At 42.5% G+C, this 1,107,395-nt stretch overlaps 7 protein-coding genes and 5 long non-coding RNA genes across 26 annotated transcripts; 4 read left to right on the top strand and 8 right to left on the bottom strand.

Annotated features, from left to right (window-relative positions):
- Positions 1 to 265,905: 265,905 nt before the first annotated feature.
- syt16 (synaptotagmin XVI) lies at positions 265,906 to 421,778 on the bottom strand. Of its 2 annotated transcripts, XM_067991915.1 has the most exons (7): positions 421,664 to 421,778; positions 318,764 to 318,943; positions 298,657 to 298,869; positions 297,878 to 298,134; positions 288,745 to 289,188; positions 285,429 to 285,618; positions 265,906 to 268,929 (listed from the first exon to the last, which is right to left on the bottom strand). In XM_067991915.1, the coding sequence occupies exons 1-7, from the start codon at positions 421,674 to 421,676 to the stop codon at positions 268,616 to 268,618; spliced, it is 1,611 nt and encodes a 536-aa protein (XP_067848016.1). In that variant the 5' UTR covers positions 421,677 to 421,778; the 3' UTR covers positions 265,906 to 268,615. The 2 variants fall into 2 exon arrangements, with proteins under 2 accessions (XP_067848016.1, XP_067848018.1); XM_067991917.1 differs by lacking the exons at positions 318,764 to 318,943; positions 421,664 to 421,778 and adding an exon at positions 310,804 to 311,518.
- Positions 421,779 to 435,763: 13,985 nt separating this feature from the next.
- snapc1b (small nuclear RNA activating complex, polypeptide 1b) lies at positions 435,764 to 463,681 on the bottom strand. 2 transcript variants are annotated; one of them, XM_067991913.1, is made up of 10 exons: positions 463,550 to 463,681; positions 460,263 to 460,427; positions 455,779 to 455,938; positions 455,264 to 455,404; positions 454,757 to 454,864; positions 450,736 to 450,891; positions 447,998 to 448,063; positions 442,737 to 442,799; positions 440,744 to 440,870; positions 435,764 to 436,177 (listed from the first exon to the last, which is right to left on the bottom strand). In XM_067991913.1, exons 2-10 carry the CDS (start codon positions 460,388 to 460,390, stop codon positions 436,149 to 436,151), a joined length of 978 nt encoding a protein of 325 aa, XP_067848014.1. In that variant the 5' UTR covers positions 460,391 to 460,427; positions 463,550 to 463,681; the 3' UTR covers positions 435,764 to 436,148. The 2 variants fall into 2 exon arrangements, with proteins under 2 accessions (XP_067848014.1, XP_067848015.1); XM_067991914.1 differs by lacking the exon at positions 463,550 to 463,681 and adding an exon at positions 463,206 to 463,396.
- Positions 463,682 to 467,636: 3,955 nt separating this feature from the next.
- Positions 467,637 to 581,195, top strand: LOC137326625 (uncharacterized). 10 transcript variants are annotated; one of them, XR_010964244.1, is made up of 5 exons: positions 467,637 to 467,925; positions 500,343 to 500,863; positions 508,637 to 508,834; positions 510,455 to 510,494; positions 510,697 to 511,256. XR_010964244.1 is itself a non-coding variant. In XM_067991911.1 (2 exons), exon 2 carries the CDS (start codon positions 578,972 to 578,974, stop codon positions 580,901 to 580,903), a length of 1,932 nt encoding a protein of 643 aa, XP_067848012.1. In that variant the 5' UTR covers positions 467,637 to 467,925; positions 578,909 to 578,971; the 3' UTR covers positions 580,904 to 581,195. The 10 variants fall into 10 exon arrangements, 1 of the variants encoding a protein (XP_067848012.1); XR_010964241.1 differs by lacking the exon at positions 510,455 to 510,494 and adding an exon at positions 508,950 to 509,074; XR_010964238.1 differs by adding an exon at positions 508,950 to 509,074 and having other exon boundaries at positions 510,455 to 511,256.
- hif1aa (hypoxia inducible factor 1 subunit alpha a) lies at positions 492,070 to 561,796 on the bottom strand. Its single transcript, XM_067991910.1, has 15 exons — positions 561,495 to 561,796; positions 530,260 to 530,450; positions 517,892 to 518,037; positions 517,454 to 517,538; positions 514,537 to 514,649; positions 512,016 to 512,218; positions 506,820 to 506,926; positions 503,089 to 503,236; positions 502,345 to 502,562; positions 499,788 to 500,065; positions 497,695 to 497,817; positions 496,745 to 497,181; positions 495,524 to 495,641; positions 494,468 to 494,585; positions 492,070 to 493,538 (listed from the first exon to the last, which is right to left on the bottom strand). The coding sequence occupies exons 1-15, from the start codon at positions 561,518 to 561,520 to the stop codon at positions 493,387 to 493,389; spliced, it is 2,463 nt and encodes an 820-aa protein (XP_067848011.1). The 5' UTR covers positions 561,521 to 561,796; the 3' UTR covers positions 492,070 to 493,386.
- LOC137326626 (uncharacterized) lies at positions 554,296 to 557,385 on the bottom strand. The gene is made up of 2 exons (XR_010964247.1): positions 557,092 to 557,385; positions 554,296 to 556,899 (listed from the first exon to the last, which is right to left on the bottom strand). It is a non-coding gene; the product is annotated as an uncharacterized lncRNA (long non-coding RNA).
- Positions 568,416 to 642,855, bottom strand: LOC137326627 (uncharacterized). Its single transcript, XR_010964248.1, has 4 exons — positions 642,790 to 642,855; positions 611,557 to 611,677; positions 571,654 to 571,724; positions 568,416 to 569,074 (listed from the first exon to the last, which is right to left on the bottom strand). It is a non-coding gene; the product is annotated as an uncharacterized lncRNA (long non-coding RNA).
- Positions 642,856 to 672,672: 29,817 nt separating this feature from the next.
- prkcha (protein kinase C, eta, a) lies at positions 672,673 to 859,494 on the bottom strand. Its single transcript, XM_067991909.1, has 15 exons — positions 859,158 to 859,494; positions 858,573 to 858,998; positions 793,907 to 793,970; positions 757,153 to 757,327; positions 756,474 to 756,508; positions 755,269 to 755,351; positions 752,923 to 753,052; positions 748,706 to 748,845; positions 745,275 to 745,421; positions 742,711 to 742,884; positions 708,961 to 709,115; positions 687,324 to 687,462; positions 684,769 to 684,957; positions 676,725 to 676,871; positions 672,673 to 673,521 (listed from the first exon to the last, which is right to left on the bottom strand). Exons 2-15 carry the CDS (start codon positions 858,915 to 858,917, stop codon positions 673,375 to 673,377), a joined length of 2,070 nt encoding a protein of 689 aa, XP_067848010.1. The 5' UTR covers positions 858,918 to 858,998; positions 859,158 to 859,494; the 3' UTR covers positions 672,673 to 673,374.
- On the top strand, positions 756,857 to 808,982 carry LOC137326623 (uncharacterized). 2 transcript variants are annotated; one of them, XR_010964237.1, is made up of 3 exons: positions 756,857 to 757,196; positions 791,145 to 791,279; positions 808,715 to 808,982. It is a non-coding gene; the product is annotated as an uncharacterized lncRNA (long non-coding RNA). The 2 variants fall into 2 exon arrangements; XR_010964236.1 differs by having other exon boundaries at positions 808,699 to 808,982.
- A 59,233-nt stretch (positions 859,495 to 918,727) lies between the features above and the next one.
- On the bottom strand, positions 918,728 to 998,576 carry LOC137326169 (uncharacterized). Its single transcript, XR_010964128.1, has 3 exons — positions 998,428 to 998,576; positions 995,339 to 995,476; positions 918,728 to 919,462 (listed from the first exon to the last, which is right to left on the bottom strand). It is a non-coding gene; the product is annotated as an uncharacterized lncRNA (long non-coding RNA).
- Positions 998,577 to 1,014,516: 15,940 nt separating this feature from the next.
- Positions 1,014,517 to 1,069,747, top strand: LOC137326619 (uncharacterized). Its single transcript, XR_010964234.1, has 4 exons — positions 1,014,517 to 1,015,148; positions 1,030,117 to 1,030,183; positions 1,062,325 to 1,062,425; positions 1,068,875 to 1,069,747. It is a non-coding gene; the product is annotated as an uncharacterized lncRNA (long non-coding RNA).
- slc38a6 (solute carrier family 38 member 6) lies at positions 1,034,639 to 1,098,726 on the bottom strand. Of its 2 annotated transcripts, XM_067991904.1 has the most exons (16): positions 1,098,586 to 1,098,724; positions 1,080,796 to 1,080,926; positions 1,078,492 to 1,078,565; positions 1,077,583 to 1,077,635; positions 1,076,770 to 1,076,809; positions 1,069,491 to 1,069,569; positions 1,068,973 to 1,069,058; positions 1,062,605 to 1,062,663; positions 1,058,149 to 1,058,214; positions 1,053,702 to 1,053,752; positions 1,042,910 to 1,042,989; positions 1,042,196 to 1,042,296; positions 1,041,975 to 1,042,099; positions 1,039,247 to 1,039,391; positions 1,038,299 to 1,038,393; positions 1,034,639 to 1,037,136 (listed from the first exon to the last, which is right to left on the bottom strand). In XM_067991904.1, exons 1-16 carry the CDS (start codon positions 1,098,643 to 1,098,645, stop codon positions 1,037,053 to 1,037,055), a joined length of 1,329 nt encoding a protein of 442 aa, XP_067848005.1. In that variant the 5' UTR covers positions 1,098,646 to 1,098,724; the 3' UTR covers positions 1,034,639 to 1,037,052. The 2 variants fall into 2 exon arrangements, with proteins under 2 accessions (XP_067848005.1, XP_067848006.1); XM_067991905.1 differs by lacking the exons at positions 1,034,639 to 1,037,136; positions 1,038,299 to 1,038,393 and adding an exon at positions 1,040,275 to 1,040,348 and having other exon boundaries at positions 1,039,313 to 1,039,391; positions 1,098,586 to 1,098,726.
- A 33-nt stretch (positions 1,098,727 to 1,098,759) lies between these two features.
- Positions 1,098,760 to 1,107,104, top strand: trmt5 (tRNA methyltransferase 5). Of its 2 annotated transcripts, none has more exons than XM_067991902.1 (5): positions 1,098,760 to 1,098,819; positions 1,101,657 to 1,102,300; positions 1,102,704 to 1,102,828; positions 1,104,307 to 1,104,961; positions 1,106,704 to 1,107,104. In XM_067991902.1, exons 1-5 carry the CDS (start codon positions 1,098,776 to 1,098,778, stop codon positions 1,106,772 to 1,106,774), a joined length of 1,539 nt encoding a protein of 512 aa, XP_067848003.1. In that variant the 5' UTR covers positions 1,098,760 to 1,098,775; the 3' UTR covers positions 1,106,775 to 1,107,104. The 2 variants fall into 2 exon arrangements, with proteins under 2 accessions (XP_067848003.1, XP_067848004.1); XM_067991903.1 differs by lacking the exon at positions 1,098,760 to 1,098,819 and adding an exon at positions 1,098,867 to 1,098,991.
- Positions 1,107,105 to 1,107,395: the final 291 nt, after the last annotated feature.

The raw sequence follows: 1,107,395 nt of genomic DNA, 5'->3' as shown, positions 1-1,107,395 counted from the left end.
TGTACAACTTCAACAGCAATGAAACAATGTTATGTGACATAACTATAGAGAAATATTAAATCATGCCAGACAGGTCATTTTTCTACTTGTAACAAATAATTTTGAGTTTCCTATAGATATGAAAATTTTATATGTTTTTTTTGTTTTAACTCCGTTCAAGCATTCAGGAAGCTGAGAGAGGTCAGCATTAATAATTCAGTACTGTTGCAATGCAAGATTTAACATGTTCCAGCAAAATAATCTATCAAATGTGTAAGAATGCACTGGAGAGATTTTTTTTCTGGAGTTTACTGATAATCAGATAAATTAGCGGATTATGAGTTACAAGAAGAAACTAAGTATACAGGTTGGGCATTAGTTGGCTCACCTAATCACAAATATTTGTCATTTATAGCTATTAGCAAAGTGCTGGAGTATAACTGAGCACACACAAAGATATCTTACTTTACCCATTACTTAAGGCAGGATTTATTTTCATATTCATGAAAGCGTCACTATATCTTCAGTTTATTTTTTTTAAGCCAGGCTCAGGTGATCAGACAAAAAGGTTTACATAATTTTAATAAGGACTCTTTATTGGCTTACATATGCTGTTTACAATGGAAGTCCCTCCTGCCTTCCATTTGACTCATTTTGTTATTCTAAATCCAGGAAACCAGCTTCAGACCTTAAAAATTACAATGAATGGCAAACATGTTCAAAGGTTTATTGCTACAAAGAAAAACCCTTTACACCTCAAGTTTTAAAAGATAAATTCTTTATTGAGATCCATTTCTTCTATTTTTCACAGAACTCCATTTCCGAATAAGATAATTTTCTATGTTTTACAAGGCACCAGAGTTGGACTAAATCCCATAACAATTATTGGCATGAGAACTTGGGAAAGACCATGGGAAGTTTGCAAGAAAGTCAAATGGTTCCCTCTTGTAAATAAACATTGTATAGACTAACTAGAAGAGATGGTTGTCTTTTTAATATCTTGCCACCTATCCATATTGACTTTCCATAAGAAGAACCTGTTCTGTAAACCAGCTATTGGGATGGCAGTGTTTTAGAAGAACACAGCAGTTTTAAAAAAAAAACAGATTATGTGAAAATTACTGAAAGTCAATGACTTCTTTTATTTACCTTTAAATCATATTCCTGGATTAGAATCTTCATTGATTTAAAAACGTGAACAGATTGGAAAGCACATCATTCCACCCTCTGGTAAAGTCTTTTCTTAAATTCTTATTAAACAGATGTTTAGTTTCATGGCAGAAGCAAACGCCGGATTAATTACCTGATCCAAAGGCACAGATCCTTCACTTTACACAAGTGCATAATTACAGAACTAAATCCCAAAACAATAAAATTGATTATTAATTTTGTAATGTAAGCCTGAATTCCATTTCTCATTTTACAATAGCACAGGATACGTCATAAACTATATTACAAAGTCAGCTAGCCAATTTGTAATACCTTAGGCTTAAAAGTTGGGGCAATCTATCAGTATTGCCAAACAGTTGGCTGGAAATAGAAAAGTATCTCTACATATTAAAGATGTTTTCAATTGTACAACAATATTTACTTTCTTCAGAAAGTACTCCTCCATGCATTAGTAATACTTTCCAATATCTGGACAGCCGAGTTTCATTATTACAAATTTATTGTTATGACAAACTTTTCCCCAGTCCCAGCTAAGTTCCAGTTAGTCATTAATTGATTTCAGACAATACTTTGGGGAGAAATCCTTTCAATGCGACGTACTTCCTCCAGATATACTATTGAGAAAAAGTGTTACAATGAGCTACCTTCTGAGAAAAAAAAAGTTACCCTTTACTGGTGCAAAATGCAGCCTTTCAGTGACCTGCACTGTGGGCTTCCCAGCCAGGATGTGTCGTCTCCCTCCTCCTGGAGCATACTGGATGGGCCTCCTTTCCAGTTGGCTGCCATTTATTTGATTGGGCATTGATATCCTCACTGCTGGATGCTGAAACAAAATGATAAAGTTCAATGACATCTGGGAATGGTTCTTATTGTGGGAGGAATGTTTTAGGTTGAAAGCACTATTCCTGCCTAGAGTATTATTCCCCGTTACGATGAACCTCTGATGTGAACAATCTTTTCCGCATTAGTTTGTGACAATGATACTTATCCGTACTTGAACTTTTCAAAGGGACTTGAAATATCACCAATTATTTAATGAAGCAATCATTATTGCTATTTTGACTGTTATGAAGTGTCAGTGGGCACATCAGCAGTCCCATCAGAACAGGAACAAATACAGTTCGAACAAACAGTAAAAGACGTAACTAAATCTGTAAATAGTGAAAGTACTGCTGACTGCTACGACCAAGATTACACACTTTTTGAATCATTTTTTTAAAAATTGTACAATTGGTTTAATTTGTGCATCAGGAGGCCAGTCTTTATATCATTTTACAGTGCTTAATTTTTATGATATCAGAAAAGAAAATAAGGCAGCATTTATGGGCACCATTTACCCTTAAGCAGTAGTGGTGGAGATTACTACTTCTACAGTCAACACTAATACACTGTTTCATCTGGTGGCAGCTGTACAAATGGTTGACCACCAGGTTTACTGTAGTTTCCTGTTTCTGAGTGCCAGAAATGGGTGGGTGGCATGACTATAACAAGGGACAAAGTAGTACTACCAATTTTTATTTTTTAAATTTTATAATGAAATGGTATGCATGGTGTGGAACCAAACCCATTGATCCTCGGGGTTCCTCTAAGTCAAAATGCCGACAGTGTTGTGGAAATTCTGCTTAGCAAACAGCAGCATATTTAAATCTTTATTGCTAACTACCAAAGGAAAATGCAGACTTTGCTCCTGAATGAAAGCAAATTTATTACATTAAAGCAGTAAATCACGAACGCAGACCTGGGGAAAATTGCGCACCATGAATTTTATTTTGCACTGCTGAAACTATAATTTGTAATCATATAAGCAACTGTACATGTAACCTTCAGTTAGAAAGCATGGAGTACATAAGTTTCAACAAACTATTTCATAGATCTTTTTAAATGATATCTATGAAATGAAAGTATTCAATTACTAAACGTAAATTATTTTAAGCTTTTGTATGGCAATATGTTACAGTGTAAAAACTGACAGTTTTATTTACATTATTAGATCTGTACACTGTACAGAAGAGGTCAAAATTAACAGTGGCCAGGCCAAAGTATTTGATGTTTAACTGGGTTTGCCTTTAGTTTTGATTAGTTTTTATAGCCGTTAATGATGGTACCTTAAAGAGGACATGATGTGAAGCAGTGCAATGGTGGACAGTTTATCAAGGAATACTTTTCACAAATGAATAGGGTAATTGGAGAAGGGATAGAGAACAAATATGATAAAACACGGTTAACTTAAATGGAGCTTTTAGACTTTAGCAGACTTTTTTGTATACCCACTCAACAGCATTGCACTCCAGAAATTCACCTTGAGCCTGTAAGCTTTGATAAGAAGAAATGTCAAATTGTAATCAGTTCTTAATTTAGATAAAACCCTTTATCCAGTACTGTAAGCCATGCTATATTTTAGTTGTCAGTCATCAGTTTTTTTTTCCTCTATTGTTTTCGTTCAAATAGATTGATACGAGCCTGTTTGATTTTATAAGAAAGCACAGATGTATGTATTCTGGTACTGTAAAATATCAGTCTTTGAAATATGCAATGTATATGTTTTATGAATAGAAAATGGAAAGTTGTTGCACGTATATACAGCTGTTGTGCTTTCACTGCAGAATCGCTATTTATGTACAAACTAAAGCACTACCACAGGGAGTTAAATGCCCCTTTCCTATAATTTCATAATAAAAGAGCATGGAATACTTAAACTGAATTATGGCCTTTTCTGCAATTTTTGCTTCTATTCAGCATTATCCATTCATTTTCATACACTAGCAGATTGCACGTGGCATTGCTCACAGTAAGTCGAGATTATGCTGTCCGTTAATGACATTATTTATGTCTCGATAGTCCTGTGGTAACAGACAGAAAGTGACTGGTTTGAGGAAAGATGTCTGCTGCGAATTAAAGCAGTGTTTAATGTGCCGGTCACTTTAAGGTCACAAAATGTAACTGAAGTAGATAAGAAATCTAAGGGGAAAAATTCGATAAGGGCCATTTTCGGGCGGGGGTAGCTAGGACCCCGCGCCCGATGGTCCCAACGCAGGAAGCACGTGAACTTCATACTACTTACCATGATACCTCCGTGCAGCCAGCGCTACCCGCGCTGCTGAGAGGCTGGAAGAGTCGGAGGAAGTTGGAAATGGGGCGTGCACAGTGCATGTCATCAGCAGCCTGCACCTCGTAAAAGGTGCAGGTGCACATTTCAAATGGCAGGTACACAGCTTACTTGGAGAAGGGAAAGATGGCCACGAGGATAGCAGGACTGGCATGAGAGAGGGCCCCCCGCTTCTCCACTTGCTCTGGAGGCCCTGGTGGAAGGGATGGACGAAAGGAGGGCCAACATGTACCCGCAGGGTGGCGGGAGACACTCCAGACTACCACGCCACAGGCATTGGCAGGCTGTGGCGCAGGAGCATTGCACCACACATGTGAGTGCAGTGCCGAAAGAAGTTCAATGATTTGGCACGAGTGGTCAAGGTGAGTGAATGCAAGTGTTAAGTGGCGCATCCTACCAACTGCATCACTGCTGCACGCATCACACTCCCCGTCACCCACCCACCAACAAACACTGCCCATCCATACACAATGCTACACTCGGCACGCTGCATCTCACCCGCACATAGTACCCACACTTGCAGGCCACACAACCACCACTCACAGGTGTCACAAACTGGCAGCTATTCGACCAGGACAGGCACATCACCCACACACCTTGCAGGAAACTCACTGACACACTGTCCTCTGTCTTGCAGGAGAAGGTGGCGCATAACAGCTGGCAGCAGGAGATGCCTGAGGGTAGACGGGGATGCTTACACATCCTCACCCCCTTGGAGGAGAGAGTGCTTCGGGATCATTGGATGGGCCGTTGCTGCAGCCGTGACAACACGCGCTGGAGGTCCCGATTAAGGGGATCTTTGCATATCTAGTGCTCCTTCTCATTTCCCACATCTCCCTCCTCCCGTAATCTTTTCTGACTCACGTCCTGCAGATACTGTCATCATTGCTCCTCTCTCCACTCCACAACTCAACCTGTTTCCCTTTGTGATTGCAGATACCCAAGAACATGTGACGGCACCATCCGAGGAGGAGGAGGAGGAGGAGGAGGGGGAGGAGGGGGACGCTGAAGCCACACCATCACTCGAACTGACACTTCCTTCCACCAGCTCAGAGACTGACACTGGGTGTCCTTTAGAGGTTAGGTTAGAGGAGGGATCTGCACGTGGTGAGACACCGAGCACAAGTGCGCAGGAGCCGGGGCGGGGGGAACGGATACCACAGGTGCCAGCTCGCCGGAGGGAGAGGTCGCTCACTAGTTCCTCTGCAGAGGAGTCAGATGAGGATTTCGATGGGCCAGGCTACAGAAGACGGCTGATGGGCGTACACCACCAAATGCTTGGGGCATTGGAAAGCCTGCCAGAAAGCCAATGAGACGGGGCATGGAGGAGACCAGCTCTAACTTGGCACAGGGCTTTGCACAGAGCTTGGAGCCCATCCTTTCCAACATGGAACAGGTGGTCACCTCCATCAGCGCACCAGTGGAACCTACCATGATGCAGCGTCTGATGACTGTGTCACAGCTTCCATTGCAGCACAAACATCTGCCATCCAAGGTCTGACTGCTGCATTTGGAGCTCAGACTGCAGCCTTGGAAGCTCAGACTGCTGCTATCGTGGCTCTGGGAACCATTGTGGAACGGGGCTTCCGGGCGGTCACAGCACTCCAGCAATCCGTTCTCCAGCTGATCACAGGATTGCTGAGGCACCACCCTGGGAGAGTGGCAATGGCGCCATGGCAGTCGGACCTGCTGACCTCTCTCAGGACGACAGCATTCCTGCTCCCACTCCTGCCTTCCGCCAGTGCTCCTGTTGTTGCTTGTTGGCCAGCCAGGCCAGTCTTCTGCAGCCCACGCTGAGATGGTGCAGTCTGAAGCCGGGCCCACCCAGCCCAGAGCTGCTCGAGATCATCCTTCAACGCCATCTGCATGCTCCTCCATTGAGGGCCAGCAGCCTCCTACCATCCATACTCCAGCCACTGGGGAAGCAGCTCATAGGAGCAAAAGGATAGGTAAAGGCACATGGACAGAAGGCACTAAAGGGAATGCACAAGGGTGAATAGTTTGTTCTGTTTGCATAATTTCATTTATTCATTGATAAATGAGACTTCAATTTTGCATTTGGTGGTGGTTTTTATTTATGCAATGAGCTGAGAGGGAAACCAATGTGTAATCAGATGGAGGGCGATTTGATTGTCTTGTGGGAGCAGAAAGGTGGGGAGTGTAGGGCTGTTGGTGAGTTGGGGGATGTAGTTCACATTATTGATAGCGGGCACAGATCAGGCGAGCACGCAGAGCCCTTGCAGACAAGGCGTGTGGTTCCTGTTGCACCCTTGCGTCTTCCTCCAATTTCTCTTCCGGCTCCACCCCCTCCTCCTCTTCCTCCTCCTCCGTCTCAGGGTTTTCTCCAATCACCACGAATCTGGCCACCTGCTCAGGGGAGTACTGCAGGGCTCCTCCAGACCGGCCTAGGCAGTGGAAGTGTTGTTTGAGGAGGCCTATGGTGTGCTCCACAATGTTGCGTGTGGCAGCATGGCTCTCATTATAGGCCCGCTGTGCCATGTGTGCATGGGTTCCTGACCAGTGTCATGATCCACGGCGTGAGGGGATAGTCCTTGTCGCCCGGTAGCCAGCCTTTGACTTGCCGAGTCAAGTGAAAGATAGCTGGCACGTTGGACTGCAACATGACGAAGGCATTGTGACTGCTCCCAGGGTAGCAGGCATCAACCTCAGTGATTCGATGCGTGTGGTCGCACACCAGCTGCACGTTGCGGGAGTGGAAGCCCTTTCGGCTGACGAAGACGGCTGAGTTGATACGCGGAGCATGCAGGGCAATATGCATGGAGTCAATGACACCCTGCACCATGGGGAAGCCAACAATGCGAGCGAACCCCTGTGCTCGCTTGTTCTGCTTGTCTCTGTGGAGAGGGAAGGTGATGAAGCAGTTCCTCATCTGGTACAGTGCGTCTGTGACCTCCCTTATGCAGCAATGCACTGCATAATGTGAGATATTGCACGTCGCCAGCAGAGGCCTGAAATGCTCCTGAGCCGTAGAAATTCAGTGCCACAGTGATGTTCACAGCCATAGGCCATGCTGTCCTTGCCCTGCTCTGAGGCTGCAGTTGTGGCCGCACCAGTTGACAGATCTCGGTCATGGCTTCCTTGGTGAACCTCAGGCGTCGGATGCAATCCTCCTCGGTCATGTTGAGGTAAGAGAACTGGTCCTGGAAGGCCCTCATTGGGTCAGGAATCCTGATCAGTGCCCTGCGCCCCCTCATCCTCCATCTCCTCGCAGCTTGACCTGCTACACGTGGCCTCTCTGCATGCTCCCAGTCGTGCTCAATGCCCAGCGGGAGCCCTAGCAGACCACCCATGGTTGCCAGGAATGTTGTTCAACCACGGTTGTAACTTTCCGAACCATAAGGCAGTACCTGCCAAACCTCTCTCAAATGTAGTCTAGGAATTCTCAGTAAAACTAGGGAGCTTCAAAAAACACTTCCTATTCCACCAGCAGCCAGAAGCAATAATCCAGCAACTAACCTGCAACACCTGCATGGACCCTTTAAATAGCTGGTGGTGGGGTCCTTCAGGCACTGTAAGAAACATTCAGATGGTTGGGGTTAAGACTGTGTGTTGAGTTGAGCATTAAATGCCAAAATGGTGTCTATCACTTTAAATCAGCAAGGCACACTGAATGCACACATTTTCTCCCTACTTTACTTGCTTCCAGCGTTCAGTATTTGTGCATGCGCTAACTCCTATACCAAGATGGCGTCCGGCGCACGTCACACTGGAAACATGCATGCGCATCCAAGACGCCATCTTGGATTTCAGAGAGGCCGTGTAGCGCCGAAACAATGGGCGCTACACGGCCCAATTTAGCGCCCCTAATCTTCCGCTGCTTAACCATTCCCTACAGAGTGGAGAGAGTGCTCTAAATAGGCACACCTCGGGGTCAAGTAGAGGCTAATTGCTGTTGTTGAGAGAAGTTTATCTGTTCAAAAAAACATGAAGAGGCAATGTTACCCCCTCCTGCTGAGCAAAAGGGAACAATTCATTGGCCTCTTAATGATTTAGATTGACAGTGACTTGTAAATCCTCTGCTCCACAGCTTAGATAGAGGCCAGGCTATTGAGGCCAGCAGTTACCAGCAGGAAATGACTGGCTTTCTGTTTTAATATTTTGTTTTCAAGAGTGTTCAGTTATGATTTGCTGTTTTATGATTATTTTTTAAGTTGCACATGTGATATATACGTTGTATTTGTGATACTTCCCAGTGTGACAGATGTTCTAGATGCAAGGCCTTTTTTCAATAGATTTATCCATAGATAAATATAACTAAACACCACTGCCTTGCCACTGATTTTATCCCCCTCCCCAGCTGCTTGCTTGGCCTAAACCAGTGTGAAACCTTGGTATGCTGCTTAACCCTAAGCTTCAAACCTACATACTATCCATGATCAAAACTGCTTATTTCAATCTCCACAACATTGCCCACCTCTTCCTCTACCTCAGATCCTCCACTGCTGAAACCCTTATTAATACTTTTGTCACCTCCAGATTTGATTTCTCCAATGTCCCTCTTGTTGGCCTCCCATCATCCATAAACTCCAAGTCCAAAACTCAGCCATCCATATAATGTTCCACACTAAGTCCCACTCACCCACCTCCCCCATCCTCTTTTACTGACACTGGCTCCCTTCCCAACCAACCGATGTATTAAATTTAAAATGTTAGTCCTCATCTTCAAATTCCTCCATGATCTCAGCCCACATTATCTCTGGACCTCCTCCAGTCTACTGTTTCTTCTCACATTCTGTGGTTTTCAACTCTGGCCTTTTGTGCATGCTACCTCACTTTGTCCCACCATTGGTGACTGAGCTTTCAGCTGCCTTGACCTAATTCTCTGGACTTCCCTTCCAAAACCCCTCTACCTCTCGGCTACTCTCTCCAACTTTAAAAGACCTTCTCAAAATCTTTATTTTCAAACAAGCTTTCAGTCACCCCTCCTAATATCCCTCTTCATGACTTGGTGTCCATACCGAACTCTCTGTACTTTGGAACGTTTTCTATGTTAATGGCAGGATTTAAGTGCGAGCTGTTGATTTATATCAGTTATCATTTAGCTCAGAATAGTTTAAATTTGTTTAAAATAGACACCATGTGGAAAGCAGCCATTGAGCAGAGATAATAATGGATATTTATCTAACTGCATACTTCAAAAAACAACAAACAGTCTGAAACCCAACATTCTAGATGATCAGAAGATATGTGTCCTGCTGCTGTGGCACATCACAAAACGCAAGGGGGCCTATTTTCCTCTACTGCTGCAAGTCATATCTAAAAGATTAACAACTGGTGCAAATCCCACCAGAATAGTAATATCGAATGGCACGCACATTTCCTGGGTCAGCTCAATTGCAGCATTATTTACTAATCTAGTAGCAGGGAAAGTCTAAGGAGCACACGCGGGAGAAGAAAATTGTATAAAACTATGCAGTGTTCTGGTCAGAATGTGTCAAGTTCTAGTCATCGAGACACAAGGGTGACATTTGAGGTCTGAAGACAATGCACAGAAGAGGCATGAGACTGATCCCTAGTATTGAATTGTGAGGAAAAACCAGCAAAATATTGCCTGGTCAGTCTTGAAACAAGGTGACGTAACAGGATAGAAAGGGTAAATGCAGAACTCTACTTCAAGCTAAATCATAGGAGTAGGACAAAGGGACACAGGGTTCAAATTATTCAAAGATAAATTTAGCAATAGTGTCAGGAAGTCCTTCTTCCCATAATGTTACCAACATGTGCAATATTTTTCTAGATGGGCTATGGAATCATTTAAGAAACAGCTGGATGATATGAATGGGAGGAACATTCTTAGATGGACTGAATGGCCTGCCCTATTTATAATCTATCTTGTGATGCACATTCATTGTTAAAATATTCTTTACTTCCACAGTCAGTGTTAACATTAAATAACCTGCTTGGATTTCGCCATTCTTGGCATTTAGAATATTTGGATAATTTCTACTCCCAATCTTTTCTCTTATAAAAGGAAGTTCAGTTCTATGAGCTACTCTTCATTGCTTAGAGTCCTGAGTCCTAGAACCATTCTTGTTGCTCTTCTCCAAATCATCTCCAATGTTTCAACGTCCTTTTGAAGGTAGGTTGTCAAGTTCGGACACAGTACTTCAAATGTGCCCTCACCAATGATCTTCACAAAGTTAGAATGACTTGTTTTGACTCACAGTCCTTGTGCATAATTAGCCTTGCTCATGACAGCATGACTAGAGGCTTTCAGTGAAAGTGATTATTTGGTCAATAATCACTGTTACAATCAGAACAGGTTCCTGCAGAACTCCACAGGATTCTGCCCCACCCCCAGAGAGTTTTAAAATCATCACCTCCCGTTTTCTTGTGCTAAGCCAGTTTTAAATCCAATTTGCTAACTTGCTGTTAATTCCATGAAAAGAACAATGCAAACTGAGCAGATTGTTCTGTTTTTCCAAACATACTGAGCATGGATCCTTGTTCTGACTGAGTAAGTTACTGTCATAAGAAATAGTAGCTTATTTTATTTCTCTCCCATTCATATCATCCAGCTGTTTCTTAAATGATTCCATAGCCCATCTAGAAAAATATTGCACATGTTGGTAACATTATGGGAAGAAGGACTTCCTGACACTATTGCTAAATTTATCTTTGAATAATTTGAACCCTGTGTCCCTTTGTCCTACTCCTATGATTTAGCTTGAAGTAGAGTTCTGCATTTACCCTTTCTATCCTGTCACATCACCTCGTTTACAGTCACTTCTAAACCATTTAAAAACGTACTTTGTTTTACTGACTGTTAAACAAGTTTATATTCTAAACTAATTTAAGCAATTGGCTTTACTGCATTATCATTTCACAGTAAATTCAACAACTTCCCATTGTCCTTAGCACTGCAGACCATTCCAACAATTTTCCATTGTCATTACGATTGCTGACCATTCCAACAATTCTATTCAAATAGACAGCCTGAAGCCCACACAATCCAGGCACCTCCTAGAGGTCCAGATCACTCCTCAAGAAAGTCAGAGGAGGGGAGTGGGGGGACAGAAATTAGCAACACTCCCAAGTGCTCCACAAAGGACAATGCTCCAACCCCACAAAAGGCCCATTCCCGTGTTTGCAAGGCCCTGGACACCTCCATCCCAACGGAATCCCATGAATCAGTGTCAAATCATTCTGATCCCAAGTGTGCTCTTTGAGATGTGCACAACATAGTAGCTACCCTAGTGTACAAATGTGTACCTCTGTCAGTATCATGTGACAAATTGTACAGTGACTTCATAAGGTACATACTTCCAGAACATGGAGGATATGATCAGACAATGTAAAGGTGGGAACTAGGGCTTGGCTTTTTATATTTGTTGAAAAAAGAAAAGCTCAAAATAAAATCTAGAAGAAACTGCACTAAAATTAAATACAATAATGACAAGAGTAGAACACAAAACTTGGAAGGGTAGTAAACAGTGAGGAGGATAGTGATAGACTTCAAGAGGATATAGACAGGCTGGTGGAATGGGTGGACACATGGCATATGGCAGGAAAATGCAAAGTGATACATTTTAGTAGGAAGAACGAGGAAAGGCAATATAAACTAGAGGGCACAACTCTAAAAGGGGTACAGGAACAAGGAGATCTGTGCAAAAAATCATTGAAGGTGGCAGGGCAGGTTGAGAAAGCGGTTAAAAAAGCATACGGGATCCTGGGCTTTATAAATAGAGGCATAGAGTAGAAAAGTATGGAAGTCATGATGAACCTTCATAAAACACTGGTTCAGCCACAACTGGAGTATTGTGTCCAGTTCTGGGCACCGCACTTCAGGAAAGATGTGAAGGCCTAAGAGAGGGTGCAGAAGAGATTTACTAGAATGATTCCAGGGATGAGGGACTTTAGTTACATGGATAGACTGGAGAAGCTGGGGTTGTTCTCCTTGGAACAGAGATGGTTGCGAGGAGATTTGATAGAGGTAATCAAAATCATGAAGGGTCTGGACAGAGTAGATAGAGAGAAACTGTTCCCATTGGCAGAAGGGTCAAGGACCGAAGGACATAGATTTAAGGTGATTACAAAAGAACCAAAGGTGACATGAGGAAAAACTTTTTTTACACAGCGAGTGGTTAGGATCTGAAATGCAATGCCCGAGGGGGTGGTGGAAGCAGATTCAATCATGGCCTTCAAAAGGGAACTGGATAAGTAATTGAAAGGAAAAAATTTGCAGGGCTATGGGGAAACAGCGGGGGAGTGGGACGAGCCAGTTTGCTCTTGTATAGAGCCGGCGTGGACTCGATGGGCCGAATGGCCTCCTTCCGTGCTGTAACCTTTCTATGATTCTATGAGTTTATGGCACACGATTCAAAAGATGACAACAAGTTGTTATGGTGAGCCAAATTATAACAGCAAGTAAAAGTACAAAAAAAATCAGATGTTAATGTCTGTATAAAGAAATATATCTTTTCAATTAGCCTGGGTAGAATAATAGGAGTTGATAGATTTCAAAAAGACTTAATATAATTTGCCCCTGAGCTATACTAAGGCAATGTCATTACTAAATGGCACAACCTTGCATATATTTTTAGTGGCCAATTTCTGCTGATGTTGAGATTTTTACTCTTTATTTAGAAAAGGCACACATGGAAACAATATACCATGATTTCAGACTGTTGAAATAAAGCAGATATATAAGAATAATGAGATTACACAAAGTCTGATTTATATATGAAATTATTTTTAGTTCTGGCATTACAAATAAGTTCACCCAATCTTTTGTTCTTTGTTTTTCAATGACAGGTAATATTCAGTGCACCTAAGTGACAGAAATTGACCACCTCCAACAAGAAAAAGCCCAACCATCTCCCCCTGACCATCAATGATACTACCATCGCCAAGTCCCCCATCATTGACACCCTGGGAGTTATCACTGACCAGAAGCTTAACTGGACCAGCCATATCAACACTGCGGCGACAAAAGCAGAGCAGAGGCTGGGTACTCTGATGAGCGGCTCACCTCCTAACCACCCAAAGCCTCTCCACCATCTGCAAGACTCAAATCAGGAGTGTGATGGAATACTCACCACTCATCTGGATGGGCATAGCCGCAACAACACTCAAGAAAGTTGACACCATCCAGGACAGAGCTATATTGTCGCAACTGCCACTGAACTCACTCCCCCCTCCACCAGTGACGCACTGTGGCTACAGTATGTACTATCTACAGGAGGCACTGCAGCAACTTACCAAGCTTACTTCAACACCACCTCCCAGTTCCATGACCTCAACCACTGAGAAAGAAAAGAGCAACAATGCGATGAGAACACCATCAATTGCAAGTTCCCCTCCAAGGTATGCATCATCCTAACTTGGACATACAACACCATTCCTTCATCGTTGCTGAGACAAAATCCTGGAATTCCCTACCTAACACTATTGAGGACCACAAGGACTGCAGGGATTCAAGGCAAAGGCTCACCACCACATTCTTGGGGCAACACCCACATCCCAAAAGCAAATAAATTAAATAACTGTCGGTAAGCTGACCCTTCTGCCCCTACCACCTCGTTATTGCCTGATATCTGCCGATAGGTGAGTTGAAAATTCAACTCAAAGTCTCCAATCAATGTGAAGCTCTTTTTAACAAGAATAATCAAGTACTGAGATGCACGTCAAGGTGCTTTGATTATAAATCCAAAGTTATTCTGATCACCATGTTTCAGTAGGATGTAATGAAAAAAATGTCAAGTACATACAATCTAGCAAGAGTAAAATCTTAAAACAACCTGTAATTTCACTGTTTTATTGAATACACATTATGTACTTTAAGAAGATTTTGTAAAAATATGTTTTTGCAGAACTATTATATCTTATAAAATTATGGGAGAGCATTGAAAGAATCACGAATAAAATATTTACTCTCTTGGGAGACTCTAGTTTGTAATTACAACTGCTGAATAACACAGTTTACCATTAACAGCAACTTTATCCTCATATCTTTGAATAGCAGGTCGAACACTCCTGTTTATTAACTTAACTGTGCATTCTTATCTCTCGAGCTGATTGAATAGGAGTGGAGGACAATGCTTTTAGATGGCATAAGCCAATCACAACATATACTTGCCGTGGTTGCTTTGTAATTTGTTTTTATTTGTTCTTGGAATATGGTCATCCACTGGCAAGTCTGCATTTACTGCCCATCCCTAATTGCCCTGAAAGGTGGTGGTAGGCCTTCTCCTTGAACCGCTGCAGTCCTTGTAGTAATGGTACTTCCATTATGGTATTAGATAGGGAATTATACGATAGTGGTTATGCGGCAATGAAGGAATGGTGATATATGTCCAATTGTACAGAATACACACTGAACTATAGGATAGTATTCAACCACCGTCCCCAGTTATTCACCATAAGCTATTTTATCAGGATTGTAAAGCAGACAAAGGTTCAAGACAAAGCTTGCTGTGTACTGTGATACAATCATGTGGCAGCGTAATATTTTATGTAAATATATACATGTTATGAACCAATATATGTGTGTGTATATAATCTGAGGTGGGGATTTCACAGAATTCAATTTAAGAAAACCTTTAAGACATTAGAAATGTGAGTTGACTAAATTAATTGAGTTGATGTATTTTAAAATCCAACTTCAGCAGTCAGTGATGGAAGTAAGAGTTTATTAAATTAGAACCTTGAAAAGGAAACGCATGAGCTAGTTGATCTAAAAGGATCTTTGGGGGAAAATATCTTAAAATCTAAAGTTCAAGGTTCATTAATTGGGGCATAATTTACAGCAAGGTACTTCCTCCCATAATAAATCAAGTGTATTGACCTCCTGAATACTTATTTGTTGGAGAGCCATTTAATTTGCAGTTAAAGTGTTTCCATTAAAATATGAGTGGGAGATCCACAAAGTTTCTCTCCCTTAAGTCGCTGATCTTTTTATTTTTTCTTCTCTTCTGCTATTACTTCAAGTCTTTCTATATTTTTCGCTTGTACAGTCACAAATTATCACTCATACTCTTGTCAGAGCAATCTCCTTCTCAATGACAATCTGTGGAGTCAATCTCTCTTTGGAGCAGCAGCAGCCAACCTCAGCTTCCAACTCAATTGGCTGCATAAAATTAAAGATTCCTTCTGTGGACTTTTCCACTTTGGCAGGAGGAATAGAAAAGCAGTATATTATTTAAATGGAGAGAGATTGCAAAACTCTGGGGTACAGAGGGATCTGGGTGTCCTAGTACATGAATCACAAAAAGTTAGTATGCAGGTACAGCAAGGCAAAGGAAGGCAAATGGAATGTTGTCATTTATTGCAAGGGGAATGGAATATAAAAGTAGAGCTGTTTTGCTACAGTTGTACAGGGCATTGGTGAGACCACATCTAGAATACTGTGTGCAGTTTTGGTCTCCTTATTTAAGAAAGGACATAATTGCTTTGGAGGCGGTTCAGGGAAGTTTCATTCGACTGATTCCTGGGATGAGGGGGTTACCTTATGAGGAAAGGTTGGACAAGTTGGGCCTGTATACACTGGAGTTTAGAAGAATGAGAGGTGATCTTATTGAAACATATAAGATCCTGAGGGGACTAGAAGGGGTAGATGCTGAAAGGATGTTTCCCCTTGTGGGAGAGACTAGAACTAGGGGCCACAGTTTAAAAATAAGGGTCTCCCATTTAAGACGGAGATGAGGGGAAATTTTTTCTCTTAGAGAGTCATGAGTCTGTGGAACTCCCTTCCCCAGAGAGCGGTGGAGGCAGGGTCATTGAATATTTTTAAGGCTGAGTTAGATAGATTCCTGATTAACAAGGGAGTCAAAGGTTATAGTAGGTAGATGGGAAAGTAGGGTTGAGGTCACAATCAGATCAGCCATGATCTTATCAAATGGCAGAGCAGGCTCGAGGGGCCGAATGGCCTACTCCTGCTCTTAATTTGTATGTTCCTAAAGACTGCAGCTTCCCAGTCCCTACTCACATACTGTTACAGCTTAATACTTGAATCCTTAGTTTCTTCCACATAGCTTTTAGCTCAACTGATTCATATCTTTCTTCTTCAAAGCTCCAGTTGAAGAAAATGTTCCACTAACTGCTGGATGTTGGATGTTAATAGATTTCTCTCAAACACTTCTCAACTCATCTGACATCAATTGGCTCACATGAATGGTCTAACTCCAGTAAATTGCTGTTTGCAAAATTGAAGTGTAAAATTCTAGTACTCAGAGTTGAAGGCTTCAATAGTACAGATGTGGTTGAGTGCATCTTATGAATGAATAAAAAAATCTTTAAATTCTTGGTTCAGGCTTCACTAGTAAAGGGTGTTTCTTGAAGATAATTTACAACTTAAATGGTTCATCAAATTCTCAAGAGGTAAACAGTGAAATAACCTACCGCCCCAATTACTGGACCTTGAACTTTAGATTTTAAGGTATTTTTCCCAAAGATCCTTTACATCAACTGGATCATGCCTTTCCTTTTCAAGGTTCTAATTTAATAAACTTCCATTTCCATCACTGACTGCTGAAGTTGGATTTTAAAATACATCAACTCAACTAATTTAATGAACTCGCATTTGTCCTTTCTTAAAGGTTTTTTTAAAATTGAATTCTGTAAAGTTCACACAGTTTCTTGGGTTATGCCACATTAGCAGTTGTATTACTTGCAGTCACACACAGTGAGGGTCTTACAGGGTTTAGTACATTGATTTAGCATTGAGATGGGGATTTTAACCCTACCAGCCTGGCAGTAATTGGGCGGGTAGGCAGTTAAAATGCCCCAGGTTACTTACCCACCACAAAACTGCCCAGATCCAACCTTTTCCAATTTAGAATGATGCTTCTCGACAGGTGGCTAAGCTGTCCATTCAAAGCCGGTAGGGTCCTAATTCACATATGCTAATCGGAAATCGCCATTGGGCCCCAACAGCAATTTTAACTTTGGCTTTCCCACCAGCCTAAAGAAGCCCTCCAGATAAAGTTTCTACTTTCCTCTGTGGGGCCAGGGGTAGGAGTTACTCTTTTGGGCCCCACAAGGAAAGTTTAGGCCTCCTCTGAATTAAATCTAAAATTGTACTATGTTTCTCTTCAGCAATCTTCAACTTAATGGATTCACACCTTTCCTCTTGAATGTTCCAACTGCCTCCTTACTTACCAAGCCAATACTAGATTCTTTATTTGTCTATAAACTCCACAGCAAAACCTGGTGTTAATGTTAGTCTTCATTTTTGAACTTCTACCAGCTGACCTCATGTAGTGTTACACACAGGGAGTTCAGATTAAGTCAACTCTTCAGGTGAAGAGGAGTTAAAGGGTGAGGGAATAATTGGACCTGGGCCAAAGGAGTTCTGCAATGCTGGAGATAAGAGAGGAAAGGTAGAGAGAAGGAGGAAGGTGGAGAGAAGGGGAAAGGCAGAAGAGGGTTAGATGCCAGGAGGGAAAATGGAAAGTAGAGCACAGTTATAGCTTGGGGACAAAGGGGAAGGTAGAGCAGCATTAGAGGTCATGAGGGGAGAAAGTAGAGCAGGGTTAGAGCCTGGGATGGAAGAAAGGGACAGAGAGGGAGAAGGGATGAAAGCAGCTGAGAATGGGCTTCCAATTAAAAAAAATAAATAATCAGGTTTTCAATTTTTAAAATAAATATCAGGCCTCAGATTTGAAACTAATGAATAAATAGTAGGCTCCTGGAATAAAGCTCCAGGAACATATGAGCCTGAAAATCCACCCTCCGATTGAAGGTTAATTAAGATCAGACTGCAGAACATAAATGGGCTCCTGGAGCGTCGGAGTGCAAATATCAGGCCAATGATTTGAAAATAATTAATCTTGGGCAAAGGTTGCGAATGGGCTCCAGAATGTCCCAGCACACTGATAGTAAGGAGCTTCTAAAAGTGGAAACTGTGAAGCACAGATGGTACCAAATATCTTTTGATTTAAAATTTAAGAAGTTGTTAAAACGTAACTTAATGGATCAATTTTTAAAAAATCAAAATGATGTCAGGGAAGGCAGGAGAAAGCTGAGTAATTTGTCTCAATAGCTACCTACTGAGCCACCCAGTGGCCAGAGTGTGGAGCTGCGGCATCACGGACAGTCACACGGGGCCAGATCTTGCTGGAGTGGGGCATCTCCCGGCATACGCCGTTAGTTAGACATCCTCCTGCACACTTCAGCTCAAATTTTTTTGCATTGTAACTTGCTGGAAATGCGAGCTGATAATGGCATGGTGAGAGCAACGGGGCACCTGGGAGCTTAGTGAACGACAGGACCAACAGTGTGTCTCCTTAACCAATGAGATTTAAGGATTGAGAAAGAAACAGAGGAACGAAGGAGAAGGAGGGTGAATTAGAGTCGAATCAGGTACAGAAAGAGAAATAAAGAGAGGGAAAGAAAGATTGGATTAAAAGAGAGGAAAAAAAGAGACCAAAAGGAAAAGAAAGAAACATTTTAAAAAATTTAAAACATGACATTTTTAAAATCTCTAAAGAACAATTCACTATGTGAAGGAATGAGACTCCACAGTTTCAATTGTTCCCTTTCTGGGCCATAGAGGATGATTGGCACTGTATTATCAGTTATCACGTCGTTAAAAGGGTGCTTACGCACTTAATTACCAGCCATGACTTTGAGGCTAGTTTAATGGCCAATGTGTGTGCAAATCCAGCAAGTTCTTAAAAATAACGGGGAGGCTAAGGGTGAGAGGCCATTGTGCAACGCGGACAGTGGAGCGGCATCAACCGACCAGCAAGTTCTGAAAGATTCACAACTCACGGTATATCTCTTAATCCCTTGAACTTTCTGGCCGATTTGCCCATTAATAACGGTTGAGTTGTTAACACGCCGTTACTTTTCCAGCAAGATTTGGCCCAATAATGAGAAAATCCCATCAAAAATGTGACAGTGTAGGAATTACCCGATGTGGACACAATCAATATTGAAAACCTTATCGGCTCTCTTGACCTCAGACTTTTGATTGAAAAGATGACAGAACATATTGATCTTAGTAACACATAGTGGGTACCTTTCAACTTCGACCGTTCCACTGAAATCATTGAGAAGGAAAATCAGGCAGCGTGTATAATGTGGGGTTCAAAACCCCTTTAACAAAAGACATTTGAAGGAAAGGGTTACCTGTGCCCCTTTTAAACAAAGACATTTGAAAACCTGCAAACACAGTAATGTAGTAAACTGTGTTCTCGCAAATCCTGTTTTCCCTCAATGACGCTGATGATATTGGAGAACTATGAGTTTCGGGATCGAAAATATTGTACTGCAAATAGGTATCTAGAGTATTAAATAAGCTAAATGAATAATATTGGGCTTAAAGCGTTGTTAGGATTTTAAAACATATAAGCTTTTGGAAACACAAGTAATGTAAGAAAAGGCAACAAGAGCATACATCAAAGGCTTCAGATCGGGAAAGCAATGATAGGTGTGAAAAGGCATGGGCTTCTCATTCCTATCTGGTAATCTGTTCAAAGAACTGGAATTTGTAGAACATCAAATAGTATTGCATCCAACATATGGTCAAATGGTATAAGGAATGGTTTTGAAACCAATGAAGCAATCAAAATTGGAGACTTCAGGACCATTAAGAACATTTGTGCATGAAATGAAAGGGGCTATCTCTACATGAAAGGCCATAAACAGAGACAATAAAGGGGCCTTTTACATTCCATGGTTCGAGCACATGGTCTTTTCTACAACAAAGAGTCTCCAGTCACATGATCAAAGCCTAAACTGACGATCATTGAGATATGTTAATTATTGAGGCATAGCAACAGGGAGCGATTGGACAATAAGAATGACATGCCCCAATCCTATATCCCATTGGTAAAAACAATATAAAAGACTTTGAGAGAAGAACAGTCCCTTCACCACACAGCAGCCACAAGGAATGCACACTGCAGTCGAACATCACGCAAGATGAAGAGGACCTCAAGACACAAGAAGCTGATCACTTCTGAGCTGCCGTGATGAGTGAAATCCTTGGTTTAAGGGTTGAATACTTACATGATTTGCCTGATGTGTGTATGAATTGTTAAGTCATTACACAATAACGTTGCGAATTATTAAGTGTATAATGGGATTTTATAGAGGGAAGTCATATGTAAGGTTTGATTTTGCTTCATGAATGCTCGTATGAATTATATCATTAAATAATTACTTCTGATTAACAAAACTACTGTGAGTGAGGATGACTTTCTTTGCTTGACTATTCCACCAGTTCCAAGAATCACAGGAAATAAGGATTACCCTACTATAATGGGCGGTTGATCCAATACCCACACCAAAGTTGAAAGTTATCTCTATAGATTGTAAACAATGTCACATTTACCCATTTAAACCTACATTACCTGTCATTTTTAATAACCAGCATTATTTAATATATTTTTTCTTTTCAACTTTCAAAGTAGTTTTAGTTATAAATTATGCACAAAAAATGGAAGTCCAGAAAATTGTTGAATATTTTTAAACAGCATGATGTTAATAGATAGAACAGAAAACATTTCTTGATTTGCACCATTCTTAAAACATGCAAACAAAGCTATGCACTTGCCAAAATTCCCTTTTAGGCAATTCAGATCATTCTTGAAAGTGACCATTTAAAAATTATTTTTATGGTATTTGGCAAGTTACCCAAAATGTAATTTTGATAGAAGCTAGTTTTGAATCTTAAAAGGGTGAAAGTGAATTAAATCATTGAGCGCATTAAAGCTGTTTCAGTATTATTGCATGCTTAGGCTTTACATGGACATATCTAAGAGCAGAATGAAGCAACCATATCTGCTATTACTTAACTACAGCTGTGTGTTTGCTGTCAACCTTAACAGCCCTCCTGTGGCCTTTTTCAATCGATAAATTTGCTTCTGATTTGGCCCTCCTGTGGCCTTTTTCCGATCGATAGATGTTGCTTCTGATTTGCTTCATTGTATCTACACTGATGAGTACATAATCCAGTTTTTATTTAGCACATCAAGGTTCAGATAGATCAGACTGAAAATGAAGTGACTCCTTATTCAGCAGATGTTTAGGCGTACAATAAGCATGTCAGAATCAAATTAAGTCACGTAGTTTTATTAAAGCAATAACAAGTGGCGTTCAGCGTTAATTTTAGCCCACTAGAACCCAGCTTGTTATTAATTGCAGCAGAGCATGAATTGTGTTTCCCATAAACTGGGATCTTTGCAGAATATCTACATTTAAGTTTCTTAGTACACTATGATTACTTTTTATGGTGTTGAAATTATGACTAGTTTATCAGCATTTTTAATGTTATTTTATTATTTCCATTTGTACCGTAACTGTGTTGTTTAGTTTTACTAATCAAAGCTCACTTTATTTTTCAAATTGACCTTTGCTGTACAAAGACATGATAAATCAATTTGTTTCCACTTCCAAGGATAAATTATGCATTTATCTTGGATGATTCTGTTTCTATCCAAATGGGCCTTTGGATTATATGGATCAAAAATCCAAAATTCAACAGATAATATTCACAATGCTCAAAATGTAATTATTACCCTTAAAGGAGCAGCATTCTTCATTGGTACATTTTGGCTGCTGAATTACTACTATTGTTATTTTACCAACAATAGTTTGCCAATTATTTAATTTAAAAAAACGAATAAAACAGTGGTATAAAAGCTCAGCTACCTCACCAGGACCACCATTTTTAACATGCTGGGCTGAGATTACCCATCTACATGCAACCTAACTCTATTTACCAAGCTGTGTGATACATTAACAGTGGTGCAGTGATAGACCCAATAGCTTCCCTGTTGTGTTTGTCATTCCAGCTGATTTGAAGGGAGGTTGAACCAACTGCATCGAGGGTGTACAAGACCAACTATTTAGAATTTTTAAATAGCTTATGGGGAAACATTATCCTCTCTTTAAAAACACAAATAAAAATAACATGCTGTTACTTCAAATACAACAAGTTTCAACTCAGCAAGATACAATCCGAAGTGAAGATTAAAAGTAGAGTAGTGCTTACAAAAAATGCAAACGATCCCCAGTACTTTCATTTTTAAAAGAGACCGTCAACTCTGCACAAGGTGAGCTTTGAAATTGTTTGCAATATTAGCATCCAAATGCTTGTATGACATTCCTTTCTTCGCAGATTAAAGCTTCTGCTAAAATAGCAGAGAAAGAAATGCCATTCGAACACATTAAACTTCCACATGCTAATATTGCAACAGTAATTCTGGGCTATGATAAATTTCAGAAATTACAGACAGAATTCTATGATCATTATTAGTGCTGAGAGTAATGCTATACTAATATGAATTATTTGAATGCCTGCAGCAAAACCATGTTCTGTTTAGTGAATATGTTGATACATAGGCTTCGACATGCCTGGAGTTACTGTCTCAGCAGTTACACCAGGATTGCACCAAGTGGTGCCCTCCAGCGCTGACCCCGCCTGAGTTTGTAGGGTCAGCGGGAATGAGCCTCATGAGCATAGGGCGGGCGAGTGCAAACGCCACTTCAGGTGCTCCTCTGATATTTATCCACCCCATGTCCACAGAAACTCTGGCCTTTCTTCACCATGAGGAAGGGATGGTTTTGTACATATTCAAAATTTAAATATACTTGGTTGTGGCATCATTTCGGCTTGTAAATGTTAGCTTTGAGCCATATCTGAAGCAATGGTCATGTAGAGTGTATGTAACTCCAGGCAGGTTCACTTGCATTGCTGAATTTACTTCTGCAAACGTTTCTCTAAAAAAAAATGGCTTAAGCTCCATTCTGGATCCCTATTCTATTGCTAAAAGTAATCACATCACAACCAATGTGGTTTTACCTGATGACTCATAGAATATAATGGAACGCTGCCCAAGTGGTCTTATTAGTGCTGCATGAGTGAAGACTTGTGACACCAGCCTTTGCATAGAATAATGTGATGCATTGTACAACAGCTCATTTAAATATCCCCATCCTTTCCACTGTGAAGAATGGCAGTCTACAGCACCACTGTTTAAAAAAAATTAATATTTGTAGAGTTTTATTAGTAGCATCATTAATCAAATTCTGCCCCCAAGTCTCCCACACAGTGCTTTGCCTCGCTACGTTCACAGCTTATGCCTCAATTCTACAGAAACTCCATTTATAAGACTGTAATTGACCTTCACAAGGGTTCTGACATCATGACACTACTGTGAACTAATGTACTGAAAGAAACGTCCCAGGTTGAAGACTTTTTTCCAGAGCATGTAGCTGTGAACAATTTCCTCATTGTCTAACAGTGGAAGAAACAGTGCAGTGCAATTATTGAATCCTCTTGAGTGATAGCGTTCTAACCTCCCCCACACAACATTATTTTCCCCCTCTGTACACCAGACACCAGCACTGCCAGAATTTCTACCACCAGATTAGACAGGAGTGTTACTAACATTAGGAAATGACAATATAATATTAAAATGCCGTCAGTGTGACAGCGCATACAGGAAGCAGAAGGGTAACTGGGTTAAATCTTTTTTCAAGTGCCCCTTTTATTTATTTTGACAGAGCTGAGTTCAAGATTAAAAAATACTCTTCATACGCAGCACCGAAACACTTTCCAACAAATTACTGAGGCTGATAACAGCAGGAACATCTGGTAATTAATACAATATTGCACTTAGCTGTATTCAGTATCTATGATATTTGTGATAACAAATCATACTGTAACTGTAATGTACAATAAAGAACATCGTGCAACACAATATTGCCACTGCTAGAGCCAATACCGATGCAAATATAAATTGCTCAAATTTAAAAGATTGCAAAAACATTTAATTTAATATCGGGGTTGACAATAACCTAAAAACATAAAATTCAATTGTTTTCCTAATTAGTGGCATTGCGCTGGATTGCCCTAGTTAGTGGCAAAGCAGACACTTTAGCGAATCCCCAGCCACTCTGGTACCTCCAAAGGTCACCCTTATTCTCCATGGCAGGAAGCTGACTATATCCAATAATGTCACTGACACACTTGTGACTTCAGCTGGCTACATCTTATTATATTTGAAAATACTGAACCTTGTTATTTATCACTGAAGTATAAAAGAGATAAACAATCCCGAAAACCAACAAAAGGATGAAAAGCTGATGCCGACAGAATTTTAAAATCGCTGAAACAAAAAAATAAGTAGCAGTGGAGCCCATTAATGTAACACATTTATTTAAAATTATTATACAGGTTGGCTGAATTTGGTTAAGCATGGTTGATTTACAGTAGTATCTGATCAGCAAAATTACTATAGACATAGTTCATAATTTGAGTTTTTTAAAATTATGATAAAATAAATTGAAAATTCCAATAAGTGCACATAAACTATTTGAGGCATGTTTTAACTATAAAACACCTCATAGGAGCTCATCAGAAATAATGGGCCAGAATTAGCTGTCAAAATAACGGAGAGGCTAATGGCTCTCGCCGTTATTTATGCGCAAATGGTACAACTTCAGTCTGGGGCAGATGCGCGGTTAAACGCGGATATCCAAAAGTTGCTGTCCGAGTTGCGCCGTTCCGCTGTTAGCTTTGCGAAAACGGCATCTCACTGTCTGCCTCACCATTGACACGCATTGAATGTCGTGAAGTAACAGTATTTGTGCGGTAGATACGAACTAAACTCGCTACAGTAAGTTAGGTCTTATTATTTCAAGTCTAAATGCCCTTTTAATGACGTGATAATTGTTAGTTACTGCCAATCAACCTCTCGGGAACTGAAAATTAACTATTACAAGTTTGGAGTCTCATTCCTTCAGGTATTAATTGTGGCTGGAGATTTAAAAAATTTAAAATTCAAATTAAAAAAAAAACCTTTTCCTTTCTGTCTCTTTTTTTTCTCTCTCTCTTAATCCAATCTTTCTTTCCCTCTCGTTATTTCTCTTTCTGTACCTGATTTGACATTAAATTCACCCACTCTAATTTATACTTCCTTCTCCGTCGTTTCTCTGTTTATTTCTCAATCCTTCAATCTGATTGGTTAAGGAGATACACAGTTGCAGGCCCTGTTCACTGAGGTCCCAGATGCCCTGTTTCCCTCGCACTTTCAGCAACTTGCCACGCAAAATATTTAAAAATCTATACGTGCAGAAGCATGTCTAACTAACGGCAGACACCATTAGATGCCTTGCTACAGCAAATTATGGTCAATTGTCATGTTTGTGATACTACTGGTTATGCATTAAATGGAACAACAATGGTAGTAGTTTAATTGCTGCCATGTTATGGAATGTAATTATTTCTGATGCACAATTTATTAAAGTGTCAGTTGGCTCTATGGTAACACTCGAGCCGCTACATCAGAAGGATGTGTGTTCAAGCCCTAAGGACTTGAGGAGATAACCTAGGCTGACACCTATGCAGTATTGAGAGAGTGCTGCAAAGTCAGAGGTGCTGTCTTTCAGATGATGCGTTAAATCAAGGCCGTGTCTGCCTGCTCAAGTGGACATAACAGAACCCATGGCACTATGCAAGGAAGGGCAGGGAGTTTTCCCCATGTACTGGCCAATATTCCTCTCAACCAACAACATCAAAAACACATTATTTTGCCATTCGTTCTTTGCTGTTTCTGAAACCTTATGACATGCAAATTGGCTGCTGCATTTGCCTACATATCAACAATGACTCCACGTCAAAAGTGATCCATTGCTTGTAAAGAACGTTGGGACTTCCTAAAAATATGATAGGTGCTACATAATGCAAGTTCTTATTTACTTCCGAAATCATTCAATGACTCCTGACAAAGCATGGATTGACTTTTACCTGCGTGCATAAATATTTTAATATTTTGTTTTACTTTACACAGTGGTCCAAGCTAAATTTAAAATTCAAAGTGACCCAAATTGTGCCATTTTGGGTTACAGCACTGGTTTTGCTCAGCTACATGAGGTGTGGTTAAGCTTATGATCAATTGAGTTTTTGATTTGTTTGGTGATGTGTAACCTGATATGATCACAAACTTTTCCATTTGGAATGAAGTTTTGATAGGAGACAGACCTGGAGGCTTTGGGCTAGCTCTTGCAAAGTAACTTACAGAATCACCTCATGTGACCTGTTGGACTTCGCACTGCACTAACAAATACATTCCTGATTTTGCCTTGCTGGTTTAATTTTAATTAGTCACCAGGAGGAGGGTACAGGTGGAGGCCAGTTTCTTGTTACATTTGTGAAAAAAAAGGATTGGTGAATAGAAAATGTTATAACTCATTATTCAAAGGTCCGGCATTGTTGTCACTAACCTTAACATTGGCAAGGTCTGTAAATTCTAATTCAGACTAAGCACCAAGCACTGAGCAGAAAAATTGGTTGATGCAAGACAGGAGAAGAAAGGAAAGCAAAGGAGAAAGAGCAAGCAGTCTGGTTTTTCTAGCAGTCACAGTATGCCTTTGCATCAATTCCATCCTACCAAAGTATCTCTATGCTGACCTCATGATACTAGATTGCAGCTGTTCCAAAATAACCGTGTTTCTTGGGCATGCAAAGGTTACTTCCCATGAAGAAAAGCATGTACATTTGCATCTGTTATTTGACAATATTTCACAATACATCTAGAGGATGATTGCAAGGCAATTCACATCCACAGAAAGTCTACCAATAGTGTCAAGAGCTCAAACCAAAAAAAAAGTCTCAATAAATTGAACCCAATCAGCAGGAATGAGGACAAGAGTGATCATCTAAATATCCAAGCCTTATTCTTGGGGAAGTGATGACTTATTTGTCATCTAAACAGCAGAAGTAGGAGAAACAACATGAGCTGCAGCCTCTTGCAAAGTCAGCACATTGATCAAGATCATTGTTGCCTATCTCCAGTCTGCTGGAACACTCAATGGTAGAAAGTAACACAAACTGCAGGTATAAAAAATCGTATACACCATAATTCCCCAACAGACATCATCCACTGGAAAGGAGAATTACATTTATCATTGGTGAGATGATAGTCATAAACAAACGACCTCTCTCAATAGTTCAACTTATAGGCTTTAATTTTTTGTAACCAAAGTTTCTTCTCGAAGACCATGGGGTAGATTTTTAACTTTCTGCCTGGGTGTAAAACCAGCATTACAGATCGGCTGCACATTATAGAAACCACCCAATTTCTATTTTCATTGATTTTCACCTTATGGATTATTTTCTGACTTTGTGCTACTGATGAGAGCCTTGTTCACTGTGCTCCCCATGATTTCTGACCATTCATTTAAAATGGTTGGTAAATCATGTGCTGTCCTACCCAAATTTATGAGTTCACAAACACCTTCCCACTTGAATCTCTCTAATCAAGTTTCCGCCCCTGCCGCAGCACCAGAACGGTTCTAAACAAAGTCAGAAATGACATCCTCTGTGACTGTCATCATGGTACATTATCCCTCCCTGTCTCTCTCAACCTCTCTGCAGCCTTTGACAATGCCTCGCCTCCGTTGTCCAGCTCAGTGGGACTGCCCTTGCTTGGTTCCATTCTTACCTTACCTATCTCCAGCATTGGCTTCTCTTCCGACCCCTGCACTGATACCTCTATAGTCACCTAAAGACCTATGCTTGGTCCCCTCCTCTTCCTCATCTACATGCTGCCCCTCATCTGTCAAGCTTTTATGTAATGGTTATTGACTGCATCAGAGAGGTAGAAGAGGCCTGTATGTTTCAGCACTGATTTTTGGACCAGGACCAGTGGTTTGGAATTACAAATTTCTTTGATAGTGCACTGAGCGACTTTTAACAGAGATTTGGTTTTGTTATAGTCCTTTCTGTGTTATGATACGGTTGCATGTTGCCTAATTAAAAGTAGCTGTGGAGGCTGAGTCATTGAATACATTCAAGGCTGAGTTCGACAAATTTTTGATCAGCAAGGGAGTCAAAGGATATGGGGAAAGGGCAGGAAAGTGGAGTTGAGGTAAAAATTAGATGAGCCACCATTTCATTAAATGGCAGAGCAGGCTCGAGGGGTCGAATGGCCTACTCCTGCTCCTATCTCTTATTATGGTCTTATGATGGCCTTATTAAGTATGTATTTTGCCAGGTTAACTATTGTCAATCAGGACAGTAGAAATGGGGTTGGGATGATTGCTATAATGGGTTTCAGTGTCACGAGGATAGAAAAAAGGGGAAAAGATAGCAGGGTTACTATTACTGACTGCTATTTAAATGAGCCCTGCTGGAAAGTCTGCATGTTTGAACTAGGCTTGGCTGTGACGCCCCAGTGGCAAAATAGCCTGCTGATACTCACTATTCGAGCTCACAAATGAACAATAATAATTTGGTCAAGGTATTAAAAACGGGCTTGAGTCACCTTTGCAATCATACTCCAACACGAGTTACCTTCTGGACAGGAGAAAAAAAAGAAAATTGCAAAATAACGTTAGCATTCTACAAAAAACATTAAGTAGATGTTCTGCGCAACTCCCTTAAAAAGCATGAAATCATCTTGGATGTCATGTGACTCACTGAGGAAGTTGGCTGTCATCTTTCATTTTCCAACAAAATGAGAAACAGGTAGTTCCACAAGGGTAGCCATTTCAAACCTTAATGCTTTTTGGGAAGACAAATAGGGAGCAGCTCAATAGATTTGGAAAATGTCAAGCGTCTACCTATTATTGCTGCGATACGTTATGCTAGTGTGTGCCCAATGTGCAATTTTATTTGTTGATTTGATTAAAAAGGATTAAACTATGTTGAAAAATTACTTATTGGTAACTTAGTCAGGTTTTGCGACTGCTAAGTGCATTGCACATTATGTGGCCATCAAGATTGAATTGCACATGACATACTAACTAACAAGCTCAACTAATACCACCTGCCTTATCCAAGCCACATTCAGTCATTACCTTTGCTCCACTACTCCTACTCTTCCAATCGCTGCAGTGCAAAATAGGCTAACCCACCCAAAAGTGACTCACCTTCTCTTGCCTGCTAAATCACAGCTGGTACAGATGTAGCCATTTTGCCCCCATTTGAGAGAAGCATCCTAGTGTATATGAGAACGTATGCTACAAGCTGATCTTTTATCTATTTAAGGCATACGATTTCTGCAGGGTAGGACAAACAGTTGCTGTAAGTTGACATCTTCATCATTATACATTGACAATCAGGTTTGAGCAGAACAAAATAATGCATACACTTGCTGATACCCAATTTAACTTTTTTTTAATTCGTTCATGGGATGTGGGCATCGCTGGCAAGGCCAGCATTTATTGCCCATCCCTAATTGCCCTCGAGAAGGTGGTGGTGAGCCGCCTTCTTGAACCGCTGCAGTCCGTGTGGTGACGGTTGTCCCACAGTGCTGTTATGGTTATGATTGATTATCTGGCAGAAGTTTACCCCAAAAGCTGACAATAGGGACCAATGTAAAAGGCAAGCAGTTTTGGTTTTTGTTAATTAGGTGCCATAACATTAGGGCAAAGTTGAGGCAAATATAATAAGGAAAGAAGTTTTATATATTTGGCCTCGATAGTTGCTAGGAGCAATTAAAGCCTTGAATAAATTGCACTGAGATACCGATGAATAAGTTACAGATTCTCGCAGCCTAATGCATGTTCCAACAACCCTGGTTCAATCAATTATAGTTGGCTTTGCATTTGAATTTTTGTATACAAGGGATAGAGCTTCAGAAAAATGCACTCTCTGGGGGAAAGCTCTATCAGCTGGAGAAACAGTGTACGAAGTATTGTGATGGCCACCTTCAATTGATGCAGGTCCTGTGATCTGGATATAAAAGACAACAAGAAAGGAAAGACTTGCACTTATATAGTGATTCAACTCATCTTTCAGAAATGACTCAAAAGTGCTTCATATACAATGGACTACTTTGAAGTACTGTGGCTGTTATGTAGGCAAACACAGAGGTCTGCTTCAGCACTGGGGACTCCTGAAATCACAGTCTTGTAGTGGATTGGCTTCTCCCCAGTTTTGTAGACAGTTTGCTCCAATAGGCCCTGTCAAGCTTTAGCCCAGAGCTTAAACAGGTGATTGAGAGTCCATTTACAGATATTTTCCTACACTCAGGGCAGACCATAGAGGACTGGAAAGTAATAAATGTGAAAAGGGGCTCGAGATTATTATAGTATAATTATAGACCTGTATGTTACACATCAATTGCTGAAAAAAATGCTTTAAGCAATGCTATAGGACAGTATAGGAGATCATCTTGACAGCATAGGTTAATGGGAGACAGTGAGCGTAGTTTTAGGAGTGGGTAGTCATGTTTCACAAATCAGTCAAACTGTTCAACATAAAAAAAATGAGTCAGGCCTCAAGATATATGAAAATGAATTGAATTTTAAAAATGGCTCATTGAAATAAAATAAGTAAATGGGAAGACATTTAACTCAAAGCTGGTTGTTAGGGCTCTTTATCATTTTAATAAATTACTTAGAGACTAAAGTCATTTCAGAGGTATCTAAATTTGCAGATAACATCAAATTAGGAGCAGTGGCAAATGAGAATAAATGTGGATAAATTCAGAAGGATTTGGAAATATTGGGTTTGTGGGCAGAAAAGTGAAAGTTTAAATCAGAACCTACAGGGAGAGATAGATCTCAGAATATGGTTAGGCAGGCCATAAACCACCTAATATTCCCAGGTTAAGAAGAAAGGAAAAATATTTGGCTGCATATCAAAGGGCAAAACATTGAAAAACAATTTTAAAACTGTCATGGACTTAGTGGAATCGTATCTGGAGTGCCCTGTCTCGTTTTGATTCCCATTCCTCAAAAAGGACCTTGCGTTCAGCAGAGGGCTATAGAATTAATACCAGAATTTAGAGCATCTTATGAAGGATGATTGTTGCCTTGGGACTTTTTTTTAGAAGACACGATTAAGGGAAGACCGGATAGAAGTTAACACTATGAAGGGGTTCACGTAGTTTGAAACAAATAATTTTTTCGACTGTATACAAAATTCCAGAACTGGAGGCATTGCTTCAAGATAAGGAAGATTAAACTAAATAGGCAATTCAAGCAGAAATTCTTTAGCAAAAATGTGATCAACATATGGAACAAACTGGTTGAAAAGCATGTTCAAAAAGGAAATAGTTAAGTTCCTGGTATCTGAAAGGATTCATGGTTATTAACTTTTATAAACGATAGAGCTACCTTGAGAGGGAAAAAAGGAGATCATTGGATGCGGATGCAAGGTGGACTGATGGTCCGAAATATGGTACTAGGCCCCACTATTTGCGGGGAGGCGGGGAGGGTGTGGGGGAGCACAGTAGCAACCCGGTAAGGCTGGGGCCGCGGAGGTTCTGCCGAATTTAACAGCAGGACCTCATTATAATTTTTTTCTTCCATTTACCACCTGGCAGCCGGCCAAATTGCCAGGCGGGAAAACCAGCAGCGGGAGGCGCAGCCGGGGATGTTTTGGGAAGGCGGGTGATAGAGATCGCGGTTTGGTGGGGGAGGGGGAGAAAGAGTGAGGCAATCAGGATGGAGTGAGCAAGAGATCAGGGGTTGGGGGAGGGGGAGAAAGAGTGCGGCAATCGGGATGGAGGGAGCGAGAAATCAGGGGTTGGGGGGAGGGGGAGAAAGAGTGCGGCAATTGGGGAGGAGGGAGTGAGAGGTCAGGGGTTGGGGGGAGGGGGAGAAAGAGTGCGCGGTTGGGATGGAGGGAGTGAGAGGTCAGGGGTTGGGGGGAGGGAGAGAAAGAGTGCGGCAATTGGGGAGGAGGGAGCGAGAGATCAGGGGTTGGGGGAGGGGGAGGGGGAGAAAGAGTGCGGCAATCGGGATGGAGGGAGTGAGTGATCAGGGGTTGGGGGGTGGAGAAAGAGTGCGCGATTGGGATGGAGGGAGCGAGAGATTGGTGCGGGGGGTGGGGGAGGGGAGAAGTTGCCGATCGTGGTGGGGGGAGGCTGAAGGCTTCCTTAAGGGGCCGGGGGGAGGACTCCTGCTCCTCCTGGCCCACAAGGTGTGCTGTAAAAGGCACTTACCTTCCTGAACCAACAGCTTCTGCCTCCTTTTAACTGCCGAGTTTCCCAAGCACTGGGAAACCCGGCCAGCAACTGTTAAATTTAAATCAGTCTTCCAATTGCACTGTGGGAGCCTGATTTAAATATGTTAATGAAGTGCCCCGCCTCTCAAGGGCGGGACAGTTGCACGGCCCCCTAACCGCCGCCGTAAAAATGGCGGCAGGCACGTACACAGTAGGTTGGGGACGCATTCCCCATTTTTTAGTCGCTGACCCTCGCTATTAACACCCCTCATGGGGGTGTTAATAGCGAGGTCTAGGTTACTAACCTCATGATCAATCATTCTGGGCAGCATTATTGGATGATGTTGACATTTCAAGAACATACTATTTGTTTGCCTACTGTCCAACTCTGTCAGTGAATTAATCACCGTTTGTCTTTCAGGTGGGGAGTTAATTGCTCTGTCGAAGATAGCGCCATTATCAACATGAATGAAATCACCTTTCAGCAACCTTGTTGCAGATGAGAATCTAAGCAGGGCCAAATATGCATATCTAAACAATCCCTGCATATAAAAGAAGATTTTTGTATAACAATATTGCATCATCTGAGGAAGCCACATACCCAAATCAGCAGATCATTAGAACTGTCACGAGAAGCAAGCTCTCCACTCTAGAGGTGTTGAGATTACTGCTCACAATTTGTGTTGTGCATCACAAGTATAGTTGCATTCTAGACTAAGATTTTAAGATGACCACAAGTCACTCAGTTGGCTCTTGATGCCATAATGGCATCCATATTATAGACTGTTGCAACAAGGATTTTGCAGCAACTTCTCATTTACAATGGTTTCAATGAGCTTTGATATGATTGGAAGCAGAAACACTAATCTCATTTTGGTCCTTTCTATTGACTAGACACATTAGGACTGACATTCCGCCTTTCAAGGAAAGAGAGCAAAACAGATTTTCCTGTTGTATGCATGATATGTTACATCCATGATTTTATGTGAAATAATGCTGTACAAAGTGACTGCCTTCTAAAAATTTCACCATTCCAAGTTCATAAGAAGATAAGAAATATGTGCAGCCCTCTACAATTATAGTAATTCAGTGATTCATAAAGACTTTATGATGTCAGCTATTGGTACAGAACTTCTCCAATTGCTTGGATGGTATAATCTCTTGACTCCATTTTAGGTTGTAGAGAACAGCTCAATACATGGGAAAGAAACAAGATTACTTTTTCCAAATGGGAGTAAGTAACTGCAGCTGGTAACAATTCCTGGAAATGAGAAAGTATTTCCGATTTGTTTTGGTCATTAAGATTAAATGCTTGTAAGGCTTGCCTCAAAAGTTTGCATTATACAGTTTTTAATACCTGGACCACCCCAAATTCAGGTTTGTATACTATGCTAAGTACTCACTGCAGGATTAACAAATTTCCTCCATGGAATTTGTGTGTTCTGAGGTGCCAAACAGCTGTTTGTGCATTGAATATTCCATTTGCAACGTATGTTTGGACATAAATGCATTTTGCCATGGCACATATTTTGGTTCCTAATCTACCCACATTGCAGTGTTCCAATAAGCAAATAAGAACATAAGAAATTGGAGCAGGAGTAGGCCATAAGGCCCCTTGAACCTGCTCCGCCATTCAATAAGATCATGGCTGATCTGCTATCTCAACTGCACATTCCTGCCCTTTCCCCATGTCCCTTGATTCCCCTAGTGTCCAAAAATCTATCGATCTCAGCCTTGAATATACGCAATTATTGAGCACCCAGAACCCTCCAGGGTAGAGGATTCCAAAGATTCACAACCTTCTGAGTGAAGAAATTTTTCCTCATCCTGATCCTAAATGGCCGACCTCCTATCTTGAGACCCCTAGTTCTAGACTCTCCAGCCAGGGGAAACAGCCTCTCAGCATCTACCCTGTCAAGCCCTCATAGAATCTTATATGTTTCAATGAGATCACCTCTCATTCTTCTAAACTCCAGAGAATATAGGCCCATTCTACTCAATCTCTCCTCATAGGGCAACCCGCTCATTCCAGGAATCAATCTAGTGAACCTTCGTTGCACCCCTCCAAGGCAAGTATATCCTTCCTTAGGTAAAGAGACCAAAACTGTACACAGTACTCCAGGTGTGATCTCATCAGAACCCTATATAATTGCAGCAAGTCCTCCTTACTCTTATGCTTCAACCCCCTTGCAATAAAGGCTAACATAACTCCATTCCCTAGCCACCGACTCCATCCCTCTCCCTGGCCACTGCCTGAGGCTAAACCAGACCGTTCACAACCTTGGCATCCTATTTGACCCTGAGATAAGCTTTTGACTTCATATCCGCTCCATCACCAAGAACCACCTACTTCCACCTTTGTAACATCATCCGTCTCCATCCCTGCCTCAGTTCATCTGCTGCTGAAACCCTCATCCATGCCTTTTTTAACTCCAAACTGGACTATTTCTATGCTCACCTGGCTGGCCTGCCATCTTCCACCCTCTATAAACTTGAGTTAATCCAAAACTCCGCTGCCTGTATCCTAACTCGCACCAAGTCCCGTTCTCCCATCATCTCCGTGATCGCTGACCTACATTGGCTCCCAGTCCGGGAATGCATCGATTTTAAAATTCTCGTGGTTTTCAAATCTCTCCATGGTCTCACCCCTCCCCATCTCTGTAACCTCCTCCAGCCCAACAACTCTCCGAGATCTCTGCACCCCTCCAATTCTTGCCTCTTGCGCACCCCCGATTTTAATCACTCCACCATTGGCGGTCGTGCCTTCAGCTGCCTAGGCCCTAAGCTCTGGAATTCCCTCCCTAAACCTCTCCGCCTCTCTACCTCTCTCTCCTCATTTAACACACTCCTTAAAACCCATCTCTTTGACCAAGCTTTTGGTCACCTGTCCTAATACCTCCTTATGTGGCTCGGTGCCAAATTTTGTTTGATAACACTCCTGAGAAGTACCTTGGGATGTTTTACTATGTTAAAGGCGCTATATAAATGCACATTGTTGATGTTATACCTTTTGCCTTCCTAATTGCTTGCTGTACCTGCACGTTAACTTTCTGTGATTCGTGTACAAGGACACCCAAATCCCTCTGACTACCAACATTTCTTAGTCTCTCACCTTTTAAAAAATATTCTGCTTTTCTATTCTTCCTACCAGAATGGATAATTTCACATTTCCCCACGTTATACTCCATCTGGCACCTTCTCGCCCACTCACTTAACCCTTTGCAGCCTCTTTGCGTCCTCCTCACAGCTTACTTTCCCATCTAGCTTTGTATCATCAGCAAACTTGGACATATTACACTCTGTCCCCTCATCTAAGTCATTGATATGTATTGTAAACAGCTGAGGCCCAAGCACTGATCCTTGCAGCACCCCCACTAGTTACAACCTGCCAACCCAACAATGACCCGTTTATTCCTCTGTCTGATAACCAATCCTCAATCCATGCTAATATATTACCCCCAATCCCATGAGCTCTAATCTTGTGTAACAACCTCTTGTGTGGCACTTTATTGAATACCTTTTGAAAATCCAATATACTATATCCACTGGTTCCCCCTTATCTACACTGCTAGTTACACCCTTAAAAATTCTAATAAATTTGTCAAACACGATTTCCCTTTCATAAGGGAACTTGACTCCGCCTAATCATATTATGGTTTTCTACGTGCCCTGTTACTACATCCTTAATAATAGATTCTAGTATTTTCCCTACTATTGAAGTCAGGCTAACTATCCCATAGTTCCCTGTTTTCTCTCTCCCTCCTTTCTTGAATAGCAGGGTTACATTTGCTACCTTCCAATCGATGGGGACTGTTCTAGAATCTAGGGAATTCCATAAGATCAAAACCAATGCATCCACTATCTCTGCAGCCACCTCTTTTAAAACCCTATGATGTAGGCCATCAGGTCCAGGGGATTTGTTGGCTTTTAGTCCCATTAATTTCTTCAGTACTTTTTCCTAACTAATCTTAATTACTTTATGTTCCTCACTCTCATTAGACCCTTGGTTTCCCATTATTTCCTGTATGTTTTTTGTGTCCTCTACCATGAAGAGAGATACAAAATATTACTTTAATGTCTCTGCCATTTCCTTATTCCCCATTATAATTTCTCCTGTCTCTGCCTCTAAGGGACCCACGTTTACTTTCACTAATTTCTTCCTTTTTACATGCTTGCAAAAGCTCTTACAATCTGTTTTTATATTTCTTACTAGTTTACTCTCATATTCAGTTTTCTCTTTCATCATCAATTTCTTGGACATCCTTTGCTGATTTCTAAAACCATTCCAACCCTCAAGCTTAATACTCTTTTTGGCAACATTGTAAGCATCTTCTTTTAATCTAATACTACCCTTAACTTCTCTAGTTAGCCACAGTTGAATCACTTTTTCCATGGAGTTTTTATTCCTCAAGGGAATGTATAGTCATTCAGAACTCTGAATTATTTCTTTAAATGTTCACCATTGCTTATCTACCGTCATATCTTTTAATCTAATTTCCCATTCTACCTTAGCCAACTCACCCCTTGTACCTACATAATTGGCTTTGTTTAAATTGAAGTCCCTAGTTTCAGAATTAACTACATCACTCTCGAACTCAATATGAAATTCTATCATATTATGATCACTTTGCCGCAGAGGATCCTTAACTATAAGATTACTAATCAACCCTGTCTCATTACACAATACTAGATCTAAAATAGTCTTTTTCCTAGTTGGTACCTCGACATATTGTTCTCGAAAACTGTCTCGTGTGCATTCCATGAACACACCCTCCAAACTACTTTTGCCAATTTGATTTGCCCAGTCTATATGAAGATTAAAGTCCCCCACAATTATTGCATTACCCGTATTACATGCTCCTCTAATTTCCTGATTTATATTCTGTCCAACACTATAACTACTAATAGGGGGCCTATACAGTATTCCCACCAGTGTTTTCTGCCCCTTGTTATTTCTTAGCTCCACCCATACTGATTCTACATCCTGATTTTCTGAACTAAGATCCTTTCTCACCTTTATCTCATCTTTTATTATCAGGATTATTAAAATTAGTCTTCAGAGACTAAAATAAGGGTTTTGGATTTGTTTCTATGGAGAGGGAATGTTAAGTCAGATGGATAAAACTTCTGTAATATGTCAAGCACATACCAGCCTAGTTATGTGATCTACTCTTTATGATGACAACAGGGGCAAATATTCAGTATTTTTAATACAGATGGCTCAATGTCTCAAGTAAACAACTGTACAATGGGGAGAGGGTGCTGATAAATTTATATCATCCAGTAAACAAAATTAAAATGACAGGTAGAAGTCTTTCACTCAGTCCAAAAGTAACATTGAAGTACAGAATTATCGAGACCTGCTGGACGATGAATTAGAATTAAAACTATCAACCTGCTAATTTTGAGAGCCAAGAACTTTACAGTCAAAGCAAAAGAAAAAAAACCAAGTTTCATTATCTGTATATGAAATTCTAATTTATGCACACAGCATGACAAAGGAAAATATTTTCGCTACATTTTGATTAATTAAAATAAAAGGGAAAGAGGTTTTATGTAATTAAAATAGAACTTGTGTCTCATGGGTCACAAAGAATCCCAGCAATGAACTATAGGAGCAGCATGCACTGGACAGCATCACAAGTCAATGTTTTATCAGAAGCAAGTAGCCACAGTAAAATATAAATAAAAATAAAAATAAAATGAGGGGAAATTAATTCATAAAATAAAAACTGAAATATCTTGGAAGATGAATTGTATGGTGTATCATTGGCCTATCAAATTTATACAACTTGTACCCAATTAGAGAGCATTTGTCACTGATTTATTATGTAGACAAAACCACTCACTGCATAAATATTATATATCAAACCCTCTGGCTATTCTCTATATAAATAGCATATTTCCATAAATACAGGTCATTGTGTATGGTGTTAATCACAAGAAAGTCAATGCATCAAGTCTGTAGCTGAATTTGTTACAGTCTTTGGAAATATTTGTTATTTTCCAATACTACAGGGTTTAATGTAAGCTTTCAGATGAGTCATTTTATCTCTGGAACTTAATGAAAATGACAGTAGCTCCTACATAGGATAATACACTACTGCTACTGTGAGTAAACCAAATGCAAAGTATGGTATCAGATTATTCCTTCTATGTACACTATATCTTACCACTTAACATAGTCCTACGGGAATGCTCTTTGAAGTTAAAGAAATCTCATTGTAGCCCAACAAGGTAGGTAAAGGGGTAAAGGGAATGGAGTTTTTACAATGTGTGTATGACTCCTTTCTTACCCAGTATGTAAAAAGCCCAAGAGAGGAAGCACTGCTAGATCTAGTAATGGGAAATGAATCAGAACAGATAACAGAAGTAAACATAACGATCACAACATAATAAGGTTTAAGATAAAGATTGAGAAGGACATAAGTAAGACAAAGACCAAAGTAATAAATTGGAAAAAAGCTTATATTAAGGGGATGAGAATGGAACTAGGGAAAATTATCTGGAAAAATTTACTGACAAACAAAGAAATAGAACAGCAATGGGAAACATTTTAAATGGTGATCAATAGAGTCCAAGAGAAATATATCCCACTAAAAAGCAAGAACAAACTAACCAGTAATGGCACACCATGGACAAATAAAGAAAAAGGCATACACTAAGTACATAGACACCAAAGGAGAAGATGACAAAAGGGAATATGAAAAGATTGGGGGAAAAAAAATCAGAAAAACAAAAAGAAAGGCAAAGAGAAACTACAAAATTAAATTATCATGGAATATAAAAATAGTAACGTGTTCTACAGACATAAATAACAAAGAAAAATCAGGATAGGGATTGGGCCACTAAGGGATACGCATGATAAACTCACAGGTAGTGACAGCGAAATGGCAGAAATATTAAATAATTACTTTGCCTCAGTATTTGCCAGGGAGACTAACAAGGTGGGCATGACATTAGAAGAAGAGATAAAAAAAGATATGAAGACATTTAAGATAGAAAGGAGGGAGATAATTGATAAAGTAATCAAAATTAGAGAGAGGATAAAACCCCTGGCCTGGATGGATTGTATCCACTCGTATTAAAAAAAGTTAGGGAGAGAGGCACTATTACACGTATGTAAAAATTCATTAGAAAAGGGAATAGCGCCAGTGGACTAGCAGATGTGATTCCTATATTTCAAAAGGGAGAGAGAACAAGTCCAGGGAACTACAGACCAATTAGCTTAACATCGATGGTAGGAAAGATAATGGAATCCTTACTCAAAGATGTAATAGAAAAACATCTAGAAACCGAAAATATAATAAAGAATAGTCAGCACGGATTTCAAAAGGGAAGATCATGCTTGACCAACTTTATTGAATTCTTTGAAGAAGTAACAGAATTGATAGACAAGGGTAATGTAGTAGATGTAATGTATTTGGATTTTCAAAAGCCTTCGATAAGGTAGTAGAAGTCATAGTCATAGTAGACTAATGACTAAGGTCAGAGCATGTGGAGCCAGGGGACAAGTAGCAGAATGGATAGCAAACTGGCTACAAAACAGAAAACTCAGACTGGCAAAAGGTGGGAAGTGGTGTTCCACAAGGATTGGTGGTGGGACCACTGTTGTTCACCATTTACATAAACGATTTGGAATCGGGAATCGGATGTAAAATTTTCAAAATTTGCAGATGACTCCTGAATCGGGGGGTATAGATAAATACATAGGGAGACTGCGACAAAATTCAGAAAGACAGTAATAAACTTGCAGAATGGGTGTGTAACTGGCAATTGAATTTCAATATAGCTAAATGTGAAGTGGTACATTTTGGTAGGAAGAATAAGGAGGCCACATACTCCTTGGAAAACAAAAGTATAAATGGGGTAGAGGAGCAGAGAGATCTGGGGGTACAGATACACAAATCACTAAATGTAGCGATACAGGTTAATAAGGCCATAAAAAAAGAAAACAAGCACTGGGGTTAATTTCTAGAGGGATAGAATTGAAAAGTAGGGAAGTTATGTTAAACTTGTATAGAACCTTGGTTAGACCACACTTGGAATATTGTGAACAGTTCTAGTCTCCATGTTATAAAAATGAGAGAGGCACTGGAGAAGGTATAAAAAAGATTTACTAGGATGATACCAGAACTGAGAGGTTTTACCTATCAGAAAAGGTTGAACAGGCTGGGGCTCTTTTCTCTAGAAAACAGAAGACTGAGGAGTGACCTGATAGAGGTCTTTAAGAGTATGAAACGGTTTGATAAGGTAGACGTAGAGAAGATATTTCCACTTGCGGGGGAGACCAGAACTAGGGACCATAAATATAAGATAGAAACAGACACTCATTCAAGAGTGTATCTAAGATAGTCACTAATAAATCCAATAGGGAATTCAGGAGAAACTTCTTTACCCAGAGAGTGGATAGAATGTGGAACTTGCTACCACAAAGAGTAGTTGAGGCGACTAGCATAGATGAACAAGGGAAGATAGATAAACACAAGGGAGAAAAGAATAGAAGGATATGTTGATGGGATTAGATAAAGTAGGGTGGGAGGAGGCTCGTGTGAAGCATAAACACCGGCATGGACCTGCTGGGCCAAATGGCCTGTTTCTGTGCTGTACATTCTATGTAAAAACCTTAAACTTATAACCGCATAGTTACAAAACAAGCCTAATTTATCCCTAGCTGAAGGATCATGATGATCTGATCTGTTATAGTCTTCATAACTGATTGATGTTATTACAAAACCAACCATGCATAACCTAGTATATGATGCGGAGATGCCGGTGATGGACTGGGGTTGACAATTGTAAACAATTTTACAACATCAAGTTATAGTCCAACAATTTTATTTGAAAATCACAAGCTTTCGGAGGCTTCCTCCTTCCTCAGGTGAAAACATTCACCTGAGGAAGGAGGAAGCCTCCGAAAGCTTGTGATTTTCAAATAAAATTGTTGGACTATAACTTGTTGTTGTAAAATTGTTTACAATAACCTAGTATAGGTAGAGGACACAGAATGAGGAGTGCTATCAAGGCTATTGTAGCACACATTCAGGAGTACAAGCAGGAGAGTGAACCATCTCATCTGGTAGTGTACATTAAGGTAGAAATTGGTCATCGTTGCACCCATTTTCCAGAGGGAATAAGGGGGCAAAAATGACCAATTTTGCAGAGCTATGCCCTGTGCCCCGATGACATCTGAAAAACATATTGGTTGTGGACGATTTTCAAGCATCTTAAAAAAGGCGTTAGGCCCCTTGCCTATGCTAGTGAGGAGTTTTAGGACTATCTCCAGGAAATTGGGCTGCCCTGAACAGAGCAGGTGCTGGGCCTAATCTGCTCAGATTTTGCTGGCGTGGATGTGGCCTAGGAAACCGCCGTCACCAAAAAGGCAAGTAAAAAAAAAAAGTTTGAAATTTTAATGTGGAGCCAGGGAGAAGCACGAGTGGAACTGTGGAACTACACAGCACTCCTGCCAGCTGTGATCACGCCCCCGCCCTCTTCCTTCTGAATTTCACCCCCTCCCGGCACTTACCTGAGGTTGCTGCCGGCGAAGCAAGTAGGGCAAAATTCAATCCTCCTGAAGGACGAACTGCCTGTGGAGGTGCAACAGGCGCCAGCAACTCACCCGGAATATTTAGATGAGGCCCAAGACCCAAATTCGGGCTGGCCTCAGTCCTCTCAGTTCAAGTTGGCACTGCCCTAACAGCGCTGCGCCTGGACCCAAAAACAGGCCTAGATACATTTCTACCCTGGTGTGTACACACAGAAAAGTAATGTCAATCTTGCAGGGAAATTCTAGCTCTTGGTTATGTTGTATAAACAACATAACTCCTAATTTGCCATTGGTCTCACATGACATTATAACTGGTCATTCTTACAGTAGGAAGATATATTGTACATAGAAGGAATAATCTGATACAGTTTTCAAGAGATTTTTGCAATATCGTGAAAGAGCCTGTGGAACTTAGAGAAGTAATTCCCTTTTGCACCTTTCTCTGGCTGCCCCCTATACCAGAACCTATCTTAGTAACCTCCTTAGTCCCTTTCTGTGGCCTGTGCTCAACACATTTTGCTTGGTCCAAGCATAATATGAGTTCTGATGAAAGGTCATCGACCTGAAACGTTAACTCTGTTTCTCTCTCCACAGATACTGCCTCACCTGCTGAGTGTTCCCAGCATTTTCTGTTTTTATTTATATAATATACATCATTCTGAAGCATAAGTTTGAAACATAAATTCCAAATAAAGAAAAACTTGCATTTATATAGCACCTTTCACTACCTCAGGATGCCCCAAATCGCTTTACAACCAATGAAGTACTTTTGAAGTGTAGTCAAAGTTGTAATGTAGAAACTTTCTATTTCGCTTATCACTATCCTGAAGTTATCACCTTTTGCCTAATTGTATCTAAAAACAGCAACATGATTCATTTAAAGATGGGTGATTTACAGATACTGAAAATACCTTCTGTTTTGCATGCTGACCAGAAAAGTCTTGATAAATTAATTTTATAGAAACAATGGGAATCAAATTGGTTTGCATTGTGACTGTTTTTGGGGCATGAAACACGTGCAAAGCATACCAATTTAGCAGTAGGACGGCCCACACCCAATCTGCACAGGCCTTGATCCCACTGCTAAATTCCTGTGGCCCATTTTTAGGCAGCCTGTGCAGATGCCTTAAACAGCGTTAGGCCCATTGACTATGTAAATGGAGAGCTAAACACCTTTTGAGGTCCCATTTCAGAAATTTGTCTCTGATGAATTTTCAGCGGCTGCCAACCGAAGGTAGGTTATGTAAAGTTTTCTATTTAAACAAAGAATTCCCGTCGAGCTGGAGAAGCAGGGGTGCTCCCCTGCCTTCACATGAGTCGTGATCGCCCCCCTCCCCCCAACTGTAACCCAGTCCAACACCCCAGGCCAACCCTCACCCAGAACTTATGTAAGGATCGCTGCCAATGAGGCAGGCGGTCTGAAATCAAACTCTTCGCTTGGGCGAGTTGCCTGTGGAGGTGTGACCAGTGCTGACAGCTCACGCAGAGCATGCTGACGAGACTCGCGGATCAACATCTACTGATCCGCAGGCCTCTCGCTTCGGGCGGCACTGGTCACACAGCGCCGAATCTGGACCCAAACAAGGGTCCAGACTCACTTCTACCCCAATGATGCCATACACCTCAATAAAGTTGCCCATCCTTTTATGACTGAGACCTGTTTAAATCCAGATAGTCGCATAGATCTGGGGGAAGACCACATCCTTGACTGTAAATAGCCAAAGCAATTACATTTCTAAGCCATTCAGCTACCATGCTATTGCCTTAAAGCTTCTGAGTCACTCACAGTTGAAAATCATATTCTCATAAAATTGTGCGTTTTCCCCTTTCTTTGATGAATCCAACACTGGTTTGCAGAAAAGTCGTTCTGATAGCTATTTATGATTCTCAGTGAAGCAAGTTTGGGCTATCCTAATGGAGTTTATATTTGCAACTCAAATGAGTCGACACCACAAATTAGGTCTTCCATTTAGCACAATTAGTACTAATTTGGCAATGTCACTCAAAGGGCCATAATGATAGGCAGTTTATGAAATAGCAAAGGCACACAAATGTAACAACAGATAGTGGTGTTCTTAGGTTGTAGTTTATGCAAACTGTCAGGATAGCATAGAAGGAGGTGTACAATGCCATGAATGTGGGAGTGTCAGGAGGTGCCACCAGATAAGAGGTGGCAGACTACTCCTGATTTGGATTCAAGCATTAGTTGTATTCAAATTCTCTTAGCATAATGCTTTTTTTTTAAAAAAAAGAGAACCACTTAAATGCTGATGTTTCTTTGGTATTACTATTGTAAATGTTATGTCATGTTTAAGGAGGAATCCTACTCCCCGTGTGCGTGTACACACTTGTGTGCGTATGTGTGAGTGTGTAAGAGATAATGTGCTCCATCATTAACGATTTAAATTGTAATATTTTAACCTGAATTGTTCTTTTCTTTATTCTTTGCTGTGATGGTGACAGCACCTTTTGACAGCAACAGCCATTTCTAACAGTGACATAAAAATAATTACAGTCAAGGTTCCAATTGATTTGCATTTTCATATCTTTAGTCGCACAAAAACTCAAATGTCAATTACATTTCAAAATTTAGATGACAAAATGTGATTTAATCCAGCAAGACTCTTTTCCTGTACAGGTTTATTAATTGAAAGCATCAGCTGCGAATCTATCTTCCTTTCAGATGCAGCAATTTGTTCCGAGCAATGTGTAGAAAAACATTTCCTATCTGGTAATTGCATCTCAAAGGGCACAGATTAGTCCATTAAAGTAGGATTTATTCACACATGCCAACCTAGAATTTAGCAAAAGCTGACCAACAGCTTTCAAAAATACCTCTGAACCCATGACATGTGAAAATAATTAATTACGCTAAAAGCCTAATGGGTCATAAACTTAAACTGCAGGTATACCCATTATTAGTTGACTTGAATTGGAGGAAACAACCCAGAAGTACATGAGAGTCTGCAGGTGCTGAAAACACACGATTTACTTGCTAGGAGGACCTGGGTGTATGTTCGCTCTCCACCCCCCTCAGTAAATATTGATTTTAAAGAAAAACACTTTATTCAGTACATTTTTCAACATTTTGGAATCTACAAAGAACATGCCATTATTTTTTGAAAATGAAAAATTGTACTGAAACTGTCATTTTCTTTATATTTAAAAACTTTTCTCCCATTCGCAGCAGATGATTTAAATTTCTCTTTTTAAAAAATTGTATGTATAGAATCATTCCAGTCAGGATTGTAAGCCCCAAATTTAAAACTGGACGCAATCCTTCCAATAGCTACCTCCGCCATCCTCTGCAAAAACTGTTGGTACATTTCTAGGGGGTATGACACATTCCTCTGGAATATTTACATTAAAAAAATGTGCATTCTAGTTAATTTCAAACACTTTTTTTAACTTCAGAACTGATCAATTTCTAATTTTAAGAAAAAAGAGGAAAAAAAAGTGTGACAGGCCAAACAGACCAGTACTTCCCAAAAGCTACTTCAACAGTCACAAAGGATGGTAAAAGAAAGAACCTTTATTTATATAGCGCCTTTCAAGACCAAGGTGTTTCGGAGCGCTTTACAGCCAATGAAGGACTGCGAAGTGTAATCACTGTTGTAATGTAGGAAACGTGTCAGCCAAATTGCTCACAGCAAGATCCCACAAACAGCAATGATATAATGACCAGATAATATGCTTTAGTGATGTTGGTTGAGGGATAAATATTGGCCAGGACCCTGCCCTTCTTCGAAATAGCTTCATAGGATCTTATGTCCACCTGAGGGCAGACGGGATCTCCATTTATTGTCTCATACGAAAGCCGGCACCTTCGGTATTGCAGCACTCCCTCAGTACAGCACTGGAGTGTCAGCCTAGATTCTGTGCTCAAATCTCTGGAGTGGGACTTGAACCCACAACCTTCTGACTCAGAGGCGAGATGTAATCGCCCATTTCGCGCTACCATCGAAGACTCATTTCACCCTCAAAGCTTTACAAGTTGGATCTTAAAGGATTCGCTTTGAACCAAGCTTTGAAAATTTCATAAATTGCAGCTCTGAAACCCCTAGCACCAGGGCAAGAACTTAATAGTGTTGACAGCAAAACCAGCTTAATAGGAAATCCTTGTTTCAGGGAATAAGTGTACGAGCAGCCACTCCTCACACACATTCTTATCTTGAGAAGCTGATGATAAATGGTTCACCTCCAGGTTATCTTTGTACAAAATGGAAGTAGCCCTTTGTGATGCAGGTGAGAATATCTTGTCCACAGCTTCCTGTTTTTGGCTGTGTGCTCTTAATGAGTATATTTCCCTTGTCTGATTCAGAGAATAATTTGGGACGTTTTGAGTTCCCAAAAACACTGAAATTAATTCTAATTTGTTTGAAGTCTTCAACAACGGTAGATTCTTGTCGACATTTAATTGCTTTTGAAATTAATTTGCATCTGTTATGCAATATAAACACACGCGCATCAAACATTGTTGAGAAAACAAAATCAAAGTAAATGCACCGTATCTAATTAAGTCATGAAAAATGCTCTAATCTACAAATGGGAGATTAGTTGGGAAACCTCAAGAAGGGTGTATTTTATATTTATATATGCTTACATAACTGCGCATATGAAGGACACTGAACGGTCATGGACTGATTGTCTAATTGCAAATTGACAAATTTACGGAAGGTTTCAAACAACGTCTCATGTGATTAGCAGAAGACACTTGTGCAACTGTTTCAATTCTGATTCGTCTGTGTCTGACTTATGGGCACATGCTGCCAGACCAGTGCTTTCCCATGGAAGTGGACGTTTGCTTATCTTTTTAACTTATTGGACTGTTATGGTTTGCGCCCGCCTCTGCCAGCCGTTTTACTGCCGCTGTTCCTCTCCCGGCTGACAATGGTCAATGGTGCCAACCCACCTTTGCCGCCGTTGTCAAATTCTACCCCCCCGCCCCAAGAAATCCATCCTGGCATAGAGTCTTCCTCCACCCCCTCAAAATAAACTCTTCCCCCCGCCTTTCAATTAAATAGTCGCCCAACCATTCTGAACCTAACCCTATGAGACTTGATTCTGAAAAAAATGCCCTGGAGTTGAAGAGAATGAAGATTAGAATAATCTGAGCCCCAGTGGAACAGTGCTGAACTGAGGGACAATGGAATTTAAAAACTGATCAAGCATGTGTATGTGTTAATCTAATCTTTTTAGATTATGAACAAGTATTTTTTTAAAAAGAAAATTGTGCTGCAACACATTTACAAATGTATTATATTCTGAAAAATTCACAAATTCTTTGACCTTAGTACGCAAATATGATCCAAGTACATAAAACTTGCTTGTCAAAGATTACACAAGGCGGGCCAGAGACTGAGTAATCCTTTGAAACAAATTCCACTTTAATTACTGGAATAAACAGAAGCAGGGAGAGTAAGAGAGAGAAATACAGAAAGAGGGGAATGACTGACAATCAGGAAGAAAGCAAGAAAGCAGCACATGGAGACACAAGGATTGGGGTATTCAAATTTCCCATCTTTACTGCAGGAAACATCGTTTTATACTCTTGTCTACTTGTTTGCTAAGATTCACAAATACAGGTATCTCAGCCCTAGTAAAAGAGAAGCAAGCAAGAGAAAAACAGAAAAAGAAGAGAACTAGGATTATATTCACTCCATTAAAGTAATGTCGCTCCAGACCTCAGTAAGATTGATGAATGGGATGTAAGTAGTCCTTGTCTGAATAGAATTGGAAATCCCTGCCTTAGGTGTTAAGTTGTGACCCAGAACAAAATAAATCAATAACTAGGCTAAGGAAATACACCAGACAAATTGTACCAGTTTACATATAAATTTTTAGTTTTCCAGACATCTTAGTCTACTCTTCAATGCTTGATTATCACAATCCAGGAGTGGAGGGGCCTCAAAGAACAGTTCATGGCAGGGATCTCCAAACCTCTTAAACCAGCTCTGGTGGTATCTTAAAGGCAGGTTTCAACAGACCAATGGCCCACTTGTGCCTGGTGTGTGTCATTGTATAATCCTGACTTGCTATACTTATCAAGAAGGAAACACAAGAGGAAGGAATCAGCCTGCAGGAAAAGAAACCCCAGCACAAAGACTAATCAGGAAAGATTTAGTTAAAAGCTGAGAGAGGTAGCACAAGTTAATGGCCTGTATGATTGACAGGTTTAAGCAATGCTGTGAATTCAGAAATGGAAACCCTGCACTATATTCTGTAACAGAAGACTGACAACTTATTAGAGTATGAGGTATATCCAAATGTTTAAATCTGCCTGAGGTCCTTACTCTAATATAAATTTGCTGGAATATTCATTAGCAGAAATACTTCATATTAAAATTCATTACGTCTAAAAATGCCTTCAGTTATCCACATAATGCTGACTACATTCTCAACAATAGAAGCATTAAGGTTGTTTCTAACCAAAATTATGTCAGAAACAACTGCAGAAACCTTTGTCCTCTTTACAAATGCAAGATTAAAGCCCCTAGGATTCCTTAGTATGAATCATCTGTCTATTAATAAGCAATGTGCATTGAGTTGGCAGTTGGATGAACTGAGGTTGAGATGTAGGCAATGCTGGCATGGCCAGAAGGCATCAAGACTCAACCACATAGTGCTGGACTGGTGTCACGTGTAGGCCAAACCAAGGAGGGTTGGCAGGTCCCCTTCCCTGCAGGGTGTTAGTTGGGTTTTTATGAAAACCTGGCAGCTTTCATGGTTACTTGTTCTGCTGCCAGCCCACAAATTAGCAGACTTATTGAACTCACTTTCACAACTTGCCACAGTAGGATTTGAATTCATGACCTCCAGGCTGTTAGTACAGTTCCATCACGACTACACTCCACTGTTTTCATTAATATAACCAAAGCCACATTCTGCCTTAGTATCCAATTCAGGCTGCTGTCTGACCTAATTGTAAACACATTCAAAGACTATGGGCCAGATCTTGCTGGAGCGGGCATCTTGCGGCGTACGCCATTAGTTAGACATTTTCCTGCACTCTTCAGCTCGAATATAACTTGCTGGAAGTGCGAGCTGATAGCTGCGCAGTGAGGGCAACGGGGCATCTGGGACCTTAGTGAACAACAGGACCAACAGTTTATCTCCTTAACCAATGAGTTTTAAGGGTTGGGAAAGAAATAGAAGAACGACGGAGAAGGAGGGTGAATTAGAATCAAATCAGGCACAGAAAGAGAACTAAAGAGAGGGAAAGAAAGATTGGATTGAGAGATAAAAGGAGACAAGGGAAAAGAAAGAAAAAAATTGTAAACTCTAAGAAGTATTTACTACATGCAGGAATGAGACTCAACAGTTTAAATTGTTTTCTTTCTGGGCCAGAGAGATTGATTGGCAGAGCTTTAACAATTATCATGTCATTAAAAGGGTACTCACACTCTTAATTATGAGCCTTAACTTTCCACAGCAACTAATGTGCAAATCCAACAAGTTCTTAAAAATAATGGTGAGGTTAAAGGTAAGATGTTGTTTGTGCGAAGCAAATAGCTGGGCAGCGTAAATCGACCAGCAAATTCTGGAGATTCGCTACTCACGGCATTTCTCTTCTTCCCCCGAACTTGCTGGCCGATTTGCGCATTAATAATGGCATGCATCGTGAACGCACCGTTATTTTTCCAGGAAGATTTGGCCCCATAATCAAAAATAAGTCAGCAGGACATTTCATAGGCTGACTTGACATTTACAAAGGCCCCGAAAACCTGTGCACCAGAAATCCCAGCACTTACCCCTGTATTGTGCCTTCCGGAAACCTCCATGAACTTTATGGTCAGGATGAGATTCCCTAATTTGCCTGCAGATACTTGCACCACTGGCAGCGCCTCTGGGATGACTCACATATAATCCAAGCCTAATCTTTAGTAGCATTAGTGGGGAGGGGTAGATCCTGGGCTTTGGCAGAATGAGGGTGGGAATCCTAGAGTTTGGCAACACTCGGGTGAGGGTGCTGGAGCTTAGCAGAATTGGCAGGTTGGAGGGGTGGGGGGTGGTCCTGTAGTCTGGCATCACTATGGAAGAGGAACCTGGGGTTTCCAAAACGGTGGAAAGGGACTCTGAGGCTTGGCAGAACTGTTGAATTCCTGGGAATGTGGGGTTTGGCTCACTAGTCGACTTCTGGATCTGTCAGTAGTGAGGGAAGGCCACAGAGCTGACAGTACTGGGAGGAGGATGGAGGGAACCCGAGGTCTGGTGGCATTAATTTCTAAGTTTCTAAGAGATCTCTGCAAACATTAATTTCAGTGTTTTGCGAATGGATCTTGGACGTATGTCTCTCTGTGTCAACCTCTCTCTTTTTTGCTCTTAGGACTGTCACTAATTTCGAATGTTTACATTTTCTGACTATCAACAAAATATTAATGACAGTAATCAGAACCCACTTGTCGGAGAAGCTGCCAAAGTTCAACTAATTTGTTTTCATTGTTTTCTTCAAAAAAAAATCTAATTAGGATGAGGAAAGATGCTCTTTGTCTCAGTTTGAATGAATAGCTTTTATTTAAAAAAAAAACTCAAATTTATCATCCAATTTGTATTCAAATAATTTTCAGAAACACAAAGCTGAAATATTGTTTTGAAAACAACCAAACAGATATTGTTAGAGACCAAAGAGAAACATTAGGGGTGAAATTCTGTGGGGTTCACCTGCCTGTCTACCATAACTCCAGCAGAAGAACTGTGGAAACCCCAGAAAAACAGCCTTTACTTATCTGTCTGTGCCCCAAACGTGGCGCTTTGTCTACTCAACGATCCCCCCTGTCACTTACTCCTTAACAGCTTCTTCCCCTCACTCCTCAGCATCCCCTCTCTCTCAACTGTATTCAAAATGCAATTGCTACACAAAATGGAGGCCACATTTTGTTCTGAAAATGCCCCCTCTCGCAGGAGCCCATCCCTAAAGCAACAGGTCACCACAATGTCAAGGCCTATGCCTAAAATGTCACCAGCAGGAGTGGAACAGGCTGTTGGCCAAGCAGACTTAGAGCAGGCCACAGAGCAGCTGACCAGTGGTGACTGGGAGCAGTGGAGAACAGGCCAAGGAACAGTTGAGACTGGGCGAGAGGAAGGCGATACTGGCTAAGCCAAGACAAGCGCCAAAGACCACTGATTGCTTGTGGGCTGGGTCAAGAAAACACAGTTCAGAAAAACAGACTGAGGGAATCAGATATTGGCCAAGAATGGACAGGGAGGCTAATGGTGACAGGAGCGGGTGCAAGCTTCAAAACATGATTTTTTTTCTCCTATTTGGAAGTTTCAGCAGCTGGGATAGGGGATATAACAGAAAAACAAAATGGTGTGAGAGCTGGAAGAAAGAGTTAAGATATTTGCTCCACTGAGCTACATAGTGGCTAGCACGTACCAGTACGCTGTGACACTTGACATAGCAAAATTGAACAAGAAATGTTGACATAGCAATTCATAATGGAAAGAGTTAACAAAAGTGTGATCAAAAATTGTGACAATAAGAAATAAGATTTGTGGTAAAGTGCACACCTTAAGATTTTTAATATAATAGATGGATAATAAATCAATGCGCAAAATGGCTCATAGCCACAAACAATTCTGCAAACTTATTATTTTGTCTTATGTCCAAAGCTAAAACCTAGGAGACCATTAAATACCAGTTCCAATTTAGGACTTGAACACAATGAAATATAAAATTATAACATGTCAGCCAAACCGACAGATCCATAGACATTAGCAGACTCCCAAAAGAAATGTTCCATACAACAGTTATTTTCACTCTCAGAAGAATAGAATACAATTAGTCACCTAGTTGGCAGCAGAATAATTCAATTAAAATAGAATCTACTTATGAATCTGAGGATTTGATATGTAATTCTTACAATAAGTTGAAGTGAATTGACATACTCCGCATTTCATCCATGCTGTATTTTGTCTCATTACGAATAGTCTTGTGCTCAGTGATTTCATTGATTTTTTTTCCCTAATGTCTAAATGTTACAAGGTTCTGTTCATTAATATCCTTTTCTATTACACATTTATTTCCACTTCAGTTTCCCTCAATTCATTCCACACCATCATTGTTGTTCACCTGGATACTGCCTTCTATAATTCGGTCACTGCTAAATATATTTTGACTGCAGTTCCTAGTCTTGAGATTGTCGTACCATAATCGAGTGGATATGGCTGTAGTAAGGCCCAGGTGAATTAACTTGCCTCAGTATTAGTAATTAAAAACTGTGAATATTTCAACATACACCAAAGTCCATATCGATGTTCAAGACGTCACTGTCCGATCAGGAATCTCATTGGCATTAACTGTCTTTGGTCAGTGCATGAATATTTCACAAACTCTCAAAGCTGCTGAGCAGAAAAGTGGTGTATGAATGAAGTGTCTCTTATTCACAAGATGTGCGAATTGGGGTGGGGAGGGGGGTGGGGTGGATAAATTGAATTCTGTTGGTAGTGCATCAAATAAACCAAAACTCTACTCACATGGCAGATATAGTCAATTGCCAACCACCATGTTGTGCACCGTTACTGGCTAAATGAATGGATTACAAATATGACTTTTGTTTTCAACTTAGGAAATCTCTACAAAAAGAGTTCTGAGTGATGATTTAGAGCGTCTGGCACTGTTCAAGGTGCAAAATAAAATATGTGCAATATACAAACATTCAAAACCAAGGCCATGGGCCACAGGAGTACGACATAAACAACCAAGACATGGGGTAGATTTTCATCTTCACCGCCTGGGCAGTAATCTGAAATTAATGAAATGAAAATCAGGCGGATTCTATAATGAGCAGGCGATTGCTTTGCCAGTTTACCTCCCAGGCAAAGAAGATGAAAATCTATCCCAAAATCACCACCATTATATTCAGCCAGTGAGTCAATGCTTAAAACTATAAACAGCATACGTGGTGCTGGTTAGATAAATATGGTATCTGAATGTTTGGTGTGTTCAAAATAAAAAGGTTAGAAAGATAACATTTCCCTCCCAGTTGTTAATAAGTCATGTGGCCTTAAACATAACAAAAATGGCCACCATGTGCAGGTTTCCTCATGTTGTAAAGACCCTGAACCTGATACAGCTCTACCTCTCCCTTAATTACTTTAATAGAAAGTGAACTAATTGGTTTAGATCTTGCCTCTGACTACTTCTAGGAGAATAAATCTTTTGGCATCTGCTGAAGAGTCTGTGCACCAATCCTTGTCCGAAAAAAATCACCGCACATGTTCATCTGAGTGGAGATTCCTATATTCTATGGAATGTTTTCAAACATCTGTTCATAGATTTCCTACAACTCTGGTGGATTACACAAAACAAACCCATCTTTGGCTTCTAGATTCAGTTAAGTCTAGAACCATGCAAGCCAGTGGGTTGTATAAGGATGGTCTACTCCACATCAGAACTATCCTCAAACACTGGAACGGTGTGCCAGACTGTCAGTCTCTTCAGCAGTTGCTACCAGTTTAGTTAAATCTCCATGTTAATTCTAAGATCACAAGAGATGATGCAGTTCTAAAAATCCACAGGGATACCAGCAGCAAAGCTTTACACAGCACCTCAGCCTGCGGAACTCCCCCAGACAGTTTTACCACCTGGAACTCTGCCTCTTTTATGAAGACATTTAAATGCATCACTTGCTCAGTCAAGGTTTTGGGGAATGCACTCTGTTGTGGTAAATCTGCATCTACCCATTGGCACTCAGTACAGTTTCCCCAAACAGAAAATCAAAGAGGTAGAAAGAAATCAAGCAAGATTAAAAAAAATCAAGCAGAAATCAAGCAGAATCAAAAAGAGAAGAAAAATTAAGAGAACACAGTAAGTTAAAAGTGTTAAAAGATAATCTTGGATTACATTTTTTCCTGATATTATCAGTGACAACAGAAAGTATGAAAACTATTATTTCCATTCCTTCTTGGAGCATTCCTACTCATGTTTACACAGTAAAATATTAAAGAAAGAAAGCTCAACATGCAGGGAAAATATGGAGACAAAATACAGGTCTTAAAGAAAAAGTCTGATCATGATTATTGGAGCACTGTGAAAAATCGCACTTGAAAAGAACTCCTTTTCAAATCAAAAGGGAAACTTCTCATGTTTGGGCAGTAGTGATGGCATCTGTGTTGAGCAACCATTTTCTAGGGATATAAAATGTTAAATAAGCCATTTATCAAGTAAACAGCATTACTGGGCATTAAAGCTCTTTTACCAGATTGAATGTAGACATAAATGTTCAGGACCTCCTGGAAGTGACACCTAGCTGTTAAAAAGTTAATCCTGTGTTTCTCTATTTATTGAACTATCCTGTGGCAATATGTTAACAGGTGGAAAATTGAATCAAAAATAATTGGGCCGGAGAGGTTTGAGTTGTGTGATAGATTCATACAACATGCTGGGGGCAAAATTCGATAAGGGCAATTTTTGGGCGTAGGTAGCATGATGCAATATTACCCCGTGCCCAATGGCCCCTACGCAGGCAGCACGTGAATTTCGAGCTGCCTGCTACTTACCATGATATCTCCGTGAAGCCAGCACTACCTGCGCTGCTGAAAGACTGCACGGAAAATGAGGAAGTCAGAAATAGGGTGTGCTCAGCGCACGTCATCAGCAGCCTGCACCTCTTAAGGTGCAGGTGCACATTTTAAATGGAACATGCACAGTCCACTGGGAGGAGGGAAAGATGGCTGCAAGGATGGTAGGATTGGTGAGAGAGGGCCCCACGTTTCTCCGATGATGCACTGGCAGCCCTGGAGGAAGGGGCGGACGAAAGGAGGGCCAACATGTACCCATAGGGTGGCAGGAGACCCTCCAGACTGCAGCTCCACAGGCATTGGCAGGCTGTGGCGCAGGAAGTGAATGCCAGGAGCATTGCACCACGCACATGGGTGCAGTGCTGAAAGAAGTTCAATGATTTGACACGAGTGGTCAAGGTGAGTGAATGCAAGTGACAAGTGGCACATCCTACCAACTGCATCACTGCTCCATGCATCACATTCCCAGTCACCCACCCAACAACAAACACTGTCCATCCATACGCACTGCTACACTTGGCATGCTGCATCTCACCCGCACATAGTACCACATTTGTAGGCCACACAACTACCACTCACAGGTCACACACACTGGCAGCTATTCGACCATTACAGGCACATCACCCACACACCTTGCAGGATATTCACTGACACACTGTCCTCTGTCTTGCAGGAGAGGGTAGCGCATAACAGCTGGCAGCAGGAGATACCTGAGGGTGGATGGGGATGCTTACATGTCCTCACCCCCCCTAGAGGAGACAGTGCTCGGATCATTGGGCGGGCTGTCGCTGCAGCCGTGACAAAATGCCGCGCTGGAGGTCCCAGTGAAGGGAGTCTCTGCATATCTAATGCTCCTTCTCCTTTCCCACATCTCCCTCCTCCCATAATCTTTTCTGATTCACGTGCTGCAGATGCTGTCGGCATGCACATCTTACTTGCTCCTCTCCCCACTCCACAACTCAACCTGTTTCACATTGTCATTGCAGGTACCCAAGAACACGTGGCGACACCGCCCAAGGAGAAAGAGGAGGTGGAGGAGGGGGGATACTGAAGCCACACCATCACTCAATCTGACACTCACATTCACCAGCTCAGAGACTGACACTGCACGTCCTTTGGAGGTTAGGTTAGAGGAGGGATCTGCATGAGGTCAGACACCGAGCACAAGTGCGCAGGAGCCGGGGCGAGGGGAACGGATACCACAGGTGCCAGCTCGCCGGAGGGAGAGGTCGCTCACTAGTTCTGCTGCAGAGGAGTCAGATGAGGATTTCGATGGGCCAGGCTACAGAAAACTGCTGATGGGCGTACACCACCAAATGCTTGGGGCATTGGAAAGCCTGCCAGAAAGCCAATGAGACAGGGCATGGAGGAGACCAGCTCTAACTTGGCACAGGGCTTTGCACAGAGCTTGGAGCCCATCCTTTCCAACATGGAACGGGTGGTCACCTCCATCAGCGCACCAGTGGAACCCACCATGATACAGCGTCTGATGGCTGATGTCGCAGCTTCCATTGCAGATCTGCAAGCTACAGTTGCTGCTCAGACTGCTGCAATGGAAGATCAGACTGCTGCAATGGAAGCTTAGGCTGCTGCAATGGTGGCTCTGGGGACCACTGTTGAACGGGGCTTCCAGGCCGTCACAGCACTCCAGCAATCCGTTCTCCAGCTGATCACCAGGATTGCTGAGGTGCCGCCCCAGGAGAGTGGCAGTGGTGCCATGGCAGTCGGACCTGCTGTCCTCTCTCAGGACAACAGAATTCCTTCTCCCACCACTGCCACTCCGCCAGTTCCCCTGTTGTTGCCTATCGGCCAGCCAGGCCAGACTCCTGCAGCCCGAAGCCGGGCCCTCCCGGCCCAGAGCTGCTCAAGGTCATCCTCCAAGGCCATCTGCACTCTCCTCCATTGAAGGCCAGCAGCCTCCCACCACCCATGCTCCAGCCACTGGGGAAGCACCTCGTAGGGGAACTAGAATAGGTAAAGGCACATGAACAAAAGGCACTAAGGCAATGCACAAGGGTGAATAGTTCTGTTCTGTTTCCATAATTTCATTTATTCATTGATAAATGTGACTTTGAATTTGTATTTGGTGGTGGTTTTTATTTGTGTGATGAGCTGAGGGGGAAACCAATGTGTAATCATATGGAGAGCAATTTGATTACCTTGCGGGAGCAGAAAAGTGGGAAGTGTAGGACTGTTGGTGAGTTGGGGGTGTTGTTGATATTATTGACAGCGGGCACGGATCATGCGAGCAAGCAGAGCCTTTGCAGACAAGGCGTGTGTTCACTGTTGCTCCCTTGCGTCTTCCTCTAGATCCTCTTCCGGCTCCACCCCCTCCTCCTCCGGCTCCACCCACTCCTCTTCAGCCTCTTCCTCCTCCTCCACCTGTGGCTTAAGGTCTTCTCCAATCATTGGTGGCAAAGGCTGGTCCCTCATGATGGCAAGGTTGTGCAGCATTACTACAAAATACTGCGGTACAGAGGGATCTGGGTGTCCTCATACATGAAACACAAAAAGTCAACGTACAGGTGCAGCAGGTAATCCGGAAGGCAAATGGAATATTGGCCTTTATTTCCAGGGGGGTGGAGTATAAAAGCAGGGAAATCATGCTACAACTGTACAGGGTGCTGGTGAGACCACACCTGGAGTACTGCGTACAGTTCTGGTGCCCTTATTTAAGGAAGAACATACTTGTATTGGAGGCAGTTCAGAGAAGGTTCATTAGGTTCATTCCGAGAAGCGTTTTCTTATGAGGAAAGATTGAACAGGTTGGGTCTATACTCATTGGAGTTTAGAAGAATGAGAGGAGATCTTATTGAAACATACAAGATTCTGAGGGGACTCGATAGGGTAGATGCTGAGAGGATGTTACCCCTCATGGGGGAATCTAAAACTAGGGCATAGTCTCAGAATAAGGGGTCGCCCGTTTAAGATGGAAATGAGGAGGAATTTCTTCTCCCAGAGGGTCATGAATCTTTGGAATTCTTTACCCCAAAAAGCTGTGGAGGCTGAGTCATTGAATACATTCAAGGCTGAGTTAGACACATTTTTGATCAGCAAGGGAGTCAAAGGATATGGGGAAAAGGCGGGAAAGTGGAGTTGAGGTAAAAAATCAGATCAGCCATGATCTCATTGAATGTCGGAGCAGGCTCAAGGGGCCGAATGGCGTACTCCTGCTCCTCTCTCTTATGGTCTTATGGTCATGCAGCGTACCGCCACGAATCTACCCACCCGCTCAGGGGAGTACTGGAGGGCTCCTCCAGACCAGTCCACATAACGGAAGCGTATGGTGTGCTCCATGATGGTGCATGTGGCAACATGGCTCTCATCATAGGCCTGCTGTGCATGTGTGCGTGGGTTCCTGACCGGAGTCATGAGCTATGGCGTGAGGGGATAGCCCTTGTCACCCAGTAGCCAGCCTTTGACTTGCTGAGGCGGTTGAAAGATAGCTGGCATGTTGGACTGCCACATGACGAAGGCATCGTGACTGCTCCCAGGGTAGTGGGCATCAACCTCAGTGATTCGATGTGTGTGGTCGCACACCAGCTGCACATTGAGGAAGTGGAAGCCTTTCAGTTGACGAAGACGGCCAAGGGTTGATATGCGGGCACGCAGGGCAATGTGCATGGTCAATAGCACCCTGCACCATGGGGAAGCCAGCAATGCGGGCGAACCCCTGTGCTCACTCATTCTGCTTGTCTCTGTCAATAGGGAAGGTGATGAACCTGTTCCTCATCTGGTACAGTGTGTCTTTGACCTCTCTTATGCAGCAGTGCACTGCATACTGTGAGATATTGCACATGTTGCCAGCAGAGGCCTGAAATGCTCCTGAGCCATAGAAATTCAGTGCCAGGGTGACCTTCAGAGCCATAGGCCATGCTGTCCTTGCCCTGCTCTGAGGCTGCAGTTGTGGCTGCATCGGGTGACAGATCTCGATTATGGCTTCCTTGGTGAACCTCAGGCATTGGATGCAATCCTCCTCGGTCATGTTGAGGTAGGAAAATTGGTCCCGGAAAGCCCTCATTGGATGGGGCCTCCTGCTCAGTGCCCTTCCTTGTCCCCTCTCCTCGCAGCTTGACCTGCTACACGTGGCGCCTCTGCATGCTCCCAGTCGTGCTCAATGCCCAGCGGGAGCCCTAGCAGACCACACATGGCTGCCAGGAATGTTGTTCAACTACAGTTGTAACTTTCCGAACCGTAAGGCAGTCCCTGCCAAACCTCTCTCAAATGTAGTCTAGGAATTCTCAGTAAGTATAGGGAAGCTTCAAAAAACACTTCCTATTCCACCAGCAGCCAGAAGCAATAATCCAGCAACTAATCTGCAACACTTGCTTGATCCCTTTAAATAGTGCTGGTGGGGGGTCATCCAGGCACTCTAAGACACGTTCAGCTGGTCGGGTTTAAGACTGTGCATTAAATGCCAAAATGGTGTCTATCACTTTAAATCAGCATTGCACACTTACTGCACGCATTTTCTTCCTACTTTACATGCTTCCAGCGTTCGGTATTTGCGCATGCGCTAATTCCTATACCAAGATGGCATCTGGCACACTTCATGCTGAAAACATGTGCGCGCAGCCAAGACGCCATCTTGGATGTTGGAGAGGCCATGTAGCGCCAAAACAATGGGCGCTACACGCACAATTTAGTCTTCTCAGAATTTTTTTTTAAAAGCTTCAAGTGCTGGAAATCTGAAGTTAAAATGCTGCAAGTACATAGTGGGCCCATCTAGACTCAGTGGACTGGAAAGGTACTTTACAAGATCATAAATATATGGCTGTGTTCCCTGCTCACATTCTGTTTCAATGGGTTAATGGAGATTTTGTGTTCGCTATTGAGAAGTTTCACTACTTAACTGTATTTTTTTAAGTGATCATGAGTCTGTGTTATAACATTGTGAGCAGACTAAACAGGATAACAGATCATTTGCAATTAAAGATGATGGATTGATTGTACTGGTTGTTTAATTTAACAGGATTATTCTAGTAAACAGCATGACGTCTATACATGCAAAGCATGAGGTCATTATTCCTGAAGGTACGTGTATTTGGCAAGCTGTTCATATTACTGCATATAAAGCTTTAGGTTAACAGGGCACTTTATTTTTAACTCTGGTAATAACTTGTAGGATAAAGATCTAATTAATAATTATTTCCACTCAATAAATCAAAGCTATAGATTAAAAATGATATACCAACAATACCAAATATGAAATTTAGTAACGTCTTATAATCCTTTATTGATTCAGTGCCTTTTGCTCTTGATTTGATCGAGTACTCAGGGTAAATGTGTACGTTCTGTAGTAGATAAAAATGGTGCTGAGCCAATAAATCCTTTTACTCGTGGTAGAAAACAATTGGTGCTTCCAGTTGACATTTATCAACAGGTAATGGCTCCAAGACAATGTAAGGACTTTGGTCACTTTACACCAACTAGGGAAAAGGGCAAGACAACACATATATAGCGGAAAAGACTTCGCTGATACTTTGCTCAATGTTGAAGCTCATGCTATTCAAATCTTATTAAGCGTTGGGAAGGTTAAGAAACCAAAAGCTGTTTTATTGCACCTGTTACATATTTATTATATCATAAGAAGACTTCTTGTTAGTTTATCTGAAATCTGTCACCTATATTCAAGAGAAATTACATCTGAAAATTGTATAATACTTCATTTTGTAATAATTGAGAAAGCATATTATACTGAAGGGGTGTTAAGGTAAGGAAATGTTCTCATTAGTTACTCATGTATAATCAATTAACTACATTGCTGTAATGAAACACTAATAACCTCAAACAGTTATGCCAATGTACAACATACCTGCATAACAACACTGAGGGCTAGTCTACAGTCCAGTTAGGACAAGCAATGAGGAGAATAGCATTTGGTAACTTCAGTATCATTATCATGATCCAATCTAAAGAATGTTAAAATAAATTATAACAGTAAACTACAGTTTGTACTAACCATTTAAAATATACCATTTCTGAGAAATTAGTGCATTTGATATTTGTTAAATAGAAAGTCTGCCAAGAATTGAGCTTTAAACAATGGGCCTGAATTTCCTGGAACATTGCACCATGATGTAATAACGGCGTGTGCCATCATTTTAAATGTAAAAGTGCCAGGAAATAACGGAGTACGAGTAATACAAATCAGTTGCATTGCACCATAGTTTGCTGGCACATTTGTGCTGCTCCGCTGTTAGCTTCACCTAAGACGATAAAAGTTTGTTCTCTTCGCTCAGCCCGCAATTGAGTGTTCAGCCATGGTTGAGTGATAGCAGTCACGTCTTTATCAGGTAATCCATAGCACTCCTATCATTATCAGCGATTCCATATCAACAGTCAATGCCCTTCAAACGTAAATAACTGTGTGAAGCTCTGAGTCATTGATATGATCAAGTGCTACATAAATACAAGTACTGGAAGATTAATCATGCTTCGCAATTAGTCATTAAGAGCAAATTGTACATCACCTGCTGGTAGATTGAAGAATGATGATAGTTATTCTCCAACCTTTCTTTATCATAAACTATACAGGTTTCCAGAGATTAACTATGCTATCCAAGCATGCACTTTTTCCCCCCAGATTCACACACTGTTCTTGTACATATCCATTAGGAACTGTATAAATAGAGTCGTGGGGCTGATAGATGAAGCAGGAAGCTGTATTGTTTAATTCACCAAAGATATCCTAGGTGAATTTGTACTCAATACATCCTTCTCCTTGATTGCATACGAGACAGTTTTTGGCTCCAGGAGATTACATTGCAATCCAACATTCATTATCAGACGTTATTATTTTTGACTCCCATCTTTGTAGACAGTCACATCGTCAATCGTTAAGGGTGGATGTCGGATGTTCCAGTAAAACATTATTTGTATATATGCTGTAGCACAGAGCAGTAGAACATGGTTCATGTCTCAGCTGGCACATTTGGGAAGAGACTGAGTGGAGATGAGGTCCTACTCAAGGGAGATGCGGGGAAAAAAAATTAACAAGTTAACTCTCCCATACCCCTGGATCTCCCATTGGCTGTCTCACAACAGACTGAAGAGCTTTTCTGCCTGCTCTTCCTGTTGCACAACGGCACGAGAGAATTTAAAGAAAAAGGATTTTCTTTTAGAAAGGCTAAATAAAATGCAACATTTTTAAAACAGCTTTTCATCCTTTTCAGTCCACCTTCTGAAAGATAGGAAAATGCATGTGGTGGTGTGTGCGGGCTCACAGTATCGTGGTGGCCCTGAGATGCCGTGCGTGTAGGAAAGACTGCACTGGGAGGGCCCTTCTCACCACCATCCAAGCTACAGCCTGGTGCCTGTTGGTCAGTTCCAAAGAAGAGACGTTCTGCCAAATGGCTTCAACTGTCTGGTCGGGGAACTGCCCGATTGGATCCACCCTCTCCTTACCCTGCAGAACCCCCGGAAAGTTGCCTGTCGACCACTGTCTGACAGCCTTGTGGTCGAAAGGGTTCCTCTTCAGGAACTTCTCCACCTGGGACAGGGGGTGGGGTTTGGTCCAGCTGGACGGGACATCCTGAGTCAGCTCGGCCAGCATGGCCGGACCCAATCTTCTTAGTGTGGCGCGTGGGTAACGCGCCCGGTGAAAACAGTGTGCTCCACAAGGAATCGCAGGCTAATTGGAGCCACTTACCTTTGCTTCCAGGTTTCCCACTGGTAAGCTGCGCGGCGGGTGGACTGCGCATGCACAGCAAGGTCTGTCAGCTGGAGGAGCCCTATTTAAAGAGGCAGTCTACCAATGCTCCTCCTGCAGCAAACAACCAATGCTGAACCATGGAGCAGGCCAGAGGGAAGGCTGCCCCAAGATTTTCGGACTCCTCACTCCAGCTGCTGCTGGATGGGGGTGAGGAGGAGGAGGGAAATCCATTTCCCGTCTGATGGGAGGAAGTGCCCTCCCTCCACCACGAAGAAGGCCTGGCTGGAGGTGGCCGAGGAGGTCACCAGCAGCGGCAATGTGCCACGAACCTGGGTGCAGTGCAGGAAGAGATTTAATGACCTAACCAGGTCAGGCAAAGTGAGTATACTTACGCATTCTCCCACACTCCGTCTTCCACATCACCTCCACCACCACACAAACCCTTCTGCACTGCCACCACAACGCTCTCGCATCACTCCTCACATCCACTCAACTATCATCCTCACCTTGCCTGCACGTACTCACTGCCCCTGTCCCCATTGGAACACTACCACGCAACCCAATCCTCATACAATATCATGGCTATGTTGCACACGCACCCTCCCATGCATCTCCCTCACGCTCAACCCCACCCACACCAATGCATGCAGTGGGTCACCATGCAACCATCACTCAATCACGCCTCTGTGTTTTGCCTTGATAGGAGAAGAGATGCCAGAAGGCCCGGGAGAGGGCACGGACCGGTGGGGGCCCGCCACACCAGGTGGCACTAACAGATGCGGAGCAGCAGGCATTGGACATCAGCCGCACGCTGGAGTGCCTGTCCGTGGCGGATGCCGAGGCTGGGATTGCACAAGCGGCCGGTGGCAGAAAGCTAACACTCAGCACTCATGATAGCGAATGATCTTAGCATCATTTGGCATCTGCAGCACCTCAACATCTGTCCACATGCTTAATATTGCTTTCTGTTCTCTTGCAGGGCCATCTGCGAGCACCATGACCGTGGAGGGCGATTCCTCAGAGAACCTGCCGGCCTCTGAGGGTCCATCGTCACATCTGAGCCATGCAACCACCAGCGCAGATACACACACCTCGGTGGGTCCCCGTCCTCACTTAGTTGGGCTTGCACATGGTGAGTCAGCACGTGAGCACGAGCAGACCCTGGTGGCAGGGGCAGCCGTGGAGAGTCTGCGTTGGTGGGAGCACTCTTCTCCAGGTTCTGCTCAGCTGGACCCAGATGCTGAACCCTGGGCACCAGCCATGAAAAGGAGAGTCATTGAGGGGCAGCAGCACATTGCCGAGGCACTGGAACACTCTCCACAATTGCGCAGAGGATGGAGGAGTCCAACTCCTGCATGAGGGGAATGGTGGCACAGGTACAGGAGGGTATCCCCGAGATAGTGTCGCAGGGACGTGAAGGCATCTCTGAGATCATGTTGCGGGTAGGTGCAGGAATGTCTGCGATGGAGGAAAGGCTAGCCTCCCTCGAGCGTCAAACACGGCTCAACAATGAGTCCATTCAGGCCCTGACAACGGCCGTTCGGATTCAGGTTGAACAACATATTGCCGCCTTGAACAGGCTGACAGATACTTTACAAGTGGCCTTCCAAGGCCTCACACAATTCCTCCAAACTGCCGTCCAGCAGGGTGGAAGGAGTGATGTGGGCCTGGGCCACGAGAGGGAGATGGTGAAAGGGGACATGGAAGTGGGGACGCCACTCAAAGCGCTCCCACGTCTCACCTGTTGCTCCCCTCTCAACTAGTACCCGCAATGCTGCCCCCTCTCCAGGTGGCCAAGTCTGCCCCTGCACAGGTGCAGGTGGAGCAGTCTTTGGAGGGGCCCTCACGGGCACCCAATCCCAGAGGGCGTCGGCCCAAAGCATCTCATCGGTCAGGGCATGGACAACAGCAACCTGCCACTACCTCTGCTGAAGCCACAGGGGTAGCACCACGTAGGGGTTCCCGGAAACGCAAGGCGAAGTTTTTATGAGCACAAAGGGAATGCACAAGGGTGTCTGACGATTTGTCATGTTTTTTATTTATATTTGTTTTCTTTCACATGCACAATAAATATTATTATTATCACCACTACTGCCATGTCTTGCCCATTCTTGACTGGCTTGTGGAATAGGTCCCTTTAATGGGGTTCAACATGAACACGCACACTTGATGCCACCCATTGTGTCACTGCAGAGTGGGTGTAGGTGTATTTGAAGGGCTCTTTTGTGCAGACTCATTGTTGAGCCGTGCTTGACGCTCGAGGGAGGCTAGCCTTTCCTCCATCGCAGACATTCCCGCACCTACCCGCGACACCTACCCGCGACCTGCCCCAGGAATCCCCGATTTTTGCAACCCCCGCCACGAACGCACCCGATCGTGGGTGCGAAAATCGAGCCCTTGGTGTTTGCGTACTGGGGCTCTACACACATCCTGAGGCAGCCACATACAAAGGTGGCCATCAGGATCAGGCAGGCATTAGGGACTCCCTTCCCCACTTTGTCTGGGGGCTTGTCTACGGTGTCCCTGCAGGAACGGTCCATCTTGGACCTCCAAAGTGGAAGTTGGGTGACTGTGATGGCAGAGCGGTGGGGAATGGGCCAGGCCTGGGCCACGTAGAACACCACCATGAGTACCTCACTCCTTATCACCAGGTTTCTGCCGGTCATGGAGAGGGAACGGCCCCCACATACCCAGCTGCTTGGCCTTAGCATCCGTTCCTCCCAGTTCTTGGTGCAGAGCTGGGACCCCCGAACCAGATCCCCAGCAACTTCAGGTAGTCAGACCTGACAGTGAAGGGGACAAAGGATCGGGTCTTCCACCTGCCAAAGAACAGGGCCTCACTCTTACTGCGGTTCACTCTGGCCGCCGAGGCCAGCTCGAAACAGTTGCAGATGCCCAGTCTGTGGACTGACTGCTGATCGGAGCAGAAGACACTGTCTGGGATCGTCACCAGATACCTGCGTCCTTCCTGATGGATGTCGCAAATGGCTCGATACAACACACGAGCAAGACTGTGGAGGGGGAGGACAGCTCTGCCTGACTCCAGATCTGATCGGAAAACACTTGTTGATTAGGACTACGTTACGGATGTCCGTGTAGAGCAGTCTGATCCAATCGTGGATTCTCTCCCCAAAATCCATTTTGGAGAGCATGTCCATTATGTACGTGTGGGATATTCTATTGAAGGCCTTCTCCTGGTCTAGGCTGAAGAGGCAGGTGTTCACCCCCCTGACCTGCATGTAGGCGATCGTATCCCTGAGCAACGCAAGGCTATCAGAGATCTTCCTGCCGGGTACAGTACAGGTCTGATCGGGGTGGATCACCAGCTCCAGAGCAGACTAGAGCCTGTTGGCGATTACCTTAGACAGACTCTTGTAGTTGATATTTAGCAAGGAAATGGGTTGCCAATTTCTGATTTCTTCCCTCTCCCCTTCCGCTTGTATACATACTTCAATTTGATGATACCTTTCCTCATGGATTCTGACATGCTGCCTGCCAGAAGCATCTCCCGTGCACTTCCAGCAGGTTTGGCCTATCCAGTCCCACAGAACCGAGTACAACTCAACCGGTAAGCCATTGCTTCCAGGAGTTCTGCTCTGCTCGAAGGAGCAGACGGCCTTTGTCAGCTTGTCCAAAGTCAGTGGCTGATCCATACTCTCCCACTCGCTGTCCTCTAAGACCTCCGTGATAGAAGACAGAGAGGACTGGGAGTCCGTGCTATCTGTGGGCTTTGCGTCATACAGCCCGGCATAAAAGGACTCGCTGATGCTCAGAATGTCGGCCTGCGAAGAAGTCACTGAGCCGTCTTCTTCCTTCAGGCTCTAATCACAGAGGTCTCTGTGCAACTTCTGGAAGAAGCAGCGCGAGCACTTCGTGTCCTGCTCCATGGAGCGAACTCTAGACTGGAAGATGATCTTTGAGGCCTCGAAGGAGAAGAGCGAGGCTTGCTGGCCCTTCACTTCACTGAGTTCCTCTCCGACATCGACCCCCATCGACTGCAGCTGGAACAGCTCCTGCATGCTTTTTTGGAGCTGGTACAATTCCCTCCATCTCTCTTTTGCCTTCTGAATACTTTTGAGGATGAAGAAACTATTGATGTTGGCCTTGATCGCTTCCCACCTGTGCACTGTGGCGTGAAAGAAGGGTTTCACGGTCCTCCAACCTGTGTAATCCCTCCTTAGTTCCTTGATGTTCTCTAGGGTCAACGGACTCGCATTCAGCTTCCATATCCCCCTGCCCGCCTTCTGGTTGTGGTTGACAGTCGGCCAGTTGGTCAGAGCAGAACACCGGCTGGACATCAGTGGATCTGTTGCAAGGTCTGCTTACAGGAGTGACCAGTGGTGAACCCAAGAGAATATCTAGTGCAGGGAATATGTGTGAGATTCACTTTAAAGTCACATTTTCAACATCAGAATAACTGCACAGTAAGGACTTGAACCCCTGAGAACTAAGCTGAGACTGTCCGAACTTAATGACAGAAAATGTAAACAGATATTCTTGTTTTTCTTACTTCATTACTGATGTCATGATATTCTAATGAACCGTGGAACTGCACAGCATCACCGTGAATTGGAAAGCTTTTTAAGCATATCTGTAGGTGAATGGATTCTACTCACAATTTAACTGTTACCATAGAAACACATTGTTTTGAGCAGGATGGGAAGATATTTATTTGCTGGGGGATAAGAGTCTGATGGAACTACACTGTTGATATTTAACAGATTTTCTACCTCTTGTCCTTTGTTACTGAACTTAAGTTAGTCCATATTGATTTATTTTGTTCTAAATATTCTTCCAAAGGCTACATCTAATAGAAGGTAATAGAATTATAGGTATAAAATTCATGCAAAATGAAGTTTGATTATATCGATCGATATTGTATTTATTACATTTTAATATGCTCCTTTTTATTGTTCAATAAATAAGACCTGTCTTCAAATTAGTTTTCTCAGCATCAGTTAAAGCTCAGAATTAGTTTATAGTAAAGAGAAGTCATTTAGTGACAGGGCACAATACAGTTGTTGAAAGCTTCTAATAGCAGGTTAAAATAACAATCCATAAGCAGCAATAAAGAAAAGAATTAACTGACTTCAAGGAAGAATGTCACACATGCCTTATTCGGATTCCAATTGTTCCTTTCCCTCATAAAACATAAAGAGAATGAATAAGTAAAATCTACCAGGACCCTCTATCTTGCAGTGTCATTTAGGTCCCCACGTAAACTGTTTTCAGCTGCCACCTTTCTTGGAGCGAAGTTTTTATTCCTGTAAAAGTGATCTTTCTCCAAATCAGGATTTCAAACCTTGGTCTCCTACATGGTTGGTAGGGTCACACTCTGCTAAACTAAGAATGATTGACAGCCACTTGAGACAGAATAGTTACAGAAAAATACTTAGAATTGACTAAATTGCTTGTATGAGAGAGTGGCAAAATTTGAGAACAGTCACATTCATAGTCATATTTTCTCGTAATTTTTAGCTATATTTTAAATCCGAGATCTAGGGTGGAATTTCCTGTGTATTCGGGGCGTAAAAGATTGAGGAACCTCGGGCGCGTATGTTACGCACCTAATTACACTACGCCCAAATTTCCTCACTCTTTTACCCTCCATTTATCAATTCCTGCGCCCGAACACATCCCAGCTGATTAGAATTTCCTACAACTATGCTGGTTGAAATCGGGTGTCAAATTAACGCTAAGAATTTTTAGGCACAACAGGAAACAAAGCCATTTTCTGTGATTTTTTTTGATTCGTGCCTTTTTTGTCCTCAGAGGCCTGCACTGTATTTTCTGTTTCTTTGAATGAATTTTTAAGGCATCAGTATAAGTCACATTAAAAATTGAAAGCTTCAACGATTGCATATTCTTAAACATGCTGGTGTATAAATCCATCCTGAGAGGTAACAGATTGGCAGCCTGTTTTTGCACTCCATCCAATTTTCTATTCCATTGAACTCCATTTCGTTATTACCCAAGATGAATTTATATCCTACTGTGTCTAATGTGCATGAAAGATAGTTAGATGTCTTGAAGCTTTAATTTTCATACTTACAGAAGGAATATGCGATGTGAATTCAGCGCTTTCCTCGGGCCTCAATTGTTTCTGCTGATTTCCACTATTTTACACCCATTTTTAATGTTCCGCCATACACTAATGAGATTGGCAGGAATTTTGGGTATAAATAGACATCAGAAAAATAGGTGCATGAATGGGCGTAATTTTGGGTGCAACTTCCAGATTTCACCCCCACAGGAAATTTCACCCCCATGTACAGCTTTGAAAGTTCATCTCTGCTGCGATCACACTTCTGCACTGACAGCAAGAATAGCTTGGACTGCATGCAAGCTAGGTGCCCGGCATTTGTAACTCTCTTAGTAATTACTTTTTCCCCCTTGTGTGACTGGCTTTTCTCATCAAGCTTTCAAGAGTTACAAATGATTCAAATGTAATTCAGAAATTCCAATTGGTGCAATTGTGATCAGTACCACAATTGCACCAATCTGGAATGCGCTGCCTGAAAGGGTGGTGGAAGCAGATTCAATTGTGGCTTTCAAAAAGGAGTTGGATAAATACTTGAAGGGAAAAAAATTGCAGGGCTACAGGGAAAGAATGGGGGAATGGGACTAACTGGATTGCTCTTACAAAGAGCCAGCAAAGGCTGATTATCTTCCATCAAAGGCTGATTATCACCAAGGCCTGGATTCCATTCTTGATCAGGTTCTTGTTTCACGCCAACCAGCCTAATTCATAGGCCAACAAAAGGAAAATCATAAGTCACTGAACTTGAAGGATCAGAAAAATTAAGTATGAGGATTAAGTTTAAAATCTAAATTCTGATAATTATAGAATCACGGAATGGTTACACAGCACAGGAGGTGGCCATTCGGCCCATCGAGCCCGTGCTGGCTCTTTGTAAGAGCAATCCAGTTAGTCCCATTCCCCCATTCTTTCCCTGTAGCCCTGCAAATTTTTTCCCTTCAAGTATTTATCCAACTCCTTTTTGAAAGCCACAATTGAATCTGCTTCCACCACCCTTTCAGGCAGCGCATTCCAAATCATAACTACTCGAAGCACACATAAGCCCAGGTGTCTCTGTTCCTGCACATCATTTAGAATTGTATCATTTAGTTTATATTGCCCCTCCTCATTCTTCCTTCCAAAATGTATCACTTCACTCTTCTCTGCGTTAAATTTCATCTGCCATGTGTCCGCCCATTCCACCAGTCTGTTTATATCCTCTTGAAGTCTATTACTATCCTCCTCACTGTTTACTACACTTCCAAATTTTGTGTCATCTGCAAATTTTGAAATTGTGCCCTGTACACCCAAGCACAAGTCATTAATATATATCAAGAAAAGCAGTGGTCCCAGTACCAACCCCTGAGGAACACCACTGTACACCTTCCTCCAATCCAAAAAACAACCATTCACCACTACTCTCTATTTTCTGTCACTTAGCCAATTTCGTATCCATGCTGCCACTGCCCCTTTTATTCTATGGTCTTCAATTTTGCTGATCAGCCTATTATGTGGCACGTTATCAAACGCCTTTTAAAAGTCCATAATATGCTGTGTATTTATTTTCATGCATAAATAATAATTTAGCTAACTCAGAACCCATTTTATGTATTTAATTAGATATGTACATCTCTTTACACTGTAACACTTAAGCACACAAGCTTAAAGACTAAGCATTTTATGAATATAAAGCTAGATAGAAAATATGAGACGTAACTATTATATAAAGTGGCAATTCTTCTGAATGCTATTAAATTAGCTTCCACCATAATGACCTGTATTATGGCAATTAGACGATTGGATGTAACTCAAAATTGTGACTTGTAATATGAATTGCCTACTTCCCTTAATAGACTACATTAACCTATTACACATTTTACAAATTGTTTTATGCAAATCAGACACCTTGGCCTGGAATTTCATTAATCCCATTTATGTCAAAAATAGGCCAAAATTTAGATCGGTTTCTATGCCGATCTTGCCAAAGGAATTTAAGCCAATATTTCCTGCAGAGCTCATTTGCCTACGCCGGAACTTAAAGTGTAAAACCAGCATAAATACACACAACCAATGGGTTATGTCGTCAGTGTAAAAATGTGTGCTGTCTTTTGCCTTGGTGCTTTACTTTCAAGTCTCTTGCCCCTGCTGCTCCTTTTCCCCATCCTCTTCCAGTATTATGGAAAACAAGGTATGCCCATTAGGAAGGACTAAGCCACTTAGTCCTTCTGAACAAGTTGGGTGGGGGGTGGCTGGGCCAGAAATATTTGGGGTGCTCTGAGACTGACAGCACTTTGGTTAAGTATAGTCCCGGTCTCAGTAATTAAACACTTTAAAAAAAAATCACAAACAAAGCCACTATCAAACTCCAAAAAGCTGAGTTACGCCTCTATCAGGTGACTTCGGGCTGCGCTTGCCTATGTTTTTGGATGTAAATTTAACGTCTGCTCAGAGCTGCGTCGATGCAGGAAACTCGCGTTCCCTGGTCTTTTGCCTGTGGGGGTGGAGCAACATTAACGAGATAAGTGGAGTTTCAGCAGACGTAACTTGGGAGCGGCTCAAATGATCGAGGAAATTCAGACAAATTTCCTCAGGAGAAAACCAGAGCAACATGGCTCACATGCTGTTGTTGCATCAAAAATTATGAGCAAATTCCGGGCCTTCAACTTTATTCTTCTCTATCCCCAGTATATTTATTACATGGCATAACATAACTTACATCCACATAGAATTAATGGCAAACAACATCCACACAGAATTAATGGCAAACAACATGCTGAAGGTCCACAAAGAATTCCCTGGCCACTACTGTTCAGCGCCGAGTCTGGAGTAATTGAATGCAGCCACACTTCACCGCTTACAGATGGCTAGTTATGTAACCAAGACGCAGCACACTAAGTGGCACACCTGGTGGTTACATTTGAAATCCATCCGAGTAGAATGGCAACACTGGGAAGACAGGTGGCCACACAGTTCCCATGCAAGGAAATTATGTTTTAAAAAAATGACGACAGCTGCAACTAAATGAAGCAATTCTCAGCTTGCTGTGTGATGGCAAAGTGCATTCTTGGATGTAGTGTTTGTCTTCGACAGCACTTCACAGTTACTTGCAATGATGAAATTGCAGTCATTAAATTTGTTTAGGAAAATTTGTTCTAACATTATCTTTTCATTGTGTACTATTACAGATTCCACTTGCATTTTCAATGAGAGGGTAATTATGAGGAATTGGACTGTAAAAATTGCAATGACCCAATTGTAAAGGCAGTATAGAACAGGGGTATACAGACCAGGAGGGTACCAGGTTCAAACCTCAGTCTACAGTGAGTTAGATTACTTCATCAGGAGCAGTCCTTGGTGAGTTACAATTGGTATCAATGCCCTATGCTAGAGAAGTGGGGGGGGGGGGGGAGAAAGTCAGCCACGATAGCCACGGCTGATTACTATCCAGTGACCTCCGCTGGAAAGTGCATATGTGAGGGCATTTTAGGCTTTAGGCTGCGCTGCCCTCTATGGAGGAATAGCTTGCCAAAACGTTGTCACGGAATCACACGTGAAGGATCGCACATGGATGAAGTACCAGAGAGTGATAGAGCTTATAGAACTGCACTTTAGAGTGAGGCATCACCTTTCAAAGAGAAGAGTAGGTTCAGGCAAAGAAAAGAAAAATTCTTAGAATCGTAACAAGTTGGTAAATGTGTGGGATCCTGAGTGGCAGCAATCTGATTCCCATTAGCTTTCCATGTAATGTACAATTTCTGGCCTTATTTGAGTTTTATCTTGCATGAATTATCCAACACCAACACTGAAATCTTCACTCAACATTAACCTTTCATTTAAGATCTGGTATTATTAAAAAAAAATCTCATATCAGTAACTTGAAACAATTTCTGCTGTTTTACTAAATGCTGGAGGTATAGTGGAGTGTAAGTGCCTTCACTTAAACTCTAAGATCTTCCGACACCCAAACAGCCTTTGTACAGGCATTATTAAATGCAACTTACATTCCCATACTTCTCATGCGCAGAAAGACACCTCTAAGTGCTTTAAAGCCTAGAAAGAAAAAAAAGGGATCACCAAACAGGAGGAGAAAAGCAGAAAGTATGATTGAGACCAAGAGGGCAGTCAAGGAGATGGGATTTTAGCAGCCTTTTGAAAGCAGGAACACAGGTGGCAAGGCGGAGAAATTTAGGGAGGGAATTCCCAGAGGGAAGCATTACAGTAACTGTAAAACAGCCGCCTAGGTGGATTCAACCATCTGTGAATCCTGTGGTTGCAGGAGGCCTGGACCCAAGTGGATCTAATGCCCAGCCACATAACCTCCATCTCCTTAATCTTCATAGAATCCCAGAGTCGCAATGTATATGGCGTCCTGATCAGCTGTTCAAGGGCCCAGAGAGCGGAGGTGTGGGGAAGGAAGGAAAAGGCAGGAGCTGGAGATCATTTGAGAAAAAGCAAACAGTTGGGAGTGATCACTGGGAGCAGTGAGAGAGTAACAGAAAGAAAATTGAGAACGTGGAGTGCAACTGAGTCTCAGGGGAGTCATGAGAATGTGGGAGAGAAACAAGAGAGCAACAGAAACGTGAGAGAGTAGCAAAGAAAAACTGAAAAGAACACAGAATGTAAGAGAGATATAGGCCCATCCCCTGAACAGGCACCCATGGAGACCAGAACAAGTCGGTAGTATTAAAATGGGAGATTGATAAATGGAAGTCGCTCTCCCAAAATCAGAGCAAAAAAAAGTATTAAAGCACCATAACTTGTATCACCATGAATACAGTGATGGCTGAAAGCTTTTACAGCAAAATCTTCCAAAGATTCTCAAACTAAGAATGAGGTAGATAATATACATAAACAAAAGCAAAATACTGCAGATACTGGAAATCTGAAATAAAAACAGAAAATGCTGGAAATACTCAGGTCAGGCAGCATCTGTGGATAAAGAAACAGTTAACGTTTTAGGTCGATGACCTTTCATCAGAACTGGAAGAGTTGGAGATTTAACAGTTTATAAACATGAGTGTTGCCAGCATTTTCTGTAGATAATATACAGTGGTCTTACAACATTTCATATGGACAATGTAAAGTATTACACACAGGAAGAAGAAAAAGGGCAACATAAGTACTCCATGAATAGTGTCAAAAAGATGAAGTGGAAAGAGATCTAATGGTTTTAGTACAATCGATACTTAATCATTCAGGAGCAGTAATCAACAGCCAAAACAGTACAGCACAAGTTGAAAGAAGTCATGTGCAAACTGTATACTGCTGTAGTCAGAACACACCAAGTACTTTATCTATTTCTGGTCACACAAAAATGACTTCAATGGAAATAAAAATCAGGAGAGGTGTAAAACAGGCTGCCGATTTGCTACCACCCGTTTTTACACTATCGCACAAAATCAAAATTACCCCCATTTTGTGGTACATTGCTGGCAATAACCTGATTCTGTTGTACAGCACATTCCATGGTATCAGGCACATTGATATCCATATTATTATATAAATATCAGTGTGGCCTGATGCCATTGAGTGTGCTGATCGTCATAAAGTACTTTTAATGGAGCTGAAAAAAATTGAATATGAAAATGGGATATCAAAGTTTTATATAATCATGCAAATTATAGTGTAAATTAACTATAATAGCCATTTAACATAATTTAGAACTTGTCTCGGTTGTCATATGTATTGTCCTAATAAATCCAGCTTAAATACTGCTGGTTACTTGCTCACCCACTAGGAATACAATCTTTTTCTGCAGCAGTATCACCATCTTAATTAACTACAATTACAATAGATTCATCTCTCGAAAAACGTAAAATTAATTTGACAAGAATTTTTATGCTTGCATCAGTGATATATTCAGGTCCAGTTTTTGAGGCTCTGCTATACTTTATGTTACTAGATATTTTAAAAAAAAGAATGCTGCATCAGTTTAATTTTTCATGATTTAAATACAATTTCTTTGGAATCCAAACATAGGCTCCGATTTTCAAAGGAAATTGCGGGTGCGTTAGGGGCAGGGGGGTTGCAAAAATCGGGGAAATCCCATTCAGGTGAGGAAGCCGGCCCCAACCTGTGGACTTCCGGGTTTCCTCATTAAGGTACTTAAGGTACTTTATTTCTGACACAGTAAATAGTTAAAACAATTTTAAACTCACCTGGGCGGCTTTCCCACAGCTTCTGATTCACGCTTGGTGGTCGGATCAGGCAAAAATAAACTAAATAAATTAAATAAAAAACCATTGCACCTGCTCCGATGTCCCCCTCTCCCACCCCCCCTATCTTCACCTCTTCTTCCCCCCACCTCCCCCCCAATCTGCTCCAGCTCTGGATACTCTCTCTCTCTCTCTCTCTCCAAGCCACCTGCAACCTATGCATTAATGAAAACCGGCAAACCCAGAGAGGAATTGTAAATGGAATGATGTAACAGATCATCTCAGTCAAATAATGGGCAGAGAGCATGAAAGAAACAAAGGGTGTGTAAACAGTTAAGGAAGGAGGAGGCCTGAGAAAAAGTTAGAAAATGGGAAGAGATGGAAAATCTGGTGGTCGGGTGTGAAACTAGATCCAGTTGGAAAATGAGGATATTGCTAAACTTTATAGTTACTGAATGCAATATTCAGGCCAGAAGGTTGCAGGTGGCTTGGAGAAGGATGAAATGTTGTTCTTCAAGTTTGCGTTGAACTTCTTGGAATGGTGTACGAGGCCAATGACTGAGGTCAGAATGGAAATGGAAGGGGATGTTAAAGTGGCAAGTCACTGGTATTTTGACAATTGCTCAGTGATGTGATGGGACAAATGTTTTTTTAGTTTTGGATGGATGAGTTAAAATGGGTTGAATTTGCTTCTCTCATCTGTCTCTATCTTGTAAATACACGGAGCAAGTGCCTTTCCATTGTGTTTTGCTTCCCCCTCTCCTTTTTCTGATAGTATGTTAATACAATTTTTCAGTTTTGAAGAAGGGTTAACTTGTCTGTTGTCACCACAGATGCAGAGTGTCCACAATATTTTCTATTTTTATTTCAGATTTCCAACGGATGCAGTATTTTGCTTTTTATTTTGTATCGGTAGTACAATCATTTATTTTCAAAATATGGGACCTCCCAAACATTCAGTAACTTCCTCGTCCCTAGCCACCCTTAGTACTCTAGGATTGATACCACTCATCCCAGGAGAATTATTCTTTGAGTCTTTTAAGTCTATCTACAAACTCAGTCTTGTTGATATCAAAGTCCATAAATCTGCGTGGATTATTTGCATCAATGCAAAGTATTCTCTAGTGATTTATTCATTATGTACATTAACGACTCTCTGTTCATCATCAATTTCATCCTCATTGGCATCAGCTGTTCCCTGATTGTGCTGTTAAGGCACTGGAAGAATTTCTTATTGTCATGTTTAATAGCTGCAGCTATAGTTATTTCCAGTTTTCTGTTTGCCCCATCTGGTCATCTTTTTCACATGCTCCCTGTATTCTTTCCGATTCTTCCCTTCCTTCATATTCTAAAATTCAAAGAATCTGTGGCAGGCAGGCAGAGCATCATTAACTCGATGATGAAAGCTTGATTCTTGGCTCTATTAGAGCTGAATGACACTTAGCCTCCAGCACTTCATCACAGGCCAGATCTACTGTCCAAAATGCCATTCCTGCAACAGACAGCAGGGAGCTCAGCTTTTATGGGGAAGAGGCTGTTGAGGGTAAGTTGCTTTCACCTAACAAGAGGGTATACATTCCTGGCAACCAAAAAAACTTCCATTCTAAAAGAATAGAATTCCAAATCAGCATTATGGGGGAGAAATTGCTCCCAGTCGTGCCCGATTTGTGGTTGGAAAATAGGAGTTGATGGGGTGGGGGGGTGGGGGGTGACCAATTTCCGGGATCCAAATTGTCAGTCTTCCGAGTGCCCTATCTATTTCACCACTGTAACCCGTAACATTTGAATAAATATTTATTCAATTGGAGCCTCAACAGGAACTCATCAAAATTCCTTAGGTAACCATTTGAGCCTGCCATACCAATGTGGATAGAAATTCACTCATCTTAAACATTCAGTAAAATTGATTTGAAGCATCACAAAAGATTGTGGTTCTTTTTTCTGCTACTGCAGCCCTCAGGAAATTAAGCATGTTTCACAGTGAGGAGATGTCTAGCGCTCTGGAAGACTGTACCAATGGAATGAAAGATTCATGTAAAGCTACTTTTATTATTATTTGGTAATAGAGCATTTACTTACTACATTTTAATAATTTTCCCAATATCATAACTTAAAGAAAACTTAAACTCTAGCAATGTAAACATTTAGAGAATATTTGTAGCAATACATTTTTGCTTGTAGGAACAAATAAATTATATATACTTTAAAGCTTACATTGTTGGAATGCTTATACTGTCTTAAGTACATTGAAATCATGTTTTTTGAGGAGTAAGATAAACATATCATGCCAGCTAATAAATAATGCATTCTGCCTGCTGGGGAGCTGCATAAGACAATCTGACAGTACTATGTTAAATCTAATAAAGATGGAGAGCATGCAAATAGCATGAACATTTTCTTCTTAAATTTAGCCAGAAATACCACATTAATTTAGTTTATAACTCCTCCTTACACCCTTCCCACCAGATATAAATACAGGCTAGGTTAAACAGTAGTTAATCATAGCAGCAGTAAATATTGGTTGGAGGTTTATTCAATGCATGGAGAAATAGTCTGAGGACAGACCTTAGGTCTAATACAACTCCCACCTGCATCATAGACGGAACCACATAAGAGCCCATTAGTTACTATGAAAAGCATTTTCTGAGGTAAGTCACTTTAAATAGAATGGTGAAGTCATATTCAATATACTTTTTAATACAGTTAAAATAATAAAGTAATTCTTACAATGTAAATTATTTCATCAAATCAAAAATATTTTTAAAAGTGACCAATTTCTTTAGGTAATCTGTTTCCCCTTCCCTTTATGTAACACATTTATGTGACTTCAAAATGATGGCGTACATGTTGAAAGTGAAAGTATCAGGGTTATTCTGAAGTATCGTCACCTAAGCAGAGAAGAAAATATATTGCATTGCTTTATTCGGTGTTTTGTTTAATGTAAGGGCCAATTGAGTTACATAGTGCTATTCTGAGTGGATAACCAGATTAACTGGGATCAACTAAACAATAAGAGCACAGCAATAATGGCTAGGAAGGAATAAACCTGACAGATTTTACATCTGCTCACTTTTGATTGAGCCTCACTTGTGGATTGTCGTGGCTATTTTTCTCTGTTTGGAATAACCTTTATTGGAAAAACTTTAGATTCTGTTGTAAAATGTAGCAACAGAACACAAGTGTGCTAGTGCAACCAGTATGGATTTTCATATTAAGTTGCCCCTGCTGTACTTAACAACTGATAACAGATGTACAAAGCACATTATAGAGATCTATAAAACAAAATAAAACTAATTCAAAATGCTGGGCATAATTCTTACTACAGCTAGGGGAAAAAAAAGGATTTCAAATTTTGCCTAATACTTTTTGTAGCCCTCTCAGATTCCTGCTTTCTAAAAACAAATTCTTTCATGTAGTTTAGTTGTATTATAGCAACAGGGGGGAAAACAATATCATGGCACAAATGGAATAAATATAACTAATTCTCCTGCTTGTAACATTTAACATTTCATATAGGAGCTTGGTCAGAATTGAGCAGACTGAATGTCATATCTTTGTGTGTTACTTTAGAGATGAGAGAGATGGGAACCACAATTGATCAGAAATTATTGATCTGTTTATGTGAATTCATAATCTTCAGAGAATTAGCCAGGAGCAAAATTAAGCAGTTTGTAGGCTGGACTTGCATTTAAATTCTCACAAAAAGAACTATTTACAGTTTTTCTTCGCAATGTCTTCATCGTAGGATATAAAATTCAGTGTCACTCAAAAATTAATTCACTTTTGCCCTGTAGTCCATTTTAAATAGGTCAGTTCAAATATGTAATAAAAAATTTTCTCCGATGCCATCCATTTCACATCACATCGCTTCACTCTGACTCATTGCATCTGTCAAGGAAGCCTTTTGGCCAGTAGGGTGACAGAATGTACAAGTACAGTGCACAGCAGGTACTTTATGCAGCACCAATAATTCCCAGAGCATTAAAAGAATGAGGGTTGAAGAGACAGTAAGGAGTTTAAGCAGCAGCTGGAGGCAAAGCAGCAATTGAAACCTTTTTCATTACAGGATATCAATCCCCACAAAGAAATGCGTCCTTTTCCTCTAACTGTGCTTTTTCTAACTGTATAGTTCAACAATGTGGAATAGAGGTCACAGGACTAAAAGTATTTTCTTCGTCAAACTGAACAGCACCGCATTAGAGACAAACGGTTGTCTTCAAGGTTTAAATTTCTCCATGTAGCACTAGTTAACATGGATATAAAATTAGTTTGTGTGCTATTTTAGCACTCATTAAAGCATTATTTAAATCACTCAGTGTGGAATTCATTCAATACTACATACTCCCATTATGGTCAGTGGCAGAGCTATTGAGAGGGCTAGGGGTCAGGAGCGGTCATGACCGCCCCCATCACTGAGATCAACCAACACGACTTTGGAGGACCATTTCCATTTTGCTCCCAAAAACCTATTGTCACCCGTCTTTGGCCTCCAGGTTTCAGCCTGCAAGTCTGTGCGATTCCAGGCTTGGCCTTGGACAAGGTTTGTCAGCATTCCCCAGTTCCCAGTGTGGTCTACTTCTTGCCAAATCTTGAGATCGACCCCCCTACCCCCCTTCCTCCCAGTAGGCCAAACCTAGCTCCACCACTGATTTGATGCAGTTTGACCACAAATAACACAATTGCAATAAAAGCATCAACCATCATCCTTCAAAGATTAAAAAGTGCATCAAATAATATCTCAATAATAAGAGAGTTACTGAAAGCAGATAACCAACAACCAGATTACTAAGTATTTTAAAGACTTAATGGGGGTGATTTTAAACCCCAAGAACGGGTGGGTTGGGGGCAGGTGGGGGTTGAAAATAGTTGTTTTTTTGGGTCGCAACTGCAAAATTTTCGGACTTTGCGTTCCCAATGGGATGCCTGTACTTTTACACACTGACGTTAACCCGGAAATAAAGCCGGGTTGCGGTCGCGACCCAAAAAACAACTATTTACAACTCCCACCCACCCATTCTTGGGGTTTAAAATCACCCCCAATAACATACTAGAATTTTCAATGTTTTGGAACTTATCATTACTTCTTTGAGCTCTTGGAAAAAAACCCCATTACATTTAAGACGGAAATGAGGAGGAATTTCTTCTTCCAGAAAGTCGTGAATCTTTGGAATTTTTTACCCCAAAAAGCTGTGGAGGCTGAGTCATTGAATACATTCAAGGCTGAGTTAGACAAATTTTTGATCAGCAAGGGAGTCAAAGGATATGGAGAAAGGGTGGGAAAGTGGAGTTGAGGTAAAAATCAGATCAGCCATGATCTCATTAAATGGCGGAGCAGGCTTGAGGGCCCGAATGGCCTACTCCTGCTCCTATCTCTTGTGGTCTTATGGGCTCTTGGAAAGAAAAACGCATTAAATTGTTATCTCATCAATTCAAACTATTAACATTAAAGAAAGGCAGATTACCATAGACACAAACTATCAGTTAAATTTTTCAATCATTTTCACTTCACTCATTAGATGATATTCAGTCATTTGATATTTTAATGAGAAAAAATAAGAAGGGAGAGATCACTTTGATAGGATTGTACTACAGACCCCCAAATAGTCAACGGGAAATTGAGGAGCAAATATGTAAGGAGATTACAGACTGCTGCAAGAAAAATAGGGTGGTAATAGTAGGGGACTTTAACTTTCCCAACATTGACTGGGACAGCCATAGCATTAGGGGCTTGGATGGAGAGAAATTTGTTGAGTGTATTCAGGAGGAATTTCTCATTCAGTATGTGGATGGCCCGACTAGAGAGGGGGCAAAACTTGACCTCCTCTTGGGAAATAAGGAAGGGCAGGTGACAGAAGTGTTGGTGAGGGATCACTTTGGGACAAGTGATCATAATTCCATTAGTTTTAAGATAGCTATGGAGAAGGATAGGTCTGGCCCAAAAGTTAAAATTCTAAATTGGGGAAAGGCCAATTTTGATGGTATTAGACAGGAACTTTCAGAAGTTGATTGGGAGAGTCTGTTGGCAGGCAAAGGGACGTCTGGTAAGTGGGAGGCTTTCAAAAGTGTGTTAACCAGGGTTCAGGGTAAGCACATTCCTTATAAAGTGAAGGGCAAGGCTGGTAGAAGTAGGGAACCTTGGATGACTCGGGAGATTGAGGCACGAGTCAAAAAGAAGAAGGAGGCATATGACATGCATAGGCAGCTGGGATCAAGTGGATCCCTTGAAGAGTATAGAGATTGCCGGAGTAGAGTTAAGAGAGAAATCAGGAAGGCAAAAAGGGGACATGAGATTGCTTTGGCAGATCAGGCAAAGGTGAATCCAAAGAGCTTCTACAAATACATAAAGGACAAAAGGGTAACTAGGGAGAGAGTAGGGCCTCTTAAGGATCAACAAGGTCATCTATGTGCGGAACCACAAGAAATGGGTGAGATCCTGAATGAATATTTCACATCGGTATTTACGGTTGAGAAAGGCATGGATGTTAGGGAACTTGGGGAAATAAATAGTGATGTCTTGAGGAGTGTACATATTACAGAGAGGGAGGTGCTGGAAGTCTTAACGCGCATCAAGGTAGATAAATCTCCGGGACCTGATGAAATGTATCCCAGGACGTTATGGGAGGTTAGGGAGGAAATTGCGGGTCCCCTAGCAGAGATATTTGAATCATCCACCGCTACAGGTGAGGTGCCTGAAGATTGGAGGGTAGCAAATGTTGTGCCTTTGTTTAAGAAGGGCGGCAGGGAAAAGCCTGGGAACTACAGACCAGTGAGCCTGACATCTGTAGTGGGTAAGTTGTTAGAGGGTATTCTGAGAGACAGGATCTACAGGCATTTGGAGAGGCAGGGACTGATTAGGAACAGTCAGCATGGTTTTGTGAGAGGAAAATCATGTCTCACGAATTTGATTGAGTTTTTTGAAGGGGTAACCAAGAAGATAGATGAGGGCTGTGCAGTAGACGTGGTCTACATGGACTTCAGCAAAGCATTTGACAAGGTACCGCATGGTAGGTTGTTACATAAGGTTAAATCTCATGGGATCCAAGGTGAGGTAGCCAATTGGATACAAAATTGGCTTGACGACAGAAGACAGAGGGTGGTTGTAGAGGGTTGTTTTTCAAACTGGAGGCCTGTGTCCAGCGGTGTGCCTCAGGGATCGGTGCTGGGTCCGCTGTTATTTGTTATTTATATTAATGATTTGGATGAGAATTTAGGAGGCATGGTTAGTAAGTTTGCAGATGACACCAAGATTGGTGGCATTGTGGACAGTGAAGAAGGTTATCTGGGATTGCAACGGGATCTTGATCAATTGGGCCAGTGGGCCGATGAATGGCAGATGGAGTTTAATTTAGATAAATGTGAGGTGATGCATTTTGGTAGATCGAATCGGGCCAGGACCTACTCCGTTAATGGTAGGGCGTTGGGGAGAGTTATAGAACAAAGAGATCTAGGAGTACAGATTCATAGCTCCTTGAAAGTGGAGTCACAGGTGGATAGGGTGGTGAAGAAGGCATTCGGCATGCTTGGTTTCATTGGTCAGAACATTGAATGCAGGAGTTGGGATGTCTTGTTGAAGTTGTACAGGGCATTGGTGAGGCCACACTTGGAGTACTGTGTACAGTTCTGGTCACCCTATTATAGAAAGGATATTATTAAACTAGAAAGAGTGCAGAAAAGATTTACTAGGATGCTACCGGGACTTGATGGTTTGACTTACAGGGAGAGGTTAGACAGACTGGGACTTTTTTCCCTGGAGAGTAGGAGGTTAAGGGGTGATCTTATAGAAGTCTATAAAATAATGAGGGGCATAGATAAGGTAGATAGTCAAAATCTTTTCCCAAAGGTAGGGGAGTCTATAACGAGGGGGCATAGATTTAAGGTGAGAGGGGAGAGATACAAAAGGGTCCAGAGGGGCAATTTTTTCACTCAAAGGGTGGTGAGTGTCTGGAACGAGCTGCCAGAGGCAGTAGTAGAGGCGGGTACAATTTTGTCTTTTAAAAAGCATTTGGACAGTTACATGGGTAAGATGGGTATAGAGGGATATGGGCCAAGTGCAGGCAATTGGGACTAGCTTAGTGGTATAAACTGGGCGACATGGACATGTTGGGCCGAAGGGCCTGTTTACATGTTGTAACTTCTATGATTCTATGATTCTATGATTCTATGATACGTACTAAGATGGTAAGAAAGAGAGCATTTCACATTGGTACAGAATTGTTCACACGACACATTCAATTGAAGCCAAACGGATCTAGTTTTTCCAGATAGCAAACCTACCATCATAACAGCATTGAGCCATTCTTTAAATTAGTCCAATGCCCTGGCTTCAACCATCCTTTCTGGCAATCCATTACAGCGGTCATCACAATCTGTGTGAAGAAATACTTTTCAGCATCTGTCCTAAACTTCATAAATCTGAACTTGCATCCCGTCCTATTGTCTTGGATGGACCCAAGAGTATCATTGTGTATTTACACTCTCAAAGTAAAAACTCTGTTCAATATACTCTTGAATATCCATTCATATTACATTTATATTGTGAATTCTAATATTTGAAAACCAGAAACTGGACCACATTTTACAATGCAGAGGCACCAGCAATTCACTTGACAGTTTGTTGTCTTTAGGCTGACTGTATCTTAGTTGTCATTGTTGAATATAAACACTTATACAGGCTACTTGTGCATCAAAAGGCCTGATCATCTTAAGAGCCAGATTTAGCAGCACCGTTTCCATGTGTCCATTAACAAAAGTATTTGGAACTATTTTATACAAGGTGGGGTCACAAAAGTCCAAATTCCAGATAAGAACACCACCCTTTTAGAATAACAATTTATGTACATTTTGGATAAAAAATGGATCACTTCCAGGACCTGAAATCTACATTGAATAGTGTCTTTCAGTTCAATACAGAAAAAGAACTCCATATCCCCCTCTTAGCCCCATATCCCTTAATACCTTTAGTTAACAAAAATCTATCAATCCATCAAACTCAGATTTAAAATTAACAATTGAGTAAGCATCAACTGTCATCTGCAGAAGCAAGTTCCAAACTTCCACCACCCTTTACGTGTAGAAGTGTTTCCTAACTTCACTCCTGAAAGTCCTGGCTCTAATTTTTAGGCTATGTCCCCTAGTCCTAAACTCCCCAACCAGCAGAAATAGTTTCTCTCTATCTACCCGATCAGTTCCCCTTAATATCTTGAAAACTTTGATCAAACCACCCCTTAATCTTCTAAATTCCAGGGAATACAGCCCTAGTTTGTGTAATCTCTCCTTGTAATTTAACCCATGGAGTCCAGGTATCATTCTAGTAAATCTACGTTGCACTCCCTCCAAGGCAAATATTCCTAAAGGTGCCCAGAACTGAACACACAGTGTTCCAGGTGTGGCCTAACCAGGGCTTTGTATAGCTGTAGCATAACTTCTGCCCCCTTGTATTCTAGTCCTCTAGATTCCATTAGCCTTTTTGATTATTTTCTGTTCCTGTCCATGACATTTTAATGATCTATGTACATGGAGCCCTAAGTCTCTTTGGACTTCCATTGTTTTGAACTTTTCACCATTTAGAAAGTACTCTGCTCTATCCTTTTTAGGTCCAAAGTGGATGATCTCACACTTGCCTACAACGAAATCCATTTGCCACAGTTTTGCCCATTCACTTAATCTCTAATTTTATGCTACCGTCTACACTGTTTACAATGTCTTTGTGTCATTGGCAAACTTGGATATATGGCTCTCTATCCCGTCATCTTAAGTCGTTAATAAATACGGTGTATAGTTGAGGACCCAACGCAGATCCCCGTTTGAGTATCTGCCCATTATCCCTACACTGTCTCCTGCCACTCAGCCAATTTCCTAACCAGGTCAATAATTTGCCTTCAATTCCATGAGCTTCAACTTTAGCTGACTCTTATGAGCGACTTTATTGAATGCCTTCTAGAAGTCAATAAAAATTCCACTATCCACTACTTTAGTCACATCTTCAAAAAATTCAACCAGGTTCGTCAGGCAAGACCTACCCTTTACAAATCCACACTGGCTCTCTCCGATCAGCTGAAAATTTTCAAGGTGTTCAGTCACTCTCTCCTTAAGCATAGACTCTAGTAATTTCCCGACAACAGACGTTAGGCTAACTGGTCTATAATTCCCTGGTTTCCCTCTCTCACCTTTCTTAAATAGCAGAGTGACATGCAATTTTCCAAACTAAAAGGAATGGTTCCTGAATTGAGAGAACTTTGGAAGATTATAGTTAGGGTTCTGCAATTTCCTCACCTACTTCCTTTAAAACCCTGGGATGGAAACCATTTGGTCCTGGGGATTTGTCACTCTTTAGTGCCATTATTTTCTTCATTTCTGTTCATTTGCTTATGTTAATTATGGAGAGTTCCCATCCCTGATTCAAAATTAGTTTGTTTCGGATGTCTGACATACTATCCTCTTCCTCCATTGTAAATACTGATGCAAAGTAATTATTTAACATGTCTGCCATTTCCTTATTTTCATTTACAGTATCACCATTATCAGTTTTTAAGGGACCCACATTGCTCTTGACCACCCTCTTTTTCCTAATATAATTGTAAAAAAGTGTTGATTTTGATATCCCTTGCAAGTTTCTTTTCATATTCACTTTTTGTGGCTCTTATTATCTGTTTTGTTACCCTTTGCTGTTCTTTGTATCTCGCCCAGTCATCAGGATCTGTGCTATCTTTGGCATTTTGGTATGCTTTTTGTTTTTGTTTTATGTTGTCCCTCACTTCTTTTGTTACCATGGCTGTTTTCTTTGGCAAACAGAGCTCTTGCCCCTCAGGGGTATAAACTGGTTCTGTATCACGTTAAATTCTTTTTTGGACACCTCCCACTGATCATCGGTCGTTTTACCCATTAACAGATTTGCCCAGTTTACAGTGGACAGTCTCTGTCTCATCCCGTTGAAGTTGGCCTTACCTAAATTTAGAATCTTAGTAGCTGATACGGGTTTCTCCCTTTCAAACACAACGTTGAACTCGGTCATATTATGATTGCTATTAGATAAATATTCATACACTGTTAGGCTGTTAACTAAATCTGGCTCATTACTCATTATTAAATTTAATATGGCCTGCCCACCTTTTGGATCTAGGATGTATTGTTGCCGAAAGCTGTCCTGAGCACACAAGAAATTCGCTCCCTTTCTGATATGAGCTCATCTGCTTATCCCAATCAATATGAAAGTTAAAATCCCCCATTAAAAGCACTCTGCCTTTGCTAAATGCTTGTCTAATCTCTGCATTTATACATTCTGCCACTTCACAGCTGCTACCAGGGGGCCTATACACAATTCCCACTACAGTCTTAAATCCAGTTCTATTTCTTAATTCTACCCATAAAGTCTCCACTGCCTGTTTACCTCTCATTATATCCTCTCTTATCATTAAGGATGAAATTACTTCAATCACTAAGGCTACTCCTCCCCCTCTACTAGTTTCCCTATCTTTCCTATAGGCCTTATAACCTGGGGGGTATATTCAGTTCTCAGTCCTGACTGTCTTGCAGCCATGTCTCAGTAATGGCTACCATGTCATACAATCTGAGTTGAGTTTCCTACAGGCCCAACGAGCTCATCTGCTGCGATCCGACACACACGATCGGCCACCACCCCCCTCCCACCCAAATGTAAGACACCCCCCCTCCCCCGGTCTCCCACCACCACGATGACCCCCGACCCCCCGATGACTGACCCCATCCCTCTCTGATGACCGACCTTCCCCCCCTCCCCCGCAAAGGCCAGCCCTAAGCCCCCAATCTAAGATTTACCTGCTGGCATCCGCTCCCTGGCTACTCTCCCATCCGACAAACAGCCAGCCCATCAGTCTGGCTGGCTGGCACGCGGGTAACCTGTAGAAAAAATTTAAAAGACATTCTTACACCAAAATTGTACGGATGTCCAGGAAACCCATACTTCCGGGTTTCCCTTCCAGAAATGCTGCCCACCGCCCCCCCACCCCCCACCCCAGCCCCCGCCCTCTCCACGGCTCAGAGTAAAAATCCAGGCCATGATCTTTGATTTCCAAGCTACTCGTACAAATGCTCGTGCAAGTTAGAGATATAAAGTAATCACCATAAATAGTCCCGCGCTCTAGTTTATGCAGTTTTTACTGGCTGCAGTTAAACAGAAAAAAAGCATAAATACGCAGTTTGACCTCAAAAGTATTATCTTTTTTTTGCAACTCATCTTTGGTTCTTAGATCACGGAGAAATATCCAGTCTCATGTTGGCTTATCAATTTTGAGGGAATAGGGCACAGCATTCAAAGTTCTATAACCAAGAAAAGGCAGGTTACCGTAGACAACAAGATATTAAACATTTCAATAATTCTTTGAACACTTTTACTATTGCACTCGAGAAGACATTTCATTCTTTGATATTCTTATGTTAGAAAAAACTGTTAAAATTGTATTTATATTTCAGAATGGTGCAGAATTGTTGAAAATATTCTCTAATACCCCATTTGTATGACTCCAGAGGCAGTGCTGTAATATAAATGAGGTGGCAAACATACTCCCGAGACAGTGGTATTGTTCCCTGGTGCTGGGGCAAAGCCAGTGCTGCCACCATTCGTCATCTGGGCCATCATTTTATCCTGGCCTCAGGACACACCCAATGTTATTTCTCAACCAAGTCACACACAAAATTCCTCCACGGAGGAAAATATAATCAGGTCACCATTCACCACAGCACATCCATAGCAACAAAGTGGATATGCTTCCGAATAACCATTCCTTAAAGAAGCATTTGGGGCAAGATAAAAATTGTAAAAAAAAATGTAAAACCCGATCTCAACTCGCCTCCAACCCGCCCACTTCCGGTTTTAACGAGGGGTAGGCGACCAATCCGTTCTCAGGAGGCAGGTCAGTCAATAAAATCTTTCATGGAGGCTGCGGGCCTCCATTTTACAAGCTTTTTTATTTTTATCTCCTGGGGCTGGGATTCCCGGGCCTTCTGATTCACGCCATGTAAGAGGAGGCGAGAAGGGCCAGATCAAATGACTTTATGCACTGCTTGTGAGCCAGAAGGAGGAGTGTTTCTTCCAGGCCCAACCCCTCAGACAATGAAGCAGTCCGAGCCCGCATGCAGCAAGACCTGGACAACATCCAGGCTTGGGCTCATAAGTGGCAAGTAACATTCGCGCCAGAAAAGTGCCAGGCAATGACCATCCCCAACAAGAGAGAATCTAACCACCTCCCCTTGACATTCAACGGCATTACCATCGCCGAATCCCCCACCATCAACATCCTGGCGGTCACCATTGACCAGAAACTTAACTGGACCAGCCATATAAATACTGTGGCCACAAGAGCAGGCCAGAGGCTGGGTATTCTGTGGCGAGTGACTCACCTCCTGACTCCCCAAAGTCTTTCCACCATCTACAAGGCACAAGTCAGGAGTATGATGGAATACTCTCCACTTGCCTGGATGAGTGCAGCTCCAACAACACTCAAGAAGCTCGACACAATCCAGGACAAAGCAGCCCACTTGATTGGCGCCCCATCCATCACCCTAAACATTCACTCCCTTCATCACCGGCGCACAGTGGCTGCAGTGTGTACCATCCACAGGATGCACTGCAGCAACTCGCCAAGGCTTCTTCGACAGCACCTCCCAAACCCGCGACCTCTACCAACTAGAAAGACAAGAGCAGCAGGTACATGGGAACACCACCACCTGCACGTTCCCCTCCAAGTCACACACCATCCCGACTTGGAAATATATCGCCGTTCCTTCATCGTCACTGGGTCGAAATCCTGGAACTCCCTTCCTAACAGCACTGTGGGAGAATCTTCACCTCATGGACTGCAGCGGTTCAAGAAGGCGGCTCACCACCACCTTCTCAATGGCAATTCGGGATGGGCAATAAATGCCGGCCTCGCCAGCGACGCCCACATTCCATGAACAAATAAAAAAAAAGCCTACCTGCCGTGATCAGACACACGCGATTGGCCGACCCCCCCCAATCGATGTCTCCGACCCCCCTCACCTATGTCAGACTTACCTGGCATCCACTCTCCTGTCAATCTGGCTGCCTGTTGGGTGGGAAACCTGCTGAAAATTTTTTTTTTAAGAAAGAGGTCCTGACATCAAAATGATCAGGACATCCAGGAAACCCATACTTCCGGGTTTCCCGTCCAGAAATGCACCCCCCACTCCACTCATTGGGGTCAATTTTCGGATGGCCAAGCGGGTTGCGTTCGTGGCAGGGGGGCTCCTAAAATTGGGGATTCCCGGAGTGGGTCTGGAGCCCGGCTCCAACCCGCCCACATCCGGGTTCCCCAATGACGCGAATCGGTGCGCGCGCAGCCCCCACATGCGGGACTCCCATCGGTAATCAAAGCCGGCGGGATCCCACTTAAGATCATTATCTGGGTACTTGAGGTCGTTTACAGACCTCATTAGTTGGAGATTTTAGGAGGATTCTGATTTTGGACTACCCAGAGTGTGTTTCCCATGCTGGGGGAAACACTCCCTGTTTAAACAGACGTGTTGCAGCCAGCAGCCAGTGACAGCTGCAAAGGTCCATTTAACAGGTGTGGGGTAAACCCTCATTCATTGCAGCAGGGCACTCTGTCACCTCAGACAAATTTTGCCTGCTGCACCGATGTCTCCACACTCCAAATTATTAAATCATACCTAAACTCTGCTGTCCAAACACATTTACCTGCTTTGTGGACCGTCTCACACTCACACTGTCAGGATGGGGGGGGGGTGGGTTCCATTGCTGCATTCATCACTCCATTGGAGGATGAGCAACATCACCGGCCTCACCAGGCATGACGTCCACCTCCGCCACGTGGAGCTACACAACAGGCACCTGCACAAAATAGTCATCCAACTACACAGACACCCACTGTAGGGTGACCCAATGGGTGGCATCAAGGGTGTTCATGGAGAACCTCATGAAAGGGCCTTATTGCACAAGCCAGGCAAGAATGGTCAAGATGTGGCAGTAGTGGTGACAATATAATATGTAAAGTGAGTTGATCAGAAATCAAATATAAGTAAAAACCATGACAAACCCTCAAATACCCTTGTGCATCCCCTTCGTTTGCCTTACGCTTCCTACTACACATATGTGATGCATGCCTTGTGGCTGCAGCACAGGTAGTGGCAGGTTGGGTGAGGCTGACCGTGAAAGAGATGCATCAGAGGGTGCGTATGAGATAGAACCATGAGATTGTATGAGGCTTGGGTTGAGTGGTAGTGGTGGGATGAGTACTGGCGAGGTGAGTAAGTGCAGGTAAGATGAGGATGAGGGTTCAGTGGGTGTGAGGAGTGATGTGATAGAGTAGTGTTGGCAGTGCAGAAGGAGATGTGGGGTTGCATCCGGTGATGTGGCAGACAGAGTGTAGGGGAATGAGTAAGTGTACTCACTTCGGCTGACCTACTTAGGTAAGCGCCTCCTGCACTGTATGCAGGTGCGTGATATGTTGGTGGTGCTGATGACCTCCTCTTCCACCTCGAGCCAAGCCTTCGTGGTGGCAGAGGCAGGCCACTTCCTCCTTCCTCCGGGGAGAAGATCTGTCTTCCCCCTCCTCCTCCTCCTCCTCACCCCATCCAGTAGGACCTGGAGTGAGGTATCATTTAACCTGGGAGCAGCCTTCCACCTGGGCTGCTCCATGCTGTAATTTTGGCTCCTTTCTGCAGCATCAGTCAGTGGAGGACTGCCCCTTTAAATAGGGCTCCTCCAGCCAACAGCCTATGATGTGGGTGTGCAGTCCAACCGCCGCTCAGCTTTCCAGCGCGAAACCCGGAAGCCAAGGTAAGTGGCTTCAATTTACTTACAATCGCGTGGGGAACTCACCGATTTTACTGGGCGGGTTACCCACGCATCCAGTCGACCCCCTGCTGGCAATCCGCCTCCCTCCTAATATCGGACCCATGGGGCTCGATTTTAGGATCGTTTTTCCGGCAGGTTCCCAGCGGGGGGGCCCCGAAAATCCCGATCTCCGGTCACGTGACCGGATCGCGACGAAATCCCGGCCACTTCCGGGTACCGCGCTGACGTGCGGGGCTGCGCGCGCAAGCCCCGCTGGTGGGAATCCCGCAGGCAATTAAAGCCAGCGGGGTTCCACTTGAGAGTACTTACCTTGCTCGTTGTGGTCAGTTAATGAGCTGAAGCAGCTGTCAAAAGAGGAAGTGTGGGATTTTCAGTTCAAGGCAGTGAGTTTCCCACACTGGGGGAAACAGTCTCCCTCCAACCAGGCGTGTTGCAGCCAGCAGCCTGTGGCAGGTGCCAAGGTGCGCTCCACGGGGGAGAGCCCTCACCCACGCAGGAGGCCACCGCGTCACATAGGGCAACCCCTGCCCTCCACCACCCCCCGCCAAGCCAGAGGACAGACCGACACGAAACCGCAGCCCCAGTCCGAGGAACCACACACCTACCCTGCACAACCCCTCAGACCAACACCTGCCAGTTGGGTGGTGTGTGGAGACCCTCGGAGGACGAAGAGCATGACCAGCACCAGCAGCCTCGCAGTCCACGCCGTCCGCCGCAGAGACGTGGAGCCCCCCAACACGGTGTTGTTGCACGCCCACCTGCACAGCAGGAGGGAGGGCTACCGCAGAGAGAGACGCGTCGCAGAGGGCACTACCCTCGCCACAGGGTCCACAGACCGAGGCGAAGCTCCCCGGACCTCTCCGAGCAGCAGTGCACAGGGAGGCGCAGATTCGCTCGACATGTAGTCGTGGAGATCTGCAGCCTCTTTCATGCCGAGCTGCTCCTGGCTGGCCCCAGCACCAACTGCTTACCTGTCGCTGGCAAAGTCACCACTGCCCTCCACACCTTCTCCTCCGCATCCTTCCAGGGTGCAGCCGGCTACACCGCCGATGTCTCTCAGTCGTCTGCGCGGACGAGCCCTGCAAATACACCTGCACCTACTCTGCAGTAACACGATGGGTGGCATCAGTGGTGGGTCCTCATAGTGATACCCAGGAGCGGGCATTATTGGACACAACGGACAGGATTCGCGGAGACATGGCAGTGGTGGTGTCAATATAATGTGTGCTGTTTGTTGCTCTGAAATTCAATATGGGTAACACCCATGACAAACCCTCAGACACCCTTGTGCACCCCCTTCATGCTGACGAGACGTTTGCCTTACGCTGCCTACTGCACATATGTGATGCATGCCCTGTGGCTGCAGCACAGGTGGTGGCAGGTTGAGTGAGGCTGGCCGTGAGGGAGATGCACGAGAGGGTGAGTATGGGATGGAGCAATGAGATTGTATGAGGAGTGGGTTGCGTGTTAGTGGCAGGGTGAGTACTGGCGAGGTGAGTAGGTGGAGGTAAGATGAGGATGGGGTGTGAGTGGGTATGAAGGGTGAAGTGACAGAATAGTGTTGGCGGTGCCGAAGGAGATGTGGGGTGGGGGCAGTGTTGTGGCAGACGGAGTGTAGGGGAAAGACTTCGTGTTCTCACTGCGGCTGACCTACTGCGGTCATTGCAGCGCCTCCTGCACTGTATGCAGGTGGGCGATATGTTGGTGGCGCAGGTGACCCCCTCTGCCACCTCGAGCCAGGCCTTCTTGGTGGCAGAGGCAGGCCGCTTCCTCCCGCCCGCCGGGGGGAAGATCTGTGTCCTCCCCCTCCTCCTCACCCCATCTGATGATACCTGGGGTGAGGCATCATTAAACTGGGAGCAGCCTTCCCCCTGGGCTGCTCCATGCTGCAATTTGTCCCATTGGTTGCAGCATCTGTCAGTGGAGGACTGCCCCTTTAACTAGAGAGCCTCCAGCTGACAGATCGTACTGCGCATGCGCAGCCCGACCGACGCGCAGGCCAGCGCCGTGGACCCCGGAGGAGCAGGTAATTGATTCCTATTAGTGGGTTGCCTTCTACGATCGCGTGGGCAACCCACTAATTTCGCCGAGCGTGTTGACCACGCTCCCGGAGGACCACCCGCTGGGAACCCGCAGGCCTGCTAAATTCAGGCCCATTGTGTCTGGAATGACATACAAGTTCACAGTACCAGTCAATCAATTATTCCAACTTTCGGGATGATAGACATAGCAGCAATTGAACAAAAAAGAAAGAAATAATAAGTTGTTTTAAAGATCCTCTATCAATTATTGCAATATTATATCGTACAAGTAAAGCATTTAGAATTTGGTCACTAATAGTTAACTTGCATTAGTATTATGTAGGAATTAATGCTGTAAATTGATGCCATGTGGGTTAATACAAAGTAAGGTTCTTGGTCTTGACACCAATTTCTGGTTGCAAATAATCTTTATTGAGTTCAACAGAGTCCTGACATACTCAATGTCTTAAGCAATAGTCCTACAGAGAAGTAAATGATATTACCCACTTTCGCTCTGGATGGAAAATGTAAACAATTTTACAACACCAAGTTATAGTCCAGCAATTTTATTTTAAATTCACAAGCTTTCAGAGGCTTCCTCCTTCGTCAGGTGAACGATGTGAAAATGAAATCCTCGAAATGAAATCGCATTTATAATTCACAGAACAATGCTTGGTGAGTACAGACGGTTTTTTCAACTGCCCGTTGCCAAGGCAATCAGTGTGCAGACAGACAGGTGTTACCTGCCAGGTCTCACAGAATATACAAATCACCAAAAAAAAAACAACAAACAAAAAAAAACAGAGATAGAGAGGTAGAAACATAGAAAAGACAGCAACTGACCCGTTATATTAAAAACAGATAACATTTGTTCGCTGGTGGGGTAACGTGTAGCGTGACATGAACCCAAGATCCCGGTTGAGGCCGTCCTCATGGGTGCGGAACTTAGCTATCAATTTCTGCTCGACGATTTTGCGTTGTCGTGTGTCTCGAAGGCCGCCTTGGAGTACGCTTACCCGAAGGTCGGTGGATGAATGTCCATGACTGCTGAAGTGTTCCCCGACTGGGAGGGAACCCTCCTGTTTGGCGATTGTTGCGCGGTGTCCGTTCATCCGTTGTCGCAGCGTCTGCATGGTCTCGCCAATGTACCATGCTCTGGGGCATCCTTTCCTGCAACGTAAGAGGTAGACAACGTTGGCCGAGTCACAGGAGTATGAACCATGCACCTGGTGGGTGGTGTCCTCTCGTGTGATGGTGGTATCTGTGTCGATGATCTGGCATGTCTTGCAGAGGTTACCGTGGCAGGGTTGTGTGGTGTCGTGGACGCTGTTCTCTTGAAAGCTAGGTAATTTGCTGCGAACGATGGTCTGTTTGAGGTTGGGTGGCTGTTTAAAGGCGAGTAGTGGAGGTGTGGGGATGGCCATAGCGAGGTGTTTGTCCTCATTGATGACATGTTGAAGGCTGCGGAGAACATGGCGTAGTTTCTCCGCTCCGGGGAAGTACTGGACGACAAAGGGTACTCTGTTGGTTGCGTCCCGTGTTAGTCTCCTGAGGAGGTCTATGCGATTTTTTGCTGTGGCCCTTCGGAACTGTCGATCGATGAGTCGAGCGTCATATCCCGTTCTTACTAGGGCGTCTTTCAGCGTCTGTAGGTGTCCATCGCGTTCCTCCTCGTCTGAGCAGACCCTGTGTATTCGCAGGGCCTGTCCATAGGGGATGGCCTCTTTGACGTGGTTAGGGTGGAAGCTGGAAAAGTGGAGCATCGTGAGGTTGTCCGTGGGCTTGCGGTAGAGTGAGGTGCTGAGGTGCCCGTCTTTGATGGAGATTCGTGTGTCCAAGAAAGAAACTGATTCTGAGGAGTAGTCCATGGTGAGCTTGATGGTGGGATGGAACTTGTTGATGTTATCGTGTAGTCTCTTTAGTGATTCCTTGCCGTGGGTCCATAGAAAGAAAATGTCGTCGATGTATCCGGTGTATAGTGTTGGTTGGAGGTCTTGTGCAGTGAAGAAGTCCTGCTCGAACTTGTGCATGAAAATGTTGGCGTATTGGGGTGCGAATTTGGTCCCCATGGCTGTTCCGTGTGTTTGGGTAAAGAACTGGTTATCGAAGGTGAAGACATTGTGATCCAGGATGAAGCGGATGAGTTGTAGGATGGCTTTGTGTATCTTTGGGAGGCAGTAGAAGTCTCCCACGCGGGGAGTACATGGGATGAGAGTGCGTAGGATGCTTTGAAGGTCTGGATCGAAGGTCTTGATCAGTTTGTTGAGCTGGTGGGTGTGTTCTTTGGTCGGATCTGCGGGTAACCGCCTGTAGTGTTCCTGGTTGTCCAGTTGTCGGTATGCTTCTTTGCAATAGTCCGTTCTGTTCTGTATGACTATGGCTCCTCCTTTGTCCGCTGGTTTGATGACGATGTTGCGGTTGGTCTTGAGAGCGTTGATGGCGTTGCGTTGTGCTCGGGTGACATTCTGGACTGTCTTCTGAGTGCGGCTGATGAATCTGGCATTGATGCATTTCCTGACAGCTTGAGCATACATGTCCAGCTGAGGGCAGCGACCCTCCGGAGGAGTCCAGTTTGACTCTTTCCTCTTCGGTTGCTGTACCGCGGATCCCTCTGTCTGCTGTTCCGGATCGTTGATTGTCTCATTGGGTTCGCTGCTGAAATCTTGGGGTTTGTGGTAGAATTCCCGGAGCCTCATTCTCCTGATGAATTCCTCTGTGTCCGCCGCGAGACTAGTGGGGTCCATTTTGGTAGTGGGGCAGAAATTGAGCCCTCGGCTGAGAACTTCGATTTCGTCTGGTTGAAGGGTGTGGTCGGACAAATTGACAATAGACTTCCCTGTGGTTGCAACCGTGGTACCAGGGGAAGCTTGGTCGATGCTGGTGGTGATGCCGAGTTTCTCAAGCTTCCTGCTCTTGGTTTTCATGTAGGCAGCGTAGTTCCGTTGCCTCGTCTGTTTGGCGGTATAACGTAGCTGGTCTGCTGTGTCCTGAGTACAGGTTGAGAGTATGGACTCTATCTTGGTTTCGAGGTTGTGGCATCTGCTGTAGAGTTGGTGTATGAGATGGTTGCGGAGTGTGCGAGAGGTACGGCGGCAGAGTCTCTCAGCGTAATAGAATCATAGAATCATAGAAGTTACAACATGGAAACAGGCCCTTCGGCCCAACATGTCCATGTCGCCCAGTTTATACCACTAAGCTAGTCCCAATTGCCTGCACTAGGCCCATATCCCTCTCTACCCATCTTACCCATGTAACTGTCCAAATGCTTTTTAAAAGACAAAATTGTACCCGCCTCTACTACTGCCTCTGGCAGCTCGTTCCAGACACTCACCACCCTTTGAGTGAAAAAATTGCCCCTCTGGACCCTTTTGTATCTCTCCCCTCTCACCTTAAATCTATGCCTCCTCGTTATAGACTCCCCTACCTGTGGACCTGAGTGGGTTCGTGATCTGGAGTCCTTTCGGGATCTTGTCTGCTTTCTTGCAGCTCTGTAAAAACTTGATGTCTGTGTCTAAATGCGCGATCTTCTTGGATATCCGGCCACAGTAACCTCTGCAAGACATGCCAGATCATCGACACAGATACCACCATCACACGAGAGGACACCACCCACCAGGTGCATGGTTCATACTCCTGTGACTCGGCCAACGTTGTCTACCTCATACATTGCAGGAAAGGATGCCCCAGAGCATGGTACATTGGCAAGACCATGCAGACGCTGCGACAACGGATGAACGGACACCGCGCAACAATCGCCAAACAGGAGGGTTCCCTCCCAGTCGGGGAACACTTCAGCAGTCATGGACATTCATCCACCGACCTTCGGGTAAGCGTACTCCAAGGCGGCCTTCGAGACACACGACAACGCAAAATCGTCGAGCAGAAATTGATAGCTAAGTTCCGCACCCATGAGGACGGCCTCAACCGGGATCTTGGGTTCATGTCACGCTACACGTTACCCCACCAGCGAACAAATGTTATCTGTTTTTAATATAACGGGTCAGTTGCTGTCTTTTCTATGTTTCTACCTCTCTATCTCTGTTTTTTTTTGTTTGTTGTTTTTTTTTTAGTGATTTGTATATTCTGTGAGACCTGGCAGGTAACACCTGTCTGTCTGCACACTGATTGCCTTGGTAACGGGCAGTTGAAAAAACTGTCTGTTATCACCAAGCATTGTTCTGTGAATTATAAATGCAATTTCATTTCGAGGATTTCATTTTCACATCGTTCACCTGACGAAGGAGGAAGCCTCGGAAAGCTTGTGAATTTAAAATAACATTGCTGGACTATAACTTGGTGTTGTAAAATTGTTTACAATTGTCAACCCCAGTCCATCACCGGCATCTCCACATCATGACTACGATGGAAAATGTAACCTCCATCAATTGTTTCATTCTTGATTCTCTCTACAAATTGTAGAGGATAACTTAAATCTTTATCGGGCTCAACCATTGCTTACATAGGAGTTATTTTTCAGTTTCCTAACTGATCTGTTGATCATTAGTCTTGTTTGTTTGTGATATAGGCTATCCTCTTATCCGGGAGACCATTGACCCCCTTATTCAACATTCCTTGTCAACAAAAGTCCACTCCTTGCTGTCAAAGCTTTTTCTTGCTAAGTGTCATCCATACGCTGAAAAATGTTAAGAATGAGCAGCTTGACCATTTTATTCTTTCTAGCTGCAGTTCAAGTCTACAAGCTATTTGTAAGTGAAAAGCAAGCAAAAACCTTAAACATATGAGATTAAATCAAATCCTAATCCTATGTATATATGTATATAAGAATAGGGAATTTACAACAATAGCGTAATGTGAACCTTTAAATCCAGTTGTGCAGTCCTAAAGAAGAAACACCAGTGAGGGAAGTTAAGGGATATTGTTAAGCCGAAGGACAGGCAGCTTTATTCAACATCTGGTTGCACAATATGGGAGTGCTGGAAGCTGAGGGTATAAAGTGGGAAAATTTTCCAATTTTAGCAACGACATCACTCAAAAAGAATTCACCAAAAAATGAGGTTTATAAAAGTAGATTCCAAATGACCTCAGAATGAATGTCCATAATTGGAACAGACAGCAACTAAACCAGCATGACCTCAAATTACGGGATTAGAAGCTGCACCCTGGAGTTTAATCACACTAGGTTTAGTCCATCATACAATTTCTAAAATAAATAAGGCATTTTTCAATTATTATTGGGTTGGTAGCTAACACTGAATTGTGCTATTACATTGGCTATGAGATACCATTTTACATCATCATATTATATTGCTTTGGTTTGAAGAGTGGCAGGGTGTTTTCGTTTATACAGCAGATTTGTAAGAAGAAAAGAAAATAATCATTTTTGACAAACACTTGACTGTATAGGGTAAATACTACAACAGATAAACAATGATGAATGATCTAGGAAAATTAAGCTGTAAGCCAGAAATCCTTCCAATTGTACCATCTGTTCTATGGCTATCTGGGATCGGTGCACAGACAAAAAATATGCAGCATAGCTTTTTATAATACAAGATATAATATATTATACAGCATAGTGTCATAGTAGGTACAGCACAGGAGGAGGCCATTCAACCCTTCCTGCCTTTGCAGGCTCTTTGAAAGAGCTATCCAATTAGTCCTTGCGTTTTCCCAATAGCCCTGTAAATTTTTTCCCTTCAACTATTTATCCAACTCCGTTTTGAAAGTTACTATTGTACCTGCTTCCACCACCCTTTCAGGCAGTGAATGCCACATCATTACAACTCGCTGCATAAAAAAATGTTTCCTCACGTCGCCTCTGGCTTTTTTGCTATCAAAACCTGTCATGGTCTTGAACACCTCTATCAAATCTTCCCTTAACTTTCTCTGTTCTAAGAAGAGCAACCCCAGCTTCTCCAGTCTCTCCACATAACTGAAGTCCCTCATCCCTGGTACCATTCTAGTAAATCTCTTCTGCACCCTCTCTAAGGCCTTGACATCCTTCCTAAAGTGTAGAGCCCAGAATTGAACATAATACTCCAGCCACAGCCTAACTAGTGTTTTATAAAGGTTTAGCATAACTTCCTTGTTTTTGTACTTTATGCCATTATTAATAAAGCCCAGGATCCCATATGCTTTAACAGCCTTCTCAACTTGTCCTTCCACCTTCAAAGATTTGTGTACATACATCCCCAGGTCTCTCTGTTCCTGCACCCCCTTTAAAATTGTACCATTTAGTTTCCTCATTCTTCCTACCAAAATATATCACTTCACAGCGTTAAATTTCATCTGCCATGTGTCTGCCCATTTCACCAGTCTGTCTATGCCCTCCTGAAATCTGTTAATATCCTTCACATTGTTTACTACATTTCCGAGTTTCGAGTCATCTGCAAACTTTGAAATTATACCCTCTATAGCCAAGTCCAAGTCATTAATATATAACAAAAAGAGCAGTGGTCCTAATACTGACCCCTGGGGAACACCACTGTATACTTCCCTCCAGTCTGAAAAACATCTGATCACCACTTCGCTCTGCTTTCTGTCCCTTAGCCAATTTTGTATTACGCTGCCACTGTCCCTTTAATCCCTTGCGCTTTAATTTTGCTAACAAGTCTTTATGTAGTAATTTATCAAATGCCTTTTGAAAGTCCATACACACACTATTTTATATATCTTGTATTATAAAAAGCATACGAGGAATGGAACTAAGTCCTTTGTGTTATCTTATTTATATAACAAAGGACTGGCTTAGTTCCTATCCTCATCTGTGTTGTGCTGGAGAATTGGTGCCAGAAATCTTCTGCATTTGATAATCAACACCAATCCTCCAAGACCACAGTACAATGCAGACCTGCAGCTGAAACTCCTTTTCACGTTAACAAAAGTTGGTTTGCATTAGACATGTCAGTGCCTGGCGTACCGGCATTTTCCAGCCCTCTGAGTGATAGGACTACCTGACAAAACTCAAATTCTCACCATCTACATGGCTAAAAATAGATGTCACCAAATCCAGCTGATTTATTGATCATGGTCCAATATGAACAGAGGCAGTGTCAAGTCAATTTACTTTTCCATTGTTCAAGCATATTAGCTCCTGGGAAGCTCAATTTATGGGCTTTGTCAGATGGAGATGAAAGATTCATAGACATAAACAAGTGAAGTTATTTACTAGAATATGATAGAAGAGGAAACAGAAAAGGAAACAGAAAGCAGGATTTTGGAAACAAATTTTCCATCTTTGCATTCAAAGCCAGAATATTTATAATAATTTATATAATAAAATGAAACAAACGTTCTTCTGGCAGACATTAGATACAGTATCTACACTGATGGGGTTATTTGATAAAGGAGCATTTTTTTTGCTAAAATGTGCAATTTTAATGTTCATCAATTTTTGCAATGTGCAACATGCACTGTTACTAAAGAGGGAAAAAAATCACCAATTTAAGTTTCCTCAGGTAGTCCCGCCACTTAATGAGCTGGAAAAAGCAGATACTCTAAAACACTGATGTATAAATATAAATAAACTTCTGTTAAAGTGTATAGGAGCTCCAGCTACAGATCTGCATTGCACTGTGATCTGAGCATTTGCGCTATCAAATAGGGATTATTTCTGACACGAGTGTTGCCATCACAACACACAAGGAGAAGAACTAAGTTAGTCCTGGATGTATAAAAAAACCCTGCTGCATTGTATATTAACCTTTGGAGGTTAATGAGAAAACATTTCAAAAGTTATCTTCAACTTATTTTTAATGTTAGTCTATTAATAAGCTTTAGAACTTGTGTCAAAAAAGTTGTCATATCTTCTAAAACTTCTCCATATTTCCCCAGTGGCTCAGTTGTTAAGTAAACTGTCCAGAGCAGAATTGCATTGCACAGAACAGGAAGGCCCCAAATTGAGACCCTGGTCTATGCTGAGGTAGCAAAAGGGCACTACAATTAACCTCAGAACCCCTGGGCTCGGAGGGAGAGCAAAAATAAAGTCAGTCAGTCACAGGCTTCCTGCTCCTAAATGATATTCTGTGATCCCTCCTGGAAAGTGTTTGATAGAATCATGGAAAATTTATGGCACAGAAGGAGGCTATTCGGCCCATCATGTCTGCGCCAGCCGAAAATTAGCTATCCAGCCTAATCCCACTTTCCAGCACTTGGTTCGTAGCCTTGTAGGTTATGGCACTTCTGGTGCATATCCAGGTACTTTTTAAAATGTGATGAGGGTTTCTGCCTCTACCACCCTTTCAGGCAGTGAGTTCCAGGCCCCTACCAACATCTGGGTGAAAACATTTCTCCTCAACTCCCCTCTAATCCTTCTACCAATCACATTAAATCTATGCCCCCTGGTTATTGACCTCTCTGCTAAGGGAAATAGGTCCTTCCTATGTACTCTATCTAGGCCCCTCATCATTTTATACACCTCAATTAAATCACCCCTCAGCTGCCTCTGTTCCAAAAAGAACAACCCCAGCCTATCCAATCTTTCCTTATAGCTAAAATTCTCAAGTCCAGGCAACATCCTGGTGAATCTCCTCTGCGCCCTCTCTAGTGCAATTACATCCTTCCTGTAATGTGGTGACCAGGACTGTATGCAGTACTCTAGCTGTCGCCTAACTAGTGTTTTATACAGTTCTAGCATAACTTCCTTGCTCTTATATTCTATGCTTTGGCTAATAAAGGAAGTATCCCATATATCTTCTTAACCACCTTATCTACCTGTCCTGCTACCTTCAGGGATCTGTGGACATGCACTCCAAGGCACCTCACTTCCTCTACAACTCTCAGTATCCTCCCATTTATTGTGTATTTCCTTGCTTTGTTTGCTCTCCCCAAATGCATTACCTCACACTTCTCCAGATTGAATTCCATTTGTCACTTTTCTGCCTACCTTACCAGACCATTGATATCTTCCTGCAGTCTACAGCTTTCCTCCTCACTATCAACCACACAGCCAATTTTAGTATCATCTGCAAACTTCTTAATCATGCCCCCTACATTTAAGTCCCAATCATTAATATATACCACAAAAAGCAAGGTACCTAGAACTGAGCCCTGCGGAACCCCATTGGAAACAGCCTCCCTGTCACAAAAACACCCATCGACCATTACCCTTTGCTTCCTGCCACTGAGGCAATTTTGGATCTAACTTGCCACTTTCCCTTGGATCCCATGGGCTTGTACTTTTTTGACCAGTCTGCCACGTGGGACCTTGTCAAAAGCCTTGCTAAAATCCATGTTCACAACATCAAACGCACTACCCTCATTGAATTTTTTGAGGAGGTAACAAGGAGGGTCAATCAAGTTAGTCAGACATGACTTTCCCTTAACAAATCCATGCTGACTGTCCTTGATTACTCCGTGCCTTTCTAAGTGATGATTTATCCTGTCCCTCAGAATTGATTCCAATAATTTGCCCACCATCGAGGTTAGACAGACTGGCCTATAATTCGGTTTCTCTCTTTTTCCCGTTTTAAACAACGGTACAACATTAGCAGTCCTCCAATCCTCCGGCACCACACCTGTATCCATGGAGGATTGGAAAATGATGGTCAGAGCCTCCGTTATTTCCTCCCTTGCTTCTTTTAACAGCCTGGGATACATTTCATCTGGCCCTGGTGATTTATCTACTTTCAAAGATGCTAAACCCCTTAATACTTCCTCTATCACTAAGTTCCCATCCAATATTTCACACTCCTCTTCCTTAACTACAATATCTGCATCGTCCCTCTCTTTTGTGAAGACAGATGCAAAGTATTCATTAAGAACCGTATCAACATCTTCCACCTCCACACATAGGTTACCTTTTTGGTCTCGAATAGGCCCTACTCTTTCCTTAGTTACCCTCTTGCTCTTAATGTATTGATAAGACATCTTTGGGTTTTCCTTGATTTTACTTGCCAATATTTTTTCATGCTCTCACTTTGCTTTCTTAATTTTCTTTTTAATTTCACCCTTACACTTTCTATACTCCTCTAGGCTTTCTGTAGTATTGAATCCTGAGTGTCTGACATAAGCTTTCCTTTTTTGCCTTATCTTACCCTGTATGCTCCTTGACATCCAGGGGGCTCAAGATTGTACAGAGTTCAGTTGAGGACAAGATGGGGTTTGGTTATACTCGGGAAAAAAAATTGGATAGGGCCTATTATTGGGTGGGGGTAGCGCAATCCGCTATTACCCCGCACCCAATGGCCCCTGCGCAGGCAGGACAAGTCTTTCGTGAGGCCTGAGGACTTACCTTCAAGCAGAGTTCCGAATCAGCATTGACACGAGGATTCATTGCAATCCGGACCAGCAGGGAGAGACCCAATCTCAAAGGCAGGCTGTCTCTTAAAAATCTCTTTAGAAAAAGGAAGCTGGTACCTGTTATTTGCTGAAAATAACAGTCTGCTGTCTGCATAGAGTCTGAACGGAGATCAGACATGGCACATGCAAAACACAGGTGCAGCTCCTGAACCTATGTTTACAAACTGATGAGTTATGTTAAAACATTGAATAAAGGTTGCGCACTACTAAATCCCACATCCTCCAATCTGCATGCCAGACCTCACCAATCTGCTGATCTGAGTTGGTACCAGGCCTACGAGAGTGCGTGCACCAAGGTTCTCTGCTGATGCTCTAGAGGCCTTGGTGCAAGAAGTGGACAGAAGGAGGGACAACCTATATCCGCAGGGGTGGGGGGTTGCAAGAGGCCCTTCAGACATATACTCAAAAGGCAGTGGGAGGCAACGGGGGATGCAGTCAATGCCAGACGCATAGCACCACGAACATGGATGCAAGCCGTCCACCCACAACTCACAGGTCACACTCACTGGCACCTATTCAACCTGACAGGCACATTATCGAGACACACGTCCAGTTTTGTTGCAGGAGAAGGTGGTACATATCAGGGGGCAGCAAGTGGCAGTGGCATTTAGCCCCTCGAGCCTGTTCTGCCATTCAATGAGATCATGGGGGACCTGTGACCTAACTCCATATACCCGCCTTAGCCCCATATCCATTAATACCCTTGATTCACAGAAATATATCAATCTCAGATTTAGAATTCACAATTTTCTAGAGATTGTCATTTAATGCTCTCTCTTTTATTAACTAAAGTGGTCATCTTTGGGCGAATCCTGGGTTTGCAATTCTTAGCCACGGGCTGTATAATAGAAGTAAAAAAAATAGGCCCAGCATTTCCTGGATTTTTTGATGTAACTGCAGTGCAAGGGTGACAGTGCCATTTCTTTAATACAAAATTCCTGCGTAACTGATTTATGCCAGTTTTATGCCAAAATATTAGTACCCAAGAATACCTCATCGTTTGCACCCTTCCGCGATACACCAACCGGAATCCCTGCCACTAATTTAGAGAGCTCCGCCTCTTGGAAAAGAGCAGCTCACATGTGTTTACACCAGTGATATGCCCATGTATTTAGATGCAGCATGGCCCAGTCACCTGATATCGGCGTAACAGATTCCTGGCGTTTGGTAGTGATTTTCTTTGTTGAATTTTGCTAACCGAGATCTGCGGTATGCTGAACAAAAGAGCCGTTACTTGCAGTGATCCCACAATTTTTCTGGCACCCCCACGCCCCACTATCCTCCAAAGCATTCAGGAGGACTAAGCAGCTGGAAAGGTCTTCCCAATGGACATACCCCTGTTCTGCATAATAATGGAAGAGGAAAAGGAGCAGCAGAGGAAAGAGGCTCAGAGAGGCGTCATCACAGCAGACCATTCGCTATTATCCCTATTGGTGGTGCTGCATTTGCGTGATTTCACACGTGACTCAGTTATTTGATAACAAGTGATGAAACACCAGGAAGTACAAGTTGATTTAACTCTAGCATTTCATTTGGCTTTGACCTAAAGTACACCGGCTGCGATATTATGCAAAATCCTTCCCATTAACCTCAATTCGTTTTTGCACATTTTAGTGCAGAAGTTAAAGTTTTGGTGAATGGATATTTTCACTATCTATGGGTATTTCTTGCACAAGGAAAATTGGATACTGTGCAGTATTCCATCTAGCAAGCTGTGAAGCAAATAGACCAATACGCTTAGACTGTGAGACATTATTGTGTATACCAAGTGTTATATTGCTTAGTGCATAGCTCCTACAGTTTGTGACTGTAAGAAATACGATTTCTAAACCAAATCATAGTCATGTATCCCATCCTGCAAGGCTTTAAGTGCTGGGCTAAAAAGTGAAGCACAGGCCTTGTGTCTGTGAGAATACAAAGGGAACCAGCATCCCACAGGAAATGGTATGCCTGATATCAGGCAAAGTGATTGAGAATATTGCAAAGACAATAAAACTGCGAACAGACACATTGAAGACAAATTGTCAGAAACAGATAACAAAATGTCCCAAGGCGTAATCAAAGACTCAGGTCCTGGACACAGACTAAACCTGTTATGTTAATTGCAGGAGCTTTGTTCACATAATTATAAACAATTTTACAACACCAAGTTATAGTCCAGCAATTTTATTTTAAATTCACAAGCTTTCGGAGGCTACCTCCTTCCTCAGGTGAACGATGTGGAAAATATCGATAATTCAGATAATTAGGTAACTTTCGTGATTGGCATATATAGGATGAGACGTCTTAATTATCTGCATCCGAACAATCAAAATACACAGAAAGATAAGGGCATGTACCTCCCCCTAAGATAGATAGAATGGATAACAGTTAACACCATAGAATGGATAAAGATGTCTGGAACAATGGGCACCTTTTGTGGGGGCGGGGGGGGGAGATGCCCGGGACAGACGACATCATGGGACCTAATATCATTAAGCTACCAGAAGCAAATATGCTTCAGAAAGATTATATAAACTGGAAAACTGTCCCACTACAGTTAGAAGCAGCTTCTGGGGTGACGGAGGACCACACACCCTACGATACCAGGCCTGATCAGCTTGACGTTTCCTAGGGACAGGTTGTATCATCCTTGTTTATTTGATAACGTTTAGAACGTTGTTATATAAATTCTTGTTGTTTGGTATAACCACATTAGAACGTTGTTCTTGTGTCTATAATAAGCTTGCATGATCGGTCACACTCGGGCCCGAATCAATGTGGGAGTTATTATTAAGAAGGATTAACAACCCTTGATAGCATTAATAGCATATTTCCAACAGTAAGCAATCAATAATGCATGCCTTTGACCAATGGCACTTCCAAAGAATACTTGGAGTCCTCTGGTACAACCAGATCAGGATTGTGCAGAGCAGAAGGTGCACAGCACAACCAGCTTTCTCCAAAACCACCAGTCTCCGATGATTGCATGTCGACCAGTCAGAAGAGAGCTTTGAGGAGAAGGGAGCCCTGCAGGAATCCAAATCAAAGCTCTCTCCAGACTAGCGAAGACCTCAAGGACAACCAAGAACCACCTGGACTCACGGCAGTCACGTATAATGTGAAGAATCTCAACTTAGGCTTCCATACTGCATGGTACAATGCAAGAGAGAAGGCTGTGCTAGCACCGCCACGCTCTGATAGGTGGAGTGGGCGATCAGTAGTCGTAGTCACAGTAATAATGGTGGTATAGCTGCATCTGAAATTTCTGTCAAATATATAACATTTACGTACAACCAGTAAAACGGTGACAGAGGAACATGTGTTCATAAAGTATATTTTCATAATAATACTATTTGAAAGAACGCTATAGAATGTCATACGCAAAGACCAGTAAAGTAATTTAATTTGTGTAAATATATAGCTGGCCTAATCGCAGAGGTTTTTTATATGGTTCTGCTGTTGCAATGTGAAGCAAAATCACCATGCCATGAGTAATGAGGTGTGCAATGAACCAACTCACTCGATTCATCACCTCTGTACAATCTGATCCAGCACCATCTGCCTTCTATTTTAAAGATAATAGATTTCTACAAACTACAGCAATTGACTATAGCAACTTATGATTTTTTCCCCCCTAATATTTTCATACCCTTTGCAACTAATCTTGTCGAGCTCCTTGTTTTCCTGATTAAGTGTTCTATAATTAGATGGAATATTATTTTAAGTGCGGTTAGAACATTCGCTTTGAAATTTAGGCTCACTTCAAAACCGCAAATGAGAGATTTTGTGAAAGGCCTGACAATGACTTACATTAGTTCCTTTAACGTAGAAAATATCCTAAGATGCTTTGCAGAGGAGGGAGGGGGAAAAAAATAAATGAATTAAAGGAATTGCTGAGCCATGACGGAAGGGTTTGGAGATATGACCGAAAGCTTGGTTGTAAAGATGGGTTTTGAGAAAATTTTTGAACTTGGAGCGGAGAGGTGGAGGGGTTTAAGAGAGGGAATTTGAGAGAGTGTGGCTGAGGGGACTGAAGTCTAGGTCACCAAGGGACAGTGGGATGTACAAGGCAGCCAGAAAGATATGGGGAGCAAATACAAGGCTGGAGCAGGTGGAAGATATAAGATGAGGTGAGACCTTAAGAGGGAACTGAAGATGAGAATGAAGATTTGGAATCAATTTAGACACGTATACCTGGATTTCCCATTTGGTGAGTGTTTCAGCTGCTTCTGGCAGTCAGCTAAGAGTAAATGCATTTGTTTTCCTCAAAAATGCACAACATTGTGGGGAAAAATTGGATAGGGTCTGTTTTTGGATGGGGGTAGCGTGATCCGCTATTACCCCGTGCCCAGTGGCCCCTGCACAGGCAGGATGAGACTTTGGTCAGACCTGAGGACTTACCTGCAATCTGCGTTGGAAATCAGCGTTGAACGAGGATTCCACACAATTTGCACTTTCCACCAGCAGGGGGAGCCCCAATCGCTTAAAGGCAGGCTGTCTCTGAAAAATCTCTTTAAAAAGGTAGCTGGTACCTGTAATTTGCTGAAAATAACAGTCTACTAACTGCACAGAGTCTGAACGGAGATCAGACATTGCACATGTAAAACATAGATGCAGGTCCCGTCCCTATGTTTACACACTGATGAGTTATGTTAAAACATTGAATGAAGGTTGCACACCACTAAATCCCACATCCTCCAATCTGTACACCAGACCTCACCAATCTGCCGATCTGAGTTTGTACCAGGCCTGCGAGAGTGCATGCACCAAGGTTCTCTGCTGATGCACTAAAGACCTTGGTGCAAGAGGTGGACCGAAGGAGGGACATCCTATATCCACAAGGAGGGGGGGGCGCAAGAGGCCCTCCAGACATATACCCAAAAGGCAGTGGGAGGCAGCGGGGGACAAAGTCAATGCCAGGAGCACAGCATCATGAACATGGATGCAGTGCAGGATGAAGTTCAATGCTTTGACATGAGTGGTCAAGGGAGTGAGGTCAACTGTCAAGTGGCATCTCCTACCAACTGCACCACTAGCCACATCCACTGCTCCACGCACTACACCACCCCCCCATCACCCACTTACCAATAAACTCTTTCCATCAGTACTCAACTCTTCCAGTCAGATGCTTCCTATCACCCATACACATTACCACTGTTGCAAACCGCCCACCCACAACTCAAAGGCCACACACACTGGCAGCTATTCAACCATGACAGGCACATCACCCCGCTTTCTTGCAGGAGAAGGTGGCGCATATCAGGAGGCAGCAAGTGGCAGTGGCATTTAGCCCCTCAAGCCTGTTCCACCATTCAATGAGATCATGGTGGACCTGTGACCTAACTCCATGTACCCGCCTTAGCCCCATATCCCTTAATACCCTTGGTTCACAGAAATATATCAATCTCAGATTTAGAATTTACAATTGAGCTAGCATCAACTGCCGTTTGCAGAAGAGCGTTCCAAACTGCTCCCACCCTTTGTGTGTAGAAGCATTTCCTACTGCATGTCCTGGCTCTAAATGTTAGACTACGGCCTTAGACTAAACACTGTAGAATTGGCACGTGGTCAGGGACAGGAGGGTGTGACTGCGAGTGAGGCAGGTACAGGGACCCAGGATGTAACATTGCAGGAGCCGCAGCCTCTGCACTCGTCCAATAGATACAAGGTTCTTGCAGCCTTGTGGATGAGTGCAGGGACTGCGGGAAGGATGAGCAAACTGGCCACGGCACCGTGGTTCAGGCGGCCATTCAAGTGGGGGGAGTAAAAAGGAATGTGGTTGTAGTAGACAACAGTATAGTTAGGGGGATAGACACTGTTCTCTGTAGCTCTGTAGCCAAAAGTGAGAGTCCCGAAGGCTGTGTTGCCAGGGTTAAGGACATCTCCTCAGGGCTGGAGAGAAACTTGGAGTGGGAGGGGGAGGATCCAGTTGTCGTGGTCCACGTAGGTACCAACGACACAGGTAGGACTAAGAAAGAGGTTCTGCTGAGGGAGTTTGAGCAGCTAGGGACTAAATTAAAAAGCAGAATCACAAAAGGTGATAATCTCCAGATTATTACCTGAACCACGAACAAATTGGCACAGGGTAAATCAGATCAGAGAGATGAATGCGAGGCTCAAAGATTGGTGTGGGAGAAGTGGGTTTCGATTCATGGGGCACTGGCACCAGTACTGGGGAAAGAGGGAGCTGTTCCGTTGGGACGGGCTTCACCTGAACCATGCTGGGACCAGTGTTCTAGCAAACCGAATAACTAGGGTGGTAGAGAAGGCTTTAAACTAAATAGAGGGGGGAGGGCTCAGGTGGGGCGAAGTTTAGATTGATAAAGAGAAAAGACAAGGAAGCAGTACAGGAAAGTGATGGGGGTAATGTTGAACAAAGTGTGTCAGGAAGGGACAGAGAGTAGAAACATAAGAGTGCACTAGCAAATGGGGCCAGGGTAGGAAAGAATGGTAAAAAGACAAAATTAAAGGTTCGTTATCTGAATGCACGCAGCATTCATAATAAGATAGATGAATTGATGGCACAAATAGAAACAAATGAGTATGATCTCGTGGCCATTACAGAGACGTGGTTGCAAGATGACCAAGGTTGGGAGCTAAATATTCAGGGTTATTTAACATTTCAGAAGGATAGGAAAAAAGGTAGAAGTGGTGGGGTAGCTCTGTTAATAAAGGATGAAATTGGTATAATAGTGAGAAATGACCTTGGCTCAGAAGATCAAGATGGCGAATCAATTTGGGTGGAGGTAAGAAATAGCAAGGGAAAGAAATCACTGGTGAGAGTAGTATATAGGCCCCCTAACAGTAGCTACACTGTAGGGCAAAATATTAATCAGGAAATAAGGGAGGCTTGTAAAAAAGGTAATGCAATAACCATGGGCGATTTTAACTTTCACATAGATTGGACAAATCAAATTGGCAAACATAACCCTGAGGAGGAGATCATAGAGTGTATGAGGGACTGTTTCTTAGACCAATACGTGGGGGAACCAACCAGGGAACAGGCCATTTTGGATCTAGTAATGGGTAATGAAACAGGATTAATTAATGATCTCAAAGTAAAGGATCCCTTGGGAAGGAGTGATCATAACATGATAGATTTTCACATCCAGTTTGAGAGCGAGGATCTTGGGTCTGAAACCACTGTATTAAACTTAAATAAGGGCAATTATAAAGGAATGAGGGCGGAATTGGCTAAAGTCGACTGGGTAAACAGATTAGATGATATGATGGTGGATAAGCAGTGGCAAACATTTAAAAAGATATTTTATGACTCGCAACAAAAATATATCCCTGTGAGGAGGAAAGACTCCAAAAAAAGGGTGAACCAACCATGGCTAACTAAGCAAGTAAAGGATGGTATCAGGTTAAAAGAAAAAGCGTACAACATGGCAAAGATTACTGGTAAGCCCGAAGATTGGGAAAACTTTAAAATCCAGCAAAGGATGACTGAAAAGATAATGATGTGGAGATGCCGGTGATGGACTGGGGTTGACAATTGTAAACAATTTTACAACACCAAGTTATAGTCCAGCAATTTTATTTTAAATTCACAAGCTTTCGGAGGCTTCCTCCTTCCTCAGGTGAACGAAATGAAATCCTCGAAATGAAATCGCATTTATAATTCACAGAACAATGCTTGGTGATTACAGACAGTTTTTTCAACTGCCCGTTACCAAGGCAATCAGTGTGCAGACAGACAGGTGTTACCTGCAAGGTCTCAGAATATACAAATCACCAAAAAAAAACAACAAACAAAAAAAAAACAGAGATAGAGAGGTAGAAACATAGAAAAGACAGCAACTGACCCGTTATATTAAAAACAGATAACATTTGTTCGCTGGTGGGGTAACGTGTAGCGTGACATGAACCCAAGATCCCGGTTGAGGCCGTCCTCATGGGTGCGGAACTTGGCTATCAATTTCTGCTCGACGATTTCAGCGGACAAAGGAGGAGCCATAGTCATACAGAACAGAATGGACTATTGCAAAGAAGCATACCGACAACTGGACAACCAGGAACACTACAGACGGTTACCCGCAGATCCGACCAAAGAACACACCCACCAGCTCAACAAACTGATCAAGACCTTCGATCCAGACCTTCAAAGCATCCTACGCACTCTCATCCCACGTACTCCCCACGTGGGAGACTTCTACTGCCTCCCAAAGATACACAAAGCCAACACACCCGGACGTCCTATCGTATCAGGCAACGGAACCCTGTGTGAGAACCTCTCTGGATACATCGAGGGCATCCTGAAACCCATCGTACAGGGAACCCCCAGCTTCTGTCGCGACACTACAGACTTCCGACAAAAACTCAGCACCCACGGCAAGGAATCATTAAAGAGACTACACGATAACATCAACAAGTTCCATCCCACCATCAAGTTCACCATGGACTACTCCTCAGAATCAGTTTCTTTCTTGGACACACGAATCTCCATCAAAGACGGGCACCTCAGCACCTCACTCTACCGCAAGCCGACAGACAACCTCACGATGCTCCACTTTTCCAGCTTCCACCCTAACCACATCAAAGAGGCCATCCCCTATGGACAGGCCTGCGAATACACAGGGTCTGCTCAGACGAGGAGGAATGCGATGGACACCTACAGACGCTGAAAGACGCCCTAGTAAGAACGGGATATGACGCTCGACTCATCGATCGACAGTTCCGACGGGCCACAGCAAAAAATCGCATAGACCTCCTCAGGAGACTAACACGGGACGCAACCAACAGAGTACCCTTTGTCGTCCAGTACATCCCCGGAGCGGAGAAACTACGCCATGTTCTCCGCAGCCTTCAACATGTCATCAATGACGACGAACACCTCACTATGGCCATCCCCACACCTCCACTACTCGCCTTTAAACAGCCACCCAACCTCAAACAGACCATCGTTCGCAGCAAATTACCTAGCTTTCAAGAGAACAGCGTCCACGACACCACACAACCCTGCCACGGTAACCTCTGCACGACATGCCAGATCATCGACACAGATACCACCATCACACGAGAGGACACCACCCACCAGGTGCATGGTTCATACTCCTGTGACTCGGCCAACGTTGTCTACCTCATACGTTGCAGGAAAGGATGCCCCAGAGCATGGTACATTGGCGAGACCATGCAGACGCTGCGACAACGGATGAACGGACACCGCGCAACAATCGCCAGACAGGAGGGTTCCCTCCCAGTCGGGGAACACTTCAGCAGTCATGGACATTCATCCACCGACCTTCGGGTAAGTGTACTCCAAGGCGGCCTTCGAGACACACGACAACGCAAAATCGTCGAGCAGAAACTGATAGCCAAGTTCCGCACCCATGAGGACGGCCTCAACCGGGATCTTGGGTTCATGTCACGCTACACGTTACCCCACCAGCGAACAAATGTTATCTGTTTTTAATATAACGGGTCAGTTGCTGTCTTTTCTATGTTTCTACCTCTCTATCTCTGTTTTTTTTTTTGTTTGTTGTTTTTTTTTGGTGATTTGTATATTCTGAGACCTTGCAGGTAACACCTGTCTGTCTGCACACTGATTGCCTTGGTAACGGGCAGTTGAAAAAACTGTCTGTAATCACCGAGCATTGTTCTGTGAATTATAAATGCGATTTCATTTCGAGGATTTCATTTCGTTCACCTGAGGAAGGAGGAAGCCTCCGAAAGCTTGTGAATTTAAAATAAAATTGCTGGACTATAACTTGGTGTTGTAAAATTGTTTACAATTGAAAAAATAATAAAGAGGGAGAAAAAAATTATGAGAGTAAACTAGCAAGAAATATAAAAACTGACAGTAAAAGCTTCTACAAGTATATAAAAAGGAAGAGGGTAGCTAATGTAAACATTGGTCCCTTAGAGGATGAGACTGGGGAAATAATAATGGAAAACAAGGAAATGGCAGAGGAATTGAACAGATATTTTGTATCTGTCTTCACACTAATAATGTACCAATAATAGTAGAAAATCAAGGGGCAAAGGGGAGGGAGGAACTAAAAACAATCACTATCACCAGAGAAAAAGTACTAGGTAAACTAATGGGTCTAAAGGCTGACAAGTCCCCTGGACCTGATGGTTTGCATCCAAGGGTCTTAAAGGAAGTGGCTGCAGAGATAGTGGATGCATTGGTTGTAATCTTCCAGAATTCACTAGATTCTGGAAAGGTCCCAGCGGATTGGAAAACCGCAAATGTACCACCCCTATTCAAGAAAGGAGTGAGACAGAAAGCAGGTAACTATAGACCAGTTAGCCTAACATCTGTCACTGGGAAAATGCTAGAATCCATTATTAAGGAAGTAGTAGCAGGACATTTGGAGACTCATAATACAATCAAGGAGAGTCAACATGGTTTTATGAAGGGGAAAATCATGTCTGACAAATTTATTAGAGTTCTTTGAGGAAGTAACGGGCAGGGTGGATGCAGTATATTTGGATTTCCAAAAGGCATTCGATAAGGTGCCACAGAAAAGATTACTGCACAAGATAAGAGCTCATGGTGTTGGGGGTAATATAATGGCATGGATAGAGGATTGGCTAACTAACAGAAAACAAAGAGTCAGGATAAAAGGGTCATTTTCAAAACGGCAATCTGTAACTAGTGGGGTGCCGCAGGGCTCAGTGCTGGGGCCTCAACTATTTACAATATGTATCAATGACTTGGATGAAGGAACAAAGTGTCTTGTGGCCAAATTTGCTGATGATATAAAGATAGGTGGAAAAGCAAGTTGCAATGAGGACACAAAGGGCCCGATATTACCATGGCGGCGGGGGCGATTGGGCGCGTGGGTAACGCGCCCGGTGAAATCAGTCTGCTCCGCGCGCAATCGCAGGCTGATTGGATCCACTTACCTCTTGTTCCGGGTTCCCCGCTGCTGAGCTGCGCGGTGGGCGGACTGCGCATGCACAGTAAGGTCTGACAGCTGGAGGAGCTCTATTTAAAGGGGCAGTCCTCCACCGACTGATGCTGCAAGAAATAGGAAGAATTACAGCATGGAGCAGCCCAGGGGGAAGGCTGCTCCCAGGTTTAATGATGCCTCACTCCAGCTCTTATTGGATGGGGTGAGGAGGAGAGGGAGGACAGAGATCAAGAAGGCCTGGCTCGAGGTGGCAGAGGAGGTCACCTGTACCACCAACATATCGCCCACCTGCATACAGTGCAGGAGGTGCTGCAATCGTCTAAGAAGGTCAGCCAAAGTGAGTACACTTACTCATTCCCCTACACTCCATCTGCCACATCACTGCCCCCACCCCACATCTCCTTCTGCACTGCCAACACTACTCTGTCACATCACCCCTCACACCCACTCAAACCTCATCCTCATCTTACCTACACTTACTCACCTCGCCAGTATTCATCCCACCACTACCACTCAACCCAATCCTCATACAATCTCATGGCTCTATCTCATACTCACCCTCTCATGCATCTCTTTCACTGTCAGCCTCACTCAACCTGCCACTACCTGTGCTGCAGCCACAGGCCATGCATCACATATGTGCAGTAGGCAGCGTAAGGCAAACGTGTCGTGAGCATGAAGAGGATGCACAAGGGTGTTTGAGGGTTTGTCATGGTTTTTACTTATATTTAATTTCTGAGCAACTCACAATACATATTATATTGTCACCACTACTGTCACGTCTTTGCGAATCTTGTCTGGTTTGTGCAATAATGCCCTTTCCTGAGGACCACAATGAAGACCCACAACTGATGCCACCAATTGTGTCACTGCAGAGTGGGCGTAGGTGTATTTGCAGGGCTCTTTTGTGCAGACGACTGAGAGACGTCGGCGATGTGCCCGGTGGCACCCTGGAGGGATGCGGAGGAGAAGTTGTTGAGGGCAGTGGTGACTTTGACAGCGACAGGTAAGAAGATGGTGCTCGGGCCAGCTGGGAGCAGCTCGGCATGAAGGAGGCTGCAGTTGTCCACGACCACATGTCGAGTGACTCTGAGCCTCCGTGTGCACTGCTGCTCGGAGAGGTCCAGGAAGCTGAGCCTCGGTCTGTAGACCCTGTGGCAAGATAGTGCCCTCTGCGACGCATCTCTCTCTGTGGTTGCCCTCCCTCCTGCTGTGCAGGTGGATGTGTCACAGCACTGTGTTGTGGAGCTCCACGTGTCAGAGGTGGACGGTGTGGCTGGCGAGGTTGGTGATTCTGTTCGTCCTCCGAGGAGGTCATGACTGCAGCTACGGCGGCCCCCATCCGGAAGATGTACATCTGAGGGGGTCCGCAAGGTGTGTACATGTGTCTGGACACCAGGGTAAGTGTGCAAGTTGGTGAATTTTGTTGTTAGGAGCAGGGTGGTGGAGGCCAAACTTTGTCCAAAGTGACAGAGTGGCCTCCTGCAATGAGTGAGGGTCTCCCCCCCACATGTCAAATGGACCTTTGCAGCTGCCACAGGCTGATGGCTGCAACATGTCCATTTCAACTGGGAATGTTTCCCCCAATACGGGAAACAGTCCCAGTTGTTTCCAAAATCGCAACCATCCTAAAATATCACGTTAATCAGGTCTGTAAACGACGTGAAATACCAAGATAAATACCTTAAGTGGCACCCCGCCGGTTTTAATCGCCTACGGGAGTCCCACATGCAGGGGCTGCGCGCGCATGTCAGCACGTCAGTGGGGAACCCGGAAAGGGGGCGGGTTGGAGCCGGGCTCCCGACCCGCCCCGGGAATCCCCGATTTTCGTAGCCCCCCCGCCAGGAACGCACCCGATCGCGGGTGCTAAAATCGAGCCCAAAGTGTCTGCAAAGGGATATTGACAGGTTAAGCGAATGGGCAAAAATTTGGCAGATGGAATATAATGTGGAAAAATGTGAAGACATTCACTTTGGGAGGAAAAATAAAAAAGCAAAATATTATTTGAATGGAGAAATACTACAAAATGCTGCGGTACAGAGGAATCTGGGTGTCCTCATACATGAAACACAAAAAGTCAACATACAGGTGCAGCAGGTAATCTGGAAGGCAATCAGAATATCGGCCTTTATTTCTAGGGGGATGGAGTATAAAAGCAGGGAAGTCATGCTACAACTGTACAGGTTGTGGTGAGACCACACCTGGAGTACTGCGTACAGTTCTGGTGCCCTTATTTAAGGAAGAACATACTTGCATTGGAGGCAGTTCAGGGAAGGTTCATTAGGTTGATTCTGGGAAGGGTTGTCTTATGAGGAAAGATTGAACAGGTTGGGTCTATACTCATTGGAGTTTAGAAGAATGAGAGGAGATCTTATTGAAACATACAAGATTCTGAGGGGACTCTAGGGTAGATGCTGAGAGGATGTTACCCACCATGGGGAAATCTAAAACTAGGAGGCATCATCTCAGAATAAGGGGTTGTCCGTTTAAGACAGAAATGAGGAGGAATTTCTTCTCCCAGAGGGTCGTGAATCTTTGGAATTCTTAACCCCAAAAAGCTGTGGAGGCTGAGTCATTGAAACCATTCAAGGCTGAGTTAGACAAATTTTTGATCAGCAAGGGAGTCAAAGGATATGGGGAAAAGGTGGGAAAGTGGAGTTGAGGTAAAAATCAGATCAGCCATGATCTCATTAAATGGCGGAGCAGGCTCAAGGGGCCAAATGGCCTACTCCTATCTCTAATGGTCTTATGTCCCTGCGTCTTAATATTCAAGTATAGGAGACCTCCAAAAACAGATACAAATGTCTCGGCAGCCAGAAGCAACAATCCAGCCACTAACCTGTAAATCCTGCATGGTCCCTTTAAGTAGCACTGGTGGAGGTCCTCCAGGCATTCTAGGACACGTTCAGATCGTCAGGGTTAACATTGTGCGTTGAGTTGAGCGTTAAGCACCATTTTGGGACTTATCACTTTAAATCAGTGTTGTACACTAATTGTATCCATTTTCTCCTTACTTTACATGCTTCTGGAATTCGTTATTTGCGTCTGCACTATCTCCTGTACCAAGATGGCGTCCGGTGCATGTCACGCTGGAAACGTACATGCGCAGCCAAGACGCCATCTTGGCACTTCGGGAGGTGGCGTAGCACTGAAACAAGGGGCACTACACGACCCAATTTAGTGCCCGTGTTTTCACTCTCAGTAATGTGATACATCCTGGTTTGGGAGATGCAGGCTTTCTGGTTGCAATTTTGCTAATAAATCAGCCAAACATCCTGGAATTAAGCCAGCTGAGCATTGCAGATATGTTTAATACAGCAGATGATAGCAATGAAGTCTGGAAATTGGTGGGGGGGAGGGGAAGAGGGGGAAGAGGGGGAAGGGAGGAATATGAGAAAATGACCCCTTAGAGAGGAAGAGGTAAATCTCCTTTGAGATGTCATTTTGTAGATGGTTTAGAGCCATATTTAATTTCAGGAAATATGCCCCCACTTGTAGTGGAAATAAATGATACATGGTTACAAATTGCAAACAGTATGAAAGGCTGCAGTTTCTTAGTGCATCTGTAGGACATGTATAGCTGCAACAAGTAAATTTGCCAGTCATTTTTCCTGTACTGAAACTTTAAAAAATTCAAGGATAAAAATGTAATCAGATAATCTTTTCTTACCAATAAACTGCTAATGGAAACTGTTTTGAATACATTTCTTATTCTTTATGTCTCTATTACTCAACTGACAAACATCTGTCGAAACATCTGTGCACCACCTCCGACAGCATAACTGCTTTGAATTGGATTAATGAATGCACCAACCAACACAGAATTATTGAAGCAACTGACAAGTCCTGTCAGATATCTGTCCACTGATAATACGAGATGTTTATTCGCAATATTGGCCCAGAAATTGCTCAGAGCGGCAAACAAACAGTGCTCACTGCTCCATTAATTTATACTAACTTACTAATCTTTACTGGGTGCACTTCCTCTAGTAGGAAGTGGAGAAGATCCCAGCGTTAGCTCCAGCGAAGCGAGGACCCATGGTAGAAGTGAGAAGATCACTCTCTCTCCTCGGCCAGATTGTAGCATTTTTCTTGACACTGAACATTTTCTGCAAGCTGGAAGGTAAAGTCCAGGAAATGAAAGTTACAAAACTAATATCATTTATAAAAACAGTTACAGACAGCGAGACAAAAAGAGAGGGTAAGAAATAATCAAAATAATAAGAGACAGAAAAGTTAAAAAATGTTTTTTTAATTTAATTTATATGACCATAAAACAATTAAAATAAAGAGTAATGAGACTCCACATTTTTAAAAGTTCATTTTTAGTTGTTTGGCGCAATAAGACTTACTGCATTGTTAAAACTTAGTTTAGACCTGGTAGGTTTAAGGGTACCTGTTATGTGGCAATATTGATCACTTTCCAGCTGGGCAGATGAGCAAGTTGGCCCTGGTCCATTGTTTTCACTGATTCCAACCGGCGATATCCCTTTAATTCAAAACTGTCATATTGCCAGCGAACCTAGAGGAGCAAGTTCTGGATTTCTGCGTTTCATTGCACACGTGCAAATGCCAGAACTTGGTCCTCAATTTCGCCACTGACAACGGTGAGGGCTGTTGAGCTCACTGTTATTTTTTAACCAATTTCTGGGCCATTTAGTCTGCAGAGTCTTATAAGCACCATCATTACTATGAATCATATGTAACTAATATTAATACAAGAGCTCTTAATTCATGTGCTCATTTCATATTTAATTCAGTTTGTCTTATTTTTTGCCTTCTCAAAAGCATATTGTGCATAATTCTGCGGTTGGCCTGGTAGCCTAGCAGCCATAGTAATCAATGGAAGGAGCTCGTGTTCATGTACAGTCTTGAGGAATATGATTTTCCTTAAACTGACATCTGATCAGATTCAGATTTCCTTGCACTGGTCCCATGCGATAAAATATAGTCATTTTACATGTTTGCAGGTCGACATTGCAAGAGATCTACTAGCAATTGAATGCAGTTTCAGTAGCTTAGCTACATCTTCAGTTGCTATTGAGGCTAATCATCTGGAGATATGCAATAAATCATCTTGTATTCAAATACAGGGCGACTACTGCATATACTTAGTTTTAGAAAATTACATCATAACAGCATGTTTTTGAAGTGAAATCTAAAAATAAAAACTTAGCATTTTCCATTTTTTTGTAGTACACTGTACTAATGATGATTTTTATTCTGAGACATGAGCTTACATCTGCTTCTAAAGCATCAGATTTCAAACCGGGTCCTCTGGATCCATAAGGATATCCCAGAGGGTTCATGAGATCATCAAATTTTTGTCCGTCATTATATTTCTGTATTCTCCAGCACATTATTGGTGTTTTTGCTGTCTAACAATTAAAAACTCTTTGCTGAAACAATAGCACTGGTTTCCTTTGGGTAGCTAACTAGACCTGCTCAGCAGGAACAGTGCAGATGGGCAGTTAAAATGCCCTGGGTTACTTACGCGCCAGAAAGCCACCCCACTGTTTCCAATCTTACAGATGCTTCTGCACAGCCAGCTACGCTGCTCGCCCAAAGCCGTTGGGGTCCTAATTCTCATTCTAATTGATGTCCGATGACGTCAATGGGACAGACAGCAATTTTAACATCGGCTTAAACAGCTTGATCCCTGATCAATGTTCAATATTAACACATACTCTAGGAAAAGGGCATATGGAGTCAAAATATAGGTAAGAAAAAGATAGCACAGCTAAGGTACATGCAAAGGATTGTAAACGTGTGGAGTAGCCTACCAAAAAGTCAATGGAAGCAGAGGATGTTATAAATTTTAACAGGGTAAATGGATACATTGATAAGGAAAGTCCAAATAGTTCTTGTTCCTACATCTCAACCATGCCCCACGTGCACAATAAATCAAATCAATACCTACCACAGCTGAACTAATATCTCCCTCTACGTGAGAGAAAGAAAAAAAGAAGAAAAAAAGAAAAGGACTTGCATTTATATCGCGCCTTTCAAGACCTCAGGTCCTCCTAAAGTGCTTTACAGCCAATGAAGTACATTTGAAGTGTGGTCACTGTTGTAAAGTAGAAAAGGACTCAAACACTCAAAAGGGAAGAAAGTCTTGACTTCAAGATCAGACAGATGTGGCATTCCTACCGGAGACCCACCTCACCCGCTGAGAGCACACCAAATCATAAGGGACTCAGTAGGCCAAATAATGGCAGCCTTCTACTTGACGAAAGCAGAAGAATGGCCACAATGATACAAAATACCTCCCCTTTACACTAAAAAAAGACTAGATGAGAAAGGTCGCTCCATCCGGATAAAGGATGGAGTAGGGGGAGAGCTAATCAAAATGCTCAATGTGTATGCCTCAAATGTAGACTCCCCAAAATTCCACACAGAAAGCACAGATATTGTAGAAGGAGACCTAAACTGCACCCACCACCCTCAATTGGACAGACTTGTGGCAAGCATGGAGCACCCAAGTCAGACAGCCAGAACAACCTAAGGGTGATATAATGATCTAGGCTTTGTTGATGATTGGTGGCCATGCACCCCATGAGAAAGGAATACACCTTCTACTTAAGCTCACACAAAATAGCCACTAGAATTGACTCCTTTAGCTTCCTCGGTGCTTCAGATTCCACTCCTTCCCCCTCCTCTTCTAATTTAGTATCACCCATGAATTTGACCACACTGCATTGTGGTTCTGAATCCAGGTCATTTATGTACTTTAGAAACAATGGCGGTCTTAGCTCAAATACCTGAGGCACTTAACTCTCTTTTAACATCTTCCAGTTCTGATGAAAGGTCTTCGACCTGAAACGTTAACTCTGTTTCTTTCTCCACAGATGCTGCCTGACTTGCTGAGTTTCTCCAGCACTTTCTGTTTTTATTTCAGATCTCCAGCATCTGCAGTATTTTGATTTTCACTTAACTCTCTTCATCTTCTCAGCCCAATATCACTCCCCTAGTCAGTATCTGTTACTTCCTCTCTTTGGGCCAATTCCTTACTTACCTCCATTATTTCTTTAGAATGCTCACTGCGCTAAACTTGTCTAAGAAACTGTCTTCAAGTAGAATGATCTTCATACAGAACTTTATCAGCCACTTTCTACAAGTCTTGGTATACTTTGTCTTAGAGCTTTCCACTGTCCACTTTTGATTGTATTTCCTCAAAAAAAAAGTTGGTCAGCTAATATCCTTCCTCCCCTCCCTTCCCCTCCCACCACCCCTTTTGAATCTATATCGATTGCCATTTACTGGTTATTTCCATTCAGATAATTCTTTAGTTTGTTCCTGATGATCAATTCGATTATTTTGCCATTATAATAGGTTTGCGGTTACCTGGATTTATTGGGTCAACTTTTTTTCAAAAACTACCACATTAGTTTGTTTTCAGTCCAGCAGCACTTCATAGATTTTGTCCCTAATCTTATTTAGCTTGCTTAGGTATCCTCCATCCACCCCTGGGGAATCATTTCTTTTGAGAATGACTTGGTTTTCCATCTCATTGAGGTCAAAAGCATTAAATTTACTTTTAGAGCCTATGATAAATGGCATGATACTCATGTATACTAGCAAATATTTGCAGGAAGTAATAGTTTAATCCTAATTATTTTTAGTTCATCCTCGTTCCAACCCCATTTGTACCCTTAAGAGATCTTCTATAACCCTCTTACTATTATAATACTGATGATGTGGAGATGCCGGTGATGGACTGGGGTTGACAATTGTAAACAATTTTACAACACCAAGTTATAGTCCAACAAATTTATTTTAAATTCCACAAGCTTTCGGAGGCTTCCTCCTTCCTCAGGTGAATGGTGTGGAAATGGAATTTTCGAATCCTTCGCATCCGGAGCGGAGAAACTACGCCATTTTCTCCGCAGCCTTCAACATGTCATCAATGATGACGAACACCTCGCTATGGCCATCCCCACACCTCCACTACTCGCCTTTAAACAGCCACCCAACCTCAAACAAACCATCGTTCGCAGCAAATTACCCAGCTTTCAGGAGAACAGCGTCCATGACACCACACAACCCTGCCACGGTAACCTCTGCAAGACATGCCAGATCATCGACACGGATATCACCATCACACGAGAGGACACCACCCACCAGGTGCACGGTTCATACTCCTGTGACTCGGCCAACGTTCTCTACCTCATACGTTGCAGGAAAGGATGCCCCAGAGCATGGTACATTGGCGAGACCATGCAGACGCTGCGACAACGGATGAACGGACACCGCGCAACAATCACCAAACAGGAGGGTTCTCTCCCTGTCGGGGAACACTTCAGCAGTCATGGACATTCAGCCATCGACCTTCGGGTAAGCATACTCCAAGGCAGCCTTCGAGACACACGACAACGCAAAATCGTCGAGCAGAAATTGATAGCCAAGTTCCGCACCCATGAGGACGGCCTCAACCAGGATCTTGGGTTCATGTCACACCACCAGCGAACAAATGTTATCTGTTTTTAATATAACGGGTCATTGACTGTCTTCCTTCTGTCTCTCTCTCTTTTTTTGGGGGGGTTTGTATATTCGGTGGCCTTTTAGATGACACCTTTCTGTCTGCTCACTGTGATTGCCTTGGCAACGGGCAGTAATCACCAGGCATTGTTCTGTGATTTTCAAATGCGAAGGATTCAAAAATTCCATTTCCACACCATTCACCAGAGGAAGGAGGAAGCCTCCGAAAGCTTGTGGAATTTAAAATAAATTTGTTGGACTATAAATTGGTGTTGTAAAATTGTTTACTATTATAATACTGGAAGAGTTTCTTGCTATTACATTTTGCATTTCCAGCCAATTTTCTCTCTGTCTGTGCTGACAACCTTTTACACATCATTTGAAAGATTTATGTATTCTTCCTATTAGGTACCTCACCTTTCATTAGTTCAGATCATTAGAACTGAATCAGCAATCTTTTTAAATGTCCATTATACGTTCCAAATGGAAACTTTAAAGATTTAATGGTTAGCCTTCAAAGCCTCTAACAACTGAAACCACAGCAGAATAATAGCCAATCTGTGTTTGTTTAAGGCATGTGTGTAATGTGCACCATCAAAAAATACATCTTATATTTCCCAATTTTCATAAATGAGGAGGCATCTAACAAAAAGGTCAAAAAAGCAAACCAGGCAACTTCAACCAGCTCTTGCTCAGCTGGATTTGAAAATGTCTCACTTGCTGAAAATTATCTTCACTTGAAGCACAAGCCTTTTATCTTTGGGATGTTGAATTGACTGACCAATACAGACAAAAGATCAGAAGATAATGTTTTCCCCTCTCAAAAAGTCATACGTGAAATGAATTCTAGCAGTTTTATTTCTGTTTCAGAAATGTGCCAAAAGCACAAAGCTGTCCTCAATTCAACACAAATTTGACACTCTGACAAATGATAAGTTGGAAAGTGCTGAGATTAGAAAATGCACACCCAATTGTAGCATTTGGAAATTTTTTTAAACAAAGTCTGTAAAGATGCATTAAAAATATTGTCAAATGGTGACAGTTAAGATTCCGGCTAAGTTTCCAATCAGTTTATCTTCTAGCTGATATAGCTTCTCATCACTGAGTTCCTCCCGAGACCTCTATGGCTTCCAAAATTGGGAAGAAGCGGTAGTAAAGCTATCCACTGGTGCTTGATTTTTTTTTAAAAATAGGGATAGCTATTGGGCAAATTAAACTTTGCCTGCCCTTTTCAACTAATGCCTTAAAATTATGATGTGTGTATTAGTGCATGAAGTCTTAATCCATTCATATTAAATTTCTTTTTCTGCTAATCTGAAGTATGACCTATTAAAAATAAAATGTGTTACTGCCTCTGCTAAAATTAATAAAGAAATTTCATATGAATGTGGAAGTAATTGTAGATCAACGTTTACACAGCATCATTTCAAGGGCTAAGTTTCCCCTTTCCTCATGGCTGTATCAGTGTTCCCTTTTTATCCCACTCCAAAATAGAAGCTCCTATCTTTGGTGACCAGGTCAGGTTACGAGCATTTTCAAGGCTAGTGGAGCAGAAAGGAATGCTCAGTCTGTTTGTGTTCCCCCAGACAATCTGGAAAAGAGTGAAAAGAACTCACTTCTCAGAGGAAGGTGGAGTATTCTTTGAGATGCATCGTTAATTGGTTGCTGGTCTATGTTCTGCCTATAAAAAAGGACACCTCTGCTAAACTAGTAGGATTTTTGTTTCTTAATCTTATGCTGGAACCATGGGCTCCATTAAAATTAAACACATTCCAATTATAAAAAAAAGTTTTCAAAGTGAAGAGCCAAATCTCAAATTATAACTAGCGATAGCTAATGTTTTGATGTATGGTTGTCACTAAGATGTATTTTTATGTTGGATTCTCAGGTTGCTCCAGTGCGCACAGTAATAACTACTATAGCTGTCATCAAGCAATTGTCCGTTAAGTTACAAATTCCTTGGAGGTGACTCACTACTGCTTTGAAAGATATTCACAAAAGGTGGAACTTTGTAATTAACATAATGGATCAAGATAGAAGCACACAAGGAGACTATTCAACAAATCACGTTGGTGTCAGCTCTTTACTCGAGCAATCCAAAACAAATCTCACTGCTGTACTATCTCCCCATAGTTCTGTATTTTACTCTGCTTTAAATATTCATTCACTTTTCCCTTAGATGTATTGAAGATAATGAAAGTAATCTACCATTTATTTCATGAAGTACATAGCCCTCCAAATATTAAATGTACATTAACAGTCATTTCCTACTCATAAAAGGTAAAATACTTATGCTTCTTGATTTTAGTGGCATTGAATTAGTAGATACATAGTTGTGTGGATAAAAGTCCCATCTAACTTGGCCAAATTCAAACATTCTGGCCTAGAAATTGGTTGCCGGCGCAAACTGGGCCTAAGGAATGATCCCTCTTCCGGAACAGGTTGGCCTGAGGCACACCCGATATTGGGCCTCATTTAAAATGAGACCGGCGAGCTGTGGATGCATGTTGGGCGTCCCCAGGCAGCTCATTGGCGAATCGGATTTCAGGCCGTTGTATCACCAGCAGTGGGAGAGCCAGCAACAGTCTTGGGCTCCACATTCAGGTAAGTATTTTTTAAACAAACTTACCTTTTTGGTGGCAGCCTCCAAAGGTCCTATGAAGGACTGCTGGTTAGGCCGCATGTGAACCACGTTGTCCTGACTGCAGCCGGCCTGGCACCAGCTCGTATTCAAGGCAGGCTTATTTTTCAAAGGGGGCCTCAATCAGGTGTTAGGTCCCTTATTTGCATATGTAAAGGGCTTAACACCTGTTTCAGGCGGGGCCCAGAGCGCCTCTTTTTCTGCCTTTACCAATATGGTGGGCAGCACTCTTCTACTGCGGATTGTACACGTGCATGCCCACCCTCCATGTGAACATGTGTAAAACGAGCACAGCGATAATCATTTTTTAGGCTTTTGGTTATAGTTGGCTTGTTTTCCCAGTTTGCAGGGAGGGTTAGGTCGTCCCTAACTTGCTGAGCGCAGGTGGTTCTCTAGTTTGCGGAGAGGCATTTGAATTACTATGTATGCATCCGATCTATAAAACATTTATATAATAAATGTCTTTGTATAAGTTGGAGGTGATGTTCCATAGTCAATTCCGATTCCTCAAAAATGTATTGGTAGACTTGGGATGGAGTCATTTTAAGAAACACACTCTACAGACACCCAGGAGCAGTAGACCACTGTCTGACAACAAGGTAAGCTGCCAACAAGTGATAAGAACATAAGAACATAAGAAATAGGAGCAGGAGTAGGCCAATCGGCCCCTCGAGCCTGCTCCGCCATTCAATAAGATCATGGCTGATCTGATCCTAACCTCAAATCTAAATTCATGTCCAATTTCCTGCCCGCTCCCCGTAACCCCTAATTCCCTTTACTTCTAGGAAACTGTCGATTTCTGTTTTAAATTTATTTAATGATGTAGCTTTCACAGCTTCCTGGGGCAGCAAATTCCACAGACCTACTACCCTCTGAGTGAAGAAGTTTCTCCTCATCTCAGTTTTGAAAGAGCAGCCCCTTATTCTAAGATTATGCCCCCTAGTTCTAGTTTCACCCATCCTTGGGAACATCCTTACCGCATCCACCCAATCAAGCCCCTTCACAATCTTATATGTTTCAATAAGATCACCTCTCATTCTTCTGAACTCCAATGAGTAGAGTCCCAATCTACTCAACCTCTCCTCGTATGTCCGCCCCCTCATCCCCGGGATTAACCGAGTGAACCTTCTTATAAGAACATAAGCTGATCTCGCTGGCAATTTCCACCAAGTCACTTGACGGCATCTCACCCACAGCATCAGTCCAGATTGGCACCCATGCCCAGTTAGGTGCTAGCTGTGCACACTGGGCACCACGCCAAGGCAGAGAGAAGCAGCATAACCGGCTTTTCTGATGAAGACCTCCAAGTGCTCTTCCAGGAGGTACCAAACAGGAGGTGCACACTCCTGGGTCCTTTTCTCATCACACTGGACACAAACATCAGTCATGCCTCTGCAGGGAGTTGGCACTGGTCGTGACTCCTAACTCCCTCACACCCAGGACATCAACAGTGCAGAAAGTGAAAACACTTCACAAGGACAGGCGAGGATAGCATGTCTCCCGTTCCACCCTGCTGACCCTGGGCACCATCACACTCTTCATCCTCTTAAAGCAACACCACATTATCGTCACACACACAACCTTTCACCTCTTAGCTTGCAATAAAATGGTCAGTTTGAAATACATTAAGCACTTATCTCATGATTTGTTATTTATTAACACGACAGCAGGTCAAGAAATAAACCATTAAGGACGTAGTAACAGGGCACTCAGAAAATCAAAATACGAATAGGTAGAGGCAATATAGTTTTATGAAAGGGAAATCATGTTTGACAAATCTATTAGAGTTTCTTGAGGGTATAACTAGCAGGGTAGATAAGGGGGAACCAGTGGATGTAGTATATTTGGATTTTCAAAAGGCATTCGATAAGGTGCCACACAAGAGGTTGTTACACAAGATTAGGGATCATGGGATTGGGGGTAATAATAAACGGGTCATTTTTGGGTTGGCAGGTTGTAACTAGTGGGCTGCCGCAGGGATCAGTGCTTGGGCCTCAGTTGTTTGCAATATGTATCATTGATTTGGATGAGGGGACAGAGTGTATTGTATCCAAGTTTGCTGACGATACAAAGCTAGGTGGGAAAGTAAGCTGTGAGGAGGACACAAACAGGCTGCAAAGAGTAATAGACAGGTTAAGGGTGAGGGCAAAAAGTTGGCAGATGGAGTATAATGTGGGGAAATGTGAAATTATCCACTTTGGTAGGAATAGACAAGAAGAATATTTTTAAAAAAGGAGAGAGTGCAAGAAATGTTAGTAGTCAGAGGGATTTGGGTGTCCTGGTACATGAATCACAAAAAGGCTTTTGACAAGGCCCCACACGGCAGACTGGTCAAAAAGTACAAGCCCATGGGATCCAAGGGTAAGTGACAAGTTGGATCCAAAATTGGCTCAGTGGCAGGAAGCAAAGGGTAATGGTCGACGGGTGTTTTTGTGACTGAAAGGCTGTATCCAGTGGGGTTCCGGAGGGCTCAGTACTAGGTCCCTTGCTTTTTGTAGTTTATATTAATGTTTTTGACTTGAATGTAGAGGGCATGATTAAGAAGTTTGCAGATGATACAAAAATTGGCCGTGTGGTTGATAGTGAGGAGGAAAGCTGTAGACTACGGGAAGCTATTAATGGACTGGTCAGGTGGGCAGAAAAGTGGCAAATGGAATTCAATCCAGAGAAGTGTGAGGTAATGCATTTGGGGAGATCAAACAGGGCAAGGGAGTACACAGTAAATGGGAGGATACTGAGAGGTGTAGAGGAACAAAGGGACCTTGGAGTGCATGTCCACAGATCATTGAAGGCAGCAGGACAGGTAGATAAGGTGGTTAAGGCGCCATACAGGATAGTTTCCTTTATTAGCCAAGGCATAGAATATAAGAGCAGGGAGGTTATGCTAGAACTGTATAAAACACTAGTTAGGCCACAGCTAGAGTATTGCGTACAGTTCTGGTCACCACATTACAGGAAAGATGTGATTGCACTAGAGAGGGTACAGAGGAGATTTACTAGGATGTTGCTAGGACTGGAGAATTGTAGCTATGAGGAAAGATTGGATAGGCTGGGGTTGTTTTCTTTGGAACAGAGGAGGCTGAGGGGTGATTTAATTGAGGTGTATAAAATTATGAGGGCCGAGATAGAGTGGATAGGAAGGACCTATTTCACTTAGCAGAGAGGTCAATAATCAGGGGGCACAGATTTAAAGCAATTGGTAGAAAGATTAAAGGGGAGCTAAGGAAAATTTTTTTCACCCAGAGTTTGGTAGGGGTCTGGAACTCACTGCCTGAAAGGGTGGTAGAGGCAGAAACCCTCATCATGTTTAAAAAGTACTTGGATATGCACTTGAAGCGCCATAACTTACAAGGCTACAGATGAAGCGCTGGAAAGTGAGATTAGGCTAGGTAGCTCTTTCTCGACCGGCACAGACACAATGGGCCGAATGGCCTCCTTCTGTGCAGTAAATTTTTCTATGTTTCTAAAGTTAACATGCAGGTACAGCAAGCAATTAGGAAGGCAAATGGTATGTTAGCCTTTATTGCAAGTTGGTTGGAGTATAAGAGTAAGGAGGTCTTGCTGCAATTATATAGGGCTCTGGTGAGTCCACAACTGGAGTACTGTGTACAGTTTTGGTCTCCTTACCTAAGGAAGGATATACATGCTTTAGAGGGGGTGCAACGAAGGTCACTAGATTAGTTCCTGGGATGAGAGAGTTGTCCTATGAGGAGAGATTGAGTAGAATAGGCCCATACTCTTTGGAGTTTTAGAAGAATGAGAGGTGATCTCATTGACACAAGATTCTGAGGGGGCTTGACAGGGTAGATGCTGAGAGGCTGCTTCCCCTGGCTGGAGAGTCTAGTACTAGGGTTATAGTCTCAAGGTAAGGGGTCGGCCATTTAGGACCAAGATGATGAACAATTTCTTCACTCAGAGGGTTGTGAATCTTTGGAATTCTCTACCCCAAAGGGGTGTGGATGCTCCATTGTTGAGTATATTCAAGACTGAGATAGATAGATTTTTGGACACTAAAGGAATCAAGGGATATGGGAAGAGGGTAGGAAAGTGAAGTTGAGGTCGAAGATCAGCTATGATCTTATTGAATGGCGGAGCAGGCTCAAGGGAACATATGGCTTACTCCTAGATTCGAACTTCTTCACACAGGTGAGGATTTTTGGCAAGGTCCTGCTGGGCCAAAGAATTCCGCTTTAGTATCATCTGGTAGGATGCGTAGAAGGAGGTAATGATGAGAAGCTGTGGAATATGCTCTCTAATGCCCCTAGCAGCGCCCAGTGAGAACATAGCCTGGTTTGCATCACAGATGTCCACAGAATGGAACCTCTGCCTATTCACATAATTCAGTTGCTGTTCAGTTGGCACCTTCGGTGTACCCTGGGGAAATCCAGGTATCCTGTAGAAGTTTCTGGCTCTGTGTTTACTGCCTGGGTGGGGTGATGCCTAAGTGGATGAATTTGGCTGCTGTATGAAAGAGGGCATCCTTTAACTGCCAAACGCATGCCCCGACAGCTCCCTGGTTAATGTTGAACAGGTGCCCTTTGGAAGCCTGGAAGGATTCAAACCCATAAAAGGGGAGGGCTGTTGTCACTTTCATTACCATGGACCAAGCAGTTGTGGCAGTGGAGTATATCTGTAAATCTTCAGGATGCAGTTGGCAGAGTTGTGGAATGACATCCTTGGAGAGGCGCAGCTCCTCAGAGGTCCTATAGGACTGTTGCGGCCTGTACACGGGCTAGGGAGGGTTTTACCTGGTGGGCTTCTGCCTTCAGCCATGCTGTCTGATTGTCCTGGTCTGGACATGCTGCTGGCCTAGAGTGGTATGCCCATGGAGAAAGCCATCCTTTGTCCAAAGTCCATTTAAGTGTGGGTTTCGGGGTGGGGAGAATTGGCAAGTGGGAGGGAGGGGGGCAACATTTTGGGAGAGGAAAGCAGTACAGTAAAAGGAAGTACAGATGTCAGTGATTAAAGAACTTGAAGGAAGCCTGTAATCAGTAAAGTGAAATTAGTGTCCTCTTCAGCTTACCAACTCCTTACTACACAAGTCTGAAGTGCAGCTATGCAAATAAGCCCTGAGGGGTTTTGCTGAGCATAAGATTTGCACTGTTAAAAAGATTGAGGAAATTTGCATTTAATGCAATAACAGCACATAAGCAGCATAGGGTAATGTGCTAAATGCCATTTTATTCTATCTTTTTTCAGCGTAATGGCATAACTGCTGAAGATTGAAAGGAATTTCCCCCCAATGTTTTTGAATGTTCTTTTTGCATTGTTAATAAGGCTTTATAGACAGTCCCACAGCAGATACACTATAACTATTTTGTTGACCACCTTATTGCTAAACTATCAGGAACTGAATGAAATCCATTATAAAAGGTCTAGAATGTAATGTTATGGGAAGTAAAAAAAAAGTTTGTTAATAACTCACACTGGTTGTATGTTACAGACGTAACTTAAAAATAAATCTTCAGTATGTACCTTTCATCTTTGGAAAGGTCATAATATCTTATTTCAAGAAATTCAATTAATAGAGGTATTAAACCAAATTGGTGACATTTTAGTTTTCTAATATATTCATGATTAGATATTATGAAATCTAAGTACTTAATGACAATGAATTGTGAATGCTGACCAAATATTAATTAGAGGCTGTCATTAAGGTGCAATGCAAAGCTGGTCAACTCGGGTTATCTGGCCAGCTGAATCCTCATTGAGGGTAGCTCTTGAGATCAGCAGCAAAACAATACTGGTCATGCATGCTTGGATGCAAGTGCAAGGTTCCGCTCCCCAGGCAGTTAATTTGTAATGTTATGAGCATGTGAATGCCACTTCTTTTGCAACATTAAAAATGTCAGTAAGGTTCTATTAGTCCCAGGAGGTCAAGTGGATCATAAGATATGGCTTCACACTGGGCTGGTGTTATACTCTACACAGTACAAACTTCAAGCTGCAAGAGTTCCCCCCCCCCCCCCCTTAGTGGTAGTCTCCTAATTCTTGCTTTAATGTGCTCAGGAGTCAGACTGCTGACTAGACTCCCAAAGTGCACTGCCACTTTTGCTCAATACTCACCTGAAGCATGAAAAGGATAGGGTAACAGTGGCCTAATTTACTAATACTGTTTGCATGCAGGTTAAAAAAAAACCCATCAGATTGGTATCAACATTTCTCTGCCATTTGAAGTATTCTTTTTTTCTTACAATCTCCACATTTGCTTTATTCATCAATCACCACATCACCCCTGACGATCCGGATTCTGTCCCCTCAGTCTGGTTCAGTAATAACTGAAGTCGAATACATTTTAAAGTTCAACACATCTTTAATAGCAGGGTTCTTAGTCTGCAGCATTGATTTGGACTCCTGATAGAGTCCCTCTATGCTGGCAGAGCAAGAACAACAACATACAGAAATCCACACGTTTTTATACAAATCAATAGGGTTGGAACATACTTAACGAGGGTCAACACCAATCATAAGCCGGGCATAGGTTGCCATGCAAGGTTACATTATTTCCGGCCAATCATAAATAATCATGTGCTGACTATGTTGCTGTTAGACATCAAAGGGGACACTTCCTCATCTTCCAACTTGGAATGTTCTTCCCTGTCCCTTCTGTTCCTTATCTCCCAACCTGGAATGTCTTTCAACTTTGGCTAAGCTCGTTACCTATATTGATCTGCCATAAACATGGAGACATTCAGACCAGTCCTTGACTCACATCAAAGACCTATCATTGATAAGACAATGCAGGCCTGCTGACTAAGCAAACATATGGCCCAGCAGGAGGGCCAGGCCACTTGTATCAATCTCAGTTACTAACTAATTAACCCTTTCTAACCATTTTGCATTCTGCTTCTTTGCCACGTAGACATTTTAATATTTTACCGAAAACTGACCATGTAGGGATTCTCATTCCCCCCTTTTATCATTTTATGATAACCAATTATTACGGTGCTCACTGGTTCTGCAGGTTCTGCAGTGCAGCAACATTTAAGTAAGCAATAAACTATAAGAATTATAACAATGAATATGACTAGCCCTTGAACTAGAGAAGTCCCAATAGAACACAGACATGTTTCATCAATACGCCTTTGTACTCTTATCTGTTCTCAGGAACAGACTCCTTCTAAACATCTCTCAAGTAAGTTGCGAATGTCCTTGGTCAGCTAAACCTATTCATGTTAGTTTGAAAAGGCTAACATCGTCAAATATCCCATGGTGCTTTATATTTTGTTTCCAGCCTAACTAGACTGAATGGTACCTTTCAGACCATTTTACACCTGTGAATTGGTGCCCTCCCCATTATATCCCTTAATCCAAATTCTCCCTACAATATCCCGTTAGATGCTGTACCTCATCTTAACCAGGTTCCCTTCGTGTTGGCCACCAGTCCGGGTGGAAGAGAGGCAGAGCATCTGATAATCCTATCAAACTATAATTGTCTTCCCTTTTACATGCACCTTACCCCAGCGGGTGCTACTCCCGGTACCATTAAGATGTGTTCTTAGTTGAAACCACAGAGACAATGGGGACATTCTCACCCAGGCTCTGTTTTACTATCTTTGCCAAACCCTTCATCCTCTGCTTACATTTATTACATGCAATGAAAATCAAGAAGCACATTACAACAAACTGCACTACGACTAATACATATGAAATTAATCTAATCCAAAGATGGATCTGTATATTCAGTCCCAAATTCCAGAGGTCATTTCACCAGGTGGTGACTTTAATTTGGTCAATGTCATGCTTAATGTTGTTATTGTCCTGTTGTAGGTTATAATAAACCTTCTGGGAGAGGCGTATCTCCATTCGCAATGCTTCCAAGTATTTAGGCAACAGGGGTGTCAGATACCCAAATGTGTCCTGATATGCTTTTAAGTCCTTTCTGACATTCTCAGAAACTTGTACGGTGGTGAGGTTATGCCGGTGTACCTCTACCAGTTCCTCGGGTCCAATCCGAACCAGGACTTCAGAAATGGAGTAGAATTCTGGACTTAAAATATCACAAGTTAGATTGGCATATTTAAACATTTTCAAATTAGTTGTAACACAGTATTCGCCCTCTCCGGCATATACCACTTAAGTGGGTTTTAGATCCGCCTCTAGGGCCTCCATGGTACAGTTAAGATCCCGATTGGTACCGGTATTATTAAACCCACACTGTGCTTCTAGGCTGTGTCCAACACTATGTGGACACACAGTGACAGCATGTCTAGTAACACATCCCTTTAATTTTGTTCCAGCCAATCAGCTTAAATCTACGTCCTCTAGTTCTTGAACCCTCTGCTAGGGGAAACAGGTACTTCCTGTCTACTCTATCTGGGCCCCTCATAATCTTGTAATTTTGTATCCATCGTGCGGATATCTTCTAAATATTGTTTCTCCCAATTTTATTGTTAACTGATGGGAACCTAACCCTGAATTTTGGAAATCCAAATTACTGTGTCCCTCTTTACTTTAATTTCAGTCCTTTTGATTGATACCAGTGTTTCCTGACTGTTTCATTAATTAGTTGGTTTCTCTATGGACCATGTGTCAGTGCCTTGTTTAAAAGGATTTCTCACTCGCCTGGACCACATTAACCATTTTCCTGTTGTGCTGTTGTCAAGTAACTGAGCCTGTCTGAGACTCATTCTTCAATGTATCTTCTTCATGTATCTCCGCATACTAGCAGCATCTCATAGGAATGAGCTTAGTGTTCTTGGATATTAACTTTCTGCTGGCCAGTCTCTTCTTCCTCATGGTATTTCCGAACATTTTCCATGGCACACATCATATGTCCTGTTGGATTCAGTCCTGTAAAAGCAACTGGTTTGTTTAAAGAGTGGTTGCAATAGCTCACCAGGCCACAGGCCTTTGTAATCATGTTCTTCATCCTGATCTCCGTTGCAGATGATGGCAACATACATTTGTATCTTTTATGTCCACTGTAGCCATTCTTAGGTTTTCAGGTTATCTTATCAAAAAGATCAGGGGTATCTAGAGTGCTTATCTCCCCCTGCATGGTCCCGATGTCAGGGTAGTGGCCAGGCTATTGAGTGTAGTTTTCTCATTATTCATTATAGGCAAGGACACAAATATCTCCACGAGAAAGCTATCAATTTACTATTCTCAACTACACTTTCCTGACTTCCACTAGATTGTATATTTATGCCAGATTGATTTTTTATCATGCCCAATTCAATGACTTTAGAGAAATTCCCATATCTCCCCACCTCGAGCATTCTGTCTCGGAAGACAACAAACAGGTTAAAACAAAACAAATCAAAATGTGTTCAAAAGAAGAGAATCAGGTTGATATCACCACGCTGTGACATTTGGTATCCGCTGATGTCTGCAGCTAAAGTCTTAAATCTTTAACACCACTGGATCGTTTCCTGCACCAAATTTCTCCAGCAAAGGTTGCACCGTAACTTTGTAACTACTCTTGGTAATCCTGCACCATCAACACTCACGTGGTCCCAAAAAAAAACCAGGGTCACCTGTTTTAAAAGAAACACAGAAAATCCATTGCGGCTCTTCTTGAGAGCCCAAGTGATTAATTTGTCAAATCTTCATTTATTATTTATCCAAAGGAATAATCCCTATACCCGAAACAAATTTAGAAAACAAAACAGGAGAGAGAATTTGCCTAGTTCCACTCTCGCCCTCTCTCTGAAGCACGCAGCCTGTGTGAAATAAACACTGTCTCTTCCACATGCAGATGTACGCAGGGCTGCAGACTGGAATTTCTAACTCCAAGTCCTAATCTCTGTGTTTTCAAGATGTAACCACATTAAGCAGATATCATTAGCAGCCGCCTGCTAAGATACGTTATATTCCTCTTTTATTAATTTATTAATGGTTTGGGCATGTGTTTCTAGCACTGTAGCTATCCTTTGCAAATATATGGTCAGCATTTGATCCTCAGACAATTCCTTATCTGTATTTTCATTTATCTTTTAATATATCTTTAATGCGAGACCCTAAATCTCTGACCTTTTGATCTAATGTTGCCAAATCAATGGTGTTAACAACTGAGGCAAAGGCAGTTGCTATATCACTTATCACAGATCTTTACGTCTCCATATTTGCCTATCTCTTTTTACGATGTCCACCTTCATTCCATGTCGCTCTTTGTTTTAACACTTGAGTTAGGAGGTGTTGATCTAATTGTTGAGTTTTCTTAGCATTCTCAATGCGAGTTATATAATTTGTCAGGGAAGGTCTCCCCTCTTTGGTCAGATCTTGTATTCTACTATTAATTTCAAATAAAATTGAATAGCCCCAGAACTTGTCAAAACTTCCTTATCATACTGTGGCAGGGTAAAACTGATAGGTGTTTAGTACCCTGTGTCAGTACATAGCTCAAGCAATGGACTTCCAATTGTCTAACCTATGCTTCCTTTTCATATGATTTGTTTTACATTCCTTTCTTATCAATTTTTCACTGTAGCATGAAAACTTATATCTCAGTCAATTGTAGCCTTTGGCATTTCCGAGTGATTGGGACAATTTTACTAATATAACCTATACCAATTATTACCTCATGTTCACCTGTGTTCTGGGCAAGCCTCAGACAGTTCTCAACCGACTGGGTCATTTCTATCTGTTTGAACTGGTCTTGGCATGACAGTCTGGCTTCTTGGGATGGAAGGGGTTAATATTAACTTGCTCTTGTGGTAGGAGTAACTTGATCCTTCTCCCTTTTGAGATTAAGTTCCCACCTTCAAAATTTCACTTCACACAGGTTTGACTGATTTGTTTACTTCTCACATTTGTGGATTGCTTTATACTATATTTTTGCACACTATTTTTTCACATACTTTTAGTGGATGTGATTATAATCAACGCTCCGAGCTGTTCCAGCTTTCCGACTTTTCCTATCACAGTGATACCAGATAGTTTTTTTAATGTATCCCGTTAATTTTTAACCTCTTTTTAAACCACAGCCAATCACAAAATAAACATTCAAAATGCCAATTTTTTGAAGATCCCATGTCTGGAATTTAACATGCCCACACTTTATAAGAACCAGAATTCAACAGGTCACTTAACCTCAATAACTCCAATTTTAATTCAGCAGTATCAGAATTAAACACACGACAAGACAGATACATTACACAAAGGAAGAAAACACGCAAGACACAGTAAGAAGGGGGTGTGGCCCACAACACCGACAAAAAAAACACTGATCAAGACAGGCTTTTTAAAGGGACAGTACACTTAAACAACAAAACCTTTCTTTTTCGGGTCTCTGTCTTTTAAACATTTGTCTAGTCACTTAATTCTATCCATATTTTTTTACAGTACTGTTTCCATAAAGCAATTAGTTCTTTGGCTGAGGTACCTCTGTTATTTTCCAAATTAATTCCTGAGCCTTTTTTTTCCGGCATCTAAGTTTTATCAATAGTTCCTGTTTATATCCAATCATCAGGAACTTAAACCCTGACTACCCTCAGTGATATTAACCACTGACCTACCGCTTACACGTTATTCCCTCAGTGATATTCGACCACTGACCTCTTCCTGCTATTTCTGTGTATTCGCCAGACTGACCTGAATCTTGTAAGGACGCACACGAGTGTTAGCGATCGGACGATTCGTCGTCAGACTGACGGATTGGAGGAAAACCGACATAGTAAATTAAGACTACTTACATCGGGGCGCCATTTCCTTCCTCCGTGTCTGAGACAATCCGCCTCTTACTCCGCGAACTCTCGGTGAACGACCGTTAAGATCCCACTTCTGACACCAAATGACGATCCGGATTCTGTCCCCTCAGTCTGGTTCAGTAATAACTGAAGTCGAATACATTTTAAAGTTCAACACATCTTTAATAGCAGGGTTCTTAGTCTGCAGCATTGATTTGGACTCCTGATAGAGTCCCTCTATGCTGGCAGAGCAAGAACAACAACATACAGAAATCCACACGTTTTTATACAAATCAATAGGGTTGGAACATACTTAACGAGGGTCAACACCAATCATAAGCCGGGCATAGGTTGCCATGCAAGGTTACATTATTTCCGGCCAATCATAAATAATCATGTGCTGACTATGTTGCTGTTAGACATCAAAGGGGACACTTCCTCATCTTCCAACTTGGAATGTTCTTCCCTGTCCCTTCTGTTCCTTATCTCCCAACCTGGAATGTCTTTCAACTTTGGCTAAGCTCGTTACCTATATTGATCTGCCATAAACATGGAGACATTCAGACCAGTCCTTGACTCACATCAAAGACCTATCATTGATAAGACAATGCAGGCCTGCTGACTAAGCAAACATATGGCCCAGCAGGAGGGCCAGGCCACTTGTATCAATCTCAGTTACTAACTAATTAACCCTTTCTAACCATTTTGCATTCTGCTTCTTTGCCACGTAGACATTTTAATATTTTACCGAAAACTGACCATGTAGGGATTCTCACCCCCTTCTCTGAAGTTTTGTATCTATGCAAATAAAAAGTCCTTCAGATAGCTTCTCACCAGGCCAGGCAGTATAATAAAATCATGATCCGAAATAACATCCCCCAAGAGGGCTGTGGATGCTGAGTCATTGAGTATATTCAAGGCTGAGATAGATAGATTTTTGGACTCTAGACGAATCAAGGGATATGGGGATTGGGCGGGCAATGGAGTTGAGGTCGAAGATCGGCCACGATCTGATTGAATGGCGGAGCAGGCTGGAGGGGCCGTATGTCCTACTCCTATTTCTTATGCTCTTGTGACCAGAGTAAATCTGAACAGTTCAGCGTGTTGCCATTTTAAATATCCTATTCCTCTAGACCTCGATATACACATTTTTCTGCGGCATTATAACATAATCCAAGGTGTCTAAAATCAAAATAAGAACAAAAAGCAATTATAAATAATTCCAGGATTAAGATAAAGATAGAGTCCTTCTTCCTCCTCCTGCCTTTTTCTAATATTCATTGAGTCTGGTCTTCGAGATTCATAGGCCACATCTTAGCATAGGAACAGGAGTAGGCCATTCAGGTCAAAACTAAATGTTTCAAGTGCTCCTACATTATAATCACCCTCAGAAGCAAAATATTTTATACAAAACTAGTTGATTTCCCATGGTGTTGTTCATGGAGTAAAGTAAAATGAATCTCTATCTCTTTCTTCCTTGGAATGGTCTGTTTGCCTCTCACTTATTTTCTGTTGCTCGTGTATCTTTTTCCTTTCACTCAGTCCCTCAGCATATCTCTCCCACTTTCTCTATAGTTATCTCTCAGTTTGCTTTTCCCACTTCCTCGGAGGAGCAGAAATCAGTTGATATTCTCCTGTTCAGATTTTAATCATATAATGGAACCTTAACAGAGGGCAGTGTTTTAATAGAGATATCCTTTCTATGTGAAAGGTGCAACTATAGGACCGGAACTACGAAGATAGGCAAGGAGCAGCAGAAAGAGGAATATTAGCGAGATGATTGACAGGAACAGTGAAATGAGTGAGAGCTAGTGAATCGAGACTGTAATGAAGAGTATGCCTAATATATTGGAGTTGCTTTGAGCTTTATTGACTAGAGCATACAATCATATAGCCACAAATAAATGTACATACTATTGTCAATAAACCTGTTTGATAACAGAACTTCACAGACTAGCCATTTTAAAAATGGCAGGATTTTGCAATTTGGGTTTTGTAGGACATTATTAGCAAAGACTTGCCTGTGCAAGATAAAAGCATTAAAGAGTCAAAAATCTATGGGTCACCACTTTTACTTTGATAAATATTTAATGAAAAGCTACAGTCACTGCTTTGATAAAGATTTCAACACCCTGAGAGAAGGGAAATTTGCTTTGCATAACCATATTTTTTAAATAGTTGTGCAGATTTCGACATTCAAATACCCAATATAAAGAATAGTCCATATAGATTCATACCAAGTACCCAATGAGATACTTAGACACTCCTTATAAGCTAAGTGACTGAATATCAAATATAGTTCTCATAATTTAAGAGCAAAAGATTATCTATATATTTAATATATCTAGACTATGCTCAAAAGATTGTACATATGCACCCACGCAGTTCCTGCAACAAACTTCATGTAACAATTTTGTGTTACATTTCTGCGGCACACCTAATCAGTCAAATGTATTAATTTCTAAATTTATCCAACGAGCTTCTTGCAGATGATTGGGAGACATACAAATTCATTCCATCTTAAAGAAATTTCCTCCAGCGAATTGGGGGACATGCAAATTTATTCATTGAGATTCATTCATATTAATTTGTTAGAAACACAGATGGCTAGTCAAGCAAGCCAATCAAGTCAATTAAAATAAATTCAAAACCCTTATGTCTGCCATTTTTTAGCTCGTGTAATTTCAAATGTCCAAAACAAAATTTTAAACTTAATAAAGCAGGAGGAAAAAATGTATTTCACAGTAGTTTTGTTAAATTTACACATAGAATTTTGTGTCTTTCATGCTGAAATTTATGTTAGTTTCTAAACAGATCTTGCCAATGGCAACTTATGATGAAATTTCCTGAGAGTCTCATCAGCATATGTAGAAACTGACGCAAACAATTCCCGGGGAAAGCACAGAACGTATGCCAGATATCTGCTTTAATTCCATCTATCTTATTGATGTTATGAAAATTAAAGTTTGAAGCCATCAAACCATTATTTATGCACAGCATATTTAATACAATTGTGGAAACGGTTCATTTTTTAATGTAACATTCTGATGTCATAAGAAGCCAAAGATATAGACAATACAGCGCAGATCTCAGTAAAGAGAAAGTTTAAAAAACACTTAAAAGAACAAATTTATACAGCATTAACTCCTGAAGTGTTCTCTAAAGCAGTAGCTAGCTATTTTTGTAAATCTGAGGCTAGTTCACCTTCAAACTTTGCCTTCGCTCATACACTAACTTTTTTTTAGAAAGCAACTTTATCTGGGACAGCATCTGAGTAAAGGATTGTAGTCTAATCATAATAAGAAATTGCTCTTGTGCTAGAAGAGCAGGATCCAGCAATAGATCAAACAGCTCATAACTCAGCTAGAGTGGAAAAGACAGCCCACAGAGTACAGGTCAGAGTTGAGTTATCTGAATCACATGTAGGCAATTTTTTAAAATTGAGAAGCCAAGAAGAAGGGGTATAGTGCAAAACACCATTAAGGTTGAAGACAGAAAAAGAGACGAGTTAAATGAGGAGGCAATGCAGGGAGAAGGTTAATAACCCTTGGATGGAACTTACAATACCTCCTACTCACAGGGGTGGATCTTGACTTTGTGCGATCGTGTTAAATGGGTGATAGTGAGTCAGTAGTCCGTTTTACTTTCCATTGACATCAGAAGTGGCGTCTTGCTAATGCAATGTTAAACCGAAGTCCCGTCTGACTGTTCAGATGGATGAAAAAAGATCCCACTGTGCTTCGAAGAAGAGCAGAGTGATCCTCGACGTGTCGGGGCCAATCTTCCTCCCTTAATCAACACAACCAAAACAGATTATCTGATCATTTATTTCATTTGCTATTGATGGGATCTTGCTGTGCATAAATTGACTACTGTGTTTGTCGACAAAATAACAATGACAACACTTCAAAAGTAATTAATTGGTCGTGAAGTGCTGTGGAACATCTGAGTATATGAAAGGGGCCATCTAACAACAACAACATGCATTTATATAGCACCTTTAATGTAGTAAAATGTACCAAGGCTCTTCACAGGAGCAAATACTTTCATTTAACAATATTCTAAAAATACATCACGGTAAATGGTAAAGTTCAAAATATCTGTAGTACACAAGGGAATTTAGCAATACCAAGCAATTAGTCACTGTAATTAAACTCTACATGCTGGGCTAATTTACTCAAGCAGTTAAAAATATATTTTCTTAGATAGTCACTGATTCAGTGTTTTTTTTAAACCCCAGTTCGTTTTTAAGTAGTTCAGAATTTGTACTACATGGTGCAAAAACTTGTTTCAAAAATTCATCCTTGTCACTATCTGTGAAGTAATTACCATTTCCCTTCTTACACCATCATTACCTTTGGTCAGAAGAAAACAGAAATCGTTCTTTCCCATCTCTTCTTCTGCCAGAGTTGTGAATGTAGTTTAACTCTTTTTGTACTATGCTGGCTGAAAGTTCCATTGCTTTCCATTGTAATCTGGAGATTCTTAGGACATGATTTTAGCCTGGAAATACGGGTGGGCTGGGGGCGGGTGGGCAGTAAAAATTGCAAAATTCTAAAACCCACCCCCAACCCACCCATTTTCGGTTTTCACGGGAGTGGGCGACCAACCGACTCTCAGGAGGCAGGTCGGGCATTAAAAGCTTTAAAAAGAGGCTGCGGGCCTCCATTTACAAAGCCTTTTTGATTTTGCTTCTGGGGAACAGGATTCCCGGGCCTTCTACTTCATGCCACGTGAGGAGGCGAGAAGGCCCAAAACTGCAGGTAAGTGCCTTTATTGCACAGCTTGTGGGCCTGGAGGAGCAGGAGTGCTTCCCCCCAGGCCCAACAAGCCTACCTGCAGCGACCTCCACAACGACCTCGACCATTCCCCCCCCGACAATGATCTCGACCATTCCCCCCCCCACAATGATCTCGACCATCCCCCCGCCACAACGACCTCGACCATTCCCCCCCCCACAACGATCTCGACCATTCCCCCCCCACAACGATCTCGACCATCCCCCCCCCACAACGATCTCGACCATTCCCCCCCGCCACAACGATCTCGACCATTCCCCCCCGCCACAACGATCTCGACCATTCCCCCCCCCACAACGATCTCGACCATCCCCCCCCCACAACGATCTCGACCATCCCCCCCCCGCAACGATCTCGACCATTCCCCCCCCCACAACGATCTCGACCATTCCCCCCCCCCCCCACAACGATCTCGACCATTCCCCCCGCCACAGCGATCTCGACCATTCCCCCCCCACAACGATCTCGACCATCCCCCCCCACAACGATCTCGACCATCCCCCCCCACAACGATCTCGACCATCCCCCCCCCCCACAACGATCTCGACCATTCCCCCCGCCACAACGATCTCGACCATCCCCCCCCCCCCGCCACAACGATCTCGACCATTCCCCCCGCCACAACGATCTCGACCATCCCCCCCCCCCCCCCACAACGATCTCGACCATCCCCCCGCCACAACGATCTCGACCATTCCCCCCCCACAACGATCTCGACCATTCCCCCCGCCACAACGATCTCGACCATTCCCCCCCCACAACGATCTCGACCATTCCCCCCCCCACAACGATCTCGACCATTCCCCCCGCCACAACGATCTCGACCATTCCCCCCCCACAATGATCTCGACCATTCCCCCCCCCCACAACGATCTCGACCATTCCCCCCCCCCACAATGATCTCGACCATCCCCCCGCCACAACGATCTCGACCATTCCCCCCCCCCACAATGATCTCGACCATTCCCCCCCCCACAACGATCTCGACCATTCCCCCCGCCACAACGATCTCGACCATTCCCCCCCCCACAACGATCTCGACCATCCCCCCCCCACAACGATCTCGACCATCCCCCCCCCGCCACAACGATCTCGACCATTCCCCCCCCACAACGATCTCGACCATTCCCCCCCCCACAACGATCTCGACCATCCCCCCCCCACAACGATCTCGACCATTCCCCCCGCCACAACGATCTCGACCATTCCCCCCCCACAATGATCTCGACCATTCCCCCCCCCCACAACGATCTCGACCATTCCCCCCCCCCACAATGATCTCGACCATCCCCCCGCCACAACGATCTCGACCATTCCCCCCCCCCACAATGATCTCGACCATTCCCCCCCCCACAACGATCTCGACCATTCCCCCCCCCACAACGATCTCGACCATCCCCCCCCCGCCACAACGATCTCGACCATTCCCCCCCCACAACGATCTCGACCATTCCCCCCCCCACAACGATCTCGACCATCCCCCCCCCGCCACAACGATCTCGACCATCCCCCCCCCGCAACGATCTCGACCATCCCCCCCCCGCCACAACGATCTCGACCATTCCCCCGCCACAACGATCTCGACCATTCCCCCCGCCACAACGATCTCGACCATTCCCCCCCCCACAACGATCTCGACCATTCCCCCCCCCACAACGATCTCGACCATTCCCCCCGCCACAACGATCTCGACCATTCCCCCCCCCCACAACGATCTCGACCATCCCCCCCCCGCCACAACGATCTCGACCATCCCCCCCCCCACAACGATCTCGACCATTCCCCCCCACAATGATCTCGACCATCCCCCCCCCCACAACGATCTCGACCATCCCCCCCCCGCCACAACGATCTCGACCATCCCCCCGCCACAACGATCTCGACCATTCCCCCGCCACAACGATCTCGACCATTCCCCCCCCCACAACGATCTCGACCATTCCCCCCGCCACAACGATCTCGACCATCCCCCCGCCACAACGATCTCGACCATTCCCCCCGCCACAACGATCTCGACCATTCCCCCCGCCACAACGATCTCGACCATCCCCCCCCCCGCCACAACGATCTCGACCATTCCCCCCGCCACAACGATCTCGACCATTCCCCCCGCCACAACGATCTCGACCATTCCCCCCCCCACACAACGATCTCGACCATTCCCCCCGCCACAACGATCTCGACCATTCCCCCCCCCACAACGATCTCGACCATCCCCCCCCCCGCCACAACGATCTCGACCATTCCCCCCCCCACAACGATCTCGACCATTCCCCCCCCACAATGATCTCGACCATTCCCCCCCACACAACGATCTCGACCATCCCCCCCCCCCCCCACAACGACCTCGACCATTCCCCCCGCCACAACGATCTCGACCATTCCCCCCCACACAACGATCTCGACCATCCCCCCCCCCCCCACAACGACCTCGACCATTCCCCCCGCCACAATGATCTCGACCATCCCCCCCCCGCCACAACGATCTCGACCATTCCCCCCCCCACAATGATCTCGACCATTCCCCCCGCCGCAACGATCTCGACCATCCCCCCCCCCCCCCACAACGATCGCTGATTCCCCCCCACCCCGGATGACTCTCCGGTGACTGACAGCCCACCCCCTCCCCAGTAACTGACCCCTGATTCCTACCCCCACCCCGGATCTAACATTTACCTGAACATGTCCTCTTCCTGGTTCTTCTCCCGTCCAACTGAGACCAGCCTGTCAATCAAGCTGGCCTGTCAGGCGGGCAACCGACAAAAAAGAGAGAAACAACGTCCTTACGTCAAAATCTTAAGGACGTCCGAGAAACCCATACTTCCAGGCTTCCCGACAGGAATTTCACCCCCGGGCTAAAATTATGCCCGTAAAATCTGTATAGTTCATGGTTTCAGAGCCCGCTCTTTTTATTGTTAACCGCCTGGACATTGTGTTGTTAATCAATTTTAGTGTGAATGAATTTTCTTCAGTAGCAATCCACAGGACAGTGCATGGGAGCAGCTATACTGCAGGTATTGATTTGATACCTGTAACCACCTCCAGAGACTCCCTCGAGTTCTGTCCCTCGGACTCTGTCCTTTTGTGCATTCTCCCTCCCTTCGCCCCATCGGCAGCCGTGCCTTCAGCCACCTAAGCCCCACGCTCTGGAATTTTCTTTAAACCCCTTCACCTCTCTCTCCTCCTTTAAGTCCCTCCTTAAAACTCACCTCTTCGACCAAACTTTTGGTCATCCCTCCTAATATCTCTTTCTTTGCCTCAGTGTCCATTTTTGTCTGATTACGCCTTTGTGAAGCAACTTGGAGTGTTTTTCTACATCAAAGGCACAAGTTGCTTCATTGTTGTTGCTGCACCTCCTTAGATTGATTTATACTGTCAGCCGTGCATTACTTTCTGATCAGAGAAAACAGACTCTCGATACATGTGCAGAGTTCTGTGCACCTGCATCCAAATGCTGGTTAGGAAAAATCCAATGAGATAGTCAGCTAAGAAAAAAATAAATAAAATTACCCAGGTGCTTCAACCAACCATCTCAACTTCTCAAAGTTATACTGTAGACGGCATGAAGGTGGAATAGTGCAAGATTACTGCCTCTTTATTGTGTCAGTATGAAGCTGAAACCTTTCTACGTCAATGTAAATAAGTAGTATAGCTATATGTGAAGGTTTCTTGCAAGATAAACCTTTAGAAGCAACCTTCCAACACGAGGTACAACAACAGCAACTTGCATTTATACAGCACCCTTAATATAAATATGAAGTCCTTTACAGAGGAGAAAGTAAAAAGAATGAGCCATGGTGGGAGAGAGATGATGGAAAGCTTGGTTGAAAATATGGTTTGCAAGAAGATTTTTAACAGTGGAGAAGAGTTGGAGGCGTTTAGGTAGGGAGCTCAAGGTGGCTGAAGAGGGGGAACTGCATGGAAGACCAGAGATGGAAGAATAAAGGGCATGGGAGGAATTCAAGACCGAAGGCGGCTGCAGGGGGTGAGTGAGACTGGAGGAATTTGAAGATGTGCACAAGGATTTAAATTTAGTACATTGGGAGGGCAAGCAGTATAGATCAGCAAGGACGTGGATGATGAATGAGCATACTTAATGCAGGATAGGTTACAGAAAGCCAAGTTTTAAATGAGTTGGAGTTCATGGAGTGTGAAGGATGGAATGCCAGAAATGAGGGATGTTGGCGAAATCACATCTAGCGGTGACAATGGCGTGGATAAGGGATTCTGTGGCAGTAAGAATGAGGTTGGGGCAGAGTTGGATAATGATGTGGAGATGAAAGTAAATAGTCTTGGTGATGTGGGTTTGAAACACAACTCTGCACTGAACAGGATGCTAATGATTTACACAGCCTGATTCAGCTTAAGAGAGATCTATCAGTGACATCAGTGATACCTGTGAACATTTTCTGGTTTCCATAAAACATCACCAACAGCAATAGGCTCAGGAACCATTCTTCTAATACAACGATGGCTTCCTTTCATTACTCCACACTTAATTATTCCCAAGATCCTCTGCCTTTATCACCAGATGCTCATTTGACATGCAAGAGCTATTCTGCCTTATTGTGGTTATTCCTTCTTCACGGAATTCTTTGCTTTTATTTCAGTTTTTGGTCCTCACTTTACCATCTAGAAATACACCATCATTCTTTCTTCAGTGACTTTTTCCAAATTGTTCAAAAATATTTTGCCTATTTAAATCCAAATTTAATATATTTTCTAAATCTAAAGCAAAATTTGAGTGTTCTTTGTGCCATTTCCTTCCTTTAAAATGTATTTCTGCCATTCATCTTATACGTTGCATTGCTTGCAGCGAAGCTTAAAAGTTGTTTGAGCTACTGTATCCACATCAATAAATCTTTCTGAAAATAGCTTCATTTTGTGGGTCATTAGAGCATCTGAAATCCTCCTTCAGAATCTGATCAGCAGCTCTCCTGAAATAGGTTTTGAGCCTTTTGGTGCCAAGTTTTGTTATGCATTAATAAGTCCAAACATAATACTAGGAACATAGGAATATAGGAACAGGAGTAGGCATTCAACCCCTCGAGCCTGCTCCGCCATTTGATAAGATCATGGCTGATCTGTGATCTAACTGCATATACCTGCCTTTGGCCCATTTCCCTTAATAACTTCGGTTGACTAAAAGCTATCTATCTCAGATTTAAATTGAGCTGGTATCAGTTGCCGTTTGCGGAAGAGAGTTCCAAACTTCTACCACTCTTTGTGTGTAGAAATGTTTTCTAATCTTATTCCTGAAAGGTCTGGCTCTAATTTTTATGATGTGGAGATGCCAGTGATGGACTGGGGTGGACAAATGTAAGGAATCTTACAACACCAGGTTATAGCCCAACAGTTTTATTTGAAAATCACAAGCTTTCGGAGCTTACCTCCTTCGTCAGGTGAGTGAGAGGTTCTAAAATCGCATAGCATATATTAGGCTGGGAGACGGTCACAGCAATCAAAGGTGTCGCTGGTGTTCAGACAGGTTAGCCACGGAAAACATTACATCCCAGTATACTGAATACACAATGGGTCAGATTACACAGACAAAGAGAGAAAGAGACTCGAAAGGCAGAGAGAGAGAGAGAGAATGTCCAGTTGTATTAAAAACAGATAACTTTTTTTCCCCGCTGGTGGGGTTACGTGTAGCGTGACATGATCCCAAGATCCTGGTTGAGGCCGTCCTCGTGGGTGCGGAACTTGGCTATCAATTTCTGCTCGACGATTTTGCGTTGTCGTGTGTCTCGAAGGCCACCTTGGAGAACGCTTACCCGAAGAGCGGTGGCTGAATGTCCTTGACTGCTGAAGTGTTCCCCAACTGGGAGGGAACCCTCCTGTCTGGCGATTGTTGCTCGGTGTCCGTTCATCCGTTGTCACAGTGTCTGCATGGTCTCGCCAATGTACCATACTCCGGGACATCCTTTCCTGCAACGTATGAGGTAGACAACGTTGGCCGAGTCACAGGAGTATGAACCATGTACCTGGTGGGTGGTGTCCTCTAGTGTGATGGTGGTATCTGTGTCGATGATCTGGCATGTCTTGCAGAGGTTACCGTGGCAGGGTTGTGTGGTGTCGTGGACGCTGTTCTCCTGAAAGCTGGGTAATTTGCTGCAAACGATTTTTTAGACTGTGCCCCTTACCCCTAGGATCCCCAACCAGCAGAAATAGTTTCTTCTATCCACCCTATCTGTTCCCCTTAATATCTTATACACTTCAATCAGATCACTCCTTAACCTTCGAAACTCTAGAGAATACAACCCCAATTTGTGTAATCTCTCCTCGTAACTTAACCCTTGAAGTCCGGGTATCATTCTAGTAAACCTACGCTGCACTCCCTCCAAGGCCAATACGTCCTTTCGAAGGTGCGGTGCCCAGAACTGCTCACGGTACTCCAGGGGCTCGATTTTAGGGTCGGGTTACCTGCGGGTTTCCAGCGGGGGGGCCCCGAAAATCCCGATCTCCGATCACGTGACCGGATTCGGACGAAATCCCGGCCACTTCCGGGTACCGCGCTGACGTGCGGGGCTGCGCGCGCAAGCCCCGCTGGTGGGAATCCCGCAGGCAATTAAAGCCAGCGGGGTTCCACTTGAGAGCACTTAACTTGCTCGTTGTGGTCAGTTAATGAGCTGAAGCAGCTGTCAAAAGAGGAAGTGTGGGATTTTACGTTCAAAGCAGTCAGTTTCCCACACTGGGGGAAACAGGACCCTTCAAACCAGGCGTGTTGCAGCCAGCAGCCTGTGGCAGGTGCCAAGGTGCGCTCCACGGGGGAGCGCCCTCACCCACGCAGGAGGCCACCGCGTCACATAGGGCAACCCCTGCCCCCCACCACCCCCGGGCCAAGCCAGAGGACAGACCGACACGAAACCGCAGCCCCAGTCCGAGGACCCACACACCTACCCTGCACAACCCCTCAGACCAACACCTGCCAGTTGGGTGGTGTGTGGACACCCTCGGAGGACGAAGAGCATGACCACCACCAGCAGCCTCGCAGTCCACGCCGTCCGCCGCAGAGACGTGGATCCCCCCAACACGGTGTGGTTGCACGCCCACCTGCACAGCAGGAGGGAGGGCTACCGCAGAGAGAGATGCGTCGCAGAGGGCACTACCCTCGCCACAGGGTCCACAGACCGAGGCGCAGCTCCCCGGACCTCTCCCAGCAGCAGTGCACAGGGAGGCGCAGATTCGCTCGACATGTAGTCGTGGAGATCTGCAGCCTCTTTCATGCCGAGCTGCTCCTGGCTGGCCCCAGCACCAACTGCTTACCTGTCGCTGGCAAAGTCACCACTGTCCTCCACACCTTCTCCTCCGCATCCTTCCAGGGTGCAGCCGGCAACACCGCCGATGTCTCTCAGTTGTCTGCGCGGACGAGCCCTGCAAATACACCTGCACCTACTCTGCAGTAACACGATGGGTGGCATCAGTGGTGGGTCCTCATAGTGATACCCAGGAGCGGGCATTATTGGACACAATGGACAGGATTCGCGGAGACATGGCAGTGGTGGTGTCAATATAATGTGTGCTGTTTGTGGCTCTGAAATTCAATATAGGTAACACCCATGACAAACCCTCAGACACCCTTGTGCACCCCCTTCATGCTGACGAGACGTTTGCCTTACCCTGCCTACTGCACATATGTGATGCATGCCCTGTGGCTGCAGCACAGGTGGTGGCAGGTTGAGTGAGGCTGGCCGTGAGGGAGATGCACGAGAGGGTGAGTATGGGATGGAGCCATGAGATTGTATGAGGATTGGGTCGCGTGTTAGTGGCAGGATGAGTACTGGCGAGGTGAGTAGGTGGAGGTAAGATGAGGATGGGGTGTGAGTGGGCATGAAGGGTGATGTGACAGAATAGTGTTGGCGGTGCCGAAGGAGATTTGGGGTGGGGGCAGTGTTGTGGCAGACGGAGTGTAGGGGAAAGACTTCGTGTTCTCACTGTGGCTGACCTACTGCGGTCATTGCAGCGCCTCCTGCACTGTATGCAGGTGGGCGATATGTTGGTGGCGCAGGTGACCCCCTCTGCCACCTCGAGCCAGGCCTTCTTGGTGGCAGAGGCAGGCCGCTTCCTCCCGCCCGCCGAGGGGAAGATCTGTGTCCTCCCCCTCCTCCTCACCCCATCTGATGATACCTGGGGTGAGGCATCATTAAACTGGGAGCAGCCTTCCCCCTGGGCTGCTCCATGCTGCAATTTGTCCCATTGGTTGCAGCATCTGTCAGTGGAGGACTGCCCCTTTAACTAGAGAGCCTCCAGCTGACAGATCGTACTGCGCATGCGCAGCCCGCCCGACGCGCAGGCCAGCGCCGTGGACCCCGGAGGAGCAGGTAATTGGATCCTATTAGTGGATTGCCTGCTACGATCGCGTGGGCAACCCACTAATTTCGCCGTTCGCGTTTTCGACGCTCCCGGAGGACCACCCGCTGGGAACCCGCAGGCCTGCTAAATTCGAGCCCCAGGTGTGATCTAACCAGGGTTTTGTATAGCTGCAGCATAGCTTCTACCCTCTTGTACTCTAGTCCTCGAGATATAAAGGCCAGCATTCCATTAGCCTTATTGATTATTTCCTGCACCTGTTCATAACACTTCAATGATCTATGTACCTGAACCCCTAAGTCCCTTTGGATATCCACTGTTTTTAACTTTTTACCATTTAGAAAGTACCCTGTTCTATCCTTTTTTGATCCAAAGTGGATGACCTCACATTTGTCTACATTGAATTCCATTTGCCACAGTTTTGCCCATTCATCTAATCTATCAATATCCCTTTGTAATTTTATGTTTTCATCTCCACTGCTTACAATGCCACCAATCTTTGTGTCATCGGCAAACTTAGATATGAGACTTTCTATGCCTTCATCTAAGTCGTTAATAAATATCGTGAATAATTGAGGCCCCAGGACAGATCCCTGCAGGACTCCACTGGTCACATCCTGCCAATGTGAGTACCAACCCATTATCCCTACTCTCTGTCGCCTTTCGCTCAACCAACTTCCTAACCAAGACTGTACTTTTCCCTCGATTCCATGGGCTTCTATCTTAGCTAACAGTCTCTTATGTGGGACCTTATCAAATGCCTTCTGGAAGTCCATATAAATAACATCCATTGACATTCCCCTGTCCACTTTAGTCACCTCTTCAAAAACTTCAATCAGGTTTGTCAGGCACGACCTACCTTTCACAAATCCATGCTGGGTCTCTCTGATTAACTGTGAATTCTCGAGGTGTTCAGTCACCCTATCCTTAATTATAGACTCCAGCATTTTCCCCACAATAGATGTTGGGCTAACTGGTCTATAATTCCCTGGTTTCCTTCTCTCTCCTTTCTTCAAAAGCAGAGTGACATGTGCAATTTTCCAATCTAGAGGGACAGTTCCTAAATTTAGAGAACTTTGAAAGATTATAGTTAGGGCATCTGCAATGTGCTCACCTACTTCCTTTAAAACCCTGGGATGGAAACCATCTGGTCGTGGGGATTTGTCACTCCTTAGTGCTATTATTTTCTTCATTACTTTTGTTTTACTTATGTTAATTTTATTGAGTCCCTGTCCCCGATTCAATATTAATTTTCTTGGGATTTCCGGCATGCTATCCTCTTTTTCTACTGTAAATACTGACGCAAAGTAATTATTCAACATGTCTGCCATTGTCAATGACAATATTCCCACTTTCAGTTTAAGGGGCCAACACTGCTCCTGACCACCCTCTTTTTCCTAATATAACTATAAAAGTTCTTCCTATTGGTTTTGATATCCCTTGCAAGTTTCTTTTCATACTCTCTTTTTGTAGCTCTTACTATCTGTTTTGTGACCCTTTGTTGATCTTTGTATCTTTCCCATTCGCCAGGATCCATGCCATTTTTTGCCTTTTTGTATGCCCTTTCCTTATGTCTTATACTGTCCCTTACCTCTTTAGTTGTCCATGGTTAATTCAATGGAAGTGAACAGGGACTAATTAAGCTATGACAACTATCTTTGCAGATCCCGATAACATTCTTTAGGGGGAATTTTAACTCCCAGGTGGAAAGCCAGTAGGACAAGCAGGCTGCCTGCCAGTTACTTGCCCAAAACAGGCATCCAGAGGCAGCTCGCTGGCTTGCGAAGATTAGGGTGACTGGTTGGGGGGCAGGGGGTTTCATGGGACAGCAGTGACCCAGACTTTCTTTATGGAGCCAGGAGGAGAATTCCTGTCCCCGCAAAAGGTAAATTTTAAACTTACCTGGAAAGGCCCCCGCTGGGTGTCTGTCAGCTTATACTGAGCAGAGTGGCAGACAGTCTGCTCAATAGGCCATTAAAATTGCACTGGGGTCCTAATGACATTGTAGGACCCCGATTTACATTTATACACGAGCCTCCTGTCTGAGTCAGGTGGGCACCTCAAGTGCCCAAGAAAACAGCAACATTAAAATGGCTGTGGGTCAGAAAACATGAGATCCGTGCACCGCTTGGATTTTAACTCCTGTTCCGCTCAATTTCCGCTGAGCAGGGGTTAAAACGCCCCCTTTCGAGTCAGTAGTTATCCAACTTGGCAATTTTCCTGTCAGTAAAGAAAATCAGAAAAATACAAATGTTTTGATTAGAAATCAGGGGCCCGATGTTAGCAGGGCTGCGGGTTCTCGGTGGTGGGGGGCTATTGGGCGCGTGGGTAACGCGCCCGGTGAAATCAGTCAGCTCCCCGCGCGATCGTAGCATAATTGGATCCACTTACCTGCTCTTCCGGGTTCCCCACTGCTGATCTGCGCGTCGGGCGGGCTGCGCATGCGCAGTAAGATCTGTCAGCTGGAGGAGCTCTATTTAAAGGGGCAGTCCTCCAGTGACAGATGATGCAACAAGTAGAAAAAATTACAGCATGGAGCAGCCCAGGGGGAAGGCTGCTCCCAGTTTAATGATGCCTCACTCCAGGTATCAATAGATGGGGTGAGGAGGAGGGGGAGGACAGAGATCATCCCCCCGGCGGGCGGGAGGAAGCGGCCTGCCTCTGCCACCAGGAAGGCCTGGCTCGAGGTGGCAGAGGAGGTCACCTGCACCACCAACATATCGCCCATCTGCATACAGTGCAGGAGGCGCTCCAATGACCTCAGTAGGTCAGCCAAAGTGAGTACACTTACTCTGTCCCCTACACTCCGTCTGCCACATCACCGCCCCCACCCTACATCTCCTTCTGCACTGCCAACACTACTCTGTCACATCACCCCTCATACCCACTCAAACCTCATCCTCATCGTACCTGCACTTACTCACCTCGCCAGTACTCATCCCACCACTACCACTCAACCCAATCCTCATACAATCTCATGGCTCTATCTCATACTCACCCTCTCGTGCATCTCTTTCACGGCCAGCCCCACTACCTGTGCTACAGCCACAGGGCATGCATCACATATGTGCAGTAGGCAGCGTAAGGCAAACGTGTCGTGAGCATGAAGGGGATGCACAAGGGTGTTTGAGGGTTTGTCATGGTTGTTACTTATATTGAATTTCTGACCAACTCACATTACATATTATATTGGCACCACTACTGCCATGTCTTTGCGAATCTTGTCTGGTTTGTGCAATAATGCCCTTTCCTGAGGATCACTATGGAGACCCACAACTGATGCCACCCATTGTGTCACTGCAGAGTGGGTGTAGGTGTGTTTGCAGGACTCTTTCGTGCAGACGGCTGAGAGACGTCAGTGATGTCTCCAGTTGCACCCTGGAAGGATGCGGAGGAGAAGTTGTTGAGGGCAGTGGTGACTTTGACAGTGACAGGTAAGAAGATGGTGCTCGGGCCAGCCAGGAGTAGCTTGGCATGAAGGAGGCTGCAGATGTCCACGACTACATGTCGAGTGACTCTGAGCCTCCGTGTGCACTGCTGCTCAGAGAGGTCCAGAAAGCTGAGCCTCGGTCTGTGGACCCTGTGGCGAGGGTAGTGCCCTCTGCGACGCATCTCTCTCTGCGGTAGCCCTCCCTCCTGCTGTGCAGGTGGATGTGTCACAGCACTCTGTTGTGGAGCTCCACGTGTCAGAGGTGGATGGCGAGGCTGGTGATGCTGTTCGCCCTCCGAGGAGGTCATGACTGCAGCTACGGCGGCCCCCATCCGGAAGGTGTACATCTGAGGGGGTCCGCAAGGTCGATACATGTGTCTGGACACCGGGGTAAGTGTGCAGGTTGGTGACTTTGATTGTCAGGAGGAGGGTGGTGGAGGCCAAACTTTGTCCCAAGTGACAGAGTGGCCTCCTGCAATGGGTGAGGGTCTCCCCCCACCCCCCCCCACCCGTCAAATGGACCTTTGCAGCTGCCACAGGTTGATGGCTGCAACAGGTCCATTTGAACTGGGAGTGTTTCCCCCAGTGTGGGAAACAGTCCCAGTTTGCTCTAAAATCCCACCCTTCCTCACATAATCCCTTAATCAGGTCAGTTAATGACCTGAACAAGCCAAATAAATACCTTCAAGTGGAACCCCGCTGGCTTTAATTGACTGCGGGATTCCCACCAGCGGGGGCTGCGCGCGCACGCCGGCGCGTCAGCGGGGATCCCGGAAGTGCGCGGGTTCGAGGCGGGCTCCGGTCCCGCTCCTGGTTTTCCCGATTTTCGGGGCCCCCCCACCAGGAACGCACCCGATAGCGGGTGCTAAAATGCTGCCCCAGCTGCTTCCTCAAGATCAGGAAGCAATAAAGGGGGACACAAGATTGTCACTGTATATCTTCAGTAAAACTACAGATGAACTGAATGTCATATTTCATTTAACTTATACTTTATGATAAAAATAAAGGCATAACTTGGGCCTAGCACTATAATTTGCTGCCTGTTTCGTGTAACAGCTCAATTTACTGCAGGACAGCTTCATAAACAATGAAGCGCACAAAAAAAAATGCATGACCGCTCCTGCTCCTAAATTACACATCCATGCAGTAGATTTCCTTTTATACTTGATCCATTGGTTCTCTACAAGTTAAAGCTCAATATAAAGGAGGTGAATGTTCTTTGCAGGTATCTTTACCTACTTACCAATTCAATTGATTCACCAAAACAAACAAATGTTTTCTATTAGTTAATCCTTCTTGTTTGAACACGAGGGCTTGGAAAGTACAATGCAGCGAATCCCTGTCCCAAATTCATGGAATCACTTGGCTAGCCAGGCAGCCCACCATTGCATGCAAGGGTGCATCAGCGTTGGCTACCCCGGCTCACAGAGGAACGCACTCGTAAGGCAGAGTGGAGTCCTCTGGAGGTCCAAATCAGCCAAAGATTTATTTTCAAAATTCTCCAGTTCCCATTGATTAGAGAAGATGATCGATCCCAGGCAGAAGGTACAGAGCCTTTGACGAACCGGATTCTTTCCCCTCAGTCTGGTTCAGCAAGAACTGATTCGAGTACACCGTAAAGTTCAACACAACTTTAATAGCAGATCTTAGTCTGTAGCTTCAATTCAGATTCCTGAGAGAATCCGAACGATTCTAACAGAATAAGGAGACAAAGACAAAGACAAAAACTCATACCTTTATACAAATCAATAGGGGTTGGAACATCATTAACACAAGAGTCAACACCAATCATAAGCCGGGCACAGGTTGCCATGCGGGGTTACATTATTTCCGGCCAATCATAGATAATCCATGTGCTGACCATGTTGCTGTTAGACATCAAAGGGGATACTTCCTCACCTTCCAACTTGGAATGTTCTTCCCTGTTCCTTCTGTTCCTCATCTCCCAACCTGGAATGTCTTTCAACTTTGGCTAAGCTCGTTACCTATATTGATCTGCCATAAACATGGAGACATTCAGACCAGTCCTTGAATCACATCAAAGACCTATCATTGATAAGACAATGCAGGCCTGCTGACTAAGCAAACATATGGCCCAGCAGGAGGGCCAGGCCACCTGTATCAATCTCAGTTACTAACTAATTAACCCTTTCTAACCATTTTGCATTCTGCTTCTTTGCCACGTAGGCATTTTAATATTTTACCGAAAACTGACCACGTAGGGATTCTCACCTTTAGAGGGCCTCAGACAGGACTCACGCCAGGTCTCAATTGGCTTGAGTTCTGCTGAGGTTTCTCAAGGGCATAAAGGGAGGATTCTTCTGGCCAAGCCCAGGAATTCCCCCAACGCATCCCCTTGACATGGGGGGTGTAGGCGAAAGCTCCACTCACAGATCCCCTCTGCCTCCCGGACTGGAATTTAAACAGTTCAGTCCAAATAGGGTGGAATGCCGGTGAAGCCAGGATCCAGCCCATATTCAGCCCCCATCCAGTATACACCCACTCCACCCCCAGAATTTCAGGGTCACTATACCTGTAGGCTGCATTGTGGGATTTCTATGTTTTAATACTTTGAGCCCTTCCTAAGAACATAAAAAATAGGAGCAGGAGTAGGCCATTAGGCCCCTCCAGCCTAGGCCGACATTCATTTAGATCATGGCTGATCTTCTACCTCAACTCCACTTTCTTGCCCGATCCCTTGATTCCCCTAGAGTCCAAAAATCTATCCATCTCAGCCTTGAATATATTCAATGACTCAGAATCCATAGCCCTCTGGGGTAGAGAATTTCAAAGATTCACAACCCTCAGAGAATAAATTCCTCCTCATTTCAGTCTTGAATGGCTGACCCCTTATCCTGTGACTATGCCTTCTAGTTCTAGACTCTCTAGCCAGGAGAAACAATATCTCAGCATTTACCCTGTCAAGCCCCCTCATAGTCTTATATGTTTCAATGAGATCACCTCTCATTCTTCTAAACTCGAGAATATAGGCCCATTCTACTAAAACTCTCCTCATAGGACAACCCTCTCATCCCAGGAATTAATCTAGTGAACCTTCGTCGCACCGCCTTTAAGGCAAGTATATCTTTCCTTAGATAAGGAGACCAAAACTGTACGCAGTACTCCAGGTGAGGTCTCACTAATGCCCTGTGCAACTGTGGTAGTAAGATTTCCCTACTCTTGTACTCCAACACCCTTGCAATAAAGGCCAACATGCTTTCCTAATTGCCTGCTGTACCTGCATACTAACTTCTTGTGTTTCTTGTATGAAGACACCCAAATCCCTCTGAAGGCCAACATTTAATAGTTTCTCACCATTTAAAAAATATTTTACTTTTCTGTTCTTCCTAACAAAGTGAATAACCTCACATTTCCCCACATGATACTCCATCTGCCAACTTCTTGCCCATTCACTTAACCTGTCTATATCCCTTTGCAGACTCTTTGGACACAATTTTAATATGTCGGCGGGAAGAGTACGGAAGGGGGGTGGGAGTGATTTGCGGGCGCCAAACCCAAAAGGAAAATGGGCAGGTCGCTCACAATCATAATGAGGTCAATGAGAGAGAGAGAGAGAGAGAGAAAAAGAGAGAGAGAGAGAGAGAGCCAGCCTTGTGAAAGCCGTCCAGGTAATGTGAAAATCTTTTTAACTGTCCAATACACAAAAAATAAACGACCTTAAGTACCTCAATGAGCTACATTTGCTCTTTTAATTATCAGCCCGCCGGATTTAAGTGGAGGCGGGACTTCCTGGTGGCTGCTGTACGCACGCACACAGATTTGCCTGAGTCTCATTCAAAAACGTGCGGTTTCCAGCCAGGATGTCTGCCCGCTCCCAAAAACAACGATTTTGATAGCCTCTGCCCCCAACCCACCCGTTTTTCCCTTTTAAAATAGTGCTCTTTGTGGACTCCTCACAGCTTACTTTCCCACCTAGCTTTGTATCGTCAGAAAACTTGGATACAGTACACTCAGTCCCTTCATCTAAGGCATTAATATAGATTTTTTAAAATTCATTCATGGGATGTGGGTGTCGCTTGGCAAGGCCAGCATTTATCGCCCATTCCTAATTGCCCTCGAGAAGGTGGTGGTGAGCCGCCTCCTTGTGGTGAAGGTTCTCCCACACTGCTGTTAGGAAGGGAGTTCCAAGATTTTGACCCAGCGACAATGAAGGAACGGCAGTATATTTGCAAGTCGGGATGGTGTGTGACTTGGAGGGGGAACGTGCAGGTGGTGTTGTTCCCATGTGCCTGCTGCCCTTGTCTTTCTAGGTGGTAGAGGTCACGGGTTTGGGAAGTGCTGTCGAAGAAGCCTTGGTGAGTTGCTGCAGTGCATCCTGTGGATGGTACACGCTGCAGCCACTGTGCGCCAATGGTGGAGGGAGGAATGTTTAGGGTGGTGGATGGGGTGCCAATCAAGCGGGCTGCTTTGTCCTGGATGGGTGTCGAGCTTCATGAGTGTTGTTGGAGCTGCACTCATGCAGGCAAGTGGAGAGTATTCCATCACACTCCTGACTTGTGCCTTGTAGATGGTGGAAAGGCTTTGGGGAGTCAGGAGGTGAGTCACTCACCGCAGAATACCCAGCCTCTGACCTGCTCTTGTAGCCACAGTATTTATGTGGCTGGTCCAGTTAAGTTTCTGGTCAATGGTGACCCCCAGGATGTTGATGGTGGGGGATTTGGCGATGGTAATAGATTGTAAATAGCTGAGGCCCAAGCACTGATCCTTGTGGCACCCCAACAGTTACAGCCTACCAACCTGAGAATGACCTGTTTATCCCTACTCTCTGTTTTCTGTCCTTTAACCAATCCTCTATCCATGCTAATATATTACCCCCAACCCCATGAGCCCTTACCTTGAGTAACAAGCTTTTATGTGGCACCTTCCTTTAAATAAATATCAAAAGAAGTTTGCCAGATGAAAACATTGTCATTTCATTTAAAAGAAACCATGCAGAGCTGATTATCTTGGGAGACCAAAATATTCCAAAAGCAGCAGCAGAAGCTCGAATATAAATGAGTCAGTACATTTGCTGGACTGAGATGGAGCTGTACCTTGACAGTGATAGACAGCATACTTTCTCAATTTTGTATCAGCTATGCAGAATAAGCATTTGGAAAGAAACACAACCTTACTGTGAATTGTTGGATCACTCAGTTGACTGAATTGGGAAATACCACAGGACTTTGAAGACATCAGCAAGACTTCGGCAGTAGGAACGGGACCAGTGACCGAGAGCAGAGCGTATAAAGCCAAGACCAACTCAAACACAGGCAGAAATTTGAAAGATTAACATCAGAGGGCTGCAGGTTGGTGACTGATTGGTGAGTAAGACATTTTTTTGCTCTCTAAGCTAGGAGCGCGATTTAAACTAGGAGCCTATAATAGCTAATTGTTTATTAAATTAATAATTTAAACTAGATAAATTAATTAGTTTAAAAAAATAACTAAAATAAACTAAGTGAATTAATTACATAAAAACTTTAATTAAGTAAATAAATAAATAAAACAAGGTTAGATAGAGATGCAGGAGGTGTGCCGTAACTGCAGCATGTGGGAGTTTGTGGAGAGCGGTGTGATCCCAGGTAACCACATATACAGTAAGTGTCTGCAACTCGAGGAACTTGGCTCAGAGTTCTTGGGCTGGAGTCCGAGGTGCAGACATTGCGATGCATCAAGGAGGGGGAGAGATACCTGGACACTTTGACCCAGGAGGCAGTCACACCCCTTAGGTTAGGTAGTGGTTTAGATTTGGTTAGTGGTCAGGGACAGGAGGATGTGAGTCAGGTAGGTAAGGGGACCCCAGATGCAGTGATGGAGGAGCCTCAGCCTTTGACCTTGTCCAACAGGTATGAGATACTTGCTATCTATGTGGATGAGAACAAAGATTGCAGGAAGGATGGGCATATTGACCACAGCACCATGGTACAGGAGGCCATTCAAGTGGAGGGAGTGAAAAGGAATGTGGTAGTGTTAGGGGATAGTATAGTCAGGGGGATAGATACTGTTTTCTGCAGCTGTGACCGGGAGTCCCGAAGGCTGCTTTGCCTACCCAGTGCCAGGATTAAGGACATCTCCTCTCGGCTGGAGAAGAACTTAAAGCAGGAGGGGGAGGATCCAGTTGTTGTGGTCCATGTAGGAACCAACGACATAGATAGAACTAGGAATGAGGTTGTGCTGAGGGAGTTTGAGGAGCCAGGCCCCAAATTAAAAAGCAGAACCTCAAAAGGTAATAATCTCTGAATTACTACCTGAGCCACACACAAATTGGCGTAGAGTCTAACAGATTGGATAGTTAAATGTGTTGCTGAAAGAAAGAGTGGTGTGGGGAGCAGAAGTTTCAATTCATGGGGCACTGTCACCACTACTGGGGAAAGAGAGTTGTTCCGTTGGGATGGGCTCCACTTAATCGGAGCTGGGACCAGTGTCCTGGCAAATCGAATAACTAGGGTGGTAGATAGGGCTTTTACCTAATAAGGGTGCAGGGGAGGGGGCAGGTAAGGGTAAATTTATAAGTCTAAAGTGAAAAGTCAAGGCTGTAGAGCAGAATAACGATTTGGGTAAAAACAACCGGAGTGTGTCAGGAAAAGACAGAGTTTAACAAAGATAATAGGGCATTAGTGACTAAGGTGACATCAGGGAAAATAAGTAAACAGTTAAAATTAAAGGCGCTATATCTGAATGCATGAAGCATTCGTAACACGATAGATGAATTAATGGCACAAGTAGAGATAAATGTGTTTGATCTAGTAGTCATTACTGAGATGTGGTTGCAGGGTGACCAAGATTGGGAAGTAAATATTCCAGGGTACTTGACTTTTAGAAAAGATAGGCAAAATGGAAAAGGAGGAGGGGGAGGGGTAGCCCTGATAATAAAGGATGAGATAAAGACAGTAGTGAGAAAGGATCTTAGCTCAGAAAATCAGGATATAGAATCAGTATGGGTGGAGCTGATAAATAACAAGGGGCAGAAAACACTGGAGGGAGTCGTTTACAGGCCCCGTAACAATAGTTAGTGTTGGACAGAGTATAAATCAGGAAATTAGAGGAGCTTGTAACAAAGGTAATGCAATAATCGTGGGGGACTTTAATCTTCATATAGACTGGGCAAACCAAATTGGCAAAAGTAGTTTGGAGGACGAGTTCATGGAATGCATTCGAGGCAATTTTTTTTTTAAAATTCACTCATGGGATGTGGGTGATGCTGACAAGGCCAGATTTATTGCCCATCCCTAATTGCCCTTGAGAAGGTGGTGGCTTGCTGAGCCATTTCAGAGGCCAGTTAAGAATCAACCACATTGCGGTGGGTCTGGAGTCACATATAGGCCAGACCAGGTAAGGATGGTAGGTTTCCTTCCCCTAAAGGACATTAATGAACCAGAAAAAGTTTCTTGAAGGACAGGTAGATAAGGTGGTTAAAGAAGGCATATGGGATAATTTCCTTTGAAGGACCTTGACAAATCCATATTGACTGTCCTTGATTAATCCGTGCCTTTGTAAATGAAGGTTTATACTGTTCCTCAGAATTGATTCCAATAATTTGCCCACCACCATGGTTAGACTGACTGGCCTGTAATTTTGTATAATATAATTTTATAATATACAAATATTTTGTATCTGTCTTCAGTAGAAGGCACAAAAAACATACCGAAAATAGTGGGGAACCAAGGGTCTAATGAGAGTAAGGAACTTAAAGCAATTAAAATTAGTAAAGAAAAAATACTGGAGAAATTAATGAGACTAAAAGCCAACAAATCCCCTGGACCTGATGGCATACATCATAAGGTTTTAAAAGAGGTGGCTGCAGAGATAGTGGATGTATTGGTTTTGATCTTCCAGAATTTCCTAGATTCTAGAACGGTCCCCATGGATTGGAAAGTAGCAAATGTAACCCCGCTATTCACAGTAAGTTAACATGCAGGTACAGCAAGCAACTAGGAAGGCAAATGGTATGTTAACCTTTATTGCAAGGGACTTGGAGTATAAGAGTAAGGAAGTCTTGCTGCAATTATATCGGGCTCTGGTGAGGCCACACCTGGAGTACTGTGTACAGTTTTGGTCTCCTTATCTAAGGAAGGATATACTTGCCTTAGAGGGGGTGCAACAAAGGTTCACTAGATTGATTCCTGGGATGAGAGGGTTGTCCAACGAGGACAGATTGAGTAGAATGGGCATATATTCTCTGGAGTTTAGAAGAATGAGAGGTGATCTCATTGAAATGTATAACATTCTTAGAGGGTTTGGCACGGTACATGCTGAGAGGCTGTTCCCCTTGCTGAAGTCTAGAACTAGGGGTCATATTTTCAGGATAAGGGGGTCGGCCATTTAGGACAGAGATGAGGAGGAATTTCTTCACTCAAAGGGCTGTGAATCTTTTGAATTCTCTACCCCAGAGGGCTGTGGATGCTCAGTCATTGAATATATTCAAGACCGAGATCGATAGATTTTTGGACACCAAGGGAATCAAGGGATATGGGGATAGAGCAGGAAAGTGTAGTTGAGGTAGAAGATCAGCCATGATCTTATTAATTGACGCAGCAGGCTCGAGGGGTCGTATGACCTACTCCTGCTCCTATTTCTTATGTTCTTATGTTAGTTTATTCTTTTTCATCTGGATTAACTGAACTAATTTTTAAAAACTTTAACAAACCAAATTTACAATTAAATTATTACAGTAATTAAATTACAGTATTATATATCTAAATGCTTTTTAAAGAGAACCAGTCAAACTACCATTTCCTACAGCAAAACAAAAGTTTTAATGTTAGGAGAGAATGGCAGCTGAAACTTAGGGCTCGATTTTCTGATGTCCCAGCGGGTGCGTTCGTGGCAGGGGGGCTCCGAAAATTGGGGTTCCCAGGGCGGGTGCTGAGCCCGGCTCCAACCCGCCCACTTCCGGGTTCCCCAATGACGCGCTTAGATGCGTTCGCAGCCCCCACATGCGGGACTCTCACCGGCAATTAAAGCTGGCGGGATCCCACTTAAATCAATTAATTGGATACTTCAGGTCGTTCGCAGACCTGATTTGTAAGATATTTTAGGAGGGGTGGGATTTTCATCTAAACTGAGAGTGTTTCCCGTATTGGGAGAAACACTACCAATTGAAATGGACGAGTTGCAGCCATCAGCCTGTGGCAGTTGCAAAGGTCCATTTGACAGGGGGGGGGAGACCCTCACTCATTTCAGGAGGCCACTCTGTCACTTTGGACAAAGTTTGGCCTCCACCACCCTCCTCCTAACAACAAAATTCACCAACTTGCAACCTCAACCCTGGTGTGCAGACACATGTACCTATCTTGCGGACCCCCTCAAACATACATCTTCTGGATGGGGGCCGCCGTAGCTGCAGTCACGACCTCCTTGGAGAACAAACAGCATCACCAGCCACACCGTCCACCTCTGACACGTGGAGCTCCACAACACAATGCTGTGACACATCCACCTGCACAGCAGGAGGGAGGGCAACCGCAGAGAGAGATGCATCGCAGAAGGCACTACCCTCGCCACAGGGTCTACAGACCGAGGCTCAGCTTCCTGGACCTCTCTGAGCATCGGTGCAGACGGAGGCTCAGAGTCACTTGTCATGTAGTCGTGGACATCTGCAGCCTCCTTCATGCTGAGCTGCTTCCGGCTGGCCCGAGCACCATCTTCTTACCTGTCGCTGTCAAAGTCACCACTGCCCTCAACAACTTCTCCTCTGCATCCTTCCAGGGTGCCACCGGGGACATCGCCGACGTCTCTCAGTTGTCTGCACAAAAGAGCCCTGCAAATACACCTACACCCACTCTGCAGTGACACAATGGGTGGCATCAGGTGTGGCTCTTCATGGTGATCTTTCAAAAAGTAAAGTTTTTGATTTACTTTTGCAAAACAAACAAAAGTAAATCAAAAACATGACATTGTGCATCCCCTTTGCGCTCACAAAACCTTCACCTTACGTTTACGGGAACCCCTACGTGGTGCTAACCCTGTGGCTTCAACAGAGGTAGTGGCAGGTTGCTCTTGTCCATGCCCTGACCGATGAGATGCTTTGCGCGGACACCCTCTGGGTTTCGGTGTCCATGAGGGCCCCTCCAAAGACTGCTCCACCTGAACTTTTACAGGGGCAGACTGGGCCACCTGGAGAGGGGACAGCATTGCAGGTACTGGTTGAGAGGGGGGCAACGGGTGAGACGTGGGAGCGCTTTGAGTGGTGTCCCCACTTCCATGTCCCCTTTTACCATCATCCCTCTCCTGGCCCAGGCCCACATCATTCCTTCCACCCTGCTGGGTGACAGATTGGAGGACTTGTGTGAAGCCTTCGAAGGCCAGTTGTAAGGTATCTGTCAGCCTGTTTAAGGCGGCAGAATGTTGCTCACCCTGAATCCTAACGGCCGTTGTCAGGGCCTGAATGGACTCATTGTTGAGCCGTGCTTGAAGCTCGATGGAGGCTAGCCTTTCCTCCATCGCAGACATTCCCGCACCTACCCACGACACTATCTCAGAGATGCCTTCACGTCCCTGTAACAGTATTCCACTCATGCAGGAGTTGGACTCCTCCATCCTCTGCGCGATTGTGGAGTGTGCGGGTAGCAACTGTTCCAATACCTCGGCAACGTGCTGCTGGCCCTTGATGACTCTCCTTTTCATGGCTGGCCCCCCCAGGGCTCAGCATCTGGGTCCAGCTGAGCAGAGCCTGGAGAAGAGTGCTCCCACCGACGCGGACTCTCCACGGCTGCCCCTGCCACCAGGATCTCCTCGTGCTCACGTCCATGCCCTGACCGATAAGATGCTTTGCGTGGACTCACCATGTGCAAGCCCAACTAAGTGAGGACGGGGACTCACCGAGGTGTGTGTATCTGCGCTGGTGGATGGCTGGCTCAGATGTGACGATGCACCCTCAGAGGCCGGCAGCTCCTCTGAGGAATCGCCCCCCGCAGTCACGGCGCTTGCAGATGGCCCTGCAAGAGAACAGAAAGCAATATTAAGCATGTGGACAGATGTTGAGGTGCTGCAGATGCCAAGTGATGCTACGATCATTCGCTATCATGAGTGCTGAGTGTTAGATTTCCGTCACCAGCCGTTTGTGCAATCCCAGCCTCGGCGTCCGCCACGGACAGGCACTCCTGTTTCAAGTGCCTGCTGCTCCGCACCTGTTAAGACCACCTGGTGTGGCGGGCCCCCTCTGGTCCCTGCCCTCTCCCGGGCATTCTGGCATCTCTTCTCCTATCAAGGCAAAACACAGAGGCATGATTGAGTGATGGTTGCATGGTGACCCACTGCATGCATTTGTGGTTGGTTGGGGTGACCGTGAGGGAGATGCATGGGAGGGTGCATGTGAGACATAGCCATGAGATTGTATGAGGATTGGGTTGCATGGTAGTGTTCAAATGGGAAGTGGTGCGGTGAGTAAGTGCAGGCAAGGTGAGGATGACGATTGAGTGGATGTGAGGAGTGATGCGAGAACGTTGTGGTGGCAGTGCAGAAGGAGTTGTGTGGTGGTGGATGTGATGTGGAAGACGGAGTGTGGGAGAATGCGTAAGTATACTCACTTTGGCTGACTTGGTTAGGTCATTAAAGTGCTTCCTGCACTGGAGCCAGGTTCGGCACACATTGCCGCTGCTGCTGACCTCCTCGGCCACCTCCAGCCAGGCCTTCTTGGTGGCAGAGGGAGGCCACCTCCTCCCATCCGATGGAAAAAAAATGTCCCTCCTTCTCCTCACCCCGTCGAGCAGCACCTGGAGTGAGGAGTCAGAGAACCTTGGAGCAACCTTGCCTCTGGCCTGCTCCATGCTCCAAAATTGTTTCTTTGCTGCAGGAGGAGCATTGGAGGACTGCCCCTTTAAATAAGGCTCCTCCTGCTGACAGCCTGTGATGCGGGTGCACAGCGCGCCTGCTGCGCGGGTCTGGAATGGGAAACCCGGAAGCCAAGGTAAGTGCCTTCAATTAGGCTGCGATCGCGTGCAGAGCACCCGAATTCACTGCGCGCGTTACCCACGCGCCCAGTCGACCCCCCGCTGCCAACCTCCCTCCCTCCTAATATCGGGCCCTTAGTATTGCAAGTTAGTAGTACCAGGCTGCCCGGAGGTAATTATGAGCTCTTTAGTTCAGTAAGTCTTGTAATGATAGTAAATGAGAAATTAATAGACAAAATTGCACCAATGTAAATCTAACAAAAGCAGAGTGAGACATAATGCTTAAAGTATTTAGTCTATATACTTGGTTTTAAGTAACTCATTTTTTAAAAAAAAACTTTAATCATTCATTTATTTATGTATATCAAGTTAAACATGTTACTTAGCTCAAAGAATTGCCTCTCCTCTATGATTCTAATATTCTGCTTGTTTCCTTCCAACATGGCCTCCTGGACTCAGCAATATCTTTAAAGAAGACAATAGCAGTGTATCTATATGAAGATATGAGGTTTCTTTCTAAGTAGATATGTCAGAAGCTTTAACGAAAAGGCTTGCCAATAATGAATGTGGGAGATGCTAGTGTCTAGCTTGATGTCATATAAATGTTAAAGCTGCTTTTAACATGCAAGTGAATTGTTCCATTTACAATCCCTACCTCATACTGGCAGCTTGTGAATGTGTCAGGTATTCAGTGCACATGCCCTGTCCCTGCATGGAATAATTTACCTTAAGCAGAAAGCAAAAAGCAGCTTTAACATTTATATTACATCAAGCTAGACACTAGCATCACCCACATTCATTATTGGCAAGCTTTTTCGTTAAAGCTTCTGACATATCTACTACATCATCATATCTACTTAGAAAGCAACCTCATACCTTCATATAGATACTCTACTATTGTCATCTTTAAAGATATTGCTGAGTCCAGGAGGCCATGTTGGAAGGAAATAAGCAGAATGTTAGAAGAATCAGAGGAGAGGCAATATAAACTAAATGACATAATTCTAAAGAAGTTGCAGGAACAGAGAGACCTGGAAGTATATGTGCACAACTCTTTGAAGGTGGCAGGACAGATTGAGAAAGTAGTTAAAAAAAGCATACAGGATCCTGGGCTTTATAAATAGAGGCATAGAGTGCAAAAGCAAGGAAGTTATATTGAACCTTTATAAAACACTAGTTCGGCCACAACTGGGATATTGTGTCCAATTCTGGGCACTGTACTTTAGGAAAGATGTGAAGGCCTTAGAGAGGGTGCAGAAAAGATTTACTAGAATGGTTCCAGGGATGTAGATAGACTAGAGAAGCTGGGGTTGTTCTCCTTAGAGCAGAGAAGGTTGAGGGGAGATTTGATAGAAGTGTTCAAAATCATGACGGGTTTAGATAAAGTAAATAAATAAAGAGAAACTGTTCCCATTGGCAGAGGGGTTGAGAACCAGAGGGCACAGATTTAAGGTGATTAGCAAAAGAACCAAAGGCGACATGAGGAAAAAACTTTTTTACGCAGTGAGTAATTATGATCTGGAATGCACTGCCTGAAAGGGTGGTGGATGCAGATTCAACCGTGGCTTTCAAAAAGGAATTGGATAAATATTTGAAGGGAAAAAATTTGCAGGGCTACGGGGAAAGAGCGTGGGAATGGGACTAATTGGATTGCTCTTACAAAAAGCCAGCACAGGCTTGATGGGCTGAATGGCCTCCTTCTGTGCTGTAACGATTCTATGTAATCAATGTATGGTAAAGTAAATTACACAGATTATTAATCGTGGAATGCTCAGTGATGCAAGATGCTGCAAACAATGTTGATCCAACTCTCAGGAACCCTGAAGCAATATTTCACAGAGGCAATGTTGCATTCTATTGGTTTCATTGGATTTAAATTCAATTGCCAAATTATTTAATACTCAGAGGAATATGTAGTGTGTTAAAGAAGTGTTTTCAACTGAAAAATGTCCTTCATTAGACTGTATAGATTTGTAATGAAATGCAAATGTTGTAGCTGGTATCATCGCATTTCCAATTAGGTTTTCCAACTACAAAGTTTTAAATATAAGCAGTGGTTCATTTACTTTGGTGACCAGCTAGGTGGAGTATGGGCTGCAGTTTCAGGGCAATATGTCTGGCTGGTCCAGGTTTTAAGCCTAGCCAAGAATTCCTCATTAGTCTATTCCTTATGGATGACAGTTACTGGCTGTCCTGACCCCACATGCCTGTTGCTGCAGCTGCTGTCTTCATCAACAATTACACCAAATTTATCTTTCCCTTCCAACCCTATCACTCACAGGTGCCAAGGGCCATTGCCAATTTGAGAACTGCAAGTATTTTAAAAGGTAAAGTCACATGCATAGATTAGTTTTTCCCACTAGTCTGTTCCAGCATGAAAAAAGGGTCATTTAACCACTGTTACTTCTTCATCAGTTATATTTTCTTTTGAAAGTGCCACATCTGTTTATTGATTTCAGGAAGTGAGAGGAACAGAAATGCTCCGTGTTCTAAATCTCTTGTATTTAATCTTGTACCTAGAGTCCCTTGTTATAGACAGTTTCTAGTAGCCAGGAGTCTAGATCGATATACCCGGTCACATCTTTTCATAATTTTAAAACCTGTCATACTGCCCAGAAATCTGCATTGGCCTCACACCAAAGCTGCGATCATCACCAGTTTCTGCTAGGAGTTGAATATTGCTCCTATATCTGGAGTGACTCTTCTAAAACCTTTCTCGCAATCCTGGATGGATACAAGAAAATAACTTATTGTTTGATTGGCAATCCCTCACTCACCTCTGGTACCTGTGCCTGCTCCCCGCCTCCCCACACATACTGATAAAATAGAGGAAGACAAGAAAGTATTACTATGGCTAGTACTCCCCTGAACTCATTTCTTCTAAGCTCCAAACACATCTCCCCTACACACACCATCTCCTTCTGACTTGCGCAATATGTAGTCAATAAAAGTAATGAAGAATAACGGAGCCAAAATATGTTCATGTCATCCCATCCATAGCGGGTCATGAAAGTAGAAACAATAAAAGGTCACAGTGGGTACCTCAAGATAAGATTATGTTATTTGCGCTTGTCCTCTTCTCTGTATTGCTATTAATGCTCTGAACTAAGTGTCATCGAGCAGAAAAATATCTACTTGAAAGAAAGAATCGAGGCATTATTTACATGCCTGTCACTAACACTCCACTGGAGTGGAATGGAAAAGATTCAATCACTATTTTGTTGCTTTGTAGAAATGTTCCTGTTGAAGATCAGACCAGCACTCTTACATCAAAACTAATTTATACCATTACGCATTTCCTTTCTAAGGAGACAATGAGTGTATGCTGTACATTAATGCAACTGCATATTTTACTGCACCTTTTGAAAAATGCAAGAGACATTTGGTACTCCAATGGAATAGGAAAGCAATTCTCATTATGCACTTAGAGTTGAAATCTTGAGTGTATTATGAGAAAGGTGGAATTGACACTTAGCGAACATTAGTTTTTTTAAGCCCACCATGACTATAGCTGCAATGAAGTAGAATAGCAATTCGAGGCAGAAGGACAAGTGCACTGGTGTGAGAGTTGCTTTATTAGAAATGCAACTAGTAATGGTTGATAAAATATCTTTGGGGCAAATTTTAAGTTTGTTTCACGTCATTGACTGCTAGATCAAAAATAAAATCTTTTAGCAACCTAAAGAAATATCTTATCGGAGACAGACAACAGAAGTAAGCTGGTACACTTGTTAAATACATCTCAAAGCAGGAGAATATGTCCCTGTGAACAGGTGAATAAATCGAAGCGCCAATTTATAAAACTACTGTGAAGCAATAGGCTGGAGCAGATGCTTCTCTTCCGCTAATGTCAAATCTAATTTGTCCAAGTCAGTTAAGATGAATTCAAAAAGCACTACCACATTTAAAACAGGATTGCATTGTTAGATTTGGCATAACGTGCTGAAGAATTCAGGAATAACTCAGGTGAACAAGTCATTACCTCCATTTGAAATAGTTCTCCTGGCAAAGGAAAGCATCAGAGAAAAGGCCTGTAAAAGTTAGGAACTAGTGCATATCACAACACTGCAGTATTTACTAGCTTTTCAAACTGTATCTTATGGTTGGAGGAGCTCAATGTGAGAGATAAAAACGCCATCATTCTAGGCTGAAGTTACAAAGGATGCCTAGAAATGCTGGAATATGATGCTGACACTTGAAGTAGAAAATCAATTCCTCTAAATGCAAAGCTTCCAAGGAGTTTGAACATAAATTGTGTTGACAAATACAAATGGAACAGCTGTGGAGAGAGACCTACCAGCCAATGTAATCCAAATGTGAAATGTAATTGGACTAGTCTGTGCTATATCGAGAATGCCACCTGATGGAGGTTCTAGTGTGGAATGAACCAACCATTGTCTAACTATAACAGACTTCGATTTTACTACAGTAGGGAACATTATGCAGCCAGAATTTTAAAATCTGCCGAGTCCTCATTTACATTCAGAAACAAATATTGGTTTTGGTAGAAAATATAGTGTGATATTTACAATCAGATCAGTGTGATTATTTTATTGAAACTATTCCTGAAGCAGGGTGTGTTATGGGAATCAAGTAGTGAATTTTTTAAACTCGAGAAAAATTAGCTCAGAACCTGGTTATATTGTTCCATGGGAGCACTGTGCTTTCCAAATCTCAGAAACATGCAGTATTCTCCAGAATTGTTTAAACAACTCCTCCCTACCTCTATGCTGCTGAAAATGCAAATTTATTAACCTCCTTCCCCCCGCCCCCCACTTTATCTGATACAGTCCACCATTCTGAGAATGGGCAGATATTTTGTTAAGCATGTTGTTCTGAGAGGCAGAAACATGTCTGACATGTTAAAATGGCTGCCATGTTTGACTACATAAGAATGGTGACTGAACTTCAAAGTAATTCATTGGGCCCGATATTAGGAGGGAGGTGGGTTGGCAGCAGGGGTGGGGGGTTGACTGGGCGCGTGGGTAATGCACCCAGTGAAAATCGGTGGGTTTGGAACGCGATTGTAAGTAAATTGAAGCCACTTACCTTGGCTTCCTGGTTTCGCGCTGGATAGCTGCGCAGCAGGCGGACTGCGCACCCGCATCATAGGCTATTAGCTGGAGGAGCCCTATTTAAAGGGGCAGTCCTCCACTGACTGGCGATGCAGAAAATAGGCAAAATTACAGCATGGCGCAGTCCAGGGGGAAGGCTGCTCCCAAGTTTAATAATGCCTCACTCCATGTCTTACTGGATGGGGTGAGGAGGAGGAGGAGGAGGGGGATCTTCCACCCGGCGGACGGGAGGAAGTGGCCTGCCTCTGCCACCACAAAGGTCTGGCTCAAGGTGGCAGAGGACGTCACCAGCACCACCAACATAACACGCACCTGCATACAATGCAGGAGGCGCTTCAATGACCTAAGTAGGTCAGCTGAAGTGAGTACACTTACTCATTCCCCTACACTCCGTCTGCCACATCACCACCCCCGCCCCATATTTCCTTCTGCACTGCCAACACTACTCTATCACATCACTCCTCACACCCACTGAACCCTCATCCTCATCTTACCTGCACTTCCTCACCTCCCTAGTACTCATCCCACCACAACCACTCAACCCAATCCTCATACGATCTCATGGCTCTGTCTCATACTCACCCTCTCATGCATCTCTTTCATGGTCAGCCTCACCCAACCTGCCACTACCTGTGCTACAGCCACAGGGCATGCATCACATATGTGTAGTAGGAAGCATAAGGCAAACGTGTCGTGAGCATGAAGGTGATGCATAAGGGTGTTTGAGGGTTTGTCATGGTTTTTACTTATATTTGATTTCTGATCAATTCACATTACATATTATATTGTCTCCACTACTGCCACGTCTTGGCCATTCTTGACTGGTTTGTGCAATATTGCCCTTTCATGAGGTTCTCCGTGGACACCCTTGATGCCACCCATTGGGTCACCCTACAGTGGGTGTATGTGTAGTTGCACAATTACTTTGTGCAGGTGCCTGTTGTGCAGCACTGTGTTGTGTAGCTCCATGTGGCAGAGGTGGACAGCGTGCCTGGCGAGGCTGGTGATGTTGCTCATCCTCCAATGGAGTGATGAATGCAGCTATGGAACACCCCGCCCCCCCATCCTCACGGTGTGAGTGTGAGGGGGTCCGCAAAGTAGGTAAGTGTATTTGGACTGCAGAGTTTAGGGTATGATATAATAATTTTGAGTGTGGAGACAACGGTGTGGCAGGCAAAACTTTGTCTGAGGTGACAGAGTGCCCTGCTGCAACGAATGAGGTATTCCCCCCAACTGTCAAGGAATCCTTTGCATCTCCCAATGGCTGTTGACTGAAACACGTCTGCAACAACAGGGAGTGTTTTCCAAAGCATGGGAAACATGCTGAGGAGAATCCAAAATCACATCCCTGCTAAAATCTCTTCCCAATGAGGTCTGTTAACGACCTCAAGTACCTCCCTAACTATCTAAGCTGTCATCCCGCTGGCTTTAATTGCCAGTGGGAGTCCCGCATGCGGGGACTGCGCGCACACCGATTCACGTCATTGGGGAACCCGGAAGAGGACGGGTTGGAGGCGGGCTCCGGACCCACTCCGGGATTCCCCAATTTTAGGAACCCACCCCCCCCCCCCCCGCCACGAACGCATCCGCGCGGCCATCCTAAAATTGACCCCATTGTTTGTGAAGTGCTTTGGGATGATTTGGAGAGATATGAAAAAGGTTTTATAGAAAGACAAAAGTCTTTTGTTTCTTTCCCAAAGTTGGCAACATAGCTTGGTTGCTGCTTTTTGTGTTTCAGTGGAAGCAATAGGACTCGTATAGATATGCAGTGTTTGTAGCTGAAAGGTGCATTTGCCAAGTCTTGTTATGGGATAATCTGATTTTATTTGAAAAAGTGTAATTGCATGATGGTTAAAAAGATATTTATGTAATGAAGGATCGTATATTACAATGAATAATTAAAGGGCTTAACCTAAATTAATTCAGCTTCCTCTTAAAATATTTGACATGTTTTCCAAGGATTTCCACTAAATATTATAATGCATTTTTCCCCAATTATCTTTTTCAACCAGTTTTGGACATAATCTCTCTATGTAGTACAGTCAGAATTAATCATAACAGCAGCCAATAGTTAGTGATGTTCTCTTAGAATTCATACTCCCTAAAAAACATGATACACAGAATGTACAAATTACATCACTAGGTACTTGCCTTTGGAATTATTATGTCAAACAGTAATTGGATTGTTATTTATTTTTTTTAAAGTAGAGGACATATATATTCCAGGAATAAAGGCCCTTGCATGTGCCGTGATCAAATCGCTTGTCATACAATCAAATATTTGTCATCCACAAGAGGTGACAAAGTACAGCTTTCAGGATCTATATTTTGAGCAAACATTCCGAATTTAGAGTTCTTCCAAGTTACCTCAAAAGAGGAAAGAATAAATAGCCAAGAGAAGAAAAAGAATTCCATGCTCCATCAAATCCACGCCACCAAATCCTGGAACAAAGCTTGTTTATCCTAGAGAAATACCAGAATCTGGGTGGTTTTTATTTTGTATGTATTTAATATACAAAATATGGCTCCACTGGACTGGCTGCAATAATTTCTTTCAACAAGAAACTAGGGGGTAGATTTTCTTTGTCGCTCCCCGGGCAGTAATTGGGCAGAGTTGATCACCCGCCTTTTGATGGGATCAGGCGTGTTCTATAATGGGCGGGCGATCGACTTTACCAGATTACCACCCAGTTGCTGAAGACAAAAATCTCCTCTAGGTTTCTGTTAGAGAGGAGAATGTAAATAGGTTTCAGATGAAAAGACAGATAACATGGAGGGGGAATTTGAAATCTAGCACCATTCCCTTTGTATAATAACAATACTAAAAAACACAGAGGGTGAAATTCAACCTGGGCGGGGAACGCTAAAGGGGCAGTAATGAATAAGCTGCCAGGTACACAGCCCGCCTGACTTTTCTTTCCATTGATGTGATTGGAAAGGTAAACCAGGCTGGTGTATAACTGGCGACCAACTCACTACCACTCATTTTTCACCCTCGCCAAAGTTAAATTTCACCCCCGGAGTCTCCCATCACTCTACAAGAAGTTAGGGGACAAATCATTTCCTTTAAAGAATCATTGTTAATTATCAAATAATATATTACACCGATAATATTAATTAAACCTTGGTACAGTGGCATCCTCATATCAACATTCCCTGTGACAAGGGCAAGGGGAAGATTTCTTCCCAATTTCAAACAGTCTTCTGAAAACTTTGTAAATCCCACTACACCCAATTTTTAAAAAAAAGCTAATTTTGAAAACAAAAACACCAAAATGTTTGGGCGTGCTATTAAGCAGGAACATTTTAAGATTGTTTCTCTTTTCTCCACATCCCAAGGTCCAAAAATCTCTGAAGGCAGTGTTGCTACAGGATTGGGGTACCATGCAATGGGCATAAAATAATCCATGCGAATGACCAATTTTAACCTGCAAGGGCTGCAGATAATTGCATACGATGTGAATTACATTTCAAAGACCGGCCCGAGAAACAACATGTTGAATTTATCAATACTTAATAATTGCAGCAGGGCACGTCAAACCATAAACCACAACACTCCCCAGCAAAGCTGGTACTGGTACAAATAACTTATCTTCCTCTTGGCAACACTTGAATATCTAATTATGAAGCTATCCCCTTGGTTACCTGTAGGCTTTGCAAGCTGCCAAACTACTCCTACCAATGGCCACAGTACACATTAATTTTGGATTACCAAGACAAAATCTTGGCCATGGTCCAAATGTATTTGGAAGGCACCAGCTGATGTTTCCTGAGACCTCTTGTACACGCACGTACATGCACACGCACGTTTATGCAAAATAGGAAGGTGATAAAAATGGATAGGAAATAGTTAGATCCTACAAACTGGTAACCTGCTGCCTGACTGTCAAATTACAGTTGATAAACAGTATTTAGAAGGTTTTTCTCTTACCCAAGAAATTAGGCTGGAAATGATGGAGGAGAAACTAATTGAATTATTGAGGAATTTGGTGAAAATCAAGCCTCCGTTTTGAACTTCATGGCCTACTAATACCAAATCAACAAGAGCGAGCAAGTGTGGAGAAAATGGAATTGTACAAGCTCATACAGTGTCGTGTTTTTAAGTTAAATGGATTTTTAATATTCTTCATCACTACCAAAATTGTGAAATTAAATTCAAATAGTCAGTAACTAAATATGCCATCCTGCATAAAAGGGCTTGCCTGCACGATAAGTATTAACAAAGCACTATTCTCACAAAATTTTACGTTAATTTTGATTTGTGTTATGCATTGGAAATTGTGCTTTCCATCAAGGCAGAGATCATTCATTACATAGCAGTTGCAACAAGCAGTGGCTGATTAGAATTCTGAAAAGCATTAATTTGTGAGTAGCTGTTATCTCTATACATTGCTTAATCCAACTAAATCATTTTAATTACCAGTGCATTCTTACCAGTTAATGAATATAATCTTAGAAAACATCGCAATTGCTTCCAGTGTAGCATTATATCAGAGAACGCCTTAAACTTGCGATTAGTTGAAAATCATTCTCCCCAATATATAGCAGTGCTGTAATTACCAGTTGGAGGCAAGCCAAACTCAAACAGCTGGTAGGTTTATTTTTTTCCCTGCTGTATTTTAAAATGTTTTGAAAGGTCTACTGAAATTCTTTAGAAAGAGATCCTTAGACAATACTGGGAGCTTTATACGATATTAGGTTTGGTTTATTATACAGTATTACATAGGATCGAGTGGGGATTTGAAAATAAAATCTACCCTTACTATAACAGATAGGCAGGGGCAGTGCCTTAATGAAAAAAACGTTGGTAAATCTTTTCCATTGTGTCAGCCTCGGTTCAGTGGTAGCACTCTCGCCTTTGAGTCAGAAGATTATGGGTTGATGCCCCACTCCAGAAACTTGAGCACATAATTTAGGCTGACACTTCAGTGCTGGACTGAGGGAGCACTGCACTGTCAGAGGTAGAGGTAGAGTTAAACTGAGCCCCTGTCTCCCTCTCAGATGAATGTAAAAGAGCCTATGGCACTATTTCGAAGAAGAGCAGAGGAATTCTCCCGGTGTCCTGGCCAACAATTATTCCTCAACCAACACTAAAAGATGATCTGGTTATTTATCTCATTGCTGTTAGTGTGAGCTTGCTTTCAGCAAATTGGCTGCCAACATTACAACATTGACTCCATTTGCTGTAAAGCACTTTGGGACATCCTGAAAAGCATTATATAAATGCAAGTCTTTCTTTCTATATTGCACAGACTCCCCCCACGGCTGCTTGAAATGATGAGGTCGCATAAAAGTTGAGAGCAGTCGTTACTTTCACAGCCTCAGGCAGGGCTGTCAGGGCAGATGTTATTGGCTGCAGGTCTTCATGTAATAGTTGGTACAGATCCCCTATCACCTCTTTAGTGAAGCGTACACTTCTAACGTAGAGCCCCTCATTAAGGTCTTCATAGGAATGAGTGAGCTTTAAGTTCTTTGGAGGGGTAATATCTCGTAGGGCACTGCCTCCTCATATGCTGCCTTTCCTCCATTCTGCACTGGTTCACCTTCTCCTCATTAAAACTGCAAACAAAGGAATGCCGATTGTGAATCCAATACTTACTACTCACAGCAAAGTTCCAACTAATTTTTTTCGGCCATGTGCGGAATGAATTTGGGTTTGTGCGCTGATAAAGGCTGTGTGAGCCACCATATATAAAAAAAATCACAACTTTAAATAGAACATCTTTTTAGAAAACATTTTTCAGGGTAAATAACAAACAGAACAAATGTACAAAATAATGGATAATTGTAACAATTTAATGTTATATTGGCTGATAAATTTATATAGTTTATGAAATGGGTTTCTTAAGTTGCACTAGGATTGAGCAGACCAGTCTCGTTATATTTTATTAAAAATTATCGGATGGGAACAATTCCAATCAGCTTTTTATTGAATCAGTTTAATGACTCTGATTCAAACAGAAATAAATCGGGTGCAATCAGAATTTTTAAATTGAGTCAGAAATACAAAAACAGCTGTCAAGTCAGTGTGAATTTGGGGATCGGGAACAGTTTAAATAAAGCTCCCCCTCCCCCCCTCCATTGAATCCTCAAGCAGGGTTTAACAAATTATTGCATTCCAATTGTACATCTTGCAGGTCTCATTAGTTTTGGCTGACTTTATGTGTGGGCCCCTCATCTGTGATTGGGTGGAGGTGCCTGTCTCTGATGATTGGGTGGATAGGTCTGGTCTGTGATTGGCCACTGATAAACGCATCGGTTTCATTTTACTTCCTGGTCTGGCGTCCACGCAGCCAATTAGCTGCTCGCTGACTGCATTTCCTAGCAATGCGGTAAACAATGCGGTGGCTGGCGCCAGAGCCATGGGATCAGACACTCCCGAGCACCAGAGGCAGAGCAGCCCGCCTGGGGCTGGAGCACTGGGGACCGGAGAGGCAAAGCTGGAGAAGGGCCTGGGGTCCGGGCACAGGTCAGTGTGAGAGGGGGGCCTGGGGACTGGTCAGTGAGAGAGAGGGGGCCGAGAGCACTGGTTTGGTGCGGGGACGGAATGTTTAAGAGCGCGGCCCACAACAGACTGCTGCGCCGCCACACACATGCGCAGCTTAGAGGGAACACTGACTTAGAGCCTCTTACTTTCGATGAGGGGGTAAAAATTTCCCAGTGGTCAGATAGGCTCTCAGGTTGTCAGAGGCAAGTCCAGCTTAATCCAGATGCAAGGTTAAAAAAAATGCTTCAAAAAGCTCTTCTGTAACTCCAGAAATCTCCCTTGAAAATCTCCTCAGGCTGCAGGCCCCAAAGTAGACCAGACTCAGCTGATACTGGAAACAGGTACACCTCTTCTTTTTCATTCTAACTAATCCTGGAGCAATGGAAGCACAAGTCACAGGATTTGGGGACTCCATTGCCATTCCCTTTCATTATGGTAATGAGCTCCCACCAGTATTGGTGAGCGTTCACATGAAAGGCCCACAATCACATTGCAAACTACAGCGCAGCCTGTCATGGGGTGGAATCTCGAGGGAAGTGGGTCCTGCCTCAGAATCCACCTCCAGAAATGCCAGCACACTCAATTTAAGGCAGAAACTCACCAAAACTAAGTAAATTTGGGAACACATAGCTTATGGACAAGCCCTTAGCAAACTTGCTATAACCAGTTTTGCTCACTCTGGTAAGCTAGTGCTAAAATTTTTCAAAATGCTATGTCTAAAATGAGACAATAAAGATTCACACCTTTCAAAGTACAACAGTATTTCCAAACATACAGGTTTAACAATAAAGAAATCAGCCTTTTGATTGGGGGTAATATTCTGGCATGGGTGGAGGATTGGTTATCTAACAGGAAGCAGAGAGTTGGGATAAATGGTACATTCTCGGACTGGCAACCTGTAGCCAGTGGTGTTCCGCAGGGGTCGGTGCTGGGTCCCCAACTCTTTACAATCTATATTAACAATTTGGAGGAGGGGACCAAGTGTAACATATCAAAGTTTGCAGATGGTACAAAGATGGGAGGGAAAGTAGAGAGTGAGGAGGACATAAAAAACCTACAAGGGGATATAGACAGGCTGGGTGAGTGGGCGGAGATTTGGCAGATGCAATACAATATTGGAAAATGTGAGGTTATGCACTTTGGCAGGAAAAATCGGAGAGCAAGTTATTATCTTAATGGCGAGAAACTGGAAAGTACTGCAGTACAAAGGGATCTGGGGGTCCTAGTGCAAGAAAATCAAAAGGTTAGTTTGCAGGTGCAGCAGGTGATCAAGAAGGCCAACAGAATGTTGGCTTTTATTGCTAGGGGGATAGAATATAAAAACAGGGAGGTATTGCTGCAGTTATATAAGGTATTGGTGAGACCGCACCTGGAATACTGCATACAGTTTTGGTCTCCATACTTAAGAAAAGACATACTTGCTCTCGAGGCAGTACAAAGAAGGTTCACTCGGTTAATCCCGGGGATGAGGGGGTGGACATATGAGGAGAGGTTGAGTAGATTGGGACTCTACTCATTGGAGTTCAGAAGAATGAGAGGCGATCTTATTGAAACATATAAGATTGTGAAGGGGCTTGATCGGGTGGATGCGGTAAGGGTGTTCCCAAGGATGGGTGAAACTAGAACTAGGGGGCATAATCTTAGAATAAGGGGCTGCTCTTTCAAAACTGAGATGAGGAGAAACTTCTTCACTCAGAGGGTAGTAGGTCTGTGGAATTTGCTGCCCCAGGAAGCTGTGGAAGCTACATCATTAAATAAATTTAAAACAGAAATAGACAGTTTCCTAGAAGTAAAGGGAATTAGGGGTTACGGGGAGCGGGCAGGAAATTGGACATGAATTTAGATTTGAGGTTAGGATCAGATCAGCCATGATCTTATTGAATGGCGGAGCAGGCTCGAGGGGCCGATTGGCCTACTCCTGCTCCTATTTCTTATGTTCTTATGTTCTTAAATGAAGGAAAGGTGCACAGGAGATTTTCTGGAGTGGTACCAGGGATGAGGGACTTCAGTTATGTGGAGAGACTGGAGAAGCTGGGATTGTTCACCTTAAAGCAGAGAAGATCAAGGAGAGATTTAAGAGAGGCATTCAAAATTATGAAGCATTTTGATAGTTTCTCCCTAACTACTCTGTTTCTACTGGCAGGAGGGTCAGTAACCAGAGGACACAGGTTTAAGGTAATTGGCGAAAGAACCAGAGTAGAGATGAGGAGAATTTGTTTTACTGAGCGAGTTATTATGGTCTGGAATGCACTGCCTAAAAAGGGGTGGCGAAAGCAGATTCAATAGTAACTTTCAAAAAGGGAATTGTATAAATACTGGAAAAGGAAAAAATTGTAGGTCTATGGGGAAAGAGCAGGGGAGTAGGACTAATTGGATAGCTTTTTCAAAAGAGCCGGCACAGGCACAATGGGCCGAATGACCTCCTTCTGTGCTGTATGATTCTATAACTCCAACAGAATCTTTATTCAGTCAGAAGAGAGTCTATAGAATGAAAAGAATACAAAATATAAAACTTCATGGGGAAAAACTTTGTTTCTATTCAACCACTGGAGAATGCAAGCAGTAGAAATGTTAGCAGTATCAACTGTGAAGACTGAACATAATTTATTGTTTCATTAAACAGAATGGTCTCCTGGCAAAGGCAGCCAAGGTTTTATTTTTACTCCTGCCAGCAACACTTGAGGTTTGAAGCCTGGCATCGCACAGCACTTATTTTCTACAAAGCACCAGCCCCAAATTGAATATTCAGTTTTACTATACTGGATGTTACACTTACCTGCAATCTACTGCCAAATATTCCCGATGCTTCAGTAATGCGATTGCATAGAAGTTAATTCCGGAACACTACTGTGAGGTGGGGATAGGCTAGTCTGAGAACAGGCTGGCTTTACATTGCTGGAGAGACTTGAAAAACCATACCCGCCAGCAATATTCTGAATGCTTTCTGTGAGAGCAACGGTGAGCAGACAAGTTCATTGAGGCAGATTAGAAGTCAATGAGGCATACTGCAGAAGCAAAGGACTGGGCAAAAAAGACAAACACATACAATGAAAATAAGTTTAAACAACATTTTTCTTTGCATTCAGTGTTATGGGATGGAGCATAAACGTCCTCACCCTTTTAACGTGATTACTGAAAACGTTGCTTGTAAAATTTTGTCAATGTTAACAGTCCCATCCCGCAGTTGGTGGCACTGTATAAAGTAAAACGTTTGGCTAAGGACAGTTGAGGCCCACCAATCTGCTGCCAAAATGACAACCTCATCCCCTGGCCCACTAAATGCATTGAGCTGGTTTAGTGCACTTGCGTCGTGACACAAAATAGTGTCATGATTTGAGCATGCTGGCACTTAGGACCAACTCAGTATCAGTTTTCCGGCTTGCAGAATCCAATTCAAAGAAGGTAAAATTCTATGAAGATAAGAAGCCTCAACCTGTCCTCTGCCCCTGATGTCCTGTAGATCGGTTAGAGGAAATGGGCTCGATTTTAGGGTCGGGTTACCTGCGGGTTTCCAGCGGGGGGGCCCCGAAAATCCCGATCTCCGATCACGTGACCGGATTCGGACGAAATCCCGGCCACTTCCGGGTACCGCGCTGACGTGCGGGGCTACGCGCGAAAGCCACGCTGGTGGGAATCCCGCAGGCAATTAAAGCCAGCGGGGTTCCACTTGAGAGTACTTACCTTGCTCGTTGTGGTCAGTTAATGAGCTGAAGCAGCTGTCAAAAGAGGAAGTGTGGGATTTTACGTTCAAGGCAGTCAGTTTCCCACACTGGGGGAAACAGGACCCTTCAAACCAGGCGTGTTGCAGCCAGCAGCCTGTGGCAGGTGCCAAGGTGCGCTCCACGGGGGAGAGCCCTCACCCACGCAGGAGGCCACCGCTTCACATAGGGCAACCCCTGCCCCCCACCACCCCCCGGCCAAGCCAGAGGACAGACCGACACGAAACCGCAGCCCCAGTCCGAGGACCCACACACCTACCCTGCACAACCCCTCAGACCAACACCTGCCAGTTGGGTGGTGTGTGGACACCCTCGGAGGACGAAGAGCATGACCAGCACCAGCAGCCTCGCAGTCCACGCCGTCCGCCGCAGAGACGTGGATCCCCCCAACACGATGTGGTTGCACGCCCACCTGCACAGCAGGAGGGAGGGCTACCGCAGAGAGAGACGCGTCGCAGAGGGCACTACCCTCGCCACAGGGTCCACAGACCGAGGCGCAGCTCCCCGGACCTCTCTGAGCAGCAGTGCACAGGGAGGCGCACATTCGCTCGACATGTAGTCGTGGAGATCTGCAGCCTCTTTCATGCCAAGCTGCTCCTGGCTGGCCCCAGCACCAACTGCTTACCTGTCGCTGGCAAAGTCACCACTGCCCTCCACACCTTCTCCTCCGCATCCTTCCAGGGTGCAGCCGGCTACACCGCCGATGTCTCTCAGTCGTCTGCGCGGACGAGCCCTGCAAATACACCTGCACCTACTCTGCAGTAACACGATGGGTGGCATCAGTGGTGGGTCCTCATAGTGATACCCAGGAGCGGGCATTATTGGACACAATGGACAGGATTCGCGGAGACATGGCAGTGGTGGTGTCAATATAATGTGTGCTGTTTGTGGCTCTGAAATTCAATATGGGTAACACCCATGACAAACCCTCAGACACCCTTGTGCACCCCCTTCATGCTGACGAGACGTTTGCCTTACCCTGCCTACTGCACATATGTGATGCATGCCCTGTGGCTGCAGCACAGGTGGTGGCAGGTTGAGTGAGGCTGGCCGTGAGGGAGATGCACGAGAGGGTGAGTATGGGATGGAGCCATGAGATTGTATGAGGATTGGGTCGCGTGTTAGTGGCAGGATGAGTACTGGCGAGGTGAGTAGGTGGAGGTAAGATGAGGATGGGGTGTGAGTGGGCATGAAGGGTGATGTGACAGAATAGTGTTGGCGGTGCCGAAGGAGATTTGGGGAAGGGGGCAGTGTTGTGGCAGACGGAGTGTAGGGGAAAGACTTCGTGTTCTCACTGCGGCTGACCTACTGCGGTCATTGCAGCGCCTCCTGCACTGTATGCAGGTGGGCCATATGTTGGTGGCGCAGGTGACCCCCTCTGCCACCTCGAGCCAGGCCTTCTTGGTGGCAGAGGCAGGCCGCTTCCTCCCGCCCGCCGGGGGGAAGTTCTGTGTCCTCCCCCTCCTCCTCACCCCATCTGATGATACCTGGGGTGAGGCATCATTAAACTGGGAGCAGCCTTCCCCCTGGGCTGCTCCATGCTGCAATTTGTCCCATTGGTTGCAGCATCTGTCAGTGGAGGACTGCCCCTTTAACTAGAGAGCCTCCAGCTGACAGATCGTACTGCGCATGCGCAGCCCGACCGACGCGCAGGCCAGCGCCGTGGACCCCGGAGGAGCAGGTAATTGGATCCTATTAGTGGATTGCCTGCTACGATCGCGTGGGCAACCCACTAATTTCGCCGTTCGCGTTTTCGACGCTCCCGGAGGACCACTCGCTGGGAACCCGCAGGCCTGCTAAATTCGAGCCCAATGTATCCACAGAAGACTGGGTCGTCATTCTCTGAACTGGCCTCCAATAGGCCTTTAGGGAGCAGTGGCACAGGACAGTGATCAACTCAGGAGAGCAGCACACTCAGGTCAGTATGGGGTTGCTCTTCCAAGATACCTTTTTATTTCACTTTGAATCTCATCTTTAGTTTCTTACATTACAGTGGCTACATTTCAAAAAAGTACTTCAGTGGCTATAAAGCACTTTGGGACGTCCCGAGGTCATGAAAGGCGCTATATAAATGCAAGTCTTTCTTTAATTAAAATATACAAAACCTTCCAGGTATGACTTATGATCTTACTGTGGTGCTCAAATCTTACCTTCACTTCATAAGTGCAAGTGACAATATAATTATACAACTACTTTTTGCGAGTGAATGGCTTTAATGTTATTTAAAACTGTACTGCCTGTGGCGCACATCTGTGCACTTCGCTGATGGTGCTACACATCTGTTGGTAGAAGCCAACTCTTGAGATGGGTCTCCGTGCGAACAGAGGCACAAACACCATCTCATTTAAATTACAACATTGTCAGTGTTAAGGCTGCCTCAGCCAGCAGGGAATATAAATTGAATACAGGACAAGAGAATACTTAAATCTCTCCGCAACATCTTGGATGCTCTGTAGAGGATCAGGTAAAGCTGATAAAATAAAGTTCCAAAAACAGAAACATATTCCTATACTGTAAAAGGGTATGAACTTCTAAACTTCCAACATTTCAGCATAGGCCTCTTGGTTTAAAACTTTGCAAGAACCTTAGTCATAGTCACAAATCAAACCTTTGATTACAACCTCAGGAGATCAACAAGGGATATATCAATTCTTTAATAAGCCACTTTCGTTTCATTCCAAATAAGAGCTTGTTCCAGACTATTGCATTTTCTTTCGACTGGTTACGACATGACTAACAACCATTATTGACTGGAGAGTTGTGTAGTTGAAAGACTATTATAAAACACATCCTGAAGACCAATATGGCAGTAGAGTTATTGCTTCTATAAGCAGGTGTCTGGATTAAGTAGACTTTACTATATACATGATGTGGAGATGCCGGTGATGGACTGGGGTTAACAATTGTAAACAATTTTACAACACCAAGTTATAATCCAACGATTTTATTTTTAATCCCACAAGCTTTCGGGGGCTTTCCCCTTTCTCAGGTGGTGGTCAGTTTTCCACACCGCCTGAGGAAGGGGAAAGCCCCCGAAAGCTTGTGGGATTAAAAATAAAATCGTTGGACTATAACTTGGTGTTGTAAAATTGTTTACAATTACTATATACAGACAGGAGAAATTGTATTGCTTTTGCATATACTACATTTTCTATACAAATAAGTCACACAGAATCTAGTTCTCAAACAAGATATTCAACCTTTGTACAGCAACTATTATTTGCTCTCAGGACCCATTAAGAATGATTTTTGTTTTTCCACTGGCAGACTGTCAAGCACCAAGTGAGGTCAGAACTGCTCTGGAAAAGGCAAATGGAATCATCCATCTGTGAATGACTGTGGAATCCTGTCAAAAACATTATTTCATTTACAGGTCCAATTGAATCCTTTGAGTCACTGGCTTTCTGGAATGTTCCACTGAAACCTTTCAAGTCTGATTTATTGTAGCAGTAAAACATTATCAAGCATTAGTGCTAGTTGTTAATGTTGAACTCTCCTGCTCATTATACCGACAAAAATAAAACTACAGTCATCTGTGGCAGCAGGTCCTCGGCTTTTCTGAAAGAAAATATTGCACTGTCCCCAGGTATTTCTGCTGGCCATCTACACTGCCAGGGTTTCTATTAATAGCACACTCTGGCAGTTCAGCAGAAACAAAATAGAAAATGGAATCAAAAAATTTAATTGGCACCAACCCTGAATATTAAAATAATATTGTTGCACCTGTATAAGACAACCAAACCATCTAATTATCCCCTTGTATGTGAAAATATTGCACCACATTCATTCCTGCACAAAAATCAAAGAACAACTTCTCCTCCCCCTCCCCACCCTCCCTGGTCGGCATGGTAATGAGGCCCGGTGGCTAAAATCTCCGTGGCCTCCTGCTGCCACCAGGCGGGTCAGAAGCAAACAGACTCCCACAGTGCCCCACCAGAAATTAAAGTTGATCGCTAGATTTTAGCTAACGAGACATCGTTTCTCAGCAAATTTATCTTTGTCTATTAAGAGGTACGCAGTTGAGTACACATTACAGCAGAAAAAGAAACGGAGTATCTGACACGTGAGGTAAGGAAAAATAAAGCCGTCAACAGATGGAGCTGGAATCTTCATGGCTTCTATAGGTCAGACACCAAAGTGTTCATGTGATTGATATGATTTTGAAGGACACAGTTATAAATATAGGGAAAGAACTGGGCACAGGAAATATTATTCAAATTAGTGGCTGTAAGGGTATAGCGTCAGGCAAAAGATTTCCAATCACATTATGTGTTGTGATATTTCAAAAGCTGCTTTACAAAAAGAGCCAAAGAAGCCACTAGATTTCAGCTCAATTAATTCTACAACGTGGATGAAAGCAGAGTGCTTTTCAGGCAGCTATTGGACAGGTAATTAGGGTTGACTTTTGAGCAATTACTCTGTGCATGGATAAACTTACACTTATTGGAATTGGGGTTTTTTTCAAACCACAAGATTTTAAGGTGCTAACAATGTGCAACAATCCTCCATACTGTAATGATTGTAGCAATAGTTCAACCTGACTGACTTCACTCATTCAAAGCAGGTTCACAAACTTAGTGCTTGTGACCCAGGAGCAAGATCTCACAAATGAGGAAGACTATTCAGCACATTCATCTAGAAAGATCCTCCCAGTTCTTTAAATGATTTGAAAAAAGTTCTGAACGATAGGAATTGCCAAAATGACTGCATCCACATTTGCCTGAAGTAGGGCAGTAAATACTGATTGATCTCACATACCGTGCTGTCCTATTATGACATGATTTGTGTTACGAACATACCTATTAGTATGGATGGTGCGGTGGCATGCTTATTCTTTTTCTTCAACTTCCTTTCGCGAATAACCAGTAAAGCAAATACATTCCAACGTGGTTAAAATTGGAATAATTTTGTATTTCAGTGAAGTGCATAGAACTGAGATATGGGGCTCGATTTTAGCGTCGGGTTTCCTGCGGGTTTCCAGCGGGGGGGCCCCGAAAATCCCGATATCCAGTCACGTGACCGGATCGCGCCGAGATCCCGGCCACTTCCGCGCTGACGTGCGGGGCTGCGTGCGCAGGCCCCGCTGGTGGGAATCCCGCAGGCAATTAAAGCCAGCGGGGTTCCACTTGAGAGTACTTACCTTGCTTGTTGAGGTCATTAAATGAGCTGAAGCAGCTGTCAAAACAGGAAGTGTGGGATTTTAGCTTCAAGGCAGTGAGTTTCACACACTGGGGGAAACAGTCTCCCTTCAACCGGTCGTGTTCCAGCCAGCAGCCTGTGGCAGGTGCCAAGGTGCGCTCCACGGGGGAGAGCCCTCACCCACGCAGGAGGCCACCGCGTCACGTAGGGCAACCCCTGCCCTCCACCACCCCCCGCCAAGCCAGAGGACAGACCGACGTGAAACCGCAGCCCCATTTCGAGGAACCACCTACCTACCCTGGACAACCCCTCAGACCAACACCTGCCAGATGGGTGGTGCGTTGACATCCTCGGAGGACGAACAGCATGACCAGCCCCAGCAGCCTCGCAGTCCACGCCGTCCACCTCTGACACGTGGAGCTCCACAACAGAATGCTGTGACACATCCACCTGTACAGCAGGAGGGAGGGCTACCGCAGAGAGAGACACGTCGCAGAGGGCACTACCCTCCGCACAGGGTCCACAGACCGAGGCGCAGCTCCCTGGACCTCTCTGAGCAGCAGTGCACACGGAGGCGCAGATTCACTCGACATGTAGTCGTGGAGATCTGCAGGCTCTTTCATGCCGAGCTGCTCCTGGCTGGCCCCAGCACCATCTGCTTACCTGTCGCTGCCAAAGTCACCACTGCCCTCCACAACTTCTCCTCCGCATCCTTCCAGGGTGCAGCCGGCTACACCGCCGATGTCTCTCAGTCGTCTGCGCGGAAGAGCCCTGCAAATACACCTGCACCTACTCTGCAGTAACACAATGGGTGGCATCAGTGGTGGGTCCTCATAGTGATACCCAGGAGCGGGCATTATTGGACACAACAGACAGAATTCGCGGAGACATGGCAGTGGTGGTGCCAATATAATGTGCGATGTTTGTTGCTCTGAAATTCAATATAGGTAACACCCATGGCAAACCCTCAAACACCCTTGTGCATCCCCTTCATGCTCACGACACGTTTGCCGTACGCTGCCTACTGCACATATGCGATGCATGCCCTGTGGCTGCAGCACAGGTGGTGGCAGGTTGAGTGAGGCTGGCCGTGAGAGAGATGCATGAGAGGGTGAGTATGGGATAGAGCCATGAGATTGTATGATGATTGGGTTGCGTGTTAGTGGCGGGTGAGTACTGGTGAGGTGAGTAGGTGCAGGTAAGATGAGGATGGGGTTTGAGTGGGTATGAGGGGTGATGTGACAGAGTAGTGTTGGCGGTGCCAAAGGAGATGTGGGGTGGGGGCAGTGTTGTGGCAGACGGAGTGTAGGGGAAAGACTACGTGTTCTCACTGTGGCTGACCTACTGAGGTCATTGGAGCGCCTCCTGCACTGTATGCAGGTGGGCGATATGTTGGTGGTGCAGGTGACCCCCTCTGCCACCTCGAGCCAGGCCTTGGTGGCAGAGGCAGGCCGCTTCCTCCCGCCCGCCGGGTGGAAGATCTCTGTCCTCCCCCTCCTCCTCACCCCATCTGATGATACCTGGGGTGAGGCATCATTAAACTGGGAGCAGCCTTCCCCCTGGGCTGCTCCATGCTGTAATTTGTTCCATTGGTTGCAGCATCTGTCAGTGGAGGACTGCCCCTTTAAGTAGAGAGCCTCCAGCTGACAGATCGTACTGCGCATGCGCAGCCCGCCCGACGCGTAGACCAGCAGCGCGGAGCCCGGAGGAGCAGGTAAGTGATTCCAATTAGTGCATTGCCTGCTACGATCACACGGGCAACCCACTAATTTCACCGGGCGCAGAGGACAGCACCTGAAACCCAACCCGCCGGAAACCCGCAGGCCTGCTAAAATCAGGCCCATTGTTTTCCATTATCTCTTCTATCGTCCCCGCCCACAACTGTTATATCAGGTTGATTAATCTAATATGGTGCACGTATCTCACTGTATAGGGCATATATATTTCTCATATTGTGGTAAAAGCCATGTAAATTGCCCTACATGTATTATTTCAGTACATAAATATACTCATTTCATTATGTAGAATATTGTGGGCCTTCCTCCACTCGAATACCAATATTGCCCTCTAAAAATACTGACCATATACCATAATGGAGAACATTCTTCAAATCATTTGCTTTCCCCAATCAATACTGCAGATCACAGACATATCCTGGTATTAGTGCTGATTTATTGCAAGCCTGAAGGATAAAATTCCTAAAATTCCATTGAATTTACCGAAGGGCAACATCATTATATTTTTCACATTGCAATCCAAGGTGCTACAAATGTGGAGAAATTATAAAATTCATGCCAATTGTGCTCAGAATATTTTGGTTTAATCCTGGTCATTTTCCATTTTTATGTTTTATAAAGCTATTAGAATTAAACTCCAATTACTGACTTGAATTGATTTTAGAAGCTATTCAATGTAAAACTAGTTGGTTAATTTCATGATGTGACCCGAAAATTTACCAAGTTCAGTGTGCTTCCAACTCCTTCTCCTATCTCCAGTTCTCTCAATCACACTGGAGCCTTCCTTTGTTCTCTTGATCTTTTCATTGATAACTAGTAACTTTGTAATTATCCAAGTTTCTGTATGCCCCTTACTCACTCGAATTGAACTCTGATACTCATTAAACTTCTAAATCTCCATTCTCAGCTCCAACCCATTGAGATCAAATCTAACAAAAGCAACACTGTCGAGGTGTGGTGCAAAAATCTCTATGTGTTTGAGGCCAAACTGAACCTATCTAACTTTTTCTCCAATTTCCCACTACCAAACACCAACCATTTGCCAAACCGACACTAATCTCATCTCTTCACAGCTCTTCCTTCCACGACATCCAATCTCATCATTTTCCAGGCTTTGCCATTGATTTCTACTCCTCGGCAAGATACAAAAACAGGACTGCCCAGACAAGACCCATTGCTTTATCATCATATCTTTTGACCCCCTGTTGGACCTGTATGATTGTTAATTGTAGTGATTTGTAAGGGAAATCAAAATGGCCCTCAGTTAATAAATAACACGAATAAACCAACAGATTAAAAAATACTTCTACCCATCTAAGAATTCTATTGCTTGTATCCCTTTCAGTGTTGAAATTTCTCAAAGTAATGGTACTATCCATAAATTAATCATAGAAAGATCTATAAACAGATTCAGGGCTGTCAAACCCTTGCCATTTATTAAATTGCCAGCTGACTTGTAAATCTAAAACCAAAATTGCATTAAAAAAAAATCTATGGATTGTAAACACGCTTACTGAATCAGTACAAGAATTAGAAATTGAAGTAACTAAAGCATGCTGCCCATTTAAATTTTTATTGCTTTCGAATCATCAGTTTATGATTTATAAAGTGCTGGTGAAATACTTAACGATGTATGAAACCTCATTCACTTTTATGGAAACATGATTGACATTTCTTTTGTAAAACTAATTTATTAAATGAACACAGGATATTAATAATTAGTAAACCTTGGATGATTTAACCCACATAGATAACAGAAAATTAAATCAAAATATTATGTATAGGTCATATTTATCAACTCAATACAAGCTGTAATATATATCTCCACAAGTTACAATGACTAGATAACTCAACAACAACTTGCAATTATATCACATCTTTAACATAGTAAAACGTCCTAAGGAGCGTTTTCAAACAAAATTTGACACCGAGCCACATGAAATATTAGGACAGGTGACCAAAAGCTTGGTCAAAGAGGTAGGTTTTAAGGAGCATCTTAAAAGGAAGAGAGAGGTAGAGAGGCAGAGAGGTTTGGGGAGGAAATTCCAGAGCTTAGGACCTAGATAGCTGAAGGCACAGCCGCCAATGGTGGAGTGATTAAAATCAGGGATGGGCAAGAGGTAAGAATTGGAGGAGCACAGAGATCGGAGGATTGTAGGGCTGGAGGAGGTTACAGAGATAGGGAGGGGCGAGGCCATGGAGGGATTTGAAAACAAGAATGAGAATTTTTAAATCGCGGCATTGCCGGACCGGGAACCAATGTATGTCAGCAAGCACGGCGGGGATGATGGGTGAACGGGACTTGGTGCAAGCTAGGGTACAGGCAGCAGAGTTTTGGATAAGCTTAAGTTTATGGAGGATGGAAGATGGGAGGCCAGCCGGGACAGCATTGGAAGAGTCAAGTCTGGAGGTAACAATGGCATGGATGAGGGTTTCAGCAGCAGATGAGCTGAGGCAGGGGCGGAGTCAGGCGATATTACAGAGGTGGAAGTAGGCGGTCTTGATGATGGAGCGGATATGTGGTCGGAAGCTCAGCTCAGGGTCAAGTAGGACGCCAAGTTTGCAAACGATCTGGTTCAGCCTCAGACAGTGGGCAGGGAGAGGGATGGAGTCGATGGCTGGGGAACAGATTGTGGGCATCATAAGCATCAATGTCTAAAGTGAACTGAAGTAAGTTCCACGACTGACAATATTTGTATTTCAATGCAGCCTGTGAGTTATTCTGTGTATACATCTCTCATCTGAAATACCATTTTTAAAAATAAGCTGTGATTTTCCAGGTGTGGCAGTATGAAAAATAGATTAAATTATGCTCCTTGATATATCGCAACCTCTGATAGAGAGTACTTTGACCCTAAATTTTCTTCTTGGTTGCAATGGCTAATTGGCCAGTAATTTGAGACTCTTCCCAATTGTAAGCAAGGGATTTCTACAGGCAATAGCAGCAGCACTATTGTGCCAGAGTTATCAATGCAATATCATACCACTGTGGAGCTAATTTTAAAAAAAATAAAGAGTGGTGCTTTAACCAACCAACCTCTTCTCTTCTCTTCCTCCCAGATTGGAAAAAAATACAGGAACAATCAAACTCAGATTTTTAGCGAGGTCATTGCATAAGGGATCTTTTTAGTTTCATATCTTTTAATCTGCAGTTCCCATCCAGAAAACTGACATGATAGCCACAGTGGCTTGAAATGCTACCTCCACTTGACATACTTATGTACATTTTATTGTATTTGTTAGTTTATACCACAGTAGAAAATAGCAATTTTCAATGAAGTGAGGAGATCAGTGTCATGTTTGGAGTTTCTTCATTATTGAGAGCCACGTAAAATACATTTTCTGTCATACTTTCTCCATATGGTTCCTAAACAACAGAGTAGCAATAATGTATATTTTATGTGCTTTTTGAAAGTAATAGTGGTAAAATATCACTCCAAGGTTGACTTACAGTTTGTTTAAATGCCTCAAGGTAAAGCTGGGGATATTTTTAAGTGTAGGAAAGGTAGTTACAGTAGAAGTCACTTTGGTATGCTACTGGAAAAAAATCCAAATAATAATGTTCATGGGCTGTTGATTGGGGAAGTTCCTTGCTAACCTTCAGCTTACAGGTTGACCCCATGGGCTCGATTTTAGGGTCGGGTTACCTGCGGGTTTCCAGCGGGGGGACCCCGAAAATCCCGATCTCCGATCACGTGACCGGATTCGGACGAAATCCCGGCCACTTCCGGGTACCGCGCTGACGTGCGGGGCTGCGCGCGCAAGCCCCGCTGGTGGGAATCCCGCAGGCAATTAAAGCCAGCGGGGTTCCACTTGAGAGCACTTACCTTGCTCGTTGTGGTCAGTTAATGAGCTGAAGCAGCTGTCAAAAGAGGAAGTGTGGGATTTTACGTTCAAAGCAGTCAGTTTCCCACACTGGGGGAAACAGGACCCTTCAAACCAGGCGTGTTGCAGCCAGCAGCCTGTGGCAGGTGCCAAGGTGCGCTCCACGGGGGAGCGCCCTCACCCACGCAGGAGGCCACCGCGTCACATAGGGCAACCCCTGCCCCCCACCACCCCCCGGCCAAGCCAGAGGACAGACCGACACGAAACCGCAGCCCCAGTCCGAGGACCCACACACCTACCCTGCACAACCCCTCAGACCAACACCTGCCAGTTGGGTGGTGTGTGGACACCCTCGGAGGACGAAGAGCATGACCACCACCAGCAGCCTCGCAGTCCACGCCGTCCGCCGCAGAGACGTGGATCCCCCCAACACGGTGTGGTTGCACGCCCACCTGCACAGCAGGAGGGAGGGCTACCGCAGAGAGAGACGCGTCGCAGAGGGCACTACCCTCGCCACAGGGTCCACAGACCGAGGCGCAGCTCCCCGGACCTCTCCGAGCAGCAGTGCACAGGGAGGCGCAGATTCACTCGACATGTAGTCGTGGAGATCTGCAGCCTCTTTCATGCCGAGCTGCTCCTGGCTGGCCCCAGCACCAACTGCTTACCTGTCGCTGGCAAAGTCACCACTGCCCTCCACACCTTCTCCTCCGCATCCTTCCAGGGTGCAGCCGGCAACACCGCCGATGTCTCTCAGTTGTCTGCGCGGACGAGCCCTGCAAATACACCTGCACCTACTCTGCAGTAACACGATGGGTGGCATCAGTGGTGGGTCCTCATAGTGATACCCAGGAGCGGGCATTATTGGACACAATGGACAGGATTCGCGGAGACATGGCAGTGGTGGTGTCAATATAATGTGTGCTGTTTGTGGCTCTGAAATTCAATATGGGTAACACCCATGACAAACCCTCAGACACCCTTGTGCACCCCCTTCATGCTGACGAGACGTTTGCCTTAACCTGCCTACTGCACATATGTGATGCATGCCCTGTGGCTGCAGCACAGGTGGTGGCAGGTTGAGTGAGGCTGGCCGTGAGGGAGATGCACGAGAGGGTGAGTATGGGATGGAGCCATGAGATTGTATGAGGATTGGGTCGCGTGTTAGTGGCAGGATGAGTACTGGCGAGGTGAGTAGGTGGAGGTAAGATGAGGATGGGGTGTGAGTGGGCATGAAGGGTGATGTGACAGAATAGTGTTGGCGGTGCCGAAGGAGATTTGGGGTGGGGGCAGTGTTGTGGCAGACGGAGTGTAGGGGAAAGACTTCGTGTTCTCACTGTGGCTGACCTACTGCGGTCATTGCAGCGCCTCCTGCACTGTATGCAGGTGGGCGATATGTTGGTGGCGCAGGTGTCCCCCTCTGCCACCTCGAGCCAGGCCTTCTTGGTGGCAGAGGCAGGCCGCTTCCTCCCGCCCGCCGGGGGGAAGATCTGTGTCCTCCCCCTCCTCCTCACCCCATCTGATGATACCTGGGGTGAGGCATCATTAAACTGGGAGCAGCCTTCCCCCTGGGCTGCTCCATGCTGCAATTTGTCCCATTGGTTGCAGCATCTGTCAGTGGAGGACTGCCCCTTTAACTAGAGAGCCTCCAGCTGACAGATCGTACTGCGCATGCGCAGCCCGCACGACGCGCAGGCCAGCGCCGTGGACCCCGGAGGAGCAGGTAATTGGATCCTATTAGTGGATTGCCTGCTACGATCGCGTGGGCAACCCACTAATTTCGCCGTTCGCGTTTTCGACGCTCCCGGAGGACCACCCGCTGGGAACCCACAGGCCTGCTAAATTCGAGCCCCATGTCTCTTGCTGGAAGAAAGCAAGAAAGATTGGTTTGCATTTATATCGCACCTTTCACAACTTCAGGACATCCCAAAGCGCTTTACAACCAATTAAGTACTTTTGAAGTGTAGACACTGTTGTAATGTAGGAAACGCTGCAGCCAATTTGCAGACAACAAGGTCCCACAAACAGCAATGTGATAATGATCAGATAATCTGTTTTAGTGATGTTGGTTGAGGGATAAATATTGGCCAGGATACCAGGAGAACTCCCCTGCTCTTTTTTGAAATAGTACCATGGGATCTTTTACCTCAACCTGAGAGGGTAGACGGAGCCTTGGTTTAACACCCCATCTGAAAGACAGCACCTCCAACAATGCAGCACTCCCTCAGTACTGCACTGGAGTGTCAGCCTAGATTTTGTGCTCAAGCCTCTAAAGTGGGACTCCACAACCTTCTGACTCAGGAGGTGAGAGAGTACTACCACTGAGCCACGGCTGCCACCAAGCTACATTGTCAACGTAACTTAAGTGTGGAGTGGCCTAAAGCAAGTCCTGTAACTATTAATAAACCTCGAGGTCACAATGTATGCATTGTGTTTGACTTAACCACCTCTCCAGGGTGACTCTGCTGAAACAATGATAACCTTGGCAGCTCAGAAATGAATTAAATCTTGATTGTCGGATCCTGAATCTTGCTAATTTCCCATGGTGTTGCCACTGACAGCCTCAAGGAATAAACTTTCTATTTAATTATTGCTTTTTCTAAAAGCCACAACACATTAAAAGTTTAGACAGGGATTCTTTTCATAAAGAATTTAATGAAATATTTCACTCTTCCACTCTTCATAATTACTCAGGTATCCACCAGAAAGTTGTGTTTTCCATCACAACACTCATTTTTGTCCAAACTACCCTTTGCAAAGTATCGCTTGGAACGGCTACAGGAATTGTTTGTTTTGCACTAAGTAGATTCAAATCTTTGGCTACTTCCCTCTTAAACTGTGGAGATGCCGGTGATGGACTGGGGTTGACAATTGTAAACAATTTTACAACACCAAGTTATAGTCCAGCAATTTTATTTTAAATTCACAAGCTTTCGGAGGCTTCCTCCTTCCTCAGGTAAATGTTTTCAAACATTTACCTGAGGAAGGAGGAAGCCTCCGAAAGCTTGTGAATTTAAAATAAAATTGCTGGACTATAACTTGGTGTTGTAAAATTGTTTACAACTCTTAAACTGTGGTATCATTTAATGTAGCTCACACTTTTAAAGCACTCTGCTAAGAATAACCATGCTATTATTCAATACATCGTTCATTCTCCATGATCTTATAAATGCAAAATGAGACTTAAATTGTAATCAGACGACTTATTAATGTTCTCAATGATGCTCAAATGTCAGCACAATACTAAGTTTTAAAAATAAACTAATATCTAAATCATTCTCTACAAGTAGAAAATTAGAAAATGGAATTCTCTTGAGAAGACATCAGTTCATCCATTTCAACACTCATAATGCAAAACAAAAAATGTTTGCATTAGCATTTCAGAATTCTACTTCATTGAAAAGAAACTTAGAAGTTGGACGAATAATGGATAAAAGTCAACTGAAACTGGACTGAAGTGAAATCACTAATTAGTGTAAGAAGAATTAGTGGATCTGAATCTCAACGAGACGAAATGTCAAAGTACAATGGGATGGGATTGCTTTTAGAGTCCAATTAGGCCCAGTTTCTGAAACCTATTAAATCAGCAAATACTTTTGCTCTTAGGTTGTGTCCCTTATCCTCAGACAGAAAGCTGTCCATTTCTGTTATGGACCATTTCTAGAATTAAAGTTCATATTGAATATCTGAAGATGAACAGAAGGGATGATCATTTCCCTGGATGCTTGTCTGAACTATACTCTTCATTATGATAAATAAGAATTGTTAAAGAGAATGGGCCCGATATTAGGAGGGAGGTGGGTTGCCAGCGCGGGTTCGACTGGGCATGTGGGTAACCCGCCCAGTAAAATCGGTGGGTTCCCCACGCGATCGTAAGTAAATTGAAGCCACTTATCTTGGCTTCCGGGTTTCACGCTGGAAAGCTGCGCAGCGGGCGAACTGCGCACCCGCATCATAGGCTGTTAGTTGGAGGAGCCCTATTTAAAGGGGCAGTCCTCCACTGACTGATGTTGCAGAAAGGAGCCAAAATTACAGCATGGAGCAGTCCAGGGGGAAGGCTGCTCCCAGGTTTAATGATTCCTCATTCCAGGTCCTACTGGATGGGGTGAGGAGGAGGGGGAGGACAGAGATCTTCTCCCCGGCAGATGGGAGGAAGTGGCCTGCCTCTGCCACCACGAAGGCCTGGCTCGAGGTGGAAGAGGAGATCACCAGCACCAACATATCGCGCACCTGCATACAGTGCAGGAGGCGCTTCAATTACCTAAGTAGGTCAGCCGAAGTGAGTATATTTACTCATTCCCCTACACTCCGACTGCCACATCACTGCCCCCACCCCACATCTCCTTCTGCATTGCCAACACTACTCTATCACATCACTCCTCACACCCACTCAAAGCTCATCCTCATCTTACCTGCACTCACCCACCTCGCCAGTACTCATCCCACCACTACCACTCAACCCAATCCTCATACAATCTCATGGCTCTATCTCATATTCACCCTCTGATGCATCTCTTCCACGGTCAGCCTCACCCAACCTGCCACAGGGCATGCATCACATATGTGTAGTAGGAAGCGTAAGGCAAACATGAAGGGGATGCCCCACAAGGGTGTTTGAGGGTTTGTCATGGTTTTTACTTATATTTACTTATATCAGGCAAGAATGGCCACGTCTTGGCCATTCTTGCTTGGCTTGTGCAATAAGGCCCTTTCATGAGGTTCTCCATGAACACCCTTGATGCCACCCATTGGGTCACCCTACAGTGGGTGTGTGTGTAGTTGCACGACTACTTTTTGCAGGTGCCTGTTGCGCAGCACTGCGTTGTGTAGCTCCACATGGCAAAGGTGGATGGCATGCCTGGCGAGGCTGGTGATGTTGGTCGTCCTCCAATGGAGTGATGAATGCATCATTCAATCCTGATGGTGAGAGTGTGAGGGGGTCCAGAAGGTAGGTAAATGTGTTTGGACAGCAGAGTTTAGGGTATGATTTAATAATTTGGAAAATTGACCCTAATAATTTATGTACATAGTTTCATGCTACTAGAGAGCAGGGGCTCAATTTTCGGATGGCCGAGCAGGTGGGTTCGTGGTGGGGGGCTCCTAAAATTGGGGATTCCCAAAGCGGGTCCAGACCCCGGCTCCAACCCACCCACTTTCGGGTTCCCCAATGACGCGAATCGGTGCGCTCGCAGCCCCCGCATGTGGGACTCCCATCGGTAATCAAAGCCGGCGGGATCCCACTTAAGATCATTATCTGGGTACTTGAGGTCGTTTACAGACCTCATTAGTTGGAGATTTTAGGATGATTCGGATTTTGGACTACCCAAAGCGTGTTTCTCATGCTGGGGGAAACACTCCCTGTTTAAACAGATGTGTTGCAGCCAGCAGCCAGTGACAGCTGCAAAGGTCCATTTAACAGGTGTGGGGTAAACCCTCATTCATTGCAGCAGGGCACTCTGTCACTACAGACAAAGTTTTGCCTGCCACACCGTTGTCTCCACACTCCAAATTATTAAATCATACCCTAAACTCTGCTGTCCAAACACATTTACCTACTTTGCGGGCCCCCTCACACTCACACCATCAGGATTGGGGTGGGGGGGGGATCCATTGCTGCATTCATCACTCCATTGGAGGACGATCAACATTACCAGCCACGCCAGGCATGCCGTCCACCTCTGCCAAGTGGAGCTACACAACACAGTGCTGCACAACAGGCACCTGCATAAAGTAGTCATCCAACTACACATACACCCACTGTAGGGTGACCCAATGGGTGGCATCAAGGGTGTTCATGGAGAACCTCATGAAAGGGCCTTATTGCACAAGCCAGTCAAGAACGGCCAAGGCGTGGCAGTAGTGGTGACAATATAATATGTAATGTGAGTTGATCAGAAATTAAATATAAGTAAAAACCACGACAAACCCTCAAATACCCTTGTGCATCCACTTCATGCTCACGACACGTTTGCCTTACGCTTCCTACTACACATATGTGATGCATGCCCTGTGGCTACAGCACAGGTAGTGGCAGGTTGAGTGAGGCTGACCGTGAAAGAGATGCATCAGAGGGTGAGTATGAGATAGAGCCATGAAATTGTATGAGGATTGGGTTGAGTGGTAGTGGTGGGATGAGTACTGGCAAGGTGAGTAAGTGCAGGTAAGATGAGGATGAGCTTTGAGTGGGTGTGAGGAGTGATGTGATGGAGTAGTGTTGGCAGTGCAGAAGGAGATGTGGGGTGGGGGCGGTGATGTGGCAGACGGAGTTTAGGGGAATGAGTAAGAGTACTCACTTCGGCTGTTGCGTAGCACTATGTTCTGTAGCTCCACATGGCGGAGGTGGACGGCATGCCTGGCGTGGCTGGTAATGTTGATCGTCCTCCAATGGAGTGATGACCTACTTAGGTCATTGAAGTGCCTCCTGCACTGTATGCAGTTGCGCGATATGTTGGTGGTGCTGGTGACCTCCTCTTCCACCTCGAGCCAGGCCTTCGTGGTGGCAGAGGCAGACCATTTCCTCCCATCCGCCAAGGAGAAGATCTCTGTCCTCCCCCTCCTCCTCTCCCCATCCAGTAGGACCTGGAGTGAGGCATCATTAAACCTGGGAGCAGCCTTCCTCCTGGACTGCTCCGTGCTGCAATTTTGGCTCCTTTCTGCAACATCGTTCAGTGGAGGACTGCCCCTTTAAATAGGGCTCCTCCAGCTGACAGCCTATGATGCGGGTGCAGAGTCCGCCTGCTGCGCAGCTTTCCAGCGCGAAACCCGGAAGCCAAGGTAAGTGGCTTCAATTTACTTACGATCGCATGGGGAACCCACCGATTTTACTAGACGGGTTACCCACGCGCCCAGTCGACCCCCCGCTGGCAACCCGCCTCCCTCCTAATATCGGGCCCCAGATGTCTAGCAGCATATAAATATACTGGCGTAGGTAATTCTTTGGATTTATAGATTTGCTGTAGATTTGGATTTTAAGAACCAGAATTGCAACCTTTAATACAAGTCATTCAGTGCAGCATTCTACTGAATTGAAAATAGTTTCAATAGGCACAGTGTGGTCCCACATTAGCATACATATTGGAATGCCAGTACAGAGCTCAGAGAATGGAATTACACAGTGAATACCTGCAACAACCTGCATTTATATAGCACCTTTAACATAAAGATAAGTCCCAAAGCACTTTACAAATAGGCATAAAAACAGACACTGAGCCAGGAAAGGAGAAACATGTGTGTGTGGGGGGGAATGTAGGGGGTAGATAGATAGACAGACAGACATATTGCAGAGTTTGGGGAGGGAGTACCAAACAGTAAGACCAAGGCAGTTGGAAGCTCTGCAAAGAGGGACACTTGGTTGAACTGTTAGACAAAGCACTAATTAAAGGCTAGCAATTCTCCATTAGGAGAGAAGGAAGATGATAAAGAAACAACTTGCATTTATATAGCACTTCACCATACTCAAAATTCTTCACAACCAATTGGTAACCAACTTGTACACCGCAAGGTCCCACAAACAGTAAATGAGCTGAATAATCTGTTTTTGTTGGTGTTGAGGGAAAAATGTTCACCAGAACTTCAAACAAACTCCCTGCTCTCTTTCAAACGAAATCATAGGATCTTTTATATCCACTTGAACAAGCAGACGAGGCCACAGTTTAATGTCATGTTGAAAAGATGCCACCTCTAACGATGCAGCATTCCCTCAGCCTAAATTATGTGCTGAAAATGGGAATGGGGTTTGAGCCCACAACCATCCAACTCAGAGGCAAGAATGCTATCAATTGAGTCAAATTGACAAACAAAATTACCCATTCTTACATATCTTCAAGTAATTTGTTATAGTGTCCAAGGCCTGAGAAAATGTAGCATATTTATCCATTTGGTTACAGAATAAGTCCATAATGACTAAGGTAATTCAAGTCACCCAGTTGGAGTACTTGCTCCTGTACTAAACAGTAAGAACAAGAACTACAACATTGAGTTGAATGACATGGATGTTACTTTAGATTTTAAAAATACACGGCCTTTTGCTGTTCAAAGCTGAAGTCAAAAGAAAATGACTTGTCTTCACTTCTGGTAGGTGCAAGTCTCCCCCAAGCTGATTTCAGACAGCAAGATTAGAAGAAGTTTAAAAAATAATAGACACTCAATCGAGTGTAATGTTAAATTTTAAATTCCCTTGCGCATAAGTTAACATAAAATGAATACTTGCTAAAGTATATATGCAAAGCAACTACAAATCACGTCAAGAATTTAAGTATAAACAGTCATATACTCGAATTGTAGCAAAAAAAATAAAACTCTCACTTCTTCACGTTGACATTTTGAAGCACTTTTTGTATCACATTGTATAAGCATCAAATATGAAATCACCTTTTTCTCCTGGGGAATAAAACTACAGAGCAAGTCCTTGTGGACTCTAATCTAACTCATTCAGAATAGTCCCTGCAAGCTCTTTTCATTACCTACATCATAACATATGCTGAGTATGGTTGGATAAAACCAAAGTTTACTGAGCACAGAATAGCAGATTATCAATGAGTACAACTGGGTCACATTCCACCTGAAAGCAATTTTAATGAAATTAGGTCCATTTCAGTGGGTTTTCAATGAGCAAGGCAACTTAAATCAAACAAACTGTGTTTCATGCACAGTACACCCGACAGGCAGGCTTACAATTTGTCAGGAAAGTTACATGCTGCCAGATCTGGTAAAAATACACATTCTCAAAATATGTCTCAAGCCAATGAGTTGGCACCAAGACCTATCCAGGAGCTGGAAGTGCCTTGCCTACAATTTTCCCTCCTGCCCTGTAGAAAATAACTGTTGACACCTCCTCCCAGTGATATCAGAAGCTCACCTTGTGAGAATTACAGGTATAAATTTGCATCTTGTTCATCCAAGGTACAACATAAACAAGCTCAACCACATGCACCAGAAATTCAGTTATAGATGATGCTGATGCAGAATGACAGAGACTTTTGTCATCTTTATTTTGTGCTCCTAGCTTAGTAGACATCACCAATATACAATTGTACACCTCTGGTATAAATCTTGTGATCTAACCCATTTGATATTAGCTAAAGACAGGTAAATAATGAGCTTGAAGAGTGCCTGAGTGTTGTAGCAGTGACTAGTCACTGGGAGATAGCATTCAATTTGAATCTTCCAGCTCTGACCACAATATAGTTTCTAAAAGGCTGCAGTTAACACAGGTTTATGTTATCAGATTTGTTTTCTTTTTTTCCCCCTTGAGATTAAATTGTGTGTCGCTGTTTTGCACTTCCCTTGTGCACAAAATAGTGACTGACGGTTTAATCTCAAGGAGAAATAGAAAACCGACCCCTTCAGTGTGCTCTGGTGACATCAGTTTCTATAACCATGTCTACACAGTGAAACTTATTTAGTTAGTAAAAATGTAATGCATCTCAAATGCACATAATAAATAGAATGTTTTGCAGATACGAGTCTCTACTGAAAACGTTATGCAATGTGAAGGATGTAGACTCCTAACTTCATTTAGCCCTGAAGATACCATCAACTATTCAGAGGTCCCACGACATGACCATAATAGTATGTTTTAAACTAAATCTTCCAACTGCACCACAACATTTTCATATCTACATTACGATTAGTGATTATATCAGAACCTTTAGAGTGAGGAACATAAGGAAGTTTGGAATGAGAGAAACCTAGGCACCCTATCAAGCCTACCCATTTCTTAGACCATGCATGAATTCTCTATCATGGACTCCACCCAATTCATGTCTCCATAGAACAGGTTCTGTAAAGTTTCTGCCTGTTTCCTCAATGAAAATGAAGCAAATCTCCAGAATTCCCATCTAACCTTATATCCTACATTATTCCTAATCGATTGTATTCCTCCATGATCCCAATAGTTCATGTTCCACACAACAATCATTTGCCATAGTAGACACTGGACTTCAAAAAAATGTTTCAGTGTGATAAGGCACTGCATAATACTATTTTAAAAATATATATTTCTGTCTGTACTTATCCTCAAAGTCCTCAGTTTCTTTCCTAATCAAATATTTATCCAACCTAAGCAGCTATTCCACATATTCACTGCTCTATGGGGGGGAAATATTCCTTTCAATTTCAAGTTTTAGTGAGGTTTGTTAGTCTGTATGATCATGTCCTTTAGTTTTGTGCTTACAATACAGGTTAAATAACCTTCGTTACATTACATTATTCACTATGGTCCATTCCGTATATTTACTTGCATTCAAATCCATTTGACATTCCTTAATCCATCTGCTTGATTGGTCTAGATCCCGTTGAATGCTATTAATCTTTATTATACTCATCACTTGGCCATTAGCTTGATGTCATCAGTAAATTTTATAGGAAAGGCACATCAGCACTTTTTCTTTTACAAAATCACTGAAGTAACTCTCCATTCTACTGTGCAGTTGATTCCAGTGTAGTTCACTTCCAGCCTTGGGCATCAGCCCATGGCACACTTCTATCACTTAAAGGCATAAATAATTAAATACCTGCACTAATGTAGTCTGTAATTAGAGGAACCTTGCATAGATTTTACACTGTGTAAAGGATTGCATTCATAATGTGACAAAAAATGTTAGCTAAAATGCTTAGAACATAAGAAATAGGAGCAGGAGTCGGCCATATGGCCCCTCGAGCCTGCTCCACCATACAGTATGATCATGGTTGATCTGAACTGAATTCCTGCAATATTGCACCTTATTTTAGTTTTTTGCTTGAAAATGCTATTTCAAATGACAGTGGAAAATATACCACAATAGGTCTGAGCTGTGAAGTGTAGTCAGCAATGACTGGACCTTTCCCCCAACCCCAATTTTTCTGTCTACATTATAATCTAATTTAGTTAAAGTGTTATCTTTTTATCTAAGTACAATTTATTTCACCACTGAGTTACCACTTAGACTGGATCAGCAACAGTGCTCTAATATTCAAAGACCTTCAAAATATGAGACAGATGAACTTATGGGCACTTTCCTTTGCCTGAGCGGTTTGTAGTGGTAAATATCCAAAACACTTAAACCCTACTGCAAGTCACTAACCTCTCCATTTGATGAATAGCAATTATTGCTGGCCTGGGGTAACATAAATGAACGCCTGTGTGTAATTCAATTTCTAGCATGGTTTCTCAGGCAGAACTATTTCCAGCGTGCAAATGAATCCCACCCACAATGACATTACTCTTTCAAATCCACAAGCTTGAATAAGTTTACGTTCTACCTCCAGGCATTCATCCCTTCACTTCAATGGCATATAAAATGAAACCAGGTATTAATTATACCTAAATGCACCAATTTAGATATCTGTCATATTTCTAAAGCAATCAGGAGGGATTCTGACTAGTGACAGAAACATATGACAGGATTAGGCCATTCGGCCCCTCAAGTTTGTTCCGCCATTCAATTAGATCATGGCTGATCTGTATCTTAACTCCATTTACTATGATTCCATATTGCATAATACCCTTGCCTAACACAATCTACCAATCTCAGTTGTGAAATTTTCAATAGACCTAGCCTCAACAGCTTTTTGGGAGAGAATGTTCCAGATTTCCACTGATCTTTGTGTGAAGACGTACTTCCTGACATCACCCCTGAATGGCCTAGTTCTAATTTTAAGATTATGCCGCCTTGTTCTGGACTCCCCCACCAGAGGAAATAGGGTAGATAGAAAGAAACTATCAATTCATTTAATCATTGTAATTATGTCACCCCTTAATCTTCTATACTTGAGGGAATACAAGCCTAGTCTATGCAAACTGTCCTCATAACTTAACCCCTTTAGCCCCGGAACAATAATAGTTGCAAGCAATATCCTATTGGTGTTCATCACAACTGACACCCCAGAATATAACTATGACCTTCAAGTAGACTGCATTTCCTCTGGCTCTAAACTCATCCAGCTCTTCGGATCTTCTATTTACCATCAATTCACTGCAATGTTGTTTTGTCCTATATGTGGAACTATTGTATGTGCTAATTCCACTTCATCAATCATTCACAATTTTGTGCTTGTTCCTGCAACTACATGTAAATGAATGTTAACATATGGGCTCTATTTACACAGGTGGTATGCTTACTGCCTGTAGAGAAGGCAAAATATTTAATTAAAACAGTAAGCTGTGGGAAAAAAAGGACAAACAGTCCATGGATAATCAGGTTAGTTCGGTAAATGAAGAAATGCGGGAACAGAAAAATATTTTAGTACTAAAGTGGATCCTTATGCACAGCCCGACTGGAACAAGATTCCACAAGGATAATTGGGCTTGAAACATTCTGGTTTAATAAAATCTGTTGCAGAAACAGTTGGAAATAGGAAGACAATGCTGGGAAATGTGAGGTTATTCACTTTGGAAGGAAGAAAAACAGAATATTTTTTTAAATGGTGAGAAACTATTAAATGTTTGTGTTCAGAGAGATTTGGGTGTCCTCATTTACGAAACTCAGAAAGTTAACATGCAGGTACAGCAAGCAATTAGTTAGGCAAATGATATGTTGGCCTTTATTGCAAGGGGGTTGGAGTACAAGAGTAAGGAAGTCTTGCTGCAATTCTCCAGGGGTTTGGTAAGACCACACCTGAAGTACTGTGTACAGTTTTGGTCTCCTTAACTAAGGAAGGATATACTTGCCTTAGAGGCGGTGCAACAAAGGTTCAATAGATTTATTCCTGGGATGAGAGGGTTGTCCTTTGAGCAGAGATTGAGTAGAATGGGCCTATACTCTCTAGAGTTTAGAAGAATGAAAGGTGACCTCATTGAAATATAAGATTCTGAGAGGGCTTGACAGGGTAGATACTGAGAGGCTGTTTCCCCTGGCTGGGGAGTCTGGATCTAGGGGGCATAGTCTTAGGATAAAGGGTCGGACATTTAGGACTAAGAGGAGGAATTTCTTCATTAGAGGGTTGTGAATCTTTGGAATTCTCTGCCCCAGAGAGCTGTGGATGCTCAGTCATTCAGTATATTCAAGACTGAGATCAATAGATTTTTGGACTCTAGGGGAAATCAAGGGATATGGGGATCGGGTGGGAAAGTGGAGTTGAGGTTGAAGATCAGCCATAATCTTACTGAATGACGGAGCAGGCTCAAGGGGCCATATGGCCTACTCCTGCTCCTATTTCTTATGGTTCTTATGTTCCAGCATTACAGTATAAGCTCATCAGCAAATGAATTTCCTTCACAGGCAAATACATTAAAATTACTTCAGTATTTTTTTGAACCAACCCTCCATATTCAAACATGTAAACACTTCAAAATGAATAATATGGCTGTATGCATCTCAGTCCTTTTTGGCCTAGTGCCAGTATGTTCATTTCCTTTTGGATAACAAACACATGTAAGAGGCCTCTTCTTAGCTCCAGTTCAATATATTACACTCCAAACTGGGTTTAATGCAACATGAAAATAAGAACTGATGTTACCTGATAACAAGGTTTACCTTAGAATTCCACTAATTAGCTTTTGGCACGGCTGAAATGGCCCTAGAGTTGGCCCTTCTGGTAGACAAGAAATTAGAAGGTCTGACTAGAGCAAGCACATATCACTTAGTGCATTTAGCAGCCATATTTCTCCAAACATGACAGAATACATTTTCTGCCGGGCCACACAAAGAAGCATTACCCTACCTCACAAAACAATATATGGCATTGTATAATGCAATCAGCAGAGCCAGAGAGCAAAATCAAGTCAGATTAAAATTCAAGTAATAGTGAAAGAAGTGCAGGCACAGAGGCAAAATACTCGATCACATGTATGATATACAATAGTTCTGTACAGTCCTAATTCAACACAGCTAAACTTACAACAAACTTTAACCCAGATGGACCAAGGTAGCTACAGAAGCCAACCTTGCTTTTCTTCAGAACATATGCCTTGCCTAGACTCAGCTTACAGTTTCCCACGCCTATCAATTTGATTTAAAATCTTAAAGCACTTTTTACTTTTATAAACTGTATCCACTGGCAAACAGGCAGCTCAGCAGCAATTAGAAATGCAAACTATCCAATTTACCTTCTTTCAGTGTGAGCAGAGACTCGCTTTTGCATGGGTGTTAGAGCAGCTACCGGATTCACCAGCTCCAATTCTGCTTAGTGCCTGATTGAGAATGCGTCTGGTGAAAGCATAAATGAACCAGGACACTTATAAATCATGGCTTCTTCCTTCTCTACAATTTAAAACATCATAATGGTAACTGGGAATTTGCTGTTCTTAGTACTGCATGTAACTGTAGGTTCAAATAAATTGTTTCTTTGTATTATATTAGAAGGCAGAATTTATTGTGACGTTAAATTGGATTATCCCTGCCTGCCCCCCAGCCTGCTGACATCAAAAATCAAATTAGGATTTATAAAGATTCTTCCTGTCATGGTACCAATGTTATCATAGAATCTTCCAGCACAGAAGGAGGCCATGCGGCCCATCGTGCCTGTGCCAGCTTCAGATGAGACATTAAACCGAGGCCTCGTCTAGCCTCTCAGGTGGATGTAAAAGATTCCATGGCACTATTTCGAAGAAGAGCAGGGGATCTCTTTCCCCCGGTGTCCTTGCCAATATTTGTCCTTCAACCAACATCACAAACAGATTATCTGGTCATTATCACATTACTGTTTGTGAAACCTTGCTGTGCGCAAATTAGCTGCCGCATTTCTTCCATTACAAAAGTGACCACATTTCAAAAAGTACCCTCATTGAAAGTAAAGTGCCTTGGGTTGTCCTGAGGTCACGAAAGGTGCAAGTCTTTCTTTTTGAAAGAGCTATCCAATTAGTCCTACTGCTCATGTTGGATTACTTCATCTACATACCAATTTCCACAAATGATTCTGGAAACAGCAAATATATTTCACTGGGACATGAAAAATGTACAAAAAATGAAATCACCATTCAAGATTCCTGGAGACTCATCTGCTACGTTGCCACCAGCTAGGGGCTCCAGAATAACACAGATCCTCATTGTTACCAGCACCATCAATCCCACACACATCATGAAATTAGCTTTCTCTATTGAAATCTATACAGGGGATGGGTTGGTGAGGGAGAGCAGAGGGGAAAGACTACCGAAAACTAACAATTGCTGCAAATTATTTTAAATGATTTTTTTTTTAAATCGTCACGGCGGTGCAATTTCAATCCTAAATGGGGAGTATAAATATCAATGGCAAACCCATACAAGTTGAATTTTTATTTCAAAATCTTGCTTTGCCGGGATAGAAACAAGATATTGCAGGAGGACATAAAGTAACCAATTTGGGCTTCTCCTTGGAGTCTCTGGAAAGAGTTAAAGCACATCTTGACTGTAAAGTGTACTGAACAATGTGGTAGCTTCCATTGTGCCAGATTAAATAAGGGACTGTAAAACAGGTGTCAGTGGCCATGAATCAATTCTATAACCACCGGTGTCAGACTCCTAACACAGTATAACCACAGCCCTTACTCATGTATCAACACTACAGACTACCTGTGTTCATGTCGCAAACACTTATTTTGTCAAGCACAAGGGGAAGGAGTATTTGGACAAGCAGGCACCATTTTAAGCAGTAGCTGGTAGCAACACTGGCAATGTTTTCCTCAGTTCATAGATAGAAGCTCCCAAGCGAAAAGCTTTCAGAGAACCGTGTTATATTTGACCCCTTCATCAGAAAGGCCAGGGATAGCCTTAGGGTCTTTTCAGTTTCAATTTGACAATACAAAAATAACTTCACACCAAGTTGAATTCACACAATGTCAAACAGGGAAAAAACAAAAAATGTACATTTTGCTGGTTTCAAATGTGGATGTAAACATAAGTGGAGGTGATTTCTTCAGCTTCAAGGATTTGAGCTCCACACATCAATTGACAGCTCCAAGTATTGAAATTCCTGCACACTAAATACATCAAGATTAGCATTTTCCATTTATTGACAGGGCATCTTGCATTAAGGAGATTGTTGTTTGACAAGTAGCACCATTAATTTAATTGTATCTAGAAGGCATCACTGATGAAATTTTTACCACACAGAATACATCAGCATCAAATCTGTTGACATATATCATTTGCTACAAGGGTAGTGGTGTTACAAGATGAGTATCAATTAATCATCTGCTAAATGGAGTGAAAAATTGTCAGCACTTTGCAAACAGAATAAAATTCAAAATCGTGCGAAGAATTTAGTCTCTTCTTCTCAGAGGCTTTAGTATATACTGCTTTGCCACAAGATACCAGATAGCCCATTTTACATCTCTCCCGATATTTATTTTCATTGACTTCAAAAATTGCCCACCATGACCAAACTATCGTACCAATAATGATAAAAGTTGGATGTCAACTGGAAACACTTCATTTGTAAGAAGCGAATATTACACAAATAGTAGTGGTGTAAGTGCATCTTCACTGGGGTTATTTACAGGTTACAATATATTCAGGGCATGTAATTCCCATCTGAACTAAATATAATGGTCTGGATTTTCCATTCAGCCAAATTGGTGGCAAGACAGTTTTTATGTCCAGGTATTTCATTCCACCGGAACCAATCAGATCTTCCAGGGTCAGGCTAATTATAATAATTGTGGTGGTCTCCCAATGATATTTCTAGGCCCACCAGGTTGTCTGCCTTGGGACAGGGAGATCACTGTGACAGTGGCTGCAGAATAGTATGGTCAGTTCAAGGTTCAAAAATTAATTTTTTTAAATACTGTGACAGCTGCTATACTTGGGTATCAATCTTATCCATGTGGAAATTTTGCATCTAATTGTGTTATGAATATGAAATTTAAACCAATGACAGATTGCAACTGAAGAAGTAGAAAATATAACAAACAAATGCAAGAGAAGCAGACAGATGAACTTACAATAAAAAACTAAGTACCTATGAAAACAACCAATCCAGAACGAGCAGTGAGCAAAAGTTGGCAACAACAAAAGCAAATCAATGAAATCACTCAAATAGTTTTCAAAAATCTTTCTCAGCTGTCAATTTGGTCTCTCCACTAGACAGAGAACTTACAACTGGAAATAAGGTTTGTAACATAATAAAAACAAACATTTACAAGAAAATGAATAGGTTTAACTGTACGATAGAACTTTCTGTTTGAAATGTTTTCCATTGGAGATATGTGTCTGTCTGAGAAACACAACTCAAGTTTATAAAGATTCCCAGAGCCATTACTTAGACTCAGAATAGAATCATAGACTGGTTACAGCACAGAAGGCAGCCATTTGGTCCATCGAGCCTTTGCTGGCCCTTTCTAAGAGCAATTCAGTTAATCCCATTCCCCCGCTCTTTCCCCATAGCCCTGCAAATTTTTCCCTTCAAGTATTTATATAATTCCTTTTTGAAAGCCACTATTGAATCTGCTTCCACCATCCTTTCAGGCAGCACATTCCAGATCATAACTACTTGCTGCGTAAAAAATTTTTTTCCTCATGTTGCTTTTGGTTATTTTGCCAATCACCTTAAATCTGTGCGCTCTGGTTCTCGACCCTTCCACCACTGGGAACAGTTTCTCTTTAAGTACTTTATCTAAACCCTTCATGATTTTGAACATTTCTATCAAATCTCCTCTTAACCTTCTCTGCTCTAAGGAGAATAACCCCAGCTTCTCCAGTCTATCCACATAACTGAAGTCACCTCATCCCTGGAACCAGTCTAGTAAATCTTTTCTGCACCCTCTCTAAGGCCTTCACATCCTTCCTAAAGAGCGGTGCCCAGGATTAGACAATACTCCAATTGTGAGCGAACCAATGTTTTGTAAAGGTTCAACATAACTTCCTTGCTTTTGTACTCTATGCCTCTAATTATAAAGCCCAGGATCCCGTATGCTTTTTTAAAAAAAAACAGCTTTCTCAACCTGTCCTGCCGCCTTCAAAGATTTGTGCACATATACCCCCAAGTCTCTCTGTTCCTGTACCCCCTTTAGAATTGTATCATTTAGTTTATATTGCTTTGAGCAAAAGAACTCAACAAAGTAGACAACAGTTCCCAGCATCGATGTGTGTCCCAGAATTGCTTTTTTTTAAATGATGTAAAACAAGACTGACCAGTCACAGTCATGCTGTTTGTATCCCCGACCCTTTCTGCACTTCAGTGATTGATGGGAAAACCTCCAGGAAGCCCTTTTTAGGAGCAGTTAAAGTAGCTATTTGTTTTTTTCCACAAAAGCTGCTACCGTTTCAGATGTAATTTTGAGAGTGAGCACATTGGGGGTAACTTTGACCTTGAGCAATATCGGATCAGCCGCCCATTATACATCTCTCCCAATTTTCATTTCCATTGTTGGAGCTTGGAGTATTCAATTTACTGATTTTGTCCTTACCACTGCTGCAAATGTAACATTTCCTCTAAAACCAGTATCAATTTTACTTTCCCCGCAAGGGGGACAAGTACAAGTTAATTCTGCTTGCATGATACAGTCCAATTTCTCCCCCTCCCTCCCAAAAAAAATGGAGCAGAGCCTGAACTTTGTGTATATCCCGTTACTGTGATACAATTAGAATGACTCAGAAGGAGAGAAAATCATTTATTGTAATACTGAATTAGTCTGGTTCTTTGAGAGACTGGAATACACAAAAGCAGTTGATCATTGTATAAATTAATAATTTGTGCTTATATTTGTGCTGCCCTAGAGCCATTATCTACACAGACAACAGGACAACACACAGCATGACTTCAAACATGTTAATGGTTCATTAACATGAGATCAAAGATCAGCCATGATCTTATTGAATGGCGGAGCAGGCTCAAGGAGCTGTATGGCCCACTGCTGCTCCTATTTCTTAAGTTCTTATTAAATAAGTCGGAATAAGATCATATACCAAGAACTTACATAAAAAAGATGAAATGTCAGTGCATTTTACAATAGTATTTGATCGACAACCAACAATGAATAACAATGAGATGTCATGAGGAATATAAAGTTGAAAACAGAGATGAGGTGAATACCACATTTTATGATGAAGACTCTATTGAAAAGTCATTTAAACCAACCCTTTCTGTCACCCCAAATTCTCTACACATCACTGTGCTTTTATAGGCAGGCTTGAAGCACTGTGACATTAGCAAGCTAATTTGTGAGATGCATCTGACAACAAAAGTTTGGGCTACACTTTAAAAATGGAAGATTCTACCAGCTGTTTATTTAAATTCTCTTACAGTAACTAGTCTGATTTTTATCCCCCCCATAAATCGGTGTAGTACTTACCACTGCAAACGTTAAGTTACACCAGTGCAAACAGAGAATAATGTTAAGCACAGTATTTTACTGAATTGTTGTTCATACAACATATTTTTTTTTATTCGTTCATGGGATGTGGGCGTCGCTGGCGAGGCCGGCATTTATTGCCCATCCCTAATTGCCCTTGAGAAGGTGGTGGTGAGCCGCCTTCTTGAACCGCTGCAGTCTGTGTGGTGAAGGTTCTCCCACAGTGCTGTTAGGAAGGGAGTTCCAGGATTTTGACCCAGCGACGATGAAGGAACGGCGATATATTTCCAAGTCGGGATGGTGTGTGACTTGGAGGGGAACGTGCAGGTGGTGTTGTTCCCATGTGCCTGCTGCTCTTGTCCTTCTAGGTGGTAGAGGTCGCGGGTTTGGGAGGTGCTGTCGAAAAAGCCTTGGCGAGTTGCTGCAGTGCATCCTGTGGATGGTGCACACTGCAGCCACAGTGCGCCGGTGGTGAAGGGAGTGAATGTTTAGGGTGGAGAATGGGGTACCAATCAAGCGGGCTGCTTTGTCCTGGATGGTGTCGAGCTTCTTGAGTGTTGTTGGAGCTGCACTCATCCAGGCAAGTGGAGAGTATTCCATCACACTCCTGACTTGTGCCTTGTAGATGGTGGAAAGGCTTTGGGGAGTCAGGAGGTGAGTCACTCGCCGCAGAATACCCAGCCTCTGACCTGCTCTTGTAGCCACAGTATTTATATGGCTGGTCCAGTTAAGTTTCTGGTCAATGGTGACCCCCAGGATGTTGATAGTGGGGGATTTGGCGAAGGTAATGCTGTTGAATGTCAAGGGGAGGTGGTTAGACTCTCTCTTGTTGGAGATGGTCATTGCCTGGCAATTATCTGGCGCGAATGTTACTTGCCACTTATGAGCCCAAGCCTGGATGTTGTCCAGGTCTTGCTGCATGTGGGCTCGGACTGCTTCATTATTTGAGGGGTTGCGAATGGAACTGAACACCGTGCAATCATCAGCGAACATCACCATTTCTGACCTTATGATGGGGGGAAGGTCATTGATGAAGCAACTGAAGATGGTTGGGCCTAGGACACTGCCTTGAGGAACTCCTGCAGCAATGTCCTGGGGCTGAGATGATTGGCCTCCAACAACCACTACCATCTTCCTTTGCGCTAGTTATGACTCCAGCCACTGGAGAGTTTTCACCCTGATTCCCATTGACTTCAATTTTACTAGGGCTCCTTGGTGCCACACTCGGTCAAATGCTGCCTTGATGTCAAGGACAGTCACTCTCACCTCACCTCTGGAATTCAGCTCTTTTGTCCATGTTTGGACCAAGGCTGTAATGAGGTCTGGAGCCGAGTGGTCCTGGCAGAACCCAAACTGAGCATCGGCGAGCAGGTTATTGGTGAGTAAGTGCCGCTTGATAGCACTGTCGACGACACCTTCCATCACTTTGCTGATGATTGAGAGCAGACTGATGGGGCAGTAATTGGCCGGATTGGATTTGTCCTGCTTTTTGTGGACAGGACATACCTGGGCAATTTTCCACATTGTTGGGTAGATGCCAGTGTTGTAGCTGTACTGGAACAGCTTGGCTAGAGGCGCAGCTAGTTCTGGAGCACAGGTCTTCAGCACTACAGCCGGGATGTTGTCGGGGCCCATAGCCTTTGCTGTATCCAGTGCACTCAGCCGTTTCTTGATATCATGTGGAGTGAATCGAATTGGCTGAAGACTGGCTTCTGTGATGGTGGGGATATCGGGAGGAGGCCGAGATGGATCATCCACTTGGCACTTATGGCTGAAGATGGTTGCAAACGCTTCAGCCTTGTCTTTTGCACTCACGTGCTGGACTCCACCATCATTGAGGATGGCGATGTTTGCAGAGCCTCCTCCTCTCGTTAGTTGTTTAATTGTCCACCACCATTCATGACTGGATATGGCAGGATTGCAGAGCTTTGATCTGATCCGTTGGTTGTGGAATCGCTTAGCTCTGTCTATAGCATGTTGCTTCTGCTGTTTAGCATGCATGTAAGTCCTGAGTTGTAGCTTCACCAGGTTGGCACCTCATTTTTAGGTACGCCTGGCGCTGCTCCTGGCATGCTCTTCTCCACTCCTCATTGAACCAGGGTTGATCTCCTGGCTTGTTGGTAATGGTAGAGTGAGGAATATGCCAGGCCATGAGATTACAGATTGTGCTGGAATACAATTCTGCTGCTGCTGATGGCCCACAATGCCTCATGGATGCCCAGTTTTGAGCTGCTAGATCTGTTCTGAATCTATCCCATTTAGCATGGTGATAGTGCCACACAACACGTTGGATGGTGTCCTCAGTGCGAAGAAGGGACTTTATCTCCACAAGGACTGTGCGGTGGTCATTCCTACCAATACTGTCATGAACAGATGCATTTGTGACAGGTAGATTGGTGAGGACGAGGTCAAGTAAGTTTTTCCCTCGTGTTGGTTCGCTCACCACCTGCCGCAGGCCCAGTCTGGCAGCTATGTCCTTCAGGACTCGGCCAGCTCGGTCAGTAGTGGAGCTACCGAGCCACTCTTGGTGATGGACATTGAAGTCCCCCACCCAGAGTACATTTTGTACCCTTACTACCCTCAGTGCTTCCATCCAAGTGGTGCTCAACATGGAGGAGGACTGATTCATCAGCTGAGGGAGGATGGTAGGTGGTAATCATCAGGAGGTTTCCTTGCCCATGTTTGACCTGATGCCATGAGATTTCATGGGGTCCAGAGTCAATGTTGAGGACTCCCAGGGCCACTCCCTCCTGACTGTATACCACTGTACCACCACCTCTGGTGGGTCTATCCTGCCGGTGGGACAGGACACACCCAGGGATGGTGATGGAACAGACTGGGACATTGGCTGAAAGGTATGATTCTGTGAGTATGGCTATGTCAGGCTGTTGCTTGACTAGTCTGTGGTACAGCTCTCCCAATTTTGGCACATTTCCCCAGATGTTAGTAAGGAGGACCTTGCAGGGTCGATTGGGCTTGGTTTGCCGTTGTCGTGTCCGATACCAGGTGGTCCGTCCGGTTTTGTTCTTGTTATGACTTTTCGTAGCGAGATTTTACAACTGAGTGGCTTGCTAGGCCATTTCAGAGGGCAATTAAGAATCAACCACATTGCTGTGGGTCTGGAGTCACATATAGGCCAGACCAGGTAAGGACGGCAGGTTTCCTTCCCTAAAGGGGATTAGTGAACCAGATGGGTTTTTACGACAATCCGGTAGTTTCATGGCCACCATTACTGATACTAGTATTTTAATTCCAGATTTTTATTTAATTAATTGAATTTTAATTAATCAATTGAATTTAAATTCACCAGCTGCCATGGCAGGATTTGAACTCATGACTCTGGATTTTAGTCCAGGCCTCTGGATTACTAGTCCAGTAACATCACCACTATGCTACTATATTTCACAAATAAGAGCCACAAGCAATACAGCCACTGTGGCCAGAAGATGGAGCTCACAGTACATTTTCACTGTTCACTGCATCAGGCATATTAGTGGGACATCACCAATGGTGGGCAAGTTCAGTAAGCAATTTTTGTTAAAGAATAAACATTTAAAAGGGGCAAAAATGGCTTAATTCGGAAAATCTACAGAAAATAAACCACTTACAAAAAAAGCAGGGCTTTGCTTTTATGCAATACCAGTTGTTCCACATTTTTAAAATACTGATCAGCATTTCTAGTTTAAAACAGTCCATCACAAATGCCAGGATCATCAGTCAGGATGCAGTTCAATTCTGATTCATCAAGCATTTGATTTAAAAAGATATTTTAGTAGAAATAGGATTTTGATACTAAAACAAAAACATCTTTAAGAATAAGCTTTTTAATCGTTTATTCTAAGAACAATGAAATGAAATTTGACTTTTGTTCTCTAACCTTTGAGTCACCAATCATTAATATAGTTTTGTCAGTGGTAAGCTAAGGGTTAATTATTTTTAATGATATTCAGTCATGAAGTTATAGAAAATCATTGTCTGCATACCACGACAGAAGATGTTTAAACCGAAAAGGATGTACAACACTTGAAAGATTAATGACAAAACATATAGATACAGATATCTGTCCATATGTGAATGGAAAACAGATTTCATGTTTTTGTTTTTTTGGCAGGCTGAAATTTAGTCAAAAGGGGTTACTGTCACATGTAGAAGAATATAACAGGAAACTCAAATTTCTGATTACCAGTGGAATCCACAATATGAGGGACTGTTGACGTTTGGAATTACTCCTGGTAAGTCTGTAACACCTTGGATGTTTCAGTAGTAAAAAATTTGCTTTTATTTTTAAAATCAGGATTTGCATTTTCTTCCTTCCACACACCATGCAAAGAAGGGTCTGTGCCAATTCATGATAGGGAAGCACCTTCATATTTCCTTAAGTGGCAATGAGAAAGAAAGTTGGTATCACAAAGCTCTTAACTGTATCCCTAAACAAATCAAGCTGCGTGGTTTATTCAAAATAAAGAGTTATCTTTATAGATTTAATCCACTCTACTCACCAACAACTTTGTGGATTTTTTTTTGGTCTCTGTTATCACAGCTCTGCCAAGTATTTGATGCTAATTTTATAATGTGTGAATCATTTAGTCTTAATGTTGCTAATTAGTGTGATTAGGCTGCTTGACTATCTCAGGTGTGAATTATTATCCTTTTCTGCACCATATCTGTTCGCTGTGTATGAAGACATTTTATGAAGACAATGAGCTAAGTAGTTTTTGCATGTTTGACATTATTGCATTGATAAACATAGAAATAATTACATTTCTATACAGTGAGTCCTGCTTCTACCTAAATTTGCTGTCTTTGATCCCTGTCTGTGTCGATGAGTATGGAATCATATTTCCTGGCACTTGGGGGGAGTTGAGTTGAGTTTGTAATAAAAAACAGAAAATTCTGGAAAAGAAGAAAGAAGAGCTCTCTGATCGGGTGGAGGGCAGAAGATGATTAAATGACAGAAGTCTTTTCCTGCCCCCTTATCCCTGGCTTTACCTGCTTAAAAGAAAACTGTTCATCTGTAATATCTTCCAGTTCTGACGACAGGTTATCGACCTGAAACGTTAACTCTGTTTCTCTCTCCACAGATGCTGCCTGACCTGCTGAGTGTTTCCAGCATTTTCCGAGATCTTTCCTAGGAGAGACACTTGATGGCACTGTTGGACAATAATTTCCTCTGAGTTTCAGTTACTGAACAATCAATATATCAAGGGTCTAAAACTTATGTGAAGACATCAAAAGGATATCATGTGTAACAGTATATTCATTTTGAAATTTTAGCTACACCAACAATGCGGATACTACAACACATTCAACACTGTGTAAAATACCAAGGTTTTTCTTTTAGTTCTGACCATATTTTACTGCAAAAAATACATAAGTTCTTCAAAGCTTATTTCTGAACAACTATATCCTCGTGATCCGCATATTCAGACATCAGGACATCCATTTTTACCTCCCACATCAGGGGCTCGATTTTACAATGGTGGCAGGTTGGCAGCGGGGGGGTGAAGGTGCTCATGGCAAACCCGTATGAACAAAACTTACCGTTTCTGACACGATTGCATGTTGATTCCTGATGATTAACGTCCTCTACGGGTTTCGTGCCATTGACAGGCTGGCTGCCGTCAAGAGCTGCAACGAGAAGGGGGTGGGGGTGAGAAACAGAGAGAGCGAAACATCGTCCAGCGCTGGAACAGAAGACCGGGGGGGAGGGGAACATCGCGGGGGGGGGGGGGGGCGGGGAAGATCAGGGGGGATATCAGGGGGGGTAAAGAGGGGGACATCAGGGGAAGATCAGCGGGGGTAATGAGGGGGACATCGGAGCGGGAGACATCGAACATCGGAGTAGGGTGCAAAGGTAGGTTCATTTAGTGTTTTCACTTCCATCTATGGTTTTTTATTTAGTTTCTTGTTCCCTGATCCGACCCTTCATGCCTGGATTCACCAGGCATGAATCAGAAGCGGTGGGCAAGACGCCCAGGTAAGTTAAAAATCTTTCTAATCTGTCACAGGTAAAGTGCCTTAAGTACCTCAATGAGGTCCATTTGGCTCTTTAACTGTCACCTCACCGGCTTTAATTGCCAGCGGGACTTCCGTTTTTGGGTCGCCTGTGCGCACACAGGTGGGTCCCTGGGAAACTCGGAAGTCAGCAGGTTGGAGCCGGCTTCCGAACCCAAACAGGATTTCCACGATTTTCGGAGCCCCCCACCCTTAACGCACCTGCAATTTCCTCCTAAAATCATCCCCCGGGTATCTCCACAAGCCAGGCTGACTGGACAACTCACAAGTGGAGGCAGTTGCCATACTACATGGTTGGCTATGACACTTGCAACAGGTTTTCAGTTGGAAGAAAACATTTAAATAAGTGTTTTATAGTTTTTATTACACAAAAAAATCAATTGAAGCTGCTTTGTGATGCTACTTTTTTTTATTTTGATGCCATTATGATTTTTGCTTTTCCTGATATTTGCCCACACAAGTCTTTATGTAACAGTATGAATGGCTTCAAATAATGGCTGGGGCTCAATGAGTGTTGTGAGTCCCTTGCCGATTTTGAATTTGTATGTGGACTGTTGACATTCATGCGCATAACTGCCCAAAGCAAGCACAGGACAACATGTATATCAATACTTCACTCCAAGCATCAGTTATTCTGCATGTGACTTTAATTTAGATTATTTAATGCGATAGTCTGTCATTTGTGCCCATATGTGTGGTTTGGGATGCATTGGGAATGGTAAATGAATAGTGAGGTGAAAGTAATGTCAATTAAAATTTACTGTATATATCTCTTACATATGAAATTTTGGGGTACATCATTTGATAATTAATAACTATTCCCATAGATTATACTCACCAGCCCCAAAGCGTAACACTCATGTCAGACATCACTCTCCAACAACATGCATTTATTGTTATTGTTCCTAACCAATCTGTTGTTATATTGCTCCCATCCTTCTTGCTATAAAAGGTGTCAGCATTGGCTCAGTGGTAGCACTCTTACACTCTGAGTTAGAGATTTGAGCACATTATCTAGGCTTGGTAATTACAGTAGATACATATAGTGAAAGGATAAGTACCAATATTGGCTAGGTCTCCATTAACATTCAACTTGGTTTAATTCAAATTAAAATTCTCAATAAAGTATAATACATCCCTATTACATTGTTTAAGGTAGAGTGTAGAAGTCTAGTAAATTTTGGAGATGCAGGGAAGAAGTCACCAACTTAATCCAGCTCTGTGAGTGGGATTACTTGAGACTTTAAGGGATGGTTTTAAACCCCAAGAGCGGATGGGTTGGAGGCGGGTGGGAGTTGAAAATAGTTGTTTTTTGGGTTGTGACCGCAACCCGGCTTTTTTCCAGGCTTAACGTCGGCGTGAAAAAGTATAGGCTTTCCCACTGGGAATGCAAAGTCCAAAAATTTTGCAGTTGCGACCCAAAAAAACAACTATTTTCAACTCCCACCTGCCCCCAACCCACCCATTCTTGGGGTTTAAAATCACCCCCTAAGTATCTGCATTTCATCTACACTACACTGGCTATACTTGGGAGACCACATCGTGGATTTTCCAATTAAGTTCGCCGAATAAACAGATATAAGTCATACCTGACAGGTACAAAAAATAATTTAAAAGACTAATGTAATGTTGAACATTATCTCAAGGGGGTTGGAATACAAAGGGGTGGAAGTTATGATACAGTTATATAAAGCTGTGGTTAGACCCCATTTAGAGTACTGCATTCAGTTCTGGGCACCGCACCTCAGGAAGGATATATCAGCCTTGGAGGGGGTGCAGCACAGATACATCAGAATGATACCAGGGCTAAAAGGGTTAAGTTATGAGGACAGGTTGCATAGACTAGGCATGTATTCCCTTGAGCTCGAAGATTAAGGGGTGATCTAATTGAGGTGTTTAAGTTGATTAAAGGAGTTGATAGGGTAGATAGAGAGAAATTATTTCCTCTGGTGGGAAAGTCCAGAACAAGGGGCATAACCTTAAAATTAGGCCACACAGAGGTCAAGTCAGGAAGCTTCTTCACACAAAGGATAGTGGAAATCTGGAACTATCTCCACCATAGCCAATCCATAGCTATTTGGATTTTGAGGACACTTTGTGGCAATTGCTCCACTGTCTACCGTTCCATTGCTGCTACCAATGAGTTCTTCAAAGAGAATTCCCTCTTTATCTATGAAAAAAAGAGAAGGGTCAATCGAGAGATGCCAGTCAAATCAGGATGTACCAGAGATCTTCTGTGCCCATCCACTCATACCCTCACCCCCACATCTGTCGAAAAAATGGACGTACCTTGCTTTAGCAGAGAATGCATCCAAAGGCTCCAATTCCCAGGGCAAGCAGTGACCAAATAACATAAATATGACAGGTGAAGGTCTGACTAACTCTACTACTGAATGGTCCTTCGGAAGCACTCCTATTACAGCTTGTCATAGAGTCATAGAGTCATAGAAGTTTACAACATGGAAACAGGCCCTTCGGCCCAACATATCCATGTCGCCCAGTTTATACCACTAAGCTAGTCCCAATTGTCTGCACTTGGCCCATATCCCTCTATACCCATCTTACCCATGTAACTGTCCAAATGCTTTTTAAAAGACAAAATTGTACCCGCCACTACTACTGCCTCTGGCAGCTCGTTCCAGATACTCACCACCCTTTGAGTGAAAAAATTGCCCCTCTGGACCCTTTTGTATCTCTCCCCTCTCACCTTAAATCTATGCCCCCTCGTTATAGACTCCCCTACCTTTGGGAAAAGATTTTGACTATCTACCTTATCTATGCCCCTCATTATTTTATAGACTTCTATAAGATCACCCCTTAACCTCCTACTCTCCAGGGAAAAAAGTCCCAGTCCATCTAACCTCTCCCTATAAGTCAAACCATCAAGTCCCGGTAGCATCCTAGTAAATCTTTTCTGCACTCTTTCTAGTTTAATAATATCCTTTCTATAATATGGTGACCAGAACTGTACACAGTATTCCAAATGTGGCCTTACTAATGTCTTGTACAACTTCAACAAGACATCCCAACTCCTGTATTCAATGTTCTGACCAATGAAACCAAGCATGCCAAATGCCTTCTTCACCACCCTATCCACCTGTGACTCCACTTTCAAGGAGCTATGAACCTGTACTCCTAGATCTCTTTGTTCTATAACTCTCCCCAACGCCCTACCATTAACGGAGTAGGTCCTGGCCCGATTCGATCTACCAAAATGCATCACCTCACATTTATCTAAATTAAACTCCATCTGCCATTCATCGGCCCACTGGCCCAATTTATCAAGATCCCGTTGCAATCCTAGATAACCTTCTTCACTGTCCACAATGCCACCAATCTTGGTGTCATCTGCAAACTCACTAACCATGCCTCCTAAATTCTCATCCAAATCATTAATATAAATAACAAATAACAGCGGACCCAGCACCGATCCCTGAGGCACACCGCTGGTCACAGGCCTCCAGTTTGAAAAACAACCCTCTACAACCACCCTCTGTCTTCTGTCGTCAAGCCAATTTTGTATCCAATTGGCTAACTCACCTTGGATCCCGTGAGATTTAACCTTATGTAACAACCTACCATGCGGTACCTTGTCAAAGGCTTTGCTGAAGTCCATGCAGACCACGTCTACTGCACAGCCCTCATCTATCTTCTTGGTTACCCCTTCAAAAAACTCAATCAAATTCGTGAGACATGATTTTCCTCCCACAAAACCATGCTGACTGTTCCGAATCAGTCCCTGCCTCTCCAAATGCCTGTAGATCCTGTCTCTCAGAATACCCTCAAACAACTTACCCACTACAGATGTCAGGCTCACCGGTCTGTAGTTCCCAGGCTTTTCCCTACCGCCCTTCTTAAACAAAGGCACAACATTTGCTACCCTCCAATCTTCAGGCACCTCACCTGTAGCTGTCGATGATTCAAATATCTCTGCTAGGGGACCCGCAATTTCCTCCCTAACCTCCCATAACGTCCTGGGATACATTTCATCAGGTCCCGGAGATTTATCTACCTTGATGCGCGTTAAGACATCCAGCACCTCCCTCTCTGTAATATGTACACTCCTCAAGACATCACTATTTATTTCCCCAAGTTCCCTAACATCCATGCCTTTCTCAACCGTAAATACCGATGTGAAATATTCATTCAGGATCTCACCCATCTCTTGTGGTTCCGCACATAGATGACCTTGTTGATCCTTAAGAGGCCCTACTCTCTCCCTAGTTACTCTTTTGCCCTTTATGTATTTGTAGAAGCTCTTTGGATTCTCCTTTGCCTTATCTGCCAAAGCAATCTCATGTCCCCTTTTTGCCCTCCTGATTTCTCTCTTAACTCTACTCCGGCAATCTCTATACTCTTCAAGGGATCCACTTGATCCCAGTTGTCTATGCATGTCATATGCCTCCTTCTTCTTTTTGACTAGGGCCTCAATCTCCCGAGTCATCCAAGGTTCCCTACTTCTACCAGCCTTGCCCTTCACTTTATAAGGAATGTGCTTACCCTGAACCCTGGTTAACACACTTTTGAAAGCCTCCCACTTACCAGACGTCCCTTTGCCTGCCAACAGACTCTCCCAATCAACTTCTGAAAGTTCCTGTCTAATACCATCAAAATTGGCCTTTCCCCAATTTAGAATTTTAACTTTTGGGCCAGACCTATCCTTCTCCATAGCTATCTTAAAACTAATGGAATTATGATCACTGGTCCCAAAGTGATCCCTCACTAACACTTCTGTCACCTGCCCTTCCTTATTTCCCAAGAGGAGGTCAAGTTTTGCCCCCTCTCTAGTCGGGCCATCCACATACTGAATGAGAAATTCCTCCTGAATACACTCAACAAATTTCTCTCCATCCAAGCCCCTAATGCTATGGCTGTCCCAGTCAATGTTGGGAAAGTTAAAGTCCCCTACTATTACCACCCTATTTTTCTTGCAGCTGTCTGTAATCTCCTTACATAGTTGCTCCTCAATTTCCCGTTGACTATTTGGGGGTCTGTAGTACAATCCTATCAAAGTGATCTCTCCCTTCTTATTTTTCAGTTCTACCCATATAGACTCAGTGGGCGAACCCTCGGATATATCCCCTCTCACCACTGCCGTGATGTTCTCCCTAATCAAGAACGCAACTCCCCCTCCTCTCTTACCTCCTGCTCTATCTTTCCTATAGCATCTGTACCCTGGAACATTGAGCTGCCAGTCCTGCCCCTCCCTTAGCCATGTTTCAGTAATAGCTATAACATCCCAGTCCCATGTACCCATCCATGCCCTGAGTTCATCTGCCTTGCCCATCAGACTTCTTGCAGTTTAATCTAGACTTCCCTTGGTCTTTGCCCTGCTTTCTCAGACCATCTGTCCGGTCATGTTTTGTACACTCTCCCTTACTGCCTTTTGTTTCTGTCACCACTTTACTTCCCACTGACTTCCTGCATCAGTTCCCATCCCCCTGCCACATTAGTTTAAACCCTCCCCAACAGCACTAGCAAACACTCCCCCTGGGACATTGGTTCCAGTCCTGCCCAGATGCAGACCGTCCAATTTGTACTGGTCCCACCTCCCCCAGAACCGGTTCCAATGGCCCAGGAATTTGAAACCCTCCCTCTTGCACCATTTCTCAAGCCACGTATTCATCCTAGCTATCCTGTCATTCCTACTCTGACTAGCCCGTGGCACTGGTAGCAATCCTGAGATTACTAACTTTGAGGTCCTACTTTTTAGTTTAACTCCTAACTCCCTAAATTCAGCTTGTAGGACCTCATCCCGTTTTTTACCTATATCATTGGTACCTATATGCACCACGACAACTGGCTGTTCACCCTCCCCCTCCAGAATGTCCTGCAGCCGCTCCGAGACATCCCTGACCCTTGCACCAGGGAGGCAACATACCATCCTGGAGTCTCGGTTGCGTCCGCAGAAACGCCTGTCTATTCCCCTTACAATCGAGTCCCCTATCACTATTGCTCTGCCACTCTTTTTCCTGCCCTCCTGTGCAGCAGAGCCAGCCACAGTGCCATTAACCTGGCCGCTGTCACCTTCCCCTGGTGAGCCATCTCCCCCAACAGCATTCAAAACGGTATACCTGTTTGAGAGGGGGATGGCCACAGGGGACCCCTGCACTACCTGCCTGCACCTCTTACTCTGCCTCATGGTCACCCATTCACTTCCTGCCTGTACTCCCTTTACCTGCGGTGTGACCAACTCGCTAAACGTGCTATCCACGAGTTTCTCTGCATCACGGATGCTCCACAGCGAATCCACCCGCAGCTCCAGCTCCGAGATACGATCGGTCAGTAGCTGCAGATGAACACACTTCCTGCACACATGGTCGGCAGGGACACTGGTAGTGTCCATGACTTCCCACATCTTGCAGGAGGGGCATATCACGGGTGCGAGGTCTGCTGCCATGACTTGCCTTAGCTTAGTTACCCCTTTTAAATTACGTTGAAATTAGAAAATGTTAACTATACTAGGGACCTAGGTTCACTAAAAAAACCACTACCTGCTATTAAACCTGCAGACCTTCCCTTTCTTATTACTTTACTTACAGTAAAATGGTAGAAATACTCACCTGAACCTACTCACCAATCAGCTCCGGTCTCACCAATCACCAACCCGCTTCACCTGTGACGTCACTCTTTGATTTATATCGGAACGCGGTCGTTCCACTCCCGATCTCGCTGTTTACCGCCGCTCCGGTGAACTCCCGCTCTCGCTGTGCGCTGTTTTCATCCTCGCTCCGCTCTCACTGTTTCCCGCCGCTCCGGTGAACTCCCGCTCTCGCTGTGCGCTGTTTTTAACCTCGCTCCGCTCTCGCTGTTTCCCGCCGCTCCGGTGAACTCCCGCTCTCGCTGTGCGCTGTTTTTAACCTCGCTCCGCTCTCGCTGTTTCCCGCCGCTCCGGTGAACTCCCGCTCTCGCTGTGCGCTGTTTTTAACCTCGCTCCGCTCTCACTGTTTCCCGCCGCTCCGGTGAACTCCCGCTCTCGCTGTGCGCTGTTTTTAACCTCGCTCCGCTCTCGCTGTTTCCCGCCGCTCCGGTGAACTCGCGCTCTCGCTGTGCGCTGTTTTTATCCTCGCTCCGCTCTCGCTGTTTCCCGCCGCTCCGGTGAACTCCCGCTCTCGCTGTGCGCTGTTTTTATCCTCGCTCCGCTCTCGCTGTTTACCGCCGCTCCGGTGAACTCCCGCTCTCGCTGTGCGCTGTTTTTAACCTCGCTCCGCTCTCGCTGTTTACCGCCGCTCCGGTGAACTCCCGCTCTCGCTGTGCGCTGTTTTTAATCCTCGCTCCGCTCTCGCTGTTTCCCGCCGCTCCGGTGAACTCCCGCTCTCGCTGTTTACCGCCGCTCCGGTGAACTCCCGCTCTCGCTGTGCGCTGTTTTTAACCTCGCTCCGCTCTCGCTGTTTCCCGCCGCTCCGGTGAACTCCCGCTCTCGCTGTGCGCTGTTTTTAACCTCGCTCCGCTCTCGCTGTTTACCGCCGCTCCGGTGAACTCCCGCTCTCGCTGTGCGCTGTTTTTAATCCTCGCTCCGCTCTCGCTGTTTCCCGCCGCTCCGGTGAACTCCCGCTCTCGCTGTGCGCTGTTTTTAATCCTCGCTCCGCTCTCGCTGTTTCCCGCCGCTCCGGTGAACTCCCGCTCTCGCTGTGCGCTGTTTTTATCCTTGCTCCGATCTCGCTGTTTAACGCCGCTCCGGTGAACTCCCGCTCTCGCTGTGCGCTGTTTTTATCCTCGCTCCGCTCTCACTGTTTCCCGCCGCTCCGGTGAACTCCCGCTCTCGCTGTGCGCTGTTTTTAACCTCGCTCCGCTCTCGCTGTTTCCCGCCGCTCCGGTGAACTCCCGCTCTCGCTGTGCGCTGTTTTTAACCTCGCTCCGCTCTCGCTGTTTCCCACCGCTCCGGTGAACTCCCGCTCTCTCTGTGCGCTGTTTTTATCCTCGCTCCGCTCTCACTGTTTCCCGCCGCTCCGGTGAACTCCCGCTCTCGCTGTGCGCTGTTTTTAACCTTGCTCCGCTCTCGCTGTTTCCCGGCGCTCCGGTGAACTCCCGCTCTCGCTGTGCGCTGTTTTTAACCTCGCTCCGCTCTCACTGTTTCCCACCGCTCCGGTGAACTCCCGCTCTCGCTGTGCGCTGTTTTTAACCTCGCTCCGCTCTCACTGTTTCCCACCGCTCCGGTGAACTCCCGCTCTCGCTGTGCGCTGTTTTTAACCTCGCTCCGCTCTCGCTGTTTCCCGGCGCTCCGGTGAACTCCCGCTCTCGCTGTGCGCTGTTTTTAACCTCGCTCCCCTCTCGCTGTTTCATGCACTAAATGGTGGTGCTTTGAAGAAGGCCAGCCAGGGTGATCAATAACCATCATAGTTTGATTGACAAGCTCTAGATCGGCAGAGTGCTCGATGTTGCAGGGACACCACAGTTAATATGCAGCTGGCACAGCCAGTGACAATACTGGCCAGTTGAGGCCTCAAGCCGATCGCCACCTCCTTCTAGGGATGCAGCGTTGCCGACCAATGGTGATGGTGTCACAGAGCGGCAAACAAGCCGACCCTCCTTGCAATCACCACATAGAATCATAGAAAGTTTCAGCACAGAAGGAGGCCATTCGGCCCATCGTGTCCATGCCAGCCGAAAAAGAGAAGTCCAGCTTAATCCCACTTTCCAGCACTTGGTCCGTAGCCCTGTAAGTTACGGCAATTCAGGTGCTCATCCAAGTATTTTTTAAATGAGTTGAGGGTTTCTGCCTCTACCACCCCTTCAGGCAGTGAGTTCCAGACCCCCACCACTCTCTGGGTGAAAACATTTCTCCTCAGCTCCCCTCTAATTGTTCTACCAATTACTTTAAATCTATGCTCCCTGGTCACTGATCCCTCTGCTAAGGGAAATAGGTCCTCCCTATCCACTCTATCTAGTCCCATCATAATTTTATATACCTCAATTAAATCTCCCCTCAATTTCCTTTGTTCCAAAGAAAACAACCCCAGCCTATCCAGTCTTTTCTCTTAGCTAAAATTCTCCAACTCTGGTAACATCCTCATAAATCTCCTTTGTATCCTCTCCAGTGCAATCACATCTTTCCTGTAATGTGGTGACTGGAACTATGCGCAGTACTCAAGCTGTGGCCTAACCAATGTTTTATACAGTTCTAGCATAACCTCCCTGCTTTATATTCTATGCCTTGGCTAATAAAGTAAAGTATCCTGTATGCCTTTTTAACCACCTTATCTATCTGTCCTGCTACCTTCAGGGATCTGTGGACATGCACTCCAAGGTCCCTTTGTTCCTCTATACCTCTCATTTATTGTGTACTCCTTTGTCTTGTTCGGCCTCCCAAAATGCATCATCTCACACTTCCCTGGATTGAATTCCATTTGCCACTTTTCTGCCACCTGACCAGTCCATTGATATCTTCCTGCAGTCTACAGCTTTCCTCCTCACTATCAACCACACGGCCAATTTTTGTATCATTTGCAAACTTCTTGATCAAGCCCCACACATTCAAGTCCAAATCATTAATATATACCACAAAAAGCAAGGGACCTAGCACTCTAGCACTGAGCCTTGTGGGACCCCACTGGAAACAACCTTCCAGTCGCAAAAACACCCATCAACCATTACCTTTTGCTTCCTGCCACTGAGCCAGTTTTGGATCCAACTAACCACTTTCCCATGGGCTTTTCCTTTTTGACCAGTCTGCCATGTGGGACCTTGTCAAAAGCCTTGCTAAAATCCATGTATATTACATCAAATGTACTACCCTCATTGGGACCCTCCTTGTTACCGGCTCAAAAAATTCAATCAAGTTAGTCAGACATGACCTTCCCATAGCAAATCCAAGCTCATGCAGCACCACCTTCACTTCAGCAACCATCGAACGGTGGGTTCGGTGCTGCATTGTTCCATAATTTCAGTTTTGCTTGTCACTCCTTAACTGTCTCCCATCAGCCTTCTCAAAAGCTACTAATTCATTGAAATGCCTTTTCAACTTTTCCTAATGCTTCAAGGATTTTTGTCCCCTTATTCAGACACCTCACTTTAATTGTCCACATCCCCATAAATTTCAGTTACACACACTTTTCCGCTCCTACCACTAGTGTGCTTCCTGCTGTATTCAAATCTGTTTAGTGCCTCATCCAACCAGGGGCAGATCAACACACAGGCCTACAGGGCCTGTGCTCAGGGGCCCTGACAAATATGGGGCCCTGTGATCTCCTGGGCACGGCTGCGAGTGAGCAATCTGGGGGAAAATCCAGAAGTAAAGTCCGCGGATTGCACCTGGAGTTCACTCATGGCTGTGGTTTGCACGCAGCTCCTGGTTCTTGGGACCTCTCACTGGAGGTGCGACACTTCTGGTGTCGAATCCCTCCCACACCGTCTCATGAAAACTGCTGTGGTGCTGCAGTGATCTAGATTTATTCTTTTTCTTCCTTGTCTTCCTGTTGCTCTGCATTCTGTCCGTATTTTTATATTTCCATTTTAAATTCCTATGTCCACATTTATAATGGAAACTGCTTATGTAAATTTGTTATATTCTGTCCTTATTTTGTACACTTTGATTTTATCTCATAATTTATAGTTAAATAGTAAAACTTTGGGAAGCAGAGTAATGGTGTTTGGAGCATAAGATTTTCTCCAGAGTACAGGCTGAGGAGCTAGCAAATGCAAAACTGAAATAAAAACAGAAAATGCTGGAAATACTCAGCAAGTCAGGCAGCATCTGTGGAGAAAGAAACAGAATTAACATTTCGGGTCGATGACCTTTCGTCAGAACTGGAAGAAGTTAAAGATTTAACCGTTTTTAAGTAAATTCAGAGCCAGGGAAAGGGGGGAGGGAGGAGAGGGGAGGAACGAACAAAAGGGAAGGTCTCTGATAGAGTGGAGGGCAGGAGTGATTAAATGACAAAAGGGATGATGGTGCAAAGCAAGAAGGGCGGTAATGCGACAAGTAAAGAAACAAAAGATGGGCCTAGAGTAGCTGTAAATGGCAACAGCAGAACCATTACCAGCACCTGCTGTCCGAAAAAATGGGAGCAGTGGTTATGATCTGAAGTTATTGAAATCAATGTTGAGTCCGGAAGGTTGTAAAGTGGAGGTGCAAAATGCAAAACTGAGGTGCCACAGCACCATCACTGGCAGGAGGGTGCAAATACAGCATGACAACTTTACAGACGTACTTCCATTATAAATGGGGACAAAGGAGTTTATATTGGGAAATATTGAAAACAGGTTCTGTAGACATTAAGTGCATTCAGACATAATATTTTTATATTATGGGCATAGAGGTGTATGTGAAAACTTACAAACCTGTCATGACACAGGAAATTTTAGGAACAGACAAAGTCTTTTTGGGGCCAACAAGCCCTTTCTTTTCCAAAAGCAAAATACTGCGGATGTTGGAAATCTGAAATAAAAACAGAGAATGCTGGAAATACTCAGGGCAGCATCTGTGGAGAAAGAAACAGATAACGTTTCAGGTCGAAGACCTTTCGTTTTTTTGGCTAGAAACACATACTCTTAAAAAAAAACTGGGATAAACAACCTCACCTTTTTATGGGGAAAGAATCCCATTAGGTTTAGGAGGAAGTACTAGTAAAAGAGGTTAAAACTCTCCCATTAAATGAAGCAGGATTTTATATTAAATGTTAATGTGTCTTTTAAGGGTTGTGTTTTAAATTCCATATTAAATGCTAATATCAGCACCAGGTAACCTTCAGTAAATGACAACACGATAACAATTTTCATCATATCTTTCATAAGTCCCAAGCAGCACAAGATTCCATATCTTGACATGAAACTGTTTTATATGTAGCAGAATTGAAGACAGCAAAAATAGAAACACATTATTAAAGGTCAGCTCTTCTACAGTTGCAGCCTGTACCACTATTGGAGAGAATAATGGATAAATATGAAGAAGCTGCAACTTGGAGTTTGGATTACATCACACACTACATGAACAATGCTGAGCAGTTTAACATATTACCAAAAACCCTTCAACTTTATTACCAGATTATAACTCACTCTTTTTACTATATATCTGTGGGCCATTTTAAGCTGTAATTGGAAATCTCCAGTAAGTAGGAAGTAATATCAGTAAATGCAGATTATGTCTTTTTGATCTAAGAAAATACACAGTATCAATTACACGACTGGCAAAAGGCAAATAAGGAGAGAGGGTGACAAGAGATTTTCTGTGAATTCCTAATGATTTTAAACATTTTCTGACTTTGTATCTTTGCAAGAAGTTTATTTACAAAGGTATCCCATTTCAATGAGTATTGTTTAACATGCAGTTGGAGATCTGTTACCCCTATTGTAGGAACATTGACGGTGTTTCAATATGATTCTTTTCAACAAGTCACATGACAGATCCCTACCAATGTTGCACTTTAACTGACCACTAGGTGGAGACTAGGAAGCAACTCTCCCTATAATCTGCCCTTTCTCCTTGTGAGGAAGTACCTGCCTTCGAATTGCAATTTTAGTAAGGGATGGAGGTGATCACAAAAGAAAATCAGGATGTGGGTTAATATGCAACATTTCCATTGTCTACCTCACTAGTTTTTAATCTCATTAAGTCAATAAGTATCACTCTTAATGTGCAGAAAGAGATACTGAGATTTTAAATAGGTACTTGAGCTTTGAAATCTTCACAGCTTCAACTACTTTTATTTTATTTCAGATCCACATAAGCAGTTAGAAATCATCCAGTTAAAGAATGGTCTAGCTTCTAGGGCTGAGCTTTTCTTCAAATATTATTCTTTGTTCTTTCCTGATATTTGTAATCAACCTGCGGTACTAGAAATGAATCACTTTAAAACCTAACTTTTTCTGTTAAACATTTGCTTGACAAGGAGAATGATTATTCTCCAATATTCAACATGTGAAAGCAGCCAGACCTGAATCATAAGCAGCAATGTCACATGGAGCACTGGGGCTCCAATTAAGGTTGCCAACTCTGGATGTATTCCTGGAGGTTTCATCACGTGACCTCCTGCCTCCAACTGCCCTCCCACCCCACACTTCCGCCATCAATCACCTAAAACGTCCATCCTCGCGGTTTACTGCCTTCCCACACTAATTGAAAGGCAAACAGACTTCATTACCTGAATTGATGATTTTTGACTGTCTGTCAAGCATCCTTTTATCCAATCGCCAATATTTTTATAACTAACAAATAAAAGTGTTCAAAGAAAATGAAAACACTTTTTTTTTTACTGCCTCTATGATTTTTCTCCCGGATTGCTCACAGCGGTGTCCTGGAGATTAATCTTCAATTCCTGGAGATGCCAGAACAATCCTGGAGGCTTGGCAACCTATGTTTTACGCAATCCAATGTATCATGCTATGTAGGAGATGGACTCACACCCACTATTTCCCACAAAGAGTGTGATTGATCTGTTGTGCCAGCCAAGGGAGGGGGAGGATACTTAAGGAAGAGGTCATGTGCTTTCTCACAAGAAAGGAGGGGGAAAGCAGAAGAGATACTCTAGCAGTTGAATTAGCAAAAGCCTAGGAGCAGGCAGGTTGCCATCACTCAGAGGAGGGTGGGGAGAGACCCTGAAATGAATATATATCTATTAAAAATGTCTCAACAGCACCTTATCTCCTCAGACAGTATACTATAAACGTACACACCCAACATGTCAAGCAAATTTGTATTTCTTACAAGTATTATGCCTGTGCTCTTCACCATCAGGTTTAATACAGGTTGAAATATATTAATTCAGTCCCAGAGTAGACCCATTGTGCTGAAGTCCTTGACACTGGACAAAAATATATTTTAATTTTTGTTTTGATTTTACAAGTTTTCATTAAAGAACACGTTATAGAACATTACATACTACAATTACCCCAGGATTGTTAGCCCTTCTGAATGATACTTTACACTATGTGAAAATAAAAACAAAAACAGGAGAAACTAATAAAACATGGTTTATATAAGTCATCACATAGTTATGCCACTGTGCACATTTTACATAAATAATGACCAATTGTGATCACATTCATTACATTAAGGCACATTTACTTTACAAAAGTACTGAACATCACCATATCTGAAAACCATATGCATTACAGGCCATGCACTGCAGATTACAAAAAGCTCGCTGGTGATATTAAACGCTTACAGAAAGTTTTCCATAATGAAACAATATTATTCAGCACTTAACCTGGTAATGTGCACATTGGTTTCATACACATACAAGTTAATTCTAAGTAAATATATATTTTTAAAACAGGCAACACAGGGCAGGGTAGCACCTTATACAGACCCCCAGCATATCACATTGTGTTCATGAGTTGAATTGCTGCTTTTTGCAATCTGGGTTTATGATTTAAATATATTCTGAAGAAATTGCATTAATCCTAATGTTTTACTTTGGAGCTATAAAGTATTTATGTCACGATCAAGTGCTCTCATTTCTAGCTAATGATTGCAAAGTAGCTAAACTCAGTGAAGTATTAAACAATAATCGAAATAAATTTTTCATGGAAAACACTTAACAAAATATTAGCTGATTTGCCTTATTTCTTACCCTCTCGTCCCATCCCCCAAATCACCACCATACATTAGATCTCCACTACTGCCACTCACCTCATTTTCCTTCTACAGCAGGGAGGCTTGGGTTGTCTGTGATGCAGACTACCCTGTGGTAACTAGCAGCCATTCTGTGATTGTGATGACATAAGAAAAAGTATATAAAAAGGTAAATCCAGAGCGTTACTTCAAGTTAAACTATGTCAAAGACATTGGGGCACAGGGTTCAAACTGGCAAATGGCAAATTTAGGATTAATGTAAGAATGTTCTTCACACAAAGAGTGACCAACACATGGAATGGGACTTCCCTCTAGAATAGTGAAGGCAAAAACCTGGAATTGTTTAAGAATCTGTCGGATCCTCTGATGGGGCTGTTGGATTTTTCTGGATGGATGAGTTAAGATAGGTTGAATGGCTTTCCTTATCGATATTTATCTTATATCTCCTCTACGTGATTCTAAAATAGAGCTGTAAAAGGTGGTAGTGAACTTTACACGGACTAGTGTGCAACATTCATATCCAGGGTGCTGAAATCCATTACTTTTTAAAGCTTAATTTTAAAACCAGGTGAAAAAGGAAAATATAGAACCGAGGCCACAGCAAAATTATTTGAAGGCACCTCGGAGTGTAGAAAACATGTGAAAATGCATCCAGGTTCTACTAGCAAGGCTACCAAACTGAAATCATAGTTAAGACTGGCGGGCCAGATATATTGCAAATTTTACTCCAGAAATAACACAGGAGACATTTGGCCCATTGTGTCTGTGCCAGCTAGAGTATATTCAAAAATAATCTCATTGCCCAGCTCTCTCCCATCACTAGTTACCTTCCTTTGCTTCAAATATTTATCCATTTTTCCTTTAAAAGGTGCGGTGGTCTCTGCCTCAACTATTCCCTATGACAAAGCATCCCATTCTTCAACATCTGTGCATAAGGAAACTTCTCCTCAACATTTTAATAACAATTCTAAGTTGATGACCCCTCGCCACTGACTCGCCAACCAGAGGAAATAGTCTTTCCCTATACATTCTATCAAAACCCTTTGTGCTTTTAAAAACCTCTTATTAAATCTCCTCTTAACCCGTTGTGCTATCGTGAAAATAGTCCCAGTATTTATAGTTCCCCAACTCTGGCATTATCCTGGTGAATCTACACTGTATGCTTTCTATTATGGGGTAATCATATGGCCTAATCATTGCCTTGAAAATTTATTAACTCTTTGCTCCTCTATGGCTTTATCCATTTGCACTTTCAGAGAATTATGTACTTGAACCCCTAAGCCTGTGCAGTGATTGCTACCCAGTTCAGTTGAACAGAAGTAGTGCTTCTGAAGGAGGTTACCGTGCTTCACCCCAACTGAAATAACAGCAACTGATATGGAGCAAACTTTTTAAAATTCCAACTTTTTAAGCTTTATTGAGCTAAATATCCTATCACTAAAAATGTAAGCAGCATTTGGAGACCAGAAAATAGACCATTCGTCCAAAGAGCTTTGCCTTTTTCTGACCAGACAATAGTGTAGAGCCAGGAGTATAACTCCAACTTGCTGGCTTGCAATGCTATAAAGTAAATACCCATGTTAAACTGATACCTACAATATAGCAGACCCGTTAAAACACCGATCCACGGAATGGGAGTATTATGACTCACTACTACAACACTCAGTTAGAAGACAGTGAGAGAGAGGAATATTTATTATGCTGAAATAGATATCATTGAATCATAGAAATTTTAGCACAGGAGCCAACCCTTTAGCCCATCTTATTAGGCTGGTAATAGGTTCATATCAGAACTAGTTGTACAAATAAGTCTGCGTGGTTATACTAACCCTGTATAGTTGCACAGACTAGACAAGTCCACTACCAGTTTACAGGGGTTGTCCAGCAAATCACCAGTTTAAACCTTGAGTTTGGACATAATACTGGTTTACATAATGCTGTAACAGTCAATAGTGTTAGTCATTTGTAAAAGTTTTGAAAGGGCTCAAATCAAAAATAAATTTGCAGAATTGCAAATGATTTTAAATTTTATCTTAAGGTAGCAATACAAAACTAGTGAGAAAATACCTAAGTCACGAGGAACTTCAGCACTGAATCCAAGCCTTAGGGCTGAAGAGTGCAACACAAGTGCCTGAAGATTGTCCATTTTATTAGAATGAAAGCTCCTGAACAAAGATTTTTTGGCTTCAGACGTGAAATTTTATACATCAGACCTGAGACTGAGACAAATTCAGATGATTAAACAAAAAAACATGAATAGATTCCCAATGCCACTGCAATAGTGACCCCACTGGATGTTTAGTTCTGGACAGACCAGTAATCCTTCGAGAACAAAACAAGCTTTCAAAATGCACACAGAGTATAACAAAAATAGACGATTCCTGTGGAATAAAACACATTTAGAGAAATGCACAGAATCAGAACGGTGATTTAAAAAAATGGCAAAATTTGATTCCAAAATGCTGCCACAGTCCTTAAAAAAGAAAATTTGGCATCTTTTGTAGGCCCACCTTGAAAGTTCATTAAAATCACTGGGACTAGAAATTCCACTTGCGCCCAAACCGGACAGTAAGTCGGCAGGGCAATTGTCCGCACACAGGACCAAGGTGGCCACAGGACTGAGCCAAATTCAGTATTTTAAATTCCTCATTCGAATGGAAGCAGCAAGCTGCAGGCACCAAATGGGCATCTCAATGCAGTTCACCGATCGGGGAATTCTGGCCTCCACAAAAATATAACTTTGAAAAAGTTTTGTGGCCTTTAAGGTTCACTGGTTAGACAGCTCAAGACCTGGTACAACTAGAAGAAGCTTGCGTGACACAAGCTCCTCTCATTTGTACCTGAATTTTTCATTGTGGTCCTACAGCTGGCATAGGACCCCCAATTTGCATAGTAAAGCAGCATTATGCATGTTTCAGGTGGGCAAGCTGCTTGCCCATTTACAGGCCTGCCTGAATATGGCATCAGGTGGGTCTTGGGCATCAATTCCCCCAATTTCCAACTCACGACTGCCTGTTTTACAGGCGCAAAACAGGTGGCTGAGAGTTGAATTTCTCTCCCCATGTCTGCTATGCCTCAGTTTATTTATTTTTAATTCATTTTATCCTAAGCTTATTTCATTGCATGGAACCTGGCTATATGAGACTAATTTAGAAGAATCTAAAGTAGTTTTAATTACAAATCACAACACCTCATAAAAAGTACTTCATTTGATGTAAAGCGCGTTGGGATATCCTGAGGTTGTGAAAGGCGCTATATAAATGTAAGTTCTTTGTTTCTTTAAAGGGAAATCATCGATGGCACTGACGAGCTAGAACAGCCTTGCATCACTTTGCATAATGCCATTGTGCACAAGCAATGATGTTTTTTGTGAAGCTATCATGTATTGACAACAAGCAAATGATTAAAACAAGTGTAGGCTATCAAGAAACTGTTTTCCCATGACACTAGTAGGAGCGCCATAATTGGCCTCAACACTTTTGGCCCAGGGAGATAGAAAAAAAAATCAACCAGGGTTCCCACTTCTGATTCCTATCAAATGACCACTGCTGGAAATCGCGCAATGGGTAAAGACAGGTGTTGGGTTGAGCTGCGATACCTGCCAACAGTCACTGTCCAGTCTCACATACAAGGAATGGTCAACTGGGTGAAAAAGCAGAGGGCTGTGAACACTGCAAAATCCAACTCCAACATCAGTTATCACATTTAGGAGAAGAGGAAAAAGGGAAGGAAACAAAATGAGGAGATTCAAAAGAAAGTTTATATAACACAGTCCAATTGCAAAGGTACCCCTCTAAAAAGCAAAATGTCCAAAAGAAGCAAATCAACAGAGAGCTCTAGGGGTACAAATTCTGCCTGGCCAATCTTTGGCTCACGTTGGGAGTGCCAATCACAAAGGTGTTCACTCCATGATTATCCATCCATTAACTTTAATGGAGGAAAAGCACTGACTGGGAGTGGTCAATTTTGCAATCTTCACTCCCAACACGAGTCAAGGAGCAGCACAATGAAATTTTCACCACTAGCGCCCAGCCAACTTAAGTACAAAGCAAAAATGTTCAGAAAATGAAGTCATAGACAGCTTAAACTCAGGTCTAGCAAAAAAAAAAGATTGTTCATAGAATTAGCCTCCAATTATTTTGCAGTCTTTTCCCAGGTTGCGTTATGTAGAAAACTGATGTTCAATTTCAGACACCCGCTGATTGACAGTAATCAAGTTTGTCAGTGATTACGGCTGTTGGTGGGTGATGGAAAATTTACCCCAACATCATTGGATAGTTGGAGGTGAAATTGGGAAAGTCATGCCAAATATAAGAACATGCTGTTGAAATGCCACTACTGACAAACATAAATCATAATGGCTAATGGAATTTTTTTATAACATCCATAACATCAACACATTTTGTTAAGACACTTAAACATGACCCCTGGGATGAGCTAGAGTACAGTATCTTACCAGCTGTAGTGTGCTATGCAACCCAAGCCACAGCTGCACCTGATACAGTTACAGTACTGCCATGGCACTACAACTGATACCGCAGTTGATCCCAGTGTTTAAATTTAAGCTTCAATTGTACTAAAAATCACATTTTAACAAATTTGTTTATGGTTCTTCTTAAAATCCCATTAGGTCCATGTGTTACCCTTCTGGTGGTGCAGAAGTGTAGTTCAACCATTATCTCTTTCTGTACTCTATCAGGTACATCTGTAGTTTACAACATTACAGCGGATGCAGTACAGTACTCCAGCTGTTCACAGGGCACAAGTTTAAGTATTTATTATCTTCAAAGATACAATGTAACATCCAAATTTGTTGATAAAAGAAATCCATAAGACTTCAAAATTAAAAAGAAACACTTGCCAAGATAAGGTACAAAAGTCAATGGAATTTGTTACTAGATGTCATGCCTTGACAAATCAGTAGTTTTACTAATGATTCAATGAATGGTGATTGCTGATCTATCTATAAGGACCCTGGAGTCAAACGGTGTACCTTCCCAGTTGCTCCAACCTACAAAAACTCTTCACAATAGATTGATTCTTTCCCTTCACTTCATACTCCCCCAGCTTTGGATCTTGTTTCACTTTCCAAGTCCAACCATTCAAAAAATATAAACCCATTTTCATTTTTTATAATTCTGTATTGATGATTTTATCCAAACAAAAGAATCTATTGTGCATTGTTGAATGATTATGAGAATTAGCATTATTATGTGTTTCAGGATTTCTGCACAGGCAAAGGTTCCCATGCAATCACCCATAATGAATGTGGAGTATTCATTGAACCACACTCACACTGTTTTTATGATGACTCAAAAGCTCCAGAAACAGAGCATCTAAATCCCCCTGGAGGGAATTGTTCAAAATGGCACCCTCAATGGTTATTCAAGCATACTTACCCCTGCTTAGGTGAGATGTGCTGGTTCCCAGTCATGTCACTAGACACTGTGCATCACTGGGGGCAAGAAAAAGCTGGCAGGATCCAACCTACAGAAGCAGCACTGAAGGCGGCAGTGAAGCATCCATCTCACCCTCCTAACTAACTTAAGGAAGAGGTGATATAGTGGAAACAATGACAAAAACAGGCAACAAATACAAGTACAAAGAAACACCAATAAATCACCATATTAAAAAAAACTCTATATAGTCCATATTCCTCAAAAAAAACTACAAATTAAATACATAATGTTCCAAACAGATCTAATCAAAAGCAAAATTTAACATAAGTGCTCTCATTTTATTGATTTATAAAGCCACCAATTTCCCAACCGGAGGATATCCATTTGGCCTTGTATGCAGATTCATTGTTACTTTTCAGTGAATGAGTGTCAGTTTACAAAGCATTAACATACGCCAAGGACAGAGTGAGAGAGGTATAAATGTGACAGGTCAGCCTGTTTGGAATTCCATTTTAGGAAGTACTTTTTCCCAAATGGCCATTTGGGAAACCAAGTCCATAGATGACATTATTTGAAGAAAAAGGCACAATGGAGTACGAACCAATCTCTTCATAATACAAAGATTGGGAACATCCATTACAATCCTTGATCATATATTTCACTCTTTTCTGTGCATCAGAGTAGAGATGCGTTGAGGCCTTATTAAACTGTTCAGCATAGTCATACACTTCTTTCTCTGTTTCAATGTGGATTTTCCTCAATAAATTGTTTATTAATACAGCCCTTCGAAGATAGATTTCAGGGTCTTCAAGAATCCTTAGTTTTTCTAGTGAAAGCCTCAGAATACATGTTCGATCTTCTGGAAAGATCAGGTTCTAAAATAAAAGAACACTAGGATGTTTAAAATAACAGTGCAAGCGTGTCCAAAGTCATTGCATTCATTGGTTTATTTTTTTTCAATTACAAAAAGCTCTTACTTTTGGAAAGTACCCATTGTAAACTTTATGTAAATCTTCTTCTTCTGCATATTTTCTCTTGAAATAGGCTACTTTCGACGTTGTTAATGTATTTGGAAAATTTTCTGTATGGGAAACATAAAAACATAACTCTTACCTGGCTGAATAAATAGAAACGTTGTATAATTGAGGCTTCAATTAATATATAATTTATATATTTAGGGCTCTTTTCTCTAGAAAAGGGAAGGCTGAGGGGTGACCTAATAGAGGTCTTTAAAATTATGAAGGGGTTTGATAGGGTAGATGTAGGGAAGATATTTCCACTTGTGGGGGAGTCCATAACTAGGGGTCATAAATATAAGATGGTCACTAATAAATCCAATAAGGAATTCAGGAGAAACTTCTTTACCCAGAGAATGGTTAGAATGTGAAACTTGCTACCATGAGGAGTAGTTGAGGCAAATAACATAGATGCATTTAAGGAGAAGCTAGATAAGTACATGAGGGAGAAAAGAATAAGATATGCTGATAGGGTTAGATGAAGTAGAGTGGGAGGAGGCTCGTATGGAGCATAAACAACAGCATAGACCAGTTGGGCCAAATGGCCTGTTTCTGTGCTGTAAATTCTATGTAATATAATGACCACAACAAGTGTTAAGACTGAATTATGTTTTTGGGATATCACACTAGATATTTTCTCAGCTTCAGCAGCACCAGTGACTCCGTAAGCAGACCTCACACCCCCGCTATGATCTGGAATGCACCTTCTCCTACCCAATAAGTAATAGGTAAGTCATAGTGTGACCATGGGATCATAACAGAGTGATAATAACGGAGAACCCTTATGAATTCTCTCTTCAAATGGTAGACCAGATAAACACTCTTGCTAAGGCACAGGCTTTGAAGCAATTGTGGTTTTTTGATAAATGAATGAACAATACACAGTTTAGCACAGCAAGTTATATATTTCCCTACACTCCTTGATATATAAAACATCAAAGACACAACTTGCTTTCTCTCTAAACATGCACCTTTAAACAGAAATCCGCTTACTGTAAACTCTGTTTAGCCAGCTCTCTGGCTAAGCTGCCACAGACTTTAAATAAAATGGCCTTGCAACTCTTGGCTGTGAGGTTCAACCACTGACCTCAAGAGTCAGTGTGGTCTGTTAATATAAGTTTGAGAGGAAGTCTCGGTCCCCAAGCAGTCAATCACAGAGCGTTTTAGCTAACCAATGACTCTATTGCCTTCTCATAAACAACTGTCAATCAAAATCACCACCCCAGGTTGGGGTCTACCTTTGATCTGTAACCAGGTGCCTTGTGAACACCCCTGCAGATCCTGAAACAAAGACAGCAGATGACATACCTTTCATGATTTAATTACAGCAAATAGCAATTCATCAATATTGAATGAAGGAAATCTTTGACAACAGCCTAAAATGTTCGTTATTGAATTTGAATACATGGCCAGATCAAACCCCACAGCCATACTTGAGCACATAATTCAGGCTAATACTTCAATGCATTACTGAGGAAGTGCTGCATTATCGGAGGTGTCTTTTTTTCATATGGGACATCAAATCTGTCTATTCAAGTGGATGTAAAAGATCCCAAGGTGCTATTCAAAGAAGAGCAAGGGAGTTCTCTCAGTATCCTGATCAACATTTTACAATCAGCCAATATTATCAATAACAGATTAATTGGTCATGATGTGGAGATGCCGGTGATGGACTGGGGTTGACAAATGTAAAGAATCTTACAACACCAGGTTATAGTCCAACAATTTTATTTGAAAATCAATTTCAAATAAAATTGTTGATCTATAACCTGGTGTTGTAAGATTCTTTAGATTAATTGGTCAATTACATAGAATGTACAGCACAAAAACAGGCCAGTGTTTATGCACCACATGAGCTTCCTCCCACCCTACTTTATCTAATCCTATCAATATATCCTTCTATTCCTTTCTCCCTCATGTGTTTATCTAACTTCCCCTTAAATGCATCTATGCTATTCGCATCAACTACTCCTTGTGGTAGCAAGTTTCCCATTCTAACCACTCTCTGGGTAAAGACATTTCTCCTGAATTCCCTATTGGATTTATCAGTGACTATCTTATATTTATGGCCCCTAGTTTTGGCCTCCCCCACAAGTAGAAACATCTTCTCTACGTCTACCCTATCAAACCCTTTAATTATCTTAAAGACCTCTATCAGATCATCCCTCAGACTTCTCTTTTCTAGAAAAAAGAGCCCCAGCCTGTTCAATCTTTCCCGATAGGTATAACCTCTCAGTTCTGGTATCATCCTTGTAAATCTTTTTTGCACTTTCTCTAATGCCTTTATATCCTTTTTATAATATGGAGACCAGAGCTGTTCACAGTACTCCAAGTGTGGCCTAACCAAGATTCTATACAAGTTTAACATAACTTCTCTGGTTTTCAATTCTATCCTCTTGAAATGAACCACAGTGCTTTATTTGCTTTTTAATGACCTTACTAACCTGTGTCACTACTTTTAATTGGTCGATTATCTCAAGTAATTGGTTAGCTGTGAAGAACTCTGGGACTCCTGAGGCCCTAAAAGGCATGAGATAAATGCAAGTTCTTCCTTGACACCTGAAAGTTACTATTGTCCTTAGTCTTACATAGAAAGAACATCAAACTGAACACATTTGGAATTGAACTGATATGCTTTCCTTTGAAAAATATCGTGTGGGATCCTGTTTACCCCTTAAATGCTGATTGTGGCAATACAAAATATAACCTACAAATTAAACACAGACAAAAAAATATGTTTTGTCATAAAACGTAAGTAAGAACTCTGTACAACGATCACAAGCTTTAGATCAAGTATATATTTTTTTTGATTTTGTGGATAACATGGGGCATAAGATAATATTAAACTCACCCTCTGAAATGATTCAAGTGGAGGTGTACCATTATTAGATTGTGAAGCTGTGATCCTGATTTAAAAACAACTAATTCAGAGCACTAACCTGACAAGAAAGTGGAAGTTTGTATCATTAATATTCATTGTACAATATCTTTATTTGAAAAATTGACATGAGCTTTTGTTTCCTTTCTAGCTACCATATTAATTCCTCAAAAAGAAGCCCACACACATGTCAATGGATCATTTTTATTTCTGTTATTCAATGTGTTGGATATTCTGTGCAAATTGCAGGTTCTAGTATGGATTTCTTTAACTGTTGGTTTATCTGTTCCTTTTAACAGAAGCACAATAAGTTTCTAGCACGTAATGGCACTCACATATTATATAAATTAGTTCATATCATAGTTATGTGTGATTCAAAATTACCATTATTTCACAAGATAAAAATAGTAATCTTTGAGTCATCTTAATGACAGCATAACCTTGCCAAAATTGCCACTAGCCTTTCCATTTGAATATGAATGACTTGATAAATCCAAAGCATGTTTACCTGATCTTTGATAGTTCTAATAATATGAGCAAATTTGCTAATGACATTAATCAAGATGTCATGGGGCAGATTGAAGATTAGCTGATCGATGTCAATGTGTAAAAATGTACGATGATGTTCACTGATAGAGGGAATATAAAGTATGTATGATAGGCATTCCGTAACAAAGGTGAAGAAAAAAAGGTTTGCAATCATTCACTGATGACAAAAAAGATTAACTAAGGCACAAGATGTAATCTTTATGGCAACAGATTCCAAATCTAACCAACTTATTTTAATATCATTAATTGATAGGGGCTGATTTGGAATTCTATGTATGTACTTCTGCTCACCCTATTTGCAAACATTGTTGATATGTTGCAAAGATTCAAAGGGCAAGATGGATGATTTGGGGACTTAAAATTATGACGATAGTATTGAATTAGTTCTCATTAGAAAAAGAGAAAGGGTAAATGATCCGGATCTTGAGAATGGTAAAGGTCATGGAGTAAATTTATTTTTTAAAATTCCCATTAAAACTTGGTAATACTACTGCAATTAATTACTATTAAACCTATTTAGATTTTTATGACTAAATATAGCACATAGATAGCCTAACACTCTATAGAGCACTATGGCTTCTGTCCTCTACTGAACATAATCTAGTACAAAACATTTATCTTTGGTCAGGATTGGAATGTGTATTCTATTCTTTTAAGTTTTAGCTCAGATTATTTCCTTCCACCGAGAGATTGCGAGAAAAAATGAAGAATCTATGACAGCGCAGGTTCTAGTAATCTTTTCATCATCTTAATACATGGTCCACTGAGGTGCGGCCTTTTCACGTTCTCTGCTTTCTTACTAAGGTCGACCAACCAGTTTAACCTCAACTGGTGCCTTTAAAGGGCTTTTTTAAAAGAAAACTGAAGTACTTTCTTGTCCAATTTTTCCTCTAAAACAGGAAGCAGTCCTGTTTTCAATTGAAATAAATATTTAAATACATTTTCAGATAATTAAAAGAACAGAATTCTAATTATTTCAATGCGCAATATAAGCGTGATAATCATCTACACATAACAGTATGTGCAGATTCGAGATACAACAAAGTCTGAAGGAGATTCCTGTTAAATTTGCAATACTGGACTGTTAGAAAATCAACACCAAGCTGGTGGGAGCAATGAGACTTTCGAAAATAATTCTTAGTAGTATCCTGGAAAATAAAAAGGTCAGTTTAATACATATCGAAGTTCTTTGTCATGTTCTTAAAAAGACTAAGCCCAAATACTAACCGTAATAGTTTCTTCACTCTATCCCATTCGGTCTTCCACTTGAATAATAAGCTATTAGACTGCCCAGCCAAAATATCCCACCACTCCTCTATATGGTCAGATACTGCAAGTAGCTTCTTGGTTACTGGAAAAGAAATAGAAAAAAAGACTGATAGCTTCCAATTTCTGACCTTTGGATGGTCAAAGCTTACGTCATTAGGCTGTTCTGGAGAAACATTCCACTATGTATGGCATCCATGTACAAGAAATACCACTGTAAAAAGGAGAAACAAACTATTTTGCTTCTGTTTGTTAATAAGATTACTTTTCAAAGATCATTTGGCTGTTCAGTTTTAAAGGACAGCCCTAACGAAAGACACTGATAATACTTTACATAATCCATATCCATTGAATTTGGCATCCAGCTTGTGTTTTGACTATAAACTATTTTGTATGGTCATAACAAAGCGGCAATGAGCTTGAATGGATAGCAAATCAAAATAAGTCACTCTAGGTGGCAGTAGATCTATGGATACAAAGCCAAATCCAATGAAGAACTGCACACAATTCATGTTTAAGATTAATAGAACTCATTAATCTTGTCAGAATTATCCAAGTGAGACTTAGACAAGGTTATCAGTTTAAATGGGACAGTCCCAATTTCAACTTATCCAACTCAGTGATCAATAAACTATTTCAGAAATGTTACATGTCCCAGTTGTGACATTCTCTGCCTCTCGTTAGCAGGTTGCCAATGTGTGACTGAACTGTAACTATACATTGGCAACCTGCTAATGGGGACTGCAAACCTATAATGGGTCACTTAAACGAACCATGTCATCTGGTAAATTTTCTTGCATTGCAACACATCAGGTTAAAAAAAAATTGCAATTGCTTATGTGATAATTATTAAATTTCATGTTGCAAATTAATTTTTGAACCATACTTTGATAAAGATTTTTAAAGTGATTCTGAAGACTGCGTTGTTGCAGATACATTGGCTGATGCAGCACAAATATGCCACAGTTTTTAAAAATGGTGACACAGAGTTAACCATTTCATAACTGGTGTACCTGGCTGGATGCCTGTCCCAGTTTCACAGATTGCAAAAAAACTGATCAGTTCAGCCTAAAGAAATCACTTTTAAGATTTTCCATGACGCTTAAATTAACACCGTCACGCAATCCCAATATAAAATACAAGCACATTTTAATTAAGACTGATAGATTTCTCCAATTCAGTATAAAACATGAAATACTCTCAGCATAAGTTCCACACCATGCACACAATGCCGTTACTATAAAACCAAACTCTTATGCCAGTGAGATTAGCAGCCCCTGGAGAAATCTCCCTGAGCTGCTTTATCAAATTTGAAAGTGAATACAAACACCATCTGCTAAAGTTACTACAGAGAAACAAGCACACTCATACATCTCTTTTGGATTTGCCCAGAGGTAACTCTCACCTGAAACAATATCTTTCCATTTATGGATGAAATACAAAGAATGCACATTTTTAAAAGACAACCTGAAGGCATCCTAGGGTTTGCAGCGAAGAGGGGCCCTCAACATCAGGCTTAAGTCTCCCTAATCAGCCTTTTGACTGCCTGTAAAACCCTGCTGTATACGAGGAAGAGTTTGCTAAAGTCTAACATTGCAAAGCATGACCACAACAGAAAATTTAATAAGGATTTATAATATCCAAATTAAGACCCACGGGCCAATCCAGCCATCTAGTCCCCAGTCACTCATTTTCTATTTGCATGCTTAAGATTTAGATCTTCCACTGTTAGCTTTACATTTTTGAACTTTATATTTTTGAACTTAGTGGGCTAGCAGATTGGAAAAAGGTCATAAATTTAGTTGCTGAATACATCAACAAAGGAAGTCTTTTCCATCCATGAGCGGAGAATAATTTCTCAAGCCTCTAGGCTGACAAAGTTTTTTAAAAAAGGCAAAATCAAAAGAAATATTATCAGTGAGCCAGCAATGAGCAAAGAAGAAATATAATCCAGCCAGCAAAAAAAAAGTGTGGGGGCAGGCAGCTGACTAAAAGGTGAGCAGGTAGCAACAAATGTGATGCCCTTTACACAGCTTGTTGTTCCAGGGTTTCAGTTCTTATTAGTGTCGGCAGAGCTTTACACATGTAATACACACACTTTATATGTGCGCAAATCTTTGAAGGTGGCAGGACAGGTTGAGAAAGCGTAAAAAAAGCAGACGGGATCCTGGGCTTTATAAATAGAGACATAGAGTACAAAAGCAAAGAAGTTATAATGAACCTTTATAAAACACTGGTTCGGCCACAGCTGGAGTATTGTGTCCAGTTCTGGGCACCCCACTTTAGGAAGGATGTCAAGGCCTTAGAGAGGGTGCAGAAAAGATTTACTAGAATGGTTCCAGTAATGAGGGACTTCTATTACATGGATAGACTGGAGAAGTTGGGGTTGTTTTCCTTAGAGCAGAGAAAGTTGAGAGGAGATTTGAAAGAAGTGCTCAAAATCATGAAGGGTTTAGATAAAGTAAATAAAGGGAAACTGTTCCCATTGGTGGAAGGGTCAAGAACCAGAGGACACAGATTTAAGGTGATTGGCAAAAGAACCAAAGGCGGTGAGGAAAAACCTTTTTACGCAGCGAGTAGTTATGATCTGGAATGCACTACTTGAAAGGGTGGTGGAAGCAGATTAAATCATGGCTTTCAAAAAGGAATTGGATAAATACTTGAAGGCAAAAAAATTGCAAGGCTACGGGGAAAGAGCGGGGAAATGGGACTAACTGGATTGCTCTTACAATCCTTCTGTGCTGTAGCCATTCTATGATTCTATATGTTACAAATACATACACAGTTTATTTCTTTATTTATACAGGGCCCACAGACTCCATGATATGCAACTAAGCAGAACACAGAGGAAGCTGGACACCCTGGCCTAGCCTCAGAGCCAAAGCCTCTCAGCCCTATCTGAAATTGGTGGAAAATAGATTCTCCATCATTTGACTTTTAAATATTTCTTGAAAGGATATTTATCATGTAAAATAATGACAAACATAATGCAATTTAACCTTATTTTTATGAAAATTTCAGTATGGAGCAAAAACTCCAATCCTGCCCTCATTTTTACTCTTAGAATCCCTCTTTGAATGTGTGTGAACCACCAGAGGATTACAGCCCATTGGTAATGGTCATATCAAGAACCAAAGAAGAACATTATGAAGTTGTCTCCTCGGTAACCAATGAATTATAAAAGTGTGTCTTGAAATCATCCCACATCTTATAAGTTTATATACTTCCACAGTTGTTCATAGGCAACTATAAATAAAACAGCTAACTTGTATCTCTCTGTGGCTATCACAATCAGCTGCCAACTGTATTAATATAATATTTTGAGATGTCCTATTGACACTTATGTAGGTTCTGTTCCCTCACTAGATTCTATCAACAACAGCTACTTGCATTTATACAGCACCTATATATAAAAAAAATTGTCCCAAGCTGCTTCACAGAAGAGGAATCAAATAAAAATCGACACCAAGCCAAAGAAGGAGATATTAGGAGGAGTGACTGAAAGCTTAGTCAAAGAAGTGGGTTTTAAGGAAAGTCTTAAAGGAGGAGAGGGAGGTGGAGAGGCAGAGAGGTTTAGGGAGGGAATTCAGAGCATAGCGCATAGCCAGCTTGAGGTACGGCCACCAATAGTGGGACAAAGGGAGTGGGGGGATGCATGAGAGGCCAGAGTCGGAGGAACACAGAGTTCTCAGAGAGCTGAAGAGCTGAGATAAGGACAGGCAAAACCATGAAAGGATATTTCAGGAAGCTGTTGATGGTTGTGTATAGGTTATAGAAATAAAATAAATCTAAGATGGAAAGAAATCACTTAGATATTAGTTAACAAACTTTCACCAGCTTGGAGCAGATAGGAAGAGTGTACGAATCTACAAGCAGCTTCCTGTACAATTATGTCAAATGAGGCCTTGTCAGTGAGACAGCTCTCAGAAATGGGTAGGATGAGTTTAGCAGGTACATTGCCTTCATAATAGTTTTCACTGGTAAAAATGGTACAAATTGGACAGCCTCCATTAAAGAAGTATGGAGTACCCTTTTCATACGTATACATCTGTCAAAAAGAAATAAAATGAAGCAAGATATAAAAATAAATTATCTTTAGTACTAAAACACAGTACAGTGTAATAATCAATATGAGAATTGTGAGATATAGTAAGTTTGTTTGCTAATAATAACAACTTGCATTTATATAGTGCTTTTAACATAGAAAAGCATCCCACAGCACGTCACAGAGGTGTAATCAGACAAAAATGGATGCCTAGCCAAAGAAGGGGATATAAGGAGAGATGACAAAAAGCTTACTCAAAGAGGTGGGTCTTAAGGACAGTCTTAAAAGAGGAATTGGATGTGGAGAGGCGGAAAGGTTTAGGGACGAAATTCCAGATCATGGGACCTAGACAGCTCAAGGCACGGCTGCCACTGCTAGTAGAAAGGGAGCGGGGGAAAGCACAAGAGATTTACAGGCCAATGCATGTGCTTCTTTAAGAAGTATGTTACACTGTCCAGTGACTATATGGTTGTAAAAGTTATCTTCATCTTCTGAAGAATAACATTCAAAATTATATTTTTGTACAATAAATACTTCAAGCTAATGCTTGATACTGCAAGTTATAACTGTACAGGCTTCATTTAGTGACTTTCAATTGGCAACTTAGTTGATAATGTTGCGCTATAACAAAAATACTTATAAATCTTCTGCTTTCATAAATAGGTAAGGATATTGTAATTGAGAAAGTAAGAGTCTATGAATTGTCTGGGTATCAAAACAACTAAAGATGTGCGAGGTAAGTATCAGGAATAAACTTAATTGTATGTGTATGCTTTTTTTCACCAATGCTCAAGCAGGACTACATATCAATCTGATATAAAACATGATGCAATACAAACACATGATTATGTTATTGTTGGTCCATCTGTCTTTATTCTCTCCAATTCTTCTCACATATACTTGTATTAAAAAGGGATTACACTGACTGTCATTTACACATTCATTGTGCCATCCATGATCCAACCTAACTTTCCTCAGTGGAAATGGCTTCCCCTTTCTTAATGGTGAAAAATATATAATTATTTGACATTTATTTATTTATGATACAAACAAAAATCAAACTCTCATATGCTTCTGCTTTTGGTTAGAACTTGATGTTTTAATCGTCCCCATTGTTCTATTATAAAGCAGTTTATTATATGTCAAGAAGTCCATGGTAAAGCAAATCAAAATGTTGGACCTTGTCAAGATTTTTTGTTTTTCGTTAAACTCTCCCCATCCCTTTCTAAATTTATATTTTCCTCCCATGTTTAGGTCTCCCACGCGATGTACCATTCCATGATTAAGAGAACAGCCAGACAACCTACTCCCAGACTTCTGCCTATACTGTTCTTGAGCATCTCATGAACAGATGAAAATAGACATGCTGACTGACTCATCAAAAAGTCGTTACCTCCAAATGAGAAAGGATTAATCCTTCAGTGAGCTTCCCCCATGATGGCACAGCTGAAATAAACAACTTATTGAGCAGCAGATAGGAGGCACAACCCCATAGTCATGGCACACTGAAGCATTAACATGGCACATCATGTTACTCAATCTTACTATAATAGCCATGATGTGGAGATGCCGGTGATGGACTGGGGTTGACAAATGTAAGGAATCTTACAACATCAGGTTATAGTCCAACTGTTTTATTTGAAAATCACAAGCTTTCAGAGGCTTTCTCCTTCGTCAGGTGAAAGCCTCCGAAAGCTTGTGATTTTCAAATAAAACAGTTGGACTATAACCTGGTGTTATAAGATTCCTTACATTTACTATAATAGAGCAGTATCACATCCATTAAAAGGTAAATGCAAGGTAAGTTTTGCTTGTCTTGGTTTTAAACTGATTTAACAAACAGAACTATGCATTTTCTTTTAGTTTCCATTCTACTTTCTTGCAGAGACTCTTTGCCACTCCAGAAGATTCCTAGCTTTGCCCTCTCTTTGTCAGTCACCTGACTCTCAAAGGGGAAATGGCTGATCCGCTAAAATGGCAGCAACTTCTCACCACAGTAAGCATTTTCATTCGAAGAATCATTTTTAGATCTCCTACTTTGGAGAATTTTGAATTCCAATATCTTCCCTCCTACAAAGATGCACCAAGTTTAACAGAAGCCACTCTGCAAGCATCAAAAGCAAGGCTTTGTCAGGAAGCAACATAGTTTTTAAAAAATAATAATGGCCCAGATTTTGCTGTCAAAATAATGGTGAGGCTAATGGCATCGCCATTATTTATGTGGAAATGGTAGACGAGGGGCAGATATGCGGTTAAATGCGAATATCCAAAAGTCGCTGTCCGAGTTGCACCTCCCCACCATTAGCTTCACAAAAATGGCACCTTGCTGCCTGCCTTACCATTGAAATGCATTGAATGACGTGAAGTTGCTGTATTTGCGCAGTAGATATGAACTAAACTCACCATAGGAAGTTAAGTCTTGTCATTACAAGTGCAAGTACCCATTTAATTACTTGATAACTGTTACTGCCAATCAACCTCTCTGGCACTGAAAATTAATTATTAAAAGTGTGATTGTTGTTCGAGATTTTAAAAATGTCAATTTGTTTAAAAAATTTTAAATGTTTACTTTTCCTTTCTGTCTCTCTCTCTTAATCCAATCTTTTACTCCCCTCTCTTTATTTCTCTTTCTGTACCTGATTTGACATTAAATTCACCCACTCTAATTTATGCTTCCTCCTCCGTCCTTCCTCTGTTTATTTCTCAATCCTTCAATCTGATTGGTTAAGGAGATTGCACAATGTTCAGTTCCATTCGCAACCCCTCAGATAATGAAGCAGTCCATGCCCGCGTGCAGCCAGACCTCGACAACATCCAGGCTTGGGCTCATAAGTGGCAAGTAACATTCATGCCAGACAAGTGCCAGGCAATTACCACCTCCAAAAAGAGAGAATCTAACCACTTCGCCTTGACATTCAACGGCATTACCATCACTGAATCCCCCACCATCAACATCCTGGGGGTCATCATTGACCAGAAAGTTAACTGGACCAGACACATAAATACTGTTGCTACAAGAGCAGGTCAGAGATTGGGTATTCTGCGGCGAGTGACTCACCTCCTGACTCCCCAAAGCCATTCCACCATCTACAAGGCACAAGTCAGGAGTGTGATGGAATACTCTCCACTTGCCTGGATGAGTGCAGCTCCAACAACACTCAAGAAGCTCAACACCATCCAGGACAAAGCAGCCCGCTTGATTGGCACCCCATCCACCACCCTAAACATTTACTCCCTTCACCACCGGCGCACAGTGGCTGCAGTGTGTACCATCCACAGGATGCATCGCAGCAACTCGCCAAGGCTTCTTCAACAGCACCTCCCAAACCCATGACCTCTACCAACTAGAAGGACAAGGGCAGCAGGCACATGGGAACACCACCATCTGCACGTTCCCCTCCAAGTCACACACCATCCCAACTTGGAAATATATTGCCGTTCCTTCATCGTCGTTGGATCAAAATCCTGGAACTCCCTACCTAACAGCATTGTGGGAGAACCTTCACCACATGGATTGCAGCGGTTCAAGAAAGCAGCTCACCACCACCTTCTCAAGGGCAATTAGGGATGGGCAATAAATGCTGGCATTGTCAGCGACACCCACATCCCATGAACGAATAAAAAAAACACAGTTGCTTACCCTGTTCACTTAGGTCTCAGATGCCGTGCTTCCCTCACTGTGACGTTATCACCTCGCACTTTCAACAATTTGCCACACAAAATATTTAAAAACCTAAACGTGCAAGACAAGTCTAATGAATGACAGATGCCATTAGATGTCTTGCCACAGCAAAATCTGGGCCAATAATAATAATAATCGGGATATATTTGCTGCAAGCTCTATGAGAAGCTGCTACATACAATTAGCAGGGATTGTCACCCATGTCAGTGATGCATACCCATCAGGAGTCAGTGAGCTTGAACTTAAGCAGCAGCCAGGCACTCCTATGCTGTTGATACGAGCCTCCAGGATTTTGCTAGTGTGGATCACATGCACTAACATAAATGCATGTGATCTTAGGTCTCACCTGCTCCTTTGGCCTAGGATTCAATGCAGGTGGTACAATTACATAGACTTCAGATTAATCATATTTGCTTTTCTCATGCTTTCTGGAATGGAAATTATACCTGCACAATGAAGCAGGTATAATTTCCTATTTTCTTTTAATATTTGAGGTTGCTATCATTTTCTCAGCTCCCTTTGGAAACTGAAAGACAGTAGCCATTGATACCGATTTTAAAATCTAATGCCAGAAATTTGTCTTTGTTTCTGTGATGAAATATGTCTACCCTTCCTCATCTCACACCCACAAAATCAGCTAGTCAAAGCTGGACTGAAAATATTTCACCAACTGATCAACTCCAGGCTCACAAGTAAAGAGTGAACAGGCTAGCTATCACTTGACAAAGTCATGGATTGATTCCATTATATGATGTTGAGCCAACAAATAGAGGCTGGACTTGATGAATTCCAATATTTTGGTCTTCAGATCCCTGGACATTACCTGGTGTCTAGGATCAGAATCTGATAGGTAATGGTCAAACGGTGAGTCCCATTACTTGATCTCTTAGCTTGGAGGGTACTAGGTACCGGGCTACATTATAGGAGCAGTAACTAGTCTCCCAGTTCAGAGGCTCTCGGATATAGCTTGGGTGAATGGATACCATGACGTGATCTCCAAGCTCAAGGCTGCTAGGTAACCTCTGGGCTGAGTGGATTCTATTACCTCGCCTCCAGCTTGCAGACTCACTCCTGGATCCATGTATACAAGTGCACCAATTACTTTTCCTTGTTAGTTTTTTAACGGGATTGGTTCATTTGTGTATTTTACTGAGTGCAGTTGATGGACTTCTAATTGACCAGAAGGCTAATGTTCGCTAAATAAGATTATGCGTCTGATATGTAATCAAAACCTGGAACCAAGTTCTAATGCAAATAGTACAAGGCTTTAAACGAATAAACTACGATAAAAGCAGTTACGAACGAGAAATTAAGAAAATATAAATAATCATATCAGAATCGCATCCGAGAATAAAGATTGATCAAAATCATCCCCCTTTAAAAAAAACCCGTAAAAGGTTCGCCCCTCTTATTTTATAAAATGAGAAAATGGATCAGAATGTGTAGTGTTACAATGCTCTGTGTGAGCAATCTAGCTTAAATATATGTAAAACTGAAGTGTGTGAATTAAACTGCACTCCTGCTTTGATCAAAAGCCACATTGCATTAAAACAAGCAGTATACCCCGAGACTCAAATCGATATTTTTTTTTTTAACAGTTACATAATGAAATTATCTTTGAAATTGGAAGGTCTCTGAATTTCACCCTTTCCAAAGTTAGGTCTCTGCCGGTTTACAAACGAAGGGATCAACAAAAAAACTGTCATAGTCACGCGTTTTCATTGAGCACCACTTACTGTCCGAGACTCAAAAGATCGGTGAGATGGACGGTAGCATGAAAGAGCAGAGATTGAAATTAGTCCAAGGCTGGAAACTATTTCAACACGAATAGAGTTGACTCCTATCAGGCGGCGAACTGACCCTGAGAGGGATAACTGAAATCAAATCTCGCAATCGCAATCTAATCCTGTTACATGGTCCGAGTTCTGAAATCCCCAGCGATCCCACTTGTAGATATGGAGAAACTTAACTGATAAAATTAAAAAGGGACTGGGGGAAAGACACCATTGGACCCGGTGTGGAATCGAGCTGTTTTCAGTAATGCTAACTGGAAGACTGTGTAACTTTTCCGAGTGTAGCTTTCTGAGATCACCTGCTCGTTCAAGCGGGGGTAACTATTGAACTGGTTAAGAATTACCTTGCCAATAAGAAGGCTTGATCCCATGAGATGAGCGGGTTGATCCCCAGGTGGAAGCGGACCTTCGGGTTGGACCTCCCCGGACGAATGAGATCCAAAGCTTTTCCTGGCCCCGCCAAGTTGCTTCTTGAAGCCAGGTCCTCTCCTCCTCCTCCTGAGGTGTGCCCCGAGGAAATGTCCACACGGCCGATCTCCGCCTTGGCTTTTTGAGCGACAATCTCTTTAATGAAGAGAAGCATGAAACTCACATCACACCGCAGCGTCCCCGCCGATTGGCCCAATGGCGAGCAGAGATTGTCTGTTTCCAGGCGAGTTGCTAGGAGCTTATTGACGCTCTCGGTATCTCAGGTACAGACCCCGTTCCGACCGAGCTGAGTTCAGCTCCTCTTTCACCCATTCAAATCTATGGGGAATGGGGAGATAAGAAAGCAACGGAGGGAAACACTGGCGTGCATCCAATCCCTTTTTTTATTTTACTGCGGTTGGACACTTATAAAGAATACAATCTGAGCCTATTAAGATGTTTTTTTTTGCTGCAACACAACTACAATCCGTCAAACGGAACAATGTGGGCTACTTAATAAGTTACTTGTAACCCACGTATAGAATTACATAGAATTCACAGCACTGAAACAGGCCATTCTGCCCAATTGGTCTGTGTCAGAGTTTAAGCTCCACACGAGCCTCCTCCCACCTCTCTTCACTTAACCCTACATCCCGGCCACATTTCAAGGAGGCTGGTGTCCAATAAATCAGCAACGTTTCTTTTTGTTAGGATGGTCTATGAGAATATAATTTGGGTTGTAAAAATGCCCTATTACAAAAAAATGTCAGCAACCCCCCATGTGCATCTCCTTATGTCACGGCTGTGTCTTTACCTTCAATATATGCAACACATGGACCCTGCGTCATTAGCAATGGTGTAAAGCATAACAAAATACATTTTAAAGTAGGGCCCAGGCCAATACACATGCTGACAGACCTATTATGTGTTACCAGTATGCACTTTTTTGGAGTAAGTTTGCAAATGCACAACAGAGCAATGGCTGACTCAGTGTCATAACAGCACTGAGCACTAAACCCAGAATCCTGGGGGTAAATTTTAACTCCCAAGAATGGGTGGGTTGGGGGCAAGTGGGAAGTTAAAATAACAGCTTTTCAGAGAGGGACCACATCCCTGCTCCAATGGGCCAACTTCTGTGTTTAACCAAGGCAGGTTTGTCAATGTGTGGACAGCAGACACCAGGATGTCCCGCCCTCATTTAAAGCCAATGGGCAGATACTTAAAAGGGCAATGTACTTCTTTGAGATACATGAGATACTTAATATTTTGCGTTACGGAACATTAAAATGAATTTAACCATACCTGTTCGGGTTTCCATAAAAACATAAGAAATAGGAGCAGGAGTAGGTCACATGGCCCCTCGAGCCTGTTCTGCCATTCGACAAGGTTATGGCTGATCATCGTTTCTCAACCTCGTCACTTCTCATTCACATCAGGTGAAAGCAGGCGGGAAGGGCCGGATCCATGAGGTGAGTGCCTTTAGTCCACTGCTTGTGGGCCCAAAGAAGCAGGAGTGCTTCATCCAGGCCCAACAAGCTCACCTGGTGTGTCAGGACCTCCGCAATTGGTTGACCCCCCCCCCACCCCTGTTGGTGGACCATTCCCCCAATGGTGAACTCCCCTCCCCCATGGTGGACTCCTACCTACCTCCAACTCTTTACCTGACCTCCAGCGACCTCCAATTTTGTTCCCGGCTCCCCAACCTTATTCCCAGCCCCCCAACCTCATACCCGGCCCCCCGATCATCCCAGCCCCCAATCTCCTACCCAGCCCCCCAATCTCTGCCCCAGCCCCCCGATCTCCTCCCCGGCCCCCCGATCTCCTCCCCGGCCCCTGATCTTCTTCTCAGCCCCTCAATCTCCTTCCCGGCCCCCCAACCTCCTCCCCGGCCACCCGATCTCCTTCCCAGCCCCCCAACCTCCTCCCCGGCCCTCTGATGTTCTTTCCGGCCTCCCGATCTCCTCCCTGGCCCCCAATCTCTTTCCCAGTCCCCCAATGTCCTTATTAATGTAACAATCACAGATCGCAGATTGCAACCCGCCCAGTTACCTTTCAGGTTTTGCACACAAAAATCCTCCCCCCCGCTCCTTTCCCAGCTGGAAGTTAAAATTTACCCTCTGGTTTCCATGGGTAAAGTGATGCACCAGTCTTAATGACACTACAATTTAGAGGGCATCACTAATGAAAGTTGGAGAGTTTTTTTCCCCTCCATATATTTATGTCCATGTATCCACTCAAGTAGCTATTATCATGTTTCTAGGCTATAAATACAAAGGATGACTCATAAGTCATTGTAAACTGTAATGTGTATATGATCATGATATTATCACAGAAAATCTTACATGATTTCTCAAGCCAGTACTCCAGCTTTCCCAAGCATCTGCCTCTTCTCTCCCTCTCCAATGCTTCTCCCAGTGTTAGCACTCTACTTCCTCGCCTTTCCATCTTGTTGCTTTCCCTTGTGGTATGTCCAGCCCCTTGTTGCCATTCTGCATCCAATCTCTTTATTTTTCTACTTTCCTTGTTGGTCTGCAAAGTGGCCTCCAGCTCCTTGCCCACTTTACTCAATTGTTAAGATGACATTGAGGCCTATGCGTTCTGTGGCTTCTTCCCCAGCAAAAGTGTCTTACGGGAAAAAAAGTAAATTTGGACTCATCTGATACAGGCACTTATTCCTTTCAGGATCTCCAGTACTTAAAAGTAATGCTCCAGAACCATTGAAGAGCAGGTCAGTATCTGACAGAAACCACCGCTCTGTAGCAAAAGCCAATGGCTCCCTAACATAATAATAACTATAAAAATATCTATTGTTTATTTTATGCACATTAGTGCTTATTGAAAATAAGTCAGTAAATAGCTCAATAAAGAAGCTTCCTGATGTGGAAGCACAATACAGTGAGCATGTGTTGTAATACATTCACTGGTCCATTGGGCCAGCCACATTCCCATGGTTTTATTGGTCAGTAGCTAATTATACTGGTCTTGGTCTAGTTGGCCAATGTTAACATTTAGGATTCAAATTGTTATTGCTTCTACTTGACACTCAAGAAATCAAGTAGCAACATTGCTACTGCCTCACCTTCACAAAACAACCTAGTACGTGAGCTGCTCCTTGGTAAATGCCCGCTCCTCATTTCAATTTACTTTTCAACACTTTTTCTGACACATTGAGAAGCCTTCCTCCCTGCTTCAAGCGTTTTGAAAGATGATGGATATAATGGGCCGGAATTTGCTGAAAATTAACGGCATGTGAACTACGCACGCCATTATTAATGTGAAAATCAGCAACTTGTGGTGAGGAAGAGATACCCCATAAATTGCAAATTGTCATAAGTTGCTAGACGATTTGCGCCGCTCAGCTGTTAGCTTCACGAAAACGGCATCTCGCACTTAACCTCCCCGTGAGTTTCATGAAGTTGCTGCATTTGCACATTAATTGCCCATTAAACTCGCCTCATAAAGTTAAGTCTAGTAATTAATAGTGTAAGTACCCATTTAATGATGTGATAATTGTTAATGATTGCCATTCAGAAAGTGAACAATTAAAAGTGTGGGGGTCTCAGTCCTTTGTGTAGTGAATTGTTGTTGAAGATTTTAAAAATGTCAAATTTTAAATTTTAACATTTTTTTCTTACTTTTCCTTTCTGCCTCTTTTCACCTCTTTCTCTTAAACCAATCTTTCTTTCCCTCTCTTTATTTCTCCTTCTGTACCTGATTTGACATTGAATTCACCCATTCTAACTCACCCTCTTTCTCAGTCCTTCATCTGTTTATTTCTCAACCCTTAAAAATCTCATTGGTTCCGTCATTCACCAAGGTCCCAGATGCCCTGTTGTCCTCACTGCGCAGTTATCAGCTCGCACTTTCAGCAACTTAGTGGGCAAAATACTTTAGAGCTGAAGGGTGCAGGAAAATGTTTAGCTAATGGCCAATGCCACTAGATGTCCTGCTACAGCAAAATCTGGCCCATTCTCACAAGACTTTTCAAAAATGGCTCCACTGTGCCACCACACGCAAACTAATAAAGAATTTCTATGTTAATTGTGGCAATAAACCAAATGAGGAAATCAAAATTCAAAACAAATGAACAAGAAATGATCAAAATGATATTGACTGATAATTATGGCAAATGCATTTCTGAAAAATGAAAACTGGAGAATCCTTACTGGGGTAGGCAAGAAATCATTTCGAAGATTTAATACAACTAGGGAAGAGTTTCACTTTTTTTAATTAAACATTTTCATAAAGACTGGTGCAATTTGCCTGTATGTTTACAAGCTTGCAAGGGTTTCATACCATGTTGTCTTTCAGTTAACTGCTCAGTGTTTACAGAGTGTCTGACACATTTCACGGCTGCTGCTGTGAAAGTGGGTGCATGCACAGGGCTGCCGAATGATTATTTTCTTACAGAGCCAGATACAATCATAGGTTTACTTGAAAAAACATCATAACTGTTCTATTTATCGTAGATAAAACACAATTCAAAACTGTAATTAAAGTGTGTGGTCCTTTGATGTACAGTTGTACCTGAGATGAGACACTGTAAGTGGTGACAAGGTTGATAGATTTTACCATAGCTACAATGTAAGCATTTGCTACAAATAGAAATTCTGTTATCATACCAGTGATGACTCATATTTGAACAAATAGAAAATTATGGATTCGCTAAATACACTCAGCTTGATATAAATGCATCTGTGTGTAGAATTCAAGTAAACCAAATGACTTCCCATTTTCCACTCATATATAATTACTAATTCAGCTGAAACATACAAGTTTGCAACTGTGACACAAGGATATAATTTTTCTTCCATATTCATGTTTTTACTGCCAAGCACAATGAACCATTGGCTGATTTCACTTACAGGTTGTAGGACACAATACAATAATCTTTCTGGGTGTAATACAAGGTATTGCAGAAATTGCTGTGGTGATGTCCTTGTAAATACTTTGCAAAATGAAAAGAGAGTTCTTTAATCTTCTGAGAGTGCAGCCATTTTGGATCTGTGTGTGTGGGAGAGGAAGGTGCAGAACCTTCCAACAATATTATCCCATCCCTATGGGCTGCATTTGATACTCTCTACTATTGCCAGTAATCACCAGGTTGTAATATATAACTATGTCTAGCAAAATTTATGCTAGAAATGTAGAATTTAACAGCACAGGAGGAGGCCATTCAGAGGAGGCTCTGAACGAGCTATCCGCTTAGTTCCATTTCATATGAACACTAGCAGCAGAAAGGAAAGGATGGGAAGCCATGGAAGGCTGCATTTAAGTACGTGCATGCAAGGCTGAGTAGAAAGGACCATAATAACTCTCTTATAATCCATCTCAAAAGCAGTGTAAAGGATACTGGTGATCCTTTGAGGACACGAGGCCACTGTTGGAAGAGAATACCGTGCAATTTTGATGAAAAAACCAAAAGAACTTGGTAGTTAGTGCTGAGGGGCACTGGCTGACATTATCACAACTATCTTGAAAAACAATTGAAAATTGAAAGATTGGTGGTAAATTCCACCTGCTGACCTAAAATTCATCAGATCAAACATACAAAGCGTATTGAAAAAGACAGGAAAAGGCCAGCTGGTCCATCAAGCCTGTCCCGCTCCACATGCTGCAGCTGCTCACATCGCTGAACCCATTCCCCACCCCAGAGCCACACAATCTCCTGGATGCAAATTTAGGCCAATTTAGGAGAAACTCTGGGAAATCACTGAACCCCTGAAGGCAATCCAGCAATCTTCACGAGAACACAGTGACTGGCACCACTGTCCCTATCAACCCACGAACCTGCTATATCTTGAGATGTCTTCCATTTGCAGGAACTCATCCAGCTCCGTTTTGAATGCCTGCAGCAACTCCACACTCACTGTACGTACCAACAACTTCTTCCAGAAGCTGTGAACTCTCTGCAAAAAGCACGTTCTGGCATCTATCCTGACTCTATGCTTTTGTAAACTGTACTGATGCTCCCTAATTCACCTCTGTCTATCTAGCCCAAATAACCTATCCACATGAACAGAATCTAATCCTTTTAAGGCAATGATAAATAGTGAAGACAAAAATTGAATATCACATTAAAAGAAAATGAAAGCAAACAATTTAAAAATCATAGAATGCAAAATGGCTGCCTATCCAAACTGTAAACTGAGGGTATCTGCAAGGATTTGAGATTGATATGAAGTCTCAATGAGCCTTAGTCTATTTTCAGCCTATTAACAGACTTAGTCTATTTTCCATTTGGCCTCTAGATGGAATATTACACAGCAGCATAGTACTCCCCTTAGGAAGGAGGAAAAACTGGCAAGATAATTTGTGCTTCCCAGAAGTACACCTCTCAACTGAGCAGGAGGTATGTTTGATGGTGATAATGGGAATCATCATATTCCAAACCATACAAAACTAGGAATAGTGGGAGAAACATATTTTTAAAAATTTGAGTAAAATGTGTCCAGAGGTTGGGGTGAAGGGAAATCAAAAATATCTAGTTATGAAATTGTCGTGGAATGTTGGAACGATTTTGCACAAATATTATGGAATCTATTGTTGTGTGGTCAGTGAGCTAACTGCCCCGTTAATGCCAGGCAGTTAACAGCCACCACCTACACACCAGTTCATGTAGAGTGCCCACATGCCTTAACTCTTGTGAGCATTTCATGTAACTTGGGGTTGACGGATACTAACTGCATTCTGCAAATTTACAAGTGGTGTTAAGACAAATGCAAAGCAGCCCGTAACATCATACTAAGGGGTAGATTTTCCTTTGTTTATTATTTTTAGCAGCATGAAAATAAACAATGACTAAATGATGAGCATACATGCCAACCTAGAAAACTCACAAAGACTTCAAAAAAAGCTGACATATCCTCAAAGACCTGACAACTAAAAAAACAACTAACAACTCAGAAAATAGTCCTAAATATAGACTTATGACCAACGCAACTGCTTTAAGATGAATAACTAAGTTGAATTCCTTTTTTTATTATATGGGATTTCAGAATTTAGTGTTTTGGGGGTCACATTCTGCATTTTATTATGTCTTTCTGTGACAATCAAAATCCAAGGGGGTCATTATAACTTTTAGCAATAGTGTTGAATGGGTGATATCGGATAGGCCACCCGTTATACATCTCTCCTGATTTTCGTTTCCATTGACTTCAATGAAGAATTACAACAACAACTTGCATTTATATACCCCATTTAATGTAGTAAAACATCCCAAGGCGCTTCACAGGAGCGATTATAAGGAGATGTTAGGACAGGTGACCGAAAGCTTGGTCGAGAAAGTAGGTTTTAAGGAGTGTCTTGAAGGAAGAGAGAGAGATAGAGAGGTGGAAAGGTTTAGGGACTGCTCATTCAGTAAGGCCCTGATTACATCGTAACAGCAAATAGGTCCCTTTATTTCCAGAAGTGGAGAAAGAATTATTCCCAGAGAATGCTACGAAACATCAATCCCAACATCTAATCTAGAATCCAGAAGCCGGAAATAAGTGTTAATTTCCTTACCTGTCACCATGGGGGTGATTTTAACCCCCAAGAACAGGTGGATGGGGGGGCGGATGGGAGTTGAAAATAGTTGTTTTTTGGGTCGCGACCGCAACCCGGCTTTATTTCCGGGTTTAACTTGGACGTGTAAAAGTACAGGCTTCCCACTGGGAATGCAAAGTCCGAAAATTTTGCAGTTGCGACCCAAAAAAACAACTATTTTCAACTCCCACCTGCCCCCCAACCCACCCGTTCTTGGGGTTTAAAATCATCCCCCATATGCCAGTCCAGTGAGGGGAGGAAATGGTCCCACAACCTCTGTGCATGCACTCCAGTGTGCAGCCTCCGCGCACATGTACGACAAGTGAACATACGGAGCAACATTTATGAATAGGTTCACTTAGTTCAATTGGTACAACTTATCTTTGCATAATGATACAAAATAAAGAATATGCTACACTTCCCCACATCAGTGGGTCATCAGTTGAGGGTAATTTCAACTTTGGTGCCTGGGCGGTACCCTGGCGGAGCAGATCATCTATCCTATATAGAACCCACCGGATTTTCATTTCATTGATACGAATGGAACAAAAATAGGGTGGGTTCTACAACTGGCAGGCAACCTGATTGTCCAGGTTACCACCCAGGCGGCAAAGTCCAAAATTACTCCTGATATCTTCTAAGTATCCTACAGCATTTCTAAACTCATCACCTCAACAAAGGTCCTCACGGCTTTTCCTTTGGCGAAATTTGACTGTCCTTGCAGCCTTCTGCATTTAAAAAGGGTCCGCTTTTAATCAAACTGACTATTCGCCAGCCTAACTTGGCAATGACCCCTGCTGAGTTCAAATGAATGGAGTTGTTGCAGCAGCAATGAGTGTGACTGATCACTAAAATGTTAAACTGTCTTTTGTTGTCTCCAACATGCTGGTTCAGATATCCTGGTTGAATCTTGACCTATATCTCTCAGCCTTGCTGTCCTGTGAATCTAACCCCTTGAGAGCTAAGGTTAGCTCAATAGTAGTAGTGGCGCCATAGTCAGTGATCCCAAAAAGTGGCAGATGTGAATTGGTTTGGGAGTTCTGAGGACATAATAAGGCATTAGAAGGCAAATGGAAGTTCGTACTCTATTTAATTTCCAGAGGAAAATAAACAGTGGTGGAAAATGACAGCGTAAACTTTACATGGCCTATCAGGAGAAGCCAACTTCTGATTCTACGCTTTAAATTTTAAGGCATTTTGAATTATTTAATCATGAAACCCACTAACTCTTATTTTCAAACATTCATGTACTCCCACAGGAGCTGCTTATCTCAGGGTCTCACAATGACATTCCAGTGTTCTCGGCTATCCCCTTCCTCTCCATCATGTTTCAATGGGTTCACCCACTTAACCTTTGGCCTGAGCTATCCGATGTTAGGTGGCTAGCTAGCCCCATCAGTTTTCTCCGGACCTCTTCCACTTGTTACAACCAGTTTTGTTTTCTTTTATTCAATCTTGGCATGCGGGCATCACTGGCACAGCTGGCATCTATCATAGAATTATAGAACATTTACGGCACAGGAGGAGGCCATTCAGCCCATTGCGTCCGCGTCAGCCGAAATTGAGTCACTCAGCCTAATCCCACTTTCCAGCACTTGGTCCGTAGCCTTGTAGGTCACGGCACTTCAGGTGCACATCAGGTACTTTTTAAATGAGTTGAGGGTTTCTGCCTCTACCACCCTTTCAGGCAGTGAGTTTCAGACCCCCACCACCCTCTGGGTGAAAAGATTTTTCTTCAGCACCCCTCTAATCCTTCTACCAATCACTTTAAATCTATGCTCCCTGGTTATTGACCTCTCTGCTAAGAGAAATCGATCCTTCCTATCCACTCTATTTAGGCCCCTCATAATTTTGTACACCTCAATTAAATCACCCCTCAGCCTCCTCCCAAAGAGAACAATCCCAGCCTATCCAATCTTTCCTCATAGCTAGAATTCTCCAGTCCTGGCAACATCCTCGTAAATCTCCTCTGTACCCTCTCTAGTGCAATTACATCCTTCCTATAATGTGGTGACCAGAACTGTATGCAGTACTCAAGCTGTGGCCTAGCCAGTGTTTTATACAGTTCCAGCATAACCTCCCTGCTCTTATATTCTATGCCTCGGCTAATAAAGGAAAGTGTTCCATATGCCTTCTTAACCACCTTATCTATCTGTCCTGCTACCTTCAGGGATCTGTGGTTATGCACTCCAAGGTCCCTCACTTCCTCTACACCTCTCAGTATCCTCCCATTTACTGTGTACTCCCTTGCCTTGTTTGATCTCCCCAAATGCATTACCTCACACTTCTCTGGATTGCCTTCCATTTGCCACTTTTCTACCCACCTGACCAGTCCATTAATATCCTTCCTCAGTCTACAGCTTTCCTCCTCACTATCAACCACACAGCCAATTTTTATATCATCTGCAAACTTCTTAATCATGCCCCCTACATTTAAGTCCAAATCATTAATATATCACAAAAAGCAAGGGATCTAGGACTGAGCCCTGCGGAACCACACTGGAAACAGCCTTCCAGTCACAAAAACACCCGTCACCGTTACCCTTTGCTTCCTGCCACTGAGCCAATTTTGGATCCAACTTGCCACTCTCCCTTGGATCCCATGGGCTTGTACTTTTTTGACCAGTCTGCCGTGTGGGACTTTGTCGAAAATCTTGCTAAAATTCATGTGCACTACATCAAACGCACGACCCTCCTTGTTACCTACGTCAGACACGATCTTCTCATAACAAATCCTTGCTGACTGTCCTTGATTAGTCTGTGCCTTTCTGAGTGACGGTTTATCTTGTCCCTCAGAATTGATTCCAATAACTTGCCCAACACCGAGGTTAGACTGACTGGCCTATAATTACTCGGTCTATCCCTCACTCCCTTTTTAAACAATGGTACAACGTTGGCAGTCCTCCAAACCTCCGGCATCACGCCTGTATCCAGTGAGGATTTGAAAATGATGGTCAGAGCCTCCGCTATTTCCATCTTTGCTTCTTTTAACAGCCTGGGATACATTTCATCCAGGCCTGGTGATTTATCTATTTTCAAAGATACTAATCCCCTTAATACTTCCTGTCTCACTAAGTTTATCCAATCCAATATATCACACTCCTCCTCCTTAACTACAATGTCTGCATTGTCCCTCGCTTTTGTGAAGACAGATGCAAAGTATTCATCTATCGCCCAACCCAAGTTGCCTTCCTCTTGAATCACTGCAGTCCACATGGTGATCCTTTGTAGTGGTTTGATACAACTGACTGGCTTGCTAGGTCACTTCAGAGGGCAGTTAAGAGTCAACCACGTTGGTGTAGGACTGGAGTCACATATAGGCCAGACACGTTCCTGCCAATCGCTGATTCACCTGATTTTCTTGCCAGAGTTTCTTTATGCAAACCCCACTTCATAGGCCCATTTTCAAAGACAAGTTACACTGATTCCCACAGACAGACATGACCTGTGGAGCATCACGGGGGTGGGGGTGGGGGCAGATATCGAATTCTCAGTGCAAGCCCACAGGCTGTATATAGAACAGTAGAGATGGCACAGCGTGTATCTACTCCACAGTGCCAGCAGTTTTCTTTTGAAGCAGGAGAACCCATAGCAGTTCGTTTGTAGCAAAAATAAGCAGCTAGTTCAGTTGGAAGGTCGGCAGTGGACACGATGCTGCGGCAGTCCCACAACTTTTATAAGAACAGGCAACAGCAGAAGCAACAGAATAGTAAAAGCTTTAAACCTGGTAACTGCATTTCCCAGCAATGGTTGCTTTTTTTTTTATAAAACAGTTTTTAAAAAGAGACCTTTAGTTATAATGCTCCCTTGGGATAATATGCCATTTGTCTAACTTGTCAAATTGACAAGGGTGTGCACTGTTTCAGGGACATTGCCAGAAATTTGCATCCCCTGCATTGATATTTGACACCATGAAAAAGAAAACCGACATTGTATATGTGTAAAAGCTGTTAGCACAAGCAGCACTACAGCAAGAGTGTTCGAAATGATCAGCAACCAATCACAAAAAGTTCAAAGATATGGGATCAAAGATCTAGCAGAAAAATCTATAACTGTTTAATATGTCAAATTAATTAATTTGAGTGCTTATTTGTGGTTGTTAAATCATTAATATCAATGCAGTATCTTGCATATCATTTCAGAATTAGAATATCTGAACTTGGTCACTTTCAGTTTCATATTCCAAAGACAAGCAACAAAGATCAATTATTCTAAAACATTAACCTCATCTGTTCGTTGGTACAACTCATTACTGTACAGAAACAGTGTGCCACAGGCTAATAGGAGGCACGTTACTGCAGGCACAGAGTATAAGAGGGGCAACATATTACTGTATAGACATGGTGTGCCACAGGGTAATAGAAGGCACGTTACTGCAGGCACAGAGTATAAGAGGGGCAACATATTACTGTATAGACATGGTGTGCCACAGGGTAATAGAAGGCACATGTTACTGCAGGCATAGAATATAAGGAGGACAACATATTACTGTATAGACATGGTGTGCCACAGGGTCAGGCAAAGTGCTACTGTGTAATAGAACCTTCAAGAGCTGTCTTCTTTGTTCATTCAATTTCTATACAATATCATTGACTTGTGAAAGATTTACACTGTAATTGCAATAAAAGTATATCTTTTATTGTAATATATAAAAGTAAATACATTTGATTTACAAGATACATGCAATATGGATATTTTACAAACTAGTCCGTGCATAAAGATTAATATGCATACACAGCAAGTCAAAATCCTGTTTCTAAAGCCATTAACTACGCATAACTGTGACAAGTACTATGTGTTCTTGTTCACTAAAAAGGTCAAAATCGATCAGAAGTGTGTTTGACCTATTGACTGGTTTCATATTGCAGAACAAGAATTTTAAAAGCCACTTAGTCTTTCTGCAGAGAACAGAACATGCTGAATTAACCAAGAAATCAGAGTTGACAAGTCTGGGAAACTCCATTGTTATGTTATATGTGACTGACACCAACATTTTCACACTGTACATATCAACGATATCCTCAATGGAGTGAAAATATTGCTCCCATGTTATCACCATAGTGGTAAAACTATGTTCTATTGATTTTAGGAAAATTCAGAACAATAGAATTTTGAAATAAATAAAACCACATTCCCTGGGCGATAATTCGGCGGGGCAGATTGCATACCTCTTAAAGAACAAACCTGATTTTCATTCCACTGATTTCAGTATTTATGTCAGAGCGCAAGTCTGATCTGCATCAAAGCTTTGCTGTGAATTCACAAGGATAAGGGACAGCAGTGCATGTTACATTTATCAGCCTGTTTAATTAAAGTAAATTATTATGAACTTATTTTTCTGGAATTCAGCACACCAGTGGTTATCTATTGCGACACTTGGCTTTGCTTCATTTGGAAGATGGTCAAGTAAGGCGACTATCTAATCAATTAACTCATCAGAAGTGGCCACGGTGACTCACTGATGCTTGTGTGGCTTGAGGCTGCACAGTTCTTCCTCTGTGCGACAAGGTATCTGACAATTCCACCAGGTATGACCACCAACAAAACTTTTAATGGAAGGTAATGAACATCATTAAGTTCTAAAGAACAAAACTTCAAATTCCTACTCAATTTACAACTTACAATTTGGCATCAATTCTATTTCTATATTTACCCTAATAATACATGTAAAGCAAGATGTTCTGAAGCACAACAATAATTTGAATAGAAAATATAACTTCATAAGTGCTAGTTCTGGTCTGAATAATATCTTGCTCATTAAAGCAGCATGAAGGATGTGGAATAGACTATAAACACAACCGATACATGTAGCACAGTATATAGGAGATATTTATTAATGATTGCAAAGATATATTGATGACAACGGGTGCGCTGCCAAAGAATCCCAAAGTGGACTGCATTAAAATGCAGATATATCTTTGCTTGAATTTACATTGCTCCATATCGAGAAGTAATGAAATAAATCTAATCCCATTTATGGAGTTCTGAAATTTGCTAACGGTTAATGCTTTCACATGAAAGGTAAATGGCTTGACTACCTAATGAACCTCAGCTCCATTTCTTTTCCCTTACTGCTCTACTGAAATACCTATAATGCCCACAACACAGGGGAGCATCACTCCAGGAAATGTTATGTCACAGTTAATCAAGCACACTTTGTGTGTATTCAATGTATTGTAGATATATGACTATAACTATAAAGTGGCACATCAGTTGATGTATGGGCACTCTGCATCAGTGACTGGTGCATTCTGGGTTCGTGGTCAGGTCGTAAGGTGTTTCCTCACAGCAAGGAGGGAAAAACAAGCATAAAATAACCAAAGTGGGTCACACAGTGGTAACATGGTGGGTTAGATACTGGCCTTTAAACTCTTGGACCTACATTCAAATCCAGCCCAAACAGATGGGATTGAAAGTCTCCTCTGCTGGCTGAAAACATCCAAATTGATTTAGGTCAGTCCCAATCCAGTTCCTGGCCCTGCAGCACAAAACTGGCCCTAATTCGATACTAATAGGTAATGTCACTTAAACAGGCCCAAGTAGGATTGGCAAGGGAAGTGAAAAAATGTCACACAAGTGCAGTGGAAAGGAAGGGGGGGGGGGCCGAAGTTTTTGCACTTTGGTGAGGCAGAGTGCAAGGAGATTTGCACTGTATCTGGCTCATAGTCAACCCGGGAGCGCTTGATGCTGGCACTGGATACCTGTAGTAGAAAATGTTCCATTTCCACCAGTACTGACATCCTTCACTTTGATGAGCACAAAAATTTATTTAAAAGAATGAGTCAACCTACATTCTTTCATACTCTTGTTTCAAAACAGTATCCGCAGAAATCGGAGTACAGATTGACATCTGCTGTCTTGGCCAAAATGGTGGCTAGCACTGGGGAACCAAAAAGGATAAGAAGTGGGAGAAAGAGAGATTATTTCATATGCAGCACAACAACCAACTGTGACTATAATTTTAAAGGGGCATCATCAACCCTGTTTTGAAAATGCCATTGACATCATGAAACCCAAAGAACTCAAATTCCTTCCCAAAAATATCAACAGTCTCCCTTTAAATAGCTTAATCAATCATTAGCTAGTTTAAATCTGAATTTATGGGTCATCTGTAGATTCTCCACATATTACCTGTTAGACTTAAAGCTGGTTTGAGTGTTTTTTCTTTTAAAGCAAGACATTACCCTGCCTTCAGTGTGCAGTCTGCTCTGCGTATGGCTTTCCAGTGTACGCACAAATGTCATTTAAGATGCAGAATAACCTTCTCTGTTGTCACTTTCGTACATGTAAATCTATTAGTAATACAGCAAAGCAGACCAATTTAATAACTCAGAATTATTACTTATTGATCCTAGGAAAAATAAGCACCTTTGCACTGAAATATTACTGTAGGATAGATGTCAGGGAACTGCTGGTATAGGATTTCTACATCACTAAGTGACCCAATGGCACTGCTGACGAGTGCAAAATGAGGCAGTCACAAATCACAATAAAATCGTGCATGCTGTTTATACGATAGTTGGCTTTTCTTTTTATTAAAAACATGTCATAGTTGCACAATTTTACAATGTTGGTGCGCAATGTGAGCATGATAGGGTAACTCGGAATTCATAAGGATGGCTGATGGAGCAAGGTGCACTTGCATTATAGAGTTACAAAAAAGTACTGGTCAAGGTGCTAATGGCACAGTATTGCTACCCGCTCTCCATCACTCTCACACACACACGCACACATTTTCCTAACACAGCTAAGCAGAAGACTTCTGTTTTGCCTTTTCTGTTTAAAAAAATTATGTTAATTTTTCTCAGCAATTTTCTCCCTCCCCCTGCAAATTTTGAGCCAAAAAAGAATCAAATTATATTCACTATGTAATTATGCTGAATGGCTCACCAAACAAAAACACTTCACCACTATCCATTTACTTTATCGTCTCTCACAAACTTCTACCATATTCTTCAACGTACTGTGTGCAATGTCACACACACACCCTACCTGTTATTATCCGACTTGTCTTACATATCTGTTTTGCCCATACAAATCATGCGACTAATTTCATAAACTACTGGTCCATGGTAATCACATCTAATTGGTTCCTGCTAATCAATTTCCATGCTCCTATTGCACTATGCTCTGCAGCATGAGTACTCGGGCCAAGAAGTAACCCCACCCGGTAACAGAAAATAAATTAAGCTATTAACATGGCCCAAAGTGGAAGTGATCAGGTAAAGTAATTGAGGCAGATGCTATCATACTACACCCAGGCTCCATTGCCTCTCTGCTCAGGCCCAAGCTCCAACCACCTGCAACCTCCAAGGCCCGGGCCCCAAGTTTCTCTCTCACCCATGCATGATGCAGCAGTTTGTAGATATGAAATTCCAGATCCACCATGTCAGCTTTTTTTTTAGAAAAGGTTAAAGATACAAATTAAAATGCAAGAGAAATTGTATGAGAGGCACAGAGAGAGAGAGACATAGAAATAGAGACAGAAAGAGCAGAAAACTAACAGAAAAAAACAAAGAAAAGGAGACAGCAAAAATTATAGCGTTGGAGAGAAGCAGAGGCATGAAGGCAGAGACACAATTTGTTTTTGGCTGTGCACAATGTCATATGATCAACCAGTAAGAAGAATTGCTGGATCAGAAAACTCTCTCATAAATGACTTTGTGACCAAGATACTTGGTAAATGAGATGGGTTATGGGAGAAAAAGAAAATGGAGGAAAACACAAAATAAAAAATGAGGGGTGAATTTCCACAGAGGTTCTACTGATCGACCATTGAAACTGCGGTGGAGAACCTTGAATTTTCCTCCACAAAATTATTTTGAAGCAAAGTTCATACATTTTTTAAAAAGGGAATTAGATAGTTGCTTGAAAAAGAGGAATATTATAAGGTATGGGGAGTGAGCAAGAGAATGATTGGACTAAGGGTTCATGTAAAGAAAAACACCGGATGCAAAATTGATGGATGAAATGGTCTGTTCCTGTGCTGCGACATTCTATGAACTCTTTGTAGAACTGTCTTTTTGTGATGGTATTTGTCCATTAATTTACCATTTTTAAATAAAATAATCATTTGAAAAAAGATATTAGTGCAAAGTTAGGCCATCCTCAAGACATTTCATTTTCAGCCCACACTAAACAGACTTGTGTTCAGCCAACCTGTATGCATCCAAATTTTCCTAAATGGGTTCTGTCCCCTGTTAGATTTAAATCCTTCCATAGCCGGCTTCCTTATTTATACAGACCAGTTTGTCCTCTCCAGATGGTTTGAAGAAAAGTGCAATGTAGAGGGGTAATTTTATAAGTTGTCAGTTGTCCATGCTCAGAAAATGAGAAGCATCCTTATTTTAGGCTACTCTTCTTCTAGATATTGATCCCGAGAGAGAGACATATTTTGCTTTCAAGTGAACCATGAAGCCAAGGAAAACAGTGTTTATCTGGTTCTGAAGGTTGATTCACCCAAAAACTTCAAAACAAAATCTCATATTTAGTGACAGAGACAACTGCAAATAACATACAATTTATGGAAACTTGCTTTAGGTGACGGGTACTCATCCTTGCACTCGAACCTTGTGATCATTCTAGCCCACTTCAAGGCTAGTTTTGATAATGTCTGCTTGGGATATGCTGGACCATGACACATTTCGAGTGGGATATTTTATTTACTTATTCTTCAAATTGTACCGTTTGTTTTGTTTACTATATAATTCATAAGAGACTTTGTTGTCAATAAGTTATAGGCTGAAGACTGCTCATCAAAGGAAGCTCATTTGTAGGAAAAAAATGTTTAAAAAGCCAGATCATTTTTGCATGCATGGTGTGGCACTAAATAATGACCAATTAAAGGGTTAATGTGACATGCACTTATATCTATAGCAACAGTGCTTTTTTTGTACTACGTGCTCATCGTAAATACTGATTTGTCGTTGTTGTTAATGTTATATCACAATGGCATAATGACACTCCTCCACAGGCACTTAACTAACGTAAATAGCTTTTAAATCCCTGTAAGAATTTCTCATGCTGGATAAGCAATCTGTTGTTCATTTTACAGACAGTGTTGGTTTAAGTTGCAAAGCAAATTCTTGAACGATTTTAGCAAAGCATCTGAATATTGCAGTACAATACAAGTCTGTTGCACAGGTCCGTGAAGAAGCACTTCAAAATATTCAGAATAAAAGGCCAAATAAGCTGTTCTTTATTTAGTCATAATATGTTTAAGATTCCAGTAATGTGTGCCATCTGCAGACCTGATGACCCTTGGATTCTTTCATCTCCAGCCAGTGATTTTGCTCCTCGTCACCACTGTTGTTCTGACCCATGGAGATCCAACCAATCATTTCCTTGCGTTTCATACTACGTCGGTTGTATATTGAGATCATTAATGTGACTTCAGATAGCTGGAAAAGAGCAACTTGAAAGATGAAAGTCTCCTTGTAAACCGGGTTAGGTTGACCACGCCGGATGGATGTCTTGCACCGAGACACCTCCTGTCCAAATGAGTTCAGGAGAGAGAGTTTTGCATACGTGTCTGTGGAATTTAAAAAAGAATGGGTGTTAGTTTGAAACTGAAATTGCACCAAATTAAGAGATACAAACAACACAATTTTCAAGGCCACAAGAATCCTTGTGGTAGAATAGTGCAAAAATCTAAAATAAATGGGTTCACACCTCATGAAATAGCAGACACAGCAATTAAAAAAAAACAAACACCTTTGTGTGCCAAAATTGCAAAGCACAATTGCACCTAATAAATGCTTCATGCCAACCAAAGAAGCTCTTTCTTTGTTCCACACATCTATTAGTGCTGTTAAGTTGTTCCAACAAGTTGTTGTACTCATTAAGCTTGGCTGTTTTATAATGGTAGAACGTATGTTCATGACTAACGATCTTAATGTGGCCAGGATCCTAGGGATAAGATCCAACAGCTTGAACCGACACCAAATTCAGCCCCTAATTTACATCTCAGATCTAATAGACCCAGTAATGAGATAGAGGACTGGAGATCGCCCTGTCATTTATTTGTGTACAGGATTATAAAAGGTGTTTCACATTAACGTAACAAAACACAAGTCATCTACATTTTGTCAAAATAAGGCTTGCGCAATTTCACAAGAGTAAACAACGGCAGGGGTGGGGGGTAATTTTTATCTTCACCACCTGGGCAGTAATCTGGTGCAATGGTTCACCCACCCAATGTAGAATGGACGAATGATCTGCTCACCAGATAACCATCCAGCCGGTGGATATGAAAATTTACCCCCAACTATTTGTGGAAACTATTTGTGGAGAAACAAAAATGAAAAAGAGAAAACAATTAACTGCAGTGAGACGGAGCACATACAGACACAGTATTACTATAAACAACATTTTCACTTACATCGAGTTACATCGAAACTACAGCACAAAAACAGGCCATTCGGCCCAACTGGTCTACGTCAACGTTTATGCTCCACACGAGCCTCCTCCCTCCCTACTTCATCTAGCCCGATCAGTATACCCTTCTATTTCCTTCTCCCTCATGTGTTTATCCAGCTTCCCCTTAAATTGGTGGTAGAGGCAGGGACCCTCAATTCTTAAAAAGTACCTGGACCTGCACCTAAAGTGCTGTAAGCTGCAGGGCTATGGACCGGGTGCTGGAAGGTGGGATTAGAATGGGCACCTGGTTGTTCTTCGAGCTGGCGCGGACACGATGGGCCGAATGGCCCCCTTCTGTGCTGTATCTTTTCTATGGTTCTAAGGCTGAGGGGTGACCTGATAGAGGTCTTTAAGATAATGAAAGGGTTTGATAGGAAAGACGTAGAGAAAATGTCTCCACTTGTGGGGGAGACCAAAACTACAGGTTATAAATATAAAATAGTCGCTAATAAATCTATGTTATTTGCCTCATCTACTCCTTGTGGTAGTGCGTTCCACATTCTTACCACTCTTTGGGTAAAGAAGTTTCTCCTAAATTCACTACTGGATTTATTAGCGACTATTTTATATTTATGACGTCTAGTTTTGGTCTCCCACACAAGTGGAAACATTTTCTCTCCGTCTTCCCTATCAAACCCTTTCATTATCTTAAAGACCTTTATCAGGTTGCCCCTCAGCCTTAGAACCATAAAACCATAGAAAAGATATAGCACAAAAGGGGGCTATTCGGCCCATCGTGTCCACGCCAGCTCAAAGAACAACCAGGTGCCCATTCTAATCCCACCTTCCAGCACCCGGTCCGTAGCCTGCAGCTTACAGCACTTTAGGTGCAGGTCCAGGTCCAGGTACTTTTTAAAAGAGTTGAGGGTTCCTGCCTCTACCATCAATTTGGGCAGCGAATTCCATACACCCACCACCCTCTGGGTAAAAAATGATGGTTATCTGGTGGAGCAGATCATTCGTCCATTCTAGAAAAAAAGAGTCCCAGCCTGCTCAGCCTTTCCTGATAAGGTTATCCTCTCAGTTCTGGTATCATCCTTGTGAATCTTTTTTGCACCCTCCCCAATGTCTCTATATCCTTTCTATAAAATGGAGACCAGAACTGTGCACAGTACTCCAAGTGTGGTCTGACCAAGGTTCGGTACAAGTTTAACATAACTTCTTTGCTTTTCAATTCTATCTCTCTAGAAATGAACCCCAGTGCTTCATTTGCCTTTTTTACGGACTTGTAGTTGTGTTTAACTGTGAGGTTTTCAAGCACGATAGAGGTCATTTTAGTGTTTGCAATATATATATATATATATATATATACAAATACATACACACACTTTTTATAAAAATGTATATTGTGTCATGTCTGTGGGTCTTTTCCAACCTTCCTCGAGATAATTTCAGCTCTTGTAGCTTAGATTACTTTCATGGGCGAGTTTCAACTCCCCAAACTTTCCAATGTGTCTATCCTTGCCCTGAGATCTAGGAACGTGCCCAAGAAATGAACAGCACAAAGTGTCTGTTTTTGCTTTTAACTGTTGGATTTACCCTATGCTTCCAAAAGACCTTATTCCAATTTACAAAAGTGGCAGACTTAGATTTAAGTTCAAAATATCAAGCAAATTTATTTTACAAGAGATGGACAAGCAAAAAAAAAAATTATATAATATAATTAACTATTAATTTGGCAATAACATCATATCACCAAAGAAAGAAAGAGGAGTCTGCTGGGGAGAGGTCAGACAAGATATAAAATAGAATACATAGATCACACATTAAGTACAAAATACATCCAGTAATAGAACCGTGCACACACCATAGTATCTGATAACTTAATGCTGAGCTGCCTGTGTGATGGAAAAGTAAACAAGAATACAATGGAATAGCAATGTCTGACCCATATCTTAAAATGTAGATATAGGGCTCGGGTGCGTTCGTGGCGGGGGGGCTGCGAAAATCGGGGATTCCCAGGGCTGGTCTGTTTTTGCTTTTAACTGTTGGATTTACCCTATGCTTCCAAAAGACCTTGGGCTCGATTTTGGCGTCGGGTTTCCGGCGGGTTTCCAGCGGGGGGGCCCCGAAAATCCCGATATCCGGTCACGTGACCGGATCGCGACGAAATCCCGGCCACTTCCGGGTACCGCGCTGACGTGCGGGGCTGCATGCGCAGGCCCCGCTGGTGGGAATCCCGCAGGCAATTAAAGCCAGCGGGGTTCCACTTGAGAGTACTTACCTTGCTTGTTGAGGTCAGTTAATGAGCTGAAGCAGCTGTTAAAAGAGGAAGTGTGGGATTTTAGGTTCAAGGCAGTGAGTTTCACACACTGGGTGAAACAGTCTCTCTCCAACCAGGCGTGTTGCAGCCAGCAGCCTGTGGCAGGTGCCAAGGTGCGCTCCACGGGGGAGAGCCCTCACCCACGCAGGAGGCCACCGCGTCACATAGGGCAACCCCTGCCCCCCACCACCCCCCGCCAAGCCAGAGGACAGACCGACACAAAACCGCAGCCCCAGTCCGAGGAACCACCCACCTACCCTGCACAACCCCTCAGACCAACACCTGCCAGATGGGTGGTGTGTGGAGACCCTCGGAGGACGAACAGCATGACCAGCCCCAGCAGCCTCGCAGTCCACGCCGTCCGCCTCAGAGACGTGGAGCCCCCCAACACGGTGTTGTTGCACGCCCACCTGCACAGCAGGAGGGAGGGCTACCACAGAGAGAGATGCATCGCAGAGGGCACTACCCTCGCCACAGGGTCCACAGACCGAGGCGCAGCTCCCCGGACCTCTCCGAGCAGCAGTGCACAGGGAGGCGCAGATTCGCTCGACATGTAGTCGTGGAGATCTGCAGGCTCTTTCATGCCGAGCTGCTCCTGGCTGGCCCCAGCACCAACTGCTTACCTGTCGCTGTCAAAGTCACCACTGCCCTCCACACCTTCTCCTCCGCATCCTTCCAGGGTGCAGCCGGCTACACCGCCGATGTCTCTCAGTCGTCTGCGCGGACGAGCCCTGCAAATACACCTGCACCTACTCTGCAGTAACACGATGGGTGACATCAGTGGTGGGTCCTCATAGTGATATCCAGGAGCGGGCATTATTGGACACAGCGGACAGGATTCGCGGAGACGTGGCAGTGGTGGTGTCAATATAATGTGTGCTGTTTGTTGCTCTGAAATTCAATATAGGTAACACCCATGACAAACCCTCAGACACCCTTGTGCACCCCCTTCATGCTCACGACACGTTTGCCTTACCCTGCCTACTGCACATATGTGATGCATGCCCTGTGGCTGCAGCACAGGTGGTGGCAGGTTGAGTGAGGCTGGCCGTGAGAGAGATGCACGAGAGGGTGAGTATGGGATGGAGCAATGAGATTGTATGAGGATTGGGTTGCGTGGATGAGTACTGGCGAGGTGAGTAGGTGGAGGTAAGATGAGGATGGGGTGTGAGTGGGCATGAAGGGTGATGTGACAGAATAGTGTTGGCGGTGCCGAAGGAGATGTGGGGTGGGGGCAGTGTTGTGGCAGACGGAGTGTAGGGGAAAGAATTCGTGTTCTCACTGTGGCTGACCTACTGCGGTCATTGCAGCGCCTCCTGCACTGTATGCAGGTGGGCGATATGTTGGTGGCGCAGGTGACCCCCTCTGCCACCTTGAGCCAGGCCTTCTTGGTGGCAGAGGCAGGCCGCTTCCTCCCGCCCGCCGGGGGGAAGATCTGTGTCCTCCCCCTCCTCCTCACCCCATCTGATGATACCTGGGGTGAGGCATCATTAAACTGGGAGCAGCCTTCCCCCTGGGCTGCTCCATGCTGCAATTTGTTCCATTGGTTGCAGCATCTGTCAGTGGAGGACTGCCCCTTTAACTAGAGAGCCTCCAGCTGACAGATCGTACTGCGCATGCGCAGCCCGACCGACGCGCAGGCCAGCGCCGCGGACCCCGGAGGAGCAGGTAATTGATTCCTATTAGTGTGTTGCCTGCTACGATCGCGTGGGCAACCCACTAATTTCACCGAGCGTGTTGACCACGCTCCCGAAACCCAACCCGCCGGAAACCCGCAGGCCTGCTAAAATCAGGCCCCTTATTCCAATTTACAAAAGTGGCAGACTTAGATTTAAGTTCAAAATATCAAGCAAATATGCAGCCCCTGCATGTGGGACTCCCAGTGACAATTAAAGCCGGCGGGGTGCCACTTAAGGTAATCATTTAGGTATTTCAGGTCGTTTAGAGACCTGATTAACATGATATTTTAGGAGGGGTGGGATTTTCCAAACAACTGGGACTGTTTCCCGTACTGGGGGAAACACTCCCAGTTCAAATGGACGTGTTGCAGCCATCAGCCTGTGGCAGCTGCAAAGGTCCATTTGACAGGTGGGGCAGGGAGACCCTCACTCATTGCAGAAGGCCACTCTGTCACTTTGGACAAAGTTTGGCCTCCACCACCCTCCTCCTAACAATAAACCCCGGTGTGCAGACACATGTACCTACCTTGTGGACCCCCTCAAATGTACATCTTCCGGATGGGGGCCGCCGTAGCTGCAGTTATGACCTCCTTGGAGGACGAACAGCATCACCAGCCTCGCCGGCCACGCCGTCCACCTCTGACACGTGGAGCCCCACAACACAGTGCTGTGACACATCCACCTGCGCAGGAGGGAGGGCAACGGCAGAGAGAGATGTGTTGCAGAAGGCACTACCCTCGCCACAGGGTCTACAGACCGAGGCTCAGCTTCCTGGACCTCTCCGAGCAGCAGTGCACACGGAGGCTCAGAGTCACTCAACATATAGTCATGGACATCTGCAGCCTCCTTCATGCCGAGCTGCTCCCAGCTGGCCCGAGCACCATCTTCTTACCTGTCGCTGTCAAAGTCACCACTGCCCTCAACAACCTCTCCTCCGCATCCTTCCAGGGTGCAACCAGGGACATCGCCGACGTCTCTCAGTCGTCTGCACAAAAGAACCCTGCAAATACACCTACACCCACTCTGCAGTGACACAATGGGTGGCATCAGTTGTGGGCCCTCGTAGTGATCCTCAGGAAAGGGCATTATTGCACAAACCGAACGAGATTCGCAAAGACGTGGCAGTAGTGGTGACAATATAATATGTTATGTGAGTTGATCAGAAATTAAATATAGGTAAAAACCATGACAAACCCTCAAACACCCTTGTGCATCCCCTTCATGCTCACGACACGTTTGCCTTACGCTTCCTACTGCACATATGTGATGCATGCCCTGTGGCTGTAGCACAGGTAGTGGCAGGTTGAATGAGGCTGACCGTGAAAGAGATGCATGAGAGGGTGAGTATGAGATAGAGCCATGAGATTGTATGAGGATTGGGTTGAGTGGTAGTGGTGGGATGAGTACTGGCGAGGTGAGTAAGTGCAGGTAAGATGAGGATGAGCTTTGAGTGGGTGTGAGGAGTGATGTGACAGAGTAGTGTTGGCAGTGCAGAAGGAGATGTGGGGTGGGGGCGGTGATGTGGCAGACGGAGTGTAGGGGAATGAGTAAGTGTACTCACTTCGGCTGACTTACTTAGGTCATTGAAGCGCCTCCTGCACTGTATGCAGGTGCGCGATATGTTGGTGGTGCTGGTGACCCCCTCTGCCACCTCGAGCCAGGCCTTCTTGGTGGCAGGGGCAGGCCGCTTCCTCCCGCCTGCCGGGGGCGAAGATCTCTGTCCTCCCCCTCTTCCTCACCCCATCCAATAATACCTGGAGTGAGGCCTCATTAAACCTGGGAGCAGCCTTCCCCCTGGGCTGCTCCATGCTGTAATTTTTCCTATTTCCTGCAGCATCAGTCAGTGGAGGACTGCCCCTTTAATATAGGGCTCCTCCAGCTGACAGCCTATGCTGCGGGTGCGCAGTCCGCCCGCTGCGCAGCTTTCCAGCGCGAAACCCGGAAGCCAAGGTAAGTGGCTCCAATTAGCCTGTGATTCCGTGTGGAGCACCCCGAATTCACTGGGCGCGTTACCCACGTGCCCAGTCGACCCCTCTAGCGAACCCGCCACCCTCCTAATATCAGGCCCATGGGGAGAGACAAAATAAGGAATTGCACCCATGGGGCAGAGAAGGCAGGATCACAAATTCGGATGTTGGGGGGGGGGGGGGGGGGGGTGGTGGGTAGATGAATCTTCTGACCCCCCAAATGTCCACAGCCAGCTTCTGATGCGTGTCTTGGAGCGTTCCTGGGAACTCTGCCCAGTACATTGCCCAACGGGCTAAGTGGATCCCACGCCTGCTCGAGGCGGGAGTTATGTTTTGGGCCTGAACAAGGCCTCAGCTTTTAAGAGGAGAGCAGTCAATGATCCCAGAGGGACCAACAGCAGTTGGTGAGATGGATAGGTCACCTGCAGCTTAACAGGAACACTACCGCCTGTAGGATGCTGTACAAGCATGGGCAGCTGACCCCCACTGTGAAAAATGCCGATCTCTGGGATTTGGGACGGGGTCAATGCCAGGTCCCGCCTGGTTGCACTTCCGGCGGTGGAGCAGAAACCCTGGGCCCATAATTTCACTTTCTCCTCCTGTGTGAGTGACTGTGCTCTTGACAGGTGACAGAATAGTGAAATGAAAATTCTTCTGTCCAATTTTCTCCATGCAATTAGTTGAACCCAAAGCAGGGTGTGATGGGTGGGCCTTCACTGCATTGAGAGATTTCATACATTATAGTAACTAGAGATCTTCTCTTAGTGATTGCAGGAAACTCTGGATTCCAATGTCACCACAATCCCTGAAAATATAAAGCTCTGTTCTGAAAATTCTGCATTTAAGCCGTTAGGAAGCATCACATTACTTGCATCTTAAAGTGAAGGTGTCTCTTTTTGTTGTCATGTTAGAATAAAAGCTGCTCAATATCAAAATTCAGCATCACTTTCACTGTAGGCACATTGGAACTTTATCTTCCAGTTCGAAAGATATGACAATGGCCCTGATATTACCAGGGAGGCGGGATGGCAGTGGGGGGGGGGGGACGACTGGGCGCGTGGGTAACCCGCCCGGTGAAATCCGTCCGTTCCCCATACGATCGCGGGTAAATTGAAGCCACTTAACGTGGCTTCCCGTTGGAAACCTGCGCAGCGGGCGGACTGCACACCCGCATCACAGGCTGTCAGCTGGAGGAGCTCTACTTAAAGGGGCAGTCCTCCAACGCTGCTCCTGCAGCAAAGAACCAAAATTATTGAATGGAGCAACCCAGGGGGAAGGCTGCTCCCAGATTTAATGATGCCTCACTCCAGGTCTTACTGGATGGGGGGAGGAGGAGGAGGGATATTTTCTACCCGGTGGACGGGAGGAAGTGGCCTGTCTCTGCCACCAAGAAGGCTTGGCTCGATGTGGCAGAGGAGGTCACCAGCAGCAGCAACGTCTCCCGCACATGGATCCAGTGCAGGAAGTACTTCAATGACCTAACTAGGTCAGCCAAAGTGAGTACACTTACTCATTCTCCTACACTCCGTCTTCCACATCACCACCCCCACCCCACAACTCATTCTGTACATGCCAACACTACTCGATCACATCACTCCTCACACCCACTCAAAGCTCATCCTCAACTTAACTGCACTTACTCACCTCCCCAGTACCCATCCCACCACTACCACTCAACCCAATCCTCATACAATGTCATGGCTCTGTCTCATACTCATGCTCTGATGCATCTCTTTCACGGTCAGCCTCACCCAAACCAATGCATTCAGCGGTTGGCCAAGTCACCATCCCTCACTCACGCCTCTCTACTTTCTCCCCTTATAGGAGAAGACAGCCCAGATTGCACGGGAAAGGGCGAAGACCGGAGGGGGGCCGCAACATCAGGTCGTCCACAAGGACGCGGAGCAGGAGGCTCTTGAAGTGAGCCGCACCCTCGAGTGGCTGTCCGTTGGGGACGTCGAGACTGCCACCCGACAAACGGCTGGTGACAGAACTTTAACATTCAGCACTCAATAGAAAATGATGTTAACATGCCTTGCCATCTTCAGCACCTCAACATCTGTCACCATGCTTAATATTGCCTTCTGTTCTCTTACAGGGCCTTCAGCGGCCGCCGTGACAGTGGAGGGCAATTCCTCAGAAGACCTGCCGGCCTCTGAGGGGGCACCGTCACATCTGAGCGAGCCATCCACCAGCGCGGATACACACACCTCGGTAGGTCCACGTCCTCATTTAGTTGGGGTCACACATGATGAGTCACCACACACATGTGGGCACGAGCAGACACTGGTGGCAGGGGAAACTGTGGAGAGTCCACGTCGGTGGGAGCACTCTTCTCCAGGATCTGCTCAACTGGACACAGAACCCTGGGAGCCATCCTTTAAAAGGAGAATGATCGAGGGGCAGCAGCACATTTGCGAGGTGCTGGAACAGGTGCCACGCGCACTCTCCACAATCGCACAGAGCATGGAGGAGTCCAACTCCTGCATGAGTGGAATGGTGGCACAGGTACAGGAGGGAATCTCTGAGATACTGTCACAGGGACGTGAGGGCATCTCTGAGATAGTGTCGCGGCTGTGTGCAGGAATGTCTGCGATGGAGGGAAGGCTAGCCTCCATCGAACTTCAAGCACGACTCACCAATGAGTCCATTGAGGCATGACAATGGCCCTTTGGACTCAGGGTGAGCAACTTTCTGCCATCTTAAACAGGCAGGCAGATACACTAGCACTGGCCTTACAAGGCTTCACACATGTCCTCCAAACTGTTGTCCAGCAGGGTGGAAGGAGTGATGTGGGCCTGGCCCAGGGAAGGGATGATGGCGAAAGCGGACATGGAAGTGGGGATGCCACTCAAAGCGCTCCCACGTCTCACCCGTTGCCCTCCTCTCAACCAGTACCCGCAATGCTGCCTTCTCTCCAGGTGGTTGAATCTGCTCCTGCACAGGTGCAGGTGGAGCAATCTTTGAAGGGGCCCTCACGGGCACCGAAACCCAGAGGGCGTAGGCCCAAAGCATCTAATCGGTCAGGGCATGAACAAGAGCAACCTGCCACTACCTCTGCTGCAGCCACAGGGGACGCACCACGTAGGAGTAGTAGGAAGCGTAAGGCAAAGGTTTTGTGAGCACAAAGGGGATGCACAAGGGTGTTTGACGGTTTGTCATGTTTTTTATTTATATTTGATTTTTGTTAATGGCACATTAAATATTATTATTGTCACCACTACTGCCACGTCTTGGCCATTCTTGACTGGCTTGTGTAATAAGTCCCTTTCATGAGGTTCACTATGAACACCCACACTTGATGCCACCCGTTAGGTCACTCTACAGTGGGTGTATGTGTAGTTGCACGACTATTTTGTGTAGGTGCCTGTGACGCAGCACTGTGTTGTGGAGCTCCATGTGGCGGAGGTGGATGGCATGCCTGGCAAGGCTGGTGATGTTGCTCGTGCTCGGATGAAGCGATGAATGCAGCTATGGCGTCCCCCATCCTGACGGTGTAAGTTTGAGGGGGTCCGCAAAGTAGGTAAATGTGTTTGCACAGCAGAGTTTAGGGTATAAATTAATAATTTTGAGTGGAAAGACAAAGGTGTTGCAGCCAAAACTTTGTCTGAAGTGACAGAGTGCCCTGCTGCAATAAATGAAGTACTCCCCCCACCTGTCAAAGAATCCTTTGCATCTCCCACTGGCTGCTGACTGAAACACGGGAGGATCCCACAGCACGGGAAACACGCTGAGGATCCTTCAAAATTGCACCCCTACCAAAATCTCCACTCAATGAGGTCTGTCAAGAACATCAACTAGCTAAATATCTATCTAAATTATCATCCCGCCGGCTTTAATTGCTGGTGGGAGTCCTGCATGCGGGAGCTGTGCGCGCACCTGAATGCGTCAATGGGGAACCCGGAAGCGAGCGGGTTGGAGCCGGGCTGCGAACCCGCTCCAGGATTCTGCCATTTTCGGAGCCCCCTCGCCCCCAATGCACCCACTCGGCCATCCGAAAATCGGCCCCAATGAATCACCCATAAAATGCCTCATCACAATCATCTTAATGTGAGCTATAGAGGTCCTCAAAATTCCTCGGGTTGTGATCCCAGTAGTTATGCTGCCCCCAACATGGTAACTAGGAAGCTCCCGGAAATGGCACAATCTGATCATCTGGTTATGGCAGGATACTGGCGGAATTTAGAGCCCAGAATACTTGGGCTAAAATGTTTTACAAGACTGACATGTTCTGTTGACATCATAAACAGCAAGAATGAAGTACAAGTGGTCAATAGGACTTTGACTTTGTCTCGCTCCAATCAATTTACATAATGGGGTAGATTTTTCCTCCACCACCTGAGTAGTAATCTGGCAGAGCTGATTGCCCATCTGTTATAGAACTCCCCCCACCCCCACTGATTTTCAGTCTATTGATCGCTCCCGCCAGTTTTGCATCGCCTCATAAAGTGAAAATTGGTCCCTTTATGCCCCAACTCGGCTTTTACATCTCTATCGATGCCTCTTATGGCCAGCTACCACACAATAGTAACTCAGCAATGACACTGCTCCCATCTGAAATTTCATCCTCTCAAAAGCCAGCACCATGGTCTCCAGGTTGCGCCTCACTCTCTAATGTGGCTCAGATTGGGAACCCATGTCCTTTAATTCTGTTGTACCACATTGTGCAGCACACCCATAGCGCTCTCAGTTCATGGAATTCTGTAAGTGATGAAATGTTCTAATGAAGAACTCTAACTTAGCAAGTGAACCAGGTTCAGGCAGACTGCACAAGGGTTCAATGTGAAGCAAATTTCTTGATGCAGTAATAAAAACGCTACTGACAATGCAATGACACTGGACTCATTCCAGCTGACTTTTTGTCTTGCCGTTTCACAGCATGTCGATATCATTCTAGCCTTGTTCGATCAAATGTACGCCTACAAAACAGGCTCTCAATTCTCTTAAGTATTGGATTTCTTTGAGAGGGTAGTAATGGAAAAAATATTTTCAAACAATTTTGATCCAAGGTTATATCATATTATGTAAGACACTGACAGTACCGCTATTTTCCTATCCTCCTCCATTTTCTTTTCCCCATTTAAAGGGGAAGGAAAGTCTGGGGAGGGTACTTTACACTCAGAGTACTCCCCTAGACATTCCATCTTCTTTATAGAAGAAAATGATAGTTCTCCCTGAAGTGGCATCTCCACCTCCCCGAAGTGGCGTCTCCACCTCCTGTTAGGCTTCACCAGCGATGTTGATTCTGGGGAGTGTTCTGGAGAAAACTATTGCAAAACAGTGGGAGTTTTGGCTTCAAGCTCCCTTGATAGCTACTCTGAACCCAGCCAATCCCCAGGAAACTATACTGCAGGCTGGAAATGAAAATTTCCCAATCTGTAGAGTGGCTTCCAAAGTAGGGCAGTATCTGAGCGGTTCTCAAGGCAGTTTGAAGTTACGGACTCTGCGGTTTACCATGGAACTGCTCTGGGATGTTGCCCAGAATTAATGTCATTGGGGAGTCTCCATGTTACCAAGAAGATTGACATTTTTAAAGAAAACTTAAATGGAAATTTAAGGTATAATTTCTTTCTATAAAAGGGGGAGAGGGGGAAGGAATATGTTGAACAAAAAATGACTCCCCTGGACTTCATTCCTCTGTAAGGAGACCTTCTTACTGTGCCAGGAGAGTAGGCATTCTAACTTTAACATCAAGGCTTTCCAAGATGATAGCCTTTCAGAAACCATGGGCTACAAAATTAATCAAAGTGTCCCGTCATTGTTCAGAGTGCTGGCTTTAAGCACACTAACTAACTAGTCTTTTTGTTGTGATGCTGTAGCTAAGTTTCAGGTTTTAATATGTTTGTTAACAAGGAGGGACACCCATAATTCCTTTATTTATATACAACCTTATTGCCGTCTAATACCAGTGACACTGGCTAAAAATTTTTCACATCGTTCACCTGACGAAGGAGGAAGCCTCCGAAAGCTTGTGAATTTAAAATAAAATTGCTGGACTATAACTTGGTGTTGTAAAATTGTTTACAACTGGCTAAAAAAGCATTGGTGTTGATGTCTAATGAACAACTATATACTTGTGCACAATATTGAGGCGCACAGTTAACAAAAACTAACCACAATCATAGGCAATTAACAAAAAATAATCTGCCCAATGTGTCCCCAGATGCTGAGTGGGGTTCTTGAGATTACGAGGCACTGCTCCTCAAGTACATAGAAAACTAACATAGTACATCTCAATACACAGCACAATGCCACCTGATGGCCAAACATTGATAGAGGAACCACAGACAAATCTGCACCTTTGTCACCCGTCCACAAACACTGAAAAAAGATTGTATTCATCAAGGATGCAAGAGCTTAGATCTAACCCATACCCATGTGAAATGTAGTGAAAGTTCCCAAAAAAACTGAACTGAACAAACATAAATGTACAGAATGAGTGCCTGTATTAGACATGTACTTCCTAGTTTCTACAGAACAGTTGTATGTGTTTCTTGTAGGTATGAATATTACAGTCTTTACTGAGCTGGTTTAAATCCAACTAACGGATATCTTGAAAGTACATGTTTAACCCCTCTCGTAGAGTTAGTGATAATCTGCTGCGGTGGATTGAAAATTGGCTGAATACCCATAGGCAGAAAGTGGTTGAAGATGGATTTGGATCTGATTAGAGATCGGTTACCAGTGGTGTGACACAGGGATCGGTGTTAGGACCTTTGTTATTTACTATTTTCATTAATGATCTAAATGTAGGTGTTGGGGAATGATCTGAAAGTTTGCAAACGATACCAAGATATGTGGCGGAAGGAGGCAGAAGATGTGGGTATGGTTCTTAATGAATACTTTGCATCTGTCTTCACAAAAGAGGGGGATGATGCAGAGGTTGTATTTAAGGAGTAGGAGTGTGAAATATTAGAAGGGATAAACATAGTGAGGGAGGAATTATTAAGGGATTTAGCATCTTTGAAAGTAAATAAATCACCCGGCCCGGATGAAATGTATCCCAGGCTGTTAGGAGAAGCAAGGGAGGAAATAGCGGAGGCTCTGACCATCATTTTCCAATCCTCCCTGGCTACAGGCGTGGTGCCGGATGATTGGAGGATTGCTAATGTTGTACCGTTGTTTAAAAAGGGAGAAAGGGATTGACCAAGTAATTACAGGCCAGTCAGTCTAACCTTGGTGGTGGGCAAATTATTGGAAACAATTCTGAGGGACAGTATTAATCGTCATTTAGAAAGGCACAGATTAATCAAGAACAGTCAGAACGGATGTGTTAAGGGAAGGTCATGCCTGACAAACTTGATTGAATTTTTTGAGGAGGTAACAAGAAGGGTCGATGAGGGTAGTACATTTGATATAGTCGACATGGATTTTGGCAAGGCATTTGACAGGGTCCCACATGACAGACTGGTCAAAAAAGTAAAAGCCCATTGGATCCAAGGGAAAGTGGCAAGTTGGATCCAAAATTGGCTCAGTGGCAGGAAGAAAAGAGTAATGGTTGACGGGTGTTTTTGTGACTAGAAGGCTGTTTCCAGTGGGGTCCCGCAGGGCTCAGTATTAGGTCCCTTGCTTTTTGTGGTATAAATCAAGGATTTGGACTTGAATGTAGGGGGCATGATTAAGAAGTTTGCAGATGATACAAAAATTGGCCATGTGGTTGATAGTGAGAAGAAAAACTGTAGACTACAGGAAGATATCAATGGACTGATCAGGTGGTCAGAAAAGTGGAAAATGGAATTCAATCCAGAGAAGTGTGAGGTAACGCATTTGGGGAGAGCAAACAAGGCAAGGGAATACACAACAAATGGGAGGATACTGAGAGGTGTAAAGGAAGTGAGGGACCTTGGAGTGCATGTCCACAGATCCCTGAAGGTAGCAGACAGGTAGATAAGGCGGTTAAGAAGGCAATGGGATACTTTCCTTTATTAGCCAAGGCATAGAATATAAGAGCAGGGAGGTTATGCTAGAACTGTATAAAACACTAGTTAGGCCACAGCTTGAGTACTGCGCACAGTTCTGGTCACCACATTACAGGAAAGATGCGATTGCACTAGAAAGGGTGCAAAGGAGATTTACAAGGATGTTGCCAGGACTTGAGAATTTTAGCTCTGGGGAAAGATTAGAAACGCTGGGGTTGTTTTCTTTGGAACAAAGGAGGCTGAGGGGAATTTTAATTTTTTTTGTTCATTCATCGGATGTGGGCGTCGCTGGCAAGGCCAGCATTTATAGCCCATCACTAATTTCCCTTGAGAAGGTGGTGGTGAGCTGCCTTCTTGAACCGCTGCAGTCCGTGAGATGAAGGTACTCCCACAATGCTGTTAGGGAGTTCCAAGATTTTGACCCAGAGATGATGAAGGAACGGCGATATATTTCTAAGTCTGGATGGTGTGTGACTTGGAGTGGAAAGTGCAGGTGGTGTTGTTCCCATGTGCCTGCTGCCTTTGTCCTTCTAGGTGATAAAGGTCCCGGGTTTGGGAGGTGCTGTCGAAGAAGCCTTGGCGAGCTGCTGCCATGCATCCTGTGGATGGTACACACTGCAGCCATGGTGCGCCGGTGGTGAAGGGAGTGAATGTTTAGGGTGGTGGATGGGGTGCCAATCAAGCGGGTTGTTTTGTCCTGGATGGTGTCGAGCTTCTTGAGTGTTGTTGGAGCTGCCCTCATCCAGGCAAGTGGAGAGTATTCCATCATACTCCTGACTTGTGCCTTGTAGATGGTGGAAAGGCTTTGGGGAGTCAGGAGGTGAGTCATTCACTGCAGAATACACAGCCTCTGACCTGCTCTTGTAGCCACAGTATTTATGCGGCTGGTCCAGTTAAGTTTCTGGTTAGTGGTGACCCCCAGGATGTTGATGGTGGGGGATTCGGCGATGGTAATGCCGTTGAATGTCAAGGGGAGGTGGTTAGACTCTCTCTTTTTGGAGATGGTCATTGCCTGGCACTTGTCTGGCGCAAATGTTACTTGCCACTTATCAGCCCAAGCCTGGATGTTGTCCAGGTCTTGCTGCAATTGAGGTGTATAAAATTATGATGGGTCTAGATAGAGTGGATAGAAAGGGCCTATTTCCCTTAGCAGAGAGGTCAATAACCAGGGAGCATAGATTTAAAATAATTGGTAGAAGGATTAGAGGGGAGCTGAGGAGAAATCTTTTCACCCAGAGGGTGGTGGGGGTCTGGAACTCACTGCCTGAAAGAGTGGTAGAGGCAGAAACCCTCAACATTTAAAAAGTACTTGGATGTGTACTTGAAGTGTCGTAACCTACAGGGCTACGGACAAAGTGCTGGAAAGCTGGATAGCTCTTCTCGGCCAGCACGGACACGATGGGCCGAATGGCGGCCTCCTGTGCCGTAACTTTCTATGATTCCAATTGGCCTGGGTTGTTATCTGGTTTTTTTGCCTCTCCCAGAAGATTACATGGCTCCGGATGGGCGGGGAGGGTATGTAATGTGATACATAGGGCATCACAACTGTTAGGGACAGGCTTGATGGATCAGTATGTCTCTTCCTGTCTGCCATTTTCATATGTACCCAAGCTCTACTAAAGGTGTCTTGGGTTGAAAGCTTACTCGTGGGCAATTCATATATGTATGCTATTGTAGGGAGAAAGGGAATTGTGACAAATTATAGAGAAAATGGTAATCTGAACAAGCATTTCAGCTGAATATACCACAATTGTTTTGTTGTAATAAACATTTATTTCACTCACCAGGCGGCCTGTTCAGAGCCAAGTTTCGGAAGTGACTGCCTTTGATTACTTCAACAGAAAGTCTTCCTGTCGTGGCATTGTAAGATAATCCTACTAGTAGTTCTGGAACTCCGCCATGTGAAAGCGATTGCGTAGATGAAGCACTGTCGCTGTGAGAGATGGCAGACAGGCTGATCTGTGAATCACCACTCTGTAGGGCATCAAAACATTACCTTTAACCTGGGATACTAAATAAACATTTCTCCAACCACTAAGTTCTCATTTTTAAAAAGATGATCACAACTATCGTCATGGTGTTTAAATATAGGATAGTGCTCGGTCTGCAGTAGGTTCTAAGTTAGTATCACAGATGACATCATTTATCAATGCAATATCTCAACCAAAGATACGTTTCTTGTCTAAAAATACAAGGCACTCACAGGGAGTGCATCTCAGGAAATTGTGGGTGGGCAGCCCGTTACTTTCCTTCTCCTTTAAAGAACACCATAATGTGCAGGAAGGAATGTCCTAAAAAAAATCTTCCCGGTAACAGGAACTAGTGAATATCCTGTGGCAGATCGGACAGTTCCCTTTTTACCCGTCGCTGTTTCTCCCTCTGAAATGCCTCTTCTGCTTCTATCTCTTTTTTTTCTCTTGTCTTTGGTTCTTTCTCTAACTCTTCTTTTTGCTGTTCTCTCTGTTTTTTTTCATCTTTCCTTTCAGGCGAGAGGTGGATGGTGGCGTGAGGGATGGAAAAAGGAGCCTCTGATGGCTGCAGGCTTCACTTCCCAGTGGGAATTGTGGGGAAAATGGGAGTTGCAGCTCTCAGTAGTTCCCTCCCCATCCTCTCCCCCCCCCCCCCCACTTTGCTTCCCCCAAACCCTTCGCTCCCATCACATCCTGTACATCTTCAGTTTCTCACTATGCCTCTCATTTCTATCAGCCCCTCTCTCGCATTGCTACCCCTACTCACTCTCATCACTACTCTTAACTCTTCATCTTTGAACTGCTAAATTGCTGCATCGTCCCTCTGCCTTACTCTATTTTCACTCACCTCACCCTTAATCATACGTCCACCTCCCTCTCGCTTCCCCCAAGAGCGGGTGACAAAAGGCCAGAGGTACCGTCACCTTCAACCTGTTTCGTTCCTCCCAACCCCTCCTACCTTTTCCCCTATCCAATTCCCTCAAAGAGGTTTTGTTTGCTTTCAAAATCCAACTTTAAAAAAAAAACTCAAATTAGAATAAGGATACTCTCTGTGCCTCTCTCTCTCACACACACACACAAGTAGCCATGATGTGAAGATGCCAGTGATGGACTGGGGTTGACAAATGTAAGGAATCTTACAACACCAGGTTATAGTCCAACTGTTTTATTTGAAAATCACAAGCTTTCGGAGGCTTTCTCCTTCATCATGTGAGTGTCGATAGTAGCCATGATGTGGAGATGCCGGTGATGGACTGGGGTTGACAAATGTAAGGAATCTTACAACACCAGGTTATAGTCCAACAGTTTTATTTGAAAATCACAAGCTTTCGGAGGCTTTCTCCTTCGTCACCTGACGATGGAGAAAGCCTCCGAAAGCTTGTGATTTTCAAATAAAACAGTTGGACTATAACCTGGTGTTGTAAGATTCCTTACACACGCAAGTGTTAGTAAATAGGATGTTTACATTTTCTAACTATCAACAAAACATAGGTTTGATAATTAGATAATTTCAGTTTGCTTCAAAATTCAACTCATGTTTTTTTTTGAAAAATGGATCCAAATTAGGTTGAAGGCACTCTCAGCTTAATATTCTTTCTGATGTTTATAGAACACAAAACAGAAACGACAACAGTTTTATAATCAATACAATCTGTAATTTTTCCTCACACACACAGCTTAATTTTAAAAAAAAACTCAATGTGAACTCTATCTGAAAAAAAGTTTTTCAAATTTGACCTCCAGCTTTTCTTTCAAATCATTTTAAATAACAAGATTGAATTTAGCCATTGAATTGTCTTTTGTGTTTTCTAAAGCTTTCACAGCTCTGGGTAAAAATATCAAGCCCAAGCCCAGGCTTTTGGGAGAATCTGAGGCCTTTCAGCAAAAGCTTTAGAAAACACAAGAGACAATTCAATGGATAAATTCAATCTATATGTATATATGTATTTTTAAATTTGATATATGTGATATATGTATTTTAAAATTTTTATTGTTAAAAACCTTATTTTGGACATTAGAAATTTCAGTTGCTAAGAAATAAATGGTGGATGAAATTCTTTTTCTGAAAACATTCTGATTGATTTTTGGGGAAAAGATAATCCTATGTAATGATGTAACGGAGCCATAACAAGCAAGTCATAACATTTACACTGAAAGTTAGGGTGTCACCTACTGGTGTCACAGGGAAACATAACAGATAAGTGTAACAGGCAATTGTGGACATTTTAATTGAAGATCTCCATAGGCAATGTTTAAATAACAATTTTCAATGAAGCGCACAAGCTATGTAAGAATTGTTTTAAAATGTTAAAAGTTAAAAATGCAGACAGCTACCACAATACTTTTACTAGTAATTCAATCAACTTATGGGTGCATAAAAGTGTCAATCCCACCCAATTAGCAATTTTGCAACCATTAAATGAATCAATTTATATTTGTTGTCTAGATTGTAGTTAAGTCCCCTTTAATCAACACAGGACTATTATTTTCTCTGCAATATTTTAATCAGAGAAAAACATTATAAAAAAATTCTTCAAATATGCCAACATACTGAATCAACATGCTATCTATGTCCCCACGTGCAGAGTTTTTTCCCCTAAGCCTCCTTCTCTTATCCCTCCTCTCTTGAAGGCATCAGCTCTTGTAGGTTACAGTTCCATGATCCATAGGTCCCTCATTTCTAACCTATCAGTTCTGCCATCCACTTCAAATTCATCAACTGGTTGCCCTGGAAAGTTTCATAATGAGAGAGGGTTCTAAATGCTGCCGGTTTTGATGATGCTGCCAATTTAAGACAATTGGCAAACGAACCGGGGGGAGATGAGGAGAATTTTTTTAAACGCGGTGAGTGGTTTTGATCTAGAATGCAATACCTTAAAGGGTGGTGGAAACAGACTCAATAGTAACTTACAAAAGGGAGTCGGACATATACCTGAAAAGGAAAAATTTGCAGGGCCATGGGGAAAGAGCAGGGGAGTGGGACTAATTGGATAGCTCTTTCAAAGAGCCAGTACAGGCACGATGGGCTAAATGGCTTACTTCTGTGCTAACCATGATCCTACACGCAATCTCTCTCCGATTAAGTTTCAGAAATGCCGACATTTAATTCATTTATCATTATCATACTTACACTCATGTTACTCCTTGGCTCCAGGAGTAGTGACACTTCCATTTCTCCCTCTTGATTCAGATGCCTGAGGTAAAACATCTTCTCTCCCATCATTCTCACTCGGTTCATCTTCCTTACTGCATACAGGCGGAATCGGAGAGCATAATTATGCAGCTCCTCTGGCTCCAGTTTATTAAATCTAAAAGTCTCATTGAAGACTGGCATAGGTCCTCGCTGAATGTTGGTTTTGGAACGTTGCTTCTTGCTGGGCAGGAGGACAGTATGTACCTGCCATGAATTAGCACCACTGCGATCCTTATCGGGGATATTTTTAGCAGTAACTATCGTAACTGCCAGTTTGTGGTTGGAGGGTTTGTAATTGAATGTGATGTAGAGGTCTCCACATTTTGAAATTGGTTCAGGTGGATCCTGCTGCTGAGGGACTGTAGGCTTTTCATCTGCCTCCTAAAGAGGATTAAAGTCTTTGGGTTAATGTACATTTCATTTTCAAACTGTATTCACTCATCATGTTGTGGAATTGCCCCAGCATTTAATATTTTTATTATTATTATCATCAGTCATTTTATTATAATCCACTTTACAGTGGCTTTGCAAAATCGTGGTTTATAGTTTTTGCTCATTTGTTTCGAAGCATTAAAAAATATGGAATATGTGGCTCGGTAAGTAAGTGCACCAAATCATGAGGTAGTGAGGACGTTTCCAGGTTTGATCCCTGGTCAGTGCCGGGTTAGCAGATTTCAGCCAGGGTGACGGTGGAGATACTGCAAATGGCCTCCTAGGCAGAGGACAAAGCAAAACAAAACAAAAAAAATCTATCAACATTCCAAGCGATCAGCGTCCAGCAACCTGTTGCTGAAAAATGGGCGTGTGTAGATGTAGGGTTTGATAGCCTGCCAACTCACACCACCTAAGCTTTTACATGAAGGATGGCTACATGGGCAGGATGTGAGACGGCAGCCTGTGTCTGCGGAACAGTACCCCAACAAGAGGCGGCACATTCTGAGGAGGAGGGGGAAAAAGGCAAAAAGAATCGATTGAAAAAATTCGGTCACAGTTACTGGTCTAGAATTTGATTTCCATTCACAAATGGCGTACAGTTGGATAGAGCAAAGCTGTAAAATAGGAGGGGGCAAAAACAAATAAAACTGTTACACTGGAGATAATGAATTGGGAAAGTGTTGAAAAACAACCTCAACCAAAAACAGAAGAGGGATAAAAACTGGAAGAAAACTGTTGGAACTCATTGTTCCTGCGACCCTTTGCAGCAGTCAATGAGAAAAAACCTTCATTTTATATTCAAAAGCCAAGAGAAGGAGAGGGACAACAGTTGCACACAGTTTTAAATCACTGCTCAACACTTTCTTCACCCTCCTCCCCCAATTTAGTGCACTTAATACCTCGATCACAGAATAGTGCTTTTCCAGTGTGCTCTAAATTGCTATTGTTCAGCATCTTGGCACAGGATCAAGGTTGCGTTTGGTATTAAAGATGAAGAATTCATCCTTTGTGCTTCTTTCACTATTGCTTCCATTACAAAGATCAAGAATCTGTCCCTATAAATAGGTTTATAGAAGTAATTAGATCAAGAGTCTTGAAACCATGCATCAGAATGGCATCCAGTTACTGAATCGGGGCATTAAAAATGTGAAGACAGCTCAACAGAAAAAAAAATTGTGATCAAATAACACATGAAAATAGGAACAGCTAATCCAGTGTATAAGGTTACATAGCCTACCCACACATTTTAGAGCTGTTAGATTAAGCAATGCTTTGTTCACCAGTTCCCACACAGATTCATTCCCAGCCCCTTTCTTTGTTCATACTCCTGTGACTCAGCCAACGTTGTCTACCTCATACGTTGCAGGAAAGGATGCCCCAGAGCATGGTACATTGGCGAGACCATGCAGACGCTGCGACAACGGATGAACGGACACCGCGCAACAATCGCCAAACAGGAGGGTTCCCTCCCAGTCGGGGAACACTTCAGCAGTCATGGACATTCATCCACCGACCTTCGGGTAAGCGTACTCCAAGGCGGCCTTCGAGACACACGACAACGCAAAATCGTCGAGCAGAAATTGATAGCCAAGTTCCGCACCCATGAGGACGGCCTCAACCGGGATCTTGGGTTCATGTCACGCTACACGTTACCCCACCAGCGAACAAATGTTATCTGTTTTTAATATAATGGGTCATTTGCTGGCTCTCTCTGCCTTCCGGATGTTTCTGCCTCTCTCTGTGTTTTTTTTTCTCTTTTTTTTTCCCTGTTTGTTTTTTTATTGAATGTGTATTCGGAGGTTCTGCAGGTAACACCTCTCTGTCTGAACACGGTGATTGCCTTGGCAACGGGCAGTTGCAGGGGCAGTCTGTAAACACCATTTATTATTGTTCAATATGTATAAATGCGTAGGCTTCAAGGAGATCTTGAAACATTTGCCTGAGGAAGGAGAAAATCTCCGAAAGCTTGTGAATTTAAAATAAAATTGCTGGACTATAACTTGGTGTTGTAAAATTGTTTACAATTGTCAACCCCAGTCCATCACCGGCATCTCCACATCATGACTACCATCGACACCACAAACTGCCGGCTCACAGTGGAAAGGATATCCAAGAAGATCGCGCATTTAGACACAGACATCAAGTTTTTACAGAGCTGCAAGAAAGCAGACAAGATCCCGAAAGGACTCCAGATCACGAACCCACTCAAGTCCACATACAACTCGGATTACGCTGAGAGACTCTGCCGCCGTACCTCTCGCACACTCCGCAACCATCTCATACACCAACTCTACAGCAGACGCCACAACCTCGAAACCAAGATAGAGTCCATACTCTCAACCTGTACTCAGGACACAGCAGACCAGCTACGTTATACCGCCAAACAGACGAGGCAACGGAACTACGCTGCCTACATGAAAACCAAGAGCAGGAAGCTTGAGAAACTCGGCATCACCACCAGCAACGACCAAGCTTCCCCTGGTACCACGGTTGCAACCACAGGGAAGTCTATTGTCAATTTATCCGACCACACCCTTCAACCAGACGAAATCGAAGTTCTCAGCCGAGGGCTCAATTTCTGCCCCACTACCAAAATGGACCCCACTAGTCTCGCGGCGGACACAGAGGAATTCATCAGGAGAATGAGGCTCCGGGAATTCTACCACAAACCCCAAGATTTCAGCAGCGAACCCAATGAGACAATCGACGATCCGGAACAGCAGACAGAGGGATCCGCGGTACAGCAACCGAAGAGGAAAGAGTCAAACTGGACTCCTCCGGAGGGTCGCTGCCCTCAGCTGGACATGTATGCTCAAGCTGTCAGGAAATGCGTCAATGCCAGATTCATCAGCCGCACTCAGAAGACAGTCCAGAATGTCACCCGAGCACAACGCAACGCCATCAACGCTCTCAAGACCAACCGCAACATCGTCATCAAACCAGCGGACAAAGGAGGAGCCATAGTCATACAGAACAGAACAGACTATTGCAAAGAAGCATACCGACAACTGGACAACCAGGAACACTACAGACGGTTACCCGCAGATCCGACCAAAGAACACACCCACCAGCTCAACAAACTGATCAAGACCTTCGATCCAGACCTTCAAAGCATCCTACGCATTCTCATCCCACGTAATCCCCGCGTGGGAGACTTCTACTGCCTCCCAAAGATACACAAAGCCAACACACCCGGACGTCCCATCGTATCAGGCAACGGAACCCTGTGTGAGAACCTCTCTGGATACATCGAGGGCATCCTGAAACCCATCGTACAGGGAACCCCCAGCTTCTGTCGTGACACTACAGACTTCCTACAAAAACTCAGTACCCACGGACCAGTTGAACCAGGAACACTTCTCACCACGATGGACGTCTCGGCACTATACACCAGTATCCCCCACGATGACGGCATCGCTGCGACAGCATCAATACTCAACACCAACAACAGCCAATCTCCGGAAGCCATCCTACAACTCATCCGCTTCATCCTGGATCACAATGTCTTCACCTTCGATAACCAGTTCTTTACCCAAACACACGGAACAGCCATGGGGACCAAATTCGCACCCCAATACGCCAACATTTTCATGCACAAGTTCGAGCAGGACTTCTTCACTGCACAAGACCTCCAACCAACACTATACACCAGATACATCGACGACATTTTCTTTCTATGGACCCACGGCAAGGAATCACTAAAGAGACTACACGATAACATCAACAAGTTCCATCCCACCATCAAGCTCACCATGGACTACTCCTCAGAATCAGTTTCTTTCTTGGACACACGAATCTCCATCAAAGACGGGCACCTCAGCACCTCACTCTACCGCAAGCCCACGGACAACCTCACGATGCTCCACTTTTCCAGCTTCCACCCTAACCACGTCAAAGAGGCCATCCCCTATGGACAGGCCCTGCGAATACACAGGGTCTGCTCAGACGAGGAGGAACGCGATGGACACCTACAGACGCTGAAAGACGCCCTAGTAAGAACGGGATATGACGCTCGACTCATCGATCGACAGTTCCGACGGGCCACAGCAAAAAATCGCATAGACCTCCTCAGGAGACTAACACGGGACGCAACCAACAGAGTACCCTTTGTCGTCCAGTACTTCCCCGGAGCGGAGAAACTACGCCATGTTCTCCGCAGCCTTCAACATGTCATCAATGAGGACAAACACCTCGCTATGGCCATCCCCACACCTCCACTACTCGCCTTTAAACAGCCACCCAACCTCAAACAGACCATCGTTCGCAGCAAACTACCTAGCTTTCAAGAGAACAGCGTCCACGACGCCACACAACCCTGCCACGGTAACCTCTGCAAGACATGCCAGATCATCGACACAGATACCACCATCACACGAGATGACACCACCCACCAGGTGCATGGTTCATACTCCTGTGACTCAGCCAACGTTGTCTACCTCATACGTTGCAGGAAAGGATGCCCCAGAGCATGGTACATTGGCGAGACCATGCAGACGCTGCGACAACGGATGAACGGACACCGCGCAACAATCGCCAAACAGGAGGGTTCCCTCCCAGTCGGGGAACACTTCAGCAGTCATGGACATTCATCCACCGACCTTCGGGTAAGCGTACTCCAAGGCGGCCTTCGAGACACACGACAACGCAAAATCGTCGAGCAGAAATTGATAGCCAAGTTCCGCACCCATGAGGACGGCCTCAACCGGGATCTTGGGTTCATGTCACGCTACACGTTACCCCACCAGCGAACAAATGTTATCTGTTTTTAATATAATGGGTCATTTGCTGGCTCTCTCTGCCTTCCGGATGTTTCTGCCTCTCTCTGTGTTTTTTTTTCTCTTTTTTTTTTCCCTGTTTGTTTTTTTATTGAATGTGTATTCGGAGGTTCTGCAGGTAACACCTCTCTGTCTGAACACGGTGATTGCCTTGGCAACGGGCAGTTGCAGGGGCAGTCTGTAAACACCATTTATTATTGTTCAATATGTATAAATGCGTAGGCTTCAAGGAGATCTTGAAACATTTGCCTGAGGAAGGAGAAAATCTCCGAAAGCTTGTGAATTTAAAATAAAATTGCTGGACTATAACTTGGTGTTGTAAAATTGTTTACAATTGTCAACCCCAGTCCATCACCGGCATCTCCACATTTGAAACTGAAAACATGGAGCAAGATCGTAATATCCTTCATGTAAATAATTCTAAATTTAGGAAAGGCCAACTTCAACGGGATGAGACAGAGACTGTCCACAGTAAATCTGGGCAAATCTATTAATGGGTAAAACGACAGAAGATCAGTGGGAGGTATTCAAAAAAGAATTTAACGTGATACAGAACCAGTTTATACCCCTAAGGGGCAAGAGCTATACTTGCCAAAAAAAAGCCATGGACAACAAAGGAGGTAAGGGACAACATAAAACTAAAAGAAAGAGCGTACGAAAGTGCAAAAAATAGCACAGATCCTGGCAACTGGGCAAGATACAAAGAACAGCAAAGAGTGACAAAACAGATTGAAAGAGCTATAAAAAGGGAATATGAAAGGAAACTTGCAAGGGATATCGAAATCAACACAAACACTTTTTTACAATTATATTAGGAAAAAGAGGGTAGTCAAGAGCAATGTGGGCCCCTTAAAAACTGATAATGGTGATACTGTAAATGAAAATAAGGAAATGGCAGACATGTTAAATAATTACTTTGCGTCAGTGTTTACAGTAGAGGAAGAGGATAGCATGCCTGACACCCCAAGGAAACTAATTTTGAAATCAGAGATTGGGACTCACCATAATTAACATAAGCAAATTAACAGTAATGAATAAAACAAAGGTGCTAAAGAGTGATAAATCCCCAGGACCAGATAGTTTCCATCCCAGGGTTTTAAAGGAAGTAGGTGAAAACATTGCAGAAGCCCTAACTATAATCTTCCAAAGTTCTCTCGATTCAGGAATTATTCCTTTAGATTGGAAAATTGCACGTCACTCCGCTTTTAAGGACGATGAGAGCGGGAAACCAGGGAGTTGTAGATCATTAAGTACTCTAATTAAGTATAGAGTGACTGAAGACCTTGAAAATTTTCAGCTGACCAGAGAGAGCCAGTATGGATTTGTAAAGGGTAGGTCATGCCTGACGAACCTGATTGAATTTTGCGAAGAGGTGACTAAAGTAGTGGAAGGGGGAATGTCTATGGATGTTGTTTCTATGGATTTCCAGAAGGCATTCGATAAAGTCCCTCTTAAGAGACTGTTAGCTAAAGTTGAAGCTCATGGAATTGAGGGCAAATTATTGACTTGGTTAGGAAATTGGCTGAGCGGCAGGAGACAGAGAGTAGGAATAATGAGCAGGTATTCAAATTGGCAGGATGTGACTAGTGTCCAACAGGGATCGGTGTTGGGGCCTCAACTATTCACTGTAATTACTAACGACTTAGATGATAGGATAGAGAGCCACATATCCAAGTTTACCGATGACACAAAGATAGGCAGCATTGTAAGCACTGTAGATGGAAGCATAAAGTTACAGAGAGATATTAATAGATTAAGTGAATGGGTAAAACTGTGGCAAATGGATTTCAATGTAGGCACATGGTGAGGTCATCCACTTTGGACCTAAAAAGGATAGAGCAGAGTACTTTCTGAATGGTGAAAAGTTCAAAACAATGGAGGTCCAAAGAGACTTAGGGGTCCATCTACATAGATCATTAAAATGTCATGGACAGGTACAGAAAATAATCAAAAAGGATAATTGGAATGCTGGCCTTTATATCTAGAGGACTAGAATACAAGGGGGTAGCAGTTATGCTACAGCTGTTCAAAGCCCTGGTTAGACACACCTGGAGTACTGTGTTCAGCTCTGGGCACCGCCCCTTAGGAAGGATATATTGGCCTTGGAGGGTGTGCAGTGTAGATTTACTAGAACGATACCTGGACTTCAAGGGTTAAATTACGAGGAGAGATTACACAAACTAGGGTTGTAGTCCCTGGAATTTAGAAGATTAAGAGGTGATTTGATCGAAGTTTTCAAGATATTTAGGGGAACTGATAGGGTAGATAGAGAGAAACTATTTCCGCTGGTTAGGGAGTCAGGACTAGGGGACATAGCCTAAAAATTAGAGCCAGGACTTTCAAGAGTGAAGTTAGGAAACACTTCTACATACAAAGGGTGGTAGAAGTTTGGAACTCTCTTCCACAAATGGCAGTTGATGCCAGCTCAATTGTTACTTTTAAATCCGAGATTGATAGATTTTTGTTAACCAAAGGTATTAATGAATATGGGGTTATGGCGGGTATATGGAGTTAGGTCACAGATCAGCCATGGTCTCACTGAATGGCGGAACAGGCTCGTGGGGTTAAATGCCTACTCCTGTTCCTACATTCCTAACTGAAACAAAATTTTCCAGCACGTTTTGTGCGTGTAGTGTTCTTAAACAGAGGTTACATAATACCTGCATCGCCACATTGTGCGAGGATTTAGAATTGCAGTATTTATCTCCACCTAGTCGGCCCAGTCTTCTTCCAGATTAGCAGTAAGACAGTAATCTGCTGCCGAGCCCTTGCTGTAGGTGGTGAGGAACACCCTGCCACTGTCTTCTCAGTCTGGCTACACTGAGAATAGCAGGTTAGCAGGATTCCTCAGTAAGTGTAACCAATATGGCAGAGTTACAACTTCACTGCACTATGCCAGAGAATTAGAATGGGTTCAGGGTCTCAATTCCCAACACATTGGGCAGTGGGACTAATTGAAAAGCTCTTTCAAAAAGTCGGCACAGGCACGATGGGCCAGAATGGCCCCCTTCTGTGCAGTATGATTCTATGATAAGTGAGTTAATCATTCGAGCAGAGAGAGAGATCTCTTAGGATAACTTTTCAACAGTGCCTGGCAGCAAGTCTAGAACTATAGAAGTAGAGGGGGATTGGAAGAGCGCTGAAAGCAGACTGTATGGTCAGACTCATTAGAGGATGGAGATGGTATAGAGAGTTTACAGAAAGGAGTAAAACACATGTAACTTAAAGAAAAAAATACTTTATGTATATATATATATATATATATATATATATATACACACACACATATACACATTTAAGCAGTATGGTTCAAATAATAGTAATTATACTGATAGCAATGGCAATAAAGGAATACTGAGCCTTTAAATTCTAAGTTAAGTATAAGGTTCAGTAATATAAGACAGGGGATGTAATAACATATATGTGGTGTCAAATATTACAAAAAAGGTAATACAAAAAACATTTTTTTCTCTTTATCTCACACCCCCTCTAAACTAGTCAGAAAAAGAAGTGATGGATGTGCTTACAATTCAAATTCTAGCACAGTTTCAATATCCACAAATGGCTACGGTTTGGGTAACTCTCAGAATTCAACTTTATCATTTAATGTTGCCATGGTGATTTCATGCACACAGACACTATGCCCAAATGTTCATCTATTGTGTTCAGGGTGAGGAAAAACAAACAAGATAAAGTGCAATTAAATTAAGTTGGGATAAAAGAATGGTGGTATATACCGAATTAGAACCAATTAAATTAATTCCATGCTCAAGTTTATTTAAGTCTAAATAATGAAAACGGTGCAAGAAAATAAGATTTGACACACAACTCTAAAAGGAATTGAATTCATTAGGCATTACCTCTGGACTCCATGCTGATGAACTATCTGTATGTTCATTTCCTTCATAGGCCTGATTATCAAAGTTGGTCTCCTGATCTGGGCATCCCTCCTGAGTTCGGTGTTTCCCGTGATTATTGTCCACAATTCCAGCTGCTTCATCTGAGGCCTTTTGATAACCTGCTCCATCCTCAGACGCAATGCCTGAACCCACAGATAACTGATCTTCTTCATAAGAGCAATTATCTTGGAAGCTAAACTGATGTAGTTTATCTCTATCTAAACAGGTAAAGGTGAATAACATTTTTAAAGCAACATGAGGCGAGTGGACTGTAAACATCAACGTACATATTGACAAGGGTAAGAATCTGTTACATCACCTTTTAATCACTAGCAGCTCACAAAAACGTGGAGAATAAAAGTTAATAAGGACCATACTTAAAAAAATTACACGAAGCATTTATCTTTGCATTGGTTCTGACTCAGTTATGCTCATTTAATTCAAACATCAATGTGTTTATATAGCAGCGTTGGTTACCCTATGCAAACATGAAAGAAAGAGTTGCTATTGCTCTGGTTAGTTAAATATTATTAATTATAGCAAGGGTTTCATGCAGCCAGACCTTTGTATTTCTGCCCTTTTGTAATATGTCTCTAAAGTTAGAGAAAGTCACTGCCAGAGTGGGATGGGTATGAAATAAAAAGGAAAACACATTCAATGTTGCAAGTTGCAAAGGAAACCAGCAAAGGGTTCAGAACGTTGCATTGCCTAGTAATCCTATTACAAGCCATGCATGGTACCTTCGACTTCAGAGGCCTCTGTGCTGTACTCTTCGTGATTCGAAGGTAAACGATTAAATTTCTGCCTATGCTCTAAACCCGCCTGCGTCACCTTCTCTGGCATTGTAGTGCGGAAACTCTGGGACCTCGACACAGAGAATTCAAACTGTTTGATCACTTCCTCATCGCTGTCTGTGGATGTAGTCAACTCCTCATCATCCCCATAACTGTTCACTGGGGAGAGAAAGAGAATACAGTCCTTTGACATTTTTCAGATGAAAGGACCTTCCCTGTACAGACAGTAGGTTGATAGGAATAGAGATCCACAGGATTGCAGTCTCAAAACGGTTTCTTTGAATGCTATCATATGAAGTAATATTTTTCATGAAAATCCATTTTTTTCAGCATTCTTGTTTTTATAGAAGTAAACAATATAAGTATATAAGACTGCAAAGGAATCGGTCTTTTCAGTTTAGCTGTTAGTAGAACTCACTGTAACACCTCTACAGCAAACTGTAATTTTAAAAACTTTTTTTAAATACTCATTGTAACTTCAAGACTTTTGAAAATTGCCATTTTCCATTTCTACATTATGCCCTCTGATACACAATCCAGTATTTTGTTTACTCTCTTAATCACCTTGGTAAACGGCTCGGGCCTCACATTGGCACCAATGGGCAGGCAGAGCAGCCGCTCTGACGACTTTGCACCCGTTTGGGGTGTTATTTGAAAATGGTCCCCAATGTGCTATGAGGGGAACAGCATTGGTCATCCAACCTACCCCATTTAATTACCACCTTTCTTCCATGCAAGATATTTTTATGTCATTTCTAAAATTGAATATCCATGTACCCTTACAGACATTAGGAAATATCTAGTTCCTTTTTGAGACCCTGTAAAGTTGCCTGAGATGTGCTGCCCCTCCATCAGCTTCGCGAAAACTGCATCTAGCCATCTGACTCACCATTCAAATGGCATGAAGTTCCTGTACTGACATCGTAGATATGAACTAAACTCAGCAAAGTTAGGGCTCGTCCTTTTCAGTCTCTTTTTAATGGCGTGGTAAGTCTTAATTACTGCCAAACAACCTCTCTGGCGCTGAAAATTAACTTTTACAATTGAGGAGTCTCATTCCTTCAGCTTTTAATTGTTAGAGATTTTTTTTAAAACTTACTCATTTTTAAAAAAATCTTTTTCTTTCTGTCTCTTTCATCTCGCTCTCTTAATCCAATCTGTCTTTCCCTCTCTTTATTTCTCTTTCTGCTCCTGATTTGACATTGAATTCACTATTCTAACTTACATTTCCTGGTTCAGACTCTGCGTTGTTCATTAATGATTCTTCAATCTGATTGGTTAAGGAGACACACAGTTGCTTGCCCTGTTCACAAAGGCCCCAGATGCCCTGTAGATCTCTAACTTACAATAACTTCCAGCGCAAAAGCTCATGGAAAGTCTATGGGCAAGTGCAAGTCTAAAGAACTGCCCAATGTTTTCAGCTGGCCATTCTTTTAACCAATTCAGTATATTTCCATCTATCCTGCAGCCTGGATCTTGTTCAGTAATTCTGTATGTGGGACAGTGTCAACCCCCTTTTTAAAATCTAGGTAAACAACATCCATTGTTTCGCTCATATCCACTGGGTCACTAGCTTGATCAGAAAAAAAAAATTAAGAGCTGTCAAAAATGACCTCCCACTTTTAATGCCATGCTCATAGTCTCCCATTAATCCATGCCTTCCAGGTGATCCTTATACGATCTCTCAAATCATTCTCCCACAATCAATGTGAGGCTTACAGATCGATCATCTCCAGCCCACTTCTAGAAGACAGGAGTTATGTTTGCTATTTTTCAGTCCTATGAGATCTGCCCTGCATCCAGTGAGTGCTGGAAAATATCTGTAAGGTGGAACCACGATCAATTAACTGTCCAACTCCTTTAAAACGCGAGGGGGAAGAACGTTGGTGCCAGGTGCCTTATGTGACTTTTGTGTCTGTAATCTAGTTCATACTTGCTCTTTTGTAATTACAAAATCCTGAAAACATATTTCTACCTCAGGCAGTTCTCTCACTTCATCAGTAAACACTATTGCTAAGTAGTGGCCTAATACCCTCTTTTATTTGCTTCTGACATACTTGAAGGCTTCATGATTTGGTTTTATGTTTGCTGGTATATTGTTTTCATTTGCCCTCTTTGCAGCTCCCATTTTCTGACATTTTTCAACTGTTCTTTCTTCATTGACCAAATCTTACTTCTTATTTCAATTCTTGAACACCCTAAATGTTTTCTCCTTAATGTCCTTCTCACCTTCCCCAATCAGTCACATTAGTTTTATCCTTCTATTTCTCTCTCTTCATTTCAAAGGAAAAAATCCCTTACATATTTTGAAAATTACTTTAAAACATTTGCAGTTTGCAGCCACATCCTTTCCTTTTACTATTTCTTCCCAATTTATTGCCTTCATGTGCTCTTCCCTTATCTTCAACTCACAAAATTTACAATTGTTTAAGCTGATTTTTACGTTCCAGAGTATGCCAATGAGATTAGCAGGAAATTTAGGCGCAAATTGACATCGGCAAAATGGACGCATGAGTGGGCATAATTTTGGGCGTAATTTCCTGATTCTGCCCCACACAGGAAATTCCACCCCTCTAACCATAGAATAGGTTTAATCAACATGTCCAATGCTCCCATAGTACAATGTCCATAAAGGTAGGGAGTAGCAAAATGGTTATGAGTTTGTTAGCGGAACACAGCTAATCACTAGAGATAATATTTTGCGCTGTGGAGTGTTTAAATAGCTATTTAACAGTCATGTGGTCACTCTACTCTACAGCCACTGTTCTTTGCCCACCAGAACGGAGAACACAGCATTTTGCAGTCAACGGATTACGTTTTTTTGAAGTGTAGTCATTGTTGTTACTTAGACAAGGCTATAGCTTATTTGCACTCAAGATGCCACAAACAGCAAATGAGATGAAGGACCAGATACTCTGTTTTAGATGGTGCTGGTTGTGGGAGGAATGTAGGCCGGGACACTGGGAGAGCTCAGCGCTCTTCTTCGAACAATGCCATGGGATCGTTAACATCCAGCTTGCTTTGGTAGCAATACAAGGGCACAGTCCCAGCACCGAGCCTTGCCCACCATGACTACAAATCAGGAAATTGTGGATGCGCTTCCTACAATTTTCTAGGATGGAATCCTGATGAAGTCATTCATAAGACTAAAACAAAAACTGTTCATTGTGTAACTGTGGGATCGTATTACTGCCTGAATTACACATTCCTGCACAGCTGGATTATAGAACATATACAAGCTTGTATTCTGTCACTCAACTTCTGCTGTGCAGGTCTGCGTCTGCCAGTACAATGGGTTTCTATGTTCTGCTGCTGCCACCAAGCTCAGCATTTAGATTCCTGACTTTAGGTACTGCCTCATGCTTTTACTGAACAAGCCTCCAATCATTTTCATCTTTCTTTACTGTTATTGCTATTTAGAAACATCTGCACGTACACAAAATCGTGCTTTAAGTTATGGTCACAACTTACTAAGTTTCTGGCCACTGACCTTCTCCAATGTTAAAACTACATGGCCAACCTGAACAGGTAGCCTGAGAGCTTGGAACTTTGCCTCGGGAGGCAAGGAATTAAATCGTCTCTAGAGCTAGTGGTCTATGCCTCTGGATGGATATACACTGCTGCATTTATACCATGGAACTCTCTAATAGTGCACTTGCTTTTGAGGACACTTCCATTGTGTCATAATAGGGCTCATATGGATATAACTTCCATTGTGTCATACAGGGCTCCATATGGATATAAACTACTTGAACTTTGCTTTTGTGAGATTTTCACATTGTTGGAAACCCTTTAGTGCCTTGTAGCCCATTCCTTGCCTAACAGTTATTCTATAAATAACACAAAATTGTTCTTACATCATTAAAGTATACCTTCAAGACACTTGAGACAAATACACAAGACACCACTAGAAAGACTGGTCTTTTAGTTGCCATAGTAACATTTGAATAGGGATTATCATTATCTTTCATTTCATTGTTTTTCTGACAGTCATTTCAAAGCCCCATAGTTACTTTGGAGTTTTTACGTGCACTTCCAAGTATGTAGATGATTTCAACTTACTATTCATAAACATTACTATTCATCAACTGATGCATGGAACACAATACTGCCTATGAGACTTGATCTAACAATTTTTTAAAAAATAAAAAAGCTGTAAAATTCTTTGAAATCTGAATGTGATATTCTATGGAGGTTATTGTTTAAATGTGAACTTGACAAAATAAGCAAATGGACATTTCTGTCATCAATAAGGATTTAAAAAAATTGTATTTGAACAGTCAGTTTTAAAATGTCCGCTGAGGTTCTCTGGGGTGGGGGTGGGGGGCAGCGGGGGGAAGGAGAAGCTCAGAGAATCTCCGGTTAAGTAGGCAGATTGTGATCATGAAGGAGAGCGTGGAAGACTGCAATCTCACACATTAAATTCCCACCTCGTGTGGGAGCGTTGTGAGCCTCCAGTCCATGGTGCAGTGCATTGGGTCACCGATGCACTCAACCACCAGACCTTGTCCATTTTACATTCTTAAATTTTCACTAATGCAAGCCTTGAAATTTCTGTTGATGATATAAGAGGACAAATTCTTAGCATCTTCACTCTGTCCACTGTTTTAAGGGCAGCGTTAACCCAGCTATAGTAAAATATTGGACAGAAGACGATCATGTGACCACATTAAGCACTCGTCTACTAATATCACCAAGTGAGTTTGAGGCTGTAATCCTTAGTTTCCTCACTTAATTCATTTTGTTTTGTATTCTATGTTACTGTTTGGATTTTTCCCCCAACAGTTGTTCTTACATTCACAGCTAGATCTTAGTATCCATAAACAAGCTACGTCCTTAAGAATTTGAACTTGCATCTTATTCATACAGGGTAGTGAGCCATGGTAAACCTTAATTGTGGTACATTGCTCACTGGAGAGAATATATGGATTGCCCACCACGTTCTCCTGTCACTTCCAAAGGGGGAAAGCTAACATATCACTAGACCAATGCATGATGTCTTGGTCAATTTATTCACAGATAAAAGAAAGAAGTTGCATTTATACAGTGCCTTTCATGACCTCGCGCCCCCCCAAAGCACTTCCCAATGAATTATTTTTGAACTGTAGTCACTGTAGAATGTAGGGAAACACGGCTGCCGTTCGCAAACAGTAATGAAATAAATGGCCAGATAATCTGGTGTTAGTGGAGCGATAAATATTGACCTGGATGCTGCAGAGAACTCTGAAATACACAGAAGCTTAAAAGCACAGCAAGATATTCCAACAGCACAATATTTGGAAAAGAAAAGCATCAAAATCCATCCACAAATGGTTAATACACCGTTTTTCAGAATTGTGTTTTTTGCAGCCTCTTCTCATCAAACCCTTAAAAATACAGTCTTGAATACTGAGTTAAATGGGATCAATTTGTCACAGAACCAAAATTGGCACTTACTAGTCATGAGTCAAATAAGGAACTGCTAAATAAAATGGTGCCTGAATTATCTATGAATTCTTTCTTTGATGTAAAAGCAGGCCCTTTGAAGGGAAACATAGAGTAAACCATGCATTAACGGTTAAAGAAAGTCTCATCTCAAGTGATGTTTGCATCCTTCCAATTGTAATAATTATTGACATCCAATAAAAACGATTATATGTTGAGGCCACCGTCATGGAGATGAATTCACACAGAATAGCAATGTGGAGGATCCCTAGAGACATAAACAAAGGACTGTATTTTGTGTAGCCCAATACATATTGAAACAACAAAAAAAATTACACGTAAGACATACATTTCCTATTGAATACAAAACCTAGATCTAATTGAATATAGCCATTAGTGATTCAGTGAAGCACCTGGACTCCTTTTCAAGCTAACCACTACTAAAATTACACTTCTATCTCTGTCTCACGAGACAAGAATTCTGTTTTCACCAAACTCTAATTGGCCTGTGTTCTTCCTTTTCCTGCTCATTAGTTTTCATCCAACTAATACTCATTTCTTGTATCCCTGCCGGTTTCCTGCAACTCTTCCTTTGAATAGATGTGATTTGGCCCTCATCACTTTCTTGTTCCACCCATGCTCTCCTAGCTCATCCACCTCCTTGTTGCACTGCTCCCAGTAGACTCTAAGCCCACTCTATTTTTCAGCTTTTTAGGGAGGCAAGGGAATGAAAAAAACAGCAAGTGAGGTCTCAGCACGCTTTGTAATCCTGGTTTGTAATTCCTGTAATTTACTCTGTAACCCAAGTGACCAGGCTGCCAATTACACAGTAAATGGCAACGGTTTATTTACTGGAACACCTGTTGCTTAGTGCATCTGCAAAGATATTGTTTTAATCAATTTTGTTCTGGTTATAAAAGCATCAGGGAAGTACAGATGAGGAATGACAATAAATGCTTAGCTCTACATGGTTGATCTGTTACATCTTGGAGCACTGGCTTGTGCTGACAAAATCAGAAAACAGAAGAACCATTGGCAAATTTACTGATGGCACTGCAGGTCTGTTTTTAATAGCTTCACACGAAATCAAAACTCTACTTTACATGTACTTTGCCGATGCAAGTATAACCCATTAAAAAGAGAATTTAAAGGTTTTGTGATCATTCTAGGCCGATAACATTGTATTCTGACAATTTTTAAATTACATCATGTTTTGAGGAGAAACTAAGACAACTGGCGAAATTGGTATTGGCTAATATTTTAGTACTAATTTTCCACTCTAAGTAACAAATAAGTAATTTATTAGGAAATAATTCTTTATCAGAAAGATTAGCTCCTGTGTTTTAGTTTATGGTTCACACATCATAAATCCCAGATAGCGTCTGAAATGCTGCAATCTACTTTTGATATTTTCAATTATTTAAGTTATTGACTGATCTCCAAATGGCTGTGAAATCTATTTGTTTCTGTTGCTGTAGCTTTCTTTCATTATTTGTGATTATGCTTCGTTCCACTGCTATAGTTTTACTTTCTGTATTTCTGTTTCTCAATTTATCAGTTTCCCCTTTGGTCTTCCCATCTAAGTTTAACTATTTTGTTTGATTTTCCTTCATGTTTTAACCCTTGCACTGCATCAACGCTGCCATTTTCCCAATTCACTATCTGTCTCTGTTTCATTTTCATTGCACTATCCCCATTTATGTCAAAGTCCCCCTCTGTTACCTATATTTTTAAAAATACCTTAGTATCTCAATTCAGTGAGCATTTCCTCAAACTTTTTCTCAGCTATAACAATCCCCAGATTTCTTCAAATGCCATTAATCTACTTGCTTGCAAAAATGAAAACCATTTCAAAATCAGGCGAGAAAGAAACATTCGTATGTTAAATACTCTATTCATCCATCAAAATATCTGAACAGCTTTATGGTTTCTGTATTTTTTTGGCACGTTCTCACTTGTGGGAGTACAGAGGAAAACAATCCATTAGATGAAGGAAATGTGCAGAAAAGCATTGTAGCCTACAGGAAGAATCCAATAATGATCCAGGAGTGCTGTCACATCCAGGTGTTCTTTCAGTCAGATTTTGCTCTGTACTTCTGACCACGGAGCTGTGTCTAGCGCCTTCAAATCTAACAATGATTATCTGAAAATAGTTCCAGGATGGGGGAAGGGAGTAGAGTTGCTAAACAATCTCCACAAGATTTGGTTGATTTTGCTAGAAAATAATTTGGTCTTTGAATTTCATGCAGTGTCATATTTGCAGTTTAAGTCACAAGATTTTGTACTGAACAAGCACAAAATATGGCAGTTTTTTCAGTTGTTCAAATTGGCTCAGGTCACAGTACATTGTGTTCTTTTGTACAGAATATTCCGTATAACATAAGTTCCAAATGATGTGTACCACCACTGTGTAGGTGAACAGGGGAAAAACAACAGTAATATAAACAGTGAATAGTTACTAATAGGAGATCCAAAGCAAATGGGTGAATTCTGGAAATCTGAAACAAAAACAGAAAATTCTGAAAAAACACAGCAGGTTCATCAGCATTTGAAAGCTCCAATGAAGGGTCTCATTCAAACAAGTCTTATTATATTTTCAGCAATTTCAGTGACTAGGACTTGCATTTGAATGGCATCTTGCCACATCACTCATAAAGCACTTCATATACACCAAATTAACTTTGAATAGTTACTAATACTGCTTCAAAATAATAAAAGATGCATTCACATCCACAGAAACATGTAGACATCTTGGGGTAGAGTTTCTGCTTTGGATGCAATCGGCAATTGGGCACAAATTGCGCCTGAAAATTTCCACTAAAATGCATTAACTTAATCACAAACGTAAAATCTTACATGAATCGGCGCAATCCGGCAGTTTAATAGAGCTTATTATTATTTTTTGCAAAAAAAAATTAATTGATATATTTAAGATGTATTTAAGAGTGGTAACCTGGTGTAGTTTTATTAATACAGTTGAAAATGGGTTTATCACAAACAATAAGTATTTTTAGTAAGTGTCTAGTCCTTCACCTGTGAGTAACCTGATTTTAAATCACTGAAAATGAATTTAGAAACTATACTGAACCATTCACTACTTTCATTGGTGTACACTAGTCAGTTTCTTAGTAAATTTATATTTTTTAATATTTAAAAACGTTTAAAACGTGCCTACTAGTGCCTGTGTGCCTAAGAAAACAAGCTTAATTTGATGACCTTCATTGAATGGCCGCAGACGGGCGCAATTGGTGGAAACTTGCTATCCTCGTTATTTCGATCGGCGAGAGCATGGCCAGTTTTGTGGACGGGGTCGGCTTCAGCACAATGATTTTTGAACCAGCGCAAAAGATCGCGGAAACTCGAATTACGCTGAACATAATTTATGCCCAGCGTACATCGAAATTCCTCTATCCTTTGCGCTGATCCGGATGAATTGCGCTGTAAAAAGTCAGTGTAATCAAACGGAAACTCTGCTCCGTTAGTCCTTGAGTGTATGTAGAATACATAGGTGTGGTAAAGAGGACAACATTATGGATGTGGGACTCAGGATTCAGATCTGTCTTACTGTAGAATTGGTCAACCATGTATATAGAAAAATCTTGATACAATATAAAAACCTGGCATAGCTCCTCTATCAAGAACCGGTTGTTTTCTACACTTCAGCCAATTTCTTACCATTGCTAAGATTTTCCCTGAATTTCCCACAACTTTGAGTTTGACTAAATAATCTTTCATCCGGAACTTTATCAAATGCCCTTTGGAATTTTGGGTGCACCACTTTGTAGGGCTTTACACAGTCTACTTGGGACATCACTTCCTCATAAAGGTCAAGGACATTGGTCAGGATACCAGGTTCATAAGTCCTAGTCCAAAAGGACATGATTGGCAACAAAATTATTTGTTGCCAATCATGTCCTTAGATACCTATGGGTGGAGTCATTTTATTTGAGGCCATCTGCAACAAGAAAATAATGGTACACAGTAAGACAGCCCATAGCCCAGAACAAAAACAAAATACAAAGAAACAAGTGGAGTATAAAACAAGTAAATGAACTGATGCAACATTTCTATCTCATTGTGTAGTGGTTCGACCATATCTGTTTTTTCTATTTTATTTTTTTGAGACTTGCTTTGCTGTATGTGCATTGTGACAGTGTCAGTATTATGTTTCACTGCTTTCAGCTCAATCTTGCTCTTTCATCCTAATTGCATCACAACTATCAAATGCCAACTCGTAACAGAATTCAGTCCTAATCCCAACCCCAATCCCAAAATGTGATTGGATGTACAGTAAACCACAAACAAGATAGAAGGTGGTTCTATTTCAGGAGTAACACTCTCAGGTGAGATCACAAGCTACTGCTGTTTATTATATATAAAATGAAAAATAAAACCATAAGTCACCAAAGACTATTTTAATGAGACCAAAATACCCAGTCCCTAGTACTTGAAGAATAATCCCCAGTTCCCTGAAAAATATTGATTCCTAGTCCCAATGTTCTCTCAGTTTATGAAGCAAAATGATATTGGTATTAGGTCATACTGATAATCAAGATAATTTCTAAAAGATCACTTCTAATGGCAGTGCTACAATATTAACATTTATTTTGTTTAAATCTAAAATTGGATGTCAAACCACTTAATATAGATACTGTGAGGTAACTGACACAAGTTTCAGGAATCTGGTCATTATATATTCACTCACAGTAACTCTTCTGCATACTAAATTTCCTTTAGAGCTTGCTGTACTTGAATGTGTTTTCCATTACAAAATGACATTGAAAAAAATTAAATATCATTAAGGCACAGCACACAAAAACAATTGGCGAAAGTTACCATTAAAATTGAAATCATAAATGATGATCGCGGACAATGGACAATAAAGCTGCAAAGGATTAGCTGAATAGTATTAACAGAGGAACCCCATCAATGATTTAAGTATAATCTGCAGATAAGGTTTGCAGCAACACTTGTTTGGAAGCTCCAAATCACTCTTGAAAATATTAAAGTGAAGGAAAGAACAACTTTCTTTTGGGCTGATTAGTTCATCACTTGAAAACAAGACGACAAAATTCGACTGGTGTTATTTTAACGTGGGAGGTAGCCCATTTAATTTTAATGAGTTATCACTGGCATTAAAATAATGCCGATTGGAAATTCAAAGAGTCTAGGCTCAGTAATTGCATTTCATTATCTATGTACTAGAGAGTGAGCCTTTGGCTTAGTGGTAGCATTTCCACTACTGAGTCAGAAGGTCATGGGCTCAAGCCCTACATCAGACAACAAGTGGAGACTAGAATATGGTCTCTTATTACTGGGTTGTCAAGCAGCAGGGCACTCGTGTCTGGATAGAGTTGCCACTGGCTCAATGGTAGTATTCCCACCTCTGAGTCAGAAGGTGAAGGCCTCAAGCTCCACTCCTGACAGCTCCGGCAAGTGGAGACTAGAATATGGTTGACATCCAGCAGGGTACTCGCGTCTGGATAGGGTTACCAGTGACTCAATGGTAGAGTTCCCACCACAGAGTCAGAAGAGTTAAGTACAGACCCTCCTCTAGACAGCTCTCGCGGGCGGAGACCGGAGCGCTGGCTCTGAATACTGGATTGAAGACCAGCGGGGGTACTTGCATCTGATGGGTGCGAGTAGCCATCCCTCATCATAAAGGGTGGGTGGAGCTCTTTAGCGTTGATTGCAGCCCACTTAGGCTCTGAAGATAAAAACTGTGAGGAAGTCAGCGGGAAACTTCCTCAGCTACTCTTCACTAGTAAGTGGCTCAAGAATCTCATGTGTATGAGACTTGAGCTAGGACCTGACCAAGGACAGAACACAACGGACATATGGACCTATGTACTATTGTTAAGTAAGGGCTAAGTGTTATTTTAAAGATCAACTACATCCAAATTAGAATCACTTTTGAGGCAAAAAGCAACTAACCTTTTTGTAAATCTTTTGGATTTGTTTGCTTTGGATTTTATCAGACAGTTTCCTTCCCTTAGCCTAGTGCAAGATTCAGCAAGGAGCTAAAAAAGGCTGGCACGATATTACTCTGTTGGCGGGTGATAATGAGGCTGAGGATGTGAAGCAAGTACTTCCCATCTGTAGGGAACCTTGTTACTATAATTGTATGTGTTTTTCTTAATTAGTTATTAAATCTAGTCTTGCAAGACCAATAATTCAGATACAGAAACAGTAAAGTTTTGGACGGCTATTCAGCTTACAAGATATAATGGCAACAGAACTTTGCACCCTCAATGATTTCACCATCTCCCAACAACAGAAAAGCATCATGCGTAACTGCTGTAAGCAGTTTCCAAAATCCAACAGCACTAACTCATTTGGGCATAAAAAAAGAATTTCCATAACAATTGATTAACTTTCACTTCACCGCACTTACAATCTAATATTAGTTACATTTTAAATACCTAATCGAGATACAAATCCGTATAAAACAAAATACAATTCAATACATTATGACCAATTACACGTTACGTGGATTTTTAAAACACACTCCACCTTCCTTAAATCATCCCAAACTTTAAATCAAAAATGGGTGAAGAGGACCCCAAGATCTGAGACAGAATGAACTGAAAAAAGATACAAAAGGCAGAAGAAAGTGTAATTCATCCACATATCTGATGCCTTATGTGCGAGCTTTTCTTCTCTTCTTACCTGCCTGAAATTTTGTATCAGTTCCATGCTTGTCATAATCTGCTTCACGCTTCAAATTGATATAGTCGTGATCAGATCCGGCTTGATTATTCAAATTTTCCATTTCTTCAGGAATGGCAGTCAGACAATTTAGGGGTTCATCATCATACAGATACTCGTTGCTATACATGTTGCCCTTTACAACAGTTGTACCTTTTGAATCTATCCCATTGCATGAAAATGAGGAGAATTCTCCTAAATCTTCATCTTGCAAACTGTGAGCATCTAACTGAAGACTCTGAATTGCATCTTCATCATGATGATGCAATCCCATTTCAGCAGCTTGATATTCTGAAGGTTCCAACCCACCAGCAGTTGCTGCTTCTAAATCACCATCTGTGTATTTTTTGCCCTGAAAATCATCATCGTCAGCATTTAAAACTGAATCCGTTTTTAGGGCTAGGTCTTGCTCCTGATCCTCTCGCTCTGCTTTTGTTGAGGAGCTTGAAACTCCAGGGTTTGACGTTTGATTAGATGCACCTTGATGAAGATTTAGAAACGTGTTGGAAATGGAGTTCCCAACTTGTTGAACTGATTCAGACATCTGAGACATCCAAGCAGAGAAAGACTGCAAGAATGGACCCTCTTTCGGAATTTCTTCAGAAGCCATGACTAATGGAATGCACGATGCTTGATCACCAAATGGTCCAGATGCTTTAATTTGTCAACATGCCAGTTACTTTGTTGTGAGCTACAGAATGAGGATCATAATCAATTAAAATCTGCACATCTGTCACGCTCAAGAAACAGCCACTACTCCTGCAAAGTGGGGAAAGACACTGCGACAGAACAACGGACTAAAAGAGAAATAAGATGAGCCAATCACAGCAACCAAGAACCAGAACCAGAAAGAAAGGTTTACTTATCAAAATAGGTCAACTTAAGGTCCATCTAGAGAAAAATCAATTTCATTAATGTAAGAGTTTTGCTTTATGTAATTCACAGAATTTTCTAAGCAAAAAATAACAGGATATTCTGGAAAGTTGACTAAAATATGAATTCTATAGCACTGATTCTAACACAAGGCAGCCGGCTCAACTCATCACAAGAATTAGAACACTGACTCCAGATCTTAGCACAGCTGTTAGATATTGGAGGGGGAGAGGTGTTGAGCAGGCGTGAAGTTCATTTCCCCCCCACCCCTCCACCCATCCAGTGGTTTCATAAATTAGTCTGTTATCCTGCCTGCTCTGCTAACCAAGGAATAGCCTACAAAAGGGGATGGCAAAGTCATTCTAAATCAACAAAACAACGCTACCTCCCTTTGCCCCACCATTTATATATATGGCTGTGCCTTCAGCTGCCTTGCCTCCATTTCAGAATTCCCTTCATAAAACCCTCTGTCTATCCACCTCCCTCTCCTCCACGAAAACCCTTTTCAAAACCCACCTCTTTGACCATTTGGTCACCCCTGCTAATAATCTCCGTGAAGCGCCTTGGGACGTTTTTCTTTGTTAAAAGTCGTAACATAAATCCAAACTGTTGTATTTTAAATTGGGGAAAAGCAAGTCGCAGAAACAACCCTAACTTTTAAATTCTTTACAGAGAGTCTTTGTGTAGAGAAGACAATCATTTATTTTATTTGTCCCCCAAAAATTTCCTTCTTATTTTCTGCCCCTTGCTCCTGATTTTCTGGTGACTTTTTCTGGTTACAGTTCCACAGGTGGTGGAAGCTCTCCAGTACCGTGTATGTGTTACATATGGGCCCGAACAGTGAGTGATAATGGGGTAATCAGCAGAGGCCAAACAGCAGATCCCAAACTTGTCATCAACCCTATTTTATTTGAGAAGTGGTTGTAATTTCTCAAGAGAACTGGGAATGAATATCAATGCTCTTAATCACAAATCATTTTATTGCCAGATCAGTAATCAGATGCCAAGAACAGTGGCAACCTCAGTTATGGCTATGAAATGTTAGCATATTTTGAGAATAATGCTGGGTTCTGTTACTCGGTGATATGAAGTGACACCCATTTTTTGTATAGAGTCTTCCACTTAAAAAATAAATCAGCTTCCCCAAGAGAATGAAGAGGACAATTTATTTTCTGAAACTTTTCATTATTTCAATAATTGTTAAAAACTTAGTTCATGGACAATACCTTCCATAAGGATGGGGCAGTGAATATGATTACACAGACTCTCCATCGTTTGAAATGGCTAGTCATTCCTAACCTTATGAAGAAGCTGAAGTATCCCTTAGCCATCTGTGATAAAAGAACCAATTTCACAATGTACTAATTTCATCTTCATTTTTCAATCTAGGGGTATGTTATTAATCTTTGTTCAGAGAGAATGCTATAGTTATGAGCAATGTGTGTGATGAGAGGCCACTTTCTACATGAACAGTATTTTCATTATTTCTTGTTCCCAAACACATTTTATATATAACATTGCATATATGTGCTAGAAAAATGCAACTTTGTAACTTTCGAAAATCCCTGCAGTTTATGGTTGTCTTTCATCTACTGAAAGTAGTAAAAAGGAAATACTTTCTATACAAAACTACATCTAATCTACCAGCACTGGTGGATTCCGTAGCCTACAGTTTCTGGTACCTGTAGATTTGCCTTCATTGCAATCAAACTCAGCTGCTGTACTGGCGTCTTTAGGTTCTTTGCACCCCCACCCCGATATTCATTCCACAGTTAAGAGAGCAGTCCGACCACCTTTTACAGGTCTCTGTTAATCCTGCTGTAGAGCTGGTAACTAGGATATGCATGAAGGCAAACGTATGTACTTGAGTAACTGGCTCTCCAATTTCCCCTACCTCCCACTCGGTGGAGAATTGTCTGCCTTTCCCTGCCCCTCCTTTTGACAGCAGCGCCAAGATCACAAGTCCACCACATGGAGAACAGCAATGGTAAACTTGACCACTACAGGACACACTTGTGTCGGCATGGTGTCACTGCACTAACTATTCCAGTTGCAACATTCAATTTGCTGCAGTGATTTCATAGCACAAGTCAATGGGCTACGATAAACAACTTGAAGTTACAAAATAGTTACGTTGCCTTTGCAACAGGATAGTGATCCAGGATGTGTAAGTGGCTATAAGTACAATTTGAAGCAACAATCTTACCCCATGATATACAAGTAGGGCTACCAACCCTCCAAGATTGGTGTGGAATCTCCAGGAATTGAAAATTGATCTCCATGATACTGTTGTAAGCAACCCAGGAGAACAATCAGAAGGGCATCAAATAAAATTGTTTTTATTCTTCATTTTCTTTGAACTCTCCTGTTTATTAGTTGTAAAAATATTAGAGGTGGGAAAACAAGGCTGTTTGACTGATAGTCAAGAATCACCCAATTGGGTAATGAAGTCTTTTCACTTTCCAGTTGGTGTGGGAAGGAGGCGCACCACGACGATGGACGTTTTGGGCGACCAATGGCTGGAGCGTGGGGGCAGTGGGAGGTCATGTGATGAAACCTTCAGGAATACATTCAATCAGAGTTGGCAACCCTACATACAAGCAGAAAGGAAGTTTCAATTTTGATTTGAAAAAAAAACAGCTTTGGAGTGCTGTCAGTGTCTTTTAATTACTGGTATTGTATAGCTCCTGCTCTGTAGTTATAGAAAATACATTCATTTGTTGCAAGCATCAAAAGGAAGTTCAGTTGTCCAGGGTCAAAAAGAAAACCTCTTTGTTACTGAATACAGAAAAGGAATGACATAACCAGTCATTCTCAGTGAATATTGCAATGCAACGAGTAGAAAGAAAATTGATTTTTATGGAAACACGTTGCAACTGTGGGGAGGGAGCAGGAATAATAATGGCCGTGTCCAGAACTAAATTGACACCCTGGCACTGGGAACCACCTGAGGGATAACTACCCCAATCATAAAAGAAAAAAAATGACCGTCCTAGTCCTCTCAGATCCTGTGGAATAAAATGCAAATCCCACAAAATTTATACTCTTATTTTACACTTATTAAAATATACCTGAGTGAATTCCAAAGAACCATTTGCACACTTAATTCTATACAGTTATACTGCTATTGACCAAGGCCTCTTAAAAAGCATTATTTGAGCATTAGTACCAGTAATCAGGAGAAATGGTTAGTATTTACAATGTTCATCCAACCCTACATTTCAATCCTCAGGGCCACAACAGTGAACAAAAGCAAGAAGTACATGCTCCCCTTAGGTTATATTATCTGGGCTAAAAAATCAAATCCCTTTAGCATATTATAGGCACAAACCTGGTGAAAGGGGCTTTGAAGGTATTGAGTCCAGGTACTGCAGGGTCAGTGGAGATTCTGATTGGTTTTTGTTTTTATGCAATAGCCATGGGACTATCTTCATGTACAGATGTAGGGATAGACTTACCTGCAGTTATTATCCAAAGATTTCAAGTCGCGTATTGCCCATTTGCTCTCCAAATCCTACCACAGAACAGAACTTAAAATGGTTTGTGTTTCTGCTCCCCTGGTGTGAAGCACAACTTTTAGTTGTGACATTAAAAATTCAGTTAATTTGATGGCATGAGCAGAGGTGGGCAATACTGCATGAATGTTAATGTCATTTAAATTAATTATTGGTATGGTGAGAATCACAAATGTGCTCTGGAAGGAACAGCCTGACATGGTAGAGGAAGGCCAAGAGGTCATTAGCTTCCCAGTTGTAAGAGTTGGTGGGGGTTACTTTAAACAAAGCTGAAGGAAATTGTTGCCCTCAGGTTTTTAAGTACAGAAAATCCAGCTTGCATGTCAATACTTTCATGCAACTCTTTATTCCTAGGAAGATTGGAGAACAAGTGGTACACCAGTGCAGAGAACAGACCACTGTACTCAGAGCAGGAATGAAGCATGTCAGCAAAGATTTCAATCTGCCGTTTCATAGCACTTCATCAGGAAAACATTGAATAGAATAGAGTCAGGAGTTTTGTTCCTTTTTCATTTCCTATTTTATTCCTTCTCCTGTGATTTTCTGTTTTAAACTTAAAAATCAAGCAAGGAGTTTTATTCCAACAGTTTTTTTAAAAAGGAGTCAAATTTCTTGTGCTGCAAGATTTGTGATTTTGTGGGATTCAAAAGATTGAATTATTTAAAATAAAATGTGAACAATGAAATTCAGGTGCAAGTGTATTTTTCCTAAAACAGGAATTATAATGTGCCCCATTTTGTGTACCAATGGTACAGTCCTGAGTCATATGAGCAGGGATGTCCTAAGTTGATCTATTGCATGATCTTAGTCACCATGGCAGTACAAACACATCAATGGCCTCAGAGTGTTTTCATGCTGTCAATGGAGTGCCAGGAAAGCAGTGTTCATCCACACACTTACAGTTTGTGTTTTCTTTGGCAGTGCGTACCAGTCTCTATTGGGTCTGTTGGAGGATCCAGCAGGAAACAAGCCAGCATTTTCCATACCTCTAATGGCAGTTTTCAGGACTCACAAAATGTTAGGCCCTGAACGCCTTTGAAAACCAGAAGTTTGTCTTCTTTACACTGATAATGGACCGTCCGCAGCACGAGTACTGTGTGCCGGCTGTAAACGGCCATTGGTGCCGCTAGCCTGGGAGAAGGCAAAATTCAACCGGGGTTTCCACTTCTGATCGTTATCTGGTAACCGCTACTGGACTGTGTGTGTGTGTGTGTGTGTGTGTGTGTGTATGTGTGGCAGTTGAGCAAGGACAGGATCTGGTTCAGCTGTGATGTCCCCACAGTTAAATTGTCTGCTGACACTCGTGCTTTGGGTTTCCTATATACAGCCATTGACTACAAAAGCAAGAAGTCATGCTGTAATTCTACGTTAGTTAGGCCAAGGCAGGAGGTACTACAAACAGCTCTGGGCACCCCATTATAGAAAAGATAGTGAAGGCATGGAAAAATACAGTGAAGATTCACTAGAATGAGAGCAGGAATGAGACGTTATAGTTATGAAGACTCAAAAATTGGAGCTTTTCTCTTGGAACAGAGAAGGTTAAAGGAGGATCTAAAAGTTTTCAAAATTAAGAAAGGTTTTGAGAGAGTAAGTAGTGTAAGATTGTTTCCATTGGTTGGTGAATGGTAACAGGGATTATCACTTGAACAATGGGGGCAATTTAGAAGATTTTTTTTCTTGAAACAGCTATTAGAACATGGAATGCTTCACCACAAGTGATTATTGAGGCAGAGTCTATAAAATCATTTAAAACAGAATCAGATAACTATTTGAAAAGGAAGAATATAAAGTGAAAATGGATCAGTCAACTTCAGTTGAAGAGCTAGCACCATCTGAGTATTTAATCAAACAAAAAATATACCAGAAAGTCCAGTGTACAAATTGCACCTGTCTATATAGCAGGCCACACCACAATGGGCAGAATGGTCTCCTTTTGCGCTGTGATTTCTATCATTCTTCTATGACGTTAGGTTTACACATGAAAGTGGCCAGAATTGTAGGGTGATCAAATTTTATGAGATCGGCCAGCAACCATGGAAACATAACTATGAGTATGAGTCACCATCTGCAGGAAGGGAGGGGCAGAAAAAGAAGAGAACTGGGTGAAAAGAAATCAAGCAACTATAAAATAAGGTGCGGCCTGCTATATAGACAGGTGCAATTTGTACACTGGATTTTCTGGTATATTTTTTGTTTGATTAAATACTCAGATTGGCAACATAACTACAGTAGTATGCCGACTCGATTGGGCTCACAGCAGTGTTGATCTCAAGGCCATGTGACAACTTTAAAAAAACATTTGAACTTGGCAGTGGTTGAGCTGGTGAATTAGTATGATTACCCTGCCCTGGCACCACCTCATAAGAGCACAGAAATATGAGAGTGCAATTTTTCTGCATCACTAAATTCACATTATTGTACTGCTGATGTTATTGTGCACCAGTGCTGCAGGCAAAAACTTAGACGAGTGTTCAAGGGCTTGTCATAGTGCAGCTTGTTCTAAAATGACACAAAAATCATTTAATTAACAATAAATTAGACAACAAAAAATTGATCAATATTTAGGAGCTGCTGCTTTGTGGCTAAGCACATTTGTCATAACTGAATACAAAAACAAATCAGTGAATACGGTTTAAAATAAAACACTGCAGCAGTTAAATGTTAATTCTTTCATGCAATTTATGGGGCCAAAGTGTAAAATAAATCAACGACAGATATGAATTGCTTATTTTAAACTCCTTCATAACATTACATGAAGTGCAGATCAGGCATGCTATAGAAAGTCTTCCATTAGAAAGTCTTATTATGGCTGAATGTTCCATTCCCTAATTACCTTTTCAGACTTCCTTAATTAGGGCCTCGGTGGCTCGAATACACATATTAGAGACAAACATTGAACATCTTCATATGATATCACTCTGTCCACTGTCTTAACAGCTATCTTAACAGAGACGTTAACCCATTTATTTTAAATGCCTTGGTTAAAATAGCAGACTTAGGAATCTTAAAGTGTTCATCTGCTGGTATCATCAGGAATCATTTCTAACTTATAGACAGGAGAGGATATTACAGCTTGGCATTTTTCCATAAAAAACTTTATCATCAGTACCCATTTTTAAAAGTCAAACCATTAATTTGTTTTATAAATAATTATTAATTTTAACATGCTGCTTTGGCTAGATTTTTCACAGTTCTGTTTCAATAACAATGCCATCGTTGTGGGAAATGGGTTTGAGGCATGGGCGAGCCTGATGGTTTATGGGATTCTGTTCTATGCAGTTGAAATGAGACAAGTGCTGAAGTGATTAGGGTTACTAACTAATATTGATTCAGTTCCCTCAGGCAATCACATTCAGTCATTTCCCCAGGTTAAACCTAAACAGATACACAAATAAACAAAAAGATACAGAGTTTGATCTGAATTCTTTTTCCTGCTTTTTAAAAATGTACCACTATGAAATGCATTGTTCAAACATATCCTAAAAGGAGACCCCACAAACATTCACCATCATATTAATGTGGAAGAAACTCACCAAGGCCCTTGTGGATTCCAGCTTTTTCCCGTACCCGCTTCTTTTTTCGCTTCAGTTCAAGACATGGGAGTCCACCAATTTTTTCGAAACACAGTTTTTTGTTGATGAAGAGGAAGAGAACAGCCAGCAAGACAACAAAGACCCCAACTGCTGACAAGAACCCAATGGCCTCTGGTGTGACTGCAGGGAGAACAAAAGTAAAGGTAATTAATGGAGAATCAAGTTATCTCTCCCTGCCCCTTTATTTGCTCCCTCCCCTCAATAGCTTCTTCCTCCTGCCTCTTTGCAATACATCATTCTCTGAATGGAGAAGCATGTCACCTGCTTCTAGCCTTCTGCTGTCTCTTAAGCCAGCTGGCTGAAAGTACTTAACAGTGGACCAGACATACTCCCTGCACAGGAGTGTCTAGCCTCTAATTGACATCTCCCAATGATGACAAAGCAATTATCAAGAAGTCATAGGGAGTCATGTGCAATAACTCTTGTCCCATCAGTCCCTGGCACACAGTTCTTGAGGGCACAAAGTATTGTGCCACTAAAATATGAATTTTTAAAAAACATGCAACATTTCAGAGAATCAAATGTTAAAGATGCGTGGTCTCAAATTCACATTAAAAGATTGTGTTGCGTTAGAAGATTTTTTTAAAAATTAATTAATATTTTAGTTATGGGTAGATTGGCTTAGGATGACTCCTGGATCAGAAATTTTAAAAGAAAATCATTTTGTATTTCTCTTTTTACAAATATAATTATTTCCGTTTTTCTTTCCATTCATGCTGGAAACCTGAGAGAAATGGCCATTCCTCATGGTGAGAGTCGGCAAGCGATTTAACCATGGAGAACATCACAGTTGAGCCTAAACTTGTGTTCATCTGACGTTCACTTGCACTAGGGGTTGGCTCATCCATGTATTACTGTCAGAGAGGCAGCAGGGGAGTGTAACAACAGCTTTAACATCAGTGGAGCTGGAGGAGAGGGAGAGCTGGATATCATCAGCATACATATGGAAAGCCAGTCTGTGTGGTTAGATGAAGTGGAAGGGATCAAGGATTGACTCTTGGGTTACACCAGAGGTGATCAGGCAGACATGGGAAGAGAAACCATTCAAAGAGATCCAAGGGGTGATTTTCCGCCTTTGCTGCTGGTGGACAACCGGGTGGAAGCTACCCACATGAAATTAAATGAAACCAATATCCTGGTCTCAACAATCCATCCTGGTAACCGGTTCCAGCTGTTGACCACCTGTGCGTAAAGAACATCCCAAACTTCCCCTTCACAACTTTGAACTTGTGCCCTCTTCTGCTACTTACTTATCAGGGTCAATTTTCGGATGGCCGAGCGGGTGCGTTCGTGGCGGGGGGGGGGGGGGGGGGGGGTGGCGGCTCCTAAAATTGGGGATTCCCGGAGCGGGTCCAGAGCCCGGCTCCAACCTGCCCACTTCTGGGTTCCCCAATGACGCGAATCGGTGCGCTCGCAGCCCCCACATGCAGGACTCCCAACGGCAATCAAAGCCGGCGGGATCCCACTTAAGATCATTATCTGGGTACTTGAGGTCGTTTACAGACCTCATTAGTTGGAGATTTTAGGAGGATTCGGATTTTGGACTACCCAGAGTGTGTTTCCCATGCTGGGGGAAACACTCCCTGTTTAAATAGACGTGTTGCAGCCAGCAGCCAGTGGCAGCTGCAAAGGTCCATTTAACAGGTGCGGGGTAAACCCTCATTCATTGCAGCAGGGCACTCTGTCACCTCAGACAAAGTTTTGCCTGCCACACTGTTGTCTCCACACTCTAAATTATTAAATCATACCCTAAACTCTGCTGTCCAAACACATTTACCTACTTTGTGGACCCCCTCACACTCACACCGTCAGGATGGGGGTCGGGGGGTGGGGGGAGTTCCATTGCTACATTCATCACTCCATTGGAGGACAACCAACATCACCAGCCTCACCAGGCACGCCGTCCACCTCCGCCACGTGGAGCTACACAACACAGTGCTGCACAACAGGCACCTGCAAAAAGTAGTCATCCAACTACACATACACCCACTGTAGGGTGACCCAATGGGTGGCATCAAGGGTGTTCATGGAGAAGGACATTATTGCACAAGCCAGTCAAGAATGGCCAAGACGTGGCAGTAGTGGTGACAATATAATATGTAAAGTGAGTTGATCAGAAATCAAATATAAGTAAAAACCATGACAAACCCTCAAACACCCTTGTGCATTCCCTTCATGCTCACGACATGTTTGCCTTACGCTTCTTACTACACATACGTAATGCATGCCCTGTGGCTGCAGCACAGGTAGTGGCAGGTGGGGTGAGGCTGACCGTGAAAGAGATGCATGAGAGGGTGAGTATGAGATAGAGCCATGAGATTGTATGAGGATTGGGTTGAGTGGTAGTGGTGGGATGAGTACTGGCGAGGTGAGTAAGTGCAGGTAAGATGAGGATGAGCTTTGAGTGGGTGTGAGGAGTGATGTGATAGAGTAGTGTTGGCAGTGCAGAAGGAGATGTGGGGTGGGGGCGGTGATGTGGCAGATGGAGTGTAGGGGAATGAGTAAGTGTACTCACTTCGGCTGACCTACTTAGGTCATTGCAGCGCCTCCTGCACTGTATGCAGTTGCGTAATATGTTGGTGGTGCTGGTGACCTCCTCCGCCACTTCGAGCCAGGCCTTCGTGGTGGCAGAGGCAGGCCACTTCCTCCCGTCCGCCGGTGAGAAGATCTCTGTCCTCCCCCTCCTCCTCATCCAGTAGGACCTGGAGTGAGGCATCATTAAACCTGGGAGCAGCCTTCCCTCTGGACTGCTCCATGCTGTAATTTTGCCTGTTTTCTGCAGCATCAGTCAGTGGAGGACTGCCCCTTTAATTAGGGCACCTCCAGCTGACAGCCTATGATGCGGGTGCGCAGTCCGCCCGCTGCGCTGCTTTCCAGCGCGAAACCTGGAAGCCAAGGTAAGTGGCTTCAATTTACTTACGATCGCATGGGGAACCCACCGATTTTACTGCCCAGTTGACCCCCCGCTGGCAACCCGCCTCCCTCCTAATATCAGGCCCATCATATCTGGGAGTAATTCTTTACTTTTTCTAATTAGCTTATATACCTTCAAAAGGTCCCCACTAAGATGTCTCTCTGAGGCCGAAGACATTATCTTCTCCCCACCCCCCCTCCACTGCCCCCCCAAGAGTCACACTGGCATTCTTCTTCTCTTCCCCCTCCCCCACCACCCAGTTCACTCTGGCACACTTCTCTTTCCCCCCAGTTCACTCTGGCTTTCTTCTGCCCCAATTTGCCCCTCACCACCACTCCTGGCTCCTGCTTGTTGCTGCTGCCCTAGTGAATAGAAAAATGCTGCATGCTACAGTTAGGAATTTCTAAGCCCACAGTCTATTACCAGAACAGGAATTCAACTCCCCAGGTGTCAATATTTATTTTATAACTCAATATAGGCACCAGATTTGTTTCCTTCAGCATGCAGCAAAGTTCAATCCCTAACTAAAGCAACAGAAGTTTAAGGTAGGAGCCGAGAATGGCAGTGAGGGAGTGGAGTGGAATCATTACAATTCAACTCATGGGGCAACCTCCATAAAGTACAGGAAGCCTGAATGCCGGTTGATTGTCATCTGCAAAAAAAAGAAAGAACTTGCATTTAATATGGTGCCTTTCACACCCTCAGAGTACTTTATAAGCAATGGAGCGCTTTTGAAGTATAGTCACTGTTGTAATGTAGGGAAATGTGGCAGACAATTTGTACACATCAAGGTCCCAACAACACTAATCTGTTTTAGTGATGTCGGTTGAGGGATAAATGTTAACCAGGACACCAGGAGAACTCCCTGCTCTTCTTGCAATAATGCCACAGGATCTTTAATGTAATCCTAAGAGCGCACGCAGAGCCTCGGTTTAATGTCTCAATCGAAGGACAGCACCTCTGACAGTGCACCACTCCCTCACTACTGCACTGTAGTGTCAGCCTAGATTATATGCTCAAATCTGTGGAGTGGGGTTTGAACCTTCTGACTCAGAGGTGAGTGTGCTGCCACGGGCGCAGCTGACTAACACAAATGTCCATGTAAAATGCAGCTGGTTGGCATGTCTGATTCTGTTTATTCGCTGGGTTTGTAGCCATGGGCAGAATGCAAAACACGTCTTTAATATAATGCTGGAACATCATACGATCACTGACACTCTGAATTTTCACCTATGTGAAATAAGAACAGTGTAGGAGTGAAATTATACATCACCCCATAAAGTAATCTCTTCAAATGTTTTCATACCATTCTAGGTCCCCAAAAGACTGATGATATTTTCCCTTTCATGCTAAACTGCTATTTACATGCCAGGCACTCAACACTACAGTTAAATACTAACCTGCCAGACTTAGAATTATGTTGTAGACTGATGTGTGGGTGGAAATTTGAATTATATTGTGTACCTTGATAACGACTATGAAAATGATTAATGGCTCATTTAAGATTTCACTTATAGAGTGAGTTTGTTAACCCTTTTTGAATACTGAAACTGTGCTCCAGCTTTTGAAGTAGGTAGCTTCTTCCATGGGTCAAGCAAATTGTCTAATGAGTGCCTTAGTCATACAATAACTTGCATTTCAACCAAGAAGCTACCAGGATCAATCCCTGATCTGTGATAAATTGGCTGATCTAAGCCAGGGTGATGTTAGAGGTGCTACAATAGGGGTTAGAAAAAGAGAGCAAAAAAAAATTGGTCAGGTTTCCCACTCCTCACCATTATTCAGCAGCCCCTGCTAAAGTGTGGACAGCAGTTAAACATTAGAACTTAAGAAACTGGAGCAGGAGTAGGCCATACGGTCCCTCGAGCCTGCTGTGAGCATTCAATAAGATCATGGCTGATCTTCGACCTCAACTCCACTTTCCCACGCGATCCCCATACCCTTTGATTCCCCTAGAGTGCAAAAATCTATCGATCTCAGCCTTGAATATACTCAATGACTGAGCATCCACAGCCCTCTGGGGTAGAGAATTCCAAAGATTCACAACCCGCTGAGTGGAGAAATTCCTCCCCATCTCAGTCGTAAATGGCCGACCCCTTATCCTGGGTCCCTGGTGCCCCTAGTTCTAGACTCTCCAGCCAGGGGAAACAGTTTCTCAGCCTCTACCCTGTCAAGCCCTCTCAGAATCTTATATGTTTCATTGAGATCACCTCTCATTCTTCTAAACTCCAGAAAGTATAGGCCCATTCTACAATCTCTCCTCATAGGACAATCCTCTCATCTCAGGAATCAATCTAGTGAACCTTCGCTGCACCGCCTCCAAGGCAAGTTTATCCTTCCTTAGGTAAGGGGACCAAAACTGTACATAGTTCTCCAGGTGAGGCCTCACCAAAGCCCTATACAATTGCAGCAAGACCTCCTTACTTTTGTACTCCAACCCCCTTGCAATAAAGGCCAACATACCATTTGCCTTCCTAATTGCTTGCTGTACCTGCATTTAACTGTCTGTGCTTCGTGTACAAGGACACCCACATTTAATAGCTACGCACTATTTTAAAAAATATTATGTTTTTCTGTTCTTCCTACCAAAGTGAATAACCTCACATTTCCCCACATTATACTCCATCTGCCAGCTTCTTGCCCACTCACTTAACCTGTTTATATCCCTTTGCAGACTCTTTGGGCTTGATTTTCGCACCCGCGATCAGGTGCGTTCATGGCAGGGGGGCTGTGAAAATCCGGGATTCCCGGGGTGGGTCTGGAGCCCGGCTCCAACCCGCCCACTTCCAGGTTCCCCAGTGACGAGCTGACATGCGCGCGCAGCCCCCGCATATGAGACTCCCACTGGCAATTAAAGCCGGCGGGGTGCCACTTAAATTACTTAAACAGGTACTTCAGGTTGTTTACAGAACTGATTGACCTGATATTTTAGGAGGGGTGGGAAACACTCCCAGTTCAAATGGACGTGTTGCAGCCATCAGCTGCAAAGGTCCATTTGACAGGTTGTGGGGGAGGGGGGGGGGGGTGGGGGAGACCCTCACTCACTGCAGGAGGCCACTCTGTCACTTTGGACAAAGTTTGGCCTCCACCACCCTCCTCCTAACAATCCTCCTAATGCATAAACTTGCACACTCACCCTGGTGTCCAGACATATTTACCTACCTTGCGGACCCCCTCAAACTTCCGGATGGGGGCCGCTGTAGCTGAAGTCATGACCTCCTCGGATGGCGAACAGCATCACCAGCCTTGCCGGCCATGCCGTCCACCTCTGACACGTGGAGCTCCACAACAGAGTGCTGTGACACATCCACCTGCACAGCAGAGAGAGATGCCTCGCAGAAGGCACTACCCTCGCCACAGGGTCTACAGACCAAGGCTCAGCTTCCTGGACCTCTCCGAGCAGCAGTGCACACGGAGGCTCAGAGTCACTCAACATATAGTCATGGACATCTGCAGCCTCCTTCATGCCGAGCTGCTCCCAGCTGGCCTGAGCACCATCTTCTTACCTGTCGCTGTCAAAGTCACCACTGCCCTCAACAACTTCTCCTCCGCATCCTTCCAGGGTGCAACCAGGGACATCGCCGACGTCTCTCAGTCATCTGCACAAAAGAGTCCTGCAAATACACCTACACCCACTCTGCAGTGACACAATGGGTGGCATCAAGTGTGCGTGTTCATGGTGAACCCCATGAAAGGGACCTATTCCACAAGCCAGTCAAGAATGGGCAAGACATGGCAGTAGTGGTGATAATAATAAGATTTATTGTGCATGTGAAACAAAACAAATATAAATAAAAAACATGACAAATCATCAGACACCCTTGTGCATTCCCTTTGTGCTCACAAAACCTTTGCCTTACGTTTCCGGGAACCCCTACGTGGTGCTACCCCTGTGGCTTCAGCAGAGGTAGTGGCAGGTTGCTCTTGTCCATGCCCTGACCGATGAGATGCTTTGGGCTGATGCCCTCTGGGTTTGGGTGCCCCTGAGGGCCCCTCCAAAGACTGCTCCACCTGCACCTGTGCAGGGGCAGACTCGGCCACCTGGACAGGGGGCAGCATTGCAGGTACAGGTTGAGAGGGGGGCAACGGGTGAGACGTGGGAGCTCTTTGAGTGGCATCCCCACTTCCATGTCCCCCTTCACAATCATCCCTCTCCTGGCCCAGGCCCACATCACTCCTTCCACCCTGCTGGACGGTAGTTTGGAGGACTTGTGTGAGGCCTTGGAAGGCCACCTGTAAAGTACCTGTCAGCCTGTTCAAAGCAGCAGAATGTTGCTCACTCTGAATCCGAACGGCTGTTGTGAGGGCCTGAATGGACTCATTGTTGAGCCATGCTTGACGCTCGAGCGAGGCTAGCCTTTCCTCCATCGCAGACATTCCCGCACCTACCCGCGATACTATCTCAGAGATGTCTTCACGTCCCTGCGACACTATCTCGGAGATACCCTCCTGTACCTGTGCCACCATTCCCCTCATGCAGGAGTTGGACTCCTCCATCCTCTGTGCGATTGTGGAGAGTACGCATGGCACCTGTTCCAGTACCTCGGCAATGTGCTGCTGGCCCTCGATGACTCTCCTTTTCATGGCTGGCCCCCAGGGTTCAGCATCTGGGTCCAGCTGAGCAGAGCCTGGAGAAGAGTGCTCCCACCGACGCGGACTCTCCACGGCTGCCCCTGCCACCAGGGTCTGCTCGTGCTCACATGTGCGTGGTGACTCACCATGCGCAAGCCCAACTAAGTGAGGACGGGGACCCATCGAGGAGTATGTATCTGCGCTGGTGGATGCATGGCTCAGATGTGAAGATGGACCCTCCACGGTCGCAGATGGGCCTGCAAGAGAACAGAAAGCAATATTAGGCATGTGGACAGATGTTGAGATGTTGCAGATGCCAAGTGATGCTAAGATCATTCGTTATCACGAGTGCTGAGTGTTAGCTTTCTGTCACCGGCCGCTTGTGCAATCCCAGCCTCGGCATCAGCCATACGCAGGCACTCCAGCGTGCGGCTGATGTCCAATGCCTGCTGCTCCGTGTCCGTTAGGACCACTTGGTGTGGCGGGCCCCCTCCGGTCCGTGCCCTCTCCCGGGCGTACTGGCATCTCTTCTCCTATCAAGGCAAAACGCAGAGGCGTGATTGAGTGATGGTTGCATGGTGAGCCGCTGCATGCATTGGTGTGGGTGGGGTTGAGCGTGTGGGAGATGCATGGGAGGGTGCGTGTGCAACATAGCCATGATATTGTATGAGGATTGGGATGCGTGGTAGTGTTCCAATGGGGACAGGGATGGTGAGTACGTGCAGGCAAGGTGAGGATGTTAGTTGAGTGGATGTGAGGAGTGATGCGAGAGCGTTGTGGTGGCAGTGCAGAAGGGTTTGTGTGGTGGTGGAGGTGATGTACAAGACGGAGTGTGGGAGAATGCGTAATTATACTCACTTTGCCTGACCTGGTTAGGTCATTAAATCTCTTCCTGCACTGCACCCAGGTTCGTGGCACATTGCCGCTGCTGGTGACCTCCTCGGCCACCTCCAGCCAGGCCTTCTTCGTGGTGGAGGGAGGGCACTTCCTCCCATCAGACGGGAAAAAGATTTCTCTCCTCTTCCTCACCCCATCCAGCAGCAGCTGGAGTGAGGAGTCTGAAAATCTTGAGGCAGCCTTCCCTCTGGCCTGCTCCATGGTTCAGCATTGGTTGTTTGCTGCAGGAGGAGCATTGGTGGACTGCCCCTTTAAATAGGGCTCCTCCAGCTGACAGACCTTGCTGCGCATGCGCAGTCCGCCCGCCGCGCAGTTAACCAGTGGGAAACCCGGAAGCAAAGGTAAGTGGCTTCAATTAGCCTGCAATTGCGTGCGGAGCAGACTGATTCAGACGACCCCCCGCTGAGAACCCGCCACCTTGCTAATAGCGAGCCCTTTGTATCCTCTTCACAGCTTACTTTCCCACCTAGCTTTGTATCATCAGCAAACTTGGATACATTACACTCGGTCCCTTCATCTAAGTCATTGATATAGATTGTAAATAGCTGAGGCCCAAGCACCGATACTTGCGGCACCCCACTAGTTATAGCCTGCCAACCTGAAAATAACCCGTTTATCCTACTCTCTGTTTTCTGTCCGTTAACCAATCCTCAATCTATGCTAATATACTTCCTCCAATCCTCAATCTATGCTAATATATTTCCCCCAATCCCATGAGCCCTTATCTTGTGTAACAATCTTTTGTGTGGCACCTTATCGAATGTCTTTTGAAAATTCAAATATACTACCATCCACGGGCTCCCTTTTACCTACCCTGCTAGTTACAGCCTCAAAAAACTCTAATAGATTTGTCAAACACGATTTCCCTTTCATAAAACCATGTTGACTCTGCCCAACCATATTATGATTTTCAAAATGTCCCGTTACCACGTTCTTAATAATAGATTCCAGCATTTTCCCGACGACTGATGTCAGGCTAACTGGCCTATAGTTCCCTTTTTTCTCTTTCTCTCCTTTCTTGAATAGCGGTGTTACATTTGCTGCCTTTCAGTCCGCTGGGACTGTTCTAGATTCTAGGGAATTTTGGAAGATCACAACCAATGAATCCACAATCTCTGCAGCCGCCTCTTTTGGAACCCTAGGACGTAGGCCTCAGGTCCAGGGGATTTGTTGGCTTTTAGTCCCATTAATTTCTCCAATACTTCTTCTTTACTAATCTTAATTACTTTAAGTTCCTCACTCTCATTAGACCCTTGGTTCCTGGTATGTTTTTTGTGTCTTCTACTGTGAAGACAGATACAAAATATTTGTTTAACGTCTCTGCCATTTCCTTATTCCCCTTTATAATTTCTCTTATCTCTGCCTCTAAGGGACCCACGTTTACTTTCACTACTCTCTCCCTTTTTAAATACTTGTAGAAGCTCTTACAATCTGATTTTATATTTCTTGCTAGTTTACTCTCATGTTCTATTTTCTCCCTCTATCAGTTTTTTGGTAATCCTTTGAGTCCAGGATTGGACTCAGCCTTGAAGTTCCCTATAGTCAAGCAGCCGGCTGACACCATCAAGGCTCATAACTAATGGCCATTCAAGCAAGGTACTAGAGAGTGACCATCAGCCCTGGAACCATCCTCCAGAAATGAGTCAGCACCTTCAGGAGAGGAGGAAGGAAACTTGGAAAGCGGAAGAAAACTGGGTGAGAAAAGGGAAAGAAAAACTGTATATTTTCTCATTGCTTCAGCATCAGAATTTTCTGGAAATATCATGTTCATTTGACAGTCTGAATGGCATTTGCATGAACACCAAGGCTAGCCACAAATTCTGTTACACTAAGAATAAACAATCTTATTTGAGAAAGTGTTGATTGGTGCCTGCTGAATGAATAGTGATAAACCAACTGAAATCTATTTCCCACAATACAATTATGGCAGGACACCAGAGGAATGATTTCACATGAACATGGCACAACACATTTAAGGCAATTTTCTTCTAAGAACCTAGCTTGTACAGTCTTTATTAATTATATTTTTATTGAACATAGTGAGAAGCAGCATGCTACCATTGCTGCACCCTTCCAAAGTAGTAGTTCCAGCAGTGAGTACAGGCCAATTTGCCACAACACACAAATTCACCACCAGTGCTTCTTGCAACATCTGATAGGATTTTCCTGATCCTGCCTCCTCCAGAACTGCATAGTAGTCCTAGGTACAATTTATTTTTAGTCTAGTCTCTGGACCTCAAGATTTAGTGTTACAGTTCATTTATGAGCTTTGGAAGAAATTTAGTCCTAATCAGTCCATGGGAACAGAGGAAGGTAGGAACAGGAGTAGGCCATTTAGCTCCTCGAGCGTGTTCCGCCATTCAATGAGATCATGGTTGATCTGTGGCCTAACTCCATATACCCGCCTTAGCCCCATATCCCTTAGTACCTTTGGTTAACAAAAATCCATCAATCTCAGATTTAAAATTAACAACTGAGCTAGTGTCAACTGCCATTTGCGGAAGAGAGTTCCAAACTTCTACCATCTTTTCTGTGTAGAAGTGTTTCCTAACTTCACTCCTGAAACTCCTGGCTCTAATTTTTAGGCTATGTCCCCTAGTCCTAGACTCCCCAACCAGCGAAAACAGTTTCTATCTATCTACCCTATCAGTTCCCCTTAATATCTTGAAAACTTCAATCAAATCACCCCTTAATTTTCTAAATTCCGGGGAGTGCAACCTTAGTAGTTTAATCTTTTGTTGTCAAATTTCTGTCGTGCTCTAGTTTTGGGGAAAATTTTAGCCAAAATTTAGGATTTTTTTTTCTTTCCATGTTTTCAGTCTAGCCTTTTCATGAATGTTTCAACATTCAGCTTTCAATAAAGGTCACTTCACTTCTCACTTAACAGGCTTCAAAAAATAATAATAAACCCTGAATGACAACTTTACTTCAATTTCCAACATCTCTTCCAGAAATTGTGGACTACAGACCAGCATTCTTTCAGTTCTTAGGAATGACTTGAGTCTCGGATTCAGTCCTGTCTCCTTATTTCAAATTTCAGTCTTCATAAGAAATTTGGTTTTAATTTTAATTTAGTTGATGTAAAAAACACTAATTTTAGGGTGTATTTACAAAAAAGGGGTGATTGCCTGAACACAGTGAATATATGTTGCAGGAAAGGATGCTCCAGAGCATGGTACATTGGCGAGACCATGCAGACGCTGCGACAACGGATGAACGGACACCGCGCAACAATCGCCAAACAGGAGGGTTCTCTCCCTGTCGGGGAACACTTCAGCAGTCATGGACATTCAGCCACCGACCTTCGGGTAAGCATACTCCAAGGCGGCCTTCGAGACACACGACAACGCAAAATCGTCGAGCAGAAATTGATAGCCAAGTTCCGCACCCATGAGGACGGCCTCAACCGGGATCTTGGGTTCATGTCACACTACACGTAACCCCACCAGCGAACAAATGTTATCTGTTTTTAATATAACGGGTCATTGACTGTCTTCCTTATCTCTCTCTTTCTCTTTTTTTGGGGGTTTGTATATTCGGTGGCCTTTTTAGGTGACACCTTTCTGTCTGCTCACTGTGATTGCCTTGGCAACGGGCAGTAATCACCAGGCATTGTTCTGTGATCTTAAAATGCGAAGGATTCGAAAATGTCATTTCCACACCGCCTGAGGAAGGGGGAAGCCCCCGAAAGCTTGTGGGATTAAAAATAAAATTGTTGGACTATAACTTGGTGTTGTAAAATTGTTTACAACAGTGAATATAGGAAAACCAGACTGGTTGGAGTATACACTCATGCAATATTCTTGACTGTTGGCCACAGATGGTGCACAGCTCGAGGAGAGAAAGAAAGAGATGACTAGAGAAATTAAAACTTCAAAATAATTCCACCTCCCCAGAAAAAATTAAAAATTTGCCTCAAAGTTTACTGATGTCGACATATGGATCCATTTACTCAAAATAAAATAAAAGCTGCTTTTCCCAGTTGTCAAAGCAGCACTTTTCCACAACAATCAATGATAAGGAATCCCCAGTAGGCTGAGATTTCATACTACGTGCAGAAATAGGAAAAAAAAAACCTGAAAGAAGCCACCTGCTTGAATTGTGAAATGTCGATCAACAACCAAGATAATTTCAGAGCACTTACTGGCCAAATAGTTTTATAAAAAAGGCAATTAACTTAGACTTATATTGCATCTCAAATCTTCTTCCTAACATCACAAAGTGCCTTGCATTCAGCAAAATTTTTTTTTTGAAGTGTAGCCACCATTATTATGTGAACACGGCAGCTAATTTGCACACAGCAAGATTCCAGAAACAACACATCCGACGCATGACCAACTAATCTGTTTTTGGTGTTGTTAGTTAAAGGGGAAATGTTGGCCATGACACTGGAGGAACTCCCCACTCTTCTTTAAAATAGTACCAGTGGATCTTTTACATGGCAGGCAGAATTGGCAGACAGTTTAGCGACTCATCCAAAAGACATCACCTCTAACAATGTAGCACCCCCTCAGTACTGCAATTAAGTGTTAGGCTAGATTTTGTGCTCAAGTCTTGGAACTTTCTGAGAGAAGAGATCATGTCCACTATTAGAGGGTAAGTGGCTAGTTAGTTATGATTATGAGGTGTATGGCTGTCTCCTTGAGCCTTGTCTTAGGAAGCCGGAGAGAAACTTCCAGGAGTTCTTCCTAAATTGGCCGCATTTTTTCCCAGGAGATGGGTGAATGGTGGGCGGGGATACATGCTGATTCAATGGGACTGGCTTAATAGGCCTGATGGTCTTTATTTGCATTTCTTTTCCTACATAGTCACTGAGGTATTGAGGGAGATACAGCAATGTGTTTTTAATAAATCTGAAAACAATCTTAAATGGGAATGAGAATTTTTACCAGTGAAATACAACACAAGAAAATGCTTCACTACATCATACTAACTGAACCCTCCTAATTCCTTAAATACTAGCTAAACATTGAGGCGCAGAAGGAATTTCTTCTTGTGAGGGTCATTTTTTTGCTACCTTTTCCCAAACCAGATGTTATTTGAACGAAAAAGAAAACTCTATGGGTGATATTCAGGTGCTACTACTACTAAAACACCAACAATTTGCATTTGTATGGTGCCTTTATCGTAAAAAAAAAACACCCTAGGGGGTTTCAGAGAGGTGTAAGGGGAAAAAAAGTGTGTGCCAATTGGCATCCAATTCACGCACATTTAAAATTCACTCATGGGCATTGTTCCTCTTAATTTCTTCCCTTCTTATGGCTTTCCACACGTTTGATGCCATAAATCTGTACAAATCAGGGCATGTTAGGCAAAAATATTAGAATCATAGAAGTTTACAACATGGAAACAGGCCCTTCGGCCCAACATGTCCATGTCGCCCAGTTTATACCACTAAGCTAGTCCCAATTGCCTGCACTTGGCCCATATCCCTCTATACCCATCTTACCCATGTAACTGTCCAAATGCTTTTTAAAAGACAAAATTGTACCCGCCTCTACTACTGCCTCTGGCAGCTCGTTCCAGACACTCACCACCCTTTGAGTGAAAAAATTGCCCCTCTGGACCCTTTTGTATCTCTCCCCTCTCACCTTAAATCTATGCCCCCTCGTTATAGACTCCCCTGCCTTTGGGAAAAGATTTTGACTATCTACCTTATCTATGCCCCTCATTATTTTATAGACTTCTATAAGATCACCCCTAAACCTCCTACTCTCCAGGGAAAAAAGTCCCAGTCTATCTAACCTCTCCCTATAAGTCAAACCATCAAGTCCCGGTAGCATCCTAGTAAATCTTTTCTGTACTCTTTCTAGTTTAATAATATCCTTTCTATAATAGGGTGACCAGAACTGTACACAGTATTCCAAGTGTGGCCTTACTAATGTCTTGTACAACTTCAACAAGACATCCCAACTCCTGTATTCAATGTTTTGACCAATGAAACCAAGCATGCTGAATGCCTTCTTCACCACCCTATCCATCTGTGACTCCACTTTCAAGGACCAGGCAAACAATCCTCTCACCTGTTGGCAAACAGCATGAGATTAAGGCTTGGGTACACTCCGATCTTATCTAAGTAAAGTGAGTATTTAGAATGTTGAAGAACCACTTAGAGAAAACTGAAACACAGCACTGCTGTGTCAGAAATGATGGGAAGGTGCATGGATATGAATTTGCTGCTGACTCAAAGGGCTCAATTTTAAAACCGAAGTCCGGGTGCATTGGGGGCGGGAGGGCAATAAAATTGGGATCTTCTGGAGCGGACAGGAATCCCGGCTCCAACACGCTGAAGAACATGCACAACCCAGTGTCATCTGGGTGCGCATGCTGTTCCCGAACCCGGAAGTCCCGCTGGCAATTAAATCCGGCGGGCTGATAATTAAAGGAGCAAATGTACCTCATTGAGGTACTTAAGTTTATTTTTTGCATATTGGACAGTTAAAAAGATTTTAACGTTACCTGGGCGGCTTTCCCACGGCTTCCGATTCACGCCTGGTGGAACCAGGCAAGAAGGGCCGGATCAGTGAAAAATAAACTAAATAAATTAAATAAAATTCCATTTCCCATTGTAAAAAAATAAATAAACATACCTTACAAACAATGTCACCTGCACCCCCCACCCCCCGATGTCCGATACACCCCCCCCAAATCCGATCTTTGTCTCCCCTCACTCCCCAATCTCTCTCCCAACAATGGAAGACACAGCATCAAACTAATGCACCGGGGCATATGGGGAATGGAAATATTACAAGACTGACAGATTACAGCATATATGTTAATCAGAAGATTTTTAGACTTGGACTAGTACTTCCGGAAAAAACACACATTGCAATATCTACACAAATTTGTCATATTTTATGAAAAGTTAATAAACTGCCCATTAACCACATTATATGACTATGGCCAAGTTTATGAAATCCTAAATGTTGCAGGGTTCTTTAAACCACAAGTTCTTTCTTTCTTGTCACTGCCAAGAATCAACTCCCAGCGCTAAAGTACAAAATCCCAACAGAAAAGCAAGTGTAGCCTGGACACTAGTTTTGTTTCAGAACAATTTCATGCAAGTTTCTTGTGCCAGGATGATAATGGTACGAGGAAGAGGGCCAGGTCCAGCTGCTTTGGAAACAATCCATAATCAGATTATCTCTCTCCCAACGGCCGATGAGGTCTCTCTCTCTCTCTCTTTCTTTCTCCCCCACGCCCCCCCTCGGATGTGCAGTTCCTGTCGGCAGCCAGCCTGTCAATCAGGCACAAAACCCAGAAGAGGCTTTAATTGGCTTCATTAGCATTGCGATCACCTGCCTACTTCCCTTCTGGGTTTGGCGCCCACAAATCACCCCCGCCGGACTCTTCCCACCGGAAGTGCCCAAAATGTCAAATTGTGCTTGTTAAGTGGGCAGAGGGGACTACACCAGTACACAAGATTTCAATCATTTCGATGTTAGCCACAGAGGAGATATGAACACATCAAGCAGAAAGTTTTGTATGTTTATTAAATGTGGAGTTACAGATATATTTCCTGAGAGTGCAGCGTTCCTTACTGCTTGCCTCCTGATTTCCCTTAACAATAAGTTTTTAATACATTAAGAGCTGTAAAGTAATTTCAAAGAAATTCAGAGGAGCAATCGCTGGGCGATTTATTCCACCAGTTCCTTCGGTTAAGCAGACACAGCTTTACTGGAGTCACACATCAGAGCACAGTTTCTCTGGTAACTGCTGATAAATCAAGTAGAAAGAAAAAAGTTACTGGCCAGTAGGGGTGGTAATCGGAGACTATACACCTTTGATCAGGCGATGAACGTAGTGAAAGTAGGGCTGTGGATTCTATGCAATTGGGAATCTGAAAAATTGTGAGTCATTCCTAGAAAATTCACATGGGAGCAGCAGCAGTTCAACTCGGGATGAGCAATTCCTACGTATATATCTATATAAAAACAAATTGATATTGTATAACTATTTACAATTAACAGCCTCAGCTTGAAGATTTCTCTCATTTCTCACTTGCCCAATAATATAGCAACAAATGCTTTTCTGTTTTATACATTTATTTGTGTGTTGTTATGGATTTATTTTATCTTGGGAAATATTTCCTGCATTGAATAATCTAAGGGAGACTTTTACTGTCAGTCTTTTTCTTTCTATCTGACCCTAGAGAAAGATTAAATCAGTCTAGTGATGCTTTTTAGGCAAGATTCAAGGACAAAATTATTACTATTTGTCTTCTGTTTGAAGATTGTCACTAGATAATTAGTGAAATGGCACAAAGCTGAGCGTGTTTTTGCTGATGTGCTGGAGTATATGTTATTTTTACAATCAAATGAAAAACAAACAAAATTATACGTGCCTAAGTGAACACTTTGCCAGGAATTGTTTATAATTAATGCATTCACTTTGGCTTATTAGAATTTTTGTTAAGTCTGTGCCTATCTGATGAAATGGGTCTTTTCTGAACTTGTAAAATCCACGGAAATTTAACCAAAAAAAAACTAAGCATAACAAACACTCCAACTCCTTCAGTAAACTGATCTACCTTTCTATTAACATTCTAAGGATCCACAGCCAGTAGATAATGCTATTTTATATGCTCACTTTTAAACCAGAAACCAAGTACAGCTAGCACCCCTACACATCATAGTATCATACTAGGTACAGCACAGGAGGAGGGGGGCAGCCCTTCGTGCCTGAAAGAGCTATCCAATTAGTCCCATTCCCCTGCTCTTTCCCCATAGCCCGGGCAATTTTTTTTTTCCTTCAAGTATTTATCCAAATCCCTTTTGAAAGTTACTATTGAACCTGCTTCCACCACCCTTTCAGGCTCATTCCAGATCATTACAAATCGCTGCGTAAAAAAATGTTTCCTCATGTCGCCACTGGCTCTTTTGCCGATTACCTTAAATCTGTGTCCTCTGTTTACTGACCTTTCTGCCACTGGAAACAGTTTCTCCCTAATTATTCTGTCAAAACCATTCATGATTTTGAACACCTCCATCAAACCTCCCCTTAACCTTCTCTGTTCTAAGGAGAACAATCTCAGCTTCTCCAATCTCTCCACAAAACTCAAGTCCCTCATCCCTGGTACCATTCTAGTAAATCTCTTCTGCACCCTCTCTAAGGCCTTGACATCCTTCCTAAAGTGTGGTGCCCAGAATTGAACACAATATTCCAGCTGAGGCCTAACCAGTGTTTTATAAAGATTTAGTATAGCTTCCTTGCTTTTGTACTCTATGCTTCTATTAATAAAGCGCAGGATCCCATATGCTTTTTTAACAGCCTTCTCAACTTGTCCTGCCACCTTCAAAGATTAGTGTACATACACCCCCAGGTCTCTCTGTTCCTGCATCCCCTTTAAAATTGTACCACTTAGTTTATATTGCCTCTCCTCATTCTTTCTACCAAAATGGATCAGTTCACACTTCTCTGCGTTAAATTTCATCTGCCATGTGTCTGCCCATCTCACCAGTCTGTCCATGTCCTCCTGAAGTCTGTGACCATCATCCACATTGTTTACTACATTTTCGAGTTTCATGTCATCTGCAAACTTTGAAATTATACCCTTCATATCCAGGTCCGGGTCATTAATATATATCAAAGAGAGCAATGGTCCTAATACTGACCCCTGGGGAACACCACTGTATACTTCTCTCCAGTCTGAAAAACAACCGTTCACCACTATTCTCTGCTTTCTGTCCCTTAGCCAATTTTGTATCCGTGTTGCCGCTGTCCCTTTAATCCCATGGGCTTTAATTTTGCTAACATGTCTATTATGTGGTACTTTATCAAATGCCTTTTGATAAAGACAGAAAGTGCAGATGTCACTGCAGAAAAAGGCATATACTAAGTACGTAGACAACAAAGGAGAGGATGACAAAAGGGAATACGAAAGGGTTAGGAAAGAAGTTTAAAAAACAATTAGGAATGCAAAGAGAAACTACGAAATTAAATTATCGAGGAATATAAAAAGAAATTGTAAAGTATTCTACAGACACATTAATAACAAAAGAAAAATCAGGATAGGGATAAGGCCACTAAGGAATACACACAATAAACTCACAGGTAATGACAGTGAGATGGCAGAAATATTAAATAATTACTTTGCCTCAGTATTTACCAGGGAGACTAACATGCTGAGTAGGACTTTAGAAGAAGAGATCAAAAAAGACAAAGACACTGAAGATAGAAAGGGGGGAAATAATTGATAAACTGATCAAACTTAGAGAGGATAAAACCCCTAGTCCGGATGGATTGCATCCGCGCATATTAAAAGAAGTTGGGGAAGAGATAGCAGAGGCACTATTACATATATATAAAAATTCATTAGAAAAGGGAATAGTGCCAGAAGACTGGCGGACAGCTAATGTGATTCCTATATTTAAAAAGGGAGATAGAATCAGCGCAGGGAACTACAGACCAATTAGTTTAATGTCGGTGGTAGGAAAGATAATGGAATCATTACTCAAAGATGTAATAGAAAAGCATCTAGAAACCAAAAATATAATAAAGAATAGTCAGCATGGATTTCAAAAGGGAAAGGCAGGCTTGACCAACCTTATTGAATTCTTTTCAGAAGTAACAGAAAGGGTAGACAAGGGTAATGTAGTTGATGTAATATATTTGGATTTTCAAAAGGCCTTCGATAAGGTACCGCATTACAGACTCATGGCTAAGATCAGAGCATGTGGAGTCAGGGGACAAGTAGCAGAATGGACAGCAAGCTGGCTACAAAACAGAAAACAGAGAGTAGGGGTTAAAGGTCATTACTCAGACTGGCAAGAAGGTGGGAAGTGGTGTTCCACAAGGATCACGCTGGGACTACTGTTGTTCATTTACATAAACGATTTGGACTTGGGAATCAGAAGTACAATTTCAAAATTTGCGGATGACACCAAATTGGGGGTACAGTTAATACCGAGGAGGACTGCAACAAAATACGGGAAGACATTTATGGACATTGACAAAATACAGGAAGACATTAATGGACTAATGGATTAGTGCAGAATGGACGTGTAATTGGCAAATGAATTTCAATATTACATTTTGAGATATTACATTTTGGTAGGAAGAATAAGGAGGCCACATACTGCTTGGATAATAAGAGTCTAAATGGGGTAGAGGAGCAGAGGGATCCGGGGGTACAGATACACAAATTACTAAAAGTAGCAACGCAGGTTAAAAAGGCCATAAAAAAAGCAAACCAAGCACTGGGGTTCATTTCTAGAGGGATAGAATTTAAAAGCAGAGAAGTTATGTTAAACTTGTATAGAACCTTGGTTAGACCACACTTGGAATATTGTGAACATTTTTGGTCTCCATATTATAAAAAGGATATGAAGGCACTGGAGAAGGTGCAAAAAAGATTTACTAGGATGATACCAGAACTGAGAGGTTATATCCAATCAGGAAAAATTGAGCAGGCTGGGGCTTTTTTCGCTAGAAAAGAGAAGACCGACGGGTGACCTGATAGAGGTCTTTAAGATTATGAAAGGGTTTGATAGGGTTGACGTTGAGAAGATGTTTCCACTTGCGGAGGAGACCAGGACTAGGGGCCATAAATATAGGATAGTTGCTAATAAATCCAATAGGGAATTCAGGAGAAACTTCTACCACTACCACAAGGAATAGTTGAGGCGACTAGCAGTAGATACATTTAAGGGGAAGCTAGATAAACACATGAGGGAGAAGGGAATAGAAGGATATGCTGATAGGGTTAGATGAAGTAGGGAGGGAGGAAGCTTGTTTGGAGCATAAACACCGGCATGGACCTGTTGGGCCGAATGGCCTGTTTCTGTGCTGTACATTCTTTGTAATTAGCCAGACACATTGGGGTTTAATTTCCTTTGGTAACACATATCTTAATATATTCACATTAAAATTCCTTTGGGCGTTACTTTAACGCAGTTGTCAACCAGTTTGTTTTAAATGGGCTAACAATATGAGTTAAAATAACACAAAGGAACTCTATGCAAAGGTTTTAAGTGGGGTGCTATCAGAGGAAATTAAATGTTATTAGAATATTGCACAACATGTTTCATCCCAGAACACTCATTGCAGAAGTTTGTCCATCATAAATCAACAGAATGTGGACTTTATTTTTTTAAGCGTAGTGAGATTGCTGCAATTTTCTAATTTTAACCCATAGGATGTGAAGTAAAGACTGAATGACTTTTGTTGCCATGGTGCAGGAAGTGTTTCCTATTTTTAATAGCTCCAAAAATACAAATATGAAACCTCAGAAAAGGATGAGAACTTATGGCTGTGGTCCCATAACTCCCCCACCCCCCAACACCCCTAAATCCTGTACTATCAGGTCTGATGTTACTCAATAGTGTATTTTTCCACATACCATAACTACCTGGTACAATCTTTTATTTATTCAACACAAATCTCACTGTAGTGCTCAAAGGATTGAGCACAAAATGGTTCAGGATTCTGACACTCCAAATGAAACAGATGACATTTGAAATCCATTGTGTTAAATGAAACACAGAAGGAGTTAGACAACGCGTGACAAAAATGTGACATGACAACTGGTTGAAACTTGAAATTGGGATAGTCTTCTACCCAGCTTCTATTTACAACCTCAAACCCTCATGAAGTCCACATCAGCATAATGGAAACAACTAATCACATATAAAATGGCATATAACTGGTATAAAAACTTTGCATTGATGGAATTGGCTTTAGAGAGCTTACTTCTACTATTGCACAAATATTAATTGTGCACAGACGTGCAACCCGTATCTACTTTTGCCCATACTTTGTTTGATGATCCAACTAACATCTGATATCATGCACTTCTTGCTGTCCTGTTCAAACCACTCTCACTCAAGCAAGAAGACCCACTGTTAGTCATAATGCATGTGGGGCTGCAAACTGAAAAATACAGGATACCTCAGTTAACTACAAGACAAGAAATTAAGAAATTCCAGTGACTCTTCAGTCATGTAAAAACACGGTCCAGATTCTCTAAAAATTCAGTGACAGGGAAATCACTTTGCTCATTAGTTAATTTTTCATGCAAACTTTCAATCGTCATGATATAATACTTTCTTTCATGAAAACACTACAACCCTGAAGTTGCACCATGGGATACTAACATACAAACAATTAATGTGTGTCTCAAATTCTTCTCTGTGCTATTTTCGCAGAGGTGTTAACGGGTTTAAAATAAGTAGGTTAACATCTTTTCTAAAATAGCCGAGAACGGAACTTCAGACAAACATAATCCCAGGTCGTAAGTTAATTGACAGCTTTCAGGTCTTATGATAATTGCTGGCTTCAATCTCTCAGATGTTACACTTCTGCTCCTTTTGAAGTAAAAAAAAACATAGAAAAAAGGAGCAAGAGTAGGCCATTCAGCCCTTCGGGCCTGCTCCGCCATTCAAAATGATCATGGCTGATCGTCTAACTCAGTACCCCGCTTTTTCCCCATATCCCTTGATCCCTTTAGCATTAAGAAATATATCTATCTCCTTCTTGAATACATCTAATGACTTGGCCTCCACTGCCTTCTGTGGTAGAGAATTCCACAGGTTCACCACCTTCTGAGTGAAGAAATTTCTCCTCATCTCGGTTCTAAATGGCATACCCCATATCCTGAGAATGTGACCCCTGGTTCTGGACTCCCCAACCATTGGGAACATCCTCCCTGCATCTAGTCTGTCTAGTTCTGTTAGAATTTTATATGTTTCAATGAGATCACCTCTCATTCTTCTAAACTCTAGTGAATATAAGCCTAATCGACCCAATATCTCCTCATACGTTAGTCCTGCCATCCCAGGAATCAGTCTGGTAAACCTTTGTTGCATTCCCTCCATGGCAAGAACATCCTTCCTCAGATAAGGAGACCAAAACTGCACACAATACTCCAGATGTGGTCTCACCGAGGCCCTGTGTAACTGCAGTAAGACATCCCTGCTCCTCTACTCAAATCCTCTTGCAATGAAGGCCAACATACCATTCGCCTTCCTAACTGCTTGTTGCACCTGAATGCTCGCTTTCAGCAACTGGTGTACAAGGACACCCAGGTCTCGTTGCACCTCCCCTTTTCCCAATCTATCACCATTCAGATAATAATCTGCCTTTCTGTTTTTACAACCAAAGTAGATAACCTCACATTTATCCACGTTATACTGCATCTGCCACGTTCTTGCCCACTCACCCAACTTGTCTAAATCACATTGGAGCCTCTTTGCATCCTCCTCACAGCTCACATTCCACCCAGCTTTGTGTCGTCTGCAAACTTGGAAATGTTACATTTCGTTCCCTCATCCAAATCATTGATATATATTGTGAATAGCTGGGGCCCAAGCACTGATCCCAGCGGTACCCCACTAATCACTGCCTGTCACCTGGAAAAAGACTCGTTTATTCCTACTCTCTGTTTCCTGTCTGTCAACCAATTCTCAATCCATGCCAGTATATTCCCCCCAATCCCATGTGCTTTAATTTTGCACACTAACCTCTTATGTGGGACCTTTTTAAAAGCCTTCTGAAAATCCAAATACACCATATCCACTGGTTCTCCCCTATCTATTCTACTAGTTACATCCTCCAAAAACTCCAGTAGATTTGTTAAGCATGATTTCCCTTTCATAAACCCATGCTGACTTTGTCCAATCCCGTTAATGCCTTCCAAGTGTTCTGTTGTCACATCCTTTATAATAGACTCTAGCATTTCCCCCACTACTGATGTTAGGCTAACTGGTCTGTAATTCCCTGTTTTTTCTCTCCCTCCTTTTTTAAATAGTGGGGTTACATTTGCCACCCACCAATCTGTAGGAACTGTTCCAGAGTCTATAGAATTTTGGAAGATGATCACCAATGCATCCATTATTTCCAGGGCCACGTCCTTTAGTACTCTGGGATGTAGATTATCAGGCCCTGGGGATTTGTCAGCCTTTAGCCCCATTAATTTCCCTAGCACTATTTTTTTTTACTAATACTGATTTCCTTCAGTTCCTCCCTCTCACGAGACCCTTGGTTCTCTAACATTTCTGAGAGGTTATTTGTGTCCTCTTTTGTGAAGACAGAACCAAAGTATGTGTTTAATTGTTCTGCCATTTCTTTGTTCCCCATTATAATTTCCCCCATTTCTGACTGTAAGGGACCTACATTTGTCTTCACTAATCTTTTTCTCTTGACATATTTATAGAAGCTTTTGCAGTCAGTTTTTATGTTCCCTGCTAATTTACTTCATACTCTATTGTTCCCCTCTTAATCAATCTCTTTGTCCTCCTTTGCTGAATTCTGAACTGCTCCCAATCCTCAGGCTTGCCGCTTTTTCGGGCAATTTTATATGCCTCCTCTTTGGATCTAATACTATCCCTAATTTCTTTTGTAAGCCACAGTTGAGCCACCTTTCCTGTTTTATTTTTGCACCAGACAGGAATGAATAATTGTTGTAATTCCTGCACACGTTCTTTAAATATTAGCCATTGTCTATCCACCGTCATCCCTTTTAGTAAAGTTCCCCAATCTATCATAGCCAACTCGCACCTCATACTTTCATAATCTCCTTTATTTAGATTCAGGACCCTAGTTTTGGATTCAACTACTTCACTCTCCACCTTAATGAGGAATTCTATCATGTTATGGTCGCTCTTCCCTAAGGGACCCCGCACAACAAGATTGTTAATTAATCCTTTCTCTAGTGCTTTATCCACTAGGACCCCAAGAAATAAGGGGTTTTGTGGTATTGGGCCTCAAGCAAGGATGTTTAGTACAGTATTTATAGATTATTTTAAGCAGTAAATTACATAAAGGTTTACTGTATTGTTGGAGGATGCTCAAAGAAAATGGAACGTTGATGACTTGAGGGGTCAGGTAGGTAATGTAAATGGTTCATTAGACTTGGGCTCTTTTACTCGTGAATTATTGTATCCAAGAGAGACGCTTGTTTTAGAGGTGTATTGGCAAGAATTTCTGGCTTATACACAAATGAGTAGGCCTTGTAATTATTTCATGCTGTATTAATACACAGCCACTTTCCTGTCAGTTTGGGTTAGTGGTTACACTCTTGCTTATGAGTCAGAAAATTATTGGTTGAATCCCCGCTCCAGTATTGAGGGAGTGCTGCATTTTCGGCACATCTTTCAGATGAGACATTAAACTGAGGACCTGTTTACCTGTTCAGGTGGATGTAAAAGATCCCATGGTAGTATTCAAAGAAGAGCAGAGGTGTGCTGCCTTTGCCTACTTAACAATTGTAATTTACTGGCTGTGAAACTTACCCTAAGGATGTAAAAAATGTTAAATGGACGCAAGTTATGTCTTTTAACAGAATGATATGAACTTCCTTTGTCTACTATTTTAACAGAGCAGTATCCCATTTACTTTTGACACAAGATATTGCAGACTACTTGAGCATAGATGGCATCATAGTTGAGCCCAATCCTGTCCTCACCAGATGTTTATACACACATACCTTCCAATACATGTCACTGGATAGCAATCAGGAGTAGGAACCTTCTGGTATTTTTTCCCTCTGCCCAGCCCAACACAGCTGAAGTTAACTCAGTATAGTCTGGAACCTTTCAGCCCTGTATGGCTCAGTACTATAGTAGGGTAAATAGTGTAGATGGGAGCAGAAAGTTGCAACGGGACATTGATAGATTAAGTGAGTGTGCAAAACTGTGGCAGATGGAGTTCAATGTAGGAAAGTGTGAGGTCATCCACTTTGGGCCTAAGAAAGATAGATCAGAGTATTTTCTAAATGGCGAGAAGCTAGGAACTGTGGATAAGCAGAGAGATTTAGGGACCCAAGTAATTAAAAAGACTTAATGGAATGTTGGCCTTCATCTCAAGAGGGCTGGAATATAAAGGGGTAGAAGTTATGTTACAGCTGTACAGAGCTCTGGTTACAACCCATCTGGAGTACTACGTTCAGTTCTGGGCACTGCAACTCATGAAGGATATATTGGCCTTGGAGAGGATGCAATGCAAATTCACCAGAATGATACCGGGGCAAAAAGGGTTAAATTATAAGGTCAGATTGCATACACTGTCTTCATAAAGGAGAGGGATGATGCAGGGATTGAAGTTAAGGAGGAGGAGTGTGAAATATTGGATGGGATAAACATAGTGAGAGAGGAAGTATTAAAGGGATTAGCATCTTTGAAAGTGGATAAATCACCAGGGCCAGATGAAATGTATCCCAGGCTGTTAAAAGAAACCAGGGAGGAAATAGCGGAGGCTTTAACAATCATTTTCCAAACAGGCGTAGTGCCAGAGGATTGGAGGACTGCTAACATTGTACCGTTGTTTAAAAAGGGAGCGAAGGATAGACTGAGTAATTATAGGCCAGTCAGCCTAACCTCGGTGGTGGGCAAATTATTAGAATCAATTCTGAGGGACAGGATAAACTGTCACTTAGAAAGGCACGGACTAATCAAGGACAGTCAGCATGGATTTGTTAAGGGGAGGTTGTTTCTGACTAAGTTGATTGAATTTTTCGAGGAGGTGACAAGGAGGATTGATGAGGGTAGCACAACTGATGTAGTCTACATGGATTTTAGCAAGGCTTTTGACAAGGTCCCACATGGCAGATTGGTCAAAAAAGTAAAGGCCCATGGGATCCAAGGGAATGTGGCAAATTGGATCCAAAATTGGCTCAGTGGCAGGAAGCAAAGGGTAATGGTCGACAGGTGTTTTTGTGGCTGGAAGGCTGTTTGCCGTGGGGTGCCGCAGGGCTCGGTACTAGGTCCTTTGCTTCTTGTGGTATACATTAACGATTTGGACTTAAACGTAGGGGGCATGATTAAGAAATTTGCGGATGATGCAAAGATAAGCCGTGTGGTTGATAGTGAGGAGGAAAGCTGTAGACTGCAGGAAGATATCAATGGGCTAGTCAGATGGGCAGAAAAGTGGCAAATGGAGTTCAATCGGAGAAGTGTGAGGTAATGCATTTGGGGAGAGCGAACAATAAATGGGAGGATACTGAGAGGTGTAGAAGAAGTGAGGGACCTTGGAGTGCATGTTCACAGATCCCTGAAGGAAGCAGGACAGGTAGATAAGGCGGTTAAGAAGGCATATGGAATACTTTCCTTTTTTAGCCGAGGCATAGAATATAAAAGCAGGGATGTTATGCTGGAACTGTATAAAACACTAGTTAGGCCACAGCTTGAGTACTGCGCACACTTCTGGTCACCACATTACAGGAAGGATGTGATTGCACTGGAGAGGGTCCAGAGGAGATTACGAGGATGTTGCCAGGACTGGAGAATTTTAGCTACGATGACAGATTGGGTAGGCTGGGGTTGTTTTCCTTGGAACAGAGGAGGCTGAGGGGTGATTTGATTGAGGTGTACAAAATTATGAGGGGCCTAGATAGAGTGGATAGGAAGGACCTATTTCCCTTAGCGGAGGGGTCAAAAACCAGGGGGCATAGATTTAAAGTGATTGGTAGAAGGATTAGAGCGGAAATGAGGAAAACTTTTTTCATCCAGAGGGTAGTGGGGGTCTGGAACTCACTGCCTAAAAGGGTGGTAGAGGCAGAAACCCTCAACTCATTTAAAAAGTACCTGGATGTGCATCTGAAGAGCCGTGACCTGCAGGGCTACAGACCAAATGCGGGAAAGTGAGATTAGGTTGGGTGGCTCGTTTCTCAGCGGCGCGGACCTGACGGGCCGAATGGCCTCCTTCTGTGCCATAAATTTCTTCTATGGTTCTACACTGGGCTTGTATTCCCTTGAATATAGAAGATTAAGGGGTGATCTAATTGAGGTGTTTAAGATGATCAACGGCGGGGGAGTCCGGAACAAGGGGGCATAACCTTAAAATTAGAGCTAGGCCATTCGGGGTGAAGTCAGAAAGCACATCTTCACAGTAGTGAAAATCTGGAACTTTCTCCCCCAAAAAGCTGTTGAGGCTAGGTCAATTGAAAATTTCAAAACTGAAATTAATGGGTTTTTGTTAGTTAAGGGTATTAAGGGTTACGGAACCAAGGCAGTAGATGGAGTTAAGATACAGATCCGCCATGATCTAATTGAATGGCGGAACAGGCTTGTGGGGCTGAATGGCCTATTCCTTTCCTATGGTCCCACGACAGGTAGTGCCTTTATCCACTATCACAAAAGCTGTTGTGGATACAGATTTTAATGAACACTCCAATGCTGGAGAAGGAAAGACAGAGACCTGAATATATAAGTCTGACCCTAAGGATTTGGAGGAAGGAAAAGATTCGTGACAGGATGCATAGGAAGGTGAGGAACCACAACCCACAAATCCAGGGCCTGCTCTGCTTTGGTGACTTGGGCAGCTGTCTGTTGATTGATTGCGGTTTTTGGCTCAGGGACTATTAGAAAGGTTAACAAAATAAGTGGAACTAAAATAGGATATCGAACAACCTAAAAGCAATTTTCCTCTAGAAATTGGGCAACTTAAAAGCAATTTACCCCCAGACAAGCATTATTTGGTGAAAGCCATTAAAATGCATTTAAAATAAATTTGTAGGTTAGCGCAGCTTTAAGTAATTTTCAGAGAATAGGAGATAATTGAAATGTCAAACAAAGTACTAGCGTAGGACTCTACAAAGTCACCTCTTCATGTTTTTCTGTCATTGTGCCAAAATATCCTTTATTAGCTTAATTGCTAAAAGCTAGCCACAGAATGCTGATTTCACAATTCTGCATTAATAATGCTAATTGTAACTGCTCAGGACCTTCTCCACTAATAGAGTAACCACTGTGAACGGGCAGATGCATTCAAGAGTGGGAGTTTACTGTATCTTTTTTATCTTATTTTTGTTTCTGCCTGTTTTCAGTCTCCATTTTGTTGACCTCATTCGGGAGCTCTAATTACAATATGCAAAATTGGATTAACTATCACAGATATTTTCATTTCCTATATTTGTTTTTGTTGTGTTTCAAAGCAAAAGGGAAATCAATGTAAATCTTTGTATTTTGATACAGTAGAAATTGGCAGCACATAGGAACAGGAGTAGGCCATTCAGCCCCTCAAGCTTGTTGTCTCATTCAATCAGATCATGGTATGTTAGTGTATGTTTCCTTTCCCCAAAGTCTTCCATGAAATAGGCTGGGCCTGAGGTCTCTGCATCCTCTAATTCTATACAGTCCTTTAGCTTCTGCCTCTCTCATGTTCAACTGGTATTAATCTTCCTCCAAGGCTTTCTGTTCTTGCTCCCAAAGGTATTGCTACCAATAAGACTTGGTTTTGTCATTTTTTTTTTGCCTCTTTCACAATCCATCTGTACAACCTGAAATACCGTACTCTGCAGGAATTCTCGATTTTTTTCCTGCCATTTGATCTTCAACATCCACTTTGTTCACCATTTTTAAATCAATTTATTTTGTTTCCCTTAGGCCTCCTGACACAGGGCACCAACCAAAGCAGGCAGCAAAAAAAAGTGCTTTTATATAGCCCCCTACGACATGGGTCGGTAATTGGTTGGGAGATAAGAGACAGAGTAAGGATAAATAGCTTTTCTGAAATTCGGCTATTGTTATGTAGGCAAACACAGCAGCCAATTTACGTACAGCAAGGTCCCATGTACAAGAGGAACTGCCAGTTAATCGGTATAGGTGATTCTGGTTGAGGGAGAAATGTTGGCCCCCGTGGACAATCTACTTCGAAGTTTTTGTCAATGCCACCAGCTATTGTGAGAAAGGTCCAGGGTGATCTGTCCTCCAATTTTCCCTTCCTCCCTGTGGTTTCCAACCTGTACTTTCCTGACATTATAACTGAGATAAGGAACATACCATGTGCAGAATCATAAGTATTAAAGCACATCTTACCGTTCATTGGTATAGTGTGTTAGAACCCATCATTCACCATCATTGTGCAGTGATATATTTTGTATTTTCAGAACTGGTCACATTAACTTTGGCACTATGGAAAGTAATAATATCTATTTATTTCCTTTATTCCAGAATAGTGGCTAGCAGTTGGTAGGTCATGTCTGACTAATCTAGTTCAATTTTTTGAAGAAATCACTAACATGGTGGATAGGGAAGTGTCTATGGATATTATCTATTTAGACTTCCAGGAGGCATAAGTTTCCACAAAAGAGTATTAGCAAAAAAATAGAGCACATCGAATTGGAGGTAACCCTGTGACATGGGTTGGTAATTGATTAGGAGATAAGAGACAGAAAGTAAGGATAAAGGGTTTGTTCACTGATTGGTGGGACATGATAAGTGGTGTTCCCCAGGGATCTGTACTGGCGCCTCAGCTTTCACCACATATGTTAATGACTTGGATGAAGGAATAGAGAGTTGTATATCCAAGTTTTAAGATAGCACTAAGTTAGGAGGCACAGTAAGTTAAGTGAATGGGAGCAGGAAGTTAAAACGAGACACAGACAGACTAAGTGAGTGAGTAAAACTATGGCAGATGGAGTTCAATGTGGGGAAGTGTGAGGTCATCCACTTTGGATCTGAGAAAGACAAATCAGAATATTTTCTTAATGGTGAGACTAAGAGCTGTGGAGGAGCAAAAGGATTTAGGTTTCTGTGAAAATAAATCGTTAAAAGTAAGTGCACAGATAGGTACAAAAGGTAATCAAAAAGGCTAATGGAATGTTGGCCGTTATCTCAAGGTGATTGGAATTCAAAAGTGATGCTTCAGTTGTACAGAGCCTTGGTCAGACCCCATCTGGAGCACTGAGTTCAGTTTCGGGCACCGAGCCTCAGGAAAGATATACTGGCATTTGAAGGGGTACAGCGAATATTCACCAGGGCTTCAAAGGTTAAATTATGAGGACCAGATGTATAAACTTGGCTCGTATTCCCTTGAGTTTAGAAGTTTGAAGGGTGACCTAATTGAGGTATTTAAAATGATTAAAATGATAGGGTAGATACAGAGATAATTTCCTCTGGTAGGAGAATCCAGAACAAGGGGGCATAATCTTAAAATTAGAGCTGGGCCATTTAGGAGTGAAATCACTTTTTTACACAAAGGGTAGTGGAAATCTGGAACTCTCCCCAAAAAGCTGTGGATTTTGGGTCAATTGAAATTTTCCATTCTAAGATCAGTAGATTTTTGTTAAGCAAGGGTATCATGGGATATGGAACAAAGGCAGGTAGATGGAGTTGATCTACAAATCAGCCATGATCTAACTGAATGGCAGAACAGGTTCTAAAGGCTGAATAGCCTATGCTTGTTCCTAAACTTCAGTATTTACATAGCTAGCCATTTCTTCTTATATCCTGTTTCAAGACATCTAATTCATTATGATTATGAAGAGTAAATGTATCTATCTCACACCCACTTAGAGTCAATTTGTGATCCGGTTTTCAATATTCACACTCCACTTTCTGCCCTTGTTCAATTTAGTAAAGAATCCAATGAATATCAGGTAGATAAGATGCTCTCCTGATCCTCCAAAGGCATTATCCATGTAGTTACATCAAGCCTTTGTGGAATTGATTTTTCTTTATTTATTGTCTTTAGTGGAAGGAATTGGTCTGCGCACTCTCAGTACTTACAGAACCCAGCTTACTCTTCAATGGTCCTCTATTGCCTTCATCTGTTTAAAGGTACACTACTGAATACTTTCTCTGGGATTGGCAGGAAGGTCACGCCTTTCTGCTTGCTGCAGCTATGCCAATGTTCTATTTTTGGCAGCATCGTCAAAAGTTCAATTGATCCAGGCAGACAGTTGGTACCAACTGCAAGCAAAGAATTTCTGAACAGGTATTTTTTTTAGTGCACTTGTCATCTTTAAGCTCCTAAAGTTAATCTGCTATTCCTTCCATTCCAGGAGATATTCTGTCTTTTGCTTTTTTTAAAAAAAGAGTATTCCTTTTTTTATTAATATAGAGATGACTTCTGATCATGTATGCTCCAAATGTTTACTCATAACTTTACATGGATGGATATGATATGATATGATATGATATGATATGATATGGTATGATATGGTATGGTATGGTATGGCCTGTTAATATTTCTCAGCACTGTTTAACTTGATGAATGCCATTATTCATTCATCTCTGGACTATTTTCAGTATTCATTGTTACTTGACTCTCTGGAAGACTTTTATATTGTTCCATCACAGCTTTCAATTTACTTACACACTTTGCTGCTTCTGTCTTCTCATCATCCAGGCTGCTTTTTTTTAAAAAAAATGTTTTCTTGTATCTCCCTCCACAACCAGTACAAGTACTCACTGTCTTCTAGTAATGATTTCCTTTCAATTAGCTTTTACAAGTTAGCCCCAATTTAATCATTCCCATCCACCACCATGAGCTTCCCCCCACAACCCCCTCCATCGCTAACCTCTCCAAATTTTACCTTTCCCCACATATAGTGGTCAGAAAGTCAGTCTGATTGCCAAAGATATAGACCTCTTCATTGCTTAAGATCTATTCCACATTTATTTAGTGAATAATGGAACTAGAATAGGTATTTCAAGTTTGATGCTGTACCAGAGACTCTGGTCCTGATTTTATATTTGCCATCATAAGGTCACCACAAGAGATGCTCTGGCACACCTATTGAATACCTGCCGATGAGAGTGCTCATCATAATATGTCTTTCGTGCCAGGTGCTGGGCTATCACAGGGGCACCATGGACCTCCATACCCATCAGCAGGATAACTCCGTATGTTAACCTTCGAACCAACTCTACCCCCGCGCTCTCCTCCCCGCCCCCCCAACCCATTTCAATTCTGGTAATGCAAAGTAGGTAAGCAATACTGCATCATAAGAGACCCAATGTTATTTATTTGTCTAAAAATACCCCCTTTTAAATATAATTTCTAGGTGTATTTTTTAAGCTCACAACACAGTCACTGAGCTCCTCATTAGAACCATCTTCACAGCATATTTGAGCCCCAGGTTGAAAAGTCATCTATCGAAAGCAAAGGACAGTGGTATGAGGTATCTCATACTACATTCAGCAAGGTTGCATGAGGTTTACAGTTCACACTGAGCGTACTACAATATCAGATATTTTGTAGGAAGTGAGGACCTCCCTGTAGAAATTTAGCACCAACAACTGCAGGAGTTCCCCAGGACAGTGTCCTAGGCCCAAACACCTTCAGTTGCTGCATCAATGACCTTCCCTCCATTATAAGGTCAGAAGTGAGGATGTTCGCTGATGATTGCGCAGTGTTCAGTTCCATTTGCAACCCCTCAGATAATGAAGGAGTCCATGCCCGCATGCAGCAAGACCTGGACAACATTCAGGCTTGGGCTGATAAGTGGCAAGTAACATTCGCGCCAGATAAGTGCCAGGCAATGACCATCTCCAACAAGAGAGCGTCTAACCACGTCCCCTTGACATTCAAGGCATTACCATCGCCGAATCCCCCACCATCAACATCCTGGGGGTCACCATTGACCAGAAAATTAACTGGACCAGCCACATAAATACTGTGGCTACAAGAGCAGGTCAGAGGCTGGGTATTCTGCAGCGAGTGACTCACCTCCTGACTCCCCAAAGCCTTTCCACCATCTATAAGGCACAAGTCAGGAGTGTGATGGAATATTCTCCATTTGCCTGGATGAGTGCAGTTCCAATAACACTCAAGAAGCTCAACACCATCCAGGACAAAGCAACCCACTTGATTGGCACCCCATCCAACACCTTAAACATTCACTCCCTCCACCACCGACACACTGTGGCTGCAGTGTGTACCATCTACAAGATGCACGGCAGCAACTCGCCAAGGCTTCTTCAACAGCACCTCCCAAACCTGCGACCTCTACCACCTAGAAGGATAAGGGCAGCAGGCGCATGGGAACAACACCATCTGCACATTCCCCTCCAAGTTACACATCAGCCTGACTTGGAAATATATCGCCGTTCCTTCATCGTCACTGGGTCAAAATCCTGGAACTCCCTACCTAACAACACTGTGGGAGAACCTTCACCACACAGACTGCAGCGGTTCAAGAAGACGGCTCACCACCACCTTTTTGGGCAATTAGGGATGGGCAATAAATGCTGGCCTTGCCAGCGATGCCCACATCCCATGAATGAATTAAAAAAACAATTGTACCACATGTCTATAGACAACATATGACATGTACATTAATACATATTTGTTAGTGTTAAATTAGCTTTAGAAACCTGAATCAAACACATAATTTTAATGAATGGTTTTCATATTTGTGCTAAACTTTTGGGAAATGAGTGCATTGGGAAGCTCTCATTAGCAGTACATCTTCAGAATGCAGCTGGGCATGTTCTTCTGCAGTTTGCCTGTAAATTGAAAAGTATGGAAATAAAACTGCCTCCTGCTCCCTTGAACTATGACGCCATTTTCATGCCAGTGCTTCATCAACTACATAAACCACACCTTGCATTCCACCAAACTCTCCTAGTCAAATTTTGGAGCAGAGTCTGCGCTTCTTGTGGTTTACAAAATGATAAGAATTTCTGCAATGTACTGACAGTATCGAGCTGTAAAGGACACATGATGACTCAGTTATTCCCTGTTATCATACTGTTACCATACTTGCCAGATAATGCTGCTTGGGACATCAAAGGACATGTCACAGAGGAACAGATTGGCTGTTTCCAACATTTCAGTAATATTGCAAATCTCAACAGCCTGCAGCCATTAACATTGAATTTTTGAAGCATTAAGAATGTAGTTCTAGGATTGCATATTTCAAAATGAAAAAAAAATTCTTACACAATAAACAGCACAGATTTATAGAACACAGTGTCTGCAAACAAACCCGCATCATTCCTAATCACTCATAATTGTGACAAAAAATTATTAAAAACTTTTCCGATAGACAGTACACCTAGGGTCTACCACATAGATTTACCTACAGGCATGAAATACATGGCAATACTACATGACTTTGTGCTTCAATACATTATCGTGAAAGTTAGTCACAAGGCAAAAGGCCAGCTGGTACTCACCGACCTTCCACCAATAACACAAGCCTGGAGAAGAAATCTTATTTTTGGCCCTTTGTATACGACATCTTCAGAAAAGTCAACTGAAGCTGATTAAATGAAGCAAAGCAATAATGTCAGCCGGGCACAGTGTCAGGTTACCGCACTGGCTCTCCTTACTTGACTCCCATTATAAAATGCCTAAGGTGCGTTTCCAGGCCAACGAGCTTCAAGTCCTACCTTAAAGTAACTTTTAAGCTCCACACCACATAGACTCCTTTCTCTCGGCTCACGGAGAATCCTATGTGAAATAAGAACTCAAGGAAGATCTGGTGCTACCTTTAGCTTTTGTACACTGTTGGAATTTTTTTTTGTTCCAGCCCAAGGAGATTTCTAGAGAGTGGCCTCTTCTGAGCACAACTTCCTGAAACTTTAGGTGTGGTTTGATTCATTGTGGATTTCATTCGCTCAAAGAACAATGAAGATGTTTGCATAAGAGCCCAGGCTACAAAACCATAGCCTTTTGACTTCAAATAGGTGGGACCAAACAGGTGGACTGGTTGGATCACATTTTTCCATATTAAAATTGAACTACATTAAATGAAAAATGACAAGCTTTTCAGGACTTTGGAAAGCTTCCTATTTAAAAAAAAACTTGAACAGACTTGACAGCACAATGTTTGTGGTACCCTGTAATCTAATAGCCCCCCCACATATGTGCACAACGATAATACTGTACATTAAAGAAAACTAGTAATTTCCTACTGGTTCCAGGGAATTTCCGCAGTGACAAAAAATGCCTTCCAATTGACCGCAGGATATACATAATTCAATTAGCCTCCAAATGATCTGAGGATGTCTTTAATTACAGCTTTAAGACCGTGTGGTTCTAATGGGACTGGCCAGGTTACACACAGCAGCATAATATATTCTGCATAACACAGTATAATGCACCTATCCTTTAAAAGCAGCATGTCCTCCAATTTGCCCTGAGCAATACCATGAGAGATCCACTATTAATTTCATATATCTATATATATTTAATAGTTACTATTAAGAACGCTGACTATTTAGGAAAATGGGCATTAACAACAGACTGAAGCTTACTTTTTTGGAGCAACTTTACACAATCAATGCTGGTACATCAGGAATGCTTACAACATGTTTAGTTTGTTAAATGACAGCTGTTTAATAATTGAATTCAGGGGAAACTTCTTTACTCAGAGAGGTTAGAATGTGGACCTTCCTACAACATGGAGTAGCATAGATGCATTTAAGGGGAAGCTAAGTAAGTACATGAGGGAGAAAGGAACAGAAGGATTTGCTGATCGGGTGAGATGATAGGGTAATGTATAAAACATATATGAACTGCAAAAAACACTTGATAGGCCACAGCTTGAGTACTAAGTACAGTTCTGGTCACCACATTGCAGGAAGGATGTAATTGCACTAGAGAGGGTACAGAGGAGATTTACAGGGATGTTGCCAGGACTGGAAAATTTTAGTTATGAGGAAAGATTGGATAGGCTGGGATTAGAATCATAGAAGTTTACAACATGGAAACAGGCCCTTCGGCCCAACATGTCCATGTCGCCCAGTTTATACCACTAAGCTAGTCCCAATTGCCTGCACTTGGCCCATATCCCTCTATACCCATCTTACCCATGTAACTGTCCAAATGCTTTTTAAAAGACAAAATTGTACCCGCCTCTACTACTGCCTCTGGCAGCTCGTTCCAGACACTCACCACCCTTTGAGTGAAAAAATTGCCCCTCTGGACCCTTTTGTATCTCTCCCCTCTCACCTTAAATCTATGCCCCCTCGTTATAGACTCCCCTACCTTTGGGAAAAGATTTTGACTATCTACCTTATCTATGCCCCTCATTATTTTACAGACTTCTATAAGATCACCCCTAAACTTCCTACTCTCCAGGGAAAAAAGTCTCAGTCTATCCAACCTCTCCCTATAAGTGGATAAGATTGTTTTCTTTGGAACAGAGGAGGCTAAAGGGTGATTTAATTGAGGTGTACAAAATTATGAGGGGCCTACATAGAGTGGATAGGAAGGACCTATTCCCCTTAGCAGAGAGGTCAATAACCAGGGGGCATAGATTTAAAGTGATTAGTGGAAGGATTAGAGGGGAGCTGAGGAAAACTTTTTTCACCCAGAGGGTGGTGGGGGTCTGGAACTCACTGCCTGAAAGGGTGGCAGAGGCAGAAACCCTCATCACATTTACAAAGTACCTGGATGTGCACCTGAAGTGCCATAACCTACAAGGCTATGGACCAAGTGCTGGAAAGTGGGATTAGGCTGGTTGGCTCATTTTCGGCCTGTGCGGACATGGTGGGCCGAATGGCCTCCTTCTGTGTCGTAAATTTTCTACGATTCTATGTAATTCTATGTAAAATCAGACAAGGTCCCTGTGAACTTCCTGAACTCTGAACTGCTGCACATAACATTCTGTTTACCTTTCAGATTCATTTGATGATAGAGCAGCAAAAGAACTGTGAAAACAAAGTCGTGCAAACATTGAGCCTCTGGATATCATCACACAGTTGGTCCCAATGATGCACTATGCTAATAACTCAATAGGCCAAAATGGCAGACACTTTTTATTTCTTTCACCCCACCATGGGAGGAGACCTTACTCTGAATGAGAAAGCCAACGTTGTAGTACAGCTGGCAACAGTTGCCACAAATATTGGCTGGGATATAATGGTGTGAAAGCAGTAGGTGAATGTGTTTATGGGCAACGTTTTCAGACTGAATTTGATCAATCTGGAGTTTAAAATATAAAGTGCATTTTATCTTATCATAGATTTTTCCATTGTTAACTAATGGGATGGAACAACACTAACCTGCTGATGACAAACTAAACAAAAAGCAATTGCGGCTGATAATCATAACATCTAACGACGTTCCAACAAACTATCCAGAGAATACTGGGTGAGTGGGGGTAAATTACAAAGCAGTAGTCCAATTAAGTACTTCAGATGATGTCAAAGCATGAAATCATAGCTTAATCATTTATTTTTCCCAGTTTATACTAGAGAAGAACAACAACATTTATCAATGTCCTTTTATCACTCTAAAATGGGAGAGTATTCTAAATGAAAAGTACCCTTCCTAGATTTACCTTCTCCTTTAATCACCTGAACTCCAAGATTGAGTTCATACCCATTGCCCTCTGTCACCTATCTATTTTATTTTACATTATTACAGGGCTGATTTTCCAAGTACGTGTTGCTCACTCACTGGCAGCGCAGAGTGGAAAATCACAAGCGTGGTGCCCACAAATTCCAGACATGTGCCAGGTGGAAAAGGCATCCATTGGCAGCGTGTACTCGAAAAACTTGCCTTTGTGTTATTTTTCTTTAACCTTTGCCACTACTTTTTTTCTGTGCCGCCATTGGATGATGATGTAAAATGTCAAATTGTTCTTGGCCTATTGGTCTCTGACACCACTTCAAGTTTGCATCAGAAGCTAAGGCAGAACGACTATCAAAGACTCATCTAATGTGGAGGCTCAAAATGGTAACAAAGCCATTACGGTTTCATCAGGCTGTCAACGGCAGACTCCCAATAGAAACGGGGCATAAAAGCTGCAAAAACATACCAGTTCAGAGCTGCATTAACGCTGTTACACTCTGAACTCTAAGCACTGTAATTCATGCTTCAGGGCTTTGTGTCAAAACCTCCTTTATTTCCAGTTGATTTCTGGAAGACACGGGGAGCATAATGCCTTTTGTTTCTGTAAATACCAATTTACCACTTTTGGGTTCTATATGTAGCAGAGCGACCTTTTGTGCTTTGTACAGATCAAAGAATATTGCAACGGCGGATTGCTAAATAGTCTGTTGCTTTGGCAACATAAGGCTTGCCAAGGCTAAAACCAATATTACGGTATTCATGGACTCTATGTGGATTTTTAGGCCTTTTGTTTTGATTAGGGGAGACAACACAAGCAAGAACCAGATTTTATTTTTTTTTAAACCAGCACTGTCCAAAAGATGTTGGTTGTTTTCCTTATGGGAGAAGGGACCGTATATTCTCCCTTTTGGATGGATAAACTAAATCAGTCAAATGGCTTTCCCCATTAGTATTCATCCTGTGATCTTGCGATTGAATTGGCTGTTGCTCAATTCCAAAGATAAACTTCTAAGATTGATTGCTAAACAAAATGATTAGACCTTTTCATCATAACATTCTGCCCAATTACCAAGTAACTATGCTCCTGAATGCATTAGATTCATCTCCCGAGCTAATGGAATCAGCAGCAGCTCTCCAGCTCCATAAAGATGAGCTGGCCAAATTTAAGTCACCTGCTTTCCTCCTAAAAGTCGATTTAGGACACAACTGTCTCAGAGCTTTACCTGGCAGGAGCAAATATTGTGAAATTGGGGTCATGCTTCCCATTATTTAGAATATGTACATCAGTTGGATTGAATGCTTGGCTTTAAAGTACAGACCTTGTGAAGCATGTTGTTTCTGTTAATTAAAGGCTAGTGAGCTGAGCTCAGTCTGAACCCATAAAGTTCAGGTCCCTTGATCACATCTTGATGCAAGTTTAAGAAAAGTGCAGTGATTTCCAGGCAGAGTTTTGTACACGCATCATTGTGTCCTTAAAATGTTCTCAAGTGGAAAGAGATGCTTTGAACTACACCTGTACAGGAGGATCTGCATGGCTGTGACTTTTTGGAGACGTAGATCGCGAAGATCAGCCTTGATCTGATTGAATGGCAGAGCAGGCTCGAGGTGCCATATGGCCTACTCCTGCTCCTATTTCTTATATTCTTATATATACAGTCGTCAGGATGACAATCAAGACTTAGAGATACTGTGGGGTTATGATGTGTTATTTTGGTTAGTAACTCTAATCCATTCCAGCAGCGATTTAACTTTGCCTGTGTTTGACAGAATTCCTGAAGTTACTCGAGATTGGATTTTAGTTCAATGCTCATCTCTAATGATCTCTCTCCAATCAGCCAAATGACTTCTTATCTGTATTAAAATAACCAGGTCCTTCATGTCATTTCCAAATACGTTTTTCTTCACGTATATGGAAATCGTCGTCAATTGAACAAATGTGGAGCAAACAGGATTCTGAAGGGAAAATTGCTGTTACCAATTTATCAAACAACAGTTCCAATCAACTCCAACCATTTTAAGTGAGTTTTATGGAGTTGATTGGAACTGTTACCCCCCCCCACCGAAGGAATTTCAGGTCATTATATTGCTCCAAGTGTGAAAATCTTAGCAAAGATTAGTTTCATGTTATTCTCAGGAACTCATTTTGGAAAACACAAAACTATCTTACCTACGTTGCCAAGTGTCCCCAACAAGTCTACACCTTATGTTTTGTAACTCTAGTGAGCAATAGTACACAATAGTCCCCTAGTCACTCCCCATGATGTCAGTTAGTAAGCGACAATGAAACTGATCTTGTGACACTCAATAGCTTTGAAGCCAGCCAAGTTTACCACTTTTGTGCAAGGGTATAATACAGCAAAAGATATAAATGGCAGTGTAATGGCTTAGTGGTGAAGTGGTTTGCGTCTTGACAGAGGTCAACACTTCTACCTCCTTTTAAATTGGAGCTTTTCAGCAATTTTCAGGTGAGCTAGAGGTGGAGAATCAATATGTTTCCATTCAGCTTTATGGCCTCTCAGAATGAGATTGTTCAATTGGTGCCAAATTATTGGTAGTTATGAACACAGATTCATCAGGACCTGAGTTGACAGTAGGCTGTCCAAACTTATTTCACTTAATTGCAGTCTAAAAGGAGACCATTATCTCACCTGCCTGGGATATATTCAAAAACAGATCAGATAAATAACTCGAAGATACTCGAATCCCATTCTGACATTGGGTGATAGTGTAAAACGGCCGATATCTATTCAGCTGCCCATTATACGTCTCTCCCGATTTTCATTTCCATGCAAAGTGCATAATGGGCGGCTGAATCGATATGGCCCGTTCTATACTCACTATCACCCAAAGTCAAATTACCTCCATGGTGTGATCCAGTTCTCCTCCCTGCTCCCCCTTACTTTTGATGCTTGACTATGATTAATTCAGTTTCGAACCCTTTTCTATCTTGACTTCAGTGCAGGCTGGTGAATATTAATCTGCCAAGTGCATTGTTCAGAAAATTGAGTTATGGCTGGTATTTGGTAAAATTGCAGTTCTGACATATAAGCCAAACTAGATATTTTCTTAATAAACAAAAAAAAATGGAGAAAACCTCAGTAACTTAGATCTCCCACCTCACTTGAATTAGATAAGTTATTTGAATTAGATAAGTTAAAGGAGCTGGAAAAGTTCCTACCTACTTGAACCTAACTAGTGCATTTTTTTGAGCATTACACTCAGCAGAAGTTAATTAACTGTCAAGACACTGCAAAGCAGTTTACCCCCGACTGCTCTTTAGGAACATAGGAACAGGAATAGGCCATTCAGCCCCTCGTGCCTGCTCCGCCATTTGATAAGATCATGGCTGATCTGTGATCTAACTCCATATACCCGCCTTTGGCCCATATCCCTTAATACCTTTGACTGCCAATAAGCTATCTATCTCAGATTTAAATTTAACAATTGAGCTAGTATCAATTGCCATTTGCGGAAGAGAGTTCCAAACTTCTACCACCCTTTGTGTGCAGAAATGTTTTCTAATCTCGCTCCTGAAAGGTCTGGCTCTAATTTTTAGACTGTGCCCCCTACTCCAAGAATCCCCAACCAGCGGAAATAGTTTCTCTCTATCCACCCTATCTGTTCCCCTTAATATCTTATAAGCTTCGATCAGATCACCCCTTAACCTTCTAAACTCTAGAGAATACAACCCCAATTTGTGTAATCTCTCCTCGTAACTTAACCCTTGAAGTCCGGGTATCATTCTAGTAAACCTATGCTGCACTCCCTTCAAGGCCAATATGTCCTTCCGAAGGTGCGGTGCCCAGAACTGCTCACACTACTCCAGGTGTGATCTAACCAGGGTTTTGTATAGCTGCAGCATAACTTCTGCCCCCTTGTACTCTAGTCCTCTAGATATAAAGGCCAGCATTCCATTAGCCTTCTTGATTATTTTCTGCACCTGTTCATGACACTTCATTGATCTATGTACCTGAACCCCTAGGACCCTTTGGACATCCACTGTTTTTAACTTTTTACTATTTAGAAAGTACCCTGTTCTATCCTTTTTTGATCCAAAGTGGATGACCTCACATTTGTCTACAGTGAATTCCATTTGCCACAGTTTTGCCCATTCGCCTAATCTATCAATATTGCTTTGTAATTTTATGTTTTCATCTCCACTGCTTACAATGCCACCAATCTTTGTGTCATCGGCAAACTTAGATATGAGACTTTCTATGCCTTCATCTAAGTCGTTAATAAATATTGTGAATAATTGAGGCCACAAGACAGATCCCTGCAAGACTCCACTAGTCACATCCTGCCAATGTGAGTACCTACCCATTATCCCTACTCTCTGTTGCCTTTTGCTCAGCCAACTTCCTAACCAAGTCCGTACTTTTCCCTCGATTCCATGGGCTTCTATCTTAGCTAACAGCCTCTTATGTGGGACCTTATCAAATGCCTTCTGGAAGTCCATATAAATAACATCCATTGACATTCCCCTGACCACTACTTTAGTCACCTCTTCAAAAAATTCAATCGGGTTTGTCAGGCACGACCTACCTTTCACAAATCCATGCTGGCTCTCTCTGATTAACTGAAAATTCTCGAGGTGTTCGGTCACCCTATCCTTAATTATAGACTCCAGCATTTTCCCCACAACAGATGTTAGGCTAACTGGTGTATAATTCCCTGGTTTCCCTCTCTCTCCTTTCTTAAAAAGCAGAGTGACATGTGCAATTTTCCAATCCAGAGGGACAGTTCCTGAATCTGGAGAACTTTGAAAGATTATAATTAGGGCATTCGATATCTACCTCATTAGGAACCTAGTTATGAGGAAGTGCAAGGATTGGAAGAATTTATATACCAGAGAGGTGATTGTGTTGCAAGAAAAGAAGGCTCCTTGTTTAGAGTGGAAATATTTTTCATGAACTACAGTAACCACTCTGGGGGAGAAGCGATGTGTTGAGGGATGTGAAAAGGAAAACACACAAGGCAATCAACACTTCTGTATGGTGCTGAGAGATGGATCCTGATGAAGGTACAAAAGCAGAGACCGAATGTTTTTGGAACATGTTGTGCAAGAAGGATGTTAGGTATCAATTGGGAGGATTGGGTGACCAATGTTTAAATAAGGAGAAGGAGTGGCCTGTTCTGATAAGAAGAGACAGGATATGTGTGCCTGGTGGTTGAAGACTGGTGCCCTTGAATGAGGATGGAATGGGTCCCAGCTAGGAAAAGAGCATGTGGAAGGTCAAAGCTGAGAGGGTGGCACTGTGTGCAGGTAGAACTGAATAGAAAGTTGATGGCAGATTCGGACAGCTTTGGGAGCTGGCAGAGTGGATAGCATGATGAGTATATGTAGTGGTGACAGAATGAGCTATACAAGGTGCAATTCAATGGGAATGGAGGGCAAATTCTGGGTTGGATAAGGAACTGGTTGCGTTCTCGTAGACAGAGGGTTTTAACATTAACAGCAGCAGCTCCGCGTGGAGACTGGTTACAATGGAATTCCGCAGGGATCGATGTAAGCAACATTACCCGTCACAATTTATATCAATGATCTGGATGAAAGTATTGGTGGCGGTGTCCGCAAGTTTAACGATAACACGAAGACCTGTGTTTGTAGTCAGAACCCTTGAGGAGAACTAAAAATTATAATCTGATCCAGATGCGATGGGGGAATGGGCCTCCACCTGACATTTTATGTAGATAAATGCATATGGGTAAGGTTAATGCTAAATATGTGTTTACCATGGTGGGCTCTAAATGAAAGTCTGTCGAGAGGGAAAGGGACCTGGATGTTATAGTGCACAAAACGATGAAGAGACTATACTGTGTTCATGTGGACAGATTATTTGAATTAGATAAGTTAAGGAGAATGAGGGGACATGCATATACGTTATGTAATCACAGAACTAGGTCAGATGTCAGGAGGTTTTTCTGTTCAAAGAGGGTCATTGACCTTTGGAATAAGTTGCTGGCTCTACAGTGGGTGCGAATTTACAGCAAAAGTTCATAAGGGAACAAGTTCCGATGGGAGGCTGATAGCGCTGTGTACAAAAGGCAGATAGGATATTAGGGAATTTATGTCATGGTCACTATTATCCTGGAACTTGTTTTTGATTGCCTTAGGGGATCGGAGAGGAATTTCCCTGGATTCTTTTTTCCCAGGACTTGCTCCAGATTTTTTTTTCCCATCTGTTTTTTTGCAAGGAACTACATGGATGTTGCTGGGTGTTGAGGGTTACGTTGCCTCGTTGCAAAAGTAACACATTCGATGGACGAGCTGGTCTTTCTCTTTTTTGTATTTTCGAATGAGGAACTATAATTACCAACATGTGATTTTGGTAACGATTTATTGGCTTTTCATTTTTAAAGAAAGAACTTACATTTATATATGTATCGCCTTAACATATCCTCAGGACATGCCAAAGCACTTTACAGCCATTAAAGTGTAGTCATTGTTGTTTTGTAGGCAAGTACAGCAGCCGGTTTGCATACGTCATAGACCCACAAACAGGAATGAGATGAATGGCCAGTTAATCTGGTGGTGTTGATTAAGGGATAACTATTGGCCTGGAGACAGGGAGAACCCCCTCTTTGAATAGTACAATGGGGTCTTTTACATCCATCTGAGCAGGCAGATAGGGCTTTGGTTTAACAGCACCTCAGACAATGCAGCACTCACCGACTACTGATCGGAAATGTCTGCCTAGATTATATTCTCAAGTCTTCAAGAGGGGCTTGAACCTGCAATCTTCCAATTCAGAGGCAAGAGTGCGACCTCAGCGTCAAGGCTTACATTTATTGTGTCAATACCTATGGTTTAAGAGAATAGAGGAAGAGAGCAAGGAAAATGTCTACCTCTCTATCCTATGCCAGTGTACCACTGAAGTATCTAGTTAGTGAAGAACAGGTAGTTTCCATGATTTAAGGATGTTAAACGAGAAAAAAAGTTAAAATTCTCTCTCTGCAGCTTTTGTTTCCAGCACAGAATTCTTTCAGTCTGTGCCTCATCTAATTCACTTCTGACAGCTCCTGAACTGGTGGGTTAAAAGGTCCTGCTCTCTAATGATATATTTTTCTGAATGTGATAGGTCCAATCTGTTACCCTTGTGTATGTATCCATATACTCAATACAGGTTTAGAAATGTATAATGAGGATCACTGAAAAGCAGCAAACTGCAACCTGGTATACAAATCTCAGTAAAAAGGAATACAAGTTAAACTATGCTGATTTATACATTGGCATTCACCTCCAATATGCTGTTATTAAGCAGTCTGTAAACCTCTGGTCCAATCCGGCTGGAATGTACTGATGGTGTAATTGGTACTGTAGATGAAAGACACCATCATTCAGATACATAGATTCTCTCATTTGGAAAGCTGAAAAGAGATAAGATTGTATGTAGCTTTATCACTTCTCTGATTTTGGACTTTTTTTTATGGGCTATCTAGAAATTTTGAAAATTAAAAGTCTCCTTTCTTTAAAATAGAAGTCCCTTTCGCCTACCTTCTCCCCCCAACTTATTTTTGTCTCTTGTGTTTACGGAGACGTTATTAAGGTTTTCAGATAAGTTACCATCAACAGTGCAGCAAACAAACATACAGAAATGGCGGAAGAGCTGATCCATCGAATCTGTTCCATATAATTGTGGTGCAACTGAGCATCATGATCCTCAACGTCCCCCACCTACCAGCAACCATGTAATCTCCTAGGAGAGGCAAAAAAACAAATTTTTTAAAACCCTATGCCAACTCAGGGGGAAAAAAATCTGGGATAGCCATCTCCGATCCTCAAAGTCGATTAAAATGAGTTCCAGTAGACCACAGTAACCATGACGCACAATGCCCAATACCCACCTACCTTTTATACACTGCAATATTAACCACAGTCAGAAATTTATCCAACTCCATTTTGCAAACTTAGTGAACCCGCACTTACTGCACAAGCTGGCAAATATCCGAAAGGTCAATGGCCCTCACCGAAAAGAGAAACTACCTGCCATCTAGTTCTCTGCTTACCATAAGAGATAGGAGCAGGAGTAGGTCATTCGGCCCCTCGAGTCTGCTCAGCCATTTAATGAGATCATGGCTGATCTGATTTTTACCTCAACTCCACTTTCCCGCCTTTTCCCCATATCCTTTGACTCCCTTGCTGATCAAAAATTTGTCTAACTCAGCCTTGAATGTATTCAATGACTCAGCCTCCACAGCTTTTTGGGGTAAAGAATTCCAAAGATTCATGACCCTCTGAGAGAAGAAATTCCTCCTCATTTCTGTCTTAAACGGGCGACCCCTTATTCTGACACTATGACCCCTAGTTTTCGAATCCCCCATGAGGGTAACATCCTCTCAGCATCTACCCTATCGAGTCCTCTCAGAATCTTGTATGTTTCAATAAGATCTCCTCTCATTTTTCTAAACTCCAATGAGTATAGACCCAACCTGTTCAATCTTCTTCATAAGACAACCCTTCCATACCCGGAATCAACCTAGTGAAACTTCTCTGAACTGTCTCCAATGCAAGTATGTCCTACCTTAAATAAGGGCACCAGAACTGTACACAGTATTCCAGGTGTGGTCTCACCAGCACCCTGTACAGTTGTAGCATGACTTCCCTGCTTTTATACTCCATCCCCCTAGAAATAAAGGCCAATATTCCGTTTGCCTTCCGGATTACCTGCTGCACCTGTATGATGACTTTTTGTGTTTCATGTATGAGGACACCCAGATCCCTCTGTACCGCAGCATTTTGTAGTATTTCTCCATTCAAATAATATTTTGCTTTTTTTATTTTTTCTCCCAAAATGGATGACTTCACATTTTCCCACATTATATTCCATCTGCCAAACTTTTGCCCATTTGCTTACCCTGTCAATATCCCTTTGCAGACACTTTGTGTCCTCATCGAAACTTGCTTTTCCACCTATCTTTGCATCATCAGCAAATTTGATAAATTTACTTAACTTATACACATGTTCCTTGGTTCTCCCTAATCTACCTAATTCATCTTTATATCACCCACCATGTGATGGTACCAAAACTAAACACAGTATTTTAGATGATGCCTAACTAAGGTCTTATACAAGGACAATATAGCACTTTTTGTTTTATATTTGTTCATCTGAGCATACAACCTAATACTCTATTTGCTTTTGCTATAGCCTCACGGCCCTAGTCATGAACCTTTAGAGATTCATGTACTGTATCACCTTGGTCCCTTTCCTGCTCAATAACCTTAGTTCAGAACCCTGCATGATGTACACAAGATTAGCATTAGCCCTACGTACATGCATAGCACTACATTACTACATTTATCTATACTAAATGACATATGCCAGATGAGAGTCCATTCCCCCATCACATCTAAATCTGATTGTGGTCACTTTGACTTGCTTAAGGTTCTAACATTCACCTAAATCTTTGCATTATTGATGAACTTGTGGACAATTCCCACAATCAAGATCACTAACAAGGATTGTGAAGACCAGTAGCCCCAACACAGATCTCTGCGGGATGCCACTGGTAACTGGTCCCCTTGCAGAATCACTACCATTTAATAACACCCTTTTACCTAGGAGAATGCAACCAATTCCTTATTCAACCCATATGTCAATCCCACAGGAGTCTACCTTATAAAGTAGCCTATTGTGTGGTACCTTGTCAAAATCTTTTTGAAAATCCATGTATACAGTGTCAACTAGGCTGCCTTATCCACCAACGTAATAATCTCATCAAAATTTTCAACCAGTTCGGTATGACATGATCTTCTTTTCCAGAAGCCATGTTGAAAGTTTCTAATAACCCCGTCTTTGTTGAAATGGTCATACAGAGCATCACTAATGATCCCTTCTAGCAACTTGCCTCTAACCAAAGTCAAGCTAATGGGCCTATAATTTCCTAGTTCTGACTTGTTGCCCTTTTGAAGATTGGCACAAAATGAGCCTCCCTTTGTCCATGGGAACAATCTCTGACCCTAGTGAGCTGCTAAATATATGAGCAAGAATGTCACAGAGCACAGCTCCCATTTCTCTGAGGTCCCTTGAGTGAATGCCATCAGGACACCAGCCCGATCCATTTTGAGACCCCTTATTCTTTCCAGGACTAAACCACATCCACTTTGATACTTACAACTCTAGAGTCAACTGTACTTTGCATTAATGGTAACTGAACATAAGTCTACTGGAGTGAAGACCGATTCAAAATAGCCATTTAAAACCTCTGCCACATCCTGGGGGTTCATTTGAATCTGTCCTAAAGAATCCTTCAAAGGTCCGATACAGTCCTCAATTGCCCTCTGACTCCTAACATAGCTATAAAAAAAATTTACTATTGCTACTGCAGTTATCCACTATCATCTTATCCAATTACCTTTGGCTGCTCTGATAGCTGAGGCTTGCCTGTAGCTGAGCTTGATATCTATCTCTGTTCTCTGAGAATTCTTTTCTTTTAGTCTATGAAAGTATTTTTGCTTTAGTCAGATTTGTCCTTTCTCGTGATCAGATAGCCATTTTGGCTTTGTTTTACCATGTGCCCTTCTTTTGACTCAAGGGACATACATGGCTTCCTTTTGCTTTAAGATGATTTTAAAGGTATTCCATTTCTTTTCAAACATCAGAATGTAGGCACAACCGAGCTACAATCTCACTTTTGCCTATATCCTACTTCTGTCTTATTTTGGACTCAGAAAAAAAAGACATCCCTAGATCAAGAGTAAAATTGTTATTTCTCCACCCCCTCCACTCTCCCTTTTGAGTTTACAGTGCAGTTTAAAACATTTTAATAATGATTAATAAGTTCCAAAAATTTTGAAAATGTGGTCCTGGCGAGGCTTGCAAAGGAGAAGAGCAGAGATTTAGGGGTTCAGAGAAAAAAATCTTTAAAAGTGAAATTGTGAGGAAAAATTTTAAAAGGTGTACAGAATTCTAGATTATATAAATAAGGACATAGAGTACAAGACAAAAAGGTAATGTTAAGCTTAAACATACCATTAGTTTGGGTCTCAGTTTCAATATTATGTCCAGTTTTAGGTGCCCTGCTATGTGAGGATGTCAAGAACATACAAAAGAGATTTACTAACATAATACCAGAGATGAAAGGCTTTAGTTAGGAAGAGAAACTAGAGATTCTATTGGTTCTTTTCACTAGAACACAAAGGGCTAAGAAGAGGTCTGATGAAGTGTTTAAAATTATGAGTGGTTTTGATAAGGTAAACAGAATAAACTATTTCCACTGGTCAATGAGTCAGTAACTAGGAGACAAAAATTTAAGATCACCGCCAAAAGAACAAAGGGAGAGGTTTGAATTTTTCTACACAGAGGGTTGTTAGGACTTGAAATGCCCTATCAGATACAATCGTGGAAGCAAAATCCATGTTGGGCTGGATCTTGCTGGAAAAATAACAGCGCGTTAACGCTGAACGCCGTTATTAATGCGCAAATCGGCCAGCAAATTCAGGGGATTAAGTGATACGTCGTGAGTTGCAAGTCTCAAGAACTTGCTGGTCGATTTATGCCGCTCCACCATTTACTGTGCACAAACGGCATCTCCCCTTAGCCTCCCCGTTATTTTTAAGAACGCTGGAATTTGCACATTAATTGCCCATTAAACTCAAAGTTAGGGCTGGAACTTAACAGCGTAAGTACCTTTTTAACAATGCGATAATTGTTAATGTAATGCCAATCGACCTCTCTGGCCCAGAAAGGGAACAATTTAAACTGTGAAGTCTTATTCCTTCAGGAAGTAAATTATTATTGTTCTAAAATGGCAAATTTTAAATATTTTAATTTTTTTCTTACTTTTCCTTTCTGTCTCTTATTTCTCTCTTTTAATCCAATCTTTCTTTCCCTCTCTTTATTTCTCTTTCTGTACCTGATCTGACTCTAATTCATCCTCCTTCTCCATCCTTCCTCAGTTTCTTTCTTAATCCTTAAATCTCATTGATTAAGAAGATACACAGTTGGACCCGCCGTTCACTAAGGTCCTGATGTCCCATTGCCCTCGCACTTCCAGCAAGTTACGGCGCAAAAAAATTTCGAGCTAAAGGGTGCAGGAAAAAGGTCTAACTAATGGCGTACACCGCAAGATGCCCCGTTCCAACAAGATCCAACCAAATAACTTTTTAAAAGGGAAGTGAATAAATAGTTTAAAAAGATAAATTTAAAATTGTACAAGGGAAGGGCAAGAGAATGGCATTAAAGTGGATAGCGCTTTCAACACAGGTTCGATGGGCTGAATGGCCTCCTCTGTGCCATGAAGTTCTTTTATAAATGGTTCTGAGAGAGGATTGTTTAATATTATTGAGGGAATGGGTCGGAGAATAAAAAGAAGCGCTGCACAGTCCATCAATAATAATTGCTACAGAGTGAATGGATAAACTACTTTGGCTCGTTGATCTTACAATCCACGAGAACTTCTTACCAGCTCTAAATGCCAAATAAGGTTGTCAGCCTTTCCTTAAAAAAATGGCCTTGAAAGTAAGAGTATTACAAATCGCCAGGCAACCAAGAAAAAAGGCAGTTCCCTAGGCAACAGAAAAAACTTAGCAACCACTTCAAAAATCACTACACTATTATACTACACACCGTATATGATTTTCCCTCGTTTTTCACCCATTTTGGGCTACCTCACATGGTTGCTATATGTTTCACCCCAAAGCCTCCCAACACAGCCTTACTACAAGTCCACTCAAAATTTGAAACCATCAAACCAACTTCACAAGTATTTTCTTCTGTGAGGGGATTGGAACAGTGGGACCTGAGTATGAATCCAATCCAGACTGATGTGAAAAAAAGTCTCCTCTCTCTCTCTTTTAAATGTAAGAGTTCTAAATGAAGTCAGTTTGTACAGGCTCAGCCCAGTTCATAATGTATGTGGATCCATACCACGGATTGGCCAAGAACCACCACAAACTGACATATAGGTAAAATAATGTGCAGACTAAAGCTCCCTCTACTGTCCCCCAGGAATGTGCTCTTGCTCCAAGCTTGGAAGAATACTCCTTTTTCTATCAGTCTTAATTTTCCTCATATCCCACACCTGCCCATTCTGTGACCTCTCTAAGTGAGACTGCCAATTAGTGCCAGTATTTGCTCAATTTTAAGTGTCAGCCTTGGCCCAGTGGTATCACTCCAACCTCCTGAATCAGAAGGTTGGGAGTTCAAGCTCACGCGAGGATTTGAGCACATAATCTAGGCTGACACTTCAGAGCAATACTGAGGAGGTACTGCATTGTCAGAGGTGCTATCTTTCAGATGAGATGTTAAACTGAGGCCCCATCTGCCCTTTCAGGTGGATATAAAAGATCCAATGATGCTATTTGAAGAGTAGGGCATTTCTCCTTTTTCTAACTGGCCAATATTTGTCTGTTAATCAACACCTCCGAAAACAGAATAATTGGTCATTCTTCTCATTGTTGTTTGTGGGACCTCGCTGTGCACAAATGCCTACAAATGACTGCTGCATAAGCCTATAAAACAACTGCGACTATACTTCAAATTAATTGGCTATAAAGTGATTTTGGTGTCCTGAGGACTTGAAAAGCACTGCATAAATGTAAGTTCTTTCTTTTGGCTGTTTTCCTGGTGTAAACCTACAACCTCCAGGGCTTGTGCTCAAACTTCTTGTACGTAAAAACCTTGTGATCGTGAGCGAGAAGAGACTTTCACCCCAGTGATCTGCGTTGGGTTCGAACCAACATCTCAGCAACGGAACGACAATCTGGCACAAACTTTCCTTCATAAAACTTTCCAGGTAAGCGCTTGTGGACAGTAGTTTAAAAGAAGGAATCTTTCTCTTCCTGTAATTGTCTATCTATTTGTCTCCATCCATTAATTCTGTCTCACTCTATGGCCCCAATATTAGAGTAGAGGCAGGATGGCAGCAGGGGGTGTTTGGGCGCGTGGGTAACCCGCCCAGTAAAAAATGTCCGTTCCCCACGCGATCTCAATTCAATTGGTGCCACTTAACTTGGCTTCCGGGTTTTCCGTCCGAAAGCTGCGCAGCGGGCAGACCGCGCTCCCGCATCACAGGCTGTCAGGTGGAGGAGCTCTATTTAAAGGGGCTTTTCTTGGAGCAAACACCCACACACCACAATGGAGCAGCACAGGGGTAAGGCTGCTCCAAGATTTAACTCCAGGTGCTACTGGATGGGGTGAGGAGGAGGAGGAATCTGTTTTACCCGGCGGACGGGAGAAGTGCCTTGCCTCTGCCACCAAGAAGGCCTGGCTCGAGGTCTCAGAGGAGGTCACCAGCAGCAGCAACATATCCCACACCTGGATCCAGTGCAGGAAGCGCTTTAATGACCTAACTAGGTCAGCCAAAGTGAGTACACTTACTGATTCTCCTACATTCCGTCTTCCACATCACCGCCCGGACCCCCCCCAACTCATTCTGCACTGCCAACACTCCTCACACCGACTTAAGGCTAATCGTCAACTTACCTGCACTTCCTCACCTCCCCATTAGTCACCCCACCGTTACCACTCAACCCAATCCTCGTATAATGTCATGGCTCTGTCTCATACTCACCCTCTGATGCAGCTCTTTCACGGTCAGCCGCACCCAAACCAATGCATTCATCGGTTGGCCACTTCACCATCCCTCACTCACATGTCTGTACTTCCTCCCCTTATAAGAGAAGTGAGCTCAGATTGCACCGGAGAGGGCGAGGACCGGAGGGGGACCGCAGCAAATCGTCGTCCTCACAGAGGCGGAGCAGGAGGTGCTGGAGCTCAGCCGAGCCCTCGAGTGCCTATCTGTCAGGGACGCTGAGACTGGCACCCGACAAATGTCACAACTTTACATTCATCACACACAATATGGATTGATATTAACATGCCTTGCCAACTTCAGCACCTCAGTATGCTCATCACATCATGACACATCTGTGATGATGCTTGATATTGCCTTCTGTTCTCTTACAGGACCTTCAGCGACCGCTGTGACGGAAGAGGGCGATTCCTTAGAGGACCTGCCGGCCTCTGAGGGTGCACCGTCATATCTTAGCGAGCCATCCACCAGCACAGATACTCACACCTCGGTGGGTCCTAGTCCTCAGTTAGTTGGGTTGGCACCTGGTGAGTTACCACACGTGAGCACGAGCAGACACTGGTGGCAGGGGCAGCTGTGGAGAGTCCGCGTCGGTGGGAGCACTCCTGTCCGGGCTCTGCTCAGCTGGACGCAGATGCTGAACCCCATCCTTTAATAGGAGAATAACAGGTGCCGGGCGCACTCTCCACAATAGTGCAGAGGATGGAGGAGTCCAACTCCTGCATGAGTGGAATGGTGGCACAGGTACTGGAGGGGATCTCTGAGATACCGTCACAGGGACAACATGGCTTTGTGAAAGGGAAATCATGTTTGACTAATTTATTAAAGTTCTTTGAGGAAGTAACAAGCAAAGTGGAGAAAATTAAGTAGTTCAACTACTTAAACTATCTGAATAACTGTCTTAACTGTCATCCTGCCAGCTTTAATTGCTGGTAGGACTTCCGCATTCGGGAGGCGCACGCACACCCACGCCCAGACGCATCAGTGGGAAACCCGGAAGTCTGCGGGTTGGAGCCGGGTTCCGAACCCGAACGGGATTTCCCCGATTTTCGGAGCCCCCTGCTCCCACAATTTCCCGGGAAAATTGAGCCCTTTGTTTTTGCCTTCTACCATTCTTCTCGTCTCTGTATCTGTTTTTTTTAATAATTATTTTGCTCACTCTTTCTCCCTTTGTATAAATCCCTCCACGTCTGTTTGCTCTCTTCTGACTTTCTTTTACTCTCTGTATATGCCTATCACATACTTTTTATCTTTCTCTATCTTTTTGTATATCTGGAGCTGTGTAGCCCCCTCGAACTTTCTCTCCATTTCTCTGTATATTGTCATTTTTTTCCCTGTACATCACATATGCTTTCATTTTCCTCTCACCTATCATGGAGACCTGGAAGCAGACTTAGCAATTCAAATCTCTGATGACCATAGAAATTATACTTTCTTTTTCGGGGAGTGGGGAGATCAGGTAGTTTGGTACTTTGTTGTCTTTGTGGAAGAAAATGGAAGGGGCGAGGGCTAGGTTTGAGCTGAAGCCGGAGGCTCTGAGTGAGTGGGGAAGGTTTGGGCCAGGATGGAAGAGAACCTGGGATCAGGGGTAGATTGGTCTCTAGTCATTAAGCAATCATGTGGTTGGTGTGCACAAATCAGATGTGGCGCATGATGGAAAACTGTACGCAAAAGCTTTTTATTTACATAGATGCTAAGTAGATCAGTTATTCCAATAACTAGAAATTGTTTCAGAAACACCCAATAGATCAGAAACTAAAAGCTGAAAAATGATATTGCGAAGACCCTAAATAAACAGTCACCAATATATAAATATTTTTTTTTATTCGTTCATGGGATGTGAGCGGCATTTATTGCCCATCCCTAGTTGCCCTCGAGAAGGTGGTGGTGAGCAGCCTTCTTGAACCGCTGCAGTCCGTGAGGTGAAGGTTCTCCCACAGGGCTGTTAGGAAGGGAGTTCCAGGATTTTGACCCAGCGACAATGAAGGAACGGCGATATATTTCCAAGTCAGGATGGTGTGTGACTTGGAGGGGAACGTGCAGGTGGTGTTGTTCCCATGTACCTGCTGCTCTTGTCCTTCTAGGTGGTAGAGGTCGTGGGTTTGGGAGGTGCTGTCGAAGAAGCCTTGACGAGTTGCTGCAGTGCATCCTGTGGATGGTACACACTGCAGCCACAGTGCGCCGGTGGTGAAGGGAGTGAATGTTTAGGGTGGTGGATGGGGTGCCAATCAAGCGGCTGCTTCATCCTGGATGGTGTTGAGCTTCTTGAGTGTTGTTGGAAGAAACAATATTGTCATTTTAATAGGATTTAAATGATCACTTACTGCTGATGATTCTCCAGCTATCAGAACAGTGTGATAGATGCAGGGAAGCTGGCTGCACTCAAGGTCAATTTAGGTGAAGAACTAGTTGCTGCATTTAGGCTCAGTTTGTGCCAGGTCAGGTCGAGTGGGGAATTGGTTGCTGCATTTAGGTTTGGGTTGGGGGCGGTGGGGGGAGCAAAGCCGGAGCTGGAGTACTGTGATGGGCTTGTGGGAGGGAGGGAGGGAGGGTGAGAGGGGAGCAGAGCTCAAGTATTTGTGGTGGAAATGGGAGTGAGTGCACCCGAGGCTGAGGCCAGGCTGGGAGGACAAATTAGAAGGATGAGTGGAGGGAGGGGGCAAACAGGAAACTATCATAGTAACTGAAATTTTTTTTTCAACAATCTGGTTGCCCGGATACCATGAATCAAACAGCAATTAGACAGAGGCTCACTAATAAAACAATTATGTAATATTACACCTACAGATGTAAGATTTTGTAACATGTAAGAACATATTAAATTAAACCAATATGTACAGCAAAGGCTACAGGGTGAATTGTAATAATTTTTTAGATTCAACTTGTGTTCAATTGCCTCCATGGCCTCACCCCTCCCTATCTCTGTAACCTCTTCCAGTCCTACAACCCTCTGAGATCACTGCTCTCCTCCAATTCTGGCCTCTTGCGTATCCCCGATTTTAATCGCTCCACTGTTAGTGGCCCTTGCTAGTAGCTGCCACTGTTAGTAGCTGCCTAGGTCCTAATCTCTGGAATTCCCTCCCTAAACCTCTCTACCTCTCTCTCCTCCTTTAAGTCGCTCCTTAAAACCTACCTCTTTGACCAAGGTTTTGGCCACCTGTCCTAATAAATCTTTATGTGTGTCTGATTTCGCTCCTTTGAAGCGCCTTGGGACGTTTTTACTACGTTAAAGGTGTTTTATAAATGTTGTTGTAGGAAAAGCTGGTTTGGTTTGTTGGAAGGCAGTGAAGTGTGGAGCTTGCATTGTATTTTAACCTTTTAAATGCCAGTGAATAGAACAGGCCCCAACTGTTCAACTTTTTTTTTAGGTCAGTTGTAACGAGCCCACTCAGGTTTCCAAGAAACATTTCAGTCTATCGCGACTCCCACTCCAGGACTTGTGTACAGAATTTGTGCTGACACTCTGTGCAGTACTGAAGGAATGCTGCATTAGCTAAGGTGTTCTCTTCACTAAATTTGCATTGCCTGTTCAGATGGATGTAAAGATTTCATAGCACAACTTGAGGAAATGCAGCAGAGGTCTCCTGGTGTCTTGGCCAGCATTCCTCCCTCAATTAACACAACCAAAAAGCAGGTTAGTTGGCCCGTCATCAGATTTGACGTTTGTGGGGTGTTGCTGTATGCAAATTGGCTGCTGTGTCTGCGTATCTTCAAAATAAAAGTAATTCATTGGATGGGAATTTGAAATGTCCAGAGGTACAATAAGGTACTCGATAAATGCAGGACTTTCTTTTTTGCCTCCAATCTCATTTGTCCCAAGTTGTTCTTTTTGCAGTCACAGCATTAGAAATCCAAAATATGGCACCCAGGATACCTATCCCTATACAAATCTAGAAAAATACACATTTTCTTTCTAAAGTCAGAAAATTTCACCAAAATATGGAATCAAGTGGTCTAGTTTCAAGTTCATAATGTTATTGCTTATTTCACACCAACTAATGAGTGTGCTCTTACTGAAAATTTTTCATCTTATTAACTGTCTTCCAATTAAATGGATATGTAATACAGCATAAAACCAAAACCCCATTATGACTGGACTGCTGTATCTGGAAATGACTGTGTAACAGCTCCATCTACTGGCATTATCTTACACTATAATTAAAATACGACAGATGCTGGCTCTGAAATCACTGTTGTTTAGCGGGCGTACAAACACTACATGTACTTGTCTGAAATGACTCTGGTCACTATTTTAGTGCAGGCGTTGGCCCACTTATTTGAAATGTGTTAACATCTCCTTGAAAGTAGTAGAAAAAAGAGTTTGGGAGTAATTTTATTTGTCAGTACATTGGGAATCCTTTGTGTCATTTCAGGGCCATTGTGTTTTGTATTTATTTGAGGGAAGAAGGGGCGAAGATGGAAAGTCTCATTCATACAGCATTACATAAATGTGGATGTAGCTCGGGCATCACACCGGGTTTAAGTACAAACAAAACAACTGTTTCTTACTCATTACATTACGGAGAGAAAGGGAAAGATCATTTTTTATTAGTCATTTTTAAATGTACTTTCTCTTCTGTTCCACCCTCCATGCACCATTCCTTGGCCAAGCAGATAGTGGCCTTTTTTTTATATTAACGCTCGTTTGGGTCAGATTTGGAGCGACTGCAATCTGCGAGCCAAGTCTGTGTGTTTACAATGCTAAATCTGGCTCCCTTATCCCAGCATCAGAACTGTAGACTGACAAAAAATTGGATCTACATTTCTGTCACTGGGTCAAAGGAGCTGATGTAGACAAGTAAACACTGGGAGTCAGCTCATGGACACTGGTCCCTGGAATCTGACCAAAACAAGCATCAGTTTAAAAACAGAACCTCGGAGGACTTGTTTGCAGGCCTTTGCCATTCCACCTGCTCAGGGGTACCTGGCAGCAGCTCTTTGTGCCTCTTCCACTTTTTAAGCCTTCCATGTGGGAAAGCATACTCTGCAATCAGGACCTCGACTGGAGGAAACTATGGGCACAAATTCACATCCCATCTGTAGCACTGTACATCCTACAAGTAAATTGTTAGCAAAATGTGGCCTTGATTTAACACATTCATCTATCACTGCTCCAAAAAGCTGAACTATAGGTAAATAGTAATAACAGGTTATTGGTTCTTTAACTATCAGCAATTTAAAGTTCTGTGACCTATTTATGTTTTACAAATAAGTTGAATATATATTGAAAATCATACCAGTCAACCTGCAAGATGCTGTAAGGGTGGAATTTGGGTTGGTGTTTGAGGCAGAAGTATGGCTTCAGCTGATTTTGCCATCTTAAGAATCTTGCGTGCTGTGGCTTTTCTTAGCAATGCTATTTAATTTTGACATGTTCAATTAAAATGGGACAGGTAAAATAATGATTGGTAAAATATATTGTATTATTCATAAAACTCTTGATTAAACTCTTCACCTAAACTAAACTTCAGTTGTCCACTGGAAGTAGAGAGATTTGTCTACAAAGAATAAAACTGGATGGACCACTCAGCTGTGACCTAGGCATCAATTTAGGGCACGACAAAGGCACACCCAGCCTACTCGACCCTGCAAAGCCCTCCTCGCTAACATTTGGGGACTGGTGCCAAAGCTGGGAGAGCTGTCCCACAGACTAGTCAAGCAAGAGCCTGACCTAATCATACCTCACCAAATCATACTGTCATGTCCCACCGGAAGGACAGACCCACCAGAAGTGGGGGCACAGTTTTATACAGTCGGGTGTGAGTGGCCCTGGGAGTCCTCAACATTGACTCCAGGCCCCATGCAGTCTCATGGCTTCAGGTCAGATATGAGTAGGGAAACCTCCAGCTGATTATCACCTACTGCCCTCCCTCAGCTGATGAATCAGTACTCCTCCAGGTTGAACGCCACTGGGAGTAAGCACTGAAGATAGCAATGGGACAGAATGTACTCTAGCAGGGGGACTTTAGAACTGTGGAGCTGGAGGTTTCCCTGCTCATATCTGACCTGAAGCCATGAGACTGCATGGGGTCTGGAGTCAAGGATGGCTCGGTAATACCACCACTGAATGAGCTGGCTGAGTCCTGAAGGACATAGCTGTCAGATTGGGCTTGCTGACTGATACTCAGTTTGGGTTAGAATCATAGAATGGTTACAGCATGGAAGGAGGTCATTCAGCCAATCGAGTCCATGCTGGCTCTCTGCAAGAGCAATCCAGCTAGTCCCACTCCCCACCCTATCCCCATAGCCCTGCAAATTTTTTCCATTCAAGTATTTATCCAAATCCCTTTTGAAAGCCACAATTGAATCTACCTCCACCACCCCCTCAGGCAGTGCATTCCAAATCCTAATCACTCGCTGTGTAAAAAAGATATTCCTCATGTCGCTTTTGGTTCTTTTGCCAATCATCTTAAGTCTATGTCCTCTGGTTCTTGACCCTTCCACCAATGGGAACAGTTTCTATCTAACTACTCTGTCTAGACTCTTCATGATTTTGAAAACCTCTATCAAATCTCCTTGCAACCTTCTCTGCTCTAAGGAGAGCAACCCCAACTTCTCCAGTCTATTCACGTAACTGAAGTCCCTCATCCCTGGAATCATTCTAGTAAATCTCTTCTGCACTCTCTCTAAGGCCTTCTCATCCTTCCTAAAGTGCGGTGCCCAGAACTGGACACAATACTCCAGTTGAGGCCGAACCAGTGTTTTATAAAGGTTCATCATAACTTCCTTGCTTTTGTACTCTATGCCTCTATTTATAAAGCCCAGGATCTCGTATGCTTTTTTAACGGCTTTTTCAACCTGCCCTGCCACCTTCAACGATTTGTGCACACATACCCCCAGATCTCTCTGTTCGTGCACCCCTTAGTTTATATTGCCTCTCCTCGTTCTTCCTACCAAAATGTCTCACTTCACACTTTTCTGCGTTAAATTTCATCTGCCACATGTCCGCCCATTCCACCAGCCTGTCATCTACAAGGCACAAGTCAGGAGTGTGATGGAATACTCTCCAATTGCCTGGATGAGTGTAACTCCAACAACACTCAAGAAGCTCGACACCATCCAGGACAAAGCAGCCCGCTTGATTGGCACCCCATCCAACACTCTAAACATTCACTCCCTTCACCACCGGTGCACCGTGGCTGTAGTGTGTACCATCCACAGGATGCACTGCAGCAACTCGTCAAGGCTTCTTCGACAGCACCTCCCAAACCCCCGACCTCTACCACCTAGAAGGACAAGGGCAGCAGGCACATGGGAACAACACCATCTGCACGTTCCCCTCCAAGTCACACACCATCCAGACTTGGAAATAATTCGCCGTTCCTTCATCGTCGCTGGGTCAAATCCTGGAACTCCCTTCCTAACAGCCCTGTGGGAGAACCTTCGCAACACGGACTGCAGCAGTTCAAGAAGGCAGCTCACCACCACCTTCTCAAGGGCAATTAGGGATGGGCAATAAATGCTGGCCTTGCCAGCGACACCCACATTCCATGAACAAATAAAAAAAGTACCCTTCCAATTTTTGTGTCATCTGCAAATTTTGAAATTGTGCTTGCACACCCAAGTCCAAGTCACTAATATACATCAAGAAAAGTAATGGTCCTAGTACCGACCTCTGGGGAACACCACTGCACACCTCCCTCCAGTCAGAAAAACAGCCATTCACCACTACTCTCTGCTTCCTGTTACTTAGCCAATTTCGTATCCATGCTGCCACTGCCCCTTTTTTCCCATGGGCTTCAACTTTGTGACAATCCTGCCATGAGGCACTTTATCAAATGCCTTTTGGAAGTCCATATACACCACATCAACTGTATTGCCCTCATCAACCCTCTATGTTACCTCATCAAGAAACTCAATCAAGTTAAACATGATTTGCCTTTAACAAATCCATGCTGGCTTTCCTTAATTAATCCACACTTGTCCAACTGACTGTTAATTTTGTCCTGGATTATCATTTCTAAAAGTTTCCCCACTACTGATAGTAAACCGATTGGCCTGTCGTTGCTGGGTTTATCCTTCCACCCTTTTTTGAACAAGTGTGTAACATTTGCAATTCTCCAGTCCTCTGGCACCACCCCCATATCTAAGGATGATTGAAAGATTATGGCCAGTACCTCTGCAATTTCCACCCTTGCTTCCCTAGGATGCATCACATCCGGACCGGGTGACTTATCTACTTTAAGTGCAGCTAGCCTTTCTAGTACCTCTTCTTCATCAATTTTTAGCCCATCCAGTATCTCAACTACCTCTTCTTTTACTGTGACTTTGGCAGCATCTTCTTCCTTGGTAAAGACAGATGCAAAGTACTCATTTAGTACTCCAGCTATGCTCTCTGCCTCCAAGTGTAGATCTCCTTTTTGGTCCTTAATCGGTCCCACCCCTCCTCTTGCTACCTGTTTACTGTTTACATGCCTATAGATTACTTTTGGATTCCCTTTTATGTTAGCTGCCAGTCTATTCTCATATGCTATCTTTGCCCCTCTTATTTCCTTTTTCGCTTCCCCTCTGAACTTTTTACATTCAGCCTGGTTCTCACTTGTATTATCAACCTGACATCTGTCATACACCCCTTTTTTCTGCTTCATCTTACTCTCTATCTCTTTTGTCATCCAACAAGCTCTGGCTTTAGTTGCCCTACTTTTCTCCCTCGTGGGAATGTACCCAGACTGTACCCGAACCATCTCCTCTTTAAAGGTCACCCATTGTTCAATTACAGTTTTGCCTGCCAATCTTTGATTCCAATTTACCCGGGCCAGATCTGTTCTCATCCCACTGAAATTGTCCCTCCTCCAAATGAGTATTTTTACTTTAGAGTGTCCATGTCCTTTTCCATAGCTACTCTAAACCTCATGATACTATGATCACTGTTTCCTAAATGATTCCCCACTGACACTTTCTCCACTTGGCCCACCTCATTCTCCAGAACCAAATCCAGCAATGCTTCCTTCCTCGTTGGGCCGGAAACGTACTGGTCAAGAAAGTTCTCCTGAACACACTTCAAAAATGCCCCCCACTCTTTGCTCCTTACACTATTACTATCCCAGTCTATATTAGGATAGTTGAAGTGCCCCATTATCACTACTCATTGGCTCTTGCACATCTCTGTAATTTCCCTGCAAATTTGCTCCTCTATATCCTTCCCACTAGTTGATGGCCTATAGGATACACCCAGTAGTGTAATGGCACGTCTATTGTTTCTTAACTCTAACCAAATAGATTCTGTCCTTGACCTCTCCAGGACATCCTCTCTCTCCAGCACTGTAATAGTCTCCTTAATCAATACTGCCACCCCAAACCCCTCCTTTCTTTCCTTATCTTTCCAGAACACCTTGTATGCAGGAATATTTAGCACGCAATCCTGCCCTTTTTTGAGTCAGGTCTCCGTTATCACCACAATATCATATTCCCATGTGACTAATTGCCCTGCAGCTCACCAACCTTGTTTACTACGCTTCGTGCGTTTACACACGTGCGCTGTAAACCTATCTTAGACCTTCTTGTATTCTCTCTTAATCTGATCCCACCAAATACCATACTATTTCTTACTCCACTATCTGTCTCTCAGTCCTTTGTGCACCTTGTTTCTCCTTTCCAATGCTACATCCTGGTGCCTGACCCCCCACAGAACTAGTGAACCTCCCCGCAAGGACATTGGTCCCAGCTCTGTTGGGAGTGCAACCTGTCCGGCCTATACAGGTCCCACCTCCCCCAGAACCCAATGCCCCAGGAATCTAAAGCTCTCCCTACTGCACCATCTCTCCAGCCACGAATTCAACTGCTCAATCCTCCTATTTCTATACTCACTAGCGCGTGGCACCGGGAGTAATCTGGAGGTTACTACCTATGAGGTCCTGCTTGTTAATCACTTTCCTAACTCCCTAAAATCTTCTTGCAGCACCTCATCCCTCTTTCTACTTATGTCATTGGTACCAATATGGACTACGACCTCTGGCTGTTCACCTCCCCCTTCAGAATCTTCTGCAGCCACTCAGTGACATCCTTGACCCTGGCACCATCCTGGAATCACGTCTGCGGCTGCAGAAACGCCTGTCTGTTCCCCTAACTATTGAATCCCCTATCGCTATTGCTCTCCTGACTGCTCTCCTGACCTTTCTCCTTCCCTCCTGTACAGCTGAGCCACCCATGATGCTGTGGACTTGGCTCTGGCTGCACTCCCCAGAGGAACCCTCTCCCTCACCAGTATTCAGAACTGAATACCGAGAGAGTGAGATGCCCTCAGGGGTCTCCTGCACGACCTGCCTGGTCCTCCTTGTCTGTTTGGCAGTCACCCAGTCCCTCTCTGCCTGCACTCTCTTAAGCTGCAGGGTGACTGCCTCCAGAAACGTGCTTTCCATCATCGCCGGTACCTCTCTGGTTCCACCAGAACCACTTGGCTCCAGACCTCATTACAGCTTTGGCCCAAACACGGACACAAGAGCTGAATTCCAGAGCAGAGGTGAGAGTGACTGCCCTCAACATCGAGACATCAGGAGAATGATGTTTTTTAAAGTGGCTGATTAGATGCTATAAACACCTGACACTTGTCCCATTCTGAAGAACGACAATCACTTATGAACAGTTGGAATATTCCAATAATTGGCCAGCTGCTCAGATAACATTAATCAGTTCATGGACCTTATAGTTGTATTCGTAAATTTAGCAAATTAACTGAGGAAAGTAATTTCCTTGGTAATCTGGGGGTGATGTGGTGAAGCCACTCGGTTGTTTTACTCAGATGACAATTTTTGCATGGTGAAGCTACAACCCAGTGCGCTTATTCCAGATCACGTGCCTCTCTGATCGAGAGAATGGAGCTGAGCATCTGCTGTCAACCCACTGTCAATGCTATCAGCAGGCAGATGACAGAGCCCAATGAAGACAACCACACTGCTATTTCCTCCACCTGTGGGATATCCCTGGGGTCTGTCCAACACCTGCTTGTGGTACATGGTGAAAATTGAGAACCTGGTGGGGTGGGGGCTCAAACCAGAATCTTTCCACCCCATCGTACACACCACCAAGCACAAGCATGAATTTCACTCCCATTAGAGCAGACCGTGAATATTGTGAGAGAGTATCTTTTCTTCTGGGGCTCTACTGCACTGTTTCATCTTCACAAGGTTAGAGATTCAAATAATTAAGCCTGCTCTGGAGAGAGCATTACTCAACTCATTCCAACATCTATTATTGTTGAACCATTTTCAATCTCTGCCAATGGCCCCTGATCGTGCTAGGATCCAGGGGACTTTTGTTAATCAGAGGGGGGAAATTTAAGTTCCATTAAGTAGAGAAAAGGAGGAATAAAAAGGAATAAAAAGTTATAAGATTGCAATCTACTAGATGTCACTGAGTGGCTCTGGATATCCTGCAGATGCAGAGTAGTTGCACAAAACAGTGCTAACACAATTTATAGAGCATTAACATTTCCAGGGGCCACACTAACCCATAGTTTCAGTGGCAGAAGTATAAGTATCACAAATGGCTTATCTGAATGGGCTACCACCAGTGGAACACTGAGATGACAAATTCAACTAAAGGCTTTGGAGTTCACAATTTGACCCGGTCGAGTTAGTTCCTCACAAGCAACAGTTTTGGCATTGGTGCATTGTCATTGCCATTACTGCAGTGACCACATTCTCACATTTGAAATCTAGGTCAGTGCTTCAAATTTCTGAAAGTGAAAACAAAGAATGTTTACTCATCACCATGGCAATGCATCACCGACTCCTGCTGATCTCAATCCTCGAATTGCAATAGCACTGACAATAAGAAAACAGAAACTCTGTAATTGGTTTCATTTGGAGGGTGTTAATTCCACAAGGGTCGTCTGAGGGGACTGAACTCAATGATTAATCTAAAGAGAAGTGATGCAGAACTAAACAAAAGAAACATTAAGAGTTGAAGGAAATACATTACATCCACAGTATTACAAGCAATGGGGTCCTTCAATATGGAATTAGTCAGGAAAATACAGAACGGGTAATCAATCTAAACGCTTCCAAATATGTTTGCTGAAAGCAATGACTCACATCACAGTCATAACACTGACACATACCTTTAAATGTTGCAGAAATAAATTGTCTTCATTTTCTGTTCTATGAATATTAGTAAGTTACCAGGTCTTAGATTTAAAAGAATGAACTGCAATGCTCTTGACAATAGCCTACAGTGATAACATGGTCTTTGCTAGAATAAAATGCTTTAGGCTCCTGTGACCACAAAATAACAAAGCCCTCACATCAAAATAAAATATCACAATCTATCTACGCCCATACAATGGACTCTTACAGGAAGGGACTCTGCTCATTTTGTGTCAGACCAAAGGGTTAAGATTGGTATCCTGTAGAGGAATCCAGTCAAACATGTAGGTGAAGGTTGCTTTCTCTTTTTGATATGCATTTTGTACTAATTCAACTCCACAATCTTTTACAGATATCGCCTGAAATTTCTGGGAGGTTCTCCCAATGTTCTGCCTTAACTTTGGCAGAAACCCCAGTGTTACGGTATAAACAGCCGTTTACGCCTTTCTTTGGAGTTTCCACCAATCTTTTGTTAAAGTTCCAGCGAGAGATCGGGAGAACCCCCACAGATATTCTACCTCATAGTAATTGACAGGTAAGAAGATTCCACTTAGATAACACTTTAATAATCCTGCAAGTAGTGAAATACATTAACACTAATGTGATTACTGATGCAAGGTTAGAAGTTAAACCGTATATAGTTGTGAGGAGAGAACGATCTTCAGAAAAGATTCAGAACTGCACTTTGGAACCAGAGAAAATAAACTAACTTTTGACAGGAAGAATCTCATCAAGTGCAAAAAGTTGGAACAGGTGAAAACAGCACAATGGCTGAGGGCATCATTTCCTGCCTCCAGCCATTTGTATTCTTACAAGCGTTTGGGGCCTTCAATTGACATTTTGGGGTGTGAATTTCTGCTGGGGTTCTCCTGCTTACACCATTTTTCCAGGGTCTCCGTGGCTCTTCCGCCAAAGTTACAGCAGATGTTTGGGAGACCGGCCCCCTGTGGAAATTCAACCCCATAGCGTATTCGGAAGTTATTGGCTAGAAGCTGAGAGGACAGAGTAAGCAGGACAAATGTACCATATGGGTGTATATGGGTGAAGAGCTGTGAATTCAAATGGCCATACATTGGGTAAAGATCAAGTGGAAGGCCAAAATTGAGACAGAAGGGCTGCACTGTGAAGATCTAAATGAAGGAGTGATAATGAGCAGGCAGTTTTGGCAGTGATGATGAGCAGGATTTGCCAGTCTGAAAACTGCTGATGCTGGTGGCAACTGCAATGAAGCAGCAACGTTGGCGTGTCAAAAAACAAGAGTATTTGTCCTTGGTTTATTATTGTTCTTTATGGCTAAAAAGGGGTTCTCTTAAAATAATTACACACACAGTCTGGTAGCTGCATGTTCAGTAAGCCAGTGCGTTTGTCCCCAGAGTCAAACCAGATGAAAAAGGCTGCAATGAGGCAAAATATCCTTAATATACTAATGTTCTAATTTTATTCATGTTTACCTTCTTTGCAAGAGTCCAAAAATCAAAACAGTTGGGCGTGGAGTATTGGGCTGGCTTGCTCTCTATTTTGCCGTGGTAAGGAATCTGCTATAGAAAGAAAATGAAGTGCGAGTGCTACATGCTCAAATTGTATGGAACAGCAAACAACATAGCTGATCGTGCACTAAAGATAGACTCGCCCATATTGCTGCAGAAAGGCATCAATCTTGCCCAAATGGTACAGACGTTAATAGAGAGGCTGCAGTGAAAAAGTTGGGAAGTCTTCATTTAAAAGGAGAGTAGATTCAATTTTTGTTGAGCATATTCTAGCTTTTGGAATACAATGGCAATTATTGTAGCTGTCCCAGTACAGCTGCAACACTGGCATCTACCCAACAAAGTGGAAAATTGATGTGCTGTCCCAGACATACCTGGGCAATTTTTAGCAGAAAGCAGGACAAATCGAATCCGGCCAATTACCGCCCCATCAATCTACTCTCAATCATCAGCAAAGTGATGGAAGGTGTCTTCGACAGTGCTATCAAATGGCACTTACTTACCAATAACCTGCTCACCGTTCCTTCATCGTCACTGGGTCAAAATCCTGGAACTCCCTACCTAACAGCACTGTGGGAGAACCTTCACCACACAGACTGCAGCGGTTCAAGAAGGCGGTTCACCATCACCTTCTCAAGGGCAATTAGGGATGGGCAATAAATGCTGGTCTTGCCATCGATGCCCACATCCCATGAACGAATAAAAAAAATGCATCCATGTTTTCAATCTTATCGCCTGCCTTCAAGAAAATAAGTTCAATATATAACTAATGTTATAAAGAATGCAGTTGGTGAAATCTGTGCAACAGGAAACAACAATACCTTATTAACTTTACCTTTCCAATTTATCCCCCTTCTTTCCTCAAGGCACCAGCTCTTGCTGGGCACAGTTCCACAGACGTCAACTGTACTAAAAGTTACCTCACCCAAGTGGCCATTCTTCATGTGTGAGCCAAGACAGAGAGTGAAGACTTGCCGTTCTACTTTATGGGGTGTCTCAGTTGAGCCCGATCCTGTCTTCACTTGATGTTGACACACAAACACACATACACTTTCTAACACAATCAGGAGCAGGAAGCCTGCAGGATTTTTTTCCTTCCTAGCTTAGGGGCATTGAACATTCCCAAAGCCATTTATATGTACAGATCTAGGAAGCTTGCTGATTTTTAATTAGAAAATTTGACTTGAAGCAGAGAGATTAAAAGAGATGTTTTCCTGTTATAATAATCAACTAAAAAATCCACAAACGTTTGATATTTGTAAGTGAAAAATGGTAGGATTAAAATGCCACATTATCACATCTCAAAGCTTTGATAATAGATCTACTGTGGATGTATGATAATGGCAGAATATTTATTGAAATAGTGGAAGTCTAACTCTACTGAATTTCTAAGTGTTCAGAAAATGTTAATCACAAGGGTGGTGCAGTGTGGTGGTATACCAATTCTGTCATAAATTAGCCGTAGCCGGACATGGATACACATCTACAATTCCTACTTACTTAGAATGCAACCTTACCAGGTGAGGTGCAGGGATCAAGAAGAAAATCAGAGGGAACTGCCCACAAGTAGCCTCATGTCCCTCCTATCTACAAAGTAGAATTGGTCCAGGGGAGCTCTTTCATCCAGGGGAGAAGGTCACCTGCTAGCTATCTCACCCAGCAACAACAACTTGCATTTATATTGCATCCAAGGTGCTTTACAGAGGCGCAATCAGATAAAAATGGATGCTAAGCCAAAGAAGAAGATATTAGAAGGATGACCAAAGCTTGGTCAAAGAAGTGGGCTTTAAGGATGGTCTAAAATGGAAGATAGAGAAGGGTTCAGGCAGGGAATTCTAGAGTGTTGGGGCTAAATGGCTGAAAGCGTAGCTGCTAATGGCGGGGCGAAGGGAGGTTGGGATATACATAAGGCTACAGTCAGAGGAATGGAGAGTTCGGGGAAGGTTGTTGGGCTGGAGGAGATTATAGAGATAGAGAGGGGCAAGGGATTTAAACATGAAGATGAGAATTTTAAATTGTACGCGTTGGGGGACTGGGAGTCATAGGCCAGCACGGATAAGGGCGTTGGGCGAGTGCAGCTTGGTGCGCGGTAGGATACGGATAGTGGAGTTTTGGATGAGCTGAAGTTTACAGAGTTTGGAGGACGGGAGGCCGGCCAGGAGAACATTGGAATAAATCGAGTCTAGAGGTGACAAAATCACGGAAGAGGGTTTCAGCAGCACATTGGCTAAGGCAAGTGCAGATGCAGGCAATGTTACGAGGTGAAAGTAGGCAGTTTTTATGATGGAGAAGAAATGGGGTCAGAAGCTCCGCTTGGGTTGAATAGGATGCCGTGATTGTGAACAATCTGGTTCAGCCTGAGACAGTGGCCGGAGAACGGATGGAGTCAGTGAAGGGTATGGAGTTTGTGATGGGGTCGAATAGGTTACCAAGGTGCCCAGGAAATGATTAGGGGAAGACGGCAAGCAAAGGATTGAGCTGCAAAGTACATCGCGTTTGTCAGCAGAAAACTTACAAGAAAGCCAAATAAAAAAAGCGGCACCCAGAGGAGTAGCAAATTAGAAAGTGGCTTTCAGTGTAATTCAAAGGTCTGTGTTGAAGTGTAATTTATGTTATAGGGTTGGCCTCACACAAAGCTCTGTTAATGCAGCAGGGCCACATTGTAATCATGTTTGATCCCATAGGAGTCATATGTCTGCGCCAGCACAACCTGAGCTTTCAAAGTCCAGGAGAAAGGAAATGATCTCAAAACAGCTGAAAACAATCAAAATCTTATTTGGAGCCTTCTTAACCAGAAATATATAACTAAAACATCTTTGCATAGAGACACAATCTAGATTTTATTAAAATATGTATGTGCTTGAAAGTTACTTGGTGCCATTTATCCAATTATCCAGAAAGATACTAAGTGGAAGGAAGGTTCTTCTTCCTGACAGAGAGTGCGAATGAGAGACGTAACTCAAATCCCCAACACATTTTGACAACTGGTTGGTTACAAGTGACACGATGGGCCCGATTTTACCAGGGGTGCGGGTTCTGGGCGGGTGGTGAAATTAATGGGTTGCCCGCGCGATCGTAGCAGGCAACACACGGGCGTCGAGCGGGCTGCGCATGCGCAGAGTAAGATCTGTCAGCTGGAGGCGCTCTAATTAAAGGGGCAGTCCTCCACTGACAGATGCTGCCACAAACAGCAAAAATTACAGCATGGAGCAGCCCAGGGGGAAGGCTGCTCCCAGTTTAATGATGCCTCACCCCAGGTATCATTAGATGGGGTGAGGAGGAGGGGGAGGACAGAGATCTTCCCCCCGGAGGGCGGGAGGAAGCGGCCTGCCTCTGCCACCAAGGCCTGGCTCGAGGTGACAGAGGAGGTCACCAGCGCCACCAACATATCGCCCACCTGCATACAGTGCAGGAGGCGCTCCAATGACCTCAGTAGGTCAGCCACAGTGAGAACACGTAGTCTTTCCCCTACACTCCGTCTGCCACAACACTGCCCCCACCCCACATCTCCTTCGGCACTGCCAACGCTACTCTGTCACATCACCCCTCATACCCACTCAAGCCTCATCCTCATCTTACCTGCACCTACTCACCTCGCGAGTACTCACCCCGCCACTACCACGCAACCCAATCCTCATACAATCTCATGGCTCTATCCCATAGTCACCCTCTCGTGCATCTCTCTCACGGCCAGCCTCACTCAACCTGCCACCACCTGTGCTGCAGCCACAGGGCATGCATCACATATGTGCAGTAGGCAACGTAAGGCAAACGTGTCGTGAGCATGAAGGGGATGCACAAGGGTGTTTGAGGGTTTGTCATGGTTCTTACTTCTATTGAATTAAAGAACAACTCACATCACACATTATATTGGCACCACTACTGCCATGTCTTCGCGAATCCTGTCCGGCTTGTGCAATAATGCCCGCTCCTGGGTATCCCTATGAGGACCCACCACTGATGCCACCCAGTGTGTCACTGCAGAGTGGGTGTAGGTGTATTTGCAGGGCTCTTCTGCGCAGACGACTGAGACACATCGGGGATGTCCCCGGTTGCAGCCTGGAAGGCTGTGGAGCAGAAGTTCGGGAGGGCAGTGGTGACTTTGACAGCGACAGGTAGGAAGATGGTGCACGGGCCAGCCAGGAGCAGCTCGGCATGAAAGAGGCTGCAGATGTCCACGGCTACATGTCGACTGACTCTGAGCCTCCGTGTGCACTGCTGCTCAGAGAGGTCCAGGAGGCTGAGCCTCGGTCTGTGGAACGTGTGGCGAGGGTAGTGCCCTCTGCGACGCATCTCTCTCTGCGGTAGCCCTCCCTCCTGCTGTACAGGTGGATGTGTCACAGCACTCTGTTGTGGAGCTCCACATGTCAGAGGTGGACGGTGTGGATGGTGAGACTGGTGATGCTGTTCGCCCTCCGAGGAGGTCATGACTGCAGCTACGGCGGCCCCCATCCGCAAGATGTACATCTGAGGGGGTCCGCAAGGTAGGTACATGTCTCTGGACCCCGGGGTGAGTGCGCAGTTTGGTGACTTCGACCATCAGGAGGAGGGTGGCGGAGGCCAAACTTTGTCCCAAGTGACAGAGTGTCCTCCTGCAATGGCTGAGGGTCTCCCCCCCCCCCCACCTGTCAAATGGACCTTTGCAGCTGCCACAGGCTGACGGCTGCAACACGTCCATTTCAACTGGGAGTGTTTAGCCCAGTGTGTGCAACAGTCCCATGTTTATCCAAAATCACACACAGTCCCTTAATCAGGTCAGTTAATGACCTGAACAAGCAAAGTAAATACACTCAAGTGGCATCCCGCTGGCTTTAATTGCCTGCGGGATTCCCACCAGCGGGGGCTGCGCGCGCATGCCGGCGCGTCATCGGGGAACCCGGAAGTGGGCGGGGTCGAGGCGCGATCCAGTCCCGCACCTGGATTTCGGGTTTTTCGGGGCCCCCCGCCGAGAACGCACCCGGTAACGGGTGCTAAAATCAGGCCCTATGGTACCCTGGGAAGTAGTTGCTTGTCCGCCCGCTCGATCAGAATTGAGTGGGTGAAGCAGAGGAACTCGCACAAATAAAAAGGGTGGGGGAGAAACATATATTTTATAAAGTACAGTCTCTTGTTACTGGGGAAAAGGGGAGGCAACATTTCAAAGCATCATTCACTGCCATTAGGCAGAACATGCACATTACAAAAGAGTTAAATTCCAGGAAGGCTCCAATATATCCAAGAACGAGAGGTAAGATTTAGGACTGTCATGCTGTAAGTGGGTCAGAATGTCCTTGTTAGTTAGTTTTCCTTCAGACATTTCTCAGAGCCTGCTTTGGCAAAACAGCTCCAATAGCCTCACCACCTGTTCCTTGTCAATACACTATTATAGAATGAGTGTTGGCTCTTTCCAGCATGGACTAATTCCACTAAAATTATTACACCATAGAATTACACAAAGAATTGTGAAGATTATATCTATCAGGAAAGCAACTATGCTGAAGGTTCATTGCCAGAGTCTGATATCGTTCATATTATATTTCAATCCTTCTCCAAAAGCATACCAATTCTTTCACCATTTTGTACTGTTGGATCATCAACAATATAGCCAGATGGACAGCCTAACTGCTCAGCAAACATTTTCTGGATGGAAAACAGAGGCAAAAATGATCAATTTCATGAGGCTATGCCCCATGTCCCAAAGATGTTGGAAAAACTTCAGACGCTATATTGGAGTTAGGCCTGAAATAAGGCAAGCGGCCTGAAATTCATTTTCCAAGATGGGCGAGCTCTCTGTAGAGGTTCAACTTGCCCACTTTACTTAGATGAGGCCCAGGGCCCAATTTCGGGCAGGACATGGCCTCATGGTTCGGGCGCATTCTGCCTGCATAGCGGCAAGTCTGGGCCTGAAAATGGGTTGAGACAAAATTCTATCCCCAAACCTCCAATTCCTGTGTCCAAATTATTTATGTATATGGTAAACGAGTGTTGTCCAAAGCATTAGCCCAGATGTGGCTAATTGGGAATCCAGATATGGCTAATTGCATTTCTGATTAGTAAATAAAAGGAGTAATAGACACCATTGTTGGACAAGTGATCTCTATACTCATATATGCACCGCGTACATAGGTGTAATTTAACCTTCTTGTATATTTGGTAAAACGGTAAGACAAAAATCAGAGTGTGCTCGTGTTTTTTGACCAATGAGATTGCTTTACTTCCTTGGTTACTGAATGGTGGTAGATATTTGTTAAGTAAATATACATGTGAAGTGCATGTGCCTGTATTGTATGAGTGTATGTGAGGCGTTTTCTACTAAAATTAGTGCGTGTGGCTAAAACGGCGTCACCGTAGCCACACCTGTGGCTCGTCAGCAATTTCTATTGGATAACACTGTGGTAAATTACAATGATCCCAACACGGATCCCGAGGGGACACCACTTCCTACTTTCTGACAGTCTGAAAAACTTCCCTTGATTCCTACCCTCTGTTTTCTATGTTTACAAAGAATGGACAGCTCAGAAACAGCCTCTTCGGCCCAACTGCTCCATGCCTGCGTTTATGCTCCACACAAGCCTCCTCCCACCCTACTTCATTTCACCCCATCAGCATAACTTTCTGTTCCTTTCTCCCTCATGTATTTTTCTAGCTTCCCCTTAAATGCATTCTCCTGCCCAAGTTGGTCCACCTTCACTTCCTTGTAATCTTGTGCGGACAATCCGCAGATGCTTACTGTGCAACAACTGGTCAGGAGAACACGATTTATGGCCATCTTTCAATCTGTTCTGCTACCTGACCCCTGACTCCACACACCTGACCTTTATGAAGAGTCTCTTATGTTGCATCTTATCAAGTCACTTGGATGAGTGTGAATTGATTAGGGAAAGCCAGCACAGATTTGTTAAATTAAATTGTGTTTAACTAACCTGATAGAGTTTGTGATGAGGTAACAGAGATGGTAGATGAGGGCAATGCAGTCGATGTGGTGTATATGGATTTTCAAAAGGCATTTGATAAAATGCCGCATGGTAGGCTTGTCAAAAAGATTATGGCCCATGGAATAAAGGGGGCAGTAGCAACATGGATACGGAATTAGCTAAGGGACAGGAAACAGAGAGTAGTGGTAAACAGTTGTTTTTCGGACTGGAGGGAGATGTACAGTGGTGTTCCCCAGGGGTCAGTGTTGGGACCACTGCTTTTCTTGATATACATTAATGACTTGGACTTGGATGTACAGGGCACAATTTCAAAATTTGCAGATGACCCAAAACTTGGAAGGGTAGTGAACAGTGAGGAGGATAGTGATAGACTTCAAGAGGATATAGACAGGCTGGTGGCATTGGCGGATACGTGGCAAAAGAAATTTAACGCAGAAAAATGCGAAGTGATACATTTCGGTAGGAAGAACAAGGAGTGGCAATATAAACTAGAGGGCACAACTCTCAAAGGGGTACAGCAATAGAGAGATCTGGGGGTTTATCTTCACAAATTGTTGAAGGTGGCAGGGCAGGTTGAGAAAGTGGTTAAAAAAGCATACGGGATCCTGGGCTTTATAAATAGAGGCATAGAGTACAAAAGTATGGAAGTCATGATGAACCTTTATAAAACACTGGTTCGGACACAACTGGAGTATTGTGTCCAGTTCTGGGCACCGCACTTTAGGAAAGATTGAAGGCCTTAGAGAGGGTGCAGAAGAGATTTACTAGAGTGACTCCAGGGATGAGGGACTTTAATTACGTGGATTGACTGGAGAAGCTGGGGTTGTTTTCCTTGGAAAAGAGACAGTTGCGAGGAGATTTGATCGAGGTATTCAAAATCATGAAGGGTCTAGACAGAGTAGATAGAGAAAAACTGTTCCCGTTGGTGGAAGGGTCAAGGACTGGAGGACATAGATTTAAGGTGATTGGCAAAAGAACCAAAGGTGACATGAGGAAAAACTTTTTTACACAGCGAGTGGTTAGGATCTGGAATGCACTGCCTGAGGGGGTGGTGGAGGCAGATTCAAACATGGCCTTCAAAAGGGAATTGGATAAGTTCTTGAAAGGAGAACGGGCGGGACTAGCTGGATTGCTCTCGCATAGACTCAATGGATTGAATGGCCTCCTTCCATAACCTTTCAAAAAAAAATTATCAAAAGCTTTCTGAAAGTCCATGAATATATCATCCATTGTATTGCCCTTGTCTACTCTTCCTGTTGCTTCTTCAAAGAATTCAATAAGGTTGGTAAACATGACCTTTTTAGAAATCCAAGCTGACTACTTTTTTTTAAATGGAGGTGACAAAGAGTCTGCAAAGGGATATAGACAGGTTAAGTGAGTGGGCAAGAAGGTGGCAGATGGAGTATAATATGGGGAAATGTGAGGTTATTCACTTTGGTAGGAAGAATAGAAAAACAGAATATTTTTTAAACGGTGAGAAACTATTAAATGTTGGTGTTCAGAGAGATTTGGGTGTCCTCGTACAAGAAACACAGAAAGTTAGCATGCAGGTACAGCAAGCAATTAGGAAGGCAAATAGCATGTTGGCCTTTATTGCAAGGGGGTTGGAGTACAAGAGTAAGGAAGCCTTACTACAGTTGTACAGGGCTTTGGTGAGACCACACCTGGAGTACTATGTACAGTTTTGGTCTCCTTATCTAAGGATATACTTGCTTTAGTGGTGGTGCAATGAAGGTTCACTAGATTGATTCCTGGGATGAGAGGATTGTCCTATGATGAGATTGAATAAAATGGGCCTATATTCTCTGGAGTTTAGAAGAATGAGAGGGGGCTTGACAGGGTAGAGGCTGAGAGGCTGTTTCCCCTGGCGGGAGAATCTAGAACTGGGGGGTATAGTTTCAGGATAAAGGGTTGGCCATTTAAGACTGAGATGAGGAGGAATTTGTTCAATCAGAGAGTTGTGTATCTTTAGAATTCTCTATCCCAGAGGGCTGTGGATGCTGAGTCATTGAGTATATTCAAGGCTGAGATAAATAGATTTTTGGGCTCTAAGGGGATCAAGGGATATGGGGATCGGGCGGGAAACTGGAGTTGAGGTCAAAGATCAGCCACGATCTTATTGAATGGCGGAGTAGGCTCGAGGGGCCATATGGCCTACTCCTGCTCCTATTTCTTATATTCTCCAACTGTTGATGTTTTGTTATCTCATCTTTTAGGAAAGATTCTAGTATCTTTCTTACCACTGTCACTAAGCTAACTCGTCTATAGTTCCCTGATGTTGTTCATGGTGAAATTCTCCAGAGTATCATTAAAATACTTAGTTTATATACAAAGTACTGTGGATTAGAAAATATTCAGTGCTGTTAGCTTCTGAACTCAGGTGTTACAAATTCACAGAAAGTCCTCTTTTCACAACTGTGCACGTTTTGGAAGATGCAAAGGTCACTGGGTATTGAAAGGGTTAAAAGCACATTGCAAACACAATTGCTGCTCGCACTGAATAACCATGCTTTATGACTATACCTTGGTCTTGTGCAGCTCTGACAATTGACCGACTTTCGTCCTGAATAATTTTCTTTTATAGTGCGATTGACATTTTACTGCAGTGAGTCACTTAGTGACCATTTCTGGACTGGTGACACTGGCCTGAAATGGGCCATGTAGATTACAGATACAGATGCTCTTAAGTCATTAAAAACCTCTTGTAGTTTTCTGTTTTAAAACATTGAGAAACAGGTCATGAACCCTAGAGGATTACATGTTCCACAGTATCTTGACAGACTGGATAAAGCAGTACCATGCATCAGTTTCTGATGGATGTATTTGTTGATAAGCAGGTGTACTGCCCTTTTCTACATTCTGGCAAAAGAAATTTGCACCGTGAGCTCAAATATATTGGATATTCATTTTATCCTAGTACCTTCTGCTCGATGTTAGAAACCAGTAATACAAGCTGTGGATAAGCAGTGTATTGATACCAGATCAGGAAGCACATGTTAACACCGACACAGCTGCCCGGCAGTTAGATTGTTTGCTGATAGCAATTTTCATTACCGGATGAAGAATAATACCATTTAGAACAAAACATAACCTTATCTTCTTCAAACAGTCCACTTCCTTTCAACTAAACAAACGTTTTAACCTTTTCATTTCTCTAAGTTTAAAAAAATAACCAGGAGAAAGCTCAGATTAGTGTTACACAAATTCATAATTGTAAACCTAGAGCTGGCAAGTAGCAGAGATTAATTTCAATGGGTTTAAAAGAAAAAAAAAGACTTGCATTTATATATTGCATTTTCACGACATCAGGACGTCCCAAAGCGCTTTACAGCCAAGTAAGTGTAGTCACTGTTGTAATCTAGGCAACGTGGCAGCCAATTTGCGCTCAACAAGGTCCCACAAACAACAGTGTAATAACGAACAGATAATCCGGTTTTATTTTATGTTGGCTGAGGGATAAATATTGGCCAGGACACCAGGTAGAACTCCCGTGCTCTTCTTCAAAGTAGCGCTATGGGATCTTTTACATCCAGCTGAAAGAGCAGACAGAGTCTCGGTTTAGCGTCCCATCCAAAAGACGGCACCTCTGACAGTGCAGCCCTCCCTCAGTACCGCACTGGAGTGTTACATAGAATTATATAGAAATTACAGCACAAAAACAGGGCATTCGGCCCAACTTGTCTATGCCGGTGTTTATGCTCCGCACGAGCTTCCTCCCAACTACTTCATTTAACCCTATCAGCATAACCTTCTATTCCTTACTCCCTCAAAGACTTATCTAGCACCCCCTTAAATGCATCTATGCTGTTTGCCTCAACTATTCCATGTGGCAGCAAATTCCAAATTCTTACCACTCTCTGGGTAAAGAAGTTTCTCCTGAGTTCCTTATAGACTGCATCCAGGTAAGAATGAAGAAAGAAAAAAAACTTGCATTTATATCGCGTCTTTCATGACCTCAGGACGTCCCAAAGTGCTTCACAGCCAATGAAGGACTTTCTGAAATGTAGTCACTGTTGTCATGTCAGAAACATGGCAGCCAATTTGCGCACAGCAAGACCCCACAAACAGCAGTGCGATAATGACCAGATATACTGTTTAAGTGATGTTGGTTGAGGGATAAATATTGGCCAGGACACCAGGGAGAACTCCCCTGCTCTTCTTCAAAATAGTGCCATGGGATCTTTTACATCCACCTGAGCAAACAGACAGGGCCTCAGTTTAAATCGTGTTAGCCTAGATTTAGTGCTCAAGTGTCTGGAGTGGGACTTGAACCCACAATCTTCTGATCATTGGCGACTGTGCTACCACTGAGCCACAGCTACTGGACAGACTGAATCAAACCCCAACAATCTTCTCCATATGGCAGAATTAAATGCTCAGATATCAGGGGCTATGAAGAAAATAATGGTGAAAAAAGGGTAATTTTCAGTGAGATTGTAAGAATCCAGAAATAGTAACATTTTGGTTATGTTGCAGAGCTGTGTTGGATGATGGTTCTGGGCACTCACTTCTATTGGTGATAAAAACATGGTAACAGGGCTGGATAAAATAAACACAGCACTCTCTACTCTTCCGAACCAGAAACAACTCACTTGGTTCCACAAAATGCTCCTTGTTCATTTTTCTTCATGACGTTTTACTGCTGCCTTATCAATGTAGATCAACATTTGATATCACAACACTACAGTATGCTTCAGGTATTCCATCTACATAGGTATATTATACCTGTTTTAACACTCATGGGGTATGTCAGCTTCAGGTGAGCCTACGTTATGATATATGCGGCAAAGACGCACTGACTTTAAGTCCAAGACCTAGAAATTTATTCCCGCCGGCCTGCCGCCACAAACTGGGCACAGGGATCGATCCCTGCGCCTGAATGGGTAGGCCCGAGGTGCACCCGATATTTAAATGAGTCAGCTGAGTTGCAGACACTTGTTCGGCATCCCCAGGCTGCGTCGCCGGCAGCGGCCCTCAGGTAGGTTGTTATAAGGGAAGAGAACGCAATTGGGAGAGGGGGTCAGGGAGAGGGTTGATCGGGTGATCGGTACAGGGCAATCAGGATGGAGTTCGAGGCGGCAGTCAGCAAGGTGGGTGAGCGATGGCTGGCTGCGGCCTGCAGTTTTAATGTAGGGTTGGGAGGAGCGTTTAGGCAGCATGTAGACCTGGTTTTCCAGAACGTAGCCTGCCCGGCACTGTGTTCAGGTTGTTAGGCCCCTTATTTGCATATGCAAAGGGTCTATTGCTTGTTTCAGGCACAAGCCCAGGATGTGGCAGCAGTGCACTTCCAGCCCGCCATATTAGAGGCTTGGGTGCATGTTTAGCACCCGAAAAACGAAAATGTGCCATTGAATTTCTAGGCCCATGTGTTCAATAACTGTATACAGGCACTTAAAATTTTAATTGTTTAGCTTTTTAGTTAAACGTCATAATTGGAAGAAACTGGGTCTTATTTAGTGATGTTGAACACACATTAAATTCATTAATTTTAATTCAGAATATCCAGTTACTGAATAAACAAACAAAAACAGAAAATGCTGGAGTTACACAGCAGGTCCTTCATCATCTGTAAAAAGAGTAAAGATAATTTGGAGTGACAAAGCGCACACCCAAAAACAATATTTTGCCTTTCTCTTTTGAGCTGGTACTGATGGACCCACTGTGTAATTCCAGCAGGCGCTGCTTTTGTTTCACCTTTTCAGAATTTGTAATTTTTTTCTTATTAAATAATCTAGTTGGCTCGACTCTAGTTCTAACTTTTTGATTCAAACGGTTGATATTTTCTTATCTTTATTCTTGTTTTGTATTTACGATATTCAGAACAGTGATCCACATTCATATGGTTAGCCTGTCAGTCCAACCCGTTTAATCTCCACCTAAGGCAAATACTAAAAGTGTGAAAGAGGGTTGTACAGTGCCAATGTTACACTGGGATGCATTCCGATCACTCTGTAGTCTACACCCTACTCCTATCTAGTAATTCAAAGTAAGCAATTTAAATAAAACAGCACACAAGGTGTTTTTTGCTTTTAAAAAAATTGAATGAATATAATTTGAGCTAAGCGAGTTCAAATTAAGAATAGACTGCATTGGGTGTTTTACTGGAAATCATTCTTGTAGATTTCAGATGGTGAAACTCCAGTTCCCAGTCTGAAAAGCGTAGGCAAAATGCTGTATCCAAGAGGGACACTCAAAGAGAACTCTATTCACAATTCAATACACCATTTTCACAACACACAGAGTCAGGACAGTTCAGAACACTGGAGCACATTCTCACAGAATCACCCACTGTCTAGTAAGCAGTTTATTCCCCAGTTTTCCAGTTCTGATATCTTGCAATGGTGCAGAATAGAACATTCATGAACAAATGTTACAACCAGAAAAGTCAGTGACACAATGGTATTATTCAAATTCATAAATTCAGCAACAGAACCAGATTCTTAGCAAAATAACATTTCTGAGCCTTATGTTGTTGGTAACATTTACATAAAACTGTCTCAGTGTTTACTGGTGTAGAGTTAAATTAAACACAGTAATTTGCTTCTGTGTTTAATTCCCTCTGCTGTTTTCTTAGTACACTAAGTATCACATTCATGTTCAATTTCTGTCTGCACTACATTTAAAGTGAACAGGTTAATGACTGTTAATATAGTGCAGATAAGAATTTAATACAAAAGCCTTACCCAGTGTACTAGCACTAGTACATTGAGAAAATCAAACCCACAGGTGTCAGAGAACTTTATTTTCTTCAAAATTAGCTAGCTTAGCAATAGTTGACAATTGAAATAGACTCTTCAAATTTGGTGAAATACAAGGCAGCTCATACAAACTGGTCCATTTAATGCAAAAAAGCATTGAAGCTTAGCTGGTTCAAGGTCAATAATGCACCATGTGCACTGTGAAACTGCCTGAGCACAGATCAGAATTTGCATTAATTTGTGGCGTGTTTCTCATGACATAATGGGAACGCCAGGGCTATAATGTCAGACACCAGCAGCAGTGACGGGCTTCTGGCTGCCAGTTGTGCACACAGCAGTGGTCTGTCATGGGAGAAAGGGGCACTGAAATGTATTTACTATTGTTTCAAATTTTAATGGCAACCTCTTCTTCACCATCCATGCCAATTGGGCACTGTTCAGCTGGAGTGCTACATTATGGGGCAGCCACTCAGGGCCTAATGAACCCCCACATGCAGCTCGTTTCATAGGTTATAAAGACAGAAAATGCTGGAAAAGCTCAGCAAATGAGGCAGCATCTGTGGAGAAAGAAACAGAGTTAGGGTTTCAGGTCAATGACCTTGCGTCAGAACTGGAAGATGTTAAAGTTTTTAAGCAAGTGCAGAACCGGGGGGGGGGGGCGGGGGGCGTAAGAGGAGTGAGGAGAGGAAAGAACACAAGGGAAGGTCTGTGATAGGGTAGAGGGCAAGAGTGATTAAATGACAAAAAGGATGATGGTGCAAGGCACAGAGGGTGGTAATGGGAAAAGTAAAGAAACAAAAGATTGGTCTAGAGTAGCTCTAAATGGCAACAGCAGAACCATTACCAGCACTTGCTGTCCAAAAAAATGCTTCATAGCTTCCTAGCTCTCACTGCACTTGCCGCCTGCGTTGGGGAGCACCGAGTGCCTCAGGCTTCCGTGCCCAATTTTCCAGAGAGTAGGCACTCCTGGACATTGGGTACCTGCTATCATATTAATCACCCCAATGAGAAATACTAATGACTTCACATAAATCATGATCCAATTGACAACAGTACTATGAAATTGCATTTGTTATACTAATATTATTACCCAACTCTGTGAGTGTATCAGCACTAAACTGTGACATTTACTAAAATGCAGTGAGCCCAGCCATTTTGTCGCTGCTGACTTCAGAGACTGTTCTGCAAACAGATTAAATAGACAGGCCCAAGGTTACTACCAATTAACTCTGCATCTTTGTTTTACACACTGTGGACACTGCCCAGTTTTTATTTTTCAGATCGCTCTGCCTCTTTCTCTCTGCAGCTGCTGATGCCAGCTATTCAAATACATTTTTTGATGTTGAAACTGTGAACTGAATAACTCAAGCCAAAAGGGCAGGAAATGTTTCCGGATTCATCCCAACATTTTACTTGTACAACAGGAGTCCTACAAGACCGTCTGGTAAAGTCACTTGTCCCTTAGCGGCAACATCTCAGTAGTTTATCATCATTCAGTTCATTATGACTAGTGCTATTGTACAGCAAAATAAGAGATATTCAGGGTGAGCAACAGCATAACATTGACAATGGACCGACGCTTCCTGGAATGACATCTACAAAGCAACAATCCCAATCTGAAGTCTACAGAGCAGCAGTGGAAGTATTACAACATGTAGGGAATTAAACTGCCCAACCAAAATGATTATACCCGACTGCTCCCGCTGACAGTGTATTTAACTGCTGTCTAGAAGAAATTTATTGGTTTCAGTAAATCAACCCCCTGGAGCTGTTTTTCACAGGTTATTAGTGCGCAGTTTATTTCCTGAAAAGTCTGCAGCTTATTCAGTAAACTGCCCTGTGGTGTATTTAATAAAAACAATCCCTGCTAACGTCACTGCAGTGCCGTTTATTTTACGTTTGTGGAAGAATCTGCAGATCGTTCAGAAATTAAGCAAGCAGCATAGTATTAATCTGAGTAATTGCAGTAATAAAGATAGCTGTGTGGGAACTTCAAATAACATGAACTATTTAACTTGCAAGACTTAGCACAGTGCCCTGGTAGCATGTTATAGACTTTGCCATCAAAAAGCACAACTGCAGAAAAGTAACACAGAAAAACAATTATGAAGCATGGAGCGTTCATGTCTTGGCTACCAGTAACCCAGTCCAACATTCCGCCTTGCCCAACTCATGGTGTCTCAGTGACTGGCGAGCAACTGGCAAAAAAAAGTCAGCATGGAAGAGACCAAAGAAGAAGAGTTTCCTTGACCCTTACAGACAGAGGGCCTGGAAGTTTATGTAGGGATTAGTAAGCCTGTTGGGACTCCTACAAACACAGGCAAAAGAAACCTCAATATATTCCAGGCCATTCTTGAATGTGAAAGCCAGTTATGAATGATTTTCTTACATTCGGACTGTCTTATCACTATTGGGAAAATATCTCAGTCATCTGGTTTGGTGTTCTCTGCTCACCCATTTAAAGCACTTGGCTTTATCATATCTTTTTCCCATATTAAAAATGAAGTAAATATTATTGCATTTCCCATAAAGCCCAGCCTAATTACACCATGGGGAGGACTAAGATCTCATTAAAAAGTATTCTACCTTGATTGCCATAGTTGGTGACAGAATCAGGCAATGGATTAACACTGATATCTTGGATCATAGCAGCGACATCAGAAAGTAGCCGCCTTATAACTAAATGCATAAATTATGTATACTGCAACGAAAATGCTAAAAGGAAAATTAACATAAGCTGCATTTTAATTGTTTATATTTTAGAAGCTTTATTTTGGTTTTAAATGTAAAATTCCAAATTCTAAATAATTTGAAATAAATGACGGTAAAAAAGATCCTGTGGAGAGTTGAAGTACAGCTCATCCATTCAGCCTTTCTATCAACGGTCCTGTTCAAATGAATAACGTCTGAACAGCAACCATCCATTTCACAGATAAGTAAAAATTGAGCTACCAATCTGAGTTACAACTGGAAGAGCAATGACCGGTAATTCTAATTGAGGTGCTGCAATTGAGCAGTGCAAAAATTCAGGGCAGGAAAACAATAAATCCTCTCAGCAGTCCTCCAAGACATACACTCTGGGATCAAAGCATCTTATTGTACTACAGAACGCTCCACTGAATAATGAGTACAGAAGTATAGTAGCTGATAGCATATACACTTAAAGAATTGAACAACAATTAGACCGGTATATCTGGACACCTGCTGGCATATTAAAGCTCTTAAATCAAATAAAATTGTTTTGTAATGTAGTACCCAGACTTAAAACAACAGTGACTACACTTCACAAAAGTATTTCATTGGCTGTAAAGCACATTGTGTCCTCAGGTCTTGAAAGATGCTATGCAATTTCTTTTTCTTTTGAGTGCTAAATATTCTTCATAGTGTTTGAATTTCCATGTTTTTCCATCAATGCATGCTATGAAACATGCCTATTACAGAGAGTAGTCTGATAAGAAATTGTAGACAATTTTACAACACCAAGTTATAGTCCAACGATTTTTATTTGAAATCTACAAGCTTTCGGAGGCTTCCTCCTTCCTCCACATCTGATAAGAAATGCATGATACACTGATGATGTCATGGGCAAAGCAACTGCTCCTGTCCCAACACTGCCATAAATAGTGGCTGTTTTCAGATACTTTACAGGACTAGGTCCCACTGTACAGAACTGAAAGCTGGGAGAACAAAGTTTGGGTCTGTGCTCAGCCCAACATCAAGCTTAGTAATGCATTCAACACCTTTTTTTCTTTTAGATAGAGTTATCAGCTAAAAATATCAACACTACCTCTATGACTTACTCATGAAAGTAATATTTAGGCCCAAAGCAATTCTCACTCCCACATTTTCAAGATGGCAGATAGTCACAGCCAGAGTGACACACCTAATAGAATATGATGGAACAATGTTAAAGTGACTTTTTCCCTTTACAAAAACAACAACTAAACCTATCTTGTGAACGGTGTTTATAGAATAGACAGCTGTGGAACACCCACTTTCTTCTATGCATGAGGAAGCTTTCCATTATTTACCAGTGACTTCCAGCAACATTTTTTTTCTCTACTGTGGATATTAAAGAACATTTTTAAAGACATGTGTAGAGATACTGCGAAGTGTTTCCATTGGGGGCTCTGAAGATAGACTGAAACATTTCTGATCTAAAATAGATTTTCACTGAGTTAATTGGTCTCAACCAGGACAGCAGCAGGCTCTCGGCTACAATTGGTGAGAGTATCACTGGACTCAGGCCAGCAGAATCAGCCAAGTTATCCATTTCTGATTGCCATTAAACCCAGCTGAAATGTAGGTGCCTGTGCAGATACCAAATGAGGACAAGATCCGATTCGGTTCTAATGACCGCTGCATCAAAATAGTTTGCCAACACTCAAAGCCAAGGCTGACACTTGAATAATGCCCACTTGATTGAGGTACCAGAGAGTACTCAATGTACATGGAAGCATACCCCAGCAATGGCTCAACATCTTTGGAAGGGGGGAAAAATAGCGAGTTATGTACCACAGCATATTTGTATAATAAGGACTGTAATCTTAACTACAATATTAATAGGAATATTATGATATCCTGACAATACTTGCCAAGAATTAAAATGAAATTGTTGATACTGAGTAATTTTTCCAGGATTTCTCAACAATAGTGGCCAAAGTCTCCACTATGTTTAGCAGAAAATTCAGATAACTGGAGTATTGGAGACTTGAACTAGTCCTCCTCCAGTTAATTTTTTTATCTTTTCCTTCTGAGATCAGTAACACATACACCTTTTCTCCATACCAAAGGATGTTAAACCACAATCCGGTCCATGGATGAAAAATAAAGTTAAATGCCAACCTTTGATTTGACATTTGTCCATATTTAAGGAAAATGTTGGAACATTGTAAGTTTGATTCAAGAACTTTCAAAAGAAGGATCCAGCTCTATATTACAAGACTTTAAAAACAGCAGGACTTTATTGCAAAACTACAATCACATATTTTCAAAATTTCCATCAACTTTCTCTATTAATCTGCTGGACTGCACACCATGGGCCTTTGTCTCTGCTATGGCAAGACTTTTCACACAAAGGCACGCATACAAGCTGATCACACGTATGCACACACGGAGTCAAGCCCAAGTCTTCAGGTGAGGTGAGGTTCAAAAGTGGGGATGATTGGACCAGGGCACACAGAGGTAATTGAGTCCCCATTTTAAAGTCATGCTTATTTTATATAATGCCTTGATTTCATTACATAAATAGCAAAACTTACAGCAATTTAGGAAGCAGAGAAGTACAGTTGATTGGAGCACATTCTTTGCAATACAGATTGAGAAGCAAATCAGGCACTACAGCATCCCCACTGGGGAGACAGTGTAATTACAGCATGACAAGTTTACATAGGCAGTTTCTATTATAAATGTGGACATAGAAATTTATAATGGAAAAAGTTGACACAAGTGCACAAAGAGGCAGGATTTTTAATATATTTATATACCATTACTAAGTGTTACATCCATAAGGTGACATTTCCCATCATATCATTGCTATTATGAAGACAATTGATAGACCATATGGAAAAACAAATCTTACAGCTATAATTAACACTAGACAACTAAATGAACCAGATTTTAATTAGAATTAAAATAAAAACATCACAATACAAATTTCATCAAAATATCTGATTATAATCAATTAGTCATTTCAGTTACAGTTGAGTAGGGGCTGGCATTTCAGCCTTCAGTCTATCCAAGAGTTCATGGTCCATGGTCTCAACCAGGATAGCAGCAGGGTCTGAGCTACAATTGGTGTGAGTATCACTGGACAGGACAGCAGAATCAGCCAAGGTTCCCCTTTCGGATTGTTACTGAACCCAGCTGAAATGTGGGTGCATGTGTCAATATTTAGTGAGGACAAGATCAGATTCAACTCTTAGATGACCCCTGCATCATAATGGTCTGCCAACACTCAGCACCAAGGCTGACACACAAATAACGCCAACTTGGCTGAGATACCAGAGGGTGCTCAATGTACATGGAAACATATCTCATAATAGCTATTAAAAGAATGCAATGACGACCTGTTATAACAAATTCAGACCACTGGTTTTAGTTATGTTCAGTTTTAAAACAAAAAAGCAACACAAATAATCCACAATGGCTGGTGACCAGAGCTTCCATTGGCGAGAGGAACATATAGGGGTCTAGGTCTAAGCACAAATACGGGAAAAATGTTATTTAAAAAAAACATAGCTGTGCCATTATGAACAGTTCACGTAGAACATTAAAGGTGTTTTTGTAAAGGATGTGTATTGCACCTGGGGAATGTAAGAAAATATAGTTTCCACAGGAACCAGAATTAGTAATAGTGGTTAAAAATGCGCAACCATGCTATGTGAGGCAAAAAGAGAGAGAATAAAAGATGGGCCTCTAGGACTGAGCATGTCGCTAGGCAACCACATTCCAGAATCAGTGTACCTCGACTCATTGTACCACATGTGTTTTGATATGTAACTTTTACTGCCTTTATGTAATCACTTTTCAGTATTAATCAAATAGTATATGGAATATATGGTAACTAACTCGCACTTATGGGATTTATAAGTTTTATAAGGCCTTTTGCTTCCAAGATAATTAACAGACTGGTAGAGATTGCTAACATAAACAGTTGCAGCCACAGAATGAGATAGCTGTCCAAGCTGCTAAATGGCCGACAACCCTAACATAACAAAGGAGTTCTCAGACTTAGGGGCTTGGGAACAGACAGGGAGTGAAAGATAACAGGTCCAAGCCACCGGCTTCGGCCTTGAAGTAAAGAGATAACAAGTTGGAGGGGCAGGCCCCCTCTAGTGTTGGAAGCCGATGATTGGTCAACCAAAGGGTATGACATTTTTGAGGGCCACTCAATCACCCCTTGCCCATGAAATGTAGAGATAAGAAGTGAGCTGACTCTTCTTCCTTTGTTTAAAGAGATACATGACACCTCATTGGCCACCTCGCCCTTTAGAAAGACCCTGACAGGGTAACCACCTCTGTCAGTAACAGCCCCTGTGCCCGTACCCAAAAGTAGCATGAAAGAGAGACCCCTTGCTAGAGTCAGGTTATGTAGACAGAAAAGAAGGTACCTAGCGGGTAAACAAGAACAAGAGTATGTGTATGAGGGAACCTGGAACAAGGTCGCGGCTTCTACCCAAAGGACAACGGGGTAATATAATTCTCAATTGTGCTTTGTAAACTGCTGCTTCATTGCTGTAAGGTATTGATTCTTACTTGTGCTAAATAAAGTTATTTGGCTATTAACCATTATGCAGTCAGTCTCAAACAATTGAACAGAGTCAAATTGACTACAGGAAGGTGCCCACATTTGCACAAATTTTCCTTTACTTTTCATAAAGTGGATATCTATAACAAGATTAGTAAAAGCAAGAGAATGTGGGGCTGTTGCTATTTTCCATAGTTTTAAAGAGGCACGGTATTATCGGGGAAGACAGAACAGCCATGAACATCAAATTGTTTTTGTCACTATTGCATTACACACAAGGTATGTGAAGACAATGCATGCTTCAAAGCAAATTATATAATTATGCCATAGTATGTGGTAAATAAAGAAAGAAATTTGCTAAACATTTACACAGGTACAGTGCCTTTCTAAACATTCACTTCAACAAACTTAATTGCCCTTCAAACATTCACCTTCACTGTTGGGGGAAAAACAGCAGGCTTCAGGAAAAAGATTTATTTTAGTGCTAAGGAAAATTCCAACTATATTAGCCCATTAGTACTCTGCTTCCTCATGTAACACAAACCCAAACTTTTATAAGAACCAGAATTTCATTCTATCCTCTGAATCTCTGCTATAAGTGGCAATAAGTGTACTTCAACCGTCCACAGATTGGTCCATCTGTCGCTATTACAAACAAGTGCCTTTAGCATTCATGCCTTTGCTATGGAGCAATGGACTGACCATGAACTTAAGCTTCATGCTGTATGGTCTGGGAAAGGTATCTGTACTCAGCACCATGTTCATCCACCAGGCTCTTGATATTTTAGAACCTAGAAGATTTGACCTCCTTGTCATGGAGTAAAGATAGGAAAGCTGTTGTTCATTAGGGTTTACACTAGGGTATAGATGCCTGGATATATTCTGATAAAGTTGGGAGCAGTACAGAGGATAAAAAGAGTTGGCCAGCACACAGCTTAGTGGGCTTATGTTGCTTCATTAATTTGGCCAGATTGTCATAGAGAGGTGCCAAGTAGGGGATAGTGCATTCCCTACATGGGTAGGGGGAAAATAGAGGAATTCAACCTAGGCTTGTCCTGTACATACAAAACAGGGTTGGGCAGAGGCACGTTAGCTGATTGGCTGCTGAACGGTACTTGGAAGGGATGGGGGGGTGGTAGAGCGGGGGCAGAAAATACATGAGAATCATCTGGTCTGTAACCTATAACCTATGCAATACCCCTGTACTGCCCAAATGATATATAGCACTTTAACACATCTTTACAAGTTAATTCACGACAGGGAACTTAGTGCCAACGGCAAGTTATACCATCTAATGGAACATTAAACTAGGTTTAATTAGTCAGCTCCGTGCACTAGTGACTGGTTAAAAAGTGGTGGTGATTCACTACTATGTGTGTTCATTAACCATGTGAAATACAGCTCAGCAGCAGTTAACATGGCCAAATGCAGCTTTAACAACAGGTCAATTCTGTAGTAAGCACTATTATAGGCAGGATGGTTCCATTCTACGTTGTTTCTTAAATTGGGCGGTAGAGAGAGATGAATCGACGACATGTTTTAATTCTCTAGCTCTAGTTTATTCGTCCAAGCTGAATGGAGATTTTACATTAACCAAATGTTAGAAATTGCTGCAGCTGTTAGATCGGTATAAATGTGGCACCAATTATTGCAAAGTGGTTCCAGTTACAGGAAGCTCTGATGGAATCCAGGATGGGGGTGGGTGCCAAACCCTCTCAAGTCTTGCAGCAGCACTGCTTGTACATTATTAATAGCAGTGAAATGAAGATGCAGCATTTTGCACACTTACCGTTACAATATTTAAAGAAAGGTTCTTGTTTGTGAAAGAACATTACAGATAACATCAGCTCTAGACACATAGCTTACTATCAGGAGAGATATTTTATAAAACTCAGCAGGAAGTAGACTTCCTACAATCTTTAAATAATGCACATTGGATTTAATCATTTGTGGAAAAGGCCACAGGAAGCAAGATGAGTAAAAGGAGTAAAACACAAAAAAAGTCATAATGTGAACACAAAATGGCCTTCGAAGACTGCATATTCTATGGTTTGATTGTGTAACAGCTTAAATTTATTTTTTAGTGCTCCGCCCCGCCCCCGCCCCCGCCCCGCCCCGCCCCCCCCGCCCCGGCCAGTTCCTCCCTGCACCACGTGCCACTAGCTAGCCAAGATTCCTGGCAAGTGGCCCATCTATATGCACAAATAGACTGTGAAAAGCTTCTACCTCCACACTATATAAAGCACAGTATGTTCAGCCTGAGGGGAAATTCAGGATAGCAGACAAGTAGGGCATTTGCTGGAAATTGTAAGGTCACAGCAAAAGCCACTATTGAATGACAGAGGTTGATCATTAAAAATAAATGCTCTCCTTATTACAGAAGCTTTATTTTTATTTTGACTCAGGGTTTTATTGAAATATAAATATCTTTATAGTAAGTCGATGTGCAACTGCACTGACCCAGTCCTTGCATTTCCCTGGGTTAGTGTAATTACGCTCACTGCAGAACTCTCAAACTAGAGCCAATTGCACATCACTTCCAGTCCATAAGCAGGACTTCAAATTATCAACTAATCGTGAAGCTACGTGTGCAAACATCGATAGGTATCTAAATACGTGAAATTTATTAAAAAATATATTAAAATTTAGTTTCAGAAACATTAACTGTCATGTTGAAGGCAATCTTCTCCTTTAAGGCCACAATACTCAATTATTGAAGTGTAAGTAGGATGTCTTTCCTCCACATCACAATGAGCCCTCAACTCATTCAGTATTTAATATATTAAAACTGTTACATATTTGGGTTTATTGTAAAACATTTCCCAAAAATGGCCTGAACTGGAGAAAATGTAACCTAAGTTATTTTAAACAGGTCACAGATTCTGAAGCAGAGCAATGTGGAACACATGCAATAAAGTTACCAGGAAGTTAAAGAATTTGATGCTGTGGGAAATAGAAAGCTACATAATGAACTAAAGAAAGAACATGTAGCACCTTTCACATGTCTAAGCACTTTACAGCCAGTGAATTACTATTGAAACAAAAGCAAAATACTGCAGATGCTGCAAGTCTGAAATAAAAACAGAAAATGCTAGAAAAGCTCAGCAAGTGAGGCAGCATTGGCAGGGATAGAAACAGAGTTAATGTTTCAGGGCGAAGACCTATCGTCAGAACTGGAAGATGTTAAAGAGTTAAAGTTTTTAAGCAAGTACAGAGCTAGGGAAGTGGGGGCGGGGGAGGGAAGGGGAAGGAAGAACAAAAGGGAAGGTCTGTGATAGGGTAGAGGGCGGGAGCGATTAAATGACAAAAGGGATGATGGTGCAAGGCAAGGAGGGTGATAATAGGATAGGTTAAGAAACAAAAGTTGGGTCTAGAGTAGCTGTAAATGGCAACATCAGAACCATAACCAGCAGCTGCAGTCCAATAAATTAATATATATATATTTATATATATAATATTGAAAAAAAAATAAATGGGATCAGTGTTTATTGTCTGAAGTTATTGAAATCATTGTTGAGTCCGGAAGACTGTAAAGTGCCTAAATGCAAGATGAGGTGCTGTTCCTCGAGCTTATGTTGATCTTCATTGGAACAGTGTAAGAGGCCGAGGACAGAGAGGGATGGGGAATTAAAATGGCAAGCGACCGGCCGGTCAGGGTCACATTTGTGGACAGAATGGAGGTGTTCAGCAAAGCGATCACCCAATCTGCGTTTGGTCTCCCCAATGTAGAGGAGGCCGCATTGTGAGCAGCGGATACAGTATACTAAATTGAAAGTACAAGTAAACCGCTGTTTCACATGGAAGAAGTGTTTGGGGCCCTGGACAGTGGGAAGGGAGGTGGTAAAAGGGCAGGTGTTGCATCACCTGCACTCGCACGGGAAGGTGCCATGGGGACTGGAGACCTGGTGTTGGGGGTGATGGAAGAGTGGACTAGGGTATCGCGGAGGGAGCGGTCCCTTTGGAATGCTGAAAGGGGAGGGGAGGGGAAGATGTGTTTGGTGGTGGGATTGCGCTGGAGGTGGTGGAAATGGTGGAGTCTGATATGTTGAATGTGGAGGCTGTTGGGACGGAAGTCGAGGACAATTACTATTGAAATGTAGTCGCTGTTGTTTTGTGAGCAAACGTAGCACAGCAAAGTCCCCTAAACAGCAGTCAGATAAATGACCAGTTAATCTGTTTTAGTGGTGTTGTTTTAGGGATAAATGTTGACCAGGACACTGGGAGGATTCCTCTTGCTCTTCTTCAAATGGTGACGTGGGATTGCTTATGTCCACCAGAAGAAGTCCAACAGGGTTTCAATTTAATAACTCGTCTGAAAGATGGCACCTCCTACATTGTAACAATTCCTTTGTACTGCATTGAAGTGTCAGTCTAGATTATGTACTCAAGTGTAGTGGAGCTTGAACCCACATCTTCTGACTCCGAGGCAAGTGTGCCACCAACTGAGCCCAGGCTGACAAGGTCACTCTGGTTAAATATCGTTTATGTGAAAAGAAACAAAGTTAACACTAGGAGCACGTGACAGACTACCAGGTCAGAAGAAGGTGCAAGACAGCTTGCCCCATGAAAAGATTTTGTTTTTCTTACGTATGTCAAAACAGAAAGGTTACTTTAATGGGGAACTTCAATCAACCAAGTATGAATTGGGAGTACCCAAGTAGTTCTGAATCCGAGTAAGTCACAATAGGCCAATCAAGACCCCTTGAATTCTTATTATGGAACTTGAGATGAAAGTGAAAATTACATAAGCACAAGGTTACGGAACTTAATTAATCCCTCTGCCCCATAGCAAAACAAACTGAATTGCTAATATACAAAATGTGCTGATTTTTATATTCATAATTCCTGTGTATAGCAGGTACTTGCTTTAAAGGTCAATCGGTCAGATAAAGATTAACATTTGAACAATACCAACCATCTTTACAACCTATATATACAAGACATGGGTTGAGGTTGATAATTTGCACAAATAAACATTGCTTGATCCAATTATCACAATTTCAACCCACATTAGACTCATTCCATTCACACTTACAAACAACTTTAATTTGACTGATTTTTCTGATCAGAACCAAACAGTCTGTCCTGTCCTGATAAGATTACAGGAAATGATTCTTATGATTCTTATGATGCAACAACTTTGTAATCAAGAGATTAAAAGAGAACTTGTACTTATATAGCATCCTCTTGATTTCCCGCAGCTAGTGAAGTACTTTTGAAGTGTAGTCACTTCAAAAATAGTGTTGTTATGTAGGGAAACACAGCAGCCAATTTGTCCCACAAACAGCAATGAAATAAATAATCTCTTTTGGTAGTGGTTGTTGAGGGATAAATGTTGGCCAGAACACCAGAACTTCCCTGCTCTTCTTCAACTAGTGCTATGAGATCTGTTATATCTACCTGGGCAGGTGGATGGGGCATCATAAGAACATAAGAAACAGGAACAGCAATAGGCCATACGGCCTCTCAAACCTGCTCCATCATTCAATAAGATCATGACTGATCTTCTACCTCAACTCCACTTTCCCACCTTATCCCCATATCCCTTGATTCCCATAGTGTCCAAAAATCAGTTTAACATTTCATCTGAAAGACAGCACCACAACCAATGTAGCACTCCCTCAGCACTGCATTGAAGTGTCAACCTAGATTATGTTGCAAGGTCCTGGAGTCAGCTTGAACCCACAACCTTTTGACTCAGAGGCGAGTGCTGCCACTGAGCCAAGCTGACGTGCATGCATGTCAAAATACTTTATCGTCTTCAAAGAGGTACTGCAGCAGTAAATCAGACATCTCATTTCCAAACAAACATACAAAGACCAAATTAAGAGACTGGAAAAAAGCCAACTATGAGGGAATGAAGATGGAGCTAAGGAAGATAAACTGGAAAAAATATTGACAAAGAGGTAGAACAACACTGGCCAATATTTAAAGGAGCAATCAATAGAGTTCAGGAGAAATATATTCCACGAAAAAATAAGAACAAACTAGCCAAAAATAAGATGCCATGGAGGTGATGATAAAATTGAATCTATAGAAAAAGGCATAGAAAAAGTACATAAACAATAAATGAGAGATGACAAAAAGGAATATGATGAGCTTAGGAAAGAGGTTAAAAAGACAATTATGAAGCCAAAAAGGAAATACAAAATGAAAATATCAAAGAACATAAAAAGAAATAGTAAAGTATTCCACAGGCACATTAGTAACAAAAAGAGAATCAAGACAGGGAAAGGGCCACTAAGGGATGAGCAAGATAAACCCACAGGAGATGATACTGAATAGATATTTTGCCTCAGTTTGCACTGAAGAGGCAAACAAAGAGGAAATGACAACAATAGAAGTCAAGAGGGATATTACAATAGTTAGAGAGAAAAGAGATATCAGACAAATTAAATGGGGACAAAATCCCAGTCCAGATGGTTTGCACCCATGGATACTCAAAGAAACTAAGGAGGAGATAGCAGAGACACCAGTATCTATATATAAAATTCAAAAGAAAAAAGGAATAGTGCCAGACAACTGACAAACAGCAATTGTAATTCCTATCTTCAAAAAGGAAGATAGAACTAATCCAGGGAACTATAGATATGTTAGCTTAACATCAGCGTTAGGAAAGATACTAGAATCCTTACTAAAAGATCAGATAACAAAACATTTAGAGACAGAGAATATAATAAAAATAGTCAACATGGATTTCTAAAAGGAAGGTAATGTTTAACCAACCTTATTGAATTCTTTGAAAGAATAGACAGAAAGAGTAGACAAGGGCAATGTAGTGGATGTGATATATATATAGACATTTAGAAGGCCTCTGATAAGGTGCCACATAAGAGACTGCTTACAAAGGTCAGGGTGTGTGGAGTCAGGGGTCAGACAGCAGAATGGATTGAAAGATAGCTACAAATCAGAAAACAGAGGGCAGGAGTTAAGGGAAGTTTATCAGATTGCCAGTAAGTAGGAAGTGGTGTCCCACAGGGATCTGTGTTGGGGTCACTGTTGTTTACCATATACGTGAACAATTTGGACTCAGAAATTGGGGGTATGGTGCCAAAATTTACAAATGATACCAAATTGGGGAAATAGCTAATAATATGGAGGATTGCACACAAACACAGGAAGACACAAACAGGCTTGCAGAGTGGGCAGATAAATGACAAATCAAATTCAATATAGCAAAGGGTGAGGTGGTTCTTTTGATAGGAGGAATATGGAGACCACTTATTCCTTGGTACATAAGAAATTAAATGGGGTAGAGGAGCAAAGAGATCTGAGAATACAAATACATAAATTGCTAAAAGTAGCAATGCAAGTTGATGAGGCAATAAAGAGTGCAAACAACATTTTTAGAGGAACAGAATACAAAAGCGGGGAAGTAATGTTAAATTTATACAGAACCTCAGTTAGACCACACTTGGAGTACTGTGCACAGTTCTGGGGCATGATTTTAGCTCGGAGCTGGGAACTCAGCACGTCCATAGATATTCGTGTGGGGAAACCGGAAGCCAAATGAATGGGTCGCAATCTATGATTGCAACTCAAATGAAGGTAAGTAGTTGTGTTTCCAGGCTTCCCATGTACCAGGCAGCCAGATTGACAGGCTGGCTGCCTGTCGGGAGGGAAAGGGGGAGGAAGGGAGAGAGAAATTGGAGGGGTAGGGGGAGATGGAATACATTGGCTAGGCCTTGGAGAAGATCGGGGTGGGGTGGGGGGGGAGGCAATCACGGGGGTCCAATCATGCCAGGTGAGCTCGTTGGGCCTGGATAAAGCACTTCTATTCCTCCTGGCCCACAAGCAGTGCAATAAAGGCACTCACCTCATGGATCCGGCCCTTCTGCCTGCTTTCACCTGACATAAATCAGAAGCGATGGGAAACCCATGCGGGTAAGGTTACATTTGTTCGACATTTCTAATACACAAAAAATTAAGTGCCTCAACTATCGCAATGAGGTACACTGCCCCTTTAAATATCAGCCTGCTGGCTTTAAGTGGGGACAGGACGTCCGGATTTTATTGCGCGCGCTCATCCAAACGTGCCTGGATTAAACCCAGAAGTGGGTGCATTGGATACGGGATGTGGTCCCGCTCCAAAAATCAACTATTTTTACTGCCCACCCGCCCCCAACACACCCGTTCTTGGGGATTAAAATTACCCCCCTGGTCTCCATACTACAAAAAGGATACTGAAGCACTAGAGAAAGTGCAGAAAAGATTTACAAGGATGTTACCAGAATTGAGAAGTTATCAGGAAAGATTGAGCAGGCTGGACTTCTTTTTTTTGGAAAAGAGAAGACTGAGAGGTGACCTGATTAGAGTTCTTTAAAATTATGAAGGGGTTCGAAGGGGTGGACATGAAGAACCTGTTCTCACTTGTTGGTGAGTCCAGAACAAGGGAGCAATTTAAGATAGCCACTAATAGTTCAAATAAAGAATTTAGGAGGAATTTTTTTATACACAGAGTGGTGAGAATGTGAAACTCACTACCATATGGAGCAAATGGCATTGATGCATTCAAGGGGGGGTTTAATGCATACATGAGAGAGAAGGGAATGGAGGGCTACAGGGGCAGGGTGGGAGGAGGCTTGTGTAGAATATAAACAACTTCTAGAGCAGTTGGGCCAAATGGCCTGTATCTAGGCTTTAAATTTTATTTAATTCTATGTAATTCTTTAAAATAAAGATATAAACTTCATTTTGAGCACAGTGTTTAAAACTTGTATTTAAAACTAGAGAAAACAAATCAAACCATTGATAAACATTCTATTTTATAACAGTTAGGACAATTGTGAAGTTGGTGGCAAAGACTTACTTTGAAAGGAGGCCATTAAGCATGTCATATCTGATGGCCGAAAGATGGAGGTGAGGCAGGCCGTCTCCTCTCTCCTCTGAGGTCCCACCAGAATTTGTATTTTCAAAAATGTCCCTGAATTCTCTTCTGTATCTCAAATCACTCCAGTTGATTAAAGCAAGGCAGACCACACTTGGCATGCAAAAGCAGTTTCATCCTGAATTCAGACTGACATAGATGGAAAATGTGGGCACACACACATTTCTCAAACATTTGTACAGCTGCTCTAGCAGATGCCTCTGAAGCAGGTTTTCAAAGCTGGGCACCTCCCTTCGACACGCAAGCCCTCGACGACTGAACTTACAGAAAACATCTTAGCACTACAGGAACGCCTTCACAGCCACAAACTAATGAACATAAGAACTTAGGAAATAGGATCAGGAGTAGGCCATATGGCCCCTCGAGCCTGCTCTGCCATTCAATCAAATCATGGCTGATCTTCGACCTCAACTCCACTTTCCCGCCCAATCCTCCTTGATTCTCCTCGGAGTCCAAAAATTTATCCGTTTCAGCCTTGATTATATTCAATGACTCAGCATCCAGAGTCTTCTGGGGTAGAGAATTCCAAAGATTCACAACCCTCTGCATGAAGAAATTCCTCCTCATCTCAGTCTTGAATGGCTGATCCCTTATCCTGCGACTGTGCCCCCTAGTTCTAGACTCTCTAGCCAGGGGAAACAATCACTCAGCATCTAATGGTGCCTGGTGCAAGAAAGGAATGCTAAAAAGGACAACTCAACCATTTTACCAGGCATAAAAGTGTTAAAAATAGAAACTAATTACTTTTAAAATACACATGCTTCAAAACAGAGCATCATTACTTAAATGCTTCACTTCAATCAGTAAAAAGATCAAAAAAAATTTTAAACCATATTTTGTTTTTTGGAAAATTCTCCATTATTTCTCTTTCCATTTTATTTGACATTTATTCTGCACCAGAATATATAATCTTGATATCAAAGTGTTAAAATGCCAGGAAACTCATTGACTACTGATGGAACAGTCTCTTGTACTTCAATCTCAAGGCAACAGAACTTGCTTCATTGGCCAAGATATTTACTCCGCAAAGATAGCAGTTTCAGGCTTTGAAGCACCTGATCTTTAGATCTGAACAAATCCAGCATTCGTCATTCTTGTCGATGTCATGAAACACGTTTTGAATATGGAGCAATACTTAAAAGGGAGTAGCAAACTCTTCTTATATGGCAGATCAGGGCTAGGGAAGGCAAATTTTCATACTCTAAACTATTTAGTACCTTGCTGAGATTTTGTACATGGTCCTGGTTTGAATCACCTTGTCAGTTTTCTTCCACAATTAAACACATAGGACGTAGGTTTCGGTCTTCATAGAATGGTTACAGCACAGAAGGAAGCCAATTGGCCCATCGAGCCAGTTTGATTTAAGTTAACATACCCTAGGACCTGGGCTCAAATCCAGGCAAGACTGATAGGATGAAATTATTCCCTCCGGAAGGGTTCTGCGTGAAAAGGGGTGTACAGGTTGACAACACAAAACTGCTCACAATCCTGTACAAACTGTCACCCTCATACACAAGGCTGACATGCAAAATGGAAAAGCTCATATTGGTTAAGTAAGGGATGTTTGTCTGAAATTAAGGTCCACCATTATGGCAAAGTATAAGGAGCTTTACTCTGTATCTGAATTTGTGTACAATGTGCTTTACAAAGCAGTCCGCGATAAATGGAGAGATATTTGGCAGTTTCCTTGGCAGGGTTTAGCTTTCCCCAATCCCACCACTAACTGATCTGTGGAAAGCTAAACATTCATTGGTTTAACTTTGATTGGTCATTTATACAGCCTTGAGCTCAATCTAAGATTTTGATTAGCTGAACAGCAGCCAATTACTGTCAAAGGCCTTTGGATCTAAAGGATTGACCCTTAGACAGCCACAGATTCAGGAAAATGACTGGGGCACCCAGCTGCTTTATTTTCAGCTCATGCACAGACACTGATACAAACTCTGACAGTAAGAAAGCTACTCAAATGTCAGAATTGAATTACTGCAATACTAAATCTAAAAGTACAAATTAAACACTTCTAATGATTTTAAACACTTCAATTGTGCTTAATTTCTCCTTCTACCACTCCATTTTTAAACACAAAAATGTTCTATTTCCATATGTTTTGCTGAAGCCACTGCACTGGATAATGGTCTTCCCTAGATCAACTTCCAAGCAGATTGACTGCAAAATCTCCAAATTTCTTGGAGACCTTTCTTGAATTGGTTGTTTTTTCTAGACCCAGCGTTTTGCTATTGGTCTCAGTTATACTATCAAGGCTAGTGAAAACTAAGCAAGTTCTAGGAAGGGAAAGGGAGTGGGTGGGGGGGGGTGTTGATTAGTAGTTGGGTTACCACAGGTATTTCAAACACCTCCTTTAATTATTTTTTTAAACATACTGAGACTGCCAAAGTTTGGCAATGAAATTACATACAGATAAAGTTACTAACGCATCTAATTATCAAAAGATTTTAATCAGACTTTAGTGTGAAATTTTAATGAATCAATATCCAATTAAAGTGACACATTAGTGTTCACGTTACTGTTAAAAATATACATGCTAAAGTTTTAGAAACTGCTGTTAACTCTCAAAATTATCCATCAACTTGAAGTTCTGGCCTGTTCATTGATCACCAGTAGGATTTTTTGGCATGGCCAATTCCATGAGTGATCTTATTGAGTATGTTACGCACCTCTAGTAGTTTACTCTTCAACACTTTGGTGATATGTTTGTGGTTGCCTCAGGCACCTCCAAAATCTTGACCGTGTCTATCACTGTGCACTTCTAAACAAATTACCATTCTGGGAAAAGCTTTTCTCTGAATGTTATTACTAGTAAAATGAGAAACCAGTTCTTTTATTACTTTGCTAGAAATAGCAACATTGGAAATCTCCCCACTATATTTATAATGTTGCCAACTAAGGACAACCAAAGAATATGTTCCATTACTATTGTGATTTTCTATCAAAGTTTTGTTCACAGCCATACAGATTAACTAGCCAGCTGTTCGTGGGATCTTGCTGTGTGCAAATTGGCTATTGCGTTCACCTACATAATAGTGACTACACTTCAAAAAAAAGTTACTAACTGGCTATAAAGTACTTTGGAACATCCTGATTATGTGAAGGGCAGTATATAAATACAATGAATTTGTAAAGGGCAGGTCATGCCTAATGAACCTGATTGTTTCTATGGACTTCCAGAAGGCATTCGATAAAGTCCCTCATAAGAAACTGTTAGCTAAAGTTGAAGCTCATGGAATTGAGGGCAAATTATTGACCTGGTTAGAAAATTGGCTGAGCAGCAAGAGACAGAGTAGGGATAATGGGCAGATATTCAAATTGGCAGGATGTGACTAGTGGTGTCCCACAAGGATCTGTGTTGGGGCCTCAACTATTCACTGTATTTATTAACAGCTTAGATGATGGGATAGAGAGCCACATATCCAAGTTTGCCAATGACACAAAGATAGGCAGCATTGTAAGCAGTGTAGATGGGAGCATAAAATTACAGAGGCATTACCAGATTAAATGAATGGGCCTAACTGTGGGAAATGGATTTCTGTGTAGGCAAGTATGAGGTCATCCACTTTGGACCTAAAAAGAATAGATTAGAGTACTTTCTAAATGGTGAAAAGCTTGAAACAGTTGAGGTCCAAAGAGACTTAGGGGTCCGTGTATTTAAAATGTCATGGACTGGTACAGAAAAATAATCAAAAAGGATAATGGAATGCTGGCCTTTACGTCTAGAGGACTAGAATACAAGGGGTAGAAGTTATGCTACAGCTATACAAAGCCCTGATTAGACCACGCCTGAATTACTGTGTTCAGTTCTGGGCACTGCACCTTAGGAAGGATATGTTGGCCTTGGAGGGAGTACAGCGTAGATTTACTAGAATGACACCTGGACTCCAAGGGCTAAATTACGAGGCGAGATTACACAAACTAGGGTTGTATTCCCTGGAATTTGGAAGATTAAGGGATGATTTGATTGAATTTTTCAAGATATTAAGGGGAACTGATAGGGTAGATAGAGAGAAACTATTTCCGCTGGTTGGGAAGTCTAGGACTAGGGGACATAGCCTAAAAATTAGAGCCAGGACTTTCAGGAGTGAAGTTAGAAAACACTTCTGCAAAGGGTGGTAGAAATTTGGAACTCTTGGCAAAAGAAACAAAGGCAATGTGAGGAAAAACTTTTTTACAGAGCGAATAGTTATGATCTGGAATGCGCTGCCTGATAGGTTGGTGGAGGCAGATTCAATCGTGGCTTTCAAAAAGGAATTGGATAAATATTTGAAGGGAAAAAATTTACAGGGCTACGGGGAAAGAGCAGGGGAATGGGACTAGCTGGATTCCTCTTACAAAGAGCTGGCATGGGCTTGATGGGCCGAATGGCCTCCTTCTGTGCTATAACAATTCAATTAAAAAAAGTTCTTTCTTCTATATCTAGTTTTCTCACAAATCACCATATGCTATAGTTGATGGCTGTCTAGTTTTCTCACAGATTGCTTTGTGCTGTAATTGATGATTTACCCTTGGATGTAGGGCTCCACAAGGATCTGCTCCTTCTTCCACAGAGTTCATTTTCTCACCTCCCTCCATTCATCTCCTGATCACCACTCTACATTCATCATATAGGAGAAGCAAACAATTTTTTTCAAATTCATTCAATTATAATTGGCACATTGTGCAGACAATAATGAAACTGTACCATCAAGAAAAAACAAGCAAATGTAACTAAAGCAAAAATGTTGTTATCTTTGTCTTATGCTTGATAACTTAAAGGTGTGTAGGTGAATATGTAGATATAGTGCACTCGTGTTTGAGTTTTCCAGGAGCTACATGTTTAGCTCAACAAAAGACAAAAGGGATTTATTCTCTATGATCTTATAGCTAGTAATATTAAAATCTGTATAGCTAAAAGTTAATGCGATAAGCACAATTTCTGGTACATCTGTCAAGTTTAACAGAAGACAAACAAAGGCATTTGTTTATTCTCCCTGGTCTTGTGGCCAATTACACAGTGCATTAAAATTCTCAAAACAAAACTGAACTAAAGTTATGCTATTATACGAATGCTTTGGTTTCTATAATTTTATAGGTGTGTTTTCTACCTGAATCATTTCATAGATGACAATAGATTTATTTGCCATATTGCTCTAATCACCTGAAGTAATAGTAGTATTACAGAAAGAGATTCTAGGGAGAAGAGGACAACAACAAAGGCAACTCTTCATGAAACCAAAATCAATGCATCAACAAAAAACTAACTGAACTATTCAATGCTCCAACTGATCCGCTTCTATAAGAGGTCGTATTTTTGCAATTGAGAATCAAAGTGAGAAACATAATCTAAAAGTATACCGACACTACTCTGAACACTGCAAACTACATATTACAGTGTTGGAAACTGAATTTTATTATTAGCATTGTATTGCAGCTATTGCTAATATTGCATCATTTAGATTCTGTGGATTTGTACTAAGTATCAGTTACTTTTGCAACACTGGCCTAGTTCTCATTCTGCTCCATCAGCAGTTGCTCCTTCAGCCACTGTGCCCAGGCTTTGGAACTTCCTCCCTCAGCTTTTGTATCATGCAATTACCAAGATCGTAGTAGGTGAACAAATGGACCTTGGTCTTTTTTTGTCTAGTAATTCCTATGTTGCACGCTTTTAAAAGCTTCCTAAAGATTGTTCCATTCAACAGTGCTTCCCTCCCCCCCCACCCCCCAATTCCCACTCCTTTCCTTTTCTCTCTCCCCGTTTGCTGTCTACTTCCCAATAAAGCACAATGAAATCTCTCTCTCTACACAAAAGGAGCCCTTTAGAAATACAAGTAGTATAAGTTGATTTATGTAGGGTAATTTCTCAGTCAAACTGCATCACATATAAAATCCAGTACATAAATGATAAGTCCCAAACCAATTCTTCTTACAAAACTGTAGGCATTCTATCCAATTTTTCCTGCAATCAAATTCTTTCTGAATACACACCCTCAGTATACACAAACTACAGTCATCTCATTGTGCAATGGCTAGATCACATCTTCTCTATGTCCTCCAATGAGACAACAAAAATCTTGTTTCTTTCAATTCTTCATGTCTCTCACACAGCTACCACTTCTTTGATGGGCCCCACTTTTAGTCCTTCTTCATCCATTAGCATTATTTGCCTCAGTATCTCCTCTGATCAAAATGTGAACCCCCACCTCTCCTCCTTTCCAACGCTGCCTTCATGAAGCCAGGTTTCTTCATTTGTACCAAGCAGCATTTCTCCCCTCAGCAACTCATGTCGCTATAGGAAGTTTATCTGTTCAATTTCAACCAGCTTCACTCATTAGCAATTCATGTAAGTGAGGTGATTCTTCTAAAACCTCTCTCTCTTACTGCTACATAGAATTACATATAATTTACAGCACAGAAAGAGGCCATTCGGACCTATGCCGTGTTTATGCTCCACACGAGCCTCCTTCCACTCTATCAACATACCCTTCTATTCCTTTCTCTCTCATGTACTTATCTAGCTTCCCCTTAAATGCATCTATGCTATTCTCCTCAACATGGTAGTAACTGCTGGACAGATTGCAAGAAAAAGCTGGCTATCACAAAAGGAACTCACTCAACATATATGGCAAAAACACAAAAAGGCAGCTTTCAACATACTAAGGTCACCAAGAGTTTATTGCAATATATAAATGAGATACCTGGATTGATTGTACCACAATCATTTTGGTTAAAACCAGCAGTCATCTTTCATTATTAAGGTGACAAGCCAGCATTTCATTCCCTCCAGTGGAGTGGTGGAAAAGAATTCAAATCCTTCAGCGATTTATCAGACAAGTTAACGTGTAACTCACCCCTCTAATGTACAGTGGTTGGTTGAAAGCAAACTTCTGTTTGTTATAACTTTGTTGTGCACTCCTAGGTAACTTTATTTTAGGCTATTCGTGGCCACCAAAAAATGCTTCAACAGTACAATTTACACCGTTACAGAGTTAGGAGAGTTTAGTTAATCATCCCACAGAATGCAGGTATGGTAAGGTATGGTACCCCCTCACACACACAAATGAATTCGCACCAAATTAAAATGCAAGAAAGAAACGTTGTGTAGGCTTGAGCCAATGGACTATTGCAGCACAGGGTGTTGGTCGATAGCTGCCACCCATATCTCTGCAATGCAATAACAGAAACTCTGCCATTCCTTTTTAGTCTCAGTTCATCCTAGCACTGCACGCAACTCATTCGATGTCATCGCCCTTGCACTCATAGCTTTAGGACAAAGTGCTTGGCACTCCAGTATCGACAATTTGCACAATATTAAATCAAATTCTCGGCTCAGCCAACCAGTTTCTAAAACGATGCCCCGTGTAAACAATCTCTTACCAACAGTTGCATTGTCTCAATTGCAAGCTCTCGATACTCAAATGCAGTAAGATAGACATGCATAGCCGCTCAATAATATCTTTAGGGCTTTCTTTAATAATCGCTGCAATCTTCAAAGTGGTTCCTGGAACCCAGTACCTATCTGATTCACCTTTACGATTGCATTTGGTTTAATCACATCTTATTGAGGATGGATCTTTGCAAGCATCAGATAGCAGCTACAACCCACTGGTTGTTAACGTTTATAGGCGCTTGCACACAGGTCACTTACTATCTGTCGCCATTATCTGTACACCTTTGCTGCAGAGTGAGCCCGGCCGGTCCACCGGTTACCCGATGGAAATTCCTCAGTCAGATCGCAGGCACACGGCAGACGCTTTCCAACAGCTTCCTCGAACAGCAACACTGCGATCATACTGGCCGGTCGGTGATCTCTGCAATATCTCTAGCTCCACCTCCCACTCCAGTCAGCACCAATCTCCTTCGTCCGCTCTCTATTCTCTCTTCATTGATATTCTCATGTATTAACACAAGGAACGGCGCTGGATTTAGATGCAGTCGTTTTACGCTGAAGTAATCCATGGCTGCAGGGACCCCATTTCCAGCAGAAGAGTGTTTACATCCATCAAAACAACAGTGACTACACCTCAAAAACGTCATTCATTGGCCGTGAAGAGCTTTAGGATGTCCTCAGGATGTGAAAGACGTTAAATGCAAGTCTTTTATTCTAAACCCAATTAAAATGATTTGGTTGCATAGTTCGACAAGAAGCATCTCACAGGCACTCAACAACCAGACTTGCCATCTGTTAGTTGGTCATTTAAATATATTCCATTCTCACCAATGTGTAATCAAATGTTATTAACAGCAATAGTTCCCAGTTCCTTTCTTATACACGTGTTCACACCTGCATATTGTTTTAATGAATCTTATGACGACTTTCACACGTTGCAGTGTAATATAGATTTCACCACAGTGTAATACGACCAAAACAACTGCTCTGACAAACATTTTTCAGCAACATTAGGTTTAGGAGTACTTCTGTAACTGAAGCAAACAACCCTCTGAGATTTCTGCATTCCTTCTGGCCTCTTGTGCATCCCCAGTTTCCATCGCTCCACCATTGACACCCGTGCCTTCAGCTGCCAAGGCCCTAACTTCTGGAATTCCCTCCCTAAACCTCCCCACCCCTTAAGATGCTTCTTAAAACCTACCTCTTTGACCAAGCTTTTGGTCACCTGTCCTAATATCTCTTTATGTGGCTCGATGTCAAATTTTGTTTGATAACACTCGTGTGAAGCACCTTGGGAAGTTTTACTACGTTAAAGGCGCTATATGAATGCAAGTTGTTGTTGTACTACTGTCTACTTATGTAACTGACGCAGAATTATTTTAATTTACTGGGCACATATGGTATAGTTTTGAGGCTAAAATCACCCAGTGGATTTACATTCTCACTATGATTTTTAAGTTGAAAATACGCAGGTCCACCAGTATATGAAAAGAGAAAGAACGGGTTGATGCTTCCAGTGGAGATTCCTCATCAGAACTAGATAGAATAAAGAATTTCTTTTGGTTGAGGGAATGTTGGGGTGCAAGTCAGATATAGCAGAGCCACATCCATTCTAAAATATGCACTAAATTCCAGGTGAAGTAGTTGCTGTTGAAGCTGCATTTCTCACCTAATGTTTGCAAATAACAAGACAAAGAGGGCAAAACCTGCCAGCCCAGAAGTTCCTAAGTTTAGGCCAGAATTTCACCAGACTAAAGCCTGTGGAAAAGAGGGATCAGCTACTGGATGATTTATCATACCAGGATGAGGCTGAGCTCACAGGTTCTGATGGTCCACAACCTTTGTCAGAAATATCAGCTTCAACTGAAAAGCTAATTTTTCTGCTGCGCTGTTTAGAAAGGATTTTGAAAGCTGCATTGCAGCAGTTTCAGTCAGGGAAATCTTTTTTTCCCCATCCTTCTGTCATGGAGCTCTTAGAATGGGCTCACAATGGACTTTCCCATATATATCCTTATGATGGAGGAAGAGGAAATGAGACAGGATAAGGCTACACCATAGGAGAACAACTAGGAGGTTCCTTCCACCAGTCTGAAGACCATGCTACTCTCTCCAGGATGTCTCAGAAGAGATCTGCTTAAGGAGGCAACAGATAAGTAAGGAGGCAGAGAAGGAACTCTGTCCTACTGCAAACTGATCTCGAAACATCCTCTCAAACACAAACAGCAAACTTTAGAACAATAGATTTCAAATCATAACAACATCTTGCATTTATATAGTGCCTTTAACATAGTAAATCGTCCCAAGGCACTTCACCGGAGCGATTATCAAACAAAATTTGACACCGAGCCACATAAGGAGATATTAGGACAGGTGACCAAAAGCTTGGTCAAAGAAGTAGGTTTTGAGGACTGTCCTAAAAGGAGGAGAGAGAGGTAGAGAGGTGGAGAGGTTTAGGAGGGAATTCCAGAGCTTCAGGCCGAAGCAACTGAAGGCACAGCTGCCAATGGTGGAGCGAAGATAATCGGGAATTCGCAAGAGGCCAGAATTAGAGGAGCGCAGAGATCTCAGTGGGTTGTAGGGCTGGAGGATATTACAGAGATAGGGAGGGGCAAGGACATGGAGGGATTTGAAAACAAGGATGAGAATTTTAAAATTGAGTCTTTGCAGGTCTTGGAACCAATGTAGCAAAGTGGTTTTACTGTGCACATATATAGGAACAGGAGTAGGCCATTCAGCCCCTCAAGCCTGGTCCACCATTCTATTAGATCATGGCCGATTTGTACCTCAACTCCATTTTCCAACCTTTGACCCAATACCCTTACCCAAAACAAATCTAATGATCTCAGCCGTGAATATTTTCAGCATTTTCTGTTTCAGATTTGCAGTTTTTTTATATTGAGGCAATATGTATTGGTTTTGCAATTATATTCTTTTTAATATTAAAAGTTTACTCATACTTTCCCACCTATTTTCATTATCCCTTTTAAACAAATTGTCTCACAACAAATGTAATTCCCCGCACAGCTGAAACAAACAGGATGCTGCAGTTGGGTTCATTACCCTCCTCTACACAACACCTTTGCTCCGCTTTTACTTGACCCAAATTCAGAACAGCTTGTATGAGCCACTAGCATACTGATATGAAATGTTAGCAAATGTGGTTTCTAACTTTCTGTGACAGAATAATACTCCTTTTACTGATGGCTATTTTCAGGAATTAAACACAACTGGATTTACAGGATAGCAGAGGCACATTGTGTCACAGTGTTACTATGTAGAATGCTGCAGAGTTCGTCTACTGGGCTTCCTGCACTTACACACAGCTAAACCCCACAATTGCACTCCAGTGCATATGGCAACTGCTCCATTATGAATGTTAACACATTAGCATCGATATTATTCCTAGAAGTCTCCAGAATAACCTATAAAACAGTGCAGCGCTTAATCCTTGTTTGCATGGCTTAAGGAGGTCACTTAAATTTTGGTGGTTTGGAAAAGCTTAAAACTAAAAAGTTAAAACATGAATATTAGCTGCAACAACTAGCTATAACCATAGTCACAAAATATAATACAAAGAAACAGCATCAAACGTCAGAGGTCCAGGATGATTTCTAACGAATAGTAAGCAATAGTCAGCTCATTTACACATACACACACTTTGGGAAAGGAACCACATATGCTTTGGGCCCTTATAAGAATAATTCCCACTTCCAAAATAATATGGCTATAGCCCTGAGCAGTCGATATCAAACGAGGCCCAAGTGAATCTGAGTCAATACATAACAAGCCCTGAAGGGTTAGATAAAATACTGGCCTTGGTTCTGGGTAACAAACCAAAGCAGTAGTCAGCAACATGAAGCTAAGGGGAAAATTAAGGATGAGTGATCATCACATAACTGGCTTAGGAAAAAAAGTCAAAAACAGTAGGGTGCAAGAGAATTTAATCTGGAAAAGTTAATGGGAAAAGTTAACTGGAAAAATCGCACTCAGAAGACAGTCCAGAATGTCACCCGAGCACAACGCAACGCCATCAACGCTCTCAAGACCAACCGCAACATCGTCATCAAACCAGCGGACAAAGGAGGAGCCATAGTCATACAGAACAGAACGGACTATTGCAAAGAAGCATACCGACAACTGGACAACCAGGAACACTACAGACGGTTACCCGCAGATCCGACCAAAGAACACACCCACCAGCTCAACAAACTGATCAAGACCTTCGATCCAGACCTTCAAAGCATCCTACGCACTCTCATCCCACGTACTCCCCGCGTGGGAGACTTCTACTGCCTCCCAAAGATACACAAAGCCAACACACCCGGACGTCCTATCGTATCAGGCAACGGAACCCTGTGTGAGAACCTCTCTGGATACATCGAGGGCATCCTGAAACCCATCGTACAGGGAACCCCCAGCTTCTGTCGCGACACTACAGACTTCCTACAAAAACTCAGTACCCACGGACCAGTTGAACCAGGAACACTTCTCACCACGATGGACGTCTCGGCACTATACACCAGTATCCCCCACGATGACGGCATCGCTGCGACAGCATCAATACTCAACACCAACAACAGCCAATCTCCGGACGCCATCCTACAACTCATCCGCTTCATCCTGGATCACAATGTCTTCACCTTCGAGAACCAGTTCTTTACCCAAACACACGGAACAGCCATGGGGACCAAATTCGCACCCCAATACGCCAACATTTTCATGCACAAGTTCGAGCCGGACTTCTTCACTGCACAAGACCTCCAACCAACACTATACACCAGATACATCGACGACATCTTCTTTCTATGGACCCACGGCAAGGAATCATTAAAGAGACTACACGATAACATCAACAAGTTCCATCCCACCATCAAGCTCACCATGGACTACTCCTCAGAATCAGTTTCTTTCTTGGACACACGAATCTCCATCAAAGACGGGCACCTCAGCACCTCACTCTACCGCAAGCCCACGGACAACCTCACGATGCTCCACTTTTCCAGCTTCCACCCTAACCACGTCAAAGAGGCCATCCCCTATGGACAGGCCCTGCGAATACACAGGGTCTGCTCAGACGAGGAGGAACGCGATGGACACCTACAGACGCTGAAAGACGCCCTAGTAAGAACGGGATATGACGCTCGACTCATTGATCGACAGTTCCGACGGGCCACAGCAAAAAATCGCATAGACCTCCTCAGGAGACTAACACGGGACGCAACCAACAGAGTACCCTTTGTCGTCCAGTACATCCCCGGAGCGGAGAAACTACGCCATGTTCTCCGCAGCCTTCAACATGTCATCAATGAGGACAAACACCTCGCTATGGCCATCCCCACACCTCCACTACTCGCCTTTAAACAGCCACCCAACCTCAAACAGACCATCGTTCGCAGCAAATTACCTAGCTTTCAAGAGAACAGCGTCCACGACACCACACAACCCTGCCACGGTAACCTCTGCAAGACATGCCAGATCATCGACACAGATACCACCATCACACGAGAGGACACCACCCACCAGGTGCATGGTTCATACTCCTGTGACTCGGCCAACGTTGTCTACCTCATACATTGCAGGAAAGGATGCCCCAGAGCATGGTACATTGGCGAGACCATGCAGACGCTGCGACAACGGATGAACGGACACCGCGCAACAATCGCCAAACAGGAGGGTTCCCTCCCAGTCGGGGAACACTTCAGCAGTCATGGACATTCATCCACCGACCTTCGGGTAAGCGTACTCCAAGGCGGCCTTCGAGACACACGACAACGCAAAATCGTCGAGCAGAAATTGATAGCCAAGTTCCGCACCCATGAGGACGGCCTCAACCGGGATCTTGGGTTCATGTCACGCTACACGTTACCCCACCAGCGAACAAATGTTATCTGTTTTTAATATAACGGGTCAGTTGCTGTCTTTTCTATGTTTCTACCTCTCTATCTCTGTTTTTTTTGTTTGTTGTTTTTTTTTGGTGATTTGTATATTCTGTGAGACCTGGCAGGTAACACCTGACTGTCTGCACACTGATTGCCTTGGCAACGGGCAGTTGAAAAAACTGTCTGTACTCACCAAGCATTGTTCTGTGAATTATAAATGCGATTTCATTTCGAGGTTTTCATTTTCACATCGTTCACCTGACGAAGGAGGAAGCCTCCGAAAGCTTGTGAATTTAAAATAAAATTGCTGGACTATAACTTGGTGTTGTAAAATTGTTTACAATTGTCAACCCCAGTCCATCACCGGCATCTCCACATCATGGAAAAACATAGTGCAACAGCAGGACATACTTAAGCACAAAATTAAAATAACATTGTCCGAGAACATTCCATATAGGAAATAAGAGAGGCTATTTTCAGGATTGTAGCTCTGTGAACCAATAATCCGATTAGGCTGAAAATGGCTTGTAACACAAAACAGAGTTGTGAAAAATAACAATCTACAATAAGAAACAAAAGAGATAATGAAAGCTAAGAGGGAGTACGAAGAACACTATACAACCAATAGATCACACATTAACAAGGAAACTGTTCTCAAGAGGCTGAGGGTCCTAAATAAATGCCCAGGACCATACAGTAGTATACACCCTGAATACTGAAGAAGGTTAGTGAGGAAGTAGCAGAGGAATTAACCATGATTTTGAAAAATTCTTTAGACGAGCTACACCAAAGGACTGGAGGGCGACACGTCAAACCTCTGTTCAGAAGGGATAAGTGAGACAACTATCGATCAGTTAATCTTACATCAGTGGTGAAAAATTACAAGATCAAAGTTAGAGATAAATTAAATGAATACTTAGAAGGTCAAGAACCAAGTGGAGATAGTCAACATGGATTTGACTAATCCAATAAAATTTTTTGAGTGGAATAACAGAGGCTTCATGTAAATTTATAAAATACCCTGGAGAACCACTTTTAAACCCAGTTTGATGTTACACTTCAATTATACTCCTTGTGGTGTCAAGCCCATGTGGTGAGAGACGATCTTCCAGGTTGCTTGGGGAAGAGGTCACACACCCTCCACTCGAGTCAGAATGGAGCCTAACTGCAGAGTTATACGGTCGTCTTTGCATCGGTGTGAAGTGGAAACCACTTTGCAGGAATACAAAAGTGACAATATAACTGCACCCTAGGTACTACTGGACTAAACACTAAAAGGCATTACGCCTAAATTGATCCTTCTACATACATTGCCATATTATGTGTAGGAGTATTGTATCGAATAGCGTTGCAGCATTCAAAGTCATTTCATATTGGTTTAATGCCAGCATTACAAAACAAAATCCCAAAAATAAACACATTAAGAGTCAATCATCAAAAAACAGAAATCATACACAGATTGCATCATTTGGAGGCTAACCACAATTGCCATAATTTAACAGAACATGATGGTTAATAATCCAGACTCTCTTATGCATGCACACAGTGCTCAATTCTAATTATGGGCCGGAATTTTCCGAAAACTTGCACTATAGTTAAGGTGCATCAACGGCAAACGCCATTATTAAGGTGCAAAGATTCCAACAAATTATGACGTAAGTGATTTATGCCATTCCGTATGCCACACCATAATTTCCAGAGACTTTTACGCCGTAGAAACATTCACTGAAAAAGGTGGACAGCTAATGATCATAGTTCCGCCCCCATTAAAACCAATGACGAGATCGAGTTTGCTGAATTAACACCACTGTAATTATCACAGCCACTTAGACCATTACAGAATTGCACTGGTGGGCTCAGTATGTTTGGTGCAATCACAGGAATCGTAGTTTACTGTTTAAATTAAGAAATAATTGTGTTACCCTCATAAGGTACTTTTTTTGTTATTATTCAGTGATGCAATTCTGACACTGTCTAGGGTCACTGATGCAAAGTGTGAAGCAACAGCAATTATATATATCTGGTGGGAGTGGATTGCTATCCTAGCCTTAAACTACCATCCGAATGTGACTTTTTTTAACTATGTAACTCGGATCGTTAATCCTGTGTGTTGTAAATGTGGTACATCATTGATCAAAATCTGCCAATTTACACCTCATTAAAATCTAAGTAGCAAATCAAAAACAGCACTGGGATTACAAACTGCTTGAGCAACTTGAGCATTTGCTCATAAATAACGGCAAGCATCATTAGCCTCATCGTTATTTTGACAGCAAATTCTGGCCCAATGGATTTTACTTTAGCCAATGATTGCACTGCTCCCGATCCGCTGCTATGCTCACTACACAGTATTCTAATTAATTTTCCAGCAAATTGTGGTGTAAATTCAACAGTGGAGAATCAGGGAGCACAACGATCTAACTTATGGTGTTAGTCGCCAATATTGCCATTTGCAGTGAATTCTGGGCCTATATTTCAGTAAAGGTAAACATTATAGGTGACCTCTTACTCATATTCACAAATGCACGTAATACTATTAGGTATCCTGGCACAAAGCAGGAAAATCAATTTTGAAAAAAAAAATCAGAAGATCTAGTCAATAGGAATTTTAAACCAACAAATTGGTCTCCACTTCTAATTCTATTAGAAAATGCCTGTCACAACAATCCACATGTCACGCAAAGAGCAGTAAACGGGTTCGAGTTGTGGACCGATCAAGGTCCTCTATCACAGAGTGTCTTCACAGCCACGAATCATCAAAAAGTGAACTGCTGAGTGGTGAAATCAGCCATTGGGGAGGCATTTGGCAGCTCAATAGCAAGATTGATGTAAGAGTCAATCCAGTGTCCTCTTGTATGCTACTTCATGATCAGTTAAGGAATTGTATTACCAGAATTTTATTTTTAATTCATTCATGGGATGTGGGCATCGCTGGCAAGGCCAGCATTTATTGCCCATCCTTAATTGCCCTTGAGAAGGTGTGGTGAGCCGCTGCAGTCCGTGTGTTGAAGGGAGTTCCAGGATTTTGACCCAGCGATGATGAAGGAACGGCGATATATTTCCAAGTCGGGATGGTGTGTGACTTGGAGGGGAACGTGCAGGTGGTGTTGTTCCCATGTGCCTGCTGTCCTTGTCCATCTAGGTGATAGAAGTCGTGGGTTTGGGAGGTGCTGTCGAAGAAGCCTTGGTGAGTTGCTGCAGTGCATCCTGTGGATGGTACACACTGCAGCCACTGTGTGCCGGTGGTGGAGGGAGTGAATGTTTAGGGTGGTGGATGGGGTGCCAATCAAGCTGGCTGCTTTGTCCTGGATGGTGTCGAGCTTCTTGAGTGTTGTTGGAGCTGCACTCATCCAGGCAAGTGGAGAATATTCCATCACACTCCTGACTTGTGCCTTGTAGATGGTGGAAAAGCTTTGGGGAGTCAGGAGGTGAGTCACTTGCCGCAGAATACCCAGCCTCCTACCTTCTCTTGTAGCCATAGTATTTGTGTGTCTGGTCCAGTTAAGTTTCTGGTCAATGGTGACCCCCAGGATGTTGATGGTGGGGGAATTCGGCGATGGTAATGTCATTGAATGTCAAGAGGAGGTGGTTAGACTCTCTCGTTGGAGATGGTCATTGTGCGGCACTTCTCTGGCGCGAATGTTACTCGTCACTTATCAGCTCAAGACTGGATGTTGTCCAGGTCTTGATGCATGTGGACACGGACTGCTTCATTATCTGAGAGGTTGCGAATGGAACTGAACACTGCGTATTCATCAGCAAACATCCCCATTTCTGACCTTATGATGGAGGGAAGGTCATTGATGAAGCAGCTGAAGATGGTTGGGCCTAGGACACTGCTCTCAGGAACTCCTGCAGCAACGTCCTGGGGCTGAGATGTTTGGCCTCCAACAACCACTACCATCTTCCCTTGTGCTAGGTATGACTCCAGCCACTGAAGAGTTTTCCCCCGATTCCCATTGACTTCAATTTTACTAGGGCTCCTTGATGCCACATGGGTCAAATGCTGCCTTGATGTCAAAGGCAGTCACTCTCTCCTCACCTCTGGAATTCAGCTCTTTTGTCCATGTTTGGACCAAGGCTGTAATGAGGTCTGGAACCGAGTGGTCCTGGAGGAACCCAAACTGAGCATCGGTGAGCAGGTTATTGGTGAGTAAGTGCCGCTTGATAGCACTGTTGACGACACCTTCCATCACTTTGCTGATGATTGAGAGTAGACTGATGGGGCGATAATTGGCCGGATTGGATTTGTCCTGCTTTTTGTGGACAGGACATACCTGGGCAATTTTCCACATTGTCGGGTAGATACCAGTGTTGTAGCTGTACTGGAACAATTTGGCTAGAGGCGCGGCTAGTTCTGGAGCACAAGTCTTCAGCACTACAGCCGGGATGTTGTCAGGGCCCATAGCTTTTGTTGTATCCAGTGCACTCAGCCGTTTCTTGATATCACATGGAGTGAATCGAATTGGCTGAAGTCTGGCTTCTGTGATGGTGGGGATATCGGGAGGAGGCTGAGATGGATCATCCACTCGGCCCTTCCAGCTGAAGATAGTTGCAAACGCTTCAGCTTTGTCTTTTGCACTCACGTGCTGGATTCTGCCATCATTGAGGATGGGGATGTTTACAGAGCCTCCTTCTCCCACAAGTTGTTTAACTGTCCACCACCATTCACGACTGGATGTGACAGGATTGCAGAGCTTTGATCTAATCTGTTGGTTGTGGAATCGCATAGCTCTGTCTATAGCATGTACTGAAGCTCCAGTGCTATGCCATTTAGCTACAAACAATGTGAGGCCGTTAACATTCACTTACTGAGTAGAGTCAAAAACAAACCATTATTTAAATGTTTTCTGTGATGTACTGGAACACCACCACAATTGCTCAGGCTTAACCAGACTGTTCACAACCTCGGTGTTCTATTCGACTCAGAGCTGAATTTCTGACCCCATATCCACTCAATCACAAAGATCACCTACTTCCACCTCTAACATCGCCCACTCCCACACCTACCTCAGCCTATCTGTTGCTGAAACCCTCATCCTGGCTTTGTTACCTAACTTAACTATTCCAATGCTCTGCTGGCCAGCCTCTCATTCAGCTCATCCAAAACTTCACTCCCCATATCCAATCCCGCACCAAGTCCCACTCACCCATCACCACTGTCCTCACTGGCCTACTTTGGCTCCCAGTCCCCCGATGCCTCAAATTTACAATTCTCATCTGCATGTTTATTTTTTTTGATGGCCTCACCCCTTCCTACCTCCAACCTCCTCCCCACCCAAACTCTTCGTTCTTCCAACTCTGGTCCCCTCGGCTTCCCCCAACCATTGGCTGGTGCGTCTTCAGCCATCTAGGCCCCACACTTTGGAATTCCCAACCTTAATCCCTCCGCTTCTCTACCTCCCTCTCCTTCTTTATACCCACCTCTTTGGCTAAGCTTTTGGTCATGTCTCCTTTGGCTCAGTGTTCATTTTTGTCTCTGTGAAGCATCAGTTAAAAGGAACTATATAAATGCAAGTTTCGTTGCCTTACTTAAGCCAGACCTCCACGTTTATGCCAGGAACAAGAGCTATTACATGTGCACCTCAACCTTCTGCATCAACCCATAAAGGCCTGCACAGAATAGCAGTAGCTCGACTGTACAGTTATCTCCCACATGGTGCTTTCACCTGAAACACTGTCCCCTGTTAACTGAAAATCCCAGTGCAAGTGTACATCACTTGTTGAACCACAGCTGTTGGGGGCATTCATTGGGCTATGGGAATTCTCTAATATCCTAGTACAATTTCTCCAATTCTTTGTGCTTCCAGCAACCAACGGGGCAAAATTTGAGGGGCAGCTGTTTTTGCTCCTGTTGTCACTGATTGCACCTAGTTATACCACCCAATATATAAGTACATCACTAATTGAAAGTGGTGAACAAAGATTACTTTATTCAAAGCTGCTGGAACAGGCAGAGGCAATTAGTTGTTAAAAACTAAAAACCTATTTACAATGTTCTCATTCAACTGCAAAACGTTTAGACACTTTATGAAAGGTCAAATGTGTTAAAAAAATTAGTTCTAAATATAGAACTCTAATTTGTTTGTCACATCATTACAAAATTAAGTTATAAACAATGCCATAGATGTAAAAATGTTCTGGAACTCAAACTTAGGAGACAGTCAAGTCTGTGCATTGAAATATTTGAAAAGACTATATAAGGATAGCAGGGACTGGAGTGAGTTAGAACATGGGTTTGAATCCAGCCCAAACTGATGGGATAAACACCTCTGCTTTCTGGTAGCGGTAAAATTCTAGAGAAAAGTCATTTTGAGCAGTCTCCATTAACTTCCTACTAAGCGTGAGAACACAACATAAAAATGAACTTAGTTCTGCATCAATTGGCAACCTCACTCAACAAGGTCTGATTTGAGAATAAAGAAAAATGTCACACTGGTGCTGTTGAGGATACTCTTCTGAGGCCAAGGTTGTTGGGGCACAGCACAAGGAGCTTTACTGTGCATCCGACTGTGTATTACCTGTAAGTGTCTGATGTGTTCAAAAGGAGAGGGAGAGGAGGCAGGGAATTTCCATTTCTCTTAACCCTACCATCTCTAACCTGATGGACACAATTCCACCCAACAAAAGTTTGAGAGATTGTTAGCTATTTTTACAGCCAGTCATGCATTCTGCTGGTTTTATTAAAAGACGGTCATTCAACCAACTACATTTGGAAAGTAAGCATGCGGATGTCAAGTGAGGGCAGCTTGGGACAATTTTAATGGCCCCACACAATGGCCCGGAAATTGCGCTGAGCGGCGAACTAACGTTGCCCACTGTTCGTTTAGTTATAAACTCACCCACAAACTATTTACAGGCTACTGAGCGCCAACTTGCTTCAATGGTGAGCTGCAAAAAGTGCAGCGTCCTTTCCCAGGCTTCTGTGAGCTGTGAGAGCGGGGAAAGGAGCTCGCTCTCCCCTCAACCTATCAGCTTAAAGCATCCTTGGCAAGCCGGGCAGTAAGAACCACGAAGTGAAAGCTACAACAGTGAATTCAATGTAAAATCAGTTAGAGAAAGCGAAATAAAGAGAGGGTAAGAAATATTGAATTAAAAGATAAAGAAAATCAAAAATTTACATTTTTAAAAACTTTTTTTATATAAATGTCCAACAACAATTAAAATCGGAAGTAATGACATTCCACATTTTTAAAAGATAATTTGCAGTTCCTGAGAGGTTGTTTGGCAGTCATTAAGACTTACTACACCGTTAAAAATCAGTTTAGGCCTAAAAAACCCAATGGACCTTTTTTTAAAATGGGGAGATTAGTCTGTTTCCAGCTGGGCAGGAGAGCAAGTTCGCGCTGGTCCATTCATTCAGTCAGTGAGCTGTCCTTCCCGCGCAGCTTTCAAACTATCAGGGCAAATGGTAGAGCAATGTCTGGATTTGTGTGTTTGACTGCATCTGTACGCTCGCCAGAACATGCTCTTCCATTTGCCCTAAATAACGGTGAGCCCTGTTAGCATCACCGTTATTTCATAAGCAATTTTCAGGTGAATGAATCTCCCAATACTCACTGTTCAGCACCACATATGAAAAATGATTACTTCAGCTAGGTGCCAGAGGGCCACCACCAACCACGCAATTGAAACATAGCATGCACTGACTCCAGGAGGAGGTGGAGAAGTAGGCAGAGGGGGGGGGGGGGGTGGAAATGGCATGACATACATGCCACGTGTCCACATCATTGTTCAAAACACATTACAATCTTGGAAACAGCTGCTCTTTGCCGAGACTTCTGCCATCACAATTTTTTTTTTAATTATAAAAAGTACATCTCAACACACAATGGGATTGTAACAGCTTTGAAAAGTGTGCCATTTACATTATCTCAATGTTACTATTATGCAGCCCAATAAATACATATCCAGTATGCATAAACATGCATCAATCACAGCAACATTAGAATCTGAATGTTGACTAACCTATTGAAATCAAAGTTGCATCGCATACCACATTATGACACACTGACTCCTACATATCATTGTATTGATGGGCTACTGCTTAGGAGAGGGATGTCATTTTAAAAATGGCAGTTGCTGATACTGATCATGATTTTAATAAATGTGGGCCAGGGTGAGCTAACCTAACTGCACGTGCAAGGAGTTGACTATAGAGAGGGTATTAGAGTGGATCCTAGCACAGGATGGAATAACTCTAAAGTGAGCAAAGATACACAACCACAAAGTGATCCACGTAGGGTCAGCTGGAATTATATGCTAGTTTTGATTTTCAAGAATCAGCTTTGACACATTGGCTTGAAACACCCTAAAAGCAAGGTTGCACACATTCAAGATAGGATTTCTGAAAGCCTTGTGTTGACCAGCCAGTAGCAATGCATGATAAGTATAATACACAGCAACAGGTGAGTAGGAATAACACACCCCAAAAAAGGTTGTCCAAGTACCAAATGATGAAAATCAGAAGTTACTACTATGCCGATCAAACTTTACTATATTTAATACTGAATAGAAACCATACATCATACATCACACATACAGGGCTTGCAAACAAATAAAGCACCCTTTTACAATTCAATACTTGAGCACAATTCAAGGCTTGTTGCCAAATGCCAACGGTGCACAGTACCAGAACCACAAGGAAATGGTATTCATCCATTTTCACCAAAGAAACAACAGCATTTTAATGTGTATTACTGAATTAGACAACCGCTGTTCACAAGCTTGGTGCTTTCATCCATTTGATTTTGACAGGGGGTAGCTTCGCTCTTTGCCACACCACTGGAACTACAGAAGATGTAGTACATTACTCATATTAGCTCAAGTTATTCTACGTCCACTTGCCAATGCTGTCTTCACTGTTATCGTCTCCTCTTGGATGGTGGAGAATCTACAAACAAAAAGAACTTTAGTATTAGACATCTGTAATCCCAACCAGAATGAATAATCTACTTAAATGCTGCCAATTAATGGGATGACTCTTATGTCTAAGTATTACAGAGAAGACCATGGAAAGCTTATTTGCCAAATAAATAATCTCAGCAGTGATCTAACATGATGTGCGTGGTCCTCCAGAGTCGGATTTTCAGTCAGTAAATGAACCCAAAACCATGAATCCCTGAAGTTCATTCCTAGGGTTTCTAGGCCTCAAACATGCTGGTCTCAAATTGGGGTGAACTTGTTGCATGGTTGAAACAGGAGCATATAAATGAACAGCAGGTAACTGCCAATAAAGCTGCAGTAGCTAACTGAACAGAGCAGCACAATGGAGCACCAAGAATGGGGAAAGACAACCCCGCCTGCTCCTGCACACCTCTCGGTAACTGGTGTCACAGCGGTGATCTGGGAGCAGATTTGCCTGCTTTCTGCGCCAGGGATGGTGTGTTACTGGGATGAGACAAAGGAACAATACTTGTTACATGTCCATATTTCATGTGGACAGCCTGTACACTGTCAGTGATCGTGGACCAAAATCAGTGCAGATTAGGCCTCTCCTATAAGCAGCAGATTGGGAATGCCTGCTCACAGTGTACAGTGCCATCAATCACAATAGGCAAGAATTCAGAAGTAAAAACAGAAAGTGCTGGAAATACTCAGCAAGTCAGGCAGCATCTATGGAGAAAGAAACAGTTAACATTTCAGGTCGATGACCATTCATCAGAACTGGAAAAAGTTGAAGATTAAACAGTTTTTAAGCAAGTACAGAGCCAGGGAAGTTGGGGGGGGGGGGGGCGGAAGAACAAAGGGGAAGGTCTCCAATAGGGTGGAGGGCAAGAGTGATTAAATGACAAAAGGAATGATGGTGCCTGACTTGCTGAGTATTTCCAGCATTTTCTGTTTTTAATTTTGGATTTCCAGCATTTGCAGTATTTTGCTTTTGATGAAGAATTCAGAAGTAACACTTGAGAAAGGGAATAGCGGTCTTGGGGTTGGGGAGGAAGGTGAGGAAGCCTGAAGCATTGCTTTTTTTTTTGGCAGGTGGAGGGATAAAGAGCATTGGGAGCTTTGGGGAAGATGAGTCTGGTTGGTCTATTCAAAATCTAAATGTTAAGATTGTTAGATATTAAGTTTTGAAAAAAGTATAAACAAAATCAGTTGTGAAGCATAAAAAAAAGTGTTGGAAATTAACCAGAACACATCAATTTTAATGTCACAATTTAACATTTTCCAGGGGACCATGCCACATCCCTTAGAAATACGCCACCAGTTGGGGGAGGGGATTGTATTTGGAAAGGCTTGGAGCTAACTAGAATGATCGCATAGTCAATAAGACTGGGCCTCAAACCCTCTATTTGCTCCTAAGCAATCATTAAAAAAAAAACTTTCTTCTCCAAGTATAGTTATTGGTAAAGGCAGCAAGCTTATGTCCAGTACTAATATAAGTATTGAAATGTCAGCCTTGGCTCTGTGGTAATACTCTCACCTTGGAGTCAGAAGGTTGTGGGTGCAAATCTCACTCCAGAGACTTGAGCACATAATCTAGGCTGATGCTCCAGTGGAGTACTGAGGGAGTACCGCATTGTCGGAGGCGGCATTTTTCAAATGAGACACTAAATCGAGGCCTCATCTGCCCTCTCAGATGGCCGTAAAAGATCACCATCCAAGATAAAGCAGCCCGCTTGATTGGCACCCCATCCACCACCCTAAACATTCACTCCCTTCACCACCGGCGCACTGTGGCTGCAGTGTGCACCATCCACAGGATGCACTGCAGCAACTCGCCAAGGCTTCTTCGACAGCACCTCCCAAACCCGCGACCTCTACCACCTAGAAGGACAAGAGCAGCAGGCGCATGGGAACAACACCACCTGCACGTTCCCCTCCAAGTCACACACCATCCCGACTTGGAAATATATCGCCGTTCCTTCATTGTCGCTGGGTCAAAATCCTGGAACTCCCTTCCTAACAGCACTGTGGGAGAACCGTCACCACACGGACTGCAGCGGTTCAAGAAGGCGGCTCACCACCACCTTCTCGAGGGCAATTAGGGATGGGCAATAAATGCTGGCCTCGCCAGCGACGCCCACATCCCGTGAACGAATAAAAAAAAAAAAAATTCACAGAAGCGGAAAGGAGTTCTCCCCAATGTCCTGGCCAATATTTATCCCTCAACCAACACCCAAAAAAAACAGATGATCACGTCATTATTTCATTGCTGTTTGTATGCAAATTAGCTGCCGCGTTTTCCCACATTACGACAGTAACTACACTTCAAATGTATTTCATTAGCTGTAAAACGCTCTGGGTCACCCGGAGGTCATGAAAACACTACATAAATGCAAGTTCTTCTTTCTTTAAGGGTCGAGTCTATTATTTTCTGTATTTGATGAGCAATAGCTATGTTCTGTAAACTACTGTATTGTTTTTGCTACTGCATATCTGTTACTTTCAATAAACCTGCTCCGTGGTTCATAGCTTAAGCTACAATCTGATTAAATATTTATTCAACCACTTTCTGAGATCACGATAAGATTTAGGACATATTCGGCAAGCTAAATAAAGTGACAAAAATCTCTGTTCAACCCGAGCTTGCTATATTACCATATATCAGGCAAACAAAGCCACACACTGGTTCGCAGGGAGCAAGGGCTCACTGGTGCCGAATGTGAGAAAAATAGATGAGTAAAAGCCTAAAAAACAATTTTTTTTTTTAAAAAGGGGGTGGGGGGAAAGCGAGGATAAGACGAGGGGAAAAACGGTGAATACGGAACAATAATACAAAACAGACACTTGTTCGCCTCCTCTTCCTCCTCCCAACTAATATTCTAAATTCTATATCTTTATTAGGGTCTGTACTCATCACTGGCATGCTGAGCCTGGTTTCCAAGGTAACCACTCGATTTTCCTCAGCTGCACTGTCAGATGGTATAGAGTTACTTTAGTGAAATCTTCAATGACCATAATTCTGTTAGACCAACCAATTCAACAGCACGAAATGAGAACGGATATCGCAAATATCTAATGTACATAAACCGAAACCCAAAATACTGCATTCTGTTGGAGAGTCTACACCGAGCACTAGATCAGGGTCAACGTCCCTTAAATTTATCACTAAAAGAACGAAGGAGTTTTTTTTTTTTAATAATGAGCATTGCTAGGACATGGAATGCTCAATCAGAAACTGGTGGAAGCAGAATCCATTATAAATTTTAAAAGTAGATAAATATGTCTAGAAAAATTAGCTTTATCCCAGGGTACGAAGAGAGACTAGGGATCAAGCTTGTGAAGTGCTAACAATCATTATGAGTGTCACTGAATGTTGGTCTTATCTTGATCTTATAATTTCAATAATCCATTTGCAATGGCATGAGAGCGCCATTTATACATTTTTTTTTTAAAAACACCTTTTGATCATTTATTTTTCAGTCTCCAACAATATCTCATGGGACTTTTTTTTATTGACAACTGTGAGGTCTAACACACGGAGGCCCAACGTGCAGAAATCAAACTACTGAGAAACCCATATAAGTAGCTTCCATTTGCCAGATATGAAGTGCACCTTTCTGTCCAATAGGGTCATTTTACTTATCTATACCAGAGAACCTATGGAGGTTAGAAATAGGCAAGGCTAAGAGACCCCAAGTGTGCAAGGGGTTACAGCTTTAGTTTAACCAACTAAAATCCATGGAGCACTGACAAGTTCCCTGATACTTGTCTGCCTGGAGCCACCTACTTTATTAGGGCATTAATTTGTAAGACTATCCGGAGTCGAGTGAGAAGAATCCCAACCCGCAGCGACAGATTTATTTCTGAATTAAGACAGACAGAGTCACTTCCACCATCATCCACAGTAGCGAAAATTCTAAAAGTAATGCTTGCTGGGAAAACCACATAGTTTCACAGCAGTGATCAGTGCTGAGCTCTGACTGTTTAGCACTCCAACATTACTGCTGGTTATTTTTGAGGACCGCCATCCTCTGAACCTGAACAAAGGAATGAGTGCACCAGTGGATTACTAAAAAATAAAATACATCAAAAAGGTAAGTTTGTTCGGTGACCTTTTCCTGGGGTATATAATCAACAAATTATATGACAAGCTATGAAATCCTAGCTAGAAACACTATTTATTCTTTTTGTTCTACTATTCAAGAATTTTAAATATAAAACACACAAAATATCAACTTTCCCACCCACAATCTTTACACTAATAGGAAATTTTTCATGCAGGTAATGCAACTATTCCTAACATCAAGTAATAATTTTCACATGTTAGTTAAAGCTATCACATCCAGATGATCTGCAAATGGCTGCTTACATTTTAGACTGGAGCACAAGGTTACATGAAAACAAATAGCAATCTTTTGCTAGCAATGCATCAAGAAAGAGCTCTCAAGGGTAGATCCAGCATGCACGTTATATGCTTGCATCGCAATCCTGAGGAGAACTGCAGAGGGCTCCAATCCTAGAAAGAATCTATGTTCTGCAACACACACCATTTGAATACTTTGAAAATCACCTTTTTCACTGCCATGCTTTTTCGTTGACAAGTTCCTTCTTCTTGGAGATTTCTTCACTTTTGCCCAATCAGACCCAGATCTTGTAGACTCTACTTTCACTTGTCGATGACGTCTGGATCTAATTGCCTTCATAGAAAAAGTTTTTTTTTAAATTAACGACTTTTAACAAATAATCATTCAACCTCACAACATTGTTTTATATTCATGCCAATGTAAAAAGGACATGCACCAAGGAATTAAATCCTAAGCAAGTGCGCTTAAACATCAAGAATAGAATCGCAAGAAAATGATTTACCCCAGGCCAGTCTCTGGACTTAGGTGGTACCAACCCTACAGAACTAGATAATAACACAGACCAGAATGCACAGATACAGGTGAAGCCTGAGATGTAAAAAGAAAAAGTTACAAGCCAATATCGTCTTAGAATTTCACAACTCATGGACTGAAAAAGGCTGCAACATTCCAGCAGGTATTTCTAGGAACTCAAAGCTGCAAAGCTTTTGGGGTAGAACTGGTGTGTGCCCAGTTTTGGATGAGAATCAGTGCTGCAAGCATCGCACGGCCAAACAGAGACCAGAGGCCAGCCTGAAATTGAGCCTTGGGCTTCCTCCAAGTATTCCGGGCCAGTTGTCAGCACCACAGGCAGCTCACCGTTCTCCAGGATTGAATGCTTGGCCCTCAAGTAAGTTCCGAGTGGCAGGTTGGAGTGAGCAATGGGAGCTTGGTGGGGGGGGGGGGGGGCGGGGAAAGAGGGGAAGTGATTGCTCGGACTGTGTTGGGGGGGGGGAAAGTGAGAAAAAAAAAAGTCCTGGCTCCACAGAAAGGTTTTTAAAAAATAAACAAACCTACCTATAGTTGGTGCCAGCTGAAGAATCCGAAGTCGGTGACTATTTTTGTAAATGGGTCCTTCAACAGGCATTAGGTCCTTGAATATGTTAATTAGGGACCCAACACCTGTTTTAAGTGTCCATGCAGGACACGTAACAAACCGGCCACACCAATTTAGTATATTGGGCGCAGACAGTCCCACTGCTAAATTGGTATACTTTGCGCCCATTTTACGGCCCAAAATTGGTACATTGCATACCAATTTCTACCCCTTCTGTGCCCTGCTAATAATGCAACACTGGTCCAATATTCTCTACCTTTCTGGGTAGGGAAAAGTGTATAAACATTTGGTGGAAAGTAATAATCTTTCTGTCATGCTCTAGTAATGTCATTACATGAGAAGAAACAACTACAAATAATTGTGCAAACTCTGCATAATGCATCCTGAAGAGTGGCACTGCGTGAAACCACAAACTACCCAGGGATAAAAGGTACACTCTCTAACTAACATGCTTTAAATGTCTGGAAGCCATTACCACATTAATTTAAATCATGCTCCTTAAAATCTTTTATTGTTCACCTAGCTTCCAATTTTCTCCCAAAAAGGGCACTCTGCTGGGGTAAGAGTCCACGAGCAGCAATAGCAGCCCTCCAGTGCCTTCCATTAGTGACAAGTCAAGTGCGAGCCTGCCTTCCAAGTATTAGCAGGCTCATTAGATTCGGAGAACCATTACATCCAAGCTGAACCATGTCTTCACCTGGCTCCTGCACAGGCACACAACCACAGGGATCAATGGATATTCTTCAGAAGTGGGAATTCTGGTCAGCATTTCCTTAACCAAGGGACAAGGCTAATTGCAGTGTTCTGCTTCTACCCAATTGAGATCAGCTAACTCAGCAAAGGCCAGGGTTTGAATGATTCTGTGCCACACCAGGAGATGTGCTTACCCATCTAACAGCCTTTGATAAGAAATATACATTCATACCGTGGTCCAGAATCAAACTCAGGTCTTCTAAAGTGAAGTTTACATCACTACCTATCAAGAGCATGCCATCAGTTCTCCACTTAGTAAAGTTAAACATTAGTTTTTGCAATGATTCCTTATCAATCGTCAGGAACAAAGATAACCAGGTAATTAATAAAACAAATACTGATATACAGACCTTGACTGCGAAATTGTACGATTTGGACTTTATCTCTGCTAGGGTCTGTGCACGTTCGGCACCCTGTTAAAAAAAAACACCAACTTTAACTAGTTTCTAAATTTCTTTTTGTACTTAAAGACTACAAATTAGAGCAAAGTAGTATTGCTAACCGCAGTTCTTTTTGTTTAGCTATAATAGATTTACTATTATCACATTTATTGTAACATTAAAACGTATTATAATAAACGCGAACATTCGGTTAACAGTGCTAAAGATGGTAAGAATCTACCACAGTTTTGATCCAGCAACACTAGGCAGACTTTGGATCTAACATTGGCCGTCAATACATGGATACTTTTACGCACTGATTTCAGAAGGGAGAATTTGCCTTCAGATACAAATCAAGTCAGTATCCCAATAATGTACAATTATTTTTACATCCACTTCCCCCCCAAACAAATTTATCAGTGCATGTCAACATAAGCATCTTCAGTCAGTAATAAACAAGTAGTACAGTGTAACAATGGAACACAACAGTATTTTGTTCATGAAAAGAAGCTGATGTTGTAGGGGGAGCTTCATGCAACAACTCAGTTGGCAACTCAGGCTGCTGAGGAAGGACAGTCTGCAGCTGGGGGCAGAGAATAAACCATCACCATCACCCATGATCTAGGCACATGCCAGCCAACCACTGTAAATAGTCTGCCAAAGTTTTCAAATTAATTTCTATTACAGTGCCGTCCAATAGAAATTGCTGACTAGCCACAGGGGTGGCTACGGTGACACAGTTTTAGTAGAAAATGCCTTACATACACTCACACAATACAGGTAAATGTACTTCACATGTGGCTATTTACTTAAACATCTACCACCATTCAGTAACCAAGAAAGTAAAGCATTTAATAATCAAAAACACACACTCTGCTTTTCATCTTACCATTTTACCAACAAATGCATACGAAGGTTAAAGTACACATGCATATGCCCTCCGAATAAATGTCTATCACTCATTTTTTAGTTACAAATCAGAAATCTGTATTTCCAATTAGCTGCTAATTGTAGCCATGTGATTTATATAAATTAGTGTTAATTGTATTCAGGTGGTGCATATCAATTAGGAACTCGTATCCATTTATAAAGAGAGCTGATCTAGGGTGCGGTGTGGAGCTCTGTGAATAAAGGCTTGGAAGCAACTGAAGACTAGGCTCTAGTATTCTATCCTTCACCACCTGGCTATCCAATTTATAACATTAGCCACATGTGGCAAGTGGCTAATGTATTGGACAACACTGCTCTATTGCACAACACACAATTCGCAGCAAGAAAGGCATGTCCTGGCAATCTAGGATGCTTAGTTAGCACAGTGTTCCATCTACAGGAACACCAGTTTAGAATGCTTCACATTAGTTATATGGCGAAGAGAGGAAAGTTTAAGGAATGCGTTCACCTCAATGAACATATCTTGCTCCTCATTAAAGGCTAACCGTTATCATCTATTCTAATTAACAACGAATGGACATTCACATTTAGCTAATAACCAATAGTGTGTCCACATAAACAAGGTGATAGATAGTTTGCATGGGTACTGTAACTACAAAAGCAGGGACTCCTTTGATGGCAACTCGCCTGAAAGAACCTTTCCCAGCCACTGGTGACAGTATGGCAGCCTACATATCAGCCACAACATTAAAGCAACTGCGCAAGTGGCAGTTCCGGTTTTTAGCTGTCGCTCAATCCACTGCACAATATAAATAGGACAGTTTCTATATCACTAAGGATCTGAGCGAGTACAGCAGAACCACTTCTTTAAGGCATTTGCAATATAAGTGAACCTTAAGTCTCAGAGAAACAAATAGTGCAGTGAGCATTTGTAGCCCGGAAATCAATTGTTTGCCTGCTGTGAATCTAATGCTGTTTGAATTTACCACAGGCAAAACAGAATTCTGCAAGATGACAGCAATATTGTATTTATGACTTATGGGTTTTGCTCAGCTCTCTACTATTGTAAAGTTCTAGTTTTTGTTTTTCACATTTATCAAGTGTCAGAAGTATCAACTAATCCATCAATCTCCACAGCTACCAATTGTGAGAATACTCGGAGTCAAATACACTTATTAATTTCACCCCCTGTCCTTTAAAGCTAAAATTACTAGATTTCAGATTTGCTTCTGTGGAACAGAACTTTGGAATATAATTTTTATGTTTATACAAGACCAGTTCCTAGTAAAATAAATGACAAGTTTTAATTAATAAACAGTGAGCTACAATTAATTTTATTAGCGATCTTACAATTTAATTTCCATGAACACTAAATTGTTCTACAGCTACAATTTGTTTTTCAATTTTAAGTAGGTAACAGTCAGGAGCATAATGCTGAGTGCAATCAGTTTTGTTTTAGAACAGCAGAAATCTAGGCCTAGAGGAGGTTCAGAGATAGGGAGTGGCGAGGCCATGGAGGGGTTTGAACACGAGGATGAGAATTTTAAAATTGAGTTGTTGGTGGACCGGGACCCAATGTAGGTCAGCAAGCACAGGAGTGATGGGTGAACAAGACTTGGTGTGAGTGAGTGTTTTATTTCATGTTTTATGTTAAGTCTTGTGAGAATCACACAACCTTTCCCAATTCCCTCATAAAACCAATCTTCCATTCTTTACCATGTCAGCCTGTAGTGTAACCTATGGTCACACCGTAAAGCCAAAAAAAAATCATCAGAAAACTCCACAGGGGTAATGGGTGAATGGGACGATGCAAGTTAGGATATGGGCAGCAGAGTTTTGGATGAGCTCAAGTTTATGAAGGGTGAAAGATGGGAGGCCGGCCAGGACAGCATTAGAATAGTCGGGTCGGGAGGTAACAAAAGCACAGATCAATGTTTCAGCAGCAGATGGGTTAAGACTGAGGCAGGGCCGGAAACAGGCGATATTACAGAGATGGAAGTAGGCGGTCTTTGCAATGGAGACGATATGGTGTCAGAAACTCATCTCAGGGTCACATAGAACACTGAGGTTGCGAACAGTGGTTCAGCCTAGGACAGTGGCCAGGGAGGTGGATGGAATCGGTGACTAGGGAAGAGAGTTCGCGGCATTTGAGGACAACAAAGGCAACTTAATGAAACCAAAATCAACGCATCACCAATCACTGAGAATGAGGAGTTGTTTGGTGCAGAGGCTGAGGAAAGAAAGCACTGAGGATATCTTGGTGAGAAACTTGGCATAGGGTTTGGGTGGGCAGTAGAGATAAAGGATTTTAAAGGAGAGGCAAGAGGGATGGAATAATATGAGGTGCTCAGAGGAGGAGAAAGTGCCAGAGGAGTAGGGGGACAGACCAAGTGAGATTTGATAAGAACCAACAACCAGCACAGCAGTTTGGGCAGGGTATAGTTAGGCAGGGAGGCTTCAGTGAAGGGGGGGGGCAGGGAAGAAGTGCGAAAAGGTGTCACCACCCGTGAGCCAAGTTTCCGTCAAAATTATGATATCAATTCAATTATCCACAATAAGGTCATGGGTGGCAAGGACCTTGTTTGCAAGTGAACGGATATTCTGGAGGGACATGCAGAGACACGGTGATTGTTGATCTGCTGGCAAAGTCCACGGGGTCAGTAGTGGGAGGGATGAGTGGGACATGAAGGAGGTTGGAAACAGCTGGATGGGAAGGTCAGCGAGAGAGTAGGATGGGGCAGTTGGGGTTGCTGCTCGTGAGGAGGCAGCGATAAGTGCCTCGATGGGCCCTTTGGAGAATGCCAAGAGAGGCACAGAGGGAAGCTGCAAGATTATCCAAGAGGGAGTCAAGCCTGGGACAGCGGCAGAAGAGAAGGAAGGTAAAGGAATAGTGAAGGGTTGGGGTAGGGATTTGGGGGGCAAAGTACCCAAGAGGGGAGAAAATGAAAGGAGACATGACTGGGGAACAGGAAGGCGAGGAAACAGGAGAGAAGGGCCCCAAGAGGGGTAAAGAGAAGAGAAAGAAAAAGGGAATAGAAGTAATGGGCTCGGGTCTGGAGCAGCAGCTAGAATGCGCACGCAAATAGACACAGGAAACTCAGGGATGGCAAAGTTTAGGACAGATATGTCCTGGTTGTAAATGGAGAATAGGGAGGAGAGAATAATAGGGAGTCCAAAGTTGAAGTCAGAGGTCTCGTGGTATGATGAAGTTGACTTGTAGGTGGGGTGGAGTCAGCTTACAGCACTGACGAACTGATGTCCAAGATTGGAGACAGATATGGAGGGCAAATGAGTCCAGGAGCTGTTTGATGGGTAATGTATCTGTGGGCACACTGCTAAAGGTATTTTCGTGGAAAATGGGCAGCCAAGGTGTGGCGAATCGACCGTGAGCCAGCATAATCAACCAACTGCTGAAACAGGTTTTGCTGGATCATGTTATACCTAGGGAAAGCTATTGCCATTTGATGCCTAGATACAACTTTTACAAATGTTTCTGTGCTCACAACCAATGATGATTGTGATTGGCATTTGTCCTCATTACAATGGTCTCTAGCTACCACCCTGCAGTTATGCCACTCAGTATACACTACAAACATTCAGACTTATGGAATTGTTATCAACAGCTTTCATTTTGCATTGAACTACAAGTGATTTAAGTAGTTTAGCAAGTGCATAATGGGAAGCACAAGAGTTACATACTGCTGTTTATGGCCAAGATTAATCTCGGTTCTGAATGGTCATGAAAGATCAAGCAGCAACATTTTTGCAAAGTCAACATAAGACTATCTCTGCGTGACTAAAAACTTCAAACACTTAGAATTAGATATTTAGTTACGAGTTAAATATGCTCCCCTTCCACTAAGAAACAAAATGCAGTCCTGCAATATTGTGCCACATTAACCTCTTTTCTACAATGTAACCAGGCTTATTGAAGCACAGCATCAGTGAATTTACAATACAACCTAGAAAAAACATAATTCTGATCTGATGGCAAGATGTTAAATACTAAAAACTTTGCAATATTTGAAACTCAAGTAAATTATACACATTGCAAAAATATTTTCTTCCCAACACACAAAACTGGGCAGCTTTAAAAAATGCAGTGCGTATTACTTTCATTTCCACATATACAACACAGCAAAGGTTCATGAATAATTCACTATCCTTATAACATTTCTACTGAGGGAAAGAAACTCTGCAGAACTTTGGCAAAGCTAGACAATGCATTACAGTCTCAGATTTACTGATATCGTTTGATCACTTTGGTAAATGGAAATCAGAGTCATCTGCAATCTCCAGTACAAGCACCAAGGTCATTACTTTAATGGCACTAGTCTCACCTTTTCGTCTTTAGGTTTGTCATCTTCGGAGACAGAGGTTCCTGGTTGATCACTCAACTTTATGATCTGCAAAATTTTAGATTAAAGGAACTGTATTATTTGATTTCCTTAAATAATCAGAACTGGTTAAGAAGCTGAAACTCCTGAACATTTATAAGGCAATAAGATTAGATAGAATGCATCCTATCGGAAAGTTAGTTTGTCTTCCAAGGTGAAAAAAGGACGAATCAATTCTACAGCAAATATGGATAGACTACCTTTAAAATGTTAAAGCAGGAGTCCGTGAATTTGCAGATCTTGCCACCTGCTTGTATTTTGCTAGATCATGGCACTAAAGATATACCAATGATCCAAAATTTAGAAGTTACCCAATCCACTTGCCAATTTCATACATAGCTTTACAAAGGCCTATCTGGACATCAATGCACAGTAAAGTGTACAGTGAAACAGAATACAGCCACAAATCCAAAATACAGGACCAGTGAATTCAGAGGTCTGTATTTGGCACTGCATTTATACATATTAACTGACTGGCAATGTTACATCTTGAGGAATGCAAGCTAATTTCTACAATGTCAGCATATGTAACAAAGTACTGTATCTGTACAGCACAACCAATGCTGTTCTTGATACTTATTTAAATAACATTACAACAATCTACAAACTTTTTATTCTGAGCAACATTAAATGGTTAAAAGCAGGTGCTGGCCAGTAATTCACCAGTTTTGCAAATCAAATAGATGGTTCAGAACAAAATACACTGTCCTGCCAAAATACTGAGTCCAGTTACTGGCAGCAAGAGCAGTCTACAAGCATAAGGGGGGTGTTAATCTTTCACTTATGCAGTGCTCTTATACCTTTTAGAAGTAACGTGAAGGTACTTTCACAAGTTAGCTAATCTCAACCAGGGCAGCAATAAGGGTGCTAATGTAGGCCTCAGTCCCAGAGCTAGAGAGAGAGAGAGAGAGAGATAGAAAGCGAGGGCGAGAGCGAACAACGTAGCCCGGGTTTGCATTCCCGGTCCTTATCTAGTAACCCGTGCATGTGCGTCACCATGTAAGGACAGAATCTGATGCCCTCCCATGGTGGAATAGCTTGACAAAAAATTGTTGAGGCTCAGACATGAAGAATGTCATCGGTGGAAGTGCATCACAGGAGTCAGCACCCTCAGAAAAGGAGGGAAAAGGGAAAGAGAAAAGAAAAAAACACACAGATGCAGCATCTCTTTAAACAAGGCATACAGTTTAAACATTTCAAAAAAAATGGGGTCTTTACAACAGATACCCAGAGCACAGATTGCTGGCTCTGTGTTCAGCTTCAGTACAAGGTCTAGAATGCTGTACTCCATTTAAAAAAAGACAACCTTATTCAATTCTAATTTTTCTCTGTAGAAACTGATCAAAGTTTCACTGTAAACACACAGACACTAATGGCAGCATTAAGATCAGCTTGTACTGCCTCAAATGCTTTAAGCACTTGACACCTCATTAGTCTAAATGCCACATTTCATGCAACCTCTTGATAGCTGAGATTGCCCTCTGCGATTACAGAAGGAACGCATCAATAACGTGGTCACTGGAAAGCGATCAAATACTAGCCTCAGTCAAGATTACTTTCACATAAATTATCAATCTCGTGTTGCATATTGTTTTCAATTTCTTCCACTGTAAAGATATACATCGATTTCATCTTGTGCTAACAGGATACTCTAGATCAAAGCTCAGAACTGATTAAGCCTCTGGCTTCAACATACTCAATATTACCTCTATAAAGCATGCAAGTTCAATATCTCATTTATATTGCAGAACTGCTTCCAGTACTAAAATGGACGTACAAGAGATAAATCAAAGAGAAAAACTAATCTTCCTATTACTCCTATCTTCTATTCTAACTTGGTCTCTTTCTAAGGGCTGTATACTTTAGAACAACTAATGTGTAATAGTCAGCAAACCTTAATCCAACCCCATCTAATTATCTCCCCTCACTGCAGGTGTGACTCATGCTGGAGGATATTTCAACAGTTGTTGCAGCCCTCCACTACCTCACTTAAATGGTCACTCTTCATGTGTCAGCCAGTTAATACCAGCCAGTTATTCAACTGTGGGAAGAAAAACTTAACAACCGAGCCTGGCCCTATCTTCATTCAACATTTACACATATGCATCTACCAGCAGGGATTACCAGACAGCTTTCATGACTGGTCTGACTTTTTCCTACACTACCTGAAAGACAGAGGCCAACTGCAGCACTTGATCATCATGCTAGATGAGATCAGCTAGCTCAGTACACATTAGTAATTGAATCTGGAACTTTTCATGGGCTGTACGGCTCACCAGGCGATGCATCACTGAGCCACTGGGCAAGTTCATAAGCCTGATGAAATGTACCAAGTAGCAGGCAGGGGGAAGGAACAAAAAAAAATTGACCCCAACAATAAGGTCACATGGCAGCCCTCCACAGCAGAATGGTACAGGGTGGGGCTAGGGAACAAGGGAAGAAAGAAGAATTGAATTTACTTACTTACCTGTGTCCCAAAGTTTTATTTTTGCTTTTAAATTAACTAACACATTATGCACAAGTTTCTAGCTCTGCATCCACTAATGTTAAAGTTAGCAAAACACTTCAGTTTACAATGGTAATGCCTTGTTTATTTCAAATCAATTTCAATGCACCTTGCACTGAATCACAAACATTCATTAAAATTGCCTCATACTACAAAGTTCCACAACTCATTTTACCTTATTCACTTGCCATTGCTGAAATTCCACTGTTATGTTCTTCAACTCAGACACAAAGTCTCCTCGAATTAAACTTAATGCCTTGTCCAGCTGGGTTTTGTTTGCAGAGATCATACGTTTCATTGTTTGATAGTGCTCATGGACATTCATCAATTCCTTTAAAAGACAAAGATTTAAGGTCACTTCTCAAAACACACAAAAATTCAAACCTTCCCCCTGCCAGTTTTTTATCCCCCCTACCTGCGGCAAAGTTTTACAGGTGCTGTCACCTTCAGTTGCAGCCAACTGCCCATGTTTCATACGTGAGCAATGACTGAGTACTGGCAAGCTATTTGGTCAGTGGGGCATCACAGACCTGCCCAACCCTTTCTAGCTGGGATCACTGGATTGTGATGAAGGGCATGAACCTTGGTTAATTTATCTCTGCATAACTCACAGTCACCTAAGCCAAATGTAATGCCCCTACAACCATCCTAGTTGAGATCAACTATCTCAGTACTGACTTGGAACCAAATTGGAGATCTCCCTGGTCTTTATGGCTCAGTTACTACAAAACCACTGGGAACTCAAAATCAAAATAGCAAAGAGCAGAAAAAATGAGTAGAAAATCATTATATGATTAGGCAGAGTCAACTTGGTTTTATGAAAGGGAAATCATGTTTGACAAATTTATTAGAGTTTTTTGAGGATGTAACTAGCAGGGTAGACAAAGGGGAACCAATGGATGTAGTATATTTGGATTTTCAAAAGGCATTCAATAAGATGCCACATAAAAGGTTGGTACACAAGATATGGGCTCATGGGGTTGGGGGTAATATATTAGCATGGATAGAGGATTGGTTAACGGACAGAAAACAGAGAGTAGGGACAAACGGGTCATTTTCAGGTTGGCAGGCTGTAGCTAATGGGGTGCCACGTGCATCAGTGCTGGGGCCTCAGCTATTTACAATCTTATATTGATGACTTAGATGAAAGGACCGAATGTAATGTATCTGATTGCTGACAATACAAAGCTAGTGGGAAAGTAAGCTGTGAGAAGGACACAAAGAGTCTGCAAAGGGATATAGACAGGTTAAGTGAGTGGGCAAGGTGGCAGATGGAGTATAGTGTGGGGAAATGTGAGGTTATTCACTTTGGTCGGAAGAATAGAAAAACAGAATATTTAAGTGGTGAGAAACTATTAAATGTTGGTGTTCAGAGAGATTTGGGTGTCCTTGTACAAGGAACACAAATGGCATGTTGGCCTTTATTGCAAGGGGGTTGGAGTACAAGGAGTAAGGAAGTCTTACTACAATTGTACAGGGCTTTGGAGTACAAGGAGTAAGGAAGTCTTACTACAATTGTACAGTATTGGTCTCCTTATCTAAGAAAGGATATACTTACCTTCGAGGTGGTGCAACAAAGGTTCACTAGATTGATTTCTGGGATGAGAGCATTGACCAATGACGATAGATTGAGTAGAGTGGGCCTATACTCTCTGGAGTTTAGAAGAATGAGAGATGATCTCATTGAAACATACAAGATTTTGTGAGGGCTTGACTTTAAATGTATTAACAACTAATGTGTAATAGTCAGCAAACCTTATTCCAACCCCCTCTAATTATCTCCCCTCACTGGAGGTGTGAATCATGCTGGAGGATATTTCAACAGTTGTTGCAGCCCTCCACTATCTCACTTAAATGGTCACTCTTCATGTGTGAGCCAGTTAACACCAGCAGGTTATTCAACTGCGAGAAGAAAAACTTAATAACCAAACCTGGCCCTATCTCCCAGGGCCAGGGTAGATGCCGAGAGGTTCTTTCCCCTGGCTGGAGAGTCTAGATCTAGGGGACAAAGCTCCTTATCTTGGGACTGCCATTTAAGACTGAGATGAGGAGGTAATTCGTCACTCAGAGGGTGAGTGGAATTCTCTAACCTGGAGGGCTGTAAATGCTGAGTCATTGAGTATATTTAAGGCTGAGACAGATAGATTTTTGGACTATAGGGGAATCAAGGGATATGGGGATCAGGTGGGAGAGTGGAGTTGAGGTCGAAGATCAGTCATGATCTTATTGATTGGCGGAGCAGGCTCAAGGGGCCATATGGCCTACTCCTGCTCCTATTTCTTATGTTCTTAAGCACTGATCTGATCTGCATTGATGTAAAACAGGCATGAGGAGACATCTACTGGGCAAACAGTGGCTAGTTTCTACAAAACAGGCCCTGTATCCCTACCTACTATTGGTTTCATGAGCTTATTATTTTTGGACAGCTTAATAAAGAGATACTAAATCTCAGGACTACAGGAATTGAATTGTCTGGGGACAAGTGCTCTGCTTCCCAAAGATTTTGATCTGGAATGTGATAAATATACATTTGATTACAATTGAAAACGAAAATTCAGTATTTACGGAGCAAATACATATCATGAGAATTCCAATGTAATTTTTACTCAAGTTAGAATCAACAGTGCTGATGAAAGAAAATGGAGATGAACACATGAATTACACTAGGCTACTTAAGTCTCGTCAGAATCACATGACCTCTCTCAATTCGCTCACATAAAATCAATCTTCCATTCTTTGCCAGATGAACCTGTAGTGTAAGCTATGGTCACGTTGTAAAGCAAAATAGCCCCAGCATCTTAAATCTCTCCTCATAACCGTACAGCTTCTCAACCCTATCATCATCCTGCAGTAACTACACTGTACACGCTTTATGGTGTTATTCCCCTTTCTACAATGGGATGCCCAATACTACACACAGTACTCCAACTGTGGCCTAACCATTATTGTGTGCAAATTTATACTCATGTCCCTATTTATAAAACCAAAATGCTGTTTGCTTTTTTTTTTCAAGGGTTTTATCTATCTGCAGTCACACTTTCATGGAATTATGTATTTGAACTCTTAGGTCTCTGGGTTTCCCTTCACATGCTTCACTGTCTTCACATTGTGTGTGTGTGCTCCTGTGCCTTGATGTTCCTCCCAAAATATATTACCTCACAGCTCTGCACATTAAATTGCATTTCCCATTTTGACCCATGTCCTCCTGAGGTCTTGTACAGCCCTTCTCCCTAGAATTCAGTTAGAAACAATAGATGGGGAGGGAAAAATGAAGTATGTAGAGGATAAACTATATGTAAATCACAATGAAGACTGTAACTGCGGACAAGTCATTTTACCATTCCACATACTTGGAGGTGTACGCATAGAGTGCTATTAAACTTCAGTGGGTTATAATAGTAGGCAGTATCCTGATATTCCCAATTCCCCTTCTGAATCAGTAAGATCCTTGAGACCTTCAAGCATATCAACTGAAATAGATGGTATAGTGAGCTTATCTAGTGAGTAGCCCAGTTACAGAAACCAGAAAGTTTCCAGATTTGAACTTTGGTCTGTAATTAGTTAGCTGATCTCAGCCAGGCAGTTGTAGGGGTAGGGAACTGGATTCACCACCACCTGTGGGTGAGCGAGAGGAGAAAAGAAAAAAAATCAAAAATAAAATTAGCTAGGGTTCATGCACATCTTGCTTAGAGATGGCTATTCTTATTTTCTGGGAACGCGAAGAAAATACCATTGTTTCAATGGTCACACAGGTATGGTAACCTAATGGTTATGGCTCTGGACTAGCAAATAATGGCAAGTTGTAAAACTAAATTCAATAAATCTGGTCATTTGTGGCTGAACATGAAAGATGCTGATCTGCCCTAAAAGCCAAGTGGCTCACTAATGTCCTTAAAGGGAACCTGCCACTTCTATGCAATCTAGTTTACATGCAACTTCAGTCCCACAATACGTAGTTGACTCAATGCCCTCAGTGCAACAAGGCACAGGATATTAAAAAAAATCTGCCTTGCTGGTGCTGCCCACATACCAAGAACAATTTTTTAAAAAAATCTCCAGATGTCATGGTCAGCCTCACAAATTTTTATTTTTAGTTGTGGTTCAGATTACCCAAGATCACTGTTATACCACAGGGACATTCACGATTCAATCTCCCAACAGCTTTCTTCCTAAATCATTCTCCAGTACGGTCTTACCTCCAAAACATCAACAGTAATGAGCTCAGACACTAGATTAGACTTCTCCCGGAAGTTCTCATTAACAGCGTCATTAGGTATTGGTCTCCTCTTTTTATTGTAAACGAGCTGAAAAACATTTTAAAAGCAGTTCTCAGATCTGTCTTGTCAAGTGCAATCTTCATATAAAAAGGAAACTCATTCTTACATAAATATTTATGCACTGAAGAATACATTGTCCAGTTTTAGAAAGGAACCAGTGAAGGTAGTAAAATTACAATGATCTACAGCATGACATTGCAACCTAGAAATTACACTATATGATTAAATGAAGACTTAGCACTTCCATATCAAGCTCCTCCGTGCACTATTTTAATGAACAGGTGAATTTAATGTGGGTTGATGCCTCCATTAAAATAAGGAAAGAAATTTGATACAATACTTTAAATGCTCATACAATAATACTGTACAGAATTTCCAAGCTTTGATGGCCAAAAACTCAGTTAGAATTCAATAATTAGCACTTACCAATTTTGGCATTGCTGTGAAATGGAAGGCTTTGTCATTTAAGAGTTTTTTCAGAACATACACTGCATCAAAATGTTCTGCATTCACCATTTCCTCTTGGCAATTTAGCACCTCATCCCAGTCCTTCAATGCCATCCTTATCTGCAAATATAGATTTAACTGTTCATTATGTAAACGTCATTTACTGTATTTAATTCAAACACCAGGGTGGCACTAAGTATTAAGATTGGAGGGGGGAGGGAAATTAGCTTGGGTTTCCATTCCTGACATACACGTGTGTGAGTGTAGACCTGTGTCTAGATTGTAATGCGCAGAGATAAAATTCAAATAAATCAGGCTATGTGCAGTGAGAAAGGAACAGTTTGAACATACGGGAGATTAAAGTACATTTGATAGCCAGAGGGGTGGAAAAAAACATATGAATCTCCAGTGATAATTAAAATTTTGGAATCATCAATAAGGTAGTAAAACAAATGGTCATTCAGCAAACTTTACTAGGATAATGTTATGCTTACCTTTTGTTTAGGTTTACAAAGTTGTGTATTGTATAGTCCGTAAAGAAGGTACAAGCCTCCAAACCGGATCTGAAAACTATAAGGGGGGAAAAAGTACTGACTTGCAAGGGCTAATGCTTCTCTGGTGAACTTCCTGCTGTCAATTTTTCCCATTTTTCCACTAGAAAAGAACAAATGTATTTATGCCATCACTTTTCATATTCATTTCAAATCAATGTGCATGCACCAATAAATGAATCTACATGTTATTCAGCACCACCCTAAACCATACTAGCACAGGAACACAGCAATCTCATGTGACAGGATGTCATGCTCAAAACTGGCCTGCCCCATTCCTGGGCTGCTACTCAGTTTTTGTCTTAACCCTAGGAAATGGAGTTGCGGCTTTGAGAAACTACTGAAGTGCTACAACCTTACATGCTATAGATTGTTGCAAGTGACGTTTCTTGGTGCACTGCCAGTAATGCATTAGGTTTTGTCACTGATAAGTCCTCGAGGGCCCTGTATTCCAATTTGAAGCTCTTGCTTTTTTTTTTTATTCGTTCATGGGATGTGGGCGTTGCGGGCAAGGCCAGCATTTATTGCCCATCCCTAATTGCCCTTGAGAAGGTGGTGGTGAGCTGCCTTTTTGAACCGCTGCAGTCCGTGTGGTGAAGGTTCTCCCACAGTGCTGTCAGGTAGGGGGTTCCAGAATTTTGACCCAGTGACGATGAAGGAACGGCAATATGTTTCCAAGTCAGGATGGTGTGTGACTTGGAGGGGAACGAGCAGGTGGTGTTGTTCCCATGTGCCTGCTGCTCGTCCTTCTAGGTGGTAGAGGTCGTGGGTTTGGGAGGTGCTGTCCAAGAAGCCTTGGCGAGTTGCTGCAGTGCATCCTGTGGATGGTACACGCTGCAGCCACCGTACGCCGGTGGTGAAGGGAGTGAATGTTTAGGGTGGTGGATGGGGTGCCAATCAAGCGGGCTGCTTTGTCCTGGATGGTGTTGAGCTTCTTGAGTGTTGTTGGAGCTGCACTCATCCAGGCAAGTGGAGATTATTCCCTCACACTCCTGACTTGTGCCTTGTAGATGGTAGAAAGGCTTTGGGGAGTCAGGTGGTGAGTCACTCGCCGCAGGAGGTGAGCATCTGACCTGCTCTTGTAGACACAGTATTTATCTGGCTGGTCCAGTTAAGTTTCTGGTCAATGGTGACCCCCAGGATGTTGATGGTGGGGAATTTGGCGATGGTAATGCCGTTGAATGTCATGGGGAGGTGGTTAGACTCTCTTGTCTGGCGCGAACGTTACTTGCCACTTATCAGCCCAAGCCTGGATGTTTTTCCAGGTCTTGCTGCATGCGGGCATGAACTGCTTCATTATCTGAGGGGAACACTGCAATCATCAGCGAACATCCCCATTTCTGACCTTATGACGGCGAGAAGATCATTAATGAAGCAGCTGAAGATGGTTGGGCCTAGGACACTGCCCTGACAAACTCCTGCAGCAATATCCCGGGGCGGAGATGATTGGCCTCCAACAACCACTACTATCTTCCTTTGTGCTAGGTATGACTCATTGCATTGGTGGTCATCTTCCAAAATGATATAGACTATGGAACAGTTCCTACAGATTGGAGGGTGGCAAATGTAACCCCACTATTTAAAAAAGGAGGGAGAAAAAAAAACAGGGAATTACAGACCAGTTAGCCTAACATCAGTAGTGGGAAAAATGCTCGAGTCTATTATAAAAGATGTGATAACAGAACACTTGGAGGGCATTAACGGGATTGGACAAAGTCAGCGTGGGTTTATGAAAGGGAAATCATGCTTAACAAATCTACTGGAGTTTTTTGAGGAGGTAACTAGTAGAATAGATAGGGGAGAACCAGTGGCTGTGGTGTATTTGGATTTTCAGAAGGCTTTTGATAAGGTCCCACACAAGAGGTTAGTGTGCAAAATTAAAGCACATGGGATTGGGCGGAATATACTGGCATGGGTTGAGAATTGGTTGGCAGACAGGAAACAGAGAGTAGGAATAAACGGGTCTTTTTCCAGGTGGCAGGCAGTGACTAGTGGGGTACCGCAAGGATCAGTGCTTGGGCCCCAGCTATTCACAATATATATCAATGATTTGGATGAGGGAACTAAATGTAACATTTCCAAGTTTGCAGATGACACAAAGCTGGGTGGAATGTGAGCTGTGAGGAGGATGCAAAGAGGCTCCAATGTGATTTAGACAAGTTGGGTGAGTGGGCAAGAACATGACAGATGCAGTATAACATGGATAAATGTGAGGTTATCCACTTTGGTTGTAAAAACAGAAAGACAGATTATCTGAATGGTGATAGATTGGGAAAAGGGGAGGTGCAACGAGACCTGGGTGTCCTTGTACACCAGTCTCTGAAAGCGAGCATTCAGGTGCAGCAAGCAGTTAGGAAGGCGAATGGTATGTTGGCCTTCATTGCAAGAGGATTTGAGTACAGGAACAGGGATGTCTTACTGCAGTTGTACAGGGCCTTGGTGAGACCACATCTGGAGTATTGTGTGCAGTTTTGGTCTCCTTATCTGAGGAAGGATGTCCTTGCCATGGAGGGAGTGCAACGAAGGTTTACCAGACTGATTCCTGGGATGGCAGGACTGACGTATGAGAGGAGATTGGGTCGACTAGGCCTATATTCACTAGAGTTTAGAAGAATGAGAGGTGATCTCATCGAAACATATAAAATTCTAACAGGACCAGACAGACTAGATGCAGGGAGGATGTTCCCGATGGCTGGTGAGTCAGAACCAGGGGTCAGTGTCTCAGGATATGGGGTATGCCATTTAGAACCGAGATGAGGAGAAATTTCTTCACTCAGAGGGTGGTGAACCTGTGGAATTCTCTACCACAGAAGGCAGTGGAGGCCAAGTCATTAGATGTATTCAAGAAGGAGATGGATATATTTCTTAATACTAAAGGGATATGGGGAAAAAGCAGGAACAGGGTACTGAGTTAGACGATCAGCCATGATCATTTTAAATGGCGGAGCAGGCCCAAAGGGCTGAATGGCCTACTCTTGCTCCTATTTTCTATGTTTCTATGACTCCAGCCACTGGAGAGTTTTCTCCGATTCCCATTGACTTCAATTTACTAGAGCTCCTTAGTGCCACACTCGGTCAAATGCTGCCTTGATGTCAAGGGCAGTCATTCTCACCTCACCTCTGGAATTCAGCTCTTTTGTCCATGTTTGGACCAAGACTGTAATTTTAATAGTCCTAAATCCACCACTAATACAAAGGGCAACAGAGTAAAAAAAGTTGTAAAATTGTGACGTCTTATTCACATTTATAATATTCATATTATATTTCACGGAAACAGTGACACAAGGCGTGCACCATGTTTGCAATTGTGTACAAATGTATTTCAGTGTCATCTCAGAATCAGCAGAGAGGAATTAGAGCATCGCTGATAATTGCAATTTTGTTTACGCTGATCCAGCGTTTAAGCAGCACCATATCCAACGTGGTCTACAAGGTGTGTGTCTGGAGTTGAGTTGAGTTCCAAGAATGCTCGGATTGGGGAGAATGGAAAAAGATCAAAGGATTGACTGGTACTTGTACACACCTTAAACTGCTACCTACACACCTGTGTGCTTCCAAATTTATAGTTCTGCCTGTGGGTCATTCCCAACGTTGGGGGGGTGGTCACTTTCTGGTGCTAGCCCACAAATTACCAGATACACTGAATTCAATTTCACAACTTGTTATGGTGAAATCTGAACTCTCGACCTCTGCATTGCTAGTCCAGTATGGTCACCAATAAGCTACTGTGCCCATAATTACTGTGCTTTTTGTTTGAAGTATTTCAGGATATCCAAATCAATACATACTTAGTGAAGATTGATATATTTACATTAATCATTTTATACCAATATCAAATCCTGACTTTATATTGCACCAGTAGCAAAAGTTTGAGGTTTTGATGCTTTAACATCTTAATTAAACTACAATTTTTAATATGCAGCAACCTTTGAAGATTTGAGAAGCTGCTTACTTGAATCTGCCTGCTATAGTTGGTGTTAAAAATGAACTCTTGGAGCTTCCCTGAAGAGCTAGTTGGTAAATGCAAGGTGTGGTTGTGGCTGAGCCATTCAATGGACAAGATTCCAGGTTCAACAGCTGGTCTGTGCAGTTAGCTGTTTTCAACTGGTTGGCAGCAGGAGCACCTGGCCTCAGGGCCTCTGATCTAGAAAGCACAAAAATGAGCTAGAGTTTCCTGACTGGTACTGGGATGTGCTCATGTATGATCATCATGGTGAGAACTGGACCAGGCTCAGGTGTGACGCACTGCATGGAAAAATAGACTGTCAACACTCACTATGTCAGTTCATACGCGATTAAAGGTCATTTGGGAAAGATACTTGTGGACAACCGACATCTTTGGAAGACATCCCAGCAGCAGTCAATGCATTCAGGGGAGAGGAAGGTAGAAAAGGAGAGAAAATTGTTCAAGAAAAAAAGGTTCTTACTAAAAGATAGTTGAGAACTTCATGTCCCTCCAGATAGCTGAGAACTCCTCATACCGCACACTTTCAGTCTGCTGAAAGCGCAAAAGCAGCCTTTCAAAATCAGTTTTCAAGCCAGCTGTCAACGACATGGTTTCCTCTTCTGCAATGTCTTCAGTTACAGATAGCCTGACGGCAAACAAAGATAAAAAAAAAAGGTACATTTAAAAGGGGGAAAAAAGAACTGAACATATTTTGTGTGCAAAACACAAGTACCCAATTACCTACTCATTTTCAAACTAACATGGTGGTTCTCTGTGGGTCAGCAAGCTTATCCAGTGAGTAGCTGAACCATACAGACTAGGAATGTCCAGATTTAGTTGCAGATTGTGCCAAACCAGCTCATATCAGCCAGAGCAGGGTGTGGCTGAGCCATTCAATTGAGAAGGTTTAAGGTTCAACTGCTGATCTTTGTTGAATTAGCTGGCCTTAGTGCCCCTGGGCTAAAGAGAACAAAAATCCCACCCCGCTTCCTGTAAGGACTCTATTCCATTCTCCCAGTTTCTCCGTCTCATCTATTCTGAAGATGCCACCTTCCACACCAGTGCTTCCGATTTGTCTACCTCTTTCCTCAACCAAGGATTTCCCTCCACTGTAGTAGACAGGGCCCTCGACCTTGTCCATCCTATTTCCCGCACGTCTGCCCTCACCCCTTCCCCTCCCTCCCAGAACCATGATAGGGTCCTCCTTGTCCTCACCTTTCACCCCAACAGCCTCCACATTCAATAGATCATCCTCTACCATTTTCGCCACCTCCAGCGAGATGCCACCACCAAACACATCTTCTCTTCTCCTCTCAGCATTCCAAAGGGACCATTCCATCCGTGACAGCCTGGTCCACTCTTCCATCACCCCCCACACAAGCTCCCCTTCCCACACCACCTTCACGTGCAAGCGCAGGAGTTGCCCTTTCACCTCCTCTCTTCCCACCTTCCAGGGCCCCAAACACTCCTTCCAGGTGAAACAGCAGTTTACTTGTACTACTTTCAATTTAGTATACTGTATTAACTGCACACAATGCGGTCTCCTCTACATCGAGGAGACCGAACGCAGACTGGGTGATCACTTTGCTGAACACCTCCGCTCAGTCCACAGGTGACCCATTACTACCCTCCTTGCCTTGCACCATCATCCCTTTTGTCATCATTTAATTACTCCTGACCTCCACCCTATCACAAACCTTCCCTTTTGTACCTTCCTCCCCTACCTTTGCCTGGCTCTGTACTTGATTAAAAACTATTAAACCTTTAACTCCTTCCAGTTCTGACAAAGGGTCATTGACCTGAAATATTAACTCTGTTTCTTTCTCCACAGACGCTGCCTGACTTGGAGTATTTCCAGCATTTTCTGTTTTTATTATAAAATTCAATTAACCATATTTCCTATCAAGCAAACACTGCTGGAAGTTTGAGTGTCTTGACATTGGGTGACAAAAAAATGTCTGCCATTATTACAATATGATGAATCGACCAGATGCAGAAATCATGCACATGCTGTTTGCCTGCCCAGCTTGTCGCTCAAGCTGGAACACCTTGCTTCTTTATAATAGTCTGAGGATCACCACCAATTCAAAAAAAATCATCTATCAATAAAACCTCAATAAACATCATAGAATCATAGAAGTTTACAACATGGAAACAGGCCCTTCGGCCCAACATGTCCATGTCGCCCAGTTTATACCACTAAGCTAGTTCCAATTGCCTGCACTTGGCCCATATCCCTCTATACCCATCTTACCCATGTAACTGTCCAAATGCTTTTTAAAAGACAAAATTGTACCCGCCTCTACTACTGCCTCTGGCAGCTCGTTCCAGACACTCACCACCCTTTGAGTGAAAAAATTGCCCCTCTGGACCCTTTTGTATCTCTCCCCTCTCACCTTAAATCTATGCCCCCTCGTTATAGACTCCCCTACCTTTGGGAAAAGATTTTGACTATCTACCTTATCTATGCCCCTCATTATTTTATAGACTTCTATAAGATCCCCCCGAAACCTCCTACTCTCCAGGGAAAAAAGTCTCAGCCTATCCAACCTCTCCCTATAAGTCAATGTGGAGGATAAAGATGGATGTTACCATGCTATTTGATATTGGGCATATTCTCAGATCTTTCTCTAAGCAACCAATGTCACCTCACTGATCGAGGTTACAGCCAGACAATGTGTTGGGAACTCATGTTAAATTAACAGTCAGCACAATGCTATCAAGTGGGACTTTGGTCTAAATCCCAATATTAGTCACTTCAAGTTTGGAAGTTAAACGAACACTAGGCCTTTCCCTGACATCACCAACAGTTAGAAAAACAGAAAGACATTTAATCAGCACCATCCGTTGATGACTGAAAGCAACAATTCTATAACATATTGAAATTAGTACATGGGTCACACATTCCATTTTAGAGACAGGGATTTCCAATTTTAAAATGTCAATTGTTGGCTATTATCATTTTCTGTCATGTCTGCAAATGACACCTTAATAGGGCTTCCAATTCTAAACTGAGCAATGTGGTGTCATGGGTCCCGTGAATGCCATCTAACTACATTTTTTTCCATTTCTCCAAATATAAAGCAAAATGCAGATCTGGATATCAGAAAATGCTGGAAACACTCAGTCAACATCTGTGGAGAGAACAGACAAGTTAATGTTTCAGGTGCAAACCCTTCTTCAAGATCTCAGTTTTAAAAAGGGATATATATCCAAAACGTTTAAGTTGTCTGTTTTCTCCCCAGATACTAACTAATCTGTGTATTCACCATTTCTCCAAGCCTTTGTGTATGCCCAAAAACAGCCAAGTCAAAGCATCACGTTTATTACCAGTCACCTATGGCTACAACCTGTTATACCAAAAAGCATATTTGCCCTTGTAGTTAAACATATAACAAAAAATGAAAACAGCTTCCACGTTTACCTTTACGAAATGATTTTATCTGTAAACTGAAGATTGCAACAAGGCTTTTTGAGAGAGCTGAGGCTGCTCTGGGGCTCCACGTGGATCAACATTACTGATCTCTGCAAATACATGTCGCTGCTGCGCAGTGCTAATATTATGTAGCGTTTAATTAGAACATTTCCAGCTGTGTGCATCAACAAGCTCTTTTAAAGTTTGCAAAGTAGAAAGCGGGCCAGAGCCCCAAGAGAGCTGGCCGCAGACTCACAAAGGCCCAGAGCCTCCCAACAACTTTTTAAAAAAAACGCTGCAGAACAGCCTCGTCCACCCCGGGGCCCACTGCTTTCAAACTGGCCTATAATTACCGTGTATTCCACTGCAGCCTCGGAGAGAGTTTCCCTCCGGCCGGGTGCACGGTTCCAGCTCCAGGCACCGCTTTGACCCCAACCTCGATTAATGGCTCGAGTGGTAACTAAGCTACGGCACCTTCGAGAGACCAAACAGTGGAAGCACTGTCGTTCTTGTGGCCGACAGAGGGAGTGCAGGACAAAAAAAAAATCAATGAAAAGCAAAAAGAAAACCATTTGAAGTAGGACCAAAAATAACAAGCAACATACTTTTTTTTAGAAAAAGGTGAAACAAATTGTTACACAAACAGCAAAAGAAGCAAAATGTAAATAAAAATAAATCAAAATGCAAACGACAATAATTTTTTTTAAAGTCTGATAAAGTGGAAATGTTAAAATGTAAAAGCAAAATAAGAATGGCCCAAAATTATATTGAAAAAATGTTAACGAGTGAGAGCAAATTTTAACAAATGTGCTCTTAAAAATAAAACATAAGAGGAAAACATAATGCTCCTTGTATTTACATCGGCCTGGGCTTGCCGCAAGCCAGAAAGGAGGAAACGGAGAGTCGGAGTTAAGGGCAGTTTGGTTGGAAGTGGGTAGCAGTGTCCCACAGGGTTCTGTTCTAGGACTGCTTCTGTTTATTGTGTACATCTAATTTGGAAATTAGGCTAGAGGGAGTTGTGGCCAAATTTGCAGATGACACAAAAATAGGAGGCATAAGAAATAATCCTAAAAGGAAACAGCAAGAGGCTATTAATAATGTTATGTCCAAATAAACATACAAATTGGTGTGGTAATAACTAACTGCTTTTATTTCCAGACCCTCCAGTCTATAATATTCCCGTTGAAGAATAACAATATGAGAGACCATGGAGTGTAATTGCTACAATGTGATTATTCCTATCAGGGGGGCATCTAGTGTTCAATTAATATGTAAGTACCATATCAGATAAGATGGTGGGCTAGGCAAAAAGTGGCAGATGGACTTTAATGTCAGTAAGTGTGACGTTGTACATTTTGGTTTTAAAAAAGTAATATACCTTGAATGGGGGAGGATTGAGTGATATGAAAGAGCAGAGGGAATTTGGGAGATCAGGTTCACAAGGTGATAAAGCAGTACCTCAAGTGGATATGGCCATTTAAAAAAAAGCTAATGGACTACTAGGTTTTATGACAAGAGATATAGAACATAAAAGTTTAGATGTAATGGTGAATCTATATAAACCCTAATAAGACCACAGTTGGAGTAAATTTGGTCTCTACACTATAGGAAGGATGTTGAGGTAATAGAAAGAGTACAGCATAGATTCACTAGGATGCTGCCTGGTATGAAAAAATAGAAATATTAAGAAAGACTTGAAAATTTGGGGCGGTTTTCATTAGAGCAGAGCAGATTAAGGGGTGATTTGATAGAGGTGTTTAAAATAGTGAAGGGTTGGGACAGAGAAAATAGAAACAGACTGTTTCCAGGTCTAGAACAAGGGAACAGACGTATAAGATTAAAGAGATTTGAGACAAAAAACAGGAGAAATGTTTGTATACAGAGGGTTGTGGAATGTATTATGAGTTAATGACTGAAGTAGACACCATGTCAACATTTAAGAATAAGTTAGATAAGTGGTTGAAGGAAAGAGCGATGGGAACAGAATAGGAACATGGGATTAGAACTACTGTTCGTGTGGAGGACACGAGCAGTATCTTAGTGTTCAGTTAAAATGTAAGTACCATACATATCACCAACATTGGCTGATTGAACGAAACACCTTGTTTCTGTGTTGTAATTTCTATGTTCTTTTATGATTCCTGACAAAGACATTGTATTTGTTATGAAACTGTTTCAACGCCTGAAAATTGCTTACCTACTGTGAGAGACATGGAATCCGCTGCCCCTGTAAAAGATTTGAGTCCCATCTCACAGTGGTGCTATATCCTCCAAATGTGTATTGATATAACTTTGACAATATTTGCATAGTGGTCTAATTCTAATCAACCATGCACAGTATTTTCAAAACAGATGTAAGATACTGCAAGAAAATATAAACCTCATGTATCAATTTCTTTTTTCAAAAGTATACAATAATATTGTTCAAACAATGAAATCAACGGTACTGCAATAATATGCATTCACATAACATACCTTCAAATTGTAAAATCATCCATACAATGTTCATTCTCCATTGTTTTCAGTAATGCTTCAGGAATTGCAAACAATTAATTCAATGTCTTAATGATAAGTATGGCTATGAATACATCCTCTGCATACTGACATTCTAAAGTCATATCAGTGTTTTTATATCTCCAGAGGTGGTTCTTCCACTCTCACATCATGAGTCACTAGCACGTGACCACCATCATCATTTCCAATGAGAAAAATGGTTACAACAATGACTCTGACACCAAAGAACAAAGAGAGCACATCACAGCTTCTATAACACTGCCATCCATGACATCTTTGGGACAATGAACCACATGTCATCACCTCTGAATAAGTAGATGTTATTTTAAAAATGACATAGAAACAGATATGCTGCAGTGAGCAAACATTGTCCTTTTACCCAACCTCTCCTCCCCCATTCTGCCCCTACATGAATTAGGTAGAAGGAATACATTCTACCAATACTGTGGGAATTACAAAATGTCTCAAACCCAGGTCTCAGGCAAGCAGTAGTATTGGCCAATGAGGAGTGCATGAAGAATGGAGTTTGAAGTAACAAGTATTGATAAGGGATTCAGTGGCAGTGGGGATCAGATAGGAGTGGAGGCAGGCAATGTTGCAAAAGTGGAAGTAAGTAATTTTGGTGATAAATAGGAATGCAGTATAAAATATATCCCGGATTGATACGTGACAAGTAATAATCAACAAATGAATGTATTTTATTCTGAACTTTGCAGTGATTAACCTGCTGTCAGGATTAGAGAGATTGCTGGACTATAATGTAGCTATTTTCTCCAGATACTGCAAGAGACACGGTACATGTCTGCATCAAAAGGGGCAGAACTCGCTCCTGAAATAACAGAGCTCAACAGCGCTGCCAGTTTTTAGTGGTGAATCGAAGGAGCAAGTTCGTGTGTTTGCACATACGCAGTAAAACACTAAAATCGTGAACTTGCTCCTAGTGGTGAGCAGGTGATGACAGTTTCGAATTAAAGGGTCATTGCACGTTACAATCAGGGAAATCATTGAAAAAGTGTAAACTTGCTCATCTGCCCAGCTGGAAAGTAACTAATTACACCAGCAAACAGGTACACTTAAAAATACCAGGTCTAAACTAACTTTAAACATTTGCCTGAGGAAGGAGAAAATCTCCGAAAGCTTGTGAATTTAAAATAAAATTGCTGGACTATAACTTGGTGTTGTAAAATTGTTTACAATTGTCAACCCCAGTCCATCACCGGCATCTCCACATCACAACTTTTAACAGCACAGATGGTCTTAAAGACTGCCAAACAACTAAAAATTAACTTTTAAAAATGTGGAGTCTCACATTAATCCTTATTTTAAAAAAAATTTAAAAAATTAAAACATTTTTAAAAATCTTTTTCCTTCTGTCTCTTTAATTATTTCTTTGGCTTTTTATAAAATAAACTTTACAGTGACATACAGAATAACTAACTTTAAATGCAGCCCAAATCTATGTGCGTGACTTCCCTTCCTGACAGATTTAGTGGGCACATCGTGTACTCTTGCAGACTGTTACACGTATGTCAACTCACGTTGCTCAGAGGCTGAGTTGACAGCGCACAACGTCTTAAAAGATCAAAATCAAGCAAGTACTTTCGTTAATTTAATTTGTAGGAGCTGCTCTGTGCAAGTTCTGGGGAAGATACCATCCACACAAGCCTGACCTCGTCCTAGTGGAGCTCCGTGCAGAGTCTGTAATAGCTCGAGGGCTCTTGTTGCTACACGGGTTTCCGGGGTTTTAATTAGTCATTTTAATCCCTCCTGGGGGCTGGGTTACAACACGTGTTCTGGATCGTGATTGGCGGAACTTAATGCTCCTCCTTACGGGGGCGGGCGTAGGAAAGAGGATCTGAGACGCGATTGGTTTGTGTGTCTGTCAATTGGTTATTTGGTTACAGTGTCTGCGGATTGTGAAGTCAGAGTCAGGTACAAACGGCCGCGATAGTGCGGACCAGCCCTGGTGCACGATGGAAAGCTTGCAGGTTTGGTGTGTGAAATTTGGTGACTTATTAGATTCAAAGTAGTCACCGGTAGACAAAGGAATGAGAACAGACTTGGGCGGCTGCACGTCCTACTCTTAACCATGGCATTGCGAAGAGGTTTCCACTGGGTTATACCGTGCTTCTAATGGGAGGTAGAATGGAGGTTGTTATGTAAACCGGGGGCGAAGTTAGTTCAATCCAACAACTTGGAACTAACAGTAACACAGGTAAGACCAGTAAGCTATTATCATTCAAGTCTTCATCATGCACTTATTTATTTCAGAAATCAATTTTTAATTTGGATATAGATAATACGAAGTAAAGAAGGTGGGTTTGATGGTGTGCAATGTTTCATTTTGGCTTTGTTCCAGTACATCCAGAGACCGAATTAAACTCGTCACATCCTTCAAGTGAGTTTTCAAAACAAAAAATAGAATATGACCAGGCCAATCACGTCGTCTGAGTAATACAATTCCATTCATTCCCCACCACCCTCAGTCGCATAGAGTGGGTGTCGAATGGGGTTTCGTCCATGTTATTTGCTTCTTTTTATACACCTACCCTCACCAGAGATGCTGTCAGCAATCTTGCAGCATGTCAGAGGTTATAAATGGATATTGGTTCATTGTCATTGCCACAAAGCTACTGTACAACACTTCATATTGTGTGATAGTACCAACAGGTGTGAAGCATAGGTGGTTTTATCTTAGCAGGAGAGTTTTATTTTACTTTCACCCTCTACATCTGCTCCACTTTGGAACAATAATAAGTGACAAAAGAAGAGCAAAGTGTTCCAAACATGAACTGGGAGCTAGGGTAAGAGTTCTGCCAACTGATGCAAGCAATCTTTCTTTGCAGGTGCCTTAGTAAAAATCCAGTACAGAAGACACTGCTATTAGCTATAGTACCTGATTTCTTCTAATGGTGTAACAAACTGCAGTGCTCATTTGTTTTCTGGTCATGTTAACCTGTGATATAAAAAGCATGCAACAGTAACCCCCTGTTTAAATGTTTAATTTTTACTGAGCTGATAATAGAATGTATATGTTTGTTAAAATATAGACCTCCAGAGTGCACAAATAAAAGTCAAACATGTAGAGAATTGGGGGTGAACACCCAAGTGTAATTCTAGTATTTGGAATGGGGGTCAAACCCTCCCTTCAGTGGTTGCACCTCCAGCACAAACTATGAAGAATGTAACTGTGGCTGAAGATTTTTGTTTGATAATGCTCCTTTGGAAATCATTGGGATGTTTTACCATGTTAAAGGTGCAAGTTGTTGATATTCTGTTTATATAGTCTCAATTAGTGTGTGTGATATGTCTGAATTCTCTGTGTACCATATGCGTTCAGATTGAAAATGTAATTTTTTTTGGCCATTTTTTAAAAAAGATGCCAGTGCTTTAGCTAATGTCCTCTCATTAATCCGATCATAGGTTAGATGCAAACGTATTGCTAGAAAATTGACAATTCTGACATCCATCCCATTAATCTGCCCACTATGCACATCACCCTGATAATTTTCTCGCAAGATCTAAAACCTTTTTCTATAATAAAGACAAACAGATAATCCCATGTTGTTCACACAAACCTATTTTGTGCAGCCCATGTATACGATAGTAGAAGAAATTGTGCTGAGTAGACTATATAACTTGCTATAATGTCATTTGATCCCAGTTGATTTCTCAAGTTAATCTTTTTTTCTCCAATTTTTATGCCATTTTCTTCCCTCTCTTTCCTGAATGTTTTGCTGAGGTACAGGTCCAGTCACCCTGTGGTATCTCATCCAAGTGGGTATTATTCATTGAGTCTTGATAGTAAAGGCTAGAGCTTCCATCTATTATAATCAATGAGTGAAGAATTTAGCCTAGTTTGAGGAGACCATTCGACCATAGGGAGAATTCTAGCCAAGACTGCTATCCTTACCCAATATCCAGCAGAGGGTACCTCAATAGTTTTCAGGAACCCTGGATGAGTTTCCCTTCCCAAACTTGGGACCAATTGTACTACCCTTACCAGCACCATGGCCGAGATCAGCAAACAGAACAGGAATCAAATCTGGGGAGGGTTCAGTCTGTACAGATCTGCTGTTCATTAGATAAATTAATTGGGACAATTGGGGAGCATAGAGATTAATTTTTATGCTGACATGGTAAACGGCTGTTGGCTGTGCTGCTTCAGCAGTGGTCAGAGGCACTGGATTAACTTGGGATCCTGTGAGAATTTTTAGTTCTTTTTCTCCTTCACTGCCTCACCCCTCTGTATATTAGTTGGTTTAGTAACCAGAAGGAGCCAGAGGCAACTGCAATAAAGATAGATGTCACATGAAATGTTACCTACTAATTCCTAGAACATATGAAGACTTGAGAAAGTGTAATATAAGGAAGTTACTGGAATCTATAATCTGAGGCAGAATGACTGAGCACTTGGATGAGTATGAGTTGATCAGAGTCAGTCTGGATTTGTAATGGGTAGGTGGTGTCTGACTGACTAATTTAGTTGAATTGTTTGAGGTCACTAACATAGTGGATAGTGGAGTGTCTATGGATGCCTATCTGGACATCCTGAAGGCATTTGATAAGGTTCCGCACAAGAGATTACGAGCAAAAATTGAAATCATGGGCTGGTAAATGGTTGGGAGGTAGGAGACAGAGTAGCGATAAAGAGAATGTATTCTGGTGGGGATTTGACAATTGATGTTCCCAGACATCTGTACTTGGACCTTGGCTTTTTACAATAGTTATCAATGACTTGGATGAAGGAAAAGAAAGTTGTATATTCAGGTCAGCAGATGACACTAAGTTAGGAGGCACAGAAGTTACAATGGGTTATAGGAAGATTAAATGAGTGGGCAAAACTGTGGCAGATGAAGTTCAACATGGGGAAGTGTGAGGTACCGAAGAAAGAAAAATCAGAATATTTTCTTAAAGGTGAGACACCAGGAACTGTGGAGGAGCAAAGGGATTTGGGTGTGCATGTACACATCACTAAAAGCTAGTGCACAGGTACAAAAAGGAATCAAAAAGGCTAATGAAATGTTGGCCTTTATCTCAAGGGGGGGCTGGAATGCAAAGGGGAGGAAGTGATGCTTCAGTTGTACAGAGCCTTGGTCAGATCCCAAGTGGAGTACTACATTCAGCTTTGGGCACTGCACCTCGGTTAGGATATATTGGCCTTAGAGTGGGTATTGTGCTGGTTCACCAGAATGATACCAGGGCTTAAAAGGTTAAATTATGAGGCCAGGTTGCCAAAACTTTGCTTGTATTCTTGAGTTCAGAAGGTTGACTGAAGATCTAATTAAGGTTTTTTAAATGATAAAAGGATTAGCTACAGTAGATACAGAGAAACAATTTTATCTGATGGGGGAAATCCAGAAGAAAGGGACACAATCTTAAAATTAGAGTTGGGCCATTTAGGAGTGAAATCAGGGAGATCTTTTTCACGTAGAAATCTGGAACTCATGTCCCCTAAAAGGCGATGGATGCTGGGTCAAATGAAAATTTGGAGACTGAGATCAATAGATTTTTGTTAGGTAAGGGTATCCAGGGAAATAGATAATAGGTGGGTAAATGGAGTTGAGGTGCAAATCAGCCATAACCTGATTGAATAGCAGAACAGGCTTGAGGGGCTAATTGGCCCACTCCTGTCCGTGTTCCTATGGAATACCAGTGGGCTAGCTACAAGAGGTCCTGTAAGCAGAGTAACTCCTGTGCTGCTGCTTCAGTCGTTATCTTGTGAGGTATCTTGTTTTAGTGACTACATTATCTTCAGGGAAGTTAATGATACTATGTCCTGCAAACCTGCCCTTCTAGATTTTTCTGAGTACTCAACTCAGATTTGTCTCCATGTTACCTTAAAACTTAAACAATTCTTTCTTTGGATTTAAGTGTCAGTTTGGCTAAGTAGTCACATTCTAGTCTCTGAATCAGAAAGTTGTGGATTCAAACCCCATTCCAAGACTTGAACTCATAATTTAGGCTGACCCTTTAGTGCAGTGCTGCATTGTCAGAGGTGCTGTCTTTCAGATGAGACGTTAAACTGAAGCCTCACCTGCCTGCTCAGGTGGATATATGGTAGTCTAGTGGTCAGGGCTCATGAGTTCAGGACCCACCATGACACCAGAAAAGGGACCATGTGAGCTGTCAGATTGTCATTAAAAACCCAACTGGTACATGAATGGCCTTCAGGGAGGGGATCCTGTTGTCCCTCCCTGGTCTGGCCTGTGTGATTCCAGTACCACACAAGTTGACTCTTAATGTCCTTTATAACAGTTAGGGATGGTCAATACATGCTGTCTGCATCCTAAGAATTTTTTTTAAATGTGGGACTATTCACCAAGAGCAGGAACTTCTCTGGGGTGTCCTGGCCAAAATTCATCCCTCAAATGCCAAGGATTTTGAAGAGCAGGCAGTTTTGTCTGCCCTGGCCAAATGTATAAAGTTCCCTCTTCTACCATGTTAAAAGATAATCCCTTTGCATTGCACTGACGTACACCGTTGTCTCAATTCAATACCATTATAATCACTTGCAGCCCGTTCTCACTGCACGTTTAACATCGGCGCAAAGCTGTTAGGGTGTCCAGTCCCAAACTCTTTGCTCTTTTGGCTGCATTCGCGCTGCTGCTGCAGTTATCGTGAGTGCCCCCTTGAGCACCAGCAACGGCTACGTCATGTAGTTTTGCATTTCCAGCCATCAGAGAATTTGAGTGGACTGGGAAGGGGATGAAGTTATTCAGCTGCTCCTCGCCAAAGAATCATGATAGGTAGAACCCATAATGGTTCACTGGATAGATACAACCACTGTGCGTACAGACCATGAAACGTCCCACGTTCAGTCTCTGTGCTGAGTTAACGATTACAGCCTCGTGTGGCCCGCTAGAATTACCATCGGTTTTTCTGGACTACGAAGAGAAAAGTCTTCCAGGGTTTGCACTCTTGATTTAATATCCAAAGTAAAGCTCCCTTTCCTGTAGGGAGACTGGTTATCGCAGTGCACTCCTGTATCAGATGGTTACATTTAGTCCCCATTTAAAGAAGGAACCTGATGAACTCTAACCCTTTTAAAAAAAAATTGTTGCCTTGCATTTTGGATGCTGCATTGATGATGTTTCCAAGTATAGTTTTGATTGTAGCGGGGATCGAGGCGTCCTTTTAAATTTAATTTTAAGGGTTTGTTATGGCGACTGCTATTTCCAAAGGTACACCCAACCTCTTAAACACAACTTCCAAAGGGTGTTCAGATCCACTGAGTAAAACCAGTAACAGTTTGTTTGCTCTACCTATAACATTTTCCTATTTCATTTCTGTTAAGTGTCCCCACCGAAACTATTTCCTATCGGGCACTCCGCCCGTTTCTGAGCAAAGTCCCTCACTCTAATTATGCCGTGTGGTTCCGCACGTAGGCATTGTTTCGTTTGACCGAGATGGTAAGCGATACGAGCGGTTCGGAGTGTCTTGTTGCTGTCCTGCTGGTAGGAAAGTGCCTGTGATCACGTACCGCAGACGGGCGGGGCGGGGCTCCCGGCCGCACTGCGGTCCAGGCGGAGAATACTGCACTGGAAGCTGACATGAACGACGCCGCTGCCTACATACAACTAACTAAACTAACTAACTACACAGGGAAGCGAGTTTCCTTTTCACACCCCCAATCCATCGGTCAACAAACAGGCTTGACCAGGAAAAACGCACGAAGGAATAATTTAAATGGGCTGTAAGTAGCAGTTTAATGGGTGAGAATATACAAAGTGACTTTTTAGTATTCATCTGTCAAATAGGATTATCGAATGTAGCTTGAAAATAAATGGCAAATGAGCAAAATTTGGATCAGGTAGAATTTATAAATTCGGCTCATGCCTAAAATGAGTGAAACTGGAAGTTCACAGCAGATCAATCAGCACCTGGAATTCCCTCCCCAAACCCCTCTACTCTTTGCATCTCTACCTCTTCCTTTTAAGAGGCTCCTTTTAAAACCTACCTCTTTCACCAAGCTTTTTGGTTACCTCTCTTAACGTCTCCTTTGGCTTTCTGTCAATTTTTCTCTGATTATGCTCCTGTGAAGTGCTTTGGGATGCTTTACTACCCTAAAGGTGCCATATAAATACAAGTTTTAGGTTAATGTGTTAGATGTGACTCTTTATCTAGTACATGAATTTCTGTCTATCTTTTTTTCCGCTTTGGGCACAATCAGTAATTGGGTGAAAATTGTGCTGGTTAGGTTACAGTTTGTGTTTTGGTTAAAATGTATTTGCATAATCATAAACATAAAATATTACATGAACCAGGGCAATCCATCTGCTTAATAGTGTAATCTCTTTGCAATAAAAAAATTCATCGATGTATTTGAGTGATAACCTGGTGCACTTTTATTAATGCAGCTGAAAATGGGTTCATCACAAAAAATAAGCATTTTTAATGAGTGTCCAGTCCTCCACCTGTGAGTAACCTGATTTTAAATAATTGAGAATGACTTAAATGAACTATACTGAACCATTTACTATTTTCATTGGTGCACACTAATCAGTTTCTTAGTAAATTAAATATTTGTAATATATAAAAGTGCCTACTAAAGCCTGTACACTGAGGAAAACGAGCTTAATTTGACAACCTTCTTCAAAAGGGTGCAATTGGTGGAAACTCACCATCGTCGTTATTTTGATTGGGGGGATGTGGCCAGTTTTGTGGGCGGAGCCGGCTTCAGCGCAATGATTTTTGAACCAGTGCAAAAGATCGGAGACTCGAATTACGCTGGATGTAATTTACACCCACTCTGCCCCATTATAATTTACTTAATCTGCACACTTGATGACAAATGTTCCATTATATTTCATGCTGAAGAAGGAGACTGAGCCCCAATTAAAGCATGCGGTGCATTAGTAGATAAGTCACTGACTGTGCTAACATGTGCCATCTCTGCTAAAACTGCTTGTTGGGTTAGTTTAATCTACACATGCTCTCCTGGTCCTTCCTTGAATTTTGAACAATGCTTCAATTATTGTCATTCCACAAACCTTCAGGTGAAAAAATTGTCAGGCCAAATGCAGGATCTTGAGTTTCTGGACATTGATTAGTAGGCATTCTTTCAGATGCAAATAGACCTTTCGTCTGCTAAACATACACCATTTGTAACTTTTTCTGTCAATGTGTAATGCTTGTTAAACATGATTTGGGGCTTCAAAAGACAAACACTTGACCAATTTTAATATTTTTGTAAAAACCTCTCTGGTCTTGTGCACAGCATGTCATACAGCATGCCCGATATTAGGAGGGAGACGGGTTGCCAGCCGGGGGGTCAACTGGGTTACCCGCCCAGTAAAATCGGTGGGTTTCCCACGTGATCGTAAGTAAATTGAAGCTATTTACCTTGGCTTCCGGGTTTCGCGCTGGATAGCTGCTCAGCGGGCGGACTGCACACCCGCATCATAGGCTGTCAGCTGGAGGAGCCCTATTTAAAGGGGCGGTCCTCCATTGACTGACGCTGCAGAAAGGAGCCAAAATTATGGCATGGAGCAGCCCAGGGGGGAAGGCTTCTCCCAGGTTTAATGATGCCTCACTCCAGGTCCTACTGGATGGAGTGGGGAGGACTGGCTCGAGGTGGCAGAGGAGGTCACCAACACCACCAACATATCACGCACCTGCATATAGTGCAGGAGGCGCTTCAATGACCTAAGTAGGTCAGCCGAAGTGATTACACTTACTCATTCCCCTACACTCTGTCTGCCACATCACCGCCCCCACCCCACATCTCCTTCTGCACTGCCAACACTACTCTGTCACACCCACTCAAACCTCATCCTCATCTTACCTGCACTTACTCACCTCGCCAGTACTCATCCCACCACTACCACTCAACCCAATCCTCATACAATCTCATGATTCTATCTCATACTTCGCTTCTGATGCATCTCTTTCACAGTCAGCCTCACCTAACCTGCCACTACCTGTGCTGCAGCCACAGGGCATGCATCACATATGTGTAGTAGGAAGCATAAGGCAAACGTGTCATGAGCATGAAGGGGATGCACAAGGGTATTTGAGGGTTTGTCGTGGTTTTTACTTCGATTTGATTTCTGATCAACTCACATTACATATTATATTGTCACCACTACTGCCACGTCTTGGCCATTCTTGCCTGGCTTGTGCAATAATGTCCTTCTCCATGAACACCCTTGATGCCACCCATTGGGTCACCCTACAGTGGGTGTATGTGTAGTTTCACGACTACTTTATGCAGGTGCCTGTTGCGCAGCACTGTGTTGTGTAGCTCCACGTGGCGGAGGTGGACGGCGTGCCTGGCGAGGCTGGTGATGTTGCTCGTCCTCCAATGGAGTGATGAATGCAGCTATGGAACACCGCCCCCCCCCCCCCACCCGCCGGCCTTCTCACGGTGTGAGTGTGAGGGGGTCGGCAAAGTAGGTAAATGTTTGGACAGCAGGGTTTTGGGTATGATTTAATAATTTGGAGTGTGGAGACAACGGTGCAGCAGGCAAAACTTTGTCTGAGGTGACAGAGTGCCCTGCTGCAATGAATGAGGGTTTACCCCGCACCTGTTAAATGGACTTTTGCAGCTGCCACTGGCTGCTGACTGCAACACGTCTATTTAAACAGGGAGTGTTTCCCCCAGCATGGGGGAAACACTCTGGGTAGTCCAAAATCCGAATCCAACTAATGAGGTCTGTAAACGACCTCAAGTACCCAGATAATGATCTTAAGTGGAATCCCGTCGGCTTTGATTGCCAGTGGGAGTCCCGCATGCGGGGGCTGCACGCGCACCGATTTGCGTCATTGGGGAACCCGGAAGTGGGTGGGTTGGAGCCGGGCTCCGGACCCGTTCCCGGAATCTCCAATTTTAGGAGCCCCCCCCCCCCCGGCCATGAGTGTACCCGCTCGGCCATCTGAAAATTGACCCCATAGAATCATTGGAAAGGTTACAGCACGGAAGGAGGCCATTCAGCCCATCAAGTCCACGCTGGCTCTATGCAAGAGCAATCCAGCTAGTCCCACTCCCCTTCCCTGTAGCCCTGCAGATTTTTTCCTTTCAAGTACTTATCCAGTTCCCTTTTGAAGGCGATGATTGAATCTGCCTCCACCACCCCCTCGGGCAGTGCATTCCACATCATAACCACTCACTTTTTATAAAAAAAAGTTTTTCCTCATATCACCTCGCAACCGTCTCTGTTCCAAGGAGAACAACCCCAGTCACATGGATAGACTGGAGAAGCTGAAGTCCTTCATCCCTGGAATCATTCTAGTAAATCTCTTCTGCACCCTCCCTAAGACCTTCACATCTTTCCTACAGTGCCGTGCCCAGAACTGGACGCAATACTCCAGTTGTGGATGAATCAGTGTTTTAAAAGGGTTCATCGTGACTTCCATACTTTTGTACTCTATGCCTCTATATTTATAAACCCAGGATCCCGTATGCTATTTTAACTGCTTTCTCAACCTGCCCTACGTATACCCCCAGATCTTTCTGTTCCTGTACCCCTTTTAGAGATGTGCCCTCTAGTTTATATTGCCTCTCCTCGTTCTTCCTACCGAAATGATCACTTTGCATTTTTCTGCGTTAAATTTCATCTGCCACCAGCCTGTCTATATCCTCTTGAAGTCTATCACTATCCTCCTCACTGTTCACTACCCTTCCAAGTTTTGTGTATCTGCAAATTTTGAAATTGTGCTCATGTACACCCAAGTCCAAGTCATTAATATATATCAAGAAAAGCAGTGATCCCAGCACCGACTGCTGGGGAACACCACTGTACACCTCCCTCCAGTCCAAAAAACAACCGTTCACCACTACTATGTTTCCTGTCCCTTAGCCAATTCTGTATCCATGTTGCTACTGCCTCCTTTGTTCCATGGGCCACAATCTTGATGGTCAGCCTACCGTGCGGCACTTTTTCAAACACCTTTTGAACGTCCATATACACCATTCAGAGTACTAAAGGAAGTGGCCTTGGAAATAGTGGATGCATTGGTGGTCATCTTCCAAAATTCTATAGACTCTGGAACAGTTCCTACAGATTGGAGGGTGGCAAATGGAACCCCACTATTTAAAAAAGGAGGGAGAGAAAAAAAAACAGGGAATTACAGACCAGTTAGCCTAACATCAGTAGTGGGGGAAAATACTCGAGTCTATTATAAAAGATGTGATAACAGAACACTTGGAAGGCATTAACGGGATTGGACAAAGTCAGCATAGGTTTATGAAAGGGAAATCATGCTTAACAAATCTACTGGAGTTTTTTGAGGAGGTAACTAGTAGAATTGATAGGGGAGAACCAGTGGATGTGGTGTATTTGGATTTTCAGAAGGCTTTTGATAAGGTCCCACACAAGAGGTTAGTGTGCAAAATTAAAGCACATGGGATTGGGGGGAATATACTGGCACGGATTCAGAATTGGTTGACAGACAGGAAACAGAGAGTAGGAATGAACGGATCTTTTTCTGGGTGGCAGGCAGTGACTAGAGGGGTACCACAGGGATCAGTGCTTGAGCCCCAGCTATTCACAATATATATCGATGATTTGGATGAGGGAATGGAATGTAACATTTCCAAGTTTGCAGATGACACAAAGCTGAGGTGGAATGTGAGCTGTGAGGAGGATGCAAAGAGGCTCCAATGTGATTTAGACAAGTTGGGTGAGTGGGCAAGAACATGGCAGATGCAGTATAACGTGGATAAATGTGAGGTTATTCACTTTGGTTGTAAAAACAGAAAGACAGATTATTATCTGAATGGTGTTAGATTGGGAAAAGGGGAGGTGCAACGAGACCTGGGTGTCCTTGTACACCAGTCACTGAAAGCGAGCATTCAGGTGCAGCAAGCAGTTAGGAAGGCGAATGGTATGTTGGCCTTCATTGCAAGAGGATTTGAGTACAGGAGCAGGGATGTCTTACTGCAGTTGTACAGGGCCTTGGTGAGACCACATCTGGAGTATTGTGTGCAGTTTTGGTCTCCTTATCTGAGGAAGGATGTCCTTGCCATGGAGGGAGTGCAACGAAGGTTTACCAGACTGATTCCTGGGATGGCAGGACTGACGTATGAGGAGAGATTGGATCGATTAGGCCTATATTCACTAGAGTTTAGAAGAATGAGAGGTGATCTCATTGCAACATATAAAATTCTAACAGGACTAGACAGACTAGATGCAGGGAGGATGTTCCCGATGGCTGGGGAGTCCAGAACCAGGGATCACAGTTTCAGGATATGGGGTTTACCATTTAGAACCGAGATGAGGAGAAATTTCTTCACTCAGGGTGGTGAACCTGTGGAATTCTCTACCACAGAAGGCAGTGGAGGCCAAGTCATTAGATGTATTCGAGAAGGAGATAGATATATTTCTTAATGCTCAAGGGATCAAGGGATATGGGGAAAAAGCGGGAACAGGGTACTGAGTTAGACGATCAGCCATGATCATTTTGAATGGCGGAGCAGGCCCGAAGGGCCGAATGGCCTACTCTTGCTCCTATTTTCTATGTTTCTATATCAACTGCATTGCCCTCATCTACCCTCTCTGTTACCTCATCAAAAACTCTATCAGGTTGTTAAAGATGATTTGCCTTTAACAAATCCGTGCTGGCTTTCCCTAATCAATCCACACTTGTCCAAGTGACTGTTAATTCTGTCCCGAATTCTCGTTTCTGAAAGTTTCCCCACCACTGAAGTTAAACTGACTGGCCTATGGTTTCTGGGTTTATCCTTGCACCCTTTTTTGAACAAGGGTGCAACATTTGCAATTCTCCAGTCCTCTGGCACCACCCCTGTATCTACAGATGTTTGGAAGATTATGGCCAGTACCTCTGCAATTTCCACCCTTACTTCCCTCAGCAACCTAGGATGCATCCCATCCGGACCAGGGGACTTATCTACTTTTAAGTACAGCTATCCTTTCAAGTACCTCTTCTTTATCAATTTTTAGCCCATCCAGTTTCTCAACTATATCTTCCTTTTACAGAGACTCTGGCAGCATCATCTTCCTTGGTAAAGACAGACGTAAAGTACTCATTTAGTACCTTGGCCATCCCCTCTGCCTCCATGAGTAGATCTCCTTTATGGTCCCTAATCGGCCCCACCCCTCCTCTTACTACCCGTTTACATTCCTGTAGAAGACTTTTGGATTCCCTTTTATGTTGGGTGCCAGTCTATTCTCATGCTCTCTCTTTGCTCCTCTTATTTCCTTTTTCACTTCCCCTCTGAACTTTCCATATTCTGCCTGGTTCTCACTTGTGTTATCAACCTGACATCTGTCATACGCCCCTTTTTTTCTGTTTCATCATACTCACTATCTCTTTTGTCATCCAGGGAGCTCTGGCTTTAATTGCCCCACCTTAATGCCTCTTGGAACGTGCTTCGACTGTACCTGAACCATCTCCTTAAATGCTGCCTGCTGTTCAATCACAGTTTTACCTGCTAATCTTTGATTCCAGTTTACCCGGGTCAGATCTATTCTCATCCCATTGAAATTGGCCCTCCTCCAATTGAGTATTTTTACTCGAGTGGTCCATGTCCTTTTCCATAGCTTTTCTAAACCTTATGATACTATGACTGCTGTTCCCTAAATGCTCTCTCACTGACACTTGCTCCAATTCCCCACCTGATTCCCTAGAACCAAGTCCAGCAATGCCTTCTTCCTCATTGGGCCGGAAATGTACTTGTTAAGAAAGTTACCCTGAACACATTTCAAAAATTCCCGTGCCCCTTATTGTTATCCCAGTCTATATTAGGATAGTTGAAGTCCCCAGTTATCACTACTCCTACAACTTTTGCACCTCTGTAATTTCCCTGCAAATTTGCTCCTCTATATCTAGTTGATTGCCTATAGAATACACCCAGTAGTGTAATGGCACCTCTTCTATTTCTTAACTCTAACCAATTAGATTCTGTCTTTGGCCCCTCCAGGACATCCTCTCTCTCCAGTACTGCATTATTCTCAATCAATACTGCAACTCCCTCCCCACTCCTTTCTTATCTTTCCTGAACACCTTGTATCCAGGAATCTTTATTACCCAATCCTGCTCTTTTTTTGAGCCAGGTCTCCATTATCTCTGCAACATCATATTCCCATGTGGCTATTTGCGCCTGCAGCTCACCAACCTTGTTTGCTACTCTTTGTGTGTTTACACACATGCACTGCAAACCAGTCTTAGACTTTCTTGTACTCTCTTAGTCTGATCCCACCTAATACTGTACCATAACTTGCTCTAGTGCTATCTTTGTGCCCTTTGTTTCTCCTTTCCATTACTTCAACCTGGTGCCCATCCCCCTACCAGATTAGTTTAATAACCTCCCCCCCCCCCCCCCCCCCACCCCCAACAGCACTAACGAACCTCCCCGCGAGGACATTGGTCCCAGCTCTGTTGAGGTGCAACATGTCTGGCCTGTACAGGTCCCACCTTCCCCAGAATTGGTCACAATGTTCCAATAATCTGGAGATTGCTACCTTTTTTTGAGGTCCTGATTCTTAATCTCTTTCCTAACTCCTTTAAAATTTGCCTGCAGGACCTCATCCCTCTTTCTACCTATGTTGTTGGTACTGATGTGAACCATGACCTCTGGCTGTTCACCCTTTTTACCCCCTCCCCAGAATGTTCTGCAGCTGCTCTGTGACATCCTTGACCCTGGCACTAGGGAGGCAACATACCATCCTGGAATCATGTAAATGTAATCACGTAAATATCAAATGTGACTGCCACACAAGTGTCATAGATATACATGGGTAGCATGAAATATCACCTGTTAAACTCTGTAGTTGGGCTTTAAGTACCTGTTCAGTTAACCATGCTGATTTTTGTCAAGTATGCAAGGGTGGGAAAAGCTAGCACCACTCATGAATCAGTAATCCACACAAACCCAACCATATTTCTCTTCCCTTTTCTCATAGCCAGCAATTAGGAACCAGCAACAGCCACAAAGCAAGCCGATCATATTGATCAAATCATTTTTGGAAACCTTGTGCCTGTCCCTTATCTTCACTCTGGTCACTGATATACAGCTAAAAATAATTATTATAAAACACAAAAATGCACAATTCTGAAAAAATTCCAAGTTATCTGTAAAATTATTTATTTAATGTTGGAAATGCCCATAAGTTCTCCCTAGGCAAGACTGTGGGGCCTAGAGCTTGAATTCTGCTTCACTGCCAGAACTGGAAATTTCATGAGTTTCGGGTGCTGTAGATTTCCAGCTCCTGTTGACAATTCTTTTGAGAGAAAGAAGGATGCAACATGGGCGTTATGGCTTTCATCCTGTTCCTGTGGAACAGCAATACTCAATTTCAAGACAGAATGTTTTATAAACATACAACTAGGAAATGTATGGTAGAGGAGGAAATAAATGTAGATAATGATCCCTAACCTCAGCCTGGAGCATACTGAATGACCACTTGTTTATGGTGCTGGTTATTGAATACTCGATAAGAGAAAAAACGCTCCCTGGTGTAGTGCCACACCAATGACTGCTTCAGCAAGAAATGCAAATCCACCATCTGAAGTAAGGGGGTGGGAACCTTTATAATCACAAAAGGAAATGGGGGGGGGGGGGGGGGAAGGTTTTATAGAGGGGAAGAATAAACAAAATGCTTGAATCTTGAGCAAAAAGCATTTTATAGTGTAAACAATCAAATTATTAGGTAAGGGTATCAAGGGACGGAGAAAAGGTGGGTAAATAGAGTTGAGGTACAGATACTCATGATAGAACAGAATGTTGGAACATGCTTGAGAGGCTGCATGACCTACTCCTGTTCCTATGTTTTCAAAACACAGTGAAAACGTATGTACTCTTCAGAGAAAAATATTTATAATTCAAACAGAAGCTTGCTTGGGTGTGTAATCAGTACAGTATGTTATTTTTAAAATGATTCTCTGCTTTTTTTTTCTCGTGCCGCCAATGCTCTTTATAAACTTTACCGGAATAAAATTCCGGTATTGAAATTCTTCAAGAAAATTTTGGAAAAAAATCAAGTAGATAGTATTGGAGACTATATGGCTGACTATGTTACTGATGCATACTGGAAAATTGTGCACACTGCATAAGCTCAGACTGCAGAATGTGCCTTTTAACCAACCGAATCACCAAACTAGATATTGGGGGTAAATTTCTTTGGGGATTTTTCCGCTCGTCGTAACATTCTACACTGATATCACACCCAAGCGAGCTTCTGTTTGAATTATAAATATTTTTTCAGGGTTTCTGCGGCTCTTCTGCCGAAGAGGGGAAATTTACTTCCATTAAGTCCAAGCCCAGAATTTTGAGAGGCTAAGATCACTGAGTGAAAATATTAACAAAAGGTATTGAACAGCACAAAAGACAACTTTATTATTTAATCATGTTATTATGAAATATATAATTTTCTAATGTTTTTACAAACCTTATTTTGGACATTAGAAATTTCAGTTAGTAAAAAGACAAATTTTTTCCAAATGTTTGAAGCAATTTGATTGGTTCACCTTTTCTTTTATTGGTAAGCTCTCCTGACTGGCCATTCAGGGTTGGTTGTTTCCATAACTCCGTAGCAGTTTCTCACTGGTAATTTTCTAACTACTTTCCTCATCTTTGATCCATATATTCCCCAACTCCTCCTCTGTTCTGATTTGCTGCTGTTTTAACTTTGAGCTCATCAACAAAGAATGATGGGAAGATTGTCACATTACTGGAGGTGAGTGTTACACAACAGGAAGTGCATGCCTTGTGTAAGAAATCATCCATTTTAAAGCTAGTATTCCAAAATGTCCATATGTTTTTTTAGTTACGGTGTCCTAAGTCACTTTTTGCCACTGTTCTACTCCTAACTCTGAAACACGAACTCTTGTTGGGATACAGTTCCACAGGTTATGGTTACCCTCCTACCTCATCCAAGTGGCCATTCTTCACGGGGGCATCACAAAAGGTTCTCACTCACTTTCCAGCAGTGATTATTAGATAGGAATCAGGAGGAGGAAAGACCAATTGTAACGCACCTACTGCCACCATGAGATTAGCTAAGTCAGCACAAACCAAGGTTCAAGCCTGATACCTTTTTGACTTGTATGGTCCAGTTATATAGCTGCTTTTAACACTTGACTCACTGACAGAGCAGTTCAAAAGAGTGCAACAGGACCAATGCATTTTCAAAACTTTTAGAATGATTTATCATTTAACTAAGGACAAAGAGACCACGTTCACCTGCCACATTTATAGTAGTGTATAATGAGCACTTTGAAAAATATCTTAATTTGCTACTTGCATTTTATTCTGTGGTTATGGCTGTTAATCTAGACACCTGCTAAATACTAATCTTGTTTGTAGGGTTAATATATCATTCTGTTCTTAAGCTTGAACTTTATTAAAATGAAGGCAACCAAATCTACATTAACTTGCAACATTCTCATTGCATTCAAATACAATTTTTAACATATATGTTTAATTTTATCTCTTGGGATTTTCTAGACAAGAAAAGGGAAGTGCATTCTGAAATGCACCATGATCCTAAATGTTACAAAATGAAGTAGTCTGTACTAAGAGTTTTTGGTTAGAACCAGTCTAGGAGAAGTCATTTTGGATGACTTGCAAGTAAATATATTGCTCAATTTGGTACTGAGCTGGAGAGACCAAAGTTTGATCCTGAATTTAGAGCATGGGTACTACAATTGACGGTGCGGTGCAGAAATCATTACTATTTCCAATTGCTACCACTGCTGGAAAGTGAACACTTATGACTTGCCTGAGGATAGAGTTAAACTCAGCTATAATTTCCACCCACCTAAGGAGAGTGGTCGACCAGCCTGCCAACATTCATTATCAGGACTCATTCACGAAGAATGACCACCTTGCAAGGTAATGGAAGACTGTCGGTGTCTGAACAACCACGCTGGATTTTTTTTAATATTAGTTCTTCAATGTGCAACCCTGAACAGGAACAGTGGGCTAAGGGCAGCACATCTATTTGTCATGTATGGGGTGGTTTTGTACAAAATATATTCATTTACCATCTGTCTATCCATGGCTGGATATGGGGATCAGGCAGGAAAGTGCGGTTGAGGTTCAAGATCTGACTTGATCTTATTGAATGGCGGAGCAGGATCAAGGGGCTGTATGGCCTGCTCCTGTTTCTTATGTTCTTAACATCTGCTCTGACAATTTGTAACTAGCTGTTCCATATGGTCACAGTGACTGAAAGACACAATTAAATATACAGATATTTCCCTTTGTAACACTTGGCATTATGGAGTAATTCGCAAACCCTCAAATAATGAAGCAGTCCGAACCCACATGCAGCAAGACCTGGACAACATCCAGGCTTGGACTCATAAATGGCAAGTAACATTCGCGCCAGGCAATGACCATCTCCAACAAGAGAGTCTAACCACCTCCCGTTGCCATTCAACGGCATTACGATCGCCGAATCCCCCACCATCAACATCCTGGAGGTCACCATTGACCAGAAACTTAACTGGACCAGCTATATAAATACTGTGGCTACAAGAGCAGGTCAGAGGCTGGGTATTCTGCGGCGAGTGACTCACCTCCTGACTCCCCAAAGCCTTTCCACCATCTACAAGGCACAAGTCACGAGTGTGATTGAATACTCTCCACTTGCCTGGATGAGTGCAGCTCCAACAACACTCAAGTAGCTCGACACCATCCAGGACAAAGCAGCCCGCTTGATTGGCACCCCACCCACCACCCTAAACATTCACCACCGGCGCACTGTGTGGCTGCAGTGTACCATCAACAGGATGCACTGCAGCGACTCGCCAAGGCTTCTTCGACAGCACCTCCCAAAGCTGCGACCTCTACCACCTAGAAGGACAAGAGCAGCAGGTACATGGGAACAACACCACCTGCACGTTCCCCTCCAAGTCACACACCATCCCGACTTGGAAATATATCGCTGTTCCTTCATCATCGCTGGGTCAAAATCCTGGAACTGCCTTTCTAACATCCCAAGAACAATTTTTTAAAAAAAATCCCTCCAGTCTGCAGGAACCATTCCAGAATCTATAGAATTTTGGAAGATGACAACCAATGCATTCAGTAGAACATATTTCCAAGTTGGCAGATCATTTATTTTAGTGCAGCAATTAGGCAATAAATGCTAAGATGGGGTTTGGTCATATCACAGTTTTGGCATGAAGCAAAGCCAAATGCTAAAGGTTATTGAGGGTCACAGATTGTAAGATATAGAAATATTTTGAAATGACTTAATTACACCAGCAAAATTGAACAAATAAAATTTCTACTGCATATAGTTGTTGTATATCAAAAGATACTGGTACTAGATCAGTTCTAATCTAATGTAAGTTTCAATGTCCATGTTAATCTCCAATTTAAATTCATCTGGTAAAATCCCATCCATCTCTGGATTTATTTACCTTGTCACAATTTGCCCATGCATTTCTGGTTTGCAAAGGAAAGTAATTTTTTTTGAAAGAAAAATCTCTTTGGGGCCATACACAACTGATAATTTTCATAAATTTTAAGTACTCAGGGTTTAATGCTTCACATCCAGATGGGCAAGGCTTTACGTACCAGTGATCAATGTGGTTTAAAATTGACATTACAAGGACTGTTTGAGGTTAGAAGAACCCAAATTGTCAACCTTAAGAGGACCAACTTTATGCACTTGAAGTTTTGTCAGTGGGCCTGGCAGGTTTGAATATAGTTGAGAATGGAGGAACTATGGCGTTCCTTCAAGGAGATGATTCTGAATGCAATGGACCAATGTGCACTCATGCAAAGCAAAGGTACCAAGGCTAAAGGTACTCCTACCTTTTTGAACAGGATGACTAAGCAAGGCAATGAAGGAAAATTGCACATAATTAAGATGGATTCAATTCCAAAAAGCATGTCAGGATTGTAAAAAATGTATCAATGGAAAGTGAAGGTTTTTTTAAAGTTTTGAAAGAAAAATGAGTGATAGAGTGGTCACAAGTGTTGTGGCTAAATTTGCTGATACAAAACTAATGAAGGTGGTAGAATGCACAGCTGAACAGGATAAGCTACAGGAAAATTTGCATGTACTTGGGAATTGGGCAGATGGGTGACAGATGAAATTCAATGTAGAACTCAATGTATGGAGACAGTAGAAAATGTTGAATCATTCAAATGCAAATTAGATTTTTCAGAAAAATTATTTTGGGGTAGTGAGTAATTTAAAACATGCCATATAAGTCAAACTTGCTTGGAAGGAACAGATGACTTTGGATCTATAGTTCCCAAAGATTTCCACCACTGGTGGGTTTTCTTTGCCTCATGTCTGGGTCTGATGTAGACTAACTGATGATATTGATTGCCATGATTAGTCAACAACTCCCTTATCGTTGTATCCTGCAACTCCCAGGATAGTAGAAGGTGAACTAGATGGTCCTTGGTCTTCTGACTAGCACTTCCTATCCACAACCATTTTTTTTAGGGTACCATATTCTGCCAGCAATTATTTTTGTACTGCATGAGGATAACCACAAGGGCCCTTAAAGTTTGCTTTAGCACCAGTTTTGTAAACATTCTAAATAATGTTTCAAAAATTAAAACATATGGCTTTTTCTCCTGAACATTCTAACTCTTGCTGAGGTATGGTTCTATGGGATCTTGCCATTGTTCATGTGTGTATTCAATGCTCTTAGACTATTTTACCACAGGCAATACAGCTGAGCATGATCCTATTCTCATATCTATGCATGCATTTTCTCAGCCAGGGTCATTAGTTAGCAATTGAGTGTGTATTCCGGATGATCTTTTTCCCTCTCTCCATCCCAGGGGCACTAAAGCAATCTATAATCTTCATACTGGCATTTTGCAAAATACACTCAACCAGTCAAGTGGATGGTATTGAACCATTACTGCACTGATTATCTAATTGCAGTTTGCTTCTCCCAGAGGACAGAATCCGTTTTGGTCAAATTGTGGCTTTGTATATTTTATAATACTAGAGAAGACATTTTACAATAAATATCTTGTCTTTTTAATTGCAACTAAGTCTGTATCCATTAAAACTTTACCTCCCAGAAGTTGGGTATGAGTTAAGCATGCACTTTTTTTATTCATTCATGGGATGTGGGCATTGTTGGTAAGGCCAGCATTTATTGCCCTTGAAGATGGTGGTGAACCACTGCAGTCAGTGTGGTGTACTAGGAGGTAGTCATTTAAAAAAAAATCACATTATGCTGTTTAAATTCCTCTAGCAAGTATTGCCATCCCTAGCAACAAAATGATCAATAACTTGGCAAAAGTTACTTGCAAGCAGTGAGGCCCTTAACATGGTTTTACAACATCTAAAATCAAATCACCATTTAAAAAAAAAATCACATAACCAGATTGATAAAATGCTGTACATGTTTTATTTTAAAAAGTCACAATTTTCCAGTAATTAAAGCAGCCTCAAATGTAATCTTCAGGCTCTACTTTTTCAGTGTTTTTCCAGGAAGTTTTCCCAATAAAAATTGACTATTTAAAGGAGTAGTACACTTACCACCCAGCTACTCACTCACTATCCCACCCTCCCAGTTGAAGTCTGATCAAAGTCAGATGTTTTGTAACTGTGCCTTGATGTTACTCAACTTCACCTTTTAACAGTTGACCATGCCATCACCCACAATCAGTGGTAGTCTCTTCAGGTTCCACTCCCATCCCATGAGTCTTTCCATCATCTTAGTTTCTTCTCCTATGCCCGTAGTTGTCTTTGGACTCCATCTTTGGTCCCTCCGATTCATGCAGTCCTTTGGCAATATCATCTGCAAGTTCAGGCTTCACATATACCGATGATGCTGAACTCTACCTCCCTGCCACCAATTGACTGGGTTGTTGCTCTACTTTCACTACCTGTCCAAAATCAAATTCTGTACAAATCATAACTTCCTATAACTCAGCTCAGCCAGATCAAGCCATCCAGCTTGACTCTGCATGGCTATATCAATCTCCCTGATTGCTTACTCAGAATTCAGTCTGGTGTGCACAACTTTTTCTGTTCAATGCTGAGCTGAGCTTTCTACTCTGCATCCATTCCATTGTTAAATCCACTTGTTTCCACCTCTGGAAAATTGCTGAATTATACCACTCCCTTAATCCCTCATTGCAAAATTTTTTCTTAAACATATATATTGATGTGCTAGTAAGTCAACAAATAGAATTCTTGAGACACTGCTCACAGTGGCAGATGGATAGAAATCGAATGATCTTGTGCATCCCCTTTAAAGACCCCAGTTTATAAACTTATGTATTTGACAGTGGAAAAGCTATTTCTTGCCTGTTACCATCTAGCACACCTTTTCAGCTGTATTTGTCCTCTTTACAACCAGGATGAATTCCAGCAAGTATACTGAGCCATCTAGTGGCTGAATTAGTTGTTACAATACACTGATTATTGTGCTAATCTGAAAGTTATCAGCATCCAGTGACTATCAGTACTATTATGCCAAGACAAAAAGATTTTATAAAAGACATTGAAAGGGCAAAGCTTTCATTAAGGCCATCTTGGTCTAATTTTTAATTTTTCTGCTGGCTGGATAAGGAAAAGTCAAAATCCAGTGCTGAGGGAGCTAGGGATTAATTCCTCCACCATTTTGCAGCCCTGTATATCACAGCTGATAAAACCTATTTCCTCCACATTGATTCTCCTTTACCTGTGACTCTAAACCCCTCGAACAGCAACGGGGTTTCTCTGGTCCTCACACAATTTACACTTTATTTCAAACAGTAAGGTGGCTGAGGTACTCATGTGTGCTCTTCATATCTTGATTTAAAATAACCCAAGTATTGGCATATTTACACAAATTGGCAAACACTTAGTGGTGAGGGCTGTGTCTCTTTAAATAAAGTGCAAAAGGAACCAATTTTTTTTAAGGTACACCTTAACAAGCAACAAAAAAATATAGTAATTCACCCCCACCCCAAGCCACAGTAATTGCTTTATGCTGCAGGAGAGGGACGTTAACACTGATATGGAAAGCGTTCCATTCTCCAAACCAAGCCCTAATTTTAACTAGGGCAAGGGCAGTGTGGGGCTGGCAGGGTGAGCAGATGGCTTGCCACTGAGGTTTGGGCCATTTTAACTCTGAGTCATGAACATAGTCCAGATGCTTGACTTTCTTCCAAATTATTCCATTACATGCATTTTAATTTGATTGATTTTTGCCTCAGAAATCCAGACAGAGTGGACAACACAACAGCTGAAAAATTCATTCTAACTCAAATCAAAGAATCTGCATACATCTTGCAGACAGATGGTCTCAAAATATAGATGAATGAGGACAATTTCATGTATTGACCCCAAGATACAGCTGAGGCCAATTTTCAGTTAATTTACTATAAAGTAATCAAAATATATAATAAAGATCTTTCCTATTTGACACTACTTCTTGCCTGTAATCAGATGAAGAGTTCAGTGTATTTAGAGCATTTTCTGTTTCTATTTCCAGGCAAAATTGGAGGCATTCCTGGAGGTTTCACCATGTGATGTTCTGACATCTGCAAATGTTATTGCATTTACCATATAAAAGTTGGGTCCTCTATAGTTGAGTATCTTTGCACATGGTTTTGCTCCAGTAGCTGTTGAAGTTCCAAAAAACAAGGTAACTACAGGCCAGTCAGCCTAATTTCAGTGGTAAGAAAACGGAGACTATAATCCAGGACAAAATTAATTGTCACTTAGAACATGGGTTAATAAATGACAGCCAACATGGATTTGTTAAAGGCAAAGTGTCTGACAAACTTGATGGAGTTCTTCAATGAAATGAGAGAGTTGTTGAAGGTAGTGTAGTTTCAGAAGGTGTTTGATAAAGTGCCACATAATAGACTTTTTTAGCAAAATTGAAGCCCATGGGATTACAGGGGCAGTGGCTGCATGGATACGAAATTGGCTGAGACAGAAAGTGGAGAGTAGTGGTGACTGGTTGTTTTTCAGACTGGAGGGAAGTGTACAATGGTGTCCCCCATGGGTCAGTATTGGGACCACTACTCTTTTTCATATTAATGAGCTGGATTTGGGTATGGGGGCATAATTTAAAAGATTGCAGATGACACAAATCTTGGCAATGTAGTAAACTTCAGGAGGACTGGGCAGGCACTTGGAATTTAATGGAGAAGTGTGAAGTGATACATTATGGAAAGAAAAATTAGAGGTGATATAAATTTAAATGATACAATTTTAAAGAGGATGCAGGAACAGTGACCTGGAGGTTCACATACACAAATCTTTGACGGTGGCATGTCAAGTTGATACAGCTGTTAAAGCATATGGTATCCTTGGCTTTATAAATAGCGACAGAGTTAAAAAGCACTGAAGTTATGGTAAACCTTTTTACCTTACTGGTTAGACTTCAGCTAGAGTATTGTGTCCAATTCTGAGCACCACACTTAAGGATAAGGCGTTTGAGAGGGTGCAGAGATGAGGGACTTCAGAAGCTGGGATTATTCGAATAGAGAAGGTTATAGGGAGAAACTGTTTCCATTGGCAGAAGGGTTGGTAACCAGAGGACAGGGATGTAAGATAATTAGCAAAAAATCCAGGGGGTGGAAATGAGTTCCTTTTTTTACACAGCAAGTTATGATCTGGAATACATTACCTGAAAAGGTGGTGGTAACAGATTTAATTGCGCCTTTTCAATAAGGAATTGGATGGATGGATGGATAGATAGAGAAATTTGCAGGGCTATGGGGAAAGAGCGGGACTAATTGGATAGCCCTTTCAAAGTGTTGGCACAGACACGATGGGCTGAAGGGTCATCTCCTGTGCTGTATGATTCTGTGAGCAGGCAAAGAAGGGAAACAGGACAGGAAGTGGGGAAACAAAGGTGGGAGGAACTTTGATTCCACTAGTAACTAATAGTAGTAACTCACTGAAATTAGACCAAATACTAGTAACATTTGAATTTCTCTCAAAAGCAACAGTAATACAATAACTGTCTATAGTAAACACCATAATATCCTTCCAGTAACTAGTAGTAACCCAATGATTCATCTTAACTACTAACAGCATACCTTGCACTGCACAAGGTGTGGTCAGGCTTTTCAGTCGATCAACCCTAATAAGCAACCACTTGTCACCTGATTTAGGTACAGTAACACACATTCCTGTCAACAATTTGATCTACCAAGGTGTAGAAATTATCAATTTAAAAAGAAAAGTTCTGTACAAACAGCATAGCCAATCCTAATGACAAAGACAAAATAATGGGTTGTAACACTCAGTAAGCATTCAGGTAGCTTCAAAAATCTTAGCTACAATTGTGTGAAATGCCACTGCAGCAAATTGTCTTTTGAACACATTTAAACTGGTAAATATAGTTTTTTTTAAAAAAGAAATTCTGTATCCAGGATGGTTTCTCCATAGCTTCAAAGTACAATTTGAAATGGGCCATAAAATATTGAAAAAATAAATGAATAAAGATGATACTGAGTGAGCCTGGTCCACATATAATGTTTATTGATGTAATAAAACAATACAGTTAGTGTTAGATCCAACCACAAACAGCAAAAGATGACTGAGCAAAAACAATCCAAGTTATACAGTACAATCACGAGCAAAGAAATAAAAATGTTTGAGACCATTTCATTCAAGAACTGGTTTGGGGCTGGGAATGGGGGAAAAGAGAACTTATAACCTACCTGATACCTTAATTGGGTGTTAAGTGACAAAGTGCTTCAGAACCAAGACAGAGACTGGGTAACCAAACAAACTAGGAGGTTTTCTAATACAATGCTGGTTCAGTTACATTTACACTATATTACTACCTACACAATGCAGAATAAGCAGCAACATTTATACTTAAAAAGTATTGCTATGATATAGCATGAACTTCCACAACTACAGTAGGATTTACTTGTGCTGGCAAACAAGTGACTAATTATCAATAAAATGTTAAACTGCACATCAATAGACATTGCCCATATTCAAGCTGCCAACACTCACTTTCCAACAATCAGCTACCTGAGAGGAAGTTGGTTCCTCATAGCTGTCCAACATAAGCCTTTCCAGATTTAAAAAAACGACAAGTACAAAGTGATTATTTGTGTATGCATACCATGCTTAACATGATTTTTTACTAAATAACTAAAAAAATCAGTTGGAGCTTTTATCCTCTTAAAAACTAGATTTATAACTGCAAAACATATTGCATAAAGGACTGCTGGTACTTCTTAAGAAAATATATTTTGTGCAATTGTGGCTACAATTAACAGCTGGCAAAGCAACAATGCTTGCTTCAGGCAAGAATCCTGAAATAAGTGAATCGTATAGACATCATCGACAATCTTGCCCATCCAGGTTAAAGAATGGTTATAGCCTGACTAACTAAAAAAAAAAGGTGCTATATTCCCTTTATTAAGATTTGCTCAACATCTTAGATTGAAAACCACTAAGTTCAAGAATTAGACACTTCTGTAACATGTTATCAGTGCTCAATAAAATAGACCACTAAAATTCATTTACATAGTGTGTCACTGTCATACAATCCATCCTCCTGATACCATCCTAGGCTTGTCCATGTCCTTAAAAGCATCAAGTATCAATAAGATATTTTAAATTGTGAGTTAAAGACCTTGACCAACACTGCAAATAAAGAGCAGGTTAGGCGTGGGGTCAGTAGAGGAGCACTGCTAACAGAAAAACTGCAGTACTGTAGCCAGGCTTCTATAACAATCAGATTTAGAAAATATAAATAGACTGCTTTGGGTGATGGGGCTTCACCATTGTCCATTATTTTGTTCAGCACTGTGAACTCAGTTGACCTGATCCAATGCTTTGAGAACTTCTTCACCCTGAAGCAAGGTTCTGTTGTCTTGAATAGGTGCGTTCACTTCACAGTCGTAATTGGTGAGTGTCGGCAAACTACTGCTCTCTTCTGAGTGAGTGAGAAGCCTGGTCACTATATCTGAAATTAAAATGAGATAAATGTAAGAACTAGATATATTTTTTTAAAAAATGCTATTTACACAAGCTTTGAGAATACAATCACTAATAGGGGATTAAAATATTCCAATTAGCCATCTCCATTTATTTGCTTTATTCAACTTAACAGCACCATAGCATTTTCAGAATTTTTTAAAGCATTTTTAAAGAAACTAAAAATTTAAATTACCATTTAAAATGGATTTTCAAATGTCAGGATCATTTACAAGGTTAAGAAATTACATTGCCTAAACAAAATGCACTGGTCAGGTCCAGCATTTTAACTTTTTTTTTTCCTTACACATGACCTTTTGGTTCAGCCTTGAACAGAATTGGCCATGCTGCATTAAAGAGCTTATTTCAGTCATGGTTTTTAGGTCATTACTTAGTGTTATTTGTAGGTTAGTCTCCACATTGAAGGAAGGTGGATAGGTACCAAAAATCATAAATTAAGGGTTAGAAATTGCAATTATTGTAAATTGATTTAACCAATCTAGTGAAAATAATCAAATGTCCAACTAATTTCTAGAACTATTAAGATCATTAGAAAAGAAAGGAGATACAGTTCCAGAGTATATCAAGGTGGTATCATAATAGATTGAATTTGACAGTAGACTTGAGAGGGAGAAGGGAGTCACAAATCAGTGTTACATTTCAGTAAGGCAAACTTCAAAGAGCGGCCACATGAGAACTGCTGACACACAACCATGAGCAAAAATTCAACAACAGGAGATCCAACTGTTGTACAGTAAATACAGTAACATTTGCAAACTGAACAAGGGTCATGTGATGGGTTGCCAACTCTCTGATCATTGAAAGTTTGAGTGACATCCAATGGAATCATAGTCAGCAAAGGCTGAATGACTTGGGGGAAACAGGAGGAGGGGAAGAAAAATCATAGAACAAACTTGCCAGTGGGTAACAACACGAGTGTCTTTTGTTCACTTCTGTTGGCATCAAGTCTTTTTGGACGCTTCCAAGTGTGTGGTGTACTTACTGGAGGGTCAGTATCACTTTGGAACAATAATCCCTGTTAATAAAAAATCATGTCCTGCATTTTCACTGGATTCTGGTAATCGGCAAAATTCTGATAGTGAAAACTTAAACATTTACAACTTTTCAGGTAGTTAAAACCCATTAAAATATTTAATAAAACACTTCTGACTTAATAGATTAGATTACATTGATTTTTGGCATTTTATCTGTACATGAAAAATAAAGCTATGAAAATCCTCAATTCTTCACTGAAGTTTAAAACATTTCACAATTACTGCAAGAAAATTAATCAAGTGTACTTTGTTACTGTAATGCTACAGTAACATTTGTAGTGGTTATTACCCAGTTTGTATTTGTGAATCAAATTCACACCAATTACCAATTTCTAACAGCAGCAATATAGTCAAGGTCATGAATTTCAAAGAATCTTGGAACATAATTCCAGAATTTTTACAAATGAAAATTTGGATTGGCCCATTCACTGCAAGCCAATGGTTCTGTTTATAGGACTGGTGAATTATAAATGCTGTTGAATTACTTATCAGATACTGTAGCAACCCATCACTTGTATGGTTTGAGTTACACTGCACTTGATGCATTCTTTGCAGGGCACCTGAACCCACAGGGCTTTAGTTTGTTTAGTAACCCCTGGCACTTGTATATTGATGCACACCCAAAACCACTCATGCACACATGCAGTGTAACGTCCTCCTTACCCAATTGGTTGGAGGAGGAGTTGGAGGAGGGGGGAGAGCGATGAGAGGGAGGGAAGGGCGATGAGGGGGGGGGGGGGAGGACGATGAGGGAAGACTATTTAAAACCACTCTCCTGCCCCTGCTCAAAAGTATGGGTTTGGTCACACAACATTGTCTCCATTGGTATTGTTTATTGCATCCCAAAACTTACTGGGCCGGGAACAAAATATTCTACCTTAAGGTTCTGATAAAGGCAGTACATAAAATTAACACTTACAATTCCAACTGCTTGGAACAGAGAGGCTGCATTTTCCAGCTTGCGTTTCCTCGGTGAGTTGTGCAAAACCAGCAACTTGGGGCTCAGATCTTCATTTGGGGCTCCTTCTATTGCAGATCTTCAAGCAATCAAAACACAGTTACAGTGGAATTACATTAGTACAAACTTTTCTAACATTACCAGACTTTTTTTGAAATTTTCTGCTGGAGGTTGCTGCATTTTCTTTGTGCTTTACATTACCTGGTTGTGCTAGATCCTAGTACTGTGTACTCAGACAGAGTAAAACTCCTAAGCCGTACAACATCAGAGACTTTTTTCTCTTTTTCCCACAGAAGCAGTTTTGTGTTAAAGGTACCTTGCCCACTAAAAACTAAATTGACACTGCCCAACCCTACTCAAAGCCCTCATACTAGGCAGAAAACTTTCATCCCTGAAGCCAGATCCATGTGGTAAAAAGGCAGTTTCTAACCCAGTGGAGAATCAGTGTGACTGGCCCTCAGGAATACCACTGAGGTAGCTTGCCTGGTTAGGATCAATTGTGCTGCAGACAAAATAGTACTTCTGCATTCATCCATGACAATCACATCAAAATTGGACCAGGCCAAATTAATTTTTTTATATATATAGACTGTTGGCATCAATGGGCTCAAAAAGAATAACAATGTATTTTAAACTTGAAAGAAAAAAGTTTATAGACTAGGGAATGTTAGAAGTAAAAAGTAGTTAATTAGAGATAGAGAAAACATGCAAGAAGTGTACAAAAAATTGTTAATATTAATTAACGAGGAGAAAAACCTGTTTGGAGGGGGGCAATCACATTTTGAACAAAGGACTGTGATGGAGAGTACATGGCCCAGAGCTGGAAGTAAGTATTTGCTGTTAGATGTCTGGTTTATTTATTCCCCATTTTTCAAGGGAAGAAGTGGAATTTGCTTTGACTATTACTATTTATAGACTGATAGTAAATGTAAAAAGGAGCTATACAATTCATATCTGGCCCCATCTCACTTAAATGTTTCTCAGTCCAGCTTTGGAAAGATTAAAGGGACATACATGATCATAGCAGGGTCTGAGTTTAACCCAGGGGTGTAACAATATCAATTAGCTATTGGGCAGTATGGGTACTCCTGAATGCAAGACACTTAGACTGCTTGCAGGAATGACCAGCACCGATGTAACCAAGGGAACATCTAAAGCGGACTTAAAACTTTGTTACCTTACCTTTTACTGTAAGTAAGCAATGCCTTCACTGGAGACAAGGGGCTTTCTGGACATGAATTCTCAGTCTGCTGTGTCAGCAATCCTTTTCCTCCAGTTCGGACAGGTGAAGCTGTTCTGCTGCTTTTCTCACTACATGGTGATCCTGGGTTACTATTTCTTTCTTTTATGTGCATGGAGGAATGAGACGACTTTGTTGCAATGAGAGGCTCAATATTTTTCACTGCTTTTTTTAATGCTGGCATGTATTTGTCAGGAGTGTTATTAACAGATGTTCCAGCCTGTGGGAAGATGTCAACCATATTGTTCAGGCTCTGTGTACTGGTAGGGTTGGTTTGAGAATCGGCAAGTGGTGAAAGTTGGTCCAGTGATCGAAGCTGAAAGTCATCATCCATTGGGATGTATGGAGCCAACATCTCCAAGTCCAAGTCATCAATGTCCTAGTGAAATGAACCATTACACTAAACAAGTAGCCAGAACATATTTAGCTTTGCATAGAATTTTCTCAACTAAAATCAGTCTCAATCTTAGATTTAAACTATTCAGGTAAGTAGACTCTGAACCTGATTTAATCAAATGGGTTACACTTGCAAACAGATTTCAAATATTCAACTGCTGTTCATTTGTGGCAGGGCATAAAGACTTATTTAACAAACACCAGCCCTCTGGCTGAATTCTCTCTATAAAACACTATCCACATTTGCAACATTGTGAAAAGTTCAACTGAATGTAACATGGACATCGTACTTTAAGTAAAGGATACTACAACTAAAGTGCCGTGTTACATACTGCAAGTGCAAAAATATTTCTTTCTGGACTGCCTTCACTTAGTTAAATTTAGATTCTGCTTTTATTTAAAGTACTATAGTATAATACAGTTCAACTAGCAAGCTGCATTTTATGCTTTGTGTATATATAACATCTTCTGTTTGAATGGTGCCATCATGTCATACCTGTACAGAGAATGGGTTTTTGGCCTCTGGGTCAATTGCGAAGAGCTTTTCCACTGTGTCCAGTTTGAACTCACTGGAAATGTCTGTGTCCACATTAAAGCAGTAATCTGAAGGACTGCTTGGCTGTGAAAATAAATAGCATGATGCAATCCAGTTAAGATGAATGAGTAAAGGCCAATCAAGAAACAAAGATAATAGAGCAATATAGAACCTGAATTTTAAAATTCAAATGCTGGTATCTTCCCTTGCAGGGAGGAAAATAAATTGTTGGGTGTTCCACTGCTTCCCCATTAGTGCCCAAGTTAAGAGCATCACTAGTAGTGGCTTAGGAGGATGCAGTCCACCCTGAACTCTCATACAGAGATGCATGCATTTCATTGCAGAGTAATATATACTCAGGTAAAGATGCCTGAAGGTACAGCTTATGCTAGGGGCAACATACTTTTACAATTAACATATAACTCTAATCAAGTTTGTACATAAGTACACCGGTTATATTTAGTACATAAGAACATAAGAAATAGGAGCAGGAGTAGGCCAATCGGCCCCTCGAGCCTGCTCCGCCATTCAATAAGATCATGGCTGATCTGATCCTAACCTCAAATCTAAATTCATGTCTAATTTCCTGCCCGCTCCCCGTAACCCCTAATTCCCTTTACTTCTAGGAAACTGTCTATTTCTGTTTTAAATTTATTTAATGATGTAGCTTCCACAGCTTCCTGGGGCAGCAAATTCCACAGACCTACCACCCTCAGTGAAGAAGTTTCTCCTCATCTCAGTTTTGAAAGAGCAGCCCCTTATTCTAAGATTATGCCCCCTAGTTCTAGTTTCACCCATCCTTGGGAACATCCTTACCGCAACCACCCGATCAAGCCCCTTCACAATCTTATGTTTCAATAAGATCGCCTCTCATTCTTCTGAACTCCAATGAGTAGAGTCCCAATCTACTCAACCTCTCCTCATACGTCCAGCCCCTCATCCCCGGGATTAACCGAGTGAACCTTCTTTGTACTGCCTCGAGAGCAAGTATGTCTTTTCTTAAGTATGGACACCAAAACTGTATGCAGTATTCCAGGTGCGGTCTCACCAATACCTTATATAACTGCAGCAATACCTCCCTGTTTTTATATTCTATCCCCCTAGCAATAAAAGCCAACATTCCGTTGGCCTTCTTGATCACCTGCTGTACCAGCAAGCTAACTTTTTGATTTTCTTGCACTAGGACCCTCAGATCCCTTTGTACTGCAGTACTTTCCAGTTTCTCGCCATTAAGATAATAACTTGCTCTCCGATTTTTCCTGCCAAAGTGCATAACCTCACATTTTCCAATATTGTATTGCATCTGCCAAATCTCCGCCCACTCACCCAGCCTGTCTATATCCCCTTGTAGGTTTTTTATGTCCTCCTCACTCTCTACTTTCCCTCCCATCTTTGTATCATCTGCAAACTTTGATATGTGACACTCGGTCCCCTCCTCCAAATCGTTAATATAGATTGTAAAGAGTTGGGGACCCAGCACCAACCCCTGCGGAACACCACTGGCTACAGGTTGCCAGTCCGAGAATGTACCATTTATCCCAACTCTCTGCTTCCTGTTAGATAACCAATCCTCCACCCATGCCAGAATATTACCCCCAATCCAGTGATTCTTTATCTTGAGCAATAATCTTTGATGTGGCACCTTGTCGAATGCCTTCTGGAAGTCCAAATACACTACGTCCACTGGTTTCCCTTTATCCACCCTGTACGTTATATCCTCAAAGAACTCAAGCAAATTTGTCAGACATGACTTCCCCTTTGTAAAGCTATGCTGACTTTGTCCTATTAAATCATGTTTATCTAAATGTTCTGCTACTGTCTCCTTAATAATAGACTCCAAAATTTTACCCACCACAGATGTTAAGCTAACTGGTCTATAATTTCCAGCCTTCTGCCTACTACCCTTTTTAAATAAGGGTGTTACATTGGCAGTTTTCCAATCTGCCAGGACCTTTGCCGAGTCCAGAGAATTTTGGAAAATTATTACCAAAGCATCCACAATCCCTACTGCCACTTCCCAGTAGCTTGTTGACAAACATTTAAGAAAAACTTACTTGTGGTGAATTCTGACTGGTGCAAGGACAGGAAGAGCTACTTGACTGCTCATTCATTTGTGGAATGGTAAATGAAAATTCCAGTGACTCTTGGTTTGTTTCAAGCTTGATAATGGATTCTATATTCAAGGCTGAGTCTGTGCTACTGCACAGCGGCTTTGTTGTGTCAGAGGGAGGCAGGGGTGACAGCGCCATGTCTACGGTCTTCCGGTCAGTGGAGGAGGGCAACATGACATCATTGTAGACAGGGACCTCATCAAACTGCTGCATTTCTGAATCTAAAACAAAAAAAGTTAAAGTTTACAAACTTTATTTGTCTTTGTATAGACATTCATCCCCCTCAACAAGTATGAAAGTTTACAATCTTGAACAATTTTATAAAGTTTATTAAATTCAGCATAGATTTAACTTTTTAAACCAAATCATGATTTTGCTTGACTTATTAATTCACCAGATTGCAAATAGCTTTGACAGCTATGAGAATGCAATTTAGAAATCACAACACTCCAAGTTGAATCCTGCAAGTCTGAATGTTAAACCATTATCCCTTAACAGATCTGGCTATTATCACCTTGCTGTTTGTGGGATCTTGCTGTGCCCAAATTGGCTGCCACATTTCCTACCTTACAACAGTGGCAACACTGCAAAAAAGCACTTCGTTGGCTGTAAAGGACATCTGGAGGTCATGAAAAGCGCAATACAAATGCAAGTCTTTCTTTCGTTCAGTATCAACTATTTTTAAAGACACAAGTGTATTTTTCAATTTGAAGAATATCTTCATTAATCTCCATTTACTGTGTTAATGTACATTACATCTGCAGGACCAGGACTTGGTAAATATTCTGCTAGCTGGGGTTGTGGATCCAGTACTACTTTTGGGAGTACCTGCTTTTCCTTGTAATTCATGCAATGGAGCCATGGGGAAGCTGAAGTGTGCACTCAAACCTGCATCTTTCTGCAATCTCTCTTAGCTACCTATAAAAGAATTATACAGAGGATAGAAGGTTCTGGGAGAGAACAAAGCACATTTACAGAAGGATGTGAAAAAGTAAAGGAGTTTGGAAGAAAAGCAGAATGTAAGCTGGATAAGATAAATACAACTGAATACACGAGAGAATAAAAAAAGTATAAGATGATGCGCTAAAGAAAAACATTTCCTGATCTTCCCCTCCAGTGCTACACAGAGTTCTGTGTGTGACCTTGACAGCAGCTATTAACAGGGTATTTTGCCGTAACAGCCAATCTCATTCTCATCACAAATCTATAAATGTGCAGTTCGAGAAAAGCTTACTGGAGAGCAGTCAGGAGCAAAGTTGAATTTTCCCTCTTATCCTAGGAACTCGCCAAAGGTGCCAGCTAATTCAGCAGAGACTAGATATCAAAAACTAGACTATATCAGGCATTTACCCACTGACATTTCTCTTAGACCAGGATCTCACTCAATACTTGCTACCAGAAACATTTTAATTTATTTGTCAGCACATCTCAAGCAACAGCTTATCCCTCAGTCCTGCAAGCTCACCGTGTTCAAATGTTCCATCCTTAACCCCCTCCTATGTGACCTTGAGCAACATGACCAATATGCATAAGAGCTGCTTCCATACATATACCAAAAAGATACTCAGCTTTCCCCCTGTCACTACCTTGGACACGGCAACTGTGGCACTGTCAAACTGCCTGTTGGATATTGAGTCATGAATGAGCCAGAACCTCCACCCAACTCAATAATGCCAATCTTATATAGCTCTTACTAGAAACTTTACATCTTGACCAGATTCCATCCCTCTTCCCAAATGTTCACTCAGGCTGAATTCAGCAGAGAGTAGCTTTGGGGCTTGCCACCACCTTTAATGCTGCTCAGACTCTCATCTACACCTTGTTATTTCCAGGCTCAATTTCTCCAATTCTCTCACTGGCCTCAAGATTCACTTACACAAACTCTTACTCCAACTCACCCATTATCCCTGTGCTAGCTGACCCCCATTGGCTTTCCATTTCTCAACACACTTAACTTTGAAATTCTCAACCTCATTTGTAAATCACTTGATGGCCTTTCTACATATTGCCTCTGGAACCTCCTTCAGCTCCCCCAACATGTGCTCAATGCCAGGCTACCAGTTAGATATTCTCTCCTCCCCCTCCCTTTCTGTTGGACTATCTATGCAACAGCCTTCAACCCTCACACCCCAGCACTCTGGAATTTTCTTCCTAAATATCTGCAGCTTTTTACATCTTTCTCCAGCTTCAGAAGTCTATTTAAAACCTACCTCTTCAATCATCCTTCCCAATACTGCTCAGTTTCTGATCCTCCTTGTGACATGCCCTCAGGATGTTTCACTATATTTCAAAGGTGCTATACAAATGCAAGTTGTCATACTTTTTCTTGGACCAGCAGAGATAAATGAGAAGAAACCTTGTTCTTGGGTGTTAAGTTTCTTCAAGTTTCAACTGTTGCTAATTCTTAAGGGCAAGCCTGTTGTATAACCCTCACTGTCCCCTGCAGAATTCATAATGGACACAAAAGAAATTAATATGATGCACAGGAACAGTTTCCAACCTGAGGGGCTGAAATCCAGTGCGACAACTGTATCGCCTGCAGCTGGTGCAAGTTGAGTCAAAGCCTCTGGTTCCTCCTTCAGTTTGTCAAAAAGATTGTTGGTCTCTTCATCTGTGGATGAAACAGGGTTCTTAGTAGGTTCTTCGGGCTTCTCAGCAGATACAGGTACACGCTCAGTCTGATCCAGTGAAAGAACCACCTCTTTCTCAACTAGACCACTGGAAAAAAATGATTAATACAAGTTACCGCATGAACTCCATAATGAACTATGTGGCTCCTTAGTTATCGCAAACATCTACTCTCCCAGATGTGCAACTTTTCACATCTGTTCATATCAACTTTTTGAAACTACAGGCTTTGAGGCACTATGTCAAAGGATTTGGAAAAACATACATCACTTTCCTCCCTTCCCTCTCCCCATTTTGCTATTAATCACAGTGGACCTGTTAATATATTTAGAATAAATTTGGCAACAATTTTCTTCAAATATATTCTGTAGTGCTACACTTACTTATCAAAAAATTGGATAATGGGGCTTACTACTGCTGTTTCCATGAAGAGGAATGCATTGTATTAATGAAGTAATGGACACATACATTCTTCCTTTCACAAACTAAGTTGCCAGACCACAATAATTAAAATGGCAGAAACAAAGTTGTTTTACAAATTATGGAAAAACATGAGTTTTTGATAATAAATACAAGATCCTTAGTACGGATATCTGCGCTAGGCTTTGATCCTTACCTCAAAACGTAGTTCACACAGACAATGCACTGGGGTTGGGAGTTTTTGGTGTTGTAGATCACTGTGGCCTGAGTCTCTACCCAAACATAACCACCTTCCTTGGCCAACATCCTGTACTGGCCTGTGGTGGCTTGGCCTTTAGTAAACACTTAAGAAAACAAAACAGATTGCAATTGTAAATTGTCATATTGCAGCACTGGCAGTGTTTTCAGCTACAGCAAGCACGTCTCAACAAGTAACAGGGCTATTTAAACTAGAGTGGCAGGGGGATGGGAACCTGAGCGGGGAGTCAGAAGGGAATAAAGTTGAGAGCAGCAAGAGAGGGGAAGACCCAGGGGAAACCTACAATACAAATAGTACAAACAGTTGTTCAAGAACAAGTGAAAGGGAAAAGCGTAGAGCAGCGGAAAGAAAGTGTACTTTAGGCACGACAGATAAAATAAAAACTAGAAGGCGTAAGGCGATTAACCCAGCATCAAAGCTGTGGCAGGGGGTTGGGAACCTGAGCAGGGAGACAGAGGAAAGCGTGTCAGGAAGGGACAGAAGGTATGGAGTAAAAGGTAAAGGGTTAAAAAAGGAAAAAGCAGGAACTAAGTGTCACAAAACATATTTGAAAGTTCTTTATCTGAATGCACGTAGCATTCGGAACAAAATGGACAAGTTAACGGCACAAATAACTACGCATGGGTATGATCTTGTGGCCATTACAGAAACATGGCTGCAGGGTGACAACGACTGGGAATTAAATATGCTAGGGTATTTAACAATCAGGAAGGACAGGCAGGAAGGAAGGGGAGGTGGGGTGGCTATGTTAATAAATGAAGGAATCACTGTAATACAGAGAAATGATATTGGGACAAAGGATCAGGACAATGAAACAGTTTGGGTGGAGATAAGGAATAATAAGGGGAAAAAACCACTAGTGGGCGTAGTATGTAGGCCTCCTAATAGTTGCAACTCTGCTGGAAGAAGTATTAATCAGGAAACAGTCGGGGCATGTAATAAGGGAACAGCTATAATTATAGGGGATTTTAACTATCATATTAACTGGACAAATCAAATTGGGCAGGGCAGCCTTGAGGAAGAGTTTGAGTGTATTAGGGATGGATTTCTTGAGCAGTATGTAACTGATCCTACAAGGGGGCAAGCAACCTTGGACCTGGTCCTGTGAAATGAGCCAGGATTAATTAATAATGTCCTAGTTAAGGATCCCCTGGGAATGAGTGACCATAACATGGTTACATTCCATATCCAATTAGAGGGCAAGAAGGTTGGTTCTCAAACAAGCGTACTGAGCTTGAATAAAGGCGACTATGATGGTATGAGAGCGGAATTGATTAAAGTGGACTGGGAAAATAGATTAAAGGGTAAGACGGTACATGAGCAGTGGTGTCATTTCAGGAGTTATTTTACAACTTTCAAAACAAATATATTCCACTGAGGAAAAAAGGGTGTAAAAGAAATGACAGCCATCCGTGGCTAAGTAAAGACATTTAAGGATAGTATCCGACTAAAAACAAGGACATATAAAAGGTAGCCAAACTTAGTGGGAGGATAGAAGATTGGGAAGTCTTCAAAAGACAGCAAAAACTAAAGGATTGATTAAGAAAGGGAAGATAGATTATGAAAATAAATTAGCAAAAAATATAAAAAGATAGCAAGAGTTTCTATAGTTATATAAAAAGAAAAAGGGTGGCTAAGGCAAACGTAGGTCCCTTAGAGGATGAGACCAGGAAATTAATGGTGGGAAACATGGAGATGGCAAAAATGCTGAACAAATATTTTGTTTCAGTCTTTATGGTAGAGGACACTAAGAATATCCCAACACTGGACAAACAGGGGGCTCGAGGGGGAGGAGCTGAATACGATTAAAATCACTAAGGAATTGGTACTCAGTAAATTAATGGGACTCAAGGCGGATAAATCCCCTGGACCTGATTGCTTACATCCAAGGGTCTTGAGGGAAGTGGCAGTAGGGATTGTGGATGCTTTGGTAATAATTTTCCAAAATTCTCTGGACCCGGCAAAGGTCCCGGCAGATTGGAAAACTGCTAATGTAACACCCTTATTTAAAAAGGGTAGTAGGCAGAAGGCTGGAAATTATAGACCAGTTAGCCTAACATCTGTGGTGGGTAAAATTTTGGAGTCTATTATTAAGGAGACAGTAGCGGAACATTTGGATAAACATAATTTAATAGGACAAAGTCAGCATGGCTTTATGAAGGGGAAGTCATGTCTGACAAATTTGCTTGAGTTCTTTGAGGACATAACGTACAGGGTGGATAAAGGGGAACCAGTGGATGTAGTGTATTTAGACTTCCAGAAGGCATTCGACAAGGTGCCACATAAAAGATTATTGTTCAAGATAAAGAATCACTGGATTGGGGGTAATATTCTGGCATGGGTGGAGGATTGGTTATCTAACAGGAAGCAGAGAGTTGGGATAAATGGTTCATTCTCGGACTGGCAACCAGTAGCCAGTGGTGTTCCGCAGGGGTCGGTGCTGGGTCCCCAACTCTTTACAATCTATATTAACGATTTGGAGGAGGGGACTGAGTGTAACATATCAAAGTTTGCAGATGATACAAAGATGGGAGGGAAAGTAGAGAGTGAGGAGGACATAAAAAACCTACAAGGGGATATAGACAGGCTGGGTGAGTGGGCAGAGATTTGGCAGATGCAATACAATATTGGAAAATGTGAGGTTTTGCACTTTGGCAGGTAAAATCAGAGCAAATTATTATCTTAATAGCAAGAAACTGGAAAGTACTGCAGTACAAAGGGATCTGAGGGTCCTAGTGCAAGAAAATCAACAAGTTAGTATGCAGGTGATCAAGAAGGCAAACGGAATGTTGGCTTTTATTGCTAGGGGGATAGAATATAAAAACAGGGAGGTATTGCTGCAGTTATATAAGGTATTGGTGAGACCGCACCTGGAATACTGCATACAGTTTTGGTGTCCATACTTAAGAAAAGACATACTTGCTCTCGAGGCAGTACAAAGAAGGTTCACTCGGTTAATCCCGGGGATGAGGGGGCGGACATATGAGAGGTTGAGTAGATTGGGACTCTACTCATTGGAGTTCAGAAGAATGAGAGGCGATCTTATTGAAACATATAAGATTGTGAAGGGGCTTGATCGGGTGGATGTGGTAAGGATGTTCCCAAGGATGGGTGAAACTAGAACTAGGGGGCATAATCTTAGAATAAGGGGCTGCTCTTTCAAAACTGAGATGAGGAGAAACTTCTTCACTCAGAGGGTAGTAGGTCTGTGGAAGCTACATCATTAAATAAATTTAAAACAGAAATACAGTTTCCTAGAAGTAAAGGGAATTAGGGGTTACGGGGAGCGGGCAGGAAATTGGACATGAATTTAGATTTGAGGTTAGGATCAGATCAGCCATGACCTTATTGAATGGCGGAGCAGGCTCGAGGGGCTGATTGGCCTACTCCTGCTCCTATTTCTTATGTCCTTATATGCTGCCGTGTTCAAGAAAGGGGAAACCCGTACTTGAATGTTATCCATCAAATCCTGTTGGAAATGTAAGTGGTCAGCGTCATACGCAGCTGGGATGGGCACAGTTGTATAGCCTACCGACACAATCACTGCACAATGGCATTTGGGCAAGGGTCTGGAAAGTGCTTAGTATCCTTGGAACTGTATGCCAACAAGGATTCAGCAGAGGAGAGAAAAGTAGCAAGAATGTTACATTAGAAAAAGTATGACTTACAGTCATGATGGGTTTTGGTCAGATTGTCTGAATCCATGGCATGATAATATTCATAGACAGAGCGGCCCAACAATTCTTCTGGCTGGTAACCCATTAACTCCGTTATTCTGCACAGCAAATTAAAAAAAAAGAAATATATTGACACGCATGGAAAACACTCATTTGCAAGGCTCACTGCTGAACTGTCATGCTGCAAAATGAAGTGCCACATCTCTTTCAATTCAGTTTGGACTATATTTAAAAAGACTAGATATACTGATCAGAACTTTGAGATTATATTCAAGGCAGTCTTTTGAGGGAGTCGAAACATTTTTAGTAGGTATGCAAATCTATAATTGCTTAGTCATTGAAAATTTACGGCACAGAAGGAGCCCAGTTGGCCCATCGTGTCCGTACTGGCCGAAAATGAGCCACCCAGCCTAATCCCACTTTCTAGCACTTGGGCTGTAGCCTTGCAGGTCACGGCGCTTCAGTTGCATGTCCAGGTACTTTTTAAATGAGTTGAGGGTTTCTGCCTCTACCACCCTTTCAGGCAGTGAGTTCCAGACCTCTACCACCCTCTGGGTGAAAATGTTTTTTTCCTCAGCTGCCCTCTAATCCTTCTACCATTCACTTTAAATCTATGCCCCTTGTTTATTGACCTCTCTGCTAAGGGAAATACGTCCTTCCTATCCACTCTACCTGGCCGCTCAATTAAATCACCCCTCAGCCTCCTCTGTTCCAAAGAGAACGACCCCAGCCTATCCAATCTTTCCTCATAGCTAAAATTCTCCAGTCCTGGCAACATCCTCAAATCTCCTCTGCACCCTCTCTAGTGCAATTACATGTGACCAGAACTGTTATACAGTACTCAAGGTGTGGCTTAACCAATGTATTATACAGTTCCAGCATAACCTCTCTGCTCTTATATTCCATGCCTCGGCTAATAAAGTATTCCATATGCCTTCTTAACCATCTTATCTACCTGTCCTGCTACTTTCAGGGATCCGTGGACATGCACTCCAAGGTCCCTCACTTCCTCAACACCTCTACGTATCTTCCCACTTATTGTGTACTCCCTTGCCTTGTATGCCCTCCCCAAATACATTACCTCACACTTTTCCAGATTGGATTCATTTGCCACTTTTCTGCCCACCTGACCAGTTCATTGATATCTTCCTGCAGTCTATAGCTTTCCTCCTCTGTGTCAACCACACGGCCAATTTTTGTATCATCTGCAAACTTCTTAATCATGCCCCCTACATTCAAGTCCAAATCATTATTATATACCACAAAAAGCAAAAGACCTAGTACTGAGCCCTGCGGAACCCTACTGGAAAGAGCCTTCCAATTCCAAAAACACCCAACCATTACTCTTTGCTTCCTGCCACTAAGCCAATTTTGGATTCAACTTGCCACTCTCCCCTGGATCCCATGGGCTTGTGCTTTTTTGATCAGTCTGCCATGTGGGACCTTGTCAAAAGCCTTGCTAAAATCCACATAGACCACATCAAATGCACGACCCTCCTTGTTACCTCCTCAAAAAATTCAATCAAACATGACCTTCCCTTAACAAATCCATGCTGACTGTTCTTGATTACTCTGTGCCTTTCTAAATGACAGTTTATCTTGTCCCTCAGAATTGATTCCAATACTTGGAGAATTTATATTCAAAACTAAAAACCTTGCTTCAAAGAACAAATACTCCCATCTCTAAACTGAGAAACATAACAGTAAACAAATATTTTCAGGTTTTCAGTTTCATAACTGGACCAGCAAGGTTAAAGTTATATTGTATGCAAGATGACCACACTGCTGCTTTACATATATTTCAGCAGAGTTGCAACAGTCTCTATTACAGTGAAACAGGATCCATATCAGCTGGAAGCCAAACAAGATGTAATCGCCAGAAAGCATGACTGTAGATGTACTTCTATAAATTGAATGGTTCCTCAATGGTGGGAATCTGTTCCTACTCCTCTCCAAGAGCTTTAACAAAGGCAATGACAAGAAATTGGAGTGACAACAAAGTGCAGGTAGGATTCAGCAACACTACTGCACCATGCTCAACTACAGGACACACTATCTTACATCAAGTAAACAGGATAACCAAATTTAAACCAAACAAGTTTTATTTATCTTTCTGGACAGGATTATTCAGCTTGTCTGCTTAAAATGTACATTGTGCATGAACAGTCTCATTGGTCCAGGTGTTCCCAACTCTTAAGTCAGTTGCAATGTTCAGTGGACATACTGGGGAAATCAGGTTTACACAGGTAAGTCCACTACAAGAACTATTAACAAGCTACATTTGTCAATTCTTCAATCTTACCTGAGACCATTTCAGATGTTGGTAAGCCACATTCTTGGTCAGTTTAAAATGTGAATTGAACCACCTTTGCATTCTATTGCAATTGGGCCTCTGAATTAGAGAAGCCTAGCCACACTACTCTGACTAGACAATTTAAAAAAAGACACACTCTTTAGGATAGAAACAATTTAAGGAAGTGCGGTTGTGTGCAATACAGCATTACCCTGCTTGCTCAGCAGATTTACACAGCAAATACCTGAGGCATACAAACCTCCAGGGAACCAGATCCTAATGACGTAAATGTGTCTTCAGGATGAGGAGGGGGGAATTAGAAGGACCTGAGGCCGTAATGTATAAAACACTGACTGTTGGCAAGCAGTGTGATCAGTCCATTGGAAAAGCAAATAGTGTGTATTACTAGGATAATAAAATATAAAACCAGAAATACCAAGGTTGTACAAGGCCTTGGTGCAGCCACATTTAGAGTCCTGTGTCCAGCTGCAGTCCCCACACATCACAGGGGATATCAAAGTGGTGGAAAAGTCCAGAAGAGGACAACCAAAATGATACCCATTTTAGGGTAGTTTGAAGGAATTGAGGATTTTTTTCATTGAAGGAATGTAGGCTTAGAGAAGATTTAACTTTGTTCATAGGTTGTATGTAAAACTATGACAGACAGGAAGAGACCCTCTGGTCCATCCAGCCTGTCCTACACAATTGTGATACCTTGTCTGCCTGGTTGGATAAGCTACTTGAGCTAGATGGGGATGAGAAGTAGGAGCAGGAGTATAATATGTATGCAAAGTTAGGTTAGATGCTAGGAAGTGGTCAATGATCTTTGGAACAGATTAACAGTGTGGAGCAAGTATGAATTCTCTGAAGTCCATCAAAAGGGAGCTTGACAAGTTCCTGAGAGGGCATTGCAAGTTATAACGGTAGGTTGAGGGGTTTCTGGGATTAGTGTTTCTCGTGAGTTATGATCTCTTGGAGCGTGCTTGATTGCTTTTGGGGTCAGTGAGGAATTTCCAGAGATTTTTGTAAATTGTCCCATTTTTGTTCCTCTACCAAGAGATCATCTCACTGTGGGGTTGATGGCATATAAGGCTGCACCAGGTCTGAAGGGAAAGGCTTGATGGACCGGAAAGGCTTGATGGACCAGATAGTCTTTTCCCGTTCATTTTTTTAAAAAAAATTAAGCTATGGCTGAAAGTAGCATTAGGTAGAAAAGTGGCTTAACAATCATATTGCACAACGTCACCTGTGTTAAAGTTATAATAGGAAATTTTTATTTCTACAGTATCATCTTTAATGTTCTAGAAAGTGTGAAATCTTCCTTATCTTCCAGGTGGCAAGAGGGAGAGAATGAATAACCTGCCCCAACATTGGTACGATAGTGTAATGATTATGTTACTGGACTAGTAATTCAGAGGCCTGGACTAATAGTTTGAATCCCACTGTGGCAGTTTGAGAATTTGAATTCAGTTTTTAAAAAAAAAAAATCTGGAAATAAAAAGCTCAATAGTAAAATTGACCATGAAGCAGTCAGAATTTTGTAAAAACCCAACTGGTTCACTAATGTTCTTTTAGGGAGGAAGCCTACTGCCCTTACCCGGTCTGGCCTATATGTTGACTCCAGTCTCCCATCAACATGGTTGAATCTTAACTGCCCTCTGATGCTACTCATTCGTATCAAACCACTATAAAGGAGGACTGCAACGGTTCAAGGCGGCGGCCCACTACCACCACCTCAGGACAACTAGGGATGGATAACATACGCCGGCCTTGCCAATGATGCCCACATCGCAAGAATGAAAAAATGTCCAGACAGTTATTGATTTCAATCCAATTTCTATGTATTTTCTAATCTTATTTAGTAGAATTTGCTTGGCATAAAATACAAACTTAAATGTGCAAGATTTTTTTTATACCAAGCCTTTTCCATTTTCAATAAATATCATTGACCTTTTCAGAAAGTTAGTCAAGTTAAATACTTGCTATTAGTATAGGAATGGGTTTATGGACAGCACTTCAAAAATAGGTGCGCTCAATGCAAAGATCTTATATTACCATTAGTTTTATTGCTGAACTATATGCAACAGGCATGAAGCTAATTAGCCCAATCTATAACTAATTCAGTGTACAAATTTGGTCAACACAGAAATTAGAACAAGTACAGATTCTAAAAAATCTTAAATATTTACATAAACTTTGAAGCTTGTATTACCATACCCCAACTATTTTGTTAAATGTAATTAAGCAGATGAGCTTAATTCTCTTTAATGAACTCAAATACAAGTTAGAAGAAATGCTTGCTTCAGTAACAAGCGAACAATCCGATAGCTACCAGCTTAAGAAAATGGACTAAAGTTAACATGCCGTCTTTTTGGACAGTTATTTTTGGAATAATTAGAGGCATCTGAATGACCCTGCCCAATTATTTATAAGATGGGAATGTTATACTATGGGCTCAAATAAAATAGTACAACATGGACAAGATGATGCATTTTCTTCACATCGCTGAATAAATACTAAGAGCTTACAGCAACCTGTTTGCAGGTGTAAAATGTTAGATTTAACAAAAGGGAAATGAGATTTAAACTGTTCAAATTTCTCACCATTAAAACTGCTTTACTTGATAATATTCATTCTTTAGACTTCCAAAGTAATTACCACTCATTGAGAAATTATTTTTTTTAAATCACTACTATACCCCTTTTTCTCTTCAATCTACAAGAAAAAAAATCTTTATCTGAAGGGAATACGAGACACATTTGAACTGTTCAAACATGTTAAAGCCTTGGTCTTGATAACAAATTTACCATTCAGTTTGAAGTTTTATCTCTTTTTAAATAAATAAGAGTAATAGATGTAGAGAGAAGAGTTTATTTTGATGCTACGTAACTCACCTCTCATCACAATAGGAGAACTTCATGTCCAGGCTATGACGACTCAGAAAAGTCTTGCTATCCAGTGGTACCTCTATGTTGGATGGGTGTGGAATGGGTTCACAGATCAAAACCAGACAGGTCATGGGTGGCTCCTTGTAACCACAGTGGGTCTGTTCATTACTGGATTTGCACATCCGAATATGTCCTGTGCAATGAAGGACCTAAAAAAGATCATCTAGGTCAGCATTTGGTAGTTAACAGGGTTTTAAGCACCTCATTTACTTAAAATAATTCATCAATTTTTGAGAAGCAGATTCTGATCAGTCTTGATCAAAATCTTTGCATTTTAATAAAAATTGTTTGGCACAGAAATACAGCTACTATTAAGATACTTGCTTTTAATATCACTGTTGACATACAACAGTCCTGATCAGTTCATGATTTAGGGAGGCAGTAACTCTTCAGACAGGAGAAAATATAAATTTAAACATTCATCTCTGTCCTAGAACTGCATCTCCTCCACCAGCTCATCAAGGAGAAGTAATTGTTTTTGCTACTTCAAGGGGAAGGAAAATCTAGAGAATACTTTCGGTACTTTCCCATCTTATACAGAAAAATCAAGAACGGGATTTTACTTTTTAAAAAACATTAAATTTTCTTACCAGCAGATCCAATCCTATCCTGACTTATGCACTGTCCAATAAGAGTCAATGAATAGTAATCAATCAGAAGTGGCAATCCTGGCTGATTCTCACTCACTAATTCCAGAGACAATGGGGATGATGGAAGGACCCTAGCACCTCCCCAGCTGAAACTAGATAACTCAGTCCAGACCAGGGATTAAACCTGGGACATGTTTAAAAAAAAACAAATTTAACCTACAGTTTGCATTTTCGAACAAAAGCTGGATCTACAATGGCGACTAAGCCATAGCAAGAGATATCAAGTTGATTGACTGGTTTACAGATATTTTGTATAAAAATGCAAGTTGTTAATCATATTTGTAGTGAAACTTCTTTCAGAAGTTAAATTGTGCAGCATTAATTCCTGTAACTTTAAGCTCAGGGTTTAATGAACTATTTTAATAACTTAATAGCATCACAAATCTACTCCTTTTTTATTACATGGTCCTCCCAGGCTGGATTAATAACATCTTTAACCAATTACTTTCATATGCATGACTTCACGTGATGCAAGATGCTGGAGGAGGAGAAGTATTTAAATAGTACCTTTTTAATGTGGAAAAACATCCCAAAGCACTTCAGAGGCACGCTGAGATTAGGCGAGATGACAGGTGGGTTTTAAAGGAAAAAGAGAGGGAGGTGGAGGGGCTGAAGGAGTTAAGGAAGCAATTTGAGAGTGCGACCTAAGTGGCTTGACGGCATAGCTGTCGATAGTGGGGTGAAGGAAGGAGGGCAGGGTTAAAGAAATACAGAGTTGAGGTGGGTGGCAGGAAGACAGGGTACAGAGCTGGAAGTGATTAGAGATGGGGAAGGAAAGGCCATGGAGGCATTTGAGGACCAGGATTAAAAAAGATTTACGGCATAATTAAATTAAGCTTACCTGCTGAATACTTCATATTGTGAATATCTCAAATAATAATGGATAAGGAAGGCCCACTGGCCTCTTTCACTGATCCATCCAGAATCCCGTTTTCCTCCCCCCCCCCCCCCCCCAAACCATAGCATCCAATTGTTTCTTAAATGATTACAGGGTTTTTGCTTCAATTACTCTTTCTGGACATTTATTACTTATTTTGATTACTCTGAAGAATTTCCTGTCCTACAAGTGCTCTTCTCCAGCTTGAATCAATGTCTCCAAATTTTACTACTATAGTTCAATTTACAGTAATATTCCAGGTTACATCACATCGTTCACCTGACGAAGGAGGAAGCCTCCGAAAGCTTGTGAATTTAAAATAAAATTGCTGGACTATAACTTGGTGTTGTAAAATTGTTTACAGTTGGCTATGTAGTTCAATATCCAATTGGCTTTGTTGATCACTGCTCTGCGTTGGATGGACATGTTTTGCATTTAGTCTAAGATTCCAAGGTCTCCTTCAGATTCATCCTTAATCTATTGCAACGCCATTCATTGGGTATGTCGGAATCTTTTTTCTTCCTTTGTGTAGTACTTTACATTTGTCTGCATTAAATTTCATTTGCCACTGTTCTGCCCACTTATATACTTTATGCAACTCATTCTGTAATTTATGAGCTGCCTCTTCCAATTCCACTGCCCTTCCCCTTCAACCAGTTTCTCATCCTTTACCAGGATTTACCTTGAATCCCAACAGCTTGAAGTTCAATTAATAGCTTTTCATCTGGAACTTTGTCAAAAGCCTTTTGGACATTGAGGTCTACCATATCATAGGGCTTACCACAGCCCACTTGGAGTATCATTTCCTCAAAGAAACCAAGGTCTCAACTATAAGATTTCAAGTCCAAATCCGCTCATTCAGCAAAGCTAACAATATTTTTTTTAAAACTGCTCTGTAGATTAATGAAAGCACAGAATCAACAACTATCAAACTTCACACCTTCCATGTTGCAGACTTAATATTGACCGTGCGGCCTCTACTCGTTAAAGTACATTTCATTCGTAAGAAGAAGTTGCGTTCGGTGTTCTGATCCTTCCCCTTCTTCAGAAGTCCTAAAGTGCAGAAACCACAACCAGAGTTACTAACATGTACATGGCATTTTCAAGTAACAGAAACAATGCCGCAGTGACAAAAAGAAAATCTTAGATCAAGGGAGTAAGAATGTTCTTGTTCTGCTTTACCAAGCAGGTCAGAAATGTTTGTTTTGAAGTAAGTTACTCAGATAGAATGATGTGTTATGAGTTCTCAATGTTAAATCCCAACCTTGCTGTGTTAGATTATCAGTTAGCACTTAGTTGGATTGATGCATGGCTTGAACTTCCATAACAATGTAATGAAGAGGCCAAATAGTGAGATAAGCAATAAGTTCAAATTGTCATTCACTGTAAAATTTATCTTCAAGATGCAGAATATTTTCACGAGCAAGATATCAATTCTAGTTAGTCTGACAGGATGCAATGATGAAATCGAAGTCATGTATAATTAATTAGAAATGCTGATGCAGGGACCCAATATACATGCAAGCAGATTATATATATTTACACCAATGGCCAAAGGCTAGAAATGAGCACACTTATTTCTATTTCAGTTAACCCAGTCAACTAATTAGATAAGCTCCTGTCTTCAACACTGTCTGCATTTTGCAACTGCACCGTCTGTGCCAAGTCATATGCATATCACATTATAGCCCTAGGAAACTTGAAACCCCATTTCTTTTGCTGAACAGCTCATGGCAAATATTACATGTCATTTGCTATGTCAAAAAAAATCAAGTATTTGGATTGATTACTTGGTTGCAACAGTAACCTTTGCTTTGACCTGACCACTTGCTCATAAAAATATGGGGCCATAGTTCTTAACAGTAATTTTAAGTTAGTAGTCTCTCAATCAATCTGATCTGTTGTCTCTCAGCTCTCCCACACAATCACCATGATTCTAGTGGCTGGACCGGCCAGAACACAGAAAACTAACCAAATCACTCTCCTGATGCCAAACATCATCTCCCAACAGTATGCATTCAGCTTCAGCAATCCTTTGGTAGGTAACACACTGTTGATCTCCATCAAGCTGCTAACTTTAACACTATGTAGGGGTTTCCTGTTTAAATCAGCTGTGCGTTGATTCTTCAATCTTTCTCTTCCTCCCCCACTACCAGTTATGAGGAAAAATGTAAAACCCATTTTGTCTTGTATGATATACACCAATAATTAATAGTCCAAAGGACAGCTTTTAGAAATAATGTACAGTGCTACGCCGCAGCTTTAAAATAAATTAGAATCCAAATTGAGCACAGTAATCAAATCCCAATAAAGAGCATAAAAGGTTGAGCACAAAACAAGTCCCAACTAGCGGATGCAGGCTAAAGCACAAAAAAAACCTGCCCATAAATCCACATAAATTTGGCACTCTCAGAAGTCAAAAGGATATTTGCATAATAAGAGGTGACAATTCCCAATGATGCAGCAAGTGTTGCCCTTCTGAGGCTGGGCTTCAGTTAAAGTGTTAGGGCATTTGTCTGTGCTATTCTTGGTCTGAAAGCAGCTTGGACACTGGGCGAGAAACCCAGAGGAGGAGTGAGGAATAGGGAGTACTCCATTTGCCAGCAAGGACAAAGCTTACTTTAGTGAGCCCAAAAATCTCTTGCTCTTTCCCCCCACCCCCGGCCTATTAATAGTGAACAATATGCTCTGTTTTGATATATTTAGCCATTAATATTCACCCACTCTGACCTTGGCCGCCTACGCAGCTCCAATAAAGCTCAACGTAGGCTCGAGGAACAGCACCTCATCTTTCTAACCTGCCCATAAATCCACTCCTAACGGCCTTAATGTCGAGTTTAAACAACGTTAGATCTTAACTACCGCTCCCATTCTCTCAGACAGCAGGTACTGGTAATGGAGGATGGCTGCACCAGAGCCTGTGGGAATGAAGGAGGTGTGGGCTGGTGCTTGGAGTGGGGATCCCCTATAGGTACATGGCCGGCAGGGTGGTCTGCACCCTTGGGGTCTACCCACCTTTCTCCACCACATTCCTGGGCCGTGGGAGCCTTCTCCTCTTTGCCAGATTTTTCATGTCTCCCTCCCACTTTGCTATAACCATTTACACCTTCTCTGCACCCATCTTTTGTTTCTTGGTGTCCCATGATCAACCCCTTCTGCTTTGCACCATCATCCCTTTTGTCATTTAATCACTCCTGCCCTCCACCCTATCACAGATCTCCCTTTTGTTCTTCCCCCTCCGCCCTGGCTCTGTACTTGCTTAAAAACTGTTAATCTCTAACATCTTCCAGTTCTGATGAAAGGTCATCAACCTAAAACTTTAACTCCACAGATGCTGCCTGACCTGCTGAGTGCTTTCCAGCATTTTCTGTTTTTACTCCATACCAGCACCAGTTGGTTCAATAGTCTTTAATTTTCATTTATGCAGTTTTACAGTGCAATTTACAGATCATTTCTTTGGGTTGGAAAAGAGAAAGAATACTTTACTGGGCTTCTTTATACAGATTGACTATTGTGCAGTAAGGCATTCCATCCAGGGAAGCAGAAAAAGTGCATCTTCTGTTAGCTGATCAGAAAGCAGCATTAATTGTGTGTAGCCAAGACCATGTTAATTTCCCAGTGGAAGGAGGAGGATGGTGCCAGAAGATAGTACCAAAAGTCTTTTAAAAAGAGAATGCACAAAAATGAGTAGCAGAGTGCATTCACTCATTTACAGTACAAAAAGCCAGAAGTGTAGTACTGCAAAAGATTATGTGGCATGAATTACTGGAGACCAAAGGCAGGGACGAGTTACAATTAAACGAGAAAGTCATCAGCTATGTGTACTCAGGACTATTAATGCCAAAATGTTTTCTTACCCTGTCTGTGTGAAAGCATTTCCCGCATCTCTTCATGATCACAAGGGTGGGTGAAATCAAAAACACTGTGCCCAATCAGCTCAAACTGTTCACATATAAAAGCAAAAAAATATTGATAAGCATAGGTACTCAGGAATTTGCCAAGTGCATAAACTCCAATTTTTGCAAATGGAGTTTCTGGATTTGTGCACAACTAGAACAAATGGACAAGACAAGCATCTTCCTTCATGGTTCTCAAAACTCAATTAGTCTATAGCACCTGTACTTGAAAATCAGAATGGATATTCAAAATGTTGAACAGGTACTCCACAGAAGTGAATACAAATATATTATAAAACAGTGACAAATGTTCAACTCCTCCCATTTAGTCATGCTCCCTTTGCACAGAGAAGTGTCACAATCACACGACCCAGAGTTGACAAACATGATCATCTGTACCTGGGTGAGTCCCATGCATTTGTTGACATTCTCAGACATGTAGATCATGTCTCCATCCTGCGTCAACACCATGACAAATCCTTCCAGGGCCTTCAAGTAAAAGCTGTTGAGTTGTTTCTCCAGGTCAGCTTCCATCTCAGCATCCTCTGTACAAGTTACATACAAGTCAAGTAAATTCTTTTTATCAACCACCACTTATTTGATTTCAAGCTTGAAAACTAAATGACTGCAATATGAGAGAAAAAAACTTGCCTTTATATAACACCTTGTATCTGTGCTATGACTTATGTAGGCAAACATTGCAACCATTTTGCACACAGTAAAATCTCAAATAATGATGAAATGAATAACCCATTGATCTGTTTTGGGTGGCCTTAGTTGAGGGAGGCCAGGAGAACTGCCTGTTTATTTTTGAATGGTACCACTGGATATTTAATGTCCACTTGAACAGACAAACTGGACCCTCTAACATCTCATTCAAAAGATGCCACCTGAATACAGCACTCCATCAGTATCACATGTGACTGTCAGGTCTAGACTATGGGAGAGGTGCAGCACTTGAATCCACAATCTCCTGCTGCAAAGGTGCAAGTAAACCAACGAAGACAAACTGGCACATGTTGGTCGATTTAGATAAATGAAACTAAAATTACAATTAACTTAAAATAATTCAACATAAAAATAACAGGGCAGCTGGTTGCTGAAAAAGCCTACTTCATATGCATGAACTACCAAAAATAGAAACTTTTCAAGCCACATCACGAATGGGTATTAAATCCAAGGTGGAGACACAGTGAATAGGAGAATGATGTAACCATTTTAGGAAGGTTTTGCATACTTTAGGAAAGTGACCAATCGACGACAAATAATGCCCAATGCAAACAAATGCAAGATAATTACTACGGGAGCGATGGGCCAGAAAAACTATTCAAAAAGTAAGGAACCAAAACTAATATGTCATTCATGTAGCATAATGATCAGGAGGGAGATTTGGGTGTTACTATGAAAATAATACTTGAAACCATCAGTTCAGTGCATGGTTGCAGTAAAAATAAGGTATTGTGTCATTAGTGTAGGGACAGGATTAAAAAAAAGGGGTGAAGTTTCACAGGGCAGTGGTTAGACTTTATCAGGAATGTGTATGCAATACTGGTCACCAGAACCATAGGGAAGATATTAGGTGCAATTTAGAACAACCAAAGATGATACCAAGGCCCAGGAATTTAAGTAATGAGGAAAAGAAATAACGTCACACTGAAGCACCTCAAAAGGGGGTTGATAAAGTTGATCCAAAGTGTTTTCACTGACAAAGGACTCAAAAAAAAAGACATCTTAAGTAGGAAATTAGGAGCAATGGAAATTTAGGCAATATTATTTTACAAAAAAGGAGCATGGATAAAGGGAACAAGGGAAGGCCGCTGAAGGAAATCCTCCACATCACTGACCCCACCTACGTAATAACGTCTCTGCCCCTGCCTCAGCCCATCTGTTGCTGAAACCCTCAGCCATGCGTTTGTTAACTCCAGACACAACTATTCCAATGCTCCTTGCTGGCCTCCCATCTTCCACCCTCCATAAACTGGAGCTCATCCGAAACTCTGCTGCCCATATCCTAACTTGCACCAAATCCCGTTCACCCATCACCTCTGTGCACGTTAACCTACATTGGCGCCTGGTCCACTAACTCCTCAAATTTGAAATTCTCATCCTTCTGTTCAAATCCCTCCAAGGCTTCGATCCTCTGTCTCTATCACCTCCTCCAGCTCTACAACACTCAACTATGCGCTGCTCCAATTCTGGCCTCTTGTGCATCCCTGATTTTGCTCGCCACAACATTAGTGGCCGTGCCTTCAGCCATCTAGGCCCTAAGCTCTGGAATGCCATCCCTAAACCGTTCTGCCTGTCTGCCTGTGTCTCTCCTCCTTTTAAGACGCTCCATAAAGCCTATCTCTTTGACCAAGCTTTTGGTCACCAGTCTTAATATCTCCTCCTTTGGCTCGGTGTCATTTTAAAAAATCTGATCACGCTCCTATAAAGCATCTTGGCACGTTAAAGGCACTATATAAATGCAAGTTGTTGTTGTTGTATAAATAGGTTCAAAAACATGATTGGGAGGGGGGGGGGGGGAAGGGGGCCAGTGAAAAGGTAGGAAGCAGCGGCTGAGAAAGAGCAAGTACTTTTTTATCCATCTATTAATTTTGCAGCTACACGAGATGATGTTTAAAAAATGTTCCACTGTTCGTCGACTAAAAGTAGCTGCCATTTCACATGCTTTTTGAACAGCCCAGCAGCATAATAAGCCATTTTGCTGTGGTGCATCAAATGGTATTATGGCTCTATAGTATATTAATTTGTGACATTATTTTAATATTCATGCTTTATCTGGTCTACAAGTTAAGATCTTATCTGCTTAATGAATACATTTATACCCCTTGAATCACTTCCATTGAAAGTTGTTGCCTAATATTTGTGCCGAATCTGCCATTTATATTTCATGCAGATTTGGTGATAGATAACTGTGCATGTATGAGGTTGGCGCACATGCAGCTTCCCTGAAATCACAACCATGATTAACTGGTCCGCTACAATCGTATTGGCTTCTACCTAGGTCTCTTGGCAAAATATTGAACAGTCCTTTTGGCATACATGCTCTATCACAATATCTAAATACAATTAGCACACAATACTTGTGTGAACCAGTTACATAGGGCTCGATTTTACAATGGTGGTGGGTTGGCAGCCTGGGGGGGGGGGGGGGGGGCGGGGGTGAAGGTGCGTGTGGCAAATCTGCATGATCAAAACTTACTGTTTCCGACGCGATCGCATGTTGATTAACGTCCTCTCTGGCAACCAGCCTGATTGACAGGCAGGCTGCAGTCAAGAGCTGCAACACAAGGTTGGGGGAGGGGGGGGGTAGCGAGAAGGAGAGAGCGCAAGAAGTCATCCGGCGCTGGACTGGAAGAACGAGGGTGGAGGGGAATGGAAGATCTAGCGCTGACTTGGTTGGGGGGAGGGAGGGGGGGAGGAAGTGAAGCAGGAGATGACGGAGCATGGTGCTATGGTAGATTCACTTAGTGTTTTCACTTCCGTCTTTGTTTTTTTATTTAAATAAGAACATAAGAAATAGGAGCAGGAGTAGGCCAATCGGCCCCGCGAGCCTGCTCCGCCATTCAATAAGATCATGGTTGATCTGATCCTAACCTCAAATCTAAATTCATGTCCAATTTCCTGCCCGCTCCCCGTAACCCGTAATTCCCTTTACTTCTAGGAAACTGTCTATTTCTGTTTTAAATTTATTTAATGATGTAGCTTCCACAGCTTCCTGGGGCAGCAAATTCTACAGACCTACTACCCTCTGAGTGAAGAAGTTTCTCCTCATCTCAGTTTTGAAAGAGCAGCCCCTTATTCTAAGATTATGCCCCCAAGTTCTAGTTTCACCCATCCTTGGGAACATCCTTACCGCATCCACCCGATCAAACCCCTTCACAATCTTATATGTTTCAATAAGATCGCCCCTCATTCTTCTGAACTCCAATGAGTAGAGTCCCAATCTACTCAATCTCTCCTCATATGTCCGCCCCCTCATCCCCGGGATTAACCAAGTGAACCTTCTTTGTACTGCCTCGAGAGCAAGTATGTCTTTTCTTAAGTATGGACACCAAAACTGTATGCAGTATTCCAGGTGCGGTCTCACCAATACCGTATATAACTGCAGCAATACCTCCCTGTTTTTATATTCTATCCCCCTAGCAATAAACGCCAACATTCCGTTGGCCTTCTTGATCACCTGCTGCACCTGCATACTAACTTTTTGATTTTCTTGCACTAGGACCCCCAGATCCCTTTGTACTGCAGTACTTTCCAGTCTCTTGCCATTAAGATAATAACTTGCTCTCCGATTTTTCCTGCCAAAGTGCATAACCTCACATTTTCCAATATTGTATTGCATCTGCCAAATATCCACCCACTCACCCAGCCTGTCTATATCCCCTTGTAGGTTTTTTATGTCCTCCTCACTCTCTACTTTCCCTCCCATCTTTGTATCATCTGCAAACTTTGATATGTTACACTCGGTCCCCTCCTCCAAATCGTTAATATAGATTGTAAAGAGTTGGGGACCCAGCACCGACCCCTGCGGAACACCACTGGCTACTGGTTGCCAGTCCGAGAATGAACCATTTATCCCAACTCTCTGCTTCCTGTTAGATAACCAATCCTCCACCCATGCCAGAATATTACCCCCAATCCAGTGATTCTTTATCTTGAGCAATAATCTTTTATGTGGCACCTTGTCGAATGCCTTCTGGAAGTCTAAACACACTACGTCCACTGGTTCCCCTTTATCCACCCTGTACGTTATGTCCTCAAAGAACTCAAGCAAATTTGTCAGACATGACTTCCCCTTCATAAAGCCATGCTGACTTTGTCCTATTAAATTATGTTTATCCAAATGTTCCGCTACCGTCTCCTTAATAATAGACTCCAAAATTTTACCCACCACAGATGTTAGGCTAACTGGTCTATAATTTCCAGCCTTCTGCCTACTACCCTTTTTAAATAAGGGTGTTACATTAGCAGTTTTCCAATCTGCCGGGACCTTTGCCGAGTCCAGAGAATTTTGGAAAATTATTACCAAAGCAGCCACAATCCCTACTGCCACTTCCCTCAAGACCCTAGGATGTAAGCCATCAGGTCCAGGGGATTTATCCGCCTGGAGTCCCATTAATTTACTGAGTACCAATTCCTTAGTGATTTTAATCGTATTAAGCTCCTCCCCCCCCTAGAGCCCCCTGTTTGTCCACTGTTGGGATATTCTTAGTGTCCTCTACCGTAAAGACTGAAACAAAATATTTGTTAAGCATTTTTGCCATCTCCATGTTTCCCACCATTAATTTCCCGGTCTCATCCTCTAAGGGACCTACGTTTGTCTTCGCCACCCTTTTTCTTTTTATATAACTATAGAAACTCTTGCTATCTGTATTTAATTATTTAATTTATTTCGTTTCTTGTTCCCTGATCCAGCCCTTCATACCTGGTTTAACCAGGCATGAATTAGAAGCAGTGGGCAAGCCGTAAGTTAAAAATCTTTCTAATCCCTTCATCTGTCACAGGTAAAGTGCCTTAAGTACCTCAATGAGGTACATTTGCCTCTTTAACTGTCATCCCGCCGGCTTTAATTGCCGACGAGACTTCCATTTTCGGGTCGCCTGTGCGCACACAGATGGGTCCCTGGGAAACTTGGAAGTTGAAGCAGACCTCTGAATCCGAACAGGATTTCCAGAGCCCCCCCCCACCACCTGCAATTGCCTCCTAAAATCACCCCCATAGAGTCTACAGCTATTTGGTCCAATTGGTCTCTGTTGCTGTTTGTGCTCCACACGAGCCTCCTCCCACCCCACTTCATCTAACATTATCAGTATACCCTTCTATTCCTTTCTCCCTCATGTGCTTATCTAGCTTCCCCTTAAATGCACCAATGCTATTCACCTCAACTAATCCTTGTAGTAGCAAGTTTCATATTCTTACCACTCTTTGGGTAAATAAGTTTCTCCTGAAGTCCCTATTGGATTTATTGGTGACTATCTTATATTTATGGCCCCTAGTTTTGGTGTCCCCCACAAGTGGAAACAATTTCTCCACATCAGCCCTATCAAGCCCTCCTATAATCTTAAAGGCCTCTATCAGCTTACCCCTCAGTTTTCTCTTTTCTAGTGAAAAGAGCCCCCAGCCCAAGCAACCTTTCCTGATAAGTATATCTTCTCAGTTCTGGTATCGTCCTTTTGAATCTTTTTTGCACTTTCTCCAGTGCCTCTATATCCTTTTTATAATAGAGACCAGAACCGTACACAGTACTCCAAATACAGCCTATTCGGCCATTCTTAAAGAAAAAGTACCTTCGCTGATTAATTTTGCATAGCTGCACGAGATGATTTTCAAGGAACAAATCTGGTTTGTAAAATAGGTACTCAGGTAAAATGTCTACATATGGTTAGATCTCAAATATTGCATTTCAAAATTCAGAGCCACCCTTTGCCATGCTGCAGTTGCAATTAAATTGTGGGTGATGGCTAGTTTCATAAAAATTATGAAATAACAGTACAGGTTCAAAAAGACATGAGACATTAAGGAGTGAAAAAAAAATCATGCAATTTATGATCACCTGAACTAGTCAAATTTGACTTCAATTAAACAGAAATATCCACTCGTCTGACTCCAACCTTCCAAGCATCCCTCCCTCACTTCGCCCCACTATTGACTGCTGTGCCTTCAATCTGCCAGGCTCGATGTTCTAGAATTCCTTCCCTAAACCTTCTCTTTTCAATGCCCTCCTTAACACCTATGTCACTGATCAAGTTTTTAGTCACCTCCTTAGGTTTAGCGGCCATTTTGCCATACGTCCATGTAAAGTGCCTCGGGATGTTTTTCTATATTAAAAGCGTGGTAAATACAAGTTGTTGTAATAATTTAAGTATACAGAAAGTGAATGTTCTTTTGAAATTGCTCTGGAGGTTTCACATTACCATCTGATGATAGTGCTGTGCAATGTAGGTATATTGGATTAATAATGCAGGGCATGAACTAGTACCATGTTAGGAACATAGGAACAGGAGGTGGCCATTTAGCCCCTCTAGCCGGTTCCGTTATTCATTGAGATCATGGCTGAACTGTGACCTAACTCCATATACCTGCTTTAGCTCCAGATCCCTTAATACCTTTGGTTAACAAAAATCTGTCAATCTCAGATTTAAAATTAACAATTGAGCTGGCATCAACTGCCATTTATGGAAGAGTTTTCCAAACTTCTACCACCCTTTGCATGTAGAAGTGTTTCCTACCTTTACTCCTGAAAGTCCTGGCTCTAATTTTTACGGTTATGTCCCCAACCAGCAGAAGTAGTTTCGCTATCTACCCTATCAGTTTCCCTTACTACCTTGAAAACTTCTAAATTCCAGGGAATACAACCCTAGTTTATGTAATCTCGCCTCGTAATTTAACCCTTGGGGTCCAGGTATCATTCTAGTAAATCTATGCTGCACTCCCTCCAAGGCCAATATATCCTTCCTAAGATGCAGTGCCCAGAACTGAACACAGTACTCCAGGTGTGGTCTAACCAGGACTTTGTATAGCTGTAGCATAACTTCTACCCCCTTGTATTCTAGTCCTCTAGATATAAAGGCCAGCATTCCATTAGCCTTTTTGAATATTTTCTGTACCTGTCCATGACATTTTAATGATCCATATAAATGGACCTCTAAGTCTCTTTGGACCCCATAATAAGACCATAAGAGGTAGGAGTAGGAGTAGGCCATTCGGCCCCTCAAGCTTGCTCCACCATTTAATGGGATCATGGCTGATCTGATTTTTACCTGAACTCCACTTTCCTGCCCTTTCCCCATATCCTTGACTCCCTTGCTGATCAAAAATTTGTCTAACTCAGCCTTGAATGTATTCAATGACTCAGCCTCCACAGCTTTTTGGGGTAAAGAATTCCAAAGATTCACCACCCTCTGGGAGAAGAAATTCCTCCTAATTTCCGTCTTAAACGGGCGACCCCTTATTCTGAGATGATGCCCCCTAGTTTTAGATTCCCCCATGAGGGGTAACATCCTCTCAGCATCTACCCTAGAGTCCCCTCAGAATCTTGTATGTTTTAATAAGATCTCCTCTCATTCTTCTAAACTCCAATGAGTATAGACCCAACCTGTTCAATCTTTCCTCATAAGACAACCCTTCCATACCATCAACCTAGTGAACCTTCTCTGAACTGCCTCCAACGCAAGTATGTCCGTCCTTAAATAAGGGCACCAGAACTATACGCAGTACTCCAGGTCTCACCAGCACCCTGTACAGTTGTAGCATGACTTCCCTGTTTTTATACTCCATCCCCCTAGAAATAAAGGCCAATATTCCGTTTGCCTTCCAGATTACCTGCTGCGCCTGTATGTTGACTTTTTGTGTTTCATGTATGAGGACACCCAGATCCCTCTGTACTGCAGCATTTTGTAATATTTCTCCATTCAAATAATATTTTGCTTTTTTATTTTTCCCTCCCAAAATGGATGACTTCACATTTTCCCACAGCCAAATTTTTGCCCATTCACTTAACCTGTCAATATCCCTTTGCAGACAGTGTCCTCATCGCAACTTACTTTTTCACCTATCTTTGTATCATCAGCAAATTTGGCCACAAGACACTGTGTTCCTTCATCCAAGTCATTGATACATATCGTAAATAGTTGAGGCCCCAGCACTTAGCCCTGCGGCACCCCACTAGTTACAGATTGCCATTTTGAAAATGACCCTTTTATCCTGACTCTTTGTTTTCTGTTAGTTAGCCAATCCTCTATTCATGCCAGTATATTACCCCCATCACCATGAGCTCCTATTTTGTGCAGTAATCTTTTAAGTGGCACCTTATCGAATGCCTTTTGGAAATCCAAATATACTGCATCCATTGGCTCCCCTTTATCCACCCTGCCTGTTATTTCCTCAAAGAATGCTAGTAAATTTGTCAGACATGATTTCCCCTTCATAAAACCATGTTGACTCTCCTTGATTGTATTATGAGTCTCCAAATGTCCTGCTACTACTTCCTTAATAATGGATTCTAGCATTTTCCCAATGACAGATGTTGGGCTAACTGGTCTATAGTTACCTGCTTTCTGTCTCACTCCCTTCTTGGCTAGGGGTGTTATGTTTGTGGTTTTCCAATCAGCTGGGACCTTTCCAGAATCTAGTGAATTCTGGAAGATTACAACCAATGCAGCCACTATCTCTGTAGCCACTTCCTTTAAGACCCTTGGATGCAAGCCATCACTTGTCAGCCTTTAGACCCATTAGTTTACCTATTACTTTTTCCTCTAGTGATAATGATTGTTTTTAGTTCCTCTCTCCCCTTTGCCCCTTGATTTTCTACTATTATTGGTATGTTATTAGTGTCTTCTACTGTGAAGACAGATACAAAATATCCGTTCAATTCCTCCACCATTTCCTTGTTTTCCATTATTATTTCGCCAGTCTCATCCTTTAAAAGGGACCTTGTTTACTTTAGCTACCCTCTTCCTTTTTATATACTTGTAGAAGCTTTTACTGTCAGTTTTTATGAGCTTTTCACCATTTAGAAAGTACTCTGATCGATCCTTTTTAGGTTCAAAGTGGATGACCTCACAATTACCTACATTGAAATCTACATCACAGTTTTGCCCATTCACTTAATCTATTAATATCTGTGCTTTTCGGAAGCAGCATCTACACGGCTTATAATACTGCCTATCTTTGTGTCATTGGCAAACTTGGATATATAGCTTTCCATCCAGTCATCTAAGTCGTTAATAGCGAATAGTTGAGGCCTCACAGATCTCTGTTGGACACCACTAGTCACATCCTGCCAATTTGAGTACCTGCCCATTATCCCGACTCTGTCTCCTGCCGCTCAGCCAATTTCCTAACCAGGTCAATAATTTGCCCTCAATTCCACGAGCTTCAACTTTAGTCAACAGTCTTTTAAGAGGGATTTTATCAAATGCCTTCTGGAAGTCCATAGAAACAACATCCATTGACATTCCCCTGTCCACTACTTTAGTCACCTCTTCAAAAAAATTCAATTAGGTTCGTCAGGCATGACCTACCCTTTACAAATCCATGCTGGCTCTCTGATCGGCTGAAAATTTTCAAGGTGTTCATTCACTATCCTTAATTATAGACTCTAGTAATTTGACAACAGATGTTACGCTAACTGATTTACAACTCCCTGGTGTCCCTTTCTCAAATAGCGGAGTGACGTGCAATTTTCTAATGTAAAAGGAACGGTTCCTGAGTTGAGAGAACTTTGGAAGATTATAGTTAGGGCTCTGCAATGTTCTTATCTACTTCCTTTAAAACCCTGGGATGGAAACAATCTGGTCCTGGGGATTTATCACTCTTTAGTGTCATTACTTTCTTCATTACTGTTAATTTGCCTATATTAATTATGGAGAGTCCCTGTCCCTGATTCAAAATTAGTTTCCTTGAGGTGTCCAGCATGCTATCCTCTTCCTCTACTGTAAACACTGACACAAAGTAATTACTTAACATGCTTGCCATTTCTTCATTTTCATTTACAATATCACCATCAGTTTTTAAGGGGCCCACGTTGCTCTTGGTCACCGTCTTTTTCCTTATAATTGTAAAAATGTGTTGATTTTGAAAACCCTTGCAAGTTTCTTTTCATTCTTCCTTTTTGTAGCTCTTACTATCCGTTTTGACAACCTTTGCTGTTCTTTGTATATCTCCCAGTTGCCAGGATCGGTGCTATTTTTTGCATTTTTGTACTTTTTCTTTTAGTTTTATGTTGTCCCTCACCTCTGGTCATCCATGGCTGTTTTTATTGGCAAGTAAAGCTCTTGCCCCTTAGGGGTATCAACTGGTTCTGTACCACATTGAATTCTTTTTTGGACACCTCCCATTGATCTTCTGTCATTTTACCCATTAAACAGATTTGCCCAGATTTACTGTGGACAGTCTCTGTCTCATCCCGTTGAAGTCGGCCTTACCTAAATTTAGAATCTTAGTAGCTATTACGGATTTCTCCCTTTCAAACACAACGTTGAACTCGATCACATTATGATTGCTATTAGATAAATGTTCACGTACAATTAGGCTGTTAACTAAATCTGGCTCATTATTCATTATTAAATCTAATATGGCCTGACCTTGTTGGTTCTAGGATATATTGTGGCAGAAAGCTGTCCTGAACACACGAGAAATTAGTTACTTTTCTGACATGAGCTCGTCTGCTTATCCCAATCTGTATGAAAGTTAAAAACCACTCTGCCTTTGCTACATGCTTGTCTAATCTCTGCATTTATACATTCTGCCACTTCACAGCTGTTACCAAGGGGCCTATACACAATTCCCACTATGGTCTTAAATCCTTTTCTATTTCTTAATTCTACCCATAAAGTCTCCACTACCTGCTTGTTAAAAATTACCACCAGATTACAGGAAAATTAATTATCTTGTACACTGTGGATACAATTCTCCATTTAACAGAAAATGTTGCCAAGAGGTCAACACTGGAACAAGTTGAGAGCAGAGAAGGTGGATTTCATTGAGAGGAGGTCTAAGGAAATTAAAAATTGATGACTGAAGTGACATCCCAATTTTTCCACACACAAAGAAATTGAGCTCAAGGTAAATATGTGGAAACTGATAATGGGGTGGACATAAGGAATTTCTGAAAGCTAATAGTTGAACCACGTCCAAAGATAGAACATTACATTTATACAGCCTCTTTCACATCCTAAGGGCATCCCGAAGTGCTTCACAGGCAATAAATTACATTAGACTTATAGTCACTTATGTAGAAAACATTTAGAATCATAGAAAGGTTACAGCACGGAAGGAGGCCATTCAGCCCATTGAGTCTGTGCCAACTCTATGAAAGGACAATCCAACAAGTCCCACTCCCCTGCCCTAACCCCGTAGCCTTGCAATTTTTTTCCTTTCAAGTACTTAACCAATTCCCTTTTGAAGACCATGATTGAATCTGCCTCCACCACCCCCTCAGGCAGTGCATTCCAGATCCTAACCACTCGCTGTGTAAAAAGGTTTTTCATCATGTCACCTTTGGTTCTTTTGCCAGTCACTTTAAATCTACGTCCTCTGGGTCTTGACTCTTCCGCCAATGGGAACAGTTTCTCTCTATCTACTCTGTCTTGACCCTTCCATGATTTTGAACACCTCTATCAAATCTCCTCTCAACCTTCTCTGCCTCAAGGAGAACAACCCCAGCTTCTCCAGTCTATCCATGTAACTGAAGTCCCTCATTACTGGGATCATTCTAGTAAATCTCTTCTGCACCCTCTCTAAGACCTTCACATCTTTCCTAAAGTGCGGTGCCCAGAACTGGACATAATACTTCAGTGTGGCCAAACCAGCATTTTATAAAAGTTCACTGTGACTTCCTTGCTTTTGTACTCTATGCCTCCATTTATAACGCCCAGGAACCCATATGCTTTTTTAAAACCCTTTCTCAACCTGCCCTACCAACTTCAACGATTTGTGTACATATACCCAGAGATCTCTCTGTTCCTGTACCCCTTTTAGAGTTGTGCTCTCTAGTTTATATTACCTCTCCCCCTTCTTCCTACTGTAATGTATCACCTCGCATTTTTCTGATTAAATTTCATCTGCCACGTGTCTGCCTATGCCACCAGCCTGTCTATATCCTCTTGAAGTCTATCACTATCCACCTCACTGTTTACTACCCTTCCAAATTTTGTGTCATCTGCAAATTTGGAAATTGTCCCTGTACACCTAAGTCCAAATCATTAATATGCATCACCTGCATTACATAAAAATAACAGGTTAAACCACAAATTACTCACCAGTACTGAGCAATTTCCTCATGCGTAGGTAGCTGATAGTCAGCCTCATGATAGAGGCCTTGTCCAGATGAGTGGTGACACTGTGAGGAAGGGGCAGTTCATGGGCCAGCTCATAAAAGACCTCTGACTCTTTGCTTCTTCGGCATCGAGCAGCATCACGAGACTTCTCCTTTCTTCTCTCTGAGCTAACACTGTCGGGATTAAAAGTAGAACTATCAGAGGCCCCTTCAGAGGAGATATTTAGCATAGCAGAGTGTGACAAATGGTTTAACATCTATCTTAAATTCAATTCTGCAGCAATGTACTGCCTACAGTTACTGGAAACAGGAGGCAGTCTCCAACCCTGCCAAGGAAGCAGCAGGAAATCTGCAAAAACTCAGTTGAGCTGAGAGAGAAATACAAGGTCACTAGACTGAACACAGTAAACTTCATTGAGGAAAACACCAAGTACAAAATGTAAATTGTCTGCTTCCTATAGGAATTACCCAGTCTTAAATTCAGCCACAAAAACACTTCAAACAGACTTATATTCCTGCAATGCTTTACACTAGATGGACTGAGAAAGCACAGGAGCACACATTTGACTATCCTGTCAGTTTAATGAATGAAATACAAAACAAGCTGCAATTTCCAAATCATGACCTGAACAATGTTTAGTTAATATAGGTTCAAGTTACTTAAACTAACCTTTGGGACATCCAGCAAGTTCAGGGTAATTCTCCTTGGGCCAACTGACTCTTTTCAGCTTATGCTGAAAATAATGTAACAGTACTGAGCCAATCATAAATTACTGCATTAACCCTAAACAGGATCCAATTTGAGTTATCTGCCTTCAACAGTCGCATGATTCCACCAGCCTTATGCTGTCTTCTAAACAAACCTGTAACTTGCTGCACTTCATACTGTTTGGCTTGAATTCACATGGACAAATGTCCATTAAAAGCAGTTTTAAGTTACCATGTCTATTGAAATTAATTTCAACTCAGCACGTCAATAGTTAGAGAGACTGAAAACATGATCTTTAAGGTCATCACAGCCTAACCATGTTCCACACCGCCTGAGGAAGGGGAAAGCTCCCGAAAGCTTGTGGGATTAAAAATAAAATCGTTGGACTATAACTTGGTGTTGTAAAATTGTTTACAATTGTTAACCATGTTCCGTGAGACATTAATACACACACTTCCCAAAGGTTACTGGAAAGAGATCAGGAGCAAGAACCCTAGCTGATTTCTCCCATCCCCAGTTCAAGGCAGAGGCCAGAGCTCCAACAGCTGCCCTGGCTGAAATCAATAAATTCACCACAGGCCAGGTATCAAACCTGTGGCCCTCGAGTCTATACTCTACTCTTAATTCAAAGTTGCTTAATTTGAATGGTCTGTTCATTCCAAATTTTTTGAATGTTTCCTGTGATATTTTATTTACTTATTTTAATGATTAGAAAATTCAATTTTTTTCCAACCAAATATGACTGAATTAATAGAAGCAGACTGTAGATAGCTTAGTGCTACACAGTGCCAAAGACTAATAATTTTAACCGCTTTAAAAGGGTATTTGGCATAATAGGTCAGAAGTTCAAATTCCAGTGGCCTAAACAAATGGGCAAAGGTGTGCCCAAATTCATCAGGTTGGGGGAGGGGAGGGAGACTAGAGCGAGCCAGGATCCCCACTTCAAAGTCTGGCATTATTCTGCAACATTTTACTTTCTTAATACCCATGCTCACCACCAGATGACACTGCAACAAAACCTAACAACTATTTTTCTGATACCAATGAAGTACTGAGAATTGGCTAGATACAGAAATCAAACTGGTTCCGACATGTTTAAAAGTTTTTGTTTTCAAGTGTTAATGCTAAATTCAAATGGTGTGAAAAAAAATGATTTCAATGATGTGTTCTGTTTTTGGATGTCACCATATTTTGTAAATACAACTAAATACTAACTGAAGTAACATTTAGAGGCAGAACATCAATACTGCATGGACGTTCATATTGTGCAGACTATCTAATTGGAACGACTTGGTTTCTTTCTCTATTCTGTAGTATTTGATTAGAATATCAACTATCGATGGGAAATATGGTTAGACTGAACAGTGCCAAGGACTATAATGATCTTACAACCTTAAAGGGAAGAGGACAGGAATAAAAGAAAGGTAGAATCATAGAATGGTTACAGCACAGAAGGAGGCCATGTGGCCCATTGAGCCTGTGCTGGCTCTTTGCAAAAGCAATCCAGCTAGTCCCACTCCCCCCCACAACAAAATTTTTCCCTTCAAGTACTTGTCCAATTTCCTTTTGAAAGCCAGATTTGCTGTACATTATCCAGATTATCCAGATTTGCTGCACAATCTTATTTCCAGGTACTGCAAAAAGAATACATCACATTGTTGTATATTATAAATGCGTATGTTTATGAATCATTGTGCTATACAAATTAAAATTATGTTTCTATAGAAATTGAACTATATGACAAAGGATAAAAAAAAACATGCCAATCAAGATCTACATGTCTGCAAAAGGAGGATATGCGTGTGGTTGTTATCGCATGAATCAGGTTGCAATAAGGACATTGCCAACAGAAAAATGTTTAAGTTCTGATATGAAGATGTGTATGTGTAAAGGTTGTGCTGATATGGCAAGTTGCCGAAGAATAATGATGGACACTGGAGACAAGTGAAGAGGAATGCAGGAGAATGGACATCTGCACTTAGTGTGTAGAATTCTTGAAATTAATGGACTGCTAAAAAATAAGCAAAAAAGGTCATGTAAGAATATTATACTCAATGACAAATTGGAGAAACAATAAATAAACTAAGTAGAGAATTTAAGTCTGTTTTTCTGACTGCCTCTGCTCCAAAGTCGAATAAAATTGGTAATCGCCAATACGAGTAATACAAATCTCGAGCGAATGATAAATGAAGCATTTTAATCATCAATGTGAGTAATAGTTGCAGCTCGTTCTATACAACAAAATATTGGGCAACATATAAAAGCAACAACTAGGCTATATTATAACCAAGATTTAAAAAAGCAGAAAATTTCTCAACAGCATTATTTGAAAAAAAAAATCCAATTTCTGAATGACAACCCATAAGCACAACTGTGACTTATCAGACGCTTTCAGCAACGATAGTTACTACAGACACATTGCTACCTCAATTATCTTCGCTTCCATTATTTGTGTCCCCATGTTCAAGTGCAAAGTATTCAGCTCCACCGGTCCTGCTGGCACTGCAACAGCTGATTATCCAGGCCAGATTCCCGTTTCAATGATCTTGCTCAGCTTTTACCATGCCTCCAAATAGCTTACAGTGCAAATGACTGGTCCCTGGCGCAGGCAGAGTTGGTCACCAGGAAGCTTAAATTTAAGGCCACCAAACAAAGGAATAACATTAGAAGAATTTTTATGCAGAAGGTTTGGAGGACAAGGAATGCCCTACTAGAAACAGTGGTGGAAGCAAACTGACAAACGATGGGAAGTATTCAGAGGTTTTTGGAACAATACAAAACCAGTACATATCCCTAAAAGACAAAGCTCCACTTATGGGTTAAACAATCATGTTTAACAAATGAGGTAAGAGGCAGTATCAAGCAAAAAAAAGGCTTACACAAGTGCAAGGAAACGCAGAAATCCAGCACACTGGGAGAACTACAGTAATAAGTGCAAAAAAAGTATGAAAAAATTGTAAGGATATCAAAGCTAATAGCAAGTTTTTATAAATATATTAACAGAAAGACAGTGGTAAAGGGAAATGTGGGCCCACTAAAAGACAGATGCTGGTGATACTATAATGGATAAGGAAATGGCAGACTTGTTAAATAAATACTTTGTATCCGTTTTCACAGTAGAGGAAGACGACAAAATACCAACAGTACAAGGAAACCTAAAAATAAATCATGGGGGGGGGGGGGTAACTTATTTTATTTAATATAAATAAAATTTTAACTGAGAACATAATGGGATGTAAGATAAGACAAATCTCTAGGATCGGATGGTTTCCATCCTAGAGTATTGAGAAACTGGTGGTGAAATTGCAGTTGTGTTAGTCATAATTTTCCAAAGCTCTCTTAATTTGGAAATTGAACATTTGGATTGGAAAATTGCAAATGTCACTCCATTATTTAAGAAAGGAAGGGGGGAGAAACCATGAAGCTACAGACCTGTCAGTTGTGGGGAAGTTACTGGAATCTATCAGGGACAGAGTGACTGAGCAATTAAACAAGTATTAGCTGATCAAAAAGAATCAGCATGGATTTGTAATGGGTGGATCATGTCCAACTAATCTAGTCGAATTTTTTGGGGAGGTTGCTAACATGGTGAATAGGGGAGTGTCTATGGATGTTGTCTATATGGACTTCCAGAAGGCATCTGATATGGTTCTGCACAAGAGATTTGCAAAAATAAAAGCGCACAGGTTTGGAGGTAACCTGGTGACATGGGTCAGTATTTGGTTGAGAGGTAGGAGACAGTAGGGGTAAAGGGGACATCCTCTGATTGGCCGGGTATGACAAGTGGTGTTCCCTAGAGAGCCCATACTGGGGCCTCAGCTTTTCACTATATAAATTAATGACTTGGATCAAGGAAGAGAGAATTGTATATCCAAGTTTGCAGATGATAGTAAGTTAGGCGGCACGGTATTTATGTAGAAGGGAGCAGGAAGTTACAAAAGGACATACAGATTAAGTGAGTGGGCAAAACTGTGGCAGATGGAGTTCAATTTGGGGAAGTGTGAGGTCATCTACTTTGGATCCAAGAAAGACAAATCGGAATATTTTTTAATTGTCGAGAGATTAGGAACTGTGGAGGAGCAAAGGGATTTGGGTGTCCATGTACACAAATCACTTAAAAACTAATGCAGAGGTGCAAAATGAATGTTGACCTTTATCTCAAAGTGATTGAAATTCAAAAGTTATGCTTCAGTTGTACAGCGGCTTGGTCAGATCCCATCTGGAGTACTGAGTTCAGTTTTGGGCACCACACCTCAAGAAGTGAGTATAGGGCAGATAAGTCAGAATGATACCGGGGGAGGGGATGGGCCTTAAAGGATTAGATTATGAGGACAGGTAGCCTAAACTTGACTTATACTCCCTTGAGTTTAGAAAGTTGAAGGATGATCTAATTGAGGTGTTTAAAATGATAAAAGGATTCAATGGGATAGATACAGAGAAACTATTTCCTCTGATGGGGGAATCCAGAACAAGAAGGCATAACCTTAAGAATTAGAGTTAGGCCTTTTAGGAATGAAATCAGAAAGCACTTTTTCCACATAAAGCATAATGGAAATCTGGAATTCCCTCCCCCAAGAGGCTGAGAGTGCTTAGTCAATTGAAATCTTCAAGACGCAGATCGACAGAATATTATTAGGTAAGGGTATCGAGGGAAATGGATCGGAGGACAGATCAGCCATGATCTAACTGAATGGTGGAATGGGCTCGAGGGGATGAATGTCCTACTCCTGTTCCTATGAACAATTTTTAAAAGGGATGGGGATAGACATTTAAAACAAAATGTAAAGCTTATGGGAAAAAGGCATAGGAATGGGACTAAGCCAGTGCAGGCACAATCAGCCAAATGGCTTCCTTCTGTTATGTAACATTCTATGATTCTTAGGAACATGGAATGAAGAGAGGAACATAAAGAGAAAGGAGAAAATGAAGGAAAGACTTATAGAAAAAGGGAGAAAGAAAGAATGAAAACAAGAGTTAAGCAGATAGAAAAGAAAATGTGAGAAAGAGAAAAATGAATGCAAAGAATTTGAATGCAAAAGTTACGTGGATGTCAGAAGAGATTAGCTTGTAAATTTTTTTTTACTTCTCTGGATAATAGGCAAATTTTCAAGGACAAGTCTTTTAAAAGCTCAGAAGCTATGGTGTGACATTAGATGTCAATTCCCTAGTTTTACTGTGTTTATGAACATCCAGAAACACTACTGCTGAATTACCATCAATAATCTCAAAGATACAAAATGTAGTTGCTGAAATAACTGTTTAGGAATGCAGAACTAAATTTTGTGCAATAAAAAAATTCAGTACTTCAAGCACTAGTTAGTTGACCAATATGAAGGCACATTTGTAAACCATGCATAGTAACAGAAATAATTCCTGCATCTGCAGCGGTGCAATAAGCAACATCAGCAGCACTTCCCAAGCTGTGCTGAATTCCAATGTTCAAGTGTGGTATGTAATAACAAGACTAATTTAATTAATTCATTTTTCCACTGGCAGCTTGTAATTTTTTTTTAAGCTTGCAAGTACAAATTAAATCAAGCTATACAACCAGAGCAGCTTAAATGTTTCCAATTCAAGAAAGCTGGCACTTATCTTTTTAAAGCCTTTTGAGAAATAATTACCACATATTTAGACTAAACTGCTGTACCTGAAATTGGCAGGTGTCCTGTACAGTAAAACACTGCTCACTTAGCAAAAAGATTACTTTGTATTCCAGGATCAAAATACTGTAATGCTTAGGTCTTGTGCCAATGAAAAGGAAATCTGGTTAATGCATAGAATATGGTAACTGCCATTGGCATTTATCAACTTTATTGCTCCTGTGATTTCTCTGACAATAAGGATTCTAAAATGGAAACTGCATCAACAATTGTTATTTATGAAATGATAACATTAGGTTTAGCAAATGAATTGAGTATATTATTCTGTATAACATTTTGACACTGATGAGAAAAAGTTTGTAGGTGCTTGTGACTTGGAGAAAAAAAATGCATCAAATTGAACACAAGAGTCCAAAGACTTAACCTCAATCTCCGACATATGCTCCCTACTTCCGCTCTAAATTGGCTAAAGAAGTCAATATACAACCTGCACCAGGAGAAACCAAACATGGATAGGGAAAACAGCTAGAGAACCAATCCGTGATGGCTTGAGAGCAGCCTAATGACCTGTGGTCGTTCAGTCTAACCAGTTCGGAGACCTCCCCAATAACACAATGTCCAAACAGCATCAGATCCTAGAATTGGAGCAGTACCCAAAATATTGGGCATTGATGCACAGCCTCCTCCAAAGATGTGAAAAGATTGGAAAGTCTTGAACAAACCTTTACTAGAACCAATTTCAAAGACCGCATCTGCCATATGTCTCTCAAGGGACAAAGGAGTCAGATCATGGGCCCCAAATCAATTTCATCCAGACAGCTCTCTCTGCAGGATACCAATTATAATCAACTGCTTCATACCTAGACAGAATAGAGTGTTAAAACCCTTGTAACCACAGAATTCAGCCACACAAAAGTCAGGCCACATGTTGATCTTACTGATGATGAGATTTAGTGTACTGAAAAAAAAGTAAAGCAAAAGTGTATCAAAAGGATACACTGAAGGAGAAGTCAAGGATAGAATAGATCAATGTACTGATAGAGATGGACACACATGAAAGCTTCTTTGGGATTTATTAGCTTAGGGTAATACCAAGGTTTGTGCAGAACACAGTTGGTAGCACTCTTACCATAGCATCAGAAGGTTGTGGGTTCAAGCACTACTCAAGGACTGGAGCAATCATTGCAGCTCTAAGGGAGTGCTGCAATATCAGAGGTGCCATCCTTTGGATAAGACTTTCACACACACACGAACCATTTGGGCAGTCTTGGTTTAAAGATACCATGGTGCTTCCCTCAACCAATTAATTGATCTGGCATCAGATTGACTTGTGTGGAAAATGCCTGCCTCATTCACCTACATAACAAAGAGTTCATTTCAAAATAATTTAGTGAATGTAAAACACTTTGGGATGTTTGACAAGTACTATATAAATGTGAATTAATTTGCTCAAAATACAACCATATGTATTCTCTCAATTATTCAACTTCCTACATTAGTTTGCTGCTCACCAGGTTGCAGTTCCCAATCCATGCAAATTATTTGTTTATTATAACATAAAATTCCTAATCCAACAACATTGCTATTGTGAAATATCTCAAGGCATATTACAAGGAGGAGGAGGTTAGAGTGTTGAGCAGGGAGATGTGTGATTGGGAGACAGGCAAGAAGATGTAGGCTGTGAAGTGATTTTTTTTTAGAATGTATTTTTTCCTCGGGACGAGGGCAGCAGATAATAAGAACTTTAAAAGGAGGCAGGAGAATGGAGTGCTTGAACAATAAGTTGACAATTAACGGAGACAGACTGAGAAAGGAACAGGGCCTCACCACCCGCATTAAATTTTTGGCCAAGAACGCGGTGGAAATATGCAACCTCAATGAGGGGGAAGGGCTTCTCAGTATGGTAGATTTTGGTCATACGCAGTATGTCAGACTCAGGTTGTAGAGCACCCTGTTAGCTACCTTACAGATTTGTGTAGTGCAGGGATGCATTTAATACATCATTAAACAGTATGCCAACTGTTAAACTGTTATCGTGGAAAGTATTCTGTCACTGGATGCAGAATCTGATTCTCCCCCCACTCTTATCCGCAAAACAACTTTGAGCGTGGACCCCACCATTGGAAGTCCTAATCTCTAAAATTCCCCCTTAAACCCTTCTGCCCTGCCACCTCTCTCTCCTTGTTTAAGGCCCTCATTAAAATCCACCTCTTTGTCCAAGGTTTTGATCACCCTTCCCAATATCTCCTCCTTTGACCTAGCACTCATCATTTCCTTTTCAGCCTCAGTGAAGCTCGTTGAGATTTTTCCTACATTAAAAGACACTACACAAATACAAGTTGTTGTTCCACCTTCAAGCAAATTTGTCTGGAGATAATTAAACAAAACTTAGCAATATTTGTACCTAATTAGGCTGGGGACATGAATATGACTGACTCTTTAATGACTGTGACGGGATTAAAGGGACCATCATCAAGCCAATTGCATTCAATATGTAGACAGTGGAGTACAGTAGAAGGTGGGACAAGGCTATCCTGACCTGCTGAGGGCACCAATTCTGGATAGTCCACCAGATTGAACACTAAAAAAAACTATATTCCAAAGATATCACTTCATTAAAAACTCAAATCCCCATGATTTGCAGAGAATGTCGTATATTGACTGCTTTATAGACTAGGCCTGCTAATGTTCAATGTTATAACACGTTAATAGAAACTTTTGAAAACGATGGATTTGCATACAAAATGGACAGTTTTGCCAGATTAGTTAGTTAGAGATATGTCCTGGTGTTACAGCAAGGGAGGTGACAGCCCTTGTGACGTTTGCACACAGGAATCAACTAGAAGAGAAACAGATGAAACAAAGATAACTAAGCACTTGAATACATTTACATAACATGTCCTTGGATGCCCCTAAAGCACTTTCCAGCCCATGGATTACTTATGAAATGCAGTCACTATTACATAAGCAAACACGGCAGCTAATATGCATACGGCAACATCTTGTAAACAGGAAATTAATGATCAGATAATATGTTTTTTGTGGTATTGGTTGAAGAGCTTAAAACTATACTTCTCTCGGCTGAAGTAACAGAAAGTACAGGGCCTAGCTCTGGAAATCAAATAAAAGCAGCAATGGATGTTTAAATAACCTCTGCATAACTAGGAAAAAAAATTGAGCAATTGTACAGGTCCTGGGCCTTTATACAGTGTCCAATTACAGGGATAATAATATCCATTTCCTCAGATCTAAACAAAATTGGTCAAGTTCCTACAGTGTGGAGGGATGTCTGCATGAAGAGTGCTTTTTTTGAAAAACTGATGGCACACACCAGAAAAGGATATTTGAATGTGGCAATTTTCAAATGTACTACAGTAAAATAAAAATTCCCCCCAGATACTAACCTCAAACCAGCCTCCTACTTCCTTTCCTTTTCCACAAAGCGATAGGAAACCCGCATTGATGTCAATGCTTAGGTCACTTGCTCCACTTGGCCCACCTCATTCCCTAGAATGAAGTCCAGCAATGCCTCCTTCCTCGTTGGGCCACACTGTATAACCACCTTTACATTACAGCACTGCTGCTGAAGTCAAGACCATCATCAGTGGCAGCACTAGACCATAAAAAGGTAGTAGCCCTATTACTTCAGGAAAAATGGCAAACCACATCAAGAGGTGGCTTACACCAGGCTCTTACAGAAGCAGCAGTGCTAAAAGTAAAATGCTACTGGCTCCGGGCATCATTTTTTTTAATGACCATGGTTGGGTTGCCTGTATAGAGCAACAAATTGTTCTCTGCTTGCTGGCTTCTTCCAATCTTCCCTAGCTATTGTGCATATGTAACTGCTTTTCTGTTGCCACTGGTACAGTGGAACCCATCCCACAATGTGGATTCCACAGCATCTAAGCATTCCTATATAACAGAATTGTTTTTCCTTGAACCCATTTTGAAATGCGAAGGTACTGCAAGTTCCTGAAGCTTCAACAGTATGTGCACTAGTGTTAGAAAAAAACTTCAATCGAGAAGCGCAAGCAAAACAAATGCTAAGCACTAAGCAGCACCCAAACAAAATTAGATCAAAATTCTACTCAGCTCTCAATATTTTCTGTAGAGTCATTCAGTGCAAAGTATACACATGAATACATAAATATAATTGACAAATTCCCCCACCCATGAATTGTATCTCTTCTTGTAAAGGCACAGACTTACTTCACAGACAGTGGCAATCCTCGGGCATCTCATCCAAGTGATCATTTTTTTTAAAAAGGTAACTGCATATCAAGAATTATGCTCTTAAAAAGGACCATGAAGTTAAGGCATTAGAAAAAACCTACAAAGACCATCACTGAAATGTATGTTTTCAGCATTTTCCAGCAGTAGTATCCTTTGTCAGCACTGCACAAAATACAAAATGAGCGCTGATTCAAAACAGCAATAGCAGCCCTATCAATGGGCAATAAATGCTGGCCTTGCCAGCGATGCCCACATCCCATGAACAAATAAAAAAAACATTAGCTTGACTAGTGAAAGCGGAAGTATTTTTTGGAAAAACATTCACTTAAAATGTTCAGAATTTGGCCATTAAACAAGTTTTAGTCATTTTAATTATGACAACTTCTCAAAACATTTTTTAAAAAGGAACCCAAAAATCTTCATTTAAATCAAGTTTTGTTTGTGCACCCATATACAGTTTGTAATGGGTTCACTTTAGATTTTAGCCTACATAAACTTTTGCAACACTACATTTTAGTCTGGGGAATGAAGTGGGCCAAGTGCCAGTAGGGGAACATTTAGGGAACAACAATCGTAGAATCATAAGGTTTAGATCAGCTATGAAAAAGGACAAGGACCACTCTAAAGTAAAAATACTCAATTGGAGGAGGGACAATTTCAGTGGGATGAGAACGAATCTGACCTGGGTAAAATGGAATCAAAGATTGGCAGGCAAAACTGTAATTGAAGAGGAGATGGTTCTGGTAGAGTCTAGGTACATTGCCATGAGGGAGAAAGGTAGGGCAACTAAAGCCAGAGCTCCCTGGATGACAAAAGAGATAAAGAGTAAGATGGAGCAGAAAAAAGGGGTGCATGACAGGTTAATAATACCAAGTGAGAACCAGGCTGAATATAGAAAGTTCAGAGGAGAAGCAAAAAAAAAAGGAAATAAGAGGGTATGAGAATAGACTGGCGGCTACATAAAAGGGAATCCAAAAGTCTTTTATAGGTATGTAAACAGTAAACGGGCAGTAAGAGGAGGGGTGGAAACGATTAGGGACCAAAAAGGAGATCTACGCTTAGAGGCCGAGGTACTAAATGAGTACTCTGCATCTGTCTTTACCAAGGAAGAAGATGCTGCCAAAGTCACAGTAAAAGAGGAGGTAGTTGAGATACTGGATGGGCTAAAAATTGACAAAGAGGAGATACTAGAAAGGCTAGCTGTACTTAAAGTAGATAAATTATCTGGTCCGGATGAGATGCATCCTAAGTTGCTGACGGAAGCAAGAAAATTGCAGAGGTACTGGCCATAATCTTTCAATCATCCTTAGATACGGGGGTGGTGCTAGAGGACAAGAGAACTACAAATGTTACATCCTTGTTCAAAAAAGGGTGCAAGGATAAACCCAGCAATTACAGGCCAGTTTAACCTCGGTAATGGATTTCCAAAAGGCGTTTGATAAAGTGCCGCATAATAGACTTGTCATCAAAGTTGAAGTCTATGGAATAAAAGGGGCAGTGGCAGCATGGATACAAAATTGGCTAAGTGACTGGAAACAGACAGTAGCTGTGAACGGTTGTTCTTCGGACTGGAGCAAGGTATAGTGGTGTTCCCCAGAGGTCAGTATTAGGACCACTGCTTTTCTTGATATATATTAATGACTTGGACTTGGATGTACAGGGCACAATTTCAAAATTTGCAGATGACACAAAACTTGGAAGGATAGTGATAGACTTCAAGAGGATATAGACAGGCTGGTGGAATGGGCGGACACATGGCATGAAATTCAACGCAGGAAAGTGTGAAGTGATATATTTTGGAAGGAAGGACGAGAAGGGGCAATATAAACTAAAGGGTGCAATTCTGAAAAGGGTGCAGGAAGAGAGCGATCTGGGGGTATATATGCAGAAATTGTTGAAGGAGGCAGGGCCGGTTGAGAAAGCAGTTAAAAAAGCATACGGGATCCTGGGCTTTATAAATAGATGTAAGGAATCTTACACCAGGTTATAGTCCAACAGTTTTATTTGAAAATCACAAGCTTTCGGAGCTTGCCTCCTTCGTCACACACCTGACGAAGGAGGGAAGCTCCGAAAGCTTGTGATTTTCAAATAAAACTGTTGGACTATAACCTGGTGTTGTAAGATTCCTTACATTTGTCCACCCCAGTCCATCACCGGCATCTCCACATCATTTATAAATAGAGGCAGAGAGTACAAAAGTAAGGAAGTCATGATGAACCTTTATAAAGACAATGGTTCGGCCACAACTGGATAATTGTGTCCAGTTCTGGGCACCGCACTTTAGGAATGATGTGAAGGTCTTAGAGAGGGTGCAGAAGAGATTTACTAGAATGATTCCAGGGATGAGGGACTTCAGTTACATGGATAGACTGGAGAAGCTGGGGTTATTCTCCTTGGAACAGAGAAAATTGAGAGGAGATTTGATAGAGGTGTTCAAAATCATGAAGGGTCCAGACAGAGTAGATAGAAAAACTGTTCCCATTGGTGGAAGGGTCAAGAACCAGAGGACATAGATTTAAGGTGACTGGCAAAAGAACCAAAGGCGACATGATGAAAAACTTTATTTTTTAAAACAGCGAGTGGTTATGATCTGGAATGCACTGCCTGAGGGGGTGGTGGAGATTCAATTGTGGCTTCCAAAAGGGAAAAAATTTGCAGGGCTGCGGGGATAGGGCAGGGGAGTGCGACTAGCTGGATTACCAGAGCCTGCACAGACTCGATGGGCCAAATGGCCTCCTTCCATGCTGTAACCATTCTATGATTCTATAAAAGCTGGTGAATGCTGAATTCTGCTAATTTAGTATGTCGCTATCATATTCCAGTACTGAATATCAGCAAGCAGCACCATTAAGAAATCATCAAGAAAAATTCCAAATTTTCAAGTTCCGTGTGTCGCAGCACAATAGACATCAAAATCTGTGAGTCAAAAAAGGAAACTAAGATTCACTGTGCAGAGTAATTTTGTGACTAGGTCCCTTGTTTTTTGTGATATATATCAATGATTCAGACTTACATGTAGGGGGCATGATTAGGAAGTTTGCAGATGATACGAAAATTGGCTGCGTGGTTGATAGTGAGGAGGAAAGCTGTAGGCTGCAGGAAGATATCAACGGAGTGGTCAGGTGGGCAGAAAAGTGGCAAGTGGAATTCAATCCAGAGAAGTGTGAGATAATGCATTTGGGGAGGGCAAATAAGGAAAGAGAATACACAATAAATGGGAGGATACTGAGAGGTGAGAAGGAACAAATGGGCCTGGGGTGCATGTCCACAGATCCCTGAAGGTAGGACAGGTAGATAAGGGTAGTAGGCAGAAGGCTGGAAATTATAGACCAGTTAGCCTAACATCTGTGGTGGGTAAAATTTTGGAGTCTATTATTAAGGAGACAGTAGCGGAACATTTGGATAAACATAATTTAATAGGACAAAGTCAGCATGGCTTTATGAAGGGGAAGTCATGTCTGACAAATTTGCTTGAGTTCTTTGAGGACATAACGTACAGGGTGGATAAAGGGGAACCAGTGGACGTAGTGTGTTTAGACTTCCAGAAGGCATTCGACAAGGTGCCACATAAAAGATTATTGTTCAAGATAAAGAATCACTGGATTGGGGGTAATATTCTGGCATGGGTGGAGGATTGGTTATCTAACAGGAAGCAGAGAGTTGGGATAAATGGTTCATTCTTGGACTGGCAACCTGTAGCCAGTGGCGTTCCGCAGGGGTCGGTGCTGGGTCCCCAACTCTTTACCATCTATATTAACGATTTGGAGGAGGGGACCGAGTGTAACATATCAAAGTTTGCAGATGATACGAAGATGGGAGGGAAAGTAGAGAGTGAGGAGGACATAAAAAACCTACAAGGGGATATAGACAGGCTGGGTGAGTGGGCGGAGATTTGGCAGATGCAATACAATATTGGAAAATGTGAGGTTATGCACTTTGGCAGGAAAAATCAGAGAGCAAGTTATTATCTTAATGGCGAGAAACTGGAAAGTACTGCAGTACAAAGGGATCTGGGGGTCCTAGTGCAAGAAAATCAAAAAGTTTGTATGCAGGTGCAGCAGGTGATCAAGAAGGCCAACGGAATGTTGGCGTTTATTGCTAGGGGGATAGAATATAAAAACAGGGAGGTATTGCTGCAGTTATATACGGTACTGGTGAGACCGCACCTGGAATACTGCATACAGTTTTGGTGTCCATACTTAAGAAAAGACATACTTGCTCTTGAGGCAGTACAAAGAAGGTTCACTCAGTTAATCCTGGGGATGAGGGGGTGGACATATGAGAGGTTGAGTAGATTGGGACTCTACTCATTGGAGTTCAGAAGAATGAGAAGCGATCTTATTGAAACATATAGGATTGTGAAGGGGCTTGATCGGGTGGATGTTCCCAAGGATGGGTGAAACTAGAACTAGGGGGCATAATCTTAGAATAAGGGGCTGCTCCTTCAAAACTGAAATGAGGGGAAACTTCTTCACTCAGAGGGTGGTAGGTCTGTGGAATTTGCTGCCCCAGGAAGCTGTGGAAGCTACATCATTAAATAAATTTAAAACAGAAATAGACAGTTTCCTAGAAGTAAAGGGAATTAGGGGTTACGGGGAGTGGGCAGGAAATTGGACATGAATTTAGATTTGAGGTTAGGATCAGATCAGCCATGATCTTATTAAATGGCAGAGCAGGCTCAAAGGGCCGATTGGCCTACTCCTGCTCCTATTTCTTATGTTCTTATAGGGTGGTTAAGAAGGCATACGGGATAGTTTCCTTTATTAGCCAAGGAATAGTGTATGAGAGTAGGGAGGTCATGCTAGAACTGTATAAAACACTAGTTAGGCCACAGTTCTGGTCACCGCATTACAAGAAAAATGTGATTGCACTAGAGAGGGTACAGAGGAGATTTACGAAGATGTTGCCAGAACTGGAGAATTTTAGTTTTGAGGAAAGATTGTTTCCTTTGGAACAAAGGAGGCTGAGAGGAGATTTAATTGAGGTGTTTCAAATTATGAGGGGCCTAAATAGAGCGACTAGGAAGGGCCTGTTTCCCTTAGCAGAGAGGTCAATAACCAGGGGGCATGGATTTAAAAGTAACTGGTAGAAGGATGAGAGGGGAATTGAGGAGAAATGTTTTCAACCAGAGGATGGTAGGGGTCTGGAACTCACTGCCTGAAAAGGGTGGTAGAGGCAGAAACCCTCATCGCATTTAAAAAGGTACTTGGATATGCACTTGAAGTGCCGTAACCTATAAGACTACAGACCAAGAGCTGGAAAGTGGGATTAGACTGATTAGCTCCTTTTTGGCCAGCACAGACATGACAGGCCAAATGGCCTCCTTCTGTGCCGCAAATTTCTATGATTCTATGATTAAAGCCAACATCTTTGACATGGATTATGTGAAGTGGTAGCAACCTTGAAGTTAACTTGCCCAATGCTCGGAGCCCATCGACAGGAAAACTCAGCAAATAAACAGAAGCTGGTCTTACTGAATCTGGCAGCTTGCTTTGCAAATGCTACTGGCTGTTAAAGATCGACACATCATAATCAACCTCGCAAGCACACTATTAGAAGCAGCTTTATTCATAAACAAGGTGTCATGCCATTGGATGTAATAAAGCTTGTCTGGAACAAAAATACTGGGTGAGGTGGGGAAAGAGAATGTGAGGAACTAGGCAACTATTTTTATATACTCATGTTTACTTTGCACTGAACAGCTAACAGCAACAATTGAGGAGTTGGACAAATTATGTCTAATGGTCAGCTCAGTATGAACTTTTGTCTACAGTTAGCACTGGCCAGAAGTTCAAATAAAATATTAGGCTCAATCAAATTAGCCCAGAGATTTATTCATGGGCAACAAAAACAACCATCTTCAACTTTCAGTGATGTACTAGATATTTGGACACTAAGGGAATCAAGGGATATGGGGATAGGGTGGGAAAGTGGAGTTGAGTTAGATCAGCCATTATCATACTGAATGGTGGAGCAGGCTCGAGGGGCCGTATGGCCGACTCCTGCTCCTATTTATGTTCTTATGTACTAAAAAGTATAGAAGGGTGCAGGAGGGGATAAAAGGCTGCAAGACGTTGCAGAGACAGAGTTGGGCAATGCTGGAGAGGGATTCAAAGACAGGAAAGAGGACTTTAAAATGCAAGCTAAGAACTGACAAAACCTGATCACAGGGATAGTTGGGCTCAAGTGTGATTAGGATTTGAAACGGCAACACCTACTGTAGGAGTGAAGTTCTTTAAGTAATAAAATGTTTATAATTGTTCTTATTACATTTCAAAAAGTTGTAAGATCCCATGATTACCATTTATTATTCCCAAAACATTGGCCACTCTATAGGCCTGTGTCCTGCAGGCACCTTTAACACGGGTCAAATAGATTCTACAATCTTAATGTGAATGGAGGAGCAATGAGTGCTACTTTGGCATGCATTTTTCCAGCTGAAGAGTGCTGTTCTTTAGCAGTCCATTTATCCAGCTGGAATGATTATTCATTTCCAAATCTCATTCTGAACCTTTCAAAGCCCCTGCTTCTTTTACCCTGTTTGATAACATATCTGTTTTGAAAGCCAGGCTTGAAATCTCTCAAATCCAGATTGTGACAGGAAGTTGTCTGGTGTATCATGAGTACATGCCTCACTTGTACCTTCTTTTGTATGTCGGGTCGGGGGGGGGGGGGGGTGGGGGGGTGTAGTATTTATGCTTAACTGGTAAATAATTGGACTTGCATTAAGTATAAGTTAGATACCTTTCAACCAACCCCTTTTTCAGTTATCTAGCATGATGATGGAATTTTACTATTATGGATTATGGCCCCTGAATACGTTCGGGTTGCCTTGTTGGAATTCTGTGTACTTGTGTTTTTAAATAGGTAGTTTAATCTAAGTACCAGTATCTTCCTTTCTATAGCTTGGAAACGTGCTTCAATCTGAAAAATCGGCATTACCATCGCCGAAGCCCCCACCATCAACATCCTGGGGGTCACCATTGATCAGAAACCTAACTGGACCAGCCACATAAATACTGTGGCTACAAAAGCAGGTACTCTGCGGCGAGTGACTCACCTCCTGACTCCCCATAGTCTTTCCACCATCTACAAGGCACAAGTCAGGAGTGTGATAGAATACTCTCTACTTGCCTGGATGAGTGCAGCTCCAACAACACTCAAGAAGCTCGACACCATCCAGGACAAAGCAGCCTGCTTGATTGGCACCCCATGCACTACCCTAAACATTCACTCCCTTCACCACCGGCGCAATGTGGCTGCAGTGTGTACCATCCACAGGATGCACTGCAGCAACGAGCCAAGGCCTCTTCGACAGCACCTCCCAAACCCGCGACCTCTACCACCTAGAAGGACAAGAGCAGCAGGCACATGGGAACAACACCACCTGCACATTCCCCCTCCAAGTCACACACCATCCCGACTTGGCAATATATCGCCATTCCTTCATCGTCGCTAGGTCAAAATCCTGGAACTCCCTTCCTAATAGCACCATGGGAGAATCTTCGCTACACGGACTGCAGCAGTTCAAGGCGGCGGCTCACCACCACCTTCTCAAGGGCAATTAGGGATGGGCAATAAATGCTGGCCTTGCCAGCGTCACCCACATCCCATGAACGAATAAAAAAAAATGTTTTAAGGTAATATAAAATAGGAATAGGAGTAGGCCATTCAGCCTCTTGAGCCTGTTCCACCAAATAGATCATGGCTGATCTGTATCTTGACTCCATCTCCCAGCCTTGGTTCCATTTCCCTTAATATCCTTGCCTAACAAAAAATCAATCTCAGTTTTGTAATTTTTAATTGAGCTAGCTTCAACAGCTTTTTGGAGTTACAGATTTTGACTTTATGTGAAGAAGTACTTTCTGACACAATCCCTGAATGGCCTAGCTCTAATTTTAAGGTTACATCCCCTTGTTCTGAACTCTCCCACCAGAGGACATAGTTTCTCTCTATCTACCCTATCAAATCCTTTAATCATCTCAATTAGATCACCTCTTAATCTTTTATACTCAAGGGAATACAAGCCTAGTCAATGCCCTCATAATTTAATCCTTTTAGCCCAGGTATCATTCTGATGAATCTGCACTGCACCCCCTCCAAGGCCAATATATTCTTCTTGAGGTGCAGTGCCCAGAACTGTGCCAACAGCATGGTTGAAGAACTGCGAGGCTAAGGTGACTTACTGGCAAGGAATGCTAAAGTACAAGAGTTGTCACCTGTACTAAAGGAAGGCTGGAGCACAAGTAGTGTAAACAATGCCACTCAATACCTCAACCTATGTAAAAATTGGATTGGAACTCCTTGGATAATAACCTAAGCACAGAAAAATCAATTATTCCTTTCACCTAGATCACACTGGTTTCTGATTTATATGGATCTTGACACGATAGCAAGGACCAACAAATTCAGTAACTAATAAAACTCAAAGAAACCACTTAAAATAAGCCAACAGTTATGTCAAACTTACAAGCAACAGAAAAGATAGCTAGCCATTAGTATCACAATGGGGAGAATGTACCCAGGCCAGTGCCCTTTTCTCCCCCATAATTCAGAGATTGCATGAGGTAAAGGAAATTATGTTCCACACTGCCTTACCTTAACCGCAGCAAAATAACATCTTATAAACCAGAATATAACCTGCACCTGATAAACTGCAATTAATATGGAATTTGAGGCCAAAAAAAGAGAAAATGGATTACCCCAATAGCTTAGTAGACAGTGTGTGACAGCCATACAGACAAGCTAAGCCCATATCCAATTGCCGATCTATGCTAAATTAGCTGATCTCAGTCAATGGCAGTATGAGCACAACAACCAGCCTCAGGTTTGAGGAGGGGGTGGATGGGAGGGTGGGAAAGGAAGGAGGAGAGAAATCAGCCTGAATTATTACTATTACTGATAATCCTGCAACCCTTGTGGAAAGCGCAGAGAGTACAGGATGAGGACATGTTGTCATGCCACATCACAGTAAAATAGGCTGCCAACACTCACTATGTAGGCTCACTAATGAAAAACGGCCTTCAAGAGAGGGGGCAAGAAAGAGGAAATTAAAATTGGTCAAAATATTGTTCATCTGTTTTTATTTAAACTGTATTAATGTACAGCACACAAAGAATATAAGTGAAACATGACAGGGGACACATATTGGGCACTTTAATACTGCAATTCTTATGCTGTTCTATTGTGTAACAATACAGAAATCACAACATTCTTCACACATCTCTGCAGTCTGATCAGTTTCCCAAAAGAGCACAATCTCTCCTGAAAGTGCCAAAGGCAGATTTGCAATTCTGGTGGCAAAGTGAGAACTAAAAATCAACTGGAAAATCTTTATTAAGACAGTGAATCTTTGCAGCATTAAAAACTATTAACTTCAGAAAGATTTTGGTGGCAGTGTCACTCAGTGGGATAGCATAGAAAGAAAACACAAGATACATGTTTGCAAATTGTGGTAGCAGAAATCCAAAATTATTTAAATTAGGGAATTGCTGCTTAAGTTTAGTATTGGTTGGTGTCCTTGAAATTTTCAGATTGAAGCACGTTTCCAAGCTATAGAAAGGAAGATACTGGTACTTAGATTAAACTACCTATTTAAAAACACAAGTACACAGAATTCCAACAAGGCAACTCGAACGTATTCAGGGGCCATAATCCATAATAGTAAAATTCCATCATCATGCTAGATAACTGAAAAAGGGGTTGGTTGAAAGGTATCTAACTTATACTTAATGCAAGTCCAATTATTTACCAGTTAAGCATAAATACTACACCCCCCCCCCCCACCCGACATACAAAAGAAGGTACAAGTGAGGCATGTACTCATGATACACCAGACAACTTCCTGTCACAATCTGGATTTGAGAGATTTCAAGCCTGGCTTTCAAAACAGATATGTTATCAAACAGGGTAAAAGAAGCAGGGGCTTTGAAAGGTTCAGAATGAGATTTGGAAATGAATAATCATTCCAGCTGGATAAATGGACTGCTAAAGAACAGCACTCTTCAGCTGGAAAAATGCATGCCAAAGTAGCACTCATTGCTCTTCCATTCACATTAAGATTGTAGAATCTATTTGACCCGTGTTAAAGGTGCCTGCAGGACACAGGCCGATAGAATGGCCAATGTTTTGGGAATACTAAAGCTCATTTGAGATGCATCTCAAACATTGGTGCTGATAAACCAGACTGGTTTAGCGTGGGATCACAAGTAACAATGATGCACAGGGCCACTGCTTTATGGTTTACAAGCAAAAAATGAATAGAATGCAGAAATCAATTCCAAAAAGTTAAAAACTCTCAATCCCGTTTGATAAGTCAGTAGCGGTAAATCAGACCCCCAACAATGTCCGAGAAACTCATTACTTCCAGAATTCCATATACTTGGCAAAGGAGTTACCTAAAAGGTGATACAAAGCAGCCTATCCAATAATAGGTGTACACCATTTGGTCAAGGTCCCCAGTCAAGTAATGGAATTTAGTCACTATGGTTCTAAACATATTTTTATAGCTCCATTGGTTTGTCTACTATCAATTGCATAGCTTTTATTCTGTTATACAATTCAAGTCTTTGTAAGCATGTTAAATGTTCCATTTATTAAGTTTGTACATTTAGCATTCCCTCAGAAGGGAATATGTACCAATAGATACCATTGCTTACATTGAGTTGGAAGATGTGGAAACAAATTGAGAGAGGTGATAATAGACAGCAAGTTATATAGAAAGTATTTGATCTGAAATTTCCCAGGAAACAAGTCATTTTTTTGGGCTCTAGAAAGCATAAAAAAAGATTTTTTTTCCTCCATTAGCCAGTGGGCCGAATGTATGTGGATGACAAATGGATAATGATTATTGTTCACTAACAGTTACCGGAATTTGTTTTTCATTAATCTCAGTCTTACTTTCTCTTAATGGCTTAATGAATAAAAGTATACTTCTCTCTATAAACCATAAGGTAACCATGTTCCATTCCCTTCACTCCCTCCTCCGATCTATGCTGAATTAGTCAATGCCAGCTGGGGCACTTTAATTGGTCTCTCAGCTTGGCATGGGAAAATTCAGGTGGTGCCAGAGGGCTACCACCTATGGAATTGTACCCCAGCAAGAGTCAGCTGATCTTTCAGCCAGAATTCCACTGATTTGTTATCTTCCCCCACTGGGAGGATAACAAATCAGTGGAAAGAACAGTCCCTTGGGTGAGGTCACATAGGGCTGGCATCACCAGAGGAATCATATTTTAGCAAAAGCCAGCAACTTGAGAAAACGCAGGTCTTTTGATATTATGAAAAAACATCAACTTCCTAGAATCTACATGCCACATTTGGATGTCGTCTAATTGGCCAAATGCAAGTTAAGAAAAAACTGTCCGAATCAAGTTGGATCATCTTCTAGCATACCTCAGTGTATAGTTGATGAACTATAGTATATGGTCCACTTTTCCAAGCCCTAGTGCACAAAGCTACTAACAACTCACCCAAACGTTAACAGGGTTGGCCATTCAGCCCCTCTGAAAGAGATTTTGCTAATAATCTCTTATGCAGAACCTCATCAAATGCCTTCTGGGAGTCCAGATAGACAACAGCCATAGACACTTCCCTATCCACTATGCTAGTTACCTCCTAAAAAAAAAATTGAACTCGATTAGTCAGATATGACATACCCTTCTGTAGTTTCCTGGTTTCTCCAACCCTTCCGTCTTAAATAATGGAGTTACATTGGCAATTTTCCAATCCAATGGCACAATTCCTGATTCTGGAGAGCGTTTAAAAAATGACTAATGCATCTGTAATTTGTCACCTATTTCCTTTAATATCCTGGGGTCTAAGATCATCAGGTCTTGAAGATTTGTCTCTTACCATTTTCTTACTTATATTAAATCCAATAAGTTCTTCCCCTTGACTTATTTTTAGATTCCCTTGTACTGCTGGTATTTTGTCCTCTGTATCCGTTTTCACAGTGGAGAAAAAGTACTCATTTAACAACTCTGTCATTTCCTTATTGTCCATTATAGCCTCGCCTGCACTAGTCTTTAATAGGCCCACATTCCCCATTACCACTCAATACATTTATAAAAACTTTTGCTGCTTGCTTTGATAACCCTTGCAATTTTTTTTTCCATATTCTCTTTTGGCACCTCATTACTCTCTTTGTATCCCTTTTCATAAATGGATTTCCAGTTTTCCTTCCATTTGTGCAAGCCTTTTCTTTTAGATTGGTACAGTCTGTTACCTCTTTTGTTGACCAAGGTTGCGAACTACACAAATGGAGCTATTGGCTTTTAAGAATATGTACTGGTTTTGTATCGTGCCAAATACATCCAAGTACTTCACACTGCTTGTAGGTTTATTCATTTACAGTTGACTGTGGTCAATTTATTTCTCATCTCTTTGACATTTGCCTTATTTAAATTTAAAACCTTGGTTTGTGACTCTCCCTCTCAAACCTAATATCAAATTCAATCATATTATGGTCATTATTTGCAAGATGTTCCCTTACAGTCAGATTGTTAACTAATTCTGGATGGTTACTCATCACTAAATCCATGTCAGTTCTAAAACTGATTGTTCAAGAAAACTGTCCCAAATACATTCTAGAAATTCATTGCCTTTACTACTTGAACTGTTCTGCTTCTCCCATTATAAGTGCATTGTTTTTGCGACATGCTTCCCTGATCTCCATATTTACATATCCCCTCCACTACATCACTATTAGGTCTGTAGACAACTCAATGTCCTTCAGTGAAGGGACCTGCTACCCCTATCTGGTCTACCTGTGTGACTACAGTACATTGTGGTTGACTTTTAAAGCCCTTGGCAACTAAGGATGGCCAATAATAACTAGTCTCATCAGTACCATCCACATTTCAACAAATATAAAAATAAGTCTTGTCTATTATTGTAACATCTTGGAGTTTACCTATATCAGCTAAAATATCAATGTGCCAATCTAACAGATCCAGTAAGGAAGCACCAATGGAAAGGTTTTCATCCCACAGACACTTTTTCCATTAGCAGAAAAAAAAATCTCACTGCAGGCCACTTTGCAAACCAAAATTACACTACCATTCATTGGCAAACTATTTGTAATTTTGTGATAGTTCTAACTGCACTAACCATATAGGAGATGACATGCACTTTGCCTGATGGATGTGAAAGTACCGCAAGCAATTGTGCAAAAAAAGGATAAAGCATGGAACAAGTTACGGCCAGTCAGGCCATAATGTCTACAAATCATGTACAATTTGCTCTCAGTTTCTCCTTGGCCTCCAAAGGCAAATTGAACAAAATGCAAACTACGTCTCCAACCATACATTCTATAATATACTAGTATGTCATTGCATTTGTATGGCCTGGAAGCTAACGAACCATTGTGTTTCAATATAGCAATTATTTCCATAAGTACTTAGACTGCTAACTTAAAAAAAAAACTGGTTAGGAATTGTATTGTTTTTTTTAAATATATGCAGCAGAAGAAAAAATATGAAAGGACAAATCAAAACAACTTTATTGTAAGTATGATACCACATTTAATCTGCACAAAATACCATTGGGGTGTCCCTTTGGTACAAAGAGAAAAAACAATAGACCTTTACACCAAAAAGCTAATGTCATCAGAATTCAGTAGATTCTCATTCATAAAATCACAAAATATGTGCTCAACTACATCTTACTTGGGGGATTAGATCCAAATGCCACATGGGCTTCATTACTGCATTTACCTCAATTATCATTGTAGATATAGATTTAGCCCAGTGATCACCATATCTATCAGTATCAAATGGGCATGTGAAATTTTAATGAGATGTTTAAACTGTGAGGAAAACACCCTGCAGAACAACTATAGATTTTGTCCTAAACTTGGACAATGTCTGGAGACAACATTTTGAGCTGTGTAACACAAAGGTAAAGTATTAATGGTCACTGGTCTGTAAACTAATGTTGGCTGCAATTTGAAGTGATAAACTTGGGAATATCAGTAAAGTGACGTATGACTGCAACACTAAGTAGTACTGGCTAAGTACGATTTTTCCTAAAAGTGTTAAAGAAGCTTAGTGCACATTTGCCTACAACTTTGCACAGCAACAGTGATGTTGCAATATAAATTCACAGCTACATCTGGTCTGACGCAGGAGAGGATCAGCAAGAGATTCCAAGGAGGAAGTAGTCACAGTGACACCACAGTGAATGCAGCAGTGTCAAACTGGGGTTGGAGAAATACAAGTCTTTTGGACTTCCTGGGCATCTTTTAATTCTAACTGATGTCATTTTAACTATTTATACAATAAGGATCCTGCCTGCCGCTCCCCACCCCCATACATCTGGGGTGGGAACTTCCTGCGCACGTGTGCCCAGAAACATGCAGAATTGGGTCGCAAATCAAATATACGGCCAAAAAGATCGCAAAATTTTGGGCGTAAGTGAGTTACGCACACAAGTAAAATATGCTCAAATCACCTATCCATCTCTCTGCCTGAATGCATCTCCGCCCAGATTATGGAGCATTATATACGTGTTTCCCGCAAGTGTGCTTGTTCAGAGGCTCTTAAAATTATGACCGGGTTTTCAGGCACCGTAGGAAACAATAATTTTTCTGGTAATATATTGAGCGTTAAAAGATGTATGCTCACTGAGACCTGCTCTGTATTTTGTTTCTTTGAATACATTTTTATAGCATCAGTATAAGTCACATTAAAAAACTGAAAAGCTTCCCCAATTGAGGTTTTTAAACATACTGTGCCTAATGCACATGATGGTTAAAGGGATTGGAATTTTAATTTTCACATTTAAAAAAATATGATGTGAGTTCGGTGCTTTCCTTTGGCTCTGATCATTTATACTAATTTCTGTCCACTTCACGTTCGCGTATATTCTGATGAGCGTCACAGGAAACGTGAGCATAATGAGATCAGCGGAATGGGCGCATTTTCGGGTCTAACGTCCAGATTGCATCTACGGAGGAAATTCCAGGTCTTCAGTTCTAACTGCTAAGAGGGAAACTGCACACGTACCACAAATGCACGGAGCTCTTCTCAGGAACAGAAGTGCAGTCAAGGGTTTAAATAGGAAACTGCCCGGTTGAAACTTCGTCTGCAGTACATCCACTGAGATCACTGGCTGCAATATTAACGTAGGACCAGTGACAACACTGCCATTATTCATATAAGTTCTAAGATACTTCACAAATGGTGGTCCACAATTGTTTGGTTTAACAAATTGAATAAGTAAATGCTTTCATATTTGAACAGATTTTTGATCCAGCTTCAGTAAAGCAACTTCTGTTCATAGTTCTCCACTCCATAGTGGGGAGCCAGTCTTTGTTGTGCTGCTTGGCTCTACTGTCAATAAGATCGAGAGTTGAAGTGTGCAGGATTAACTCCTCACATTTACTTCAATTAAACTGGCAACTGTAACCCAATGGCACATTTGTAGGCCCACGTTTTCATGGGTTTACAATGTAGGCTTCCTGTAGGTTGGCTGGATTACACCACGAGTGAAGCCAACTGAAAATGCATGCCACCTGCACGCCAGTAACGGAAAAGCGGAGAGTGAGAAGCTAAACCATACCGGACTTTAATAATCAATCATGCATTTGATATATTTTCCTTAAAAATACAATTGTTGTTGAGAATATATTGCTACGTAATCCAACGACCCATTAATTTATTATTTGAAATAGTTCTATACTCTGCTGGAATACTTAATCAAATTATGTGCTAATCAACTTTCTAATGTTAATATTTTCAACAATTTTTTAATCTAATAGTACATTATTGTCTACGGTTTTGATATAACAAATAATTTATTGCAATATATATCTTCTATTTCTCTATGGTGTAAAATAAATCCATAAATGAAATACGTGAAGTTCACAAGCTTGATCACCAGTCTGTGCCTAGATTTTAGCCAGGACAATGGCAAGGGACAACCGGCTTCAGCACTCGTGTAGATTTTGGGCGAGGAGGATCAGGCTCAGCTGTGATCAAACAGGCTGCCATCATTCACTTAAGTTTTATTTGAATGGCCACTTGGGTACCTGCAGGATAGCCGGCATGCATGGAAACGTAATTCAGTGAGCAGTCAGCATCTTCAGAATAAGAGGAGAGAAAACGGATTAGATAAAAAAAAGTTACTGTTCTTACCCTGCTATATCCATGAAGATGGGGGGGGCGGGGGGGGGAGAAAGAGAAGACAGACAAAATTGATACAGGAGAAATAATTGTGCTACGGTAAAATTACCACATAGAATTTTGCACTTTGTATTTTGGCTGACTTTCACCTGTTGTGTTCGGCACCAACTTTTAAGACCAGGGAATGCAGAATATTTGCTAGTAGTCTGTTGCGGGCTGACAATACAGCAAGAGGTACTAGTTTAGTACTTTGTAGTTATTTCCCATCTCGTCAAGTTGTGAAGAATCTGGCATTCACCCGTAGCTTAACCACAATGGGTAAAAGCTTTACATCATTAAAATATACAAACCAGAAAGCCCCAGGTTCAATTCCAAGTCTGCATTGATCTAGCTGGTCTCAGTAGGCGCAGCAGCTGAACTGCTACAATTAATCTAGCACCCCTAAAAAAAAAAGGGGTGGGGGGGGGGGGGAAGAGAAACAAAAGAGCCAGTCAGGTTTCCCCTCATGAACTCCCTCTGCTCCTCTTTTAACCCCTACTTGAATGAAATTGAGAACAAGATTGAACTTGAGTGCAAAGCTCTACACACACCAGCACTTGCTGTCTGGACTGGCAAGGAAAAACTGCTTTGACAAAGCAAAGCAAAGGGTTCCTGGCACCGTACCGTGACAATGGTTGTTCAAACAACTACTTGCATTTATATAGCACCTTCAATGTAGAAAAACATCCCAAGGCACTTCACAGGGATATAATCAGAGAAACTGATGCTGAACCAAAGGAGGAAATATTGGGTGGGATGACCAAAAGCTTGGTCAAAGAGGTGGGCTTTAAGGAGAGTCTTAAAGGAGGAGCGGGAGATGAAGGACATGGAGCAGCAGAATGATTTATGGAGGGAATTCCTAAGCTACAACTCTTTAAACCTGTATAGTCCTACTCTGAATAGAATGTTCCTCCTAATCCCATATAAAATACCATTACTGCCAACTAACCTTCCTGGTCTCTAGCAAATTAGCTATTCTCTGTTGGGACAATTGTAAACAATTTTACAACACCAAGTTATAGTCCAGCAATTTTATTTTAAATTCACAAGCTTTCGGAGGCTTCCTCCTGCCTCAGGTGAACATTATTGGAAAATGTCAACCTCAGTCCATCACCGGCATCTCCACATCTGTTGGGACAGTCATGGACAAGAGCCATAATTAGCCTTAGCACTACTAGGAAGGCGGGAAAAATTCAGCCAGACTAGGAGGTGGAGAAAGAGAGGGGAGGGGACAAAAGGTCCCAGGTACAATTTGGGTCTGTGCTGGCTTAACTGATCTCAGCCAAGACAACAACTGAGTGATTACAATTAGCCTTGTGCCTCTGGGCTAGGGAGGGAAGGATTCAGCCAAGGTTCCAACTGCTGATCACTATCTAGTGACTCTTGGTCAAAACTGATGCATGGACATCTGGTGAGGATAAGATCACAAATGAATAGCTTGCAGACACTCACTGGCCAAGTACGAGAAGAATAGCTATTTTACTAGAGGGCTGCTGGCAGTCACTGTTGCATGAGTCAATTTCTTCCAGAGCAAGGCTAGAAATAAACATCCATTAATCTCCATTTCTAACTACCTAAACACAATCAATACTTGGTACAGCATGTAATAAATACACATGAAGATACATGGATGCACACTAGTGACATCAACCACATAGATCCACGTGGAGCACATCTATCACATTGTACTGTAGTTGATTTATTTCAGATGGATGAGTAGTTTTCTCCTGATTATCCCGGAATCAGAATTAGACCTAAAACAAAATGAATTACAGAAATATCACCGTGGCATGCTCACTTGAATAGGCACCTTTAGGCTCCAAGAAGAAGCCCGAATATCAATTCTAAAACAGAAGATAATTAAAAAATAACCACCTTGAGAGCTAATTGTTAAGATTTGGATCGTACACTACCACCGTTTTCCTCCCTGGACCATACACTGACGACAACTGAGGAAACAACCTGACAATGCTAATGTGAGCCAATCAAGAACTAGACGATAGGAAAAGCAAATGACCTTACAGTCTCTCAAATTTAGACTCATTTTATATCCGAGCCTTCATCTTCTGCCATCCGTTTATATTTGAAGGATCTTAAGCTGCCAATATCATGTTAATAAATAAAATTCCTTTACATTTCTGATTTAAGTGCCATGGAGAGAAGACTAGTTTGCACCAGAAACACAACCCAAAAAAACTGATAATTAGGCATTTCCATACATCAATAGTCTATGCTCGCACTGATCCAACAAGAATTCTCCCCTTCCCCCCCAAAAAAAAATCACAAACAATCTGCATACAGTGGAACCTAGATTATGTGTGAAACTTTGGGTGGAAAATGAGACCAGGAGTCGCAGCATTTTTTTGGTTTAAGAGCATGGTCTTGCCAGTTTACAGATCCTCCAAACACACACCTCCAACTGCTGGAACTGTAAGATCCAAGAGAGGAGGCCAAAATGGCACTCTTAATTTCAACCCCCTCCAGCTATAGGAGTTGAACATCAAAAGCAGCAGGCACTCATCTCCTGTAGTCTTCATGGTACTCAGAACTGGCATGAAAAATGAACATTTTCAGCTTACACCTCCATAGCCAGAGGTCCGTGGCCATCATTGGAGAAGCATATTTATTTGGCTCTCTCCAGTCTATGGCAGGTCAAGCAGCTGGAGTCTCAGGCTCATGCACAGGGGTGCTATGAGCAGACAGATCAGCCACCAATATATAGTAATTTGGGTGCTCTTAATTATCCACTAATTGCTGTTATCTGCCAGAGATTTCCCCTCCGTTATGGTGATAATTGAGGTGCCACTGTATTAATCATAATCGATAGATATGCTGAATACAAGCGTGACAAAACCATATCAAAATAAAAAAGACCATGCTACTGGAAATGCAAGCCACTCTGCAAACATAATTAAGTGCCACCAAAATCAGAAACAAAATAGTTAAGATCCAAGCACCTACATTCTACTTGTTATATAATTAGTTACTAGAACATGTTTTGAGGTCTAGTGATTGAGGGCATTTAAGCTTTTGGTCTTCATAGATCAATTTAGTGTGCACCACAGAGCTGTGGGGTCCCTGAATAAATTCAAATCAATGTTCCCATTAGTTTTTTTTTAAATTGCTGATACCAAGAAATCCTAATGGTGGATAAATCTTAAATCAGAACACTAGGACAAGTGCTTTCCAAACCCCAGGTTCACAACATTAAAACAGGACAAACCAGCAAATATTACAAGCACAAATTGGACTGAATTGCCTGGGCTTCAGGAGCGGAATAACTGGGGACTTTGGAATAGGTCATGTGCCTATAGTTTAGACGCCCCTGGTTCGACGAAAATAAAACACTCATCGGCATCTCCACATCACTCATCTTGTAGTCATTTATCAGTTATGTGGCATCACTCGGTGGAAATGATTAATCCCGGGATCGTGTGTAAAATGTTCACATATATACAGTACTTGAAAACCAACCGATTTCTTATGTAACCCAATTGACAATCTCTCCTTTTACTTCATTTGGTTGCTTCATTTTGCTGAAATATATGTATTGATTTCCTGGGTAGGCAAGCATTGGAGCTCCAGCTGAACCACTTAAAAACAATTATTTTTTTTAAAAAGCGAAAAAAATCCAGACCATCCGTGATGTGAACTTTGTCGAGAACAGAAGAGCTGCAGCACAACAACAATCGTTTCCTCTTCTCCCCTTCAAATGGATTTTAATTACCATCTTCGACCAGATCTTACAAGTGTCCAGAAAATAAGTGTTCGTGAGTTTCAAAGGGAACTTTGTTACAATTAACCCGTGCAACTATATAATTCCACAACAGTCAACGTGACTTTTCACCAAAGCCATTGGTAGATTTGTTTAAACCTCAAACTAATCTGGCACACATTTCGATACATTGTTCCACGCCGGCTGCATCATAAAGACAACTTCAATTTATATAGCGTCTTATCGTTGTAAAACACCCCAACGCGCTTCAAGAAACATTTGAATCAAATAAAATGATCTACAATACTCTGATTTATAACAAATATTTCATACCGACTGCAAAAAGAAAACAAAGCGGAATCCTGTTAAAAATCTAAGCAAAGAAGCCCGGTCTCTGGTTAATCCGTCCCGAACCTTCAGATAGAGTGGCCGGGTCGAGATACCCCTTCATCCATGTAGAACCTGGCCCCAACTAAAGCCACATCACAGAACCAGCAACAATCACTTTGGGGAGTCCTTAAAAAGAGCGGCCCAAGGTCACCTCGGTGCCCGGCCTCACGCACCACAACACCCTCCAGGCCCCTTCGGACTGAGCCCAGGCTCAGCGTAGACTCGGCTCCACAAAATGGCGACGCAGTACCCGAAACAAATGAGAATCGGAGCTGAAGCAATCCCCGCAGCGAGGAGTAAAGCGATAACCGACTCTCGGGGGGGGAGGTGGAGGGCCAAGAGGAGTCAGCAGACCCGCCAATTCACAACAACACCCCGCAATATTAGTAGTAAACCTGCCGCACTCACCACTTCTTCTCGGTGCCGACCTCCATCGCTTATTGTCCTCCTGGGTTACCTCGATCTCTACGTTCAGGCCAAACACGGAGCCCCGAAGCTCGGTGTAAAGGTAACTGCGATCGCGTTCACTCCAATGTTAAAATTGTACTATACACAGCCACTCGGCTGTCACATTGAATTGTTTTTTTTTCTCAGGACACCACCACAACACAGAATGGCGGCCGCTGAGCTAAGTTACGCCGCCACGAACTTTCTTTCAGCCGCTCCACTCGCACGCTCTCTTCTCATCCACACTTGCGTCACGCTTACGCAGCTACCGACGCTGCTCACGTGACAGCCGCGCCCCCACCCGGCTCCTCGTGCCGAGAGCTGCAGTGCCAGCTTGGTAAATGCCACACTGTATAGCAGCACTACTCTTCAAACGAAAAAAAAACAACGCAAGTCAGCAAACTCAAGCAGTATTGTGGTTTGGGAAAATGTATTTTGCAACAAGGATTAAAGGGTCATAATTAAATTCTGGTTGATTCCAATAGGTTGCCGTTGCCTTGCAACCCAGGTTTTATTGAACATCTACTGTAAAATAAAGCTCTTTTTGCTCTTTGTTAGTTTGAAGAAAGTTGGTGCGTAATATTCATATAACGATGATGGTTTTGTGGTGGTATGGCAATTTGGGTCACAATGCGATGAAGAACCAGCAGTTCGCCGTCACGTTGAATTTTGCATCTTGTAGAAAATAGCGCTAATTCTTGAAAGGGCAACTTGAAAAGAGAGAGTTATCTACTGCATGCAAATTTCCTTTTATATCGATCAATATAAAAGTCTTGAATCTAGTGTGCATCCATCACATTTCATCAAGTCAGAAAGAAAGAGAAAGAACAGTGCCTTTCACATGCTCAGGGCATCCAAAATATTTGACTGCCAATGAATTACTTTTGAAGTACAGTCACCGCTCTTCAACTAGTGCCATGGGATATTTAATGTCCACCTGTACAAACAAATGGGGTTTTGGTTTAATGTCTCATCCAAAAGCTGGCACCTCCAACAATGCAGTATTCCTAAAGTAATATTTTAAGAAAATGCCTGCATCCAGTGTAATAAATTCCAAACCTCTAAGTCTATATTTCAGTTTGAACATGAGGTGCGACTATCATGCCAGCACTCAAGCATTATTATGATAAAACAAATCTGAGAACCACAATCATTTTACAACACAGTAACAACTATTAATAAGTTCCTTAAGCGTAATATAATGTCAATCTAGTGACAGAAATACTTTTTTAAAGCAATAATTCAGTATTTTCAACGCATTGCTCTATATAAATTAAACTGAACCTGTGGATTTTACACCAATTGTCAAAAGAGCTACTGCTGAACGCCTGTCCTCCATTGTCCAGACGAGTGGACTGCCCTTGCCTGGTTCCACTCGTACCTATCCAGTCATAGCCAGAGAATCTCCTGCAATGGCTTCTCTTCCTGACCAAGCCTTCAGCTGTCCAGGCCCTAAGTTCTGGAATTCTCTCCCTAAACCATCTCCATCTCAGTCCTCCTCCTTTAAGGCATTCCATAAAAGCTATCTCTTTGACCAAATTTTTAGTCACCATTCCTAATATCACCACCTTTGGTTCAGTCTCAAGTTTTGTCTGAATACGTTCTTGTGAAGCCCCATTAGATGTTTTACTACATTAAAGGCACTATATAAATGCAAGGTGTTGTTGTGCCAAGTTGGCTGATGGCAGTGGTAAGACACTGCAATTGGCTTCAGTGTCCCTAGGTTGAAGGGGAGGATGGGACTAAAAAGTATCGCACGTGGCTTTTATTACACCCTCTCCTCTAGTTCCTGGTGGGAACATCAGCTGAAGATAGGATTATGTTTGGGAACATCAGGCCAAGACAGGATTAATTTGACCTGGATGTTTTCCATGACCAAATAGCATGCTGATACTTAATGTCTAGGCTCACACATGAAGAATGGGCACTTGGGCAAGGTACCAGAGAGCTGCCAACTCCTGTGGAATCATGCCCAAGAGTGATTCAGCACCTTTGATAGAGGAGAAAAATGGGGAAAAGTTACAAGAAGTCTATTGGATTTGCACTCTGGCACTGTGTTACAGATAGTTGGGTGGATGTTAAAATAAAAAATGAAATTATGATAACAATGTTCTTTTAACTCCTGAGCAGAAAATTTGCATGTATGGTGCAAATGTAAACCACATTTGATAAAATTATTAATGGAATTTTGAATAATGTAAATGTAGTTGGAACCTTTGTCATACTATAACCATCAAATCCAACAATTATGGGACGCAGGTACTATTTAAATGAGGCTTAAATCTCAATATTGCTCCAGTATAGCTCAATGAGGCTCCAGCCTCTTCACTCATGGCATGGGTGGGTGGCCAGTGCACTCCGCCAGTCGGCCATTGAAAAGTTAAAATCTACCCCACGGTGTTAATTTACTCGTGCAGTTTTACAGATTGCAGCGTCTGAATGTCAAACAGGCTCTTTTTTTTGTGTTTACACAGGTTCTTTTGCTTAGAATAACCAATTAATGTTTAATAATATGTGTATGAGAGAGGCATTTCCAAAACAGTATTAAGTAGAATAGCAATGTATTTACAATCACTATTCATCAGCCTATGTGCCAATAATCTGAATCTTAATTTTGCCTTGCAAATTTAAAAACATTCAGCTGCTGCTATTGATGCCTCCAGGAAAATATTTTTTAAAGTTCATGTTTAAATCAGCTAATGATTAGTAAAATGCTCAAGGATGACATTAACAGAGGCTTAGAACATTGCTATCCTGATTTTAAAGACTTCAAGAGATGATCTGGCCATTGCTGAGGACTCAGAGCTGGTCCAGCTGAAGATATAACTTTACCTTTCAGGTCAGTACAGAGAAAGCTGTACAAATAAACCATGATGTCCTTTTATTCAAGAGGAAACCCACTCACTAGTAGTTCATGTTTCCTTTTGGATTTGGCTTGGGAACTAGATTCTGAAGGCTCACTCCAGGTGCATGAAGACTGTCAGTTAGGTAAAGCTTTTGAGTCTGCCAGTCTGGACAAACTGAAACAGGCTTCATGGTTTTCCAAGTATACCTAATGGGGAGGTAGCAAAAGCACAGACCCAGGCCAGTAGCGATCAGATCTGCAAGATTTGAAGCTTGGATCTGCAAGATTTGAAACTTGGAGCAAGCTGATGACAATTCAACAGAAATATAATTGATCAAGATAGTAAAACTCTGGCACTGGCCACAACTTGAGAGACCTATTTGACTCAAGATGCACAAAAACAAATTGGCAGAAAGAGGAAAATATATATTTTTTAAGTAATTTAACTGAAGTATCAGTTTTCTTCTCCCTATACTAGCATTTTAAACATTCCAAACTACCTGCAGCCTTCCCCCGTTTCCCAAGAAAATGTATGGTACGATAAAAGTGTTGGTTGCACAAGCTAATAAGTTAAAAATATTTTCAATAGAAATAAAAGGCACTTTAAAAATAAGATAAATGTCTAACTTTATTGTTTAAGCATGACATTAATATGAAATATATTATAGGATTTAAATGAAGATAAATAAGTTGCCAAACTGAATTGAAAGGCTCTTTTCTCATTTGTGACAGCCAGCAAGCAAACTATTGTCCTGCACAACAAAAATAACATGCTGTGGTACAAGCCTAAACTTAAAGCTAGATTTAAATTTCCAATAAAAACTAGTTGATGCCTCATGGCATTGCTCATGGGTCTGGGCAGCTGAAGTTCAGGTTTGAGCCAATTAATTGCAAGTGTGATAAATACTTTGCATGAGTGACATTTTTATGGTATAGATAAGATAAGATAGATAAAAAGATAAGATAGATAGTTACCTATCTAGAGATATTGGGGGTGATTTTAAACCCCAAGAACAGGTGGGTTGGGGATGGGTGGGAGTTGAAATTAGTTGTTTTTTTGGATCACAACCGCAAAATTTTTGGACTTTGCATTCCCAGTACTTTTCCGCGCCGACGTTAAACCCGGAAATAAAGCCAGGTTGCGGTCGCGACCCAAAAAACAACTATTTTCAACTCCCATCCGCCCCCAACCCACATGTTCTTGGGGTTTAAAATCAACCCCTATATATATATATATATATATATAGAGTGAGAGATAGATAGATATAGATAGAGAGATAGATTGTTAGATAGAGATAGATAGATAGACAGATAGAAAGAGATCAGATAGATAGTTAGACAGATAGATAGATAGATAGATAGAGAGATGGAGAGAGATGGAGAGAGATAGATCGATCGTGGGCTCAGCATGTTTATTCAATGACCAGGAATTTTCAATCCCCAGTTTGATCCTTGCTTTGCACTGAGCTAGTTGATCTCATCCAGGGTAGATCAGCTAGTTCAGCACAAACCAAGGATCAAATTGGTTTAAGTGCCCTGAGTTATGGAGTGAGAAAACAACCAATCACTGTCCAGCAACTGTTATTGGACGTGCACGTGAACGTTCGGTAAAGACAGGATTGTAATCTGCTACAATGCCCCCAGTGATTGAACAGTCTGCCAACATTCACTGTGAAGGATCGCATATGAATAATGGCCATTAGGATGAAGTATCAGAGGGGAATTAGTAACAGTGAAATTGTACCCAGCAAGGAGTCATTGCCTTCAAGAGAAGGGGGGTGAGAAGAGAAATGAATGTCAGGAAAAAGAATAAAAAGTTTGCTCCTTGATATGAAAAACAACTTGACTTATATAGTGCTTTTGGTCACTTTGCATGTATTGGCATATTTACCAGATTCAAGTGCAGCAGCATTTGTAATAAAACCTCATTCCAAGCTGACTTTGCTTAGTAGGAATTTATTGCACCTGGTCCAGGTGGTGTGCAGTGTTTACTACAGTGCCTGAAGTACATCCAAACATTTCAATGTGCTTCAGATACAATTGAATTTTATTGCTTTCAACCACTTGGTTCTGTTAAATGACTTCAGACACTTGAAGCCACCAAATGAAATTTATTTAAGATTTATGTATTTTTTTCCCTACCCCCTTGTTCTGCCCTTTTCCCCTGAAGATGGTGACTCGTGCTGGGGTAACGCTCCACAGATACTTCACCCGTCACCATTCTTTATGTGTGAGCCTAGACAACAAGTGTTGATGGTCTACTTGACCATCGAGAGTAATATTGTTTCTATTTGAATTTTATTGTGAAATTCCTATTGGAAATATAGACACTTTGAAGTAGTCTTGTTTGGTCTGGCAAGCTCATATCCAAACACACATAGAATAATAGAATCATACAGCACAGAAGGAGACCATTCAGCCCATCGTGTCTGTGCCAGCTCTTTCAAAGAGCCATCCAATTAGTCCCACTACCCTGCTCTTTCCCCATAGACCTGCAAATTTCTACTTTTCAAGTGTATATCTAATTCCCTTTTGAAAGTTACTGCTGAAACTGCTTCCACCACCTTTTCAGGCAGTGCATTCCAGATCGTAACAACTCACTGTGTAAAATAAAAAAAAATTTCCTCATTCCATCCCTGGATTTTTTGAAAATTATCTTATACCTGCGTCCTCTGGTTACTGACCCTCCTGGAAATTGTTCCTCCCTATCTACTCTGTCACCATCCCTCTTAATTTTGAACATCTCTATTAAATCTCCCCTTAACCTTCTCTGCTCTAAGGATAACAATCCCAGCTTCTCTAGTCTCTCCATATAAATCCTTGTTAAAAATTTCCTGCCTACACCACTGGCACTAGTTGGTGAACTTAACCACTGAGCCATTGGGAGCCTCCTACCAATCTTTGCAATAGTAGCTCCCTTCACTTCACATAGTGGTCTAGCATATTAATCCATCATATTGAATTGTCAACATGTTACACCACGGTGTTAAGGTATGGATTTGCAGCTTACGTTCATGTAACAGATTTTTGACCTCAACTGTGCCATTCTAATGAAGAGCTGAGTGGGGGCCAGACACTTCCCCACATGGAGAACAAGTAAGTGAAAAAAAAGGAAAGGTCATCTCAAGCCATTCTTGGACACCTCCTAGTGGTTGATTTTTGGCAGATGTTCAGGATAATTTGCCAGCCGTGGGGCAAGCTTGGCATGATGAATCGTTTTAGAATTAAAATCATAGCACTTAAGAAGACTTTGTTAATGTCTTGAGTGCACTGCATGTGTCAGTAAGCGCTTTATTTTATACAAAGCGTGAGTTCATGTCTAACAAGGAACTCATTAGCATTGGCTAATGGATTCTGTGCTCTTTTGAACTCTAGCAATAGCTATCAACATTATTATAAGCGGAAATAGCTAAAAAAAAAATTATCTCTTACCTGAGAATACAAATGCAGATTGGAAAGTCACATGGTGAACAATTACCTTTTATTACATTTAATTTAAAAAATTACAATAGCAATATGTAAGGAAGACATTAAAATGCTTCCCCCTCCTAAGGCTCAACTGGTTTTATGGTAGTATGTAACTGAATAATACAGACCAGGAGTGTCCCAGGTTCTATCTCAGTCAGGAGAGTGGTAGGGACATTACAACTGGCCTCAGTGTCCTTGGGTTGCATTGGGTTGGGGAAATTTTTTTTAAAAGATTTCCCTTTCCTGATCAACATCTAAATTTCCCAGCTGGAATCTGCATGTGTGTGCACATCAGGCGAGTACCAGATCAAGCTTGGCCAACATTTACTGTCTAGGCTCACACATGAACAATGCTTATTTGGGCAAGGTACCTGAGGTTGCCTAGCAGCCGTGCATCCTGTGCCCCAGCAAGAAGTAATTGGGCAGAATTTTCCGATGCCCCACAACACCAATGGGACTTTGCGTGTGGCGGGCGACTTCACGGGTGCTTTGTCTGTAAATTTTGGTCCATTGACATTGTTGTGGGAAAATCACCACTCGGAGTCAGACTTAAAGATTCAACATGCAGTTTATTGGACAAAGTACTTTGGGAGAAGAACTGGACGCTCCGCAGCGTGCGCAACTACCTTCTCAACTTCAAAATGGTTGTCATGCTTTTTTATACCTTTGAAATACAGATTTTCAGTAGCTATTACATCATTAGTCTTCGTTAGTTTACACATTAGCCAATTAAGCCCGCACAGCAACCACGGACCTCCAATCACATTAAAACAACTGTTATCACCTTAAGACAGTATGGTCTTTGTCTATTCAGTCTGGTTCTGTAGTTTTTATCAGCTCGTTGTGAAATGTCTTTTGTATTCCCAGACTGTAAGTCAGTTTTCGGAATATACAAACTCAGCACTTTAACTGTCTTTCCCACAGTCACAGAATCCATTTTGTTTAGTAGAGTCCATTTTGTTTAGTAGTCATGTGTTATGTTTAAGCTTTTACTTAGGGTTAGTCTGGTCTGCACAAAGCGCATTTCAGTGTGGTCTTGGGGCAATGACCGCAGCCATGCACACAATAGTCACTTCATCTTTGCCTTTAACCCAACAGCCCAAATTTTACTCCAACAACATTAATGGATAGAAAATCACAAGCAATTCCTCCAGGATTTCAAATAAGTTGCAGTGGCAGAGACACCTCGGAAAACCCGGTCTTCAGGAAAGGAGGCGGGGGGAGGAAACTAGCAAAAAGAAAGAAATTACTTTAAGAACACAGAATTATATTGCAATTCAATTCCGCACACAGTGACTTCTGAACCTTGACAGGAAGGCACTATGCTGGGTGGATAAACTGAATAATGAGTTTTTCTTCCCACCCCATATTTTCTTGTCTTCTGAAGTCACTCACTCTTGCTATGGTACAGTTCCATGAGTGCTGGTAGCCATTCAGTACCTCATCCAGGTGAGCATTACTCACACATGAGCCAAGATTGCAAGTGTTATCATGCTATTTGACCACGGGTAGCTTTACAGCCAAGCTCCGTCCTGTGCTCCCTTGAAATCCACATATGTGTACTTCCCAGTGAGAGTTTTCCACAAGGCATTTATACAATTCACTAAGCACCCAAAAGATACATTTTCCACCACAAATACTTTTATAAAATGTATTTATAGATCCGTTAGGAGTGAAATGAGGAAGCACTTTTTCACACAAAGGGTAGTGGAAATCTGGAACTCTCTCTCCCCAAAAGGCTGTGGATGCTAGGTCCAATTGACATTTTCAAGACTGAGATTGATAGATTTTTGTCAGGTAAGGGTATTAACAGATAGGAAAAAAAGGTGGGTAAATGGAGTTGAGGTATAGATCAGCCATAATATAATCGAATGGCGGAATAGGCTCGATGGGTTGACTAGCCTACTCATATTTCTATCTTCCAATATCTGCTGAGTTAATCATTTGATTTCTGTCACAATGTGCTATGCATGGGATTATAGTATTTACCTCACATTGCAGTAGTATGTATCATGCACTGTTGGACTTTTCTTTGCAGCTTTACAGTATTCAGGGCAATTCTTTTGATATTTACCATCGATTAAGGAAAGCCAGCAAGGATTTGTTAAAGGTAAATCGTATTTAACTAACCTGATAAAGTTTTTTGATGAGGTAATAGAGAGGGTAGATGAGGGCAATGTAGTTGATGTGGTGTATATGGACTTTCAAAAGGTGTTTGATAAAGTGCCGCACGGTAGGCTTATCATCAAGATTGTGGCCCATGGAATAAAGGGGGCAGTAGCAACATGGATACAGAATTGGCTAAGGGACAGGAAACAGAGAGTAGTGGTGAATGGTTGTTTTTCGGACTGGAGGGAGGCGTACAATGGTGTTCCCCAGGGTCGGTACTGGGACCACTGCTTTTCTTGATATATATTAATGACTTGGACTTGGGTGCGCACGGCACAATTTCAAAATTTGCAGATGACACAAAACTTGGAAGGGTAGTAAACAGTGAGGAAGATAATGATAGACTTCAAGAGGATATAGACAGGCTGGTGGCATGGGTGGACATGTGGCAGATGAAATTTAATGCAGAAAAATGTGAAGTGATACATTTCGGTAGGAAGAATGAGGTGAGGCAATATAAACTAGAGGGCACAACTCTAAAAGGGGTACAGGAACAGAGAGATCTGGGGATATATGTGCATAAATTGTTGAAGGTGGCAGGGCAGGCTGAGAAAGCAGTTAAAAAAGCATATGGGATCCTGGACTTTATAAATAGAGGCATGGAGTACAAAAGTATGGAAGTCATGATGAACCTTTATAAAACACTGGTTCGGTTACAACTGGAGTATTGTGTCCAGTTCTGGGCACTTTAGGAAAGATGTGAAACATAGAAACATAGAAAAAAGGAGCAAGAGTAGGCCATTCGGCCCTTCGGGACTGCTCCGCCATTCAAAAAGATCATGGCTGATCATCTAACTCAGTACCCTGTTCCTGCTTTTTCCCCATATCCCTTGATCCTTTTAGCATTAAGAAATATATCTATCTCCTTCCTGAATACATCTAATGACTTGGCCTCCACTGCCTTCTGTGGTAGAGAATTCCACAGGTCCACAGGTCAAGGCCTTAGAGAGGGTGCAGAAGAGATTTACTAGAATGATTCCAGGGATGAGGGACTTTAGTTACGTGGATAGACTGGAGAAGCTGGGGTTGTTCTCCTTGGTTCAGAGATGGTTGCAAGGAGATTTGATAGAGGTATTCAAAATCATGAAGGGTCTAGACAGAGTAGATAGAGAGAAACTGTTCCCATTGGCGGAAGGGTCAAGGACCAGGGGACATAGATTTAAGGTGATTGGCAAAAGAACCAAAGGAGACATGAGGAAAAACTTCTTTACCCAGCGAGTGGTTAGGATCTGGAATGCACTGCCCGAGGGGGTGGTGGAGGCAGATTCAATCATGGCCTTCAAAAGGGAACTGGATAAGTACTTGAAAGGAAAAAAATTGCAGGGCTACAGGGATAGGACGGGGGAGTGGGACTAGCTGGATTGCTCTTGCATAGAGCCAATGCGGACTTGATGGGCCGAATGACCTCCTTCTGTGCTGTAACCTTTCTATGATTCTATGATTCTGTGTCTATTATGACATATAGAAGATCTGAAAGAGTAACCAAGCTTTTCATGAATGCTTTAAAAAAAGTTCAGTTTGTTAAAGAAAGATCAGGATAAGTAGGCCAATAATATATTTGGGCTGGAGAGAGCTGAAAAATATGTAATGGAACACCTCATATTTGATTTCATCATTGCATTTGTGTGCTCAACTCACCCTTTGGTTATAGTCCAACTTGCATCACCTTCCAAGTCATTGTCTTCAGTACATCCTTGTTTCAATGACCTCTGTGACATGAGAAAAGATTTTCAGGGAAATTACGATAGAAGAAAGTCACTAGAAAGTCTGTGAAAGAGTCATGTTGTAAGAGGCATTGTTTCTAATTGGCTCATGCCAAAAACTTGCTCAATTCAGATGCAGCCAGTTAGGGTATTGTGCAACAACTTTGTTCTTTCGATATATCTCACTGAGATTGTGGTGAGGCACTCAACTCATTTACACCAATAGACACTGTTTGTAAAATAATCAGTAGGCAAGGTTAAGGTAATAAAAGATTTGTGTTGGCAATAATTACAAAGTCTATATGGTTGCGGTGTCTCTGGAGCAGCCTTCAGCATTCCAGAGATATCCTCACACTAGCTCCACGACAAAATAAACATCACCACTTTCTATCCAAATAACTTCAGTTTGACTGTAAGTTCCACAAACAATGGACTGGTCAGGTGGGCAGAAAAGTGGCAAATGGAATTCAATCCAGAGAAGTGTGAGGTAATGCGTTTGGGGAGGGCAAACAAGGCAAGGGAGTGCACAATAAATGGAAGGATACTGAGAAGTGGAGACGAACAGAGGGAACTTGGAGTGCACGTCCACAGATCCTTGAAGGTAGCCGGACAGGCAGATAAGGTGGTTAAAAAGGCATACGGGATACTTTCCTTTATTAGCCGAGGCATAGAATATAAGAGCAGGGAGGTTATGCTTTAACTGTATAAAACGATGGTTAGGTCACAGCCTTTTTTTATTATTTGTTCATGGGATGTAGGCATCGCTGGCAAGGCCGGCATTTATTGCCCATCCCTAATTGCCCTTGAGAAGGTGGTGATGAGCTGCCTTCTTGAACCGCTGCAATCCATGTGGTGAAGGTTCTCCCATGGTGCTGTTAAGTAGGGAGTTCCAGGATTTTGACCCAGCCACGGTGAAGGAATAGCGATATATTTCCAAGTCGGAATGGTGTGTGACTTGGAGGGGAATGTGCAGGTGGTGTTGTTCCCATGTGCCTGCTGCCTTGTCCTTCTAGGTGGTAGAGGTTGCGGGTTTGGGAGGTGCTGTCAAAGAAGCGTTGGCGAGTTGCTGCAGTGCATCTTGTAGACAGTACACACAGCAGCCACTGTGCGCCGGTGGTGAAGGGAGTGAATGTTTAGGGTGGATGGGGTGCCAATCAAGCGGGCTGCTTTGTCCTGGATGGAGTCAAGCTTCTTGAGTGTTGTTGGAGCTGCACTCATCCAGGCAAGTGGAGAGTATTCCATCACACTCCTGACTTGTGCCTTGTAGATGGTGGAAAGGCTTTGGAGAGTCAGGAGGTGAGTCACTCGCCGCAGAATACCCAGCCTCTGACCTGCTCTTGTAGCCACAGTGTTTATGTGGCTGGTCCAGTTAAGTTTCTGGTCAATGGTGACGCCCAGTATGTTGATGGTGGGGGATTCGGTGATGGTAATGCCGTTGAATATCAAGGGGAGGTGGTTGGATTCTCTCTTGTTGGAGTTGGTCATTGCCTGGCACTTGTGTGGCACGAATGTTACTTGCCACTTATTAGCCCAAGCCTGGATGTTGTCCAGATCTTGCTGCATGCGGGCATGGACTCCTTCATTATCTGAGGGGTTGTGAATGGAACTGTACACTGAGCAATCATCAGCGAATATCCCCATTTCTGACCTTATGATGGAGGGAAGGTCATTGATGAAGCAGCTGAAGATGGTTGGGCCTAGGACACTGCCCTGAGAACTCCTGCAGCAATGTCCTGGGGCTGAGACGATTGGCCTCCAACAACCACTACCATCTTTTTTTGTGCTAGGTATGACTCCAGCCACTGGAGAGTTTTGCCCCTGATTCCCATTGACTTCAATATTACTAGGGCTGCTTGGTGCCACACTTGGTCAAATGCTGCTTGATAGCACTATCGACGACACCTTCCATTGCTTTGCTGATGATTGTGAGTAGACTTATGGGGCGGTAATTGGCTGGATTGGATTTGTCTTGCTTTTTGTGGACAGGACATACCTGGGCAATTTTCCACATTGTTGAGCAGATGCCAGTGTTGTAGCTGTACTGGAACAGTTCGGCTAGAGGCGCGTCTAATTCTGGAGCACAAGTCTTCAGCACTACAGCCGGGATGTTGTCGGGACCCATCGCCTTTGCTGTATCCAGTGCACTCAGCCGTTTCTTGATATCACGTGGAGTGAATCGAATTGGCTGAAGACTGGTTTCTGTGATGGTGGGGATATCGGGAGGAGGCCGAGATGGATCATCCTATCAGCACTTCTGGCTGAAGATGATTGCAAAAGCTTCAGCCTTGTCTTGTTCAGCTTGAGTACTGCATACAGTTCTGGTCACCATATTACAGGAAAGATGTGATTGCACTAGAGAGAGTACAGAGGTGATGTTGCCAGGGCTGGAGAATTTTAGCTATGAGAAAAGATTGGATAGGCTGGGGTTGTTTTCTTTGGAACAAAGGAGGCTGAGGGGAGATTTAATTGAGGTAAATAAAATTATGACGGGACTAGATAGAGTGGATAGGGAGGACCTATTTCCCTTAACAGAGGTGGCATGGATTTAAAGTAATTGGTAGAAGGATTAGGTGGGAGCTGAGGAGAATTTTTTTCACCCAGAGGGTGGTGGGGGTCTGGAACTCACTGCTTGAAAGGGTGGCAGAGGCAGAAACCATCAACTCATTTAGAAAGTACCTGGATATGCACTTAAAGTGCCGTAACCTACAGGGCTACGGACCAAGTACTGGAAAGTGGGATTAAGCTGGATAGCTCTTTTTCAGCCGGCAGGGAAAAGATGGGCCGAATGGCCTTCTTCTATGCCATAACTTTCTATGATTCTATGTTAAACTAGCGCCCTGATTTCCCAAGGCTGCATTGGTGAAATGGCATTTTGTTGGTGGTAGACATGAGTTGGAAAATGTACTTCCCATACGTGCTGCTGATTCGGCCATGTTGTATATCGTGAATGGGCAAAACTGTGGCGAATGGATTTCAATGTAGGCAAGTGTGAGGTCATCCACTTTGGACCTAAAAAGATAGATTAGAGAACTTTCTAAATGGTGAAAAGCACGAAACAGTGGAGGTGCAAAGAGACTTAGGGCTCCATGTACATAGATATTTAAAATGTCATGGACAGGTACAGAAAATAATCTAAAAGGCTAATGGAATACTGGCCTTTGTATCTAGAGGACTAGAATACAAGGGGGTAGACGTTATGCTACAGCTATACAAAACCCTGGTTAGACTACACCTGGAGTACTGTGTTCAGTTCTGGGCACCGCACCTTAGGAAGGATATATTGAACTTGGAGGGAGTACAGTGTAAATTTACTGGAATGATACCGGGGGGCGGAAATTTTAACCCCACAAATGGGTGGGTTGGGGTGGGTGGGAAGGTAAAAATTGTAAAAAAGTAAAACCCGCCTCCAACCTGCCCCCTTCCAGTTTTAACAGTCATGTTGAGGGCGGGCGACCAACTCACTCTCAGGAGGCGGGACGGTCAATAAAATCTTTTAAGGAGGCTGCGGGCCTTTATTTTGACAGGTTTTTTATTTAAACTCCTGGGGGCCGGGATTCCCGGGCCTTCTGCTTCCCACCACATAAGAGGAGGCGAGAAGGCCCGGATCAGCGGGTAAGTGCCTTTATTGCACTGCTTGTGGGCCCGGAGGAGCAGGAGTGTTTCCTCCAGGCCCATCAAGACTACCTGCCGTGATCCCACACGTGCGATCAGCTGACCCCTTCCCCATGTTCGACCCCCCACGATGTCCGACCCCCATGGCCTCCGACTCCCCCACAATCTCGGAACCCCCAATGATCTCTGACCCCCATGACCTCTGACCCCCCCCATCATCTCCGACCTCCTCCAACGATCTCCAACCCCGCCACAATGTCCGGCCCCCCCCAACGATGTCCATCCCCCAACCATGACTGAGCCCCTGATGACCCCTCAATGACCGCTGACCCCGATGACTCCCAGTGATGACTGACTCCTCTCCCCCGATGATCCCCGACCCCTCCTGATGACCCCCGGTCCTGACCCCCTGATGTCCGACACTCCTCCTGACAACTGACCCCCCCAACAATGACTGATTCCCCCACGATGACCCGATACTCCCGATAACCCCCTCTCCCCCCCCCATGACCGATCCCCCCCTCCCCCCACCACCCAATCTAAGTCTTACCTGCTGGCATCCGCTCCCTGCCTGCTCTTCCATCCGACTAACGGCCAGCCTGTCAATCTAGCTGGCCTGTCGGGCAGGAAACCTACAGAAAAAAAATGAAAGACGCCCTTACGTCAAAATCGTAAGGACGTCTAGGAAACCCGAAATTCCGGTTTCTCATCAGGAATTCTCACCCCTGCCCTCTTCCCGGCTCCCCTTAAAATTTACCCCCTAGACTCCAAGTTTTAAATTACAAGGAGAGATTACACAAACTAGGGTTGTATTCCCTGGAATTCAAAAGATTAAGGGGTGATTTGATCAAAGTTTTCAAGATATTAAGGGGAACTGATAGGGCAGATAAAGAGAAACTATTTCCGCTGGTTGGGGAGTCTAGGACTAGGGGACATAGCCTAAAAATTAGAGCCAGGACTTTCAGGAGTGAAGTTAGGAAACACTTCTACACGCAAAGGGTGGTAGAAATTTGGAACTCTCTTCCGCAAACGGCAGTTGATGCGAACTCAATTGTTAATTTTGAATCTGAGATTGATAGTTTTTTGTTAACCGTAGGTACTAAGGGATATGGGGCTAAGGCAGGTATATGGCGTTAGGTCACAGATCAGCCATGATCTCATTGAATGGCAGAACAGGCTCGAGGTGCTAAATGGCCTACTCCTGTTCTTATGCTCTTATGTTCCTATATGACTTAGGGGACAGAATGAGCCATGCTACATGTAGTTGTGAGCCTCACTAACATTTAAATTTGGTCCCACAGTAAATCTCATGTTTTCGGGCAAGGGTCCACCCACAGCATGCATTTTACACATATTAAAGGAGTGAATCAGGAGTCTTGGGACTTCACCTGCTCCAGTCGGCTTCTCAAAAATGTTTTGGTTGAGTTACTATTAAAAGTGTTTGTATTTTTTTGCAGGGTTTGCAATTACATTTTGCTCCATGCATTAGTTGGTTTTGCGGTGTGGTCTGCCATTTTGCATTTTTATTCTCCAGCATTTTCCTTCATTATTCTTAGTTGCTGCTGCCATTTAAATAGCACCATTCCAAAGGGTGGGAATTCCTTCGGGGTTCCCTCAGCGCTGCATGATTTAGATAAGTTAGACGAATTCATGAGGGAGCAACAAATGAGATGCCACAACACCTGAGCAGTTTTGTCATCGATCATTGCTGCCCTTGGGCCTCCGTTTATACACCCTCGACAGATACCTGCGCTTGTTATAGGAGACTTGACTTTTTATCTCTGCTTCGCAAGGTTGTGTCAGGTTGTACCAACATCCCTCAACCAACATCACTAAAACAGATAAACTGGTTATTATCTCATTGCTGTTTATGGGACCGTGCTGCATGCAAATTGGCTGCCGCACTTCCTACATTACAACAGTGCCTACATTTCAAAAAGTACATAATTAGCTGTAAAACGCTTTGGGATGTCCAAGGGTTGTGAAAGGCACTATATAAATGCAAGGCTTTTTTTTCTTTATCTTACTTGAATTAGCGGGAGCGACTCCTTTCGGAAAATTTAGCACAGCCTGCCCTCTAAATTATTGTAAACAATTTTACAACACCAAGTTATAGTCCAGCAATTTTATTTGAAATTATTGGCATACGTGGAGCTGCACCATGGGATAGTTCAACCCCACATTTGGGGTTACAATTGCTGTCCCAATGACTCTGTGAAACTGAACCATACAGAGCAGTAAGGTCCCTGGTTCATTCCCGAGTCTGTGCTGAATTAGCTGATCTCAGCCAGCATAGAAAAAGCAAAATAGAGCAATATTTACACAATGACTACATACCATTTGGTGCAAGTCTTGAGAGTAGACAGATTCAAAATTGCTTAAACATTGGACATATTTGTGCTAAAAAAAAAGGAAGGTTTGTAGTTTCGTGCAGGCAACACAAAAATATACAACTTGTGATCATTTCCCCCTCACCAGTGTATTTTGTTTTAAAGGTTATTTTATCTCTGTGGGATTTGTAGATGAGGTACAGTCACAGTTCACTCACGCTTCTATTGTGTTTAGCACATACGGGGGTAATTTTGACTTTGGGCGATAGTGTAAAACAGGTGATATTGATTCAGCCACCCGTTATAGAACACTCCTGATTTTCATTTCCATTGGGACAGATGTTTAATGGGTGGCTGAGCCGATATTGTACTAATTACACTATCGCCCAAAGTGAAAATGACCCCTACAGTCTGGGAAATAAGCTCAAACTACAGCACGGATGGAAAACAGGCCTACAATTGCTAACATTCCAAGATGGTTGGTCAGTAGAGATCTAGGAATGAATTTCTTATTATAAGCTAATAACTCAGTATTTTATGCATAAAAGTTGTAGCAGATTTACAGATTTGACAGTGAGTTTCCTTTTGGGGTATGAGAGTTTATCGATACTCCAACATGGCACAAATCAGTAGCCAATTTTACATTACAGTATGGTACAGATTAACAAGCAGTTATATTTTAGTTAGCAAGCAGATCTACAACCTGGTGCCTCGTTCCTAGATCGTGCGTTGATCAGACCCAGGGCTCTTGGGTATTCTTGATGAACGGATCGGTAGCTCTGGGATGTCTTTCTACCCATAGCTATGCTGACCCTTTTATATCTTAGTTGCCAAGGGTATCTCGAGTGTCCTTTTTCCAAGGCAGCTGTCTGCCTTGAGGCTAACGAGGTTAACAGTCGTCCTGGAAGAGTTCTCAGTTCTGCTAATATCTGTTATCTTGTTTCCTTGTTAGAAGACTTTGTGCTATGATGTGGAGATGCCGGTGGTGGACTGGGGTGGACAAATGTAAGGAATCTTACAACACCAGGTTATAGTCCAACAGTTTTATTCACCTGACAAAGGAGGTAAGCTCCGAAAGCTTGTGATTTTCAAATAAAACTGTTGGACTATAACCTGGTGTTGTAAGATTCCTTACAATTAACTTTGTGCTAGACTGCAGTTTGTACGAGCTGAAACAATAGATTGTGTAATGCAGTAGTCAGTTCTTAGCCTGATGTTTTTAGCCATTATCTAACAAAAGTTTTTTAGTTTACAGCAACCGAAGAAGAGTCAAACTGGACTCCTCCGGAGGGTCGCTGCCCTAAGCTTGACATGTATGCTCAAGCTGTCAGGAGATGCGTCAACGCCAGATTCATCAGCCGCACTCACAAGACAGTCCAGAATGTCACCCGAGCACAACGCAACGCCATCGACGCTCTCAAGACCAACCGCAACATCGTCATCAAACCAGCGGACAAAGGAGGAGCCATCGTCATACAGAACAGAACAGACTATTGCAAAGAAGCATACCGACAACTGGACAACCAGGAACACTACAGACGGTTACCCACAGATCCGACCAAAGAACACACCCACCAGCTCAACAAACTGATCAAGACCTTCGATCCAGACCTTCAAAGCATCCTACGTGCTCTCATCCCACGTACTCCCCGCATGGGAGACTTCTACTGCCTCCCAAAGATACACAAAGCCAACATACCCGGACGTCCTATCGTATCAGGCAACGGAACCCTGTGTGAGAACCTCTCTGGATACGTCGAGGGCATCCTGAAACCCATCGTACAGGGAACCCCCAGCTTCTGTTGCGACATTACAGACTTCCTACAAAAACTCAGTACCCACGGACCAGTTGAACCAGGAACATTTCTCACCACGATGGACGTCTCGGCACTCTACACCAGTATCCCCCACGATGACGGCATCGCTGCAACAGCCTCAGTACTCAACACCAACAACAGCCAATCTCCAGACGCCATCCTACAACTCATCCGTTTCATCCTGGATCACAATGTCTTCACCTTCGATAACCAGTTCTTTACCCAAACACATGGAACAGCCATGGGGACCAAATTCGCACCCCAATACGCCAAGATTTTCATGCACAAGTTCGAGCACGACTTCTTCACTGCACAGGACCTCCAACCAACGCTATACACCAGATACATCGACGACATTTTCTTCCTATGGACCCACGGCGAAGAATCACTGAAGAGACTACACGATAACATCAACAAGTTCCATCCCACCATCAAACTCATCATGGACTACTCCTCAGAATCGGTTTCTTTCTTGGACACACGAATCTCCATCAAAGACAGGCACCTCAGCATCTCACTCTACCGCAAGCCCACAGACAACCTCACGATGCTCCACTTTTCCAGCTTCCACCCTAACCACGTCAAAGAGGCCATCCCCTATGGACAGGCCCTGCGAATACACAGGATCTGCTCAGACGAGGAGGAACGTGATGGACACCTACAGACGCTGAAAGACGCCCTCGTAAGAACGGGATATGACGCTCGACTTGTCGATCGACAGTTCCGACGGGCCACAGCGAAAAATCGCATAGACCTCCTCAGAAGACAAACACGGGACGCAACCAACAGAGTACCCTATGTCGTCCAGTACTTCCCCGGAGCGGATAAACTGCGCCATGTTCTCCGCAGCCTTCAACATGTCATCGATGACGACGAACACCTTGCTAAGGCCATCCCCACGCCTCCACTACTCGCCTTCAAACAGCCACCCAACCTCAAACAGACCATCGTTCGCAGCAAATTACCCAGCTCTCAGGAGAACAGCGTCCACGACACCACACAACCCTGCCACAGCAACCTCTGCAAGACATGCCAGATCATCGACGCAGATACCACCATCACACGAGAGGACACCACCCACCAGGTACATGGTTCATACTCCTGTGACTCGGCCAACGTTGTCTACCTCATACGTTGCAGGAAAGGATGCCCCGGAGCATGGTACATTGGCAAGACCATGCAGACACTGCGACAACGGATGAACGGACACCGCACAACAATCGCCAGACAGGAGGGTTCCCTCCCAGTCGGGGAACACTTCAGCAGTCAAGGACACTCAGCCTCTGATCTTCGGGTAAGCGTTCTCCAAGGCGGCCTTCGAGACACACGACAACGCAAAATCGTCGAGCAGAAATTAATAGCCAAGTTCCGCACCCATGAGGACGGCCTCAACCGGGATCTTGGGTTCATGTCACACTACATGTAACCCCACCAGGGGAAAAAAAGTTATCTGTTTTTAATACAACTGGCCATTCTTTGTCTCTCTCTCTCTCTCTCTGTCTTTGTGATCTGACCGCTTGCGTATTCTGTGGTCTTAGGTGTAATGTTCCCCTGTCTGAACACCATCCATGCAGAGGTGTGATAACAGGCAGTTGGAAAGATTATCTGTAATCACCAGGCATTGTTCTGTGCCTATATATGCGGTGCTTTGATGGAAACCTTCACACACCTGACGAAGGACGAAAGCTCCGAAAGCTTGTGATTTTCAAATAAAACTGTTGGACTATAACCTGGTGTTGTAAGATTCCTTACATTTGTCCACCCCAGTCCATCACCGGCATCTCCACATCTTAGTTTATACTGTCAGTGGAAGAAGCCAGGGTTCAGGCTATCTCCTCATGGCTGGAAAAGAACTTGGAGCATTAGGGGGAGGATCCAGTTGTCGTGGTCCACATAGGAACTGCTGAGACAGTTTGAGGAGCTATGGTCTAAATTAAAGCAGAACCTCAAAGGTAATAATCTCTGGATTACTACCTGAACCATGTGCAAATTAGCTTAGGGACAAACAAATCAGAAAGTTAAACGTGTGTCTCAAAGAGTGATGTGGGAGACAGGGGTTTCGATTCATGGGGTACTGGCACCAGTACTGGGGAAAGAGGGAGCTGTTCCAATGGGACGGGCTCCACTTAAACTGGGCTGGGACCAGCGTCCTGGCAAATCGAATAACTAGGGCTGTAGACAGGGCTTTAAACTAAAAAGGGGAGGGAAGGGGTCAGGTGAGGGGAAGTTTAGAAATCTAATGAGAAACGTTAAGACAATAGGACAGTGTAGTGAATTGGGTAAAGATAAGCAGATTGTGGCAGGAAGGGACAGAGAGTTTACCAATAATAGTGCAACAACAAGTAAGGTCAAAACAGGAAAAAAATGGTAAAAAGTCAAAATTAAAGGCTCTTTATCTGAATGCACGGAGCATTTGTAACAAGATAGATGAATTAATAGCACAAATAGAGATAAATGGGTTTGACCTAATAGCCATTACAGAGACATGGTTGCAAAATGACCAAGGTTGGGAACTAAATATTCCAGGGTCACATGATATTTAGAAAAGACAGGCAGAATGGAAAAGGAGGTGGTGTAGCCCTAATAATAAAGGATGACATAAGGACAGTGGTGAGAAAGGATCTTGGATTGGAAGATTAGGAAGTAGAATCAATATGGGTGGAATTTAGAAACAACAAGGGGCAGAAAACACTGGTGGGAGTAGTTTTTAGGCCTCCTAATAGCAGCAATACCATTGGACCAGAGTATTAATCATGAAATAATGGGAGCTTGTGACAAAGGAAATGCAGTTATCATGGGGGACTTTAATCTGCATATAGACTGGGCCAATCAAATTGGCAAAGGTAGTTTGGAAGACAAGTTCATGGAATGTATTCGAGACAGTTTCCTAGAGCAATACATCATGGAACCAACCAGGGAACAGGCTATTTTAGATCTTGTATTATGTAATGAGATAGGGTTAATTTGTAATCTCGCAGTAAAAGAATCTCTGGGGAAGAGAGATCATAATATGATAGAATTTCACATTCAGTTTGAAAGTTATGTCCTTATGTTCTTAAGTCAGAAATTAGAGTCTGAAACTTAAATAAAGCCAATAACATAGGTACGAGGGGTGTGTTATCAAAGGTAGATTGGGAATTTAAATTAAAGGGTTTGACAGTTGAAAAACAATGGAAAACATTCAATGAAATATTTCAATATTCTCAACAAATATACATTCCATTGAGAAATAAAAACTCCATGGGAAATGTGATCAACTCATGGCTAACTAAAGAAGTTAAGGAGAGTATTAGATTGAAAGAAGAGGCCTATACTGTTGCCAAGAAGAGTAATAAGCCTGGGGATTGGGAGAGTTTTAGAAACCAACAAAGGACGACAAAAAATTGATAAGAAGGGAGAAGTTCGAATGTGAAAGTAAACGAGCAAGAAATATAAAAACAGTTTGTAAGAGCTTCTACAAGTATGTAAAAAGGAAGAGAGTAGCAAAAGTAAATGTTGGTCCCTTAGAGGCTGAGACAGGAGAAATTATAATGGGAAATCAGGAAATGCCAGATGTGTTAAACAAATACTTTGTATCTATCTTCACAGTAGAAGACACAAAAAGCATACCAAAAATAGTGAGGAACCAAGGGTAAATGAGAGTGAGGAACTTAAAACAATTAATATCACTAGAGAAAAAGTACTGGACCAACTAATGGGACTAAAAGCTGACAAATCCCCTGGACCTGATCGCCTACATCTGAGGGTTCCAAAAGAGGTGACTGCAGAGACAGTGGATGCATTGGTTATGATCTTCCAAAATTCTCTAGATTCTGGAACGGTCCCAGTGGACTGGAAGGCAGCAAATGTTACCCCGCTATTCAAGAAGGGAGGGAAAGAGAAAACAGGGAACTACAGGCCAGTTGGCCTGACATCGGTCATCGGGAAAATGCTGGAATCTATTATTAAGGAAGTGGTAACACGGCACTTAGAATATCATAATATGATTAGGCAGAGTCAACATGGTTTTATAAAAGAGAAATCATGTTTGACAAATTTATTAGAGTTTTTTGAGGATGTAACTAGCAGGATAGATAAAGGGGAACCAATGGAAGTATTATACTTGGATTTTCAAAAGGCATTCGATAAGGTGCCACATAAAAGGTTGTTTCACAAGGTAAGGGCTCATGGGGTTGGGGTAATATATTAGCATGGATAGAGGATGGGTTAACGGACAGAAAACAGAGAATAAACGGGTCATTCTCAGGTAGCAGGCTGTAACTAGTGGGGTGCTGCAAGGATCGGTGCTTGGGCCTCAGCTATTTACAATCTATATTATTGACTTAGATGAAGGGACCGAGTGTAATGTATCCAAGTTTGCTGACACTACAAAGCTAGGTGGGAAAGTAAGCTGTGAGGAGGACACAAAGAGTCTGCAAAGGCATATAGACAGATTGAGTGAGTGGGCAAGAAGGTGGCAGATGGAGTATAATGTGGGGAAATGTGAGGTTATTCACTTTGGTAGGAAGAATAGAAGAACAGAATATTTTTTAAATGGTGAGAAACTATTAAATGTTGGTGTTCTGAGAGACTTGGGTGTCCTCGTAGAAGAAACACAAAAAGTTAGTATGCAGGCACAGCAGGCAATTAGGAAAGCAAATGGCATGTTGGCGTTTATTGCAAGGGGGTTGGAGTACAAGAGTAAGGAAGTCTTACTACAGTTGTACAAGGCTTTAATGAGACCTCACCTGGAGCACTGCGTACAGTTTTGGTCTCCTTATTTAAAGAAGGATATACTTGCCTTGTAGGCGGTACAACGATGGTTCACTAGATTAATTCCTGGAATGAGAGGGTTGTCCTATGAGGATAGATTGAGTAGAATGGACCTATTCTCCTGGCTAGAGAGTCTTGAACTAGGGAGTATAGTCGCAGGATAAGGGGTCAGCCATTCGAAATTGAGATGAGGAGGAATTTCTTCACGCAGAGGATTGTGAATCTTTGGCATTCTCTACCCCAGAAGGCTGTGGATGCTGAGTCATTGAATGTATTCAAGGCTGAGATGAATAGATTTTTGGACTCTAGGGGAATCAAGGGATATGGGAATCGGACGGGAAAGTGGAGTTGAGGTTAAAGATCAGCCATGATCATATTGAATGACGAAGCAGGCTCGAGGGGCCATATGGCCTACTCCTGCTCCTATTTCTTATGTTCTTATGTTCTTAAGCAAAACCAAATCTGTCAATAATATGATAGTAAAGCAGATCACTTCGTCAAAGCAGAGGCTAAGTTCATTGGAAATCAAGATCTTGCTGCCTCTGTGAAATTTTTTACATTGGCCTATTTAAAAAACATACATGGCATGTTACTTACAAACTCCAAATAGGTGGATAATTGTTTTTTTTTAAGTTTTGGATGTATACAGTTTAAAATCCATCAACATGTGGGAATGCATAAAGTATTTTTGCAAGCAAAATGCTCCTCTTCACCATCGCATACCAAATTTAACCCTGTGCTTTGAATAAAGGTTTGAAAATGGGGCAAAAGTATTTTTTTTATCATGCTGCAAATTTTCAGAAAATCTGCTCATGATGAAGAGGCAACACACTCGATTCATACTGTCATAATTACAAGTTTATGTTTCAGTGGATGTCAACACACAAACAAGGTAGAGACCTTCTTTAACTTGAACAACCTGTCCCTCGCATACACGCTCAACCAACCAACAGTGTGCTTGTGATGGAGCATATCACTTTTGCCGCCATATGTGAACATGGTGCCTGCGGTGCGCCATCTAGTGGGCCACCTGAGAAGTTACAAATTATACCATATTTAGTTGGGACCAGAATCTAAGGGGGTTAAATTGGGCAGCCTAGCACCCGTTCTGAAGGTGCTACGCAGACACCTAAGCCCCGAAAATGGCGTCCAAGATGCACGTGCACACTTCTGGCGTGACGTGCGCAGGACCCCATCTTGGTAAAGATGGTTGCGCACATAACGAATGCCGGCAGCATGTAGAGTAGGGAGATTATGACGTAAATCGTCCCCTACTGCCTCCCACTGCCTTGGGAACAGATGTCTGGAGGGCCTCTTGACCCCCTCACCCCCTGTGATAATAGAATGCCCCTCCTTCTGTCCACCTCTTGCCCCGAGGCCTTTAGTGCATCATCAGAGAACCTTGGTGCACGCTCTCCTGCAGGCCCGGTACAAACTTAGATTGGCAGATTGGCGAGGTCTGGCGTGCAGATTGGTGGATGTGGGATCTAGTTTTGAGCAACCTTTATTCAATATTTTAAATTAAAACAACAGTTTTTGAACATAAGGATGAGACTTGCATCTGTGTTTTACGTGTGAGATTTCTGATCTCTGTTCAGACTCCGTTTCGACCAGTATCTTATATTTTGAAACTATAAGAGTCCTGAAAACTTTGAGTAGCCAAGTTGTTGCTCATTAAAAAAAATCCAGAGTTCCCATTATCATCATACTTCACTATATTGCAGCACAGATTCACTTCACAATTGACTTCCACCACTTCCTGCAGCCGTAGTGCACCTCCCCTTTAAGAGGTGCAGGCTGTTTTTAAGTGGTGCTAGCTGCTCCCGATATTGGGACCCTCTGCTGGTGCATGCAGCCACTCAAAAGCGCAGATAGCGCTGGCTGCACGCAGCAATTATTGAAATCACCAGGCAGCACGAACGTTATGCGCTACCTGCATCGCAACGACCAGGCACGGGTTAATCGCACACTGCGATCCAAGCGCCCATTTTCGGAGGTTAACCAATTTAATCCCCTATATGATTGGGTGAGAGTAAAGCAACAAGGAATGACTGCATAATGCATACATTTTTCCACTTGGGAAACACATTTTGCTGGTTATAAAATGCTAATACCAGTTTTGTGTTGCCTAGTATAGCTTTGGCCTCCTTCACATTAACTCCTCCACTAAGTGTTAAACATACTGGCATAAGTTAAGCACAATTCTTCCTTTTATATGTCCCAAGAACTCAGCCATTTCTTTAAAAAGTAAAGATGTTGATAACGCCACGGAATTAAGCACCACCCAATTGCATCAGCCACAGTTCTGTTCAAAAATAGCAGTTTTTAAAAAGAAAAAACACTTTTGGAAATATGGAGCACTCCAAATGAAACCTATTGTAGACTGCTAGGTTCTACATAATGCAGCTGTTCCATTAAAAGCAACATAGATCAAATCCTTATGGGACATGCAATATCAGAGAAAATTGTATATAGCTTCAGTCTTCAACAAAGTGTTTTTGACTTTCTGGCATTATTTTCTTTAAATGTGGGGGAAGTGAGAACAGAAGTGGGTAGAGAAGGGATAATGGGGAAAGAACTGCTCTAGTCACCATGTGTAGTGACGCAAGTGCATTCAAAAATTAAACTGATTTCTGATTTTGCTACACACAGCAACCACAGCAATTAGTCCTCCACTCTAGAATATGAATGTTTAAAGACATCTTGTAAGATAACCAATGCCCTCTTTCTCTTGATTTTATCTATAAACTATTTGCAACTGCTTCAAATTGTGCTGTTTTAAGGCATCAGGAGATTTTTGGTATTTTCAGAAAAACACGAAAAAGGGTAGATTTTCCAATTGCTCATATGCAACGAGGTGCCTCAAATGCCACAAGCATGGTGACCTATGGGCATGCTGCCCCCCATTATCCAATGCAGACTTTCACCGTGCAAGTTACCTCATCACATATGAGGACTCAAAATCTATCCTTAAAAGTATTACACTGATTATCAGGCCTTCCAGAGGAAAGTATTTCAGCTCTGCTATTGACCCATTGTGTATTCAGTATACTGGGACATACTGTTTTCCTTGGTTAACCTGTCTGAACACCAACGACACCTTTGATTGGTGTGATCGTGTCCCAGCCCAATATAAGATATGCGATTTGAGAACCTTTCACTCACTCACCTGATGAAGGAGATAATCTCCGAAAGCTTGTGATTTTCAAATAAAACTGTTGGACTATAACCTGGTGTTGTAAGATTCCTTACATTTGTCCACCCCAGTCCATCACCGGCATCTCCACATCATGTTTACTAATTAAACCATCAGGAGCCCTCATGCATTTCTTTTACATGTGATAGGCAGAGACTTTGACTTTGTGCAAGGTTCTTCCTCTCTCTTCCCTCCTCTGCCTTATTTCAGGTGGTACAACACAGACTGTTTCAACTTTCAGTTCCTGACAGTTTGTTTGGAATCTTGAGAATGAGATGAGCTCAGATGCCATCTCATCATCATCTCTGCCTCCTCTACCTGGTTGCTTACTCAAGCTGAACCTGATGGTGCACAACTTTAGTATCCTACTCAAATCTGAGGTGAGCTTCAAACCCCACATCTGGTCCATCACCAAGACTGCACATTGAATTCAAAATCCTCATCCTCATTTATAAATATTTCCAACCTACCTCTGCAGTCTTCTTCTGCCCTAAGTTCCAGATTGTACTCTCCGTTCTTCTGACCCTGCATCCACCTCCACCATCATTGGCAGAACTAACAGCCATCACTGCCCTACATTCTGAACTTTTCTTTTTAAACTGCTCAATCTTGTTACATCTCTTCCCATCTTCAAAGGCCTCCTCAAAACCTACCTTATCAGCCATACCTTCAGTCAACTCCCCAAACCTACTCCAACTTGCTGCTCGTTGTCCATTAACTGCCCCTTGTGAAGGGCTTTAGAACTATTTTGATGTGGGCTGAGAGAGAGGCACTGGGCATGAGCCCAACACCATCAGGACAAATACCGCTAGAAATGCCCTTCTCAGGAGGAGATAACCACTGATACAAGTGGCCCAGTCAAACTAAAACTGCATGTGCAAAGTTTTAGATTAGGATCCAGATTTTGTTGTTGATGAGACAGCGTCCAGCGGTGCCCACCAGTCGGGGAAGACTTCAAGCAAACCAGTGGATACCATGTAATCTCGTTTTAAGGGCACTCAGGTGCACATGCCTTGGAAGATTGGTAAGCAGTCAGAATGGTGCCTTCAATCGATCCTGGACCTGTGGATGGCAGGCCCTGGAGCAGATGCAACAGGAAGTCCTCCAATTTGCTCCTTAGGACTTTTCACTGCATTAAAAAGCAATTTATAAGTGTAAATTATTGTTAAATAAAGAGGAATCATGTTGACAGAATGGAACTCAGTGGCAGTGACCAGTGTAATGTTGTATTCCATTTATGAGCAATTAAATGCAACCAGTCTCCTGTAATTCTTTGCAATTGCAATTTTATAATTCCATAAAGTTTTATCATCAAATACCAATGAAACTGCCTGGGTGGCCCTGGAGAAGGAGCATGCGGTGTCCGCCAATACACTTGAGGCCTTCTGCAACCGGTGGACACTAGCAACAACATTATTATTTAATTTGATAAGTTTCCTTTGTTTTGTATGATCTGGGGTTCTATTAGTTGTGCCTCTCTAAAAAGGGGACATTTTTGCTAGATTTCTTTTATTTGGGTTGATGACACTGGGGCAACCCAGTGTCTCCTTACGGGTTAACAGGAAAGGCATATTCTTGAGATTTTCCGTTGCTGGTGGGCACCGCAGGGACTGGAGTGTATTTATAGGGAATAATATTATATAATATATATAATTATTAACTTTTGTTAATTTTTTTGTTTAATTACACTGGGCAACCCAATGTCTACTTATGGGTTAACAAAAAAGGAGTACCAATGTATACCAATTGACAGTACAAGTGCCATTTAACTTACTATGCATCTGCAAAGCTCAGCAAAGGTCAGCTTCCACACTGGAAAATGCCAAGTGAAAAGTGATATAGAAGGGGAAAAAGAAAATAGTTTCTTTACATGATTGATTCCATGTGAACCGATGAGATTCTAAAGATTACAAATTGGTAAGAAAACTGAATATAAAAATTTGATTTGATGTTGATATTGGAAGCCTTCTCTATCCTGTTTTCTAGTAACATTAGAGAGGTATTTCTTTCTGTTAAAAAAGTCAGTGGGTAAATGCACCACAGTGAGGAACTGCTATTTGTGGGATCTTGCTGTGCACAATAGGCTGCCTCATTGGCCTACGTGGCGGGTGACTACACTTCAAAAAATAATTTATTGGATTTGAAATGCTTTGGGATGATGTGATAAGGTGCTTTGTAAATGCAATTTTTTTTTCTTCCTATCCCAAGCACCTCAGCTGCAATCAGTTGAATTCAGCACATATCTGCAAATAAACCTTCCTAGTCTACATGGGTCAATTATTCATTGGATAAACCAGTGCAGCCACCATTGGGGAACCCTGCTGCTAATTTTAATGCATTTTTGGCCCCTCCATTTGCATGATTCATGCACTTTTGCAACCAGGAAATAGAGCTGTCTCTGGGCCTCTGCTAACATTGCTTTTGTACTGGCCACAAGGCAATTTGTCCTCAGAATTCATCTCCTTCTGGGGAATCGCTGAGCACCCAAAATAGTTGAAATCACGAATTAAGTGGGAGACTATATGTTCTATCATTGTGACACAGAACCCCAATATGCTGTCACCACACAACCTACGTACATCACTCATTAAAGCCCCAGATCATTTTTACAAATAAAAAAAAACTGCAAATGCTGGTCCACAGCAGGTCTATCACCTTGCTATATTTTTCTTTTTCCCAGTCAAGTAACCTTGTCCTCAACTTTTCTGTTCTTAGTTATATCGTGGTCATGGTTTCCCAAAAATTGCCCTACATTAAAATTACAGACTTACTCCAAATCAGGTCAAGTCATGCTTCCTTTCTTGTTTAGCAACATATTTTACTGAGAAAACAGTGCTGAACACACTGCAAAAAAAACTCCCCTTTTTTATTACAATCACTTTCGCAATTATAGAGTTATAAAATAGTTATAACTCTTTTGTCAATAAACAACTCTCTAATTTCTTTACAAATTTCACCCTCAACTTCCTTTCCACTGTTCGGTGCTCTACAATATACTCAAGGTAATGTGTGATCCCTTGCTATTGTTTTGCTCATTTCGCAATTTCAATTCTTATTTGTTCGTGCTATGATATTATTTCTGATGAATACTGCTATCCATCCTGCCTTTCTTCCTTCCTTATCCCTTCTGAAGTTTTTATACCCAGGAATATTTAATTGTCAATTGTGATGCTGCTGCAGCCATGTTTCCATTACTGCTATTATTTCATGATATTCAATCTTAATTAATGATTCTTGTTTCCCAGTTTCATTTCCATACTCTGTGTATTGATGTGTGTACATTTTACAGATGCTGAGGGACCTGTTATGTATTCACAGCATTTTCATTTCTTATTTCAGATCACTTATACCTTGCATGTGGTCTCGCAACCAAGAGATATTTTTCATTTCTCCACTTGGCATTCTAAAAACAGAATGGCCTGCAGCGAGATATGACAAATTTCTCCACTCAGGAGACTGACTACAATTCACTCGTGTTGACTTTGGTACTGGTAAGCTGTCCGATCAGTCTGATGATTGGAGTGCCTGATTGTATTGCCAGCCATGATAAAGCTTCTGTGTATTATCACAGCAACAGTTTCTAACCTTCTTCTTTATTATTAGGATCTCTTATTTTAAAAGCAGGCATGGAAACTCTTACCATAATAAAGGCCGAGAAATTGGTTTTGCGCTGGAAACCGGCTTAAAGTGGGCGGCGAGCCTGGAACGTGAGCCCGAGGCTCGCTCCAAATTGGGCCTTGGGCTTCATTTCCGTAAAACTGGTATCCCAATGCAGCTTGCTGGTCAGGGCCTTGGCAAAATTGGCTGGCTCGGCCACAGAGCTGGCCCGCAGGTAGGTCCTGGCAGGGGGATGTGAATGGGATGGGGGCAAGCCTGGGCCGGCAGCATGCTCCTCTTTGCTCCACACTAAGGTAAGTAAAAAAAAAAATTCCGTACCTTGTTGTCGGCGGCCTTCAGGACCACTGGTCAGGCCGTAGCAGACTCAATTTCTGCCAAATTTGTAGGCGGGTTCCAAAATAGGCATTAAGCCTCTGATTAGCATGTTCAAGGAGCCTAACACCAGTTTCAGGTGGACGCCCTGGACGCTCGGAAGTTGCGGCTTCCAGTTTGACAGCCGGCTCAATGGCTTGGGATACTGCTTGGCATTGAAATCAGTGGAAAGGAAAATCGGACGAGGTGTCTAACGAGTGGCTGATCCGCCACGGCCAGATTTATGCCCCCCGCCGAAGTTGGAAATTCTGCACGTGAACAGTGGTCGGGAAGGTCCACTTTGTCGGCTTGTACAGTAACACTCAAGCTGCTTCCATCTAAAAAAAAGGCCATGGCTGCCTCTATTGCCAAGCTGCTTTCCATTTATGTTGCTGGAAGCATTACTGCTGTCAGAATCTTAGACTGAAACTATATCTCTCGTTGGTGCCCACTGCCACTAGCAGTAAGAGTATGACCTCATTTGAATTGCTGTTAACATCAATAACAGCAATGTAAAGATGGGATTACTTTTTCTTTCAAACACTTCATGAATTTTCAGGGAAAGAAATCAACATGCAGAATCTCCATTCCTGGCTTGAATCCTACTTGCAAAATGTTTGCTTAATAAAAACGTCTGAGAGAGCTTGTTTTTCACCAATTAGCTACTAATACTTGGTTTCTGACAGGACTGTTCACTATTACTTGAAAAGCAGAATTCAGATGAATTGACAGTTTACAGCAAATTGGTGAACTGCTGTTGAGACATCGGCCCTGATATTTAGGGGGAGGCGGGGAGGGAGGGAGGCGCGTGTCAGCGGCTGGAAAACCCAGAAATACCAGGAAGGCAGAGGTCCTGCCGAATTTAACGGCAGGACCTCATTAGAATTTTTTTACTCCATTTGCTGCCAAGCAGCTGGCCAGATGGAGAGGCTGGCCGACTTCCAGGCGGGAAAGCCTCCTGTAGAAGACCGCTGGGGACAGAGAAGATTGTGGTTCTGTGGGGGGAAGGATTGGAACGTGACAGCGAGGAGGGAGGGAGGAAGAGATCGCGAGGGGGGGGAGACATCACGGGGAGATACATCGCTGGGGGGTGGCGGCCAATTGTGGGGGGAGGGTCGGCTGATCGCAGTGGGGGGAGGCAGATCAGGGCAGGTTTGCTAGGGGCCGAGAGGAAGCACCCCTGCTCCTCCTGGCCCACAAGCAGTGCTGGAAAAGTGCTTACCTGCTGGATTCGGCATCTCCCACCTCCCTTCAGCTGCCGGTTTTGCCAAGCCGTGGGAAATTCCCCCCATTGGCACAAATGGAAAGAGCATTTGTATATCTATTAGCATGGAAATCTCGATTTACATCACCTCCCTTCCTAAAGGACTTTCAGTGTAAAGCTACTCATGGAGCATTTTGGCCACAAAAATGAGCATTTCCAAATTTTACCTTCACCCGTGATTATAGCAAGTTTAAAAAGTAAAACAAAAAAAGCAACTGGATTAAAACTACTCCCAAAACCAAATTAAGAAGAAAAAAAATTCTGAGCCTTTTGCCCATGGCAAGGCAAATGATCCAAAAATTCAGCTCATGGTACAATAACCATCTGGTAAACCAATCAAGTGGTGCCCCGGACTGAGAAGCATTTTACAGTATGTTTTTGATCTTGCCCTGGCACTTTTCTAGCAGGGGCTTGCCTTATTGGGCAAATGTTGTGTAGAGTGGAGAAACAAAGTGGGGGAGAAAAATAAAGTTTTAAAACCAAAATGTTGCTTTCCCCCCCCCCCCGAGTGACCCATTTACTACCCTGGTCGTGCATTGAAAAATCCCAGGTCCCTTTTATAAAAATAAAGCACATCAGCTTTACAAATCTTCAAGTTTGCAAGTTGCCATTTCAACAACATTCACCTCAATCAACCTTCCACGCAGGGCACAGACCTTGTAACAGTTCAGTGCCAATTATGACAGAACACCCAGTGCTTTCTCCACTAAATCAGCAAGTAAACACACATGTCAACCTAGAAAACTGGCAAAAGCTAACTAGCAGCTTTAAGGAAGCTGGTCCAGCCCCCCCACCCCCAAAAGCTGGAAGACAAGGTGGTAGACTGAAGCTGCAGTGGGGCTGGGCTAGTAGGTACACCCAGCATTTCATCACTTTTATTGTAGGAGAGTGCAGTTCAAAGCAATGGTGGGTTTAGAAATTACTTAAGGGAGATGCGAGTGCTAGAGACATGAGATTTATTTTCCAAGGGAACCTGGAGGCATCCCCAGAAAATGTCAGCGTCCATTGCAATTCTGCCTTTCAAGCCAAAAACAATTAACGATATTTTAAATATGAAAATAAAAGCAGTTGTACGGACTTCAATACAAGTTAGGGGATTCAATAAACTTGACCCCCAGATACATATTAATTTGTGAACTGAAATCTTTACAGCACACACCTACAATAATCCCAGGCAGCAGTGTGCAAGACAAAACTAGCTCAATGTCAAATCTGTCTCTGTTTCTGACCCCACATCAGCCAGGAGGTAGGCACAGGATAACATGAAGTGACAGTATGCTGATTTAACTATTTGAAATAAGCATCTTTCATTTTTAAGGAAGGAAAAGGGCGAGTCAATATCACTGAAACGAAAATGTAGGTCTGAGTTCTGATGAATGGTCACACCCAAACATTAATAACCTGCTTTGAACTCTTTTAGATAGTGATTAACTTGCTGTGTCTTTTCAACATTTTCAAACACATGAAGCTAGAAATCACTGTTGGTAATCATAGCAGATCAATCCTTAACACACTCAAATTACATTCCTCTGTCTGCTATTTTAATGAAAGGGGGTTAATATATTTTAAATAAATGGGTTAATGCCCTCCATTAAAACAGAGGAGAGACGAAAGTCATTCGAATGTGTTAAGAGCTGATCAGCTATTATCACTAACAGTCATTTCATCATAATATTATAGTATCATTGTATGATCCAGCACAGAAAGAGGCCGTTGGGCCCATCGTGCCCGTGCCAGCTCTTTGGAAGAGCTATCCAATTAGTCCCACTCCACTACTCTTTCCCCATAGCCCTGTAAATTTTTTCCCTTCAAGTGTTTATCTAATTCCCTTTTGAAAGTTATTATTGAATCTGCTTCCATCACCCTTTCAGGCAGAACATTCCAGATCATAACAATTCTCTGCATAAAAAATGTTTCCTCATGTCACCTCTGGTTCTTTTGCCAATCATCTTAAGTCTGTGTCCTCTGGTTACCGACCCTTCTGCCACTGGAAACAGTTTCTCCTTATTTACTCTATCAAAACCATTCATGATTTTGAACACCTCTATCAAATTTCCTCTTAACCTTCTCTGTTCTAAGGAGAACAACCCCAGCTTCTCCAGTCTCTCCACATAACTGAAGTCCCTCATCCCTGGTACCATTCTAGTAAATTTCTTCTGCACCCTCTCTAAGGCCAGGACATTCTTCCTAAAGTGTAGTGCCCAGAATTGAATACAATACTCCAGCTGAGGCCTAACCAGCATAACTTCCTTGATTTTGTACTCTATGGGGGTGATTTTAGGAGGCAATTGCGGGTGCGTTGGGAGCGGGGGGCACCGAAAATTGCGGAAATCCTGTTCAGGTTCAGAAGCCGGCTCCAACCCGCCGACTTCCGAGTTTCCCAGGGACGCACCAGTGTGCGCGCGGGCGACCTGAGAATGGAAGTCTTGCCGGCAATTAAAGCCGGCGGGATGATAGTTAAAGAGCCAAATGTACCTCATTGAGGTACTTAAGGCACTTTACCTGTGACAGATGAAGGGATTAGAAAGATTTTTAACTTACCTGGGCGGCTTGCCCACTGCTTCTGATTCACGCCTGGTTAAACCAGGTGTGACGGGCCGGATCAGGGGTCAAGAAACGAAATAAATTAAATAAAAAACCACGGAAGGAAGTGAAAACACTAAATTAACCTACCTTTGAAACTAGCTCTGATGTCCGATGTCTCTTGCTCTGATGTCCCCCTCTTCAACTTCCTGATGTCCCCCCGATCTTCCCCCATGTCCTCCCGATCTTCCCCTCACCCCCCATTTTCCTCCCGATCTTCCCCCTCCCTCCCCCACCCCCGATCTTCCCCTCTACCCCCCCTCACCCCCCGGTCTACCAGTCCAACGCTGTCAATCAGGCTGGCTGCCAGGCGCAAAACCTGGAGAGGATGTTAATCACTATGAATCAACGTGTGATCACGTCGGAAACGGTAAGTTTGGTTCATGTGGGTTTGCCACGCGCACCTTCACCCCCCCCGCTGCCGACCCATTGTAAAATTGAGAATAAAGCCCAGGATCCCATATGCTTTTTTAACAGCCTTCTCAACTTGTCCTGCCACCTTCAAAGGTTTGTGTATATACACCTCCAGATCGCTCTGTTCCTGTACCCCCTTTAAAATTGTACCAATTTCGGGTCTGTAATTGCACTTTCGACTCTTTCAAAGGAAATACAAACCATTTCACAGTACAATCACTAAACCTGCAAGTTTGAACTTTGGAGGAAGTGACAGTGTCAGAGCAACCCGGCCCGGAAGTGAGCTCACTTGAGACCCCAGAAGTGGTTCCATGGGGGAGGAATTTTAACCCCCAAGAACGGGCGTGTTGGGTACAGGTGGGTAGTTAAAATATTTGATTTTTGGAGCGCGACTGCAACCCGGCTCCAATGCATCCACTTCCGAGTTTAACGGACGCGCGTTTGGATGCGAGTAACCTACTTGCCGCAGTCGGGAGCTTAATTAGTTCAGGCGGGTGGGTATTTATAGCATCAATTAACGTCCTTGTGAGACGATAAATAGGTCTTTTAAAATTGAATTTCACTTAACTTTAAATTTAACGCCTCCAGCACGGGTTTGCCGGGACTCGTGAATCTCGCCAGTGAAAAGGAGGCCAGAAGTGTCGGATCATGAGGTAAGTTCCTTTGTTGCACTGCCTGTGGGCCAGGAGGAGCAGGAGTGTTTCCTCCAGGCCCAACAAGCTTACCTGATTAGACCCCCGTGATCAGCCGACCCCCCCCCCCCCCAATCCCCAATCCCGATGGTTGAGACCTCCCCTGTTGGCTGAGATCTCCCCCATTGGCCAACTTCTCACCTTCCCTGATGACAGAGTTCTTACCTACCCCACCCCCAACCGCTATTGCCCCCCCCCCCCCATCCAGCCCCCAAAGATCCCAATCTCTCCCCGACCTCCCCCATATAAACCCCAAGGACTCTGATCTCTCCCTGGCTGATTCCCACCTGACACAAAGCCAGCCTGTCAATCTGGCTGGCTGCCGGGTGTGAAACCCGGAAGGAAAATTTTTATCCTTCAAATGAGTTGCGATCGCAGATTCCGACCCGCTAACTTCACTTCCGGGTTCACATCCGATAAACCTCCCCCCTGCTCTCTTCCCAGCTCCAAGTCAAAATCCAGGCCATGTTGTCACTGTGCACTCCCTAAAAGGAATGCATAAAAAACATGGTTTTTAGGAAAGAGGGGAACTGAATGACTGAATTTTACACTTTCAGGTGGACCTGACGCACTGCCTCCAGTCTGCAGTTTTCAATCTAATATACTGTTAGATTATTAATGTCGCTCCTCACCTTTCCCCTTGGATGTTGCCCACTTTAATGTGGATGGTATGGGCTTTCTCCCTGGTCATTGCATGGTAACAAAAGGGTCCTCCACCACCAGCATGTAAACCAACTGAAAACCACTTTCAATGTTACAAAACATTGGTGAGTATTGCAATTCAGCTACAAACAGGCCAACTGTCTGCATCGTACATCATAGTAGTACATTGTAGTAAAATCCTAAGTATGGAAAGCTCGTGTTATTCTTTAAATTAAACAAAATACTGTAATAGTCCAACCCATTCCCTTTTGTATTTCCAAACCTTGACAGTGCACTGATAGGAATGCTGAAACTAAATTAGCTTATGCATTCACAGCAGAAAAAACTTTCATATCTTTAAAAAAAAATCTGCAACTAGTCTTGAAGAAAAGAAGCCTTCACATAAAATAAATGTCAGGCATGCTCCGGAATGGCCTTTTGAGGAAAATTATTTCTTTTTTAAATGCATTTTAGCAGCTTACTTGCTACATATATTTTATTTAGGGACAAACAGTAAATAAATCCACCTGTGATTGCAACTCTCAGAAACTGTTAGCTCATCTAAAACATTTCTATCTTGAGTTCATGCGCAGTAATAGCTTACTGATTGCTTCCAAGAGACTCCAGTCCCACCCTCTAACCAATTTGACTAACTGATATGGACAACCTTCCTATATCAGTGAAAAAGCCGATTTTTCTTGTAAAATGCTCAGCTGACACATGGGTTGAAATAATATCAGCTTAAAAAGTTGACTTTGGCCTATATAATCAAAAGATACATGTGGCAATGAATAATACAGACTACCAACCAGGGCCAAACTTTTACAGAGACAAATATAGCTGCCTACAGCTGTTAGTACGTCACTATTACATTGCAACATATGTGAGTTTCAGCAAGCTGCTTTTATAATTCTTATCTTTAGTGCACGTATGTAATAAGGCTTTGTATTCAACCTACTTATCTAACTTTTATCCTTCCTACAATCCAGGACAGAACAAAGTTAGAGGCAGCTACCAGCGGTGAAAATCTGCAGGTTGGCCGCTTCTGATTGCTAAACAATTACTAAGCACACATGGGAGGATCAGGCTTGGCCGTGAGTGGTCCCCTCCACCCATAGACAAGCAGCCTGACACCACTCAATGAGGAGGCTCTCTAACATGAAGAATGGAAACCATGGTGAGGTACCAGCACCCCTGAATCAAACTAAATTAAGAGCGTCACCACTTTCATGAAAAGGAAAGAGGGGAGCTGCTAATAGATGTACCTTCAAATTTTGGTGGAAAAAAACGCCTGATATTTAATATGATAACAATTATAATATTGGCTGCGTTGCAGTAAACCTTATCGAATAGTTAAAAGCTTGTTTGTGAAGAATTGCCACCAACTAAAGTGTTGCTATGGTTGCAGAATCCACAACATTATTGTTTACAGGAAGAATATGAATATTTTGTATCAACACAACACTAGAACGAGAGAGTACATGTGAACAATTTCCTGAATGTTACTTAACCTTAGTTAAACAGATCTTTCGTCTGCACTGTTCATTCACAGCTCGAACATTTCTCCATGAAGAGTAGGGGAGGGGAATTGTATTTTGCTGATGGGGCAAGGGCACAGATGGCTTAAGCAGCTTAACATTCATCCTGTTCACTAAATCAATCTATTTCTAGGGCAAGTCATTTGATTTAGAAACATCTGCAGATTAGTGACTGGAGGATTTATAGAGTATCTAATATTTGTATGTCCTTTCATCCAAGGCCTCAGCTAATGTTACAGATCTCAATACCCGAACAGTGTTAGAAGTACAATATACACTAGGTAATCTTTCTTTACAAAAAAAGAGCATTTCTCTTGTGGCATTTCTCATGAGCAGTTTAGGATTTGGTGTATGGTTGTGATGTGTAGCTGTTAACCTGGTCTGTCCTTTTAAGGACTCTGCTCAAGTACTCCCTGTGAGAACTGAGAATGCAGATGCTTGTAAAACTTCTTCAGATCAAGGGTTCAATTTTGAAATGGTGGTAGGTTGGCAGCAGTTGGGCAGGGGGTGAAGGTGCGGGTGGCAAACCCGAATAAATAAAACTTACTGTTTCCGATGTGATCGCAACGTAATTGATGGTGATTAAAGGTCTTTCTGGGTTTCGCGCCCGGCACCTAGCCTGATTGACAGGCTGGCTGCAGACAGGAGCTGCAACGCCAAGTGGGGGAGACAAGAGAGAGAACGAGACGTCATTCGGCGCTGGAACGGAAGGTCGGTTGGGGGGGGGGTGAGAGGGGAAGATCGGGGGGGGGTGAGGGGGAGATTGGGGGAAATCGGGGGGGGGGTGAAGAGGGGAGATCGGGGGGTGAAGAGGGGGAGATTGGGGAGGTGAAGAGGGGGAGATTGGGGGGGTGAAGAAGGGGAGATCGAGGGGACATTGGGGTGTGAAGAGGGGGAGATCGGGGGGGAGATTGGAGAGGGAGACATCGGACATCGGAGCAGGGTGGAAAGGTAGGTTGATTTTGTGTTTTCACTTTGTGCAATGGTTTTTTATTTAATTTGTTTCGTTTCATTTTTGCCTGATCCAACCCTTCACGTCTGGATTCACCAGGCGTGAATCAGAAGCCGTGGGAAAGCCGCCCAGGTAAGTTAAAAATTGTTCGAACTACCTAATATGTCACAAGTAAAGTGCCTTAAGTATCTCAATGAGGTACATTTGGCTCTTTAATTATCATCCCACTGGCTTTAATTGCCGGCGGGACTTCCGGATTCGGGACGCCCGCACGCACACAGGTGCGTCTGTGGGGAACTCAGAAGTCGTCAGGTTGGAGCCAGCTTCCGAACCTGCTCTGCATTTCTGCAATTTTCGCAGCCCCCCTGCCCCCAACGCACTCGCAATTTACGTGTAAAATCGAGCCCCAATTGTTTGCAAATTTCAGGATCCAGGTCCAAAGAACCCACTGAAATACCTTTCTTTCTCTTTTTTTTAAAAAAGAGATTGCTTTGCATCTGTAACCAAGTGTGATGTCTGCTGTGTGACAAGATTTCTTAATGTGGAGATGCCGGTGATGGACTGGGGTTGACAATTGTAAACAATTTTACAACACCAAGTTATAGTCCAGCAATTTTATTTTAAATTCACAAGCTTTCGGAGGCTTCCTCCTTCCTCCTTCGTCATTTTCACATCGTTCACCTGACGAAGGAGGAAGCCTCCGAAAGCTTGTGAATTTAAAATAAAATTGCTGGACTATAACTTGGTGTTGTAAAATTGTTTACAAGATTTCTTAAGGCATTGTTTTAGGTGAGTCAAAAGTTACATTGCGACAAGCACGTGTTTCTAAACACAGCTTTAAACATAAATATTTGCCTTCTAGTTCCTTCGTGTTCCCTTCATGGTTAGAGGTATAATTTAAAATGTTTTGAACAAATATAATACAAATTGTAATTCTTTTCAAACCTATGGTATCAAATAGACAGGTTGTTTTCCATATGCTTAGAGAGCAAACCTTTATAGTGAGGACTAAGAACTATAAAACTGAAAACATGATTAAATTAATTTGCATCCTTCCCTCTTTATCAAATATCTCTGACAAAGTACTTAGTATTACTTACTAAAAGGTTCTACTTAAACTAAGGACTTTTATTCAGAACCTTCCATTAAACCTAAACAATGGTATAGACCTTCCAGAAGTTGTCATCCTTTCTGCTGTTGTTTTTGAGTTCTCGCTCAGAAACAAATAAATAAGCAAAATCTAGCTGTTCTATTTGACTCAGAAAAATTGAACAAAATTTCAAAAGTTCATAGACAAGCTGCTGTAATTATTATGTAAATAACCCCTTGAATATGATAACTTACATCAAATTTCAGTGAAGAGTACCTCAGATAAAATTCTAAACATCATGATTTACATTGCCATGTTGCTTTTACATAAGGAAATTAAATTCAAATTTCTAACAATGCTTTCCTCAATGTAAGGGTTATCTTTTCTGTGGTTCTATGATTCATCAATGGACAGCAGGGGAAGAGACAGTGCTTGCAAACAACAAATCCTGGCATCTTCTGTGAATACCCAGCCTTGCTGAGCATTATTAAAAAATTCTGGTTGCTGTAGGCATAGATACATTCTGGGAGCTGGAGGTTGCTACTTTCTGAGTACTTTCAGTTGAGAATAATGTTGCTGGGAATCCACATGAACTTAATACTCAGGCTTCTCAGATGGTCATAGACATCCAACAGAAAATGTTGTTGAGACATTTCAAACACAGAAATTGTAAAAGGTAAGTTTAATCATTCTCTTGTAAGTTTTGTAATTTTTGTGGCCTAGAAATAATATGGAGCCACGCCCTCTTTTCAGGCACAAAACTGGCGCCTAAACATCCAATATGGCATCGGAAGTGCGCCACCCGCCATATTGGTAAAGACAAAAAAGGAGGAGTCCAGACCCCATGCTTGAAACAGGCATATAGGCCCTTTGCATATGGAAATTAGGAACCTAACACCTGTTTGAGGCTAACCAGCAGTCCTTTGCAGCAATGGCTGGCTTTCACACGTCCAGGCAGTCATTGACTGCACACATGTTGCCATCAAGACAGCAGAACCCCAGTCAGCAGCCTTCATGAATAGGAAAGGCTACCACTCTGTTACTGTCCAGGTAGTTTCTGATCACAGAAACAGCGAGTTTGTGCAAGGTACCCAGGCAGCTGTCACAATGCATTTATCCTGCAACAGTCAACCATGCCCCCAATATTCAATTCTTCCAGGACCTTTCTTCACACAAAGGGCAGTGGAAATCTGGAACTCTCTTCCCCCAAAAAGCTGTTGAGGCTAGGTCAATTGAAAATTTCAAAACTGAGATTGATAGATTTTTGTTAGATAAGGGTATTAAGGCGCATAGATGGAGTTAAGATACAGATCAGCCATGATCTAATTGAATGGTGGAACAGGCTCGAGGGGCTGAATGGCCTATTCCTGTTCCTATGTTCCTTCCTATGTTCCATGGCAGGATGGCAGCTGGGGGACAAGATATGCCCGCTACGTCACGCCATCATTGCAAATGTTACTCCATTATTTAAGAAGGGAGGGAGGGAGAAACCAGGTAATCACAGGCCCAGTTGTGGGGAAGTTACTGGAATCTATCATCAGAGGCAGAGTGACTGAGCACTTGGAGAACTATGAGCTGGTCAAAGAGAATCAGTATGGATTTGTGAAAGATAAGTCATGTCTGACTAATCCAGTTGAATCTTTAAGGAGGCCACCAGCATGGTGGATACAGAGGGGGCAATGAATATTGTCTATGCTCAGGCTTCTCAGATGGCATTTAATGAGGTTCCGCACAAGAGATTAGCAAAAATAAAAGCACACAGAATTGGAGGTAACCTTGTGACATGGGTCAGTATTTGGTTAGGAGGTAAAGGCCCTTTGCATATACAAATAAGGGCATAATTCAGTCTCACTTTATAATCATACATTCTGTTTTCATTTTATATAATATTTTGATTTGATGCCATTTATCATTAAATAGTAAAACTGTGGGAAGCAGAAGTATAGAATTGGTTGGAGCTCAGGAACTCCCTGATCTACAGGCTGAGCAGCTGGGAGGCACAAATAGTTGGAATTTTAAACCCCTCCCCCACCCCCCAATGAGGGGCAGGGGGTTAAATTGTTAAAAATGTGAAACCCAACCTCAGCCCGCCGTGAACGTGCCTACTTCTGGTTTTACTGCGGCAGGTTCGGGACGGCCGAGTAACCCGCTCAGGAGAGGCGGGTCAGTGATTTAATATTTAAATGAGGCTGCGTCCCTAAGATTTTGGCAGCCATTTGAATTTAACAGCCGCGGGCTGGATTTCCCAGGGCTTGGGAAACCTAGCAGCTGAAGGGAGGCGGGAGCTGACAGATCCAGCAGGTAAATGCTTTTCCAGCACTGCTTGTGGGCTGGGAGAAGCAGGAGTGCTTCCTCCCCCACCCCCGGCCCTTCAAGCAAAACTTTTGCCACGATTTCTCCCTCTCTGTGATAGCTGACTCCCCCCCAATTTGCTGACACCCCCGCGATCTCTATCTCTCCCCCCACGATCTCTATCTCTCCCCCCCACCGCCATCTCTATCTCTCCCCCCCGCGATCTCTATCTCTCCCCCCACGATCTCTATCTCTCCCCCCACGATCTCTATCTCTCCCCCCCACCGCCATCTCTATCTCTCCCCCCCGCGCCATCTCTATCTCTCCCCCCACGATCTCTATCTCTCCCCCCCACCGCCATCTCTATCTCTCCCCCCCGCGATCTCTATCTCTCCCCCCACGATCTCTATCTCTCCCCCCACGATCTCTATCTCTCCCCCCCACCGCCATCTCTATCTCTCCCCCCCGCGCCATCTCTATCTCTCCCCCCCGCGCCATCTCTATCTCTCCCCCCCGCGCCATCTCTAACTCTCGCCCCCCCGCGCCATCTCTATCTCTCCCCCCCCCGCGCCATCTCTATCTCTCCCCCCCGCGCCATCTCTATCTCCCCCCCCCGCGCCATCTCTATCTCTCCCCCCCCCCGCCCCATCTCTATCTCTCCCCCACGCGCCATCTCTATCTCTCCCCACCACGCCATCTCTATCTCTCCCCCCCCCCCGCGCCATCTCTATCTCTCCCCCACGCGCCATCTCTATCTCTCCCCCCCCCCGCGCCATCTCTGTCTCTCCCCCCCGCGCCATCTCTATCTCTCCCCCCCGCGCCATCTCTATCTCTCCCCCCCGCGCCATCTCTGTCTCTCCCCCCCGCGCCATCTCTATCTCTTCCCCCCGCGCCATCTCTATCTCTCCCCCCCGCGCCACCTCTATCTCTCCCCCACGCGCCATCTCTATCTCTCCCCCTGCCCCGCGCCATCTCTATCTCTCCCCCCCGCGCCATCTCTATCTCTCCCCCCCCGCGTCATCCCATGGCACCGCTCATATCTCCACCTCAATTCTGGTTGAACAATCGGCATAGTGAAGCAGCACGTGCGCTGTCTGTACCGATCAGGCGGGGTCCTGCTCTACAGCCCATAGCAAGTTTCCAAGATCATTTGCATCTGTTGTGCGCTGCCTAATTTTGCCACTCAGAGAGGGGAACCTCTCTGAGTGGCAAAGAAGTCCAACCAGCAGCCTTGGCAGTGGAGGAAGAACTCTTTATTGATCAGCCATTTTAACTAAACTACATGTAACTGTCAATCATAGAAACACTTCCGGGTCAGAGGGAACAGTCAGTGAACTTCATATACTTGACTATGGACACAAAGTTATACCAATTTTGATACAATATGCACCCTATTCAGCATTATACCACATAGATTTTAAAAGTGAATGCAGGAAATGGATTAAAGAATTAAAGTTGATCACTGAAAGGTTTTTCTTCATGCAGTATGAATATGGGTGGAAAATGCATCTTAGTAGCAGTGGCTAGAGCATAGCCATGTAAAATAGACATTCCAAAGTTTCAGTTACAAAAGTGAAATTAAGTAACCTCAAATGACTCGCTTGGGTTTACTTTGGGTCAGAGTCCTGACATGTTTCCATAGCAGTGGAATTCTGATGCCAGGAATTGAGTCACATGTGTTTAGGGATGAACAAACAGCCTCCAGTCAAATTCAGGCTCAGTCTGAACCACTAAAAATTTTTTCTCTCCATGAGCTCAAAAGAGAAAATAAATATTTGCCTTATTCATTTTCATTTCCATTTCCATTCTGTCATTGAAACTCAAACCAACCACACTCATTCACACACAAATCGCACACACCCAACTCTGGCCAAATCAGACAAATTTAGGTGAATTCGGAAGGTGGTTTTGATTGGCGTGGAATTTCTAACAGCCGCACTGTCTCCTGACATTACATTAGCATCGCTGGTTTACAGAAGTGTTATTAATTCAGGACTCATCTTTAGTCAATTTGTGAGAATCACAGGAATTGAATCAACTCAAAAGTTTTAAAGCAAATAGTGATTTGTGATGTGGAAATACCTTCAAACGTGAAGCCTTCTTCATATCAGGAATGCAGCTAAATTTGGTTTATAAATATTGTTATTTGTTATGAGTTTGTAGCTTTTCAGTTTTAGTTCTCGCTGTTTAAACACGTAAGGCCAGATTTTCCTGTTCCTGTACTTAGGGCTAATGGATCACCTGGGCGCAGTGAATACAAGACAACCCAGACGGGGAAGAGTGCACTCCCAGAAGGATTCCCACCTGATTGTCCTACCAATGGATGATTAACAGAAAAATCCGGGCAGACTCAGTTCGAGATGTGTGCCCCTCTCTACCTGATTCTCCTATATTCGCTGTGCCCAGGTGATCCAAAAGCCCCAGGCACAAGAACAGGAAAATCTGCCTCTCAGTTTACTTACTGAAAAGTTTAAAATGCCAAAAGCCTAATTTGTGGACTTGCAACTGCTTTACACCACGGCAGTGCATTTTCAGGCAATACCAGGGTTTCTGGTGTTGTCGAATTCAATGGCTCGACTGCTGGGTCCTGTTAGTGCTGATTGTTTGCTCCAAACACACCATGTGCTGGATTTTCCTCCACAATCCTGCCACAGATCGGGCAGGATAGCAGTGAAAAATAGGGGGGAAACTGGGTAGCGAGGCCTACCATTTCACTCCTGCCTCGACCTCAAGCTTTGTGTCCCCCCTCCCCCCTACCCCGCCTCAGCCCCGAAGGCCGCCGGTCACCCCTCAGTCACTGATTGGGGAGAGAGGACTTAGTTGTGGTCTCCCCTCCCTCCATATAGGCTCCAAACAATTATCTCCTGAAAGCCTCGGTCCAGCGAAATTGAAGGGGGGGCTTGATGCATATAAGAGAGAGAAGGGAATAGAGGGATAAGGGGGGAAGGTTGGAAAAAGGTAATTAAGAGTTGGAAGAGGCACCTGTGGAGAATAAAGAACCGGCATAGGCCGGTTGGGCCAAATGGCCTATTTCTGCGCTGTAGAGTCTATATCATTTTATGACGCTGCAGTGTTTTGGGTTCTGCAGCCCCCTTTCAAACTTCCTCCTCTTTTGTTGCTGCAACATTGCTACATTTCCCTCCTCTGCTGCAGCGACTCCCTCTTGATGGAGGAGATCCCGCCAAGAGCCCACCCCGTATCTGTAATGAAGCGCCAGGAGGAAATTTGGTCAAGGTCAGGTATTGGAAAATCCAATCCTGTTTGTTTAAAAATACTCAGATTACCCTTCCCCCGTGGCTTAGTCTATAAAGTTCCCACCTGAACTGCTGTTACATTACACAAGACCTATGCTGATACCCACTTTTCAGTAGTCTATGGTTTCATGCAAATGGCTACAAGCTGAATGTAAAACTCCCAGAACTCACTTAGACCAATGAAATATAGCGTCTGTCCAACAGTGGGTTTTAGTGAGAGGCACTAGCGCGGGTATCTTACAATGTAAAAGCAGCAAAACTACACAGACCAGAAGCCGCCCAGGTTTGATTCCTGCTCTGTACTAAATTAGCTTATCACAACCAACACAAGTAGTTGGGGCTCTACAATTAGCTTCAAAGTGCTTTTAGGTTGCACTTTAGTTGGGCACTAGGGCTGAGTTAAAAAAAAAATCAGCTGCTTCTGGTGGCTGACCTTAACGAGATTGGCAAGTTGGCTCCAAGTTTGCGGCCAGCTATGCGACATCCAGGTGTTGGGAGAGGGCAGTCCTAGCATCCACTAAACATAATCTGTGCCCCTAAACCAGGAGGATAAAATCAGCCAGTATATCTACTCCTGGTTGCGATCCAGTCATCATCACTGGAAAGTGCACATAGATGTCATGTATAAAGGGTAGTGGGCTTTACTGTGATACCCTCCACAGTTGAATAGCCTGCCAACACTCACTGGAGTAATTTTAACTTTGGGCGACAGTGTAAAATGGGTGATATCGAATCGGCCGCCCATTACACGCCCCGCCTGATTTAACCTTCCATTGACTTCAATAGAAGGAAAATCGGGCATGGTGCATAATGGGTCTCGGCCATTATCGCCTAAAGTGAAAGTTACCCCCACTGTCTTAGCACACACATGAAGAATGGCCACTCAGATAAGGTAATAAAGGACTCTATTTACGTGTGTAATTCAACCGTAGTATGGTTCTGTGACTTAAGGAGGTGACAGGAGAAAAAAAGGTTGTTCATATAGATTGTCTAACCACATTGCTAACTAACATTGATCAGAAATGTTGATCAGAAATGTTGTTGCATCGTGCAACCTCTGCTGTTGTTGCCAAACTTCTGATGCATCCGCTAGATACAATCAGTTACAAGTTCCTCTGCACTGTAGGTGCATCACAATGTAAGTTCAAGTTATAGCTAACAGTGGCAAAAACTGTCTTCCTGATAATCAGACCATTTTGCATTGTCTACTTTGCAATATGTGACTGTATCCGAATTGTGACCCAAAATCGGACCATTAGGCTAGTACAATAGCAGATGAAGAAACATACAGCCTCAGCAGTGTAAAAGTTAAACCACATTATTTACCTACACAGGAATTGTTTAGGAACAAGAATTTTAAAAAAATCTTCTTACACCTCTGGACTCGTCTACTTCTACTTGAAGGTGAACTGTCTAACCTATCACTCCTTATTAACTGCCACTCCCCATTTGGGTAATCTTTCTAGCTTTGAGATCTGCCTCTTCATACTCCAAATGCAAACAACCATTTGCTTCTTGCCCAGATCATTAGGCCAAAAAAGACCCAGTTACCACAGTAACTATAACAAAACCTGTAAGTTACTAAAAACTTCTTAGATCACAAGATCTGTTAGTTGTCTCCAAATAACCCATTCCTTTTTTCCTAAGCAGAATAATGCTAAAATAAAGAGACAATTTAAGGTCTTATGCAGAAATGAAACTTGCTAATCTACTACACAGGTAGTAAGTAATCTGTTAGATTATTTTTTAAATTTGCAAATGTAACATTAATTCATTCTTTAAAACTGACTTCACATCACATTAGGGTAAGGTGTCTGTACCATTAAAGGGGCTGCCTGCAGCTAATGAATAATATCGTTGCAATATTTAGCAACAGAAAATAATTCTTCATATTATTACATAAAACACATATGCACACAAGTTAAAAACACAGGGACTGCTACTTTGCAGTGGAATATCTTGGAACATAAAATGTACAGTGAATGGTAAGTAGGATAATCTCCAGAAAAACACTTTTCAACCAATTGTTCATTGTAGGACAATTCACCATTTTCTTACTTTCATACTGAACAGGTAAATAACAGGGTAAGTAGGTCAATGGCAAATCATATCATAATATAACTAAACATATTTTAGTTTTGAATAGACCTGCCCTCCTCTTGGACAGGATGCTTGGAGAGTTTGTTTTTGTCTTATGTCATCCTATTGCTCAATTTATAAACAGGAGCTGGTCAATGACATGATTTTGTGTGTTTGCTTTCTTTGTTCTGCATGACTGCAGAAACCTGATTGATTACCAGACCTGCAACTGTTGCATTCTGATTAAAGAACTCAAACATTAATGAGTTGCAGGAAATTGTGCAATAAGAGATCCCGTGAGTTTATTACATGCCCTGCATGTGTTCTAATGGCAATGAAGGTTTGCTCAACTTGAATCAGTGCTTCAGCAAAGGAGGAGAGTAGAAAACAACACGGCTTAGACATTCGATCGTGCCTAAAAACAGACGCGCAGGGGGTGGGGCATGCCTGTTCATGGTTGCAAGGATCACATTAACTTGGTGCTGCCAGCTCATTATAATGAGTCTGGCGCGCAGCCAGCACTACCCCAAGCTATTCATTGGCTGCATGCCTATTTAGGGAGCGTGGAAAATCTCAAAATACTTAAGGTGAGTTACGCCATTCAGCTCATCCTAATTTATTCAACCAGAATAACCCCACACTCCCCCATTGTTGCATCATATCCTTTATTAAATGATTCCAATGTTTTCACCTACACTACTCTTAGAAATTAGAGGAATTCATTCCTTAAACCTCTCTGTCACTTCACCTCTCTTTTCTTCTTTAAGATCCTCCCTGAAACCTGTCTTTTTTACCAGGACTTTAGTCACTCCACCTAGTATCTTCTTCTTTGGCTTGATTTTTGTCTGATTACGCTTCAATGAAGCACCTTGGGCCATTGTTCTACATTAAAGGCGCTATATAAATATATCACATGTTAAGAGGTCAGTTCCTACAAAGGTGGTAAGAGGCTGGCTATAGCCTGGGCTGAGAGTTAAAATTTATCCGTTCATTTTTACAGGTAAAGGCTGACCAGAAGGAAAAAAAATGTGAGCATTCAGCCCTTTATCTGAATAGCATAGTGTGTTTTTGTTGTTTTGTATGTTACAGTAGCATTATAGAAGATGGTAAGAAAAATACCCTCTTATTATGCTATCACATAACTAGATATTGGGTAGTGTGGGCGAGCTCCAGAGTGTAAGGGACATGGGGATTGCTGACAGGAGTGTTCAGCACTATTGAACCTAAGGGAGGAACTGGAGCAGATCAGAAATCTGCAAAATAACAGTGGCAGCAATTGTGTTCATGTATATGGGTATGTACTAAGGATCACTGTGGGCCCAATACTAGGAGGGCAGCAGGTTCGCAGCGGGGGGTCGACTGGGTGAGTGGGTAACGCGCCCAGTGAAATCGGGGTGCTCCACACGGAATCACAGGCTAATTGGAGTCACTTACCTGTGCTTCTGGGTTTCGCGCTGGAAAGCTGCGCAGTGGGCAGACTGCGCATGCGCAGCATAGGCTGTCAGCTGGAGGAGCCCTATTTAAAGGGGCAGTCCTCCACTGACTGACGCTGCAGGAAATAGGAAAAATTACAGCATGGAGCAGCCCAGGGGGAAGGCTGCTCCCAGGTTTAATGATGCCTCGCTCCAGGTATTATTGGATGGGGTGAGGAGGAGGGGGAGGACAGAGATCTTCCCCCCGGCGGGCGGGAGGAAGCGGCCTGCCTCTGCCACCAAGAAGGCCTGGCTTGAGATGGCAGAGGAGGTCACCAGCACCACCAGCATATCGCCCACCTGCACACAGTGCAGAAGGCGCTTCAATGACCTCAGTAGGTCAGCCAAAGTGAGTACATTTACTCATTCCCCTACACTCCATCTGCCACATCACCGCCCCCACCCCATATCTCCTTCTGCACTGCCAACACTACTCTATCACATCACTCCTCACACCCACTCAAAGCTCATCCTCATCTTACCTGCACTTACTCACCTCGCCAGTACTCATCCCACCACTACCACTCAACCCAATCCTCATACAATCTCATGGCTCTATCTCATACTCACCCTCTCATGCATCTCTTTCACGGTCAGCCTCACTCAACTTACCACTACCTGTGCTGCAGCCACAGGGCATGAATCACATATGTGCAGTAGGAAGTGTAAGGCAAACATGTCGTGAGCATGAAGGGGATGCACAAGGGTGTTTGAGGGTTTGTCATGGTTTTTACCTATATTTAATTTCTGATCAACCCACATAACATATTATATTGTCACCACTACTGCCACGTCTTTGCGAATCTTGTCTGGTTTGTGCAATAATGCCCTTTCCTGAGGATCACTATGAAGACCCACAACTGATGCCACCCATTGTGTCACTACAGAGTGGGTGTAGGTGTATTTGCAGGGCTCTTTTGTGCAGACGACTGAGAGATGTTGGCGATGTCCCCGGTGGCACCCTGGAAGGATGCGGAGGAGAAGTTGTTGAGGGCAGTGGTGACTTTGAGAGCGACAAGTAAGAAGATGGTGCTCGGGCCAGCTGGGAGCAGCTCGGCATGAAAGAGACTGCAGATGGTCATTACTACATGTCGAGTGACTCTGAGCCTCCGTGTGCACTGCTGCTCAGAGAGGTCCAGGAAGCTGAGCCTCAGTCTGTAGACCCTGTGGCGAGGGTAGCGCCTTCTGCGACTCATCTCTCTCTGCGCTTGCCCTTCCTCCTGCTGTGCAGGTGGATGTGTCACAGCACTATATTGTGGAGCTCCACGTGTCAGAGGTGGACGGCGTGGACGGCGAGGCTGGTGATGTTGTTCGTCCTCTGAGGAGGTCATGACTGCAGCTATGGCGGTCCCCATCCGGAAGATGTACATCTGAGGGGGTCCGCAAGGTAGGTAAATGTGTCTGGACCCTGGGGTAAGTGTGCAAGTTGGTGAATTTTATTGTGAGGAGGAGGGTGGCGGAGGCCAAATTTTGTCCAAAGTGACAGAGTGGCCTCCTGCAATGAGTGAGGGTCTCCCCCCCCTACCTGTCAAATGGACCTTTGCAGCTGCCACAGGCTGATGGCTGCAGCACGTCCATTTGAACTGGGGGTTTTTCCTCCAGTACGGGAAACAGTCCCAGTTGTTTGCAAAATCCCACCCCTCCTAAAATGTCACGTTAATCAGGTCAAATACCTTAATGATTACTTTAAGTGGCACCCTGTCGGCTTTAATTGCCGGCGAGAGTCCCACATGCGGGGGCTGTGCGCGCCAGGAAACTAACAGTGTATTTTAGATAGAAACTTTATACATGCAACATATCCTTGTTAGCAAAATGGTTTATAAGAAATGGCTAGTGGCCAGCTATCCTATTGCTAACTTGGGGCTTATTTAAGATTAATTGAAACACTACCTGCTCCTCACAGTGTCTTGTCTCTTCCAGTTCACAGTCCTGTTGATTTATTGATGTGTATTCCATTGAATATTCTGAATTGGTTACTGACTGAAGATGTGTGCTCATCACAGCTTGCAATCTGCAAATACAGAGCAAAATGGTAGTTGTTATACCTTGATAACAGGAGGATCACAGTTAACACATTTTTGCGATCTTAACTTAAGAAGATGATATCAATATTTCAATATTTAAATAGGCAATTCCAGAAAATTCATGGTAACCGAAAAAATAAACATTGAACTTTTGGCACTTTTAGAGACACAATTGGGTTTATTATTTCTCAGTTACAGAGTCAAGTCTTAGGATGAAATGTTACTATAGCAGGGAGCAATATTCACATCAAAGGAAAACTCCAGACTGGCAACAATTTGTATTTATTACACAGAACATTCCACAACATTTAATGTTAGAAGTAATTATTTTTTCTGCTATTTCATCCCCCTGGCAAAATCCTATATCAAAGAGGAAGTTCTCCATTCACAAGATTACAATAGATAAGACACAGCACCCAGCTGAATGCTGCTGGCTGAAGTACCTGAATATCTAGCAGTGCTTATTTAACAAAAAAAAGTTCAGATTTTATAACACAAGCCAAAATGATACCATTTATATCAGGTGTGCTCAGCTTTCCAAAGCTTGAGAGCTAGAAAAAGAAATTTCATACCGCCAAGAGTTCTAAATGTAAAAGTAAATGTTATTCGATTGCACCACAGAACGGAGAATGCAGAATGGCCCAACTACGAAGGAGGCATTGCTGGACTTGGTTCTAGGGAATGAGGGGGCCAAGTGGAGCAAGTGTCAGTGGGAGAGCATTTAGGGGGCAGCGATCATAGTATCATAAGGTTTAGAATAGCGATGGAAAAAGACACGGACCACTCTAAAGTAAAAATACTCAATTGGAGGAGGGCCAATTTCAATGGGATGAGAACAGATCTGGCCCTGGTAAATTGGAATCAAAGACTGGCAGGCAAAACTAATTGAACAGTGGGCGGCATTTAAGGAGGAGTTGACTCAGGTACAGTCTAGGCACATTCCAATGAGGCAGAAAGTTAGGGCAACTAAAGCCAGAGCTCCCTGGATGACAAAGGAGATAGTGAGTAAGATGAAACAGAAAAAAGGGGCAGATGACAGAAGTCAGGTTGATAACACAAGTGAGAACCAGGCAGAATAAAGAAAGTTCAGAGGGGAAGCAAAAAAGGAAATAAGAGGGGCAAAGAGAGAGAATGAGAATAGACTGGTGGCTAACATAAAAGGGAATCCAAAAGTCTTCTACAGGCATAAGCAGTAAACGGGTAGTAAGGGGAGGGGTGGGGCCGATCAGAGATCATAAAGGAGATCTACACATGAAGGTAGAGGGGACGGCTGGGGTACTAAATGAGTACTTTGCATCTGTCTTTACCAAGAAAGAAGATGCTGCCACAGTCTCAGTGAAGGAAGATATAGTTGAGATATTGGATGAGCTAAAAATTGATAAAGAAGAGGTACTTGAAAGGCTAGCTGCACTTAAAGTAGATAAGTCACCCGGTCCGGATGGGATGCATCCTAGGCTGCTGCGGGAAGTAAGGGTGGAAATTGCAGAAGTTCTGGCCATAATCTTCCAAACATCCGTAGATACGGGAGTGGTGCCAGAGGACTGGAGAATTGCAAATGATACACCCTTGTTCAAAAAAGGGTGAAAGGATAAGCCCAGCAACTATAGGCCAGTCAGTTTAACCTCAGTGGTGGGGAAACTTTTAGAAACGATAATCCGGGACAGAGTTAACAGTCATTTGGATGAGTGTGGATTGATCAGGGAAAGACAGCACGGATTTGTTAAAGGCAAATCGTGTTTAACGAACCTGATAAGAGTTTTTGATGAGGTAACAGAGGGTCGATGAGGGCAATGCAGTTGAGGTGGTGTATATGAATTTTCAAAAGGTGTTTGATAAAGTGCCGCACGGTAGGCTTATCATCAAGATTGCAGCCCATGGAATAAATGAGGCAGTAGCAACATGGATACAGAATTGGCTAAGGGACAGGAAACAGAGATTAGTGGTGAACGGTTGTTTTTCAGACTGGAAGGAGCTGTACAGTAGTATTCCCCAGGAGTCAGTGCTGGGACCAATGCTTTTCTTGATATATATTAATGACTTGGACTTGGGTGTACAGGGCACAATTTCAAAATTTGCAGATGACACAAAACTTGGAAGGGTAGTAAACAGTGAGGAGGATAGTGATAAACTTCAAGAGGATATAGACAGGCTGGTGGCATGGGTGGACACGTGGCAGATGAAATTTAACGCAGAAAAATGCAGTGATACATTTCGGTAGGAAGAATGAGGAGAGGTAATATAAACTAGAGGGCACAATTCTAAAAGGGGTACAGGAACAGAGAGATCTGGGGATATATGTGCACAAATCGTTGAAGGTGGCAGGGCAGGTTGAGAAAGCGGTTAAAAAAACATATGGGATCCTGGGCTTTATAAATAGAGGCATGGAGTACAAAAGTATGGAAGTCATGATGAACCTTTACAAAACACTGGTTCCGCCACAACTGGAATATTGTGTCCAATTCTGGGCATCACACTTCAGGAAAGACCTGAAGGCCTTAGAGAGGGTGCAGAAGAGATTTACTAGAATGATTCCAGGGATGAGGGACTTTAATTACGTGGATAGACTGGAGAAGCTGGGGTTGTTCTCCTTGGAACAGAGACGATTGCGAGGAGATTTGATCGAGGTATTCAAAATCATGAAGGGTCTGGACAGAGTAGATAGAGAGAAACTGTTCCCATTGGCAGAAGGGACGAGGACCAGAGGACATAGATTTAAGGTGATTGGCAAAAGAACCAAAGGTGATATGAGGAAACTTTTTTTTAAAAAACAAAGCGAGTGGTTAGGATCTGGAATGCACTGCCCGAGGGGGTGGTGGAGGCAGATTCAATCATGGCCTTCAAAAGGGAACTGGATAAGTACTTGAAAGGAAAAAATTTGCAGGGCTACAGGGAAAGGGCAGGGGAGTGGGACTAGCTGGATTGCTTTGCATAGAGCCGGCACGGACTCAATGGGCCGAATGACCTCCTTCTGTGCTGTAACCTTTCTATGATTCTATGATTCTAATGGAGACCCGCATGTCCGATTCATCAAGTTCTGTTTTTCCGGTCATTAAAATGAATCAGTGGAAGCAGCATCAATTGGGTTCTCTGATCTCTGCCCTCGGTTCTCTAATACGCACTCCTGTTCAGCTCATGGAACATACGTTACAGTTCACTTCTGTTCACTGACATTCTGATTGTAACCACACCTGACAACCTAATGGGTAAATGCCCTACTAAGGCACACAGAGATCAGAAGATTCATGGTTTGATTATTAGTTTATGGGGGTCGATTTTAGCACCCGCGATCGGGTGCATTCCTGGCAGGGGGACTTCAAAAATCGGGGATTCCCAGTCGGGAGTCTGGCTCCAGCCCACCCACATCCGGGTTTCCCACAGACGCGCTGACATGCGCACGCAGCCCCCGCATGTGGGACTCCCGCCGGCAATTAAAGCCAGCGGGGTGCCACTTAAGCTATTTATTTTGGTATTTCAGGTAATTTACAGACCTGATTAACGAGATATTTTACATGGGGTGGGATTTTGCAAACAACTGGGACTGTTGCAGCCATCAGCCTGTGGCAGCTGCAAAGGTCCATTTGACAGGTGGTGGGGGGAGACCCTCACTCATTGCAGGAGGCCACTCTGTCACTTTGGACAAAGTTTGGCCTCCACCACCCTCCTCTTAACAATAAAATTCATCAACTTGCATATGTACCCCGGTGTCCAGACACATGTACCTACCTTGCGGACTCCCTCAGATGTACATTTTCCGGATGGGGGTCGCTGTAGCTGCAGTCATGACCTCCTCGGAGGGCAAACAGCATCACCAGCCTCGCCATCCACGCCGTCCACCTCTGACACATGGAGCTCCACAACACAGTGCTGTGACACGTCCACCTGCACAGCAGGAGGGAGGGCAACCGCAGAGAGAGATGCGTCGCAGAGGGCACTACCCTCGCCACAGGGTCCACAGACCGAGGCTCAGCTTCCTGGACCTCTCTGAGCAGCAGTGCACACGGAGGCTCAGAGTCACTCGACAAGTAGTCATGGACATCTGCAGCCTCCTTCATGCCGAGCTGCTCCCGGATGGCCCAAGCACCATCTTCTTACCTGTCGCTGTCAAAGTCACCACTGCCCTCAACAACTTCTCCTCCACATCTTCCAGGGTGCCACTGGGGACATCGCCGACGTCTCTCAGTCATCTGCACAAAAGAGCCCTGCAAATACACCTACACCCACTCTGCAGTGACACAATGGGTGGCATCAGTTGTGGGCCTTCCTTGTGATCCTCAGGAAAGGGCATTATTGCACAAACCAGACAAGATTTGCAAAGACGTGGCAGTAGTGGTGCCAATATAATATGTAATGTGAGTTAATCAGAAATTAAATATAAGTAAAAACCATGACAAACCCTCAAACACCCTTGTGCATCCTCTTCATGCTCACGACACGTTTGCCTTACGCTTCCTACTGCACATATGTGATGCATGCCCTGTGGCTGCAGCACAGGTAGTGGCAGGTTGAGTGAGGCTGACTGTGAAAGAGATGCATGAGAGGGTGAGTATGAGATAGAGCCATGAGATTGTATGAGGATTGGGTTGAGTGGTAATGTCGGGATGAGTACTGGCGAGGTGAGTAAGTGCAGGTAAGATGAGGATGAGGTTTGAGTGGGTGTGAGGGGTGATGTGACAGAGTAGTGTTGGCAGTGCAGAAGGAGGTGTGGGGTGGGGGCGGTGATGTGGCAGACGGAGTGTAGGGGAATGAGTAAGTGTACTCACTTCGGCTGACCTACTTAGGTGATTGCAGCGCCTCCTGTACTGTATGCAGGTGGGCGATATGTTGGTGATGCAGGTGACCTCCTCTGCCACCTCGAGCCAGGCCTTCTTGGTGGCAGAGGCAGGCCGCTTCCTCCCACCCACTGGGGGGAAGATCTCTGTCCTCTCCCTCCTCCTCACCCCGTCCAATGATATCTGGAGTGAGGCATCATTAAAGCTGGGAGCAGCCTTCCCCCTGGGCTGCTCCATGCTGTAATTATTCCTATTTTTTGCAGCATCAGTCAGTGGAGGACTGCCCCTTTAAATAGAGCTCCTCCAGCTGACAGACCTTACTGTGCATGCGCAGTCCACCCGCCGCGCAGCTCAGCAGCGGGGAACCCGGATCAAGGGGTAAGTGGATCCAATCAGCCTGCGATTGCGTTCGGGGCAGACTGATTTCACCGGGCGCGTTACCCACGCGCCCAATTGCCTCCCCACCACGAACCCGCCGCCCTGGTAATATCGGGCCCCTGGTGTTTGTGTTTCAATCAAGGCAGCAGTTGAGTTGGCACAACAGTGATGCACTTCCAATTGAATAGCTTGCCCACACTGACTGTCTGTGCTAAGATGTGGAGATGCCGGTGATGGACTGGGGTTGACAATTGTAAACAATTTTACAACACCAAGTTATAGTCCAACAATTTTATTTTAAAATCCACAAGCTTTTGGAGGCTTCCTCCTTCCTCAGGAATTTCCACATTCACCTGAGGAAGGAGGAAGCCTCTGAAAGCTTGTGGATTTTAAAATAAAATTGTTGGACTATAACTTGGTGTTGTAAAATTGTTTACAATTGTCTGTGCTAACACATAGGGGTAAAAATGGATGGAAAATTTCTGTCCAGGATTATGCAATTTTGAGGTATGTGCCAAGGAGCAGTGTCATAAATTTTTTACCTCAAAGAATAGCCAACTAGGTGAGATAGCGTCGAGCTGCCAAAATGAGTGAAATTGTACCTCAGCAAGAGTGAGTGCCTTTAGGAGAGGAGGGAAGAATATTGTAGCAAAGAAATTACTTTAATCATAAACAGACTTTATTTGTATGTTGGCTATGCTGAAAAATGAAAGGTCCATCAGCATCTGAAAAAAGAAAAGACAGATTGATGTTTCAGCTGTGGGTCCTTCGTCAGAACTGTATTTCCAGCATTTTTTTTATTTATTCAAATATCAATTAGCTGTGACAAACACAATCCAACAAAAGCACATTTCTGGAATACAATCAACCACTTGTTGAAAGTAATTCAGTAACACATTCATGCTGGGATCACTTCTCTCCAAAACCATCTCTGATCTCCCCTCTTCCAGCTGTCCTGTTTATTGTTACAGTTCTGCCTTTCCTTCTGTGAGTGTCTGCTTTCAATTCCATAACTGAAGATAACAGAGTAGTTCACATACTGTGCTGGGGAGTTGAAGAGAATTTGGACAATTGGGCGATAGATAGAGAGGATTAAAGTGGGCACCCTGCTGCACAACGCCAGTTGTAGGAAGGCAGAAAATTGGCTGGCTCCCACATTGAGCTGGCTGGTAGGTAGGATCTGGTCAGGGGGAGGTGGGGGGTGAGCCCGTTCTGGAGGGGGGCAAGCACGGGCCAGCAGAGGCACACAATATTTTTGCGCGGCCAGGAGGTGCACTTCTGCACACCTTGGCTCCACACAATTTCTTCCAAAGAAATTTTTGAGCCTTTTCTTGAGCAGCCACCAACAGTCTCTTTAAGGACCGCGGGTAAGGCCGTTCAAAGCCTGGTACAAGTGGGCAGATCAGCTAACTCACTACAGGCCAAGAATTGAGCTTGGCCCTTCTTGCTGTGTATGGTTCATTAGTACATATTGCCATCTAAAATATGATACTTATTGGCAAACATAAAATAAACATTGTAATTCATGGGTGGGCTGTGTACCTCAAAAATAGATATAAGAATCAAATTTCACTTTGTTCCAAAACATTTTGTATTTCCAACTCTCATGTTGCTCTATATTTTTACATTTTTAATTTCAGATCTTCTTTGAATTAGACTATAACGAATATACGTTGTACACTAACATTCCCTCATTATGTTGTGATTTGCCTTGTATCTCTCTCCAGAGGTAACTGGTATCTTGTAAACACCACAAGTAGGAATTTTGGGTCCACATTCTATTAGTTTCATCAGTCAGTAATGGAGCTGACATAAATTTTAGCTCTATAAGTCGATGGAAAAAACTCTAAATTCTTCATCTGATTTAAATCAAACCCGCTTGATTGGCACCCCATCCACCACCCTAAACATTCACTTACTTCACCACCGTGGCTGCAGTGTGTACCATCCACAGGATGCACTGCAGCAACTCGCCAAGGCTTCTTCGACAGCACCTCCCAAACCCGCAACCTCTACCACCTAGAAGGACAAGGGCAGCAGGTACAAGGGAACAACACCACCTGAATGTTCCCCTCCAAGTCACACACCATCCCGACTTGGAAATATATCGCCGTTCCTTCATCGTCGCTGGGTCAAAATTCTGGAACTCCCTCTCTAACAGCACTGTGGGAGAACCTTCACCACATGGACTGCAGCGGTTCAAGAAGGCGGCTCACCACCACCTTCTCAAGGGCAATTAGGGATGGGCAATAAATGCTGGACTTGCCCACATCCCATGAACAAATAAAAAAAAAACTTTAAAGGCCCCGATTTTAACTCCCCCTGCCTGGCAAAAAAACAGGCGGAGGGGCAGTTAAAATGGAGTAAGGAACTTGTCTACTCCTTTCCATCCCGATCTGACCGCCTCCGGCCTCACAAGGCCTTGCCCTGGGCTTCAACCTCGCCCCCCCCCAAACTTACTTGACTGCCGGGGACCATTCCTGCAGATCCCCGGCAGCAGCCTTCTGTTGCCCCAATTTTTGCTCCCGCCTGCCAGCCAGGCAGTGATTTCTGCCGAGTTCAGGTGGGAGCCAGGGCCCGGATATGAAAATGAGGCCCGGGAGTTAAAATCTCTCTCGGCCTCGACATGCGAGCTTCTCTCCTGCCCAGAACGATCCTGCTCCGCGATAAAATCAGGACCATAGTTACTGTGCTGTGCACATTGGAAAGCAAAGCAGAAGGGTTGAGAAGAAAAGTTATATTGTTGCCCGTCTTGAAGTAGTAAGACGTTGACCTACAGACGCAATTTCCCACACCGAGTGTTGCTGATGATGGGTGTACCATCAAGATACATAATGCTTCACACCACGTAGCATCTGTAATATCACACAACTGTGTAACCAAGTGGAGGCCAATGGTTTACCCTGAGGAAAAGAGGCAGGCAAGACATATATGTGCTCCTCTCATGGGCTTTGCAGCAACCAGTCACTGGCAGAGGTTTAGGAGAAAACTGCTTGTTATCTTTGTGATTAGGGGATGGTGCAGCATTTTGGAATGGAAGGACATGGCATGGGCAACAACAATTAACAACCTAAGGCATTAGACTCCATACCTGCCAAAGCATGAAGAAGGATAATAGCATGAAACACATCTTTGAGAAAAAAGAACTGGCAGCAATGTGTAAAGTAGATTTGTATTCCACATTAGTAAATATTCAAAGTGGATGCAAGAAATTTCAAGCATCCATTACTTTCATAAATACAGAATAGTTTACTTAAGGTTCTGAAGTAAATTTTCTTTGTATTGACTTCTCTGTATATTTTTCACTATTAATTGGATTCCTGTTAAGAGCAACTGTTCTACCAATATATTACACCAGAAATATATGATGTTAATAATTTTCATTTTCATAGTAGATATTTTCATAGTTTTCTACAACTTTCATAGTAGATATTTGTTTGAATGAGGTAAGATGGTGTTTGGTAACTATCTGCATTCTCCAGACCACTTTCATTTCCTTTCACTACTTGGAAAAAACAGTGGCACATGACTTACAGGCATTCTATGTGGTCATGCCAAGTCCAGTCCAGTAAACAATTAGGATGCTGTTGATGATTTTTGGAGACAATGCTGTGAATGTTCGAATAAAACAACACAGACTTACTTGGGTGGGCTACTGGCCAGCCAGAAGATTCTTGGACGTTTGCCCTAGTCTACAAAAAATGGATCATTTTCATGTCTGAGAGAACAAGACATACAGTAAGAGAAACATTTAGCTTCTGTCTCAGACATGACTGTCAACAGATAGTTGTACTTTATTTTAATGTTAACAGTATCATTATAATGAGACAAAACCTAAAGTATTTTGGTAATTATAGATTACTGTGGATAGATGAAACAAGTTAGAGAATAACTTCTAGGAGGTAATCAACTTGTGCACCACCCAGTTACTACGTACAATTTGGTTACCATGATGCATTGGGGATACCCTGGCTTCGGAGAAGGTACAGAGGAGGGCAACTAAAATGATGCAGGGGATTAGGCACCTGAATTACCTCGAGTGTCCAGAGAAGTTGGGAATATTTACATCAGAGAAAAGGTGGCTCAGGGGAAACCTTGCTAAATGGTATTGGTAAGCTGGACAATTTGGGCTTTTCCCCAACACCCTTTACCTTGGGTTCAGAACAAAAAACAGTTTTTATAAACTGATCTGTGCTATCCATTATCTGAAACTTCTAACTTTGTGTGTGTTGTGTAGGAAATGGTTTATCGCAGGATTACAATTACCCATTTAACCCAGTGTTAGGCACTGGAGACTGATGTGCACTCATCATCATGTGCTTCTGAAAAGTGGAAAACATCACGATGAGGGTTTTCCCCCTCAGCACTCCCTCGCCCACAAATTTCCATCCATTCATTTCTCCTCTCACGTTGTCAGACCATAGGGATGACTTTGCAATCCAGGCTAAGTTTAGGCTTGGGTGCCTAGCTGCTAGAACAAAGCTACCTAACAACATGATGAGTGGACCAATTTTACAGGGTCAGTTCATTTCCATAATTATTCATAGCTGCCTACGCAACTATGGCCTTGTGCAAGGAGCTAGCTGAGTGGGGATGCTCAAAATGTAGGCACAGGCAAAATGTAAAGAGATGGAGGCAGTTAAAGTAGCTGCACATTGGACCAATATTGTTTCAGCCTTTATAAAACCTCAAACTGAATTTCAAATATTTGTCAGCCAAGGCTGGGGAAAGAAGAACAAGGCAAATCTGATGTGGAATAAAATCCAACATGGAGGCATGAGATGCTGTCTGTGGACAAGTGAAGGTGCAGGACTGCAAATGAGCCCCTGTTTAATAGCTGCCAAGGTGGATGTGCTGAAGCATGAAATGGGTGTGAGAAAGGCTGGTCTGCTTGGTACATCAGAGCATCCTCCCCAGAAGGCAGCAGTGTCATAAACCTGACAGCAGGTGGTGGCCTGGCTCAATGCCATGCACAATACCTGCAGACCTGGGAACAGATGCACACTTTAATGAACCCAGCAAATTCTGCCAGGCAGGTAGGGTTAAAATTGCCCCCAAGGAGTCATCAATTTAAAATTGTCACTAAAAAGAATAAAGAGAAAAGTTAGGCAAAATTGAATTGTGCAGATTTGTTGGAGCTTGGAATACTTTTCCACAGAGTTGTTGAGGCAGAAATCATTGCATCTTTTAAGAGTAAAGCAGATAAGTAGATGAAGCAGAGGACAATGGAGAGAGAGCAGGACACTTGGATTAGTTTTGGATTGGATTACTCGAGCAAAGAGTCAGCATAGATGCAATGGGCTGAATGACCTGATTTTGCACTGTAATTTTCTGTGGTTCTATAGTCCTCTCCTAAAGGTGATGACTTATTCTGGGTACTGGCAGCCCCTCCAGTACCTCACCCAAATGGCCATTCTTCATATGTGAGATCAGACAATGAATGTTGGCAGGCTATTTTACCATGGAGGGCATCACATCTGACCCAGTTCCATCCTCATTAAATGTCCATATATGCATACTTTTCAGTAGGGGTTTCTTGAATTGTAATGAATATTGGGAACCCTGGTTGATTTTTCTCCCTCCCTGCCCGATTGTTGCACCTCGATCACTTCCTCAGCTGAGCACCCCCACAAAAGATTAAACCTTTCTTCATCTAAAGGTCTTGTTTCAGGTTTTTAAAATTTTCACAGATTCTAACCGCTTCAGACCAATATTATGATATTTAGAAACCCCTTTTAGCATCTGTAGCTATAAATATATCTGTCTTGATTTTAATGAATCACAATATTAAATATCTATTTAGGCAGCTGCATAATAATCACACAATTAAATAAACATCACACACATGACCAGCTAGGTGCCAGACCAGAAAGCCAATCACTGCTTAGTTTCCTAATAGCTAAAAGGAAATGGAACAGTTCCTACAATGATTGAGTATTATGGGGAAAATGAGGAAATTCTACGTAATATAATATAATCAGGAAAAGATCATTTATTGGAAACAACAGTTTAACTTGTTTTGAATTTTGTTGCCTAGTCACTGACATCAGTGAGACTCACTACCAAGGATGCTAGGTACAATCACTTCTGGCCAGGATCCTAATCGTCTCCAACTAGCTGAGATCGATAGATTTTTGGACTCTAGGGGAATCAAGGGATATGGGGATCCAGAAAAGTGGAGTTGAGGTTGAAGATCAGCCATGATCTGATTGAATGGCGGAGCAGGCTCGAGGGGCCGTATGGCCTAGTCCTGGCTCCTATTTCTTATGTTCTTAACTGCAGCATTCCAAATTCTTGCTTTTGGTCTTTGTCCTTCCACTTCCCTCTGTACACAGGCATTCGGAATGATATGAGACTTCTGGCTATTCGCTGACAGTTTCCCAGTAACTACAGTTACAGTGACACAAGCACATACTTTGTATTCCATAAGCTTCTACATATACTTATATGATAGTGCTTACTTGTGACTTAGAATAGTATCATGTTTTATACCCTATGCTCATCCATGTATGTATTACTCCCATGCCAATGTAGTCAATTTTCTACCTATCCACTAGCAAAGAAAAAATTAATTTGCATATTTGCTCTATACACACGCCCAGGATGTCCCAAAATGCTTTACAGCCAATTAATTACTTTTTAAAGTGTAGTCACCATTGTAGGCAAATTCAGCAGCCAATTCGTATAAAGGATAGTGGAAATGTGAAATTCTCTCCTCAAAAGGCTCTGGATGCCAGGTCAATTGACACTGTCATCCAATGGCTGCTGCTAGAAAGACAGAATTAAGCTTGACTGCTCAAATAGTTCACTGACACTCGCTATCTAGGTACATACATGAAGAATGACCACTTAGGTGAAGTCCTACCCCAGCAAGGATGCCTTACAGGGTAGAAAGAAAATAGGGGCAAAAACATCCAATTTTAGTTTATTAAACTAATAAACTAAAGACTGGAACTGGGAGAGATACAAAGAATGACAAAACAGATAGTAAGAGCTACAAAAAGGGAATATAAAAAGATATCAAAATCAACACAAAATTTTTTTAAATCATATTAAGAAAAAGAGGGTGGTCAAGAGCAATGTGGGCCCCTTAAAAGCTGATAATGGTGATACTGTAAACGAAAATAAGGAAATGGTGGACATGTTAAATAATTACTTTGCGTCAGTGTTTACAGTAGAGGAAGAGGATATCATGCCGGACACCCCCAGGAAACTAATTTTGAATCAGAGATTGGGACTCACCATAATTAACATAGTCAAATTAACAGGAATGAAGAAAATAAAGACACTAATGAGTGATAAATCCCCAGGACCAGATAGTTTCCATCCCAGGGTTTTAAAGGAAGTACGGAGAACATTGCTGAAGCCCTAACTATAATCTTATAAAGTTCTCTTGATTCAGGAACTGTTCCTCCTAGATTGGAAAATTGCACATGTCATTCCGCTATTTAAGAGAGATTGAGAGAGGGAAACTAGGGAATTATAGACCAGTTAGCCTAACATCTGTTGTCGGGGAAATTACTAGAGTCTATAATTAAGGATAGAGTGACTGAACACCTTGAAAATTTTCAGCTGATCAGAGAGAGCCAGCATGGATTTGTAAAGGGTAGGTCATGCCTGATGAACCTGATTGAATTTTTTGAAGAGGTGTCTAAAGTAATGGACAGGGGAATATCCATGAATGTTGTTTCTATGGACTTCCAGAAGGTATTCGATAAGGTCCCTCATAAGAGACTGTGAGCTAAAATTGAAGCTCATGAAACTGAGGCCAAATTATTAACCTAGTTAGGAAATTGACTGAGTGGCAGGAGACAGAGAGTAGGGATAATGGGCAGGTATTCAAATTGGCAGGATGTGACTAGTGGTGTCCCACAGGGATCGGTGTTGGGGCCTCAATTATTCACTGTATTTATTAACGGCTTAGATGACGAGATAGAAAGCCACATATCCAAATTTACCGATGACACAAAGATAGGCAGCATTGTCAGCAGTGTAGATGGAAGCATAAAATTACAGAGATATTAATATATTAAGTGAATGGGCAAAACTGTGGCAAATGGATTTCATTGTAGGCAAGTGTGAGGTCATCCACTTTGGACCTAAAAAGGATAGTTTTCAAGATAACAAGGGGAACTGATAGGGTAGATAGAGAGAAACTATTTTTGCTGGTTGAAGAGTCTAGTACTAGGGGACATAGCCTAAAAATTAGAGCCAGGACTTTCAGCAGTGAAGTTAGGAAACACTTCTACACAGAAAGGGTGGTAGAAGTTTGGAACACTCTTCCGCAAACGGCAGTTGATGATAGCTCAACTGTTAAGTTTAAATCTGAGATTGATAGATTTTTGTCAACCAAAAGTATTAATGGATATGGTGCTAAAGCGGGTATATGGAGTTAGGTCACAGATCAACCATGACCTCATTGTGTGGCAGAACAGGCTCGAGGAGCTAAATGGTCTACTCCTGTTCCTATGTTCCTATAAACAGTCTACCACTGAAAACGAAAACACCATTTTCCAATTTATAGTTTTGTTTTTGTATCACAGTATACTTTTTTCTTATTCGTTCATGGGATGTGGGCGTCGCTGGCAAGGCCAGCATTTATTGCCCATCCCTAATTGCCCTTGAGAAGGTGGTGGTGAGCCGCCTTCTTGAACCGCTGCAGTCCGTGTGGTGAAGGTTCTCCCACAGTGCTGTTAGGAAGGGAGTTCCAGGATTTTGATCCAGCGACGATGAAGGAACGGCGATATATTTCCAAGTCAGGATGGTGTGTGACTTGGAGGGGAACGTGCAGATGGTGTTGTTCCCATGTGCCTGTTGCTCTTGTCCTTCTAGGTGGTAGAGGTCGCGGGTTTGGGAGGTGCTGTCGAAGAAGCTTTGGTGAGTTGCTGCAGTGCATCCTGTGGATGGTACACACTGCAGCCACAATGCGCTGGTGGTGAAGGGAGTGAATGTTTAGGATGGTGGATGGGGTGCCAATCAAGCGGGCTGCTTTGTCCTGGATGGTGTCGAACTTCTTGAGTGTTGTTGGAGCTGCACTCATCCAGGAAAGTGGAGAGTGTTCCATCACATTCCTGACTTGTGCTTTGTTGATGGTGGAAAGGCTTTGGGGAGTCAGGAGATTGTCTAATGTAAATATCCAGAATGAATATACAGAATCAATTATATATTTAGGAGGAGGAGTGCACTGTACAACCATGGGTTTGGTGACAGTTTTGCTCTTCACTCTTACTTTTGAAAGAATGCGGCCTGAAAATAGGTCAGTTCCAATGGCCGGGAGGACATCTTTATCTTCCAGCATTCAGTGCACCAGCATGTTGGAAGCAACACAACAAATGAGAGAATCTGCTATTGTGGGCAACGCGGTTATGTCTTGAGCCAAGCATGTACCAGTGCTGCTTCCAATATTACAATCACAGTTACAGCTTGTCTGCACATTATGCTCTTACGGAAAGTTTGTCCTTTTACAGTAAAATATTTTTCCCACAACACACAATAATTTGTAGTATCAATCAATGTGTTCCAGTCAGTTGCTTACTTGACTCACAGAGAAGGGTAAAGGATTAGGAGAGATCCATTTCCTTTGACTCCACAGTGAAGAGGAACTTGGCACAGTGATTGACTTGGAGCTGGTTCAGCAATCTGTTTGGCTCCTAGAGCCAATGAAAATTTAAACTGCAGCCAAAGTTGATTCCATGGCTCCAGCTTTCTAACCACATATGGTTCCATCTGAGATGTCTTGTCACTTGCAGAATTATTTTTTGCTGAATGCTTTATTTTTCTTTCTATTCATTAATGCATTTTTTCCTCCCAATTCTGTTGATTTTGGATTTTCAACCTTGAGTGGGGACTCAGTGTTACAATTTGAGATTTTTTTTATTTCACTAGTTTACTCACTTGCATTGTGGAGAAATTTTGACCCCAATATTGACGAGGAGGGTGCGGAGGAGTACGGTAGTGTGGGGAAAACCCAGCAAGGCCAGAGATGTGGAGACCCTGCCGCCTCTTTTAAATAATCTGCTGCACACTCCCGCCCGACAGCCGACCAGATTGTCCCGCTAGTCAGAAGGTACCACCAGCTCCAGGCCACAATCAGGAGGGGAGGGATGGGGCTGCGCTTGGGGCCACGATCGAGGCTGAGGGTGGAGCAGAAGGCTCTGGGCCGCCATTGGGAGGAGAGGGGGGAGCAGAAGGCTCTGGGCCGCGATCGGGGCTGGGAGAGGCCGAAGGCTTCCGTGTGAGGCCTGGGGGGAGCACTCCTGTTCTTCCTGGCCCACAAGGAGTGCTAAAAGGAGCTGATATTTAGCACTGACCAGTTGGCGACTCCTGCCTCGGATCTGCTGCCGGGAGTCCCACGGTTCGGGCCTCCCCCCCCCTCACTCACAATTGAGTTTAAGTCACAGCGCCAATGATGTTATCAGGCCGTGACTTTGGAATGTTAATTAGGCCCCGCCTGCCTATTGCAGGAGCCTTATTGATGGCCTGATTTCTGTTTGTTAAAATTTAAACAGGCAGGAATGGGGTCCGGTTGCTCGAACCCGACTTTTTTATCCGCCACCCCCCCCCCCTCGATCCTCTCTTGCCCATCGGTGGGGGGGGCGGGGTTGGTGGTGGGGACAGTTAAAATCAAAGCCCTAGTTTGTAACATTGGCTGGAGAAATCTCTTCCAATGCATTCTGGTTAACAGTCTACAGTAGGGCTTAACAAACCACAGCCTGAGGGCAACACAGTTCTCCCTGGTGTCCTGGCCAACATTTATCCCTCAACCAACACCACTAAAAAAAAAGACTATCTGGTCATTATCACATTGCTGTTTGTGGGAGCTTGCTGTGCGCAAATTGGCTGCTGCATTTCCTACAGTGACTACACTTCAAAAGTACTTCATTGATTATAAAGCACTTTGGGACATCCTGAGGTCGTGAAAGGTGCCAAATATATGCAAGTCTTTCTTTCTTTCGCACGAGGGCCCAAGCCCTTAGCTTCTGGCCCTTTCTGTGCCTTTATCTCTTACTCGCTGATCTGTTTGAATTTAGTGGGCCTAGAGACTCGGAAAGGATTGTTCTTAGCACTGTTGCCTCATTAGCAGATAATTATAAATCAGAACACCAAGATCTATTAGTAACAACAACTTGAGGGATATGCAGATTAATTGGAACATGGATTTAAAATTTATACATAATTCCTGAAGCTCCGTGGTACTACAGTAAAGACAAAAAGCTTGAACAGCCCTAGTCTATAGTGGCATCATGATTACATGCAGTCTGTAATTTTTCTTTATACTTTCCACAGGATTTTAGCTCCTGGAAGAATTTTATTCTTATAGAAAAGCCCACTCTTGCTCCTATTTTCTATGCTTCTATGTTTCTATATTCTTGTTACAATTGTCATAAACCTAAACTATAAACTTATTAGACAAACAATAAGCTTCTTTATTTATTTTGGGGACTGAGTGATCCATCTGTTTATTACCAGGAGTATTTCCTGCTCATCTTCAAATAGTGCCATGGGATTGTGAACATCCATCTGAATAAGCAGACCTCTGACCTCTAGGGATCAGTCCCGTGGATCTTCTCTAAACTGTCTCCAGAGCTTGAATGTCCCTCTTGTGCCTTAGTGCTTAGAACTGCATGATGCCGTGTAGTCTGACCAGACCACTAAACAGTATGAGCACAACTTCCTCCAATTTGGGCTCTACTGTTTTGGTTCTATAATTCAGCATCCTATTTGCTTTGTTGATTGCTGCTCTGCAGCGATTAGCCACTTAGAACACGAGTCTACTGAACCTCTATCGACTTCACCCGTAGCTTTTCAGACACCATTCGTGAGCTGCTTATTTTTCACATTCTTCTTTTTATATGCAATACTACACTCGTTAGTGATAAATTTCACTTTTCGTTGTTTTTTCTCACTTACACATTTTGTCTCACTAATTTTGTAGCTTCCTCCTTAAATTCAGTTAGCCCTCCTAGTTTGACCAGTTTCCAATAAGTTTCTGAATCCAAGTTGTTAATGTAAATTAGAAATAATAGGGATCCCAACACCTCCCATTCCATCTCGGCATAATTACTCTAAAAAGCACCTGCTGATTCATACCCCTCAGCCAATTTCTTATCCATTCTCAAGTTTTAACCTGCATTCCCTCCTCTTTAAGCTTAAATAATAGTTTTTCATGAATGCTCTTTGGAAGTTAAGGTACACCCTGTCATATGCCTTTCCGCAATTCACTCAGGATATCACTTCTTCAAGAAAGTCTAGGAGATTGGTCAGGCAGGACCTTCTCTTTCTGCATCCATGTTAACTGCTATTTACTAGCTCAGAAGAGGACAGGATAGGCCTTGGCTGTGATGCCTTCCCTGGTCTCTTCTTGCCCCTGTTTTTTGTATATATATGATAGATCAGCCCTTCAACAATCACTGTCCAGGCTCATACACAAAGTATGCCTGGCACTTGTAAACTGTATGCCCACAGGAGTTAATGGGATAGAAATTCGGGCGCATGCGTGGGGGGCACAGGGTAAAAAGAGGCCTCAGGCCTCTTTTCGATGGAGCTGGCATGGCGTGAACAGCTAGGTGGCAAAGAGGAAACTAAGGTCAGACTGCTGATAGTGTCGCAGCCGTCCTCAGGTAAGTGAAGCTGGGGGTTGGAAGTTAGGAGGCTGTGGGGATTGGTGGGGGGGGTGCAGAATCAGAGGCCAGGGGCTGGAGGCAGTCCTGCTCCTCCTGGCTCCACATTTGGGTAAGTAAATTTCAAAAAGTTACCTTTTGGTAGTAGGCGGTCCCAAAGTTTGGTTTTATTGAGTGCAGCCGATGCTAGCGCTGGCTGCCTCAATAAACCCATTCTGCAGTGGGGGCCTCAAACAGGAGTTAGGCCCCATATTAGCATTTGAAAAAGGCCTAACGCCTGTTTCAGGCGTGCGCCATGGATGCCTATTTTTATCCTGAACCAATATAGCGGGTACCGCACCATATTGTGGGCTTAGTGAGTCGGTTAGTGCCCGGAAAACGGGTGAATTTATAGGTCAATACTAAAAAGGAGAAGGAGGGGAAGTTGAAAGAAAAATGGTTTGAATTCCTTTGTCAGAATATTTCTACATATTGTTTGAAATACTCAGATGATCTGCACAAATTTTCTTCTTTCAACGTGTTGAAGTCCTTTAAACATATACGTATGACTTTGAAGAATATTCTACATTATAGAAAAAGTTTTCTGCCATCCCAGGACAAAAATGGCATGGAACCGTAAAATAAATATTTTCCTAATGTACTGCAGGTAGAATTTTAGTTAGAAAACCCAGCTTAAAACATTGGCAAGAAAATTTGTGCAGATCATCTGAGTATTTCAAACAATATGTAGAAATATTCTGACAAAGGAATTCAAACCATGTTTCTTTCAACTTCCCCTCCTTCTCCTTTTTAGTATTGACCTATAAACATTGGCAAAATGAAATTCATTTGACATGAACTACATGTATTTTCCTGTGCTTGGCATTCATTTTGCAGAGGCTTGGACACTAACCTTAGGAAAATATCAGGCAATGTTTGATGAGCACGCAAAGTACAGCACAACATGGATGGTCAAATAATGCCAGTTTTAAGGGGTGAAATTAATCTTCGGCAGGAGCACAAAACGGACGATAACAAATCGCAAACCCGATTAGCACCCAGCATTAAGAAAATTGGGCGAGGTGTAAAATGGGCTGCCCGTTTCCCACTACCAATTTCACCCCCGTAGCCTCTACTGACAGCTACAAGACAGAGGGCTTTACCTGTTTAAATGGAAAAGTAAACATCGATTCCTGCTAGAACTGGACTCAAGGTCACTCTTGGACTCATGGCAAAGATCCAGGACTGCAGGTTAATTGAGTCTATGGGGTAAATTTTAACCCGGAAGGGTGGGTTGGGGGTGGGGGTGGCAGTAAAAATTTTAAAAGTTTGGAGCGGGAATGAATCCCGGCTCTAACCTGCCGAATTCTGAGTGCGTTCACGCTCCAGAAACCCGGAAGTCCCGCCAGCACATGAAGCCCGCGGGATGACATTTAAAGGAGCAATTAAGGTAGTTGAAGTAGTTAAGTGAATTAAATTTTTGTGTAATGAGGCAGATAAATGATTTTAACTCTACCTGAACGTGTTTCCCATGACCTCTGAAACACGCCATGGAAACGGAGGCGAGTTGCAGCCGGCAGCCATTTGGACCTTAAAACCAATGATTGACATGTGAAGAAAAGGTGAGCTTTTACAGCAGGGCAGTAAGTTCTCTCAGACCAACCTTTGGCTGGGAGTTCTTTGTGTTTATATTGAGATTTCTTTGTTCACACTCAGAATTCTTGTGTTCAGACATAATCACCTACATTTTGGACCCCCTCAAACTGACACCATCAGGATGGGGGGGGGGGGTGCAATGGGTGTTTTCTGCAGTACATCTGAGGAGGAGCCACATCAGCATCCGTGGCAGGCAGGTTGTGCAGTTCTGGAAGCTGCAGCTCCACAGGACAGAGGTGCGCCCACGGACCTGCAAAAGAGCAGAGAGGGGACCAATGGTGGGGCCGACGTCGCAGGAGGCAGTATCCCAGTGAAAGGGTCAACAGGCAGAGGCTGAGCTTCCTGGCCCACTCAAAAGGTGCAGAATGAGTCACCGGGTGGTCGCAGACATCTGCAGGCTCCTTCATGCAGAGCTGCTCCCGGATGGGCCTGGTGGCCACACATTGCCCATCGCAGTTAGAGTCACCACTGCCCTCAATTTCTTCACCTCGGGATCCTTCCAGGATGCCACCAGTGACATCACCGGGATCTCTCAGTCGTCTGCACATAAGTGTATACGACAGGTCACAGATGGCTTGTTTGCCAGGACCTCCCACTATGTCAACTTCCATATCGACGACATCAGCCAGACTGAGAGGGCAATAGGTTTCCACTCTCTGGCTGGCTTCCCACGGGTATAGGGCGCAATTGTCTGCACACATGTAGCAATCCGAGGACCTGCACATGAGCCAGGACTGTTCATCAACCGTAAGGGATATCACTCCATCAATGCGCAGCTGGTTTGCTTCCACCGGAAGAGGTTTCTGCAGGTGTGTGCCAAATTCCCGGGCAGCTGCCATGATTTCTTCATTCTGCGTGAATCCAACATTGTGGCTCTCTTCCACACACAAGACAGACTTAAGAGCTGGCTCCTTGGAGATAAGGGATACCCCCTGCAGAGACAGCTCATGACACCCGTGAAGAACCTCACCAGCGAGGCACAGCAGCGGTACAACGACGGTCACATTACCACCAGGTCTGTCATTGAACAAGCCATAGGAAACCTCAAGATCCGCTTCAGGTGCCTGGATCATCTGGGGGAGCCCTTCAATACTCACCGGCGAGGGTGTGTAGAATAATAGTCGTGTATTGTGTCTTGCACGACATCGCTCAAAAGAGAGGGTTACCGGTGGATGAGGTACCATGCGTTCATGAAGCAGCTGCACCCGCCATCAACATTGAAGAAGATGAGGTGGAGGAGGAGGACTATGGGTGAACCATCGGCGGAGCAGCATCTTGCCTGGCTGCTTGTCATGCCAGGGAGTCACGCATATTTGATAGATTCTCATAAGGAGATCAGCAAAGTCACGATAGTCAAGTACTCAGACCACCTGGAATGAGCACCACGACCACCAACACCACCCCCCACTTCCGTTTGCACAAAATAGTCCTAAACTACACATCCACCCATTGTAAATACGCCCAATGGGTGGCATCAAGTCTCGCCGTTCATAATGAAACAAAAGAAAGGGCATTTTCACAAAAGGAAATCATAAAATTTAATGTGAATTCAACAAAAACCACATATAAATGAAAAACGTGACATTCTGTCAGATACCCTTGTGCGCACCTTTGGTGACTACAAAACCTTAAACTTCCTCTTCCTACAACTTCTATGTGATGCATCCCCTGTGTTTTCAGCAAAGGTAGTGGCAGGTTGCTCAGATTCACGCCCTGACTGTTTAGACACTTTTGGCCTACGACCTCTAGGTTTTGGAGCCCGTGAGGGCCCCTCCAAAGACTGCTCCACCTACACCTGTGCAGGGGCATATTTGGTCACCTGGAGCGGAGGCAGCATTGCGGGTACTGGTTGGGGGGGTGGGGATAATGGGTGAGACGTGGGAGTGCTTTGAATGGAGTTCGCACTTCCATGTCCCCTTTCGCCATCATCCCTCTCCTGGGCCAGACCCACATTACTCCTACCACTCTGCTGGACAACAGCTTGGAGGACATATGCGATGCCTTGTAAAGCCATTTTAATGTATCTGTCAGCCTGATTAAGCCAGCAGAATGCTGTTCACCCTGAGTCCACACAGACGTTGCCAGGGCCTCAAAGGACTCATTTGTGAACCTTTCCTGAAGCTCAATGGAGGCTGCCATTCTCTCCACCGCAGACATTCCCGCACTTACCTGTGCCATCAGTCCACTAAAGCTGGAGGTAGACTCCTCCAGCCTCTGCGTCAATGTGGAGACTGTGCAAGTCTTCCAGTACATTGCAAAGGTGCATTTGTACCTCTATCATTCTCCTTTTTACGGGTGGCACCTGGTGTTCATTATCTGTGCCAAGCTGAGCAGAGCTTGGCGAGGAGTGCACCCACCGACGCGGACTCTCCACTGCTGCCTCTGCCACCAGTGTCTGCTCGTGTTCACTTTTGTGTGTTGACTCACCAGGTGACAATGCAACTACCTCTCTAATAGGACCCACCGAGGTGTGAGTATCTGCGCTGGTGCATGGCTCACTAAGATGTGACGGTGCGCCCTTAGAGGCAGGGAGCTCCTCTGAGAAATCGCCCTCGCCTACATCTTCAGCCCTCGATGGCCCTGGAAGAGAACATACAGCAATATTAAGATTCATCGCAGAAGTAATGTTGCGATGAACAAAAGTATAAATGTTGTGTGAGCGAGGGTGACGGGGTCACCTGATTGATGCATTGCTCTGGGTCAGGCCGACAATGAATGAGATGTATCAGAGGGTGAGTATCAGACATTGATCACATTGCATCGGGATTGGGGTGAATGGGAGAGGTGGGTTCACAAATTGGGGGAGGGGTGAAGAAGTGCACAGAAAGTGAAGGTAACTTGACACTGAGCCTTAAGTGGGTGTGAGGAGTGACGTGATGGAGTAGGCTTCTCAGGGCAGTGTGAGGGGGGGGTGATGTTCACCACGGAATGCAGGTAATTCAGTAATTATACTCACTTTTGCTGACCTGGATAGGTCATTAAATCGCTTCCTGCACTGCAACCACGACCAGGTCACCGTGCTCCTGCTGTTGACCTGTTTTGCAACCTCCAGCTACACCTTCTTGGTGGCAGAACCAGGTTTCTTCCTCCTGTCAGGTGGGTATAGCACTTCCCTCCTGTTTCTGACAGCAGCCTGTAGTGTCTCCAGGGCAGCGTCTGAGAACCTGAGTGCAGGCTTTACTCCAGGGCGGTCCATTGTGATTTTTCCTCCTTTCTCCTTCAAGGTGCATTGTTGCATTGGCCCTTTGAATAGTGGGCTTTAAATCGCGCAGTATGCCCGCTGCACAGCTTGAGGATGCGAAACCCGGAAGCTTTAATTGAGACGCGATTGCTTGGGACAGCGCACTAAATCTTTTCCCGGGTTTCCCACCTGCGTATTGACCACCCCCCACCTCCTCCCCGCTGAAGTCCCGCCTCATTGTTAAAATTAAGACCTGTATCTCCTAATGAGCTCAGCTCTATCTGACGTGGCTGAAGGGATTGGTTGATATTATTTTTCTTATGTGGGTATCAAGACATGCAAAGCATGCTATATAAATCAAATTAACAGCAATTCAGGGTGGAAATTATATTGTCTGAGGGAAAATTACAGCTTGATGCTCCTACAATTTGATTCTTCTAAAGGGCCAATCTGCTGATTGGCAATGTTTGGAGAATAGCATCAGTGGAACTTTTGCAGAAGAATGCTTAATAGTAATACTCACCAAGAACAATTTGCCAGTCAGCTGCCCATTTGAAATGAGTGGGAAGTGGCAGTGGCTGGCGGGTGGAAGTGGAAGTTAGGGTGGCAGGAGGGGATCGGCCAGCACCAAAGGGAAGCTCATTGGCAAGCAGGTATGTGGCAGCAAAGGGATTTTGGGTGGGGATCGCAGGCAGAGGGGGAAGCTTGGTGCAGAGGAGGCTTAAACTTTTCTAGTGGGGCCTGGAGGAGCACTCCTGCTCCTTCTGGCCCTACAAAGAAAGTATGAAAAATCTTACTTTAAATGTCTCCTCTGATTCTGTATCCTCTTCCCTCCGTCTTCACCTGGCTGGAAAGCCACAACCGCTTCCCTGCTCAGGCCACAGTTAAAATTGCAGTCGAGGCCCGGTGACATCATTGGCCCCCGATCTGCATATTTAAAGAAGGACCCCTTCAGCTTTAGGTGGGTGCCTTCATTGCCTGCTGAGAAGAGCAGATTAAAATTGAGACAGTGGGATGCAGGTGGGAAATCGGCGGGTAAATAACCTGGCCGATTTTAACTGCTCACCCGTCTGGTTTACGCCAGTCAGACAGGGATAAAATCAACCTTAAGGACTTGCAGGCAAATTAAAGATGTTAATTTATCCATTTTGATAATGACTGAAAGAAAGACTCTCTTAAAAAATATTAGAAGTTTTCTATATTGAAAGATAAAATCAAGTCTAAATTGCAACATATTTTGCAGTTTCCACAGGCAATCTAACATGAAGATATTTTCTGTTCTTTAATCTGATAAGTCAATATCAGTGACATCTGTTTAATACCCACAGTGGACAGATATTGTTTGTATGTATGATGGCATAAATGTCCTGCATGAAATCACATATTTACAGGATAACACTTCCTGGGGTTTTTATTCACACAGCTTTTGCTTTTTTAAAAAAAAATCCTGATTTATGGAATTTTTGCAGGAAGTTGTATTTTATTAAACAAACAAAAATGTACAAATGGGTGGTCTTTTTAAAATAACTTTTTTCCCCTCCAATTTCCTCCCATCCTTTTGCCCAGGTACGGCTCCACATGTACCCATTGCATTCTGGAACTAGCCAAATACCCATTCTTCACGTATAGGCCTAGACAGTAAGTGTCGGCAGGATTTGACTGCAAAACCTCGAAATAGGAATGGTATCTCCATACATGTTGAACTTCCATGTTGGGAAGTATAGATAGTAAATATCATTTATTAAAATTATTGGGAGAGATTTGTTATTGGTTGGCTCAGAGTTATTTCACCGCAGGGTTAGTTCAGGAGGGAATAAAATAGCCCATTCATGTAAATAAAATGAATGCATTACATTGTTGTCTTTGAACTAGATACTGTTTAGCCCATAAATTAATAGCAGCAGGTAAATCATTCACTTTGTAAGGAGCCTAAAATATAAACATTCCTTCTGCTTTTTTAGCATTGGCCTAACTGCATTCGTGAGTACGTGAAAAAACTGAGAGAAAAAAAAGGTTTAAAATAGAAGTACATCATAGAAAAGAAAAAAGAAATAAACTTGCATCTATATAGCACTTTTTACATCCTCGGGACATTCCAAAGCACTTCATAGCCAATTAATTATCTTTTGAAATGTAGTCACTATTGTTGTGTAGGCAAACAGGACAGCTAATTTTCGCATAGCGAAGTCCCACAAACAGCAATGGGATAAATACCACTTAATTTGTAAATCAAAAGCAAAATACTGTGGATGCTGGAAATAAGAACATAAGAACATAAGAAATAGGATCAGGAGTAGGCCATAGGGCCCCTCCAGCCTGCTCCGCCATTCAATCAGATCATGGCTGATCTTCGACCTCAACTCCACTTTTCCGCCCAATCCCCATATCCCTTGATTCCCCTAGAGTCCAAAAATCTATCCAGCTCAGCCTTGAATGTATTCAATGACTCAGCATCCACAGCCCTCTGGGGTAGAGAATTCCAAAGATTCACAACTCTCTGCATGAAGAAATTCCTCCTCAGTCTTGACCCCTTATCCTGCGACTATGGCCCCGAGTTCAAGACTCCCAAGACCAGGGGAAACAATCTCTCAGCATCGACCTGTCAAGCCCCCTCATAATCTTGTATGTTTCAATGAGATCATCTCTCATTCTTCTAAACTCCAGAGAGTATAGGCCCATTCTACCCAACCTCTCTTCATAGGACAACCCTCAATCAATCTAATGAACCTTTGTTGCACCTCCTCTAAGGCAAGTATATCCCTCCTTAGATAAGGAGACCAAAGCTGTACATAGTACACCAGGTGAGGTCTCACTAAAGCCCTGTACAACTGTAGTAAGACTTCCCTACTCTTGTACTCTAACCCCCTTGCAATAAAGGCTAACATGCCATTTGCTTTCCTAATTGCCTGCTGTACCTGCATACTAACTTTTTGTATTTCTTGTACGAGGACACCCAAGTCTCTCTGAACACCAACATTTAATAGTTTCTCACCATTTAAAAAATATTCTGTTTTTCTATTCTTCCTACTAAAGTGAATAACCTCACATTTCCTCACATTATACTTCATCTGCCACCTTCTTGACCACTCACTCAATCTGTCTATATCCCTTTGCAGACTCTTTGTATCCTCCTCACAGCTTACTTTCCTACCTAGCTTTGTATCGTCAGCAAACTTGGATACATTACACTCGGTCCCTTCATCTAAGTCATTAATATAGATTGTAAATAGCTGAGGCCCAAGCACCGATCCTTGCGGCACCCCACTAGTTATAGCCTGCCAACCTGAGAATGACCCGTTTATCCCTACTCCGTTTTCTGTCCTTTAACCAATCCTCTATCATGCTACTATATTACCCCAACCCCATAAACCCTTACCTTGTGTAACAACCTTTTATGTGGCACTTTATCGAATGCCTTTTGAAAATCCAAATATACCACATCCACAGGTTCCCCTTTATCTACCCTGCTAGTTACATCATCAAAAAACTCTAATTAATTTAACAAACATGATTTCCCTTCCATAAAACCATGTTGACTCTGTCTAATCGTACTATGATTTTCTAAGTGCCCCATTAACACTTCCTTTATAATGGATTCCAGCATTTTCCTGACGACCGATGTCAGGCGAACTGGCCTGTAGTTCCCTGTTTTCTCTCTCCCTCCCTTCTTGAATAGTGGGGTAATATTTGCTACCTTCCAGTCCACTGGGACCGTTCCAGAATCTAGAGAATTTTGGAAGATCATAACCAATGCATCCACTGTCTCTGCAGCTACCTCTTTTAGAACCCACGGATGTAGGCCGTCGTCCAGGGGATTTGTTGGCTTTTAGTCCCATTAGTTGGTCCAGTACTTTTTCTCTAGTGACATTAATTGTTTTAAGTTCCTCACTATTTTTGGTATGCTTTTTGTGTCTTCTACTGTGAAGACAGATACAAAATATTTGTTTAACGCATCTGCCATTTCCTGATTCCCCATTATAATTTCTCCTGTCTCAGCCTCTAAGGGACCAACATTCACTTTTGCTACTCTCTTCCTTTTTACATACTTGTAGAAGCTCTTACAATCCGTTTTTATATTTCTTGCTAGTTTACTTTCATATTCTATTTTCTCCCTTCTTATCAACTTTTTGGTCATCCTTTGTTGGTTTCTAAAACTCTCCCAATCCCCAGGCTTATTATTCTTTTTGGCAACATTATAGGCTTCTTCTTTCAATCTAATACTCTCCTTAACTTCTTTAGTTAGCCATGGGTGGATCACTTTTCCCTTGGAGTTTTCATTTCTCAATGGAATGTATATTTGTTGAGAATATTGAAATATTTCCTTGAATGTTTGCTATTGCTTTTCATCTGTCAAGCCCTTCAATTTAATTTCCCAATCTATCTTTGACAACTCACCCCTCATACCTATATAATTGGCTTTAATTAAGTTTGAGACTCTAGTTTCTGACTTAAATATGTTACTTTCAAACTCAAGGTGAAATTCTATCATATTATGATCACTCTTCCCCAGAGGTTCTTTTACTGTGAGATTACGAATTAACCCTATCTCATTGCATAATACAAGATCTAAAATAGCCTGTTCCTTGGTTGGTCCATGACCTATTGCTCTAGGAAACTGACTCGAATACATTCTATGAACTCGTCCTCGAAACTACCTTTGCCAATTTGATTGGCCCAGTCTATATGCAGATTAAAGGCCCCCATGATGACTGCATTTCCTTTGTTACAAGCTCCTATTATTTCATGATTAATACTCTGTCCAATGATATTGCTACTATTAGGGGGCCTATAAACTACTCCCACCAATGTTTTCTGCCCCGAGTTGAAATCTGAAATAAAAACAGAAAATGTTGGAAATATTCAGCAAGTCAGGCAGCATCTGTGGAGAAAGAAACAGAGTTGACGTTTCAGGTCGATGACCCTTTGTCAGAATTGGAAGAAGTTGAAGATGAAACAGTTTTTAAGCAAGTTCAGAGCCAGGGAAAGTGGGGTAGGAGGGGGAGAGGAGGCAAGAACAAAAGGGAAGGTCTCTGATTGGGTGGAGGGCAGGAGTGATTAAATGACAAAAGGGATGATGGTGCAAGACAAGGAGGGTGGTAATGGGACAAGAAAAAAAACAAAAAATGGGTCTGGAGGAGCTGTAAATGGCAACATCAGAACCATTACCAGCACTTGCTGTCCAAAAAAATGGGAGGAGTGTTTATGATCTGAAGTTATTGAAATCAATGATGAATACAGCAGGTTGTAAAGTGCCTAATTGAAAGATGAGGAGCTGTTCCTCGAGCTTCCATTGAGCTTCATTGGAACAATGTAAGAGGTTGAGGACTGAGAGGTCGGAGTGGGAGTAAAACGGAGACTTAAAATGGCAAGCAATTGGCAGGTCAGGGTTACGCTTACAGACTGAGTGGAGGTGTTAAGCAAAGCGGACACCCAGGCTGCGTAGAGGAGACCGCATTGTGAGCAGCGAATACAGTAAACTAAATTGAAAGAAGTACAGGTAAATCACTGTTTCACCTGGAAGGAGTGTTTGGGGCCCTGGACGGTGGGAAGGGAGGAGGTGAAGGGGCAGGTGTTGCATCTCCTGCACTCGCATGGGAAAGTGCCGTGGGAAAGAGAGTGGGTGTTGGGAGTGATGGAAGACTGGACCAGGGTGTCGCAGAGGGAGCGGTCTCTTCGGAATGCTGAAAGGGGAGGGGAGGGGAAGGTGTGTTTGGTGGTGGCATTGCACTGGAGGTGGCAGAAATGGTGGAGGATGATCCGTTGAATGTGGAGGCTGGTGGGGTGGAAGATGAGGACAAGGGGGACCCTATCGTGGTTCTGGGAGGGAGGGGAAGAGGTGAGGGCAGAAGTGCGAGAAATGGGACGGACACGGCCGAGAGGGCCCTGTTAACTACAGTGGGGGGGGGGGGGGGGGGGGAGTCCTCGGTTGAGGAAAAAGGGAGACATATCAGAAGCACTGGTGTGGAAGGTGGCATCTTCAGAACAGATGCGACAGAGATGGAGAAACTGAGAGAAGGGAACAGAGTCCTTACAGGAAACAAAGTGGGAGGAAGTGTAATCAAGGTAGCTGTGGGAGTTGGTGGGCTTATAATAGATATGGGTTCACAGCCTATTCCCAGAAATGGAGATAGAGAAAGAGAAGGGAAGAGTCGGAAATGGATCATGTTAAGGTGAGGGAAGGGTGGAAATTGGAAGGAAAGTTGATGAAATTTTCCAGTTTGGGGCAAAGGCAGGAAATGGCACTGATAAAGTCATCAATGTACCGGAAAAAGAGGTGAGGGAGGGGACCTGAGTAGGACTGGATCAAGGAATGTTCCATGTATCCCACAAAAAGGCAGGCATAGCTAGGACCCATACGGGTTCCCATAGCAACACCTTTTATTTGGAGGAAGTGAGTGGAGCCAAAGGAGAAGTTGTTTAACATAAGAACAAGTTCAGCCAGGCAGAGGAGGGTGGTGGTGGGTTGGGGCTAGTTGGGCCTCCATTCAAGGAAGAAGCAGAGAGTCCACAGGCCGTCCTGGTGGGGGATAAAGGTGTAGAGGGACTGGACGTCCATGGTGAAAAGGAGACGGTTAGGGCCGGGGGACTAGAACCTGCTAAATTGGCAGAGGGTGTCGGAAGAGTCGTGGACGTAGGTCAGAAGAGACTGGACAAGGTTGAGATAGGAAGAAATATGTTCCGTGGGGCAAGAACAGGCTGAAACGATGGACCTCCCGGAGCAGTCCTGTTTGTGGATCTTGAGAAGGAGGTAGAAATGGGCTGTGCGGGGTTGGGGTCTATGAGATTGGAGGCCACTTAATTTGTTTTTGATGATGCTGATTGAAGGATAACTGTTGGCCTGAGTACAAGGAGAACACCCCCACTCTTCTTTGAAAGATATCCTGGGATCTTTTACATTGACCTGTAGGTGTCAGCTGTAGCTCAGTGGTAGTACTTTCACCTCTGAGTTAGAAAGTCCTGGGTTCAAGCCTCACCCCAGAAACTTGAGTACATAATCTAGGCTGACACTTCATTGCAGCACTGAGGGAGTGCCGCACTGTCACAGGTGCTGTTAAACTGAGACCCTGTCTGTGCTCTCAGATGGATGTAAAAGATCTCATGCTACTGTTTGAAGATGAGCAGCGGAGTCTCCAGGCCAATATTTATTCCTCAACGAACACCTAAAACAGATTATCTAGTCATTATCTCATTGCTGTTTGTGGGACCTTGCTGAGCATAAATTGGGTATTATATTTCCTACATTACAACAGTGACTACATTTCAAAAGTACTTCATTGGCTGTAAAGCACGTTGGGACATCCTGAGGTAGTGAAAGGCGCTATATAAATGCAAGTACTTTCCTTCTTTTAAGGACAAAGAGTTGCCTCTTTCTGGGTTGGACAAAATAAGCAATTATACCTATTAGGTGCAAGCCAGTAATACTTGGAGGAGAACATGAAAAGTTTAAGAACCAAAGGTTAGATTTTCAACTTGCTTCCCAGGTATAAAACTGGTGTTACGTATTGGCTGCCCATTATAGAGAGCACCTGATTTTCATTTCTACTTTCTGTAATCGTTCCCGTGAAGCGCCTTGGGATGTTTTATTATGTTAAAGGTGCTATGTAAATGCAAGTTGTTGTTATTGTTGTAGTGTAATGGGTGGCTGATCCTCCACACCAGTTTCACATCCGGGTGTCAAATAGAAAATCTACACCAAATCTCACACTGAACCAGGGGTCAGATTTGATTTTTTTCCCTCTAAAATTCTGGAGGATCAAACTTCCATTGATCAAGATATTGCAATCCTGTACCCCAAAAATAAAATTTGGTGTTTGGGACACCAGCCCCAGCTTCTACATTCTTGTTCAAATGGCTTTTAATTTCCGTACAGTTTTACTTTAAAGTACAAAATAATTCCTCTCTTGTACGGTGTTGTGAGTCAAGTATTATTCTACGGTGATGACCCTATAGCAGGCCCGTGGTACTCAGCACCACATTCAACTGTCATTATTTTCATTTGATTGATTCCATAGTATTAAAATAAATGAGATGTCAGGAATCCTGTCATAAGGCAGCAATTTAATCTTGAAAATCATATGATGTGCATAAATTACTTACGGTTTGGTCTCATCGTTTATGTCATCACCTAATCCCCTCGAGTCTTATCATTCAGTGTCCACCATGAGGCCTTCAATATGTAATTAAAATACTGGCCCTGATTTTCATTCTTCCCTCATATTAGCACAAATTCCTGATGTGTCAATCAATAACACAACAAGCCTCGCTGCCATCAGAGTGTAAAAGTTGTCACTTCTACTAATATTCAGAATTGTTTTATTTCTACACTGCTCACAGCTTGGATTCCCCTTTCCACCTCCCCAGCTGTTTCTGCATTAAGCCATTGCAGTAATGCAGGTTTCATTACGGAAATGGAAGAGGGAAAATAAGGGAAGAACATTTGTTTAAAAATGTTATCAGGTGAAATTTATAGTCAATCTCTCAGTGGGAAAAAGCAGGAAGTTGATCATTTGACTTACCACTTCATTCCATGGGTAAAACCACCTTTGCATCACTTCCTACCACTGGCACTGAAATAAATGGGAACAATTGCTAGCTTGCTAACCACATTTTTTTTGCACTAGCATTGGAATGCCTGGTGCACAGGGAAATTCACAGTTCTGCGTGTGTCCACAGTGTAACAGCTGCCTTAACACTAATCCAGAGGACAGGGGAAACCAAGGTCACTGGTTTTTAAGTACAGATTAATTGAGGAGTATGTGCACAAGCATGTAAACAACTGTAGTTAAAGGGCATCATTTTAGCATGGAGCTGGGAACCCAGCGTGTGGGTAAATGTTCATGTGGGGAACCTGGAAATCAAGTGAGTGTGTTGCAAGCTACAATCCCAAATCAATGAAAGGTAAGTATTTGTGCTTCCGGGTTTCCCATGCAACAGCTAGTCAGATTGACAGGCCGGCTGTGCTCGGGAGGGAAAGGAGATGCGAATCAGAGAGGTGGGAGGGAGAGATTATGGGCCATGGGGGGAGGGGGTGGGGGGGGCATGGAGGACGTCGTGTGGGGGGCCTTGGAGAAGATTGGGGGCGGGGGGCCTTGAAGAAGACAGGGGGGCATCCACCATCCGGAGAGTGTTCACCATCGGGAGCGGGGGGGTCGGCCGATCACGGAGGTCCGGTTGCACCAAGTGAACTTGTTGAGCCTGAATAAAGCAGTCCTGCTGCTCCGGGCCTACAAGCAGTGCAATAAAGGTACTCACCTCATGGATCCGGCCCTTCTCGCCTGCTTTCACCTGCCGAGAATCAGAAGTGACGGAAAACCCGTGAAGGTAAGGTTTACCTTTTTAATACACAAACATGAAGCACATTACCCCTTTAACAATCTGCCCGTTGGTATTAAGAGGGGACGGGACTTATAGGTTTCGGTTGTGCACGCGTATCTAAACGTGCCTGGGTTAAACCTGGAAGTGGACGCATTGGAGCCGTATTGCAGTCCCACTTCAAAAACTTAACTGACAGCCACATAAATACTGTGGCTACAAGGGAAGGTCAGAGGCTGGGTATTCTGTGGCGAGTGACTCACCTCCTGACTCCCCAAAGCCTTTCTACCATCTACAAGGCACAAGTCAGGAGTGTGACGGAATATTCTCCACTTGCCTGGATGAGTGCAGCTCCAACAACACTCAAGAAGCTCGACACCATCCAGGACAAAGCAGCCCGCTTGATTGGCACCCCATCCACCACCCTAAACATTCACTCCCTTCACCATCGGCGCACTGTGGCTGTAGTTTGTACCATCCACAGGATGCACTGCAGCAACTCGCCAAGGCTTCTTCAACAGCACCTCCCAAGCCCACGACCTCTACCACCTAGAAGGTCAAGAGCAGCAGGCACATGATAACACCACCACCTGCACATTCCCCTCCAAGTCACACACCATCCTGACTTGGAAATATATCGCCATTCCTTCATCGTCGCTGGGTCAAAATCCTGGAACTCCCTACCTAACAGCACTGTGGGAGAACCTTCACCACACGGACTGCAGCAGTTTAAGAAGGCGGCTCACCACCACCTTTTCAAGGGCAATTAGGGATGGACAATAAATGCCGGCCTTGCCAGCGACGCCCACATCCCATGAATGAATAAAAAAAAAACTCCCAACTGCCCCCAACCCACATTTACATTTTCCCAAAAGGAATTTTATTTGACGATTTACCCAATGAGCATTTTCTAGATAAAGAGCCTGTCTGATAATGTTTCTATCCTCTGTTTGATTTTGAATTGTGGGTTGTCTGGCTGTAGGGTTTATAAAACCTAGATTACCATAATCTCCAATACAACTATTAGAATTTGTATGGCATTTTCTAGTTACTCCATGGACTGAATGTCCCTTTCCTGATCTTTTGGAGCCAGAACATGTTCTGGTTTCAGTGCCTGGTATCTGGTGAGCAATAATTCGCAGCTGGTTGAAATTGTCACAGATGCACATCTCTCAGAAACACCTCTAAGTGATTCACATACACTGGGTGACACTGAGGTGCAGTGAGTGTGGTTGTGTGGATAATGACTGCAGCCATGTAAACATGGCACACTCTGATCTGGAACATGCTGTAAAGAAGAGGCAGAGTGGATACTGGGCATTTGCCCCATGGGAGGGAGGAAAATCATCAGGCAAGTTACTCCAGGGCTCTTTCGCACATATCCTAGTGATGGGTTACAGAGCAGTGTGGTACATGGTGAGGAAGGGAGGAGCTAAAGTGGGAGAAAATAACAAATAGAAAGAAACTGGCATAAAACCATGAAGCTTTCATCACTCCCCCCTTCCCAATTTTATCCTCGATCTTCTGAATTTGTTGACCCATGCTGGAGTACAATTCCAATGGCACCAGCACCCACTAAGTACCTCACCCAACTGGCTGTTTGTCAACTATGAACCAAGACAGTGAAGCCTGGATTTTCTGCTTGGGTATCATCGCCAGCAACAACACAACAACTTGCATTTAGAGGGCATAGTTGCCTTTAACGTCGTAAAATGTACCAAGGCACTTCACAGGAGCATAATCAGACAAAAATTGACACCGAGCCAAGGAAGGAGACATTGGGACATGTGTCCAAATGCTTGGTTAAAGAGGTAGGTTTTAAAGAGCGTCTTAAAGGAAAGAGAGGTGGAGATACGGAGAGGTTTAGGGAGGGAATTCCAGAGTTTAGGGCCCAGATGGTGGAAGGCATAGCCGCCTATGGTGGGGGGGAAGGAAATCAGGGATGCACAAGAGGTTAGAATTTGAGAAATGCAGAGTTTTCGGAGGGTTGTAGTGCTGGAGGAGTTTACAGAGATAGGGAGGGGTGGGGCCATGGAGGGATTTGAATAGGAGGATGAGAATTTTAAAATCGAGGCGTGGGTGGATCGGGAGCCAAGGTGGATCAGCAAGCACAGGGATGATGAGTGAACGGGGCTTGATGCGAGTTAGGATATGGGCAACAGAGTTTTGGATGAGCTTAAGTTTATGGAGGGTGGAAGATGGGAGGCCGGCAAGGGCAGTATTTAAATAGTATGATGGAGCAAAATTCATGCCCCTGATTCAAGTGGGCTGTCTCTGCCTTAGTTTCTGAGGTCAGCCTAATTGAAATATTTGGGGTGAACTCCAGGCATCAGGAACTTCTCTAATTCTGAGCACACCCTTTTGAGGGGGGAGGGGGGGAGGGAAGGGGAACGGCAAGATGCTGTAGAATTTAAAGGCTTGCAACAACTTAAAGGGTTAGGCATCCAACAAAATGATCACTATTCAAATAATGTCTGCCTGGTCTGCTGGAAGGCTCAGCATGCCTGGGATCTCGCATGCGACCGTGGAAATGATGCTAGAGAAAGTGAGGCAGCGGATCAAGGCTTAATCTCACTCTCCTGATCACTCCCCACCCCTCTTCATATTCCTCTTGCTCAAGAGACTTTTAAATTTCTTTTTAAAATAATTTATGGACTCTGCTTCAATCATTTGTGGCAGAGAATTCCATATTCTAACCAGGTGCCACTAGCATTTTAACTAATGGGAACCAGGTGCACATGAGACCTCAAATAATAAACCTTTCTCTGAGCTAGTGTTCAGTGCTTTATCAGAGAAGCGGGTGTAAACGTCTAGCCACAAGAATCAATCATTACTAGCTGTAGCTTTCTTTTGGTTTTTTTTGAGAATGGTGTCATCACATCAGCTGATACCAAGCATTGTTGTGCGTAGATAGCACAGTTGTAAATTCGTCTTAGTTAATAGTTTGATGAGTTAGCTCCTCAGGTGGTACTGGCACTGGCTGATATGAATGTCCCCACTCCAGCAATTAGTTTTGATCAAGTCTAGATATCAGGGTTGTCAATGTTGCAATCATGATGTGGAGATGCTGGTGATGGACTGGGGTGGACAAATGTAAGGGATCTTACAACACCAGGTTATAGTCCAACTGTTTTATTTGAAAATCACAGGCTTTCGGAGGCTTTCTCCTTCGTCAGGTGAGTGTGACACTCACCTGAAGAAGGAGAAAGCCTCCGAAAGCTTGTGATTTTCAAATAAAACTGTTGGACTATAACCTGGTGTTGTAAGATTCCTTACAAATGTTGCAGTCAGCTTAGGAGTCAAATGGTTCTGGCAACATCACCGTATTTGACGTTGCCTGTGGGTCACTCCTATAGTAAACACCGTTCTAGTGGATAACCATTCATCTTTGGCGTCAGGCCCAGTAAATATAAACAGAAAAGCCATGGCAAAATCAGCAAGAAGCTTTGTCACATTTTGAAGTGCTCCTGGGCCTTCCCAGTTGTAGAAGGTCACAGTAATCAAACATGCTTAAAGCCAGATAAAATATTCAACATCCACTATTTAATCAGGATGTTCTGAAAAAATACAATGACGATACTGAGGCAGGGGTTAACTATAATGAAAAATAATAAATGTTTGACAATATTGCAGGATGCCCCCAGCTGATATATGACAATGGTGTGTTCAATGATGACTCTACTAAAGCTTACTTAATATTTGTATGAAATATAATATTCATAGTATTGATTTAATTAATTGGTGTCAGCCTGGTTCAATTGGTAACATGTTCATCTGAGTCAGAAGGTTGTGGGATTAAATTCCACTCCAGGCTTTGAGCGCATAATCAAGACTGACACTTCAGTGCTGCTGCATTGTTTGATGAGATGTTAAACTGAGGTCCCATCTGCTCTTACAATGGTTCAGCTGACAGTAAAGAGCCCATGGTACTATCAAAGAACAGGGAGTTCTCCTGGTGTTTTGGCCCTCCCCCATAACCAACATCACTGAAAACAGATTAGCTGGCCATTCATCTCATTATTGTTAGTGTTTGCTGTGCACAAAAAAGGCAGCAGTGTTTGCCCACACAGCAGCGGCTGCACTTCAAGATCATCTCTTGTATGTAAAGTGTTTTGAGATGTGATAAGGTGCTTTATAAATAATGCTTTTTGCTTGTTCACAGCACCAAAGTAGTAGGTTTCTCTCCTAATGTAGATGTGATGAAATGAGTAGCCAACACTGAACAAGAACATTTTCTAAAAGCTGATTTATGGTGATTTGAATATCAACCAGTAAATCTTCCCTCTATATTAGGTCAGTATTTAAAGCATTGAATCCTTTGCTGGGGTTCCTAGTCCTCTGGTATCTTGCCCAATTACCCATTATTCATGTGTGAGTCTAAATAGTGAGTGTCAGCAGGTTATTCACAGCTAAACTGGATTGTGTCGTCGTCGTCAACAACAACAACAACTTGCATTTATATTGCACCTTCAACATGGTAAAACGTCCCAAGGTGCTTCACAGGAGCGTTATCAAACAACATTTGACGAGTCACATAAGGAGATAGTAGGACAGGTGACCAAAAGCTTGGTCAGAGGTAGGTTTTGAGGAGCATCTTATAGGAGGAGAGAGAGGTAGCGATGCGGAGAGGTTTAGGGAGGCAATTCCAGAGCTTAGGGCCTAGACAGCTGAAGGCACTGCCACTAATGGTGGAGCGATTAAAATTGAGGATGCTCAAGAGGCCAGAATTGGAGGAGCACAGAGATCTCCTCACCTGATATCCACACGCATGCACTTCTAGCAAGGATTAGAACCATAAGATGTTTACAGCTCAGAAGGAAGCCATTCAGCCCATTGTGTCTGTGCACTTCTTTGCTAGTGCAATATCTCCTCTAGTGCATCTATGCTCTCATTTCCACCATCATTTGTAAAAAAAAGTGCAAAATATTTATTTAATATCTCCACCATACCATCATCTTCCACAATTAGCCTCCCTCCTTCACCCAAGTGGTCCTACTCTCTTTAACTATTCTTTTACTTTACTTATAAAAGCCGTTATATTTCCTTCTATATTATCTGCTGGCCTTTTTTAATATTCCTGCTGAATTGCAATCAGGAATGGGAACCACAACCAATTTTCCCCTCATTAACCCAGATGTGCTGAGGTCAATCATTGTGCCCCAACAGCAACTGTGCCTGAATTCAACTAATTGAGAACAGACCAGAGATTGAACCTGAAAACTACCCAGGAAGTAAAGCTCAATTACTCACTGTTTTAACCAGCTGGGCTGTCGGGGGATTAGATCAGTTTTTAAGTGGAATTATAATGAACAGATTAATGTTTGAATGACTTTTGGAGGACAATAAATGGATGCACTGATTCCTTAAATTGAGACATGGGTCAGTATATTTAAATTAAGATTTAAACATCTCGGCATACTAAAATCTATAGGGTAAAGCTCCTGCCTGTTGTTTGTCAGCTCTCAAAAGGATTATAACCTCAAATAAAAACAGCCACAAGACTCTCAATAAACCCCTTGCAGCTAAACTGACCTGTTTAACCTGCTGCACAGTTGTGGAGAGGAAAGCTATCTTGCCAAGTGGAACCAGCTCCCATCCATTCACTGTTTATCACTCCAATTACTCCAGCAATTAAGCTGTTTGCTCATCCCAACATACTTCAGGATTTATTACTGCAATTTGATTAACAAAGGTGCTTTACAGATAACATCACAAACTATATAGTGCAGTCAGAAAAAATCTGCAAATTAACATTTTGTATGAATTAGGAAGGTGCCAGGTTTTGCTTGATTCCTCGTCTGTACTGAATTGGTTACAACTGACCTCAGTATCCTTGAGTTAGGGTAGAAAAAAAGAAAATCAGTTGACATTCTCCCTCCTGATTCCCATCCAGTGACCCCTCTTAGAGGGGCATGTGAGATGACGACACATGACAGCATGATTGAACTCGGCTGCAAAGCTCCATGACCAAAGAGCCTGCCGACATTTATCATCAAGGCTCACACATCAACAATGGCCATTTGGGGCGAGGTTCTAGAAGAAACAAACCCCAGCAGGAAGTCAACATGCTCAGGAAAAGTGGGGGGAAGCATGAGGAAAAAAAAATCTGAGCAAATCCCTAGAATTTCTTTCCTACAAATTGCCCAATATATGTGTGAATGGATTAAAGTAAAGCTTTTTACTGAGACAAGGCTGACATCACTGCAGTTGACTTGTGCTTGTCACTTATATGATAAAGCTTCATGTGACTTTTTTATGGCCCCCTATCTTCTCTCCTGATAGTCATGACTCATACTCGACATTAACAGTAGAAACATTGATCAATTATTTTCTCTTCCTGAGGTCATGCATTTCTAATTTTTATGGCTCAACACTAGCCATGCATTGTATTCGCCAACTAAGCTGGGATGGAGGCCTATTTCACTGAACTTCGACATGCAAACTGAACAATTATTTATTGTGTCCATGGAGGCGGGAGAGAGCAACTGCATGCCAGCAAGGAGTCAACACCTTCAAAAGAGATGGGAGAGAAAATTGGAAGCAAAAATAAAAAATATTGCCTACTTCTTTGAACAGTCTGCTCCAAGATCTCTGTTTAGAGATGTTATACTGTACTGCTGGAATGTTCATGCTTCAGTAAATACTTTATTCAATGCGAATTTTGCAGGTTGCTGGTATTTAGAGAATTTTACTATTTGTCACCCTCCTGAATGCATCGACTCATTCTGTGGCATGGTCCCACAAACACCAGCAGAGCTCAAGAATCTCCCATCAGTTGTGAGTCAAAACAGTGAATCTTTGCAGGTATTTGGCATTAAGGAGAGGAGACTCACAGCAGAAGCTCCTGGCCTAGAAACGTACACTTTCTGGCAGGAGTCATTGGATAGCGATCAGGAATGGTTGATTTTGTTCCTTCGCTATCCCAGGGGTTCTGAGGCCAACTCTAGTGCCCCTACTACTGACCTGGCTGAGATCAGCTAACGGTACAGAAAGAATTCAAACCTGGGATCATTCTGGTCTACACGGCTCAGTTAGAGTCTGGACAGTACACTTTACTCATTCAGCCATAAGCAGAGCTTTTTATGAGCTGATTTTTAAAATTATGACATTTCTTTGAGGCACTGTCGATAACATAAATTGTATCATTACACCACCGTATATACATTGCTGAAAACATTCCTAACAACTTTCTAGTGGTGAAAATGTCCCTTTAAAAATACACTCATTTTACTCAGAGTAATGTCTAGGCTTTGTACTGTTAAGGAAGAGAGATAATCAATACCATAACTCATACTCATAACTCTACTAGACCTGTGTAAGCAGTTAGATTAAATGTAATACTGACATCAAACTGGGTTGTTTACTGACAAGATTATTTTGACAGATGAGTTACAATGTCAAGCTCCATTTACAGTGTCCTCAAAATACACCGCAATGTCAGCTAAGAAAAACAATTGTTGGTCATCATGACTGTGACATTTTAATTCCTCTCAGGTTCTGACCTTGTGAAAGGGCAGAGTGTAATTGCCAAGTTGGGGGTGTTTTGTATTGGAATTACATGCCACCTAGAACTGGATTAAGATGTCCAATCTCATTTGGCTTCATCTTTTGCAGTCAACACAGGCAGATGATTATTCCACATGTGTGGCTGGACTTGAACTGTTCCCTGAAGGTGAAAGAACAATCGTTCAACAGATGGTGCTAACCATCTGTTATTGTTTCATCATTTTCAAGGCTCAAGGAAACCTCACATTTCCTTACTTGCCTTGATTGATTTGGTTCCTTATGTTGAAATTTAGGTTCCAAAACAATTGGCACCATTCCCTGGTTCAGTGAATATTGCACATAGCCCTGTGACTAATGATGCTTACCGTTCCTTCCAGTAACCTTACAGTACAGATGACATAATAGAGTGGACACAACTTGCTACCATCTGCTCTTAAATTTTGAAAGCAACAATGGCACAAAGCCAGAATGATTTGACTTAGAGAAAGTAAGTTATTCTGCAAAATGTTTACATCTTTTAACATCACCACGTGGAATCATTTATGTGGCTTTGAGCAGGACTTAATCAAATGGTATCTATGCCACAGGTTTAATTTAAATGTAAGCATGCTTTATGGCATTACATAGCTGAACTTATTCCAAAGGAAACTATAGGCTTCATTGGAATATGTAGCTCATATATCCATTCTAATCCATGGCTATAATATGGAGATATTGTATGTCAAGGAATCATGAGAGGCAAGTTAACGTTCTAGATGGTCAGTTAGAATGACAGATTCAATCCCAGTCTGTCCTGAATTAGCTGATGTCAGTCAATGCAGCAGTAAAGATACTACATTAGCATCAGTACTCCTGGATTAGGGAAAGGAAAATTGACCAGGTTTCCCACTCCTAATCACACTGGAAGTACATGTTATGGATGCTGAATGAGGGCAGAATCAGGTCTGACTATTTGGTCCTCCCACTGAGATCGCCTTCCAGCACTCACTATTGAGGCTCAACACATGAATGATAGGTTCTTGGACGCAGGGGTGGACTGGCCATTTGAGAAATCGGAAAATTTCCTGATTGCTCCCAGGAACGGTTCCATAGCACTGTACTATCAGTGCCCCCCAATGAATCCCGCGTGTTTTTGAGGAAGCTAGTTTGACCCTGCTTGCACGAGGTACCAAAGGGTAACCTCCGTCCCCTCTCATCGCCCCACCATTGGCAGCTATGCCTTCAGGTGTCTAGGCTCCATGCTCTGTAATTCCCTCCCTAAACTTCCCCACCTCCTTCTCCTCCTTTAGGGCCATCCTTAAAATCCACCTAATTGACCAAGCTTCCCTCTGGGAGACTGGCTGCGTATTGTGCTCCTACAAAGTTGTAAAAATACACCACTAAACAGTCTTTGTGAATTGCTTTAACTCACTTCCTCCACACAAAGATAAAAAGAATCCTTTCAGAAACCATCTGAGAGTTTCATTTTAAATTCAGAATATATTAACCTACCTAACATTTCACATAAAATTGATATAACACAGGTATTTTCAGTTTGATGCAAGACTTGATGGGGTGGACAAAAGGAAGTGGTGCAGCTCTCTACGTCAGGACACATGCGTGGTAAAACAAGTTGATCCTATATAAGGTAGAAAGCTTCAAAATGAATTATTCTGGTTAAAGAGAGAAGGAACTTGCATTTCTATAGTGCCTTTCACATCTTCAAGTCATCCCAAAGTGCATTACAGTCAATTAATTACTTTTGAAGTGTGGACACTGGTGTTTTGTAGTCAAACACAGCAGCCAATTTACACAGTCCCACAAACAGCAATGAAATGAATCACCAGTTAACTTGTTTTCAGAGGTGTTGATTGAAGGATGAGTGTTGGCCAGGACGCCAGGAGAATCCACTGCTCTTCTTCGAACAGTACCGTGGGACCTTTACTGTCCATGTGAGGGGTAGACAGGACTTTTATTTAATGTCTCATCTGAAAGATAGCACTTCTGACAGTGCAGCACTCTCTTAGTACTGCACTGGAGTCAGCTTAGATAATGTGCTCGAGACCTGTAGACCTTCTGACTCAGAGGCAAGAGTGCTACCACGAAGCCAAGGTTGACACTTATAATGGTTTGACATTTCTAATGCATAAAAATCCAAGGTAACACTAGGGGTCCCCTATAGACCACCTGTTCAGCATAAGAAATAGGAAAAATTGCTCTATGAAGAGATAGGGAGGGATGTGAGAACAGGAAAGTTATTTCAATTTTAAGACTTCAATCAATCTAATATAAACTGGGAAAGCCCTAGTGTCAGAGTTGGTAAACTTAATGTATGACTGCTTCTTGACCTACTGCCTCAAGGAAGTCATGAAAGGCAATGCACATCTAAATAAGATATACGTAAAAGACCCAGAAAATGTACACAAAATGAAAGTCACAGCACCCTGGGGGACAGCGACCACAGAATAAAGTTTAACATGATCTGGGAGTTAGAAATACCTAAGACCAGGAGTCATAACTTTAGAAGGCAACTCCTACCAGAGTCTTACATCCTGTACTGCTCCTTAACTCTACCCATACTGTTTCCACTGCCTGATCACCCGTACCGAAATCCCTTCTTTCCACTGCGGTAATTGTCTTTTATCAATATTGCTACTCCCCCTCCTTTCCTAATTTCCCTGTCCTTCCTAAAGATCCTATAGCCTGGAATATTTAGCTCCCAGTCATGTTCAGATTGTAGCCAGGTCTCTGTACTGGCTACTGCATCATACACCCTTTAAGCTGAATTCGTCTTCTAACTCACTTTTTTATTTATTATGCGACTTGTGTCAATTTGTTGGGGGTGGTCATGAAACAAATTATACTGTCTCCACAGGTGGTGTGTGAGGCGGGCGGAGATAAATGAAGAATGCCACTAATGACAATCACCCTCCCTCAGTCTTTTTATAATGGTATAATTAAAGTAGGAGCTAATGTATTAAATTATGAACTGTAAGATGACAGTGTGCAAGGTGAGGTGATGCTATGTAAAGTGACAGTATGTACGATGTATAAGGTGAGAGTGTGTAAGATGATATTATGTAAAATGACTGTTTTAGGCACAGTATATAAATGGAAGGATGTTTGATAATACTACATAAGTTAAGACTGTGTAAGACGAATTGATGGTGTACATAGCGGGAAAAATTGGATAGGGCCTGTTTTTGGGCGGGAATAGCACGATCTGCTATTGCGCCGCGCCCATTGGTCCCTGCGCAGGCAGGACGAGATTATCGTCAGGCCTGAGGACTTACCTGCAATCTGTGTTGGAAATCAGCGTTGAACGAGGATTCCATGCAAATTGCACTTTCCACCAGCAGGGGGAGCTCCAATCTCTTAAAGGCAGGCTGTCTGTTGAGAAATCTCTTAAAGGTAGCTGGTACCTGTTATTTGCTGAATATAACAGCCTGATGTCTGCACGGAGATCAGACTTGGCACACGTAAAGCACAGATGCAGGTCCCATCCCTATGTTTACATACTGATCAGTCATGTTAAAACATTGAATAAAGGTTGCGCACCACTAAATCCCACATCCTCCAATCTGCATGCCAGACCTCACCAATTTGCCGATCTGAGTTTGTACCAGGCCTGCGAGAGTCCATGCACCGAAGTTCCCTGCTGATGCACCAGAGGCCTTGGTGCATCATGAACATGGATGCAGTACAGGAAGAAGTTCAATGCTCTGACACGAGTGGTCAAGGTGAGTGAGGTCAACTGTCAAGTGGCATCTCCTACCAACTGCACCACTAGCCGCATCCACTCCTCCACGCACTAAACCCCCATCACCCACATACCAACAAACTCTTGCCATCAGTAGTCAACTCCTCCAATCAGATGCTTCCTCTCACCTTCACACATTACCACTGTTGCAAGCCGCCGACCCACAACTCACAGGCCACACACACTGGGAGCTATTCATACATGACAGGCACATCACCCAGACACATTTTTTTTATTATTCGTTCATGGGATGTGGGCGTCGCTGGCGAGGCCGGCATTTATTGCCCATCCCTAATTGCCCTTGAGAAAGTGGTGGTGAGCCGCCTTCTTGAACCGCTGCAGTACGTGTGGTGACGGTTCTCCCATAGTGCTGTTAGGAAGGGAGTTCCAGGATTTTGACCCGCTTGTCCCACTTTCTCACAGGAGAAGGTAGCACGTAGCAGTAGGCAGCAAGTGGCAGTGGCATTCAGCTCCTCGAGCCTGTTCCGTCATTCAATGAGATCAGGGTGGATCTGTGACCTATCTCCATATACCTGCCTTAGCCCCATATCCCTCAATACTCTTGGTTCACAGAAATCTATCAATCTCAGATTTAGAATTCACAATTGAGCTAGCATCAACTACCGTTTGCAGAAGAGCTTCCAAACTTCTCCCAACCTTTGCATGTAGAAGCATTTCCTAACTTCACTCCTGCACATCCTGGCTCTAAATGCTAGGCTATGTCCCCTAGTCCTAGTATTCAAGTGTAGGAGACCTCCAAAAACAGTTACAAATGTCTCAGCAGCCAGAAACAATAATCCAGCCACAAACCTGTAAATCCTGCATGATCCCTTTAAATACCACCGGTGGGGGGTCCTCCAGGCACTCTAAGACACGTTCAGATTGTTGGGGTTAAGACTGTGCGCTGAATTGAGCTTTAAGTCCCAAAATGGTGTCTATCACTTTAAATCAGCATTGCACACTGATTGAAGCCATTTTCTCCCTACTTTACATGATTCCAGCGTTCGTTATCTGTGCTTGGGCTAACTCCTATACCAAGATGGCGTCTGGCGCATGTCACGCTGGAAACGTGCATGCGCATCCAAGACGCCATCTTGAATGTCAGAAAGGCCGTGTAGCGCCAAAACAACGGGCGCTACATGGCCCAATTTAGCGCCCATAGAATTACACAGAATGTATAGCACAGAAACAAGCCATTCAGCCCAACAAGTCCATGCCAGTGTTTATGCTCCACATGAGCCTCCTCCCTCCCTACTTCAGCTAACCCTATCATCATATCCCTCCATTCTTTTCTCCCTCATGTGTCCATCTAGCTTCCCCTTAAATACATCTATGTTAGTCGCCTCAACTACTCCTTGTGGTAACGAGTTCCACATTCTAACCACTCTCTGGGTAAAGAAGTTTCTCCTGAATTCCCTATCGAATTTATTAGTGACCATCTTATATTTGTGGCCCCAATTCTGGTCTTCTCCACAAGTGGAAACATCTTCTCTACGTTTACCCTTTCGTAATCTTAAAGACCTCTTCTTTACCCATCAGTCTTCTCTTTTCTAGAGAAAAGAGCCCCAGCCTGCTCAATCTTTCCCGATAGGTATAACCTCTCAATTCTGGTATCATCCTAGTAGATCTTTTTTGCACCTTCTCCAATGCCTCTATATCCTTTTATGGAGACCAGATCAGTTCACAGTACTCCAAATGTGGTCTAACCAAGATTCTATACAATTTTAACGTAACTTCTCTGCTTTTCAATTCTATCCCTCTAGAAATGAACCCCAGTGCTTTGTTTGCTTTTTTAATGGTCTTTTTAATCTACGTCGCTACTTTTAATGATTTGTATATCTGTACCCCCAGATCCCTCTGCTCCTCTACCCTGTTTAGACTCTTATTATCCAAGCAGTATGTGGCCCCCTCATTCTTCTGACCAAAATGTAATACCTTACACGTAGCTATTTTGAAATTCATTTGCCAATTACACGTCCATTCTGCAAGTTTATTAATGTCTTCCTGTATTTTGTCGCAGTCCCCCTCGGTATTAACTATACCCCCCAATTCGGTGTTGTCCACGAATTTTGAAATTGTACTTCCGATTCCCGAGTCCAAATCGTTTATGTAAATAGTGAACAACAGTGGTCCCAGCATCAATTCTTGTGGAACACCACTTCCCACCTTTTGCCAGTCTGAGTATCTGCCTTTAACCTCTACTCTCTGTTTTCTGTTTTGTACTCAGCTTGCTATCCATTCTACTACTTGTCCCCTGACTCCACATGCTCTGACCTTCGCCATGAGTCTACTATGCGGTACCTTATCAAAGGCCTTTTGAAAATCCAAATATATTACATCTACTCCATTATCCTTGTCTACTCTTTCTGTTACTTCTTCAAAGAATTCAATCTTGATTAGGGAGAACATCACGGCAGTAGTGAGAGGGGATATATCCGAGGGTTCGCCCACTGAGTCCATATGGGTAGAACTGAAAAATAAGAAGGGAGAGATCACTTTGATAGGATTGTACTACAGACCCCCAAATAGTCAACGGGAAATTGAGGAGCAAATATGTAAGGAGATTACAGACAGCTGCAAGAAAAATAGGGTGGTAATAGTAGGGGACTTTAACTTTCCCAACATTGACTGGGACAGCCATAGCATTAGGGGCTTGGATGGAGAGAAATTTGTTGAGTGTATTCAGGAGGAATTTCTCATTCAGTATGTGGATGGCACGACTAGAGAGGGGGCAAAACTTGACCTCCTCTTGGGAAATAAGGAAGGGCAGGTGACAGAAGTGTTAGTGAGGGATCACTTTGGGACCAGTGATCATAATTCCATTAGTTTTAAGATAGCTATGGAGAAGGATAGGTCTGGCCCAAAAGTTAAAATTCTAAATTGGGGAAAGGCCAATTTTGATGGTATTAGACAGGAACTTTCAGAAGTTGATTGGGAGAGTCTGTTGGCAGGCAAAGGGACGTCTGGTAAGTGGGAGGCTTTCAAAAGTGTGTTAACCAGGGTTCAGGGTAAGCACATTCCTTATAAAGTGAAGGGCAAGGCTGGTAGAAGTAGGGAACCTTGGATGACTCGGGAGATTGAGGCACTCGTCAAAAAGAAGAAGGAGGCATATGACATGCATAGGCAGCTGGGATCAAGTGGATCCCTTGAAGAGTATAGAGATTGCCGGAGTAGAGTTAAGAGAGAAATCAGGAGGGCAAAAAGGGGATATGAGATTGCTTTGGCAGATCAGGCAAAGGTGAATCCAAAGAGCTTCTACAAATACATAAAGGGCAAAAGGGTAACTAGGGAGAGAGTAGGGCCTCTTAAGGATCAACAAGGTCATCTATGTGCGGAACCACAAGAGATGGGTGAGATCCTGAACGAATATTTCACATCGGTATTTACGGTTGAGAAAGGCATGGATGTTAGGGAACTTGGGGAAATAAATAGTGATGTCTTGAGGAGTGTACATATTACAGAGAGGGAGGTGCTGGAAGTCTTAACGCGCATCAAGGTAGATAAATCTCCGGGACCTGATGAAATGTATCCCAGGACGTTAAGGGAGGTTAGGGAGGAAATTGCGGGTCCCCTAGCAGAGATATTTGAATCATCCACCGCTACAGGTGAGGTGCCTGAAGATTGGAGGGTAGCAAATGTTGTGCCTTTGTTTAAGAAGGGCGGCAGGGAAAAGCCTGGGAACTACAGACCAGTGAGCCTGACATCTGTAGTGGGTAAGTTGTTGGAGGGTATTCTGAGGGACAGGATCTACAGGCATTTGGAGAGGCAGGGACTAATTAGGAACAGTCAGCATGGTTTTGTGAGAGGAAAATCATGTCTCACGAATTTGATTGAGTTTTTTGAAGGGGTAACCAAGAAGATAGATGAGGGCTGTGCAGTAGACGTGGTCTACATGGACTTCAGCAAAGCCTTTGACAAGGTACCGCATGGTAGGTTGTTACATAAGGTTAAATCTCATGGGATCCAAGGTGAGGTAGCCAATTGGATACAAAATTGGCTTGACGACAGAAGACAGAGGGTGGTTGTCGAGGGTTGTTTTTCAAACTGGATGCCTGTGTCCAGCGGTGTGCCTCAGGGATCGGTGCTGGGTCCGCTGTTATTTGTTATTTATATTAATGATTTGGATGAGAATTTAGGAGGCATGGTTAGTAAGTTTGCAGATGACACCAAGATTGGTGGCATTGTGGACAGTGAAGAAGGTTATCTAGGATTGCAACGGGATCTTGATAAATTGGGCCAGTGGGCCGATGAATGGCAGATGGAGTTTAATTTAGATAAATGTGAGGTGATGCATTTTGGTAGATCGAATCGGGCCAGGACCTACTCCGTTAATGGTAGGGCGTTGGGGAGAGTTATAGAACAAAGAGATCTAGGAGTACAGATTCATAGCTCCTTGAAAGTGGAGTCACAGGTGGATAGGGTGGTGAAGAAGGCATTCAGCATGCTTGGTTTCATTGGTCAGAACATTGAATGCAGGAGTTGGGATGTCTTGTTGAAGTTGTACAGGGCATTGGTGAGGCCACACTTGGAGTACTGTGTACAGTTCTGGTCACCCTATTATAGAAAGGATATTATTAAACTAGAAAGAGTGCAGAAAAGATTTACTAGGATGCTACCGGGACTTGATGGTTTGACTTACAGGGAGAGGTTAGACAGACTGGGACTTTTTTCCCTGGAGAGTAGGAGGTTAAGGGGTGATCTTATAGAAGTCTATAAAATAATGAGGGGCATAGATAAGGTCGATAGTCAAAATCTTTTCCCAAAGGTAGGGGAGTCTATAACGAGGGGGCACAGATTTAAGGTGAGAGGGGAGAGATACAAAAGGATCCAGAGGGGCAATTTTTTCACTCAAAGGGTGGTGAGTGTCTGGAACGAGCTGCCAGAGGCAGTAGTAGAGGCGGGTACAATTTTGTCTTTTAAAAAGCATTTGGACAGTTACATGGGGAAGATGGGTATCGAGGGATATGGGCCAAGTGCAGGCAATTGGAACTAGCTTAGTGGTATAAACTGGGCGACATGGACATGTTGGGCCGAAGGGCCTGTTTCCATGTTGTAACTTCTATGATTCTATGATTCTATGAATAAGGTTGATCAAGCATGACCTTCCCTTTTGAAATTTGTGCTGACTATTCTTTATTACATTTTGGGTTTCTAGATGTTTTTCTATTAAATCTTTGAGTAAGGATTTCCTACCACCTAATTAAGCTAATTGGTCTCTAGTTCCGTGGACTTGATCTATCTTCCTTTTTAAATATAGGAATCACATTGTCTGTCCACCAGTCCTCTGGTACCATTCCCTTTTCTAATGAATTTATATATATATATGTTTCTCTGCTATCTCTCCCCTAACTCTTTTAACATGCGTGGATGCAATCCATCCGAACCAGAGGTTTTATCCTCTCTAAGTTTGATTAGTTTATCAATTATCTCCCCCTTTTCTATCTTAAATGTCTCTATATCCTTTTTGATCTCTTCTTCTAATGTCACACCCACCATGTTAGTCTCCCTGGTAAATACTGAGGCAAAGTAATTATTCAATATTTCTGCTATTTCGCTGTTATTACCTGTGAGTTTATCATGTGTATCCCTGAGTGGCCCTATCCCCTATCCTGATTTTCCTTTTATTATTTGTGTGTCTGTAGAATACTTTAGTATTTCTTTTTATATTCCTTGATAATTTAATTTTGTAGTTTCTTAGTTTCTATGGCCCTTAGTGAGATGGGCCATGAACATGGTCAGATGTGTGAACTAACCGTGGCAGTTAGTTTTGGAGGAGGAAAGGGATGGAGTGCCTTTGCTGTATTAGATTAATGTGATAGAATTTTACTGCACCATATGGGTAGCTTCATCCCTACACAGCAGTCAGGTCAGGATTTCCAGTATTGAACCATAAATCTCTCTTCTCATCCAAAAGGTAGGAGAGATAATATTTGGTGAAGGACCAATGAATTCTATAAATATTGTGGGGTAGATTTTCCTGTTCAACACCCGGGCGTGAGAGCTCAGCCGCACTTCTCACAAAGCTCAGTGTGAGCTGCTCACAATCTTTCATCCATTAAAATGGGCGGAAAATTGAGGGCAGATGGTCCCCTAATTTATGATAAGAGCTCCTGCCCTGCCCAGCTTTTACACCCAGATACTGAAGAGGAAAACCTGCCCTGTCTACATACATGAGTGTGCGAGTGTGCATGCATGTGATTGTGAGTGAGCATGTAAGTGTGTGCATGCAATGTGTGTTGGGGAAGGGTACTCTTGACATACTCTAAGCTGCTAAACTGGTGGTGTTTGTACTGTGCTTGGGCTTTGGTCCAGGCCAAAGGAACCTTTGGAAAATTGTTTTTTTGGCTATGATTAGGGAGCAACAAGATGGGTCAATGAAGAACTGTGATTGTAATTGGAGCGTTAAGAAAATGCCTGAATTTAATAGTTGACATGATTTCAAAACATGATTGTAAACAGAATTAAACTAATCTATTGTTTACAGACATGAGAAAAAAAGGAGGATTTGAAATGACTTTATTCCCAGAACACAATGACTTTCAAACCCTTCGTTTTAAGTGCCTATTCCCATGAAAATGACTAAATCACTTTAGTATTTCTTTAAAGGTGGGGAGGATCAAGGCCTCACAGGCCCTGCAGACTTAGTCCATGACACTAGAGAGTGAGACCTCCACAGGAGCTGGGTTTGGACAAACCTCACTGTTAACTGAAAGTGCATCTCTTCCCCCCTCCCCCACCACTGTGGGACAGCACAGGCCTCAACCCACCAAATGGGTAGCTGATACATTAAATACTGTGCTGACATATATACGGGGTGTAGGTACTCCTCACTCCCTCTATCACTATCCATTTATTCTTTCTCTCTCTTTCCTTTTCTTTGCGTTCTCAGAATATAGTTTGAGGAAACTACAGCCATTGGAAGTCTCTTATCTTTCTCAGGTAATAACAATGCGGGTTATAGTAATCACTACGTTGCATGTAAACATTTTATACCAAACTGTACAAATAGCTTAGCTCCGTTATATTCTGTTACATAAAATACTCTCAACATTATTCAGCCATATGTATACTTGTTCGGAGCTCACATTCAGTTTATTCTAAAATACAAAAGAAAGAAAGAACCTATCTAATCCAGGTCTATCTGCAGACTGATGTCCCAATAATCATGGTCAACGTAATTAATGGAAGTTCAACCTATTGGCACCATTCCAGATACAAATGGTTTAATCCTCATTTAGTAGCTGCCAAAACTATCTTAAGTAACCCACATTTCCACTTAACACTGGGTTAATCTGTAGCCTTGTCTAACTTCCCTGTCTTGTGCGCTAAATTGGAGCTGAGTCAAGATTCCTCACACAGCCAGGCCACAAATATCACTCTTGAAATGTTGTTCTGTCCCCCCTACCCCCCTCCATTGTTCCTCCCTCTACTCCACTATAGCTGGGAGGGTCAACACTGGAGTGAAAGGAGAGGGTACTGGTCAAACTGCATCCATAATCACCTTGTGTGACAAAACGCAGAAGGCTGTGAGGGCACTAATATTAGGAACAGTATTAAAGACCACTTGAAGAAGCAAGAAAGGAAGACTTACATTTATGATCTCAGGACATCCCAAAGTGCTTTACAAACAATGAAGTACTTTTGATGTGTAGTCACTGTTGTTATGTAGAAAAGACAGAAGCCAATTTGTGCACAGCAAGGTGATAATGACCAGCTAATTTGTTTTAGTGATGTTGGTTGAGGGGTAAATATTGGCCACAGCCCTGGGGAGAACTCCCCTGTTCATCTGAAATAGTGCCATGGGATCTTTTACATCCACCTGAGAGAGCAGATGGGGCCTCAGTTTAATGTCTGGTACCTCCAACAGTGCAGCACTGGAGTATCAGCCTAGATGATGTGCCTAAGCCTCTACGGAATGGGATTTGAACCCACAACTTTCATTATCTCTGAGGCAAGAGCACTTCCACTGAGCCACAGCCGACACCGTGCAGGAGAGACTGCAGCAGCTTACAAAGATGCATTGTTCTGTGCTCCAGATGACCAGTAAATCTTGTCTGACCCACAATGTCCCAATGCAGAGTTCAGCAGCTCAGGGGAAGAAGGTGTCAATCAAGTGTTGCGTCTGTTCTTGTGCTGCTAGCGATCGTTCTTTGTCGGGGGCCAGATGCTATGGCCTACATGCTGTCTGGACCCTACTCCAGGCTTTGTAGTGCACCTCACCCTTGGTATGTGAGTTATTCAGAGCCGTCATGAGCCACATTGACAACCAGCTACTGATCTTCCGCTTCCCTTAGAAGAACGTGATAATGTTGGATTGCCATAGGATATATGAAGCAAGCATTACTGTTTATAAGCCTAAATCATTGCTCATTGGTCATTTACACATTAAGGGAGTGACAGCCTTTTGATTTACATACCCAATAGCATTACTCAACAGCTTTTGGGGTACAATAAATTATGCCTTAGTGAACCTGTAAGTTGTAGAAGCCCTGATGCCCTTTGATTGTTTTGTACTAAAGTTGATATATTGGCCTGAATCTCCGAATTCCATCACAGTTACCTGTTGTATCGCTGTGTGTACTGAATAACAGCTCAGTCCTATTTGGACTGGCAGTGGTATAAATATCGAGGGCAGTCATTATCCGAATGGCCCAGGCAGACCATTGCTGACTGACTGAAGACTGTCCCTACAGGTCATCATTCAGGAGAGGACAGAGGTCAGTAACCACCTGCCCAGGCAGCCTTAGTCTGACATAAAAACAGAAAATGCTGGAAACACTCAGTAAACCAGCAGCAAGGAGACTGGGTGGCTCAGTGAGTTAAGCAGTCTATCCTTTTCACTCTGGACTAGGTTTCAATCCAACCTAAAAATATTGGATGAAAACTCGCTCTCTCTGCCAATGATAAAGATCCTAGTAAAATAAATTTCGGGCAGACTCAATCCAGTTCCCAGAAGGGGCAAATTAAAATCTCTTATAACTGGAGCTTACTAGTGTCAGTTTGGCTCAGTCGGTAGCGCTGTTGCTTCTGAGCTAGAGGACTGTAGGTTCTAGCCCACTCCAGGACAAATGCATGATTTTAGGCTGATATTTCACTGCTGTACTGAGGGAATGCTGTCTTTTCAATGAGATGTTAAATCAAGGCACTGTTTGTCTGTTCAAGTGGACATAAAAGATCCCATGGCATGATATGAAAAAGAGTAAGGAGTTGTCATGGCCAACTTCCCTTTTGTTAAATTTGTTCTCAGAATGTGAGCCATATTCTTCAATCAAACTACATCAACAAAAACTGATTAAATGATCATTCATCTCATTTGTTGTATGTGGGATCTTGCTGTGCAGATATTGGCTAACACGTTTGCCTCTGTAACAACAGTGACTACATGTCATGATCCTTGATTGTGAAGTGCTTTGGGATGTCCTGAAGATGTTACAAAGCTCTCTATAAATGTGAGTTCTTTTCTAGAGAGACCTAAAGGAAGATCTTCACTCGGCATGCTCCCTACAGTGTTGGATGAAATTGGCAATTCAAGGACACATATCCATGGGTCAACATCCTTAAATGCCACTAAGGCAACCAATGTGTGAGTTGAGGAAAGGCAGGAGTTCCCCAGTAAAGAACATGTCCCAGCCAATACCAATCTTAATGTGGAATTAATTTCAAATTGTAAAGATTCTTGAAATATCTGATTGCTTATCAAACAGTCCATATTGGACCCAAATGACTGTTATTATCAGGATGGGGTTGAAACTGAGGGTTCAAGTTGCTGGAATAACAACCATTAAACCATTATGTGTATAGAGGGAACGCCAGAGGCTAATTAAACACTGACTCCTCCATTATCACTATAGCTGGTCCTGCTTTAAAGGCCTTTGTAAAGGGCCATCAATTTATGGTAACTGAATAAACTAAATTCTGTTTTCATTACATGGGATTCCGATATTTTTACCATGTTTTGGCAACACATTCCTTAATTCTGTCTATCCATAACCCGGCCAGCTGGGCTATGGTGATTGAATAAGTCAAATTCTCTTTTTATTATTCAGCATTACGGAATTTCCCTGGACATTCACTGGTGTTTTTGGGAATTGAATTCTGAGATTCTGTCCATTTTCTGAAAGAAATTGCAAAAATCAGCTTCAAACAATCAGCCGATCTGGAACAGAGATATAACAAAGCCCTACAACAGCAGGTGTGGGTGAATGCAGGATGAAAAATGTTAATTCACCCGCATCTGCTGGGAGTGTTAACATCCAGGAGCTCACACTCACACATGATCATCAGACAGAACCCAGTGTGCAATAATGTACACGCACAAAAATGGACACTACGTTCAGACATGTAATACCACATGTGAATGCACTGTAGGTACAGGGACTGACACGAAGAGATACAATTCGCAAGGTAGCAGACGTAGACATCTTACCTTTCTCATCTAATGCGTGCAGTGCATTGATAACTGGACTATGTTCCATTAAAATAATGCAGTTTACTTTGTCCATAGCTGGTTATAAAGCAGCCAGACCTATTCCTTAAGGAAAACATGGGATCATGAAACCTGGAGCTTGTCTGGTCAGAACAGGAGCATGGTGAGAGGAGACAAACAAAGAACCTTAAAACATTTGCATCGACTTAAATCTCTTTCCCTTTGAACAGTAAATAAAAGTGTTTTTCATTAAAAGAGTTAATGGAAAGGAGTTCCATTCAATTGGAATTCTATATGTATAATTAATTTGTTGTTAACTGAACCATGGAATGTCTTTAGAAACTGTTGAATATAATTCCAGGATAATTGTATTCAAATGCAAAAGATTGAGACTGGTTGCATTACAAGGTCAGTGAAGTATAGGACCTCAAGAACAGAATAAAGCATGGAACAAAGAAGACCATTCAGCCAATCAAGCTACTTTTCCTACAGGTCACATACAATCTATATTATCATTAGCTCTCTCCCACTTCTTTAATCTCCAGAGGGAAAGTCCTGCATAAATACACCCTGATAACCAAAGGTAACCAAGCAAAACTGTAGACGATTAATTTATACCCACTATTCAACTCGAGCCTCCTCGGCTTTCTTTCCTCCCCATTGTATCCTGTGGAGTATTTAGACTCAGCCTATATTTATCCTTGTAAATCCAATTCCCAACCAAATAATTACCCAATTCCTTTTTGAACGGGGTTAATTGATAAATGTATTTTTGCTAGGGAAGTAGTCCACATTTTCTTCCCTTATCCTCTAGTTCCACTTGAAGCTTGTTAATATTAAACCAGTGTCCTCTAGTTCTGTACTCACAATCCAAGCCAAATAGCCTGTTTAAACCTACATTATCTCTGTCTCTCAGCATTTTAAAGATCTGGATCATGCTTCCCCATCTTTGTTTCTCCAATGAGAATAAATTCACCTCTATGAGTCTCCTCTCGTAACTCAGCATTCTTAGTATCAGAATCGTCACTCTTCTTTCAACCTCACCAATGCAGCATTTTCTTTATGTGAGGAGCATAAAACTGCACATGATACTCCAAATGTGGCCTCATCAGTGATCTATAAAAGGTTAAAATAATTTTATTTATGGTCAACTGTCCTCGAAATTAATTCTGGTATTTGAATCCCTTCCTGAGGGTACAGACTTTTGTACATTTTCCACCAGGGGTCACTCGCTAGTGATGGACTGTGGAAACCCTTGCTGATTTTACCCACGCTGTTGAGTTCAATTGTAGTAACCCAACTACTGTCCTGAAATCTGCTAACTCAGCACAGGCCCAGAATTGAACCTGGGACCTTCTGGTCTGCATGTTTTTTTAGTAAACCAAACAGAGCCTTTAGCCACAAGGCCATTATATTTTGTCGATAATGACTTCACATTCCTAGAAACTTTCAATGAGAAAGAAAGAAAGACTTGTATCTATTTAGCGCCTTTCATGACATCAGGGCACAACAACAACAACAACAACAACAACATGCATTTATATAGTGCCTTTAATGTAGTGAAACATCCCAAGGCACTTCACAGGAGCGATTATCATACAAAATTTGACACCAAGCCACATAAGGAGATATTAGGACAGGTGACCAAAAGCTTGGTCAAAGAGGTAGGTTTTAAGGAGCACCTTAGGAGGTAGAGAGGCGGAGAGGTTTAGGGAGGGAATTCCAGAGCTTAGGGCCTAGGCAGCTGAAGGCACAGCCAGCAATGGTGGAGTGATTAAAATCAGGGATGCGCAAGAGGCGAGAATTGGAGGAGCGCTCTGGTTGTAGGGCTGGAGGAGGTTACAGAGATAGGGAGGGGTGAGGCCGTGGAGGGATGTGGAAACAAGGATGAGAATTTTAAAATCGAGGTGTTCCCGGACCGGGAGCCAATGTAGGTCAGCGAGTACAAGGGTGATGGGTGAACGGGACTTGGTGCGAGTTAGGATACAGGCAGCAGAGTTTTAGATGAGCTCAAGTTTATGGAGGGTGGAAGATGGGAGGCCGGCCAAGAAAGCATTGGAATAGTCAAGTCTAGAGGTAACAAAGGCATGGATGAGGGTTTCAGCAGCAGATGAGCTGAGGCAGGGGCGGAGACAGGTAATGTTACAGAGGTGGAAGTAGGCGGTTTTGATGATGGAACGGATGTGTGGTCAGAAGCTCATCTCAAGGTCAAATAGGACACCAAGATTGCGAACGGTCTGGTTCAGCCTCAGACAGTGGCCAGGGAGAGGGACGAAGTCAGGGGCAGGGACCGAAGACAATGGCTTTGGTCTTCCCAGTTTTTAGTTGGAAGAAATTTTTGCTCATCCAGTACTGGAGGTCAGACAAACAGTGTGGCAAATCAGAGACTGAGGAGGGGTCGAGGGAGGTGGTGGTTAGCATACGTGTGGAACCTGACGTTGTGTTTACAAAGTGCTTTTTAGCCAATTAAATACTTCTTAAAAAAATGTAGTCACTGTTGTAATGTAGAAAAAATGAGTGATCACCAATCATACCAAATTATTTCTCATTTCCAATTTTGATAATAGATATCCCTTCACTTTGTGGTGGGTCTGCTCCTGGACTTAGCAAAGTTTACCATCCATAGATTCAGGATGGGTATGATCACCGGGTAGGATTCCAGTATTCAGTGTCTACCAGCTCATTGGATGCCTTTCATGACCGGTGAGCACAACCTGGAATTTGTTTTGTTTTCCCCTTTACCATTTTGATTTAATTTTGCTTATTCTTTTTGTTTGCTTTGTTTAAAATCAATTTGGGAGGTCACCCTATCCTGATGACTTTGACCCTTTAAAGCAAGGAGCCTATTGAATCCTGGTGAGGTTAGTCTCATTGCACAGTCCCACAATCCCATCATAGAAACATAGAAAATAGAAGGAGGATTAGGCCGTTCGGCCCTTCAAGCCTGCTCCACCATTCAATATGATCATGGCTGATCCTCTATCTCAATACCATATTCCCGCGCTCTCCCCATACCCCTTGATGCCTTTTGTGTCTAAAGTTATGAGGAAACCACAAAAGCATATAGATTGTGGGGGGGGGGGGGGGGCGGTTGTTCAAAAATACTTAAGTAGATGAAAAGAGGTATGAACAGCATAGGACCCAAATTTGCATCTTAAAAATGGCCTACTATCTGAGAGGCAGGTGTTTTGGCCGCCTAGCGGCAGGCCGATCATTGAGGTTAATGGGTTGATAAGGCCACTGATCCCCCTTTCTAGGTCCTTATCATCCTATAAACGCTGATTTTCCCAAATAAAAATTGGCTCCAAAAAGTGATCAATGCATGAAATACACTTCCAGAAAGAATCATGGAAGCAAAAACCCTGGAATTGTTTAAGAAATGGTTGAATGCTACAACAGTAAGGGAGGGAAGGGGGGCCATTAGGATCTCTCTGGATGGATGAATTAAATTGGGACAGATAGCCTTCCATATCCATAATTATCTAGTGATCTTGTGATGACTGTGCTCTGATTGATGAGTCACTTTGGAAATGTAATCTCTCACCTGTAATTGACCTCTATCTGTAAATCCTCTCAAGAATACGTATTCAAACATTTGTTTGTCTGTCAGATTGTTCTTACCCTTTCAAAACTGTAATTACAGTAAAATGTCCTACATGATAAGCAAACTGAATTGTGAAATGACTGCACCAGTTGCTGACTCACTCCCTTTGTGTTATAAACAATGGCTTCTTTTGAAAATTTCTATAATTACTGATGTGATGCTTTTTTCTGTCCCTTCAGAATCCAAAACAAATACTGAATTTGACTCAATCATTATTCTAAATTTTACCAAATTTTGGGGTATGATAACAATTTTTCATTGGATGCAAACTGTGGATATTTGAAAATAAAGTTAGATTTCTTTCAATAAAAATGAATCATGGAAATCTTGAGATAGGTGTCTTTTGATTTATTCCACCCAATTTTTCAAAATGAGTCCACTCACTTTAATGCAATTTTCTTCAGCTCCATTGTCACAAGGTTCTCTTGAGTCATAGGCCATTGTTTCCTGCTCTGTGCTCACCAAGCTCATGTTTTTTTCTGTCTATTAAATGAATTGGGGGCTGACAAACACACAAGCAGAAGACCCTGCCCCATAACACATCTCAAGAATGGCTGGTGAATTGAAGCAAAAAGTCACCTGAGACTTGAATTCACAACCAACTGATTGGAAAGTTAGTGCTAGGCCACCAGACTACCTTTTCTGAGATAATAAGGAACCTGTTTGCTTATAAAACCAACATCTGAGATCCCCCCGAAGGCAGTGGTATGTGAGCTCAGTACCAAGGTTCCAGCACCTGCTGCTGGAAGTGCCTGTGTGTAGATGGCATGCTCAACTGTGATTCGCCCAATGCACAATGTCAGGGTTCACAAATCAATATTGGCTGTTTGGGCTAGGTGCCATAGGGTTACCTGACACCTATGGACTCATACCTCAACAAGGAGTCAACTTGTTCAGCACAGGAGGGGAGAAAGTTAGAAGGGAAAAATAAAATCAACTTTTTGTTCATTCCTTTGTTAAGTAGAAATAATTGACAACTTGAACTATGTCGGCCTAGAAACCTAAACTGGTGGTCGGTGTCTTATACTAGAGTAATATTAGAAGGGATGTGCATGGTTATTATTAGGATTTATAAATATAGGTTAGATGCTTTGGTGTTGCATTAGGATTAACTTAGGTTGCATTAGGATTAAATTAGGATTTAAAAGATTTATTTTCAAACTGTATTCACACAGCAATCATTACTGGGATAACAAAGCTATTATACTGGAAGTCTGGAAATAGAGACACAATTTTACTGATCAAACTATTTCCTTCATTTGTTCTGTACTAATTAACAGTATTTTGTGTTAAATGTTTCACAACTAGCTCTATTTGTAAACATGATTCTTTATACCTCAAAAGTTCACCAATGGTGATATAAGCTTGGAAATTATTGTTGGTGACATTAGCAGATGAATAATTTCAACTTACATCCCTCTGCCCACTATTTTAATGCAGGAATTAACCTGGTTATTTTAAATGGGCTAACACCTCTGCTAAAATAGCAAACAGATAAATTTTGCATGAGCTTGCTAAGCATTCATTTGTTAATATCGGCAACAGTAATTTCTAGACTCTAGTATTTCATATGGGGATGTGGGGAGGGGGAAGAAATCTCTTTACATTTGAAATTTGCTGATAATATACATTTCTTTTATAAGTTAGATAGAATTCTTTCAGAAAACAATATTTTGGGATACAGCAAATGAGTAATTTGAGACATGACGTATGCTAAGTGCAGCATTCTTGGGGAGGAACAGATGACTTTGGACCTACAGTTCTCCACCACTGGGAGTTTTCCTCGTCTCGTGTCTGGGTCTATTGTAGACTAACTGATAGGAACATAGGAACAGGAGTAGACCATTTAGACCCTTGAGCCTGTTCCGCCATTCAATGAGATCATGGCTGATCTGTGACCTAACTCCATATACCCACCTTAGCCCCATATCCTTTAATACCCTTGGTTAACAAAAATCTATCAATCTCACATTTAAAATTATCAATTGATGTAGCATCAACTGCTGTTTGCAGAAGAGCATTCCAAACGTCTACCACCCTTTGCGTGTAGAAGCGTTTCCTAACTTCACTCCTGAAAGTCCTGGCTCTAATTTTTAGGCTATATCCCCTACTCCTAGACTTTCCAACCAGCAAAAATAGTTTCTCTCTATCAACCCTATCAGTTCCCCTTGTTATCTTCGATCAAATTATTCCTTAATCTCCTAAATTCCAGGGAATACAACCCTAGTTAATGTAATCTCTCCTCGTCCAAGGATCATCCTAGTAAATCTACGCTGCACTCCCTCCAAGGCCAATTTATCCTTCCTAGGATGCAGTGCCCAGAACTGAACACAGTACACCAGGTGTGGTCTAACCAAGGCTTTGCACAGTTGTAGCATAACTTCTACCCCCTTCTATTCAAGTCCTCTAGATATAAAGGCCAGTATTTCATTAGTCTTTTTGATGATTTTCTGTACCTGTCCATGACATTTTAATGATCTATGTATATGAACCATTAAGTCTCTTTGGACCTCCACTGTTTCGAGCTTTTCACCATTCAGAAAGTTCTCTGATCTATCCCTTTTAGGTCCGAAGTGCCTCACACTTGCTTACATTGAAATCCATTTGCCAGTTTTGCCCATTCACTTAATCTATTAATATCTCGGTAATTTTATGCTTCCATCTACACTGCTCACAATGCTGCCTATCTTTGTGACATCGGTAAACTTGGATATGTGGCTCTCCATCCGATCATCTAAGACGTTAATAAATACAGTGAATAGTTGAGGCCCCAACTCAGATCCCTGTGGGACACCACTAGTCACATCCTGCTAATTTGAGTACCTGCCCATTATCCCTACTCTCTGTCTCTGATAGAGATTGTTTGCCAAAATTGGTCAACAACTCCGTAATAACTGTATCTTGCAACTACCAGGATGGTAGAAGGCGAACTAGATGGCCCTTGGTTATTCTTTGTCCAGCAATTCCTATTTGGGAAGGTGAAAGGTCAAAAGCCACAGTAAATGGTATTAGGCTAGTTTATGAATTTTTGAGACCATTTCTAATCTTTGTTTTGGACCTGCTTCTGACATGTGACTGCACTCAAATTCTCAGACATACCTCAAGACATGGCAGGATCTTCTTTGTAACCACATGAAAACTGAAACCAAAGGAGCTAATGAATCATGATGAACAAGTCATCTGTGATGATTCAGCCCTATTCTCCTAATGTAGCTTCACATTTCAAGACTGAACTTTTGTCTGCATTTTCATTGAAATTAAAGTTTATTAAAAGATTATATTATTATGGTTAAGTAAAAAGGTTTCTTACCTCAACTTTCCCTCTTGGGTGACTTTACACTGTGATGTGGCTGCAACTTTGGTATGAGGAAAATACAGCTATTGCCTAAGTGCTGCCTACTCCCTAAGCTGTACCTTATTATGTAAAAGGAAGATATTGGCTTCTTCACAAGCAATCTAAGCAACAAAATAACCATTAAGAAAATGTGACTAATACAGGAAAAAAGTGGCCTACTGTAAGTGAGATACAGACAACAATCAGTCGAGGAGAAGCTTGCTAGTTTGTTTCCACTTATCTCGTATCTAATTGCAAGCACAAAGTTGTATTTTTTAAAAAAACTGATTAACTTTAATGAGACACAACACTGTACAATTGAATAGGACAACAGCAATATGGTACTGGATAATCAGCTCAGGTAGGAACTCTCCTTCATACCTACCCCCATGCAAGTATTTACAAAGCTCTACTCATAAGGAATTTATTGCTGCTCATGCCATCTCATCTTTATAGCATACAACTCCAAGAACTGGTCTTTTAACCTTTGAGGTTTTTTTAATACAAAATATGCATTTTTTAAAACATTTATTTGCCAACAGCTATAACTTATATACACAAGACAGCTTACACTCTCCATTCCACAGCTATGTTTCGCCATAGTGCATTGCAACTTTAAGATGGCTACTTCAAGCAGTCAGCAAAGTACAACGTAAGACAACATGCAGGTTATTCCTCCCCCATAAATGAATATGTGGGTCTCTGAAGACAGATTTCTACCAAAAAGAGTCAAATTCAGTTTATGGATGTGTAGAACTGATTACTGTTAACAAATTTCAGTTTCTGTTTATAGATACACAACTAATTAAATACCTAAACAGCTGAGTGCAAATGATAGATGTATAATTTATTAATGATCCATGTAACAATAGTTATTTGTAAATGACTGCTTCATGACGACCATCGGTTCTGACATTCAGAAGACATGTCGTTGGAAAGGTAACGGGCAACGAGACAGAGCCACTCAGTTTCACAAAGTTACACACAAAAATGTAAAAATTCAGTATAAACAGCATGCCAGTTCTCATTTCAGCAAATTTAAATGATGATTTTGTGTGAATAATTTTTCTGTGCCATCACGATGCAATAACCATTCCATTTGCTTGAGGTGGGCCCTGTGGTGCTGGGACTTGTCAGAGTTCTGAAATTGTCTGCTCACTAATGAATTGGGATTCATATTTCAAGCACATGCTTCTTCAGCGACAAATGAGAATCCTTTAAATTCATCTTGATTGATCATACGGATCAGGGTCTCATCAATTGGTGTCAGTACCGGCTTCTCTGCGGTGAAGTCTCGATCAAAGTTATTTACATCCCTGCTTGTTTTCTGACAGTAAAGAAAAATGAAATACATTATAAAATTGGCTGTTCCTATTTGTCACGCATATTTATCTTTAACTAAATGAAACATTCAACTTTAAACACCACCCTTCCCTGGCTGTGTGTCCAACCTCCTGTTTTATTTCCAGATCTACGACTCCAAGTTAGTTCTGAGGTATAGAACTGTCCATTTCATTAAGTAGTCATCGAAGATCTTAGCCTAGATTTTTTGATCAATGTTATTTTAACATGAGATTAACCCATTTATTTTAAACTGGTTAATGCCAGTGTTAAATAACACCAATCAGAAAATCATTAGGGGAGCTCATAGAATCAATGAAATAAAGTCATCACGAGTCATGCAGCAGGAAGTCACAGCCTATCACATCCAAAACTCTGCTGTCTGTATCCTTACTCGCACCAAATCCCATTCACCCATCACCCCTGTGCTCACTGACCTACATTGGTTCCTGATCCGGCAAAGCCTCAATTTTAAAATTCTCATCCTTGTTTTCAATCCCTCCATGGCCTCGCCCCTCCCCATCTCTGTTACCTCCTCCAGCCCTACACCTTCCGGGATTTCAGCACTCCTCCAATTCTGACATCTTGCGCATCTCTGATTTTCTTCGCTCCATTATTGGTGGCCGTGCCTTCAGCTGCCTAGTCCCTAATCTCTGTCATTCCCTCCCTAAACCTCTCCACCTCTCTACCTCTTTTTCCTCCTTTAAGGTGCTCCATAAAACCTATCTCTTTGACCAAACTTTTGGTCGCCTGTCCTAATATCTCTTTACGTGGCTTGGTGTCAAATTTTGTTTGATAATTGGTTCTGTGAAGTGCCTTGGGACGTTTTACTATTTTAACGGTCGGTGCGATGTAAATGCCAGTTGTTGTTGTTCAGTAAAACCTATTTACTACCATACTGTTTTACGTCTTAGAACGTCCAAAATATTACACTATTGTCAGTTTATCAATGTTCAACATTTACAAAATACTTAACCCGTGCATATTTTCTAAACATTATATTCTTGATAACCTGCACCTTATGACAGAACATGACAATTATTTTCTAGCTCCCATATCAAATGTCCATTCGGCTGTTGCATGTGTAATATTGCAGAGTTATTTATTATGCATCATAGTGATGTCATGCCAGCCATTTCTTGTGAATGAATTGGCTGTGTGGTTGATAGTGAGGAAGAGAGCTGTAGACTGCAGGAAGTTATCAATGGATTGGTCAGGTGGGCAGAAAAGTGGCAAATAGAATTCAATCTGGAAAAATGTGAGGTAATGCATTTGGGGAGGGCAAACAAGGCTAGGGAATACACAATAAATGGTAGGATACTGAGAGGTATAGAGGAACTGAGGGACCTTGGAGTGCATGTCCACAGATCTCTGAAGGTAGCAGGACAGGTAGATAAGGTGGTTAAGAAGGCATATGGGATACTTTACTTTAATAGTCAAGAAATAGAATATAAGAGCAGGGAGGTTATGCTAGAACTGTATAAAACACTAGTTGGGCCACAGCTAGAGTATTGCGTACAGTTCTGGTCAACACATTACAGGAAAGATGTGATTCCACTAGAGAGGGTACAGAGGTGATTAACGAGGATGTTGCCAGAACTGGAGAATTTTAGCTATGAGGAAAGATTGGATAAACTGGGGTTGTTTTCTTTGGAACAGAGGAGACTGAAATTATGTGGGGCCTAGATAGAGTGATAGGAAGGACCTATTTCCCTTAGCAGAGAGGTCAATAACCAGGGGGCATGAATTTAAAGTAATTGGTAGAAGGATTAGAGGGGAGTTGAGGAGAAATTTTTCACCCAGAGGGTGGTGGGGGTCTGGAACTCACCGCCTGAAAGGATGGTAGAGGTAGAAACCCTCATCGTATTTAAAAAGTATTTGGATATGCACTAGAAGTGCCGTAAGCTACAATTATGAACTAAGAGTTGGAAAGTGGAATTAGGCTGGATAGTCCTTTTTTGGCCGGCACAGACACGATGGGCCAAATGGCCCCCTTCTGTGCCATAAATTTCTATGACTCTATGAATGAAAACAAGAAAAAGTACCACTCATAGACTATACAAAATAAAGGAAAGAGAATTCATTGGAAAACATTACTGCACACTCGTCATGCCACTCATACATTAATTAGCCCAAAACTAGTTCAGGATCATATATGCCTGAGTGAATTACAGACATTCATTCTTACATAGATAATGAAACTTGTTTAAACCAACGTTAAATCCACAGTTTCCTTAAATGAAGATACATCCAACGCTTTTATACTCGGCTTGATTGTGAATGGCCTCTAATAAGCCGCACAAAACCATGGTAAGAGAACAGCCCTCACCTTTGTGTTTATCTATTCAGCACTAGCACTAGCTGGGCACTATGATGCTGTATTTAACTGACAATGCTAATGGAAGCCCTGAATTCAATGTGAATGTTGTGAGGTAAATGAGATGCCTCTGCTGCAGCAGCAACATAAATGGCTCCTGCTGGTGACGTGCACAACAGTTGGTTGCATAGACTTATGACTGATGGATGAGCAATGTGGTTTTTGGCTGTACAAACTTTTCCAGCCATTGGCGTGGGTCTGCAACTTTGCAATAACTGTGCACCGCTATATAAACTAGACAGATTCCACAGCCCCGGCAGCCAAGGCAAACAGAACTGCTTCTTCTGAAGTGGTTCAGTAAAATATAACGGCGAAGTGAGTGTCTGAGGCAAAATGAACAGACACAGACTACCATTTATTGGCAATTGATATTGGTGGATCTGCCTCTACATTTTAGCCCTGTGGTCTACATTCTAAAAGCTGAAGTATTTCTGACTGTAACGGCTTTGGAGATTTAAGAAATCCTACAAATGTCTTTGCGCAGTCACAATTGCAGGTAAATAAAGTAGGATACTATGTCATTTTAAATACACTCCAGAAAGGCTTATAATGTTGCCTCAACAGAGAAAATATACACAGTAAATGCTTTTAAATCTTGTTGCCAAAACATTTCCAAAATACATTACACTTAAGTGTAAAGTACACTCTGTCAGAAGCAGGAAGCAGTAGCACAAATGAATCATACAGAGATGTATTGTGGGAGAACAGTGTGTTATTTCCCTTGGTCGCCCACAGCCAATCTTTCAGTATTTTAAAGGCAGTTGTTAGGGATACAACATAAACTCTTTTTTCATCTCAGTAAGAGAACTTACAATCCTGGGTTTGAAAGGTGGCTTGACTTTTCGCTGTTCGAGCAAGTCCCAATCGATTCCTTGAAAGAAGGGATGGTTCAGAATAGCCTGCTCTCCACCTTGTGCGATGACACATCCCAGGCGCTTGTTAGGATTTTTTATCATAAACTGGTGGAAAAAGAGAGAACAAAATAATTACTCTTCTATTTTACAGACTGGCAGAATTACAGGAAATTGTTAAATATCTTAACGTTCCCCACTCCTTGCCAGCATTTTCTCCCTCCCTTTTCTGAAGGCAGCAACTTATAGCAGGAGCAAATCATTGACTATCAGCTGCCCTCCAAGTATCTCACCCAAGTGGGTGGTCAAAGCTTATTTTAATATTTTGGCCTAGATCTACTTTTGTTCAATGCATTCTTAGGATCTGTCTCAGATTTAGAAAACAGAAAGGCCCTAGGCAGCTTGGTAGGTAACTGCACCTTGTGGTGTGGTACTCAGACCTGCAGATCAAGAAGGTCCCAGGTCCTATGCCTGCTCTGTGCAGTTAGCCAGTGGGTGATGTATGCACTGTAACTGGCTTCAGCATCCCTAGGCTGAGAACGAGGAGAGAGGAGAAATCAAACAAATTGAAACAGGGACATTATTAGCCTTGGTTGGAATGCCCCCAGGGCAGAATGTCTGGATGACGTTGACAGTGCACACAATGAGTATAGTTACAGTGAGGTATTGGCAGGCTGCTGGTATCCACAGAACTATAGGTGATTTCTGAGACTTCTCTGGAGGTAGTAATGCTCCTGACAGTGAATGTAAATTACAGTCAGCAACAGCACTGGATGTTGGAAGTCACCATTTTTTCAGGGTGTGGATGGACTGGGACCACTTTTTATATGGACCTTCCCTAATATTGAAAGTCCTAATTGACAGTTGAAATCAACTGCATATGCCAGCTTTTGGGTGCTCTTAATTCTGCCCTGCAATGTAAATGGGGCAGATTCCCGGGCACTGGCAGCCAGATTAAGATTAACGCTGCAAAGGTGTGCTGTTCTAGAACACTATGTTATTATTTTTGCGTTTTGACTCATTCAAAGCCACACTGTATATGATTCCAACTTTTAATCTCAAGTGTTGATGTCAAGTATTTCTATCAACTGAACTATTCAACTGTATTGAAGGAAGACAATGTAATCATTGTTAAAGCAATAAGGTAAAAATTGAAAAGGAATGGCCCAGTGACGAGCTGTCAGCAGTAGCACTGGAAATTAAGTTAAACCAGAAGTACAGAAGATACTAATCATAGTTGGCACCACCATGTCCTGCAGGTCTCCAAGTCATTAATTCATTCTCCACTTTATTTTATTGATGCAAGTAGTTTTTTGGTAATAAAGAAGAAGAATTGTAAAAAGTAGCTTTTTCTTGTAGTGATCGACATACCATCTATACTGCTACATGTGGACCAGGAGCTCTGGTTCATTAACATACTATACTTGTGTGTTGTTTGAAGGACTTACATTGGCACACTTGTCAAGCAAGTAAGTTGCTCTGCTGGCAACAATCATACCTACATAAAGCAGGAACCTGCTCGAAACCAGTTGCAGATTTCTTTGTCCTCTTATAAAGTGACAGTTTTACCATTCGAATGCATGAAGAATAGAACAACAACTGATAAAAGCCTCCTTTTTAAAAACAATAAGGGCATGATTTTCATTCAGAGCCAATATTTCTTACTCTCTTTTTATTTTGCTTTCTATACCTGTTTTGATATCGAATTCACTGCTTTAACTTACACTTCCTGGTTCTGACTGCGCTGTTATTAATGATGCTTCAATCTGATTGTTTAAGGAGATACACAGTTGCTTGCCCTGTTCACTCAGGTCCCAGATGCCCTGTAGAGGACGCCATGCTTTGCGCATCTTTAATTTACAGGAACTTGCCGTGCAAAAGCTCATAGAAAGTCTTTGGGCAAATGCAAGTCTAACGAAAGGTAAAATCTGGCCCTTAGCATGAAAAAAAAATTCTCCTAACTTCTTCCTTTATTTTTTTGGTGATAATCGTAAATGTATGTCCTCCTGTTACCAACTCACCAACCAGTGGAAATAGTTATTACTAATTTATTTTATCGAAATCAATCGTAATTTTGAATATCAGATATCCACTTAACCTATTTTAATTCCAAAAATGCCCTAGTTTTTCTAGTCTCTCCTCATAACTAAAGCCTCTTATCCCTACTATCATTTTGCTGAATGTCTTCTGCACCCTCTCCATGGCTTTGGCAACCTTTCTAAAGAAAGGTGCTAAAACTGGGCACAATATTCTAACTGTGGCATAGTGAATGATTATATAGATTTAACATTACCTCTTTGCTTTTGCACTCGATCTTCCTATTTATAAAACCTAGGATTCCACATGCATTTTTTTTTAAAAACAGCGTTATCAACTTGTCCTCCCACTTTTTAAAGATTTGTGTATCTGAACCCCTAAGTTCCTCTGCTCATCTAATCCTTTTACATTTTTACCATTGTATGTAAGTCCTTAGTTTCCTCCCAAAATGTATCACCTCACATTTGTCTACATTAAATTTCACCTGACCTCTATAGGCACAGTTTACTAGCTTATCTAAGAGCTCCTGAAGTCACTTGTAATTCTCTCACAGTTAACCATGCTCTGTATTTTTGTGTTATCTGCAAATTTTGATATTGTGCCCCCTGTACCCAAGACCAGACGACTCATAACTATTGAGAACATCAATGGTCCTAACATTGGCCTCTGAGGGACAACAGTTTACATCCATCTAGTCTGAAACACATCCATCAACCACTACTTTCTGTTTTCTGTCCTTTAACTAACTTCCTAGCCATGCTGCCACACTTCCTTGGATACCACATGCTTTAACTTTATCAACAAGCCTCCTTATGTGGCATTTCATCAGATGCCTTTTGCATATCCATATTACATAACATCCATGACATTCCTAAGCAGCCTTACATAACCCAAAAGTCCTCTTAATGGCTGAGATTATGTACAGAGCAGGTGGGGCAGTGTGGAGTGCATACCAGATGTTGAGTCTACAGGTAGCATCAGGAAAATAAAATGCATAAAGAATAGGAGGATGTAAAAGAGAAGGTGTTTAGATTTTACACACATTAAACAGTTAATATTGGTTCCACCTATTTTATAGTATAACATTATATTAACATTATTTTTTCTCCTCCAGTTTCCTGCCCCTCCCTCTTCTTGAGAGAATGACTTGCCCTGGGATCTAGTTCCAGCCATACCAGCACCCTCTGTAACCTCATCCTCTGTAGCCATTCTTCCTGCATGAGCCTAGACAGTAAGAGGTAGCAGGTTATTTGCTGATGGAAAACGTCACAGCCAAGCCTGCTCCTATCACAAGACATACAAACAAACATACACACAAAAAAACACACATGCACACATAAACAGACACACATAGAAAAACATACACACAGACACAGACACAGATATACACATATACACTTCCAATGAGTTTGCTGGATAGCAATTATGACTGGAACGCTGGTGGAATAGCTTGCTGACACTCACTTGGGTGAGGCCTGTAGAATTGTATTACGGCAAGAGTTAAAGAAAAAATATGTTAAGAGTAGAAATTATCAATAACAGTGACTTCCTTTCCAGAAGACTGTGGGTAAGAATGCCAGGGCCATCAAATGCCATGGCTCAGTTTGAGTCTAATCAGATATCTAGGTGTAGCGTGCCAGGAAAGTGACGGGCTGCTTCAGTCCTGTGCAGGCATGCTTCCTTCCAGTTTTTTCACACCACCACTGGCATCCCTCCAGGAACTGGATAGATCTGCTGACTTGGCTGAAGCAATCTGTGTGGAGGTGGCACAAGCTTGCATGAGGGAGTAAAAGGGAATCATAGAATCTTACAGCACAAAAGGAGGCCATTCGGCCCATGGTGCCTGTGCCGGCTCTTTGAAAGAGCTATCCAATTAGTCCCCCTCCCCTGTTCTTTCCCCATAACTCTGCAAAAGAATAAGTTTAAAAAATAACTGAAGAATTAACTAAAGAATAGACAGCTATGAGTGGATTCAAAAGATACAGATAATCTCATTGCTTATGGAGTTAATGGAAACCCACACTTTAAAAAAAAACTAATATGGACTAGTTAACATATATTTTACGTACATATCCCATGTCAATGATGTCTAGGAAATCTGCCATTGAGTTGTGGGCCAAATGTTCCACAAGCAGTAACTGGCTTTGAAGTCTTTAACAATTTAACATGGCACGATATGGCTAATGGCTTTTATATGACATCATAACCAACTTGTATCAGTGTCATATGAGAGGATCCCTGTCTCACATTAAGCTACTTTTAATAGAATATGTATCAACTTCGCAAGGCACAAACTCCCACTCGATGGGAGTGCAACCAGAGGATGAGGAAAAAAGATCTGTGCACCTGATTCATGATATTCTGGTGATCAGTTTTAATGTTCACTGTAACCATTCATGGTTTGTAAATGCACCATCTGGTGTTGTACTAAGGTATAAAGACCAGGAATTTTCTATCCTTGGTCTCTGCTGAGTCAGCTGATATCAGCAATAAGAGCAATATAACTGGCTCTATATTGCCAGTAAGCCAGGGAATGGGGAAAAAATAAAAATCAGTCATGGTTTCCCATTCCCATGACTCTTGCTGGAAAACGTGAATGTGTGAATGCCAGAAGAAGGCACTTAGTTGTGATGCTATCCATGGTTCACTGAAGAAGAAAAGCCACTTAGGGTAAGTACTTTAGCACTGCTAGCAACAATGGAACTGTACCCTAAGAACAGTCAATGCCTTTAGGAGGAGGGGAGAAAAAGGAAGAAATATGTGATTTGTTAATGTGGGTATTATCATCAGCAGCTGTACAGCACAGCCCAGCTCTCATAAACTACTGGTCTCATGTTTAATTCTTGTGCAGACTTTGCCAATCTAACTTAATTTGTGCTGTTTTCCTTTTCCGTCTGCAACTGCTGCATAGGGAATACTATACAGTAGCTACAAAATAGTTCAGGAAACCCGCACAAGGGAAGGATAAACAACAGGATGCCAAATATCAGCGAAGTTGGCACTGTCATAATAAATAAGCAGCACTGCTTCCTGCATAAACTCTGGGAAATGAAGAGCCAAACGACATTCCCGATATCTTATCACTCACATGACTTTTATTTTATATTTTTTGTGTGCCAAATTAGTGAATCCGTGCATTTGCCCTCAAAAAGCAGCTGATTCAGTGCTGCCAAATGAATGTGCAAAACCACATTTGCATATCTACATGGCAAATTTCAAAGCTAGAATAGTGTGCATGACACAGCAAAAGACGTCACTTCATCCACTGCTTATGGGTGCAGAATGAGTTATAAAAAAGAAATGACTGTAAGGCTGCTGGAAAAATCATAATGAAGGGGAAATTATGCTTGAAAAAATTGTTGCGGCTGTGAGTTACTGTGCATCACAACACAAACTTCACACCTCACGGAAAATGGACAGGATGGGGTGGTTAGATCATGGCGTTCATGTGCGCACCACAAATGTGGCTCTACCTCAAATAATAGAGGGAACAGATCTTTGTATCAATGCAGAGATAGCAGGAGACTGCGGTGTGATGCAACAACATGACTAAAAACGAGGCCTTTATTTCTTTACAAGTTTGATGTATCCCTTCAATGTCCAGAGTGATTCATGGTTTGATAAGTAAGCAAAAAGCTGTTGGAAAGTTTTGTTTCACCTATTCTTGTACAACTCTGTTCAATAAAAGTGATATGAAGAATTTTTTTTTGTTCCCCCAAGTCCCCCAAAAAATAATGGATATGTGGAATAGACTTTCAGAAAAAAACTGCTGATGCTGTGTCAGAGTCTTTACAAAAGAACTGGATTAGTATCTGGGGGGAGGATTATTGCTGTGGTCGTTATGTGTCATGATACATTGGAAGCAAAGCAATTCTCACCTCCCCAACCTAGTTATCTGATTGAAGGTTAATAGGATAAGGATCGATAGGGATGATCATCCATCAGGAGATTAAATAGATTGGGCCGATTCCATGATAGTGCAAATTAAGCGAGGTTTGTGGAAGGAAATAGCTTAATGTACTGAATGACCTCTCCTCATTCCATATTTTCACAGTTCTTAAGAGCGAGGAAAAGATTAAAAACAAAACCAAGACAGCACAGATGCTTTGGTAATACATGTAATTTTAAAAATGAGATGCAGCAGCCATCTCTTGTTTTGGAACTTGAGTTGTGCAGCATTTACCCAATTCATGAGCAGGTTTACAATCCTGACAAGTGAGGGCAAGTTTCTTAGGGCCTTGCTCTGATGAGTGATGATGATATGGAATTCTGAAGAGAGCTTGCTGCAACACGATTACTCAAAAACAAGTCTGATCACTATCAATGTGTCAATAGTTGAATCATGGAGGAGGGGTGAATTTTATAAAATCTATAGAGGCAGCATTGTCTTTCAGTTGAGCTAAAGGAAACATGTGGTACAGTTGCAGATATGTTCGCAATACACAGGATCTGATTACGGTACTAATACTTTATCTGTGGTGCAATCATCAAAACTTGCAGAGCAACACTTCTGTGCAGTTTCAGACAGAGCAGTGACAGGATCCCTTTGACCTTGCTTCTATTGACTTACCACATAACATTTGCAACAAATCAAAAATATGTTTTGCTGAACCCAACTGAACCTACAGTAATTGTAAATCCGGGTTGGAATTTGTGCGGCAATAAAGTAATCAGCAGAAAAATGAACACAATGAAGCTGATTTGAAAAGCCCCATTATTCATTACTGGGAAACATGGGCATCAGCAGGTGACACATTTCTATTCTGCTATAGCTGGGGGGGTCCCACTGACTCTGCGTGCTTAAATGCTGACCTGAATCAAAAATTCTGGTATTTATAATAGTTAACTTTTCCACTTATTTTTATCTCATGATACAGAGGCATTAAATATTCAGGATTTCAGTGAATTTTCTTTAGCAGCAAGGAAGAAACAGAACTCAAGCCTGTCCCATCGGTATCCCTGTCTGGTTTGGGGCTAGAACAAAATTATTGACAGCCTGCTTCAGTACCATATTATTATTTTGTGGTATTTTGTTCCTTTTATTCATTCATCTCATTGTCTAGGTTCTCCTGACCACCCTGGTCTCATGAGTCTTACAATCCTACTCTAGTACCAACTGCTGAACGTGCACAACAGCCATGAGGGTTACTTGTTCTCTTCTTTTTTGTCTCTCTTCCCAAGGATCCTTACCAGGACCTCATTATATAGACCGCTATGGGTGTGAATTTGTGTGCTGCAGGGCTGTGGTGGATTAGTGTGCTGCACCACTGAGGCACTTTCCTCAACACCGTTCAGTACAGCATATGTTCCCTGCTACAAGATATGACAAACAGAGACATGTAGCTTTACCGAGGCCAATCTCAGGAGCATTCCAGTCGAATTGCTACCTTTTTTTTGTTAAAAGATCCATCAACTGATTAATAAATAAAACACAAAAGCTTCCCTGATGGCCGAGTGTGTAAAGCAATGCCCAGTACAGCACTAAACCATATAAAATAGAAGGTGCCAGGTCCGTTTCCTAGTCTGTGCTGAATTAGCTGATCTCAGCCAGGCCATCAGTTGGGCTGCTACAGTTGGGGTCAGTGTTTGTTATTCAGCGAGGGCTCTCAATCTTGCTTGCTCTCCACTGATCTGCTGGAAGTACATGTGTGTGCAGATGTTGGGTGAGAGCAGGATCAAATAATTTGCTGATATTCACTGTCGGCGCTCTGAGCTCCAGGAAAAGTTAGTGCCTTCAGGAGAGGAGGGGATACAACGGTTCAAAACAATTCCTCAGAACAGTAGCACATAGCAAGGGCATTTACTAACTGAGCTATTGAATACAGGGGAAATGTTTCATACAAGGTTTTGGGGGATTTCATTTCTGCTAAGACCACTTTCTTCCTGATATGCAAAAGTAGTGACTCGGCATAGCATAGTGCAGAACCAAAGCCAGCTGTTGAGAGGTAGGGAATGGGTCTCAACTTACTGCTTTCAGGATGGCCATTGCCCGGTCACTCAGCCAGACTGGGTAAAGGACCTCATCATTCAGGATGGATTCAAACAGGTCATCTTCATTCTCAGCTTCAAATGGTGGCTGACCGCAGAGCATCTCATACAACAAGACACCGAGTGCCCACCAGTCCACGGAGGATCCATACTGCAATTCCTGCAAAATCTGTCCAGAAACAGAATTCCAGTCAATCCACCAACTTTCCACACAAATTAACTAGAGAAACTTAAATATAATATAAATGCTATGTTCATGTTACATTTTAAAAAAAAACAGAAATGCAATACATCTTGCCACTGGTGAGGTCTCAAAAAAAACTACCCTTCTGTTACTTGTCCCAGCCAATTCCATCTGGCTCATTCTGTCTCTAGGTCAGCTGCACTAACCAACGTCATAATGAGCTTAACAGACCGAAAACTGTACCATGTGCTACCTAGGAAATAGGTTGTGGGTTCAATTGGGCATGAAACATACAGCAGCTCTAAAATTATACTTCTATTCGACAGATTCTTGGTGCTGGAATTATAATATTAATTATTTGACTGCCAAAGGGCTCATTAAGGCATACCATGCCTTTAAGCATTCTTCAGAACATATTATTTTAGACTGAATGATAGTGTGATACCTGCTTATAATTATGTCCAAGGTGCCAGGCAAATTGACAGCATTAAGTAAACTGACTGGAAAAACCAAATAAAAGTGAAAAAGACCTAAATAAATAAGTAAACCAAGGGACAAATGAAAGGTGGAAGGTAGAAGAGTTTGCTCTCAGTAAGAGAACCTGTCCATCTCAAAGGGTGTCTAGTTTTCCAACCCACTTGCTTTGGTTGGTGCGTCTGTCCGTTTCTCAGCCTTGCTGCTACTTGGAGATGAGATGGTTCTTTTTGGGAAAGGGAGAATGAAATTCTGACATGAGTCTACCAACATGAATTACATTACCTGATGAACCATTATTGAGCAGCTCTGAGTAGCCATAGATGGGTCCTAGATATGGTAGTGCACTGTCACAAAGGGCCTTCCGAGGAATTTAAGCTTTTCAAAGGCCAAGTTAAGTCAGGGCACTGGTCTAAATGCTGTACCATAATAACTTAGAAACAGGAACATGCAACAAGAAAAGTTCTTTCATTTCAGGAATCTGGGTTCAAATTCAGTCCAAACTGATGGGATGAAATTGTCTTTTCTCAAACACCTATAAGAGTCCTACCTGAAAAAAGTTTGAGTAATTTCAACCTAGGTCCTAAAGGGAATGGTCCAGAGCACAACACTGCTCATATAATTCTGTACAAATGGGCAATAAACTGATGACCTTTATCAGAGGTCAAAAAGTTGGCTCTGTGGGACATAGAAATACCTACATTGGTGCTGTAGGGAATGCTTTTCTGAAGCGGGGTAAAGGCACATTTTTTATAAACCCCTGCATCTGATCATGTCAAAGGCGATCCAGGAGAGTGTTTGATGACGACACTGAATAAGAAAAGTTATAAAGCATTCCATTTGCCAGTATTAAAATTTCTCATCTTAACCAATAAAAAGTTCACTCAAAAAAAAATCTGAGCCCAGCTCTTTCTGCCTGTCAACATTACAGTGAGAACGTTGATTGTTATTGGCCTGTCTTATCTGATATGAAGCATTTTATGTGTGGCTGTGTGAATTTATACTGCTTACTAAATCTTTGTACATCTGAACCTTTACAGTTAATCAGATTAGTGAAGGCACTCGGTGGCCCTATTTTGTCTAAGTAGAGCAGGTAGTTTGGGGTGGATGTTGCATGAAAGCAATGTCTCTAATGGTGCACAATTGTTTCTTGAAGTGGCTCGGAAATATTGCCATTGGGTAACTGTGGAAATTGCCCATTCATATTGCAGGGTTTCCATCACTGTCGGAACAATGATCAAGCTGCTTGTGTGGACAAACAAGCTTGTGAAGGCAGAGTTGCTTCTAAGTCATGATTCACAACTTTGTTGCTGGGTTGCTGTACTTTTCCCCAGTTATCAGGGACAATATTTGTAGTTTGAAGCCAATGTGCTTTTGCTCAAAGGGAATATACGTCAGCGTGTAGCTGAATCGTCAGATCAAAAGGTACCAGGTTTGACTCTTGGTAAACGCTGAGTTAGCTGATTTCAGCCAGCACAGTAGTCGAGGTTCTAAAACTGACCCGTGAGCTTATAAAGTAGCTTCTGTTTCACTATTCGGAAATGCACGCCATTGACTTTTTAAGCACATGTGAAACTTCTCTATAACATAATGGATTAAACTATGCTAAGCAGCCTGGGTAATTGATGTACTTACCTGGGATCAATCACAACGTTGAGATCACCACAATTCTGCAGGCAGAATCCTGCACAAAGCTTCAGAGCTAGTGGCAATAGTGAATACAAGGGACTCCACTCAATATGGTGATGATACATTAGTTGATGGACCCAGCCTCAGCGGAATGCTCATTCTTTGGCCACATCAAACTCAGGAAAACTGATCCCAACTGGATCTCTATATAGCACATTGGGAAGGATTCTCATTTGCATTTTACTAACCTCTGGTGCAATGTAGTCAGGTGTACCACAGAAGGTCCCAGTTGTGTAATTATTATAGATTCCCTCCTTGCACATTCCAAAGTCAGCCAGTTTGCAATGCCCCTCAGAATCTAACAGAACATTATCCAGTTTCAAATCTCTGAGAGAAAAAAACAGAAAATGATACATATTTTGCAATTTTCAATTCAGTCATAAAGTAACAGTTGATCTTACTCCCTGTATGACTATTTCTATTGAATATCGGATGAAATGGAGGAACAGAAGATAAAACAGAACAGTATAACCCCTGAGGTAATGAAAATTTGAAAACAGGTGCTGTAATGAGTTAGCTGTCCTCACCCATGTCACCCGTTAAGTGTTCTACAATGACCTCAATATCCTAGAGTTGGGGGAGTGAAAAAGAGATAATGAGCAAGGTTTCAAGCTCCTGATTGCTATCAGTGACTTTGCCGGAAACTGCAAGTGTGCGGATGTTGAATGTGTTCAACTTTGAAGCCGTCCAACGATCAAATACCTTTCCAGCAATTATTGTCTAGGCTCACACATGAAGATCTACTATTCGGACAAGGTACCAGAGGGCTACCAATGCCTATGGAAACATAGGCCAGCAAAGAGTTAGCACCTTCTGAAAGGGAGGAGAGAAAGCATATTATCTCGGTCTTGTGCCTATCAACCCCCAGTGCACTTGAGTGAAAATCCTGCTGCCACACAACATAACACAGCTGTTCTTCGGTTTTGAGCTAGTTCCGTTCAGAATTGGATTTATTCCTGTTGAGAGAATATCCATGGCTTTGAATTGCAGTAGAGAGAATACTTGGTAGCTCAAATTAGCAGGGGACACTATACACAGATTAGCCGTGATTAGCTTCACGCTGCACATGGCTGTTGAATTTCTTGGTTTTCCCCTGTAGCTGGAGTTTTTATGAATACTTTCTTTGCAGTTACCAGTATGCTGGAAATTTGGCTGCAGAACACAGATATTAACAGTCAAATGTCACTGCTACAAGCTCATGGAAACCAACAAACCAGCCTCTCTTCCAACTTCAGCTGCAAGCAAAAAAAAAATTGCAATGCCAGGAGCTTTCCAGTAAGAGCTACAAGACTGACTTTATTTCTGTGCAGATTCCTTTTAAATGACTATTCATGAACCAGATGTAAAGTATTTATTTTTGAAAGAAAGAAAAGAAGATGCATTTATATCGTGCTTTTCACATCCTTAGGATGTCCCAAAGTGCTTTACAGTCAATTAATTACTTTTGATTAATTGACTGTAAAGTCAATTACTGTGGCAGCCAGTTTGCACACGACAAATTCACTGGAAAAATACATGTGTCATATCAAATACATAAATGCTGCAAATCTGAAATAAAAACAGAAAATACTGGAAACCCAACAGGTTTGTCAGTGTCTTTCTCTTATGGATGCTGTTGCATCTTATGCATGATCTTATGCATTTCGAGCATTTTCTGTTTTTGCCTGATCAATTAGATGTGTTACTGACTGTTCAATTGGATTGAGAAGAGAACATATTTAAACTTTTTATATCATTGGCAGGTTAAGAGGAAGGATTATGATGCAGCCGGAAAGACAATCTGTAGTGCTTCTACTCCACTTCTATATATACCACATTCAACACCAAATGTGGCTGGTGCAGCCAGGTGGAGCAGAGATTGTGTTTTTCTTTGTTGCACTTCAAAAATATTATTAAAATATTTCCAGCAATGACTGAAGTGGAGAGAAAATTACACTGGCACAGAGTTTCATGCCATCGTTCAGCGGGCGCAGGGAACAGCACTTTTGTCAAGACAGCCAGCTTCAGGTTACACTGGCACGGCTAAGATTGGATTGAGCCAAAGACGTGGTCCATTTATCTCCAGCTGGGTTCATATGCTGGGGATTCTGCAGCTCAGTGTTTCAACCACCATTAGGGTGTGCTTGGCCAATTAGTTGATGATATTTTAAATGCCAAATTGCAGCACAAGGGAAGAACTTTTTGTCCCTTCAATATTTTCCCGTGTTCCTGAAGGGGGTGATTCGTAGTGTAGTACAGTTTGATGTGTGCCAGCTGCCCCCAGTGCCTTGTCAAAATACCTATTTTTCACAAGCCAGCCCAGACAGCGGCAGCACCTCCCAAACCCACGACCTCCACCACCTAGAAGGACAAGGGCAGCAGGTACATGAGAACACCATCCCTTCCAGGTTCCCCTCCAAGTCATAAACAATTCTAACTTGGACATATATCGCCGTTCCTTCAAGGTTGCTGGGTCAAAATCCTGGAACTCCCTACCTAGTAGCACTGTGGGAGTACCTTCCCCACACGGACTGCAGTGGTTCAAGAAGAAGGCCCACCACCATCTTCTCAAGAGCAAATAGGGCTGGGCAGTAAATACCTGCTTTGCCAGTGACGCTCACATCCCAAGAATGAATTAAAAAAAAGACAATAAATGTTAATGAGCCATTTGACCATGGCAGCACTGCACTGGATATCCTCACATGAAATCAATGGAAAATCGTTTGGGTTCCATAAAGGGCAGGCGGTTTTCTTCACCAGGTTACTGCCCAGGCCGCGAAGTTGAAAGTTACCATTGTAGAGTCTTGCTGAGGTGTGACTCTTCAAGTGTAAGGCTGGACAGTGAGTGTCAGTTTGGTTAGACTGGTTTGCTGTTTGAAAGTGTTAAGAATTGAGAAAATATCATACTTGCAGCAAACATACACCGATTAGGAATGAGATTATCTCCTCCTCAGTACGGGGCGCCAAGGCCAATTGTAGTGATGGCACCTAATTCAGCTCAGACCAAGAACTGAACATGGGACCTTCTGGTCTCTAATGTGTAGTGGTGCTTTGGACCATGCCAATACCCATTAGGCCATCTAAAGAGCTTACATCAGGTGTTTAATTCAGCTCAGTCCTTACAGAAGGTAGAATGTTGCTCAGGAAAAATACAATCCCACTCATTAGAGTTCAAATCAATTGATATAATAAGAATGGAGAATTATATTTGCCAGTATAAACTGAGGGGGAAGGGCAGAAGAGTGCCAGTTGGGGGAGCGGGCACAAGGAGAAGACCCTCAGTGTGAACTGGGGGGTGGGGGGAAGAAGAGGATCAACGTGAACAGAGGGTGACTGGGAGGAGTGCTAGTGTGAACAGGGAGGTGGTGGTGGGGGGGCGGTGTTGAAGGGTGCCAGTGTGAATTGGGTAGAAGAGCAGAAGTGTATCAGCATATACTGAGGGAGAGAGGGGGAGAGAGAGTGGAGATGTGCCAGTGTGATTTATGGGAGTTGGAAGAGAAACATGCCAGTAGGTAGTGGGTACACAGTGGGGAAAACAGTATCAGTGTGAACTGGGAAAGGGGCAGAAGAGTGCCAGCATGAACAGAGGGGGATGGGATGAAGACTGTGTCAGCTGGGAAGAAGTGTGCCACAGTAGTATTTGTAGGTACAATTTAACAATCAGATTTAGCATCTGAGAATATCAATACCTAACATTCCAGCACTTGCGAAAGAACCATACAAGAAACGTAGAAGCTTACAGCATAGCAGGGTAACTATTTTCACTTCAGCAGAGAAATTTAATAAAGGTTATTAAAATTATGAATAGTTTTGATGGGGTAAAGACTATTTTCTTTGGGTGGGGTCAGTGACAAGGGAGCATCAATTTCGAATTATCACAAAGGAGGAGAGAGAGTTGGAGAAATTTCTTAGAGCAGACAGTTATTGGAGCACGGAATGCTTTGCCACAGGGAATGGTTGAGGGAATGACCATTGCAGAAGGGTTTCAGAAAGCAAAGGCATGTTTGAGCAACTTTATTGGATTCTTTGAAGAGGTAACAGGAAGAGTAGACAAGGGTAATGTAGTAGATGTAATATATTTGGATTTTCAAAAGGCCTTCAATAAGGTACTACATTGTAGACTCATGACTAAGGTCAGAGCATGTGGAGTCAGGGGACAGGTAGCATAATGGATAGCAAGTTGGCTACAAAACAGAAAACAGAGACTAGGATTAAGGGTAGCTACTCAGACTGGAAAAGGTTGGGAAGTGGTGTTCCACAGGGATCAGTGCTGGGACCATGTTGTTCACCATCTACATAAGTGATTTGGATTCAGGAATCGGAAGTACAATTTCAAAATTTGTGGATGACACCAAATTGGGGGGTGTAGTTAATACAAAGGAAGAATGCATCAAAATGCAAAAGGACATTAAGAAACTTGCAGAATGGGCGTGTAATTGGTACATTTTGGTAGGACGAATTAGGAGGCCACATATTGCTTGGTTAATAAGAGTCTAAACGGGATAGAGGAGCAAAGGGACCTTGGGGTGCAGATACACAAGTCACTAAAAGTAGTGATGCAGGTTAATAAGGCCATAAAAAAGGCAAATCAATTATGAGAGGTATAGAATTGAAAGCAAAGTAGTTATGTTAAATTTGTATAGAACCTTGGTTAGACCACACTTGGAGTATTGTGCACAGTTCTGGTCTCCATATCATAAAAAGGATATAGAGGCATTGAAGACGGTGAAAAAAAGATTCACAAGGATGATACCAGAACTGAGAGGATATACTTATCAGGAAAGGCTGAACAGGCTGGGACCCTCTTTTCTAGAAAAGAGAAGGCTGAGGGGTGACCTGATAGAGGGCTTTAAGATAATGAAAGGGTTTGATAGGGTAGATGTAGAGAAAATGTTTCCACTTATGGGGTGTCCAAAACTAGAGGTCATAAATATAAAGTACTTGCTAATAAATCCAATAAATTCAGGAGAAACTTCTTTACCCAAAGAGTGGTAAGAATGTGGAACGTGCTACCACAAGGAGTAGTTGAGGCAAATAGCATGGATGCATTTAAGGGGAAGCTAGATAAGCACATGAGGGAAAAAGGATTAGAAGGGTATCCTGATAGAGTTAGATAGACCAGTTGGGCTGAATGGCCTGTTTCTGTGCTGTAGTTTCGATGCAACTTTTAAGGGAAAATTGGATAAATATATGAAGCAGAAGATACAAAGAAATGGGGTTATAGCAGGACCGTGGTATTAGCTTTGCATTGCTCTAACAAAGAGCTGGCAAAGGAGTGATGGGCTTCTGTGCTGTAAACTTCTATGGTTTTATCTATCTGCACTCAAACTTTCAGGAAATTATGTATTTGAACCCTATGGTCTCTATGTTCATCCATAGCCTTCAGTGTCTTTCCATTGAATGGACACTTTCATTCTCTTTTTTTCCCTCCCAAAATGCATTTCTTCACATTAAATTGCATCCGCTACCTATCTGCCCATTCCACCAACCTGTCTATTTCTTCGATAACTCTCTTCACTGTTTGCCAAACCGCCTCCCTTTGTGTCATTAGAAAATTTTAATTTTGTGTCCAAATCCAAATCATCTACATATGGAGAACAATAGTGGACCGGGCACTGACACCTAGGGTATACCACTTCCAACCCTTCTCAAATTCGAGCAATACCCAATTATCCTAACGCTTTGTTTCCTGTCCATCGACCAACTTTCTATCCATGCTGCTACATTTCCTTTTACACTATTTGCCTAAATTTTTGTAAATAGCCTCTTGTGAGACATCCTATTGAAAGCCTTTTGAAAATCCATGTGCACCACACCTATTGCACAACACTTGCAATTTCTCAAGAAATTATGGGAAATCCCTGAAAGTTTTCCCATGATCTTGTGTTATACAAATGATGCAATGTGCTTATTTCTGCAGCTTAGATAATGAGAAGCTCAGACCTGCTCAGTGTAACTACGTGACACAAAGATGAATATTGTCAGGGTTGTTTTTGAGTTGCTGGCTTTCTTGGGGCTGGGTTTTTTTTTGGAACGGATTTCTAGTTTGGCATGTATATAGCTATTTTGGTACTTGTGTAATAGCTAGAACCAACACATTGCCCCATGAGTCAACATGCCAATATGCAAAATGAAATGGTCCTAATTGCTTCCTGGTGAGAATTCTACTTCCTTCAAACCACAAGATTCATACCGGTAAGGAGATTTAAGTGCGTATACTGGGTGAAATGAGTTGCAAACACAATTTCCTCTGAAACGTAAAAGTGCCACTGACTTCAGCCAATAAAACCTGGTTCTTTACACAGAGAATAATGCAGCACACTTGTGACTTCTGCCTCAGAAATAACAATAAGAGCTAATTTCACTTAGCAGCAAGTTTACACCATTTATGATATTTACCAATTCATTTTAAGACTACTGAATTCTTTAAAACTGCATATCAAATTATAGCAAAGTTTTCTGCAGTTCCAGTGCACAGACTGGTGGTGTCAAAGAGGCCCAGGAATCTGAGTGAGATGCCTGCCTATTATCTAAAAGACTTTTCTGTAGCTTTTAGAAAATTACAGTGTGTTTAAAAAAAAACAATCCCAAAGAAGCTTTATTTTTAGAAATAATTTATCTGTGAATTCCAGAATTAATTAGTAACAGCAGAAAAGGAAATTTCTGATGTAAGCAATTCCTGAGGCATGGAAGTTTCTTGGCAAAATGCATTTGCTGTTCACATGGCTCAAAAGTATTAAAATTCCATTGTTGTTGATTTGAGTATGTTATTCTTTTAATAAACAAATCAGCGGTCATCATTTTTATTTTAAAAAGCTGTTTTACTGTAAGTCTTCAGAAATGTAATGCAGTGCCTTCCACAAGTATTAGATTACAATTTTAATACATCTTAATCAAATCTAAAAGCTGTATATTTAAAATGGCAGATTAGTCCTAATATAGGAATCTGATGTATTGCACTACCATGGAGGGTTAAGAGCAGGAAGGATGGGCACTGTGTGGAAGAATCACGCCACTACTGACAAGAGTGGCGTGCTGCCAATCTGGAGCCCAAAATTTCCAACCTAACTGTTACAGGAGTGGCTTAGATCAGGTGGTTATGGGTTTTGTGGTTCCTGGCAGGCCGGCAAGCTTGTTTCCATGCCAGTGGAATTCTAAATGTGAATGTACAATATATTGTGACTTACAAGTAAGTATGGGTTTAGGTTTAAAGAATTTTTTGGCAGAATGAAAATTTAGTTAATGTGTAGGGAACACTGGTTTGTATAAGGAATTCAACAACTCGGGATTCAGCCAATTCGCTTTATTAAATTAGCTTATCTTTGACACAGTAGAATGCTAAGTGGTAACTATTCAGGACAGAGTTATTTATAACATAGCTTATTACAAATGCACTCTGCAGGTTAGTAAAACATACTTTAATTTCCTCAATTATTGGTCAAAGTTTTCAAACTGGAAAGGTTAATAGCAGGAAAAGACAAATCAAACTTCTTTGTCCTGAATGTCTATTCTGAGGGAGAATGAGTGCCTTTGATTTTCACAATTTCTGTTGTTAAAGTATTGTTCCAGTAGCCTGTGCAGTGAATATTTTCTCTACCAATTAGAAAATAAATTTGCCATGTCAGGAAAGCTCTTTCTAAAAATGAATACAAATGAAGTCTTCTTCAATTGAGCCTGTTTACCAAGTGTAGGTGGAACCTGAGACAGATCAAGGATTTGAAACTGGTCTACTGAATTATTAACAAGGTAGATATAGCTGAGATGTAGGCCCTGATAATACCTTTGAGGTGGGAAGAGAATGGGTGGGAGGATTTGTGGACGGGAAACCTGGAAGAATAGGGCGGCAGGGCTGGGGAGAAGATTGCAGGCCAGGAGGAGGAGGTGGTGGTGGTTGTGGGAGATCTGATGTCGGAAGAAGATAGGGAGGTTCTGATGTTGGGAGGTGCAGATGAGGGGTCTGATGCCCGGAGGAGATCGGGGAGGGGTTGGACATCGGGCATGGGGGGGCATTGGACATCGCAGGGGAGGATCGGCCAGCCAATCGAGGGGGTCTGATCGGTGGGCGGGGGGAAGCACTCCTGCTCCTCCTGGCCCACAAGCAGCGCTGCAAAGGCACTTACTTGTTCCATTCAGCCGTTCTCGCCTCCCTTCGACTGCCAGGTTTCCTGAGGCCCAGAAAATCCGGCCCCCAGGAGTTAAATGTGAATCACAGGTTAAATTCGAGGCAAGCAGCCTCTTTAAAATATTTTAAGGATGGACCCGCTTCCAGAGAACAGGTTAGTCTCCCGTCTCTGTAAAAACAGGAAGTCGGAGGCGAGTTGGGGTCGGGTTTCCCATTTTTTTATATCCCCCCCCCCCCCGCCTGACCTGGGGGGATTAAAATTACCCCTGCAGTCTTTTCATAACATTAAAAGTGTCCTGGATTAGATATGCTGATACAGACGATGGAGATGTAAAGAAAGAAGAAAAGAACTTATAGAATCATAGAAAGTTACGGCACAGAAGGAGGTCATTCCGCCCATTGTTTCTGTGCTGGCCAAAAAAGAGCTATCCAGCTTAATCCCACTTTCCAGCACTTGGTCCGTAGCCCTGTAGGTTACGGCACTTCAAGTGCACATCCAAGTACTTTTTAAATGAGTTGAGGGTTTCTGCCTCTACCACCCTTTCAGGCAGTGAGTTCCAGATCCCCACCACCCTCTGGGTGAAATAATTTCTCCACAGCTCCCCTTTAATCCTTCTACCAATTACTTTAAATCTATGCCCCCTGGTCACTGACCCCTCTAAGGGAAATAGGTCCTTCCTATCCACTCTATCTTGCAATGATATAGTGCCTTTCATGACCTCAGAATGTTCCAAAGTGCTTCACAGCCAATGAAGTACTTTTGAAGTGTAGTCACTGATGTAATGTAGGAAACCTGGCAATCAATTTGCACACAGCAAGGTCCCACAAACAGCAATGTGATAATGATCAGATAATCTGTTTTAGTGGTGTTTGTTGAGGGATAAATGGTGGCCAGGACACCAGGAGAACTCCTCCTGCTCTTCTTCGAATAGTGCTATGGGATCTTTTATGTCCACCTGAGAGGGCAGACAGGGGCTCAGTTTTACATCTCATTCGAAAGATGTAGCCATTAATCAAGAGTACATCAGCATTGTATCACTTTATGTTATTTCATTTCACTTGTTTCCATAGTTCTTATCAGCCGGTCCTACAATCAGATTAAAAGGGACTATATAGAATCATAGAATCATAGAAGTTTACAACATGGAAACAGGCCCTTCGGCCCAACATGTCCATGTCGCCCAGTTTATACCACTAAGCTAGTCCCAATTGCCTGCACTTGGCCCATATCCCTCTATACCCATCTTACCCATGTAACTGTCCAAATGCTTTTTAAAAGACAAAATTGTACCCGCCTCGACTACTGCCTCTGGCAGCTCATTCCAGACACTCACCACCCTTTGAGTGAAAAAATTGCCCCTCTGGACCCTTTTGTATCTCTCCCCTCTCACCTTAAATCTATGTCCCCTCGTTATAGACCCCCCTACCTTTGGGAAAAGATTTTGACTATCTAACTTTTCTATGCCCCTCATTATTTTATAAACTTCTATAAGATCACCCCTAAACCTCCTACTCTCCAGGGAAAAAAGTCTCAGTCTATCCAACCTCTCCCTATAAGTCAAACCATCAAGTCCCGGTAGCATCCTAGTAAATCTTTTCTGCACTCTTTCTAGTTTAATAATATCCTTTCTATAATAGGGTGACCAGAACTGTACACAGTATTCCAAGTGTGGCCTTACTAATGTCTTGTACAACTTCAACAAGACATCCCAACTCCTGTATTCAATGTTCTGACCAATGAAACCAATCATGCTGAATGCCTTCTTCACCACCCTATCCACCTGTGACTCCACTTTCAAGGAGCTATGAACCTGTACTCCTAGATCTCTTTGTTCTATAACTCTCCCCAACGCCCTACCATTAACGGAGTAGGTCCTGGCCCGATTCGATCTACCAAAATGCATCACCTCACATTTATCTAAATTAAACTCCATCTGCCATTCATCGGCCCACTGGCCCAATTTATCAAGATCCCGTTGCAATCCTAGATAACCTTCTTCACTGTCCACAATGCCACCAATCTTGGTGTCATCTGCAAACTTACTAACCATGCCTCCTAAATTCTCATCCAAATCATTAATATAAATAACAAATAACAGCGGACCCAGCACCGATCCCTGAGGCACACCGCTGGTCACAGGCCTCCACTTTGAAAAACAACCCTCTACAACCACCCCCTGTCTTCTGTCGTCAATCCAATTTTGTATCCAATTGGCTACCTCACCTTGGATCCTGTGAGATTTAACCTTATGTAACAACCTACCATGCGGTACCTTGTCAAAGGCTTTGCTAAAGTCCATGTAGACCACGTCTACTGCACAGCCCTCATCTATCTTCTTGGTTACCCCTTCAAAAAACTCAATCATATTCGTGAGACATGATTTTCCACTCACAAAACCATGCTGACTGTTCCTAATCAGTCCCTGCCTCTCCAAATGCCTGTAGATCCTGTCTCTCAGAATACCCTCTAACAACTTACCCACTACAGATGTCAGGCTCACCGGTCTGTAGTTCCCAGGCTTTTCCCTGCCGCCCTTCTTAAACAAAGGCACAACATTTGCTCCAATCTTCAGGCACCTCACCTGTAGCTGTCGATGATTCAAATATCTCTGCTAGGGGACCCACAATTTCCTCCCTAACCTCCCATAACGTCCTGGGATACAGTTCATCAGGTCCCAGAGATATCATTCACCTCATTCAGATCAATCCCTCAATTCATGCTGAAGTATACAGTTTTATTAATTAAATCCATTAATTGTCTTATGCTGGTGGTTTAATGGTCTTCTCACCCTCAACTGTTACATTAGTGCAATTTTTTTTAAATGGCAGCTACTAGGCAGTAATGGTCTGACACATCATAGAGTGACCTAATTCATCCTCTAGTTTGCCTTGCAGACTCTCCAAGCTGCTTCCAGTGCTCTAGTCTGATCAAGCTAGGATCAAACAGGCTTAAATGTACATTCTGTAACTTACAGATCACACTCTTACAATGTTATCCTTCACATTGAAAAGAAGATTAATACTGCACAAGAGCAGTCCAACTTCGCATGGATAAACTTACGCGTATGAATTCAGATTCCTATATATTTACATAAAAATATCAAATCTAAAACTGCACTATATTTGAGACTTCCCATTTTTCTTTCTGTACTCAGCTATCCAAATGAAAGCAGTAAAAATGTTTAATTTTGTATATAACAGGCAACTTGTATTAGGAATAACTGCTCTAGTTGTTATGTGCGGTAACATCATAAACACATTTGAAAAAATCATGTTTATGATTTTGCTACACATAGCAGTCAAAGCAATTCTTCCTCCATTGTTACAAAAGGCAACACCTGAACAAATAAATAAAGTAGAATCATAGAATCGTTACAGCACGGAAGGAGGCCATTCGGCCCATCGAGTCCGCGCCAGCTCTATCCAAGGGCAATCCAGCTAGTCCCACTTCCCCGCCCTATCCCCGTAGCCCTGCAATTTTTTTCCTTTCAAATACTTACCCGGTTCCCTTTTGAAAGCCATGATTGAATCTGCCTCCACCAACCCCTCGGGCAGAGCATTCCAGATCCTAACCACTCGTTGCGTAAAAAAGATTTTCCTCATATCACCTTTGGTTCTTTTGCCAATCACATTAAATCTATGTCCTCTGGTTCACGACCCTTCTGCCAATGTGAACAGTTTCTCTCTATCTATTCTGTCTAGGCCCTTCATGATTTTAAATACCTCTATCAAATCTCCTCTCAACGTTCTCTACTTCAAGGAGAACAACCCCGGCTTCTCCAGTCTATCCATGTAACTGAAGTCCCTCATCCCTAGAATCATTCTTGTAAATCTTTTCTGCATCCTCTCTAAGGCCTTCACATCTTTCCTAAAGTGCGGTGCCCAGAACTGGACACAATACTCCAGTTGTGGCCAAACCAGTGTTTTATAAAGGTTCATCATGACTTCCTTACTTTTGTACTCTGCCTCTATTTATAAAGCCCAGGATCCCGCTTTCTCAACCTGTCCTGCCACTTTCAACGATTTGTGCACATATAACCCCCGATCTCTCTCTTCCTGTACCCCTTTTAGCATTGTGTCCTTTAGTTTATATTACCTCCTCATTCTTCCTACCGAAATATATCACTTCGCATTTTTCTGCATTAAATTTCATCTGCCACGTGTCCGTCCATTCTACCAGCATGTCTATATCCTCTTGAAGTCTATCACTATCCTCCTCACTGTTCACTACACTTCCAAGTTTTATGTCATCTGCAAATTTTGAAATTGTGGCCCTGTACACCCAAGTCCAAGTCATTAATATATATCGAAAAAAGCAGTGGTCCCAGCACCGAGCCCTGGGGAATACCACTGTACACCTCCCTCCAGTCTGAAAAACAACCGTTCAACACTACTCTCTTGCTTTCTTTTACTTAGCCAATTGTGTATCCATGCTGCTCTGCCTTCTTTATTCCATGGGCTTCATTCTTGATGACAAGCCTATTATGCGGCACTTTATCAAACACCAGTCAATTTATCAAACGCCATCAAAATGACTCCTAAGACTAGCAAGGGTTAGGAATTGGAAGCCTTTTATAGTATTTGGCTTCAATTGTCGATTGAAAAGCAGTCTGTTTATACACTATTTGGTTTGATCAAGCAATCAGACCAATGCTGAAAGTGTTCGACCATACTGAGTAAACAAGCTCCTCAAGATATATAGTTTAATTTACATTGTTACCGTATTAACTAAATCCCACTTTGCATTTCAGATCATCTACAGTGAGTACAAACTAAACTAGGATATGTGTAACATTCTTTGTTCCAGTCCTACTCAGGTTCCCTCCCTCACCTCTTTTTCTGGTACATTGATGACTGTATCAGTGCCGTTTCCTGCTCTCACCCCAAACTGGAAAATTTCATCTACTTTGCTACCAATTTCCACCCTTCCCTCGCTTTCACGTGGTCCCTCTCCGACTCTTCCCTTCCCATCTTCGACTTCTCTCTCTCTCCATTTCTGGGGCTAGGCCGTCAACCAATATCTACCATAAGCCCAATCACTCTCACAGTTACCTTGATTACACTTCCTCCCACCCCGCTTCCTGTAAGGACTCTATTCCATTCTCCCAGTTTCTCTGTTTCCGTTGCATCTGTTCTGACGATACCACCTTCCACACCAGTGCTTCTGATATGTCTTCCTTTTTCCTCAACCGAGGATTCCCTTCCACTGTAGTTGACCGGGCCCTCGACCATGTTTGTCCGATTTCCCGCACTTCTGCCCTCACCCAATCCCCTCCCTCCCAGAACCACGCTAGGGTCCCCCTTGTCCTCACCTTCCACTCTACCAGCCTCCACCTTCAATGTATCATCCTCCGCCATTTCCGCCACCTCCAGCGCGGTGCCACCACCAAATCCTCCTCTCCCCTCCCCTTTCAGCATTCCGAAGGGAACATTCCCTCCATGACAAACTGGTCCACTCTTACAACACCCGCTCTCCTTCGCATGGCACCTTCCAGTGTGAGCGCAGGAGATGCAACACCTGCCCTTTCACCTCCTCTCTTCCCACTGTCCAGGGCCCCAAACACACCTTCCAGGTGAAACAGTGATTTACTTGTACTTTTTCAATTTAGTATAATGTATTCGCTGCTCACAATGCAGTCTCCTCAACATTGGGAAGACCAAACGCAGATTGGGTGATCGCTTTGCTTAACACCTCCGCACTGTCTGCAAGCGTGACCCTGACCTGCCGGTCGCTTGCCATTTTATTTCCCCGTCCCACTCCCACTCGGCCTTGTGCACTGTTCCAATGAAGCTCAACAGAAACTTAAGGAACAGCACCTCATCTTTTATTTAGGCACCTTACAACCTTCTGGGCTCAACAATGATTTCAATAACTTCAGATCATAACCACTGCTCCCATTTTTTCGGACAGCAGGTGCTGGTAATGGTTAGAACAGAGATGAGGAGAAATTTCTTCACTCAGAGGGTGGAGGCCAAGTCATTAGATGTATTCGAGAAGGAGATAGATATATTTCTTAATGCTAAAGGGATCAAGGGATATGGGGAAAAAGCGGGAACAGGGTACTGAGTTAGATGATCAGCCATGATCATTTTGAATGGCGGAGCAGGCCCGAAGGGCCGAATGGCCTACTTTTGCTCCTAGTTTCTATGTTTCTATGTTCTGCTGTTGTCATTTACAGCTCCTCCAGACCCATCTTTTGTTTCTTTACTTGTCCCATTACCAATCTTCTTGTCTTGCACCATCCTCCCTTTTGTTATTTAATCACTCCTGCCCTCCACCCTATCAGAGACCTTTCCTTCCCTCCCTCCTCCCCTTTCCCTGGCTCTGTACTTGTTTAAAAACTGTTAAATCGTTAACTTCTTCCAGTTCTGACAAAAGGTCATCGACCTGAAACTTTAACTCTGTTTCTTTCTCCACAGATGCTGCCGGACTTGCTGAGTATTTCCAACATTTTCTGTTTTTATTTCAGATTCCCAGCAGTCGCAGTATTTCGCTTCTAAAATAGGACCGACTTTTACACTCTGCTTTGGATTCCTGGTTACAGACCGGGGAGAGCTGGCAGCAATAACATGCCATTTTGTAGAAAATACATTTGCGCCTCAATCAATATTTTGGATGGTAGAAAGAAAACAAAAAACAATTTTGTTTGAGCACTTAAATATCAGACAAAGGTAGTACAGTTTTACCACAAGCTTGAAGGAAAGAAAAGACAAACAGAAAAGAAGAGGAGGATAAGCCAATAAAGAGATACATATACAGGTGCACAGACAGACACAAGCTCGGGCCAGGGGTGTCCACTGTGCACTTCCTAGTCCCCGATATCCCTCCCCCCCCCATTCATTTGAATGGACTGGAAAATCGCAGGCTGGTGAGCACAGAGCGGAAAATGCCTGTCTATTTAATTAGTAAGTGTATGAAAAGCAGCATCTTGTTAAACAGCTTGTAGTAATGCTTAATGATAGTAAAAATTTCAATTATGACGACAAAGAAGTCCCTACACAAGAATGAACAAAGCTAAAGGAGGAAAAAAGTGCCGCCCACTCCAGAGAGCGTGGCACATGTAGTTCCTCTTGAATCCTCTTAATTGTATCCATATCATTTATAGCAATTAGTGTTAATTGTATTCAGGTGGTGTGTATCAATTGGGGCTATTTTGTACCTATATATGAGCGCGCTTATCTAGGGTGTGGTGTGTGTAATGTGGAGCTCTGTGAATAAAGGCTTGGAAGCAACTGAAGACCAGGCTCTAGTATTCTATCCTTCACCACGGGGTTATCCAGCTTATAACACCCTCGAGCAAGAACAGCAATTTTTGCTCAGCAGTAAACACAGAACAGCCAAGGTTACAGTGGGCCCTATGTGCATCTATGGCAGTGATGCTGAGTTTGTGTGTTGTACGAGGCAAGAATGTTTAGGGAAAGCACCAACTGCACAAAAGGACAGGCTGGCAGCCAAGTAGTGACTGGGCAACATTACTTCAATGTGTAACATGCATGATTACCCTGTGATCACAAGTGTTTGTTACTTACAAACACCCATCTTAATAATCACATCAGATCTACACTGGGATAAGCAAGTGATGAGGAGTTGGAATGACCCTGCTGTTGGTTCAATGGATAAATATACCACATGGTGTGGCGCTTGCTCTACAGGTCTGGCAGGAATTAACCGATTCAGCTGGAGCGGTAGGTGTTCACAATCTTTAATCAAATATTCAATGGAACAAAACGATTGGCGCAGTGTTGTGACCAAGAAGATGCCATCTGTACAAGCATGGAGGTTTGGGAATGGGTAGATAGTGTTTTGCTTAATTCACTTTTGGGGTCAGAGATATTTTATAATCTGAAGGAAAGGTTTGCAAAATAAGAGGAGTAGAGTCCATAACAGGGTAGCTCATACATGAGCTGTGGATCAAGCTGTTGATGGGCCATTCCATGCTTTCTAATGCACTTGAAATTGGCCTCAACATACTCGGGTTAGGGAAGAGTTCTTGTTCTTGACTGAGAGTGTGTGAGTGTGGATATCTAACAAGGACAGGATCAGGTTCCATTATGAACAGACAGTCTGCTGACCTTTGTGCTCCTGCTGTATGTGAAGGAAAGCTAATTGGATGAGGTCACAGGGGGCAACTGCTCTCCCTGAAGTTATATCTCAGCACGCGTTGTATTCTTCAGGAAAGGAATGGTAAAAGGGGAGAACTGGAGAGAAAAATGAAACAAAAGTGCATGGGGATTTTTAAGAAAGCTCAGCCTTGTCTGTTATAACCAGCAAAAGCAATATTCTAAAAACTTATACCATCCCAGTCATTGCATCCTTGTTAGAGCATGCAGATAAAACTCATCTACTGCTCCTGAACTCAGTACAATCAATGGATAGGGTGTGGATGGCCTACTCCATGCCAGATTCCATCCAATACTGCATTGTAGCACTTGAGGCACTAAAATTGGCCTTAGTAGCCCTTGACTACGGAAGGGGAAAATCAATCAATATTCTCCTTTCTACCCCTGGGCCAGGAAGTACATGTGTGTGGACATTGGCTGATGACATGATCGGGCTCTGCTCTAATGCCTCCCATAGTCAAATAGGCTGACAACATTTAGTGTCTAGGCGGTAGCGCGGGGGAAACCTGGCAAGGCTGGGGATGTGGAGATCCTGCCAAATTGAACGGACCATTTTTTTCTTTTGCTTCCCGCCTGGCCGGCTTCTGGGCTAGAAAATCAGTGGCAGGAGGCCGTAGCTGGGGACCTTTGGGGACGGTCCCCAGCAATCAAAGGGATCGCGGGCTGCAGATCGGGGCTTTGTTGTGGGGGGGGGGGCAAGGTAGCCGATCGCTGCAGGGCTAGAGAAAGGCTGTGATCGGCAGAAGGGAGGCCAAAGGCTTCCATGAGTGGCTGGGGGAAGCACTCCTGCTCCTCCTGGCCCACAAGTGCTATAAAAAGCACTTACCTTCTGGAGCCGGCAGCTCCCGCCTCCATTTCGCTGATGGGTTTCCCAAGTGCTGGAAAACCCGGCCGGCAGCAGTTAAATTTAAATCAGGCTCCCAATTGCACTGTGGGAGCCATCTTTACGCTGGTGGGACACTCCTCATGCTACCCGCCAGCGTAAAAATGGAGGCAGACGCGAATGCATTGGGTTGGGGTCGCATTTTGCGTTTTTAAGCATTTATACCCCCCCCCACCGACTTTCTCCCACCCGTCGTGGGGGGGTTAATATCAATGCCATTGCATCTGAAAATCTGTCTGGGGGAAGTAGCATTTTCGGAATTGAGACTGTGCTTGTTCCAAGATAAGCTCTCTGCTCAAACATTCTGAAGGTCAGAAGCAATAAAACCCAAAAGTTTTATTAGCTTTTAACGGAATGATGCAGCAGTCAGTCAGCCTGTGACAGGAAGTATTCAGCTGATAAAGCTGTCACAGCATCTGAAAATACCCACAACCATAAAAAGCTTGTAGTGTTGAATCATCCTCCCTTTGAAAACATGTACATACAAATACAGTTATGCTCAATAATCAAACTCAGGGCATCAATGATGGTTAAACAGTGGCTTTCACCACAGATTAGATTTGGAAAAACATTACACTGCACTCAATTAACAAATTAATGTTTTGCAAGACTCTGTCAGATGCTTAAATTTTTAGTCACATTTTGGAACAAACTTTGAGAAAAAGCTGAGAAATGTTACTGGTGACATACAAATTACCACATGGAGCAGGCCTTAGAGAAAGTGTGAGGGGTGCAGGGAATGTTTTCTCTGTTAAAGTGGTTTCTGTGCACACTGTCGGAAAGGCTGCTTCTCAGATTGTTAAGAAACATCTTTTGATTGCATTGTTATGGCTGGTGTTGATGCTGCCTGACTAAAACTTGCATCATGCTTGTTTTGCTTGCATCATTTTCCCCTCCTCTCCTGAAGGCATTGGCCTATCATCCATGTGGTGATTTTTCCTGTGTGAGGCTCGGTAGCAAGGGTCAGCAGGCTTTTTGACTGAAGAGCAAACTGCCTATTCTGTACTCACGAAACATCATCACACGTGGACTTTCAGGAGCTACAACTGGATAGCTATCAGGAGTGGGCCATTTTCCCCTCCCTAAACAAATGGCACACAAACCAATTATAATACTGCAGGCTGAGATCAGCTAACTCAGCAGAGATTGGGAACAAATGTGGAACCTTCTGGCCTGTACGGCTCAGCTATTCGCTGGCTTGACCAACTGAGCCATCCTTTTATTCAACCAGTGCAGCTGATGTTGACGTCGTCCTGCAAAAAACTGCACCAATGCTTCAGACTTCTGAAAGTGTGTGCAGAAATACCAAGTTTCCACTGGTATGAAGTCACCATTACAAAATGATTTTATGAAGCAAATTCACTTGATTTTCTTGGGCTAATATCTCTTTGTTATTAGTTGAAATCACTGCTGCAAGTGTTACTGAGAGAATGGGTCATAACCTGCAGCAAGATATGGGAAATGTTTCCATTTAGGAGATGCCCTTAAGCTACTCGTGTCTTTATTGTTTCTGAGATATCCAGTCAGTAACTGGTAACCTCTGTATCCATCACATTCACAGATAGTTTTTGGTACCCCAGTATACAGCACATTTACAGGATTGCCTCGGTATCCAGTAATTATAGATGGTTTCTAGTTCAGTAAGCACCCAGTGGTTTCTGGATCCCTCCTGTGACTGACACATTTACAGGAAGTTTCTGGGTGTCCTCAATGACCAGTATGTTTAGAGAATATACCTCTCTGTGTACTACAATGAAGGTCATTTAACTGCAGGAGAAACCTGTTGCTGTGCTGAAAATAGCACAGTATGTCTGCAACTTCTTTACAAACAAACCCCACTGGGCATGAAACATAAAAAGTCCATTATATAGAGAGGAGCAAATTACTAACATCAAATGGAAGTACTATATTTCTATTCAGAACAGCCAATCCTTCAGAATATCGAGCTACATTCACAAAGGCACTCTTTCACGGTGTACAAATGCTTCAACTACCATCGCAATTCATTGCAGAGAAGTTCTTGAATTCGGGTTTGAACTCAATTGAATGTGTTAAACGTGTATTTATTACCGAGGACAAGATACCAATGTGAAAATGCATTAAAATCATATTTTGCAATTTGTTTGACCATCCATTGAACCTGTTCATCATTTTTGAGGCAAATATTTAAAGGTAGGAATGTAGGAACAGGAGAAGGCCATTCAGCCCCTCGCGCCTGCTCCGCCATTCAATTAGATCATGGCTGATCTGTACTTCAACTCCATTTATCCGCCTTATCTCCATATCCCACGATACCCTTACCCAACAAAAATCTATAGGGGTTAAATTCGATAATCCCCGAATCCGGGCACGGTGTGGGATTAACCTGTGCCCAGTTGTTCTGATGCAGGCAGTACGTGAGATTCATGCTGCCTGGTCATTTACCTGATTCTGGCACGAGCAGCCAGGCCTGGCTGCGCTGTTGAATGACTTCTCACCAGCAGGGCGGTCCAATATCGCGTGAGTACCTCGCACCTCTTAAAGGCAGCCTACACCTTTTAAAAGCAGCCTGCACCTCTTATGTGCAAAATATAAGATACGGCTCCACAGGGAGTCTGAACGGAGATCAGACATCGCACATGTAAAACACAGATGCAGGTGCCATCCCTATGTTTACAAACTGATGAGTTTATGGTAAAGCATTGAATAAAGCCTGCGCACTATTAAATCCCATGTCCTCCAATCTGCATGCCAGACCTCACCAATCTGCCGATCTGAGTTTGTACCAGGCCTGCGAGAGAGCGTGCACCAAGGTTCTTTGCTGATGCACTAGAGGCCTTGGTGCAAAAGGTGGACAGAAGGAGGGGCCATCCTATATTTGCAGGGGAGCAAGAGGCCCTCCAGACATAGGCACCCAAGGCAGTGGAAGTAGGGGACAAAGTCAATGCCAGGCGCATTGCACCACAAACATGGACGAAGTGCAGGATGAAGTTCAATCCTTTGACACGAGTGATCAAGGTGAGTGAGGTCAACTGTCAAGTGGCATCTCCTACCAACTGCATCACTAGCCGCATCCACTACTCTACGCACTACACCCCCATCACCCACCTACCAACAAACTCTTTCAATCAGATGCTTCCTTTCACCCTCACACATTACCACTGATGCAAGCCACACACCCACAATTCAAAGGTCACACACGTTGGGAGTTATTCAACCATGACAGGCACATCACCCAAACATCCTGCAGGACACTCACCGACACACATCCCGCTTTCTTGCAGGAGAAGGTGGCGCATAACAGGACGCAGCAAGTGGCAATAGCATTTAGCCTCTTGAGCCTGTTCTGCCAGTCAATTAGATCATGGTTGATCTGTGACCTAACTCCATATGCCCGCCTTAACCAAGGGTATTAAGGGATATGGGGCTAACAAAAATCTATCAATCTCAGATTTATTTTACCATCCTCAAAATGGTATCTATCCCTTTAAATCAGTGTTGCACACTGATCTAATGCATATTCTCCTTACTTTACATGGTACCGTTCATTATCTGTGCCTGCACAAACGCCTTTACCAAGATGGCGTCCAGCCCACGTCAAGCTAGAATTTATAGCCCTATCTATCTCAGTCTTGAAAGCTCCATTTGCCCCAGCATCCACAGCTGTTTGCGGAGAGAATTCCAGATTTCCACTGCCCTTTGGGTGAATAAATGCTTTCTGATTTCCCTCCTAAAAGGCCTAGCTCTAATTTTAAGATTATGTCCCTTTGATCTTGATTCCCCATCAGAGGAAATAGTTTCTCTGTATCTAACCTATCGAATCCTTTTAACATTTTAAACACCTCAATCAGATCACCCATCAATCTTCTATACTCAAGGACATTGGCTATCATGTCACAGTGTACAAGTATGTACAACCAGGTGCGAGCAGTGCACAAGGCATTTACTGGAAGTTGTAACTTTTAGGACAAACTATGTTTGGGCATGCATTATGAAGCACTAACTGACTCAAAAAATCTTTAGGTTTCCATAAATCATGAATATGGAAAGTGATTGTCACAGCACAAATACGTCACAACAAATCCCTGGATTTTAACCAGCCAGCACAATTTCCCATCAGCTTCTTCCCTCCGCGTCACTTGAATTTAAATCAGCATGCTTCTCACTGAAGGAAGTTTCCAGCCAATTCCTGTTGTAGCTCATCTTACAGTCAGCAAACACTCAGCTCTACTCTGCTCACTGGCACTATTTAAAACTAGAATCTGAAAGAAAGTGCTGGTGAGCAGTGTGGAGCTGAATGTTGGCCAACTGTAAAGACGGCTGGTTACTGTACAATCTAGAAAATTCTTTCACTGTTAGGTGGGCGGAAAGACACTACAGATTAAAATTATAGTTCAGTGAATAAAGTAATTGAATATAATTTTAAACACCGGCAGTTACAGTAACCAGCTGCTTTTACAGTTCGCAAATATACAGTTCCACCCTCTGCTCACCAATTTCAAAAGGAAGATAAAGGGAAAGCTTCATGAGAGAAAGCAGGACACTGGGATTAGTTTGGATTGCCTTAGTAAAGAACTGGCACACAGAGGATGGGCCAAATAGCCTCCACCTTTGCTGCAAATTTTTATGGTTCTATGTAATGCACCATTGAAACCATAAGATCACATGCGTCATCTTGTACATAGTGGGGTAATGATAGTGCATGGTTATGGTTGCACAAAGGCACAGATTTCAGCCTTACCTGTATATAACTTTCTTGTTGTGCAGAAAGATGAGTGCTGATGTAATTTCTGCAGCGTAGAACTGGGCACGCACCTCATCGAATTTCCGCACTTGTTGAATCTGGAACATTAAGTCTCCCCCGTTTACATACTCCATCACAAAAAACATCCGGTCCTGCAAGAAATAACACACAAAGGTCAAAATATTCTCACCAAATCTACGAACCAGTGTACAGGAGACTAGGACCACACTTGCCATACATGGAGAGAATACAAGGGACAAGCAGAATAAAGGCAAACCAACAAAGGGTGAACATCAATTGTACAAGACATGGTCTCACCTACAAGGAAAATGGTATCAATCTTCGCAACCAATGATCCAGCATCCAAGAATAAATCCTTAATTTTCTCACCCATATTATCAGGTCTAGCTCTCATTGCAGGATTGCTTCTAAGATGGAAGCAGGCATTAATAGAAAGGGCTGCTTCTGGAAATTGTTTAAAGCCCCAAGGCCAGCCTGGACAATGGATTTTCTGACATCACTTCTAATGGATCAATGCTTAGAACAGTGAAACACTATTAATACATAAATTCCAAATGCAAAGAAGGGCTATGACAAAGAAAAATGCTCTAGTGTGTTGTATTGATTCACTATCACATATAGAATAACTAATTGTTCATCATCTATATTAATAACGAGTGCATATTTTTTGCTCCAATGGGATAAATCATGACAATATTTTCATATGTTACAAAATGTTTTTATATCATTATATAGGAACACACCCAGAAATCTGTACTAGGACCTCAGCTTTTCGCCATATTTATTTATAACTTGGATGAAGGAATGGAGAGTTGTATATCTACGATTGCAGATGACAGACGCTTAGTTAGGAGATGTAGTAAGTTGTGTAGATACAAAGGGGCATAGACAAATTAAGCGAGTGGGCAAAACTATGGCAAATGGAGTGCAACTATGAGGTCATCCATTTTCGATTCAAGAAAGACATGTCGGAATAACTTCCTAATAGTGAGAGACTAGGAGCTGTGGAAGAGCAAAGGGATTTAGGGGGGTTAAATTAGTTAACCCTGAATCCGGGTGCGGTCATCGTAGTGCGTGATTAGCCCTGTGCATGGTGGTACCGATGCAGTCAGCACATTAGATTAGTTCTGTATCTTCATTTACCTGGTTGATGTGCAGCGTGGAGCCCTAGCTGCTTTCATCTCTCCATTTTCTCCTTTGTCTCTAATTCTCACCAGCAGGGGAAGCCCAAATGTCGGGTGAGTTGCTCGCACCTCTTAAAGGCTAGCTGCACCTCTTATTTGCAAAAAAATAAGATACGGGTCCGCATGGAGTCTGAACGGAGTTCAGACATCGCACACGTAAAACACAGATGCAGGTCCTGTCCCCATGTTTACAAACTGTTGAGTTATGTTAAAACGTTGAATAAAGGTTGTGCACTATTAAAATCCACAACCTCCAATCTGCATGCCAGACCACACCAATCTGTCGATTTGAGTTTGTACCAGGCCTGCGAGAGAGCGTGCACCCGGGTTCTCTGATGATGCACTGGATGCCTTGGTGCAAGAGGTGGGCAGAAGGAGGGGCATCCTATATCTGCGGGGGTGGGGGGAGGAGGCATGAGACCCTCCAGACTTATGCTCCCAAGGCAGTGGGAGGCAGTAGGGGACGAATTCAATGCCCGATGCATCGCGCCACAAACATGGTTGAAGTGCAGGAAGAAGTTCAATGCTTTGACACGAGTGGTTAAGTTGAGTGAGGTCAACTGTCAAGTGGCATCTCCTACCAACTGCACCACTAGCCACATCACTGCTCCACGCACTAAACCCCCATCACCCACATACAAACAAACTCTTTCAATCAGTACTCAACTCTTCCAATCAGATGCTTCCTCTCACCCTCACACATTACCACCGTTGCAAGCCGCACACCCGCAAGTCACATTCACTGGCAGCTATTCAACCACGACAGGCACATCGCCCAAACATGCTGCAGGACACTCACCTTCACACGTCCCACTTTCTTGCAGGAGAATGTGGCGCATAACAGGAGGCAGCGAGTGGCAGTGACATTTAGCCCCTCGAGCCTGTTCTGCCATTCAATAAGATCATGGCTGATCTGTGACCTAACTCCTTTTACCCACCTTAGCCCCATATCCCTTAATACCCTTGGTTCACAGAAATCTATCAATCTCAGATTTAAAATTAACAATTGAGCTAGCATCAACTGCCGTTTGCAGAAGAGCGTTCCAAACTTCTTCCACCCTTTGCGTGTAGAAGTGTTTCCTAACTTCACTCCTGCAAGTCCTGGCTCTAATTTTTAGGCTATGTCCCCACGTCCTAGTATTCAAGTATAGGAGACCTCCAAAAACATGTACGAATGCATCAGCAGCCAAAAGCAATAATCCATCAACTAACCCCTGCATAGTCCCTTTAAATAGCGTTGGTGAGAGGTCCTCCAGGCTGTCTAAGACATGTTCAGGGGTTTGTGGTTAAGACAATGCAGTGAGTGGGGCATTAAGTGCCAAAATGATGTCTATCGCTTTAAATCAGCGTTGCACACTGATCTAACACACATTCTCCCTACTTTACATGCTGCCGGCATTCATTATCTGCATGTGTGCGAAACCCTTTACCAAGATGGTGTCCGGCACACGTAACGCTAGAGGTGTGCGGGCGCATTCCGGATGCCATTTTGGAAGTTCGGGCAAACTTCGAAACAACGGGTGCGACATGGCCGAATTTCGAGCCCTAGGTGTCCATGCACACAAATCACTAAAAGCTAGTACACAGGTACAAGAAGTAATCAAAAAGGCCAATGGAATGTTGGCCTTTATCTCAAGTAGGCTGGAATTCAAGGTGAGGAAGTGATGCTTCAGTTGTACAGAGTTGAAGTACTGAGTTATTTTGGGCACCCACACCTCAGGAAAGATATATTGTCTTTGGATGGGTAGACCTCCTGGGATATTTAATCCATTTAAACAACTGGCTGCAAGAGTTGAAATGTTTTGATTGTTAAATGTACACAAAACTAAAAGTTAAATTTTGAGATGGTGATTACCAATTGTCTTGATTAGTTGCATAAGGACAGCACTGTTTCTTGTTCATATTCTTGTCATACAGCCAACTGACAAAGGGAGATTTGCAGTTTGCTCTGTTTTATGCAATGCTTAAAAGACCTTGCTAATGAATAAAGTCAACATTTAGAAGAGTGTATACAAAATAAATTCCGCCTGCCGAGACATCTACCTTTCTCTAGTCGCAGCACAGGTGCGAGTGCTTCTAACAGATGCTACCTGCTGTGACTGATTTAATATGTAACCTATCTGGCCCAACTTTAGTGCTGTTGAATTCTTCCTGCACTCATTCTTCTTAACCTTATTCTATCACAAAGCTGCCCTCACAGTAGACAGCATAGTTCTACATTTCACCTGTTGGATGAAAAATGCTCTTTCCCCCATCAACATTTTTCACCACTCATCTCATGCAGAAGGTCTGCTGGAGAAAGAGAGGAAACCATATTTGAAGGTTTCATTCCAATCAATCTCTAGGCTCAGACCAGAAGCTTGGGGTGGGGAGGAGGGAAAAGGCAGGTTTTCTGTTTTACCATCTAATCCAACATCACTTTCAAGCACCGTAGCTCTCCAAAAATCAGTGCAATAGTCAATCCTCACCGTGTAAATGGGTTGATTCCTTGCCCATATGAGCAGGGTACTTGTCTGGGGGTGTGGCTGGGGGAGCTGCATGTCACAGTTGAGTCCAATCCTATCCTATCCTCACTGGAACACACACATTTCCAGCAAGAGTTCTGGATAGCAATCAGGGAGGGAAATCCTGGCAATTTTCCCTTCCTAATAAGGTCAGCCATGATGTCATTGAATGGTGGAACAGGCTTGAGGGGCTGAATGGCCTACTTCTATTGCTATGTTAGGTGGTGCTGAGCGCAGCTGTATCATGACTACTCAGGACAGACTGGGAATTGAACGGGGGACATTCCTAATCTGTATGACTCAGATACTCATTTATTAACTTGGTGAGTCAATGGGAGTCCTACTTATATCTAGAATGTATATTGTACGCAATATATAGGGTAGGTGGCACATAATGTAAATGTGTAAATTATTGGTTTGAATTTTTCCTTTGTGTGAAATAACACAATTTGGACTATGAAATCTCCAGACAACGTCGAATATTTTATGGTTGTCAACTGTAGGGAGCCTGGTTTCTACATCACCACGGTATTCTGGACTCTCAGTTGTGACATCTTGAACAACATTTTCCTTCAACTCCCCTTAGAAATTGACTGCTGAAGAAGCAATAAGGTAAGAAAATACCTGCACTATCTAGGGCAAGCTTCAAAATAAACATAGCATTTAGTCTGAATTACTGAGCTGCCTCCACTTGGAATCAGCCCATATTTTGTTTATGGTACTGAGATAGAGGATCAGCCATGATATTGAATGGCGGAGCAGGCTCGAAGGGCCGAATGGCCTACTCCTGCTCCTATTTTCGATGTTTCTATTTCTTTTTGGGGAGGATGGAAATTCCAATGTCTGAAGTATCACGAGCATTCAGGTGCAGCAAGCAGTTAGGAAGGCGAATGGTACGTTGGCCTTCATTGCAAGAGGATTTGAGTACAGGAACAGGGATGTCTTATTGCAGTTATACAGGGCCTTGGTGAGACCACATCTGGAGTACTATGTGCAGTTTTGGTCTCCTTATCTGAGGAAGGATGTCCTTGCCATGGAGAGAGTGCAACGAAGGTTTACCAGACTGATTCCTGGGATGGCAGGACTGACGTATGAGGGGAGATTGGGTCGACTAGGCCTATATTCACTAGAGTTTAGAAGAATGAGAGGTGATCTCATCGAAACATATAAAATGCTAACAGGACTAGACAGACTAGATGCAGGGAGGATATTCCCGATGGCTGGGGAGTCCAGAACCAGGGGTCACAGTCTCAGGATACGGAGTATACCATTTAGAGGGTGGTGAACCTGTGGAATTCTCTACCACAGAAGGCAGTGGAGGCCAAGTCATTAGATGTATTCAAGAAGGAGATAGATATATTTCTTAATGCTAAAGGGATCAAGGGTTATGGGGAGAAAGCAGGAACAGGGTACTGAGTTAGACGATCAGCCATGATCATTTTGAATGGCGGAGCAGGCCCGAAGGGCCGAATTGCTTGCTCTTGCTCCTATTTTCTATGTTTTTATGTCTCTATCACGACTGCATGGGAGGAAGATTCACGTGAATTTACACTTTGTGGACTGGTGTCTTTTTTCCAAAGTGTCTGGTAAGCCTTTCTACAAGCATGCAAAGGGAATTTCACAGTGCAGCTATGGATGGCTGTTGCTTCCTTTGGTTTTTAACTAAGGAAAGACCTTCAGGTCTATCCAAGGCATAGTTGCTCGTGTGCCCCCATTATTGAATCCTGACCTCTAAAGGTACTGCACAATAAGGTTAATTTTACAAATTTGCAACGGGGTTGTAAAATTATGGGCAAAAGGGACAATATACAAAGTCTTGTAGTAAATTTTGAATGAAATGGAAGCTTGATCTCAGCAGGGCAGTGGTAGGGATGTTGCAACTGGCTCAGCAACAAGACTAGTTAGGCTGGTGTGGGGGTGAGGGAAGGGGGAAATCAGCCAGCAAACATGCAAACATTTAAAAAAATATATTTCTGCTGCCTGTAGTGTTCATACTTCCTCTTTCAGTTGGGCAGCAGGCCTGGGTTGTTGAGACTGTTGTAAACTCCCTACCCCAGCCCTGCCTGAGATCAGATTGGTCACCATTAATGTCAGCTGTCGCAGACCAGAATGATTCTAGTTGAGGTTAAACCCTCTTCAAGATGGAGTACTCCATCTGGTGGTCTGGTTTAGAATTGGCAACACATGTCCATTGAACTCTCAGCTGATGGGAACCAAATGAAAATTGGACCATCTCAGCAATTTCATCCTTTAGTTTTAGCTTAGCTCAAACATACCTGAACTGAAAATCATGTAATTTATTAAATATTTGTTCTCGGGATATGGGCGACACGGGCAGGCCACATTTATTGCCTATCCTTAGTTGCCCTGAGAAGATGGCGGTGGGCCTTCTCTTTGAACCGCTGCAGTCCTTGTGGTGATGGTCCTCCCATGAAGGTTCTAGGTAGGGAATTCCAGGATATTGACCCAGCAATGATGAAGGAATGTTCAAATTATAGAACTTCATATTCAATTACAACAATGCAGGAATCCCAATCAGGAAAAAAAGGTGTTTTTGGGAAACTGCTGTGTCTCGGGAAGAACTGAGATAAGTGATCTAGACTGGTACTTAGTGCAAAAATATCCTGGAAATGCAGACTGTGGCTAACCATAACCAACAATAATAGTCACTCATGAATAAAGCAGTTTGAGCCATTTAAAAGATTGACTGCAATGAATGACGTGATTTTGTCACTGTAATGATAACTGGTAGAGAGCACTGCCAGCCTCAGCTCATTGCAGGACTGTATTAAGCAGAAGCAGTTCCACAATTTGAACAGAACACATGGAACATCAAATGGCAACACGGCAACCTTTGATGAATGCAAAACTTTTATCAGTCATTCTTTATAGTAGCTCCCGTAGCGGCGACGAGAGCGGACCTGGGAGAACGAGAGGAACGGAGAGAGCGGACCAGGGAGAACGAGAGGAACGGCGAGAGCGGACCTGGGAGAACGAGAGGAACGGAGAGAGCGGACCAGGGAGAACGAGAGGAACGGCGAGAGCGGACCTGGGAGAACGAGAGGAACGGAGAGAGCGGACCTGGGAGAACGAGAGGAACGGCGAGAGCAGACCAGGGAGAACGAGAGGAACGGAGAGAGCGGACCTGGGAGAACGAGAGGAACGGAGAGAGCGGACCTGGGAGAACGAGAGGAACGGAGAGAGCGGACCTGGGAGAACGAGAGGAACGGAGAGAGCGGACCTGGGAGAACGAGAGGAACGGCGAGAGCGGACCAGGGAGAACGAGAGGAACGGAGAGAGCGGACCTGGGAGAACGAGAGGAACGGCGAGAGCGGACCAGGGAGAACGAGAGGAACGGCGAGAGCGGACCTGGGAGAACGAGAGGAACGGAGAGAGCGGACCTGGGAGAACGAGAGGAACGGAGAGAGCGGACCAGGGAGAACGAGAGGAACGGAGAGAGCGGACCAGGGAGAACGAGAGGAACGGCGAGAGCGGACCTGGGAGAACGAGAGGAACGGAGAGAGCGGACCAGGGAGAACGAGAGGAACGGCGAGAGCGGACCCGGGAGAACGAGAGGAACGGAGAGAGCGGACCTGGGAGAACGAGAGGAACGGCGAGAGCGGACCCGGGAGAACGAGAGGAACGGCGAGAGCGGACCTGGGAGAACGAGAGGAACGGAGAGAGCGGACCTGGGAGAACGAGAGGAACGGAGAAAGCGGACCTGGGAGAACGAGAGGAACGGAGAGAGCGCACCTGGGAGAACGAGAGGAACGGCGAGAGCGGACTTGGGAGAACGAGAGGAACGGAGAGAGCGGACCTGGGAGAACGAGAGGAACGGAGAGAGCGGACCAGGGAGAACGAGAGGAACGGAGAGAGCGCACCTGGGAGAACGAGAGGAACGGAGAGAGCAGACCTGGGAGAACGAGAGGAACGGAGAGAGCGGACCTGGGAGAACGAGAGGAACGGCGAGAGCGGACCTGGGAGAACGAGAGGAACGGAGAGAGCAGACCAGGGAGAACGAGAGGAACGGAGAGCGCGGACCTGGGAGAACGAGAGGAACGGAGAGAGCGGACCTGGGAGAACGAGAGGAACGGAGAGAGCGGACCAGGGAGAACGAGAGGAACGGAGAGAGCGGACCTGGGAGAACGAGAGGAACGGAGAGAGCGGACCTGGGAGAACGAGAGGAACGGAGAGAGCGGACCTGGGAGAACGAGAGGAACGGAGAGAGCGGACCTGGGAGAACGAGAGGAACGGAGAGAGCGGACCCGGGAGAACGAGAGGAACGGAGAGAGCAAAAAAGAAAGTAAAAAAGTGACGTCACAGAGGATAAGTCAGTGTAAGTATTTAGTTTATTGGTGTGTGTTTTGAGTGGATATTGTGTTTAGTGGTTAGTGCGCTAGTGTTAGTTAAATAGCCTTTGAGCTAAGCAAACTGTTAAAAAGAGCAGGAAACCAGAGCAGTTAAACAAACCTTAGGAAAAATCTTAGAAGGTAACGTCATAGTCAACAGGGAGGGGGGAGCGGCGGAACCTGAGGAAATTAAGCTAAGTCTTTAATTTACTATGAACACTTTATCCTTAACTATAAATTATAAATCAATAGTTAAATAAATAAATATTCAGAATAATTAGTTACTAGTTAATTTAAAATCAAGCTAAAATCCATCGGCTAAATATAATCTAGATCTTAAGTGCTTCTATTAGTTCTAGAATTAAATTAATACAAAAAAATAAATAAATAAAAATTAGAAATGGCTGTGCAGGCTGTGTGTCAGGTCTGCGGTATGTGGGAGTCAGTGGACAGCGAGACTATCCCAGATTGCCATGTCTGCAGGAAATGTCTCTGCCATGAGTCACTCCAGCTCAGAGTCCTTGAGCTGAAGTGCGAGTCAGAGACAATCCAACACATAGCTCAGTAGGGCAAGGGGAACCAAGGAGAGGTCAAGAAGGAGGTCCCGCAGACACTGGTCCTATCCAACAGGTACAACGTATGTTCTACCTGTGAGGATAAGGATATAGGCTGTGGGGAGGCCAGCCAGAATGCTAACCATGGCACCGTGGAACAGGAGACAGTCCAAGGGGGAGGAGGAGCAGGATAAAGTTCAATGTAGTGTTTGAAAGGGAAAAAAGTGAATCAGCTGCTAAGATTCTAGACTTGGGTAAAGCCAACTTCAATGGGATGAGACAGAGACTGTCCACAGTAAACTGGGCAAATCTGTTAATGGGTAAAACGACTGATGATCAGTGGGAAATGTTTAAAGAAACATTTAACGTGATACAGAATCGGTTTATGCCCCTGAGGGGCAAGAACTCTACTTGCCAAAAAAAACAGCCATGGACAACTAAAGAGGTGAGGGATAGTATAAGACGTAAGGAAAGGGCATACAAAAAGGCAAAAAATGGCATGGATCCTGGCGAATGGGAAAAATACAAAGATCAACAAAGGGTCACAAAACAGATAGTCAGAGCTACAAAAAGAGAGTATGAAAAGAAACTTGCAAGGGATATCAAAACCAATACGAAGAACTTTTATAGTTATATTAGGAAAAAGAGGGTGGTCGGGAGCAGTGTTGGCCCCTTAAAAACTGAAAGTGGGGATATTGTCATTGACAATGGGGAAATGGCGGACATGTTGAACAATTACTTTGCGTCAGTATTTACAGTCGAAAAAGAGGATAGCATGCCGGAAATCCCAAGAAAACTAATATTGAATCGGGGACAGGGACTCGATAAAATTAACATAAGTAAAGCAACAGTAATGAAGAAAATAATAGCACCAAAGAGTGACAAATCCCCCGGACCAGATGGTTTCCATCCCAGCGTTTTAAAGGAAGTAGGTGAGCACATTGCAGATGCCCTAACTATAATCTTTCAAAGTTCTCTAGATTCAGGAACTGTCCCTCTAGATTGGAAAATTGCACATGTCACTCTGCTTTTGAAGAAAGGAAAGAGAGGGAAACCAGGGAATTATAGACCAGTTAGCCTAACATCTGTTGTGAGGAAAATGCTGGAGTCTATAATTAAGGATAGGGTGACTGAACACCTCGAGAATTTTCAGTTAATCAGAGAGAGCCAGCATGGATTTGTGAAAGGTAGGTCGTGCCTGACAAACCTGATTGAATTTTTTGAAGAGGTGACTAAATAGTGGACAGGGGAATGTCAATATGGACTTCCAGAAGGCATTTGATAAGGTCCCACATAAGAAACTGTTAGCTCAGATAGAAGCCCATGGAATCGAGGGAAAAGTACGGACCTGGTTAGGAAGTTGGCTGAGCGAAAGGCGACAGAGAGTAGGGATAATGGGTTGGTACTCACATTGGCAGGATGTGACTAGTGGAGTCCTGCAGGGATCTGTCTTGGGGCCTCAATTGTTCACAATATTTATTAACGACTTAGATGAAGGCATAGAAAGTCTCATATCTAAGTTTGCCGATGACATAAAGATTGGTGGCATTGTAAGCAGTGGAGATGAAAACATAAAATTACAAAGCGATATTGATAGATTAGGTGAATGGGCAAAACTGTGGCAAATGGAATTCAATGTAGACAAATGTGAGGTCATCCAATTTGGATCAAAAAAGGATAGAACAGGGTACTTTCTAAAAGGTAAAAAGTTAAAAACAGTGGATGTCCAAAGGGACTTAGGGGTACAGGTACATAGATCATTGAAGTGTCATGAACAGGTGCAGAAAATAATCAATAAGGCTAATGGAATGCTGGCCTTTATATCTAGAGGACTAGAGTACAAGGGGGCAGAAGTTATGCTGCAGCTATACAAAACCCTGGTTAGACCGCACTTGGAGTACTGTGAGCAGTTCTGGGCACCGCACCTTCGGAAGGACATATTGGCCTTGGAGGGAGTGCAGCGTAGGTTTACTAGAATGATACCCAGACTTCAAGGGTTAATTAACGAGGAGAGATTACACAAATTGGGGTTGTATTCTCTAGAGTTTCGAGGGTTAAGTGGTGATCTGATCGAAGTTTATAAGATATTAAGGGGAACAGATAGTTTGGATAGAGAGAAACTATTTCCACTGGTTGGGGATTCTAGGAGTGGGGGCACAGTCTAAAAATTAGAGCCAGACCTTTCAGGAGTGAGATGAGAAAACATTTCTACACACAAAGGGTGGTAGAAGTTTGGAACTCTCTTCCGCAAACAGCAATTGATACTAGCTCAATTGCTAAATTTAAATCTGAGATAGATAGCTTTTTGGCAACCAAAGGTATTAAGGGATATGGGCCAAAGGCAGGTATATGGAGTTAGATCACAGATCAGCCATGATCTTATCAAATGGCGGAGCAGGCACGAGGGGCTGAATGGCCTACTCCTGTTCCTATGTTCCTATTGTAGTCATAGGGGATTCGATAATCAGAGGGATAGATTGCGTCCTCTGCATTCGCGATCGAGAGTCCAGGAGGGTTTGATGCCTACCTGGTGCAAGGTTAAAGGATACCTCGGAGCAACTGGAGAGGAATTTGGAAAGGGAGGGGGAAGGTTCATGTTGGGGCCAATGATAGAGAAGAAAAAGGAGGAGGTCCTGCTGAGAGAATATCAGATGTCAGGAACTAAATTAAAAAGCAGGACCTCACGGGTGGTAACCTCGGGATTACTACACGAGCCATGTGCTAATTGGCATAGGGATAGACAGATCAGGAAGGTGAATGTGTGGCTGAAAGACTGGTGTGGGAAGGAGGGGTTCCATTTCACGGGACACTGGCACCAGTACTGGGACAGGAAGGCGCTGAACTGTTGGGTTGGGCTCCATCTGATCTGGAATGGGACCAGTGTCCTAGTGGAAAGGGTAAATAGGGCGGTGGATAGGACTTTAAACTAGTAAGATGGGGGGAGGGATTGGGGAAGATAACATAAGTCTGATGAAAAAAGAAATAGGAAATGAGAGTAAAGGTCAGACCAAGTTAAGGAATAAGGGTAACATAAACGGTCAGGGAACAAATACAGTTATAGAACATAAATACAAAATGACTGTTAAAAATAATGAGAGGGGAACAATTACTAAAGACAAATTAAATTGCCTGTACAGCAATGTCCACAGCGTCTGAAACAAAATGGGGAAACTGGAGGCCATAATTCTTAGCGAGGAGCCAGATGTGGTAGGGATAACTGAAACATAGCTACATAAGGAACAGGACTTGCAGTTAAATATTGCAGGATATAATGTATTTGGAAAGGATAGGGAAGGAAGGAGGAGGGGTGGGGTGGGTGTACTAATTAAGAGACACCATAATGTCAACAGAAAAAAGGGATATAAGTAATATTAAGATAGAAACAGAATCCATATGGATTGAGGCAAAGGATAAGGGATCGATCATGGGTATATTCTACAGACCAACCCAATAGTGGAAGGGACGTGGAGGATAAAGTATGTAGACAAATCTATGAAATGAGTAAAAAACATTGACTAACAATCATGGGAGATTTCAACTACCCCCAAATAAACTGGCAAGAAGAGATAGGGAAAGGAGAAAATAGAATGGAGTTTTTACAGTGTGTACAGGACTCCTTTCTTACCCAGTATGTGAGAAGCACAAGAGAGGAATCACTGCCAGATCTAGTAATGGGAAATGAAACGGAGTAGATAAGAGAAGTAAGCGTAGGGGAACAACTAGGCAATAGCGATCACAACATAAGGTTTAAAATAGTGATTGAGAAAGACATAAGTAAGACAAAGACCAAAATAATTGATTGGAAAAAAGCTAATTTTGAGGGGATGACAATGGAACTCGGACAGGTAAGCAGGAAAAAAAATTGATAGACAAAGAAATAGAATAGCAGTGGGTAATATTTAAAATGGTGATCAATAGAGTTCAGGAGATGTATATGCTTCCAGAAAGCAAGAACAAACTAGCCAATAATGAAACACCATGGATTAATAAAGAGATAAAGGTCAAATTGAAACAAAGAAAAAGGCATACTCTCAGACAATAAAGGAGAGTATGACAAAAGGGAATACGAAGAGTTTAGGAAAGAAGTCAAAAAAACATTTAAGAAAGCAAAGAGGAACGACGAGATTAAATTATCAAGGAATATAAAAAGAAACAGTAAAGTATTCTACAGACACATAAATAACAAAAAGAAAAATCAGGATAGGGATAAGGCCACTATGGGATGCACAAGATAAATTCACAGGTAATGACAGCAAAATGGCAAAAATATTAAATAATTACTTTGCCTCAGTATTTACCGGGGAGACTAACAAGGTGGGCATGACATTAGAAGAAGAGATCAAAAAATATATTAAAACATTTAAGATCGAAAGGGGGAAGATAATTGATAAACTAATCAAACTTAGGGAGGATAAGACCCCTGGTCTGGATGGATTGCATCCGCGAATATTAAAAGAAGTTAGGGAGGAGATAGCAAAGGTACTATTACATATATATAAAAATTCATTAGAAAAGGGAATAGTGCCAGAGGACTGGCAGACAGTTAATGTTATTCCTAAATTTAAAAAGGGAGATAGAAAAAAATCCAGGGAACTATAGACCAGTTAGCTTAATGTCGGTGGTAGGAAAGATAATGGGATCTTTACTCAAAGACGCAATAGAAAAAAAATCTAAAAATCAAAAATATAAAATAGGCAGCATGGATTTCAGAAGGGAAACTCATGCCTGACCAACCTTATTGAATTCTTTCTTTGAAAGAGTAGACCAGAGTAATACAGTAGATGTAATATATTTGGATTTGCTGAAGGCCTTCGATAAGGTACCCCATTGTAGACTCATAGCTAAGATCAGAGCATGTGGGTTCAGGGGACAGGTAGTAGCATGCATAGCAAGCTGGCTACAAAATAGAAAACAGAGTAGGGTTTAACTCAGACTGGCAAAAGGTGGGAAGTGGTGTTCCACAGAGATCGGTGCTGGGACCACGGTTGTTCACAATTTACATTAACGATTTGGATTAGGGAATCTGAAGTACAATTTCAAAATTTAGGGGGTTTGGTTAATACAAAGGAAGGATGCGTCAAAATGCAAGAGGACATTAATAAACTTGCAGAATGGGTGTGTAATTGGCAAATGAATTTCAATATAGATAAGTGTGAGGTGGTACATTTTAGTAGGAAGAATAAGGAGGCCACATACTGCTTGGATAATAAGTCTAAATGGGATAAAGGAGCAAAATGATCTCAGGGTACAGATACACAAATCACTACAAGTAGCGACGCAGGTTAATAAGGCCATGAGAAAAGGCAAATCAAGCACTAGGGTTCATTTCTAGAGGGATATAATTGAAAAGCAAAGAAGTTATGTTGAACTTGTATAGAACCTTGGTCAGACCACACTTGGTGTATTGTGTACAGTTCTGCTCTCCATATTATAAAAAAAGATAGAGGCATTGGAGAAGGTGCAAAAAAGATTCACAAGGATGATACCAGAACTGAGAGGATATACTTACCAGGAAAGACAAAACAGGCTGGGGCTCTTTTCTCTAGAGGGCTTTAAGTAATGAAATTGTTTGATAGGGTAGACGTAGATAAAATGGTTCCACTTGTGGGGGTGTCCAAAACTAGAGGTCATCAATATAAAATAGTCACTGATAAATCCAATAGGGAATGCAGGTGAAACTTCTTTACCCAAAGAGTGGTAAGAATTTGGAACACGTTACCACAAGGAGTAGTTGAGGCAAATAGTATAGATGCATTTAAGGGGAAGCTAGATAAGCACATGAGGGAGAAAGGAATCGAAGGATATCCCGATCGGGTTAGATGAAGAAGGGAGGGAGGAAGCTCGTGTGGAGTATAAACGCCAGCACAGACCAGTTGGGCCGAATGGCCTGTTTCAGTGCTGAAGTTTAGATGTAACTTGATGTCACTTGATTGGCCTAATGATATGCTAATAAGTCATACAAACTAGAAGGTTCAGGTTTGATTCCTGCTCTGTGCTAAATTAGCCTAATCTTGACTGCGACAACGGTGTCCTGGGCTAAGATAGAAGAAGGAAAAATGACAGCCAGGATTTCTGTTCCTTAATGCTATCCAGAGATTCATGCTGGAACGTGCATATTTGGATGTTGGATGAAAAACAGATTTGGGCTTGGCTATGAAGCCTTCTATAATTCAATAACCCGCCAACGCCCAGTCTCTTGAGTCACAAATGAAGAACAGCCACTTGAGTAAGGTATCAGATGGCTGCTGCACCCTTGGAACCATATCCCAGCAAGAATCACCACCTTCAGTGGGTGGGAAGGAGGAGCCAGCTGTATCATAGAATCATAGAAGTTACAACATGGAAACAGGCCCTTCGGCCCAACATGTCCATGTCGCCCAGTTTATACCACTAAGCTAGTTCCAATTGCCTGCACTTGGCCCAAATCCCTCTATACCCATCTTACCCATGTAACTGTCCAAATGCTTTTTAAAAGACAAAATTGTACCCGCCTCTACTACTGCCTCTGGCAGCTCGTTCCAGACACTCACCACCCTTTGAGTGAAAAAATTGCCCCTCTGGACCCTTTTGTATCTCTCCCCTCTCACCTTAAATCTATGCCCCCTCGTTATAGACTCCCCTACCTTTGGGAAAAGATTTTGACTATCGACCTTATCTATGCCCCTCATTATTTTATAGACTTCTATAAGATCACCCCTTAACCTCCTACTCTCCAGGGAAAAAAGTCCCAGTCTGTCTAACCTCTCCCTGTAAGTCAAACCATCAAGTCCCGGTAGCATCCTAGTAAATCTTTTCTGCACTCTTTCTAGTTTAATAATATCCTTTCTATAATAGGGTGACCAGAACTGTACACAGTACTCCAAGTGTGGCCTCACCAATGCCCTGTACAACTTCAACAAGACATCCCAACTCCTGCATTCAATGTTCTGACCAATGAAACCAAGCATGCCGAATGCCTTCTTCACCACCCTATCCACCTGTGACTCCACTTTCAAGGAGCTATGAATCTGTACTCCTAGATCTCTTTGTTCTATAACTCTCCCCAACGCCCTACCATTAACGGAGTAGGTCCTGGCCCGATTCGATCTACCAAAATGCATCACCTCACATTTATCTAAATTAAACTCCATCTGCCACTCATCGGCCCATTGGCCCAATTGATCAAGATCCCGTTGCAATCCCAGATAACCTTCTTCACTGTCCACAATGCCACCAATCTTGGTGTCATCTGCAAACTTACTAACCATGCCTCCTAAATTCTCATCCAAATCATTAATATAAATAACAAATAACAGCGGACCCAGCACCGATCCCTGAGGCACACCGCTGGACACAGGCATCCAGTTTGAAAAACAACCCTCTACAACCACCCTCTGTCTTCTGTCGTCAAGCCAATTTTGTATCCAATTGGCTACCTCACCTTGGATCCCATGAGATTTAACCTTATGTAACAACCTACCATGCGGTACCTTGTCAAATGCTTTGCTGAAGTCCATGTAGACCACGTCTACTGCACAGCCCTCATCTATCTTCTTGGTTACCCCTTCAAAAAACTCAATCAAATTCGTGAGACATGATTTTCCTCTCACAAAACCATGCTGACTGTTCCTAATTAGTCCCTGCCTCTCCAAATGCCTGTAGATCTTGTCCCTCAGAATACCCTCTAACAACTTACCCACTACAGATGTCAGGCTCACTGGTCTGTAGTTCCCAGGCTTTTCCCTGCCGCCCTTCTTAAACAAGGGCACAACATTTGCTACCCTCCAATCTTCAGGCACCTCACCTGTAGCGGTGGATGATTCAAATATCTCTGCTAGGGGACCCGCAATTTCCTCCCTAACCTCCCATAACGTCCTGGGATACATTTCATCAGGTCCCGGAGATTTATCTACCTTGATGCACGTTAAGACTTCCAGCACCTCCCTCTCTGTAATATGTACACTCCTCAAGACATCACTATTTATTTCCCCAAGTTCCCTAACATCCATGCCTTTCTCAACCGTAAATACCGATGTGAAATATTCATTCAGGATCTCACCCATTTCTTGTGGTTCCGCAAATAGATGACCTTGTTGATCCTTAAGAGGCCCTACTCTCTCCCTAGTTACCCTTTTGCCCTTTATGTATTTGTAGAAGCTCTTTGGATTCACCTTTGCCTGATCTGCCAAAGCAATCTCATATCCCCTTTTTGCCCTCCTGATTTCTCTCTTAACTCTACTCCGGCAATCTCTATACTCTTCAAGGGATCCACTTGATCCCAGCTGCCTATGCATGTCATATGCCTCCTTCTTCTTTTTGACTAGTGCCTCAATCTCCCGAGTCATCCAAGGTTCCCTACTTCTACCAGCCTTGCCCTTCACTTTATAAGGAATGTGCTTACCCTGAACCCTGGTTAACACACTTTTGAAAGCCTCCCACTTACCAGACGTCCCTTTGCCTGCCAACAGACTCTCCCAATCAACTTCTGAAAGTTCCTGTCTAATACCATCAAAATTGGCCTTTCCCCAATTTAGAATTTTAACTTTTGGGCCAGACCTATCATTCTCCATAGCTATCTTAAAACTAATGGAATTATGATCACTGGTCCCAAAGTGATCCCTCACTAACACTTCTGTCACCTGCCCTTCCTTATTTCCCACGAGGAGGTCAAGTTTTGCCCCCTCTCTAGTCGGGCCATCCACATACTGAATGAGAAATTCCTCCTGAATACACTCAACAAATTTCTCTCCATCCAAGCCCCTAATGCTATGGCTGTCCCAGTCAATGTTGGGAAAGTTAAAGTCCCCTACTATTACCACCCTATTTTTCTTGCAGCTGTCTGTAATCTCCTTACATATTTGCTCCTCAATTTCCCGTTGACTATTTGGGGGTCTGTAGTACAATCCTATCAAAGTGATCTCTCCCTTCTTATTTTTCAGTTCTACCCATATAGACTCAGTGGGCGAACCCTCGGATATATCCCCTCTCACTACTGCCGTGATGTTCTCCTTAATCAAGAACGCAACTCCCCCTCCTCTCTTACCTCCTGCTCTATCTTTCCTATAGCATCTGTACCCTGGAACATTGAGCTGCCAGTCCTGCCCCTCCCTTAGCCATGTTTCAGTAATAGCTATAACATCCCAGTCCCATGTACCCATCCATGCCCTGAGTTCATCTGCCTTGCCCATCAGACTTCTTGCATTGAAATAAATGCAGTTTAATCTAGACTTCCCTTGGCTTGCTCCTTCTCTTAAAGACATGAAGGTGCAAAAGACATGAAAGTGCACTTTACACCAAAGAACGTATGTGTACACTGTGGAAATAAAATGACAAAATTAATTAACAGCAAAATCCAACTGTAAATTTACTTTTGCATTCAACTCCTAGTATTCCTAGAGCTATTACTGCAAATGGGAAGTTATGTTTCCTGGCATTCCTTGGGGATGAACACAGGAAATAGGTGCCTAAACTCCTGTGGCTTGTTTTAACTCTGGTATTATTTGTTAATACCAAACCAAGTCAAAATTAGACAGCTGATTTGAATTGGTTTGGTTTGGATTGGTTTCCCACACCATCTCTCTGGCTCACTTCATCCTTGACTGAAAACCATTTCGGCTGACCAACTGAAATTTAATGCTCCCTTTATATCACAGAATCACTGGGAGTAGAAGTAAAGATCCCTTGGCAATATTCTAAGAACCGATAGCTCTGGTATCCTGGACACCACTCCTCCCTAAATCGACATCACCAAAACACTTCATTCAATTGTGGGATGTTGCTGTGCATAAAATGGCTGTCAAATTCAACTATATAACAACAATACTTGCATTTTAAATTAATTCATTGCATATAGGAGGCTTTAGTAATGAGGAGAGACTGGAGAAACAGGGGCTTGTTTCATTAAAACAAAAAAAATGATGAGATCTAAAATAGATGTTCAAACTTATAAGTGGTTTTGATAAAGTAAAATCAGAAAAAAAACTATTTCCACTGGTCAGTCAGTTGATAACTGAGGGAATAAATTTAAGATCGCCACCAAAAGAATGAAGTGAGAAGCTGGAGAATGGGAAAATGAAAAAAAGACACAGCTCATTCCATATTTACATCAAGATTCTACCTGATACAGAATCAGCAATGCATTTTTAAATGCAAAGCATTTTTAGAACATGGAATGCTCTACCAGAAACAATGGTAGAAGCAGAATCCATAATAGCTTTTAAAACGGAAGAGAATGAACATTGGAAAAAGAAAAATTTAAGATGGGTACGGGAAATGGTATGGGAATGGGCCAAAGTGGATAGCTCTTTCAGGGAATCAGCACCGGGCCATTGGGCTGAATGATTCTATGAAACACTTTTGGATGTTTGAGAGATGCGAGAAGGGGCTGTGCAAGTCTTCTGCACTACGTTGGGGCTTCTGGTGCTGTGGAATCTTCCCCATTTACACTGTGGGGCATATTGCACACTTGGCATATCTGCAGTTGTTTTGAAAGTTACGCTCAGGGTTTCAGATCTGGCTGTTGGAGAAGGTCTTTCCAGCCCAGTGATGCAAAAACCTGCATTGCTGGACTATATAGGCTGAGCACTCAGCTTGCAGCTGCTAGAAAACATGGCAGCATGTAGACAGGATCAAGGCAGAAGTGCCACATTATTTACCTTACAGCATGACCACTGAAGCATCAGTCACCCCAGATCCTCCAAACTGAGGAAACTTTGGAGAGGATGAAGAAAGAGCAAGGTACAGACAAATGTACTGGGGATTCAGGGGCTACTTTTGGACTCCAGAGGCTTTGGACTGTCATAAACCAATCATTCATTCTGTTTTGGGTTGCCAACCCTCCAGGATTGTCCTGGAGTCTCCAGGAATTAAAGATTAATCTCCTGGTCACTGCTGCAAGCAACCGGGAGAAATATCATAGGGACATCAAAAAAAAAGTGTGTTTTTTTTCATTTTCTTTGAACACATTCATTTATTAGTTATAAAAATATTGGAGATGGGAAAAAAGGCTGTTTGACTGAGCGGGATGGGTGGAGGCGGAATCTCGTGTAATGAAATCTCTAGGAATACGTCCAACCAGAGCTGCTAACCCTAATTTTGTTTGATACAAAATTTAGCAGCAATCTAAGTAATGAGACAAGTGTATTAAAATGGATATTTAAAAACACGGGTGCTTGTTCAGAAATGAGGACAGATTGGAATGTCAGGCATTGTTGGCAATGTTGTAACAGAAAGGGGTATAACAGAGGATTACCGCTGTTATGCCAGGGCCCTTTTTAATGCTGATGATTTCACGTTCCCTACAGATTATAACCTGACCATCAGCTCAACTGACTGCACTAAATAATGCAAAGTACACACACAGACACTGCTCCTGGCTAACAGCCAGGGAAACTTGATCTCACCAATCAACAAATAATGGCAGTGCCTTAATGCTGGCAAACAGCCCAACAGACTGGGGAAAAAACAAAAGGGCACAGTTCTTCCTTATTTACACAGGGAGACTAACTGATACAGAATGAACAGCACACTGAAAAATTATACTAAGAGGTGCAGCCAGTTCCAATAACATGTGCAGCCAACGGGAAAGAATACAGCCTGTCTAATCTGCTTACACTCTTCGTTGTGTGTCCTTTCCCTTTACAAAAGATGCAGTTTCCCATAACCCTGCAATGGAAATGATTTAAATGTAACTGTCACTGGGTGGTTATTCATCATTCAGGACAATGCAGGGAGCTGAATCATCAACGGGAACTATTGTTCAGTTAGGGTACATTATCCAATTATTGCCATATAAGCACTAACTAGATTTAAAACAAAATGGAAATCGTTTGACACGATTAAAATTGAACTTTAGTTTGAAAGACAAACCAAGGTGCTTCAATGTGACCAGTACTCTTGACTATAATTGAATCGGACATTAGTTTCAGATCAGTTTTAGTCTGCTTCACTGCACAAGCAATTCACTTGGCCTTTTCGTTAATGTAATCCTTCACAACGCTCTATATTTCTGCGGTGATACATTAATGAGCCATCCAAAACAGTTAATAGCTAACTTGGTGCAGTGCACAGAAAGATACATTACATGCATTCGAGCAGTTTAAGACATCTTTCACCAAAAATGACTGCTCAAGTTTCTGGCTACACGCATCTCACTTTCTCCTAATAATCACGGTATCATCACTAATTTTTCCATCACCTCTCCTAGAGTAAGCCTAGACAATGGTGGTAATGACAAGTTGTATTTATATAAGAAAGAACTTGCATTTATATAGCACCTTTCACGACCACTGGATGTTGCAAAGCACTTTAGAGGTGTAGTCACAGTGGTAATTTGCGCACATCAAGGTTGGCTGCCAAATGCCTAGTGAAACTGACAGCCACTAGCAGCGCAATCGAATTTTGCAAAGGGGGCCTCAAATAGGAGCTAGGCCCCTAATTTATACTTGAAATGGGCCAAATGCCTGTTCAAGGCCTGTACCCTGGATGCCTACGGAGGAGTCTTTACCAATATAGTGTGCAGCTCATTTCCGGCATGGAATGAGTGCAACAAAGCCGCCATATTGGACCATGGGTGCCTGTTTTACACCTGTAAAATTGGCGCAGCGCAATCCAATTTCTAGGCCAATGTATCTGGGAGTATTAACAAGTTTTAAACTTTGAGGTGGGTGACAAATAATTTGCAAATATATGGACAAATATTTATTCTTATGATGCATATTTTGTCAGGGATTTGAGTTTACAAGTTGACTGCGAAGTCTGCCAAAGTATGAGGAGCCTATAGTCACTAAACAGCTTACTCCCATTTTCCAACCTATTTTCAAGGAAGTGCTTGTACAGAAATGACTCAGTGACTGGAATACTGACGCCTGATGAATACTGTCCAAATTTGCTTTTCCTGATTGAACCTTTTAATTTTCTGTAAAGAGCTGTTAAAGGCAAGTCAAAAAAATATAATTTCCATTTCTGACTTCACTTTAGGTGCTCTATACATAAAACGGGACTGAGACAGACAGAAAAGCTGGGCAGCCATTAGAGTTTAGGTACAAGGTTACTTTGAGTTTTGCCTATATTTCAGTAAGTAATCAGATTCATTTATGAGCCTCCAGAATCTGATGGCATTTTGAAGCAGCCATTTGCATTTGAATGGAGAGCAAAAAGACCCCCACCTAACCTGTGACCTTATGGACCCATAGTGCAAAATAAAGGTTCTTGAAAGTATTTTGTTTTATTCCAGATGGGGATGAACAAAATCTAAAACTATAATATCTATTTCATATTTTTCCAAATCCTTCTCTCCATAAAAAACCTGATTATTACAAAAACTATTCTATTGCCAAGGTAATGTATGATAATGTACTGATGACATAATTTAGACAAGCCCCAATGGGGAGGACAATGCAATATTAATGATGTATGGATCATTACAGCCATATGCTCTCTGATACATACTTCAAGTAAGAAGGAATTATTTTTCACCCTGTTCCACCTTCCCAAAAAAAATTTAAAGTTGTCTTCCATCACTCAATTTAAACAAAAAATCCTAAATTCTTATTCAAGGCTGCATAGGCCATCCCAATATACCTCAACTGAGATGTGGGAGATTTGGCGAGAAAACATTTCCAAAGCTGTAGTGTAGATTTAGTGGCACAATGTCTTATATATCAAATTATGTACGTGGGGTACGTGGTTCACTGAAAACTCATTGTAAGTACCTGCAGTACCAGATAGTCCTGTAGAAGGTGCTGTGATAGGTATAGTCACTGTGTGACACACAATAGTTACTATTTTATGGTTCATTACCCTGAGATTACACAATTTGGCCAGCAGCTTCAAATTACTATCACTCAAAATGTTCTCTGAAAATTTTTCAACTGCCATTTTGTCAGTAACTGAAATTTTGAAATATCAAAAACAAGGGTTTCAATGAAATAAAAAATTCAGAAAGTTACATATTTTACAATCACATTATTAAATTTGTCCTTTGAATTTTCTTTGTGTCTTTTAATGTGCATATTATTCTGCCCATTCATTGCTGCTATTTTGGGGGATCGCATTACTGAATTCCATCCACTTTTCCAAGAAAATGGAAAATCAGTTGCTTTTCCTGTAATCAGGATCACTGGTTTATAGTGACTGAATAAATCAAATTCTGTTTTTATTACAACAGATTCTTTTGGGGATGGCGTTTGGTGATTCGATTCATTTTTCCTTAAAAACCAAAAGCTGGCGGCAAGCTTGCTCTCTCTCCCTCTGTTCATCTCAATCGCTCTCTTTCAGCATGTTTTGAAAAAGATAATAAAATGCTCTTAGTTTTCTCAAGCAGGTCAAGTAAAAAAAATATATTTTTACATGACCACATTGCAGCATTTGCGTATTGCCTTCATCTCTGTTCTTTCCCCAAGCGTCAGCAGCTCTTCGGCTGTCATTCTGAAAATCCCCTTGGGACCGATGCAAGAATTAAAAATAGAGTGCACTACAGCACAGAGGCTCGAGACGGTTTTATTTTTACACAAACCACACATACACACAGTACACAGCCACACACACATATATATTGTATTGAGAATTAGCACACAACAAGCAGGGTGCACATTTTAGTTTAGAACATACATTCAGACACAAAATTGAGTTTTTATGTGCAAGCACAAGAGGTTTTTTTTTATTCGTTCACGGGATGTGGGCGTCGCTGGTGAGGCCAGCATTTATTGCCCATCCCTAATTGCCCTCGAGAAGGTGGTGGTGAGCCGCCTTCTTGAACCGCTGCAGTCCGTGTGGTGACGGATCTCCCACAGTGCTGTTAGGAAGGGAGTTCCAGGATTTTGACCCAGCGACAATGAAGGAACGGCGATATATTTCCAAGTCGGGATGGTGTGTGACTTGGAGGGGAACGTGCAGGTGGTGTTGTTCCCATGCGCCTGCTGCCCTTGTCCTTCGAGGTGGTAGAGGTCACGGGTTTGGGAGGTGCTGTCGAAGAAGCCTTGGCGAGTTGCTGCAGTGCATCCTGTGGATGGTGCACACTGCAGCCACTGTGCGCCGGTGGTGAAGGGAGTGAATGTTTAGGGTGGTGGATGGGGTGCCAATCAAGCGGGCTGCTTTATCTTGGATGGTGTCGAGCTTCTTGAGTGTTGTTGGAGCTGCACTCATCCAGGCAAGTGGAGAGTATTCCATCACACTCCTGACTTGTGCCTTGTAGATGGTGGAAAGGCTTTGGGGAGTCAGGAGATGAGTCACTCGCCGCAGAATACCCAGCCTCTGACCTGCTCTCGTAGCCACAGTATTTATATGGCTGGTCCAGTTAAGTTTCTGGTCAATGGTGACCCCCAGGATGTCGATGGTGGGGGATTCGGCGATGGTAATGCTGTTGAATGTCAAGGGGAGGTGGTTAGACTCTCTCTTGTTGGAGATGGTCATTGTCTGGCACTTATCTGGCGCGAATGTTACTTGCCACTTATGAGCCCAGTCCGAAGCAGTCCGAGCCCGCATGCAACAAGACCTGGATGTTGTCCAGGTCTTGTTGCATGCGGGCTCGGACTGCTTCATTATCTGAGGGGTTGCGAATGGAACTGAACACTGTGCAATCATCAGCGAACATCCCCATTTCTGACCTTATGATGGAGGGAAGGTCATTGATGAAGCAGCTGAAGATGGTTGGGCCAAGGACACTGCCCTGAGGAACTCCTGCAGCAATGCCCTGGGGCTGAGATGATTGGCCTCCAACAACCACTACCATCTTCCTTTGTGCCAGGTATGACTCCAGCCACTGGAGAGCTTTCCCCCTGATTCCCATTGACTTCAATTTTACTAGGGCTCCTTGATGCCACACTCGGTCAAATGCTGCCTTGATGTCAAGGGCAGTCACTCTCACCTCTGGAATTCAGCTCTTTTGTCCATGTTTGGACCAAGGCTGTAATGAGGTCTGGAGCCGAGTGGTCCTGGCGGAACCCAAACTGAGCATCGGTGAGCAGGTTATTGGTGAGTAAGTGCCGCATGATAGCACTGTCGACGACACCTTCCATCACTTTGCTGATGATTGAGAGTAGACTGATGGGGTGGTAATTGGCCGGATTGGATTTGTCCTGCTTTTTGTGGACAGGACATACCTGGGCAATTTTCCACATTGTCGGGTAGATGCCAGTGTTGTAGCTGTACTGGAACAGCTTGGCTGGAGGCGCAGCTAGTTCTGGAGCACAAGTCTTCAGCACTACAGCTGGGATGTTGTCGGGGCCCATAGCCTTTGCTGTATCCAGTGCACTCAGCCGTTTCTTGATATCACGTGGAGTGAATCGAATTGGCCGAAGACTGGCTTCCGCGATGGTGGGGATATCGGGAGGAGGCTGAGATGGATCATCCACTCGGTACTTTATCATACTTTATTGGCATACTTTATATCATGGTCTAGTCCACACACATGCTCAGTGTATATTGCAATCTAGCCTATGGACGTGTAGGGCATGTGTTGGGGTTTACTGCGCACGCGCACGCACACACAAACACACACGGTGTACACCGCGGTCTATTGTGCACACACGCGCATTGTATATTGCTATCTAGTACATCTGCATTAGATAATATTCCTCTCAACAGCTTTTAATAAAGATTACTTTATTACTTTTAATGAGTTTTATTACTCCCTTGGGAGTATTTTTTCATTGTTCTTTCCTTTCTAATTTAGCCAGTTTCAGATTTCTTACTGTTTTGCAATAAGTCATGTAGTAACAGAACCTAGGCTCGCACAGAAAACTAATTAGCAGTAAAATATGTGAGTAACTAAACACACTAATAACCTCTTATTTCCAAATACACATTGACATTGCACATTTCAATAATTAGTACCAGTCTTTTTATAATGTTGGTTGTGGTTTCTTCACAAACAATTTAGCAGCATTAGCCTGCTGTGCGAGGAGGACTGATCCTGTAATTAAACTAACAAGCACCAGTGTATGTTAGCAGGAAGGGGCAGAACCAACTTTGAACCCACCCTCCACCCACTCCAGAATCTCTCCCAATTGATCCTCTCCAAAAAAATATGAACTTCTCTTTTTCTCCCTGTCATAGTATGACATATGCAAATCATACTCCTTTACTCGTGGTAAGTGCCAGTGTGTCTTAAAACCCTTTGTAAACCCCTCAAATAAAATGTCCTTCTCAATCAAGTAATGATGCAAAAGATTTAGGTTTCCTCAGAAAGATGACCTCGAGGTACCTTTCTCTGTGTGGCAGTGGTGGGTATTGTAAATTTTCCGTACCACAGTCAACATTTCTCTGGCCACAGGTGGACCTGGAAGCAGCTTCAACCGACGTCATGGAAACTCTGCTGCCCGAAAATTAAAATCACAATTTTTATCCGACTGCATATATCCAATTTAGTTCATGGTTTTTTTGCTCTGCCACTGGTGGTCTGGACGTTACCCCACAATGTCAGTGGAGCTGATACTACAGCAAGAACCAACCACCCTATCACTTCCACCTGGTGATTCCATAAAAAATACACTCGTTATTATTTTAATTTAGTCGCAGGTGGGCTGAATACTCAGGTCAATTGAAAATTCCAAAACTGAGATTGATAGATTTTTGTGAGGCAAGGGTATTAAGGGATATGGAAGGGTATCAAGCGGATGAATGAAGTTAAGATACAGGTCAGCAATGATCTAATTGAATGGCAGAACAATCTCAAGGGGCTATTTGTAAAGTGCTACAGTGCAGACCTTGACCAATGTTACTTCTCATCCGTCAATTTTTCTTCTGATCCTCTGGTAGGCAATAATGTGTGTATGAGTGCGTGTATGAGAGACACACACACACAGACAATGAATGCGAGTGTGAATGATTTGAGAATACATCTACATTTCTCTGTTATTTGAATAATGCCCATTATACATTGGGAACCACTTCTATTGACTCCCATTGTTGTCAAATCACCAATCATCATTTTTGGGGGGGAAGTGTATATGCACAAGATTTGAATTGCTGCTCTAAAGTTACAAGAGTTGCACATGTTCAGTTGCTTGAAAAGCCACTTTTTGTCATTCTGGCTGGGACTTTTTCCAATATCAGGGGATGATCAGTTTGCACACTGTCAAAATCAAGATGATGCCATTGTCATCCATGGTATTTTGTTACTCAGGGAAACTACCACCCGAAGAGAGCTTCAGTAGCTTTCATGGTATCATCAATTGCTTTTATATTGGCTTTAAGTTAATTCAGATTCTAGAGACCAGTATCAATACAATTAAATCTGGCTCTCTTATCCAGGCAACAGACTCGTAGGCCTGTGAAAAACTGGGGACTATAAGTCGGTCACTGGGATAAGGGAGCTGGATTTAGCAGTGTAAACACTGGACATCAGCTCCCTAACACTGATCCCAGAATCCGAATTAAAACAAGAACAATATAAAACCACTAAAAAGTTGCAGGGTTGCCTCTGAGGGTGCTGTTGTTGCAGAGAGCACTAAAAGGCAAAAACATATGATAAACTCAGAGATACATCAACCGATCAAGGATCAGATTTTGCATGACCCAGGACAATACTGTAGCAACTGTATAATAAATTACTCTTCATTAAAGTGTAGTTTTAAAAATATAAATTTCATGGCCTACTGCATTTTTTCCAGACACTCCTATTTGTTTAATACAATACTCTGACTCAAACCACTGAATTAACTGAGTAATGTTACCAGATGCCATCTGTTGTTGGACTGTAGGTACTGCATAAGCAATAGCATGGCAAATAGATCAAGCAGGACACATGGGAAAGAATTGTAGGACTTCTCAAGCTACCAGGGTTTAGTTTTCTTTCTCTCATTCCCCCAAAACTCCCCCTCACCCACAATTCATTTTACAGGTATGAACACTGCAGTAGCACTTCTTGGTGGTGCTGCTGCAAAGCAGTGAGGGGAGAGATCCCCCTCCCCAGCGAACCCAACTAAAACTGCCTAGCTTTGCTTGCTCCCCCTCAAAACTCAGGGCAAGTAGAGGTGTGAAGTCAGCAAGCAATCAAGTCTCCAAGCTTTTGTGGCTACTTACCTCCCTTAATCAACAACTTCCATTTACATTACAGCTTTAACGTAGAAAAAGTTCAAGGAATTTGACAGAGGAGCAATAATGATAGGGGATTCTACAGTTAGGGGAGCAGATAGATAGGCGTTTCTGCAGCCACAGACGTGATTCCAGGATAGTATACTGCTTCCCTGGTGCCAGGGTCAAGGATGTCACTGAGCGGCTGCAGAACATTTGGGGGGTGGGGGGCGCGGGGGAGAGGGTGAACAGCCAGTCCATATCAGTACCAACGACATAGGTAGAAAGAGGGATGAGGTCCTGCAGGCAGATTTTAAGGAGTTAGGAAAGAGATTAAGAAGCAGGACCTCAAAGGTAGTAATCTCTGGATTACTCCCGGTGCCAAGCGCTGATGAGTATAGAAATAGGAAGATTATAGGAAGTATAGAAATAGGAAGAAGAAACAAGGGGCACAAAGGATCGGGGGAGAAAGATAGCACTACAGCAAGTAATAGTACAGTATTAGGTGGGATCAGACTAAGAGAGAATACAAGAAAGTCTAAGACTGGTTTGCATTGCATGTGTGTAAACGCACGAAGCGTGGTAAACAAGGTTGGTGAGCTGCAGTCGCAAAGAGCCACAGGGGAATATGGTGTTGTGGCGATAACGGAGACCTGACTCAAAAAAGGACAGGATTGGGTACTAAATATTCCTGGATACAAGGTGTTCAGGAAAGATAGGGAAGGAAAGAAAGGAGGGGGGTGGCAGTATTGATTAAGGAGATTAATGCAGTACTGGAGAGAGAGGATGTCCTGGTGGGGTCAAGGACAGAATCTATTTGGTTAGAGTTAAGAAATAAAAAAAGAGGTGCCATTACACTACTGGGTTTATTCTATAGGCCACCAACTCGTGGGAAGGATATAGAGGAGCAAATTTACAAGGGAAATTACAGAGAGGTGCAAAAGCTACAGTGATAACTGAGGACTTCAACTATTCTAATATAGACTGGGATAACAATAATAATAAGGGGCACAGAGGGGGAGGAATATTTGAAATGTGTTCAGGATAACTTTCCTAACCAGTATGTTTCCGGCCCAATGAGGAAGGAGGCATTGCTGGACTTGGTTCTAGGGAATGAGGTGGGCCAAATGGAGCATGTGTCAGCGGGGGAGCATTTAGGAAGCAGCGATCATAGTGTCATGAGGTTTAGAATAGCTATGGAAAAGGACATTGACTCTCTAAAGTAAAAATACTCAATTGGAGGAGGGCCAATTTCAATGGGATGAGAACAGATCTGGCCCTGGTAAATTGGCATCGAAGATTGGCAGTCAAAACTGTAATTGAACAGTAGGCGGCCTTTAAGGAGGAGATGGTTCCGGTACAGTCTAGGCACATTCCCACGAGGCAGAAAGGTAGGACAACTAAAGCCAGAGCTCCCTGGATGACGAAAAATATAGTAAGTAAGATGAAATGGAAAAAAGGGGCGTATGACAGATGTCAAGTTGATAACACAAGTGAGAACCAGGCAGAATATAGAAAGTTCAGAAGGGAAGTGAAAAAGGAAATAAGAGGGGCAAAGAGAGAGTATGAGAATAGACTGGCGGCCAACATAAAAGGGAATCCAAAAATCTTCTACAGGCATGTAAACAGTAAATGGGTAGTAAGAGGAGGGGTGGAGCTGATCAGGGACCATAAAGGAGATCTACTCATGGAGGCAGAGGGGATGGCTGAGGTACTAAATGAGTACTTTACATCTGTCTTTACCAAGGAAGAAGATGCTGCCACAGTCTCAGTGAAGGAAGATATAGTTGAGGTACTGGATGGGCTAAAAATTGATAAAGAAGAGGTTCTTGAAAGGCTAGCTGTGCTTAAAGTAGATAAGTCACCCGGTCCGGATGGGATGCATCCTCGGTTGCTGAGAGAAGTAAGGGTGGAAATTGCGGAGGTACTGGCCATAATCTTCCAAACATCTGTAGATACAGGGGTGGTGCCAGAGGACTGGAGAATTGCAAATGTTACACCCTGTTCAAAAAAGGGTGTAAGGATAAACCCAACAAATATAGGCCGGACAGTTTAACCTCAGTGAGGGGGGGGGGGGAACTTTTAGAAACGATGATCAAAGACAGAATTAACATTCACTTGGACAAGTGTGGATTGATTAGGGAAAGCAAGCACGGATTTGTTAAAGGCAAATTATGTTTAACTAACCTGATAGAGTTTTTTGCTGAGGTAACAGAGAGGATAGATGAGGGCAATGAAGTCGATGTGGTGTATATGGACTTTCAAAAGGCATTTGATACAGTGCCGCACGGTAGGCTTATCATCAAGACTGTGGCCCATAGAATAAAGGAGGCAGTAGCAACATGAATACAGAATTGGCTAAGGGACAGGAAACAGAGAGTAGTGGTGAACATTTGTTTTTTGGACTGGAGGGAGGTGTACAGTGGTGTTCCTCAGGGATCGGTGCTTTTCTTGATATATATTAATGACTTGGACATGGGTGTACAGGGCACAATTTCAAAACTTGCAGATGACACAAAACTTGGAATGGTAGTAAACAGTGAGGAGGATAGTGATATACTTTAAGAGGATATAGACAGGCTGGTGGCATGGGTGGACACGTGGCAGATGAAATTTAACGCAGAAAAATGCGAAGTGATACATTTCAGTAGGAAGAACGAGGGGAGGCAATATAAACTAGAGGGCACAATTCTAAAAGGGGTACAGGAACAGAGAGATCTGGGGGTTTATGTTCACAAATTGTTGAAGGTTGCAGGGCAGGTTGAGAAAGCGGTTAAAAAAGCATACGGGATCCTGGGCTTTATAAATAGAGGCATAGAGTACAAAAGTAAGGAAGTCATAATGAACCTTTATAAAACACTGGTTCGGCCACAACTGGAACATTGTGTCCAGTTCTGGGCACGGCACTTTAGGAAAGATGTGAAGGCCTTAGGGAGGGTGCAGAAGAGATTTACTAGAATGATTCCAGGGACTTTGTTAGGAAGTTGGCTGAGTGAAAGGACACAGAGAGTAGGGACAATGGATAGGTACTCACACTGGCAGGATGTGACTAGTGGAGTCCCGCAGGGATCTGTCTTGGGACCTCAATTATTCACAATATTTATTAACGACTTAGATGAAGGCATAGAAAGTCTCATATCTAAGTTTGCCGATGACACAAAGATTGGTGGCATTGTAAGCAGTGGAGATGAAAACATAAAATTACAAAGCGATATTGATAGATTAGGCGAATGGGCAAAACTGTGGCAAATGGAATTCAATGTAGGCAAATGTGAGGTCATCCACTTTGGATCAAAAAAGGATAGAACAGGGTACTTTCTAAATGGTAAAAAGTTAAAAACAGTGGATGTCCAAAAGGGACCTAGGGGTACAGGTACATAGATCATTGAAATGTCAAAAGCAGGTGCAGAAAATAATCAATATGGCTAATGGAATGCTGGCCTTTATATCTAGAGGACAAGAGTACAAGGGGGCAGAAGATATGCTGCAGCTATACAAAACCCTGGTTAGACCGCACCTGGAGTACTGTGAGCAGTTCTGGGCACCGCACCTTCTGAAGGACATATTGGCCTTGGAGGGAGTGCAGCGTAGGTTTACTAGAATGATACCCGGACTTCAAGGGTTAAGTTACGAGGAGAGATTACACAAATTGGGGTTGTATTCTCTGGAGTTCAGAAGGTTATGGGGTGATCTGATCGAAGTTTATAAGATATTAGGGGAACAGATAGGGTGGATAGAGAGAAACTATTTCCACTGGTTGGGGATTCTAGGAGTAGGGGGCACAATCTAAAAATTAGAGCCAGACCTTTCAGGAGCGAGATTAAAAAACATTTCTACACACAAAGGGTGGTAGAAGTTTGGAACTCTCTTCCGCAAATGGCAATTGATACTAGCTCAATTGCTAAATTTAAATCTGAGATAGATAGCTTTTTGGCAACCAAAGGTATTAAGGGATATGAGCCAAAGGCAGGTATATGGAGTTAGATCACAGATCAGCCATGATCTTATCAAATGGCGGAGCAGGCACGAGTGGCTGAATGACCTACTCCTGTTCCTATGTTCCTATGAGGGACTTTAGTTACGTGGATAGACTGGAGAACCTTGGAACAGAGACAGTTGTGAGGAGATTTGATAGAGGTATTCAAAATCATGAAGTTTCTAGGCAGAGTAGATACATAGAAACTGTTCCTATTGGCGGAAGGGTCAAGAACCAGAGGACATAGATTTAAGGTGATTGGCAAAACAACCAAAGGGGACATGAGGAAAACCTTTTTTACACAGCGAGTGGTTAGGATCTGGAATGCAATGCCTGAGGGGGTGGTGGAGTCAGATTCAATCATGGCCTTCAAAAGGGAACTGGATAAGTACTTGAAAGAAAAAAAATTGCAGGAGTATGGGGAAAAGGCGGGGGAGTGAGACCAGCTAGATTGCTCTTGCATAGAGCCATCGCGGACTCGATGGGCCGAATGGCCTCCTTCCGTGCTGTAACCTTTCTGTGATTCTAGGAGAGAAATGCACACCAAACCTTTGAGGCAGAGTTGATAGGTGCCCAAAAGCATGGTCAAAGAGGTGGATTTTGAGAAGACTATTAAAGTCGATGAGTGAGGCAGAGATGTTTAGAGAGTTTATGAGTGTATAGTCGAGATGGCTAAAGGCTCTTGTTATCAACGGTGGTGTATGGAAAGGGGTTGCACAGAAGACCAGAGTTAGATGATCAGAGGGCACAGAAGGGTACCTAAGGTCAGAGGAAGTTACAGAGATCGGGTGCAGCAAGGATGTGGAGGGATTTGAAGGCGATGGAGCGGGAGCTAGTGTAACTCAGCAAGGATGTGGAGGGATTTGAAGGCGATGGAGCGGGAGCTAGTGTAACTCAGCAAGGATGTGGAGGGATTTGAAGGCGATGGAGCGGGAGCTAGTGTAACTCAGCAAGGATGTGGAGGGATTTGAAGGCGATGGAGCGGGAGCTAGTGTAACTCAGCAAGGATGTGGAGGGATTTGAAGGCGATGGAGCGGGAGCTAGTGTAACTCAGCAAGGATGAGACTGATGGGTGATCAGGACTTATTGTAGGAGACAATATAGGTGGCGGGATTTTGAACAAGTTCGAGTTTGCGGGGTGAAGGTCAGGAGTCTGATAAGGAGAATCCTGGCTGGAGAGTTTAGAACTAGGAGTCACAGATTCAAGATAAGGGGTTGGCTATTTAGGACCAAGATGAGGACAAACTTCTTCATTTGGAATTCTCTACCCCAGAGGGCTGTGGATACTCCATCATTGAGTATATTCAAGACTGAGATCGATAAATTTTTCGACACTAAGGGAATCAAAGGATATGGGATAGAGTGGGAAAGCGAACTTGAGGTAGAAGATCAGCCATGATCTTACTGAATGGCAGAGCAGGCTAGAGGGGGTGTATGGCCTACTCCTGCTCCTATTTCTTATGTTCTTATGACATTGGAGAAGCTGAGTGTAGCGGTGGCGAAAGCATGAATGAGGGTTTCGGAAGTGGTGGGGTGAGGTGGGGCAGAGGCAGTCAATGTTGTGAGGGTGGAAGGTCTTGGTGACTGTGTTAAACAATACACTAGGGTTGTGCACAGCCTTGTTTCACCACGAAAGAGCAATGGGGGAGGAAACGGAGATGGTGACAAGGGAGCAGAGCTTCTGATGCAGGGTGAAAAACTAAGGCTTCAGTTCCCAGTATTTTTAATTGGAAGAAATTCTGGCTCATCCATGACTTCATGTTGGACAGGCAGGAAGATATAGAACAATTTCAATGTAGATCTTGTTGTGGGTTGGAAGCTGGAGCATTGGGTCACATGATGTTGTGAAGTAAGCGCTGGTACAAAGCTACACCACCATCTCCTTTTCTTGTGAGTAAATTGCATAATGATTCTCTAGTTATTTGTATTATACTTGTCTTCATTCCTATGCCTAACCTATTACTATACCATACATGCAGGACTAAAGTGTGCACACTCTCAATTATCTGCAGGTTCCCAGGGGAGTCCCATTTTATTATGATGGATAAGAAAGGTTCCACTGGGATATAATGACATTGTTGTGCAGTGCGTGTTGTCGTGGTCACTGGAGACACTCTTTGTAACACTGGGTCAGGACCTGATTTAATTGATAAATACACTGCTTACCGCAGTTTGGAAGCAACAGAAGATCTGTGTGAGGTACGGGTGGTTTCTGGCCAGTGACAAGATCCGCTTTTCAGTCATTGTGCACTCCACATCGTCATCTTGGAGAATCATGTCTTTCTTCAATATTTTCACAGCATATACGTCTTCAGTGCCTTTTAAGTCAGCCAGCATCACCTGGGGTCAGACAGGAAGTAATGAGGGTGACACTTTTGGCTTGATACAGAACAAAGGCACAGGTGGATACTTTTCCTCTAAATAGCTAAGTCAATGGAGATGTGTCTGCTCTGATTTGGCACTGCCTTTTTAAAATTTTATATTTAAAAGATCAGTTCTTTTTTTTTAAGAAACACTGTCTTTACTCCTCCTCTTGAAGGTGGTGACGAATGGTGTGTTTAATTACACACAAAACTGTACAGCCTTAATCGAAAGGATGATCAAAGCTGAACCCGACCCTGCAGTCAATCTTATCCCGCACTTCCCGCAGGATCCTCACTATAGTTCCCCTCCCCAGCCCATGAATATAGAGGCCCATTACAGCACCACCACTTCCATAGCTGCTGAAATCAGACAGCTCAATACAGACTAGGGTTTAAACCTCGGACTATCCTGGTCTGAATGGCTGAGTACCACATAAATCAGCAACAGTACCCAAACATCGGGCAAGCTCATCTCCGGTCTTTTTAAAAGGACCACATGACAGCATGCTGAATAACCTGGGCTTTTTTTTTGTGTTCACAAATACACCATGACAAACAGCTTCCCTGACTCCTCCCCCACTTCAAACACAAAAACGTTTACCATCACTTTTTCATGTAGATGTTCTTGGTTCAGGGCAAAGGAACTTCACTTTCTTTTATAGTCTACTGACCGGGTCATCTGATGACCATTCAAGAGGTGTGAGATAGCGAATGGTTTGAGGGGTTTGATATTACCTCCTCCAATGGGAGAGGCACTCTGCCTCCCTCAGGAACCCCAGCTAAGATCAGACTGCAACCTGTGAATCACGGGCAGGCAACTAATTTCTGCCACTCTGCTGTACTGCATCAGCGCTCCATCACATTATATCATCTGTTTGTCATTTGGCTACATTTTTGGAACTCCTTTGTGTACCTCAGCCAAACCCAGTTGATGCAAATTGCTAATATAAGGAGCAGACAGCTAAAAATAGAGCAATCCCAGTTTAGATGTGGAATTTAAGGACAGCTCCAGGCAACTGCCTGCTGGGGAATACTTCTTTAATTTGCATAGTGTGACATGGTGCTGTTAGAGTATGGGCATGAAGGAGTACTGTGTTCAGTTCTGGGCACCGTACCTTAGGAAGGATATATTGGCCTTGGAGGAAGCGCAGTGTAGATTTACTAGAATGATACCTGGACCCCAAGGGTTAAATTACGAGGAGAAATTACACAAACTAGGGCTGTATTCCCTGGAACTTAGAAGATTAAGGGGTGATTTGATCGAAGTTTTCAAGATATTAATGGGAACTGATAGGGGAGATAGAGACCGTTTCCGCTGGATGGGGAGTCTAGGACTAGGGGACATAGCCTAAAAATTAGAGCCAGGACTTTAAAGATTGAAGTTAGGAAACACTTCTACACTCAAAGGGTGGTAGAAGTTTGGAACTCTCTTCTGCAAACGGCAGTTGATGCTAGCTCAATTGTTAATTTTAAATCTGGGATTGATAGATTTTTGTTAACCAAAGGTATTAAGGGATATGGGGCTAAGGCAGGTATATGGAGTTAGGTCACAGATCAGCCATGATCTCATTGAATGGCGGAACAGGCTCGAGGGGCTAAATGGCCTATTTCTGTTCCTATGAATGTGGCTGCTGCACACATCTCAAAGGCATTACCAATCACACTTTTACATGTGTGCAAATGGTTTTTACATCATGATGTAATGCAGTGACATCAGCAAGATGATTCCTACATTTGAATTCCTGGTGCAGACACCGGCTCCATCGCCATGGAGATAACTGTCAGGAGGCAGCCTGGTGTAGGCCTATACCTTTAAAACAACATGTGTAAACTGACAGCTCAGAAAGAAATTCTAAAAGCTGTAGCTGTTAAAATAAAATCTTCATTTTAGACTTTGCATTTTTTTTAAGAATTGAAAGATAAACAGCTTCCCCCCTCAACCCCCGCCCTTCCAAACTGACTTTTCCCAAGAGTTTTTACATGTCAGTTCTCAATGAGGATTCTGCCATTGGTGACAGAGTAAAGTGTTTGGCCTTTGTCATTCTCAGCTTTAAAAGTTATTACTTTGTTTAAGGAGGAAAATGTTAAACGACCCAGAGGTCAGGTTCATTCACGATGTACATACTGCTCTCGCGCTGTTGTGGGGGATATAACTGAATTTCCTCATACATAATGTATCCGGCCATAAATAATGCAGAATCAGCAGCAGGCCTGCAGTCATCCTGTTGCCATATGCAGAGCAAACCAGACAGAAAGCAGCATGTGAGGCGGTTTGCTGTGTTCTATTGTGTTGCACTGCGGTATGAGGTAATACTAGATACCACATCTTAGAGTCTCTCTGGTTTTTCAAGGCGCAGTGCACATTACCTTTCCAAAACTGCCTTTTCCTAGGACACTGATGAAGGTGAAATCGTCAATGCCTAGTTTGCGTTGCACTTGCTGGCTGTCATTGTCACTGCTGTCTGCTGTCTCACACAGAGCCTGGTTTTCTTTGTGGTTTTTATGACTTTGCCTCTTTTTCAAGGAAAAGAATATACCAAAGGTTACTGTAACACACAAGGAACTGGATAACTAACACCAGCTAATAAATACCCCTCCATTTGCATAACAGAAAGAGTAAAACAATATGCTTTGTTAAAGGAATAACAGAGATAGACTCAAGAGGTACATGGATTTTAGCAAGGCTTTTGACAAGATCCCACATGGCAGACTGGTCAAAAAAGTAGAAGCCCATGGGATCCAAGGGAAAGTGGCAAGTTGGATCCAAAATTGGCTCAGTGGCAGGAAGCAAAGGGTAATGGTTGATGGGTGTTTTTGCAACTGGAAGGCTGTTTCCAGTGGGGTCCCCCAAGGCTCAGTACTAGGTCCCTTGCTTTTTGTGGTATATATTAATGATTTGGACTTGAATGTGGGGGGCTTGATCAAGAAGTTTGAACATGATACAAAAATTTGCCGTGTGGTTGATAGTGAGGAGGAAAGCTGTAGACTGCAGGAAGATATCAATGGACTGGTCAGGCGGGTAGAAAAGTGGCAAATGGAATTCAATCCAGAGAAGTGTGAGGTAATGCGTTTGGGGAGGGCAAATAAGGCAAGGGAGTACACAATAAATGGAAGGATACTGAGAGGTGTAGAGGAACAAAGTGACCTTGGAGCGCATGTCCACAGATCCCTGAAGATAGCAACACAGATAGATAAGGTGGTTGAAAAGGCAAACAGGATACTTTCCTTTATTAGCTGTGGCACAGAATATAAGAGCAGGGAGGTTATGCTAGAACTGTATAAAACATTGGTTAGGCTACAGCTTCAGTACTGTGTACAGTTCCGGTCACCACATTAGAGGAAAGATATGATTGCACTGGAGAGGATACAGAGGAGATTTACAAGGATTTTAGCTATGAGAAAAGATTGGATTGGCTGGGGTTGTTTTCTTTGGAACAAAGGAAGCTGAGGGGAGATTTAATTGAGGTATATAAAATTATGACGGGACTAGATAGAGTGGATAGGGAGGACCTATTTCCCTTAGCTGAGTGGCCAATAACCAGGGGGCAATGATATAAAGTAATTGGTAGAAGGATTAGAGGGGAGCTGAGGAGAATTTTTTTCACCCAGAGGGTGGTGGGGGTCTGGAACTCACTGCCTGAAAGGGTGGTAGAGCTAGAAACCCCCAATTCATTTAAAAAGTACTTGGATGTGAACTTGAAGTGCCGTAACCTACAGGGCTACGGACCGAGTGCTGGAAAGTGGGATTAAGCTAGATAGCTATTTTTCGGCCAGCACAGACACGATGGGCCGAGCGGCCTCCTTCTGTGCCGTAACTTTCTATGATTCTAAGAGTATTGAGTCTGACAGACACTACTATCTATTTCATAGAATCATAGAATTATACAACACAGAAAGAGGCCATTCGGCCCATCGTGCCTGTGCCAGCCCTCAAAGAGCTACCAATCAGTCCCACTCCCCCGCTCTTTCCCCATAGCCTTGCAATTTTTTTCCTTTTTAATGCTGAATATTGTACTTTATGCGACTGAGTTAGAGTCAGAGCTCAATTCTTGCAATGTGATATCGACACTAGTAATGTTTCTACTGACAGAAAGTACATTTGAAAACAATCCTTGTAATAATGGAATTTTGGTGTTCCCATTGGGTCATAATGCACAAGCCTCTTTTAAAGGGGAATGTGGAAGGGGAACATTTATAAAATATAGGGGTACATTTTACAATTTCATATTCTTGGTGCAGAGCTTCACGCAAGTGGAGAGCAAATTGGGAATAATGGGTGGAAAATCATACGGCCCACAAAAAGGGCATACTGACCTCCTTGCCTGAATTCCCGACATGCATTCCCATCACCTGAAGCTCTGTGCCAGGACCCCTAAATCCCCTCTGCAGTGGTGAGAGAACTCTGAGGCACTAACACCCAGTGCCACAAATAATAACCTGAATTGCTTCTTGTTCTGAGCATTCTCACTGCTGCCAGGGGTTTCATCCACATACGATCACGTACAAAATCTGGATCAACCACTGCAACTCAGTGTAGTTTTCTTTCCTCTCATATTTTGATTTTGATTCCTTGCTGGTCATTCTCTGGTACCCTGCCTAAGTCGCCTTTATTCATGTGTGGGCCTCAACAGTAAGTCTGGAACAACACAGCTGAGCCCAATCCTGTCCTCACCAGCCACCAGCGATTTCGGGACAGCGACCTAGAGCAGAAGCCCGGGCCAATGTTCCCCTCTCTAATTCAGGAAGTCTGATGCCAACTGTAAGGGCCTGACTGGTGCCCCAGTAGAGACCAGTCACCTCAGCACAAAACAGGGATCGAACCTGGGACGTTCTAGTCCAGACAGTCACTGGATAAACTTGCTGAGCCACCCATGAAGTCCAAAAGACTCAGTGTATATGGGACAGTTGTGCTTTGTTTCCTGACCCACGGGAATTTATACATAAAGGAGAGCACCGCCCGCCAGACGCACATATTAGAAATTTGTGCTGTCCATGACTTTTAGGCCATTCTAATTAAAATGGTTGGAGAATCATGCCCTGAGTTTCCAACACACGTTGTTGACAGGTAAGGCTCCCCACTGAAAACGTGGAGTTGGATTAAAAAAAGATTTATATAGCGCACTTCCCGATCCCGGGACATCCCAAAGCAAGTTACAGCCATTAAATACTTTTGGAAGTGTAGTCACTGTTGTAATGTAGGATTTGCAGCTGCCAATTTGCAAACAGCAAGGTCCCAGAAACAGAAATATGATAATGAACAGGTAATGCTCTTTTTAAGTGATATTATTTGAGGGATAAATATTGGCCAGGGTACCGGGGGTAACTCCCCTGCTTTTCTTCAAAATAATGCCATGGGATCTTTTACATCCACATGAAAGGGCAGATTTAATTGAGGTGTATAAAATTATGACGAGATTAGATAGAGTGGATAGGGAGGACCTATTTCCCTTAGCAGAGGGGTCAGTGACCAGACTTGGTTTAACGTCTCATCTGAAAGACTCCCTCGGTACTGGGGTATCAGCCTAGATTTTGTGCTCAAGTCTCTGGAGTGGGGCTTGAACCCACAACCTTCTGACTCTGAGGCGAGAGGGCTATCAACTGAGCCGCAGCTCTCCCTCTAGAGCATCCGCATAAAGACTGCCCGCACGGATTCATGTACAGTGTCTGTATTCAGCCCCAACATTCAGTACGAGACAGGACTACACCACTGCCAGTGTTCTTCATCATTCATTACAGGTGCAAACTTCCAACAATCTAAAGTTAGAGTTACGGCAGAAGCAGATCAGCAGCATCCTTACCGTCTGCCTCCTTTTTAAAGTAGATATGCCTCCTGCACTGAGTCCCATCTCTGCCAGCTTCCTGGCTAGTTCCACAGAGTTCACTCCGCAGCTCGGGGCAACGTTGTTCTCGCATCGAATGTGAATGTTCATTTTGCAAACTGTCAAAAGGAGAAAATGATTCTGAATCAGCATTTCACGGAGAACAAATCTCAGTCAGTAACGTCAACAACTGAAGACTGTCAAAGGAAAAGAACTTCCCTGTGGAATTCGACATGTCCAGCATACTCTGTAACACCTTCACTTAGACCAGCTCTTAATAGGTATACAGGAAATAACACAAGCTTTCCCAGTCACTCTGACTCCCTTCAAATAATCATCAGCAGGCAATTGACTCCCTTGATAAAGGAGCCTGTGTGACTTCAGGATTCTTATACTGACAGGGCATCTATTAAACTGTTCTAATTAAAAGGGATCACACTGTGCTCATTGTCTTTACTGGTGAGGCCACACGACAGGCTTTCCGTTTCATTACCACAATTCTACGATTATGCCCTGGTTGGAATTTATTCCATTGCTGCGTTTTACAGGAGGGCTCAAACTTTGAATTGTACAATGGTGGTAAAATGGATTCCTACACTGCATGTTAGGCTTAAGGACGGGCACGCTCGATTTACTCCTCATCATAATCTCTTGTAGTCATTCCGGTTACAATATGAGCTGGAAATGGAAGGCAGAAAATTAGTAAGTGAGTTTGGAAGGCAGAGGAAACAAAGGTTAGAAACTAGACAACAAAGGAGTTTGGCAGTGCATAATGGTATATACCTCAATGCAAGGAGTATAGTGAATAAGGCAGATGAGCTGAGGGCACAGATAGACACGTGGAAGTTTGATATCTTAGCTAGAACAGGGGCAGCAATGGCAGCTCAACATTCCTGGTTACAGGGTTTTCAGACGAGATAGAGAGGGGATAAAAAAGGAGGGGAAGGCAATATTGGTTAAGGAGGGATGATATGTTAAAAGGATCATCAAATGAGGCCACATGGGTTGAGCTAAAGAACAAAAAAGGGGCAGTCACAGTGGTGGGAGTGGACAATAAACCCCCAAACAGTCAGAGGGAGACAGAAGAACAAATATGTAGGCAAATTTCTGAGAAATGCAAAAACAATAGGGCAGTAATAGTAGGGGATTTCATCTACCCCAATATCAACTGGGATACAAACAGTGCAAAAGAGGGTGCAGAATCCTTCAATTGCATTCAGGTGAACTTTTTTAGCCAGTACGTAGCAAGCCCAACAAGAGAGGGGGAAGTTCTGGATTTAGTTTTAGGGAATGAAGCTGGGCTGGTGGAAGGAGTATTAGTGGGGAAGCATTTTAGTGGTGCTGATCATAACTATGGAAAAGGACAAAGACAGAACAGGAGTAAAATTTCTAAATTGGGGAAAGGCCAATTTTACTCAGCTGAGAAGTGATTTAGCAAAAATGGACTGGAAACAGCTACTTGAAGGTAATTCAATGTCAGAGCAGTGGGAGGCATTCAAGGGGGAGATTCAAGGGGCTCAGGGTAAACATGTTCCCACAAAGAAAAAGAGTGGGACTGCCAAATCTAGAGCCCCCTGGATGACAAGGTACATACAGGGTAAGATAAGGCAAAAAAGGGAAGCTTACGTCAGATACTGAGAACTCAATACTGCAGAAAGCCTAGAGGAGTATAGAAAGTACAGGGGTAATATTGAAAAGGAAATTAGGAAAGCAAAGAGAGGGCATGAAAAAATACTGGCAAGTAAAATTAAGGAAAACCCAAAAATGTTTTATAAATACATAAAGAGCAAGAGGATAACTAAGGAAAGAGTAGGGCCTATTAGAGACCAAAAAGGTAACCTATGTGTGGAGGCGGAAGATTTGGGTATGGTTCTTAATGAATACTTTGCGTCTGTCTTCACAAAAGAGGGGGTGAAGCAGAGATTGTAGTTGAGGAGGAGGAGCAGTGTGAAATATTGGATGGGATAAACATAGTGAGAGAGGAAGTATTAAAGGGTCTAGCATCTTTGAAAGTAGATAAATCACCAGGCCTGGATGAAAGGCATCCCATACTGTTAAGAGAAGCAAGGGAGGAAATACCAGAGGCTCTGACCATCATTTTTGAATCCTCCCTGGCTACAGGCGTGGTGCTGGAGGACTGGAGGACTGCTAACGTTGAACCGTTGTTTAAAAAGGGAGAAACAGATAGACCGAGTAATTACAGGCCAGTCAGTCTAACCTGGGCAAATTATTGGAATCGATTCTGAGGGACAGCATAAATTGTCATTTAGAAAGACACGGGTTAATCAAGGACAGTCAGCGTGGATTTGTTAAGGGAAGGTTGTGTCTGACGAACTTGATCGAATTTTTTGAGGAGGTAGCAATGAGGGTCGATGAGGGCAACACATTTGATGTAGTGCACATGGATTTTAGCAAGGCTTTTGACAAGGTCCCACATGGCAGACTAGTCAACAAAGTAAAAGTCCATGGGATTCAAGGGAAAGTGGCTAGTTGGATCCAAAATTGGCTCAGTGGCAGGAAGCAAAGGGTTGATGGGTGTTTTTGCAACTGGAAGGCTGTTTCCAGACAGGTTCCGCAAGGCTCAGTACTAGGTCCCTTGCTTTTTGTGGTATATATTAATGATTTGGACTTGAATGTGGGGGGCTTGATCAAGAAGTTTGAAGATGATACAAAAATTGGCTGTGTGGTTGATAGTGAGGAGGAAAGCTGTAGACTGCAGGAAGATATCAATGGACTGGTCAGGTGGGCAGAAAAGTGACAAATCGAATTCAATCCAAAGAAGTGTGAGGTAATGCATTTGGGAAGGGCAAAGCAAGGGAGTACACAATAAATGGGAGGATACTGAGAGGTGTAGAGGAACAAACGGACCTTGGAGTGCATGTCCACAGATCCCTGAAGGTAAGCAAGACAGATGGCTAAAAAGGCATACGGGATACTCTCTATTAGCTGAGGCACAGAATATAAGAGCTTAGAGGTTATGCTAGAACTGTAAAAAACATTGGTTAGAGGCAGAAAACCTGAACTCATTTAAAAAGTACTTGGATGTGCACTTGAAGTGCCATAACCTACAGGGCTACGGACCAAGTGCTGGAAAGTAGGATTAAGCTGGATAGCTCTTTTTCGGCCAGCACGGACACATTTAGGCCAAATGGCCTCCTTCTGTGTCATAACTTTCTATGATTCTATAATTCCAATGACAGTAGGTTGGTCAAGAGAATTGCATTTCTGATAAGAAACAAGCCTTTCTATTGGTTCTGTGGGTTGTAACTTTACTCAAAAAAGCTAAAGAAAGTCAAATTATCACAAGCACCATCACACAACGAACTGCTCTTTGGAGAACAGCAATTGTTATTATGTAGGCTGCCTGCAACATCCAGCAAAGTGCAATGAGATGAACCTTGGACATGGGAGAACTCCTTGCTCTTCTTCCAATACTGCTGTGAGACCTTTTAATGTCCACTTGAACATGGGGACAGGATTTCATCCAAACACCTCATCCAAAGGATTGTACCTCTGACAATACAGTACTCCCTCAGTATTGCACTGATTGGGACTTGAATTCACAGGGGGTCATTTTGACTTTGGGCAATAGTGTAAAATGGCTGATATCAGATCAGCCGTCTGTTATAAATCTCTCCCAATTTTCATTTCCATTGACATCAAAGTCAAAATTACCACCGCAACCTTTTAACCCAGAGATGAGTGCTACTGATTGAACTAAGCTGACACACAGAACAGAACAATTAATCGACTCCATTCATCCTCAAGTGCATTTTAGAAGCCTCTTCTAAAAAGTGAGGAAACAATTCAACACACGTGTAATGGAAGCTCTCGGGATACTTTCACAGTAATGGGGTCATGTTCTTTGTCTCATCTAATCATAAACATAAATCTTCCCATATGCCAAAATCAGCTGAAAGTTTTACCCTGCTCTTCTCCCATCTCCACTCCTCGCCCCTTCCACTGCCAACCCTCTCATCACACTTTTTGTTCCAAAATGTGAGATACCCAAGCCATGCACTTTTTCACACATGCTGTCAATGACACTCCTTGCTCCACTCACCAAGAAGTACATTGAGAAGTAGAGTATGAGAACATCTTGCTGGCCAATCCTACCTCTCTGAAGATCTAGAAACTCCATTGAATTTCTTTTACCCCAGGAGCTCAAGGAAGAGAGCCTTATAAGAGCTGTTTACCTTTACACTGTTTTCCTTGCCTCATCAGCCCATAGAGTAAAGAGCCACAATGATCGCAGAAAGTTGGCACCTTGTAGTTATGGATATTGAACTGGTGACGTACGTTGATGCTGAATCTTTGTTCACATACCTGTTAAGTATAATCTTCAATTACTTTAGACAGATGCAGACACAGCAGCTCTAGAATATTCTCTGATTGTATGTATTTGCCCAGGGAAATTTCACACAACTTAAAACATTCCTATAACTGGTATATCTTCCGGATGGCTCCTGTGGTTGATTACTAGAGAGGGGTTTGCTGACTGGCGTCTTGGACTGTAGTTCAGACATAACTTGCAAAACCTCATCAAGATAAGCAAAGATGTAGATTTTCCCTATTGGTGCTATTTGTAATGTCTGGTTTTATTTTCCCTTCTATTTTCATTTCCCTCTTTCCCAGGGGCTCAAAATTGTTCACTCATTATCTTGCTCCTATACATGAAGAACCAAGTGTGTGTGGGAGAAAACCCAAGCGGGGGGAGATGGAGGAGTTCAGAGAGCCCAGCCAGAATGACATTAAGGATACCTGTCTGACTAAATTGTGGATGAGCCAGAATTTCCTTCAGCTGTTGCCTGGAAAGACTAAAGTCTTGTCAAAACTATCTCTTTGACAAAGCTTTCTTCCCTAAACAATGCCTCTACATTTAAAAAAATTAAAGATGCTATATAAATGCACTATTAGTTAGATTATAAGAGGTAGGGAATGACCAAACCCATCTGCCAACTTTGCATTTTAAAACATTCTGTTGAACATAGGAATATAGGAACAGGAGTAGGCCATTCAGCCCCTCAAGCCTGTTCCGCCATTCAATCAGCTCATGGCTGATCTGTATCTTAACTTCATTTACCTGCCTTGTTCCATATCCCTTGGTACTCTTACCTAACAAAAATCTATCAATCTCAGTTTTGAAATTTTCAATTGGCCTCAACAGGGGGAAGAGAGTTCCAAATTTCCACTATCCTTTGTGTGAAGAAGTGCTTCCTGACATCACCCCTGAATGGCCTAGCTCTCATTTTGAAGTTATGCCCCCTTGTTCTGGACTCCCCCACTAGAGGAAATAGTTTCTATCTAATCCTTTGATCATCTTAAACACTTGACTTGATTTAATTGAGTAGGGAAGGCAGGCATGAATTTTGATCTCAAGTGACTATCTAACACTGTCACCTCCACCAAATACTGGCTCAGAAACTTCCAGGAGTCTGCAATATGTGAGATCAATGGAGAACGAGAGTAAATGGGACAGTGAATTGGGATAATGCTATTCACATTTTCTACCACGAGGGGGCACTTGCACCTTACATATCTGACTATGACCCTGTAACAAGAAGAGCACAGTGAGCAGAGACTTAACAAATGATTGAGGATCTGAAAACTGTCATGTCCCAGATCAAAAATAATGTTGTGACTCCTGGAAAGCAACTCATTTTGTCCATAGAAAATTTCTGAAAATTTTGGAATTGAGCCTCGATTTAGTTACAAAATAACTGGAACAGCTACATTATGCTACAGTGCAGCTTGACAAACATCATATATTTTTAGGTTTCAAATATTACTGGGCATGAATTAAAAGTGCTGTGAGGATCCTGTAAGAATTACAGAGGTGTGCTCACTGATTTATGCTTCTGGTGAATTCTTTCAATTCACCTTTTAGATCAAAATCTATGCCTGCCTTCTCCACTCAATCATTTCATTAAGCTCATAGCTCACTTCAACTCTCTGGTTTCCAGGGGTTGTGACAAGTTGAACTAACACAGGACCATAGTAAGGCCTGGAGAACCGTACTGTGTGACAGAGCTCCTCACACACCAGGGAGAGTCCACTGCTCCAGTCATACACTTGCTCCATGTCCACTCTACTAAAGACTCTTGATATTATACAGTAACATGTCCCCATTGCTGCTGCAGGGTCAAAGATAATTTGTTCGACATTCTACATTTCAGAAGAATTCAGGTGAAATTCTCTCATTTTGAGTTTCTGAATAAACTTTTACTTCAGATTTACGCTAAATAGTTGACCAATCCAAACAAATCATTTCAATTCTGGCTGTTTGCAAGATTTATTGTGTTAACACGAAGGAATAACAGGATTGGCAAACTCGGATTAAAACATGGAGAGGACGTCCCCCTGCACCTGTGATGGGCAAAACTTTTTACCTTGGCCACACAAGGGGGTTTTTGCGTTGTGTATGCAGCTAACTCACAACTGAAAATCTCACAGTTAGTGTTGACAGCACTACACATACATATAGACACTCACCCATACCAGACCAAATATCACTAAACACAGAAATTCAGTCCTGCCCATACCTCCTCTTTCTTGTCTTTCTTTATCCTAGGACATGCTGTGACAATTAACTGGTGACAGCGTTTGTGAACCACACACGTACACACTGTGAAACGAACAGGAGCGAGGGTTAATGCTGCAAACCACCCAATTAAACCGCAGTCTGACGCTGACAGAGTGGAGCAAAATCAGATTTTTTAAAAACTGAGAACACCATATTTTTTTCAATTTTTTTTTAAAACATTAAAATGAAATCATGCAAGCTCAGTAAAGGCTTCAGCGTTGTTAAGACGTGATATTTTTTAAAGAATCACTCCTCACGTCAGCCATCAGGAGTGATGCTGAGTGAACACGGGACTAGTTCATTCATTCCAAAGGAATTTGAGATCTGCGATCATTTACAACTCTACACTCACACAGCAGAGTGAGCACCAAATAATGGAGCATCGGCAAAAACTTCTGGTTAAATTCCTGAAGGCAAATGGCCTTAGATGAAAAAGGACTTCATTTTATCAACAGACTTTTGTCTAAAAGCTAACAAGAAGTTCCTAAATTCTCTAGAACGCAGTGAGCTGGCAGCCCCGTGATTCACTGCCATCTTGAGGAGGGTTTATACTGATCAGCAGAGTTTGTTAGCAGACTTATCTGTTTAGTGAATGCCATTCAGTTCTGTTACAGGAACTTCAGATGAAAGGGATTCAGCCAGTAAGAATGAGCACAAATCCAGTATCCAAATCCAGACTAATCAGACATTGGTCAATCGGGATTTTTTAAAAAACTGATTCTCATATTTTATGGCAGGAAACCTCACTGGAAAATTGTGCTTCTGCATGACCGCAGATTAACACCCATTCTTCTTAACCCCACCAGTTGTGTTTGTGTCCATATTAATTTGGAGTCTCTTTCTATCCCAATAATGTGCCTCTTTTCCTTTATTTCGATCTCTCCTCAGTCTCCAGTGTCATGTGTCCCCGTCCCGAGCTGTGAAATACCTGTGTTTCAGCTCACTGTTCCTTTGCGGAAGCTTAGTACCAATATTCCCTGGTAGCTACCACACATCCCTCTGTCTGTGTGTGGGGGTGGGGTGGGGGAGGGTCCGTGTATCGCAGCTGGGGCCCGTGTATCGCGGCTGGGATTTGGACTTGGCTTTGGGAAGATGCGAAATTCAGTTGCCTGAACCCAGTCTGATTTGTCTCATCAATCTCATTACATTAAAATGAAAGATTACCTTGACACTGGTATCCCTGCTTTCCAAAGATTCCCCTGTGGATAAAAAAAATGGAAATCACAAGATAGGCTGGGATGAAGAAGGCCCGTCATTCCATTCCATTTCATCTGCCTATCATCCTCCCACGACAGCATCTGGCCTCAACCTCCCATCCTGGCAACCTGCTCATATGTTGATCACCCACTGTATAAAGAGATAATTCCTGACATCTGAATTCTCTTGGCTGATAACTGCTGCCGCATTACTTTGGCAACGTGTTAACTTGTTAATCTCCACTGTGCGGGGGTTTCCCCAGCTACATCATAGCTGTCGTGATAAGTGAAAGTGAAAATACATCAACCTTCCATTTTATTTAAAATAAACCTTGTCCTTAAGTACTTTGTCTTACAAAATGCTTGCAAAAGAGAAGCCACTTTTGTGTCACAGAAAAATGCAGGAGCAAATACTCTTTAACACCAGGGATCATCATTGATTGTCTTTATTTGCACAAGAGCATGAAGTAACTGAGTGGACGAGCACTGTTGTAAAGTAACCAAAAGAGAACCCTTCATTTTCTTGTGAAAAAGTTAACAGATATGGATGGCCTCTGACAGATTTTTCCATTTTTAAGGATTTTAACATTTAAACAAAAGGCACGTGACTTCTTTATCACCAGTAACTTAATACAGGAGCTTCCTACCAGATGAATTCCCTGCAGTGGGAGCAGTATGTGGGCTGTCGCAGGTAAGTGGCCATGAACTTATGATTGTTGACCTGGTGAATCTTTCGCCGCATCGCGCCTTGGCGTTTTCTAGAAAATATGCGTTCCCTGAACGCTCGTCCATTTGAATTGTTTTTCACCTGTTCTTCAGGATCTAAGAAGAGATTGTAAAAAAAAAAGTATATTATAAGAACATAAGAAATAGAAGCAGGAGTAGACCATACAGTCCCTCAAGCCTGCTCCGCCACTCAATAAGATCATGGCTGATCTTCGACCTCAACTCCACTTTCCCACCTGATCCTCATATCCCTTGATTCCCTTAGTATCCAAAAATCTATCGCTCTCAGTCTTGAATATACTCAACAACTGAGTATCCATAGCCCTCTGGGATAGAGAATTCCACAGGATGCACTGCAGCAACTTGCCAAGGCTTCTTCGACAGCACCTCCCAAACCCGCGACCTCTACCACCTAGAAGGACAAGGGCAGCAGGCGCATGGGAACAACACCACCTGCACGTTCCCCTCCAAGTCACACACCATCCCGACTTGGAAATATATCGCCGTTCCTTCATTGTCGCTGGGTCAAAATCCTGGAACTCCCTTCCTAACAGCACTGTGGGAGAACCGTCACCACACGGACTGCAGCGGTTCAAGAAGGCGGCTCACCACCACCTTCTCAAGGGCAATTAGGGATGGGCAATAAATGCCGGCCTTGCCAGCGACGCCCACATCCCGTGAACGAATAAAAAAAAAAATTCATAAACCCTTTGAATTAAGAAATTCCTCCTCATCTCACTCCTAAATGTCCGACCCCTTATCCTGAGATTATGATCCCTAGTTCTACACTGTTCAGCCAGGGAAACATAATCTCAGCATCTATCCTGTCAAGTTCTCTTAGAATCTTATATGTTTCAATGAGATCGCCTCTCATTCTTCTAAACTCCTCAGAGTATAGGACTTCAAATCCCCAAACCAGGACATCTTTTTAGTTGGCTCTATAATGCTTGATCGCGCCAGGCTAAGAAGCTGCTTTAAATCAGGATACAACAGGCCTGCATTCATAATCACTGCCACTGGGAGTTTAAGAGTCAACCTGCAGCAGTTTTGCACTGAGCCTCCTGCATGACTTCGCTTGAATTGGTACCTTCAGTGTTTGGCATTCTACAACCCTCCGAGATCTCTGCTCTCTTCCAATTCTGGCCTCTTGCACATTCCCGATTTTAATCGCAACATCTTTGGCGGCCGTGCCTTCAGTTGCCTAGGCCCTAAGCTCTGGAAATCCCTCCCTAAACTTCTCTACCTCTCACTCATCTTTTAAGACACTCCTTAAAACCTACCTCTTTGACCAAGGTTTTGGTCACCTGTCCTAACATCTCCTTATCTGGCTCAGTATCAAATTTTGTTTGAAAACACTCCTGCGTAATGCCTTGGGACATTTTACTATGTTAAAGGTGCTTTATAAATGCAAGTTGTTGTAGTAGTAGACAAAAGTGCACCTGATTTTTTTTGCAGACTGTAACATGACCAGTGTGTCATTCTTGCCCTTCTTACTGCCACTGGCTATTTTGGAAAACCTTTTTATTTAACCTTTTCAAAGCATGACTCAGACGATAGGCAATCTTAATTAATAGTCATTGGATATTATTTCATACACAGGCATAACATGTACCATACTAAGTACATGTCACAAGAGGGTCCTTCATGTGCTCTAAAGGAGCACAGTTTTAATGGAAAAGTGTTTGACCAAAACAATTGTTTATAAACACATGGTACGGTGACAATAACTGCACTTGAAAATTAAGTTATTGCGACAACAACTGCACAGTTTTCCTGACTCCACGCCCTCCCCAAACAGAAAAAGGTTCACCAAATGACTTTTAATTTAATCAATGCCCTTGAGTCCTTTTGTTAGTTTAAAGCAGATCTATTGACACTGTTGCTTTCAATAGGAGCAAGACTGCAGCCTCCCATCCTCCTAGTTTGGGATTGCAATCTCATGCCTGTTTTGACTGCTGGCACATCCTGGTATTTCTCTCATTGGACAGCAAGAGAAAGGAAGACAATGCGATGGGGGTAGAGTTAGCCCAGCATTCAAAGCAGTAGTTAAAGTAATCTATTAAAACTCATAGTGCCTGTAGTTTTAATAGAAGGCCTTCACTACCACTATGTAACATCTCCATTGTACATGCCAACCCACAAAACGTGGACACACTGATGAATGGCCTCAAAAAAAAACTGGCTGCCCTTTAAAATCTGACAACTCAAAAATAACCTGAAAAATATCCCTGAAAAAAAGGCTCATGACCAAGGCCACTGCTCTAGGGCAACTGAATAAATGAAATTCCCTTTTATTACATTGGAATTAAGGAATTTTGGGATCGCATTCTGCAATTTGGTATATTTTTCTGTGAAACCCAATCGTCTCCAGTGTGACCCATGAAAAGAATCAATTGCAATGGGAAGGCAGTGGGACGTGAATGGTCATGACTTCAGCTGCAGCCACACCCAATATTCTAGCAGTTGTACTATAGGGAAAAATGATGTACATAAAACTGTAATTTTTGCTGTGGTGGATTTACAAATTTCAGACAGGAGAAAATACATTCTGGTGGCACAAAATCTATTTTGTAGGGTATTGGTGAGCATGGACCCTCCAGAAAATGTTCCTTTTTCATATTTTTTGGTGCACTGTGATTCTTTTCCTTGTCTGCTCTTTCTGCTCTGCAACAGTGAGCTGGCAACTCAACTTCAAGAATGAAGGTGAATTGATACATTCCCAACTGAGATCAGGAACTCACAGGAAATTGTGCAAATTTCATGGACACCACACCTGGTTTCCTATAAATAAAGTTTTTAAAAATTCTATAAAGTTCATTAATAAAGAAGATGGTAATAGAAGCAAGACTTCCTGTACATCACAGAAAGTGACTGCAATGCAAAACTTACTGCTTACAATCTCCAAAAAGCAGCATAAATGAGTGATAACTTTTTTTAAAAAATCTAAGTATGATGCACTAGTTTATAAATGGTGATAAGGTTATCTCTCAGCTTGTGAGCATTTATCATTTAATTTTAGCTCCCTTTAAGGATAAAATACTGATCAGCAAAGCAATAGTACATAATCAATTAAAACAATACTAAGTTTGTCAGAGTGGTTGAGAGATTTACATCGAAACTACAGCACAAAAACAGGCCATTCGGCCCAACTGGTGTTTATGCTCCACACGAGCCTCCTCCCTCCCTACTTCATCTAATCCTATCAGGATACTCTTCTTTTCCCTTTTCCCTCATGTGCTTATCTAGCTTCCCCTTAAATGTATCTTTGTTATTTGCCTCAACTACTCCTTATGGTAGTGCATTCCACATTCTTAACACTCTTTGGGTAAAGAAGTTTCTCCTGAATTCCCTATTGGATTTATCAGCGACTATTTTATATTTATGACCTCTATTTTTGGACTCCCCCACAAGTGGAACCATTTTCTCTGCATCTACCCTATCAAACCCTTTCACTGTCTTAAAGATCTCAATCAGGTCACCCCTCAGCCTTCTCTTTTCTAGAGAGAAGAGCCCCAGCCTGTTCAGCCTTTCCTGAAAAGGATATCCTCTCAGTTCTGGTATCATCTGTGAATCTTTTTTGCATCCTCTCTAATGCAAATTATTTATCCATATAACAATAGCCAAACAGCAACCTTCCCATAAAATTACAAGTAATTTAAATTATTCAAATTTCCCTTCATTTCAAGGATAGAATTTTTTGGACTCTCTGCCCCTCCCCCCACTGACTATGAACTGATTTTTTTTTGCAGGCTGACAATAACTCAGCTTGGTGAGTTAGCATACATTAACCTTTCACTCATCATATACTTGAACTTTACCAGAGAAACTAATCCGAAAAAAATAAGTCAAATCAATCGTTAATATAGTCAATACACCACTTCACATGAGGCACAAAGGTACAACAGGAGAAGCAAGAAACAATCGGTGATCCGAGCTGGAGGGATAAATGAGCGGATGTTACCTGCAAGCCAGTGAATTGTTTTGTTATTATGCTTAGCCAAGGCTGTAAAGTAATTCACTTCCTGCCTGGATGGCCTCTGGAATCTTTGAGCACTGCTTTCTAACATGTTCCTCACATTATTGTTTTGCAAGCCATCTATTACTCGAGAACACATCTTTTGTCTGTCCCACCTGAACTATGTGTGGGTGCTGGTTAATGTACCACCAAACTCAGCACGTTATGGGATATTTTCTACAGCACTTCAAGCTGAAGGTGCCGTGGACATCCCGCCAACACAGGGACCCCAGGGGCTATGGACCGATAAATGTGGCCCATAATGCCTTGCACACTCCCTCTTCTGCACACACGGTGAAACATCATGTACATGCAGAGGAAATAACGCACATTATGGGACATTTTAAAATGGCGAAGAATCAGAGATTTGCAGCCAGGACGCAAGCAGCACGAGTGGAGAGCAAAAAGACGTACCGTCCATGTTTTGCGCAGCCAGTTGGTAACTATGGTACCACCCAATGCACCTTCACCTCCCTCCCCCCACCATAGGAGGTATTTGAGTGGTCTGCATTACATCTACTATCATTTAAATTTCCCCCAAACATTCAGATCTTTCGAATTTGTTCAGCAATTTATTTTTCATTAAAATAAAATCTTCAAGTGCTGGAAATACACAGCACATCAATTAGTATCTGCAAAGAGAAAAGACAAGTTAACGATATTCTGACAAAAGTTTTCCTCTGAAACGCTAACTTGTCTTTTTTATTTATAGATACTGACTGATCTGTTGCATATTTCCAACATTTTCTGAATTTATGTTTGATGCTCCAAATCCAAAACAGTTGGATTTTTATGACAATTCAACAGCTTCATTTTAAAAAATTCGTTCATGGGATTATGGGTGTCGCTGCCAAGGCCGGCATTTATTGCCCATCTCTAATTACCCTTGAGAAGGTGATGGTGAGCCACCTTCTTAAACCACTGCAGTCCGTGTGGTGAAGGTTCTCTCACAGTGTTGTTAGGAAGGGAGTTCCAGGATTTTGACCCAGCGACGATGAAGGAACGGCGATATATTTCCAAGTCAGGATGGTGTGTGACTTGGAGGGGAACGTGCAGGTGGTGTTGTTCCCATGTGCCTGCTGCTCTTGTCCTTCTAGGTGGTAGAGGTCGCGGGTTTGGGAGGTGCTGTTGAAGAAGCCTTGGCGAGTTGCTGCAGTGCATCCTGTGGATGGTATAAACTACAGCCACAGTGCGCCGATGGTGAAGGGAGTGAATGTTTAGGACGGTGGATGGGGTGCCAATCAAGCGGGCTGCTTTGTCCTGGATGGTGTCGAGCTTCTTGAGTGTTGTTGGAGCTGCACTCATCCAGACAAGTGGAGAGTATTCCATCATACTTCTGACTTGTGCCTTGTAGATGGTAGAAAGACTTTGGGGAGTCAGCAGGTGAGTCACTCGTTGCAGAATACCCAGCCTCTGACCTGCTCTTGTAGCCACAGTATTTATATGGCTGGTCCAGTTAAGTTTCTGGTCAATGGTGACCCCCAGGATGTTGATGGTGGGGGGATTCGGCATTAGTAATGCCGTTGAATGTCAAGGGGAGGTGGTTAGACTCACTTGTTGGAGCTGGTCATTGCCTGGCACGAATGTTACTTGCCACTTATCAGCCCAAGCCTGGATGTTGTCCAGGTCTTGCTGCATGCGGACACAGAGTGCTTCATTATCTGAGGGGTCACTTTTTACTGATACCAGCTTTGGAGGGATCCCATCATCCATGGTAATGTGAGAATCTTTACCCGACCCCCTTGAGCCCAGTAGTAAACATGCTTTGAGGGTGTAAATAAAAGGAGTAATATAGTAGTTTGAATTTAATGGGCCCGATGTTAGCAGGGCTGCGGGTTCTCGGCGGGTGGGCTATCGGGCGCGTAGGTAACGCGCCCGGTGAAATTGGTGGGTTTCCCGCGCGATCGTAGCAGGCAAACCACTAATTGGAGCCACTTACCTGCTCCTCCGGGTTCCCCGCTGCTGATCTGCGCATCAGGCGGGCTGCGCATGCGCAGTAAGATCTGTCAGCTGGAGGTGCTCTATTTAAAGGGGCAGTCCTCCACTGACAGATGCTGCAACCAATAGCAAAGATGACTGCATGGAGCAGCCCAGGGGGAAGGCTGCTCCCAGTGTAATGATGCCTCACCCCAGGTATCAATACATGGGGTGAGGAGGAGGGGGAGGACAGAGATCTTCCACCCGGCGGGCAGGAGGAGGCGGCCCGCCTCTGCCAGCAGGAAGGCCTGGCTCGAGGTGGCAGAGGGGGTCACCTGCGCCACCAACATATCGCCCACCTGCACACAGTGCAGGAGGCGCTCCAATGACCTCAGTAGGTCAGCCACAGTGAGTACACGTAGTCTTTCCCCTACACTCCGTCTGCCACAGCACTGCCCCCACCCCACATCTCCTTCGGCACTGCCAACACTACTCTGTCACATCACCCCTCACACCCACTCAAACCTCATCCTCATCTTACCTGCACCTACTCACCTCGCCAGTACTCATCCCGCCACTACCACTCAACCCAATCCTCATACAATCTCATGGCTCTATCCCATACTCACCCTCTCGTGCATCTCTTTCACGGTCAGCCTCACTCAACCTCCCACAACCTGTGCTGCAGCCACTGGGCATGCATCACATATGTGCAGTAGGCAGCGTAAGGCAAACGTGTCGTGAGCATGAAGGGGATGCACAAGGGTGTTTGAGGGTTTGTCATTGGTGTTACCTATATTGAATTTCAGAACAACTCACATCACACATTATATTGGCACCACTACTGCCATGTCTCCCCGAATCCTGTCTGGTTTGTGCAATAATGTCCGCTCCTGGGCATCACTATGAGGACCCACCACTGATGCCACCCATTGTGTCACTACAGAGTGGGTGTAGGTGTATTTGCAGGGCTCTTCTGCGCAGACGACTGAGAGACATCGGCGATGTCCCCGATTGCACCCTGGCAGGCTGCGGAGGAGAAGTTGTGGAGGGCAGTGGTGACTTTGACAGCAACAGGTAAGAAGATGGTGCTCGGGCCAGCCAAGAGCAGCTCGGCATGAAAGAGGCTGCAGATGTCCACGGCTACATGTCGAGTGACTCTGAGCCTCCGTGTGCACTGCTGCTCGGAGAGGTCCAGGAGGCTGAGCCTCGGTCTGTGGACCCTGTGGCGAGGGTAGTGCCCTCTGCGACGCATCTCTCTCTGCGGTAGCCCTCCCTCCTGCTGTACAGGTGGATGTGTCACAGCACTCTGTTGTGGAGCTCCACGTGTCAGAGGTGGATGGCGTGGATGGCGAGGCTGGTGAGGCTGGTCGCCCTCCGAGGAGGTCATGACTGCAGCTATGGCGACCCCCATCCGCACGGTGTACATCTGAGGGGGTCCGCAAGGTAGGTACATGTCTCCGGACCCCGGGGTACGTGTGCAGGTTGGTGACTTTGACTGTCAGGAGGAGGGTGGCGGAGGCCAAACTTTGTTCCAAGTGACAGAGTGGCCTCCTGCAATGGGTGAGGGTCTCCCCCCCGCCACCTGTCAAATGGACCTTTGCAGTTGCCACAGGCTGACGGCTGCAACACGTCCATTCGAGCTGGGAGTGTTTCCCCCAGTGTGGGAAACAGTCCCATTTTGTTCTAAAATCCCACATAGTCCCTTAATCAGGTCAGTTAATGACCTGAAATACCTCACTAAATATTGTCAAGTGGCATCCCGCTGGCTTTAATTGCCTGCGGGATTCCCACCAGCGGGGGCTGCGCGCGCACGCCGACGTGTCAGCGGGGAACCCGGAAGTGCGCGGGTTCGGGGCGGGCTCCGCTACCGCGCCGGGATTCTCCGATTTTCGGAGCCCCCCACCCCCCGCAGGAAACGCACCCGATAGCGGGTGGTAAAATTGAGCCCAATGTCCAGCATAAACAGAAAAAACACTTCTGCACATGTGCCAGGGAGACTCTTAAGGTTACATTTTTGTGCTTGCATGCACAAAAGTACACACGTAATATGGTTATGGTGGTTTAGTGGTTATATTACTGGACTAGTAATTTAGAGGTCTGGACTAATAAACCGGAGAATGTGAGTTCGAATCCCACCCTGGCAGTTTGAGAATTTGAATTCAATCTAAAATCTGGAAATAAAAAGCCGGTATCAGTAAAAAGTGACCTTGAAGCTGTTGAATTGTCATAAAAATCCAACTGGTTCATTAATATTCTTTAGGTGAGGAACCAGCTGTCCTTACCCGGTCTGGCCTGTATGTGACTCCAGTCCCACACCAACTCTTCAATACTGCACTGAAGTGTCTGCCTAGATTACATGCTTAAGTCCTGGAGCGGGGCTTGAACCTACAATCTTCTGACTCAGGAGTGAGAGTCAGGAGCCATTTAGTTGCATTAATCTGCTACAAGCACTTTCAGTACACAGTGGTTTAAGAATAAATGCCAGCCTTGCCAGTGACGCCCATATCCTGAAAATGAATTTAAAAAACACACCCACCTGCCTCTGAGCAATACAAGTGGTCGCAAAGTCTTCAAACCACCCCACATGACTTTGTGAGCTATTCCTTCCATGCATAGTCTATGTCTACGCATGTACAGAAGAGGTAACTCACAAAGTATCGTAGGGGTGGTTGGTAAAGTCCTGAGAATCACAAACATTGGGCTACTCACATGGTACTACCAAACAGAGGGCTGAAATGATCATCACTAACTCAAAAAGCAAGCAGTTGGCAACTATGCTTCTTGTATACCATCTATCAAAGTATCAGTGAGTCAAAATACAAAACAGTGGGAATTAAAGAGAAGGAAGGCAGCTTATGGATATAACATCAGTGTTGTCATTCCTAGCTCTCAATTCATCTTCAGTTATTAGTTGGGATGCCTTCAATTGTGTTGGATGTGTGTGTGACTGCAATCCTCAATGTTATAATCAACCACTGGGTAGATCAAATACCTCCACCCAATTCATGCTCTTGTTCTGCCACTATGGGACAGCAGATCTTACTTCTAAAACAGTAAGAGGCTGGAAAAGGGAGGAGGCTCACTCACAAAATCACAAGACAAATACAGGCGAGGAAGGCCATTTTGTCATCTTAGGTCATCTATCCAGTAAACAATTCCCCCGTCATGTCATCCAATTGGATGTTGAATGTATCCATGCATTCAGAAACCATCCCAAGCACTGGTCACTCTGCACTGCGATATTCTTCTTGACATCAGTCCTAAATTGCCTTTCCACCATTTTCAGCTTATGCCCCCTTAATCTACTGTCCTATCCTGCATTGAATTTGGTCTCCAGATCTACCTTTTCTAGATCATTAATTATTTTGTATTCATTCATAAACCTCCCCCACTGGCAGCTAGAAAATCTAGTTTTTCCACTTTTCCCTCATAGCTCGATCTATGGACACTGCAAATCAGTCTTGTGGTTCTTATCAGTTTGATTCAGTGGTAGCACTCTCAGCCGAGTCATAAGATTGTAGGGTCAAGGCCTGTTTTCAGGCCTTACTGCATGCCCAAAAGGGAGGCCCGAGGCCGGCCTAAAATTGGACCTCGGGCCTCATTACTATTAATTGATTGGGCTGCTGGCGCCTGTCACGTCGCCACAGACTCACCCATTTGCAGAAAATTATTAAAATTCTGCCTCATCGCCAGCCTCCCGAAGGTAAATCCCAGGGTGGGGGGGGGGCTGAGGACTCAGCAACTGCTTAAGGCCCAGCTCCTGTTCCACTCAATCCAAACTCATTTCTGCAAGGGGGCATAAAACAGGAGTTAGGCCCCTCATTTACATATGTAACATTCCGAAAGCCTGCTGTCCACAAAGCTGCCTCTACAAATATGGTGGAACCTGTGGTGCAGGAGCAGATCGGGAGTGGGGCATTGTGCCCTGAAATTGGTCTTTTTTACTCTGTTTTCCATCTGGAAAATGGCGCAAAAAAAAAACAATTTCTACCCCGCTGTCTTTAGGATGAGACTTTTTAATAATAAATTAGTTTTCGGGGTGTAGACAACACTGGCAAGGCAGCATTTATTGCACAAGAAGGTGGTGGAGGATTTTTTCCTTGAACTGCTGCAGTCCTTTTAGTGATGGTGCTCTCATAATGACGTTACGTAGCAAATTCCAAGATATTGACCCAGTAACGATGAAGAACAGCAATATATAAGAACATAAGAAATAGGAGCAGGAGTAGGCCAATCGGCCCCTCGAGCCTGCTCCGCCATTCAATAAGATCATGGCTGATCTGATCCTAACCTCAAATCTAAATTCATGTCCAATTTCCTGCCCGCTCCCCGTAACCCCTAATTCCCTTTACTTCTAGGAAACTGTCTATTTCTGTTTTAAATTTATTTAATGATGTAGCTTCCACAGCTTCCTGGGGCAGCAAATTCCACAGACCTACTACCCTCTGAGTGAAGAAGTTTCTCCTCATCTCAGTTTTGAAAGAGCAGCCCCTTATTCTAAGATTATGCCCCCTCGTTCTAGTTTCACCCATCCTTGGGAACATCCTTACCGCATCCACCCGATCAAGCCCCTTCACAATCTTATATGTTTCAATAAGATCGCCTCTCATTCTTCTGAACTCCAATGAGTAGAGTCCCAATCTACTCAACCTCTCCTCATATGTCCGCCCCCTCATCCCCGGGATTAACCGAGTGAACCTTCTTTGTACTGCCTCGAGAGCAAGTATGTCTTTTCTTAAGTATGGACTCCAAAACTGTATGCAGTATTCCAGGTGCGGTCTCACCAATACCTTATATAACTGCAGCAATACCTCCCTGTTTTTATATTCTATCCCCCGAGCAATAAAAGCCAACATTCCGTTGGCCTTCTTGATCACCTGCTTCACCTGCATACTAACTTTTTGATTTTCTTGCACTAGGACCCCCAGATCCCTTTGTACTGCAGTACTTTCCATTTTTTTGCCATTAAGATAATAACTTGCTCTCTGATTTTTCCTGCCAAAGTGCATAACCTCACATTTTCCAATATTGTATTGCATCTGCCAAATCTCTGCCCACTCACCCAGCCTGTCCATATCCCCTTGTAGGTTTTTTATGTCCTCCTCACTCTCTACTTTCCCTCCCATCTTTGTATCATCTGCAAACTTTGATATGTTACACTCGGTCCCCTCGTTAATATAGATTGTAAAGAGTTGGGGACCCAGCACCGACCCCTGCGGAACACCACTGGCTACTGGTTGCCAGTCCGAGAATGAACCATTTATCCCAACTCTCTGCTTCCTGTTTGATAACCAATCCTCCACCCATGCCAGAATATTACCCCCAATCCAGTGATTCTTTATCTTGATCAATAATCTTTTATGTGGCACCTTGTCGAATGCCTTCTGGAAGTCTAAATACACTACGTCCACTGGTTCCCCTTTATCCACCCTGTACGTTATGTCCTCAAAGAACTCAAGCAAATTTGTCAGACATGACTTCCCCTTCGGAAAGCCATGCTGACTTTGTCCTATTAAATTATGTTTATCCAAATGTTCCGCTACTGTCTCCTTAATAATAGACTCCAAAATTTTACCCACCACAGATGTTAGGCTAACTGGTCTATAATTTCCAGCCTTCTGCCTACTACCCTTTCTAAATAAAGGTGTTACATTAGCAGTTTTCCAATCTGCCGGGACCTTTGCTGAGTCCAGAGAATTTTGGAAAATTATTACCAAAGCATCCACAATCCCTACTGCCACTTCCCTCAAGACCCGAGGATGTAAGCCATCAGGTCCAGGGGATTTATCCGCCTTGAATCCCATTAATTTACTGAGTACCAATTCCTTAGTGATTTTAATCATATTTAGCTCCTCCCCCCCCCAGAGCCCCCTGTTTGTCCAGTGTTGGGATATTCTTAGTGTCCTCTACCGTAAAGACTGAAACAAAATATTTGTTCAGCATTTTTGCCATCTCCATGTTTCCCACCATTAATTTCCTGGTCTCATCCTCTAAGGGACCTACGTTTGTCTTAGCCACCCTTTTTCTTTTCATATAACTGTAGAAACTCTTGCTATCTGTTTTTATATTTTTTGCTAATTTATTTTCATAATCTATCTTCCCTTTCTTAATCAATCCTTTAGTTACTTTTTGCTGTCTTTTGAAGACTTCCAAATCTTCTATCCTCCCACTAAGTTTGGCTACCTTTATATGTCCTTGTTTTTAGTCGGATACTATCCTTAATTTCTTTACTTAGCCACGGATGGCTGTCATTTCTTTTACACCCTTTTTTCCTCAGTGGAATATATATTTTTTGAAAGTTGTAAAATAACTCCTTAAATGAACACCACTGTTCATGTACCGTCTTATCCTTTAATCTATTTTCCCAGTCCACTTTAATCAATTCCACTCTCATACCATCATAGTCTCCTTTATTCAAGCTCAGTACGCTTGTTTGAGAACCAACCTTCTCGCCCTCTAATTGGATATGGAATGTAACCATGTTATGGTCACTCATTCCAAGGGGATCCTTAACTAGGACATTATTAATTAATCCTGGCTCATTACACAAGACCAGGTCCAAGGTTGCCTGCCCCCTTGTAGGATCAGTTACATACTGCTCAAGAAATCCATCCCTAATACACTCAATAAACTCTTCCTCAAGGCTGCCCTGCCCAATTTGATTTGTCCAGTTAATATGATAGTTTAAATCCCCCATAATTATAGCTGTTCCCTTATTACATGCCCTGACTATTTCCTGATTAATACTTCTTCCAGCAGAGTTGCAACTATTAGGAGGCCTATATACTACGCCCACTAGTGTTTTTTCCCCCTTATTATTCCTTATCTCTTCCCAAACTGTTTCATTATCCTGATCCTTTGTCCCAATATCATTTCTCTGTATTACAGTGATTCCTCCCTTTATTAACATAGCCACCCCACCACCCCTTCCTTCCTGCCTGTCCTTCCTGATTGTTAAATACCCTGACATATTTAATTCCCAGTCGTTGTCACCCTGCAGCCATGTTTCTGTAATGGCCACAAGATCATACCCATGCGTAGTTATTTGTGCCGTTAACTCGTCCATTTTGTTACGAATGCTACGTGCATTCAGATAAAGAACTTTCAAATATGTTTTGTGACACTTAGTTCCTGCTTTTTCCTTTTTTAACCCTTTACCTTTTACTCCATACCTTCTGTCCCTTCCTGACACGCTTTCCTCTGTCTCCCTGCTCAGGTTCCCAACCACCTGTCACAGCTTTGATGCTGGGTTAATCGCCTTACGCCTTCTAGTTTTTATTTTATCTGTCGTGCCTAAAGTACACTTTCTTTCCGCTGCTCTACGCTTTTCCCTTTCACTTGTTCTTGAACAACTGTTTGTACTATTTGTATTGTAGATTTCCCCTGGGTCTTCCCCTCTCTTGCTGCTCTCAACTTTATTCCCTTCTGACTCCCCTCTCAGGTTCCCATCCCCCTGCCACTCGAGTTTAAATCTTCCCCAACAGCACTAGCAAACACCCCCACGAGGACATTGGTCCCGGTCCTGCTCGGGTGTAACCCGTCACGCTTGTACAGGTCCCACCTTCCCCAGAACCGGTCCCAATGTCCCAGGAATCTAAATCCCTCCCTCCTACACCATCCCTGCAGCCACGCATTCATCCTGTCTATTCTCCTGTTCCTGTACTCACTAGCACGTGGCACCGGTAGTAATCCTGAGATCACTACCTTTGAAGTCCTGCTTTTTAATTTATCTCCTAACTCCTTAAATTCACCTTGCAGGACCCCATCCCTTTTTGTTACCTATGTCGTTGGTACCGATATGGATCACGACTACTGGCTGTTCACCCTCCCCCTCCAGAATGCCCTGCAGCCGCTCCGTGACATCCTTGACCCTAGCACCAGGGAGGCAACATACCATCCTGGAGTCACATTTGCGGCTGCAGAAACGCCTATCTGTTCCCCTTACAATCGAATCCCCTATCACTATAGCCCTGCCACTCTTCTTCCTCCCCTCCTGTGCAGCAGAGCCACCCGTGGTGCCCCGAACCTGGCTCTTGCTGCTTTCCCCTGATAAGCCATCTCCCCCAACAGTATCTAAAGCAAAATATCTGTTTGAGAGGGAGATGGCCCCAGGGGACTCCTGCTCTACCTGCCAATCCTTTTACTCTGCCTGGCGGTCACCCATTTCCTTTCTGCCTGTGTAATCTTTACCTGCGGTGTAACCACCTCACTGAACGTGCTATCCACGATAGTCTCAGCATCGCGGATGCTCCACAGTGAATCCACCCGCAGTTCCAGCTCCGAAAGACGGTTAGCCAGTAGCTGCAGCTGGACACACTTCCTGCACACATGGTCGCCAGGGACACTGGTAGCGTCCATGACTTCTCACATAGTGCAGGAGGAGCATATCACGGGTCTAAGTCAGCAGCGTGTGTGACTTGGAGGGGAACTTAGAGATGATGGTGTCACCACAAGATTTATTGCTGCCATCAATGGTAGAGTTTGCAGGGGAGGGAGGCACTGTGGAAGTACCCTTGGCGAGTTGCTGCAGTGGCTACTCCAGTTGTAGGTCATTCATACTGCAGCCACAATGCGCCAGTGGTGGAGGGGTAGATGCTGAGTTCAGTGGCAGGAACACCAATCACGCAAACTGCTTCGTCCTGGAAGGTGTCCTAGAAGGTGGAGAGGCTTTGAGAGGTCAGGAGGTGAGTAACTATCCTCTGCTCTGCTCTTATAGGCACAGTAGCTACTCCAGTTAAGTTTCCGGTTAGTAGTGACCTCTAAGATATTTATGTTGAGGAACTCGGCCATGGTGGTACAATTGAAGATAGGGGGAGATGGGTAGGTTTTCTCCTGTTTGAGATGGCTATTACTGAGCACTTATGGAGGTGTAAATATCACCTGCCACTTGCTAACGCAAGACTTGATGTTGCCCAAGTCCTACTATATGCTGGCATGAACTGCTGCATTATCTGAGGATTTGTGAATGGAGCTGAACACTGTGGAATGGTCAGCGAACAGTCCCATTCCTGATGACAGAGGGACAGTTATTGATGAAACAGCCAAGGACACTTTCCCAAAGAACTCCTGCGATGATGCCCTGGGGTTGTGATGATTGGCCTCCCGATAACCACAACCATGTTCCATTTGACCTTTCCACCCTCCCATTAACCTCCGATTTTCTAGGCTCGTTTGTACCATATTTGTTCAAATGCTGCCTTGATGTCGAGAGCAGCTACTCTGACATTCAGATGTGATGAGGTCTAGAGCTGCAAGGTTCTGTCAGAAACCGAACCAGGCATTGGTGAGCACGCTATTGGTGAGTAGGCATTGTTTAATGGCACTATTGGGGACTTCCTGCATCACTTTACTGATGATTAAATGGAGGCTAATAGCATGGTAATTGGCCAGGCCAGATATATCCTTTTGTTTGTGGATAGAACATACTCAGCCATTTTCCACATTGTCTGATAGATGCTAGTGTCCAAGTTGTACTGAACAGCTTAGCTAGGGTGAGCTCTGGTATGCAGGTCTTCAGCACTACAGCCAGGATGTTGTCAGAGCCCATAAGCCTTTGCTATCTCCAGTGTACTCAGCCACTACTTAACTTCTCATGGAGTGAGATTGGTTGAATACTAGCTTCTATGATAGTGGGGACCTTGGGAGATGGCCAAGTAGGGTTATCCACTTTGCACTTTTAGTTGAAGATAGTTGCAAACACTTCAGCCTTGTCTCTTGCACTCGTGTGCAACCATGGTTGTGGATGGGCATTTTCATGGAACTTTCTCCTCCTATTGGTTGCCTATTTGTCCTTCACCATTCTCAACTGGATGTCATAGCACTGGAGTGCTTTGCTCTGTCAATTGGTTGTGGGGCTGCATAACTAGGTCTATAAAACACCAAAAGCTGTGTACAACATGCAGGTAGCCCTGTGTAGTAGTAGCTTCACTAGGTATGTCCGGTGCTGCTCCTGGCACACTCTTCTATACTCCCCATTTAACCAGATTTAGTCTCTGGGCTCGGTAATGATCGAGAAGTGTGGAATACACTGAGCCATGGGGTTGTCGTGGTATACAGTTCTGCTGCTGTTGATGGCTCATAGTCCCAGTTTTGGGCTGCTAAATCTGTCCTTAGTCTGTCCCACTTAGCTTAGTGATTGTGCCATACTACCCAGTAGAGGATGTCCCCACCGTGGAGATGAGACTTTGCCTTCACAAGGAATGTATGATGGTCATTTCTACCAATGCTATCATGGACAGATATATCTGTGATAGGTAGGTTGGTGAAGATTAGGTTTGTAAGAAGATGGTTTAAAACAAGCATAGAAAATAGGAGGGCAAATGTCCGCATCTCTGAGAGGAAAATAATTTGCAGAAACCCAAGAGGTCATTATTCTAATGCCTCAGCACTCTTTCAGTGAAAAACAATAAGATTCAAGAGACAGATTGTCCTAACCTAGTACAAACACACTAAGATCTGATAATGGTGAAAGGCTATGTAAACGCTAAGATATTAAACAATCCTTGGTGGTTTTTGGAGAGTCAGCACAGTAGAATGGTTTAAAAACAAGAGATAAAGACAGAGGTGCGTACATACAGACCAACGCAGCCGAATAGCATAAAGATAGGGTATGCTCCCTCCCAAAAGTTAGAGCTCTCAAGAGGAGATGGTAGGAAGTCCTTTGTCACAGGTAGTCCATGAAGGCTAAGTCTGATCAACTTGGGTTCATTGGACAGATCAGTTTGTATTGATTGCTTGTCATTGAATGTAATCTGTAAACAGTTGTATTCTAACTATAATACTGCTGAATGTAATATTGAAGACAGCTGTAGTGCAATTCTGTTGTAAGTCAATCTATTAAACTTGCTAATTTATAACTACTTGGGCTAGAATCAAGCGGGAGTTTTTGTTGATGGATTAACAACCCATAGTTGGAACATTAATGGGAGAAAATTGCTAACAAGGTTAAGTAGCTTACTTCCTCCATTAAATTGAGGCCCCATCTGCCTGTTCAGGTGGACCTAAAAAGATCCCATAGCACTATTTGAACAAGGGCAAGAAGTTCTCCCAGTGTCTTGGTCAACAATGCTCCATCAACCAACACCACTAACACAGTGCAACTAGTCATTTATCTTATTTTGTGTTTGTGGGGCCTTGCTATGTGCAAATTAGTTGCTGTGCTTACTTACTTACTAACTAACAGGGACAATTTTTTAAAAATGGTATTCATTGTCTGAGGGCATGAAATGCTTTATAAACGTGAATTCTTTCTTTCTTTGTTCCACCTTTTTGGGCCGGACCGTATCTTGGTGACCAAAAATTAAAAAGTGGTGAATGAAAGTGGTTGTATAAACAATGTGTGTAATATCAAAAGTTATAGCATAACTGATAACCTGGTAAAGGCATCTACTGTACCATTAGGTTAACTTGGAGTGCAAAATGATCAGTGTTCCAGTTCATTCCCCCATGTAAGTGAATGAAATAACTCACTGAGACCTGGAGTTTGTGCACTTTGCCCAGAAGGAGATGAACAGGAATGTGCATCACACATCAGCGATCACAGAACCTCCAGTCATAAACAATAATCCCTTCAAACTCTAAGAGCCTTCATTCCTCAACAGATTTAGGGATCAGCCCACAGGATTGTGATCCTTCTCGAAAGGTTACGGAAAGACCAATTTTGTTTTCGGATCTCTAGCTAACGCAATTCTGCAGAACTCAGTGCTAACACGATTGGTCCACTTCTGTTGTCATGTCAATCTGAGAAGAAATCAGGCTCATTGCTGTCGAAATGCACGATGGAGTGCCAAAATACTGAAAATAGTTATCCAGTGCGGTCACACAGACCTCTCCCCCCCTTCCCCAGCACACACTGATCCACAATCCCATTTATAAATGTACTGAATTTACACAGTAATATATAAATTCAGATGCATCCTATTTACTCAGTAATGTGTAGGTATCAATTCACCATACTTATAATAATATACAAATAAGATGCACCACATTTTCCCAGTAAAGTGCAGTTGCAGATCTATCCACTAATGCAATCAAAGATCTACCCAGTAGTATGCAGATACAGATGAACCACATTTACACAGTAACAGCTAATTACAAATGCACTACATTTGCAAGCCAAAACCGCAGTGAAGTTGCAAATACAACACTGCTATTGTTTCAGTATTTGAATCTTACACCCCCTCTACAATGGTGATTGTATCAGACTGAAGTGATTATTCTTTGGCAAATATTACTATTTCAAGTTTTCTAGAAGAGTTTTCTCTCAACATAGTAACAATGGTTCCTCCAAGTGAATCTCGTTCTCCCGGATTTGAAAGCTGTATCTTTCCAGCAATCTGCCCAGATCAGAGTTCTGTACCCCAAGGATTAGAAATCACCAAACTTGGGAGTAACTGTTTACTAGATTAAATGAAGTCACACACTATTTTACCAAACTCTTTGAATTGAGGAATATTAAATGCAGACCAGTGTTTTTAGAGACTAAAACAACTAATACATTTAATCACAATTCTCAAGGGCAATTAGGGGTGGGCAATAAATGCCAGCCTCGCCAGCGACACCCACATCCCATGAACGAATAAAAAAAAAAGTAATGATGATAAGCACAAAAATTTAGCAAACATTAAAAGCACAATCTATCTCAACATACATTCAATAAGGAAGTCCAGTTTGTCAATTACACTTTGTAGGAATGATTCTGAAGAAATACAATAGTTCTTGATGGCTCATTAAACAAAATTCTAGTTTCTGGCAAAATAAATTCAGTAGATATCATCTTCTCATACCAGTTTTGCTGTCGGAGCATCGTGACATAATGCAACATTGCAAGCAGAGCAAAAAACTGGATCATGCAACAGAATTCTGAAAGAGTGCAACAATTGAAGCTACCTCCAGTTTTTCACCTTTCAATTCTTTCAAAGTAGACACTTTCAGGTGAAATTAATAATGTTACATTAAAATATGCAATTGATAATGCTACATACAAATATACTAATGCAGTTGTGGAGCTAGTCAATATTCACACCATATACAGCAGGAAAATACATTTCTATCAGTGGAGTTTCAAACACAATTGCCACATCAATGAAACAACACACTTTGTTCTTTGGATCTTCTCTTTAATTACAGATACAATGAGCAAAAACTGCCCAATGATTAAAACCCAAAAACGTGAATCTTGGTTGATGGACAGGACACTTTCTCTTCAGCAGCCCCTTGAGCAAAAAGAAAGAACGTCCCTTTTTGAAGTGTAGTCACTGTTGTAATGTAGGAAACATGGCAGCCAATTTGCACACACCAAGCTCCCACAAACAGCAGTGAGATAAATGAGCAGATTATCTGTTTTTGTGATGTTGATCGAGGGGTAAATATCAGCCAGAACACCAGGAGAACTCTCCAGCTCTTCTTCAAATGGTGCCACGGGATCTTTTACGTCCGTCCCAGAGGGCAGACGGGGGCCTTGATGTAACAGCTCATCTGAAAGATGGCACCTCCGACAGTGTAGCACTCCCTCAGTACGGCACTGGTGTGTCAACCTAGATCATGTGTTCAAGTCCTTGGAGTGGGATTTGAACCCATAATCTTCTGACTCAGAGATGGGAGTGTTACCACAGAGCCAAGTCACATATTTATACTTACTTTTATTATTGTCAGCCTTGGGGGAAGGTTATAGATGGCTTGCTGTTTACTCTTATAGGATTCTATATGGCAGCCCACAACAGTCTCAGCTGCACATGCCTCATATCCCAACATGTATGTGGGATCCAGAAGGAATCTTTGGAGCCTTTTTAGCAGTCAACTCATTTCCTCTCTTCCCCAGGCTCAACAGTGCTGATTTTGAGAATGCATGTCCAGCAGGCAGGGCTCCCAGCCGGCAGCAGACACTCAGCAAAAAAAAAAATGGAGAAAGATGAATAACTTGGCTTCCTGTGCTTGTTCCCTCTCCTCCTAGACATGTACACTGATACCTCTCTCCGTCACATGCCCACCGATTCTGCTCTTGCTCCCTCACACTGCCATGTCTTAAATGAAATGACCCACTAATGAAAACTTGCTGTGTAGTAAACTGCAGACATGAATCCTCTGATCTATGTCACAGCTTGTTTGGAAAGCAGCATGCCATACTGCATTTCCATTCTTTTAGTAAAAATTCTACGTTTAATTCCTGGATTTGATACAGGCCAACTCAATGGAGAGCTACCCATCTAAAACATTGCAAAGTATGGTTGGGCTGCCAGTTCCCTACAAGATTTGGACCACAGCAGCAACGCCAGCGCTGTCAGCAGTAAAGCTGGAGCTCCCTGTTAATACTGGAAGCACACAAGCTGCAACAGGTGAACCTCTGCATTCGGTGTCGATCTAAAAGGTCCCCACACAATACCAGAGTGAAACTTCATACACTGCATTACGCGTCTCGAGAACTTTCTCCCAGATAATGTCATCATCCAGAGTCCTGTCCCTGGTACACAGTTTTAAACATAATGTTAACAGTCACTTGTTGAGCTAGGAATTACTAAGCACACAATTGACTATGTGAGACCTGGGACTTTCATACTGGTGCCCTCATACAGCTTTCTTCCAATTGTGTCTATGCTCTCAGCAACCACTGCGGTCAGTTTTATGAAACATCTGTCTCCAGTTAATATACAAAAATGATTTCCAAGTATTGTGTGAAACCTGTGCACTTCCTCTAGCATTCCCCTCCATGAAACCAGAGCTTTGCAATGATGTTTAAAGTAAAGCAGCCTCACTCAGATTATTTCCTCATCAAAACGGTTAAACATCTTGTAAATTTCATCACTGAGCAGGTCGCAAAGAACAACACAGGAGGACCGGAAATTGGAGGCCAGTTCACACTTGATGAACAAGTGCCCTACACATTTATTGAGATGCTGATCACTCCTGTTACTTTCCCTTCAATAGAATCCAATTTCCAGGGCCACAGGTTTACGGTGACTGAATGCGTCAAACTCTGCTTTTATTACTTGGGATTTTTAATTTGATGTTTTGAGACGTTCATTTTTACGTGTAAACTACCTTGGAATTTCTTCAGTGAGATTGTGAAGGCTCGTGCCTGGAGCAAGTCTATGTGACTTTATGGTGTCAGTTCTTACAGTGACACTGATATTGGCTTTCTAATATTAATGGATTCTTTTCTTTCCAGATATGTGTAAGGAGCTACGTGGACTCAGGTTACTCTTGGTGCCTACAGTACAATCAAGTAAAGTGAATGAAAAATTCCAGCATTTAAATTATAAAAGGACTTAAAAATGACAAGATCATATTACAACACTGGGCTGAATGGCAAATGGAGTAAATTTTAGATCCATTAATTACAATCAAATTCAAGTATTGGTTCACTAGTTAAACAAACATTGCCTTATTAAAAGGTTATTTACTGTATTAGACTCAAACCCATTGCTGCATTGTACTGCAGACAGTGGAAATTAGTGCACGGGTAAAGTTACCCTTTGTCAGGACATAAAGGTATCGAGTCCAACTGAGAATGGAAGTAGGGATAATGCAGAGGATTGAAAAGCACCTTCAGTAGTCACACAATGTTTCCATAGCAGCATCAAAAGCAATTGCATTATCTTACTTAACAGCTTGATTCTCAGTTCCTAAAGAGATAAGAATACACCCATTCCGCCAATAAAATCACACACTTTTCAAATCACTCGAATTTTATTCTTAACTCTGCAATCTACTGGCTAAAAATTCAACACTACCATTAATAACCCAGAAGCCCAGATTCAGGTTCAGTTTCCGTTCCAGTTTATTGGCAGCCAGCAGGGCTTCAGGTGGCAGGTTATAATGAGTTAGAGGTAGAGCCTTGTTAGCGTCAGCATTAGCCTACAGAACAGCCATTAATTTTCCTTGTGTGCAGCCACTCATTAAATTAGTTTAGCAAATTTTCAGCAGCTCAAGCGACGTCAGCTGACTTGCTCCTTTTCTTTGGGCAGGCAGCAACAATGTTGATATGCTTCAGTACAGATTTACCTTGTATGTTCGTCACTGTGACAGGAAATGTCCCTTTTGCCATGCTCATACTATTTATCATGGTGTGGAGATGCCGGTGATGGACTGGGGTTGACAATTGTAAACAATTTTACAACACCAAGTTATAGTCCAGCAATTTTATTTTAAATTCACAAGCTTTCGGAGGCTTCCTCCTTCGTCAGGTGAACGATGTGAAAATGAAAACCTCGAAATGAAATCGCATTTATAATTCACAGAACAATGCTTGGTGAGTACAGACAGTTTTTTCAACTGCCCGTTGCCAAGGCAATCAGTGTGCAGACAGACAGGTGTTACCTGCCGGGTCTCACAGAATATACAAATCACCAAAAAAAACAAAACAACAAACAAAAAAAAACAGAGATAGAGAGGTAGAAACATAGAAAAGACAGCAACTGACCCGTTATATTAAAAACAGATAACATTTGTTCGCTGGTGGGGTAACGTGTAGCGTGACATGAACCCAAGATCCCGGTTGAGGCCGTCCTCATGGGTGCGGAACTTGGCTATCAATTTCTGCTCGACGATTTTGCGTTGTCGTGTGTCTCGAAGGCCGCCTTGGAGTACGCTTACCCGAAGGTCGGTGGATGAATGTCCATGACTGCTGAAGTGTTCCCCGACTGGGAGGGAACCCTCCTGTTTGGCGATTGTTGCGCGGTGTCCGTTCATCCGTTGTCGCAGCGTCTGCATGGTCTCGCCAATGTACCATGCTCTGGGGCATCCTTTCCTGCAGCGTATGAGGTAGACAACGTTGGCCGAGTCATAGGAGTATGAACCATGCACCTGGTGGGTGGTGTCCTCTCGTGTGATGGTGGTATCTGTGTCGATGATCTGGCATGTCTTGCAGAGGTTACCGTGGCAGGGTTGTGTGGTGTCGTGGACGCTGTTCTCTTGAAAGCTAGTTTTCCATTTTTTTCGATTACGTCGCTGTGAAGCGCCTTGGCAGATTTTTCTATGTTATGGGTGCTATATAAAAGTTGTTATAGTTGCTGTGGTTATATGGGAGTTGTGCTACAGAAATACCAGAAGGTATTTAGATTACCTGTCCCTTTGCAGCCAATTGATGGGATCGAAGTTCCACCTTGCAGCAAAACACCAGCATAAAAGGCCCTCTGCTTTTCAGGGCCAAATACCTTTAGACTTCTCTCATTTTTTTTTGCTACATCCAATCTTATACAATAGCACAACACCTCTCCACTATAATCACACCATTCCCATATTTCATTTATCCCCACTTGTTTCTCGTTACAGCTTTCTTATTCTAAACCACTTCGCCAACTTCACTTTTGTTCATTTAGCATGTTTATTTTACTCCCACCTCTCCCTGAACTGTATAATGTAACTTTGCAACCCTACTGCAACCCTTATTAACCATGTGTAATGCCACGTGAGATTTGCTAGTAATATATGTAACATATAAATGAGCACTTTGAACTGGTCTCAGCTAGCCCTTATTCATCTAGAAAAGAATTCAATGAAAGGAACTGGTTTGGTAAGGTAGAGGCTTAGTTAGCTGTAGGGCGTTATTTTTCAATATAAAGGCATTTTTTGTCCAATGTACTTTTGCTTTTAAGTAAACAAAAACTGTTCTTTCTTATGCACAAGGGGAAGATTATTCATTTTGTACTGTGATATTATTGTGGGATCAAGTCCAGTACTAGTCCTCTTTCAAAATGTGCCAAATTCAGCGCAGTTAACACAGCCTGACCACGGGCTCCACCTCAAAATGGGAACACTGACTTTTCATCTATCTCATCTCCCATCAGCTCAGCAAAGAATTATCTTGGTCACAAACTGTCGAGCAGTCAGTTAACCATTACTGTGCCACTTCCAACTAGCTTTGGAGAGCCAAACCTGGACAGTTGGGAATTTGAAAGTGCTGCTGTAAGTGACTTGGAGGAAATGTTTTTTCAGGGCAGATGCAGAAAGGCGTGGGAGTGGAAGGGGGAAGGGGGATGTGAGCAGTGAGGGATACAAGGAAGTGATCAGAGATGGCCTTATGTTTCATGTGTGTGTAACAGTACTGTCCATCCTTAGCCTCAGCATTGCACTGATCTTGACCGTTCTTGATACCTGTATACAAAGGCTTCTGCTGGGATTGTTTCTACACCCTTCCAACCGCCTGTCAGATCACTCATACGTCTGGCCCACATGTGCCTCTACTCACCCACGTCAATATCCCACTGGATATTGCTGTTACCACGAGTTACCCTGCTGTTACCCTCCCCACGAGCACCACTGCCAGCCTGCTCCTCATCCAGCACACCAATGCCAGTACCAGCTCAATCCCATTGTTGATATTATTTTATGGTACAATTGGTTAAATTATTTATTATAATCATTAACTCATCAAAATGCCAGTTATGGGAGACAAAACACTGGTATCATATTTAATGTTTAACAACATTTATTCATCAGGAAAAGAAAATATTGGCTAAAAGTGAGTGCAGAGTTTAAAGTATATGGTGGATATAATTATATCAGAATGGATGGTTAGGTCAGAGAGGAAATGATCAAATGGTGACTTTCTACCCACCCACTGCTGGAAAGTACTGAACAATATTTTAAAGGTGAACTTATAAAATAGACATGGGGGCTTTGGGTTTTGTTTGTCACTTTCCACTGTTTGAATGTCCCCAGGCTTCCCTTTGCTTCTAATGTCATGATCCCAGGTGGCCAGAGTTTGATCATATCAAATACACTGAAAGCAGAAGAGTGTGTTCTCCTTCTCTGTAACAGGGGTTTGGGTCGCCTATTTTTCTGTATATGGGGGGTGGACCCCACTTAGTGCCCTAGTTGAAATCAGGGACTCATATGCAGTGATGGTGCAACACTGACACAAAAAGGCGTACGCATTTTACAAAGGTCCAGGTGACAACCTTGCTGGATGATACTTCTCAAGAAGCTCCACACTGATCCAGCTTTTGTGCAATTGAGTTTTAGGGCCCGATATTAGGAGGGAGGCGGGTTGCCAGCGGGGGGTCAACTGGGCGCGTGGGTAACCCGCCCAGTAAAATCGGGTTCCCCACGCATTCGTAAGTAAATTGAAGCCACTTACCTTGGCTTTCGGGTTTTGCGCTAGAAAGCTGCGCAGCGGGCGGACTGCGCACCCGCATCATAAGCTGTCAGCTGGAGGAGCCCTAATTAAAGGGGCAGACTGATGCTGCAGAAAATAGACAAAATTACAGCATGGGGGAAGGCTGATCCCAGGTTTAATGAAACCTCACTCCAGATCTTACTGGATGGGGTGAGGAGGAGGAGGAGGAGGACGAGGGAGATCTTCCACTCGGGAGGAAGTGGCCTGCCTCTGCCACCGCCGCCACGAAGGCCTGGCTCGAGGTGGCAGAGGAGGTCACCAGCACCACCAACATATCACGCACCTGCATACAATGCAGGAGGCATTTCAATGACCTAACCAGGTCAGCCGAAGTGAGTACTCTTACTCATTCCCCTACACTCCGTCTGCCACATCACTGCCCCCACCCCACATCTCCTTCTGCACTGCCAACACTACTCTGTCACATCACTCCTCACACCCACTCAAAGCTCATCCTCATCTTACCTGCACTTACTCACCTCCCCAGTACTCATCCCACCACTACCACTCAACCCAATCCTCCTACAATCTCATGGCTCTGTCTCATACTCACCCTCTCATGCATCTCTTTCACGGTCAGCCTCACCCAACCTGCCACTACCTGTGCTGCAGCCACAGGGCATGCATCACATATGTGTAGTAGGAAGCAAAAGGCAAATGTGTCATGAGCATGAAGGGGATGCACAAGGGTGTTTGAGGGTTTATCATGGTTTTTACTTCTATTTGATTTCTGATCAACTCACATTACATATTATATTGTCACCACTACTGCCACGTCTTGACCATTCTCGACTGGCTTGTGCAATAAGGCCCTTTCATGAAGTTCTCCGTGGACACCCTTGATGCCACCCATTGGGTCACCCTACAGTGGGTGTATGTGTAGTTGCACGACTACTTTGTGCAGGTGCCTGTTGTGCAGCACTGTGTTGTGTAGCTCCATTTGGCGGAGGTGGACGGCATGCCTGGCGAGGCTGGTGATGTTGCTCGTCCTCCAATGGAGTGATGAATGCAGCAATGGAAACCACCCCCCCCCATCCTCACGGTGTGAGTGTGAGGGGGTCCGCAAAGTAGGTAAATGTGTTTGGACTGCAGAGTTTAGGGTATGATGTAATAATTTTGAGAGTGGAGACAAAGGTGTGGCAGGCAAAACTTTTTCTGAGATGACAGAGTGCCCTGCTGTATTGGAATGAGGTATTCCCCCAAACTATCAAGGAATCCTCTGCGCCTCCCAGTGGCTGCTGACTAACACATGTCTGCAACAACAGGGAGTGTTTCCCACAGCATGGGAAACATGCTGAGGAGAGTCCAAAATCACATCCCTGCTAAAATCTCTTCCCAATGAGGTTTGTCAACAACCTCAAGTACCTCCCTAACTATCTAAACTGTCATCCCGCCGGCTTTGATTGCCGGTGGGAGTCCCGCATGCGGGGACTGCGCGCACACCGATTCGTGTCATTGTGGAACCCGGAAGAGGACGGGTTGGAGCCGGGCTCCGGACCCACTCCGGAATTCCCCAATTTTAGGAACCCCCCCCCGCCACGAACGCACCCACTCGGCCATCCTAAAATTGACCCCTTAAAGTCAGCTTTGCTGGGTGCCCCTTATTATAAGGGGTCACATTTAGTTACTTTTATTTTAATTCAATTAATTCATGTGAAACAGTAAACAAAGCATATACAATGCTGGTAAACTAGTTATCTCTTTTAGTTCACCAGGATTAACTTTTCTTTATTTCACTTCACATTAATTAATACAACAGTAATTTTAAAAAAGCTGACTAGGTTTTAATAAGAACTTATTTTTTTTAATTGAGGGTCGCATACCTGAAACATGTGTATTATTTGTTAGTGAAATGCTTTCGGACATACCCCGAACACAGTGTGATTGCTGGCAATCTCCCTTATTAATTGACAACAGAGACTGGTATCATCAATATATTTAATAGCACAAGAAGTGCATTCATTAACAGCTAGTGCTGAGTGGGATGGATTACTAAGCCTGACAGTAGGGGGACGCTGCATTAACATCAGTAGAGACACAGTAACACCGGCATTGCAGCCCCTTTTGATGATTCAGTGGGTAAGTGCAACATATAAAGTCCCAGATTCAGTTTTCGAGTTGCACTTAGCCAATTTCAGCCGAGACAGCAGTGACAGAACTACTGTGGATAGGAAGGTCCTATTTCCCTTAGCAGAGAGGTCAATAATCAGGGAGAGTAGATTTAAAGTAATTGGTAGAGGGATTAGAGGGGAGCTGAGGAGAAATGGTTTCACTCAAAGGGTGGCGGGGGTCTGGAACTCTGCCTGAAAAAGTTTTTTTTAAAAATTCGTTCATGGGATGGCCAGCATTTATTGCCCATCCCTAATTACCCTCGAGAAGGCCGTGGTGAGCCGCCTTCTTGAACGCTGCAGTCCGTGTGGTGAAAGTTCTCTCACAGTGCTGTCAGGAAGGGAGTTCCAGGATTTTGACCCAGCGACAATGAAGGAACGGCAATATATTTCCAAGTCGGAATGGTGTGTGACTTGGAGGGGAACGTGCAGGTGGTGTTGTTCCCATGTGCCTGCTGCCCTTATCCTTCTAGGTGGTAGAGGTCACGGGTTTGGGAGGTGCTGTCGAAGAAGCTTTGGCGAGTTGCTGCAGTGCATCCTGTAGATGGTACACACTGCAGCCATGGTGCGCCGATGGTGAAGGGAGTGAATGTTTAAGGTGGTGGATGGGGTGCCAATCAAGCGGGTTGTTTTGTCCTGGATGGTGTTGAGCTTCTTGAGTGCTGTTGGAGCTGCACTCATCCAAGCAAGTAGAGAGTATTCCATCACACTCCTGACTTGTGCCTTGTAGATGGTGGAAAGGCTTTGGGGAGTCAGGAGGTGAGTCACTCACCACAGAATACCTAGCCTCTGACCTGCTCTTTTAGCCACAGTATTTATATGGCTGGTCCAGTTAAGTTTCTGGTCAATGGTGACCCCCAGGATGTTGATGGTGGGGGATTTGGTGATGATAATGTCATTGAATGTCAAGGGGAGATGGTTCGACTCTCTCTTGTTGGAGATGGTCATTGCCTGGCACTGGTCTGGCGTGAATGTTACTTGCTACTTATGAGCCCAAGCCTGGATGTTGTCCAGGTCTTGCTGCATACGGGCACGGACTGCTTCATTATCTGAGGGGTTGCGAATGGACCTGAACACTGTGCAATCGTCAGCGAACATCCCCATTTCTGTCCTTTTGATCGAGGGAAGGTCATTGATGAAGCAGCTGAAGATGGTTGGGCCTAGGACACTGCCCTGAGGAACTCTTGCAGCAATGTCCAGGGGCTGAGATGATTGGCCTCCAACAACCACTACCATCTTCCTTTGTGCTAGGTATGACTCCAGCCACTGGAGAGTTTTCCCCCTAATTCCCATTGACTTCAATTTTTTTAATTGCCTGAAAGGGTGGTAGAGGCAGAAACCCTCATCAAATTTAAAAAGTACTTGGATATGCACTTGAAGTGCCATAACCTACAAGGCTACAGACCAAGTCTTGGAAAGTGGGATTCGGCATGGTGGCTCTTTTTCGGCTGGCACAGACATGATGGGCTGAATGACCTCCTTCTGTGCCGTAAATTTCTATGATTCTATATGTTGTCCTCATCATGCCTGGACTGGGAACGGAGGAATGGAAGTCATGCAGGATTTCCATTCCTATTCAATAACCAGTGACCCTTGTTGAAAAGCACATGTGCAGAGAGGACAGCTAAGATGGTGCTCCAGTAAAATAGCCTGCTGACACTTATTATCTGGGGCACTGGTTCTTATAACACTGTCTGGCTGGCCTCCCCTTCACCTTTAGTCCTAGGCAAACTTGCTGCTGCTGCTGCTGCTGCTGCTGTCATTCAAGCCCCACCTGGCGGAGGGACATTGACCCAAACTTGGATCCAGTGCTATTGGGAGGAATCGTTATTTATTAGAACTATTGGCCCTATATTTTTACTATACTTGTGGGGACCTGTACTTCAGGATGGGTCACTCATTTGGGCCTACTGCAGTGATTGCATCAAAGTAACTGTATGTCTGTTAATACAAGTTCATTACAGTCAATCTCAGCCATTCAGCAACCTGCTAATCCAGTAAATCATGCGGAGTTCCCTTTAGTCCTCCTAGTTTCAGCCTTGCTCTGCCATTTATCTTTATCACTATCACAGTCTTCTGGCTCCTCTTACTGCTGGTGTTATATCTGGCTTGTTGCTGGCTTTCTGAGTGAAAGAGTGACTGGAGGGATAAAACCTGCATGCAATTAGTGGCCCCCAGAAGCACAGCTCAGGAAATTAGTAATGAAAGGGAAATGCATCAAAAACCTTTCATAATTTTAAACACCTCCATTGAATCTCCACTTAGCCTTTTTCTCCTCAAGCAAAAATAGTCCCAAGTTTCTCCTTATGCTAATGCACTGAAATGTGCTCTTATTTACAGTTGGAGCTACACAATTTAAAAATACTGCTCCATAATTACTTTTAAGAATGGTTAAAGCTAAACAAGGGCTTAATCATCTTGCAAATATTGTTTTGAAAGAGAAGGCGGCTCACAGGATCTTCATGTTTTCAATATGGGCAGTCTTTAGAGGTCTTGTAATTTTGATATTAACCAGGCTTTTTGAACAGCTGCTGTGACCCTTCTCATATCTTCAAATTGGCTCAAAAACATTATTCTGATGAGCCTATGGCGTACTTAATGACTGCCATATTGGATAGCCCTGCATTGGGCCTGTCGAGCTTGTTTATTGTAGACCCAAGTCTCAATCATTTGGAAACTTTACTCATTTTGGTTGCAAAGAGCAATCTATTTGAGTAAACTTTCCAAGTCCTTGCACATGGCACGTGCCTTACAGCAGGTGAGGACACAGAAAACTAACTCTATCTCACTCTTAAAAGCAAGCACCAAAGCACTGAAATTGTGGGATTTTATCCCAGCACAGAGTCTGGCTCAATGGCAATGCAGATCAGAGAGCTGGACGCAGAGGTCAGCATGCCTATATGTCTGTTAATACAAGTTCATTACAGTCAATCTCAGCCATTTAGTAACCTAATTCAGTAAATACTGTGGAATTCCCTTTAGTCCTGATTTTCCAGCCACTGATTTTAGTTAGCAGGAAATCAGGAGTGCTGCACATCAGTGCACTAACCTCTGCTAATTCTCTAATCTGCTGTGCTTGGGGCAGAGTCTCGCAATTTTGGAGCTGGTATGTTTCAAAAGATTGAGACATATTGAAGACCCATTTAATCAAACATAAATCTCATTCTTAACATTTCCCTGATGTTGACAGTACCGCTTGAACTGTGCCTTTATGAGTTTCTAATCTCTCCGTCTCACATATGACACAGGTGGCAGAACGCAAGGGTATGGATTCCCCACATGACGTATTGTTGGTCACATCCTCAGTACGATCAGCACTGAAGTCTATTTGCTGCACTGTAATAAATCCAATTGGGAATTCAGGAGAAACTTCTTTACCCAAAGAGTGGTTACAATGTGGAACTTGCTACCACAAGGAGTGGTTGAGGTGAATAGCATAGATACATTTAAGGGGAAGCTGAATAAATGCATGACGGAGAAAGGAATAGAAGGTTATGCTGATAGGTTTAGATGAAGCCGTGTGGGAGGAGGCTCGTGTGGGGCATAAACACCGGAATGGAACTATTGGGCTGAATGGTTGTACATTCTATGTCATTTATTCTGCGATGATTACATGTGCTGAAAGATGCTTAAAACAAACCCCAGTGTGAGTGGGTTCACAAATAACTGAGAATATGGCTGTGAAATATATCTTTTGCATGAGTTATAACTTGCAAGAAATTCCACACTTTAAGAATAACTCCTGGTGTGAGATCACACAATATAGTCAGAGCATAAACTAAAAGATAAACATTGGATGATCTAACAATCATTAGTTAATTTTATCAATAATTCTCAAATGGATTAGTAACCCAAAAAGTAACTTTGATTCCCTTGCATGTGAAGTATTTAACCCTTTCGCTTGTTTCTTTCTAGATCTCACCCAAATTTGATCACTAGTCTCTTGGTTGGTTGATTTGAGGTGGTGGTAGAGACCCAATGGCTAGTGTTATCAACTCTAGAATCAGGAAGGAAAATAAAATCAGCCTGGGTTTACATTCCTGATCGATAGGCTGTGACCTTGCTTTAAATCTGTGAGCATGTATACACACACACACGGTCACTCACAAAATCTGGAGTGAGGGCGGGATCAGGCTTCATTGCTGAACAGCCTTCCAGCATTCACTGTTTTATATTCAGAGGTGAAGAATGGCCACTTAGACAAGGTAATGAAAGGCAACCAGCATCCATGGAATCATAGCTCAGCATGAGTCAGTGTTCAGGTGAGGATCAAGCAAATTATAAGGAAGTAATTAATTTTTATTTCCCCCAGAGATTAGGCAGGGGTCCTGCGTGAAAAGAATGCAGCCCAACCCCCGAACTAGAATCATAGTTGACGGTCAGTTAAATTGCCTCCAAGATGTTAACAAGCCCTGTGCAACCACGTGTATGTCCACAGTTACGGCTGCTTTTAATCATTCAGCAGCCAGTATCCAAGTAGCAGAGACAAGGAACTGGAATCAGCTGAATGGTTTATGTTATGAATGTGAAAACTTTGAGAAATATGATGATGAGATTTCTTTTGTCAAGAAAGAGAGAGAGAAAAAAAAACTTGCATTTATATAGCACCTTTCATGACATCAGGATGTCGCAATGCGCTTTACAATCAATTAAGTACTTTTGAAGCATAGTCATTGTTGTAATGTAGGGAATGCAACAGCCAATTTGCACACAGCAAGATCCCACAAAAAGCGATGAAATAAATTACCAGATCATCTGTTTTACGTGTTGATTGGGGGATAAATGTTGGCCAGGATACCGGGAAAACTCTCCTGCTCGCCTTCAAATAGTGCCATGGGATCTTTATGTCCACCTGAGAGAGCAGACAGGGCCTTGGTTTAACGTCTCATCCAAAAGACGGCACCCTCAGACAGTGCAGCACTCCCTCAGTACTGCACTTAAGTGTCAAGCATAGATTATGTGGTCAAGTCTCTGGAGTGGGACTTGAACCCACAACCTTCTGACTCAGAGGCAAGAGTGTTACCACTGAGCCTTGGCTGACATTGTGTGAAATTGTAACCCTTCTTTACTCGTGTTTACAATTTCATTCCAAAATAGTGAGCAGAAGGAATCTTAACCCCACAGTGGATTTTATAAAAGTTATAGTCTTGGAAATTACTCGGTGCAGTTACAGCATCTGAACACTTAAAAGATTCTGAGGAAATTCCACTCGCTGCTATTTTACAGGAGATGGTGGTCTGGTTAAAACAAATGTGTGTTAAGTGTTTCATGTGTTACTGCCACACAGCAGAATTTCCAGGCCATAGTCTTTTTAAATTTTGTAATAAGGCCATAATTTCAGAACAGCATGTATTTCAATCTGCATTTTGGATGGGCCTTGGTCAGATGTACCAGCTGTAGCATGTCAGTGCACAGAAGCAAGAGGGTCTGAGTGCAGTTTGTGTAACAAAGAGTGGATGGTTACAGCATTGATGTGCTTTGCAGTCAGTCCTTACTGAGCAGCGTGTGGTCAGTGGGTGCAGCAAACATGCTATTTATTTTCTTAAAGTGGTTTTGTGACAGGAAATTGAAGCTTAAGGATTTCTTCACGAGCTTCGATCAAAATGTTGAGTGCAAAGCAAGTAACACATTTCAAATCATGCTCTTCACACCCAGCGTGTATACAATACGCTACATACCATGCAAGAATTTTTCTCACCAGAAATTTAATTGGTGGTGTTTGTGCAAACTTTAACTAATCACACCTTAATCAAGTAAAACATGAGCCTGTTTAGTCAACAGGGTACAATTCAGACCAGAGAATTTTAAATTTCTGGTTGGTCAAAGATTTACACCGTGCTAACTTCAGTGTTACTTTCAAAATGCCTTTTTTTTTAAAAAAAAGAAACCTTTTGCAGGCTCCTCAGTTGTAAAAGGCGGTGGGTAACTGAGCCATACAGATCAGAAGGTGCCAGCTTCACTCCCTGGTCTTAGCAGAGTTGGCTGATCTCAGCCAGGGTAAGAATAGGGGCACTATGATTACCCTCAGCACACTTGGTTAGGGAGAGAAATTTTTGAAAAAAAAGTCAGGGATCTCTGCCCTGACCACTATCCAATGACACTTGAGAGAAAGCATACATATGGAAGTTGGATGACGACATGATTAGGCCACACGGTGATGGGCCCTGCTCCTCAATCAAATAGTTCACTAGCAGTCACTCTCCAGGCTCACAGCTGAAGTAAGACCACTGGGGCAAAGTACCAGAGAAGTCCCACTGCTCGTGGAATCAAGTCTGAGCAGAAACCATTAACTTCAAGAGAGGTCAAGGGGAGAAAATTGGGGAAAAAACGGTTTTCTGATTTACAGATCGGATTTAGAAGGGTCAGCACCAATGTCTGAGTCAGAAGGTTGCAGGCTCAAAACCCGCTCCAAAACTTGAGCGCATAATGTAATGCAGCACAGTATGGTCGGTGGTGCTGCCTAGTCAAGTACTTTCAGGTGACATAAGAGATCATCTGGGCACAATTTGAAGAACAGGCAGTTCTCCCGATGTTCTGGCAACATTTCTCCTTCAACGTTCAGAAAAACTGGGTTTTCATCTCATTGCTGCTTATGGGATCTTCTGTGCGAGAAATGGCTGCCACAGAAGAACAAAGTAATTCTACTGTAAATAAAGCACTTTGAAACGCTTCTGAGAAACTTGATAAGGCATTAAATAAATGCAAGCATTTCTTATGTATTTAATTTATTATGCTTGTAATTCTGCTTTCCTGCAGGACGGTGACACAGCGTGTATGTGGTCCAAAGCATTAGGCCACTTTTCCAATTCTGGCCCGTTTAAAATCTCACATACCTCATCATCAAGACAAGGGACTCCATTTATACAAGGCGTGGTTTGTCTGGACAATCAGGTAAACTCTAAAGAATAGTTTTCACCAAACCAAATGCGTTAAAAGTAATTCATGTTCTGCTGGTTACAGTGGACATGAATAATTCAAGTCTGCAAACAGTAATTTGTGGTTTGTCCACTTACAGTCTAAAACTATGTACTTTACATCAGAAGTTACTCAGCTGACTGGCCAAGCATCCACATGGGTGTATTTTTAATGTATTTTTGAATGTTCAGAATAGTAGCCCCTAGATGGTCATTGACAGCTCCTTCCCTGGTGTAACAGCTATCACAAATCAAATGTAAGGAATCTTACAACACCAGGTTATAGTCCAACAGTTTTATTTGAAAATCACAAGCTTTCGGAGCTTACCTCCTTCGTCAGGTGAGTGACGAAGGAGGTAAGCTCCGAAAGCTTGTGATTTTCAAATAAAGCTGTTGGACTATAACCTGGTGTTGTAAGATTCCTTACATCTGTCCACCCCAGTCCATCACCAGCATCTCCACATCATCACAAATCAGATCATCATGGATCAGTCCATTATAACAGGCTTGCACCATATTTCCAAATATAATTGGTGTTACTGCAGTTAATAAAATATTCCTTTAGAATATCATTATTACTGCTATCAAAACAACAAAAGTATGTCGCCGCCACGGTCGGTGCCCAGTAGCGGTTACAAATGGCAAATGTGGCCAGTGACTATGAATTCAACAGTGTTCTCGCTGCTCTCCTGTGACCCAAAAATTGAAACGGTCCCTGGAGCTGTATTCACTCCAGGTTTGTGTGCAGTACTGTGTACCATGTGCCATGGCAGCAGTCTGCTTCAAAGTGCTCAGGTTTAAAAAAAGAAAAGAAAGACTTGCATTTATATAGTGCCTTTCACAACCTCAGGACATCCCAAAGCGCCTTACAGCCAATGAGGTACTTTTTAAGTGTAATCACTGTTCTCATGGAGGAAACATGGAAGCCAATTTGCACATAGCAAGGTCCCACAAATGGCAACGTGATAATGACCAAATAATCTGTTTTTAGGTGTTAGTTGAGGGATAAATCTTTACATCCACCTGAGAGGCCTCAGTATTGCACTGGAAGGTCAGCCTAGATCTTATGATCAAGTCCCTGCAGTGGGACTTGAACCCACAACCTTATGACTCAGAGGCGAGAGTGTTACCAACTGAGCCGCAGCTCACACCAGCTGCTCTTTTACTAAAATATTCCTGTGCGCTCTTGTTGTGCAAAGTCAAAAGTTAAATGTAACCTAAAAAATATGAAACCATTACAAATGTGGTACTGTAGTGATAGATATATCTGAAATAAAAGCAGCTCTGAAATGTTAACCCGTCTCCTCTTTACTGTCAGAACTGCTGTGTATTTCCTGGATAAAAACATTACTCTCCCGAGCCACGCTTAGCCCATTGCTCTAGAGTAGGAGTGCTCGTGTGTGCTGAAGGGACTGATCCATAGCATTGAGGGGGATAGTGTTTCTTGGCAGAGCAAATTTTAAGGCAGGTATTCCTTTGCATAAAGGGTGATCCCAAGGAGCCTAGGATTAGGGCTACAGCTGCTGTTAGTGTCCAAGTTGACGATGTTTCCAGAATCAAGTATCTGTGAAGGCAGTTTGCCTCAGCGTGCTTACTAATGATTGCTGCTGTGCCTTACCAGAACCCAGGGACACTCCAAAGAGGTAATAGAGCAGAACGACCAACTAATAAAAATGTCATTTTGGACATTTCTCTAATAAAACAGCTGATGGCAAAGGCCAAAATGACTGTAAAGATCTCATCGTCTTCAGTAATGACCCATCTACTTTACAGGAATCCGTGGACTTCAAAATCACTTAAAAACTTCAGCAAATGGGTTAGAGAGCTAAAGGAAGTGGCCACCAGTCTGCTCTTTTCTGATACAGATCCTAGTCTATAAAGAGATAAAATTATGTGAAACCAGCCCAACACTTTAGTGGCAATGACATTTTACACAACTCTCTCCTGCAGAGAAAACTCTATTAAACACACCACTGTGTCTGCAGTTATTTTAAACAAATAAGGGCAAGGCATAATTATCTTGATCACTGGCTCAGCTGGTAACGGCTGTGAATAGCTAGGCAATATATATCAAAAAGGAGCCTGGTTCAATCCACAGTCGTGTGGAGTTAACTGATCTTAATCTGGATGGCAGTTGAGACACTACAATTGCCTTCAGTGGGGTTGAATTTCATTGCCTTTGTCTGGCGTTAACGGGGCAGAAATGGCCTCAAAATGGGGTCGTCAGTCGCCTTAGTGCCCGGTTGGTGTTGCGGATGGCTCAATTCTGAAAGGGGCCTACCGCTAGGTGTCCAGAGCACCTGCCTGTTTCAGGCGATAAGCCCCTTTTAATATGAAAATTGGGATTCTCCGACATAAATAGGACCCCAATTGACATTTCAGGTTGAAACTGATCGGAGCCTGCACTGCGAGCGATGGAACCGAACAGACCCGCCAATGGTAAATATCAAAATTATTTTTGTGGGCCCCGAACCCCCACAAGGCCCACTAAAATAATCTGGGCTGCTGCACCCTAGGATGCCCACCCTGTTAATTGATTTAAGCAGCAAAAGAAGTGCTGGACTGAACAGATCAGTGTTGGCTGAGCAACAGACGGGGACTTACCTTCACAAGTCATCTCCTTCATGTCTATCAGGATGTACAGCTTACCCTCAGGCTCCAAATCAACCTAGCAAAGAAACAGATACAATCATGAGGACGTATACAAAATAAAATAATGAAAGTTATACCATACACAAACAAACAATGACCTACCCAAAATCAACTCTGATGGCAAGTCCATAGACCACAATTTACAGCACAGAGGCCATTTGGAGCAATCCAGAACTAATCCCAGCGTCCCACTCTCTTCCCTGTAGCCCTGTATCTTCCTCTATTTCAAATATTTATTCACTTTTCCCTAGATGCAACGGTCTGTTTCTCAACCACTCTCTGTAGAAAAGCATTCCATGCTCCAACAACTATCTGTAAAGAAATTTCTAATCGTTTAGCTCACTCTCTCTGTGACAATTTAAAATAGATTATCCCTCATCACTAACTACCTCCCCCCCAACCAAGAGAACTTGGGGGCAAATATCCGCCGTAGTTCTCCTGCGCATGTGCCGTAACATTGGCGGGAGAGCTGCGGAAACCCCGGAAAAAGTGTAAATGCCATCTAATGCTATTTTCCTGGGGTTTCCGCAGCTCTTTTGCCAAAGTTATTGTGGACGAGCTGGAAAATCTCCCACTAATACCATTTTCCTATTCTCGTAGTCTGCGTGCCTCCCACCCCCTCGGTCGTCCTTTGCTCCATGGTGCCACAAAGTTGTTCAAGACCATCCTCCTCTGTGTCACTGTTGCTGTCCATCTTGTATTTGTTCAATACAATGTATCTATTCCAGTAACTTAGGGGTTCCTCTGTTGCCCTGGAGGATGATGACCAATTTCTCCCTTTCTAAACCATTCCCATGTCCTGAACTGACGAGCACAATGTTTTGGGCGACTACTTCCTTGACATGGTCCAGAAATCCCTCATCCTCTCTGATGATGAAGAATATAGTCTATTGCTTCTTCAGCACAGAGATCCTCTGCTCCAGAGATTCAATTTCCCTACACTTAGTGAAATTGTGCTATCCCTTGTTACACCAAGGATCCTTAATAGCCCACGTATCTCACTCCACACATATCACAAGAGTGATCTGAACTTCTATCCCTATGTGTCTAACTTTAAACTCCCAAAAGAATCAAACTCCATTTACTTACTTCACTTAAGTATTATTCATAGAAAAAACACCACAAAAAACTTCAAAATCCAATGCATTCTGTTTTGTTTATCTGCACTTTTTAAAGCTTCTACGCTGTGTGTTTTCTTTGTGCAAGCCAAAAATCTGTAACAAGACACCCTAGATCCTTGCAGAGCAACTATGAAGCAACAGCAAAATGATTTACGTTTAAAAGTTATTTTTTCCCTTTTCCTCCTTGCATTTTTTTTCTCCCAGAGAAAATAGAAACATTTGTTTAATAAAAATAAAATATATATAAATCAATGGCCAGGAGAGCTGCTCAGGGAAGTCACATAATTAATGGGTTCAGACAATGTCACAAAGTATAGGAGTAAAGCTGGAACAGGTTAAGTCAATAGTAGAAGCCTATGACTTGAGTAAATTATGACTTGTCATTTTATTTCATGTAAAACTTGTTTGAGTGAATTGATTCATTCTTCAAACACTGTTGTCCTTTTTTTGGCGTAAGTGAGATGGACTGTTCTTATGACTGAAGTATGAATACTACCTGGCTAAACACTTAGGGAAGATACAGGGTTATTCACTATGCTGTGCACAGCAGTAAAGATCATGGCTTCGTGTGTGTGTGTGTGTGTGTGTGAGAGAATAAGAGAGAAAAGGAGGAAACTAACTAAATAGGATCATGTAAACATGCTAGGATGACGTACTGAAACTACAGGACTCACATGCAACACAGCAATACTTGCAAAGTCTGATACAGTCAAGGTTGACGCAGCAAATACATGCACAGTGACCACTGTAAGCTGACTATTTAGGCTCAGTGACACTCCATTCAGTGTTTTACAGAATACACACACATCACTGGAGAAATATATTCAGCTGCAGAAAACATGACGCTGCAGGTTGCCAATACCAATTCTCAGAAATGTAAAAACTAGGTCAATAAAAAGGTATCCCATTTACTGGAACTGGGCATAATGAGTTCAGGGGAATCCCAATTAGTCCAGTTCAGACCAATGGAGTTCTGAAGTTACCGCTGCCTGTTTCAGGTAAGCAGCAAGACAGGTGTTGTAAAATATTGGGCTATAAATCGGGCCGTGTAGCGCCCATTGTATAGGCGCTATGCAGCCTCCTAAAGACCCAAAAAGGCATCTAGAATGCGCATGTCGTGCTCCAGACACCATCTTGATAAAAGGTGCTTGCGCACACGCAGATAACAAACACCGGTAGCATGTAAAGTAGGGAGAATATGCGTTAGATCAGTGTGCAATGCTGATCGCACTGTCTTAACGCCGCACAGCTGAACAAGTCGTAAACAGAATGGAGGACCCCCCACCAGTGCTATTTAAAGGGCTCATGCAGATTTACAGGTTAGTTGCTGGATTATATTAGGAAGAAGAGGGTGGTCAGGAGCAGTGTTGGCCCCTTAAAAACTGAAAGTAGGGATATTGTCATTGACAATGGGGACATGGCGGACATGGTGAATAATTACTTTGCGTCAGTATTTACAGTCGAAAAAGAGGATAGCATGCCGGAAATCCCAAGAAAACTAATATTGAATCGGGGACTGGGACTCAATAAAATTAACGTAAGTAAAACAACAGTAACGAAGAAAATAATAGCACTAAAGAGTGACAAATCCCCAGGACCAGATGGTTTCCATCCCAGGGTTTTAAAGGAAGTAGGTGAGCACATTGCAGATGCCCTAACTATAATCTTTCAAAGTTCTCTAGATTCAGGAACTGTCCCTCTAGATTGGAAAATTGCACATGTCACTCCGCTTTTTAAGAAAGGAGAAGGAAACCAGTTAGCCTAACATCTGTTGTGGGGAAAATGCTAGAGTCTATAATTAAGGATAGGGTGACTGAACACCTCGAGAATTTACAGTTAATCAGAGACAGCCAGCATGGATTTGTGAAAGGTAGGTCGTGCCTGACAAACCTGATTGAATTTTTCGAAGAGGTGACTAAAGTAGTGGACAGGGGAATGTCAATGGATGTTATTTATATGGACTTCCAGAAGGCATTTAATAAAGTCCCACATAAGAGACTGTTAGCTAAGATAGAAGCCCATGGAATCGAGGGAAAAGTACGGACTTGGTTAGGACGTTGGCTGAGCGAAAGGCGACAGAGTAGGGATAATGGGTTGGTACTCACATTAGCAGGATGTGACTAGGAGTCCCGCAGGGATCTGTCTTGGGGCCTCAATTATTCACAATATTTATTCACGACTTAGATAAAGGCATAGAAAGTCTCATATCTAAGATTGCCGATGACACAAAGATTGGTGACATTGTAAGCAGTGGAGATGAAAACATAAAATTACAAAGGGATATTGATAGATTAGGTGAATGGGCAAAACTGTGGCAAATGGAATTCAATGTAGACAAATGTGAGGTCATCCACTTTGGATCAAAAAAGGATAGAACAGGGTACTTTCTAAATGGTAAAAAGTTAAAAACAGTGGATATCCAAAGGGACTTGGGGTTCAGGTACATAGATCATTGAAGTGTCGTGAACAGGTGCAGAAAATAATCAAGGCAGCTAATGGAATGCTGGCCTTTATATCTTGAGGACTAGAGTACAAGGGGGCAGAAGTTATGCTGCAGCTATACAAAACCCTGGTTAGACCGCACCTGGAGTACTGTGAGCAGTTCTGGGCACTGCACCTTCGGAAGGACATATTGGCCTTGGAGGGAGTGCAGCGTAGGTTTACTAGAATGATACCCAGACTTCAAGGGTTAAGTTACGAGGAGAGATTACACAAATTGGGGTTGTATTCTCTAGAATTTCGATGTTTAAGGGGTGATCTGATCGAAGTTTAAGATATTAAGGGGAACAGAGAGAAACTATTTCTGCTGGTTGAGGATTCTAGGAGTAGGGGGCACAGTCTAAAAATTAGAGCCAGACCTTTCAGGATGAGATTAGAAAACATTTCTACACACAAAGGGTGGTAGAAGTTTGGAACTTTCTTCCGCAAACGGCAATTGATACTAGCTCAATTGCTAAATTTAAATGAGAGATAGATAGCTTTTTGGCAACCAAAGGTATTAAGGGATATGGGCCAAAGGCAGGTATATGGAGTTAGATCACAGATCAGCCATGATCTTATCAAATGGCAGAGCAGGCACGAGGGGCTGAATGGCCTACTCCTGTTCCTGTGTTCCTATATTGCTTCTGATGCATTTGTACCTATTTTTGGAGGTCTCCAACACTTGAATACTAGGACCAGGGGACATAGCCTAAAAATTAGAGCCAGTACTAGCAGGAGTGAAGTTAGGAACTGCTTCTACACACAAAGGGTGGTAGAAGTTTGGAACGCTCGTCTGCAAATGGCAGTTGATGCTAGCTCAATTGTTAATTTTAAATCTGAGATTGATAGATTTTTGCTAACCAAAGGTATTAAGGGATATGAGGCTAAGGCGAATATATGGAGTTAGGTCACAGATCAAGAATGATCTCACTGAATGGCGGAACAGGCTCGAGGGGATAAATGGCCTATTCCTGTTCCTATCTTCCTACAATAAAGTTTCAATACTCTAAAGGGAGTGGGCTGGCTAGCTGACAGGCAACAGGAAGGGCACTGGCAGAGTGGCAGGGGTGGGACAGGAATGCTGTCATCCTGAGTGAGGACAGCAGATTCATGTTCCATGGAGCCACTGCCACTTGCTGCCACCTTCTCCTGCAAGGAAGTGGGACGTGTGTCGGTGAGTGTCCTGCAAGGTGTTTAGGTGATGTGCCTGTCACGGTTGAATAGCTGCCAGTGTGCGTGACCTGTGAGTGTGCGGTTTGCAACAGTGGTAATGTATGAAGATGAGAGGAAGCATCTGATTGGAAGAGTTGAGTACTGATTGAAAGAGTTTGTTGGTATGTGGGTGATGGGGTGGTGTAGTGCGTGGAGCAGTGGATGTGGCTAGTGGTGCAGTTGGTAGGAGATGCCACTTGACAGTTGACCTCACTCACCTTGACCATTCATGTCAAAGCACTGAACTTTTTCCTGCACTGCATCCATGTGCGTGGTGTTGTGCGCCTGGCATTGACTTCGTCCCCTGCTGTCTCCCACTGCCTCTTGAGCATATGTCTGGAGGGCCTCTTGCCCCCTCTGCAGATATAGGATGCCCCTCCTTCTGTCCACCTCTTGCAGCAAGGCCTGTGGTGCATCAGCAAAGAACCTTGGTGCACGTTCTCTCGCAGGCCTGGTACAATCTCAGATCGGAAGATTGGTGAGGTCTGGCGTGCAGTTTGGAGGATGTGGAATTTAGTAGTGTGCAACCTTTATTCAATGTTTTAACATAACTCACCAGTTTTTAAAACATAAGGACGGGACCTGCATCTGTGTTTTACGTGTGCGATGTCTGATCTCCATTCAGACTCTGTGTGGACCCTTATCTTATATTTTGCAAATAAGAGGTGCAAGTGGGGGGAGGTGCGGTGCTGCTGGTGAGGAATCAGTCAACAGTGCAGCTAGACCTGGCTGATCACAGATATCAGGTAAATGACCAGGCAGCATAAATGTGACATGCTACCTGTATCTCAACGACCAGGTGTGGGTTAATCGCGCACCGCGCCTGGTTTCGGGGGTTATCCAATTTAACCCCCATTACACCTCAAGCGATCAAACCAAACCAATCTCCGCTGTTACAGGATTCAACTGGACTGCTGAGTCCTCATTTTCGGTTCATTAGCTCTCTCATTGCCAACAGGAACACAAGAAATGAGAGCACATGAACATGCCCCCCACCCCAGTTATCACATGCTGTCTGTTCCTCCTGCATAACTGAAAATAGGTTTTGAAGAAATGCTTCAGGAAATTAATTCCACCATGTTCCTGTGTCACTTGACTTCCATCAGTGATTAAATATACTGTCGTGCTGCAGCAACTTTTATTACCGGTTCTCGTGTGTGAAATGCTTGTGATTTCATCAACAATTTATTGATTCTGCACTATAATTTTAATGCATATGATTAAAAAAAGAGAGGGAGAGAGAGAAAGGGAGCAAGATAGAGGAAAAAGAAAGATAGATAGATCAGTATTTTTCTCTCCCTCTATCCCCATGAATGGACTACATTACAGAATAGTGCAAAATCCAAGTGTTGGCAATGGTGTGTGGCTTTACACTTGCTTTGAAGGGTTACCTGAATCTATAATCTGCCATTAAATCTCAACTGAAAGTGGTTTACACAGCATTTGTTTCCATACTAAAGAATATTTTTTGTCAAATGGACCTAGCCATATTATAGCCAGGTTACATACAGAAACTATTTCCTGCATCTCCTTCCATCTTGTAATTTTTTAGGGACAAAAGAGAACCAATGATACATTTGGGTAACAGCCAGCAAGGGCAAGTAAAGTACTCATCCCAGGGTCCTTTGTAAACTGGCTAACAGTGCAGCCATATCTTTACATGACAACAGCTTTACACCATGCCTTCCTGATGCTGGTACAAGTCCAGTAATGATAACGTAGGTTATGCACTTGTACTTTTCAATATTAGTAATACAATAACTGGCAATAAACTAATAAAGAATGAAGTAATTTTGCAGTACTTTCCTCAGTGATTTCTTGGATTTGCTGAACAATACACTGCAGCACGTCCATTGGTTATAAGTCTACAAGTGATTTGGTATAAACGGTTAAGTATAAAATGGCACCACGACTTATTCCTATTTTAGTTTCAATCTTATGGCGTTCTGCAACTTTCTGTGGAAGAAACAAATCACAAATGTTGATCTGGCAACTGAGTACCATCAGGCATGTGAACTTCATATGAGAAGTGGAAACAAAAATCTGGAGGCTCACATCATTAGTATACAATTTCTATACAGCTTTACTACACTAGCAATCATTAAAGGTTAATTAAGCAGTTCTAAAAAGTCTGCTGCTAGTATTGTTTATCACAGTCTTCAAATGGGAATCAGTTATATGCATATGTTATGTATATGTTATGTATATGTAAATGTGCACAAATCATTAAAGGTGGCAGGGCAGGTTGAGAAAGTGGTTAAAAAAGCATACGGGATCCTGGGCTTTATAAATAGAGGCACAGAGTACAAAAGTATGGAAGTCATGATGAACCTTTATAAAACACTGGTTTAGCCACAACTGGAGTATTGTGTCCAGTTCTGGGCACTGCACTTTAGGAAAGATGTGAAGGCCTTAGAAAGGGTGCAGAAGAGATTTATTAAAATGATTCCAGGGATGAGGGACTTTTAGTTACATGGATAGACTGGAGAAGTTGAGGTTGTTCTCCTTGGAACAGAGACAGTTGCAAAGAGATTAGATAGAGGTATTCAAAATCATGAAGGATCTGGAGAGAGAGAGAAAATGTTCCCATTGGCAGAAAGGTCAAGAACCAGAGGACATAGATTTAAGGTGATTGGCAAAAGAACCAAAGGTGACATAAGGAAAAACTTTTTTTACACAGCGAGTGATTAGGATCTGGAATGCACTGCCTGAGGGGGTGATGGAGGCAGATTCAATCATGGCCTTCAAAAGGGAACTGGATAAGTATTTGAAAGGAAAGAATTTGCAGGGCTTTGGGGATAGGGTGGGGGAGTGGGACTAGCTGGATTGCTCTTGCATAGAGCCAGCGCGGACTCGATGGGCCGAATGGCTTCCTTCCTTGCTGTAACCTTTCTATGATTCTATGATTCAGTCAAGTCGTTAAGCCTTTTCATTAAATCCTCCATTTTTTTCTTTCCCCAGCTTTCTTTACGGCTGGAAGATTTTTGTCCATTATTCACACCTCTGGTGTCAAGAGTTACAAGTAAAATATAAAGTAATTGAGGACATCTACCTTCTAAACTGTCAGGAGAAATGGCTGATTGGGTGGAGTTGAAGCACACTGTGTGCTTTTATTAAGTGTTGGTGTTAAAGGAGTTGCTGTCTGCCCATTGCATGAAGCCTTATCAAATTCAACTGTTGTGGAATTTTTTCTTCATTTCTGTGTGACATCCCTTATTTATGGTGTGGCTTTTTCAGTGGTCCGTGCATACTTTTTAATCAGCGGTCAAAACAAGTTATGTTGTAACTTATAAATGCTTTTCAAACTGTAGTTTCACTCATGTACAAAGCAACTATTCAGTAAGAAATATTGAAATTCATCAGACACACATGCCAGTAAAAGGAGTGCTGGAGTTCGCCAAGTTTATCGGAGGGACTCAGTATAAAGAATAGATCTGAGGGTTTGTAATGCCTGTACATTAAGATGGTGTGCTGACATGAACAGGCGGGCTTCAGTAATGGTGCTGTAGTCCACGAAACACCATTTAGGCTTTGCCAGATAGCCAGCCATGATGTTCTAAGTCACAAAGTGGAAAGCACCATTCCCAATTTATTGGGAAGCAGCATAGTTCACATTCATTTTTCCAACACAATTGAAGCAGTAAGTCTATTGCTAGCAATTTAATAGATTTGTTGATAAGCTGATAAAATAATTGTATTACGTGCCTCTGGCCACCAGCGTATATATGAACTGAAGGGAAGGTTCATCCATCATCTTTGTGAGCCTAACTGTAACAACAAAAGGTTTTTGTGAAACCCCACGTCTGGTTTTGATTATAGTTTTTCTTGCATCGCCATCCCCGAATTCAGCACTGTGCTTATTAAGTTAAAATACAAATCTTGATTTAACAACATAATGATATGAAAAGTGTAGCTGGGCTGTCTTTTGGTTGGGTAGTATATTGTCAAAATTAAATTTAAATTAAGTAATGGGCTCAATAACTGTACCAATAGCTGAAAGGAAAACTCTCAGACTCTGGCTGCGATTAAGAACATCCCAGGCTCAATCCCCGATCTGTGCTGAATTAACTGGTCTCAGCTGGGGCAGCACTGGGGGTCTGAGTGTCTGAAGTGCTCATAGAGTCATAGAAGTTTACAACATGGAAACAGGCCCTTCGGCCCAACATGTCCATGTCGCCCAGTTTATACCACTAAGCTAGTCCCAATTGCCTGCACTTGGCCCATATCCCTCTATACCCATCTTACCCATGATGTGGAGATGCCGGTGATGGACTGGGGTTGACAATTGTAAACAATTTTACAACACCAAGTTATAGTCCAGCAATTTTATTTTAAATTCACAAGCTTTCGGAGGCTACCCCCTTCCTCAGGTGAACGATGTGGAAATTTCCACATCGTTCACCTGAGGAAGGGGGTAGCCTCCGAAAGCTTGTGAATTTAAAATAAAATTGCTGGACTATAACTTGGTGTTGTAAAATTGTTTACAATCATCTTACCCATGTAACTGTCCAAATGCTTTTTAAAAGACAAAATTGTACCCGCCTCTACTACTGCCTCTGGCAGCTCGTTCCAGACACTCACCACCCTTTGAGTGAAAAAATTGCCCCTCTGGATCCTTTTGTATCTCTCCCCTCTCACCTTAAATCTATGTCCCCTCGTTATAGACTCCCCTACCTTTGGGAAAAGATTTTGACTATCTACCTTATCTATGCCCCTCATTATTTTATAGACTTCTATAAGATCACCCCTTAACCTCCGACTCTCCAGGGAAAAAAGTCCCAGTCTATCCAACCTCTCCCTATAAGTCAAACCATCAAGTCCCGGTAGCATCCTAGTAAATCTTTTCTGCACTCTTTCTAGTTTAATAATATCCTTTCTTGGATTAGGGTTCTTGTTCCTGACCAATAGAGTGATCCCAGTTGTAAGCATCAAGTTCCACTGTGATGTAGTCCACAGTGTGACAGCCTAATGACACTAACTGCCAAAATTCATACATGAATAATGGCACTTGGGCAAGAGTGTTTAGTGCCCATGAGAGCATATCCCCACTGAGAGAGTCAACGTCTTTGAAAGATGAGGGGGGAGAGGAGAAGGGGAGTGGAGGTAAATGTAACTGGAGTCAGATACAGACTCAGTGTCCAGCATTCCATCACCCCATATCATTTCCAATGAGGAAACTAGCATTTGCATGGATCCCAATCTGTGAGATATTTGCTATTTGCAAACAGAAGCAAGTTTTGATTTCAGGTTTACAATAAGAAACTTGCAGCTTCTGAGCTTGGATTCACAAAAGACAAACTATTCCAATACTCTCCGGGTCAGCCTCCCATCTTCCACCCTCCAGAAACTTGAGCTCACCCAGAACTCTGCAGCCCGCTTCTTAACCCGCACCAAGTCCCGTTTGCCCATCACCATTGTGCTCGCTGACACTCCTAGTCCACCAACACCTCGATTTTAAAATTCTCATCCTCGTGTTCAAATCCTTCCATGGGGTTGCCTATCCCCACCTTTGGGACCTCCTCCAGCCCTATAATCCTCCTCCAACTCTGACCTACATTACAAATAGTTACTACACTTCAAAAGTACTTAATTGGCTGTAAAGTGCTTTGGGACATCCTGAGGTCATGAAAGGCACTATATAAATGCAAGTCTTTCTTTCTTGTGCATCCCCCACTCCCTTTGCCCCACCATTGGCGGCTGTGCCTTCAGCCATCTAGGCCCTAAGCTCTGAAATTCCCTCTCTAAACCTCTCCACCTCTCTCTGCTTCTTTAAGTAGCTCCCACTTTGACCAAGTTTTTAATCACTTGTCCTAATATCTCTTTCTTTAGCTCAGCGTCAAATTTTGTCTACGTTACTAAGTTAATGGCACTATATAAATGCAAGTTGTTATATTTGTATTCATTTCTTTAAAAATCACTAGTTCTTTTCACCAAAGGTGTAGTAAAAATGCATCTCCAATAACTATATAATGAATTCTTAGCATTTCTCTAATTTCCTGGTGTTTTCATTGTGGAGACCTGTATATCTCAATCAATAAGGTATCCAGCAATTTACCAGGAAACAGGAAACCTGTTATTTAAGTACAGCTGAGGAGTGTTTCATTCCTCCCTTATTATGGGTTGTTGTTGAGAATAACTGTTACTTAAGTCAACGACTTCAATTTCCCTTACACTTTTGATATACCTTAAAGTCCAAGACTAAAACTCTTGAGGTAGTCAAGTCAAATCAGTCCAAAGACTATCCCCAACATTCTGAGATGTACACTGTAGCCCAGTCTTTACAGCTGATTTCGTCCAGATACAATGTTCTTGTTCAAATGGTCCTTAGTAGCTCACACAAGCATGTTAGCAGGGTTTCACCAGTTTATGAAAAACCCAATGGGCTGCAATATACAATTGGATGCCTGCAAATTACTCTGCAAACTGCTTTCATTTAAAGTGCTTATCCACGCAATTTGTAGGAATTCAGTTGATACGTTAATGGACAAGCAGACATGAGTAGCAATCACAGTCCATACAGTTTCTACAAAGCATCGGCTTTTTTGTCGGGATGTACTGGGCTCGACCTGGGCTCACCTTTGAGCAAACAAATATTCAAACTGAAAGGGCACTAATGGACTGACACAGGCTGTAGCCTGTAGTTAAACTCAGATTATCTGAGAACAATAGAATATATTGACATTACATCTGCATTCTTCAAATACTTTCTGTATTAAGCCTCATTTCTACATGATGACGTTCTGAGTTCACAAGAAATGTTACAACTACATTAAAGCAGAAATGTGAAACCCAGTGTGTTCGATACTTTTTAACAGGGAGAACTGAAAAAAGCGTAATTCTACACCACTTTAGACCATAAATTATTGAACTAGCCTGTTCCATCTCCCTATACTTCGTTTGTGTTTCTCTGCATGACAAAGTACTACCAGTACAGTACTATGTTTCATTAAAGTGTTTTTTTTGCTGTCTGATACTCCCTACCCCTCATCCCCACGTCTGGTGTCTTAAACCCTTCAGTCACATGGCACGAAGCCCCATGGAAAAATTCATGAGGTACGATGGTAGATAGCAACTGTAAGAAAGTGATATGAGTTAATAGCAAACTAGAATGGGGATGCTAAGAATTAGAAAACAACATATTCTGAACAATAAAATGGCTGGGAATGAATTACAAGGCTATTTAATTACTCAAGCTGTACACTTGCAATTTGATATGATGCAAATCTCCAGTATTTTTTTTTAGCAGCTTTTGAACACACCTCCATCCATCTAATGCTTTCTATCCAATACACAAAAGGTAAATTTTACAAACTTGCACACCTGGTGCATCCAATTTGGAATTTTCAAGTCAGCAAGTCCCATAGGAACACGTTGGCCTATGCTTGAATTCCTGATATTGTTACCGAGGAGAACCCAGTCTTGGATGAGCCACAATTTTCTCCAACTAAACATCGAGAAGACCGAAGCAATAGTCTTTGGCTGCCAGCACGAAACTCCATACCTTCACCATTGACAACATCCCCCTCCAGGGCCATTGTCTCGGGCTGAATCAGACTGTTCTGAACTTCAGCAGCCTATTTGTCCCAGAGCTGAGTTTCTGACCCCATAAGCTTACCATCACAAAGATGACCTACTTTCATCTCGATAACATCGCCCGCCTTCACCCCTACCTCAGCCCATCTGCTGCTGAAATCCTCATTCATGCCTCTGTCACCTCCAGACTCGATTATTCCGATGCTCTCCTGGCCTGCCTCCCATCCTTTATCCTCCATATACTTCAGCACATCCAAAACTCTGCTGCCCATATCCTATCCCTAACCAAGTCCCGCTTGATAATCATCCCTGCCCTCATTGACTTACACTGGCTCCTGGTCCTCAAATTTAAAATGATCATCCCCAATGAAGCAGTCTGTGCCTGCAGGCAGCAAGAGCAAGACCTGGACAACATCCAGGCTTGGGCTGATAAGTGGAAAGTAACATTCGCGCCTGACAAGTGCCAGGCAATAACCATCTCCAACAAGAGAGAGTCTAATCATCTCCCTATGACATTCAACAGCATTACCATCGTCGAATCCCCCACCATCAACATCCTGGGGGTCACCACTAACCAGAAACTTATCTGGACCAGGCACATAAATACTCCCCAAAGCCTTTCCACCATCTACAAGGCACAAGTCAGGAGTGTGATGGAATACTCTCCACTTGCCTGGATGAGTGCAGCTCCAACAACACTCAAGAAGCTCGACACCATCCAGGATAAAGAAGCCCGCTTGATTGGCACACCATCCACCACCCTAAACATTCACTCCCTTCACCACCAGCGAACAATGGCTGCAGTGTGTACCATCTACAAGATGCACTGCAGCAACTCGCCAAGGCTTCTTCGACAGCACCTCCCAAACCCGCGACCTCTACCACCTAGAAGGACAAGGGCAGCAGGCACATGGGGACACCACCACCTGCACGTTCCCCTCGAGTCACACACCATCCCGACTTGGAAATATATCGCCGTTCCTTCATCGTCGCTGGGTCAAAATCCTGGAACTCCCTTCCTAACAGCACTGTGGTAGAACCTTCACCACATGGACTGCAGCAGTTCAAGGTGGCGGCTCACCACCACCTTCTCAAGAGCAATTAGGTATGGGCAATAAATGCTGGCCTTGCCAGTGATGCCCACATCCCATGAACAAATTAAAAAAAATGTTTAAATCCCTCCACTCCAATGTGGAAACTATCAAGCAGAAGCCATGGGCAGAGGGAAGGGGAGAGAAAGAGAAAAAATGAGAAAGAGGAAAAAAGACATAAATTGATTTTCTCAGCCACTCTGATTCACCCAGCCAATTTTAGAGGAGCAATGACAAAAGGACACCTACTTGCCTATAGATGGACTATGCACACGGAGACCAAAAATAGGAGCAAAGGAAGAAAATATAATACCTTAAAAAGGAAGAACCTTACTTTTAAAACAAAAGTACTGTTGTTCTTTTTTTGCACTCTCTCCTTCCCTTATCAGGTCTTTCTGGCGTGCACCTCACGAACAGGTGGACATGTGACCTGTTAACATGATCTGCCAATGCTGCCCTGCAACCAGTCTCTAGAAATGTATGAAAATAGCCCAATACAACTTGCCCTTGAATTCTGTGCAGAGAAAACCCTGGCGTTTACCAGTGCTTTTCCTGGCTTGCATAGCCGAAGTTGGAATTCGACAAGAAGGGATCACAAGATTTGTGTTTTGTGCCAACTTTCATCACATGCTTAAATGTCTTGAGTGTGACTTATGGCCAATCCCACATGATTATTAATATTTTTCTGTACAATATCAAGCGTATCCTTAAATGTCTGAAACAGTTTGAGAATGACTTTCTCTTGTATCTGCAAAACTCAAAGGTCACTTCCGCACAGGAACTGTGTAGCATCGGTGAAAGTAGCCCCATGTAGACTTTACTGGATTAGTCCACATCCTGTGTCTGCGCACAGTATCAATGCACAAGGCCCCTACTGTTGTCAGAACCTACCTGCAGATCACACCAGAAAGCACACTGAGAAACAGGTGTTCAGTTGCTTCTTCGACACCCCCACCCCATGCCCCCCACAGTGCATGCACTTGCTACGTACTAATGTAGTTCCAGCTTCCATTCAGAAACAAAACTTTGAACTTCAATGAACAGGGAATTTAAAACTTGTTCCTCACGGCTCCTGTAAATGCTGCTGAGCTAAGCGGAAAATAAAACAGATCAGAAAACAGTAGCGCCAAGTGTAATCAAGGTCATCATTTCTAAAAGGACAGAATTACATAGATTTTATTTCAGAAAATTGAAGAAATAGTGCAATAAAAATGTAAAATACTGTACATCTCATATCTTGGATTCTCAGTTTCAGTTTTAATTCTCATTTAAACAACACTGTTCCCTTTTGTCTTGATCTAAACAGAAGTGTGTCTTTTTAGTCATACAGCTAAGACTGGGAGCTCAGCGGAATGGGAAATTGAACCACTTCTTGGCATTGTGAATCAGCAATCCCGTATGGCGTGGCACCTGTTATCAACCTCATCTTAAACACAATGAAGAACCTTACGTGTGTCCCTTTATTTCAGCAGCACAGACAGTAATGTCCAATATCAAACCTTGGCTTGGATAAACGTACTGGGCTGCATTTTGTAGATTACTATGTAAACTATATTGTTGTTTGAAACGGATAAAAAACTTTATCTGAAAGTTTTGTTGCATGTTCTATGAGGTCTCTCCTTACTGATCACCGGGTCCAGATGGAAAAGATGCAGGCACTCCGCTCCCAGGTTTTCGTCAATGCTGCGCTGCAAAAGACCACTGGGAGAGCAACTAAGGGTCACTTTCGCTCAGTGTCTTCTCACCACAGCATAGCTGGGATCAGGATTCATTGTGTGAATTCTGGATTGAAGCTTGCTTGCATCCCCTGCTTTTACATAGCACTGCAGGTTGGAGTTCTAACACAATCCCACCGCCAAATCAACATTGCAACGTGATGGCGTTTTACCCCGCCTCCCCCTCCTCGTCAGTTTCCTCCTTTGCTTTGGGCATCGATTCCTTGCTGGGGTACGGTTCCAGGGATGCCAGCTGCAATCTGGAATCTTTCCCAAGTAACCACTGACAGTGCGCGAGCCTGGAAAAGTGAACGTTGGATGACTATTCTGTCACGGGGAGCATCACAGCCAAGCCCAATCGTTTTCCCAGTCTGATGACCATACGTAAGCACTGTCCAGCGAGAGCCACGGGAATGATAACTGATTTTAAAAAACAACAACAACTTGCATTTATATAGCGCATGTAACGTAGTAAAATGTCCCAAGGCGCTTCACAGGAGCGTAATCAAACAAAATTTGACATAGAGCTACATAAGATGTTAGGACAGGTGATCAAAAGCTTGGTCAAAGAAGTAGGTTTTAAGGACTGTCTTAAAGGAGGAGAGAGGTAGAGAGGCGGAGAGGTTTAGGGAGGGAATTCCCGAGCTTAGGGCCTAGGCAGCTGAAGGCACGGCCACCAATGGTGGAGCGAAGAAAATCAGGGATGGGCAAGAGGCCAGAACAGAGGAGCGCAGAGATCTCGTCGGGTTGTAGGGCTGGAGGAGGTTTCAGAGATAGGAAGGGGCGAGGCCACGGAGGGATTTCAAAACAAGGAAAACAGGCCCCAACTCACTCCTTATCTCCTTGGACTCTGGTTTGGACTCAGGCTATGTGTGAAGGTGACAACTCTGAACTGGGAGCCTCAGTCAGAGCCAATCTATACTTGGACCTCAGATGTCAAAACCGGCCAGCACAGACCAACCTGAACCAAACCAAGAGATCACACAAAGGGCAGCGGGCTCTATGTTTGGGGCACTTCTCACAGGGCACATCATCCAAAACTTAGGTCAGCACCAACATTTCTAAACCACTTCCTATGTTCGGACTCAATAAAAGAGTTTTCATACAATGATAGCAATTACAACACAGGAGGCCATTTGGCTCCCAGGGCCTGGATCAGTGCTGGCATTCTCTCCTGTAATCCCCATTCCCCCAAGCCTGAATGGATAGGAAGTCGGTCGGCAGAATTTAAAACGAGGCCCAGGAGTTAAGAAGCCTCTTTTGTTCCAGAACAGGTGAGTTTAAAACACACCCGCAGAAAACTGGCACCCAGTTAAAATTGGAGCTTTTAACATACAGCAACCATACGAGTGCGACAATCATAGTGAAACTAAACTCTGATTGTACACATCATTATATGCAGCCTGCGCATACGCAATACTATCAGGGTCGGTTGCATTCCTGGAGGTTTCGTCACATGACTTCACGTCTCCAACTGCCCTCCCCAGTCAAACAGCATTTTTCCCCCATCTCCAATACTTTTATAATTAATAACAAAATTTTAAAAACACACAATTCTTTTAATGCCCCTATGATTTTTCTCCCAGGTTGCTCGCAGCAGCGTCCAGGAGATCAGTCTTTAATTCCTGGAGGGTTAGCAACCCTAAGTACCATTCAATATTCCACACGAGAATTAAATATTTGAAATCAAAGTTTTATTTTTAAGTAACTTAGGGAACATTGAGGGTGAATCAATGTCACTAAAATAAATGGAATTCTGAAACACTCGAGCATTCTTTAAATGCTGATCAACCTGTTGTATTTTAAACATTCTTTAACAGGAGGCTAGAAATTACGGCTGGTAATAATAGCAGATGAATGCTTAACATGCAAGTATGACATTCAACTGTCCACTATTTTAACCGAGTTAGAATAAATGGTACACTGCCTCCCATTAAAGTAGAGGACAGAGGAATGTCGTTTGAACATGTTAAGTAAGCATTTGTCTGCTACTAAGTCCAATTGTAATTTCTGCCCCATAGTTGCTCCTTTGAGTCTGTCAAAATGGTTTATTTTCTTGTACTGCGAATAAAAACAATTGTGCACTGCAATTATTAAAAAAAATAAAATGCACAAAAACATATTTTGCAGGAATTGTGGGGGGGGGGGGGGTGGTGAAAGAGAATGTTGGGGGTTTGAAAGTTGTCCTTTGAAGCGGATCTGAATAACTGCCTGCAATTTGCAGTCTCCATTATACCCTCGTCATTAACGTCCCCTCAAATGTCCCCTCGAATGTTGCCTGCTTTAAAATGGGCAGAGCTGGCTCTCTCCCTGGTTACTTCACGGTCACAAGGGGACCTATAGCAGGCAAACAAACTGAAATTTGCTTTCAAAGTTACACAGCATAGAGAGGCATGAAAGCTCACCCACAAACTGTCTGCACATGCATCATAGTAGACAAATCTTATACCGAGAATCTCAAATGTAATTCTTTATATTAAGTAAAAGTCATTACCATTCCATTGCCACTCTCCCATTTAAATTCCAAACCCTGGTCATTACAAAAGTGCAGCAACAAGAATGAGCAGATAAAGTCAGTTAATGAATTCATAGCAGGGAACTTTATCTCAAAAAAGCATCTGCAATTAGTTTTAAAGAAAATAAACCTTTACACAAGGCAATTATCAGGTGTGCCCCAAAACTTTCCTTTGAGGAAAATAAAAATATTTTAAAAGCTGCGTTTTCACAGCTTACTGGTTATATAGAAGTTCAGGGGCAGCTCCTAAACAAACATCAGTAATTACAACGGTCAGAAACCAGGAGCTCATCTGAAAACATTTCTGCCTCAAGTTTGTGCAGAACAGCGGGAGAAGTTAAATCTGACTGATCGCTTCTAATAGCCTTCATTCCCACCATGCAACCAATCTATTTGGTCGATATGGGCACCCTCCAGTCCCAGCGGTGAAAAAAAAGCTGTTTTTTCTTGTAAGACTAGCACACGGGCTAAAACACTGGCTGTCCAGTTAAAAAGCTTAGGAGGTGATGGTTGACATATATGAAAACAAACCATTTCATGTTTTTTTTTATTCGTTCATGGGATGTGGGCTTCACTGGCCAGGCCAGCATTTATTGTCCATCCCTAATTGCTCGAGAAGGTGGTGGTGAGCTGCTTTCTTGAACCGTTGCAGTCCCTGTGGTGAAGGTTCTCCCGTGGTGCTGTTAGGAAGGAAGTTCCAGGAGTTTGACCCAGCGACGATGAAGGAACGGAGAAATATTTCCAAGTTGGGATGGTGTGTGACTTGGAGGGGAACGTGCAGGTGGTGTTGTTCCCATGTGCCTGCCTGTCCTTGTCCTTCTAGATGGTAGGGGTGGAGGGTTTGGGAGGTCCTGTTGAAGAAGCTTTGGCGAGTTGCTGCAGTGAATCCTGTGGATGGTACACACTGTAGCCACATTGCGCCAGTGGTGAAGGGAGTGAATGTTTAGGGTGGTGGATTGGTGCCAATCAAGCAGGCTGCTTTGTCTTGGATGGTGTCGAGGTTCTTGAGTGTTGTTGGAGCTGCACTCATCCAGGCAAGTGGAGAGTATTCCATCACACTCCTGACTTGTGCTTTGTAGATGGTGGAAAGGCTGTAGGGAGTCGGGAGGTGAGCCACTCGCCGCAGAATACCCAGCCTCTGACCTGCTCTTGTAGCCAATGTATGTGGCTGGTCCAGTTAATTTTCTGGTCAATGGTGACCCCCAGGATGTTGATGGTGGGTGATTTGGCAATGGTAATACCGTTGAATGTCAAGGGGAGGTGTTTAGACTCTTTCTTGTTGGAGATGGTCATTGCCTGGCACTTGTCTGGCACGAATGTTACTTGCCACTTATCAGCCCAAGCCTGGATGTTGTCCAGGTCTTGCTGCATGTGGGCACGGACTGCTTCATTATCTGAGGGGTTCCGAATGGACCTGAACACTGTGCAATCATCAGCGAACATCCCCATTTCTGACCTTATGATCGCGGGAAGGTCATTGACGAAGCAGCTGAAGATAGTTGGGCCTAGGACACTGCCCTGAAGAACTCCTGCAGCAATGTCTCAGGGCTGAGATGATTAGCCTCTAACAACCACTACCAGCTTCCTTTGTGCTAGGTATGACTCCAACCACTGGAGAGTTTTCCCCCTGATTCCCATTGACTTCAATTTTACTAGGGCTCCTTGGTGCCACACTCGGTCAAATGCTGCCTTGATGTCAACGGCAGTCACTCTCACCTCACCTCTGGAATTCAGCTCTTTTGTTCATGTGTAGACCAAGGCTGTAATGAGATCAGGAGCCAAGTGGTCCTGGTGGAACCCAAACTGAGCATCGGTGAGCAGGTTATTGGTGAGTAAGTGCCGCTTGATAGCACTGTCGACAACACCTTCCATCACTTTGCTGATGATTGAGAGTAGACTGATGGGGTGATAATTGGCCGGATTGGATTTGTCCTGCTTTTTGTGGACAGGACATACCTGGGCAATTTTCCACATTGTCGGGTAGATGCCAGTGTTGTAGCTGTACTGGAACAGTTTGACTAGGGGCCCGGCTAGTTCTGGAGCACAAGACTTCAGCATTACAGCTGGGATGTTGTCGGGGCCCATAGACTTTGCTGTACCAGTGCACTCAGCCATTTCTTGGTATCACATGGAGTGAATCGAGGTACTTTTTAGTTATAGTTCACTCCAATGATTTATTGGGGTGAGGGAAAAATTCCTCTGGATTACTATGTGTAGCAACATTATAAGTGCATTCAAAAATAACGTTGATACTTACACACAGTGACCAGAGATATTCTTCCCCCAACACTGTGCTGGACCAAGAACTAAACCCTCCAAGTACATTACTAGCAATCGTGCCTTTTGTTCTTTCCTTCTATTTTATACTCCTTTTCTCTCTCTGGGCTCACAGATGCCCAATGCCCTGCTCGGCAGATGGACAACCCGTTCTCAGGAATGTTATTCTTTAGCTGGCCACTTGGAGGTATGCAGCAACAGCAAGCCAATGAAGACTCATTCTCCAATTGTGCCTCAGCTTACATGAAGGCACTAAACAGAGGCACATTCTTATAGTTATACAGCTGAGACTGGGAACTCAGTAGAATGGAAAACAACCTGTGCCATTCAACTACTTGACGCTGCATATTGTAAACCCAGACACCTCGTGATCTGCTAACTGAAGCTCTGATCACGTGATTCTTTTTTTAAATTTCAAAATATACTTTATTTCATAGAATTTAAGGATACACACAGTTCAATGTAAATATCACAATTCAGAACCAGTACAATTCAAACCAAACACTACAGATCGTACACGGTGCAATCTCATTATTACAATTCAAAGACAGTATTTCCTATGATTCATGGTGTACAATACAAGGTGGGGTGGTCTTTCCCCATAGAGCCTTGGCGTAGGCCGCGCCACACCTCACCTCAGAGCGTCCCACAGCACGTACTCCTGCACCCTGGGGCGTGCGAGTCGGCAACACTCGGTCATGGACAGCTCCTCCAGCTGGAAGACCAGCATGTTTCGGGTGGATCAAAGGACCTCCTTCACCAAGTTGATGGTCTTCTAGCCATAAGCGATATCTGTCTTGGTGTGCATCCTGGGGAATAGCCCATGCGTCTTGTGTTACCGAGGTGTTTGGGATGAACCGGGATAGATATCAACTCATCTCTTTCCACAACCTTTGCATGAAGGGGCAGCCCATCAGGAGGTGGATGACGTTCTCCTCCCCACCGCAGCCTCTAGGGCAGCTCGCTGTGGCGCTGAGGTTCCGTACATGTTGGAAGGAACGCAAAGGGAGGGCCTTTCTCACCACCATCCAGGCTACATCCTGGTGCCTGTTGGTCAGTTCCGGCGACAAGACGTTCTGCCAAATGACCTCAATCATTTGTTCGGGGAAGAAACCAATCGAGTTCACTCTCTCTGTTCCTTGCAGGACTCAGAGAATGTTTCGTGTCGGCCGCTGTCTGACGGCCTTGTAGTCGAAGGGATTCCTCCTCAGGAACTTCTCCACCTGGGACAGGTGGGGGGGTGGGGATGAGACAGTCGAGCTGGACAGGACGTCCTGTGCTTGCTCGACCAGCATGGCCAGATCCAGCCTTCTCAGTGCAGTGGACAGGTAGAAACTCAGTACCAAGTGACACTTGATGTTTGCGTACTGAGGCTCTACACACTTCCTGAGGCAGCCACACACAAAGGTGGCCATCAGGATCAGAGCGGCATTGGGGATGCCCTTCTCCCCCCTTTCTCTAGGGGTTTGTACATGTTGTCCCTGCGTTCTACCTTGGACCTCCAAACAAAGTGGAAGAAAGCTCGGGTGACTGACGGCGGAGCAGAAGATGGTGTCGTCGTCCACGTACAGGTAGGCTTCAACCAAGAACCTCCGCTGCCTGGGATCGTACACAGGGTACCTGCGTCTTTTCTGACGGACGTGGCAAACGGCTCGATACAACATCCAAACAAGAGAGAGGACAGCCCTGCCTGACTCCCACCCGTTGATTAGGACTGTACTACAGATGTCCGTGTAGAGCAGTGGGATCCAATCGCAGATTCTCTCCCCAAAACCCATTTTGGAGAGCACGTCCATCATGTACATGTGGAATATTCTGTCGAAGGCCTTCTCCTGGTCCAGGCTGATGAGGCAGGTGTTCACCCCCCTATCCTGCACGTAGGCGATCGTATCCCTGAGCAGCGCAAGGCTATCAGAGATCTTGCTGCCGGGTACAGTACAAGTCTGATCCGGGTGGATCACCTGCTGAGAAGGGATTTAAGCCTGTTGACGATGGTCCTAGACAGAATCTTGCAGTTGACATTTAGCAAGGAAATGGGTCATCAATTTTGATTTCTTCCCTCTCCCCCTTCCACTTGTAGATGAGGGTGATGATGCCTTTCCTCATGGACTCTGAAATGCTACCTGCCAGAAGCATCCACCCACGTGACATTCTGCTTGTGGCTGCAGATACTTTCACCAGTGGACCTTGTTTTCAGCTCGTTGTACTTCCCTTTGTTGTAAAACGTGCTTCAATTATACCATTTCCTGCTGTAGCAGTTTTTTTTTTTTTTTTTTTTTATTCGTTCACGGGATGTGGGCGTCGCTGGCAAGGCCGGCATTTATTGCCCATCCCTAATTGCCTCTTGAGAAGGTGGTGGTGAGCCGCCTTCTTGAACCGCTGCAGTCCGTGTGGTGACGGTTCTCCCACAATGCTGTTAGGAAGGGAGTTCCAGGATTTTGACCCAGCGACAGTGAAGGAACGGCGATATATTTCCAAGTCGGGATGGTGTGTGACTTGGAGGGGAACGTGCAGGTGGTGTTGTTCCCATGCGCCTGCTGCCCTTGTCCTTCTAGGTGGTAGAGGTCGCGGGTTTGGGAGGAGCTGTCGAAGAAGCCTTGGCGAGTTGCTGCAGTGCATCCTGTGGATGGTACACACTGCAGCCACAGTGCGCCGGTGGTGAAGGGAGTGAATGTTTAGGGTGATGGATGGGGTGCCAATCAAGCGGGCTGCTTTATCTTGATTGGTGTCGAGCTTCTTGAGTGTTGTTGGAGCTGCACTCATCCAGGCAAGTGGAGAGTATTCCATCACACTCCTGACTTGTGCCTTGTAGATGGTGGAAAGGCTTTGGGGAGTCAGGAGATGAGTCACTCGCCGCAGAATACCCAGCCTCTGTTTTGCGCTGTCTACAATATTTTTAGGTCTTCCCTCCCCTGGTTTCGTAGAATTAATTGCCCTAGAGATTAGATTTTTTTTTGTTGTTTCCCTGAACTCTGAAGCATATGTAAATTTTGCTTATGGGGGAATTATTCTGGGCAAGCATAGTTCCTGGTACTCCTCGTGTTGTAAAGCTGCATGATGGTGCAAAACGTGTGAATATGGAATTGTTCCATCTGATGCAGCGTTTCTATCTGAAACAACCCCCAACACGCCTACAAAATGATGAGATGCCGTCACTGTGTATGCCCACTTGGATCAGGCGGGAGTTGTTCTGAAGGACTGCAGATGTAATCCCTCAGAGCAGCACCTTTGTCTGTCCAGTCCACACCCAGCTCCCTTGAGCGATTAGAATAATACAAGTAGACATTCAATTCTTTTTCATTCGAAAACACGTTTCCTGGTTTCAAACAGTGAAGTGTGGATTATCTATTATTTAGTTGAGTCACACATCAATCTAATTTATGTTCTACGATTCAAAATTACCTTTCATACTTATTTAGGTCATTACACTATGTGACGGTGAAAAATGCAGATTTTTTTTTAAGTATAATTTTTAAAAATTATAATCCCTAAACATATTACACATTTACCTGTTGTTACTCTCTCCTTAATGATGTGGGAATCTTGCAATGTTGCTAATGGGGATACAGAGGTTGCATCATAGTATTTTGTTTGGAGTGAGTTCAATAGAATTAACATTGCGGATTGCACGACCAGCATTATTTAATGTTCATGTTCTAGGAATGTGATTTAACACCAAATCTCTTACACTCCTCCTGCCCTATTTTCCCCTCCTTCCATTAGCTATTGTTGATTGCTTAGCTAGCTATTGGGCGATAGCCATCTCCATGGCTGTTGACATCCATTTTCTAATGGAATGTGGGTTCCTTTATGATTCCCACCCCTAATGCTGCTCTCAAGATCCGGCAGTGAGTAACAAACGACACCATCAGGATGCCAAAGCCCAGAGCTCGTATTATCCACTTCATTAGCAGGCCACACCCTACACCTCCGGAGAGGGCAGATGCTATTCACTCTATTAACAGGGACCGAACAAAAGCAGGTCTAAGAAATGACGAGGCAGGCCCACACCTCGGATTGTTTGTGCCACTTTATCTGAAGCTTTTGCCTATAACCAGCCCTGAAACAGAAAGCCACAGTTATCTTGGATTTCATATTTCCCTATTTTTCGTTTGTAATTTTGGCTAACTTCCATATTAAAAAAAATCCACCCTGCCAAGATATTTAAAATTATTGTCGGCAACACCCAAGTAATCCCTCGCATTCCTTGCTATTAAGTAACACCTCGGTTTTGATCTAGGACTATGTCTAAGTCAGTGCAAGGATCATTCGTGACCCCCAGCAAATGTGCTGCTCTCGGAGTCTATGAGCTTGAATTTGCAACCCGTGAATAAGTGAGAGCACAAGAAAGCGAGAGATTAAAAGAGCACAAGGAGGTGCTTCAAGGTAGGTGTGTGAACAACCTTCCAGCAAATTAATGCTCAGGATTGCCACCCTCAAGAAATGTTAGTAAGTACCTCTGTATTGGTATGACTGTTGCAAGAGCAAAATGGCACCTGGCTCCCTCCTAACCTCTATAGGTATGAAATGTCTCTGAGCAAACTGTATATTAAATGGGATTACATTGTTTGGTCCTTTTTTCTTTCAAGTGCATAACACACAAAATTACAACTTATTAATGCACACTTAAAAAGACTTGCATTTATATAGTACTCTTGAAGTGTCCACACTCACTAAACATGATCCGCACAGCAAGGTCCTACAAACAGCAATATGATAATGACCAGATAATCTGCTTTGAGTGTTGGTTTTGAGGGATAAATATCAGCCAGGACACAAATCATATGTTAGTTACAAAGTAGAGGAATTTCACCCTCATGTGAGCAACTACCTAGCTGTGTCGGTATTTATGGTTCTGTGTTTAAAGTAACCAAGAATAAAAAGTATTTAATTTAATTATTGAAATTAAAATGAAAATACCTCAGTGTGTATACTCTTTGGATTAGGATTTGATGTGTTGGGAACGAATAGGTGGGGGGAAGAAGTCATACTTCTCTCCATTCGCAAAAAAAAAATTGACTCAAATGCAAAGTGAGAAAGTACTTTTCCCTCTATTTCTCACTGTTAAATGGACAGAGGCCAATATACCCTAATATTGTAAAAAAAAAATGTGGAATGCAGATTCAGAAGAAAATCTCAAATCCAATCTTGCCATTAGAAAACATTAGCAAAAACTATGTTTTTGAAAATTCATGGGGAGAGGAAAGTGGGAACAAAGGTTACCTGGTTTTATCGGATGATTAAATAATGTTTATAATGAACCAATGATTATTTTACATGCACGAGTGCACATTTAAAAATAAGGTCAACTCATTTTCTCAATGAACAATGGTAATCTTGCCTCATTTCCAAATACTGTGCAACCAAAACCCCACGTCAAAAGATCTTAATGGGCGTTTTGAAAAACATAGAAATGAGGAAATTAAGGCATTTCCCCTTTCCTGATTTCATTCAGCCGCACTGTCTGGCTCAAGCTGTAATTCTCTCGCCCAGCAGAGCGCTCTGGGCATGTGTGTGCTTATATAAATGTGCAGAGGTCTCTCCCTGTCACTAAAATTTAAATGCTTAAGACAGTGCCAGTGGGAGCATCCACACTGACCAAACATTCAAATCACATTCAATGTGAAGGTTTAAAAAGTGCTGGGGCTGGGGGTTCGAAGCACATTTTAAAACCAGGTCTGCCACCACACTAGAGTTATATTTCGTACGTTGTCAAACACTAGCAGACTCATCACAACTCCTGAATGATAGCGCTGCTTTGCAACAGTGGTAATGTTGCAGTATAAACGCACAAGTACATTTCACACTTGAAAGTGCAAGTTGTTTCTGTCAGGGGAATGTAGGCCGAGGCTGTTCTCTGATCCTTCTTAGAGAGCCGCAAGCACACTTCACTATTTTCTTCTCCCAAAAGCAAACCTGAATGAATGTGACACTGTGGATTAACTACAGCTTTTTAATGGCATTTTTTAAATTAACCCATAAAGATATTCAGAGCAAAATCAAGTTATAGAATTACACAGAAATTACACACAACTTGGAAACAGGCCATTCACTCCCTTCACCACCGGCACACTGTGGCTACAGTGTGTACCATCCACAGGATGCACTGCAGCAACTCGCCAAGGCTTCTTCGACAGCACCTCCCAAACCCACGACCTCTACCACCTAGAAGGACAAGGGCAGCAGGAACATGGGAACAACACCATCTGCACTTTCCCCTCCAAATCACACACCATCCCGACTTGGAAATATATCGCTCTTCCTTCATCACTGGGTCAAATTCCTGGAACTCCCTTCCTAACAGCACTGTGGGAGAACCTTCACCACACGGACTGCAGTGGTTCAAGAAGGCGGCTCACCACCACCTTCTCAAGGGCAATTAGGGATGGGCAATAAATGCTGGCCTTGCCAGCGACGCTCACATCCCATGAACGAATGAAAAAAAAATTCAGACCACTCAGTCCACATTTTTATTTATCATCCACATGAGCAGTAGTGCTAACCCCATGTGCATACCCTATTATAGCCTTTTCATTCAATCAGCTGTCTAACCTATTCTTAAATGTGGTGTTCAATGCCAAAGCACAACAATAAGAGTAATGCTGGAAGTTGATCCCATGGACTGGCAGAGCTGTTAATTACATTTTCCTTCCCTGTAAATGAAGGGAATATCTCTAAAATTCACAATTCTATAACCACTCAGCTGCACTGTCTGAAGAAGTTGGCATACAAATTTCTTTATGGTCACTCTATAGAGGGGTGTGTTAGTGCACCAGTACAGTATGACTCGAGCAAAGCACACATCACTTAGTGTAGCAGATATCAAACTTGTCAACTGCAGGTGACTTTTTTTTTTAAATTGAAAGGCTGATCTTGGCTCTTAAAAGAATCACTGTCTGGGTTCTGGAATCACAATGAAGTACCCAAGAGTAAAGAATGGTGATGGACAGGACTAAATGAACCACACTCCCATTTAAAAAAATATTATTAGTAATTCTCAGGATATGGGCATTGCTTAGCTCTGTCAATAGCATATTGCTTCCACTGTTTAGCATGCATGTCGTCCTGTGTTGTAGCTTCACCAGGTTGGCATCCCACTTTCAGATATGCATGGTGCTGCTCCCAGCATGGTATTCTACATTCCTCACTGAACCAGGGTTGGTCACCTGGCATGTTGGTGATGGCAGAGTGAAGGATGTGCCAGGCCATGAGGTTACAGATTGTGGTGGTATACAATTCTGCTGCTGATGATGGCCCAATGTAGGATGCAGCTGATAAACCTGCATGTAATGTGTACAACCTTTACAGTGCTTTGTTTTCAGACAATCTCTCTGCCGGAGTGCACACCTTCCACTGGGGCCATTTTACCCTGGAACTGTCCGCTTGTTGCTTCTGACACGGTTGATAACCCACCTCTCTGGTTATAATGCAGTCTGGTGTGTAGCCCCACCTTCCCATCACACCTGAATACCAATTATGTAGAAATAATCTTTATCTGAAAATTTCACTGTCCACTCCAATAGTAAGATAAGGTACAAGGAAATCTATGGGAAAAGAATGCAAATGTTATGGGATCAAATTAGTAATATGTATAGATGACCAACTGGAAAAAAAGATTTATTTTAAAATAAAAGGTATAAAGCGAAAATCCAAGGCCCTTCTGGCACAGTCAGTAGTGCTAAAGTCCTCTGCACCAAAGCTAGCCACTCTCCTAGCCAAGGTGTTCCAGCACAGCTATGACACGCGTCTACCAAAAAATGTGGAAGATTGCCAGCACTACCACATTGGTAATAAGGACCACACCGCCACTGCGGCTTGGGTGGGACAAGTGGTGGCCGGTTTTGCCAGGCGGGGAGGCTTCAGTAAAGGGAAAGGTGTCATCACCTGTGAGCCAAGTTTCCATCAAGGCCATGATGTCAATGCAATCATCCACAACAAGGTCATGGATGGCAAGGGCCTTGTTCGCAAGTGCACCAACATTCTGGATGGAGATGCAGAGAGGGGCAGTGATTGTTGGTTCCCTGGCAGAGTCCACGTCAACATAGATAATCAGTATATAAAAAAAAAATCCAGCTGCACAGTTGCACAACTCTTTAAACCACAGGAGGTAAAATGGGACCATCTCGGTATACTTGTGAACCGGACATATGCCATTCTATTCAAACTCGCACTAGGAGGGAGCGAAAGCAAGTGGCAGTGACTTTCTCGCTCTTCCGGTGGGGGAATATCTACCTTCTGCTTGATGCTTCCCCTGATACCAAGGCTGAGATCCGATACTTAGTGCAGAAACTGAAGGTGTAAGTCATTGCATAGCTCGAATAGGCAGCAGCACTCTGAGTCACCCACCATCCCTCAACACCCATTATAAATTCTCTCTCTCTCTTACATTCAGTTTCTTTATAAGCAAATCCTGCAAGTTAGGGAAAGGTTTTGCATGGTCCTAGTGCCCTGTCTTCTTTACTCTGATTTTAAAAAAAAGATACATTCATTGCTCGTCAAACATGCACAATGTCCCAGACTCCTCCATCACCATCCCTGGGTATGTATCCTGTCCCAGAATGTACTCTGGGTGGGGGACTTCAATGACCATCACCAAGAGTGGCTCAGTAGCACCACTACTGACTGAGCTGAAGGACACACAGCTGCCAGACTGGACTTGTGGCAGGTGGTGAGAGAACCAACACGAGGAAAAAACCTACTTGACCTCGTCCTCACCAATCCACCTGTTGCAGATGCATCTGTCCATGACAGCATTGGTAGGAGTGACCACCGCACAGTCCTTGTGGAGATGAAGTCTCGTCTTCACACTGAGGGCACCATCCATCATGTTGTGTGGCACTACCACCGTGCTAAATGCGATAGATTCAGAACAGATCTAGCAGCTCAAAACTGGCCATCAGCAGATGCAGAATTGTATTCCACAACAATCTGTAACCACATGGCCCGGCATATCCCTCACTCTACCATTACCAACAAGCCAGGGGATCAACCCTGGTTCAAAGAGGAGTGTAGAACAGCATGCTAGGAGCAGCATCAGGCGTACCTAAAAATGAGGTGCCAACCTGGAAGCTACAACACAGGACTACATGCATGCTAAACAGCAGAAGCAACATGCTATAGACAGAGCGAAGCGATTCCACAACCAACGGATCAGATCAAAGCTCTGCAGTCCTGCCAAATCCAGCCATGAATGTTGGTGGACAATTAAACAACTAACGGGAGGAGGAGGTGCTGTGAACACCCCATCCTCCATGATGGCTGAGCCCAGCAGGTGAGTGCAAAAGACAAGGCTAAAGCATTTGCAACCATCTTCAGCCAGAAGTGCCGAGTGGATGATCCATCTTGGCCTCCTCCCGAGATCCTCAACATCACAGAAGCCAGTCTTCAGCCAATTCGATTCACTCCACATGATATCAAGAAACGGCTGAGTACACTGGATACAGTAAAGACTATGGGCCCCAACAACATCCCAGCTGTAGTGCTGAAGACTTGTGCTCCAGAACTAGCTGTGCCTCTAGCCACGCTGTTCCAGTACAGCTACAACACTGGCATCTACCCGACAAAGTGGAAAATTACCCAAGTATGTCCTGTCCACAAAACATTTACCCGAGGAAGGAGGAAGCCTCCGAAAGCTTGTGAATTTAAAATAAAATTGCTGGACTTTAACTTGGTGTTGTAAAATTGTTTACAATTGTCAACCCCAGTCCATCACCGGCATCTCCACATCACAAAAAGCAGGACCAATCCAATCTGGCTAATTACCACCCCATCAGTCTACTCTCAATCATCAGCAAAATGATGGAAGGTGTCATCAACAGTGCAATCAAGCAGCACTTACTCACCAATAACCTGCTCACTGATGCTCAGTTTGGGTTCTGCCAGGACCACTTGGCTCCAGACCTCATTACAGCCTTGGTCTAAACATGGACAAAAGAGCTGAATTCCAGGAGGTGAGGTGAGAGTGACTGCCCTTGACATCAAGGCAGCATTTGACCGAGTGTGGCATCAAGGAGCCCTAGTAAAATTGAAGTCAATGGGAATCAGGGGGAAAACTCTCCAGTGGTTGGAGTCATACCTAGCACAAAGGAAGATGGTAGTGGTTGTTGGAGGCCAATCATCTCAGCCGAAAAAATAACTGCAGGAGTTCTTCAGGGCAGTGTCCTAGGCCCAACCATCTTCAGCTGCTTCATCAATGACTATCCTTCCATCATAAAGGTCAGAAGTGGGGATGTTCGTTGATGATTGCACAGTGTTCAGTTCCATTCAGATCCCCTCAGATAATGAAGCAGTCCGTGCCCGTATGTAGCAAGACCCAGACAACATCCAGGCTTGGGCTGATAAGTGGCAAGTAACATTCGCACCAGACATGTGCCAGGCAATGACCATCTCCAACAAGAGAGAGTCTAACCACCTCCCCTTGACATTCAATGGCATTACCATCAACATCCTGGAGGTCACCATTGACCAGAAACTTAACTGGACCAGCCACATACATTGGCTATAAGAGTAGGTCAGAGGCTGGGTATTCTGCGGCGAGTGACTCACCTCCCGACTCCCTACAGCCTTTCCACCATCTACAAAGCACAAGTCAGGAGTGTGATGGAATACACTCCACTTGCCTGGATGAGTGCAGTTTCAACAACACTCAACAAGCTCGACACCATCCAGGACAAAGGAGCCCACTTGATTGGCACCCCATCCACCACCCTAAACATTCACTCCCTTCACCACCGGCGCACCGTGGCTGCAGTGTGTACCATCTACAAGATGCACTGCAGCAACTCGCCAAGGCTTCTTCGACAGCACCTCCCAAACCCGCGACCTCTACCGCCTAGAAGGACAAGGGCAGCAGGCACATGGGAACACCACCACCTGCACATTCCCCTCCAAGTCACACACCATCCTGACTTGGAAATATATCGCCGTTCCTTCATCGTCGCTGGGTCAAAATCCTGGAACTCCCTACCTAACAGCACTGTCGGAGAACCTCCACCAGACGACTACAGCGGTTCAAGAAGGAGGCTCACCACCACCTTCTCAAGGGCAACTAGGGATGGGCAATAAATGCTAGCCCGGTCAGTGATGCCCACATCCCATGAATGAATTAAAAAAATTAGACCCAATGCAGGCTGGTTTCAGCCTACGGTAATTACAGGTCCCCCTCAGAACTACGGGATACTTTGCAATAAATTCATCACATTTATTCTTTAGAAGTTCTTGTCTTCCCATCACCCATGAAAGCATCCAGACGTTTCTCACACATTTTCTGGGTGTTGACATTAACTATATGCCCTCTGGCAACTGCTTGGTAAGCTGAAGTGTGGATAAGCCTTTCCTCATCTTGACTACTTGATGTATAGTCCAACTCAGGGGTGTCAAACGTATGGCCCGCGGAACAGTTTACTCTGACCCGCAGTGTCCTGTGCTTAGGACTGCCAAATCTCCCGGGCACTGCTTCCAAACAGCCTGGGAGAACTGCGCCTTTTAAAGTTCACACCACAGAAGAGCCCCCCATCCACCCCCCACCCTGCTCCCTAACACCACCCTCCATCGCGCACGCAGAGAGTCGGCACCAGCTTAGGGGTGACAGGATACTGGACTGGCTGGTGTAGGAGAGGGAGAGACACACGCACAAAGTGAGGAGAGCTGCAGGATTGGGATGGACTGGAAGGTGAACAGGGACTAGAGGAGAGGAGGAGGGAGACTGGGGAATAGGGGCCACGGGGCTTGGGCAGGGGAGGGTAGAAAGGGAAACTAGGTAATTGGGGCTTGGGAAGAAAAAGAGGGGACTGGGGAGTGGGAAGGCGTTGTATGGCCCAGCATTCCCTGCAGAGTCGGGAGCAGCAGCAACAACGTGGTGAGTGGGAGCGGCACCGAGAGAGGGGCAGCCAGTAAAGGGGTGAGTGAAAACTGGGGATTTTACTGTGGGTAAACAGGGAAAGATCATTTCCACTGGTGGGCGAATGGGGAACAAGGATACGGAGACTGAGGATGCTCATTGCGCACGGGGAATTGCAAGTTTCAATTTCACAACGCAAGCTCTCACCTCCGCCATTAGCGTCGGGCAGGGAGAGGAGGGGAGCAGAGCTCAGCTCAACCGCAAGCTGCAGGCCCGTTCCCTCGGCTCCTTTCTCACACCAACAAACCCTACAAACAACCCCATGCCTGACACCCCTGTCTGAACTGTCAGCTCCTCGCTCAGGCTCGCACAGAGTTTGTAGCTGGGGCCCGGGGCTAATCCCAAGTTGGGCCTCGGGTCTCATTTTAACAATAGAAGAGAGCTACTGGCGCCTGTCCTGCCACTGGAGGCAGCTTGCCCAAAGTCAGGAATCAAATTTAGGCCTGCTGCATCGCTGGTAAGTCCTGGGAGGCAGGCAAAGGAAAATGCAGGGGGGGTCTAGTGCGGGTTGGCACCAATGGCACTGAGCTGTAGTGCTGTGGAGGTGGGAGAGGCACTCCTTCCCTATTTCTTCACCAACCTCCAGCGGTCCCTTTAAGGTCCACTGTTTAGGCCACTGTAGAACTGGAACAACTAGTTGGAGCTTGTACGGTGCATTCTCCACCTAGTTTTTCACGCATCTTGCAGAAGGGTCCTGCAACATACAGGATCCTTCTTTGTTTATTTAAATTGATCCAACACAGATGTCAGGGACGCCTAAAAACGTTGAGGACCAATGAGATGGCGGCCATGCCACCAGCACAGATTAAGTGCAGGACCGTGCACCCAGAAATTGGTATACATTGCACCCGTTTTGTGCCCACAAAACTTCTATCCCAGTGTGTTCAAATAACTTTTGCTGATATGACCCACATCAAGTGTCAGGATGTCGGATCAGGCCCATCATGTAAAGTTTTATATCAAACTTATTCATGAATGTTTTTACAAATCAAAAAGGACTGCAATGCAACAGTAGCACAATAAACAAACACAAGAAATCTGATTGCACGCAAAAACAGGCGCACAGGGGGCGGGGCCTGTACTGCTCATTACCATGGATTCAGGCAGCACGCAATATTCATCAGATTATCCATGCTGCCCTCTCTTCTATTCTGCTGTAATCATTTATGCCTCCTCTGGGCCCATCTTTTGTTTCTACACTTGTCTCATTATCACCTCCTTTTGTCTTGCACCATCATCACTTTAATCACTCCTGTCCCTCACTCTATCACAGACCTCCCCCTTTCCCCTGGCTCTGTACTTCCTTTAAAACTGTTAATCTCTAACATCTTCCAGTTCTGACGAAAGGTCATTGACCTTAAGAGTTAACTCTGTTTCTCTCTCCACAGATGCTGCCTGACCTACTGAGCGTTTCCAGCATTTTCTGCTTTTATTTCAGATTTCCAGCATCCACAGTATTTTGCTTTTGTTCTCTACGTATACGTCGAATCAAACAATAAAACACAGGATAATGTTTTATTTGGTTTATGAGTCCTGTCCACACTCGTCTTTCTGAAACCACTGTGTGAGCTCAGCATCCTGGGTAGGACAATATTTTTAGTAGTATAAAGTAAATGACTGTGAGACATGACTCTCAACCTTTAAATTGACTTCTATTTTTTCCCAGTTATATTGCAGATTTTGTGCTGAAACTACAATATAGCTGCAATGATCTCAGCCTGATTCAATTAACAACAACTTGCATTTATATTGTGGAGATGCCGGTGATGGACTGGGGTTGACAATTGTAAACAATTTTACAACACCAAGTTATAGTCCAGCAATTTTATTTTAAATTCACAAGCTTTCGGAGGCTACCTCCTTCCTCAGGTGAACGATGTGAAAAAATCGTTCACCTGAGGAAGGAGGTAGCCTCCGAAAGCTTGCGAATTTAAAATAAAATTGCTGGACTATAACTTGGTGTTGTAAAATTGTTTACAATTGCATTTATATAGCGCCTTTTATGTTGGAAAACATCCCAAGGTGCTTCACAAGAGCGTAATCAGACAAAATTGGACACCAAGCTAAAGAAGGAGATATTAGGACAGGTGACTAAAAGCTTGGTCAAAAAGGTAGGTTTTAAGGAGGATCTTAAAGGATAGAGAGGTGGAGTGGTTTAGGGAGGAAATTCCAGAGCTTGTGGCCTAGATGGCTGAAGGCAAACCACCAATGATGGAGCAAAGGAAGTGGGGGATGCACGAAGGGCTGCAGAATTGGAGGAAACGCAGAGTTATAGGTGCTGGAGGAGGTTACAGAGATAGGGAGGGGTGAGGCCATTGAGGGATTTGAACACAAGGAGGAGAATTTTAAAAATTGAGGTGTTGGTGGAGGTTACGGGCTGCAGAGTTTTGGGTAAGTTCAAGTTTATGGAGAGTGGAAGATGAGAGGTCGGCCAGGAGAACATTGAAATAGCCGAGTCTGGAGGTTAGAAAAAGCATAGATGAAGGTTTCAGTAGCAGTTGGAATGAGACAGGGACAGGAGATGGGTGACTCAGTAAACAGAAGCTTTGTGAAATCATCCCCCGGAGGTGCAAATGGTGCAAAAGAAAATAGACTTTCTAAAAACGTATATAACATTTTAACATTAGCAAAGAACCACCTAAACTTTTGGCACTTCACGTCATTTGGACATTGGTGCACAGAGACTGATTCAGAGGCAATAGCATAACTTGGTGCTGATGGCTTTCACTGATACCTAAAGCATAACTGGGTCAATTTACTGAAGAAAAAGATTTACCTGAACAATCTTTTAGCTAGAAAGATGCATACAATATAAAAAATAAATCCTTCACGAGGACCAAGCTGCTCAGGCACAAGTCTGATAACTATTTAACATTTTGCTTCTGATGTTGAGTGAGCCCAATGTTTGCACAAATTATGAAGAAGGGTCTGCAGCCACAATGTTAACAGTGCCCATTCTCTCCACAGATGCTGATTGACCTGCTCAGTCTTTCGAGGATTTTCTGTTTTTACTTGCGCAAATGTGACCAATGTAAATTCTGTGCACCAAACTGGTTCCCAGGTGAGGAACTACCACAGCAAAGGTTACTATTTATATCAAGTGAGTGAATCAGAGGCAGCAATGTAAACATAAAATCAAACAGATTGGTTAAAAAAAATGTTCCACGTGGGCTTCAAAGGGGTCATTGTACAGAGTAGATGCGCACTGTGCAAACAACCCACAGAGATCATAGTGTGAACAGGATCAAACCAATGGATTAGGAGTTTTAAATCTTCAGCACTTGAATTGGATCAGTATAAACAAGCTTTAAGAGAGCTCGGCTGTTGGTTGACACCCATTCCTCAAGCTTTACAGCTTTCCATCCCTGCACAGGGGCAGAATACACTTTCTTCCCCCTCCCCTCCCCCCGCACCACCACTGTGGGAAAACTGCTCTGGTATGAAGATTGCAGAGCATCCTATGAATCACTGACAGTAACCAGACTGTGCTTCATAATTGCTTCGCATTAACCTGTTCTTAATGCAGTCTTAGAATAAGAGATCGCAACATTCGACTGTTGTAGCTGTGTTTTGATAGATGTGAAAAACATTTTCTTTTAAAAAAGATTTTTCTTTGTGTGTTGCTGAGCAATTGTTTTGTCAAATTCGCTGAAAAGTGTGCAGTTTAGTTTGTCTGAGGATTAAGGTGCTGCACCGTGTCAGAACATGCTCACAATCTAAAGCTTACGTAATTTATAAAGAGAAAATATTTACATCAGATAATAGATGTAATCATTTTCAGAAGCTAAGAGGCTTGCAAGCATGTTTGGTGCTATCAGCCATAGCCTGCCATCTGAGGTGTATTTAAACAGAAATAAGTTTGCTTTCAGAGCATTAAAATAGACTGTGTAGTTTGTTCCACTTTTTCAGCTTCTTGACACTATGGCTGCATAAAAAGGCAGGATACTCAATTCGAAAAATTCCAAATGAGTAATAATTTCACTCATCAGCACTTTGCCTTTCTTCCTTCCTCTATAACCTTCACCCAAAAAATGTCAACAAGACGGTGACAATGAAACTGCTTAATCAGCCCAAAATGTGATTAATAAAAAGGGGCAGAAGCCCAAGGTCTTTAGCCAGTTAAAGGGATGTGTGGTAACTTTTTTTTTTAAAAGAGGTTTTTTGCACATCATTTGGACATAATTTCAATTGTTCAAAACTTGAAGTTTTAATTGCAACACTAACAAGTTTCCTTCTAAAGGTCAGGGAGTGTAGTTACCAGACCAGTGGCAAAGAAACACATCATTAGCACACAAACTTATCAGTCGTCCTACTTCCCCCACCTCCAATCATTTTAATGCTGCCGATAATGGTTGTATAAAATTGTGATAAGAAATAATGCTGCCTCTAAGTAGAGAAAAAGTGGTACATATGGTCCAATGTAACTGGATTAAGAGTGGAGAATTTTCACCTAGTTCATCAAAATACCAATACAATGTCCGATTTCTACCACAAAAACATAGGAACAGCATTCAAAGTCAGTCTGTACAGCAACATTTGCACTATATTGAAATATGTACATTATATAGTGAAATATACATAGCATGCATTAAACATAGAATTTCAGAACACAGAAGGACATTCAATCTTTCGTGTCTATGCCAGCTGATTAAAGAGCTTTCCACTTAATCCCATTCCCCTGTCCTTTACCCATACCCCTTTACATTTTTATTTTTCAAATATATATCCACTTCCCCTTTAAAAGCTATTATAGATTCTCCTTCCACCACTATTTCTGGCATTCCACATCCTGACAACACGAAAATAATTCTTCTAACCCGCCCTTCGTTCTTTTGATGACCTTAAGATTATGCCCTGTGGTTATCGACTTACTGACCAGTGGAAATCATTTTTTCCTAATCATTTTATCAAAACCCCTCATAATTTAGAAGGCCTCCATCACTCCTTGTCTTCACCTTCACTGTTCTAATGAAGAGAGCTCTGATTTCTCTAGTTTTTCCTCATAACGAAAGCTTCTCAACCCCAATATCATCCCACTAAATCTCTTCAGTACCCTTTCCACGGCTTTGACATCCATCCTAAAGTAAGATGTCCAAAACTGGAGCACAATATTTTAACTATGGCGTAAACAATGATTTGTATAATTTAGCATTACCTCTTTACTTTTGCACCTATTTACAAAACCTAGGATCCCATATGCTTTTTTCTTTAAAAATAGCTTATCAACTTGTCCTCCCACAAATACTCTGTCGCCTGAAAATTTATACCCACAAATGCAGAGAATTTAATGCATTATACATATAGAATAAACAAATATGTAGGGGTACAAGATAACACATGGGAAGGTTCAGATTCCATTATCTCAGGTATGAAACACGAGTGTTTTAGCAAAACAATGCATTATTCTGTTGTTAAGGAGGATGGTGCATAACTGGTGTGCTGCTTAAGACCGCAAAGTTTAACTGCTGTCTTGACACAGCCAGAGGTCAGTTTGAGACTAATTGCTCTTAGGGACATCTGGAGATCAATTACAGGGTATTTTCTTTTGCTGGTAAAGTTTCTCTGTAGATTGCCAGGTGCTTGTAAACCCCTAAATCCTCTCTAAGGTCAGAAGAAAGCATTAGGAAATGACTGACTTTCTTGCTGTTCTTTTTGAAGGGTGACACATATTTTCGTATGTGACAAATGTGATAGATAGATAGATACACATACATATTAAATTATATATCTATATTAAAAGTCTTGCAAATAGTGCATACTTTCTGGAACTGTAACATTTAATTTCCACTATGCTACTTCTGTCAAGCTTGACTGTTACACTTAAAAATTAGCCATTATACTTGCATCTGATTGAGTCTCCCAGTTGTCTCCAATTAGGTGGTGCTATGGTACAGCTCTTCATGGTGCTACCAGCCAGAAGCCTGTAAAAATTGGGCCTCTTGTCTGACATTCCTACTTGCTGCCTCTCCCCATTCCCTCCTGCTGCCGCTCACTCGAGATGGACACAGTCCCCTCTCTGTTCTCTCTGACCGCCAGCCGCCCCTTCATACCTGTGCCTTTCCCATTGCTCCCCTCTGCCAACTTAGAATCATAGAAGTTTACAACATGGAAACAGGCCCTTCGGCCCAACATGTCCATGTCGCCCAGTTTATACCACTAAGCTAGTCCCAATTGCCTGCACTTGGCCCATATCCCTCTATACCCATCTTACCCATGTAACTGTCCAAATGCTTTTTAAAAGACAAAATTGTACCCGCCTCTACTACTGCCTCTGGCAGCTCGTTCCAGACACTCACCACCCTTTGAGTGAAAAAATTGCCCCTCTGGACCCTTTTGTATCTCTCCCCTCTCACCTTAAATCTATGCCCCCTCGTTATAGACTCCCCTACCTTTGGGAAAAGATTTTGACTATCGACCTTATCTATGCCCCTCATTATTTTATAGACTTCTATAAGATCACCCCTAAACCTCCTACTCTCCAGGGAAAAAAGTCTCAGTCTATCCAACCTCTCCCTATAAGTCAAACCATCAAGTCCCGGTCGCATCCTAGTAAATCTTTTCTGCACTCTTTCTAGTTTAATAATATCCTTTCTATAATAGGGTGACCAGAACTGTACACAGTATTCCAAGTGTGGCCTTACTAATGTCTTGTACAACTTCAACAAGGCATCCCAATTCCTGTATTCAGTGTTCTGACCAATGAAACCAATCATGTTGAATGCCTTCTTCACCACCCTATCCACCTGTGACTCCACTTTCAAGGAGCTATGAACCTGTACTCCTAGATCTCTTTGTTCTATAACTCTCCCAAACGCCTTACCATTAACGGAGTAGGTCCTGGCCCGATTCGATCTACCAAAATGCATCACCTCACATTTATCTAAATTAAACTCCATCTGCCATTCATCGGCCCATTGGCCCAATTTATCAAGATCCCGTTGCAATCCTAGATAACCTTCTTCACTGTCCACAATGCCACCAATCTTGGTGTCATCTGCAAACTTACTAACCATGCCTCCTAAATTCTCATCCAAATCATTAATATAAATAACAAATAACAGCAGACCCAGCACAGGCCTCCAGTTTGAAAAACAACCCTCTACAACCACCCTCTGTCTTCTGTCGTCAATCCAATTTTGTATCCAATTGGCGACCTCACCTTGGATCCCGTGAGATTTAACCTTATGTAACAACCTACCATGCGGTACCTTGTCAAATGCTTTGCTGAAGTCCATGTAGACCACGTCTACTGCACAGCCCTCATCTATCTTCTTGGTTACCCCTTCAAAAAACTCAATCAAATTCGTGAGACATGATTTTCCTCTCACAAAACCATGCTGACTGTTCCTAATCAATCCCTGCCTCTCCAAATGCCTGTAGATCCTGTCTCTCAGAATACCCTCTAACAACTTACCCACGACAGATGTCAGGCTCACCGGTCTGTAGTTCCCAGGCTTTTCCCTGCCGCCCTTCTTAAACAAAGGCACAACGTTTGCTACCCTCCAATCTTCAGGCACCTCACCTGTAGCTGTCGATGATTCAAATATCTCTGCTAGGGGACCCGCAATTTCCTCCCTAACCTCCCATAACGTCCTGGGATACATTTCATCAGGTCCCGGAGATTTATCTACCTTGATGCGCGTTAAGACTTCCAGCACCTCCCTCTCTGTAATATGTACACTCCTCAAGACATCACTATTTATTTCCCCAAGTTCCCTAACATCCATGCCTTTCTCAACCGTAAATACCGATGTGAAATATTCATTTAGGATCTCACCCATCTCTTGTGGTTCTGCAAATAGATGACCTTGTTGATCCTTAAGAGGCCCTACTCTCTCCCTAGTTACTCTTTTGCCCTTTATGTATTTGTAGAAGCTCTTTGGATTCTCCTTTGCCTTATCTGCCAAAGCAATCTCATGTCCCCTTTTTGCCCTCCTGATTTCTCTCTTAACTCTACTCCGGCAATCTCTATACTCTTCAAGGGATCCACTTGATCCCAGCTGCCTATGCATGTCATATGCCTCCTTCTTCTTTTTGACTCGTGCCTCAATCTCCCGAGTCATCCAAGGTTCCCTACTTCTACCAGCCTTGCCCTTCACTTTATAAGGAATGTGCTTACCCTGAACCCTGGTTAACACACTTTTGAAAGCCTCCCACTTACCAGACGTCCCTTTGCCTGCCAACAGACTCTCCCAATCAACTTCTGAAAGTTCCTATCTAATACCATCAAAATTGGCCTTTCCCCAATTTAGAATTTTAACTTTTGGGCCAGACCTATCATTCTCCATAGCTATCTTAAAACTAATGGAATTATGATCACTGGTCCCAAAGTGATCCCTCACTAACACTTCTGTCACCTGCCCTTCGTTATTTCCCAAGAGGAGGTCAAGTTTTGCCCCCTCTCTAGTCGGGCCATCCACATACCGAATGAGAAATTCCTCCTGAATACACTCAACAAATTTCTCTCCATCCAAGCCCCTAATGCTATGGCTGTCCCAGTCAATGTTGGGAAAGTTAAAGTCCCCTACTATTACCACCCTACATTTCTTGCAGCTGTCTGTAATCTCCTTACATATTTGCTCCTCAATTTCCCGTTGACTATTTGGGGGTCTGTAGTACAATCCTATCAAAGTGATCTCTCCCTTCTTATTTTTCAGTTCTACCCATATAGACTCAGTGGGCGAACCCTTGGATATATCCCCTCTCACTACTGCTGTGATGTTCTCCCTAATCAAGAACGCAACTCCCCAACTCCCCCTCCTCTCTTACCTCCTGCTCTATCTTTCCTATAGCATCTGTACCCTGGAACATTGAGCTGCCAGTCCTGCCCCTCCCTTAGCCATGTTTCAGTAATAGCTATAACATCCCAGTCCCATGTACCCATCCATGCCCTAAGTTCATCTGCCTTGCCCATCAGACTTCTTGCATTGAAATAAATGCAGTTTAATCTAGACTTCCCTTGGTCTTTGCCCTGCTTTCTCAGGCCATCTGTCCGGTCATGTTTTGTACACTCTCCCTTACTGCCTTTTGTTTCTGTCACCACTTTTCTTCCCACTGACTTCCTGCATCGGCTCCCACCCCCCTGCCACATTAGTTTAAACCCTCCCCAACAGCACTAACTTGATCATGATTGAAGTTCTATAGGCATATTCAGAGCCAGGACCAAGGAATTGGCTTTAAGTTCTTAAGAACACTTAGTGCACTTTTATTAAGATGGTAAAACACAGCCAGTACATTAATAAACCTCAAGCTGCTTCCCAGTTCACAACTGGAAATTCACTTCTCTCAAGAACTGGAGGTGGATTTCTGGGAACAACTTTCTTGACATGTACAATATGTAAATAATAACAACATGATTTCTATTGGACTGGACAGGAAGAGCAATCTATAATTCCTCCTTTCTATTACAAACCACTTCCCTTGATAACCGTCCCCATCTCATCAGCAGCACTCTTGATCAGCTCTTAAGGAGTCTCAGCTGAGGACTGGTGGGTACGGACATCCCAACCACATTTCCCACTTTCCCCACAGGTGGCCCAGCTATGACTGGTAAACTGACCTTTACAGGAAGTTGGCATCTAAATGACAGTCAAATGTGGGATTCAAACTCTCTCAATGTTGGGAATTGAACATTCTAATAATCTAATTTAACAACTGGCTCGATTTTCAATTTTGAATATTGGAATACCCAATAAATATTGGACAAAGGAGTAAAGAGTCATGTTAACCGAGCATTTGCGATAAATCTTTGCCATGGTGTATCCACTATAATATCCTGAAAAACAAAAGACCTTCTTAGGAGAATAATGCGGTGTTGTAAACAATCCTTATATTATGTACATCTCAACAAAACTAAACTAAACAATGAAACTAATGTTGCTCTGTAACCTGAGCAATTTCTTCAGACCCAGAGTACCCTGTGCCAAACTATTCAGCCTGAAGCACCCTTCAGAGACGAGTCAGCATCATCTGGGATCTAAGGGAAAGGTCAGTGACGCTGGTTGGAATTGTGATGTTCGATAACGCAATAGATGTCATTAGGGTGACTGAACACCGCGAGAATTTTCAATTAATCAGAGAGAGCCAGCATGGATTTGTGAAAGGTAGGTCATGCCTGACAAACCTGATTGAATTCTTTGAAGAGGTGACTAAAGTAGTGGACAGGGGAATGTCAATGGACGTTATTTATATGGACTTCCAGAAGGCATTTGATAAGGTCCCACATAAGAGACTGTTAGCTAAGATAGAAGCCCATGGAATCGAGGGAAAAATATGGACTTGTTTACGAAGTTGGCTGAGCGAAAGGTGACAGAGTAGGAATAATGGGTAGGTACTCACATTGGCAAAACTGTGGCAAATGGAATTCAATGTAGGCAAATGTGAGGTCATCCACTTTGGATCAAAAAAGGATAGAACAGGGTACTTTCTAAATGGTAAAAAGTTAAAAACAGTGGATGTCCAAAGGGACTTAGGGGTTCAGGTACATAGATCATTGAAGTGTCATGAACAGGTGCAGAAAATAATCAAGAAGGCAAATGGAATGCTGGCCTTTATATCTAGAGGACAAGAGTACAAGGGGGGAGAAGTTATACTGCAGCTACACAAAACCATGATTGGACCGCACCTGGAGTACTGTGAGCAGTTCTGGGCACCGCACCTTTGGAAGGACATATTGGCCTTGGAGGGAGTGCAGCGTAGGTTTACTAGAATGATACCCAGACTTCAAGGGTTAAGTTACGAGGAGAGATTACACTAATTGGAGTTGTATTCTCTGGAGTTTCGAAGGTTATGGGGTGATCTGATCAAAGTTTATAAGATATTAAGGGGAACAGATAGGGTGGATAGAGAGAAACTATTTCCGCTGGTTGGGGATTTTAGGAGTAGGGGGCACAGTCTAAAAATTAGAGCCAGACCTTACAGGAGCGAGATTAGAAAACATTTCTACACACAAAGGGTGGTAGAAGTTTGGAACTCTCTTCCGCAAACAGCAATTGATACGAGCTCAATTGCTAAATTTAAATCTGAGATAGCTTTTTGGCAACAAAAGGTATTAAGGGATATCGGCCAAAGGCGGGTATATGGAGTTAGATCACAGATCAGCCATGATCTTATCAAATGGTGGAGCAGGCATGAGGGGCTGAATGGCCTACTCCTGTTCCTATGTTCCTAAGTAGATGCAATGATTTGAGGGACATTTTTGACTATGGTTGCAACAGAGAAGGATGGTAGTTGAAGTGCCAAATTGTGGTTTGATTTATGATGAGCTATTACAGCCCCAGACCAATTGAATAAAACAATAAGCACTTCTGCTGATCCTAATTCGAAGGTCATGTTATACGTGAAGAAAACAAAACTATTTATTTTGATGAATTAGGTTGCATTAATAGGATTTTAATCACCGGATTTCTTGTGATTAAAATATTCTCCCCAACAAAAATTTAGAAAAAGCATGTCATAATATGTACAGCACAAGAGGTGGCCATTTGGCCCATCTTGCCTGTGCTGGCTCTTTGAAAGAGCTATCCATTTAGTCCCATTCCCCTGCTCTTTCCCCATACTCCTGTAAATTTTTTCCCTTCAAGTATTTATCCAAATCCCTGTTGAGAGTTACTATTGAATCTGCTTCCACCACCCTTTCAAGCAGTGCATTCCAGATCATTACAACTCACTGCGTAAAAAAATGTTTCCTCATGTCACCTCTAGCTCTTTTGCCGATCACCTTAAATCTGTATCTTCTGGGTTACCGACCCTGCTGCCACTGGGAACAATTTCTCCTTACTTACTCTGTCAAAACCATTCATGATTTTGAACACCTCAATTAAATCTCCCCTTAACCTTCTCTGTTCTAAGGAGAGCAGTCCCAGCTTCTCCAGTCTATCCACATAACTGAAGTCCCTCATCCCTCGCACCATTCTAGTAAATCTCTTCTGCACCCTCTCTAAGGCCAGGACATTCTTCCTAAAGTGTGGTGCCCAGAATTGAATACAATACTCCAGCTGAGGCCTAACCAGTGTTTTATAAAGGTTTAGCATAACTTCCTCGCTTTTGTCCTCTATGCCTCTATTAATAAAGCCCAGATTTGTGTATGTGCATCCCAGGTCTCTCTGGTCCTGCACCCCCTTTAAAATTGGACCATTTAGTTTATATTGCCACTCATTCTCCTCACAATTCTCTGTGTTAAATTTGATCAGATCAAAGCTCTGCAGTCCTGCCACATCCAGTCGTGATGGTGGTGGACAATTAAACAACTAATGGGAGGAGGAGGCTCTGCAAACATCCCCATCCTCAATGATGGCACGTGAGTGCAAAAGACAAGGCTGAAGCGTTTGCAACCATCTTCAACCAGAAGTACCGAGTGGATGATCCATCTCGGCCTCCTCCAGATATCACCATCATCACAGAAGCCAGTCTTCAGCCAATTCGATTCACTCCATGTGATATCAAGAAACGGCTGAGTGCACTGGATACAGCAAAGGCTATGGGCCCCGACAACATCCCAGCTGTAGTGCTGAAGACTTGTGCTCCAGAACTAGCTGCACCTCTAGCCAAGCTGTTCCAGTACAGTTACAACACTGGCATCTACCCGACAAGGTGGAAAATTGCCCAGATATGTCCTGACCACAAAAAGCAGGACAAATCCAATCCGGCCAATTACCGCCCCATCAGTCTACTCTCAATCATCAGCAAAGTGATGGAAGGTGTTGTCGACAGTGCTATCAAGCGGCACTTACTCACCAATAACCTGCTCACTGATGCTCAGTTTGGGTTCCGCCAGGACCACTCGGCTCCAGACATCATTACAGCCTTGGTCTAAACATGGACAAAAGAGCTGAATTCCAGAGGTGAGGTGAGAGTGACATCAAGGCAGCATTTGACAGAGTGTGGCACCAAGGAGCCCTAGTAAAATTGAAGTCAATGGGAATCAGGGGGAATACTCTCCAGTGGCTGGAGTCATACCTAGCACAAAGGAAGATGATCATGGTTGTTGGAGGCCAATCATCTCAGCCCCAGGACATTGCTGCAGGAGTTCCTCAGGGCAGTGTCCTAGGCCCAACCATCTTCAGCTGCTTCATCAATGACCTTCCCTCCATCATAAGGTCAGAAATGGGGATGGTCGCTGATGATTGCACAGTGTTCAGTTCCATTTGCAACCCCTCAAATAACGAAGCAGTCCGAGCCCGCATGCAGCAAGACCTAGACAACATCCAGGCTTGGGCTCATAAGTGGCAAGTAACATTCGTGCCAGATAAGTGCCAGGCAATGACCATTTCCAACAAGAGAGAGTCTAACCACCTCCCCTTGACATTCAACGGCATTACCATCGCCGATTCCCCCACCATCAACATCCTGGGGGTCACCATTGACCAGAAACTTAACTGGACCAGCCATATAAATACTGTGGCTACGAGAGCAGGTCAGAGGCTGGGTATTCTGCGGCGAGTGACTCACCTCCTGTCTCCCCAAAGCCTTTCCACCATCTACAAGGCACAAGTCAGGAGTGTGATGGAATACTCTCCACTTGCCTGGATGAGTGCAGCTCCAACAACACTCAAGAAGCTCGACACCGTCCAAGATAAAGCAGCCCGCTTGATTGGCACCCCATCCAACACCCTAAACATTCACTCCCTTCACCACCGGCGCACAGTGGCTGCAGTGTGCACCATCCACAGGATGCACTGCAGCAACTCGCCAAGGCTTCTTCGACAGCACCTCCCAAACCCGCGACTTCTACCACCTAGAAGGACAAGAGCAGCAGGCACATGGGAACAACACCACCTGCACGTTCCCCTCCAAGTCACACATCATCCCGACTTGGAAATATATCGTCATTCCTTCATCGTCACTGGGTCAAAATCCTGGAACTCCCTTCCTAACAGCACTGTGGGAGAACTGTCACCACACGGACTGCAGCGGTTCAAGGCGGCGGCTCACCACCACCACCTTCTCAAGGGCAATTAGGGATGGGCAATAAATGCCGGCCTCGCCAGCGACGCCCACATCCCATGAACGAATAATAAAAAAAATCTGCCAGGTGCCTGCCCATTTCACCAGTCTGTCTATGCCCTCCTGAAGTCTGTTGCTAACATTCATATTTTTTACTACATTTCCGAATTTCGTGTCATCTGCAAACTTTGAAAGTATACCCTCTGTATCCAAGTCCAGGTCATTAATATATATCAAAAAGAGCAGTGGTCCTAATACTGACTATTGGGGAACACCACTGTATACTTCCCTCCAGTCTGAAAAATAACCGTTCACCACTACTCTCTGTTTTCTGTCCCTTAGCCAATTTTGTATCCACGCTGCCACTGTCCCTTTAATCCCATGGGCTTTAATTTTGCTAGCAAGCCTATTATGCGGTACTTTATCAAATGCCTTTTGAAAGTCCATATACACACATCATTTGCACTACCCTCATCAACCCTCTCCGTTACTTCATCAAAGAACTCAATCAAGTTAGTCAAACACAATTTTCCTTTAACAAATCCGTGTTGACTTTTTTTTTTATTAGCCCATACTTTTCCAAGTGCCAATTAATTTTGTCCCGGATTATGATGTCTAAAAGTTTCCCCACCACCGACGTTAGGCTGACTGGCCTGTAATTGCCATGGTTATCCCTCTCCCCTTTTTTGAACAGGGGTGTAACATTTGCAATCCTCCAGCACCATCCCCATATCTAAGGAGGATTGGAAGATTGTGGCCAGAGCCTCCGAAATTTCCACCCGTACTTCCCTCAGTAACCCAGGATGTATCCCATCTGGACCGGGTGACTTTTCGACATTGAGTACTGCCAATCTTTTAAGTACCTCCTCTTTATCTATTTTTATCCTATCCATTATCGCTACTACCTCCTCCTTTACTGCTATATTGGCAGCATCCTCTTCTCTAGTGAAGACCGATATGAAGTATTCATTTAGTACCTCAGCCATACCCTCTGCCTCCACAAGACGATCTCCTTTTTTGTCCCTAATCGGTCTCACACTTCCTTTGACTACCCTTTTACTATTTATAAAAGACTTTTGGGTTCCCTTTTATGTTAGCCGCTAATCTATTCTCATACTCTCTTTGCCCCTCTTATTCCCTTTTTTAGATCTCCTATGAATTAGGTTATATTAATAGGATTTTAATACCTGATTTCCTGTGATTAAAATATTGTCCCAATGAAAATTTAGAAATAGCGTATCATGTCCCAGTAAATAATCTCAACTATACTGTAAAATTTAACATTAAAACTTTTCAATCCAAAGCTATCCTGCATAAATGCAACTAAAATACATGAGGACTGTAGACTGCATTCAGCGGTAGTATACTACCATTTAAAGAGAGAGCCAAGAGTCATTTTGGAGATAACTTTGAAGTTTGTCACACAATTAAAGCCTGCATCTCAGTACCAAACTAACATTTATATTGTGCGCCTCAAACTCGAGGCTGGATTTTGGTACAATGCGCGGGCAAGAGCAAAGCCCATATGTAACTTGTACATGGTATTCTGGTAACACTAGTGTATTAATGGGCTGTTTTAATGGCTATAGCTTCTTTTATTTGTGTTAGATTAGAGGGGGTTAAGGACCTGACACTGAGCTCTGGTCTAGGTAAAGGCCTGCCTTCTTTTTGATGGGGAAAAACAGTAGCAGAGTTAAGAACATGAAACAAGCCGGCCAACTAAAAGAAATCATGCAAATCTCAAACACGAGAGGATCTGAACCATTCGGCATTCAGAATAATGACACTGCAGATTTGGAGTTGCTGTCACATAACAGAGATAGTCCCTTTGATAACAGTTTTAGCCAGTGAGTAGATTCATCTGGTGTGGGGCTGGGGTAAAATGCACTGCACTCACCGAGTGCTCCAGGTTCTCCTGGAACTCATAGCACCACCATGTGTGTGCAGTGACACTCCAAGTTTTGGAGGAAGCTGGAGCACCACAGTGTACATGAAGAGTAATCTTGCCTAACACATTAGGGTAATTCCAGCCTTTGCAAGGTGAGAACCATTGTAGAAATTAATTCCTGGCTTTTTCATTATTATTTTGGGGAAGATGGTCTGGAATGCACTGCCTGAAAGAGTGGTAGAAGCAGATTCAATAGTAACTTTCACAAGGAAATTGGATAATTACTTGAAGGGAAAAAAATTAAAAGGGCTACGGGGAAAGAGCAGCGAATGGGACTAATTGGATAGCTCTTTCAAAGAGCCGGCAGAGGCACGATGGGCCGAATGGCCTCCTCCTGTGCTGTACCTACTGTGATACAATGACCCGGGGACATGAGTTTAAACTATGCAAGAGTAGGAATAAACTAGATGTTAGGCGGTTCTTCTTTTCAGAGAGTAGCGAGCCTCTGGGATGCACTGCTGGCTGGTGTGGTGGGTGCTGACTCTCTGCATGCCTTCAAGAAGGAGCTGGGCCGGCCCTTGACTGGGGAAGAGATCACATCACACAGATAACACATGATCCATGTGATCTCCTGGACTGGTTTTGATGGCCTGAGGAGGTCGGAGAGGAATTTTCCAGAGTATTTTTTTTCCTTATGGCTTTACGAAGGGGAAGTCATGTCTGACAAATTTGCTCGAGTTCTTTGAGGACATAACGTACAGGGTGGATAAAGGGGAACCAGTGGACGTAGTGTATTTAGACTTCCAGAAGGCATTCGACAAGGTGCCATATAAAAGATTATTGCTCAAGACAAAGAATCACTGGATTGGGGGTAATATTCTGGCATGGGTGGAGGATTGGCTATGTAACAGGAAGCAGAGAGTTGGGATAAATGGTTCATTCTCGGACTGGCAACCAGTAGCCAGTGGTGTTCCGCAGGGGTCGGTGCTGGGTCCCCAACTCTTTACAATCTATATTAACGATTTGGAGGAGGGGACCGAGTGTAACATATCAAAGTTTGCAGATGATACAAAGATGGGAGGGAAAGTGGAGAGTGAGGAGGACATAAAAAACCTACAGGGGGATATAGACAGGCTGGGTGAGTGGGCGGAGATTTGGCAGATGCAATACAATATTGGAAAATGTGAGGTTATACACTTTGGCAGGAAAAATCAGAGAGCAAATTATTATCTTAATGGCGTGAAACTGGAAAGTACTGCAGTACAAAGGGATCTGGGGGTCCTAGTGCAAGAAAATCAAAAGGTTAGTATGCAGGTGCAGCAGGTGATCAAGAAGGCCAACGAAATGTTGGCGTTTATTGCTCGGGGGATAGAATATAAAAACAGGGAGGTATTGCTGCAGTTATATAAGGTATTGGTGAGACCGCACCTGGAATACTGCATACAGTTTTGGTGTCCATACTGAAGAAAATACATACTTGCTCTCGAGGCAGTACAAAGAAAGTTCACTCGGTTAATCCCGGGGATGAGGGGGCGGACATATGAGGAGAGGTTGAGTAGATTGGGACTCTACTCATTGGAGTTCAGCAGAATGAGAGGCGATCTTATTGAAACATATAAGATTGTGAAGGGGCTTGATTGGGTGGATGCGGTGAGGATGTTCCCAAGGATGGGTGAAACTAGAACTAGGGGGCATAATCTTAGAATAAGGGGCTGCTCTTTCAAAACTGAGATGAGGAGAAACTTCTTCACTCAGAGGGTAGTAGGTCTGTGGAATTTGCTGCCCCAGGAAGCTGTGGAAGCTACATCATTAAATAAATTTAAAACAGAAATAGACAGTTTCCTAGAAGTAAAGCGAATTAGGGGTTACGGGGAGCGGGCAGGAAATTGGACATGAATTTAGATTTGAGGTTAGGATCAGATCAGCCATGATCTTACTGAATGGCGGAGCAGGTTCGAGGGGCCGATTGGCCTACTCCTGCTCCTATTTCTTATGTTCTTATGTTCTTATCATGAGCGTGGGGGATCGGTGGCCCGGTTGGTTTTTTCTGGCCCGTCACTTATGTATGTTCATATTTTAGCTGTTACAGGCACATTTTAACATTTTTACAGAGAATTATTTTCTTCCTATATGGCAACAATGGTCACAACAATCTGTCAGTGAGTAATGAAGCCAAACAAAGAGAGAGTTAAGAAAACAAACAGATTTACAGCACATATCAGACACAGAAAGGCTCTGTACAAAAAGTACGTGTTATAATTAAAAATGGAAAAATGTCAATCGTGCATGCACCCACACAGCTATTCCACCCACACATTTCCAGGGCTGGTTGAATTGCAGAGTGCTATCGACGTTGCTTGCTTTTTTTTTGTTGCAAGTTTGGTCAAATAAATCTTTGTCTGCAGAACAATACAAGGAAGTCGAAGAAATATATCAAATCTGACCAGCAAAACACTTTCACACATAGTAAATGTCAGTTGCCAATTATCCAAAGTAAAGCACACTTCGACTTTTCATCTTTTAGCCAATGGAAACAGAAAACGGATTAAGAAATGGAAAAACAAACGGTTAACGGACGCAAGAATGAGCAAATGTTTCCCTATCGGAGTGAATGAGCAAATGTTTCCCTATAGCAATTAATGAGCAAATGCTGACAAATACCACAAAAATCATTAATGGAAAGATACCACCACAGGCTGGTTTTATTATCTCAGTCCACACAGGTAGAAAACTGAACACTGTGGCTCAAGGTAGCATCTTATATACACAGGGTCCAGTCTTAATGCCAGTGAACGAACACGAAGTAACGTACAATTGGAATGAGCTACTGTCCACAGAGTTGCACCAGTTCAGATCAGTTCGTAAAGTCATCTGTATTGGAGCCATCTTACACACATGCACAGAAGCCTGCTTGTTAACTCTTTAAACCACAGCAAAGGTTACGGTGCAGTACTGATCGCCCTCTGCAGATGCTGAATTTACCACAGAGCTCTCCTGTTCAGTGTCGGGGAGAGTGGGCTGTATTTCCACTGAACCAATGTGCAATTTATTGTTCTTGCATGTACCCTGTGTAATATTTTTTTTTAATATTCAACCTTGGTGTTGTTTTTATTGAACTCCAAGTGCAGACATTAGTTCTGTATTTAGTACTCATGTCTTTAGTAGAACACTAAATATCTTTCACCATTTCACAAATCCGTGATTTCCGTGAATTGCAACTCTATTCAGTGTGAACTGTAAAGTGCTAATTTGATTATTACCACTTGACATGGTAACTCTAGTGGCAGTGTTGGACTCTCAACCAGAAGATCTGAATAAAACTCCAAGTATGGGCTTGCAATTCAGCTTCTGCGAACAGCAAGTTTACCCTTTCTTCGTCAAACTGCTGGTTGAAGTTCTGTGTAGTAGCAGAACATTTCATCAAGCAGAATACCCAAGTGGTCTAGAATCTGCACTAGTGACCACACTGGCCCTGTGTGTTAAAGGATGCCGTGAGAGATAACTTGCATCTAGACGACACCCCAAGGCAAGAGTAACTATACCATGATTAAATTTTACATGATCTGAGATATTTACTGCAAACCAATATGCCAGTATACAGCTTTAAAAAGGGTCAACTTCAAAGCAACAAGGGAAGTGCTTAACCAATTTTATTAGGGGTCAATGAATTTCAGTAAGGATAAATGGTTTACCTCCAAAAGGACACACTACTGAGCATGCAGGATGACTACTTACCAAGAGTTCACAAGTGCAGAGGAAAGAAGTGACTCTAAACGAACTAGTAAGAAGATATGAAAAGAAAAACAAGAGGTAGTTCAATATCTATAGGAAGGGTGAAGAGAACCATTGGGACAAATATAGGCACTTCCAAAAAATGTGGTCAGTGGGGTATAGAGGAAACTAGAAATGAGTATAACTATAGAAATCAATTGCAACAGTAAGAAATTCTTCCAGTATAATCAAAGAAGGATTGAGATTTCTTAAGGATACAAATGGATTTGAAACAAGATGAACAAAAAGTAGTTAATATATTAAATGATTATTCTTGGAAGTATTCACTAGAGAAAACACTAAAAGCATGCCGCCCATTATAGGGAGTTCCACAACTAAACAGCTAATGACTTTGATATCACTTGAATGGGTGTCCAACGTTATCAAGTGGTGGTGCTGCGGTTGTGTTACTGGACTAATAATCCAGAGAATGTAGTTCAAATCCTACTATGCCAGTTTGAGAATTGGAATTCAGTTTTTTTTTAAAATCTGGAAATAAAAAAGAAAATCTGTTATCAGTAAAAGTGACCATGAAGCTGTCAGATTGTCGTAAAAACCTGACTAGTTCACTAATGTCCTTTAGAGAAGGAAATTTGCCATCCTTGCTCGGTCTGACCTATATGTGACTCCAGTCCCACACCAATGTGGTTGACTCTTAAATGCCCTCTAAAGAGGCCTCTCAGCTGTATCAAAACACTATAAAGCATTTCAAGATCACCTTCTCAGGGCAACTAGGGATAGACAATAAATTCTGGCCTTAGCAGCGATGCCCACATCCAAGAATGAAGAAAAAAACCCATCTTGATGTGGACATATATCACCGTTCCTCCATTTTCACTGAGTCAATATTCTTGAATTGCCCAAAATGTATTAGGTAGACCGGAAAGTAGGGTTGAGGTCACAATCAGATCAGCTGTGATCTTATCAAATGGCAGAGCAGGCTCGAGGGGCCAAATGGCCTATCCCTGCTCTTAATTCGTGTGTTCGTATGTTTGTAAAACCAATATGAGAGCGCCATAACTGCAAGACTGTGGCGGTTTAAGGAGAAGGCCCACCACCACCTTCTGAGGATTAACTAGGGATAGGCAATAAATGCAAGCTTGTCAGTGTCATTCACGTTCCGAGAACAATAAAAAATGGAAACATCCAAGCTCTTTAAACAGTGCGGAGAAGGGCCATGAGGCTGGTTTCCAGTATCAGACAGCTGAGGTACGAGGAAAAGTTAGAAAAGTGCACTCTTCAACCTTGAAAGGAGACAAGTGAGAAGGAACCTGAGTGCTATCCAAGAAAGAAGAATGAATTTGCACTTATATAGAGCCTTTTTGGTCCTGAGGACATCCCATAGCATTCCCCAGCCTATGAAATTAATTGCTATTGAAGTGTAGTCACTGTTGTTTTGTTGGCAAACATGGCAGCCAATATGAACACAGCAAGATCCCACAAAGAGCTAATCAGATAAATGACTAGTTAATCTGTTTTTGACTGTGTTAGTTGAAGGATAAATGTTGGCCAGCTGACTGGAAAAACTCCCCTAGTCTTCTTCCAATACTGCTATAGGCTCTTTTACACCCACCTGGCCAGGCAGTATGAACATCAGATGGTTTGACATCTCATCCAAAAGACAGTACCTTTGACAATTCAGTTTTCACTCAGAACTGCAATTAAGTGTCGGCCTAGATTATGGGCTCAAGTCCTGAGTGGGGTCCGAACTCAACCTTCCGACTCAGGAGGCAAGGGTGTTACCACTGATCCAAGCTGACACTTGTAGGATACCAGGTGGAATAATAATTATAGCTAAGGTTAATCATGAGCACTATTTTAAGTTAAACCATGACTGCAGGTCAAGGGAATATAGGTACAAACTAGTAAAGGGTAAGTTCAGAAAGCTCTACTTCACACAAAGAAAGATTAATACCTGGAATGGTCTACCAAATATGGTAGTGACAGCAAAAATTCTGAAGTCATTCAAGAAGCAGTTAGATATGATAATGGAGGTGAAGGAGAGGAATGTGGATTTCAGTGGAAGGTCAGATAGCAAGAGCAATAATATCTTTCTGCTTTTATCCCACTTGCAAATGTTGGGTTCTGTAGATAGTCTCATGCTGGCTGAAGTTAACAGCTATAGCAGTTAATGGCTATGGCAGTTAATTATTAACCAAAGTTCACAGTAGTGATGAATTGTATTGTAATGGATGAAACCAAAGGGTAAAGTTGTTACTTCACATTTATGGTCACCGTGCAACTCAAGACCAATAGTTTGTCTTGCAACCAGAAAACCTGTGAAAACGACAGCAAGTATATACATACATACACATACAAGATCACAAGAGGCAGATAAGAAATGCCATTCGGCCCATCTTAGTTCATCCATCTATAAAGATCCATCATACCATTTGAGGATGCTTAATTTGGAAAAAACAAATGTTTGTGTGTTTTGTATCAGTTGGCTATAGCAATCATAGAATCATACAGCACAGAAGGAGGCCATTAGGTCCATCATGCCTGTGCTGGCTCTTTGAAAGAGCTATCTAATTAATCCCACTCCCCTACTTTTTCCCTATGGCCCTGCAAATTTTTCCTTTTCAAGTATACATGCAATTCTAAAGATATTTCTCTACAGAGGTCATTTAGTGGGCAACACTGAAAACTATTGACATATACGCTGGAACTTTCAACTTCAGCGGGGGTGCAACACGGGCAGTAGCGGATCGGTCGCCGATTGCACTTCCTGCCTGATTTTCCTGTCCATTGACTTCAGGCGGCCGATCTGCTCCCACCCGTATTACTCCATCGCTGAAGTTGAAAGTTCCACCCATAGTTCTGTAGTTATTCCAGCAAGTAATAAAAAGGCAAATTATGGGTTCAAGGAAGCACAAAGGTTGTGAAAATGTGAACCGATATTCTGCTTTCCTTGTTAAAGTTTGCAGTTTATCCATAACGACAGGTAAACTCAGCTATTCTCAGAAAGTATCCCCAACATCAGCACTGGTTTATAGCTATAATCCACTTGTATTATCACTCCTTAGAGTCAGCGCAACACTTTAATTGATAGATCACTCAGTCCTTGTGCCTCTGAAACAATGACCTTTCTAATAATACATGATTTTTTAAAATTCATTCTCGGGATGTAGGCAACGCTGGCATTTATTGCCCATTGCTAGTTGCCCTCGAGAAGGCGGCGATACAACTGAGTGCCTTGCTAGGGCACTTCCGAGGGCAGTTAAGAGTCAACCACACTCTGACCAAGTGTCAGCCAGACCAGGTTAGAACATGAGTATTAGGAGCCGGAGTAGGCCACATGGCCCTTCAAGCCTGCTCCACCATTCAATCAAATCATGGCCGATCTTCCACCTCAGCTCCACTTTCCTGCCCGATCCCCATATCCCTTGATTCCCCTAGAGTCCAGAAATCTATCCATCTCAGCCTTGAATATATTCAATGACTCAACATCCACAGCCCTCTGGGGTAGAGAATTCCACAGATTCACAATCCTCTGAGTGAAAATATTCCTCCTCATCTCAGTCTTAAATGGCCGACCCCTTATCCTGCAACTATGCTCCCTAGTTCTAGCCTCTCCAATCATGTGAAACGACCTCTCAGCATCTATCCTGTCAAGCCCCCTCATAATCTTATGTGTTTCAATTAGATCACCTCTCATTCTTCTAAACTCCAGACAGTATATACCCATTCTACTCAACCTCACCTCATAGGACAACCCTCTCATCCCAGGAATTAATCTCGGACAGCAGGTTTCCTTCCCTAAAGGATATTAGTGAACCAGTTGGGTTTTTACAACAATCCAACTTTTACTGATACCAGCTTTTTTTTTCGCACTTAAACTGAATTCAAATTATAGAACTGCCATGGTGGGATTTGAACTCTCATTCTCTTGATTACTAGGCCAGTAAAATAACCATTACTCTACCGCACCCACTAGTATTACTCATCTTGCACTGCCATCGTTTGAAGGAAAAAAAAAGCCGTCTGAAATCTCTGGGAAATAGGGGATTGCCACCTGTCTGGTTTTTGAATGATCCATTTCTACAATGTTAGAGAGACACTACAATCCGTTATTTTTCCCACTTCTATGTGTTATGTTGTAGAAGGATTTGTTTATAAGATTTGCATTGAATTTTCATCAGCAGGAAAGCAAACCCCGTAATTCATACAATAATGCCACCTTCTGCTCTATATCTGGTTTAGAACTCATTAACAGGTGGTAAATCAACACTACATGTTACCCCTGACAATTCTAGGATCACTAAGCTTCCAGATTGGGGTTTGTCGCAACCAGCTCAATGACTGTTACTCGAGTGGATAAAGAAAACTCACCTCTGTTAAACATATTGCTAAATATAGAAGAAAGCAAAACATGCCCTCTCACCTTCTCTAATATTAATCACTTTAAATTATTTCAAATGAACCATAGCAAGGATAAGACAGAAAAAAAACACAAGGGTAAAAATAACCCAGTAACCAGAAGAAACACCAATAAATGACAGTCCATCTATTTGAGAGGTTGAAGAATATTAAACATTACAAGACAAAAATGATAGTAAATTGGCAAACTCTAATTATAAATGACTGAGGATTTCAGAAGTTGGAATGGGGAACATAAATACAAACTGTTTGAGCTGGGCAATGTTGCATATGACAGCTATCCCAAATATAACTGCAGGAATGGCCCACAAAGGAGTCTGGAAAAAGACCACAATTTAAGCACAGACTATAGAATCGCTACTGTAGTGATTCTAAGGAATAGGATAAGGGGAAAGAACTGGAGATTAAACTTGGGATATTCCTGGCCTACACAGCTTAGCAACTCGCCACCTCAGCCAGCTAATCAGCAGGAGAGCGTATCTAACATTTGTAAAGTGGTCATTACGTGCAATACACCTTCAGTTATTCAAGACAATGGGCTGCTGTGGTAGACATGCTATCATGGAAGCCCGGGGGAAAAAAGCAATCGCAAATGGTAACTGTTAATAAGCGTACAGATTTTCTAGGCGTACAATATTTTATGATCATATCGTCCTCCATCACAATACATACATGTGCAATGCTAAACAATGAAACCTATGTGGATTCAGTATACTAGTGTAAACACGGCTCTTATTTCATGCCTTGGACACGGTACAACCAACATAAGACTTTTTTTGGCAACACAGACTAGAAGGTTGGGTTATAGGTTTGCATATTCTTATTTTTTTGAGCAAATGAATAAATGTTTTCAGCTAAGTCAAGTTTCTGAAAAAAGACACTGTGACCACATCATCCTCTCTCAACACACACCCACCCACACAACTCATGCATATTAGTGCAACTAAACAACCTATGTGGATCCAAGGATTTGCAGTATGTGAATAAGCCCTATGAATATTAATACATATGGAGCCCTTCTGATTTTCACATGGGTGAAATCAGCTGCGTTCAAACCTGTACCTTTTTGGAGCCAAAAATAAAATAGAATGTTCCTAATCAAAATACTTTTGAGTTTAAATTAGCAGAGCAATTTTGGGAGGAATCAAACACAATATTTCAAGTAAATAATAAACACTTACAACTGTCTTCAAGACAAAATTTTAAAAGGAGTTAATGTGTGGGATTTGATGCATCCTCTGTACTTCCTCCTCCATGGAAGTTTGCTCAGCTGTCTGTACGTGATACGGGCAACTAGAGGTCCACCCTGTTGATGCGGCCCATTGTTAGGGGGAGGTGTTGAAATGCTCCACAAGTCAAACAAGGAAAGTAGTTGTGTGCATCACACTAGAATTGCAGTATACCAACATTGACACTTTCAGGTTTTGTTGGGTTTAAACCTAATTTGGGAATTTGCCTTTTGGGAGAAATAAAATTGGATTCCTTATAGTTAAATACTGTATAAGTTTAATAAAAATTGAAATCCATACAAGTACCTTATCGTGTCTCTGATATATCTCAAAAGCTTTTCACACACAATGAATTACTTTGAAAAGCACCAACTTTTGTTGTGTCATATTTAATGCTAATTGCAAAAAGCTAATGGATCTTTTTGGTCTCCACAATTGATCCACTCAGCTGCCTCAGCCTTTTCCAGGCCCTCTTCTCATCCCAACCACTCTCAGCCCACCCCTTATCTCACATCACTCCAGCTTCTCCCCCATCTTCACCCCAGTCCTTAAAAGACTCATGTCTTCCACGATACCAACTTCCTGTTCTCTTGACCCATTCCCAACTCAGTTCCTGACCACCTAACTACCCCTCCTGGATCCAAAGCTTCCCAAAATTGTTAACTGCTCCCTCTCCTCAGGCACAATACCCCCCTTTTGCTTAGAAATCCTACCCTTGTCCCTCCATCCTTCGCCAAATTCCTGCTCCATCTCCAACCTCTCTAAAGGTTCTGAAATTTGTTGTCACCATCCAACGCAGTGCCCACCTCTTCCCATTTAAATCCCTTTATTCTGGCCATCCCAGTTAAAGTCACCAATGACATTCTATATATCTGTTACCATTATGTGTTATCCTTCCCTTCAACTTCTGTGCTTTGAAAATGGTCTGCCACATCCCTTCCTCCACTATCGCTCCTCTGTGGCACTGCTCTCTTATGATTTCAGCCCCGTCTGGCCCACTGTAACCAGCACATCTGCTGCAATGGTTTCTCCTCTCTTGCCCACATGGTCACTTCCAGTGTGCCCCATGGTCCTATCTTTGGCCCATCCTATTCCTCATCTATATGTTGCCCTTCAGGTACATTATCCCTAAGCATTGGATCAGCTTTCATACATATACTGATGATAGCCAGCTTTACCTCTCCCTCTACTATCCTCATTCCCCAGTTGTCACCATGTTGTCTTATCTTGTATCTAATGTCAAGTTATGGATGCAACACAACTTTTTGTAACTGAACATTGGCAAGACCGAAGCAATCCTGTTTCACCCCCACAAAAACTCCATACCTAGTCCCATTCTCTTTCCTGGATTCTGGAGCAAATTTAACCCAACCAACCCAACTGCAACCATAATGCCCTGCTCAATCCTGGGCTGAGCTTCAAAACTCACATCTAGTCCATCAACAAGACTACCTACTTCTACCTCAACACTGCCCCTCTCTAGCTCTACCTCATTGCATGCACCAAAACCCTTATCTTTGCCTTTGTCCCCTCCAGGCTCAACTTTTCCAATGCCCTCTTTGCTGGCCTTCTAAGCTCCACTATACATTAACTCCAACTCATCCAGAGCTGCACTACTCGCAACCTACCGCCCTCCCCCACCAAAATGCCGTTCACATATCACCCCAATTGTTGACTTCCATTGGTTCCCTGTCCCTCAGAACATAAGGATCAAAATCGCGTGTCCTCATTGTCAAAACCCACCTCAGCCTCATTTCTTCCTACCTTTGCAATCCCTTCCAGCCATATGTCCCTTTCCACACCCTCTGCTCTTCCAACTCTAGTGAACTGTTTATTCTCTCCCTGCAATTGTTGGCACTCTGGAACTCACTTGCTGTACCCCTTCATCTCACTATCTTTTTCCACCGGCTTCAAATGCCTCCTTACTTCTCTTCAACAGCACTTTCGGGCATCTCCCCTAATTTCCCCCTACTTGGATCTAATCTCTAATTGTGAAGATACTTGGAGACATTTTGCTACATTAAAGGAAAAAAAGCACTATATAAATGTGAGTTGTTGTCAGCAAATGAACAGCAAGATCCCCCAAATAGCAACGAGTGAGATGAATAATCAGTTTTTTTTTGTGCGTCATTGATTGAGGGAGGAATGTTGACCAAGATACCAGGAGAACACCCTTCTCTTCTTCAAATAGAGCCACAAGTCCTTTAATGTTCATCAGAACCAACAGACGGGGCTCAATTGAATGTCACCTCCCTTAGTATTGCGGAGGAGTGTCAGCTCAGACTATATGTTCAAATCTTGGAGTAGGGCCTGAACCCCATACCTTATGCCTCAGAGGTGAGCAAAAGGACATTGTTTTTTTTTAAAAACAAACAAATGACTCCTACAGTGTAAATTAAAGATGCATGTGGAGAATGCATCTCCATGTTAGCTGGCATTGACTCATGCCATCTGCTGCAGAACTTCATTATCCAATCAAATGAAATCACATGGAGTGAACTCAAATACAGTGAAACTCTTTGCAGTGAAAACAGTTCACTGTTTATAATAATGGAAATAGACAAAAGCCAATGATTCATAAAATCACAAAAATATTCTTCAATCTTTATCAATAAATCTGCTGCCAAGAATACATTCGCATCATGTATCTTATCTAAAAGGATTCAAATTTCTAGAAAGCACCAAGAATTTTGTCACTTTGGAAAAATGTTGGGAGTGAATGTTTTTTGTGTTATCTAGCTGGGAGGAATCAGTGTTGGGAATAGTTTTCTTCCAATTGTTGCACTCAGTGTCAGCATTCAGCACACGCTTTCTCACAGCCCCAGAGCTTTCCTCCCTTTTTCTCATACTGAAACACAGTTCCACGTGTGCCAACACCTCGCTAGCATCTTGCCAAAGCAATCATTCTTCACATTTCTGTTTTGGACAGTAAATGTTAGCAGCCAGTGCATCTCTGAGCAAGAGGGACATCACAGTCAAATCCAGTCTTGTGATCATCTAATTGGGTACATGGGCACTTTCCAGCTGCAGCACTGAATAGTAATCAGGAGCAAGCATCCTAGCTGATTATATCCTTCTCCCTAATCTAGATATATTCAGGCCATCTCTTTGGCCCCTACCACCGACCTGGCTGAGATCAGCTAATTTAGCAAAGTTCAGTGTTCAAACATAGAATTTTTTTAGTCTGAATGAGCCACTATCATAAAACATGGCTCATTTGTCAAGGTGTCAGCCTTGGTTCAGTAGTAGCCCTCACCTCGAGTCCGAAGGTCATGGGTTCAAGGTCCACTGCAGAGACTTGAGCACGTAATGTAGGTTGACACTTCAGTGCAGTACTGGAGGACTGATGCAATGTCGGTGGTGCCATCTTTCGGATGAGATGTTAAACCGAGGCCCTGTCTGCCCTCTCATAGACATAAAAGATCCCAGTTTTTGAAGAAAAGCAGGGGAGTGGGTCCAGGAGTCCTGGCCAACATTTATCCTTCAACCAGCATCACTAAGAGATATTATCTGGTCGTTTATCTCATTCCTGTTTGTGGGACCTTGCTGTGTGCAAATTGGCTGCCGCATTTTGCTACAATACAACAGGGACTACACTTCAAAAAGAACTTCATTAGCTGTGAAGTGCTTCAGGAGTCCCAAGATTGTAAAAGGCACTACATGAATCAAGTTCTTTCTTTCTTTCTTTCTATTTATTCAGTGGGCTATCCTGGCAGATCAGCACCAATTAGCCTCAAATCAAGTGTAGCACAGGCTAAATGCAGGGTCAACATTCTCTAATATGACCTGTCCTCAGAAGAAGACCTCAACTGCTTCAGTGTGAGATTTCTATTTCTCACCCCACCCCAGGATTTCCCACTCAGTCTAATGCCGAGCTTAGTGAAGTGTCCATTTGTAGCTGTGTTCAGATCACTTACTTTTGAAGAACAACATTAATTATTCTAGGTTGCATTCAAGCAGAAGTCTTAAAGCTGAAAGGCCTGTGACCTAACTCACGGCGCTACCAAGATTCCCAGTGCCCTTGAGGTTCAATAGACATCTGCTATAAAAGTCAGATCTCAAATTGTCACTTTTATGATATACTGTAATTCTTTTTTATAGCAACAAAAAACTATAATGTAGTTGATTCAAACCTTAGCCAATTTTTAGTACTTCTAAATTAATGTGTCTTAGTTAGATGTAAAAAATTAAATGTTCACATATTGACATCAACTCCTAAGAAAGAAAGAAAACTTGCATTTATATAGCGTCTTTCATGTTCTCAGACATCCCAAAGGGCTCCACAGCAATTAAGTACTTTTAAAGTGTAGTCAATGCTGTAATGTAAGCAAACGTGAACCAATTTGCACCAGAAAGGCCCCACTAACAGCAATGAGATAAATGATCGGATACTCAGTTTATGCGGTGCTGAGGGATAAACGTTGACCTGGACATTAGGAGAACTCCCCTGCTTTTCTTCAAATAACACCATGAGATATTTTACATCCACCTAAGATGGAAGACAGTCTTGGTTTAATGTCTCATCTGAAAGACAGCACCTCCAACAGTGCATAACTCCCTCAGTACTGCACTGAAGTGACAGCCTAGAATATGTGCTCAAGTCTCTGGAGAGCAGCCTGAACTGACAAGCTACTGACTCAGAGGCAAGAACAGTACCACTGAGCCAAGACCAAATACTTTGCTGAAGTTTTACACTGTGTCAGTCAGTGCAACACAAATCTTCCAGGTACGCTTAGCACAAGTGGATGCAACCTTAGCACGAGAAGGACATCCGCAGATTGCCCCAGCTCTTCCAGAAGGGAAATATCTGAGATCAATTAACAAACAAGTGACACCTCAGCCAGTAGGCTAAGTTGCAGTACTTTTTCCAGGAGCAAACAATATTCTCAAAAGTTGTGTGAGCCTTGGTCCCTCTACAGAGCCTAAAAGATGCATATAAATCTTTGTTTTATATACTGCACTCCTTTCCAAGTCAGCAAACTCTACAAAAGCCAAAAGGTAACGGAACCACAAGATCCAGGCTAAATAATGGAGAAAATTTGGGAACAGCCTTTATAAATCATCACTTGGGATAAAACTGTAAAATAGCCAGCTCAAATTCAGACACTGAACATATCGTAATGCACGAGTTCCACAATTTTCACCCCTCCCTGTTGGATAATGCTGGAGAGGGTGCAACAAAACTGGTATATTCTTACACATCTTCTGATCATACCCCAAATCCAGTCAGTCATTCTGGGAATACTACAAAGATTATGACCAGCATTAAGGTCCCCTCAGATTCACCTGTCTCCAGTGGGTGAAGATTACCTGAGACTAACACACTATTTCAACTCTTCCTGCTAGTGGCAAGATGCATCCAGACATACCACTCCCACCACAACCTCATGGACCAAGCACCGTCGGGACACATGCAAATCACAGCATGTGATGTACTGCTCTTGGGATAGTACCAAAGCAGTCAGAACTTCCTCATTGGTCATTCCAACACATGAAATCCCCCCTCATCAACACCACCTTGCAGAGGAAGAGGCAGGCTGCTGCAGGACAGCAGATGCATTTGAAAAATAATCCAACCCAACACAGCCCCAGAGAAATCTGATAGTCCCAAAGTGCCACAAAATGAACTATTACAAGTATATTTACAGGGATGATAAAAAGTTTGAGCCAACTGTACAGCCTGGTGCAGAAACAGTTATTCATTTCTCCACTTACTAAAACCCTTCCTGAGAGACAGCAACGAAAAAGCATTTTACTCAAAATCAAAATGTTATATTAAAATACAAGCGAGGCAGACCATTCCACCCACCCACCCCCTACTACCATTCTAAATGCCATTGAGGCTTCATTCAAAACTGGGTGCAGAGGTAAGAGCAAAACATGATGCTTCTTGCTGTGCAAAAGTGTTGCGTGCTAAAATAGAACGTGCAAAAGTGTGAATCCGCATTAGTGTGGGTTAACAGAAAGGTGGGTGGTAATTCATGTACAAATACAACATTAAAGCAACATAGAATATAGCAGAATGAAAGGAACAAAAAAGGTGTTGCGGTTGGAGAGAAGTTCCCCGAACTGCTTTCTGGGTAAACGTATTCTATGGTGTGGGTACGCAGCCATACACATCACATACACAGGTCTGATGACTAATCTGTGCTTGGTTAACTCATTCGAGCCAGGCAGCAGTTGGGGCAATGCAATTGGTCTCAGCACCCCTGGGTTGAGGTTTGGAGATGGCAGGGGAGGGGGCTGGAATCCACATTCTTGATTGCTATTTTCAGTGACCTCTCCTGGAAAGGTGTGTGTGTGTGTGTTGGTTTTGGGTGATGACCAGATTGAGCTAGTCTGTACAGCTCAAATAGCCCTGGGACCTGGTTCCAAAAATGTTGCTCATCTTCCAGGATGACCTCCTTCAAATGGCTATTCTTCACACACAAATCTAGGCAACCATCAACCCTCTCCATTACTTCATCAAAGAACTCAATCAAGTTAGTCAAACACGATTGGCCTTTAACAAATCCGTGTTGGCTTTCATTTATTAACCCATATTTTTCCAAGTGCCAATTCATTTAGTCTCAAAGTTTCCCCACCACTGACATTAGGCTGACTGGACTATAATTGTCGGGTTTATCCCTCTCCCCTTTTTTGAACAGGAGTGTAACATTTGCAATTCTCCAGTCCTCTGGCATCACTAAGGAGGATTGGAAGATTGTGACCAGAGCCTCCGCAATTTCCACCCTTACTTCTCTCAGCAACCTAGGATGCATCTCACCTAGACCAGGTGACTTTTCTTCTTTGAGCAGGCTCTGGAATTTTATAACAAGTCCACTCGTACCGCAGAAGAAATGTTGTCTGCAGTTTCAGGTTTTAGGATAAATCACTATCCATCTTCTTGAATTTGTAATAATGCTCTCAACTATCAGCGTTGGATATTATAAAACTTAGTCCAGGGGATTATCATATTTATCTTGTAGCTCTCCTATGCTGTAACCACTGCTTGCCTGGATTTGTTTTTTTAATGTTTATAGGCAGCATGTGTTTGCAGAATGCATGTGATTTTCCTTGACTTTCAGCAGTAATGTCATTTAAAGATACAATGCCATCAAATTGGGGAGTTTTTGGACAGTTGGAGCTACTATAATGTAATCTGGTCACTATTCTGCCACCAGGAACAGTTCACTGTGCAAACTCTCAAATGTTTTTCTTGTGTTTGTGTTTCATATAAGTATTTTTAATTCATATAAAATATTTATATTAACATAATAGGGGATGTTATGATCATACATTTACTTTATTGTTTACAAACCTAGTAAGATGTTTTGAGAGATAAGAATATCCCTTTAAATTAGTTGCAGCTGTAATGGCTTCTAGCCTATTAAACCATACTATATGGATTTAAGATCATCCAAAAAAAATCTCACGATAGAATAATGCCCATTTCTATTTACAAAAACTGCCTGCATATTTTAAAAGATTTTCCTTTTTAGTGCTGAACGAACAACATTCTAATGTATTACAAAAGCAATCTTGGACAAAAGTCATAAGCCTGATGGTAACAGCTCACTTACCCAGCCTTCAAAGGTTTTCGTGGCATTTTTCACCAATTCCTCGAACTGTAAGGTACAATTAGCCACAAAGTCATCGTATCCGATGGGGGTGTCGTGGAAAACAGCCAGTTCGATCTCGCTGCTTCTCCAGATCTGGGTGCTGAAGTCCTCGTTAAAAGTGGGTCGGCTGGTTTTCTGTTTAGTGACAGTCTGTCCGACTCTCCGGTTATCTACCTTCACCATCACATATGGATCCAGTAACTGGTAATTTTTGCTGGATATTGAATGCCTTAGGGCACATCGGGTTGGTTTCAGATCCACAGCCTCTCCGATCTTCACTTTCAGAGATCCACTGAAAACCACCATTCTTGGGAGATGCAATCCGTGCTATAATACCCCGGCTTTCAGAGGGAATCGCGGGCAGCTGTCCTAATTACTATCACAGATCTGAAAGTCAAAGACAAGAGATACTTAAAAGAACCAAAACTACCAGAAACAAAAACAGATTAATTTGACCGTGGAGAAAAGTTAATGCCGAATGTAGCAAAAATAGAGAATCTGGATTTTCTGCGGAGTTACTTATTTATTTGCCCATGTTCCTCCTACCTAACAAAGCGAGTCCGGCAGTGGTAAACATCACAGGTGTCTGGGTTTCCTTGCACGCTTGAAAGTCCTTTCTTTTTTGCTAAACCTGGTTTCTGTGGAGTCGATTCTTGTTCACTCCCACACGGGCACTTTTTTATTCGGATATGAGATCTCCAGAATGACGGGATGATGCCCGGTATTCACCTGCCCCACTGCTTTGAGTTGTAACAGTTTCACCGAGCTGTTCAATCTGAGCGACCGGGAGCCGATTGTTATTTCATGCCATTTGAGAAACTAGAAGCAGGAAGCAATCAAACGTCAAATTTCCGTGTACCAGTTGCCAAAGTGTTCGGCTTTTAATTAAGCAACACACGCCGAATGAGTCTTGTTCTACTTTAAGAGATACGGATTTGAATTAGTAAATCAATATTTGGTAATAAACCTTTTTAACAACATTTTTTAAAAAATCACAATTATGCTTATATTATTTTATTTGTACATTTTACAAAGTATTCTGGGGGTTGTAGTCTTCCCTTCCTTTTTGTAATTTACGATATTGACCGCTCAGAACTACAATTCCCAGAAAGCAGAGCGTGTGTCAACAATTGGCGTTACAAATAACCAATTATATTCAGCTATAATTGTGATTGGCTGGGAGGGCGCAATATTTGATGAATGACTGCTGAAGAACCAATTGTATCGACTTATCGATGATTGACAACCACTTCCCCACCCTCCATTGGAGGAGGGGCAGCTCTGCAGCTTCACCTGTTGGGTGGGGTTTATTTGTAAGGTGACAGTATTGAGCGAGACAAATAAGTTCTATTGCAGCTCATAAAGTGCATTATAAAATAAAATGTATTGTTTTGTTCGTTGTGTAAGTTTACTGACAATAGTAATTTGCTCATTAGGTGATTCTACAAGTAGCCAATTCCAAGTGACATGGGCAGAGGTGGGCTGTTAGTTGGAACGCCCTGTAGCATTTTTTGTCATTCCACTGAAGTCCTGCACAGCAACGTATCCAAAGCCAATGGAAGAAGCCCCCAGGAACTCTCGTAGTATTTTGTAAACCTAAAACCAAAAGTTTGCCCCCTTCCAATGAAGCCAGAGTCTCTTTAAAGAGATCTCAACCGGCCACCTGTCAGTAAACAGCCAAAAAACTATCAACCTCCATCTCATCTCAGAGATTCCTCCTGCTGGACAAAGCGAAACATCAGCAATAACTCCAACACATAAACAGCAAATGCTGAAAATAAGCAGCAGGTTCGTCAGAATTTGCAAAGAGGTCATGTTTTGGATGTACTGGTTTTCAACATTTGCAGTTTTTTTTCTTTTTGATTGCAAATCTACCATTGTACTTTGACTACATTACGGATGTTTCAACAGGAGTATTCCTATTTGACGGAACGGGGTAGAGTTTCCGCTTTGGGTGCAATTGGGAAATTATGCCGAAAATGCGCTCAAAATTGCACTGGTTAGGTTACACTTCAAATCTCCGATAAAATCCATTTGCATAATCACAAACGTGCAATTTTCATTGAACCAGAGCAAACGGGCAGCGTAATACGCTGGGTTTTTTTCCCATTAAAAAATTATTCCTTGATGTATTTAAAAGTGGTAACCTGGTGCAGTTTTATTACTACAGCTGAAAATAGGTTTATCAACAAAAATACGCATTTTTAATAAGTGTCTAGTCCTCCACCTGTGAGTATCCTGATTTAAAATCAATGAAAATGACTTTTAAAAACTATATTGAACCATTGCATTGGTGTACACTGGTTAGTTTCTTAGTAAATTGAATATTTTTTGATATGAAAACACTTTAAAAACCTGCTTACTAGTGCCTGTGCGCCCAATAAAATGAGCACAATCTGAAGAGCCTTCCCGCACCAGCGCATTCTCGCACTATCAATCAGGGGGTGTGGCCAGTTTTGTGAGCGAGGCCTGATTCAGGTGAATTGAATCTTAAACCAGCGTAAAAGATTGCAGAAAACATGAACGTAAGTGGTTTTGGGCGTAATTCAAGTTTAAAATTCCCCATTCTTTTGTACTGTTTCAGCCGATTTCGCCTGGATCACACCGATATTACAAACGTAACTGAGCGGAAATTCTACCCCAATATGTTTAAAATACAACACATAGAAAAGATACATCATGACTAGGCATGACACCTTATAAATATCACTAGAGAAACATAGAAGTATAAAAACATTTACGGCACAGGAGGCCATTTGGCCCATCGTGTCTGTGCCAGTCAAAAAAGAGCAACCCAGCCTCATCCCACTTTCCAGCACTTGGTCTGTAGCCTTGTAGGTTATGGCGCTTCAAGGCATATCCGAGTACTTTTTAAATGTGATGAGGGTTTCTGCCTCTACCACCCTTTCACGTAGTGAGTTCCAGACCCCATCACCATCTGGGTGAAAAAACTTTTCCTCAGCTCCCCTTTAATTCTACCAATTACTTTAAATTTATGCCCCCTGGTTATTGACCATTCTGCTAAAGGAAATAGGTCCTTCCTATCCACTCTATCTAGGCCCCTCATAATTTTATGCACCTCAATTAAATCACCCCTCAGCCTCCTCTGTTCCAAAGAAAACAAACCCAGCCTATCCTTTCCTCATAGCTAAAATTCTCCAGTCTTGGCAACATCCTCGTAAATCTCCTCTGTATCCTCTCTCGTGCAATCACATCTTTCCTGTAATTTGGTGACCAGAACTGTACGCAGTACTCAAGCTGTGGCCTAACTAGTGTTTTATACAGTTCTAGTATAATGTCCCTGCTCTTATATTCAATGCCTCAGCTAATAAAGGAAAGTATCCCGTATAACTTCTTAACCACCTTATCTTCAGGGATCTGTGGACATGCACTCCAAGGTCCCTCTCTTCCTCTACACAATTGTCAACCCCAGTCCATCACCGGCATCTCCACATCATGTCTACACCTCTCAGTATCCTCCCATTTATTGTGTACTCCCTTGCCTTGTTTGCCCTCCTCAAACGGATTACCTCACACTTCTCTGGATTGAATTTCATTTGTCACTTTTCTGTCCACCTGACCAGTCCATTGATATCTTCCTGCTGTCCACAGCTTTCCTCCTCACTATCAACCACACAGCCAATTTTTGTATAATTTGCAAACTTCTTAATCATGCCCCCTACATTTAAGTCTAAATCATTAATATATATCACAAAAAGCAAGGGACGTAGTACTGAGCCCTGTGAGACCCCACTGGAAACAGCCTTCCAATCGCAAAAACACCCATCGACCATTACACTTTGTTTCCTGCCACTGAGCCAATTTAGGACCCAATTTGCCACTTTCCCTTGGATCCCGTGGGCTTTTACATTTTTGATCAGTCTGCCATGTGCGACCTTGTCAAAAGTCTTACTAAACCAATGTACACTACATCAAAAGCACCATCCTTATCAATCCTCCTTGTTACCTCCTCAAAAAATTCAGTCAAGTTAGTTAGACATGACTTGCCCTTAACAAATCCATGCTGACTGTCCTTGATTAATCCGTGCCTTTCTAAATGACGGTTTATACTGTCCCTCAGAATTGATTCCAAAAATTTGCCCACCACCGAGGATGACTGACTGGCCTGTAATTACTAGGTCTATCCCTTTCTCCCTTTTTAAACAATGGTACAACATTAGCAGTCCTCCAACCCTCCAGCACCACACCTGCAGCCAGGGAGGATTGGAAAATGATGGTCAGAGCCTCCGCTATTTCCTCCCTTGCTTCTTTTAACAGTCTGGGATATAGTTCATCTGGGCCTGGCGATTTATCTACTTTCAAAGATGCTAAACCCCTTAATACTTCCACTCTCACTATACTTATTCCATCCAATATTTCACACTCCTCAACTACAATCTCTGCATCGTCCCCCTCTTTTGTGAAGATAGATGCAAAGTATTCATTAAGAACCACACCCACATCTTCCAGCTCCACATACAGGTTACTTTTTTGTCTCTAATAGGCCCTACTCTTTCCTTAGTTATCCTCTTGCTCTTTATGGATTTATAAAACATTTTTGGGTTTTCCTTAATTTTACTTGCCAGTATTTTTTCATGCCCTCTCTTTGCTTTCCTAATTTCCTTTTTAATTTCGCTCCTGCACTTTCTATACACCTCTAGGCTTTCTGCAGTATTGAGTTCTCAGTATCTGACATAAGCTTTCCTTTTTTGCCTTATCTTACCCTGTATGCTCCTTGTCATCCAGGGGGTTCTAGATTTGACAGCCCCACCCTTTTTCTTTGTGGAAACATGTTTACTCTGAACCCCTTGAATCTCCCCCTTGAATGTTTACCACTGCTCTGACACTGATTTACCTTCAAGTAGCTGTTTCCAGTCCACTTTTGCTAAATCACTTCTCAGCTGAGTAAAATTGGCCTTTCCCCAATTTAGAACTTTTACTCCTGTTCTATCTTTGTTCTTTTCCATAACTATGCTAAATGTAACTGAATTATGATGATCCTTCTAACATATCATCCCTCCTCACAGCTGTAATTGTTTCTTTATGGTCACATAAATCCTGATTGACAAAATGAATGAGTATAGTAAAACCATTACATTTATTTCATGACTACAGCATACATTTTTAAACATTTATGTGAGAACTCATATTTTTGTAACTAAGAAAATGATTTAATGGGGAGGTGGCTTTGTAATGTAACTTTACAAGGTCCTTCCTGTAGAAAGTCAAATTTATTACTAATGGCTTTTCCCCATAAAAATTCTACAAATGCAGCAAAATTGATCACTGAAGCACCTGTGCCCAGCCCATCCCATTCTTTAGGCTATATGCTACATGTCAGTGCTTGCGCACTCTGCACAGTATTTATTCAGTATAATTTTCCACCCTTATCTCGTCTCTCGTGAAGATGGCAACTCATGCTGGGGTAGGGTTCCACGAGTGCCAGCATTAGTTAAAATGGTGGCAGGACGATTTAAAATGATGGTTGAAGGAGGTTCAGCATGCGCATGCATGACCCAAGGTGATCTGGGGATGGTATTACTCACCAAATTTATACTGCAGCCAATATGCAATAATACAAATAGCAAGTTAACCTTTTCCAAGTGGTAGTGATACCAGTGCAAATTTTAATATTGCCAATGCATTTGGTGTGTTTATATTACTGTTTTAACATTAGTTCAGCACTCAATGCAGCAGGACACAGACACCAAATGCAGCACAAGAGACTGTCCTAAATAAAAAAATCCAAAATGTGGAATGCAAGGAAAAATATTCAAGTAAATTCAGTGAGCTCTGATGACATCATCAGAGAAGTGGGCTAGAGCAATGATTTCACCTAACAGTGTGTGGGAGTGGAATTAACATGCAGAGTTTAAACTGAAGCCCCCTGCGTTGATGGCATCTGTAACAAGATTAATTAGCTCCCTCTCACAATCAGGTTCATTAACTTCTCCAAGCTGGTTTCTTGGATTCAATCATCAGCACTAACTGTTTAAACAGAAACATTTAAAAGAGACAAAAGGATATTAATGACAATACTTTGCAAAGGTTTAATTTTTCAAATGAATCCCAAATCACATTTAATTATGGCAGATGAGATTCGAGGGATATTTTATTTTAATAACGGATATGTAACAATTTCATTTGGATTATAATGCATGTTAAAGGTTATCCCAGATATCAGCAATCCAGAACGGGAAACAATGGGGATAAGTCAGAATTATTTTGGGGATTTTAAAATCTCAACCAATTTTCATAGCTTTTAGATTTAATGCATTCCTTGGTTATGTTCCATATACATTGTGTAGTGAATATCTCACAGCTTGTGGCAACCAATCACTAATGCACCATCTGCTGGATTTGAAAATCACTGCACTGTTAACACAGATTTGAACATTTTCTTGATGGCACTTGGTTCATTTCCAAAGCTGAAAGTAATTTTAAAAAAATGATGTACATTTATTTTTCACCTCTCTGGTTTTAATAATGTTTTCAATGCACTATTATTTTTACGCTGCAATGTATATCACTTTCTGGACTGAGAAACTTTAAGCAATAAATTAGGTTATTAGTTTGTGTGTGTGTATAAATTATAACGTATATTCTGAAAACACATTTTATATATATATATATACACACACAAGCTAATTACCTGATTTGTTGTCTAAAGTTCCTCAGTCCAGAAAGTGGAATTTGATGCAGTGTTAAAATCAGTGCTGTATAAGCTGTAAATTATACAACTGGAGCAATAGCCTAAAGCTGCAAATTATTTGCCCTCCTGTTCTCTTACATGGAGAATGGGAATAGCAGCGACAAGTAAGAATTTCCATAGGTGAGAAAGCAATAAAGGTGCCAAATGAAACATTTAAAAAAAAAATTGTGCTCATCAAGGTAAGGGATGGCATTATTTGTCAATTGAGTACCATCCTACTTTTTGTAGCCAATGTTAACAATAAACAATCCTATATTAGGAATAGCACAGGTTACGTGCAGAATAAGTGTTTCTTCAATTCTCTCTCTAACAATGCCTAATAAACCCATCCCCACAGCAGTCTCCATGCTTCTCATCCTTTTAGACGCTAACAGTAAGATTAGCAAATTGGTGCCAATAAATGTCAAATTATGGGCAGTTTTCCTCTAGGGACTTTGGTTCACTTTCATTGAGGACTCTGGCAGATGCCAGAGAGGCAAGATTTTCATTCCACCAGTGTGAACCAGATTTAAGCTAATGTTCTACAGCTAAAATATTGTACGTCACCATGCCACCCAGTCCTTTAATTTCCCTCTCATTTTTTTTTACCCTGTAGTGTTATTTCCATGCCATTTCATTCTGTTCATAAACTGTTCAAATTATTCATAAATTATATAAAGTACATGATGAACTGATTAGTATAAATCATTACAATGCGCCTGATTGACACATTTGTACATGATAGAGACATTAAATTATCATACAAGCCATCATAAAAAGATGAGGAGGCTTTGCATATTAAAAAGAGTGAACACATGGCAATTGGTGAATCAATCATTAATCGGTGATGATTCAGGACATTTTTCTTGTTCATATTTAAACCTTTCCTTTTTTTCCCCTAATTTTCTTCTCTTCATTTCTGAAAGAACTGCCCTGTGCTGGATTACCTTTCCACTGATGTCGGATGCCCTCAGTACCATACCCAAGTGGACACTCTTCATGTACAAGTCCAGATAATACGAGTAAGGCTGGTTCATCCTGAAAGGTGCAGACATAAATCGATCCCATCGATTTTCACAGTCCTGTACTTTCGAACAGGAGTCACTGAATAATGATCAAAAGCAGGAACCTGTCTGATTTTCGCTCTCCAGAGTGGGGGACGGGGGGAGCGAAGGTAACACCTCAATAACTGCCCAACTGAGATCTTTAGCCCAACAGACAGACTGGGAATCAAATCTGGGATCCTTTGGGCTGTGTGGCTTTACTTTACTCATTCGGCTTTCAGTCGAGCTTCAAACTTTTTTAAAACTAAGGACATTCAGTCTAATAATTGGATAGCGCTTGAAGATAATTAAGATATTGCACTAAATATGATTGTAACTTCCATGTAATATGGAGATATCACCACATCTCATTCTTATCACTGAAACTATTTTCCTTAGAAAGATTATTGTTACAAAATATTCAAAGCACTCAACACAACATTGTAACCCATTGTATACAACTGTAGAGTAATTAGCACTCATACTGCCTCCAGCTGCACTACAACCAACCCACAAGGGATGTAGCGCATCATTAAATCCATCTCTTTCACTTCTTTACCCAATTAATTTACTATATGATATAAACAGAAAACATTCTGAAAACCTGTTGGATTTAATTTGTATAACTGGCTATAACTCAGTCCTATCTTCATCAGCTGTAAGGTCAGTCCTCTCATGGGATATAAATGTTATCCCATGATATAGCTTCCATTCATGACTTATATCTTTTAAACTCATCTACCCACCACACCACTTAAAAACAAAGCTCATAGGTTAAAATTTGATCTATTCAGTTTGGGTCAGTTTTTATGTCGTCAGTGTCAGGGACTTCCTGTTTTTAATGTCTGTGTTCGATGAAGTTATCAGCAGTAGATTATGGAGTGTTCGGTACTAATTACTGTACAGTTAGAGCAATGTCATTTCCTGGTAATCCAGTACAGGTTCAATTCTTGTAATCTTGCAGCAAAGGTGTCACAGAGTTAATCATTCAGTGACGATACCATCAACATTAACGGAATGAAGCGTCCCGATAACTCAATCGTGAAACCTACTGCCAAAAAAACGTTGCCTTTTCTGACAGCAGCAGGTGACAACAGTGGGTCAAACGCATTGTTATTTAGAGTAACATGGTTATGTTCATTATTTTTTTAAAAATTCATAGGTTAATAGTTTAATTTCTGGTTGTTAAAGCAGTAAAATATTTTATCCAATTTGTCATTGGAGATTTAATTTGCTGGTGTTAAGTATGAGTGTGAGATGGATCATATCCCAGAGGCCTTAAGGTAGTCATTAGGTATCCTGGTTCTACTACACTTTAGGTAATTAAAATTAAAAAGAGATGAAAATTAAACCCAAGTATTAATTTTAAATGGAAAATTATATTGATGCACAAATTATAGAGTGACTCTGCAGCTGTTACTGTGAAATATTTTTTCCACAAATATTCATCCCCCATTGTAATTTCATAGGACAGGGGGAAAAAAAGATTCAGGGAGATGATGAAATCACAACAAAAGAAACTCCAAGTTCTGGAGTTTAGTTGAGAACGTAGGGTGGTTGGCCTCAGTTCCTTAGTGAGATTTACAATCCATCCCACTGTCCTCTGGAGGTTAATCAGGAAACTACAGAGATAGATTGGAGATCCAAATCCAAGCAATCAAACTGGTGTCCTTACAGTTATGGTACACTCACTATTGTGGGAACTGGTTAAGACAAAGTTCAAACTGTGAACCCACTGATATTAAGCTTCAAACTGTTGAATGACAAGAAGTCCTCCTTCTGATAGCCAGCTAGCAGAGTTTCTGTTGCTGGCTGGCTTAGGGTTGGTATTTCAAAAGGAGAGAGTGGAATGCTTGAAGTATCACCAGGCTACAAACTTCAGCAAGTAGGTCATTAGTGTTATAGTAATAGATATAGTCTCAAAGCATTAAGACTATATCTATTACTTGTAAGGAGGAAAATATTAAGTGTCATTTAATTTAATTCTTCAGTGTTAAAAATCTTAAATTTCATTTAAAGTAACCCATTTTGGAATCTAGTATTACTGCAATATCATTGAAAATAAATAGCAGAAAACCTGTACATAGACAGATGGAAACACAGCAATTTTAATTCTTCATGAATTAAATCTCTATTTCTAGACTCACCACAAGCAATCATTATGACCAGGGGTAAAACTACAACTAAAACAGTGAAAAGTAAAGGACCATCTGCTGAAGCAAGCTGGTCCATTTGATACACCTTAGAGATACATTTTTTTTTAAAAACTGTAAATGTTGTCTAATATACCTTCGGTCTGCTGTCTCAGTTATATTAAAAAAAATTATAAATAAGCTCACAAACACCAATAGCACTAAAGCAGCAACTTGGACTAAAATCTGAAGCATACCTCAGGAGTGTCTCTTACTGTGGTAACTGCTGAATTTAAAGTGCGTGATTTTCCCCAAAGCCAGCTGGAAATAGATTGCTACAATTGGCTTCAGTCTCATAGCCTCGGCTAGGGAGGAGAAAGTTTGGCAGGAATCCTACTCCTCATCATTAGCCAGTGACCTCTGTTGGAAATGCGCATGTGGACGTCAGGTGGCAACAGGATCAGGCACAGCTGTGTTGCCGCCCTCTCCCAGTGGTAAAATACCCTGCTAACACTTGCCTTTTACATTTAGCTCCAGCTTTACTTTAGACAGCATCTGATAAAAAAGACTAAAGCCTGAAAATTACAGTGAGAAAAGGATGTACCTTAATGCATTCATCTGAAACTTCACTTATCTACTGTTTTAGAGGCGGTATTAACCCATTTAAAGTAAATGGCTTAAGCCTTTGCTAATATATCAAAGACAACTGCAGTGGGACATGGGCTTGTCATCATTTAAGCTGTGGGAATGTCCAATATTCAGTCACTTTTCTTTCAGAGGATAGAACCTAAAAGAACATAAAAGCAGTGTTTTCAGCAGTGGTAGATATAGAAATTACTGAAGGTGGTGGGGGGGTGGTGGGGGATGTAATGATGAAGGCATGACGTTTATTTTCTTAGTAGGGGTAGATGGTCTGGGGGCATGCTGCTCCAAATTTTCAGGCATTTTGAAGTCGACTGTAATTCTGCCTTTCAAGGATATCATTGAACGGGTGCAGGACATTCTGCGAGGGGAAGGGGAACAGCCAGAAGTCATGGTCCATGTTGGAGCTAACGGCATAGGTAGGAAAAGGGTTGAGGTCCTCCAAGCAGAGTTTCAGGAGCCAGGAAAAAGATTAAAGGATCTCAAGGTGGTAATCTCTGGATTACTCCCAGTGCCACATGATAGTGAATACAGAAACAGGAAGATAGTGCAGGTCAATGCGTGGCTGGGGAAGTGGTGCAGGAGAGAGGGCTTCAGATTCCTGGGGAATTGGGACCAGTTCTGGGACCTGTACAAGCTGGATGGGTTGCACCTGGACAGGGCTGGGACCATTGTCCTCACGGGAAGTTAACTAGCGCTATGGGAAGGGTTTAAACTAATTTGGCGGGGGGGGGAAGGGAACCAGGATGTAGCAGCAGAGAGGAGAGACAAGGTGCATAGAAAACTAGGAGGGATAAACAGAGACAGAGTAAAGAATAGTGTAGAAAGAGCAGGAATTAGATAGAGGAAAAAGCAAAGCCGACTAGCATGGTTTTGAAATACATGCGTGTTAATGTGAGGAGTGTTACAAATAAGGTTGATGAGCTGTAGCCACAAGTTGCCACATGGGATTATGATGGAGACCTGGCTTAAGCATGGGCAGGAATGGGAACTAAACATTCCTGGTTAAAAGAAAGACAGACTTGCATTTATATAATGCCTTTCATGACCCCAGGACGTCCCAAAGTGCTTTACAGTCAATGAAGTACTTCTTGTTGAAGTGTAGTCACTGTTGCAACGTAGGAAACGCGACAGCCAATTTGCGCACAGCAAGCTCGTACAAATAGTAATGTGATAATGACCAGATAATCTGTTTTAGTGGTGTTGGGTTAAAATGTATTGAGGAGGGATAGGGAAGGAGAAAAGAAAGAAGGGGTGGGTGGTGGCAGTATTGTTCAAGGATAATATTACAGCTCTACAGAGGGACCATACACTAGAGGGTTCAAAGACTGAATCTATTTGGTTAGAGTTAAGGAACAGGAAAGGAGCTGTTACATTGTTGGATGTTTACCACAAACCCCCAAGGTAGTGAGAAGGAGATGGAGGAGCAAACCTGTAGGCAAATTTCAATGAAATGTAAAAATAATAGAGCAGTAATAGAAGGGAACTTCAATCACCCCGATATAGACTGGGGAAAAAAGAGTAAAGGGCAAGGAAGGTGAAGAATTCCCAAAATGTGTACAGGAGAACTTTCTTATTCAGTATGTTTCTAGCTCAATGAGGGAGGAAGCCGTGCTGGATCTAGTTCTTGGGAATGAAGTAGGGCAAGTGGAGTGTGTTTCAGTGGGAGAACATCTGTGTAATAGTGATCATAATATAATTAAGTTTAAAGTAATTACGGAAAGGGACAAAGAAAAACCAAAGGTGAAAATACCAAACTGGAAGAGAGCCAATTTCAGTGATTTCAGAAGGGAGCTAGCAGAGGTGGACTGGAAACAAAGATTGGCCAAGAAGACAGTAAATGAGTAATGGCAGGCATTCAAGGTGGAGATAGTTCGGGTACAAACCAAGCACACTCTCATAAGGAGGAAAGATAGGGCATCCAAAGCCAGAGCTCCCTGGATGACAAAGGAAATAGAGGTTAAAATAAAACAGAAAAGGGGGCTTATGACAAACATCAGGTACAAAATACAATAGAAAATTGGCAGAATACGGAGAGTGCAGGGGGAAATTGAAAAAGGACGTAAGATGGGCAAAGAGAGAGTATGAGAAAAGATTAGTGGGTAACATAAAAGGGAACCCAAGAATCTTTTATAAACACATAAAAAGTAAAAGGATAGTTCAAGGAATGGTGGGGCAGATTAGGGCCAAAAAAGGAAATCTTCTTGTGGAGGCAGAGGGCATGACTGAGGTACTGAATGAGTACTTTGCATCCTCACAAAAGAAGAGGATGAAGTTAATGTCGCAGTAGAGGAGGAGGGAGTAGAGATATTGGATAGGATAAAAGTAGATAGGAAGGAGGTGCTAAATAGGTTGGCATCGAGTTAACAAGTCACCCGATTCAGATGGGATGCATCCTAGGTTGCTGAGGGAAGCAAGGGTGGAGATAGCAGAAACTCTGACCACGATCTTTCAATCCTCTTGGATATGGGAGTGGTGCCAGAGGACTGAAGGATTGCAAATGCTACATCCCTGTTCAAAAAAGGGGGGGTGTGGAAGGATAAACCTGGTAACTACAGGACAGTCAGTCTAATGTCAGTGGTGGGCAAACTACTATAGACCAGTGTCAAGGACAAAATGAATTCTCACTTGGAGAAGCATGGGTTAATAAGGGACAGCCAGCATGGATTTGTTAAAGGCAAATCGTGTCTGTCTAATCTGATTGAGTCCCACTTACTCAAAACAAAATTGTGTGAATGTGGCGGGGGGAGAAGGTAGAGGGATGGGAAAAGAAATTGGGAAAAAGAGTTTAATTTTATCATAATAAAATTTCAATTTACAATGTTTTTCTTTATAAAGCTCTAACCTTGGTAAGATCAAGTTGCCACATTTTGATCAAATTGCCTCATTTTGACTAAATTTCTCATTTTAATTCTAAACCTCTTTAAAAAATGAATACCTGTCTAATCTCGTTCTATAGTCAGTGTGCAGTCTTATCCACCACTGAGATATTTAGCTTTTGCACCAGAGCCCACTAAACCATTGAAGGTGTCACATTCAGCACTTGCAATCTAATTTCAGTATCAATGTTGTAAGCTCTTCCCCTTCTCCAGTCTTGCTCAATGACTGAATATTGCTTTGAATGATTAAGTTTCAGTTGAATTACCGATCTATAATTACAGTCTTATTTTAGCAATAAACGAGCAGCTTGGACCTTGTCCTGAAGGCTGCCATCTGTTTTTTGTACAACACAACCACCCATTGAGCCACAGAGATCCCCTGCCGCTACCAGGCAACCAGTTTTATTGATTTTTTTCCCCCCGACACTTTAAAGAGATGAAAGTTCTTAAAAACTTTTTGATGGTTTGTGTTAATGAGCTAAGCAGCTGTCGGGTGAGTGAAGGTCACTCTGAAATGAAATATTCCAGGGCAACACACCTCCAAGTTGTACTGGTGTAGTACAGCGATTACTATGTGATGACAAGCCCTCAAAATAATCACTTAAGAATGCGCTGTGAAACTATATGAATCTCACAGAGAGTGATAATACAGTTAATAGTCGATGGAGTGCTCACTGATGTCTCTGTATCAGAGGTGTTGGCCCAGGCAGCACTATAGTTAACTCTTTCACTGGCATGAACTAGCAGATCGATCTGAACAAAAAGCTTGCAGTTTGGCAGAACCCTAAATATTCTTTTTTGAGAAAAGACTTGTATTTATATAGTGCCATTCTTGACCTTAGCCAATGAAGTATTTTTGAAGTGTAGTTACTGTTGTAATGTAGGAATAAAGTAGTAATATATTGTGCTGTACTTTTATTTTTATAAAAAAGAAACATTTTATACACCGTATTTGCCTCACTCATTACATTTTCTCGTCTTGTTGGTTAAAATTTGAATTTTTAAAAAAATGGTTTTAACAACATTTCAACATTTAAACCATCCAGTCCTGTTGCTCTTCATGTGCGTTCAGTTCAGGTAAAGGGATGGACACGATACTGAGCCTATCACAAGACCTGTCTATGCCTGAAGTGTTGCCCGAGAAGCAGGCCCAGGCTGTAAGCGGGTGGAAATGCAACTGCAGAGTTCCCTGAGGCCCATTTATGGTTAAAAATGGCGGGTCTGGTTGAGGAAGCTGGGGCTTTTCATTACGATTTTTTTGAAAATTGTAAGGCTTAAATTGTTAATAAGGCAGATCACTGGGGCTGGGTATTGCATTATTAGCAATTCCATTATTCCCAAATCTTGTTTACAGCACAGTGTCCCTTTAGAGGATCTTTATTTAGTGTTTATGCACATCAGTGTACTGTGGAGCAGTTGATTGCAGGTCCATACTCATGATTATCTAATGAGTGAATTCCTGATTTAAACTGTGCCACTGGGGGGAAAGTGAATAGTCAAAGCTAGCCATTTCCCCTCAGGGAGGAGTGAAAGAAATGTTTATTTGTTCACAAAGTACAGCCCGAGACTGTGTCTCCCATTCACGTTCAGAAGGGGAGGGGGGTTGGGGAAAGAGAAAGAGGAAAGACAGGCATGGATTGATACAAAGAACTGGTTCACTTTGTGAGTCCTATTCAAATTAGGCAGAGCGTGTTCCCAGGTTCATAGAAAAAAGGCACTCGGAGGTAATTTTTGTTGACAGTAGATGAATTATAACTGGGCCACTAGATGGTTTCAAAATTATTTCATTCACTTTTAACTTATTTTCTGACAGAATTCTGCATTTTTTCTTGAAACAGTCTTCTTAGCAGTTGGGCGACTGTGTCCAGAGTGGGTACTGTCCCCTACAATCCAGAAGCTGTACCCTTTCTAACCTCTGTCCCTGCAGAGGTATGTATGCAGGAGGTTAACAATGACTCCAGTTGCAGTAACCTGCTCACTGGATTTAACAGTCTCATTATTCGACCAACTCTCTTTGAAATACAGATGTTATTGCACAGATCAGAGATTTATAAAATACAACTTTACTTACAATGAAGTGGTAAAATAAGCACAAAATTGGCAAATATTATAAGTATTGTAGACATATAGCCCTGATTTTAACCTGGAGTGGGTTCGAGGCTGGAGTCCTCAGGGACTTCTCGGCATGAGGCCTGGGCCATTTTAACTCCTCATTTAAATTTGTCTGTACTCTCTCCCGCTCAAAACCGGTGGGAATGACGTCATGAAAATGGGTGACAGGCCAACGCCACCGGGGTCCCGAAGGAATGGCCCCCACCATAAGGTTAGTGCTGGGGGAGGAGGGGTTTCCAAAGAGCTGCCAGTGGTGGGAGGGAGAGGGAAGCCCCAAAGAATCCATGTGGAGCACTCCTGCTCCTCCTGGCCCACAAGGGACACTTACTAAAAATGTAAAAAATATATGTCCCTCGCCTTCTTCAGGCCAGTCTGTTGTCTCCCGCCAGGTTTCGCTGCTGGGTTTGGCGCCGTGCATTAAAAGTGCATTGTAGCGCTAATGACGTCATCGAGCCGCACCTTTCACATTTTAATTAGGCCCCCGCCTGCCTGTGGTGAGTGGTCGCCACACTGCTGGAATCCTAGCAGTTAAAATGGTGGGGGGCAGGAATGGAGTGGCTTCCACCTGGCCGCCGTTTTAGTCCCCCACCTGCACCATTCTCGCTGGCCACGCTGGGTTAAAATGGGGGTGAGACAAACACTGAGAAAATCTGTAGAGGCCAATTACCGTTTGTAAGATTAGATTCAGATTGAATATAAGATTCGCTGATAAATGTCCAATATTTCTGGAGTGTGAATTCCAGCTCTTTTTATCCTTTCACACCTTGCGTACGAGTGCGTCCCTCAAGCAGTGGGTGATTCCAAGGATTTCATTCCGATCAAACACCAGATTTTTCAGGACCTGTTCTTTTTTAAACACCCCACTTTTAACACCTTAGATGTTAAAAACATCACTTTTGTTAGTAGAGCTTCCTGGACAAATGCAACCACACGTTAATAATTGTGAAAATAGAGGACTCAAAATAATTGTACATATCCCTGACCACTTTGCATGCCTGCATTAAATTAAACAATAAAACAAAGCATTTCATTCACATATTAAGTGCCTCGTTAAAATAAATGGGTTAATGCCTCCACTAGAATCGTGGAAAGAAGAATATCAGACAAAAGTATTTAGCGTTTGGGTGTTACTATCCCAACTGCTTAAATTTCAGGACCAAAGCTACTAGTTAAACAACAAATCAGATTGATCGTTCTAGCCCTTGCCCCACGGGAGTGGCAACGGCATGAATGGAGCGGTAAGTGCTGCCCTCTCCAAGGATGTCAGCAGTCTGATCCTTTGCCTCACCCTGAACCAATACCTGCCCTGTTGCCAGTAAGTCAGCTGGGCCAGACTGCCCCAGCAGCCAAGGTGAAGCAGTCTGCAACCAGGCCTTCACAGGCTCAAACACCCAGGAGTGACCGGCCACGAGCATTTCAATGGGCCCAAAATGAGGAACAACAGCCTTCCACCAGCTTTACTGAGGCCAGTAGGGGAGCATGTCATAGGTGTAGCAGTGTTAGGAAAACTTCTTATAAGAAAAGAACCATGGGTTGATCATTTGGGTGAGAAATGAATGGAGCCCAATTATTGTTTGCCATTAAATTATTCACCTTTAATCAGATTTGGCACTGTGGTCTGCAGTGTGATTTAATAGAAGCTTCTGTCTGCACTGTCAGTATGTCACTGACATAGAAGTTGAGTGTATAGTTTTAATGTTCTTTAATGCAGGCTGAAGGGAGTGGTGAAGGATATATCAAGGACTGTTAAGCAGAGGGGCTCTGTGTAAGTTCTCAGGCCAGGGTAATGAGTATACTCAGCAATTCCACTGATGATGAGCTTATCCCTCACTTCTCCTGCTTCAAGGTGTTGAGGTGGCCATCCTCATTCTGCTGCTTGCTTGTCTTCCCTGGTTCTTCCTCGTCCAATGAGGACTCCTGTTGCTGCTTCTCTGCCTCCTCCAAATGCAGGCCTCTCTGTATGGCAAGGTTGTATATTATGCAACATACTACTATGATGCAGGAGACTCTTTGCGTGCCACATTGTAGGGAGCCCCCAGATCTGTCGGGACACCTGAACGTCTGCTTCAGCATCCATATGGTGAGCTCTATCATCATCCTGGGGGTCCTCTTGCTTCAATTAAATCTGTTGCTCTGGAGTAGTGGGGAATCATAAGACATGTCCATGGAGGTTACCCCTCGATCCCCAGATGCCATCCTGCCACGTTCCTAGGAGTGTCAATTATTGGGGAAATCATAGACTGAGGCAGGATAAATGCATCGTGACAGCTGCCTGGGTACCTTGCAGAAACTTGTATGATCCTTTTTCTGTGATTATCCAGTAGCTCGACATCAATAGAGTGGTAACCGTTTCTATTTATGGATGTTGCTGGCTGGGGTTCTGAGGCCCTATTGGAAACATGTGCGCAAGGATGCCCTGCACACATGGGAAGCCAGCCATCTCAAATCCCCGAGTACTCTCCCGTTGACTGCTGTGACCAGTGGGGAAGTTGATATACTGCTCAGCCCTGTTGAACAGTGCGCCGGTGAACTGCTTAATGCAGCCATGTACTGCAGATTGGAAGACGTGGCTGATCTCCCCTGTAGTAGACTTGAAGGGGCCAGTGGTGAAGAAGTTAAGGATTGTGGTGATTTTGACAGCCACTGGCAAAGCACGACCCTCTGGTCCAGCAGGCAGCTGATCCTGTTGCAGGAGACTGCCGAGGTCACCGACATCCTGGCTGGAGAAGCACAGCCTCCTGAGGCACTGCTCTTTGGATACGTCCAAGAAAGTGACTCTTGGCCTGTACACCCTGTGTGCTGGGTATGGCCTCCTACAAGCATCCCCACCCACCTGCTGTCTTTTGACAGCCCCAGCTGCTGCTTGCACAGGTTGCGGAGGCTGCTACTGCTGCTCTTCCCCCAAGATGTTCCTCCATCCAGAAGAAACTAACAACAATAGCACCCATGATAGGCACAGATAACGTACTGAAGGTGATTAGGCAAAGAAAATGCAAAAGAAGTGGCCTTGAAGCTGGAAACTCTCCTGGAAAGCCAGACAGCAAAGAGATCCTGTGATGCACTGACCTCCAGCTGAGTGCCTCTTTATCTACAGCTACATTGGCTACACCAGGTTTTATTGGCGGGTTGGGCACTGGGCTTGACTTCTGCAGTATTGAGTTGAAATCACTTTGGGTTCTGAATTTTGCGACTTTTACATTTTAATAAAGCCTGCAGTGGGCACCTCTCCTGACACCTAAATTAGCGCAGTTAAAATGGTGGCGGGCACGAACGTGCTGGGAACGCAGTAGGAAGCGCCCGACCACCATGCAAACCACCTTCCCATCCAGTTTTCATCAGGTGGGCAGGGTTAAAATTGGGCCTTATAATTTAAAAAGACACAGACAGACACATAAGGATCAATTTTCGGATGGCCGAGCGGGTGCGTTCGTGGCGGGTGGGGGCTCCTGAAATTGGGGATTCCCAGAGTAGGTCCGGAGCCAGGCTCCAACCTGCCCACTTCTGGGTTCCCCAATGACGCGAATCAGTGCGCGTGCAGCCCCCGCATGCGGGACTCCCACCGGCAATCAAAGCCGGCGGGATCCCACTTAAGATCATTATCTGGGTACTTGGGGTCGTTTACAGACCTCATTAGTTGGAGATTTTAGGAGGATTCGGATTTTGGACTACCCAGAGTGTGTTTCCCATGCTGGGGGAAACACTCCCTGTTTAAATAGACGTGTTGCAGCCAGCAGCCAGAGGCAGCTGCAAAAGTCCATTTAACAGGTGCGGGGTAAACCCTCATTCATTGCAGCAGGGCACTCTGTCACCTCAGACAAAGTTTTGCCTGCCACACCGTTGTCTCCACACTCCAAATTATTAAATCATACCCAAAACTCTGCTGTCCAAACATTTACCTACTTTGTGGACCCCCTCACACTGTCAGGATGGGGGTCGTGGGGGGTGGGGGGAGTTCCATTGATGCATTCATCACTCCATTGGATGACGACCAACATCACCAGCCTCGCCAGGCAAACCATCCACCTCCGCCACATGGAGCTACACAACACAGTGCTGTGCAACAGGCACCTGCACAAAGTAGTCGTGCAACTACACATACACCCACTGTAGGGTGACCCAATGGGTGGCATCAAGGGTGTTCATTGCGAACCTCATGAAAGGACATTATTGCACAAGCCAGTCAAGAATGGCCAAGGCGTGGCAGTAGTGGTGACAATATAATATGTAATGTGAGTTGATCAGAAATTAAATATAAGTAAAAACCATGACAAACCCTCAAACACCCTTGTGCATCCCCTTCATGCTCACGACACGTTTGCCTTACGCTTCCTACTACACATACGTGATGCATGCCCTGTGGCTGCAGCACAGGTAGTGGCAGGTGGGGTGAGGCTGACCGTGAAAGAGATGCATCAGAGGGTGAGTAAGAGATAGAGCCATGAGATTGTATGAGGATTGGGTTGAGTGGTAGTGGTGGGATGAGTACTGGCGAGGTGCGTAAGTGCAGGTAAGATGAGGATGAGCTTTGAGTGGGTGTGAGGAGTGATGTGATAGAGTAGTGTTGGCAGTGCAGAAGGAGATGTGGGGTGGGGGCGGTGATGTGGCAGACGGAGCGTAGGGGAATGAGTAAGTGTACTCACTTCGGCTGACCTACTTAGGTCATTGAAGTGCCTCCTGTACTGTATGCAGTTGCGTGATATGTTGGTGGTGCTGGTGATCTCCTCTGCCACCTCGAGCCAGGCCTTTGTGGTGGCAGAGGCAGGCACTTCCTCCCGTCCGCTGGGGAGAAGATCTCTGTCCTTCCCCCTCCTCCTCCTCACCCCATCCAGTAAGACCTGGAGTGAGGCATCATTAAAACCTGGCAGCAGCCTTCCCCCTGGGCTGCTCCATGCTGTAATTTTTCCTATTTTCTGCAGCATCAGTCAGTGGAGGACTGCCCCTTTAAATAGGGCTCCTCAAGCTGACAGCCTAAGATGCGGGTGCGCAGTCCGCCTGCTGCGCAGCTTTCCAGCGCGAAACCCGGAAGCCAAGGTAAGTGGCTTCAATTTACTTACGATCGCGTGCCATCCCACCGATTTCACTGGGCGCGTTACCCACGCGCCCAGTTGACCCCCCGCTGCCAACCCGCCTCCCTCCTAATATCGGGCCCATACCTCTTCACTATGTTTTGTGCTTTAAAAATACTGTTTTCCACCTTATAGTAACTTAACCACAATTGACCTTATGCTAAATTTAAGGTCAGTTAGTAACAGAGGAGATGAATTCCTGGTAAGAGCAATTTGGCTGAAAATGTAAAAGTTAGCGATGTAAGGGGTGGGAGGGGTGGTTTGCAGTGGCAGTAGAGGGTGAAGTACATCATTAGGAAATATTAGCCTTACTCAGGCTGTTCAATTGTCTTCATCTGTGACTAAACTACTAAAGTTCCGCTCTGTGAAAACTTCAACTGGATGTGATTCAATAAAGTATTAATCAAATATTAAAGAATTTCACTCAGCAGGAAGAAATTGGCTCCATAACAGTCTTCAAATAAAATGCAGGGGTCGGTGAAGGGAATTAAATAGGTTGCATCCTACAAAGTATTAGAAGTATTAACTCTGAGTTTCCGAATGAACACACAATCTCAGTTATACATCTACAATGATGGAATCATCAGGAGTTTGAACCAGACTAGCCATTGCATCATATAGTGTACTGTGCTCTTTTTATTGGGATCAAAGCACAGAGCATTCAGACTTCCTGCTGCTACCACCCAGGAGCTGGTAGTGAGAGGGGCCAATTAACCTCTCAGCTGCTGACTTTGCAAGGATTCTTTTTATAAAGTTTCACACAACCTTTTAACACCTCGCCTCAACTGAGCAGCAGCACGAAATGGTTTGCGGTGGGTTTGTTTACCCCCCAACTCCGTTAAAGTGTGAGATTGTTGGAACACGTTGAGCAACAGTTTGTTGCAAAATCAAAAAACATTAAAACAAGTTGTATAGATTACAAATCATTAAAATTAATTACGGTGCAGGAAGAGAAATTATTCTGAAATTGTGGAGCAGTAAATCATGACATTCCTCATTTTGAAATACCTTGCAATAGGAACCATTAATTTTTGGTGTCGTTGTTTTCTCACCTGTTTTTTCAAATTGAAATCAGGATAGGTCGACACTAAATGATTAAAAGGAATATGTGAGAAAGACGCTTTATGTTGGTGGCTATCCATGTGAAAAGTGAGTCAGGTCATTTTCCACATGTAATCTCAATCATCTTTAACAAGAAAATGTAAAATTACTGAATTGTCTACATACTACTGTAAAATGTAATCATCTTCATCCCAATATAATCTTACAATGTCCACTTCACAGCAGAACTAAGGATGCATTCGCACACCAGCTTCTGCATTCCAGGATAGTGGTTTCCAAACTCAGAGATCAGTGATCTCGAGAGTGGATCACACTGGAGCTGCTGAAGGGAAACCTCCAGGAGCTGAGGGTTTCACATCTGAACTGCATATCCTCGACTGCAATATATATGTGGGTTCAAAAGTACGGAGTCGAGCGATGGCACGGCTGGACCTTTGCTGACATGACAAGTAAAAATGGAAATTTAAGCAAAAAATCTTGAAACAATTGGTTGCCTCTCCTTTGGATAAATGTAGGAAATCTGTTTATCGGTCATGTCACGTTGCATGTGATCATCATCATACCCACATCATGCCACAATAATATCAACAGTCTTCACAGTGATATAAACCCAGATGATCAGGTTTTGGAGGAGCCAGTATAATTCTGCTGTCCAAATGTAAAATGAACTCGGGAGCAATTTGCTTTCAGTTTGCTTGGAGCTGTACAAATGCACCATAAACAAAATTATTTTACTGTTGTTAGTTTTACAGAGCTGTTAATAAGTCTCTAGTACTTTTGTGCCCAAATCACTGCTTTGATTTTACCTCAAGAAGCGGGTTAAGATTGTGAGGTTGGTTTAATAGATGAGAACATTTGACTTTCTATCATTAGACAGGAATCACCCAGGGCCTCATATTTTAAATTGGGAAATGGGAGAAATAACTCATTTTATACAGCATTAGGGTACAATCACTAGATGGCACCACTGCATTTACAAAGTGTACAAGAGATATCTACTGGTAGTAAAATGGTTCTACATTCCATTGCATGAGCTGTCGTGGCAGTAGCCGTGGTACTTTCTGGCTTTAAGCTGCATTCTTAACCCTGCAATTGGCCATTGCATAAATGGGGCCAGTACCTGAAGGCACAATTTGTGTAATTATTTTGTTCTGTAAGATGATGGCTCTGTAATTTCTTGGAGGTAAAATTTCATTTCATAGTATCATAGTAGGTACAGCACCGGAGGAGGCCATTCAGTCCATCATGACTGTGCTGGCTCTTTGAAAGAACTATCCATTTATTCCCATTCCCCTGCTCTTTCCCCATAGCCCTGTAATTTTTTTCCCTTCGAGTATTTACCCAATTCCCTGTTGAAAGTTACTATTGAATCTGCTTCCACCACCCTTTCAGACACTGCATTCCCGATCATTACAACTCGCTGCGTAAAAAAATGTTTCCTCATGTCGCATCTGGCTCTTTTGCCGATCACCTTAAATCTGTGTCCTCTGATTACTGACCCTATACTGGAAACAGTTTCCCTTATTTACTCTGTCAAATGATTTTGAACACCTCTATTAAATCTCCCTTTAACCTTCTCTGTTCTAAGGAGAACAACCCCAGCTTCTCCAGTCTCTCGACATAACTGAAGTCCCTCATCCCTGACACCATTCTAGTAAATCTCTTCTGCATCCTCCCGAAGGCCTTGACATCCTTCCTAAAGTGTGGTGCCCCGAATCGAACACAATGCTCCAGCTGAGGCCTAACCAGTGTTTAGCATAACCTCCTTGCTTTTGTACTCCATGGCATTTATTAATAAAGCCCAGGATCCCAAATACTTTAACAGCCTTCTCAACTTGGTCTGCCACCTTCAAAGATTTGTGTGTGTGCACCCCCTGATCTCTCTGATCCTACACCCTCTTTAAAATTGTACCATTTAGTTTATATTGCCGTTCCTCATTCTTCCTACCAAAATGCATCACTTCACACTTCTCTGCGTTAAATTTCATCTGCCATGTGTCAGGCCAATTCACCAGTCTGTCCATGCAAACTTTGAAATTATACCCTCTATACCCAAGTCCAGGTCACTAATATATATCAAAAAGAGCAGTGATCCTAATACTGGCTCCTGGGGAACACCGCTGTATACTTCCCTCCAGTCTGTAAAACAACCGTTCACCACTACTCTCTGCTTTCTGTCCCCTAGCCAATTTTGTATCCACGCTGCCACTGTCCCTTTAAACCCATGGGCTTTAATTTTGCTAATAAGTCTATTATGTGGTACTTCATCAAATGCCTTTTGAAAGTCCATAAACACAACATCAACCACACTACCCTCAGCAACCCTCTCCCTTACTTCAAAGAACTCAATTAAGTTAGTCAAACATGATTTTCTTTATAAAATTATGAGGGGCACAGATAGGATGGATACTAAGGAGCTTTTTCCCTTCGTTGAGGGTTCTATAACAAGGGGACATAGATTCAAGGTAAAAGGCGGGAGGTTTAGAGGGGATTTGAGAAAGAACTTTTTCACCCAGAGGGTGGTTGGAGTCTGGAACTCACTGCCTGAAAGGGTTGTGGAGGCAGGAACCCTCACAACATTCAAGAAGCATTTGGATGAGCACTTGAAATGCCATAGCATACAAGGCTACGGACCAAATGCTGGAATATGGGATTAGAGTAGACAGGGCTTGATGGCCGGCGCGGACACGATGGGCCGAAGGGCCTCTATCCGTGCTGTATAACTCTATGACTCTATGACTCTAAATCCATGCTGACTTTCATTTATTAGCCCATGCTTTTCCAAGTGCCAATTAATTTTGTCCCGGATTATTGTCTCCAAAGTTTCCCCACCACCGACGTTAGGCTGATTGGCCTGTAATTGCCGGTTTATCTCTCTCCCCTTTTTTGAACAGGGGTGTAACATTTGCAATCCTCCAGTCCTCCAGCACCATCCCCATATCTAAAGGAGGATTGGAAGGTTGTGGCCAGAACCTCCACAATTTCTACCTGTACTTTCCTCAGTAACCTGGGATGCATCCCATCTGGACGGGGTGACTTTTCTACTTTAAGTACTGCCAATCTTTGAAGTACCTCCTCTTTATCTATTTTTATCCTATCCAATATCGCTACTACCTCCTCCTTTGCTACTACAATGGCACCATCCTCTTCTCTGGTGAAGATGGATGTGAAGCATTCATTTAGTGCCTCAGCCATGCCCTCTGCCTCCACCAGATGATCTTTTTTGCCCCTAATCGGCCCCACCCTTCCTTTGACTACCCTTTTACTATTTATATGTTTATAAAAGACTTTAGGGTTCCCTTTTAAGCTGGCTGCTAATCTATTCACATCTTTGCCCCTCTTATTCCCTTTTTTAGATTTCCTCTGTACTTTCTGTATTCAGCCTGGTTCCTTACTGTATTATGAACCTTACATTCGTCATAAGCCTCCTTTCTCTGTTTCATTTTAATCTCTATATCTTTAGTCATCCAGGGAGCTCTAGCTTTGGCTGCCCTTCCTTTCCCCCTCGTAGGGATGTGTCTACTCTGTACCCGAACCATCTCCTCCTTGAAGGACTCCCATTGTTCAATTACTGTTTTGCCAACCAATTTTTGATTCCAATCCACCTGTGAAAGTTCCCTTTTTAACTCACTGAAATTTGCCCTCCTCCAGTTAAGCATTTTCACATTTGATTGTTCCTTGTCTTTTTTCATAACTATTCTAAACCTAATGATATTATGATCACTTTTCAACAAATGCTCCCCCATTGAAATATGCTCCACCTGCCCCACTTCATGCCCCAGATCTAGATCCAGCACTGCTTCCTTCCTGGTTGGGCTGGAAACACACTGTTCCAGAAAGTTCTCAAACACATTTCAGGAATTCCTCCCCCTCTTTGTCCTTTACATTGTTACTGTCCCAGTCTAGGTTGGGATAATTGAAGTCCCCCATTATCACTACTCTATAGTTCTTGCATCTTTCTGTATTTTGCCTGCAAATGTTCTCCTCTATCTCCTTCCCACTATTTGGTGGCCTATAGTATACACCCAGTAGCGTAATAGCTCCTCTGTTGTTCCTTAATTCTAACCAAATAAATTCTGTCTTTGACCCCTCAACTACATCCTCCCTTTCTGGTGCTATAATAGTTTCTTTGATCAATACTGCCACCCCCCCCCTTCTTTCTTCCCTTCCCTGTCTTTCCTGAATACCTTGTAGCCAGGAATATTAAGTACCCAATTCTCCCCTTCTTTGAGCCAGATCTTTATTATTGCCATTATATCAAAGTCCCATTTGGCGACTTGAGCCTGCAGCTCACCAACCTTATTTACCACGCATCATGCATTTACACACATGGGGCTCGATTTTACCGGCGGGTTTCCTGTGCGTTTCCAGCGGGGGGGGCCCTGAAAATCCCGATCTCCAGGCACGTGACCAGATCGCGCCACGATCCCGCCCACTTCCAGGTTCCCCGATGATGTGCGGGGGTGCGCGCGCAGCCCCCGCTGGTGGGAATCCCGCAGGCAATTAAAGCCAGCGGGATGCCACTTGACTATTTATTTCGCTTGTTCAGGTCATTAACTGACCTGATTAAGGGACTGTGTGTGATTTTGGGGAAACATGGGACTGTTTCACACACTGGGGTAAACAGTCCTAGTTGAACTGGACGTGTTGCAGCCGTCAGCCTGTGGCAGCTGCAAAGGTCCATTTGACAGGTGGGGGGGGAGGGAGGGGGGAGACCCTCAGCCATTGCAGGAGGCCGCTCTGTCACTTGGGACAAAGTGTGGCCTCCACCACCCCCCTCCTGACGGTCAAAGTCACCAACCTGCACACTCACCCCGGGGTCCGGAGACATGTGCCTACCTTGCGGACCCCCTCAGATGTACATATTGCGGATGGGGGCCGTCGTAGCTGCAGTCATGACCCCCTCGGAGGGCGAACAGCATCACCAGCCTCGCCATCCACGCCGTCCACCTCTGACACGTGAAGCTCCACAACAGAGTGCTGTGACACATCCACCTGTACAGCAGGAGGGAGGGCTACCGCAGAGAGAGACGCGTCACAGAGGGCACTACCCTCGCCACAGGGTCCACAGACCGAGGCGCAGCTCCCCAGACCTCTCCGAGCAGCAGTGCATACGGAGGCGCAGATTCACTTGACATGTAGTCGTGGACATCTGCAGCCTCTTTCATGCCGAGCTGCTCCTGGCTGGCCCCAGCACCATCTGCTTACCTGTCGCTGCCAAAGTCACCACTGCCCTCCACAACTTCTCTTCCGCATCCTTCCAGGGTGCAGCCGGGTACACTGCCGATGTCTCTCAGTCGTCTGCGCGGAAGAGCCCTGCAAATACACCTGCACCTACTCTGCAGTGACACAATGGGTGGCATCAGTGGTGGGTCCTCATAGTGATACCCAGGAGCGGGCATTATTGCACAAAACAGACAGGATTCGCGGAGACATGGCAGTAGTGGTGCCAATATAATGTGTGATGTGAGTTGTTCTGAAATTCAATATAGGTAACACCCATGACAAACCCTCAAACACCCTTGTGCATCCCCTTCATGCTACTGCACATATGTGATGCATGCCCTGTGGCTGCAGCACAGGTGGTGGCAGGTTGAGTGAGGCTGGCCGTGAGGGAGATGCACGAGAGGGTGCGTATGGGATAGAGCCATGAGATTATATGAGGATTGGGTTGCGTGTTAGTGGCGGGTGAGTACTGGCGAGGTGAGTAGGTGCAGGTAAGATGAGGATGGGGTTTGAGTGGGTATGAGGGGTGATGTGACAGAGTGGTGTTGGCGGTGCCGAAGGAGATGTGGGGTGGGGGCAGTGTTGTGGCAGACGGAGTGTAGGGGAAAGACTACGTGTTCTCACTGTGGCTGACCTACTGCGGTCATTGGAGCGCCTCCTGCACTGTATGCAGGTGGGCGATATGTTGGTGGTGCAGGTGACCTCCTCTGCCACCTCGAGCCAGGCCTTCTTGGTGGCAGAGGCAGGCCGCTTCCTCCCGCCCGCCGGGTGGAAGATCTCTGTCCTCCCCCTCCTCCTCACCCCATCTGGTGATACCTGGGGTGAGGCATCATTAAACTGGGAGCAGCCTTCCCCCTGGGCTGCTCCATGCTGTAATGTGTTCTATTGGTTGCAGCATCTGTCAGTGCAGGACTGCCCCTTTAACTTGAGAGCCTCCAGCTGACAGATCTTACTGCGCATGCGCAGCCCGCCTGACGCGTAGACCAGCAGCGCGGAGCCCGGAGGAGCAGGTAATTGGATCCCATTAGTGGTTTGCCTGCTACGATCGCACGGGCAACCCACTAATTTCACCGAGCGTGTTGACCACGCTCCCGAAACCCAACCCGCCGGAAACCCGCAGGCCTGCTAAAATCAGGCCCATGAACTCCAATCTCATCTTAGAGTGCCTTGCATTTGCCCCCTGTCTGATCCCTATTTGTGATCTACTCTTTGTTCTAGTGCTACTTGTCCCTCCCAGTCCTCTGTGCACCTTGTTTCTCCTCTCTAATGTTTCCGCCTGTTGCCCAAACCCCTGCCAAATTAGTTTAAACCCTCCCTCACAGCACTAGTTAACCTACCCATAAGGACATTGGTCCTAGATCTGTTTGAGGTGCAACCCATCCACCTTGGACAAATCCCTCCTGCCCCAAAGCTAGTCCCAATGCCCCAGGAATCTGAAGTCCTCCCCCCTGCACTATTGCTCCAGCCAGGCATTAACCTGTTTTATTCTACTATTCCTATAATCACTAGCATGTGGCACTGGGACTGATCCAGAGATTACTACTTTTGAGGTCCTGCTTTGTAATTTCCTTCTTAGCTCCTAAAACTCTGACTGCAGGACCTCAACCCTTTTCCTTCCTATGTCATTGGTTCCCACATGGACCATGTCTTCTGGCTGTTCCCCTTCTCCCCTCAAAATGTTCTGCACCCTCTCAGTGATGTTCTTTACCCTGGCACCAGGAAGGTAACACCTATCTATCCCCCTGACAATTGAATCCTCTATAACAACTGCATTTATTTTGCCCCCAAGTGCAGCCGAGTCTCCCACGGTGCCGTGGATTTGTTTCTGACTGTACTCCCCCTGAGGTGTCAACACCCTCACTGGTATTAATACCAGTTTGAGTGCGCCACACTCCCTGGGGACTCCTGCACTGCCTGCCTGTTCCTCGTAGTCTGTCTTCATCATCATGCTGTTTCTCAGAAAGAAATTTATCATCACTAACACTATTGTGTTATCAGATCAACACTGTTGCTCCTCCACTGTTACAGACAGCCCTGAAAGAATGGGTCTATTCACTCTAGACTTAGACGCAACCTGATAAAGGTTTATAAAATAATGGAAGGGCTAGACTGCGAGTCTATTGATAGATTATTCCAGTTTGACAGATTGGGGAGGACCAGGGGACGTGCGTTTAAATGTGTGGGTGCTGACTCTCTGCCTTCAACAGGGAGCTGGACCAGTTCTTGACTGGGTTAGAAGTCACATCATAGAGAAGGTCAGTGGATTAACAAATAATGTTAATCCGCATGTCATCTCCTGAACTGGTTTCAATCACCTGAGGGGGTCGGAGAGGAATTTTCCATTTCCCCCCCCCCACTTATCGATGACCCTGGGTTTTTCCTCTTTTTTTTTTACTCTCCCAGGAGATTACATGGCTGTGGGGGATGGGAAGGAAACGTCTAGTCATGATGCTCCAGTCATCACGAGTGTGTGGCAGGCTTGATGGACTAGCTGGCCTTTTTATGCCCGTCATTTTTGTATGTTCATTATTTTAAACTTTCGTCAAAAACAACTGACTGCCTGTAAAATTTGTTACAGTGGTTATCAACAGTGGTTCAATGTTAGCTGGGCAGGTGGGGCGCCCTAGTAACATTTACTTTCTTGCCTCACTAAAAGGGTTTAGTTGTTAGGGGACTTTGGTGATACAGCAGGCTGGTGAATGAACAAAGCAACACAGAGAGTGTTAGGAAGCAGATCTGTGCTCATATTTCCCCCACATGCTGAGTTCCTGATCTAGCCTAGGTCATCAAAGGGAGGCATGGAATGGAAGCAGAAGCTGGGGCTATCCCACAGGAATGGAGACTAGGAAAAGAAAATCCAATAAATCAGCAGGGTCTCTTCAGCACATCCGAGCAAACGTGTCCATGAACAATTTAAAATGTACATTATTCAAAATTAAGAAGCCAGACTAAGACTAAACATTGTGGCTCTGTGAGGGATATCAGCAATTATGAATTGTTACTAATATTTAATGATAGCAAGAATCTAATTAAGAAAACAACTTTTTCAAATGATTGCATTGATTGACAGGACAGGTCCAGCTGAAATCTGTAATTTCAGTTATTAGATACTGCAGAACCAAATTCACTATCAGCCCAAATTCTGCTGCTTTGTCACCTAACTGCAGACTCATTGATTCCAAAGAAGTGAGCGAAAGATCCTTATCCACATAACTGAAGTTGATGCTATTTTACCTCCCCTTCCAGCCAAGTGTGGAGGGCATGAGAAAAATAACTATTTGGGCAGCTCAAATAAGTAAGCTACTCCACAATCAGCTAGACACAAGACAACTTTCAACACACTTTCCTGTTCTTGAGTTAGTAGATCTCATTTCCATCCAGAGGACCAAATACAAGGGAATAATCCATGATAAAGTTTTATCCATAATATATTAAAAATGGATTTCCACACTTCAGACAATGTGTTAAATGCAATTTTCTGTGTCACATTAAATACTGAAGCCAGAATGTCTGCAGCTTCATAACTGACCTCCTCACATACAGAGCCAGGATTCAGACCTACAGCCTGTACTTTAACTGACCCAAGTATTCACGCCGAGAATGCAGAGCAACTGCACCTTGCAGCCTTAAAGCTACGCACACCTACACTTTACCAGCAGAAAAACATAGCTCGGAATTTGTGCTTTCTCTTGAGGCAAAAGTCAGATGAAGTGCAACAGAGGAACATGAAGTTGAGGGAGAACCCATCTCCACCAGGTTTCTGCCCTTGGAAGCAGTCACAGCAAATTTCAACAGGTGGGTGTGTGTTTCTTGTGCTAGCCCTATCCGGCCAAATATCAGTTTGTGGACATGGGTGAATGGAAGGTGGGAGGGGATTCCTGGGCTCGCCTGAAAATCCCACCAGCTACGTCCCTTTTATGGTCATTGTTATATATAGCTGCAGGAGGCAGATGTTCGCACCTCACAGGGAGGCATGTGGGCTCCACCAAGAAGAAATAATACTGCAATCAAATCCCCTTCTCAGCTGCTCCAGGATTCCTGCTAGGTGGAGTTCCCTGTGGCATCACTACTGTGCGGATGCCCACCCCTAATATGGAAATGACTCCATCCCTGGATTTTGAGAAGGGATCATGATGGGGACAAATTAATGGACGGAAGTTCTGCCCGGTCACACTTCTAACAGTACCACAAGATTTTCTACCCCTATTATGTTGAACATTATACAAGAATTATAAGTCCTTATAAAAGAGCATATCTTCTATCTTATCATAAATAACAACAAAATAAATCACTGTGGTATAAGTTTTAATTTTTATTTTACAAGAATATACTTTTTGAAGTGATAGTATAAACATGCATTTGTCAGAAATCATTCCTCTATTTGTTCTATAGTAGAGAGTAATCCTTAAGAAATGGGATCATTGAGACACAGCCCTGGAGTAGACTGAAGGCACTAAGAGAGACAAGAGTGCATACCTCCACCATCATGCTGCCAAAAGTTATAACTCTTTCCTTTCCAATTAGATCTTTAGGAATAACAGGTTTGCATTTTTTTTTAAATAAACTTCAGAAGCCTTATTTCTTTCAGTCTTATGAGACGAATGATTGGCTAATGGTGCCCTGCCATTTTTCTTAGATACCACTGTTTGCGATTACTCTCCTATCTCTGTAACAATTATTCTTTCCACTTGTATCTAGTGGAATCATGTGCTTTGAAGTATAGCCCTTTGCTGTAAGTTACTCTTTATCTTTGGAGCCAATATAGACACACCAGTGGAGGCAATGTTTTTGCAAAAATACCATTACTCTGGCATATTCATCCAGTTGTTTTCTGTTCATAGAGGGGTGACTGTAAGAATTGGTATATACAACAACTTGCATTTATTTAACCCCTTCAATGTAAGAAAATGTGCCAAGGCGCTTCACAGGAATGTAATCAGACAAAAATGACATTGAGCCAAAGAGATTTTGGGACAGGGGACTAAAAGCTCGGTTAAAGAGGTAGGTTTTAAGAAGCATCTTAAAGGAGGAGAGAGAGGTGGAGATCAGAGAGGTTTAAGGAGGGAATTCCAGAGCTTAGGGCCTAGATGGTTGAAGGCACGGCCGCCAATGGTGGGGCGAATGAAGTGGGGGATGCACAAGAGGCCAGAGTTGGAGGAACGCAGAGTTCTCGGAGGGTTGTAGGGCTGGAGGAGTTTACAGAGATAGGGAGGGGCGAGGCCATGGTGGAATTTTAAAATCAGAAATTTACTGTTGCGTATATGCAGTAGGAACTATACATCTAATTTATTAAAATCAGTTAGAGATCAAAGGAAAAAAAATGTACAATGAAATGCAAATCGTACAAAATACTACTAAATGAATATTTTATCACTGCATTCTGGATATTGTCAATCTATTGCACAATTTAGCCTGAAGACAGAATTCTAACCCTTCAAATATTAACTGTTCAAGAGCTGCAGCTGCATTTCTGTAGAAAGCTTGGAATACTACTCAATTATTTAACCCGAGAACACATGGTCCTAATTTTACTTTGATAGTTAGCACTAGAAATTTATATGACTACATTTTGGCAGCTGTTACCAAAGAGGAATAACTCCCAATAAATGCTGTTTTTTTATTAGTTTTCTGACAGTGAAGTGTTCTGCATGGGGTCTTCACTGCAGAATGAACAACTAAGTGGACTAACATAGGAACAGGAGTAAGCCATTCAGCCCCTCGGGCCTTTCGCCATTCAATGAGAACATAGCTGATCTGTATCCTAACTCCATCCACCCACCGTGGCTCCATATCCCTTAATACCCTTGGCTAGCAAAAATCTATTAATCTCAGATTTAAAATTATTGATCGAGTTAGTATCTACTGCTTTTTGTGGGTAACAGGTCCTTCTATCTTCTATCACCCTTTGTGTGAAGAAGTGTTTCCTAACTTCTCTCCTGAATGGCCTGGCTCTGATTTTAAGGTTATGGCCCCTTGTCCTAAACATCCTACCAGCGGAAAGAGTTTCTCCTACCTACCCCATCAATTCCTTTCAAAATCCTACAAATCTCAATCAAATCACGCCTTAAGATGGAAATTTGCTACAAAATAATCTTTAAAAATAGAATATAGTCTTTAGAAACCCTGAAAGCAATAACATCTCAGACCAGTCACAGTATACATCCATAAAGATGAAGCTGTATTATGTGCTGTGTCATAAGGCACAATGATGGAAGAATTATAAAATTATAAGCTGGAACTCCCAATAGTCTAAATCTGGATGTTATGCATCAGTTGACACAGTTACATTAGTTGACAGAAAAATCAGTCCCAATGAACAACCGTAATACACTGCATTTTCAACTGTAAGAGTTACAACTAATATTCTGGAAGATTTGTTTGATATATACATTGGGGTGAAAAACTATCCTCATTCACTTTAGTGAAAAATAGATGGAAGTGTAAGGTTGTGTTCTTGCACTTTTTAACTCCAATCTACCTTTTTGTTAAAACTGGTAAAAACAGGAATTTTACCCCATTGCTGACTAATAATATAATTATAACAGGACATAGAAGAGTACAAAAAGTTAAGCAAAGATTGACAAGTGAGGTGCATCACTGTGAAAATATTACAGAGCAACAAACAGCAGAGAGATAATTGAGGATGAAATTTGCAGGCAAATTACAGAAGTGTGCATTAATACTAGAGTTGTAATTGTAGGAGATGTTAATTTACCCAAAATAGACTGGGATAGGGAAAGTGATTGTTGTGAAAAGGGAGAGGTATTTTTGCAGTGAGTTCAAGACCGTTTTCTCAGTCAATATGTTGCTACTCCAACAAGACCTGGTTCTGGGCAATGAAGTGGAGCAAATCGATGACCTAGAAGTAATTGTGAAGTAGTGACTGTAATGTAACTCAGCTCACTGCATGAACAGAAAAGGGAAAAGAAAAGTCAAAGACAAGGCCATTTGATTGAAAAGTAAATAACTAACTAGCCCTGGAAAAAGAAATGCAGTCCAGATTAAATGGAATTGGCAAACAGAATGATTGATCAGCAATGGGAAATATTTAAACAGGAGATGGAAAGCATACAAATCAAGTATATTCCAGTAAGGAGTAAGGAAAATGGAAGTGTGTTGAAGACTAACGTACTATGGATGAATTGGAAAATTAGATCAAATTTTAAACTAAAAAAAAGTACTTACTTTCATTAAAAAACGTAAGTCAGTACAAAGAATATAAATCAAAAAATAGATTCCAAGCCAAACAAGAAGATATTAGGAGGGGTGGCTAAAAGCTTGATCATAGACGTGAGTTTTAAGAAAGGTCTTAAAAAGAGGAGAGGTAGGGAGAGAATTCCAGAATATAGGGGTGAAGGCACAGCTGCCAATTGTACTGCAGGGAAGGAGGGAAGGAAGGAAGGAAAGATACAAGAGGCCAGAGTCAGAGGAACAGAGAGTTTGGTAGGGCTTGAGAAGGTTATAGAGGAGGGAGGGGTGCAGCCATGAGAATTTTATATTTGAGGTGTTGGGGTCTGGGAACCAATGTAGGTCAACAAGGACAGGGGTGATGAGCAAGCAGTATTTAATGCAGGATAGGATGGAATACAGGCAGCAAAGTTTTGGATGAGCTGATGTTTACAAAGGGTGAAATATGGAAGGCTGGACAGGAGAGCACAGGAATAGTCAAGTCTGGAGGTGACAAAGGCATGGATAAGGTTTTCAGAAGCATTGAGGCTGAGGTTGGGGCAGAGGTGGGTGGTGTTATCAATGTGGAAATAGGCAGTCTTTATGATGGAAAGAATATAGGGTCAGATGCTCAGTTCAGAGTCAAATAGGATGCCAAGATTGTGAACAGTCCAGTTCAGCCTGAGACAGTGGCTGGAGAGGGATTTGTGAAGGATAGGTCATGTCTGACTGATCTAGTTGAATTTTTTTGAGGAGGAGGTCACTAGCCTGGTGCATCGGGGCGTGTTTATGACTGTTATCTATAAGAACTTCCAGAAGGCATTTGATAAATTTCCACACAAGAGATTTTTAGAAAAAATAAAAGAGCACAGAATTGGAGATAACCTTGTGACATGGGTTGGTAATTGGTTGGGAGGTAGGAGATAGCAAGTAGGGATAAAGAAAATGTACTCTGATTGGCAGAATGTGACAAGTGGTGTTCCCCAAGGATCTGTACTGGGGCCTCAGCTTTTCACCATATATTAAAGACTTGGATGAATGAAGACAGAGTTGTATATGCAAGTTTGCAGATGACACTAAGTTAGGAGGCAGAGTAAGTTATGTAGATGGGAGCAGGAAGTTACAAAGGGACAAAAACAGATTAAGTGAGTCGGCAAGCTGTGGCAAATGAGTTCAATGTGGGAATGTGTGAGGTCATCCATTTTGGATCCAAGAAAGACAAATTGAAATATTTTCTTAATGACAAGAGACTAGGAACTGTGGAGAAGCAAAAGATTTTGGGTGTCCAGGTACACAGATCACCAAAAGCTGGTGCACAAGTACAAAAAGTAATCAAAAAGACCATTGGGGTGTTGGCCTTTATTTCAAGGGGGATGGAATAAAGAAGGGAAAAAGTTATGCATGAGTTGTACAGAGCCTTGGTCAGACCTCGTCTGGAGTACTGTGTTCAGCTTTGGACAACACACCTCAAGAAGGATATATTGGCCTTGATGGGGATGCAGTGCAGAGTCACCAGAATGGTCCTGGGGCTTAAAGGATTAAATTATGAGTACAAGTTGCATAAACTTGCCTTGTATTCCCTTGAGTTTAGAAGGTCTAATGATCTAATTGAGGTGGTACCCCTTTGGCAACAAACCCAATTTAGTCACCTGCTGACATATAATTCTCCTCCATAACTACCAAGGGATCTATTAGATCATTCCACCTCCTTCACACAAGCATGCTGTCACCTTGCCCTAAATGAGTCTATACATATCCTGTCAGTGACAAAAATAGCAAACTGGAAGCAAATTTACTAACTTTCCCACTGTTTAAGACCATCGTGCTTCCCATTGGTTCCTACTTTTGTGTGCCCTTTCAATCCTAGCCTCCTACTTTTCCTACAGTGGCAGAAGGTTCTGGGGTGGCTGGCTGATGATTTGCAGTTAGCGGCTTGGGGGATTGAGGCGATATTTCCTTATCGTTGAAGGTGGACCATTTCCCCTTTAAGAAGAAAGTATCGAGAGTGAAGGCACTCTGCTTGCCACCATACAAATGCAACCCAGGTTTCACAAGGCATTCCTTAATGGGGATGAGAATAGGTGGTGACAATGAAATACACATCCTATTAGTAGTATTCCTTACATGTTCAGTTGTGACTGAAGGAACAATTGAAGGAGAAGGAAGGGGATATGATTGTACCTCCTGCATGTTGCTGGTAAATTACAGCTGATGTTCAATGGTGTGAGAGCAAGGTGGCTGAAACTGGGAAAGATGATTACAGTGCATTGTTGCCCAAGTATCTCCCATTACCTTGGCTTTCCCACAGAGGTTAGTTAACAACTTCTGGAAATGAGTAGCCATGTGGGTGTTGCTAGGGTGACTCTCCAGGTCATTTCCTTCCATGAGGCCTGGATCATGCCTTTTGTGGTCCTCCTTCTCCTGGTGCCAAAAAGCTGGGTCCTCTTTTTCCAGGTGACAGACAGGTCAGCCTCATCTGAAGAGTCTTTGGATTCGTGTGCTCAGTGGTCTGAAGGAACAGATGTTGCTACATTATCACAGCAACAAAATGGCTGCCTTGGTCCTTTCAGCTGCTGCTGCAGCAGCACTGCAATTGCCTCACCTCTCCCCCTCCCCCAATAGGCAAACTCGCTATAGAGGGCGCTAATAGTGGTTGGAGTCTGCTATAAATATATAATGATGGTGGACTGAGGAATATTGTTTGGTGCTCAGCAGCGTAACACCAATAGGTGGAAGTGCAGTTCCAGCTGTACTTCCAGTGGTAAATCTGCTGATGAGGAAATTCTAGCCCTTAATGTCTATAATGCGGGATGAAATTACTAAGCAGTTGGAGAGACATGGGTTAATCAGGGCCAGTCAGCACAGATTTCTAAAAGGCAGGTTTTGCTTGACCATATAGAACTATCTGAAGAAATAAAAAGGATAAATAAAGAAAATTACATTGAAATTACAACATGGAAATGCAGTGGATGTGGTTTATATTGACGTTCAAAATCCATTTGATAAAAGGTACTACATAGACTTATGGCAAAGATAGACACACAGAATTAAGGGGAATGTGGCCACATGGATAGAAATATGGTCGGAGGGCAGAAAGTAAAGGAAAGATGCTGTGAATCGTGTGTGACAGGGGAAGTTCTTTTTTTCTACAAAACAAAATAATCTAGTCCTACGATTAAGGGGACAATATTGAAATTTGCTGTTGATATTAAATTGTGATGAGAATTGTGAAAAACTGCAAGAGGATGTACACAGGCTTGCAGGGCGGGCAGCTAAATGGCCAATGCAGCTCAAAATAGAAAAATGTGAAGCAATACATTTTGGAAGTAAGAATAAGGGAAGGATAAAACACCTTATATGGTAGAGGGAGCTGTGGAAATTGGAGTGGAACTTTGATCTGCTGGGCTTCTGCACTAAATTGCTCTTCCAAGGGGAGAGGGCAAGAATTTCTCAGGCCCACCTGTGTTTCATCCGGTGACATCTTTGGGAATGTGTTTATGGGTGTTCCCAGGCTATCCAGAGAATTTCCTCCCCAACTCATCCCCGATGAGCCCAGTGGAACATCCCAATAGGCATAAATCCCATTCTGAATCCAAGGGGAACAACAACAAATATTTGGCCTATTTTCTTCAAGCCTCGAAAGCTACCTCTCAGCTATAGACATGGCACTCGCCCCAAGTGTTCAAATGATCCCGTCCCTGGAACTTGACATAGGGTCACTGGCAGGGCATCGCTCCCTGAAAAGGGTCCTTGGAATTTCCTCGGTTTTAAATAGAGTAGAGGAACAGGGGAGCTTTGTTGTACAGAAACACGTCATGAAAGATGGTAGCACAAGCAGACAAAGCCATAATAATGGCAAATGAAATCCTCGGTTTTGTATTTTAGAGGCATAGAATGTAAAAGCAAGGAGGCAATGCTGAACATGGACATGACAACAGATGGAGTATTGTGTACCATTCTGGGCACCCCATTATAGGAAGACTATTAAAACAATAGAAAAGGTGCTGCATAGATTTACTAGGAGTTGTGGGGATGAGGAATTGTAGTTATGGAGAGACTTTGGACTTTTTTTCACCAGGGTGGAGAAGGTTAAGGAGTGATAGAGGTCTTCAAGATTATGAAGAGTTACGATAGGTTGTTTCCACTGGTTGGCAAGACAACAATGACAGGGCACAAATTTAGGTAATCACGGAAAGGATGCAGGGGTGGGGGGTGGGAAAAGAGTTAGAAAAATGTCTTTACACAGAAAGTTGATAGAATGTGGAAGTCCCTGCCGAAAACCACTGTTGAAGCACAGGGATTTAGATAATTGCTTGACAAAGAGGAATATTAGCGGTTATGGGAAGCAAGCAGGAGAATGGGATTAGACTAGGCTCGTGTGGAGCAAATCACTGGTGCCCAATTAATAGGCTAACAGCCTGTTACTGTGCTGTAACTATCTAGCAGAAAAAGAGAACAGAAGAATAAAGATTGTCACGTTTATGAAAATTAAATTGTCATAAATGAGATTTTAAACATATGATTTCTTATAATGAGCGACGTGGCCTATTTGTAAAACAAGCAATACATCACCCGAATATTTCACCAAATTTTCTCAAGCTCTACATCTTTTTCTCTCATCAAGACTTTGGGCTCTGAAAATGTTCATGCTTTGCAGATCCTCGTGTTCTGCTCACACAACTGGAAGAAGTCATTCAAAACCTTTTTGAAGATTTCACACCAAATGTGGTAAGTGATTTCCTCTCATCATTCTCTGGGTTCCTTTCAGAACTGAACATGCCAGGTATGGTCAGTGTGCCAGATCCTGCATCTGTAAACATTCTTTACTTGTACTTGGAGCTGCAACATGCTGAATCTTGAAATGAGAAAATATATGCTTCCCCAATGGCTCAGTGAATTATCCAGTAGGTAGCTGAGCCTACAGACTAGGAAAGTTCCAGGTTGTATCTCCAGTCTGTACTGTTACCAGGCCTCAAGCTGATGTGGCGGTAAGAATGCTACCAATTTGCCTCAGCACCCCTAGGATAGGAAGTGGGGGAAAATAATACCAGGAAACATGCTCCTGATCATTCTTCAGTAACTCCTGCAGGAAAGAAGCATCTATGGATAGGATTGGGCTCAGCTATGATATCCCAATCCTGACACTCACTGTCAATGAATAACAGCCATTTGGGTGAGTGGTCAATAATCAGTAACTTTGGGGTACAGTTTCAATGTCTACTGCAGAGGAAAGGAAAAGCTAGAGTGAAGGAAAAAAAATATTAAATGTAAGCAGGATGGTTTAAAGGAAGAAAAAAAGCAATGGTTGATCTAGGGTTTGTGCCAGGAATCCACATGTTGGGGAGGGGGATTTTCCTCCAAGTTTCCACCAGAAATTGGGCTGAATCATGGTGGGAAAATGCAGGGAGGCTTAATGCTGCCTCAGCACCCAGACCGAGATTTCCCTCCCCCTCCAACCACTGGTATCGTTGTTGCCCGCACTTTCCACACCAACCTTATGCAACTGGTGGCAGGGGAGGGGCCTGGGTCCTCAGCAGATTTTCCTTCTTTACGCCCATGTTATAGCTGTTTCCCAAGACCACCATGGGAAAGGTGGTAGTTGGCCTGGGAAGGGCGGTAACAGCCCGAGGTGTCCTCCTGGAGGGAGAGGGCCTTGTAGTGGCCTCCTCTCCCTCCATTCCACCCCCAACATTTGCCTAATGAAGGCTGTGGTCTCAGCCGGGGTCTTCAGTGGGGCATTGATTCTGATCTCTGGGGTGCTTCGTACTCTTTAAGGTCCTGCGTTAGATCGTCCGGTGCTGCAGCACAGACTGGATTTTCCTCCTTTGCACTGGCGGGCTCCCTCTGGACAGCGATAACCCTGCTGGGAGCCCATCATGCATACTTAATGAGCTCCGACACAGGAAAATGGGTTGGGGCTCGGACCAATACAGAGGGGCCATTTTGTCAGAACTCCTCCCCAAATAACTCCTTTAACCACAGTAAGGAAAAAGTGGAGGAAGGGTCACTGCAGGCTGCTCTTGCACAATTTCTCGCAGCTGGTTACAGAATGACATTGGCAGATGTACAGGAACAAGTCACCCGGCCAACCACTCGACTGAGGATAGTGCACAGCATGGAAAAACTAAGAGAAACTTACACCAAACATACACTTCATTTGAATGTAACCTAACTTACAAAAGATTTCCTTTTATCAGACTCTGGATTGATTTTTTAAAAATGCATTAAAAGCTTTCTGTTGGTAGATGAAGGAAAGAATGTTTCTCTATATTTGCACCAAGCTGAAAATACCCATTTTGTACCAACACAAAACCCATTTAAAATAACATGCAAGCACCAAAATTACATAGTGCTCAAGCACTGCACTAAAACAGTTTTCCCTGGGACAAATTGGGCCCTTTCAGTGGATGAGGACAGTTGCATACCTGCACGCACTTTCATAACTGACACTTTGACTGCTCTTTGAATAACTTCTTTCTCCATCAGCACTTTCAGCTGAGTTTTGTGACAGCTGCTCACATTTCTAGTTTACCAATGTTTTAGTGAACATATCTTGGTTACACGCTTCAATTAAGAGTACGAATGTTAAAAATCAAAACCAGATTGTTTTTTCTTTAAAAATGAGGAGCATGCTGGTGTTGATAGGACTGCGTTGGTGTACAACACGTGCCAAGTCAGCTGCAAGTGGTTTTTCAGATTCAGGACCAGACAAAGTTCTTCCTGGATGCGGATCAATGTCTAGTTGACCTGCATCCAGGAACTGCTTATAGTGCCAGATGTAGATCAATACAAACCTCACCATTAATACACCCCTTAGGAGACCAGATTAAAAGGGATACACAGTAATCCCAGCTAGACATTTCCTCGGAGATGTATGCAAGATATTGGACTGGTGACGGCATGTTCCTAGTCTCAGGTGTGAAAGAATTGGAGCATTTCTTCACTGGTGCAATTTTCCATTTAGTCTATTAGTATGGTTGGGCTGAGGTTTATATTGTTCAGGAATCTTACCTACTATGGTGATGGGTATGTGATGTTTAAGCTTACACAAAAGATTCCCCATGGCTATCACGTGATAACATATTTATAAATGCATAGAACACACTATAACACAAATCATAAAGATAATAAGCTCTGTGACATGTTGAGTCCCTAATTTGTAAACATCCACTGTCCAACAGTGTGTGCTGATTATAGTGTGGAAGCAATGTGAAAATTTGTTCATTAAATTTTAATACAAATACTTACTCAAATAAAGATGGAGCTGTGCTCTAACACAATCCTATAAAGCAGCATGATGCATAATGCTGCTGGGTGCATTGCAGTAGTTTTTTTGCCCATTTTTATTGTATGATTTTTTTTTAAATTGTCTGAATTTACTATCAATATTGTGGCTGAAAAATGCCCTTTGGGTAAATTCCTGGAGAGACTGTGAACCAGACCCTCAAATAAAAGACTCCAGTTTGAGTCCCAATCTCAGTCACACTGGTTGAGATAAGACAGGGAAAACTGGCTGGAAAATGATCCATCTTCCCTGTACCCTTTTGGCCAAGGATCACCACTGATTATATCTATACAACTAACCATAGGCTGCACCTCCCTGACTACTAAGGATGGAGAAGGCAGGAATTTGGAAAGATGCCATTTTATGAAAGGAGTGGTGAATTCTTGATCACAAGTCAGCTGAAAATAAAATCCCACACATGAGCAACGGGAGTTAAAAATAAGTTCAGCAACAAAGTGCAAACACTAACTTTTAGATCAGACGACAACACGTTGGAGAACCTGTGAGCGAAGCCTGGACACACAAAAGCTGGACATATTGATGTGATTTATTGTAACTGGTGCCACAAATTAAAATAAGTGCCTTTTTGCCTGATCCCTGCTTCAAAGAAGAACTCTGAGGGCTCATAAAATTCCAGAGTACAAATAGGTGCCCCTGAGTTCCAGTTATTACTCCATGCCCCACAAGTATCGAGACATAGAATCTGTAAAACGTCAGCTTCAAAGCTCCATAGAGATTGGTGTTAACCCTGACCTTTGACTCTGCACTACTTGGGGTGTCCAGGCTCCTAACCAGGTGTTTTGAATAAGTGCATTTTATTTGCAGAGATGCAATCAGGGGTTTCACATTTTTGCATTTAGAAAAGGAGCAATATTTAATTAGTAATATTTTCTCTTTCCTTAATTTATTTTCTTCCATTTTACTTCTGTTTCCCCATCTAGCATGGTGGCATCAGTCTCATGGAAAGGACAGGGCCTACAATAAAACCCGAATTAGAAGCACAGGCCTAGAAGATATAACAATAAACCAAACATGGGGAATGGTTCATATGAATACACATAATTATTCCTCTTTCAACTTACTCTTAATAACCATAAGGTGTCATTATCCAGCCATTTTAGGATGTTTTGGGCTATATTTTAAAGGTAACTAGATTTCTGTGCTGTGTCCCCCACACCCTCAGTTTTCATTAAAAAAAACACTTGTAAGGCCTTTCCTTTGAGCCTTGCAGCCATCCAATATTTAATTGAAAATGCACAATAATCCTCATTCAGCATATCCACTAACTGCCATTGAGAACTTCAGTTAGTCTGTGCACATGCTGTGACCAAGAGCTATTCATTTTGTTTTAAACCAACCTTGGTGAGTTTTGTGGTGTGAGCTCAGCTAAACAACACCAAGACCCAGTGTAAGTCAGGTTTAAAACAAAAGATAGTTCACACGTACGCTGTGCAACTATGTCGCACTTGATAGCGGTTAGCGGATGCACTCTGCAAGTATTCGTACATTAATTACATAGCGTAACAGCTTCAAATGTCAGCAAGCAGGGTTTTGTGGAGCAGCCTGCAAGAGGCGAATTGTTGCAGGCAAGTATTTCAAGCAAAGGATGTGTAATGAAAGCATTTCCCCCATCATCAAAATTACTCTACTTCCAGCATTAACAGCTTTTCAAACATTAAAATGACATGCGCACTCCTTGTGGTCCTCCGAGTTATGGCCATACACACACTTTTTATCCTGTAGAGGGCATACTAGGTCCAAGCATAACCGTTGGCATCAGTTTGGTGCATTAGTAATTACTATATTTTTAAAACTTAGCGCCCACATCAATAAAGCAAAAGCCAGAGATTGCATCAATACCATGTTGCAGCATTAGGGGAATATCTTAAAGAATCAGCTCTCTCACTATACTATATGTTTAGGCTGGTTTCTACTTACCTTATACAAACGTTAAATTACATAAAGCATTGAGAGTGTTGAGAGACACCGAAAGGCTGCATTTTAAGAAAGTACCTAAAGTGTTGAATGGTATATTCTTAGAGATATCTCAATAAGCCAATAAATGGAATTAAATTGGTTTCAGTATCCCTGTACATTTAGCCAAGGGGCCTCATGTTTTCCCTTGGAAGGATACCAAACTTGACAGTTTACATTTCAGGTCCCCCTTAGTGCAAGATCTGTGTGAGACAGTACAGGTAACTACTTGTCTCTAGTTAAAGCAATGCAAATTACAGTTCAAAGGCTTGTCAGATGTTCAAAGAAACATATTGCACAGAACTTCCTAGAATTCAGGCGGCACCAAGTTAACATTTTCTTACTCAGAGCCCTCAGCAAAAAAACTCAGTTGCTCAGAATTGACTAGAAGTATTTAACACATTGGCTTAGAGTTTCCACTTTGGGCGCAAATTGTGCCCGAAAATTGCACTGGCTTAGTTTTATGCCAAGTTTCCGCTAACATGCATTAACATACTCACAAATGTAAAATCTTCCATGTAGCAACGCAATTTGTAGCTTAAAAGAGCATAATCGTTTATTTTATTTTTTTGGAAAAAAAATTTTCATTGATGTATTTAAGAGTGGTAACCTGGTGCAGCTTTATTTATGCAGCTACTAATGGGGAGATTAAGAAACAATAGGCATTTTTAATGAGTGTCCAGTCCTCACTTGTGAGTAATCTGATTTTAAATCACTGAAAATGACTTCAAAAAACTATACTGGGCATTTACTGCTTTCATTGGAGTAGACTTAGTAAATTAAATATCTTTTTAATATTTAAAAATGTTTAAAACTGTGCCTACTAGTGTCTTTGCGCCGACGAAAACTAGCTTAATTTTAAAACTCTCCTCGAACAGCTGCAGGCGGGCACAATTGGCGGAAACTCTTCATCCTCGTTGTTTCAATGAGGGGGCATGGCCAGTTTTGTGGGCAGGGCCAGCTTTAGAGCGATTTTTTTTAAGCCAGCTCAAAACATCGCGGAAACTCGAATTATGCTAGGTGTAAATTACGCCCAGCAATGTTTTGCACTGATTCAGCCAGATTGTACTGAAAAAGCCAGCGCAACATAGCAGAAACTCTGGACCATTCTTTTTTCAATGCAACAATCACCAATTGTGAATAAATCAAACATAATAAATGTAGGCGCAAAAACTATCAATCAGCTCGCTGCGGGGCAGCGAGGTACCTGGTGCAGGCACACTTAGGTTTATATATTTACACACGGGGTCAACTTCCACGGAGGATTCTCCCGCTTTACCTCTGCAACTTTGGTAGAAATTCAGCAGAAACCTCACACACGCACGTAAATGGGGTCTCCACCGACATCACAACGGGAGAACCCTGGAGGAATTTCACCCTTTAGTATCACTGATTGAGATTGAGAATTCAATATTAGCTATTTCTCCTTCCTCCAAGCATATTAAAGCTTTCGGCTTTTTCTTAGATTGCCTCTTCCCTTTTTTAAAAAACATATTATTTCAACCCTTCTTTTAAGTCCTGCACTTCACTCATCATTCCTCAAGTCAGAAATTGGCAGTTACTAAAAACTAAGATTTGAATTGAACATCACAGTGAAGAAATGTAAAATTGCCCACAAACATTCTTTTTTTAAAAAAAGACCTGGTCACTGATTCCTTCTTTACCCCTTCTACTCTATTCAACCATAGCAGAATCCTGCTATAGGTTTTGCCCTTCACATAGATTTCTCAATTTTTAAAAATGAATTTGACCTACTTTTAGCAGGATCAATTCCTTCAAAGCCAAAGCTTTAGCAAGAAGAACATCTGTTAAAAAGACAACCCACTCCCAGTCGTCTACAGATGCTGCTATATAAACAGCATCATTCAGTGTGCAGAAGCAGCTCTGTCGATTGGCTTCCCTATCTTTCTTTCCTTACTTCTCCACGTGGTGCCTCTTCTCAATTGCCCAATGAGATTAAGAGCCACATTGGGAGTCCTTCCTATCACCATATGGCAGAGAATGGTAGAATGCCAATGCCCATGTTAAAGTTTACTATATAATTAGATTTGTTTGCAAATACTACAACACAAGATATTCACAAGAGGAATGGTAAGCATATTAATATTAAAAATATTCACTGTGGTAAAATATAGCCAAATATTCATCAATAAATTTAGTTCATCAAGGGAATATTTAGATCTTAACTGTTTAAATCTCAGCCTTTTGAAGTTTCTCTCGCTCTCTTGCACACACACACACACACACACATCCCTTTATGTCCATTTTAAAGTCCCAATTGTTATATTTACTATTTATTTAAAGTTTTTTTTTAAAAATTATTAACTGGCCTGCCTATTAATAATTAGAAAGCTGATCACAGTCAGACTACCTGCATTATCTTTGGACACAGACAGTTTCAACCAAACTTGGACAGTAGAGGGCGAGAACATTACATTTTCCAATATCAATGTCGGAAGAGTTCCTGATGAGATTCCAGACAATAGCAAAACTGAGTCTGTACGAAGCAACGTTTCTTTCTCTCTAAAAGCTCTTCTACATAATTGACCATTTGGAGCAAATAAAAAGGCTACAGAAAATTAACTTTTCTGTTCTTATTAACTATAATCTTGGTCAATGGTGTGTGTGCCAGGGGCAGTGCATTGCCATTTGGAAAACAATAACCAATACTGACAAGACCTCAATTAGGAACAATGAAATGTGAGGTTAGTAAATCCAGAAATAGATCATTTTCAAATTCATTTGCAGACCTCCCACAGGTATACGCCAAGCCAATATTCCAGTCTCAGGACTGAAAATAAAAATTAAAGCTGCAGTGTCCCACACGTATTAAATCATTCCTAAGCTACAAAGAAAAGTCTGTTTAAAAGTCCATTTACAAAGGGATTCTTGTTTGTGCAGTTGTGAAGATATTTAAGTTTTGCAGTTGAGGTAAACGTCAGAAATATTGTGTATTCATGGAAACGACCTTCTCCCTTTACCCCCAAGTCTTGGATTTGTGATTGCCAGGAACCCCGGGGCGAAGAGGTAAGGTCAACAACACGAGTGCACATACCACATGTTCTGAAAATTAACCTCGCCTGCAAAAATGTGAATATTTTCACAACGGATGGTGGTATGGAGAAAAATTTGTAATAGGTAGGGTCTTTCTTAAAGTCCAGGCCAGTATGCCAAAAAAAAGTTATTGGAGAAAACAAGGGGCTATTGTACACTGCTCAAAGAAACTGTAAAAAGGTTAATAATTGAAGACAGACAAGAATTAGTTGAATAGGAAGTATTATCCAACAAAAACAGGATTTGCTTCCATGCTAAAGGTGATGCGAGAAAGTGTTCAAGTCATTTGCTTTCATACTAAAACACTTGAACTCTGACTGCAGAAAGAAAGACATCTAACTTTAACTGAGGAAAAACAGGCTTTGTCTAGTTTGCCCAGTCAAAGTGCAGCTCCTATTAGTTGAATCATTTGCCAATCGTGGCAATGGAAAGTTAATGGCTTCACCAGGGTCAGAGCAAGTTTTTCCTTTGGGAAGATGGGGAGGAAGGAGCCAATCCACATCCTAAACATGGAATATATCAAAGTACATATTACTTTACTAGCCCCACTGCTGCAAGTACAGGCACAAAAGCCTCTTCCTTGCACCTACTTAAAATGCTGTCATAGATTACCATCTGCCACAATTTGAGGATAAAGGTGTAGAAATGAAACCAGGGAGCGATAATTGAATGTATTTCCACCCATCAATGCAGATACAGAAAACATACAAATCCTGTCCACTACCATATTCAAACTTAAAAATAATATTCACTGACCTTATTGAGGCCTCTACAAAAATTGTTTATTACAGAACTTAAAATAGAATTTGATAATGGGAATACTATCTTGGATTATGGAAAATCTTTGCTTCTGGTTTCTTTTACTGCTTTATGTTTCTGCATTAGAAAAAAGGCCTCTCAACCTCTCACCTCACTGTCCTACTAGCTTGTATTCTCTAACAATTCCAATTTATCCCAGTACTAGGCACAATAGCAAGAACAAGCGAAGGAGGACAAGGAAGAGGGCAGCAAGAAATAAGGCTGACTATAACATGCATCGATGAATTGAGGATAATCAGGGCAGTAGATTAAATCAATTTTTAAAATTTTCTTATCAAAAGAATCATCTTTGGTAAGTTATTTATCAAATAAGTTGGACTTGTGAAATCAGGAAATGCTGCAAATGTATGGCAGGTCAGTCTGCATCTGAAAGAGAATGTTTTGCATGTAACTCATCATTAGATCGCTGTGATATGCTGCAGTGTCAAACTTCAAAATTTTAACTTGCCTTTTTCTCTGAGATGCTGATTGATCTGCCATGCATTTCCAGCATTTTCTGTTTTTATTTCAGATTTCCATCATTCACAGTTTTTCATCTTTGAAAGTTGAACTAGTAGTTATGAATAGTGAGGTTTGTATCTTTGCATCCTACTGGTGTTGGGCTCAATCTAACACTCAGCTTCCCTGTAATTCTCCACCATTACAGTTTCCTATTCGCATTTATAGGTCAGTTCACTCACTCCCTTCCATGTGTTACCTACCAATAACCAGTTGTCATGCCTTCTCACATTACCAACATAATGAACAAACACTGTCATTATATATCAGGAAATCTCTCCATTAGTTTACAGAATAATAAAATCTTTATTTTTTCTTTCAGATTTGTTGGACGTGGCCACTGTGCATTACTTACATTCAGATATTTTCAAGTCAACTTTTTATGCAACACACAAGTTATTTGACAGTTACAGACCTAATGATACAAACAGTTAAGGGAAACATTGTTTAGGGACTCCTTTCAGAGCTCACTGAATTTTAAAGGAGATTGGTTTATCAGACCTACTGTAGTCAATGCTTTCATTCAGGAAAACGGGTTTACAAAAGATGTTTTAAAAACTATCATTGAAGCTTTTTGGTTTTCTATTACTATTATTAAATAATAAACATGTAAGGTTTAAGGGAGAGGGATTACATTTCTCAAAGTACCTGCAGAGAATCAGTAGATATTCCAGTACTTGATTAATTTGTCTTGTTAACTGCTCATATTTTGGAGGACAAAAAAAAATACATTTAAATTGCAAAATCTTAAGGATTTTAAGCTAATTCCAAGCCAGCCATGGTTGCGATTTATGGGTCACAGACCAGCAGCAAGGTTGTCACTGACCAGGATTTAAAACCAATTGACCAATGTCTATGGTGAAAGTTGTGGGAACATGATCCTAATGTGAGCTTCATTAAGCACATTCCATGAGAACTTTTCAGCACTCAGTCTGCAACAATGTTCTGTGCTAATGAAGCTCTGTGTGATGCTCAAAGGAACCTCTTCAGTTTGGAGTCTGGCTGTTGACAAATGGTCACTTATGGATATCCTAAAATGCAATTATATATTTTTTTCAAAGTTTGCATTGATCTAGCCCTTTGTAGGCTGTTAACAATTTATTAATATGGTCAAAAAAAGTTATTAACATTTCACCCAAAGCATTTACCTTTCCCAAGATCATCTGAACTTGGTTGCAGTATTCCATTTGAGGAGCCCTACAACAGAGCGCACTGGTTCATTGATTCAGAAAATACTTCATTTAACGGAGAATCATTGGAAAGGCATACAGCAGCTTTAATTGCAAGTAGGGAACAAATGCCTTTTATAACCTTTGACCTTCAAATATGTTATGACTTATTGGAATTTGGAGTCATTACAGTCAGGATGAGAGCAGAGGCATTAAGATTGGATGTGGAGATGCCGGTGATGGACTGGGGTTGACAATTGTAAACAATTTTACAACACCAAGTTATAGTCCAACAATTTTATTTTTAATCCCACAAGCTTTCGGAGGCTTCCTCCTTCCTCAGGTGGTTTCCACATTCACCTGAGGAAGGAGGAAGCCCCCGAAAGCTTGTGGGATTAAAAATAAAATTGTTGGACTATAACTTGGTGTTGTAAAATTGTTTACAATTAAGATTGGAGCCAGTGAATTTTAAAGATTGGGATTTTGTCTGTACTGGAGGTCTTGATGCTGTGACTTCTACTAAGAAAATTTCTGTCGGGTTTTGATTGGTTGTGAGGAATCCTTCAAAATATTTCCAGAGGTATGTTGTTGAATCATGGTAATCAAATTGGTTGAGAGAGAATGAACTAAAGCTTGGTAAGAGCCCACATTCGTAGAATGAGCTCACCTGGCACAGCTCAGTGGTTGTCTTGAGCTTATTAAAGCTTTCACCTCCCTGCCCCCTCTCCCAGTGGAATCTTCATAAGGACTAGAATAAAAGGCAGTCACAAGAAAAGACATCTATGAACATAAATTTCCAAAAGTTGCTTCTAGTTGGTGATAACTTCCTTCAAAATAATCACCAGAAGGGAAACAGCAAGCTATTTTGAAAGATAAATAACCTGACGTGAACCCGTATTTAACGCATGCCTCAGTATGCAGGGAGGAAAAAAAATGATCTCCAATTCCTTTCCACTATATTTGAGAGGAAAGCTGATCTTCTGTGTGGCTCCTTTTCTGGGTGGTAACATCATAGTAAACATCACATCATCAGCTATGCTTTCTTTTATGTTCTTTTAGGCTGCTACAACTGCCCTCAGCATTCCCAGTCTGGAGTGAGGAGTAAATGGTTAGGGTTCCCACTCCCTAGTGCTAGTCAGCAACCTTGCTAGAAACACACACGTGAGTATTAGTTGCAGACAGGGTTGGTCTCAGCTGTAATAAGCCCAAAGTCACACAGACAGTTACTGACACTCAGGGCTCGACTTTAACTCCCGGACGGGAATGCGGCAAAGCAAACGACGTGCCCCGTACTGCAGCGGCAACGGGCAGGCTCGGTCGATTTCAATGACCGGGCCTCGTTAGCATGCCGCTTGTCAATTTCCCGATCAAAATGGTTGGGAAGTCTCCGGGAACCAGCTGCTCAGCCGTTAAAATCAGGCAGCAGGAGGCCGTCGTCAGGGACGAAGGGGTAAGGTCCCCGGCACAAGCTAACTATTCCTGGAGGGGAATCCTGGTCGGGGGAGTGGGAGGAAGCAGGGAAGGCCCAAGGTTTCCTCATGGGGCCCGGAGAAGCACACCTGCTCCTCTTGGCCCACAAGGAAACTAAAAAAAAAATTAAACTTACTTTGCTCTTACTTTACTCTTCAGGCCCTGGCTACTGTTCCAAGCTAATTTTGCAGGCGGGAAAGCCACGAGTGCTCCCCCACTCAGGTCTCAGGTTAAAATCATCTGCATATTTAAAGAGGACCCCGCGTGCTTGTGGTGCAGTCGACCAGATCTGGGCAAGAAAGGAGTGGATAAGTCCCCCGCTCCATTTTAACTACCCCCCACTGCCTGATTTACGGGGTAGGGGGATGGGGAAGAGAATTAAAATCAAGTCCTTACTGTCTAGGCATCATAAATAAACAAGGGCCACTTAGACAAGGGCAAACTACATCTCTTTTCTCTATTCCCCCCTCCTCCCCCACCACCCACGAGTTGCTGTCTCCAAGACAAAAGGGGACAACAATTTTCAAAAACAGAACATGTTGTCACTGCATTCATCTGTAAAGATGTGTGACAAAGAGACCAATCAGGATGTCACTTTAGGCTGTTACACATGATTCTGGAAATTTGTTACCTCACCTCACAACATTAATTATCTATTTAACCTTCTTAAAGTACATTTAAAAATGAAGTTTCACTTGAAGAGGAATTAAAATGTAATATACCCCATCTCAGCCTTAAAAAAAGTAAAATTGTCATTGTAGCAGCCTCATGGCCTTCCAGCATTGTGTGTGTCCTGGAATGGCTCCAGCTGGTTCAGTGGGAGCTGACCCATGCCTGTTCCAGAACACACTTTGTCTGCCCCCATTACTCACTGGAGGGACTGCAGAGGGAAGAGACTCAGTGTAGCTTTTCTCTGGTCTCTTTTAATGCTGCTCTATAACCAGCCACCAGGAGATGGGGAATTTCCTGGTTGGAGAATCATGGGTACAAACCTGTTCTGCCACTTTTGGCAACAGTGCGTTGTTACCCCAGCGGAAGACATCATTCAGCTGCCTCTCTTTCATTTTCTTATGCTTTGGGCGGATGAGGGTTAAAGCACATAATGCTCTGGGTCTTCTGTTTACTTCAGCACTATGAAAACACTTTGGTCATACGCTTCTTTGGCTGCCAGGGAATTCTCGTTTGACCTTTGCAGGAGGAGCACAGCTGTGCCAGTCAACTAAAGAAGTGGCAGATGAAAGCAACAACCACTGAGTGACTAATGAGGGGATCATTCACTGGCTGTATGCTGACATCACAGAAACCAACATATCACACCCACAGTTACCAAGTTCATCTAATCGGCTTTATACAGTGAACGCCTTTAAGCAGCCCATTGACTTCCAAAAACTACATGTCACATTCATATAAACATAAAAGCAGAATTCTTGTTTTTTTTTTAAAAATGCAACCGCACTGATCTAAGATGGTTCTAGCAAATTTATGAAAAGTCTGTCTAGAACTTAAGTGGAGCTTAATATGTTCCATGGAATTTTCCTGCAGCATTTACAATTAACCACTTTTTTTTATTGTGGAAGGAAATAGTCTAATGTGCTTTCAAATAAAATGTCTATGTTCAAATTTTAAGGAGTTCACTTTACAACTTCAAATAATTCTCTTGCTGAAAAAACAGGCAGTCTGTAAACAGCAGGTTTGAGGTGGCTCATTTCACTGAACCATTACTATGTTGAACAAGCAGGACCTCCATACAGTCAGAACAGCTTCGAGGATCTGTGTAAAAGTTGTGCATTAAGCCTCAGACTGCTCCACACAGATTTCAACAGTGTATTCAGATCAACTTGCGGTTGACTAAAAGTTAATTATCAAGGCACTACTGCCGCTAATTGTAAAGTACTCCCATTTATTCAGCAGGGTAAGTATTTAATTGATCGCTGTCCATGGCCTGCAGTGTGCAAACATTTAAAGCACCACGTGGGTTAAATGCTGAGGCTACAATTTGTGGCACAATTCTCATACTTTCCAATTTTCATGTTTTTTTTGGGGGGGGGGGGGTGTTTTCAGTGTTCATTTTTGGCAGTTTTTCAGTTGAACCAACTTCAATATTTTATCTTTGTTCATTAAAAAAAAAGTACCAATTGGACAAAAAAAATTAGGCAATAGTGGACACATCTTTTCCACCCCCCAGAAAAGGAGAGAGGAACATGTTTGACTTTTTGGTCATGCCTTTCCTGTCGCAGATTAAAACCAGACTGATAGAGAGGTCCTGGTGAGAATATTTCATTAGTTTCGTAGTTTGGTATTTTAAATTGGCATTTTTAAACACAAAGATTTCTTTATGTTGGGTGGGGTTTTATCAGATCTTATTATTTCAACCCAAATCCCAGGAATTGGGTTGAAATATGTTCTGGGATGTTTATTTCAGCTCGTTAAATATTCATATCTTTGTTAAAACACATATTCAGTTTCGATAACAAATGTTCCAGTTAATTGTGGCCTCGAGTGCCGATAGTCCAGGTAACCAATTGAAAGCCTCTTAAGTGTGATAAATAAGGGACTCCCGTGATAATTCATGTGATTGTACATGTGACTAAGTTACGATTAAAATTGAAATGGTGCCAGTAGAAGGGAAGTCCAGCCAAGGCAGGAATGAGAAGAAAATAGCCTGAGTGAGTCTGGTACGTGGTCTTAAAAAAAAGGGACGCTAGATCCGCTGAAAGGGGATAATCAGGCATGTGTTGACTTGTAGACAAAGATGATTGAAAACTTGGATATAAAAATAGAAGGTGGTAAATGACAGTAGCAATTAAAACTGGCAGTGCATCAATATTGTACAACACCATCACAGGTGACAATAATAGTTAGAGATCATTTGCTGAATCTGCTCCAGATACTGACTTCTAATTCCCTTTTTGCACCTGTAGATTGGCAGCTAATCAACACATATATCATCCAATATATATAGCCCACTAAATGAATTATGAACAATATTAACCAACCAAAAAACCCGCAGTAAATGATGGGAATTCCACCAGAAAGGATGAACCATACCTTAGCATGTATATAAGGAATTCCTCTCATATCTGGTCTACTCTGGACCAACTGTTACTCTAAAGGAATACTGTATACATAAAAGGATCTTGCTTTAAAAGAGCTTCATTTAGAAAAGATATAAGTTAGTATTGCAGTGGGTGAAATAGACATCTACCTGGACAACACAAGAGTGAAATTTCTAATTCAGGTGGCAGATTTTATGATTTTTAAAATGCTGTGGTTACACTTCAGCTGCTGGGCCAAACTGGACATCTATGGATGGCTACCTCTAAATTGTAGGACAGCAACCACAGCAGTGATGGGTGAGTGGGATAGGATACGGATAGTAGAGCTTTGGATTAGCTAAAGTTTAGGGAGGGTGGGGGATGGGAGGCCAGTCGGGAGAGCATTGGAATTGTCGAGTCGGGAAGCAACAAAGGTATGGATAAGACTTTCAGCAACAGATGGGCTGAGGTGGAAGTAGATGGTTTTTGTGATGGAGAACATATGGGGTCAGAAGCTCAACTTGTGTCAAATAGGATGCTGATGTTGCAAACAGTCTGGTGCAGCCTGAGATTGTGGCCAAAAAGGGGATGGAATCGGTGGCAAGGTACGGAGTTTTTGGTGGGGGCCAAAGACGATGGCTTCGGTGGTCTTAATGTTTAGCTGGAGGAAATTGTGGCTCATCCAAGACTGGGGGGGAAATTCAATAGGGCCTATTATTGGGCGTAGGTAGCGTGATCTGCTATTAACCCACGCCCAATGGCCCCAATGCAGGCAGAACGAGAAGTTTATCCAACCTGAGTACTCACCATCAATCTGCATTGAAATCCAGGCCTTGCACGTCGATTCAATACAATTCGCACTTTCCACCAGCAGGGGGAGCCCCATTCTCTTAAAGGGAGGATGCCACTTCAAATCTCTTGAAGCTGGCCGGTTATTTGCTAAAAATAACAGTCTGCAGTTTGCATGGAGTCTGAATGGAGATCAGACATTGCACACATAAAACACAGATGCAGGTCCCGTCCCTATGTTTACACACTAATGAGTTATGTTAAAATAATGAATAAAGGTTGCACACTACTAAATCCCACATCCTGCAATCTGCATGCCAGACCTTACCAATCTGTCAATCTGAGTTGGTACCAGGCCTGCGAGAGAGCGTGCACCAAGGTTCTCTGCTGATGCACTAGAGGCCTTGGTGCAAGAGGTGGACAGAAGGAGGGACATCCTATATCCATGGGGGTGGGGGGGAGGGGTGGGCAAGAGGCCCTCCAGACATATATCCAAAAGGCAATGGGAGATAGTGGGGGACAAAGTCAATGCCAGGCACACAGCACCATGGACATGGATGCAGTGCAGGAAGAAGTTTAGTGCTTTGACACGAATGGTCAAGGTGAGTGAGTTCAACTGTCAAGTGGAGTCTCCTACCAACTGCACGACTAGCCTCATCCACTACTCCACGGACTATACCCCCATCACCCACATACCAACAAACTCTTAGAGTGTTCCAAACTTCTCCCACCCTTTGAGTGTAGAAGCATTTCCTAACTTCACTCCTGCACGTCCTGGCTCTAAATGTTAAGCTATGTCTCCGCATCCTGGTTTTCAAGTATAGGAGACCTCCAAAAACAGTTACAAATCAGCAGCCAGAAGCAATAATCCAGCCACTCAACTGTAAATCTTACACGGTCCCTTTAAATAGCTCTGGTGGATGTCCACCAGGCACTCTAAGACACGTTCAGACGGTTGTGGTCAAGAGTTGAGCGTTAAGTGCGAAAATGGTGTCTATCACTTTAAATCAGCATTGCACACTCCTTACTTTACATGCTTCAGGCATTCGGTATCTGCACATGCGCTAACTCCTATACCAAGATGGCATCCGGCACATGTCCCGCTGGAAACGGGCGTGCGCAGCCAAGACGCCATCTTGGATGTTCGAAAGGCCATGTAGCGTCGTAACAACTACATGGCCCATTTTAGCGCCCTGGGTGTCAGACAAGCAGTCTGACACCTCAAGAGAGGTGGTGGAGAGATAGAGCTGGTGACATCAGCGTTAATGCTGACCTCACGTCTTCGGATGATGTCGCCAAGGGGCAGCATGTAGATGAGGAAGAGGAGGGAGCCAAGGATAAATGCTTCAGTAACAGTGCAGGGGTGGGAAGAGAATCCATTGCTGGAGATGTTCTGGCTGTGATCAGATAGGTAAGAGTGGAACCAAATGAGGGCAGTCCCACTGATCTGGGTAATGGAGGAGAGGACGATAGTGTGGCTATCTGTGACAAAAACTGCAGAGATGTTGATAGGGAAAATGCAACACAGTCACGGAGTATGTCATTTGTGACTTTGGTTAGGGTCATTTTGGCAAGGACAGAAATCTGATTGAGAGATTCAAACATTGAGTTGCGAGAGAGATGGGTAAAGATTTGAGAGGCAACAACACGTTCATGAACATTAAAAAGGCAAGGGCGATTGGAGATGGGGTGGTGGTTTGTGAGGGGTTGAGAGTGGGTTTTTTGGGGAGGGGGATCTTGAAAGGAAGGACAACAGTACCTGAGAAGTGGGAACCATTTATAATGTCAGCTAGCATCGGGGTGAGGAAGAGGTGTTGAGTGGTAAGCTTGTAGTGGGAATGAGGTCAAGGGACAACTGAATGGGATGATCTCAATCTTAGTGACAAAGAAGTCCATGAGATCCTCACCCTTATTGTTGGAGGTGAGGGTGGAGGGGGCAGGGACAGTAGTTTAAGGAAACAGTTGGTAGTGGAGAATAGCAACTGGGAGCTTATTGATTCTTTCCAGAATGATCCAGGAGTAGAAAACTGTTTTGAAAGAGATGAGTCAGGCCTGATAGCTCGTGACATGGTCCAGTCAGATCTCATGATAGATGGCAAACCAGTTGTGCGTCAGACATGCTCAAAAAAATTCCCAGGTCATGTAATGGTTTGTTCATTTACACATTTAAATTCTGCTTAAATCAGCCAATAGACAATATGTTTCTTAATTTTATAGCTGTCCCTTACAACAGCTCTGATGATGGTGTTCTAGTCCACTAATGTATTATGTTACACTTAGAGTGATAGTGGGCTACAACATCACGCCTGGTTTCATTTAGTTTCAGCTAGGGGGAGGTCCTGAAGGGAAGTGAAATGATTTCTTTGAGGGGAATGAGAATCAACTTCACGATTGAATGAACCTGAATAATCTTCACGCACCGTTCACCAATCTGTTCATGGGTAATGCCATTTCGGCAACTTTTTTTCCCAATCAAAGAATTAACATTTTTTTTTAAATGGCCTTATCACCATGCTAATAAATAAAAAGACCAACTTTGCAAAACTACAATGGTGAAATCTTGCATCAGTACACAAGAGACTGGTCATTCAGCTCCAGGCATTACTCTATATTTATGTATTCTTTGAATAGCTCTGCCTACCCAATCCTTCCCAGCCCACTTGGAGAGTCAAGGAAGGATGCAGAAATCAATTGAGGTATGGTTACACAAGGGGTAGGCCCACTTTGTGTAGTAATAACAAGCATACTTGTACTGCCAAATAAAGTAAAAAGTGAATCAATATTACCACTGCAGGGGGCTCAGGAGAAACCAGGAGTTAGAGTGAGGTAGATAAAGTTGCTGGTCACTGAAATGGCCTGGTCCATATCCAGTAGCCTTACTTGGAGTACAGTAGACAGAGGCAACTCTTCCTAACAAAGGCACACGCTGCCCTGGGGAAAATGTTCCAGCTGTCAAGTATAGGGTCAGCCCTTCAGGGAAGGCAATGGAAATTTATCAGATAAGTGCGATCCTGAAACCTTTACTTCCGTGGGACAGATGGCCTGCACTTTAATGATTCTTCCAGGTGGGGTGAGCTCTTAACGGAAAGCTGGCTAGGATAGTGATTCTGGGCTCTTCTTTAGAGTGCTGATGGCTGTAACTAGGTCAAAGGAGGACCTGATCATGGATGTCCTGAGCACTCTGATGAAGACCACTATGTGAAGTACATCATCTGTTGGCAGGACCTAGGACCTTTAAAGGCTTACGATTTAGTTTGGACAAGAAATGGAAACTTGCACTTCATATGCTCAAGAGGATTAATAAGCACAGGTGGTACAGGTATTCATCTGCATGCTGTATCAGGCAACACCCTTGACCTGCCTCAGGAGTCACTCCATCACAGAAGTGGAAGGATTCCTCTCAAAGGTCTTTCCTCTTTTTTGCTATCTGGGGTACCAATTGCTGGGTGGCAAGAAGCCAAAGATTAGATTCTTCCTTTTCCAGGAATGGATTTGTATTGATACCCTGCAGGACCATCACCTACCTGAGGCTCCATAGTTACCAAATAGTTGAAGGACTTATGGACCCAGATTCAAACAGGGCCCCGAGGTTGGTGGTAATGTGTTCATATTTTACGGAGCTGTGCTACTCATCATTGTCACTCACGAGAAGCTCCTAGTACTTCCTCTCCATCTGTCAGTTGTCTAACAACCAACTAGTCACTATCCTCCTAATGGGAGGGGGGAGGTTAAGAGGATCTCAGAGATCAAGGTGGCTCCCAGATGACACACTTGGCAATGGAAGTTTGGAACCAAGCCAACCTTCTGTGGCAGACTGATGATTGACCAGCTACTCTGGGCCATTAATGGGATCTGGAGGGGTGGTTCTAAGCCTTGGTGGCTGCCAACCTATACCTAAGCGAGGTACACCCCCAGCAGGAGAGTGTGTACTTCATATAGAGTGAATAGAAACTCGCCCTGTGGAGATTTCTCAGCAGCTTGGTTTGGAGATTCTTAACCACGCTGATGGATTTCTGCATGTCAGACACCCAATTGATGAGAAGTAGTTTACCCATCACTGCATCTCAGGATATATTCTACACATGGTGCCACGAGATTAGGCACCATCGCAGAAGGACAATAAAAAGAATGTGGAGAAATCTGGTTAAGCAATTTTATGTCAGTGATATTGAAGAGCAGCAGGAAAACCTTAACTTCTAATGGGAACAAAAACTGCTTCAATAGCCAATTGTCTGGGCACGTTGACAAGGTACAGCACCAAGAATCAAGATGGCTTTTAAATCAAAATTTCAGATTGAAATATACCCTCAGACTGTTCTGATAGCTAAAGGGGGTACTGTATTTGTCAAAATTAAACCTAATTGAAGTTAGTGCAACCACTTTTTACTTCTGTGCCGCACACAGTCCAGACCATCCGGAGGTCATTAAACTGCACTGCAGTGATTGGAGTCAACATCAATTTATTTTTAAAGTGGAACTTGGTAGTTTACTCACAAACACAATCTTTTGCCAAATGTTGTTAGCTGTGCACTGGAGAAATCCAACTTGTAAAACTACACTTGGAAAAATCCAAACTCCCCCCTCTGAGGGCATTTTGACATCATTGCAGAAAGACTACACAAAGTCTGCAATTTTGCATATTTAAACCTCTCCACAGAAATTTGGTTCCTACAGGAAACACTTTTTTTAAAATAGAGAAAAAACATGATGGTGAACAGACTCCTTTAATAAAAAAAATTGCAAATGCATCTAAATTTTTACATGACTAAATCATGCTTTTTGAAAAAAATTCTCCATTTGTCAAACTTCAATTTTTTTAACACTTTTCTCTTGTCCTGAATTATTTTTCAGAGTTACTTACCTTTTCTCCTACAGACTTCAGACAGTTGCCGGTTAAAGTTTTTTCTGTCTAACAGTCATACTTAGTAACTGCAAGAAGTTTCAGATGGGAGCTATTACCTAAATTAGCCAGTTAGCAACAACATAATGTCCCATCCAAGTACTTTGGCTAACTTCTCTCACCTGGAATCTGTTTATTGGTGGACAAGTAAAGTAAGAGATTGTTGCAACACGAACCTGTCCCTGAAAGAATAAATAAATCAGGAAGTATAAAGAAAGGGTGGAAGGGAAGTGCCAAAAAGACTAGAATTATGAAAATGTGATGATTAAAAACATTTACTCAAAAGGAAGAAAATCTAGCCAAGACGTTTTCTCCCCCAACTTTCTCACCTCCTGCCCTGAAAGGGTGAGTTGTGCTAAGGTAATGGTTACATGGCCACCAACAGCCCTCCCGTACCTGGCACAAGAGATCATTGTTCATGTATGAGTTTGGCTGATGAAAGTCGACAGGCTATTTTACCATGGGGTCCATCACTGCCAAGCTTGAATTTGTCCTCAGTGAATGCATAACTTTGTAGCAGGGCACTCTATCTGGCATCTTTAGCAGCAAATGAGTCCATGGATATTGTCAGGTTTGAACCTATCACTTAAACTTAGTGCAGTGAAAGAAATCAACCAGTCCAACTCACCTCACCCCAGAATGCTGACAAAAATACCAAAAATTCCACAATTAAGTATAATAATGTAAACATGCAAGATACACATAAACCCTAAATTTCTTGCTTTTTCAGCCTTTTCATGTTTAATGTATTTTCTCTTGGCTTCATAAGCCTTCTGCCACAAACCATCCAAGAGCTCTCTCTTTGGGGTGGGGTTGGGGTTAGGAAGTGTCTAGTCATGATGCTCCAGCCATCATGGGTGGGGGCAGCTGGTCTTTTCCTGCCGTCATTTTCATATGTTTGTATGATGGCTTGTCCCCAGGTCTGTCAGGGCTATTCTTAAGTCAGATGGTGGGAATTAAGCAAAGGCTTAATATATCCTGTTTCTAGGTTTTGTCTCTCTCTTGTGGCACAACCGGAGGCCTCTCAAGACAGCCTTGCTGAGATCAGGAACCCAACATGTGGAGAACTGTGGGAGAGAAACCCATCCAATCAACTTTGTATGTTCAGCATTTTATTGCATCAATGAGCTGTATCACTGGGCCACATAAAGTTAAGTCTTTATTTTCAAAACTATAAATGTCAGCTCACAAAAGTTAAGGGTTTATATATGCCTTCCATTTTCCCATAGGAAAATCATATAGTTTTTCATATTGTTACTCATATTTTTGTCACTGGTGAATATTCTTGGACATCTCCACGATAGTAGGAGCAATGATCCAACATTTTTTGAACTGTATTCTCACAGGGGACATAAATTTGAATTGGTATAAAACATTTAACGATGGGCATCTTTTGAAACATTGGACTATCGCTGAATCAGAATTAAGTAACAATACAATTTTGTGGTTTCATAAGTTCACAGCATTTTCTGTTTTCTGTAGATAAAGATCTGTAACTCCAGTTTTTTTTTATTCATTCATGGGATGTGGGCATCGCTGGCAAGGCCAGCATTTATTGCCCATCACTAATTGCCCTTAAGAAGGTGGTGGTGAGCCGCCTTCTTGAACCGCTGCAGTCCGTGTGGTGAAGGTTCTCCCACAGTGCTGTTAGGAAGGGAGTTCCAGGATTTTGACCCAGTGACGAGGAAGGAACGGCGATATATTTCTAAGTCAGGACGGTGTGTGACTTGTGTGGGCAATGTGCAGGTGATGGTGTTCCTATGCGCCTGCTGCCCTTGTCCTTCTGGATGGTAGAGGTCGAGGTTGGAAGGTGCTGTTGAAGAAGTCTTGGCAAGTTGCTGCAGTGCAAATATAACAAAAAACAATTGTGCACTTCTTAATTCCTTCATCATCAGTTTTTTTTAAGTAATAGTGATTAAATATATTTCTACTCATCCATGCACTTTTCTGGTACCATTATCTGCAGTAGCATTCCCAGGTCAGATATAGCAGGAGCCAGATACAGTGTAAAATATCCCATACGCTACCCTGAGGATTTGTCTTAATGCCACACAGAGGACCAACTCCTACTTTGCAGACATGATTTTTTCCCACTTCCCACAGCACCCATTCTTGTGCCTTGCTGAGTGAGACTACCAAATTATAAGCAATTTTATGTTGTTGGTTTCTGCTTGTGAGAAAGTGGTTAGAGACGACTTAAAATCAGTTTAATAAAAGACCAGTACAGTTTGCAATAAGAGATCAGTCTGAACTAAATTCAAACTAGGGCCCTAAAGATGAAAATCAAACCTGCTCACTCAGTTCTGCATCTGTTTATTGTTTGCAAACAAAATGAAAATTTCTCATGTGTTGGATGGTAGAAAGGATGTGTGTCCATAATGTAGAATCCATCTTTCTCTTTCAGGTGCTGACTGACCTGCTTTGGATTTCCAGAATTTCTGTTTTCTAAAAAAAAGTATATTAAATACACACAACAGTTTCCTCAGGAAAGCTGTTTATTCCTTTTCCCCAGAGATCAATTTGACCAGTTCTTTATCATTTTAAATGCTGTTTCTTACAAATGTAACTTTGATTGTCTCCCTAGAACATTACACAAACATAATAAATGTACAAATGAAAGGGTTGGAACAATCTAGAATTTTCAGAAGCTTATGACAAGGAATTGATTTTTTGTGACAGGGAATTAATTTTTGTTTAACCAGTAGTTTTTAAATTTTACTTTAAATTTAGTTTTAAGGGTACATTTCAAATAAACAGAAGATTTTTCTACGTGTAAATTTTGCAGTTAAATTTTTCTGGTTTTGGCTCAGAAACAAGAAAAGAAACAAGACACAGACATTTAATGATCTCAACAGAAATGAACTAAAACAAAAAAAGCACTTTGATAACTATAACATTTCATGGTTGCCTACAGAGAGCAATTTTCCATCAAAGGTAGGCTGTACATTTAAAAGTAAATCTTAGAAGCATGTAATAGCATTTTTATAATGTGTATGGTTCTGCATTTGCAAGCAGCAGCTCATAAACATTCTTGGGAAAATTTATTGCGATTAACTGAACTTTTTCTTTCAGAAAACAGAAGGTTTAAAGCTGGCACTCAGCGAGCCTCAGCTTTTTGCTGTGTAGTTTTCGAAAAACTGAGCTGGCTCAGTCATATATTTACAAGTCACCTTTTCATCCGAACTAATTCAAACCAGATGCTCAAGCTCCGCAAGGGCCATAGTCACCTCAGACATCCCGGTAAAATGCGCCCCCACCCCCACTTCCTTGTCTTTTTTTCTTCATCTGATTCTTTTCCCCCCTCATTAATTTGCTTCTCTTTCTCAGATGACCAGAATGTTTGTTTTTAAAGCTTTCTTGCAGAAGAGCAACTTGGAAAATGAATTTCTACCTGGTAACCGCTTTAACCCTTTAAAGGTGCTCAAGGCAGACTTTTGGGGGACACGACACTTTTATGGCAGCCCAGCCCAAATCATTGCTCGTCGCAAATCAGTAAGGTCCCTGGAAATGAGAACTGCCACAATCTTTCTAACAACATTGGGGCGCATTTTAAAAGTGCAGCTTTTCATCCAAAATTAGGCTTGCAAGCAAGCAAATCAAGGACACGATTTAGCCATTTACACATCAAAAATTAGATATACAGCAACACCGAAACCTATGTAAGTTCCAAGTTGCTTTATTGGAGTTTAGACTTGTATGAAAATACTGTATATAAAAATTAAAAGCAACTGCAAAATAAACATGTCAGCTTCCATTGTTGACATTTTGCCCAATCACTGGTAATTGAAATGTTAGTTTAACTTTATTGTACTATTCTATTGCCCAGTGGTCACATCAGCTGAAGTGCATGCAGATCATCCGTGAAGTAATTTCAACAGAAGTTGGCCCAAGATAGTCAGATAAATTGCTGGAGAAATGATATTTACATAAGTTAAATATTGCTAAAGGCAAAATGAATTTAAAGTCATGAACATCATATGAAGATCCATGAGTGGTATATTTTATGTTCAACCTAACATGTCATTTAATTAGTTACCTCCATCACAAGTCTAACATTTTTTATACATACCAGTGAATCCCCTGTAGTGCTACCAATGGTAAGTCAGAGGATAGGTGTATCTCCTACCTGTGCATGATATGTTTGTTTTCATGTTCATTTTTTGTCACCTGTTTTACTTTTCTGGTTCTCTTTTTGGTCTTTTGTTTTTTCCTTTTGTGTTGGTGATGTGGCATGGTGGGGAAGAGAGTCACAGAGGTTGGATACATTATTTCTCAAATGGTAGGTGCAGGGAAATTGTGGACCATAGTCCTTGATGGTTATACTTGTAATAGTGGATCATCATGCCACTTTCGACTTGCCGGTGGATATCGCTGTGTTCTGCTCTATCTCTTTCCCATGTCCATTTGTTTCTCTACCGCTTTTCTATCTGTCTGTGTCAATCTGTGCTTGATGTGTAGTTAGTCACCCGTCTATGTTGGATATGCTGTTTTTCTTTCTCTTTCTGATGTATTTCTTTGCTCTGAAGCCTTTCTCTGACCACATCTCTTTTTCTCCCCATTCCTGTGCCCGAGATGTCTTTGGCTCATATTGATTTGTTCTAATGTGTTAATTCCACATCTACTCATTGGCTTATGGCTCCAATCTCTTTATTTCCTATATCTTAGAATCATAGAATAAAATAGGACGGAAGGAGGCCAATCGGCCCATCATGGCTATGCCGACTCTTTGAAAGAGCTATCCAATTAGCCCACTCCCCTGCTCTTTCCCCATGGCCCTTGTTACACGGCGCTACCATCTCGGAGCCTCCTAGAACTTTCCATACTTAAAACACTTTTTATAGTTTACAGAACACAAAACAAACTACACAGTACATTAGACTCAGCAGGACCAAGAAAACTCTCCAACTCCCAGCCTCTTCCAGTCCTTTCACTTCTGTTGAACCTCACCCTTTTATTCTTACCTGGCTGGGGGGAAATCCACTTAACAATTACCTTTTAAAGCAAGGTTCTTAAAGGGTCAATACCCTTCCTCTTAAAGCCGAGGTTCTTAAAGGGGCAATAACCTTACTCTGGTATCAGGGCCCTCATTAGCCTGCGGCTGACATACCAGCCCTCAATCACCTGTTACACCCTACAAATATTTATTTTTCAAGTATTTATCCAATTCCCTTTCGAAAGTTACAATTGAATCTGCTTCCACCACCCTTTCAGGCAGTGCATTCCAGATCATAACGTCTCTGCCTCTTTCTCTTCCCATATCTGTATTTTTGTGTTTGAGAAAAGTGAAGTATGGGAGCACATCTGGAGGAGGCATGGCAGCAGGAGGTGATATTTCAGTTCCGCATCTGCTCCCTTGTTTCTGCCTCCAATTTCTCTGTTTCACCTATCTGTGTCTCTGACGTTCCCTGTATCTGCAAGATTTTAGCTGGAAAAGGAAGGCTTGGGAGCAGTTCCGGTAAGGCCATGACAGCAGGAGTCTAGGGATGGCAGAGGGCAGGATTTTGGGGAGAAGGCCAAAGGCATCACGTTAGGAGGCCGAGGAGCAGCTGCAGGGCCACAGAATGAGGCCTGTGAACATCTGGAGGGCAGGCTGCAAAAGGGGAAAGACTGAAGGCAGCACAGCACGAGGCCTGGGAGGTGCATGCTACACAGAAAGCATGAGAAGAGGACCTGACCACCAAGTAGTTTTTTATATTAACCATCAGAAACAGCTGCAGGGCTACAGCAGGAGTTGGCACGCTACAGGAGCAGGCAGCATAAGAATATTAGAACATGAGAACATAAGAAATGGAAGCACGAGTAGGCCATACTGCCCCACGAACCTGCTCTGCCATTCAATAAGATCTTGGCTGATCTTCGACTTTCCTGCCCTATCCCCATATCTCTTGATTCCCTTAGTGTCCGAATATCCATTGATCTCAGTCTTGAATATACTCAACAACTGAGCATCCACAACCCTCTGAGTGAAGAAATTTTTCCTCATCTGAGTCCTAAATGGCCGACCCTTTATCTTGACCCTAGTTCTAGACTCTCCAGCCAGAGGAAACAGCTTCTCAGCATCTACCCTGTTAAACCCTCTAAGAATTTTATACGTTTCAATGAGATCACCTCTCATTCTTCTAAATTCCTGAGAATATAGGCCCATTCTACTCAATCTCCCCTCAAAGGACAACCCTCTCATCCCAGGAAACAATCAAGTGAACCCTCTAGTAAATCCATCCTTAGATAAGGAGACCAAAACTGTACACAGTACTCCAGATGTGGTCTCACCAGAGCCCTATATAATTGCAGCAAGACCTCCTTACTCTTATACTCCAACCCCCTTGCAATAAAGGCTAACATACCATTTGCCTTTCTAATTGCTTGCTGTACCTGCATGTTAACTTTCTGTGATTTGTGTACAAGGACACCCAAATCCCTCTGACTACCAACATTTCTTAGTCACTCACCTTTTAAAAAATATTCTGCTTTACTATTCTTCCTACCAAAGTGGATAATTTCACATTTCCCCACACTACACTCTATCTGCCACCTTCTTGCCCACTCACTTAACCTGTCTAAAGACCTTTGCAGGTGTGTCCTCCTCACAGATTACTTTCCCACCTAGCTTTGTATCATCAGCAAACGTGGATACATTACACTCAGTCCCCTCATCTAAGTCATTGACATATATTGTAAACAGATGAGGCCTAGGCACCCTTGCGGCACCCCACTATTTACAACCTGCCAACCTGAAAATGACACGTTTAGTCATACTCTTTGTTTTCTGTCCATGAACCAATCCTCAATCCATGCTAATATATCACCCCCAATCCCATGAGCCCTAATCTTGGGTAAAGCACAAGTAGGCCCAAGACAGTGCAGGGAGATTGTAGAGAAGGCAAGAAAATGGCAAGAGCAGATACAATCTGGGGCACAGCACAAGGCAGGACATTGTGAAGAGTCCTTGTGAAGAGCAGGACAAAGCTCAGGAGAAGGGGAAGGTGGGGCAAAAGGAGGCTGGAAAGCACCTGTGGGGCAGGCAAGGAGTACACTCAGAAGACAAATGAAGCTCCAATGACAGCAGACCTGGCAGATGGCTAAAGCAGCAAAAGGGCCAAAGCAGGAGGCAGAGTAGGTAAGCAATGGGACTGGGGAGGCAGAACAGCACCACCTATTAACAGGATGCATGCAATTATGTCATGGTGGGTAAGAGTTTATAATTGCAATTAGTCATTATAAATGTTTGCATAGGCAGTTTCCATTGCAAAATGTTACTCAAAATCGTAACAAAGGAAGTTGGGTAGAAGTGTGCTCATACACAAGACTTTTCTAATATATTAGTTGATCTCCCAAGATGTTACACGTAGGGAGTCAAGACCAAGTGTAGACTTCAGGTGAAGTGAAGTTAGAGGGTAGGGGATAATTGGACCAGGACGCACAGACATAATTCAGTTGATGTTTTAAAGTCACACATTCTGTACTTATATTAATAATTTGATTTTATATTATTTATAGTTAAATAACAAAATGTACTGGCAATTTTACAAGCAGATAAGTACACTTCTTCAAGTATAGGAATTTCTCTGCAGCACAGCACCACCAGTGGTGGGAGGGTGTAATTACAGTGTGACAAGTTTACATAGGCATAATGTAGACATAGGTATTGTTGAGGGATGGTCAGTAAAGTAAATAAGAAGGTGATATGAAATGTACGCAGAGTGAGACTTTTGAGACATCTTTTTGAAAGCTTTTATGATCTTGTTAGAAATAGTGTACACAGGAAATCTTCCCACTATGCTTACAATATCACTAACACAAGCAAGCTGAGGGAGTCTCCCCGCCAAGTTCTTTAATTTATATGAATCACCATTCATTAAGATAAAAATTCCCAATTTTCTTCAAGGCAGAGTGAGCTGGACAATATTATTTCCTTTGTTTCTTCTCCAGAAAAGGGAAGGTCCTGCCCTTGAATTCAGGCTTCTTTTATACAGCCACCTTCACATTGATGCTTGGATATATATTATAATTTCAGGCCAACCCAACTTCTTAGGAACTTTAAAAATACTTCTTAATGTTATGAGAGAAGGGATACTCCGACCTGCTCTCTCATAACATTTAAAAAAGAGCTGCCCAGGGAGCAGAGTTCTGCCCATCCATTGGAGCATCATTCTCATGGAGAGTCTTAGACATTCCTAAAGCACAATCCTTACTGTCTCTGCCTGTGTCATGTTCTATCTTAGGACATGGAAATCTGAAAGGAACATGAAAGGGAAATGAGAATGATTCCCATCAGTAAAACATATATGTTATACAAAGTGATGGGTTACATCTATATAGGATTCTCAGAATAAATTAAGACATTCAAAAGTACTGCTAAGTGTATAGGATAGCTATTTCAGTACTTATCTTAAGTAATGTAAATGAAACTTACATTATGATGAAATGCTAACTTAAAAGGACACAGCTTACCACTAGTAAACAAAGAAAGAACTTGCATTTATACATCACCTGATCACATCCACAGGATTCCCAAAGTGCTTCATGGCCAATGAATAACTTTTGAAGTGCAGTCGTGTTGTTATGTAGGCAAACATGGCAGCCAATTTGCGTACAGCAGGTCCCTTAAACAGCAATTAGTCTGTTTTTGGTGATATTGGTTGAGGGAGGAATGTTGGCAAGGACACCAGGAAAACTTCCTGCTCTTCTTCAAATAGTTTCATGGGATCTTTTACATTCAGGTGGATGGAACCTCGATTTAATGTCCTATCCAAATGATGGCATGTCTGACAATGCAGCACTCTCTTAGTACTCCACTGAAATGTCAGCCTGGATATGTGCTCAAGACCTGGAGTAGGGCTTGAAGCCACAACCTGCTGACTCAGAAAGAAAAGTACTACAGAGCGAACCAAAAAATAAAAATAAACAAAAGAAACTGCAAATGCTGGAAATCCGAAATAAAAACAAAAAATGCTCGAAATATACAGCAGGTCTGTCAACCTCTGTAGAGAGAAAAAGGAGGTTAACGTTCAGGTGTCAGCCTTTTTATCTCAGCTTACCACCATGCTAGTATAAGTGACCCAGTGATCCTGTTTCTGGCCCTGTTAGGTTTCTTCTGCTGGATTGAGGGGATTACACATTTCTACGTACCATTTATTTCTTCCAGCTGTAGCACCGGAGCAGATGATTTCCCCCTGTGAATGATCTCTTTCCCCTTTGCCCTGGTAGCCTGCCTGGTTCTAGAGATTTTCTTCTTGGCTTTTGCTTTGAGCTCCTCAATATCCCAGTGGACTGAGGAGCCATTATTTACTTTACTGGCCGTGCCTCATCAAATTCAGTTTTTTTGCCCCCGTGGTCATTTTTTCCTTCCCAAACAGTTTGTCCTCATTTTTGAGCATCTCTCCTAGGAGGGTACTAATTTCCTTCCCTTTGCCTTGAAGGAACTTTCAACATAAAGGACTAAAATTCTCTCCATCTCTAAAATGGGAGATTTGTGTCATTGACACACATTACAGTAACACTTTCAGTTTGTTTTTTCTGATATTTTCCTGGCCACAGGCCCTTTGAAATTACTCAATCTACAAAACTGCAATTTGTTACTGAACCAGAAATGTTCATTTGTTTTGTGGCGTGAACAGTAATTAGAAAATTAATGCTCAAATTCCTTTCATTCTTAAAACATGTAAATATATTGACACTACGTACTATTCGTACAGGGGTAAAGTAGGGTGAACAAGAAGGTAACTGAAACTTTTAATGTGATAGTTAATATTTAGTAAAAGCACAGTTGTCTTCTGTATGGATTACAATTGTCAAAGAGACCCCAAACAGTGCATGGAAATGTACTTATTTTCAGCAGAAATTCACTTTGCAGCATAGGCCAAGAAAATAAAAGAAGCCTGCAGCTTTCAAACTTATTAAAGGCCGGCTCAATGGTTGAAAGTGGAGCACAGCCAGACACTTTTCCACTTGCAGTGATGATGTTTACTCTGGCTCAGGGTTCTGCAAATTGCAGCCACGACATCAGTTATTTTTCCATTCTGCTGGGTTCACTCTTTTTCCTTATTGTTTTTCCACACTGCTTTATTGCTTTTTAAGTTTCCAATATCTCTCTCAAATTCATTAAATTGTGTGCCCACTGACCTCCACAAAATCTGTTCACTTTCTGATCCTTGTTTCAAATATTTAAGATTTCACCTCTTTTGTGTTTGTTTTGATGTCTCAAATTTTCTCCAAATGTGTTTTAGATTTAAAAAAAACGAGAAATAATGATTACCAAAACAGACAACTGATGCCATGACATCATTAGACATATTGAAAACTATACTCCTATCAGACTTGCTTCCCCTGAGAAAGTTTTTAACTAAAAATTAAATCCTCCGGAAGCTTGTTCAGTGGAATGTTATATTTATTATAAATAGTACTATACATTGTGCTGCAATGGTCTCTCCGGAGAGGTTAACATAGTGGTAAAAACCCTTCTAAACTCCTACATACAGTCCATTAAAATTACTGGGATCCACAGGGAGAAATACACCCCTCCTCCTAAACCCGATGTGGGATCGCTCAGAAAATATCAGTTGAAATTGCAGGAAACGGCATATTTTGATGTGTAATTTTTCAAAGAGGGAGCATGGCCCATGACCCCCGCCCCCATTCCCTCCCAGGAGGAGTCTATGCCCCTCCTTATGAGTCTTGCTTGTGGCACTGATTGACATACATAGTTATTTAGAACATAACTGGAAACAGCGCAGTTAGATGATTAGTCAGATACATAATGCAGGTATTAATGAAGTCAGCTAAAAAGGACTGAAGTTGTCTTCTATTGAAATTCAGGCACTATAGACAATACTAAATTATATATATTCCAAGGAGATCTTTGACATCAAAAGTGTTAGGCCTAGAAATTCAGCTGCGCATCCTCCTATGCTTCCAATATGGCGGACAGGAAGCACGCACACATTTCCGTCAGGAGTGCTCCTCCCGACCCCACATTAAAAGAACCCAGGTCACTCCCCGCTGCCGGTTACCGCTAGTGTTGCAGTGGCCCGATCTTCAGTGACGCTTCGCCAGGCAAGCTGCCTCGTACTCTTCACAGCTCTCCCGCTTCATAGAAATGAGGCCAGAGGCCCAATATTGCAGGCGCCTCAGGCCTCACCATTCAGGCGCAGGGACCCTATTCTACAACACCCCCCCCCCACTCCACAAAATGTGCCCAAAAATGTGCGCACCTGTATTTCTAGCCCTTAGCCTTCTTAGGTCTTTCTTGGGCTTACACAGAAATCTAGATCAATATCAAAATGTTCCTTAATTAATACAAACATGTGAAATTGATGAGCAGGAAAATCATAACTAGACTTTTTCTACCCCTCCTCACAGCCATGTAATCTCCTGGAAGAAGTTATAAAGCAGACAAAAAAACCCAGGGCCAATAAGGGAAAAAAAAATCAGAAATATTTCTTTCCGACCTCCTCAGACGATCGAAGCCAGCCCAGGAGATCACATTGACCATGTGTATGTTAACTGTTAATCCACATACCTTTTATATGATGCGACCTCTGCCCCAGCCAAGAACTGGTCCAGCTCCCTCTTGAAGGCTCGCAGAGAGTCAGCACGCACAGCACAAGCCAGCAATGCATTCCAGAGGCTCACAACTCTCTAGGGAAAAGAAGAACCCCCCTAACATCTAGCCTATTCCTACTTTTGTGCAGTTTCCTCCCCAATCTGTCAAACTGAAATAATGGGCCCGATATTACCAGGGCGACGGGTTCGCGGCGGGGGGGCTATTGGGCGTGTGGGTAAGCGCCCGGTGAAATCAATCTGCCCCATGTGCAATCGCAGGCTGGTTGGATCCACTTACCTCTTGTTCCGGGTTCCCCGCTGCTGAGCTGCACGTCGGGCGGGCTGCGCATGCGCAGTAAGGTCTGTCAGCTGGAGGAGCTCTATTTAAAGGGGCAGTCCTCCACCGACTGATGCTGCAAAAATAGGAAAAATTACAGCATGGAGCAGCCCAGGGGGAAGGCTGCTCCCAGGTTTAATGATGCCTCACTCCAGGTATCATTGGATGGGGTGAGGAGGAGGGGGAGGACAGAGATCTTCCCCCTGGCGGGCGGGAGGAAGCGGCCTGCCTCTGCCACCAAGAAGGCCTGGCTCGAGGTGGCAGAGGAGGTCACCAGCACCACCAACATATCGCCCACCTGCATACAGTGCAGGAGGTGCTGCAATCACCTAAGTAGGTCAGCCAAAGTGAGTACACTTACTCATTCCCCTACACTCCATCTGCCACATCACTGCCCCCACCCCACATCTCCTTCTGCACTGCCAACACTACTCTATCACATCACTCCTCACACCCACTGAACCCTCATCCTCATCTTACCTGCACTTACTCACCTCGCCAGTACTCATCCCACCACTACCACTCAACCCAATCCTCATACAATCTCACGGCTCTATCTCATACTCACCCTCTCATGCATCTCTTTCACAGTCAGCCTCACTCAACCTGCCACTACCTGTGCTGCAGCCACAGGCCATGCATCACATATGTGCAGTAGGCAGCGTACGGCAAACGTGTCGTGAGTATGAAGGGGATGCACAAGGGTGTTTGAGGGTTTGTCATGGTTTTTACTTATATTGAATTTCTGATCAACTCACATTACATATTATATTGGCACCACTACTGTCACGTCTTTGCGAATCTTGTCTGGTTTGTGCAATAATGCCCTTTCCTCAGGATCACAATGAAGATCCACACCTGATGCCACCCATTGTGTCACTGCAGAGTGGGTGTAGGTGTATTTGCAGGGCTCTTTTGTGCAGATGACTGAGAGACGTCGGCGATGTCCCCGGTGGCACCCTGGAAGGATGTGGAGGAGAAGTTGTTGAGGGCAGTGGTGACTTTGACAGCGACAGGTAAGAAGATGGTGCTCGGGCCAGCTGGGAGCAGCTCGGCATGAAGGAGGCTGCAGATGACCACGACTACATGTCGAGTGACTCTGATCCTCCATGTGCACTGCTGCTCAGAGAGGTCCAGGAAGCTGAGCCTCGGTCTGTAGACCCTGTGGCGAGGGTAGTGCCCTCTGCGACGCATCTCTCTCTGTGGTTGCCCTCCCTCCTGCTGTGCAGGTGGAGGTGTCACAGCACTGTGTTGTGGAGCTCCACGTGTCAGAGGAGGACGGCGTGGCCGGCGAGGCTGGTGATGCTGTTCGCCCTCCGAGGAGGTCATGACTGCAGCTACGGCGACCCCCATCCAGAAGATGTACATCTGAGGGGGTCCGCAAGGTAGGTACATGTCTCTGGACCCCGGGGTAAGTGTGCAAGTTGGTGAATTTGATTGTTAGGAGGAGGGTGGTGGAGGCCAAACTTTGTCCAAAGTGACAGAGTGGCCTCCTGCAATGAGTGAGGGTCTCCCCCCACCACCTGTCAAATGGACCTTTGCAGCTGCCACAGGCTGACAGCTGCAACACGTTCATTTGAACTGGGAGTGTTTCCCCCAGTACGGGAAACAGTCCCAGTTGTTTGTAAAATCCCAACCCTCCTAAAATGTCTCGTTAATCAGGTCTGTAAATGACCTGAAATACCAAAATAAATAGCTTAAGTGGCACCTCGCCGCTTTAATTGCCGACGGGAGTCCCACATGCGGGGGCTGCACGCGCATGTCAGCGCATCTGTGGGAAACCCAGAAGTGGGCGGGTTGGAGCCGGGCTCCCGACCCGCCCCGGGAATCCTCAATTTTTGTGCCCCCCCGCCAGGAACGCACCCGATCGTGGGTGCTAAAATTGACCCCAATATATCATTAGACACAATCCAGCCCTTTCATTATTTAATAAACCTCTATCAGGCCGCCTCTAAATTTGCGTTGTTCTGAAGTAAATAGGCTCAGCTCTTTAAGCCTTTCTGAGTAACTAAGGTTCTTTAAGCTAGGAATCATTCTTGCAGCTCTTCTCTGAACCTTTTCCTAGGCCACTATATCACCCACCATGTGAGTGGACCAAAACTGGGTGTGGACTTGCATTTATAATAATGCCTTATCATGTCTCTCACAAAACACATCCAATAACTTTCTTTGAAGGGCAATGATTGTTGTTAAGTGGAGAAGTGTGGTGGCCATTTCACATACAGCCTGATCCCACAAACAGAAATGAGGTGAATGACCAGTTAATCTATTTTTGGTGTTAATCTATTTACTCTATTTGAGTTTTTAACAATTATTTAATCCTAATATTTTTCTCAAAGATTATTTTGACTTCACTGCAGTCACATATATTAGCAGTCTTGCTCCGTCACCAAGTGTACAAAGAAATCATTTACTAAATTAGAAAAAGGTATTAATTTTGATGACAGACTATATCCAACAATGGAAAAAAAGACGAGTGGGTAAAATCTGCATTATACCAGCTAGATTTCCCACTGAGGATTTCCCTATATTAAAGTAAAATAAACTTACTTGATGAATGGTTCCATTGCATACTCAAGCTTCATTAGCAAGTTTGGCACAAATGGATCAACATGAATGTTTCCATAGTTAGCTGAAATGACCCAACTATGGTGACACAAAGTTGCTAAAAATTAAGCCTGGGAGATGAGGTTGATCTTGTATCCTTTGTGAAATGCCACAGGTGAGTTCTAAATGCCACACTTAATGTTACAGCCACTTACTTTGCCCAGGAACAGCATATGCTGTTTCTTTATCTAATAACAGACTGGCTGAAAGGCAGGGTTTTCAGAGTACACATTGGTATGATGGCAGTTTGAAACAACAGTGGAGAGTGGGTTAGAGGGTCAGATGCTTTGTAGGTGGTCTGCAGTTTCAAGAGCATAAGAACAGGAGTAGGCCATCCAGCCCCTCAAGCCTGCTATTCAATTAGATCATGGCTGATCTGTATCTTAACTCCAGTTACTCACATTTGCTCCACATCCCTTGATACCCTTGCCTAACAGAAATCTATTGATCTCAGTCTTGAAAGTTCCAATTATCCCCTTTTGGGGAGAGAGTTCCAGATTTCCACTACCCTTAATGTGAAAAATTGCATCTTGATTTCACTTCTGAATGAAATAGCTCTAATTTTAAGATTATGCCCCCTTGTTCTGGATTCCTCCACCAGAGGAAATAGTTTATCTGTATGTACCCTGTTGAAACCGTAGGTGGAAGGAGTATCAGTGGGAGGGCATTTTGGTGGTAGTGATCATAATACAGTTAGATTTTGCATAGTTATGAAAAAGGACAAAGATAGAACAGGTGTTAAAGTTCTCAATTGGGGAAAGGCCAATTTTACTAAGCTGAGAAGTGATTTAGCAAAAATGGACCAGAAACAGCTACTTGAAGGTAAATCAGTGTCAGAGCAGTGGGAGGCATTCAAGGGGGAGATTCAAGGGGTGCAGAAGAAACATGTTCCCACAAAGAAAAAGGGTGAGACTGCCAAATCTCGAGCCCCCTGGATGTCAATGAGTATACAGGGTAAGATAAGGCAAAAAAGGAAAGCTTATGTCAGAAACTGAGAGCTCAATACTGCAGAAAGCCTACAGGAGTACAGAAAGTACAGGGGTGAAATTAAAAAGGAAATTAGGAAAGCAAAGAGAGGGCATGAAAAAATATTGGCAAGTAAAATCAAGGAAAACCCAAAAATGTTTTATAAATCCATGAAGAGCAAGAGGGTAACTAAGGAAAGAATAGGGCTATTAGAGACCAAAAAGGTAACCTATGTGTGGAGGTGGAAGATGTTGGTATGGTTCTTAATGAATACTTTGCGTCTGTCTTCACAAAAGAGAGCGACGATGCAGATATTGTAGTTAAGGTGAAATATTGGATGGGATAAACATAGTGAGGGAGGAAATATTAAGGTGATTAGCATCTTTGAAAGTAGACAAATCACCAGGCCCAGATGAAATGTATCCCAGGCTGTCAAAAGAAGCCAGGGAGGAAATAGCGGAGGCTCTGACCATCATTTTCCAATCTTCCCTGGATATAGGCGTGGTGCCGGAGGATTGGAGGACTGCTAACATTGTACCATTGTTTAAAAAGGGAGAGAGGGATAGACCGAGTAATTACAGGCCAGTCAGTCTAACCTCGGTGGTGAGTAAATTACTGGAATCAATCCTGATAAACCGTCACTTAGAAAGGCATGGATAAATCAAGGACAGTCAACACAGATTTGTTAAGGGAAGTTTGTGTCTGACTAACCTGATTGAATTTTTTGGGGCGGTAACAAAGAGGGTTGATGAGGGTAATCCGTTTGATGCAGTCTACATAGATTTTAGCAAGGCTTTTGACAAGGTCCCGCATGGCAGAGTGGTCAAATAAGTACAAACCCATGGGATCCAAGAGAAAGTGGCAAGTTGAATCCAAAATTGGCTCAGTGGCAGGAAGCAAAGGGTAATTGTCGATGGGTGTTTTTGCGACTGAAAGGTGTTTCCAGTGGGGTTCCACAGGGTTCAGTACTAGATCGTTTGCTTTTTGTGGTACACATTAATAATTTGGACTTAAATGTAGGAGGCATGATTAAGAAGTTTGCAGATGATACAAAAATTGGCCATGTGGTTAATAGCGATGAGGAAAGCTGTAGACCACAGGAAGATATCAATGGACTGGTCAGGTGGGCAAAAAAGTGGCAAATGGAATTCAATTCGGAGAAGTGTGAGGTAATGCGTTTGAGGAGGGCAAACAAGGCAAGGAAGTACACAATAAACGAGAGGATACTCAGAGGTGTAGAGGAAGTGAGGGGCCTTGGAGTGCATGTGCACAGATGCCTGAAGGTAGCAGGACAGGTAGATAAGGTGATTAAGGCGGTTTACGGGATACTTTCCTTTATTAGCCGAGGCATAGAATATAAGAGCAGGGAGGTTATGCTAGAACTGTATAAAACACTCGTTAGACCACAGCTTGAGTACTACGTACAGTTCTGGTCATCACATGACAGGAAGGATGCAATTGCACTAGAGATGGTACAGAGGATATTTATGAGGATGTTGCCAGGACTGGAGAATTTTAGCTATGAGAAAAGATTGGATAGGGTGGGGTTGTTTTCTTTGGAACAGAGGAAGCTGAGGGGTGATTTAATTGAGGTATATAAAATTATGGAGGGCCTAGATATAGTGGATAGGAAGGACCTATTTCCCTTAGCAGAGAGGTCAATAACCAGAGGGCATAGATTTGAAGTGATTGGTAGAAGGATTAGAGAGGAGCTGAGGAAAATGTTTTTCACCCAGAGGGTGGTGGGGGTCTGGAACTCACCGCCTGAAAGGGTAGTAGAGGCAGAAACCCTCAGCACATTTAAAAAGTACTTGGATATGCACTTGAAGTGCCGTAACCTACAAGGCTACGGACTAAGTGCTGGAAAGTGGGATTAGGCTGGGTGGTTCATTTTCGGCCGGCATGGACACGATGGGCTGAATGGCCTCCTTCTGTGCCGTAAATTTTCTATTTCTATGATTCCAAACCCTTTATCATTTTAAAGACCTCGATTAGATCACCCCCCAACCTCTAAACTCAAGGGAATACAAACCAAGGTCATGCAACCTGGTCTCAAAATTTAACCCTTTAAGCCCAAGTATCATTCTGGTGAATCTGCCCTCTCCAAGGCCAATATATCAAAGGTTTGGTGCCTGAAACTGAGCACAGTACTCCATATGGGGTCTGACTAAGGCTCTGTACAATTGAAGCACCACTTCAGTACTTTTGTACTCCAACCCCCTTGAGATAAAGGCCAACAAACATGCATCTTGATATCGCCTTGTCTTGTCCCCAGAAGGTTCCAAAGCCCTTCACATCCAATGAATTACTTTTGAAGTGTAGTCACTGTTGTCACATAGCCAAAAATGGCAACCATTTTGCACAAAGCAAGATCCCACAAACACCAAATAAGATAAATGACTGATCTGTTTTGGATGGTGCTGGTTGAAGGAGGAATGTTGGACAGGATACAGGACACCAGAACAACACCTTACTCTTCTTCAAATAGTGCCATGCGATCTTTTACATTTACCTGAACAGACAGACAACGCCTCAGTTCAGTGTCTCATCTGAAAGATGTCACCCCAACTCCCTCAATACAGTATTGAAGTGTCAGCCTAGATCCTGGAATAGGGCTTAATCCCACAACCTTCTGACTTAGAGGCAAGCATATATAATGTAGATTTAAAAGCTTCAGAAATTTAAAATAATTTGCAAACCACAATTGAATGTCAAAGCAATATACTTTTTACCAATTGGTTCTAAGACGACACTGATAATCATGGTTAATTACAAAAGGACACTGATAGTTTTGAAATAAAAGCAGAAAATGCTGGAAATACTTAGCAGGTCAGGCAGCATTGGTGAAGAAAGAAAAAGAGTTAACGTTTCAGGTCGATGACCTTTCATCAGAATTGAGGAAAGGTCATCAACCTGAAATGTTAATTCTGTTTCTTTCTCCACAGATGCTGCCTGACCTGCTGAGTATTTCCAGCATTTTCTGTTTTTATTTCAGATTTCCAGTATCTTTTGACTGATAGTTATAGTTAGTTCTAAGATGACACAGATGATTATAATTAGCTTGAAGACGATATGCATGGCTATGGTTGAACAATAATCCTAACGGTAACCATTATTACCACAAAAAACACATGTAACTCTCTATCACTGAAGTAAACTCAAGTTCAAACTAATGTCAAGTGGTTTTGGATACAGTAAAATGCCAAGTCAACACCCTCTGTAATCATTTCATTGAGAAAATTATGGGGCAATGCAAAGAAAACGTCTTCCAAAATAATATTGTTTCTGCAACTATTAAAATAAACAGGTGTTTTGGAGAAATCAGATTCAACTCTCCTCAATGTTAAGGTTGCTCCAAGAAGCAGAGAAGGAACATTTTAAAAGATATATACGGATAATTGAAAATCTTCGAAGCATTAATTTATACAGAAATAATTTTTTTTTTGCAACAGTTATATTCCTTTGTTGTATTGGTCTAAAGTGGTTTCAAGTTTCATTGACACAGGACATACAATATAATTACAGTTTAACCTTGCCGTAACTTGCATCAATTTGCAATTCAAGTGGCATGACTCGTCAGAATTCTGGTGGTCCACCAAACCACTTTCAACCTTCTATTAATTATTCCTTCAACTCCTTTCTAACTTTAAAAATTCTATTGACAATTGGAGGCCAGTAAGCAGAGCTTCATGCACGGGACCCTGCATTCCTTGATTCAAGAGTGTTACTATAGTACAGTACAACTCTGCACTATCCTTAAAAAAAAGTATCAGTATCACGCCAATACTGAGCATTTAAATACTTAACATTTTTAGAATTTGGTTTTCCTCAGTATTCTGTATATTTATTTCCACCTGATTATCCAATTACTGTCTCACATCTCACTAACTACATAATTTATTTTCTTTTTACTGGCAGTGTAAACCATATAATGTCATTCCCAGAATCTAGTCAATATACTAGAGTGCATGTTACACGATGGACCTGTGTCTCAAGTTAAATAATTCTTCAATACTCACAAATAAAGATCATAGATTCACAAGTATCCTTTATTTAATTTAAAGTAACTACAAAGATTAACAGATGATGACCAGCAGAAGTGTTTTGGAAATTAACTGTGTTAATTAACCAAACTATGATGCACCATTTTTGTGACAAGTGGGAAAATGCAGAGCCTCCAGTGCAAAGCAGGTAGGAAAAGCTGAGCTCTTTATCGCGACCCAGAAATGTATTAGTGCTTTGAAACACATTCTAGGGTGTATTTCTTTGTGTGATCAAACAGAATATTCAATTCTGGCAAATTTTTGCAATTAGTTTCATGGTCAACAGTAATTGTAATTATTGTATTATAAGTTAAACAGTGACAATACTGAAAATTATGGGGCTGAATTCCTTCAGCTGTTCTGCTGGACTTTTCCCATAACTCTGGTAAGAGTCCAGCAGAAGGGCTGGGTTTGGGAGAGGCTGGATCCCAACCTTAGCTGGGAAATCCCAGTTGGCCTTGTATTAAGTAACCCTCCCCCACTCTTAGAAGGCCAGCCAAGTCAAAGGTGGCAGAGCTGCAGGAGGGAACTCCCTATGTTGGGATTTCCCACTTCCTAGCTCTTCTTTCAAAAATGTTACTATTGGTTCTCTTATACTGGGAGATGGGAGGAACAGGCTTCCCAGAGATCCCATATTGTTCCTCTTGCTCTCCCCCTCCCCCAATGGTGGTCAGGCATTGCAGTTTCTGGCAACATGGAGCAGCAGGCATCTGAGATGCATCTTTGTTGGCACAGTTACCCTTCGGCATGTCCCACGCATTTTCATGGCCCCTATTTCTACATATTATATCTTCGCTTGTATATTGTAAATGTGGTACCACCACATTTCCTCATTCAGTTTTGTTTGTATATCTCACAGTTTCACATCACTTGTTTCCTATATTCATCACTGGTTGATCAACTTTCTGTCATGCTGGAGTTCAGTAAGGGTTTAACTCCATGTTTGGTTACAGGACTCCATCGTGATGGTACAACCAATCTACTGTTGCATGCAATCTCACCATAATCCAGCTACCACAACATATGAAATATCAATCAGGAGGCTATCTTTCAATAAAATGAACAGTGTAGTTATTTCCTTTTACTATTCTATTACTTCAGACAGTTTGTAAACAGAACGGGAACAAGAACATATGGGAGATGTCAATAATATTTTGGAAAGTAAGGGCTTAAATTTAATCCAGGCACAAAAAATAATTGTAATAATAATCACTTTTCACACCATTAGTTTCAGCAGAAGTTTGGAATTTAAAACATGTAATGTGTGCCTAACTATCACGCAGCTGTTCTGAAACGAAAGCAGGTTTGGATAACACAGGGAGGGAGATAACCTCCCCCGCAGTCTTTAAAATTAATGAGAAATTTCCAATCATTTGGACACACAAAACTTCCAGCATTATTTCAGCTGAATGACTCTTGACATTTTTCCCAGATACAAGAATATAAACAAGTGTTTTGTGTTTCAGCTCCACACTATTCACATATACACCTTCAGCGTTCATTTATTCAGAGGGAGCATTTTTATTATTATGCAGGCAGATATTTCAAAGTTTTTAAAGGATTATTTAAGATTCAAAAACATTTTCCAAGCACACTACAGAAGGGAAAGTTTTCTTTTCAAGATCATAACATTCAGCAGACACAGTGGCACCTCAAATGTGCTCATCAAGTTATATTACACATCCCTATGAATGTTTGCTTGACAAACAATGGGAGCACAAGACAGCAGGAAAAATCCATCTTGTTTCATGTGTGTAGTCATACCCTCATTGTTTTTTTTAAAAAATCATATATTTTGTATATTTTTCTTCTCTTTCCTCCTCCCGTCTCTCTTGATCCTCTCATTCCCTAGCCAGTGCAAGGCAGCCAACCAACTCACAGGCCTTTCCCAAATTTGGTATTGTTACTATTGATCTGGGCTTGGGTGATTCCTTCTCTCTGGTTTCTTGTATCTCACTTATCTAAAGTTTGCTTTGGTGCCTTTCCTCTCTCCTTCTTCCTCTGCCCCTTGCCCCTTCTCCTCTACTGGTAACTGAAATAAGATTAGAATTTGCCAAGTGTGAACCTGTGTTACACGTACTACAATGATAAAAGTACTGATAATAGGCCACATTGATATCACTTCATCATGTGAACAAAATTCATGCATTTACAGAAAGCATATATCAATAAAATTGTGTCAGCCATGACCCAGTTGGTAGCACTCTCGCTTCTGTGTCAGAAGGTGGTGAGTTCAAGTCCCAATCCAGAGACTTGAGCACAAAATCTAGGCTGACACTCCAGTGCAGTACTGAGGTTGTGCTGCACTGTCTGAGGTGCCATCTTTCGGATGAGATGACAATGTTAAACCAAGGAGCCATCTGCCCTATCAGGTGGAAGTAAAAGGTCCAATGGCACTATTCGAAGAAGAGCAGGAACGTTCTCCCCGATGTCCTGGCCAACATTTATCCTCAACCAACATCATTAAAACAGATTATCTGGTCATTATCACATTGCTGTTTGTGGGACCTTGCTATGCACACACTGGCTGCTGTGTTTCCTACATTACAACAGTGACTACACTTAAAAAAAAGTACTTAATTGGCTGTAAAGTGCTTTGAGATTTCCTGAGGTCATGAAAGGCGTGATATAAATGTAAGTCTTTCCTTTTTCTTTTAAAGAAAACAGATTTGACAATAAAAATGTCACTGCAAGTCTTATCAATATTATTGCATTTTTGTGATTTAAATCTTTGACAGATCAGTGAACCTGCATTCTTCATCAATCCAAACACATTAGTCAGTATGGAATTCTAATAGTATATAGACGTGCATTTTAATACTAATCCATTGGACAGGATTATAATATCTGATTTTATACTAAATTATTTTTAGAACTCACAGGTGTTTACTATTTATTATTAATTTCTGAAACTTAGCATAATGTTTGGGACAAAATAAAATTAATTTGAATGAGACCATGACCAGAACATCATCATCATCAGTACTCTGTTAAAAAGTAAAGTAGATCACAGGAACTAATACCGCACTGTGATGAATGTTATTTTTTTTTGTTTTTGTTTTTTTTGGGATTATTTTATTTCACCAGGAGTACCAGTGCCCTCATTGAATTAACATGAGGTGCAGTATTTCCATGATCTGGTCATTTCATTCATGCTACTTCACACTGGTGGACTCAGCCACATCTCCTGAACAGTCTACCCCTCCTCCAATGGTGTCCATATAATTCAAGCCTTTTTTGAAAGAAACAAAAATATCTTTATTCAAATTCTTTTGTAACCACTTGATTTTCCAAGGAGCACTGATGCTGAAACTTGCTGTAGAAATTAGTAATAGCAAAAGAGCGGAATTTCTCAAGCTTAAAACAGCAGTAATGCATTGTGGGAATACGGCAGAGAATGCGACATCAAAAAAACATAATTTCATCCCAAATTTGGAAGGTTCCAAAAGTCTGGCAAAAACTTCCCTTATGTTTCAATTCAGATCAAAGGTCAGTACACAGTCCCACTGGGGAAAGAGCATTGATTATTTTGCCACAGATTTATACGTAGATTGCATTCTGTTATTTTGATTTCCTCCATATGAAGAAAAACTCAGTTTCCCTGTATAATATAATGCAGATATCAACAGAAGCTAAAAAATGATTTAGAAACATGAAATATTTCTTGATAAATGTTAAGTGTTAAGACAATAATTCAACCTATTTAGCATGCATTAGACCGCCAGTGTCAAATCAGTGAACAAACTTATTCATGTCAACTGAGAGCTATCTAGAAGACAGCCTGGACTGCTTCATCCAGGCTATGGTAATAACTCCTTAGTACTATAGAACTCAGAGGAAATCTGGAAAAACTCAGCTATTCATTCATCGTGCCAGTCTTTGAAATTACACAGATGTCTTTTGCATTCACAAGAAGGAGAATTGAGAAATTAAAGGACATTTTCTTGTCCATAAGATAGATAATGGAACTAATGATTTCCTCCACTCATATAATATAGGAATTAGGAATATTGAACCGACTAGACGATCACTTTGGATTGTGAGTGAGAAGTGTTTTACTGCTCCTCAGGCAGTCGACTCACGCTTTCGCACACAAGAGGGGAAATGGATTTCAAATACCTGAACCATTTTCAAATACAACATTGTTCAAGCTGATTCAGTTTCCTGTTTTTAAGGATATATTTTGTTATATCAGATATGTGTTCACCTTGGAACTTATGTTAAAATTTTGTTCCAAAAATATTTTTTTTAAATTACAATTCCTTTCATTTTACTTTCAAAAAAATCATTAGGCAAGCTAGCAGTCTTAGAGAAAGATTTCCTCTGTTCGCCATTCGTGATGAAATCATAAACATGTATATAAGGAAATCACTAACAGGAAAATAAGGTTTCATATTAAAGACGATGATATCAAATCCTGTATATGGAAATGGAATAAATTGTACATGGTTATTATTGCAATTTTCAGCAGGTCACTGTTGCTTGATTTTATGGGTATATTGTTATATATTATAACAATATTCCTGATCGGATGATCAGCTGTTATTGTTTTAGAGTTATACATTTGTAGAGAAAATCAGACCTGCTGCATTGTATTCAAGACTGCTACAGAGAGCATGGAGTTTCACAGCACAGAAAGAGGCTACTCGACCCATCGAGCCATCTGTATCAGCTCTCCGAAAGAGCTATCTACCTAGTTCTGTTTCTCTGGCCCTTCCCTTTACCCTTTATTTTTTTCTTTTCCAAAATATTTATCTACTTCCCTTTTAAAATCTATTATGAATTCTGTTTCCACCATTGTTTCTGGGTGGGCATTTTATATTCCAACATCCTTCTGCATAAAGAAACTTCTCTTAACCTCTCCCTTCATTCTATTGTTCATGATCTTAAATTTAGGCCCTCTAATTACTGACTTACCAGCATTTCATTTTTATCATACGAAAACCTCTCAGAATTTGATTGTTTCTTCACCTTCTCTGTTCTAGTGAAAAGAGCTCCAGGTTATCTAGTCTATCTTCAGGTTATCTAGTCTATAGTAAAGTCTCTCATCCCTGACATCATCTTAGTGAATCTACTCTGTACTCTCTCCACGCCATTGGCATCCTTTCTAAAGCAAAACTCCTAAACCACAATATTAATGGTTTATATAGATTTAGCATTACCTCATTACTCTTTGCCTTTACGGGGATAGATCCCTGCTCCTGAAGGGATCAGGCCCAAGGCTCACCTGATATTGGGCCCCCCAGGCCTCATTTAAATTACACCAGTGAGCTGCCTACTGGACACCTACTGGGCATCCCTAGGCAGCTCGACGACAAAGGGGCCTGGAATATCAGCCAGCTGCATCGCCAGCAACGGCCCTCAGGTAAGTGTTTACAGGGGAAGGGAAGGCGACTGGCAGCAAGGGACGATCAGGAGGGAGATGAATGGAAATGGGAGGGTGACTGGAAGAGGATGGCGATCAGGAGGGGTGAAGTTGGTGATCTGAGGGTCAAGGTTGTGATCAAGGGAGTTCAAGGTCATGATTGGGGGCGTTAAGGTTTGGAACGGAGGGGTCAATGATGAAATCAGGGTTCCGAGGTCGCAATCAGGAGGGTCGAGGTCACGATCGAGGGGGGTTGAGGTCGCGATCGGGGGGGTTGAGGCCGCGATCGGGGGGTTGAGGTCATGATCGAGGGGGAGTTGAGGTCACAATCGAGAGGGTCGAGGTCATGATCGAGGGGGGATTGAAGTCGCAATCGGGAGGGTCGAGGTTGCGATCGAGGGGGTTGAGGTCGCAATCAGGGGTTGAGGTCGCGATCGGGAGGGTTGAGGTCGCGATCGAGGGGGTTGAGGTCGCGATCGAGGGGGTTGAGGTCGCGATCGGGGAGTTGAGGTCGTGATCACGAGGTTGTGGTCGCCATCGGGAGGATTGAGGTCGCGATCGAGGGGGCTTGAGGTCGTGATCGGGAAGGTTGAGGTCGTGATCGGGAGGTTGAGATCGCAATTGATGGGTTAAGGTCATGATTGGGGGGTTGTGGTCGCGATCGGGGGAGGTGGAGGCTATAATCAGGAGGGTGGAGGTTACGATCGGGGGAGATAGATTCGATAATCAGGAGGGTGGAGGTCGTGATCGGGGAAGGTGAATTCGATAATCGGGGTGGGGTGGAGGTTGCAATCGGGGGAGGTGAATTTGATAATCGGGGGGGGTGGAGGTCGCAATCAGGGGAGGTGAATTTGATAATCGGGGTGGGGTGGAGGTCGCAATCGGGGGAGGTGAATTTGATAATCGGGGGGGGTGGAGGTCGCAATCAGGGGAGGTGAATTCGATAATCGGGGGGGGTGGAGGTCGCAATCAGGGGAGGTGAATTCGATAATCGGGGTGGGGTGGAGGTCGCAATCGGGGGAGGTGAATTTGATAATCGGGGGGGTGGAGGTCGCAATCAGGGGAGGTGAATTCGATAATTGGGGAGGGGATGGTTGTAGTGGTGGCCGTCAGTGGCTCGTGGTTTGAATGTGGAGTCAGGAGGAGAACTCCTGCAGCTCCTGGCTCTACAATCAGGTAAGCATATTTCAAAAATAGCCCTGTTGGCGGCCTGCAGCGGTCCACTTAAGGCCCCTTGTAGACTTGGTTTTCCTGAACGCAGCCGGCTTGCGATCGGGGCAACCCAATCTTGCACAGGATATGCAAAGGGTCTAACTCCTGTTTCAGGTGTGCGATCTGGACGCCTATTTTTTTGCCTACACCAATATGGCAGGCAGCGCACTTCCAGCTCGTAATGAGCGTGTGCTTCCTGCCAGCCATATTGGAGGCTTTGGTGCCCGTTTAGCGCCCAAAAAATACCTGAGCCGCCATCAAATTTCTAGGCCTATGTTCTTATTTCTAGAACCTAGAATTCAACATGTTTTTCACAGGTTTATCAACATTTAAAAATTTATGTATCCAAACTCCTAAGTTTCTGTGCTGTCCTGTTTCATTTAAAGTTTACAGCAAGTCAACTGGGACGTGGAAAACTGTAGCTCGTTATTACAACCTTATTTAATTTTTTTCACGTATTATTTTAAATGCATGGCAATTTGTTCATCTAGCAGAAAAGGTCTCCATTAAAAAGGAGGTAAGATCATCAATTACTTGCTGAACAGCAGTTGGCAGATTTCACTGTCTGCATTCAGATCTGTGTTACATTACAGTCTTGCTTCATTCTTTTTCACTGAGCTACATAGTTATGCAGTATTGATTTCCCAATTGTGTTTCACTTTTCATATTAATCCAGACCTCCATATCCCTTTACATATACCTGTTAACTAAAACAACTATCTCTAATTCTCTATCTCTAATTAATAGTAACTGCTTTTTTCCAAAAAAAAGTTTTTCTCTCACAAAAAAGGTTAATAAGGACCCTGCCCGTTAATGAACATGTTATTAACATGTTATTGAGGTCAGGTCCTTTACATTAGCTTTTCCTTTGACTTTCTTCGTTGAATTGCAGCTGATCGGGGGTGAATATTATATATCACATTTCTTTTGAGTGGTGATAGGCAATGGGAATCCAATCCACAGCACAGCTCCACAGTCTGGACAAGCTCAAGCACAAAAAACTCTCCATGGGATAATTTATAGTTGGAGTGGGTAGTATTCACGAGAATTTGGCCTGGTAGATATGCAGTCACAATTGCCAAGGTCAGACCATTGCCAACAGTCAGAAATTATGAGAGGAAAAAAACATTGCAGAACAATTGAAGCAAATAGAGTGGTATTTTTTTCACAGTAACACCATGGGGGCAATTTTGTGCCTATCGGATTGGCGGAAACTGGACAGGTAGGCAGTTAAAATCGCCTAGGCCACTTACCTATCCTGAAGCCTCCAAGAGTGGACCTGCCGCTATTTTAAACTACTCCACTGAACAGACAGCAAGGACACCCACCAAAAATCGGTGGGTCCTTATTAACATATGTATGTCGGGTCCCAATGACATCGTTGGGACCTGACTGTAATTTTTACTAGGTGGCTTGAGCGGGAAGCAGCAGTGAGTACCTTGCCAGGCCAACCCAGTGAAGAAGTGAATTGGGGCCAGAAGAGTTGGCAGAGTTGACAAATAAATGGCAGCAAATAGAAAAGCTCATATAAAGGACAAATGGGATTCTGGGTCTTATACATAAAAACAAGGCAGTCATGCTGAATTTGTACAAGATGTTGGTTAAACCATAATTCGAATATTGTGTGCACTCTTTGACATCCCCTTATGGGAAGGATATTAAAGCCTTCACAAGGGTACAGCAAAGGTTTTTTTTTAACCAGAAATGAGAGGTTATGGTTATGAAGAAAGATTTTCTCCAGTGGAATAAAAAAGGTTATGGGGGAGATAATGGAGTTTTCAAAATTATGAAAGGTTTTGAAAGGGTAAATAGTGAAAGATCGTTTCCATTAGTTGGTGAGAGAATAGCAAGAAGACATAGACTGAGGACTATCACTAAAAGAAGTGGAAGTTCAAAGAAATGTTTTCACACAGAATATTGTTAGAATATTGAATTTGTTACATAAACTTGGCTTGTATTCCTTTGAGTATAGAAGACCTGATTGAGGTGTTTCAAATGTTAAAAGATTTGATAGGGTGGATACAGAGAAATTATTTCCTGTGGTGGGAGAATCAAGAGAGAGGGGATATAATCCTAAAATTAGAGCTAGGCCATTTAGGACTTAAATCAGGAAGAACTTTTTCACACAAATGGTTGTAGAAATCTGGAATTCTCTCCCCTGTCCCCTGCATCCCTGTGGATGCTGGGACAATTGGAGCTTTCAAGACTGAGATCAATAGATTTTTGTTAGGTAAGGGATATGGAGCTAAGAGGGTAAATGGAATTGAGATGCAGATCAGCCATGATCTAATTGAATGGCAGCCATGATCTAATTGAATGGGGGTACAGGCTTGAGGAACTGAACGGCCTACTCCTATTCCTATGGTGGCAATAGGGAAATGATTAGACAGCACCCTTTCAGACCTTGGGGTTCAGGATGGAGGCCACTATCAGCACTTTCAGGATCTGATCGCTACCGTTAGCTCAGAAATTCCACTGATCACTGGGGATCCAGATCCAGCGCCCAGTGGAATGACAATGACTGGAATAGTCCCGCCTGAGTCTGTCGTTTCTCAAGACAGCAACACATTCCAGACATCCGGCAGGAAACTGGCATGTGCCTATGCTTCTGCCTAATTTGTTAGCCAAAAAACAAGTTGCCTTGATGTTACGCTGCAGACAGCCAAAAACGGTGAGTAAACTTGGAATCCAGGTGCCACTGCTGTCTGAAAGAGTTCCACAGCAGGAAAAGCACATTGTGAAGCTTCTCACTTCCTTACCTTGTAGAGGACTAATAGACCAAATACATCTCTCTGCTGTTGTATAAGGTAAGGGTTCATGGGGTTGGGGTAATATATTAGCATTGATAGAGGATTGGGTAATGGACAGAAAACAGAGAGTAGGAATAAATGGGTCATTTTCAGGTTGGCAGGCTGTAACTAGTGGGGTGCCGCAAGGATCGGTGCTTGGGCCTCAGCTATTTACAATCTATATTAATGATTTAGATGAAGAGATCGAGTATAATGTATCCAAGTTTGCTGACGATACAAAGCTAGGTAGGAAAGTAAGCTGTGAGGAGGATACAAAGAATCTGCAAAGGGATATTGATAGGATAAGTGAGTGGGCAAAAAAGTGGCAGATGGAGTATAATGTGGGGAAATGTGAGGCTAGGAAGAATAGAAAAACAGAATATTTTTTAAATGGTGAGAAACTATTAAATGTTGGTGTTCAGAGGGATTTGGGTGTCCTTGTACACGAAACACAGGAAGTTAACATGCAGGTACAGCAAGCAATTAGGAAGGCAAATGGTATATTAGCCTTTATTGCAAAGGAGTTGGAGTACAAGAGGAAGGAAGTCTTGCTGCAATTGTACTGGGCTTTGGTGAGATGACACCTGGAGTACTGTGTACAGTTTTGGTCTCCTTACCTAAGGAAGGATATACTTGCCTTAGAGATGGTGCAATGAAGGTTCACTAGATTGATTCCTGGGATGAGAGGGTTGTCCTATTAGGAGTGATTGAGTAGAATGGGCCTATACCTTCTGGAGTTTAGAAGAATGAGAGGTGATCTCATTGAAACATATAAGATTCTGAGAGGGCTTGACAGGGTAGATGTTCAGAGACTGTTTCCCCTGGCTGGAGAGTCTAGAATTAGGGGGCACTAGGGACCCAGGATAAGGGGTCGGACATTTAGGACCAAGATAAGGAGAAATTCCTTCAATCAGAGGGTTGTGAATCTCTGGAATTCTCTATCCCACAGGGCTGTGGATGCTCAGTTGCTGAGTATATTCAAGACTGAGATCTATAGATTTTTGGACACTAAGGGAATCAAGGGATTTGGGGATCGGGCGGGAAAGTAGAGTTGAGGTCAAAGATCAGCCATGATCTTATTGAATGACGGAGCAGGCTCGAGCTTGAGGGGCCGTATGGCCTAACCCTGCTCCTGTTTCTTATGTTCTTATGTTATTATGTACTATGTGTCTCTGACACAGGATGCCCAGTGATTATCAAATGCACTAGTCTACAGGGCTTTGGATTAAAAGATGAGTTTTTTCTTTAGCCTATAAACAGAAGACGGTCGGAGTAATAACAAATCCCTTGAGCTCATATTAATGTTATACTATATATTTGGCATAACAACAGCAAAAAACCGAGCCTTACTATTAGTAGTCCTTTTTCAAAAGTTATGTTTAACTTGAACAGTTTTTTTAAACTTCTGTTAATTTAAAAGTTAAATAGGAGTGTTGGTGACATCAATCGGCGAACATTGGTTTGGAAGAGCTTTGAAGTTTGACAGCATAAGAGCAGTGAATTAACACAGCACAACACAATACAACCCAGAGCATCCCAGGTTAAAGACTATTAATATGAAAGCAGCTCCCACATACTGTCAGGCTCAGTGCCTCGTCCAAGCCAGTTCCCCAACAAGATCATCACTTGCCATTTAAACAAAAATATTCAAAGAAATCAGCAGAAAGCAAACAGAAAGAGGTGTGAAAGCTATTCGTAACATGCTTTAACTCATTGGTTTATAGAAGGAGTACTAACAGAGAGACTCCCTCTTTTTATGTTTAAAAGATGAAAAATGGTCAGTGACAGGGTGCAAGTCCACAAGGGAGAAAGTGGGAGGTAAGTGCTTGATTGTTCCATTAAAGGAAAAGTAGGAACGACTTGCAATATACATCATAGCAGCAAGAAGCTATTGTAAAGAAAATATCACAAGTGTGTGGATTATAGCCCCAAGAGCCCTAAAAATAACTCATGTTCACTCGATTCCCTTATTGATAGAGGAAAGAAATACAAGGTCCCAATGGCCTCACAACATAAGCTTTTCTGAGGAGGTTTTAACTGCAAAACCCAATCAGGACTCAAGTGCAGAATAAATGCATTCCACAAGCAGCTCTCAGGAACCACAAACGTTTTAAAAATTGGATCCTAAATTTTTATTGATTGAAGGAGATGGGAAACTTTCTACTAACTTTTGTCAGCAGTAAGAAAACCTTTCTCCATTCAACAAAATGTTTGACCTCACCCCAAGCCCCAGTTGGTATTGCTGCTGGCCCCCTCATCTCCTGAAAGGAAACTAAGGATTATATTGTCTGGCCAATTTAAATCAAAACTCTTATTTTGTAATCCTTTGCACCAATTTCCCTAACCACTGCCTTGAAAGATCTGTTTTTGGTTTAAACATGGGAAAAGTAGCCTAGTTAGGGCAACCATTTGACAAAAAAGTCAGAAAAGGTAAATTATTTGCAGTTGGGGGTCATTTCCTAAGCTTCAGACTAAAGTACATGTAATCTGCTAAATTAGTCATGCATGTTGAATAGATAACCCCTCACCTCTGTTCTACCTGCCAACTGTGCAGTATTTCACTGGCATCTTCATTATTTCATTCCCTCCTCCAGCTTTCCTTTAACAGAGACAAAACCTCTGGGATTTGCTCTTCAATTATTAATAACTGGCAAAAGATAAAACCCAGAAAAAGTAAAACTACTTTTCCCGATACTCTGGAGAGAATTCCAAAAGGGGTTTTAAATAATTTTCATCTAAATACACAATTTTATTGAAATAGGACTTCTAAATTTTAATAACTTGACTTTTTAAAATATTCTTCTTTAATTATGAGCTAATGTGTTAATTTCTATGACAATATATTTTTGGGAAAATGTGTAGACACCTCAGAGATGTTTGTTGATAATCCTAACAATAAAATTTGAGTAAAAAGTGTATGTGGCAAAATGAATGTACAAGATTAAATATGTATGACACATGAACATTTGGTAAAGTTTAAGTAGACGTTTTAAGGTGTAAAATTATTTGGCATTTATCATTTGCAATATAAATCAGTCACTGATTCATTCTCCAAGATTGAGAGGAGCAGGAAGGGAACCAATATGCCTGGTCTTCATTTTAAGCAAAAATTAGGTTTTATATTGAGGAACTCCCTATCTAACAGCATTGTAGGAGTACTTTCACCACATGGAGTACAGCAGTTCAAGAAGAAGGCTCAGGGGCAACTAGGGATGGACAATAAATGCCAGTGATGCCTGCATCTCAAGAACAAATAGAAAAGAAGGAAAAAATAGTGATCTTTCTAAACAATATAGCCTTTAGGCTCCCTCACACACTATAGAATTGTGAGGGATTAGCAAAAAGGAGAGATTTCTATCAAAGATTGTAACATTTTTTAAAAATTGGGAAAAATTAAGCTTTTTGGCCAGAAGGAGAATTAATCCATTTTTGGAGGTAAATATGAACACATGGCACATATTTATTACTGAGCATTATCAATGGTCTTGATGGCATGATAATTTAACATCAATGGTGACTTTAGTCAACTCATATTATGATAAGAAGGGTTTCTATTCAAATGAAGAGCTATATTATCAGGGCAGCAAAGTGTGAGCCCGTTCAGTCAAACGACCTGTGCCCAAAGTGCGGATACCTGGTTAATGATAAAATATGGTAAATATTTAAGTAAATCTCCCCTTCCCCTCTCTGAACATGTTAAATATTCACTAAACCACTCAAGGGTTTGTGATAACCCTTCGAGAGACAGTAAGGTGAAGCTGCTGTAGAGGTGAATATTTTTGTCTGCTGTTCTTTATTTTTGGACTAAACATTTTAAATATATATTTTTACTGACATGATTAGCAATCCAGAAAGCAGGGAGATTTAGAGCACAGGATACAATGCAAAATATCTTATAACAGTCCAATAGCGTAGTCTGTGTAAGGGACAATCTCAGCAGCACTCCATCAGAGCATGAAAGGAAAGGAAAGGGGAAATGTCACCTAAAACATGTTATCCACTATGTAATCACATAAAAGTGCTCACTCCTATTTCCCGTGGTCTCATCCCAACTCTACAGACAGGTCTGGAACTTTGGAACCAAATCAAAAGGAGTCAATCACCCTCAGTGCAGCACCTCTGGGAGTGAAGCTGGCTTTAGTAAGAAAACAGCATCAAGGTCCAAGTATTCTTGAAGAGATCAGGGCAGTGATGCAACGAGTATGTAATCTAATCCGTGGGCATCCTCCTGAGAATAGCCTTGGTCCACTGAGGAAAAGGGTGTTTCCAGTTCTGTGCACTGCATTTCTTAGCAGTGATGCCTAATATTTTGGTTTAAGTATCTAACCGGAGCTGGGTCACATCTGAATTTCTACAGTGCAGCAACTCTGTGAGCCTTTAATGAACTACATCTGTTACATGTGTTCTTCATTCCAACAGTATCATCCAGCTGGGACAATTTGCCGATTGCTCTTTTAGCCCATACTTACTTTTGCTTGGCTATTTTAATTTTTATTTTTGTAAAAAAAAAGTACATCTTCACTAGCATTTGGGGCTTGAAACCTAGAAAATTCTAATGAAAATGAGATACAGGGGTAGAAATGGCTACGCGTTGTGCCTATTTTTCAGTCATAAATTGGCGCAAAGCATGTCAATTTAGTTGTGGTTCGGCCTGCGCCTGATCAGCGCAAGCATTGGTCCCACTGCTAAATTTGTGGGGCCCATTTTTTAAACAGGGGTTAGGCCCCTTGAATTTGTTAATAAGGACCCCTTGTCAAAGTTAGTTCCTGATGAAGAGTCAGGCCTGCCCGGCTCAGGATACTTCAGCAGCCCCCGCGGCCACCGAGGTCAGTTTGGGAACTTTTTTTAAACCCTTCCCTTGGAGCCAGGAGGAGCAGGAATGCTCCCCCGACTCCATTATGATCACGCCGTCCATCCCACTCCACCCTATACCCCGCTCCAACCCCCTACCACAATTTCCTGAGGGCTGCTGCCAGTGAGGTAGGAGGCTGACAATTGTTGTTCCCTGTTGGGCGAGTTGCCTGTGGAGATGCGAGTAGCGTCAGCAGCTCAGCCCAATTCTTCAGCTGAGGCCCAAGGGCCAATTTCTATCAATCTTTGGGCTTTTTGGTTCAGGCGCGCGTGGTATCCACCATGAGGGCATACTGGAAGTGCACCATCATTGTTCAATAGTGCTATTTGATAAGTTTAATGGTTCCTTCTTCCTATAACTGGTCATGTTGTACCCCTCTATTGACACACATCTACAATTATCATAGTATATTTGTATCATAGTAGGTACAGCACAGGAGGAGGCCATTCAATCCATCGTACCTGTACTGGCTCTTTGAAAGAGCTATCCAATTAGTCCCATTCCCCTGCTCTTTCCCCATACTCCTGTAAATATTTTCCCTTCAATTATTTATCCAAATGCCTTTTGAAAGTTACTATTGAATTTGCTTCCACCATCCTTTCAGGCAGTGCATTCCAGATCATTATAACTCGCTGCGTTAAAAAAAAGTTTCCTCATGTCGCCTCTGGCTCTTTTGCCGATCACCTTAAATCTGTGTCCTCTGGTTACCGACCTGTCTGCCACTGGAAACAGATTCTCCTTGTTTACTCTGTCAAAACTGTTCATGATTTTGAACATCTCTATCAAATCTCCCCTTAACCTTCTCTGTTCTAAGGAGAACAACCCAAGCTTCTCCAGTCTCTCCACATAACTGAAGTCCCTCATCCCTAGCACCATTCTAGAAAATCTCTTCTGCATCCTCCCGAAGGTCTTGACATTCTTCCTAAAGTGTGGTATCCAAAATTGAACACAATACTCCAGCTGAGGCCTAACCAGCAGAGTACCCTTCGTCGTCCAGTACTTCCCCGGAGCGGAGAAACTACGCCATGTTCTCCGCAGCCTTCAACATGTCATCGATGACGACGAACACCTCGCTAAGGCCATCCCCACGCCTCCACTACTCACCTTCAAACAGCCACCCAACCTCAAACAGACCATCGTTCGCAGCAAATTACCCAGCTTTCAGGAGAACAGCGTCCACGACACCACACAACCCTGCCAAGGCAACATCTGCAAGACATGCCAGATCATCGACACAGATACCACCATCACACGAGAGGACACCACCCACCAGGTACATGGTTCATACTCCTGTGACTCGGCCAACGTTGCCTACCTCATACGTTGCAGGAAAGGATGCCCTCCGGAGCATGGTACATTGGCGAGACCATGCAGACACTGCGACAACGGATGAACGGACACCACGCAACAATCGCCAGACAGGAGGGTTCCCTCCCAGTCGGGGAACACTTCAGCAGTCAAGGACATTCAGCCACCAATCTTCGGGTAAGCGTTCTCTCGAGACACACGACAACGCAAAATCGTCGAGCAGGAATTGATAGCCAAGTTCCGCACCCATGAGGACGGCCTCAACCGGGATCTTGGGTTCATGTCACGCTACACGTAACCCCACCAGCGGAAAAAAAAGTTATCTGTTTTTAATACAACTGGTCATTCTCTCTCTGTCTCTTCCTTTCGGATGTTTCTCTCTCTCTGTCTTTGGTTCTGGCCGTTTGTATATTCAGTAGTCTTGTATCTAATGTCTCCCAGTCTGAACACTATTCAATTCCTTTGATTGCCTTGATAACGGGCAGTTGGAAAGATTATCTGTAATCACCAGGCATTGTTCTCTGACTATATATGCAGTAACTTTCAAGGAATCCCACACTCACCTGACGAAGGAGAAAGCCTCCGAAAGCTTGTGATTTTCAAATAAAACTGTTGGACTATAACCTGGTGTTGTAAGATTCCTTACATTTATAAAGGTTTAGCATAACATCCCTGCTTTGGTACTCTATGCCTCTGTTAATAAAGCCCAGGATCCCAAATGCTTTTTCAACAGCCTTCTCAACTTGTCCTGCCACCTTCAAAGATTTGTGTATGTGCCCAGGTCTCTCTGTTCCTGTACCCCCTTTAAAATTGGACCATTTAGTTTATATTGCCTCTCCTCATTCTACATACCAAACTGCATCACTTCACACTTCTCCGCGTTAAATTTCATCTGCCATGTGTCTGCCCATTTCCCCAGTCTGTCTATGTCCTCCTGGAGTCTGTTACTATCCTCCATGTTGTTTACTACATTTCCAAGTTTCATGTCATCTGCAAACTTTGAAATTACACCCTCTACACCCAAGTCCAGGTCATTAATATATATCAAAAAGAGCAGTGGTCCTAATATTGACCCCTGGGGAACACTACTGTATACTTCCCTCCAGATGAAAAACAACCATTCACCACGGCTCTCTGCTTTCTGTCCCTTAGCCAATTTTGTATCCACACTGCCACTGTCCCTTTAATCCCATGGGCTTTTATTTTCCTAACAAGTCTATTATGTGGTATCAAAAGTCCATATATACATCAACCGCACTACCCTCATAAACCCTCTCCATTACTTCTTCAAAGAACTCAATTAAGTTGGCACAATTTTCCTTCAACAAATCCATGGCTGACTTTCATTTATTAGCCCATGCTTTTCCAAGTGCCAATTAATTTTGTCACGATTATTGTCTCTAAAAGTTTCCGCACCACCGACGTTAGGCGAACTGGCCTGTATTTGTCGGGTTTATCCCTCTCTCCTTTTTTGAACAGGGGTGTAATATTTGCAATCCTCCAGTCCTCCGGCACCATCCCCATAACTAAGGAGGATTGGAAGATTGTGGCCAGAGCCTCCGCGATTTCCACCCTTACTTCCCTCAGTAGCTTCGGATGCATCCCATCTGGACTGGGTGACTTTTCTACTTTGAGTACTGCCAATCTTTTAAGTACCTCCTTTTTATCTATTATTATCCTATCCAATATCGCTACTACCTCCTCCTTGACTGCTACATAGAAACATAGAATCATAGAAAATAGGAGCAAGAGTAGGCCATTCGGCCCTTCGGGCCTGCTCCGCCATTCAAAATTATCATGGCTGATCATCTAACTCAGTACCCTGTCCCCATATCCCTTGATCCCTTTAGCATTAAGAAATATATCTATCTCCTTCTTGAATACATCTAATGACTTGGCCTCCACTGCTTTCTGTGGTAGAGAATTCCACAGGTTCACCACCCTCCGAGTGAAGAAATTTCTCCTCATCTCTGTTCTAAATGGCATACCCCGTATCCTGAGACCATGACCCCTGGTTCTGGACTCCCCAGCCATCGGGAACATCCTCCCTGCATCTAGTCTGTCTAGTCCTGTTAGAATTTTATATGTTTCGATGAGATCACCTCTCATTCTTCTAAACTCTAGTGAATATAGGCCAAGTCGACCCAATCTCCCCTCATACGTCAGTCGTGCCATCCCAGGAATCAGTCTGGTAAACCTTTGTTGCACTCCCTCCATGGCAAGGACATCCTTCCTCAGATAAGGAGACCAAAACTGCACACAATACTCCAGATGTGGTCTCACCAAGGCCCTGTACAACTGCAGTAAGACATCCCTGCTCCTGTACTCAAATCCTCTTGCAATGAAGGCCAACATACCAATACATACAACATACAATGGCAGCATCCTCTTCTCTGGTGAAGATGGATGTGAACTATTCATTTAATGCCTCAGCTATACCCTTTTCCTCCTCAAGAAGATCTCCTTTTTGTCCCTAATCGGTCCCACCCTTCCTTTGACTACCCTTTCACTATTTATATGTTTATAAAAGACTTCTGGGTTCCCTTTTATGTTAGCCGCTAATCTATTCTCATACTCTCTCTTTGCCTCTCTTATTCCCTTTTTTAGATCTCCTCTGTACTTTCTGTATTCAGCCTGGTTCTCTACTGTATTATGAACCTTACATTTGTCATAAGCCTCCTTTTTCTGTTTCATTTTAACCTATATGGGCACTAAATTGGGCTTTCCAGCGCTCGTTGTTTCGTCACTACGCAGACTCCCAAACATCCAAGATGGCGTCTTGGATGCGCAGGCACGTGTGCGCCGGATGCCATCATGTTGAAGGGTTTAGCGCATGCAACGAACACCGGCAGCATGTAAAGTAAGGAGAAAATGCGTACAATCAGTGTGCAACCCTGATTTAAAGTGATAAACACCATTTTGGGATTTAACGGTCAACTCAACGCAGTGTCTTAACCACGACCATCTGTACATGCCTCAGAGAGCCTGAAGGACTCCCCCCACCAGTGCTATATAAAGGGAACATGCAAGATTTACAGGTTAGTTGCTGGATTATTGCTTCTGGCTGCTGATACATTTGTAACTGTTTTTGGAGGTCTCCTATACTTGAATACCAGGACCAGGGGACATAGCCTAACATTTAGAGCCAGGACCTGCAGGAGTGAAGTTAGGAAACGCTTCTACACGCAAAGGGTGGGGGACGTTTGGAACGCTCTTCTGCAAATGGCAGTTGATGCTAGCTCACTTGTGAATGTTAAACCTGAGATTGATAGATTTCTGTGAACCAAGGGTATTAAGGGATATGGGGCTAAAGCGGGTATATGGAGTTAGGTAACAAGTCAATCATGATCTCACTGAATGCAGAACAGGCTTGAGGGGCTAAATGCCACTGCCACTTGCTGCCTCCTGTTATGCGCCGCCTTCTCCTGCAAGAAAGCGGGATATTTGTCTGGGTGATGTGCCTGTCATAGTTGAATAGCTGACTGTGTGTGGCCTGTGAGTTGTGGGTGGGCGGCTTGCGACAGTGATAATGTGTAAGGGTGAGAGGAGACATTTGATTGGCAGAGTTGAGTACTGATGGAAAGAGCTTGTTGGTAGGTGGGTGATGGGGTAGTGCGTGGAGCAGTGGATGCGGCTAGTGGTGCAGTTGGTAGGAAATGCCACTTGACAGTTGACCTCACTCACCTTGACCAATTGTGTCAAGGCATTGAACTTCTTCCTGCACTGCATGCATTCTTCGTCCCCTGCTGCCTTTGGGGTATATGTCTGGAGGGCCTCTTGCCCCCCCCGCCCCCCCACTCCGCCATGGATATAGGATGTCCCTCCTTCTGTCCACCTCTTGCACCAAGGCCTTTAGTGCATCAGCAAAAAACCTTGGTGCACGGATTCTCGCAGGCCTGGTACCAACTCAGATCGGCAGATTGGTGAGGTCTGGCATGCAGATTGGAGGATGTGGGATTTAGTAGTGCGCAACCTTTATTCATTATTTTAACATAACTCATCAGTTTGTAAACATAGGAATGTCAGAGAGACAGCCTGTCTTTAAGAGATTGGGGCTCCCCCTCCTGGTGAAAAGTGCAGAAGTGATTTAATCCTAGTGGCAATGCTGATTTAGAACACTGCTTTCAGGTGAGTGCTGAGGCTGGACAAATGTCTCGTCCTGCCTGCGAAGGAAGCACTGGGCGCGGGTTAATCACGGATCACGATACCCGCGCCTGGTTTTGGGCCCTATCCAATTTAACGCCCTATATCTTTAGTCATCCTGGGAGCTCTAGCTTTGGATGCCCTTCCTTTCCCCATAATAGGAATTTGTCTACTCTGTACCCAAACTAACTGCTCCATGAAGGCCTCCCATTGTTCAATTACTGTTTTGCCTGCCGATTTTTAATTCCATTCCACCTGGGCCAGATACCTTTTTAACTCACTGAAATTTGCCCTCCTCCAGTTAAGCATTTTCACATTTGATTGTTCCTTGTCCTTTTCCATAACTATTCTAAACCTCATGATATTATGATCACTATTCCCCAAATGCTCCCCCATTGAAATATGCTCCACCTGCCCCACTTCATTCCCCGGAACTTGATCCAGCACTGCTTCCTTCCTGGTTGGGCTGGAAACACACTGTTCCAGAAAATTCTCTTGAACACATTTCAGGAATTCTTCTCTCTCTTTTCTGTTTACATTGTTACTGTTCCAGTCTATATTGGGATAATTGAAGTCTCCCATTATCACTACTCTATAGTTCTTGCATCTTTCTGTAATTTGCCTGCAAATTTGCTCCTCTATCTCCTTCCCAGTATTTGGTGGCCTATCGTATAAACTCAGTAGCGTAATAGCTCCTCTATTGTTCCTTACTTCTAACCAAATAGATTCTGTCTTTGACCCCTCAACTACATCATCCCTTTCCGGTGCTATAATAGTTTATTTGATCAATACTGCCACCCTCTCTCCTTTATTTCCTCCCCTATCTTTCCTGAATACATTGTAGCCAGGAATATTAAGTACCGAATCCTCCCCTTCTTTGAGCCATATCTCTGTTATTGCCATTATATCATAGACCCATGTGACGACTTGAGCCTGCATTTACACACATGAACCCCAATCTAATAGACTGCCTCGTATTTGCCCCCTGTCTGATCCCTATTTCTGATCTACTTTTTACTCTGGTGCTACTTGTCCCTCCCAGTCTTCTGTGCACCTTGTTTCTCCTCTCTAACGTTTCATCCTGGTGCCCTTTAGGGATTTGATTTGATCATGCAAACATGGCAGCCCTAAGTCATACCGTCATCTCCCGCATTGCTGTCTATCCAGTTATTAGTGACCTAGAGAATACTGCATACCCAACACATAACTTAGTACGAGTTGGACTGACTACACAACTCACAATGACCAGTAAAGCAAAGTGCTCTGACTCACAAACAGAATAAAACCAGACCAAATCACTAGGACTGTAGCATTGTACTTATAGTAAGGAGAAAGAAACTTTTATGCTGTTATCTTAAAAACATTTTGTACTGACTTTTGGATTCGGTGCACTGTGATGTAAGTGGATGAGAAGAGAGACTCAATTCAGCAGAAGGCATATTATGACCATTTTAATTGGACCAACAGTGGTGGTACTGAGTTGCCCAGTGTCACCAGACAGAAAACATCACCACAAGCACCCACTCTCGGAGGGCACCACTACTATGTTAGTCTAACATGAGGTCAAATTAAACTTAAAGAAGCTGAAAATTAAACTAAATCAGGTCATTGTTGTCGAAATCAATTATATAGTAAACACCTTGGTGTGCCCACCAGTCGCGGAAGGCCTTGAGTGTACTGGTGGATACAGCATGTTGTTCAGCTCTGCAACATCTCTTGACCAATGGTAATTGATGCATTTTATAGTTTTACTATGTACCATTAATATCACTGCCCTTGTCAGCATTGCCCTAAGAGGAGGTTCAACAAGGTGTGGAACTGAGGCCTCAGGGCACTCAGACTGCTCTTCTGTCTTGGTCAACTTTATGGGTTATCAATCTCTAAGAGTGCGGGAGAAGAAAGCCCTTGGTCTCGATGAACAGAGGCAGTAGCAGCTTTCCTGCAAAGGTGGTCTGTGCTGATGATTGGAGCTGAAGGCTCTAAAAATATAATCCACAGCCACCTTACATTTGTGTCTGTTAAGGACAGTGTGCTGATGCAGCTGGATCACGAGGCTGCTGCACGAATAAAATTACCACAGGTGTTCTTTAAACCTTCAGAAGCTTTGTGCCATTCAGAAAACTCCAGCAAGATGTAAACAGGCTGATCAAAGAGTTGAGCCTTTCAAAAATAACATTGTTTGGAATAAAAATCACAAGGAAATTGATAGTTCATCTCAATGTTGCAGTGTGTTGTTATTAGTACGAGTTTATGATACCATAAGGAGTCACTTCTTTGCCTATCCAGGAAGGGGAGTGTCCCTTTAACTGGTGCAAGACTAGAATCAGGTTTGGCTTTGATTCTCGCCATGGTTGAACAAGCTGCCAATACACACTGTCTAGGCTTACATGTGAAAAATAGCCATATAACTAAGGTGGCAGCCCACAAGTGGAACCATAATTCAACAGGAGTCACTCCAGCAGGATACAGGTCAGGAAAATGGAAAGAAAATGAGAAAGACATTAATAATTAGATGATGAAACACTTAGCCAGTTCCAAGTGGGGGAGCCTGAAAGAACAAATCTATTTAAATTTAGACTAGGCTATCTGTCACAGCTGCAGTGTAGAAAAATAATTATTTAAAAAAAGATTGTGATGCTCCTTTTGTTTTGTTTTGTGTTGAATCACTGTGGGAGATTCAAGATGAGGTGAGCAGCAAGGAAGCTGGCAACAGTAAGTACTGCCCTAAATGTAAAATTTGATATATATTAATGACATAGACTTGGGGAAACAGAGTATAATTTCAAAGTTTGTAGATGACACGTAACTCGAAAATTTAGCAAACAATGTGGAGGATAGTAACAGACTTCAGGAGGACATAGACAGACTGGTGAAATGGGCAGACACATGGCAAATGAAATTTAACGCAGAGAAGTATGAAGTGATGCATTTTGGCAGGAAGAATGAGGAGAGGCAATATAAACTAAATGGTACCATTTTATAGGGATGCAGGAACCGAGAGACCTGGGGGTGCACATACACAAATCTTTGAAGGTGGCAGGACAAGTTGAGAACGCTGTTCATAGAATCATAGAATCATAGAATCATAGAAGCTTACAACATGGAAACAGGCCCTTCGGCCCAACATGTCCATGTCGCCCAATTTATACCACTAAGCTAGTCCCAATTGCCTGCACTTGGCCCATATCCCTCTATACCCATCTTACCCATGTAACTGTCCAAATGCTTTTTAAAAGACAAAATTGTACCCGCCTCTACTACTGCCTCTGGCAGCTCGTTCCAGACACTCACCACCCTTTGAGTGAAAAAATTGCCCCTCTGGACCCTTTTGTATCTCTCCCCTCTCACCTTATATCTATGCCCCCTCGTTATAGACTCCCCTACCTTTGGGAAAAGATTTTGACGATCTACCTTATCTATGCCCCTCATTATTTTATAGACTTCAAGAAGATCACCCCTAAACCTCCTACTCTCCAGGGAAAAAAGTCTCAGTCTATCCAACCTCTCCCTATAAGTCAAACCATCAAGTCCCGGTAGCATCCTAGTAAATCTTTTCTGCACTCTTTCTAGTTTAATAATATCCTTTCTATAATAGGGTGACCAGAACTGTACACAGTGTTCCAAGTGTGGCCTTACTAATGTCTTGTACAACTTCAACAAGACATCCCAACTCCTGTATTCAATGTTCTGACCAATGAAACCAAGCATGCTGAATGCTTTCTTCACCACCCTATCCACCTGTGACTCCACTTTCAAGGAGCTATGAACCTGCACTCCTAGATCTCTTTGTTCTATAACTCTCCCCAACACCCTACCATTAACGGAGTAGGTCCTGGCCCGATTCGATCTACCAAAATGCATCACCTCACATTTATCTAAATTAAACTCCATCTGCCATTCATCGGTCCACTGGCCCAATTTATCAAGATCCCGTTGCAATCCTAGATAACCTTCTTCACTGTCCACAATGCCACCAATCTTGGTGTCATCTGCAAACTTACTAACCATGCCTCCTAAATTCTCATCCAAATCATTAATATAAATAACAAATAACAGCGGACCCAGCACCGATCCCTGAGGCACACCGCTGGTCACAGGCCTCCAGTTTGAAAAACAACCCTCTACAACCACCACGTCAATCCAATTTTGTATCCAATTGGCTACCTCACCTTGGATCCTGTGAGATTTAACCTTATGTAACAACCTACCATGCGGTACCTTGTCAAAGGCTTTGCTAAAGTCCACGTAGACCACGTCTACTGCACAGCTCTCATCTATCTTCTTGGTTACCCCTTCAAAAAACTCAATCAAATTCGTGAGACATGATTTTCCTCTCACAAAACCATGCTGACTGTTCCTGATCAGTCCCTGCCTCTCCAAATGCCTGTAGATCCTGTCTCTCAGAATACCCTCTAACAACTTACCCACTACAGATGTCAGGCTCACCGATCTGTAGTTCCCAGGCTTTTCCCTGCCTCCCTTCTTAAACAAAGGCACAACATTTGCTACCCTCCAATCTTCAGGCACCTCACCTGTAGCTGTCGATGATTCAAATATCTCTGCTAGGGGACCCGCAATTTCCTCCCTAACCTCCCATAACGTCCTGGGATACATTTCATCAGGTCCCGGAGATTTATCTACCTTGATGCGCGTTAAGACTTCCAGCACCTCCCTCTCTGTAATATGTACACTCCTCAAGACATCACTATTTATTTCCCCAAGTTCCCTAACATCCATGCCTTTCTCAACCGTAAATACCGATGTGAAATATTCATTTAGGATCTCACCCATCTCTTGTGGTTCCGCAAATAGATGACCTTGTTGATCCTTAAGAGGCCCTACTCTCTCCCTAGTTACTCTTTTGCCCTTTATGTATTTGTAGAAGCTCTTTGGATTCTCCTTTGCCTTATCTGCCAAAGCAATCTCATGTCCCCTTTTTGCCCTCCTGATTTCTCTCTTAACTCTACTCCGGCAATCTCTATACTCTTCAAGGGATCCACTTGATCCCAGCTGCCTATGCATGTCATATGCCTCCTTCTTCTTTTTGACTAGGGCCACAATCTCCCGAGTCATCCAAGGTTCCCTACTTCTACCAGCCTTGCCCTTCACTTTATAAGGAATGTGCTTACCCTGAACCCTGGTTCACACACTTTTGAAAGCCTCCCACTTACCAGACGTCCCTTTGCCTGCCAACAGACTCTCCCAATCAACTTCTGAAAGTTCCTGTCTAATACCATCAAAATTGGCCTTTCCCCAATTTAGAATTTTAACTTTTGGGCCAGACCTATCATTCTCCATAGCTATCTTAAAACTAATGGAATTATGATCACTGGTCCCAAAGTGATCCCTCACTAACACTTCTGTCACCTGCCCTTCCTTATTTCCCAAGAGGAGGTCAAGTTTTGCCCCCTCTCTAGTCGGGCCATCCACATACTGAATGAGAAATTCCTCCTGAATACACTCAACAAATTTCTCTCCATCCAAGCCCTAATGCTATGGCTGTCCCAGTCAATGTTGGGAAAGTTAAAGTCCCCTACTATTACCACCCTATTTTTCTTGCAGCTGTCTGTAATCTCCTTACATATTTGCTATTTGCTGTTAAAAAAGCATATGGGATCCTGGGCTTTATTAATAGAGGCATAGAGTACAAAAGCAAGGAAGTTACGCTAAACCTTTATAAAACATTGGTTAGGCCTCAGCTGGAGCATTGTGTTCAATTCTGGGCACCACACTTCAGGAAGGATGTCAAGGCCTTAGAGAGGGTGCAGAAGAGATTTACTAGAAAGTTGCCAGGGATGAGGGACTTCAGTTATGTGGAGAAATTGGAGAAGCTGGGGTTGTTCTCCTTAGAACAGAGAAGGTTAAGGGGCGATCTGTTCAAAATCATGAACAGTTTTGACAGAGTAAACAAGGAGAAACTGTTTCCAGTGGCAGACAGGTCAGTAACCAGAGGATACAGATTTAAGGTGATCGGCAAAAGAGCCAGAGGCAACATGAGGAAACGTTTTTTACGCTGCGAGTTGTAATGGGCTGAAAGGGTGGTGGAAGCAGATTCAGTAGTAACTTTCAAAAGGGATTTGGATAAATACTTGAAGGGAAAAAATTTACAGGGCTATGGGGAAAGAGCAAGGGGTTGGGACTAATTGGATAGCTCTTTCAAAGAGCCGGCACAGGCACAATGGGCTGAATGGCCTGTACCTACTATGATACTATGATATGGGAAACCCATAGGCCCTGTCAATAAATTACTGTACTATGCAAATAACAGTCAAAGGCTAGCATTGTTATTGTATTGTTAACCTACATTAGTAAAGAGAGTTAAAATAACTTAGTTTTATAAAAACGTTTGCAACAAAACAGACTTTCTGCCCATTGACGTGCAATACATCTCTCAAACGTTGTCGACAGTCAATAGCTCCATTACATTGGAGCACGTTCTGTTTACACAGATGTCTGGAGCTCTGCTCAAGACTTTGAGCCCTTACGGATTTCTGCCAGAAGAAAGAAAAATAAATCAGAAACATTCTTACATTAAGAGAGTACGATTTCAGCAATGATTAAAAAAATAAAAAAATATAAGGTTGATGAATGATTTTTTTTTTAAAAAGAAAATGAAAGAGTGCAGAAAAAACAGTTTATACTTTCTTCCGACTTGTTCCTTAAAGGGGCATTGTCTTACTGCGGAAGCAACAGAGGTGAGCAATTATAACAACAGCTTAATACAATTAGCAACAGGTTTGACATTATCCAACATGATGGTAGATTGCAATCTGAATGATATTTTTTCATTGTGTAAACAGAAGAGAGAACAAGGATTGAACTTTTTGAAAATAGTATTTCTAAGCAAAGATTGTAACAGACCTACACTGTGCCCCTGTGTTGGATACTGCCAGGTGGGTGGTTTGTCCATTAGTTTGCTGGACAGAAATTCTGTCCTTTAACCTGGTTTCAAGCACTTGCTACAGCATAAATTTGTTCTGTCCATGAAATGAAGTGAAAGAAAATCTCTTTAGCTTTCATCGATATCTTAAAGGCCAAGGCCTAGAATTACCACTGCCATCCCACCGGAAATCAGGCAGAACAGCAGTGGAAAAAGGGGCAAAATTGGATGCTAAGGCCGACTGCAACATTTCAACCCTGAGCTCCACTTCGCTCGCCCTGCTCCCACTGGGACCATCGCTAGCCGTCCTATCCCCCACCCGCTGCGTATAAATGCTGGCAGAGGGGGCAGGGTCCAGTTTCTTGGCCGATTCTGCTGCTGTCAACTCCTGTTACTGCCGCTCTCGGGACCACCTAGAGAACGGTATCGATAGGCCTTCAGCCAAGGCCTAAAAAAAAATTCTTGGCGTCCTCTTCCAACTCTTTAAATGCCTGCCCCCAGTTCTCGTGCTGCAGCGGCAGTCCTGCTGCAGGGATTTTTCAACCTGGCAGCAGCAGGCTCCCTTTCAGAATCCCACTGGGATTCCACCCCTACGTGAACAGTGCCGACCCAGAAAAACAGGTCGGTGTCACAGTGTTGTCAGAGTGGCGGGCGTGTGTCCTGTCCTGCCACAATACCGCCATAAAGAAAAGAAATCAGCCCCAAGGTGCCAGCAAGAGTTTTTGGCTTGCAAGCCACAAAATGTTTGTTTCAAAACACTAAAGTTCACAAGATCCCCATCTGGCAGTAGACTGGTGAGGTCAATTTTCTATATTGGGACTTGAGGTATGGAGGTCCACAGGCCCAGCAGGATTCTCTGTCCAGTGGGAGTGCAATTGGTAAAAGTTACCCTTGTGTCACAGAATGATAAAATGTGAGCCTGGCATCCGTGATTTGAGGATTCCAGTAAGGATAGGTGCTGTCCCAGAAGAGCAAAAAAACCATGGTCACCCAGTACACCCTGGTACACCTCTTGTCAAGAGTGGAGCTGACAATTGACAAGCCATCACCTGCCTGTCCTCTTCGTTAGGAAAGGTGAGTGGATTGTTTTCAAATTAAAAAGGAGCAAATAAAGATCAATAGTGGACAACATAAATCCACTGGGCTATACATTTTAATTTCTATTCCGGCAAGTGCGGTAACATGAGCTCCTATTTCCACTGAACACGTTCCTTTTCAGCAATAAGGATGATGTCACACAGAAGCTATCACTATGGGTTACACTTTAGCTGTTCTAAACAGTTACCATAACAGTGTTGCCTCCCTCCCTGTGGGAGGACAGTATCCCCTTACATTTTTAAACTGAAGTGCACAGTTCATGCACATCACAGGTTTATTGAACAGTGAAGGCTTTGGAACATTCCCACTCCTCCACATTCAGCTTCCTGTGCCTACAACTCTTTAACCATGTCACTCACCAGCCCCTCTCCAGCTAGCCACCGGACAGGCTTTTCCCAGCAGATGGGACGAAACAACTGTATCCAGTCAAGCGTTAAAAGTGCCAGAGGGAGGAGGTTTTATAGGAATACCATATGCTTTGTAAATAAATGTATTCATGAGAAATGATTTAATGTGAATTGATTTTCAACACTTTCGGTCATTAGATATGGTGATAGAGGGGGCACATCTCTCAATTCAGGAAGTGCACTGTGGTAAATGGATACTTATGGGTGAAAGGATTAATACTGCATCGTTTTTGTTTTAATTCCCAAATTTTGAAAATCGTCATAAGTCACACTTAATTCACCAAAAACCGTCTGCATTAACGTTTGGTCATAGTTTGCAACAAGTGGAAGTCAGTTTAAAGTCAGAAATGCAGGGTAATAAACCCAGACTCTCCAAGTTCACACATAGATAACTACCAATTGGATGAGTTATTAAACGGTGCCTGTGTCCATGAAACTCTATTCCAGCAGGAGTCAACGCCTTGTGGAGATGGGATGGAGGGGGTGGGGGAGGGGGGATTTTGGCAAAAAAAAGACCTTGCTGCTAGAGCAGCTTGGGAGATCCAGGATAATCTTATTTTAACTGTAACGTCTGTATCAAGAGGTGTACAAATCTGGTCACAGAGGCTCTCTATCAAAAGGCATGTTAAACACTATTTACTTTTATTAGTAATATGGTCTTAATTGGCACCTAACAAATAGCTAGAGACCAGTGAGAGAGATAAATACTAAATCAGATAAATGTATTCAAAATCCTCTATATTCAGAAAATAAAGTGCAACAGGACATTTCTATTCTTATCAAAGAAGCTATTGTGCTGTAATATGGCCCTAAGTTTTTTTTCTCCCCCAGCAGATTTTCCCCTCCTCTTCTGAAGGTGGTGACTCAGACAGGTGCTAGCAACCCTCTGGTACTTCACTCATTGGCTGTTCTTCCTGTTTGAGACTAGATAAGGATTGTCCATGGGCTACTCAACTGGGGGAAAGGATGCATCGGAACCTATCCTCCTCCTGTTCTCACCCAATAGCCACATACTGCACACTACACTTTCCGGGGGGGATCACTGGATGGTGATGAGGAGCAGGAAATAGTGGCTGAATTTTCCCTCCCTGAAGCCAGCTCGAGTGCGCTCATTGCCAGCCTGCCGGAGTTCAGCTAACTCAACACAGACCAGTGATCAAACCTGAGACCTTCAATACTATCCCTGTGTTGACCCACTGAGACAAATGTTGGGCCTCAATTAAATGCTTAACATTTTCCAGCAGCAGGAGCAATTTTATCAGAAAATTTTAAAATTCTGATTTTTAGAGAATGACAATATAAGCTACTGTGGTACTGCACATTATGCAGGATGGGCTAAACTTATCCATTTGATGACTCCATTCCAACAGTAGTAGTTCAGGTGACATTCGGTTTTAACTATGTTGAGACCCTGCCAGAACAAAGTGATGAACCAAACTGAAATACTACGAACTGAAATTGCAACAATAATATTGCAGAAAAAGGTCTCAAAATTTATTTTAAAATAAATAAATTGCAGCATTGTAAACAAAGCCAACTAATCCCATGAGATCACACTCAAAAATTTAGACTGTGAGATCTGCACCTGTTTATATATTTTAAATATCCACACACGTTAGGACCGAGAAAATCGATGGAGCCGGCCAGTTGTACAGGCGCATATTGGGCACCTAAACATCCAATATGGCAGGCGGACGCACATGCTCACTAAGCGCCGGAGGTGCACCTCCCACCATATTGGATAGGGCTGTTCCATAGGCATCCAGGACATACGCCAGAACTATTTAAATCGCTGATTAAAACCGCTGATTAAAATATTTAAATAAGAGTCCAACGCTTGTTATAGGACCCTTTTGTGATATTGGGCTGCCCCAGTGCCCCACTCGACACGTGATAAACTTGGCCAGTAACTTGTGGCACTAACAGATAGCATGGACCATTCAGCAACGCTATTTAAATAACTCACCCAATATATATGGATGAGTTGTTGGTTTGTCATTTGAGGCTGCCGGTTAACTTCTGTGCATTTTCTGCCCTGTTTTTGGACTGTGAAAACCTAATTCTGACTGTTGAGGAGAAGATTCTGCTAGTGCTGGACTGTTTTTGCTGCCTTTTAAACGGTTTTACTGCAGTCACGGGTGGTCTGGCAGAGCTGCCTTTGGGACTGGAGGAGGAGGGGGAGCAGCAAAGAAGGCAGGAGAGAGGAAGACCAGCTGGGAGAAGATAGAGGAGCAGGGAACTATGCAGGAGACCACACCCACAGCGGGTCTTCAGGGAGCACTTCTGATACCTCAACTTCACTAAGGGGCAACGTCTCAGGTGCCATTACTTCACCAAGGAAGCTGTCACCGAGCTACATCACCTGCTGCAGCCAGAACTCAAGTTTCATCCCAAGGCATGGACAGCACTACGTGTGGCTGGCAAGGTCACCGTGCCCCTTAACCTTTAGGCCATTGGCTCCTTTCAGGCTGCAGCAGGTGACATCTCCCTGTTTGCAGTTCACCTGCCATAGCTCCTGCACATTTGTGGCCAGTGATCCACCATATGAAGATCGCTCCTCGATCCTACCCTCTAAAGTACGCGTGGTGACCAGCTCTGAACTGGTGATTGCTAGGATCAGATGGAGTGATGCTGCATCTTCAGGAATGCTGGCCTCCTCGTCCTGAGATGAAAGAGAGGGACAAAGGGTTAGCTTGAGGGGTAAAGGGAGAGCAAAGAAAGAAGTGGCTGCTGAAAGCAGCTGCAGTTTGTCATGAAGATTGTGTAGAGTGAGGTAGAAGTAAGAAGGGAAAAAGAGGATAAGGTGTGAATGAACCCTGCACGACGTCTCCCCCAGCGTTCCCAGTTGCCATGGCCATGACGCCGCCCTTTCCTGTGACAGCACGCTTTCCTCCAGAATAACTCGTCTGCAGCATGTCAGATATGAGGTGTGGGATGTAACAGTGGTGAGAATAGCAAGTGCAGACTATGTGAGTAGGAAGAGACAGAAATGGAGTGAAGTGTAGTGCAGAGAGGGAGAGAAGTGATTATAGGAGGGTGGAGGGGAGTATTGTGAGTAGTTAGGCTGCAGGTGGTGCAGGCGTGAGGAGAGAGTAGTTGCGGTGAGAGGTAAGATTCTAACCTTGACAACTCTGCTGATGTCATTAAACTTCTAGTATGAAAAGCTCCACAGTGGTGCATGGAGAGGTTTCTGCTCCTCTAACACCGGGAGCAGAGGAAAGGAATCCTAACCTAGGCTGTAGATGACCTGGGAGTGGGTATCTACACACTCACACACTCTCACACACACTCACACTCACACACATGCACACGCTCATGCACACACACTCACATTCACACACTGACACTCGCACACACACACTCACACTCACACACACACACACACACACACAACAGCTGGGTAGATGGTATCACCCAAAATGCATTAACAAATGAGGTTTAAAGTAACCAAAAATGAGCAGATTGTATCCTCACCTCAGTATTAACGTAGTATTCCAGCTGGCTAGTGATTGGCTAGATGGTTCCTTCCATGAGGAATTCTTATTTAAGGATTTGCAGTTTTCTTTAAAACCCCAAAAAAAAAGCAATGTCCAATTCCAGTCCCAATTCCATGCACATGGAGTGAATTATTCGGAAATGTAAAACTACTTCAACATATTGAAGAAAACATAATCTACCATTTATGATGAATAAATGATTGCTTCTAACACAAGAGAGCTACAGGAAAGGACTTCTAATTTGTGACCTTAGGGTAACGTTTGTCAATGTCACATCAATTCCAAGTAGTGCAATAGATGGGATGTGACCATTATGCCTACTGTTGATTTATTCCTTGAATTTATTGGCACTTTTACTGTCGAACATATCAACCTCATCCTTTATTATTGTGCATATGAATGCACAATCACATTGACTCAGTGAGACTAAATGAATGTCGTAATCACATAAATCTGCCATCATTTTACAGCTATGAAGAGAGCTGGGAGAGAAAATGAGAACTGTGAGATATTTGGCAAAGTAATGTGTTTTTGCTGTCAAGATTTTAATTCTGTAATCTACTGAAAGCTCAGTCACCAATGTTGCTCAGTTAATTCCACATTCTGTAGTACTTTCTTACAAATCCTTTCTGGTCTGTTGTAAGCTATGTTAAATACGTCCTTCCACTTTTAGTCTTAATTTATAAAAATTGATTTTAACAGACTACAGATAATAAAGCTAAATTTTGGATAATAGGTTTCCCTGTTTGGTCTAGAGTTCGGTGCTGTGCTTTCTTCCCTCTCCTTTTCTCTGGGGGTATCCTTTATTTGGGGTATTACTGCATCTGAATGCCATGGCAAAAAGTTTCAATCTTTAAAGTATGACCTTACCACTAGAGGGGATTGCTAGGATCCTGGGTCAAAATGTGACAGTTTTTTTATTAGGATGTTTTGTTCATGGGGTGTTGGCGACACTGACAAGGCAGTATTTATTGCCCATCCCTAGTTGCCCTGAGGTCATTAAGTCAACCACATGGTGTGGGACTGTAGTCACATGTTGGCCAGACCAGATAGGGGTGGCAGATTCCCTTCCATGAAGGACATTAATGAACCAGTTGGGTTATTACAATAATCCAGCAGTTTCCATGGTCATTTTGTTTGGTGCTAATCAGATTATCAGATTGTTTAAATTCTTGCCATGCTGGAATTGTGATCTGGAGGTAGGGGGGAGAGGAGGGAGAGGAATAGAAGTCAATGTGCATTACACTGACATTGCCAGCTATTTGTCATCACTCATGGGATGTCAGAGTCACTGGCAAGGCTGGCATTTATTGCCCATCCCTAGTTCTCCTGAGAAGATGGTGGTGGGCCTTCATCTGGAATCATTTGTAGTGGTTTGATACAACTGAATGGTTTGCTAAACCAGAGTGAAGTTAAGAGTCAACCACGTTGGTGTGGGATTGGAGTCACACATAGGCCAGACCGGGTAAGGACTGCAGGTTTTTTTCCCCAAGGGATATTAGTGAACCAGTTGGGTTTTTACAACAATCTCACACCTTCATGGTCACTTTTATAGATACCAGCTTTTTTTATTTCCAGATTTTATTTAAACCATATTCAATTCTCAAAATGCAATGGTAGGATTTGAACTCATATCTGACATAAGATTATTAAGTTTAAGGCCTTGCCTTGAATATTCTCTTGGGTACAGTTCCACAAGAAAACTAATGATGAGGAAGACCATTTGATCCACCTCAGTGCATCCATCCAGAATGATCCTAAAGTCCCCCCATTGCAACATCCAATTGGTTAACCATGAATGTTTGAATGTATTAGGGGTGTGCCTGTACGTCCCAGTATCTAACTATACAATAGTGTAACTCAGGGGTGCAACAATAGGACCCCCACTGTGATCTGAACTGGATATTGTATCTTTTTTGCATGTGCTTCTTCAACCTTTCCAAAAGATTGGCTGAGAAAACATTTGGTAAGACAATGCCAGATTCAAGTCGTTATGTTGTCTGATTTCACCGCAAGTTTTTTTTTATTCGTTCATGAGATGTGGGCATCGCTGGCAAGGCCGGCATTTATTGCCCATCCCTATTGCCCTTGAGAAGGTGGTGGTGAGCCGCCTTCTTGAACCGCTGCAGTCTGTGTGGTGAAGGTTCTCCCACAGTGCTGTTAGGAAGGGAGTTCCAGGATTTTGACCCAGCGACAATGAAGGAACGGCGATATATTTCCAAGTCGGGATGGTGTGTGACTTGGAGGGGAATGTGCAGGTGGTGTTGTTCCCATGTGCCTGCTGCCCTTGTCCTTCTAGTGGTAGAGGTCACGGGTTTGGGAGGTGCTGTCGAAGAAGCCTTGGCGAGTTGCTGCAGTGCATCCTGTGGATGGTACACACTGCAGCCACAGTGCACCGGTGGTGAAGGGAGTGAATGTTTAGGATGGTGGATGGGGTGCCAATCAAGTGGGCTGCTTTGTCCTGGCTGGTGTCGAGCTTCTTGAGTGTTGTTGGAGCTGCACTCATCCAGACAAGTGGAGAGTATTCCATCACACTCCTGACTTGTGCCTTGTAGATGGTGGAAAGGCTTTGGGGAGTCAGGAGGTGAGTCACACGCCACAGAATACCCAGCCTCTGACCTGCTCTTGTAGCTACAGTATCTATATGGCTGGTCCAGTTAAGTTTCTGGTCAATGGTTACCCCCAGGATGTTGATGGTGGAGGATTCAGCAATGGTAATGCTGTTGAATGTCAAGGGGAGGTGGTTAGACTCTCTTGTTGGAGATAGTCATTGCCTGGCACTTGTCTGGCGCGAATGTTACTTGGCACTTACGAGCCCAAGCTAGATGTTGTCCAGGTCTTGCTGCATGCGGGCTCGGAATGCTTAATTATTTGAGGGGTTGCGAATGGAACTGAACACTGTGCAATCATCAGCGAACATCCCCATTTCTGACCTTATGATGGAGGGAAGATCATTGATGAAGCAGCTGAAGATGGTTGGGCCTAGGACACTGCCCTGAGGAACTCCTGCAGCATTGCCGTAAACATATCGAGCAACAGTTATGATTAGACTTGATTAGTTCAATCAGTACAAAGTGGGGGAAATTTTGATTTTGAGCGATAGAGTACAACTGCCTGTCCATTGAAGTCAATGGAAATAAAAATTGGGAGTGATGTAAAATGGCCTGCCGATTTGCTATCACCTTCGCACAAAGTCAAAATTATCCCCCTTGACTTTGTGTAATAATACAAAATGATGAAGACATCATGCTTCTCCACATCAGTATATCATTTTACTTGACTTAAAAGCAAAATAACACCAAACTAACATTTTCCTCTGTGACTGGCCAAAGCTTGCCTTAGCAGCTTTCTTTTTAATAACTTGACTGATTTTGTAGCCTTTGCTGGACCTGATAGCCTGCCTGTGTCTCTGTTTCTGTTTTTAAAAAATTTCCTTTTGTTCATAGCCAGATGGGTAGGCCTTCCAGGCACCCTTACCCGGGACCAGAGAGTCCCCCCTCCCTCCTCCCTCCCTCCAGTACAATAAGCATGAGATGTCCATCAATCGCTGAGACACTTAGAATGAATTGCCCATTTTTTCTAGTCTTTGAGGAAAATAGCTGCCATTAGCATATCAACTTTAAGTGTCTTTTTTTCTAAACTTGTGTGAATACACATTGCTTTAAAAACCAACATTTAAAAGAAATTCTTTTTCAGAATCCGTTCTGTGAAAATGTGACAATGCTGTAACGGAACATCCCCAGAAAAGCTAAGCTCTGTTTGTAGCATTCTGTGCTGTTGATCCAAATCCTGAAAAAAATAATCTCCCATTGTTGTTTAGATCTACATAACAGTTGGGTAAAGAAACAAAGAGGTGTGGGTTAGGTACGAGTACAAGATACTATAGTCCGTCCACTGTTCCTGCATAAACATTATTCAGTCTTATATAAAGGATCTATTTACTTTGTATAGTTCAGTTGTGACATGCGTTATGATGTCTCGTCAAACTTGTGCTATCGCTCTAAATTTGTTCAACTGGAAGGTTCAGTCTGAAGTCTTGCTGTGCTCTTGGTTTACTGAACTGGCCTGGTTTAAAAATTAATCTGCTGAAACTTCCATCTCTGCAAATAGAAGTACAAGAAGAGTTCCTTATCCACAGTGAGGTTATTTTGAATTAAAGCATGCATTTCAATCAGTTGATAGGAAATATTAAACTTTTATTAAATAAATGCCCTGAAATTCTTTCCTCACTCGGCAGCACGATTTCATTATAATTATGCTGTACATTTTATAAGGGGTTGACAGCAGTCTCCTTATGAAAAACAGCAATTAAAACAGCCTTTATGAGACAATTGCTAACTTTTCGAAGCTTCAACTTTCTAAAAGAAGTTGAAGATTCCTCTTTGACACTGACAAACAAGGCTCTTCTGTCATGTCAGTCACTGGAGCTGTGCTAATAACAGGGTTACACAGCATCAAATTGCTTTTTGTAAAAGAGTGGGATTGATCATCAGTTTCTACGGCCCAGTGCCCTGCCCATTGTGTGCAATCAAGGAGCTGGTCAATGAGAGAAATTAGGTACGTTCATTATCAGATTATAGCAGCATTTTCACAGGTTCAGACTAATCATAGTAATTTAGATGGCTTCATTGTCAACGTTTTGGGCCCAAGGGGATCCATTCTCCAAAGCTGTGTTCCATGACAACTTCTTGCTAGTTCAGTTACCTGTGGTCCCCTGTTCAGAAAACTTCTTGAGAGGAAACATAACTGGGGTTTTCAAAGTCCTTTTCCAGCTTGCATGTGAATTTTTTTTTTATAGATTCCCCATTCTCTTTCAGAAACCAAATTTCCCAGGTGGTATGATGCATTGGTGGGCTCCAGGCTCCCTGACACAAAAGGCTTCATGCTCACAAATCAGTGCATGCCAAGTTTGAATTGCAGCCATGTCATTGAGGGAGACACTAAACAAACTTCAGAGCAATTCTTAGTGAATCTACGTCCAGTTCCCCTCACCCCAACCCCCCCACGCCCCACACACACATTCTGAGATACTACCTGCTGGTTCTCTAATGGACTGGAATATATTTTCCCAACTGGCCTCTTTGGCATCATAAACACCAGCCTGACCATTGGCACAGCATCATTTAAATAGTGTAATTCCATATTAGGACTGGAGTTAGGAGCTGGCCAGAAAGGGGTGGGAAATTGCGTGCAAGTAGCCCTAAGCGAAGGTTTTTTTGGGAAACAAAAATTGGCTGGCAAATCTCTGTCACAATAATTTGGAGGTAGGGAACTGAGTCTCTGGCCAAATAGTGCCATGGGATCTTTTACATCCACCTGAGAAGGCAAACAGGGCATCGGTTTAATGTCTCATCTGAAAGACGGCACCTCCGACAGTGCAGCACTCCCTCAATCCTGCACTGGAATGTCAGCATAGATTTTGAGCTCAAGTCTCTGGTGCGGGACTTGAACCCACAACTTTCTGACTCAGAGTCAAGAGTGAGCCAAGGCTGACCCCTGATTTTTTTTTAAAACTCGTTCATGGGATGTGGGCGTTGCTGCAAGGCCAGCATTTATTGCCCATCCCTAATTGGCCTTGAGAAGGTGGTGGTGAGCCGCCTTCTTGAACCGCTGCAGTCCGTGTGGTGAAGGTTCACCCACAGTGCTTTTAGGTAGGCAGTTCCAGGATTTTGACCCAGCGACGATGAAGGAACGGCGATATATTTCCAAGTCGGAATGGTGTGTGGCTTGGAGGGGAACATGCAGGTCGTGTTGTTCCCACATGCCTGCTGCCCTTGTCCTTCTAGGTGCTGGAGTTCATGTGTTTGGGAGGTGCTGTCGAAGAAGCCTTGGCGAGTTGCTGCAGTGCATCCTGTGGATGGTGCACACTGCAGTCACTGTGCGCCGGTGGTGAAGGGAGTGAATGTTTAGGGTGGTGGATGGGGTGCCAATCAAGCGGGCTGCTTTGTCCTGGATGGTGTCAAGCTTCTTGAGTGTTGTTGGAGCTGCACTCATCCAGGCAAGTGGAGAGTATTCCATCACACTCCTGACTTGTACCTTATAGATGGTGGAAAGGCTTTGGGGAGTCAGGAGGTGAGTCACTCGCCACAGAATACCCAGCCTCTGACCTGCTCTTGTAGCCACAGTATTTATGTGGCTGGTCCAGTTAAGTTTCTGGTCAATGGTTACCCCCAGGATGTTGATGGTGGGAGATTCGGTGATGGTAATGCCGTTGAATGTCATGGGGAGGTGGTTAGACTGTCTCTTGTTGGTGATGGTCATTGCCTGGCACTTGTCTGGTGTGAATGTTACTTGCCACTTATCAGCCCAAGCTGGATGTTGTCCACGTCTTGCTGCATGCGGGCTCGGACTGCTTCATTATCTGAGGGGTTGCGAAATGAACTGAACACTGTGCAATCATCAGCGAACATCCCCATTGTTTGCTGCAGGTGTTCTCTATCTGCATCTGGCTGCCTGCTGACCCAGAGCCTGTGTAACCAGTTCTACAAGGTCATTGCCAGGTAGGTGCCTGTAAACGTGAGTTGGAGAATAACAGCAGATGGGCGCACCCGGCCTCCTCATCCACTTCCTCCAAAAAACATAACTAAAGTGCATTCCCATTGGGAAACCTATTATCCTAATATCACGGACACTCCAAAAAAAATGCAGTAGAAGAATACTTGGCATTCAACCAACTAGGCTGAAGCAGGAAAGAGACAAAAAAAAAGAGAGTAAAAAAATAAGGCTACAATCTTACTATGGGAGTCTAAATGCATTTCTATCAAAATTACAAGCTTGCAGCCCTGGGTGCTCATTTTCTAGAGTTGGGTGGATAACGGAATGCTATCCAATCAGAAAAACCAGGAAATTACGTGAATAAGCAGGAGCCAAACTTAATATAATTAACTGCAAACTGGCAGCACCTCTGGCACCAGTACGAACCCCAACCAGAAAATGGGACAGGGCATTAAAAGGGCAGAAATCTGGAGTAAGTAGCTTCCCATCCATTTATCAGATTGGTCATTTCCACTTTACACCTGTAAATTATGTGGAACCAATCAGAAAATTTACCCTTCTGTGTCACTGGGCTGCAAATATTATATGAGGCATGTTGAACATCCCTGCACCTCAGTTACTAGGTAAATACTATTGTTGTTTGTTACAAAAGGTTTTCAAATACAAAAATTCTCATCCCTCTCCTTATGTAAATAGAATAGGTGACCAAACACATTTACAACTTGCCAACCCATGTGACTGAGTTAATTCTGGTACGCGCTGTAGCAAACTTTTACGGGAACTAGAAATTGCAGTGGGTGATCACACTGTTCTTCTACCTCTGGAATCTGGGCTCCAATTCAACCTGTTCTGAGCAAATGAAAGCCTCTTTTCTCCGCAAGCTATAAAAGGTTCCACCTGAGAAGGGTTTAACAATATCAATCCAGTATCCAGTGAGTGCTCATCTGGGGTTGGTAATAAGGCACATTTTTAGGTAAGACTTTCACTCTGCATTTGTCCATGCTGTACCTCAACTCAGGGTACTTGATGCTAATGCTTGTCCAAAGTAAAAAAAAGTGTTGCACTCCTCCATAATCGACATCTCTCACGTTGACATGCAGAGGCGTTGACATGCAGAGGCGTTGACAAGCAGAGGAAGATCATTCTTTAAATTTAAGAATAAAAGCAGGAGGTTGGCACATTTTGTGCTCCCCTCAGACATGTATGATCTTTCAGTATCTTGTGTCAAAGCAGTGGTGTTAACATTTTCCATAGAAACCAGCCTTCACTGCAAGAACTGGTTGCAAAGCACCAGAGAATTGATGAAGTAGAAGTGATAATTGAGAGAAACCTACAGATAACTTTAAAATGATAAAAAGCAAGACTGGTTTCCTTTTCTTGCACCCCCAACTCTCCTCCAAAAAAGTCACTACCATTAAAGCATCATTGGCTTATGAGCATCTAGGCTTCACCCATTCTAAATACCAACAGACCAGGTGGTGGTAGTGTAATCCTCATTAGCATTCAAAATGTACAGAAAATCCTTGTTGCATATTACACAATACACAGAAAGCTGTAAAGGAGATTTTGGACTCAGGATGGTGGCCATTTTCACCTTCATCGTTTGGGCAATAAATTGGCGGAGCGGATTGCTCATCCATTATTGAACCCCTTCGATTATCATTGTCACTGGAATCAATGAAAATTCAGGCGGCTTTTATAACGGACGGGTCATCCACTCTTCTGCTTTATCGCCCAAGAGGTGAAGGTAAAATTACCCCTAAGAATTTGAGAGGGTACAGGGTAATTTTTGTACACAAAGTGGATTGCAGTGTTTTCAGAAAAACAAATAAATTTTCACTCTTACACAGTTAAATTATATTTTGCTTAAGAATACGCATTTAACTGTAAAGCTCATTCACACAGGACCATCCAGAACTGGAACATAAGTCACATATGTAATATGTTAACTCCAGTATAATTATATACAAAGCAGTGCAGTGAAAGCAATAAACAAAACCTACCACAGAATACCAGTTAAAACACCATGAAAGAGATCATTTTCTTCCTCAGACTGATCCTAAAGACATAGGCCTCGAAATTCGATGACCCCACGCCCATTTCTCAGGCGCAAAATGGGCGCCTATGCAGCCAATATGGCTCATTCCATGCCGGAAGTGTGCTGCCAGCCATATTGGGAACAGCAGAAAAAGAGGCACCTCGGGCCCATGTCTGAAATAGGCGTTAGGCACTATGCATGTGCAAATAGGAGGCCTAACGTCTGTTTGAGGCCGCCTTCGCAAAATTGGGCTGCTCTTAATACAGCCGGCGCTGAGCCGGTTGCGTTCAGGAAAACATTGTCTATATTCAGCCTAACCAGCAGTCCTAAAAGTGTCTGCTGGTGGCCACCACCAAAAAGGTAAGTTTTTAAAAATATACTTACCTGGATGTGAAGTCGGGAGGTGAAGGGGGGCTCCTCCCAGCTCCACTGCAGTGCCCTACGACCATAGCAGCCCCCTGTTCGACCCACTCCCAATCGCCTCTCCCTCTCCCCCGATCACCCCCTCCCTCCCAGGAACATAAGAGGAGAGAAGCATAAGAGGGCAGAGACAGAGAGAAACATAATAGGAATTAAAGATAGATAAAAACAGAAGTAGAGAAAAGAAGAGAGAAGCAGAGCAGCACACAGACAGAAAAACAAATTAGAGGAAAAGAATACAAGAGAAAGAAACAGAATGGAATGAGCAAACACATGGATGCATCATGGTCCATGGTTAATAAGGCCATAATCAGGTTAATAAGGCCATAAAAAAGGCAAACCAAGCAGTGGGGTTCATTTCTAGAGGGACAGAATTGAAAAGCAGAGAAGTTATGTTAAACTGGACGGAACTTTGGTTAGACCGCACTTGGAGTATTGTGAACAGTTCTGGTCTCCATATTATAAAAAGAATATAGAGGCACTGGAGAGAGTGCAAAAAAGATTCACAAGGATGACACAGAACTGAGAGGATATACTTATCAGGAAAGACTGAACAGGCTGGCGCTTTCTTCTCGAGAAAAGAGAAGGCTGAGCGGTCAACCTGATAGAGGTCTTTAAGATAATGAAAGGGTAGGGTAGGGTAGACGTAGAGAAAATATTTCCACTTGTGATGGAGTCCAAAACTAAGTCATCAATATAAAATAGTCACTAATAAATCCAATAGGGAATTTAGGAGAAACAGCTTTACCCAAAGAGTGGTAAGAATGTGGAACGCGCTACCACAAGGATTAGTTGAGGTGAATAGCACTGATGCATTTAAGGGGAAGCTAGATAAGCACATGAGGGAGAAAGGAATAGAAGGGTATCCTGATAGGGTTAGATGAAGTAGGGAGAGAGAAGGCTTGTGTGGAGCATAAACGCCAGGATAGACCAGTTGGGCCGAATGGTTTGTTTCTGTGCTGTAAACTCAATGTAACTCGATGTAGCTCAACCAAAACAATAACACAGGAGAAAGAGCATAGCCTATGACACTGTGAGCAATGCCAGAGGAGATAATATATTAAAAGTCTTGCTGGGAGGTCTCAGAGGTAAGTATACTTGGTAAATAAATTAAACAAGTTAAATATGACAGACCAAGACATTTGGACCATGTGTGGTAGATCAGATGTGATGGAACATGTGTGACCAAAATATGTGACATGGCAGGAAATATATCTTTCAGAGCAGTCTGAAGGAAGAAAATATTGGGCCAGGATTTACTGTCAAAATAATGGGAGACTAACGGCGCTCACCGTTATTTATGCACAAATTGCACAGCAACTTCAGGCGAGGGCAGGTGCATGATTAAACGCAAAAATCTGGAAGTTGCTGTCCGAGATGCACTGCTCCACCGTTAGCTTTCTGAAAACAGCGTCTCACCATTCACATGCATTGAACGGCTTGAAGGTCCTGTATTTGTGTGGTAGATATGAACTAAACTCGCCACAGAAAGTTAGGGCTTGTCCATTTCAGTCTAAGTACCCTTTTAAATGGTGTGATAAGTCTTAATTACTGCCAAGCACCCTCTCTGGCACTGAAAATTAACCATTACAAGTGTGGAGTCCCATTCCTTCAGCTTATAATGGAGTTTTAAAAAAATAAATTACATTTTTTTTTCACTTTTTCATTCTCTTTTTTTCCCTCTCACTCTTAATCCAAATCTTTCTTTCCCTCTCTTTATTTCACTTTCTGTACCTGTTTTGACATTGAATTCACTATTCTAACTTACACTTCCTGGTTCAGACTCTGTGCTGTTCAATCCTCAAACCTTCAATCTGATTGGTTAAGGAGATACACAGTTGCTTGCCCTGTTCACACAGGTCACAGATGCCCTGTAGAGGGCGCCGTGCTGTTTTGATCTCCCACTTACAGCACTTGCCGTGCAAAGTCACACAGAAATTTAACAAGGGCAAGTCTAACGAACAGCGGGTGCCGATCGTTGGCCGGCTACAGTGAATTCTGGCCCAATCTCTTTCCCGTACGCATAGTGCATACTTCCCATAACACTTTTTTGTCACACTTTGTCATATTTCTGTCACTCTTAATCATAGTCAATTTTATTTTAAATCAGCCAAATTTATTCTAACCTAGGCAAATTTATTTTATCAATACGATTGGGTCATTCTTTCCATGTGACTGACTGCCAGCCTTCCTCCATCTAGCCATGACTTTCACTTTCTCAAGAGCTAGAGCAGACTTCAGAGAATTTAAGTTAAAACAAACTAAAAAGAACCAAGCAGCTCCAAGCTAGATGTAAATGTAAAGAATGTTTAATTTTGTTTAAATGATCCTTACAATTAGGAGAACTTACACTTTCTATCTCATACGCTCAACTCTCTTTCTTACAAATGTAAAGCAATCTTAAATGATGTGCATTTTAACTGACTCTCTCCAAGAACATACTGGTTCAACAATATCTCGAACAACTTAATTGACCCGTCAATCAAACAAAGCCAGGGTTCTCATCTGCAATCTGACCTGTAACTAAACCCGCCATTCATTTCAGAAGTGCAGAGCAATTACACATTCTAGCCTTAAAGGTACACATACCTATATTCTATTTTACATGGTTTAATGTCCTGTCCTTAAATAAAGTTCATCCTCTCTCTTACCATAAACAGCACCATAGGAGATTCACATATATATATATATATATATATATATATATAGAAAAAGACTTCCATCTAATGGGCATGTTGTCTGTCACATTTTTAATGGCATTCACATATATATGAAAATTTCTGTGTCACACTTGCACCTGATTACCTCAATTTTCATATTCATAAAAATAGCAACAATTCATAATTGAACAAGTAGGGAATGTGTGAATCGAAAATGGGAAAAACAACCATGAAGTTAAAAAACTACGAATCAAAAATGACTAGTCAGCAGACAGCAGAAGTGGAACCACAACTCCCAGTGCTTTATGTTATGATTAACAACAAGCCTGGCCAAGCAAAGAACATGCCAGGACTTGCTGTTTAAGCCTCCTGCTCCCTTTCTCTCCATCCAGTGATGAAGAAATACTGAGAGCACAAACAGCTAGGGAAACTATTTTGAGGAGCAGTAGAAGTAACCAGAATTTCTATATATCAGCTCGAACTCAACTTTTTATGAGATACTTTTGGTCAAAATACAATGGCCTGTAAATTGCTCTGAGTGGCGAACCAGCAGTGCTTGCCACACATGAGATTTAAATTCACCCATTAAGTTACTGCGTTCCTTTTGGCAGCAACTTCCTGAAATCCGAGTCCAAAATACAGCAACATTCTTTCCCAGGCTGTGTGAGCGGGGAAAGGAGTTCTATGTCCCGTCAACCAATCAGCTTGAAGCAAGTCACGCTGCGCGAACCAGGAAGTGAAACTTTTTTAGTGAAACTAAAAACCAGGAAGCGCCCGATAAGATTAGTAAATGTTCCATAAAATGAGATCGAGAAAGCGAAATAAAGAAAGGGTAAGATTTAAAGACGAAGATAAAAGGAGCAGAAAGAAAAGTTTTATAAATATCCAAAAACTATTAAAATCAGGAGTAATGAAACTCAACATTTTTAAAAGTTATTTTTCAGTACCAGAGAGGTTGATTAGCAGTCATTAATATTTAATAAGAGTTAATTTAGTCCTAAAAAACTCAGCGTACCTTTTTTGTGGCGAGATTAGTTAGTTTCCAGCTGGACAGGAGAGCAAGTGTGTGCTGGTCCATTGATTGCAGCCGGCAATATCCCTTTAACATGATGTTTCACATCACCGGTAAATCAGGAAGACCAAGTTCCGGATTTCCACGTTTGACTGCGCATGTGCGGTCGCCCATTTGCCCATTAATAACAGTGAGTGCAGCTCCAACAACACTCAAGAAGCTCGACACCATCCAGGATAAAGCAGCCCGCTTGATTGGCACCCCATCCACCACCCTAAACATTCACTCCCTTCACCACCGGCGCACAGTGGCTGAAGTGTGCACCATCCACAGGATGCACTGCAGCAACTCGCTAAGGCTTCTTCGACAGCACCTCCCAAACTCGCGACCTCTACCACTTAGAAGGACAAGAGCAGCAGGTACACGGGAACAACACCACCTGCACGTTCCCCTCCAAGTCACACACCATCCCGACTTGGAAATATATCGCCGTTCCTTCATCGTCGCTGTGTCAAAATCCTGGAACTCCCTACCTAACAGCACTGTGGGAGATCCTTCACCACACGGACTGCAGCTTTTCAAGAAGGCGGCTCACCACCACCTTCTCAAGGGCAATTAGAGATGGGCAATAAATGCTGGCCTCGCCAGCGACACCCACATCCCATGAACGAGTAAAAAAAATAACAGTGAGCGCTGTTAGGCTCACTGTTATTTTAAGAGCAATTTCCAGCCCAATGTAAGTTATTATATTCAAGGCTTGTTTATTTAGCAAATATTGCATGTCACATGTGTGACAAATCAAAGTTTGCACTTTGAAATTTTGCCTCTGTTTAATTTTTATTTATATATTTTATGGAATTCTGAAAAGTTAAGCATTCCTCATTTCTTTTATTTATGCATGTTTGAAAGAGAACTGAAAGCAATCGGCAGAAAAAGATTAATATAGGCAGGAAATTCTGGAAGGACTTTACCATTATTCAAATGTTGAGAGAAGTTCTGAATAAAAGTTCCAAATTTAAACATGTTTTTTTAAATAGAGCCTTCTAGGTACTGCATCAGGGATATTGGTAAAGAAGGACTGATTCATATTAGTTTAATGTTTTCTTAAATTTTATATTTCTGGGCCCTCTCTATAAAAATTTACACTCCAATAGATGGGATGGAATGTTCATTTGATATCAACAACTTGTTCCTTTAATGAAGAAAAACATCCCAAGGAGCTTCACAGAGCCACAATCAGACAAAAATCAATGCTGAGCCAAAGGAGTTATTAGGGAGGGTGACAAAAGCTTGGTCAAAGAGGTGCGTTTTAAGATAGGTATTAAAGGAGGAGAGGGAGGTGGGAGGCAGAGGAGTCTCTTACAAACTTCTTTCTGAATCCTTTCAATGGCAATGTGCAACCCCTCTCTCACACATACACGCGCACACACACACACACACAGACACACGCACATGCATAAACACACACGCACCAGCATAATCTCAGACTCACTATGCACTGCTATGGGAGATGTACTAATTCTCAAAAAGATCAGAGCTGTGCCAATAATACATAAAAGTAAACTTAACAGTAATATTTCTCACCTATTTTAACTCAGTCCGCTTGCAAATCACCATACAAGTTTTATTTGAAGGGGCACGCTAATTTCCTCAGAGCTGGGTTTACAAACTTAAAAAAATTATTATAAATGTAGAATTGGGACTTATCAGTAGGATGCTACTGAATAGTGTTTAGGTATGAAATTACATTTTGCTATAGTTTACAGAGGAAATCATCCCCCCCCCAACACAACCCCTCCACCGCCATCACCACCGCCCCATCCCCCCCCTCCATAGAGTGCATACACTTCAAACTGGTGCACATACAGGCACTGTCACTGCAAGTAAATGTGTCATGTTATTTCTGCCATCTGCTCCTAATCACATAAAGGCCCGTAAAAGGCAAACATTGCATATTTGTGGCTAAACCCAGGTAAAAAGATACAATTACTATACTCAAAAATACCAGGCCACAGATTTAATTGGAAGCCTGTTAACTGTACTCACCACAAGAGGTCGACGTAGATCTGTGTGGTCTTATGCAATATGGTTATTAATAGTGAGATTTTAATGTTGCCTGAAGCAGTAATATTTTTGTGAGGATTATGAGCTCACCTATAGTATTAGATGTTAATGCAGTTAGTAGTGACAATGAATTACCCTTGTGTCTCGTTGATATCCATTAATCAGATGATTAGGAGTGGGACATTACAGTAAGTAATGTTTGAAGAAAGACCATTTAAACATCGTAGATTAAGAGGGGAAGTAGGAGATTACAGAGGTCGGTAACAGAATGAGAAACGTAATGACTGAGTGCCAAGATGAGGCACTGGTATGATAGTGCAAGGACCTTTTATACCGTGGGTAGAGTTTAAGCAAGTTATCCGTGAATGCACTGTTTCTACGTGCAGTCTGTGTGCTCAAGCTCTGTCTACACTGTAATTCTATTTAAAACTATAAAACGCTCCCTAAATCGAACATCACATTGTCTCAGTTATTCTATTCACCATCACCAGTGTTGCTTTGTACTGTTGATTATTGAATTAGATTATATGAAATGATTTTGAGGTATTCTGTACACAAATAGATGAGGTGGCCATTCCCTAACCAGAGTGAAAAAATAAGAGAAGAAAATTGGTTCTTAAAATAGGAAATTTTAACTATGTAAATTAGTATTTTGAATATATTTGCAAGATGTGCTGTCAACACTCTAATGAAGAGTGTAAAACTGTGCACAACATGTACCACACTGGAACAATAAAACATAGTTGTTGGCTCTGGGCAAAACATTAATCTCATTTTAACCCCCTCCTCTAATTGCACTACATTGTACTGTAGGAAAAGGGAGACAGAATAAGGAAAATGATCCACATTCTGGAAAAATTTGTTTGCTATCAAATTTACTTTCCTCTTCTTCTGAAATGGAGTTCACTTCTTGAAGGGGTAGAGTTTGACCAGCACCAACCACTCTCTGGTACCTCATCTGATGTAATCCTAGACTGAGTGATGGGGCTTTTTACCATGGAAGGTATCGCAGGTAAACCTGATCATGTCCTCGTGCACACATACACACACACACACACACTTTCCGTCAGGGTCTTTTAATATTGGTCAGGAACAAGAACCCAAGCTGAGTCTTCCCCTCAATGCAACTTGTGCAAAAGTCAATTGTAATATGCTTAGAAAAAAGAAAGACTTGCATTTAAATAAAGCCTTTCACGACCTCAGGATATCCCAAAGCACTTTACGGCCAACTAAGTACTTTTGAAAAGTGATCACTGTTGTAATGTAGGAAACGTGGCAGCCAATTTGCGCACAGCAAGGCCCCACAAACAGCAATGTGATAATGACCAGATAATCTGGGGTTTTTTTTAATGTTGGTTGAGGGATAAACATTGGCCAGGACAATGGGGATAACACACCTGCTGCTACATTTGAGACCAGCTACTTCAGCACTGGTGGAAGATTGAACTTGGGGCCTTACAAGTATGGCTCAGTTCCCCACTTGGCAGTGCATTTACCAACTCAGCCAGCAGAGCGTCTGGAAGTAGTTTAATCATGAAATGCAATGCAAACACATTTTTGCCCAGAATGGAAGGGATAAGGTTTAGCCAACAGTAGTTCTAGAAATATGTAGATTATACACTTTGGAGCCCTTTGAAAATAAATTTTAGATTTTTGGTGGGGGGTGTGCTGTAAAAAATCTTTTCAGGAATTTCATGGCTGTTGGTAATGTATCCATCTCAGTTACACACATTGACAGATGGGGCATATTGCCAGGAGTCCTTTTAGCCCTCAATAAAAAAGGGAAAGATTATAACCATTATTATCAGCCTAATTATTTACTGTTCTGTGAAGATCTCAACCCTTTCACTTGACTTTTAAGAACCATATGCTGCAAATTTATGTTTTTTAAACAAAAGCTCTTTTTATGTTTTTAATTATTAAAAAAGAAGGCACAGCTTTCTGCTGTTGTTCAGGGTCAGTTACCATAACCTCTCTCACTAATACAGCCTTTGGGAGTAATACACAAACTACATTCTAGGGAAGGGCACGTTACAGAAAAGATTTGCTACCTTTATTAATATGGGTTCACAAACACTATGCATGTGTCACAGGGTGAGAAATATCTGAAGGTGTATTAATGGAGGTTTTTTTACACTTTAGCACAGTAGAGTCATAAAGTTTATCAAATTATCCAACTCATGTCAAGATCTTTGGTTGAGATTAACAGATGTTATCCCACTCCATTGGGGGACAATATCTTACTGTGAGAACACTGTCCAAAATAATCTCTTTGTTTCAACCAAACCAATATTGTATGCCTGCAATACATGGTTTTATACCTCTCACTACAGCCTAAACCATCCCCATAATAGAAACAAATGCAAACATACTGCTGTATACATACATTTCAATATAAAACTATTAATCAAAAGAAATTCTCACAAGGCAATAAATCTTCAACCTCAAGGCCCAAAATTCCCTGCTTTAACACACCCTGTCCCATGCCAGCCACCAGTAAAGATTGAATGCCCTTTACTGTTGTACTACTGTGCAAAATATTTAGCACAACAATCCTAAAAAAAGTTATATAAACAAAATATTTGATAAGAACTGAAGTGATTGAATATTTATTGCAATCATGATGCAGATCTACAAAATTCACCACTTTATTCAAGAACAAGCTCACTCACAAAATAAGAACCATATCATTTCCATTTCCATCTAGTATGCTTAATGCTTATTACAGTGAGGTAGGGTTACTATAATATGAACAGTCAGCATTTTCTAATTGTAGAAGAGTTGCATGTTCGACAGATAAGGATTTGTGTCTTTCCCCACAAGGGTAACCGTTCCAAACCTGATCACATAGGAAACCATGCAAAACTAACATTCCACATTCATCTCTACACTGGCTTGGATTGACATATATCCACCTTCAGGAATGGTCATGGAGAAAACAAATGTATTCTCCTCAACTAGTTCACTAGGAAAAATCTAATGTGGTCTTTAACCCATTGTCCACCAGATGCAGTCTTCCGCCAGGGAAAACTAATGCAACACTTAACTCTAGATTTAATTAGTTGTATGGTAAATGAAGTGGGGCACAGGCGTGTTATAACTTAAGCTGCTGGTATACTCAATATTTCATCACTTATATAGCATGAGTTTGTAGCAAAAGTTGCTAAGATTTTCTTTCATTTCTTGTGCAGAAATTGCAAGAAATTGAAGCTTTTTGTTGCTAAATCTGATTGCTAAATTGTTTTAAAATTGTTTACATGGGTGTCACAGGCACATTTATGCTCCCCTAGTTTATTCTGGCACTCATCTCCACCCTCCCAAGTCGTGCTGGCACTCTTCTCCCATTCCCCCCACCTCACCAGCTCACACTGGTTCTTGTCTCCCACTTCCTCCATTTCTCACTTGCACTTTTCTGCGTCTCACCCGTAAGACCACCCTGGAACTCTTCCCCTCCCAGTTCAACAACAACAACAGCTTGGAATTATATAGGGCATTTAACGTAACAAAACATCCCATGGTGCTTCACAGGAGCATAATTGATTTGACATCGAGCCACATAAGGAGTTATTGGGGGGCAGGTGACCAAAAGCATGGTCAAAGAGGTAGGTTTAAGGAGTGTCTTAAAGGAGGAGAGAGAAGTGGAGATGTTTAGGGAGAGAACTTTAGAGCTTAGGGCCTACACAGGTTAGGGTTCGCAACCCTCCAGGAGTGCCCTGAAGCCTCCAGGAATTGAAGATTAATCTCCAGGAATTTAAGTTTTACCTCCTGGATACTGCTGCAAGCAAACCAGGAGAAATATCATAGGGACATTAAAAAATTGTCTTTTTTTCATTTGTTAGTCATAAAAATATTGGAGAAGGGGGGAAAATGGCCGTTTGTCTGTGTGGGGCTGTTGGAGGCGGGAGGTCATGTGATGAAACCTCCAGGTATACGTTCAACCACAGTTGGCAACCCAACACAGCTGAAAGGAATGGCTGCCAATAGAGGGGCGAAGGAAATCGGGGATGTACAAGAATCGGAGGAACGCAGAATTCATGCTCACACCTTTCTCCATTTTCCCCTCTTTGCTGCTCACAGCTCTTACCTGCTGCTACGGATCTGGGGGATGGAACTCTGCTGCATGCTATGGCTACAAAGTCCTGATCTCACAAAGCTCTTATAAGAATTCCTGCCTCACAGACTGCAGCAACAACAAGAACTTGGATTCATATAGCTCCCTTAATATAAGGAATGTTCCAAGGTAAGTCACAAATAGGTATGTTGCAGAGGCAGGAGGGTAGAGATTGAGAGCGGCGACCAAAGCTTAGTCAAAGACATGTGTTTTGAGGAGGTTTTCAAAGCAGGAGAAAGATCTAGAGAGGCAGGGGGTTTAGGGAGGAAATTCCAAAGAGCAGGATCAAGGCACTTGGGTTGAATTATGAGGACAGGTTGCATATACTGGGCTTGCATTCCATTGAGTTTAGCAGGTTGAGGGATGATCTAATAGGTGTTTAAAATGATAAAGTGATTCTATAGGGTAGATATAGAAAAACTATTTCCTCTGGAATCCAGAACAAAGGGGGCACAATCTTAAAATTAGAGCTAGACCATTTAGAAGTGAAATCAGGAAGCAGTTTTTCAGTAGTGGAAATCTGGTACTCTCTCCCCCAAAAGGCTGTAGATGCTAGGTCAATTGAAATTTTCAAGACTAAGATTGATAAATATTTGTCAGGTGGGTATCAATGGATATGGAGCGAAGGTGGATAAATGGAGTTGAGGTACAGATCAGCCATCATCTGATTGAATGGTGGAACGGGCTTGAGGGTCTGAATGGCCTACTCCTGTTCCTATGTTGCTGTAGCTCAGCTCAGAGTCAAACAGGTCACCAAAATTACAAATAATCTGGTTTACACCGATGAAGTGATGGGGGAAGAGGAATGCAATCTGTGGCAATGGAACAGAGTTTGCGATGGGAGCTGAAGAAGATAGCTTTCATCCTCTCAATGTTGAGCTGGAAGAAGTTGTGGTTCATCCAAGACTTGCTCTCAGACAGGCAACTTGACAGCGTGTAGGCAATCGAAGGGTCAAGGGAGGTGATGGAGAGGTAGAGCAGGGAATCATCAGCATACAAGCTGACAAATGCCTGTAGATAATGTCACTGATAAGTAAGAGATGGGGACTGAGGATAAATCCATGGGAGATCCCAGAAGTACCATTCCTTAAAACAGCATCAGGTAGGATCTGAGAGCCAAGCTGATTTTGGGCTGTGAACGCCAACAAGCAGACATTGCCTCCAAAATGCAGATTGTCCACGTGAAACACAGATTGTTGGCGTGTATGTAAACACTGCAAAACATCATTGGAATGACATGCCTGTTAAGAAAGGAGACAGTTCTTTTTTTTGTTTGAGACGACAGTTCTAGCTGGTATATAAGCTCTGTCTGCACTAAAACTCAATATTAATTTAAAGGAGCGCTGTCTTTATGATGGCAGAGAAAGGATAGTCAAACAGACCTGCTACGTGTAATGATGCATTTTTATAAGTGTCGAGCAAATGAATAAGGCTTGATAAACATTCTGCCTTCGTACTCTATGCTTTTTGCAGTTTTCCACTATATTAAAGCAGCATTAATTTGCATCAAATACCCTAAATTGAAATAAATCCTGATATTTGTTAGACTGGAATAGCCTTCATTCAGTGTCAGTGAGGTCAGTGTTCAAGTTGCAGTCTGTGGGAACTGTTTTGGTGCCTCTTTGTCTGGGCCTCTGTATAACTGGAGTAAGGTTTCACACACAGCCTGAGGGCAAGCAAAACAGCTGCAGGCAAACTGCAAAGTTCCTCCAATTACACAGTGGAAATGGCGACTTTCTGGTGAAAAACTCATTTTTCATAAAAGCCGGGATTCTGCTCATCACAAGCACTGTTGACTCACGAGGAGTTTTTTATTCCAAGGATCCGATCACATTCCCTGAGAAAGATGTTGCCTACCTTTTAAAAAAAATCAGACAGCTTTCACACTTTACTCTTAGGGGACAAAAAATTGCATTCCATGCAGATTTTACAACGGGCATGTAAATAGAGAAATCTGCTTTACATTTTTGCACAACCCAATTAGACTCGTTACTGGAGACAGTATTACTCGCAGCATAGTTAACTGTGCAGAATGATAAATGTGTATACAGCCAATCAAGTGGGAAGGTGATCATATAGCCGACTCACATCATTACTAACTCAGTTCAACAAGGAATAATTATTTAATCCGAATGCACTTTTCTATTTTGACTCCCTCGTTCCTGGTTCGTTCATGGCATTATTCCCAGACTCAGCCAAGGGGGTGGATAGGTGATGTGTTCCCAGGCTTTGTATCAGTGGGCCTTTTTGTAACCAGCCACCAAGAAAGTACAAGACAACAGCCTGAGGTAGCCTCCGATCTCCCTCCATCCTTAAGGAAAAGCAGCTTGTGCAGTTTTTTTTCCAATGGAGGTGTATTTATTTTAATTTGGAATTCGTTATAATTGGAAACAATTCAATTATGATTTTAAAACCAATTTCCAGGTTCACTTGTTTAATGAACATTCTGAATAATTGCATTCTTTCCTCAGAGCAATCCCCATGCTATCAGTTTGAAGCCTTTTATTTTCCTCTGAATATAAATATTGTGCTACATTTGGATCTTATTCATAGATAGTTAGTAGCTCCCAGTAAATTTAATTGCTTAATGTTCTGCCAGGAGATTTATCCAATTAAGTCATTTTCAATGAAATGAGCGAGGTATCAGTTTCACATTGCAATCAGTGTGCAATTTTTTTCTGCATTTGGGCCATTATTTCAAAAGAATAGAAAGAACATCGATTTCATTGCTGCATTTTGATCCTCACCAATAATACAGCCTTCTGTAGTCCTGTCCGTCAAATCAAGGGAAATTTTGATTATTATTGATTAGATCAGGAAATGAAACTCTGATGGAATACACAAACAAGTACATGGGAATTTGAAGGCCAAAATGTTACACAGATAAGTAGTTTATGCAGAAAGGAAAATCTATTCAAGCAAACTATGCATATGGTTACACAAATAAACAAAGAAGAGAGAGGATTTAGGGCAAAAGCAAATAAATGAGAGGTATTAAATTCTGCAAACATGGTTGGCACTGTGGGAATTTTGCCTGCTATCATGGTAAAACTGTTTGTTGAGAAATCAGCAGTTCAGCAAACAAGCAGAAATTGCATAAAATGGACATTTTAAAATTGTGTCTAAAAAGTCTTTTCTGTAGCCTCTGAAAGGGGTGTCCAATTCTACTGCTGTCAGCAAACATTTAAAGGTTAGCAGCCAAGGTTCGTTACTTGGCCAGGGAAGATTTAGAGGATGTACCAAGCCTTGCACCATTACGGGAAAGAAGGGAGATAATACAGGAGAAATTTTATGTCTCCATTGTTGGTGGTGCTGGAATGGAAGAGATGCTAGAGAGAGTTGAGAAATTGGGTGGAGATTGATCACACCAGATCACTGCCCATTGCACCCCATATGCAAACTTCTGGTTGGACCTTAAGGCAAGCCTTAGATTCCCCTCACCAAAACCAGGCTCCGTTTTAGTATTATAATATTTTGAAATGAGGAACATGTGTACAAATTGCTGAGATTCTGGAAATGTCTGTTCCAGTGTTAGCTCTGCACCAGAATTGAGAATCATTGAGAGCTATCTACTTCCATTTTCCTGTAGCCTTTATTTAACTCCCTCTTAAGTATTTTGATTGAATCAACTTGAATCAAATTCAATATCCACTTGCATCAATGCATTTCCATATTTTAATAATGCTTTGAGTAAGAAGATTTCTGCTAACCTCCTCCTTTATCCTTTTAATATTAATCATACGATTATGCTACCTGGGAATTGGGAATAACTTTCACTGTTTACCTTCTCAAACCCTTTCAAAACTTTAAATGCTTCTATTAGATCCTCCCTGCTCTAGTAAGTAGAGCTGTAGCTTTTCAAGTCTCCTATCATAACTTTATCCTCTCACCCCTGTTATGATCTTAGTGAACCTATGTTGCATTTTCTCCATGGCTCCAATTTCCTTTCTATAATGGGAACCTAAAACTACATAGAGCACATCAGTTGTACCTTACCAATGTATTATACAGATTCATCATCACCTCCTTGTTTTTGTTCAAAACCCTTATATAACATCAAGAATCCTATTTGTCCTTTCAATGGCTCTTCCCACCTGCAATTATCTATATACACCCCTCAATCTCTCTGTTCCTCCAAACTTTTGAGAATTTTACTATTTATGCTGTATTTCCATTTTTCCCCCTTTTTTTGTGGAACTACAGTTGCCACATATCTGCCCATATGATCCTCTATTCACCTTGGGGCAGGAGAAAGCAGGTGGCTCCAAGATGACATGCCTGATAGTGCAAAATAGGACCATGTCAACCCTCAATGGTAGACTCAAAATCTGATACCTGAGCCAGTAAGGCTCATTAATGGTACCTGAAGGCAATAGACCTGTTAATGGGGACTTGGGTTCTTCCTAACTGGCTTCAGCTAACCCTGCAAGCCAATGAGCCAATGAATAGGGTGGTTCTAGCTGGAGAAACAGGAGTTAAGCTTACCAGTGCTCTGTTGGACAAACAGAAATCCAACACGTAGGTGTAGATTTGTCAATAGCTTAATTTGGATACTCTTAAATATGGTGATAAATTGATTCATGTTCATATCAAATACTCAACTGACCAAATAAGGTCTTTCTAAATTGTTCCTCACAGTTTGTTATATCCCAAAATTTGATATTATTCCCGTTGCATCTATGCCCAAATGATTGATGCATATGGAGAGTAAGAGAGGTCCCCCCACAAATCCCTGGAGCACACCACTAACTACATCTTAACAAGCGGAAAAGCAACAGCTGTTTACCCTCATCCTGTCTCCCAGAAAAAGGATCCAGAGGTACAGCCTGACAACAGTGTTTGACAAAGAGTTGCTGTCCTCTGAAACAATGCATTGATTAGCTATGAGAAGCTGCTGAACTGGGTTCAACCTGTTATGACAAAGATGGTACAGGCTCCTTACAAGATGGCAGATACAAAATATAGAGAATCAGAACGTGAAGTGACTGATTAGTGAAACTGCAACATACTCCAATTCTGTAAAACCAGTAACCAACCCTTCAGGAATACAAATAATACAAGTTGTGTGTCCAAACTATTTCATACACTGCTGCAGGACCATCAGAATTGCCATCTTCAGGAGTTAGCATGAATTCTTTTAGAAAGTTTTGCAGAACCCACAATCTGTGGCAGGGCACAAATTATCCATAAAACCAGTTGTCCCCAGGCTGTGGGTAAGGGTGATTGTAGCAGAAAGCTACTTCCATCTTCTCTTTGCACAGTTGAAAAGCAATACGTGGATCTTTTCAGGTAAGTATCATCACACACAACGACAAGCCAGTGCACTCCATGTAGTTGATGTAGAGGTCATTGCACACCAATGCTACTTTTATATCATGAATTTGCTGCCAAACGAGGTGATTCTGAAATTGAGTTGATTCCATTGCTGCCAAATCGGTCTGCTTATACTGCAAACACAATTGTAAAATAATTCTTGCACATGTGCAGAAGGCACAAAGTTACATTTGCAACTTTGTCAATCTGGCCAGGACATTTGCTCAGATCATGGAAGGTCTGTAGAGGTCAGCAATGGGGAAACATACTGCTGGTCTGTACTGGCAGGTTAACAGGTCACCCCACCTGTGCCCTCAGAGGAAAGATAGTGGACCCAACGCAAGGATGACTAACAGAAGCCATTTCACTTTGCGCTGGTAGCACGTTCCATCAAAAGCAGAAGGAGTGTTTCACTGCCTCTGATGGCAAGACCGCCCAATTGTATACACTACATGGTTGGTTCTGGTGGCATTCTTGCCATTAGAGCTTAGCCGTATTGTGTAAAAGAGGCATAAAGGACTAACAACTATGATGCATCATAAGCAAGCTTATCAACTGACTATTCAGATTATTAAGAAATGAAAGACTCAGTATATGTTATGTTGGAAAAAAGAACAATCCAGCAAAGATAAACAATGGTAAGCTGGAATTCCTGTGAATTCATTAGCAGTCAAGGAGCACTGTACAGATCTGCAAAGTAGGGACTGTGTAGTGAATACCATTTGTGCAGTGACTTGCAGATCTTGATCTCTAGCTGACTGGCTAATCACTGCATTCAGCAATCCCCTCATATCCAATAAAGATGAGTACTTAATATCTTTGTTCAACAAAATGACAGCAGTGCAATACTGTTTCTGCAATACAGATTCAAAATACAGATTCTCCACAAGTGCAATCTTACAGCTCTGCGAAAGATGGTGAGTGGATGTTTTTGCCTTTTTGTAGGAGACATCAGCATGTGATCAGATTATGAACTGAAGTTCCTCTGAAGGTAACGGTTGTACCAGCTACTGTTTTTCAAAGTCTTTGTATCATGTTCTATGCATGTTTGGTATAAAAACTGGCACCAATGGGCATTTTAAAACATTCTGAAATTCAGGAGTAGCCGATAGATTAGCGTACTCTCACTTAACTTTTTGCCACCAGGAAAGGTGGCTGGGAGCCACATTTAGCTGCATTAAAATCGTGTTATATGAGACACGATTTCCAGTTGCAGTTTTGTACTGAGCAATCGCTGATCGATTTCAGACATTTCCAGGAACCGATCAACCACACCCACAAGAGCACGTCAGGCCAGATGTAAAGTCCATAATGTTAACTGTTAGAGCACGTATGGTGGCTCTTCCATTAAGAAAATCATGGTGTTTGAAGAAGCCTCTATCCACATTTGATGCTTTTTCCAGCAATGAGCTGGGATTGAAGAATCTGTTAATGGTGAACTTTAAGTCCAAGATCAATAAACTAAGATCAATATGTTGAAAATCACCATGTCTGCATTTTTTTGTTGCACAATTTGTGTAAACTGTGCTACAATCATATCAGGTGGCTTATGATTAGTTTATACCAAATGCTATAGTTAGTTGTGAATATACACCAGCAATGTCAGGTTGATTTTCTATCCACTTTTCACTGACTATCTACACCTACATAAAAATCTGTTCTATACTTTAGGTACTGTCTTAGAAAGAATTTTAGCCTCAGGATCTATTTAGAAGTAGAATTTTTTTACTGTGATTCTCAGAGGGTTACAGTAGTGCTGTGAACATGTATTTTGGAAATTCTCAAACTGAATTGAAATATTCTCTGGTAACTATTCATTTTGAGAGCACCCTCACACCCATTCTCCCACATAAACTACAATCCATTTTAGAGCATGATCTTGTTGGTACCAGGGAGAACATAAATGAGCTAAAGATGGCATGAATACTGTGAAAGTGTGGCAGAGAGTGGGTGATGCCAGTCAGATGAATTAGGAGGTTTTACGTTGATGAGTCTGTAAGGTTCGGTTATATGTTTCAGTATGGTGCTCTGCAGTTGTTAGTGCCTCGTGTCTATTAACACTATTGGCAGGAATCCTTTTGATGAATAGATTGATGTTATGTGAGTGTGTTAAAGAGATGCATCAACACAAAATAAAACTTTAAAAAATGAACAGTTTGAGAAATAGCAATATAAACTTCCATTTCCAGAAGTGAAACTCACTGTTGCTTTAAGATTTGTTTCAACATTGAGATGCTGAATTGGGTCTTGGTGAGGCCAGGCATGCTTTCACATGGAAAGTCAGCCTTTGTGCCTCCTCAGTCACCACCACTGAGAGCAGCATTGTTAGATCCTGGGAATGGTGGGGGGAGGGGAGATAAAAGTAACTAATATAAAATTTCTCATTTCAAAATTGTTTCTTCTCCCATTTCTTAGCCTTTTGTCACTCAAAGCATATAATCAGCCACCGAGAGATGCCCAATAGCAGTCCAGGTGATCTCTCTCACCATGTGTTCTGCAAGGACCTCAGTTCCACTCAACACCTGCCTGGCAACCCAGCTGAAAGTGGAAACTTACCTTGTGATGAACCATGGGTGTCAGCCTACATCTCAACACCACTCTATGGGCAGCACATTGGCACACACGCCCTGAGCAAACGGTCTTGCTCCAACTGCTTGTATATTGCAGCACTTCCTGCTTCTCAGCTCTTTGACCCTGTGAAGTAAACAAAGGATCTGAAACCAAACAGGGTGACTGTGGTGATGCACTGACAATACCACATTTGTTCAGCGGCTGCATTTGTGAGAGAACAATGTGTACAAGTGCAAAGAAAGCACTGGAACCTGGACAAAGGAGGGAGAGAGGAAATTAACTTACAGGGAAAAACAGAAGCTCACTTGCATTTGATTGGTTCAGTGAATTCTCCATGGCAGAAATATAAACTGAACAAACAGAAAAGCCCTGGTGTTAAACCACTTATACTTTTGATTCCAATAACAAGTTTGACTGTTGATATCTGGCTCAGAGTTGCCCTTTTAAATTTACTTTTTCTCCTCCAATATTCCACCCTTACCCCTCCTCTTCTTCTGCTGAGGGAAATTATTCAATAAGTAGCAGTGATGGCCCTCAAATGTCTTACCCAAGTGGCCATTCTTCAAAAGTGAACCTGGACAACGACAGTTACAAGGCTGTTCAGTTATGGGAGCTATTATAATGGAGTCCAATCTCGTCCTCCCCCAAAATCCACACATACACATGTTTCCAGCAGGGGCCAATGAATGGCAACCAGGAATGGAACCTTGGGCTGGAGGGGAGGGTACAGCCAAAGAGTGCTGAGGCCAAATTGAAGTGCTCTCATCACCACCCCAACTGAAATTGGCTACTTAACTTAAACCAAGAATTAATCTTGGGACCTTCCTGGCCCAGTGTCACAGAACACAGAACACCCACTGAACAATACCGGAGGCTGGGTTACTTAAGGTCAAACAGAACTCAATGTATGAACCAAGGGAAGCTCAATCACTTTTAAAAGAATGGGGTGGGGCTTAGCCGCCAATTCCTCATTTAGTAAACAATGTTTTTTTAATTAAGTTACTTACTGCTATACATGAGGCAAGTCAACTTGGTTTATTAACCTATATGTAAAAAGTGTCCCCTTCAATTATCAGAATATCTTTCTATAATTTAATCCAATACTATTGAACATTTTAACTTATAAAAAAAAATTATATATATATTTTTCTCTAGGGCTCCCCCATTATGGACCATTCCTCAACTTACTGCAAAACCTTTTCCACGGCTGCTCTGGGAATATGTACCAGGAGAAGTGCAGGGGCAGCATTGGGAAAGGTCTTGGAGCAAGCCATCTGGTCAGTAGTTGGGCCTCCCACCACAGGGTGTGCTCTCACTCTGCTCATTGCAGGTGGGGTGGGGAGAGGGTGGGGTGGGGAGAGGGGGGAGAGGGTGGGGTGGGGAGAGGGGGGGGGGGGGGTCACAATTTACAACTCATTGAACCATACAATTATTGTTGAATCCTAAAAAGAAACATTCAGTAGCTATTCAGTCATTAGTATCTCAAAGAATAATAAAACAAAAAAAAATCTTTTACCAACAAATAATCACTCCAATGCTTTGTGTGTATTGAAGTGATGATACACAGCAGATTTTTTCACAAATAATCCTTATTGATGTAACAAAACAAGACAGTGCAAAAACAATGAACGATAAATGATTCAAATTATTCAGTACAAAGTAGGGTTTGAGCTAACAATAGCAAGTTATATTAATGTTTGATATGGTTCTAGCACGATGCAGAATAAGCACTAATATGTATACTTAAAGGAGCACCATTGTCATAAATATAATGAAGATGATGTAATGAAAATCTAAGAAAAGTCAGTGATTTAAAAAAATGGAAAAGATCCAGAACAGCTGGGCACCATCTTTGTCACAATAACGTCCTGCACAAGTGACTTGACGATGCCTTTCAGTGTGATTTACATCAACATTTACAAACAAAAACACTATGGGTAATTTTGCGGTCTGGTGCATACAGCAGGGAGCAGCACTCACAAGGACCACATCCTGGGAAATCCTGGGTGTGCAGCCGTGTGATTTTCTGCCCATTAAAATGAATGCCTGCAATTTCCTGGGATGCACTCCCGGCAAGCGCTGCTCCCCACAGGGAACACCAAATCGGGAAATTACCTCAACCATTTCATGAAGAAGGTGCCCTTTAAGGTAATTGTAAACAATTTTACAACACCAAGTTATAGTCCAGCAATTTTATTTTAAATTCACAAGCTTTCGGAGATTTTCTCCTTCCTCAGGCAAATGTTTCAAGATCCTTTAAGGTAGTATAGTTTTGGTGTTACAGCATGAACATCCAGAACTACATTAAGAGTGGCTTTTAATGAGCAAGGTGCAAAAGTGACAAACCTTACAGGATTCACATAAACAGCCTATGTGGTAAAGCTTTATCAATAAAACATGTGATGAAAATAATTGGTTTATTTTCTCTCTCTTTCCTCCACTATTTTCTCACCTATCTCTAGTCTGCTGATGGTGGTGACTGATCGTTGGTGCAGTTCCGGAGGCCGATGCACTTCCTCTGGTACTGCCTATAAGTAGCCACTCGCCACACATGAGCCCAGACAATGAATCCTTGCAGGTTATTTGTCTGTAGCTCCCAACACAACCAAGCTCAATCCTTTATTCATCCATCATGCTCACACATGTACCTTCAACACTGGTCATTGGATAAGTGATAATGAGCATCTGATTTTTGTCCTCTATAGCTGGGGTGTAGGGAGGGGGATGCCCAGACCAATTCTGGCCCTCTAAATTATAATTTTAATATATTATCGTCTGAACAATTTTTTGTTATTGCCTATCAACTTGCCAAAATTTTTAACAATTATAATATTTCACCAGTACAAGTTCATTCAGGCGTCACCAGCTTTAAACAGAGAAACACATCTTCTAAAAAAGTTGTAATATAATATTTCATAGTTGTGCTGCTTTTCTTTTTGAAAGAAAGAGACCTATAAATAACAGGTGATTTTAAAAGGCACAGTGGTGTGGTAAAACATTGCCTCCAGTCTATAAAGTTTCACTGTTCTACTTATGTAATTGAGATTTAATACTTATACAGTGCAGATCATTACCTAAAGGAGACTATCCTGTCTCATTCTTCTCACCTTCTTCTCCTCCTCTTCACTGCCCTTCTCAAAGAGACAGAGCAGATGAGCAGGTGTTTGAGTCTGCTTTCCTTCAAGCTACTGATACCAAAAGCAGTTCTGAACCTCGGCTAGTAGAGAGATGCTTTCTGGTGAAATATTTAGAGTGCAATCTCTCCTTCCCTCAGGAAAACACTGCATAAATCTGTACAGCTGAGATGTAAGAAAATATTGCACACATAGCTGGTGAGTGGGAGTGCCGGCCTCCAAAGTAACTGAAACCCACGACCAGTGGCAGGTGTAAAATGAGCACCTTTGCCTTTATGCTACTAGGTAAAGCATTAGTAAGAAATAATTGTAGAACAGATAAATGTAACTCAGCTTTTGTTACACTTCTTTGCGTAGTTTGAGACCAAAAAATGTTTCCGCAAATTCTGAGGGGTAACATAGAAGTATGCTCGATATATGCCAACCACAAACATGTGCTGTGCCCATGAATGTGCCTAGTGATTTGTAAGTCAGGTCCCTGGAGACTCGATGGTGCTTTGTCCAGAAAGAAAGTTGGGAAATACAACAAACTGATATGTGACTAGTAAGCAGCCGTTTTTTGCATGAGCACGTAATATGCCCTTCAAAATCTAAAAAAAGAGATTAAAGACTTGTTATAAGTATAACCGCCAGTAATTCTATATATAGCTGATTGCTAAAGTGTATTTGTCTCTTTATGTAGAAGAATTTACTACAAGCTGTTCTAGTAAACAACATTCATAGCACCCCGTAACCAGCTGTTAGAATCAATCACACTGTCTCTCTCTCTTCCTCATCACTCAGTGTCACTAACATTGAATACATTTTTATTGCACTAGGAAACATTCTGGCAGAGTACCAAGCACACCACATAATTTATCAAACTGATGATTTATTAGCATTCACATTTAAAACTAATTTGTTAGTTTCACGTGATAATGATTTCCACATTGGACACATTACTTTCAGAAAAAAATGGCCTTTCTCCTGATGGGATTATGTTCCTTGAGTTTCCGTGCACACTTTTGTTTACTCTTATGAATCCATAAAGGCAGACTTTTTACAAGCCATTTTATCTGTTGAGAGGGAGGAAATTATTGTCCGGTATTGGAGTAATATGATAGTTCACTACTTTTGTAAGTCTGCTTTAGTCTCTTGGGAAGTATACATAAGGAAATCGTGGAGATTAACATGAGAATTATGGCAGCATTTTTGACCAAATATAAAAAGTTACTTGTCCCCCCCCTTTCATCACAAGGATTATGAAATTTCTTTCAGTTTCAGGAATTAGCACAACACAGGTTTACTCATTCGCCACTAGAACTGATGATCGTTTTTTCTGAAGTGATCACTTGACAGATAGAGTGCATATAATGAAATATTTCACTCTTTGAAGTATCACATATTCCTTACTGCAGTCTCTTACATTACAACAGTGACTACACTTCAAAAAAGTACTTCAGTGGCTGTAAAGCACTTTGGGACATCCTGAGGTCGTGCAAGGCGTTATATAAATGCAAGTTCTTTCAAGTCTTTTTTCTTACATGTAACTTAGATAAGTTAAGCTTTGATACGACCTCTGAGAGTATCATCAGGTTCTGTGAAACAGCAGTCTTTTTGGCCGGTTATTGTTTTTAAAGTTTCAGCTCACACAACTTGACTGACACTAATATTAGAGCAGTAATTATACAGATATGCCAAGAGTAGCTCTCTTACTGAAATATAAACCCTGAACTGCACAAAGACTTAAAATACAATTTCAGATACATTTAAAAAATAAACTACTTTTGTTTCCTTGGCTTCCTAGTTCTCTTTTCTTCCCTGGTCTGTCTCTAGCCATCTATTATTTTAACTAGTTTATAATTAACCTAATTCAATCTAGTCTTACCTTTTATTTAAAAAAAATACAACTGTAAACATTTTCTTTGATTCTTCTTCCCCACAGCTCCTGTCATCTATTGTGGAGATGGGTAGAATTTCCAAACCAAAAGGTCTTAAAATAGGCTAAAAACTGCGAGCAAATGGCTGCTTTTCTCAGCCAGTCAAAGATTACACTGGTCATGTATATGATGTAACAAGGTCACACTTTGGTGCATAAAAACAATTGAAAACAGGAAGAATAACTGCCGGACAAGTGAACTCTTTGGTGGAATGAAGCGTAATCAGATCTAAATGAAGTTGCCCTGACAGGGTAAAATTGAATGATCGTATGATTTGTATCCCAGGATCTGTTCTGACTCCAAGACTGGAGGTTTCTGGGTTCAAATTCAGCCATAGAGAGGATGACACGTTTCTCTTTCGCAAAGTTGTGAAGTGCTTTATGTAAAATTAATCTGGGTTAGCTTCACAGGTTGGGAGTCCACAGTATGCGTAATAAAAAAGGAATTTGATATGGTTGACGTCAAAGGGAAAGTTCAATGCTTCCAGTGGAGAAATCAGCTCAAAGCGAGAATGGCTCGGAGATAGAGCTACAATAGGCTGTGACGTTGTAGTGAAGGCGCCAAATTCAATCCATGGTCTATACTAAGTTAACCAATCGCAGCCATGGATGGTGATGGGCTCTATGATTGGTCTCAGTATCCTGAACTTTGAGGAGGAGGAACTGGAGAAGGGATCAATAAAACAGCCAGAGCTCCTACCTCCTATTCAGTGCCTCAACTTCTCCCCCAAGCTGGAGCTGTGTGTATGGATATCGTGAGGAAGGGATTGGGGCTTAGTTGAGATTTTCTCACCCAATTAGTTGAATAGCCTGCTGACACTCACTGTCCAGGCTCACACGTGAAAAATGGCTTTTTATGGAATTGCTCTAATCCCTCATTGAGTAAATACACTGCCTGGTATGATACTGACCAAGTAGACCAGGAAGAATATATAAGAATAAAACCGGAAGGACCACCCGGCATCGGACCACTAGGCACCGGACACGACAAAGGCAAACCAAGCCCAGTCGACCCTGCAAGGTCCTCCTTACTAACATCTGGGGACTTGTGCCAAAATTGGGAGAGCTGTCCCACAGACTAGTCAAGCAACAGCCTGACATAGCCATACTCACAGAATCATACCTTTCAGCCAACATCCCAGACTCTTCCATCACCATCCCTGGGTATGTCCTGTCCCACCGGCAGGACAGACCCACCAGAGGTGGCGGTACAGTGATTTGCAGTCAGGAGGGAGTGGCCCTGGGAGTCCTCAACATTGACTCTGGACCCCATGAAATCTCATGGCATGAGGTCAAACATGGGCAAGGTAACCTCCTGCTGATTACCACCTACCGTCCTCCCTCAGCTGATGAATCAGTCCTCCTCCATGTTGAGCACCACTTGGAGGAAGCACAGAGTAGCAAGGGCACAAAATGTACTCTGGGTGGGGGACTTCAATGTCCATCACCAAGAGTGGCTCGGTAGCACCACTACTGACCGAGCTGGCCGAGTCCTGAAGGACATAGCTGCCAGACTGGGCCTGTGGCAGGTGGTGAGCGAACCAACACGAGGGAAAAACTTACTTGACCTCGTCCTCACCAATCTACCTGTTGCAAATCCATCTGTCCATGACAGTATTGGTAGGAGTGACCACCGCACAGTCCTCGTGGAGACGAAGTCCCGTCTTCGCACTGAGGACACCATCCAACGTGTTGTGTGGCACTACCATCGTGCTAAATGGGATAGATTCAGAACAGATCTAGCAGCTCAAAACTGGGCATCCATGAGGCGCTGTGGGCCATCAGCAGCAGCAGAATTGTATTCCAGCACAATCTGTAACCTCATGGCCCGGCATATTCCTCACTCTACCATTACCAACAAGCCAGGGGATCAACCCTGGTTCAATGAGGAGTGTAGAAGAGCATGCCAGGAGCAGCACCAGGCATACCTAAAAATGAGGTGCCAACCTGGTGAAGCTACAACTCAGGACTACATGCATGCTAAACAGTGGAAGCAACATGATATAGACAGAGCTAAGCGATTCCACAACCAACGGATCAGATCAAAGCTCTGCAGTCCTGCCACATCCAGTCGTGAATGGTGGTGGACAATTAAACAACTAATGGGAGGAGGAGGCTCTGCAAACATCCCCATCCTCAATGATGGCGGAGTCCAGCACGTGAGTGCAAAAGACAAGGCTGAAGCGTTTGCAACCATCTTCAGCCAGAAGTGCCGAGTGGACGATCCATCTCGGCCTCCTCCCGATATCCCCACCATCACGGAAGCCAATCTTCGGCCAATTCGATTCACTCCACATGATATCAAGAAATGGCTGAGTGTACTGGATACAGCAAAGGCTATGGGCCCCGACAACATCCCAGCTGTAGTGCTGAAGACTTGTGCTCCAGAACTAACTGCGCCTCTAGCCAAGCTGTTCCAGTACAGCTACAACACTGGCATCTACCCGACAATGTGGAAAATTGCCCAGGTATGTCCTGTCCACAAAAAGCAGAACAAATCCAATCCGGCCAATAACCGCCCCATCAGTCTACTCTCAATCATCAGCAAAGTGATGGAAGGTGTCGTCGACAGTGCTATCAAGCGGCACTTACTCACCAATAACCTGCTCACCGATGCTCAGTTTGGGTTCCGCCAGGACCACTCGGCTCCAGACCTCATTACAGCCTTGGTCCAAACATGGACAAAAGAGCTGAATTCCAGAGGTGAGGGGAGAGTGACTGCCCTTGACATCAAGTCACCATTTGACCGAGTGTGGCACCAAGGAGCCCTAGTAAAATTGAAGTCAATGGGAATCAGGGGGAAAACTCTCCAGTGGTTGGAGTCATACCTAGCACAAAAGAAGATGATAGTGGTTGTTGGAGGCCAATCATCTCAGCGCCAGGACATTGCTGCAGGAGTTCCTCAGGGCAGTGTCCTAGGTCCAACCATCTTCAGCTGCTTCATCAATGACCTTCCCTCCATCATAAGGTCAGAAATGGGGATGTTCGCTGATGACTGCACAGTGTTCAGTTCCATTCACAACCCCTCAAATAATGAAGCAGTCCGTGCCCGCATGCAGCAAGACCTGGACAACATCCAGGCTTGGGCTCATAAGTGGCAAGTAACATTCGCGCCAGATAAGTGCCAGGCAATGACCATCTCCAACAAGAGAGAGTCTAACCACCTCCCCTTGACATTCAACGGCATTACCATCACCGAATCCCCCATCAACATCCTGGGCGTCACCACTGACCAGAAACTTAACTGGACCAGCCATATAAAGACGGTGGCTACGAGAGCAGGTCAGAGGCTGGGTATTCTGCGGCGAGTGACTCACCTCCTGACTCCCCAAAGCCTTTCCACCATCTACAAGGCACAAGTCAGGAGTGTGATGGAATACTCTCCACTTGCTTGGATGAGTGCAGCTCCAACAACACTCAAGAAGCTCGGCACCATCCAAGATAAAGCAGCCCGCTTGATTGGCACCCCATCCACCACCCTAAACATTCACTCCCTTCACCACCGGTGCACTGTGGCTGCAGTGTGTACCATCCACAGGATGCACTGCAGCAACTCGCCAAGGCTTCTTCGACAGCACCTCCGAAACCCGCGGCCTCTACCACCTAGAAGGACAAGAGCAGCAGGCACATGGGAACAACACCACCTGCACATTCCCCTCCAAGTCACACACCATCCCGACTTGGAAATATATCGCTGTTCCTTCATTGTCGCTGGGTCAAAATCCTGGAACTCCCTTCCTAACAGCACTGTGGGAGAACCTTCACTACACTGACTGCAGCGGTTCAAGAAGGCTGCTCACCACCACCTTCTCGAGGGCAATTAGGGATGGGCAATAAATGCTGGCCTCGCCAGCGACGCCCACATCCCATGAACGAATAAAAAAAAAGATACCAGGTATAATCTTTGGTCTGTAGTGATCTTATCCACAGTGGCAGCAAAAGCAGTATAAGTGACCTTAGTACCCCCCCCAGGCTAGGCAATTGGGGTAAACAACAAACAACAAAAATAACAACAACATAGTGCCTTTAATGCAGAAAAACATCCCAAGGTGCTTCATCGAGGTGTAATCAGACAAAATGGACACCAAACTGAGGATAGGTTCGGTCTTTCCAATGTATAACTGGAGGAAATGGTTCCACCAATTAACTGGTGGACCCCCAGGAAATTTGGGTTTACCTTCTTGTTAGCATTCATTGTGGTCTTCTTTATAACATCATGCTTTATTAATACCAGAATCTGTGCTTTTTTTTCCTTTTGTCATGGTTGATTGACAGCATTAATTTGAAACAATTTAAAAGGTATAAAACTGTAGAATCATTCTGGTTTCGCCAGTTCTGCTGGTATCTCTGGGGTGCTGGGACACAGAATCCCATAACCTCACAGCTTACCTATAAAGGCAAGAGACTGTCATTTCAAACATTTGTGACAAGTAGTTAAGAGAACAATAGATTCTTTAAGCTGTCTTTCCAGAAGTATGTATTGCTAATTGTGCTATATATTACTTGCCTATTTCATTGCTACTGTAAATTATTAACTGTGCAAATTCCAGCATGCAGTGTCACTGCTACAGAGAGTAATTGTTAGTCCTGGGCTGTCCTAACGAAAATGCACACTCCCACATCTTGAGGGGCATGGCACAGTCAAAGGGTGACTGTTGCAGAATGTCAGCATTTAAAGAAATGGACTGTTGATATCTGTTGATATCCCAGCTTAAGAGAAGGGATAAAGGAGAAAATCATAAACAACTAAATCTGTAAGGATAGAGAAAAAGAAATAAAGAAAGAAAGAACTTGCAATTCTATTGCGCCTTTCACGACCACAGGACGTCCCAAAGCGCTTTATAGCCAATGAAGTACTTTTGAAGTGAAAGTGCGTCGTTTGCCTTGCAAGGGCCCCGTGCAAAGGTTTGGTTTTGGGCCCCTTACATTTTACTAGATAATGATATTAAATACTATCTACTTAATTTGGTGTCAAATCCGCAACATACAATCGTGAAAAGGGGTGTTTGCAATAGGTAATATAAAAATAGTTGCCAAAATGATCAGGAATCAGCTATTACCTTTGTGTAGTTGTCCTTTTACTGGATCCAATCTGGACCCGACTGGCTCAGAGCCCTGTGCAATTCTATGGGTTGTACAATCCTGACATCGCTCCTCGTCATACTGTGGCAGTAAGAATTCGGGGAATTGTAGGGACTGCTTCCAGCCAGTGTGGAGTCATCTCTCATGGCATCACCACTCTACAGTCTACCCTGGAGTGTGGTCACCTCCACACAAGTTGCAGCTGGGCCCTGGCAACAGGAGTCCACGCTTTGCAGCTTTGGTGGAAGCTCGATTGACTGCTACCCAGGCTCTGAGCTCTCCCATGGAGAGATTGGTAGATAGAATAGATAGGGGCTTTGAAGGAGTAACTCATCTTCTGCAGTCTGCTCTCCTGCAGATCAGTGGAAATGCCGAGGCCCGGCCCCACAGGAGTGGCAGTGACACGATGGGAGCAGCACGTATGGGCCTCTCTCAGGATGTCAACACGTCTGCTCCTTTGCCACCCTGTCAACCAATAGGGCCAGACTGCCCCAGCATCAGCTGAGGAGCAGCAGTCTGCAGTCGGGCCCTTACAGGCTCGAGCTGCCATGAGTCACCGGCCATGAGCATCTCAAGGGTCCCAACATGAGCACCAGTCTTCTACCAGTTTTGTCAAGGCCACGTAAGTAAATAGAAAAGGATACCACTCCATAAATGTGCAGCTGGTGGCCGACCACAGGAACACCGTGATGCAGGTCTGCCACGATGTACTTATCCTGAGATAGTCTACCATCCCCCTCAATATTTAACTATGCAACAGCCTGTCTGGAGAAACACAGCCTCTCAGATAGGTCCAAAAAGGTAACTCTTGGCTTTGTACACCCTGTGTGCTGGGTATGGCCTCCTATGAGCAGTCTCCCTCACCCTGCTGTCTTCTGAGAGGCCCAGCTGCTGGTGGGGTTTGCTGGGGCTGTTGCTGCTCCTTCTCCTCCAACTGTTCCTCCATCCAGAATGAAGAAGCAGTAAGAGCCCCCATAAGAAGCAGGTAAAGATTACTGAGGGTGATAAGAATACAAAAAGTGTCGAGAAGCGATCTGTAAGCTGGACATCTCCTAGCAACCCAGACATCAAAACGATCCTTCGGTCCAGTGGGCTGCAGCAGAGAGTCCTTTTTTATACAGCTTCAGCAGCTCTCACACCGACCGCACCAGGTTTCACGGGCGTGCTTGGGACTGGGCAGGGCTTCTGCAATTCTGAGTTAAAACGGCGTTGGGGTCCGGATGATGTCACCGGAGCACGACTTTTACATTTTAATTAGGCCCCTGCTTGCCTAGGGTGGGCGTCTGTACCGAATCAAAAAAAAACGGCAGTTAAGATGACGGCGGGTGGAAACGATTTGGGAAGTGTGGGGTAAGTACCCAGTCCCGATTTTAACCCCCACCCCACGCTCACCGTTCCCGGTGGGCGGGCAGGGTTAAAATTGGGGCTCGTATCTTTGAAGGTACAATCTGTCATGCAGCATACAGAGAAATCTTCAATTCATTTCTAACACAGTTAGGTTCTGTATTCAGTAAGGGATCAATATGAAAATTTAAAATGATCACAAAGTCCTACCGTCAAATGGGATTTCTCACATACTGTGATAAAATGTATTATGTATAAACAACTTTTAACAAAATGTGACCCTTACTCAGAGAGAAGCCATTGAATTAAAAACCTCAGAGGAGGGATCATTTTTCAATAGCTCACATGACAATGCTGCTAACTCAGGGTTCTAAATAAACGTCAGGTTTATTACGTCAAAGAAATTTGATCTTAACAGGGATACAATATCGCTTGCATGAAAAATAAGTAAGTGTGCTGTGCTATGGATGAAGAGGCCTGGTTTGAACCCTAGCCTAACATCCACGCCCAGGCTTCCCCTGAACAGTGAGCTGGTGATTTTAATTTCAGCACCATGTGGAGGGAGGTCCTGAAATTACATGTATGCAGCATCTCCCAGCAGAATTGACATTGATAGTGGCTGTGGGGATGTGCCAGATCGTTCAATCCTCTCAGCTTTAATTGGGGTCAAAAAGGCCAAAATTAAGATTTGGTTAACAGTGATGCTATTTCCTTCAGGTATTACACAAAAAGTTTCTTCTCGTAATTAGCAATGGCCCATTGTACAGGTACTAGTCCATGTTGGAGCTATCTGCTAAGTAAGAACATAAGAACATAAGAAATAGGAGCAGGAGTAGGCCAATCGGCCCCTCGAGCCTGCTCCGCCATTCAATAAGATCATGGCTGATCTGATCCTAACCTCAAATCTAAATTCATGTCCAATTTCCTGCCTGCTCCCCGTAACCCCTAATTCCCTTTACTTCAAGGAAACTGTCTATTTCTGTTTTAAATTTATTTAATGATGTAGCTTCCACAGCTTCCTGGGGCAGCAAATTCCACAGACCTACTACCCTCTAAGTGAAGAAGTTTCTCCTCATCTCAGTTTTGAAAGAGCAGCCGCTATTCTAAGATTATGCCCCCTAGTTCTAGTTTCACCCATCCTTGGGAACATCTTTACTGCATCCACCCGATCAAGCCCCTTCACAATCTTATATGTTTCAATAAGATCACCTCTCATTCTTCTGAACTCCAATGAGTAGAGTCCCAATCCACTCAACCTCTCCTCATATGTCCGCCCCCTCATCCCCGGGATTAACCGAGTGAACCTTCTTTGTACTGCCTCGAGAGCAAGTATGTCTTTTCTTAAGTATGGACACCAAAACTGTATGCAGTATTCCAGGTGCGGTCTCACCAATACCTTATAAGCCCTTTTCCTGTGACCTTTAATACTTTTCTTCTACAAACATTTGGCTCCTTAAATATTGTGATTGACTTGGTTTCCATACCAGTTGTGTTAATGCACTCTATGTTCTGATAACCTTTTGGTCAGGTTGAGACATGGCTTTAGATTTATCAGCAGTAAGAGCTTAGTAGGGCTGATTGCAATTTTAGGGGCAAGCTGCTCACAATTTTCCTAATGGTTGAAAATGATGAGCAGCTTGTCCCCAAATTTGTGATAAGCGCTCCCAATCTGCCAACTTCTGACACTTGGGCGCAGAAGAGGAAAATCTGCCCCTTGAGGTGACTACGCGGTCTCCTCTTCCTCACCACCACCCCCATCCCATAATTTTTAACTAATAAACCCTGACCCAATTTCCATGGCAATATGTTGTACAGGGACAAACAATGTAAGTGTCATTGTACCTGACCCAGAGAGAACACAAACACAGCCTTTTGAAATATTACAGTTCAATTAAAAATAATGGGCCATAATTTGCTTTGGCAGGGCATCTAACGGCATCTATCATTAGTTAGACTTGCCCTTGTACGTTTAGGTTTTAAATTTTTTTGCGTGGCAATTTGCTGTAAGTGCGAGGTGATAACGTCACAGTGAGGGAAACAGGGCATCTGGGACCTAAGTGAACAGGGCAAGCAACTGTGTATCCCCTTAACCAATCAGATTGAAGGATTGTGAAATTAACAGTGCAATGACTGAGAAGGAAGTGTAAATTAGAGTGGGTGAATTCAATGTCAAATCAGGTACAGAAGAAGAAATAAAGAGAGGGAAAGAAATATTGGATTTAGAGAAAAAAAAGAGACAGAAAGGAAAAGTAACAATAATTAATACCAGAGGAAATTAGACTCCAAGCTTGTAATAGTTAATTTTCAGTGCTAGAGAGGTTGATTGACAATAATTAACACTTATCATATCATTAAAAGGGTACTTACACTGGAAATGAACAAGACTTAATTTCCTGTGGCGAGTTTAGTTCATATCTACTGTGCAAATACAGCAACTTCACGCCATTCAATGCATTTCATCGGTGAGGCAGACAGCAAGATTTCACTTTTGCGAATCTAACAGCGGAGCAGCGCATCTGCCCCTCACCTGAAGTTGATGAATCTTTTGCATATAAATGGCAGGGAGTGCCATTAGCCTCACCGTTATTTTGACAGTCAAATCTGGCCCATTCCTTTAAAAAATTATTGTCGAAAGGATGAGTTCAAGTAACAATTTAAAGGAAATACCCTTCCTTTATTGATCAACAGCAGTGCTTGGTGTAGATTTTAAAGACATGTTTGCACTTTCACCAAGAGCCATACGTTTACATAATACAATATCAGCTCATCGGTGTTGTTGAGCTTCTGGTGATTTCCGGTTTGTGAATTTACTCAATAACATTAATTTGTTCTTCTATTTATTAAAATATCTTAAAGTATTAATTTTATTTTTTTAAACAATGAAATAAGACAGGCTGGAAACTGAGTGGTGCAGTGGGTTAACACTGTGGGAGCAATTTTATACCAACCCGCTTGGGAAACTGACGGGATCGGGTGCAATGCTGGTTTTACATCCCTCCGATTTTACACTCGATTGAAGTCAGTGGAGAGTAATATTGTAAAACCGGTGTTCTACCCAATCCCATGGGTTTCCCGCCCAGTGAGTTAGGTTAAAATTACCGCCAGTGTCCTTTCACCTTTGTTGCCAGAGTTTAAATCCATCTCAGAATAATATGATTAAATTCCCTTCTTGCTGCAGCCTGTAAGGGTCCCAAATGAAATGAGTTTGGGCATGCATAATTCTTACTGATTGCACATCAACTGCACAAAATTTCAGCAATTCAGTACAAATTGCCACTAAATTGGACATTCCATATGCAGAGGCCATAAGAACGGCTGGTTTGGAAAATGAGAATGTAACACTGGTCTATAGGGCTGCTCTTCTGAGGTTCAGGATTAAGACACATGGCTGGGACAGAATATTAAGGGGTTTACTATACATCAGGCCTTGCGCTACCTGATTTAGGGCTGTTGGGTATTGGCGATCAGTGCAAGGTTTGCTATGTTTCACAATGCTGAACACATAAAAATTTCTAGGAAGCCAGCGACTCTCAGGTAACTGTGTCTGGGCCAGGGGTCGGGTCTGGAAGTGGCGGCGAATGCAGGAGTGGGGGGAGGGGTGGTGAACAGCAGCGATAGGGGGGACCCACTGCAATGTGGGGGCTGCCTCAGGGCAAACCAATCTTGGAGGGGGCGGCCTCAAACAGACATTAGGCCCTTTGCATATGCAAATAAGGGCCGATCGCCTATTTCAGGCGTGGGTGAAGGATGCATTTTTTTTGTCCTTACCCAATATGGCTGGCAGCGCACTTCCAGCCAGAAATGTGCACATGCTTCCTACTCACCGTATTGGGGCCTTAGTAGTCAGAGTAGCGCCCAAACAACCTCATGTTTCAATAGTCCTCTGTGTGGAAGAAAAAATTTCCTAATTTCTCCTTTTCTTCTTCTAGTGATAAATCTTATTCTATCTCCTTTCGTTACCAAATTGCCAACCAGTAGAAACAATCTTTCACTAGTTATCCTCTCAAAACCTCTCAGAAATTTACAAACTTCTACATATAAATATAAGATTTAATGCACTGATTTTGTAAAGAAGGCCATAATGCAACCTGAGACAGATGGATGACTAAGAGAGAATATTTCTTGATTAAATTGTTACAATCAAAACAATTACAACCAAATAGATTATCATTGTCCAATATGTCTATGACTTAGAATTGTTGAAGATTAGTATAACAGTAGCACAACACAATGAGCCAAACCATTGCCAAAAGCAACAGGTTCACAACTGTAACTCCCCACACAGTGTATTGCTGTTGTTGACCTCATCTCCAAAGTGAAGAGCAATCACCCCAAGATGATGTTAAATACTGCACATGACTGGTTAGAATGGCATTGAGAGAGGCAGAGAGGAGGCCATCTCTAGCTGCCCACTCTCTCACCCAGCAAGTGATTGGTGTATGGAAGTGGAGGCAATTATTCAAGTTAACTTAGATAGTGTTTGAAATTTGCGTAAACTGTGAACAATAAAAATACTGCTGTAAGAACATTCAATTTCACTATTGCTAAGAAAATATACAATTAAAATTCATTCAGGAAGAAAAAATGAATTGATTTTCTGCAGCCGCAGTTGATTATTTTAACTCATCTGTTCAAAATAAATAAAGGTTAACTTCCTTTGCTTCTGGGCATTCAGGCCTAGAAATTTGATGAAGCTGCACCCGTTTTATAGGCACAAAACGGGAGTCAAAGCATACAATATGGTGGGCAGCGTTCTCAGCTTGAAGTTCGCCACCTGCCATAGTGGTATAGGCATCAAAAGAGGCGTCCAGGGCCCATGCTTGAAACAGGCATTAGGCCCTTTGCATATGCAGATAAGGAGCTTAACATCTGTTTGATACCTCCTTTACCAAATTGGTTTATCCCGAACGAAGCCAATGCCAGAGTGACTTATGTTCAGGAAAACCAGGTCTATATGCGGCCTAACCAACGGTCCTTTCTTAAAGTGGTGCAGGAGTGCTCCTCCCGGCTCCACATTAAAACCACAGGCCCTTGCTGGCCACCGCTCGACCCTCGGTCCCACTGATCGCCAACTCACCCCCTTCCAGATCACCCCCCTCTCCCGGTCGCTCCCTCCTTCTCCCAAGACCTACGTGAGGGCTGCTGCCAGCAACGCAGCAACCCCAACTTCAAATGTTCTTTACCAACGACCTGTCTGGGGATGCCCAGTAGGTGGCTGCAGCTTGCCAGTTTGATGCAAATGAGGCCCAAGACCCACCCGATTTGGGCCTCAGGCCTACTCCTTCCGGCACAGGGATCGATCCATGCACCAAGTTAGTGCTGGCAGGCCAGCGCAAACCAATTTCTCGGCCACATTAGCTGGGATTTTCCCCATTTTTTATGTAAACAATTAAATAGATGAATCCCCATATGGATTGCTATACACTTAACATTAATCCTAATAAAAAGAGGTCTCTCTTTCATTGTAAACAGACCAAAACAATGTAACAATGCTTTTCACACAGGAGTACTTTCTGACCAAATAATATTCATCACCTCTCCGCACTCTCCTGAAATAAATGGAATTGAACAGAGCTTCAGTTTTAGAATTTGCTGTTCTTATTTTTGTGAGCTGTGGACAGGTTTGTCAGTGATGCCACTGGCGGGTTATGTGGGGGAGTGACAGTTGGAATCCAACTTGTTTCATTCCACATGCTGAGGATCATGCATGTGGCTTCCACAATTGGAAACAGTAATATATGGGTGTAATGAGTCACTGTCTTCCTGGAAAACATTACCTTAGCAACCTAAACCCATGTGACTTACTAAGAGGCCAATTTGTTAGTTGATATCCAGCCACAAAAATCAGGGCTAATGGAGCAGTTAAACACCACCGCCACTGAAATTATATTACGATTTTAAGACACTTTTATGAAGCAAGGGATTTACATTTTTCATGATATAATTTTAAAGGAGATTTATACTATGATTTACTATATTTGAGAACCATTAAAAAAGAATGTTATGAATGGAGGCCTAACAAAAGGGGCATTTGAAGAGTTCCATTAGTAAAGAAGGCATATCAATGATAGGAATAGTTCAAAAACAATGCGGTGGAGGGGGGTATCCGAAGTGGTAAATAATCATTTGTAGGAAAACACCATTTTTCATCAATGAAATAATTTAAATATATCTAAATTATTGGAACAGATTTTTATTAGTTTTTCTGTCTTCCCCAATACCCTAGTGAAAATCGCTCTTAAAATATTTGCTCTTCCCTTAACCACCCCGGAAAATAGGACAGGCAGGCATCCAGCTTCCAGACTTCTGCAATGCCACCCTGTAACCGGTCACTAATATGAGATTTGTGAAGCTATTCAAAGTTAGCAGCTTGCTTACTTTCTTGTGTTACAAGAACCATAATGCAAACCTGAACCAGATGGATGACTAATAGGAGGACATTTCTGTATTAGACTGTTACAATCAGAATAATTACAAACACATTGATGCATTGGACAAAAATAGTCCATGATGTAGGTACATCTTAGAATGATTGAAGGTGACCCCTTTTATTAGGGCTAGTTAAGGCAACAGCAAGGGGTATATTTTCCTCTGTTCATTATTTTTTGTGAAAAAATATAATGAACTGGTATTCTGCACTTCATATATTTTTTGTTAGAGATAGCACAGAGAAGACAATGTAGATTAACTGAGGTGCTTTGAATGATCCTCCCTCCATCCTTGTGGGAGATGCCCAGCCTCCAATGAGATGTGGCTGAGATCAAGAACTCTGAAATGTAAAATTTCAGCATGTTTCAGTCAGAGCTGTGACAATTATCTTCCTACAAAGTGAGTCATTGCTGAAACAGAACTATACATTTGGATTGTGTTTTGTAAACCAAAATTAACTAAAAGGAATAAAAACTGAATTAAAAAAAACAAAACTGAAATCATGGGGTAACTTTCCAACTTTGCACTCCCAGTGGGGAGTCTTACCCATCAGGAGCACATATTCGAAATTTGGGCATGATTTTCTGACCATACGTTTTTCTGTCCATCCCTTGCACCAGAATTGCAAATTAAGTTAATTTGCAGAAGACCATAGATAAGTTATCAATGGCCAAAATGATATTGTAGTCAGAAGGTTTATTAAGTTGACATGGTTACTCCTTGAGAGCACTTACTTCCATGCAACTTTCTTAAGATGAGCAGGAAGTACAATTGCTACAGTAAAAAGGTTACTGGCACCAGTTTTTCCTCCCCAATGTGGTTAAGAACTAACAAAACAAAGCGCAAGTGTGGTGGACTTATACATGGTAGCCCCGACTAGCACCCAAACACGGAATGGAAAGTAAACATCTTCAAGGCTGTATTGGTGGAGTTTCACTGGATTTGCTTCACTATGCAAGAATCTTTTTTGAGGGACAGAAAAAGGCTCAAACAAGTCTGTTTCTTTTTCAGAGACCAACCCTGCCTTCTCGTCATATCCCGCAATCCCCAATGTATTGCTGCTTAAATGTAGTTATTAGCTACTGCAAAGTATGGTAATGAGCTACTTCCTATTAAAGTTTTAAAGCAAGTTCCCCTTGCTAATCCCCTCCCCAAGCATCTTGCTGAGTAGGGACATACATTCTGCTGGATCTTCTGTTTCAGTTCCTCCCAATTAACATTTTCTAAACCAACATTTTCCAAAGCAGCAAGCCCGTCTTTATGATCGCAAAACAAATCCAGACAGTTTTCGGAACTGGAGCCCCAACCTATTTCTCTCTCCAGCAAACAGCGAGAGCGGAGCAGGGATAAAAACAGCGCAGAGCGAGAGCTCACCAGAGCGGCGGGAAACAGCGAGAGCGGAGCGGGGATAAAAACAGCGCAGAGCGAGAGCTCACCAGAGCGGCGGGAAACAGCGAGAGCGGAGCGGGGATAAAAACAGCGCAGAGCGAGAGCTCACCAGAGCGGCGGGAAACAGCGAGAGCGGAGCGGGGATAAAAACAGCGCAGGGCGAGAGCTCACCAGAGCGGCGGGAAACAGCGAGAGCGGAGCGGGGATAAAAACAGCGCAGAGCGAGAGCTCACCAGAGCGGCGGGAAACAGCGAGAGCGGAGCGGGGATAAAAACAGCGCAGAGCGAGAGCTCACCAGAGCGGCGGGAAACAGCGAGAGCGGAGCGGGGATAAAAACAGCGCAGAGCGAGAGCTCACCAGAGCGGCGGGAAACAGTGAGAGCGGAGCAGGGATAAAAACAGCGCAGAGCGAGAGCTCACCAGAGCGGCGGGAAACAGCGAGAGCGGACCAACCAGGTTCTGATCAAAAAAATCAAAGAGTGACGTCACAGGTAAAGCAGGTGGGTGGTTGGTGGTGAGTATTTCTTTTTCTTAGAACTGTGGGCTAAGTTACAATAAAACCAGGTAACATAACCACATTTATAATTAACTAATTAACTAAACTTAAGATCTGCAGGTTTTATAGCAGGTAGTGTTTTTTTTAAAGTGAACCTAGGTCCCTAGTACAGTTAACATTTTCTAATTTCAACGTAATTTAAAAGGGGTAACTAAGCTAAGGCAAGTCATGGCAGCAGAACTCGCACCCGTGATATGCCCCTCCTGCAAGATGTGGGAAGTCATGGACACTACCAGTGTCCCTGCCGACCATGTGTGCAGGAAGTGTGTCCATCTGCAGCTACTGACCGATCGTATCTCGGAGCTGGAGCTGCAGGTGGATTCACTGTGGAGCATCAGTGATGCAGAGAAACTCGTGGATAGCACGTTTAGCGAGTTGGTCACACCGCAGGTAAAGGGTGTACAGGCAGGAAGTGAATGGGTGACCATGAGGCAGAGTGAGAGGTGCAGGCAGGTAGTGCAGGGGTCCCCTGTGGCCATCCCCCTCTCAAACAGATATACCGTTTTGGATGCTGTTGGGGGTGATGGCTCACCAGGGGAAGGTGACAGCGGCCAGGTTCATGGCACCGTGGCTGGCTCTGCTGCACAGGAGGGCAGGAAAAAGAGTGGCAGAGCTATAGTGATAGGGGACTCGATTGTAAGGGGAATAGACAGGCGTTTCTGCGGACGCAACCGAGACTCCAGGATGGTATGTTGCCTCCCTGGTGCAAGGGACAGGGATGTCTCGGAGCGGCTGCAGGACATTCTGGAGGGGGAGGGTGAACAGCCAGTTGTCGTGGTGCATATCGGTACCAACGATATAGGTAAAAAACGGGATGAGGTCCTACAAGCTGAATTTAGGGAGTTAGGAGTTAAACTAAAAAGTAGGACCTCAAAGGTAGTAATCTCAGGATTGCTACCAGTGCCACGGGCTAGTCAGAGTAGGAATGACAGGATAGCGAGGATGAATACGTGGCTTGAGAGATGGTGCAAGAGGGAGGGATTCAAATTCCTGGGCCATTGGAACCGGTTCTGGGGGAGGTTGGACCAGTACAAATTGGACAGTCTGCATCTGGGCAGGACTGAAACCAATGTCCTAGGAGCAGTGTTTGCTAGTGCTGTTGGGGAGGGTTTAAACTAATGTGGCAGGGGGATGGGAACCGATGCAGGAAGTCAGTGGGAAGTAAAGTGGTGACAGAAACAAAAGGCAGTAAGGGAGAGTGTACAGAACATGACCGGACAGATGGTCTGAGAAAGCAGGGCAAAGACCAAGGGAAGTCTAGATTAAATTGCATTTATTTCAATGCAAGAAGCCTGATGGGCAAGGCAGATAAACTCAGGGCATGGATGGGTACATGGGACTGGGATGTTATAGCTATTACTGAAACATGGCTAAGGGAGGGGCAGGACTGGCAGCTCAATGTTCCAGGGTACAGATGCTATAGGAAAGATAGAGCAGGAGGTAAGAGAGGAGGGGGAGTTGCGTTCTTGATTAAGGAGAACATCACGGCAGTAGTGAGAGGGGATATATCCGAGGGTTCGCCCACTGAGCCTATATGGGTAGAACTGAAAAATAAGAAGGGAGAGATCACTTTGATAGGATTGTACTACAGACCCCCAAATAGTCAACGGGAAATTGAGGAGCAAATATGTAAGGAGATTACAGACAGCTGCAAGAAAAATAGGGTGGTAATAGTAGGGGACTTTAACTTTCCCAACATTGACTGGGACAGCCATAGCATTAGGGGCTTGGATGGAGAGAAATTTGTTGAGTGTATTCAGGAGGAATTTCTCATTCAGTATGTGGATGGCCCGACTAGAGAGGGGGCAAAACTTGACCTCCTCTTGGGAAATAAGGAAGGGCAGGTGACAGAAGTGTTAGTGAGGGATCACTTTGGGACCAGTGATCATAATTCCATTAGTTTTAAGATAGCTATGGAGAATGATAGGTCTGGCCCAAAAGTTAAAATTCTAAATTGGGGAAAGGCCAATTTTGATGGTATTAGACAGGGACTTTCAGAAGTTGATTGGGAGAGTCTGTTGGCAGGCAAAGGGACGTCTGGTAAGTGGGAGGCTTTCAAAAGTGTGTTAACCAGGGTTCAGGGTAAGCACATTCCTTATAAAGTGAAGGGCAAGGCTGGTAGAAGTAGGGAACCTCGGATGACTCGGGAGATTGAGGCACTAGTCAAAAAGAAGAAGGAGGCATATGACATGCATCGGCAGCTGGGATCAAGTGGATCCCTTGAAGAGTATAGAGATTGCCGGAGTAGAGTTAAGAGAGAAATCAGGAGGGCAAAAAGGGGACATGAGATTGCTTTGGCAGATAAGGCAAAGGAGAATCCAAAGAGCTTCTACAAATACATAAAGGGCAAAAGAGTAACTAGGGAGAGAGTAGGGCCTCTTAAGGATCAACAAGGTCATCTATGTGCGGAACCACAAGAGATGGGTGAGATCCTAAATGAATATTTCACATCGGTATTTACGGTTGAGAAAGGCATGGATGTTAGGGAACTTGGGGAAATAAATAGTGATGTCTTGAGGAGTGTACATATTACAGAGAGGGAGGTGCTGGAAGTCTTAACGCGCATCAAGGTAGATAAATCTCCGGGACCTGATGAAATGTATCCCAGGACGTTATGGGAGGTTAGGGAGGAAATTGCGGGTCCCCTAGCAGAGATATTTGAATCATCGACAGCTACAGGTGAGGTGCCTTAAGATTGGAGGGTAGCAAATGTTGTGCCTTTGTTTAAGAAGGGAGGCAGGGAAAAGCCTGGGAACTACAGATCGGTGAGCCTGACATCTGTAGTGGGTAAGTTGTTAGAGGGTATTCTGAGAGACAGGATCTACAGGCATTTGGAGAGGCAGGGACTGATTAGGAACAGTCAGCATGGTTTTGTGAGTGGAAAATCATGTCTCACGAATTTGATTGAGTTTTTTGAAGGGGGAACCAAGAAGATAGATGAGGGCTGTGCAGCAGACGTGGTCTACATGGACTTTAGCAAAGCCTTTGACAAGGTACCGCATGGTAGGTTGTTACAGAAGGTTAAATCTCACAGGATCCAAGGTGAGGTAGCCAATTGGATACAAAATTGGATTGACGACAGAAGACAGAGGTTGGTTGTAGAGGGTTGTTTTTCAAACTGGAGGCCTGTGACCAGCGGTGTGCCTCAGGGATTGGTGCTGGGTCCGCTGTTATTTGTATTAATGATTTGGATGAGAATTTAGGAGGCATGGTTAGTAAGTTTGCAGATGACACCAAGATTGGTGGCATTGTGGACAGTGAAGAAGGTTATCTAGGATTGCAACGGGACCTTGATAAATTGGGCCAGTGGGCCGATGAATGGCAGATGGAGTTTAATTTAGATAAATGCGAGGTGATGCATTTTGGTAGATCGAATCGGGCCAGGACCTACTCCGTTAATGGTAGGGCGTTGGGGAGAGTTATAGAACAAAGAGATCTAGGAGTACAGGTTCATAGCTCCTTGAAAGTGGAGTCACAGGTGGATAGGGTGGTGAAGAAGGCATTCGGCATGCTTGGTTTCATTGGTCAGAACATTGAATACAGGAGTTGGGATGTCTTGTTGAAGTTGTACAAGACATTAGTAAGGCCACACTTGGAATACTGTGTACAGTTCTGGTCACCATATTATAGAAACGATATTATTAAACTAGAAAGAGTGCAGAAAAGATTTACTAGGATGCTACCGGGACTTGATGGTTTGACTTATTGGGAGAGGTTGGATAGACTGAGACTTTTTTCCCTGGAGAGTAGGAGGTTTAGGGGTGATCTTATAGAAGTCTATAAAATAATGAGGGGCATAGATAAGGTAGATAGTCAAAATCTTTTCCCAAAGGTAGGGGAGTCTATAACGAGGGGGCATAGATTTAAGGTGAGAAGGGAGAAATACAAAAGGGTCCAGAGGGGCAATTTTTTCACTCAAAAGGGTGGTGAGTGTCTGGAACGAGCTGCCAGAGGCAGTAGTAGAGGCGGGTACAATTTTGTCTTTTAAAAAGCATTTGGACAGTTACATGGGTAAGATGGGTATAGAGGGATATGGGCCAAGTGCAGGCAATTGGGACTAGCTTAGTGGTATAAACTGGGCGACATGGACATGTTGGGCCGAAGGGCCTGTTTCCATGTTGTAAACTTCTATGATTCTATCCTAATTAGTGTCTACACCTTGTACAATTCATCACATTCCAATGCATACAGAAACCAATTTAAATTCCCTTCATTTATTATCCAATCGGGCTGAATCAGCACCAACCTTCACATGCATGTCACTGAGTGCATTCTTATAATTTTTCACAATCCAATGAAAGATAATTTATTAGTTAAATTGACCAAATGAGGCTTGCACCCAATTATAGCCACACCAAGAAAGGATTTGCTTCTCAAAATACTTGTGGAATTTTTAGAATCAAACCCAACATATTTTTGCTTATAAATTCTTGTGTTAAGATGGATTTGAAAAAAACAGAACAAATTAATTATGCATTTGAAAATTTGTTAAGGACAAGAAAATTTGAATGATGGTAAAAGCTTCATTAGCTCAGCAAGCACTTGTTGCTGAGTGGGCCACAAGTGGCTCGTCCTCAGCCACTCCCTTACCAACAAGAATAGCCTAAATTGAGTAGCCTTCTAAGGATGCATTTACTTACCTGCTTCAGTGTCACAGAGAAGTGGTTCCTGTTCTGCTATGATGCTGAAGTTGATGCGTGAACAGAGACTGATGCTAGCATTTTCAGAGCAGATCACACTGGAGCTGTTGGTGAAACCCCAGGAGCTGATGCTTCACACCAGATCACAGTGTAAACGCAACCTTCTGCAGTTCGGGTTTAAAAGTCCAGAGTGGAGCGTGGGCATGGCTCGACCTTTCCCAGCAGGGCAGGAAAGATGGGAAATTTAAAGAAAAATTGTTAAATAATTGGATAGTGTATGAAACACTTCTCATTTCTGGTAAATTTCATACATTATCATGCCATTTGCTTTCCGACTGTTACATCAACACACACACACTCGTGATGCAATAATGTCCACGGGCTTCAAATCATTTGAAACCAAGCAAGTCAGGTCAAGTTTTGGAAGAGCCAATGTAAATTGGCTCTCCAGAACACAAAGTGAACTTGGAAGTGATTCGTTCTCAGTCCATTTAGTGCAGCCTAATTTTCCCCCTCTCGCTCCCCAGAAGGAAGCACCTTGATTTGTCCTATGTGCTCCCTCTGATGACCAAGCTGGGATCATAAAGCGCTGACGATGAAAGCTATATATATATCACTCTGTGATACATCCTGGTGCGGACACAATGGGCCGAATGGCCTCCTTCTGTGCCGTAAATTTTCTATGATTCTATGATCAGAAAACACACACACATATACACTACTTCCCTGTTAAAATTATTTGACATGAAATAGGATGTAATGAACAGCACAAAGCTCAGTTTTAATCTCAACCAGTATTTTCTGGAGAGGTCTACTTTAAAACTTCCATTGAGTTAAACCAGTGTTGAAAAGTGGGGGTAGGGCGAGCTGGGGGGAAGTATGTCCTTCATGCATCAGAATGCTATGCATTGTCACCAAGACTGTCAAAAGGATCAATCTGAGATTCCCTAGAGGTGCCAACAGGTCAGGAGCATTTTCTAGATTGTTCATTGCAGGCAGATACAAGGCACGGTAAAACTGCAGTATATTTTCTAACTGAATTCCACAGATCATTTTCCACTTTCATAATTACATATTGTTCTTTGGTCCTTTTTACAGTAAGATGCCAAAGACAGCTACTGTGGCAGGTTGAAGAACTACATTTCATCATGTTGTCATAAAACTACTGTTCAAACAATTTGTATTATATATTAGGATTTCTTCAGAGCCATCATTTCATTCGTTAAATAATTCTAAAAGCAATTTTGACATCATGTGTATAAGGATCTTCCAACTTTGTCAAGTTATTCTAGTTAAAATATTCCATGAAATAGGTCTCCCTTTTATCATGTTTATAGAGAATCTTGTTGAATAATGCAATCTCTATCCCAGTGATTTTCAATTTTTTTTGGGGGGTGTGTGTGTGGGGTGGGGGGGAATCTTCTGCAAATATTAACACACTGCTGGGGATCACCTGCAAATATTGGCACACTCCTAGAGATCTCCTGCAAACAATGACGTACTCCTATGGAGCCCTGTCCAAATTTCCAAAGATGGTGTCAGCTGCCCAAAGAAAAACAATGCTATCAGCCACCCTCTAACCATTTATTGCTACGTGGCAGCAGAAATAGTGTACTAGTCAATCAACAAGTACAGGAAAATTCAAAAATGTTACAACACAGGAAAAGAATCGGCTAACCTCAAAGACCCTCTGGGATTCACTTGCAAACTTTTAAAGATCCAAAAACCCTTGTTTCAATACCTAAACTATATCCAAACACAGCATTAAAAGTATTTGCTAGTTGTCTAAATTTAAAAAAAGGGACACCTAGTGCTCTGGGATAAAGGTTGATTCCTGCAAACGTAATATATAAATTAAAACTTACAAAGAATCTAGGAAAAAAGGATACCTTACCATAATGGTAGGCTGATCCTGATCTGAACTGGATAATAAACACTGCAAGTAAATAATGGAGGATATTTCACTGGCTCTCTGTATATTGGTTAATATAGTTTCATGTTATGTGGTTGGTATCTTCTAAAAATTATATGTATTTGATATGCATGTTTTGACATGGGTCAAGCAGGGTATTTTTTTTAAACTGTAATTCATAACTCTGATGGCAAATGTCCAAAGTGCAGTTTCACCTCTGACATTGTAAGTCCTCTATAAGCAACCATATCAGTATAATGAACTCTATATTATCAGTCAGATTTCAAGAATGGAAAGTAGAGGAACAAAATACCTTGTACATATCATTCAAGAGATGGCCAGTGAATGGTAAAGGGATGAATTACTAATGGCTACAAGATTCCTCGCACTTTGGGTCTGTGTATACATACAATTGAGATGATGCAAAATCAGACTGGGAGTATATTATATATAAAACATACACACACACTAGAAAATCTGCTATGGCGTTGTTCAGGGTGAGTTGGTGGTTTTAATAAGAACAAGGTTAAGAAAAGTAGCATTGGCGAGGGCGCTGATTTATCAGCATCGGGGCAGCCTGAGGTCTGGCAATAATGGGAAGGGGGCTCAAAAGTACTTTCAGGATAGGTCCCAGAGTCTGACAGCATTGGGAGGGGGGTCCCATAGTCTGGGAATAGTTTAGAGGGGGCTTCTGGAAACACTGGGACAGATCTTGAAATCTGGTTTCACTGGAAGAGGGGGGAGGAGTGGAAGGAGGAAAGAGTTTTACATATTGATCCCAAATAATAAAGAAGGGATTATTATATATAAAATATATATGTCCAATAAAAATTGCTGATTAGTCACAGGTGTGGCTAAGGCAACACCGTTTTAGCCACATGCACTAATTTTAGTACAAAACACCTTACATACACTCACACAATACAGGCAAATGTACTTCACATGTATATTTATTTAATAAATATCTACCACCATTCAGTAACCTAAAAAGTAAAGCACTCACAACAATCAGAAAACACTCGCAACCTGTTTTTTGTTTTGCCACTTTGCCAAAAAGTGGATAAAAAGATTAAAGTACACATGCATACCTTATGCAATAGAGTATTGAGATCACATGCCCAATGACAGTGTCTATTACTCATTATTAACTTACTAATCAAATACAATTAGCCATATCTGGAGTCTTGGTTACCACATATGCTAACACACTGGACAACACTGAAATATATGAATTCAACCTAAATAATGGAAATGAGTTCTATATAAAAGTCATTTAAATATTGGAGGTGATTTTTAAAATAGGTATATGAATATGGAGCTAAATTTTAACATTAGAAATCTGGAAACAATTTTTATGTAAAATACAAATCTGGAGGTGATTTTTAAATATATAAACATGGAGCCAATTTTTAATACAAAATATACAAATCTGGAAATAATTTTTATATATAAAATATGAATCTGGGTTTTTATATAAAATTGCCTGGCAAATGAAAGGTAATAGGATATCAAGGCCAGAGATCCAAGTGGCGATCCATCCAAGTAGAGGTACTTCTGTAACTTCAGTGTGAGCACATTATAATCCGGCCGTTTTTAGATCTTTATGCTGTTTGCCCATCGGTTCTGCTGATCTTCTGCCAGAGAACCCGTGCAGAAATTCCAAGTATTTACCTTTTCTTACCCACATACTCATATTTCAGATTTATACAGTGGATTTTTTTTGCGTGAAAGCAAATAAATCAGCTGTACCTACCCGGTACTTTTTTTTTAAAAAAATGATTTAGTTACAAACTTTGACCTGCATATGCTCACTTTGTTTTGTGTCATGTGTGTGAACATGTAATCGGATATGCAACTCCCTTTTTTGATATGCCCTACCTAAATGTAATACCGGTGTCACAGATGCCCTTCAGAAAGGTACGAGAAAATAGCCCTTTCTTCTCATAACATCCTTTGTCTTCTTAATAACATCATCCTACAACATATACTCACTCCAGGGGTCCCAAACTGTCATGGAGTTGACAGCAATCTCCCTAATCCCAGAACATTGCAATTTGCTGCCACATTCTTGACCTTAGCAACAAAAAACTCTTCATCCATACATACACAGACACCAATTCATTCAGGATGTGTATGTTGATTTTGATATAAATGCATGTGATAGCTGAAGAAGTGCTTTATCTCCATGGTATCGAATAAAGTAGGTACAGAGTCTGAGGGGCAGAATAGGCATGAGACTTTTGTTTTACCAATCATGACATTATTTTTAATGGCACGATTCCATTAATTTCTTTCATCAATCATTCAATGGTGGTATCTTTTGGCGACATGGATTAGTCTAGCTTGTTAAAATTACATTAAAGAAAAACACAATTTGACATTCTTCCTGAACCAAATCTCTTTGAGCCTAACTCTTCTAGTCTGTTGCTTACATGATAACAATGACTATTCTTCAAAAAGTAATTCATTGGATGTGAAGCACTTTGATACATTCTGAAGCTGTGATAAGATGCTATATAAATGTAAGTTGTATCATTAATTATATAATTATGAAATCTTGGCTTAGTTTGTAGCACTCCCAGCTTTTGGATGAGCTCTTAACTTGTGCAGATTAAAGATTCCATGGCACTATTTGAAGAACGGGGTGTTCCCCAATGTCATGGCCAACATTGATTCTTCAGCTAGCACCATCAAAAACAGATTAACTGGTGATATATCTCATTGCTGTTTGTGGGATCTTGGTGGGCGCAAAATTAGTCATAGAGTCATAGAGTCATACAGCACGGATAGAGGCCCTTCGGCCCATCGTGTCCGCGCCGGCCATCAGCCCTGTCTACTCTAATCCCATATTCCAGCATTTGGTCCGTAGCCTTGTATGCTATGGCATTTCAAGTGCTCATCCAAATGCTTCTTGAATGTTGTGAGGGTTCCTGCCTCCACAACCCTTTCAGGCAGTGAGTTCCAGACTCCAACCACCCTCTGGGTGAAAAAGTTCTTTCTCAAATCCCCTCTAAACCTCCCGCCTTTTACCTTGAATCTATGTCCCCTTGTTATGGAACCCTCAACGAAGGGAAAAAGCTCCTTAGTATCCATCCTATCTGTGCCCCTCATAATTTTGTACACCTCAATCATGTCCCCCCTCAGCCTCCTCTGCTCCAAGGAAAACAAACCCAATCTTCCCAGTCTCTCTTCATAGCTGAAGCGCTCCAGCCCTGGTAACATCCTGGTGAATCTCCTCTGCACCCTCTCCAAAGCGATCACATCCTTCCTGTAGTGTGGCGACCAGAACTGCACACAGTACTCCAGCTGTGGCCTAACCAGTGTTTTATACAGCTCCATCATAACCTCCTTGCTCTTATATTCTATGCCTCGGCTAATAAAGGCAAGTATCCCATATGCCTTCTTTACCACCTTATCTACCTGTTCCGCCGCCTTCAGGGATCTGTGAACTTGCACACCAAGATCCCTCTGACCCTCTGTCTTGCCTAGGGTCCTCCCATTCATTGTGTATTCCCTTGCCTTGTTAGTCCCTCCAAAGTGCATCACCTCGCACTTTTCCGGGTTAAATTCCATTTGCCACTGTTCCGCCCATCTGACCAACCCATCTATATCGTCCTGCAGACTGAGGCTAGCCTCCTCACTATTTACCACCCTACCAATCTTTGTATCATCAGCGAACTTACTGATCATACCTTTTACATTCATATCCAAGTCATTAATGTAGACCACAAACAGCAAGGGACCCAGCACCGATCCCTGTGGTACCCCACTGGCCACAGGCTTCCAGTCACAAAAACAACCTTCGACCATCACCCTCTGCCTTCTGCCACTAAGCCAGTTTTGTATCCAAAGTGCCAAGGCACCCTGGATTCCATGGGCTCGTACCTTCTTGACCAGTCTCCTGTGGGGGACTTTATCGAAGGCCTTACTGAAATCCATGTATACCACATCCACTGCGTTACCCTCATCCACACGCCTAGTCACCCCCTCAAAAAATTCAATCAAATTAGTCAGACATGATCTTCCCTTGACAAAGCCATGTTGACTATCCCTGATTAATCCTTGCTTCTCCAAGTGGAGACTAATTTTGTCCTTCAGAATTTTTTCCAATAATTTTCCTACCACTGATGTTAGGCTCACTGGCCTGTAGTTCCCCGGTTTTTCCCTACTCCCCTTCTTGAATAATGGTATTACATTAGCGGTTCTCCAGTCCTCTGGCACATCCCCTGTGGCCAGAGAGGTTCTGAATATATGTGTCAGAGCCCCCGCAATCTCCTCCTTTGCCTCACACAGATAACAGTGACTGCACAATATAATTCATTTGTGCAAAGTGCTTTGGGATGTTTCTGAGTGCTAATGATAAGGCCCCACATAAATTCACATTCTTTCCTCTGCATTGTATTGTCATGAATTATTTAAAATAGACAGTCAAAAACTAGAAAGTAGAACAGATTAAATAAAAATCCTTGAAATCCTTATATTCACCAACCACCTTTTACATAAATACCAGTGTAAATGAAAGACTAAAGAAACAAATATGGAAATAAATTTTCATTACAGTTATCAAAAATGTGAACAAATATAGACTAAGAAACTTATTAAACCTTCCTCTTCCCATTCTTATTTCATACTGTGATTTAAATTGATTTAGACCATGGATTTGTATGCTTCTCCATTCTCTGAACATTAAAGGAGATTTCTTCTGTTCATTATTTATTGCAAGATCATAAATACATTTATAAAGAACATGATTCTGATTTCAATATAAATAGTAAACAATGGAAGTTTTCCCAGCCAAAATATCCATAGAGACAGGATGGAGTCAATCTAGGGATTATGTTAGGGGCTCTCTGCTCTTTTAATTATATCTATGAAAGACAAAATTTGGGGTGGGGGGGGGGGTTGGTGTGGGCCTGTTTACTTATAGTGGGGGTGGGAAAAAGGATGTGAGAGTGTATATTTATTTATACCTGGGGGGGGGGGGGGGGGGGGGAAGATTTAAAGTGACAGTATGTTTACCTATACCCTATGAATGTACAGGAACTAGAGAGACTTAACATGGGGAAAATACATGAAAAGATCAAATATTGAAGGTCCCCATATGTATTTTAATACTTGCATGGCTGACACAATGATTGAGTATGAGACCTGCAGGGGAGCTCTTATAACAAATACACTGTTCACTAAAGCAGTTTCATTCCTGGAGGGATGGTGGCAGAATCCTGGGAGACCTGATAAAAAGTACTGTAAAGGTTTATTTCAAAGTACCACAGGATAAGCACAACATTACATCATAACACATACAAAGGAAAGTTTTAGCTAAATTGGTTAAGCTAAGGGAAGACAAAGCACAAGGGCCTGATGGGATACATCCTAGAAGAGTTGAAGAATGAAACTTTAAAGGCCCTAGAAATTATATTTGAGGACTGTACTGAGTGTGGAAGTATGCTGGAGGACTGGAGAGTGGCCAATGTAATACCCATTTTTAAAAAGGGAGAGCGTGTTAATCTGGGTAATTACAGGGTAGTTAGCTTAACATCTGTGGTAGGGAAAATTATAGTCTTTAATTAAAAATTAAATTACCACACATCTAAATAAAGTGAAAATAGCTAGAAGTAGCCAGCACAGATTTCAAAAGGGACAATTATATTTGACAAACCTCAGAATTCTTTGAGGAAGTAACAATCATGGCTGTTGGGGGAATTCTAGTGGATGTAGTGTACATGGACTCTAGGAAAGCCTTTGACAAAGTAACAGATGGGAGATTACGAGAGAATTACGGGGAGGATAGCAAACTGGATTTAAATAAGGTTAGAAGGGAGAAAACAGAATAGGAGTTAAGGACAGTTTTTCAGAATGGTTGGGTGTGGGTTCTGGTGCCCCTCAGGGTTCAGTTCCAGGACCACTTCTGTTTAATGTGTGTATTAATGATTTGGAGATATGCCTAGAGGGATTGGAGTTGAAATTTGCAGATGACACCAAAATGGGAGGTGTAGTTAATTCTTTATTAGACCAAAGGAAACTGTAAATGGATATTGATAAAATGGAGGAATGGGCTAAAAAGTAGCAGATGGAATTCAATGTCAGTAAGTGGCCAGGGAGAACTCACCTGCTCGTCTTTGAAATAGTGCCATCATATCTTTTACGTCCACCTGAGGGGGCAGGCAGGCAGGGCCTCAGTTTAATGCATCATCTGAATGATGGCACCTTTGACAGTGCAGCACTCCCTCAGTACTGCACGGAAGTGTCAGCCTGGATTATGTGCTCAAGTCTCTGGAGTTGGGCTTGAACCCACAACCTTCTGACTCAGGTGAGAGTGAGCCAAGGCTGACTCCTAATTATATAGTGTCAAGGTAAGTATAAAATAGTATTTAATGTTATTCACAATTTACAGTCATTTCCTTTCCTAGTTCTAATTTTGTCTGCCAGTTTTTCTCCCCTCCCCTGCTCCTGTCCTGATTCCTTGCTAGGTTTGGTTCCACAGCTGTTGGATCACCCTCTGGTACCTCAGCCAAATGGCCAATATTCATGTGTGAACCTTAACAGTAAGTGGCAGGAGGCTATGAGGGTTATCACAGCTGAGCCCCGATCCTGACATCATCCCAGTGTGTCATACATACATTTCTAGCCAGGGTGATTGCTAACCAATCAGGAGAGGCAGCCTTAACGGATTTTCTCCTCCTTAAACCAGGAGTGCTACAGTCAATTGCAGCACTCCCACTGCCACCCTGGCTGAAAGTACACAACTAAGCACAGACCACCAATCAAACATGGGAATTTCCTGGTCTGTATGACTTGACTACTGTCTGGATAAATTTGCTGAACCATCAGAGGGAGCCCTTCCAGGTTTGATTGCAATCCCAGCGCAGCTTTTATGAACTCAAAACTGACGTGAATTACAACGGTCCCCGAGTGAGAGGTGTTGTTAGACTGACATATTGGCCTTCTTACCTAGAAGTTACGAGAGCAGCACACAGGCTCTTTGTTCTACCAGACAAAGGGCCTGTATCACACCTGCTCTTAAGTTTCTACATTTCATGTGCACACACCCTTCTCAACTTATTTAATGTTTCAATGTTTTTTGGAACTCTTCTACTTCCAGAAAGCACAAGCTGCTTTCCCATCAAAAAAACCTCTCCCCTCCAAAATATCACCGATGTTTCCAAAGTATTTTGAATCAGTTTAGAAACATTTAATAAAGCCACGAGGATATGAATTATTTTAAAACAGAATGTGTTTATAGATTGCACTTTATATTTGAATGGTGGTATTAAAGGGTCTTTGAAGAACTGGAGCTAGGATTCAGGCTGACAAATTCTGTTTACACAATGCACCCTCTGAGCAATGCCACTGTAGTACAGAGAGATCTAAGTCCCTATATTTTGTATTCTCTTTTTTAAAATCTCATTTTACACACTGTTCTATGAAGTCCTGGTGCCAGGCCACCACCAATGCCATTCTGTAGCTGACTGACAGAGGCCTGGAATGACTTGTATATTTCTATCACCAGAAGCAGTCTCATTCTGACGGCAGCACTGTAATATAATCGAGGCAGCATTAGTGCCTCCAGTGCCACAAACACCCAACACAAAAAGTTGTTTTTGACTGAATCAATGCCAACAATCGCACAGGCCACCAATTCTTCTGGAAGAGAGTCTAAGCACATTCTGTACATTTGAGGCACTGTTGCATATTAAAATGGGGGTCACTGCTGTATGCAGGGAAGTATCTCATGAGCAGGTCTATGTTACCAGGTGGGTGCTCTCTTGTAATTTATACTCCATTTATACTCATCAGGAAGTGAAATATAGTGCTGACGTAACCGTTAAGATATTAAGAAATTTCTTTTGCATTCCAGTTCGAATTATACATTTTTATTCTGTTTTGAGATATGTCTGCTTTTCCAATGCACATGGATATGTCATCTAGGTTCTCTCTTGTAAACCTTTATTAGTAGGTCTGACCCAGACACAAACTTTTTTTTTTAAGGTTCTTGCATAAATATTTTATAGCATTCCCGTCTTATAAATTGTTAAAGGTTGGTTCAGATATATCCTCTGTAGGGTGAAATGTTTTATAGCGGTTCTCTGCATTCCTTTTACTTACCAAGTTCACTGCTCCCAGGGGTTGGTGTCTCAGTTTCAGGTTTCACATGTGGTCAAACTGTGATGAGGGGAGGTTGACTAGCTACAGCAGTTTACAATTAAACGTATTGGAGACTATCTGATCAAAACAACACATAAAACAGTGCGTTAGAAGTCAACTTCATTCTACATGTGAAGCTCCAAATAAATGTTACGTGATCAAATACATATGAAACACAAAAAAGAATATAAAATTACATTTCTTATTGGTTATAGATCTTTGTGGCACAGTGTGCTTTGGACACCATCCCAAACTGAGAAATTGGCTATCAGCAATCACAGGGTAATGGAGACATCTTTCATTTTACACAGTAACTGTGGGTACTTTATTTTCAACCTTCTTTACAAAGTCTTGTAAATAATATGAAATGTAGTAAGTTGCAAATTATGTCCATACAGAGCAGATTATTTGATCTTTATGTACAAAAACTGTTCAAATTCATTCATTGGTGCCTCCGCCCACCAAAATCTTTTTCTGTTTGCACTACAAAGGCAGCTAAGAATAAACAAAGCTCCATTTACCTATTGAGAGCAAATAGGAAGGTGAGGTTATACTACCCACCTCATTTCAAAAAATTAAACTGCTAGAATACATTAATTGGATCCATCTCAATGAAACGTTATCCTACGCCATTTGTTTCACCAAATAGAATCTCACAGAAGATTAGGGTGAAGGAAAAGTAACCTATTGTTGCATTAGTTTAGTAAGTCCTAAATTGGTCAGATACAACCTCAATAATGTATGGTTTCATCCTGACTCAATAAAATATAAATATCATTCCAGCCTTTACATAAACTGCATGATTTTATAAAGTATTATTGTTGCAAACATCTATAATTCAGAAAATACCAACTATTACTGTAGTTGAATATTAAAAATGTCACATTTTACAAGGGTGCCACACTTGGATTAAGACTGCTACACGATGCACTTAAAAGGGTTAAAATGTGTCAGCCTGTCAGTGTCATCTCGGCGGGTTTATTTTTTTTATTTTTAAAGATCTGATATAATATCACAGTAATGAAGTGCTGAAACCATTAATCATATTCACTGGGTTTATAGCCCCCCCTTACAATAAAGTAAGAAGAATTCTAGAAATGGAAAGCCTCCTTTCTTACAATGAAAGCTGCCTTGACCTTTAGGGTGCTGACAATAGTATTCTGACATCATGTAAAACAACCTTTAAATTTAAACCAGGTGCAGATAGTTTGCTGGCGTCTTGTGGCTGCCATTCTGTCCACAGACTCATGGACAGAAGTGCTGAGGTACCAAGTGTGACTGCACAGAGATGCCACACACAGCCAGAGCCTGGAGGTATGGCTGAACAGCTGATGCCATTAAAATATATTTATATTCAAAACAGTTCCACTTTTTTCTGCTGGCTGGGATGTACATGCATTCTGCAGACACTTCAACTGACCATCTTTGGAAATGGAATAATTTAGATTTATTTTTTTAAATTTTAGATGGGTCATACAAGTTGTGCCTGCTTTACTTATGCTGCCATTAGAATCACTAGTGCCCCTCAGGCCTGGTATCAGATTCTGGTACCTCATTTTTGTACTGTTATGGCACAAAGATTGGTGGCATTGTAAGCAGTGGAGATGAAAACAGAAAATTACAAAGGGATATTGACAGATTAGGTGAATGGGCATAACTGTGGCAAATGGAATTCAATGTAGGCAAATGTGAGGTCATCCACTTTGGATCAAAAAAGGATAGAACAGGGTACTTTCTAAATGGTAAAAAGTTAAAAACAGTGGATGTCCAAAGGGACTTAGGGGTACAGGTACATAGATCATTGAAGTGTCATGAACAGGTGCAGAAAATAATCAATAAGGCTAATGGAATGCTGGCCTTTATATCCAGAGGACTAGAGTACAAGGGGGCAGAAGTTATGCTGCAGCTATACAAAACCCTGGTTAGACCGCACCTGGAGTACTGAGAGTAGTTCTGGGCACCGCACCTTCGGAAGGACATATTGGCCTTGGAGGGAGTGCAGCGTAGGTTTACTAGAATGATACCCGGACTTCAAGGGTTAAGTTACAAGGCGAGAATACACAAATTGGGGTTGTATTCTCTAGAGTTTTGAAGGTTAAGGGGTGATCTGATTAAAGCTAATAAGATATTAAGGGGAACAGATAGGGTGGATAGAGAGAAACTATTTCCGCTGTTTGGGGATTCTAGGAGTAGGGGGCAGTGTCTAAAAATTAGAGCCAGACCTTTCAGGAGTGAGATTAAAAAACATTTCTACACACAAAGAATGGTAGAAGTTTGGAACTTTCTTCCGCAAACAGCAATTGAAACTAGCTCAATTGCTAAATTTAAATCTGAGATTGGTTGCCAAAAAGCTATCCAAGGTATTAAGGGATATGAGCCAAAGGCAGGTATATGGAGTTAGATCACAGATCAGCCATGATCTTATCAAATGGTGGAGCAGGTACGAGGGGCTGAATGGCCTACTCCTGTTCCTATGTATTAAAAGTCCCAACAAAAATAACTGCAACTGGCAGAATAAAGTCTGCATGAAATAACTAATGTCAGCTACCTTTTCCAAATAGTGAAAAGTAATGGGAAGCAGTCATTCGTATAGTTGCACTATAATGTTATTAAGTGATGGATACACCTTAAAGACTGCAAAAATACATTGGACCACAGATAATGGTCCATTAGGGAAACCTAGAATAGAACAGCAGAACCTGGTCAGGGCAGATTGCAGTTAGTTCTTCCATTTTCTTTCATAAATTTGTTCAAGATTAAAATTCTTCATAACCAGAAAAGCTTGTAATCTATTTAGATTCTTAGCTAGCTAAAAGCCAATTAAATAATTCAGATCCCAGCTTTATAAAGCCTGTAAGAAGACAATACAGCAACAGATTTGTAGGACATGGAAGATTAAAAATTCAATGCGACACACATATCTGCATGCAATATTGAAACATCATTTTAGTCCATCGTATTATGATTAGACCAATGACATCTATTGGCTTGAGTGACATAGTCCTATAAAGCGGGCTAATCAGATGTTAAACCGACAACCCGTCCGCCCTCTCAGGTGGACCTAAAATATCCCACAGACTATTGGAAGAGCAGGAAGTTTACCTGGTGTCCTGGCCAAAATTTCTCTCTCAATCAACACCTAAAAAAACATGATCTGGTCATTCATTTCCTTGCTGTGTGTGGGACCTTGCTGTGTGTAAATTGACTGCTGCATTTCCCTTGATTACAACAGTAACTACACTTCAAAAATACTTAATTGGCTGTAAAGTGCTTTGGGATGTCCTGAGGTCGTGAAAGGCACTATAGAAATACAAGCCCTTCTTTCTAATAAATCAATACATGTCTCGCATTGGTTAATCCATATTAGCCATGGCATTCATGATAGGAGTTTTAGAAAACAACCCTAATGAAGATGTTAATACACTGAAGGAGAACATCTGTATAGTTTTGCAGATATTAAACTGGGCACCATTTTCACCTGTAATTACTTTAAAAAAAAATTATATCTTTAGTAAGGCAACCTGCCATCATAGAAGCACCCTTGCCTGTAGCAAGATAGCATCCCATGACTTCAATCTAACCTCTAGCCTGATCACTAACCACCATGATTTGAGCTAGTGGGAGTAGGGTGGTGTTTAGTAATGCATAAACCTGTGTGGTTTTAGGTTTGATTTTTCAAAAGCCAGCTAAGGGGGCAGGGTGTGCCTGTTCTTTTTAGCACAAATACCTTTGCGCACTCTGCTGATACTTTGAAAGTGTAGTTTGGCTAAGCACAAATTTCAACCAGATCAAAAAAGTTCTCAGGGTGGAAATAGAGTACCTTTATGTTTTAGAGTGCAATGCAGTACAGGAAAAAACCTCAACAAAAAGGGCAAGAGAAAGGACCATGACGACAATTGAATACAGTAGTCCTGCCAACAGTGCGATCCATAGAAATTCTAAACTGCATAACATACATGACCTATGCAGCAGATTGGTATCGTTCTAGCATTTTGATTGGAGAGTAGAAGGTACCAGTGAATGGTGTAGCAAATGTAGCATCATTTTGGAAACTGCTACAGAGCGAGTAGGAGCAAATGCTATATAATAGTAACACCTTGATACAAGAACAGTTTCTTGATAAGAGAACACATTGTGTGTAGTATCTGTCGTGTAATTCAGTTCCATTGTAAAAGGTGATGTTTGTGGTGTTTGTCAAGTGCAGCCATTATACCAATATGTTCTACTGTTATCAAATATGACTAATAAAAATGAGCCTAACGATGATTTATAAAAATTCATTGAGGTTCCTTGAAAAGTCAGTGCTTAAATGTCTCAGAGGCATAAAGACTAGGTGTAACCCTGGCTGATGTGGAGTTAGTTAATCTTAGGCAGGGGCTACAATTGATCTCAGAATCCCTCAACTAAGAAGCAGAAAAGAATCTTGGCCAGAGTTGCCAGACCTTCAACCTGTGCTGCTAGCCTTTCCTTTGAAATGTTGAGGATGACAGGTTTGGGTTCAGCTGCACAGTTGTCACAGTCAAAGAAAATCATCAAGATTCACAGTTCAAGTCTCATTTGAAAGAGAAGACTGGCACCCAGCATAAGTCATTTACTTCGAAAGGAGAGCTGTAGGGAGAGTTACTTTAAACAAAAAGGGTGGGTGAATGGAGATTGATTTCAGGTCCCAAATATTTTTTTTGAACTGGTGCTTTTGGCACAATTGCCAGCAGCACAAATAGCACAACAGAATAGCGATTACAGCTTTGCAAACAAATTTAATTTTACAATAATCCAAATGTTTAACCACTTCAGTATTGAAATCACTTCTACTGATGAAAATATACAGTTGGAGTGTAAATCTCAACATATGAGAATTCCCAGTTTTAAAAAAAGTTTACAAAAAATAATGCAACACTTTCTACGAAGGTAAACTGCAGTTCTACAAAGAACTGCTGACAGTTTGCATGGTTTGTTAACAGAATATTGTCAAAGTGCAACAAATAGAATCCTGAGTTTTAGACCCAAGTATTAGGATATGACTATTTGAAGTGCGTTTTCAGTATCGCAATAATAGAAAATAATGGTTTGAAACAGACTCAAATCTGAATCTTTCATATCAATTGAGAATACACTATTACAAAAGACTGCAGTAACTTAACACTCTTCAGCATGTTTTGGAAATTTAGATCAGCAGCAATAAAATTACTTTTTGGCAGTAGATTCAAGAATGTAAAAGACAAGATATACTTTCAGCAACGACAAAAAGGAAAAAAAAACAGGCGCTATGTATATTGTTTAGTTGAACGTGGCTATAAAATCATTTGATCAAAAGGTAGTTGAAAATATTATTGTGAAATCTTGCACTAATGTAAGTGCTTTTCAGAAAATGAAAACAATGAGGAAATTTCTTCTGTGTTTGAATTAAAACGGAATGACCTGAGCTGTAAAAAAGTATCTTAAAAATGTCTTATTGTAGTGGTGAACACAGACTCAAAGCATTACAATAGGCTTCAATATTTTGAACCTGCAACTGGCATTAGCATTTGGTTGGAGGTCATTAAAAATTGAAGGGGGTTCACTGAGCCCTCAAATCAAGCAACTGTGTTACTATAAAAGTGTGGAGGTTATCACGATCAAAGGCAAGTTAGATTTTACTTCATTTTAGTCATGGGGCAGTGAAAAAGTCTGATGTACTAAGGGGCTCCATTGTTTTGCTTTCTTCAACAAGGTTTTCCAATTTTGGACATGTTCTAATGTGTGACCTGCACGGTTATATTTCCTTTACAAAAGAAAACCTATACAGATAAACCACAGCATAACACACAAATTGTAAAATACTACTCAAAACAGTGGACAAAAGTAGACAAATGTTAATTCACTTTAGCAGTCAGCCAGGTTTTACTTGCAGTACCTAATCTGGTAGAACGTATAAACAACATTAATCTGTGGCAAGTGACAGCTTTCATATGCCTTTGATCATTCAAAATCCCCTAGTGTTAACTGTCAAACCAGAATAACTTCAAAAATATTTAAACATAGGCACTTATGAAGAAAACAAGTACTTGCAACCTCAAGATAATATTTTCTAGTGTTAATCGTACTACCCTCATCAGTTTAAAAAAGCTACAGGTAGGCTGTGTTCATTAAGGTGTGGATTTTTTTTTTAAAAAGGTATTGAAACTACATCAGTAATCTGCATTATTAATATAGTTAGGCAAGAATGTAGCACTTTAAAGGCCATCAGTGCATTTTACTGATTTAATATTCAATAGTCCTACTGGGACAAAATTAATTTGCGATATCAGACCTGTGCAAAGATCACCTTTTCCCCATAGTATTCAATTATTTAAATTCTTCAGTGTTTCTTAATAGTCAAAAATTCAATGTAGGCAACATAAAAATCCCTTTAACCCATATTTGCTGTTCCAAGACTTAAAAAGATTAGATACTAGAATCATGACAAAGAGGTACACAATAGGCAGATGGATGCATGGCACACCAAACTTCAAAATATACAAATATGTATTATATTAGGCTAGGTTCTTATCTAAAGTGTGCAATAATTTTGCTTGATTTTTAACAATGAACATACATGATTTACAATATCCTTCCTCATACACATTCATAATTTACTTAAATAAGGATTTTTTTTTAAACTGACCATTTTGGACAGTTATTTGAAAAAATCCTGAGAAACTTACAGTAGCATAAACCACATATCTCTACTGCAATTTAATCCAGATTACAAAACATTGCACTGGTCAAAGAAATTTTCTAAAACATTCTGTTCAGTTTCTAATATTAAAGATTCCCTTCTGGTGGAAAACACTCCAAGGTAATGTGGCTTGAAATTAGCTGATGTCCCCCCCCTCAAATGATGAACAGAAGCAGACAAAGAATGGCATCTTTAATTTTGGTCCTGCACAAATATTTCTGGATGCCTTGCCATCAGTTTTATTCAGATTTCCACTGAGAGATTCAGAAGACCTGATCCAGTTTCTGTTCATTTTGTCTGCAGCAAGTGTAATTCCATTCATCACCATATTGCTAGTGAATCTGGAAAAAGTACATGGTTGCAATAATCATGAATTCACTGCACAACTGATAATTTCCTGAGTGCATTTGTGGTTTCATTATGTGGAACTTCTGTTGATTAGACTAAATCCAGTCTATGTGCTGTGCAGCCAGTTTATAATGATAAGGGGCAAACTAATGGCACCAATCAAAAAGCCCAGAATAATCAACCCTAGAGCCTGTCAAAACAAAAGAGGAGTTAGCATAAAACAATCCAAATACAAAACACATCATGTGTTGCGATGAAAAAACTATTTAGTCATTGCTTTAAAATCAGCAGCCTGAAGATTACACAATGGAATACTAGTGTACAAACATTTCAGGTGTTACTTTGAAATTTCTCGCTCCGCTATTCTAGGGGAGGAGTTGACCCACTGATTTTAAATGGGTTAATGCCTCTGCTAAACAAACGTAGAGAGGAATTTCAGATGAACGCATTTAGCATTCACACACGATAGTCATGTGGCACGGCCCGTCCCACCCCTAGCCAATAGGTTCATACTGGTAATCAAATTTGTATGTATACCCAGTTTCCTTTGAAATTTGAGACACTACTGCACTTGGGCCAGCACTGTACACATCTGTGTAGTGTCACACTGGGTTTCAGAGAAAACTGAAGCCCTTTGCTACCAGTAGGTATATTGCTGTGTTCTTATGCTCTGCAGGCATGACTGAGATGGTACTGTTTAATGTCACTTCACTCATGTGAGGCCAGTTATTTTGTTACAAGTGTTGGGAACGATGGGAAGGAGGATGACGCAATACATCTTTAAAAGGGCAGGTGTTCTTAAGGTTTCCCATATGGCTATGCTAGTTTCAATCTGTTATGAGGTTCATTCATGTTTTGGTACTTAAAGCAATACACTATTAAATAGGCAAACATAGCAGCCAACTAAGTGGGATAATATGGATGATTCTGACCATGTCCATTTATTTTGAAAGGTAACAAGTGTCTGTGACAGAGGACTGTTGCGAAACTGGTTAAAATCTGAAAATATTTTTAAGTTAATGAAGTGACAAATTAGGGGATATAGACAGCACCATGACAGACTATCCTCACTCCATTCTAACAATGGAGAAAGAAGGATTTACAACAAATTTATCAAATCCTTCCTGATACAAGTTCCAAAAATGAAAGAAAATAATGAAACAAGCTGTTGCAATGCCCTCCAATCCTCTTAATAGTTATGTGAGATGATTTTGGATTAATTTCCTTTCTGCCAGTTTAGCATTGATTGGTAGACTGGAATATCATTATCACATTAAGAAGATTAAAGAAAGCCAGGGTTGCTAAAATCCGATTATAGTCTTATACCAAGAACTGATGACTTCAAAACTCACCCCAAGCTTCTTCAAGGATTTTAATGGTTCTCTGCTTATTTGGATGTAGAAAAGTCCAGGGTAGATAAATAGTAAAGCAGTTGAGGTAGTGGAACCTGAGGGAATGGAGAGAGGATTTTAGATCTTAATGACTAGTTGCAGTTCACACATGAACACAGGGACCTACGTTGTGAAACGTAGCTAAGTTAAAAAAATGTTTTCATAAAGCCAAAATAGCTTTGAATTATGTACACAATCTGGATTTTTACATAGAATGTACAGCACAGAAACAAGCCATCCGGCCCAACAGGTCTATGCCAGTGGTTATGCTCCACACCAACCACCTCCCACCCCTCTTCACCTAACCCTATCAGCATAACCCTTTCTCCCTCATCTGTTTATCTAGTTTTCCCTTAAATGCTATGCCTGAAGGTTCAAGACACTAGACCCAAAAGGTAGAGATGTTTTTATTCAATACTGAAGTTAAGTAAAAGTTTTAAATTGTGGTGAATCCTCAATGTACAAACTCCCTTGCACCAGCTTTAAATGTGGAAGATTCAGGAGGATAATGTTCGACACTGGAACATAAATAGAAACCTCAGTGATCACGTAACCAGGAAATTGCAGTCTTTAGCCTTTATGGTTGTTAACTTGACGGCAAATCCTTCAGCAGCTACTTGCAATTGGGGTGAGACGGGAGCATAGGCCAGACCAATGCTTCCTCAAAAAGATTCTTACATGCCCCACACAGTCCCTGGCATCACTCACACACTTGACAATCACAGGTGCCCCAACAAAGCCTTTCACTATCTTACATGTTTGCTGTGTTACATTTCATAAAAAGAGATGATTAATTGGTTCTTGAAGCTAAAAAAAGCTGGTTAAATTTACATCTTTCCCAGACTCTACCATTACATTAATGATAATTTATTTCAACTTGATTAAAAACCAAATAGCAAGTTAACTTACCAACTACACCAAAAATATTTTGAATATTTGGCACATACATTGCCAACAGCACTATCACTGCCTGAATAGCAAGAGTGACAGCAATATGGTGTATCCATGAGAAGGGGTGATTTGATAAAAACAGCAGCATAAAAGATTTCCTTGCCTGAAAAAGAATGAAATGTCAATGATAAACAGATGCTCTTTAGAAAGCTACCTGCTGGAGCCAAATAGCACAGTTTGTAAAAAAGGAAAACTTTGTATAGGGTCTCAATTAATGAAGGAGCTATAAACACTAATGTAACATAAGATAGCCTTATACTGAATCCAATAAAAATTTCAAATCATAAACCCTTCTCTAAAAGCATTTTCTCTCAATTTGTTAACATTTTGAGTTACAAGCTTATGCTAAAAGCCAGTCTCCACATTTATTGCAACCATCCCTAAATTACTACTGCTGCATCCACATTTTATTTTCTACCAGAAGGACTGCAATTAAAGTAAAACTAGATCTCCTGTGGCATTGCTCATGGATAGTCAGGGATCTGTTATTTCTGATGCTGATCCTGCTGCAGCCTAAATGTGACAATCGTTTGGTCATTGATACAATACAGAAAATTTATTGAAGTGATACATCACCTGACTGATGCAAGTGAAAATATTACATATGTTACTGAAAGATACATTTGTAATACTATTTATTCACCAGTTTACAAAACTTGCTCAAATTGCAAGTAACTCTTTTGTTCTTGACTCCTTAAAACCCCGGAGTTTTTTTTTTAAAAAAAACATTGACATTTTTTGCTCCACCTCCCACAGTGGATTTGAAGTACTTGTGTAAGATACAAATACTTTACTTTTTTCTTTTCCCAAGACTACTTTTTGCTTAATTATTTATGTGATTATATAAGATTTTTTTTTGACTTGCTTTACTTCCAGAGGTAGATTTGTAGTGCTTGCTGAAATTGTTGTTGGTGCTGGTGCAGCACTAGGGAGGTTTTCCCCATTGAGTTTGCAATGACCTGCGCCTTGAATAGATGCTCACTTGCCTCGCTCAGAGTCCAACTGCAATGTCCAAGCTGACTAAAATCTCTCTCTGTCCACAGCACAAAACATCATACTCCTAGTGACCAAAAAAACACACCCTAAACACCATTAGCTTAAAATTTTGTTTATATAGATTAAGTCATTAAACAGGCACCAGGCACAAGGCTTAGAGGGGTCTGTTCCAGGACAGAGTCAGAGTCTTTGAGGAAGTAACAAGCACCGTGGATAAAGGGGATCTTGTGGATGTGGTGTATTTGGATTTCCAGAAGGCTTTTGACAAGGTGCCACATCAAAGGCTACCACACAAAATAAGAGCTCATGGTGTAGGGGGTAACATATTAGCATGGGTAAAGGATTGGTTAGCTAACAGGAAAGAGAGTAGACATAAATGGGTCATTTTCAGGTTGGCAAGATGTAACAAGTGGAGTGCCACAGGGATCAGTGCTTGGGCCTCAACTATTTACAATCTATATCAATGACTTAGATGAAGGGACCGAATGTATAGTTGCTAAATTTGCTGATGACACAAAAGTAGGTAGGAAAGTAAGTTGTGAAGAGGACATAAGGAGTCTGCAAAGGGATATTAGATAGGTTAAGTGAGTGGGCAAAAATTTGGCAGATGGAGTATACTGTGGGAAAATATGAACATGTCCACTTTGGCAGGAGGAATAGAAAAGCAGTATATTATTTAAATGGAGAGAGATTGCAGAACTCTGAGCTACAGAGAGATCTGGGTGTCCTAGTACATGATTCTCAAAAAGTTAGTATGCAGGTACAGCAAGTGATTAGGAAGGCAAATGGAATGTTGTCATTTATTGCAAGGGGAATGGAATAGAATATAAAAGTAGAGATGTTTTACTACAGTTGTTCAGGGCATTGGTGAAACCACATCTAGAACACTGTGTGCAGTTTTGGTCTCCTTATTTAAGAAAGGACATAATTGCTTTGGAGGCGGTCCGGAGAAGATTCACTCGACTGATTCCTGGGATGAGGGGGTTGTCTTACGAGGAAAGGTTGGACAAGTTGGGCCTATATACACTGGAGTTTAGAAGAAACATAAGATCCTGAGGGGACTAGAAGGGGTAAATGCTGAGAGGATGTTTCCCCTTGTGCGAGACTAGAACTAGGGGCCACAGTTTAAAAATAAGGGGTCTCCCATTTAAGACAGAGATAAGGAGAATTTTTTTCTCTCCGAGGGCTGCGAGTCTGTGGAACTCCCTTCCCCAGAGAGCGGTGGAGGCAGGGTCATTGAATATTTAAGGCTGAGTTAGATAGATTCCTGATTGACAAGGGAGTCAAAGGTTATAGTAGGTAGACGGGAAAGTAGGGTTGAGGTCACAATCAGATCAGCCATGATCTTATCAAATGGCAGAGCAGGCTCGAGGGGCCGAGTGGCCTACTCCTGCTCTTAATTCGTATGTTTGTAGAAGATTGGAAAGGCATAGAGCAAGTCAGGAAGGGTGCTTAATTTGTCCAATGGATAATGCTGGGAAAGTGCAAGGGTGCTTGTTTATCCTAAAGCATGGTATTAAGAGTAGGGATTTAAATGACAACATTAATGGTAAAGGTTATAGGAGTAGTGATGGAAATTTCAGTTCCAGGACAGAGTTTGACAGATTGGATCAGGTTGATTCCAGCTACACTAAATAAGAACAAATTGAATTAAAGTACACAAAATAATCACATCTTTGTCAGAACTCACTGGGAAATGGATTAGAGGCACAGTCAGGAGCACGGAGAAGAGTATGCATATTCTAACAGACATGATGACAGTATCTCGTGGCAGATACTGGCTGTAATTGTGCAGCAACTGAGAGTCCACTTTGCCTGAAAGAAACAAAGCAAAATTCAATGATCCAAAACTTTAAAGTTTTGGGAGGTTTATAGAAGGAATTTTTAAAATATAGAAATGACAACACACACCATAAAAGGTCAGGTAGCCAAACAACGCTGAGAGCATGTAGACTGAAAAACTCAGAGTTATTCCCGTGTTAACTGCTTTTTGCATCTTGCTCTTTGTAGGCCTGGTAAAAGAAATACAAATAAATAAGTGCAGAATATGGTTGGTTACATGATAAGTAGAGCAGTCACTCTATTGTCCGAAGCAAAAATCACCAAGCTCATAAAAATAGAATTGTGTGTTAAAATGACATCATATTAATGTATACAAACTGGAATATTTAAAAACAGATTTAAAGTTAGACTTTTGATGAATTTTTGTACTAATTAGGTAGAGGGATTATGGGAATGGAAAACACAATTTTTAGTATCCTAGCGTCAGCATCAAGTACTTCTGGGTCAGGTTGCCATTATTTACTTTTCCAACTATAACACAATAACTGAAGACTCCCCAGCAAGTCAGCAGACTTAAAAGATCTATTCTGGGGCCACAAATTATTCACGGAATAACTAATAAGGATTAAAAATTATTACGTTATTGGAGGAAAAGTAAGCAATTAAAATGACCACGGGATAATATTGGAATATTTTGATACGCGGTCAAGATTTGCAATTCAGCATAAGAAATTTTTAGTCTTTCAGTGGTTGAAGAGTGATGTACTCAGTAAAGAGGAACATTTAGCCTATCATTAAGGCATGTTGCACCGTGTGATTTAGCAGGCCCTTTCCTCGACTTACTTTTGAAGTTCACAGTAGATGGGCAACACAGACGTGTGGCACAGAAATGAAAATGCCATGGTTGGAATTGCATATGCACTCTGAAAGACGAAAAAGATTGCAGTGTTAGAAAAACATATCTAGCATAATATTCTATGATTTAATCAATCATCTTGTCCATGAAACCCACCTCCTGCACTCTTGACCCCATTCCTATTAAACTGCTGACCAACCAACTTTCCTTCCTGGCCCCAATGCTATTTGTCATTTTGTAAAGCATTTCCTTTCATCCAGTCCAGAGCCCTTCCCTTTAAGAACGATCATCACCCTCCTCAAAACACCCACCCTCTATCCCTCTGACCTCGCAAACGAGTGCCACATCTCCAACCTTCCTTTCCTCTCCTCTCCAAAGTCCTTGAATGTGTTGTCGCCCATCTTTCCCGCAATTCCATGTTTGAAACTCCCCAATCAGGTTTCCATCCCTGTTACAAAATTGAAACAACTCTCATCAAAGTCACAAATTACATCCTCTATGACAGTGGCCATGGGGCACTATCCCGCCTCATCCTTCTAGACACCTCTGCAGCCTTTGCTCCAGTCAACCACATCATCCTCCTCCAACGCCTCTCCTTCATTGTCCAGCTCAGTGGGATTGCCCTTATTTGGTTCCATTCTTGCCTATTCAATCGCAGTCAGAGCATCTCCAGTAATGGCTTCTCTTCCCACCCCTGCACTGTTACTTCTGGGGTCCCCCAAGGATCTATCCTTGATCGCCTTCTCTTCCACATCTACATACTGCCTCTTGGCGACATACGAAGATGTTGCATCAGGTTCCACATATATACTGACGACACTCAGCTCTCATCACCACTTCTCTCGACCCCTCCACTGCCTCTGTGTTGTCAGATATCCACTTCTGGATGAACCGCAATTTTTTTTTGTATTCATTCATGGGATGTGGGCATCGCTGGCAAGGCCAGCATTTATTGCCCATCCGTAATTGCCCATGAGAAGGTGGTGGTGAGCTGCCTTCTTGAACCGCTGCAGTCCGTGTGGTGAAGGTTCTCCCACAGTGCTGTTAGGAAGGGAGTTCCAGGATTTTGACCCAGCGACGATGAAGGAACGACTGTATATTTCCAAGTCAGGATGGTGTGTGACTTGGAGCGGAACATGCAGGTGGTGTTGTTCCCATATGTCTGCAGCCCTTGTCCTTCCAGGTGGTAGAGATCGCAGGTTTGGGAGGTGCTGTCAAAGAAGCCTTGGCGGGTTGCTGCAGTGCATCCTGTGGATGGTACACACTGCAGCCACAGTGCGCAGGTGAAGGGAGTGCCAGTCAAGCGGGCTGCTTTGTGCTGAATGGTCTCGAGCTTCGTGAGTGTTGTTGGAGCTGCACTCATCCAGGCAAGTGGAGAGTATTCCATCACACTCCTGACTTGTGCCTTGTAGATTGTGGAAAGGCTTTGGGGACTCAGGAGGTGAGTCACTCGCCATAGAATACCCACCCTCTGACCTGTTCTTGTAGCCACAGTATTTATGTGGCTGGTCCAGTTAAGTTTATGGTCAATGGTGACGCCCAGGATGTTGATGGTGGGAGATTCGGCGATGGTAATGCAATTGAATGTCAAGGGGAGGTGGTTAGACTCTCTCTTGTTGGAGATGGTCATTGCCTGGCATTTGTCTGGCATGAATGTTACTCGTCACTTATCAGCCCAAGACTGGATGTTGTCCAGGTCTTGCTGCATGCGGGAACGGACTGCTTCATTATCTGAGGGGTTACGAATAGAACTGAACACTGTGCAATCATCAGCGAACATCCCCATTTCTGACCTTATGATGGAGGGAAGGTCATTGATGAAGCAGCTGAAGATGGTTGGGCCTAGAACACTGCCCTGAGGAGCTCCTGCAGCAATGTCCTGGGGCTAAGATGATTGGCCTCCAACAACCACTACCATCTTCCTTTGTGCTAGGTATGACTCCAGCCACTGGAGAGTTTTCCCTAATAGCGCTGTCGACGACACCTTCCATCGTTTTGATGATGATTGAGAGTAGGCTGATGGGGTGGTAATTGGCCAGATTGGATTTGTCCTGCTTTTTGTGGACAGGACATACCTGGGAAATTTTCCACCCTGTCGGGTAGATGCTAGCATTGTAACTGTACTGGAACTGTTTGGCTAGAGGTGCGGCTAGTTCTGGAGCACAAGTCTTCAGCACTACAGCCGACGCTTTTGTAATCGTTTAGCTCTGTCTATAGCATGTTGCTTCTGCTGTTTAGCATGCATGTAGTCCTGAGTTGTAGCTTCACCAAGTTGGCACCTCATTTTTAGGTATGCCTGGTGCTGCTCCTGGCATGCTCTTCTACACTCCTCATTGAACCAGGCTTGATCCCCTGGCTTGTTAGTAATGGTAGAGTGAGGAATATGTCAGGCCATGAGGTTACAGATTGTGCTGGAATACACTTCTGCTGCTGCTGATGGCCCACAGTGCCTCATGGATGTCCAGTTTTGAGCTGCTAGATCTGTTCTGAATCTATCCCATTTAGCACAGGGATAGTGCCACACAACACGTTGGATGGTGTCCTCAGTGCGAAGACAGGACTTCATTTCCATGAGGACTGTGCGGTGGTCACTCCTACCAATACTGTCATAGACAGATGCATCTGCGACAGGTAGATTGGTGAGGACGAGGTCAAGTAGGTTTTTTCCCCTCGTGTTGGTTCGCTCACCACCTGCTGCATGCCCAGTCTGGCAGCTATGTCCTTCAGGAATCGGCCAGCTCAGTCAGTAGTGATGCTGCCGAGCCACTCTTGGTGATGGACATTGAAGTCCCCCACGCAGAGCACATTCTGTGCTCTTGCTACCAGCAGTGCTTCCTCCAAGTGGTGCTCAACATGGAGGAGCACTGATTGATCAGCTGAGGGAGGGCGGTAGGTGGTAATCAGCAGGAGGTTTCCTTGCCCATGCATGACCTGATGTCATGAGATTTCATGGGGTCCGGAGTCAATGTTGAGGACTCCCAGGGCCACTCCCTCCTGACTGTATATCACTGTACCACCACCTGATCGGTCTGTCCTGTTGGTGGGACAGGACATACCCAGGGATGGTGATGGAAGAGTCTGGGACGTTAGCTGAAAGGTATGATTCTGTGAGTATGGCTAAGTCACGCTGTTGCTTTTTTGGCACAAATCCCCAGATGTTCGTGAGGAGGACTTTGCAGGGTCGACTGGGGTTGGTTTGCCTTTGTCGTGTCTAGTGCCTAGTGGTCTGATGCCGGGTGGCCCGTCCGGTTTTTTTCTTATTACGACTTTTTTTAAGCGAGATTTTACAACTGAGTGGTTTGCTAGGCCATTTCAGAGGGCAATTAAGAATCAACCACATTGCTGTGGGTCTGGAGTCACATATAGGCCAGACCGGGTAAGGACGGCAGATTTCCTTCCGTTCCAGTTAAACACTGGGAAGACCGAAGCAGTCATCGTTGGCTCCCACCACAAACTCTGTACCCTTGCTACTGATTCCATCTCGCTACCCAGCCACTATCAGGTTGAACCAGACTATTTTCAACCTTGGTGTTCAATCTGACCCTGAGCTAAGTTTCCAACCCTATATCCTCTCCATCACAAAGACCATTTACTTCCACCACAGTAGCATCACCCATCTCCGCCTGTGCCTCAGCGCAGCTATTGCTGAATCCCTCATCTATGTCTTTGTCACATCCAGACTCGACTATTGCAAAGCCATCCTGACTGGTCTCCCATTCTTCCCCCTCCATAAACTTCAGCTTATCCAAAACTCTGCTGCCGGTATCCCATCGCACACAAAGTCCCACTCACCCATCACCCTTGTGCTGGCTGATTTTCAATGGTTTTCAGTCCACCCAACATAGAGTTTAAAATTCTGATCCTCATGTTTAAATCTCTTCACGACCACGCCCTCCCCATCGATCAATCATAGTAGGTACAGCACAGGAGGCCATTCGGCCCTTTGTGCCTGTAGCGGCTCTTTGAAAGAGCTATCCAATTAGTCCCATTCCCTTTCCCCATAACCCTTTAACTGTTTTCCCTTCACGTGTTTATCCAATTCCCTTTTGAAAGTTACTATTGAATCTCCTTCCATCACTCTTTCAGGCAGTGCCTTCCAGATCTTTACAACTCGCTGCGTAAAAAAATGTTTCCTCATGTCTCCTCTGGCTCTTTTGCCGATCACCTTAATTCTGTGTCCTCTGGTTACTGACCTGGCTGCCATGGAAACAGTTTCTCCTTATTTACTCTGTCAAAACCGTTCATGATTTTGAACACTGGAGTATTGTGTCCAGTTCTGGGCATCGCACTTTAGGAAAGATGTGAAGGCCTTAGAGGGTGCAGAAAAGATTCACTAGAATGATTCCAGGGATGAGGGACTTCAGTTACATGGATAGACTAGAGAAGCTAGGGTTGTTCTCCTTGGAACAGAGACAGTCACGAAGAGATTTGATAGAGATATTCAAAATCATGAAGGGTCTAGACAGATAGAGAGAAACTGTTCCCATTGGCGGCAGAGTCAAGAACCAAAGGACATAGATGTAAGGCGATTGACAAAAGAACCTAAGGTGACATGAGGAAAAATGTTTTTTTTTAAAAAACACAGCGAGTGGTCAGGATCTGGAATGCATTACCTGAGGGGGTGTTGGAGGCAGATTCAATCGTGGCTTTCAAAAGGGAACTAGATAAGTACTTGAAAGGAAAACATTTGCAGGGCTATGGGGAAAGGGCGTGGAACTAGCTGGATTGCTCTTGCACAGAGCCGGCATGGACTCGACGGGCCAAATGGCCGCCTTCTGTGCTTTAACCATTCTATGATTCTAACACCTCTATCAAATCTCCCTTTAACTTTCTCTGTTCTAAGGAGAACAAACCAGCTTCTCCAGTCTCCACATAACTGAAGTCCCTCATCCCTAGGTACCATGCTAGTAAATCTCTTCTGTAACCTAAGGCCCTGACATCCTTTGTGCCCAGAATTGAACACAATACTCCAGCTGAGGCCTAACCAGTGTTTTATAAAGGTTTAGCATAACTTTCTTGCTTTTGTATTCAATGCCTTTATTAATAAAACCCAGGATCCCATATGCTTTTTTTTTTTTAACAACCTTCTCAACTTGTCCTGCCAACTTCAAAGATTTATGTATGTGCACCCCCAGGTCTCTGTTCCTGCACCACCTTTAGAATTGTACCATTTAGCTTATACTGCCTCGCATTCTTCCGACCAAAATGCTTCACTTCACACCTCTCTGCATTAAATTTCATCTGCCACATGTTTGCTTATTTCACCAATCTGTCTATGTCCTCCTGAAGTCTGTTGCTATCCTTCACATTGTTCACTACATTTCCTAGTTTCCTAGTTTCTATCCTATCCTAGTTTCACGTCATCTGCAAACTTTGAAATCATACCCTTTCACCCAACTTCAGGACATTAAAATATATCAAAAAGAGCAGTGGTCCTAATACTGAGCCCTGGGGAACACCACTATTTTTTTACAATTTGTTCATGGGATGTGGGCGTCGCTGGCGAGGCCAGCATTTATTGCCCATCCCTAGTTGCCCTTGAGAAGGTGGTGGTGAGCCGCCTTCTTGAACTGCTGCAGTCCGTGTGGTGAAGGTTCTCCCACAGTGTTGTTAGGAAGGGAGTTCCAGGATTTTGACCCAGCGACGATGAAGGAACGGCGATATATTTTCAAGTCGGGATGGTGTGTGACTTGGAGGGGAACGCGCAGGTGGTGTTGTTCCCATGTGCCTGCTGCTCTTGTCCTTCTAGGTGGTACTGTTGAAGAAGCCTTGGTGAGTTGCTGCAGTGCATCCTGTGGATGGTACACACTGCAGCCACTGTGTGCCGGTGGTGAAGGGAGTGAACGTTTAGGGTGGTGGATGGGGTGCCAATCAAGCGGGCTGCTTTGTCCTGGATGGTGTTGAGCTTCTTGAGTGTTGTTGGAGCTGCACTCATCCAGGCAAGGGGAGAGTATTCCATCACACTCCTGGCATGTGCCTTGTAGATGGTGGAAAGGCTTTGTGGAGTTAGGTGGTGAGTCACTCGCCGCAGAATACCCAGCCTCTGACCTGCTCTTGTAGCCACCATATTTATATGGCTGATCCAGTTAAGTTTCTGGTCAATGGTGACGCCCAGTATGTTGATGGTGGGGGATTCGGTGATGGTAATGCCGTTGAATGTTAAGGGGAGGTGGTTAGACACTCTCTTGTTGGAGAGAGTCATTGCTTGGCACTTGTCCGGTGCAAATGTTACTTGCCACTTATCAGCCCAAGCCTGGATGTTGACCAGGTCTTTCTGCATGCGGGCTCGGACTGCTTCATTATCTGAGGGGTTGCGAATGGAACTGAACACTGTGCAATCATCAGCGAGCATCCCCATTTCTGACCTTATGATGGAGGGAAGGTCATTGATGAAGCAGCTGAAGATGGTTGGGCCTAGGACACTGCCCTGAGGAACTCCTGCAGCAATGCCCTGGGGCTGAGATGATTGGCCTCCAACAACCACTACCATCTTCCTTTGTGCTAGGTATGACTCCAGCCACTGGAGAGTTTTCCCCCCCCGATTCCCATTGACTTCAATTTTACTAGGGCTCCTTGGTGCCACACTCGGTCAAATGCTGACTTGATGTCAAGGGCAGTCACTCTCTCCTCACCTCTGGAATTCAGCTCTTTTGTCCATGTTTGCAGCAAGGCTGTAACGAGGTCTGGAGCCGAGTGGTCCTGGCGGAACCCAAACTGAGCATCGGTGAGCAGGTTATTGGTAAGTGTCGCTTGATAGCACTGCCGTCGACACCTTCCATCACTTTGCTGATGATTGAGAGTAGGCTGATGGGGCGGTAATTGGCCGGATTGGATTTGTCCTGCTTTTTGTGGACAGGACATACCTGGGCAATTTTCCACATTGTCGGGTAGATGCCAGTGTTGTAGCTGTACTGGAACAGATTGGCTAGAGACACAGCTAATTCTGGAGCACAAGTCTTCAGCACTACAGCCGGGATGTTGTCGGGGCCCGTAGCCTTTGCTGTATAGGAACAGGAGTAGGCCATTCAGCCCCTCGTGCCTACTCCGCCATTTGATAAGATCATGGCTGATCTGTGATCTAAGTGATCCAGTGCACTCAGCCGTATACTTCCCTCCAGTCTGATAAACCAACCATTCACCACCACTCTCTGCTTTCTGTCCCCTAGACAATTTTATATCCACGCTGCCAATCTCTCTTTAAACCCACGGGCTTTAATTTTGCTAACAAGTCTATAATGTGGTACTTTATCAAATGCCTTTTGAAAGTTCATATACACATCAACCGCACTACCCTCATCAACCCTCTTCGTTACTTCAAAGAACTCAATCACGTTAGTCAAACACAATTTTCCTTTAACAAATCCATGCTGACTTTCATTTATTAGCCCATACTTTTCCAAGTGCCAATTAATTTTGTCCCGGATTGTTGTCTCAAAGTTTCCCCACCACCATTAGGCTGACTGGCCTGTAATTGCCAGGTTTATCCCTCTCCCCTTTTTTGAACAGGGGTGTAACATTTGCAATCCTCCAGTCCTCTGGCACTATCCCCATATTTAAGGAGGATTGGAAGATTGTGGCCAGAACCTCCACAAATCCCTCAGTAACCAGGATGCATCCCATCTGGACCAGGTGACTTTTCTACTTTGAATACTGCCAATCTTTTAAGCACCTCCGCAGGGGTCGGCGCTGGGTCCCCAACTCTTTACAATCTATATTAACGATTTGGAGGAGGGGACCGAGTGTAACATATCAAAGTTTGCGGATGATACAAAGATGGGAGGGAAAGTAGAGAGTGAGGAGGACATAAAAAACCTACAAGGGGATATAGACAGGCTGGGTGAGTGGGCGGAGATTTGGCAGATGCAATACAATATTGGAAAATGTGAGGTTATGCACTTTGGCAGGAAAAATCAGAGAGCAAGTTATTATCTTAATGGCAAGAAACTGGAAAGTACTGCAGTACAAAGGGATCTGGGGGTCCTAGTGCAAGAAAATCAAAAAGTTAGTATGCAGGTGCAGCAGGTGATCAAGAAGGCCAACGGAATGTTGGCTTTTATTGCTAGGGGGATAGAATATAAAAACAGGGAGGTATTGCTGCAGTTATATAAGGTATTGGTGAGACCGCACCTGAAATACTGCATACAGTTTTGGTGTCCATACTGAAGAAAAGACATACTTGCTCTCGAGGCAGTACAAAGAAGGTTCACTCGGTTAATCCCGGGGATGAGGGGGTGGACATATGAGGAGAGGCTGAGTAGATTGGGACTCTACTCATTGGAGTTCAGAAGAATGAGGGGCGATCTTATTGAAACATATAAGATTGTGAAGGGGCTTGATCGGGTGGATGCGGTAAGGATGTTCCCAAGGATGGGTGAAACTAGAACTAGGGGGCATAATCTTAGAATAAGGGGCTGCTCTTTCAAAACTGAGATGAGGAGAAATTTCTTCACTCAGAGGGTAGTAGGTCTGTGGAATTTGCTGCCCCAGGAAGCTACATCATTAAATAAATTTAAAACAGAAATAGACAGTTTCCTAGAAGTAAAGGGAATTAGGGGTTACGGGGAGCGGGCAGGAAATTGGACATGAATTTAAATTTGAGGTTAGGATCAAATCAGCCATGATCTTATTGAATGGCGGAGCAGGCTCGAGGGGCCGATTGGCCTACTCCTGCTCCTATTTCTTATGTTCTTATGTTCTCCTCTATCTATTTTTATCCTATCCAATATCACTACTACCTCCTCTTTTACTGCTATAATGGCACCATCCTCTTCTCTAGTGAAGACAGATGCGATGAATTCATTTTGTGCCTCAGCCATGCCCTCTGCCTCCACAAGATGATCTTTTTTGTCCCTAATCAGTCCCATGATTCCTTTGGCTACTCTTACTATTTATATGTTTATAGAAGACTTTTGGGTTCCCTTTTATGTTTGCCACTAATGTATCCTCATACTCTCCTAGCCCCTCTCATTCCCTTTTTTAGATCTCCTCTGTACTTTCTATATTCAGCCTGGCTCTCTACTGTATTAGGAACCTTACATTTGTCATAAGCCTCCTTTCTCGGTTTCATTTTAATCTCTATATTTTTAGTCATCCAGGGAGCTCTAGCTTTGGATGCCCTTCCTTTCCACCTTGTAGGAATGTGTCTACTCTGTACCCGAACCAACTCTTCCTTGAAGGCCTCTTTGCAACACCATTGGTGGCCATTCCTTCACCTGTCTAGGTCCTAAGCTCTGCCGACCTCTTCTCCTTTAAGACCCTCCGTAAAACCCACCTCTTTGACCAAGCTTTTATTCACTATCTCCTTCTTTGGCTCAATGTTGATTTTAAAAATCTGATTCTTTAAATCTGATTCTGCTTCTCTGAAGTGCTTTGGGATGCTTTTATTACCTTAAAAAAAAGGTGCTATTTAAATGCAAGTTGTTATAAGCAATAAAAGTCACAAATATAGCACAAGACCACATTTTTGTTGAGGAAAATTACTAGTTAATGCAGTTAGACAACCATTTTTCAGAGTGAAGATATGTTGTGTCATGTTAAAATAGATTATAGAATATGTCTTGAAATCAGCATGCCTCCAATTAAAATTGGGCCTTGTCCAAAATGGATCATCCCTACCCATCCTAAAACCTGTTGCTATAGTACAGGAAAAATCACTACGAGACACTTTTCCCACTGTTGTCAAAATTAAGAGAGTTAGAAAACTTCCAAATTTGGTGCTCAAAAGCTTCAAAAATGCCTTGCATTTGCATCCGCATCCCAATTATATTCCATCTATGCTGATGCACAAAGTGCTGACAGCAGTTTCTTATGCAGGATACAATTTGGTTAAAAAGGGGCCACGGTGTGAATCACCATGCATTAAAGTCTACTTTACAGACACTTCATGCTATGGTATGCAAAGGGTCATGATGTCAAATGAATATTGCTGTCAGTGCTTCGTCAATAGGTACATTCATTCACACAGGAAATTGCTTTTTGCCCCTTTTTTAGTTCAGACTTTAATCACTCACACCCATGAAATGATGGGTTATTTTATTTAAAAGAATGAAGCTGAAGTTAATTAGGTTTCATATGTAAACAGTGTATCTCAAGTGACTTACAGGCTAGATTTGCATTTATTTTAAATCAGTAGTTAAATACCTTAGTTTTATATCAGCCCAATGCTAATTATATGTTGCAGTTATATGTCATGTGGGAGATTGAGAACATTAACAAAATCGAGAACCAGTGAATATCACAAATCAAAGAATGGTTTTATATAAAATGGAAGGCCACCACTGGCAGTGTATCATATTTTACTTATGACACAAGATAGTCAATTACACCAAATCTTAAAAAAATTAAGTTACAGAATATTTAGGCTTATGCAATCCCAGATGAAGTCCAGCCATAATGACGTTCAAACATTCTTGGAATATTCCATTCAGGTCACAGCTGTCATTCAGCATGCATACATCACTCAAGCTAGATTTTTTTGTGGATCTCTTTCTTTGTTAATAGTGATCAGTCACAGTCCATTTCATTGTATGCTAAATCTATGGCTTTAGGTGTTGTAAAATGGAATTGTACATCTTTCCGATATATGCTTTATAGGTAATTTGGAAATTCTCATTCTAACAGCAACCATAAGTGGACTGAAGTGATCAGGAGCTGCCAGACATTTTTAATTGCAACCTTTCCTGGAAGGCCAATTGTACTGATGATCTCAAATTCTATAGCCAATGAAGTGTTGCTTGGCTGTATTTGGCTTGTATATACTGCTAGAAACAGAGTACGTACCTTGTATGAAATTTGTAAAAGCTTTGGTTTACATTCATCGGAACTGAAGTTCTAAACAAGAAAAAAAGTCATTTTATATTCTATCAAGATCCCTACATCATCTGTCTGTTTAACTTTACAACCTGGTACAGGGTCTTTGACAGTAACATGCAAGATAATCAACAAAGACATGGGTTTTTCTCTTCCATTTGGAAACAATAAAATTAAAAAATAGCTTTTTCTCTCACCATCTCTCCTACAGGCGGGAACTCATACTGGGGTATATGCTACATATTTGGGCACCAACAACTATCCAGTAAATCGCTTAAGTGGCCATTTTGACGTGCAAGCCTATACAAAGAGTGGGACAATCACAGCCAAGTCTGATCCTGATATGCACACATTTTCCACCTGGAGTCATTAGAAAGCTGATTAGGAGCAGGCTGATTCTTTCCCCTCCCTAGCCCAGGGACAGACCAATAGCCATTTTTAAGAATGGTGCAATTTTACAATCTTGGACACTCCATAAATTATAAATAAAGTAAAAAGAAACATTGCAATGCCAGAATTGTGTCAAATTGGGTCACAAATGAACAAATATCTTCAAGCACAGATGAAGTAGATACTGTTTATGACATTAACATATTCCTTTCAAGGGTTCTATTGACTTCATTTATATTTCATGGAATACAGCTATAAAATTGCTCCATGCAAAAACAAGCCAAACTTTGGGAACTTAGTGGTATAGTAGGTTTGTATATTTTCATTTACGTCTGGAACATGGGTTTGAATCTAGCTCAGATTTTGGGATGAAAATCTTCATTGTTTGCTAACCATAAAGGGCCCTACATGAAATGAATTTGGACAGTCCCAATCCAGTTCATATTGAGTGTGGCATCACAACATAAAACTACTCCCAGTTTGCAATCTCTCGGAGGCAATTGGGTAGCCTAGTGCTGGAAATGTAAAAAAATGTCAAGGTCACATTGTTTGAATAGGTGGTGCATCTTCTGATGTCTGGGCCAAGACATGTTATTGGGGCAGAGTAGAAGGCACTACACTCTACACTTGAGCAAAAAATTGATTAAAAAAAACAGCAAAACAAAAAATCCATTTATAAGTCACATTTCAGATAGCCTTTAAAAATTAGAGATAGGTTGATTCCATTTCTTCACTAGTATTTGAACCTCTGTACTATTGTGCTGTAAAGCCATTACTTTTCACCATTGGATATTATTGTGGTAAAAATACATTTAAAAATGTTGCTGTGCTAACAATACACTTGTTAAGATTAAAGAATGTTCTCGTCCTATACTCCCAGATATTACACATGAAAGGTAGTCGTTTTCTGTTACCAATTTTTAAAAAACTTCCAAAGCACTTGTGATGCCAGCTGTACATTAGACCTGACACAATAAATGTTTCCAATGCTGTGACACTAGATTATGATGTTTCAGCCTCAAATAGGGCACAGGTTATGGCTCCAGTTAGAAGGCCAGGAATCACAGAATCATGCAACATAGGAGGCCGCCATTCGGCCCATTGTGTCTGCGCCAGTTCTTTGAAAGAGCTATCCAATTCGTCCCATTACTGTGATCTCTCCCCATATTCCTCCAAATTTTTCCTTTTTAAGTACATATCCAATTTGTTTTGGAAAGTTACGATTGAATCTGCTTCCACCACCCTTTCAGGCAGTGCATTCTAGATCAATTAGTTAAAATTAACTCACAAATGGGATATTTCCCCACAATACAATAACATACTTAGCATGATGTGGAGATGCCGGTGATGGACTGGGGTGGACAAATGTAAGGAATCTTACAACACCAGGTTATAGTCCAACAAATTTATTTTAAAATCACAAGCTTTCGGAGATTATCCCCTTCGTCAGGTGAATGAGTGAAAGGTTCTCAAATCGCATATCTTATATTAGGCTGGGACACCATCACACCAATCAAAAGGTGTCGTTGGTGTTCAGACAGATTAGCCACGGAGAACAGTACGTCCCAGTACACTGAATATACATTGTGTCAAATTACACAGACAGAGAGAAAGAGACCCAAATGGCAAAGAGAGAGAGAAAAAAAATATTAAAAACAGATAACTTTTTTTCCCCCCCTTGCTGGTGGGGTTACGTGTAGCGTGACATGAACCCAAGATCCCAGTTGAGGCCGTCCTTGGCTATCAATTTCTGCTCGACGATTTTGCGTTGTCATGTGTCTCGAAGGCCGCCTTGGAGAACGCTTACCCAAAGATCGGTGGCTGAATGTCCTTGACTGCTAAAGTGTTCCCTGACTGGGAGGGAACCCTCCTGTCTGGCGATAGTTGCGCGGTGTCCGTTCATCCGTTGTCGCAGTGTCTGCATGGTCTCACCAATGTACCATGCTCCGGGGCATCCTTTCCTGCAACGTATGAGGTAGACAACGTTGGCCGAGTCACAGGAGTATGAACCATGTACCTGGTGGGTGGTGTCCTCTTGTGTGATGGTGGTATCCGTGTCCATGATCTGGCATGTCTTGCAGAGGGTGCCGTGGCAGGGTTGTGTAGTGTCGTGGACGCTGTTCTCCTGAAAGCTGGGTAATTTGCTGCGAACGATGGTCTGTTTGAGGTTGGGTGGCTGTTTGAAGGCAAGTAGTGGAGGTGTGGAGACGGCCTTAGCGAGGTGTTCGTAGTCATCGATGACATGTTGAAGGCTGCGGAGAACATGGCGTAGTTTCTCCACTCCGGGGAAGTACTGGACGACGAAGGGTACTCTGTTGGTTGCGTCCCGTGTTTGTCTTCTGAGGAGGTCTATGCGATTCTTCGCTGTGGCCCGTCGGAACTGTCGATCGACAAGTCGAGCGTCATATCCCGTTCTTACGAGGGTGTCTTTCAGAGTCTGTAGATGTCCATTGCGTTCCTCCTCGTCTGAGCAGATCCTGTGTATTCGTAGGGCCTGTCCACAGGGGATGGCCTCTTTGACGTGGTTGGGGTGGAAGCTGGAAAAGTGGAGCATCGTGAGGTTGTCCGTGAGCTTGCGGTAGAGTGAGGTGCTGAGGTGCCCGTCTTTGATGGAGATTTGTGTGTCCAAGAAAGAAACCAATTCTGAGTAGTCGTCCATGGTGAGTTTGATGGTGGGATGGAACTTGTTGATGTTATCATGTAGTCTCTTCAGTGATTCTTCGCCGTGGGCCCAAACACACGGAACAGCCATGGGGACCAAATTCGCACCCCAATACGCCAACATTTTCATGCACAAGTTCGAGCACGACTTCTTCACTGCACAGGACCTCCAACCAACGCTATACACCAGATACATCGACGACATTTTCTTCCTATGGACCCACGGCGAAGAATCACTGAAGAGACTACACGATAACATCAAGTTCCATCCCACCATCAAACTCACCATGGACTACTCCTTAGAATCGGTTTCTTTCTTGGACACACAAATCTCCATCAAAGACGGGCACCTCAGCACCTCACTACGCCATGTCCTCCGCAGCCTTCAACATGTCATCGATGACTACGAACACCTCGCTAAGGCCGTCTCCACACCTCCACTACTCGCCTTCAAACAGCCACCCAACCTCAAACAGACCATCGTTCGCAGCAAATTACCCAGCTTTCAGGAGAACAGCGTCCACGACACCACACAACCCTGCCACGGCAACCTCTGCAAGACATGCCAGATCATTGACACGGATACCACCATCACACGAGAGGACACCACCCACCAGGTACATGTTTCATATTCCTGTGACTCAGCCAACGTTGTCTACCTCATACGTTGCAGGAAAGGATGCCCCGGAGCATGGTACATTGGTGAGACCATGCAGACACTGCGACAACGGATGAACGGACACCGCGCAACTATCGCCAGACAGGAGGTTTCCCTCCCAGTCGGGGAACACTTTAGCAGTGAAGGACATTCAGCCACCGATCTTCGGGTAAGCGTTCTCCAAGGCGGCCTTCGAGACACACGACAACGCAAAATCGTCGAGCAGAAATTGATAGCCAAGGACGGCCTCAACTGGGATCTTGGGTTCATGTCACGCTACACGTAACCCCACCAGCAAGGGGGGGAAAAAAGTTATCTGTTTTTAATATTTTTTTTCTCTCTCTCTTTGCCATTTGGGTCTCTTTCTCTCTGTCTGTGTAATTTGACACAATGTATATTCAGTGTACTGGGACGTACTGTTCTCCGTGGCTAATCTGTCTGAACACCAACGACACCTTTTGATTGGTGTGATGGTGTCCCAGCCTAATATAAGATATGCGATTTGAGAACCTTTCACTCATTCACCTGACGAAGGGGATAATCTCCGAAAGCTTGTGATTTTAAAATAAATTTGTTGGACTATAACCTGGTGTTGTAAGATTCCTTACACTTTACTTAGCATATTCTATTAACGAATGCAGCAAAGTGTCACTCGAGCCATTCAGCAACCTATCTTAACTATAAACAGAAATATCAAAGGCATCTTACCTGAACATAATCCACGGTGCTATTAAACAACAATGGGCAAGGAATGAACCATTTTTTAACTACGATCTGCAAAAGACAAAGCAAAATGATAGTATGTTTGACAAGACTAGATTTTGTTGAAGCAATTCAATTTGTTTGCAGAACAAGAACTCAGGTGAGCCTGCAGTGTCAGGAATGAACAGGCTATTCAACTATAGGGCTCATCACAGTTGAGCCCAACCCTATCCACACATGTGCACTTCCAGTATGGATCACCGAATAGCAGTCAGGGTCAGGACCCTTACTGTTTTTTTCCCTCTCATCAATCTGAAGATGGAAGCTAATTGATGCATCCCAACTGTGTGCATGGCCAGGGCCAGCTAACTCAACAGACCAAAGATCAAAACTGGAACCTTCCTGGTATATTTGGTTCAATGACCCCGCATCTACCCACTGAACCATCAACAGGAGCGCCACTCAGCTGCATGAACAATTATTACTTTAAACACTTCTGGCCATCTGAAAAGCATGGAAAAGTGTAAACTCTAACGGAGGAGATTGGAGGAATTTAAAATTTACAGCCACACCAAGATGCAATATACAAATATGTAGTTTTAGTTCCAAAAAAAACCTTCAGTTTCTCCAACAATTTTAATATGAACAGGAAGGAAGGTTGATTTAAGGAAAAAAAAAACTTAAAATCAGTATGAGGAATGGTGGAGATGCCATTTTTTTTCACTGCTGTGAATGTGGTAGCTAGAGAGGACAGATTGCTGAGGGATCTGCAGCTATGAACTAAGTTTTCTATGCTTATAATTGCAAACAGCAGTGAATTTGGCTTTTCTTGCATGCTGATTTGGTTCTCGTATGCAAATATAACCAGACGTAGAGCATTTTCAGTGGCAGAAATGTTAAGGTGCATTGACAGACATTTCTATAGGAATGATTTTTTGGATTGCAAATTTAGTTTTAACTAAATTAGGATGTGTAAGTTTTGGCTGGTTCTCCATCGAGTTGAATGCAGCTATGTTTCAACTAATGCAATACAGTTAGAAATGTCTTTTATGAGGGGGGGGGGGGGGGGAGGAAATACAGGGCAGTGTGGATAGAAAAGATTGTAGAAGCTGTTTAAAAAGCACATCACGTGCCACAGACATGCATATTATCACATTTTAAATGAAAGAAAAAAAGTTATTTTCAAACATGTAGCAGTAGAATTCAAGTGTCCCATCTCTTTCTTCAGACACATTGGGTAGAACTTTCAACTTCAGGAGTGATGGAAAAGAGAGATCAGGCAGGGTGTATAAAGCGGGCAATCCATTACCTCCCGTTTAACACCCCTGAAATTGAAAGTTCCACCCATTATTTTGGTGCAAACTGCATATTCAGAAATAGCATGCAAGCACTAGTGCTAACCATCTGGCTGTTCCTGGCAAAACCACAAACAACACACACAGTTACCACCAGTAGGGGATTAGAAGAAATCACTTACAGGTTTTGTTTCCACCCTGGCACATTTTGAAAAGAAACAGTATGTGATGAAAGAAATAGTCTCATCAAATTTGTTCAAGTTGTAGACTTACTTCACTAATATTTGCATCTGTTGGAAAATGCATGTGGATAAAAAGTAACAGAACAGAAAGGTAAAACAATTTCCCCCTTTCGCCCATGGAGACTCCGCACACTATGCACCAAACTTCCTAGGCCTCTGCTTCTGACACCAATTGCTTAAAGGTGTGTGTGAGGCAGGCTGGGAATGGATCTGCCACTGCTTTACACTCCCTCTAGGGAAACTCTTAGCCACGACTTGGTACTTCTATGAATGGAACTCAAGTTCAAACCCCCTCCCACCACTGAACGGGATTGCTCGCTGGTGCTTAAAATGCCACTGCCCTGTCAGAAACAAATTTCTTAAAGTTTTGAGATGTTTAAGTATTGAGTACAGTTTTGGGCACCCCTCCATAGAAAGAATAGAGTCATGGAGGATTAAGAGATTTTAGATATGAAGGCTTGAAAAACTTTTTTTCCCCCCCACTGGAGCAGAGAAAGTTACGGGGAAATCAAAATTATGAAAAAGTTCTGAGTGTAAAAAGTGAAAGATATTTTCTGTTGATTAGTGAATTGATAAGTGGGGACATAGACTGAGAATTGTCTCTAGAAGAATAAAGGGAGAAGTTAGAAGAAATGTTTTCACAGAGAAGTATTAAAATATGAAATGTTTTACCACAAGTAGCTATTGACACAGAGACTACATCATATAAAAGGGAACTGAATAAATATTTGAAAAGGAAAAACATAATAAGAATGAAAAGGGCAGGGAAATGGGATTAGAATGGACAGCAGTGGTTGAAGAAATGGGACTGACACAGGCATGATGGATTGATTGGCCTCCTTTTGTGCCATAATTTCTATGATTGGACCATAATACAAGGAGAGATGATCAGCCAATTGCAAGTCATGGAGTGGTTCTAAACAAACTATTCAAGTATTCCTTCTGAAGTGAATACCACAACTGGCTTTACATGAGGAACCACAAAATTACACCAGCAAGCCATCTGCAGAAGTGTCAACTGCATCAGATGCTGCAGTGGATACTTGATATATGGCAGCAGGTCAAACCAGACTACATTATTTGGGCATTTCAAAAATGCTGTCTCTCCAACACGATGAATGGAAGTAAAAATGGTCTCATCGTGATCTAGCAGCTCAGAATCAAGTTCCAATGATGAATAAGTCCAGAATTGTATGGCCTACTTTTTTTTCTGGAAAGAGAATACCACAGTACTGGAAAATATGGATATGTAGCTTTATCTGTTTTCTAAAAAAGATGGAGGGGGAAAACTGTACATAAGTACTGCAATTTGTTTTTAGCTTACAGCTGCTTTTGACCAAATTGTTACTTGTATGGTTCCTGGTGCTTAAACAAGTTTACAAATTGCAATTGAGTATTTTGCAAGAGGTTTCTGTTTTTCTTCCCCCCCCCCCCCACCTTTGGGGTGGCCTAGAGATAAGGGGGTGACCTATAAAGATGGATAGTCTATATGCATGTCATCATGGTACTAGGAAGTCCATGCAGTCCCTTGTTGATGTAGCAAAGTTCCATTCCTGGATCCTTTTATGCCTATATTAAAATATATAAAAAGGTGCATAGTCTCTTGCATTGAAAATTGCATTTTGCAATTAGTAATCGGAAAATAACAAGACGAGACAAACGTCAGTAAATCTAAAATGACTTCAACAGTTAACTCACTCTTTATCAAGCAATTCGGATAGGTTAGAGAGGATTTTCAGAAGCCGCAGCTTTAAAACCATTCCACTGTAGTGCTACAGCTTTCATAATTATGTTGTACTGTGATGCCAACAGCACTTCCAAAGGATAGCCTGTGCATCTGGACTGTGAATCTGTCTCAGGTTAAGTACTGTCATGGTACATATTTTACAGTAATGTTTCATTATCACTAATACCAGTGTAAAATACGACACTTGACAAATATATAACAGCTGCTCTATGCAATTAAATGAAAATGTCTAATAAAAAATGACAGTTGCTGCAAATTTTCCATATCTTTATGCATTACATGGTCAGAAGCAATTTTTTCTGGTTAGATTTCCCAGCCATTGACAGGTTGTTGTAGGTGGCAGGTCAGTAGGCGAGGATATCCCAAGGCAGATCAGTGGCAGTATATTGCTGCTCTGATGCATTATCCTTCCATAGCACGTTACATAGGGTCAAGATCAATTTTCTTGCTATTCTCTCTCCCCTCCGCCCCCCCCCCCCCCCACCCCACACACACACACACACACACACCACACCCATTCCCTACATAGTAAGCTTCTCATCTTAGCTGGGCTGAGGCTGTTTACCTGGTGTAAAATGTTTGTTTTGTTTGCCCTGTATCAGCAGAGGGTGGAGAATGATGCACTGTGTAGAGGAACAAATGAACTATAAGGATGCAACTTTTAAAAATGGAAAACAAAATACAAAGGTTGAGTGCAGAATTTTAATTTTCTTTGCCAGATTATATTATCTACATCCTAGCCCTCATCATCCCACACTGCAGAACTACGTGGGCAACCTACTCCCAGGATCTGTCAGTGCTACTGAAAATTGCTTGCAAGATGTTCACAAGTAGTTTTGAGTGATGCTCTTTTCCATTACATAAATGTTTGATCTTTCCTTCATGCTTCATCACAAAGGCATAGCTGACAACAGGAGTGTTACAGGGAAACGTGCGTGAGAGCCTACATCCTATCACTCCATGGTACAGTGCACTGGAGCTCCAACATATTGCCCTGAGGTGAGAAAATGTTTTTCAAATGTATGTCCAGTGCATAGGTGGTCATGTAGGTACTTATGATCTGCAAACTTGGGGTGTAATTTATGTATTGGTACATGTTAGTCTTCTGCTGACCAACCACCCTAAAAATTGCAGACAATTTAATAGATTTAAAGGTAACAAATATAAATTAAACTCACCACAATGGCAAAGTAGACCATGAACAAGATGGACAAACCACTTGTGTAACCAAGAAACTCTATGAAAACAATAAGGTAAGTATTAGGAAATCTCAAATAAAAAGCTGCATGGGTAGGGAAAAAAGCACACACTGTACTAGTTTACACAAAGGATTTTTAGTACTGTATTACAATGCTAGGGAAATACAATTTCCTGATCTCTTGGGCAACTGCAAGACTGGACGAAAGAGCAATGCTTGCAAGTATTCCCCCTCTCCCACAAAAATAGCACACTGAGCACAGTAAACAGAAACATAGGCAAAAACATTTACAGAAAACATGTATTGGTGTATTTGGCAAAATGGCAGCCCTTTGAAGGAGTTAAACAAACAGCAAAGATTTTTTGGAAAGAATGGCAGCAAAGGACTCAAAACACAAATGTTGCATGCTTCTGCCACTGTTCACTTTTCCTCAACTAAGGGGGTGAGCATACACCTGCTCTCATATTTGTGACACTACTTCAGCTGGTTAACAGGTGGTGATGTACAAAAGGTGCTCAGTTATGTGGAGAGACTAGAGAAGCTGGGAATGTTCTCTTTAGAGCAGAGAAGGTTAAGGGGAGATTTAATAGAGACATTCAAAATTATGAAAAGGTGAGACATGACTGCAAGACGGTCAGGACTGGGAACTGAATATACCAGGTAATAAGGTCTTTAGGAAAGATAGGGATACGGGTAGAGGGGGAGGAGTAGCCTTAATGATTAAGGATGAAATTACTTCAATGATGAGAGGATATAACGAAAGGTAAACAGACAGTGGAGACTTTATGGGTAGAAGAAATAGAAAAGGAATTACGACTGTAATGGGAGTTGTGTATAGGCCCCCTGGTAGCAGCTGTGAAGGGGCAGAATGTATAAATGCAGAGATTAGACAAGCATTTAGTTATGGCAGAGTGGTTTTAATGGGGGATTTTAACTTTCATATTGATTGGGATAAGCAGACAAGCTCATGTCAGAAAGGTAGCAAATTGTATGTGTTCAGGACAGGTTTCTGCAACAATATGTCCTAGAACCAACAAGGCGGGCAGGTCATATTAGATTTCATAATTAGTAATGAGCTGCATTTAGTTAACAGCCTAACGGTGCGTTAGCATTTATCTTATAGCGATCATAATGTGGTCGAGTTCAACGTTGTGTTTGAAAGGGAGAAACCCGTATCAGCTACTAAGATTCTAAAGTTAGGTAAGGCTGACTTCAACGGGACGAGACAGAGACTGTCCACTGTAAACTGGGCAAATCTGTTAATGGGTAAAACGACAGAAGATCAATGGGAGGTGTTCAAAAAAGAATTTAACGTGATGGAGAACCAGTTTATACCCCTAAGAGGCAAGAGCTCTGCTTGCCAAAAAAAAAAGCCATGGATGACAAGAGGTAAGGGACAACATAAAACAAAGAAAAAGCACATATCCTGGCAATTGGGAGAGACATGAAGATCAGCAAGGGGTAATATAACAGATAATAAAAGCTACAAAAAGGGAATATGAAAAGAAACTTGCAAGGGATATCAAAATCAACACTTTTTTTTAAACAATTATATTAGGAAAAAGAGGGTGGTCAAGAGCAATGTGGGCTCCTTAAAAACTGATAATGGTGATACTGTAAATGAAAATAAGGAAATGGTGGACATGTTAAATAATTACTTTGCATCAGTATTTACAATAGAGGAAGAGGATAGTACGTCAGACACCCCAAAGAAACTAATTTTGAATCAGGGACAGGGACTCACCATAATTAATGTAAGCAAATTAACAGTAATGAAGAAAATAAAGGTGCTAAAGAGGGACAAATCCCCAGGACCAGATTGTTTCCATCCCAGGGTTTTAAAGGAAGTAGGTGAGAACATTGCAGAATCCCTAACTATAATCTTCCAAGGTTCTCAATTCAGGAACTGTTCCTTTAGATTGGAAAATTGCACGTCACTCTGCTATTTAAGAAAGGGGAGAGGGGGAAATCTGGGAATTATAGACCAGTTAGCCTAACATCTGTTGTCAGGAAATTACAAGTGTCTATAATTAAGGATAGAGTGACTGAAGACCTTGAAAATTTTCAGCTGTTCAAAGAGAGCCAGCATGGATTTGTGAAGGATAAATCATGCCTGACGAACCTAACTGAATTTTTTGCAGAGGTGACTAAAGTAGTGGACAGGGGGATGTCTATGGATGTTGTTTTATATGGACTTCCAGAAGGCATTCGATAAAGTCTCTCATAAGAGATTGTTTAGCTAAAGTTGAAGCTCGTGGAATTGAGGGCAAATTATTGACCTGGTTAGGAAAATGGCTGAGCGGCAGGAGACAGAGAGTAAGGATAATGAGCAGGATGTGACTAGTAGTGTCCCACAGGGATCGGTGTTGGGGCCTCAACTATTCACTGTATTTATTAACGACTTAGACGACAGGATAGAGAGCCACATATCCAAGTATGCCGACGGCACATAGATAGGCAGCATTGTAAACAGTGTAGATGGAAGCATAAAATTAGAGATATTCATGGATTAAGTGAATGGGCAAAATTGTGGCAAATGGATTTCAATGTAGGCAAGTGTGAGGTCATCCACTTTGGATCTAAAAAGGATAGAGCAGAGTACTTTCTGAATAGTGAAAAGCTCGAAACAGTAGAGGTCCAGAGAGACTTAGCGGTCCATGTACATAGATCATTAAAATGCCATGGACAGGTGCAGAAAAATAATCAAAAAGGCCTATATGTCTAGAGGACTAGAAGTTATGCTACAGCTATTCAAAGCCCTGGTTAGACCACACCTGGAGTACTGTGTTCAGTTCTGTGCATCGCACCTTAGGAAGGATATATTGGCCTTGGAGGGAATGCAGTATAACTTTACTAGAATGATACCTGGACTCCAAGGGTTAAATTACAAGGAGAGATTATACAAACTAGGGTTTTACTTCCTCGAATTAAGATTAATGGGTGATTTGATGAAATTTGCACGATATTAAGGGGAACTGATAGGGTAGATAGAGAGAAACTATTTCTACTGGTTGAACAGTCTAGGACTTGGGGATATAGTCTAAAAATTAGAGCCAGAACTTCCAGGAGTGAAGTTAGGAAACACTTCTACACACAAAGGGTGGTAGCAGTTTGGAACACTCTTCTGCAAACAGCAGTTGATGCTAGCTCAATTGTTAATTTTAAATCTGAGATTGATAGATTTTTGTTAACCAAAGGTATTAAGGGATATGGAGTTAGGTAACAGATCAGCCATGATCTCACTGAATGGAGGAACAGGCTTGAGGGGCTAAATGGCCTACTCCTGTTCCTATGTTCTGATACAGTAAATAAGGGGAAACTGTTTCCACTGGCAGGAGGCTCGGTGACCAGATTTAAGGTAATTGGCAAAAGAACCATTGAGTTACATCGAAATTACAGCACAGTAAAAGGCCATTTGGCCCATCTGGTCAATGCCGCCGTTTATGCTCCACACAAGCTTCCTCCCTCCCTACTTCATCTAACTTTATCAGCATATCCTTCTATTCCTTTCTCCCTTGTGTGCTTACTTAGCTTCACCTTAAACGCATCTATACTATTTGCCTCAACTACTCCTTGTGGTAGCACACTCCACATTCTTACCACTCTTTACCCAAATAAGTTTCTCCTGAACTTCCTAACGTATTTATTAGCAACTATTATATTTATGACCTCTAGTTTTGGACTCCCACACAAGTGGAAACATTTTCTCTACGTCTATATTTTCTCTACTACCAGGGGGAAAGACTAGGAGAAATGTTTTTACACAGTGAGTGGTTACGATAAGGAATGGAATGCACTGCTTGAAAGGGTGGGCGAAGCAAGTTTAATAATTTAAAATTTAATAACTTCCTAAAGGGAATTGGTTATATATTTGAAAAAGAAAATTTTGCAGAGTTATATGGAAAGAGCAGGCGAGTGGGACCAAATGGATAACTCAAAGAGCTGGCACAGGCACGGTGGACCAAATGGCCTCCTTCTGTGCGGTATGATTCTAACTTTTGATTCTTTTCTGATTTACATTTAGAATTTTTACTTCTGTATTTTTTTACCCACATCTTTTCTTAATCAATTTTTTGGCACTCTTGCAATCTCTCGCTTACGCATCCACTCCCCCAAAAAATAATTGTTGTGGAAATGTTATTTTGAGCAAGATGCAATAGGACCCGATTTACACAATACACACTTCAACACACCAGCCGCAACAAAAGTTTGAAGTTGGCAAAAAGAACAAGTTACAACTTGCCAACCGTAAAAACTCTTGTTTTCAATCATCTAAACAAAAACCACCTCAGGACAGACCATTAGCCTCCAGCAATGTAATTGCAGAAGAATAAAAGATTAGGTTCAAAAGTTTGCAATCCCGATTCCTTATGGTACAATGAAAGGGACACATTATGAATCAATCTTTAATTGCTCCAGCATCCTTAACCCAGCCCACAACACAAAATCACACGTGGCTAATGGTCACTTGGAAAATGAAAATTGAAAAAAAACTGTCTTCCAGAAACGATCATCTGGAATCAAACCTTCAAATTTAGTTCCGGAGCAGAAAAGAAAATCTGGAGTCCAAGTCACTTATCACTGATGAAAATCTGCTAAATCATTAAATTGTTGCAGTTCCGCATTTATTACGATTTCAAGGAGCTGCTGCTTTTGTCTGGTAAAAATTTGATTGTAAATAGATGCTGCATTTATTAAAGCAGTTTGATATTTGGTATTTTGAACATTTGCATGGTTTCAAGTGTTTCTGAAATCAACAGTTTAAAAAAAACTCTGATTTTAAGCAAAACAAAAAAGGTCAAATCACTAGTTGAACAATGAAGCTGCTAATATAGCATCCCACATGCACCTTCTCCCCAAGTTGAAATCAAGACGCAGCAACTGACTCCTAACTCACTCTTTCCCAGGATCTTAAACCGATGGAACTCATTACTTCACTCAAGCCTTTCCCTCCTCTTTACAATCTACAGGCTGTTTAAAACTAATGCTAATTGTTAGCTTGTCACTACTTCTTAATTTATCACATCTTCTGACCTACTTTCTTCAACCTTAATGATGTCTTGCACAGTGAGCTTTGATTCTTCACCTATATTTCTCGACAAAATGTTTTAAAACTTACAGGGTGAGATGACGTGCCTCAACAAAATTTATTTAAAATCTAATCTTCTTACACTATTGAAAAGTCAACACTGTTTTTGGACCTATACTTCACAGTACACAGATTAACTTAAGGAACTCAAACTACTAAAAAAAATTATTGAGTTAAGTGCAAATCAAATTTTAATGTTACTGAAGGGAGTGGAGGTTTCAAATATGTCGAGTACATTTGTGCCCATCATTTATTTCTTGCTGATTTGCAACAAACTTGTATCATGAGATCACCAGCATTTTGGAAATTATAGAATTCCACAATTGGGTATTGCAATCATACAAAATATCCAACAAAATAGCCAACTTCAGAATGTTAGGATACTAGAAAATAATTAACTCAGGACCCTGGGATTGTGGGCTGCTGAGCTAATTCTTCTTGAATCACATCAATTATTTCCATCTACTTTCATTCCCTTTCCAAACTCTATACATGGATACTTCCTAGAATTCCCATTTCCAAAAGGGACAGAGCGTGTCACTTACGAAGTTTCATAAAATCAGTGCACAAGTTATTGCAGTGTTAGTAGAGTGCTTATGCACATGCAGCTGCCATCACTTAGCATCTCGCAACCCTCTCCAAAAAAAATTAATTTGAATTATCTGTGTCATGACCAAGACAATGCATCATTTCACAAGCACTCCAAAAATGGTGGTAACTACAGATCAAAATATGCTATTAGGTATTTCAGCTTGATGGCATATTACACTAGGGACAGTCTCAAACTTCAACTATGGATGTGTTTTATTTCAAAAATTCAAAGCCAGCTTCCAGTGTGATAAAAACCATGAGAAAATAAACAAAAAAAAAAGTCTGTCACTCATTTCATGTTGGTAAGAAAGTGCAAAGCAAAGAAAGGTAACATTTACTCACACAGCAAAGGCTGCTTTCCTAAGGTAGAAGAGGAAATTTTATCAAAACAAGAAACACCTCAGATTAGTGTATACCTACACACATTTTGTGGCATATAAATTTAACAATGGAGAAGCTACAGTTTGAGAATTTCAAAATTAGGGTAGTTTTTCTCCCCCCATTTAGAATATTCAATTGAATAATCAGTCGTAGATTATTTAATGGAATTATATTTTGTCTTATATTAAGGTATCAATGGAAATAGAATTGTCATCAGAAGAGAAAAACATCAATTTCTTAGTGTGTCAATTACTATCAACATGGGAAGAATATCAAAAAACAATCACCTATTTTACGAAGAAGAGAAAGAGGGAGAACGACACAGATAACGGTAAAGATGAGGAGGATCTGTCCATTAAGATACCATGGTGTCCTAAAGTGTCAAAATAAAGATACTCAAGTTAAACAAGTGGTACCAGTAAATTAGTATAGTGACAAATGTAAGTATGTGTAAGACAGCAGCCACAATTTGTTGTAAGCATAGAAATTACCCTTTTGTGAGGAAACACCTGGTATAATTTTACTTCAGTATACATTTGATACAGCAAAATAGCAAAGTAAATGATGTGCAAAAACTATGGTTGGCATAATTCTGAGCCATGTTACAAATTCCTTGACAGAGGTTTATGCCATACATGGTTAAACGAAAAACATACTCCAATAATGGTTCACTAACAAAGAATCCAACATTATTGTACTGCGAGAAATTGAGCAGTACGTGCTTCTAGAAATATTATTGAGTATACTTAATTCAATTCCATTGAATTATCTATACATAATAACCTTCATCACTGCTGACACTCACCCACTGTAGTTGTTATGTAGGAAACCAGCAATTGCAGCAGGTAGTTCCGATTTTATGATGAACAGATAAGACGACATTGCTGATGGCAAAAAAAAAAATCAGACAAAGTTCAGAATACACTTGGCTCTTTTTCCCTCTATTTGTTATTTTATACTTATCCATTAACAAGAGCTGTATTAAACTCCACTGGTGATTCAATCAGTAAATAGACTGTCTAATGTGGTACTGACCAATTAAGTTTCATGAGACAAGACAACATGGACAGTTACTAGAATCTGTATTTCCCACTAAACTATTAAAAATATCAATGGATTTCTTGTACGATTTTCTTTATCTCCTGCTTCAACAACTGAAAGTTAAAACTATCAAATTACAAACCATTCAGCCATAAATATTCTAAATTAATCTAAGTTGGTTACACACAAGGAGGAGCTTTCTATTTTGAGACATGTAGGCTGTCAATCCTATTCTGTTTGGATGAAGATTTCAATCCCAGGTCAAGAATTGTGGTCATTTATGCCATAGTTGTTACATGATTTCTGAAAAAGCATGCTGTACAACTTTTTCAAAATAGGATTTGTCCTATGTTTCATGTTTTTGAAACCCATTAAGTCAAAATCTCTCAGGTCTAAGTCCCAATCTTTCACATCTTCCAGTTCTGACGAAAGGTCTTCGACCTGAAACGTTAACTCGGTTTCTTTCTCCACAGATGCTGCCTCACTTGCTGAGCTTTTCCAGCATTTTCTGTTTTTAACCCAATATTTCACAAATCCTTTTTAGCCAGGAAATGTTTCCTGTTCAATTCTTGTACGGCAAAGACCCCACAAAAAAGCATTTCTAGCCTTCTTCAAATGTACAAATCAACAAGGCCAATGTTTTGGACAATGTTAAGAAAAACATTTTTAAAAAACATTGTATGTGATTATGATTAACTTAATCATCACATCAAGATAACTATGTGGTATAGTGCCATAGAACCATTGCATCTTGCTCCAGAAGTGACAAGAACAGGACAGCAAAATACAAATTAATTTTAGGTGAAGAGTTTGGTCAGACCCTATATTTGGAGTACTGTGCGCAGTTCCAGTCACCTAATCAGAACGATATTGTCATCTTTGAGACGATAAAGAACTGAACAACAAAGTTAGTTCTAGATATCAGGAATTTAAGGTAGAGGAAAAGTTGGGCTGGTTTTCTTTGGAAAAAAGTGATTGATATGGTGAAACTGAAGCTTTTAAGACTATGAAGGGAATAGACAAAGTAGATCCAGAAAAATTGTGCACACAGTGGTGAAGAGCTCAAATACCAGGAGACACAAGCTGATTGTTAGGAACAAGGGAAGTCAGATTTTTGTGGCCTTCTCACCTGAGTCAGAAGGTTGTGGGTTCAAGTCCCACTCCAGAGATATGAGCACATGATTTAGGCTGACACCTAAGTGCAGTACTGAGGGAGTGCTGCACTGTCAGAGGTGCCGTCTTTCGGATGAGACATTAAAACAGAGGCCCTGTCTGCCCTCCCAGGTGGACGTGAAAGATCCCATGGCGTTATTTCCAAGAGCAGGGGAGCTCTCCCGACGTTCTGGCCAACATTTATCCCTCAACCAACACCACCAAAAATAGATTACCACATTGCCGTTTGTGGGACCTTGCTATGCGCAAATTGACTGCCGTGTTTCCTGTAATACAACAGCACTATAAAACGCATTGAGACACCCTGAGGTCGTGAATGACTATATAAATGCAAGTTCGTTCTTTCTTCTAAGATTTTCACACTAAGGGGAACATTATGGAATAAGTTAGCAAGAAAAATCATCAAATAGACAGTATAATTGAGCTCGAGACACATTTAGATGTGTTTCTGGAGAGAAAAAAAAATCAGTGATATGTCGAGAAGGCAGGTAGACGTGGATCCAACAAAAAGAGATGGGTTTAATCTAAAATTCTGCACAACTGTTGAACATCAAGTCAATGAAATCTCTTTTCTGACCTTTGGGATTAAGGAACCTGATCTGGCCCAGTCTGGAGGTCACCTAAACATCATAATTACTTCCACTCAGCTTCCTGCCTGATCGCTGTACGGTAGGAAAACTGTGCTCCTTGTTGCATTTGCACATCAAGGTCTTAAACAGAAGATCAATGAAGCCAGCCAATCTGAAAATTGCTTTACCTTAATATAAAATTAATGTACCTGCAAAGATTAAATTTAAAACTTTTGTTATAAACTATACAAAATGTTCAGTCTTTGGAGCAAACACATCATTTTCAAATCAAGGTCAGCAGGTGGTCCATGGCTAGTACATGCACAGGGCTACCCCAGAGGCCTCATTTACTGTTGAGTGAAATTCTTTAGAAGCTGTATTTACACAAGTTGGGGAAATAGCACAGGCAGAATTGTGTAGAGTTAAATAATTAGCATTAAAACACAAGAAAAAAGACTGCTTAAGATAGCTATTCTTCAAAAGAACTTTCACTGACTTATATGTAGATATCCAATTCTAATGTTTTGACATGCAACAATTTTAGGAGAGAATGTTGCAGTGATCAATTTGAGGAATGTCAGTACTGTGAAATACAAATATACCACACTTTACCCCTCCTCCCAACTACACACACTCTTACTCTATCCAATGTTAGCCTAAAACACTCCCAGGTCAACAAGGGTTAGAAGCAGGATAAAGCTCCTTTGACAGCATCCTTATTACAGTGCAGCGAGTGCTAAATTCTGGGCAAATTTGTATTGTAGTCCTACCCCAAGATTTCCTGTGGCATGATCAGATTTTTCCTATAGGCTGCTTTATCTTATGATTTATTTTATTTTTGTTTTCTTCTACATCAGTAATAGCTAAGCTACATTAAAACAAATGAAATAATGTTTTGTTAAATAAATCCAATAGTTACAACTTGCTAAAACTGATGCACTATATTAACCAATAATTATTAGTCCTAAACTGTGGCTACATATGGTCCATTCCATTTTCATGTATTGTGTAAATACAGTTTTAAAATCATTGTGCCCTAACAACGGGACACCAAGACAGTGCGTTTTCCTTTGCTCATCTCCAAGAAGCTTACCAGTTCCTGCCAAGTGCACCTTCTCAGATATAGGAGTACTAAACTGGATTAAAGATTGATTCATGCACAATAGAATATCTTGACACTGTTGAATCTGAACCACTTCCAGGATCCTAAATGCCTGCAGACCAGTTCCTTCACCCTGCTCACCCCTCTCACAGCACCTAGTACAGAGAGAGATATAGTAAGCTCCCACTATGTATGTCTGTCAACATATCCAATTCTGGGTAGCTATGGAAGCTAACAAAAAGTTATATGACCGTTACATTAACTACAACTCTGTAGTACTGTGCTTGAGTGTTTCAATGAGCTGCACATAGCAAAGTTATGAATTGGTAGGGCTGCTTGATCAGTCTGAATGGTTTGCCAGTTAGTTATAAAGAAAGTAAAACTATCACCACAAAAGCAAAAATATGTACTTCAAATGTTCACAGTAATAATGAAGATTGAAATATAATTCCAAATTTAAGGATGCTCAATTCTTGACAAAGAAAGAGCTTCTCAATGTTTTGTGTAGAAAAGCATAAAGAAATTTGGGTCTCACAGATTCTATGCATTATTACCTTTTGAAATAGGATATTTGCAGAAATTATAGTACTGGATAAAGGAGGGTTAAAGAGATACAAAACTAGCTTATACCTTTATATTATACAAAAGAATTGTTACAACTGGATAGGTAATAAAATTTAGTGCATACCAATTATTTCTGCATAGTCACTAATCACAAACTTTCAGGGGAATACAGGAGCCTCCTCAGGTGAGGGATACTATGTGATGCTGAGAAAAGTTTGCATATTTAAACTTTTGTTGACCCAGCACGAGGGATCATACTATTTGCATGGATTTTGTGGGCTAACACAGCTGTAGTATATCATATTTGCACCAAAACTTTGAATAATCTGATTTGTAAAAAGCTAGGTCATTGTAGAATTTGTTTTAAATTAAAGGGCAACATCCTCCATTCAGGGAGTTTTCAGAACAGTCAGCTTTCACATTTGGCATATTGGTTGACAGGAACTATTGTCATTTTCTTTCATTTCAAAACAGACAGAAGAGAAACTCACTAACTCGCCTCATAAGAGCCTTGTCAGGCCATATACCATCCGTGGACAAGAAAGTGTGGGTGCGGGTGGTGATCCTAAAAGGTGTGACACCATCTCACCCTCACCTTTTTGTCACAATTAATGCAAACACAAGCTCATGTTACTATTTCTTTGTCATATTACATATCTCTTCTTTCAAATCCCTCAAAGCAATAAGGATATTATGCCAATTAAAATGTTAAACACTACCACAAAAACATGTTGCACCACAGAACAGTAGCACACACATTTGTATCTATGATTCTCCCATGCTGAGTCTCTCATCTCAGGTAATAATTTGCCCCACCAGGGAGGAGAGTAGGATGAAAGCTCCCATGCATCTCAACCAAACATTAACTTGATTTAGAGTCATTATGTGCTGTTCGCCAGGGAAATAGAAGAACCATAAATAGGTGGAAGACATCTTGGGATTCAGTGCTACGGTAGGTTGGTACACTTTTACTGGTGGGTTGAGTTTGAACCCAGCCCAGAATCAATGAGTTGAAACTCTCCTTTCCATAGATGCCAACCATTTGCATTTGATATGGACAGTCAATGTTCTGGGGGCAGCAGAAACAGATCCACACTAATTTTCTACAAAATGGGGACTGCATCCCTCCCTCCTCAGCACTCCACTGGGGCTTCTACCTAAGTCTTCTTGTTATTGCTGCAAACTGAACTGATTGATTACGGCTGCATGTTCGACTACAGTACAAAGCCACATCTAATTACTTCAGCAGCAAAACAGAACTTGGGTGGCAGCTTCAAAGTGGCACTGACAGGGGAGAAGAAAAACTGCCAGCACGAACTCAGGGGAGAAAAAGTGCCAACATAAACTTGGAGAGGAGGAAAAGCAGAGTATCTGCATGGATTTGGGGGCAAGGGGAAAGGAGAATGGGAGCTTGAAACAGGAAGGAGGGGAGTAGTAGCTTTCAGTGGAAAGATAGAAAAGTGCTAGCTTGAGCTGGGGGTGGGGGTTGTTGGAAGAGTGAGTTCCAGCATCCATGGTGCAGGGAAAAGAGCTGAGCAACAAGTTGAACTGGGGGTGGAGGAGAAAAGTTCCAGTTTGAATTGAGGGAGGACAGGGAGAAGATCTGCAGGGTTGGAGGGGGCAAGACAGTATCTCTGTAAACAAAGTGGAGGGTTTGAAGGGGTCAATGGTCTCTGTACTAGGGAGGAGGATGTGGCTAGCGGTACGTTGACCGTTGAGGTAGCTTTTGGGGAAGTGATGGTCTAACTGGTCTATTTAAAACAAAAATCAGTTTATTTTTTCCAATTTTTTTTAGAATAAACATCAATTGTTAAGTATAGAAATGATTAAAATTAACTAAAATGCACTATTTATAATATAAATCTCTCCAATGCAAGGGGGTTTAACTACCGCTTAATCACAAGCCCGTGCCTCACTATACTTTAAGTATAACTTGAACAAGTTATAAGCTTTTTTGAGTCGTTTCTTTGGAAACAATTCGTCCATTTGCACAGTTTTGTAAGTTGGCATGTATGCCTTTTCCCCGCCAAATGTAAAACCAAATGATTTGCACAGCTTTGTGTTCTACATGACATGTCCACGGAGTGATACGCATTTGCATTATCACGGAGGAAATTAACATGGATGCTCTCCGGAGACAGACCGACATGGGAGTGCTTGATGCTGCTACTGTGACAACGCTTATCTAAGCAGCATGGGCATCTTTCGACTTGACCAGTAGAAAAAAATTCAACAAGTAGTTTAAGAAACAAAAAAACTTAGTAAAGTAATATGCTGCATTGATAAAGGTTTGCATGTCTCCCAAAACAATCTGGGCAGAATTAGCTTCTGTAAAACAAAGTATTTAAATTTTATTACAAACAGATGCCAAAATTGTAGATTTAGGTTCAGACAAACTACTCATTTACATTTCTTTTACTAGGTTACACAATTAACAGCAGGTTCTGGTTACATCTGTTCATGACAGAACTCTGTTGGACATGTGAAATGGTTTACTTTAATTCTTAGCAACATATGACGTTCGTTTTTATGGCGAGGCAGCTCAAATTTAGAAGGGAAGGGCACTGGATTTACTGAAAACTAGATGTTATTAACCATGTTAGTGGAACATGCTAGAGTTCCCACTGAAGATGGGCAGGTTGGGAATTTTTAATTTTTTTTTAAAAAAGAGAAACTCTTTCAGCAAGTGGTTGAGATAGCAACAGTTTTACAGGATTAATTGCCATCTTAGATAAACAAATGCAGCATGGAGGGGAAATGTTGCGTTTATCGTTAAACCAAGTGCATCGCACCTTGCTTTAGGTGATACTTGCAGACCACCCAAGGTAATGAAAGAAAAGCTGAGTATAAATTATTTATGCGTCAAAGTGTTTCTTCTGTAGGCAAGTCATTAATACACCAATAACAATATTCCTGTTCATGCATCTTTCAGGTGACGTGCGTGAAGTGCTGGGCATGTCTCTCTCTCACATGTGTGCGTGTGCACGTGCACAGGGAGGTTCCATTATTTGCCTACAAATAATAGCATCTGCACCATTAGGGGCACATCTGGGCTTGTCCGCCGTTGGCACACATCCAGAAAGTCCGACGGACATGGCTTGGGGTTGGGGTTGGGTAGGGGCAGGTTTCCTGGAAATCAATTGATGATGGCCCCTTTTATGAATGAGCCGCAGTGAATTGTGTTTCCCAGGGGTACAGGCCTTGATGCCACCCTGGACCCTCAGCTTATCCCTAGTTCTGCCCCACCAGGGAGATACGCATGGTCTGACTAAGAATACCTCCGCTGACCCAGGATCCTGGAACTCCTGAATGGGGAGCCCAGCTTCGATCCTGTGAAGTGGATTGATCTTTATTGGTGGAGACTACAACAAAAAAAGTGACAAGTATAAAACAAAAGGCAGAACAAAATTGGAGTGTATGAAAACCACCCTCACAATACCGAGTGTCCAAGCATTTTATTTTCCAAGCCTCCCACTCACTTTTTACCTCAACATTCAAAATATGCCAGAAATAACACATTTATAAAAGTTGATCAATTCCTCTTAAATTATCATTGGTGTTTGAGCTTCTGGAAGGAAATGCCATTATTCAACTTACTCTGGTCAAGTAATTTCTCTCGAGATAGATTAGCTTACCTCCGATGTTCTGTATCAATATCGTACTGGCAACCACAACCTGCAACAAAACCCCACAAATCTCAGTTAGAAAGAAACAAGAACGAACTTCTTGAGGATGTCCCAGAGAACTTTACAACCAATAAGTTACTTCTAAAGTGCAGTTACTGTTGTTACGTGGCAGCCAATTTGAGCATAGCAACATCTCAACAGCAAGTGAGATGAATGACCAGATCTCTGTTTTTGGCGTTAGTTGAGGAAAGACTGTTGGCCACGATACCTGGATAATCCCTGCTCCTCTTCAAACAGGGCGTGGGATATCAGTTTAACATTTCATTTGAAAGACGGCTCCTACAATGCAGAAATCCATAAGTGTCATGAAGTGTCACCCTAGATTATGTGCTCAAGGACTGCAATTGAGTTTGAGACCACAACTTTGAGTCAGAGGAAAGAATGCTAAGCCTTTAGTGATCGTGATATCATGCAGGAATTTTAATATTCCATCTTGTCCTCAGACTGATTATCTTATTAGGGCGGGCAAGCCAGAGAGCGGGCCAGAAAGCCGGTGGGGGCGCATGTGTGGGGTGCTTAGATTTGTATCTACTTGAAACAAATTGTTAGCATTTCAATTTTGTATAGCAAGGATGTATGTGGCAGTGCTGACAGACCAGAAGAAATGAGGAGCAGGGAAAAATAACTCACTTTCAATGAATGGGATCATTTACAATGCTCTACAGATACACATGGCTCGTCAAGAAAAGCATGCAAGAGCTTGTTCGTTTGTCAGTCTAATAAACTTGTATGGCGCACAACAAAGTGTATCACTATCATTACCTTCCCAGTTGTCTTAAAGGCACAAAATCCAAGGTCTTCATAGGATGTCAGTGCTATGGATATATAAGGGAGATGTTATTGATGGAACTGGGCTTCCTCTTTAGATTGCAGTTTTGAAATTTCATCAGTATGATGCCACTCTTTCCTTTTCAGCTCTCTTAGGAACTTTATTAGAACAATTCCCACTCTATTGGCAGGGGTGGGGGGGATTTTAACCACCCAGGATGGGCAGGAGAGGAGCAGTGGGGTTAAATTCTTAAAAATGTGAAACCCGACTCCAACATGGCTCGAATGCGCCTACTTCCAGTTTAAACGGGGCGGGTGACTAACGTGCTCTCAAGAGGCGGGTCAGTAATTTTAATATTTTAATGAGGCTGCGCGCCTCAGATTTTAGCAACCATTTGGATTTAATGGTTGGGGGCCAAGTTTCCCAGGGCTCAGGAAACCTGGCAACTAAAGGGAGGTGCGAACAGCAGGATCCAGCTGTTAGATGCTTTTCCAGCACCGTTTGTAGGCCAAGAGGAACAGGAGTGCTTCTTCCCAGACCCCGAATCTGCCCCACTTCCTGCGATCTCCAGATGGCCCCCCCCCCACCAAGCTGCCAGGCAGGAAGCGAAGTTAAAAAATTCAACTAACGGCTTGACCTTATTTTCGACAGGACCTCCGCGTTCCCCACATTTCCGGGTCTCCTGGTCGCTAAAAGTCACCCCCACCTCATCCCCATAAATATCAGGGACTATATATCAGATAAAAAGGAATAATGTTTAATATTAATAAATGCCCTATGACATTAGTTTTTTTTTTAATTGAAGGCATTCTTAGCAACATCACTTTGATCATTCTAAGATAACTTATTACTGAGTGTTTACAACCCACCATGACAGTAAAATAGTTTGTTCTTCAACTCACCAGTCTGACCACACAACTCAAGCATCAGATGAATTGAGTACGCAGCCAGGAAAGCAACTAACAGCAATAGGGCACTGTGGTAAGAAAACATTAAGGCAGTATGTAAATACAGAGTAACAGAACAATTAACGATGACACTTCCCTGTAATATGATGTGGAGATGCCGGTGATGGACTGGGGTTAACAATTGTAAACAATTGTAACACCAAGTTATAGTCCAACGATTTTATTTTTAATCCCACAAGCTTTCGGGGGCTTTCCCCTTCCTCAGGCGGTGTGGAAGTGACAATTTCGAATCCTTCGCATTTTAAGATCACAAAACAAAGCCTGGTGATTACTGCCCGTTGCCAAGGCAATCACAGTGAGCAGACACAGATACCACCATCACACGAGAGGACACCACCCACCAGGTGCACGGTTCATACTCCTGTGACTCGGCCAACGTTGTCTACCTCATACGTTGCAGGAAAGGATGCCCCAGAGCATGGTACATTGGCGAGACCATGCAGACGCTGCGACAACGGATGAACGGACACCGCGCAACAATCGCCAAACAGGAGGGTTCTCTCCCTGTCGGGGAACACTTCAGCAGTCATGGACATTCAGCCACCGACCTTCGGGTAAACATACTCCAAGGCGGCCTTCGAGACACACGACAACGCAAAATCGTCGAGCAGAAATTAATAGCCAAGTTCCGCACCCATGAGGACGGCCTCAACCGGGATCTTGGGTTCATGTCACGCTACACGTAACCCCACCAGCGAACAAATGTTATCTGTTTTTAATATAACGGGTCATTGACTGTCTTCGTTCTGTCTCTTTTTTTTTCCCTTTTTTTTCTTTTTTTTCCTTTTTTTGGGGGGGTTGTATATTCAGTGGCCTTTTAGATGACACCTTTCTGTCTGCTCACTGTGATTGCCTTGGCAACGGGCAGTAATCACCAGGCTTTGTTATGTGATCTTAAAATGCGAAGGATTCGAAATTGTCACTTCCACACCGCCTGAGGAAGGGGAAAGCCCCCGAAAGCTTGTGGGATTAAAAATAAAATCGTTGGACTATAACTTGGTGTTGTAAAATTGTTTACAATTCCCTGTAATAAACACACAAACACTGCATGTGAAAGCAGAACTCTAATTTTGCTACCAAATTTTCTCTTCTTCTATAGGCAGAGCTGGGGTATAGTTCCATAGATGCAGCCCCAAAGATATCTCACCCAAGTAACCATTCTTGACATGAGATCTAAGACAGTAAATATCAGCAGACTATTCAACTGTGGAGAGTTATAACAGTTGAGCCCGATTCCATCCACATATACACACTTCCAATCAGGCATTTGTGGATAGCAAGAATGAGCAGGAACCCTGTCAATGTTAAGGCGTCGGCTTTGGTTCAGTTGGTAGCATTCTCGCCTCCAAGTCAGGAGGTCGTAAATTCAAGTCCCACTACGGAAACTTCAGCGCATAATCCAGGCTGACATCTCAGTGCAGTACTGAGGGAGTGCTGCGCTGTTGGAGATGCTGGCTTTCGGATGAGGCCCCGTCTGGCCTTTCAGGTTGGTGTAAAAGATCCCAGGGCACTATTCGAAGAGGAGTGTTCGTGGCCAATATTTATCCCTCAACCAACATCACTGAAAAAAAGATTATCTGGTCATTATCTCATTGCTGGTCTTGGGACTTTACTGATATCAACACGGTGTCAATTTGCACACAGCAATCTCAGGTCAGGCTTGACAGGAGGATAAAACACCCATGATTCTGCCTATAACTTCTGGAATTCATCCTCAAAACAAATACTTGCTATTGAATTAATATGCCCTTTTCAATTTGCACACTAGCCTATATCTCTAATGTAAAAATGCAAAATTTTCCAGGGATTTATGCCATAAGATTCCTCCACCAATTGTATGTTATTAATATTTAGATTTCCCCTTCAGGCTGTCATGTACTTATATTTGATTGGGGGTTGGGGGGGAAACATAAGTGACGAATGTTGCATATACCTCCAGCTTAAAATTACAAATCCCACATAATTACTTATTTTCAAGTTGGAGCCGTTCTTGAGTTCTCAGCTTTTGGTCAGCCTTTGCCAGTTTTCTAGGTTGACATGTATGGCAAATGCCAATTGGCACATATTTTTGTGCCATAGTCTAACAGCTTATAAGAACTCCATTGTGACTATTCAGACATTTCATTCATGACCCTTATAATTATCAGAAAAAGGGTGACATTGCAAGGTTCAGATACAGGCAAAGAATTCAGGAGGTCAACCAATCAAACCAAATGCAGATATGTCTTGCTTTCTTACCTGAAACCAATAATACCTGTGTTAGCCATTGCATATGCCAAGCCCAGGATGCCACTTCCCATGATTGCATGCATTATATTGAACACAGAGGAAACAAACGAAGCTCGCAATGATTCCTGGCGCCCGGGTGCCTGTAAAAACAAAGTTGCATTATAAAGGACCATTACAGTAGATTGTTCACATTGTGAAAATCAACTCTTCATGCAGCTAGCAGTATAGATCCTACAATGAGAACATAGGTCACAGCATATTCATTATAAAATATTGTATTCATTTAACTTCATAGCTTTGTCCAGGTGGTTTCTTTTTATTCACGTCCCATTGTATCAAATGCATTATAGAAACAAAACTATTGGAGAAATGGTTGAAGCATGCAGCTATATATTGATGAGTGTATATAACAGTATAGTCACAGTACCAAACCATAATTCAGAGGTGGCTGGAATGTACTTGATGAACGAGGCCCACTTCACTGAGCCCCACACATTAAAATCTCTTTATTGGCCTACATTTACAAGCCAGCTTGGGGTGAGGATTGTCTGTGCTGTGGTAGCAGGCAGCTTCATTGCACATGTACGTTTATTTCTGGGACACTTTGCTGGCTCCAGCCTTTACACTGGAGTCAATGGACTACAACTCCAACATTCGCTGAGCCTTAGCATGTGGTTTAGATGTACTGATTTTGCAGTGTTACATCATGATTCACCAGATAGCAGCATTAGCTTACACCAAATTTGCACAGTAAATACTCAGATTTACAGGTGCCAGTCTTCACTGTAGAGTTTGACAATTCAGTTAGCCCTTCCTTTGGTTTTACAAATTTATGACCATTGAAAGTCCCTATTTTAGTTGGAATAAACTGCCAAAACAGCTGACTACAGAAATGTTTACAGTGGATTTTGAACTCAACAATATTTTTTCCAAAGCAATTTAGTCTTGCAGGAACACGTATACATGTTTTGAGCAACCCATTTTAAATAAGGAGTTCCATATCAGCTGGCGTTAATGCAACTGGCTATTTATTCTTGTTCAGCTTTCTCGAAAAAAGCCTCCGATTTGAGTCATTATTTTCATCCTGCACCTTCCTCAGTCATTCCATGATGACTTTTTCTCCCTCCTTCCCTTTTCTTCTGAGGTAATCGGGATTGCTTCAACCACATTTCTGGATTTCAGAGGACACCAGATGCCAATGCAAGGGATTAAATACCAGTTTTTAAACGTACCTTGCTTGGGCCATCAAAGACATTAATCAAATGAAACAATTATGCATTGCTTCCATGCACAGAAAAGTGAATAGATGGCCACAAAAAAAAACTTTAGGAGGCATCATGTACACATGGTAATGAATAGTGCATGGTAATATGGGTGTAGTACTTTGAAAGGGTGAATGGAAGCAAAGTGAATGATTTTAAATTTCCTTTAACAACTTGATTCACTTTTTTTCTTTAGTGCGTTCCTTACCTGCCACTGTTGATGAAGATGACTTATAAAATAGTCCAGATGTGACTAGACTTGCAAATCTCTCTAGACAGTAAGTCTTAATTATAACCAACATGGAAGTGTGTGGCATATAGAAAATAAACACAGAATAAAATGTGGTAGCACTACCAAATATTTACTATAAGTCAGGGAAAATCCAAATGATTTTAGAATTGAAGTTTCTAATATAATCAAATAAAGTGCCATTTAGGATCGCTTAGATGTTCAGAATTGCAGCTTTGTGAGACTCTGGTTTCCTTTTGGTAGGCGAGTGGCCGAGCATTGCATGACTGAGATAAGTAGTTAAATTCTCAGCATTACAGAGAGACAGAGGCAGACTCATTTTGGGTATGAAGAATGAGGAAAACACATGTATAAATGTTAACACTTTAAAAGGAGTAGAGCAGCAGAGACACTTAGGGGGTTTAGATACAGAATCTTAAAAAGTGACAGATGTTGATGAAGACGTAAATTAAAGACGTGATCCTTGATTTCATAAAAAGCAGAGGTAATGTTAAATCTAAACAAGTCATTGGTTAGGTTGCAGTTAGAATATTGTGTCCAGTTTTGGGTGCCCTACTTTAGAAAATATTCACTATGATAGCAGGAATTAGGCTTTAGGTATGAGGACAGACTAGAGAAACTGGGGCTCTTTTCATTAGAGCAGTGAAGGTTAAGAGGAAATCTGACAGGTGTCAAAAATAGGCATGGTAAGATAAATAGGGGGAAAAAAAATATTTTTACTGGTTGGTGAGCCATTAACTAGTCCAGTACATCAGCATGTCTGAAGAGTATGTGAGGAAAGGCAACAAGTCTAATATCTAAACTTAGATCTCTTAGTTACGAGGAAGGGCTTAGAGAATTAAGGTTATTTACTTTAGACTCAAGGCGGCTCAAGGGAGGAATATGGGCGAGATTCTTAAAATTATGAAAGGATAGAAGAATTTTGGAAAAGATATTTGAAATAGATAATAAAGCTTAAGAGTGCATGCCTGTAAAATAGATAAACAAATCAACATAGATGCCAGAAAATTTTTTAGAGGTGGATGTACAAACATACAAATTAAGAGCAGGGGTAGGCCACTCGGCCCCTCGAGCCTGCTCTGCCATTTGATAAGATTATGGCTGATCTGATTGCGACCTCAACCCTACTTTCCCGTCTACCTACTATAACATTCGACTCCCTTGTTAATCAGGAATCTATCTAACTCAGCCTTAAACATATTCAATGACCCTGCCTCCACCGCTCTCTGGGGAAGGGAGTTTCACAGACTCACGACCCTCAGATAAAAAGTTTCTCCTCATCTCCATCTTAAATGGGAGACCCTCTTATTTTTAAACTGTGGCCCCTAGCTCTAGTCTCTCCCACAAGGGGAAACATCCCCTCAGCATCTACCCCTTCTAGTCCCCTCAGGATCTCATATGTTTCAATAAGATCACCTCTCATTCTTCTAAACTCCAGTGTATATAGGCCCAACTTGTCCAACCTTTCCTCATAAGGTAACCCCCTCATCCCAGGAATCGAGTGAGCCTTTTCTGAACTGCCTCCAAAGCAATTATGTCCTTTCTTAAATAAGGAGACCAAAACAGCACACAGTATTCTAGATGTGGTTTCACCAATGCCCTGTACAACTGTAGCAAAACATCTCTACTTTTATATTCCATTCCAATAAATGACGACATTCCATTTGCCTTCCTAATCACTTGCTGTACCTGCATACTAACTGAGGACACCCAGATCTCTCTGTACCTGAGTTCTGCAATCTCTCTCCATTTAAATATACTGCTTTTCTATCCCTCCTGCCAAATTGGACATGTTCACATTTTCCCACATTATACTCCATCTGCCAAATTTTTGCCCACTCACTTAACCTATCCATGTCCCTTTGCAGACTCCTTATGACCTCTTCACAACTTACTTTCCTACCTACCTTTGTGTCACCAGCGAATTTAGCAACCATACATTCGGCCCCTTCATCCAAGTCATTGATACATATTGTAAATAGTTGAGGCCCCAGCACTGATCCCTGTGGCACTCCACTCGTTACATCTTGCCAACCTGAAAATGACCCATTTATGCTTACTCTGTTTCCTGTTAGCTAACCAATCCTTTATCCATGCTAATATGTTACCCCCTACACCATGAGCTCTTATTTTGTGCAGTAGCCTTTGATGTGGCATCTTATCAAAAGCCTTCTGGAAATCCAAGTACACCACATCCACAGGATCCCCTTTATCCACATTGCTTGTTACTTCCTCACATTGCTGGTTACTTCCTCAAAGAAGTCTAATAAAATTAGTCAAACACAATTTCCCTTTCACAAAGCCATGTTGACTCTGCCTGATTGCATTGAGATTTTCTAAGTGCCCTGCTATAACCCCCTTAATAATTCTAACATTTTCCCTATGACAGATGTTATGCTAACTGGCCTGTAGTTTCCTGCTTTCTGTCTCCCTCCTTTCTTGAATAGAGGAGTTACATTCGCTATTTTCCAATCTGATGGGATCCTTCCAGAATCTAGGGAATTTTGGAAAATTAATACCAATGCATCTACTTCTTTGAAGACCCTAGGATGAAGTCCGTTAGGGCCTGGGGACTTGTCGGCTTTTAGTTCTAATACTTTTTTCAGAACCTTTTCCCTGGCGATTGTAAATGTTTTAAGTTCCTCCCTCCCTTTCACCTCTTGATTCACAATTATTTCTGGCATGTTATTTGTATCCTCTACAGTGAAGATGGACGCAAAATATCTGTTCAACTCATCCGCCATTTCCTTATTCGCCATTATTAATTCCCCAGACACTCTCTCCAGAGGACCAACGCTCACTTTACTTACTCTTTTCCTTTTTAAATACCTGTAGAAACTCTTAGGAACAGGAGTAGGCCATTCAGCCCCTCGAGCCTGCTCCGCCATTTGATAAGATCATGGCTGATCTGTGATCTAACTCCATAAACCTGCCTTTGGCCCATATCCCTTAATACCTTTGATTGCCAAAAAGCTATCTAGCTCAGATTTAAATTTAGCAATTGAGCTAGTATCAATTGCCATTTGCGGAAGAGAGCTCCAAACTTCTACCACCCTTGGTGTGTAGAAATGTTTTCTAATCTCACTCCTGAAAGGTCTGGCTCTAATTTTTAGACTGTGCCCCCTACTCCTAGAATCCCCAACCAGCAGAAATAGTTTCTCTCTATCCACCCTATCCGTTCCCCTTAATATCTTATAAACTTCGATCAGATCACCCCCTAATCTTCAAAACTCTAGAGAATACAACCCCAATTTGTGTAATCTCTCCTCGTAACTTAACCCTTGAAGTCCGGGTATCATTCTAGTAAACCTACGCTGCACTCCCTCCAAAGCCAATATGTCCTTCCGAAGGGTGCCCAGAACTGCTCACAATACTCCAGGTGCGGTCTAACCAGGGTTTTGTATAGCTGCAGCATAACTTCTGCCCCCTTGTACTCCAGTCCTCTAGATATAAAGGCCAGCATTCCATTAGCCTTCTTGATTATTTTCTGCACCTGTTCATGACACTTCAATGATCGATGTATCTGAACCCCCTAGGTCCCTTTGGACATCCACTGTTTTTAACTTTTTAACCATTTAGAAAGTACCCTGTTCTATCCTTTTTTGATCCAAAGTGGATGACCTCACATTTGTCTACATTGAATTCTATTTGCCACAGTTTTGCCCATTCACCTAATCTATCAATATCGCTTTGTAATTTTATGTTTTCATCTCCACTGCTTACAATGCCACCAATCTTTGTGTCATCGGCAAACTTAGATATGAGACTTTCTATGCCTTCATCTAAGTCGTTAATAAATATTGTGAATAATTGAGGCCCCAAGACAGATCCCTGCGGGTCTCCACTAGTCACATCCTGCCAATGTGAGTACCTTCCCATTATCCCTACTCTCTGTCGCCTTTCGCTCAGCCAACTTCCTAACCAAGTCCGTACTTTTCCCTCGATTCCACGGGCTTCTATCTTAGCTAACAGTTTCTTATGTGGGACCTTCTCAAATGCCTTCTGGAAGTCCATATAAATAACATCCATTGACATTCCCCTGTCCACTACTTTAGTCACCTCTTCAAAAAATTCAATCAGGTTTGTCAGGCACGACCTACCTTTCACAAATCCATGCTGGCTCTCTCTGATTAACTGAAAATTCTCGAGGTGTTCAGTCACCCTATCCTTAATTATGGACTCCAGCATTTTCCCCACAACAGGTGTTCGGCTAACTGGTGTATAATTCCCTGGTTTCCCTCTCTCTCCTTTCTTAAAAAGCAGAATGACATGTGCAATTTTCCAATCCAGAGAGACCGCTCCTGAATCTAGAGAACTCTTACTTTCTGTTTTTATATTTCTAGCTAGCTTTCTCTCGTACTTTAATTTCTCCCTCATTATTCTTTTAGTCATCCTTTGCTGTTTTTTATATTCTATCCAATCTTCTGACCCGCCACTAATCTTCGCGGAATTGTATGCTTTTTCTTTCAATTTGATACTATCTTTAACTTCCTTAGTTAGCCACGGATGGTACATCCTTCTCCTAGAGTCTCTCTCTCACTGGAGATATCTTTGCTGAGTGTTATGAAATATCTCATTAAATGTCTGCCACTGCATTTCGACTGATCTATCCCGTAACCTAATTTCCCAGTTCACTTTAGCCAGCTGTCTTCATGCCCTCATAATTGCCCTTATTTAAGTTTAAAACACTAGTCTTAGACTTACGCTTCTCTCCCTCAAATTGAATGTGAAATTCAATCATATTGTGATCACTGTTACCTGGAGGCTCTTTTACAATGAGGTCATTAATTAATTCTGTCTCATTACAGATCTAGAATAGCCTGCTGTCTGGTTGGGCTCTAGAATGTGCTGCTCTAAGAAACTGTCCCGAAAGCACTATGAATCATCTTCCAGGCTACCTTTGCCAATCAGATTCTTCCAATCTATATGTAGATTAAAATCACCCATGATTAATCGCTGTTCCTTTCTCACTAGCCCCCATTATTTGTTCCTGTATACCCTTGTCCTACAATGTGGTTACAGGTAGGGGGCCTATAAACTACTCCCCCAAGTGACTACTTGCCTTTACTATTTCTTATCTCTACCCAAACTGATTCTACATCTTGGTCATGAAGCCCATCCCAACGGTACAGCTCCCACTTTCCCCAGTACTGGTGCCAGTGCCCCATGAATTGAATCGGATGTGGCAACTGTGTATACGTTAGTCCTTTAAGAAGGGACTTGATTAAGTTCATTTGGGATGATCACAATGGGATGTGTGGATTAGTTAAATTTACCCAATGAACCACTATGGGTAACACATTAAGCTCTGTTGACCATATCCTAACTTGCACCAAGTCCTGTTCACCCGTCACCCCTGTGCTTGCTGACCTACATTGGCTCCCAGTCCGGCAACGCCTCAAATTTAAAATCCTCATTCATCCATGGCCTCGCCCCACCCTATCCCTGCAACCTCCTCCAGACCTACCCAAACCCTCTGACATTTCTGTGCTCCTCCAATTCTGGCCTCTTGCGCATCCCCAATTTTCATTCACTCCAGTATTGTCGGCTGTGCCTTCAGCTGCCTAGGCCCTAAGCTCTGGAATTCCCGCCCTAAACCTCTCTGCCTCTCTCGCCTCCTTTAAGACTGTTCTTAAAACCTACCTCTTTGACCAAGCTTATCGTCACCTGTCCTAATAGTGCTAATAATGTGGCTTGGTATCAAATTTAGTTTGATAACACACCTATGAAGCGCCTTGGGGCATCTTACTACATTAAAGGCACTGTATAAATGCAAGTTATTTTGATTTGTTCTCCTGGAGCTTGCTGGATTGCCTTATGGAGTTAGGGAAGAATTTCCTAGTGGTTGTCCTGAAACTGATCACAATTTGCCTTCCCCATGAGTTATCAGCAAATGAGTTAACTCACAATTGGGGAGGGTGTTGCACAAAGTCACACCATCTAAGATGAGCATTGATGGGCATAATGATCTATCCTCATCATCCTTTCCATATAACACAAGCTTACAGATGTACAGGAAAACTCTAACTTGTAACATACTGCACTTGTTTTTGGTTAAGTATCCAGAGTTTGATGCAGTATTTTGAAGTTTACTTTAAATACATCATTATTTTATTATTTTGTCTGCAACCACATGATTATCACAGTTGAACTGTTGTGGACAGAATGGTAAACTAATAGTACTACAAAATAAATTCTTAACTTCTAATCAAATATACATGGGAAGAGGAAAAGAAGTCGAGTTAAATCTTTGTGAAGTTACATTAAGGATAGGAGCTGCATGTCACCATTATTTTAATAAATTTAGTACACTGCATTTCTCTAAACAATAGTAGTTAATCATTTTTAAAAGCACCATTTCCAATGATGATTGAGACTATTGTCTTATTTTTCCCCAAAGAATTAATCCCAGGGTTCCAATACAGTCTCCAGCTACTGTTCTACCTAGAATGGTACATACACCAGAGCTGAAGCTGATGTACCAAGGGTACTCCACAGGAGCATGTCAGCTCTATGTTTGGTGTCAGTGTTATCAGCCCAGTTATAAATATATTGAGTACTATTTCCTCCAATTTGAGAGTTCAACAAATGTAACAAAGAGGATGCCTATTCCTAGCTGCAGATCCATCTCTACCAAAGCACCAAGATTTTTCATATTTAATATGCCAATGACAGTTCAATGTTTATTTCTAAGAGTTATATACAGACACAGCATAGAGCTGTAACTGGTCTCTCAACTGGCTGAAGTTTCCAAATCTCCTTTAGGATTCGAGCTTTGTGACATAGCTTTGAACTCTGGTGTCTTATGTATTCACGAGGGGAAAATAGAAATTTAAATATTCAGTAGAGGCTAGAGAAAATAAGCTCCACAATCCATTTCTTAACTAATCATTTCATGTCCTACCCAATGCATCACTCCAACCTAATGCCTGATCTCCACACAGCCGGATGCAATTTCCACCCTTTCCTGATGTGCCTAGATTGATGATAAACCCAGCTGCAGATTCATGATGAAAGGTGAGATTATGAGAATGTTCAGCGAGTACTATATTATGGAAGGTAAAGAGTGCAACAAAAAAGCCCCTGTGCCTAGTTATCTCAAATACTTAGTGCCCAATACCATCATAATTCAGGATTTTTTTGACCATTTTTCTACAGAAAGGATTTGAAAATGTTACAGTTGCATTTTAAATTAAAAGTATGTTCACACAGGTTTATCAAGTACGTTCCACAGTTCCTAGTCTCTCTCACCATTAATATACCGATTTGTCTTTCTCGGATCCAAAGTGGATGACCTCACACTCCCACATGGAACTCTATTTTAACACAGTTTTACCTATTCACAATCTGTCTAGGTCCCTCCATAACTTCCTGCTCCCATCTACACAATTTACTGTGCCTCCCAACTTAAGTGTCATCTGCAAACTTAGATATATGACACTCTATTTATTCTTTCTTCTAAATCATTCATATATATGGTGAAAAGCTGAGGCCACAGTACAGATTCCTGGAGAACACCACTTCCCACATCCCAATTAGAATTCCCTTTATCCCTACTCTCCGTCTCCTACCTCCCAGTCCATGCAACAAAGTTACCTCCAATTAGGATTGCCCAGGAGTCTCCCAGAATGGGGCATAGGCCTCCTGGGCGCAGCTATTAGTGGATCTGGGTTGGGGAATGAGGGGGTTCAGGAGAGTCTGAAGAATGCATGTTAAGTGGGAGGAGCGAGGGGGAGGGGTTGAGGGGAAATGGTGCCAGGGGATGTGGGCTCAGGAGGGAGACTGAGGAACGATGGGAAGAAAGGGAGATTAGGGAATGGGAATCGGGGCGAGAGCAAGAGACTGGGAGGGAGAAAAAGAGAGGCAAACTGAGGAATGGGGTGGGCGTGGGACCAACATATTCTGCAGAGCCAGGAGTAGTAGCAGTAATGTAGTGAGTGACAGCAGTCAGTAATGGGGTGCATGAAACCTGGGGACTTTACTGTGGGTAATCAGTGAAAGATTGTTTCCACTAGTGGACAAATGGGAAACAAGGGTGCAGAGACTGAGGATTCTCACTGGAAGAACCAAGGGGGAAGGGAGAAGGGAGGTTTTTGCACTGTGGGCTATTAGACCATGGGATGCTTCACTACAAGTGGCTATTGAGGCACAAACCAGATCATCATTCAAAAGGGAATGGGATAAGTATTTGAAAAGGAGGACTATAAAAGGATCTGGCTGGGGGAGAAATGGGGTTACTAGAGTGCCGGCACTGACATCAGGAGCCAAACGGCCTCTTCCTGTGCTGTAATTTCTGTAATTCTATGAAAGCTCTCCTTTAATGAGTCCTAGCCCAAGGAGTGGTTTAGAAATGATGGTACTGAGCTGACTTTAGGACGACGTGCCCTGTGAGAAGTGCTCCAAACATCGCTGCCCTTTGTGCAATCTCTTAGTTTGGTTCAGGTTGGTCTGTGCTGGCCAGTTTTGACGTGTGTAGTCCAAGTACAGATAGACTGACTGCGGCTCCCAGTTCAGAGATGTCATCTTCACACAGAACCTAAGTCCACACCAGAATCCAAGGAGAAAGGGAGAGAGATTGGACCAATTAAAAATGACCGACTTGGGAGCCTGACTGCACCTTGTGCAATGCAGGGAATTCTGGTTTTAGTTACAGAGTAAATAGACCATAAGAGATAGGAGTAGGAGTAGGCCAATTGGCCCTTCGAGCCTGCTCTGCCATTTAATGAGATCATGAATGAACTGATTTTTACCTCAACTCCACTTTCCTGCCTTTTCCCCATTTCCTTTGACTCCTTTGTGAATCAAAAATTTGCCTAACTCAGCCTTGAATGTATTCAATGACTCAACTGCCACAGCTTTTTGGGGCAAAGAATTCCAAAGATTCATGACCCTCTGGGGGAAGAAATTCCTACTCTTTTCCATCTTAAATGGGTGACCCCTTATTCTGAGACTATGCCCCCTAGTTTTAAATTTCCCCCATGAGGGGTAACATCCTCTCAGCATCTACCCTATCGAGTCCCCTCAGAATCTTATATGTTTCAATAAGATCTCCTCTCATTCTTCTAAACTCCAATGAGTATAGACCCAACCTGTTCAATCTTTCCTCATACGACAACCCTTCCATACTCAGAATCACCTAGTGAACCTTCTCTGAACTGCCTCCAATGCAAGTATGTCCTTCCTGAAATAAGGGCACCAGAACTGTACGCAGTACTCCAGGTGTGGTCCCACCAGCACCCTGTACAGTTGTAGCATGACTTCCCTGCTTTTATACTCCACCCCCCTAGAAATAAAAGGCTAATATTCCATTTGCCTTCCAGATTACTTGCTGCATCTGTATGTTGACTTTTTGCATTTCATGTACGAGGACACCCAGATCCCTCTGTACTGCAGCATTTTGTAGCATTTCTCCATTTAAATAATATTTTGCTTTTTTATTTTTCCTCTCAAAGTGATGACTTCACATTTTCCCACATTATATTCCATCTGCCAAATTTTTGCCCATTCGCTTAACCGGTCAATATCCCTTTGCAGACACTGTGTCCTCCTTGCAACTTGCTTTTCCACCTATCTTTGTATCGTCAGCAAATTTGGCCACAAGACATTTTGTTCCTTCATCCAAGTCATCGATACATATTGTAAATAGTTGAGGCCCCAGCACTAGTCCCTGAAGCACCCCACTAGTTACAGATTGCCATTTTGAAAATGACCCTTTTATCCCGACTCTTTGTTTTCTGTTAGTTAGCCAATCCTCTATCCATGCCAGTATGTTACCCCCAACACCATGAGCTCTTATCTTGTGCAGTAATCTTTTCTGTGGCACCTTATCGAATGCCTTTTGGAAATCCAAATATACTGCATTCATTGGTTCCCCTTTATCCACCCTGCCCGTTACTTCCTCAAAGAAGTCTAGTAAATGTATCAGATGTGATATCCCCTTCATAAAACCATGTTGACTCTCCTTTACTGTATTGTGAGTCTCCAAATGGCCTGCTACTACTTCCTTAATTATGGATTCTAGCAATTTCCCAATGACAGATGTTAGGCTAACTGGTCTATAGTTACCTGCTTTCTGTTTCACTCCCTTCTTGAATAGGGGTGTTATGTTTACAGTTTTCCAATCCGCTGGGACCTTTCCAGAATCTAGTGAATTCTGGAAGATTACAACCAATGCATCCACTTTCTCTGTAGCCACTTCCTTTAAGACCCTTGGATGCAAGCCATCAGGGCCAGGAGACTCGTCAGCCTTTAGACCCATTAGTTTGCCTAATACTTTTTCTCTAGTGATCGTGATTGTTTTTAATTCCTCCTTCCCCTTTGCCCCTTGATTATCTACTATTATTGGTGTCTTCTACTGTGAAGACAGATACAAAATATCTATTCAATTCCTCTGCCATTTCCTTGTTTTCCATTATTATTTCCCCAGTCTCGTCCTTTAAAAGGGACCAATGCAAGTATATCCTTTAGCTACCCTCTTAGAACCAAAGAAAAGATACAGCACAGAAAGGGGCCATTCGTGTCCGCGCTGGCTCGAAGAACAACCAGGTGCCCATTCTAATCCCACTTTCCAGCACCCGGTCCGTAGCCCTGCAGCTTACAGCACTTTAGGTGCAGGTTCAAATACTTTTTTAAAAAAGAGTTGAGGGTCCTTGCCTCTACCACCAATTCGGACAGCAAATTCCATACACCCACCACTCTATGGGAAAAAAGTTTTTCCTTATGTCCCCTCTAATCCTTCCGCCAATCAGCTTAAATCTATGTCCTCGAGTTCTTGAACACTCCACTAGGGGAAACAGGTACTTCCTGTCTACTCTATCTGGGCCCCTCATAATTTTGTACACCTCAATCAAGTCACCCCTCAGCCTCCTCTGCTCCAAGGAAAACAACTCCAGCCAATCCAATCTCTCCTCATAGCTGCAATTTTCAAGCCCTGGCAACATTCTTGAAAATCTTCTCTGCATTCTCTCCAGAGCAATTATGTCCTTCCTGTATTGTGGTGACCAGAACTGCGTACAATACTCCAGCTGTGGCCTCACCAGCATTTTATACAGTTCCCTCATTACATCCCTTTTGTATTCTATACCTCGGCTAATAACAGAGAGCATTCCATATGCCTTCTTCACAACCTTATCTACCTGTACTGCCACCTTCAAAGACCTGTGCACATGCACTCCAAGGTCTACGTATGGGTATGATCTTGTGGCCATTACAGAAACATTGCTGCAGGGTGACAACGACTGGGAATTAAATATGCCAGGGTATTTAACAATCAGGAAGGACAGGCAGGAAGGAAGGGGAGGTGGGGTGGCTATGTTAATAAAGGGAGGAATCACTGTAATACAGAGAAATGATATTGGGACAAAGGATCAGGATAATGAAACAGTTTGGGTAGAGATAAGGAATAATAAGGGGGAAAAACTAGTGGGCATAGTATATAGGCCTCCTAATAGTTGCAACTCTGCTGGAAGAAGTATTAATCAGGAAATAGTCAGGGCATGTAATAAGGGAACAGCTATAATTATGGGGGATTTTAACTATCATATTAACTGGACAAATCAAATTGGGCAGGGCAGCCTTGAGGAAGAGTTTATTGAGTGTATTAGGGATGGATTTCTTGAGCAGTATGTAACTGATCCTACAAGGGGGCAAGCAACCTTGGACCTGGTCCTGTGTAATGAGTCAGGATTAATTAATAATGTCCTAGTTAAGGATCCCCTGGGAATGAGTGACCATAACATGGTTACATTCCATATCCAATTAGAGGGTGAGAAGGTTGGTTCTCAAACAAGCGTACTGAGCTTGAATAAAGGAGACTATGATGGTATGAGAGCGGAATTGATTAAAGTGGACTGGGAAAATAGATTAAAGGGTAAGACGGTACATGAGCAGTGGTGTTCATTTAAGGAGTTATTTTACAACTTTCAAAACAAATATATTCCACTGAGGAAAATAGGGTGTAAAAGAAATGACAGCCATCCATGGCGAAGTAAAGAAATTAAGGATAGTATCCGACTAAAAACAAGGACATATAAGGTAGCCAAACTTAGTGGGAGGATAGAAGATTGGGAAGTCTTCAAAAGACAGCAAAAAGTAACTAAAGGATTGATTAAGAAAGGGAAGATAGATTATGAAAATAAATTAGCAAAAAATATAAAAACAGACAGCAAGAGTTTCTATAGTTATATAAAAAGAAAAAGGGTGGCTAAGGCAAACATAGGTCCCTTAGAGGATGAGACTGGGAAATTAATGGTGGGAAACATGGAAATGGCAAAAATGCTGAACAAATATTTTGTTTCAGTCTTTACGGTAGAGGACACTAAGAATATTCCAACACAGGACAAACAGGGGGCTCTGGGGGGGGGGGGGGGGGGGTGAGGAGCTAAATACGATTAAAATCACTAAGGAATTGGTACTCAGTAAATTAATGGGACTCAAGGTGGATAAATCCCCTGGACCTGATGGCTTACATCCTAGGGTCTTGAGGGAAATGGCAGTAGGGAATGTGGATGCTTTGGTAACAATTTTCCAACATTCTCTAGACTCGGCAAAGATCCCGGCAGATTGGAAAACTGCTAATGTAACACCCTTATTTAAAAAGGGTAGTAGGCAGAAGGCTGGAAATTATAGACCAGTTAGCCTAACATCTGTGGTGGGTAAAATTTTGGAGTCTATTATTAAGGAGACAGTAGCAGAACATTTGGATAAACATAATTTAATAGGACAAAGTCAGCATGGCTTTCCGAAGGGGAAGTCATGTCTGACAAATTTGCTTGAGTTCTTTGAGGACATAACGTACAGGGTGGATAAAGGGGAACCAGTGGACGTAGTGTATTTAGACTTCCAGAAGGCATTCAACAAGGTGCCACATAAAAGATTATTGCTCAAGATAAAGAATCACTGGATTGGGGGTAATATTCTGGCATGGGTGGAGGATTGGTTATCTAACAGGAAGCAGAGAGTTGGGATAAATGGTTCATTCTCAGACTGGCAACCAGTAGCCAGTGGTGTTCCACAGGGGTCGGTGCTGGGACCCCAACTCTTTACAATCTATATTAACGATTTGGAGGAGGGGACCGAGTGTAACATATCAAAGTTTGCAGATGATACAAAGATGGGAGTGAAAGTAGAGAGTGAGGAGGACATAAAAAACCTACAAGGGGATATAGACAGGCTGGGTGAGTGGGCGGAGATTTGGCAGATGCAATACAATATTGGAAAATGTGAGGTTATGCACTTTGGCAGGAAAAATCAGAGAGTAAGTTATTATCTTAATGGCGAGAAACTGGAAAGTACTGCAGTACAAAGGGATCTGGGGGTCCTAGTGCAAGAAAATCAAAAAGTTAGTATGCAGGTGCAGCAGGTGATCAAGAAGGCCAACGGAATGTTGGCTTTTATTGCTAGGGGGATAGAATATAAAAACAGGGAGGTATTGCTGCAGTTATATAAGGTATTGGTGAGACCGCACCTGAAATACTGCATACAGTTTTGGTGTCCATACTTAAGAAAAGACATACTTGCTCTCGAGGCAGTACAAAGAAGGTTCACTCGGTTAATCCCGGGGATGAGGGGGCGGACATATGAGGAGAGGCTGAGTAGATTGGGACTCTACTCATTGGAGTTCAGAAGAATGAGGGGCGATCTTATTGAAACATATAAGATTGTGAAGGGGCTTGATCGGGTGGATGCGATAAGGATGTTCCCAAGGATGGGTGAAACTAGAACGAGGGGGCATAATCTTAGAATAAGGGGCTGCTCTTTCAAAACTGAGATGAGGAGAAACTTCTTCACTCAGAGGGTAGTAGGTCTGTGGAATTTGCTGCCCCAGGAAGCTGTGGAAGCTACATCATTAAATAAATTTAAAACAGAAATAGACAGTTTCCTAGAAGTAAAGGGAATTAGGGGTTACGGGGAGCGGGCAGGAAATTGGACGTGAATTTAAATTTGAGGTTAGGATCAGATCAGCCATGATCTTATTGAATGGCGGAGCAGGCTCGAGGGGCCGATTGGCCTACTCCTGCTCCTAGTTCTTATGTTCTCACTTCCTCTACCCCTCTCAATATATTCCTGTTTACTGCGTATTCCCTTTTACTGTTTGCCCTCCCTAAATGCATTACCTCACACTTCTCTGGGCTGAACTCCATTTGCCACTTTTCTGCCCACTCCACCAACCCATTGATATCTTCTTGAAATCTACAGCTATCATCTTCACCATCAACTACACGGCCAATTTTTGTGCCCCCTACATTCAAGTCAAAATCATTAATATATACCACAAACAGCAAAGGACCCAACACTGAGCCCTATGGCACGCCACTGGTAACGGATTTCCATTCACAAAGACATCCATCAACTTTTACCCTCTTCCTTTTCATATACTTGTAGAAGCTTTTACATAAAATATCAGCAGGTTATTGGATTACTACTAGCTACAGGTAGGATATCAGGGCATTACACCCATTACCACCAGTTGTATTACTGTTGGTGATGAGGAGAACCTGAGTGTTACCAGTATTACTATTACTTATCCTTGCAATTTCACTGAGTTACTATTAGTTACTGCTGGAATCAAAGCTCCTCCCATCTCTGCTTTCACATCTGTGAATCACTCCCCCACCTGTGTTTTCCCGTTTCCTTTCCTCGCCTGCTCACAAGTAACCTCAATATCTCAGCAGCTGCTGGTGGTGCAAAACCACAAGCAAAGATACAAAACTACAGGGGACCCAACATGATCAGACATCACATGATGCTTCCAATAGCCAATTGGCAACCCTACTTACAATTCCATGCATTTTTACTTTTGCTAAGAATCTGTCGTGCAGAATCTTATCAAATGTCTTTTGGAAGTCCATATAGACATCAATAGACACTCCCCTATCCACCAGGTTAGTGACTTCCTCAAAAAATTCAACTAGATTAGTCAAACCTGAACCTTCACAAAATTATGCTGACTCTCTTTAATCAGCAATTACTTATTCAAATGCTCAGGCATTCTATCCCTGGTGACAGATTCCAGGAGCTTCCCCACAATTCACTACACCAAGTCATAAGGTTCACCACCCATGTCTTGCACAGTTTTTTTTCTAATCTGTCCGACATTCCTTCTCATCCCTTTCCAGCTCTCTTTTCATCCCCTTCATTAAAGAGGTGGCTTCCAATCTCAACAACAAATTTCACCAAACAGACTTAGCACCCAGTCACCCACATCACATAGAATCTACAACACGGAAACAGGCCATTCGGCCCAACAGGTCCATGCTGGTGATTATGCACCAAATGAGCTTCCACCCTCCCTACTGCATCTAACCCCATCAACATATCACCACTTTATCTTATCACCAACCTTACCTCACCTAGAATTATAGAATCAGAATGGTTTCAGCACGAAAGGAGGTCATTCAGCCCATCGAGTCCGCACCGCCTATGCAAGAGCAATCCAACTAGTCCCACTCCCGTGCCCTATCCCCAATCCCTGCAAATGATTTCCTTTCAAGTATTTATCCAGTTTCTTTTTGAAGGCCATGATTGAATCTGCCTCCACCACCCCCTCGGGCAGTGCATTCCCGATCCTAACCACTCGCTGTGTAAAAAAGTTTTTCCTCAGGTCACCTTCACATCTTTCCTAAAATGCGGTGCCCAGAACTGGGCACAATACTCCAGCTGTGGCCAAACCAGTCTTTTATAAAGATTCATCATGCTTCCTTACTTTTGTACTCTATGCCTCTATTTATAAAAGCCCAGGATCCCATATGCTTTTTAAACCACTTTCTCAACCTGCCCTGACACCTTCAACAATGTGTACATAAACCCCCAGATCTCTATGTTCCTTTACCCCTTTTAGAATTGTGCCCTTCAGTTTATATCACCTCTCCTCACTCATTTTTCCTACCAAAATGCATTACCTCGCATTTTTCTGCATTAAATTTGCATCTGCCACATGTCTGCCTATGTCACCAGCCTGTTCATATCCTCTTGAAGTCTATCACCATCCACCATCCTCCTCACTGTTCACTACCCTTCCAGCACCGAGCCCTGGGGAACATCACTGTACACCTCCCTCCAGTCCGAAAAACAACCGTTCACCACTACTCTCCGTTTCCTGACCCTTAGCCAATTTCGTATCCGTTTCTGTCGTTTAACAGAAAAATAACTACACCGACAAGAAAGTGAAGTAAGGTTTGCCCACAGATCCCCAACGTACATCGGACACTTTACTTCAGGTCTTTCCACATACTCGATACAACAATCGATCAATGAATGAATGAATGATTTCATACTAAATGCACTCACATCTGCCGGGATTAACCGTGACTCTCCGTCCCGCTCACTGTCACTCCGATGGGTCTCCATTCTCCCGGGAGACTCCAGCTGCGACACACGACACCGGCTCCACCCCGCCGCCACCAGCTCTCTTCCGCGCTCGTGACGACCTGACGTGACCACAATCTTCGCTGACGCGACGTTTTCTGCGCGCTTTTTGATGACGATCGCACAGCTCGTGTTCCTGCTGGAAGTCGGTATGAGGTGAGTGTGTGTGTGTGTGTGTGTGTGTGGGGGGGGGGTGGGAGAGAAGCATCTCCTAGCAACGTGCCCCTCATTAGGGGCAAGGGGTGTCGCCCGCCGTCCAGGTTCGGGACCTGGCGCTGGACTGACTCCCTGATGTCGGGACGGGAATGTCTCCAGTTTACGGCACGAGGTATGGAGGGGAAGATTGACAGGAGCGTAAATCACACGGACGGTGACAGCACTGAAACAGGCCATTCGGGCCATCTAGTCAGAGTTCCACGTGGAAGGGAGATGTTCCACCCCAGAGATGGTTTGACTTGCCCTGCTTCACTTTCACTTCATCCTGCCATGGGGCAATATTGTCCACATATGTGGAAAAGTCCACCCTTTATGCTAGCTGCAAGGATGCTATCTGAAATTAATTTGGTCAGTTTCTGCCAGATGTGAGCCCACAGCATAAAGCCATGCTTAATTTGACACCGAACTAGCAACACGACTCAGAGAAGCCAGAAGGGTGGCTGGAGTGGGACACGGAATTGCTACATTAAAAGCATTAGAATGCTCTTCTGAATTCGGGCTCGGCCATTAGTGTGAGTAGAGGGAACTTTACTTTGCAGCTTGCTGTGCTTTATCTGACCATGGAGTACTTAGTGCTGCCACTGAGTGCCTAATTTGGAAAAGTGTTCAAATATGGATGCTAATATTCCTCACCTTGGTGAATACATATTTGCTAATAAATGTTCATCTAATAGTGCCCTATAAGATACTGTATAAAGTACTGTATGCACTTCATACAGTTTCTTAGTGTTTTTAGCTGAGCATTGTGGACAGGTAAGCTACCAGCCCCTCTTGATCACTTAAATGGCAGCTGGAAGGTAATAGAAAGTGAAGCACAAAAATCTTAAAATATGGAAACGAAGCAAAGATTTTGATATTGGAAATAATTATATTTATAGGTCAAACAAATCCAGTTATAGCTGGATTTGACGAGGCTTGTCTGTTCAAGAGATTATATCTGCGCAACAGGTGAGTTTAAATGAAGCATTTCTTCACAATTTGGATGGTGTCCTTTTTCCCCTCTTGTCTGGTCTCTTTTGAGTCTTGCCAAACAGATAATTGTATCAAGGACTTTTTTCACTTTTTGCTGGATCATTACAAGTGTTAGAGATAACCCTTGGCTTAATTTTTATCTATCAGATTCTTAGCATTTAAATCACAATCAACTTTATTTAGATTATGTACTTTAGGCGATGGTCCAGAACAGCATTGTGCACTAACTTGGAAGTGTAGAATCTAGTTGATGCTAAAATTTTCTGGTTTGCGCATGTTGGATCATTGGTCTGAAATGCCAACTTCTGTGCTAGCGAATGGAGCATTTTTTTTATTCGTTCATGGGATGTGAGGGTCACTGGCGAGGCCAGCATTTATTGCCCATCCCTAATTGCCCTTGAGAAGGTGGTGGTGAGCCGCCTTCTTGAACTGCTGCAGTCCGTGCGGTGAAGGTTCTCCCACAGTGCTGTTAGGAAGGGAGTTCCAGGATTTTGACCCAGCGATGATGAAGGAAAGGCGATATATTTCCAAGTCGGGATGGTGTGTGACTTGGAGGGGAACGTGCAGGTGGTGGTGTTCCCATGTGCCTGCTGCCCTTGTCCATCGAGGTGGTAGAGGTCGCGGGTTTGGAGGATGCTGTTGAAGAAGCCTTGGCGAGTTGCTGCAGAGCATCCTGTGGATGGTACACACTGCAGCCACAGTGCGCCAGTGGTGAAGGGAGTGAATGTTTAGGGTGGTGGATGGGGTGCCAATCAAGCGGGCTGCTTTGTCCTGGCTGATGTCGAGGTTCTTGAGTGCTGTTGGAGCTGCACTCATCCAGGCAAGTGGAGAGTATTCCATCACACTCTTGACTTGTGCCTTGTAGATGGTAGAAAGGCTTTGGGGAGTCAGGAGGTGAGTCACTCACCGCAGAATACCCAGCCTCTGACCTGCCCTTGTAGCCACAGTATTTATGTGGCTGGTCCAGTTAAGTTTCTGGTCAATGGTTACCCCCAAGATGTTGATGGTGGGGGATTCGGCGATGGTAATGCCGCTGAATGTCAAGGGGAGGTGGTTAGACTCTCTCTTGTTGGAGGTGGTCATTGCCTGGCACTTATCTGGCACGAATGTTACTTGCCACTTATGAGCCCAAGCCTGGATGTTGTCCAGGCCTTGCTGCATGCGGGCACGGACTGCTTCATTATTTGAGGGGTTGTGAATGGAACTGAACACTGTGCAGTCATCAGCGAACATCCCCATTTCTGACCTTATGATGGAGGGAAGGTCATTGATGAAGCAGCTGAAGATGGTTGGGCCTAGGACACTGCCCTGAGGAACTCCTGCAGCAATGTCCTGGGGATGAGATGATTGGCCTCCAACAACCACTACCATCTTCCTTTGTGCTGGGTATGACTCCAGCCACTGGAGAGTTTTCCCCCTGATTCCCATTGACTTCAATTTTACTAGGGCTCCATAAGGGCAAATCCCAGTTACCGCATAAACCACATAACTGAGGCATGTTCAGGTGTGAGTGGAAACCCTAAATGCATTCCATCTAGGCTCTCTTTTAGAGAATCAATTTCATAAATATGAGACTTCACCATGGAAAAGTTAATTTTCATCAGTATATCTCATTGTGTTTAGCTTGGTGGTAGTAAGTATAGAAGATCAACTAAGTCTACATTTACTGTGAACTCATGTTGTAGTGGTGACAAATGATCCAGAGATTTTTTTTATGGAACTCATTGGCAATGCTGCCCAGACCTGGATCATTACTGCAATTGTTACCTTGTAACTGATTGGTGTTCAATCTTTTCTCATCTTAGGATTCTTGTTTTCTTTACCAAGACTTGGGCAAATACTGTGCTAAGTGCATCGGCTAAAAAATTGGCAACCAGGCAGCAACTTCAAATTTCTCCAATACAACCTGAATATTATCCCAGACGTTGTATTTCCAGAGGTAGTGTCACTGAACTGGTCATGAAGTCGGCTCATAACCCTGAGGAGGACATCAATCTTTACACACCTCCTACAGCAGTACGGGGCATAACTGAGCTGAACAGAGACTTATTTAGGAAAAATGTGGCTCTTCCAGCTCTTAAGATGAAAAAGGACATAATAAATAAAGTCATGAAATCTTTGAAAAATGTAGCACTAAAAAGACCTGGACTAAAGCGTGTGATTGAAGACTCTGAAGATGAAATGTATAGACTTGTTTTATTGGACCCATGCAAAATATCTTGTTCAGAATCTTTTGGCGCCGCTGAGAAGGCTGTTTTAGAGGAATATAATGTTGATCTTCAGATTCACATGTACAATTTAACAATGACGTATGAGCATTTCAAGCCCGAAGAGATTCTGAAGGCAGTTTTGCCTGAAGGGCAGGATGTAACCTCTGGATTTAGCAGAGTCGGCCATATTGCTCACATGAACCTTCGAGACCATCAGCTTCCATACAAGTATTTGATTGGTAGGATCTAAATTTCATTGCTTCTAAAGTAAAAAGTTACTTATTTTTGTTTAAGGGAGAGAAAAGAAGTTATACTTTTTTTAGTAAGGCAAATGATACTGGATTATTAACTGCCAGCTCTAATCAGTCTGATGTTTAGAAATTTAATACTACAAATTATGTGTCGACTAAATACCAATATTTGTTACAAATATGTGGATGAAATTTATTACTGTTAATTAAGTTTTCAAGTTTAAGTTTCTAAGTAACAGGACTTATAGCTCAGGGCTGTTGTGCTTTAGAAAAAAGAAATGCAGACTAATCAAAAAAATATATAATGCACTGAACCTTTTTCTGCATTAATGTATTATTCTTTTAAAAAAAAAATTGTCAAAAAGAAATTGCCACTAATTTTGTTTCTTAGGCCAAGTTATAATCGATAAGAATCCTGGAGTAACTTCAGTGGTTAATAAAACCAATATTATTGACAACACTTACCGTAATTTTCAGATGGAAGTACTGGCTGGGGAAGACAATATGATAGCAAAGGTATGATTTTCAAATTTAACAATTTTCCTTGTTCCCCAATTAAGTTTCTTTAAGACTGTTCTACCTATTTTACTTCCATCCGTTGGGTATTTTTTGAACACTCCAATTGACTACCAAGGATGGAAAAGGATATATAATGATCATGAAAATGCTGAATAGTTTAAAGCCATAAGAGAATTTTTAACGAACACACTTAAGGAGTCTATGAAGAGGGGCGATAGCCAGTTCTGAAGATGATTTATTGAAACTGGAGCAGGGTTAGGTGTTATTTTTGGAGGAGGAAGTATGTAAAATGTAATGTCTTGTATATAAGCAATATAGGTTGTTGTCTTTAGCATGTGTTGAAGTATCACAAATACAAATGCAAACAAAAACACCCATAGTAATAATCATCATACTTTTGCCATTAGTGTTACTTTGGGTATCAAACTGCAATGAAATGCATCATTGTCTTTGCCTAAGGTTCCTACATTACAACAGTGCAACACTTCAAAAGTACTTCATTGGCTGTAAAGCGCTTTGGGGCATGCTGAGGCTGTGAGAGGTGCTATATAAATGCAAGTCTTTTTTTAAAAGAGAAAGACAGAAGTCATATTCCTTAGGCTCCAAGGCAATAATTTGGGAAAATAAAATATGATATACGGAGGGTAATGAGATGACAAAAAAATGACCTTGTTCTTACTCTTCAAGTAACATTATCCACCATCATACCAAATTCTCCCATTCCAGGAAGAAATGAGTTTTCTGTGTGATGCTCTATACATGCAGGAGGTGAAACATAATATTTATGCATGCATTTGGTGAGGTGATTCTAAATTAAACTTAACACTTTCTTAAAGAAGAAAACTGAGTCCCTGTGTTGGGTTTTATTTAGGCTACTAAGTATCTTTCATTTGAAATAGATGAACTATATAAAATGTTACACAATGTATATAGGAAGGAGGACTAGAGTGGTTGGGAATTTGAAAAGGACAGCTATGTCCCTAATTGAATTGTCTGGGAAGTAGAGATAACCTCTTTTAAGTCAGGACAGAATGGTTACCTGAAACTCAAGTTTTAGACCACATTTGCAAGTAACATTTGGTTTGTTGTTTGTATCTTACATGGGTTAGCTCTAGGAAACAGGGAACATTTAGTGAGAGGCAGTTGAGATTGCAGTATTCTGCTCTTACATCCATTCACTCCTACTCCTAAAGGTGCTTAAAATGATATCATCTCTCTGGAAGAGGTGCACACATATGTTGCTGAGCCTGTTGGGAATGCTTTGCACCATGGTAATTTTTAAAGAGGAAGTAGGTGATTTTTTAAAAAAAGGACCCAGTGTCATTTCATTTTCAAAACAAGCTTATCAGTTGCATTCTGGGGAGAATTGTGAAGCGGGCTGTTTTTACAGTTCAGTTTCACGAGGTTAATAACTTTATTGCTTACCTGTTAACAGCTCTTGAAATACAGACATTGTATAATTTGTGTCTTGATAGGTCAAAGAGAACAATGTAACATATGAATTTGATTTTTCCAAAGTCTATTGGAATCCTCGGCTCAGTACAGAACACGGTCGAATAGTTGGTCTCCTGAAATCTGGAGATCTAGTGTATGATGTGTTTGCTGGTGTTGGTCCTTTCGCTGTTCCAGCAGCGAAGAAAAACTGCAGAGTCATGGCAAATGATCTGAACCCAGAGTCATATAAGTGGCTAGTCCACAACTGCAAGCTGAACAAAGTAGTCAAAAATGTACAGATGTTCAATATGGATGGCAGGGACTTTATTTTGGGGCCAGTTAAAGATGATTTGGCAAAACAAATTGAAGTACTTTCATCAGAGGAGAACAGAACCTCTATTCACATAGTTATGAATCTGCCTGGTTTGGCTATCGAGTTCTTGGATGCCTTCAGACAACTCCTGGAAGAGCAGAACCCAGTTGGTGCTTTACCCACAGTCCATTGCTATAGTTTTTCCAAGTCTGATGAACCTGCCAAGGATATTCAGAGAAGAGCAGAAAATTTCCTAAGAACCTCCTTAGAGGGACATTGCTCTATCCATTTGGTTCGGAATGTGGCCCCAAACAAGGAAATGATGTGTATAAGTTTTAAGGTCCCTGCTGAGGTGCTGTGCAGAAATCACTTGGCAAAAGAAGGTCAGTACTTAAGTGGCAGTATCTATTCTCATAATGACTCATCATCATCTTTACAGCTTCTGGCATTCAGTCTGATCATATTTACCATTGCATTATAGGTTGTGGCTTAAAAATTGAACTCGGACATTCATACCAGCAACAGAAAAGCGCTCTGTTAAACTATGCCTCATATGAATAATTTTATTGATCAATTTTCTAAAATGTTGAGCAACTCTAACCTTTCACAAAATTCATCCATATTAACAAAAGGTAGCTAATAATGACAAGCTTTTGTGCAACACTATACATTGGTATAAATTAGCAACATCATTTTAAAGTTACTGCAGTCACAAGCAAATCAAAATGTTTTTTCATTTTTATCTTTGACTTTATTGAACTATATCCGGTTCTGAAAAAGTGAGATTTTGCTTTTGGGAAATAATAACCCAATTTGTTTGAATGAAATGATTATTCCCCCCCACTTTATTTCACAAATTATCTGTTCTTAAGTCCCATATTCCCCCTGTGCCATGAGCCATTCTTGGTTACCTTGCCCTTCCATCAAACTAACCACTATAAACTAGGTGAACAGTGCACCCCTTTGCTGACCTCTTTGTGAAGTTTGGGAAGTTACTGTTAGGAGAAACATGGAAGAGAATCTGCCATCTATCACTGTGCCAGTTAACACTCATTCATGCCGTAAGTACTGATTGCTGCTGAAGTCAGATGACTATTTATTCACTTGTTACGTTGGGCTTGATTTTACAATGGTGGTGAGTTGGCAGCGGGGAGGTGGGGGGGGGTGCACGTGGCAGACCCGCGCGAACAGAACTCACCGTTTCCGATGCGATCGAATGTTGATTGCTGATGATTAACGTCCTCTCCAGGTTTCGCACCTGGCAGCCAGCCTGATTGACAGGCTGGCTGCAGTCAGGAGCTGCAACGTGGGGTGGGGTGGGGTGGGGAAACGAGAAAGAGAGAGAGCGAGACGTCATTCGACGCTGGAACGAGGTGGGGGGGGAGAGAATGGAAGATCAGGCGCTAGACTGGAAGACGGGGTGGGGGGGTGGAAAGAGGGGGACATCGGAGCGGGAGACGTTGGAGTAGGGCGCAAAGGTAGGTTCATTTAGTGTTTTCACTTCCTTCCATGGTTTTTTATTTAATTTCTTGTTCCCTGATCCGGCCCTTGAATCAGAAGTGGTGGGCAAGCTGCCCAGGTAAGTTTAAAAATCTTTCTAACTACTTAATCTGTCACAGGTAAAGTGCCTTAAGTACCTCAATGAGGTACATTTGGCTCTTTAACTGTCATCCTGCCGGCTTTAATTGCGCGCACACAGGTGGGTCCCTGGGAAACTCGGAAGTCGGTGGGTTGGAGCCGGCTTCCAAACCCGAACGGGATTTCCACGATTTTCGGAGCCCCCCCGCCCCCAACGCACCCGCAATTGCCTCCTAAAATCACCCCCATTGAGTCTGTTTTACATTGAAGACTGCTCAGTTTAGTTTGCCTAATATCAGGGCAACGTTGCACTGTCAACAATTACCAACTGAATGCTAGTAAAGCAGATTTAAACATTTTAAGGGTGTTAATTTGCAGCATAGAAAAATGGCAGAATATGAAAACACATAGTAAATGTTAGGGATCAAAGCATCAAATAGTAAAATCCTTTTTTTAACATCAACTTCTTTTTCCTGCAAGTTTTCTAGTTTGGCTACAGTTCAGAAGTTCTGTCATTAATATACAATCTCACTTTCATCTTTTCCAGACAATACTGAAGAACCAGCTCCAAAACGTCTCCGGCCAGATGAGATTACTGCCTCAGAAGGACCACAGTGACTTGTGATAAATGAGCAACATCATTTTTAGCAGTTAAGAAACTGAATACAGTGCAATTTAATTACCAGTTAGTAAAAGGAATCTCAGAATGTTTGCATCATTTCCTGGACTCCATTCTCCTGGTCATGACTTGCTTCTATAAACAGCCAGTGATTTGTTATAATGGGTAATGAAGCCCTCTCAAGGGCTCACTTTTCTTGCTCACCAGGATAGTTTTTCCACTGTGGATATTGAATTCTAGCATGTTAATAAGTAACCAATGGGAAATCCTGACTCCAGCAACACCATTAGAACTGCAAATAAAAATTTCCTTTTTTTAAATAAAAAAAAGCATTGTGCATACATTAATCATTTTAGTTTTTGGAACACTTTCAGAAAAGAATATTGGAATAGTCTGAATTATGTTCTGCACAGTAGAGCACATTTCAGTAGGTTTAAAGAACCTTCAGCCCAACTGCAGTAAAATAAATTGCATTTGTCATAAACAGATTTTCTTCAGCTATAGTGTGTCATGATTAGGGGTTCAATTTACAGGAGTAGTGGAGCAATTTGTATTTCATTGAAAGAACATTAAGTTATTCATATAACAAGTAAAAATGACATTTTATTTCATTTTAAATC

Source organism: Heptranchias perlo, chromosome 10 (genome assembly GCF_035084215.1).
Source record: "Heptranchias perlo isolate sHepPer1 chromosome 10, sHepPer1.hap1, whole genome shotgun sequence".
NCBI lineage: Eukaryota > Metazoa > Chordata > Chondrichthyes > Hexanchiformes > Hexanchidae > Heptranchias > Heptranchias perlo.
This window is presented reverse-complemented; position numbering and strand designations above follow the sequence as displayed.

Excerpts from the sequence above, each read along its gene's own strand:
- syt16 (XM_067991917.1), bottom strand. The coding sequence starts at position 311,452 with ATGGCTTCTGAAGAAATTCCGAAAGAGGGTCCATTCTTGCAGTCTTTC. Across the intron at positions 289,189-297,877 it reads CATCAGCATGGAGTCCAGAG|GAGGCAGATGAAAAGCCTAC; the intron begins GTAATGCCTAAT and ends AATCCTCTTTAG. Across the intron at positions 285,619-288,744 it reads AGCCAAGGAGTAACATGAGT|AGTGGTGATTCACAGATCAG; the intron begins GTAAGTATGATA and ends GATGCCCTACAG.
- snapc1b (XM_067991913.1), bottom strand. The coding sequence starts at position 460,390 with ATGTCGTTGACAGCTGGCTTGAAAACTGATTTTGAAAGGCTGCTTTTG. Across the intron at positions 455,939-460,262 it reads AAGTTCTCAACTATCTTTTA|TGGAAAAATGGGAAAAATTG; the intron begins GTAAGAACCTTT and ends GTTCTTTTCTAG. Across the intron at positions 450,892-454,756 it reads TTACTGTTGATGTTTTGGAG|GAATTGATGAATGTCCATGA; the intron begins GTAAGACCGTAC and ends TGTCTTTTAAAG.
- slc38a6 (XM_067991904.1), bottom strand. The coding sequence starts at position 1,098,645 with ATGGAGACCCATCGGAGTGACAGTGAGCGGGACGGAGAGTCACGGTTA. Across the intron at positions 1,076,810-1,077,582 it reads CCTTTAAGACAACTGGGAAG|GTTGTGGTTGCCAGTACGAT; the intron begins GTAATGATAGTG and ends GTTTTGTTGCAG. Across the intron at positions 1,037,137-1,038,298 it reads AATCCTTGAAGAAGCTTGGG|GCTCTAGGGTTGATTATTCT; the intron begins GTGAGTTTTGAA and ends TTGTTTTGACAG.
- hif1aa (XM_067991910.1), bottom strand. The coding sequence starts at position 561,520 with ATGGAGGTCGGCACCGAGAAGAAGTG. Across the intron at positions 530,451-561,494 it reads GTCGGCACCGAGAAGAAGTG|TGTTAGCTCAGAGAGAAGAA; the intron begins GTGAGTGCGGCA and ends TAATCCCGACAG. Across the intron at positions 495,642-496,744 it reads TTGCTTACTTACAGTAAAAG|ATCTGCAATAGAAGGAGCCC; the intron begins GTAAGGTAACAA and ends GATTGCTTGAAG.
- LOC137326625 (XM_067991911.1), top strand. The coding sequence starts at position 578,972 with ATGTATGCTCAAGCTGTCAGGAGATGCGTCAACGCCAGATTCATCAGC.
- prkcha (XM_067991909.1), bottom strand. The coding sequence starts at position 858,917 with ATGGTGGTTTTCAGTGGATCTCTGAAAGTGAAGATCGGAGAGGCTGTG. Across the intron at positions 709,116-742,710 it reads TCTGTTGCTTCCAAACTGCG|GACCGGATGTTTTTTGTGAT; the intron begins GTAAGCAGTGTA and ends TATTTCTTGCAG. Across the intron at positions 673,522-676,724 it reads CACCTTTCAAACCCAGGATT|AAAACAAGCAGGGATGTAAA; the intron begins GTAAGTTCTCTT and ends CTTTACTGTCAG.
- trmt5 (XM_067991902.1), top strand. The coding sequence starts at position 1,098,776 with ATGACGATCGCACAGCTCGTGTTCCTGCTGGAAGTCGGTATGAG. Across the intron at positions 1,098,820-1,101,656 it reads CTGCTGGAAGTCGGTATGAG|GATTCTTGTTTTCTTTACCA; the intron begins GTGAGTGTGTGT and ends TTCTCATCTTAG. Across the intron at positions 1,102,301-1,102,703 it reads TCCATACAAGTATTTGATTG|GCCAAGTTATAATCGATAAG; the intron begins GTAGGATCTAAA and ends TTTGTTTCTTAG.